The 1153433-nt window shown below is 46.5% G+C and overlaps 1 protein-coding gene across 3 annotated transcripts; it reads right to left on the bottom strand.

Annotated features, from left to right (window-relative positions):
• Nucleotides 1-532937: 532937 nt before the first annotated feature.
• On the bottom strand, nt 532938-1135537 carry BICRAL (BICRA like chromatin remodeling complex associated protein). 3 transcript variants are annotated; one of them, XM_069233970.1, is made up of 13 exons: nt 1135461-1135501; nt 1045597-1045682; nt 1044937-1045073; nt 1003136-1003178; nt 1002486-1002534; nt 931952-933622; nt 855457-855565; nt 768476-768579; nt 683923-683984; nt 683671-683816; nt 653414-653508; nt 578278-578380; nt 532944-539912 (listed from the first exon to the last, which is right to left on the bottom strand). In XM_069233970.1, the coding sequence occupies exons 4-13, from the start codon at nt 1003171-1003173 to the stop codon at nt 539149-539151; spliced, it is 3141 nt and encodes a 1046-aa protein (XP_069090071.1). In that variant the 5' UTR covers nt 1003174-1003178; nt 1044937-1045073; nt 1045597-1045682; nt 1135461-1135501; the 3' UTR covers nt 532944-539148. The 3 variants fall into 3 exon arrangements, with proteins under 3 accessions (XP_069090070.1, XP_069090071.1, XP_069090072.1); XM_069233969.1 differs by lacking the exon at nt 1045597-1045682 and having other exon boundaries at nt 532938-539912; nt 1135461-1135537; XM_069233971.1 differs by lacking the exon at nt 1045597-1045682 and having other exon boundaries at nt 683671-683813; nt 1135461-1135537.
• Between the last annotated feature and the right edge of the window lie 17896 nt (nt 1135538-1153433).

Raw genomic sequence — 1153433 nt, 5'->3', positions numbered from 1 at the left:
AAGTATTTCTCCACTGATTCCTGTGGTGCCTAATTATGCACAGAACTGAGACATTTTCTAAACTTTAAAAATTCATAACTTAAAAAGTACTCACCCAATTTTGATGATCTTAGTCTTAAAAAAATTTATGAAAACATATCCCAATAGAGTCAAGGAGGTAGTGTCAATGTCACTCAGATAGGCCTCACATGTGTCATTGAAAGGAACAACATTGATGTCAGGTTCCATATTTCAGGGAGAGATGTCTCCAGAATACAGACAACAATGAATCAGTCAGCCCCAGGATAGTCACCACTAATATCTGACACCCATTGCAATGACATAATCTGAGTGTGCCTGTAGTAAACATCTGTACCTTGCATGTTGGAGAGACACAGAACTTGCAAGGACTAGTAGAAGGACCCCAACCTGTTGTCCAATGAGAAGCATCACTACTACCCACATCTTAGACATGCCAATCCTGGCATCTGTCTGTGGATGAATGCCTGAACCCAAACACATGTGATGTTAATATCACTGCAAGTCACTCCATGATGCATGACAACAGTCAGGGAACAATCCTTAATCATTAAACATGTACAGTGCACTTTTCCACATGCTGTCACATCAAGGGCATAGATAAACCCAGGGTGGTTCCACAATCTGGGCCTACCTGTCATGTCCCTCATTGCTACTGCAGTCCTACATGCCAAATGACACACTATGACACATGAAGGTATCTGTCAGATAATAAACAATGCTTACACACTCTTGTCTGTGGCACAACATTAAATGGACTACTGATGTAAATGTACTCTTCCACTAACAGTTCTCCATGCACAAATATGTGAGGGAATACAGACATCATCCCATCAACATGGGTAGAACATGCATGAAATTTCAGAATAAGGATGTTTCCAGAAGAGCAAAAAACACATACGGACATGTAGGCACAAGGAATGTTGGCTACAGTCATGGGATATAATTATAAGCAATGGACATTGCCCAGTTACCAAGGAAAAGTAGTTTGCTACATTTACAAACCATTAAGCATGTAAGCCATGTCAAATCTCTGCTGTACACAAACACATTACAGTCTGCAGTGAGGCACCAGCACACACTGATGATAACCTGCTTCCTGGTGGCAGATGTCTACCTACACATATGCCGAGACACATGACAGAGGACAGTGATACATAATCCACTATCGTAGTTTGGACTTTTGCTTTGGGCAAGACTGCTGATTCAAGGATGACAGTACTTATGTTTGTAGGCGACTATGCCTATCCTACAACAAGTCACAACTGTTGTCCCAACCCCTCCGGCTCACTAACAGTACCTCACCAAAAACCCAAACAGTTAATGGTGATTTGTGGCACCCTTTACGCATGGACTCAGAAGTATGACATCTCAGGGAGTGTTGTGGTTAAACGGAGATTACCCCTTTCTCACAGATATATCATGTCTCAACCAAACACAGGCAATAACAAAGATGCAGTAATGTTTCAATAGTTTTTATTTAATACAATCTGCAGTAAATCGCATGGGCTGCAATGATTAGGATAATGAACAGTGCTAATACCCTACCATAAGAGGCCTAACTTTCTACCTAGAGAAGAGCTAGGTATGTTAAACCTAATCTGCCAATGCCATGTCCCTGGAAGGAGCCTCCAACCCTTTTAGCTTGGAATGAGGACTCCGAAGGAACAAGTCAACGTCAAGGCAACGTGCAGCATCGATAGCAGCGATGGTATCTGGTTGAAATCCCTCTGATGATCTTTCTAAAGTGTGATGTATTTATACAGATGTACTTCCACCCCTGTCATAAGTTGTTCCAAAACAATAGATAACACAGCATGCTTGGGACGGTAATTTCTAATGTGAGCACCTACAGTTTGTTTGTCTTTGTAGTATGAGTTGACGCCTTAGCGCAGTGACACTGAGAACATAAATCTAAACAAAATGGCCTAACTATAAACAAGGCAGCCATCTTAGAAGAATTAATTAAATAAATCGTCTAAGACAGAGCAAGCTAAGTAGGTTAAAAGTCACTAGGTGACGGCGGCACAAGTCTGCAAGCCAAAGGCTAAGCTACCACCTGTTATCCCATTAAAACAAACTAGGATTCACTACACCACTTACCTTTTGTCTGTGACTTTCAGGGCAAGTGATCTATGGGTTTTTATTTACACCCACTACAACAATAAAAGGTACATGAAAGATCACTGTACACAGCCATTTGTGGTCCTTGCAGAGAATGTTTTTTGAGGATTCCCCCCAGGTTTGCACCAGATCCCATGTCCAGAAGGCAAAGTAAACCAGTTTGATATACATGACCCGCAACACAAACAATATACTGTGTGACACATGGCTCATCCCTAATTGTCAGGGGTAGCAGTCAGCACCCCACTCAATCACCTGACAATGGGACATGCAGGAAATTGCTGTTTAGTCGCCCCCTTGGGACTGTTGTGCTGCCCTCACATGCCCATCCAGATCTGGGTAGGCCACTGCCAGAATGCAGGCCATTATGGGGATCATGTTTCGACAGGCACCACGCCCACGTTGGGAGGACAGCCCCAGCTGGTCCTCCGTGATCTTCTGGGCCCAGCGTCTCAGGTCCTCCCACCTCTTTCTGCAGTGGGCATTCTGCCAGCTGTGGACCCACAGGGTCCGCACCTTCTTGGCGATGGCTCTCCAAATCCCATCGAAAATGACTGAGTCACATTCAAGTCAGTACAGAAAGCTATGAATATTATTTTTTGTCCAAACCAGTCACCTGCAAATTGCAGAAGTAAAGAAGTGCTGAGGATGAAGAACTGTGACCCAACAGGCTCTGTGTGCCTGAGCCCAAAGAAGTGTCCAGCATCTAAGGAGTGGGAGTGAGACCCGTGCCAAGTTTCAAGCCTCTACCCACCACCAGAAAGCTTGTGGACCCTTCTTGCAGCTACCAAGGCTTGTCTGTCACCTGCACGGAAACAACAGCCACATGATGTTCACCAACTCCAGAACACCCCCACAGCATAGGGACTGATCTCACCAGCGATCACCTCCTGTGGGTTTGCAGCCTGAAGGAAGTGACTTCAACAAGAGTAGCAAAGCAACTTTGGCACAAACAGCCCAGTGATTGACAGCTAGGAGATACCTCTGCACCCGGAGCAACCATACGAGGTAGTGAAGATTCAAGCATCAAATCCTGGTCCTGATCCCCCATAGACCTCTACATCGGAAGGGTAGTGTGAGTCCACCCCCAGGTCAAGTTTTGCAACGGAGTGCAAAACGCACTAACTGTGGACCATTCAGCACCAAGGACAGCCAAGTCACCAAGTCACCTCTGCAACCGGACTCCCTGGGCAAGGTAGCAAAAATTTGACTGTTGACTCTTGGTCTAGGTCCCTGCAGCACCTTACGTTCCTATAGGTTCACCTGAACTCACCCTAGAAAGGCCAGAGTGCACAATGCTATTTTCCTCATTGACTTCAATAGAAGTCCCTTAAAATCTGCGAAGTACTGTATTTCCCAATTACGGTTGTACAAAAGCTACAAAGTTCATTTTGGTGTCTAAATTAAGATTAAAATGTAATTTTTTTAATGGTGTCGGATTTCTGTCGAGTTGTCTCATTTACTTATCGTCTATGTTGGTAATGTGAAATGCTTTACACATGTTCCTCTAAGTAACGTGACTGCTCATTGCCACACTACCAGGACTGAGCTAGGGTTTGCTGAGAGTAAATCCGAAGTTTAACATTTTGGAGTTGTGACTCTCAAATTCACAAACCAAATGTACACATTCAATGTACAACAGCAAACACAGCCAATTTATTCTTTATGTCAGTGTGTGAGTGGGTCTGTCAGTGGGTCCATGAGTGTCTAAGTGTGTCTGTGAGTGGGCGTGTCAGTCTTTGAGTGGATCTGTGAGTGCATGAGTCTATGAGTGGGTCTGTGAGTGACTGCATGAGTCTGAGTGGGTCTGTGAGTGAGTCTGAGTGGATCTGTGAAAGGGTGCATGAGTGTATGAGTAGGTCTATGAGAGGGTGAATGAGGGTCTGTGAGTGGGTGCATGCCTATCTGCGTGGGCCTGTGAGTGGCTACATGAGTCTCTGAGTGGGTCTGTGAGTGAGTGTGTGAGTGTCTGTGTGGGTCTGTAAGTGAGTGAATTAATCCCTGAGTGGGTCTTTGAGTGGGTGCATCAGTGTCTGAGTGGGTCTGTGAGTGGGTGCATCAGTGTGTGAGTGGATATGTGAGTGGGTGCATGACTGTCCGAGTGCATGTTTCAGTTTGTTGAAGAGGGTCAGTGAGTGGGTGCATCAGTGTATGAGTGGGTATGTCAGTGAGTGTATTTATAGCTCTGTGACTGGATGAGTTATAGTCTGAATGTGCCTCTGAGTGGTGTGCAGGGTCTCTTAGTGTATGAGTGGGTCTGTGATTGGGTGCATCAGTGTCTAAATATATCTGTGAGTGGGTGCATGAGTCCCTAAGTGGGTCCTTGAGTGGGTGCATGAGTCTGTAAGTGGGTCTGTGAGTGGCTGAGTGGATCTGTGAGTGGGTACATCAGTGTCTGAGTGGGTCTGTAAGTGGGTGCGTCAGTGTCTGATTGGGTCTGTGAGTGGGTGCATCAGTGTGTGAGGGGTTGCATTACTGTGTAAGTGCATATCGTGGTGTGTTGAGGAGTGTATGAGTGGGTTTGTGCATGCATGTATGAGTGTATTTATGGCTCTGTGAGTGGGTAAGTGACAGTCTGAATGTGTCTGTGAGGGGTGTGCAGAGTCTGTGAGTTGATGCGTGAGTCTTTGAGTGGGTCTGTGAGTGGATTTGCGGGTGTATAATGGGTGTGTGAGTGAGTGCATGAGGGTCTTAGAGGGTCTCTGAGTGGGTCTGTGAGTGGGTGCTTCAGTGTCTGAGTGGGTCTGTGAGTTGGCATGTGAATCTCTGAGTGGATCTGTGAGTGACTGCAGGTGTCTCTCAGTGGGTGTGTGAGTCTCTGAGTAAGTCTGTGAGTGAGCGCATGAATGTATGAGTGGATCTGTGAGTGGGTGCATGAGTCTCTAAGTGGGTCTGTGGGTGGGTGCATGAGTCTGTAAGTGGGCCTGTGAGTAGGTGCGTCAGTGTCTGAGTGGCTCTGTGAATGGGTGCAACAGAGTCTGAATGTGTCTGTGAGTGGGTGCGTCAGTGTTTGAGTGGGTCTGTGAGTGGGTGCATCAGTGGGTGAGTGGGTTTGTGAGTAGGTGTGTGAGTATATAAGTGGGTCTGTGAGTGGGTGTATGAGGGGCTGAGTTTGTCTGTGAGTGGGTCTGTGAGTGGGTGCATCAGTGTCTGATTAGGTCTGTGAGTGGGTGCATGAGTCTCTAAGTGGGTCTCTGAATGGGTGTGTGAGTCTCTGAGTGAGTCTGTGAGTGGGTGCTTGAATGTATGAGTGGGTCTGTGAGTATGAAATACTGAGGCACCCTTTGAACAAGTATATAGTTATCCCAAAGATGAAGGCTCTCACCTTTTTGATGAGTTCCTCTGTAAGTAAACAACACAACAAATATTTCACAGTAATCGGCTCAAAAAGCAATAGTTCAAAAAGGTAACAAAACATAAAATTCTTAGCTCTTTAATTTCATTCAAACACATCAACACTCACCCCTCTAATCACAGATTTTTTTCTTTCCAAGAGATGTAAGTCCATTCCCTTCCAAGTTCACCAAATAGTCAAATATTAATCCAAGTAATCTCCATAATTCATTATGGGGGTCATGCTGACACCGGCGGGTGGCGGTTGCCACCCGCCAGGCGGGAACCGCCATTTGGCCGCCCCGCGGTCAAAAGACCGCTGGGGCCATTCTAACTTTCCCGCTGGGCCGGCGGGCGCTACCTAAGGTAGCGCCCGCCGGCCCAGCGGGAAAGGGGCCTGCAACACAGAAGCCGGCTCCGAATGGAGCCGGCGGTGTTGCAGGTGTGCGACGGGTGCAGTTGCACCCGTCGCGCTTTTCACTGTCTGCATAGCAGACAGTGAAAAGCAGGCTGGGGCCATGGGCAGTGCAGGGGCCCCCAGGGGCCCCAGGACACCCATTCCCGCCATCCTGTTCCTGGCGGTAAAAACCGCCAGAAACAGGGTGGCGGGAAGGGGGTCAGAATCCCCATGGTGGCGCCATGGAGGACTCGCCCAGCCGGGGGAAATCCGGCGGGAAACCGCCGGACCAGGTTTTCCGACCGCGGCTTTACAGCCGCGGTCGGAATGGGCAATGAAGCACCGCCAGCCTGTTGGTGGTGCTTCCGTTGCCCGCGGCCCTGGCGGTTTTTGACCGCCAGGGTCGGAATGAGGGCCTATATGTCCAATCAAGCTATTACCTCCAAAGGAAAATTCCTGTAACCTTGGTCAGACCACAGACTCACAGTCAATGGTTATTCATAAGACTGCCTCCCCAATAAAGCGCCACTCCAGACTCTGTCCTCCAGCCTATAGACAAACATAGCATAAACTATTCCATTATCATGCTTTACTAGCCTGGCCTTGTTATGCAAAGTAAACAATATCACAGCAGCAGCCACGTTATTATATTATAACCTCACGTAAGACCCAAATCATATACCTTATGTGGGGACGTCCTTTTTCAGACTTCTGCTGAAATAATCAGAACTTCTGTGTTCCACTCCAGATGAGCGCGTAAATGCTATGCGCGCCGCGTTCGTGTAACCAGTATTTAAATATTTCCGATCACCGAAATAAAGAAAGGACCAATATACATTCCTCCTACACTAGAAATAAAGGGAGGACTACGCCTCTAACTCCCGTACCAATCGAGTATAAAGAAAAAGGGAATCTAAATCGAAAGAAATATCCAACCGCGATCCTACATAACAAAATGATACAAGATAACTCATAATATACTAACCCAAACGGCAATAGCCTCCCCTGGACATTCATAGATTATTTAACTTGAAACAAACAAATGACTTAGGATACCCAACACGCAGTGAATTAGTACCTATAGTACCTTCATTTCGCTGAAGTAAAAACTTGTAAACAAACCGTTCAGTTACTACTTTCTATAAGCTGGTGCAAACTCTAACCTCCCATATATATACTCACGTGGAGTATTTCAGACTTAGTACACCTAAAAACAGGGTAATAAATATCTCCTATAGAAAAAAACACAGGCCCATATTTATACTTTTTGACGCAAAACTGCGCTAACGCAGTTTTGCGTCAAAAAAATTAGCGCCGGCTAACGCCATTCTGAAGCGCCATGCGGGCGCCGTATTTATTGAATGACGTTAGCCGGCGTTAGCCGCCGTCGCCGTCTGGTGTGCGTTAAAAAAAACGACGTACACCAGGCAGCGCCGGCGTAGGGGGATATGGGGCTTGGGCGTCAAGAAATGGGGCAAGTCAGGTTGAGGCAATTTTTTCGCCTCAACCCGATTTGCGCCATTTTGTTTCACTCCCAACCCCCATAGAAATGACTCCTGTCTTAGCAAAGACAGGAGTCATGCCCCCTTGCCCAATGGCCATGCCCAGGGGACTTCTGTCCCCTGGGCATGGTCATTGGGCATAGTGGCATGTAGGGGGGCACAAATCAGGCCCCCCATGCCACAAAAAAAAAAAAAAAAAAAAAACACTTACCTGAACTTACCTTAATGTCCCTGGGATGGGTCCCTCCAGCCTTGGGTGTCCTCCTGGGGTGGGCAAGGGTGACAGGGGGTGTCCCTTCAGAGCCCACAGGTCCCTTAACGCCTGCCTTTTGCAGGCGCTAAAAAACGGTGCAAAAGCGGCCGTACGTCATTTATTTTGACCCGCCCACTCCCGGGCGTGAATTTTGCCCGGGAGTATAAATCCGACGCACATGCCTCGGAGTCGATTTTTTAGACGGGAACGCCTACCTTGCATATAATTAACACAAAGTAGGTGTCCACGCTAAAAAATGACGCTAACTCCATGGACTTTGGCGCTAGACGCGTCTAACGCCAAAGTATAAATATGGAGTTAGTTTTGCATCGAAATTGCGTCAAAAAAAACGACGCAATTCCGGCGCAAACGGAGTATAAATATGCCCCACAGTCTCTCTTTTATCTATCAAACTAGACCAAAAATCAATATATATATCCTACGGCCCCCAACTAGGTGGCCCTAAATCACAAAGCACCTAACTACTATTAAACTAAACAACCATAGGTAATATCAGCCCAGATTGACCTTATACATCTTTATAGAAAAACACCATGGTTATAACGTGACAGTAAAAATTGTTGTATCAAAGAAAGAAAGATAAGAAAAAGAAAGAAAGAAATTAAGAATGAACGTGGATTAAACCAAGTCATGGAGGAAAATGCATATGCATCATAATCCCAATATATGGAATTGAAAAATTAGGAATACATTATAAGTACAAACATTACATGTTCAGGCTAATTTAAATCCCAAGAAGTTCTCATTGTTCATAATAGAAAAGACATTGTAAGCACATACATTAAATTTACAGAATACTTTAAATCCCAAAGTAATCTCATTATTGACACAAATATCCACCAGATCACAGTTCTTTCTGAAAAGATCATTTATATAATAAGGAAAATGTAACAAGACTAAACACCTTCCAGCTTGATTTATGTCATGTTTAAGTTCATAACTCAGATGGTATTATCCCTTCTGACGCCAATTTCATGTCAGAGTCTATGTTCCCAGAAAATATTCCAATTCCCTCTCCGAATTCAACCCATCTTCCACTGCCCTTAGACGCAATATCCAAATTGCTTCCCTTCTCCGTAGCGTCAATTCCCTATTCCCCCGCCTCGGGTCTTTCAGTACCTGTTCACAACCAAAGAAAGTAAAGCCAATTCTTGTTCTTTGAGACTCACAGTTCATCATATGTACCACCAAAGGATATCTAGTATCTTGTTGTATCAGGGCTCTTGCGTGTTCCCCAATTCTCACTTTTAATGGTCTAATTGTACTTCCTACATAAAATCAACCACACTTGCAAACAATAATATAAACTACAAAAGAAGTATTGCAGTTCATATTCATAATGAATTAGAGAAATCTTTCTTCCCATGGCAAGCCCATTTACAGAGTCCACAATCTCCACATTTATAAAATCCTATTCTCTGTGCTGACAACCAATTGGCTTTAGAGATAGTTTTAGGAAAGCTAGGGCTAAGAATCTCTTTCAGTGATCTCCCCTTACGGAAGGTAAAAGTTGGTTTATTGGTCAAAGACTCTGCCAATATTTCATCTTGGAGTGAAACATGCCAATGCTTAGTGGCATATTTCTTTAATATCCACGTGCAATCTGTAAAATCCGTTATTAATCTCACTTTCTCTCCTGTTCCTTCCGTTCATTCTTATTTTTCGATTTAAGTGTCATGTGTCGCAGAACGCGTCTTATTCTATCCTGTGCCTTCTTAATTGTGCCATGCCGGTATCCCCTTGCTTCAAAACGATTTCCCATTTCCTCAATACATTTTCAAATTTCAAGTCTTTACTACAATTTCTACGTGCTCTGATCATCTCACCATAGGGAATTGACTCAATTTGGTGTCTAGGATGCAGACTTTCTGCATGTAACACTGAGTTACATGCAGTAGACTTACGAAATAGTTTACTCTCTATACGACCCTCTTCAATATACAATTCCACATCCCAAAATTCTGTGCGTGTCGCACTGTGTTGACATGTAAATTTGACGTTCATATTGTTAGAATTTAAGTAATCAACAAAATTCAACAATTGGTCAACACCACCTGTCCATAACATGATACAGCTGTCTATGTAACGACCCCAATAAAGAATATATGTCTGCCAATCAGCAGCTCCTGGACCCCAGACCCACCTCTCCTCAAACAGGCCCATAAAGAGTCCTGCATAGGAAGGGGAAATCTGGAGCCTATGGCCACCCCCTGTTTCTGTCTGAACCAATCATGTTCAAAGATAAAAAAGTTGTTGCCAAGAATCATGGATATAATTTCTAACAACATCCTCGTGTGTTTCCACCAACTTGCAGGTTGCTTATTCAGAAACCACTCTATGGCTTCCAAACCCACATTATGTTGAATACAGGTATATAAAGAGACCACATCCAAAGTTACCAATAGCATAGTTTCCTCCCATTCCACATCATTAAGAATGCTCAGAATATGCAGTGTGTCCATAATGTACGATGGTAAATTTTGTACAATAGGTTTTAAAAAAATATCAACATATACCTATAAGTTTTCAGTCAGACCACCAATACCCGAGATGATAGGTCTACCTGGAGGAAAAGGCAAATTTTTATGAATCTTAGGTAATGTGTAAAAGCATGGAAATCTAGGTTTCACCACCTTCAAGTACAAATACAAATCCCAGCTCAATAAATTGGATTGATGCCAAATCTCCAATTGCTTATTGATGATAACACACAATTTCGGTATTGGATTAAAATCCATCTTTTCATAACATTGTACGTCATCCAATTGTCGTCGTATCTCCTGGACATAGTCTATTCTATTCATTATAACATTACCGCCCTTATCGGCTTGTCTTATCATAATTTGATCATTTTCACCTAGATCCTTAAGTGCTCTCAATTCTCCTTGATTTAGATTGTTAATTGTTCTAGGTGGACCATGTTTTGATTTGTGTAAATCCAAGTCCCTACAAACTAAATCAAAGAAAATGTCCAAACTTCTATTGTCGAATGACTTAGGAATCCTTTTTGATCTACATTTGAGCCCACTCCTTCCACCAGTATTACATGTAATGTCTAAATCCTCTAATACCTGTGAAAAAATAATGGGAACTTCTTCATGTTCTGTGATAGAAAGCAACATAGCTGTATCAAACAATTCTTGAATAGAAGGTATATTATCCGCATTAAGTGCTGAAACATCCTTAATTTTTGAACCAATAGAATTTAGATTAAAATATTTCTTCAATTTCAGCCGTCTAATGAACTTAAAGAGATCCGGTTTAGCCCTGCACATGTCACCCCTACTAGTAGGGCAGAAACGTAATCCCTTCTCCAACAATGATGTACCATCTGGTGATAATGTCACACTCAATAAATTAACTATATTAATAGCTGAGTCCCTGAGTATCACATTTTCTTGTCCCTGGATCTGGTTACCATACCCATTTTTTCTGTTGACTCTGCGACTTCTTCTTCTGAGCGCATGAATGTATGAGTGGGTCTGTGAGTGGGTGCATGAGCCTCTAAGTGGGTCTGTGGGTGGGTGCGTGAGTCTGTAAGTGGGTCTGTGAGTAGGTGTGTCAGTGTCTGAGTGGCTCTGTGAATGAGTGCTACAGAGTCTGAGTGTGTCTGTGAGTGGGTGCGTCAGTGTTTGAGTGGGTCTGTGAGTGGGTGCATCAGTGGGTAAGTAGATATGTGAATGGGTGCATGAGTATATATAAGTGGGCCTGTGAGTGGGTGTATGAGGGTCTGAGTTTGCCTGTGAGTGGGTCTGTGAGTAGGTGCATCAGTGTCTGATTAGGCCTGTGAGTGGGTGCATGAGTCTCTAAGTGTGCCTTTGAGTTGGGTGCATGAGTGTTTGAGTGGGTCTGTGAGTGGACCTTTGAGTCTTTGAGTTGGTCTGTGAGTGAGTGCATGAGTCTCAGACTGGGTTTGTGAGTGAGTCTCTGAGTGAGTCTGTGAGTGGGAGAATGAGTATATGAGTGGGTCTATGAGTGGGTGCATGAGTTTCTAAGTGGGTCTGTGAGTGGATGCATGAGTCTATAAGTCAGTCTGTGAGTTGGTGCATCAGTGTGAGAGTGGGTGTGTGAGTGAGCATGACAGTGTATTTATAGGTCTATGAGTAGGTGAGTGACAGTCTCAATGGGTCTGTGAGTGATGTGCATAAGTGTGTGAGAGAATGTGTGAATGTATTTTTTTTTCTCTCTCAGCTGGAGTTGCTACTCAATCACAGCTTTACATGGAGGGGCCGCACTGAGTGCCACAACAGAGACAAGACTCCATGATCGTGGCCAGGTTGCAGCCAACCAATCACAGTATTGCTCATGGTGCAGGGGTCTGCGAGGCTCCTCGTAGGGGTCGGGAGCGATCCGCATCCGTATCTATACAAATTTGGATTTCCTTTAATTTCCCTGAAATTACTGAACGGATTTACACAAAACAACAAAATGGGCTCTTACTGGACCAAGACTTACCTTTCTGCCAAATTTGGTGCAATTTCATCCACTGGTTAGGGTGCTATCACTGTTCAAAATCCCTATCACAGTTAACATGGGAAACGCTCTGTTTTAGACCCCCCCTTTTTCTCAGCCCACGCTTGACAGATTCCCCCAAAACGTATCAGATAGCAGCTGACGTGACTGTTGAATTTCTTTAGAAAAATTAATGAAGATTTGTCAAGTGCCAACAAAGATATAGACAAATAAACAACTACTTTTTCTATAGGAACTAGGTCCTAACTACACCTAGTAGCGTCCTTCACTGGTTACAGTTAGGACCTAGTTTCCATAGAAAAAGCATTTTTTCAACTTGGCTAAACCTTTGACACCTTTTGACAAATCTTTATGACATTTTCCCCAAAAAGTGTCAAATTGGTTCTTGTTGTGAATGGAAAGTTTTGGGGTGATCTGTCAAGTGGGGGCCAAGAAAAAGAAGGGGGGGTCAAAGAAAGCGCGTTTCCCATGTTAATTCCCATAGACTCTTTAGACACGCCTGCAGTCCAAACCACTGGACGGAATTACACCAAATTTGGCAAAAAGGTAACTTTTGGTCCATAGATCATGCTTTTTGGTGTAAATCCGTTTAGTAATTTTTTAGATATTAAAGGAAATCTGAATTTGTATACCTAGAAGTGTAAATCCTTTGCGAAAAGTCCCAGTCTTGTGCTGAGATTTCATTGCCTGTCAACACCTCAACCAGGAAGTGTTGGCAGCCATTTTGGGACTCAGTTTCAGCTGAGTAAAAAAAAAACACAAAAAAAGAAAAGGGGGCAGGTTAGGAATACCCTAAACACCCTACCCTTGGTCCAGGGGTCTCCCTGGGGCCCCGTCTGGGCAACAAAGCATTTGTTTTTAAATACATTGTTTGTAAATTTCGCCATGAATTTATTACTTATTTTTATTATTAAGGAGGGTCACATGGGATCCAACTCCTGGGCTGTTAAAAGCCCTGGGGACCGCCTCTCTACTTGGGGTTACATTTTAAAACCATGCGGGGGCCATACAGACCACCACCTCCCAAGGGTTATTTTTAAAAGATGTATGGGGGACCGTTTGGACCCTTCAGCCCCCGGAAACCACCACCTCCCTGGTGCTTCAATTTATAAATGTACGGGGGACTACGTGGGCCCCTGGGTCCCGGGGACCATCATCTCCCTGGGTTAAAATAACATTTAACGAGGGGGTCCAAGCTGACCCCCCCCCAGCCCAGGGGACCACCACCTCCCTGGAGCCAAATAGATATTTAGAAAGAAGGAAGGGGATATACGCTGCCCCCCTTCTGGAGCCATATATGGCCCACTGGGATACGCCCCCCTCATGGACGGCTTCTACTACCTCCCAAGGTGCCCCCCCTCGGGAGGTAGCTGTTAGCTTTTGCTTCATGAGAGCTATGACAGATCGTGCCAAGCAAAAGCAAACACTCCGTTTCCAGAAAGCGGGAGCTGTGAAAATGCTCCTGCTTGCTGTAAGCTGAGTTTTCATGTATTTCTCTGCCCACTAACATGCAAGCAGGGAAAGAGATTAAACTATTGCTCCCGCACGCCAGGAGCTGCATTTTCAGCACAATGCTCATTTAACAGAAAATAATCTCAACGGGAAACATTTACAGATGTAAACAAAGCAGGTGCGCAAGTTGAAGCTCGACTTCTGTAAAGTACTAATCATCCCAACTTTGTGCACTTGGCCAAGGCAGAGCAAGTGTGTCTTCTCTGTACTTCCACATGAAAAGTTATGAGTTAACTTTGAAGGAGGTGTTTGCATCCTTACTTTTTTGAGTGCAATATGTTATGTATTGACTGTGATGTGTGGGTTCTTTCTTGTCATTTGCTGCTGAGACCAGAAATTGTGTTATCCCTTTTCCAAGGAAAATGGACATCTTACTAAAAGGACCCCCAAAAGTGTTTCCCACTGATTTTGGAGACACGTTCTTGATGAACAGGAATATGAAGCACCAAACAAAGAAGCACTTCATGATTGCCGTGCGGTAGGCTGTAGAGTCTGGCCATAGGCCAGGCCCTGCGGCAAAATCCCAATGCACACGGCCAAAGGCTGTGCTTGGTGCAGGGTTGGGTGGTTATAGGGAGTTGTGCAGCCAACCCCCATCACGCACGGCAAAAGGATGTGCATGACGCTAGATTGGGTGGTTATAGGGAATTGGCTGAAGAGCCTGGAAAAGACAAAGAGCAGATATTCTCCATCCAGAGGGTTGCGTGGGAGATGGGAACTCAACAAGGTTTCATTTATTGCAAATATAGCTCTAGATTGTTCCAAAGTTTCTGAGAGGATTGATAATTGTAGTTGTGGTTAAAAAGTATATTGTGTGCGCTTCTTGTAAAGCATGCCCAATCCCGCCAAGTGTGCTATGATAGGTTCTGAAATGATTTCCATTCACATAGGATATTCTTAATTCTAGTGGGAAGAGGGATCCAGAATAGACATATGTGATTGGTTGAGTTGCAGTGTCGGGAGGTGGGTCCAGGGGCTTAGGGTAACTGTGGGGAAGTTCAGGGATATTTCTATGTTAAATATTGTGTTTATAGTTTCTTGTATTTCAATCCAGAAACAACATATGTTCGTGTGTGCCAAGGGATTTTTGGCAATTCCAACAGGTGTCTGAATCAAGAAGTCCAAGTTTGGAGAGTCTTTTTGGGGTCCAGTAGGCTCTGGGAGTACCCAGTACTTACAATGTTCGAGAATGGGAGAGATTTCATTTCTAAGAGCAAGAAACCATATCTTTTTCCACGTATCACAATTCAGGGTTGCTTTAAAGCAGATTGAGTCCATTGCGATTGTATCACAGTTTTATTTTTTTATATATGTTAGAGGTGTTCAGGGATTTATATATTGCTGAGGCTACGTGGGACATTTTCGATAGTTTAACGATGAGAGAAAACAAGTCAGAAGTGTGTAAGGTAGGATTTTTCCTCAGTGGAACCTTTAGTTTAAAGAAGTTGTAGAATTCAATAGTTTCTAGGGTATGAGATCTCAGCAGTTCAGCAAATGTTTAGGGGCATGTTGGTGAATCCAGGTCTTTGATGAATAATACACCCTTCAAAGTCCGTGAATATCAAGGGGGAGAAAAGCTGTCAACTTTGATTTTGGTGTTATTCCATAAGGAAGCATAATCAGAGTTTTGGATTGTATGTGGAAGCATTTTATGTAAGGATCTTAAGGCCGAAATAGTATCTCTAATAATAATATGAGAGTGTTGTAGTGGGATCGATTTCATGGTTAGAAGTGAGATGAAAACGTATGGTGTAACCAATGATCTTTCAGTTTGGACCCAAAGTGGTGTATTTAGCATTTAGGGAGAGTCCACCAAGTAGTTGTTTAATAAGAAAGGCTAGTTGATAGATGTCGAGACGCCCAGAACCTTTGTTTACTTTTTTAGGTTTTTTTAATGTGCAATTCTACCTCTTTTTTTTCCAAAGGAATTCGGAGATGGTGGCATCAATGTTGTTAAAAAAGTTGGAAGTCAATTATATGGGAAACATAGAAGTGATATAATTTATTTGTGCGGTGATCATCATTTTTATACTCTCCATATGTTTCATCATTTCATTTGTTTTGGTGACCATGCTGAAAAGATTGCTTTGATTTTCTTGTGCAGAATTTCTTCATTTGTTTTCCTTTTATCTTCTAGATATTTGAGTTGTGCGGATTGCCAGTGTAATTTGGTGTTGCTCACAATAAGTGGTAAGGTAAGGTTATTAAGAGGAAAAACGTTGTTTTTATCGAGGTTTAGGGAGTGTCCTTAGAAGAGTTCGTAGGAGGTAATTACGGAGAGGATTGATGGAGTGGCCAAATTGGCCTTTCAAGAAAATATAAGAACGTCGTCTACAAAGGTAGCGACTTTGTAGGACAAGTCTCCAATGGTTATACCATATATGAGTGTGTTGGATCTGATTGCGATGAGAAGTGGTTTGATGAATAATAGGTAAAGAAGAGAGGAAAGGGGGAAACCCTGTCTAGTGTTGTGACCTTACTCTCTTGTCCTACAGCACGCTCATGCACAATGTTACAATACAATGGGATGTGCTTGCAATGTTAATGAGTTAAGGTATGCGTGCATTTGATGGAGTCATGACATTGTGTTTCTCTGTGGTGCCGTTTTGCAATAGGGTGTATGTATTTTGGGTTCACTTTGTTTCAGATGTTAAAGCACAGTCGGTTGAACCAAATTATGTGAAAGGACATTGTTTTGTTTTCTAATTAGTAAGCAACTGTCATGAGCATATGGCATGATCACTCATCACTAGGTACACAAGTAATTAAACAGCAAGCAGAAGAAAACATGACTCATCCTTGACTCATTTTTGACTAATCACCACAACATGCTATGTACATATTGCAAAAACAGGATGACTCATCCCTAGGTACACAAGCAATTAAGCCACTGCACAAGGAAAACAACAAACGGTGACTCATGCCCCCAACAAGACAATTTAAACCAAGCATTTCATTGTGCCCGTGCTTGGCCTCTTCTCAACACTTACCTGAATATCCAGCCTCCTGTAGCCTGGTAACAGACTCTTCCTCCTTCGACCGGTGTCCCTCATCAGCATCAGTTCCCTGGGCTATGCATCTCCTGGCAATCATCCTCCATGCAGCATCGGCTCTACACCTCCCCATCTGCAGGAAAAAATAAAAAAGATAACAACTCGGTTGTAACAAATATGTGGACACACAACTACCCAGCATGAACACAGTATGACTTATTTGGTCCTTTTTAGGAAAAAGTGATTAACTGCATAACGGACAATAATCTTTTGGTGAGGTTCTTGCAAGAAAGTCTGAGTAGTGCCAGAAATTCCGATTCCATTTACTGTTTTGTGTTGCTTGCAAACAATTGACTTTTGAACACTTCCTGATTTTATATGTTTCAAAAAATAATTGATCGTTATTGTTAACCAAGACTTTCTTGGCTGCTGTGAAGAAATAGGCACCCAGATTTGTTGAAAGACTAAAGTATCTTATCTTTAAGAACCTTGTTGGCTCTATGTGCTGTATGGGACAAAGGTCATTATAAGTGATGAAACCACTGTTGCGATTTTAGGTACTTTAACCAGTATGTCCTTTGACATGTTATGTCAAAAAAATTAAAGTTGTGTTCAGAAGAACCTACACGCAAGTAACCTAATTGTGCCTCTTTTACAGGCCTGTTCCCATGCCGGAGTCCTGCTAACCAAGGGGACCCGATGCCTGTTACAGCCCATCCTTTCGACCCATCCCTGCCTCGATAAGAAGGAGTACTGAGACCCAAGTGGTTTGTTTTTTCTCTCTTTTCTCCTCCAAACCTCCCCCAATCTCTTTGGGGCCTCACCAGGTGTAGAGCTTAGCTAAAAGAATCATTGCAACTGCCGCCAGGCCCTAGAGGGAGTTGGGGCCATACTCACTCCATCAGAACCACCTGGGGAATTCAGGTGAGTGGCTCATGACATCTTGTACCTTGAGCTAGGTTTAGTTTACTGGAGAGACCATTCACTCTAATATGAGCTGAGGATTGAGAGTACAGTGCAAATGTTTGACAGATAGAGGTATCTCGAGGTTAAGTGTATGCATTACGGTGCGTAGAAAAGACCAGGCTACCTTATTGAAGGGGGAAACTATGGCCCATATTTATACGTTTAAGTGCTGCATTTGCGCGATTTTTTTACGCAAAAGTGGCGCAAAATTTCAAAAAACAATTGTACTTTGTACGTTTGCTCCTCTTTTGCATCAAAAAGTGGCGCAAATGCGGCACTAAAAAAGTATAAATACGGGTCTATGTGTTTAGCTTTTTCAACGATGTGACAAAAAAGTGTAACATTATCTGACCTTTGTCTGCCCTTTATATGGCAGGTTTGTAATTTGTGAATGAGGGATGGAAGGATTTATTCTAATCTAGCTGCTAGGATTATTGTGTAAATTTTACAGTCCAGGTTTTGGAGGGAAATGGGCCTGTAGTTATTTTACTTCTGGTGGCTTCAGATGCTGTACCTATGATTTTTTCAGTTTCCTTAAAGTGTGTAAAGAGGAATTTCATTCAAGGAATCAATTCATTTAGGGAGTGAATGGCCCTTGCTATCTCCGGGCAAGACAAGGGTTCGGTGAGGGGATGGAGGTAGATGTTTCCAGGTACTTCCTACAGTCTGTTGTTGAAGTGGTTTTATTGGGGTTATGGAGATTTTCGTAGAATTCTGATTAATTCTAGTACGTCTATGATTGTTTTTCCCAGTATGTTTTTAATAGATGAGATGTAGTTTTGGGATTGTTTGTTTTTCAAATAGGTTGCCTGTGCCTTGCCTGCTTTGTTGCATTCATTAAAATTCTTCATTTTGTTGTGTTGCACCCAGGTGTCTGCTCTATTACTTAGTAACGTATTATATTTGTATTTTAGTCATTTCAGCTGTTGGAAAAGTTCTTGTTTATTAGACGAGAACTCTGTTTCTAAATGTTTCATTGACTTTATATTTGCCATAATGCTAATGAGGCCCCCCCGGATGGTTGTCTTCTTAGAAACCCATAGGGTTTCTACAGAGATAATACTATTATTGCTCTGCTGGAAAAAGAGTTATTAGAAAGCATAATTTCCTCAATATGGGATTGGTCTTTTAGGACTTCTTCATTAAATCTCACTTGGCTTTGCTTGGGGAGGGTATTGCCAATTTTTAATTCCACTGAGACGCATGCGTGGTCTGAGACTAGTATAGGTTTTATTGTCGGAGCAACAGCAGTCGTTATGAGTATTTTATTGGTCATTTCATAGCCTATTCTCAAGAGTGTTGTGTGGATGTGAAAAGAATGTGCATCCACATCCGGCTGGGTTATGGAGATGCCACATTTTGTTCAGATAATGCCTTTTGCAAATGCTTCTCATTTCTTTTTGTATGATTTGTTGAGTTTGTGTTTATTAACGGATCTTCTGTCAAGAACCGTGTCCCATGTAAGGTTAAAGTCTGCTGCTAAGATAATGCCTGAATCATTTGGAAATGCACATAGTTGCTTATTTAGAGTGATCCAGAATTCATGATCATGAGTGATGAGTGGCTGGGCGTAGATGGAAACAATTTAGAAGCTTGTCTGATTGGATTTAATTTTGGTGAGTAGCCATCTTCCAACATTGTTGATTATGTGTTCTACCACTTCTCAACTTCTAATTAAGAATTTTTAGTTATAACAGTAATTACCCCATTCTTCTTCTTAGATGCCGGGGACCGGAGAAGTGCTGTATGCCTTGGTATTGTAGGGTTATGCAGTCTTTGTGCCCTAACTTGGTTTCCTGTAAAAGGATTATGTCACCCTTAAGTCTGAAGCAGTAGTCAAGGATTTTCCTTCATTTGACTGGGTGATTAATACCTTTGGTATTTAGTGAGAGAATTTTAAGAGGATTATTGCTCATGTTTTCTTGTTGGGGTTAACAATTCAGAATCAACATATGGAAGGGTATAAGTTGTTAATAGTGGTGTCAGATATTTGGAAAAGTTTGTGATCCTACAATGTGAAGACCCTCTGTAAATAGTAATATTTCATAGGGACTTGAGCTTGTGTTTGGGTAGCAAAACAAAATGGTATATGGATTCAGAAACAAGGGGTCAGCACCTCCTTGAGCCACACTAGCCTATTTTTTTAAAATGCTAATGTGGCCCAATGAGGTCAAAATGGCCATGCCAGATTTACAGAGTGGCAAATGCATGCATTGCACTACTTTGTAACCCCTTGCACCACATTATACCTGTACCAGGTATAATGTGTGCAAGAGGGCATTCTCCCATTAGGGGGCCGAAAAAATGGTGCAAAGAAACATTCACCCCATTTTTTTCAGCATTTTTAACACCTGCTCAGAACAGGCGTGAAAAGGGGGCAAACCATTGGTTACAATGGGCCCCTGTTTACTGTTCAGGGCTGGTACCAACATTTTAGCGCTAACCCTGAACAGCACATCAATAGCGTCAAAAATTCTGATGCTGTTGTCCCCTATTTTAAATACGGCGCACACAAGGTGGCAGTACTGCAGAGCTAAAGGACGCATTCTTACATCTGCCCCAAGGTGCATAACTGTGATGTTTGGAGGAAGATTAGTATGCCCTACAACAATGAAGGTAGAGTTGGCTACTTTTGTTGTGACATCTGTGAGGGAAAGAGGGAGGGTAATAAAGATGTTTGGAAGGGAAAGCAAAGAAAAAAAAGGAAAGTTGAAAATTGTAAGGGAACAGAATGGACCCTTCTCCCACATATACCCACCCTTAGAAACCTTGTGGAATATGTGAGGAGGTGGGTGATGCCAGGAACAGCTACTGTATGAAGGAGAAAGAAGCAGGGAAATGAGTTGATGGACCGTAGAGAGAACAGTAGCAACAGTAGTGATTTATGCACATATATAACTTTAACCATAATACTTCTAGACAACAATAAGTAAGAAAAGCAAAGTTGCTTCTATAATGATGTGTGGTATAACACAATGGCATTCCTAATATGAGCAATAGTAAGTCATACTTCTCTAAAACAGATACAGTTCCTTCTTTTTTGTAATAACAATGAGTTAGGAATGAAATATGTTATCTGCTGCGGAATAAGTAAGGAATAGTATACAACAGAACTGTAATGCTATTATATTAAGATAATCAGCAAAGTACAAACATAAATTGCCAGTAGAGCCTAGTGGTAATAAGATTAACATTCCATTGTGGAGGCTGTTAGTGTAGAGGTGTAGTGCAGATAGTACTAACTTGGCTATGCATTAACCATTGATAACAGTAGTGAGACTAATTTAGCGTTGATATTACTATTTGTTGCAGATTTGAGCTTAGAGATTTGTAGAGAGATTTGAAGTAAAGGAAGGTGGTTTCAGATCATTAGTGAGTTCTAGTACCGTCAAACCATTGGTAAAAGTCAAGTTGCAAACCAGATATGTAGAACAGAGAAGAGTTGTTATGTATACTTACAAAAATTTAGAACACTGCATGGTTTAAGGAGTGCTGATGTTATGTAGAAGGGGTAGGTATCACTTAATTTTGAAAGCATGGCTGAGGTACAAACGGGGATACAAAAAAGACCTTATGTGTCCATTTTGTCTGGAGATTGGTCATCCAAGAATGTTTCTAGTTCTTTCCGATCCTCAAGGAAGTATGTTTTCCCATCCTTCAAGATGCTCAGTTTTGTTGGCCCCATGTAAGAGAAGGTGCTGTTCATCGATTTTAGTTTCTATGAGCCAAGAATTTTCTTCGGAATATAGTGGGTCATTACGACCCCTGCGGTCTGCAATAATGTGGCGGTTAGTACCGCCAACAGGCTGGCAGAACTTACCGCCATACTATGACATTAGGCGGGTTGGCTGAAGCCAACCCACCAATGTACCACTCCGACCGCCATGGCGGTAACAGCTGTCAGGCTGGAGATATCGATCTCCAGCCCGGTGGCGGCCAATGTGCCGCTGGTAGGATCATGATTTGACTGTGGCATGGGATTCCTTCCCTGTCACTGATAGGGGTCTCTCCCCCTTCCTCCCCAGTTACAGCCCCCCACCCTCCTACCTCTCCAAACCCCGCCATCCCACTTCATTCACGCCCCCCTTCACACACACACACACACGCATACACACACCCATTCCCACATGCTTACATCCATTCACACACACATCCGCACACACTTTCAAACATATACACAGACATGCATTCACATTTCACAACATATACGCACTCACACGTCCGTACATGCATAGACGCATTCAACATGCAACACACCCGCATTCATGCACACACATACATTAACACACTCACACACACACACACACAACACCCCCTCCCCTGTCGGAGACCCTACTTACTTGGATCCAGGGGGTCCTCCGGCAGGAGAAGGGACGGGGCACTGCTACCACCAGCAGCGCCCGCCAGCAGAACACCACCAGGCCATATTACTGATCAGAATACGGCTGGCAGCGATCTACTGGCATGGCGCTGCTGGTGGTTGCAGCGCCACCTTACTGCCATCCACCGGCATGGCCACAGCCGGATTTCCGCCATTCTTGTGGTGGAAATCCGGCTGTGGCCATAATATGGCGGACAGCTGGTAGCCACGGCGACGGTCTTTTGGCAGCTGTCACTGCGGCAGGAGGTGGTTTTTACCACAGATGTTAAAATGAGGGCCACAGTGTTTTTGCATAGTATTGGGATGTGCCAATTTTCAGACCTTTTGATGTCATTGTTGTGATGGAACTTATTTAGTTGAGAATTAACTCAGTGTGCTCATATCTTTTTTTATCTGTTTTTGTTGTTTACATAAACAGCAATAACGATAACTCAGACGAAGACATGCTGATGTAGGGGAAGGGCAGGGAGAAATCCCACATCACTTGAGGACCCAGAAACAGGATACATATATATATATATATAAATTTGCACATGCAGTACACATATTCAATCCAGATAAAACAGACATCATAATGATTATATATATATATATATATATATATATATATATATATATATATATATATATATATATATGTCAGATTCACATGTTAGAAGGGAGAGGGTATGGTTAGGTGATTCCCAATATATATATATATATATATAGTGAGTGGGTAAGATGGTGGTGACAGCTTCCCCCTGCCAGGGAAGTGCATATGACAACAGTAGTTTGAAAGCAGTTGTTTACCGGTATTTCCTGTGCAGGTCTCTTGGATATACAGATATGTGGGCCTACAACTGTTGGAAGATTAGTGTATCCTAATTGTCAGCCACAGTCAGTAAATGTTACAACAGTAGATGAGAGGTGTGTGTTTGTTTGCCCTTTCAGGGTGTCCGGTTGTCGTTTTTTACTTCAATATTTATTACAAACACATCCTATTGTTTGTAGCCTGTGTGGGTAGCCCTCTGTCTCTCAGGGAACGCAGCGCACTCACCTCCACTTGTGCCCATTGTTACAATGTCTGGAGCCATTTAGTGCTGGCTAGGCAAGGTTAGAGATCAATGTGTCAATCAGCAGGCCTGAGCAACCTGAACGTGTGGGAGGATGGTAGAATCAAACACACCGAGGTCATTTCACGTAATACTAAATTAATAGTTAACCAAGCCTGGTTTTGAGGTGTGACAAATATTAATCAGGTCCCTTTACACACCTAGAGGTCCCCTGCCCCTGGTAGTATAGGTCATCATAGGGGGCCCGCCAACATCTATTGCCCGTATATAGCAGCAAAGGCCCTCTATTTGTGTGCTCATGGGAACAGAAATGGCAGGCAAATGTAGGTCGCAGCGCTCCGTCACCGGCTCGGCAGCTCCGTGGGTGTCAGCAGTGCCACAGCCATCCAGACACTCTGGGCAGCGAGGCAGGGGATTGGCCCTCGCTCTTTAATGGCAGGTAGGTGCTGTGGTCATGTAGAGCCTTTCAGTGGCTCCATGGCCTCTGGTGAAGGTAATATAGGTGGAGACCGCACTCCTCTGGTGGCAGACGCAGGTCGAGTCCCTTCCTCCTGGCAGTCCATGCCGGATGCTAACCATGTTCAGATGGAAGCCCGAGAGGAAGCCACCTTGTCCACTCCTGGTGCAGTGGCAGGGGGCCAACTACGCTCCGGTGTGACGGGGCAAATCATGCCTCAGGCCCGCTTCATCAGTCCAATCCTCACCTCCTCCTCTGTTGCACCAGCTTCACAAGCAAGTCACTGTCTGTGGCACAGATGTCCTGCTATAGAGGGTAGCAGTTCCAATGACTGAAGGAGCTGGATGGATGTATAAAATGCAGGATATAATGCAGACCAGACAAAGAACTTTATGATGTGTCCGGTGCGGCCGCCATCTTGGCCACGCCCCCATGTGCTTGCTTCATAACGGTCTGAAGATCAGATGTGAGGCATTTTGATTGGTCTAGAGGGCCCGGTTGGGACTCTGTGAGCCCTTTCAATTTAAAATTCCCTTTTAAAATACATTTTGAGTACTTGTGGTATCCAAGATTTTAAAAAGGTCACGTAGGATGCAAATTCTGTCTCTGTTTCTTCTGGTAGACCAAAGATCCTAAGATTCCCTCTGCTATTTTTGTCTTCTAAGTTTGTGATTTCTCTTTCGAGGAGGGATATCATTTTTTTTTTGGGAAAGGAATAATACAGCAAATGTACTCTTACATTTCTTTATACTGCATGAAAGAAATTCAAACCAAAGAGAAAAAAAAAAAACATTAGAAGAAAGGCACCACCTAAATCTATACTGGGAAGCATAACAGCCCGACTAATACAGACGGAGAGAGAATTCCCAAATGTTTCAATTAAATAGGGGGGGGATAATCTGGTTTCAAATTAACCATTAATATTAATCATTATGAGCCAGGATCCAGTCCTGAAATGACCCCCAAATTGCCTTCCCTTTCCTCCTACCACGTTTCCCCTTACGTTCGTACAGTGCCATCTCCAAATAATATACAGACAGCAATCTAGCCAACCATTGCTGCCAGGACGGAGGTCGTACATTCAGCCACGCAGATGATATACATAATCGATACACTGCCATAGCCACAAAGATAAATGCTCTATGTGGACCACCCGCTTCTCCAGCGACTCCTAGGACCATGATCTCTGGAGTAAGAGCCAGATCATATCCCAGAACCCCTTTCAAAACAGATTGAATACCCTCCCTCAGAGCCATTAGTTCCCCACATGTAGCCATCATGTGTACGATGTCTGTTCCATGCGTCCCACATCTTGGACAATTTATTCCTGACAAGCTCCCCCATTTGACAAGGTGAGCTGGGGTATGATACAGGTCAAATATGGTTTTATATTGTTGTGCTTGCAGGGACGAGGAGAGTAAGATAGTGTATCCCAGCTCTAGTGACCTTATAAAATTATTACTCCCGTCCACTAGCTTCCTACTCCACCTCTCCTTGTTCTTCTCTAAATCATCAGGCTGTTCTGCCAGCAATAGCGCATAAATTGATCTGATTGCTATATTGGGGTTAGCCAGGATCTCATTGAACAGTTGATTACTTCTAAATCCCTGCACACCCTGTGTTTTCCGTGTGAGAAAATCTTGTATCTGTAGATATTTAAAGAAGTCCCTTCGCTCTAAACCATACTGCTCCTGTAGATCCCCAAACGACTTGACCCCAGAATTATCGAAAAAATTCCCTAACCTCGCTATACCTAGGGAGGTCCAACTTGCCATACTCCTATCCTTAAATATTTCGGGGAGCAATGGATTCTTCTCGATCATGGTGTAATAATTATATCTACCAAGTCCTTTCTTTTTATGCCATATTCGCCAACACTTATAGGCCGTTTCCATTACCTTAAATTGGTTTTTTTCATAATATCCGGGCTCATGAAATGTTACCAAACACTCATTGGCTGCTGCTCCTATCTGCAACTCGTATATATTAGGACAATCTTCTTCCGTGGTCCCTTCTCTGTTAGGACCCCATAATGGACGCATATACTGAAAAGCTGAGGCCATTTGGTATAATTTTATATTCGGTAGGGACCACCCCCACCCCTTTCTCGAGGAAGAAACATGAATTTACTTGCTCTTCTACACTTACCATATGCCCAGATACATCTCATAACCAATCTATCTATCTCCTTGAATCTTAGATTTGTGAAACTCAATGGTATAGCATGAAACAGATACAACAGCTTAGGGAGGAAAATCATTTTCACCATATTACACCTCCTCATAATAGTCAGATGTAGATTATTCCATCTGCACATATCTTTTCTGGCTTTCAAAAGTATGGGATCCAGATTCAAACTAACAATTTCCCCTACTTTTGGTGTAATATTTATACCCAAATATACTGCGTGGTCCACCCTCCGAGTATCCTGAGTGCTTGTATATTGATTAGCCAGTAACTGCATTTTAGCTCTGTTTAACAGGTCCCTGAAAATCTTCAAAATTTTGTTGTCACCTCTTCGACCTCTCTCAATGCCGAATAAGGGGTGGGAGTTAATATAGCTATATCATCTGCATATGCTAAGACTTTTGTATCCCATCCCTGACTGCGTTTCAGCTGAATCTTGCAGTTTTCTTCCAGCTGTCTAAGCAAGGGATCTATATATAAAGCAAACAGGAGCGGAGAACATGGGCATCCCTGCCTAGTGCCTCTCCTGACCTGGATACCCTCGGACTGTCCTCCCATTAGTTGTATTTTCACTACCGGTGATCTATATAGTGCCCTTACTGCTATAATAAATTTCTTCCCTAACCCATAATACTCCATTACATACCACAGGTAATTCCAGTTCACCCGGTCAAACGCCTTCACTGCATCTAATAATGCGACTGCCATGGGTTCCTCTGCTACTTCCGTAGCATCAAAGAGTGCAAGAACTCTTTGAATATGATCGGTAGTATCCCTTCCCGGGACAAACCCATGCTGCCTAGGGGAAACTAGCTTCCCAATCACCAGAGATAATCGAGCGGCCAATATTTTTAAATATATTTTAACATCACTGTTAATTAATGTAATTGGCCGATATGAGGCCAGATTTAATGGGGGTTTCCCTTTTTTCAAAAACATTACCATGTTGGCCATATCCCATGATGGGGGGGTTTCCCCTCCACTCTGTACCTGGATAAATAGCTCTATCATTACCAGGAGTAATAATACTTTAAAAACTTTATAAAACTCTAAAGGAATCGAGACAGGGCCTGTGGCTTTTCCAGAGGCAAGATGACTCATTGCCTTGTCAATTTCCGAAATATCTATCTGTTCTCCCATATATCGATTATTGCTCCCGGATAGCTTATCTACCTTAATAGGGTATGAAAATTCCGCCATTTCTCCCTCCGGACACACCGATGTATAGTTATATAGTTCCGTATAGTATCTGTGAAACACCTTCCTAATTCCATCTACTTCAGATACTATTTGTCCTTGCCAGTCTCTAATCTCTCTAATGACCCCGGATGCTCTCTTCTGACTTGCCCTTATTGCCAGCAAGCGCCCAGATTTTTCTCCATACTCATACCCTTGTGAGCACTGCGCTAAATATTTCTCTGCTATTCTTTGAGCCATAGCCTCCTTCATTGCTGCTTTAGCTATAGCGACTTCCTCCTGAGCCCTCTTTATACCCGCTCTAGTTTCTATAGCAACGACCAGTTGTCTTTCTGCTACCCTCAGCTTCGTTTGGAAGTCTTTTATTCTGCCTTGGGAGTTTTTCTGCCTTCTAAAACTGAAACTCAAAGTTTCACCTCGAATTCCTGCTTTTAAGGTATCCCAAACTATCTCTTCTGGAGCTGATCCCTGATTAAACCCCAAGAACTCCACTATCCACTTTCTTATATATTCACAATATTCCGGGTCCTTAAGGAGCCCTCTTTCAAATGTCCATCTCCTAACTTTTGGTTCAAGCCCATCCAATTCTAGATCGAATACTAGGGGATTATGATCTGATATAGCCCGTGGATATGACTCCATCCTACCCTGCTTCAATAGTACAGGAGATATAAAAAAATAATCGAGTCGTGCTAATTTCACATGGGGGGCCGAATAGTAAGTATATCCCGGGTCTGGCTTACATAGTTTCACATAGGCGTCCACTAATCCTAATTCTTTCTGAATGGGGACCATTGCCTTATATTCCCAAGGTTTACGCCCCTGATATTTCTTAGCCGTGGGTGCTAGTAGATCCTGTAGTCCCTCCCAAGAGCCATTGAAATTGAAATCACCACATAGAATATAGGGAGGGGCCCATCCTGTTAGCTCAATAGCGAGAGTATCTAAAACTACTGGGTCGTCCGTGACTGCCCCATATAAAGAACATAATGTAAAGCTAATATGGCCATAACTGCACTCTACAATTACCCATCTCCCACCCCTGTCCGCCTTCTGCCTGGTGAAATTTAATTTATTAGTCTGATCTAATATTGCCACCCCTTTAGTTCTAACCTCTTGTTCTGACGGGGTGATCACTTTCATACCAAGCGAGGCTAGAATTCCAGAATTTTTATATTCCACATGTGTCTCCTGTAGGCAATAGATATCTGCCTTAAAAATCTTTAATTCTTCAACCACTCTTCTTCTTTTACGAGGGTCATTTAGTCCGCATATATTAATTGAGGCGATTCGAAGTCTAGCCATTTACTATCCCCCCCCTGTTTTCTTTCTTTTCTCTCTCTGTTATCCGACTGCACACTCTCTTGAATTCTCTTCTCTCTTTGTTCCCCTTTTCCAATTCTTTCCATTTCCCTTGCTTCCCTTGATCCTTTCCTTTCCATTTTATTCCCCCATTTTCCTATCCCTTTCCCCCAAATCCTACCCTTCTCCCCTACCCATCTCCTCCTCCTTCCTCCCCTTACTCTCCCCCCCTCCTCCACCCCAGACCAGTCACCGCCATCCCCCTCCCATGCTTCCTCCCTCCCCGGGACTGGCCCCCCATCCTGTTGAGCAATCAGACCACCAATGGCCTGAATATTGGCGTCGTGTATGTGTGGGCCCACCCACCCGGGCCCACCCACCCGGGCCCACCCACCCGGGCCCACCCACCGACCAGTCTCCCGAACACCTTTGCCTTCTATGTATCTCTACACTTTGCTACTTGACCCCCCTCAAGTATTCTTTTGCTTTAATTTCTGAAGTGAATACTTTTACTTTTCTATTCATTACTATTTTAAGTCGAGCAGGGGCCAACAAGTACGCCTCCCCGCCTTTATCTGAGAATGGTTTAATAAGCTGTCGGAGCCGCCATCTCCGCTCGACAGTGGCATGGCAGAAGTCAGGGCGAGTGAAGAAGGTAACCCCATCCATGGTACGTGGGGTGTTAGGACAAGCGTTATCAGATATCTCCTGTCGCAATAAGTAATTCCCAAAATAAACTTGGATAGCTCTGGGCTATTTAGAATCTGCCCGTTGGCCTCCCTCGCGCTGGGTTACCGAACAACGTGTGAACCCGCTACAGCTCGTTCTCCCAGTCCCAATTCCCCAGTTCCGGGAAGGCCCCGCGCAGGAGGTTGACCATGTACATCCGTATATTACTTCCTTCTAGCCCTTCCGGTATGCCCAAAAATCGAAGTTATTCCTTCTCTGTCTATTCTCAAAATCTTCCAATTTCCATATTACATCTGTCAATTGTTCGGCTCTTGTAGCACTCTGCTCTTTAAGAGTATCGACATCCTCCTCGATTGCCACTATCCTTTCTTCCATTGAACATAGCTTAGTCTCGATTTCCGTGCATGATTTTGCAACCTTGCGGACCGTCCCCTGCAATCTCTTTTTAGCGATCCTTGCACGTCGGCTTTCGATCCTAGTCTCTGTTTGTAGCTCTTTAATTGAACTATATATTGACTGCAGCATTCCTGCCTCGGTGCCCGTCGTAGACGAATTACAAGTGGGGGGCCCTGTGTCCTTATTACCATTAGCTGAGCCCTGGTTGCTTATAGAGGGAGAGTCTGCTAGTCCAATACCAGAATAGTCCCACTTTAGAGTCCTACCACCCGTGGAAGTCGAATTCTCAAGACCCTCCTGAGAGCATGGTCGTGTTTTTACGGATTTCCGCTGTCGGCGCAACTGTCGCACTGTAGGTTCATTACTTGACGATTTATTTTCAGCCTCAGATGTCTCGCTATCATCAGACCCACCAAAACTGTGATCGCCGCTACTGAGATCGGACTCTTCTGTCAGAGAGTAAAATTTATCACTATTATCTTTGCCCCAATCTACAATTTGGGTGTCTTTTCCAGTTATTTTACCCCACCTTTTAGGGCTTTCCGAAGACTTATATAGGTTCTCTCTTTCCGTTGCAGGTCCTGATATACTTGCAGCTCCTTCCCCGCTCTGATGCACCAGTTGCTCAAACTGGTCAAATTGTTGTACTTGAGACTGCTTGTTCCCAACGGGAGGGCTAAGCTCCTTCTCTCTGGTCTCCCTATTATTGTCTTTAATCTCTGACACACCCTCAGTACCTTGTATAGGTTTAACAAGGGGCTCATTGTTTTCAATACATAAGTTCTTGGTGCTGGTACTCGGGAGAGTAGGTTCTTTCCCTAGCATGTTAATTTCAGAGGGGGGGTTATATGTGCAGAGAGGCTATCTTGCGCCCCACCTGCAAGAAAAGTTGTAATACTGGATTGACTTTTGCCTTTTACCTTAATTTCCAGCGGGGGAGTAGTAGTACTATCGCTCATTTTAGCATCTTTCCTCAAACTCAGCATATTTTTCCCAGCTGGTCTGCCTGCTACTGACATCAGGCATTTATTTACTCCCATTAGCTCTCCTTTATCTCGACCGACACGCGTCGCCTTTAATCCTTCAGCCTTATCACTCTTGTCTCCGGGATTCCGAGTGGCTTTGGGGGCATCTTTGTTTTTAACACGTGGGATAACAGCTTCAAGAATCCTATTATTCTGGCTGATGCTGTTGCCGTTAGCGCATCAGAAATTGCTTGTTTTATCAAACTTTTCCAGGGCCGTAAGGGGGTATATAGATGCCAAGATGGGTTAACTTGCATCCCCAACAACAATAGAGCCCCTAAGTCTTTTAGTTCTCCTTTTATACCTCTCCCCTTTTTTTTCCTCCCTTTAGTGACCCCCCCTCTTTTTTCCAGTTGCGGGAGAAGAGGAAAAAAAAAAAAGGGGGCAGTACCAAATAGTACTAGACAATATAGACTGTATCGGATTTTTAGAGTTCTCCAAGTCTTAACCTAAATAGTCCATCTACCAAATGGAGGTTTGGTTTGACAATCATAATATCCTTGCAGTCAACATAAAAATAGAAAAAAAAGGGGATTTTAACACAAATCCCCCGCTCGTTTGATACCTTCTTTTTCCCTTTCTACATGAGAAAAAAGAGGTTACTTGCGATGTAGGTGTAGGCTCTCCTCCTACCCTCCTTCCGGCACCTGGTTACAGCAGGTTTTGAAAACTGCTCACGCCCTCTTCTCCTCTGGGTGTGTAGCAGTCCAAACAGATCTTCCTCGTCCTTTTCAGGCCTCCTGACACGACCTCCAGCCCTGTGCCGCCTGGGGGTCCAGCGCGTTCACGCGTTTACCCCCAGACAGTCTCTCCGCGCTTCACGCGGTGCTCGGTGCACTTTGTCCGAGCGCAGCTGCAGCCTCGTGTCTCGTCTCTCCGGCTGTAGGCACCCGGGGGAGGGGGGCTCCTCGTTTCCCCCTTAAGCGGTGTGCAGCGCTTTGTTCGGCCGCTTATCCGCCCGCTCTGCTGTAGACAGCAGCGGCGGCTGAGTGATCGGTTTCCTGGTGGGCGGGGCTGTGAGCCTCGCAGTTACGCCGACGCCATGTTGCTCGGTCCATCAGGACTCAGTTGTTCCATGTCCCCACCGAACTGGGGGATATCATTTTTCATTGGGATGTATTTTTTTGTTTAAGGAATTAGAGTGATCTTTGACTTTACTGATCCTACTCTCAGCCTCATTAATCCTTAAAGTTATGCACTGAAGTTCTTTCCTAACTCTGCACATATGAATTTGTAAATTGTCTGTATTGGTCTTAGTTGAGGTTGCAAACTCAAATAGGGTGTTTAGTTTCTCCAGGATTATGTCCATATTGATGGATTTAATGCTGAACAATGCAAACATTCACCCACCATCACAAAGATCTGGCTATAATCCATTGCTTTTTAGCCCACCACGGAACCCCAGTTTGGACCCAGCCGTATGCAAATCAGCCTTGACCCTGTTCCCCATGGGAACAGTCCAGCCCGAACTGCCAAGCCAGGTCCTCCCTGGACCGGGGAGAAGCATCCTGGGATCGATTTCGGGGTGTCACCCCTCATCAGCCAGGCTAGCTTGAATCCAATGGCGCAGTGAGCAAGGGATCCATGTCTGGGCATACCATTCCCACTTAGGGTGACAAAAGCAAAAAGAACAGATGATGGATGGAATGCTGAACAATGCATTTTAAAGCTAGCACCCAGTCATGAACCCTGTAGAAAAGCTATGCCTCCTAAGTGAACACAAACAAGACAAGCAAGTAAAAAGAAATATAATTCCGATGATGTGTTGTGGGTCCCTCTTCAAGAGAAATTTGACACAGGTCCTGGCAAAATAGCAGCCAGATGAAAAAATGTATCTGAGACAGAGAAGAGGAAAAGCAATGTCTGACAATAGGTCAGTGCTTCAACAGCGCTGCCTCCAAATGCAGGCGATGAATGAGAGGATGGGGTACATTTCTGACCCCAGCTGCAGCTAGCATAAGTGAAAAAGAAATTCAGAACGGAAATAAAGAGGAAATGCGCTGTTTAGTGGGTGGATATCAACAAATGCACAGGCAAAATGCCATCACTCACTGCGAAGAAACACAGTGGCTAAAGTGGGCTGTCTCATTGCTGTCATACTCTGGGCTGTGATGGGTGGAACTAAATTGTGAATGGCACTTCCACAGACCAGTGGATTAAAAGAGTTGGCTGAAAGCCCATATATATTTTAGTCTGTGTAAGTATTTTTGTTAAAGAATTATTTTGGAAAAAACAAAAGGTCTTGGCTAGCGCCAGACATAAAAACAAGGCTGACCTACAATGGGTCTTCAAGAAAATACATACCTTGATGTCAAAATAAGATTGTGGGAGCAGTATAAAGCAAACATTGAAGTTCCCTAATTAGCTTAGCAGCTGAAAAGAATAAAATAACCAACAATTGCGATGGCCGCACCTTAGCTGAGCTCCCGCAGTCCACCGGCCCGATCCCCCGTCATCCTCCACATTTATCTGTCACCCAGGCAGGCACGATAAGGTCCAGTATTTGCCTGCAGCAGGAAATCAGAGGATTAGTTTTTCCTGCCCTAGCAGGTCTCTGGGGTAGCGACAGATTGTAAAGCCTACCACCACGCTGGGAGCCGCAGCCTTGATTTGCCCTGGCGAGTGCGCCTTTGGCTAGCTTGGCCCATTCAGTAGCCCACAACACTCAGAATGTCAGCAGACAGCCTGACCTGTGGTCGCAGTGTTCTTGCCGCCACCCGAGGGGGAATGCTAATGGACTACCAGCAGTGATTGGCCACTGGGGAGCCTGGCCTTGAAGCGGTGACCAGACCTGCAGCAGCACTGATGTGAGAACCAGCGGCAGCCTCCACTGTCTCTTGGCTGTGTCTTGAGCAGGGTCCCTTCGTAACTGATAGCCCAACCAGGGCTGGCCTGAGGATTTGCTCTGGCCTATAGTGGCATTCTGTGCCAGGCGCCTGGACCCTGGGGTAGGTGCGAGAGCATGGGAGTGCCGAGTGGTGCTGAGGTGCTACCGTGGAGACCCCGGTCACCTGCAACCCCACATCCGAGGCTGCGGTACACTCCACGGGCCCCCACTGCCAGGCAAGGACTGCCCAATGGAACTTCTAGGAATTTGGAGGTGAAGGACAATGGGCCCACATTGCCCCATTGCCGCCACAGTGTTGATGGGGCCAAGAACATCTACACCAGCACAACTGAGACTGTTGGTCCTCTGGAGCATGCACTATAGGAGAGGTGCAGATGGGCTTAAATCCCCCCTCTCATCCTGAGTTGAAGATGTCAGCTGCTGAGTCCGCAAAGGGGGGGGCATTGTGGTGCTTACCAGCCCCTGAACTATCATCTGGATCACAAATGGGGTGTCTCTACCTACTGGACCATTGCTTTAATCTTCTCTCCTCCTCTGAGACCACTGGGATTGAAAGATGTTGCTGTCCTTTGTGACTGTCCATGAGACCCTCTACATGTAAGTGCCTCTGGAGTGGTAGGTCTGGGCTTTTGGGACAGGGGCTGGTCCAACCTCTCTCCTTATTTCTTCCCTGACAGGCAGTGGCAACCCGCATCACCAGCCCTCTCTACCCTCCATCTCTCTCCCCTTTTGACTACACCCTGTGCCCACTGCAATTATGACAGGAGCCAAGAGTACTAGAGGAGGGCACCAAACAAAACTGGACAGATTCACTCAGCCTAAGGACTCTATCGGGACCACCGTGCTGGATGAAGTGTGCCCTATGACAGATCCGACACACTAAGAGTGGGACAATCTTACCCTGAAAGACATAATGCCAGTCATGCAGAGTGTCTGTGGTTCTCTTGAAACCAGAATTGATATAGCCTTGACAGAGGTTAAACTCATGAGGGCAGATATCCACAATCTGGGAGAAAGAGTGAAAGAGGTTGAGTGCTCCTTATTGGCCCTTAAGGATGACTCTGCAACCCTCAACGAACAAGTCAGAACACTCAAAGCTACCAACGGCATGCTTGGAGCAAAAACTCGAAGACTTCGAGGGGCGATCCCACAGAAATAATTTACGCACTCTTGGCGTGCCCGAAAAATCAGAAGGCCCAACTGTTGACCTCTTCATTGAGGACCTCATCCAAAGAGTTGCAACTACGTGGCCTCTCTAAATATTTTTCAGTGAAAAGGGCTCATCGGGTTCCAGATACCCCACCTAAGCTCGGCATGCCAAACCGTTACATTGTAGCTTGAATATTTAACAACAAGAATGTGATTCTTCAGACCGCATGCAGCACTCCACCCATCCAGATTTTCAATGCCAAAATGACCTTTTCCCCTGACTTCACACTTCGCATACAGAAACTATGCCGCAGCATTCTGAAGCCCTCTGAGATCCAGATCTCAGATATTCAATGTTATTCCCTCCGCAGCTCTGAGAGGTAGCCAACAGCAAAACTCACCCATTCTCTTCTCCAGAGGCAGCCTGGGACTGGCTAGATGGCTGGCAGAGGGCTGGAGAGATAAGATGTCGGGACCCACCCAGGAAACATCGTGGGGATGGCATCTTCTCAGATTCCAGATGAATGTCGACAGAGAAGCCCCACTCTGCCAGACCCGGACCGTTGCCCTTCCCTGCAGGAGTGGACCCATGAATTCACAAAGAGACTAGTTTGAACCTACATATTGAGACTGTTGGTGCAGGAAATGTTCTTAGTACGTCAACTTGGAGTTCTGGTTTGACTTTTAGCTTGCCTGGACCTGGGCTTTGATGAGCCGGTGGGGTTGCTGGGCACTGGCTGCTCACTCAGTAAAGACAGACCTCTTTCGGGGATTGGGTGGAGGCTAATGGGAGCTTGCCATAAAACACTATTAGTTATATGTTTTGGTGAGGCGACAGACACTCTGCACCATTTGGGTGGCTGATAGTTCTAAGTCTGCATTGCAGGGAGGCTGGGTGGGGGGTTTGTTTCATATGAGATGTTGTTTGTTTCCTATTATTCTTTATGTTAAGGAAAGGTACTATTTTAAATCAGCTACCACAGAGGTATACTGTTCCTCCACTTCTGACATGCAAGCACCCCCTGTCTGTGACCCAATGGACATCCATATCCACTGAAAGCAGGCTGCATATTCTACAAAATGCCCACCCGAATAAACACAGTGACACTAAGGGGGTCATTCTGACCCCGGCGGTCATGGACCGCCGGGGCCAGGGTTGGCGGGAGCACCGCCAACAGGCTGGCGGTGCCCGCAGAGCATTCTGACCGCGGCGCTTTGGCCGCGGTCAGAAGAGGAAAACCGGCGGTCTCCCGCCGGTTTTCCGCTGCCCATAAGAATCCTTCATGGCGGCGCAGCTCGCTGTGCCGCCATGGGGATTCTGACACCCCATACCGCCATCCTGTTCCTGGCGGCTCTGCCGCCAGGAACAGGATGGCGGTATGGGGTGTCGTGGGGCCCCTGGGGGCCCTGCAGTGCTCATGCCAATGGCATGGGCACTGCAGGGGCCCCCGTAAGAGGGCCCCACTTTGTATTTCAGTGTCTGCTTTGCAGACACTGAAATACGCGACGGGTGCAACAGCACCCGTCGCACCTTCCCACTCCGCCGGCTCCATTCAGAGCCGGCGTCCTCGTGGGAAGGTTGATTTCCACTGGGCTGGCGGGCGGCCTTTTGGCGGTCGCCCGCCAGCCCAGTGGAAATCCCAGAATCACTGCAGCGGTCTGACGACCGCGGTGCGGTGTTCTGGCGGGGGTACTTTGGCGGGCAGCCTCCGCCGCCCGCCAAGGTAAGAATCAGGCCCTAAACTTTCTATCCTGGAATGTTAATTATCTTGGGACAGGGTCAAGGGGGGAGTGGTCCTGCAGTATATTCAAAAGACTTCCCCTAGACAGATTCTCCTTCAAGAGACCCAGCTTCTGGGTAACACATGTTGCACACTCGACAGGTGGGGCACAGAATGGTTGCACATGCCGGATATACTACCACTTTCAGGGAAGTGGGCATCCTAATGAAAAAATAACTTCTCCTCTCTATCCAACATATTTGGGCCAATTAATAAGGGCTATACATGGCTCTCATGGGGCTCTGGGAAGGGGATCCCATTAACATACTTTCAATGTACATCCCCCCAGGACTTCATTACACCACACTCCCTTTAATGATCACACTATTGCTAAATCTCCCAGAAGGGAAACTAATAATAGGGGGGACTTTAATGAGGCACTATGCAACAATATTGACCGCCAACCCCCAGACAAACAAGTTCAGTTCAATGTCCGCTTGCCGACTTCCTTGGAGCCCAGGGGCTTATAGACATGTGGCCCACCCTCAGTCCCACTACACAGCACTTTACATTTCATTCTGGGGCACACAACAGTCTCTCCCGCATTGACTACATCATCGCATTGGCTCCTCAACTCATACGGATACGAGAGGTCTCCACCTGGCCAGGGGCATTTCAGATAATTCCCCAATATGGATGGTCTATGGTTCTGGTGAGAGGCAAAACCACTGGCATATTATTCTGAACCCCTAGTGCCTCAAGGTACCGAACGTTAGGGCAGCACTGGTGAAAGCTACGGAGTACTACTTTGAGGAAAATATTCCTCTGTGGACTCCCCACAAACACTGTGGGAGACCTACAAGGAGGTAATTAAGGGTGTAGGTCTCTCCTTGATAGTGGTCCAAAAGAAAGAAAAGAGGGCCAAATTGGAGTATCTTGAATGGGAGACACTGGCTCTTGAGCCCGGCCGGCCGTAGCGAGAAGCGTATGATGCCACCACATTTTGGGGGTCATTCCGATGGGATGCGGGAGCACCGCCAACAGGCTGGCGGTGCCCCACAGGGCATTCTGACCGCGGTGGTTTGGCCGCGGTCAGACAAGGAAAAACTGCGGTCTCCCTACGGTTTTCCGCTGCCCTGGGAATCCCCCATGGCGGCGCAGCTTGCTGCGCCGCCATGGGGGATTCCGACCCCCTCACCGCCATCCTGTTCCTGGCGGCTCCGACCGCCAGGAACAGGATGGCGGTGAGGGGTGTCGTGGGGCCCCTGGGGGCCCCTGCAGTGCCCATGCCAATGGCATGGGCACTGCAGGGGCCCCCGTAAGAGGGCCCCACTTTGTATTTCAGTGTCTGCTTTGCAGACACTGAAATACGCGACGGGTGCAACTGCACCCGTCGCACATACCCACTCCGCCGGCTCCATTCGGAGCCGGCTTCCTCGTGGGGAGGGGTTTCCCGCTGGGCTGGCAGGCGGCCTTCTGGCGGTCGCCCGCCAGCCCAGCGGGAAAGCCAGAATGGCCTCCATTTGGCGGCTCCCTCCAGGCGGGCGGCGACCGCCGCCCGCGGGGGTCAGAATGACCCCCTTTGTCTCTTAAACAATGAGAATATCATGATGTGGCACAGGAGGCCACTAGGATCCAACACAGGCCAGTACAACATCAGCTCTATGAAGCCGATGACAAAGCTAGGAAACTCTTGGCCTGGCTAGATAGGAGGGATACACCGAATAGATGCATGGGGGTCCAAACAGCATCTGGAGAATTAGTCGGTGACAGGGAGGGAATAGCGGAGGTTTTCATAATGTATTATGCCAGGCTATACTCCCCGGGGTTGCTGCCACAAAAGAGGGTTGCCGTGACCTTCTGGCAGACATCCACCTCCCGATCTTACCTACAGAGGACAGAGAGATCCTGGTAAGCAGCAATAGGGGACGTAAAATCCTGCAAAGCCACAGGCCCCAGTGGGGTACCAATAGAATTCTACAAACTAACAGGCACTGAGCTTACCTCTCACTTTAAAAAAATGTATGAGGAAAGCCTGAAATGAGGACTGCTCCCTATTAACTAAAACCTGGCCTCCATAGCGGTTATGCGTAAAAAAGGGAAACCGAAAGATGATTGTAGCTCCTATCAGCCCACATCTCTTTTTAACTTACTTACCCCGATAATTCATACTCTGGTTAACCCAGACCAATCTGGCTTCATGCCAAGCCGTAATAATACGCTGAACTTCTGCAGACCACACAGTGTCCTCGGCCAAATCAGACCAATACAGGAGGATGCTATAGTCCTTTTGCTCTTCAATCTGTACTTCCCAAACGGATAGAATTACTGGAATCCTCCCTCCCTAGAGAGTAAGTTGCTGGAACATCTACCTAAGAAAGCTGTTTCCCTCACATACCAGAAATTGTTTAATAACTTCCCGACCTGTTAAAACCTTGAAAACGCAATGGGAACAGGATGTAGAAAGCCTTGATGATGATGAATGGTGTAAAGCCCTGACCTCCCTGCGGGAGGTGGGGATTTAATCCATGTCCTGTTTGGTGCATTTGAGAATCCTCCATAGATCTTATTTGACATGCTTGGTCAAAGTCAAAATGGGCACATCACCTGACACTCTCTGTCTTAGGTGGTGTGTACTGGCGCGGTCCTTTCTACACATAATATGGGACTGCCCGGAGATAAGGGGTTGTTGGTTCTCAGTAAATGCATGTGTGAATGAGATATGTGGGAGCTAGATGGAAGTCTTGATAAAATGGTGTTTGTTGAACATATGGGACACTACGGATCTCTGAAGAATGGAGATACTGTGAATGACTCGAGGAATGGTGGTGTACAAGAGAAATATTGCCCCATGCACCACTACTGAGGGACTGGAAGAAATACATAAACTGGTCCATGTTGGAGGAGAGGGTGACACATGAGAGTCATGGTTGCCTGCAGAAATGGGTGAAAATCTGGGGGAAATGGAATGTTTACAGGGAAAGCCCCATGCCCTGCCCCCCCCCGGACCCATCTGCTGGTGTGATCCTAACGCAAAGAGAATACTCGCCACAGCCTGATCGGGTGGGGGAAGAGAACAGAGCGCCATTAGGGCACTGAATTGTATGATTATTGTGGCTTTGACTCTGATGTGGTTTTCATTTCACGACATGCTTTTGTGTGTACTATATACTCTTGCCAGGTTACTAATAAAAAGATCTTATGACAAAAATTAGGAGCTAGAGACTTTTTAAAATTTAAAAGGAGATCAAATTACTAGAGAATACATAGATTATCACTAAAATATGTAAAGAAAGGAAAATCAAGATCTTTCATTAATGCAGTAAAAAGAAAGAATGGGGCACTTCCCACAAATGACATAGCAAACAATACAAATGCCTTTGAACTAATTACATAGTTTCAAAATACCATGAGATAAAAAAGCTTTGCTCCAAGCACCGCTATTGGGGGAAATCAATGTAATTAATCAACTCCTGGTGAGTAAGGCCTCTGGACTGGATGGAATTTCTAAAATATGGTATAGAATATTAAAAAATTCTCTAATACCACCTCTCACAAGCCACCTCAGTCACTTTGTGGCTAACAGCCCAGTGATTGATACTGAAATTGATGCATCAAGATGAATAACCTTGCCTGGGTCTTGCTCAACTAAAATCAAGGAACAAGACTGGGATGTCCTCTCTACTGTTTACCGGAAGTGTATTTAGAGCCCAATAGCTTGGAAAAGAATTGAAAGGTTTAGAGAAAGGAATAAAAGTCTAGAAATTAGCTCTGCATGTGGATGAAATCAGTTTTTTTTGTTTCAGAAGTCAAACCATCTGTGCCAGCCTTTTATATTCAAAACATTTTTATTTTTATTCACAGTTTTCTTATAGTGCAGTGAACAGTACACCTCAATCCCCCTTAGACAAATGAAAAATCAAATAAAATACACTGCCTAGCTGGGCTCACGTGTCCACACACTGAGAAGTCAGTCAACATGCTCATGCACCATCCTGGTCTATCAGGGAATCGGCACTCTTAAAGTCCTTGGGCATGTCTCCTACCCCTTTCTAAATAAATTCACCAAACTGCCCCTTATTGTTTTAAAGCTGCATTTTGTGTCTCTAATCTCCTGAAATCTTTTCTTCCATGCCAGGGATATGCCTCACTTTATGGTACAAATCTAACAAAGATGTAGGGGCAGTAGTTCTCTATTTACTCAATATTGTTTGTTTAGCCGTTAGGACCACTAGAAATGTCACTTCTATTGCTCCGTTTGATTTCAAACATCCTTCCCAAATGGCTTTTGCTATGGCAGTGGAGTATCCTTATATCCTTAACCAAGTGATCCATAAGACATCCTGTAACAGCTGAGCCCTAAATGTCTTTAATGTTCTGCATCCCCACGTAATATGTGTAAAGTTCCACATTTGTTGCAACCACTCCAGCAGGTGTCAGGCCTATTGGTGTCAAAGAACTGTAGATGGATGATTGTATTGTGCTGCCTCAAAACCAATTCCATGTACACTAACAGTACCCTTCATATCTTTAAACCGAATCTCTTCTCAAATTCATCGCTAAAGGTAACCCAAAGATCCCTTTCCCACACACTCTGAAATTTCCAGTTAAATGAGAGTGCAGTGTTTGACAATATCCATCATATTACAGCCTTTGGTTGTGGCAACTCTGGAGCCGAGTTAATGGCTGTTAACAGCAGAGTGGTATCCTCTCGCCTCGCTGCTTAGACAGCTTGCTCTGGGTACCTGGGTGAAAAAGTAGCTCAAAAAGCACTGATATTCTCTGTAGTAGCAAGCAAGGAGCTACAATGGAGTACAAACAATGAGGCTAAAGTGCTGGTGTAGTAGTAGCTTCTGTGAATCTAGGGGCTCTGTCTGGCAGATGAGTGGAGGCCCCTGGGAGATGAAGGAGTGAGGGGCCAATGATGACAGCCTGTTGTAGAGGAGGCCAGGTGGTAGAGGAATTACTTGCAGGTCTGCCAACCACGCTGGTAGGAGATGCTGCCTGAGGATGTTCAGTGAGGAGTCTGCAGTGGAGCTGAGGGAGGGAGCGCACTAGAGTGTGGAGGGGCAAAGGTCTGCGCAGCATGCTGAAAATGGTAGGCTCAGATTAGAGTGGAATGTTAAATTCTGTCAGCTGCTGGTTTCACTTTGGCTGGTGTCTCAGTAGACATGAAGCTTAATGGATGTTTTCCTGCCCTCCCTGTATGTAGTGGATGTTTGGCCTTGATGCCTCTGGCCATCCTGGGTGACTTACCTCCACATACCTGGCCCATCTCAAAGTTTAAAGAAATTCTTCTGTGGTGGTGTTCACTCTTCATTAATGGCTGGGGCACTCATATCTAATGGGACTACCAGAATACATGATCTGTAGTGAACTGCTGGGAGACATCAGGGTAGGCATGCAGCGGTGCTGCCATTTAATTTGCACTTTGCTGACAGGTGCCTATTCCAAACTATCTCTCTTGACTGACAGCATTCTTACTTGGGCAGTGCTGCGGACCCTGGATCTCTTGGACTAAGTTAATGCCATGGAAAAAGATAACACAAAGCAAATAAAAGTTAAGAAATCCAGTTGGGCAAAGGACAGAGAGTTGATAATCCTGACACTCTACCTCAAGAGCCCACTGCAGATATGTAAGACAATGACATAAAGGAATTGCTACTAGATAAGCAAACAACTTCACACACAATAAATGGTGAGACTGACTCCATGGCTATCATGACCAACCACATGAAGGTAAGTTGGACAAGCAAGTGACCCACACTGACATGGTGCAGGGATGCATTTTAGATATTAAAAATGATGCATGCAGCGAAAAACTGAACATAGAAATGGTATTTGAAGTGATCAGTACCCAAAAATGAGGATTCAAAGGCCACATCCAGAGAAAAAATAAGTATTCTCGGAGTCCCAGAATTTCAAACAGTGGCAAAATCAAAACCTTTATTGACATTTGTCCTGGGTACCTGGCTAGCACCGATGACGCTTGAACTTTTGGATTCAGGTGTCACCACAGAAAAAGTTGACAGAAAGCAAGCAAAAATCTCTTCTGAAGTTAGGAAATAAAGTTGGCCAATATATAGCGAGCTTGCTATCCTGACACTCTGTGCAAGAGCTCACTGCAGAAATATAGGGACACTGATATAAAGGAATTGCTATTGGATATGCAGAAAACACTACACTCAATAGGTGGAAAGACTGACACCCCTACTATTTGGCTCAACAACAAGGAAAAGTTGAACAAGCAAGTGAGCAACTTGACATGTGGAAGGGATGCATTTCAGATGTTGAAAATGATATCAAGGCTCTCAGTGAGAAATTAAAAATAGGAATGGTCCTTTAAATGATGGTCTTTCAAATGATCATGGCCAAAAAATGAGGATTTGAAGGCCTGGTCCAAATGGAACATAACTATTCTTAGGATTCTAGTCTGACAAATACTGGCGAAATGGGGACTTTGTTGACATTTGTTGAGAAACTGGTGGTGGAGCTGTGTGACTGGCATCAGTTGCTGAACCCTGATGTCCCATGGGATCCATTTTGGTAAGCCTGCTAAACTATCAGATCATAATGTGTTTCTATGCCTAGAGACAGACAGGAAAGACTTGGCCTTCAAAGATATGACTTTTTCTTGTTTTCTTCGGTTTCTGAGTAATGGTCCAAGAAGCCACTGCACAAATGTTCCCATTCCAGGACTCCCCAGAGGTGGATGATTATTGACTAGCTGTTATGCTAACTGTGATTGCTGGCATTGTTCGCATCTGAATTTTGTGTCATTGCAGTTGGGATTTTAGTTCCGTGGCCTTTTATCCCTCACCTCGAGTGGCCCCCTCGCTGTTGGTTGGCTGTGAGATCAGAGCATTGGGCAATCAAGCTTATTAAATGTTGAAGGGTGAGAGCGTACCTTTCTTGGGTCCATAAGCAATGGTGTTTTGTGGTTCTCTCTTTAGAGCTTGTAATGTTTATTGATTAAGGAGGAGCAACATTGCTGCTACCCACTTGCTTTTGTATGGTGGTACTGCAGCTACCTACTAATGCTGTTCAGTTAGACACATCAAGGATTTGCCTTGAGTCATAGTAAGGGTATACAACATACTTCCATGGGATACTGGTGTACACAGTTGTACACAGTTCACTTAGGGATCACCCCCATTAACTCCCTACCCTTGGTGAGCAGGGCATGGGGTGGGAGATAGCAGAGGTGAGGAGTGATTATTCCCTTGGCATTGTCTTAACTATGCACGGGGGTGTTGTCATGACCTGAGTATAACAACAGACAAACAAGAGTGAGTACTCTGTCACAAAACACCAGTAACTAAGTTACCCTTCAATTCTGTCCCAGTACTGAAAGTACCTTCTACTTAGTAAAAGACCCCTCACCCACCAACCTAGTTGGTGGTATGCTTCATCATGGTGATTCCACCCCTCACGCCTAGCGCCTCAGGGGTGTACTTCAGTGCCTGATTACAGTGGAGCAGGTATTAATATTATGAGGGATCAACACCGAAGAAAAGAGTGAATAAAAATTGCCTAAAGGGTGCCCATCATTATGGTGTGTTTTGATATTGCCACTCTTTTGATAAGATGAAAAACAATAATGGATGTACTCTTAGGATCAATGTCCTAATTCATCATAAATCTTTATTGTTTACATGTTTCAGCCAAATCCTCTTTGCTGCCCATAAGGGTCAGTTTGGCTTTCTTCAGGATCTGGGTCGCATGCACCATAAGACACAAAAATAAATTTGCAATCCGTCACTCACAGGTTTAATTGGCTCTTCACTCCATTCGAGTATATCTGTGGGGAAACAAATGCAAACAACAGGAAGCTCAGGCCTTGTTCTATTGCGTGGTAGTAATCTTCAACATCACCAATGTCAAAACATCAATATGCCAAAGGCTGTGAACTGCCAGCATTTATATTATATCCCATTGTGCCAACCAATTGTCCAAAAACACGCTCACATCTATTTTTGGATCACACATAGTTAAGATCCCATTTAATCAACCACCAAAGACCCTTATGTGGCTCAGAATAAGCGCTAAGAATAATGTGGTACTAAAGAAGTGCATGCATATTGTTTCTAATTAAAATTATTGTTAATAATATGCATAAGATGAGGAAGCAGAAGGTGCACACTGCGTTAAATTGAGCCGTCTTGTTGGGTTTGTCACCTAGGATGATCCTTAGATTTCTTACATGGTCTGTGGCTACAGGTGTTGGTACTAGCTCCGACAGCCACCAGATGGAGTCCAACAGGGAGGTCTTTTTGCTGAAGACCGGTACTTATGTCTTGTAAGAGAAGAGCTGCAGGCAGTTGGTTCACATCCAGTCTGCTACCATGGTCACACAATTTATGAAACTGGTTCTGGCTGTAGTTATTTTGGAGAGAATGAGTTGGGTGTCATAGCCATAGGAGATGACAGTAATGTCTTGTGATTGGATGATGTTGGTGAGCAGTGTCATGTATATGTTGAAAAGGGTGGGACTGTTGGGCAATCCCTGTGGGACTCCGCATATTAGTTACTTGGTCTCTGATGTGAAAGGTGGCAGCCTGACTCTTTGGGTTCTTTCCGTGATTAAGGAACAGATCCATTTGAGAGTGGATCCTTGTATGCCAATCTCATGGAGCCTTCAGAGGAGGGTGTTATGGGAGACAGTGTCAAAGGCTGCAGAAAGGTCAAGTTGGATGAGGGCCGCTGTTTCTCCTTGGTCCAGGATAATTCCAATGTCATCGGTACAGTACACAAAATTTTGGATTGCTGAATCACCATTCAGTGTTGTGAGGTTTGGAGTTAGAATTGCATATTTGCCCCAACCACCCATTTATGCATGCTTTCCAGTATTTTTTGTGCTGGAGTTAGAATACTAAATCTCGCTCCTATAAATAATGCACTTTTGCCTTACACATGGGGGTTTCAAGTTATAATAGTATATTTGCCCCTCATTTATAGACTCCAGCCAATGTTTGCTCTGTTTGCTTTATAGTAGTGAGTCCAATCCATTTAAATTATGCACATTATGCACTTTACTCACAGTTTAGTGGACTGGAGTCACAGTGGCGTACTTGCCACCCCCACCTCCTGATTTATACACTTTACCCAACGTTTTTTGTGCTTATGGTAGAATAGTAAACCTTTCATCACCGAAGTTTGCACTTTCCTCAATATTTAGGCTTTAGAGTTTAAAAAAAAGCAAATTTGCATCCCCTTTTACCAATTTATGCGCTTTCCGAACGTTTGTTGGACTGGAGTTAAAATGGTAAATATCACTCCCCCACATCATGCAATGCCCTCAGTGTTTGTTTCAAACTTGTACTTTAAAAGTATTTTTACATTTTCTCCCATACTCAATTAAATACTCTCTCACATGTTTGTTAGAAAATGTAATTCACCAACTATCTATGAGACATACGGTTCCACTGCTGAAAGAGGATGTTCTAGTGAAAATCATAGCACAATTAAGGGCCTGATTTTGATGTTGTCAGACATCCAGTTTCTCCATCAAGGAAACAGAGTAAATTATTCCATCATCCTGATGGAAGTGCTGCCCCTCAAATTGAGAAATGACCACCAACCAGGTGGTCATTTCTTACAGCCTTGGCAGGAACCACGAGCACGGCAATTCCTGTCAATATTTTTTCAAGTTTGGTGCTTCGCTCTAGCAAGAAGACAGAGCCATGCACCAAACTAACTGTTTTCTTGTGCATTTTCAAAAAGAAAATCTTGCAGCTGGATTTTCTTTTTGAAAATACAAAAAACAATGATCCCCTTGCCATGGGAGTCCTCTCCCATGGAGAGTGGAGAATTTAGCAGTTTCCACTGACTCTTACCGCCAGGGTTTCCCTGGCACAGATGGTTAGTGAAAACTGGCTTCTAATCCCTGCCAGCTAAATGGGGTGCATGAAATAAAAGGGCTGCCTCCTACGTTCCTTTCCCAACAGAGTCATCAAGGTTTAATCATGGCATTGATGAAGTAGTTTAAACAGTGATTGAATCTATTGTCCGCTTGGATCTTTATCTTGGTGTAATGTATAGTCCATCACTGTTGCAACAGAGTATACATTCTGGCAATATATAAATTAATTAAAACAAAATGAGGCAAACCCCAGTAAGCCCTGGACCTGGGTAAGTAAATATAAAGCAGAAAAAAATGTCCCCAAGGGGGAAGTGCATGCCTCAACTTCCACAGCAGTTCAATTAATAAAAAAAAACCCTTGTGCCTAAATGAAGTTTTTAAGTAATTGATATCTTTTATTCAATTAACAGTTTCACATGATTACCAATTAAAAACAGTTTTAGGTGCTCCTATAGTGACGGTGCAGTGAAAGTGAATAGCGTGATATATAAAGTGCCAAAGTGTAATATACAATATATACAAAGGTGTGATTAAAAAGATCAGTGATCTTCAAAAAAGACCCCTTCAATCCAGGTGTCTAGAAGTCACCATTTGTCTCAACATTAATCCACATCAGATTATGTCGACGTTTCGACCCAGCATATAAGAACAAATCGATAATGGGTCATCATCAGGACTGATAGTCTTTATATAGGTAGCATCCACTAGTCAAATTATTTTTCAGGGAGATTTTCTTCAAATTGTTTCTTATTCATAGTTATTCATAGTTGACTACAGCCATTCCTCCATTAAGCCAATAATCATGTCTGCATCATCAAAAAATGAAGTATAGACTAATGGGACCGGTAATGTGATTCCTCCGACCCTACAACTTCGTTTCTCCTTTCAGTATGTCTTAAAATAATTTGTTTCAGCAAGACAGGGTACGCCAACTTACAATTCTCCATATTTTTCCCCACCGTCCATCTGCATAGGAAGTGGCATCACTGAATTTTCCATCATCCATGTGCATAGGAAGTGCACCACTAGTTTCCCACCAAAACAGTGTTTAAGAGAAGAAGTCAAGTGGGGGGGGCGTGGCTAGCTGAGCCAACATGACAGACTTTTAATTCAAGAGCTCAGTCGGGGCCCTAATTAATCCTGCTGTAATTGACTGCCCCCGGGGGCCAAGATCGCAATCCAGGGGCGGAGGACCTAGAATACCCGGCGGAGATCACCCGACCAGGTTTATATGAGCTGAGGAAAGATGCCTGGAGGCACCCGGGAGCCGGCCCGAGCAAGGACCTAGGCCCGACTGGGACAGGGCTGCACTGCACAAGTAGCGCTCCACCTAGGTGAGGAGGGCCTGGCAGCAGGGAGTGATTGGAGCCCCGGGGCTCTGCCGGCACTGAGGGCTACCGGAGAGTTGAAGGGCTTCCCCAGCTCCCTTCTGGGAGCAGCGACCTGCCTTTGTGGGACTCTGGGCGGAGCCCTGTCGGGGCGGCCCAGGCGCAGACCGGGCCCTGGACCGTACGGGGCAGCGGAGCACCGGATTGCTCTGCAGCCAGACAGCGCTGCGGCCTTGACGCGTGGGCGGACCTGGTCCTGGGTGGTCCACGGACCTACCACGAGGAACTAACGGGCTGAGGGGGCTCGCCCCACTTACTTTGTTGCCGGCTGGCTGTGACTCCGCCGGGGGCCTGGAGGAGAAGAGCTGAGTCGCGAAGTCGGGCTCAGCAAACGAACAGCGGTGCCCGGCCTGGCAATCCGTCACTCACAGGTTTAATTGGCTCTTCACTCCATTCGAGTATATCTGTGGGGAAACAAATGCAAACAACAGGAAGCTCAGGCCTTGTTCTATTGCGTGGTAGTAATCTTCAACATCACCAATGTCAAAACATCAATATGCCAAAGGCTGTGAACTGCCAGCATTTATATTATATCCCATTGTGCCAACCAATTGTCCAAAAACACGCTCACATCTATTTTTGGATCACACATAGTTAAGATCCCATTTAATCAACCACCAAAGACCCTTATGTGGCTCAGAATAAGCGCTAAGAATAATGTGGTACTAAAGAAGTGCATGCATATTGTTTCTAATTAAAATTATTGTTAATAATATGCATAAGATGAGGAAGCAGAAGGTGCACACTGCGTTAAATTGAGCCGTCTTGTTGGGTTTGTCACCTAGGATGATCCTTAGATTTCTTACATGGTCTGTGGCTACAGGTGTTGGTACTAGCTCCGACAGCCACCAGATGGAGTCCAACAGGGAGGTCTTTTTGCTGAAGACCGGTACTTATGTCTTGTAAGAGAAGAGCTGCAGGCAGTTGGTTCACATCCAGTCTGCTACCATGGTCACACAATTTATGAAACTGGTTCTGGCTGTAGTTATTTTGGAGAGAATGAGTTGGGTGTCATAGCCATAGGAGATGACAGTAATGTCTTGTGATTGGATGATGTTGGTGAGCAGTGTCATGTATATGTTGAAAAGGGTGGGACTGTTGGGCAATCCCTGTGGGACTCCGCATATTAGTTACTTGGTCTCTGATGTGAAAGGTGGCAGCCTGACTCTTTGGGTTCTTTCCGTGATTAAGGAACAGATCCATTTGAGAGTGGATCCTTGTATGCCAATCTCATGGAGCCTTCAGAGGAGGGTGTTATGGGAGACAGTGTCAAAGGCTGCAGAAAGGTCAAGTTGGATGAGGGCCGCTGTTTCTCCTTGGTCCAGGATAATTCCAATGTCATCGGTACAGTACACAAAATTTTGGATTGCTGAATCACCATTCAGTGTTGTGAGGTTTGGAGTTAGAATTGCATATTTGCCCCAACCACCCATTTATGCATGCTTTCCAGTATTTTTTGTGCTGGAGTTAGAATACTAAATCTCGCTCCTATAAATAATGCACTTTTGCCTTACACATGGGGGTTTCAAGTTATAATAGTATATTTGCCCCTCATTTATAGACTCCAGCCAATGTTTGCTCTGTTTGCTTTATAGTAGTGAGTCCAATCCATTTAAATTATGCACATTATGCACTTTACTCACAGTTTAGTGGACTGGAGTCACAGTGGCGTACTTGCCACCCCCACCTCCTGATTTATACACTTTACCCAACGTTTTTTGTGCTTATGGTAGAATATTAAACCTTTCATCACCGAAGTTTGCACTTTCCTCAATATTTAGGCTTTAGAGTTTTAAAAAAAGCAAATTTGCATCCCCTTTTACCAATTTATGCGCTTTCCGAACGTTTGTTGGACTGGAGTTAAAATGGTAAATATCACTCCCCCACATCATGCAATGCCCTCAGTGTTTGTTTCGAACTTGTACTTTAAAAGTATTTTTACATTTTCTCCCATACTCAATTAAATACTCTCTCACATGTTTGTTAGAAAATGTAATTCACCAACTATCTATGAGACATACGGTTCCACTGCTGAAAGAGGATGTTCTAGTGAAAATCATAGCACAATTAAGGGCCTGATTTTGATGTTGTCAGACATCCAGTTTCTCCATCAAGGAAACAGAGTAAATTATTCCATCATCCTGATGGAAGTGCTGCCCCTCAAATTGAGAAATGACCATCAACCAGGTGGTCATTTCTTACAGCCTTGGCAGGAACCACGAGCACGGCAATTCCTGTCAATATTTTTTCAAGTTTGGTGCTTCGCTCTAGCAAGAAGACAGAGCCATGCACCAAACTAACTGTTTTCTTGTGCATTTTCAAAAAGAAAATCTTGCAGCTGGATTTTCTTTTTGAAAATACAAAAAACAATGATCCCCTTGCCATGGGAGTCCTCTCCCATGGAGAGTGGAGAATTTAGCAGTTTCCACTGACTCTTACCGCCAGGGTTTCCCTGGCACAGATGGTTAGTGAAAACTGGCTTCTAATCCCTGCCAGCTAAATGGGGTGCATGAAATAAAAGGCCTGCCTCCTACGTTCCTTTCCCAACAGAGTCATCAAGGTTTAATCATGGCATTGATGAAGTAGTTTAAACAGTGATTGAATCTATTGTCCACTTGGATCTTTATCTTGGTGTAATGTATAGTCCATCACTGTTGCAACAGAGTATACATTCTGGCAATATATAAATTAATTAAAACAAAATGAGGCAAACCCCAGTAAGCCCTGGACCTGGGTAAGTAAATATAAAGCAGAAAAAAATGTCCCCAAGGGGGAAGTGCATGCCTCGACTTCCACAGCAGTTCAATTAATAAAAAAAAACCCTTGTGCCTAAATGAAGTTTTTAAGTAATTGATATCTTTTATTCAATTAACAGTTTCACATGATTACCAATTAAAAACAGTTTTAGGTGCTCCTATAGTGACGGTGCAGTGAAAGTGAATAGCGTGATATATAAAGTGCCAAAGTGTTATATACAATATATACAAAGGTGTGATTAAAAAGATCAGTGATCTTCAAAAAAGACCCCTTCAATCCAGGTGTCTAGAAGTCACCATTTGTCTCAACATTAATCCACATCAGATTATGTCGACGTTTCGACCCAGCATATAAGAACAAATCGATAATGGGTCATCATCAGGACTGATAGTCTTTATATAGGTAACATCCACTAGTCAAATTATTTTTCAGGGAGATTTTCTTCAAATTGTTTCTTATTCATAGTTATTCATAGTTGACTACAGCCATTCCTCCATTAAGCCAATAATCATGTCTGCATCATCAAAAAATGATGTATAGACTAATGGGACCGGTAATGTGATTCCTCCGACCCTACAACTTCGTTTCTCCTTTCAGTATGTCTTAAAATAATTTGTTTCAGCAAGACAGGGTACGCCAACTTACAATTCTCCATATTTTTCCCCACCGTCCATCTGCATAGGAAGTGGCATCACTGAATTTTCCATCATCCATGTGCATAGGAAGTGCACCACTAGTTTCCCACCAAAACAGTGTTTAAGAGAAGAAGTCAAGTGGGGGGGGCGTGGCTAGCTGAGCCAACATGACAGACTTTTAATTCAAGAGCTCAGTCGGGGCCCTAATTAATCCTGCTGTAATTGACTGCCCCCGGGGGCCAAGATCGCAATCCAGGGGCGGAGGACCTAGAATACCCGGCGGAGATCACCCGACCAGGTTTATATGAGCTGAGGAAAGATGCCTGGAGGCACCCGGGAGCCGGCCCGAGCAAGGACCTAGGCCCGACTGGGACAGGGCTGCACTGCACAAGTAGCGCTCCACCTAGGTGAGGAGGGCCTGGCAGCAGGGAGTGATTGGAGCCCCGGGGCTCTGCCGGCACTGAGGGCTACCGGAGAGTTGAAGGGCTTCCCCAGCTCCCTTCTGGGAGCAGCGACCTGCCTTTGTGGGACTCTGGGCGGAGCCCTGTCGGGGCGGCCCAGGCGCAGACCGGGCCCTGGACCGTGCGGGGCAGCGGAGCACCGGATTGCTCTGCAGCCAGACAGCGCTGCGGCCTTGACGCGTGGGCGGACCTGGTCCTGGGTGGTGCACGGACCTACCACGAGGAACTAACGGGCTGAGGGGGCTCGCCCCACTTACTTTGTTGCCGGCTGGCTGTGACTCTGCCGGGGGCCTGGAGGAGAAGAGCTGAGTCGCGAAGTCGGGCTCAGCAAACGAACAGCGGTGCCCGGCCTGGCGGTGACTGCGGAACTGCCTTTCTGCCTATCGGGGATGCGCGGATTGAGCCAGGACCCCTGGCTGAGGAGAGAATAGCGGCCCAGAGGAGGGTCTCTCACCAGCCCCGCGCGGGGTTGACGGCGGTAACACTTCGGTTGTTCGGTGAGCAGGATCTAGGTGATAGTGGCAGGCCGTTTGAACTGCCATGAGCGGTGCTGTGTGGCCACTCCCAGCTCTAATGGAACCTGCAATCGCCATGACAGGTCCAGTGTGCTAAGGCTGGGCACCCTGATACATACATTGATAACCTGAAGTGAACTATTAGACATGGTACTGCTGAGGTTTGCAGCCTGTGAGCACCTGTCACCCTTAGGTGGTCACTGAGTGCTTTGTGATCGGCGTGGGAACACTGTTGCTCTCAGCGGTGGCAACGGCTGAAGCTGCTGCAATAGTTACCTACCTTACAAACACCAGGCCTGGACACCGTCCCCGGGGAGGCCACTGCACATACGAGGGTATCTGCGGGGGAACTGAACACTGCGAATCCTTAGGCATTAAGCATGGTTAGAATCTAGAGGGAACCGTAAGGAGTCCTGTGTTCTGTGCTTAACGTAGGGACTGCCTGCACTCCAAAAACCTGCTTGGGTCCCACTGCCTGGGTGAGCTGACTAAAACCAAATCTTGCACAGCTCAACACAACGCTGTCCACTCCCTCGGATTCATGTGCCTTCCCGGATGCTTGCCCTTGTAAAGTACCTCATCCTAGCCCGACCGAGGACGGACCCGTGGTAGCAGCACCGACGAGCTGTGCTTAATTAGGATGGCGGTGAGGCTCATGAAGGATCAACCTAACCCAAGACTACAGGGGAAGTCGTCGTTCTTTGGACAAAACCGTGCTCAGAGGTGAGAACAGGCACACCTACACCGCAACGGTGTATTGCCTGCTGCCTTGTTTGACACCTGGCTCATAGCGCTGCAGGTCCCGAATGTCTTCCAAGGGCAAGACCAGAAGTAAAACACTGCACCGTAACCCTACTAGTAATTACCAAAAAGAGGCATGGGGGATCTCACGCAGCCAACAGTACAGGCAACCCTTGAGAAGATCCTGGGAGCCATCGAAGATACAAAAACCACTTTAAGGCAGGACATTAACCAAGTGGCAGTGGAATTGGGGTTGATGAGGGTGGACCACCACAAACTGGTGGACAGAGTGAAAGAAACAGAAACAACAATATCAGAACTTACTCCGAAGCACGATAGCCTCGCAGCATCGGTCTCGCATCTGTCGGACCGCGTGCAGCACCTGGAACGTCGGGTTGAAGATGCAGAAGGTAGGAACCGCAGGCACAACATATGGGTGGTGGGCCTCCCGGAGGGCGCGGAGGGGTCCAACATGGTGGAGTTCCTTGAAGGATGGCTGCGCACAGTCATGGCACCGGATCACCTTACGTCCTTTTTCTTATTGGAGAGGGCGCACTGAGTCCCCTCGAGACCCTTGGCACCAGGAAGGCCACCTCGGGTGGTGGTGGCGAAGCTAATGCACTATAGGGAAAGAGACTCCCTGCTCCGGAGAGCCTGAGAGGCTGGGCCCTTTGAGGTGGAAAACGAAATGGTGATGTTGTTCCAGCTGAAACGCGCCTCATTCCTGGCTGTGAAGAAGACTCTCCGGGAGGCAGGGATTCAGTACTCACTCCTCTTTCCAGCTAAATTAAAAGTTATTCTAGATGGCAAAACTACGTTCCTACAGATTCCAGAGGACGCATGGGAATGGTTAGAGACGAGAGGCCGAACAGAGTATCACCGTAATCAGGGTGGACAGGTTGGTCGGACTGGCCACAGAGGACGAAAGAGGCAACGCAACAGAGACTGACCACCAGCAGGGCCAACCATGGCCCAAAAAGAGTTGGCAAAAAAGGAGGCTCTGGTTGCAGCAGCCTCTGTGTGCGGGAGAGCACCCTCAACAGACAATAGTGTGAAGGACTTGGATAGAGCATCTGTGTCCTCGGAAGAGGGCTCCAGCTACTCCAAAGAAGCCCCTAGGGTGACTCCCCAAACAGCTGATGACCTGGCCTAAACATCTCTCAACTTGGCCCGGGGAGCTCAGAACTATGCTGGAGAGGCCTCGACGGCCTTGCAACCACCCCCTCTACTGGTTTCTCGACCTCTCAAATCGGAATGGCGAGAACTCTAATTAACTTGTTGTTATTACTGACTGTTGCAATGTATACTGGGCAACCTACAGTTCGAGAGGTGCCCGGGGTTTGGGTGTTGGGGTTTACAATTAAGTCTTTTGATGGTGACACAGGGGTTACGAATTATCCACATAAAGCTCAGCGGGAGGGGGGGCCTGGTGTTTGAGGGAGTGGGGGACTTGGTCTGTTTGCCTCATCCCAAGATGGCTAGCTGTTCCTTTCTGACTTGGAACATTAGGGGTATGGGTTCGCCCTCTAGGAGACATCGGGTGCTCTTGTACTTGAAACGGAGGGGTGTACATGTCGCTCTATTGCAGGAAACTCATCTCACCGCTACTGAAATAGATAAACTGAGGCACAGATGGAGAGGTCAGGTCTTCGCCACCAAATACTCTGCTAATGCCAGGGGAGCACTAGTGTGGGTAAGAGCGGGAGTCCCTTTTGCAGTTAAAACTACTGACATTGACCAAGAGGGCAGATTTGTGATAGTGGGGGGTCATCTGCATGGAGTCCCAATTACCTTATGCAGTGTATACACCCCCAACCAGGACTAGATCCCCTTCTTGCAGCATCTGTCTGGTCATCTTACGCATCAGTGTGGGGAGGAGCTGTTCATCGGAGGAGATTTTAATAGTATAGTGGATGTAGACCTAGACCGGTCCACTCCCCACTTAAGGGAGCAGTAAGACATAAAATAGCCAATTACTCACTGGAATGGATGCAGGGTTGGGGTCTGACAGATGCCTGGCGTGCTCAACATCCAATGGATAGGGACTACTCATATTACTCCAGCCTCAACCGATTGCACACCAGGATAGACAGGATTCTTTGCTCCGCAAAGGTTGTACAGAATGAAACGCACACTGAATACTTGGTGCATACCCTGTCCGACCATAACCCCTTTTTACTCATATGGAAGGCAACTGAGGACAGGCCCCACATTCCGTTATGGAGGCTATGACCAGCTGCCTTAGAGGATCAAGCATATAGAGAAACACTCCGTTCCTATCTCACAGACCATATCACTTTCAATACTGGGTCTGCATCGTCCAGAGGCGTAGAGTGGGAAACCCTTAAGGTGGCAGTGAGAGGTCACTGTATGAGACAGTCAGCCGGGATTAAGCGTACACTATAAAGGGAACTGGTAGAACTAGAAAAGATGATTCACGATGAAGAAAGAGACGGGAACAGTACAGGAACAATGGGGGATAGACTAAAGGAGGCAAGGACTTCACACTCCCGAATTGAAGAGCAGTTGAGGTTTTCATAGCGGGCAGAGATATTGGGCCTCAGTGCAAGCAGAAGAGGGTAGATCTGGGAAAATGGTGGCGTGGTTGGTGAGGCCGGGAGGTGAGGGGTCACCTATTGTGAACATTGGAGATATGGCGGGGATGCTTAAATGTACACCCAAAGAAGTTAATGGGGCCTTCCAAGAGTACTATACCTTTTTTTACAGGCAAGCAAATACGTTGGGGTTAGAGCAGGTCCAGGCATATTTAAACCCACTACCACCGACCACCCTGACGGAAAGCGACAGGGACAGTTTAGGTGGCCGGTGACTCTTGAGGAAGTGCAGGATGCCATATCGCAACTAGCAGCCAGGAAAACCCCAGGCACCAATAGTCTACTGATAGATTTCTATAAAAAGTACTCAACGCTACTAGCACCCAGACTGGTGGAGATATTCACGGAGGCATACCGACAGGATCTTCATCCCGCCTCAATGATGGAGGCACTAGTAGTCCCCCTGCCCAAGCGGGACACAGGCGAGCTCTCAGTGACTGACTTTCGGCCATTATCAATGTTGAATTGTGACTTTAAAATTCTCAGTAAACTCATGGCCAATTGGATCCTCCGCCATGTCACCAATCTAATACACCAAGATCAAAACGGGTTTATTCCGGCACGGAATACTTCTTTGAACTTAAGACACCTGTTTGCCATCCTACACATGCCACACACTGAGAAACCCCCCAGGGCAACCCTGCTAGCAATAGACTTCGAGAAGGCATTCGACTCATCGAGGTGGGACTTTTTGCGGACAGTAATGCTCCGGATTGGATTGGGAATGAACTGGGTACGTTGGGTAGATTTGTTATATGCATCTCCTTTGGCGAGAGTGAAGACCAGTAGATCGGTCTTGGAAGCATGCCCAGTTCACAGGGGCACTAGACAAGGGTGTCCTCTGTCCCCATTATTATTTGCCCTGGATATCGATCCCCCTGCTGCCCGGCTCCGACAGACTGAAAATATTATCTCGCTCTACGCAGATGATGTCCTAATATATTTAAGAGATGGTGAGACAGGATTACCCTGGGCCTTGGGGGAACTGAACAATTTTGGAACCCTCTCTGGACTTCACTTGAATTGAGGTAAGACCTTTGTCTTCCCACTGATGGCGGACGGAGCGCACCCATCTACATGCCCTGAAGATGTGGTGTGAGCTCTGCGCACCTTTAAATACCTGGGCATTCAGGTGTTCCATGACCTGAGGGACCTACGCGAGGGTAACATAGGGAGGGCATTGCGCGCCCTCCGGTCATCGGTAGGATTTTGGAGATCCCTATGACTGACCATATCAGCTAGGATATCCCTATCAAAGATGATTATGCTCCCACGCCTCCTTTACTTCTTTACTAACTTACCGTTAACGGTGCCTTCGACATGGTTCCACGAGTTAAATACGCTACTCAGAGATCTTATATGGGATGGAGGTCGCAGACGTACCTCGCTCCCTGTTCTTTGTAGGCCGGCGCTTATGTGGGGCCTTAGTATTCCAGAATTAGAATTTTATTACTTAGCTTGTCAGCTTCAGTGGATTGCTAGGTGGTTCATAGGGGATGGCCGTATGGATAGATACACAGTTAGCGGAGTGAAAGATAGAGACTGGATACTCATACGTATGATTGCTCGAGTGGGAACGCGTAAGGAGGAAAGTATCCTGCTGAAAATTGCAATAGACTGCTGGAAGCGATGCTCACATCGGGTGGGGGTGGGGGCAGCTTACTCTCTGGCCCTTCCTTTATCGCTGCTAGTACTCCACCCGGTGGATGGGTCAATGTCTAGCTGTAGCCTGGGTACCTGGGCGAGAACCGGGGTGGAGACCCTAGGTGATTTCTTCCAGAACAGAGTATTGCGGTCATTCACGGATATGACTGAAAGGAATGGTGTGCCAACTGGGCAGTTCTTGTCTTATAATTATCTGACACACCGTATCAAGACACATTGGGGTACGATTAATGCAGAACCGGAGACGCACAATATCTTGCACCTCCTCTTGACCTTGGGCGAGGATCCCACCTGCTGACTAAGTTGGACAAGGCCCAGAATGAATGCACAATGACCCCCTTTCAGGCATTACAGGAGAGGTGGGAAAATACACTAGAGAGTGTCCTGACGGAGGCGGAGTGGAGGAAAGTTCTGCCATGCCCTAGGACAGTGTCTAGGAACACACGCTTACGATACATACAGTATAATTACTTGCACAGGACGTACCTCACACCGCACAGGTTAAACATTATCTGCGGGGGCGACTCCAGAACATGTCCTAGATGCAATGAGCCGGATGCAGATCTGGACCACATGCTGTGGCTTTGCCCGGGTATCCGGCGGTCCTGGGAGGGGGTGTTGTGCAAACTGGAGAAGCCGTTGGGTGTCAGATAGGCCCAGACTCCCTCGGTGTGCCTGTTGGGTCTCCGCTCGGGATTGGCGGCTGGGACGGTAACTGCCCGATTCTTAGATTTGGCATTAGTTTTCTACAGGAGACAAATAGCTCTGGGATGGAGGTCGCCTGGATGCCCCCCTTGGAGGTATGGAGTTGTGATGTCACGAGGTTGGCTAGGATCAAGTTACAGGTCCTGGGAAATGAAGGGACTGCACCAGAAACCCATTGCCCCCCTATGGGAGGAAATCTTAGAAAAGTGGGAACATCGAGATAGCGAAGAGGAACCTCACCAATGTTGACTTGGATGCCCGTTAGCCAGGGTAGACATGTACACTAAGACACAACACTGACTGCTGTCAGACAGTGCGAGGATCTCCCATGCCAAAGCAGTAAGATGATGAATGAGGCGGTCCTCACCTATGTGTAGTTGACCTTGTCCTGAACTGAACGTGATGATATCTTAACACACCCACCCTCATGATTAAAGGTAATCCCCCAACAGGTAAAATTAAAGTGAGGGAGACCACCGGGGGTCTGCACTCGCTGAGCGCCTGGGCTCTGCTCCACCCTACAACCGACACTTACCCCATGTTAATCACCATTGTGTATATAGTTTTACTGGACTCTAGATAGGAATTTATATATACTGAACGCACACAGAGTACAAACTGTTTAAACATTCCACATATGTCTAGAACTGATCCTGACTTATTGATTGCTGAAAAACACATGGGAGCCTCTGAATGTTATACTATCTAATGGAAATAATTAAAGCTCTCAGTTACGTATATTATATTTGTATTACCAATGTATGAGAATAAAATGTTAATAAAATATCTTTAAAAAAAAAAAAGAAGAAGTCAAGTAAAAGGACTAAATCCTACCTTCCATCTGTACGGGAAGTGACGTCACTGGGTTTCCCAATATCCATCTGCACAGGAAGTCACATCACTGGATTTGCCACCATCCATCTGCACAAGAAGTGACTTCACTGGTTTCCTGCCAAAAATGTTTATAAAAGAAGAACCCAAGCAAGAGGACTAATTTCCCATCTTCCATGCGCACAACAAGTGACTTCACTGGGCTTCCCAACATTTATGTGCACAGGAAGTGACATCACTGGATTTCCAGGCACTCATTTGCACAGGAAGTAACATCAATGCTTTTTCCATCATCCATCTCTATAAGAAGTGATATCAGTGTTTTCTTGTCAAAACTGTCTTCACTTAACAGCCACCACAGCGCAGATGTGCAGTGGACCCGTGCAGCAGGTGGTTCCCTGATACACCAAAGGTGTGCCAAGGGTCAGCCCATCTGTGTCTGTCGGCACTCAGAGCCATGACCCCTTGTCCTCCTCCCACTCAGCTTCTCCTCGTCAGTACTCGATTGCGTCCATCTGTGGCCTTAACTCCTATTTCATCTCTAAAGGCTGCTGCCATGCCTTGCTGTCTAGTACTGAAGGTCCATTCTCCTGTGCCACTTGCCATTTCACTTGCACCCTTCTGCATCCTTCTGCACCCACCTACTCCCCTCCCACCTCATACCGTCAAAACTTGACCACACACACCACACCACACTACACCACACCCTTCCTTGTCCCGCATACTTTACAAAACTTGCTCCCTCACTAAAGATGTCACCAAAATTTCTAATCTGCTACATGACTTCTCACTAGACCTGTTCTTCCTTATCACCCCAACAACAGCCTGAACAGCTCCTTCTTCTACTACCCTTTGGCATATGTACCAACTTCAGCAGCACCATTGTAGACTTCATCGCCCGCCTGATCTTTGACTCCTGTGCCTTCATCCTCCTCTGTTTCTTAAACTACAACATGGAGGACCTCACCTATCCCAACAGAGCCACCCTTCTCGAGGACCTGTCCAACTTCAGACTCACCCAGTGAGTGGAAGACTCCATACATGCCACCAGACACTTACTGGGCTCCATCTTCACTGGCTTCAGCAACATCACAACAGACAAGCCCACACAACTGCAACTCCAGCTTCAACAACTGAATCACCACCTGTGCTGACATCCTGGCTCCCCTCAAAGCCAGCAAGCCACAAAAACCAGGACGCAAGTCAGTTGGCACGTGGAAGAGCTCAGGTTCACCAAACACCTCTGCAAGCAAGGTCAATGCATAAGGAGACAAAGTTAGGATGACACCAACAAGAGTCCTTTCAAATCCGCCCTCAGAGAACTACCACCACCAAAGTGAGAGCCAGCAAATTCTCCATGCTTACCAGGAAGGAAATCTTCACTGAAGTGAAAGACTTCACTTCTCTGGCAGCTAGCTCCATTAGTGTAGCCCCCCTCTCAGGATATCTGCACCCAGCAGTCCCTAATCTTCAGCAACACAATCACCAGCATCCACAACACCATCAAACCTCATTGGACCCTTCCACCCTTGTAGGCCTCCTACCCATTTCAACCAACACCCAGAAGACTACCCTGACCACGTGGTCCACCAGCACCACTCAATAACCGCAAAACAATACAGTCCATACACTCTGGAGCACCCTCGGACACCTGCCTTCACCATCAAAGGAATGGATCTTATCAGTGCAGCCCTAAACCAGAAAATAAATTATGCAATCATCACATTCACCTACCTGCATGCTTGGTTACACACCACAGCACTTCCGTTCCTCAAGAAACTCTCTTTCAGACCCAAAGACGCTAGCCAGCCACTGGCCTATTTCCCTGCTACCTGAGCCGGCAAAAGTCATGGAAAAATTATAAACAAACAACTAGCCAACCACCTTAACAACAACCACTTCCTCAACACCATTCAATCTGGATTCAGGGCCAACCACAGTATTTTGAAAGCCCTCATTGCCACCAAGGTCAACATACAGATGATCAAGGACAGTGGTGAATCTGCAACGTACTGGGTCTTTCCACAGCCTCAAACACCGCCCCCACTCCATCCTTATCTGATTACTGAATGTAGTAGGCATCCATGGACCCTCACTTCACTGGATTTGCTCCTTCCTAACAGGTCACCCCTAGTAGGTCAGCCTGGCCCCCTTCATCTAGAATGCTGTCAACCTCATCTGTGGAGTTCCACAAGGATTCTCACTCAGTCACACCCTATTCAACACCTTCATGACCCTACTCACCAGCATCATCTTTTCCCATGGAATAAACATCATATCCTAATCTGATGACACCTAGCTCATACGCTCTCTTTCAACAAGTCGGCAAACACCAGGCCAATGCCATGACATAATATAACATAACATGACATCTTAAAAGTACAGGACATTTACCAAATAAATCTTATTAAATTGGCCTAATTGTTATGATATGACTTTGATTAGACTACATTACAAAACCTGTCCTACTCTGACCACAAGCAATGCATACTATGTTGATATTCTTGACACCCATGGCTGGAGGCCTCTGCCTCCATCTCTCCTATTCTTTCTTTGTAAAGATCTCTGTCACAGTTACAAACATCTCTGCATGTGTAAGTATACTACTTTGTATTAAATGTGGCAGTGGTGGAAATGGTGAATAATTATTCAGAAATGGCTGGAGTGAAAGGAAATTTAAGGGAGGTGTGAGGGGGATGAGAGGCACATGATAATACAAAAACGCACACCCATGAAAGAGTAAGATCATTGCAACAAAGTTGTAAAGTTACTACAGCCTTAAGTGTCAAAACTGACATAAAAGTGTGCTCGAGCCCAGACTTGGAGTAAGTCAAGCACCACACATGGCCAACCACTGGTACTGCAACACACTCTCATAGAAAACAATGGAGGCAGGTAATTAGACACCATAACAAATAATATGCTATATTAATGAAAAAAGTTCTCAATGAAATTATATATATTGGTTTTTTTTTGGCTTTTTTACCTATTGGCAATTGCCACTATGTAGTTATAATTAGAATCTATTATTGTTTTTTGTTTTCTAATAACTTTGGCACCAGGAAAATATGATGCTTACTTCAGCATCTGTATAAAAAGTTTCAGTGTGATTCGTCAAGTGGGGGCCAAGAAAAAAGGAGGGTCCCAAAATGCTTTTTCCCCATTAATTGTTCCATAGGCATTCGGAGCAGCGATAGCACCCTAACCACTGGATGGAATTCAGCCTTTGGATCAATCACAGGCCTCTTTTTTAAAATTTGCACTCCCAAGGGATCCCCATGGGACTCTCATGAGCCCAACTGTTCAAATATACAATTATTTTTCACCCTTACTTTCTCAAATTACCAAATAACAAAGAGCACAATCTGTGGTTATAGTTGCCTCAGGGCACAAGTTATAGTTACTTGAAATAACTATAACAGCTGAAATACTATGATTTTCTACGTGTAAATTAAATTCAGTATCTAACTATGACATCCCTGTAACCTTTGTTCTTTTCTTCAGTGAAAAAAAATAAATATATATATATGTATACATATAAATATATATATACATATATATATATATATATGTATACATATATATATATATATATATATATATATATATATATATATATCTCCTGAACAAACTTTGCTCCAAGCAGGCCCGCTACCCGGAGGGGGGTGGAGCATAAGCCGGCAGAGTACTCCTGTGAATATTTTCAAAATTGTACACACTGAGAAAACGCCCATTTATCAATTGGGTGAGTGATATCATATGATGACAATATGTGATGCTGTGCTTTACCTCAGCGTCCCTTTTACAAACCACAGTCAGGCCACCAACCAGAGTATCGAAGCGCCGGCATTACTGCGGCATGCATTTTTGTATTTCCTTTTTGGCGGTGCGTTCCAGAAAGCAAATTTCTTGTCCCGGTCGCGCCGCCATTCTAGCATGTTTTCCTGAAATGTTTCTTTTCCTTACCTGGTGAGGAGGACACCTCTTCTTTTCTTCTCTTCTATAATTTTTCTCTTTTCACTTCGCCTTTTCTTTCTTCTGGTCTCATTATTGTCTTTTTAGTGTTCTTTTTCCCATTGCTAACACGTCGCTTTATGATAATTTATTACATATCAGGACTCGTTTTAGGCCAATGAAACTTTTGAGCCAGTTGAGAGACACCTTAGGACGAGATAGCTAATCAATATGTCAATCAATACATCAATAATGTCATCAATATTTATTACAACAATGCATTTCACTTTAGTCAAAGACATTAATCAACTCAAGACACCACCATGACCTTGCAGTCACGAATAACCACACCGGTTTAGTAGAATTTTTTTATGAGGTTTATTCTCTATTAGTCACAGTTCTAAAAGCAGGTGTGTTAATCTCAAAACCAAGAAACACAATAGCATAGTCACAATATGGCAATTCTGATAAGATTTCATTAAGGCAAGAATCACAAACATCAGAACATAACATGGCGGGAACATAGATCAACTTTAGCAGAGTGTCATCAACGCGTCAGTTCAACAAAGCATAGATTCAGTTGTTTGTCTATTTGCGTCAGTTTAGTGAACACCTGTCCTAACCACTGATTAGCATTGGCATGTTGGGCTTCATGCAAAACAATTTAGAGCACCAATTTGGAAAACATCTAGCTATGGTCTCTGTCAAAAGTAAGCAGTTGGTACCTAGAAAGGAAAAGCAAACAGACAAATCACAATTTCTATGTCATAGTTACCCTCCAAGGTTTAGGTCAGCACTCAGGTTCGGTCTTCGTCCTCAGGACATCAGTTGATTCGCCATCAGTCAGGACTCAGCTCACGGGGAAAACTGGGCACTTCCCTCATAAGGAGGTAAAGTATAAATGGGCAATCTAAAGAAGAGGATGGTTTGAGTAAAACCATATAAGTCACCAAACAGAGTGACAGAGTTTCTGGATAAAATCAATGGCATTCCCTAACTAATCTCTAAAGGCTCCCAGGGTCATGGGTTTTTATCCCTTTTTCATTGTACATTCCCCTAAAATCTAATTGGCTAAGGGGTTGCACCCCACTATCTCTACCCAATTAATTTTGAATTAGCTCATCAAATTTGTCACCCCACAATAGTTCACAAGCGTTTTAATGGTCCACATGATTGACGTCTTCAGAGGTAGCACGTCCGGTATGATTTCATCCTTCTGTAATTCTTTGCACATCTTTTGGTCAGTAGCTCAATTGTCTGTACCGGTTTGAACGACCTTGTACATTATACTAATCTACACTGTTGCATTTTGACTAAAACATTTCTACAAGCAATATGAATTTCATGAGAACGGATCCACTATAGTTACATTCAACTTCTAGTTTGAAGAAAAACAAGAGTTCATGTCCTTTTGCGAGTCAGCACACTGCACGTTTAGAAAAAACACATTTGATATGAGAGCCAGGCAGCTAGGCTTCGGCTCATGCTAACTTAAGGCCTACAAGGTGCAATAACAAAACTTTAATAACATAATCATTAATTATTAGTATAAAACCATTCTTTAATATAACATTAGTCATTTCTATTAGTCCCCATATACATTGGCGGCCACTCCCCGTGGTCACATTTCAAGTGCACGTTTTAGCAAAACATATTATCACGGTTTCTATATGGCATTATTATACATTAGTTCATAAACATTTCATGTTAATACAGATTATGTAAACTACACTCTCACAGTCCCTCCTCTGATGACGTTCGTCATCACACAAACCTTTCCCTTTCAACCTTTCACTTTAAATTTTTCACTTTACGCATAATGCGCATTTCAACATCTTGTCCTTTGTGTGAACTCTCCCAAATTTCATTAAACATTTTCTCCCTTTCATTTTCTTCGTTTCTTCTATTTCGTTTCGTCCAATTTCTTCTAATTCTTTCATTAATTTTACATGCTCCCTATAAAACCAATAAACAAATTAAGACAACTAATAGACCTCCTAATATTTTTGCGAGAACCCCGTTCCAAATATCACTAAACCAGCTCCCTACTCTGGCAATTCCCTTTCCAACTTTCTCCCAAACTCCAATTTCTTTCAAATCTTTCAAAGCTGCACTATCTCTTGTTAGGTTAGTAAGCATACCTCTAATCTTTTTGCAATTATCTGGAATAAATGTGCAATAATGGTGCTCTTTAAGCATCTTACAGACTCCGCCGCTCTTTGCTAAAAGAATGTCTGAAAGCAAGCCGATTTTGAAGAGTCATAGCTCTTTACGCAGCAAGTTCAGTATCCATCAGAAGTATAGCCCCTGTGAAGTTTGTCAGCATGTTATCCACAATAGTAGACAACTTTCAAATCTTTATGGAGTTTAAGATAACCCCTACTGAAGGAATTATGGTTCCAAATATGTCCCCAAAGACAGCAGCCGCTGTCTCTCGTTTTTGTCTAGCATGTTGTAATTCAGACATTTTAGGTATTTGCTTTAAGTCATCAATCTGGTAGATCTTTGGGAAAACTATCCCCAAATAACATGTCCCATACAATCCCTTAGGGAGACGATAATAAGCATTAAGTCCACAGATATAATAGATCCCAGGGATCGCTGGATCCTGTCCATTTAACATGAACGTCCATTTACTTTGAAACAAAAACACATGCCTGCATTCACTCGTTCCCACAAATAAAGTGTCATGATCAGATTTTGGCCTATATATAAAAAGCCTTCCTACATGTTATGCATCTATAGCTAATTTGCCCAGCGTCTTTATTGCAGTGTAAGCATAATCATTTGCATATGTGCGTTTTTCTAAGCCCTTTTCTAACCTTTCTTTCAGTGCTTTGCGTCTATCATCAGTGTGATCTAAAAAGCTTTTCTCTACAGGTGTTAATAAGCAGGTCAGATTGTTGCGGTGCGCATAAGCTGTCCCAAATGTCAGTGTCGGCTCAAAGAAACCTCTAACTAATTTTATACTATGTTCCTTAGCTAATTTGTTCAGAAACTCAATCACAGGCAAAAAGGAAAACACTACATCGAGATTTGAATAAAAATATTGCACATGTTCCTGGTCATAGAACATTGTTAGTAGCAGACTACAGCTTATCCAGTAGGTTAAAGGCAGACTATGGTAAGTGACCCCCTCTTGTACTGACGAAGGAATCTTTGTGTACACATAACAGTTCCTCGCATCCATAGTATCAACATACTCATTCAGTAAGCGATAGAAGACATTAGTAGAGAGTTCCCCTTTTGAATTAGTTCCCTCAAGCAAATATTTTGTATCCTGCTCAAACTTTTCTCACAGAGTTAGTGTAGCAGTCTCAGGTTTTGAAGCATTGTTAGTCACTTTCTTATCCAACCATGGCATTCCCACAATCACACCTCCAATTATTATTGCACGCACAATACCCAATATAACACTTAACCTACCACATACTTTACATTTTTTTGCTACTACCTCTAGTGTAAGCCATGATCTGTAAAGAATCAGATAGCAGAATAACTCAAAACAAATAATCAACTTGAGGACGATTTAAAAGCTCTTTTTATTATTTTTTTCAATGCAAAAAGTCTCTCTTTCCCTCTCTCTGCATGTATTTACAGCGTTTCACTTACCCCAGGACCCTTTTGTCAAATTAGGTTAGCAGCTTGTCATAATCGTTTTTTCAGAGTCAATTCAGGTTTAAAATGTCACATCCGGTAATTTATAAGTCTCTTTTCTCAGCTTCCAGCTTTCAATTTCAACTCTCTCGATTTTAGCACAGTCCCTTTTCCCTTTTTTAATTCAGGTACTGTAGTATTGTGCTGGTACTTCTCGATCAAAGCAAAATGCTAAGAATTCTTGTTGCCATTCAGATGTCGTTGCATATGCCCATTCAGGACCTGCGTAGCTTCTGTTTGTGACTCTCTTCCTTTTCAATCTGCGTTCACTCTGCATCTCTCCTTCACTCAGATCCTCTTTTCTGGTTGTATCGATTTCTTCCTCCATTGTTTCACCTGGAACGATCCTTTCCCTTGTAGCTTGTTTCTTTGGCCAGTTATCACCTTTATGTGTTTTCTTCCTGCTTGGCCTTTCAGGGCGCTGAACAGCACCCTCCTCTTGTGCTATGGTGTTTTCTCTTGACGGACCTGCAATTGGCTCAGGAGGAATTGGTGTGCTTTGACCTGCCTCTGCTCTTTCCCTCTCGTCTTCTGGGTCTGTAACGGGTTCAAGCTCTAACCCGTATCCGTCTACTTCTGGGAGAACCTCTCCTTGTTGTGGTTCTCCTGCTGCCTCTACAAAGATAGGCTCACCTTCACCTCTCGCGAACTCGTTTACTGTTTGAGGGACTAGGCCATCCTCAGTGGGCTCTCCTACAGTCTCAGTTTCCCTTTGAATACTCTCCGGCCCTGAGACTTCCCTCTCTGGAGCTGTTGTTTCGGGCACTTCAAGTTCCTCATCAGTTGGACATGTTACCTTCTTTGTGTGACTGGCATGTATCCAGTTTAGAACTCCTGCACACTTCACAGCAGTGGTTGTCGTCAGTATTACTTGATATGGCCCCTTCCAGCACGGCTTCAAACACGACTTCCTTACATGCTTCTTGACAACCACCCAGGCACCAGCTTGCAGGGTGTGACCTGGATCACTGATCGGTGGCAATGTGTTAGCTTCCACCTGGTGGGAAAAAGAGCGGACCACATCAGCTAGACCCTTGCAGTAGTCCAACACCATATCATCCGTGATATTCACAAGAGCATTTGCAGGTACTGCAGACAACCTCATAGCTCTACCCATGATTATCTCATGAGGAGACAGTCCTGTCGTCTTGTCAGGTGTGTTTCTCATTGACATCAACACTAAGGGCAATGCATCTGGCCATTTCATATTGGTAGCTGCACATATTTTTGCCATTCTCGACTTCAAGGTACCATTCATCTGTTCCACTAGTCCTGATACTTCAGGCGGTAGCTACAATGCAGCTCTTGTTCAATGTCTAATGCGGTACACAAGAGCTTTATCACCTCATTGGTGAAGTGTCTGCCCCTATCTGATTCTAAAGAGACCGGAAATCCGAACCTTGGTATTGACTCTCTAAGCAACAGCTTTGCTACTGTGAGGCTGTCATTTCTACATGTAGGATAGGCTTCAATCTAGTGGGTGAAAACACACACAATCACCAACACGTACCTCAAGCCTCCACATACAGGCATCTCAATTAAATCCATCTGCTTCTTGCTAAACGGACCTCCAGCTCTCCCTATGTGGCTCAAAGTTACCACAGTCCCTTTTCCTGCATTCATCCGTTGACAGATGATGCACCTGTGACAGGTAACCTCTGCGGCTTGTCTGAATTTCGGATGAAACCAGTCAATTTTGAATAACCTGATCATTGCATCTCTCCCAAGTTGTGCCTGTCCATGGTACAACCTTGCAAATTGTGACAAAAGGCTGTTTGGCAAAACCAGTTTCCCCTCCTTGCGACTTGATCTGCATAACCATTTCCCATTGACACAAAGGCGGTCATTACAACATTGGCGGTAAATTCCGCCGTGCAGAAGACCGCCAACACACCGCTGCGGCCGCGGAATTCCGCCACAGCTATTATGACCCACAGCACAGAATCCGCCAAAATTCAGACACCCACACAAGCCCGCCACACCAAAGGTCAGTGATAAACTGGCGAAAACAAATCCTCCACCATCACGGCAACAGAAATAAGCCCACACTATCACGACACATGAATCCACGCGGCGGTCTTTCAACCACGGTATTCCATTGGCGGTACACACCGCCGCGCTCAAAATACATACACTCTTACAAAACACAGCCACATTGGACAATTCCAAATACACACACCTCATACACATACACACAACACTCCCACACACCCAATACAATATAAAACACACACCCACATCACCCACAAACCCCTACGACCACAATTACCAAGAGAAGGCCAGAGAGAGACACTACAAACTACTACCAAGCATCCACAGGCACACAATACCATCACCCACAGAACTTCCACGCACCTCACACAACATACCACTAAATATCACCACACTTATCACCACACACACCACACCACACATCACCCACACCACCCCATGGCACGGCAAAGACACCCCAGGTTCTCTGAGGAGGAGTTCAGCGTCATGGTGGAGGAAATCGTCCGGGTAGAGCCACAGCTATTCGGATCACAGGTGCAGCACACCTCCATAGCTAGGAAGATGGAGCTATGGCAAAGAATCGTGGAATGGGTCAAGGCAGTGGGACAGCACCCAAGAAATCGGGATGACATCAGGAAGAAGTGGAACGACCTACGGGGATGGTACGTTCCGTGGTCTCAAGACACCACCTTGCGGTTCAGCGGCTGGAGGCAGACCCCCACTTCCTCCCCCACAACTAACAACATGGGAGGAGCAAGTCTTGGCGATTCTGCATCCTAAGGGCCTCGCAGGAGTAGATGGAGGAACGGACTCTGGTAAGTCAAATCTTAACTATTACATCCCCCACCCTACCTGCATGCCATCACATACCCCAACCCTCACCCTCACCCCCACCACTCCAACTCCTCACAAATGTCCCAATATCACAAACCACACATCCCAACACCAAGCTCTGCATGCAACACCAAAGTATGGACACCCATCACCAAAGCATGGCCACTGCACATACCCACACACCCCATAAACCACCATCACACAAGGTCCCACACAAGATTGCAAGCACTGGGGTACACAGTCACCCACCCATTGCACACCATGGCACACACAGATGTAATAAACATCCTTTTATACCCCTGCAGGACCCCTACCCAACGTCAACAGACAGGAGGGGCCACATATGTCCACACCACCAACAGAAGAGGCCCACAGTGATGACAGCAGCTCTGTCCAACTGGATCTAGATGACCAGCCCGGCCCATTGGGGACCTCTGGACAGTCGGTTCCCCTCACACATTCACAAGCCACTACAGACCTTCCTCCCTCTGGAAACACCAGCACAGCACCCACCCAGCGGGCCCATACCTCTGTCCCCAGGACATGTCAATCAGCAGTGTGTCCACCACTACAGGGAACCCAGGCTAACCCACCACCCCAACAACAACAGGGACCTGGGGGCAGTGGCAGTGGGCACACGGTCCAGGGGACGGAGGCCCAGGAACACAGGGGAACTGGGAGGGCTGCTGTGCGACAGGGGGAGGACAGGCCAAGGGAACCCACTCTCCACGAGGCCCTCTCCTCCATCATGGGAGTCTACCACCACTCCCAGGAGACGATGGCAACGGTACTGGCCAAGTTTCAGAAGACCCAGCGGCTGCAGGAGGCACAGTATTTGGGCTTCAGGGAGGAACTCAGAACCATCAGTTCCACCCTGGGCACCATCGTAGGGGTGCTGAAGGAAGTACTCAACACCAGGTGGGACACTGTGGCACAATAAGGGGCCCCTGACACTAGCATGGACGATGAACTGCCCACCACCTCCGCCGGCGCTAGTGGACAGGACGCCCCGCCACAGGACCACCACACCAGCACCCCACCCCCTGCAGAGGGAGAACTACCCCGCAAACGGTCCCTGAGATCCAGGACAAAGACAGAGCATGATGCCAAGACTCCCGCCAAGAAACGAGACCACCCTGAATGTCATCTTTCTGTCCCACTTTGTTACCCTGTCCATCCTCAAACTGCCCCAGCTCCACTTCCTATGCCCATTTGGGCAATGCACCTGTGACACTAATAAACTGAACTCTGCCATGGACATTCCTCCACCATCCCCCCTCACCATTTTACAACCCCCTCCAATATTGAGCTCTTAAATAAACACCCTCGAAGCACAAAACAATCTGGAGTCAGTCTGTGATTTCGAAATTGTGTATTAGCAATTACAGTGACAAAATGCTTTTTCAAATGTAATGTCAACATACCTATGTCACACAGCTCTAGTCCATGAGGGAACAAAGCAGATGTCACACAGTGGGACCCACATCTGTGAAATCGTAAGGGAAAGTGACAACTTAGTGACCATCCACTGGTTTAAAACGACAGACAGTAAAGAGGTAGTAGTGTTAAAGTACATGTACTAGGCAGGTCTGTACTCTTACCTGTGTCTCACTGGAAATATTGCAGGATCACAGAGTTCCTGTTGTCCATGTCTTCTTCTTCTGCTTCCTCGTCTTCAGTGTCCACAGGCTCCACAGCTGCAACAACACCGCCATCTGGACCATCCTCCTGCAGAAAAGGCACCTGTCGTCGCAAAGCTAAGTTGTGAAGCATACAGCAGGCCACGATGATCTGACACACCTTCTTTGGTGAGTAGAATAGGGATCCACCTGGAGGCACCGGAACCTGGCCTCCAGGAGGCCGAAGGTCTGTTCTATAATCCGCTGAGTTCACCCATGGGCCTCATTGTAGCGTCCCTCTGCCCTTCTCCTGGGATTCCTCACTGGGGTCAGTAGCCATGACAGGTTGGGGTAACCAGAGTCACCTGCAAATGGTGAGGGACAACTGTTAGACACACACTAACCTGGAGGGATAACCCCACACCCAGACACCCATTCCCACTGACTTGCTTCCAGGTGCTCACCTAATAGCCACACACTGTGCCTCTGGAGTTGACCCATCACATAAGGGATGCTGCTATTCCGCAGGATGTAGGCGTCATGCACTGAGCCTGGGAACATGGCATTCACATGGGAGATGTACTGGTCTGCCAACCACACCATCTGCACATTCATGGAATGATAACTCTTCCGGTTTCTGTACACCTGTTCACTCCTGCGGGGAGACCAAAGCCACATGTGTCCCATCAATGGCACCTATGATGTTGGGGATATGTCCCAGGGAATAGAAATCACCTTTCACTGTAGGCAAATCCTCCACCTAAGGGAAAACGATGTAGCTCCGCATGTGTTTCAGCAGGGCAGACAACACTCTGGACAACACGTTGGAAAACATAGGCTGGGACATCCCTGATGCTATGGCCACTGTTGTTTGAAATTACCCACTTGCAAGGAAATGGAGTACTGACAGTGGGATGGCGGATAGCTGACATCAGGTCTGGCTCCAGCTGGGTACACAGTTCATGGATTGTGGCACGGTCAGGCCTGTAGGTGATGATCACATGTCTTTCCTCCATTGTCGACAGGTCCACCAGTGGCCGCCATCTCCTCACATGTCCCAGCGGACGGTGCCTATGAAGGACAACAGCAAGCACAGAGTCAACCAACTCAGAGGTACGTACACACAGCTTACACAGAACACAAATCATAATCCGAAAAGGGGCCTGTATGTGTGTTGAGGCTAGGCCTAGGTATGTGTGACGCAGTTAAAAATGAAGCCATGTGGGCCCCGATAATGGCGGCTGCCTGACCTCTAAAGTGGGACAATGGGATGTGAGGTAACTGCGCTGGCGTGGTACACCGTCGCAGTAGGCGGTCGAAGACTGCGGCGCAATGCTGCATTGGTTAACATTGGACCCTATGGGTCCCAGGAGCCAATGACGATGTACGCCGGCGGTGACGGTACGCACCGCCGCGGACGTGACTGCCAGTTTCTATCTCTTCAATCACTCGATACCTGATCGGAGAGGACCTACACTGCAAGTGCTGCTGTGACCTCGGTCTGGAAGAGACAATGGCTCGAGTGTCTGGGGCATGGACCCCTGCCTTCACATCGGAGGAGTTGGAGAGACTTGTTGATGGGGTCCTCCCCCAGTACATGCTACTCTATGGTCCTCCAGACAAACAGGTAAGTACACTGGGAGCACGCTGTATGGGCTATGCCGGTGTGGGGTGGATGAAAGATGGTGGGGGGAGAATGAGGCGTGCATGAAACGATGATGAATGCATGTGCCACATGGCAAGGGTAGGGATGGGGGTCAATGACTGTGACAGTGCAGTTGGTAATAAAATTTCTCTTCCCCCTGTACAAATCATGTAGGTCAGCACCCACCAGAAAAAAAGCTATATGGCGTGCCATCGCCAAGGAAGTCCGGACCCTGGGGGTCTACCACAGACAGAGCACCCACTGCCGGAAAAGATGGGAGGACATTCGCCGCTGGAGCAAGAAGACGGCAGAGGCTCAGCTGGGGATGGCCTCCCAACGTGGGAGGGGTGCCTGTCGCACCATGACTCCCCTGATGTTCAGGATCCTGACAGTGGCGTACCCGGAGTTGGATGGGTGATTGAGGGCCTCATAGCAGCCACCAGGGCGTGAGCACACTCTCATCCTGCTGATTTTGCGTGCAGTGGAGGTGTCTGGGTGGGGGAGGTGGGCTGTGGGTTCTCTAGGCCAGGGCGAGTTTAGTAGGCAAGGTCTCTCCGAAAGGCAGGCCATGTGGCACCCCACCCCACCTCTGTAGAGTGCCAAGTACACCTAGTAATGCCCCTGTGTCATCCATGTCTGCAGATGTCATCCATAGCCTTGTAGACCATGTCCCAGGGATTGAACAGTGGAGCCCAAGGGCGCCGCGTAGTGCAGGGGGCTTCTGTGTCTGTCGTGTCCGCCAACGGCAGCGGTACTGCATGCACTCAACATGTCTTTCTTCGGTTGTCCCCCCTTTTTGTGGTCTCCCTGTTCTTGTGTGCATTAGCATCATCAGGCGGAGGAACAGTGGCACCGGAGCAGGAGGGAGCTGCATCCCACATTGCCCTGGAGGGCGAGACAACGGACTCGGAGTTCACCAGTGTGACAGAGGGCGAGGGGAGCTCCACGGCGGGGACAGGAGCTGACACCAGTGACACGGACTCGTCCTCTGATGGGAGCTCCCTTCTGGTGGTGGCACCATCTGTGCTGCCCGCTTCTACAGGTACAGCCGCCACCGCCCCTACCAGCACCACCCTCGCAGCAGCCCCTCAGCCTTTGCCCCGTGCCCGCTCACCCAGGAGGGTGGGCATCACCTTCGCCCCAGGCACCTCAGGCCCTGCCCCAGTCACCCCTGCTGCCCTCAGTGAGGAGGCCATTGACCTCCTCAGGTCCCTCACTGTTGGGCAGTCTACCATTTTGAATGCCATGCAGGGTGTAGAAAGGCAGTTGCAACAAACAAATGCATTCCTGGAGGGCATTCTTTCTGGTCAGGCGGCCCTTCAGCGAGCTTTTCAGACTCTGGCCTCAGCATTGATGGCAGCCATTGTCCCCGTTTCTAGCCTCCCCCCTCCAACTTCCTCCACCCAGACCCAATCCCCTATACCCCAGCCTATCCCAAGCACACCTTCAGACCAGCATGCACGCACGTCAACACACAAGAGAAGCTCAGGCAAACATAAGCACCACACATCCCACAGGCACTCACGCAAGCATCACACACATGCAGACACACCAACATCCACTACCTCCACTGTGTCCCCCTCCTCCTCATCTCCCTCCTCCCTCCCAGTCTCGTCTACACTCACACCTGCATGCAGTACATCTACAGCCACTACTGCCATCACCAGCACACACACCACCACACCCCGCACACGTGCAGTCACCACCCCCACTACCATTCACACATCCCCAGTGTCCTCTCCCAGTGTGTCTGTGACGCCACCTCTCAAGATACACAAACGCAGGCACACACCCACCCAACAGCCATCCACCTCACGACAGCCTCCAGCATATGCACCTTCACCCAAAGTCACCAAACGAACACCTCCTACAACCACAACCTCTTCCTCCACTCCCAAACCCGCTCCAGCTACCCGTCCCAGTGTCTCCCAAAAACTTTTCCTGTCCAACCTTGACCTCTTTCCCTCACCTCCCCCAACCCGTCCGTCTCCTAGGGCCCAACTCTCCAGGTCCCAACCTAGCACCTCAGCCACAACATCTCCGGGACCAGTGGTGCCTGTAGTCACCGGAATATGGAGTGCACCGGCCACCAGGGCAGCCAGTGTGGCACGGAGCCACAGTACGGACAGTCCCCCACCTGTCAAGCATCAGAAGTTGGCCAGTGCCCGGCGGGAGAGGGGGAAGACTCCAGCCACCAAAGCCGCTCCCAGGGGTCCTGGTGGGAGTGTGGAGTCAGCAGCGACACCTTCCAAGGTGATGAAGGGCCACAAGAAACCCGGCAAGTCTGGGAAGAGCAGCACGGCGGAGAAGACCGCCATCATCCCTGCTGTCCAGGAGGCCACCGCCATCATCCCCGCTGCCCAGGAGGCCACCGCCAGCACCTGTCCTGCTGCCCAGGAGGCCACCGCCATCATCCCCGCTGCCCAGGAGGCCACCACCAGTACCTGCCCTGCTGCCCTGGAGGCCACGGCCATCATCCCCGCTGCCCAGGAGGCCACCGCCAGCACCTGCCCTGCAGCCCAGGAGGCCACAGCCAGCACAAGCCCCGCTGGGCTAGAGAGGACCGCCAGCACAAGCCTGGCTGGGATAGAGAGGACCGCCAGCAGATGAGTCATTGCAGAGGAACCTGCTGCCTCAAGCACCGCTGAACAGGGCACCGCCGCCTCAAGCACCTCTGAACAGGGCACCGCCGCCTCGAGCACCGCTGAACAGGGCACTGCCGCCTCAAGCACCGCTGAACAGGGCACCGCCACCTCAAGCACCGTTGAACAGGGCACCGCCGCCTCAAGCACCGCTTAACAGGGCACTGCCACCATAAGCACCGCTGAACAGGGCACCGCCGCCTCAAGCACCGCTAAACAGGGCACGCCGCGTCAAGCACCGCTGGTCCATGAGCGCCAAGGGCACTGCCGCTACTGAGTCCGTCACGAGCAGGATGAAGCACTCTGGGCACAAAGCCCCCTCCAGAACCAGTGGAGACTGTCATACACTACCTCTGTCCTTAGCAGGATGAAGCATTATGGGTACAAAGCCCCCTCCAGAACCAGTGGAGACTGTTATCCACTTGAGAGACTGTGGCTTTGCACTCCCCAGGATATAGCAGTGGGCAACCCACCCACTGTAGAGACTTGAGAGACTGTGGCTTTGCACTCCCCAGGATGCAGCAGTGGGCAACCCACCCACTGTAGAGACTTGAGAGACTGTGGCTTTGCACTCCCCAGGATATAGCAGTGGGCAACCCACCCACTGTAGAGATTTGAGAGACTGTGGCTTTGCACTCCCCAGGATGCAGCAGTGGGCAACCCACCCACTGTAGAGTATTGAGAGACTGTGGCTTTGCATCTCCAGGATGCAGCAGTGGGCAACCCACCCACTGTAGAGACTTGAGAGACTGTGGCTTTGCACTCCCAGGATTGAACAGTGGGCATGTGGCCCCCTTGTGGATTTGGCGTTGTGCACTCAACCGGCTGAGGTGCCCCCCTTTCCCTCCCCCTGAGGTACCTGTTTTCTTGCTCTCTGATGCCCCTGCAGTGTTCTCTCCATCATGGTCGGGGATCTTGTGTGCGCCTCGCCCATACCGTGATGGCCCTGTGTTCCACGGACTTCATTGGAACACTACCTGGACTACTAAGCTTGGTGTATATTTTGTTTATAGTGTATATATATATTTTTGCGTACTTGATTTTAATATATTACAATGGTTATACTCATTTGCTTTTGTCTTTGCATTCTTCCAGGGGGGTAGGGGGTGTAACTGTAATGTATCATGCTTTATTGGTGTGTGTGTTGTAGTGGGTGAGGGTGGTGGTGTTGCGTGTTGCGTGTGTGTGTCCCTGTTTTTTCCCCCCCCTCCCCTGTGTCGTAGGTGCAGTACTCACCGTTGTCTTCGCCGCCGGAGTTTGTGCTCCTGGTAGAGGAGCAGGAAGATAATGGCTGGCAGGATGTGCAGCTTTGGTTCCATGGTGTCCGGATTCCTCGTGGGGTGTGTAGAAGTGAGCGTTTTCCCTTCGAAGTCCTGTTTCCGCCGTGTTTTTGTATGCGGTGAATCCGCCCCGGAAAAGGTGGCGGATTAGTAGGTTGTGATACTGTGGGCGGTACTTTGTCTTCTGCCTGTCTGTTGGCGGTGACCTCCGCGCTGTTTGTTTGTACCGCCGTGGCGGTCGGAGTGTTAAAGTGGCTGTCTTTGTTGGCGGTTTCTGCCATTGTTGTAATTCCAATTTTTGAACCGCCGGCCTATTGGCGGTTTTACCGCCGCTTTAACACCGTCCGCCAGGGTTGTAATGACCACCTAACTCTCCTTCCCTTTTTGAAATCTTTTGGTCCTGGGTATCAGGTCCCCAGGGCCTTATTAAGCTTGGGATAGAGGCCACATGCCTCCTTCCACTTAAGTAATATGTGCTTCCCCCGGGCCCTGGCCCACACCTACTGTTTTTTGGGGGGGTAAAATACGCTACAGCCTGTGGTTTTTTTGTAGTTTTCAGTAGATTGACAGATCTTCCCCAAATTCAGTGCACACTTTAAAAAAAAAAATTGCCCCTGATGTGAGGGGGCCTTAGGGATCTTACCACCAGGCCCAGGGGGTAAGGGTATCCTTACCCTGCTCCTCATGTAGTTGTCTATGATTTTTAGGACTAGGCACTAAGATGGCTGCCACCACGCCCTGGTTGATGTGGTGGCAGCCTGTCAGATTTCAGCAGGATATCTGTCGGCTCTGCGGAGGCTCCACATCCCCATAAATATAATTTTTTAGAGCACTACTACTGAATGGATTTACACCGAATCACAGAAAGCACTTTGTCTGGACCAAGATCTAGCTTTCTGCCAAATTTGGTGGAAATCTGTTCTGCAGTTTGGGCTGTAGCTGTATCTAAAGTTCCTATAGAAAAATGAATGAGGAAAACATGTTTTGGAAACACCCTTTTTTCTCGGCTCCTGCTTGATGGAGCACCCTGACTTTCCATGTGCAAACTAGTCAAAAAGTAGCAATTTTTTGGAAAGTTCTGTGGAGATTTTTCAAACTGCGTTAAAGCTATTAGCAACACAAAAAGGCATTTCCTTTGGAAACACAATTATAACTATAACTGCCTAGTGGCATTCACCACTGGGTTACATATTATATATGTATATATTTGATGGTAACGGGGTAATAATTGTGCATAATTATTGATTATATTTATAGGTTTCAAATTTAATAATAAACCTGATTTAAAAATAATTAAATGAACGTTTATACTTTAGAAAAATACAATTTAACTTAATTAACTACCTATATGTTAACAAAGTTTAATAAGTAGTAAATACAAATTTTAGTGACTGTGGGATTTTAATTATTATATAATAATTATTATTGTAAACTAAATTGTTATATTTATAAATATTGAATTTGCTGAGTGAATGTGCTGTAACACTGTATTAGCTCAAGGTTAATCATAAAGAGCTTTAAATATGTTGCATGTCTTTTAAATATTTTTTTTCTTCATTTTTTCAAAGAAATGCACTTTAATACATCTCCTTATCCTTTCTATAGAGAGAGTGCTATCCAAAGGGGGAGATCTCCACCATGAGGTGAAACTTTACAGCAGTTGTCGGAGGCTCATGAGGTGAAGGAAAATAAGTCTACACCTAGGTACAACTCTCCACTTGGAAATGGTGAATAGAAAAAATGTGTAGCACCAGATCAACACATGAGTAGATATAAACACATAGATTTACCTTTGTGAATTAAACTGTCAATTTAATAACCCCTTCATTATTCGTACATTTTCCCCAAAATTAGCTGAAATGGAGTGCTACGTCTCCAAATTGAGTTTTTTCCTCAATATTGTTTTTTTTTATTAGAATGCTATATTTGTCCCTACTCTCCCCACCTGCCTACTTTCTCCCCAAGGATTATTAGAATGGAATTAGAATAGTAAATTTTACCCCTGCACATTATCCACTTTACTCAGTGTTTCAGGAAAGGAAACTAGAAACGTTGAATCCACCCCCACCTCAAATTCTAAACTTCCTCCTATGTTAGTTGGTTCAGAGTTAGAGTAATAAACCTTACCTGCAAAGGTATGCACTTTGCTTGATGTCTGAGGATTTGGAATAAGAGTTATATATTACTGTCTTCACGTCCACCCCTATTAAACATTTCCCCAAAAAATATTTTGTGTGGAAGTTAGAATAGTAAATACAACCCCTTCAAATTTTAAAACTTGTTTGAGGGTTTGGAGTATAATTGTCCTTTTCTACACCTACCCCAAAAGTTGTTAGACCTGAGTTGAGTAGTAATTTTTAACCCATCTATTTATGTGACTACGAAGTTGTTATATTACAAAAATAATAAATGAATTATTAAACTAAACGATTTTAATTTTGATTCATAGTTTAAAATGATAATTGTAGAAAGTCACTATTTTTATAGTCAATATTTAGGCAATATTATTTTTGTTTCACTAAACTTTTGTGGTCCAGCCATCTTCCCTGTGAAAGACTTTCTCTGCTAAAATGAAAAAGCTACATATTTGCTGAATTCTTTGTAAAGATCTTAGGCAAGATCAGAGTAGAATTATTTTCTTTGATGCAAACAGCGGCTGCCATACCTCCAGCTCATACAGTTGAAAATCACAGACTCACAGTAGATTATGAATTACATATCCCCGTATTCTTACACACCCTCCTAAAAATCATGTTTTTACTTTCACACTTCTGCTGCAATCCAATACCAGCTCTGCTGACAATATGCTCCTTTGAATATAACTGCCCATGCTGGCTCTAGATTTTTAACTCTTCCCCTGGAAAAGGGTGATTTATGTAGGGTCTCGAGCTATTCCCTCATAGAAAAACCTTTCATCAGAAACATTGGACCTCAATAATTTTCAACCAGTCCTCACTAGTTTCTAAGTGCTGGGCAAACTTATTGCTTATACATTAATAGAAGCATGGAAATAAGGTTTAAGTCCAAGCTGCAGTTGTGAAACAGCCATCATACAACTAACAAATATGACTTTATGGGCCTCATTTTCAAGGCTGTAGCAGTACACTGCACCACCGAAGCGTCATTGTTTGTGAAGCTCGATGGCGCAGTGTGCCAGCCATTATTTACAAGGCCATGAAAAGCCACCTGCAGCTTTTCGTGGCCTCGTAAATATGGCCTCCTTCTCACACATAACTGCGTGAAAGGGGATTTCCATGGGTGTTCCCACTCAACACCCAGGGAACCTGATGGAATCTGATGCATTCCCAGATTTACAAGGCTGGGAATGTGTCAGACTCCGTTACCACCTCAGGGGTGGTGTTAAAGTGGTGCAACAAGGAGAAATAACATTATTTCTCTCCGTTTTTTCCTCTCTCTATATATGCTACATTTTGCAGCACACATAGAAAGAAGAAAACGCCATTCATGATTGTTTATGCGCAGCAAGGTGTGCCTTCCTGCGCATAAACAATCATCCCTGCGACGCAGGCATCCTTGCATCATGATGCAAGGGTGCCTGCTTTGGGGGTATGCAGTAGTTTGTGCGCCAGCGCAGAGGAAAGTACATTCTGTATTTATGCAAATACTACGCATACCTGCACTTTCAAAAGGACACAGGGCGGCGCTGCAAGCTGGCTTTTAGTGCCACACTGAGTCATTTCTGTGTAAATGAGGCTCTATGTTTCTAAGAAAAATAGGAGACTTGCCCACTTAACACTTCTATAACTCTCTACAGGTTTTGACACTGTAGACCATCAGGGGCTTCTCAACATCCTATAGGTATGAATCAGCATTGATTGTTTGGGGCCTGATTTCGGACCTGCGTGGTTGGGGTGCATAGTGAGTAGAGCCCATCACGATCGCAGCCTTAGCAGGTGGGTCGCTCTGTGGAGGCTAAAACCGCAGTGACCCACCCCGGCTACCATGCTACCTCCTGAGGCAAGCTCTCTCCTTGCAAGGGTGCTCTGCTGCTTTGGGTATACGAGAGAGAGAAAGAGAGTCCTGACCACTATCCCAGCGCCACCTTGACCTTCGACCTGCTGCCTTGATTTCAGTGCTTGCCATCTCTGGACGGGGGGCCTAGTCCAGAAGAGTACAACTGCCAGGGAGAGGGCTCTGGGACTCTTCTACCACCATCAGCGCCCACCTTCCCCCAGAAATTGCAGAAGCTCATCTGGATTACTGTGGCTCTGGTCTGCTCTTGCTCCCTGGTTGCTCGGGGAGTGGCAGGACCATCAGCAGCAAGTTGCAGGGGGCACCTCATGGGCCACTCCTCTAAGCCAGGCAACGCTGACAAAGAAATCTAGGAGACCAGCTATTGCAGCCTTGTTTGACTACAGCTCTGGTCCCCGGGACACACTGCTTTGTTCTCCTCCTGACTGTGTGCCTAGTAGCCCTTCTTGTGCTTTGAAGTGGACTCTGAGCCCTAGACAGAGGAAAGATGGTACAGAGTGACTGCTTGAATATTTGCAGATTTTCTTAGGTGGCACTGCACTACAGTTGTGGCAGGTCCCAGGCATGGGGAGACATAACTGGAACCTAAACTTGCATTAGAGAGAAAGACAACCTCCAACAAGCTGGTGTGAGTAAGGAGTAGGACCCTCGTGGTAATGCTTCTGAGGAGAGAGGACTCAGACCCGGACATGCAAACCCTGCTGACTGAGGTGAGAGAAAGCCTCTGCACAGATGACTCCAAAATAGACATGCTCAGCTCCAGGCTGAATTGTATGAATGACAACCTGGACAAGCATGATGGTCACCTGAACCAACTACAGAGGAGAGTCTCTGAGACAGAAGAGAATGGTATGACCCAGAAGTAGTAGATGCTGAGAATGGAGGTGATCAAAGAGAAGAACAAAGACTTGAGAGCGCCCCTCCTGGATGAATAACATAAGGATTCTAGGTCTGACCGAATCAACAGCCATGGGCTAAATTAAATTGTACATTGGGGACCTATGTAGGTCTCTGTGTGATGATCAGCTGACCTGCATGTTCTCAGTAGAGTGAGTGCATCGGAGTGGGCGATATAGCAGGGAAAACACTGGCGTCCCTGCTCAGTACTGTACATCACTAGTCTTTTGAACACTGATGGCCAGCACAGTCATTCCACTGGGGAAGTCATTCAAATGATGACACAATATTACACAAGGCTCTACAAGTCTAATCTAAGTGTGGTCCCTAGAGAGCTGCAGGAGTACTTTGACACAATACAATTATATTGTGCACAGGCAAAACCTTGATGTCCCTTTTGAGGCGGAAGATATTATCTGTATGATCTGGAGCATGCCATGCGACAAAGCCGTGAGATTGGACAGCCTCACTGTCCAATTTTAAAAAGAATATGGTGAATTATTAGCCCGCCATCTGAAATCTATGTATGAAGAAGCCACAAGCACAGGAGCACTCCCTCCCGACAGTACGAGAGGTGCTGTTCGTCACAGTGCTTAAACCCGATAAACCCATGAATAACTGCAACTCATTGTGACCATTGTAGATAATTAACATGGATAACAAGATAATGGCCGAACTTATTGCTGACTGTCTGCTTCCACTTTGCCCACACATTGCTAGGGCAGAACAATTGGGTTTTGTGCCTAAGCATTCAACTGCGCACAAACTGCACACCCTTTTTGCAGTCCTCCACTCCTTGTCCCCTGATCTTCGTGAAGGGCCAGTCTTTCTAGACACCACCAAGGCCTTTGACACTCTGAAATGGCCTTATCTGTTCTCTTCCTTATGCTGGATAGGCCTTGGTGCTTAGCTCTGCTGTATGTACAAGCAGCTGCCCACATTCAGGTAAATGGAACAGTCTTCCTCGCTTTCCCAGTCAACTGAGGTATATGACAAGTCTGCCTATTGTTATTAGTACAGTTTGCGATTGCCATGGAGCCCCTGTTGGCTAGGCTGAGGCACCATCATGCCGAATGTGTCCTGAACTTCATGTCCCGGTGCCTTACTGTCTTCATGTATGCAGACAACCTCATTGTCTATGTGCGGGAGCTGAAGTGGAATCTGGTGGCAATTATACATGAGTTCCTACGATTTGGTGGTCTAACTGGGATCACTATCAGCTGGGTGAAATCTACAATCATCCCCTTGGCCTTGATCCCCTCTCGGTTTGCTCCTGACTTTCCAATTATGTAGGGTACCACTCAGTACAGTACACTCCCCATGCAGCACTGGAAATAGACAGCACTGTCACCTCCCCTCGAACACTGTTCTATGCCACGGTCTGGGGTGCCCAGGAGGTGCTCTGGACACCACACTGGTGAAGGGCTAAGCTCAGAAACACATGCCTAGAGATATACAGCACTAGCTGCACCCACTAAGGTGAAAAACTACTGACTTCAGATGAAGCAAGCACAAATTTGTACTGCATTTACTATAATGCAATGGTTAAACTGCATGCTGGAGTGTGAGGCAGTATGCTCCCAACTGTTTCGGGATTAGTAAAGTGTGGATAGGTAAAGAAGCAAAATGTAAAATTGAAATTTAAAAAAATCCATGAGTGTGAAGAAATGGGAGGCTAAAATTAAGTTTGTGCCCTCAGATTGATTTGTGGGAGAAGTGCAAGTGTATCAAAAAACGTATGTGTTATGGAAGATGGGTGGCCTCGGTTGAATTTAGAAAACTCCCAATCTTCCCATTAAAATAAAAATGTTATTTTTTTTCTTTAGCTGTCCTTGAATTAAAATATTTCATCATTTGCATATTTGTTTGTTGAGTACTTGTTTCTGTGTTTTGTCTTTTGAGGTTCAGTTTATTTCAATTGCTTAAGCCATGGTTCCCAGCTTTACGGTAATGAGTCAATGGGGGTCCCCGGATTCCAAAATGATTCCGTTGGGGTCCCTGGATTGCAGCAATGATTACGTAGGGGTCCACAGAAAAGATAAAGAACCACCTGTCTAGTACACAGGAACATTAGCACTGCTGCTGCGTCTTCAGCTTACAGACCGGTGTTGCGTGCATGCACGAATTTTTGCCTATAACAAGTTAATCTCCAGGGTTTGTTTCTGTTAGAGCGTGTCATGAAATAAAAATATATTTATGGAGCACATACTTTGCACGAGTTTGCTGTGCACCCACTATCACTCTGAGTTATCCTGCAAATGTATTATTTTCAATGGTTAAACAAAACCTCTGAGAGTAAAACGAGTATTTAATAGAAACGAATAGTAATACATAACTCCTTCACCTATGCACAGGTCTTTGTACACAATGATTTCAGATATGTTAGGAGGCATTAAAATATAGACTAGGCTCAGCCATAAAGAAGTTGGAGGATATGCCTTAAAAAAACATTGAAGGAAAAATATTGATGCATGTAGAAGCTATTGCTGTTTTAAGAGTACAGAAAAAAACCTAAACAAAATAAGGTAGCCAGATGTTAAAACGTGTCTTAAAATTATTTTTTTCTAGGTAGCTTTTCCCGTTGAATAAACACTAAAATTTGGCGTTTTCTCTGTGCAACTATTCATTTTAATGACACCTCTGAGTTCATCCAAGGGCTTCTGGGTCATCTGGGAGAAAGCAGAGTATATATTGGCTCCACATTTCTTCGTGTGCTACAAAGCGCTAATTCTTTCAATTAATAAAGTTGCTGGTGTAGACGGTCGACAAATCATGTTAATGCTTAACGTATTCAACCAGATGGGCATGGGTGAAATGGTTTAACGGATATGTCAGAAAACATCCTGGCAAAGGAAGAACACACTCTAGCATCCACGGACCCCAAACCTGAGAGTGGGTGTCGGGGTTTTATAAAATGTCAGAAGCGTTTTGAAGTAGCGCAAGTTATAGGTGTTTTGTAAGTCTTTCTGTATAGTGAAGATCTTGTTTGAGCGGTTATCTCTTAATATATTGGGAGCACATTAGTTAGGGCATCTATGCACATTATTCTATATCCTAGTGGTATCGGTCAAAAAAGGCACCATTACAACAATCTATGGCACAATAAAAAGAAATAACATGTAGGACGTTAAAGTGCATAAATACAGAATAATCATAATAAGTCCCAGTGTAGAAACAAAGATTTCCCCAATTTACGATCACATATTGCAACAAATTCTGGAGTTTCTGTCTAATCTGTTAAACAGAAATTAAAACTTGGGAACAGCATGGAATTTCAGTGCAATAACACATCAACAGCTGCCCTTCTTACACTGAGGGCATTTCTTCTTAGCATTGTCATGAAGAGGACAGAATAGTAGGAGACCCGGTAATGCTCCCAACACAAATGTAGCATAAAGTGAACGAACGAAGGGGTGGACAATGACTTGATCGTATCCTCTTATTGCCTCCAGATTCCAAATAAGAAAACTATATGAACTTTCATGCCTCAGCAACATGCCTGTCTCTTATACAAATGGTGAGAGGGGAAAGCCAAATCCCAGGGAGATCTAGTTTACAGGATAGACTTTTCATCTAAATAAACCGTGGAGTGCAGCAACTCCCTCCCTGGAGAGAAGATCTCTGAATACTGCCCTGTGAGGATTAGTCCAAAGTTCTATCAACAATATCGGTCTCTGTTGGGCTCGGTGGCAATCAATTAAAATGCCTAGCTCCTCATGAGACATGAGGGTAGGAGGGAATAAAGAGACAATAAATATTTTTAAAAAATGTTTGTAGTACTCTACAGTCCTTTCGTTTCACTCTAACCGCACAGTTTAGCTTTATAGAATGAACTACTAAGGGTCCTAGCATTGTAAACTGGATGGGCAACTGAAAAAGCACAGCCAATATTTGTCAGGGTTAAGGACTGCATAATATGGAACAGCCGAAATTAAAATATGTCTAGATTTTTTAAATTTGATTAGGCTATTTGCCAGGTGCAGCAGCCTAGAGACCGGAATAATCGAAGCCCCTCAGTTGAGCCAAGATATTTCCATGCAGGCAAACCTCTTCCTCAAATTTTCTTTGGGGCCTACTGCCTATAGTTTGTACTTCTGTATATTACATTAATGATAGGTTTATTTGCTTGTACTTGGCAGTGCATGGAAATGGGTGCCGACCATATGAAAAGAACGGGCAACACGGCACCAGAGCCAGCATTATGATAGAGGTTTATTATATTTTTTTTAATATAATATATATATTGCAATATATATATTATATAATATAACATAATATATATAATATTGTGCATTATTATTGTGATGGTTTTATGAATTGCGATTTGGGGGATGCCTCGAAATATCAATCAATCAATCAAATAATTTCTTAAGTGCACTACTCACCTGGTAGGGTCTCAAGGCCCTGGGGGGGTGGGGGTGGGGGCCGGTTACTGCTCGAAGAGCCATGTTTTTAGGTGCTTTCTGAAGGTAAGTAGGTCCTGGGTCTTGCGTAGGTTGGTGGGGAGGGAGTTCCAGGTCTTGGCGGCGAGGTGGGAGAAGGATCTGCCACCGGAGGTGGTGCGTTGGATGCGGGGGACTGTGGCGAGGGCGAGGTCGGTGGAGCAGAGCTGGCGAGTTGGTATGTGGAAGTTTACTCGTTCGTTGAGGTAGGCGGGTCCACTGTCGTGGAAGTTTGTGAGCATGGACGAGGACCTTGAAAATTATCCTTTTGTTGATGGGCAACCAGTGTAGGGATCTGAGGTGGGTGGATATGTGTTCATGGCGAGGGAGGTTGAGGATGAGTCGTGCGGCTGCATTCTGGATTCGCTGGAGTTTACTTTGAAGTTTGGCTGTTGTCCCTGCGTAGAGGGCATTGCTGTAGTCCAGTCTGATGCTGATGTGGGCATGGGTGACTGTTCTTCTTGTTTCTAAGGGTATCCATTTGAAAGTCTTGCGTAGCATGCAATGGGTGTTGAAGCAGGAGGATGATATGGCGTTGATTTGCTGGGTCATGGAGAGGGATGAGTCCAGTATGATGCCAAGGTTGCGTGTGTGGGTGGTGGGTGCTGGGGGTGGTGCGAGGGTGGTGGGCCACCAGGAGTCGTTCCATGCTGTCTTGTTGGGGCCGAAGATGATGATCTCTGTTTTGTTTGAGTTCAATTTGAGGTGGCTTGTTGTCATCCATTTGGCGGTGTTGAGGAGTCCGGCGTGCAGGTTAATCTTGGCGGTGGCTGGGTTCCTGGTGAGGGAGATGATGAGCTGGGTGTCGTCAGCATAAGAAATGATGGTGATGCAGTGGGGGTGGAGGATGTTGGCGAAAGGAGCCATGTAGATAATGAAGAGGGTGGGGCTGAGGCAGGATCCTTGGGGGACCCCACAGATGATCTTGGTGGCTGTAGACCGGAAAGAAGGGAGGCAAACTCTTTGGGGTTTTTCGGAGATGAAGGAGGTGAGCTAGTCCAGGGCCTTGTAGTGAATTCTGGCGTCGATCAGGCGTGCGTGGAGGGTTTTGTGGCATACAGTGTCAAAAGCTGCAGAGAGTTCTAGGAGGATGAGGGCGACGGTCTTGCCCTTGTCCACTCTGGTCCTGATGTCGTCTGTGCAGGCGATGAGGGCGGTCCCAGTACTGTGGTTCTTGCGGATTTCAGATTGGGAGGCGTCGAGTATATTGTTTTCTTCAAGGAAGCGAGACAGTTGTGCGTTGACTGTCTTCTCAGTGACCTTTGCGGGGAAGGGGAGAAAAGAAATGGGTCGGTAGTTTGTGAGGTCTTCTGGGTCTGTTTTGGGCTTTTTGAGAAGAGCGTGATTTTGGAGTGTTTCCAAATATCTGGGGAGGTTGCGGTGTCGAAGGAACTGTTGATGACGGCACAGAGCTGGAGAGCTGGGGAGCGATGATTTGGCTGGCGTTGTTGAAAATGTGGTGGGGGCACAGGTCTGTTGGGGAGCTTGAGTGGATAGAGTTCATGGTTTTACCGATTTCTTCGTCGTTGGTGGGGGTCCAGGTGTTCAGTCGGTTGGTTTAGCAGGGTGTTATAGTGTTGGTTGTGTCGGTGGTGGTGGTGGGTGCTGATGATGAGAATGATGAGAAGCTGTTGTGTATGTCTGCGATTTTGCGGTGGAAGTAGTTGGAGAGGGAGTTGCAGAGGTCTTGGGAGTGTGGGGGGGTCGATGGAGCAGGATTTGGGTTTGGTGAGTTCTTTCCTTGTTGTTGTGTGTGTTGTTGTCTATGCGTTCTTGGTAGAATGGTCGTTTGGTAGTCCGGATGAGTTGGTGGTGTTTGCGCATGGCTGTTTTGAGGGCGGAGAAGTTGCTCATTGAGGGTTCTTGGCGCCAGGATTTCTAATTTTTTCTCAGTTTTTTGGCATTCTCTTTTGGAAGATTGAAGTTCCGTGGTGAACCAGGGGGCGGTCTTGGTGGTGCAGATGTTTTTTTTGTTTGTTTTCAAAGGGGCAAGGGAGTCTGCGCAGGTTTCTAGCCATCGTGTGAGGTTGTAGGCGGCGATGTTGGGGTCGTTGGTGAAGGGCGGTGGAGCTTGTGATAGGTTGGAGATCAGGTGTTCCTTGGAGATCTTGTTCCACTTGCGGTAGGGTGTGGTGTGTTGTTGGTGGTGGGTTTCATGAAGGAGAAATGGACACAGTGGTGGTCAGTCCAGTGGAGTTTGGTGGTGTGAGTGAAGGTGATGTGGTTGCTGGAGGTGAAGACGGCATCAAGCGTGTGTCCCACTGAGTGGGTGGGTGAGTTGACCAGTTGCTTGAGGCTGAGGTTTGTGAGGTTGTCCAGCAGGGCTGTGGTGTTGCAGTCGTGGGTGCTTTCCAGGTGAAAGTTGAGGTCACCAAGGAGTATGTAGTCTGTGGAGGAGAGGGCGTGGGAGCTGATGGTATCAGCGATGGTGTCACAGAATGGGGGGCGGGGTCCTGTGGTCTGTAGATGAGTGTTCCTCTAAGGGTGGTGTTAGCGTTTATGTGTATTTGAAAGTGTAAGTGTTCTGCATTGTCTAGGGAGTCGTTGGTGTTGGTGGAGATTTTGATGGAGTTTTTGTGTATTATGGCAATACCTCCTCCTGGTTTGTTGGTGCGGTCTCTACGGGTGATTTTGTAACCCTCTGGGATGGCTATGGCGATGTCGGGTTCTGATGTGGAGTTCACCCATGTTTCAGTGAGGAAGTATGAACTGTTGTGAGAAAGCCTATGCTAAAACTTCGATGTAAAATCATGTTAAATATTGAGACTCACGTCAGACCGAAGGGAAATTTGTGAAAGGTTTTTTAGTAAATGAGATAATATTTCTGAACTAAATACAGATGTGCAAGTGTAGTACTTGTTACTAGTGAAAATCCTCTCTGAACTAAACATACTTATGGAACACCTGCTAATCTCAAGGGGAGCAGTTTTTGGTAACAGTGACAGATCAGTGGCCAAAGACTGGGGTACTCCTAGTATAAGGGACAGAAACAGCAGGCACAGACAGAAAAGCTCTCACTCTCTGTCACGTACACAATGTTTCCCAACACAATAATCTGTTACTACTTACCTGTCTCTTTGGTGCACCTACATGTAATTTCTCTGTGACAGACCTGTCACTCTTAGGGTGGTCTCCCCCCAAACTTTTTGCCTGCTCACCTCCAGTGTTTTCTATATCTTTTTGTTAGCCTTAGGAATCTGAGCACTTTACCACAGCTGAGCAGTGCTAAAGTGCATGAGCTTCTCCCCTAAAACATGGTAACATTGGTGTATACACAATTGGCATATTTTAATCTACTTATACATCCCTTGAAAGGTGGAATACCATATAGTCAGGGCCAGTAAATGAAATGCTATTAGTGGGCCCGCAGCATTGATTGTGCCACCCACACATGTAACTTTCAAACCTGTCTCAGGCCTGCCAGTGTAGGGCCTGTGTACAGTTTGCTGCCACTTCAACTTGGCATTTAAAACTACTTGGCAAACCTTAAACTCCCCTTTTATTACACATAAGTCACCCCAAAGGTATGTCCTAGGTATCAGTAAAGGCAGGGTGTTGTTCAAAATATAGGAAATGTACTTTTAAGCTTTCCATGTCTTGGAAGTGACAAACAGCCAAATTCGTTTTTTTCACTACTGTGAGGCCTACTTCTACAATAGGCTAGCATTGGGAATTCCTTGTTATGCTTTTAAGCTGTAATTTCTGATTAGAAAGGAGTGGCTGACTCATGTTTCATATCTTTGGAATGGTAATGATAAATCATCTTTAAAAGTAAAGTTAGATTTAAGATCACTGTTTTAGAAATGCCTCTTTTAGAAAGTGACACAAAAGGATGATGGACATAGTGCTGAAACTTTTCAAATACTCACCCCCAGTCACACATCTGAGTTTAATCCATCATTCTTTTTCTCAAGATGCCAACCCAGTTTGGACCCAGCCAAATGCAAGTAAGTCTTGACCCTGTTTCCCATGGGAACAGTCCAGCCCGAACTGCCAGGCCAGGTCCTCCCTGGACCGGAAACAAGCTTCCTGAAACCAGTTTCAGGGTATCACCCTTCATCAGCCAGGCTAGCTTGAATTCAGTGGCACATTGAGCACAGGACCCACTTCTCGGTATGCCCTTCCCACTTAGGGGAATTTTTGCAACACAAAAGGATGATAGATTTAGTGCTGAAACTTTTCAAACACTCACCCCCCAGTCACAGACCCAGGTTTAATCCATAATTCCTTAAATGGGCCCGAGGATGCTTGTTTCCTCGCCAGGCACAGTTGTGTCATCAATAATTGTTTTGCAAATGTTGCAGTGAGAATATGAAAAATGGCATAGAATATGTCATCAATGATATAATATGTGGAGTAATTAGCTGTGCATGGCGAAGGCGCCAGTTATAGTTACCTTAGGAACGAAGTTATCGTTACTTGAAAGAACTCTAGAGCTGCTGAATTTCTATGGTTTTGTACAAGTAAATTCTGAACCTATCTATAACATCCCTGAAACCTTTGTTTTTAAAATGAATTTCAATGTTTTTATTAACGTATAGTAATTTGAATTGCTGTACGTGAATCTGACTACCAGTGTGCTATGTGAAAGTTAGCCACAGGGCCTGGCCGCACCCAACCTTGCAACATGCACATCCTTCTCCTGTGCACAGTAGGGGCCGGCTGCAGCCAGGCCCTGCAGCCAACCACCCTAACCACCCTAACCCAATCATATGTTGTGTACGGCCCTTGCACATGCATGGTGGAAGTTAGCCATGGCCTCTCTCGGTGTGAAAATAGGTGTGAGAGGCTGTATCTAGGGATAAGAGAGTCTGTTAGAGTGTCCGGGTGTGAGAGTGTGTACATCAGTGCTTTAGTGGGTGCGTCATTATGTGTGCAGGTCTGTGAGTGGGTGCATCAGGGTGTCAGTGGGTCTGTGAGTGGATGTGTGACAGTCTGAGTGGGTGTGTGAGTGAGTGCCTAACTGTCTGAGTGGGTCTGAGTGGGTGCGTGAGGGTCTGAGTGGGTCTGTGAGCAGGTGCGGCAGTGTCTGAGTGAGGGTGTGAGTGGGAAAATTGATTGAAAGACGGACAGGGATAGAGAAAAAGTGAAAGGTAGAGACATAGAGCTTTTTAGGTTTTGATGTTTGATATACTTAGAATGAGTTATTTGTCTCCAATTTAAAATAAAAAATGTATTTGGTTATTTAAAACATATATATGTTTTGTATCTTTTTAAAAAAAAAAGGAAATTAGTCCAGTTGCACACGAACCCCCAAAGCTCAGTGTGAAGGTCTGTGACCTTCACGCTGAGCTATGTTTTTTTTATATATTTTTTTTAGCCCTTTATAGGCTTTCATGGACTGCGAGGGAGCCCTCAAGGGCTCTCCCTCGGTCCCTAATTACTTTTTTTAATTAGTATTATTTATTTTTTTAATGTTATATACCAAAAAGCCATTTGTGATCTACCTGACAGTGCCATTGATTCAGCAAGCACGGAGCTCCTTTGACAGCAGCTCTGTGGTTGCTGAAGCATTTCAGGTCTGGCCCCTGCACGTGTGCAGGAGACAGAGATGAAAGCTCTGTTGTTTGACAGCGGGACCTGCAGCGCTGCAGCCAAGCTACAGCAAACAGCTATGTCCCGGGGGTTGGGCCCCCCAGGACATAGCAGGAGCTGGCCCTGGGGAGTGGCAGTCTCCAGGGCCATCTGTGGCTCCATGAGGGTGCCTCTCCTCCAACGCGAATAGCTGCGGTGGGTGGTGGTCCCTAGGGTTTGGGGGTCCGAAAGGGACCCCCTTTCTGTTTTATTACACTTTGCCCCAGGAGGTGATGGTCCCCGGGGCGTGGGGCCCCCCACATGTATTTAATAAGAAGAACAGGGGAGGTGGTGGTCCCCAGGGTAGCAGGGGACCACTGACCCCCCTGCATATTTAAAAAAAAAGCCCTGGGAAGGTGGTGTCCCCAGGGCAGCGGGGGGCTGCAGGCCCCCGCATATACAAAAATAAAAGCTTCTGGGAGGTGGTGGTCCCATTTCTAATACAATTTTTTTAACACTAATTGTTTAATACCCCTGGGACCTTGTCCACACAGGGGTCTATAAAAAAAACATGCGCATGAGTCGGTGCTTGCTTTTGTTTGCTGCAAATGTGTCAATGTATTGCATTAAAATTACCTACTCACAGACCAACAGAAACACTTATACACCCACTCACAGACCCACTCAGACAATTACTGACCAACTCACAGACCAACACAGACACTCACAAACCTATTCAGAGACCCATACAGACACATGTCCACTCACAGGCACTCATACAGCCTCCCACAGACCCACACACATACTCACGCACCTACTGACACACCCACACATCCACTGACACACCCACTCACAAACTGATAAAAACACTCACACATCCACTGGCACATCATTAAGTGTAGCTGGTGTGTATTTTATGAGTGCTTTCGGTTTGTGAATCCACAATGGATCCATAGATCCGCATGACATTTTTAAAAAAGGAATTGAAAAATAAAAACCTGTCTTTGGGAAAAGGAGTGGCTCTTAAAAGGGCCTTTGTGTTTATGATGTATAAATGATAACTGCACATAAAACAGGATGCAGTCTTTTAAGTTGTTTAGGAATACCCTGTTCCCATTCTAGCAAAGTACTCTGTTTTTGGTGTGGTTACTCCCCCACTTTTTGCCTGCTGTCAGTATGCTTTGACTGCTTTCACTGGGATTCTGCTAACCAGAACCCCAGTGATTGTGCTCTGTCCCTCTAAATTTGGTTGCTTAGGACTTTGTACACCCCACAATTGGCATACTTGTGCCCCCATATAAGTCCTTAGTATATGGTACTTGGTTACCCAGGGCATGGGGCACCAGGGGTTCCCCATGAGCTGCAGCATGTATTGTGCCACCCATGGGAGCCCATGCAAAATGTGCCTGCAGGCCTGCCATTGCAGCCTGCATGAAAAGGTGCATGTACGCTTTCACTACCGGTCACTGTAAATCACACCATAAGGTAGGCCCTCCTAGCCCAGAGGGCAGGGTGCAGGTACCTGTGTGTGTGAGGGCACCCCTGCAGGAGCAGAGGTGCCCCTATGAACTCCAGCTCCATCACACTGGACTTTGTAAGTGTGGGGAAGCCATTTTACCTGTATACTGGACCTGTGTCCAGCTACATAATGGTAACTCTGAACCTGGGGACGTTTGGTATCAACCATGTCCGAATCATATCCCAATACTGTTGCCAGTATTGGTTGTATGATTCCATGCACTCTGGGGGCTCCTTAGAGGACACCCAGCATTGCTCCTATCAGTCTTCTGGGGTGTTCCAGGCAACCCATGCTGCTGCCACCCCTCAGACAGGTTTCTGCCCTCCTGCTGCTTGACCAGCTCAGGCAGAGGAAGGCAGAGCAAAGGACTTCCTGTGGGAGAGGGAGGTAACTTAGAAATATGTGTTACATTTCTTGGGGGGGTATGTGCCCTTCTTGCATAAACCGGTTGGCACCAGTCCAGAGACCCCCCAGTCCCTGCTCTGAGGTGAAACTGGACAAAGGAAAGGGGAGTGACCACTCCCCTGTCCATCACCACCCAAGGGGTGGTGCCCAGCGCTCTTCCAGGTAGCCCCTGGATTCTGACATATTGAATCCAAGGTGGACAGAGGCCCCTGGGAGCATCTGATTGGCCAGGTCAGGTAGGTGGCGTCACAGCCCTCTCCTGATAGTTGGTCACCCTGCTAGGTGACCAATCCCCCTTCCTGAGCTATTTAGGGTCTCCCTTTTGGGTAGGTCATCAGATGTGATGCGCAAGATTCCAATAGCACTCCTCTGCATCATTTACTTCATCTTCTGGCCACTGGAACTGCAACTGGACCCTCCAGGAACTGAGAATCTGCAAGCACAGGGATGGCTCCACTCTGCAACATTGTTTCTCCAGCTCCTTCATGCAATTAGAACATTCCCCAGTTGTGCATCCTCTGAGGGTGGTGAATCTTCAGTCTGCATAAGAAGTAAGAAGGAATCTCCCTTGGAGTGAAGGAACCACTCCCCTGCATCTGCAGGCACCAACTGCAATGATGAGCTGCTGCGTGGATCTGCTGTCCTCCAGAACTGCGTGAATCCTGCATAATAGCAGGTGGTCTGGAGTGGTACTCTCTACCAGCCATCCATCTTTGGAGACGGTAAGCCCTTGCCTCCCCTTACAGGACAGTAGCCCTGTGCAGGTGACTCTTGCAGCTACCCCGGCTTGTTTGCCTCTCCTCCAAGGGATATTCAAGTTCCGTGTAGCCCCAGCCTCCAGCAGTCCTCCCTGCAAAGCACAGTCTCCTGCCTACTGTACGAGCAACATGGGACTCCTCTTCATCTGTGCTGAGTGGGCTTCACTGCGACTCCTGTGTATTGCCAGTTGGTTGTCTGTGGGGACTGCCTCCTCTTCGTCTGACTCTCCCAGCTGCTGAGGGTCACCCCGGACTCCGCTCTTTGGGTTGAGTCCCCGGGACCTTGCTGGTCCTCTTCAGCCTTGCAAACCTTCTTCTTTGTCTCTTGCATGTGCCAAGGCTTGTTGGTGGTTTTCCAAAACCACTAACCAACTGCATCTTGACCACAGACATGGGATATCACTTCTGAGACTTCTCTTCATCGCCTCTGCTGCACTGCTGACCTTCTTTGTCCACTGTCGACCTGGTCCTGCATCCACATAAGGGTGGGTAAGTGGCTCCTGCCACAACCGGACACTCCATCACAAACTGGGCTCAGCCCCCTTCCTTTAAAGGTCCTCTTCTGTCAGGATACACCTTTGGGTTCTTCCAGACTTGGTTGGTTCTTGCAAAGTCCTTTTTCCAAAGTCCTCCTGTTGGTTTTGGGGAAAACCAGGTACCTACCTCTGCTCTCCTGGTCACTGACACTGCATAAAGTATATTTAAGTCAACCCTCTGGCAGGCCTTACAGCCCTAAGGCAGGGTGCTCTGTAATGCATGTGAATGCATAGGTTTGCATGACCAAATCTGCCCCTATTGTCTCTTTACAAAACCTTTAGCCATAATAAGTGTACAGGGAAGGCATAGCAAATACATGTGCTGGACACTGGTCATTATGAGTTCCCCAGCTACATGATGGCCCCTGCATCAGAAAACCAGATGTTCTCCAGGGGTTTCTAATCCCTTGTGACCTCTACACTCCAAGGGAAAACACAGGACTTACCTTTAAGTCCACCGGTGCAGTGTGTTTCCAAGTGGTTCCCTTCTCAGTTCTGCACCAGCTCCAAGACTTTCAACCACTGCTTCCTCTAGAACCAGGAACCACCTGAACTTCTCCAGCTGGTCTACAGGACTTGACGATGGCCTCAACCTAAAACAGAAGGTGACACTTGTGAGAGTATTGGCTGATATTTTATGCATTTTAAAAGATTTCTCCCTTTGATTCTTATGGTGCCTAATTATGCACAAAAAGTCTACTTTTGTTAAGCTTTGAAAAATCATAACTTAAAAAGTACTTACCCAATTTTGATGATCTTGGTCTTACATATTTGATAGAAATCTGAAGTATTTCCTGAATTGGTCTTTTGAGTGTGTGTCCACATTTATTGATACTGTGGGTAGAACAAATGCTTAGCACATCTCCAAGATAATCCTAACTGCTCACCGACACTACCATAAAAACAGAGCATTAGTAGTCTGCTTTTTACCTCTGGATACCAAAGTCAGATTGCTTTGACTCTCTGCACAGTGAATGTCTTTTTTGTACACTGTATAGCGAGCCAGCCTCCTACATCCTCTAGTACTGAGCCGTCCTTTAATGAAGAAAGCTACTGCCAAGAGAACAGCTTAGTGTATGCAGTTCAAACAACTGGATGATGATATGAGGTACAAAAATGGTACTCCTATTGCGAAAGAGGAGATGGGTCTTAGAAATGTAGAGAAAGAGATAGCTGAAGCAGTACAACAAAGGAATAGACATGCTCTTATATACAAATGGAACTATAGTAGTATTTGCAGTGTTCGTCAGGAATCAATGGATATATTAAGAACTTTCCTATGTGAATTTCAATGCAAAAGTTTGAAGTGAAAAATTGCAATGTTTCAAGGATGAGATCCATGCAAAGTGAGGAAATATACTAATTTACAAAGGCATTCACTGGTGTATCTATCGAAGAAAATGTGCACAAGCTCCTTTCATCACTCCAGAATGTTGGCTATTCACTACTCTAAAATGCGAAATTTTGTTAGGAGGCTTTACTTTGTAAAATGTCCTGCATTGTGTTTAGGAGAAATGAAAAAATCTCTTTTGTATGGCACACTATCAGAGGTAGGAAAAATTTGTGAAGATGTTTCTTTGGTCCTGAAGAGGAGTCTATGGAAAATGATCAGTTGGTATGTCCAGGTGTGAAGGAACAGAACACAGGTATTAGTACTGATAACTTTGCACAAGAGATTTCAAAGTTTAATCCAGTTTCTTCTGAAAAACCAAACTGTGTCTGTATTTATTGTCAACGCACTCACTAAAAAAGCCAAAATGAAAAATGTTGTTTTGTTCTCAACAACTGAACAAGAGATCAAAGTTAAATGGCAAGAATTATCTGTATATTTATTTCTGAAGGAACACTTTGATTTATCAACACAGCACATTATATGTAAGTATTGCTATGGTAAGTTAGAGGAGAACAAAATGCCTGCAAGAGCAATACATAACAATTTAGAATTGACTTCAATTCCAGAAGAACTTTGAGATTTAATATTTAGGAATCAATACTGATACAATCTATGTACCCTTTTCAAGCAATAGTTCGTATGGAAACAATGACTGGGAAACTACCACCAACAGAACTATAGAAAGGCCTTAAAGATAGAGATGTCTACTTACTTTTAGATTTCAAACAGAATATTGAAACTATGTGTGTAGAGAGAGATGTAAATAAGCAACTTATCATTCTAGTAAATGGTGTGCCAACCAAAAACAAAACATCTGGCAAGAGCTAGTGAATGTTAATCCAGTTAAAAAAGCTACATTATTCCTCAAACAAAATAATGTCTATGACAAAGATATAGATGTGGTTTGACATGGAAGTTGTATGGAGGAAACGTTACCATCAAGTGGACAGATAGAAAAAGTGGATAGAAGTAAATCAGAAAAAATATGTGAACACTATAGTATCTATCAACTCCATTCAAAGAAGTTATTGGCAATGCTATTGATCTGTTCCAAATGAAACAAGTGAAAAGTGTTCCAATGAGTGTGTGGGAGAACAGTATAGAGGGTCACTGGTTTCAACAATTATTTCCAACTATAGTAGGTGAGCGGTATGGTGACCTCCCAGTGCTAATACCAGCAGTTGAGTAAGGTCAAGCAGACTATATTCAGAGGATCCTCAATTACATCAATATATTCCATTTATATTCCATCTGTTATCTGAAAGTGATTTGTCTGTACTATCAGATGCTGTTAACCACACACTTAAGACAGGAGTTAATCCACAAAACCTCTCTACAAAAGAAGTTTTTGACAAAATTCATGGAAAGGCTGGAGTAGAATTTGATAAATTTGATGCCATGCCAATGTGGGACCAACGAGTATTGGTATTGTCAACATGATGAACTGAAATGTATGTTGTGAAATTTAGGCGCACCTACTTGGTTTGTAACCCTCAATCGTGCAGAGTATGTGTAGGATGACTTACTTGACTTTTTGAGAGAAGCAAACTCAAACATTAAGGACATCAATTTAAAAACAGCAGGAAAACTTTCTCTTTGGATCCTGTTAATGTTTGTGGATTTTTTAACCACTCATTTCAAGCCATGCTATCCTTCATCTGCATAAAACAAATCCTCCTCTTAGAGAAGTTACTGTTTTCTTTTGGTGTAAAGAGTATCAAGCAAGAGGTGCTCTTTGTATTTATATGCTGTGTTGGATAAAAGCGGCATCAAAATTTGGAACAGACACTGATGACTCTGTACTCTCTTTCATAGAACAGTATGTGGCATGTGCCATTCCGAAAGGCAGTGATAAAAATGGCTTCAAACCATAAGTTGTGCACTTTCAAGCACATAAATGTAGGAAATACTGTTGGCAAAAATACAGAGCTAAAGGAAAATTTTACACAAAGTGTTGTTCTGGATGTTTACGACCTGTAATTTCCAAACAAAGATTGAACAGTTCTCATCTACAATAAGACAAGCACTTACTCGAAGATCACCAAAAACACATATACCCTGAGAAGAACAGAGGCCTCCAAGTATATTAATGCCTACAACCCTGAAATTCTCAGAATGTGGATATTTAATTTGTGGCAGACTACTCCATGGCTGTTGATCATTATGTGACTTCCTACATAACAAAATCAGAGAAGACAGAGATGAAGGAGATGTGAGAGGAGATTTCTGCTGAAAAGTGTCTAACCAAGGTTTGAAGATACTTTCATGCAGAAAAATCAAATCCTATGAGTGCTGTGACTGATTAAGCTCAGCTAGTTTATACTTGAAGCCAAGAAGAATTGTTTGAGTATGTTGAGGCCTGGCATACATGTGAAATAGAGTGTTGAATCTTTTCCAGAAATTCAGTACCTCACAGAGTTTGATCCAGAGCACATCTATACTAAAAGAAGGCAACATCTAGAATTTTTTTGTCTTTATGAAGTACTTCAACAGATACAGAAGCAGTGTTACAGAAATTGTAGCTGAAAGTAAATTTTCCAGTAGTTGGTTGTGACAGTTGTCTGGTATGACACACAAAAGGCAGTCTATTTCACTACAGAAAACTTAGCGCCTGATTTAGATCTTGGCGGAATCGGTCCTGCCGTCGGTTTTCCGTTGGATAATCCGTCCACTGCCTTCATGGTCCGTCCACTATATTTAGACTGGATCATAGACAAAAGACCGTATGAGTCCCGCAGGCTCCGCCAGGAATCTACCTCCTCGTCGATAGCACCATTGGAGATAGAGGCTGGCAGCGGGACTCCAGCGAGTGTTTCCACCAAGCCAATCATGATGTGCCTTCCCACCAAGGCAACTGTGGCAGGGAGATCTTCACACGTGAGTTGGTGGATTGGATGGAATGAAGTAAAAACCTACCTTTTCTGCAGTTTCCATTTCTGTTTACCACTAGAACCCAACCGGACAAGTCCTGCCAGTGCTGCTGTCACTTGGCCATGATTCAAAGGTGAGCAGCCCACGTTACCTGTTAATGTTGACTTGTCACCAAACAGTAGCTCGAGACCCGTGCGTTGACATACATGTACTACAAAATAATTTAAAAATGCCAATGTAATGCATATGTGTTTGCACCGGATGTGTCAGTAAAGTGACTGTCACACATCTGTGTAAACGCCTGTTGACATTCAAACATTTATTTAATTTTGCTTAATGAACACTTGCACCAAAATCCAATTTACATCACAATTGTCAGTAATGTCAATGTCTCAACTTTGCAATGGGACATTTCATTGAGAAGTTGTATTTCCTGTAAAGAACATTGTTACATTACGTACAAACCATTGACACAATGAATTGAGCAGGAATGAGCAATGTGGAACATACTTTGTGACATTTGCACTCAAGTATCCATTTATGTACTACTTTTCTCAATGTGCAATATTTTGGCTATGTCTGACATACGTGACAGCGGACAATGTTGTGTAAATACACTTTCTCATGGTTTTGTTGCCCTTCACTTATCTCCTGCCTAATGTTGAGGGGTGACCTTCTCCTCAGGAATGGATATCTACTAGGTACATCTCAGGCACCTGAAGGCTTTTACTTGGAAGGGTTGGGAGTATGTATGGTAGGGATCAATGCAAGGTAGCTTAAGAATTTGGTAGGTGAAGTAAGAGTAGGAGGGGTGTGAGTGGCAGGTTGGGGTAGAGAGAGCTGGAGTGGGTGATGTGGTTCTGTCTGCATGTTTGGCAGTTGTATGTGGTTTGGTGTCTGATTGATTGTATGATGTTTTGCGGGTGCGTAATATTCAGCTGAGCGTGGTTGTTTGGTTCTGGTTGTGTTGTCACTGTGTAAGTGTGCTTTTGTGTGAGTGTAAGTGTGTTGGTGTAGATGACTGTCATTGTGTTGGTTTGTGTGGTTGTGATGTATGTGGGAGTAGTATCATGAGTGTGTTGTGTTTTGAGATGAATTACATTGTGTGTGTTTTCCTGCTGATAAATGTTGTGTTGTGGTGGAATGGCAAAAGTACATGGTGTAAATGGAGTGTGTTGTGTAATGTGGTGTGCAGGTGGACACATGTGGCCACAGTACCTCATGTATGTGCAGATGGCATCCTTTCTATGGCCACAGGCATCGGGCAAGGTTCAGCACCTCTCGTGACGGACCCTCTCCATCAGGACACCACCACTAGAACAAAGCTAGTATGACTGTGAAACCTAAATATGGTCGGCGGTAACGCACCTTCCTGCCAGAGAAAGAGTCATGTTAGCCAGAATAAGAATCTGCTGCTTTGGTGGTTGAAGCTTCAGCCATAATACATCTAAATATGGTGGTTGAAACTCCATTGATTTGACAGAGTACTTAGGTCCACCAATGCCTCAAGAAGGTGATAGTTCCATCAAGATCTAAATCAGGGCTGTATTTACTAAACTCCTGATAAAAGAGAGTTTTTCTATTTGGCATTTGTACAACTGTTCAAGCCTTGGCATTATGAATAGGAATTACTTGGAGAGTTTGACTGCTATGAAGATTCTGCGAAGAATAGTATACAGTGTTCAGTATTTCCTAACTATTTAAAAATGTTAATTGCTGAGATTGAACAGAAAGAAACAATTGCTGCTGAGATAACTAAGGAAAGTTCACAAAGCAGCCAAAGTTCAGGATCTCTAAGTCAAGCTCTTCTTGAATTATTGAATTATTGAAAATGAAGCTGCCATTGCTATGAATGAGGTAGAGACTACAATGCAACAAGCAAGTCAGGAATGTATTGATTTGGAAGAGTTAGTTGGATAGCTAAATGACAAGCAAAAATAAATATGTATGGAGGTGAAAGACAGAGTTGAGCATGGATTCTTCCATGAGAAGAAAGGCTGTGCATATGTATGGAGGTGAAAGACAGAGTTGAGCATGGATTCTTCCATGAGAAGAAAGGCTGTGCATGCACGTCAATTAAGTCTATACTGTTCTATGTCATTGGTCAAGCTGGCACCGGTAAAAGCTTTTTAATGCAAGTTCTCATTGCTTTCCTACAGAAGACTACAGAGTGTAATTTGCCATGTATAATAGCAGCACACACTGGATTAGCCGCACATAATTTTAAAGTACCATAAGTTATGTGGCGAAACTTGTAATGAAGTCCCAAGAGTCCTAAAAAAGTTTAAACTTTTAATCATCAATGAGGTCAGCATGGTCTCAAAGTTAATGCTTGCCTTTGTACACTTGAGAATGTAACAGATTCTAAGTGCAGACTACGATGTGCTATTTGGAGAAAAATACTTTGTTGTGTTCGGTGAACTACTACAACTTACACTGGTCAAAAGACATCCTGTGTTCAAAACACTACTCCAGGATGAAATTCAGAATCCCTTGGGAATTCTTGGAAACATAAACATTTGGTTAAACTTCAAAAACAAAGAGCTACCTAAGAGTCTTACTTTGACTATGCAAACATTCTGAAGAATATTAGAGTAGATGTTCTCATAGAAGACGGGAAATGTAACTTAGAAAGTCAACTTGTTAATAATTGTTACCTATGAATAAGACAGCAGCAGAGCTGATGTTCAGGTTTATTCAAGAAGGAAAATCAATGGAGGCGTGTTCCCGCTTCAACGAAGAATTGCTAAAATTGAAGAAAGAAGAAGAAACTTTGCAACTTAGTGAAACAGACAAAATGGAACACTAGGGTATGGCAGTATTCTTAAATGAAAAGCTACAAGCAAAACTGGATTCATTGGGAAAAGCTGTGTCCAGAACTGTGGGGTTAGAGAAATGTTTAAGTGTTTGCAAGAACAGTAGAGTAATTTTGTGTAGAAATGTAAATTTTGAGGAAGGATTAGTTGCTGGTGCTATGGGTATAGTGACTGATTTCATTTGCTTTCCTAATAGGAATGTGGTGGAATACCTAGCGATAAAATTTTATCAGGTTGATGGTGTAAAGCAGATTGGACGGTCCATTGTACATTTTGTGCTTGTGAAGGACTTGTATGTCCAGTGGAAACTGTTTCCAGTTTCTCTTGCATATGCTGTGATTATTCATAAATCTCAAGGTTTAATTGTACATGCAGTACTTATTGATATTGGTAGTACTGTGTTTAAGAAAGGTGTGTCCTATGTAGCCTTATCTCAAGCTACAACATTGTCCGGTTTGTATCTTATTGAGTTTGATGGCAACAAAGTAAATGCTGATCCAAGTTGTGTAAAAGAGTATAACCGATTAAGAAGTGTTTATGCTCCTCATTTAGGAAAGTATCCTGCTGCTGAAAAACATACCATCTCTCTGAAGCGTAAACATTCAAAGGTTTGTAGGGATGTTGATGAAAAAAAGGAAAAGAAAGAGAACAAGTAAGTTGTTAAAAAAAATTGACAGTGACAGAGGTATTGATGGTTACCAGTTGTCAAACCACTCTGGTGTCAACTGCTTTGCCAATGTTGTTCTCAGTGTGCTCATTACATTACCTTATGTTGTTCATGCACTTGAACTATAAAAACAGAAGACACGTTCTGCACTGTTTGCTTTGTTGGAATGTCTCTGCAGTAATAGAAGTAAAACACAGTTTACACAAAACACTCAAGAAGATGCATAGGAATTTCTAACGGTAATGTTTGGTGCTTTAGAGAAGCTCAAACTCAAGCTTACACACATGAGACAAATCCATACCAGGGGGACAAATCTAACACCATACATGCTGACATTGGAGAATACAAGAGGAAATAATGACCAAAGCAAACATAATACAATGCAATGACACCCCAATTGCATTAACAAAAAATACCCATACAATGAACATCTACTCTTGTCCTGGGTGACACCAGTAGTGCCCACAAAGTCAGATATCGCAAACAACAGCAAATGGATCAGCAATCAGGGAGAAACACACACAACTATAGGCATATAACACAAGTTATTCAGGAGCAGCATATAGGTAGAAATGTAATAGAAGGACAATTGTGTGCCTAAAAAACAACAACTTGGGTTTATTGGATCTAAGTGTTTAAGAGCAAAGGCCATTAGCCAGTCCATATATGTCCATGTACATAACTATGCCCAAACTTGACTTCAATCACTGCCCGGGAACCTCCACAGGAAGGGGCATCAAGTGGGCAGGCAAGCACCTCAGGGATCATTCTTTGGTGGGGAGAGACTGGATTTGGGAGCAGTGACTTTGGGTTTGGGAGGGGGGGCTCTTTTTCTTTGGAGGGATGGGCTTCTTCTTGAGGGGATTGATATGGGTGCTTCCAGGGGGGCAGGTGAAACAGGGGAGGACTTGGATGTGGAAGGGATGGGTTCAGAGGTGGGTGGAAGCCTCAGGTTTGGGAGAGGGTTTGGAGGTAACAGGGGAAAGGGCAAGTTTGAAAAGGACTCTTTCTTTGGGAAAATGGGTAGGGTCATCAGAAAGGGTTGGGGATTTTGAGGTTTAGGGAGTGGTCAACTTGTGTGTGGGTGTAGATGCCTTGGGTGTGTGCGTGTGTGAGGTATGCTTCTGTTTGGGTAGTGTCTATTGCTTGTGTGACTGTGGGCTTTTACGTCTCTTGGGGGCTGGGAGGTAGAGGTGCTGGCTGATTTGGGATTGGTGGACGTGTGTGTCTTTTGGTGTGGTGTCTGGATGTGGTGGATATGTCACTGGGTGTTGTGGTGGTGTCTGTGGGTATGCTGGATGTGGCGTGTGGGGTTGGTGGGGATGTCTGTTGAAGTTGTGGCTTATATGGTGTCTTTGGGTGAATGTTGAGTGAATGTGTGCCAGTGTGTCTTGTGGTGTTTGTGTCAATGTGAGCTGCTTGTGTGTGTTGAGGTGGGTGTGTGCGGCAGTGTCTGTGTGCTTGGGACAGATACGGGAAGAGGGAATTTGGATTAGGTAGAGGGAGGTGGAGGGGGAGGAATTTGGGGGGTGGCTGGCTGCCATCAGTGAGGAGGCCAGAGCCTGAAAAGTCTCTGTAGGCCAGACATGTCACTATGAATGCCTTCCAGGAAAGCATTGGTCTGATGAAGTTGGCTTGCCAACCCCTGGATGGCATTCACAATGGCAGTCTGCCCCACAGAGATACTCTGCAGGAGGTTAATAGCCTCCTCAATCAGGGCTGCAGGTGTAACAGGGGATGGGGCTGAGGTGCCTGGGACAAAGGAGAAGCCCCCCCTCTTCAGTGAGCAGGACAGCCAACTGGGTGGAGAGCAACAGGGAGGATGGCAAAAGAACTGGGGGTGGCAGACAAGGATGGTACAGAAGCAGGTACTGATGGGTCTGCCACCACTAGGGAGTGGCCACTTGAGCTAGAATCTGATGATGATGAGGTTGATCCTGTCTCCTTCATGGCTCTCCCCTCACACTCCAGGCCACTGGGTCCCTCTGTGTCGGTGATGTCATGATTGGAGATACCATGTCCAGATGCTTCTCCACTTGGTTGTGCATGTCTCTTTCACTTGCCTGGGCTGATGCTGCAAATACACAGATGAAAAGGGCCCCCACATGTTCCTGATCACACTTGAACAGCTGTGATTAGTAAACAGTACCATGATGTCAAGTAGGCCCCAGCAAGAAACTAAATCAAAGTGGCTCCTACATGTACCATACCATATCCATGCATGCCCCATGAACTGTCAACCGTTGCCCACTGGAAACTAAGGATCTCAGACTGCTACAGTTGCATGGGTGAAGTGGTGCAACATAGTAACCATTGAACAAGTAGGAGACCACATCACCTTCAATGCTTTGCCTCATGGAGCATATCTCAGTTACCTGTTGTCACACAATAGTAGGCCAATGCCAAGCTCATTCCCACAGATGCCACACAAGGTCATGCAGACATATATTTGTAATGTACACAATAACACAACAATAAGAAATGATGCTCTAAAATCCTGACGTATTGCTGGCAGCAGTTCAGTAGCCTGAATAAGGTGACATGGAAATACTCATGTCGCACTGGAAACTTACTGTGTGTAATTTGTAACAATATAGAACTGGAGGTAGTACTAATGTTGCTCAGATATACTACACATTTGGCATGGAAATATACACTGTTGAAAAATGTACAAATTGTCAGGAAGCTATGTCTCTAAAATCCACAATACAATGAATCAGCAATGCCCAGGGAAATCACCACTATTGTCTGGCATTTCGTACAATGACATACTCTGATTGCATCAGTAGAAGCCATTAGTCCTTTGTATGTTGGAGAGGTCCAGAGATTTGCAAGTACTTGTTGAAGGCCCTCAACACATTGTCCAGTGGGAAGCTACATCACTGTCTCCATTTTAGTCCTGCAAGCCCAGTTGTCAGTGAATGAATGGTTGTACCAAACCACATGTGATTACAACATAACTGCAGGTGATTCCATGAAGCATGACAACAGTCTGGTAACAAACCTTCCCCATTACACATGTGAAGTGCACATTTCCACATGATGCCACATCAATGACATGGAAATGAACATTGTGTGTAAAATCTCTAGTCCTACCTGTCATGTCCCTCATTGCTACTGCAGTTGTTCATGCCAAATGGCATGCAATGACGGGTGAGGTTATGTGTGAGCCAACAATCAATAATGACACACTCCTGTCTGTGGCACCACATGAAATGTAGCCCCATTGCATATGTTCACTTCCAAACACAGGTTGGTATGCACATAAATGTGATGGAACACAGAAATCATCCCATGCATGTAATAGCAGTGTGCACATTTTGCCAAAAGAGAAAGGGACACATGCTAACATGTCGGCACAAGGAATGTTGACAACAGTGATGTCACATAACTCATCTCGTAGGGCATTTCTCACTTACCAAGGGAAAGTTTTGATCTGTAGCTGCACGCAAAGAACAATGTATGCTCTGTCCGTTGTATGATGGTCACCTTCACGACAGACAGTAGTGAGGTACCAGCACTCGTCACACACTGAAATCAAATGGCCTCTGGGGGAAGATGGCAATCTACTCACTTGACCAGACGCATGGCAAAGTATAATGATCCATCACTTCTTTTTCTTTGGCCTGAAACACTGAGGAGTAGTGGTCTGTAGCGCAAAATTTACATCTAATACAGCAACAAACATTACTTGATTGATCAATGTATACAGCCATGTGTTGTCCTTGGAGAGCAAATTTGTTGTGAATTGTACACAGTTGTGTCCAGGTCCCTGGGATAATAAGCAAGGTATGCACCACATTACATATCTACAGCTACTCATCTAGTGTGTCACACATGGTCCATCCCCAATCATCAGGGGGAGATTTCAGAACCTAACACATCAACTTGGCAATGTGACAGGCAGGAATATGGCCTGTATTCACCCCCTTGTGGCTGCTGTGCGCCCCTCAAGTGCCCATCAAGGTCCGGGTACGCCATTGCCAGAATCCGGGCCATTAGGAGGATCATGGTCCAACCTGTGCCCCGGCCATGTTAGGAGAACAGCCCCAGCTGGACCTCCACGAACTTTCGGGCCCAGCATCTCCGGTCCTTCCACCTCTTATGCCGTGAGCGCTCCGCCGGCTAGGGAGCCTCAGGGTCCGCACCTTCAGGACGATGGCTCTCCAAATCTCCTTATTCTGATGGGCGTTTACCTGCATGGACGCAAGAGACAAATTAAGTGATTACAAACACAAGTTTTGGCCCAAATGGTTGTAACACATATCAGAAACACCAACCCCAAAATTGTAAACTTGTCAACATGCCACAAGTGTAAAGCACACATGTCAATAAGTACAGGAACTTAACTACATGCTTTTGAATTATTCTGCAGACTACCCCACTACCCTGATCACGGCCTACAATGACTAAGGAAACCTACTGACATCAGGGTAGCTTATGCTCCAGCAACATGTACTGCGATGTGAGCCACAATGAAACACTACACAGAAATGTGGCTTCTGAAGGGTAAACTCCTTAGTCCTATCTGTCCCAACACATTTACACTTTGCAAGATTGACCTACTGCATACAGTAACTGCAGGCAACTACCATAGTACAGACTTCAGCCTTACACTTTAGTGACAATGAAAGGGCTGGCATAGTGGGTACGTAAAGTGTCTTCCCTGTGAATGTGTGGACATGTGGCCTATCAAATATAGACTCATGCCACTTCAGGGTGTTTTTTTGTGGCATATACCTGTACCTTAGTAACTCCTTTTGACATATGTTTCTAACCCATAGAGATGGCATCCAGCATACAAAGGTATGTAATATACATTTTCTGTTATGTAACCAAACTACTGAGTCACATGTTGTGGCCTCCCAGGAATCTACACACTGTCTACACTGTGGGCCTGTCATCTGTGTAATAAGCCTGTACAAGACAAATATGACTTCTGTGAAGGTGACAACAGAGCTGTGGGAGTAAGGGACCTGTCATGAGTCAAAGACACACATTGATAATGATGTGAAATGCACATCTGGACTAGTTCTGGGATTTACCTCAGTACCCATTCCTAAACTCGTCAATAGATTGAGGCATCCAGGGCAAGTTTTGCCACTAGAGCTGGCCACCTGAAAGGATCAGCAAGTGCACAGGGAGTCGACACAGTGCCAAAGTTGCATAGCCACAGTGACTCACCCACAGCCTGGACTATGCCCCATAGTAGGAGATAAATTTGACAGGCTCTGGTCTCTGCAGGCTGAGCATACAGTTCTTAAGTGGCACTCACATTTCCATCACTTCCATGCATGACAGTACATCCTGTGGCTATCATCAATGTGGCTTGTGGCTTGTGTGGCAACCTGAAGCGCAGAGAGAATCATGATATGGGTTCCAGACAACATTTTGGAAAGGCCAGATGTGGGGTGAAAGAGCTCTGACACAATACAGATTGCTTATAAGATCCTCAAATGATGCAGACAAGATACATACACAGCTCATGTTGTCTAACATTTACAAACATCATAAACAAAGATATGTCATTGTATGGCAGTAACGTTTCCTTGCCTAGTTATGTACATCCAACACAAGGTGGAACTAGGACCCAAAAAAACATCAAACAACGCAATGTGAATGAACACAACATATAGGCCCTCATTCCTACCCTGGCGGTCTGTGACCGCCAGGGCGGAGGGCAGCGGAAGCACCGCCAACAGGCTGGCGGTGCTTCCTGTGCTATTCTGACCGCGGCAGTAAAGCCGCGGTCAGAAAAGGGGAACCGGCGGTTTCCCGCCGGTTTTCCCCTGGCCAAGGGAATCCTCCATGGCGGCGCTGCTTGCAGCGCCGCCATGGGGATTCCGACCCCCTTCCCGCCATCCTGCCGCCAGGAACAGGATGGTGGGAACGGGTGTCGTGGTGCCCCTGGGGGCCCCTGCACTGCCCATGCCACTGGCATGGGCAGTGCAGGGGCCCCCTAACAGGGCCCCATAAAGATTTTCAGTGTCTGCTTTGCAGACACTGAAAATCGCGACGGGTGCCACTGCACCCGTCGCACCCCTGCAAATCCGCCGGCTCCATTCGGAGCCGGCTTCCTCTTTGCAGGGGCTTTCCCGCTTGGCCGGCGGGCGATCTTTTGGAGATCGCCCGCCGGCCCAGCGGGAAAGTTGAAATGACCCCCGCGGTCATTTGACCACGGTGCGGTATTTGGGCGGTTTCCGCCCGGCGGGCGGCACCTGCCGCCCGCCGGGGTAGGAATGACCCCCATAGTACTGATCACCAATACCTAGACAATGTACATCCTGTTGATGCCACGCAGACTACAAGAAGTCTAACTGGCACACAGGGGCACATTGTAGCCTGTGAGGAGGGAAAGAATAGTGTTGAACAGAGTCAATTGCACACATGAGTTATTTACCTGCTCCTCTGGTGAGCCATAGAGCTTCCCATACAGGGGAAGGACCTTGCTCACAAGCCTCTCCATCTCCTCTGGAGAGAAGGCAGTGGCCTTTTCACCTGTGGGACATGGGATGATTGCTCCCAGAGTTGGCACACAGCAGCTGAAGTAATAAAGGTATTGCTGGTAGCAGTGTCAGGAGTCAAGTGACTGATTTTGCACAACGTGGCAGACACGTACTCCTGGTAGGTGGTCATCACCACCAACAGACACATCCGTTGGGCCTGCAACCACCACAGGCAACAACGTTAGTCTATGGCTGTGTCCGCTGCGGTTGTAACTGCCTACCACACAGACGACTTCCGTCGTCGGTCGCAGGTGGTTCCTAATGTACAGTGGGGAAGGTCAGGCATCCTCCATTTTCGTGGCTTGAATTATTGTACGGCGTCATCACAAGTGTGTAAAAGCACGGTCTGGCCTCAGTGAGGGCACCAAATTCTCCGCAATCAGCAGCAGTAAGGCACTCAAATGGGACTATGCAGGTATTAAACTAACGGAGATGCCTGTCACAGATGGTCAGCTGAAGGTCGATAGGGGTAGTGAAGGGAGCACAGATGGCCCGGCTGTCAGCACTTGCACTACTAATCCAGAGCCAGGGATACTACAGGCAATATACGACTCAATTAAGCAGCTGCAAACAGAGACTAGGTCAGAGAATCGTCGAGCACGGATCGCTACTAAGCGCCTCCAAGGTACTGTCCGCAAGGTTGCAAAGTTGTGTATCGAAATTGAAGGGAAGTTAAATACAATGGAGGAAAGAAAGCTGGCGGTGGAGGCAGATGTCGAGGCCCTAAGAGAACACTGTGCATCACAGGATGAACAATTGACTGATATAATGTGGAAACTTGAGGATCAATAGAATCGGCAGAGGAGAAATAATCTATACTTCTTAGGCATTGGTGAAGGGTTGGAGGGTAATGATATCCAGGCCTATATGATCAAAACGTTACAAGCTGCTTTTCCGGAGCTCACCAATTAGGACTGGGAGGCTGAGGTTCAGTGGGTCCATAGATTTCCGGTAGCTCGACAGGAGGGTGGTCGCACAGCAGAATCTAAATATCCGAGAGCTATATTGGTATTTTTTTGGAAATTACCTGTTAAGACAGGCTATTTTTTAAAAAGCTTGCCCGGATGCCCAACGTAGTGTAGAGGGGGTAACTTTTTTTACCCGTCCAGATTATTGTCATACTACAGTGGAGCGAAGGTGGCAGCTCCGGCAGATGATTAAACCATTTTGGGATAAAGGAGGGGAGGCCTACTTGTTGACCCCCGCCCATTTAAAAACAGTGGTCAATGGGAAAGTGAAACTGTTCACATCAGGAGTTCCGGCAAAAGATTATCTACTGGGGGTTAAAGCCGTAAAGAAGTGAGGGAACTGTCCCTCGGTGATAATTGTTTTTGTTGGCAGGGTTGGTGTATGTAATTATAACAAGGCAGTCCCGGGGCGGGCTGGGGGCCTTCATCTATGAGGCATCACCATTCAGGCCAGCAGTGGTCTGATTGCTCACCAGGGTGGCAGGCGTTTGGGTGGGGGTAGGAGGTCCTTGGTGGTGGTGGGATGGAGGGCGGATGCGAGGATGGGAGGGGGGCAGAAGGTGGGGTTGGGGGGAGGAGGGTTGGGGCAGGCTGGGTGCTGGGTGGGGAAGCGGAGGGGATGGAGGGAGGGAAATAAGGGAAAATCAGTACCCAAGAGTTTGTAGCCTAAGGCAAACTTATCGAATATATGCTGTTTGTGTGCCTAGAGAATTTGGCATGAAGATGGTACCAAATGGTCAGAGGTTGTTATATAAGTATAGCTGTAGGAATAGGGAGGAGATGTCTCATAAAGGCGGTTTGGCTGAGCAAAATCGATTTGTGGTATCCTAATGGTCACATTTCGCATAGCAACTATTAACAGATGTGGTTTAAACAACCCCCGCAAGAGGAGGAAGACATCTCAAGATCTGAAAATGTTAAAGGCAGACATTTATTGCTTGCAGGAGACTCACATAGAAAATGTCGATAAAGCTTTGTTGGAGACCTTGGGCTTGAAGCTGTTAGGATGCTCTGAGCAGAAGTTTAAAACAAGGGGCGTAGCTATTTTAGCAAGTAATATCAAATGTATAGTTCCCCGAAGGAAGGCTGACTCAGATGGGTGATCGTTGAATGCTTGTTGGATAGTGCAAGATTCACACTATGTACACTGTATGGTTTTGATAGTTGACGATCCAACACTATTTGACTTTATCTCAGCAGAGTTAGCGATCTGGCCCGCTCCGTATATAGTTTGTGGAGATTTGAATATAAATGGGTCATGGGATGGATTGCAGAATTTAAGTAAGGTTAAGTATAAGCGTTATTCAGGTCGCAAACCTAGAGTCTTTAGGACCCTCAAGAATATGCAAAGGGAGGTGGGATTGGAAGACGTAGGGTCAATACTGAAATGACCAAACCCAGGATATACCTATTTCTCAACTCCCCATAGGAGGTTTGCACGACTAGATTATTTTCTCGTCTCATCCAATCTACTTGAGGGATCGGAAATTGTGTTGTATCCCCAATATATGGAAGATCATAACCCTTTGCTTTTGGAGGTTAAGTTATCGGGCTGGCAGAGACCTAGGAAAGATTGGACATTCGAAAGAGCCTTGTTGAATGATTCTCTGTATTCTGAATATCCAGCATATGCGTATGCAGCTGAGGGAATTCTTGCCAGTCAATATGGGGACTGCCCCACTTGAAATTGTGTGGGATACGTTAAAGGCAGTGATAAGGGGGGAAACACTAGTTTTTTGTATTAGACAGCAGAAGTTCATACTGGTTCGCGCTCAGGAATTAATGGGTAAATTACGCATAGTAGATGGGAAGCTTATCAGGGCGGTTGAGTCCGGCATTGGTATTCAGTATGCTTTTCAACAGACAGCAATAGCTAAAATGCTACTTGGCAAGGGCACAATGGAAAAGATTGCGGCAAAATATATGGCTAGGAGGAGAGAGTGCTATGAGTATAGTGAGAAAGTGGGGCATATCCTAGCAGTACGGGCCCGTTAAAGAGCATCCATTGGGGCAATTTCAAGAATCTGGAATAAAACAGGGTTGATAGTTACTGGCCCGATGCAATTAGGGAAGCCTTTCAGGAATATTATGGTGAATTGTATAGCGCCACCACCATGGGTGTAGGGCAGCCTCTTGGTAGGTGGACGACCGAGGCCCCGGGCGGCAGGATTACCTCAGAGGAGCAAGGAAAGCTTGGACAGGAGCCTGTAATGGAAGAGCTGGAGGAAGCACTAAGGGTACTCTCGAATGGGAAGGCTGCAGGACCTGACTGCATCCCGCTTGAAGTATATAAGTGTTTTAAGGCTATGCTTTTTCCAGTGATGCTGAGTGTGTTAATTCAAGTGCAGGAAGGGGGCAATCCTCCACCATCCTGGGGCACTGCTAATATAGTAATGTTTTTAAAGAAAAACAAGGACCCGCTTAGTATAAGCTCGTACCGCCCAATCACTCTTATGAACAACGATGCAAAGATTTATTCTAAAGTGCTGGCAACTCGCTTGTCTGTTCACATTAGTAGGTTGGTAACAGTTAACCAGCATGCGTTCGTTCCAGGGAGGGACACAACAGATTATGTCAGAAGAGTAATGGCATTATTTGACACCACACACGTGGCAGAGGAATGGCTGGCTATGGTTCTGTTAGATGCAGAGAAAGCATTTGATAGGGTGAACTGGGGGTTCCTGTGCAAACCTTACGGATATATGGCCTAGGGGAAAGATTTATCATAGCTATTAAGGCATTGTCTAAAAACCCAAGGGCTAGAGTACAAATAAGTGGTGGTTATTCAAGTAATTTTAAGATTGAGGGGGGCACTCGGCAGGGATGCCCATGTTCGCCTTTATTATTTGCACTGTATCTGGATCCCTTCTTGCGACAATTGGAAAAAAATAGAAATATTCAGCCGGTGGTTCGCAACTGGTGGGGTACAAAAATCTTGGCTTATGCAGATGATATTGCGGTTATTACCAACAATCCTGATTTGGCTTTAGTGGAAATCGAGAGCGCGGCAGAAAGCTTCAGGATTGCTTCTGGTTATTCACTTAATAAAGATAAGACACAGATAGTATTAAACGACCACTGTAGTTTGAAAGACAAACGCGGGTTGAGCACGCAGTTTATCTGTGGATTGATATTCACCCGCAGGTGGAGCAAATAGTTTGGTATAACTCTCGCCGATAGTTAATAGCATTAGAGAAAGTCTCTATAGATGGAGTAACCTGCATATGACGATTATGGGGCGATGTAATTTGGTAAAAATGATGCTCCTCCCCAAAGTGCTATATTTATTTTGGGCTATTCCACTAAAGTTTGAGAAATCCTGGTTTAATATGTTAGAACAACTAATAATGAGGTTCATTTGGTCATATGGCAAGATTAAGAGGGCTAGTAAATATATGATGCTGCCTAGGGAGAAGGGTGGCTGGTCTCTCCCTATTTTTAAGCTATATCAGTTGGCGGCTGCATTACAGTACATGCATCCCCTGTTTAATAACGCTAGGTTCACACAGGGTCAAGAGCATGTCCCGAATATTTCTGAATTATAAATTGGCCCCGTTGCTAATGTTGCATTGTTGGCTATTTTGGAGCCCAGTTATTTTAAAAAGGTCCGGTTTAAAACTATATTTGCCGCCTTCAGATGCTGGGATCCCTTGCGGAAAAGAATTGAGCTTGGGCGATATAATTATTACACTTTGATCGAGAGTAATTCTTCACTTCCTGAGATCTTTAGAGATAATTATATGGTAAGGTGGAATAGGCAGGGAATTCAAAGGCTAGGCGACTTTTTTATAGGATCTACAGTTACTACTTTTGAGCTTTTCAAATATTTGCAAGTCAGGGATTTTATTTATAGGAAAACTGGAGGGGTGGTAGGCTTCGCCAAGTGCTCTCTGTTAGAAACAATGATATGTAGCGATAGGACCACAATAAGGTCTGTCTACGCTAGGTTGCATGATGTACAATCAGATGATTTTGTGAAGCATAGCGAGAAATGGTGTTCGAAGCTCAATGTCAAAGACTCGGTCTTTTATGATTCCTTAGCACTGGGTTGTAGCATTTTGAACACCGCGTCACTCCAGGCACAACATTATAAAACGATATTTGACCTCTACTTTACTCCTGGGAAGTTATTAAAGTGGGGTCGGACAGAGAGAGTATATTGTCCAAGATGTCACCAGCACAGCACCGACCTACCACATATGTATACCACATGTATAAAGTTACTCACGCTGCAGGAGAAAGTGGAGCAGTTTCTTAAAGAAGTCGCTAGGCAAGATGTAGAATTAACCACGGGGGTAGTAATATTTGGGGTATCTGATTTGATTGCACCCCATGTGTCTAAGTTTGTCTTTATAAGTATGTCTGTTTATCGGCTTTGTATATCTGCGGCTTGGATGGATCAACATCCCCTCACATTTCAAACCTGGCTAGACCGCCTTCTCTCAGCATACCAGCTTGAGCCCGCCCTGTATGAGCGTAAAGGGAAAGAAGGGAGACGAAAGGGGCAAGCCACGTGGGGAGTACTGGGTAGTTGGTTAGCTAAAAGGTCAAGTCGAACCGGTCCTGAAGGTGAATAGATGTGGAGTTTTTTAATGCATGTAGAAACGAGAATCTCTGTTTGAAATACTGAAATGCTGTACATGTTGCTGCACTCTCTTGGGTTAATAAAAATAATAAAAAAAGAATTATTGTATATGGCCCTGTAAAATGTGTCACACATGCAATATAAGTGTAGGATCATCACAAACATCATTTTTATGTCTTGTTATGCAGGTCCTATTACATAACTACCAGTAAAGTGTGTTACTGGGCACAGACAGCATATGACTTCGAGGCACTGTCCACCACCTCTGAAAGTATTTATGACAGTTGGAAAATACAGTCACATTTCTAGGGGTAATTGTGTAGCAGATAGTTAGGTTTCAATTGAATCCATGTTGTGGACATGTGTTCACAACCAGGGGGGTCACATTTGACCCTTGTGTAGTTGACAGCTGTAATGTGTACTGGGTGTCACGTCTATCCAGTCGGAAAGGCTTTGTCACATTATATTGTTGGCATGCATCATGTATGTTGCTGTGGAGACAATAACTAATGTTCTAAATCACGTCTTTTCACACATAGGTATCCTGGGAGAAGGAGGATGCAACAGCCTCCTTTCTACCGTCCGTTGCCAGTTCTTTAGACCATAGAGGAAAACTGCGTCATCCAGCTGTACCATCTGAATAGGCACACAATAGTGCATTTATGCCATCAGTTGGAGCCAGATCTGCATACCAACCATTCTACAAGGCATGGCAGTATTGCACTTCCTGGCCACAGGGTAATTCCAACATACAGTGGCCCTACCTGCTGGTTTGTCCCTACCTATGTTCAGAGTGGTGCTGAGAGATTTCCTATCAGCAATGTTGAAACACATTGACAGCTGTCAGGATCCCCCTACATGAGGATTTAGCCAAAGTGAAGGCTGGCTTTGTATGGTTTTGCCTGCCTCTCACATGTGGTGGGCACTAATGATGGCACACATGTTGGCTTGATGCCACCACAGGCCACTGAACAAGTCTATCGCAACAGAAAAAACTTCCATTCCATCAACGTGCAAGTTGTCTGTTTGATGGATCTCTACATCTCAAATGTGTGTGCCTGTTTTCCTTGATCAGCCCATGATTCCTTTATAATGAGAAACCGCACCATACCCCATCTAATGTCACAATGGCAACCAGAGAGGGCATGGCTGGTTGGTAAGTCCCGTCTGTCCTGATTGTGTGTGCAATGTCAGGTGCTACAACCATGAATTAGTGACTCATTGTTGCACTAATGTCCTATTCAATGAGGGCCGCTAGGAGGCTGGCATACTTGATGGTGTACACCTATGGTGTAGCATCCTATAATGAGTCCAAGCAACTCTTAGTGATAGTGTTGTGGTGCCTAGGTAACCTAAGCTCTCCAGGGATAGCTGTCAAGAGCAGCTCAGGCTTATCATAGAGGAGTGTAAAGCACTCACAATACCACAGTAGTCAGTCAGTACAAGAAAGAACCACACCAATGTTGCAAAAATCAAGTATTTTTTATTGCAACACTAAGACTATACTAATGTTGGTATATCTTCTCTTGAAGATATCTACAAACAAAATATACACTAAGTAAGAAGCAGGAAAAGCATAGGTCTACATGAAGCCCCATTAAGGGGGGGGAACTATATACTAAGGAAGTGCTATAAGACTGGAGATGTTCAACTAAGGTAAGTGTGTTAGAATCCCAAGGGCTGGGGGAGTAAAGATTTACCAGAGGTAAGTACTAAAAAGGTTCCCAGGTGCAGAGTTGTTATTGAGCCAGGTGTCCCATAGGATAACGCAGGACCGTTGCAGTTAGGTTTTTATGGATTCAGGACCCTTCCCAGTGGACCTGAGGAAACCAGTTGGCACAAAGAAGGTAGAAGAGTACCCCCACCTGTAGATACCCACAAAAACAGAGTACCTACACTAGGGAACCCAGGTGCCTCCAGGTGCAGTGACGTCGGAAACACTTGTTGGAGTCAATGGAAGCCTCGGTAGTCCAGCTACTGTCGTAACCTGTGGACCAGGCTTGTGGAACCCAAAGGTGGATTCCAGATGTGAAGAACCTGAAATAAAACAAAACAGTGCCCAGACTATTCAGAGATTCCCAGGTGGTGCTGATAGGCAATGCTCACCCACTTGGAGATGAAGTTCCTGCAGGACAGTGAAGGAAGAAGTCCAGTTGCGGAGTCCAGGGAATACAGGAGATCCCTGGAGTCATCCAAGAGCTGTCCCATAATAGTTGCAGTTTTGCAGGAGGGTCAGTGGCCACCAGAACCACCAACGAGCCGTGGCAAATACAAATAGTTGTTGCAAGGAAAATTGTAGGTCTTTGGAGACCAGCACCGTCCTAGTGACTTGACCCTTGGAGGGGAGTCAGAGCAGGTCTTCAGCAGGAAGGAAAGCCAGCTGGAGTCAGAGAAACCCCACAAGACACCCATTAACAGCAGGCACAGGGAGTCACAGGGAGACCTCAACAGCATACCAAAACAGGAGTCCTACACCGCAGGAGCTACAGAGTAGAAGCTGATATTGGAGTCGCAGAGTGCTGGATGGCTGGGGCCTCTTCCTGAAGATCTCTTGGGGAACAGTCAACAAGCCTTTGAAACAACAACAGTCATGGTGCACAGGGGTTTGGTTCCAGTGGCCAAGGGTCCACCATCTCCCAAGGTGGTCAGAAGACAAGGGGAACACGGAGAGAACCTCAGAACCACCACTTGTGCTGCCCATGGGACAGCAGGATCCAACAGCCGGTCGTTGTCATCTTGAGGTGCCTGCACATGCAGGGGAGTGACTACTTCACTCCAAAGGAGATTCCTTCTTGCTTCTTGGATGCACACAGTGTCCTTGTGACCCTGGAGGATGCACAGTAACAGATGTTGCAGAAATCTTGCAGGAGCTAGAGAAACAATGTTGTAGTGGGAGCCCTCCCAACTGGATACAGTCTTGTTTCAGTTCCAAAAGCAGACCAGCAGCCAGTAGCAGAAGATGTCTTGCAGAGAGTTCTTTGTAGAATTTTGTTAAATGAAAATGAGGACCCACCCTAAGGGGAGCCCTTAAGTAACCTTAAAAGGGGATTGTTCTCTCTCTGTAGTGACCCACCTATCAGAAGGAGGTCAGGGACATCATCTACCTGGCCTAACCAGTCAGAGGCACCCATGGGCCTCTGCCTAGCTTGTTTCCTAGGTGGCAGAATCAACCAGCCATCTAGCAGAGCTCTGTGCACCTCCCTAGGGTAGGAGCTGGACAGGGGGGTGGTCACTCCCCTGTCGTTTGTGTGGTTCTGTGCCAGAGTGGGAACCGAGGGTTCCTGAACTGGTGCAAACTGGATTATGCAAGGAGGGCACCAAATATGCATTTCTAAGCAGTCTGGCAGTACTCAGAGGCCACCCCACCCCAGCCCAGAGACACCTATTTTAAAGAAATAGGTGGTCACACCTCTCTATTTCAGGAAATCCTTTTTTCTGCCTTCCCCTGCTTGAGTTAGGCTCATCAACAGGAGGGCAGAACAATGTCTGGGGTCATCAGCAGCGAGGGCTGCATCCAGACCCCATAAGGCTGTACATACAGAACTCGGGTATCCTCTAAGGAACCCCCAGTGTACATGGGATGATGTAACTAGATCTGGAATCAGTGTAGCTGCATGATTCAAACATGTTTGATAGCAAACATGCTCAGGTTTGGAGAAGCCATTATGTAGTTGGACCACTTGTGTTGACCAGTGTCCACTACATACCTTAAGATGGCTCCCTGTACTTACAAAACCCAGGTAATGGAGTCTGGGGTTTGTAGGGGTACCCTTCTCACGCAGTAGTTCCCTCACACTTAGGAACATGCACTCTGCACTGGGCTGAAGGGCCTACCAGAGGGGTGACTTGCTGTGTCCAAGAGCAGTGACCGCAGTATAAGGCAATCCTTATATCTGAAGTGAAAAGTGCATGCACCAGTTCATGCAAGCTGCAATGGAAGGCCTGCGAACACAGTTTGCATGGGCTCCCATGGGTGTCATATTACATGCTGCAGCCCGTGGGAGAACCCTGGTGTACCAATGCCCTGGGTACCTAAGTACCATATACTAGGGACTTACATGGGTGCAGCAGTATGCCAATTGCGGGGTGTGAAAGTTTACCAGCAACCAAATTTACAAGAGAGATCACAGACACAGGGGACTTGAGTAGCAGGATCCCAATGTACTATATTCTAATCACACTGACACCACTCAAACAATGGGGGTAACTATGTCAGACAGATGCTACTTTCCTACAAGGCTGATGGAAGAGCACAGCAGGCAGTGGAGTGAGCTTTTGGGCTCGTGAAGGCCAGATTCAGGTGTCTGGATAGGACTGGTGGAGCCCTCCTCTACTCAACCAGGAAAGAGTCTCAGATCACTGTGGCATACTGCATGCTCCACAACATCACCGTGCAGAGGAATATCCCGTACATCCCAGAGGAGGGGGAGCCTGCAGTGCCACCCGGTGAGAATCCTGAAATGCCAACTGAAGATGACAGTGGTGAAGAGGAAGGAGCTGACTTGTGAGAAGATCTCATCCATAGCTACTTATAATGTGTGTAAAATATGGCATGTAATATCATGACTGTGACCTATAGTTGTGAGAATCTGTGGAGTTTAGTGTATTCCAAACAGCTAGGGGGCTGATACACTGCAAAAATCAACCAAAGGTGGATTGATGAGATATCTTTTGACACATCCCCACCTTGATGATGTTGCTTTGTTTGTGTCAGAATAATAGCAATGTACTTTGTTTTCCAAATGCTTGCTATGTGACTTGTGTCATGTATATGGTTTCAAGCTTATAATCCTTGTTTTGGTCTTTGTACAGGTACCTTCACCATGACATCTTCATGTAGACATTTCAGATTAGTGACATTGGCAGGTATGTGATGCTGTTCTGACATATGAAGTGGACATGGATTGTTCCAGGTAACGTAGGTCACATAGTTTGGGTGTATGAGATATCTGCCAAGACAGCTTGCACACTGTTTGGATGGAGGTCTAGAAGTGCCCATTGGACTTGTTTTGTGTCCTGTGGCAGGCCTGATGCATCATGTGTGTCAGCATGTGGTAAAAAAAATATGTAGTCCTAGCTTACGAGCAAGTCTTTTTCCATTCACATTGGCTAAACACTATTTTTGTATGACCTGTATATGCCTATAGATGTGTTTCATCATTGTAGGCCTCAGTGCCTGTGCCAAAACACTGACATATATTTGTGTCATGCCACCTGATGCATGAGCATTGGATTACAATATCCCTGTGGTTAGGAACTGTTGTACTGCCGTCTATCTGAATCTTAGATAATATGATATTGGATTACTTTGGTGTGGCATGTGATAAGGCTCAAGCAGATGACATCAACCACTTCAATGTTTGCCTGTTCTACAGGGCAACATATGGACAACCCCTTCCTTCTGTGGTCTGGAGGTCTGTACATGTGAATATGTTCATTTACTCAGTATGGGACAATCATTCAAGATCCCAAAAATTCAGACATATTTACAACCTATGCGTGGAACACTGTAATACTTTTTCAGTTTGACCAGACACTTGTATGTATGTGCTTGTGTAGGATGGATGTAATCCTGAGCTGGAAACTGTTTACATGCAACAGATCTTATCTTCAACATGCACCTCAGATCATCGTCGTATGGTTCACATCGTCTGACATATCTACATGGCTCAATATGAAAGCAAAATCAGCAATGAATCAGTGATGGGTGATTTTATTGTGAAGCTATGTATAACAGAAAAGATGTGGGTCATGAATCAACCAAAAGAAATATGTAAAGGGGTCAGTCATGGTGAATGAACTTATTGGAGTAGATGCCACACGATTGGAAGTCCAGAGTACACTTCCCATTGGAACTAGAATGTGGTTCAGAATCAGGTCACAGAGTGAATGTGTGGTACACAAAAGAGGACATTAAGGAAGAGGGTTATTGATGGCACTGGTGGGTGTCTTTCCATCCACACCACCTGGATTCTTTGCTGGATGTATCCACTTGCAGAGGGGGGAGTGATCAGCTGCTACAGAGGCAGGGGTGTTTGTGGCTGGTTCTCCCTCTGGCAGGGCCTCCCTTTCTGTGCCTGGCGCCGATGTAGATGGGCCTGCTTTTGATGAGCGAAAGGAAGGGGTATACTGGTTTTAAAAAGCCCTGCTCAGGGTGGTATGTATGTTCCTCAACACCCCTGTTAGGGAGCCCATGTTGGAATTGTGGTCCTCGATCTGTTCACGCATGTCCCTACGCATGGGCCTCTGTAGCTGATTGATTTCCCAGAGTTCGGTCAACACCTGGCCCATCACACCTTGGGACTTCTGAGAGAACCCCAAGAAGTGACTGATGGTGTCCTGGTGAAGAGCAGCCCTGGTGGCCTCACCCGTTGGCCCACAGCATCCCTCCCACAGGCCTGTGCCCTTGCCACAGGGTGCCTTCTCCAATTCCTTCCTGGGCCCTAAGTGTCTGAAGTGTTGTGCAGCACCTCAGGAACCAGGACGGGGGGCACAAGATGGTGAACACTGTGCTAGGGACACAGGTTGGAGGGAGAATGGTTTCCTGTGATATTGATGGAAGAAGGCTGGGAGGTGACATTGTAGCCACAGTGAAACTTACTGTTCCAATCTGACCAGGTAGTCCAGGAGTGTCATCGTCACTGAGGGCTTCATCCAGGGGACTAGTGGTAGTCTGTTCCGTGGCCTTCGTGTGCCCAGCGGCAGCTCGACCTGTTGATGAAAAATGTAAATTGTTACTGGTTGAATTGTGACATCTACCTCTAAAGGTTTAGTGTTACAGTAAGCAGAGACCTTGGACAAGTTAAGTTTTAGGTAATCCAGTTGTGCCAAGTAACCATGGTATAGGATGATTTGACATGATATGTGTGAAGCATGCCAACCCAATTTGACTCAAGCAAATGATGAGATCTGCAGATTACATCAAACACTTCAATATTTGCACTTTGGAAGATAGCCTGAAAATTACATTTTACCACCAGTGCAGACAGCACAGTGGAGAGGCAAGATATGACTTTGACATTAGGAGACCTAGTTGAGTGGGATGCAGGCAAACCCAGGACTTTGTGGTATATGTGACAAGAGTCATCCTGTGCACAGTGCTGTGTCAATGTAACTGCTGCTGATACCTATCTGGAGATGCATCTTGAGATCTTAGGAATACTTGCTGTACATACTGGGTAACGTGTCATTCCTATTCCTATTCCCAATAGTATGTCGGGCATGACCTGTATCATGATCACTCCCAGGTGAGTGCACTTAAATTAAGAGTTGATAGACAGGGGTATTTGGGCAAGTAAACACTGGGCTGGTGGTTGGAGTTACAAAAACGGGGCCTCCTGGGATTTCTTGTCAGGTCACTCCCTCTACTTCACACACTTGACAAATAGTATCCTCCCAGGTGAGTAAACAGCATTTGAGAGTCAACAAACAGGTGTCTTTTGGTGAGTGAACACTGGGCTGGTGTTTGGAGTTACAGACATGAGACCTCCTGGGAGTTACAGTCATGCCACTCTCTCTACTACACAAACTACACACAGGTGAGTACACTTCAATTGAGAGTTGAGGAACAGGGGTATTCAGACAAGTGAACACTGGGCTGATGTTTAGAGTTACAGACACAAGGCCTCCTGGGAGTTGTAGTCATGTCACTCTCTCTACTACACACAACACAGACATGGTATCCTCCCAGATGAGTATACTTCAATTGAAATTTGAGGCACAGGGGTATTCGGACAAGTGAACATTGGACTGATGGTTGTAGTTAGAGAAACAGGGCCTCCTGGGAGTTGCAGTCCAATCACTCCCTCTACTACACACACTATACAAATGGTATCCTCCCAGATAAGTACACTTCAATTAATAGATTACAAATAGGGGTATTGGGACAAGTGAACACAGGGCTGGTGTTTGGTGTTACAGACACAGCGCCTCCTGGGAGTTGTAGTCATGTCACTCTCTCTACTACACAAACTAAAGACATGGTATCCTCCCAGATGGGTACACTTCAAAGGAGAGATGAGGAACAGGGGTATTTGGACAAGTGAACACCGGGCTGGTGTTTGGAGTTACAGACACAAGGCCACCTAGGAGTTGTAGTCATGTAATTCTCTCTAATACACACACTAGATACATTTTGGGAATTACATATATGTATGCAGGCTGCATTTAGGTTTGGACATACATTTACGTGTTGAACTATACAATGAGTCCAGGGATGTAAGACTTACAGGCACCATTTGGACATATGACATGTGATGGGCCTTGGTAGCTGTGATGTTGGGTCCAACAATACAGATTGACAGTGTGAACACTCAGGTTCTCTGGGTATTAAATGTTGGTGAAGTACATGAACAAGTGGCAAAAGCTGAGCAGGGCACTGCATTTCTGTGACAGTTTTTGTATTGGGACTTGCCAGACTCCACTACCCCAGGTATTCCTGTTAAGCCCTCAGGATGCAGGATGGCCAAGGCCTTCTCCTCCCAGGGAAAGTGTGTTAATGGGGCACTGAGAGGGCCACCACCAGTCTTCTTAACCTGCAGCTTGTGCCTGGAGACAGAGAACGCACCTTGCCACTCAGGTCGTTCCACCTCTTCCTTATGTCCTCCTTTGTGCGCGGGGTGGTGCCTACAGCATTCACTCTGTAAACTATCACATGCCACATTTCCATTTTCCTATTGATAGGAGCGTACTGGACTTGGGCTCCGAATATTTGTGGCTCTACTCTAATTATTTCATCCAACATGACTCCCAAATCATCTTCAGAAAAAAATGTGGATTTTTAGACAGTGCCATGACTGCAAATTAAAGGGGGTGACAGTGACTAAACAAGACCAGTGAATATAGGGACAAAATAGACAATGTGTGTGAAGTGTGTAAATTGTGATGGAAGAAAAAGGGCTGCCTTATAATGAAAAATGGGTGACAAGATGTGTGGGCTGTCTTACAGTGGAAAGGATCATGGTCTCTGGAGAGGTCTGTTTTATAGTGTGTTTTGCAGGTGTGTCCACTTGGCCAATGTGCGTCAGCTGTGTTGCTTTTGACTTCATCCAATGTGAACTTGTTTGTTACTTTGGTAGACACAGACCGCTGTGTTCGACTGCCATTGGATGACCGTCGGAAGGAAAGCACCACAGTGACTGTGGGATTGTAATAGGCTAGGAAGTTTGCCGCAGTGCTGATGGCGCTGGAGGTCGGACCGCCTGGTTAAAAGCCAACGTGCCGCTGGCAGTCTGCCTTTTTTGCTTGACAGGCGGTGGTCCTGTCTGTATAACTCGTAATATGTCAGACGTGGGACTGCCGGCGCAGGGGTCTTTTGAGGACCGCCAACATGGCGGTCTGGCGTTCTGACCGCCAAACTCATAATCAGACCCTTAGTGTTACATCTAGACACTACAATCTGCATTTAAAAACGAAGGCCCATCTTTATACTCGGTTTGCGCTGATTTTTCTTTTACTCTAATTCAGCGCAAACCTAACTCCATATTTATACTTTGGTGCTAGACACGTCTACTGCCAAAGTTATGGAGTTATCGTAATTTTCTTGCGTCAGTGAGATGCAAGGTAGGAGTTCCCATCCCGAAAAGGACAATATGGGCTTAGCGCCATATTTAGCCCCCGTGCTAAAATCCAGCATGGGGGGATGGGAGTCTTAAATAATGGAAATAAGCTTGCTTAGCGCCATTATTTAGCACCTGGGTGGGCAGGTGTTAGGGGACCTGTAGGCATATTTCCATGGTCAGAGACACCCCCACCCACACCAGAGGGGCACCACAAGAGGGAGGACCCACCCCAGGGAAGTCCCGGTAAGTATTTTTTTTTATTCTTTTCACGCTCAGGCCCTGACTTGGGGCCCCCTGTATGTCGATGGCCCCGGTGGGCATGGCTCCTGTCTTTACTAACACAGAATCCATGTCTATGGGTGTTGTGCACCAGAAAATGGTGCTACACTGCTTAGAGGCATTTTATTTGCCTCTAAACAGTGTAGCGCCATAATTCGGCACACAAGCTCCGGTTTACTCTATAGATTCTCCATCCTATTAGCGTCCTTCACAAGGAAGCTAACAGGGCATTAGCCGGCACTATACTTTTTCACGCATTACTGCGCTAACGCAATTTTGAGGGAAAAAGTATAAATATGGGCCTAAAACTGCATGGACACAATGTAATGACAGCAGCATCAGACTTAAACACACATTGCATTATAAGCTACCAAGCTCTAAGGAGAATTACAATTGCAAAAGTGAAATAGTTTGGTTGTAGTTGATGTATTATCAGTATTTATGATATCATACTGCCTACCAGGGGTGGTGTTTTTATAAGGCTTTCCATATCCTAGTGTCCTTTATATCTATTAATTGTATTGTGACACTTAAAAAAAAGGAGTTATTTTAGCATATGTTTCTTTAGATTAGTTGAGTAAGTATGGGCACAGCAAATAGTTAAATAACTGTAGTGAGTGCAATGCATAGTGTCAATTATTTATAGCAACATATTGTGCAGGTCTGGGGTTTTTCTACGATCTATATGATTATTTTACCCCACTGTTCAATGGTGATTCTTTATTCAGTATACAGTATATCATACAGTACATCATGAGCACATCAGGTACGTACTACAGTACATCATGACAGTACATCATGAGTAAAACAAGGGGAAATAAAATACTTACATGTATTCTAAGAGTGCATTACAGTATAAAAAATGTGTAATGTTTTGTTAATAATATGAACGTATCCATTGCAAAAATGAAACATTTAATGTGTCATTTAAAAAAATGTAATAGTAACATATTTATGTTTGTATTTCTTTTTATATAGATCAATAGAACAATCTATTGGGATAATGTAGCTTACTTATTAGCTCTTTCAGTGTTGTTCAACCAAGTTATATTCTCAAGGTACACACCAAGGCAGACAGTGACACATCCTTGCACACACTAATGCAGACACTGACACACCCAGGCACACACTAATGTATCCAATAACACACCCAGGCACACACTCAGGCATCCAATAACACACCAAGGCACAAACTCATGCAGATACTTAGACACCCAAGCATACCCTCATACAACCTATCACACAAACACGCAGAAACCTACATACCCATGCACTCACCACTACAGATACTGACACCCCCAGGCACACACTGATGCAGAAACTCACACACCCAGCCAAACACTAATGCATCCACTAACACACCCAGGCACACACAGATGCATACACTGACACACCCAAGCACACACCACTACATACACTGACACACCCAAGCACAAATTGATGCAGACACTGATACACCCAGACACACACCGATGCATCCAATAACAAACCCAGGCATACACTGATGCATATACTAAAACACCCAGGCACACACTGCTGCATACACTAACACAACTAGGCACATACTGAGGCACACACTGACACACCCAGGCACACACCGATACAGACTCTGACACTGACACACCCAGCCAAACACTAATTCATCCAATAGCACACCCAGGCACACATTGATGAATACACTAACACATCTAGGCACACACTGATGCATAGACTGACACCCGCACATGTATACTAGTGCAGACACTGACACACCCAAGCTCACATTGATGCATACACTAACACACCAAGGCACACGTTGATGCAGACACTGACAAACCCAGGCACAAACTTATGTATACACTGACACGCTCAGGCACACACTCATGCAGACACCAACAAACCCAGTCAAACACTGGTGCATCAAAAAACACACCAAGGCACACACTCATGTATTCACTGAGAAACCCATGCATACACTCATACAACTTATCATACAACCATACAGACACTGATACAGAAAGGTACATACCCATATACTCACACTATAGACATTGGCACACCCAGGCACACACCAATGCAGACGCTGACACACCCAGGCACACATTCAAGCATACATGGACACACCCAGGCATATACCAATGCAGACACTGACATATCCAGACAAACAATAATGCATCCAATAACTCACCCAGGCATACACTCATGCATACACTGAGACATTACATCATACACTCATGCAACCTATCACACTACCATGCAGACACTGATACAGAAACTGACATACCCATACACTCACCACTAGAGATCCTGACACATCCAGACACACACTTATGCTTACACTAACACTTCCAGGCACGCATTGATGCGTAAACTAAGAAACCCGGGCACACACTCATTCATACACAGAGACACCCAGGCACATACCAATGCAGACACTGACACTTCCAGCTAAACACTAATGCATCCAATAGCAACCCAAACACACACTGACACACTCGCTCTCACACAGATGCAGACACTGACACACCCAGTCAAACACAAATGCATCCAATAACACACCCATGAATACACTGATGATGAATATAATGGGACACTCAGACATGCACTCATACAACCTATTACACAACCCGACAAACGGATACAGAAACTGACATACCCTCACCACTACAGACACTGACACACCCACAGACATACCGATGCAAACTCTGACACTTTCAGTCTATCACTAATGCATCCAATAACACACCCAAGCACATTATCACACATACACTGCACTGACACACCCAGCCACACACACACACACACTAATTACATCCACTGACACATCCAGTCAGACACTTATATATATATCTATATATATAGATACATATATATATATATATATATATATATATATATATATATATATATATAGTTGTTTTTTTATTGCTAAACAATTGTACCGGAATCCAGAGGCTTACATCTATGGCGGTCCGAGCGTGGACCTGGAAATCCAAACAATTGCAACATGATATCCTCTTATATCAAAGGAAATGCTCGGACACTTTTGAAAATACGTACATTCTTTTACTGTAAAAATACTTCTTCCCAACGTGTTTCAACCGTAGCCCTGATCACGGATGGGATGGCTGTGAAATTTTATTAAATACTGAAATTCACAAAGACATAACTAACAGACTAACACAGTAATATTCACATGTTGCAATGGAAGGCGGCCGCCATGTTAAAGTATCAAACCTTATCCATGTCATTACTGTTTACCTGATGTTTATCCACTCTAAAAATTACGGGCTAACAGCTGCATGGTACCAAATCTGTTGCATAATTACTTTTATACAAACCACTGTATGCTTCAGGGCCAATACATTTTAACCTGCCATATTGCACAACAGATAGAGTTTCAAGAAATAGGGTACCAATGCAGATACATATCCTCTCGTAAATTATGTATAACCTAAACATATCACTATTTACTTGGGATACATATAAACTTGATATATATACAATTCTCCTGTTATCCATATTGAATTGCTTTCTATGTGTTATTATGTCGTCCAATTTGCTTATAGGATATCTATACATGTCAGGACCTAAATATATAATAGTAGCCAACATACTAATTCTTAACCTGACAATACATCCCAATCAGTGAAATTGCTTATCAGATGTGTTTCCAAATATACAACGTCGGTACGTTTTTGATAGTACTCACAGTCCTAGTCTATTGAACACAACGCTCAAGTGGGCTGTTATATAAACATCCTCTAGTAATGCCCATATAAAATGAATACCCAACATACTGCTCTATCATGTGACCTGTAGTATAATCAACTTAACTTGCGTTGCTCTGCGCCAATGTCTATGCTAAACCTCAACGACCACCACCCTCACACAGAAAAAACACCTTAGCGTATATGTACAATACAGGCACTCCAAACAAATAGCCGCAATACTCTGTGCATCATGGTCACGATTTCCGAACAGCTTATCATGGTCATGCTTATCGGCTATATCACATCATTTATTTATATGGATTTGACCATCCTATTTGTAAGATCTTTGTTTGCTCAGGAACCGATGTACCCAATATGAAATGTTGGTGATGTTGTGATATAACTAGTCTCGTGCCTTGAGAAAGTCCTGTTGATGAAACACGTGTTGGCTGTTGTATCTCTGGACTCAACATGGCTGTTATGTCTCTGAATTATTTTAATGAATAAAATCACTACCATATAATCACATTGTATTGGAACTATGACTGCTACAACAAGAAGGAATGGACTTTTCTGGTGTGCCTTGGTATAACAATATTGAAAAGGCAACATGTGTACTCTAAATATATTCAATGTTACCTTTCTATGTATGTATATAAGTAGGTTTACTATAAACAAAATGAACCCTCTCTCTTTCCCTCTGTCTCCCTGATTTGCTGTAATTGATCTCATGGAGCTATAGAAAGCAACATAGGCAACAGTCCTGTGCCTTCAAAAACTGGCCTACAATAGCTCTGGTCTACCAGGGAAACACCCCATGAAACACATGGCCAACCTAGCCCCGGTGCAGATGTATCATTATCACCCCAACCCAACTACTATTGTGAGATGTGTTTAATTTTGGGGAGTTATATGCACTGTTCTCACTCCAACCCAACTAACACTGGGGAAAGTGTTTATTTTGGGGGAGGTCAGATTTGTTATTCTCTCTCCTAACCAACATTGAGGAAAGTGTTTAATTTTAGGTAGATCATATTTACTATTTTGACTCAAGTTCAACTATTATTGGGGAAAGAGTTACATTTTCAATAATTTGTATCATTTATTTAAACCTAATCCAACACCTATTGAAGGAATAAATCTCTTTCAATTAAAGTTTTACCGGTCTATAAAAAAGCTAATTCTAAATTTTTTATTCATTTATTAACATATTATAATGACACTAACAAGAAACTATATAATTATAACACAATTATATGTTATGTTATTAAAACTTGAAATCACGTCTTATTGATAATGCAAATTAAACCATGCTCTATAAAGAAACACACTCAATTTAAATATGAATACTACTTTAAAAAATATTACACATTTCAAAAATAATAAATAAAAATAATATAATTTTTCTTTTTAATTTCACAAACTAATACAAACATAATATTATCTACTTGCATCAACACTTCTCACCAAAACATCAAAAGTCATTTTAATTACTATGTAAATTAACAATAAATTACAGTATAGTTTTATAAAATATAGTACTGAAGAAAACCTATAATTGTTTTTTTTATGTAAACCATTAATACCATGACACTGGTAGTTGAAAAATACATTGTTAATATATTTACATTTTGTAAAAAATTAACTAGATATGAACTTCTTGTGCTATTCCACTACAAAACCAACAAACCATAAAAATATGAAAACTAATGGTTTAGTCGGTACAATAACACATTATTAAACACATGCATGAATAACTATAAATACAATTAAAATAATGCTAATTATGTATTTCAATCCTATACACCAGCAAACTCAACAAGCCACATTAAACTAAAGAAAGTAAAAAGAACTCTAACTACCTCCATATAACAGACAACATTCTGTTAATAATGATTAAATAAAGGGGTTGATTTAAGAAAAGTGGCGCTGCGCCCAGGGCAGCAGCACTTGCCTTACGCCCCTTAGCGCCCCCCTACCCCCACCATGTGCGCGCCATATTTAAAATACAGCCACCATGGCGCAGGGTAGGGGGCAATAGCGTTTGCAGTAGTAGCGCCAACATTTTGGCCCTGCTCCAGCAAAGTACATAGGGGCCCATTGTATTCAATGGCATGCCCCCTTTTAACGCCTGCTCTGAGCAGACATTAAAAGCGCCCCAAAAAATGGAGCAAGGAAATCTCTTAGATTCGGTTGTGCCATTTTTTCAGCCCCCCCTAATGGGGGAACGCTCTTTTGCATATATTATGCCTGGTGCAGGCATAATGTGGTGCAAAGGTTTACAAAGTGGCGCAATATATGCATTGTGCCACTTTGTAAATATGGTGCATGTTAAAAGCCACTTTAGTGCCACCTTAGCATACAAAAATTACGCTATGGCGGTGCTAAGGTTGCGCTAGGGCCTCTAAATTCAGGCCCAAAGTTTGAATTTCTCCCACTACTGACTTTTCCAGCCAAAGACTGCAACTTCAATGGGACCTCATCCAACAACTATCCAGCTTCAAAAGGACTTCAGCAGGTACAGTGTAGAACCTTGCCCCATTGTAAGATTTTGAATTCCATTTTGGTGACTAAGGGCCCGATTTAGATCTTGGTGGACAAGCTAATCTGTCACAGCGGTGACAGATATCCCATCCACTGAAATATAAATCCCATAGTATATAATGTGATTTATATTTTGGCAGATGGCATATCCGTCACCGTTGTGACGGAGTAATTCATCCGCCAAGATCTCAATCAGGCCCTAAGTCAGAAGGTAAAATCTTTGACCAGGTTGAACCCGCTTGGTACGTTGATCCCTCCACCACAAAAGCTAACTTCCACAGATGCATGATGAATGTAGCGGACTGGATGAAGGACAACTGTCTCAAACTCAACACTGAAAAAATAAAAGTCCTCATATTTCAGAACAACACCTCGCGATGGTCTGACATATGGTGGCCCACAGAGCTTGACACAACCCCTGCTCCAACAGACCATACCCGCAACTTCAGCATTATTCTGGATAGCAAGAGATCCATGAAGAAACAAATTGATGCCGTCTCATCCACCTGCTTCCCTACCTTCCGCATGCTTCGCAAGATCTTCCGGTGGCTCCCAGCAAACATCAATAGAACCTTCACACAGGCCCTCATTACTGGCAGACTGGACTGCGGAAACATGCTCTATGTAAGAATCACAGCATGCCTTCTGAAGAAACTCCAGACAATACAGAATTCAGCTGCAAGACTTGCACTCAACCTCCCCAGAAGGACCCACATCACACCCCATCTCAAGAAACTACACTGGCTCTCGATTCAGAAGAGATGCCAGTTCAAGATGCTGACCCACGCCTACAAGGCCCTGCACAATGAAGGACCAACATACGTCAACAAAAGCCTGGACTTCCACCAGCCAACCAGACACTTCCGATCAACTTCCCTCTCCCTCGTGAACACCCCACAGATCAGTTGAGCCAAAAGAGGAGGATGCTCCTTCTCCACCTGGCAACCTAGGCTTGGAACAACGTCCCCCCACACCACACAACCACACCATCACTCCAATGATTCAGAAGAGAACTAAAGACCTGGATGTTCAAATGGTCATACTTCCATGCAGCAGAATACAGCTCCAATACCTCAAGACCCCCATTGGTGATTTGCTGTGCTCTATAAAGGTTTGATTGATTGATTGTTTGATTGCAGTTGTCCTGGAATTGCACCTAGATCCCAGTCAATCACTAAACTAACTCTAACAATTTTCAAATAACAAATAAAAACAAATTGTCACTTTACTTTTTGCCTAAATCTTACACAACTCATATGTCTGTTCCCCTTATTGAATATTTGTTATTTTAGGGTCATTTTGTTTCTTATATTTTTCTCTATTATAAATTGGAGTAAGATTTTGTTGGTTTGTGCTTTTGACTTTTTAACAGTTTTGGTACTTCTAAATGCCTTACAACTTTTCCATAAGTTAAGCCTACCTGATCTGTTCTACTAGAGGTTGAGCACAGGTTTAAACTCCTGAAAACGTTCACTGGACCTAACAGGGAAGTGACTCTCTTGTTTGTGGTAGACTACCATCCACTCCAGGTAACAATTCACTTTCTATCAGTAGACAATGCAGGCCAGTGGCATACTGCATCATTCATTTAGAAACTGTACTCACACAGAGTAATTAGAGGGTGAGAGCAGAAACAGAGCCCCCTAGAAATAACCTGGAAGAAGCAACAGGCAAAGTAATGTGTTCACAACATATACTTAACCCACTTCAGACTCCTTGCAGCTACTTCTTTGGACTTTCATCATGAGTCCTTTGTTGCTCTCACCTTCAGACCTGTAAATCCTGGGAAGTAAAATTATCAGCACCTCAGCCACCATCCTTCTAAGTAGACTACTATACATATCTTAGCTGATACAGGGTGGATCAGTAAACCCAGAACATATTTTACCTTAGGTGTTGTGTATTATTACATGCTCTCTCAAGCTTCTCACTATGTGTTCATCTGTTCAGATGACAACCTTTGAAAAGTTTGTCATGAATCTTTTCCAGTTTGTTCTGGAAGGTAACCCCTTCATGATATAGGTTCTTACCACCGTACTCCACTCCCCAGCAACTTCACCCTTCATCTCCTTGAAGTTGGATGCCTGCTGGGCCAGGTACATTCTATTATCAGATATTCCTGGAAGGCTGTCTTAACCACCTCACCCCAGGAAGCTGTGGGCTCGTTACCATGAGCAGTGCTGGAAATAGAAAAATAAATTACTGTGGGATCCCATAAAATAGTGGTTAAATGGTGGCAGCACAAAATGGGCAGAGTGATGAAGGCAATATCATAAGACTTGAAGTCAGACATGGAGTTATGCATTTGTTTTCTAAAACTGTGAACCCAAAGAAATTGGCAAAATGATTGAATGTGATAGTAAATCTGTTATGGCTTACTTAATTGGTCACAAACTGATTGTATTTTAAATTATTGTAGGGTGGTAAGGTACTGATGCAGAAATCTTTGTGCACTCATCGAGTTCCAAGATATTACAGAGATAAGATTAATGGATTTGCTAGAGATGTGTGTATTCAGTTAAGACTCAGAATTGAGACATTTGTGTCAGCCCAGCTGGAACTACAAATAAGAAGTCTCATTAAACATGTATATTTTGCTGCTCTGAATGCAAAGTACACAAAGTATGGGCATTTTTTAATGTCTTTTCTTGTTGGTAAATCGCACCAAGATACACATTCTGCAGGGGCTGGCCCAGACCATATCCAGCTCAATCATTGCTGCTAAATCCAAGATCCAGTTGTGTCCATCTCCTTTCTAGCACTGACTGTGAGGTGATACCGCTAGGAAGATCTGTCAGGCTGCGCCCAACTATCCTTTGAGGATGTCCCAGACTTGAGAAGGAATGCTGATACTGAGAATTGCATTATAGACAATGGGTTGGCTACCCATGTTTTTCAGCCAGTTGCCATGGTGGAACCATGTTGTTTGGGTATCAGCTCCCTTCCTGGTCAAAGCTTTGTACCATTCTACAGATCTCAAGAACAGTGTCACTTTATTTTTCAGCCATAAGACAAGGCTGGAGATTCAATAGCACCATTATCCTTAGACGGCTGCACAGGATGAAGCTTCCTATGGCACATCCCACATTAGCAAAATTACCTTTCTTAGGTACCACACTTTTATGGCAGCCTGTGGCCCCCCACAAGCTGTGAGCTTGGATGAGAGTCCTCTTTATAGAGGGTATCACACGCACCCACAGAGTCTTTAGACAGCATTCTAAGGTGAACAAGACTGACAAGTGCTTCTGTCCATCCCTGGAGATCCCAAAAAGAGTGGCATCCAGTCGTACCTAAGTCATGAAAATTACCAGAGTGTCTGGGTGGAAGACTAACCTAGTGTCTAATAAGCCCAAAGTGCTTTACTGAAATTGTGGAGTGATCAGAAGGAGGCGATTGGACCTATATTTCAGATAAAGAAGTAGAACTGGGTTACATTTTCACAGAAAGAAAGAAGGTATTATCTGAAGAGAGCAATTGGTCCATGGGGAAGATGTAATTTTCCCATTTGTTAATATGTTTCTATCGCTGTACAAGAAAATAGTTAATAGTGAAAAGGTTGCATGGAATACATAACTGAGTGAAGAATATGTGAAGATAAAACTGATGGCATTAGTTAGAGTGAGGGTGACATCTTAAAAACAAGTTCCCGATCACCTGACTTCACTGCACTAATATGCAAAGTGCAGAAAGTGAGATGATTTACAAGTTAGCTGCCAGCGAGCAATGGACGTTAATGTTCCAAGCAAAGGACAATGCTGTGGTGGCCTAACACACACATAGGAAAGGCTCTTTCCTTGCCAATACTGCAATACAGTAGGGGGCAGTTGATAGCGCCCCACAAAGATGGCAGCTTAGGAGCAGAGCTCCTGGCATGAGCTGCTTGACATCTTAATTAGTACCACCCAGAGGAAGATCCTGACTGGGACAGTGGGGCTCTGAACCTCTGATGACACCTATGCTCGAATGGGAACACAGTAAGCACCCAAGACAATGCCCCTTCTATAAAGAGCCACCTGGTGTTGCCATTTTAAACAATTTTTGGTTCCCCTCATTGGTGGTGTCTAGCACCTTCTACATGACTGACTGACTCCTTTAACACTTCACCACCTCTGACCAGAAACTGAAGTGAGGGATGTAACACAAGACATCAAGGGGCTCCTTTTGTCCCAGTGAGTCACAAACACTGCTTCAGGCCCAGTGCTGGTATGATCAAATAATCCACCTAACAGAGGCAATAAATAATTGTTTTCCAATACTGAACCAGCACTCTCTTGGGGAACCACCCAACACTGGCGTCACCACTTATCTTTTCAAAGAATGGACTCTAACTGCTAATGTGGACGACTAGGCTTTATAAGAACATTATGCCCATTTAAGCAACATTTCATCAAACCACAATCAAGTCACTCATAATGGCTTTACTTCATATTTAGTCTCCGAAGATGGCAGACACCAAAGATAAAGAGTCCAGGGGGGAACATAAAGGTTCCAAAGAACAAGGAGATCAGAAATCCAGTCAAAAATGTACCAAATAGGACCCACCCATCACCAGAATCCCCAATGAAAGGGAAGCAGGTCCTAACTGATAACATTGAAACCAACTTACTAAAGCTCAATTATCTACATGACTTGAAGCAATCTACCAAAGTTAATACAGAAAAATTACAGCTCGAAATGGACATTCTCAGAAAAGATGTTGGAAGATATATGGAAGAAGCGGAATCAAGAATCAGCAAACTCAGACCTACTGTCACGGTAGGTGGTATCACTGGAAAAAGAAGTCTCTGCCTTAGAGGCCAGAAATAGGAGAGGTAACTTGAGAACTTTTAGATTATCACAAAACACAGAAAACAGCAAAAAGTCTTGCATGGCCTTTCTTGAATCTTGGCTCCCATGAGTCCTAGAATTATCTTTGAGATTAAAAGAGCTCACAGAATTCTAACACACACTAACTCTATTTCAGTCAATCGTCCAAGAGCTCCTATGTTTCGGCCACTATCTTACCAACACACAGAAATGATTCTGGACTGGATGAAAAATATTAAGGGGGTCATTATGACCCTGGCGGAAGGCGGAGAAGCGGCGGTAAGACCGCCAACAGGCTGACGGTCTTTTTTTTTGTATTATGACCATGGCAGTTACCGCCATGGTCATCCGCTGGTTCTCCGTTACGCCCGCCGGGCTGGAGACCTGGGTCTCCAGCCCGGCGGCCGTCACTATACTGCCGGTGATATTTTGACCCGGCTTACCGCCGTGGATTTCCTGCGGTTGGAACCGCCATGAAATCCATGACGGTGAGCACTATCAGTGCCAGGGAATACCTTCCCTGGCACTGATAGGGGTCTCCCCCACCCCCACCCTGACTCCCACCCCTACACCCCCACCACCCCTGCCACCCCCAAAGGTGGCAGGGGCCCCCTCCCCACCCCGACCCCCAACATCACAGAACTCACACACGACACGCACGCAGGCACCACCAACACACACACCGACATACATGCCTACATCCACACACACAGTCAGACACGCACACCCACATACAAACATACACGCACACATCCATACAGACATACCCACAGACATACACGCACTCATTCCCAAAACACGCAACACCCCCGCAAGCATACACACACTCACACACCCCCTCTACATACACCGATGCACACCCCCATGCACCCACACAACACACCACGCCCCCCCCACCCTCCTCCCCTAACAGACGATTGACTTACCTGTTCCGTCGATCCTCCGGGAGGGGATGGGAGCCATGGGGGCTGCTCCGCCGACGCCACACCACCAACAGAACACCGCCATGCCGAATCACAGGACGTGATTCGGTGGGCGGTGTTCTGTTGGCGTGGCGGTGAAGGTGGACAACCTCCACTTCCCCGCCACCCGCCAGTATGGCTGTTGGCAGCTCTCCATCGGAAAATGGACGAAGAGCAGCCAACAGTCATAATACGCTGAGCGGCAAACTGCCACTACTGGCGGTCACCGCACGGCGGTCCCTCGGCGGTCTTGTAAAAAGACCGCCAAGGTTGTAATAACCACCTAAAACATTTGACTGGAAAGGCCAGAAAGTGAGCATTTCACAGGACTATGCCAAGCCAATGATAGACCAGAGGAAAGAATTCCTTGCATTGCTCAGATCCCTGAACATCACCTGCTCTTTCATAGGCCCAGCAAGGATGAGAATCGCCTTTGATGGAAATTCACGGATCTTTGATGAACCTAAAGACTTATAGATATCATGAGACAATTATCAGACTCCCAGATGCCTCACTAATTTTCCCTCATCATACTTCAAGTTTGAAGTTCAAATTATCTCTACCAGTTACATAACCTGGATGATATCCTTTTTCATGAATGTCATACTTTTTCTTTTATAGGAAAACGTACAGTAATATCGATACAACCAAGTCTCCTACTTGCCATCCCTAACATGCAGGGTTTAATACTTGTCATAATGAACTGTCGCTTTGCTCTACTCTAACTGCACATTCTTCCCACGCAAACCCGTTATACATACTGTTCTAATTATAATGGTACCTGGTAACTACTGCCACACAATGGTTTATGTCTTCTTTTTGCAAGTTTTGCATCAACTAATATGCTTACAGACTGAAATGTAAATATATGTTTACATATATATATATATATATATATATATATATATATATATATATATATATATATATATATATATATATATATATAAATATTTGTTATCTCTTAGATTGTCTGTTAGTATTTTATGAACTTACAAGGTTCTGAAATATTCTCTCCTGGCAGTTACCTCTATTTAACTCAGATGGACTGAGTCTCCCAGAGGGTGCCTCCTTACAACAAGGTAATTCCAGCCTTCCTTATAACGAGAATAAATTCTCCTATCTAAACTTGTCATTACAATATGAGGTTCCACTGTTCGGCTGAACTATAATAGTAAATACGTTGTTGATGTTCCTATGCTCATTGATTTGCTTGGGTCTGGACCTCTTGTCTGGAACCATGCATCCATTCTAAGGCCTACATGGCTCCTTTTTCAGCTTGGGGGGTGGATCGTTTGGGTGGGCACAGTGAGGGGGTGATTCTAGGGTTACATTTGAGGTTTGGCTACTCCTACAGCAATAGGTACAATATTGTTTCTTGTTTGATGCTATTTGCACACTCTCTATTGTGTGATCTTATCTTTCCCTTCCTTTAACTCCTACACCTTTCCAACCTTTTCTTTCCTCCACAGGATCCTCCTCGACAAATTACAGGCCATTTCTAAGATAAAGCAGTTCCATCATGACTCATGCATTCCTTAAAATCATCTCCCTTAACATCAAAGGGCTTAATCACCCAATCAAAAGAAAAAAGGTTCTAAATTACTGTTTGTAGGAAAATGCCACTGTTGGCATGGTTACCCCCTAACATTTTGCCTTTTGTTGATGCCAGCTTTGATTGGAAGTGTGCTGGGACCCTGCTAACCCGGCCCCAGCATCAGTGTTCTTTCCCTAAAACTGTACCTTTGCACACAGTTAAGTCCATTGTAAAAGGTACCCCTGGTGCCAAGGGCCCTGTGACCAGAGAAGGTCTCTAAGGGCTGCAGCATGTATTATGCCACCCTCGGGACCCCTCTCTCAGCATATGCACACTGCCTCACAGCTTGTGTGTGCTGGTGGGGAGAAAATAACTTAGTTGAAATGGCACCCCCCTCAGAGTGCCATGCCCACACTCCACTGCCTGTGGCATAGTTATGTCACCCCTCTAGCAGGACTTACAGCCCTAAGGCAAGGTGTGCATTACCACAGATGACGGCATAGCTGCATGAGCACTATGCCCCTACAGTGTCTAAGTCAATTCTTAGACATTGTAAGTGCAGGGTAGCCATACTGAGTATATGGTCTGGGAGTTTGTCAAAAACAAACTCCACTGTTCCCTAATGGCTACACTGAATACTGAGAAGTTTGGTATCAAACTTCTCAGCACAATAAACCCACACTGATGCCAGTGTGGGATTTATTGAGAAATGGACACAGAAGGCATCTTAGACATGCCCCCTGTATGCCAGCTCTACTGTTAGGGTGTGACTGACCGGTCTGTGCCAGCCTGCCACTTCCAGATGAGTTTCTGACCACATGGGGTGAGTGCCTTTGTGCACTCTGTGGTCAGAAACAAAGCCTGTTCTGGATGGAGGTGCTTCACACCTCCCCCTGCAGGAACTGTAACACCTGGAGGTGAGCCTCAAAGGCTCAAGCCTGGTGTTACAATGCCACAGGGCACTCCAGCTAGTGGAGATGCCCACCCCCCGGACACAGCTCCCACTTCTGGTGGTAAGTCCAGGGAGATAATGAGAAAAACAAGGAGGAGTCAGCCCCTCAGCCAGGTCTACCCCTAAGGTAACCAGAGCTGAAGTGACCCCCCCTCCTTGGAAAATCCTCCATCTTGTTTTATAGGATTTAGCTCAGTAGGCATAGGAATGTGCTCCCCTCCCCAAAGGGAGAGAGCACGAGGAGGGTGTAGCCACCCTCAAGGACAGTAGCCATTGGCTACTTTCCTGTGACCCTAACACACCCCTAAATTCAGTATTTAGGAACGACCCTGAACCCAGGATTTCAGATTCATGATGACCTACAAAAAAGGACTGCTTAGCTGAAAAACCCATCAGAGAAGAAGGAAGATGACAACTACTTTGGCCCCAGCCCTACCAGCCTGCCTCCTACTTCAGGGGACCTGCACCAGCGATGCATCCTGCGGGCCCAGCAACCCCTGCCGACTCAGAGGACTGCCCTGCACATAAGACGGTTCAAGAACTCCCGTGAACAGCGGACCTGTCCAACCAAGAAAGAAGAAACCCTCTTTAAAGGGACTCCCACCTCACTCCAGAAGAGCGAGTCCCTACCACTCTGCACCCGATGTCCCTGTCACATGTCCAGAGGAACCAATGACCCAGAGAGGATTCCTAGGTGACTCCGACGATGTGTCCACCCTGGACCCCCAAGACAAAGCCTGAGGAGGGAATCCCAAGGACCCCCCTGACCGCAACTGCCCGGGACAAAGATATCCGATTCCTGGAGAAGCACTGCTCCCGCAGCCCCTAGGCCCGTGAGAAACCGACCACAATGGCCAGCATGCGTCCCTCATCAGTGCCCAGTCGGTGGCTGGCCCGAGAAGCCCCCCTCTGCCCTGCCTACAGTGACTGAGTGACCACCAGGTCCCTCCTTCGAATCTTATTGAAAACCCTGCGCCCTGTTTACCCACTGAAACTGGCTGCCCCTGTGCCACTGAGGGTGTGTGTTGTGTGCCCACTTGGGCCCCCCCAGGGCTCTACTAAACTCCCCTGGTCTGCCCTCCGAGGATGCCAGACTTACCTTCCAGCAGACTGGAACCGGGGCACCCCCTGTCTCCATAGGTGCCCATGTTATTTTGGCTCCTGTTTGACCTCTGCACCTGACCAGCCCTGTGCTGGGTGTTTGGGGTTGACTAGAACCCCCAACGGTGGGCTACCTATGCCACGGAGTCTGAACTTGTAAGTGCTTTACTCACTGTAATAACTAAACTGTACTTACCTCCCCCAGGATCAGTTGAAAATTGCAGTCTCCACTTTTAAAATAGCTTATTGCCATTTTATGACAACTGTGTACATTACTGTTTTGGTTCAATGTTTTAAGTATTAGTATGCCAAGTACCTTGCATTTAATGTACTTACTCGCAATCTGAATCTTGTGGTTCTATAAATAAATTAACAAAACAATATTTTTCTATATAAAAACTTATTGGCCTGGAATTACTGTAAGTCATTGAGTGTGTGTTTTCACTTATTGCTTGTGTGTGTACAACAAATGCTTAACACTAACCTCTGATAAGCCTAACTGCTCAACCACACTACCACAAATAGAGCATTAGTATTATCTATTATTGCCTCTGTCAAGCCTCTTGGGGAACCCCTGGACTCTGCACACTACGGCCCTCATTATGACATTGATGGTAAATGCCGCTTACCGCAACGTTGACGTCCGCCAACATACCGCCACAGTGGCGGATATCTGTTCTCCATATTATGACACACACACACCAGTCCGACAGAATACTGCCACACACACAAGTCCGCCCAGCCCAAAGGTCAGTGGTAAAGTGTTGGTACCAACACCCATTCCGTTACACCAACAAAACAACGCTCATCACATTATGACCAACGAATCACCACAGCGACATTCAGTGACGGTAAACCATTGGCTGTACATACCGATGCGCTCCGAATGGACACCCACAAGCAAAACAACACTACATTGCCCAATACTAAAAACACACACCTGACATTCGTACACTCACCACACCCACACCACTATAAAACACACACCCACATTACCCACAACCCTTTACCAACACAAAAAGACTGCAAGAGCTAGCCATCTACATCACAGAGACAACTACACACACATCACTTACACCCATATATCCCTCTCCCACCCTAGATCACACATCCCACCACATTACTCAACACACTCTCACCAACACACAACATACAACACCCATGGCCCCACAAAGGCACCCCCGTTTCACTGAGGAGGAGTTAAGGGTCATGGTGGAGGAAATTGTCAGGGTAGAGCCACAGCTGTTTGGAGCACAGGTACAGCAGATTTCCATTGCCCGGAAGATGGAGCGATGGCGGAGAATCATGGACAGGATGAACGCCGTGGGAAAGCACCCAAGAACAAGGGACGACATCAGGAAGAGATGGAATGACCTACAGGGAAAGGTACATTCCATAGCAACAAGGCACCAGCTCGCCATACAGAGGACTGGCGGTAGACCCCTACCTCCTCCGCCACAGCTCACAGCATGGGAGGAGCAAGTCTTGGCATTACTGCATCCTGAGGGACTTGCTGGAGTAGCCGGAGGACTGGACACCAAGTCAACATTTACTACATATCACCCCCCATACCTGCATGCCATCTCACACCCTCAACCTCACTCCATCACTCCACTCTATCCCATGCACTGCACCTACACATATGACTAGCCCCCAAGCCAACCCCTGCATGCTATACCAATGCATGGACACCCCTCCCAACCCTGCATGGACACCAATCACCAAAGCATACACAGCATAGGGTAACTAACAATACCACAATACATCACCATACACATACAAAAGGTGGCAGGGCAACAGCAACCATAGAGGGGAAGCCAGGGATGTACAATATGTCACTCACATGAAGCCTAATACATCACTTACATCCCCACAGGTATCCCAGCCAATGTCAGTGGAGAGGAGGTGCCACAACTGTCCAGTCCCTCAATAGAAGATGCCCCCAGTGATGACAGTAACTCTGGACTTCAGGATCTGGATGACCAACCTGGCCCATCAGGGACCACTGGACAGCCGGTACCCAAGCCCACTCACAGACCACCACAGAGCCTCCCCCATCAGGATCCAACACCACAGCACCCACCCAGTGTCCCCACACCTCTGTCCCCAGGACACGTCAATCAGAAGTGTGCCCACCTGTATAGGAACCCCAGGCCACACCTCCCCACAAGACAATCAGGGACATGGGGTCAGTGGCTGTGGGCACACCATTCAGGGGACAGAGACACAGGCCAACAGGGACACTGGGAGGACTGTTGTGTGCCAAGGGGAGGACAGGAGCAGGGAACCGACTCTCCAGGAGGCACTCTCAGAGAGCCTGGGAGCCTACCAACATTCCCAGGACAAGGTGGGCCAGATCCTAGACAAAGTGCAGGAGAACAGGTGGCTGCAGGAGGGACAGTATCAGGGGATCAGGGAGGACTTGCAGGCCATTAACACCACCCTGATCCCCATAGCAGGGGTGCTGGCAGACATGACCAACATCATGAGGGAGGCAACAGCACAGCAGCGGGCCCCTACCACTAGCCAGTTCATTGACCAGCCCTCCACTTCCACTGCCGCTAGTGGGCAGGAGGCCCTGCACAGGACCCACAGGCCACCAGCACCCCTCCCCCTGCAGAAGGCGAACCACCCCGCAAACATTCACTGCGACCCAGACAGAAGCCAGTGACACTTGCCAAAACCACCGCCAGGAAATGAGACTCTCCTGAATGTCCCCCTTGTGTCCCACACTGTCACCTTGTCCACTATGAACGGCAATTGCTCCCCTTCCTATGGCACCTTGGACACTGGACCTGTGCTACAAACAGACTGGAACAGTACCTTGGACTTTCCTCCATCATCACCCCATTCCATTGCACTTTAACCTCAATTTCTTAGTACTACAATAAATACCCTTGGATACAACTCAACTACTTGTATGTCATGTGTTGAAAATGTGTATTCATGGAAACAGTTTAATCCATTGCAAATCTACTGTACATTGTGAGAGCATAGAAATAATGACCTGTTGCTGGCTGTAGTCAGCACATGAGTACACAGTTGTTATATCACCAACATCTGCAAAATGACAAACCATAGGTGACAGTAAGTAGAGGTAAAAGGAAGTGAATGCCATCATGCCACAGCCACATAGAATACACCAATAGTCATAGAAATGTTAAGTTGCACTGTCTCACCTGTGTGTCATTGGAAGTACTGACGGATAACTGATGTTCTGTTAGCCTCATCCTCGTCCTCTTCATCCTCACTGTCATCAGGGTCTACTGCTGCTACAGGGGCATCTCCAGTCTCCTCCTCCTTCAGAAAAGGTACATGGCGTCTGAGGGCCAGGTTGCGCAACATGCAGCATGCCACTACTATCTGTCAGACCTTCTCGGGTGAGTAGCACAGGGATCCAACTGTCAGATGGAGCACCTGAACCTAGCCTTCAGGAGGCCGAAGGTCCTCTCGATGATCCTTCTGGTTCGCCTCATTATAAAGTTCCTCAGCCCCTGTCCTGGCATTCCTCACAGGGGTCAGCAGCCACAATAGGTTTGGGTAGCCAGAGTCACCTGCAAGTATTAAGGGACCACATTTAGCCTCACACAATCCTATGGAGTTAACACCAGAAACACTAACATACAGTGGGTGGGGACCAAGGCTCACCTATTAGCCACACCCTGTGCCTCTGTAGTTGGGCCATCACAATTGGGATGCTGCTATTCCTCAGAACAAAGGCATCATGCACCGACCCAGGATACTTAGCATTGACGTGGGAGATGTACTGGTCCGCCAGGCATACCAGTTGCACATTTATTGAGTGGAAACTCTTATGATTCCTGAATACCTGTGCATTCTGGGTAGCGCGGGGGGACAAACGGAAAATATGCCCCGTCAATCGCCCCAATAATATTGGGGATATGTCCCATTGCATAGAATCCGGCCTTCACAGTGGCCAAATCTTCCACATGGGGGAAAGCTAAGTAGCTGCACATTTTACCAGACAAATCTCTTGCCAGCACGATTGAAAACATTGGCTGTAACATTCCTGCTGCCAAGCCCACTGTCACCCTCGAAAAAAACAGTTGCCTGGAAATGGAGCACTGATAGGACTTGCATAAGAGGTGGGATCCCAGTGGGATGACGGATAGCTGATATTAGGTCAGGCTCCACCTGGGCACACAGCTCTGTGATTTTGTCCCTGTCCAGCCTATAGGTGAGTATTATGTGCCAGGCCCTCCAGTGTAGTCAAGGCCACCAGAGGTCTGTATACGGGGGTATGTCTCCACCTCCTATTCATCCACACTGGTAGGTATCTAAAGGACACAAGAGTGAATAGGGTGTCACAATTGGAACAACAAAACCACAACTGCAGTCCACATGGTGCACTTATGTATTGGGACAGTGTAAATGGCGAAGTATGTGCCAATCTAATCTGTGACACAATAATTGTCGATAGTCCTGTTCCCCCCTTAAATGGCGACCGCCTGTCCAGAATGGAGGGACAGGTGGAGGTAATTCTGCCAATGTTGGCCGTCGTGGCAGAAGGCGGTCTTGCACCGCTGTGCAATTGCTCATTGGATAATATGGGGCTATATCGAGTACAGTGGCCAATGAGGATCTACACCGGCGGTGACAGTGTACACCGCCGTGGACGTGACTGCCATTTTCTATCTCATTCCTCACTTGTTTCCTGACCTTCAACAGGAGAACACCTACACTGCGTGTGCTGCTGTGACCTGTATCTGGAACCTACCACGGCCTATGTGACCGGGGCCTTCACTTCAGGGGAGTTGGAGTGACTGATGGACTGGGTCCTACACCAGTACGGACAGCTGTATGGGCCTCCAGACCAACAGGTGAGTACATTTTGGGCACAATGCATGTGGGAAGGATGCATGGAGATGTGTGTGCAAGCATTGTGTAAGGGGTGGGGTGGTGGGGGTAATGTCTAGTGGTGGTGTACATGTTGTGCGCTGGGCTATGTGTTTGCCAATGGTGATGGAAACGGGTATGGTGCGCCATTTGTGTGACAGGCTGGACTGTTTGTCTAATGATGTTCTCCTGTTTGTATTGCTTCTGCAGGTCAGCACCCATCAAAAGAAGGGAATATGGAGTGCCATCACCAAGGACGTGCGGACCCTGGGGGTCTATGGCAGACGGAGCACCCACTGTTGGAAACGGTGGGAGGACCTGAGACGCTGGGAACGGAAGACCGCAGAGGCCCAGTTGGGGGTGGCCTCCCAACAAGGAAGGGGTGCCTATCGGACCCTGACCTCCCTGATGGCCTGCATACTGGCCATGGCCTACCCTGAGCTGGATGTTCACTTGAGGGAATCACAGCAGCCACAAGGGAGTGAGTACAGTGGGTATCAATACACATTTTGGCTGGTGGGGTGGAATCCGGGTGGTGGATGTGTGTTAGTGAGTGCCCCTAAGGCCGGGCCCGGCATTGCAGCGTGGGTCAACTGAAGGGTAATGGATGCAATGCAAATACAGGTAACCTAGCTTGTTAGCAGTCCATTTCAGCCAGGGCATCGTGGGTCCCAGGAGTGCTGCAGTTGGCGGTGTGTGATCCTCATCTTTCCTTAGTGACTACCCATATCACTGGTAGAGCAATGTATAGTGCTTAGGCCTTTTCCCTTTGCGTGACGGTGATGTGCATGCCAACTGTGGTGTTGGTACAGTCATTGACCCAGTGTATCCTTTGTCTCCCCCTTTCTTATTTTGTCATCCTGTCCTTGTGTGCATTAGCATCATCTGGCAGAGGAGCAGGGGCACCGGCGACAGAGGAAGTTGCATCCCACAGGACCCAGGAGGCAGAGTCCACCGACGCCCAGGGAAGCAGTGGGACCGAGGACGAGGGGAGCACCACGGCAGAGACTGGAGGAGACAACACAGACTCAGATACCTCCTCCGATGGAAGCTCCCAGTAGCCCCTCAGCGAGTTGCCCGTGCCCACTCACCTAGGAGGGTGGGCATCTCCTTCGCCCACGGCACCTCAGGCCCTGCGCCAGTGAGCCCTGCTGCCCTGAGTGAGGAGGTTATTGACATCCTGAGATCCATCTCTGTAGGGCAATCAACCATTGTGAATGCCATCCAGGGGCTGGCATCCCAGATGCAGCAATGCAATGCATTCCTGGAGGGCATTCACAGTGGATTGGCGGCCCAAAAGAGATCGATTCAGGCTCTGGCTTCTTCTCTGATGGTAGCCATTGTCTCAGTTTCTACTGTCTCCCTCCACCTACCATTTCCCAGTCCCATTCTCCTCAATCCCGACCCATCCCAGGCACACATGCACTGACAAGCATGCACACAAGACAACACTCAAGAGTGGCACAGGCAGGCACAAGCACCACACTTCATCCCACAAGCACTCACGCAAACACCAGGCAGTTGAAGACACAACCACATGCACTACCTCCACTGTCTCCCCCTCCTCTGCCTCCTCCACCTCCCTCCCAGTCACGTCCACACTCACACCCGCATGCACTGCCTCAACATCCACCACCAGCATCACAGCACCAAGCAACACACACACCTCACTAGCAGACACCTCCACAACATCCATCCACTTGTCCCCTGTGTCCTCTCCCACCATGTCTGTCCCCCCCTCCTAAAGGACACAAACTCAAGCACTCAGACACCCAACAGCTATCCACCTCACACCCACACACTGCCCATGAACCTGCACCCAAGTCCAGCAGACGTACAACTCCAACAACCACTACCTCAACCTCCAATCCCATCCCTCCTCCCGCCCCACCGTCCCTAAGAAGCTTTTCCTTGCACAACTTGACCTATTCCCTCCCCCTCCTCCCCCATCCTGCCCATGGAACCAGGGTGCCAACCAGCTATCCCAGCACCTCAGCCAAACAGCCCATGGGGACATTGGAGGCACCTCCTAGTTGTAGAGGCAGGACTGTGAGGGATTCCACTCCAACAGCCAGGAAGGGGAAGTAGCCCACAACACCTACATCCAGGAAGGGGAAGGAGCCTACAACACCTACAGCCAGGAAGGGGAAGGAGCCCACAACACAAACAGCCAGGAAGAGGAAGGAGCCCACAATTCCTACAGCCAGGAAAGGAAGGGGGCCCACAACACAAACTGCTAGGAAGGGGAAGGTGTCCGCACCTCCTGCCATGGAAGCAATGAAGCCCTCAACTCCATCAGAGGCTGGGAGGGTGAAACCACCACCTCCACCGCCACCACCTGTGGTCACGGAGCCCTCCCCACCAGCAGAGGCAGGCCAGGAGGCACCAGCACCTGTTGCCCCAGAGCAGCCCTCCCCACCAGCTGAGGCAGTGCAGCTATCACTGACAGCGGAGGATATGTAGGGCACCCTCCAGGGACTGCTGCATAAGGAGCCCCCTCCAGAACCAGTGGGCATGTTCCCCAAATCAAAGCCTGTGACCTTGCACTCCCCAGCAGTAGGACATGGATCCCCCTCCAGAACCAGTGGGCATGTTCCCCAGCTCAGAGACTGTGATCGTGCACTCCCCAGCAATGAGACATGGGCATGGAGCCCCTTCCAGAACCAGTGAGCATGTTCCTCAGCTCAGAGACTGTGACCTTGCACTCCCCAGCAATGGGACATGGGCATGGAGCCCCCTCCAGAACCAGTGGGATTGTCCCCCAGCTCAGACACTGTGACCTTGCACTCCCCAGCAATGGGACATGGGCATGGAGCTCCCTCCAGAACCAGTGAGGAAGTTCTCATATTCAGCTGAGGTGCACCCCCATTCCCTGAGGTGCCTGCCCACTTGCAAAATTATGCCTCTGCAGTGTTCTCTCCAGATAATGTCAGGATACAAGTTGGGCCTTGGACTGTGCCCTGTGGCCATGTGTGCCCTTATGACTTTCGACTGGGCATTGGCCCTTTGTGAACATTTGTGTATATTTGGTAAGTGTGGTAGGTTTTGCTATGCTAATACATTTTCTGTATTCTGGTCCTTGTGTAATTCTGGTGTGTGTCGTGTGCCATTGTTTTTACTGTAATCTTCAACTGGTTGTGTGTATGGTGTGTGTGTGTCGGGTGTGTGTCGTGCGTGTGTGTGTCACTCTCATTTTCCTCCCTCCCTCCCTTGTGTGCTAGGCGGCTGTACTCACTGTCATCATCTTCGTCGGTGCTGTTCCAGGTGGAGCATAACGTAGAAGATTATCTGGAAGACTTGCAGTTCGGGTTCCGTGGTGGCATTGTTCTTCCCTGTGTCTCTGTTGGTGAGTCCTTTCTCTTCTGATCTCTGTTTCCGCCAGGCTTTTGATGGCATTGGTACCACCCCGGAAAAGGTGGCGGATTGGTGTGTCTTAATATGGTGGGCAGTACTTTGTCTTCTGCCTGGCTGTTGATGGCTACCGCCTTGGTCAGTGTTATTTCCGCCCTGGCGGTTGGTGTGGTACATTGGCTGTCTATGGGAGTTATCACCGCCATGGTCATAATTTGGGGGTACTTACCGGCAGCCTGTTGGCGGTATTACCGCCACTTTATCACTCACCGCCAGGGTTGTGATGAGGGCCTATATCTCAGTTTGATATAGTATATACAGAGCCAGCTTCCTACATTGGTGGAGTCTAAGGCTGCATTTCCTGGACTACTCAGCCAATACCTGATCACACGACTAAATTCCCAAATTGTCATTCGAAAATTTATGTTTGAATTTTGATTTTTTTTTTCAAATTTTTAAAAGTCCTGCTAGGGCATTGTGTAAGTCCCTGTTAGCATCTCTTTTTTCATTTTAAAAATCTGGTAAAAGTTAGGATTTAAGTACTAGGCGTACCCAACTTCTAGAGACATAATGAGTAACTCAGAGGAGATGGTGATGGAACTCAACCTCACCCCTTACCTGCATCTACAGATGACAGAGCTAAGGTCCCTCTGTAATTTAAGAAAAATCAAAACTGGGTCCAACCCTACCAAGGTCAAACTCCAGGAGCTCTTGGCAGAGTACACTAGGGACCACACTACTGAAGGGGAAGACCTCCCCTCAGATGGGGAAGAAGTTGGGGATCTGGAGGTAGAACTCCCCCCTCCTACCCTGACTAGGGAGACCAGGGTTCCAAGACTCCTGTCTCCACAAATCAGATTCAGATATTCTGGTTGTTCCATGGGGAGTCCAGTTCCTCTGTGAACATTGAGGGCAGCCTCAATGAGGAGGCCATCCTTTTAGCAATGATGGCCAAAAGACTAGCTTTGGAGAAATAGCTCATAGCTATAGAAAGGGAGAGACAAGAAATTGGCTTAGCACCCATACAATGTGGGGGCAATATTAATAGGGTCAGAGAGAATACTGACATCCTAAAAATCCCCAAAGGATTGTTTAAAAATATGAAGAAGGTGATGTTATCACCAAATGATTCACAGCTTTTGAGAGAGCTTATGCAACCAGAAAAGTAAGCAGATCTCACTGGTGAGCTCTCCTGTGGGAAATGTTCACTGTTAAGTGTAGGGAAAGGTCCCACACACTCTCTGGTAAAGATGCTGAATCCTATGACCCCATGAAGGTTACCCTGATTGAGGGCGTTGGATTCTCAACTGAGAAGTATAGAATTAGGTTAAGGGGGGCTCACAAAACCTCAAGCCAGTCCTGGGTTGATTTTGTTGACTTCCCAGTCAAAACACTAGATGGTTGGATAACTGGCAGTGGAGTGCATGACTATGATGGGCTGTATAATTTATTTATGAAGGAACACCTGTTAAGTAACTGCTTCAATGACAAGTTGCATCAACATCTGGTAGACCCAGGTCTGATTTCTCCCCAAGAAGTGGGAAAAGAAAGCAGACCACTGGGTCAAGGTCAAGGGTGACCAAGTCTTTCACAGGGGGTGACCAAAAGAAAGGGGTCACAAAGCCTCCCCCGGGGAAGGGTGGTGAGACATCCAGGGACAAAACTAAAGAGTCTTCTTAAGGGCCCCAAAAACCTGCTCAGAAGGGTAGGCCACAAGCCTTTTCACATTCCACAAATGGGTACAAGGGTTAAAACTTTGATCCCAAGAAGGCCTGGTGTCATACCTGTAGACAGCATGGACACCAAACTGGAGACAAGGCCTGTCCCAAGAAAAGTCCCACAACTTTTACTCCAGTTAGCACTGGAATAGCCAGTCTCTAGGTGGGATCAACAGTATGCCCAGAGCAAATCCGCATTCACACTGAAGCTACTTTAGTTTCTGAGGGTGGGGTGGATATAGCACACTAGCTGTCTGGCCACCTAACGTACAAAAATACAGGCAGCAGCTCTTGATAAATGGGACAAAGGTAGAAGCCCTGAGGGATACAGGTGCCAGTGTCACCATGGTGACAGACAAACTGGTTTTCCCAGGACAGTATCTGGCTGGACAGACATATCCAGTCACCACTGCTGACAATTAAACTAAAGTCCATCACATGGCAATGGTGACTTTAGAATGGGGAGGGGTTACTGGCCTGAAACAGGTAGTGGTCTCTTCTGCAATCCCAGTAGAGTATTTGCCAGGGAATGATCTGTAGTCCTCAGCATGGGCTGAGGTAGAGCTCAAAACCCATGCAGCCATGCTGGGTATCCCTGAACTGGTGTGTGTAAAGACAAGGGCACAGAGCAGAGCACAGGGTGAAAAAGAAATGTTGGAGCCTGGAATAATGGCCCAACCTTCCAAGAGAAAATGTAAGAAGACTGGGGGACCAGCCTCTGTACAGCAAAAGAAACAGGACCTCTCTTCCCAGGAAGATGTCCTATCCTCTGAGGGAACTGAGTCCATGGAGCTTTAACCTTACCAGGTAGAGATCTTTGGCCCAGGGGAACCCCCAGGTGGACAGCCGTGCCAGGGAGAAAAGACTTGTCCCACTCTTGAAAGCCTGAGACAGCAAACAGCTGAACAGGAAAAAGGAAATGTCAGTGGATCCCACAGGGTCTATTGGGAGGATGGACTCCTTTACACTGAGGCAAGAGATCCCAAACCTGGTGCCACTAGGAGAGTGGTAGTGCCTCAGAAGTTTAGAGAGTTTATCCTCACTTTGGCCAATGACTTTCCCACAGCTGGTCATTTGGGACAAACCAAGACATGGGACAGATTAGTGAACCATTTCTATTGGCCCAATATGTCCCAGAAAGTAAGGGAGTTTTGCAGCTCCTGTGTCACCTGTCAAGCAAGTGGCAAGACATGTGGCCATCCAAAGGCCCCTCTCATTCCGCTTCCAGTGGTGGGGGTCCCCCATTGAAAGGGTTGGTATGGACATTGTGGGTTCACTTGAACCTCCCACAGCCTCATGGAACCAATACATACTGATAGTAGTGGATCATGCTACCAGGTACCCTGAAGCAATTCCCCTTAAGTCAACTACTGCCCCTGCAGTAGCCAAGGCCCTAATTGGTATCTGTACCAGAGTGGGTTTCCCTAAGGAGGTGGTTTCTGACAGAGGTACCAACTTCATGTCAGCTTACCTCAAACACATGTGGAATGAGTGTGGGGTGACTTATATGTTCACCACATTTTATCATCCACAAACCAATGGTCTTGTTGAAAGATTTAACAAGACATTGAAGGGCATGATCATGGGGCTCCTTGAAAAACTCAAAAGGAGATGGAATGTCCTCCTGCCATGCCTGCTTTTTGCCTACAGAGAGGTGCCACAGAAGGAGTAGGGTTTTCCCCCTATGAGCTTCTGTTTAGCCATCCTGTAAGGGGACCACTAGCACTTGTAAAAGAAGGCTGGGAGAGACTTCTCCATGAACCTAAACAAGATGTGGTGGACTGTGTGCTTGGCCTCCATTCAAGGATGGCTGAGTGCATGGAAAAGGCATCCAAAAACATTGATGCCAGTCAACAACTCCGGAGCTGTGGTTTGACCAAAAGGCTGCAATGGTTGAATTCCAACCAGGGTAGAAAGTCTGGTTTCTGGAACCTGTGGCTCTCTGGGCACTCCAGGACAGATGGAGTGGCCCTTACCCAGTGCTTGAGAAAAGAGCCAGGTCACTTACCTATTGGACCTGGGCACTAGTAGGACACCCAAGAGGGTGATCCATGTTAACCACCATAAGCTCTATAATGACAGAGCAGACATAACCATGTTGATGGTTACTGATGAGGATCAGGAAGCAGAGAGTGAACCTCTCCCTGTACTCCTCTCAACTTACCCTAAGGATGGATCAGTAGATGGCGTTGTCTATTCAGACACCCTCTCTGCCCAACAGCAAGCTGATTGTAGGCAAGTCCTACAACAGTATGCTGAACTCTTTTCTTTGGCCCCAGGACAGACACATCTGTGTACCCATGATCTGGACACAGGAGACAGGTTACCTGTCACAAACAAAATATTCAGACAGTCTGACTAAGTCAAGGAACGCATCAATGAGGAAGTCCACAAGATACTGGAGTTAGGGATAATAGTGCACTCTGACAGTCCCTGGGCTAGCTCAGTGGTTGTTGTCCCCAAACCTCACACCAAAGATGGAAAGAGAGAGATGAGGTTTTGTGTCGACTACAGAGGACTCAATTCTGTCACCAAGACAGATGCTCACCCCATACCTAGAGCAGATGAGCTGATTGACAAGTTAGGTGCAGCCAAATTTCTGAGTACCTTTGACTTAACTGCAGGTTACTGGCAAATTAGGATGGTTCCTGGACCAAAAGAAAATACAGCATTCTCAACACCTGATGGGCATTATCAGTTTAATGTTTAAAGAATGCCCCTGCCACCTTCCAAAGGTTGGCGAATCATGTACTTGCTGGCTTGGAGTCCTTTAGTGCAGCATATCTAGATGATATTGCTGTCTTTAGCTCAAACTGGCAGGGTCACCTGGTCCACCTGAAGAAGGTTTTGCAGGCCCTGCAAGCAGCAGGCCTCTCTCTCAAGGCATCCAAATGCCTGATAGAGCAGGGAACAGTTGTACACTTGGGCCACCTTGTAGGAGGAGGCCAAGTGCAATCCTTACGACCCAAGATCCAGACAATTCTGGACTGGGAAGCTCCAAAAACCCAGACTCAAGTCAGGACATTCCTTGGCTTGACTGGATACTACAAGAGGTTTGTGAAGGGATATGGATCCATAGTGACCCCCTCACAGAACGTACCTCCAAGAAAATGCCCAAGAAAGTTAACTGGACCATAGACTGTCAAACGACCTTAGACACTCTAAAAGAAGCTATGTGCTCAGCACCAGTTCTAAAAGCTCCAGATTATTCTAAGCAATTCATTGTGCAGACAGATGCCTCTGAACATGGGATAGCAGCAGTCCTATCCCAAACCAATGATGATTTCCTTGACCAGCCTGCTGCTTTCATTAGCAGGAGGTTACTCCCCAGGGAGCAGTGTTGGAGTGCCATTTAGAGGGAGGCCTTTGCTGTGGTTTGGTCACTAAAAAGGTTGAGACCATCCTTGTTTGGTACTCACTTTATAGTTCAAACTGACCACAGACCTCTCCGATGGCTCGTGGAAATGAAAGGAGAGAACCCTAAACTTTTGAGGCGGTCCATAACCCCACAGGGAATGGACTTTGTAGTGGAACACAGACCTGGGATTGCCAATGCCAATGCAGATGGCTTTTCCAGGTTCTTCCACTTAAACAATTAAGACTCTTTTGGTAAGGGTTAGTCTCATCCTCTTTCGTTTGGGGGGGGGGGTAGGAAAATACCACTCTTGGCATGGTTATCCCCTAACTTTTTACCTTTTGTTGATGCCAGCTTTAATTGGAAGTATGCTGGGACACTGCTAACGAGGCCCCAGCATCAGTGTTCTTTCCACAAAACTGTACCTTTGTCTCCACAATTGGCACAGCCCTGACACACAGTTAAGTCCATTGTAAAAGGTACCCCTGGTACCAAGGGCCCTGTGACCAGGGAAGTTCTCTAAGGGCTGCAGCATGTATCATGCCACCCTGGGGACCCCTCACTCAGCACATGCACACTGCCTCACAGCTTTTGTGTGCTGGTGGGGAGAAAAAGACTAAGTCGACATGGCACTCCCCTCAGAGTGCCATGCCCACACCCCACTGCCTGTGGCATAGGTAAGTCACCCCTCTAGCAGGCCTTACAGCCCTAAGGCACGGTGCACTATACCAGAGGTAACGGCATAGCTGCATGAGCACTATGCCCCTACTGTGTCTAAGTCAATTCTTAGACATTGTAAGTGCAGGGTAGCTATACTGAGTATATTGTCTGGGAGTTTGTCAAAAACGAACTCCACAGTTCCATAATGGCTACACTGAATACTGAGAAGTTTAGTATCAAACTTCTAGGCACAATAAACCCACACTCCTGCCAGTATGGGATTTATTGGGAAATGCACACAGAGGGCATCTTAGAGATGCCCCCTGTAAGCCAGCTCTACTGTTAATGTGTGACTGACTGGTCTGTGCCAGCCTTCCACTTCCAGACGACTTTCTGACCACATTGGGTGATTGCCTTTGTGCACTCTATGGTCAAAAACAAAGCCTTTCCTGGGTGGAGGTGCTTCACACCTCCCCCTGCAGAAACTGTAACACCTGGCGGTGAGCCTCAAAGACTCAAGCCTGGTGTTACATTGCCCAAGAGCACTCCAGCTTATGGAGATGCCCACCCCCTCGGACACAGCCCCCACTTTTTGCAGCAAGTCCGGGGAGGTAATGAGAAAAACAAGGAGGAGTCATCCCCTCAGCCAGGTTTACCCCTAAGGTAACCAGAGCTGAAGTAACCCCCCCCCCCCTTGGAAAATCCTCCATCTTGTTTTGGAGGATTTATCCCAATAGGGATAGGGATGTGCTCCCCTCCCCAAAGGGAGGGAGCAAAAGGAGGATGTAGCCACCCTAAAGGACAGTAGCCATTGGCTACTGTCCTGTGACCCAAACACACCCCTAAATTCAGCATTTAGGGGTGACCCTGAAACCAGGATTACAGATTCCTGACGACCTACAAAGAAGAAGGACTGCTTAGCTGAAAATAGCCCGCAGAGAAGAAGGAAGATGACAACTGCTTTGGTCCCAGCCCTACCAGCCTGTCTCCTACTTCAGAGAACCTGTACCAGTGACGCAGCCTGCGGGCCCAGTGACCTCTGCCGACTCAGAGTACTTCCCTGCACCTAAGAAGGATCAAGAACTCCCGTGGACAGTGGACCTGTCGAACCAAGAAAGAAGAAACCATCTTTAAAGGTACTCCCACCTCACTCCAGAAGCATGAGTCCCCACCACTCTGCACCCGACGCCCCTGCCCCGTGTCCAGAGAAACCAATGACCCAGAGAGGATCCCCAGCCGACTCCAATGACGTGTCCATCTTGGGCTGACCTCCCTGCACCCACAACGACACCTACAGAGGAAATCCCGAGGACACCCCTGACCACGGCTGCCTGGGACGAAGATATCCGACGCCTGGAGAAGCACTGCACCCGCAGCCCCCAGGCCAGTGAGAAACTGACCACTGGTGCAGCAACGACCAGCAGGCGGCCCTCATTGATGCCCAGTCAGTGGCTGACCCGAGAAGCCCCCCCTGTGCCCTGCCTGCAGCGTCTGATTGACCCCTAGGTCCCTCCATTGAATACTATTGAAAACCCGACGCCTTATTTGCCCACTGCACCCAGCCACCCATGTGCCGCTGAGAGTGTGTGCTGTGTGCCTACTTGGGCCTCCCCAGTGCTCTAGTAACCTCTCTGGTCTGCCCTCTGAGGACGCGGGTACTAACCTGCCAGCAGACCGGAACCAGAGCATCCCGTCTCCATAGGCTCCCATGTTATTTTGCCTCCTGTTTGACCTCTGCACCTGACTGGCCCTGTGATGCTGCTGCTGGGTGTTTGGGGTTGACTTGAACCCCAAACGGTGGGCTACCTATGCCCCAGAGACTGAACTTGTAAGTGCTTTAATTACCGTAATAACTAAACTGTACTTACCTCCGCAGGAACTGTTGAAAATTGCACTGTGTCCACTTTTAAAATAGCTTATTGCCATTTTATGAAAAACTGTGCACATTACTGTTTTGGTTCAAAGTTCTAAGTATTACTGTGCCAAGGACCTTGCATTTAATGTACTTACCTGCAATCTGAATCTTGTGGTTCTAAAAATAAATTAACAAAAGAATATTTTTCTATGTAAAAACCTATTGGCCTGGAGTTAAGTCAGTGAGTGTGTGTTTTCACTTATTGCTTGTGTGTGTACAACAAATGCTAACCTTCTGATAAGCCTAACTGCTCGACCACACTACCACAAATAGAGCATTTGTATAATCTATTATTGCCTCTGTGAAGCCTCTTGAGGAACCCCTGGACTCTGTGCCCACTATATCTTATTTTGATATAGTATATACAGAGCCAGCTTTCCACACTGTTGAAAATTTAAAAAGTGATATTCTTCTTCTTCAGGAGACCAGGGCTTATTGACCGAGGCCCAGAGTATGCAGCACACATGGATTTCTTACTGCGCATGTTCACCAGCCATTATTAAGAAAAACAGAGTGTTTACTTTGATTTCAAAACGAGCAGGTTGTTTGGTTGAGTTGATTGCACACGAAGATCTAGGTAGATGGTTACTATCAAAAATCACAAAAAATGTCTCCTCCTTCTTCATTGCAAACATTTATGCTCTGACATCAAATGAACCCACCTTCTGACCATCGCTAAACTGCCAGCTACTTGAAATCATTTAGAATACCAAACTGATCCTGGTGGATGATTTAAATTCCCCCATGACACTGCTTTAGAAAGACTATCAGAGGACCCATATATACCCAACTGCTCTCACACTCAGGCCCATAAACTAGCAAAAGATAATGACTTAATTGACGTCTGGAGACTTCACAATCCGACAGGTAGTAACGTTACCTTTTATTCACACACCTACAATTCCCTGTCCAGAATCTATTATTTTTTCCTTAGCAAAACTCTGGTCCAGTCAGCCACAAACCCAGCTATTGAACCTATTTTCATGTCGGAGAATGCATGCATCACATTAACCTTAAACCTATCGATACAAACATTTAAATCAGGCTCATGGAGAATGAATGATGAACTGCTCAATGATCCCACCACCAAAAATGCAATTGCCTAATCATTGTCGAATTTCTTTAATGAGAACATCTCTTCAGAAGTGGACAAGGGGACAACATGGGAAGCTATGAAAGCTACTATCAGGGGGGAGCTGAATGGCAAAATGACAAATACAAACAAGCAGGTGAATTGAACAATGAACCTCCTGAAGAAACACATCCACTCTTTGGAAGAAGATAGACTATCAAACCTTGATCCAGTAACCACTATGAAAATCAAACATCTCAAATATGAATATAAAAAAAACGTAAGCGACACAGCCCATATGTGGCCCACTGAATCCAAAGCTAAACACCTTCTAGAATACAACAAATCTGGTAGATTCCTTGCTGTGACACCAAAAAATCTACCAACATACCACCCATCTAAGATATATATAACCTGCCCCAAACATACAAACAAGAGGCTTGTACAGCATTCTTAGACCTCATTTAGCTTCCCACTCTCCAAAGAAGACCTGGAATTTTTTAATAATCCAATTTCACAAAAAGAAATTGCAAAAGCCATTAACTCTTTAAAACTGAATAAAGCACCTGGACCAGATGGTCCAGCCTTAGCAGTCATGTCTCTATTTAGCCAAGGACTGTGTTTTTTCAGCAGGTCATCCCCTGCTGCTAGCTGCCAGCTCCTATGATGCAGCTGTAGATTCCAGTGTATGATTCCTAGAAGCATTACCCTTTGTCTGCTGGCTTGCAACACCACTGCGACCTGGGTCATATTGGTCAGGTCATCGCACTCCCTCCCCTCTCATTTGATGCAATCACTCTTCCTTATTCTTCACATGGTTTTCGCATTGGGGCATTGCTGTTGCTGCATGGCCATTTTGGTTCCAAACGGTCTAATAAACTGTGGGGCATATTTAAGAAAAGTGTTGCTGCACACAGTGCAGCGCCACATTTCTTGTTCCCCTTAGCGTCCCCCTAAAATCACCATGTGTGCGCCATATTTAAAATACGGAGTACCATGGTGGTAGTTAAGGGACTAGCATCAGACTTTTTGTTGCTAGTCCAGTGCTTTGCAGGATTAGCGTCAAAAGTATTGATGCTAATCCTTTAGAGCACCCAGAGGCCCATTGTAACCAAAGGAAGCCACACTTTAACACCTGCTCTGAGCAGGCATTAAAAGTGTCGAAATAAATGATGTGAAGAAATCTCTTAGATTTCTTTGTGCCATTTTTTCACCCCCCCTCAACAGGGAATCGCCCCCTCTGCATACATTATGCTTGGTTTAGGCATAATGTAGCGCAAAGGGTTTCAAAGTGGTGCAATGCATGCATTGCACCACTTTGTAAATATGGTGCAGCGTTTTAGGCTTTCTAATGCCACATTAGTGTAAAAAAATTACACTAATGTGGCGTTGGAATGACGCTAGAGGCTCTTAAATAAGCCCCTGTAATTTCTTCTTCTCCTGTGGATTAAGCAGCAGGGAGAGATTTTTGGCTGTCTATGTGCCTGATGCTTTATCTTTTGTCAGTTGCTGACATCTGACTCCTCTCTTTGTTTGGAGGAGGAGTCACAGACTTGTTCCTGGTGCTCATATTTTTATATATTTCTTGATTGTGACTGCTTCACATTTTTGCTTAAACATGACATTGTATTTCTTCTCTTCGCTATTGTTTCCTTGTTATACTTTTCTTTTTCAACTTTTGTATCCTGTTTACCTTACTTCTGTATCTATTGTACCCTTATGATAATTTATTGTAAAAAACTGTAACAAAAGCACTACAGAAGTCTTCTGAAGAGATAATAAAAGACAGGGACCTGAAATGTGAATCTCACACCATGAATGGTTTTCTTAAATTAAACAATTACAAACATATTTTCAGTTTGAGGGAGAAACTAGCTCAGTAGAAGAAACCAGAACGTATAGTTTTTTGTAAGCTATACCCAAGCTTCCTTAATAAACAAACTCAGATATTCACAAAAACAGGTCAGAGAGGTAACGTCTCTTTTAGGTACCTTTTGACTCTGACATAGCAGAAATGTTAGTGCTACTTTTGACGTCACAGTAATCATCTATATGTGACAATCTTTGTATTTTATTATTTGAAGTTTTAACATATTAACTGTAAGGTGGTGCACTAAAAGCCTATATTAATGTGCACAGACTGTAGGCTAGTGATTTTCAGTGATGTGGTATAGCCCTAAAACTTCACGTATAACCAATTAATTTGATTTCATGTGTTTCTTTATGATGTTAAATAATAGTTTTCACTAAAACGATAATGACTTTCTAGAAGGACGTGTTTTAAATATTACATGCAAAGGTTAAAATTGTAGATCCTCAATATAGTTATGGGAATGTATTGACAGAGTTATTTCATTTTAATATATAATGTAACATGTACACTGACAAAGCTTATTAATTATGAATTCGTAATTCTGAATGTTATACGTGCTTTGCTTGATAAATGAATGTCCCACTTTAGCTCACTTTAGTTAGCCTTTGTGAGGCCTGCAAGGCCCTGTTTCATATAACATGTAGAAAAATGTTTAGTCATTCATGCTAACATGACATTCTTTTCAGATTTTGTTCCCGTTAAAAGCTAGCTTGGAAATAGATTTCCTATTGTCTTATGCATAGTGAGCCTGAGAAAGTAACCTTGAACCAAGTACATGGAGTAATTGTGGAAATGGACTATATACAATTGCTTGAAACCGTGCAGATGAGCTCAGATGGATGCCTTTCTCATGATGGACTTGGGAATATGCCCCTATGTTGCAGTTCCATGTCATGCGATGAACTTTGGTGGGACAGTGAAGTCTTCTGATTGATGTCATGCAGCTGATGGATGAATCATCAGTCACTTTAGACTTTACTACACCGTTCCCCAGTTGGATTAGTGGCACTGTTTTCTGGATCCACTTAGACTTTGAGAGGTACAGACCTCTCTGTCCTTACCCCTTCTTCACCAATGCTTTGCTGGGGGTATTTTTTTCTGACCCAAGAAGGACCTTTTAACTGAGCTTCTGAAATGCTGACACCTTCCCTTTCTACCTACTTCTTGCCAACCTTGGTTAGCAATATTTTGCCCTAGATGCTGTTTTTCAATTTTTTGCCCTATATTTCCTTTTTAATTTGTGTCCTCATGTGTTTTAGCCCAGCACATGCTAATTTGGAACTAGCCAATTTGTAGGATTTCCCTTTGCCCTAGCTAACTAACGTAGATGACTCTTAAATTTACTTCATGCTTAAAAGAACTTAACAATGCTTGTTTTCAAATCAATGTATGGTTATGTTGATGTTTTGCATTACTATTGTTGAGTGTTTAGTCCTTTTGATGTTAATTTGTCTAAAATTATTTAGACGCCTTTGTCAACCCATGGTGATTTTGGTATCTTTATAGTTTTGTCTTGTGAATCATTTACATGAATTTTGGCATGAGTCTGTAATAAAATCATAACTATATTCCAGACTGGAGCTTTAATTGTATGGCCAACTGGGTCACACTGTCAATTTGAATTATTGCTTGAATTTTAATGCCTAACCTTTCTTCCCCTTATGCTGGTTTCAAAGGCCTGATGACCTCTTTAAAAACCTAATTGGAAAACGCTTTACCACCTCCCATAAGTAGTTTGGCCACGTTCAAATCTTATTCTTTCACAGTAGGATGGGGTATGCAAGAAAAAGCTAACACATTGTGGCATAGTTCAAAAAATATAGCAATGTCCAGATGAAATCCATTCTAAAATGAATTTGAAGTTACCTAAATGTAACAACTGGAACATGACTAACTGCTATTTAGCCTAGCAGGGCACAAAGGAGAATGTAACTTGATGGGGCTCCAGTGTGTGCCTCCAACTAACCTCATCAAGACTGATTCAAGCAATCGTTTCTGGTCAAAAGCATCTGCCCATCCTCTGTCTGGCAGCATCTGTGCATGCATCCCCTGGGCTGCCAGCTATGTCATTCTTTTGAACTTACTATTCCTTGCTCTTGCAACAGTCTTTCTCCTGAGACGCTGTTTAAACCTCCTGGCCTTGGTTGTTGCTCTTCCATAGGGTCAATTACCTGTGCTCTGTGCTTTACAGATTTCTGATTTCTAGTTCCTGTTGTGTTGTTATTGCTTCTATTGTTGAATCCTGTTTGTATGCAATAACTGCTTCTGTCCCTGACCGCGTTTGGTGCTGTGGCTTCTTCTATTTTTGAATCCTCTTGTGGCACTGTAGCTTGTTCTGCTGCCAAGTCCAGTTTGGATCTTATTACCCTTGTGCTTTGGTGTCCTGTTATGCTGCTATTCCTACCCGCGGTCAGGTTGCAACCAGTGCGGCCACTATCCCCTAGGCCCCATTAGGAGTTTCCCACTAGGTCAGCGGGCAGGGCCCAGCGGGAAACAGCCAACAACATTGACACCGGCTCAGTTATGAACCAGCAGCAATGCTGCGGTGTGTAGGATGCACCATCACCCATAGCCTGTTTGCAGGGCCCCCATGTGGCCCCCTGTGTTGTAAATCAGTAGCGATTAGATTAAGCATTAGCAGAAGACATCTAGTATTTAGCAACTATTGTGAACATTTCGCAGAATCCATTTTGTATTCATGGCAGCCATTTTCTCTGCCACATGCTGCCATGTGCTCGCCATGTGCTCTGTCCTACCTTTCTGTTAACTACTCTTGAAAATCTGTCTAGTGACAATTTATATTTAGCATCTCCCACTTTCGCACATGCCCAGTAAGATCTGCAGCTGTTAGAAATCAGTAACAGACAGTAATGTGTCAACTAGTCCTTGAAATCTGTTAGCCCCTCCTACCTGTCGACTGTGCATTTCCATATGAACTTATATGTATATAAGTCTTGCTTCTATAATTGTACCACCTTCTTTTAGCCCCTGCGTGGGTATAAAAGGACCATGCTCTCTTAGTTCAGTGTGTTACTTCAAACATTACCGAAGGGTGCTGTTTGAACTGTAGTACCACCTCATGAGGTTTAATAAACTTTGTCTTTTATTTCAGTTTCTGTGCCAACTTCTTCCTATATGGTCTGAGGACTTTGTGCAGAGAAGGGTGAACCCCTTGCACTAGTAGGCCTTGCTGAGGCTTACTTCGACACCCTGCACCCCGTCTCTGCCAGCCTTTACATGGCAGTGCTACTGCCATGTAAAAGCTGGTGGAGAGGGGGGTCATAATCCTCAGGAAGGCACTTCCTACAGCGCTGCCCTGGAGGATTCAGACTGCCAGCACCGCCAGTCCCACCTTTGGCAGTGCTGGTGGGCCGACCATGGTGCAACCACCACAGTCATAACATGACGGTCAGAATGCCGCCAAAGCGGTTGGACCACCTCCACCGCGACCCTCGTTGTCTCAAGACCACCAGGGTCGTAGTGACCCTCTATATGTCATGTATTTCTGGGATCCTTATCATATATTGCATGCTTCCAATCCTTTCTTCAGTTGCTTGTCTGCGTTTCTTAGGTTCCAAAGGCGGTTTTGTTTTTCAAGTTATTTAGGTTTCGTCCAACTGTTCTTGCAATATCCTATTACCCTTACTCCATTCCCTGTCTTTAAAATCCAGCCTGCCTTTCCTGTGCCCTATGATTGTATTCTATTGCGATTTCTCCATTCATTTTGTACTCCCTTGTGTTTTTATTATTTAAAAAAATAATAATAATGTTCCTCCTATTACTGCGTTTGTCTTAGTGTGATATTTTAGTTGCACGTATATCGTCCAAGGAACATACACATTATCCCTTATGGTAGTGAGTCTATCGTTCTTGTTTGCCATATTTGCTATGTTATTGCTTTGTTCATTTGTTTTTGCATGTTTATGTTTCTTCTCCCTAGTTTAGCCCGTTGTAAGTTCCTGTACAGTCTTTAGATCCCAATCCACTTCAGCCTACACCAGTTTTCAGCTCCCGTCCTATCCTTCCTTTTCAAGGCTACTGTTACTCCCTAGTAGGTGCTAAGGTCTTCTTGCCAAATCTCTTCTTCTAGCAGAAAGCAGTCTGTCTTAATCAGCAGTTCCAGACCCACTCTCAGGAAGTGAGCCCCTATTATTCAGTGCAGAGACACACTGGTACAATTAAGGTTTACCTACCATTTGACCACCAAGAATGTGGACCTCTGTAATATTCATGTCAAAATGTATGCTATCTCTGCAGGCATAGGACAAGCAACGGTGTACACTTACAAACCACTGAGAGCTCAGCTGGTAGCCCCCCTAGTGACATGGGACAAACCATGTTACCTACATGGAACAGGCACGGGAGGGTGGTGTGTAGGTGTGTCATGGATCTGCGTTTGAAATCTACATTTAGACCACAAGGAGACCCGAGATTGTTGGCAATTAACTGCTGGTTTAAAGGGGTTTATTTCTTATCGCATTTTGCGTCCTACTGATTACTTTTTATTTATTTTGAACTTTTTCATGGCGTGATTAAGACCTGAGTGTGGCAGAGCGCTGAACAAAGTTATTAAGAAAGAAAACTAAATTTTAGAAAACGCAATAAAATTGGTTAGCTAATGCAGGGTGCAGCATAATATATTCATAGAAAATATTGATGCAGTTTACAGGTGGCGAGGTAGCAAACATAAAACTAGCAGAGTCAATGCACACTACAAATAACACAATTCATAGTGGAGCACAGTACAGTTCACTGTTGTTAGGTGTTGGTGTGCGGTAGGGTAGGAGGTACAATCTGAACCATCAAGGGAAAGTGGCAGAAAAGTTTCAGCAATATAGAGGTGCCAGGCACGGTACCTGTGGGTCTGGGTTTCAGAGATTTTTGTACAAGATTTGATGTTTATAAAATCACAACATCCGGCCTGAGGGTTATGGCATGAAATAAAGGGCACTAAAGTGAATATACAATGCATAACATTCTCATATAAATAGGCATAAGCTGCCACTGGGTGCCAACAATTTAATTCAATTTATTTATGGAGCCACCCAACTCATTATTCACCTAGATAAGAATGCTCCTGGGTAAATTGCTAAATTTCTAGACTGTCTTTGCACCGCCTATGGAGCCAATGTCATATCATTGGGTTTCCATATTGAGGAAGGCGCTTCATTTAAGTCTTAATCATCTAGCTAAAATTCTACATTTTGTTCCTAAACCTACACAAGCCAAGGTCATACAGCCATTATGCCCTTGAAACTGTTTATTGTAATAGCCTTTATCTTGGCTTAGCAGTTAGCACACTGAAGAAACTCCAAATGAATCAAAACCTTGCAGCTAGCAAGGCCATTGGACTGAGAAACTCTGATTATCTTAGACCAGTGTGAGCGATACTTCCCTGCTGGTGGTGACCTGTCCTGAGTTTCCAGTCATGAATATCTCTGTGGCGTTTTCCCAAGTGAATAAAGCTTCAATTCTTACAAAATGAAGATTTACTGTAAATTCTCAAATAAAGACTATTTTGTGAGCAAAGCACCTTCATTACCATGTTGGCCAGTCAATGCAAAAGGCCTTTTAACCTCAGAGTAATCCATCTTGCTCCCCAGTTACATTTTCACAGTCTCATTTATCTTGGAAAATATAGTAATGTAAACTTAACTACTCAATTGTGGTTTACCCTGCGTGTGTGATATCATTGGGCTTTCTATACATATATATGACTACCCACCAACTCAAACATATGTGCCCCATATAACTTTAAACCTCACTAAGTGTGCTGAGCGAACCTCCGTTAGTAGCCAGATCAAAAAATAATAAAAGTATTCGGTACCCAACTTTGGGAGTGTTCCCAACTAATAAAATTGAAGCAAAACAACCCACAGATTTGTGTTTTTTCAGCGGCTAAGCATAATCTTTCACTTACTGCACTCTTTGATTCATTCTTTCAGACTAACAGATGACAATTTAAATACAACACAGTCTCTAAGATATCCGATCTAGATCCCTTAAGCCAACAAAGAATAATAACATTTAGTTTGTGTCACAACCACATCATTTATAATTTTAGTCTACGACACTGAATCTTATGGTTGAAAAGAATAACTTTAATTGTTTGCTTTCTTCTGTGAATTTCACATATGAAGATATAGGTATAATGTATGTATTAACTGGTATATGCAACATTTTATACTAGCCAGAAATTCCGATTCGGGCCAAATAGGAGTTTGCAGCAGAATTGGCAGGGCAATTTATGCAAGATTACTGCGCAGACACCGGATTTTTCGCTGCATACATTTTGCCAGGCAAACTCTGATGAAATATGTGCGGGAAAGTGAGTGGGGGACTACGACATTCTGAGTTTTGCAGCTTGGAATCAAGAAAAACAAAAATTATAAATAACTATGTTATCTCCAATTCCCATGTGTGAAACCCAGAACTGGGAGGTGATACTGCACTGGTAAAAACACAAACTCGGTGGTATCGGGATTCCCCTGGCTGGTATTACTTCACCAAAATACACATTGTACTTAGGCTGAAAGTCAGAAATTTCATGTCATAGCAATAGTAATACCCTTGCAGAGCATTTCCGACTTATGTAGAATTCACGAAACATCTCAGCAGTACTCAGAAATCTTTGGAGCATTTGCTTCTCTAGAGTACTCCTTTGCCTTTGAGTATGCAGATTTTCCAACAGGTGAAATGTTCTACATTCGTCAAGCTGGAGCAAATAGCCATCGTCAGGTTTATTTTTTGTCCATAAGGAAACGTATTTTCTTTTTTAAGAAACCTCTATCCCAAATGCCCCCAATAAGTATGCAGAGTCCTACCACTCCCTTCACCCACCCAGCTACCATCTGGAAAGAAGCTTTGTTCTGTTTATCACATGATAAATGTCCAGGATTGTAAACTACATACGAGAAGTATGTGTTCTGGGCTATTTAATGGAAGGGCATCAGATACCCTTCTTCTATGGTACTTTAAGCAAAGTGGGGGGGGGCGGTAAAAAACATCACCAGCAAAGAAAGTGTCCCTAATTAGAGCGTGGAAGACAAGTTGGGCATAGGGGCTTGTAGTCCCCTACTCAAGGCAAACAATACCTTCGACTGTACGCCACCAGCAAGCAAGTGAAATTGTCATGACACTGCTAAATATAGAACAACTGGATTGATTGTCTCCACTTAGGCAAAAAGGCAATATTTATGTATTATGTATTTATGTACATTGTATAGCATTTAGCAAAGCTTGCCCAAATAAGCGGGGTTTTCCTAGGAGTATATTACCACTCATAGTCACATGAGTCGGTGCCCTTGACAGAGACATGAGAATCTGGTTGGGATTTGCTGAATACCTGAAGGTTGGGAAAACTCCAGGCTTCCACTACAATGGTACTGGCTTGATGTAAGAATGTGTATTTTGATAATGTGTAGTTTAAATTAACAACTTGCATATTAAGGGTTCAGTGTCATTTTGCATAAGATTAGCCCAGTAGCACAAAACTACTGGATTAAATCACAGAATATGTTTATTTCCCTAATGCTGGAAAAGGTCTCTTTTAGACAGCAAAATGCAGCTAACAGGCAGTGGCAGCTTGCTCATAGGAGGTATCAAGGCGCTGCCCCACCCAAACAATACATACGTGACATGATACTCTAGCCTCAGGCAATGCAGCAAAGCAGCTAGAGGAGCTGAAGTGCCTGTCAATCATGCTTCCTTAAGCCCTGGGATAGAGAAGGATGGCCGACTCCAGATATACCCTGGTTCTTTGACAGGATGGTAGCATTGGGCCTTGGATTTTTCCTCTTGTTTTGTACACTGTTTGTAGGGGGGTGGGGTGCGTCCACAAACCGTGCCCCAAGTTTCAGTGTATTCATATTTAAATGGTTATTGAAAAGATGACGTTTTAGAAGTGGAAACATTTAATTAATGGCGGATAGAGTTTTTTTTTTGTTTTTTTTACACAACATTAAATTTGGCCTGCCCCTGCGCGTGGTTGGACTGTTGTAGGTAAGCCTCATCATCCGAATTGCAAATATGATTTAGAGTCTGTTTGAAGTATTTGACGTGGATTATGGGCAGTGTGTCCTGTAGAATGGAAGTACTTCCTGCAGTGCGTATGCAGCCTGCACTACTGTCAGATGTGTGTACTTTTCGTTAGCATATGTGTCTGTGTACTTCCACCTGATAGAGCGTTCCGTACTAATAATTTACCTGTATTTGGACGCTCTTTAGGCCGATGAATCTTTTGGCTAAGTGGGACTCTCCTTACTCTATATCGGTCAATTTAATCAAATCAATAATCAATAACGAACATAAGCAATGCCCTGCTCAACATAACACTTAACAATTAATCCAGAATACATTTTCGGCGAACCCTGACCTTTCAGTCAGGAATAACCACACCAGTTTATTCAAAGTTAGTGAATTTATTTCCCTATATTAACAAAGCTAGCACAATATAGATATGTCTCAACACCAAATGATAAACATAAATGAACATTAATAGCTGTCCATAACGGCGAAACAAGTGCAATCTATGCAGCATTTGAATAACAAGGCATTCGATAATAGCAATGCAAATCACTAATACTATGATCTGTAACGAGCTAATTGCATACATTTAGTCAGCATAACAAGGTCTCAAATTGCATCGTGCAACAAAAGGAATCCTCATCTAACCTCAAATTAGCATCGGCATGTGGGACTTCATGCAAAAACAATTTAGCAACATTAATTTGGAAAACTCCTAACTAGGGCTCTTGTCAAAAATCAGCAGTTGGTTACCTAAAAGAAACACAATGCAATTGTACAATTTCCTTTCATATTTACCAATTACAATCAGCATTCAAGGAAGTCTTCGTCTCACAGGTACCGTTTCTCAATCAGCATGGGACGGGGCAAAGGGGCAGGGGTGGACGGGGCAGTTGCCTCACGGCGGCAAAATAAAACTACTACTTCATGCAAAGGGATCAAAGTTAAAGTCTCTAGGGCAAGAATCATTTAAAGTCTCTTTCTCTCGATTAGAGAAAGCATCAAAGTCTCTTTCAAAAATGGCGTCGCAGCAAGGTGGGCCATAATAGCTACGGAATGGCGCAATGTCGGGCAATAGCTGGTAATGGCTATTTTCTTCTCGTGCACCTGGTTTAAATAGACAACAGTTCAAATCCAGTAGGGTCTTCCATTGGAGGGTTCATATGTTGGCTTCAAATTGTCCAATCAAAAACAACAGTTCTCAAGCTTTTACTTAAGCATACATTATCCTTGGAGACGGGTACGCAAGTTGCAACATTTTATACCAATTAACTCACTTTCAGAGCTTCCATTGTCCGCACCTGCAGATTGACCTTGGAGCAAATAGAAAAATGCCAAGCTGGCACGAAACCTTCAGATAAGCATGTGAACGATCTCAGTGGAAAAGTACAGCTTCAAGCAAAAATACACGTTTATTAGCACATTGGAAAAATACGAGCATCTAAACCGTGAGACCAGGCAACTAGGCCAAAGCCTCCACTAAAGTTATGCTAAGCTAAAGCATTTCAAACAAGCAAATCGTAGTATACGTTTACGATTATGTCAGATTCGTGCAATTCTAATACATCACGTTATATAAAGCACGCTTATAAATGTTGGCAAACTACTCTGAGGGCACATTTTGTCCCCGTACAATCTTTATTAGTTCGGTTAAAGTCACACATGATTATTTCACACTACGTTTATGCGCTAATAAATGTAAAACCTTCATTTCAGCTTCATCAATCCCTCCTCTGATGACTACTTGTCATCACACAAACTATTCCCACAAATTTTATTCCATTAAAATTCTGTCAGTTCTCTTTTCCTTTTAATTCCCCTAGTTTTCGCTTTGTATTCTTCTGCCATTCTTTTCATCATTTTCTCTTCCTTCCTTCTTTTAATTCTTTCCATAATCATTATTATTCCCCTTTTTATTCCCCAAATTCCAAATATGCAAATCAGTACAATTAATATTCCCTGTATTATTTTTAGTAATATTCCATTCCAAATTCCACCAATTCAATTTCCCACCAAAGCAAGTCCTTTTCCAACCTTCTCCCACACTCCTGGTTCTTTCAATTCCTTCAGATCTGCACTCTCTTTTGTTAAATTAGCAAGCATAGTTTTAATTTTCACACTGTTGTCGGGAATATACGTGCAACAGTGTCGCGCACCAAGCATTTTGCAAACGCCGCCATCCTTTGCTAAAAGAATGTCTAAGGCAAGCCTATTTTGAAGAGTCATAGCTCTTTCCGCTGCAAGTTCAGCATCTATCAGGATTATAGCACCTGAAAACTTTGTCAACATGTTATCCACTATAGTAGACAACTTTCTTATTTTGATGGAATTCAACACAACTCCCAATGAAGGAATCATGGCTCCAAATATATCTCCTACCACAGCAGCTGCGGTCTCTCTTTTCTGGATACGATGGGATCCAGATGTCTTTTGAATCATCGATAAGTCATCCAGTTGATAAACCTTTGGGAACACTATACCCAAATAACATCTCCCCCACCATCCTTTCGGAAGACGATAATAGGCATTATACCCACAAATGTAATATACACCTGGAATGACAGGGTCAAGTCTGTTCATCATGAATGTCCATTTGGCCTTAAAGATAAACGTATGTTTACACTCACTCGCTCCTACGAAAATGTTGTCATAATAAGATTCACCTCGATATATACAAAATTTCCCTACATGCCAAGCATCTAAAGCTATTCTCCCTTGTGTCTTTATTGCGGCAAAATCATAATTATCTACTGAAGTCCTCTTATGTAGCTCTTTTTCTAATTTCGCATTCATTTGTGCCCTTCTATCATCTGTGCGATCTAAAAAGCTTATTTCTACTGCAGAGAGCGAGCAGGTAAGATTTTCCCTATGAGCGTGAGCCGTTTCAAAAGGTTGCATTGGCTCGAAAAATTCCCTCATTATTTTTGCATCCCAATCTTTAGCAATCTGGCTTAGCTGCGCTATTATAGGAACATATGCAAAGGTAACATCATAATTCGAGTAAAAATACTGTATGTTAGTTTGACCATAAAATCTAGACATTACTATACTACATGTAATCCCGTATGTAAGAGGCATGTGGTGATAAGTCACCCCTTCCTTTACTGATGTCGGTATCTGTGTACATACATAACAATCTTTCGCATCCATAGTCTCAACATATTCTGTTAGCAAGTGATAGAAAACATTATATGAAAGCTCCTTCTTATCATGCAAGTGTCTCTCATCTAATTCTAGTCTTTTCAATGCGGTTAGTTCAGTGACAGTAACAGGAGCAAAAGTAGAAGCATCAATTTTCTCATTCTCACCCTTTCCATGCATTGCAAGCACTATTGCCATTATTATTAGTACACATGCAATTATCAAGCCTATACACACATATTTACAATATTTCACTCTACTGTTTTGCGTCATGATCTGTATAGAATCAGAGAGCTAGAAGCACCTATAAAGAAACTATTTAGTAATTCAGTTACGAAGCTGAACGAGCGCAATGTTCACACAGTTTTCTTCGAGAGGCCAGTCACTTATCGGTTAGAAGCATTTGTCTCAATTCGGCAATAACTCAGTCTTTATCAGTTCAGCAAGTGTCTCATCCGGTTTAGCAATGTCTCAGCTGGTTGTTTTGTATCTCGTTAAATTGTAGCAAGCAATGTCATTTGTCACCCTTTCAATCAACAGTGTCCATAAAACTTTTCTTTTCTATTGGTATCTCTTCTTCTTCGTTCTCGAGGCTTCGAGATACAAATTCGTCAGTCCAATCGTCATTGACTGCATATGCCCATTCTGGACCAGAATATCTCCTATTCAGTATCCTTTTCCTTTTCAATTTTGCTTCTCTTTTCGATTCTGCCTCACTGGTACTTTCCTCTTTAGCCAAGTCTTTTCCTTCACTTGAGGATGGTACCACGACAGACACTTCCTTTCTTTTCTCTTTCACTTTTGGCCTTTCTCCGTCGTTCAAACTTTCTCTAGTCCTTTGTTTTACTGGTGATATACTTAGTCTCCTCTTTGCACCGTGTCCATTTGATGGACCTGCGATCTTTTCTGTGGAAGCTTGAACTGTTTCGTTCTGTTCTGCCTTGTCCCCTCCTTCTGGGGAATCAATCACGTTCTCCTTTTCTTTTTCTGTATCGTCTGCTTCTGGGAAAGCCCTCCTCTGATCAGGCTCTCCTGCTTTTTCACCTTTTTCGAGCCCTTCGTCACCGTTACTTTCGTCAGGCTCTGTATCACTTTCAGCTGCTTCAGGCTCTTTGTCACCTTCAGCTGCTTCAGGCTCTTTGCTACCCTCAGCTGCTTCAGGTTCTTTGTCACCTTCAGCTGCTTCGTCGCTGTCTGAGGTTTCTTCTTGGTCTTCCCCAAGTGAGTCTGTTGCTTCGTCCTCAGAGAATATCTCTCTCTCTTCTGTTCCTGCCTGTTCGCTTTCCGTTCGGTTTTGCTCTGTCTCAACACTCAGCACTGTTTTATCAGGCACTGGCAGTTTCAGCGCTTCAACTTCCTCATCTGTGGGACACAACACTTTCTTTGTGTGACTGGCGTGAATCCAGTTGGGAACTCCCGCACACTTCACAGCGGTAGTTGTCGTCAGGATCACTTGGAAAGGGCCTTTCCAACGGGGTTCCAGACACGACTTCCTCACGTGCTTCTTTACCACGACCCAGTCACCTGCTTTCAGTGTGTGTCCTGGACCTTGGATCGGTGGCAAGGTGGTCGCTTCCACCTGGTGAGAGAAAGAGCGGACCACGTCAGCCAGACCTTTGCAGTAGTCTAACACCATATCATCTGTAATATTCAAAAGCGCATTTGCGGGAACTGCAGGAAGTCTCATGGCCCTGCCCATGAGAATTTCGTGCGGGGACAATCCAGTCTTTCTATCAGGGGTATTTCTCATTGACATTAGCACCAAAGGCAACGCGTCAGGCCATTTCAAATTTGTCGATGCACATATTTTCGCCATTCTTGATTTCAGTGTACCATTCATCTGCTCCACCAGTCCTGATGCTTCAGGGCGATAGCTACAATGCAATTTTTGCTCAATGTTCAGCGCTTCGCAAAGTAACTTTATCACCTCGTTATTGAAGTGACTTCCCCTATCTGATTCTAAAGAGATCGGGAATCCGAAGCGTGGTATCAACTCTCTCAACAATAGCTTTGCAACTGTAAGGCTGTCATTTCTACGTGTGGGGTATGCTTCAATCCAGTGACTAAAAATGCACACAATCACCAACACATACTTTAGACCTCCATGCACAGGCATCTCAATGAAGTCCATCTGCATCCTACTAAATGGGCCACTGGCTCTGCCAATGTGGCTCGCGTTCACAACCGTTCCCTTCCCTGGGTTCATCTGCTGGCAAGTGACACATCGATGGCAAACTGCTTCTGCAGCTTGACGAAATCTGGGGTTAAACCAATCAGTTTTGAACAATCTTATCATGGCATCTCTCCCTAGGTGAGCCTGCCCATGATAGAACCGCGCAAGCTGCGATAAGAGACTATTTGGCAAAACAAATTTTCCCTCATTTGAAACCCATAACTCATCTGGTCTCTTCATACATTGTGATTTAATCCAGGAATCTCTTTCGTCCTCCCTGACGTTATTCTGTAATGCTTTTAGTTCATCTATTGTATCTACGACCTTTAAGGCAAATGCTTCAGCTGGTTCGAGTTCTGGTTCATTTATTGAATTCCATTCATCTCTGAGTAATATACAATTCAAGGCACAAAATCTTGCGACTTGATCCACATATGCATTTCCCAGAGAAACATAATCCTGTCCTTTTGTATGAGCACTACACTTTACCACTGCAACTTCGGCTGGCATTTGAATGGCATGTAACAATTCCCTTATTCTCTCCCCGTTTTTCACTGGGGATCCTGAAGAAGTCAGGAAACCTCTCTGTGACCATAGTTGGCCAAAGTCGTGCACAATTCCAAACCCGTACTGACTATCAGTGTAAATGGTGACTTTCATCAATGCAGACAGTTGACATGCTTTTGTAAGGGCTACAAGTTCTGCTACTTGTGCAGAATAGACTCCTTGAAGCCAGGACGCTTCCAAGACACCTGTTACAGTACATACAGCATATCCTGCTTTCAAAATTCCCATCCCATCTCTTAGACATGAACCATCAACAAAAAAAATTTGGTCATTTTCATCAAGCTTAGTATCCTTAATGTCAGGTCGAGGTTTTGTGCAAAATTCAGTCACCTGAAGGCAGTCATGCTCGACGTCTTCAGCGTTCTCAATTTCAGCATTTTCACCAGGAAGCAAGGTTGCTGGATTCAACGTAGTGCACCTTTTCAGCTGCACATTCGGTGAGCCCAGAATTATCGTTTCATACCTTGTGAGTCTTGCTCCAGTCATGTGTTGCGTTCGGGAGCGGGTCAAAAGTATCTCAACTGAGTGAGGGACCATGACTGTTACTGGGTGTCCCATCACTATTCCTTCACTCTGAGTGAGGCTGATACCAACTGCTGCTACGGCGCGCAAACACCCTGGAAGTGCTGCTGCGACCGGATCCAAAGTAGCTGAAAAATACGCTACTGGTCTGTTTATGCCACCATGGGCTTGAGTCAAGACAGACAAAGAACATGCATCACGTTCATGACAAAACAACGTGAAAGGTTTTGTGTAGTCAGGCATACCTAAAGCTGGAGCCCTGCACATGCATTCTTTCAATTCAATAAAAGCATCCATCTCATCTCCTTTCAGCTCAATTTGATCCAAGGCATCCTTCTGGGTCAGCTTCAGTAAAGGCTTTGCTAGAGTTGAGAAGTTGGGAATCCACTGGCGACAGTAGCCCACCATTCCCAAAAACTTCCTCACCTCCCTCCTTGTCTTTGGTGGACTCATTTGAAGTACACTTGTAATTCTTTCCTTCATTATTCTCCGTGACCCTTTCTCTATTTGGTGACCCAAGTATTTCACTTTCTTCTGACAGAACTGCAACTTTGAAGGAGACACCTTGTGTCCATTCCTTCCCAAATGGTTCAGTAGGGCAATGGTATCGGCTGTGCAGCCACTTTCTGTCTTTGATGCAATCAGTAAGTCATCAATGTACTGTACTAGGGTTGACTCGAATGGCAATTCTAATGCTTCCAAATCTTTCTTTAGAATCTGATTGAAGATTGACGGTGACTCAGAAAACCCTTGAGGAATTCGACACCAACTGTAAACTCTGTCTAAGAATTTGAAACAAAAGAGAAATTGGCTGTCCTCATGAAGAGGCACCGAAAAGAATGCTTGTGACAAGTCGATGACTGAGAACCACTCGGCATCGCAAGGGACTTGAAACATTATCACAGCTGGATTTGGTACGACAGGGCAACACTTGACTATGATGTCATTTATTTTCCTCAAGTCCTGCACAATTCGGACCTTTCCACTTGGCTTTATTAGTCCCATGATTGGTGAATTACATGGACTGCTTAACACTTCTTTCAGTACCCCCTGTTTTACAAATTCGTCAATGAGTTGGGCGACTTTCATGAGGGTGTCCTGTGCCATGTGGTATTGTGGGGTCTGGGGAAAGATTGCATTGGGCTTTACAGTCACTTTCACTGGTTCCACTCCTTTCATCAATTCCACCTCTTTCCCTGTCATATCCCACACTTCCTTTCCGACTGTTTCCCGTAATTCAGCTGGAATATCTTCTTCAGTTATCATCGGGAAAAGGCAAATCAGAGGATACTCCTCATCGACAGTTTCCATCTCGTCCCCTTCTACACTGTCCTCTTCTTCCCCATCACTGCTCGTCTGAATTTTTATTCCCTCGTTCGAACACATAATCGAACATCCCAATTTGCACAATAGGTCTCTCCCTAACAGTGCTATCGGGCTTGAGTCACATACCACAAATTTATGTAACCCTTGATAGTTACCAATGCTGACTGGTACCGGATCTGTTATTGGGTTCGTCAGGTGCCTGTTTGCTACTCCCACCACTTGAACTGTTCTCCCTGAGAGTGGCAAATTTGGTACTTCAATGCTCTTAACAGTTGAACGTGTCGCTCCTGTGTCAACCAAGAATGAGACACGATGACCCATTACTCTTCCCTCCACGTACGGACCCTTTTGATCAACTTCCAAGGATGCTGCAAGCACACAATCTCCTTCCTCTCCTGAACTTTCACTCTCCCATACATTGTTTATTCCACTCTCACTGTGTAATGGGAACTGTTGTACGGTGCCATTTGTACTCATTACCTGACCCGAGACCTGTGGAGGAACCATCACTTGCTGCTGACTCATTGGTGCCAAAGGTATTTGCATTTGCTGATTAGGTACCATGGGAAACTGCTGTTGCATTGGCTGCATTTGCGTCATCTGCATACGGGGCATCTGCATCTGCTGCGGCTGCATAGGTTGTAATCCCTGCAGCTGATTTATGGTCTGAAAATTTGGGTTTGGACCTCTCATTTTCGGTCCCCTCATTGTCTGAAATGCATTGACATCATTGTTTTGCTGACCAACACCTGCACCTGCACCTTCCTGCACCACCATCGGGCACTCGCGTTTCCAATGACCGACGATTCCGCACACGTGACACGGCATCACCTTTTTCAATGCCTGCACACCATTCGAAGTCACAACAGTGTTCAAATCCGGACCATTATTTCCAAAACCTCCTCTGCCTCTGCCTCTCGCCTGTGGCTGAAACATCATATTTCCCTGCAACTGCGGCTGCGGTTGCGGTACCTGCTGTTGGAACCCTTGCAACCCTTGCAAACCTTGCAGACCTGTCTGAGCTGCTTTAAGTTGCATCATCATCACTTTCTCTTTCAACTTTTTCTGTTTCACTTCAATTTCGTCGCTACAGTATTTCGCATAATTCAACACCTCATCGATCGGTTTCGACTGCCAACAAATCAAATGCGACTTTATCATCTGACTTATCTCTGGTCTCAGCCCTTCCACAAATCTAAACACAAAATTAAGCATATCCTTCGCCTCTATTGTTTCCGTGCCACTGTAGTTCTTGAACGCCTTCAACAATCTCTCATAGTAACTATGAATCGACTCTTTAGCCTCTTGGGCAGTTCGATCGATCTTCTGCCAATCCACATTTTTCGCGGCAACCTTCGTCTTCAAATGCTCAATCACCTTATAGTACAAGCTCATCACCATAGGTGATGGTGCACCCGTATCGCTGTCTCTCTCCGGTTCACTTGTCGGCCAACCTACAGCCCTTTTGCAATCCTCCCACAAATCTGCCGGAACCACAATCTCAAAGAGGGTGTTCAGGTCTTCCCAGAGACATTTTGCAAGCTTCACAAACCTGTCAGTCTGCTGATACCATTCAATCGGTTTCTCTCTCAGTTTGGGAAAATCATCCGTAAAAGACTGAATGTCGCTTCTGTGCCATGGTACATGTATTAATTTTCCCCCTGCTGTCTCCCTCATCGGTAACATGGTTACTGCATCACTACTCTGTGGTCTTTTCTCGTTGAGTTCTGTAGCACTGTCCCTCCTCTTTTCCTTTCTCTTTACCCACCTGCTTTCCCACTTGTCTAAGCACCTCCACACTTGTGCACTCTGCAGCAATTCTCTAAGGTGCGCCTTCATACCTGCTGACCTCATGTGTTCAAAATCTGTGGTCCCGAAATCCAACCTATAGCTCCTGCTCAAGTGTTTTGTCTTGTCTATGTCAACCCCGTTTTTGTCAGCTATTTCCTGCAAGCTTCTATGTACCTTGTTCACTTCTTTCGTAATCCTGGGACATAGATATCTCAGCTCTTCTTCCGAGTAGGACTCCAACCTATTCACACCCATAGTCCCTTCCACCAATTCTTGTGCTTCCATGTTCAACCTGACCCTATTCAGATAGTCTTCTCCCTTCCCACTGGCTGAGCTTTGTGTGGAATTCAGACTGTTGAACCACTGTGTCAGCTGTTGCGCATTCAACCCCATCAGTGTAGCATTCACATCGACTGCCATCGATGGTTGCGGCAACTTTTCAGTATTCGATGACAGCGGTATCATCAGTGGGGGACTCGACCTCACCAGTGTTGACTGAGCACATATGGGACTAAACTCCATCAAGGACCCAGATCCATTTGGCTGAGCCGCCATCGGAGTTATCCCTGGAGCGTTTTCTATGCACCTCCTTTCTGTCCCATTCTGCAGTATTGATCCCTGGCCGCTCATACCCAAGTTAGGCTGACTGTACAAAGGTACCGGTGGACCTACAGTAATGGGTAGCGATATCGCATCTGGATTCTGTCCATTTCCCATGTTCTGAGACATGTTCATTCCCACACTATGGGTCATCATTGCCGGCATGCCCATCTGACTCCCCGTCATCTGAGCATGTGCGTTTCCCCCCTGCATCTGCTTTTGAGGCATCAAAAACTGAGTTGATTCAACTTGTGCCAGTGTTGGGTTGTGACCATTCTGTCCTCCCATTACGGTTGGATCTAGAACCATTCCCGTACTGTTGTCACTGCTGTAGTACCTTGGGACCTGCGGCTGATAATTTTCTGCTGGTTTCAACATGGGCACATCTGGATACATTCTCCTAACCTGCGGTATCTGCGGGGTGAACAGTAAACTCGGGTCCTTAGATCCCGATGATGCTCCTGAACTCTGAGTTTCACCGTTCTGTACCGATGCCGGAGGGGCAGAACTGGTACTTGGACCTTGTCCACTCTCTGCATAAGGTGGTGGACGGTCGTTCAGCAATTGCATTATTAACTCCTCATCCTCTAACTCCTCTTCTCTTCTCAACTTTTCCTCGTCCTCTCTATCCTTGGAACACCTCCTGTTTGTCTTACAGGTAGCCTTCTTACCTGTTTCCTCTTCTTCCTTAGTAATTGCGGGAAACAATTTTATCCCCTGCAATACATCTGACCTCCACACCTTCTGTGCATTATCCCACCTAGCGTCCGCTAGTGTCTTTTCTATCTTTCTTATCCTGGTCTCGAACTTATTTTGCTGTTGCTGTCTAGCCATCAGTTCCCAAATCGCTAGAGCCTCAAACTGTGCTGGCCTTGGAGGTACCTTCATGTCGTACATCGCGAATCTCAAATTCTCTAGGATCCTTATATTGAATGTCCCATGGATCGGGAACGCTACGCTCCCATGTTTCTCTGTCAACTTGTGCCATTGCTTTAGCCAAAGGCACGGAGCTACCCCCTTTTCCTCCATTACAATGTAAGCTGGTGTACCTTCGGGTGGCGTCTCTTCTCCTACGCTCGCTTTAATGTAAGACTCCCCCTTCATCGCACTCCTTAATGCTTTAAAAAATTTCATTTTCTCGTCTTTTATTTCACAAAATTTGTAATCAATAGGTGACTTTAATTCCCGGAATACTCTTCGCTTGCCTTTCCCCTTCCAATCGAGCCCCACGGACTGCGTCCAATCCGTGCGCGACCCTTCTCTACAACCACCCTATCCCAGCGCGGCTCCTAGTGACGTCACACTCACACACTGCGGCTGACAAAGCCTCGCGGTTTGTCCTCCTTCACTCAGCTCCTCTCGTAACAACTTCTTGCATGTATCGCGAGCTACCAAAAATATCAAACAGATCTGTCGGTTTACTACAGGAAGGGTAACACAATCGCTTCAGGACCTTAGGGATTTTTCACTAGCCTCGGCAGTTATTCCATCTTTCTCGGTCCCCACTTTCGCAAGCAAATCTGACCCGCAGACTGCTCTCAACTTGTCAGTGATCTATTCTAGTGCACTTAGAATTTTGTCAAAGCCCGAAGTCGAAGTTCCTTTCACTCCCTTAACACACGTACCGACTCGTTGACCACGCCCGATCAACCTACTAAACCGCCCAGACCACAACATAAAACAACATACTCCGGAGTCTCTTGACCTCGCAGGGCCCGTCTCAACAACAACAACCACGTGGACCTTTTTATGCACGAAGCGCCACATACACATGAAGTTCGACGACTTCCCTACTCTCACACTCGGAGTCGCACCTCCGCTATTTCTATGAAGTTCGACGACTTCCCTACTTCTACACTCGGAGTCGCACCTCCGCTATCCTCTAAAAAGAAAAAAAAAATCCTCGCAACCTTTTCACACAATCTGCGGCAATAAGCTATGCAAGCGCAAAACCCTAACTTCACTCATACCATCACTAGTTCCGCCAACGCTGATCTCACACCTCCATTCTCTCCATTCGCAAGCTCCGAGATCCCGGGAAAGTCGCGGTGGACCTAGCCCATCATCATTTTCTCAATCAGTTTTATTCAAGAAAAATCTAATTCAACTTCTCGAGTGGGGTCTCAAAGGGCGTAACCGTTAATTCAACACTATGTATGTCTCGAATGGGGTCCCAAAAGTCTAAACCGTCCTCTGCTACCATCTACTGATAGAGCGTTCCGTACTAATAATTTACCTGTATTTGGACGCTCTTTAGGCCGATGAATCTTTTGGCTAAGTGGGACTCTCCTTACTCTATATCGGTCAATTTAATCAAATCAATAATCAATAACGAACATAAGCAATGCCCTGCTCAACATAACACTTAACAATTAATCCAGAATACATTTTCGGCGAACCCTGACCTTTCAGTCAGGAATAACCACACCAGTTTATTCAAAGTTAGTGAATTTATTTCCCTATATTAACAAAGCTAGCACAATATAGATATGTCTCAACACCAAATGCTAAACATAAATGAACATTAATAGCTGTCCATAACGGCGAAACAAGTGCAATCTATGCAGCATTTGAATAACAAGGCATTCGATAATAGCAATGCAAATCACTAATACTATGATCTGTAACGAGCTAATTGCATACATTTAGTCAGCATAACAAGGTCTCAAATTGCATCGTGCAACAAAAGGAATCCTCATCTAACCTCAAATTAGCATCGGCATGTGGGACTTCATGCAAAAACAATTTAGCAACATTAATTTGGAAAACTCCTAACTAGGGCTCTTGTCAAAAATCAGCAGTTGGTTACCTAAAAGAAACACAATGCAATTGTACAATTTCCTTTCATATTTACCAATTACAATCAGCATTCAAGGAAGTCTTCGTCTCACAGGTACCGTTTCTCGATCAGCATGGGACGGGGCAAAGGGGCAGGGGTGGACGGGGCAGCTGCCTCACGGCGGCAAAATAAAACTACTACTTCATGCAAAGGGATCAAAGTTAAAGTCTCTAGGGCAAGAATCATTTAAAGTCTCTTTCTCTCGATTAGAGAAAGCATCAAAGTCTCTTTCAAAAATGGCGTCGCAGCAAGGTGGGCCATAATAGCTACGGAATGGCGCAATGTCGGGCAATAGCTGGTAATGGCTATTTTCTTCTCGTGCACCTGGTTTAAATAGACAACAGTTTAAATCCAGTAGGGTCTTCCATTGGAGGGTTCATAGGTTGGCTTCAAATTGTCCAATCAAAAACAACAGTTCTCAAGCTTTTACTTAAGCATACATTATCCTTGGAGACGGGTACGCAAGTTGCAACATTTTATACCAATTAACTCACTTTCAGAGATTCCATTGTCCGCACCTGCAGATTGACCTTGGAGCAAATAGAAAAATGCCAAGCTGGCACGAAACCTTAAGATAAGCATGTGAACGATCTCAGTGGAAAAGTACAGCTTCAAGCAAAAATACACGTTTATTAGCACATTGGAAAAATACGAGCATCTAAACCGTGAGACCAGGCAACTAGGCCAAAGCCTCCACTAAAGTTATGCTAAGCTAAAGCATTTCAAACAAGCAAATCGTAGTATACGTTTACGATTATGTCAGATTCGTGCAATTCTAATACATCACGTTATATAAAGCACGCTTATAAATGTTGGCAAACTACTGTGAGGGCACATTTTGTCCCCGTACAATCTTTATTAGTTCGGTTAAAGTCACACATGATTATTTCACACTACGTTTATGCGCTAATAAATGTAAAACCTTCATTTCAGCTTCATCACACCCAATAGACATTTGTCATGCTTTTTATAAGAACCCTCCTGCCCTTAATTTAGGCCAACAACGTGTTATTCATTCACATATTTAATGGCAATAAGTGTCAGAGGAAGCCCTTATTCTGTAAAAGGTAAAACGCCTTGCAGTGCCGTGACTCCTGTCCGCCACCTATTCCATCGGCTTCATCATGGCGTGACATGTTTTGCCTTTGTTATTGTATTATTCCCCCGTAGAACAGCTTTTACTGTATGTTTGTATAATTGTATGTGTTTGTGTGCACGTGTTCACACGTGGGCACCACATATAGGGAAGGTGTAGGAAGGTGTCGCACTTTGTAAGCAGCACCGACCAAGATCGCCCTGGAGGGCAGGAGTTGCTTGAGCGGCAAGATGCACTGACAAACCTGCCACTGCTTATGCGTTAATTTATTGAGAGATTACTATAGTGCACAGTGCAAAGAGGATCATTTCTACGCGCTACTTCCTGAAGAACCGTGACGGATGTTTTCCAGAAATGGCTCTGTATTGTAGCTAGGAGTAAGACAGTTTGCTGGCTAACACGTTTAAAGGGCACCTTTAGAAAAGTCCTTCGGTTCATGAAGGACAATCCGAAATGTTGTCTTCAGAGTGCCACCGCAGCGTTTAACTGATGAGAATGCTTGTACTCTTCATGGAGGGAAAGTTGTACTTTATATAGAGCTGTTTTTCTACAGAATAATACCTTTTTTCAATACATGAAGCATTTTCTCGTATACATTTTTCCCAAAAGACTTCGTACCACTTGAGGTGGTGGAAAGCACGTTCCACAATACCATATTGTCATCAAGTGTGTTTTTGTAGGTGATTATTTTGCATAGCTTGGTTTTCCCGTCCAGTGTCTTAAAATGAGTTTGACTTAAAAGACCCTACATACAACATGCTCATAGCTCACAAAATATGCACTGCTGTAATTAATGGAGAGACAGGACATGATTGAGTAGCTGCCCAGACCTTGCAGCCAAATTCTGCTGAAAAGACTTGTGTCAGGTCTGCACTTTGCAAATATCCTGAACTGATTTTCAGCAACTGTGAAATCAAGACTCTTTACAGTTACTTGCATGCTAGAGGACTTTTTGGTCCATTGTCGTTGATGCTTGGCAAGAGGCCTGTATGCCCAAATAAAGCTGCTGATCTGTGCTGCCTGCCCAGTGAACTGGAGCGCCAGAATCCTTCAGTATATTGTAACCAGTTGCAGAGTTTGATCCTGACCTTTGTTGACTGGTCTCCTCTAGTAGAAACACCATGTTACATTTCTTATCAGTGGATAGGGGCAATGAAGGTCTGACTCTTCGACTGATCCACGTCCCACTTTGAGAACCCCAGGGTGATAAGCTGCGCTATACAAATATCTGATTGATTGATTGTCTTGTAGATGTGGTAAAAATGGAAAACTTCATAATACATCGATAGGAGCACAAAAATGTCCGAGCTCCTGCAGAATAAACCTGGCCATATTTTTCAAGTTTACCTCTTTTGGTCCTCTGTAGCAGCATTTTCTGGTTCAACAGGATCACACGCTGGTGCTATCTAGGCCTGTGCAATCCAAAACAAATTGAATCTCTCTGCTGGTCTTGGTAAAAATATTTAACTTCCATAAAGTTATTTTAAGTCATAAGTTACAAAAACATCCTCCTTCTTTCCAACTGCAAGCGTTCATAAATGAAATACAGCAGATGCCCTGTTTTGGTTAACTGCATGGAAGACTTTCTTCAATTTCCATTACTGTTTTTCTTTTATTTTTCCAATAGGATACGCATTAAGTTTTTAGTATTATTGTTCATGTGTGATAGCTATAATGAATGAGTTTGCAACTCGTTTAAGGTGTTTTTTTCCCCATTGAATTTAATTGGTAATATTACTGTTTTCCATATGTTGTTTGCCTAGTAATTTTGCCATAATTTGATTACTAATACATATTTTCGTTTGGAATAGCTTTGATTTTGATATGTTTACCTTAATTTTGTATGTTAAATATTTAGTGAGACTTCTAATTGGTGTAATTTGTCACTATTTTTGTTTCCTTGATGCTTAGTGGAAAGCATTTTAAATATGTAATGCAACTAACTGGAGATCTTTAATGCATTATTTTTGAACTTCCACTATTTTTATTGTCACTTTTTCATGGAATATTCTTGTTGTTACTAATTATTTGCTAAACTATTTTACTCTTCGCCCCTTTTGCTTATTTTTTTTGTCTTACCTTTATTAATTATTTTATAATCTTAAAATGGCTGTGAAATAATTAGTTATTTGCTTCCTAATCTTCTATTTTGATGCCACTTTTAAGTTCTACATTTAGGTCACACTTTCTCTGAGGAGTTGCTTGCGGTTTAGTAAAGGTGAACAAAGAATATTTTCACTGAAACTTGCTTATCTCTATGGACTCAACTATATCTTACAGACAAAAATCAATATGCAGGCCTGGTTTGGACTAAATTCTCCAGTCACTCACTTTCAGAGAAAAAGGTCACTAGTATTCTGTATTGTGATAAACTGACCAACCACCACTATTTTAAGTGCAGAGTATGCCATGAATTGGCACACTAACAGTGAAGAACCATAGAGGTCCTTCGAGTCCAAATGCTGAGGATTGTCTGTAACAGTCCTGCACTACTGAAAATTCTCTTCCTTCTTGGTCACCCATCCATATGTTCCACATAGCCTTCAGCCGTGCACAATGGTGGGTTGTCTGCAGTGCCTAGCCCCTGTCCAGGCCCTGAGCCCAATCCCCTGCGGCTGTCCAACCTACATGGGAGATCAACTCACATTTTTCTTTTTTACATTTTTTTAGGGTACACCAGTACCTCTGCATCCATCCACAAGTGCCTGGGGTTCAGGTTTGTCCTTACATTGCACCACAATACCTTTTTTAGAACTTTTTCCAGACACACAATCAAGTCCACAGATCCTTTATTAGCAGCTGCAGCATTTGCTACTGAGTTGCAGCCAGTCAATCAGATGTGGTACCAGACTGGCAGACAGAAGAAAAACCCCCCTCAACCAAGCAGAAAGTCAGAAAGCCATATTTTCCTAATTCCCGGTATAGTTTGACTCCTGCAGAACCCAACTTCCATATACATCTATTTTTAAATCCATCATGCGTACCTGGCCACTTCTTTAAGCACTAATTCCTCAAAAAGGCTAAAAGGATTTACACAAACACATAAAATTAACACCTTCTGAGTACAGTTCTAACTTTCTTCTAAATTTGGTTTAGTTTCATTCGGCCACTTTTCTGTATCGGAAAACAAAGTTGGTTATGGAAAATTTCACAGGAAATCAATGTTTTGGTACCTCACCTTTTTCTTGCCCCCCTTGTCCTGCTTACAGATCAGCACAAAACTTTCAAAGAAAGAGCCATGGCGGATTAACTTTTTATTAAAAAGTGCAGCACTGGAGCACTAACCTGTTTCTTACATTAGGTTGAACATTCTTGTAGAAGCGAGATTTGATTTCCAGAAGCGAGTTCCAGGTGCCACCGAAACTCTGACTCCACCCAAATCCTGTCAAAAGATTCATGCTGATCCAGCCTACAAGGAAAGGAGAAGTGGATTTGAAAAAGAAGAATATCATCATCGTTGAGCCTGGTCCCTCTTAGCTTAGGTACTTTACACTGGTTCTCTGCTTAGTTCACTTGTGGAATGTGTATATAAAAAAGAGATTGTGTAAAGTATAGAGTATTACTAACACATAGGCCCTCATTTTAACATTGGCGGTAAAAGCCGCCTACGGCCGTGGCAACAGCTGCCAAAAGACAGTAGCCGCAGCTACCATTCGTTCGCCAAATTATGACCACAGACGGATTTCTGCCACAAGAAGGGCGGAAATCCGGCTGTGGTCATACTGGCAGATGGTAGTAAGGTGGTGCTGCTAACACCACCAGCGCCACGCCAAGCGACCGCTGCCAGCCGTATCATAACACATGATACGGCCTGCCGATGTTCTGCTGTCGGGCGCTGCTGGCAGTAGCAGCGCCCGTCCTGTTTCCTGCCAGAAGACCCCCTGGATGCAGGTAAGCTGAGCTTCTGACAGGGGAGATAGGGTGTTGTGTGTGTGGGGTTGTGTAAATGTATGTGTGAGTGTGTGTGTGAATGCGACTGTGTGTGTAGTATTGTGTGTGTGGGCGTATGCATGCGTGAGACTACTTGTACAACTGGAAATGTGAATGCGTGTCTGCATGTCAGTGTGAATGTGTGTACCGATGTGGGCGAGAATGAATGGATGCATGCATGAATGAATGCGTATATGCCAGTGTGAGTGAGGGTGTGTATGCGTGGTGCTTGTCTGCGAGTGTGCGTGTATGGGGGTTTGGGGACCAAAAGGGAAGGAGAGTTGATGGAGGAAGGGGTGGGGGCGTCTGGGGAGTGTTTGGGGGGGGGTGGGTGAGCCTCCTACTAGTGACAGGGAAGGAATTCCCTGTCACTGGTAGGACCTACCACCATGGTGTTCGTGGTGTTGCAAATGCCACGAAAACCAGGGCGGTAGGCAGGCTCACAATGCTGCTGGCAGTACAATAGTGGTCGCCGGGCTGGAGATCGGCACATCGGAACACCCCCTCCCGGTCACTGCTGCGCTGGCACATTCTACAAGGAGCTGCGGCAGCTATGACAGTAAGTTTCATGCTAATTCATCAGACAGTGCCAAACTTTTTAGCAAAAAAAAAAAATGCTCTTGCTATGCAAACTTCGACCTTACTATAACCAGACAGGAGCAACCAGCATTCTGTAATATATATTTATGCATATGTTTGTTTATATATATATATATATATATATATATATATTCACTTAAAAAAAACAAAGGTTACAGGGTCCTTATTGTTAGACTTACATTTTAAACGTACGAAACCACAGAAGTTCACCAGTTATAGTTAGAGTTACCTCAAGTAGCTATAACTCGTGCCCTAAGGTAACTATAACTCATGAAAAAACAACAACAAAGAGGGGCAAATGTGGGAGATTCGGAGGGGGTACTCCTGGTCCCGTGCGTAAAGCTCCCGACAGTCAATAAATCAAAAAAGGTACACACGGTTCCAAAAAAGCCAAAAAGTTTATTTCGCACTCAATGGTTCTGAATTCAATGGAAACCACAAATGCTCGAAGCAAGAGCCCTCACTCACCTTCCGGTGACATGCTTCATCATAGGGCCAAGCTCCTTGTCAGGCCGGCACTGCAATGCCTGACGGGCCCCACACAGGGGCTCTTTGCCGGAGATCTTTTGGAAGTAATGCACAACCGGTCAAAATTCATGAAGGATTGGTGTTGGGAAAATTAAAAATGACTAGAGGTAACAGATCTGCAAATTTATTCTAATACTGAAACCTCTGACATGATTAAAAACAATACATAGGGATATGGTAGATTAATGCCTACACTCCCCATATAAAAATAGAGTAGTATATTTACTAAATCTCATAATCGAGAGTAGTAAAAAGAAGTAACCACAGGGTCCCCTACCTTTAATATTTGCAGGGTTTTTGGATTTCCGTACTGCGGAAGTCCTAATTGCTTAAAGGATTAGGTATGTACTATGGTCCTGAAGAATCGCATTAGATCATTTATTGGCTAAGAAAAAGGCGAGAAACATGTTGACCTATGATATTGAGTAACACAGGGGACCCTGTGGTTACTTCTTTTTACTACTCTCGATTATGAGATTTAGTAAATATACTACTCTATTTTTATATGGGGAGTGTAGGCATTAATCTATCATATCCCTGTGTATTGTTTTTAATCATGTCAGAGGTTTTAGTATTAGAATAAATTTGCAGATCTGTTACCTCTAGTCATTTTTAATTTTCCCAACACCAATCCTTCACGAATTTTGACCGGTTGTGCATTACTTCCAAAAGATCTCCGGCAAAGAGCTCCTGTGTGGGGCCCGTCAGGCATTGCAGTGCCGGCCTGACGAGGAACTTGGCCCTATGATGAAGCATGTCACCGGAAGGTGAGTGAGGGCTCTTGCTTCGACCATTTGTGGTTTCCATTGAATTCAGAACCATTGAGTGCGAAAGAAACTTTTTGGCTTTTTTGGAACCGTGTGTACCTTTTTTGATTTATTAACTATAACTCATGCCCAAGACATGCACAGTTTTTAGAGCAAAAATGTTACTGCAAATATTACATTGATATCATCAATCATGTTATCAAAGATGTCATGAGTGCCATGATTTGTGGGGTCATTAGCAGTGCATGGCGAGTAGCCTTTGCAACTCATTCAATAACTTATTCAGCATGAGTACAATAACTAGGAAATATATGAACCTGACTCATACTATGACAGAAGGATAGCTCTAGGAAAACAATGTTGATGTCTCACAAGATGATTATGATTGGGTAAAAAATGTGTTGCACTATGATGATGTTTGTGTGTATGAATTTGTGTGGGTGCATTTGTGTGCGTGTGTGTGTGCCTGTGTGTGTATTTAACCCTGTACTTAATTGTGTGCGTGTGCCCATATTAGAGACTGGTCATTCATGTGGACATACTAAAAATTAATGTGGACATACTAAAAATTAATGAAGTTCAATTGGCACAGGTCAGCAACTTGTGAGATACCACTATTAATGTCACAATAGCACACAAGAGGCCCCTGGTGGGCTACTAGACTACCTCTGAACACTGATGAACAATCCCTGACGTTGGAGGGTGTAGACACGGCCAGTGAGGGGGATCTAAACTTAGGGATAGTATAGGGACAACGTGGTGAGAGCCAACTCCAACACAGGTAGAAGAACACATTTATAAAGAGGAACCACAAAAACTCAATCAACATGCTTTGCTGTCAATGTCATTATTTACTTGCTGGTACTCTAGAATTGGCAGTAATGGATATAAAGAAGGCATGGTAGCAGGGCCCCAGATGTGTTGTTATACAACTTCCATGTATCTTGCAAAAAAAGAAATTATTAGTAACAAACACAGCTTGTAGTCTTGTGTTGATGTGCCCTCTGTAATCTCTGCACATGCAGCAAGCCTTCTTAAACTGCACATCAACCACCCACTGCCTGTCCAGTTGTTTACATTCCAGCATCATTCCCCTTATTTCTTCTTTTTATGGAGGCCAGCTGAGAACTGCTGCAGGTAACAGGAGCCTAAAAGAATTGGCAAAGAGTGAGCTCAAGCAGCACGTGGTGAAAATTGCCAGGAGCAGTGACGACTTTCAAATTGCCCGTAAAGTGTAGCATTACCATTAAGGAGTCAGATTCAGAATAAACATTATTCAGTACATATCATAATGACCATAAAAGCACACAATCTTGCAACATTTCATAATAATAAAATACCAATTCAACTCATAAGTCCTTTCCACTTAATAATAATCCACCTGTTTTACAATGGGGATCAGAGTTAGCAAAATAAAATTCAAATATAGATAAAAACAATCACAAAAGTTTCAATTTCATCCCAAAATTCCTAGTTAAAGTGCAAGCAGCAGTAAGCCCTCCTTAGCAATCTTCTTTTTTAATTATGTCTTTGTAGGGTGGATAACATTCATTGTATTAATAGTTAAAATAGTGACATTAAGAAGAAGAAAAAAAGTTCCAATTTCAGTCATTAAAGATAATTATATCTAAAAATTCAAAAGGAGTCAAATCACAAATGAAGAGTGGTCTGCTCATAATAGTATTAATTAAACATGATGTTATCCTGTAATACTTTCCTTGTTCTTATTGCATATATAAAGACTTTTGCTAAGACGTAACTGACCATTATGTTATCCATTCCCATCAGAAATTGGTATGCGTTTTGGTAGTTATACAGTTCTTTGTTTAAAAGCAGAGGCTTCAGATGTTTTTTCTGCCTTCGTAATACAATTTGCAAGAGGGTTACATGCGTAGAAGACTGTTTTGATATATCGTCATATGGGCATTTGACATACTTGCCCACGGTATTTTACATGCCTGGTCCAATGCCATACAATCTGTAATAATATTCTAGGTTAGTTGGGCCTCTAGGTTTGACCAGACCGAGCACCAGAGTAGCAATGGTATGGCCTCCATGATATCCAAGAGGCCCAGCTCCATGCGGACAACAGTACTAGGGATTGATTGAGGTACACTAACAACCTTCTCAAGAACTTATCTTCCTGTTTTTGGAAACTGTGATTATCCTCAAGCCTCCAGATACCCACACCATATGTTGCACAGATAGGTGGTCATTACAACCCTGGTGGTGGGTGTTAAAGCGGCGGTAAGACCGCCAACAGGCCGGCGGTAAAAAAATTGCAATTACGACCGTGGCGGAAACCGCCAACAAAGACAGCCACTTTAACACTCTGACCGCCACGGTGGTACAGACAAACAGCTTGGCGGTCACCGCCAACAGACAGGCGGAAGACAAAGTAACACCCACAGTATCACAACCTACCAATCCACCACCTTTTCTGGGGTGGATTCAACTCGGATAACAACACAGCGGAAGCAGTATTTCAAAGGGAAAACGCTCACCTCTACACACCCCATGAGGAACCCGGACACCATGGAGCCGGAACTCCAAATTCTCCCTGCGATAGTCTTCCTGCTCCACTACCAGGAGCACGAACGCCGGCGGCGAAGACCACGGTGAGTACAGCACCTACGACACAGGGGAGGCGGAAGGGAAAAAACAGGGACACTCACACGCAACACCCCCAACCTCACCCACTACAACACACACACTAATACATATTTATATATGATAGTTACGTCCCCCAATCCCCCGGAGGAATGCAAAGACAAAAGAAAATGAGTGTAACCATTGTAATATATTAAAATCAAGTAGGCAAAAATATATATATACACCATAAACAAAATATACACCAAGTTTAGTAGTCCACGTAGTGCTCCAATGAAGTCCGTGGAACACTGGGCCCACACGGTATGGGCGAGGCCCACACAAGATCCCCGACCATGACGGAGACAACACTGCAGGGGCATCAGAGAGCAAGAAAACAGGCACCTCAGGGGGAGGGAAAGAGGGGGCACCTCAGCCGGTTGAGTGCACGACGCCAAATCCACGAGAGGGCCACATGCCCACTGTTCCATCCTGGGGAGTGCAAAGCCACATTCTCTCAAGTCTCTACAGTGGGTGGGTTACCCACTGGTCAATCCTGGGGAGTGCAAAGCCACAGTCTCTCAAGTCTATACAGTGGGTGGGTTGCCCACTGTTCAATCCTGGGGAGTGCAAAGCCACAGTCTCTCAAGTCTATACAGTGGGTGGGTTGCCCACTGTTCCATCCTGGGGAGTGCAAAGCCACAGTCTCTCAAGTCTATACAGTGGGTGGGTTGCCCACTGTTCCATCCTGGGGAGTGCAAAGCCACAGTTTCTCAAGTGGATGACAGTCTCCACTGGTTCTGGAGGGGGCTCTGTGCCCAGAGTGCTTCATCCTGCTAAGGACAGAGGTAGTGAATGTATCTCTCCACTGGTTCTGGAGGGGGCATGGTGCCCAGAGTGCTTCATCCTGCAAAGGACAGAGGTAGTGGATGTATCTCTCCACTGGTTCTGGAGGGGGCATGGTGCCCAGTGTGCTTCATCCTGCTCGTGACAGACTCAGTAGCGTCAGTGCCCTTGGCGCTCATGGGCCAGCGGTGCTTGAGGCGGCGGTGCCCTGTTCAGCAGTGCTTGGAGCGGCAGTGCCCTGTTCAGCGGTGCTTGAGGCGGTGGTGCCCTGTTCAGTGGTGCTTGAGGCGGCGGTGGCCCTGTTCAGCGGTGCTTGAGGCGGTGGTGCCCTGTTCAGCGGTTCTTGAGGCGGCGGGCTCCTTTGCAGTGACTCAGCTGCTGGCGGTCCTCTCTGTCCCAGCGGGGCTTGTGCTGGTGTTCCTCTCTAGCCCAGTGGGGCTTGTGCTGGCGGTCCTCTCTGTCCCAGCGGGGATGATGGCGGTGGCCTCCTGGCCAGCGGGGATGATGGCGGTGGCCTCCTGGACTGCGGGATGATGGCGGTGGCCTCCTGGGCAGCGGGGATGATGGCGGTGGCCTCCTGGGCAGCGGGGATGATGGCGGTGGCCTCCTGGCCAGCGGGGATGATGGCTGTGGCCTCCTGTGCAGCGGGGATGATGGCGGTCTCCTCCGCCGTGCTGCTCTTCCCAGACTTTCCTAGTTTCTTGTGGCCCTTCCCCACCTTGGAAGGTGTTGCAGCTGACTCCACACTCCCACCAGGACCCCTTGGAGCGGCTTTGGTGGCTGGAGTCTTCCCCCTCTCCCGCCGGGCACTGGCCAACTTTTGATGCTTCACAGGTGGGGGACTGTCCGTGCTGTGGCTCCGTGCCACACTGGCTTCCCTGGTGGCCGGTGCACTCCAGATTCCGGTGACTACAGGCACCACTGGTCCCGGAGATGTTGTGGCTGAGGTGCTAGTTTGGGGTCTAGGAGATGGATGGGGTGGGGGAGGTGTGGGAAAAAGGTCAAGGTTGGACAGGAGTGGAGGAAGAGGTTGTGGTTGCAGGAGGTGTTCGTTTGCTGACGTGGGGTGAAGGTGCATGGGCTGGAGGCTGTCATGAGGTGGATGGCTGTTGGGTGGGTGTGTGCCTGCGTTTGTGTATCTTGGGAGGTGGCGTCACAGACACACTGGGAGAGGACACAAGGGACGTGTGAATGGTAGTGGGGGTAGTGACTGCACGTGAGCGGGGTGTGGTGGTGGGTGTGCTGGTGATGGCAGTAGTGGCTGTAGATGTAGTGCATGCAGGTGTGAGTGTAGACGAGACTGGGAGGAAGGAGGGAGACGAGGAGGAGGGGGACACAGTGGAGGCAGTGGATGTTGGTGTGTCTGCATGTCTGTGATGCTTGCATGAGTGCCTGTGGGATGTGTGGTGCTTATGTTTGCCAGAGCTTCCCTTGTGTGTTGACGTGTGTGCATGCTGGTCTGTCGGTGTGCTTGTGATAGGCTGGGGTACAGGGGATTGGGTCTGGGTGGAGGAAGTTGGAAGGGGTAGGCTAGAGACAGGGACAATGGCTGCCATCAGTGCGGAGGCCAGAGTCTGAAAAGGTCGCTGAAGGGCCGCCTGACCAGAATAAGTTCCCTCCAGGAACGCATTTGTTTGTTGCAATTGCCTTTCTACACCCTGGATGGCATTCAAAATGGTAGACTGCCCAACAGTGAGGGAGCTGAGGAGGTCAATGGCCTCCTCATTGAGGGCAGCAGGGGTGAGTGGGGAAGGGCCTGAGGTGCCTGGGGCGAAGGTGATGCCCACCCTCCCGGGTGGGCGGACACGGGGCAAAGGCTGAGGGGCTGCTGGGAGGGCGGTGCTGGTAGGGGGGGTGGCGGCTGTACCTGTAGATGGGGGGGCACAGATGTTGCCGCCACCACAAGGGAGCTCCCATCAGAGGACGAGTCCGTGTCGCTGGTCTCAGCTCCTGTCCCCACCGTGGAGCTCCCCTCGCCCTCCGTCCCACTGGTGAAGCCACGTGCTCTGGTGCCACTGCTCCTACGCCTGATGATGCTAATGTACACAAGAACAGGGAGACCACAAAAAGGGGGACTACGACAGAAGAAAGACATGTTGAGTGTATGCATTACCGCTACCGTTGGCGGACACGACAGACACAGAAGCCCCCTGCACTACGCCGCGCTCTTGGGCTCCACTGTTCAATCCCTGGGAAATGGCCTACTAGGCTATGGACAACATCTGCACACATGGATGACACAGGGGCATGACTAGGTGTACTTGGCACTCTACAGAGGTGGGGTACCACATGGCCTGCCTTACGGAGGGACCTTGCCTACGAAACTCGCCCTGGCCTAGGGAAACCCACAGCCCACCTCCCCCACCCAGACACCTCCACTGCGCGCAAAATCAGCAGGATGAGAGTGTACTCACCCACTTGTGGCTGCTGTGATGCCCTCAAGCGCCCATTCAACTCCGGGTAGTCCACCGCCAGGATCCTGAACATCATGGGGGTCATGGTGCGACGGGCACCCCTCCCACGTTGGGAGGCCATCCCCAGCTGAGCCTCTGCCGTCTTCTTGCTCCAGCGGCGAATGTCCTCCCATCTTTTCCGGCAGTGGGTGATCCGTCTGTGGTAGACCCCCAGGGTCCGGACGTCCTTGGCGATGGCATGCCAAATATTTTTTTTCTGGTGGGCGCTGACCTACATAAATTGTACAGGGGAAAGAGAAACGTATTACCAACTGCACCGTCACAGTCATTGGCCCCCATCCCTACCCTTGCCATGTGGCACATGCATTCACCGTCGTTTCATGCACGTCGCAATCCCCCCCCTTTTTACATCCACCCCACTCCACAAAGGCATAGCCCATACAGCATGCTCCCAGTGTACTTACCTGTTTGTCTGGAGGACCGTAGAGTAGCGCGTACTGGGGGAGGACCCCGTCCACGAGTTTCTCCAACTCCTCCGATGTGAAGGCAGGGGCCCTTTCCCCAGACACTCGAGCCATTGTCTCTTCCAGACCGAGGTCACAGCAGCACTTGCAGTGTAGGTCCTCTCCTGTCGAAGCTCAGGTATCGAGTGATTGAACAGATAGAAAATGACGATCACGTCCACGGTGGTGCGTACCGTCACCGCCGGCGTACATCGTCATTGGCTCCTGGGACCCCTAGGGTCCAATGTTAACCAATGCAGCATTGCGCCGCGGTCTTTGACTGCCTACTGCGACGGTGTACAACGACAGCGCAGTTACCTCACATCCCATTGTCCCACTATAGAGGTCAGGCAGCCGCCATTTCAGGGGCCCACATGGCTTCATTTTTAACTGCGTCACACATACCTGGGGCTAGACTCAACACACATACAGGCCACTTTTTGGATTATGATTCGTGTTCTGTGTAAGCTGTGGGTACGTACCTCTGAGCTGGTTGACTCTGTGCTCGCTGTTGTCCTTCATAGGCACCGTCCGCTGGGACATGTGAGGAGATGGCGGCATACTCCGGTGTACCGACCGTTGGTGGACCTGTCGACAATGGAGGAAAGACATGTGATCATCACCTACAGGCTTGACCGTGCCACAATCCAGGAACTGTGTACCCAGCTGGAGCCAGACCTGATGTCAGCTATCCGCCATCCCACAGGAATCCCCCCTCAAGTGCAGGTGCTGTAGGTGCTCCATTTCCTTGCAAGTCGGTCATTTCAAATAACTTTGGCCATAGCATCACGTGTTGTCCAGAATGTGTTGTCTGCCCTGCTGAAACACATGCGGAGCTACATCGTTTTCCCTCAGTTGGAGGATTTGCCTACAGTGAAAGGTGATTTATATGCCCTGGGACATATCCCCAACATCATAGGTGCCATTGATGGGACCCATGTGGCTTTGGTGCCCCCCGCAGGAGTGAACAGGTGTACAGAAACCGGAAGAGTTACCATTCCATGAATGTACAGATGGTATATTTGGCAGACCAGTACATCTCCCATGTTAATGCCAAGTTCCCTAGCTCAGTGCATGATGCCTACATCCTGCGGAATAGCAGCATCCCTTATGTGATGGGTCAACTCCAGAGGCACTGTGTGTGGCTATTAGGTGAGCACATGGAAGCAAGACAGTGGGAATGGTTGTCTGGGTCTGTGGATGTCCCAATGAGTTAGTGTGTGTCTAACAGTTGTCCCTCGCCATTTGCAGGTGACTCTGGTTACCCCAACCTGTCATGGCTACTGACCCCAGTGAGGAATCCCAGGACAAGGGCAGAGGAACGCTACAATGAGGCCCATGGGCATACACGGCGGCTAATTGAGCGGACCTTCGGCCTCCTGAACGCCAGGTTCCGGTGCCTCCATATGACAGGTGGATCCCTATTCTACTCACCAAAGAAGGTGTGCCAGATCATCGTGGCCTGCTGTATGTGTCACAACTTAGCTTTGCGACGACAGGTGCCTTTTCTGCAGGAGGATGGTCCAGATGGCGGTGTTGTTGCAGCTGTGGAGCCTGTGGACAGTGAAGACGAGGAAGCAGAAGAAGAAGACATGGACAACAGGGACTCAGTGATCCAACAATATTTCCAGTGAAACACAGGTAAGAATACAAACCTGCCTACTACATGTACTTTAACACTACTACCTCTCTACTGTCTGTCGTTTTCACCCAGTGTATGGTCACTGAGTTGTCACTTTCCCTTACAATTTCACAGATGTGGGTCCCACAGTGTGACATCTGCTTTGATTCCTCATGGACTACAGCTGTGTGACATAGGTATGTTGACATTACAAATGAAAGAGCTTTTTGACACTGTAATTGCTAATTCACTATTCCGAAATCACAGACTGACTCCAGATTATTTTGTGCTTTAAGGGTGTTTATTTTAGTGCTCAATATTGGAGGGGGTAGCAAAATGGTGAGGGGTGATGTTGGAGGAATGTCCATGGCAGAGTCCAGTCTATTAGTCTCACAGGTGCATTGCCCAAATGGGCATAGGAAGTGGAGCTGGGGCAGTTTAAGGATGGACAGGGTGACAAAGTGGGACAGAAGGATGACATTCAGGGTGGTCTCATTTCTTGGCGGGGGTCTTGGCATTGTTCAATGTCTTTGTCCTGGATCTCAGGGACCGTTTGCGATGTGGTTCTCCCTCTGCAGGGGGTGGGGTGCTGGTGTGGTGGTCCTGTGGCAGTGCCTCCTGTCCACTAGTGCCGGCAGAGGTGGTGGGCAGTTCATCGTCCAGGCTAGTGTCAGGGGCCCCTTGTAGTGCCACAGTGTCCCTCCTGGTGTTGAGTACTCCCTTCAGCACCCCTATGATGGTGCCCAGGGTGGAATTGATGGCTCTGAGTTCCTCCCTGAAGCCCAAATACTGTTCCTCCTGCAGGTGCTGGGTCTCCTGAAACTTGGCCAGTACTGTTGCCATCGTCTCCTGGGAGTGGTGGTAGGCTCCCATGATGTTGGAGAGGGCCTAGTGGAGAGTGGGTTCCCTTGGCCTGTCCTCCCCCTGTCGCACAGCAGCCCTCCCAGTTCCCCTGTGTTCCTGGGCCTCCGTCCCCTGGACCGTGTGCCCACTGCCACTGCCCCCAGGTCCCTGTTGTTGTTGGGGTGGTGGGTTAGCCTGGGTTCCCTGTAGTGGTGGACACACTGCTGATTGACGTGTCCTGGGGATGGAGGTATGGGCCCGCTGGGTGGGTGCTGTGCTGGTGTTTCCAGAGGGGGGAAGCTCTGTAGTGGCCTGTGACTGTGTGATGGGAACAGACTGTCCCGAGGTCCCCGATGGGCCGGGATGGTCATTTAGATCCAGTTGGACAGAGGTGCTGTCATCACTGTGGGCCTCTTCTGTTGGTGGTGTGGACATGTGTGGACCCTCCTGTCTGGTGACGTTGGGTAGGGGTCCTGCAGGGGTATAAAAGGATGTTCATTACATCTGTGTATGCCATGGTGTGCAATGGGTGGGTGACCATGTACCCCAGTGCTTGCATTCCTGTGTGGGACCTTGTGTGATGATGGTTTAGGGGGGTGTATGGGTATGTGCAGTGGACATACTTTAGTGATGGGTGTCCATGCTTTGTTGTTGCATGCAGGGCTTGGTGTTGGGATGTGTGGTTTGTGATGTTGGGACATTTGTGAGGAGTAGGAGTGATGGGGGTGAGGGTGAGGGTGGGGGTATGTGATGGCATGCAGGTAGGGTGGGGGATGTAATAGTTAAGATTTGACTTACCAGAGTCCATTCCTCCACCTACTCCTGCGAGGCCCTCAGGATGCAGAATCGCCAAGACCTGCTCCTCCCATGTTGTTAGTTGTGGGGGAAGAGGTTGGGGTCCGCCGCCAGTCCGCTGAACCGCAAGGTGGTGTCTTGTGACCACGAAACGCACCTTCCCCCGTAGGTCGTTCCACCTCTTCCTGATGTCATCCCGATTTCTTGGGTGCTGTCCCACTGCGTTGACCGTGTCCACTATTCTTCGCCATAGCTCCATCTTCCTTGCAATGGAGGTGTGCTGCACCTGTGATCCGAATAGCTGTGGCTCTACCCGGACGATTTCCTCCACCATGACCCTGAGCTCCTCCTCCGAGAACCTGGGGTGTCTTTGCCGTGCGATGGGGTGGTGTGGGTGATGTGTGGGGTGGTGTGTGTGGTGATAAGTGTGCTGATATGTAGTGGGGTGTTGTCTGAGGTGCGTGGAAGTTATGTGGGTGATGGTGTTGTGTGCCTGTGGATACTAGTATTATTGATGGTGCTGTCTCTCTCTGTGCTTCTTTCTCAATTGTGGTCGTAGGGGTTTGTGGGTGATATGGGTGTGTGTTTTATATTGTATTGGGAGTGTGGGAGTGGTGTGTGTATGTGTATCAGGTGTGTGTATTTTGAATTGTCCAATGTGGCTGTGTTTTGTAAGTGTGTGTGTATTTTGAGCACGGCGGTGTGTATCGCCAATGGAATACCACGGTTGAAAGACCGCTGCGTGTATTCGTGGGTTGTGATAGTGTGGCCGTATTTCTGTTGGCGTGACGGTGGAGGTTTTGTTTTCGCCAGTTTATCACTGACCTTTGGTGTGGCGGACTTGTGTGGGTGTCTGAATATTGGCGTATTCCGTGCTGTGGGTCATAATAGCTGCGGCGGAATTCTGCGGCCGCGGCGGTGTGTTGGCGGTCTTCTGCACGGCGAGAAGCGGCTTTTACCGCCAATGTTGTAATAACCGCCATAGGGCCTGATTCTAACTTTGGAGGACGGTGTTAAACCGTCCCAAAAGTGGCGGATATACCACCTACCGTATTACGAGTCCATTATATCCTATGGAACTCGTAATACGGTAGGTGGTATATCCGCCACTTTTGGGACGGTTTAACACCGTCCTCCAAAGTTAGAATCAGGCCCATAGTGTCTTGGCACTATAGAGTCGTCCCCTATCTGGCATATGTAAGTCCCTAATTTGGCAGAAAATCTAAATATCTCCTCATTTTTCCTAAACATATCCATTTAACTAACCTTTCTATGCAAGTTCCATCCCCCATTATCTGAGAACCTTAAGCCTAAATAACAAAATTGCTTTGTTCTTGCGATCTTATTGTCCTTTAGGTAAAAGGGTAGGTTTTTCCCTTTCTTGCTACAGCAAGAATGTTGATTCTCATATTGTTATGTATACAGAATCAAGATTTCGTTAAAGACACAGAGGTGAACATTATGCATCAACCTTTTAAATGCCACTCCTGCAGCACCTTTAAAGAACTTATGAAATAAGAACCACCACAATCTAGAATTAGAACACTGTAGTCCATAAATATAACCCTCTTACAACACTCTTCCTCTTTAAATGCTGTTACTTCAGCTTATTCTTCATTTCTTTCTTCTCCATGAACTGTCACTATACAGTACATTTTCTTCTCCTTTCTTTATTATTGCACATCTAAGATTAGTAAACAAGTCATCAGTATTTCTATTTATTGCTATGATAAATACTCTTACAACAAAGAAGTTATGTTGAGACATTTCCATTACATTATTTGTCTTCCTTTCCCATCCTTCCCTTTAATTGTTTTTTTTTAATGTATTTGTATTCATTTTGTAAGGGAAGTGGAGGGTGGGATACTGTTAGCCCCTGTGTATTTCCTGAAATCTTGATTCTCTATATATAACATTTTGAGAATCACCATTCCATTTCAACACTACATTTGCCATATGCTTTGTTGGCATAAAGTAATACTTTGCAAATGTACTGGCATTTGTCCAATCTGCAACTCTCAGAATTCCTTACAATCTACCTCCAGAAATATATGCTTTACTTGCCATAGCACCTCTTAATGAATGTGCTTTAAATTGTTGTACATCAATTCCTTGTTCCATTACCTATTTAATCAATCTGGCAAAAGTAGCATTGCTCACAGCTCCAAATAGTCTAACATAGGATATCAACAATTGAATCTCTCTATCTCTTCTGTACTCCTGCATTCTGTTCCCATAATCAGTCAGAAACTCCACTGCACACAACTTCTTGTTCTCTGGGTATATTGGATAGAAAACTGACCCAGATGTGTTCTTTGTTCTTTTCCATATCTCAAAAAATACTCCATCTGGTCCATAAATTCTGTTACTTACCTGAAAAGCTTTAACATCTGATCCAAACATAGCAATGTCACCAGTTTGACTGAAACTTTCATTAAATTCAAACATCTATTTACTCAAATAAAGAAAATATCATATTCACATCCCACAAAACCTCATACCTTGGTGGTTGTCTCAACCTCATACTTTTCATTATTCTGCATTTCTCCCTACTGACCTTCCATCAACTTGAACACGTTTGGCAGAAATCGCTGATCTATTACAATTTATAGTTGTCTAACTCAATCCTTTATCAAATTGTTCCATCAGAAAATTAACTGTCTCTACGATAGGAGTCTCCATGGGATACAAGCACCTTTCCATGCACCAACCAGCCCATACTCTGGATATTTCATTCCAACATCTTCTTTGTTCCTGGTGCCCAAGACTCTTTGAGCAGTTCAACAGCCCCACTTGGACGTCTCTTGCAACATTCAGATTCCATGGTACTTTCAATACAAGAAGGTTCAACACCTTGCCGTGTACCATAGAATGTTCTTCTCCCTCTCCATTCCTTAGCAAACCTTCCATTGCTGGAATCATAAAATGTATTTTGCAAGCCAACTCCATCACTGATGGAAACCAGTCTTCATTAAGCTGCAAGTTCCTTCTTGCCAGCAAGCAGTGATCACATGGCTAAGCGGCAGCTCAATTTCCTTAGTTTGCAGGGGGATACATTTTCAAAAAATGCTCTTAAAAGAACTGGACCAGTGAGGGTAGAAAGTGAGGTTACCTATGAGAATATATTTTAAATAAGATGGTATTTCTCTCTCCCGCTCTAGGTGGCGACTTCTTGAATGTTTTTTTTTTTTTAAATAAAACTCTCTTGGGATTGTGAAGGGACAAGGACAGGTTATTTTTAACATGGCTCCTTGTTTAATGGGTAATTCTCTTCTTATGATTCCTTTTTATGAGGCTGACTTAGAAATAGGACATATATCCGGGTTCAATATGCATACATTCTCTATGAATGTATGTCATACAATATGGCATTTTACTCTCAAGCTCTAGGAGGTGGCCTTTTGAAATCGTCCATAAACCTCTCATATTATCATTAAGGGGCAAGGACAGGTTAATTTCCACTTTGTTCTTTTGCATGTGACATTTGCACTTTATAAAGTGTTCAAGGGGTACATCTGCTTTTTATTAGCTCATTTTTGGAGGCTGATTTTAGATACATGATGTAATTCAGGGCAGAAGGTGTATACCTGACCCTTTTATCTCGCTTCAAGATGTTAAGTCCCTTGTCTGGATCCTCTGGGGGATTAAGAGAGGCTAGGGTCAGGTTAACCTAAATTGAGCTTTTTTGCACATGATACTTGCACTCTAAAACAAAGCCAAGGAGTTTGCATCTGCACTAACAATTAGCTCCTTACGATCTAGAATGAAGTAGGTTAACAAAAAGATAAATTTGACCCAGTAAAATACAGGGTAAAAGCACTTAAAGAGTGATTAGGGCCTTTGGCCAATTTCAGAAATAACATCCATACTGCAGGACTTATTAATAATTCTTTTTATCCTTGATGATGGACTTAACACGCTTTGTCTTATATTCTTGATTAGTTATTAGAAGTGTTTTTATAACAGGTCCAACAACAGGGCCTTCAAGTAGAAGTATTTTTTCTAAGTGAACTTTTATTTATTATCTTTTGAATTGTAATGCACTGGTTTTTATTAACTATGCAAATAATCTTTACTTGAGTTAATCACTCACACAGGGACTGTATTACAACATCAGACCCTGGAAGGTCCCTTGGAAGACTCCCTGATTCAGCACTGATGGAAACCATACCTGGAAAACCCAAAATGGCATCTCACCTTCAGAAAAGCCCTCAGAATCATTGCAAATGGAGGAAAAGCAGGTATTCCTCTGAAATATTTCTCCAATTGATGGAATTGAATTGATGCACCTCATTTGGTCAAATTTTATTCCTACGTGTTGGGAGAAAATATTATCGTCCTGCGGATGGTGGTGAAAAAATTGTGAAAGACCACCTTAACACGTTGACGCAAGCTGGATAGCTGGATGCATTGGAACTGGCCAACAATAGATGAGGAAACTTGGTGTATCAATAAATTGGCCTGTGGATACCTAAACTGAGAAAGCCACTGAGGATAGTCTAGGGAGGGTGTTTTGTGTGTTGTCTCCCATTTATGTTAGTGTTCAGGTCAGAGACTGTGTAGAGGTCCTCAGTGGGGCCTTGGGGTTTTTAATACTATTGTGTTTTAAATATTGCTGTGGGTTTGGGATATATTTATTTATGCATGATATTATTTATTTAAAAAAATATTTTGATATTCTTTTATTATAATTGATCATTGGGGTGGATGAATGTATGACACAAGAGGGGTGTGGTGTATAGTAAGAATTTTCCCTTCAAGGGGTAATGTTTCTTTTATCACTATTTCAGTTTTTCTATTCCATAAAACAAGGAAGGGAAGTGGCTTCCTATTTCGTGATGAGCATTCATGTTGTATTTCACCAATATCAGTCCCATTTCAGCAGCAGTATTGAAACTGAGTAAACAAGCACTTGACGCAGTACCTTGAAGTACAAGAATGGGTGCTTGTACCTTTGTCTTTTTATGGTTCAGAGTTGCTATGAGTGAACCTTGACTTTTTAATGGCATGGATGCAGTCCATGTATACACTTTAGTTTTCGACGGTGGGAGTCAGGGCAATTATGACAGTTCATTGTATTTCTCCTCAGGCATAATGTCTATCAATTCACCACTTTCAATAATAAAAGTTATAGAACAGCCATTTATCTTCAGTGTGATTTTTGGACAATGTTTGACTGCCTTTGTGATTTTTCTCATTGTCTTTTCTTGGACTCGTATTTTCTGCAGCCAGTCCGTGTGCGTGTTTTCTGAAGTGAACATTGACATTGAGCATCCATCTTCTTCCTTTTCACTTCACACTGAAATTGAAGAACTCTTGTATGAGGATTCAGATGACTATCGACTTTGTTTAGTGTCAAATTGCCTCAGCTGATGTTGCTGCTTGGCCTCGTGGGCACGCATAGAACATCGCTTCTGGAACTTTTGAGCATCCATTTTGTTTCCTCAATGTGATGCAGTTAGCTTTTACTTCACCTTGCAAACCATTACAAAATTATTCTCGTCCAAAGGCGGGAGATTTACTTTCATGTGGAAATTAAAATCCACATCTAAAGCTGTTTTTTTTTCTTCGGCGCCATCACTTTGCATCCTTCAGCCTTGTGTTTCTTCTTACTTTTCATGTTCATGACTGACTCACCGTGGGCACCTCTGGCCTCAATGTTAGCAGTTTTTCATTATCCACGTTCCTCAGTTCTGGCAGCCATAAGTACTCACTCCTGACTAAGCGGCATATTTCAAGAAATTTGTGGATCAGTGCTGATGTGCCAGTTTTCTTGCATTACCCCCGCCCCACCTAACAATACCATGGGTGCGCAGTAGTTACGTACGGTGCACCATGGTGGTTGTTAAGCCAATAGCGCAAAAACCTCTGACACTTTTGTGGTGCTTTGCTCCACTAGCGTCAAAAATGTTTACGCTAGTGCAGCAAAGAGCAAGGAGGCCCATACAGTTTCTATGGGTGTGTCATTTTAACATCTGCTTTGAACAGGCATTAAAAATGACAACAAAAATGGGGCAGTTAAATCTCGTAGATTTCACTGTGCGATTTTTGCAGGCCTCTTAGTGCCGGAATGCCCCCCTTGCATACATTATGCCTGGTGCTATGTGGCACAAGGGAGCGCAAAGTGGCACAATGAGAGCATTACGCCACTTTGTAAATACGGAGCAGCAATAAAGCCTTTCTAATGCCACATTAGCATCCAAACAAATGGCGCTAATGTGATGCAGGAAGGCACTAGGGGCTTGTAAATATGCCCCTGAGTGTTTCTCTCAAAATTTGACACCTGAAGGAATCTGACAAACAACCATTTATGACTCTAAGATGTGTGGCTTCATCAATAAATTAGTTGAAATTACCATTTTTGATGAGCGTGTCAAGTCTTTCAACAAATTCATCAATGTGCCTGAAAATATAATTCATCATCAACATTCTACATTGGATTGAATTTAACATTCAGCACTTCTTTGATCTGATGGAGGGAGACTTCATCAGCATGTGGATATTTTCTTTATTACTTATCTAACTCCTTCACCTGCAAGATTCTTAAGATATTTGATCATCTTTTGTCATCTGTTTCTTTGAGTGCATCAATTAAATTATCAAAAGTCTTTATCAAGACAGTCCATCTGTCACCAATATTTTGCTTTTTGGCATGTTCTAATGGAATTGGCGCTTTCAAGAAGAAAGCAGCCTTACAACCATTTGTGGAACTTACTGACATTGATATCTGAGTTCTGTCCAGCATCATCTGCTGTCCACCAGATCTTTTCCATTCATACTATCAGAAGGTCCTGTGAAGTGCCAACATCAGGGTCGTCGTGGATAGCTTGAAATCTTGTGGGATCTTTCTTCTCGGTTATTGATGATCTTCAACTTCTTGAAAACTCCTTGAGTTGTGCTGAGCCCCCCCTGGCACTTTCAATTGGGTGTTTCTTGATGGATTGACCCCTCAGTATTAACAACCCCCATGGTTTTACTTAGGTTGGGGCAGATGGTGCTGAGGTCGGATGGTTCTCTTTACCCAGGTTCTAGTAAGTGATACCATGTTTTATATATATCTGGTTATGACCACGGCCAACATTTCTCTGCATGTACCTGCTTCAGCTCACAGCATTCTCTTCCACCTGTCCTTTATCACTTATTCAGTTTTCAATATCTGTTTGTTACTGCCTTTATCGTTTCTTCGCATTTAACTATTGCTATCTCAACCACTTCTCTGTACCTGGTGGTCACTTCCTTTGGCGTTATTGTTCCGTATATCTTATAGCTCTGTGTTGCACTGTGTTGCGGTACCTCTTTCACACTTTTACCAGCAGGTTCCTGGCCGATATTACATACATTTCTCTGTAAGGTCTTCGTCTTTTTCAAAAGCTCGGCACTGGCTGGAGTGGTGCTTTGACTTGACAAACGCCAAATGTCAATCTTCACTTCAACTGAGGCATGTGTGGCATGCACATGTGGTTTGCTGGAACACAACAAACTCTCCAGGAGAGCACTATCGATTCTTCAGGTCATGTATCCTCTATCCCATCACCAGTTGTAGCATCCTGCCCAGCCTGGGTACTCTTAAATGAACATGCCACAAACAGAGCTTGGTCTTACATGTCTTTAGTCTTCTGTGTACCAGTGCAAACTCAACATGCTAAACCTAAAATCTAGTCACAACACCCAAACACTCATGTCACAGTTCTATGGAGTCCTTCAGGAACCAAAAGGGTCCCATCATTACTACTCTCATGACACTACACAGCTGAGACCAACCGACGTCACTTGTGAACAGCTCCTCCAAGGGTGGTGCTGTATTGGGCTACACGTTTCTATCATTGCCATTATTCAGCCAGCAGTGGGAATTTCAAATAGACCAGAGGTTGGAAAGCAACCATTTCCCTCAGAACCTAGAAGGTTATAAACTTGGCTGTGCTGATGCAATAGGGGAGGGTATATTAGAAACGATTGAATCAATTGATCCTCAGATGCAGAGAAACTGCTAACTATGTGGAGGCAAGCTTTTGGGGATGAGTATTCCAATTATTTAACTACGACTGCAGTGGATAAGCAACTCTTTAGTCCATCAATCTGGGACAGAACCATGCATGACATTTGCTTGATGCTAAGGGGAACAAGGCACAAATCCCTGCAAACTCCGTGTCATCATGGTATGTCACCAGCCTACACAATGAAAAAAGGAATATAGCTAAAAGGGCCAGGACATTCTGCCCAGCAAGCCAAGATACTGAACAATGACTAGACCAGCTCACAGAGATGCAGAAATACTACAAAAAGTTTGTTTGGGAGGCAAAGCAACCACCAAATGCGTGGACATGTTTTTTTGGCAGAAGACACCAGACTGGATAACACCCAAGAATTTTGGAGGTGGGTGAATTCCCTCACTGCCTCATACAACCATCCAAGGCACAATCACTTGGACAGCAGCATTTGGGAGAACTGTGTATTCAGTCCAATATAAAAACAAGCCAATACCCCAACATTTCATTTCAGCTTACTCCAGAATGAGTCCAGCAATGATGCTTCCACCAAGCGTTCTGTCCTCATCCAGCTGCCTGAAATAATGCCCTTAGCAGATGAAAAAATCATCTCAAAAGGGAGAACCAATGGAGCAGCAGGGCCTAATGGCCTGTCTACCACAACTTTTAAAACCAAGCCACTTTTCTGGAGCAATGCAACGAGCAAAAACTTTTTTAACAATGTGCTATTAACTAATCTGATACTACCATAATGGCAGGGGGCGTATCTAGTTTCCATCCACAAAAAAGGAGCAGGGATGACTCAGAGAATTATGGGCTTATTACCTTGGGGGATGTGGATGCTACATTTTTGCTACATTGATTTTAAAAGTTTAGAGGAATAGGATGCAACATCAAATATAATTCCCTGGTTATAGACAGGTTTTCGCAAAATGCCGGAACCATAGACAACATAATGGTGCTTGCTTTCGTGAGCCATGAAATGGTCAGCAGGAAATGCTCTTTAGAAGCATGTTCTATTGATTATAAAAATGCATCTGACAGCATCAACAGGGCTATGCTATGGCAGAAACTGAGTAATTGGGAGCATCCCGCAAAAATAGGAAACTGCATAATTGCTCTACACTCCAACAACTGATTCCAAGTCAAACTAAGTAATGAAGGCACACTGTCTAATAGAGTTTGTATAGATAACAGGGCTGCGTTCTAGCTCCAAGTCTCTTCAACTCATACACTGCCAATCTTAAGTCTGCTCTAAATAATTCAAAATCTTGTCCATCGAGACTCAAAGGCCAAACCCTGTTTTTGATGCAATATGTGGTTGATGTAGTACCTCTGGATTTCTCTGCAACTGGACTCCAATTTTCTCCTAATAACCTGTGCACTTATTGTAAGGAAAATGAATTGGAAATAAATCAAGAAAAAACAACATTTGTCAAGTTTACAGAGACCCACAAGTGGAAGCAATGGTTATGGAAGTTAGGAAAGCACACAATCAGTACAACCAACTCTTATGAATAATTGGGAGTTGAAATTCAACCTTCCACAGCCACCTGTTAGCTCTGCAAAAAGGCGCTTCAGGGATAGCGGCTGAACCTTGTAAATTAGCAGGCAACATCACAGGCTCTTCTCACCTGCTACTATTGCAAGTTATTAAAAACAATTTTTACCTGCTGTTATGGTTTGGAAGCATTCCTGGATAAATTTGGAGACTGGTTAATCAACAGCCAATTAAGACTTTCGCCAACTTTTCGGGCTCCCAAATCCCACAAAAGGCCCGCAGATAAGATTTGAATTCAGCCTCATAGAACAGATATTGTCACAGAGGACCACATTATTCAAAATCTGGTTTAACTCAAGGAAGGCTGAAGTAGGGAGCCTCACATTCCATCTGGGAAAAGAGCTGTTTAACCAGCCAGCATTTCCATGACAGAGGGTGGTTCAAAAGATCCATCCTCTGGATAAAAAAATTTCATAATGGCCTTCAAGCTGCTTGTGGGTAAGCCTGTAAAAAAGTTATCAGCTAATAAAGTTCTCAAAACCCTTAGATCAAAGGCCACAGTTAATATGTACTCACTATCTATAAGGAGCTACAAGAACAATCTTACATGTCACTCTCCTTTTTAGGGAACTATAAAATTAAGTTTTTAAGCCTCAGATGGGGCTATTCAATGCAGGAGAAGTGGCCTAAAAGCTGGAAGTACCCACGGGTGAACACTTGCTGTCGGTTCTGGCCTTTTCCAAAGGAAACCCTGGCTCATGTACTATGCACCTACCCTAGCTCTGAGTGAGAAAGATGCTCTGGCTACTGGCTAAAACCAGTATTTAGAGGGCCCAATATTTGGGTCTGTCAGGAGGCCATTAATCATTGCTTCCAGGGAAAAGATGACAGGCTCTCTGCCTGCTTTGTAATGTTTATGGACATTGTAGCAGCGACTCTAGATTGTTAGAAGGCATTGGAGGAAATATCTGAGCCATTATAAACATTATTTATTACTACAACACTGTGCACTTTACATACTGTTTCCTGTAATTCAATATCTTTGGAGATGAGCAGGTGCGGCTCCTAGCCTAGACTACCTAAAATAAAATGGTTGTGTTCGCTAGTGTAGGATGATTTGATTGATTTTAGCATATCTTTTATACAGTGACTATTTGGCTATATAGATTTTACTATTTCAGATGATAAGACATTGAAACATGTGTTGAAAAGGACTCCTTTGTCATGGTTATCCCCCACTTGTTGCCTGGTATTGTTGTGATGCATTAGCACAATTGGGAACACCTTTAGGTCTCACATTGCTAAGATGTCTGTGACGTGTCGCAGCAGCCATATTCATTAGGATGGAAGGTTAAGAAAACAAGGACCAACTGAAGTAATTTATGGGTCTAATCGAATTTTATACCAGATTTGTTTCACAATGTGGAGAAAAGACATACAACATTTCAAACAATATTTTTGGGGTTCATGATTCATAGTAAAAGTAGATCACAAACCTTTAGTGCAACTATTCACTACCAAAGGGGGGGGGCGTGCTACTCCTAGAATTGCTAAATGGCAATACAGACTTCAAGAATACAACTTCAAGGTGGAGTATGTGCCCAGAAGGAAGAATGTGATGATAAATTGTTTATCCCCATTGCCAAGCAGTGAATGTGACGTAGAAAGGGATAAATCAGAGGAGGATGACATAGAACCTTTGTGTACGGTTGAAAGTCATTCTGAAGGTGCCATTTCCAGACAAGAGTGGATGGACACCAGTGAGGTATATCAGGAAATGAAAGAGGTGAAGAAGGGCATTTGTCAAGGATGATCAAAGTGGAATTTTAAGGGTGATGCTGGGGAAATGTACAAACATGTCTTTGATGAACTATCAATTGTCAATGGTATTTTATTCCGTGCAAACACAATGGTGGTGGTGTTGCTTTAGGGCATGAAGGTCACATAGGCATGAGAGCAATGAAAAGAAGAATTAGCGAAAACTTTTGGTTGCTGGGCTTAAATAGGAGTGTGGAGCATCATGTAAGAGACTGCATGAGTTGTGCCATTAGTGATAAATCTCTAATAACTGTACCAAGGCCTGTGGAGGCAGTTGATGTTCCATAAAAGGCATGGAGCAAATTGGCAATTGATATTATCAGTCCTATGGTATTATCTGGTGGAACTCCAGGATATGGCATAGTTGTTATGGACTATTATAGTCTTTGGCCAGAAGTAACATTTGTAAAGGTCCCAAGTACTGTAAATATCACAAAATGCTTGGAGTCCATCTTTGCCAAGGAATGCATCCCTGATGAGATTTTAACAGATAAGGGGTGCCAGTTCACATCCATTCAATTTGAAGAATATTTGAAGAGCTTAGGGATCAGACACACTAAAACTTTGTTAAATCACCCAAGAAGCAATGGTCTTGTTGGGAGATGTAATAGAGTTGTCAAGGAAACGTACAACTAGCTAAAGTCAATGACTTAGATTGTAAATTGTAATTAAAGAAAATGCTGTGGGCTCTTTGCACTACTTCCAATGCTGATACTGATGTATCTCCTTTTGTACTTTTGAGAGAGCTTGTGCCTGCGTCCAAAATGTGGAGAGAATGGATGGGTGCGTTTGACATATCCAAGTCAAAACTTGAGAATGTAGATGCGAAAAGGGAGCAAGCACAAAACAAGTATGTAAGTAAGAGGGAGTTGAGAGTATTTGTAGGAGATATGTAAGAGTGAATAGTTCCAGAATCATTACTAAGAGGGAATCAAAATTTTCGAAAGCCACAAAAGTGTTGGAAGTGAGAAAAAGTGTGTGAATTTGGAAGATGAAAAATAGTGGAATAAGGATACGTTTGTGGTAAGCCTTTATGGAGAGGAGGAAAGGTTGGGTGCCAACGGGAAAGATGTATTGTGATGCCTCATTTAAGTGTAAGCGTAAAATGTAGGTGTAGAATGTAGGATTATGGAATTCCCTCTATAGAATGTAGATTCAAGAGGGAAAAGGAATGCAGAGATGGCAGAGCTGGGCAGTGAGAGAGGAGATGTTGCTTCACATCTGTGCCCTGTTGTTATTAGAATAAAGGATCGTAAACTCACGGAGTCCAATAATTAATAGTACTTCCCTAAATGACCACTAAATGCAGTATTTTGTGGGCACCCCTAGACCTGCAGATCAGATTCCAAGGACACAAGAAGACCAGCAACAAAGAAGACCCAAGGCTTGAGGACTGCATTCCTGCTGCACAAAGAAAAAGGTTCCAAACCCTGCCTGTGGCAACCAGGACTCGACAATCACCGCTGAGGTGTTGCTTGGACATCGGACGTCCTCTGAAAATCCCCAGAAGACCTCCACTCTTCTCAAAACCACTGATCTCCCTCCAGAGGGAAAGCATCACTCTCCTGCAACAAAGACCAAAAGACCAGTGAAGTCTAGTTCACTGACCAGCAGCTGACCAAGGAACTGGACACCACAGCCAGACCAAATTTCATCTGACACACAATTGGGACAAAATCTGAGAGTGTGGCAAGTTTGGTGGCACTGCGATCTCCAGTGGCTGAACCATGCAATTGCCCCAGGTACAGGTCACTCCACATCAGATACCAGGAAGGGAAGTCCACTCTGGACTAGGAAGAAATTCAGAAACCACTGGGATCACCCACCAGAGTGGCCCTGCTGACCTGCAAGTGACCCTCAAAGTGACCTACCTCCTGCTTCCAAGGGCACCTTTGGACACAGCTCTTGGCTCATCTGTATGCTCTGCCCCAGCCTCCCTGGGCTCTGCACCAGAGGACCAGCTGTGCTCTAAGGGTCCCCTACCCCTTGCGACATCTACACTCCAAGGGGACCCGCTGGACTCACCTTGAAGTCCACCTGTGCATGGCTTTTCCAAGTGCTACCCCACAGTGGTCCTGCACCAGCTCCAATACTTTTCAACAGCTCTTCTCGCCAAAACCTGGAACTGCCCAGACTCCTGAGGCTGGTCCACAAAACTTCTTGATGACCTCGAGCTATCTGCAAAAGGAGACAGTGGTAAACGCATTGCCTGAGTTTATATGTATTTTTAAAGTTTTCTCCTATTGATTGTTATGGTGCATTATTGTGCACAAAAATACTATTATTGCTAAACTTTGAAAAATCATAACTTAAAAAGCACCTGATATTGATGATCCTGGTTTTAAACATTTTATAAAGATCTGAAGTATTTTTGTAAATTGGTCTTGAGTTATTCCTTTGAGTGTGTGGTTTGCTTTATTGATACTGTGAGTACAACAAATGCTTTGCACTTCTCCAAGATTGACCTAACTGCTCGACCAAGCTACCATAAAAATTAGGTTTTGCACACTACATAGAAAGCCAGACTCCTACAACCTGTAACCTGGCATCCTTGTCTTATAAACATTAATACGGCCTGACAGGGTGCAACAAGTTGACTTCTGCACCTCTGTGGTGTTGAGGAGATAATAAAGTTTCAATTGCAGCCCTGAGAGAGAATATCCATGTTTTATTAAAGATTTTACTGCTTAAATTGTATTATAAGTATTGAGGAGTGTATGTGTAACTATTTAAATGGTTCCACTTAACTATCAAAAAAACTTCAGAGGTGTGGAAAAGAAAACCACCGATGTTGAATGCAAAGCCCCATCAATAACATTTACTGGCGGATGTAAGACAGAGCCCAGTGCCACTGTGGCACGACACAGAGGGATAAGACAAGCAGCTGATCCTGCTTCTGTGGATCTTGTACCAGGTTCTTCTCCAGTGACAGATCCTTGAGGGGTACTAATGAATACCTGACTGGTATATGGCTGACAGAAAAAAGAAAAAGTGTCTGGTCATTCAATTTTAATGGAAGACTATGATATTTGGTTCATACTTGACAATGGACATTCTCTCAATTCGGCTGAAGCTGGAACCAGATAATGTGTGATTACACAACTGGATGGCCCACAAACCAATTACTTCAGAAGCCAAAATGACAATAAAAAGGGATACATGGAGCTGGAAAAGAGATGCCTGATGGTAGTAAGGGCCTGTGAACACTACCATCTCTTAATCCATGACAACCACATCATATAGGCACAGCCCATCAGGCAATACTCTAACAACTACTACTAACAATACTAGGCAGCCAAAGAGTAAAATGTCTCAAATTGAAAGATGATGGCTTTGTCTACAAAAATACAGCAATGTTATTGTATGCAAAACAGGACAAAATAATGCAATCTAGCAGAATACATGTTTAGCTTCTATTGTTATCAATAAAGACACAGGCCTTCCAAGCAGCAGATGTTAATTCCATGATGGAACAAACAACTGCACTATCATTGTCATTCGAAAAATCATGGCTTTAACACTAAAACTGACCAAAGCAAATCTGTGGATTGGCAACACCAACACTGGAACTTAACAAACCTACCCACACGCAGTTGTTAACAAGGAAATTTAATTTTTTAAACATGTGAGTGATAGACTATCAGTGGTTATGTATGAAATCTTGTAGATAGTAGCCACCACGTGGGGCAGGGCATGTGGTACCTAGCTCTTGAAAAGATTATAATAAACACGTTGCAGTGCTAAGTAGCAAGCAACAAAGACAAACTACCTCCAGTGCAACTCTAGGTCTGACTTGAAGATGTATGATGACACTAAATAATATTTCTAGTGCAGTCAAGAAATTATTGAATGTTTGAGATGGAGGAATACTCGAGGATCCTTCTAGTAAAACAACTCTTGTGTTGCAAATTGAGCAGAGGCTGGAAGGGAACAAAAATAACCTCTCTAAATTACAGGGGTGAGTGAAGGAATCAGGAACTGTGGTTTACAGCCAGAGGTGCTTCATATTGGCAGCAGTGAATGCCCTAGTGAAGCTGGATGAAATACAAGCAATAGACATGCTGTAAAGAGGTACCTACCTCAGGGTGCTACATGTACAGGTGCAGATCCCACCTGATGATTTCTTGTAAGACAGCCAAGTTGCTGCCAGGATTAATAAGTATGGAGTAAGAGGGTGCAAGAGACATGATTGTGAAGACTTCATATCTCTCTAAAGCAGAAAAAGTGTAGTGTAGAGATACGATTGTCTGTGGAGCTGGTTATAATAAAACACTGATGATGGGTGAGAAGAAACATTTGCTTTTTCTGAATTGAACACATACACTTTGGCCAGAAATAATACTCTGCTGGCATTTAAGAGAGAAATGGAGGAAAGAGGTGTTTCAGCACCAGTGGGCTTCCCCATGAGGTTGTGAGTGGAGCACAATGGGACAAAAAAACGTGTTTGTGCAAATTCACTTACAGTAGGAAATTAGGTTACTGGCTGAGCGGGATCCAACCCTTCTCAATCAGCAGTCACACTTCCTGTCAGGGGAAAGTCACAAGCAAACCCCAAATTAACCTGTGCTTTACCCTCTGGTAACTTTGCACAAAAGCAGTCAGATGTACCTTAGAGGCAGTGAGCTAAGTATTTCTGTAGTATTTCAAACAGTAGTAAAGTAAAAACATAACTCAAGAAAAATCCCACACCAATTTATAACATTTTGAGAAATAAAATAAAATTGAATAAAGTATCTGAGACCAAATTAATAAAAATCCATTTAGTGGATTTCAAATTTCAAAGTGTTAGGCAAAAATAGTGCCTAGAAGCACAAAGCACTAACTGTGGGTATCTGGTCCCCCCAGACCGGGACAAAGTCACAAGTTCAGGCCAACCTCAATGGAGCACCAGCTAGATACAGGTACCAAGTTAGGCCTACTGAACAAAGTACCTTCCATCCCGGTTGCGGACCACTGCAAGGCCCAGTGTCAAAGATGCATTGCACAGCGGCAGTTCTGAGGAAACTGCAAGGCTGTGATGGGGAGTCCTGCATTGTTGTTGAGGAGGACATTAATGAGGGGCTTGTGATGTGAAGAACTGTAATGAGGATGTGTCGCACAGCGGGGGTTCAGAAGGAGCGTTGGGGCTGCGGTGCAAATTCCTGCATCCTGCATCATCATCCAGGATGCCATCAACTATGGGGCTTGCAATGCGAACACCTGCATTGAGAATGAGTTGTATGGTAGTAGTCCTCAGGAGGCTGCGTTGCGAGGTTCTGCATTGGGGATGCGTCACACAACGGCAGTTCCGATGCATCTGCGAGGAGATTTGTTGTTTGCATCGGTTCTTCTCACAGGACCACAGCAGGGTTGGCAGAGCACCTATAGGCACACTTCCAATGAACCAGGACTGGGGAGGCACCACTTTGGGGTAGGACTCACAGTAGACAGAATCCAGGTGCTTGGTTCAAGGTTGGTTGGAGCCTGTTCTGTCCCTGAGGCTCTGAACAGGAGGCCTGCCAACTAGTCCTTGGAGTCCCTCTGGTGGTCCTGGGTTCAAGATGCAGGTCCAGTCATTTTCACTTAGGCAGCAGGGCAGTAGATTAGCAGTCCATCTTGCAGAGCAGCATAGTAGCCGTTCTGAGTGTTACACAGGTCCACAGGTGTACTGAGGAGCTGGGTCTCAGGGTATGTTATTTATACCTAGTGCCTACAACTTTGAAGTAGGAGAAGGCCCTGGAAGTTTCCACTCCCAGAGGTGTTTGGATTTTTATGCCTCCCTGCCCTGGCACCAGCTTGTCTGGGGTCACAAAAGACTAGTGTCAAACCCTTTGTAAGCGTGCTCAGGCAAAGCCTTTGTGATGTGCAAGTATGATAGTAGACAGTTTCTCCCCCTCATCAATGCAGAGATGGCTCATCCTGCCTACATCTAGTCCCTTTTGTCTCCCTGTCTGAGAGCAATACACAAAGATCAGATGCCAGTTACACCTAGTCTTGTGACAGGCTGCGGTGCTAAATGGTTGGGACAAGATACTGCCAACTATCTAAAAGTGGCATTTTCAGAATTGTAACTTAAAATCCAACTTTACCAGTAAAGAGGGTTTTAAATTACAATTCTTCAGACACCAAAATCGATATTCCTACGTGTTTCCAATTGAAAGTTATCACTTATTAAATGTGATAAGTTAACCCAATGTTATTGTATGGGAAAGGCAGGCCTTGCAGTAGTGAAAAACGAATTTAAGAGTTTATCACTACCAAGACATTAAAAAACATAAACGTACTTGTCCAACTTTTTAAATGCACTGCACCCTGACCTCTGGGCTGTTGAGTGCCCACCCTAGGGTGACGTAGATGTATTAATAAGGCATGGTGAAATATTTATTTTGCCAGTTTGAATTTGCAGTTAAAAACTGCAGACAAAGGCTGTCCTCTTCCAGCTCCTTGGTGTCACCGTGATGATAACTATGTAAACATTTCTGGAAATGCCAATTTGAAATCTGCAAGTGTTACAACCTTCTCTGTTCTCACTTTCTGGGCGAGATCAAGTATTACTGAACTGTGAGGTGTTATTGGGAAGTCGACTGGTTGAAATCCAGAATGTAAGTTACAATATACAGATTTAAACAGAAAAATGATAATAAACTGTCTTCTCTGCCATGGGCATACATTTAAAGACTTTGCAACATACTGCAATGTCAAACACTGGAAGGTTAGGTAGCTGTGGCCGAGAGGTAAAGATCTGAAGGGAAGGTCTTTGCAGATGGCCTAAAGCATTCGAAGAGGGAATTCATCATAAAAGAAGGGGATGTGTACTATTCAGGTAGGACAAAAGACGAAACTTAGCTTTTAGGCTACAGTCAGGTAAAGGGTTCATTGTCACTCCCCATTATTAGAACTGGAAGGGAATGAGGAACATATTACACCTCAAAGCATGCACACAGGATCTTCATTCCACAATTTCAGTCCTGCTTAGTGAGGCCACACTGAGTGGTGACACAGACAACTCATCAAGCACTCAACAGGACGTCAAAGACATTTCACACGAGCAGCAGAAAATCAAAAACACCACATCTCTTTGAATAGATCAAAGGGAATATGGGTGAGACCGGAAGTACGAATTTACTCAGTAGGATAGTAAGGGAGGGGGAAATGTCATTTGGTCACAACAATAGAAGAGGCCTCAAGACCCAAAGGGCTGCTAGACTGCCATTGAATATCATACACTACTTTTTGCATGGGGTGCCACAAGAAGTAAAGGGGAACTTCACTTAGGGAAGGGGAACGTCTCTTAGAGAAGATCGATGAGCATAAGGAAAAAATTGTGGGGAGCATATGAACAAGTTAGCAGTGAAAGACCATACGAAATCAAGAACATTCCTCAACCTGTATTGTAATCGGTGTCATTAATTACATACCCAGTCCCATTGTGGTGCCTATACACATGCTACATCAATCTCTTTCAACAACATTGGGAAATTTGAGAAAAATGAGTAGCATGTTTTAGTACAAAGAAGGAAAAGGAAACATTCTTCCACCAACGAGTTTCAAAGTATATGTGTTGTAATCAAAGCCAGCTTTGAGGAGTGTAGGGAGGGATATAAAACATACATTAGAGGCGAAAATAAAGAACGCGCATTATTTGAATTGCATCTATAACCAATATTCTTCTCTGCAAAGTGACAGCTGCACATATTTGGTAAGTATTAAAAGTATGTTCTGTCAACATGTCCTGGTAAGTTAACACAGTACCTGGTAAGTTAACAGAACGTGTATTCAATTGTTCCTATACCATGTTATAAAAGTGAAAAAATACAAAGGTATAGGTATTGCCTTGAGAGTGTTACAAACACTACACAAAAAGAGCAAGTGGGGTTCTGAAAATCTCCTGCAGGCTCTGATCCACAGAAACACAAACCTCAGGTTTCAGAAACCCCTCTTGAGCCTATGTTTAACATTTTGTTTCTTTCCGCTAGGCCTTCAAGTCGTGGGAGGGTGCTTTAACCGTGCCAATCTCAGGGTGAATATTGAGACAGATTGCAGGCAACTTGCCCTGGAAAAAAGGCTCACTAGATCTCTTCTTGACTAAGCCACAGCCTCTTTCACTCTTTTTAATTTACTCTTAAAATACAGCATGTTTCTATTCTCAAGAGCCCTTACATCATTTAGGGAAATGAGGTGGCAATTCTGGCAGGCCTCATGTCTTTCCGCTCCATTCTGCCATGCCACTTTGGTGCCTGGACAAACAATTATAATTCAGGCAGAAAGAAAGCACATTATTTCGCCAGTGACGTATACACTTGCCATGCATTCAAATGATGTGCTTCACATAGATGTGCTAGTTGTGGAAGGATCCAATAAACCAATGCTATACATAGAGTGTAGTCACTGAAACACATGTATTTTTTTAATGTTTATCACAAAACATGCTGCCTGGCCTTAAATCGGAAGATCTGGCAGAAGGCAAGTGATGCCTATGAAGCTGATATCTGTTTAAACCTCCAATAAAATCAACAACTTATAAGGTGCAAAAAAGAGAGTAGTGCTGGGTCATCCAGATCTTTTTATATTTGGAATAGATGTAGCTTTGCCTGTCTCACCAACTTCATGTAATCTAGAAAATATCAAAATAAAATATATGCAGATACACAGAGGGGCTTTGGGTCAGTCATTTTAAACCATCGGTCTGTTCAATTCACATTTTGTTTCCGCCCACACCAGTACACAGCATGGGCAATGGGTCATCCCGTTTCCTCCATTAGCTGTCTTGCACTGTAAGTGACAGCATTTTTCCTGATGACGTTCACACCCACCTAAAAATAAGTACGCTTCAGTCCCAGGGGTGGTGGGTTACTACCTTAGTTTGCCAAGTCGTTGTTGTTTCTTTCCATACTTACTCCTTTTTTATTTTACAGTTATCCCTATGTGTTGAAACTATATCTTCGGGTTACAGAAAGTCAAAACCAAGAAAGAGTCCTTTTCTTTGTGTCAATAAAAATCATATTTTCCTTCGATGTGCATTAAAACTAAAAAGGGTTTCTATACCTCTTTTAAGTGCATCTGCCTGATAGAAGCATCCATACTGTTCCATTAAATAGTATTTATTGAAAATGTTATTGGAAGCATAAGGCCTCCATGATTAGACTTGTATTTCTTCTTTTAATTTTTGTGGATATACTTACAATTGTTTTACTTTAATCATTACATCAACTTGCCTCAGACAGCCCTATTTGTTTAGCTAAAGTAGTGTTTCTTGCTCTGCCATTCTGACTGTCTTCCAAAAGCAGAATTCATGCCCAACATTGATATTTTTAGGATTTGCTCCATCTCAATACATAAACATTTTCTAACACTGTCAGCTGTCTCACAATTCTGTTTGCTAGGCCAATAGTGGAGCATACAATACAGTCCTGGTTTTTCTTCCATACATTTTGGCATTTGTTGTCCCGTTTATCCTATTATAAATTCAGTATGCAAGTACTAGAATGTAAAAGAAAAACTTAGAACGACAAGAAAAAAGCATTTTGGTATGTACAGACCCTATTTTGCAATTCAGTAAACTATTTACCGAATCGCAAAATAGGTTTGCGAGTAGCAGTTAGGAAGGGGCGTTCCCTTCCTAATTGCGAGTCGCAGTGAAATGTATGATTGTTTTGTGATCATGAATGTGGTCACAAAACAATCGCAGTTAGCACTGATTTCAAATTGGTGCTAACCCATTCATAAACGGGAAGCCCTGGGACCCCTTCCCCTTTGTGAATGGTAGCGAAAATATTTTTTCAGATCAAGCAGTGGCCCCACGGACCACTACCTCCTCTGAAAAAAAGAAAAGAAAACTTTTCATTTTTGTTTTTGAAATGCATCCTGTTTTCCTTTAAGGAAAACGGGCTGCATTAAAAAAACTGCTTTATTTAAAAGCAGTCACAGACATGGTGGTCTACTGTCCTCAGCAGGCCACCATCCCTGTGAGTGCAGCCATTCCCAATGGGGTCATAAATTACGACCTACCTCATGAACATTAACGAGGTAGGTCATTTGTGACCCCATTGGGAATCGTAAACAGTGTGAAGCACACTGATGAACATATGGTTTTGCGACTTGCAAATGAGTCGCAAGTCACAAAACTCTGGGTCTTACATCTGGCACTAAGTGAAGCTGGATATCTGGAGACCAGGACCGTATCATAGACGACATCCAGCAGTGAAAATATTAGTGAATGCAATTCTGTTTGCCTAGAAGTACCTGCATTTCTGTCATTGTTGTGTCAAATTATTGGTTTGCCTTCCTGCCATATTTTGTGATCGGGTGTGAAGCGCATATTACATTTTTCATCATTTGATATAAGCTCACTGACATTTTGCTTAACTGACAATATGTAAAAAAAGAATTTGCCATATTTTATTTTGGGCACAACTACATAACGTTCAGCAACTAAAGAAAAATGTGAGATTTGCATCTGCACTAATCACAAACTAGGGTGTTGGTGCACACTTGTTAATTTGATATAATTTTGGCAGAAATATTGCTGCACCGGACAAATGGTGTGCACAGCAAGATCTGCACAGGCACACATTTTCATGCCCGGTCCCAGGGCTAAGGAGATCAGGACATGATAGGTCCAACATTGTTCTTTCACAGAGTGGCTCTGGGTACAATGGTGTTACCCTTAACCCCACTGACAACCCAAACTGTTAACAAAAAGCCCCGTGAAGTATTGGCTCAGCCAAACTATGACCATGAACCTCACTACTACCAAGAATTTAGGATACAAAAGCAATTCTATTATGAGCCCGAAAGACTCATTGTCACCAGTCCAGGATGCTAGAAGAGTGCTCAAGGATGCAGCCCTTGTTCGGCTCAGAGAGAAATGTAAGTGTCTATCTCAAAGGTAGGCTCTCATTATCTCATTCTCCCGCTCAGAATGCTAAAAAGGAACTTCTCATTTCTTACCGCAGGAAGGCCGCAAACTTGTATCTGATGCTTTAGTCCTATCAAGGCCTGACTACTCCTCTGGACATCAATTAAGAGTTCCTAAGTTTTTAATCATTACGTTGGAATTACTTCTGGCTTCTAGTAGAAAAGAGAATTATCTATAAACCCCTCCCTCTTCTTGTTTCACAATACAGTGATGAAGCAGAAAATGAAGGTTTTGATTTATTTACGCATAAACGTAGTGTGAAATAATCATGTGTGACATTAACCGAACTAATAAAGATTGTACGGGGACAAACGTCCCCTCAGAGTAGTTTGCCGACATTATACGCGTGCTTTATATATAACGTGGTGTATTAAAAATTGCACTAATCCGACATAATCATAAACGTATGCTACGATTTGCTTGTTTGAAATGCTTTAGCTTAGCATTACTTTAGCGGAGGCTTTGGCCTAGTGGCCTGGTCTCACGGTTTAGATGTTCGTATTTTTCCAATGTGCTATTAAACGTGTATTTCTGCTTGAAGCTGTACTTTTCCACAGAAACTGTTCACATGCTTATCTTAAAGTTTCGTGCCAGCATGGCATATTTTCTCTTTAATTCAAGGTCGACTTGCAGGTGCGGACAATGGAGGCTCTGAAAGTGAGCTAATTGGGAGACAATGTTGCGATTTGCGTACCCATCTCCAAGGATAATGTATGCTTAAGTAAAAGCTTGAGAACTGTCGTTTTTGATTGGACAATTTGAAGCTAACCTATGAACCCTCCAATGGAGACCCTACTGGATACGAACTGTTGTCTATAAAACCCAGGTGCACGAGAAGAAGGTAGCCATTACCAGCTCGATACCCGCCATTTCGCAGACTTCGTAGCTATTATGGCCCACTTTGCTGCGACGCCATTTTGAGAGACTTTGATGCTTTCTCTAGTCGAGAGAAAGAGACTTTAACGATTCTTGCCCTAGAGACTTTGATTTGTCCCTCTGCATGAAGTAGTAGTTTTACCTTGCCGCCGTGAGGCGATTGCCCAGTTCACCCCTGCCCCTTTGTCCCGTCCTATGCCGATCGAGAAATGGTACCTGTGAGACGAAGACTTCCTTGTATGCTGATCGTAATTGGTAAATATGAAAGGAAATTGTAAAATTGCATTGTGATCCTTTTAGGTAACCAACTGCTGATTTTGATAAGGGCCCTAGCTAGGAGTTTTTTCCTAAATTAATGTTGTTAAATTGTTTTGCATGAAGTCCCACATGCCGATGCTAATTTGAGGTTAGATGAGGATTCCATATGTTGCACGATGCAATTTGAAATCTTGTTATGCTGACTAAATGTACGCAATTAGTTCATTACAGATTATCGTATTAGTGCTTTGCATTGCTATTATCGAATGCCTTGTGATTCAAATGCTACATAGATTACACTTGTTTCGGCGATATGGACAGCTATTAATGTTCATTTACGTTTATCATTTGGTGTTGAGACACATTTATATTGTGCTAGCTTTGTTAATATAGGGAAATAAATTCACTAACTTTGCAATAAACTGGTGTGGTTATTCCTGACTGAAAGGTCAGGGTTCGCCGAAATGTATTCTGGATTAATCATTAAGTGTTATGTTGATCAAGGTATTGCTTATGTTCGTTATTGATTATTGATTTGATGCGATCGATCGATTAAGAGTACAGAGAGTTCCCACTTAGTCAAAAGATTCATCGGCCTAAAGAGCGTCCGAATACAGGTAAAATTATTACTACGGACCGCTCTACCAGTAGATGGTAGCAGAGGACGGTTGCGTCTTTTGGGACCCTGTACTATTAAAATACATGGTGTTGAATTACCGGTTACGCATTTTGAGGCCTCATTCGAGAAGTTGAATTAGATTTTTCTTGGATAAAACTGATTGACAGAATGATGATGGGCTAGGTCCACCGCGACTTTCCCGGGATCTCGGAGCTTGCGAATGGAGAGAAGGTAGGTGTGGAAACAGCGTTGGCGGTACTAGTGATGGTATGAGTGAAGTTAGGGTTTTGCGCTTGCACAGCTTATTGCCGCAGAGTGTGTGAAAAGGTTGCGAGGATTTTTTTTCTTTTAAAGGATAGCGGAGGTGCGACTCCGGGTGTGAGAGTAGGGAAGTCGTCGAACTTCATGTGCGTGTGGCGCTTTGTGCATAAAAAGGTCCACTTGGTTGTTGTTGTTGAGACGGGCCCTGCGAGGTCAAGAGACTCCGGAGTATGTTGATCCATGTTGTGGTCTGGGCGGTTTAGTAGGTTGATCGGGCGTGGTCAACGAGTCGGTACGTGTGTTAGTGAGTGAAAGAAACTTCGACTTCGGGCTTTGACAAGATTCTAAGTGCACTAGAACAGATCATTGACAAGTTGAGAGTAGGTCTGCGGGTCAGATTTGCTTGCGAACGTGGGGGCTGAGAAAGACGGAATAGCGGCCAGAGGCTAGTGAAAGGTCCCGAGGCTAGTGAAAGGTCCCTAAGGTCCTGAAGCGATTGTGTTACCCTTCCTGTAGTAAACCGACAGATCTGTTTTAGTTTTTGGTAGCTCGCGATACAGGCAAAAAGTTGTTACGAGAGGAGCTGAGTGAAGGAAGACTAGCCGCGAGGCTTTGTCAGCCGCAGTGTGTGTGAGTGTGACGTCACTAGGAGCCGCGCTGGGATAGGTTGGTTGCAAAGAAGGGTCGCGCACGGACTGGACGCAGTCCGTGGGACTCAATTGGAAGGGGAAAGGCAAGCGAAGAGTATTCCGGGAATTAAAGTCACCCATTGATTACAAATTTGTGGAATAAAAGTGATCTATTGATTATAAACTTTGTGAATTAAAAGACGAGAAAATGAAATTCCTTAAAGCATTTAGGAGCGCGATGAAAGGGGAGTCTTACATCAAAGCGAGCGTAGGAGAGGAGACGCCGCCCGAGGGCACACCAGCTTACATTGTAATGGAGGAAAAAGGGGTAGCTCCGTGTCTTTGGCTAAAGCAATGGCACAAACTGACAGAGAAACATGGCAGCGTAGCATTCCCCATACATGGGACATTCAATATAAGGATCCTAGAGAATCTGAGATTCACGATGTATGACATGAAGGTGCCTCCAAGGCCAGCCCAGTTTGAGGCTCTAGCAATCTGGGAATTAATGGCTAGACAGCAACAGAAGAACAAGTTTGAAACAAGGATGAGGAAGGTAGAAAAGACACTAGCGGATGCTAGGTGGGATAATGCGCAGAAGGTGTGGAGGTCAGATGTATTGCAGGGAATAAAATTGTTTCCCGCAATTACTAAGGAGGAAGAGGAGACAGGTAAGAAAGCTACCTGTAAGACAGACAGGAAGTGTTCCAAGGATAGAGAGGACGAGGAAAAATTGAGAAGAGAAGAGGAGTTAGAGGATGAGGAGTTAATAATGCAATTGCTGAACGACCGTCCACCACCTTATGCGGAGAATGGACAAGGTCCAAGTACCAGTTCTGCCCCTCCGGCATTGGTACAGAACAGTGAAACCCAGAGTTCAGGAGCGCCATCGGGATCTAAGGACCCGAGTTTACTGTTCACCCCGCAAATACCGCAGGTTAGGAGAATATATCCAGATGTGCCCATAATGAAACCAGCAGAAAATTATCAACCGCAGATGCCAGGGTACTACAGCGGTGACAATAGTGGAGGAATGGTTCTAGAACAAACAGTAAGGGGAGTACAGAATGGTCACAATCCAACAATGACACGGGCGGAATCAACTCAGTTTATGATGCCTCAAAAGCAGATGCAGGGAGGAAACGCTCATGCTCAGATGACGGGGAGTCAGGTGGGCATGCCGGCAATAATGACCCATAGTATGGGGATGAACATGCCTCAGAACATGGGAAATGGACAGAACCCAGACGCGATATCACTACCCATTACTGTAGGTCCACCGGTACCTCTGTATAGCCAGCCTAACTTAGGCATGAACAGTCAGGGATCAATGCTGCAGAATGGGACAGAGAGGAGGTGCATAGAGAACACTCCAGGGATAACTCCGATAGCGGCTCAGCCAAGTGGATCTGGATCCTTGATGGAGTTTAGTCCCATATGTGCTCAGTCTACGCTGGTGAGGTCAAGCCCCCCACTGATAATACCCCTAACATCGAATACTGAAAAGTTGCCTCAACCATCAATGGCAGTCGACGTGAATGCCACGCTGATGGGGGTGAATGCGCAACAGCTGACACAGTGGTTCAACAGCTTGAATTCCACGCAAAGTTCAGACAGCGGGAAAGGAGAAGAGTACCTGAATAGGATGAGGCTGAACATGGAAGCACAAGAATTGGTGGAAGGGAATATGGGTGTGAACAGGTTAGAGTCCTACACGGAAGAGGAGCTGAGGTATCTATGTCCAAAGATCACGAAAGAAGTGAACAAGGTACATAAAAGTTTGCAGGAAGTGGCGGACAGAAACGGGATTGACATAGGCAAGACGAAACACTTGAGCAGGAGCTATAGGTTGGATTTTGGGACCACAGATTTTGAACACATGAGGTCAGCAGGCATGAAGGCACACCTTAGAGAATTGTTGCAGAGCGCCCAAGTGTGGAGGTGCTTAGACAAGTGGGAAAGCAGATGGGTAAAGAGGAAGGATAAGAGGAGGGACAGTGCTACAGAGCACAACGAGAAAAGACCGCAGAGCAGCGAGACAGTAACCATGTTACCAATGAGGGAGACAGCAGGGGGAAAATTAATACATGTACCATGGCACAGAAGCGACATTCAGTCATTTACGGATGATTTTCCCAAACTGAGAGAGAAGCCGATTGAATGGTATCAAAAGACTGATAGGTTTGTGAAGCTTGCCAAATGTCTCTGGGAAGACCTGAATACTCTCTTTGAGATCGTGGTTCCGGCAGATTTGTGGGAGGATTGCAAAAGAGCTGTAGGTTGGCCGACAAGCGAACCAGAGAGAGACAGGGAGACGGTTGCACCATCACCTATGGTGATGAGTTTGTACTATAAGGTGATTGAGCATTTGAAGACGAAGGTTGCCGCGAAAAATGTGGATTGGCAAAAGATTGATCGAACTGCCCAAGAGGCTAAAGAATCGATTCATAGTTACTATGAGAGGTTGTTGAAGGCGTTCAAGAATTACAGTGGCACGGAAACAATTGAGGCAAAGGATATGCTTCATTTTGTGTTTAGATTTGTGGAAGGGTTGAGACCAGAGATAAGTCAGATGATGAAGTCGCATTTGATTTGCTGGCAGTCGAAACCGATTGATGAGGTCTTGACTTATGCGAAATATTGTAGCGACGAGATTGAAGTGAAACAGAAAAGGCTGAAAGAGAAGGTGATGATGATGCAACTTAAAGCAGCTCAGACAGGTCTGCAAGGTTTGCAAGGGATGCAAGGGTTCCAACAGCAGGTACCGCAACCGCAGCCGCAGTTGCAGGGAAGCATGGCGTTTCAGCCACAGGCGAGAGGCAGAGGCAGAGGAGGTTTTGTGAATAATGGTCCGGATTTGAACACTGTTGTGACGGGTGTGCAGGCAATGAAGAAAGTGATGCCGTGTCACGCGTGCGGAATTGTAGGTCATTGGAAACGCGAGTGCCCGATGGTGGTGCAGGAAGGTGCAGGTGCAGGTGCAGGTGTTGGTCAGCAAAACAATGATGTCAATGCATTTCAGACAATGAGGGGACCGAAAATGAGAGGTCCAAGCCCAAATTTTCAGACCGTAAATCAATTGCAGGGATTACAACCTATGCAGCCGCAGCAGATGCAGATGCCTCGTATGCAGATGACGCAAATGCAGCCGATGCAACAGCAGTTACCCATGGTACCTAATCAGCAAATGCAAATACCTTTGGCACCAATGAGTCAGCAGCAAGTGATGGTTCCTCCACAGGTCTCGGGTCAGGTAATGAGTACAAATGGCACCGTACAACAGTTCCCATTACACAGTGAGAGTGGAATAAACAATGTATGGGAGAGTGAGAGCTCAGAAGAGGAAGGAGATTGTGTGCTTGCAGCATCCTTAGAAGTTGATCAAAAGGGTCCGTACGTAGAGGGAAGAGTAATGGGTCATCGTGTTTCATTCTTTGTGGACACGGGAGCCACACGTTCAACTGTTAAGAGTAGTGAAGTACCAAATTTGCCACTCTCAGGGAGGACAGTTCAAGTGGTGGGAGTAGCAAACAGGCACCTGACGAACCCAATACCAGATCCGGTACCAGTCAGCATCGGTAACTATCAAGGGGTGCATCAGTTTGTGATATGTGATTCAAGCCCAATAGCACTGTTAGGGAGAGACCTATTGTGCAAGCTGGGATGTTCGATCATGTGTTCGAACGAAGGAATAACAATCCAGACAAACAGTGATGGGGAAGAAGAGGACAGTGTAGAGGGGAATGAAATGGAAACGGTAGACGAAGAGTATCCTCTGATTTGCCTTTTTCCGATGATAACTGAAGAAGATATTCCAGCCGAATTACGGGAAACAGTCGGAAAAGAAGTGTGGGACATGACAGGGAAAGAGGATGATGAAAGGAGTGGAACCAGTGAAAGTGACTGTAAAGCCCAATGCAATCTTTCCCCAGACCCCACAATACCACATGCCACAAGATACCTCATGAAAGTTGCCCAACTCATTGACGAATTTGTGAAACAGGGGGTACTGAAAGAAGTGTTAAGCAGTCCCTGTAACTCACCGATAATGGGACTAATAAAGCCAAGTGGAAAGGTCCGACTCGTGCAGGACTTGAGGAAAATAAATGACATTATAGTCAAATGCTGCCCTGTTGTACCGAATCCAGCTGTGATAATGTTTAAAATTCCTTGCGATGCCGAATGGTTCTCAGTCATCGATTTGTCGCAAGCATTCTTTTCTGTGCCTCTTCATGAGGACAGCCAATTTCTCTTTTGTTTCAAATTCCTAGACAGAGTGTACAGTTGGTGTCGAATTCCTCAAGGGTTTTCTGAGTCACCGTCGATATTCAATCAGGTTCTAAAGAAAGACTTGGAAGAGTTAGAGTTGCCATTCGAGTCAACCCTAGTACAGTACATTGACGACTTACTGGTTGCATCAAAGACAGAAAGTGGCTGCACAGCCGATACCATTGCCCTGTTGAACCATTTGGGAAGAAACGGACACAAGGTGTCTCCTTCCAAATTACAGTTCTGTCAGAAGAAAGTGAAATACTTGGGTCACCAAATAGAGAAAGGGTCACGGAGAATAATGAAGGAAAGAATTACAAGTGTACTTCAGATGAGTCCGCCCAGGACGAGAAAGGAGGTGAGGAAATTCTTGGGAATGGTGGGCTACTGTCGCCAGTGGATTCCCAACTTCTCGACTCTAGCGAAGCCTTTACTGAAACTGACCCAGAAGGATGCTTTGGATCAAATTGAGCTGAAAGGAGATGAGATGGATGCTTTTGTTGAATTGAAAGAATGCATGTGTAGGGCTCCAGCTTTAGGTATGCCTGATTACACAAAGCCTTTCACATTGTTTTGTCATGAACGTGATGCATGTTCTTTGTCTGTCTTGACTCAAGCCCATGGTGGCGTAAACAGACCAGTAGCGTATTTTTCAGCTACTTTGGATCCGGTCGCAGCAGCACTCCCAGGGTGTTTGCGCGCCGTAGCAGCAGTTGGTATCAGCCTCACTCAGAGTGAAGGAATAGTGATGGGACACCCAGTAACAGTCATGGTCCCTCACTCAGTTGAGATACTTTTGACCCGCTCCCGAACGCAACACATGACTGGAGCAAGACTCACAAGGTATGAAACGATAATTCTGGGCTCACCGAATGTGCAGCTGAAAAGGTGCACTACGTTGAATCCAGCTACCTTGCTTCCTGGAGAAAATTCTGAAATAGAGAACGCTGAAGACGTCGAGCATGACTGCCTTCAGGTGACTGAATTTTGCACAAAACCCCGACCGGACATTAAAGATACTAAGCTTGATGAAAATGACCAAATTCTTTTTGTTGATGGTTCATGTCTAAGAGATGGGATGGGGATTTTGAAAGCAGGATACGCTGTATGCACTGTAACAGGGGTCTTGGAAGCGGGATGGCTTCAAGGAGTCTATTCTGCACAAGTAGCAGAACTTGTAGCCCTTACCAGAGCATGTCAACTGTCTGCATTGATGAAAGTCACCATTTACACAGATAGCCAATATGGGTTTGGGATTGTGCATGACTTTGGACAACTATGGTCACAGAAAGGTTTCCTGACTTCTTCAGGATCCCCAGTGAAAAACGGGGAGAGAATAAGGGAATTGTTACATGCCATTCAAGTGCCAGCTGAAGTTGCAGTGGTAAAGTGCAGTGCTCACACGAAAGGACAGGATTATGTTTCTCTGGGAAATGCATATGCAGATCAAGTCGCAAGATTTTGTGCCTTGAACTGTATATTACTGAGAGATGAATGGAACTCAATAAGTGAGCCAGAACTCGAACCAGCTGAAGCATTTGCCTTGAAGGTCGTGGATACAATAGAGGAACTAAAAGCATTACAAAATAATGTCAGAGAGGATGAAAGAGATTCCTGGATTAAATCACAATGTATAAAGAGACAAGACGAGTTGTGGGTTTCACATGAGGGAAAATTTGTTTTGCCAAATAGTCTCTTATCACAGCTTGCGCGGTTCTATCATGGGCAAGCTCACCTAGGGAGAGATGCCATGATAAGATTGTTCAAAACTGATTGGTTTAACCCCAGATTTCGTCAAGCTGCAGAAGCAGTTTGCCATCGATGTGTCACTTGCCAGCAGATGAACCCAGGAAAGGGAACGGTTGTGAACGCGAGCCACATTGGTAGGGCAAGCGGTCCTTTTAGTCGTATGCAGATGGACTTCATTGAGATGCCTGTGCATGGAGGTCTGAAATATGTGTTGGTGATTGTGTGCATTTTTAGTCACTGGATTGAGGCATACCCCACACGTAGAAATGACAGCCTTACAGTTGCAAAGCTATTGTTGAGAGAATTGATACCACGTTTCGGATTCCCGATCTCTTTAGAATCAGATAGGGGAAGTCACTTCAACAACGAGGTGATAAAGTTACTTTGCGAAGCGCTGAACATTGAGCAGAAACTGCATTGTAGCTATCGCCCTGAAGCATCAGGACTGGTGGAGCAGATGAATGGTACACTGAAATCAAGAATGGCGAAAATATGTGCATCAACAAATTTGAAATGGCCTGACGCATTGCCCTTAGTGCTAATGTCAATGAGAAACACTCCTGATAGAAAAACTGGATTGTCTCCGCACGAAATTCTCATGGGCAGGGCTATGAGACTTCCTGCAGTTCCCGCAAACATGCTTTTGAATATTACAGATGATATGGTGTTAGACTACTGCAAAGGACTGGCTGACGTGGTTCGCTCTTTCTCTCACCAGGTGGAAGCGACCACCTTGCCACCGATCCAAGGTCCAGGACACGCACTGAAAGCAGGTGACTGGGTCGTGGTGAAGAAGCACGTGAGGAAGTCGTGCCTGGAACCCCGTTGGAAAGGCCCTTTCCAAGTGATCCTGACGACAACTACCGCTGTGAAGTGTGCGGGGGTTCCCAACTGGATACACGCCAGTCACACAAAGAAGGTGCTGTGTCCCACAGATGAGGAAGTTGAAGCGCTGAAATTGCCAGTGCCTGATAAAACAGTGCCGAGTGCTGAGACAGAACAAAAGCGAACTGAAAGCGAACAAGCAGCAGCAGGACAAAAGGAGATATTATTGGAGAACGAAGAGTCCGACTCACTTGGGGAAGACCAAGGAGAAAGTTCAGACAGCGACGAAGAAGCTGCAGGTGACAAAGAGCCTGAAGCAGCTGAGGGTAGCAAAAAGCCTGAAGCAGCTGAAGGTGACAAAGAACCTGAAGCAGCCGAAAGTGATACAGTGCCTGACGAAGGTAACGGTGAGGAAGGGCTCGAAAAAGGTGAAAAAGCAGGAGAGCCTGATCAGAGGAGGGCTTTCCCAGAAACAGACGATACAGAAAAAGAAAAAGCGAACGTGATCGATTCCCCTGAAGGAGGGGACAAGGCAGAACAGAACGAAAAGGTTCAAACCTCTACAGAAAAGGTCGCAGGTCCATCAAATGGACATGGTGCAAAGAGGAGACTAAGTATATCACCAGTAAAACAAAGGTCTGGAGAAGGTTTGAACGACGGAGAAAGGCCAAAAGTAAAAGAGAAAAGAAAAGAAGTGTCTGTCGTGGTACCAACCTCGAGTGAAGAAAAAGACTTGACAAAAGAGGAAAGTACCAGCGAGGCAGAATCGAAAAGAGAAGCAAAATTGAAAAGGAAAAGGATACCGAACAGAAGGTATTCCGGTCCTGAATGGGCATATGCAGTCAATGACGATTGGACTGACGAGTTTGTATCTCTAAGCATTGAGAACGAAGAAGAGGAAGAGATACCAATAGAAAAGAAAAGTTTTATGGACAGTGTTGATTGAAAGGGTGATAAATGACATTGCTTGCTGCAATCTAACGTGAAATAAACAACCAGCTGAGACATTGCTAAACCGGATGAGACATTTGCTAAACTGACAAAGACTGAGTTATTGCCGAATTGAGACAAATGCTGCTAACCGATAAGTGACTGGCCTCTTGAAGAAGACGGTGTGAACATTGCGCTCGTTCAGCTTTGTAACTGAATAGCTAAATAGTTTCATTTATAAGTGCTTCTAGCTCTCTGATTCTATACAGATCATGACGCAAACCAATAGAAAAAGATATTGTAAATATGTGTATATAGGCTTGGTAATAATATGTGTGATAATAATAATGGTGATTGTGTTTGGAATGCATGGAAAGGGTGGAAGTGAGAATATCGAGGCTTCTACTATTGCTCCTGTTACTGTCACTGAATTAACACCATTGAAAAGACTAGCATTGGATGAGAGGCTCTTGCACGATAAGAAGGAGCTTTCGTATAACGTTTTCTATCGCTTGCTAACAGAGTATGTTGAAACTATGGATGCGAAGGATTGTTATGTGTGTACACAGATACCGACATCAGTAAAGGAAGGGGTGACATACCACCACATGCCTCTTACATACGGGATTACATGTAGTATAGTAATGTCTAGGTTTTATGGTCAAACTAACATACAGTATTTTTACTCAAATTATGATGTTACCTTTGCTTATGTTCCTATAATAGCGCAGCTAAGCCAGATTGCTAAAGATTGGGATGCTAAGATAATGAGGGAATTTTTCGAGCCGATGCTACCTTTTGAAACGGCTCATGCTCATAGGGAGAACCTTACTTGCTCAGTCTCTGCTGTAGAAATAAGCTTTTTAGATCGCACAGATGATAGAAGGGCACAAATGAAGGCGAAATTAGAAAAAGAACTGCATAAGAGGACTTCAGTAGATAATTATGATTTTGCTGCAATAAAGACACAAGGGAAAATTGCTTTAGATGCTTGGCATGTAGGGAAGTTTTGTATATATCGAGGTGAATCTTATTATGACAACATTTTTGTAGGGGCGAGTGAGTGTAAGCACACGTTTATCTTTAAGGCCAAATGGACATTCATGATGAACGGACTTGACCCTGTCATTCCAGGGGTATATTACATTTGTGGGCATAATGCCTATTATCGTCTTCCAAAGGGATGGTGGGGGAGATGTTATTTGGGTATAGTGTTCCCAAAGGTTTATCAACTGGATGACGTATCGATGATTCAAAAGACATCTGGATCCCATCGTATCCAGAAAAGAGAGACCGCAGCTGCTGTGGTAGGTGATATATTTGGAGCAATGATTCCTTCATTGGGAGTTGTGCTGAATTCCATCAAAATAAGAAAGTTGTCTACTATAGTGGATAACATGTTGACAAAGTTTTCAGGTGCTATAATCCTGATAGATGCTGAACTTGCAGCGGAAAGAGCTATGACTCTTCAAAATAGGCTTGCTTTAGACATTCTTTTAGCAAAGGATGGAGGCGTTTGCAAAATGATTGGTGCCAGACACTGTTGTACCTATATACCTGACAATAGTGTGAAAATTAAAACTATGCTTGCTAATCTAACAAAAGAAAGTGCAGATTTAAAAGAATTGAAAGAACCAGGAGTGTGGGAGAAGGTTGGAAAGGGACTTGCTTCAGTGGGACATTGGATTGGGGGAATTTGGAATGGAATATTATTGAAAATAATAGAAGGAATATTAATAGTGATAATTTGTGTATTTGGAATTTGGGGAATAAAAAGGGGAATAATAATGATTATGGGAAGAATTAAAAGAAGAAAGGAGGAGAAAATTATGAAAAGGATGGCAGAAGAATACAAAGCGCAAACTAGGGGAATTAAAAGGAAAAGGGAACTGACAGAATTTTAATGGGATAAAATTTGTGGGCTAAATTTGTGTGATGACAAGTAGTCATCAGAGGAGGGATTGATGAAGCAGAAAATGAAGGTTTTGATTTATTTACGCATAAACGTAGTGTGAAATAATCATGTGTGACATTAACCGAACTAATAAAGATTGTACGGGGACAAACGTGCCCTCAGAGTAGTTTGCCGACATTATACGCGTGCTTTATATATAACGTGGTGTATTAAAAATTGCACTAATCCGACATAATCATAAACGTATGCTACGATTTGCTTGTTTGAAATGCTTTAGCTTAGCATTACTTTAGCGGAGGCTTTGGCCTAGTGGCTGGTCTCACGGTTTAGATGTTCGTATTTTTCCAATGTGCTATTAAACGTGTATTTCTGCTTGAAGCTGTACTTTTCCACAGAAACTGTTCACATGCTTATCTTAAAGTTTCGTGCCAGCATGGCATATTTTCTCTTTAATTCAAGGTCGACTTGCAGGTGCGGACAATGGAGGCTCTGAAAGTGAGCTAATTGGGAGACAATGTTGCGATTTGCGTACCCATCTCCAAGGATAATGTATGCTTAAGTAAAAGCTTGAGAACTGTCGTTTTTGATTGGACAATTTGAAGCTAACCTATGAACCCTCCAATGGAGACCCTACTGGATTCGAACTGTTGTCTATAAAACCGAGTTGCACGAGAAGAACGTAGCCATTACCAGCTCGATACCCGCCATTTCGCAGACTTCGTAGCTATTATGGCCCACTTTGCTGCGACGCCATTTTGAGAGACTTTGATGCTTTCTCTAGTCGAGAGAAAGAGACTTTAACGATTCTTGCCCTAGAGACTTTAACTTTGATTTGTCCCTCTGCATGAAGTAGTAGTTTTACCTTGCCGCCTTGAGGCGATTGCCCCGTTCACCCCTGCCCCTTTGTCCCGTCCTATGCCGATCGAGAAATGGTACCTGTGAGACGAAGACTTCCTTGTATGCTGATCGTAATTGGTAAATATGAAAGGAAATTGTAAAATTGCATTGTGATCCTTTTAGGTAACCAACTGCTGATTTTGATAAGGGCCCTAGCTAGGAGTTTTTTCCTAAATTAATGTTGTTAAATTGTTTTGCATGAAGTCCCACATGCCGATGCTAATTTGAGGTTAGATGAGGATTCCATATGTTGCACGATGCAATTTGAAATCTTGTTATGCTGACTAAATGTACGCAATTAGTTCATTACAGATTATCGTATTAGTGCTTTGCATTGCTATTATCGAATGCCTTGTGATTCAAATGCTACATAGATTACACTTGTTTCGGCGATATGGACAGCTATTAATGTTCATTTACGTTTATCATTTGGTGTTGAGACACATTTATATTGTGCTAGCTTTGTTAATATAGGGAAATAAATTCACTAACTTTGCAATAAACTGGTGTGGTTATTCCTGACTGAAAGGTCAGGGTTCGCCGAAATGTATTCTGGATTAATCATTAAGTGTTATGTTGATCAAGGTATTGCTTATGTTCGTTATTGATTATTGATTTGATGCGATCGATCGATTAAGAGTACAGAGAGTTCCCACTTAGTCAAAAGATTCATCGGCCTAAAGAGCGTCCGGATACAGGTAAAATTATTACTACGGACCGCTCTACCAACAGTAAACAAGGCAAGCCCTTTTTAGCTGCAGGGAAAATTTCAGAAATGTTCTCCAAATCATTCCTTTCAGTTCACTCAAGATCACAATTTTATACTAAATTGTTTAAAAAAAAATCTGGAAGGGGCGAGTGTTTGGTTTTCTGCCAGTCAAACTTTGGAATGCCCTCCCCATATTATGAAATCCCCCGCCCCACATCTTGCTTCACCAAATCTTTAAGAACTTTCCTTTTCAAACATTTCAGTCTTGTGTGGTTGCTAATCTCAGCTAGATTTAGTACCAGGATGCCAATTCGGGTAATGATTTGCTGTCTAAATGTCCCATTAACATAACATAGCAGAAGGGTGGTCAATTAATCAAAAGTCCACCATTTAAGACACTGAAAAGAGCCACAATCCCAGAATGTTGTGCCAGGACATGATGCATCATAACCAGCTGCGTGCTCAGCAACCACACAAGAACATTATGGTCTTTGTGGATGAAAAATTAAGGGCCTGATTTAGACTTTGGCAAACAGGGACATTGCAATGCAGTACTCTCTCCGCCAAAGCAAAATTGTGCCCGCTTCATTTAGAGTTGGGCAGAACTTCAGTATGTGGACTGCAGAAACTATTACATCTTTGCTTCTTACATACACCTCTGAGGGGTCAATGGAACAAGGGTCGAAAGAGGTTTGGGCATGTGTTAGCCCATCCTGCCCTATTTAGAGTGGGCAAACACATGGCCAGTATTCACAGTCCATCACAAGGGGAGTGAAAACTGCAAAATAATCCCCCCACCCCAAGCCATGAGAGAACTCTCCGCTGGCACGTGAGTCATGTTTTTTTAATTAAAAAAAAGAACATTCTTCTTTGAAAATTTTGTTTTTGAAAATGAAAAATGTTGACTGAGCCTTTGATCAAAACATCAATACATTTACAGGAACCACAGTGACAACAGTTCCTATAAATAAAAGAGACATCTGCCGAGCTAGTGGACATCTCTAAATTTGGCAGGCAGAGTACCCTTGCAATGGTGAGATTAAAGTAGTTGCCGTGGCAACAGTACTAAAACTGTATGCGAAAGTCTAAATCAGGCCTTAAATTTCAATCTGTAAGCTGATCCTTGACCAGCATTGGAGCATATCACATATTGGTAAAAGGTAGTACCAAATCTGCCTAAAACCAGCGTGCTAAATAATGAATCAGGCTAGTTGATCTGGGCCCACTGTCTCCCGCCTTAAATCAGGCCTTAAATTTCAATCTGTAAGCTGATCCTTGACCAGCATTGGAGCATATCACATATTGGTAAAAGGTAGTACCAAATCTGCCTAAAACCAGCGTGCTAAATAATGAATCAGGCTAGTTGATCTGGGCCCACTGTCTCCCGCCATACATCATGAAAAAGCAACAAACCCCTCCCCTTGTTTTTCAGGTTTAACTTCCCTCTAGGGGTGTTACGACCTTGTCTGATATATTTTTAACTTTACTATCTCATGCTCTGCTTTTTGGGAATCATTTGAGCTTCTACTCTATCAAATTTTGGTCTTTTGTTTTCACCACCTGTTTTTATTTCCTTTGCTTATCTTGTGCAGCAACGTTCTCTAACCAAAGTGTGCTGAAATAAAACTTAAAAAGGTGATTTGTTTTGCCAATTCATCTTGCTGCGCTGCCCTGCATCAAATGGAAAGTGCAGGAATGTGTTGTATCTATACAATGCACCACATTCCTGTCCCTTCCAACTGTGCTGGTGCCGTTTTGGCTGACTAGCACCAATGCAAGCACCCTTGCACCATGGTGTAAGGGTGTCTGCATTGTTGGCAGGATTGTTTTTGTGCAGGAAGGGTGACCTTCCTGCACAAATACAATCCTCAGAGGCCTTTTCATCTTTCTATGTGTGCTGAAGAATGCAGCACACATAAAAAGTGGAAACAACAATTAAGATCTTTCTCCTTGTTGTGCCTCCCCAGTGGAGGCATAACGATTTGGTGCATCCTGGGGTTTACATGCTCTTGTAAATCTGGGGATGTGTCAAAATTGATTGGTGTTGCATGAGGAATCCCACTGCCACACCCATGGAATGCCTCCCTGGTGCAGAGTACAGTACCACAGCAATTTGTGCTGCCTTACTCCATAGTTAGGAGGCCATTCAAAGCCTTGCAAAGTGGCCTGACATGGCCTCATAGACATGGTTGAGAGGGTTGCGCCACCTCTGCGTCACTAAAAGCAATGCAAATGTGGCGCAAGCCTCTCATAAAAATGGGCCTAAGTGTTTTTCTATTTTGAAAGTATTCTGAATAGCTGAACAGGATTTCTCAGGAAGGGGAAGTGACCAGAGGAAATTCTATCTGTTGGAAGTTAGTTGACCCTCTAACCATTACAAAAGGCCTGTATTGCAAATGTAACATAAAGTTATAGGAAAATTAAATGTACAAAGCAGTGTTATAGAAATGATGATGACTGTATGTTATAACACCATCAAAGTTAGCATGTTATGCCAAAGGAATAAACAGTTTTTGTTATCTACTCCAAAAAAGGTACAATGTAATGCATTGTAGTTTTGCATTGAGCTGTAAACCCTTGCTTGAAAAGACCACTGGATTCTTATTTGTGATTCAGCAAGAGACTACTCCAGTTGTTGGGCATTGATTGATAGACTGGGCTTTGCCAGAAGAGTTTTGGTGTTGTCCAGACGAGTGCTTAAAAGATTTTACAACACATTTGTTCCTCCTTTTAAGGACACAGTGAAGCAAAGAAATGCAACATTATTTTGTGTTTCCTATTTCTAACTTATTTACCATCTTTGTGTGAAAGGATTCAAAGCTATACCAAAGTTTGTATCTGCTTGGTATGGTGTCAGGTTGTAGAATCGTGTAAGATGACATGGTGCACAAGATGCCCCTTTAGGTGATCTAACTAGGAGTGATGAAAGGGCGACCTACTTGAAGCTACACTTTCCAGCCCAAATAAATGTAACATGAATCAGTGGGAAGCTCCCAAGAGAATGGAGGACAGAAATAGCAAAAATCACTAAGAATTTATGTGGGGAACTCATGTGTGGAATACATTCAACCCACTCAAAATGCATTTTCCAACTCACAAACAATAAGGTGATTCTATGAGGTCTGCTCAGGAGTAGCAGACAAGCAGTCCACTGGAAAATGCAGCCTTCCAAATAACCAAGAAGATGAAGAGCAGCAGGGAAATTCAATAAAAGATGTATCTATAAAACCAGCCCTCGGCGCCCGTACCCAGTACTTATACCCAAATGTTCATTTGAAGTGGGGGAGACTTCAAAGAGTGGTTTTCAAGTGCATTAGCTCCCCTTTCAGCCCAGTCCTGTCTGCCATATCTGTGAGGTTTATCAGACCTTTGTGTGGAGTCAGGCCACTATCCATGGAAGCCAATGCGTAGCTGACCACATCCTGAGGAGGTTTCTTGGGAGCTCTCCTCTCACCCCTCCTTGACAATGCTCAGTGGTCCTCCAACAGGGTAGCTATAGAGGAGCTCAAAGAGACTGACCCCTACCCCTTTCTGTGACATCTCCCTGTAGGCAAACGGAAAGCATGGCAAGAGGGCGTCCCACTTATAGGCCTTAAGTAGGCCTGAAATCATGCCCTTCAAGATCTTGTTGAATCTTTCAGCTAGACCACTGGTTTGGGGGTGAACTTGTAAGTTACACCACACGCATCCCACATGGACTTCATGTATGCAGCCATGAAGTTAGTGCCTCGGACAGACACTATCTTTTTGGGGAAACCCACATGTATAAAGATCCCTATCAAAGCTCTGGTCACCACAGGTGAAGTCACTGTCCTCGGAGGGGTTGCCTCTGGGTAGCATTTGGCATGGTCCACCAAGATCTGGATGAACCTGTTGCCTAGGGCTGTCTTGGGTTCCAATTGCACCAATAACATCAATGCCCACCCTTTCAAAGGAGGTGCCAATGATGGGAAGTGGGGGTCAGGGGAGCTTTCAGCTTTTTCCCTGACTTCCCACAGGCCTGGCAGGTAGGACAGGACCAGCAGATTGCATCTGAGTCTGTCTTGATTCTGGACCAATAACAGTGCAAGGCAAGCCTGGCAAAGGTCTTGTCTTGCCCTAAATGTCCTTCCGGGGGTATGTCATGAGCCAAACCTATTAGAAAATCCCCATAACACTGGGGGACCAGCAGCACATGGGCTGCCCCAGTTACTGGAGTTTTAGGTGCGCTGTAGAGGTGATCATTCTCCCAGTAGATTAGGTGATCCGCAGAGGCTTTACCTGCTGCATGGACTGAGACCTGCTGCCTTAAGCCCTCAAGAGTAGGACACTCCTGTTGCATTTTGCACAATTCCTCCATGGTGGGACCACCCTCAACTTGCCAGCCAGCAATCTCAGGTAGGTCACCCAGGGTGCAATGTCCTTCCCAGTTGGCTCAGGGGCCTCCTCCTCAGGGACCCCGCCAACCTTCACCATGGGAACTTCTGGGACTGGTTTCCCATGCCCCTTTCCCCTCTCCTTGGCAGCTGTCTGGGCCATTGTTCCAGGCTCCAGATGCCTTTGACTCCCTTCCCGAGTAGCCATGGACTGTGTGGTCATACAGACCTACTCACACAATCCCATCATCTCCAAATAAGGCCTGAGCTCTACCTCCCTCCAGGTAGTGTGCTGCAGGTCATTGCCTAACAATCTACAGGCATGGTAGGGCTCACAGCAACTTTCAGAGTACCTGAGACCCCACCACTCAAAGCGAACTAGAGCCACTGGTGGACGGCTGTCACGATTGTTGGCGACTATGACCTGGTGGAATGTGTTTAGTAGGACCTGCTCTTCTGACACCAGCTGACACTTACCAGTTGTCATGCTGGCTCCAGTGTCACGCAGAGCCTCCACCTATTGCCAATTAATGGTGATCCACTGCCTATACTTGAAAGTATTTGCAGGCATGTGGGCCTTTGGCACCATATCTTTATCACTCAGGGACACTAGGGTTACCTCCGTCTGTTCTTCAAAACTAGCTGGGACTATCTCCTCCCCAAGCGATACACTGGCTAACCTGGGTGTCAGTCGACCGGTGGGGAGGAGGGCTGTGCCCTCTTGGGACATTTGGAGTCGCTCTTAGAGTGACCATACTTGGAGCACTCTGTACGTTGGGATACAAATGTCCCTGTCCTATGGTCAAAGAACCCTTTATTTTTAGAATCAGACTGTGACTGGTTACCACTACTCCCTTGGGAATTAATGTGGTGGCCTTTTAGAGAACCCCTTTCTTCTGGTCAGAACCCTGACCACTTTTGAGGGTGCCCCTCCAGATACTTGTTTGAACACTCTGATGCTAGTCCAGAGGTCTGCCTCCTCAGCAAGCTTGCTGGGATCAATCAGCTTACTCTCAACTAGGTGCTAGTGCAACTCTGTAAAACAGATACTGAGCATGTGCTCTCCCATGATTAAATTGTACTACCCAACATAATCAGTAACTTTACTGCCCAGTATCCAACCATTTAGTGCTTTACTGGACTATGAATGATATCTACCCATGATTTGTTGGGGAGCTTCTGACTGGCCCTAAATCTTTGGCGATACTTCTCAGGAGTCAGTCCAAATTTTGCAATCAATATTGCTTTCATGGGAGTGTACTTGGTCTGGTCCCCAACCTCTAGTGTTAAAAGTGTGCCCCTCCCAAGTGATGGCATGTGTTTCCACAAACCTGCTCCTGAGTGCTCTACAGGACCCCTGTGTACCTTCAGTGCAACTTCATAAGCAAAACACCACTTATCAATCTCCCACCCTATAACTGGGCACAAGGTCCTTGGGTATACATACCTTCTTATTTCCATCAGGTACTGCATGTATGCTGCCACCATCACTGCTGGAAACTGTCTGCCTGGCCTTGAGTTCAGAGTCAGTTCATGGTTTCAAAAGTTTTTTTCTCAGCTAACACTATTTCAGCCTCAGTCTTCCTCTCCTCAGCCTCCATTTTTAATGTTGCCAAATGCAGCAGGAATCTTCTTTTCTCTCTCCCTCCCTCTGAGGTCAGACCATGACTGGAGACACTGCTTCCTGCCCTCACAGGTAGCACAAATCCAGGGTTGTCCCCCCAACTGCTGCAGGTAGCTCCTCGGCAGAGCCATTCACATGATCCCCCAACTCATCATCTTCTTGGGAGCAGGACTCTGTCCAGGCCCTAAATGCCATTTGAAACTCCACCTTCTTGGTGGCTCCTCAGGCAGGTACCCCCATATCTCTTTGCAAAAGCTTTTCAACTGATTAACTGTGTACTCTACCAGCTTAGCCAGCTCAAACTCCATGGCTCCACTTGTAGAAGCAACCAGATACATGATGTATTAAAAAGGTGCAGCAGGGAAAATTGCAGAAGAAACAAAAATTAAAATTTAAATGCGAATAAGTAGTGTACACGTACCTATGTATAAAACTGCACAAACACAATTCCTACCTTCACCGCTCATCACCAATGTTAGAAATTGGGTCTCTAGTTGGCAGAGGTATGCACCTTGTTCAAGTAGAGACCATAATCCTAGTCAAGGTAAGTCACAACACAACCTAAATTACTTTATGCTCACCCTCTGGTAGCTTGGCACAGAGCAGGCAGGCTTAACTTAGAAGACAAGGTGTAAAGTATTTGTGAAATAACTCATACAGTTACACAATGGAAACACTACAAAAAGACTCCAAATCAGGTTAGAAAATAGATAATATTTGTCTGAGCAAAACAAGACCAAAATGGCAAAAATCCATCCAGTGGAAGTCTTAAAGATTAAGGCCCTCATTATGACTTTGGTAGTCTCTGAGTGTGACTGCCAAAGCCAGTGCTGGCGGTCTTCCACCCGCTGTATAGAGGGTACTGCCACCGTTGGTATCCACCTGTGGTATTCGCTACACTGTGGGCAGATATCCGCCAGTAGCCATGCTGGCGGGCAATGGTGCTCTGGTGTTACTTCCACTTCCACCTGCACTGCCCCGCCAGTAGGACGCCACCAGCCATAATACAGCCTGGAGGTGTCCTGCTGGCCGGGTGCTGCCGGCGGTGGCAGTGCCCCTTCCCATTCCCTGCCAGACGACCTCCTCACCGGACAAGATAAGTCGGGCGTCCAACAGGGGAGGGGGTGGGAAGGTGGGGTTGTTGTGTGTGAGTGTGTGGTGTCTGAGTGTGTGTATGAATGTGTGTGTGCATGTGTGAGTGAATGTGTGTGTGGATGCGTGTGAGTATGTGTGAGGGATTGCATGTATGAATGCGTGTGAGTATGTGTGAGTGAATGCGTGTGAGTATGTGTGAGTGAATGTGTGTATGAATGCGTGTGAGTATGTTTGAGTGAATGCGTGTACGTGTAAGTGAATGCGTGTATGGATGAGTGTGAGTGGATGCGTTTCTGGAAGTGTAGGTGAATGGGTGTATGCGCAGTGCATCTGGGTGTCTGTGTACCTGTATGCGGGGAGGGGGATGCGGGCGCCATGTGAGTAGGGGTGTAGGGGTGCTATGTGAGTAAGGGGGTTTGGAGACTATGTGAGTAGGGTAGGAGGGGGAACTGTGACTGTAGGGGGGTCAGGTGCTTTCTGGGGGGAGCAGTCTACCAGTGACAGGGAAGGAATTCCCTGTCACCGGTAGCCCTACCACCATGGTTTTTGTGGTGGTGCTACAGCTGCAGAAACCATGGCGGTAGGCTGGCTCATAATACCTCAGGTGGTCCTCTTTGGTCTTCACCACCAGCCTGTTGGCGGTGATACCACCACATTAACGCTGGTAGTCGGAAAACCGCCAGGGTCATAATGACCACCTAAATGTCAAAACAGTTCTTAGAAGTCACTAGCCATCAAAAGGTTATTTGAGGTCATGAGGGACCAATGGTGCAATTCCAAAATCCAGGCTGGCCACGATGAAGGGTAGGCCAGCTACAAAACCCACGCAGGGCCTGCTGAAACAGTGCCTTAGGTGGAGCGATGCGGTGACGCTGGTGCATCGATATTTTCCATGCAATCAGATCACTGAGTCGTCAGTGGGCTCCACGGAGGTAAATAAGATGTGTTGTCGCCAGGCCACGCAGAGCATTGGCGATGACTTACGCAGGCAGTCACTCCATTGTCATCAGGCAGCCACTGCGTCATCGTCAGAGATGCGATAAGCTGATTTTTCGGCCTGACTTGGGGCGATGCGTCCTTTTTTGTAAAACTCATCGGCAGAACCCACTTCTGAGGGCCAGAATTTGGATCGGCACCTCAGGTAAGGGTGGGATTCACAGAAGGTAGATTCCAGTGGCACCAGGAGAGTTGTGGGAAGTCTTTGATGTCCTTGAGACTGCTGGAGAAATGGGGGCAAGCCCTTGGAGCTCACTCTGGTGGAAAGGCGGACCAACAGTGCAATTTGAAATTTAAGGCCAACCATGATAGAGGGTAGGCCGGCTACAAAACTCATGTAGGGCCTGCTGAAACAGTACCTTTGGTGGAGCGATGCGGGGATACTGAGAGCATGATGCATCAATATTTTCCATGCAATCAGATCACTGCATCGTCAGCGGGTCCACAGAGGTAAATACAATGCGTTGTTGCTGGGCCACGCAGAGCATTGTCGATGAGTCACGCAGGCTGTAACTCCATTGTCGTCTGCAACCACTTCGCCATCATCAGAGATGCGATGCACTGATTTTTTACCTGACTTGGGGCAATGCGTCCATTTTCATAAAGCTCAGCTGCAGAACCCACTTCTGAGGCCCAGAGTTTTGAGCGGTGGGATTTAGAGAAGGTACATTCCAGCGGCACAGGAGAGTTGTGGGCAGTCTTTGATGTCCCTGAGACTGCTGGAGAACAGGGGGCAAGCCAGCAAGCCCTTGGAGATCACTCTGGTGGAAAGGCAGAGTCCTTATATCAGGGTCAGGGTACAGCAGGGCAACAAGCAGAAGAGCAGTTCTGCTTGGAAAGCAGTCCAGTTGAGACCTTTGAGGAGCACAGCAGTCCTTCTGACAGAGATTCAGTTCCAGGTCCAGAAGTGTCGGATTTGAAGAAATCAGAGACGCAGTACTTATACAGAAATGTGTCTTTGAAGTGGGAGAGACTTCAAAGAGTTGTTTTGAAGTGCACCAGTTCCCCTTTCAGCCCAGTCCTGCCTGCCAGGAAATCTGTAGGGGGTTACCAGTCCTTTGTATGGAGTCAGGCCACTAACCTTGGAAGTGTGAGAGCCCCTACACCCTTCCTTCCCAGGAAGGCCCATCAGTATGCAGATGAATGTAGTTGAGTGTCCTGTGTTTATGGGTGTCTGGATGGAATGCACGAGGGGAGCTGTCACCCAACACAGACCACACATGGATTGGAGATGGACTGTAAGGCACAAAAAGCAGTAAGACCAGAGAAATGCCTACTTTCTAAAAGTGGCATTTTTAAAATAGTAATGTTAAATCCAACTTTAACAGCAAAAAGGATTTATCATTACCATTCTAAAGATATGAAACATGATGTAGCTATGCCTTTCTCATCATGACTTTGGGAGTTATTCACTACCAGGACATGTAAAACGTACAAGTACATTCTCTGCTTCATAAATGCACTGCACCCTGCCCTGTGGGTCACATAGAGCCTACCTTATCGGTGACTTATATGTAATAAAAGGGGAGTTTAAAGCTTGGCCAAAAGTTCAAAAGGCCAAGTCGAGGTGGCAGTAAAACTGCACGCATAGGTCTTGCAATAGCAGGCCTGAAACCTGTTTAAGGGGCTACATATGTGGATGGCACAATCAGTGCTGCAGGCCCACTAGTAGCATTTAATTAACAGGCCCTGGCACATATTGTGCAATTTACTAGGGATTTATAGGTAAATTACATATGCCAATTAGGTAGGAGCCAGTGTCATCATGTTTAAGGGAGACAGCACAAGCACTGATCTGCAGTGGTAAAGTGCACAGTCTTAAAACCATCAAAAATTAGATCCGAAAAAATAGAGGGAGGTAGACAAAAAGTTTGGGGAAGACCACCCTAAGGCTGTCAGGTCTAACACCCACATACATGTTAACTTCAAGGCATTTGCCGTTGTTGTCAGCATTGAGATCTTTAAAAGAAGAAGTCAATGATAATTTTAATAGAGACTCTCCAAAATGTTTCCGAGATTTACAGCTTTGTGGAATAACTGGCATAGCTAAAGGTAAAGCTGGCAAAAGTGACTGTACACCATGCTATGTGTTCTGTGCACAGTTACCCTCTTGGAACAAGACTGACTTATTTCAGGAAATGATGGTAGAGGAAATCAGTTTGATAGCTAGGAACCAGATCAGCTCCAAGAGAAATAATATGTCTATCAAGGAGTGACAAGCTTTAAAGGAAGTATAGGAGGACCAGAAGATCATCATAAAGGCCTCTGATAAAGTAGGGAACATAGGCGGTCATTCTGACCCTGGCGGTTGACTACCGCCAGGGCCGGGTACCGCGGATGCACCGCCAACAGGCTGGCGGTGCATCCATGGGCATTCTGACCGCGGCGGTACAGCCGCGGTCAGAAACGGGAAACCGGCGGTGTCCCGCCGGTTTCCCGCTGCCCTAGGGAATCCTCCATGGCGGCGCTGTAGGCAGCGCCGCCATGGGGATTCCGACCCCCTTACCGCCATCCTGGTTCTGGCGGTTTTGACCACCCCTAACAGGGCCCCATCAAGATTTTCAGTGTCTGCCAAGCAACTGCACCCGTCGCACCCCTTCCACTCCGCCGGCTCCATTTGGAGCCGGCATCCTCATGGAAGGGGGTTTCCCGCTGGGCTGGCGGGCGGCCTTCTGGCGGTCGCCCGCCAGCCCAGCGGGAAACTCAGAATTACCGCGGCGGTCTTTTGACCGCGCAGCGGTATTCTGACGGCAGGACTTTGGCGGGAGTTGTGCGGCTCCCCTCCCTGACTAAAGAGCCACTGGCGGCCACATCCCATGGGGCAGCAATTCACTAGATGTGGAGCGGTGGGTGCGCGGTCCCCTCTCAAAGCCAATTGGTGGCCCAAGGGGCATCATCCCCTGGGGCTGGCTTAGGGAGGATGTCCTGGTCTCCCCAACCCCAGGACACCATCTTTTCTGTACTCAAAAGCACAGGCTGGGAAAGAGAAATGTTCCCCCACTGGGTGGGAGCAGAAAGCCAGGAGAACAAAACTTGTTCATGTTCATGCTCTCAGGCAGGGAAAATACACAGAATTGCTCCCACCAGATGGGAGCAAAAGAAAGCTGATCCCACAGGACGTGAGCAATGCCAGCTCCCGCTGCGCCCAGGATGGGTGCAAGCAGGGAAGCTGGTGCAGCTGGTGGAGCCTAGGCCTCCTTCCTCAACCCCCAAAGAGGCACCTACTGTGGCATGGCCCAGGTGGGCACTGACTATGCCACTTAAAAAGAAAAGCAAAGACTTGATGATGTTGGCTCCTAGAGGAGCAGGGAGTCAGCACAGACACAGAGTCCCTGGGGCTCTCCCCCCCCCCCCCAGCTTCCAACAAAAGTAATTTTCTGGAGTGACCCACTGCGCACCAAGGCACCCCTTAAGTAAAAAAAAAAAAAAAAAAAAAATAGTATCTTTTAGTTTTTATTTTAGATTTTAATTAATATTTCATTTTTTTATTTTTGTCAATAAATATAGTGATACTATTTTCTATATAGTTCAATTTGTTATGTTTAAAATTGTTTGAATAAATACTTTGAACTTTTATTGTTATATGTATATTTCTTTCCAAGTCTATTGCTTTCCCTACTGTCTGTTAGACTGGAGTCATAACAGTAAATTTAACCCCACTGAAGTTCAACTCCTTCCCTACTATTGCTTAGACTGGAGTAGGACTAGTAAATCTTACCCATACGAAGTCCAACTGTTTCCCTATTGTTACTTAGAATGCAGTGGGAATAGTAAATATAACCCCTCCGAAGTACAAAGCTTTCCCTAATGATAAAAATGAATGTTTAATATTTAATCTTGTGCCTTTTGTTATATATATATATATATATTTTTTTTTTTTATTTAGGGTATTTGCAGAGAAATGTTTTACTATAGTTTTAGTTAATACATATATATTGTTTTAATTTATTTTATTTCTATTAATAATTACAAAATGTGTAACATTAATATTTGTTAAACAAAGTGGGGTTCTTTATAAATTTACTGTACTCTACAAGAAAATAAATATTATTGCAATATGTTGCTCTTAAGTAATTTTGTTGGTTTATTTAGATTTTGGATCATTTTTAATTTATGTTACTGTTAAATCAGAAAAAATGATTATAAAAATAGATTGTATATTGTTGAGTTTTTTTTTTTTATTGAATACAGATATGAAGAATATATTTGGAAATATATAAATATACATATGCTTTAACAATGGCCCTCATTACAACCCTGGCAGTCGGTGTTAAAGCGGCAGTAATACCGCCAACAGGCCGGGGGGGGGAAAACGGACATAGCCACTTTAACACTCCGACCGCCACGGCAGTACAAACAAACAGCACGGCGGTCACCGCCAACAGACAGGCGGAAGACAATGTACCGCCCACACTATTATGAGAGGCCAATCCGCCACCTTTTCCGGGGCGGAACCAACGCAAAAAAGAACACAGCGGAAACAGGACTTGGAAGGGAAAACACTCACCACTCCACACCCCACAAGGAACCAGGACGCCATGGAGCCAGAACTCCAAATACTCCCTGCGATGGTATTCCTGCTCCTCTATTAGGAGCACCAAAGACAGCGGCGACGACCACGGTGAGTTCTGCACCTACAACACAGGGGAGGGGGAGAGGGAAAAGAGAGTGACACACACCCGCAACACGCCAAACCCCCAAACCCACCCTCACCCACAACAACATACACACAAATACATGCTGCAACATTACATTTACACCCCCCCCCCCTGGAAGAACGCAAGGACAAAAGGAAATGAGTTGAACGATTGTAATAAATAAAAATCCTTTAGTCAAAACTCGAAATACAGTATATACAATTATATACACCAACTACACAAGTCCGGATAGTGCACCAATTATTGTCCGTGGACCACTGGGCCCAAAATGCATGGGCGAGGCCCACACTCAGTACCAGACTCCACATGGAGAGAACACTGCAGGGGCATCAGATCAAAATGATACAGGCACTTCAGGGGGAAGGGAAGGTGGGGCACCTGAGCCGGATGAGTGCACAACACCACTGCTCCACGAGGGGGCTCCATGCCCACTGCTTTATCATGGGAAGTGCAAAGCCACAGTATCTCAAGTTTATACAGTGGGTGGTTTGCCCACTGCTTTATCCTGGGGAGTACAAAGCCACAGTCTCTCAAGTCTTTCCAGTGGGTGGTTTGCCCACTGCTTTATCCTGGGGAGTGGAAAGCCACAGTCTCTCAAGTAGATGTCATTCTCCACTGGTTCTGGAGGGGGCTTTGTGCCCAGAGTGCTTCATCCTGCCAAGGACAGAGGTAGTGGATGTATCTCTCCACTGGTTCTGGAGGGGGATTTGTGCCCAGAGTGCTTCATCCTGCCAAGGACAGAGGTAGTGGATGTATCTCTCCACTGGTTCTGGAGAGGGCTTTGTGCCCAGAGTGCTTCATCTTGCCAAGGACTGAGGTAGTGGATGCCTTTCTCCACTGGTTCTGGAGAGGGCTTTGTGCCCAGAGTGCTTCATCCTGCCAAGAACTGGGGTAGTGGATGCCTTTCTCCACTGGTTCTGGAGGGGGCTTTGTGCCCAGAGTGCTTCATCCTGCCAAGGACTGAGGTAGTGGATGTATCTCTCCACTGCTTCTGGAGGGGGCTTTGTGTCCAGAGTGTTTCATCCTGACAAGGACAGAGGTAGCGGATGCCTTTCTCCACTGGTTCTGGAGGCGGCTTTGTACCCAGAGTGCTTCAATCCTGCCAAGGACTGAGGTAGTGGATGCCTTTCTCCACTGGTTCTGGAGGGGGCTTTGTGCCCAGATTGCTTCATCCTGCCAAGGACAGAGGTAGTGGATGCCTTTCTCCACTGGTTCTGGAGGGGGCTTTGTGCCCAAAGTGCTTCATCCTGCCAAGGACTGAGGTAGTGGATGCCTTTCTCCACAGAAAGTCGTGCATCATGGAAGCTGCCCAGGCTCCTGGAACTGACCACCAGCCTCGGACGACGGACCACTGGGGATGGCAGCCATGTCTGCGGTGGTGCCACAGGCTCAGGATGTTGCGGCCCGCTGGTGGTGCTTGCGGCGGGGTCATTCGCGGCGATGCTGGCGGTGGCCTCTGTGGCATCGGTGCTGGCGGTGGCATCTATGGCATCGGTGCTGGCGGTGGGCTCTGTGGCGGTGGTGCTTGCGGCGGCCTCTGTGGCATCGGTGCTGGCAGCGGGCTCTGTGGCGGCGGTGCTTGCGGCTGCCTCTGTGGCATCGGTGCTGGCGGTGGGCTTTGTGGCGGCGGTGGACTCTGTGGCGGCGGTGCTGGTGGCGGGCTCTGTGGCGGCAGTGCTGGTGGCGGGCTCACTGACTGCAGTGCTGGTGGCGGGCTCAGTGACTGCTGTGCTGGTGGCGGGCTCAGTGACTGCGTGCTGGTGGTGGGCTCAGTGACTGCGGTGCTGGTGTCAGCCTCAATGACATTGGTGCAGGTGGTGGTGCAGGTGGCGGTGCAGGTGGCGGTCTTCTCCGCCGTACAGGTTGGCATCTGCGTGGACTGAAGGTGTGACACTGGTCCAATTGTCGGTGCCACCATGCCCTCTCCTGACCTGCCCTTTCTTTTCTAGCCCTTCCCCACCTTGGATGGTGGCGCAGCTGTCTTGCCACCATCCCCTTTCGTTTTCCCTGAGCCCTTGGTGGCAGCAGTTTTCTGCTTCTCCCTCCAGGATGTGGGCAACCTTTTGACTTTTGCAGGTGGCAGAATGTCCTTGCCCTCGCTCCGTGGCAGACTGGCAGCCCTGTTGGTTGGCGCACTCCAATAGCCTGCAGTTGCTGGCACCACTGTGCCTGCTGATGTGGTGGCTGAGGTGCTCTGTAGGGACCTGGAAAGCCTGGCCCTAGGGGAAGGACGGGGGGGAAGGTGTAGGGAAGAGGTCAATATTAGCCAGGAAAAGATTTTTAGATGGGTAGATGGAGGGGGTTTGGGAGTGGAGGAAGAGGTAGTGGTTGTAGTAGGTGTACGTTTGTTGAATTTGGGTGAAGGTGCATGGGCTGGAGGCTGTTGTGAGGTGGATGGCTGTTGGGTGGGTGTGTGCCTGTGTTTGTGTACTTTGGGAGGAGGGCTCACAGACACACTGGTAGAGGACACAGGGGATGTGTGAAAGGTAGTGGGGTGGTGAGTGCATGTGAGCAGTGTGTGGTGATGGGCGTGCTGGGGATGGAAGTAGTGGCTGAAGATGTAATGCATGCAGGTGTGAGTGGAGATGAGACAGGGAGGGAGGAGGACGACGTGGAGGAGGGGGACACAGTGGAGGCAGTGGATGTTGGTATGTCTGCATGGGTACGATGCTTGTGTGAGTGCCTGTGGGATGTGTGGTGATTATATTTGCCTGAGCCACTTTTGTGTGTTGGGGTGTGTGCATGCTGGCCTGATGGTGTGCTTGGGATAGGCTGAGGTACAGGGGATTGGGTTTGGGTGGAGGAGGTTGGAGGGGGGAGGCTGGACACAGGGACAATGGCAGCCATCAGTGCTGAGGCCAGAGCCTGAAATGCTCTCTGTTGGGCTGCCACTCGACACCCTGGATGGCATTCAGAATGGTTGATTGCCCAACAGTGAGGGATCTCAGGAGGTCAATAGCCTTCTCACTGAGGGCAGCAGGGCTGACTGGGGCAGGGCCTGAGGTGCCTGGGGTGAAGGAGATGCCCACCCTCCTGGGTGAGCGGCCATGGGAAACACCTTGAGGGGCTGCTGGGAGGGTGGTGCTGGTAAGGGGGGTGGCGGCTGTACCTGTTGATGCAGGGGGCACAGAGGGGCCCGCCACCACAAGGGAGCTCCCATCAGAGGAGGGGTCGCTGTTGCTGCTGTCACCTCCTGTCCACGCCTTGGAGCTCCCCTCACCCTCCGTCCCACTGGTGGCTTCAGACTCCCTTGTCTCGCCCCCCAGGGCCAAGTGGGTTGTAGCTCCTCCTGCTCTGGTGCCACTGCTCCGTTGGCGGACACTACAGACACAGAAGCCCTCTGCACTACGCCATGCACTTAGAGTTCCTATATTATTCACAGGGCCATGGGGTACAAGGCCTATGCCCGATTGCTGCACACATGGAAGTCACAGGAGCCTGACTAGGTGTAGATGGCTCTTACCACTGGTGGGGTTGGGGTGCCACATAGCCTGCCTCACAAAGGGACCTTGCCTACAATGCTCGCCTTGGCCTAGGGGAACCCACTGCCCTCCTCCCCCACCCAGACACCTCGTAATATGCGCAGAGTCAGATGGATGTGACAGTACTCACCCCTTTGTGGCTGCTGTGATGCCCTCAAGCGCCCATCCAACTCCAGATACGCCACCGCCAGGATCCGGAACATCAGGGGGGTCATGTTGCGACGGGCACCCCTCCCACGTTGGGAGGCCATCCCCAGCTGGGCCTCCGCCGTCTTCATGCTCGAGCTGCGAATGTCCTCCCAGCTTTTACAGCAGTGGGTGCTCTGTCTGTGGTGGACCCCCCTTATATCCTTCTTCTGGTGGCCTCTAACCTACAGGAATAGTACAGGGGAAAAGGAAAATCTTTAACCGTCCGGACTGTCACAGTCATTGACCCACGTTCCCATTCTTGCCCTGACGCACATACACTCACCGTCTGCTCATGCAGGGCTCAGTCCCCCAACCCCCCTCTATCTTCCATCCACACCACTCCAAACAGGCACTGCCCATACAGCATGCTCACAGTGTACTCACCTGTTTGTCTGGAGGATCGTAGAGTTGCGTGTACTGGGGGAGGACCCCATCCACTAACTTTTCCAACTCCTCCGAAGTGAAGGCAAGGGCCCGTTCCCCAGACACATGAGCCATTGTCGCTTCCAGACTGAGGTCACAGCAGCACTTGCAGTGTAGGTCCTGTCGAAGGTCAGGTATCAAGTGAGTGAACAGACAGAAAATGGTGCTCACGTCCACGGCGGTGCATACCGTCACCACCGGCGTACATCATCATTGGCTCCTGGGACCCATAGGGTCCAATGATAACCAATGCAGGACTGCACCGCGGTCTTCGACCACCTACCGCAACGGTGTACAACGCCAGCGCAGTTACCTCATATCCCCTTGTCCCACCTTACAGGTCAGGCAGCCGCCATTTCAGGGGGCCACATGGCATTAATAATAACTGTGTCACACCTATCTAGGCCTTGCATACACACAGTGACAGGCACATTGCGGATTACCAAATGTGTGCAAATTAAATATTTTTTAATACCTCTGTGTTGCCTGACTCTCTGCTCGTTGTTCTCATCCATAGGGCACGTCCGCTGGGGCAGGTGAGGAGATGGCGGCATCCTCCAGTGTACAGACTGCTGGTGGACCTGTCGGCAATGGAAGAGAGACACGTAATAGTCACCTACATACTTGATTGTGCAACAATCCATGAACTGTGTGCCCATTTGGAGCCAGACCTGATGTCAGCAATCCGCCATCCCCCCCTCTAGTGCAGGTCCTGTCAGTACTCCACTTCCTGGCAATTGGGTATTTTCAACCTACAGTGGCCATTGCATCAGGGATGTCCCAGCCTATGTTCTCAAACGTGTTGTCCAGAGTGTTGTCTGCCCTGCTGAAACACATGCGTAGCTACATTGTTTACCACCAGGTGGAGGATTTGCCTACAATGAAAGGTGACTTCTATGCCCTGGGACATATCCCCAACATCATAGGTGGCATTGATGGGACACATGTGGCCTTGGTACCCCCGCAGGAGTGAACAGGTGTACAGAAACCGGAAGAGCTACCATTCAATTAATGTGCAGATGCTGTGTTTGGCCGACCAGTACATCTCCCATGTGAATGTCAAGTTTCCTGGCTCAGTGCATGACGCTTGCTTACATTCTGAGGAATAGCAGCATCCCTTATGTGATGGAGCAAGTCCAGAGGCACTGTGTGTGGCTAATAGGTCAGGACAAGGACCCTATTGCCTGTGAATAGTTGTCTGGGGTTGTCCCTAAGGGTTAGTGTGTGTCTAACAGTTGTCCCTCGACATTTGCAGGTGACTCTGGGTACCCCAACCTGTCATGGCTACTTACCCCAGTGAGAAATACCAGGACAAGGGCAGAGGAACGATACAATGAGGCACATGGGTGAACTAGGAGAGTGATTGAAAGGACCTTCGGCCTCCTGAAGGCCAGGTTACGGTGCCTACATATGACAGGTGGTTCCCTCTATTACTCACCAAAGAAGGTGTGCCAGATCATCGTGGCCTGCTGTATGCTGCACAACCTGGCTTTGCGACGACAGGTGCCTTTTCTGCAGGAGGGTGGTCCAGAAGGAGGTCTTGTGGCAGCTGTGGAGCCTGTGGACAGTGAAGAAGAGAAGGAAGAAGAAGAGGATATCGACAACAGAAACAACGTTTTCCAGCAATACTTCCAGTGAGACACAGGTAAGAAGATGTCACTGCCTCACACACCACATCTCATACAATTGTTAGACCTATCATATGTCTGTAACTTTCACCCAGTGTATGGACTCTGACTTGTCACTTTGCCTTTCCATTTCACAGATGTGGGTCACACTGTGTGACCTCTGCTATATTACCTCATGGACTAGAGCTGTGTTACATTGATATGTTGACAATACAATCAACATTGCTATTCTCCATAGTTATTGCAAATACACATTTGTGAAAGCACAGACTGACTCCAGATTGTTTTGTGATTCAAGGGTGTTTATTTCAGTGAAAATTAGTGGAGGGGGTTGTAAAATGGACAGGGGTGATGGTGGAGGATTGTCCATGGCAGATTCCAGTCTATTTGTTTCACAGGTGCATTGTCCAAAGGGGCATAGGAAGTGGAGCTAGGGCAGTTGATGGATGGACAGGGTGACAAAGTGGGACAGAAGGATGACATTCAGGGGGGTCTCATTTCCTGGCAGGGGTCTTGGCATTGTTCTCTGTCTTTGTCCTGGATCTCAGGGACCGTTTGCGGGGTGGTTCTCCATCTGCAGGGGGTGGGGTGCTGGTGTGGTGGTCCTGTGGCGGTGCCTCCTGTCCACTAGCGCCAGCGGAGGTGGTGGGCTGTTCATCATCCAGGCTAGTGTCAGGGGCCCCTTGTTGTGCCACAGTGTCCCTCCTGGTGTTGACAAGGTCCTTCGGCACCCCTACAATGGTGACCAGGGTGGCGTTGATGTACTTGAGTTTCTCCCTGGTCACCAGATACTGTTCCTCCTGCAGCCGCTGGGTCTCCTGAAACTTGGCCAGTACCGTTGCCATCGTCTCCAGGGAATGATGGTTCGCTCCCATGATGTTGGAGAGGGCCTCGTGGAGAGTGGTTTCCCTGGGCCTGTCCTCCCCCTGTCGCACAGCATTCCTCCCAGTTCCCCTGTTTTCCTGTGCCTCTGTCCCCTGAACCGTGTGCCCACTGCCACTGCCCCCAAGTCCCTGATTTTCTTGGGGTGGTGGGTTTGCCTGGGTTCCCTGTAGTGGTGGACACACCGCTGCTTGACGTGTCCTGGGGACAGAGGGATGGGCCCGCTGGGTGGGTGCTGTGCTGGTGTTTCCTGAGGGGGAGGCTCTGTAGTGGCATGTGCCAGTGTCAGGGGAACCGACTGTCCAGAGGTCCCAGATGGGGTGGGCTGGTCATCTTGATCCAGTTGGACAGAGCTGCTGTCATCACTGTGGGCCTCTTCTGTGGGGGGAGTGGACATGTCTGGAACCTCCTGTCCGGTGATGTTGGGTAGGGGTCCTGCAGGGGAGTAAAGGCATGATTATTGCATCTGTGTGTGCCATCGTGTGCAATGGGTGGGTGACCCTGTACTCCAGTGCTTGCATTCTTGTCTAGGACATTGTGTGATAATTGTTTTGGGGTCTGTGTGGGTATCTGTAGTGGACATGCTTTGGTGATGGGTGTCCATGCTTTGGTGTTGCATGCAGGGCTTGGTGTTGGGATGGGTGGGTTGTGATAGTGGGACATTTGTGAGGTGTTGGAGAGATGGGGGTGAGGGTGGGGTATGTGATAGCATGCAGGTAGGGTGGGGGATGTAATAGTTAAGATTTGACTTACCAGAGTCCATTCCTCTTGCTACTCCTGCGAGGCCCTCAGGATGCAGTATAGCCAAGACTTGCTCCTCCCATGTTGTTAGTTGTGGGGGAGGAGGTGGGGGTCCACCGCCAGTCCTCTGTACTGCAATCTGGTGTCTTGAGACCATGGAACACACCTTCCTTCGTAGGTCGTTCCACATCTTCCTGATGTCATCCCTAGTTCTTGGATGCTGTCCCACTGCGTTGATGATTCTGCGTCATAGCTCCATCTTCCTAGCTATGGAGGTGTGCTGCACCTGTGATCTGAATAGCTGTGGCTTTACCCAGATGATTTCCTCCACCATGACCCTGAGCTCCTCCTCAGAGAACCTGGGGTGTCGTTGAGGTGCCATGATGTGGTGTGGGTGATGTGTGAGGTTGTGTCTGTTGTGATGTGTGAGGGGGTGTGTTTGTGTGTGTTGTCTGAGGTGCGTGGATGTTGTGTAAGTGATGGTGTTGTGTGCCTGTGGATGCTAGTGTTGTCTCTGGTGGTGTCTCTCTCTGGGCTTCTTTCTCAATTCTGGTCATAAGGGTTTGTGGGTGTGTGTTTTATATTGGATTGGGTGTGTGGGAGTGGTGTGTGTATGTGTATGTGTATCAAGTGTGTTTATTTCGAATTGTCCAATGTGGTTGTGTTTTTTAAATGTGTGTGTATTTTGAGCGCGGCGGTGTGTTCCGCCAATGGTTTACTGCGGTTGAAAGACCGCCACGTGGATTCGTGGGTAGTGATAGTGTGGGCTTATTCCTGCTGCCGTGACGGTGTCGGTTTTGTTATCGCCATTTTATCACCGACCTTTGGTGTGGCGGACTTGTGTGGGTGTCTGGATTTTGGTGGATTCCAGGCTGTGGGTCGTAATAGCTGTAGCGGTATTACGCCGCCGCAGCAGTGTGTTGGCGGTCTTCTGCACGGGGGTAAGCGGGATTTGTCGCCTATGTTGTAATGAGGGCCAATATCTACTGAAAACAATATATATGTATGTTTTTGCTTGATAATCTTGTAATCAATATTTTTGACATGTTAGTTTTGTAATGTACATCATAAGTACAGCATTACAATATTTTTGACACAGTATTTCTGTGTTCCAATATTTTTGGCCATGATACAACTCACTTGCCAAGAAAACATGGATTAGGGTAGCCACCAGTAATTAATTAGTACCTCACTTATGATCTACCTGTTTATTGGTAACCTCCTGATATGTTGATGTTGGAAGAACAATACAGAAAATTATGATCTCTACCCCATTTTTCAAAACATTCTCACATTCAGTGCTCCTGTGGGGCAGATATAACACATGAAGGAAATGAGGATGAGTTTCAATTGGCAGGTAAAATAGAGATGCATTTGCTTTTCTTGAGTATCCAAACAAAAATCTTTAAAAGAGAACACACTTCACCCTACTGCAGTACATTAGGGAATTTCTCAACCAGAAGTATTACTTTGAGTCAATTTGAATGACAAAATGTAACATTTGCTACCTCCAGCTAATGTGAGGGTCAAAGACAAATATCTGTGACAAATGTTTATGGACTTCAAAAACGCCCTTTGTAAAGATAGTCTTTTCACAATATTTGTTTACATTTTTATTTACCTGCTCTAGGGTGGTCTTCCCCCGATTTTTTGCTTGTTTGCCTCATATTTTTGCAGTATCTTTTTGTTGGCCTTAGGACTCTGAACACAACTGCTGACCAGTGCTAAAGTGCATGTGCTTCTCTCCTAAACATGGTAACATTGGTGTATTCAAAATTGGCATATTTAATTTACTTGTAAGTCCCTTGTAAAGAGGTATACCATATACCCAGGGCCTGTAAATTAAATGCTAATAGTGGGTCTGAGGCACTGATTGTGCCACCAAGTTAAGTAGACCTTTAACCATGTCGCAGGCCTACCATTGCAGAGCCTGTGTGTGCAGTTTTCACTGCCACATCAACTTGGCATTTAAAACTTCCTGCAAAGCCTTAAACCCCCCCTTTCATTACATATAAGTCACCCTTAAGGTAGGCCCTAGATAGTCAGTAGGGCAGGGTGCCATGTAAGTAAAAGGCAGGATATGTATTTTTAAGTCTTACATATCTTGGTAGTGAAAAACTCCCAAAGTTGTTTTTTATTATGGTGAGGCCTATTCCTCTCATAGGCCAGCTTTGGAAATTCCTTAATATAGCTTTAAGCTGGAATTTCTGATTGAAGGGAGAAGCTACATAATGTTTCATATAATTGGAATGGTAATGATAAATGTTCTTTAAGGGTAAAGTCGGATTTAATTTTACTATTTTAGAAATGCCACTTTTAGGAAGTGGGCATTTCTCTGCTCTTACTGGTCTGTGTGCCTTGCTGCTTGCCTCCAATACACGTCTGAGCTAGATGACAGCTACACTTTGTGCATTCCCTCTAGACAGTCACAAACACAGGAAGGATGGGTGTGACAAAGGACTCATCTACATTCTAAGCGGCCTTCCTGGGCAGGAAGGGTGAAGGGGAGCTGACACATTTCAATAGGAAAGTGCCTGTCCCCAGAAAAAAAGGGCTGATTACCCCTACTGATAGTCAGAAGCCAGGACTAGGATGTAAGGGGGGCTGTGCACTTCAAGTAGCTGCTTTGAAGTCACCCTCCCCATTTAAAAGCACTTCTGGGTGTAGGTTCTGGGACTGTGACCCTACCACATCAGTACACTACTGTACTTGGGGAACAACTCTGCTGGAGTAAAGACTGCTGTGCTGTATGGATTGCCACTGTGCTTGAACTGACTGTTCTAAGGAACTCCTTCTCTGCTTTACTGAGCTGCCCTGCTGATCTCTGCCCTGGTGATGACAATGACAACCCATCTCACTTGATCTTAGGGTGACTCCAATGGCTTGCTGGCTTGCCCCCTGTTCTTCTGCAGTCTCAGGGACATCAAAGACTGCCTGCAACTCTCTTGGTGCTGTTGGACTCTACCATCTCTGAGTCCTACCTTTGCCTGAGGTCCCCCTCCAGTCCTGGGCTTTAAAAGTGGGTTTTGCAGCTGCTCCCTGCTAGCAATTGATACTTTGTCATCATTGCGCCAGTCGGAACCAACACATCACCCCTTCAACACTGACACACAGGCTGTTCAGTGACAGTGGATTCACAGCCTGTGCGGCCCAACAACGATGCTCTGAATGGCTCAACAATGATGCATTGCATTCATCTCTATGGAGCTCGACGCAGGACCTGATTACATTGAAAATACCACTGCATCGTCTTCACATTTTCTCCTTGACTTCGACGCTTGCTCCTATCAAGGTACTTTTTCAGCGAAACCTGCATGGGTTCTGTAGCCAGCCTACCCTTCATCGTGGTCAGCCTGAACTTTGGATTTGCAATGGTCCCTCACGACCTCAAGTAACCTTTTGACTGCTAGTGACTTCTAAGCTCTATTTTTAGTTTATTCTTTAAAAAACATATCTTGACTTCTACTGATTATATGTTTGTTGTTTGCCAGCTTGGAGACAGGGCAGGGGAGGCAGGAAATTCCTTGCACCTCAAGGCCACTGTCTAGAAGCTTCTCCCAACTTCCAGAGCCAGGGCACCACTGCCACTCTGCTGGATCCCTGTTTTGCTTGTTGATTTGCTGCATGCTGCTTTCTTTCCTGGGTGAAAATGATTGGACCTGCATCTCTTGAATCTAGACCTAAGTGACTCGAAGACCTAGATGGCTGGCCTCCTGATCAGGTACATAACAGGCTTCCAACAAACTTATACCTGCACCTGGACTCTGCAATCTGGGAGTTTGCCCTGCCAAGTGGTACTACCCCAGTCCTGGAGCCTTGGAAGTGGGCCTAACGTGCTCTGCCAGCCTGTGGATCCAGCGTGACCGACACAACTCCTCTGCTAGGTGGGGCAAACCGTAGCAGAACCAACTCATCACCACTGTTGCATGCATTGGAACAGTCTCAAAGACTCACATAGCCGCCACAACCTGCATCGCACTCAGAACTGCCACTGCACAGTGCTTCCCAGACACAGGGCCATGGACCTCTCATTGGTGGCAGTTTTGATGATGACACCAGACTCAACATCGGAGCCTTGCCGCTCTTTGGAACCAACGCATTGCTCTGACTTCATGTTGCATCCCTGAAACCGGATTTCTCATCACAAGCCCTGTTGATGGGATCCTTGGCGTTGTTGCAACAGGACTTCACACCGCAGCCTCGACGCATCTCTGAACCGATGCAGTGCCTCAGCTGCTTCACACTTCTTCAACGCGGGTCAACGCAACACTCCGCAAACCAGGATTAAAGGTCCTTCTTTCCAGCGGGTCCCTGTAGCCAGCTCTCGCTCCAATGTGGTCAGCCTGAACTTCTGAATTTGCCCTGGTCCAGCACAACCAGAGATCCACAGTTGACACGTTACACATTTTGGTGCTGTTTTTACCTAAATCTTTCTAATTCAATATCTCAGGTTCTACTAATTGGATTTTTGTTATTCTGGTTTTGTTTTATTTAAAAGCTTCTCTATTTTTCAATTTCTTTTGTGTGCTCCTTTTTTGGTGTGTATTCACTATGGTACTGTTTGAAGTGTAGTACAAATGCTTCATACATTGCCGCAAACCAGGATTAAAGGTCCTTCTTTCCAGCGGGTCCCTGTAGCCAGCTCTCGCTCCAATGTGGTCAGCCTGAACTTCTGAATTTGCCCTGGTCCAGCACAACCAGAGATCCACAGTTGACACGTTACACATTTTGGTGCTGTTTTTACCTAAATCTTTCTAATTCAATATCTCAGGTTCTACTAATTGGATTTTTGTTATTCTGGTTTTGTTTTATTTAAAAGCTTCTCTATTTTTCAATTTCTTTTGTGTGCTCCTTTTTTGGTGTGTATTCACTATGGTACTGTTTGAAGTGTAGTACAAATGCTTCATACATTGCCTCAAAGTTAAGCCTGACTGCTCTGTGCCAAGCTACCAGATTAATTTGGGGTGTGCTTGTGTCTTACCCTGACAAGGATAGTGGTTGCTGCTTGACCAGGGCTCACACCCCAATCAACCAACAACTTAATTTCTTAAACCATCTATGGAATACTCTTGCTCACTTTGGAATAATGAGGCAGCCCCTGAGCTAATTTCACCTCTAAATTTGTTACTCAGGTGTCTCCTCACAAAGCCCTTTCACTCAAAGAAATTGTGGGTTAGTTGACAGAACACAAATGCTTGTTAGGAGCAGTGGAGGAAGTGAAAACTACCACAAGAAAGATGACCCTATCTGGTCTACAAGACAGAGGCAATGGAAGTCAAAACACCTTGACTGCTCTATGGAGTGCACCATGAACTATGAACCTTCAGTGAAGCGTTGGTCCACTGAGTGTGTAGAGATGTGATCCCTCAAATTCTAAGAAACAAACTAACCTAGCTTCACACTACGGCCATCTAGGCATGGCAATAATGAAAGGGATATTCTGAAAAAAAGGTTTGGTTCCCCAGTATGGATGCATTGATGGAACAAACGGTCAAAGGATGTAGGCTATACTAAGCTACAGGCGGCAGTGACTGTCCCATCTTGATACCGATCACAGTTAAATGTGCTAAACAGTTGACAGAAGTCAGCTCTGACTTGTGCATACTGCCAGATGGACGGTACCTTGTGGTCTTCATTAATTCTAGAACTAAGGGCCATATTTACAAGAAATTATACATCACTGTGTTGATGCAGCATTGCATCAAAAACAGTTGCAATGCGCAGGAATCTGTTACCACGGATGTACCATATTGGTACAGAATGAGGCACCATGACGCAAGGACCTAAGGTGCATCAGAAATTCTGAAGCACCTGTGGGAACTCTGACGTACTGATTCCACTCAAAAAGTGGTGCATCGCTGAAGATGCTATCAGATCTGACACAACTTCAGGGATGCGTCAAAATTTAGAGGTGTTGTGTCAGTTTTAAATTACAAAATTAGCCCAATGTTTTAGGGCCAATGTAAAAGACTGTAAAATGGTGGAATATCACCATCTACACTTTTACATTGGTCCTGGATGTAAGAAGGTTAGCATGCAGCATGTCTATGTGTGACATTACAGTGGGCATAGTGTACATCAGTGTATGTAGAGACCCAAGTATGTGCGAGATAGTGAGTGGCCGTGTGATGTAAGTGAATACAAGTATGTGGTGTAATGCAATGTGGCAATGCATGTATTACCTACCTTATGTGTGTTCTTACCTGTTATCCTTTCAGAGTACGTAAACCTGGATTTGGGGACCTCTTCCTCCATGGATAAATGACAATCCTGTCCTTTCCCTTGCAAAGAATATACAACGTCACATAGCTTGCTGCAGAGGATGATGGAATTGTAGGTGTCATGGGCCCAGCTTGGTCAAGGGGTCCTACACCATGAGTGGCACATGTGTGGACACACTACTAGTGAAGGGGAGGTGAAATACAGACGTGTTTCATTGTGTAAATTTACTTCAGCTGGTCAGATCACTATTAAAAAGCCACTCGCCATTTGTATGCCTCGGTTAAGCAGGCATAGGAATTTTTGCCCATTTTGACATTTCCCAACAATGCGTCACTTTCCTCAAACCTTGTAAATATGAATGTGTCAGTTCTGCCTGGGATTTTATGAAGGTATGCCTACCTTGCATATGATTAACTTAGCCTAATGCAGCCAGTTGTAGCACAGGATAAAATTATGCATGGGAGAGAAAAGTGATGCATTTCACCAAATAAGTCACTTTGTAAATATGGAGTTGTGAATGCTTCATCGTTGAGTCAAAAAAATGATGCAGCAATGGCAAAAGCTCCTTGTAAATATGGGCCTATGTTCCCAGTGGCAGAGAGCGTACCCTCCAGCCAACGCTAGAAACATTCTTTGCAGCATATGGCATCATCCAGTCCTTCTTACAGACAGTGGGCCTCTATTTCAGGACACTGAGTTCAGGTATACCTCTTCTCTTAGGGAACGTTACTACAGAGAGTCACCGCTTGGTGACCTCAAGCCAATGGAGAGGTAGAGAGATTTAGGAGGACACTGAATAAAACTTTAATGATATGTGTCTAGCAAAATGGGAATGTTGTGTGGGCAATCCACAACTTCTTCCACATGAACAGGAGCACCTCTCATTGTAAAACCTTAAATATGCTGGCAACAATGCTTTTTGGGTGCCTGACAAATGACCATCTACTGACGGTGCCATAGTGGTCATCCCTATCCCCAAACCAACTGCTCAGTTGTGAGAAAGGGCCTCTTTTGACTTGATTAGCTCCCCACTTTTTGCCTGGAAAATAATGTGGTGTCCAACTGCTAAGTAGGTTCCCTGGGCCACATCTCTTTCCCCAAAACTGTACTACGTTTGCACTTCAGCTACCTTTGTAAATCCTTAGTAAATGGTACCACTGGTACCTAGGTTCTGAAGAGGGTCCCTCAGAGCTGCAGCACCCATTCTGCCACTCTGAGAGGCCCCATTCCAGCCTCATGCAGACTGCCATTGCAAGTGCATGACAAGGTGAATTCAAAGTTGCAAACTTGGGATGGCACTCACCAAGAGTGCCATGCCTACTAACACTGCTTGCAGTCTAGGTAAGTCACCCCTCTGGCAGGCCTTGCAGCCCTAAGGCAGGGTGCACTATAATGAATGTGAGGACATATGTGTGCATGAGCAAACATGCCCCGCTGTGTCTTTGCTAACTCTTAGACATAGTGTACAGGGAAGCCAAGGCAAATGCATGTGCTGGACACTGGTCCCCAGCTACATGGTGGCCTCTCTGAACACTAGGATGTTTGGTATCACACAGCTCAGAATAATAAACCAACACTGATGCCAGCGTTGGATTTATTATAAAAATTACCCAGAGGGCACCTTGGAGCTGACCAATGACCTGGACCCAGCAGCCCATCCAAATTCTGTACAACAGACATGCCACTGTGCCAGGTTTGGTGGCACTGTAACTCTCTAGGTCTGTGGCACACCACTACCCATGGTACCAGACCTCTGACACCAGACACCCACAAGCAAAGTTCGCTCCGGACTCCGAAAAGCCCACGAGCAAGCACCAGTCGAGGGATTTTGAGACACCCAAGAACCACCCCCAAAGTGGCCCTGCTGACCTGCAATCATCCCCTCAAAGTCGCCTGCTCCTAACTCCAAGGACCCTAGGATGCACCACTCCTGGCAGACCTAGCTGCACTGCAGCCAGCTTCGCTGGCCCTTGCATCAACCAGCCAGCTGTGTTTTAGGGGTCCCTAACCCCTTGCAACCTCCACTCTCCAAGGGGACCTGCAGGACTTATATTTAAGGCCAACTTTGCAGTGTGTTTCCAAGTGGTCGCCTCCTCCTTTTGGTGCCAGCTCCAAGACCTTTAGCCGCTGCTCCCGCTTGAACCAGAAACCCCCCAACATTCTCTGGCTTGCTCACTGGACACTTGGATGACCTAGACCCAAAAATAGAAGGTGACATTTGTGAGAACATTGCCTGATTTTATATGCAGTTTTAAAGTTTTTCCCATTGATTCCTATAATGTGTGTAATTATGCACAAAAACAGAACATTTTTATAAACTTTGAAAAATCATAATTAAAGACGTACTTAACATATATTGATGATCTTGGTCTTAAACTTTTTTATAAAAATCTGAAGTACTTTTGTAAATTGGTCTCTAGATATTCTTCCGATTGTGTGTCCACATTTCTTGATACTGTGAGTACAACAAATGCTTAGCTCATCTCCTGGATTAGCCTAACTGCTCGCCCACACTACCACAAAAACAGAGCCATTAGGTGGTCTGTTTTTTACCTCTGCATCCCAAAGTGGGGCTGCTCGGACTCTCTGCACAGTGCACGTCATAGAGTGGCAGTCTTCTACATCAGTTGGCAGAGGGAGAGGAATAGGAACAGGAACAGTGCCATGCATGCGAGAGATGCTAAACTTATAAACAAACATTTGAGTGAGAGACACAGTGCTACTCAAGGGCTGTCATCCAGAGGCAGGTTTAGGACTCCCTTCAAAAGTGAACCATGGGTAGTAGTAGAAATAAACGTGGTAATGGTCACAGCACGAAGTGAAGAGGAAAGAGCAACTTGCAATATGTCTATATTCAAGAAGTTGAAGTGCCACCATCCTATTTGTGACCACCCAGTGACAACTAATGGCATCAGAGGAACCAATGAACAGAGAAGACATACGTTTTGATGTAAAGCCCAATCCACTGAAACAGCCAGAACGGGCTCTGCCTAAAAAATGTATCCTTAAGGGAGGTGTTAAAAGAAGAAATGTGTTCATTTCTCAAAAAAAAAGATACATTACAGGTGCGCTGAAATGCACAGCATATATTTGATGCATGGGATCCTTTTGAGTTTGTTGACGCACAGAAATGTGTACTTTAAAGATATGCTCCAAAACAAAACTTTTATAGACAGTGCACCCTTTCCTCTGTACACTGGTGTGAGTCTGTGTGTCGCACAAGCCAGGCTTATTAGAGCGCCATCGCAGGAGGTGACAGCAGCAGCAAACCAGTCTTAGCAGAGATTGATCTGCACTCATTTTCCCCTATGCACAACTCAGCACAGCAAATGTGTTGCCTTATGAATGGTAACCAGGGCTAAACTGAGGACACTTTGAAGTTTACACGTCAGGTTATTTGTTTTGAATCTAGGTAAGGGGTGGGTGTAATGTACCAACCTACACTTACATGGCGCGTCATTACGCACTTTTTTACCCAGGGATAATAAAGTTGGGTCGAGCGATCGTGCTATCCACTAACATCACAACCCAGTATCTATGTGCATCTCCAGGCGAGTGTGAAACCTGCCTGTGCCTCTGCAGTCGGGCATGAAGCATCTCTACACACAAAATCAGGCTGGAAATTAGGACATGCAAACAGAACAGAAAACAGGCAACATACCATGCATGTCTATGCCTCCAGTATCGTCTGAGTTATCCATCAGGGAGCCTGAAACCTCCTCCAATTAAGGGCAGAGGTGAATAAACAGGTCCTCATACACGACAGCATCATTATGCAGTGAAAGCAAAAGTATCGTTCTCAAAACCCAGCACGTTCTCTTTTTCTCGTTCTCTCCTTTTCATCCATTCCCACTGTCCCCTTGTCCTTCTCTGATCACTCGCTCTGTTTAGATCCCTCTCTCCCCTTTCCCTCTCTTTCTCTCTCTCTCTCCATTAGGGCTATGCTTGCTGCAGTTAACCTCGAGGGTCTGGGGAGAGTGGTAAAGTTAACAGAAACAACCTTTTCTTTCAAAACCGGACTAAAAGGCCAATGGGTCCCTTCAAAGATGTTTGGCTCTGTTTGCACTCTACAATTACCACATACACACAGCGGCAGCTCCTCTGCTATGGCGGAGGAGCTTCGACCCTCCCGCGAGCAGCTTTAGCGAAAGGATAATAAACTCTGGGGCATATTTAAGAGCCCCTAGCACCATTCCAATGCCACATTTGTGTAATTTTTTTTATGCTTATGTGGCCTTAGAAGGCCAAAAATGTCACGCCATATTTTCAAAGTGCCGCAATGCATGCATTGCACCACTTTGTTACTCTTTGCACTGCATTATGCCTGCACCAAGCATAATGTATGCATAGGGAGCATTCCCCCATTAGGGGGGGGCAAAAAAATGGCACAAGAAAATCTCACAGATTTCCTTGCATCATTTTTTGGGCACTTTTAACGCCTGCTCAGAGCAGGCATTAAAACAGGTCATGCCAATGCATACAATGGGCCCCCATGTACTCTGCAGGAATAGCACCAATATGTTGGCACTACTCCTGCAGAGTACATCAATAGCGCAGAAAAAAAATTATGCTATTGCCCCCTACCCTGCGCCATGGTACGGCGCATTTTAAATATGGCGCACACATGGTGGCGGTAGGGGGGGCCCTAAGGGGTGCAAAAAAAGTGTTAGTGCTGCACTGCGTGCAGCGCCACTTTTCTTATATATGCCCCTGTGTTTATTATCCTTTCATTGTTAAAGGGGCAAGGGCCGTCAGGATGACAAGGGGAGTGCACTGTGGGCAGTGTGTTGCGGGCTGGACAGAGCAGGCACAGGCTTCCAGTCTGCCTGGGAACGTCCTGGCTGGGCACTCCAGCCAATCATAATGCTGCTCTAAGCAGCGTCAGGATTGGCCGTAGGGCAGACTGGGAGCTTGTGCCTGCTGAGGAGGTGGCGGTGCGGCTCACAGGTACGTTTTAATTTATGAATTTAATGATTTTGTTCCCATGACAAGAGAAAAGTGCACCAGTGAATGTAGTACTAGTGCCCTGGAGGTGCAGTTAATTCATCCTCCTGTTTTTTCTGATGGTCGGTGTCAAAAGTATTGACAAAGTATTATTTACAAAGAAAATTAACATTCGATCATTTACAGAAGAGGCTAGATAAAACATGCGGCATTAACAGACCATGTCTGAGGAACAAACCAGTCACAAAACCCACTAAAATGTAGGCGGGACTAAACTCTCACTATTTAGTTTATGAACTCAACAGAAAAACGAACGGTATACCGGCCTCTACCGCCCTCCGGGGTAAAAAGCACAGTGACAGACTTGATTTTTTCGTTCAACGTGCCAGCATTCCAATCTTTAGGTTTCTTCTGCCATCTTGTGGCAATTTTTAAACTTACACTAGTTACTGTGTGCTTACCTGCTCCCTGCATATCTCTTAACATTAAGAACCTTACAGAACGAACATTTTGGAATGGAAAGGGGCCGAATTTCAACTTCCTTTTTTATTTCTAAAAAGACGAATACCTACTTAAAAGTAATGACATATACAAAAGCGAATAACATAGGGCTGAAAATAGAAACAGACCCTTTGAAAAATGGGCAGCTGGGTTGTATATTTTCAGCCGTGTAATTTAACAACGAGGTTAATCAAAATAAATCGATTCTTGCTATAGAAAACGTGCTTAGTATGTTAGGTACGGGACAAATAAAGTACTTTTTGCATAGGTATAGTCCATGAAGTAAAAGCAGAACAAATTGTGTTTGTTCGGTGCGAGAGAGTGTGGGATTTTGCAGCCTTAGACAACACTACAGACTCCTCTTGGGGGGTAGGTTAGAAGTTGATTTGTAGCCATGTCACAGAAATTTGCCACTTGCTGCAACAAAAGAGCAACTCAATTGGCACCATTTTGTCTCCGTGTGTAATAGAGATGGTTGATCTTCTGGACTGTGTCAGTATTGCATACTACACTAAAAAATTCAGGAAACATATTTAAGAGCCCCTACCGCCACTGGAGCATCACTTTTTTGACCCTCCGGTGGCACTAAGCACTGCTCCATATTTACAAGGAGGTGTAACACCACTTTTGTGGCGTTATGCCTCCTTGTAAATATGGGCCCCTCAGAAGCAGTTTTCTGCGTCAGCAATACCCATTGCTTTTGACTTTGCCTCAGATTCACGAGTTGTCATAAACCTGAAGCAGCGCCAAAATCTAACGCCACCCAAGGGGTGGCGTTAGCATGGCAAAACGAGGAGGAATGCTTTTATTCCTCCTCGTTTTTTGCTTCTTCTGTGTGTGCTGCATGCAGCACACACAGAAAAAGCAAAATGCAATGGACGATTGTTTACGTACAGGAAGTGACACCTTCCTGCACGTAAACAATCATTCAAAATGACGCTTTGGTACTTCTTGTGCGCTGCATTTTGCAGCACACATAGAAGTGCCAAATTGCCATCATAGATTGTTTATGTGCAAGAAGGGGCACCTTCCTGCACATAAACCATCTATCCCCGCAACGCAGACAGCCTTGCACTATGGTGCAAGAATGCCTGTGTTGGCACTGGGCAGCTTAATTCAGCACCAGCGCTGGGGGAAACGCAGGGGTGCGCAGTATTCCTCTAAATACGGCGCACCTCTGCATTTCTAAAGTGGCGCAGAGCTGCTATTGTTGGTGCAGCACCGCAGTGCGCCACCTTAACATAAATTTGGGCCTCATTCTTGGTGTGGGTTGAGGAACTGTTGAATGCGGTGTGTATATGCTTTCCACAAGGACATGCAGCACTTGAGGCACAGGCACACCGTCATACTGCCCCACTGACGTGTTTAGGTAAAAGACTTCTCCCACTCTAGAGTCTATCAGGTCACAATGTGTGACTCACATCCTTTGGGAGAGAAATTTAAATTACTCTGGCATGATTTGTGTATTTACGCCATTATGACACTTTTCATAATTGGGAGGGCATCCGTACTAAAAATTACAATGAACGTATATTTTGCAGTACAAATTTACAGCAAATGCATGGGAACAACAGCACCCTAGCAACTGTTGTTCATGGTGCTTTTGTTTTAATATGTCCTCGCCCCAGAAATTGACATGAAGACACATTTGCACAAAAACAGTGCCAAATGGTGGATTTGCTTTTCATGTAATTAAGTGTAAATTTGCATTGTTGCTGTAATTTTGCATTATTATGCAGAAACAAAGAACGCAATTAAAAAAAAAACGCAAAGGACCTGATAGCTTTCTAGCAGTCGTATGGAAAAAAAATATTTAACACATAACTTGTTTTTTGCTCCTTCTGCCCTAAGAAAATACCTTTCGTTTTAATACTTTTTTATTGGTTACTTGGAAGTTCATAGACAAGCAATGTCAAAATATCGTATAACAGGAAGTGACAGAGCAGGTATCTACTAATGATCCCTGTTTGACAGCAAATCATTTCTTTTTGCGGGTGTAGCAGAAGAGCAGAACAAAAGTGCACAACATCCCTTGTTGTAGCTTCAGGTTTAATGGAGGGGAGTAGAGAATGTGCCTAAAGCCTTTCATGTACCTCCTCGTACCTCCACCTCTGAGCTGGCTTTCTTGCTCAGCTATTTCTTACTTTGAAATATATATTGGGCAAATGTATTTGTGTTTTAATTTCAATTTTCCTTCTTAAAAAAATCCTGCTAAATGTTGAAAGGCATCTTTTTCTGTTGTTGAAGGGTGGAGTTGTAAACAGGGAGCATTTTTAATGCATACAGGCTAATGCATCCTCCCTCAAAATTTGAGAAATGTCCCCATTACATTTTGGTAACCTCAAATCCCTCCTCGCAATTGAATATTTGTAATGTTGTTTTAAGCGGACCTAACACATAAAATCCTACCCTATGTACAGCATCTGATAATTGAGATGCTCCTGCTGATATTAAATAACCTGCGGTGTAGACACAGTTCCCTGCAGCAAGCACTCAAATTCCTGAGCTTGTTCAAAGCCATTGAACCCTCCTTGGAGATACTGTTTCCATGTCGTGTGATAGATTGCCTGATTTTCCAGCTTCCTTTCTTCAATATAGCCACGCCTAAACACTTGGATAAATCTGAAGGGGTTCAAGAATTGAATTTACTTTCCAAAATACTGGCACCCCTAACAACATCACCCCCTACCCTCCAATACCACCTCCGTAATTTTACCACAACCTCACTTCCTCCGCCCTGTCCCAAACGTGTGCACCGTGTTCTTTGTGGGGTTCTTACAGTCTCCAATCTCACAAGTCAAGAAGAAACCTGACAATGGAGAATGGAGTAACCATGTAGCAGGCCCACTTGACATTAGTTTGGGGGTGTTTAGATAAAACAAAGGAGGAAACAACACGTTTAAAATGTGAAAGATGATACTACATTTGAGACAGAAACACGTTTTTATATTTTTATTACATTAATAGCGGAAGTAATTTGGAAAGGTTATTTGTAGAGGATGAGTTCATTGTCCATATTTCTATTACACATAAAATAAATTAGAAACAGATTTACAGTCCCTTTCTTGTACAGAAAAAAACGTGTTTTAATATGGGTCGTGGCAATGAGTTTCACTCTGTCCCATTACACATGTAGCAAAAGTGAAAACAATACCTTTGCCCTGTGTTTCTAGCCAGTGCACGGTTTCTCTGTTTAGCATCCCTAGCAGTAGGCAGCGTTGTCAGCGATGAAGACACGCCCAGTGCATGAGCCTGCGTTTAGAATCAGCGTGTCTTTGTTGTTGTGGGGAGTGAGGCTTCTTGTGTGCTGGAGGGCGAAAATACTTTTTTTTCTGTCAGTACAAATAGGATAATTTAGCTGCACTGATCTGTTAGATGAAGCAAGAAATTCTGCTACACCGCTGGTGCCTTTATAAATTTTACATAATTCACTTTATAAACATTAATATATATTTACCTGCTTTCCGGTGGTAAATCCTAGTGCATATGTCCGCTCTTCCACTTCCAGTTTCTCGCAGCAGTGGCAGTCAAGGCAAAGAGAAAAGTAGAAATTTAGGGCCCAGACATACAAAACATTTTTGCGACCGCAGACACTCCCATTCGGACAAAAAAAGCTATTTCCAACTTACTAAACCCTTTTTATGAAGCAGTACATTTTTACAGACTCCTAAAATGGGTTTAGAAATGGATACCGGTTCAGTATTTGGAAGGAGCGTGTTTTGGGGGTGCTTCCCAAATGCCAAATCAGTATCATGTGTAGCAATGGTTCTCAATGGGAATTCCGGTTGCAAACCATTGAAAAGTCACCACTCACAAGTATGGGTGGTAACTTATTTGCAAAATAGAAGGGGTTTCCTTTGGACCTCTTCCCCTTTGTGGATTGGTGGAAAAGTTTCATGGGGAGTAGGCAGTGGCCTAAGGGATTACTGCCAAATCACACTGAAACTTTTAAAGACATAGGCCCATATTTATACTTTTTGACGCACAACTGCGCCAACGCAGTTGTGCGTAAAAAATGTTATCGCCAGCTAACGCCATTTCAACGCGCCATGCGGGCGCCTTATTTATGGAATGATGTTAGCCGGCGCTGCGGACTGGTGTGCGTAAAAAAAAATGACTCACACCAGGCAGCGCCGGTGTATGGGAAAACGGGGGTTGTGCGTCAAAAAATGGGGCAAGTCAGGTCTGAGGCAAAATTCAGGCCTCAAACCGGATTTGCGCCATTTTTTTTGACGCCCAAACTCCATTGACATGACTCCTGTCTTAGCAAAGACAGGAGTCATGCCCGCTTGCCCAATGGCCATGCCCAGGGGACTTATGTCCCCTGGGCATGGTCATTGGGCATAGTGGCATGTAGGGGGGCCCAAATCTGGCCCCCCCTATGGCACTTAAAAAAAACAAAAAAAAATACTTACCCCAACTTACCTCAACTTCCCTGGGATGGGTCCCTCCATCCTTCGGTGTCCTCCTGGGGTGGGCAAGGGTGGCAGGGGGTGTCCCTGGGGGCAGGGGAGGGCACGTCTGGGCTCCTTCCGAGCCCACAGGTCCCTTAACGCCTGCCCTGACCCAGGCGTTAAAAAACGGCGCCCATCAGGCTGTGCGCCGTTTTTTAAGGCCCACCCCCTCCTGTGCGTCAAAATGACGTCAGAGTATAAATATGGGGCACAGGCCTTAAAGTCATTTTTTGGAAAGGAACGCCTACCTTGCATATAATTAACGCAAGGCTGGTTCCCCCTTCCAAAAAATGACGCACATGGTGGAATTTTGATGCCCGCGGGGTCGGACGTCAAAGTATAAATATGGGGCAGGGTTTGCGCCGATTGTGAGTCAAACATTTTTGGCGCACATTCGGCGCAAACAGAGTATAAATATGCCCCATAACACTTTAAAAAAGCAGACCTGTTTTCTGTAAGGAAATCAGGCTCGTTTCAAATACAATTCTCTCTATTTAAAAGCAGTCACAGGCACACTGCTTTGCTGATGCTCTGACCACGATTCCTATGATTGTCTCCAATCGGAGTGATTTTGCAATTTGTGAACTTAACCAATGGATAGTAAATAGGTAGGGTGGGCTGCTACCCACCATCCTTATTCTATGAACTAAGGGCCAGATGTAGCAATACCGAATTTGCGATTCGGAAATTGCGAGTCGGTGTGACTCGCAATTTCCGAATCGCAAATTCGGATGCACCGTCCGTCTGCGAATCGCAATGGGGTCGCAAAGATCCACCTCATTAATATTAATCAAGTGGGTCGCATTTTGCGACCCCATAGCGATTCCCTACACTCACAGGGATGGTGGCCTGCTGGAGACAGCAGACCTCCATGTCTGTGACTGCTTTTTAAATAAAGCAGTTTTTTTTTGTATTGCAGCCCATTTTCCTTAAAGGAAAATGAGTTGCAATACAAAAAAAATAACTAAACCATTGGGTTTCGTTTTTTCAGAGTAGTCCATTGGACCACTGCCTGCTCTGAAAAAACATTTTTGGCAACATTCACAAAGGGGAAGGGGTCCCATTGGGACCCCTTCCCTTTTGCGAATGGGTTACCACCAGTGTGACACTGGTGGTAACTGCGCATTGCTTTGCGACCGCGTTCATGGTCTCAAAGCAATTTAGCATCGCAGTGCGAGTCGCAAATAGGAAGGGGGCATCCCTCCCTATTTACGAGTCGCATACACATTTTGCTAGTCGGTACCAACTCGCAAAATGTGCATGAGCATTGCAGTGCGCATTTTGCATGGCGCAAACTGCGATTTTCGCAGTTTGCACCAAGCAAAATGCTTCCTACATCTGGCCCTAAGCTACTTAACATAGGCCAGTTTTCAAATGAGTTTCTGATGAGAAAAGAAAAGCCACAAACTGCTTTTTGTGCCTAAGGTACGAGAGAGAGAGATTTAAAATGGATTCTTAAGTACTGAAATGCCTCTAGTCCACCGGTCGGTGAAGAATAAACTCAAAAAGCCAATAGCATTAGGTGAGAGACAAATACTACTCTGAGCTGAGTCAAGACATTGTCAACAAAGTCAAATAGCATAAAGGTTTGGTAAAGAAGCCAAGGGTGTTGATAACTAAACATTAAAACTCTGTGATGTTCTGCCTGCCTTCCCATGCTTTCCATGGTCCCATTGAGAGAAAAGCAGAAGCATGACCTAGCGTCAAGCAGAGTATTACCTCCACAGTAAGGTGTATCATGTTTTTGTGTCAATCCCGATGAAAAAGGTAACAGGTGGGATGTCCAATTTATGGTATCAGTCCACCAACATTCATAGCAGATACAACACTGAGGAAGACTGCCATGCACCTATGGCCATCTTTCTCTGAACTTCTTGCATGTGTCCTTCCTTGACATGCTGGGACATGCTAATTAGCATGAAGCATATTCACTCATTTAATAACATTCGCTCATTAGTACTTCAAAATTATTTTAATGCAAGTACAGTGGGTACAAGCGTCTATTACTTCCAATGGTTAATTTATTTTCCTATTCAAAGTTTCTTTCTTAATTTCGCTATTATTCATGGGGATTTCCTTAGAGAAAATATATTGGCCTTACCTCTCAACGGCGTTTAGAGCGTCCCATTGGTAGACAGTAGGGAAATAACCTTGAAATTCCCTCTAAATTTAGCATATATTGAGGGCATTAGGCATGATAAGCCAGCTGCCTTATGAAGTAACCAAGCACGTCTGTCATTTCAACAAAAGTAAATCTTAGTAGTACATAAGCCTTTCTTTGTTAAGAAAATTGTAACAATTCCAGTAGATCATCCACAGATTAAGGGGCATATTTATACTCCGTTTGCGCCGAATTTGCGTAGTTTTTTTCGACGCAAATTCGACGCAAAACTAACTCCATATTTATACTTTGGCGTTAGACGCGTCTAGCGCCAAAGTTCATGGAGTCAGCGTAATTTTTTGGCGTGAACACCTTCCTTGTGTTAATGAGATGCAAGGTAGGCGTTCCCGTCTTAAAAAATGACTCCCAGGCATGTGCGTGGTATTTATACTCCCGGGCAAAAATGACGCCCGGGAGTGGGCGGGGCAAAAAAACCCGCATTTGCGCCTCTTTTTAACGCCTGGGTCAGGGCAGGCGTTAAGGGACCTGTGGGCTCAGAATGAGCCCAGAGGTGCCCTCCCCTGCCCCCAGGGACACCCCCTGCCACCCTTGCCCACCCCAGGAGGACACCCAAGGATGGAGGGACCCATCCCAGGGAAGAAAAGGTAAGTTGTGGTAAGTATTTAAAAAAAAAAAAATTGTGGCATAGGGGGGCCTGATTTGTGCCCCCCTACATGCCACTATGCCCAATGACCATGCCCAGGGGACAGAAGTCACCTGGGCATGGCCATTGGGCAAGGGGGCATGACTCCTGTCTTCGCTAAGACAGGAGTCATGTTAATGGCGTCTGGGCGCCCCAAAAAAATGGCGCAAATCGGGTTAAGACGATTTTTTTGCCTCAGCCTGACTTGCCCCATTTTGGGATGCCCAAACGCCATTTTTCCCTACGCCGGCGCTGCCTGGTGTACGTCGTTTTTTTTCACGCACACCTGGCAGCGCCGGTCGGCTAACGCCATTCAATAAATACGGCGCCCGCATGGCGCTTCAGAATGGCGTTAGCCGGCGCTAATTTTTTGGGCGCAAAACTGCGTTAGCTCAGTTTTGCGTCAAAAAGTATAAATATGGCCCTTAATGTTTCGAAGTTCCAGATTGTGTTTCAGGCAGGACTGAGTTCACTGACCTAATAAGTAGTAAAATTTGTGATGTTTTAAGGATGTGGACAAAGAATATGTTTGAAATTCTTTTACATACAATTTGTTTTGCTAAAGACCACTTGCAGATTTTGTGGCCACTGAAACCACCAAATGGATTTTACTATTTCGTATATTGATAGTCTTCACCTTAATTTGAAGCTCCCTCGCGAATCTGGTTGCGTCACCTTTGCATTACACCTGTGCATCCACTGCATTCAAGATTTTTTCATTGGGTGACAGTCAATAGTTCTAGTCTGTAAAGCTCAAGCAGTCGGCCATGCATCTCAAAACCTTCTTTATTGTATGAAACACGGTTAAGAATAGTTCTTCTGGGGTTCGCTCAAGTCAAGCTGAACCTTTCCTTCTACAAAAATGAAGATGTAGAGTTGACAGGGTATTCTGGATTTATATCCTAAGGAGTTTGTTGAGGGTGAAGGTAAACGCTGTCACAATCCTCCTTCCAGTGATATTCTGCTTTAATGTAATGTACAAGGAGATTATCACATGGACTCTACTGAATGACTCCCAATCCTTTCACAGTAATATTACACTCACTGACCAACTGAGAAAGCTGTGTGAGTTCGAACACCCTAATGATTTGGTTGATTATTGAAATAGCTAGATAAAGATGAAACGTCACTTCTTCTAAGCTCAGTTCACCTAGGCCCCAGGAATAGATATACAGCTATTGATTCTTTCAGGTTTGAATTCAAATAAGCAGCAAAATAAACCATGGAACGTGGATGTTCTGGAATGGTCTAACCAGTATATCGCAGGTCCAGGCGAACGCCTCTCCCTCAATGGCGTTTAACTTGGCCTCATGAGAAGAATTGTTTCCTGTGCTCAGGCGATGTTGTGGTTTGAAATCTTTATTGCTGAGCCAAATGCTTATGTAAAACTCACTTACACCTACTGATCCCAAAATTGTAAATTTCCTGTTTCTACTGAGCCCTTCAAAATGGCTTCCTTCTTGTCATTATATTGTGCAGGTCCCATGTACATGGTAAGTGAGGGATGAATGGCAAAATGCTTGCTGGGCAGGCCACAAGTCTGAGTGCGGATCTAGAAGGCGAGAGGTCCTGTCCTCATGCTCCCTGGATGCCTCTTAAACACCTGCGCACACACAGGGCCCAAGGGAAAGGGATAGATGTAGGGCTATCCATTAGCGCCAGGAGGCTGAGCGCCGGGCCATGCCTGGCCTTTCCTATGTGTGACCCAGGACTGTGATTGGCCAGTTGAGTATCTGGGAGGGTCAGAAATCTGACTGGAGGGACAATGTTCACACGGCGTGAGAGCTAGTCTGGCGATCTGAAGGAGAGAGTCCGAGGAAGAGGACGGCTTCTGTCTCAGTCCGGAAAAAGGCGGAGGCCATTATTCTTTGATAGAATGCAACACTCAATTATGGTAATTATTGCACACTGTTGCTGTTTTGCTTCTAATTGCTGAATTGCTGAATGCGTCTGGAAATAGGTTAAGTGCGAAGCTACCTGGGAACCTTTCTTTTACTATTCTCTTTTACGCATAATTCTAAATTACGCCAGTTTAACCACGCGCACATTTTAAAGATTGTGCCATAAAACGTGTCAAAACAAGCACAAAAGAATGTTGAGTACAACTCATGGCAATGTTTGGTCAATATTTGCATTTTTATTGCCACCCTCTTCTTTAGGGTATAGAACCGTAAGATCGAGCAAGTGAGCACAAATAGAACTAAAGTGTCTTCGCCACTGGTGCTAAAATAGGTGGAAAAAAGAATTAACAGCTTTTTCCTCACTACTATCGACCTCTAAATGAGGAATTTGCTGTACGTGCTCTCCAGCAGTGACAGTGTAAACTTCATATATTCTTTCAAGATAGAATCTCATAGCTTCATGACCCGAGCTGATACATGTAATGAATGCTTCGCAAAGTGAGTTTGCATGGAAGTGTTTTAGGTCTGGCCTACGGAGAGTTTCAGCTATTTGCCCTGACGATGCTTATTAAAATTAAATTATTATTATTATCGTTATCTTTATTATCATTATTATTATCCTCACCATCATCATCATCATATTATTATTATTATTATTATTGTTATTATTATTGTCATCATCACCACCATCATAATTTACTGCTTCTGTTGCTCATAATATTAACAATATTAATAACAACAACAGTAATAGAAACCACAAAAGCAATATCACATGACTTCTGGTCAGCCCCCTTCACCCATTGTATTGCTCGAGCATCATTCACTTTGTGGATCAGCCCATAAATAGAGGGACAACGGGACAGCCTCCTTTACCTATAACGTTTCTTGCCAGTTGTCTTCACAGCGTGGACTCGCCCACAGGACAGTCATTCAGCATTTGGACAGTCTGGCTTCTAGAGCGACTAGCTTTTCTTGCTTGTGTGTGTCCACATTGGGTAAAGTAGGCGGGAGACAATGTACCGCCCACACTATTATGACAGGCCAATCCGCCACCTTTTCCGTGGCGGATTCACCGCGGATAAAAACATGGCAGAAACAGGAATCCCGAAGGGAAAACGCTCACCCCTACACACCCCACGAGGAACGAGGACGCCATGGACCCGGAACTCCAAATTCTCCCTGCAATGGTCTTCCTGCTCCTCTACCAGGAGCACGAATGCCGGCGGCGAAGACCACGGTGAGTACTGCACCTACGACACAGGGGAGGGGGGAGGGAAAAAACAGGGACACACACACGCAACACCCAAACCCCCACCCTCACCCACTACAACACACACACTAATGCATATCAATACATCACAGTTACACCCCCCAAAACACCCCCGGAAGAATGCAAAGACAATAGAAAATGAGTGTAACCATTGTAATATATTAAAAGCAAGTAGGCAGAAATATATATATATACACCATGTACATAATATATACCAAGCATAGTAGTCCAGGTAGTGCTCTAAGAAAGTCCGTGGTACACTGGGACCACACGGTATGGGCGAGGCCCACACAAGATCCCCAACCATGACGGAGAGAACACTGCAGGGGCATCAGAGAGCAACTAAACTGGCACCTCAGGGGGAGGGAAAGGGGGGGCACCTCAGCCGCTTGAGTGCACGACGCCAAGCCACCGTCTCTCAAGTCTCTACAGTGGGTGGGTTGCCCACTGCCATATCCTGGGGAGTGCAAAGCCACAGTCTCTTAAGTCTCTACAGTGGGTGGTTTGCCCACAGCCATATCCTGGGGAGTGCAAAGCCACAGTCTCTCAAGTCTCTACAGTGGGTGGTTTGCCCACTGTTCAATCCTGGGAAGTGCAAAGCCACAGTCTCTCAAGTCTCTACAGTGGGTGGTTTGCCCACTGCTATATCCTGGGGAGTGCAAAGCCACAGTCTCTCAAGTCTCTACAGTGGGTGGTTTGCCCACTGCCATATCCTGGGGAGTGCAAAGCCACAGTCTCTCAAGTCTCTACAGTGGGTGGTTTGCCCACTGTTCAATCCTGGGGAGTGCAAAGCCACAGTCTCTCAAGTCTCTACAGTGGGTGGTTTGCCCACTGCCATATCCTGGGAGTGCAAAGCCCCAGTCTCACAAGTGGATGACAGTCTCCACTGGGTCTGGATGGGGCATGGTGCCCAGAGTACTTCATCCTGCCAAGGATTGGTGTAGTGGATGCTTTTCTCCACTGGTTCTGGAGGGGGCTTGGTGCCCAGAGTGCTTCATCCTGCTAAGGATTGGTGTGTAGTGGATGCTTTTCTCCACTGGTTCTGGAGGGGGCTTGGTGCCCAGAGTGCTTCATCCTGCCAAGGACTGATGTAGTGGATGCTTTTCTCCACTGGTTATGGAGGGGGCTTGGTGCCCAGAGTGCATCATTCAGCCCGTGACGGACTCAGTTGCGTCAGTGCCCTTGCCGCTCATGTGCCAGCGGTGCTTGAGACGGCGGTGCCCTGTTCAGCGGTGCTTGAGATGGCGGTGCCCTGTGCAGCGGTGCTTGAGGCGGCGGTGCCCTGTGCAGCGGTGCTTAAGACGGCGATGCCCTGTGCAGCGGTGCTTGAGACGGCGGTGCCCTGTGCAGCGGTGCTTGAGATGGCAATGCCCTGTGCAGCGGTGCTTGAGATGGCGGTCTCCATTGCAGGGTCTCAGCTGCTGGTGGTCCTTCATGGCCCAGCGGGGCTTTTGCTGACGGTCCTTCATGGCCCAGCGGGGCTTTTGCTGGCAGTCCTTCATGGCCCAGGGGGGCTTTTGCTGGCGATCCTTCAAGGCCCAGCGGGGCTAGTGCTGGCGGTGGCCTCCTGGGCAGGTGGGCTGGTGCTGGCGGTGGCCTCCTGGGCAGCTGTGCTGGTGCTGGCGGTGGCCTCCTGGGCAGGTGGGCTGGTGCTGGCGGTGGCCTCCTGGGCAGCTGGGCTGGTGCTGGCGGTGACCTCCTGGGCAGGTGGGCTGGTGCTGGCGGTGGCCTCCTGGGCAGCTGGGTTGGTGCTGGCGGTGGCCTCCTGGGCAGCTGTGCTGGTGCTGGCGGTGGCCTCCTGGGCAGCTGGGCTGGTGCTGGCAGTGGCCTCCTGGGCAGCTGGGCTAGTGCTGGCAGTCCTGTCCTGGGCAGCTGGGCTTGTGCTGGAGGTGGGCTCCTGGGCATCAGGGATGATGGCGGTCTTCTCCGCCATGCTGCTCTTCCTAGACTTGCCGGGTTTCTTGTGGCCCTTCCCCACCTTAGAAGGTGTCACAGCTGATTCCACACTCCCACCGGGACCCCTGGAAGCGGCTTTGGTGGCTGGAGTCTTCCCCCTCTCCCGCCCGGGCACTGGCCAACTTCTGATGCTTCAGAGGTGGGGGACTGTCTGTGCTGTGGCTCCGTGCCACACTGGCTTCCCTGGTGGCCGGTGCACTCCAGATTCCGGTGACTACAGGCACCACTGGTCCCGGAGATGTTGTGGCTGAGGTGCTAGTTCGGGACCTATGAGACGGACGGGGTGGGGGAGGTGTGAGAAAGAAGTCAAGGTTGGACAGGAAAAGTTTTTGGACACACTGGGACGGGTAGCTGGAGGGGGTTTGGGAGTGGAGGAAGAGGTGGTGGTTGTAGGAGGTGTACGTTTGGTGACTTTGGGTGAAGGTGCATGCGCTTGAGGCTGTCGTGAGGTGGATGGCTGTTGGGTGGGTGTGTGCGTGCGTTTGTGTATCTTGGGAAGGGGCGTCACAGACACATTGGGAGAGGACACAGGGGACGTGTGAATGGTACTGGGGTGGTGACTGCACGTGAGCGGGTGTGGTGGTGGGTGTGCTGGAGAGGGACATAGTGGCTGTAGAGGTAGTGCATGCAGGTGTGAGTGTAGATGAGTCTGGGAGGGAGGAGGAGAGATGAGGAGGAGGGGGACACAGTGGAGGCAGTGGATGTTGGTGTGTCTGCATGTGTCTGATGCTTGAGTGAGTGCCTGTGGGATGTGTGGTGCTTATGTTTGCCTGAGCTTCCCTTGTGTGTTGAGGCGTGTGCATGTTGGTCTGTAGGTGTGCTTGGGATAGGCTGAGGTACAGGGGATTGGGTCTGGGTGGAGGAAGTTGGAGGGGGAGGCTAGAGACGGGGACAATGGCTGGCATCAGTGCTGAGGCCAGAGTCTGAAAAGCTCGCTGAAGGGCCGCCTGACCAGAATGAATGCCCTCCAGGAATGCATTGGTTTGTTGCAACTGCCTCTCTACACCCTGGATGGCATTCAAAATGGTAGACTGCCCAACCTCAGGAGGTCAATGGCCTCTTCACTGAGGGCAGCAGGGGTGACTGGGGCAGGGGCCGAGGTGCCTGGGGCGAAGGTGATGCCCACCCTCCTGGGTGAGCGGGCACGGGGCAAAGGCTGAGGGGCTGCTGGGAGAGCGGTGCTGGTAGGGGGGGTGGCAGCTGTACCTGTAGATGCGGGGGGCACAGATGTTGCCGCCACCACAAGGGAGCTTCCATCAGAGGACGAGTCCGTGTTGCTGGTGTCAGCTCCTGTCCCCGCCGTGGAGCTCCCCTCACCCTCCGTCCCACTGGTGAACTCTGAGTCCGTAGTCTCCCCCTCCAGGGCCATGTGGGATGCAGCTCCCTCGTGCTCCGGTGCCACTGCTCCTCCGCCTGATGATGCTAATTCACACAAGAACAGGAAGACCACAAAAAGGGGGGCAAGACAGAAGAAAGACATGTTGAGTGAATGCATTACCGCTACAGTTGGCGGACACGACAGACACAGAAGCCCCCTGCACTACGCCGTGCTCTTGGGGTCCACTGTTCAATTCCTGGGAAATGGCCTACAAGGCTATGGATGACATCTGCACACATAGATGACACAGGAGCATGAGTAGGTGTACTTGCACTCTACAGAGGTGGGGTGCCACATGGCCTGCCTTACAGAGGGGCCTTGCCTACGGAACTCGTCCTGGCCTAGGGAAACTAACAGCCCACCTCCCCCACCCAGACACCTCCACTGCGCGCAAAGTCACCAGAATGAGAGTGTACTCACCCCCTTGTGGCTGCTGTGATGCCCTCAAGCGCTCATCCAACTCCGGGTAGGCCACCGCCAGGATCCTGAACATCAGGGGGGTCATGGTGCGACAGGCACCCCTCCCACGTTGGGAGGCCATCCCCAGCTGAACCTCCGCCGTCTTCTTGCTCCAGCGGAGAATGTCCTCCCATCTTCTCCGGCAGTGGGTGCTCCGTCTGTGGTAGACCCCCAGTGTCCGGACGTCCTTGGCAATGGCACGCCAAATATCTTTTTTCTGGTGGGCGCTGACCTACATGAAATGTACAGGGGAAAAAGAGAAGTTATTACCAGCTGCACCGTCAAAGTGATTGGCCCCCATCCCTACCCTTGCCATGTGGCACATGCATTCACCGTCTTTCATGCTCGCAGCACTCTCCCCCCTTCCTTCTTACATGAAGCCCTCTCCACACAGGCATAGCCCATACAACATGCTCCCTGTGTACTTACCTGTTTGTCTGGAGGACCGTAGAGTAGCGTGTACTGGGGGAGGACCCCATTCACGAGCTTCTCCAACTCCTCCGATGTGAAGGCAGGAGCCCTTTCCCCAGACACTCGAGCCATTGTCTCTTCCAGACCGAGGTCACAGCAGCACTTGCAGTGTAGGCCCTCTCCTGTCGAAGATCAGGTATCGAGTGATTGAACACATAGAAAATGGCGGTCACGTCCGCGGCGGTGCGTACCGTCACCGCCGGCATACATCGTCATTGGCTCCTGGGACCCATAGGGTACAATGTTAACCAATGCAGCATTGCGCCGCGGTCATCGACCGCCTACCGCGACGGTGTACAACGCCAGCGCAGTTACCTCATATCCCATTGTCCCACTTTACAGGTCAGGCAGCCGTCATTTCAGGGGCCCACATGGCTTCATTTCCAACAGCGTCACACATACCTATGCCTAGACTCAACACACATACAGGCCACCTTTTGTGTATGATTGGTGTTCTGGGTAAACTGTGGGTACGTACCTCTGAGTTGTTTGACTCTGTGCTCGCTGTTGTCCTTCATAGGCACCGTCCGCTGGGACATGTGAGGAGATGCAGCATCCTCCAGTGTACCGACCATTGGTGGACCTGTCGACAATGGAGGAGCGACATGTGATTATCACATACAGGCTTGACCGTGCCACAATCCAGGAACTGTGTACCCAGTTGGAGCCAGACCTGATGTCAGCAATCCGCCATCCCACAGGAATCCCCCCTCAAGTGCAGGTGCTGTCAGTGCTCCATTTCCTTGCAAGTGAGTGTTTTCAAACAACAGTGGCCATAGCATCAGGGATGTCCCAGCCTATGTTTTCCAACGTATTGTCCAGAGTGTTGTCTGCCCTTCTGAAACACATGCGGAGCTACATCTTTTTCCCTCAGGTGGAGGATTTGCCTACAGTGAAAGGTGATTTGTATGCCCTGGGGCACATCCCCAACATCATAGGTGCCATTGAATGGGACCCATGTGGCTTTGGTCCCCCCCCACAGGAGTGAACAGGTGTACAGAAACCGGAAGAGTTATCATTCTATGAATGTACAGATGGTATGTTTGGCAGACCAGTACATCTCCCATGTGAATGCCAAGTTCCCTGGCTCAGTGCATGACGCCTACATCCTGCGTAATAGCAGCATCTCTTATGTGATGGGTCAACTCCAGAGGCACCGTGTGTGGCTATTAGGTGAGCACCTGGAGGCAAGTCAGTGGGAATGGTTGTCTGGGTCTGGGGATATCCTTCCAGGTTAGTGTGTGTCTAAAAGTTGTCCCTCACCATTTGCAGGTGACTCTGGTTACCCCAACCTGTCATGGCTACTGACCCCAGTGAGGAATCCCAGGACAAGGGCAGAGGAACGCTACAATGAGGCCCATGGGTGAACTAGGAGGGTGAGCGAGCGGACCTTCAGCCTCCTGAAGGCCAGGTTCAGGTGCCTCCATATGACAGGTGGATCCCTATTCTACTCACCAAAGAAGGTGTGCCAGATCATCGTGGCCTGCTGTATGCTTCACAACTTGGCTTTGCGACGACAGGTGCCTTTTCTGCAGGAGGATGATCCAGATGGCGGTGTTGTTGCAGCTGTGGAGCCTGTGGACAGTGAAGACGAGGAAGCAGAGGAAGAAGACATGAACAACAGGGACTCAGTGATCCAGCAATATTTCCAGTGAGACACAGTTAAGAGTACAGACCTGCCTACTACATGTACTTTAACACTACTACCTCTCTACTGTCTGTCGTTTTCACCCAGTGTATGGTCACTGAGTTGTCACTTTCCCTTACGATTTCACAGATGTGGGTCCTACTGTGTGACATCTGCTTAGATTCCTCATGGACTAGAGCTGTGTGGCATAGTTATGTTGACATTATAATTGAAAGAGCATTTTGTCACTGCAATTGATAATACACTATTTCAAAATCACAGACAGACTCCAGATTGTTTTGTGCTATAAGTGTGTTTATTTTAGTGATCAATATTGGAGGGGGTAGTGAAATGGTGAGGGGTGATGGTGGAGGAATGTCCATGGCAGAGTCCAGTCTATTAGTCTCACAGGTGCATTGCCCAAATGGGCATAGGAAGTGGAGCTGGGGCAGTTTAAGTGTGGACAGGGTGACAAAGTGGGATAGTAGGATGACAATCAGGGTGGTCTCATTTCTTGGCGGGGGTCTTGGCATCGTGCTCTGTCTTTGTCCTGGATCTCAGGGACCATTTGCGGGGTGGTTCTCCCTCTGCAGGGGGTGGGGTGCTGGTGTGGTGGTCCTGTGGCGGGGCATCCTGTCCACTAGCGCCGGCGGAGGTGGTGGGCAGTTCATCGTCCATGCTAGTGCCAGGGGCCCCTTGTAGTGCCACAGTGTCCCTCCTGATGTTGAGTACTTCCTTCAGCACCCCTACGATGGTGCCCAGGGTGGAGCTGATGGTTCTGAGTTCCTCCCTGAAGCCCAAATACTGTTCCTCCTGCAGGCGCTGGGTCTCCTGAAACTTGGCCAGTACCGTTGCCATCGTCTCCTGGGAGTGGTGGTAAGCTCCCATGATGGAGGAGAGGGCCTCGTGGAGAGTGGGTTCCCTTGGCCTGTCCACCCCCTGTCGCACAGCAGCCCTACCAGTTCCCCTGTGTTCCTGGGCCTCTGTCCCCTGGACCGTGTGCCCACTACCACTGCCCCCAGGTCCCTGTTGTTGTTGGGGTGGTGGGTTATCCTGGGTTCCCTGTAGCGGTGGACACACAGCTGATTGACGTGTCCTGGGGACGGAGGTATGGGCCCACTGGGTGGGTGCTGTGCTGGTGTTTCCAGAGGGGGGAAGGTCTGTGGTGGCCTGTGCCAGTGTGAGGAGAACCGACTGTCCCGAGGTCCCCGATGGGCCGGGCTGGTCATCTAGATCCAGTTGGACAGAGGTGCTGTCATCACTGTGGGCCTCTTCTGTTGGTGGTGTGGGCATGTGTGGACCCTGCTGTCTGGTGACGTTGGGTAGGGGTCCTGCAGGGGTATAAAAGGATGGTTATTACATCTGTGTGTGCCATGGTGTGCAATGGGTGGGTGACCGTGTACCCCAGTGCTTGCATTCCTGTGTGGGACCTTGTGTGATGATGGTTTAGGGGGTTGTATGGGCATGTGCAGTGGGCATGCTTTAGTGATGGGTGTCCATGCTTTGTTGTTGCATGCAGGGCTTGGTGTTGGGATGGGTGGTTTGTGATGTTGGGTCATATGTGAGGAGTTGGGTTGCTGGGGATGAGGGTGAGGGTGGAGGCATGTGATAGCATGCAGGTAGGGTGGGGAATGTGATAATTAAGATTTTTCTTACCAGAGTCCATTCCTCCAGCTACTCCTGCGAGGCCCTCAGGATGCAGAAACGCCAAGACCTGCTCCTCCCATGTTGTTAGTTGTGGGGGAGGAAGTGGGGGTCCGCCGCCAGTCGGCTGAACCGCCTGGTGGTGTCTTGAGACCACAGAACGCACCTTCCCATGGTAGGTAATTCCACCTCTTCCTGATGTCCTCCCGATTTCTTGGGTGCTGTCCCACTGCATTGACCCTGTCCACTATTCTTCGCCATAGCTCCATCTTCCTTGCAATTGAGGTGTGCTGCACCTGTGCTCCGAATAGCTGTGACTCTACCCGGACGATTTCCTCCAACATGACCCTGAGCTCCTTCTCCGAGAACCTGGGGTGTCTTTGCCATGCCATAGGGTGGTGTAAGTGATGTGTGGGGTGGAGTGTGTGGTGATAAGTGTGCTGATATGTAGTGGTGTGTTGTGAGGTGCGTGGAAGTTCTGTGGGTGATGGTGTTGTGTGCCTGTGGATGCTGTTGTTCTTGCTGGTGATGTCTCTCTCTGGCCTTTGGTCGTGGGGGTTTGTGGGTGATGTGGGTGTGTTCTTTATATTGTAATGGGTGTGTGGGAGTGGTGTGTGTATGTGTATCAGGTGTGTGTATTTCGAATTGTCCAATGTGGTAAAGTGTGTATTTTGAGCGCGGCGGTGTGTACCGCCAATGGAATACCGCGGTTGAAAGACCGCTGAGTGGATTCGTGTGTCATGATAGTGTGGGCGTATTTCTGTTGGCGTGATGGTGGAGGTTTTGTTTTTGCCAGTTTCTCACTGACCTTTGGTGTGGCGGACTTGTGTGGGTGTTTGAATTTTGGCGGATTCCGAAATGTGGGTCATAATAGCTGTGGCGGAATTCTGCGGCGGTGTGTTGGCGGTCTTCTGCACGGCAGTAAGCGGCTTTTACCGCCAATGTTGTAATGACCGCCTTAGCGCCTTGAGACCCTTATGAGTGAGTAGTTGCGCTTTTTAAACCGTGATTTGATTTGAGCAATAAGCAGTACTCAACTGCATAGCACAAATCACAAAATGTAAGTAGCCAAAAAAAGCTGCCAACAGCTACATACATGACAACATTTTAGAAGAGGAAAGTGGGAGATTAAAAAATATAAATAATCTGGAGAATGTATTTCTCCCATTGACTTGTATTGAGGCCTAAATCGGGTCTACTAGCAGTGTGGCACTTGCAAGTGTGCTGCTGCAGGATTGGATATCAGAAATGCAAATATAGGTTTTGTTACCTATCTGTCAGGAGCACAGAGAATGCACTATAGCAGGCAAAGAAAGTGTGAGAAAATGTTGTGCACTGGCTTGCAGGTTACTGGCAGTGCATAGAGACCAGCCCTGTTGGCTGAAACCTGCAGAGGAATAGTTTTATGCAGTGCATGGGCAGGCAAATCAATTCACTTCTGGAGTCCTCACTCCTGGGCCCACCTAAGCACATATTTAAACCAACCAGAGAGATCATTTCTGAGCTGAAGCTGTCTTGTTTCCAACAGATCAAGTACATAATTCAGAAATCAGGTCTTTGCATGTGGGAATCAGGAGGCAGAGTCTAGCCTTGAAATCGATAGTCTCCCTCCTCAATCGGGAGGTTTAGCACGTGTGCAACTATAAAACTATTGATCAGACACATGAGTAGAATAAAAGAGAGTGCTCACTGAATCTGTTCGAAAATCACAAACAAGAAACATGGTGAGGATGCTAAAGGCAAGCACTTAAGCTACAGATTAAGGGGCATATTTATACTCTCTCACGCCGAATGTGCGTCAAAATTTTTGACGCACAATCGGCGCAAACACTGCCCCATATTTATACTTTAACGTCCGACCCCGCGGGCGTCAAAGTTCCACCATATGCGTCATTTTTTAGAAGGGGGAACCAGCCTTATGTTAATTATATGCAAGGTAGGCGTTCCCTTCCAAAAAATGACTTTAAGGCCTGTGCGCCTTATTTATACTGTGACGTCATTTTGATGCACAGGAGGGGGCAGGCCTTAAAAAACGGCGCCCAGCCTGATGGCTGCAGTTTTTTAATGCCTGGGTCAGGGGAGGCGTTAAGGGACCTGTGTGCTCAGAAGGAGCCCAGAGGTGCCCTCCCATGCCCCCAGGGACACCCCCTGCCACCCTTGCCCACCCCAGGAGGGACCCATCCCAGGGAAGTTAAGGTAAGTTCAGGTAAGTATTTTTTTCGTATTTTTTTTGTGGCATAGGGGGGCCTGATTTGTGCCCCCCTACATGCCACTATGCCCAATGACCATGCCCAGGGGACATAAGTCCCCTGGGCATGGCCATTGGGCAAGGGGGCATGACTCCTGTCTTTGCTAAGACAGGAGTCATTTCAACGGGGTTGGGCGTAAAAAAAATTGGCGCAAATCGGGTTGAGGCCAAAATTTTGCCTCAGACCTGACTTGCCCCATTTTTTGACGCCCAAGCTCCATTTTCCCCTACGCCGGCGCTGCCTGGTGTGAGTCATTTTTTTTGACGCACACCAGTCAGCTGCGCCGGCTAACGTCATTCAATAAATAAGGCGCCCGCATGGCGCTTTGGAATGGCGTTAGCCGGCGTTAAGATTTTTGACGCACAACTGTGTTGGCGCAGTTGTGCGTCAAAAAGTATAAATATGGGCCTAAATATCCTCCCGGCACTGAGCTGCTTCCTTGGGAATGGCACATACCATACCACTGGAAGTTCTAACCCTCTTAGGAAAACTAGACCGCTACACTACAACATTGGGCATTGCTGCGGGAAGTTGCTAGCAACGTGCTACATGCACAATGACATTCCAGACACTTAATTTTTGCTAATGAGAGTCACAGCTGTATTTTACAAATTAGTTATGGCAGCTAGAGCTAAATAAGAAGTTGTTAGGCCTTCAAGTGTTACTGCACTACAAGAAGAGGACGACAAAATAATTGACACAGAGGATATTGTCAAACAAAACAAAACAAGCACAGTTTCCACAGTTTTGGAGCTTTTTCGTATCTTCCAAGAGAGAAGAATCTCATTTCTAGGAGCGTAACATGCAAACTCTGCAACCTGAAGTTGCACACAGAGTACAGAGGACTTTACACCTTTGGTACTTGAACCATGCGATGGCACCTAAAGGTAAAGTATGAAGAATAATTTGTGAAAATCCAGAAAAAACAATGCCAAAGAACAACACAAACTAGTAAGGTGCTGAAGCAGGTTGAGGAAAAGAACAGTCACCGTCTCAGCATCTTTGCATTGTATTATATACAACACAAAAACTACCGTGGTGGAGTGCGCAAATTCCTAGAATTAGTAGAGAAATTATGAAAGACTACTACAGAAATCGTCATCATGGGCCATTTGCCACCATAGATTGTTCTTAGTAAAAACAAAAAATAGTTTTAAAAAGCGCAGCAAAAGAACAAAAAATACAAAATCAGACAATCATAACAAAAGGCTGCAAATATCAGCGAGGGCGTTACTATTAAAGAAGTTGGTTGTACTATATCATTAAAACCCTTTAACGTTTACTCAAAACACAGAAAAAGTAATGTTATAGTTAGCTTTGATCATAACACCTTGGCATATGTTCTGAAATACAGTTAAACAACACCGTTGAAGCAGACTTGTATAGTTGTGGTCATGAATTCAAACCATCTCTCCCCAAAATTCACTGTTTATAGTTATTTCAACAATTTATAACTTTTAAATCAGCTGTACAAACTCTAACTGGCACACCAAGTGAAATGATCATGATCACAGTCTTTATGAAGAAGACGATTTCACAAATTACATAAATGAACTCACTAGTGATACAATATATTTTTCAGGTCTGGATCGCCTGCTGTCCCATGTATGGGTCACTATTTACAAAAGCCACAGTGTCACCACACATTAGAAAATGCCAGTTTCTCAGGAGGAAAAAAGCAAAGGCATAAAAAATCCCTCTTGCTGGACGAAGACTTCAAAGGACTGAATTAAACCAGGCATCTGGAATCCAAAAGACTCAGGGGGTCATTCTGACCTCGGCGGTAAAAGGCCCTTACCGCCGGTCAGAAGTCCGCCATTCTACCGCCGCGGCCGCGGTAGACCGCCACGGTCATTCTGACCACCAACTGTGAAACCGCCAAAAATCCGACATCCAAGGAAGGCCGCCACATCAGCGGGCCGCGGAAAACTGGAGATGACCAAACCTCCACTGTCACGCCAACACAAACACGCCCATGCCATTCTGACCCACGAATCCACGCGGCGGTCTTTCAACCGCGGTATTCCATTGGCGGTACACACCGCCGCGGTCAAAATACACACCCAGCTCCAAAACACTGCCACATTGGACATTTTGAAATACGCACACCTGAGACACATACAAACAACGCTCCCACACATCCAATCAACTATAAAACACACACCCACATCACCCACAAACCCCCACTAGTTGGAAATCGGAGCGAAGGCGAGAGCGAGAGAGATAGAAATAGCGAGCACAGCAATAGAAAACCCCAACACACACAAGAACACAACTTCATCACCCACACCACATCTACGCACACATCACCACATATCACCACGCACATCACCACAAACACCACCCCACACCTCATCCACACCACACCATGGCACCCCAAAGGCACCCAATGTTTTCGGACCAAGAACTCCGGGTCATGGTGGAGGAAATCATGAGGGTTGAGCCCCAGCTCTTCGGCACACAGGTGCAGCACACCACCATAGCAAGGAAGGCTGAGCTATGGCAAAGGATCGTAGACAGGGTCAACGCTGTGGGACAGCATCCCAGAAATCGGGAAGATATCAGAAAGCCATGGAACGACCTACGGGGGAAGGTGCGCTCGATGATCTCCAGGCACAACATCGCTGTGCAGAAGACTGGGGCGGACCCCCACCCACCCCACCCCAATTCACAGCATGGGAGCAAGATGAGAGCATGTGCCATATGGCAAGGTTGGGGTGGGGGGGCCAATCGCATCTAACATGCAGGAATATGATGATTTCTCCTTCCCACCCTGTACATGTCAAATAGGTCAGCGCCCATCAGAAAGTGGACATATGGCGTGCCATCGCCAAGGAAGTCCGGGCCCTGGGGGTCCACGTCAGACGGGGCACCCACTGCCGCAAGAGGTGGGAGGACATCCGCCGCGGGACCAGGAAGACCGCCGAGTCACTGCTGGGGATGGCCTCCCAACCTAGGAGGGGTGCCAGTCGTACCCTGACCCCCCTGATGTCCCGGATCCTGGCGGTGGCCTACCCTGATTTGGATGGGCGCTTGAGGACATCACAGCAGACACAAGGGGGTGAGTATCAGCACATTCTGCTATCTCTCTGTGCAGTGGAGGCGTCTGGGTGGGGGAGGAGGGTTGGGGGTGACATTAGGCCAGGGCGCTTTCTGTAGTGTAGTCCTGTCCTTTAGGCATGGCCCTGTGCTCCCGGCCCCCACCTCTGTAGGGTGACAAGTACAGCTATCGATGGTCCAGCATCACACATGTGCGCCTTTGTCGTCTCTAGACCTGTTGTCCTAGTCAGAAGTACTGAGTAGTGTACCCCGAATGCGCGGCTTAGTGCATGAGGCTCCTGTGTCTGTCCTCTCCGGCAACGGTGTTGACATTGCATGCACTCAACCTGGTCTTCGTTTTTCTCCCCCCACCCTTCTTCTTCGTCTTCTTGTGCATCTGTGCATTAGCATCATCAGGCGGAGGAGAATTGGCATCGGAGCACGAGGGAGCTGCAAGTCACAAGGCCCCGGTGGGACCAGGAACAGACACCGAGGGCACCAGTTATCCGGAGGGCGAGGGGAGCACCACAACGGGGACCGGTGGTGACACCAGCGACAGCGACACGTCCTCGGATGGGAGCTCCCTAGCGGTGGCGGCAACATCCGGGCCCCCCGCCTCTACAGGTACAGCCGCCACCCAGCGCACCAGCCCCGCCCTCCCAGCAGCCCCTCAGCCTACGCTCCGTGCCCGCTCGCCCAGGAAGGCGGGCGTCTCCTTCGCCCCAGGCACCTCAGCCCCTGCCCCTGTTACCCCTGCTGCCCTCAGTAAGGAGGTCATTGATCTCCTCAGGACACTCATTGTTGGGCAGACTACCCTTTTGAATGCCATCCAGGGGGTAGAAAGGGAGGTGCATCGGAGCAATGCCTACCTGGAGGGCATTCATTCGGGTCAGGCTGCCCATCAACGATCGTTCAATGCTCTGGCCTCAGCACTGACGGCAGCCATTGTCCCTGTTTCCAGCCTCCCTCTTCTGACTGCCTCCAGCCTGTCTCTGTCTCCTGTTCCTCAGCCTATCCCATCCACACCATCAGACCAGCCTGCACACACCTCAACACCCAAGGGCAGCTCATCCAGACACAAGCACCACAGAACCCACAAGCATTCACGCAAGCAACACCCAGATGCAGACATTCCAACAGTCACTACCACCTCTGTGTCCCCCTCCTCCTTGTCTCCCTCCTCCCTCCCTGTGACGTCTACACTCACACCTGCATGCACACCACCATCAGCCAGTGCTTCCATCACCAGCACACCCTCCAGTCCAGTCCGCACACGTGCAGTCACCACCCCCACTACCATTTACACGTCCCCTGTGTCCTCTCCCACTGTGTCTGTCACCCCCTCTTCCAAGACACACAAACGCAGGCAGACACCCACCCAACAGCCATCCACCTCATGACAGCCTCCAGCACATGCACCTGCACCCAAAGACAGCACACCTGACTCTCCTACAACCACATCCTCTTCCTCCACTTCCATCTCCACTTCTCCTACCTTTTACCTTGGTCCTAAGAAAGTTTTCCTTGCTAATCTTGACCTCTTTCCCTCCACTGACCCACCCCCTCCATCTGCAAAGAGTCCCAAGAGCACCTCAGCCACCACCAGCCCAGCTTCGAGTGTCACTGTGGTGCATGGGTTCTGGAGCCCACCCTTTGCCAGCAGTGACACTTCAATCAGCAGCAAGGGGACAGCCAGCCCCCCACCAGGCAAGAAGACCAGGAAGCTAAAGGGCCGCCGTGAGAGGACTGACACGGCTGCCCCCAAGGAGCCAAGTTCGCCCACTTCACCAGCCACAACATCTAGGGGAGGCAAGGGCCCGAGAGCCCCATCTAAGGAGCGAAAGGGCAGCAGGGCGGAAAAGTCAGCCAGCAGGAGCGCGGAGCAGGAGGGGCCCACAAGCCCCATCCCAGGTGTTAGGAAGGACACCAAAGGGCCCAGGACTCCGTCACCGAAGGGTCCAGCAACAGCACGGTCGGAGGGCGACTGAGCAGGGAGTCCAGGCCAGGTCTGGCTCCCTTGACCTACTGGACGAGCACCGCTGAAGAGGGCCCCGCCGTGCAGAAGAGCACCGCTGAACAGGGCCCCGCCGTGCAGAAGAGCACCGCTGAACAGGGCCCCGCCGTGCAGAAGAGCACCGCTGAAGAGGGCCCCGCCGTGCAGAAGAGCACCGCTGAACAGGGCCCCGCCGTGCAGAAGAGCACCGCTGAAGAGGGCCCCGCCGTGCAGAAGAGCACCGCTGAACAGGGCCCTGCCGTGCAGAAGAGCACCGCTGAACAGGGCCCCGCCGTGCAGAAGAGCACCGCTGAACAGGGCCCCGCCGTGCAGAAGAGCACCGCTGAAGAGGGCCCCGCCGTGCAGAAGAGCACCGCTGAACAGGGCCCCGCCGTGCAGAAAAGCACCGCTGTACAGGGCCCCGCCGTGCAGAAGAGCACCGCTGAACAGGGACCCACCATCTCAAGCACCGCTCCGCTGTGCCCTTCATCCCAAGCACAGCTCCGCTGGGCACCGCCGTCTCAAGCACCGCTCCGCTGGGCCCTTCATTCCAAGCACCGCTCCGCTGGGCCCTTCATCCCAAGCACCGCTCCGCTGGGCCCCGCCGTGTCAAGCACCGCTCCGCTGGGCCCCGCCGTCTCAAGCACCGCTCCGCTGGGCCCCGCCGTCTCAAGCACCGCTCCGCTGGGCCCCACCATCTCAAGCACCGCTCCGCTGGGCCCTTCATCCCAAGCACCGCTCCGCTGGGCCCCGCCATCTCAAGCACCGCTCCGCTGGGCCCCGCCGTCTCAAGCATCGCTCCGCTGGGCCCTTCATCCCAAGCACCGCTCCGCTGGGCCCCGCCATCTCAAGCACCGCTCCGCTGGGCCCCGCCATCTCAAGCACCGCTCCGCTGGGCCCCGCCGTCTCAAGCACCGCTCCGCTGGGCCCCGCCGTCTCAAGCACCGCTCCGCTGGGCCCTTCATCCCAAGCACCGCTCCGCTGGGCCCCGCCATCTCAAGCACCGCTCCGCTGGGCCCCGCCGTCTCAAGCACCGCTCCGCTGGGCCCCGCCGTCTCAAGCCCCGCCATCTCAAGCACCGCTCCGCTGGGCCCCGCCGTCTCAAGCACCGCTCCGCTGGGCCCCGCCGTCTCAAGCACCGCTCCGCTGGGCCCCGCCGTCTCAAGCACCGCTCCGCTGGGCCCCGCCGTCTCAAGCACCACTCCGCTGGGCCCTTCATCCCAAGCACCGCTCCGCTGGGCCCCGCCATCTCAAGCACCGCTCCGCTGGGCCCCGCCGTCTCAAGCACCGCTCCGCTGGGCCCCGCCGTCTCAAGCACCACTCCGCTGGGCCCTTCATCCCAAACACCGCTCCGCTGGGCCCCGCCATCTCAAGCACCGCTCCGCTGGGCCCCGCCTTCTCAAGCACCGCTCTGCTGGGCCACGCCGTCTCAAGCACCGCTCCGCTGGGCCCTTCCTGTCATGCACTGTTAACGGTTCACTGTGCCCACCATGCCTCCTCCTTGACCAGTGGAGACTGTAATCCACCTGATGGACTGTGGCTTTGCACTCCCCAGGATTGATCAGTGGGCAAGCCACCCACTGTAGAGACTTGAGAGACTGTGGCTTTGCACTCCCCAGGATGGCCGAGTGGGCAACCCACCCACTGTAGAGACTTGAGAGACTGTGGCTTTGCACTCCCCAGGATGGCCGAGTGGGCATGGTGGCCCCTTCGTGGATCTGGCGTCGTGGAATCATGTGGCTGTGGTGCCCCCCCCCCTTCCCTTCCCCCTGAGGTGCCTGTAGTTTTTTCATCAGATGCCCCTGCAGTGTTCTCTCCAAAGGACTCAGGTCTCCTGTGTGGGCTTTGCCCTTGTGTTGCTACACTTTGGCCCACGGACACTTTGAATCTCGTTAGTTGTGCAGGACTTATTGCCTCGGTTTTTCGTATGCACTGGATATTGAATTTGGATTTTTGAGTTGTTATTGCTATTTGACCGTGACTTATCAGTGGTTTTTATTTCCCATAAATTTCAAGTCACTATTTAATTATGTCCTTGTTTTCTTTACGGGGGTTTGGGTGGTTTCACTGTGACTTGTTGCTCTGCATTGGTGTGTACATGGTTTCGGGGGGTGGGTGTATCGCGTATGTGTGTGCACGTGACCTTTCGTCCTTCCCCCTCCCCTGTGTCGTGGGTGCAGTACTCACCGTTGTCGTCTGCGCCGGCGTTCGTACTCGTGGTAGATGAGCAGGTAGACGAGAGCAGGTAGGATGTTTAATTCGGGTTCCATGCTGTCCTCCTTCCTCGTGGAGTGCGTAGAGGTGCGCATTTTCCTGTTCGTAGTCTGTTTCCGCCGTGTTTTTATCGGCGGTGCTCCCGCCCCGGAAAAGGTGCCGGATTGGCCGGTCATGATAGTGTGGGCGGAACATTGTCTGCCGCCTGGCTGTTGGCGGTGACCGCCGCGCTGTTTGTCGGTCCCGCCGTGGCGGTCGGAGTGTTAATGTGGCGGGCTGTGTTGGCGGTTCCCGCCAGGGTCAGAATTCCATTTTTTGGACCGCTGGCCTGTTGGCGGGTTGGCCGCCGCTTTATCACCGACCGCCAGGGTTAGAATCACCCCCTCAGTGTCAACAAGTAGAGGGAGTGAGGAAACAAGTGAAGGAACACAGCTTTGTTGCAAAAGACTAAAGTCTTTATTTAGGAAAGAAACGGGGAAAAATAATCACACAAAAATATCACATAAGAGGAAACGCAAAAGATTAGAAAAATCAGGAAGGACCCAAGGCAGAAACAGCCATGATGAAAAAGGAAAGAAAAGAGAAGGAACACCTGAAGTGCACGAGCTGCAGAGCAGCTTTGAAAAGCAAACTCTCAGATAGGTGATTGTCATTTTGGAGCTAAAAGAGCAAAAAGAAGCTCCTAGGAGCCCAGAAGCACAAGGGAGGGAACCCTGGTGACTGAAACTCACAGCCTCCAGCTGCCTGCCTCATGTGGTGTCTTCTGAACTCCAGGAACCACAGGACTATGTAAGGCACCTGGGTTCTCAAACGTAGGGGAGGCACAGATGTTATAATCACAACATATTTTATATATATATATATATATATATATATATATATATATATATATATATATATATAGATAGATATATATATTACCTACTCGCAATCGCCAGTAGGTAGTTATAGTTAGGACCTAGTTTCTATATAAAAGGCATTTTTTGTTTTGCTAATAACTTTGGTGCCATTTAATGAATCTTCACTAACTTTTCCAAGAAAATACAACGCTTACTTCAGTTTCTGTCTGGGAGGTTTTGGGGTGATCCGTCAAGTGGGAGCAAGAACAAGTGGGGTCCCAAAATGCTTTTTCCCCATTCATTTTTCCATAGGGATTTTGAACAGCAATAGCACCCAAACTACTGTACGTAATTACACCAAAAGGTAGTTCTTGGCCCAGACAGTGCCCTTTTTGTAATTTGATGTAAATCCGTTCAGTAGGTTTCTAGTTTTTAAATGAAAACCAAATTTGTATATATAGGGACATGGATCCTCCTCGGATCCTCTGCGGACTCAAGGGATTGGCTGGCCGCAACCTTTTGTTTCTCGCATTTCCTGGAGAGTGGGAAAAAAGCAGTGTAAAAACATATAAGGAGTCTGGATAAAGGTTTCCTGATCCCAAAGGACACATGGAGGGGTCAGACCCCTCATGGGCAAAAAAGTTGCCCTTTCTTTCCAGCCAATCTGGGGATTCAAAGATCCTCCTCCAATCTGCCTCAGATCCTGGTGAAAAGCAAGGCTCTGATTGGCTGGCCGCAACCTGACAGAAATATTAACATGTGCATTAAAAAAAACATATAAATTCACTGAAAAAACAAAGGTTACAGGGACTTTATAGTTAGGTTGATGTTTTACTCATACAAAACCGTAGAAATTCAGCAGCTACAGTTATACTTACAGTAATACACATTTGAAGAGACCATAGCTTGTGCCAGAAAGTAACTTTGGACAACAAGTTATAGTTTCTTAGCATAAGTATAACTGTAAGTATAACTATAACTGCTGAATTTCTATGGGCTTGTATGGGTAAAATGTGACCCTACCTATAACATCCCTATTCCCTTTGTTTTTTTAAGTGAATATATATATATATATATATATATATATATATATATATATATAGAGAGAGAGAGAGAGAGAGAGAGAGAGAGAGAGAGAGATTTGGAACAAGTGATTAATCAACAAAAACATGTATACACACATAATACATTGGAAAGGTTTATAGCATAGCTGACTTGAGAAATCACTGATATAATTGTTGAGGGAAGCAAGGTGTACCTAGATAGACAGATAGACAGACAGACAGATATATATTTGCAGGGAAGGAAAAACTGAATGAAGAAAGGTAAAACACGTACATAAAAACATGAAAAAAGGGAAAGGAAAACATAAAAGTTCTACCTAAACAAGGGTCAATGGTGAGGGTCACTGGACTGATGTAATTCTGTAGCTGCAGCATTTACCACATTATCAGGGATTTACTTCGTTTGCGGCATAATTTTCCATGTAATTTACATAATTTATTTAGTTCACAAAAATGTGTGTGTAGCCCAAATGGCTAAAAATAATACTGCGAGAGAACGTGCAGCATAATTTGCAATTTTGTTCCACATTATGAAGATAAACTAGACCTGATGACAGTAAAGCAGAGTGGCTTAGGGACATTTAATTTATTTAACCCTTTAAGTGCAGACATTGAACCATTGCCAATGGCCATAATACATCTCCAGTGCAGCCATTGGCAACAGTTCAGTGCTGGCTAGGTGACAGGTAGGACTTCCAGTGAAAGCACTGGATGCTTCCTCTTTTAGTTTCTCTGTAGAGGGAGAAGCAAAATCACTTCGTTTTCAAGCCCCACCCTGCTCCCACACATTAGTTAAAAGCAGTGCACCATAAGGCATGCTGTCATCACAAATCCCACCCTGGCTGGCAAGAAAAACCTGGTGAATTGCTTCACTCATATTTGGTCGGAATATCCCCACTCAGACGGCACTCTCAAGTTTGAGGGAGGCATCGCTGAAAAGGGGAGAGCCTTCCCTTTCTAGCAATACCTCTTTCAAACTCATTCCTGCTTGTGGTTTGTACATCCATGAACAATAAACTGATAGAGCCTGGGGTTTTGTATTTTTGGGGTGGGGGGTTAGCCTTCTTTCAGACCCACCCCAGGAGAAAATATTTTTTCAATGTATCATTTTCTCTTTCCGTGTGAGCTGATTGGAAAATGCATGATTTTAGGCAATGTTTGAGGTTTGCATGGCATTGTGGGGAATAATAGGATCCACACAAGGCACACCACTGTGGACTCCCTTGTGTGTTTAGTATTCAAAAATGTCTAGGTTTCCCTGGGTGGCAGTCAATACCTTTTGTGTGAAGAAGTTCTCAAAGCATAAGCTCAAACATCAAAAAAGGAATCAGCACTAGGACAGTTAGTTAGTCATTACAATGGTCTTTCCATGCAATGACTGAGCAGCACAAGGTAGCTGTGGCATAACGGTTAAGGTCACAGACCCTCACACTGAAATTTGAGGGTTCTAGTCTAGGTGTGTGTGGTCGTGTACTTTCAATTTTTTTAAATCTATAAAAGTTTAATGGTCCTAATGAAAGATGATCTCATTGTTTTCAATTGACAAATACACTTTTCTTTTCAATTTGTCAAGAAATATCTCAATCTCACCCACCCACTCACACCCTTACTCACCAACTCACAGACCCACTCAAAAACTCACGCACCCACTCACAGACCCACTCAAACCCTCATGCACCGAATCACAGCCACACTCAGACCATTAGGCACCCACTCAAAGACCCACTCAGGCACTCACACACTTGCTGCTCACAGACCCACTCAGACTCTCACACAACCATTCACAGACCCACTGAAACCTTCAAGCACACACTCAAAGACCAACACAGAAACTGATGCGATGCACCCACTAAGACCTGATGCACCCACTCTCACACCAAGATATTAAGGTGCATATTTATACTCCGTTCGCGCCGGAATTGCGTCGTTTTTTTTGACGCAATTCCGACGCAAAACTAACTCCATATTTATACTTTGGCGTTAGACGCGTCTAGCGCCAAAGTCCATGGAGTTAGCGTAATTTTTTAGCGTGGACACCTACTTTGCGTTAATTATATGCAAGGTATGCGTTCCCATCTAAAAAAATCGACTCCGAGGCATGTGCGTCGGATTTATACTCCCGGGCAAAATTCACGCCCGGGAGTGGGCGGGTCAAAAAAATGACGTACGGCCGCTTTTGCGCCGTTTTTTAGCGCCTGCAAAAGGCAGGCGTTAAGGGACCTGTGGGCTCTGAAGGAGCCCAGAGGTGCCCTCCCATGCCCCCAGGGACACCCCCTGTCACCCTTGCCCACCCCAGGAGGACACCCAAGGCTGGAGGGACCCATCCCAGGGACATTAAGGTAAGTTCAGGTAAGTATTTTTTTTAATTTTTTTTGTGGCATAGGGGGGCCTGATTTGTACCCCCCTACATGCCACTATGCCCAATGACCATGCCCAGGGGACAGAAGTCCCCTGGGCATGGCCATTGGGCAAGGGGGCATGACTCCTGTCTTTGCTAAGACAGGAGTCATTTCTATGGGGGTTGGGAGTGAAAAAAAATGGCGCAAATCGGGTTGAGGCGAAAAAATTGCCTCAACCTGACTTGCCCCATTTCTTGACGCCCAAGCCCCATATCCCCCTACGCCGGCGCTGCCTGGTGTACGTCGTTTTTTTTAACGCACACCAGACGGCGACGGCGGCTAATGCCGGCTAACGTCATTCGATAAATACGGCGCCCGCATGGCGCTTCAGAATGGCGTTAGCCGGCACTAATTTTTTTGACGCAAAACTGCGTTAGCGCAGTTTTGCGTCAAAAAGTATAAATATGGGCCTAACTCTCACAGCCATAATCACTCCCAGAGACACCTTCTCACACCAATTCTCACACCCAGAGAGACAGGCTGCGGCCAACTCTGGCAGAAAAGAGTAGGGTGCCCAAACCTGGCCTCCTCTCAAACCCACCTCGCCAGGTGAGAGTCTCTTCCTCTCCTCCATAAAAGATAAAAGAAAAACATAAAACTGGTTATACACATTTCAGAGAGAGCATGGCCATATTATCCATCCTGGGCATTATTGTATGCTAATTACGGGACCTTTTGAGACTAAGGTTTTATATAGGATGTCAGAGTCCACTTACACGAATGTATGCACAACAATTTGGCTTACTGGGTTTCCAGCCACATTATCCATCCTAGGCACTATTGTATGCTAATTGCGGGACCTTTCAAGACCAAGCCATCATAGAGGATGCTTGAGTCTACTTGAGTGCATGTGATCCAATTTATTTTTATTTTATTTTATTGTCATGTGGCTGTAGAACATGCTAATTAATGTTAGCATTGGGACCTAAGTTTTTTAGACATGACGCTGGCAGTGCTCCTACAATTAATAGGTTATTTCATTCCAAATGTTTGTAGACAATGGAATATGCTGATAAATGTCTAGTGTGGCTATATTGGGTGCTAGGGTTATTTATATGAAGTACATCAATTGGGATTTAGTTTTGACATGAGTATACTCTCTTTTTTCATCTGTTTGGTATTGCACTGATATTTACTGATATTTAAAGATGGCAACCGCAGTTTCATATGTAATGAAACCGGGGATTGGTCGTACTTTGCTGTTCATGTTAGTTCACTGAATGGTATTGCCATTGTGTAGTCCTACAGCCACCCCGTGTGTGAATAAAGCTTAGTGGAAAAATGTGTTGCAGGGCCTAGAACGTGTTTTGGAATAAACGTCTATATTCACTTTGAGAGTGCGTGCACCATCTTCTTTGGAGATTTATATATATATATATATATATTTTATTTTTTATTTTTATTTTTTATTTTATTATTTCATGTTTTTAATTTTGTTTCTTTATTTATTTTTTCTTCCAAAAACAAAACGCAGAACTCCAAAAGACTTTGGGGGTTATTCTAACTTTGGAGGAGGTGTTAATCCGTCCCAAAAGTGACGGAAAAGTGACGGATTTACCACCAGCCGTATTACGAGTCCATTATATCCTATGGAACTCGTAATACGGCTGGTGGTATATCCGTCACTTTACCGTCACTTTTGGGATGGATTAACACTCCTCCAAAGTTAGAATAACCCCCTTTGTCTAATTCTTCAATGTGTTCCAAAACAACCCATCATCACCACCCAACATATATATTTACTTAAAAAAACAAAGGTTACAGGGAGGTTATAGTTAGGCTCATGTTTAAATGTACAAAACCATAGAAATTTACCAGTTAGAGTTATCTCAAGTAACTATAACTCGTGCCCTGCCATGCACAGTTTTTTCGTCAAAAATGTTACTGTAAATATTACATTGATATCATCAATGATGTTATTAAAGATGCCATGAGTGCTGTAATTAGCAGTGCATTGCTAGGTGTGAGTTATAGTTGAGATAATTCTAACTATAACAGGTTAGTTTCTATGGTTTTGTTTTAAAATGTGAGCCTAACTATAACATCCCTGGAACCTTTGGTTTTTAAAGTAAATTTCTATAATTCGTTAATCCAGCGTCCGCTGAGCACAGCCTTTGCCTGTGCGCGGTGGCAGTTAGCCGCAGGGACTGGGCTGTGGCCAACTCCTGTAGCCAACCCCACTAACCACTGAACCCTGAGAGGGAGAGACAAAGTGAGAGATTGAGAAGGAGAGTGATTTAGGCTTTGATTAATGACGTACTTAGAATGGGATATTTTCAGACAAACTGAAAAGAAAAATGTTTTTGTCAATTAAAAAAAGTCAGATCACCTTTCAGTATGTAACTTAAATGTTTATAGTTGGAAAAAAAAACTAAAGCAGGAAATGACCACAAACTCATCTAGACTAGAGCCCTTAAACTTTAATGTGCATTTCTGGGACCTTAAACACTAGGCCAGAGGAGGCTCCTCACTGTGCAGTGTCTGGACTTAGCTATAACATTCAATCCACAGATTTTGAAACGAAAAAGACTTCAATGTTTCATCAGTAGGAAGGTTTAACAGTAAAAACACTAGAAAATAAACAGACACACTGGCAAGCAATACTAGGATTCAAACCTTCAGCCTACTGAATGACAGCACAAGACCTTGACCATTAGACCAGAAGTGACTCTGCTCTGCAGTCAAATATAACTATAACATTCTTACCAATAACAATCTCTCTCTCACTCTCTTCCATCCCTTTATGGGATGGAAGACAGAGAGAGAGTGACATTACTGTGGGGGGAGCCTAAAAGTCCTAGCCTGCTCCTCACATCCTGCCGGAGCCAGCACTGCTCCCACAAGCTGGGAACTGCTTTAAATAGCTGCTCCCTGCTTGTGGGAGCAATGGTTTTGTCTGTTTCCCTGTTCGCATATATGCATGCAGGGAAACAGATTGAAACTTCACTTTCTGCAAGTGAGAGCTGTTTGACAGCTCTCACTTGCAGAAAGTGAAGTGTTTGCTCTGATTTGGCGGGAACTGTCAAAGCTCCCGCCAAGTCAGACCAAACAGCTATATCCCTGGGTGGGCACCTATGGACATACCAGGAGCCAGCCCGGGGGGGCTGCAATCTGGCCCACCTGGGGGCTTCATGAAAAGAAGTGCAGAAGCCCCAGCTTGATTTTTAAAAAACATTTTTGCTGTGAATTTGTAACATCATCACAAATTTGCAGCAAACATTTTTTTGAAAAAGTGGTTTTTTGCCTGGCAGGTTCCTGCTAGGACCCCAGCACCAGAGCTAAGGGGTCAGGGTGTATTTACCCTGGCCCTTTTCATTTGTTCTAACTTTTTGTCTAGTCCCAAGAGGGCTGCCAACACTAACTGGTTTGAAGTGTTAGCAGCCAATCAGAGCTCTGCAGCTCTGTGCATGAGCTCCTCATTATTCATGAAGTCGTTGCGACCACAGATATACATATTTATTTTCCCTTTAATATCTCAAAAACTACTGAACAAATTTACACTGAATACCCAAAGGCACAATCTGAAGGCCAAGATCTAGTTTTCTGTCAAATTTGGTGTAATTCCATCCAGCAGTTTGGGCTGTAGTTGTGTTCAAAACTCCTAAGGGAATTAACATGGGAAACGCAAGTTTTTTGACCCCCCGACCCTGTTTTCTCAGCCTCCACTTGATAGATCACCCAAAACTTTCCATGTACAAAAAGTATCACTGGTGCACTTTTTTGGAAGATTTTGTGAAGATTCATCAAATGGTGCCAAAGATATAGGCATGTCAAAAAACAATTTTTCTATGGATACATGGTCTTAATCATAACTACCTAGTGGCGACCGCCGTTAGGTAATATATATACACATAAATATATACATTTACTGAACGATCCAAAGGTTAAAGTAACATTATAGTTATGTGGATATGTCGGTAACAGCATTGACAGATTGAACTTTAAAAAAACACAGAACTTCACCAGTTATAGTTAGCGAAGCTGTGGCGGAACATTACAGACAGCCCATCTTCTGAAGCAAAAGAAGCACATGGACATAGGGTTGCACATAGTATTCCATGTTATGTACAAATTGTCAGGCTGAGGCAATTCTATCTAATAACTCAAGGCTGCTTACAATACTTAATATCTACTATGTAGAATATTTGCCCTGTTGGAAATGTTTTCTGCAGAACCAAAAACTTGTGTGGAACATAGTGGACATAAGTTGTCAACTGTCATCTGCACACAGAGTACTCCTCAATGCAAAGATTTATAACATGTTTAATACCTCTCCACACCTATGCTGCATTAGAAGCATATGTGTTTTGTAAACACCTAATACCTAACTATAACATTACTTTAACTTTTGTTTTTTCCAGTAAATTTCAAGATTTGTTTTAATTAAGTCAATCCGACCGCCATGCTCAAACTTTGGCCATGTGCGGCAGGGGGGTTGGCCACAAGGCCTGGCCTTTGGCCAAGCCCTGCAGCAAACAACCTGCAGGCCATCCCACCTGGATGCAGCCGACCCCCCTGCAGGCAGTCAACGGCACAGCCTTTCATCATAGGCATGGTGGGGTTAGTAGGAGGGCCTGGCCTGCAGTCAGGCCCTGCATCCAACTCCCCACAGACAGCCACCGGAGAGAGCCACGCATGAGCATGCACACAGTCTTTGCTCATGCGTGACAGGGGGTTAGCTGCATCACCTGTGTTGCAGCCAGTCCTTGCTTCCAGTTCCCCACAGGCAGCCAACCTCATGCTGCGAACAGCCTTTGGCCATGCTCAGTGGGGGCAGGTCACAGGGCTTAGCCTGCCACCATGCCCTGTGGCCAAACCCACATCAGGCTGCCAACCCCACAATGTGCACAGCCTTTGCCGTGCACAGCATATGGTAGGCCTTCCGGCCTCAGGGATCCCATCTCCAGGGGCCAAATATAATTAAAAAGGGGAGGGGGCTGGGTCACATTATGCCTAGGGATTACATCCCCCAGGGCCATAGAAGTAAAAAAGGAGAGAGGGGCCATTTGATCTCCTCCTTGAGCCTCATTAGGCTCTGGGGACCCCTACTCCGAAAGGCCTTAAGTATTTTAAAGGCGAGGGGGAGTTACATGCCCCCCCCTCCCTGAGCCTCATGAGGTCCTGGGGACCCCATCCCCAATAGTTTTATGTTTTTGTAAAGAGGAAGGGGCACATGGCCCTCATCACTCAACTTCATTAGGCCCTGAGAGCTTATCCCCAAAGACCTTATGTTTCTTAAGGGGAGTGGGGCCACGTCCCCCCTTTCCCCAAGACTCATTAGGCCCATTAGGCCTGGGGGACTGCATCCCCAGGGACTTATGTTTTTTAATGTAAGGAGGAGGGGCCAAGCGCCCACCCCAAGCCTATTCTGGTCCCAGGGAACCCATTCCTCGGGGCCTATGTGTAATATGGGTGGGTGTCCTGGTGCACACCTGGGGCAGCCACCATACAGAACATTGGGGGCTGCGGGGGAGCCCCGGCAGCCCCTGCGGGCCCCCCGCATGCTGCAGAAGCTGGCATTGTTCCCACCCACATGGAGCAGCAATTTATGGTGCTCCTTCTGCGCGGAATCAATCTTTTAATTTGTTTCCCTGCCCGCATCAGTGCAGGCAGGGAAATCGATCACAAGTCTGCTCCCAGCCGGCAGGAGCATTTTTAAAGCTCCTGCCCACTAGGAGCAGGCTTTGGGTTTGCTCCTGTTTGGCGGTAGTTTTGAAGCTAGAAGTTTCTGTGCCCACGCCAGAGCAGGCAGAGCAACTGCTATGTCCCAGGGGTGGGCTCCCTGGGACACAGCTAGTGAGTCAAGCCCAGAGGATGGGGGTCGATGGACCATAAAAGGATAAGGTAGGGTGGCCACATGGCCCACCTCCCTTTTCAGAAGTTAATCAACCCCAAGGGATGGCAACTCTAGGGCTCGTAAGTGCTCGGGGAGGGGGATCATGCAGCCCCCTCCCCTTTTTGACACATTTTGGCCCCAGGAGTAGGCTTCCCATGGTCTATATTAGCTCAAGGAGGGAGCCTTATGGCCCCCAGCCATTAATTAATGAAATCGACCCTTCGATCCATGGGGTTTTTGGAGGCTCAGGGATGCTCATTTGTGCATTTGGGCACCAAAAGTGGGTTTCCCAGATCCTATAATGGCTTTGGAGAGGGGCCATGCACCCCCCCCCTTATGGAATGTGACCAAGGGCCTATAGTGGCTCAGGGTGGAGAGCCATGCACTCTCCTCCTCTTAATTTACAAATGCAGCCCCAGGCAACCATCTTGTTTTTTTTCAAGCCCACGGGAGTCCCATGGGATCTCAGCAAAAATTGCCAAATGTTTGTATTTTGGCACCGGGTGGGTCCCTCTGGGCACAGGTTAGCCCTCGCTTCATAGATCACTCTGAAACTTTCCATTCACAAACTAGGCAAATGGGAGCACTTTTTTGGTGAGTCGGCAAATGGTGCCAATGTTATTAGCAACACAAAGATTGCATTACCTATCTGAATGCTGATCTAACTATAACTACTGAGGTGCGACTGCCACTGGGTACTATATATATATATATATATATATATATATATATATATATACATTTATATGTATATATATATATATATGTATATATGTGTGTATATATATATATATATATATATATATATATATATATATATATATATATATACCAGATTTTGCTGAATTAAACAAAGGTTAAAGCGACCTTATAGCTCTGTAGTTTTTATTTTTATTTATTGATTATTATGTGAAAAAGCGTACAATAAAACCCAACAGAAGACAAGCCCAATGAACAAAGAAACATTGGCAATGTAATAGCGTTCCAGTCTATATCTGGGGTCCCACGCCATGGCACAGGAGCACCCTAAAGGACAACATCGAACAGAGCCAGTACTACCAAAGGAGCCCCACCCACAGCAATGCAGACATGTAAAACATAAACCCAGGAACGTATATCATTAAATGGCATTCATGGGGCTAGGAACTATCACTGAACCAACAGGGACAGAGAGAGAAGAGGGGAGGGCGGGCAGAAAAATGACGCAGTAGCATGCAACATCCAATCAGCTATGTATTTTGAGCACAGCACAGTTGAAGGGAGCTGGAGATCCGGATAGCCCAGCGCGCGGGCACACATAGAATGCATGCACATCCACACTATAAAGACTCTAGAAAAGTACGCAGTGGAGCCCATATGTCCTGAGGCCGAGACCCCTCAGGGGTCAACTTCCAAAAAATCATCAATTGCTCTTGGCAATAGGAAGCGTCATGCAACCAGTCAGATCCACGAGGAGCCCGTCCCCGGCTCCAACACATAGCAACCCTACGCTACACCAACAGAAGAAGCAAGCCCACCAGTCTTCTATATGCCTGCCGCACCTCATCAACGCATCCAAGCAGGGCCACTCTGGGTCAACTCAGAGACTTCTCAAGGCAGAGGGCACCGCCGGTCCTCCAGAAAACCAAACAAAACAGTCCAGCCAAAACTAGACCAGGCCGCAGACTCGTATCTCAGGCGCACCAGTCGCAGCCGCCAGGCAAGATCAGGCACCGACCATCACCCACTGCCAGAGTGCAGACAGAAGCAGCAAAGAGGCGGCGGCCTGGACAGTCCATCGGTCGACAGCCCGGGCCCTCTACTACTAGGGCCACTCTCAACCACACCAGTCGGCCCGCAAAAAAAAAAAAGGGGGTGGACTGGAGAGCAGCTACACCACGGTCTCCACTGACCCAAACTGTGCCAAGATCCTGCAGACCAGTCCCTCCGGTCTGATCCAGCCGGCGGCAGACCCCCAAATGACAGGGTGTGCCACCCAGCCCCCACAACAGCAGGCCCACTCAGTGTCCAGACAACGCAGAGGCAAAGCAGGCCGGCCCCCCCTCCCGGAGACCACTCGGGGAGAAGCGAGCCTGCCGCACCCCTGCAACAATGCAGATCCGGGGCCAAGTCTAGGCGCCCAGACCCTCGCCACAAGAACCTGGTCGCAGGCAGGCCAACCAGTGAGGCCTCCTCTCACCGGCCCGCCCGTACCACTGGGACGGAGCCGCCACGCTCCAGCACCCCGAAGACCATGAGGCTGCGGTCCAATCCGACCACCGGACAGACCTCGGGAGGGAGGCACCCACGCCCCCCTCCAATGCACTGTAGCACCACGGAGTATGGCACAGCCCGACCGGGCCCACCAGCCAAGGTAGCGAGGCCAGGGGGCGACGCAGCCTCCAGCGCCGCAGGCCCCACCCGTCCAAGAGGACCGTCTCCAAGGAGCCGGCAGCGATAAACAAAGCTTGCGGCTCCCACGGGGACCGCCGCCGAGACCGTCGGTGGCCTACAGGTCTTCAGGGGTCCCTGGGCCCACGCGGGATAAACTCTGCCACTCCTGGAGGAAACATGTAGAACTCAGGCCCAAAGCCCGGCGGAGCCTCACAAAGTGACGGCCATCTTGCTGAAGGCTAGGCCACGCCCCACCATAGCTCTGTAGTTAGGTGAAAATGTCAGCTGCAACATAACATTTTAAACTGAAAAATACATTGAAACTCATCAGTAACAAAAAACTGAAGTAACTATAATGTGAGTCTTGAGGTAACTGTAAATCCCCTCTCCACTATGCACAGGGTTGTCATAAATTATGTTATTTCAAATATCATCAGGGATGATATCAATGCTGTCATTGAACATGTCATGAGTGTGGTAGGAGCCAGACTTCTTTATTGTGTGGTGGATGCCCCAATCTCACCCTGAGCACCCAAAACATGTAGATCCATTGGCCGCTAAGAAGGCCCAAGGCCCCTGTGGCCCCCGATGACTCCCCTTCCTACACTCATCCTGGATGCAGCAGGAGCCAGCTGTAGTTGGGTGCTACCGCCTGGCAGGAGCAGCTTTGATTTTTTGCCATTCTCGGCTACAGGATGGTACAGGGAGGGTGGCCAAATGCCCCACCCCAATTAAAGAGGCTTCAGCCCCAGGAGCTGAGGTCCCTTGGGCCTCTTAATAGCACACGAAGTCGAGGTTGCAATCATCCCTTTCCCAAAATACTGATATTGGCCCCAGGAAATGAGGTCCTTGGAGCATTTTAATGGCTAGGAGAGTGGGGCCACATGCTCCCCTTTCAAATTAAATTGCAGCAACCCTTCGGACCTGGTCCACCTGAAGGGATTTAAAAATCAAAAGGGCAAAAGCCCGCCCTATATTTTTAAAAGGCACAGCTGATCCGTGTATCCTACATGAATCCGTGTTACAGTTTAAAAAAAATGTGTGTTTGGCCCAGGGCGCTCTCTACCAGGCAAAAGTGGTCAAGATATCCCTAACCTTCCTCCCTATATGTTTTTTCACCCTTTTTTCAGGATATGGGCACTGAGTCCTAATGTGGCTGCTGCAACATCTTTGTTGATGGCAGCCAATCAGATCATTATCTTTTGATCTGTGGGGTTCGCTCTGAAGCGTGAAATATACAAACATTTTTTAACTTTAATGTCTCAAAAACTACCAAACAGATTTACACCAAATCACAGCAAGCACACTTTCTGGAATAATATATAGATGTCTGCCAAATTTGATGGAATTCAGATCAGTTGTTTTTGCAGTATCACTTTTCAATTTTCATGTGAAAAACTACGTGAGGAAAATGTGGTTTGGGACACCTACTTTGGGAGGATTTTAAAGCCCTTAAAGGCCTAATTACATAAACAAAAATTTTGAACAGAGTGGCATATGTATAATCTAGCTTTTTGAGTTAAAAACCTGCTGATGCCGAAACTAACATGAAGCCTGAAGATTAGGTTCAGTCAATGCCAGACCACCGCAACCTTTCACTATTGTGAAAAAATGATGAAATGACAACCATGGAGGTGAATTATTAACATCTAAAGTTATGAAGTCAATGCATGGACTTGAGTGAGGCCCTAGTAACTGCAGAAAACAGTGCTGAAGCATGTCAGACAGATCAGTGGCCAAAGCAGGGGACACAAAGTGACGTAAAACCTTCATGTTTGGAAGCCACCCAGCATTTCAGCAGACAATGTGAAGTTGATTTTGAAGCCAAGGGGCAAGATGCATATAAACCAGCATTCCTGATTTAGGTACAAATCTCACATTTTTGTAAGCCACGCATAAAATAATGTTTCCTTTCTCCTTCCTTTTGTCTCTAAACTTCCCGCTCATCCTTTTCTAAGCTAACCATGCAAATTTATGCCCAGAGTGTAAGCTGAAGGAGTGGGCATAAGTAAGCACCTTAAGGATCTTAGGGGAGTGGCCACTGGCACTAAAGGAAGTGAGAATGACTAGACAGGTATCACTTGCAAGCAGGGGGAAATGCAGGACGAGGGCAATATTCCAAAGTTTATCCTAGCTTGTCCATTATGGCTTAGTTCCCAAATGTAAAACAACTGTTGAAAGAATAACTGGCAAATCCAAAAGGTGTTAGTTTAATGTGCTAACATATGGGTCACTTCTTCAGTGTTCCAGTTGAGATCCTTCAACATTTGACCCATAACTGAATTTTATTTGTCAGCAAGCTTGAGATAACATCTTGGCTGGTTAATTGTGACAGAAAAAAAAATCAGAGGAATCTCAGAAAGGCATTCTGGGCGATGTAGGTCAAGGGAAAATCCAGACTATACCCTGAGGATCCCCTCAAAGCTTGTATTTGTTGAGTCTTGTCTCAGTCACTGCATAGGAGGTGCTGGCATGCATCAGAGATTTAGGCCCTCATTACAACCCTGACAGTTGGTTTTAAAGTGGCGGCAATACCGCCAACAGGCCGGTGGTAATTACTGCCAAATTATGACCATGGCAGAAAGATCTCCGATAGACAGCCAATGTACCACACCCACCACCAGGGTGGAAACAACAGTCAGCACAGTGGTATCCGCCTACAGCCAGGCGGAAGTCAATGTTCCGCCCACCATATTAAGACACAGCAAACCGCCACCTTTTCCAGGGCGGTATCAATGACATCAAAAGCCTGGCGGGAACTGAGCTCAGGAGGGAAAGGACTCACCATCGGAGACACAGGGAACAACCACACCGCCATGGAGCTCGAGCTGCATGTCTTCCCAATGATCTTCTATAAGCTGCTCCACCACAAACATCAACGCCGGCGAAGACGACGACAGAGAGTACAACCACCTAGCACACAAGGGAGGGAGGGAGGAAAATGACAGTGACACCCCCACGCACCACACAACCCCACCCCCAACACCATACACACAATCAGCTGCATCACAAAAACATTTTAACCACGTAACTCAGATGAATAATGCAAGGACAAAACAATTTTGAAAAAGTGAATGTAATGAGAGTAACACATCAAGAAAAATAAGTTAGGCAACATAATAGATATATACATATGTACACAAAAAGGGACACAGCCCAGTCCACAATGTTCGTAAGCCAAATGGCCAAAGGCCAAAGTCCAAGGCCACATATGTCACGTGCATCAACATGGAGAGAACACTGCAGGGGCATCAGTTGATAAATAGGCAGGCACCTCAGGGGGACGGGGACGAGGGGCACCTCAGCCGGGAGATGGAACAAGACCATTGGTTCTGGAGGGGGCAACATGCCCTGTGCTTGATCCTGGGGAGTGGAAGGCCACAGTATTGTCAGTGGGTGACTTGCCCACTTGCTCTGGAGGGGGCAACATGCCCTGTGCTTGGTCCTGGGGAGTGCAAGGCCACAGTCTCATGAGTGGGTGACTTGTCCACTTGCTCTGGAGGGGGCAACATGCCCTGTGCTTCATCCTGGGGAGTACAAGGCCACATTCTCTTGAGTGGGTGCTTACCCACTGGTTCTGGAGGGGGCAACATGCCCTGTGCTTGATCCTAGGGAGTGCAAGGCCACAGTCTCATGAGTGGGTGACTTGCTCGCTTGCTCTGGAGGGGCCCTCGTGCCCTGTGCTTGATCCTGGTGAGTCTTGGCTATGTGGGTGTCTTACCCAATGGTTCTGGACGGAACCTTGTGTCCTGTGATCCTGATCCTGGGGAGTCCTGGCTATGTGGGTGTCTTACCCACTGGTTCTGGAGGGGGCCTTGTGCCCTGTGCTCTTGATCCTGGGGAGTCTTGGCTATGTGGGTGTCTTACCCACATGTTCTGGAGGGGGCCTTGTGCCCTGTGCTTGATCCTGAGGAGTCTTGGCTATGTGGGTGTCTTACCCACTGGTTCTGAAGGGGGCATTGTGCCCTGTGCTCTTGATCCTGGCGAGTGCAAGGTCACAGTCTCTCAGGTGGGTGTCATACCCACTGGATTTGCAGGGGGCACAGCAGCCCATGGAGGCAGGATTACATAATGTCCGCCGGCGGTGACGGCTGCTCAGTGGTGGTGGTGCTGCTGGTGGAGGGAGTCTCCTGCCCATCCCCTGCAACCATGGACGGCTGCCCACTGGAGGTGTTGGCGCTGCTGGAGGGGTGAGGCTCCTGCCCATCCCCTGCAACCTCGGATGGCTGCCCACTGAAGGTGGTAGTGCTGCAAGGGGGGAAGGCTCCTGCCCATCCCCTGCAACCTCAGATGGCTTCCCACTGGAGGTGGTGATGCTGCTGGGGGGAACTCCTGCCCATCCCCTGCAACCTCGGACAGCTGCATATTCATGGTTGTTGGTGGGGACTCCATCACAGTTCCTGCCCCAGGAACCCTGCTCTTCCTGTCTGCTGGTGCAGGCTCCTTGCTCTCTCTGGCAGCTGGGGCAGGCTCCTTTCCTGTCTTGCCTGCTGGGGCAGGCTCCTTGGTCTTTCTGGCAGCTGGGGCAAGCTCCTTTCCCTTGAGGCTGCCTGGTGAAGGCTCCTTTACCTTCAGGACATGTGGCCTGGATCCTTTTCCACCACAAGTAGGTGTGGTGGCGACTAGGACCATGAACTGGGTGGCTGAGGTGCTTGGCTGGGTTCTTCCCACCCTGGCCATACGTGCAGGGCAGGGGAAGTGGTAGGGAAGAGGTCAATGGTGGATAGGAACAGTTTTTTAGGGACATTGGGGCACGAAGAGCGAGAAGGAATGGGAGTGGAGGAAGAGGGAGTGGTTGTTGGAGATGTCGGTCTGCTGATTTTGGGTGCAGGTGCATGGGCTGGATGCTGTTGTGAGGTAAATGGCCATTAGGTGTCTGAGTGCTTGCGTTTGTGTACTTTAGGAGGGGGGACAGACACAGGTGGAGAGGACACAAGGGGCATGTGCATGGCTGTTGTGGAGGTGTCTGACAGTGAGGTGTGTGTTCTGCTTGGTGTGGTGATGATGCTGGTAGTGGATGATGATGTAGTGCATGCAGGTGTGAGTGTAGACAGAACTGGGAGGGAAATGGAGGAGGAGGAGGATGGGGAGACAGTGGAAATAGTGGATGTTGGTGTCTCTGCATCTGGGTGGTGTTTGTGTGAGTGCCTGTGGGATGATGGGTGGTGCTTGTGTCTGCCTGTACCACTCTTGTGTGTTGTCTTGTGTGCATGCTCGTCTGGCTGTGTGCTTGGGATGGGTTGGGGTTGAGAAGAATGGGCCTGGGAAGAGGAAGTTGGAGGGGGGGATGGTAGAAACAGGGATAATGGCTGCCATCAGAGAGGATGCCAGAGCCTGGATCGATCTCTGTTGGGCCGCCAATCCAGTGTGAATGCCCCCCAGGAATGCATTAGTCTGTTACATCTGGGCTGCCAGTCCCTGGATGGTCTTCACAATGGTTGGCTGCCCTACAGAGATGGATCTCATGAGGTCAATATCCTCCTCACTCAGGGCAGCAGGACTCACTGGGGCAGGGCCTGAGGTGCCTGGGACGAAGGAGATGCCCACCCTCCTAGGTGAGCGGGCACGCGGTCCAATCCGACCACCGGACAGACCGACGGTCTCGGCGGCGGTCCCCGTGGGAGCCGCAAGCTTTGTTTATCGCTGCCGGCTCCTTGGAGACGGTCCTCTTGGACGGGTGGGGCCTGCGGCGCTGGAGGCTGCGTCGCCCCCTGGCCTCGCTACCTTGGCTGGTGGGCCCGGTCGGGCTGTGCCATACTCCGTGGTGCTACAGTGCATTGGAGGGGGGCGTGGGTGCCTCCCTCCCGAGGTCTGTCCGGTGGTCGGATTGGACCGCAGCCTCATGGTCTTCGGGGTGCTGGAGCGTGGCGGCTCCGTCCCAGTGGTACGGGCGGGCCGGTGAGAGGAGGCCTCACTGGTTGGCCTGCCTGCGACCAGGTTCTTGTGGCGAGGGTCTGGGCGCCTAGACTTGGCCCCGGATCTGCATTGTTGCAGGGGTGCGGCAGGCTCGCTTCTCCCCGAGTGGTCTCCGGGAGGGGGGGCCGGCCTGCTTTGCCTCTGCGTTGTCTGGACACTGAGTGGGCCTGCTGTTGTGGGGGCTGGGTGGCACACCCTGTCATTTGGGGGTCTGCCGCCGGCTGGATCAGACCGGAGGGACTGGTCTGCAGGATCTTGGCACAGTTTGGGTCAGTGGAGACCGTGGTGTAGCTGCTCTCCAGTCCACCCCCTTTTTTTTTTTTGCGGGCCGACTGGTGTGGTTGAGAGTGGCCCTAGTAGTAGAGGGCCCGGGCTGTCGACCGATGGACTGTCCAGGCCGCCAACGGTGGTGTTGGTGCAGCCATTGACCAAGTGTATCCTTTGTCTCTTCCCCCCCTTTTTGTTTTGTCACCCTGTCCTTATGTGCATTAGCATCATCTGGCGGAGGAGCAGAGGTACCAGCGATGGAGGGAGCTGTATCCCACAGGACCCGAGTCCACCAACGGTGAGGGTACCAGTGGGACGGAGGGCGAGGGGAGCACCACAGCAGAGACTGGAGGGGACAGTTCTGACACAGATACCTCCTCTGATGGAAGCTCCCTGGTGGTGGCAGACACCTCTGTGACCACCTCAGCTACAGGTACCACAGCCACCCCGTACCAGCATCGTCCTCCCAGCAGCCCCTCAGCGAGTTGCCCGTGCCCGCTCTGAAGCGTGAAATATACAAACATTTTTTAACTTTAATGTCTCAAAAACTACCAAACAGATTTACACCAAATCACAGCAAGCACACTTTCTGGAATAATATATAGATGTCTGCCAAATTTGATGGAATTCAGATCAGTTGTTTTTGCAGTATCACTTTTCAATTTTCATGTGAAAAACTACGTGAGGAAAATGTGGTTTGGGACACCTACTTTGGGAGGATTTTAAAGCCCTTAAAGGCCTAATTACATAAACAAAAATTTTGAACAGAGTGGCATATGTATAATCTAGCTTTTTGAGTTAAAAACCTGCTGATGCCGAAACTAACATGAAGCCTGAAGATTAGGTTCAGTCAATGCCAGACCACCGCAACCTTTCACTATTGTGAAAAAATGATGAAATGACAACCATGGAGGTGAATTATTAACATCTAAAGTTATGAAGTCAATGCATGGACTTGAGTGAGGCCCTAGTAACTGCAGAAAACAGTGCTGAAGCATGTCAGACAGATCAGTGGCCAAAGCAGGGGACACAAAGTGACGTAAAACCTTCATGTTTGGAAGCCACCCAGCATTTCAGCAGACAATGTGAAGTTGATTTTGAAGCCAAGGGGCAAGATGCATATAAACCAGCATTCCTGATTTAGGTACAAATCTCACATTTTTGTAAGCCACGCATAAAATAATGTTTCCTTTCTCCTTCCTTTTGTCTCTAAACTTCCCGCTCATCCTTTTCTAAGCTAACCATGCAAATTTATGCCCAGAGTGTAAGCTGAAGGAGTGGGCATAAGTAAGCACCTTAAGGATCTTAGGGGAGTGGCCACTGGCACTAAAGGAAGTGAGAATGACTAGACAGGTATCACTTGCAAGCAGGGGGAAATGCAGGACGAGGGCAATATTCCAAAGTTTATCCTAGCTTGTCCATTATGGCTTAGTTCCCAAATGTAAAACAACTGTTGAAAGAATAACTGGCAAATCCAAAAGGTGTTAGTTTAATGTGCTAACATATGGGTCACTTCTTCAGTGTTCCAGTTGAGATCCTTCAACATTTGACCCATAACTGAATTTTATTTGTCAGCAAGCTTGAGATAACATCTTGGCTGGTTAATTGTGACAGAAAAAAAAATCAGAGGAATCTCAGAAAGGCATTCTGGGCGATGTAGGTCAAGGGAAAATCCAGACTATACCCTGAGGATCCCCTCAAAGCTTGTATTTGTTGAGTCTTGTCTCAGTCACTGCATAGGAGGTGCTGGCATGCATCAGAGATTTAGGCCCTCATTACAACCCTGACAGTTGGTTTTAAAGTGGCGGCAATACCGCCAACAGGCCGGTGGTAATTACTGCCAAATTATGACCATGGCAGAAAGATCTCCGATAGACAGCCAATGTACCACACCCACCACCAGGGTGGAAACAACAGTCAGCACAGTGGTATCCGCCTACAGCCAGGCGGAAGTCAATGTTCCGCCCACCATATTAAGACACAGCAAACCGCCACCTTTTCCAGGGCGGTATCAATGACATCAAAAGCCTGGCGGGAACTGAGCTCAGGAGGGAAAGGACTCACCATCGGAGACACAGGGAACAACCACACTGCCATGGAGCTCGAGCTGCATGTCTTCCCAATGATCTTCTATAAGCTGCTCCACCACAAACATCAACGCCGGCGAAGACGACGACAGAGAGTACAACCACCTAGCACACAAGGGAGGGAGGGAGGAAAATGACAGTGACACCCCCACGCACCACACAACCCCACCCCCAACACCATACACACAATCAGCTGCATCACAAAAACATTTTAACCACGTAACTCAGATGAATAATGCAAGGACAAAACGATTTTGAAAAAGTGAATGTAATGAGAGTAACACATCAAGAAAAATAAGTTAGGCAACATAATAGATATATACATATGTACACAAAAAGGGACACAGCCCAGTCCACAATGTTCGTAAGCCAAATGGCCAAAGGCCAAAGTCCAAGGCCACATATGTCACGTGCATCAACATGGAGAGAACACTGCAGGGGCATCAGTTGATAAATAGGCAGGCACCTCAGGGGGACGGGGACGAGGGGCACCTCAGCCGGGAGATGGAACAAGACCATTGGTTCTGGAGGGGGCAACATGCCCTGTGCTTGATCCTGGGGAGTGGAAGGCCACAGTATTGTCAGTGGGTGACTTGCCCACTTGCTCTGGAGGGGGCAACATGCCCTGTGCTTGGTCCTGGGGAGTGCAAGGCCACAGTCTCATGAGTGGGTGACTTGTCCACTTGCTCTGGAGGGGGCAACATGCCCTGTGCTTCATCCTGGGGAGTACAAGGCCACATTCTCTTGAGTGGGTGCTTACCCACTGGTTCTGGAGGGGGCAACATGCCCTGTGCTTGATCCTAGGGAGTGCAAGGCCACAGTCTCATGAGTGGGTGACTTGCTCGCTTGCTCTGGAGGGGCCCTCGTGCCCTGTGCTTGATCCTGGTGAGTCTTGGCTATGTGGGTGTCTTACCCAATGGTTCTGGACGGAACCTTGTGTCCTGTGATCCTGATCCTGGGGAGTCCTGGCTATGTGGGTGTCTTACCCACTGGTTCTGGAGGGGGCCTTGTGCCCTGTGCTCTTGATCCTGGGGAGTCTTGGCTATGTGGGTGTCTTACCCACATGTTCTGGAGGGGGCCTTGTGCCCTGTGCTTGATCCTGAGGAGTCTTGGCTATGTGGGTGTCTTACCCACTGGTTCTGAAGGGGGCATTGTGCCCTGTGCTCTTGATCCTGGCGAGTGCAAGGTCACAGTCTCTCAGGTGGGTGTCATACCCACTGGATTTGCAGGGGGCACAGCAGCCCATGGAGGCAGGATTACATAATGTCCGCCGGCGGTGACGGCTGCTCAGTGGTGGTGGTGCTGCTGGTGGAGGGAGTCTCCTGCCCATCCCCTGCAACCATGGACGGCTGCCCACTGGAGGTGTTGGCGCTGCTGGAGGGGTGAGGCTCCTGCCCATCCCCTGCAACCTCGGATGGCTGCCCACTGAAGGTGGTAGTGCTGCAAGGGGGGAAGGCTCCTGCCCATCCCCTGCAACCTCAGATGGCTTCCCACTGGAGGTGGTGATGCTGCTGGGGGGAACTCCTGCCCATCCCCTGCAACCTCGGACAGCTGCATATTCATGGTTGTTGGTGGGGACTCCATCACAGTTCCTGCCCCAGGAACCCTGCTCTTCCTGTCTGCTGGTGCAGGCTCCTTGCTCTCTCTGGCAGCTGGGGCAGGCTCCTTTCCTGTCTTGCCTGCTGGGGCAGGCTCCTTGGTCTTTCTGGCAGCTGGGGCAAGCTCCTTTCCCTTGAGGCTGCCTGGTGAAGGCTCCTTTACCTTCAGGACATGTGGCCTGGATCCTTTTCCACCACAAGTAGGTGTGGTGGCGACTAGGACCATGAACTGGGTGGCTGAGGTGCTTGGCTGGGTTCTTCCCACCCTGGCCATACGTGCAGGGCAGGGGAAGTGGTAGGGAAGAGGTCAATGGTGGATAGGAACAGTTTTTTAGGGACATTGGGGCACGAAGAGCGAGAAGGAATGGGAGTGGAGGAAGAGGGAGTGGTTGTTGGAGATGTCGGTCTGCTGATTTTGGGTGCAGGTGCATGGGCTGGATGCTGTTGTGAGGTAAATGGCCATTAGGTGTCTGAGTGCTTGCGTTTGTGTACTTTAGGAGGGGGGACAGACACAGGTGGAGAGGACACAAGGGGCATGTGCATGGCTGTTGTGGAGGTGTCTGACAGTGAGGTGTGTGTTCTGCTTGGTGTGGTGATGATGCTGGTAGTGGATGATGATGTAGTGCATGCAGGTGTGAGTGTAGACAGAACTGGGAGGGAAATGGAGGAGGAGGAGGATGGGGAGACAGTGGAAATAGTGGATGTTGGTGTCTCTGCATCTGGGTGGTGTTTGTGTGAGTGCCTGTGGGATGATGGGTGGTGCTTGTGTCTGCCTGTACCACTCTTGTGTGTTGTCTTGTGTGCATGCTCGTCTGGCTGTGTGCTTGGGATGGGTTGGGGTTGAGAAGAATGGGCCTGGGAAGAGGAAGTTGGAGGGGGGGATGGTAGAAACAGGGATAATGGCTGCCATCAGAGAGGATGCCAGAGCCTGGATCGATCTCTGTTGGGCCGCCAATCCAGTGTGAATGCCCCCCAGGAATGCATTAGTCTGTTACATCTGGGCTGCCAGTCCCTGGATGGTCTTCACAATGGTTGGCTGCCCTACAGAGATGGATCTCATGAGGTCAATATCCTCCTCACTCAGGGCAGCAGGACTCACTGGGGCAGGGCCTGAGGTGCCTGGGACGAAGGAGATGCCCACCCTCCTAGGTGAGCGGGCACGGGCAACTCGCTGAGGGGCTGCTGGGAGGACGATGCTGGTACGGGGTGGCTGTGGTACCTGTAGCTGAGGTGGTCACAGAGGTGTCTGCCACCACCAGGGAGCTTCCATCAGAGGAGGTATCTGTGTCAGAACTGTCCCCTCCAGTCTCTGCTGTGGTGCTCCCCTCGCCCTCCGTCCCACTGGTACCCTCACCGTTGGTGGACTCGGGTCCTGTGGGATACAGCTCCCTCCATCGCTGGTACCTCTGCTCCTCCGCCAGATGATGCTAATGCACATAAGGACAGGGTGACAAAACAAAAAGGGGGGGAAGAGACAAAGGATACACTTGGTCAATGGCTGCACCAACACCACCGTTGGTGTACTCAGCTCCCTCACACACAGGGAACAGCCATACGCAATATGCCATAGCACTACCAGAGAAATAGTTAGCAGCCAAGCCATAGGGAGGGGCACACACCGCCAAATGCAGCACACCTGGGACCCACCCAGCCCTGACCAGTTGTGGATGCCTAAGAGCTAGGTAGTAGGATTCTCCCTTCTGAACCCTAGCCACCATGGGACCTATGGTGCACTGTCAGGCCTGGCCTAGGGGCACCCACTGACACACATACCTTGCGTAAGGTGTAATGATGGCCACTGTACTCATCCCCTTGTGGCTGCTGTGATGCATTCAAGCGCCCATCCAGCTACGGATAGGCAACCGCCAGTATGCAGGCCATCAGGGGGATCAGGGTTCAATGGGCACCCCTTCCTCATTGGGAGGTCATCCCCAGCTGGGCCTCTGCTGTCTTCCATGGCCAGCGTCTCAGGTCCTCCCACTGTTTGCGACACATCTTCCGTGCCCAGCGTCTCAGGTCCTCCTACCATTTGTGACAGTGGGTGCTCTGCCTGTCGTAGACCCCCAAGGTCTGCACTTCCTTGGCGATGGCATGCCATATACCTTTCTTTTGATGGGCGCTGACCTGCAGAGGAGATACACACAGGAAAATAGAATTAGTCAAACAGTCCTGCCTGTTACACTTATGGCCCACCATACCCCTGCACATCACCATTTACACACACATGGCCCAGCACACAACCAATACGCCACACAGAGGACATCCACCCACCCCCCTTACACGAGGCCTTCACACACACCATGCATTCATGCCACATGCATCGTGCCCACAGTGTACTCACCTGTTGGTCTGAAGGTCCATACAGAAGTCCATACTGGGGTAGGTCCTCTCCCACCAGTCTCTCCAACTCCGCCAAAGTGAAGGCTGGGGCCCTTTCCCCAGTCACAGGGGCAATGGTAGGTTCCAGGCACAGGTCACAACAGCAAATGCAGTGTAGGTCCTCTCCTGTTGAAGATCAGGTAGCAAGTGAGGGATGAGATAGAAAATGGCGGTCACGCCCGCGGCGGTGCATACCGTCACCACCAGCGTAGATCACTATTGGCCACTTTAACCCATAGGGCCCAATGTTAACCAATGAGGAGTTGCCCAGCAGATTCCGACACCTCCCGCAACGGCGCACAATGTCAGACACACAGGTAAGACAGTGTTATTTCACATTTCAATGACATTTGTTTGAATTTCTGTGGCACTGGCATGCTGTTTTTTCACACTTCTGTGCCCACTTACAGTACTCTTTGGCAATTAATTTTGCAGATGTTGGTGACTTCACGTATGTTCCTGGTGTGATTGCTGCAGCCAGCTACAGGTCATTAATCTATGCTCATTTTCTGTACAGTTGAATTGCAATGTTTGTACATGTTTGAATGAATATATACTTGAATAATTTGACATACTCCAAACTTCTTTTTTTTCCAAGGGTGTTTATTGAAGGGGCAAGTGCAATGGGATGGGGTGATGATTGAGGAAAGTCCAGGGTATTGTTCCAGTCTGTTTGTAGCACAGGTGCATTGTCCAAAGAGACATAGGAAGGGGAGCAATGGCAGTTCAAGGTGGACAGGGTGACAAAGTGGGACACAAGGGTGACAATCAGGAGAGTCTCATTTCCTGGCGGGGGTCTAGGCAAGTGTCTCTGGCTTATGTCTGGATCACAGGGAACGTTTGTGGGTTGGTTCTCCTTCTGCAGGGGGAGGGCTGGTGGTGGCCTGTGAGTCCTGTGGTGGGGCATCCTGGCCACTAGCGGCAGCAGAGGGGGAAGGCTGTTCAGATATCTGGCTAGTGGCAGGGGCCCGCTGTTGTGTGACTGCCTCCCTCATAATATTGGCCATGTCAGCCAGCACCCCTGCTATGGAGATTAGGGTGTTGTTGATGGCCTGCATGTCCTCCCTGATCCCCTGGTACTGTCCTTCAGCCGAGTGTTCTCCTGCACATTGTCCAGGATCTGGCCCATTGTGTCCTGGGAATGTTGATATGCTCCCAGGATCTCTGCAAGTGCCTCCTGAAGAGTCGGTTCCCTGGGCCTATCCCCCCCCCCCGGCGCACAGCACTCCTCCCAGTTTCCCTGTTGGCCTGTGCCTCTGTCCCCTGAACCGTGTGCCCACTACCACTGACCCCAGGTCCCTGACTGTCATGGGTATGAGGTGTGCCCTGGTGTCCCTGTAGAGGTGGACACACTGCTGATTGACGTGTCCTGGGGACAGAGGTGTGGGTACGAAAGGTGGGTGCTCTGGTGGTGTTTCCTGATGGGGGAGGCTCTGTGGTGGTGTGTGACTGGGCCTGGGTAACCGTCTGTCCAGAGGTCCCTGATGGGCCAGGTTGGTCATCCAGATTCTGAAGACCAGAGTTGCTGTCATCACTGTGGGCCTCTTCTGTTGGGGGACTGGATATTGCTGGCACCTCCTCTCTGGTGACATTGGCTGGGGTACCTGTGGGGATGTAAATGATGTGTTATGGTTTCTGTGTCTGACATATTGTGCATCCATTGCTTGCCCTCTTAGGTTGCATTTGCCCTGGCAGCTTTAAATTGTGTACGTTGGTGTATGGTGGGATGATTATATCTCTATAGTGTGCTTGCTTTAGTGATGAGTGTCCATGTGGGCTTTGAGTGGTATCCATGCATTGGTAGAGCATGCAGGGCTTGGCATTGAGATGAGTGAGATGTGATGGTGGAGTGTGTGGGTAGTGGTGGAGTGATGGGAGTGACGGAGGAGGTATGTGATGGCATGCAGGTAGGGGGGTGATAGTAGTAGAGAGTTGACTTACCAGAGTGCAGTCCTCCTCCTACTTCGGCCAGGCCCTCAGGATGCAGGATTGCCAAGACTTGCTCCTCCCATGTCGTTAGTTGTGGGGGAGGAGGTGAAGGTCCACCGCCAGTCCTCTGTACAGTGAGTTGGTGTCTTGATGCAATGGAATGTACCTTCCCCTGCAGGTCGTTCCACCTCTTCCTGATATCATCCCTAGTTTTTGGGTGCTGTCCCACGGCGTTGACCCTGTCCACGATTCTCCGCCATAGCTCCATCTTCCTAGCTATCAATATCTGTTGCACCTATGCTCCAAATAGCTGTGGCTCTACCCTGATGATTTCCTCCACAATGACCCTTAGCTACTCCCCTGTGAAGCGGGGGTGTCTTTGTGGTGCCATTGGTGTTGTGTGAGTTGTGTAGGTTAGGTTGTGTTGGGTAATGTGTTGGGGTGTGTGATGTGGGGTGCGTGAGTGGTGTATAGGTGTGAGTAGTGTGTGGCTCTTGTTGTGTCTGTGGTCTTGCTGTCTCTCTGGTGGCAATGGTTTGTAATGGTAAAGGGTTGTGGGTAATGTGGGTGGGTGTTTTATAGTGGTGTGAGTGGGTGGATGTGGTGTGTGTATGGGTGTCAAGTGTGTGTCGTTTGAATTGTCCAATGTGGTGTTGTTTTGTTTGTGTGCATCAATTTTGAGTGCAGCGGTATGTACTGCCAATGGTGTACCACCGTTGAATGCCCGCCGTGGTGATTCGTGGGTCATAATTTGGTGGACGTTGTTCTGTTGACGTAACGGTATGGGTTTTGATACTTCCAGTTTATCACTAACCTTTGGACTTGCGTATTTGTGTATGTGGCCGAATAGTGACGGATTGGTGTATGTGTGTCACAATATGGGGAACGGATATCCGCCGCAGTGGCGGTAAGTTGGCGGCAGTCAGCGTGGCAGTAAGTGGGAATTACCACCAATGTCATAATGATGGCCTTAGTGCTGAACAGTCATGCAAACACGAGCGAAGCATATCATCCTGCATATTGAAGTCTGCAAAAAAAGCATACCATGATCCGCCACATTGCTAGCTGCACATGATCCCACAATGTTATACCCATATAAGGCAGCACTGGGTTTGGCTGCACTCATTTCCAGATGAAGCGTTGTGTAGGACTAGGCACTCCTTTATGCTCTCCACAACAGTTTGACGGAGCACACCCTGCTGTGTGTAATGGATGTCCATTGCATGCGAATTACTAGAATTCCAGACAAAAATGAGGATAATGCCTTCACAAGCCTCAGGTAAGGCTCCCCTGACTGTCTCCTAGGCAAAGACAGGTGCAAAACAATGCAACATCAGTCACTCCAAATTCTGGATCTTAATAAACCTCATGAACCTGGCATTCGTCAATGACAATTCAAATGCAAGGCTGGTGGAATATGATATCAGGAGGAGGAAAATGCCTCTGAGAAACAAACACTTTGGAAAGTTCCATACAAGTTTCAGCTATTGTACAGAGACCATATATTAGCATGCTGTAAAGCTCCCAAAGTGCAATACACTCCTATATTTCACAAGAGTACAGTGCTTAGTTATCACGGTATAAATAAAGGTTACATTATTTTGTTCAGGAGTTACCACTCAATATTACAAAAATAATGGTTGGATGCCCTTGCTTGAATGACAGCAAAGCAACCTATTAGGCAGAAAAAACTAATATATGAAATTGGGCACCCAGTCATAGAAGCACTGAAAAAGGGGAAACAACCTGAACAACTACGTTTGAATTACTACTTGCTTAAACAACGAATCTTGGAATACTATTGGGTCTTAACAACAAAGTTTTGAACAACTACTGGTTTAACAACGATTTTACCTTAACAACTAATGCTAGAACAACGAATTTTAAGGTAAGTGAATTATTTTTTGATGAACTTTAAGGTGAGTGTTGTGTTTTGTTTTTTATTTGTTTAGGGTTTAATTATTATATGTTTAATTTTTTAAAGTATATTGTGTAGATTAAGTCATGGATTATATGGGTTGTGGATGTTATGGGTGGGGTTTTGTATTAATACTCAGGTGTTTTTTTATATGTTGCAATTTATGTTGTGGGTTTAGGGGCGGGATATATGGGATGTAGGGGTTATGGGTGGGGAAGTGTATTAATACTCAGGTATTAATTTAAGTAATTGTGTATTTTTTATACGTTGTAATTTATGTTGTGGGTTTAGGGGTGGGAAATATGGGATGTAGGGGTTATGGGTGGGGAAGTGTATTAATACTCAGGTATTAATTTAAGTAATTGTGTATTTTTTATATGTTGTAATTTATGTTGTAGGTTTAGGGGTGGGATGTATGGGATGTAGGGGTTTTGGCTGGGGAAGTGTATTAATACTCAGGTATTAATTTAAGTTATTGTGTTTTCTTATATGTTGTAATTTATGTTGGGGGTTTAGGGGTGGGATATATGGGGTGTAGGGGTTATGGGTGGGGAAGTGTATTAATACTCAGGTATTAATTTAAGTTATTGTGTTTTCTTATATGTTGTAATTTATGTTGGGGGTTTAGGTGTGGGATATTATTTCTAAAAATTAATTAGTTAAAAAAATATTTTTAGGTTATATATAGAATAGTTGTATTTGTTTTAGGTGTTAAATTTTTTTGCAATTGCAGTAATGTTTTTTTCCATGCACATTAAATGAAACAAAAAAAAATGCCATTCATTTTTTTCAAAATATTTTTTATTTTGATCAAAAGCAAGTTTAAAAAAAGCAAAAAAAATGTTTTAAGTATTCTTTGATTTTTACATATTTTTTGAAAATTTTTCATTATTTATTTATATTTCTTTATCTATTTTTAGTGTTATTTTCTTAATTTCCCTATTATAGTCTATGAGTGAAATAGTCCATTTTCTATTTTTAGTGGTCTTCCATGTTTACGTTGTTTGACGTCTTCTGTATTCAGACGGAGGAGCGTCGCGGTCAAGATAGGACAGAAGCGGAGACCTCGTTCAGGTAAGTGGGATTATAACTTTTTTTATAGTATGTAGTCGGGTATTTTTATTACAGAAATGGTTGTCGGAGGTAGTTACAAGGTAGGTAGTAGATTTTCGGTGTTAGTTATGTTTGTTATGTTTAATTATTTCTTTTCCTATAGTTTTGTATACGATAGTGGTTTCGTAAAAGTAAACAAATTTGTTTAGCAGTGTTATATCTTACAAATGCTTATAGTGCTTTTGTTGTAGTTGGAAAGAATTGAATATATTTTTGAAAAAATTATTTTTGGGATTTTTGAGGGAGTCAGTTGTTCATTTTATTTAAAAAAATGTAGTTTTTGTAATAGGTTTTGTGGTTAATTTTTTTTAGTGTTAGTAATATCCTTTATATCGTTTTCATGTGTGGGGTGATGTGGTTTTGGTTAGTATGTGATAAATTTTGTTACTTTTTTGGGGAAAAAAAAAAAGTATATTTGGTATTTTACATTATTTAGATATATTTCCAATTTCCTGTTTAGTGAAGTATTATATTTTATTTTTTGATTGTTATTATAGTATATAGAGTTGGTTTTTGTATCAAGATTTTAATCTGAATATTTTTGATTAGTTTTTGGATGATTAATGTTTTTTTTTCTTTTCTCAATATGAGATGCTTCTTTCTATATTAATCAAGAGATTTATTCACCATCATGTGTTTGGAAACTTCAAAGGTAGGAACAATATTTGTTGTGCAAATTTAGTGTAAAAATAATTTGAAAAATGCTAATTTAATTCATGGTGTTTGTTTTTTTTTAGAACTGGCAAGTAATTTTTTAAGTAGGTTAGTTGTTGTTAGTAATGTAGAATGTATGCTAGACTGTTTAGGTAGTCTGATTGTGTTATTGTATCAAATTGTTGTATTATTGCCAAAATTCTTTCGGTCATTTCTTTGCTTTTTTTATTTGTGTGTGGATTCAGGCTACCTGACAGTGATTGAGCAAGTCTCATTTCTTGGAAACTTTGTTCCTTTTTCAAAATTTCCATGAAATGATACAGGTTTGGGTGGGGTTTACCTATTACTTTATTGAAGGCGTTGTGCCATCCTTCTATGGCATTATTCGTTTTTGCACCACCTTCTAAACAGGTTTGGTAGCAGTTCCACCATTCTATTGGAAATCTTGGCTTTCGTCTGCGACCAGATCTGTTTAGGTGTCCAATCCAGGTTTCTTCGAAGTAATTTAGTAAGGGTTCTAATTTTTCTTCATTTTGTGTATAATAGTTAGACTCTGTTATTGTGGTGTAATACTCATCTACTTTTGTAGGTGGTACAAAGCATAATGCTGTGAGTTTTTTTAATTCAAATTGTAGTATGCAATCTGAGAAATATTCTCTACTTAGAGATGATTTTTGTTTTCTTCGCCAATATGCTTGTGAAAAGTGGAAGAAGCATCCTTGAATTTGGGTTTGTGGATATATTTTTAGTATTGTATTGATCATTGATAATTCGAAATCTAGTATTACTTTTCTAGGTGTTTTATTTACTGTCTTGTTTTTGATTGTTGATAAAAATTCACTGTAAATAGAGGAATGTTTATCAGGTACTAATGCATACACTAGGGGGATTGTAGTGTTATTTTTTGTGGCATGTATGGTGTAAATTTGAGTGAATGGATGGGGTGTAGATTTAAAGGTTCCATCCATCATCCAAATTTCACTATTTTGTAGGTTTAGTAAGTTGGATGTTGTGCTGAATATTAGTATTCTTTTTTGAGGGTTTTCGTTGTCGTGGATGAGGAAATTTTCTTTGGAGAAGGTAATTGTTAGTTCTGAGGGGATGTTAATGTCTTCATAGGTTTGTGGTGTTATATGTTGGGGATTACTTGCCAGTCTTTCTCGTTGAAATATTCTCCTAAGGTTTGGTACAGAAGGCATGCTACCAGAAATCTGTATTGGAATATTTTGTACTACCTCCCTTATAACCTGTCCGCAGGAGTCATTGGAGGTATGTGCAATGTTTTTTATTTTTTGTATGTTTTCTCTTATTTCAATTTCTATTGCAGAGGCAGAGTGGTTGTGATCTGTTGTTTTAACAACGGTGTTTTCTAGAGTTACAGCTCTGCCTCTACAATGTGAAGAGTAGAATTGTACACACCACCAATGGCTCCTGAGGTTGACAACCTTGTCTCTGCAATAAAGATAACCTCCATACTTTAGTAGCTGGTTTCCGGTTCTTGAGGTTATGTAACTGTAAAATATCTGTAAATAATATAAAAGAAACAGGTTAAAAGAAGTTTGCGGTTTTTATTATTAAATTTGTGGTGGATTTAGTTTACCACTTAGTAAGTTAATTAAAATATATAATGTATTCTATTTGTAATTATTTGGGGTTGGTGGTTGGGGGGGTGGGGTGTTTTTGGTTTTGGGGAGAGGGTGTGGGGTTAGGGGATTTTAGGTTTTGGGGTGGGGTTGGGGGTGTGGGGCGTTTTTGGTTTTGGGGAGTGGTTGTGGGGTCAGGGGATTTTAGGTTTTTGGGTGGGGTTGAGGGGTGGGGCGTTTTTGGTTTTGGGGAGTGGGTGTGGGGTAAGGGGATTTTAGGTTTTAGGGTGGGGTTATGGGTGTGGGGCGTTTTTGGTTTTGGGGAGTGGGTGTGGGGTCAGGGGATTTTATGTTTTGGGGTTGGTGGTTGGGGGGTGGGGTGTTTTTGGTTTGGGGAGTGGGTGTGGGGTCTGGGGATTTTAGGTTTTGGGATGGGGTTTGGGGTGTTGGGCGTTTTTGGTTTTGGGGAGTGGGTGTGGGGTCAGGGGATTTTACGTTTTGGGATGGGGTTGGGGGTGTGGGGCGTTTTTGGTTTTGGGGAGTGGGTGTGGGGTAAGGGGATTTTAGGTTTTGGGATGGGGTTGGGGTGTGGGGTGTTTTTGGTTTTGGGGAGTGGGTGTGGGGTCAGGGGATTTTAGGTTTTAGGGTGGGGTTATGGGTGTGGGGCGTTTTTGGTTTTGGGGAGTGGGTGTGGGGTCAGGGGATTTTATGTTTTGGGGTTGGTGGTTTGGGGGGTGGGGTGTTTTTGGTTTTGGGGAGTGGGTGTGGCGTCTGGGGATTTTAGGTTTTGGGATGGGGTTGGGGGTTTGGGGGGTTTTTGGTTTTGGGGAGTGGGTGTGGGGTCAGGGGATTTTAGGTTTTGGGATGGGGTTGGGGGTGTGGGGCGTTTTTGGTTTTGGGGATTGGGTGTGGGGTAAGGGGATTTTAGGTTTTGGGATGGGGTTGGGGGTGTGGGGCGTTTTTGGTTTTGGGGAGTGGGTGTGGGGTCAGGGGATTTTAGGTTTTTGGGGGTGTGGGGTGTGGGGCGTTTTTGGTTTTGGGGAGTGGGTGTGGGGTAAGGGGATTTTAGGTTGTGGGGTGAGGTTGGGGTTGTGGGGCGTTTTTGGTTTTAAGGAGTGGGTGTGGGGTCAGGGGATTTTCGGTTTTAGGGTGGGGTTGTGGGTGTGGGGCGTTTTTGGTTTTGGGGAGTGGGTGTGGGGGCAGGGGATTTTAGGTTTTGGGGTTGGTGGTTGGGGGGTGGGGCGTTTTTGGTTTTGGGGAGTGGGTGTGGGGTCTGGGGATTTTAGGTTTTGGGATGGGGTTGGGGGTGTAGGGCGTTTTTGGTTTTGGGGAGTGGGTGTGGGGTCAGGGGATTTTAGGTTTTGGGATGGGGTTGGGGGTGTGGGGCGTTTTTGGTTTTGGGGAGTGGGTGTGGGGTCAGGGGATTTTAGGTTTTGGGGTGGGGTTGGGGGTGTGGGGCGTTTTTGGTTTTGGGGAGTGGGTGTGGGGTTAGGGGATTTTAGGTTTTGGGGTGGGGTTGGGGGGTGGTGCGTTTTAGGTTTTGGGGAGGGGGTGGGGGCTAGGGGTTTGTTTTGTTTTATTTAACTAGAGAATTTGGTTGTATGCGATAATGAAAATATTATACTTACTTTGAGGTTTTTTTCGTATTTTAGAAGTTATTTTTTTTAATTGATTTCTTTCAATTTTTTAGCTTTTCTGGTGTTTTTTTGGGGTTCTTCGAATCTGTAAGAAATAAGAAAAAGTGTATTATTTAGTTTATTCTTTTGTTTTATTAATTATTTAGTTATTTTGATTTAGGAGTAATTTTTTTTGTAGGTTTCAAATTTGGTGAAAAATATTTTGTTTTAGGTTAAATTTATTAGGTGATTTTTCTCTTTTTTAAAAAATAATTTGTACTTTTAATATTTTATATATATATTTTAATTCTATTTTGGTATTCGTTATTTAACAATTTTTAAAATGCATTTGTTTATGGTTTAGTGAAATTGTTTTTGAAGAATGGTAATGGTTTACCTTTGATGTTGAAGGTGTTGTGTTTATCTTTTTTGGTTAGATTCTTGATATTTATGCCTGTAACAAAATAGTACGAAAGGTATGTTAATTATATATTATTTTAGCTGTGTTATAGGTTAGTTAATTTATTTACATTTATTTATTATGAATATTTTACCTTGTTATCTCAGTAGATGGCGGTATTGGATAAATTATATTTTGATTCTTTTCCGTAGTGATATGCTCGTCTTCTCTGTAAGTTGTTCGGTGTATTAATGGGTAGAAAATGGAGGTGGTTCGTATTTATATGTGTTTTTGTAACTATTGTTTTATTTGTAAATTGAATGTGTTTTGGATGTGTTTTTTTATTGCAAATTCGTTTGTGATGTTAGATTTATATAATTGTGGAGTGTATTTGTTTTGTAGTTTGCATTTTTTTTAAAGTTCGTTTTCGTTTGTTTAGTAGAGAAAGTACTTCCTGGGTCATGTCGAAAGTGTTGTAGGACTATCGTTTTATGTGGGGTTTTTTTTTAGTGTTGTGTTTGTTTTATAATTATTTAAGTATTATTTATTTTATTTTAAAACAGTGTTTATATGTTTTGGATTTTTGTGATGTTTTGTGTTTTTGTATGTAGAAAATATATAGTTATTTTCGTTTTTGTTTAATTTTTACGTAGTAATGTAGTGGTTTAATATTTTATTTATTAATCGTTATTGTTTAGTTGTTGTATTAATTATTAATATTGGAGTTCGTTTTAAATATATTCGGTGTTTAGGCGTTTTCGGTGTTGGATAGTATTTGGGTATTCGTTGTTTAGCTAGTCATTTGTTTGGCCAGTAGTTATTTTAGGATACGTTGTTTCAGTATTCGTTGTTTGGGTAGTAGTTTGTTTGGTTACTAGTTATTTGGGGAGTCGTTATTCAGGTAATTTATTATTTGGGTAGTCGTTGTTTAGGTAGTAGTTATTTGTGGAGTCATTGTTTAGGTAGTCGTTGTTTACATAGTAGTCGTTTCATGGAAGATTCGTGATTTAGTGGTTTTCGTAGTCGTTAAATAGGTGTTCGTTGTTAAGGGATAATTTAGTTAATGTTTTTTTTCGTTGTTTAGGCTTCGTTGTAAAATAATTTGTTTTATAGTTTTTTTCGGTGTTGGGAAGTCGTTGTTTAAGTAGTAGTTGTTTAGGTAGTAGTGGTTTAGTGTCATATTCCTGAAAAAGCATTATAGTGGCAACATTCCAGTTTCTCACCTTTTTAAATAGTAAGCAATAGTGGGTGAATGTTGTTCTTATGGCTTCCAAGAACACTACCTCCTGGGAGGAGTGGATGTTTCTCAGTGATCTGCTGGCTGGTTCCTCTAATGCTGGGCATGCCAGTCAGGCATGACACAGGTTTCCAGCCTTGAGACTGGTCTGTGTTTACCCCTAAAACCTGATTGCTACAATGCAGACCATGAAAAAACATGCTCTCTACATCAAATACATAGTGGGGCAGCATCTTTGCTTGGGGGACGGTGTCCACCTTTTAAAAATACTGGGCAAATGTCTTCCACTCAAGTGTACCCCCAACTTGTGCTCTAAGCACAACACAGAAAACTACTGGGAGACTGTTAGCTTATAGGCCAAACATCATAAAAGACCAAAAACGATACAGTCTTTGATCCAGGAGATTCAGGGAGCCTACAAGCAAAAGAGCGGTGATAGGAAAATAAACTCCAGTTTTCTTCTGAGATGATGGAACTCCTGTTCCATGAGGTAAACAAACATAAGAACCATTTCTTCTCAGTTTAAAAATTGCAGCTTTGAAGAACGCTGTACTCAGGCTTAAGATATTAGTAATGCAGTGGCATGTATGAACAAGCTGATTCGAAGCGCCACCGCCGCTATGAGTGTGAGCGCGAGATCCCTATACAGCCACTCTGTCAAGCAATGTGATGTTACTGGCGGAGTGCACAATCTAAACATACAACTGTACCCTTGATATCAGGGTATACCAAATACATCATACATGTCAGTCACTGTAAGAGGTGTGACACTAAAATTGATGCCTGCCATGAGGGCCAGAGAACGGTAAGACCTTCTCCTTGAATATTAGGATATTGGTGAATGTCAGACACATAATACCACTGTTGCTAAAGATGGCCTAGCATCCATCCAGGATGATTTAGAAGCCATCCAAAATACCTTTACGCTCTTGACTTTAACAGCCAAGCAGGCAAATACCACAACTCATCCATGAGTGGAATGACAAATACCTAGAGAGGCATGAAGAAGCATTTGTGGGTAATCTAAAAGAAAAAAGAACAGATGGTGGATGGAATTCTAAACAAATGAAACACTCACCCCGGTTACAGCTCTAGGTCTAATCCAATGTTTTTTTTTTGCTCACCATGCCACCCCAGTTTGGACCCAGCCAAATGCAAATCAGTCTTGACACTGCTCCCCATGGGAACAGTCCAACCCAACCTGGCAGACCAGGTCCACAGTGGACAGAAAACACGCATCCTGTGATAGGTTTCAGGGTATCACCCCTCATTAGCCAGGTTAGCTTGAATCTATTGGCACAATTTAACAAGCAACACAAATACCCTTTCTTCAAATTGTCATACTTTTATTGCAAATCGCCGTAATTCCTTAAGGCAACTTTAAAACCATGGTACACTTTATATTTCTTTCAAGGTTGGACTACGCCAGCTCTTAACTACTGGTTGTTCCCAAGCTCTACCTTTCCCATTATAGGGTAACACAATATGCCCCAATCAGGTTGCCTTTAGGAACTAAGGGCCAGATGTATGAAAAGTTTTTGCATTCGCAAACGGTGCAAACCGCAAAAATCGGCCGTTTGCGAGTGCAAAAATGTGGTCTACGATGCATGAAAGGCATTCGCAGACCAAAAATAAGAAATCGCAAAATTTGCGATTTTTTGCATTGCGACCTGGTTTTGCGAGTCACGTTTTGCGATTCAGTATTTTCAGTAGGAATTTACAAGGCGCAAAATGCGATTCGCAAAATCCAAGTCACAAATAGATGCATCAAAAAATCACAATTTGCAATTTTTTGCAGAATGGCATTTTGCATATGCAAAATACCACTAAGTGAAACCAGGGGATAACCAGGTGCAACCTATTTAAAGAGGCCCAGAAAGCCTCAGACTCTTTTCCACAATGGCTGCACTCTACTTCATGGCGAGGAGGATGAGGATCTTGGCAGGTTTGAGGAGAGGGAGGAGGAGACAGGAGCGCATTTTCAGAGTGCGCATTACACTTTTTGACCTGACAGAGGAGGAAGTGTATGAGAGGTATAGGTTGAACTCAGCCATGATACTTGATCTGATAGCTGAGCTACAACCCATACCGCAGCGCAGACCACTAAGGACTCACAGCATACCCACCCATGTGCAGGTATTATGCTCCCTACACCTACTTGCCTCAGGGAGTTATCAAGGGGTCATAGCAGCAGCTGGAGGGGTTTCACAGAATACTCTCTCCAGATTTTTCAATGCATTTATCAACCCCATGCTAAGCAAACTCCAACAGTACATCAAATTCCCCCACAGGAAATACAGCAGACAAAAATAGAGTTTTACCAGATAGCACAGTTCCCCCACGTACTAGGTGCCATAGATGGCACACATGTGGCAATCTGTCCACCATCAGCCACAGAGTATGTGTACCGAAACCGTAAATACCAACATTCCATGAATATTCAGGTGATATGCAATGCCTCCTATATCATAACTGATCTCGTGGACAGGTACCCAGGGAGCAAACATGATCCGTACATCTTTCGCCACAGCGGCATTCACACAAGACTGCTAGCTGGGGAGTTTGGTGAAGGATATCTACTAGGTAATGTCACTCTGTACACTGGTGCATAGATGGCGAACCCACGTCAGATGGCTCAGTTACTCATCACAGCCTCTGTCCCTTCCAGGACGCAGTGCCTACGCAGTGCGCACCTACATGATGACACCCTACCTCAAGCCCACAACACCAGCAGAACGGAGATACAATGCAGCACACAGGGCAACCCGCAACGTGGTGGAGGCACATTTGGACTGGTGAAGAGTCGCTTCCGTTGCCTCCACAAAAGTGGAGGGGCACTACAGTACAGTCCAGAGACCACATGTAGAATAGTGGCTACTTGTGCAATCTTGCACAATGTAGCTACAATCAGGGGCATACCTATAGAAATCAGTGACACTGAATCAGATGAGGATGATGATCCCATACCACCTCTACAGCCAGCAGACAAGACCAGTGCAGCAGAGGGAAGGCAAAGGCGTGACGACATCACACACAACCATTTCAGATGTGAGTATGAATGACAAAAATCCACTGACAACTGTACCTGTAGTGATATAAATTTATTACCTTACGTCAGGTAAGGAATGATTGAGAAATAAATGAAACAGGTGATGTCACAAACGCAAATAAACTAATGAACAGAGTCACGCACTATTCCCTCATAGTGGCAACAGCAGTGTAATGGCGGCAAGAGTCACTTTCTTCTCCCACGCACACCACTCTGGTGCCCAGTTAAGTCACTGGCACCTCGATTGTCACCTTCAGTGGCAGTGCTGTGCCTGGCACTGCGCCGTCTGGTGTCTGCTGCTGGTACGGCAACACTACTGAGGCTTGAACTGTCCTCAGTGTCCCCCAAGGCTACCTCACTGGGAGTGGCAGATCTTTGTCCCATTATGTGTTCAATCACATTTGTGATGTGAACTAGTCCCTGGACAATGTCCCTGCTGCTATGTGCAGCCTCCACTTGTGCCGCCACTGCGCGACGGGCGATTAGTGCAGTGGAATTTGCCATCCTGTTGGAGGACCTGCAGTAGCTGCCAAACATTGTCCGGAACCTGTGTTCCTGTCTGCGCCGGCTAACCCTTTCATGGCGCAGCTCCTGGCAGAGGTCACGGACAGCACTTGTTAGGTCCCTGGTGTCCTCTGAAGCCTGCACCTGTCCCTCACGCAGCTGTAAAATATTGCCATTTAGTGCATCCAGTTGGCGATGCAGGCCCATCATGTTTCGGTTGTGCACTCGCAGGTTCTGGTCTAAACTGAGGATCCGCTTATTTTGCAGACGCTGCTGCTGCAACATAGCAGCCTCAAGGCCCCCGAATTAGGATGGACCCTCACCTGCCTCATGATGTTGTTCCTGGGACTCTGTTGCAATCCTGCATGGTGCTGGCTGACCCCTGCCCTCCAGAATCCGGCTGCGCCTGTCTGGTGCTGACGGTGTGCTTGGCCCTTCCAAGTGCTCATCCGAGTCGCCGCTCAACTCTGGCAGTGGTAGTGCCCTGGGTCTGCGGCGGACAGTGGACATGTGGAGGGACCCACTGGTGTTGGTATCCGAGGGCTGATGGGTGTCCGTCTCTCCTACACATGTACTTTGTGTGGCTGCTGGGCCTGGCCCACCTGCAACATCAATATGCAGCATGTCAGTTCTGTATGTTACATTATCTGTCAGAAAATGGCAATAAAGGTACGGGTACTGCTCTACACGGTGTTGTGTGTGTTGTGTTACCTTGGGTGTCACTATACTTCATTACATTGTTATGCTACTGTCTGTACTAGTTTGTGGACTGCCACTACCATAATGCACTGTTGTGCTGCTTCTAAGATGTGGACTGGACTACTTCACACACTGCTTCACATTACATGCTAACTCCTAAGGGGCTTTTGTGCATACACATATCGGGTTCCCAAACATCATTGCACTTACCTTGGCTGGTACTCGGTGTGCCAGAGGTGTTGATGTCTGTGACCCCAGTCACAGCTTCAGGGAGGAGTGTGGATTCCACCAGGTCCTCCAATGGTGTGGATGGTGCTTTTGTTGGTGGTCCGCCACCTGTACCCCTGGCATCCGCAAGTCTCCTTGCCACCCTCTCCTTTGCACGGGAGCGCTGGTCGTACCATCTTTTTTTAATTTCCGCAATGGAGCACTGTGCCACTCCAATGGCGCAGATTTTGGATTGGATGTCCAGCCATAATCTTCTCTTTTCACTCTCAGGAACCTGGAGTGAACTTTTCCCGAACAGGCGGTCATGGCTCCTCACCACCTCCTCAGTCAGGACCTCAAGCTCCTGTTCACTAAATTTCAGCTTGCGCTTCCTTTCTGCCTTCTCCTGTGCTGGTCCTGGGGTCTCCATCCTGGCTCAGGTGTTTCTGCTCCTGCTGAGTGCTGCTCTATGTGGCTGGGATGCTTTCTCTCAGGATGCTGGTTTGGGTGTGACACCTGAAACTGCCTGGGATGACTCATTTCCTGCTGGTGATGTTATCAGGCTCCTCCAGGTGTGCATTCTCGAACTTTCTCACAATTTGTGATTTTTTAACGAATCGCAAAAAAATCGCAAATTGCGAGAATGCAAATTGCGATTAGGTAAATGGGCCTTGCAAACCACAAATAGCGATTTTTAAGAAATCGCTAATTCCGAATCGCAATTTTGTTACATGGCCAATTGCGACTCAGAAATAGCGATTTCTTAAAAATCGCTATTTGCGATTCGCAAACTCATGTTTTCATACATATGGCCCTAAACATTGTGAATACAATACACCAGTTTTGGTTCCACTGAATCGGCTTCCCTTTTTTAAGCCAGATGAATGTTCAAATTGGTCTACATTATATATACAACACCATAATTTCTAGCTCAGAAACCTCAGGTAGGTCCGAGCACAAATTCCCTTTGTTTTGAAACTTGCTCATACAGATAAGTAGACCACAAAAACAATCCTTCCTGGGGTGCTGGGCACTCCTAAGGTATAGATCTCAACTGCATTGTTTATAGGAAAAACGAAGTGTAAAAATTGGCATTTTCCAGTCATGCACCCAGGATGTGATGCTTGTTGAATTGAAACAGGCTTTGGTACTGTCAATAGGGTAGTTGTTTGGGATTCTCCAGTTATGACTGATTTACGTCGAACTTTTACTATGCATCTTAAATAAATGCATGTGAACAGAAGACGCAGCATGAGATATGGTAGAAACGAGGAACAGGAAATTATCCAGAGAACCAGTGTTTATACCAGAAATGAGTTAGGATGTTTGTAGTCTTAAAGTGGTTATCTGAAACTAAAATAAATGGATTGTCGATGGTCCGTAATAGGGTGTCAGTGTGCAGATTGTATTATAAGTTTTTAGCTCAGATGTAAAGGGCTATAAATTCAAATGTATTCCAGCATCCATTTATGGTGCAGAGATGTAAGGCTTTGATGGGGCTATCAAAAATCATACCAAAGATTCCTTTATCACCTCAAATCGGATATCAGTGTTTAGAGGATAATATTAAGGTGTAGTTTTTAGGTCTGACCTTTGCCATAGCTGTAGCTGTCTTATCAGAAAGTTTTTCAATAAAATTCATACGTAATATACATATATAGGGCTTTTAGTACGCACGATTCATCCATTAGGCTGTTAATTTGTCATTCACATTTAGATTCTGCCCACCACTACAATAACATGGGATATATGCTTTGGCTCCCATCACTTTCAGTGTCTGCACAACGCCTGCGCACATTATTCACATCCGCCGTAAATAGTTCTTGTCTCTTTAGTGACAAATTTGTTTTAAAGTATACTTTTTTATGTTATTCCTTTTATATTAACTTCAAATACATGCTGTTCATTTTGCGTAAACTTTGGTAATTTATTTCCAATCTCCTCTTTAAATCTGCTGTTATAAAGTGTCTATATGACATTGTAACATTGTTGCTAACTGCAATTTGTGAGTTCAGGTAAGAGGAGATTTATTCTTGTGTCTTTACCACATAATAATAATAGTAATAATAAATGCATGGGCAAACTGAAAGCGCGTTAATTAAAATGTCAATAGTAAAATGGCCACATCAGTGAAGTTTTCTTGTTACTGCAGAGAAATATTGCCTGCTCACATAGCGCACAACATGTTTTCCTTGACGTTTCGGTTATAGATAAGGATTTCTTAGGGTTACTGATGGATTTATTATGCCTGCATTTCTTAATGTTGCTGTCATTACATTTTTCACTTGCATTGGACCAGATTAGCAACGCGTGTTCAATACTACATATATTTATGTGCTTATTGTTTGCTGGGTAGAAAATGCGGCACATCTTTTAAGATATTGCAGTGCCTTCGGCAGTACGAAGGACCGGTCTCCATGTAGGAAGACTTTAAGTTTATTACATTTATAGGCGCGAGCTGCTGGTGCATCGCCCGGCTTTGACAACCGCTGACACTTGAACCACACATCCTAAATAGAATCAAGGGTACCAACATACTATGGCACCCAGTGAGGGAAAGCCCTACTGTGAAAGTACAGGTGTCATTAACAATTCACAGAATACAACAGGGCTTTCTCTTTCAATAGAGAAAACAAAACAAATAAATAATATAATTACAAATTAAAGTGACGAGGAACTACCACTTCACACACATGTAAACTTAACATATATAGTCATTAAATCAATGTAGTGCACACCTTTGCCTACTACTACATCTCACAGACAGGTCTTGTTGAGAAACATTCTTAGGCAAAGAGCCAGTCGGCTTAAATCATCCTGAAGCACTATTTTGTGGTAGGTCAGAATCATTGCTAATTCCATACTCTCTACCTCTGACCTCCATCATTCGCTCACAATTCTACCACTGTTTGCCTTCCACCCTGACTGCACTGCCTCTTACCTCCTTAATTCTAATAGGACTGCCATATTTAGATTCATCTTTTCTTTACATGAGTAGGTCTCCACAACTGTACCAAATCTCCAACCTCAAAACTAACAAGTTATACTATTTTCCTTCTGTCATAATATTCTTTATCCTTGTCTAATTTGCTTCGATCATTTTTGTGACACACACATTCAAACATTCCACAGATGTGTTTTCCTTAAACAACTTAGTTATCCCTGCTGGTGAAAAATCTGTAGCTGGTTTCATCCCCCACAACAATTCAAAAAGGAAAACTCCAGCGGTGTGGTACAATAAAATAACAACATGAATTTGATAGCAGGGGGCGTGGCCAAGATGGTGACTGTGCTAGACGCCTAACATCAGAGTTCCGTGTGAGCCCTACAATCATCCTACAGAAAACAGCAGCATCTGCCTCCTACGTGCCCAAAATCTATTACCTCTGAACTGTGGCACTCCTGCCTGGCCCAGCAAACTAGGTTCTGTTGCACCGATGGTGCTAAGGGAGGATCGACAAGCGAGGAAGCTGGAATCCTAATGCCCCAGGGCAGGGCACCACAGGTGGGACTTTAACTGGGCACAGAGATCCTGCGCCTGGCCCCAGGACAATGACAGGATGATGTGGCAGAGCAGGGCCCTAGTGACAAGATTAGCCAGAACGACACAAAGAGGAGTGTAGCATTCAGGTGAGGATGCAGAGCTGCTGGCAACGACCACCTAAGACATCCCTGGGCTGCTCCACTGCGAGAGAGGCAGAGAGTCACTGGCGTGCACTCCTGTGGCAGTGGGGTCAAAAACATCGCTGGGGGAGCTCTGCTTTCATTGTTATCAACACCAGTGCGGCCTCACACCTGGCGCTGCACTGCTTTATTAACTTGACCCCCCTCATGACATTATTCTGTTAACCAATGAGAGGGGGACTCTCTGTACTAACAGTGATATTAGGTATACGACCTGACCCCTAGCTGTGCTACTTGAAACATCAAGAATCTCCTACTACTGCACTGTGTATCTGCAGGGCCAGTGCAGTTCAGCCCCCTACTCACAAACTGGTAATTTACACAGACCTGTTGCCCCTCCGGGAGGGGTGTCCATTGTGGTGTCTCGGAGACCACCTGGAAGTGAGGAGAGGGCGGCCTGTGAATTGACTGTCAGCAACAACAATCTGTGTGATTGAAGAAACACATGTTGTGTAACCTACCACCACATGACCTGTCATTGCAGTTGCTACACTACAGTCCTTGCTTGATGCAAACGTTTGTGCATTGAATCCCGCTCTGAGACTGATCTGGGTGCTCTTTGACAATCCTGCAGATCTAATGCCCTGAAACCCTGAACTCCCCCCGGTCGCCTCACGGTGCCTGGTATGCATCTATCATGATGGAGAAATCTAGATCCCTCAAACCACCATCTGCAGGCTCAAGCGCCATCCTGACTGCAGCTAATACTCCAGACAACACATTTATTTTGTTATTTTAGGAGTAGAACCAGAAAAACTTTGTTGCAGGTAAGTACAGTTGTCAATAGTTATCAAGCATATGTATCAAGTGTACTTTGTTTATTTTTTGTAAATAAATCAGTTTACAAGTAAGTAGCAATTTTCTATACAAAATCGACAACAACAGATTGAGGCTGAAGTTGCTGCATTGCAACGCAGAGAGGAAGATGCGGAAGGGTGCTCTAGACGCAACAATATTAGCTTCCTGAGATTTCCCGATTGTGCTGAAGGTCCTAGGTGGAGCTATTTCTTGAAATGTGGCTCACAGAGACGGTATTGGAAGACAAGACACAAAAGTTCTTCTTCATTGAGCAGGCGCACCACACACCAGGTCGGCCCTGTAGGAAGCCGGATCTGTATATACTATACCAAAATGAGGTACAGTGCGCACAGAGTCTAGGAGTTCCCCAGAGGCTTAACAAAGGCTAACTTAGATAATACTAATGCTCTCTTTTGGGGTAGTGTGGTCGAGCAGATAGGCTTATCAGAGAGTAATGAAGAGCATTTGTTGTACACACACAGTCAAGAAATGAGGCACACACTCAATGACTAACTCTCGGCCAATAGTTTTTATATAGCAAACATTTATTTTGTTACTTTATTACTAGAACCAGAAAAACTTTGTTGCAGGTAAGTACAGTTGTCAATAGTTATCAAGCATATGTATCAAATGTACTTTGTTTGTTTTTTGTAAATAAATCAGTTAACAAGTAAGTAGCAATTTTCTATTTAAAATGTTGATACTGCAATTTTCTATAGGAGTCCATAGAGTCCTAGGGTGGAAAAAGTGTTAGCACGGAAAACAGGTAAGTACACGACTTATGATTCCAGTCTTCGGGATTTAGGGCATCCACAGGTCAAAGTTTAGGCTGACCCCAAAAGTGCACCAACAACAACACGGGCCGGCTGGGTGCAGAGGTCAAAGTTGGCGTTGGGTTTGTAATGGAATCCTACAAGGACTGAGGGTGCTCGGTAGAAAGCAGATTGCATGTAAGTATCAATGGTTCCAAAACACAGCGGCACAGGGGCGGCCAGGTGCAGGGTGGAAACATAGAGCTGGGCATCCAATGCTTTTCAATGGGGGAACCCCAGGGGTCACAAAAGATGCTGAAGGCTGGGTCCAGGGGGCCGGTGCCTGGAAACCAAAGGCTGGACAGGCAGGAGAGGCACCTGCTGGATTTTGGTGTACTGTCAGCCGAATTCCCCAAGGCCAAGGGGCTTCAGCTACAGGGGTCTCCTTGGGTGCTGGGTATCTTCATCAGATCCGGTCACTGTCAGGGGGTGTCCTCTGGATTCAGACTGCAGGCCTCATTGTGTTGTCCAGGAGGGGTAAACCCAGGGTGGACCAGTGGGCCACCTGGATTCGGGCCAATGGCGTCGGGTGCAGAGTGGGCATCTCGCGGATCTGGGGTGGTTCTAGAGTCCTTTTTGGAGGTTTATTTTGTACAGGGCCACTGTCCTCACAGGGTTCTTGGTCCTCTGCTGGGCAACCAGTCCTCTCGGGATTTGTAGAGGTCACTGGTCATGCAAGATGCATCGCCTTCTTGGAGCAGAGGTCTCTGGTTCTGCAGACAGGCCAGTAGGGCTTGGGCCAAGTCAGTTGTTGTCTGGAATCTTCACTGCTGGGGTCGGCTTAGCAGTCCTTCTTTTTTCCTCTTTCCTCTGAGATCACCAGGAATCTGGTAAGTATTGTTGAAGGGAGTCCCTAAATACTAGTTTTGGGGTTGTTAAAGGGGTCAGAGGACAGTAGCCAATGCCTACTCTCCCTGAGGGTGGCAACATCCTTCCTGTGCCCACTCCCTTTGGGGAGGAGGGCACATTCCTAACCCTATTGGTCCCTGTCCTCCAAAACAAGGTGGAGGATTCTGCAAGGAGGGGGTCATTGTCAGGATCAATGGAACGCTCTTACCTGAGAAGAGGAGCCGTTCCTTTTGGGTTGCAGGGACGATAGGCCTCTTATCTCTTTGTTCTCCAGTTGGCCCTGTATCCAGGTGAAGAGTTTCTTGTAGGGGGCGTGATGGAAACTTTCTGGATATTGTGGGAGTGATAGAAAGAGTTGTGCTAGTAGTCGTGAGGATGAATTGTTTCTAGGGACAGATGCAGAATTCTGTTTTAGTACAAGAACTTATAGTACAAAGCGTGTCTCAGTAAACTGACTATGCAAGCAAGAACATTTTCCCACTACTAATTTACTGGAACGCTATGAAAAGACTCTCACCTTTTGGCTTGAAGTGCCTCCTGATTTGAAATGTATATGTAAATTGAGGCTGAGACCATCTGGTCGTGGGGTATTGTTGGAGAAATAGTTGACTTTTTTAAATTGGTTCCTTTCTGGAAGGCTCAGTGAACCTGATGCCGCCCTGATAATAGTGCAATTCAACAGGGGTGTGTGCTTGTGCTGATTTCTGTTTCTTATCAATGAATGCTGCGCAACGCTGTGGTTAGAGTTTATCTTTTAATCTTGTCTTTTCTTGTTTCCTACAGGTGTTCAGCTGTCTGGGAGTCAAGGAAGAAGGTTCTGGTCTTTGAAAGAAACTACTTGCAGTAAGTATATTCTCTGAACTTAGGTTCTTTGAGGGTTCGAGGAGGTTTGACCAGACTCTGGATTCTCAACACGAAGTGCTGGTACAAGGGTGGAGTGGGTTTAAATAGTTTATGTCTTTGGTCTGTGATGAGTACTTTTGTGAAGCACCTCCACCCAGAGCAGGCTTTGTTTCTGACCTCAGAGAGCACACAGGCTCTCGCCCCTTGGGGTCAGACACTTGTCTGTTAGTGGCAGGCTGGCACAGACTGGTCAGCCTTACACTATAGGGTTGGGTGAAATGCAGGGGGCATCTCTAAGACGCCTTCTGTGTGCATTGTACAATAAATCAAACACTGGCATCAGTGTGGGTTTATTGTGCTGAGAAGTTTGATACCAAACATCTCAGCCTTAAGTGAAGCCATCATGGAGCTGTGGAGTTCACAATGACAAGAATGGACTTAGGCACTGTAGGGGCATATTGATCATGCAGCTATGCCCTCACCTGTGGTTTAGTGCACCCTGCCTTATGGCTGTAATGCCTGCTAGAGGGGTGAATTACCTATGCCACAGGCAGTGGTTTGTGGGCATGGCACCCTGGAAATGATGCCATGTCGACTTTGCCTTGTTCTCCCCACCAGCACACACAATCTGAAATGGCAGTGCACATGTGCTGGGTGAGGGATCCCTTAGGTTGGCACTATACCTGCTGCAGCCCTTGGGGACCCTCCCTGGTCACAGAGCCCTTGGTACCACTAGTATTATTTACAAGAGCCTTAGCTGTGTGCTAGGGGATTGCCAGGAGCGGCTGGCGGCAAGTAGAAGGGGCAGGGCAGCACACAGGGGAGGTGGCGGGGAGGATAAAAATAAAATTAAAACTAAACTTTAAAAAAATGTAAAACTTACCTTAACTGTCACGCACCACTCCTCTCCTGCTTCTCCTCGCTGCAGGCACAGGCTTCCAGTCTGCCCTGCGGCCAATCCTGACGCTGCTCAAAGCAGCATCAGGATTGGCTAGGAGCGCCCAGCAAGGGCACTCCCAGGCAGACTGGAAGCCTGTGCAGGCTCTCTCCAACCCAGCAACTATGTTGCTGAGCTGGAGACAGCCTACAGCACATATGTGTTAGGCCGGCCAGAGATGGGCGGCATAACACACATGTGCTCTGAGGGGGAGTGCTGTACTCCCCCTCACTGCTCGTCACCCCCGTGGCCCCGCCCTTTTATCAAACAACGACAAATAACACAGTTTATTATCGTTCTTTGGTTTTGCCACTGTGGCTGCTGGTGAGGGGGGAGACGCTCCTCTGCCCTCATGAAGGAGCCGCCCCTGCAGTTTAGGGAAAGAACTCTGGTGCTGGAGCCTGTTTAGCAGGATCCCAGCACACACTCAGTCAAGTTAGCATCAATACCAGGCAAAAAGTGAGGGGTAACCATGTCAAAAGGGTCACTTTCCTTCAGGCCACCAATACCAGGTGCCCCACCACAATCGATAGTAGCCCGGTTGCTTAATTACCAGGACCGAGACCTACTCCTACAAAGGTTCCAGAGCAAAGGACGCTGGCAGTATGAAAACAGTATGATCATGGCTTGTCCTGAATTTACCATGGCAGTGCAGCGACAACAAAACTCTTAACTTAAGGTCCAACAGTGCATCCACGAGGTGAACTTGAAATATGCCCTGCTGTTTCTGGTGAAGCTCAGAGTGATTGACGGTGACACGAGCCATGTTTTCCATTCCCCAGAGGACATGTGGACTTGGCTTCACGCCAAGAACTTGGTGAGTGTGCAGACAGAGGCCCCAGAGTCCACAGACTGGCTAACCCCCAAATCAAGGAGTCGTAAAAGGAAATTGCTCAGGGCAAAACCAGTTAAAGACCAAATGGCAGCCAACCAAGCGTGAGAGGTCATGGAGGCCCCTATCCACAATAGGAACCCCTATACAGTTCAACGCACTAAGCAGGCATCGGAATTCCAGCTCAGATACCAATGGCTCAATTTCTTCTTGCACTCATTTCCATCTGGGGCCGCAGGTCACTCCACGCTCTGCAGACGACCTGTGAGACTAACTACCTTCTAACAGATGAACAAGCGTGCGCCAAAAGAGTGCATGACTAAATTACCTTAACCCCGCCTCGGGGAGAAAATACAAGGGGCCAAGGACCAGGATGCTCTACCATACTATCCTTCATGGGCTCACACTGTGTTCATTCCTACTCCTTACTTGGGTTCCCTCGCAGAACTGTTCTGCATGGACATGTATGCTGTACGGGCAATAGTTACATATCGTTTAGCAGGGAGTGGCATGGTATTGTTAAGCACTCAGGCCTGGGGAATGGGAGTTTGTGATGTTTGTTTAATGGTTTCATATATTACTGTTTGGATAGTTCAGTGCATATGTGCAGGTATGGGGAGGGTTGTCAAGACGTGGGCATGATAAACACAAACACCTGGACATTTACATATAATTCTTATTGCTGCCACTTATAACACACTCACGTGGAATATTCGAGGTATAGCCAGACCTGCTCAGAGACATAAAATCTATGCGTACTTTCAACGTCAACATATCCACTTCACCTGTCTTCAAGAGACCCATCTCACCAAAGGCAAGTTGGTTAAAGTCAGTAAGAGATGGAGTGGACAGATCTATGACACAGGCTATTCAGCTTATGTCTGAGGTGCCGTTATCTGGGTAGCCCCTGCGGTCCCATTTGTAAAAAGTAGGGTGCTGACAGACACCAAGGGTCAATATGTAATAGTGGAGGGCACCTTGAATGGTCGCCCCTTCTGTCTGGTATCTTTATATGCCCCCAACACTGCTCAAGCTGCCTTCCTGGACACTTTGTCACCCACTATGTTGTTACAACTGCAGGCATTGTGGGTGTGGGGAGGTGATTTTAACTGTATACAAAATTCGGATTGGGATCGGTCATTACCCCTATGCGAAGCACAGCTGGTATTCATGCAACAAAACACTTCCAACAATGGGCCAAAGCCTTAGATTTACATGACATGTGGAGACTGGGTCATCCTGGAGAAAGGCAGCAATCCTACTATGCTCTGGGCCACCAGGTACACACAGGCCTAAATTATCTCCTCTGTAATCCTGAATGCTGGCCACTAATACGTAACTCTGAATATCTGAGTAGAACTCTCTCAGACCATAATCCACATAAGATCACATTTCAGTGGGGGAAACCATGACCAGTTATCCCTTCCTGGCATCTATGCACTGAGGCCCTACAACATACAGTCTATCTAAAATATTAGCCACACACATCTCCACTTACTTCCTGGAGAATACAGGGTCCTCTAGAGGAGAGGAGTGGGAGGGTATGTATTTCCTCGACATGGGCCCCCTGATATACTCTCACCATCAGTGTACTAGACTTAGAAAAGCTCCATCACTTGCTGGAACTAGAAGCGATCACACTTCCAACGGCACTTCAAACATTGGTGACCTTGTACCACCGATACTGGGAAGAGCTCAAACGGTTGGAAGATTTAGACTATGGATCCTATGTAGCTCGTCAGCACGCTGATGGTGACAAACCTGGGTGCACATTGGCATTGTAACTGCGAACAGAGGTTCCCAAGACCCTGATAGAAGCCATATAGGATCATACAGGGGTTGTGAAGAATACCCAAATTGACAATAATGAGGTATTTACCAAATACTACGAACAGCTGTACTCCCCCCCCAACTCAAATACACAATTACTTTCAAGCAGGGTTGCTTCCTACTCTATCTCCACAACAGCAACAAGAACTGAAGCAACCCCTCCAGATAGAGGAAATTGCACTAGCAATTCAGCAGATGGCACGATACAAAACACTGGGCACGTATAGGTTCCCTGTCGAGTCCTACGTGACATTCTGGGCCGCTCTTGCTCCTCACCTTCTTGCGGTCTATTGTGAGGCACATCAACATGGCATACTCCTTGATTCGCTCCGTGAGTCTCTGATCATTGTGCTGCTGAAGCCTGGCAGGGATCCTTTAGAGGTAGGCTCCTACAGGCCTTTGTCAATGCTTAACATTGACTACAAGATCTTAAGCAAAATCCTTACTAACAGACTACTTCTGATATTAAGTAGCCTTGTCCATTTTGACCAAAATGTCCTTGTTCCTGGTAGGGCCACACATTTTAATATCAGACACCTATGCCATATTATAGATGCCCTAACCATGGAGACCAACCTTCCAGTGGGGGTCTCCTCAGATTTCGAGAAGGCGTTTGATACTATTAACTGGTCCTATCTGCTACATGTCCTGCAAACCTTCAGAATAGGCCCCAGTTTTCTGAGATGGGTCATACTCCGGTACACTGCCCTGACAGCATGAGTCCGTACCGGCCACTGTATCTCGCACTCCTTTACCATGGAGCGTGGCACTCGCCAGGCCTGCTCCTTGTCACCGGTATTTTTTTATTTGGCTTTGGAACCACTGACTGCTGTGTTACTCTCGAGGGTCAGGAGTGGGGCATTAAAGTGGGTCCCATTTGGCACATTGCCTCATTATATGCTGATGACGTCCTCATATACTTACTGAACCACACTGTTACACTACCACCTCTATATGCGTCCTTGCGTATTTTGGAGATTTAGCAGGCCTTAAAATAAACTGGGGCAAATCCTGTATATTTCCATTACGAATAGTTGTACAAGAACATCATGACTTACTGGATGTAAGCCGCCTTCCCTGGGCCTTCAATACCTCCTGCTACCTTGGGCTTAACGTTTACCACACACCCGGGGACCATTTACCAAACACTACTTGAAATTTGTTGATTTAGCGACTGTTCTCTATAAATGTTTGATCACCATGCATTGGAAGGCACCTCATCCCCCTGTAATAGACAGCTGGCTCCGAGTGACCCATAAATGGGCTTTAGCTGAAGCCGAGGCCATGACACGGGATCGTTGATCTCGAGGTAGTGCTACCAATACTACAGCATGGGACATGTACATCCTTCAATTGCTCAATAAACTACACCCTCCAGAAGACACTTCATGTCACCAAGCAGACAGTGCTACACATGCTTTAACCACTCCCAACATTCACCTCTGGCACCACTCACAATTTGATTATAAATGTGCTTTCCACTCCCTGGCATGTGTGATTCTATGCTTATCAGTACCTCCTTTATCCTTGGAGTCCCTATGTCGCACCCAAGAACCTCCCCACCCCCTCTCCTCTGGATTCACCACAGTCATGATACAGCTGACTAGCCTTTGGAGTCACTCTGTGAGACCTGAGTTCAAGATGAAGTCGCAGGTCCAGTTCTTCCTCCCCACCCAAGAGGGCAGCAGGTCAGCACAGCAGGGCAGCAGTTCCTTCAGAGCAGTAGTCAAGCAGAATGGTAGTCCTTTCAGTCTTTATTCCTGGCAGAGTATCCACAAGTCCACAAGGGTACTGAAGAGTTGGTGTCTGAGGTCCAGTATTTATAAAGTGTTGTGTCTTTGAAGTGGGGAAAATCCACTAGAGGCATGCCTTTGAAATGCACGGATACTCTGCCTTCCCGGCCCTGGCTCCAGACCATCCACAGAGAGCATGCAGCCCTTTGTGTGGAGACAAGACATAGCCTATTTAAGTGTAAGTGGGGGTGAGCTTAGCTCCTCTTTCCCATCCTGCCAGTGATGGTCCACCCAGTCACACCTAAGCTCCTCATTGTGTGTGGATGTCTAGGAGGAACACACAAAGCCCAACTGCCAACTACATACTGTCAAGTGAGACAGGCTGCAGGCACCAAAGGGTTGCAGCAAGAAAATACCAACTTTCTAATAGTGGCATTGTATACTATTATAATTTAAAATCCAACTTCACCGTAAGTTAGGATTCCCATTGGAAATAACAATTTAAAATGTAATAAGGTAACTCCAATGTTACCCTAATGAAGAGGTAGGCCTTGTAATGAAAATGAATTTAAGAGTGTTTCTTTATAAGGGCATATAAAAGCTAAAACTACATGTCCAGCCTTTTAAATACATTACACCCTATCCTTGGGGCTGCCCAGGGCCTACCGTAGGAGTGGCATAGCTATTAAAAATGAAGGTGTGGGTCTGGTAAAAGGTTTACTTTGCCAGGTCGAAATGGTGGTTTAAAATTGCACCCACTACAATGGCAGACTTGAGAATTGTTTAAAGTGCTACTTAAGTGGGTGTCACAACCAGTGCTGCCTGCACACACAGGCTGCAGTGGCAGGCCTGAGAATTGTTTAAAGTGGTACTTAAATGGGTGGCACTGTTAGTGATGTAGGCCCACTAGTAGCAATTAAATTACAGGCCCATGGCACAGGTAGTGCCACTCTACTAGGGACTTACAAGTAAATTAAGCATGCCAATTTGGTACACGTCAATTCAACATGTTTTACGGAAAGAGCATAAGCACTTTAGTACTGATTAGCAACGGTAAAGTGTGCAAAGTCTAAAACCAGCACAAAAAGGAGGTCTGAGGGCAAGAAGTTGGGGGAAAACCACACCAAGCATGCCAGGTTTAACAACCATGAGTATGGCAAAAAGTTAATTCGTCACTAGCAGGTTGAACAGACCTTCCCCCACAGAGAAGATGGCAGACTAATGGGACAAAGAGGGAGTGAACTGGCTTTCAAAGATATACCACATTTAAAAAATATGACACACTCACTAACCAGCTAGTCAATTTCTTTGTCCATACCAGGCTACAAAAAATGATCTGACATTTCTTTTCATCACAGTGAAACCTAAGTGTCCTTCATGGGCTTTCACTATAAAACCATGCCTGAGAGTAGTAGGAGAAACACATTTATCATCCCTCATCAACATTCCATCTTCTACAGTAAGGTCAGTAGCAACTTTTATGAAAGGCTGTAAATTAACGTCGGCATACTTCTCCTTAGGCGCACCTGATTTAATGAATATTCGAACCTCACAAAGTGTGGAATTTTCACTCAAAACATACCGCCAGTCATTCTCTTTAAATGCAGTAATCAGAGGCACACCTATCGCTGCTACAATACAGTCTGTAAAATCATTATCACCACTTTCATTAAAAGATTTGGAAAGATCATCATCAACAGAAAATCGGGGAGAAAAGTCAGCACACTAATTTTTCTTACCTGGTATATATAAGGGAGTAAAATCTCCGACTGGAAATTAAAAGGAAAGGTTTATGATCAGTCTGAATCACAAACCTCTCTCCCAAAGGGTAATTGTGAAACTAGCAACCCTCTTTCACTCACCAAATACTGTGACTCATTATCAGTCAAAACACGGGATCCGTACCCTATTGTGAAATCTTGCTCATTCTTACTCTGAGTGAACATCGCTCCTAATCCTACATTTCTTGCATCAGTGGTTAAACTATGTGGTAGGTTAGAGTCATAATGTTTGAACACCCTGGAAAAAAACAATTGGCTTTTCACCCTCTGAAAAATCTTTTGATACTCAGAATTCCACTGAAACCGAACACCTCTCTACAGCATATTTGACAAAGGTCTCAACCATGAAGCAGAATACTTTACAAAATGCAAATACAATTCACAAAGCCCAGAAAAGATTTAAAAACAGTTTTATTGACCTGAGGTTTTACCTTTACGATACTCTTAGGCAAATTCAATTTGGGTGGAACTCCATGACAGGAAACTAAATGTCCTAAGTACTCAACTTTATCTGTAAAAAAACACATTTGTCTTTCCTCAGAACCAAACCATGCCATTGGAATCTTCTCAATACTTAATTTAAAATTGTGTCAGCTGAAAAAATCAGGGATTCATCCTGAAAGATAGACACCCCTCCAATCCCTTTGCTACACTGATACAGCAAATGCTAAACCAAACTGCATCAAACAATATTGGTATGTTCCAAAAGATGATACAACTGCTAACAGGTGCCATTTTGCTTATGAGCGACCACCGATGGGGACAACAAGGAAGATTCCATTGGGTCGATTATACCTTGGTTACTCAAGGGCGTGGGTGAGCCATCAACCAAAATGGTTGCATGGCACTAAAGCTCCGGGGGTCTTGCCCAACTACCTCTATTTACGGGTACCGCTCTGCAACTGTGATGTGCCATTTTGGAGGAATAGTGGGGAGTGTAGGACACTGTGCCTGAAATTGTCACCCACATGCCGCTACATTCCCTAAGTCAGCCGCCACTCTGCCTGCCACCATAGCCAGACATGGCCCTCGGAGGCCCAGTAGATACAGGGTCTTTGGGTGAGCCTAAGGGCTGGGCCACGGCGAGCGCAGCTTGGCAGTCACGCTGAAGATCACTGTTGTGCCGATGGCTGTGTCCATCGGCACAACAGTGTGTGATAGGTTGAGTGTGTGATAGAAGACACACTCAATCTGGCTCTCCGATGGCCCTACTGGGTTATGCCAAGCCCCTGGCGTACTACGCTTCACTGCTATTGCATTGCTATTAGCCATACGCCAGGTGGTCCTCCATTGAGGCACTAGTACATCCCCTAACATAGTTGATTAACTGCAAGATATGTCATACTGCGATACCACCAGTGGAATGTCACTGCCTACAGCCCCCAACCTCTAGACTGAAAGACAAATGGTACCACTTAGAGATTATCTCTTAAAAAAAGGCCCTGATGTGGAAACCGAAGGCGAAGACTGACATTGTCTTTTAAAATGATGCTTTCTTTGATATTTGACATGCCTAGAGCTCTGCTATTTGACTCTGTAGTGCTGCAGGCATATACTTTGCCACCATTCGCTTCTTAAAATATGTTGTCCATATTTGCTACTTTCCTTCGCCTTTCCTCTTCTGATCCCCCCCTTTTCTTTCTTATTGCTCTACTCCTTTCCTTTTCTACCTTTGTGGAATGTTGCATATTATCCTTTTGTTTGTACATGTGTAGCTTCTGCTTGTTTCTTATTCTCAATTATAATGATCTAAATAAAGTTAAAAAATACCTTGCTTACTCATTGAATTCAACTCCTTCTCCAAATCTTTACATATGCTGGAAGGAACACTCTTCATTTTGTGTTTAATGAGTTGAGATCCATCCTTGACCTTAACTTTGTGGGAGAAATGTCTGATTTTCTTCAACTCGCCTGAAAATACATGAGAATATTTGCTCATTAGCACCTCCAGCTAGTCATACAGCATATAGTTAACACTTGCTCCTTGGCACCAGGCTTTAGCACCATGCCATACAATCCTTGGTGAAGCTAACCTAATATATTTAAACCTTTATGGGCCACATATATCTTTCCTTCAAAGGGACAGCTAAACGCTCAGGAGATTGCAAAGGTCTTGTGCCCTATAGTGTTTTTTACAAGTCATAGGTTATTGTGGAGATACATGCACCTGGGTCCACTAACAATAAAAGTCTTATCACCAACACAAATGTCAACATACGGATTTACACATTTTTCTGGATCACCCACCTTTACATCATTATTTTTTACGACCATAACCATTTCACGTAAATCATTTTCCAAGCAATCTTCACAACACAGGTTACTTTAGGTAGATTGTTGCATTTTGGACTCTGATAAACTTTCACAAAATACCCTTGTTTGTTACAGGTCTACAGACTGAGGGGGTCATTACGACCCCGGCGGTTAGTGTAATAGTGGCGGTAGTACCACCAACAGGCTGGCGGTACATACATCCACTATTATGACATTGTAAAAGCCAAACCGCCAAGTAACACACCGCCCGCCACATTGGTAACAACCGCCGGGCTGGAGACTACAGTCTCCAGCCCGGCGGCCATCACTAGGCCACCTGTGGAATTTTGACCCTGCCCACCACCATGGTTTCCGTGGTTTCTGTACCACTACCAAAACCATGGTGGTAGGCACTATCAGTGCCAGGGAATTCCTTCCCTGGCACTGATAGGGGTCTCCTCTGCCCCCTCCCTCCCTAGAATCACCCCCCCCCGAGTCCTCTCCCACCCTCCCCTCACCCTCCCGACATATACACACATACACTTACATACATAAACACCCATACACACATGCATTCACACATTCACACATGCATGCATACATCAAAACACACTCAAAGCAACACTCACTAACATACATCCAGGCACACACACAATCACACGACACAACATATATGTACACACACACCCATTCATGCACACACGCATTACACATGCATGCACGCATTCAAACACAATCACACACACCCCCACACATGCACAAAACACCCCCCACCCCCTCTCCTGTCAGAGAACCCGACTTACCTGCTTGCAGGGGGTCCTCCGGCAGGAGACGGGATGCAGCGCTGCTGCCAGCAGCAGAGTCCACCAGAAAACACTGCAAGGCCGTATCATGGCTCATGATACGGTCGGCGGCGTTCTGCTGGCATGGCGCTGCTGCTGGCAGCAGCGCCACCTTACCGCCGCCATGACCTTAGCCGGAATACCGCCAGCCTTCTGGTGGAATTCAGGCTACGGTCATAATTTGGTGGGGTCGGTAGCCACGGCGACGGTATGTTGCCGGCCGTCACTATGGAGCTAAGCTGCATTTGCCGCCAGTGTTATAATGAGGGCCTACATTCTTTGCAGGGCACATTCTACCACCTTTGATATTTCCTTAGTAACATATATTTTGTTGTGAAAAAACGGTTTGGATTGATCAAATGCAGATTATGTCCCTTGTAGTACTTTTCACTATTACGTTTTACCGCACTACAGGGAGTGCAGAATTATTAGGCAAGTTGTATTTTTGAGGATTAATTTTATTATTGAACAACAACCATGTTCTCAATGAACCCAAAAAACTCATTAATATCAAAGCTGAATATTTTTGGAAGTAGTTTTTAGTTTTAGCTATGTTAGGGGGATATCTGTGTGTGCAGGTGACTATTACTGTGCATAATTATTAGGCAACTTAACAAAGAAAAATATATACCCATTTCAATTATTTATTATTACCAGTGAAACCAATATAACATCTCAACATTCACAAATATACATTTCTGACATTCAAAAACAAAACAAAAACAAATCAGTGACCAATATAGCCACCTTTCTTTGCAAGGACACTCAAAAGCCTGCCATCCATGGATTCTGTCAGTGTTTTGATCTGTTCACCATCAACATTGCGTGCAGCAGCAACCACAGCCTCCCAGACACTGTTCAGAGAGGTGTACTGTTTTCCCTCCTTGTAAATCTCACATTTGATGATGGACCACAGGTTCTCAATGGGGTTCAGATCAGGTGAACAAGGAGGCCATGTCATTAGATTTCCTTCTTTTATACCCTTTCTTGCCAGCCACGCTGTGGAGTACTTGGACGCGTGTGATGGAGCATTGTCCTGCATGAAAACCATGTTTTTCTTGAAGGATGCAGACTTCTTCCTGTACCACTGCTTGAAGAAGGTGTCTTCCAGGAACTGGCAGTAGGACTGGGAGTTGAGCTTGACTCCATCCTCAACCCGAAAAGGCCCCACAAGCTCATCTTTGATGATACCAGCCCAAACCAGTACTCCACCTCCACCTTGCTGGCGTCTGAGTCGGACTGGAGCTCTCTGCCCTTTACCAATCCAGCCACGGGCCCATCCATCTGGCCCATCAAGACTCACTCTCATTTCATCAGTCCATAAAAACTTAGAAAAATCAGTCTTGAGATATTTCTTGGCCCAGTCTTGACGTTTCAGCTTGTGTGTCTTGTTCAGTGGTGGTCGTCTTTCAGCCTTTCTTACCTTGGCCATGTCTCTGAGTATTGCACACCTTGTGCTTTTGGGCACTCCAGTGATGTTGCAGCTCTGAAATATGGCCAAACTGGTGGCAAGTGGCATTGTAGCAGCTGCACGCTTGACTTTTCTCAGTTCATGGGCAGTTATTTTGCGCCTTGGTTTTTCCACACGCTTCTTGCGACCCTGTTGACTATTTTGAATGAAACGCTTGATTGTTCGATGATCACGCTTCAGAAGCTTTGCAATTTTAAGAGTGCTGCATCCCTCTGCAAGATATCTCACTATTTTTGACTTTTCTGAGCCTGTCAAGTCCTTCTTTTGACCCATTTTGCCAAAGGAAAGGAAGTTGCCTAATAATTATGCACACCTGATATAGGGTGTTGATGTCATTAGACCACACCCCTTCTCATTACAGAGATGCACATCACCTAATATGCTTAATTGGTAGTAGGCTTTTGAGCCTATACAGCTTGGAGTAAGACAACATGCATGAAGAGGATGATGTGGTCAAAATACTAATTTGCCCAATAATTCTGCACTCCCTGTAATGTGATAGATATTTTTATCATCCAGCCCTTTAGCTGAAATCTGTGAAGTTTCTATGCTCTTAGTCATTTTAATGGTGATCTCCAATGATGGGTTACCTATGGACAACATTTTCTGCCTGATAGACTTGCCAATACAATGATTAATTAATTGATCCCTGATCAGCTGATCATTTTCAAACCAACAGCCTGCAATTAACCTTCTTAACAAAGGAATATGTGAGTCAATGTTCTCTCCTGGATGTACTCTTGTTAAAATAAAAACGTCTAAGCACTACCAAACGTTGTTCAACATCAAACCTGTTCTCAAGTCCTTTGACTGTTTCCTGGTATTGATTCAGTTCTCCCCCTTCATCTACTAATAATTGAGGGTGATGTTTTAAGGTGGCTATTCCTTCAAAGCCCAACAAACGAAGCAGTAAATGTTTTTCTTTCATGTCAGAAGCGTAGTGCTCAAATTGCACATGAATATGTTTCAAATGGATCGGATCATTGTTTCAATGCAACAGGTGGTTCACCAGGTGTATGTAAGAATTGAGGTGGTGGATTGATGGATTGATATATTGCATGCTGGGATCCTCACAGGGACAATTCAAAGTATTATACGTCCCCTACTTGGATATGTCCAACTAGAAAGGTGATGGCACAACCAAAATTACTATAAATATGTGAAATAAAATAACCTTAAAGTCATTAGTCTTACCATCCAATACCTACCAACCCAATGTTTATGATAATATGTATTCCATATCCCCAAAGGTGGATATGGCTTAAGTTATACTGGTATGTGTCTTGGTGGTTTAAGGATGAATTTTAAATCTCAAATTAATGGTGTGTGCATCAAAGTTTTTTGTCGACACTTGCACATTTACATGGGCATGTCAGTGCTGGACAACTTTATAACACATGTGCCTGAGAACAGTAAAACTCTGTGTGTGTGTGTGTCACTGCCATTTAAAAACATCACTAATAAAACAGGCATATCAGTGAATGTTTTCTTATTATTGCAACAAAATATTGATGATTTGTATAGGAGACACCACACTCCCCTTGCTGTTCCTGTTGTAAACATTTTCAGTGGATTGTGATCCTTTTATCAGTCATTAGAAGGATGAGAGGAGCCATCCGTGGTGATGGACTGTAGTTCTATGAACTGCACATTAACCGCTGCAATAGGCACTCATCGTGCAGAGCTAATGTAATGCACCTGCTCTAAGCAGTACATTTCTGGCCTGGCTGATTCTAATGCACTTTTTTATTTTCTACCTCCTTCTTACAGTCATAAACCCTTTTATTGACATTGTGTGTGGTATAACCAGGCTTTCTAAAGTGCCCCTAAACTGGAGCAGGAGGGAGAGCTGCTTTCTTATGTATATGACTTATTCAGGGGCGTAGCTTGGACTGTGAAATTTGAGGGGTGTGAATCTCAAGTGAATTCCTAACTAAAACAGCAGTGAGCCACAGGATGAATGGGTGAGCTGACCAAGGTTACTGATACACTGTTCCTATGAGGATAAGGGAAAATTTTGATTTGCATTAGGTGGGCCTCTGGGGCTGATTTCAAGTTTGGTGGACAGGTATTCTGTTGCCATGGCAACAGAGTATTCTATCTGCCAAACTCAAGCAGTATCCACCTGATTGTGAGTCAGGTGTACCTCATGTGGTACACTAATAGAGTAAAATGTACTCCATCGGTGTAAAATGTCCTCTGAAAGAGTAGGTACTTCAGAGGTGAGCTATCTGACTATCTGTCCTGTTTAGAGTGGACGGTCAAATACCTTTTTTTTGACTGTCTGATACCACTGGGAATATCCTGGTGGTGAGGGACAGTAAAAAAAGTTACAAATTACTCCCACTCTGTGGAAGAAAACTCCCCTGCTGTGGAGGTTATTAGTTTATTTGATTTTTCTAAAACAAACGCCCACTTTGGGAAGTTGTTCTTGGAAAATAAAAAACTTTGGAAATGTTTGACGGCGAGCCTTCAAGTTTGATGGACTCTTCCAAGCTTTTTCTACTTTGACAGGAGCAACAATGATAACAGTTCCTGCCAATGTATAGAGATGTCCGCGGGCCAGCACACATCTCTAAATTTGGTGGGCAGAGTAAAGGCAGGGGACTTTACGTCTGCCACCCTATCCGCCTTTACTCCATATACCAAACCCTAAATCAGGCCCTATGTCTCGAATGGCATAGTAGGCGAAAAACTAAGGTTTACAATGCTACCCTGAGGGATAGCCTGTGGTTAGACTATTTCCCATCACCTTATTTGTATTTGATTGCCAGTACTATGCCTGGAAACAACTGAAATTGGCACAGCTTTCTGAGCGTTCCTGAGTTTACTACTGCTAAAGTTTGTGAATTAAAAAAATAGTAAATTTGCATTCAGTCAAGTTACATATAACATATATATATATATATATATATGTATATTTATATATATATATATATATATACATATATATATATATATATATCTATCAAGAATGCATTTATTTCGGAGGTATCACACCCTAAACACCCCTCTGAAGCTGCTCCCCAGGACTCGCTAACTTCCTTCTCTTCCATTTTCAGTGGTCACTTTGAATTGTCCCTTGCATTCTGTTTTTGCTAATACATTTATAGTTTCTGTACTGTGCCTGGAGAGGTATATTACATCTAATTTATTTAGTCTATTTTACCGGTGTAGGACATAAGCGTCTGTCTCATAACTTCACTGCTTGCATTCAAATCCTTGGCTGCAATTGTGTGCTTATGTCTGTGTGATAACTGTAAACACTCAATACTTCAAGGGTGATTTTTTTCTTACTTTTGTGTTATACTTACCTCTGCTTGGGGTCCTCCTTTAGGTGGCTTCTCTTTCTTAAGTCTGGCCTAGTGCCAGCTTCAGCTGTCGCACCAGCCTCACAGAATAGAATTATAAAAATATATATATGTCTGAATGCATATACATGGCTTTGCTTTTCCCTAGTCACTCATTGGCTTCATCCACAATGCGTGACGGCACTTTTTTCATATCACATGTGTATATCTGCTGAAAATAATCAAAGAGTCAATACTTACTTTGCCAATGTGCTCTATTTCCAGGGGCAGCATGCTGATATTTTCTAACATAAGGACACAATATAGCGTGCTCGCACTTTGTCTGCATTACGTTTGGAGCAGTAACCTGCAGGCAGGGAGGGCTTTGTCATATTTAATTCTAGCTGGGCTCAAAATAAAGGGCTTATTTAAAGGGCCATCAGCCCTCCTTTTGGTCAAGTATCATCCTGGCTGGGAGTCATCTGGAGCCTAACACCTATAGGCCAATACAACGGAAGGAAACAAAGGCGCACAGGTAAAATGTTCACAAGTACTTAAAAGAAACAATTGGAGGCAAGTTTTTAACATTATTCAAACCCTCACTTAGGAGATGTGCGTGCACTGTAAGAATGCAAGATTTAACTCTCTGTTAAAGTAATTGCACAAATATTGATATAATATTTTTATTTAATTCTTATATAGTGCCACTCATCCCAGTGTAGGGTGTTAGAGAGCTTTACGTCACAAACAGAGGCATAATAAATAATTAAGGCCCTCATTTTAACCATGGCGGTCTTTTGGCTGCCAGGGTTAATGTGGCGTATTACGGCCAACAGGCTGGCAGTACATACCGCCACATTATGAGTGTGCCGCTACTTCTCCACTCAAACTGCCATGGTGGTATAAGCTGGCAGGCCGGAGATGATAATCTCCAACCCGGTGGCCCACAGAGGGCCGGCGGCGGCATTATGAGCCTGCCTACCGCCATGCTTTCCGTGGCGTTAGCAATGCCATGGAAACCATGGCGGTAGGCGCTACTGGTGACAGGGAATTCCTTCTCTGTCACCGGTAGGTAGCTCCCACACCCCCCAACACTTGCCTGACACCGCCCACCCCAATTCAAACATCCCCCAACCCCTCCGATCCACGAATTCACCGCCCCACGCCCCATAAACTCACAAACACATCACCCTCCCTCCCCCCACCCTCGCTACAGTCAGAGCACCCCTCACCCCACCTCCCCAAATACACGCACACATACACCCACACGCACCACGCATACACCCATTCACTCATACACAGGCATACAAACATTCACACACACATTCGTCCAGACATACTCACACACATTCTTATACACAGACACACTGATATGCAGACACGCACTCACTTCACCATTCTTACATGCATTCACTCACATGTATACAACCATGCATACAACACATCACACACAGACACATTCACACACTCAGACACACACACAACACCCCACACACTCCCACCCTCGTCCCTGTCGGACACCTGACTTACCTTGTCCGGTGAGGTGGTCATCCGGCAGGGAACAGGAAGGGGCACTGCTACCACCAGCAGCACCCTGCCAGCAGAACACCGCCAGGACGTATTTCTGCTCAAAATATGGCTTGCAGCGTTCTACTGGTGGAGCGGTGCTGGTGCTAGCACCGCCAGGGCACCACTGTCCGCCAGTATGAACACTGACGGATTTCCACCCTTATTGTGGCGGAAGTCAGGCAGTGCTCATAATCTGGCGGACGGATGGTTGCCGCCACGGTTGTATGTTGGAGGCAGTCACCACGGCGGTAGGAGATTATTACCACCAAAGTTATAATGAGGGGCTAAGTGTCTAGTTCAATGAACAGGAAATGCTACGTGAGGGTTATAAGCTGTAGAAATCACATATCATCCATACTTGTGGGCAGTATATGTTAAGTGTGAATGGCGCGGGAGAAACAAAAAGTCAGGATATAAAACGTAACAGAGATTGTGTTGTCTGTACCAACAACACTTCATTACTTCTCAAGGGAACCCCTCTGTACAAGCTTAGAACAACAACAGATTGAGAAAAAAACAATAAGGTTCTAGACCCATAGCTTACCGTTTGCTTGCATCTCCTTGATGCCAGTAAATAGATGACTGTGCTATATGAGGCTTGCATCCTATGAACTGGAAGCAATGATCTCAGTGTCAAAAACAATATCTCACTTGACTATTTAAATAAAATACAAATCTGTGATCTGCATGTTACACAAATGTGCTATGAAGTAGGCACATTAACCCTCTATACTACTTTATGAGTCAAAACTGTGACTGGACAAAACACAGAATTTTCAGAGAACTGTGTTCACCACTAGAGTTATCTGCCACTATTATAATACCCTCAAAATAGCTGGGCACACAATGATCTATGCAGCAGGTGGCTTAAACCTGTAAACTATGTTAAAATGCAGCCTCTTTGTGACTTATTACATAATCTAGAACAAATTAACTGTCAAAATGTCCTTGTTGCCAATTTCTTTCCAGACGATTTTTTAAATGAATAAACATGTTGACTGTCAGACTGTCATCTTCAAGCTCCTCCACTTGTGACTCTATCCCCTTTCCCCAGCCACACCCTGGCCCCATATCTATGGGTTCCCAGAATAATTGTTTTTGAATTCCAGTACTGGTTTACGTTTGTCTTCTGGTTAATGTCATTAAAACTACACCTGTATGCTCTGAAGCACTTGGACTGTTCTGTAAAAATGATCCAATGTTAACGTTTTTGTAATATTTAATATACTTACTGCAATAATGCAAGCTTAGGCAGGGATGGTTAGGTGGTGGAGTGTTTTTTCATTTTTTGTTTTTATTTTATGGCATATGCTTGCAATAAAAAATAATTAGGACACCCACTTGTAAAGCATTGGCTTTGTTGTTCGTTCTTGTTTTTTGTTTAGACGGTGGATCAACCCTGGAAATGAATATCTTAGAGAACAGCTGCTAAAAAATCTGGATTGTCATTTTGTGCACTCAATTCCATGGTTTGTTTTTGCTGAGAAAAAAATTGCACATTCTGGATTTGTGTTAGATTTCCTTAAGCCCTGCGCTCTCTACGACAATTAGTACTAGTACTATCCAGCTTCGTGGTCTTTGTTGGATGTTGGACAAGTCTTCCAGAGAGTCAAATAGCAGTGACATGACACATTTTGCATGAAGCACCTACTGGTCTTTGCCACTGTAGCTTTCTGTGTCTTAGCTGAGAATTATGAAAATAAGGCATTTTTAGGTTAGGTTAGGGTACTGCTATTTTATCTGCTATTGATAACATCTTCAAGGACATGCCAGAGCACATCTGCCAGTCTTTATTTATACATTTTTCAGAAACGAATTGCTCAAATCTCTTCTGAAATCATTTAAAGTGTTATATCTGCTGATGGCTCCAAGTGTACCCTTCCACCCCAGCTATACAGAAGCGGACGTAGAAGGCCAATATATCCTGGTCTTCTGGACAATAGATGCGAGGGAGGTCTACATTCTTAATTCCTTTGCCCGAGCACTGATGACAAGGAGTTATAGTACGAAATGCAAGACTTACTGATATGAATGAATACAATAGGTGGCATACATTCTGTGCTGGAGATTTTCACTTCTTTTTGGGTGGAGAGATGGACAGACCACCACTGATGCATCACTTCAAGCCAGCAATGACAGTGGCTTTGGCTGCTGCGATGTCTAATGCGAGCTTTGTAGATATCTGGAGGGCCCTCCACCCACCAGGCAAGGAGCATTCCTGTCACTTCTTCATGCATAACACTTATAACAGGCAGGATCATATATTGGTTGCTGGAGTGTGCCCGTCCAGACTGGTCTCTGAGAGATATCGAGGTAAATTTCTCTCAGACCACTCTGTTCAGTGCTCCTGGAGTGTAACTAGGGGGTGACCTCAGGACCCATCTCATTCTGGCGAATGCTGCCAGACATGTTGACAGATGAAGTGTGTCTTGCCAATCTTTCCACTGCTTTAGATACATATATGGGAGATAGTTGGGGTTCCACATCCCAGAAAGTGAATGAATGGAAAGCAATGAAAGCAGTGATTAGAGAAGTTTGTCTGGGAAAGGTACGCAGAGTAAAAAGTCAACTGCAGTGGGAGCTGGCACCTATTATTATTATTATTTTGGGGATTCATATAGCGCAACAGCTACTCAAAGAGTGCTGAGCACTTGACAATAAGATCTTAACCCAACAAATAAAAAGTCCTAAAAGGCTGAACCAAAGAGCCATGTCTTGATATGTTTCTTGAAGATCAGACTGTCCTTGGAGGCGCGAAGCTGTAATGGACGTGAGTTCCACTCCCTGGCAGCCAGGTAAGAGTAGGAGCTGCCACCCCACTTTTTCCTTTTGAATCGCAGGATTACCACCAGCAAGGAGTTGGAAGACCGAAGTAACCTGACCAGTTGATACAGGATAAATCTTTTGGTCAAGCACTGAGGGCCTTTACGGTAAAAAGCTCTATGAGTTAGGACTTAGCCTTTGAACCACACACATTCTTTAACGGACAGCCAATGCAGGTCTTTTAGAGCTGACTGGATTTGAGCTCTACTGGGGAGTTGCAGAAAGAGCCTAGCTGTGGCGTTCTGCATCACTTGCAGTCTCCTCAGGAGTTTGGAAGGAAACCCCAGTGCAGCAAGAGCCTAGCAGTGGTGTTCTGCACCAGATGCAGTCTCCTCAGCAGGTAGGAAGGCAAACTCCAGTAGAGTGCAATGGCATAGACCAACCTAGAGGTGATCAAGGCCTGGATCACTATTTTGTGTTGTTGGAGAGGAAGAAAATATAGGAACGTCTTTAGCATTTTTAGCAGGCCAAAGCAAGTACCTCCTACCCCTGCCACTTAGGGGCCAAATTACATGCTTCTATAGCCGGAGGTCAGAGGGGTGGTGGGGGACATCCTTTGACCAAAGACCAATGTCTCAGAATGGCTTTGACTTTGGTGTTGAAGAAATTGGAAAGTTGGGTGTAAACTTTAAGAAATGGTGTCAGGGGCTAAAGCAGGGCATCTGGGTGGACACATTTTTAACAATTTCAAAAACCTCACCTGTTTTTTTGCGGGATGAGCCTATCTGTGCTGTAAAAAAGTCAGCTTGAGATTTCTTGATCGCCATATGATAATCATTTAAAATATTCTTGTATATGGCTTTGTCATTCAGGAGGTACTTTACCTCCAGCTTCTGGTGTCAGGAGTGCAGATTGGTTGTGGCTAAGTGACAGGACCTGGAGTCTCCAGAGCCTCAATTCGAAGTGCTGGAGGCAAAATGCTTCCTGGGCAAAATGTGGGACAGACTGGTGTTGAGATTACAACCATCGATGTAAGTTACTAACAAAAAGGTTTATTGTAGAGCCACCAACCACAGCCGGTAACCATCAAGAAAACCCATATCAACTGAACTAGAACACCCAGTTGACAGAGTTCTCCATTGCACATTAAGAGAATACACAGTTGTCAGAATTCTCTGTTACATACTAAGATTTTGTTAACCGATTTACAATGTAAACCATAACAACTGGACAAATTGACACTCAAGACATATAAACAGAAATTAAACAGGGAGGGCGACCTAGTAAACTACTAGTCTGGTTGTTGAAGCGTAAGAAAGAAAATCTTCCATTGTGCTCCATAGATAATCCAGATGCACTATGGCGGTAACACAAAGGACCATAAATGACATGTTCAGGGTACATCTTCAGGGTGTGTATCAGAGAGTGGACAGAAGTTCCGCTGATACTATATGAACCTTTATAACTGGTATCAATCACCCTCGAGTACCGTAGATACTGATGGATGAGCTTGAGTCAGCTCTCGCCCTCAAAGAGCTTAGTGAAGCTTTGCATTTGCTGCCTAAAGGTAAGACACTGTGGATTGGCAGCCGCTCAGCAGAGTTCTATCAGGACTTCTCACTTCAATTAACTAAGAAACTTGTACTGGATGGGTTGGCCCCCTCCATGCGGTTTTGGAAGGCACTTCCATTGTCCATCGCAGGGCGGGTGGATAAGAGATACGATTGAGTGGTCTTTGTCTGGAGAGATGTCCATGAGAATGACTAGTAAAGATGATAAAGTGGTGGACGATCTAGAAATTTGGGAGGCTGTCATGCAGGAATTTGTCAGGGCAGTGGACAGGGTAGTTCAGGTGATGGCCCCAGGATCCATGGAAGCAACTGCATGTGCACTGCAAGTTTAAGTGCAGAATTTCTTCTTGAAACAAGGTGCAGCTCCCTTGACAATGATTATGTGCCCGTCTGCTTCCCGTTGTTTCTTTGCGACCAGGAACTTATGTTGCATTGTCTGAAATGGTTGGGGGGGAGGGTCCAGAATGAGGCTGCACACACGTGGGATAAATCAAGTAGCATGCACATTGAGTTTTTATTATTTGTATCAATGGAAAAAGCTTAAATAAACATGTTAAAAGTTTATAATATCCACAACGAATTATTATATATCTATAGTTAATGTGATCTGGCACAATGTCAGCTGTAGAATTTTTATGGTGAGCATTGAAAGAATTGTTATATATTAGTAGCAATGAGGTTTACTTTGTGATACTGGTTCTCAGTGTCTTCTCATGTTTTTAAAAAATATAGTTTTTTTTAAATTTGTTGTTTTTGTGATTATGGAATAGTGTGTGTTGTGATAGCCTAATGATAAACAACGGCAAACAAGAAGCAATTAAAATCAGAAAATTATATCAAATGCATCCTGTTCAGTGCAAACGGCTTAACATCCACTTTAAGTAGCTCTGTTTCACATGTGTATTAGTACTCATTATATACCCTGTATAAAGGAACAGTGTTCTGTCTGCTGTACCCAAACATATTGGCCCATATTTATACTTTTTTAGCGCCGCATTTGCGCCATTTTTCGACGCCAAATCAGTGCAAACATACAAAATACAATTGTAAGTTTGCACTGCTTTTGCGTCAATAAATGACGCAAATGCGGCGCTAAAAAAGTATAAATATGGACCATTGTTTTATATTCTGCACTTTCAGTTTGATTATGGAATTGTGTTTCTTGCCACAGACCTGCTTGTTTTATTCACATTGCTACCTACAATACAACGTAAACGTGTGTTGAAGACCTCTGAAATGTCTACTAACAGAAGACGCGGGCCATATTTACCAAATTTGCATGCAATGCAGCACAGCAGCCGAAAATGATGGGCTTTGTTGCATGAGAAGGAGAGAGCAGGTGCGGGGCGTTTCTTCAGAGATATGGCTCTCTCCTCGCCTCTCACAGGCACCAGCACAAAATTATGCTGCAGAGTGCCACGCACACACCTATGGTTAGACTACATTAAAAACTTTTCCTACTTTGTATTTGTGCTGTACAGTGCAGCACACATGCAAAGTCAGGAAAAAAGGAGAAATTAAAACATTTCCCCTTTTAAAACCTGATTTCAAATGGCGTTATTTTCTTACGCAAAGCCCTGTCTCCAATGTTTGGTAGATAGGGTTTTCTGTAAAAAATCATGGGTGGTTGCATGAGAACGCTCATGTACCGCGCATGGAAAGTCCCCTTGGCCCTAAGTAACGAAAAACAGCATTGGGCGCTGCTTTGTGTTACTTTTAGGCAGCTTTCAAGCGCAAAATAATTTTTGTGCTGGCAAGTAAATCATAAAAAAACATTTTGTGCTGATTTGCGCCACTTTTGTAACGCAAACCCAGTGCGAACAGTTAGTAAATCTACCTCGTAGTTTACTCTTTATACATGGAAATGCAAAGTGTCATGGTATAGTCTTCCAGACGCCTGACAGGTAACGATATACCATTAGGTTAGTTTAGTGTAGAAGTAATGAAACTTGATACACAATTGACGATTTTAATCCAAGTCATGATTTAATTTGGTATTTAAAAAAATATTTTTCAGGAGTATGGTGTTTGTATTTTTAACTTACAGATTATTTTGAAAGAGAAGACTTCACATAAGACACATTAAAATATGAATTTAAATCTGGACCTGTGTTTTCTCTAAAGGAAATCAAACATTATGAACTTTTAGTATCATCTTCTGCTATTAAATTAGGAGAGTGGCCCAAATCAGACAGTTCTCTATTAGCTACTTAAGGGAACACAAATACATCATTTGCATTTAGGCATTTCTCTGCATGATGAAAAGCTGTGGAACAGCTAACTGCGTTGTTTGAGAATTGATCCATATAAGCCCTTTAAAAGTGTGCATTTTTATGTTCTTCTTGCAAAATGGTGAATGTAATATCAATTATAGATATAATTTGGGATAGAATTGAGCTTTGTTTACTACACATAGTTACTCCCCACTTTAAAACCGTCCCTAGGGTACTTTGGTAATTTAGTTTTTCTGGTTGGTTAGTTTTACTGGCCTAGTGGGTCTGAGTGGAGACATGGTCACTGGAGAAAACTGTAATTTTAATTGTGGTTGAAAAACCATGTAAAGTTTGATAATTTTTAGGGTTTGTTGTTAGTGAATGATTCAATCTTTAGTGGTTGTGGGATTGCACATTGTGTACTTGATGATGCTGATTGTTGACTCAGTGTTATGATATGTTATATTAATTTGTATAGCGCACTAATGACCTGAGAGGGTATCTAGGTGGTTGGGCAGGTGTGTAAGTGTGAGGTGCCCCAGGTCCTTATACGAACAGCCAGGTCTTCAGCTTCTTGCAGAACTCAAGAAGTGAGGAGGCGCTGACGTATTGAGGGAGATCATTCCATGTCTTGGGTGCAATGTAGAAGAATAAGCAACCTCCAGTTTTGCTTTTGTGGATGCGGGGAATGTGTGCGAGTGAGAGTGAGGCAGACCATAGGTGTGTGGTATGTTGATGATAATGTATGTGGCTGTTCAGGTATTCTTGTCCTGTGTTCTGTAGGACTTTGTATATGTGTGTGAGAATTTTCAATTGGCTGTGCTTGTGAATAGGGATCCAGTTATGAAGTTGATGTTGTGATGTTGTCTTGTTTCCGCCCCAGCCCATGTTCGCTGTGTGGTAAAATGTGCCAGTCCAATCAGAGGGCTGAGCTAAGTAATTTCCCAGCTCTTGGTTGGGTGATTCATTTGTCCTTAGTAGATAAACTGTCTTTGAAGAGACATGGCCTTCTGTTTCAGTGTGAGACGGTTATTCCTAAACATCCACCACAAATAGGGATCTTACACATAATTGGAAGATAATTGATTTGTTACCTGATCTATGCTCATTACAATGGAGAGCCAGAGGGACCGTGCAGGAATAGCAAGCCATGAACTGCTGCCTGATGAGGCTGTGGCCTAAACATGAAGCAATGTGCATCCTAATTAGCCAGATTGATGTGCCACGGAATATGAAGCAAATGTAAAATAAAGAACACGTTCTGGGCTTTCCTGATTATAAGTCTTCTAATTTATTTAAAACGGTTTGTTTTCCCTGTTTCATAATTACTTCAGAATATTACATAAATATGACTATTTCACAGTGATACATTACATTGGTAGTCAGTCTCTGACATGGGTGGCAATCATTATCTGGATAGCGAACAGAACAAGCAGGTTTACTCTGCATTTTAAAACAAAAGCAGGGACTTTGAATGAAGAGCATGCACATGTTAGTAAATGCAATCCTCTGCTTATAATGGATTTAAACATAATTGAAGCAGATGCACTTTATACCTTCTCGATTATGTTATAGTATCAGTAGCATTTTCGTATATTCTAGTCTCAGCCAATGTGCATAGTATTGTCTGACGACTGGAGGTTATTTATATCTAGTTTTGTATAAGCTAGTCTGTAAATTATCTCCTTAGAGAAAGAGGTCATTCATATCTAGTTTTCGGGTTGTTTAGAGAAGGATTTTAAAGTGCCTGATAGCATTTCAAGTTCGTTAAATTTAACTTTATATGTATTTCAAGTTGGTTACATTTAACTTTATATGTAGTGCTGAACAGGAATTGAAAATTGTGTATTGTGCCAGTTTGTAACTAAGGTGATTCTGAGCTGAGCAACAGCTCTCTGCCCTTCACCAACCTAGCTGAACAGTTCTTTATCTACCCCTCCCACCTTGCACACCCCCGTACGTTTGTGAAAGGGAAACCAAGGTTGGCATCTTCATTTAGTGCCCCACAGGTTCTGTGAGCACTGAGGAGCCCAGAAAGTAAGACCAAAAGACAAAAAGAACAATATAATCAAAAACCTAGTTCGAGTGAGTAGAGGTTGATTAACCCCATCGCTGCCAGGGCTTTTCCCCTCCTGTGCCGAGCCTTTTTTTGGCTATTTGGGGCAGTTCGCACTTAGGCCCTCATAACTTTTTCTCCACATAAGCTACCTATGCCAAATGTGTATCCTTTTTATTACAGCATCCTAGGGATTCTAGAGGTACCCAGACTTTGTGGGTTCCCCTAAAGGAGACCAAGAAATCAGCCAAAATACAGCAAAAATGTTGTTCTTTTAAAAAAAATGGAAAAAAGGGCTGCAGAAGAAGGCTTGTGGTTTTTACCCTGATAATGGCATCAACAAAGGGTTTGCGGTGGTAAACTCGCCATCTTCCCGGCTTTCAGAAACAGGCAGACTTGAATTAGAAAACCCCATTTTTCAACACAATTTTGACATTTTACTGGGACATACCCCATTTTTACTATTTTTTGTGCTTTCAGACTCCTTCCAGTTAGTGACAGAAATGGGTGAGAAACCATTGCTGGATCCCGGAAAGCCAAACATTTCTACAAAGTAGACAAAATACTGAATTCAGCAAGGGGTCATTTGTGTAGATCCTACAAAGGTTTCCTACAGAAAATAACAGCTGAAATAAAAGAATATTGTAATTGAGGTGAAAAAAGCAGGCATTTTTCTCCACGTTTTACTCTGTAACTTTTACCTGCGATGTCAGATTTTTTAAAGCAATATACCGTTACGTCTGCTGGACTCTTCTAGTTGAAAGAATATGCAGGGCTTGTAGGTTCATCAAGAACCCTAGCTACCCAGAGCCAATAACTGAGCTGCACCTTGCAATGGGTTTTCATTCTATACCAGGTATACAGCAATTCATTTGCTGAAATATAAAAAGTGAAAAATAGGTATCAAGAAAACCTTTGTATTTCCAAAATGGCCACAAGATAAGGGGTTGATAAGCAGTGGTTATTTGCACATCTCTGAATTCCGGGGTGCCCATACTAGCATGTGAATTACAGGGCATTTCTCAAATAGATGTCTTTTTTACACACTGTCTTACATTTGGAAGGAAAAAATTTAGAGAAAGACAAGGGGCAATAACACTTGTTTTGCTATTCTGTGTTCCCCAAAGTCTCCCAATAGAAATGGTACCTCACTTGCGTGGGTAGGCATAGTGCTCATGACAGGAAACACAAAATGGGCACATCAAATTTTTACATTGAAATCTGACATGTCTTTGCAAAGCGCCTAGCTGTAGATTTTGGCCTCTAGCTCAGCCGGCACCTAGAGAAACCTAGCAAACCTGCACCGTTTTGAAAACTAGACACCTAGGGAAATCCAAGATGGGGTGACTTGTGGGGCTCTGGCCAGGTTCTGTTACCCAGAATCATTTGCAAACCTCAAAATTTGGCCAAAAAACACTTTTTCCTCTCATTTCGGTGACAGAAAGTTCTGGAATCTGAGAGGGGCCACAAATTTCCTTCCACCCATCGTTTCCCCAAGTCTCCTGATAAAAATGGTACCTCACTTGTGGGGGTAGGCCTAGCGCCCGCAACAGGAAATGCCCCAAAACACAACGTGGGCACATCACATTTTCACAAAGAAAACAGAGCTGTTTTTTGTAAAGTGTCTAGCTGTGGATTTTGGCCTCTATCTCAGCCGGCACCTAGGGAAACCTAGCAAACCTTCGCAGTTTTCAAAACTAAACACCGAGGGGGATCCAATATGGGGAGACTTTTTGGGGCTCTGACCAGGTTCTGTTACCCAGCATCCTTTGCAAACCTCAAAATTTGGCCCCAAAAAACTTTTTCCTCTCATTTCGGTGGCAGAAAGTTCTGAAATCAGAGAGGAGCCTTCATTTTCCTTCCACCCAGCGTTCCCCCAAGTCTCCCAATAAAAATGGTACCTCACTTGTGGGGGTAGGCCTAGCGCCCACGACAGGAAATGCCCCAAAACACAACATGGACACATCACATTTTCACAAAGAAAACAGAGCTGTTTTTTGCAAAGTGCCTAGCTGTGGATTTTAGTCTCTAACTCAGCCGGCACCTAGGGAAACCTAGCAAACCGGCAGCAGTTTTGAAAACTAGACACCTAGGGGAATCCAAGATGGGGTGACTTGTGGAGCTCTGACCAGGTTCTGTTACCCAGAATCCTTTGCAAACCTCAAACTTTGGCCAAAAAAACACTTTTTCCTCTCATTTCGGTGACAAAAAGTTCTGGAATCTGAGAGGAGCCACAAATTTCCTTCCACCCAGCGTTTCCCCAAGTGTCCTGATAAAAATGGTACCCCACTTTTGTGGGTAGGCCTACTGCCCGCGAAAGGAAATGCCCCCAAAACACTATCTGGACACATCAAAATGATCAAATACAAAACTACCTGTTTTTGTGGCGGGGCACCTGCGTTTTTGGTCCTGGGCTCAGCAGCCATCTAGGGAAACCGACCAAACCCAGACATTTCTGTAAAATAGACACCCGAGGGAGTCCAGGGAGGTGTGACTTGCGTGGATCCCCCAATGTTTTCTTACCCAGAATCCTCAGCAAACTTCAAATTTAGCTAAAAAAATGACATTTTTCCCACATTTCTGGGTGGGATCACCACACCGGGAGAAATTTCATACCACCCAACGTTCACCTCAGTCTCCCTGTAAAAATGTACACCTCATTTGTGTAGGTAGGCTAAGTGCTTGTGACAGGGAGGAGCCAAAAACATGTCAAAATTGAGGGGGAACCAAAGTGGGTCCAAAAGGGCAGTTTGAAAAAAAAATTTTTTAGGCTTACAGAAGTGCAGCAGAATTTTTATCAGTATAGATGAGACAATGCTGGGTGGTAGGAATTTTGTAGATTCCTGCAGATTCTGGAAGGTTCCATCACACAAATGTCAGAAAAATTTGTGATTTCCAGCCAAGTTGGAGGTTTGCAGGGCATCGTGAGTAAGAAAATGGTGCGGATGCATGTGAAACACACCACCCTGGAATCACCCAGATGTTTAGTTTTCAGATGTGTCTACGTCTTGTGGATTTTTCTACATGGCAGCGTCCCAAAGTCCATAAAGTGCTACCCTCACCGTTCCAAGTGGGCCGATTTTGAGAGTTAGCCAAGCTCTCATGGCCCAAATGTAAAACCAAAACCCAAAATAATCAAATATTCTTTTGCTTGCCGTGGGATAAGATGTTTTAGTGTGCGGGGGAGAGCTGAAAGACTGTTACCCCCTTCAGTTGGGGTGGGGGCATAACCAGGCCCATACTGGTTGGTAGACACCACCCCACAATTGTTTTTTATTTCCCGGGCATCTAGTAGACGTTCTGCCCCCTGGAGTGTGGATCAGGGATAATTGCCCCATCTGCCCACTGGTGGGCAGAACAACTTTGGCCCCATTTATTTGGGGTGGGGGTATGGCCATGCCCCCACCCTCTTATTTCAGAAAAAAAAATTCCCTGGTCTCTGGTGGGCTTTCTATCCCCCCTTGAGGGCAGATGGGCCTTCTGAAAATAGGCATGGCCAACAATAATGTGCCCCCATGGGGAGCGATCCTTACCTAAGGGGCTGCCCCCTAAAGAAAACACACACATATACACACACCAATCCCTGGTGCCTAAGTGGTTTCTGCCCACCACCCCGGAGCAGATCGGCCTAACAAAAATCAGCTGATCTGCCCCAAAGGGGGGGCAGAAATGGTCTAAATACAATTTGTCCCCCAGGGGAGCGACCCTTGCCTAAGGGGTGGCTTCCCACCTCTAAAAAAAGAAAAATGATCCCTGGCACCTAGAGGTTTCTGTCCCCCCTGGGGGCAGATCGGCCTAATAACAATAGGCCGATCTGCCTCTAGGAGGGGCAGGAATGGCCTAAAATAAATTTGACCCCCCCCCCCCCCGGGGAGCGACCCTTGCCTTAGGGGTCGCTCCCCTTGCGTGAAATTGGTGCAAAAAATAAAATCCCCATGCCTAGTTGTTTTTGGGCAGATTGGCCTAACAAAAATCAGCCGATCTGCCCCCTAGGGGGGCAGAAATGGTCTAAATACAATTTGCCCCCCAGGGGAGTGACCCTTGCCTAAAGGGTCGCTCCCCACCTCTAAAAAACTAAACAAAAAAAAACAAAAACCCCCAAAAAATGATCTCTTGCGCCTAGAGGTTTCTGTCCCCCTGGGGGCAGATCGGCCTAATAACAATAGACCCATCTGCCCCCGGGGGGCAGAAATGGCCTAAAATAAAATTGCACCCCCCCTGGGGAGCGACTCGTGCCTAAGGGGTCGCGCCCTTTGCATGAATTTGCCTAAAAAAAAAACTCCCTGGTGTCTAGTGGTTTCTGCCCCCCTTGGGGGCAGATTGGCCCATAAAAATAGGCCGATCTGCCCCCAAGGGGGGCAGAAATAGCGTAAATATAATTTCCACCCAGGGGAGCGACCCTTGCCTAAGGGGTCGCTCCCCACCTCTAAAAAACCACAAAACAAAAAGATTTGTTTTTATCTCTGGCGCCAAGAGGTTTCTGCCCCCCGGGGGCAGATCAGCCTGATAACAATAGGCCGATCTGCCCCCGGGGGCAGAAAAGGCCTTGAAAAAAATTATGCCCCTGGGGAGCGACCCTTGCCCAAGAGGTCGATCCCCTTATGCCAATTTCATTTTTGAAAATAAATCCCTGGTGTCTAGTGGGCATTTCAGAAGCCGGATCGCTTCACGATCCGGCTTCTGAAATGCTCTGAAATGCACGCTGACGTCATCAGACGTCACTGCAGGGGTAAGGGGGGGTCGGGAGTGGAAGGGGAAGGGCTTCCGCTTCCATCCCTGCCTTGGGGGGGTGGGAGTTAAGCCCACAGAGGGAGAACTAGCGCTCCCTCTGGGCTCCATGCCGAGGACGTAATGGTTACGTCCTTGACACAGGAGCACTGTGCAGGTGGACGTAACCATTACGTCCCCGGCACAGAAGGGGTTAATCTGTTTTTTTTAGTGGTAAATCTCGTATCAGAGTATGCGTAGCACCAGTTGCTCCCTGTTTGGGCCTGCTGGGGCCTAGAAAGGGTCTAGTGCCAGAATCTCTATCTAAAAAGCCACAACATGTAAGCAAATATAACTCCTCTGCTTACAATGTAAGAAAATCATTTACTCCTGTAAACTCTGCTACCCCGAGTAACTACTGCAATCCGTGCAGCCTACTTTCCCACCAACCTACTCTGCCTTTCCACTACTGATAAATCACTACCAACACCTATTAAAATCTACCTGACTGTGCTCCATCTCCTTCCATATGTTCCTAGCCCTTCACCCCAACCTTACACCCAAAACAGTATGCTAACCCCACCCTAACCCCAATACACCCACACTCTCCAACATCTATCTTCTCTATACTAACTCATCTAAACCCTTCCTATATCAGTAACATCCTTTAGAACAAATTTGATATACAATACTACCCCAACCTACAATACTATTACTACCAATCGCGCATTTCCCCACCTACAAACACATTCCACACATATTCACACTCACTAATAATCCTCATGCATACACCATAATCAACCTGACCACCTCAGAAGATTACACGCCTTCCCACCTTCACCTCTCACATACCCCATCCTTATAGTATACTAGGTCAGCTCAATCACTCACTACAACTCAACGCCACACAAACACACTCATCCACAACTCTTATACCCACCCATCAATGATCCTCAGCAACCACTGATTTTGGGGCTCTAAAACTAGATCACAACACTACCCCACCACCCCTTACTCATATCCCTTCCATTTTCCACAAACAAAAGTGAAAAACAAATACCACTATTCACACAAACCCCACATCACCCATACAACAACACAACAGAACTCAACTCTGTTTTAACGCATCACCAAAACATAATCCTGTATGAAAAAATATTTCTTAAACACAGTATGACTCATACTCTCCCTTCCATAAAAGCCCTATCAAATCCCTATTAAACCTATTTGAGCAGGACAGTGAAGATGAAGACTGCACAGTCTCAGTATCATCATTCGAGCAGCACTGCCTAACACTTCACCTTCCAATACACACAAAGAACAACTTTTAACCAATAATAACCACATACACAAAAAGAGCTCTATGGATAAGACCAACGGTAATGCAGACCCATGCTCTTTCTTCCACAAAAGAAACTACTACATCTTAATTGTTTGTTCATAAATGCCCATTTAATGAGCAAAATTAAAAACAACATCTTTGATCGACTGGTCACTACAGAACCAGATATATGACTTATCACTGAAACATGGCTGGGAAAGACAAGGCTCCAGTACTATAAAGCTATCCCCCTGTATATCAAACCATTACGTAGAACCGAGAAGGAAAAAAGGGAAGTGGACTAGAAATGTTACTTAAGGACACTGTAACAATCACCAAGTTGGAAGATTTGACTATACAACGTTGTGAGGCCCTTCTTCATACCTACCTATCCCCACCTTCACACGTTACTACCACTCTTGTTCTCTAGACCTTCCCCCAATGATGGACCTTTTACTGATGCTTTCATGGACATTTTCACATCCATCACCAAAACTGTCCAATATATCTATACTTGGTGGCCTAACCATCTGGTTTGATCAATCAAATATGGCACAACCAAATGCTATCATATCTGGTCTAACATACACAACTTACAACAGATCATCTCTGGACCCACCCACATGGCAGGTCGTACACAATGTATTTCTTCCATGCAGTCCAGAATTAAACACTATTTCACAAAATGTACCTGTTACATGGACCAATCATCTATTCGTCACATTTTTATTCAAAATGGCAAAGAAAATATCAACTAAATACCACTACCTGACTATAACGTACAAGCAGTTGAACAAACTGAACATTTTGGAATCACTACTAATGATAAATACTCAAATGGAAATAATAAACTCAATGGAAAACCTCTATGAATGAATGCCACCAGCCTTTTAAATATGAGTTCAAAAAACAACTCCAAAACAAGGCAAAAAGTATAAGAGGCCCACTTGGATGAATGAAGAGCTTTAAAAACTTAAAGGAAAAATCTCAACACTACAACACAGACACCTCAAGTCCAAGGATCCTCAAGACAAAGTTTGCCTATAGAGGCACAAAGGAACGTAGAAATCGTATATCATGAAGACCAAAAAATCCCTGACTGAAGCAGGATTAATAATGCCAAATGTCGAGCCAAGGAACTTTATAACATTCTATCAGACATTCACAAACCAGAGGTCTATCAAAGCTTTCATAAAACTTCTCCAGTAAACTAGCACCACATTATCTAAGGAAAGCAGACACACCGGGCCCCTCTCAAATAACCAAGAGAAACAACTTCTCCCCTACAATACAGTTAAAAACAATCACAGCAGATACACAATCTCTATATGTAGGAAGTTGGCTCTGTGTATACTATTTCAAAGTAAGAAATAGTGTGCACAGAGTCCAAGGGTTCCCCTTAGAGGTACGATAGTGGCAAAAGTAGATAATTCTAATGCTCTATTTTGTGGTAGTGTGGTCGAGCAGTAGGCTTATCAGAGGGTAGTGTTAAGCATGTGTTGGACACACACAGGCAATAAATGAGGAGCACACACTCAAAGACTTACTCCAGACCAATAGGTTTTCATATTGAAAAATATATTTTCTTAGTTTATTTTAAAAAACACAGGTTCAAGATTTACATCCAACACTTTAAATGTAAGGTACTTCACTTAGATACTTTAGGAACTTTGAATGAAAACAATATCATGTACAGTCTTTGTAAAAATGGCAATAAGCTATTTTCAAAGTGGACACAGTGCAAAAATCAGCAGTTCCTTGGGGAGGTAAGTAAAGGTTAGATTAGGAGGTAAGTAAAACACTTACAAGTCTCAGTTCTGGGGGATAGGGGGCCCACCGTTGGGAGTTCAAGGCAACCCCAAAGTTACCACAACAGCAGCTCAGGGCCGGTCAGGTGCAGAGGTCAAAGAGGTGCCCAAAACACATACGTGCCTATGGAGAATAGGGATGCTCCAGTTCCAGTCTGCCAGCAGGTAAGTACCTGCGTCCTCGGGGGGCAGACCACGGGGGTTTTGTAGAGCACTGGGGGGGACACAAGTAGGCACACAAAACACACCCTCAGCAGCACAGGGGCAGCCAGGTGCAGTGTGCAAAGCAGGCATCGGGTTTCAGGTAGGAAACAATGGAGGGACCCGGGGGTCACTCTAGTGGTGCAGGCAGGCACAGGGGGGGCTTCTTGGGACAGCCACCACCTGGGCTAGGCAGAGGATCGCCTGGGGGTCACTCCTGCATTGAAGTTCGGTTCCTTTAGGTCCTGGGGGCTGCGGGTGCAGTGTTGGTTCCAGGCATCGGGTCCCTTGTTACAGGCAGTCGCGGTCAGGGGGAGCCTCTGGATTCTCTCTGCAGGAGTCGCTGTGGGGGCTCAGGGGGGTCGTCTCTGGTTACTCACAGGCTCGCAGTCACTGAGAAGTCCTCCCTGAGATGTTGGTTCTCTGGATCTCAAGCCGGGGGCGTTGGGTGCAGAGTGTGAAGTCTCACGCTTCCGACCGGAAATTTGTTGCAAAGAAATAGCTGGATTTGAACGGGGCCGCTGTTCACGGGAGTTTCTTGGTCCTTTAGTCCAGGGCAGTCCTCTGAGGCTTCAGAGGTCGCTGGTCCCTGTCGGATGCATCGCTGGAGCAGGTTTTCGAAGTTGGAGACAGGCCGGTAGGGCTGGGGCCAAAGCAGTTGTCGTCTTCCTCCTTCTCTGCAGGCTTTTAGGTCAGCAGTCCTTCTTGTTTCTTCAGGTTGCAGGAATCTGATTTCCTGGGATCTGGGGACTCCCTAAATACTGAATTTAGGGGTGTGTTTCGGTCTGGGAGGGTGGCTACACCCTCTTTGTGCCTCCTCCCTGAAGGGAGGGGGCACATCCCTAATTCTATTAGGGGAATCCTCCAAACTCAAGATGGAGGATTTCTCAAGGCAGGGGTCACCTCTGCTCAGGACACCTTAGGGGCTGTCCTGACTGGTGGGTTTGCTCCTCCTTGTTTTTCTCATTATCTCCTCCAGCCTTGCCGCCAAAAGTGGGGGCAGTGGCCGGAGGGGCGGGCATCTCCACTAGCTAGGATGCCCTGGGGTGCTGTGACAAAAGGGATGAGCCTTTGAGGCTCACCACCAGGTGTTACAGTTCCTGCAGAGGGAGGTGAGAAGCACCTCCACCCTGTACAGTCTTTGTTCCTGGCCACAGAGTGACAAACACACTCTCCCCATGTGGCCAGCAACATGTCTGGTGTGCGGCAGGCTGGCAGAAACTGGTCAGCCTACACTAGAAGTCGGGTAGGTAATCAGGGGGCATCTCTAAGATGCTCTCTGGGTGTATGTTACAATAAATTGCACACTGGCATCAGTGTGCATTTATTGTGCTGAGAAGTTTGATACCAAACTTCCCAGTTTTCAGTGTAGCCATTATGGAACTGTGGAGTTCGTGTTTGACAAACTCCCACACCATATACTCTTATGGCTACCCTGCACTTACAATGTCTAAGGTTTTGCTTAGACACTGTAGGGGCATAGTGCTCATGCACATATGCCCTAACCTGTGGTATAGTGCACCCTGCCTTAGGGCTGTAAGGCATGATAGAGGGGCGACTTACCTATGCCACAGGCAGTGTGAGGTTGGCATGGCACTCTGAGGGGAGTGCCATGTCGACTTAGTCATTTTCTCCCCACCAGCACACACAAGCTGTGAGGCATGTGCTGAGTGAGGGGTCCCCAGGGTGGCATAAGACATGCTGAAGCCCTTAGAGACCTTCCCTGGCATCAGGGCCCTTGGTACCAGGGGTACCAGTCACAAGGGACTTACCTGAGTGCCAGGGTTGTGTCAGTTGTGGAGACAAAGGTACATTTTAGGGAAATAAAACTGGTGCTGGGGCCTGGTTAGCAGGGTCCCAGCACACTTTCAAATCATAACTTAGCATCAGAAAAGGCAAAAAGTTAGGGGGTAACCATGCCAAGCAGGCATTTCCTTACACTATATATATCAGCTTTTCAATAAATAAACTTTTAGAATTAGAGGACCTGCTAAAAGCTAGCAGCCCATCTGTCAGCTCATCTGCCCCCTGCCCTCTATACATTTTCAAAAAAATCCTTTAGTCAACATCAGTATCTACACCAGTGAGAAATATTATCAATATCTTCTTAAAGATATTAAAGAAGGCATACATATGGCCACTACTTAAGAAAACAAACTTGGACCCTCAAGACCTCCACAGCTTCAGAACAATCTCCAATGTACCTTCCCTTAACAAACTAGAGAATGAGCACCTTTAGGAAATGACCATCTTTTGTGTGGTGTACCCCCAGATGTTTGCCTTACCTGTTTTTGCTGGCTCTAGCTGTCTGAGCACCAGGCCCCTTCTAACCAATGGTAACGTTTATGTGTCCCTACTTTCAACATGATGAAATTAGTATACCCCTAATTGGCATATGTAATTTTTCACAATAGCAAGACTAGCTGGCTGTTCCACAAGGAAAATATTGGGCTGCAATAATACATTTAATAATATTATCTTTTGCTAGGACATAACTAGCAATTGTATTCCTGAACTCTTTTTAATACCTATTAAAACCCAATAAACTGGTAAATTCACCTTCAAGCATATTCTGTGGCAAAGCTACTTTTATAAAGTTACCTTTTCCCTGCTTAAAGACTCTGGAGGCTAATTTGCATTAGAATCCAGCTACAGCCCTTTAAGTACATAACTCAGAATGAGGTGTTAAAACTGTTCCCAGAGCAATAGACAAGGGTTTGGGTGTGGGGAAATGTTTCTTTTCCTATGGCAGGATAACCATTTGAGCAGTGTACATTAACCTTATTAACCTCAAAAGGGCCCCCCTTGTCACTGGCAGATGTCAAGTGACATCTCAGGAGGCCCTTTCTTTGTTTTCCCAGTCAGCCAGACTCCAAGACAGTGAGGGGAGAGCTGCCTACAGATCTCTTTTGGAGTGACTACAGAGTAGGGGTTGCTCATTTCCCTGCCCACACCACTGGGGTGGGCACACACACTCTGCAGAAGGGGAGAAGGGTTTCACCATCTTGGATTTAGGCAGAGAGGAGCACTGGCTGATTGTTTCTTGCTGGGCAAAACCAATTCTGCAAAACTCATTGGGGTTACCCCTGGGAACTTTTACCCTATTGGCAGGAGTTTCCTCCACCCACAAGATGGTGCCAGGCCATTTGAAAATGTTAAAACATTTATTTTTTTCCCCTTTGAAACTGTTAAATATTTTTTAGGAGCCAGCACTGGTCCGATAGACCACTGCGTGGTCTTGAAAAATTAATCTTAAAAGCAAAAATTTTTTTTTTTTTTAATGCAAGTCATTTTCCTCACTACTATATACTGGTCAAGTGCAACCAGATGAAGTGGGTTGGTGTTTAACACCTTTTGGCACTATTTGACATTTAAGTATTACAAATTCATATCTCCGGTTCCAGCTATTGGATTTTTGTCATTTTGGTGTAATTTTATTTATTAAACTATTCTTTATTTTTCAAAATTGGTTTGCGATTTTCCTTCTGTTATGTTTTGACTTTATTATTCTTTTAGTACTAAATAAATATTTTACCCATTGCCTCTAAGTTAAGCCTGTCTGTGCAATAGCTACCAGAGGGTTGATCTTAGTTTTAATTATAGGCCAAGAGTGCTGATTGGGCCTCACTGCAACTTAGTGTTCCTGCTGCCAGTGGGTTGCCTGTGGGGGCTGTGACTGTTTCTGTTGGCTCGTCCGACGGCTGAAGGTCAGCCTGGACTCCCCTCCAACGGTGAGTCCCCTGGACCTTGCTGGTCCTCTTCAGCCTTGCAACTCTTCCTTTGCTCCTCTTGCATTTGCCAAGGCTTGTTTGTGGTTCTCCTACACCACTGACCATCTGTGACCCAACAACCGACGCAGAACATCATCTACATTGCTCCAAGGACTCCTCTGCAGCTCCTGGGCTCCACAGCTGGCCTTTTTCTTCCCTCGTCGACCCAGATCTTCATCCGTAGAAGGGTGGGTAATGGCTCCCGCCCCCACTGGACACTTGATTGTGAACTGGAGTCTGTCCCCTTCTTTTGCAGTCCTCTTCTACTGGCATCCACCTTTGGTTTCTTCTAGACTCGTTCTTTTCTTGCACAATCCAATTTCTAGGTCCTCTTGTTAGTCCTTGGGAAAACCAGGTACTTGCATCTGCTCTCCTGGGCCCTGATGGTCACTCAGGTACTCACTTCTTGGGATCCCTAGTTCCTCCATCTCCCTTCTAACGATTCCATATCCTTGGGTGGGGGACTTCACTTTGCATTCCACTATTTTAGTATATAGCTTGGTTCTCCCCTAGGGTCCTAACTATTTTCCACTAATTCTTGCCAATGCTTGTTGTTGCTGTGTGTGCATGTATATATATATATATACGTACTACAGTTGGGGGACTGACTATAAGTAATCTAGGGCCAGATGTAGGTAGGTATACAATTGCGACTTGCAATTTGCGAGTCATAGCGACTCGCAAATTGCAACTCACAATTCGAGATGCAGAAAGGTGTCTCAGACACCTTCTGCGACTCGCTATGGGGTCGCAAAGACCCACCTCATGAATATTAATGAGGTGGGTCGCAGTTTGCGACCCCATAGCGAGTCTAGGCACTCACAGGGATGGTGGCCTGCTGGAGACAGCAGACCACCATGTCTGTGACCGCTTTTAAATAAAGCAGTTTTTTTCTTTTTCTTTTTGCAGCCCGTTTCCTTAAAGGAAAACGAGCTGCAAAAATAAAAAATACCGAAACCATTTGCCAGACCACTGCCTGCTCTGAAAAAAACTTTTTTGTGGCATTCACAAAGGGGAAGGGGTCCCATGGGGACCCCTTCCCTTTTGCGAATGAGTTACCATCCACTTCAAGTGGATGGTAACTGCGAAAGCAACTCAACACCGCGATGCGGTCGCAAATAGGAAGGGAACACCCCTTCCTATTTGCGAGTCGGAATCACATTTTGCGAGTCGGTACCGACTCGCAAAATGTGACTCTGCATCGCGTAAGGCCTTTTGCGCCTCGCCAACTGCGTTTTTCGCAGTTTGCGAGGCACAAAAGGCTTGCTACATCTGGCCCCAAGTGTTGTGTTACTATGATAAAGTATCTTTATTTGTGTAACACTGTGCGGTTCTTTCATATGTGATAAGTTGCTGTGTGACTATTGTGGTATTGCTAAGCCTTTCATGTCTCCTGGATACGTCTTGGCTGCTCATCCACAGCTACCTCTAGAGAGCACTGGCTTTCTAGACACTGCATACATTCACTAATAGAGGTCGTCTGGAGCTGGTATAAGGTGCCAACACCATAGGTGTACACCACATACCAGGCCAGCTTCCTACAAACTACACTCTAAGGAATTGGAATTGTTAGAAATGGGATTTCTGGTTGGCTATGGTGGGAACCACCACTCTAGTCAGGTCAAAGGAGTTTCACACACTTTGCTAATACTCTGCAGTGGCAGTAGTCAGGTAAACACATCATTACCAAGATTAAATGCACATAGAACAAAATATTCCCAAATGGCAAGTCATTATTATCACCTAGACAAAGGCATATATCCTGAGAATATTTGCGTACTTGCATTTGTTATAAATCCACCCTGCAATGCACCTCCTGAAAATTCACACGTCTCCTCCAACCTGACAAGTACGACTTGTAGTATGAGTCAGGTGACGGGAACCATTAGGAAACAAAGAGGGGGGGAATACCACAGTGAAATGAAATTATTACAGGAGTAACAATCACCACCTTCTATGCAAATGCCCCAGTGTTCCTCTCTAAGGAAGTGAGGACCACGAGCCCTTTGTCCTACAAAGGGGCTCCTATGCTTCTACTAAAACAAATGTGGTGATCAGGGATGTGCTTGTCTCAATCCAGGAGCTCTTGCGCTGCTAGGATAGATCATGCGGTAATGCTAAAATGATACTGGTAGGAACGGGGAACTCAATTGAGGGTCGCCACTCCGACCTGCTACTGACACTGGTACGGGTAACAAGTCAAGGGTAACAAACCCTGGTGGGTTGATCTTTCACAGTCAAGCCCCCCCCCCCTCACAGTACAGCAACCTCAGGGGAAGAGAAATGGGCCCATGCACCTACTCTGTCAACAGGGAGACTTCTCCTAGTCTCCCCGCATAGGGGACAATGGATCCTCCATATACAAGGCACCGGCACCCAATCCACTACTCTTGTGGGCCCAGGGTAACCTCCCTCATTTCTCCAGTGCTATGAGGGGAGGGTGGTTTGGCTCCAGCTGGCTCTTCTTTGAACTCTGCAATTCAGCTGAACGACCTCCAGGCCTGTGGCGTGAAGTTCAGCCCTTCTGTCCAATTGGCAGGAATTTCCTCTCTCCTGCCCGGCCAGTCTCAAGGAGAGTGGTAGCCCCTTTGTGTTGCGGCTCAGGCTACCGTGGTGAGAACACCAAAGCAGGTGCCTACTTGTGCCTTGGGGGCACCTCCAAGAGCATGCCTCATCAGCGCTAAGACATTCACTGCTGGTGGCTCTTACCCTGGCCTACACGGGGGCAAACCACCCCCTCAGGTACACTGGGGCGATTTCCTACGCTCGGGGACACAGCTTCAAATAGAGGCTCTTTCCCCCACGATCCTGGAGCAGCAAAGCAGTGCATCCCTCATGCTTAGGAATTAAACCTTAAAGCATTCTTCGTGCACAGGGGAAAATGGAGGGGAAAAGGGGGCATGCCACCCAGCCCCCAAAGACAGCTGAGGGGGGCAGGACCCAAGCAAACAGGCCAGCACAAGGGTCCAGAAGGAAGCAGTGGTAGTCCTCCTAGTGACCCAGCAGGTCACAGGTCAACACAGCAGAGCAGTCCCAAGGCGTTTCCTGACAAGTCCTTCCAGCAGCATCTCATGACAAGTCCTTACAGTCCATCAGTGCCTCAAAATGTGGGGGACAACCCCCTGTACTTATACTCATTTTGCTCAGCTTCCACAAAGGTGGGAAGGAGGTTCCAACCAGCACTAACCGGTTGCAGGAATGCATCTTTCTCCTTCAACACAGGCTCCAGACAAAAGTAAGGGGTAAACGAGCCCTTTGTGTGAGGCTAGGGCACAAACATGCATGTGTATGCATATGCATGTGTGCCATGCCTCTACCTTTCCCAGCCCAGGAAGACCACTCAATATGCAGATGCAGCCCTGTTACACTTCCATCCTCCCTGTGTACTGGCATTCTGAAAGTTATGCACAAAGCCCAGCTGTCACTCTACCCCAGATGTGGATTGGAATCAAGCTGCAAAAGCACCAAAGTGGCATTTCTACAATGGTAATAAAAAATCCACCTACACCAATAAGCAGGACTTCTCACTACCAAGGTACTGCTTAGACATATGTCAGGGCATTTCCAATGAAATTCTACGAGAGGAGCAGCACTCACAGTAGTGAGAAACTAAATAGGCAGTTTGTCACTACTAGAACATGTAGTACATAATGACATACATCCTACCTTTTACATACACCGCACCCTGCCCATAGGGCTGTCTAGGGCCTACCGTAGGGGTGACTTAGTGTAGCACATAGGGAGTTTGGGCTTTGGCAATTAGTTTGACTTGCCAAGAAAGGGTGGCAGTAAACTGAGCACGCAGGCCCTACAGTGGCAGGCCTGAGACATGTTTGAAAAGCTACTTCTGTGAATGGCGCAAGCGCGCTACAGGCCCACTAGTCACATTTAATTTACAGGCCATGGGTATAAGGGATACCAATGTACAAGGGACTTACAGGTAGATTGAATGTGCCAATCAGGTGTAAGCCAATCATACCAAGTTTAGAAGAGAGAGCATATGCACTTAGCACTGATCAACAGTGATAAAGTGCCTACAGTTCTAGAGCCAACAAAAAGAGGTAAAAAATAATAGGAGGAGGAGGAAGGCAAAAAGTTTGAGGATGAACATGCAAAAAGGGCCAGGTCCAACATGAATTAAAGGTGTCATTTAGGGTTTACTGCAGTCATCTTTGGTCTTTATCCTGGTAATTTACTCTTAGTAAAATCTCACCTTTTAGTGAGGAGTTTTGAAGGACACATTGTGCATGAAAAATCACAGTGAGTATAAATTATCCTAAAGCTTTCTATATGTACTGGTTAGTACACTAACCTGAGAGTTTTCTGAGCTCAGAATTCATTTTTCACAGTTCTTTGACTTTTGTCTTTTTCTTTCTTTCATGTGACTGGTGAAGTAAAAATCGCCACTGAAGAATCCAGGATTGTCAACGATTTGAAGTCTTCGAGGCCTTTAGGTCAGACGAGAACATTTTTTTTTAAACATATTTTATTGTAGTTTAATTTAACCATTGGTGGGTGAACATAATATAGTACCATATAAAATAATCTTATCCATTGCCATAGTCCAATCCTGATCCTTAATACCCAGTTTCCTCAAGGAACAAAGATCTCAACAGTTCCCTCCCCTCGTCCCTCCCAAGAGCCCCTCCCCCCCCCCGGTGAGCCTATCAGAACAGTATAGTAATAACTAGTACATCTAACCGTGTGTTGCGTGGGGTATGGGATACCTTTCAAGTATGTGGGCATTAAACTCCCTCAGTGTACCCAAACCTTCTGTACCTGTAACCCTGAGGAGAGGTCCCCACCAGTTGAGATGTAGGTATGACTCAGTGGCCTATCACGCAACTCCTCCGTCACGTTCCGTGACTACTTGGCTTTCTTCCCTAAGGGCTTCCAATAGCAGTTCCCAACCCTGCACCACCTCTGGCCATCGCAGACCTCTCATGGCCTCCCTATCAAGGGCACTCCCCTCACAACCAGCCCATTTGATCAGTTCTCTTGTCCATTGGGGTGCCCTTGGACCTACTGGGTTCTTCCAGGACATTGCAATTTCCCTTTTTGTCAACACAAAGGCCAGATCTTGAAACTTCTGGTTACCTTGTATTTAGCAACATGTGGGAACCACCCCAACAGGCAATGGCCCATCGTGCAAGGAATTTCCCTCTCTGTAGTTTTAGCCACCATCCTACACATCATCGACCAGAATATTTCCATTTTAGGGCAGTCCCAGAACATGTGTTTAAATTTGGCGCTAACCAATCCGCATCTCGGGCATTCCGCGCTTTCCGTACCAATGTACTTATTAATCCGTCCGGGAGTGAGGTATGCCCGATGCAATACATAGAAGTTAATAAACTTGAATCTGGCATTTCAGGTCATTTTGGGGAATCCCTCAAGGATGCGCCCCCAGTCTCCATCAGAGATGTCAGTCTCCAGGTCCCTCCCCCAAGTTGTTTTAAGTTGGGACAAGGGAAGGGGCCTGTCAGCCTGAATCCTACGGTATAGTTTGACACTGCTTTACATTTGCAGGAAGAAGTCGCCAAATATGTACAGGTTGCTTGAGCAGAAGGTTCTCCTAACCCCACATGCCAGTGCTTGCGAATACTGGCCACAAGTGAACCATGCAGCAAGAAATGTCCTCTTGGTAACTCAAATTCTGCTCTGAGGGTCTCAAAGGGTATGAATGCCCCTTCTCTAAACAGTGTTCCCACTGTCTGTATTCCAGCCCCTACCCAAGTCTGAAGTCCCCCCCAATCACCCTGATGGTGCAAAGCCCTCAGTGACCACAGAGGAAGCTCCGGGGAATAGGGGGTCCTAATCTTAATTTTCCGGAGGAAACTTTTCCAGCATTGAGTTAAAATTTTAATTTCTGGAGGGTCTTGCCTCCCAACACCGGGGCACCCCAGTAACACTTCAAACATTCTAGTCCCAGGTGGGGTGAACGGTTTCACTGTCGCCTCCGGTTCTACTCTACTCGCAATCCGTTGCGCCAACCACTGGAGCGGAGCCGGCAAGTAGTAGGTTTCAAAATCCGGAACCGCTAACCCCCCGTCCGTGGAGTGTCTCTGACATTTGGCAAGGGCGACTCTCTTCCGTCCACCATCCCACAAGAATGCGATGACCATTGACTCCAGTACCTTAAATATTGGGTATCCACACCGGTAGCACATTAAAATGGTATAAGAGACGTGGTAACACTACCATTTTAAGAATCGCTACCCTCCCTGCTACAGATAAAGGCAAGGTTTGGCAAAAAGCCATACTAGATCGTAGTGACCTCAGTGAGTCTCCTACATTACTCTCTAGAATATCTTGTGGGTCGTGAAAAATTTTAACCAGCAAATAGGGGAGACAGCTTGGAACCCACTTGACCATTCCCAGCCCCAATGGGGGCGCCACCAATGACTTCAAAGGGAACAATCCGGTTTTAATCTAGTTCACTCCTAATCCAGAGTGCCTGCAGAATTGAGCAAGCATCTGCTGCACCGTGGTAGATCCCTGTGTATATCCTCCAGAAAGATCAGTAAGTCATCTGCATACAAAGCTATCTGGTGCCTCTCACCCCCTGCTAGTATTCTGGGACCTCCTCCACCACTTCTCGCCGCAGCTGCTAAGGGTTCCATTGCTAATGCAAAAAGCAGCGGCGATAGGGGGCATCCCTGTCTAGTGCCACGCCCAACCGAATAACTTCTGGAAATTGTCCGTCCAGTGCGTACCCTGGCAGTGGGCTCGGTGTACAACAGTCTTACCCAAGCAATATACTCAGGTCCCAACCTGAGCTGGGACATCACTGCATAAAGAAAATCCCATTCTAGACTGTCAAAGGCTTTCTCTATGTCAACCGCCAGGACCCCGGATGCTGTACTATCTGAATTCTGGTCCCTCATGATTGCAACCAACCTGCAAATGTTATCCACTGTGTTTCGCCCAGGGACAAAACTCGCCTGATCTGAGTGTATTAAAGTAGTCATATATGGGAGGAGTCTATTGGCCAATATCTTACTGAGGATCTTATAATCGAGGTTCAACATAGATAGTGGTTTGCATGCCCCAGTCTCTGTAGGATTTTCCCCAGCTTTTAGTAGGGGAATTAATATATCTTACTGCGCTGTTGTTGGTAGAACTCCTTGCTCCTTCGTGCTCCCATATAAAGTCTCTAACCTCAGCACTAACAAATCTATGTAAGCGGTGTAGAATTCAATAGGGAGACCATCCGTCCCGAGATCTTCCCCCTTGCTAATTCTCCTATAGCCCTCCTAAGTTCCAGCTGTGTAATAGCCCCACCCAACTGCTCCGCAATTTCTGGTGGTAATGCCCTAAGTTGCATCTGGGATAAATAACCCTCGGTGGATTCCCTCTTAAATTAGGGTCCACTCGTATATAGGCATTCATAGTAGGCCATAAAGTGTGCATTAATTTGTTCCTGCCCATATATATGTTCTCCTTGGTCTGATATTATGTCAAGTATGGCTGAGTTCTTATGTGTTTGTGACACCACCCAAGCCAGCATCCAGCCCGCCTTGTCCCTCTCCCTATGTGCCCTAGTAAGGTAATTTTGGTAATCAAAGCACCAGAGACGTTCCACACATTCTGCAACAGCTGCTCTAAGCTCCAGTAAGGAATGTTGCAGTTGTGGATTCTCAGGTCTATTTTTTGCGGCCCCTCTCAGCTTGGCTTCTGCCTGCTCAGTATCCCTGAGAAGAGTCATGTGAACCCCCACTGCTCCTGCTATACATCTCCCCCTCATTACCACCTTGAAAGCATCACATTCAAGCAAGCAAGAGGCCTCATTGTCTGTGAAGAATTGGGTGATATGTTGTTTCAATTCCCCCTTAAAATGTGCATCTTCTAATGATTCTGGCTTAAGTTTCCAAGTAGGGATGCGAGGAGGGGGCGAGCCCCACCGCAGAGAAAGTAAGAGAGGGTTATGATCGGAAAGAGTGCGGGCCAAGTACTCAGCGTTAGTTATAAGCGAGAAGACATCAGGCATGCAAAGGAACACATCCAGCCTACCATGAAGCTCATGTAGGTGAGAAAAATATGAGTACTATCTAACTACAGGGTGCAACCACCGCCAGGCATTTATCAGTCCCCAATTCGTTTGCCAGGCTGAAAATTTTTGTGCCACCCTCACCAAAGGGGAGTTGCGCAGAGGGGGGTGTGATCGGTCCTTAGTTGGGTTTGCTACGCAATTAAAGGCCCCCCCCACATCACCAAGGGGTATTGTAAATATGTTGCTAATTGGCCTGATATGTGTGTGAGGAATTCTCCTTGGTCTGAGTTGGGTGCATATACATTAATCAATGCTAACTCCCTGCCCTCCAACCGTCCCCGAATAGCTACAAAGCGGCCCCCCAGGTCTATGAGATTGTCCAGCATCTGAAACAGGACCCCAGCCCTTATCCAAATCAATCTTCCTCTCGCAAAGGCTGATTATTAAGTGTAGTATGCTTGTCCCCTCCAACGCTTTTACAGGGCCTTCCCTTCTGTATGGGTTAAATGTGTTTCTTGGAGCATTGCAATTTGAATCCCCCACCGTTGTAAGTATGAAAAAACCTGGCATCTCTTGTTCATCGTATGCATGCACCTTATATGCCACGATAGGAATTTGTATAAGTCTAACGATGCCATGTCATTGCTTCACCTGCCTCCCAGGATATGCCCCACACTGAGTCAACAACTATCATTAGGATCCCTACCCTCCTACGGTATCGCGCCAGTTCCATTGTTAGATCACTCTGTGCCTCACCTAGACCCGCAAACAGACCCCAACAAGTAACATCCCAACTCCCCTTCCCCAGGACAAAAGTTTGAACTACTCTCATCCAAACACAATAAGTATTTCAACTAGTCTATCTGAACAGGGGGTACTCCTAGCTAGTAAAAGGAGTGTTCCAAAGCGTCAATCTCCACTCCCGGCCCACCAGACCTACAGGGAAATCATGGACCCAATCTCTTTCTAATAGGTGAGTCCTGCCGCTGCCGCAGCATCTAGCGCTCCAGCGCTGACAATCATAGTTGAAGCAAAGCAGATGAACTTAACGCCCATTCCAAATTGTTCTACGGTGGTACAAAGATGAACCCCTCAAATGATGCAATCAGATGTGCCCGGGGTTACGTCTGGGCCTGATCTGTCTGAAGTGTTCGAAGCCATTGATTCTTGGTCCGATTCTGACTGGTCTAGCTCCTCAGTTATCCGTTCTTGGACTCCCAGCTCGGAACTGGTCAATGAGGCAGCTGCCTCCATTGCCTTTTGTCGTTCCTTTTGTATCTCCATATGGGAGGGACTCCTCACTTTCCGGATCTTATTCTGCCTGCTTCCCCTTTGCTGTTCTGTAAGCGGGCTATTCTTCGATAATTCTCTTTCCGTCGGAGTCTGTGTATCCATCCATTGCCAAACCTCTTCAGGTGTAGTAAAAATCTGTGTGCCCTCTTTGGATACTACCCTGAGCTTTGCCAGAAACAGCATCCCATATTGAAACCCCAGTTGGCACAGTTTTTGTTTAGCCTTTCGGAACATGGCTCTTTGTCTCTGTACTTCACGAGAGTAGTCGGGGAAGATGCGCATCGTATGGTTATCCAACTTGCGATCTCCTATTTTCCTGCTTTGGCTCAGCAAATAATCCCTATCCCTATAATGAAGAAGCCTGGCTATTACTGGTCTTGAAGGGTCCCCTGGGGGAGGGGAGTACGCCGGAACTCTATGCGCTCTTTCAATCACGAAGAAAGGAGAGAGTCCATCATCTGCTACTTCCTCTTTCAGCCAGCGCTCCAGGAACTCCACCAGGCCAGCCCTTTCTACACGCTCTGGCATACCGCTCACCCAGATGTTATTTCGCCGTGATCTGTTTTCTGCATCCTCGGCGCGCAGTTCGAGATCCCGGATCCAACTGACGTGCAGTCGCGGATGTATTCTTAACCTCTGGCTGAAGCTCCTTAAGTTGTCTATCCGTAGTGGCTACCTTTTCAGCCAGTCGGCGGCGATCATCTCTAAGTACTGTGAGGTCCATGGCCAGGGCATCAATTTTCCCTTCCAGGGCCACTCGGTAGGCCGTTATGGCCTGCAGCACATCCTGAAGCGTGGGGTCCCGCTATTTCCTTCAGGAAATATATTCTTTTCTGCCGGCTGGTCCGCCATCTCCGCCGCCAACGACCCGCTTCTTTGTTCCATGTCCCTCTTCCGGTAAGTCCTTCCCATCTTCTGAGACTCTCTTTCTATGTCAACATGCCGTTAGGGGTACGTTGCTGCCCCCCCAGGTTCTATATAGCGTGCCCAAGCTTCAAAGTTTAACCTGTGTTCGTATAAACATTTTTGCATCCCCAGGCTTTTACCCTGCTGTAGGGGATGATTCCTGTCGACAGATGCAGCTGCCAGCACTCTGGTCAATGTCTATTACAACATCCGTGTGACTCCTGGGGCTTCTCCTAGTCAGGATCAAATTCTCACACATATTGGGACGGTCGAGCTCCCAGGGGAGCCACTCTCCTTTGCTTGCCAGGTTTCCCCTTTAATGTCCGCCCTGGGTGGGGCCCCATTGATTCAGCCCTCCAATTTCTGCCCTATGCACAGAGCGCTTTACAGCTCTGACAGCCTCAGGAGGTTCAGCCAGGCCTCTCGCCACCGCAGCGTATAGAGCTTGCCCCACTGGGTGGTCCTACCCAAGTCAGGTATAAGGTTCAGTGCACTCAGGTCTAGGACCAGGGGCCCCTGTTACCGGACTCTCCTCGACGGGGCCCTTGATCCAGATGGGGCAGCCTCTTGTGGACGGGGATCCGCCGGAGGTCGGGCAAGTCTCGGCGGCCCCCTCCGCAACCAGCAGACCGTTAGCTCTGATCTCTACCTCGCGGCCACCATCTTTAGGGCCTTGCTGCACTCGGGCGCTCGGAACATCGGCTTCCCTCCTCGTGTTCTGTGTGGGTCAGTCGGCACACCGCCAGCATTGGAGTCTCTCCCCACCTTCAGCCACCCTTTCAGCTGGGCTGGGGGTCCATGATCATTCAGGATGGGACGGGGTGGGAGATTACGAGCGGGAGCCTCACCAGGAGATATATTCCGCGATCGGCGCCAGGCCACGCCCCCTCAGATGGGAACTCAACATGATGCTTTCTCTGCCAACAGGATCAAAGCCAAGCAAGAACCGGAAGACCAGGGCATGGTTTGAATAATGTGCCACTCCCCAAAATGGACACTGTGACTTGGCAAGACCTCGACTTTCCTTGAGCTCTCTCAAGGTCTAGATCTTCGCTTGAAAAGGGGCATGGTTCCAGAAAATAGACACACACAAAGGTCATTAGGGAGGCCTTAAGGAATTGGAATTGAAACCATAAGGGGGCCAGGGGATGCAGATTGAGTGTCATAGATTTTTCTTTTGGGGGGGGAGAAAAGAAGTGTGACCACAGGAGCTGCAACTCAGACAGACGCAAAATGGCCTGGCCACAACAGTACAAAATTCAGTGGGATTTATGTAGACTGTGGAACTGCAAAGTTAACAAAACCTAAGGTTCCTGTTGAAAATGGTGTAGTAGACAGCAGAGGACTAACAAACATGGAGTAGATTCCAGTTAAGGACGACGTTACTGCCAATGATGAGGTAACTATTGACCAGAAGGCTAATTACAATGAGAAGGCGACTGTCAAGGATGAAGGGACTGCTGATGAAGAGCTGTGTATAGACAATGAAGTGCCTGTCGAAGGAGGACCATCAATGACGAGGTAGACCACCAAGTGCCTGTTGATGTGAGGTGATCACGGATGATGAGGTGGGCAATGACAACAACTTGGCCATCCACAACGACATTGTGAGAGTGTGAATTTTCTAATATGTTTATTAATGGTTTTCGAGTGATGAACTAATATGTAAAATGAGAAAACTTTTAAAGTTGTTTTTCTGTTCTTGGTTGAGCAAAATTATATTCAGATGCTGTAGTTATTTTCCATGATTCGAAGCTTCCAAATAATAAGTGTTTTAAAGCTTGTGTAGATGTATCCACAGCTACCCCAAGCGGGTTGCGGTGACATGTACTACAAGTTCATATATTAACTGAGCGTTGCATAAGTTGAAATGTTCTATTGTTTGGGAATGTTACTAATACCTGGTCTTTCCTCGAGGATGGAAGTAAAGTAGCAGAGAAAGTTTCTTCCTGAGAATAAGATATGCGAGAGTCGGATGAGACAATGGAGTTACAGACGAGACAGAAGGAGAGTGTATCTCCCGAAAGAAAATTTTATACTTAATGTAGGTTTGTCAAGTTTAGGTCATCAAATTAGTTGTTGATTGGCCGAAATGAAAACACCCCATAGATTGACCAATCAGGAGTTGATTAGATTTTAGTATAATAATCTGTGTAGACTAATTAGAGAGAGAGAGAGCTAGGAGTTCATTGGGACACGTGAACCGAGGGTTTGTTGTTCCTTGAGAGCAGACCAGTGTCGAGATTAGCTGTCGTTAGGCCTAAAACTGTTGATGGTGTCTGTAGGAAGTTGGCTCTGTATATACTATTTCAAAGTAAGAAATAGTGTGCACAGAGTCCAAGGGTTCCCCTTAGAGGTAAGATAGTAGCAAAATTAGATAATTAGATAATTCTAATGCTCTATTTTGTGGTAGTGTGGTCGAGCAGTAGGCTTATCAGAGGGTAGTGTTAAGCATTTTTTGTACATACACAGGCAATAAATGAGAAACACACACTCAAAGACTTACTCCAGGCCAATAGGTTTTTATGTTGAAAAATATATTTTCTTAGTTTATTTTAAGAACCACGGGTTAAAGATTTACAGTTAATACTTTAAATGTAAGGTACTTCACTTAGATACTTTAGGAACTTTGAATGAAAACAATATCATGTACAGTCTTTGTAAAAATGGCAATAAGCTATTTTCAAAGTAGACACTGCACAAATCAACAGTTCCTGGGAGAGGTAAGTAAAGGTTAGATTAGGAAGTAAGTAAAACACTTACAAGTCTCAGTTCTGGGGCATAGGCAGCCCACCGTTGGGGGTTCAAGGCAACCCCAAAGTTACCACACCAGCAGCTCACGGCCAGTCAGGTGTAGAAGTCAAAGAGGTGCCCAAAACATATAGGTGCCTATGGAGAACACGGGTGCTCAGGTTCCAGTCTGCCACCAGGTAATTACCCGCATCCTCGGGGGGCAGACCAGGGGGGTTTTGTAGAGCACTGGGGGGGACACAAGATGGCACACAAAACACACCCTCAGCGGCACAGGGGCGGCCGGGTGCAGTGTGCAAAGCAGGTGTCAGGTTTTGGATAGGTTTCAATGGAGAGACCCGGGGGTCATTCTAGCGTTGCAGGCAGGCACGGGGGGCTTCTCGGGACAGCCACCACCTGGGCAAGGCAGAGGGTCGCCTGGGGGTCGCTCTTGCATCAAAGTTTGGTTCCTTCAGGTCCTGGGGGTTGCGGGTGCAGTGTTGGTTACAGGTGTCGGGTCCCTTGTTACAGGCAGTCGCGGTCAGGGGGAGCCTCTGGATTCTCTCTGCATGTGTCGCTGTGGGGGTTCAGGGGGGTCGTCTCTGGTTACTCACAGGCTCGCAGTCGCTGAGGAGTCCTCCCTGAGGTGTTGGTTTCCTGCAGGTCGAGCCGGAGGCGTCGGGTGCAGAGTGTAGAGTCTCATGCTTCCGGAGGGAAACGTGAAGTCCTTGGAAGTTGCTTCTTTGTTGCAAAGAAGTAGCTGGTTTTGAACAGGGCCACTGTTCACGGGAGTTTCTTGGTCCTGTAGTCCAGAGCAGTCCTCTGAGGCTTCAGAGGTAGCTGGTCCCTGTCGGATGGATCGCTGGAGCAGGTTTTCGAAGTTTGAGACAGGCCGGTAGGGCTGGGGCCATATCAGTTGTCGTCTTCCTCCTTCTCTGCAGGCTTGTAGGTCAGCAGTCCTTCTTGTTTCTTCAGGTTGCAGGAATCTGATTTCCTGGGTTCTGGGGTGCCCTTAAATACTAAATTTAGGGGTGTGTTTAGGTCTGGGGGGGCAGAAGCCAATGGCTACTGTCCTTGAGGGTGGCTACACCCTCCTTGTGCCTCCTCCCAGTGGGAAGGGGGGCACATCCCTAATCCTATTGGGGGAATCCTCCAAAATCAAGATGGAGGATTTCTAAAGGCAGGGGTCACCTCAGCTCAAGACACCTTAGGGGCTGTCCTGACTGGTGGGTGACTCCTCCTTGTTTATCTCATTATTTCCTCTGGACTTGCCACCAAAAGTGGGGGCTGTGTCCAGGGGGTGGGCATCTCCACTAGCTGGAGTGCCCTGGGGCATTGTAACATGAAGCCTGAGCCTTTGAGGCTCACTGCTAGTTGTTACAGTTCCTGCAGGGGGGAGGTGTGAACCACCTCCACCCAGAGCAGGCTTTTGTTTCTGTCCTCAGAGAGCACAAAGGCTCTCACCCCAGGGGGTCAGAAACTGTTCTCTCAGCAGCAGGCGGGCACAGACCAGTCAGTCCTGCACTGAAGGATTGAGTAAAATACAGGGGGTATCTCTAAGATGCCCTCTGTGCGCATTTTTTAATAAATCCAACACTGGCATCAGTGTGGGTTTATTATTCTGAGAAGTTTGATACCAAACATCCCAGTATACAGTGTAGCCATTATGGAGCTGTGGAGTTAGTTTTTGACACACTCCCAGACTATATAATTAATATGGCCACACTGTGCTTACAATGTCTAAGAATAGACTTAGACACTGTAGGGGCATATTGCTCATGTAGCTATGCCTTCACCTGTGGTATAGTACACCCTGCCTTAGGGCTGTAAGGCCTGCTAGAGGGGTGACTTACCTATGCCACAGGCAGTATTTTGTAGGCATGGCATCCATGTCGACTTTGCCTTGTTCTCCCCACCAACACACACAATCTACAATGGCAGTGTGCATGTGTTAGGTGGGGGGTCCCCTAGGGTGGCACAACATATACTACAGCCCTTAGGGACCTTCCCTGGTCACAGGGCCCTTGGTGCCACTGGTACCTTTTACAAGGGACTTATCTGTGTACCAGGGTTGTGCCAATTGTGAAAACAATGGTACATTTTAGGTGAAAGAACACTGGTGCTGGGGCCTGGTTAGCAGGGTCCCAGCACACTTCTCAGTCAAGTCAGCATCAATAGCAGGCAAAAAGTGGGGGGTAACTGCAACAGGGAGCCATTTTCCTACACAAGCCCCTCCCAGCCCACAGGCCAGGAGACTCAGCCGAAGCTGGGAGAGTCTTCCTAGTCTGTCAGGCAAGGAAGAGTAGGGGAAATACGCTGGTTTTTTGCAGGGCCTACTCTGCCTTACTTGTTCAGGTCATTCCCTCTGGGGAATTGACCCACTTCCACAGTGATAGGACCTAGTCTGAATTGCCTCTTGTCTGTGTAATTTGATATCTTCACCCATTTTCTCTATTTTGGGGTTAGAGGTATCCACCTCTGCTAATCTTATCTTAGCCAGGGTCACCCCTAGCTTACCCAAAGAGGTTACCCATAGCTGGAGTAACCCCACCATGACCAACAGGGTCAGGGGGGCTAACTTGCTATTTGCCATGGGGACAGACCACCATGCCAAGGATAGTGCAGCCATAAAGGCTAACACCCAGCAGAGGCCACTGACAGCTGTCAGTTCCCAGAACCACACCTTTAGCTCTTCACCTAGAAGGCAAGGGGCTAAGTTACAGGCTTCTTGGGGTTCAGAGTGCCTGTTTGCTGTGTTAGAGTGGGGGGGTTACTACATCGTGTAGTAAACACCCTTCTTCCACTCCTTCGTCTGTTAACTGAGGAGCCACCCACTCAGGTTTAACAGTTGCCTGACTAGCCAGGACTTCTTGTGGGTCAGGCTGGACTTCACCAGTGCCAGTTTTGGAGTTCTCCCCTACTGGAGCAGAATTTCCTTGGCTTTCTGGAGCCTTGGCTAAAGGTTGTCCACCTTTCCTACTCTGTTTCTCTTCTTTTTCTTCTGGGGCCTACTTGCAGTTACTGCAGGGGTAGCACCTCGAGAATCCTTTGGGAGAGGGCTGGCACTGGACCAGTTCCTCTCTTGGGCTCTGAATAACCTCTGGGTAGTCATTTCCAAGGAGACAATCAAGGGGGAGGTCTTTACTGACTACTACCCTTCTCCAGCTAAAAGTCCCACCCACTTCTATGGGCACAAAAGCCACAGGCCTATCAGTGACCCTGTCTGGGCTAACTCTTACTCTGGCAGTCTCACCTGGGATGTACTGGTTTGAGAACACCAGCCTGTCATGCACAATAGTGTGACTGGCACAAGTGTCTCTCAGGGCAGTGGCTGGGATTCCATTCACCAGTAGGTGGTGGAAGTGTCTACTTCCCTCTGGAATCTCCAACTTACCTGTTGGGCCCTTTTTCAAGTTGAAGGCTATGAAGACCTCCTCATCTGAGGAGTCATCCCCAATGGCTACCCTGGTCACCCCTGGGATTTTGCGAGGGGGTTTGTTTTGGGACAAGAAGTGTCCTTGGTGTGGTGCCCTGTCTGTCCACAATTTTGGCACCATGCCTTAGTGGCATCCCAGTTCTTACCCTGGTACCCACCTTTGTTTTGGGTTGTGTCTTGGGGCCCACCCGCCTGGTCTGGTTTTTGGGGGCCTACAGAGGACTCTTTTTTTTGTTTCTAGTGTCACCCACTATCTCCTGGGGAGGCTTTGTAACCCCTTTCTTTTGGTCACCCCCAGTGGAAGTTTTGGTTACCCTAGTCTTGGCCATTGGTCTGCCTTCTCTCCCAATTCTTGGGGATAAATTGGACGTAGGTCTACCAGATACTGATGCAACTTTTCATTGAAGCAGTTACTTAAAATGTGTTCTTCCATAAATAAATTATAAAGCCCAACAAAGTCATGCACTTCATTTCCAGTTACCCAACCATCCAGTGTTTTCACTGAGTAGTCTACAAAATCAACCCAGGTATGGCTCGAGGATTTTTGAGCCCCCCTGAACCTAATCCTGTACTCCTCAGTGGAGAATACAAAGCCCTCAATCAGGATAGCTATAAACACGCTCACTGTGATGTAGAGGGTCTGGGATGATGCCCAGCATAGGCAGAAATTCTGAGGTGACTAGAACGTGAGGTAGAAAATCTGAGCTTCTAGGGGGGAGTATGAATGCTGGGTGCATTTATCTCATATTCTGAATGTCCAAGACTCTCCTTCCCAAGGAAAAGGCATGAACCCAAACCATGTCCAGAACAGCTCTGATGAAGAGGAGCATTTGAGAAGGAGACCGGTGTGACTTTGGCATGTTGATAGTGAACCCCAAAGTTGAAAGTAGGTCTGCCGTAGTCTGGCGCTGGCTGATAACTACCTGGGGGTGCCAGCACTCAAGAGCCAGTTGTTAATATAAGATGACACTGGCATGTCCTTCCTTCCGAAGGTGTGCTGCCACCACTACCATCACTATTGTGAACACCGAGAGGACCTGGTGAGACCAAACGGGAGCACAGTGAACTATAAATGCTTCTGTCCCACTTGGCACCGTAGGTTTTGGAGGTGGCAAGGAAGGACTACTATATGGAACTAGGAATCCTGCAAGTCCAAAGCCACCTTCCAGTCTCCAGGGTCGAGGGCAGATAAGACCTAGGCCAGGGTGAGCATCTTGAATTTCTCCTCCCATAGGGAGGAGTTGAGAGAGCTCAGGTGTAGTAACCACACGAGAGCAATTTAATTGAGCTGTTTATTTGATCAACTCCTCACACTCACTGGCTCTACAGTTCAACATTCTATTGTAAGCTCCAGGTTGTTCCAACCCCAACATTCCAAGGTAAGTGGAACGTACCACTCTACTAATGAACTTGAATATGCATAATTTAATATATCTCTATGCTACTCCTATATTAATATATATATATACATATTTACAACATGGAAATAATGTAATATCATACTCTATGAACATCGATTTACCCATAACAAAATAAAACAGGAAAAATGAGACAAGATCACTGTGTTTATAACATATCTCCCTTCCTTACGGAGAAAGAACATAGTCTCTCTGCCACAAGGGAGGTCTTCGAACACGGGAGCTAGTGTTTCTCCCAGGTGTATTCTGGGCTTGTGCATTTTTGTCCATCGTCCTCGACTCTTCCCTCAACTCGTCTTCTCTCTTTTGATAAGGTACGATACGATCCATGCTCCATACTCGACCATCCTGTAATTTTACTACATTCCAATGTACTTCTACAATCTTAACAGGCTCAGAGAACTTGCTTTCACAGTCTTGATTATATCTAGGCAGTCTAATCTTCACCCATTGGCCGACATACCATGATCTATTTTTGGTTCCAAATTTCTTATTGTACCATTCTGTAAACTTCCTTTGATTCCATTTGAAACACTTTGTTGATGTATCCCTTTGTTCACATATATGTTGACCACCTTTTAACCAATTGGGATTCAATTTGGTACCCGGCTGTCTCCCCTTCAATGATTGGAAAGGAGACAACCCAGTGACCAAATTCGGTGTATTGTGATACGACCACAACATTTCATTTAATGCTTCTTCCCCTTGAGCACCTGATGCCTTGGCCCTCTGTATACATTCTTTTATTACTCTATTCATCCTTTCAACTAGACCATTCGCTTTTGGATTATACAATGCTGTTCTAAAATGATATACACCCCATTTATTTAGAAATTCCTTCATGTTGTCAGAAGTAAATTGCACTCCATTATCTGTAACCAGAGTGCTAGGGATACCCTCTCTCCTAAACGCCTCCTTCAGAAATTTAATGGCTTCAACGGTGGTTATTTGGCTCACTATTTTGAACATGGTCCAATGGGAATGGTAATCGACCAAGACAAACATGTATTGACCCTTGTTTTCTAGATGGGACATTGGACCTAAAATGTCTAGACCTAGCTTATCCCATAGTTTCTCTGGAATGTTCATGGGTGAAAGTGGAGCCTTACGTGTTGCATGGGATTTATCACTTACTGCACAAGCCCAACAATCCTGTACAATCCTCTCCACTTCTCTGTCCATTTGGGGGAACCAGTACGTAGCTCGAAGCTTGTTTTTCGTGAGGCTCCTACCTAAATGTCCTTCATGTGCAAGTTCTATCAGTTTGGGCCTCAAACTGCATGGGGGAATAACTCTTTCACCTCTCATTACTAATTCATTTGAAATATGGAGTTCTGACCTGACGTTCCAATACCCTTTCAAAGGTTCCTCCACTTCATTTGCTTTATTTGGCCATCCATTCATTATTTTATTCTTTATTAGTTGCAATGTTTGGTCTTTTTCTGTCTCCTCTCTCCACTCTTTTTGTGTGAGGCTAGCAAGGTCTATCCATAGTATGGACTCTTTTTCTTCCCACTCCATTTTATGTTCTGCATCGTTGCCGTTTACTTTGTCTAATCCTGTGGATCTCGACAAAAAATCTGCTATATTGTTTTTGTCACCAGGTACATATTCTATTTTAAAATTATATCCTTCCAGCCCTAATAACCATTTGGCTATCCTCGGTGTTGCCCGTTCCCTGCCTTGAGTAGTGAATATATTGATCAATGGTTTGTGGTCAGTTTTGACTGTAAAAGGTAAACCCCACAAAAAAAATTGAAATGGGTTACGGCCCAAAAACAAGCCAACGTTTCTCTTTCAATTGTTGAGTATCGTCTTTCTGCCTCATTTAATGCTCTTGAGGCGAAAGCCACAATTCTTTCTTGCCCACCCATAATCTGGTATAGCATTGCACCTAAACCTTGTCCACTGGCATCAGTTGTTAAGTATGTTTTTAATTTTGGATCAAATTTCCCTAAATATGGTGACTGAGTTATAGCTTCTTTGATATCACAGAATGCTTGCTGGCATTCCGTGCTCCATTGGAATAATATATCTTTCTTCAATAGTTTTCTTAAAGGAGCTGTAATTATGGAAAAATTTCGTACAAATTTTGCCATATACTCGGCTAGACCTAGGAATGATCTAAGTTCTTGTTTATTTGTGGGCGCTAATGCTTCTTTTACTGCTTTCACCAAGTCATTTTTAGGTTTGACCCCCTCTTCTGAGATTTTATGACCAAGATACTCCACTGATGTTACACCAAATTTACATTTTTCTTTTTTTATTGTCATTCCCGCTTTGTGTAGAGCTCGGAGAACACTCCTTAGGGATTTATCATGTTCCTCTTTACTGTTTCCATATATTAACACATCATCTTGGAAACATAATACATGTTTCATATCCTTCAATATGTTCTGCATTATGCATTGAAATACTGCTGCGGCAGAGGCTAGTCCAAAGGGCATCCTACAATATCTATAGGCTCCAAATGGTGTGATAAATGAGGTAAGGGAACGTGATGATGGATGAAGTTCTACTTGGTGGTATGCTGATGAGAGGTCTAAAACACTAAAAAAAAATGCTGGTCCCATGGTGCTTAACATTTCATTGATTTTAGGTAGAGGAAACCTCTCGACCCAAATATTTGCATTTAAGTCTCTCAAATCTACACACAACCAAATTCCTTGGTTTCCTGCTTTCTTTGTAATCACAACCGGAGCAACCCATAATGCACTGTCAATCGGTTCAATAACTCCTAATTTTTCAAGTCGGCCTAGTTCAAGTTTCAGCGGTTCCTGTAGCATGAGTGGTACTGGTCTGACCCTGTGTGCTACTGGAATTGCCCCCTCCTTCACCTTGATTTTGTGCTGATAGTCCACTAGAAGACCCAGTTTATCATTAAAAAGGTCTGGGAATTCCTTGCACACTGTATAATCATTCTCTGAAATTCCCGTCAACATGACTGGTTCCTCCCTGTTTGGATCTAAACGTATTCCTAACTCACGCTGGTGCTTCCACCCCAAAAGATTAGAGCCCTTAGTGGTAAAGTACACCTTGCCCGTGGTTGACCTGCCCTTGAATGTAATATGCATGGACATTATACCTTTCAGGGGTATAGGGTCGTTATTATAGCCACCTGGACTTATATCTGCTGGTTGTAGCTCATACCCTTTGTCTTTAAACTTCCTTTCAAAAATATCAGCGTTTATAATTGTAAAGGGAGAACACAAATCAGCAAAAACCCTTATGCGCTCTCCATCTAGGTCTATTTCACATGACGGATAGGTTGTTTTTGAATCAGGGATATTATCACTATCTTTCACCTGCAAAACAACTTTGTTGTGATTTTCTTGAATATTATCCACCTTATGTATACTTTTTCTACTGCAATTTTCATCTCTTTCTCTCCTACACGCTCTTGCATAATGCCCTTTGCTTCCACATTTCCTGCAAATACAATTCCTTGCTGGACATTCTAAGCTGTTTGCCAAATGTTTAACATTGCCGCACCTATAGCACCTGTTTCTGACATTCCCATTGATACACTTTTTGCTGGTAATCTCATGAACCGAGAATTCCTCACTACTCCTTCCACCCTTGTCTTCTTGATCTTTTATTATTTTAACTTCTTTTACTTCTTCTATTATGGTAGAATTCTTGAAGGCTCTGATGCATTCCGCAGTTTGCTCTATGCTTTTAGCTACTTCTATTGCCTCTTTTAAGGAGGGACTCATGACTAATAATTTTTCCTGTACTTTGCTATTATTAGTACATCCCACCAACTGATCTCTGATAAGCGAGTCCTCAAGATTACCAAAATCGCACGTCGCAGCCAGACCCCTAAGGCTAGCTATGTAACTTGAAACTTTCTCATCTCTCCCCTGAACTCTACTGAAAAACTTATGTCTTTCTAATACAATGTTTATTTTTACCCCAAAATGTGCTTCCAGTTTTTTAATAGTCTCTTCATACACATCCAAATCCTCAATCTCATCCTCCTCCTCCCCAAGGTCTGTTAAATTGTCATATACTTTCCTTCCCTGTACACCTAAATTGTGTAGTAGAATATGCTGTTTCCTCAAAGAGGAAAATCTTTCTCCCCCAATTGCTATGAGGTAAGATTCAAATAGGCATCGCCAATCCTTCCATAATAGACTGGGTTCACCTATATCATTTAAGAAAGGAGGTGGTTGGGACATACTAGCTGCTGCCATGTTTTGCTGCTGCCAATGCTTACTCAATTCAATTTCCCAGGGATTATTTTTTTTTTTTCCTATTAACTGTTCTGTGTAACTACAAGCGCAAATACAACAATAATTACACATACAGAGTTTTACAAGTTGAAACAACCGGTTCACTAAATACTTCCAGAGTTACCAAGATTTTTTTTTCTTTTTTTTTCTTTTTATATGCCGTTCTGGACAAGAAAGAGATAACTACAACAACCTTTGGAAGTGTCTCCGGTTCGTGTATTGAGTCGATGATGACACCAATAAAATAACTTCCCTCTGGTTGACAAACGACGTAGCAGACTAACACGGAATTTATCAACCTAAAAAAAACAAACACAACACTACCAGTTCTTTCCCAGGTCACGATACGGTCACCGGCTCAAAGGAATTCTGCTTGATACGGTCACAGGCTCAAGGGAATTCCGCTTGGCGCTCCGACGTTGCTTTACTCTGTTTCCTCGCTCAGCTCTTCCTGTCAGGATTTCGCTTCGCTTGAATGCCGGTAACCATGTCAGAACCGGTAACTTTACGCTCAGCGCTCCCTGTCAGTCTCAGCTTCACACTGAATGCCGACACTTCCCTTAGGCACGGTATGCTGGACGTGACACTGAAGAACGTAGTGCCGGGTTTGGGTGACGGATGCAGACGGCGTGAGGTTCTATTGAGTGTATTTAATCTGCGCGGTCGCTGTCAGGGTTTTGTAGAGAGCGGTACGTGCGGCTAGACAACAGCGAGGATCGGATTTACAGCCACGTCAGTGATCCGCTGTAGTCCTTTTTATCCTTCCTCTTGTCAATCACTGCATTCAACACGTCAACACGGAGCCACCCACGCTCTGACTCTGTCAAAATTTTATATCGTGAACTTTACTGTCGAATTTGATTCCCTTCCTCAGCTGCTGTAACACTCGCAGTGACTAGATTCCTCACTGCTATAGTTGTTAGACTATTATCACAGTCTTTAAAGAGACCTGCTATTCCCGCCGTGTACTCAGCATACCTTGTGAAGCTTTTAAATTCTGACAAGTGTCCCAGGAAACCCGGTACATGGGTGAGGAGTTACACTGCCCCTGCGCAGTTCTTCCACTCCGGAATTCAACAGCATCCCACCTTCGTCGCCAATTTAAGTCCTCTGTAGTAACCACACGAGAGCAATTTAATTGAGCTGTTTATTTGATCAATTCCTCACACTCACTGGCTCTACAGTTCAACATTCTATTGTAAGCTCCAGGTTGTTCCAACCCCAACATTCCAAGGTAAGTGGAACGTACCACTCTACTAATGAACTTGAATATGTATAATTTAATATATCTCTATGCTACTCCTATATTAATATATATATATATATATATACATATTTACAACATGGAAATAATGTAATATCATACTCTATGAACATCGATTTACCCATAACAAAATAAAACAGGAAAAATGAGACAAGATCACTGTGTTTATAACATCAGGTCTAGATTAGAACTAAGGTTTAAGTCCTTCATACCAGAAAGTAGCAGAAATAACAGCCACATCCTACTTTTGTTTCCAGCACCCTTTTGATAGCCCCTTTGGCCAAAAAGGGCTTGCACGTCTTGCCACAAAATGGAAAGAAAGTCCTCCATCAGCTGCTGGTGGCATGGTGGAAAGTGTGGCAGAGAAAAGAGGAAGGGTAAGGCATATCCCCTACGAACAAACTGCAGGACCCACTTGTCAGATGTTATAGCTAGCCAACCCAGGAAGAATCGTTAGATCATGCCTCCCAGTAAGTGGCTGTGCTGCCCTTAATGGGTGCTAAAAGGGTTTAGCAGGTGGCTTTGCTGGGGTTGAGGTTGGCCATGGCAGCGGTGGCACCACGGCTTCGACTGCGAAGTTGCTGGGTTCCCTGCTGTGGATGGACAAGTCCGCAAAGATTAGAAGAGCTTACTGTGTGGAACTCTTTGATCTGGTGTGAAGTAACATATGGCCCTGGAAACTGAGGTTGTACTGGAAGTGGTTGCAGGATCAACTCTGAAGTTGAGCGACTCTGGGAGCAAGATTGAGAGCCATGGGGGTGAGATGAAGGGGCCAAGCCCCTTTTTGGACGATTGTGAGCACGATGAACGCTGGCCCTTGAAGTAGCATTGGCAACTCTTGGAGTGGAATGGGACTGAACCTTGGTCTTAGTTTGCAACATATATCGGTCTCATTGAGAAGTCTCCTTGTGCTTGGTGATGTAAAGTTTTGCCTCCTGCGTCTGGATGGCCTTCAGGTTTGTTGATGCAAATTCACTGCAAGCCTTGGAGTCGTGACTCGATCCCAGGCACCACAGACACACCTGATGGAAATTTGTCACAGACATTTGATTGCAATACTCCCTACAGGGGTGAAAACCTTTGGGGAGACATACCTTGCACACAGAGAAATTTGGTACAAAATATGAGCTAAGTGTCTCTCAGAGATCTAAATCACACCTGGCAGAGTGGTAAGAAAATAATCAATGTTAGCTTGCGGGAGCTGAACCTATACAGGCTCTGCATGCCATTTCAGAAGTGGAATGCTGTCAGTGCAGAGGAACTGGTGAAAGGTTTCTGGACCCATTCTGATGCCTGGGGAATATTCAAATATCAGAAGAGAAAAAGATATACAATTAAAAGAAATTAGGCACACCTGACACATATTCCCTACATCCACATAAATGCTGCCCAAACAATAGGATTTTTTTTGTTATGAAGAGAAGAGAAATTTCACTGAGGAGGAGACAGCCCTTGTAGCAAAATGTATTGTAAAATACTGCAAGCAACTACATTGGCTGCTTCCATTCTCCCTCATTGGAAACCAGAAGGCACCCTTATGGTCGGTGATCACAAATTCCATGACTGCATTGGGGGTGGAGGTCCACACCTTGGGGGACATGAACAAACATGGTATGATGAGAGAAGGAGGTTGAATGAGAAGTTCTCCAGGATTCAGCTAGCTAAAATGTCTTCCTGGAGAGCCAAAGTCTCACCCCCTGAAGAAGGACGTCCTCTTCACAATACACCCCCCCCCCCACATAGGCTGCCACTTCTGGATAACACTTCTGTGCTGACACATAAGGTTATAACCACCACAAGTCTCTAGTCCTCTCAAAACCAACAAGCACTCATCCGTATCTGTCCTACATCACATATTTATCTTTCATAAACACTGTAACAAAATCTCTAAAAACATATACAAGTTGTGTCACTTTTGATTTTACTACTCTTTCATACAGGTGCTCATTTAAGTTGACTGGTTGCTTCAGCTGGGGCAGAAGTTATTGCAACTGCGACAGAGCAAGGAAAGATCTTGCAACGCAAACCAGCTATACAGGCAGGTATGTCCTTATGCTAACAAGCTCACTAACACACCACAACAATTGTTCTCACTTGCTTATTTTTTAAGTCCAAGGCATAAATGTCAATACAAGGTTTGCCACCCCTGCGTTAAAATCTAACAGTGTCATGTATATTCACAGTATTTTATACTACTACTTTGTTTTCCATTTGAGGCCCTGTGTTGTTGTCCCATTCACCACTTATCACAACATCGACTTCTGTCCCTAGTAGTGCAACAATACCTGGACAGGCACCACACAGCAGACGCATGTTTAACACTGATAAGTTTAATCTCTACTATTTTGTCTAAGGATGTAATATCTTTATTTAGTACTGAGAGGGTAACTGCACATTTTTTGTCACACATTCTTTTTTTTGCACCGTCATCAATATGTTATCCTATTCTTTCAGATATTATTATTGTCATAAATAATGGCCTTGCAATTTGGCAATATAAGGGTAGCATTATAAGATATGTGCAGGATAGCAACTTTGTACCTCTCTTAAAATGAGTAGTGAAACCATGAGGCTAATATATAGTCTTTTTTAATTTACGATGACCTATTCCTTATATTTGTCTCTTTCGCCTATCATACTGTCATACAACAGCTCCTGGAGTCAACTTTGAAAACATCCACAACTATTGTGGTCCTCTACTATCCATCTGTAAGGTAAGTCTGGGAACCCATAATTTTAATTTCTAAATCTTATCATTAGTCCTTTCACGGTCGCATTTCAAATGTTAAAAGATTTATTTAATGATGAATCATTTCAAATGACATTATCAACTGAACCTGCATCTTATCTCAATAGCTGCTAGATCTGGACATACTTTGTTACCGAATCACAAAACGGGCTCAATACATTTGTACAAGCTATTTAGCAGTCGTACATCCTCTGTACATCTGACCCTTTATTCTTTATTTGCAGAACAATGTTTGTTGGACTTCACCCTCTCTGCAGGGTAACCCTCAAACTCTTCTCTTTCACCTTCCTATTTTTCTGACTTTGTTTTTGCTGGCTTTACTACTTTGTTCACTTTACGACTGCTGAGCAGTGCAAAGATGCTTGTGCTCACCCCTTTAAACATGGTAACATTGCATTACTCCAGATTGGCATATTTAATTTACTCATACGTCCCTAGTAGAGTGGTATATCATATGCCTAGGGCATGTAAATTAAATGCTACTAGGGGGCATGCAGCACTGATTATGCCACCCACTTAAGTAGCCTCTTAAAACATGTCCCAGGTCTGCCATTGCAGCCTGAATGCAGTTTTAAACTGCCCATTTAACTAGGCTTGATACCCCCCTTCCCAAGCCTTAAACTCTTTTTTTCTTGCATATAAGTCACCCCTAAGGTAGACCCAGGGTATCCCATAGTGCAGGGTACATTGTAAATAAAAGATTGGGCATGTACGTTTAAGTTTTACGCGTCTGGTAGTGAAAAACTCCTACATTCGTTTTTCACTATTGTGAGACTCACCTCTCCCATTGGATAACATTGGGGTTTCTTATTACATTTAATACATTTTGATAAGGAACAGGTAAATATTTCATGTCTGGTGTCTAGGAAATTGCAATTTAAAAACCTCTTTAATAGTAAAGTTGTTATATAAGTTACAATTTTGAAAATGCCACTTTTAGAAAGTTGCCATTTTTCTGCCCTAGCTATTTTGTGCCTGCATCCTGTTCCTGGGTCACATTACTGGGTGTAGTAGGCAGTTGTACTTTCTTTATTCCTCCCAAATAGCTACATAATAGAGGGATTAGGTGTGCCTGGATGGGCAATCACAGGCAGGATAGGAGCGGTGCTGGGCGGAGCCCCACTTGCAAATCAATAGGATGTGCCATGCTTTCATGTAAATGACTTCACGCCACTTCATTGTTCAGGCAGCAAGGCAGCCGCCAGGGCAGGGGAGGAAGGAAACTCCAAGAACTTCAAAAGGAATTATCTAGAAATGTCTCCCACTTCAAAGAATACACCATGTATGGAAATAAGTCCCTCAGACCCACTCTTCAGTTCACTTTCTGGACTTGAAGAAGGGCTCTCAGAGGGCTGCCACTGTTGTGGCCTGATTTGTATTTCAGACGACTGGAAGACTGCTTTGCTGCACCTAGAAGGACTGTTCTGCTGCCTGGAGCCTGTCTTGAGCCCAAAGAGGCCTGCCCTGCGGCTTGAGCCCTGTTTTGCTTCTTAAACTCAGGACTACAAGAGTGGCTCCAAGGGCTAGTTGGCTGGCCTCCTGATCAGTGATTCACGGATAGAAAAGACCCTTACCATATTGATCCCACACCTGGACACAGCCTGAGTGAGCCCTAACCTCCCAAGTGCTGCCTGTCCAGTCCTAGACCCTTTGTAGTAGTGTTAAAGTTGCCCAGATAGCCAAAATCCGAAAATTGATACTTGGAAAAGTTGTGGCCAAAAACTGCTTTGAGAACCAAGAGGAGACAAGGACCAACTTGCCTGTCTATCCGCTCAAAGTGTATCGCTAGTCGACCTGACTTCACTACATCTCCCACTACATTTTTCTCCGCAGCAGCAAATCCTGTTCAGTAGTCTATCGCAGAATGGGTATACAGCCTCGTGGAGCCCTCTTTGGCATGAGCCTTGAGCCTCGTCCTGCTGGAGATTTTAGACTTCCAAAAAAGAGACTAAGGGCCTCATTAGGCATTTGATGGTTGGACTGGTGGACCGCCATGCTGGCGGTCCTGAAAAGACCACCCTGTTATGAGTCAGGCAGGATCGCCGACCAACAACAAAAAAAGGCAGACCACCAGCAGTGCAGAGGCTGGAAATAGGCAATCTGACCTCCAGTGTGAACAACAGCATGACCAACCATTGACTATTACAAGTGCACAGTCACAATGGCAGGCCCCCATGGTGGTCAGTCAATGGTGGTCTGAAACATGGCGGTTCACGGTCACCAAAGTAACACACAACTGCACATTGGATGAATTTGAAAACAACACATCTGACACACATTGTCACACTGGACACACCTGCAAAGGACAGTATAAAACACACCCCTTCACACACCACAATCCTTTACATTATCAGCGCCAAACACTGAAGCCAAAGCACCTAATTTCCAAAACACTGAATAGATCAAGCACTCTTTTTTCACCATCCCATAGAACACACAGCACACACTTTTGTCCAGTGACACCCTTTTGCAATTGCCCTGTTTAGTAAGTCACTGTAACACCTTTATTTCCCACCATGTCATGTTCCAAAAATCCCCGATTTTCTGAGAAGATGAGTTAAGAGTCATGGTGGATGAAGTTATAAGAGTCGAGCCATAATTGTTTGGAGCACAACTCCATCATACTCCTCTCAGTAGTAAAAATGTAAACGTGGGATATGATCGTCAACAGAGTCAATGCTGTAGGCACCACCCTACAGCATTGTGCACAAAGGGAGACATTAGGAAGAGGTGGAACGACTTCAGGGGCAAGGTTCATTCCCTGGTCTCCAGGCACCAACTATAGACCAAAAAGACAAGTGGTGGTCCTTCCCGTGCTATATTACAACTCTTTCCTTGGAAGGAAAGGTATTGGCTATCCTGCATCTGCACATGACAGGAATACATAGGGGAGTGGAGTCTGGTAAGTTACAACACCAAAAATGTCCTGCATGCTCACGGCTCAGCGTTTGCCTCACTTACTGTTACTCAACTCCGCTAATACTATCCGAGAAAATTTGGCCTTAGCAGTACTCCATATTTGAACCCATAACAACAGGGGAGCCATACCCACAAAGTCCTCCTAGAAATCTGCTCCAAGTTCAAGATGAGAGCTAAAACCTGCTGTGCTTTGGGGTACTGCAAGCAGGCAGCTGAGAAACTTATTCTTAACTGTCTGCTATTTCCCTGGAGTTTCACAACCCCACATACCTGCACCATACACCCCAAGTGAAAGGCATTTGCTCCTATACAACTGAATCAATTCGCTAATTGGTTTACAATCTAGCCAGTTTGCAAATCTAAATAACAAATCAGATGCTGCCCCCATTTTCAAGGCTCTTTGGGCAATAAATCTCTCCCAAGAACCAAAGCATAAAACAAGATGCCGAAGTAAGTAAAAAAAGGCACTTTCATTATTGAGGTCCCCCCTATATAAAAGGTTTTAGTTTTGGTTCCACAGCTCTAATCACTGACCTTAAGATTTAGGTTAATCATTAAATCATTAAACCCATTCAAAAAAATGTGGAGGCCATTTGCAGCTAGTGCCAAAAGAACAGAATGGTCTGCATATAAGAGGGCCCAAACTGCCTGGGCACCAACACGAGGGATGTCCTTACTGTATAATTCTAGGAAAGTGCCTAGGTAATTGATGTATGATAAAAACAACAAAGGGGCTAGGACGCAGCCCTGTCTCACACCTCTGGAGACCCAAATTGGTCTAGTACGTTCCCCAGAAAGAGTGTAGCGCACCTTTGTAGTTGTATCCGAATGCAAACGCTGCACTAAGTCCACCAGTGTATGATTAATTCCTGCCTGGTTCATTAAGTCCCATAAGATTTCCCGGTCCACTAAGTCAAAAGCACAGGAGAGGTCCATGAATGTCATGTGAAGGACGCCTCTGCTACACACTTTCCCCAAATAAGGGTCAAATTTGAGGCCTGCTTCACTGTCCCCAAGCTGGGTCTAAAGTCATATTGCAGTGGGGAGTAAAAAGAAGATGACTCAGCCCAAGTCTCAAATTTTTCTAAAATTACCCTGTTGAGGATCTTTACTGTAGAACCTAGCAAAGAAATCAGGTGATAACAAGAGGGTGGGTTCCAATTACCTTTTTTAAAAATAGGAACAATCATGGACTGTTCCATGAATCCTTCAGATTTCCTTATACTGCAGCCCTGAGGATATTAGTCAATAGTGGGGCCCAAAAATCAATATTATATTTCAACAAATCTATTGGGACCCGTCCGCGACTGGGGTCTTACCATTAGCTGCACTCTGAATTGCTTTAATGACTGAAGCATAGTTAATAAGATCAGCTAGACAATCCTCACTAACTACAATAGGTAGTAAAACTAAAGCTTCCCTTCGATTTACTGGGACAATCACAGGATGAAATATGGCGGTAGAATGGTCAGTCCATCCCCAATCATTAATGTGACACTCAACTTCAGAGGAGAAATCATCAGTAAAAAAGAGTTGGTTGATGGTGTCCCAGAAACGTTTTCCATCCTTTAACTTAGCTGCTTTGTCTAAATCCTCCCAGGCCTTAATCTCATTTCGTGCTTGCTTTTTTATCGGCCCCTCTGGCTCTTCTTATGGCCTCTTAGTTATGTGGTTATGAGTGGTAGCCTTTTTTAGCACTTTAAGCGGTACTGTACGCTGGAAACTGAACCAAGGTTTAGTTGGGTGCTTTCCTGGTAGTTTATTTGAAATTAATTAACGTGCTACCAAACTACTGATATTATTAAATTTTCCAGAATATCCTCAGAGGGGCCAACTAATGACAAACAATGGGTGAAATAATTTGCCATAGTTTTAATTAAGCTATTGAAAAAACGTTCTGGGTTGATATTTTTCCAGTTTATGCGGATCCTTCCATTTTCCATATGGGCAATAGGTAAATGAGTTGCCTCTAACAGATCCAGACGATAATTGCCAACCAGACAAATATGAATGGGGTTATGATAACTGAAGGGTAAAAAAAGTCACTTTAAAATAACCCAGACTACATGCCAAGTTAGAGGATAAAATCACAAACTCTATCTTGTTACCCCTACCTCTACCTGTGAATGTCGGGGGTATACCATTATTTTGACCAGATATATCTGAAACATCAACCAGACTATAAAACAAGATTAATTTATTTATGACTTTGCCATAAGCAGAACGTTAGAAGTGGCTACTGATAATCCCCTGTACATCAGAAAACCTGCAGATACGTTCCCACTATACTTACATTTTGTGATATTAAAATTACCTGCCGCAATATAGAAAGGGAAACTTTCTCTTGTCTATTATAAAATACTGAGAGCGTCTTTTCTAAATCCTCAACTATCTCTAATGTCTGTGAGACAAAATGATTGTATTAAAAATTAAACATTTACCACCTTGCCTTTTGCAGATACAAGATTTGAAAGTAGAAAGTAGAAGTTACAACTTTAACCTTCAAGTTACCTAATACACAAGATACAAAAACCGCCAAACCCCCCTTCCCCCTCCCAGCCGAAGATGGTATAGCGGCTTATCAGAAAGATCTATATCCATTTAATGTTACAGGATTAGTAGCTCATGTTTCCTGGCAGCATATGATGTCGTGTTTGACAATATAATTCAGCCAAACCTCGTTAAGGAGTTTATCTCGAACCCCTGCAATGTTCCATGATAGGAGCGGCAAACCACGGACACACTGTGTACTATTCGTATCAGAGTTAATATCTAAGGGCATATTACTGGAAGCGTGACAAAGAACAGAATCATTGGGGACGGTCTCCGTTAACTTGACCCTGGACCCTAGTTCTTGAAGCTTTAACAGGATTAAGCGATTAGGGTGGGCACACAATGCTGGTAAAAATGGCCTATGTAAGTGGCCTGTTGGATTTATAAGGCCTATCCTGAATTGCTTTAGGAGGTTCATCCAGTGATGGGGAGATAAAAAAGCCTAATGGTCTTACCATTATTTGACTTTGATTTATGTTTACACAACTCTAGCATAATAATAAAATGAACCGACTCAGCATCATTAAAACTTCAATCCCCTTTAATAGTTTTTGATGTGGGGCCAACCCATCCAACTCTGCGGGCCGTAAGAAGTTTAATAATTACTGCTAGATGACAGTCAGCATTTTTCTTACACCAGAGCGCCGCTTTCTTCATCAAGCTCCGGCCGTCCTCCTATGTATCAGCTGCCAAAGGCCGAACAACAACTAACACTAAGCTATATGGACTACTTTCAGGAGGAAGATGTAAACATTCACAAGCCCCTTTGGGTTTGGCCTGAAAAATGGGTTGTGAATGGCTCCAGGTGGGTTTAGCCCCATTCAACTGATTTGGATGAGCGCTTTGAGGAATGGGCTGTGCCCCCACCCTGTCGCCTGAACCGGTGATAAATATTGAAGTATGTAGGCTAAGGACTGCGTGATCAGTTGACAATGGGCCTACATTATAATGCCTATCAACTGGCCTGTCAACTGGTAGTGTCTGAGCACAAATAAAGTCCTGACCACACGCCTGGGTCGACTCTGGGCGATGACCCCTGTTGGATACATTTATCAATTGCTCCAGTTGATTCTCGATCTTCTCCTGGCAAGTCAATATCAGTTCCAAAATGTCATTAATTAACTTCCCCATACTTTAAAAAAGTTACTCCTGTGAGAACAACATCCCTTCTCTGGCTAACTGGGAATCCCCCACAGACAGCTCCTTACTGGAGCTAACAGCGCTTTTATGAACTGCAAGCTTCTGTTTTTTTGATCATGTAATAATCTCAGCTCTTTTCTTTTTCTGACGATGGCTTTAGCATTGGCTTTGGGGTCACTCCCTCTCCTGAAAGATGAAGCGACATAGGGGTAGAGCAAAGGGCCGCCACAAACAACAACAGGCCAGGATGGGAATGTAAGTGATGCTACCTGTACAGCCTGTTGTGTGTCTCGCTCAAAACCTTCCATCTCCTGTGTCAAGGCTGGGGCTGATGGTAGGACTAAGTCACAGGGCTGGGGTGAGGATGTAAACAACCTTCTCTCAGACAATTCAATCTCTTTAGTAAGAACACCCACAGCTCTTTGTAAGAATCCATCCAAGGTAGAGTTAGCAATAGATGGGGCAGATGAAATGTAATGTTTGCCATGTTTAACAATATTGCAAAAGGATCCCCAGCAAACAAACAGACAGGTCAATACTATGGGGAGACTACACACAAATTCAAATGTGCAATTGGGCAGCTAAATCCATCCTTCTTTAGAAAAGTTCACAATACCTTAGCCGTCCCCAGTCCTTCAATCCTTTAATCCTCCACAAAATGGGGTAACAGGCCAGAGGGTCGCCCGGCCTCTACCGGCTGTGGGCGGGCAGGCACAGACAGTCCCATTCTTAGCCCAGTCTTTACACGGGCACACACACAGTGGGACCAGAACCGCTCCTTTATGCACCTCCGGGCTCGAGTTCAGGCTGTGCGTAGATCTGTCATGTAGACTGGTGAGAAATGCAGTTCTTGGCCCGCCCGGCCCTTATGCACGTGTCCCATGGATTGGGACCACAACCGCTCCTTTATGCCTCTCCGGGGCGTGAGATCAGGCTGTGCGCAGCCCTCCTGCCGTGTAGACTGGCAGGAAATGCAGTTCTTGCCCAGCCAGTATACATGCGTCCCACCCAGCAGGATCACAACTGCTCTTTATGTGCCTCTGGGTGTGTATTCAGGCTGTGCGTGGCTCTCCTGCCATGTAGACTGCCAGGAAATGCAGTTCTTGCCCCCCCCCCAGCCCAGCGTGGCCTGTATACAAGTGTCCCGCGCAGCAGAACAAACAAGCGCTCCTTTATGCCATCTCTGGGAGCGAGATCAGGCTTTGCGCAGCCCTCCTGCTGCGTAGACTGGCAGGAAATGCAGTTCTTGCCCACCCCGGTCCGTATACATGCACCTTGCGCAGTGGGACCACAACTGTTCCTTTATGCGCATCCAGGAGGGAGTTCAGGGTGCACATGGGCCACCTGCTGCATAGAGTGGTAGGAAATGCAGTTCTTGGACCCCTGGATCAACCCATATACATGCCTCCCATGCAGCGGGACCACAACCGCTCCTTTATGCGCCTCTGGACACAACTTCTGGCTGCGTGCAGCCCTCCTGCTGCGTAGACTGGCAGGAAATGCAGTTCTTGGCCCACTTGCCCAGCCTGTGTACAAGCGTCTGGCACAGCGGGACCACAACTGCTCCTTATTGCGCCTCAGGGCACAAGTTTATGCTGCGCACAGCAGCCCTCCTACTGCATAGACTGGCAGGAAATGCAGTTCTTGGCCCACTGGCCCATATACATACGTCATGTATTGGGGAGTAGTGAGAGTGACCTGACTGCAACTCCCAGCAGACCCTGTTTCAGTAACTCCAAACACCAGCACTGTGTCTTCTTATCCAAAGACCGCTGTTAGTCTATTAAAAAAAAAGTTTACTCACCTGGGGGGATAACATTTGTTAAGTATTGGGGAGTAGTGAGAGTGACCTTACTGCAACTCCCAGGAGGCACTGTTTCTGTAACTACAACCACCAGACCACTGGTCACACGCCTCAACACATCTGATGCTGAACTCTCAAATGAAGTTTACTCACCTGGGGGACACCATTTGTCAAGTATTGGGGAGTAGTGAGAGTGACCTGACTGCAACTCCAGGAGGCTCTCTCACTGTCACTCCAACCACCAGTCCAGTGTCCTCTTCTCCAAAGACTCATGTTTGGTAACTCACACATGAAGTGTATATACTTGGGGGGGGGTGACATTTATCAAGTATATGAAGTAGAGGGAGTGACATGACTACTAAGGCCAGGAGGCTCTGTCTCTCCAACTCCAAACACAAGCCCAGTTTTCTCATGCCTAAATACCCCTGTGTCTTAACTCTCAAATGAAGTTTACTCATCTGGGAGGATAACATGTGTATGGTGGGGGAAGTAGAGGGAGTGACCAGAATGCAAAACCCAATAGGCCCTGTGTCCCTAACTCCAACCACAAAAAAAGTTCACTTCCCCAAATCTATCTATTAATGAAATCTCAAGTTCACTCACCTGGGAGGATGCCATTTGTCAAGTGTGTGTAGTATGTAGTGTAGGGATGTAGCCTCTCTCTAGCTTGGTTACCCCCACTTTTGGCCTGTTTGTCAATGTGTTTGGCTGAGATCCTGCTAACCAGGACCCCAGTAGTTATGCTCTCCCCCTTAAATTTGGTTGTTGGTTATTGTCAACACAGTATTTCACCCACAGTTGGCATACTGGCTCCCTAGTATATGGTACCTAGGTACTGAGGGCATTGGGTTTCCAGCGGATCCCTATGGGCTGCAGCATATATTTTGCCACCTATAGGGAGCTCATGCAAAGGCTTCTGCAGGACTGCCATGGCAGCCTGCGAGAAAAGGTGCATGCACCCTTTCACTGCCATATACACTGCACCAGGTAACTTATAAGTCACTTCTATATTTTAGGCCTTCCAGCCTTGAGGGCAGGGTGCAAAGTACATGTCTGTGAGGGCACCCCTTCACTAGCGGAGGTGCCCCCACGACCTCCAGGACCATGTTTCCGTACTTTGTGAGTGCAGGGATGCCATTTTACGCGTGTACTGGACATAGGCCACTACCTATGTCGAGCTACATAATGGTAACTCCGAACATAGGCATATTTGATATCAAACATATCAAAATCATACCCCAAGGCTTTTAGAAGCATTGGTTGTATAATTCAATGCACTCCAGCGGTGCCTTAGAGGACCCCGAGTACTGCCATTTCAGCCTTCTGAGGTTTTCCAGGCAGCCACACCTGCTGCCACCTCACAGACAGGATTCTGCCCTCCTGTTGCTTGAAAGGCTTGAGCCCAGGAAGGCAGAAAAAAGGATTTCCTTTGTGAGAGGGGTGTTAGACTCTCTCTCTTTGAAATAGACGTTACAGGCTTGGGAGGTGTAGCCTCCCCAAGCCACTGGAAATGCTTTGAAGGGCCTATTTGGTGCCCTCCTTGCATAATCCAGCCTATACTGGTTCAGGGACCCCCAGTCCCTGCTCTGGTGCGGAACTGGACAATGGAAAGGGGAGTGACCACCCCCCCTGTCCATCACCACCCCAGGGGTGGTGCTCTGGCTCCTCCAGAGGGTCCTTGGGTTTTGCCATCTTGGATTCAAGGTTGGCAGGGAACTCTGGGAGCATCTGATTGGCCAGTGCCAGCAGGTAACGTCATAGCCCTCCCCTCAAAGGTGCTTACTTGGTTAGCTGACCAATCCCCCTTTCAGGGCTTTTTAGGGTCTCTCCTTCCGGTGGTTCCTCAGATTCTGGTTGCAAGACTCCAGCAGGAATCCTCTGCATCCTCCACTTCGACTTCTCACTGAAGAAACTGCATCAGGACCCTCCAGGAACTCGACAAGCTGCAACATAGAAGCAAGACTCCTTCTGCAACATTGTATCTCCAGCTCCTGCCAGCAACTGTTTCCCAGTCGTGCATCCTCTGAAGACAGCCCATCTTCAGCCTGCATCAGAAGAGAGAAGGAATCTCCCTAGGGGGTGAAGGAGTCACTCACCTGATTCTGCAGGCACCAACTGCAATGACGACCGGCTGCGTGCATCCCCTCTCCTGCTGACCTGCATGGATCCTGCATCACGGGTGGTGGACTGAAATGGTCCTGATGGTCCTCAAGTCTAACTATCCAACTTCGGTGGAGGTAGGAGCTTGCCTCCCCACGCAAGACAGTACCCCAGTGCACTGCATGTGTTGCAGCTACCAAGGCTTGTTGGCATCCTTCCACCAAGTTCTTTGTGCAACTCGTAGCTCTGACCCCCAGTACTTTATCCTGCGATGCACAGCTTCCTGAGTGGTTCTCCAGCGATGTAGGAGCCTTTGTCGTAGAATTGCTTGGGCCTCTTTTGCACCTTTATAGTCCCCGTGCTGTGGGACTCCTGTGTGTGCTGCCTGGTCTTCTGTGGGTTCACTAAGTTGCTGAGAGCCCCCTCTGACTCCCTCTCCTGAGTAGAGTCTACCTGGTCCTTTCTGGTCCCGGGCAGCGCCATTTTCCACTAACCGCGAGCTTTGCATGTGCCAAGGTTCGTTGGCGGACTCCAGCGAAGCAAACCAGACTGCACTCCTCCATCTGGCGTGGGACATCACTTGCACCAACCAGGAACCGGACTCCGTCTTCTTGGGTGCAATACTGACTGTTCTTCTTCACGGGTGGTTCTTCTTTTGCACCTTCATCCGGTTTAGCAGGGGCTCCTGTTCTTCCTGGACTCTTCTGTGCTTCTTGGACTTGGTCCCCTTCTTCCATAGGTCTTCTTGTCCAGGAATCTCCTGTTGGGTCTTGCTGTCTCTTCTGGGTTTTGTATCATTCTTCTTCACATTTCTGTGTGTGTTCTGGGAAAGTTATTGTGCTTTACTACTGCTTTCCTGGTAACTGGGGTGGGTTCTCGTACTTAGCCTTGGGGTTTTCTAGTACTCCCAGCTCCCCTCTACACACTGCACTTGCCTAGACGGGGGACCGACTTTCGCATTCTACTTTCTTAGTATATGATTTTGCTCCCCCAGACCCCTTTCTAACCATTGTGATTTTCACTAATTGCACTGTTTTCCAACTGTTTTTATGCCTATTTCTGAATACTAGTGTATATAATTTGTGTATTACTTACCTCCTAAGGGAGTATAGTCTCTATGGTATTTTTGTCACGGTTTCGGGTGGGTCTTGTCAGGACTCTGGTTGGGGCACCCCTTGATGCCCCCTCAATGCCTCTGTGCAGATTATTCTTACAGATAGTCACCCCGCAAGCCCCATAGAAAGGAAGCAGCAGAAGTGATTCTGTCTCTGGACTCCCAGGGCACAAACAAGGATTGTACTTACATACACGAGAGAAGCCCTTATGAGTCCAGCTGGAAGCACAGTGGCAATTCCTGGAAAACAGCAATAGCACACTATCACTGTTAGGCAAGAAATACTACATACAACACTAGACAAAGGATGGGGGCTGGAATTGCCTCCTGCAAACCAGGACCCAACCCCAGTACAAAAACGTACACAGGTGAGGTCTGATAGTACACTTACCAGACACGATAACCCAAGAGGAAACAGAAACAGAAGGAACAAACTAGGAGGCAAAGGCAGGAACAGGGAACAGGCTCAGGCTGAAGCAAAGGAAGGAACAAGACTGTAAAAACAGGGAGCAGACTGGCTGGAACAAGCAAGGACAGGACTGGAATACAGGCAGCTGGAACAAGCAGGAACAGGACTGGGAAACAGGGAGCAGGCTCTGGCTAAAACAAGCAGGAACAGGGCTAAGAAACAGGGAGCAGACACTGGTTGAAACAAGCAGGAACAGGGCTGAGAAACAGAGAGCAGGTTCAGGCTGAAGCAGAACAGGAACAGGACTGGAACACAATCCAACAAGGGGTCTGGTACACAGAGGAATCATACTCCAATGCACAACGAGGAGCATCAGGGAATGGCAGCTTACAAGCAGTTCCAGGCAGCAGCAAGCCCAGGGCGGAGTCACATGGCTGGGCTGCACAAGAGAGGTCACAGGTGTGTGCAGCTTCAGTCTCTCACAAGTCCTGAAGGAGAGAATCCAATATAAAGGAATTGGACTTTTCCCATAGGAAGCAATGGACAGAAGATTACAGGTCTTACTGACTACCAGACAGTGCATTATGGGACCTAAAGTCCATTGGAGCAAATGTAGTTCTTCTATAGCATGCCATATTGAAAAGGGAAGCAAACAGGAATCAGAAAGGAACTCTGGGTGAGTGTTAATGATGATTCCCAGGCTACAGATAGTCTGTTTACCGAGCCCCCTAGGGATGGGACGGCAGAGTCGTAACAATGTTTGTTTTTTTTGTCACCAAAATAAAGTATCTTTATTTTTGTAACAATGAGTATTTGCTTTCATGTGTGTGAGTACTGTGTGACTACAGTGGCATTGCATGAGCTCTGCATGTCTCCTAGATAAGCCTTGGCTGCTCATCCACAGCTACCTCTAGAGAGCCTGGCTTCTAGACACCGCCTACATTTCATTAATAACGGATAACTGGACCTGGTATAAGGTGTAAGTACCATAGGTACCCACTACAAACCAGGCCAGTCTCCTACATGGAGACTGACCTGACTGCAACAGGAGGCACTGTTTCAGTAACTCCAAACACCAGAACAGTGGTTGTTTGTTCAAATACCCTTGCCTGCTAACTCTCAATTGAAGTTTACTCACCTAGGAGGAACTAAGATACACATCATGCTCAACTCTGAGATGAGTCTGGCCTCCTAGCTCCATCTTGACCAGCTAACCCAAGATGAAACTTTTGAGGACAGGAAGGACACCTTACCTAGTGTGTAACAGAATGATCCCAAAGGCCTCAAGATGCATCACCAGAATGGTATTGGCATCACACATTCACAATGCATTGACCACATGATGACTCCAGTCACATATACAACAAACTCCTGGGTCTGCCTGCATCACAAGCAACTAGGCCTCAAAATGACCAGACATATCTTGCCTAGCCACTGTTTTGCCTGCTCTAGTGGCAAGATGGCATTCTCAGGCCATCCTCCCAAGGGCTAATGAGCTGCACATCTTAGCAGCTGCTTCAGTCAAAAATACCCTGGTATGCTCCACATATATCCTGTCAATACAACCAATATCATGGCTACTTGCCACAATAAGATTAACTGCAAAATACCCTTGGACAAGTTCTATGCTTAATTTAACACTAAACTGTTGGAGGTAGATGTCACAATACAATCATTAACATTGTATCTTTCACAACAACAGGTTAAGCTGCCACTGGATACACAGATGAAGAAGACACTCCCGGACATCTGGACATGGAGGACCGTTCTCGCCCATTTGGGCAACCTAATAAAACACCAACAGTGAGTCTCACTTTGCCAGCATCAACACCTTCCATCCCGGTTGCCTCTACATCACAGGCAACCATTTGCCCCCCAACCTATGTTCCAAACACACTGTCTGCCATCTCGTGCCCCCAGTCCTGATTCCTGAGTTGCAAAGCTGCACTTCCAACAGTGAGGGTTCACGACCCAGTGGGAGAGGGCATCCTGTGGCAAGGGCACAGGGCTGTGGAGGTAGGGTGTGTGGGAGGCATGCTGTGGGCCAGCGGGGTGAGGCCACTGGGACTGCTTTTGGCCAGGGCACCACCAGCCACATCTTGGGGGATATTAGGAGTCTCAAGGCTTGGTGGGCCAGGTAGTAACAAACTCTGGGAAATAAACAGCTACAGAGGGACCTGCACACAAAAGTGCATGAACAGTAGGAGACTCACAATACCAACGTGGCCTCCCTAACATGGGTGATGTGGGACATTAACAACACCCTGAGCAAGGTTCTAAAACAGCACTCTACCCCTTCCTATGGTGCAGTAACACCAGGCCCTTACTTATCTGTGTCAGCCACTGTAAGGGATGCCCTGCCAGAGGAATAAGGCCCAGATACCCCTGCTTCTGTAGCAGTAGATTCCCACTGTAGGAGGGTGACCCTCTATGTAGTGTGCAAAACTAGGCACACTGAACAGAGGGTCCAGGCAACATGTTGATTTACAGAGGTAAAAACTAGACCACCTAATGCTCTAATTTGTATGGTAGCTTTGTCGAACAGTTAGGCTAATCTTGGAGAAGTGCAAAGCATTTGTTGTACTCACAGTATCAATAAATCAAGGCACTGAAAAGAATAACTGAAGACCGATTTACAAGAATACTTTAGATTTGTATGCAAATTTTAAGACAAAGATCATCAAAATTGAGTAAGAACTTTGAAAGTTAATTTTCGAAGTGTAATAAAATTTGTCTTTTTGTGCTTAATTACGCACCACAAGAATCAATGGTGGATAAGCTTTAAAATTATATGTAAAATCAGGCAGTGCGTTTACCAAGTTCTTCTATTCCAGGTAAGTCGTGGTCGTCCATGGCCACTATTCATCAGCTGTAGAAGTTCAGCCGGGTCCCGTTACCGGCGGGAGCAGCGACAAGTGGTCTTTGGAGTTGGTGCCAGGCCAATACGAGGGGCCTCTTGGAAAAGCACTGCAGAGGTGGACTTAAAGGTAAGTCCGGTGGTTCCTTTGGAGTGTCGAGGTTGCAAGGGGAGGGGGACCCTTAGAGCACAGCTGGATCTTGGGTGCAGGGCCGGGTGCAGGAGCTGTGCTCAAAGATGCCCTTTGGATGCAGGAGGTAGGTCGCTTTGAGGGTCCCTTACAGGTCAGCAGGGGCACTCTGGTGGGAGGTCCTGGTGTTTCCCTTGACTGGGGCTTCCTCCTGGTCCTTTTACAGTATGGAGTGGACTGTCCTTCTTGGTGTCTGTTGTGAAGTGACCACTACCCAGAGCATTGGTATAGTTTGGCTGCTGGAGGGCACAGTGCCACCAAACATAGCAAACTTTCTGGGTTTGTCCTCACGGAACATTGGGTGGAGTTTGGTCTGGCTGCGGGAGCCAGTTCGGCGGTCAGTGAAGTGGACCTCACTGGCTTATTGGTTCCTTCTGGTTGTTGAGTGATGCCTGCACTGTGAAGGAGATATTTGGCGATTTTCAAAGCATGGAGGTTCTCTGGGGGTTTCTAGAGTCTGTCTGATGTCCAAGCAAACCCTCAGCGGTGATTGTCGAATCCTGGGTGCAGCAGGCAGGGTTTGGCACCTTTTCTTTGTACAGCAGGTATTCGGTTCTCGAGCCTTGGGTCTTCCTTGTTGCTAGTCTTCTTGTGTCCTTAGAATCTGATTTCTTGGTCTAGGGATGCCTACTAAATACTGTATTTTGTGGTCATTTTAGGGGGTACCTAGTAGTGACCAGTGGGTCATCTACCTTAGAGTGGCTACGCCCACTAAGTAACCACTTCCTATGGGCCAAGGTCACTTCTCTACACCTGATTTGCTATTGTTCTTCCGTGGAAGATGGAGGAAAATTAAATGGAGAGGTCACCTCACATGCAACACCTTAGGGGTGGTGAAAGCAGTGGCTGACCACTCCTCCTGTCCTTTGTGTATTTTCCTGATGTTGCTCCAACCAAAAGTGGGGAATTGCAACAGGGGAGGCCATCTGTAGCTAGCAGCAGGCTTGGGGGATAAGTTTCAAGGGTGGTAATCCCTTTGAAGCTCTTAGGCAGGGCTGTGCATATTCCTGGGGAAGCTGGGGTAGCACCTCTGCCCAAGAAGAGCTTTGTTCTCTGGCCACAGAGAGAAATGGCTCTCTTCCCAGGGGTCGAGAATCCTGTCTGGTGGTGGCAGGCTAGTTGGGACCGGCCAGCAAACATGCCAGAGTAGTTAGCTTTTACATTGAGCACTACTAAGGTGACCCTGGGTATATTTTGTAATAAATCCAATACTGGTACATTCTGAGTTGTTTCATACCAAACAACCCAGGGTTCAGAGTAGCTATCAGGTAGCTGGTAAACTCATACTGACCAGTGTCCAGCACATGCTTTTAAAATGGCTGCTCTGTTCACTTACTATGTCCCAGGTTTGGCAAGGACATGCATATTGCTCATGCAGCTATGCCCTCACATACAACCTGCCTTAGGGCTAAAAGGCCTGCCAGAGGGGTGACTTGCCTATATTGCATGCAGACCATAGTAGACAGGGAACACTGGCTGTGTGCCATGCCAAATGATCATTATGGGATTGCACCAAGACACTCAGACTGTGCATCTGGATGCAAGACCCTTGAGGGTGGCATAATATGTGCTTCTGCCCACAGGGGCCTACCCTTAGTACCCCTTAGTACCCCATGCCCTGGGTAACTAAATATTATTTAGTAGGGAATTATAGTGGCAGCAAAAGGTGTTGCCAATTTTATCAATAACTTTGCAATTTTAGGGAAAGGACACTGGCACTGGGGAACTGGTTAGCAGGATTCTAGTGCACTCCAGTCCAGGATGCATCCAGAAACCAGGCAAAAGGTGGGCAGGAGAAGGTACTGCAACGGGGTGCCAGTTTCCCACACAACTTCATCCCCAGCTCACCGGCCAGGAGACTCAGCCAATATCTGGGAGAGGCTTCATAGTCTGTCAGGCGAGGAAGAGAAGGGAAACAGGCTGGTTAGTTTCAGGGCTACTCTGCCTCACATCCTACTGTCCAGGTCATTCCCTCTGGGGAACCACCCACCTCCATAGCTATAGGACCCAATCAGAAATGTCTTACACCTGTACCACCAGTGTCTGCACATTGCCCTTTTGTCTTTGGGTTAGGATTGTCTGCCTCTGCTATCCCTATCTTAGCCAGGCACCCCCAAGCTTACCCAAAAAGGTCACCCATAACTTGAGTAACCCCACCATGACCAACAGGGTCAGGGGGCCTAACCTACTATTTGGTATAGGGTCAGACCACCATGCCAAGGACAGTGTAGCCATAAAGGCTAGCACCCATCAGAGGCCACTGAGAACTGTCAGTGCACAGAACCACAGCTTTAGCTCCATACCTACAGGGGACAGGGCTAACTTACAGGCTTCTTTGGGTTGAGGGTGGCTGTCTGCTGTTAGGGAGTGGGGGGTTTCTACATCCTGCAGAGCATACAGTTCGTCCACTCTCTTTTCTGTGCGCAGCCACCAACTCACGATGAACAGGTGCCTGACTAGCCAGGACTTCTTGGGGGTCAAGCTGGGCTTCACCCGTTCCAACAGTTGTGTTCTTCCCTAATGAAGCAGAAACTCCTTTGCTCTCTGGTGCCTTAGTTAAAGGTTGCCCCCCATTTCCTTTTTCTTTTCCTTCTGGGGCATACTTGCACTGTAAAGGCAGCACCTCCAGAATCCTTGGGAGGGGACTGGCACTGGACCAGTTCCTCTTTTGGGCTCTGACCAACACGTGGGTGGTCATTTCAAAGAAGGAAGTCAGACCACCACCCTTCTCCAGATGAGGTACCCATATATCTCTATGTGCATCTCAGCTACTGGCCTATCAGTGACTTTCCCTGGGATAACCCTTACCCTGGAAGCCTCTCCTGGGATATACTGGTTTGGGAGCCCCCGCCTCTCATGCACAACTGTGTGACTGGCACAGGTGTCCCTCAGTGCAGTGGCTGGGATTCCATTCACCAATAGGTCGTGGAAGTGTCTACTCCCCTCTACAATCTCCAGCTCACCCGTGGGTCCCAGTCTCCAGTTAAAGGCTATGAGGACCTCTTCATCTGAGGAGTCATCACCAATGGCTACACTGGCTACCCATGGGGGCTTACTATTGGATTTGTTTTTGGGACAAGAAGAGTCCTTGGTGTGGTGACCTGTCTTTTGACAGTTCTGCCACCATGCCTTAGTGGCATCCCAGTTTTTACCCTAGTACCCACCTTTGTTTTGTGAGGTGTCTTTGTCCCACTCTCCTGGACAGATTTGTGGGGACCTAAGGACTCATTTTCTTTATTTCTAGGGAAAGCCATCTTTTTCTCCTGGGGGGAGGGCTTCCCTGACTCTTTCTTTTGGTCACCCCCTCTATTCTGAAATTTGACACTCTAGTTCTCACCCAATGATCAGCCTTCCTCCCAAACAGAATTACTCAAAAGGTTTTCTTTTATTATCAAATTATACAGCCCTTCATAATCATGTACCTTGTTGCCCTCTAGCCAACCTCCTAGCATCTTTACTGAGAAGTCCACAAACTCCAGGACTGACTCTGGGATTTTTGAGTCCCCTGGAATTTTAGGCAGTATTCCTCAGTAGTAAATATAAAGCCCTCAAACAGGATACCCTTCACAAGTTCATTTGATTAGGATCTGTCTCACTCAGTGTCAGGAGCTTATCCCTGCACTTTCCTGAGAATAATTCCCATAACAGAGTGCCACAGTGCTTCTTAGGGATATCCCTCCAATGCAGGCTGTTTCAAAGGCAATCAACAATTTCTCTATGTCATCTGCTTCTTGGTGGGGAGGGGGCTCCTTTTGGGACTCTTAGGTTGAAAGGTCTTTCTTACTCCCTACTGATTAGTATGCTGCCACCAGAGATGGGTGCTAAGCCCATCTTTATTCTTTTTGTTTCAAGTTCCATAAGCTGAGCCTCTAGGGCTAGTCTTCTGGTCAACCTGGCTATAGACAGGTCTTCCTCTGTGGGTACCCTAAGGCTGGAGCTAGAGGAGCTACTCTCACCTTCATTGTTTACAGGGTCTTCTTCTCCCACAGATGCATCATCATCTAAGGTTATCTTTTTCATGCTGGGCCACCAGAAGCCTATGCTTATCTGCACTGGAGCTTTTTCCAGTTCAAATTTGTTACTGTCTACAGGGCTTTCTTAACTGGTCATAGATATATACCTGTTAAGAGGCTAGGTCGAGCTCTTGGCTCTGGTTCTTTGTATTTGTCATGTTATTTTACTAACGCTGGGACCTTTTTATAATTGTGGAACCCCTTTTTAGATAAGGTCAACTAAGGTAAGGACTTGGAAAAACGTTTAATATTGTTGTAGGGACCTAGCCAGGGCCCTAACAATTATTTAAACATTTTGCAAACATTTAACCAATTGAAAAAAATTGAATTAAGTTAAAGACAATTTTTGAGTTATTTGTGTGCACACAAATTGACAAAGTGGTATCAGCAATTTTTATGGTAGCTTGGTCAAACAGTTAGGCTAATCTTGTAAAACTGCAAAGAATGTGTTGTACACATAGTATCAATAAATCAAGACACACACTCAAAAGAATAACTGGAGACTAATTTACAAAAGTAGTTGAGATTTTTATAAAAAATGTAAGACCAAGATTATCAAAATCGGGTATTTACATTTTAAGTTATGAATTTTTTAAGTTTAATAAAATTAGCCTTTTTGTGAGTAATTACACACCATAGTAATCAATGGTGGATATGCTTTAAAATTACATATAAAGTCAGGCAGTTTGCTTATCAAGTTCTCCTTCTGCAGGTAAGTCGAGGTCTTCGATGGCTACCACTGGTCAGCTGCAGAAGTTCGGGCGGCTACTGGTTCTGGCAGGAGCAGCGAGAAGTGGTGTTTGGACCTGGTGCCAGGCCACTGCGAGGGCCCTGGAAAAGCGCTGCACAGGACGACTTAAGGGTAAGTCCGGTGGGTCCCCTTGGAGTGTTGAGGTCGCAATTGGTGGGGGACCCATAGAGCACAGCTGACATGTTGAGTATGTATTTTGGGATTGCACCAGGGCACTCAGCCTGCAAAGGTAGTGTTGGGTGCATCTGGATGCATGGTCCTTGAGGGTGACACATTATGTGCTGCTGCCCTCAGGGGCCTACCCTTAGAATCCCATGCCCTGGATACCCAAGTACCATTTACTGGGGACTTATAGAGGTAGCTAAAGGTGTTGCCAATAGTATCAATACCTTTGCAATTTAATGGAAAGAACACTGGCACTGGGGACCTGGTTAGCAGACACCTTCACTTTATTATTTTTCTTTCTTTACTGTCCAATTTTTAAGGGCGAACGCAAAGCGCTTCGTCCCCTGATGTAATCTCTCTTTGGGATCCTAACCATGCCCATGTCACGTCAGTCCCTTACATTGGTTCGTGGGCTTGCCTTTTAAAATCCGCTTACTTTCATTAGTGTAAGGCATGCATGCATCATGCCTTTTCCGGTGTTTAGCCCTCCTCGAGCACACCGACCAACTACTGGAAACATACAAGGCTCCATGTCTTCCGTTTGGTTTCTGGACTACTTTTTCACTTTATTTTGCAGTGCGATTGAGCTGTGTTTTACCCAGCGCGACTGCGATCTGTGTTTTTTTTTTTTTTTTTTTTTTTTACATTTAATGTGGCAAGAAAAGTCTGGTAGGAGTTTACAATGCTAATAGCTCAAACTTGACAAAATGCAAGACCCGTTGCATTGCAAATGCTTGTTAATTACTGCATCAGCACTGTAATAAATTCACCCATCACAAACTCACTGTCTGCTTGCTTAATTTCAACATTTTGCTATGTAGAGATGTAAGAGTATGTGAACCATAAGATGACGACATGACTTACTTGTGTAAGGAAGGATATGTCACAGGTACATATTGTCCTGCTCAGGATTACAATCATTAAAAGCAAACACATCAGTACAAATGTCTAGTCACAACAAACATTTTATTCTAGTGTACAGCACATAGGCTGTTCATATGTCTGGTCCTTTGTGACATAAGAATTTGTGACTCATACTGAGTCAAAGTACATATTCCATGGTACAGCTCCCCAGACCACGGAAGAGAGGGATTTGTCAGACATTGTCCTGTAGAATAGGCAAAAATTAAAGTGAATGATGTCACCAGCTAGAGCCTTGTGACATACCACACTGATGTAATCTAACATCACATAATCCATGATACAGACAGATGGCAGTACAACAGTCCCTGATCACAGGCCCATCATAATCCAATGACCATGCATCTGGTGGTATGACACAAACATATGTCAGTGTTGTGGCACAGGCACAGTGGCTTACAAGGACGAAACACATCTACAGCTCAGTCAGATCATACAAGAAGAATGTTTAGCCAATGTGAAGGGCAAATGCATTGCTTGCAAATAATGACTACATAGTTCATGCCCACATCATGACACACATGATGCAATCGGCCCAACACAGCACACAAAACAAGTCCAATGTGCACTTCTGACCTTCCACCAAAATACTGTTCAAGCTGCCTTGGCACAGATCTCATACACCCCAAATCTGTGACCTACATTACCTGGAACAATCCATGTCCACTCAGAACAGCATCAGATACCTGCCAATGCTACAACTCCGAAATGGCCACATGAGCACACATAGCAAGCTACTGGAAATTAAATTACATTGCAGTGAGACTGACACAAACAAAGCATCATCATCAAGATGGAACAAGTATAGGCTTGAAAACATATCTATTACACAAATCACATAGCAAGCTACTGGAAATGAAATTACATTGCAATGAGACTGACACAAACAAAGCATAATCATCAAGGTGCAGATATGTCAAAGGCTAAATCTTCAAGAAGCTTTTAACTGAATATTGCAGAGTATCAGCTCCCTAGTTGCTAAAACACTCACCTCCACACAGTTTCACAACTACAGTTCATTGTACAGTTACAGTCATAACATTACATGACATACTTACAGTCATGAAAAGTAGCTGTTCATGAGATCTTCCAACAAATCAGCTCCTTCCTCTTCACCACTGTCATCCTCAACTAGCATTTCAGGAGGCTCACCCAGTGGCACTGCAGGCTCCCCCTCCTCTGGGATGTACGGGATATTCTTCTGCATGGCAATGTTGTGGAGCATGCAGCATTCAACAGTGACCTGACACACTTTTCCGGATGAGTAGAGGAGGGCTCCACCAGTCTGGTCAAGACACATAACTTTGGCCTTCAGGAGCCTAAAAGCCTGCTCCACTACCCGCTTTGTTTTTCCATGGGCCTTACCCTACCGCAGTTGAATTACTTGGTGTTGTCAACAACCAAGGATAGTTTCGATCTGTGGAGTCTCCTGTTAAGTAATGGGACATTTGTGCAACAATGAGTCACTCATTTCATGACTATAGCACCAGACATTGCATACAAAAAAACAGGCTAGATGTGACTTACCAATCAGCCAGGCCCTCTTTGGGTACAGTTGTGACATCAGCTGGGGTATGGTGCTGTTCTGCATTATGAAGGAAGCATGGGTTGAACCCAGATAATGGGCACAGACCTGTGAAATGTAGAGATTCACCAAACAGACAATTTGCACGTTGGGCGGAATGGAAGTTCTTTCTGTTGCAGTTTACTTGTTTGTTTGCCTGTGGTGAGACCAAGCTAACATGTGTGCCATAAATGGTCCCCACCACATGTGGGATGCATGCAAACCATAAAAGTCAGCCTTCACATGGGCTGAATCCTCATGTTGGGGAAACTGGATATCGCTGTCCAGGTGTTCCAACACTGCTGAGACATTCTTCAAAAACAAACTGAACGTAGGTTGGAACATACCAGAAGATAGGGCCATTGTATTTGGAAAGGATCTTGTGGCTAGGAAGTGCAATACTGACATGACTTGTACAATGGGTGGTATACTGGTTGAATAACTAATAGCTGGCACCAGATCTGGCTCCAACTTGTTTGCCTATTCAGGCAATAGAGCAGGATGATATGTTATTCTACCAAGGTCCGCAGGTCTGGCAGTGGATGGTAGACAGGAGGTTGTCACATCCTCCGTCTCTCTGGGTAGCTATATATGCCAAGACAAAAACACAAGGGTCACATGTGCCCACCATGATTTTACACACATATGGTCACAACATGTTTATGGACCAAACTCAAAGATGTACCACACAATTGCCCCTTGAAGTGTGACTGGATATTCCTACCGCCAAAATGAACGTCGGTGGTAGTGAACCGTGCCCCACTGTTAAATGCCATCTGTGCCCTGCAACATACTACATTGGGGTATGTGTAGTAGGAGCAACATGACAAGACTGGATAAGCATGTTTGAGAGGTCAAATATCTGTTGTTGTAGGTGTGACAGTTTATATAGCTCAATATAGCATTTCAGGCTGCCAAAATGGCAGCTGTCTGACCTATTCCACTGGACATTCGGAACTGCCTGCGACTGCCAGCAGAAGTCGTCATGGCGGTAGGAGGTCGTAACTGCAGTGGACACAGCAATAGGCTGAGGTTGTTGCCAGTGGCAGTCACATGCCAATGACTGTGATACTGCTGCTAGCAAGACCTCCACCACCTGAGCTGCTGTGTGCCACCTCTAGGAGTAACCATGCCATGTCCAGCAGGTGATAGGGCCCCTGCCTTCTCTCCAGGGCAGCAGGAGAGGCCAGTTAATGAGGTCCTACCCCTTTTTTAACAGCTATATGGCTCACCAGCGGCAGGTAAGTACCTGATGTACACACTTTTCTCTGTACTTCACCAGCCTTTTCATCCTCACAGGCTAGAATGGGCCCATGTGTGCCAGTTAAACTACTTGTGTACCTGTTGTTGCAGACAGTGTGGGATCAATGGTATAGACAATGTGCAGCTATTGGTGGCCACTGCCATATGTTATGTTCAGTCACATTGTGTTGTGTGAGGTTTTTGAGGTCCTAGATCATCCTTGTGTTGGATGCACATAAACAGGTAAAGAGACAGTATTGCCCTCCACTGACATCTCCTTCCTCATGATTGTTGTAAAAGTCAGACAACATGTATGTGCATGACAGCATGAGTTGTGTAAGCATTTTGTATGAATCAGTTGAGTCACGTGAGCAATGTGTAGAGTGCCATAGATCTTTAAACCCACATCTGCCCCTGCTAAATTGTTGTGTGAAAGGCATACCATGACTCACTCTGCCCTTCAGGTTGCACACACACCACATGCAAAATTTCTGTTGGCTACATGATGTACTGTCACGCATGGAAGTCATATGAATGGAATGTCATGTAGGTTGTGTACGTTCAGCCTGCAGGGACCAGGGCCTATCAGTTGTATCTCCTGGTATGGGACCTAGTCTAGGCTGTGGGAGAGAATTGTGGCTATGCAACTGTGGCACTGTGCCCACTCCTTGTACACAAGCAGATCCTGTCATGTGGCCAATATGGGGCTCTGGTGGCAAAACTTGCCCTGAATGCCTCATTCCTTTGACTAGATTAGGAATAGGCTCAGAGGTAGATCATTAATCTAGTCCAAATGCACATTTAGCATCATTGTCAGTATGTGTCTTAGACTCATGACAGGTCCCTTACTCCCACAGCTCTGTTGTCACCTTCACACAGGTCATAGTTGTCCTGTACAGGTGTATTGCATAACTGGCAGTAACACAGTGCAGACAGTGTGTTAATTCCTGGGAGACCATTAGATGTGACTCAGTAGCTTGCTTACAAAGCAGAAACTATACAGTGCATGCCTATGTTTGTTGGATGCCATCTCTGTAGGATTGACACATATGTCCAAAGGAGTGTTCTATGGTACAGATACATAGCACAGAACCCCAACCCTTATGTGGAATGTGTCTGCATTTGTTAGTCCACATGTCAGCACATGGACAAGGAAGACACTTTCTGTACCCACCATGTCAGCCCCTTCATTGTTACTCATGTGTAATATTGGAGTTTGTAGTCTGGCATTTGCCTATAGCAGTGAGGCATTCTCACAGAGTTAGAATGTGTTATTCCATTCATGGCTAAGGAGTTAATAGTTCAGATGCCACACAGGGTGTTGTGTTTCATTGTGACTCACAGTACAGGTTGCTAGAGCATGGGCTACCTGACGTCAGTAAGCTTGCCTATTGGCTGTAGGCCATGATCAGGGTAGTGGGTTAGTCTGCAGATGGAAATATGTATGTCTGTAGTCATGTACGTTTACTTATTGGCTTGTGTGTTTCACAATTAGGGAGTACTGACAAATAGAAAATTCCTAGCTTGATGTTACTGACATGTGTGTGACTCAACCATGTGTGATGAATTGTGTGATAATAACCTCTTGATTTGTCTTTTGCATCCATGCAGGTCAATGCTAATCAAAAGAAGGCACTATACAGAGCTATCGCCAAGAGGATGCAGACCCTGGGGGTCTACAGCTGTCAGAACCCCCACTGCAGGAAAAGGTGGGAGTACCTGAGAGGCTGGCCCTGGAATATCGCAGATGTCCAGTTGGGGATGTTGTCACTTTGTGGATGGGGTCCCCATCAAACCATGACCCCACTAATGGCCTGCATTCTGGTGGTGACACCACCCAAACACAACCATACCTCCCACATGCACACACCCACAACATCAACAATGACACAGCAGACAACCCCGCTACATCCAAATCCCCACCCCCTTCTGCTGGCCCTCCTCACATACGTAAGAAAGTTTGTTTGCTGGACCTTGCCCTTGCCCTGTTTCCCTCCACCCCTGCCCCAAACCCGAGGCCCGACCCACCTCCCAACCCCTCCCTTCCACCTCCAAGTCCTTCCCGTCACACCTGCCCCCCTGCAAGCACCAATACCCCTCCCCCCAAGAAACCCACCTCTCCCAAGAAGCAGTCCACCCCTCCCAAACCCAAGACCAAACCCACCCCTCCCAAATACGACCCCCCCCCAAAGATGATCCCTAAGGTACCTGTCTGCCCACTTGATGCCCCTTTCTGTGGAGTTTCCCTGGCAGTTAGGAGTAAAGTGAAGGCCCCATGATGTGCTTGTGCATGGACATATGGACTGGCCAGTGGCCTTGGACTTTGTAAAATGTAATGATAATAAACCCAAACAGTTTTGTGGTTATACACGTGTCCTGCAATTCCTTTTCTACCTTTATGTTGTTCCTGAGTGACTTGTGTTGTGTGCCTACAGTTGTATGTGTTTCAGCCTGCTTGCTGATCCATTTGTTGTTGTTTGCAGTATCTGACTTTGTGGCTAGTGTCCGCCAAGACAAGGGTATATGTTGACTGTATGGATATGTTGGTGTAAATGCAATGGTGGTGTCATGGCATTGTGTACTGTTTTGTATGGTAAGTATTTCATCTTGTGTTTTTTATGTGAGCATGTATGATGCTAGACTTATCCCCCTTATATGGATTATGGATTCATCTGTGTGGCAGCTTGAGTTTTGTTTGTGCAGATATGGAATGTGTTCAATTGTGCTAGCTTTGTTTGCATTTGACTGTGCATGTGTCCATTTAGCTGTGTGTACCTTGCAGCTACTCATGTAGAGGTATTTATCATGCAGTTGGAGTTGTATGTGCTTTGTTGACTTGCACTTCCACATTGTACAGATAGGCATGTCATTTGGGTCTAGTATTATTTGCCCCTGAGATACATGTAGGGACAGTTCCTGTGCAAATGCTGTTTGAGGGGCATGTGCAAAGTGATGTGTGTCCCAGTGCAGCCTCCTTCCCTGAGTGTTCCATATGCCCCCATCCCTATTGTGCAGATATTGTTTGCATAGTGACCATTGTATATTTGTTTCTCTGTCTATTGTGCATCCCATTGTCATTCCATTGTGTTGCAATGTGGGTGATGCGTGTGTGTGTTCATTGCAGGGCTGTTTCATAGGAGTGGTGTTTGTGTTCCATGCCACATCCATACATATATGTATTGAATGTGACGACAGTCCATGGCATGTATACAATGTGAGTGTGTGAGTTGAAATTGGTATACTGCTAGTGTTGTGTGAGACTATGTTGTTTACACTTCACTGTCCCTGTGCCTGAGATGGCCAGACGTGGGCTTTTGTGTAGTGTTGCGGTGCAGTGTGAGTGACCTGCCCAAATTTGTGACTGTGAATGTGTCTTTATTTGTGTCTGATTCTGATGCGGGGCATAATGACAAGTGTACTTGGTGCCGGTAGCATGACCCCCCATATGATGTGGCTGACGGCACGATGATCTGTTGTTAAGCTTAATGACACAGGTAGATGTGTGTACTTATGGTCAGTCACACCCACGGGCACATTGTCAGTGTGCAACCTCATAATGTGTACGGAAGCAACACAGGCTCCGCCGGCCTGTTTGTGCAGCCCTGTGACCGTGGCGGTCTATGCTGCCTGGCAGTGCCAGTGTACCTGCAGCAGTCTTTTGCTCCATAGGCCCCAATGACTCCTAGTTCGGCGGTCCGACCGCCAACCCGACAGCAGTTAGACCGCCAGCGCTTCCATGGCGGTCCATGGATTGCCAAACTCATAATGAGGCCCTAAGTCCAAATGTGGGAATCTTCCCCGCAACATAATCCAACTATGACGCCTGCAGTCTTGCCTCGCTGAACTTCTACCTTCTCGTAACATTTTGTTGAAATTTCTTCTAAGTCCATAGGTAAACACTAACCAGGCCTAATTTCTCATTTCCAACTAGCGGTTGCCCATATTGTCTGACTTTGACCCGGTCTTGCGCAAGTAGATGACCGAGGTTGGCGCTTCCATCTTTTAGGTTTTCAAAATTCATAACTCCAGGTCTACTGGCTGTATTTTTGTTGTATTTGTGTCACATAATTTATCAAAATGTATTCTACTTTTCTAAATTGGTGAGGAATCTTTCTTGTCCTATGTTTTCAGTTTAGTACTGTTTGTGTGCTGCATAAATACTTTACACATTGCCTCTAATTTAAGCCTGGCTGCTTTTCTGCCACGCTATAAGTGAGTCAAACAGAGGTTAATTTAGTGACTTTCATTGTTCACTCTGTCAGGGGTTGTGGCTGTTGCTTGAGCAGGGTTAACACCACTCAACCAACAACCCAGGTTTTCACAGTGTTTATGAAAGTAAGGTGATGACAATTTTTTCACAAAACTGGAATTGACTTACTTCATCTGTTGAAATCTTCTTCCAGGTACTGTGGACATAGCCAGATGATGATGCTGAACTGTTCAACAGTGGAGGATGCTGGGCAATCCGACGATTTCTAAGTTTTTTAAAAATTTTACCTCCTAACTATAACATCCCTGTCATCTTTGTTTTTTTCAGTTAATTCATGTGTTTTTTTACGATAAAATAATATTTAAGCGAGAGCAGAGACTGTTATGTTGGCTAGGCTGTAGGAAAATACCCACTTTTTGGGATGGTTACCCGCCCACTTATTGCCTGATGTCAGTATGCTTTGACTGTTTTTCGCTGGGATCCTGCTAACCAGGACCTCAGTGATTGTGCTCTCTCCCTCTAAATTTGGTTGCCTAGGACTCTGCACACCCCACAATTGGCATACTGGTGCCCCATGTAAGTCCAAGGTATATGGTACTCAGGTACCCATGGCATTGGGGCATCAAGGGTTCCCCAAGGGCTGCAGCATGTATTGTGCCACCCATTGGAGCCCAAGCACAATGTGTCTGCACGCCTGGCATTGAAGCCTGTGTGAAAAGGTGCATGGTCACTACAGGTCACTGAACTACGTCACTGTAAGTCACCCCTATGGTAGGCCTTCCTAGCCCAGAGGGCAGAGAGGAGGGACCTGTGTGTGAGGCCACCCCTGCATGAGCAGAGGTACCCCTATGAACGGGAAGCCATTTTACCCATGTACTGGATACCTATGTCCAGCTACATAATGGTAACCCCAAACCTGGGCATGTTTGGTACCAAACATGTCAGAATCATACCCCAATACTGTTGCCAGTATTGATTGTATGATTCTATGAACTCTGGGGTCTCCTTAGAGGACACCAAGCATTGCTCCTACTACTGCCACCCCACAGACAGGTTTCTGCCCTCCTGCTGCTTGACCAGCTCAAGCATAGGAAGGCAGAACAAAGGATTTCCTGTGGGAGAGGGAGGTAACACCCTCTCCCTTGGGAATAGATGTTACATGGCTTGGGAGGGGCAGCTTCCTAAAGCCACCAGTATGCTTTGAAGGGAACATTTGGTGCCCTCTTTGCATAAACCAGTATACACCAGTCCAGGGACCCCCGGTCCCTGCTATGGCGCAAAACTGGACAAAGGAAAGGAGAGTGACCCAGGGGTTGTGCCTAGAGCTCCTCCAGATGGCCACTTGATTCTTACATCTTGAATCCAAGGTGGGCAGAGGCACCTGGGAAAATCTGAGTGGCCAGCTCAGGTAGGTGACGTTACAGCCCCCTCCTGATAGGTGGTCACCCTGCTGGTGACCAATACCCCTTCCTGGGCCACTTAGGGTCTCCCTCTTGGGTGGGTCCTCAGGTTTGACATGCAAGATTCCAGCAGAACTCCTCTGCATCGTTTAATTCATCTTCTGGCCACTGGGACTGCAGGTGGACCCTCCAGGAACCAACAATCAGCAACTTCAGTGATGACTCCTGCTCTGCAACATTGTTTCTCTGGCTCTTCCCAGCAACTGCAACATTTCCCTGGATGTGCATCCTCAGAAGGTGTCGAGTCTTCAGCCTGCACTAGAAGTTAGAAGGAATCTCCCTTGGAGTGAAGGAGCTCTCCCCGGCATCTGCAGGCACCAAATGCAACAGTGACTGGCTGCGTGAATCTGCTCTCCTCTGGAACTGCCTGGATTTTGCATCACAGGTGATGGTCTGGAGTGGTCCACTTGGTCTGCTCTGCCAGCTGTCCAACTTGGGAGATGGCAAGCCCTTGCCTCGCCTTGCCAGACTGTATCCCTGTGCACCACGACTCTTGCAGCTGCCAAGGCTTGTTTGCTCCTTCTCCAAAGGATCTTCAGGCTCAGTGTAGCCCTGGCCCCTAGCACTTCATTCTACAAAGCACAGTCTCCTGCCTGCAGCTCCAGCAACGTGGGACTCCTCTCCAGGCGTGCGGAGTGGGCCTCACTGCTACTCCTGTGCCAGCTCCCAGTGGGTTGCCTGTAGGGTCAACCTCCTCATCATGTAACTGTCCCAGATGCTAAGGGTCACCCCAGACTCCCCTCCTTGGGTCGAGTCCCCTGGACCTTGCTGCTCCTCTTCAGCCTTGCAAACCTTCTTCTCTATCTCTTGCATTTGCCAAGGCTTGTTGGCGGTTTTCCAGCACCACTAACTGACTGCATGTCGACCACCGATGTGGGACCTCAGTTTCACAAATCCTGGGAGGTCTCTTCATCTCCTGTGTTGCAGTGCTGACCACCTTCGTCCACCGTCGACCTGGTCCTCCATCCACAGAAAGGTGGGTAGTGGCTCCTGCCACAACCGGACACTCCATTACAAACTGGACTTGACTTGATCCCCTTCCTTTGCAGGGCCCCTTCTGTCAAGATCCACCTTTGGGTTCTTCAAATCTTGGTTGGATCTTGTATAATCCTTGCCCAAAGTCCTCCTGTTGGTTTTGGGGAAAACTAGGTAATTACCTCTGCTCTCCTGGTCGCTGGGGTCACTCTGGTACTCACCTCTTGGGGTTCCTAGTTCCTCCAGCTCCCCTCTACTGATTCAACTTTCTTGGGTGGGGGACTGCCTTTCACATTCCACTTTTTTAGTATATGGTTTGGTCCTCCCATAGGGCCCTCACTGTTTACCTATATTTTTGCTAACGCTTATTGCTTTCTATGCTCTTTACTTATTGAAATGTGTATATAATAGTTTGTTTACTTACCTCCAGTTGGGGGACTGACTATTCAGTATTCTTTTTGTTGTGTTACTATAACAAAATACCTTTATTTTTGTAACATTGTGTGGTGCTTTCATGTGTGATAGTGGTGTGGAACTAAAGTGGTATTGCATAAGCTTTGCATGTCTCCTAGATAAGTCTTGGCTGCTCATTCACAGCTACCTCTAGAGAGCCCTGGCTTCCTAGACACTGTCTACACCTCTCTAATAGGGGCTACCTGTAACACCACAGGTGTTCACCACACACCAGGCCATCTTCCTACATAGGCACCCTGGGACACAGCCAGAGGCAGACCATGGGGAAAGGGGTTCCCAGGGCCATTAATGGCTCTGAGGGGGGGGGGGGTCACATAGGCCCCTCCCTTTGCATTGCACAGCTGGACCCAAGAGATGAGTACCCCGGATCGAACACGTCCCAAGGAGTGGGCTGCGCGCCCCCACTTCCCCATTTTGTTAATGGCCAGATCCTGGGGGTTGGTGTCCCCAGGGTCATAATCAGCCGGGGGAAGGGGGCGGACATGCCCCTCCACCCCGTATTGTATTTTGGATGGGAACTTCAGGGTCAAAATCAGCCCAGGACAGGTCCCACGCAGCCCCCCCACCCCACATTTGAATCTCAGCCTGGCCTGGGGAGGGGGGCTATGTGCACTTCTCTTCCCCAATGACAATCATGATTACACACCTGGGACCTGGCCCCCCCAAGTGGGGTCTAATAATAAACAAGAGTGGCAGCCCACGCTAGTTTTTTGTTTTGTTTTTTAACTTTTACCGCAAATTTCCAGTAACATAAAAAAATAAAATTTTGGGCCTGAGGCAGGGTCCTTCTGGGATCCCACCACCAGGCCAAGGGGTCAGGGTATTTCTACCCTGCCCCTTATCTTTTTCTTATGTTTTTTCTTGGGACTCTGCTGATTCCAAGTCCCAAGATGGCTGCCAGCACTTCCTGGTTGAAGTGTTGGTAGCCAATCAGATCTCACCTTGAGACCTGTCAGATCTGCAGGCCCTCTGTGCCCCTAGATATCTATATTTATTTTTCCTCAAATAAGTTCACAACTACTGAGCGGATTTACACCAAATCAGAAAAAGCACTCTCTGGGCCAAGACCTATCTTTCTGTAAAATTTGGTGTAATTCCGTTCAGTGGTTTGGGCTGTACTAGTGTTCAAAATCTCAGATATTTCCCAAGATTGCTCCCTGAACGTTTACAGTTATGTTGTGTAAACTAAAATTTTAGCTTTGCTCTACAAGGTCTGCTTTCACACTCACAGGTGTCAAAAGTGAACTTAGTTTAATGCAAGAGTGATTGAATGTGAAACAACAGGTTATTCTAGCCCCACAAAACCCACTGACCATACCTGTCTAGGTGAGTCTGTGCTTTCTGGGTTACTACCAGGGAGTAGTTGTGATCCAAACAATAATTCATTAATGGGTTACAAGAATCACTAGAAACTGAATGTGGATTACAACATATTTATTTAAAAAACTTTTTAAGACTTTGGGATCTACTGCACACAATATCGGTAACATCACAGAAGGTAAGAATTAAAAGCAGCTAAGCTTTTCAATAAAAGTGAAAACAGGGAAAACTGTAACATAACAATTTGTAGCCCTTGACATCCTCACTGTGCTATCTCTGAGCACTAGCGCAATTTGCTAGTTCATGCAGCAGAATAAATAATAAGCCTGAGTTTTGGTGGTGGTGTGCATACCTGGACAAGAGAATTTGTTGTCTGGAATATCTTGCCAGCTATTTCAAGCATAAGGCTAAGGGTATGGATATTGTGCCTGTGCAAGAACACAATCCTGGCACCAGATGGTGAAGGAAAAATGCTTTGCAGAACCTCGATAATAATCTTGCTGGAGGCTACTCCAGTAAAGTGGAATTTGGTGCTGTCTCATCTGGAAGTGTGTCTGTGACTTGTTTGAAGTTAATCACCCTCTAAGAGACCACTTGATGAACCGTTTGTACTGTTAGCCACCGATTTTATCTTACATTGGGAAATTCTGACAATCTATACACCTCAGTATTTTAGCCCTAACATGCATTAGTACAAACTAATATGGTATGAAATATGTAAATTCAGACATTGTTTAGGTTATTGCTATCTGACTTTGAAATATGGATAACAAGGCACTTGTCTCAGACTAACATCACATTAAGGCCCTCATTATGACATTGGCGGTAAATCCCGCTTACCGCTGCAGTGACGGCCACCAACATACCGCCAGGGTGGTAGATATCTGTTCACCATATTATGACACACACACACCAATCTGACCAAATATTGCCACATACACAAATCTGCCAGCCCAAAGGTCAGTGTTAAAGTGTCGGCACCAACACCCATAACGTTATGCCAACAATACAATGCCCACCACATTATGACCCACGAATCACCATGGTGGACATTCAATGGCGGTAAACCATTGGCGGTACACACCAGTGCGCACAGAATGGAAACCCAAATACAAAACAACACTACATTGCCTAAACCAAAATCACACACCTGACACTAATACACACACTACACCCACCCACCCACAGCACTATAAAACCCACATTATCCACAACCCTTTACGAACACCAATTATTGCCACCAGACTGAAACCAAGACCACTGAGACAGCTAGACACACATACCACAAACACCCATACATCTGTTGTGCATCCCACATCATTACTCAAAACCCTCTCACCAACACACACCACACAACACCCATGTCCCCACTAAGGCATCCCCGTTTCACTGATAAGGAGTGGCAGGTCATGGTGGACTAAATACTCAGGGTAGAGCCACAGCTGTTTGGAGCACAGGTCCAGCAAATATCCATTGCCAGGAAGATGGAGCTGTGGCGGAGAATCGTGGACAGGGTGAACGCCGTGGGACAGCATCCAAGAACAAGGAGGACATCAGGAAGAGGTGGAACGACCTATGGGGGAAGGTACGTTCTGTGGCAGCAGGGGACCAGCTCACCATCCAGAGGACTGGCATTAGACCCCTACCTCCTCCCCCACAGCTCACAGCATGGGAGGGGCAAGTCTTGGCAATACTGCATCCTGAGGGACTCACTGTAGTTGCCGGAGGACTGGACACTGGTGCGTCAATATTTACTACGTATCACCCCATACCTGCATGCCACACACCCCTCCAACCTCACTCGCATCACAACACTCCATCCCACACACTGCACCTACACATATGACTAACCCCAATGCCTAGCCCTGCATGCTATACCAATGCATTGACAGCCCTCCCAGCCCTGCATGTACACCCATCACGAAAGCATGCACAGTATGGAGAACTAACAATCCCACAATGCATCACCATACACAAAGGTGGCATGGCAACAGCAACAATGGAGGGGAAGCTAGGGATGTACTGTTTATCACAGACATGAGGCACAATACATCACTTACATCCCCAGAGGTGTCCTCGCTAATGTCAGCGAAGAGGAGGTGCCACGTCTAACCAGTCCCCCAACAGAAGATGCCCCCAGTGATGACAGTAACTCTGGACTTCTGGATCTGGATAAACTACCTGGCCCATCAGGGACCACTGGTCAGTCGGCCACCCCAGCCCACTCACAGTCCACCACAGAGCCTCCCCATCAGTATCCAACACCAAAGCACTCACCCAACATCCCCACACCTCTGTCCCCAGGACACATAAATCAGCAGTGTGCCCACTTGTATAGGGACCCCAGTCCATACCTCACACCCAAGACAATTAGGACCCTGGGGTCAGTGCCAGTGGGCACACCGTTCAGGGGACACCGGCCCAGGGGAACAGGGACACTGGGAGGACCGCTGTGCACCAGGGGGAGGACAGGCCCAGGGAACTGACTCACCAGGAGGCACTCACCAATGTCCTGGGGGCTTACCAACAATCCCAGGTCACGATGGGTCAGATCCTTGCCAACATGCAGGAGAACAAGCGGCTGCAGGAAGAATACCATCAGGAGATAGGGAGGATGTGTAGGCCCTCAACACCACCATGATCTCCATAGCAGGCGTGCTGGCAGAGATGGCCAAAATCATGAGGGAATTCACAGCACACCTGCAGGCCCCTACCACTAGCCAGCCTACTGACCAGCCCTCCACTTCCGCTGCAGCTAGTGGGCAGGAGGCCCTGCCACAGGACCCACAGGCCACCAGCACCCCCCCCTGCAGAAGGTAAACCACCCCGCAAATGTTTCCTGAGACCCAGACGGAAGCCAGAGACACATGCCAAGACCAAAACCACCACCAGGAAATAAGACCCTCCTGAATGTCCCCATTGTGTCCCACCCTGTCACCTTGTCCACTTTAAACTGCCTTTGCTCCCCTTCCTATGGCTCCTTGGACAATGGACCTGTGCTACAAACAGAATGGAACAATACCCTGAACTTTCCTCTACCATCACCCCATTCTATTGCACTTTTCCATCAATTATTTACACTACAATAAAAACTCTTGAACACAACTTTACTGGTAGTGTTTTAAGTGATGAAAATGTGCATTTATCGAAACAGTCACATCATGTGCAAATGATCTATAAACTGTGATAGCATACAATTAATGACCTGTAGCTGTCTGTATTCATCACACCAGTACACTGTTGTAATTTCACCAACATCTCCAAAATGAGAAGCCATAGGTGACAGTAAGTTGAGATGCAAAGGAAGTGAATGCCATCCTGCTACAGCCACACAGATAAAACAATAGTCAGAGGAATGGTCAGTTACACTGTCTCACCTGTGTGTAATTGGAAGTATTGACGTATAACTGATGTTCTGTTGTCCACATCCTCATCCTCTGCCTCCTCATTCTCACTGTCCTCAGGGTCCACTGCTGCCACAGGGGCATTTCCAGTCTCCTCCTCCTGCAGATAAGGCACATGTCGTCTGAGGGCCAGGTTGTGCAACATGCAGCATGCCACTACTATCTGGCAGACCGTCTCAGGTGAGTAGCACAGGGATCCACCTGTCAGATGCAGGCATCTGAACCTGGCCTTCAGAAGGCCGAAGGTCCTTTTGATAATTCTCCTGGTTCGCTCATGTGCATCATTGTAACAATTCTCAGACCCTGTCCTGGCATTCCTCACAGGGGTCAGGAGCCACGATAGGTTTGGGTAGCCCGAGTCACCAGCAACTACTGAGGGACAAACATTAGCCTTACACAATGGTATGGGGTTGACACCAGAAGGCATACACTGACATACATTGTGTGGGCACTCAGGCTCACCTATTAGCCACACTCTGTGCCTCTGTAGTTGTGCCATCACATTTCGGATGCTGCTATTCCTCAGAAAAAAGGCATCATGCACCAAGCTAGGATGCTTGGCAATGACGTGGGAAATGTACTTGTCTGCCAGGCACACCATTTACACATTGAGTGAGTGGAAACTCTTCCGATTCCTCAACACTTGTTCATTCTGGCAGGGGGACAAACTCAGTATGTGTTCTGTCAATCGCTCCAATAATATTGGGTATATATCCCATTTCGTAGACTCCTGCCTTCACAGTGGCCAAATCATCCACCTGGGGGAAAGCAATGTAGCTGCACATGTGTTTGGCCAAGGCAGACAGAACCCTTGCCAGCACAATAGAGAACATTGGCTGCGACATTCTTGCTGCCAAGCCCACTGTCACTTGGAAAGAACCAGTTGCCAGGAAATGAAGCACTGATAGAACTTGCACAAGATGGGGGATCCCAGTGGGATGACGGATAGCTGATATAAGATCAGGCTCCTATTGGCACACAGCTCTGTGATTGTGGCCCTGTCCAGTCTATAGATGAGTATTATGTGTCTGTCCTCCAGCGTAGCCAAGTCCACAAGGGGTCTGTACACTGGGTCTTGTCTCCTCCTCCTATTCATCCGCAGTGGTAGGTATCTAAAGGACACAAGAGTGAGTATGCTGTCACAATTTGAACAATGGAACCACCACCTCAGTGTACAAAGAGCATTAATGTGATGGGACAGTGGAATGGCAATGTACGTGCAATGTTCAGCTGTGACACAGTTATGGATCATCTGAATGTTGTACACCACAATTAAATGGCGACCACCTGTCCTGTATTTAGGGACAGATGGAAGTGAGGTAACTCCGCCGGCTTTGGCCGTCGTGGTCGAAGGTGGTCTCGCACTGTGACAAAATTCCTCATTGGCTAATATGGGGCTCTTTGGAGTACAGAGGCCAAAGGGGATCAGCGGCGACGGTGACAGTGTACACCTATGCGGATGTGACCAACATTTTATATCTAAATCCTCACTTGATTCCTGTAGGACAACAACTACACTGTGTGTGCTGCTGTGACCTGAGTCTGGAAACTACCATGGCCCGTGTGACTGGGTAAAGGGCCCCTGCCTTCACTTCGGGGGAGTTGGAGTGTTTGGTGGAAGGGGTCCTACCCCAGTATGGACTGCTGTGTGGGCTTCCAGACCAACTGGTGACTACACTTTGGCCACAATGCATGTGGAAAGGTTGCATGGAGATGTGTGTGCAAGCATCCTGTCATTTGGGGGTGGTATGTCTGTCGGTAATGTACAAGGTGAGCGCCGGGTGATGTGTGTGCGAATGGAGATGGAAATGGGATTTTTGGGCCATATGTGTGACAGGTTGGATTGTATGTGTAATGGTGCCCTCCTGTCTATGTTTCCTCTGCAGGTCAGAAGAAGGGATTGTGGTGTGCTATCGCCAAGGACATGTAGGGCCAGATGTAGGAAACAAAAAATTTGCGACTCGCAATTTGCGAGTTGGTGCGACTCGCAGAATGCGAGTCGCAAATCGAAATGCAGGTACAATGTCAGTGCTGAAATAGCGACTCGCACCCGGAGTCGCAACGCAGTGAGCGAGTCCGCCGATTGCGAGGTCGCTTTTTGTGACCGTGCAAAAAACGAACTCGCAATTTGCGAGTGGGTGTCGCAAATTGCGAGTTGCATGTAAATTGCTTACAGGTGCTGCAGAACACTCCAGAAACCACTCCAGAACACTCTGGAAACACTTTCTGGCACATGATGATGACATCACAGCCAGGAAGTTTACTAATACACCTGGGAGGAGGGAGGACCACACCCTTTTTAACTGCTGAACTGCACACAGGAGAAACAGCAGCTGCAATGGAAGGAACTCCTAGGAAGAGAAAACTGAAGTTCTCAGAGAAGGAGCTGGAGGTGCTGACAGATGAATGCTGTCAGCACTATGAAGAATTATTTGGGAAGGCAGCCCTCAATGTGCCAGAAGCCACCAAAAGACAGCTGTGGCAGGACATCCAGGAAAAAATCAACTCCCTGGGGGTGAGCCACAGGAGTGTTGAAGAAATAAAAAAAAGGTGGTATGAGCTCCGCTCCCGGACCAAGGAGAGGGTGGCTGAAAGGCTCCGGGAGATGAGAGGCACAGGAGGGGGCCATCGTCAGTACCACCACCCACACCCCGGGAAGAAAGGGTGGAGGAAACCCTGGAGCAGGAGGCAGTATCAGGATTTGGGGACCTGGACACCTCAGAGCCCACCACATCAACCGGTGAGTACCATGTGACATGCCTGTACCCCTATCAATGCCATACCCCCACCCACTATGTAGACAGGGGCATGCTCAACCAAGATAGCTCCATTTCAGGGTAGCAAACACCAGAATGATGCATTATGGGAAATGTAGTCAAGTAGGCATTTCATAGGCAAATGTTTATTAGGAAGTGTGCAACAGATAGTAGACACTGACAGTCTGTTCCCCATGTCCCACAGGTCTCCCACAAGACACCACCACAACCCACAGCAGCCAGCCCCATGAGGACAGCTCAGGAGCCGCCAGCACTCCCACCTGCACGGCCAACATCATCCCTGAAATGTCCACACCTGCTGCAACTGTGTTCCAGGAGGCTGCGCCAGCAACAGGCAGGAGTGAGACAGTTGAACACACAGGGCAGCCACCGCTGCGCAGGCGACGCAGGTCCAGGAGATCAGGGCTGCAGGCTGCCTCCGGCCATCAACCTCCCAGCAACAGTGAGGCACAGCTGCTGCGTGGTCAGCGCCTACAAAATAACATATTAGGGAGGATTAGTGGTGTGCTGCACCGCTTTGTCCGCAATAACGAGGCCAGCATGCAGCAACTTAACTCCAGAATCGACATGATTGCCACAAACACTGGGGACCTTGCCCTGGCCATGAGGGATCTGGCGGCAGGACTACTGGCCCAGGCCGAGGGTGGGCGGCGCAGGGACCGTCAGCTCCTGCAAAGACTAGATAGGATGGCCACATCCATCGGCAGGCTGGGTATGAACACCACAGGCCTGTCGAGGAGGACAGTTGGCCTCCAGGTCGAAATGGGCCATTTTGCTGGAGATGTGGCTAGGGGCCTGGGACGTATCACACACGTCATAGACTTAATGGAGGCACGTCATCTGTCCAGAGGCACAGGGGAAACACCCCAGGACAGTGAGGAGGGCTCTACAGTGAGCAGTGTCTCTGCCACTGACACTAGGGTGCTCCGGAGTACCAGGCAGAGCACAGAAGGAAGCACCAGGGACCAGCCAGGCTGGCAGGAGCCGCAGAAGGACATAGACATTACCCTGGCCCTGTTGATATGGCACAAGACATCAATGTGCCCCATGCATGGTTTGAATTTACATGCCCATGAACTGTCATTATTTGTATATAGTTCTATTTCTGCACAAATTAAATAGTTTTTTTGTTCCACTTAACAAATGGAGTTTTTGGTCAATAGGTGAGTATGGTTGGAGTTGACACGTACCTTCCAAAGTATTGTGTTGCGATGTGTTCCCGTCTCAGTCTGCCTTGATTAGCTATACTCCGATCCCCATGATGGCGATGTGGTAGCTCTTGCTCTTCATCATCAGGATCTGGGTCTGCAGGGGTGAGAGGTAGCCCACGTCGGGTGGCTATGTTGTGGAGGATGGCGCATGCGACTACAATTTTGAATGCTGTAATGGGGGTATACTGGAGGGCACCCCCACTGCGGTGGAGGCATCTGAATCTTGCTTTCAGGAGTCCAAAGGTGCGCTCGATCAGGTTCCTGGTCCTCTTATGTGCATTGTTGTATCGCCTCTCACATTCATTGCTGGGTGTTAAAAACGGAGTCATAATCCATGGCCTTAGAGCATATGCACTGTCACCTGTTGGGCACAAAAAGTACACTGTTAGAAAGTCCTGGTTGGTGTGCACAGTGACCTGTGTGTATGTCTGCAAGGTGTATGTAGCTCTACCTAGGAGGTATCCGTCTCCAAACTCCCCACATTCCAGGCGTTGATGTATCCCACTATGCCTAAAAATGTAGGAGTCATGGGTACTGCCTGGAAACTTAGCTACAATGTCAGTGATGACATAATGGGCGTCGCAAACAACCTGAATATTCAGTGAGTGGGTACACTTTCTGTTGCGGAAAAGATGTTCCATGTTTGCAGGGGGGCATATTTGAATATGTGTCCCATCTACACATCCTATGACATGGGGAAAGTTGGAAATGTGGTAAAAGTCCAGCTTGGTGCTGTTTATTTCTGCCTCATTCCTTGGTAGGTATATGAAGTGAGACATGTGTGTGAGTAAGGCATCTAGGAAGGCCCTGAGGAACCTTGACACTGCACTTTGAGATACCCCACCTGCCACAGCAATGACCCCCTGATAGCTCCCTGAGGCCAAGAGGTGAAGTGAGCATAGCACTTGCACATGCGTAGGGATGGCGCAGCCACGCAGAGTCTGGTGTTCTAGCTGTGGTTTAAGTAAATCAATTAATTCTAGTATGGCAGCGCTGCTAAGGCGATATTTGTCATAGATCTCTTCCTCAGTTTGCTGAAAAAGAGTCTGCCTTGTTCTATAAATCTTCTCCTGTCTGTGGCCCCTCCTCCTCCTCTGCTGGGCTGCGTGGACTCTCCTCCTCACTGCTATCAGGTATATCTACGCCATCTTGAGTAACCCAGATGCCTTCTGGGTCTCCTTTTATACTTTGGTTATGGTTACCACCTGCTCTGAGTTAGTGGTAAATTGCAAGTGCAAACTGGGCTTTTTGCGACTAGTCGCAATTTGCGAGTTGCAATTGCATATGGTTTGCGACTCGCAAATTGCGACTTGCTATTTGCAGGTCGCAAAATGGGGCCGCAAATTTTGCGAGTCGCAAATGGCTCACATCGCTTTTTGCAAGTCGGAAATGGGGTTTTTGCATCCCATTTCCGATTTTGCACAGTCGCAAATAGCGATTCGGGCCATTTGCGACTCGCAAAACTTTGCTACATCTGGCCCGTGGACCCTGGGGGTCTACAGCAGGCAGAGCACCCACTGTAGGAAAAGGTGGGAGGACCTGGGACGCTGGGCAAGGAAGACCGCGGAGGTCCATCTGGGGATGGCCTCCCAACGAGGAAGGGGTGCCCATCGGAACCTGACCCCCCTGATGGCCCGCATACTGGCAGTGGCCTACCCAGATCTGGATGAGTACTTGAGAGCATCACAGCAGCCACAAGGGGGTGAGTACAGTGGGCGTAACTACAATCATTGGTAGGTGGCATGGGATCCGGGGTGGTGGGTGTGAGGCAGTGGGTGCCCCTTAATGCCAGGTCAGACATTGCAGCATGACCCAGCTCAAGGGTAATGGGTGTAGCAAATTAAGGTAACCAGCTAGGTTGTATTCCATGTCAGACAGGGCTTAGTGGGTCCCAGGAGGGCTGCAGTTGGCGGTGTTTGGCCCTCATCTTGCTATGGCACCTAGCCAGTTGATTACCAGTGTGGTGCATACTGCTCAATCCTGAACCCTGTGTGTAATGGTCATGTGCATGCCAACTGTGGTGTTGGTGCTGTAATTGACTCAGTGTTCCCTTTCTCTCTCTCCCCCCCTTTTTTCTTCTGTCATCCTGTCCATGTGTGCATTAACATCATATGGCAGAGGAGCAGGGGCATGGGTGACAGAGGGAGCTTCATCCCACAGGACCCAGGAGGCAGCGTCCACCGACACTGAGGGAACCAGTGGGACGGAGGGCGAGGGGAGTACCACGGCGGAGAGAGGAGGTGACAACACTGCTCCTCCGATGGAAGCTCCCTGGTGGTGGCAGATACCTCTGGGACCACCCTAGCTCCAGGTACAGCCGCCACCCAGTACCAGCACCTCCCTCCCAGTTGTCCCTCACCGAGTTGCCCGTGCCAGCTCACCCAGGAGGGTAGGCATCTTTGCCCCAGGCACCTCAGGCCCTGCCCCAGTGAGCCCTGCTGCCCTGAGTGAGGAGGCTATTGACCTCCTGAGAATCATCTCTGTAGGGCAGTCAACCATAGTGAATGCCATTCAGGGGCTGGCATCCCAGATGCAGCAATGTAATACATTCCTGGAGGGTATCCACGGTGGATTGGCAGCCCAACAGAGATCGTTTCAGGGTCTGGCCTCCTTTCTGATGGCAGCCATTGTCCCTGTTCCTACCGTCCCACCTCCAACTACCACTTTTCAGTCCCAGTCTCCTCAACCCCAACCCATCCCATGCACACATACAGACAAGCATGCACACAAAACATCACACATGAGTACCACAGTCAAACACAGGCACCACACTTCAGGCCACAAGCGCTCACCCAAACAGCAGACAGTTGCACACACAACAACATCCACTGCCTCACTGTCTTCCCCGCCTCCTCCTCCCTCACAGTCACATCCGCACTCACATCTGCATGCACTGCCTCAACAGCCAGCACCACCATCACCACACCAAGCAGCACAAACACCTCACTAACAGACACCTCCACAACATCCATGAGTCCCGTGTCCTCTCCCACCTTGTCTGTCCTCACCTCCAAAGGGACACAAATGCAGGCACTCAGACACCCAACAGCCATCCACCTCACATCAGCACACTGCCTATGCACCTGCACCCAAGTCCAGCAGACGTACTCCTCTAACAAACACTACCTCAACCTCTACTCCTACCACTCCTCCCTCATCCCACCCCACTGTCCCTAAGAGGCTTTTCCTTTCCCAATTTGACCTCTTTCCTCCCCCTCCACCCCTGTCCTGCCCATAAGAGCAGGGTTCCAACAACCCAGTCCAGCACCTCAGCCAAACAGTGCACAGGAACAGTGGAGGCACCTCCTAGTCGTGGAGGCAAGAAAGTGAAGGAACCCACTCCATGAGCCAAGAAAGGGAAGGATCCCACTCCACCAGCCAGGAAAGTGAAGGATCCCACTCCACCAGCCAGGAAGGGAAAGGTTCCCACTCAACCCCCAACGACAGGAGTGGTTCCCACTCAGCCACAAATGTCAGGAGAGGGTCCCACTCACCCACCAATGACAGGAGAGGTTCAGAGAGGTTCCCACTCAACCAAAGAAAGGCAAGAAGCCCTCACCTCCAGCTGAGACACAGCAACCCTCACCTCCAGCAGAGGCTGCCCAGGAGACACCTCCCCCAGCAGAGACAATGCAGCCCTCACCTCCAGCAGAGGCTGCCCAGGGGACACCTCCTCCAGCAGAAACAATGCAGCCTCAACTCCAGCAGAGGCTGCCTTAGGGACACCTCCCCCAGCAGAGACAATGCAGCCCTGAACTCCAACAGAGGCTGCCCAGGGGACACCTCCCCCAGCAGAGAAAATGCAGCTCTCACCTCTGGCATAAGGCATGTAGGCCACCCTCCAGGGACTGTTGTACAAGGAGCCAGAAGCAGTGGGCGAGTTAACCACCTCAGAGACTGTGTCCTTGCACTCCCCAGCCTTGGGAAATGAGCCTGGAGCCCCCTCCAGAACCAGTCGCAAGTTCCCCACTTCAGCTGAGGTCCCCCCCACTCCCTCCCCCCTGAGGTGCTTGCCCACTTCCAACATGTTGCCCCTGCACAATTTGGTGCGGATCAAGTTGGGGCTTGGACAGTGCCCAGTGGCCCTTAGGCCTTTTGTACTTTGGACTGGGCATTGGTCCTTTCTGGACAAATGTTAATGTATATTTTTGTCACTTCGGTACTTATGGTGGTTGTTGGCATGCCAATACATTTCAATTCTGCCTTACTGTAGTCCTTGCATTAATATGAGGTGTGTCCTATGATACTGTTTTTTGTCTGCAGCTGATTGTGTGTATGTGAATGGTGTATGTTGTGCGTGTGTGTGTGTCACTGTCCTTTCTCTCCCTCCCTCTCTTGTATGCTAGGTGGCTGTACTCACAGTTGTCATCTTCGTCGGCGTTGGTGTTCCAGGTGGAGCATGATGTAGAAAAGCATTGGGAAGACTTGCAGTCCAGTTCCCTGGCGGCGTTGATCTTCTCTGTGTCTCTGGTGGCGAGTCTTTGGTCTTTTGTGTTGTGTTTCCGATAGGCTTCTGATGGTGTTGGCACCGCCCTGGAAATTGTGGCGGTTTGCTGTGTCATGATATGATGGGCGGTACCTTGTCTTCTGCCTGGCTGTTGATGGCTACCGCCGTGGTGAGTGGTGTTAACGTCCTGGCGGATGGTGTGGTAGATTGGCTGTCTGTGGGAGTTATCACCGCCATGGTCTTAATTTGGTAGTAATTACCGCCAGCCTGTTGGCAGTATTACCGCCACTTTAACAGTCACCGCCAATGTCATAATGACCACCTAAGTGTTTTTATCAATGTCACAGTCTTGATTTGACACATTCACAAGTACCTAGAATGACAATGACAATCACTGTCTAGGTCAGAGATAGACTAACTAATGATTAGGCAGACTAAAGTAGGTCAATTCTGCAAAAAGCCCCTATTAGTTTGCCTCATCTTTAGGTCATGTTTATTTAAAACGTTTACTCTCTGACCTTGAGACAGAGATATTAAGGAACTGGTATCAGACTTATTTCATCTTAGGTGTTTGCAAAGTCATTGTTTAGATGAATTAACACTTTCACAAAATCTGTGAAAGATAATGACATGCAGTATCTGGGCCACTGTCAAGCAAGCTTGACAGACTAACTAAAATAGAAACTGCAGCTAAAATGGAACCTGTCTTGTATGTGTTCAAGAACCTAAAACTAAAATAAAGAACCGGAAAAACAAGTGATAAGTGAAATAATGGCATTATGAAGGGAAGCAGTTGTAACATTTATGACATACCTAGAATATTTTCTGAACTAAATAATCACTAACTATTCACTGAATGTGTTTTTGCATGATCTTCCTTTTCATAACTTTATGACATATTCATTACACATTTACAGAATAAAAGCACATGCCAGAAACATGCATTTGATGGCACTGAGAAGCAAGTTACTTACCTTCGGTAACTATTTATCTGGTAGAGACATATTCTAGTTGCAGATTCCTTACCTTAGAATTTCCCCAGGAGTCAGACTGGATCTGGAGATTTGTGTTCGAACAGTACCTTAGCGTGCGTCAGGTGGCGCCAGTCCACTCCATGTGTGCCGTAGGAGTCGGGGTCGCCGTGATGACAATGCGGTTGTATATAGGCGGCACACCGGCATGCTGGCGTCAGTTTCTTTTCAAAACTTTCCACAAAAGTAGCGCAGAGCCATGACGAACTGAGAATGGAACTAGGGTGCTGAAAAGGTAATCCCTGTCCATAACAATTAGTTTGCAGTAAGGGGAGGATAAGCGGGTCGGCAAGGAATCTGCAACTAGAATATGTCTCTACCAGATAAATCGTTATCGAAGGTAAGTAACTTGTTCATCTGATAGAGACTTCTAGTTGCAGATTCCGTACCTTAGAATAAGATACCCAAGCAATACCATCCTCGGCTGTGGGCTGTGAACCAAGATCATACTAGAAAGATCTGCAGGACCAAACAACCAAAGTAGCCATCTCTGCGGACCTGACTGTCCAGGCACTAATGTTTAGTGAACATGAACAGGGATGCTCACGTTGCTGCCTGACAGATATCCAGGACAGGAACTCCGCATCTTAACACTGTGGTAGCAGCAGTTGGTCTGGTGGAGTGAGCTTGCAAGCCCTCAGGGGGTTGCTTCTTCGCCAAAGCGTAGCACACTTTAATGAAGAGCACCACCAAATGCGAATTGCTGCATGTAGGAAGTTGGCTCTGTTCATAGTATATCAAAATGAGATATAGTGTGCACAAACTCCAGGCGTTACCCAGAGGCTTAACAGAAGCTAAAGTAGATAATGCTAATGCTCTCTTTTGTGGTACTGTGGTCGAGCAGTTAGGCTTATTAGAGGGTAGTACAAAGCATTTGTTGTACACACAGTCAAGAAATGAGGCATGCACTTAATGACTAACTCCAGGCTAATGGATTTATAAGAGAAAAATATATTTGTTACTTTATTTCTAGAACCAAAAGATTCTTGTTGTAGGTAAGTACAGTTGTAAGAATGTATCAAGCATATGTACTGTGTTTAGGTTAGGCAAACAAAACAGTTTACAGGCAAGTAACAGTTTTCACTTTCAAAAGTTGACAGTGCAATTTTCAGAACGGTCCTGAGGGTGGAAAAGTATTAATGCAGTTTTTAGGTAAGTACTCGACTTACAGTTCCAGTCTCCGGGGGTTAGGATGTCCACTGGGCGAGGTTCGAGATGACCCCAAACACACACCAACAGCAACACAGGGCCGGTAGGGTGCAGAGGTCAAATTTGGTGCTGAATTTAGAATAGGATCCTATGGAGACTGGGGGCACTCAGAAACATATATGCTAGCAGGTAAGTACCTGCAACTTCGGAGGGCAGACCTGGGGGGTATAGGTGAGCACCAGAGGGACACAGGTTAGCACCAAACACACACCCTCAGTAACACAGGGAGAGCTGTGTGCAGGGTGCGCAAACAGCGTTGGGCTCCCAATGCTTTCCAATAGTGGGGCCTCAGGGGTCAGAAAGATGCTGCAAGCTGGGTCCAGGGTGTCGGTTCCGGAAAACCAAAGACTTGTCAAGGAGGAGGGCTGCCTCCTGAACATTGCTGAACCTTCGGTCAGATTCCCAAAGGCCAGGGGGCTGCAGGTGCAGCAGTCCCTTTGGGCATCGGTATCTTTGTCAGAGTCGGTCACGGTCATTGGAGTCCTCTGGACTTAGGCTGCAAGGGTTGTTGTGTTAGCCAGGAGGGGTCAACCCAAGGTGGACACAAGGTTGGAATCACCTGGGGACCTGCTTTGGCCCGGTGGGTGGCCTGGACATGGGCTGTGGGCATCAGGTGCAGAGTGGGCAGGACTCACAGATCCAGGGCAGTTCCGCAGTCCTTTTTGGAATTTCTTGTGGACAGGGCCACTGTTCTCTGGAGTTCTTGGTCCTCTCGTGGGCAGGCAGTCCTATGGGAGTTTGTAGAGGTCACTGGTCCTGCAGGATGCGTCACCTTTGTGTAGCAGGGCTTCTGAAGCTGCAGACAGACCATTAGGGCTGGGGCCAAGTTACTTGGGCACTCATTATGAACCTGGCGGTAAACATCGTCGACCGCCGTGGCGACGGCGGACAGAAGACTTCCATTGGTGGTGAACAGAAACCCACCATATAATGATACAAAATTCTGAATCTGACAAAAATCACCCTTCCACCAGTCACCGCCAGGACCTTGTCGGTAGAAATGCTGGACCTCCCACCCCACCACCGCCAAGCACACCAACACCCCGCCCTCCAAATAATGTTGCACAAATCACTGCGGAGGTCAGTGGAAGGCGAACGACCATTGGCGGTGCAGACAGCCACGGGCGGCAAGTGGGCCTAACAGTAAGAAGTGCACACATTGGATAAGTTAGAAACCCACACACCTGAAACACATTCACAACACTAGAAAACACTCACAGACACACCCCACAATCCTTTGCAATGAAAGTAGGCCAGCGAAGACAGTGAACACCAGAAGCAGACACCAACCGCCACAATCCACAATACTTACACCCAACCACACAAGAGCACCCTCACCTAGATCCACACAAGACATCATTCACAACACTCACCATGGCACCCCCCAAACACCCACACTTCACAGAAAGGGAGCTAAGGACCATGGTGGACGAGATCTTGAAGGTCGAGCCACAACTATTCGGGGCACAGGTGCAGCACACACCCATCGCAAGGAAAATGGAGCTATAGCAGACAATAGTCAACAGGGTCAATGCAGTGGGACACCATCCACGCACTAGGGACGACATCCGCAAGAGATGGAATGACCTGCAGGGGAAGGTCAGGACCATGGCATCTAGGCACCACATTGCAGTCCAGAAGACTGGGGGTTGACCCCCATCAACACCACCCAACTACATTGACTACGGAAAAGGTACTGGGCATCCTGCACCCTGAGGGCCTCACTGGACTCACTGGAGGAATGGACTCGGGTAAGTTGTCTAAAATTACTCCATATCCATCACACCTGTAATGCATGCACTACCCCACACCTCCAACACCCACCAGGACCACTACCCCACCCAGCCCACAAGCACTTAATCCACTCCACCTGCATGCCCACAAACCCACTGACAGGGCCGCATCCCTCCCCCTGTGTACAGCCACCCACCCCTGCAAGGAAACACAATGGCCTATAATACCCACAATGCACCTTCACATCCTAAGCTAAAAGCAATGCTAACCTCACCAAAGCATCCTGCATGGCCCCAAAGTGTGTAAGCTGCACAAACCCGACCAGGCCTCTGCACCCCATCCGACCATGCTAATGTAACAGACATGTCCATTTCCCCCAAAAGGCACCACCACCCATGCCACCCTGACAGGCAGGACAAGGAGTGGCAGTGCCCCACAGGGAGACGGAGGCACCTCACAGGACACTGGGTATGGAAACCTGGACACTGACGATCAGGCTGGCCCCTCACACAGTCCTGGACTGTCACCATCCAGCAGCCCCACCCAGGATACCACTGACACCCCTACCACCCAGCCAATAACATCAGCGCCGGGCAACCGTCCCCACACCTGTGAATACAGGCCACAGACTGGTGGAACACAAGTACAGAGGCCACAGTCACCCCCTACCAACAGGCAGGAAGACGATGGCCCCAGTACAAGTGGTACCACCAGACCTGTGCAGGGGACACAGGCACAGGGGGCTAGGCCCAGTGGGAGAACATCTGTGGCCCAGGGGGAGGCCACAGGATAGATGCTGCAGCCCAGGATGTGATTTCTGAGGTCCTGGGAGCCTACCACTTGGCCCAGATAGTATCCACCCTGGAGCAGAGTCAGAGGATGCAGCAAGCACACCACCAATAGGCCATGAAGCAGTGGAAACTACACAATGCCACAATGGCCATCATAGCAGGTGCGCTGCTGCAGCTTGTCCAAAAACAGCCTGAGGCCCACACAGAACAGGAAGCCCCCACTACAGCACAGGATACAGACCAGACAACAAGAGCATCAGCATCAACTTCACATGTACTACCCTCTAAGGACACACAGGGGACATCCATCTCAACCCCTACAGGCCAACAACAGGCACCCAAATGGACCCTCAGGCCAAGATATGGCACAGGAACACCTGCCAAGAACAAGGCCCCCTCTAAGAAGTGACTCTGCAAAATACTGTCCACCAAGTATCCCACTCAATCAACCACCAAACAGTGCCACAAATAATACAAACTCATGTAAGCATGGATGGACCTACCAATACTGCCAACAATGCTGCCACCATGTTGCCATTTTGGATAACCACCATTAGCCCACTCCCATCACTGTAATCTGCACAATTTTATCCCTGAACCAAATAAAAAACATTTTTACCTGTTACAATGTCCCCTGTCATTAAGTTTGAACAGAGTGAAGTATGGATGCAACTGGTTGATAACTCCTTTATTTGTATCTGAGTAGCACGAAAAGCACCACACGCCTTACATGTTGATGTACCTAAATATGTGTTGAAATAATAGACTAAGGGGGTCATTCCTACCCTGGCGGTCATAGACCGCCAGGGCAGGTGACGGAGGAAGCACCGCCAACAGGCTGGCAGTGCTTCCGGGGGCATTCTGACCGCGGCGGTAAAGCCGCGGTCAGAAACGGGAAACCGCTGGTGTCCCGCCGGTTTCCCGCTGCCCCAGGGAATCCTCCACGGCGGCGCTGCTTGCAGCGCCGCCATGGGGATTCCGACCCCCTTACCGCCATCCTGTTCCTGGCGGTTTTCACCGCCAGGAACAGGATGGCGGTAACGGGTGTCGTGGGGCCCCTGGGGGCCCCTGCACTGCCCATGCCTTTGGCATCGGCAGTGCAGGGGCCCCCTAACAGGGCCCCATAAAGATTTTCAGTGTCTGTTTTGCAGACACTAAAAATTGCGACGGGTGCCACTGCACCCGTCGCACCCCTTCGACTCCGCCGGCTCCATTCGGAGCCGGCATCCTCGTAGAAGGGGGTTTCCCGCTGGGCCGGTGGGCGGCCTTCTGGCGGTCGCCCGTTGGCCCAGCGGGAAAGCCAGAATGGCCGCCGCGGTCTTTTGATCGCGGTGCGGTCATTCGGCGGTTCCCGCTTGGCGGGCGGCGGTTGGAATCACCCCCTAAATTGTAATCTGTCCCATGCAGACCTGGTCACAGTGGCAATTAGTATTGACCCAACACCCCCTAGATGACAAGGTATGATGCACAGACACCAATCTCATCCAATTGTCCCACATAGTTACTGGAAGTAGAGATGTATCAGTTGGGTCCTGGAATTGACATCTTCCCCTTCGTCATCATCACCACCACTCTCATCTCCCCTCTGAGGAAGCTGGTCTGGATTCACAGCACCCTACTCCTCCAAGAGGGGGATAGAATTTCTCTCAGCCACGTTGTGCAGCATGCAGCAGGCCACCACTATTCTACCCATAGGCCAGGGAACCGCCAGAGATCTGTAGACAACGAAATCTAGCCTTCAGGAGACCTATTGTGCGCTCTATCACCCTCCTAGTACGTCCATGGGCCTCATTGTAATTTCTCTCTGCATATGTTCCAGGATTCCTAACTGGTATCAAGAGCCAGCGCAAGTTGGGATAGCCAGAATCACATAGAAAAAGGTGCACAACACAACTTTAAATGACAAGCCTCAGAGGCAGACAGCCCAGCTGTCTACTAGGTCGCAATAAGTGACAGAAACACCTACCTATGATCGACCCTCTGTCCTATTGTAGTTGTTCCATCTTGTGTGGCACACTACTGTTCCTCAGCACAAATGAATCATGGACTGAACCAGGGAACACGGCATTCACATGTGTGATGTACTGGTTTGCAGTACACATCAATTGAGTGTTCATGGAATGAAAATTCTGCTTGTTTCTGCACACCTGTTCACTGACTCTTTGGGGAATGATAGCTATGTGGGTGCCATCGATGGCACCTATCACATGGGGTATGTTGGCAAAGCCATAGAAGTCCGACTTGATGGCAGGGAGGTCAGCACTTTGGGGAAACCTCACATAGGACTGCAGGTGTAGTACAAATGCATTCAGGAATCTTGACAGTATAATTCTAAACATTGGCTATGAAAAACCTGCACCCATGCCCACTGTCACTTGAAATGAGCTCGTGGCCAGGAAATGGAGTGAAGAGAGCACCTGCACTTCAGTAGGGATGGTATGCTGATTACGATTTGCCGGAGTCAGTGCAGGATGCAGTAATTCACAAATTTCAAGAATAGTTGCACGAGTGAGTCCGTAATTGCTAATGATGTGATGCTCCACCATGGTCAGCAAATCCACAAGTGCTTTGTACACCGATAGGGCCCTTCATCACCACAAGGGTCTGTACATAGGAGGAGTAGAAAACATGTGTGAGGAACACACATACATCAGCACACACTGCTAGTCATTCGGCACTGCTGGCATGATTGTCATCGACACTAATGCATAGTGTGTGTGACATAACAGCAACTTGACCACAATGATAGATTAGGGCTGTTCAGGTGAGGTAATGTTAAGTATCACATGCCTATGGGTGTTTGGGGAACAATAGGCCTGCATTGTGCAGATGGGAGTTTTACAAATGCGTAGTTTTAGCCAAAATGTCTGCCCCATGTAATCCTGAACTGTCATTGTGGAAGTGACCTCATACCGCTAGCGGTTGACGTAACAGCGTAAGGCGGTGTTTACCGCCGTGCGCAAATTCATTGGTTAACATGGATGTCGATGGGGAATCCTAGCGTATCATGATCGCCGCCGGCAGTGACGGTGAACACTGCTGGGGTGCGTACGCAAACTCGTCACCGCAACTTCACTTGACTCCCTGATCTTGTGCAAGCAGGTACTCCACTGAGTGTACTACTGTGTCGCCAAGGAGGTGCGGACCCTGGGGGTCTACAACCGGCAGGGCACCAACTGCAGGAAGAGGTGGGAGGACCTGCGGCGCTGGGTGCGAAATATCTGCGAGGCCCAGCTGGGGAAGTCCTCCCAAAGGGGAAGGGGTGCCCATCGGGCACTGACCCCCCCCTTATGCAACGCATCATGGCGGTGGCATACCCGGACCTGGATGGGCGCTTGAAGGCTGCACAGCAGTCACAAGGGGGTGAGTACACATACCATATTTTTGATCCTTGATGCATGTGTGTGTGTGTGCATTTGTATTTATGCTGCCTAGTTGCAGGGACTATGACTGATGTCAATCTGCATTATGGCCCCCATGGGGAGGAGGGGTGTTTTGGTCAGGTCTACTACATGACAGGCCCTTACTTTATTTGGGGAATGGCTGTAGAGCAGGGTTCTGGGCACTAGTCAGGGGCATAGCCATGGGTATAGCGGTAGGTGCTGCATGCCGGAGGGTCTTCTGGGTGGGTGTATGTGTGAACCACTATTGTACCTCCATACAGCTATTTACAAGTGTCTCTCCTGTTTTGTCTCCCCATCCCTGTTCTCCTGTGTTATCTGTGTACATCAGCATCATCTGGTGAGAGAGCTGAGGCACCGGCGAGTGGGGATGCAGCTGACCACGGATCCTCGGAGGCAGAGTCGTCTGATGCCAAGGGGACAAGTGGGTTGGTGGGCGAGGGGAGTACCACGGGGGAGGCAACTACCCTGGAGGTAGTGACTGCGATACCTCCTCTGATGGGAGCTTCCTGGCAGTGGCGGACCCTAGTGGGCACACACCTACTGTGTCATCTTCCGCCACCCCTCCATACCATCACCCCCTCCCATTTGCTCCCCACCGAGTTGCCCGTGCCCGCTCACCCAGAAGGGTGGGCGTCTCCTTCGCCCCAGGCACCTCTTCCCCTGCCCCAGTCAGCCCTGCTGCCCTACGGAGGAGGCTATTGACCTCCTGAGAACCATCTCTGTAGGGCAGACAACCATCATCAATGCCATCCACGGGCTAGCATCAGAGATGCAGCAGACCTCTAGCTCAGCCGGCACCTAGGGAAACCTACCAAACTTGCAAATTTTTGAAATCTAGACACCTAGGAGAATCCAAGATGGGGTGACTTGTGGGGCTCTCACAAGGTTCTGTTACCCAGAATCCTTTGCAAATCTCAAAATTTGGCCAAAAAAACACTTTTTCCTCACATTTTGGTGACAGAAAGTTCTGGAATATGAGAGGAGTGTAGGAAAGTACCATCTTGCCTGGCATGTTACCCCCATTTTTCACTGTATATATGTTGTTTTAGTTGTATGTGTCATTGGGGCCCTGTCATCCAGGGCCCCAGTGCTCATAAGTGTGCCTGAATGTGTTACCTGTGTAGTGACTAACTGTCTCACTGAGGCTCTGCTAATCCGAACCTCAGTGGTTATGCTCTCTCATTTCTTCCAAATTGTCACTAACAGGCTAGTGACCAATTTTACCAATTTACATTGGCTTACTGGAACACCCTTATAATTCCCTAGTATATGGTACTGAGGTACCCAGGGTATTGGGGTTCCAGGAGATCCCTATGGGCTGCAGCATTTCTTTTGCCACCCATAGGGAGCTCTGACAATTCTTACACAGGCCTGCCACTGCAGCCTGAGTGAAATAACGTCCACGTTATTTCACAGCCATTTTACACTGCACTTAAGTAACTTATAAGTCACCTATATGTCTAACCTTTACCTGTTAAAGGTTAGGTGCAAAGTTACTTAGTGTGAGGGCACCCTGGCACTAGCCAAGGTGCCCCCACATTGTTCAGGGCCAATTCCCCGGACTTTGTGAGTGCGGGGACACCATTACACGCGTGCACTACATATAGGTCACTACCTATATGTAGCTTCACAATGGTAATTCCGAATATGGCCATGTAACATGTCTATGATCATGGAATTGCCCCCTCTATGCCATCCTGGCATAGTTGGCACAATCCCATGATCCCAGTGGTCTGTAGCACAGACCCTGGTACTGCCAAACTGCCTTTCCTGGAATTTCACTGCAGCTGCTGCTGCTGCCAACCCCTCAGACAGGTTTCTGCCCTCCTGGGGTCAAGCCAGGCTTGTCCCAGGATGGCAGAACAAAGGACTTCCTCTGAGAGAGGGTGTTACACCCTCTCCCTTTGGAAAATGGTGTGAAGGCAGGGGAGGAGTAGCCTCCCCCAGCCTCTGGAAATGCTTTCATGGGCACAGATGTGCCCAATTCTGCATAAGCCAGTCTACACCGGTTCAGGGACCCCTTAGCCCTGCTCTGGCGCGAAACTGGACAAAGGAAAGGGGAGAGATGACTCCCCTGACCTGTACCTCCCCTGAGAGGTGCCCAGAGCTCCTCCAGTGTGCTCCAGACCTCTGCCATCTTGGAAACAGAGGTGCTGCTGGCACACTGGACTGCTCTGAGTGGCCAGTGCCACCAGGTGACGTCAGAGACTCCTCCTGATAGGCTCCTTCAGGTGTTGCTAGCCTATCCTCTCTCCTAGGTAGCCAAACCCTCTTTTCTGGCTATTTAGGGTCTCTGTCTCTTGGGATTCCGTAGATAACGAATGCAAGAGCTCATCCGAGTTCCTCTGCATCTCTCTCTTCACCTTCTGCCAAGGAATCGACTGCTGACTGCGCTGGAAGCCTGCAAAACTGCAACATAGTAGCAAAGACGACTACTGCAACTCTGTAACGCTGATCTTGCCGCCTTCTCGACTGTTTTCCTGGTGGTGCATGCTGTGGGGGTAGTCTGCCTCCTCTCTGCACTAGAAGCTCCGAAGAAATCTCCTGTGGGTCGACGGAATCTTCCCCCTGCAACCGCAGGCACCAAAAAGCTGCATTACCGGTCCCTTGGGTCTCCTCTCAGCACGACGAGCGAGGTTCCTCGAATCCAGCAATTCTGTCCAAGTGACTCCCACAGTCCAGTGACTCTTCAGTCCAAGTTTGGTGGAGGTAAGTCCTTGCCTCCCCACGCCAGACTGCATTGCTGGGAACCGCGACTTTTGCAGCTACTCCGGCCTCCGTGCACTTCCGGCGGAAATCCTTTGTGCACAGTCCAGCCTGGGTCCACAGCACTCTAACCTGCATTGCACGACCTCCTAAGTTGTTCTCCGGTGACGTGGGAATTCTTTGTGCGACTTCGGGTGAGCACCGTTTCACGCATCCTCGTAGTGCCTGTTTCTGGCACTTCTCCGGGTGCTACCTGCTGCTGAGAGGGCTCCTTGTCTTGCTCGACGTCCCCTCTCTCTCCTGACGCAATTTGCGACATCCTGGTCCCTCCTGGGCCATAGCAGCATCCAAAAACGCTTACCGCACGATTTGCAGCTAGCAAGGCTTGTTGGCGGTCTTTCGGCGGGAAAACACTTCTGCACGACTCTCCACGGCGAGAGGGATCCGTCCACCAAAGGGGAAGTCTCTAGCCCTTTCCGTTCCTGCAGAAACCTCAGCTTCTTCTGTCCAGTAGAAGCTTCTTTGCACCCACAGCTGGCATTTCCTGGGCATCTGCCCATCTCCGACTTGCTTGTGACTTTTGGACTTGGTCCCCTTGTTCCACAGGTACCCTAGATTGGAAATCCATCGTTGTTGCATTGTTGGTTTGTGTCTTTCCTGCATTATTCCCCTATCACGACTTCTTTGTCCTTTGGGGAACTTTAGTGCACTTTGCACTCACTTTTCAGGGTCTTGGGGTGGGCTATTTTTCTAACCCTCACTATTTTCTAATAGTCCCAGCGACCCTCTACAAGGTCACATAGGTTTGGGGTCCATTCGTGGTTCGCATTCCACTTTTGGAGTATATGGTTTGTGTTGCCCCTATCCCTATGTGTACCTTTATTTTTAGTATAACTGTGTATTGTGTTTTCTTATGATATTGTGCATATGACACTAAGTGGTACTGTAGGAGCTTCACTCGTCTCCTAATTCAGCCTAAGCTGCTCTGCTAAGCTACCATTATCTATCAGCCTATGCTGCTAGACACCCTCTACACTAATAAGGGGTAACTGGGCCTGGTGCAAGGTGCAAGTACCCCTTGGTACTCACTACAAGCCAGTCCAGCCTCCTACAAGGAGCCACAAAGTTCCTTCCACCCAGCGTTCTCCCAAGTCTCCTGATAAAAATGGTACCTCACTTGTGTGGGTAGGCCTAGTGCCCCCAAAAGGAAATGCCCCAAAACACGATGTGGACACATCAAAATGATCAAATACTAACTATCTGTTTTTGCTGGGGGGACCTGCGGTTTTGGTCCTGGGCTCAGCAACCATGTAGGGAAACCTACCAAACCCAAACATTTCTGACAACTAGACACCCGAGAGAATCCAGGGAGGTGTAACTTGTGTGGATCCCCCAATGTTTTCTTACCCAGAATCCTCAGCAAATCTCAAATTTAGCACACAAAAAAAAAGAAAATTCCCACATTTCTGTGTGGGATTGCCGCACCGGGACACATTTCCTATCACCCAACGATCCCCTCAGTCTCCCAGTAAAAATGAAACCTCACTTGTGTAGGTGGGCCAAGTGCCTTTAACATGGAAGAGCCAAAAACATGTCAAAATTGAGGGGGAACCAAAGCGGGTCCGAAAGGGCAGTTTGAAAAAAAAACATGTTTAGGCTGACAAGTGGGGCAAAATGTTTATCGGTATAGATGAGACAAAGTTGGGTGATAGGAATTTAATGGATTCCTGCAGATTCCGGAAGGTTCCATCACAGAAATGTGGAAACGTGTAATTTCCTGCAATGTTAGAGGTTTGCAGGGCACTGTGGGTAAGAAAATGGTGTGGGGTGCAGGTGAAGCACACCACCTTGGACTCACCCAGATGTTTAGTTTTCAGATGTGTCTAGGTATTGTGGATTTTTCTACATGGCAGCGTCCCAAAGTCCAAAAAGTGCAGCCCTCACCATTCCAAGTGGGATGATTTTGAGAGCGAGTAAAGCTTTCATGGCCAAAATGAAAAACCAAAACCCAAAATAATAAAATGTCCTCTTGCTTGCCGTAAAATAAAATGTTTTAGTGTGCGGAGGGAGAGATGAAAGACTGTTACCCCCTTCAGTTGGGGTGGGGACATAACCATGCCCATACTGGTTGGTAGCTACCACCACACAATGTTTTTTTTTAAAAAAATTCCTAGAATCTAGTAGACTTTCTGCCCCCCCAGGTGTGGATGGGAGTAATTGCCCCATCTGCCCACTGGTGGGCAGAACAACTTTGGCCCCATTTATTTGGGGTGGGGAAATGGCCATACCCCCACCCTTTTATTTTGAAAAAAAATCTTCCCTGTTCTCTGGTGGGCTTTCTGCCCCCGTTGGGTGCAGATGGACCTTCCACAAATAGGCCGATCTGCCCCCAAGGGGGCAGATCTGGCCAACAGTAATGTGCCCCCATGGGGAGCGACCCTTGCCCAAGGGGCTGCCCCTCCAAACAAAACACACATATAAACACACACCAATCCCTGGTGCATAAGTGGTATCTGCCCCCCCGGGGGCAGATCGTCCTAATAGAAATAGGCCAATCTTCCCCAAACTGGAGCAGAAATGGCCTAAAATAATTTTGCCCCTCCAGGGGAGTGACCCTTGCCTAAGGGGTCGCTCCCCTTGCGTGAAATTGACGCAAACAAAAAATCTCCGGTGCCTAGTGATTGCTGCCCCCCGAGGGGGCAGATCGGCCTAATACAAATAGGCCAATTTGCCCCCAAGCGAGGCAGAAATAGCCTAAAATAAATTTGCCCCCCAGGGGAACAACCCTTGTCTAAGGGGTTGCTCCCCTTGAGTGAAATTGACAAAAAAAAATAAAAATCCCTGGTGTCTAGTGGGTTCTGCCCCCCATGGGGGCAGATTGGCCTAATAAAAATAGGCCGATCTGCCTCCAAGGGTGGCAGAAATGGCCTAAATACAATTTGCCCCCCAGAGGAGCGACCCTTGCCTAAGGGATCGCTCCCCATACATAAAAACATAAAGTAAACAAAAAATGTATATATCCCTGGTGTCTAGGGGTTTGGGGCAGATCAGCCTAATTATAATAGGATGATCTGCCCACAGTCCCCTACAAATATGTTGCCGCCCTGGGGAGCTGCCCTGCCCAAGTGGCCATTCACCTTATGTGTAAGTATAAAAAAAAATCCCTGGTGTCTGCTGCGCCACCGGACATAACCACTCAGTCACTTAGGGGTTAAGGGTTGGTTCAAATAGAGGGGCCATCTCTAAGATGCCCTCCGTGTGCATTGTACAATGAATCCAACACTGGCATCAGTGTGGGTTTATTGTGATGAGAAGTTTGAAACCAAACTTCCCAGCCTTCAGTGAAGCCATAATGGAGCTGTGGAGTTCGTAATGACAAACCCCAGCCCATTACTTAATATGGCCACACTGCACTTACAATGTCTAAGAATGGACTTAGACACTGTAGGGGCATATTGTTCATGCAGCTATGCCCCTCACCTATGGTATAGTGCACCCTGCTAAGGGATGCAAGGCCTGCTACAGGGGTGCCCTACCTATGCTACAGACAGTGGTTGGTGGACATGGCACCCTGAGAGGGATGTCATGTCGACTATACCTTTTTCTCCCCACCAGCACACACAATCTGTAATGGCAGTGTGCATGTGCTTGGTGAAGGGTCCCTTAGGATTGCACAACATTCATGCTGCAGCCCTTAGTGCTCCTCCCTGGTCACAGAGCCCTTGGTACCACTAGTACCTTTGACAAGGGACTCAGCTTTGTGCCAGGAGTGTGCCAATTGTGGGAACAATGCTACAATTTAGGGAAAGAACACTGGTGCTGGGTCCTGGATAGCAGGATCCCAGCACACACTCGGTCAAGTTAGCATCAATACCAGACAAAATGTGGGGGTACCCATGCCAAAAGGGGCACTTTCCTACAGTGTGCTTCTGCACCGCCAGCCCTTTCTTCGCACCCACATATCCTATAAAGAGTTGACCGTCCAGCCACAAATCTTTAGTACAATTGGGGTAGAATGCTAACGCTCTTTTGGGATCCAGAAGTCTCTCCTCTTCATGAGAGGGATGTGGCAGTGTGTAAAAAATAGGCAAGGTGATGGATTGGCCTACAGGAAAAAGTGTAACAATTTTAGAAAGAAAGGAGGCTCTGGTACGAACACCACTTTGTCAGGATGGACAGATAAAAATGGTGGCTTTGAAGAAAGAACTTGAAGCTCACTCTGCGAGCAGAGGTGATGGCAATCAGGAAAGCAGTTTTTAATGTGAGCAGCCGGAGCGCATAATTGTGAAGTGGCTCAAAAGGGGCACACATAAGGTAGGGAAGGACAAGACTTAAGTCCCATTGGGGCATAATGAACAGGGTGGGAGGAAACAAATGGGGCAAGTCCTTTAAGGAACCTCCCAGCAATGGAAGATTTGGATAATGAAGGCTCGTCTGGCAATCTGAGAAAGGCCGAGATAGCAGATAAATAGCCTTTAAGAGTGCCCAAAGCACAGCCATGTTGGGCAAGAGAAAGGATGACCAGGAGTACCTCAGACAAAGGTGGGGAAAGGTGATCAACAGACTTGTTGGTACACCATGGCACAAATTTCTGACAATGACAGGCGTATGCCGATTTGGTGGAGGGATGCCTGGCTGCCAAGATAACGTTAGAGACTTTGGGTGGAAGGTCAAAAGCTGTCAACTGCTGCCACTCAAACTCTACGCAAGAAGGTGGAGAGTGGACAGGTTTGGGTGGAGAGCCGCCCCTTCTGTTGCGGCAGAAAATCCTGCTGTAGCCGGCAACAGAATTACCGGCTACATCACGGGAAGATGCCGGCGTCAGGAATCCAAGTGGGCGGATTCCCGAGCCCTCGCACGGTTGCCAGGACGACACAGACGCGATCGGCGTCACTGGGAACCCGGATATCCGGGTTCCCCAGGAAATGAAAAGGAATGAAGGACTACGCGGGGCGCGCAGTCCAAAGAAGGAAGACGCCGGAGGAGACGAGAGGAGAGACGGAGGAAGAAACCCAGAAAGGACAGAAAGAAGACCAACGGAGGAGACGAAGACATTGAGTGTCAAGAACACTACAACAGGAGAAGAGGGTACAGAAGGACGTGAATTCCGCCATGCCCCAGGAGGGACGTGGCTAAATCAGGTACGGTCCTTTTTAAAGGACAGTTTAAGATTAAATTTGGCAAGGGAGATGGTTGTGGAGGAGGGGGAGGAGGGGAGCAGGGGGGCAAGGGGAGAGGGGAGGGAGAGTGGAGGTACGCAAGAAGAGGGAGAGAAGGGATTTGAACAAGGGCACTAGAAGAGAAGAATACGAGCACTAGAAAAGAGTAATTCTGACGCTTATAAAACCACACCAAGGTGACTTCCCCCTTTTTGGTTCAGACCTACATCATCACTTGGTTCTAGGGAGTGGACTCTCTCTCTCTCTCTCTCTCTCTCTCTCTCTCTCTCTCTCTCCCACTCTCACTCTCACTCTCCCTCTCTCTTTTGTCTGCACGAACTTCTATCACATCTGAAAACCCCAGACTTACCCATCTTTCCGTTCCTCTTGTTCTCAGTCCACCTGGAAAATCACGGAGACTATCTTCGCCTGTCAAAAGGAGTCCTGGAAAAGAAGAAAACAACATAGGGTTACGAGACAACTGTCCACATACCCCTGAGTACTGTTACAGATAACAAAAATTAATAAAAACCATCGTTTCACACCCCAACTGCGCATCTTAGTCCTTATTATCGCTACGCCCACTGCCACACCTGCCTAAGGGGCAGTCTGATTGGAGGATCTGTAATCATGCTGAAAAGCTTTGGATATCAGAATCTTTGTGCCCAGTCCGGTGTAACAAGGATTACTTGGGCCTGGTGGCTCTTGATCTTCATTAGAACTCTGGGCAGAAGTGGTATTGGCAGGAAGGCGTAAAGGAGGCCTGAGCCCCACTCAAGATGAAAAGTGTCACAGAGCGACTGCCGCTGTGAAAACTCCAATGTGCAACACAGCTGACATTGTGTGTTCTCTGCGGTGGTGAACAGATCTTACCAACGCTCTCCCCACTGCTGAAAGAGGCCTTACACCACCTCCGGATGGAGACGCCATTTGTGATCGACTATGCATCGCTGGCTGAGTTTGTTTGCTCTGGTATTTAGAGAGCCCGCCAGATGTTGAACCACCAGTGTTATGCCCTGGTGTTCCAGCCACGTCCAGAGGCGTAGAGCTCTTGGCAAAGAGTCCATGACTCTTTTTGCAGTACCACATGACAGTGGTGTTGTCCATGAACACCTGCACCACTTTCCCTTTTAGAGAGGGAAGGAATGCTTTCAAACCAAGCCTCGTCGCCTAGAGATCTAAAAGGTTGATGTGGTGTCCAGACTCTGCCAGAGACCAGAGACCTCTGATTTCCACCTCTCCCATGTGGCCGCCCTATCCCCGAAGTGGCACATCTGTCACCACTGTAAGTTCTAGTTGGGGAAAGAAGAAGGATCTGCCGTTAACTCAACTACGATTCGAAAGCCATCACTGAAGATCTTGCACAGTTCCCTCCAAGATCTGGACCATGTCAGAGAGGTTTCCCTGATGCTGCACCCACTGGAACTTCAGGTCCCACTGCAGAGCCCATATATGCCATCTGGCATGCGTCACTAGCAGGATGCAGGAGGCCATGAGGCCCAGCAGCCTAAGAGTCTCACCGAAATACAGGGTAGAGTCTGAAACATCGGAATCATAGCCTGAATATCCTGGACTCGCTTTCCAGGAAGATAAGCCAGAAACTGCACTGTATCCAGAATAGCTCCGATGAAGGAGAGCATCTGAGAAGGAGTCAGGTGTGACTTTGGTGTGTTTATAGTGAACCCCAGTGAGTGTAGAAGGTTCACCGTAGTCTGAAGGTGGGAGACAACCATCTGGGGCATGCTCGCCTTTAACAGCCAGTTGTGGAGGTAGTGGAAGACTGAAGCCCCTAACCGGCGCAGATGAGCTGGAACCACCGGAATCAGTTTTGTGAAGACCCGAGGGGTGCTGGTAAGGCTAAAGGGGAGCACAGTAAACTGAAAGTGCTCGTGGCCTACCATAAATCGCAAGTAGCGTCGGTAGGCAGGCAGGGCGGCTATATGGAAGTAAGCTTCCTGCAAGTCCAACGCTACCATCCAGTCTAAAGGGTCCAAGGCAGACAGGACCTGAGCCAGGGAGAGCATTTTGAACTTCTCCTTCCTGAGGAAGAGATTTAGGGCCCAGAGGTCTAGAATAGGGTGGAGGCCCTTGTCCTTCTTAGGGACCAGAAAGTAGCAGGAAATAACAACCACGACCTAATTCTGGCATAGGAACCCCCTCTATGGCTTCCTTAGCCAAGAGAGCCACGACTTCCTTGCAGAGAAGTGCCAAATGATCCTCAGAGAAACGGTCACAAGATGGTGGCATAGTCAGAGGTATAGTCTCGAAGGGGAGGGAGTAGCCCCTTCAGACTATTTGCAAAGCCCACCTGTCCGTCGTGATGGATTCCCAGTGGGGCAGGTGATTGCGGATCCTGCCTCCCATTGGTCCAGGATGGGGCAACTGAATAGGAGAGTTTGGAGGCTTCATCGGGGGCGGGGGTGGACTGGGCAGACTTCTGGCTCCTTGACCCACAAGCCTATGGGATCCCGCATCCACAGCCATCCAGGGGGTGAGTAGCATGAGCGGCTCGGTGGCAGGTATGGAAAGGACACAAGAGGGAGCCCCTTCAGTGGCCACGAAAGGGGTGAAAAGCAGACGGTTCTGGGCAAGAAGCTGCAGTGAGGCCAAGGGACCAAGCAATAGCCTGGGACTTCTTAAAACGCTCGAGCCCCGCGTCTGCTTTGTCTCCAAAGAGATGGGTGCCATCAAAAGGGATGCCCAAAAGAGATTGTTGGACATCCCCCGAGAAAGCCAGACATCCTCAACCAGGAGTGGCGCCTTAAGGCCACTGTCGACGCAACTGATCTACCTAGTGAGTTGGTTGTGTCTAGCCCACAGCGGATCATGAACTTGGCCGCATCCCTCCCATCAGCAACGGCTTGGGAGATGATGGCCTGGCACTCCTCTGGGACCTGCAGAAACACCTGTGTGACTGTATCCCATAAGGAATGAGTGTAGTGGCCCAAGAGGCATGCGGTGTTCACGGACTTCAATGCCAGACCGGAGAAAGAAAACATTTTCTTCCCAAGCTGATTCAGTCTTTTTGATTCCCTAACTGAGGGTGCGGATGCGCCAGCAGATGAAGAAGCCAGGATGACAAGGCTCTCAGGCGATGGGTGTTCGGACAGGAATTTAGGGTAGTTTGTGTAGGCTGATGGCGGCAGGTGACTGTCCTATTCACAGGAGCCCCTGTGCTGGATCTGGACCAGGTACCCAGAAGGACATCCGTGGGGGCTTCACTGAAACGTATAAGTGGTTCTGAAGTGGAAGCCTCAGGCTGAAGCACCTCAGTCAGGACGTGTAAGGAAATGCCTTCCTTGGCATGGTTACCCCCTGATTTTTTGCCTTTTGTTGATGCCATTTATGATTGAAAGCGTGCTGGGACCCTTCTAACCAGGCCACAGCACTGGTGTTCTTTCCCTAAACTGTTCCTTTGCTCCCACAATTGGCACAGCCCTGACACACATATAAGTCCCTTGTAAATGGTACCCCTGGTAACAAGGGACCTGTTGCCAGGGAAGGTCTCTAAGGGCTGCAGCATGTCTTATGCCACCCTGGAGACACTCACTCAGCACATGCACACTGCCTCACATCTTGTGTGTGCTGGTGGAGAGAAAATGACTAAGTCGACATGGCACTCCCCTCAGAGTGCCATGTCCACCTCACACTGCCTATGGCATAGGTAAGTCACCCCTCTAGTAGGCCTTACAGCCCTATGGCAGGGTGCACTATACCACAGGTGAGGGCATAAGTGCATGAGCACTATGCCCCTACAGTGCCTAAGCAAAACCTTAGATACTTTAGGTGCAGGGTAGCCATAAAGAGTATATGGTCTGGGAGTATGTCAAATATGAACTCCACAGTTCCATAATTGCTACACTGAAATCTGGGAAGTTTGGTATCAAACTTCTCAGTACAATAAATGCACACTGATGCCAGTGTGGGATTTATTGTAAAATACACCCAGAGGGCATCTTAGAGATGCCCCCTGAATACCAGTCCGACTCCTAGTGCTAGGCTGACCAGTTTCTGCCAGCCTGCCACAACCAGACGAGTTTCTGACCACATGGGGTGAGTGCCTTTGTCACTCTGTGGCCAGGAACAAAGCCTGTACTGGATGGAGGTGCTTCTCTACTCTCTCTGCAGGAACAGTAACACCTGTCAGCGAGCCTCAAAGGCTCATGCCTTTTGTTACAGCACCTCAGGGCATCCCAGCTAGTGGAGATGCCCGCCCCTCCGGCCACTGTCCCCACTTTTGGTGGCAAGCCTGGAGGAGATAATGAGGAAATACAGGAGGAGCTACCCACCCGTCAGGACAGCCCCTAAGGTGCCCTGAGCTAAGGTGACTCCTGTCTTTAGAAATCCTCCTTCTTGAGATTGGAGGATTCCCCCAATAGGAATAGGGATGTGCCCCCCTATCCTCAGAGAGGAGGCATAAAGAGGTTGTAGCCACCCTCCAGGACAGCAGCCATTGGCTACTGCCCCCTGACCTAAACACACCCCTAAATTTAGTATTATGGGGCAACCCTGAACCCACGAAATCAGATTTCTGAAACCTGAAGAAAGAAGAAGGACTGCTGACCTGAAAGCCCCGAGGAGACGATGGAGACACCAACTGACTTGACCCCAGCCCTACCGGCCTGTCTCCAGGCTCAAAGTACCTGCACAGCGACGCATCCGACAGGGACCAGCGACCTCTGAGGACTCAGAGGACTGCCCTGAACCCAAAGGATCCAAAAACTCCCGAAAACAGTGGTACTGTTCAAAAACAGCAACAACTTTTAAACTTTTTTGCAACTTCCAAAGAACTCTCTCTACACGCCGGAAGCATGAGACTTCTCACTCTGCACCTGACGCCCCCGGCTCGAGCTCCAGAGAACAAACACCGCAGAGAGGACTCCCAGGTGACTGCAATGACGTGAGTAACCTGAGTCGACACCCCTGCACCCCTACAGCGACGCCTGCAGAGAGGAACCAGATGCTCCTCCTGACCGCGACTGCCTGGTAACAAGGAACCCGATGCCTGGACCAAGCACTGCACCAGCAGCCCCCAGGACCGAGAGGAACCACCCACCAGTAAAAAAGTGACCAGCAGGTGGCCCTCTTCCTAGCCCAATAGGTGGCTGGCCTGAGAAGCCCCCCTGTGCCCTGCCTGCATCGCCTAAGTGACTCCTGGGTCCCTCCATTGCTTTCTATAGCAAACCCGATGCCTACTTTGCACACTGCACCCGGCCGCCCCTGTGTCGCTGAGGGTGTGTTTTGTGTGCCTGTTTGTGTCCCCCCAGTGCTCTACAAGAAACCCCTGGTCTGCTCCCAGAGGAAATAGGTACTTACCTGCTAGCAGACTGGAACTGGAGCACCCCTGTTCTTCATAGGCGCCTATGTGTTCTGGGCCCTCCTTTGACATCTGCACCTGACCGCCCTGTGATGCTGGTGTGGTGACTTTGGGGTTGCCTTCAACCCCGAACGGTGGGCTGCCTATGCCCAGGAGACTGACTGTGTAAGTGCTTTACTTACCTGAAAAACCTAACCAAACGTACCTCGCCCAGGAACTGGTTAACCAAAAATGTGTCTACTACTGCTTTGAGTCAAAGTTCTAAACTTACCTTTGTGAAGTACCTTGCATTTTATGTACTTACCTCAAATCTTGAATCTTGAATCTTGTGGTTCTAAAATAAATTAAGAAAAGATATGTTTCTATATAAAAACTATTGGCCTGGAGTTAAGTCTTTGAGTGTGTGTTCCTCATTTATTGCCTGTGTGTGTACAACAAATGCTTAACACTACCCTCTGATAAGCCTACTGCTCGACCACACTACCACAAAATAGAGCATTATAATTATTTAATTTTGCCACTATATAGTATATACAGAGCCAACTTCCTACAGTAGGTTAGTCCTGACTGCCACAGAAGGAAGCTCGAGGACCTCAGCTGCCCTACTGATCACCATAGGTTATGACTCTCCCTCCGCTGTAGCCACGGTAGGGGGAGAAATCATGCCAGCATCTGGAGAAGTATCCAGACCACTAGCCTCACCCAATTCCTCTGACCAGTACATCTCATGATTTTCAATTTGGTATTCCAGAGGGTCCAGGGACCCCTCCAAACCTTCCCCGTATTCATATCCATAGTAAAAAGGGTCACAATCCAACCTTGAGTGAGAAGACCCCATTGAAGTTGGATCCGGCGTCGAATGATGCTGTTCCGGCTCCCGGTCAGCAGGGATCAGGATTGGGTCTATCTCAATAGTGGGCTCAACTGGCGCCGGAGCATCAACATCTTTGCCGGGGAAGGTTGCGTTGGAACGACCTGCATCGGCATGGATCCAACAACGGATCTGGAGGGGCCCTCCGTGGCCAGAGTGGAAGCCACTGGCACAGAATCAAATGAACTCCTATCCAAACCCCCAGGCCTTAAAGAGCTGCAGGGAGGTCGGTCTGCCCAAAGATGAGGCGCATGGCCTCATAAAACTCCTTCAGGTGGGCAGGGGTGGCTGTGGCTCATGGGAAGTTGGAGAGGTCGTGCAGACCCAGAAGTAGGCTCCGCGGACAGAGGTCTAGAGAATCGGTGCTCTTCCCCTGTCGCATTGGCCGAGCAATGGAGCGAAGTGGAAGAACATTTGACCTTCTTCAACTTCTTTGTATGACCTGAGTGTCTCAAAGATTTACAATGGGACAACGAAGAGTGGTGATGACTCCACAAGCGGTCTCATGATCTTCCTTTTGAACGAGACCGGAAGTGATGCAGAGTCGAGTGCCAGGCTGCCATGAGCTTCAGGGACTGCTCCCTCAAAACCTTTGGGTTCATGGTCCAGCACTTGGAGCACGACTTTGGGTGGTGATCACAGTCCAGACACCACAAACACACAAGGTGCAGATCCATTACCGTCATCATTCGGTGACAGGAGTCACACAGTTTGAACTGAGTCTTCTGTGACATCCCTTGACGCACCAAAAAGTAAAAAATTACTACAAAAAGAACTGACCTCAGCGCACCGGGGTGGCGCCTATTTACGACTGTGACGCCATCACGGCGACCACCAAAGATGCAAAAGGAATTGACTGACACCACCTGATGACGCACAAGGGTACTGCTCAAAGAAAAATCTCCATATCCGGTCTGACACCTGGGGAAATAATAAGGTGAGGAATCTGCAACTAGAAGTCTCTATCATATACCATGTTTTTTTATAACGATTGGCCTCACGGCTTCTTTGAGATCACCCAATGACACATATTCATGAGGAAGGGATTAAGCAGAAGAAGAGGGGTGTTGGGAACCTTGACTCATGTTCTTTTATTGGAGACAGTATGCAAAGTAAACAGAGTTGTTCCAAGATAGTATCATTTGACCGGGTGTCTACTATTCATCTTTGACAATAGGCTGTCCAACCACATAAATGCAGCAACCAAACTAGCAGCTTAAGAGAAAAATGAGTTGACCAGCCCATCCTCTACATGCATTTACTGACCTTTATTCCCAGGGTACCTAGATGTGGGCATAGATGAAGGTAAAGCTCAATATAGGCCCTGCCATATAGCTAAGTTGTGAAACACACAACAGACTATCCCAAGTTTGCACACAAGTTTTGGGGAGCACGTCAGCATCCCCAACATGATCAATACAACTGAATCACAATCTGAGGACCCCAAAAGTGGAGTTCAATACTGGCTCATTTATATACAAGTTCCTTATTTTATCTCCGATGAGATACTGTTGGTGGACATCTGTAGGGTGTTAGGAGATAGGAGACACATACCCAGTCTCACTTGCAAAAAGTAGGATTGAGCATTTCTTACAAAGGGGCCGTAATTCTGATTGCACTACAGCATACACACCTTCATGCAGCATGTACCGGCAATTTATTGTGTTTAAGTGATTAACGATTATGTTTGAGATGTCGCCCCCATATGCAAATGTAGGCCCAGTGTGAGGTGTTGTCAACAGGTCACATGTCATGGAAGTCCCCAACAACCAAGCAATGTACAAAAGGTGGCTGTCGGAAAATTGAGTTCTTGTGTCAGCTTCCAGGAAAGTCAGCATAGACATCGCAAACAGCCTGCACACTGATGAGTGGCAGCGGTGCCTGTTGTGTAAAACATATGCTGTACAGTGAGCTGGCTGAAGTGCAATGTAGGTGCAGTCAATGGCACCTAGCACACGAGTGAAGTGGACAAAGGCATAAAATACCCTTGCCACCCTTTGCTTTTCCACCACTGGCTGTGGCATAGCAATAAACTGTTGAACTTTTCTGTTGTTGCATCTCAGTGCCAGATGCAAACATCCAGACTGGCTTGAGTGTGAGATGCCAATATTGGAAGAGAATACCCTCGGGAAAGATCCAGTGGTCATGAAATAAAGTGCAGTCATAATTTTGACATAGGGTGGGGCAGCCTGATAGCGTTCTGTAGGTGAATAAAGCTCCTGCTCCTTTGTCTGCAAACATTCAATTGTCAAGCAGTTTGGTTGTAGTCTCCATATGATAAAATATAGTGAAAAGAAAAAAAGTTTATTTCACTGAAAGCTGAAAGAAATTGTAAAAAACATCTTTATGTTAAAAATTAGATTAAATTATATTTACAAAAGTATTTTAAATGTGGAACAAAAGAAACAATGATACAGCATGATTATCCTAATTTGTAATTAAATCTTTAACTTGCTTAAACATATTAAATTATATTAAACTAACAAAACAAATAACACCAAAGTCATAACACTAATTTTGTCATTCGGAATTAATAATGCCTAAAAGTGATGTATAAAATGAATCAAAAGTAACAATATGTGCTTAAACAGTAAACTTCCATTATTTTAAAATTAAAGAAAGATTGTTATTTTAAAATAAAGGAATACATATGTTTAATGTTTATCTAATTTTGTGAACATTACATGATATTTATTTATATTCTTAAATAGGTTAAACAATTTAAGATGATTTCCAGCGGGGTCTTATTTTACCTCCCTACCTCAATTATTTTCTATGGAAGAGTGCTGGAGTGATTGTGTAGTGTTAGCCTTACTATAACTCTGAGCTGGGTAATTTACTACTGTTTTGGGTCAAATTTGGGGGATGTAGTAACATTAGAAGTGAAGTTTGTGAATACCAATGGGCTTACCATTTTCTGGTGTGTGCATGTCACTCCCCAAATCTTCTTAAAGCTCTTCTTACTCCTCTTTAATTCCTTTCCATTTTGTAGTAAGTATTCCCCATTTTCCAGTGTCTCCGCTTAGTCCCTCCCAAATTTACTTCCAAATCATATACATCTATGTGTTTGGTAAGGGCAGAGATCTCTGTATAGAAAGAACAAGTTACTTACCTTTGTAAATGCCTTATCTGTTACGGACTCTATCCTGCTGCAGATTCCTTACCCTAGAATTATCCCAATGCGTCAGAGTGGATCTGGAAATTGTTTGCAAGTAGTACCCCTGTGAGCCGGTAGGTGGCATCGTTCATCTTAGGAAGGCGTTGTCAGTGTCGTCAACGGCAGAAGTTACATTCAGGGTGCCTGTATAGGCACCACCCCAGTGTTCTGACATCAGCTTCTTTTCGCAACTTTGTGGAGCTACAAAGAAAACTGACCACTGGTGTGGATAACTAGATAATACAGAGCACGATCCATCTGGGGATAATTTGTTACTGCACGAGTCAGCCGTTCTTCGCTCCAACATACCACAGGAAAAGTTGGTCATCCACCCAAAACTCTTGTGTGCGGTCAAGGTAGAATGACAATGCTCTTTTTGGATCCAGACAGCGAAGTTGCTCCTCTTCCTTACAGGGGCACGGCAAAGTGTGAAATGTAGGTAAAGTGATGGTATGACCTACGTGAAAAGGAGTGTCCACTTTTGGTAGGAAGGAAGTTCTTGTGTGTAGCACCAGTTTGTCTGGGTAGACGTTCAAGTAGGGAGGCTTAGCTGACAAGGCCTGAAGCTCACTGACACTTTTGAGAGATGTTATAAATATTAGAAAACTGTTCTAAAGATAAGAAGCCTGAGTGGACAATTAAGTAAAAGCTCAAAGGGACAACACATCAGAAAAATAAGGACTAGGTTAAGGTCCCACTGAAGCATTCAGAAAGGGGAAGGTGGAAACAAGTGTTGCAAACCTTTCAAGTACCTATTTACAATGGAGGGTTAGAATAGGGAAGGCTGGTCAGGTAACCGCAATAAAGCAGAAATACCAGAGAGACAGCCCTTAAAAGTGCCTAGGGCCCTACTGGGCATGAGAAAGGGTGAAAAGGAGAACCTGAGAAAGGGGAGGCAGAAAGTGGGTCCATCTGCCTTTCTGTACATCGTGCCACAAATTTTCCCAAGATGCCAAGATAACGTTATAGACTTTGGGCGGAAGGTCGAAAGCTATCAACTGATCTCTGTCCATTTTGGGCACCAGAACATAGCAGGAATAGCAACCATGGCCTACTTCTGGCGTCGGCACTCTCTCTATAGCTCCCTTAGCTAAGAGAGCTGTTACTTCCTGGCAGAGGTGGGACAGGTGATCCTCCATCAGGGTGTCACATGTTTGTGGCATGTAGGGAGGGGCGGTCACAAAGGGGAGAGAGTAGCCCCTGCGACGGTCTGCAAAACCCATGTGTTTGATGTTATGGACCACTAGTGGGTTAGGTGACGGTGAATTCTGATCCCCTCTAGGTGCCCATGTTCGTAAGAGGGCAGATTAGGAAGCTTTGGAGACTGAGGCTGCCGGGGGGGGGGGGAGTGAGTTGGAGGTGAGGACTGACTTGACCTCTGGCTGCCTGACCCATGGGGTCAGGGGAACCACTTCCTCAGCCACGCAGAGGCTGGGAAGCAAGCATGTGACTGAAGGGTATAGACATGGCTGGAATCCTCTTCCATAGCAACGAAAGATGCAGAAGGTGGATTGGCCTTGGTGAGGGGCCATGGAAAGGGCCTAGCCATAGTCCTGCTGTCTATGAAGTGCTCCAGCAACTGAATGCACCTTGTCTCCAAAGAGATGAAAGCCATCAAAGGGCATGTCCATAAGCGACGCTTGAACATCCCTAGAAAAACCTCAACCAGGCGCGGCGTTGTAAAGCCACTGTCAATGAAACCGCTCTGCCCAACGAGTCTGTTCTGTGGTACCATTGGCAGCACCTGAGCAACCATATCCCACAGAGCATTCGAATAGTGGCCCAAAAGGCAATGTCAGGCTGGTGGAAGAGAACATCTTCTTTCCTAAGATGTCCAGCGTCTTGGATTCCCAATCCTGTAGTGCAGTTGGGAATGTGCCAGGATTTATGTAGGAAGTGGAGGCCTGGACCACTATGCTCTCTGGAGTGGGAGGCTGTGAGAGGAAGTTTGGGTCGCCAGAAGCGGGGGGTGACTGTGGGCAATTGTTCTGTTTCCAGGACACCCTGTGCTGGTGTCGGTAAAGGGGAAAGTGGTTCTGATGGGGACACTCATGGCTGAAGCACTTCTGTCAAGACACTGCCATTGGGGGTAGGCTGAGGTCTAGGACCTTGGCCACCCTCCTCACCACCATTGCAAAGGGTGCCCCATTGTCCGTAGCCATGGTATGTGGAGATAGCATGCCTGTGCATGGAGAAAAGGTGTGTCCACTCCACTGGCCTCACCCAGATTCTCACATCAGTCCAGAGTGTTAAAGGATTGGTATTCCTCATTGTCCGGTGACCCCTCTGTAGGAAACCAGGCTTTTTGCAGGTTGCCTCCCCCACTTTGGGCCCCTAGTGGGACTACTAGCTGCTGGTTTGGGACTCTGGTGGTGCACTGGGTCCCTGCTAACTAGGCCCCAGTGACAGTGCTCTTAACCTAAAATGAGACATATGACAATTGTAACCCAACTGGAAAGGGCTTTAGTACCCCTGTAGGTCCTTGGTAAATAGTACCCCTGGTACCTAGGGCATGGGTACAAAAGAGAGTACCTAAGTGCAGCAGCGTGTATTAAGCCACGCTAAGGGACCCACACTCAAACACATGCAGACTGTCACTGCAGAATGCGTAAAATGGTGCAAACCATTTTGAAAACAAAAATTGCACACACCCTGTGTGCAATGCCCATACCCACTGCAGGTACTATAAGTCAGTCACACCTATAGCAGGCCTTAGAGCCCTAAAGCAGGTGCATCTGCATGAGCAGATATGTCCCTGTGATGTTTGGTTCCATTGTTAGATATTGCAGGTGACCAGGCAGCCATTTTATGGACATGTACTGGACAATGGTCATTATCAGTTACCCAGCTATATGATGGCTGCACTGAACTTAATTCTGTTTGATATCAAACACCTCATCTCAATAAATCCATACTGATGCCACTATTGGATTTATTATGACATGTAACCAGAGGATACCTTAGAGGTGCCCCCTGAAATTCTACTAGTCCCTTAGTGTGCTGGCCAATTGGTATTAACTAGCCTGTCACCACAGATGAGTTCCTGACCCCCTGCAGGTGACAGCCCATGCTCCAAGAGGAAAGAAACAATGCCTGCTCTGGAAGAAGGTGCTTGCGCCTCCTCCAGCAGGATGACTATTCAATTAAGCATATAAAGGACAGAGTTGTCGGAGTGTCTGCCACTCTTGATATGCAAGCCTAGTTTCTCTCCAGTCCTAGGGAATGTCACTCCCAGCCCTGAGGCTCATTTGGCAAAATGGGCCTCAGAGCAGGGAAATTCGATATTCAGGAGGCACTTTGTATTTCTACGCTAGTCACACCCCTAAGGTGTGCTACCTATTGTGCACAGCCAAGGAAGGATTTCACCATCTTGTTTTTGGTGAAACTAGGAACTCTTGGTCAGCCACAGGAGATGGTCACCTAGGGGGTGTAGTCACCCCAGGAGGAGGCAACCCATTGGCTACTACCCTACACTCTCCTAAACACCCCTAACACCAATATTTAGGGGTCGCCCTGACACCAGGATTTCAGGTTCATCTACTGGGAACCAAAGAAAGGACAAAAGAAGGCTGTCACTGCGAAGACTTAATCACCACTTGGCAACCATGCCCTGCTTCTGCAACCTCAACAGTTGCACCAACCCAACTTATCCGAAAGCTGTGCATCCTACCAAAGCTGTGGAGGACTGCCAAGTGCTTCAACAACCAAGCAGCATCTCACTTGGGGTCGAGAAGCCATCCCCCTGAATCTGCAGGCACCAACCACATCTGTCCAGTAACATGTGCTGTTGGCTATCAGGCCAACTGAAAGAGCAGCACAACAGGAGGAGATGCTTGAGGTTCTAGGAGGTTAGCTCCATCTCTCTGGTGTGTTTTGAGATGCTAGACGATCCACAAGCACCCCTGCACCAATACCCTTACTCCCGGGGCACTTGCACTCACCAAAGCTTATTTGTTTCAAGTCTAGAAACCACCACCACCAAACCTTAACTGCACATTGAAGGACTTGAAGACAGATGTGCTCCACATCTGGAGTGGCCCTGATGTTTAACTTTCAGCCCTCTGCAGGTTGACGAAAACCGTGGGAGCCTCTAACTCCAAATGACCAGCCTGCTAACACCTCTGCACTCGAGCCCCCTAGCCCGAATCCAAGACTTCTGCCTAAACCCCCTTGGCCCTGGAGTTCCCATGAGCTGTAACCCCCCCTAGGTTCTGTCGGACCTGCCCCAGGTCCTCTTTTGTTTCGGCAGGTCCCTTTAAACTTTTACAGTTGTATCGCTAGAGGTCTCCAATGCGAACAGCACCTCTGCACCTGGACACACCAGGCAGGTAAACCTGAACTGCTCGTGGTACTTTGGACCTTGGCCCCCCAGCACTGTAAGTCCTAGAGGATACAGCAGTGGTCTCCAAACTTTTTAATGCTGCGCCCCCCGTTGAAAAATAAAAATCATTGTGGCCCCCCTCAGAATTTTTAACAAATATTTTATAAAGATGCCAATGTTTAAATATGTCTAGCCATATTTAAACATTGCAGTTAAGTACTGTTACCGTTTTAAAAGTGTAATAGCATGTTTCTGCTTAAAACAAAACACTGTGATCTGTGTAATGCTTCTTGTGGTAAAAGTCTGACGCCCCCACTGGGATCACTTGAGGCCCCCCCAGGGGGCCCGCCCCCAGTTTGAAGACCCCTGCTTTACAGCCATTTGCAAATATACCTATGCAGTGTATGTTTCTCTAATAGGATAGCATTACTGCGTTCTAGGCTCATGCCTCAGATCCTGTAAAAATCAACAACATCTAAAGTACTTACCCAATATTGATGATCTTACTGTCTAAATATATATAAAAATATGTTGTTTTTATAAACTGGTCTCAGATTTCTTTCTTGAATGTGTCTCATTTATTGACTGTGTGTGTACAACAATGTATGTAAACCAATAAGGGTTGTCTGGACTTTTTGTATGGTGTACCCCTACATTGGTACACTACATGAAAAGCCAGCTTCCTAATTTTTTAGTTCAGTGGTCGGATACAAGGCTTTGCATTTGCTGATACCACTCTGTCAATAGGTGATTCCACAAAGAAATCCACAATTGACATTAGTCAAACATTACTTTTCAGATTTACAATTAAAAAAAAAATTCCAATCTGAACTGTTAGGGACTTGTATTACGTCCCCCCAGTCCATTGTATTAGAATTTTAAAAAGTGTACTTGGCATGTAGGCCTTAAAACGTCTTTTAGAATTTTTTAGCATTTTTCTGAAAAGGTTCCAACTGTTCTAATTGTGCCTCTCCCGGAGAAGGTAGTGCAGGAACTCAACCTGATCCCTTATCTGCAGCTTAATAAGCAGCAGTTAAGGAACCTCTGTAAAGTCAGCAAAAGCAAAACTGGCTTAAACCCTGTAAGAGACAGCTCCAGGACCTCCTTGCACAGTTTGATGCCATCTATATAACATAGGGTCCTGCCACCTCTCTAGGGGAGTAGGTGGACAGTGACAATGAAAGTGGGGACAGTACTCCAGCAGACTGTCACCCTCATATCACTAGGGGAGGTGATGAGGTACCTCCTCACATCTACCCTAAGACTGTACATCAAGTGCCTTACCCTGAAGGGGGTAGGTCAGGCAAATGTAGGTGCAGAGAAGAGCTAGAAGATGAAGAAGCAATTTTATTAGTTTTGCATGACAACATAAGAACCAACAGGTCACATCCGCACATTGTTGACTGAACATTGCACAAGTCCCACGCAGGTAACAGGCATGTGATCAAGCGTAGCCGTGTTAGTCATGGACAGAGGACACAACAATCGCTACATCTAAGGAATGTCAGCTGAACAATCTCCCCAGGTTCCCGTCCATTTCCCCCACACTCATATTTTTAGCAGGGCAACCTCTCGCCCCATACACTAGTTTTTCTTGTTAGGCGCACCAGTCTACCCCTGCCGCCATTTCGCAAGTGTAGGTGCTGTCTCCACTTTCCAACCAGCTGCAATGTCTCTTTCAGCTACTAAACATGCCACTACCACAAAGGCCAGCTCTGCTCTACTGGAACCCACCCCCTCCAGGACCCCCAATAAAATTGGCAAGAGGGTAACCTCAACTTCCGCCCGCAGGACTCCAGGGATCTCTGTCACCACTGCTCGCCAATAGGTTGCTATTTGAGGACAGCTCCACACCATGTGGTAGAAGTCTGCGTTGGGGCCCCCACAGCGAGGACAATCAGCATGTGGTAGGAGACCCTCTTTGTGCAACCTGTCAGGTGTGAGGTAAGCCATTTGTAGGTAATAAGTCTGCACCATACAAAGACGGGAGGTCATAGTCAAAGTTCTCGGGGCCATCAATGTGTCTCTCCAGTCCTCGTCCTCCATCTGACCCAGCCAATGCTCCCACCACTTTTGGAGTCTGTCAAATGTTATGCTGTGGTAGGGACTAGGGTGCAGTATATGCGTGACACTCCCCCTCTACCAGGCCGTCCATCAGTGCCTTGGCCTCTACAGGGCTAAACTCGGAAAGGATCACGCCTGTCTGAATATGCACGTTTAACGCATGTCTAAGCTGTGGATATCTATGGAACTGGCTCCTGGACAGAGAAAACCTTTGCTGTAGCTCCTGGAAGGACTGCATATCGGAGCCCTCTTAGACGTCGCCCAACAGCGAAATGCCTATAAGATCCCATTTATGGAACCCCTCTAGTGCCAAGAACTCTCCTAGCCAAGACCCATGCCAAGCGGGGTTTGCTGGGTGAGACAGCGCCACCAACCTGTTAGCCACAGCCCCGCTCTCCACCCCATCAGTACCACCCTTATCACCTCGGGGACCCTACATGGCAAGGGGTTACCATACAGCATCCAAAACATGCCGGGGAAGCCCATCGTCAGAAGTTCTAGTTGGCATGCGGGATCTGACCAGCCTCCCAGGTGCATCGCTTGGCAGTAAAGATAGAGGTTGGACATCCCCAGACCACCTTCATATACATCACATTGACAGGTAAGAAATGCCATCCAGGGGCCAGTATTGCTGCACAGCAGCTTCCATTTCTTTAAACCATCGCTTGAGGATGCAGTAGGGGAAGTAACATCATTTTATACAGCGCTATCCTTCCCAGGATGTTGAGGGGCAGAGACTGCCATGTCAGGAGGTCCTCCCTGACTCACCAGGTATGTGGCAAGACGTTAAGTGACCATGCCAGTTCGGGTAGCAGAGCTATAGTCACCCCAGATACCGGAAGCTGTGTGTCAGATAGTGATGGCACTCTGCCAATCATAACAGTCCCTTGTGGGGCATAACAGAACGAGTAGTGATTTACTGGGGTTAATTATCAAACCTGAGGCCTCAGCGAACAGCCCCAGCAGTTGCATCACCCGGGCTCCACTGCTGGCTGGGTTGGCCAAAAACAAGAGTACAACATTGTAAGGAAATGCCTCCTTAGCATGGTTACCCCCTAACTTTTTGCCTTTGCTGATGCTAAGTTTTGATTGAAAGTGTGCTGGGATCCTGCTAACCAGGCCCAGCACCAGTGTTCTTTCCTTAAACTGTACCTTTGCTTCCACAATTGGCACAGCTCTGGCACTCAGATAAGTCCCTTGTAACTGGTACCCCTGGTACCAAGGGCCCTGAAGCCAGGGAAGGTCTCTAAGGGCTGCAGCATGTCTTATGCCACGCTGGAGACCCCTCACTCAGCACATGCACACTGCCTCACAGCTTGTGTGTGCTGGTGGGGAGAAAAAGACTAAGTCGACATGGCACTCCCCCTCAGAGTGTCATGCCAACCTCACGCTGCCTGTAGCATAGGTAAGTCACCCCTTGTAGGAGGCTGGCCTGGCTTATAGTGGGTACCTGATGGTACTTACACCTTGTGCCAGGTCCAGTTATCCCTTATTAGTAGATTAGTAGTGTTCTAGCAGCTTAGGCTGATAGAGGTAGCTATAGCAGAGTAGCGTAGGCTGAACTGGGAGACATGCAAAGCTCCTACTATACCACTTATATCATATAGCACTATATCATAAGAATAACAATACTCAGAGTTACTAAAAATAAAGGTACTTTATTTTAGTAACAATGTGCCAAAAATATCTCAGAGGATATACTCACTTAGGAGGTAAGTAAAATACACAAAATATACACACAAACCAAAATCAGGTAAGTAAACAGTTAGAAAAGTAGTGCAAACACTGTAGAATACAATGGGATGCAATAGGCCTAGGGGCCACACAAACCATATACTAAGAAAGTGGAATGCAAACCACTTAGGGACCCCAGGCCTAGTGTAGTGTGTAGAGGGTCGCTGGGAGTGCAAGAAAACACTAAGGGTGTCCAAGATACCCAACCCCAAGACCCTGAAAAGTAGGAGTAAAGTTACCCTATTTCCCCAGAAACACACTAAAGTCGTGATAGGAGATTCTGCAAAGACCACAACAGACTGCAAAGCACTGAAGACGGATTCCTGGACCCGAGGACCTGTAAAGGAAGGGAACCAAGTCCAAGAGTCACGGAAGTGTCCAGGGGGGGCAGGAGCCCACTAAACCCCGGATGAAGGTGCAAAATGGCTGCCTTCAGGTGGAAGAAGCTGAAGATTCTGCAACAACTGAAGGTGCCAGGAACTTCTCCTCTACACAGAAGATGTCCCACAGCGTGCTAGAGGATGCAGAGTTGTTTCCACGCAGAAAGACCGCAACCAAGCCTTGCTATCTGCAAAGGTCGCGGTTGAAGGAAATGGGTGCTGCCCGTGCCCAGGAAGGACCAGGAGGTCACCCCTTGGAGGAGGAGGCAGAGCGGGCGCTCAGCAACACAGAGAGCCCACGCAGAAGCAGGCAGCACCCGCAGAAGCACTTGAACAGGCGTTCAAGTAATCTGTCACTCCCCTTTCCTTTGTCCAGTTTTACGCCAGAGCAGGGGCTGGGGGATCCCTGAACCGGTGCAGACAGGCTTTTGCAAGGAGGGCACCATCTGTGCCCTTCAAAGCATTCACAGAGGCCAGGAGATGCTACTCCTCTCTGGCCCTTAACACCTATTTCCAAAGGGAGAGGGTGTAACACCCTCTCTCAGAGGAAATCCTTTGTTCTGCCTTCCTGGGACTGGGCTGCCCAGACCCCAGGAGGGCAGAAGCCTGTCTGTGGGTTGGCAGCAGCGGTAGCTGCCGTGAAAACCCCAGAGAGCTAGTTTGGCAGTACCCGGGATCCATGCTGGAGCCCCAGGGATGCATGGGATTGGCACCCCAATACCAGATTTGGCATGGGGGGACAATTCCATGATCTTAGACATGTTACATGGCCATATTCGGAGTTACCATTGTGAAGCTACATATAGGTATTGATGGTGTCCCCGCACTCACAATATCCAGGGAAATTGCCCTGAACTATGTGGGGGCACATTGGCTAGTGCCAGGGTGCCCTCACACTTAGTAACTTTGCACCTAACCTTCACAAAGTGAGGGTTAGACATATAGGTCACTTATAAGTTACTTAAGTGCAGTGTAAAATGGCTGTGAAATAGCGTGGACGTTATTTCATTCAGGCTCCAGTGGCAGTCCTGTCTAAGAATTGTCTGAGCTCCCTATGGGTGGCAAAAGAAATGCTGCAGCCCAGGGGGATCTCCTGGAACCCCAATACCCTGGGTACCTAGGTACCATATACTAGGGAATTATAAGGGTGTTCCAGTGTGCCAATCAGATTTGGTAAAATGGTCACAAGCCTGCAGTGATAATTGTAAAGACAGCTAGAGCATAAGCACTGAGATTCTGGTTAGCAGAGCCTTAGTGTCACAGTTAGGAACCACACAGGGAACACTTTCAGGCCACAAACTATGAGCACTGGGGTCCTGGCTAGCAGGGTCCCAGCGAGACATATAAACACACTGACAAATAGGGTTTCCACTATGAGCACTGGGGTCCTGGCTAGCAGGATCCCAGTGAGACAATAAAAAACACCCTGACATATACTCACAAACAGGCCAAAAGTGAGGGTAACAAGGCTAAAAAGAGGCTACCTTCCTACACAACTTCCCCCCCAAACGAAGGACAATAAGGCTAACCTTGGCCAGTTGAGTCTTTATTGTCTAAGTGGTGATAAGTGGAGAGTAGCTCTGCAATAGATTGGTTACTCCCTTTATCATCCAGTGTATGGTTACTTCCCAGTGGGGATGTAAACCACCCTGTTTGGAGTTTTTTAGCTAGCCAACAATGTGAAGTTATATTCTCATAGTTCCTATTAGTATGTTTTAGTTTAGAGCGGCGGGAATTGTCCACTGGGCCTATATCAAGTGATGAGAATGCCAGACAGGGATGCTGTCTCAATAAAGCCATAGCTGGGCAAAAACTTTGTCCATGTGGCTATAAGAGAGAACAGGGTTGCTGTTTCTCTTGAGTTGGAGCAGGGCAGGGCTGCTGTCCTATAAGCTCCACACTCGGGTAGGGTTGCTGTCCTAAGTGTTGTGAGGCAGTGCAGGGTTGCTGCACTAAAGTTTCTCTGGGAGGGTTAGAGGGATGCTCCATGTTAACTAAAATGGCGCACTTTTTCTCACCAATATTAGTTATCCCACAGAGAGGTACGTCTACCTCAGGGAGTACAGCTGTGCTAGCTGATGGTTCCCTTGGTATAGGTGCCACTCCAGGAAAGGTTTATCCCACCACAGGAATGGTATTCTTAATAGCAGGGAAGGTAGGGGATACTTTGATGCCCTTTTTACCTGATATTGGCAAAGGATCCTGAGATTTCAGGCCTTTTTCTCTCCTTTGCTTTTTCATTTCAGCTGAAATGAGAGGAAGAAATTCCTCAGGGATACCCAGCATGATTGCATGGGTATTAAACTCTACCTCAGCCCAACCTGAGGGCTCTAGGTCATTACCTAAGAGACAGTCTACAGGTAAGCTAGGTGATACTACCACCTGCTTAGGGCCAGTAACTCCACCCCAACTAAACTGATCTATAGCTAAGGGAAGGAACTGAGTGCAGTTATGGACATCAATAATCTTGTACTGTTGTCTAATGGTGTGTTGTGCAGGAGACACTAGGTTTTCAGTCACCAAAATTATACTGGCACATGTGTCCCTGTAGGCCTGAGCCTCAACACCATTTATTGAAACTGATTGCCTGTGCTTATCCATTGTAAGGGGAAAAGCAGCCAGTGTGACAAGGCCAGTGCCACCAGGTGTGACAGAAAATGTCTTGGGACTGACTACCCCAGTTTCTATGATGGACCCAAAAGTGAACCCAACTACACCCTTATTTTGACTGTTGCCAGCAGTCCCACCACAATTACCACTACTGCTAGGGGCACTAGAGTTTGATGTATTAGTGGTGGTAGGCTCAGTGGGTTTACCTGGGCAGGACTTATCCCCTGACCTATGGCCTTTGTTTTTACACACAGCACCAAGGCTTTTTAGTGTGTGTGGGTTATGAAGAAGAGGAAGAAGATGATTTATCCCCACCCCCTGAAGAGTGTTTAGGATGTGAAGAAGGATCTTTAGTTTTACCTTTATCCCCATGCTTATCCTGAGATTTCTCGCCATCTTTCTGCTTGCCACCCTTGTCACCACCTGTATGAACTTTTCTGTTCACTCTTGTTCTGACCCATTTGTCTGCCTTCTTTCCCAATTCTTGGGGAGAGGTCAGATTGAGTCTACCAAGTACTGGTTCAACAAATCAGACACACAATTATTCAAAATATGCTCTCTCAGGATTAGATTATACAGGCTTTCATAGCCAGTCACCTTACTACCATGAAACCAACCCTCTAAGGCCTTCACTGAACAGTCTACAAAGTCTGTCCAGTCTTGAGAGGACTCTTTTCTGGTGTCTCTGGACTGAATCCTGTATTGTTCAGGGGTTAGGCCAAATCCATCCAAGAGTGCATCTTTCAAAACCTTTTAATTATTAGCATCACTTTCTCTGACAGTAAGGAGCCTTTCCCTTACCAGTGAAAGATAGCCACAAGATAGCAGCCCACTGCCTTTGAGGGACCAACTGTACCATACAAGCCATCTCAAGTGCAGCAAACCACTTGTTAATGTCATCCCCCTCCTTGTAAGGGGGGACTATCTTATGCAGGTTTCTGGAATCTTGTTCTCTTACTGGATTGCTATCAAAAACACTGCTGCTGCCACCATGGGGAACTAACCCCAACCTCTGCCTTTCTCTCTCTACATCTAGAGATTCCCTGTCTAAGGCCAGGTGCTGCTGTCTTAGCTTCAGCCTGGCCTCTTCCAACCTTAGCTTTCTGAGTTCCCTTTCCATAGTGTTATCCTCAGGGTGGGAGGCTTGGGAATTCTGAGACACAGAAGAAATGTGGGAATTGGCAGAGTGTGACCTGTCTCTAACTGGCTGGACTCTAGTAACCTGGCCTTTTGGAGTGAAAGGTGCCCTACTAGTGTGTGACCCCCTCCCACTACCAGTGTCACTAGATGGCCTGTTAGCTGGCAGGTCTTTGGATGAATCCTCCCCAGCATCCTCAGGGGACTCCTCTGAGTCTTGCTGGGTACCCCCCTTCCTCTACCTCCTGATCCTGGGATGGGCCAGACTGGTTCCGGTCACTTTCTAGGATAAGGCTAAGGAGAAGATCTTTGGTAGAGGTCTTACCAATGCTTAAACCTCTTTCTATGGAGAGACCCCTCAAACTTTTAAAGTGTAAACTACCATAGGTTGCCTGGTCAATGGTGGGAGTAAGTTCTACTGCAGACATGATTGTTAGAAAGGGTTTAGGACAGAGAGAAAAAAGTTTAGAAACTTTTAGAGAAAAGAGAAAAACTTTTTCAAACTTTTCAAAACTTTTCAGAAACTTTTTAGAAAGCTTAAAGCAAGAAAGTTAAACTTTTTAGGTTAACTGTGTATATTCTGAAGTATTTGGTATATGTTTTTCTTATGAAAAGCACCAATGACTAAGTGGTAAAGCAGTTACAAGTACTTATCCCACCGCTGCACCACCAATGTAGGAGGCTGGCCTGGTTTATAGTGGGTACCAGATAGTACTTACACCTTGTGCCAGGTCCTGGTATCCCTTTTTAGTAGATTATTAGTGTTCTAACAGCTTAGACTGATAGAGGTAGCTATAGCAGAGTAGCTTAGGCTGAACTAGGCAACATGCAAAGCTCCTACTATACCACTTATATCATATAGCACTATATCATAAGAATCACAATAAGAGTTTCTAAACATAAAGGTACTTTATTTTAGTGACAATGTGCCAAAAATATCTCAGAGCATATACTCACTTAGGAGGTAAGTAAAATACACAAAATATACACACAAACCAAAATCAGGTAAGTAAACAGTTAGAAAAGTAGTGCAAACACTGTAGAATACAATAGGATGCAATAGGCCTAGGGACCACACAAACCATATACTAAGAAAGTGGAATGCAAACCACTTAGGGACCCCAGGCCTAGTGTAGTGTGTAGAGGGTCGCTGGGAGTGCAAGAAAACACTAAGGGTGTCCAAGATACCCCACCCCAAGACCGTGAAAAGTAGGAGTAAAGTTACCCTACTTCCCCAGAAACACACTAAAGTCGTGATAGGAGATTCTGCAAAGACCACAACAGACTGCAAAGCACTGAAGACGGATTCCTGGTCCTGAGGACCTGTAAAGGAAGGGAACCAAGTCCAAGAGTCACGAAAGTGTCCAGGGGGGGCAGGAGCCCACTAAACCCAGGATGAAGGTGCAAAATGGCTGCCTCAGAGTAGAAGAAGCTGAAGATTCTGCAACAACGGAAGGTGCCAAGAACTTCTCCTCTGCACAGAAGATGTCCCACGGCGTGCTGGAGGATGCAGAGTTGTTTCCACGCAGAAAAACCGCGAACAAGCCTTGCTATCTGCAAAGGTCGCGGTTGAAGAAAATGGGTGCTGCTTGGGCCCAGGAAGGACCAGGAGGTCGCCCCTTGGAGGAGGAGACAGAGGGGGCGCTCAGCAACACGGAGAGCCCATGCAGAAGCAGGCAGCACCCGCAGAAGTACTTGAACAGGCGTTCAAGAAATCTGAGCATGGCAGTTGTCTCAACACTACAAAGGAGGGTCCCACGAAGCCGGTGGTCAACTCAGCGAGTTGAGCAATGCAGGACGGAGTGCTGGGGACCTGGGCTATGCTGTGCACAAAGGATTCCTTGCAAAAGTGCACAGAAGCCCTAGCAGCTGCAGTTCATTCAGTAAACAGGATTACTGTCTGGCGTGGGGAGGCAAGGACTTACCTCCACCAAATTTGGACAGAAGGACCACTGGACTGGCGGGGTCACTTGGATCCAGCTCCTGTGTTCCAGGGAACTCCTCGTCAAGATGAGAGGGGACCCATAGGACCAGTGATGCAGCAGTGTGGTGCCTGCGTTAGCAGGGGGAAGATTCCGTCCACTCACAGGAGATTTCTTCTTGGCTTCCAGTGCAGGGTGAAGGCAGACAGCCCTCAAAGCATGCACCACCAGGAAACAGTCAAGAAAGCCGGCAGGATTAGGCTCTACAATGTTGCTGGTAGTCGTCTTGCTACTTTGTTGCGGTTTTGCAGGCGTCCTGGAGGAGTCAGCTGTCGATCCTTGGCAGAAGTTGAAGAGAGAGATGCAGAGGACCTCTGGTGAGCTCTTGCATTCGTTATCTGAAGAGAAACCCACAGGAGAGTAATAGTCCTCAGAAGAGGTTTGGCTACATAACCAGGTAAGCATCTACCAGGAGGGGTCTCTGACATCGCCTGCTGGCACTGGCCACTCAGAGGCCTCCATTGTGCCCTCACAACTCTGCATTCAAGATGGCAGAGGTCTGGGACACACTGGAGGAGCTATGGGCACCACCCCTGGGGTGGTGATGGACAGAGGATTGGTCACTCCCCTTTCCTTTGTCCAGTTTCACGCCAGAGCAGGGGATAGGGGATCCCTGAACCGGTGTAGACTGGCTTCTGCAAGGAGGGCACCATCTGTGCCCTTCAAAGCATTTCCCGAGGCTGGGGTAGGCTACTCCTCCCCAGCTCTTAACACCTATTTCCAAAGGGATAGGGTGTACCCTCTCTCAGAGGAAATCCTTTGTTCTGCCTTCCTGGGACTGTGCTGCCCAGACCCCAGGAGGGCAGAATACCGTCTGTGGGTTGGCAACAGCGGTAGCTGCAGTGAAAACCCCAGATAGCTAGTTTGGCAGTACCCGGGATCCATGCTGGAGCCCCGGGGATGCATGGGATTGACACCCCAATACCAAATTTGGCATGGGGGGACAATTCCATGATCTTAGACATGTTACATGGCCATATTCGGAGTTACCATTGTGAAGCTACATATAGGAATTGACCTATATGTAGTGCACGCGTGTAATGGTGTCCCCGCACTCACAAAGTCCGGGGAAAGTGCCCTGAACCATGTGGGGGCACCTTGGCTAGTGCCAGGGTGCCCTCGCACTTAGTAACTTTGCACCTAACCTTCACCAAGTGAGGGTTAGACATGTAGGTGACTTATAAGTTACTTAAGTGCAGTGTAAAATGGCTGTGAAATAACGTGGACGTTATTTCACTCAGGCTGCAGTGGCAGTCCTGTGTACAAATTGTCTGAGCTCCCTATGGGTGGCAAAAGAAATGCTGCAGCCCATAGGGATCTCCCGGAACCCCAATACCCTGGGTACATAGGTACCATATACTAGGGAATTATAAAGGTGTTCCAGTGTGCTAATCAGAATTGGTAAAATGGTCACTAGCCTGCAGTGACAATTTTAAAGACAGAGAGAGCATAAGCACTGAGGTTCTGGTTACCAGAGCCTCAGTGACACAGTTAGGCACCACACAGGGAACACTTTCCGGCCACAAACTATGAGCACTGGCGTCCTGGCTAGCAGGGTCCCAGTGAGACATATAAAACACACTGACAAATAGGGTTTACACTATGAGCACTGGGGTCCTGGCTAGCAGGATCCCAGTGAGACAGTAAAAACACCCTGACATATACTCACAAACAGGCCAAAAGTGTGGGTAACAAGGCTAGAAAGAGGCTACCTTCCTACACCCCTCTAGCAGGCCTTACAGCCCTAAGGCAGGGTGCACTATACCACAGGCGAGCACATATGTGCATGAGCACTATGCCCCTACAGTGTCTAAGCAAAACCTTAGACATTGTAAGTGCAGGGTAGCCATAAAAGTATATGGTCTGGGAGTTTGTCAAACACGAACTCCACAGTTCCATAATGCCTGCACTGAAAACTAGGAAGTTTGGTATCAAACGTCTCAGCACAATAAATGCACACTGATGCCAGTATGCAATTTATTGTAAAATACACCCAGAGGGCATCTTAGAGATGCCCCCTGAATACCAACCCAACTTCTAGTGTAGGCTGACAAGTTTCTGCCAGCCTGCCACACACCAGACTTGTTGCTGGGCACATGGGGAGAGTGCCTTTGTCACTCTGTGGCCAGGAACAAAGCCTGTACTGGGTGGAGGTGCTTCACACCTCCCCCAGCAGGAACTGTAACACCTGGCAGTGAGCATCAAAGGCTCACCCCTTTTGTTACAGCGCCACAGGGCAGCCCAGCTAGTGGAGATGCCCTCCCCTCTGGCCACTGCCCCCACTTTTGGCAGCAAGGCTGGAGGAGATAATGAAAAAAACAAGGAGGAGTCACACACCAGTCAGGACAGCCCCTAAGGTGTCCTGAGCTGAGGTGACCACTGCCTTTAGAAATCCTCCATCTTAGCTTTGGAGGATTTGCCCCAATAGGATTAGGGATGTGCCCCCCTCCCCATAGGGAGGAGGCACAAAGAGGGTGTAGCCACCCTCCAGGACAGTAGCCATTGGCTACTGCCCTCCCAGACCTAAACACCTCCCTAAATTTAGTATTTAGGGGCACCCCAGAACCCAGGAAATCAGATTCCTGCAACCTGAAGAAACAAGAAGGACTGCTGACCTACAAGCCTGCAGAGAAGACGGAAGACAACAACTGCTTTGGCCCCAGCCCTACCGGCCTGTCTCCTGACTCAAAAACCTACATTCAGCAATGCATCCGACAGGGACCAGCGACCTCTGAAGCCTCAGAGGACTGCCCTGGACTAAAGGATAAGAAACTCCCGTGAGCAGCAGCTCTGCTCAACAACAGCAACTTCTTTGCAACAAAGAAGCAACTTTTAAAGACTTCACGTTTCCCGCCGGAAGCGTGAGACTTCCCACTCGGCATCCGACACCCCGACTCGAGATCCAGAGAACAAACACCACAAGGAGGACTCTCCGGTGACTGCGAGCCCGTGAGTAGCCTGAGACGACCCCCCTGAGGCCCCACAGCGACGCCTGCAGAGAGAATCTCCTGACCGCGACTGCCTGTAACAAGGGACCCGACGCCTGGAACCAGCACTGCACCCGCAGCCCCCAGGACCTGAAGGAACCGAACCTCAGCGCAGGAGTGACCCCCAGGTGACCCTCTGCCTAGCCCAGGTCGTGGCTGTCCAGAGAAGCCCCCCTGTGCCTGCCTGCACCACTAGAGTGACCCTGGGTTCACTCGATTGAATCGTATCTGAAACCCAACGCCTGCTTTGCACACTGCACCCAGCCGTCCCTGTGCTGCTGAGGGTGTGTTTTGTGTGCCTACTTGTGTCCCTCCCCAGTGCTCTACAAAACCCCCCTGGTCTGCCCCCCAAGGACACGGGTACTTACCTGCTGGCAGACTGGAACCGGAACACCTCTGTTCTCCATATGCGCCTATGTGTTTTGGGCACCTCTTTGACCTCTGCACCTGTATGGCCCTGAGCTGCTGGTGTGGTAACTTTGGGGTTGCCTTGAACCCCCAACGGTGGGCTGCCTATGCCCAGAAACTGAGACTTGTAAGTGTCTTACTTACCTCACAATCTAACCTTTACTTACCTCCCACAGGAACCGTTGATTTTTGCACTTTGTCCACTTTGAAAATAGCTTATTGCCATTTTTACAAAGACTGTATATGATATTGCTTTTATTCAAAGTTCCTAAAGTATCTAAGTGAAGTACCTTACATTTAAAGTGTTTACTGTAAATTTTGAACCTGTGGTTCTTAAAATAAACTAAGAAAATATATTTTTCTATTTAAAAACCTAATGGCCTGGAGTAAGTATTTCAGTGTGTGCTCCCCATTTATTGCCTGTGTGTGTACAACAAATGCTTAACACTACCCTCTGATAAGCCCACTGCTCGACCACACTACCACAAAATAGAGCATTAGAATTCTTGAATTTTGCCACTATCTTACCTCTAAGGGGCACCCTTGGACTCTGTGCACACTATTTCTTACTTTGAAATAGTATATATAGAGCCAACTTCCTACAATTATCTGTATACAACGCAATGCGGTCCTCTCTCCCGTGGGCCAAGACCAACTGTTTATCAAGGGATCCTCTCTTATGAGCTTTGCAAGTAACTCCATCACCAATGCAAATAGGAGCGGGGACAGGGGACACCCCTGGCGGGTTCCCCAGCGATTAGGAAACTGGTCCGAAACAGCCCCGTTCACATACACTCGTGCCGTTGGGTTAGATTAAGGGAGTCTCACTAGTCCGCGGAATCTAGGACCAAACCTGGCGCTCGAAAGCACCAGATGAAGGTATGACCAGTCCACTGTGTCGAACGCCTTTCCGATAGTCCAAAAGGAGGAGCGCCAGGGGAGGGGTTAAGAGGGCCCGGCTAGCCAGCGTCACGTGCAGTTGTCTAATGCAATGTCTGGTACTTTTAGCCAGCATAAAGCTCCACTGGTCCGGGTATATCAACGAGGACAGCACTCTTTTCAATCTAGTGGCTAGTATCGTGGACAGTATCTTAACTTCAGTGTTCAGAAGTGAGATGGGGTGATAGGCAGAACAGTGAGGCAAAGGGGGACTGGTCTTGGGGATCACCACCAAGGCCCGGGGGAAGACCACCCGTCTGCTCGGCCTCCTCAAACATGGGGAGCAGGTGGAAAGCTAGGATATTGTGAAATTTACTGTAGAGCTCTGCCGGGAAACCATCAGGGCATGGGGTTTTGCCTGCAGCCAGTGCCGATATGGCGGTCCCAACCTCCTCGAGCCCAATGGGTTCATCCAGGTCCTGTCTTTCCACTGCTGCAATCTTAGGGAAGGACACCTCCCCCAACAAGGGGGACTCTCTTTCCACTTGGGGACTGGGCTTCTCTTCGTAGAGTCTCGTGTAGTAGGTGGTGTGCTATTTCGTACGGCAACTGTTAGATGGCGCCGATACGTCAACGACATTCGCAACAACTCTGTTCACCATAGGTCGAGTTGCAAGCCAATGCAGGAGCTTGCCCTTCGTATCCCCCCACCCATACATGCGAGGCTCCCCACATGTGCTTTGCTGTTTCGAGAGTAGCATGTCTGATCTCCTCCCTAACTAAAGCTAGCTGTCTCGTAATGGATGCGTGTTTGGAGACAGTGAGTTGGCTCTCCAGTCGCAACACCCCTGTCTCGAGTTCCGACACCTTTTGATTTAGTGCGCGCTCCCGCACTCGGAGTTGTCTGGCATGCCCCCTGAGGGTGGCCTTGCAAGCAGCCCAGATTGTACCAGGGGACGGCACAGACCCCAGATTATGCGTGAAATATTCAGCAAGCTGGTCCCCAGGGCTCGAGTGTAGTCACCATCCTATAAGTACCAAGCATTAAGTCGCCATACAGGACGCTGGGCAGCGTTTATGTCGTCTAATTGAACACAGAGGCCCTCATTCTGACCTTGGCGGGCGGCGGAGGCCGACCGCCAAAGTCCCGCCGTCAAGTTACCGTTCCGCGGTCGAAAGACCGCGGCGGTAATTCTGACTTTCCCGCTGGGCTGGCTGGCGGTCGCCTTCAGACCGCCAGCCAGCCCAGCGGGAAAGAGGCTTCCACGATGAAGCCGGCTCGGAATCGAGCCGGCGGAGTGGAAGCTGTGCGACGGGTGCAGTTGCACCCGTCGCGTATTTCACTGTCTGCGCAGCAGACAGTGAAATACATTTAGGGGCCCTCTTATGGGGGCCCCTGCAATGCCCATGCCAGTGGCATGGGCACTGCAGGGGCCCCCAGGGGCCCCGCGACCCCCCCTACCGCCATCCGGATCTCGGCGGTCCGACCGCCGGGATCTGGATGGCGGTAGGGGGGGTCAGAATCCCCGCGGCGGTGCAGCAAGCTGCGCCGCCGCGGAGGATTCAATGGGGCCGCGGTACACTGGCGGGACCCCGCCAGTGGTGCCGGTCCGACCGCGGCTTTACCGCCGCGGTCGGAATCCCCATTGAAGCACCGCCGGCTTGTCGGCGGTGCTCCCGCGGTCCTCCGCCCTGGCGGTCAAAGACCGCCAGGGTCAGAATGAGGGCCAGAGTGTCTGAGACCCCATGTGAAAGTATCTCAACGCCCGTGATGCTGGGTATGTCAAGGGCTAACATGAGAAGATCTATTCTAGGGTGAGTGTGTGTGCCACCGATGTGTGGGGGATTCTGCCGCGTTTGGGGATACCATATCTGCCACACATCGCAGAGGCCATGGCCCCCTGCCCATCGGTTCAATCCGGTCGCCCGGGTAGCTCGGCCCATAGACAGGGGTCCGGTAATGTCCATATATGGATTCACAATAGAGTTGAAGTCCCCCCAGTATGATTAGACCTGGGGGAATCCCCGCCACTATTTGCCAGAGGGCCACTAGAAAGCGCTCATGCACTCCCGGAGAAGCATAGGCGCTCAGGATATTGCAGCCCGGATATTGCTACATAACGTCCCATGGGTAATGAACGGTGCAGCAGGACAGCCACACCCCTAGAGCCCCTGGAGAATCCTGCGTTGTAGAGCCTGTCATACCCTTCCCGCATAAGCAGAGAGCACCGGGTACCAAGTAAGTGGGTCTCCTGGAGTAGGACTATCGATGGGGCAAAGCGGCGCAGGGTACTAAAGACCACGGACCACTTAACTTTAGCTAGGAGCCCATTGACGTTACAGGAGAGCACCTGTTTAGACAGTTCTGGCATGTGTGGGGAACCGGTAATGGTGCGTGCAATGCGTCTGTCCAAAAGCCATGCTGTGACCAACTAACAGAAGAAAATTAACATAACTCCTACTCAACCACAAAAAAAATTCATAAACATCGCCACCATTCCCCCCAACTGCCCCACACCCCATACTTCCAGCCCAGAAGCATCTGTCGCCCAAAACTTCGAGAACAACTTGTCGGTCATTGGTGTGGAGTGGTGGACCCCTCCATATAGTCGGAGTTCTGTAATGTAGTCATCCGCCGCCCCCGCCCAGCGCCGGGGAGGATGCTCTCCTCCGCGCCCTCTCCCAAGCGTGCAGGGTCCATGCAGGTCGCTCTCAGGAGAGCGAGGGAGTCTGACTGAGGCGGTCCTCCTCCACAGTCGATGCAAGTCTCTTTTCTTCCAGGCCATCCGGTGTGCCCCTTCCTCCCGGAGGACCCAGACTCGGCTGTATATCCTCCGCGGACATGCTGTGCGGGCCACTCCTTTTTCCTCCGGCGGGACCGGGTGCGTCTGCGCCCTCCACTCGATCCCAGGGAGCCAACGGGGCCAGACCCCAGAAAGCCACCCTCAGACTGGGGGAGGGGCCATCCGGGCCGCTCAATGGTTTTCAGTAAGCCAGTTCCACGCCACCTCGGGCGAGTCAAAAAAGAAAAATTTCCCTCCATGAGGACTTTGAGGCGCGCAGAGAACAGGAGCATGTAGGTCAGTTGCACTGCCAGAAGCTTTTGCTTGACTCCTTCGTAGGGGCGGCACTTGGCCTGCACCTCTCGGGTGTAGTCTGGGAAAATTAGGATCTTATGGTTGTCCCAGCGGAGGTCCGGGTGAGCTCTTGCTTCTCTAAGGGTAACATCCCAGTCCTTGAAATTGAGAAATCTTGCGATCATTGGCTACCTGGGACCTCCCGGCGGTGGCCGAGGCACCAGGGCCCTATGAGCACGTTCAATAGCAAACCAGGGGGAAAGTCGCTGTTCAGGGATCCATGATCTGATCCAGCACTACAGGAATTCGATCGCCTGGCTCGCTTCCGCTCCCTCCGGAAAGCCAATAAAGCGCAGGTTGTTACGCCTGGAGCGATTCTCAGCATCTTTGGCCCTATGGTGGAGCTCACCCATGCAGGTCAGCAGCTGGGCAACTTTTGCTTTAAGGTCCACAATCTCATCCTCCGCCTGGGAGACCCGGTCCTTGACCTCCTTGATGCGACCCACCGCTGTCCGCAGGTTCTGCCGCAGCAGGCCCACATCCTCCTTCACTTCACCAATCTTAGTCTCAACTGCCAGCTGTGAGGACTGAAAGGACTGAGGATCGTATTTACCCCCTCCGTAGCAGGGGCCTCTGGCACCAGGTCGCCCACCCCTCAGGAGGTAGTATGCTTGGCGAATTGATCAATACTTACTGGTTTTGTCCTTCCCCATAACAAACCACTCAGGTCTGAGGTGTCGTGGTCTTAACTGGAGCTCCATCCAAGCACCTCCCAGGGGGGACCCAGCACTGGGGGCACCTCGGAGCATGGTCTCTCAGGACCTGGCACACCCAAGCACCAGCAGGCAAGCGTGGGGCCTGTAACACCAGCAACCAGGTCTCTACGGGGCCAAACTCTGGCGGGCAAGCGGGGGGCTGGGTGGCAGGCAGCAGATCCTCCTCAAGACCCGGGTTGACTCACGCCCCCCCACGCGATGTCACTCCGCCCGCCACACGCCCACGTCGTACCTCCAACTCGTGTCTCGCTGCCCGCCGGTGAGCTCCTTCTCTGCCATCCTCGGTCCCCCGCCTTTCTCCTTTGGGGCCGGCCACCCATCCACGGGCGGTGCCACACTTCAGGGTCCTGCAAGTGTAGGGGCCCGGTCTCGGCACCTCGGACCCCTCTCCGAGCCGCTGTACTCACCCTGCTTCTTCAGCCTGGGCGGGAGGTGGTCCACCCCCCACCCGTCCCATGGGGTCGGCCGGTGCCCCCTCAGTGGAATCTCGAGCCGATCCCCCACTTCCTGGCCCGGGTGCACCGCGGCCCCAACCAGGGCCAGGTAGACTGACCCCAGCACTGCCGCCAGTGGGCCACACACCTCAGTGCCACCAGCTATCTGAGTTCCTTTTCATTGGCCCAGATCAGTCTCTGTCCCTCTCTGCTCCGGTGGGCTCCGGTATCTCCCGCTTCACCAGGCGCAGGAATCAGGCTGCGACACCCAGCGCCGGCCCAGCAACAAATACAGCGCAGGAGCTCACGAGGCCTCTCCCCCGTTAAGTGCTGGCCCTGCATCCTCGTCTGCAGCACAGGCCCCAGGTCGCAGCTCACAGGGGCAGGGCTCCTTCATCAGTCTTCGCCGCGGATGTGCTGCTGAGATCAGGCTGCTCCCCGGCCTTGGAGCTCAACCGCAGGCACAGTGCGCAGCCCGAAAGGCCACCCCTGTTGTCACCAACGGCTGGCCCCGCAGGTCCGGGCCGTGGGTTAGGCCTCAAGCATCGCCCCCACAAGGTGGGGCTCTCTCACTGGACTTTGCCAAGAACGCACGGCAAGCCTAGGTCCCGCACTGCCTCGTCCAACTCCTCAACAGGCGGTGGGACCAAGGGGAGACAGTTTGGGCATGGGTTGACAGGCCTCGATGTGGCGGATGACGGAGGGGTCCGGAGCACTCTTAGAGTGAGACCACCATCTTGATGCCCGAAGCCACGCCCTCGAAGAAGCAATTCTTAAGAGACTAGCTGGAAGGACAACCCTTGAAGCCAAAATTTTGACTATAAAAAAAATGAGGGCTGAGATGGGTCTATAACCCAGAGGTGGTGGCAGCAACAAAATTAACAGGGAGGGAGAGGAAACTTATGATCCCAAAATCCTCAAAGGTAGACCCTATAGGAAGCCGGCCTGGTGTGTGGTGAGCACCTATGGTATTATCACCCTATACCAGGTCCAGGTATCCCCCATTTGTGAGGCGTAATCAGTGTCTAGGAAGCCAGGCTCTCTAGAGGGCCCTGTGGATGAGCAGCCAAGGCTTAGCTAGGAGACATGCAAAGATGATGCAATACCACTTATAGTTACACAGCACTTACATGAAAGAACCACACAGTGTTACAAAAATAAAGGTACATTATTTTAGTGACACAAGTACTAAAATACTATATTGGCAATACTCTACTAGCAGGTGAGTAAACACTATTATATACACCTTAGTGATCGGGAATGAGCATAGAAAACAGTGAAGCAACAGCAAACAATAGAGACCCTAGGGGAGACCAAACCATATACTAAAAAATTTAATGCGAACGTCAGACCCCCACCCAGGTAAGTGAAATCTGTAGAGGGGAGATGAAGGAACTAGGAACCCCAAAAGGTATGTACCAGAGTGCCCCCCAGTGACCAGAAAAGAAGAGTACCTGTTTTTTCCCAAACCCACAGAGAAACTTTGTAAAAGGACTGTTCAAGACCTAAGCAAGATTGAAAGAAACAGAAGACAGATCCAGACAGAAGAGGACCTCCAAATGGAGGGGACCATGTCTGGTTCCAGTTGGAGTGTCTGGTTGGGGCAGGAGCCACTACCCACCCTTCTGGAGATGCTGGACCAAGTCGACAGTGAAGACCAGGAGTCGGCTATGCAGCACCGGAGCACAGGAAGAGTTTCAGAGGTGATGCAGTCGATGTCCCACGTCGGAAGGAGTGTTGCAGTCCGTCAGTGGTGTGGAAAACCTACCCACAAGCCTTGGCAAAGGCAAGAGTCACAGAAGAGAAGTTGCAGAGCTGCTGGGGACCAGTAAGGTCTAAAGGAACTCAACCCATGAAGGGGAGTCACAGGCGACCCTCAGCAGTGAGGAGAGCCAGAAGTTGAGGATGCAACCCCAACCGGCAACTCACAGGCATCATGTACAGGAGTCGCAGTGAGGCCCACTCAGCACACCTGGAAAGGAGTCCCACGCATTGCAGAGAAGAGTGCTGGAGGCCGGGGCTACACGGACCCTGAAGATCCCATGGAAGAACAGCCAACAAGCCTTGTTAACTGCAAGATTCGCAGTGCACAGGGGTACTGTCCTGCATGGAGAGGCAAAGACTCACCACCTCCAAAGTTGGACAGCTGGTAGAAGTGGTCAAGGGGACCACTCAAGACCACTACCTGTGCTACAGGAACCATGCAGAGTTGCAGGAGAGGACCCGCGCAGCCAGATGTCATTGCAGTTGGTGCCTGCAGATGTAGGGGAGTGACTTCTTCACTCCAAGGGAGATTTCTTCTCGCTTTTTGATACAGACTGAAGACTTTCCACCCTCAGAGGATGCACAGCCGGGGAAATGTTGCAGTTGCTGGATGGAGCCAGAGAAACAATGTTGCAGAGCCAAGTCATTGCTGGAGCTGCAGATTGTAGGTTCCAGTGAAGTCCAGTTGTGGTTCCAGAGGCCAGATGTTGAAATAAACGTTGCAGAGGAGTCCTGCTGAAATCTTGCACGTTGAATCTGAGGACCCATCCAAGAGGGAGACCCTATATAGCCCTGAAAGTGGGATAGGTGACCAACTTTCAGGAGAGGGCTCTGACGTCACCTGCCTGACCTGGCCACTCAGATGCTCCCAGGGGCCTCTGCTCATCTTGGATTCAAGATGGCAGAATCAAGTGGCCACTTGGAGGAGCTCTGGGCACCACCCCTGGGGTTGAGACGGACAGGGGCGAGGTAACTTCCCTTACCATTGTCCAGTCTCGCACAAGAGCAGGGACTGGGGGTCCCTGGACTCGTGCAAACCGGTTTATTCAAGTAGGGCACCAAGTGTACCCTTCAAAGCATACTAGTGGCATCAATCTGCACTTGGACACGGGGCGGAAGGCTGGACTGAACCACACCTCCCAGCAGAACCTGAGGGAGGAGGAGCCCACAACGCTCCGACACGCCAAAGGCGCCTTAATTGGGACTCAGTCTTCTGCTGCACGCATCACTCTGCACTTGGACACAGGGCGGAAGGCTGGGCTGAACCATACCTCCCAGCAGAACCTGAGGGAGGAGGCTGCCCACAACGCTCCGCCGCGCCAAAGCCGCCTTAATTGGGACTTGCACTTCCGCTGCGCGCATCACTCTGCACTTGGACACGGGGCGGAAAGCTGGGCTGAACCACATCTCCAAGAAGAACCTGAGGGAGGAGGCCGCCCACAACGCTCCGACGTGCCAAGAAGGGCACCTTAATTGAGACTCGCGATTTCACTGTGCGGAATGTGGCAGGCGAAGACCAGGCCAAAAGCAGGCCCATCTGCACCCGTCAATGGCCGACAGAGGCTGGGCTGGGCTCACTCTCTTGGTTTTTAACCTTTTTCCCTTAAGATTTATATTTATACATACTCATTGACCTTTTAAACTTCCTTGTTATCTAGTATATAGTGAGATAAGAATAGACCTGCCACCAGGACAGATTTAATACCACAAACTTAGGCTTTTGGGTAACAAAGCCATAGAGAGCACACAACTACTTAAGGAGGAGGTAAATCTATAACCCAATTATGGGCAAGAGGAAGGTGGAGGGACAGAAGGTATATACGGAACCCGGCCACACAACGATTGACTCCTTCCTAGTTAGAGCGGTAGGGGTCATCTCAAAGGAAATTGACCTCACAGAAAGATGCTCATCCCTGGGGGCAGCTGGATTGGGAGATGGGATAGGGGGAGCTTTAGAACCACATGAATATACATCAGTTATGCACCCCTCAGCTGACACAGTGGCTCTGATGAACGGAGATTCCAAGATAGAGCCAATGACTCCCACAAATAAAAACCCCACACCTCAAAGTCAGTCACCCATTATAAAAAGAAAAAAACTATGCAGAAGGGGGGCTGATAGTAACCTGGGCCCTACCATGGGTAAAAATATGGTATCTACTGACTGGAAAGATTTCACATTCCTCATTGATAGCCTGCTTAAACCCATCTATACCAAACTTGATAAACTGGAAGAGGAGGTGGGAAGAATTCTGGAAATCTGCCAGAAACTCTCCTTGCCGATGTTGTCCCTTAACCCTAAGAGCCCTGTGGTACAGAATACTACTCCTAATGTGACAGGTCAATCACATGTATCACAGGGCACAGATACCTTAGATCTGCAAGGAACTGTATTGAACACTAACCCTGGGGCCCCTACACAAGGGCAAGTAAGCGAGTGCCTAAATAGAGTCCATCCTAGGCAACCAAGGATGGCCTAAAATATTGGTCATCCTAGTGGGTGGCACATAGTCTCTAAGAACAGACCACTGGGCTCCACTCCAGATGACCCACATCCAAAACCAAACCTAGCAGCTCCAGGACACTTCTCCTCAAACCCCCTGAAAAATGGCTCCGCCCGCCAACACACTGCCCATTGTTAATCTACCCGCTGCATCTTGCCCCTATGTTATAATCATGACTAAAGTCCCCCCTCTACGGTCTGATCAGAGTGAGCAACAGGGTGACCTGAAGAATAAGGTTATGCACTGGTTAGCGCAGAACAATCTTTTTGCAATTAATGATGCCCACCAGATAATCCTAACCCGGAGAGTAGGTTGGGTGGGCCCCTTAGGGAAAGATCATGGGGGGGATTGTGAAATTATTAATTTCAGGAACCCCTGGATGGTGAGGGATATCCTGTGCCTCTTTTCGCCCCCAAGATAGAAGCTCCCTAGAATTGTTCTGTCTCTGTGTATTTCATAGACATTTGCAATTGGGCCAGTCAGGACGTAGATCCGTGCCCTGTATGCCGCCACAGTCTAAATTGGCATACCCAGGCCCCGATCCCATTAATAATGCACACTCTACCATCCTGTTACTACTAAGCAATAAATAGCAGACATTAAGTTCATTGTCAGATAATGACTGACTGTTATGCAAGGGCTCTGTAGCCTGCAAGAGTATGAGGTTACGGGCAGAGGAAACAACCATACATAAAGTGGATATAAGCCCTAACAGGCTCTTATTAGTCCATCAGGACAAGGATGACATGGGCATTGGGGATACAACACATAATGGGGATGGGGAACCAATTGAATTAGCTCCAAATGCAGTAAGTTGTGGTAGGGAAGAATCGCGGCACCAGGAGCCTGTCGATAACACCATTGGGCACCACTATTTTGCTACATGGAATGTCCAGGGCCTACGTGGCAAAACTGAGGTTAAAGAGTGAAGTTCATTAATCAGTAAGCTAGATGTGGTTTGCATCCAAGAATCCTGGTGTACCTAACCTGCCTATGTGCATGGATTTACCACACACTCACTGCCAGCTACACCATCACCATCTGGGAGGGACAAGGGGGGGCTCCTCGTGCTTATTTCTAATAAACTCCCTGCCCTGTAGAGGTTAAAAATACCTTTATGGAGACACACATTTCCAATCGCTGTGGCTGAAGTACAAGAATAATGTAGATATGGTTATAATTAACTACCATAATAACATCTTTGACGCCACCCGATGTAGGGTTGCCCACGCCATGAATCAAAGCCTAAATACGTTTCTATACCCCATCAGCTCCAATCTCATTATTATATGGGCTGGAGATTTTAATATCCAGCCCTGCACCTGCATCTCCCTCCGGTCCTGTGGACTTACTACCCCCGATGGGACAGGATTTGACCATTTTTGCCACAATGAGTATGGAGATTCACTTAATTTGATGCTGTCCACTTTTGACTTAAAGCTTATAGAACATAAGCGCGGAGTTTCCGACTAAATAATTCCAACTCACAGGGGCCCCAACACATCCTCCATCATAGACCACATTATTTTATCATCCTTTGCACTAAATGGCTGCGACACACCCTATACTGAGCTGACCCTTCTTAGTGATCATGATCCGATTATCCTCCCTACATGCTTCTGGGGGCAAAGGGATGTGTTTTATACTACCTCGAATCGGATCGAAGTACATAGAACCACAGGGGTGATACGGAAATGTGAAGACATTGAGTCTGCTGATATTCTGAGGGATGTTATATGTGGCTGCCCGCATGAAATTGGTTATTGCCTACAGCAGGATATTGAGGTACCTATGTTATTAAGATGTTTTGGCACAATCATCGCTTATATACAGTGGCTCCTGACCTACAGCCCACAACATAGACGACCTTTGCATAAAAAGGGGTGGTTCGACCAGGCCTACACGAAAGCTAGGATAAATCTTAAACTAGCCCTGCAGCCATCTCCTAGAGACCCAATAGTAATTAAGTCCCTTCGAATAAAATACAAGAAGACACAGGAACAAAAGAAAAAGGAATTAAGGGAAGACGCATGGTCCAAACTATCCCTGGAGACAGAGACTAATAATATCAAACTGTTTTGGGAAACCATTAATGCCCCCTTCCTTTCAGAATGGATGCCATCATATCTGGGCTTAAGTGTAGACTGTGTAACATGGGTGTCCCACTACTCAGCGGTTTTCAAGGAAGGAACTGGGTCGTTAGACGTAACCGGGCAGATCAAGCTGGGTCAACCTAACTTTTTAAAGATCACTACAGATGAGGTTCACTCTGCTATCTTAGCTGGTGCTGAAAGTAAGACCCCAGGACCTGATGGTGTTTCAGTTGATGTCTTTAAACATAACATCTTTTTTTTGGGTACCAATTGCGACTATAATATTCAATTTGGCCATATCTGGGGACAACCCGCTGACATGGAACACATCCATTATTATACCAATATATAAGAAGGGAGATAAGGCCAACCCTAAAAACTATCAACCAATTTCTCTGCTGGACTCCTCTTTGAAAACATTTAGTAGAATTATATTAGAAAGATTAAATGACTAGGTCATAGAAAATAACATCTTATCACTGGTACAGTTTGGTTTTAGGAAAGGTCTAGGAACCATAGAGCCATGTGTTAACCTAGACCTAATTATAGGAAAGTATACCAAAGCTAAAAAAGGTGCCCTATTGCTATGCTTTGCAAACCTCAGTAGTGCTTTAGACCTAGTAGGGGGCGCCTACTCTAATTGAGTTAGGCGCCCCCAGGTATAGCATCAATTTTTTGGCTCTCCTGTATAGAGATCTGACATTCAAAGTCTGTTTCGGCCAACTCGGAGAATGCACCACCTCTTTCAAGATAGGTAGAGGTATTCGCCAAGGTTGCGTCCTTGCCCCGTTATTGTTCTCTTTATACATTAATGGAGTAGATAAACATTTGCAGGGTTTACAGGCCGATCCCCCGTACGTGGCCGGACATCTGGTGCCTGCCCTATTTTATGCAGACAATGTTGTCCTGATCTACAGAACACCCATGGGTCTCCAGAATTTAATGTGTGGATTTGAACAGTTTATGTCATCTAAGGGTATGATAATCAATAAATCCAAAACATTTACTATGGCTTGTGGCAAGAAGGTAAAGAAATGCAGACGTTTTCACATTCAGAATATGGAGATTGGCACTGTCAACTGATTTAACTATTTGGGGGTATTATTTTCTAGCAATGGAAAGTGGGACCAGCTGGTTTGTTCGGGTAGCAACAAACTTAGAAGAAATTCAGGTGCTATATTCAGATTTGCCAATAAACTAGGGAGTCACCCCATAGGAACCATGTTGGACATTTATAGGGCTAGAGTTGTTTCCACGGTTGCGTATGGTGCCGTGGTGTGGGGTTACACTAAAAGCGCTCCCCTACAATTAGAGGAGAACTGTTTCCTAAAACGCATGTTATGTCTACCTACATCAGCCTCTAATTGGATCACGCATCAAGAAATGGGCTTACATTATTCGGAAGATGTGCTACAGGTGAGACCCCTGCTTTTATGGCATATTATATGGTCTCAGGAAGCCACTGGTTTTACTAAAAATCTTATACTAGACTGTATGAACCTAGACAATGCAATGTGCTGTCATTATCAAAAAAAATTATCAAGGACACTTTTATATTTAACCCCTTCTGCCAGGCCTTTTACCCCTCAGGTGCCATGCCTTTTTTGGGCTATTTGGGGCAGGGCGTGCTTAGGCTCTCATAACTTTTTGTCCACATAAGCTACCCATGCTAAATTTGCAATCTTTTTTTCCAACATCCTAGGGATTCTAGAGGTACCCAGACTGTGGGTTCCCCTAAAGGAGGCCACAAAATTAGCCAAAATACAGTGAACATTTCGTTTTTTTTTAAATAACATGGGAAAAAGGGCTGCAGAAGAAGGCTTGTGGTTTTTTCCCTGAAAATGGCACCAACAAAGGGTTTGTGGTGCTAAAATCACCAGGGACCAGATGTAGGAACCAGTTTGCGACTCGCAAACCGGAGTTCCCTATGCAGAAATGCATTTTGCGAGTCGGGACCGACTCGCAAAATGTATTTCCGACTCGCAAATAGGAAGGGGTGTTCCCTTCCTATTTGCGACTCGCAGTGGTATGCAATTCCACTTGCATACCACTTGAAGTGGATGGTAACCCACTCGCAAATTGGAAGGGGTCCCCATGGGACCCCTTCCCCTTTGTGAATGGACCCCAAAATATTTTTTCAGGGCAGGTAGTGGTCCAAGGGACCACTACCTGCCCTGAAAAAATTCCGAAACAAAAGGTTTCGGATTTTTTTTTAAGTGCAGCTCGTTTTCCTTTAAGGAAAACGGGCTACACTTAAAAAAATAAAAACTGCTTTATTTACAAGCAGTCACAGACATGGAGGTCTGCTGACTACAGCAGGCCTCCATGTCAATGAGTGCCCATGGTTGCTATGGGGCCGCAATTTGAGACCCACCTCATTAATATTAATGAGGTGGGTCTTTGCGACCCCATAGCGACTTGCAGACGGTGTTTGAGACACCGTTCTGCATAGCAAATTGCGAGTTGCAATTTGCGAGTCACTCGGACTCGCAAATTGCAAGTCGCAATTTGCTTTGTACCTACATCTGGCCCCAGCTTCCCAGCTTTCAGGAACAGGCAGACTTAAATCAGAAAACCCAATTTTTCAACACAATTTTGGCATTTTACAGGGACACATCCGATTTGTACGATTTTTTGTGCTTTCAGCCTCCTTCCAGTCAGTGACAGAAATGGGTGTGAAACCAATGCTGGATCCCAGAAACCTAAACATTTCTGAAAAGTAGACAAAATTCTGAATTCAGCAATGGGTGATTTGTGTAGATCCTACAAGGGTTTCCTACAGAAAATAACAACTGAAATAAAAAAATATTGAAATTGAGGTGAAAAAAAACAGCCATTTTTCTCTACATTTTAACTTTTTCCTGCAATGTCAGATTTTTTAAAGCAGTATACCGTTATGTCTGCTGGACTCTTCTGTTTGCGGGGATATATAGGGCTTGTAGGTTCATCAAGAACCCTAGGTACCCAGAGCCAATAAATGAGCTGCATCTTGCAGTGGGTTTTCATTCCATACCTGGTACACAGCAATTCATTTGCTGAAATATAAAGAGTGAAAAATAGGTATAAAAAAAACCTTTGTATTTCCAGAATGGGCACAAGATAAGGTGTTGAGGAGCAGTGGTTATTTGCACATTTCTGAATTCCGGGATGCCCATACTAGCATGTGAATTACAGGGCATATTTCAAATAGACGTCTTTTTTACATCCCCTCTTAAATTTGGAAGGAAAAAATTTAGAGAAAGACAAGGGACAATAACACTTGTTTTGCTATTGTATGTTCCCCCAAGTCTCCCGGTAAAAATGGTACCTCACTTGTGTGGGTAGGCCTAGCCCCTGCGACAGGAAATGCCCCAAAACACAACGTGGACACATCACATTTTCCCAAAGAAAACAGAGGTGTTGTTTGCAAAGTGCCTACCTCAGCCGGCACCTAACGAAACATACCCAACCTGTGCATTTTTGAAAACTAGAGACCTAGGGGATTCCATGATGGGGTGACTTGTGGGGCTTTCACCAGATTCTGTTACCCAGAATCCTTTGCAAACCTCTAAATTTGGCTAAAAAAACACTTTTTCCTCACATTTTGGTGACAGAAAGTTCTGGAATCTGAGAAGAGCCACAAATTTCCTTCCACCCAGCTTTACCCCAAGTCTCCCAATAAAAATGATACCTCACTTGTGTTGGTGGGCCACGTGCCTGCAACAGAAAAAGGCCCAAAACTTGTAGAGATTGAGGGGATAGCACAGCAAGTTGATAAGAACATATTCTTCTTTTATACACCTTTAGGCTGACTCTGCTTTGGGGACCCACACAAGTGAGGTGTCATTTTACTTGAGAGATTGAGGGGAACACTGGGGAGTAAGAATGTTGTGCTGGAGTGGTGACCCTACAAAGAAAAGTCAGGAAAATATGCTTTTTTAAGCAAAATTTGAGGTTTGCAGAGGAGTCTGGGTAAGAAAATGTAGGGGGATCCACGCAAGCCACACCTCCCTGGACTCCTTGGGGTGTCTAGTTTTAAAAAATGATTGGGTTTGGTAGGTTTCCCTAAATGAAGGCCGCACCCAGGACCAAAAGCATAGGTGTTCCCTCGCCCCCAAACACAGGTAGTTTTGTAATATATCATTTTGATGTGTCCACGTACGTCTGTGATGTGCCAAACACTAACATTGTGAAAAGAAACGCACTTAGTTTATGTGAAAAAGACCCCTCACCCACCAACCAAGTTGCTGGCATGCTTCATCATCGGGGTCACAAGTGTGCTGCGACGCCTGATTACAGTGGGCGGGTTTTGTCATTTTTACCACACATAGTGGTTGGATTTGGCACGAGGGTGAGTGATGGTTCAGTAGATCAAATATTATTAACAAGAGATTTCACAAAAGTTAAATGCACTGTTAATAACTGAAAGGCCAAAACACTGAACCAATGACTCACAGCTCGTGACCTGTAAAGCCGCGTCAAGGCACCAACCGTTTTACAGTCCATTCTCACACCTTTCATACATGACATGCACAAGACCATTATCGCCATCAGCCACGGGCCCAGCAGATTACAACACTCGCATCGACAGACAGTGCCACTCAAGGGCCCATCACTTACATACGCCCACATGCCTGATACAGCAGTCACACTAGCTGACGGGAGTGGGTGGACTGACATTTGGCTGGCACTGCGAGGAAATCACCACCACATGCATACCGCCAGCCAAGAGCCACCCCAAGCACACCGTCAGACAAGCGCCACCCCAGGCACACTGCCAGCCAAGTGCCACCCCACCCACTCCGCCAGCCAAGCGCCACCCCAAGCACACCGCCAGCCAAGCGCCACCCCACGCACACCGCCAGCCAAGCACCACCCCACACACACCGCCAGCCAAACACCACCCCACCCACACCGCCAGCCAAGTGCCACCCCACGCACACCGCCATCACTTTTTGCTTTGTTTATAAACAACAAAGAAACCACTAACTAATTATAAAATAAGTACAAAACTACAAACACAAAAGCTTTAACTAAATACATGACAGTAATGCCAACCGTGAAATTGAACGTATGAAAATATAAAATAGGGAGTTTGCGCTCACGCTCATTTCCCAAAACATTTTCTTCGTGTGGTAACTTCTGAAACAGTCGGCCACACACAGCCCAGGCTTTGAAGGGCATTTGGGGCAGTACATCCGGCTCTCCCTTCGGATACCTCTTCGGGCACATACTCTACATTTCTTAGTGGGCAAGTCTTTTTTGGGAGTGGGAGGAATGTGATCTGGAAAGTGGCGATCTTTCAATCTAGCCACATCCTCCACCACTGCTACTCTAGGAACTCTTGCCTGTTCCACCACAATAAGGCTCTCTATCCTGACTCCTGAAATTTCAAAAATGTCATCCTTGACTCAGGTGAACAATCCTTAAACACAATAGAAGCATTAAAAGTTGCCAAATGAAATAAATGTAGGGCCAACTTTTTATACCACACGTAAGACTTACGAAGAGCAGTGTAAGGTTCCAACCTCTGATCTACTCTATCGACACCACCCATGTGCCTATTGTAGTCCAAAATGCATGCAGGTTTGCGCACTTCGGCAACCTGACCTCAAATAGTCACAGGGGAAGTACTCTCATCATGGGTGTTAGGTAACATGTACACATCCCTCCTGTCTGAAAATTTCAGAGCTAGCAGCTTATTATTTCGCAAGGCATTGCACTGTCCCCTCTCAAGTTTTTTACAGACAAGCTCCCTTGGATAGCCTTTCCGGTTAGAACAGATTGTGCCACATGCAACAGTGTCCACTCTAAACAAGTCCTTGAACAACTGCACTTATCTACGTACAAATGGTGACCTTTGTTAAACAGTCATCTATCAAGTTCCCACACAATTTTCTGGCTAACTCCAAAAGTGGGCGGACAACCAGGAGGGTCAATACTGGCATCCCTACCAGTGTAGACCCGGAAATATGCATGTATCCTGTACTACTTTCTGACAGCATATACAATTTAATTCCATACCGTGCCCTCTTACTAGGAATGTACTGCTTAAAAACTAAACGCCCCTTGAAAAGGACCAAAAACTCGTCCACACTTATCTCTTTGCCTGGAACATAGACATCTGAAAAACGATCTACAAAATGATCAAGGACAGGCCTAATCTTAAAAAGACGGTCACAATCAGGGTGATCTTGTGGCAAGGCTAAAGCATTGTCTACAAAATGCAGCATACGAAGAAGAAGCAAATAGGGATTACGTGTCATAGTTGCAGGAAATATAGCAGTTGCCATCAAGCAACTAGTAGACCAATAAGAAGCCAGTGACGGTTTCCTTATCAACCCCATCAAAAAAGTCAACCCTAAAAACTTTTTTTATCTCTTCCAGATATGTGGGAACCCACTGAGTAGCTCTAGACTAAGGCCTAAATCTGGCAGCGTTGTCCATCAAAGATTGCTCTGCATACAAATTAGTCTGCTCCACAATCTCTTCCAAAAATACATCATTCATAAACAAGTGAAAGAAATTGACAGGCTGTAGGAAAGTAGCCTCTTTCTAGCCTTGTTACCCCCACTTTTGGCCTGTTTGTGAGTATATGTCAGGATGTTTTCACTGTCTCACTGGGATCCTGCTAGCCAGGGCCCAGTGCTCATAGTGAAAACCCTATGTTATAAGTATGTTTGTTATGTGTCACTGGGACCCTGCTAGCCAGGACCCCAGTGCTCATAAGTTTGTGACCTATATGTGTTCCCTGTGTGGTGCCTAACTGTCTCACTGAGGCTCTGCTAACCAGAACCTCAGTGGTTATGCTCTCTCTGCTTTCCAAATTTGTCACTAACAGGCTAGTGACTAAATCTATCAATTCACATTGGCATACTGGTACACCCATATAATTCCCTTGTATATAGTACTGAGGTACCCAGGGTATTGGGGTTCCAGGAGATCCCTATGGGCTGCAGCATTTCTTTTGCCACCCATAGGGAGCTCTGACAAGTCTTACACAGGCCTGCCAGTCAGCCTGAATGAAATAACGGCCACCTTATTTCACAGCCATTTACCAATGCACATAAGTAACTTATAAGTCACCTATATGTCTAACCTTCACCTGGTGAAGGTTGGGTGCAAAGTTAATTAGTGTGTGGGCACCCTGGCACTAGCCAAAATGCCCCCACATCGTTCAGGGCAAATTCCCCGGACTTTGTGAGTGCGGGAACACCATTACACGCGTGCACTATACATAGGTCACTACCTATGTATGGCGTCACAATGGTAACTCCGAACATGGCCATGTAACATGTCTAACATCATGGAATTGTCACCCCAATATCATTCTGGTATTGGGGGGACAATTCCATGATCCCCCGGGTCTCTAGCACAGAACCCGGGTACTGCCAAACTACCTTTGCGGGATCTCCACTGCAGCTGCTGCTGCTGCCAACCCCTCAGACAGGGTTCTGCCCTCCTGGGGTCCAGGCAGCCCTGGCCCAGGAAGGCAGAACAAAGGATTTCCTCTGAGAGAGGGTGTTACACCCTCTCCCTTTGGAAATAGGTGTGAAGGTCTGGGGAGGAGTAGCCTCCCCCCAGCCCTTGGAAATGCTTTGATGGGCACAGATGGTGCCCATCTCTGCATAAGCCAGTCTACACCGGTTCAGGGATCCCCCAGCCCTGCTCTGGTGCGAAACTGGACAAAGAAAAGGGGAGTGACTACTCCCCTGACCTGCACCTCCCAGGGGAGGTGCCCAGAGCTCCTCCAGTGTGTCCCAGACCTCTGCCGTCTTGGAAACAGAGGCGTTGGGGGCACACTGGACTGCTCTGAGTGGCCAGTGCCAGCAGGTGATGTCAGAGGCTCCTTCTGATAGGCTCTTACCTTTCTTGGTAGCCAATCCTCCTAACTTGGCAGCCAAACCTCCTTTTCTGGCTATTTAGGGTATCTGCTTTGGGGAATTCTTCAGATAACTAATGCAAGAGCTCACAAGAGTTCCTCTGCATCTCCCTCTTCACCTTCTACCAAAGGATCGACCGCTGACTGCTCCAGGACGCCTGCAAAACTGCAACAAAGTAGCAAGACGACTACCAGCAACATTGTAGCGCCTAATCCTGCTGGCTTTCTTGACTGTTTCCAGGTGGTGCATGCTCTGGGGGTAGCCTGCCTTCACCCTGCACCAGAAGCTCCGAAGAAATCTCCTGTGGGTCGACAGAATCTTCCCCCTGCTAACGCAGGCACCAAAAGACTGCAACACTGATCCTCTGGGTCCCCTCTCATCCTGACGAGCGTGGTCCCTGGAACACAGCAACACTGTCCAAGTGACTCCCACAGTCCAGTGACTCTTCAGTCCAAGTTTGGTGGAGGTAAGTCATTGCCTCCCCACGCTAGACTGCAAAGCTGTGTACCGCGTGATTTGCAGCTGCTCCGGCTCCTGTGCACTCTTCCAGGATTTCCTTTGTGCACAGCCAAGACTGGGTCCCCGGCACTCCATCCTGCAGTGCACAACCTTCTGAGTTGTCCTCCGGCGTCGTGGGACTTCCTTTTGTGACTTCGCGTGGACTCCGGTTCACTTCTCTTCTAAGTGCCTGTTGGGGTACTTCTGTGGGTGCTGCCTGCTTCTGTGAGGGCTTCCTGAGTTGCTGGGTGCCCCCTCTGTCTCCTCCTCCAAGTGGCAACATCCTGGTCCCTCCTGGGCCACAGCAGCACCCAAAAACCTCTACTGTGACCCTTGCAGCTAGCAAGGCTTGTTTGCGGTCTTTCTGCATGGGAACACCTCTGCAAGCTTCATCGCGACGTGGGACATCCATCTTCCAAAGGAGAAGTCCCTAGTCCTCTTCTTTCTTGCAGAACTCCAAGCTTCTTCCAACCGGTGGCAGCTTCCTTGCATCTTCAGCTGGCATTTCCTGGGCTCTTGCCCACTCTCGACACTGTTGCGACTATTGGACTTGGTCCCGTTGTCTTACAGGTACTCAGGTCCGGAAATCCACTGTTGTTGCATTGCTGGTGTTTGTTCTTCCTGCAGAATCCCCCTATCACAACTTCTGTGCTCTCTGGGGGTAGTAGGTGCACTTTACTCCTACTTTTCAGGGTCTTGGGGTGGGGTATTTTTCTAAACCTCACTGTTTTTTTACAGTCCCAGCGACCCTCTACAAGCTCACATAGGTTTGAGGTCCATTCGTGGTTCGCATTCCACTTTTGGAGTATATGGTTTGTGTTGCCCCTATACCTATGTGCTCCTATTGCCACCTATTGTAATTCTACACTGTTTGCATTACTTTTCTTGCTATTACTTACCTAATTTTGGTTTGTGTACATATAACTTGTGTATATATCTTATCCTCTCACTGAGGATACTCACTGAGATACTTTTGGCATATTGTCATATTTTTAGTAACTCTGTGTATTGTGTTTTCTTATGATATTGTGCATATGATATAAGTGGTATAGTAGGAGCTTTACATGTCTCCTAGTTCAGCCTAAGCTGCTTTGCCATAGCTACCTTCTATCAGCCTAAGCTGCTAGAAACACCTCTTCTACACTAATAAGGGATAACGGGTACCCACTACAAGCCAGGCCAGCCTCCTACACAGGCAAAAAGTTTTCCGTATTGACTCTACACCCTATGAGACCAGTAAATGCAGGTAACTGTGGCTGCTCCATGTTTGGGGAAATCAAGGTGTCAGGTCTTCTGATAGGAAACCCTTCAGCCCAAGGCTGCCGCAATCTTAGCACATCAATATCCTTCTCTAAAACAGGCTCTTCATCTGCACTGAGAGTGGCTTCCTCATCAGAAGAATCCTTTCGGACAGAAAACTCACTGCCAGAATCTCTCACTTCCTCCTCTGCCTCAGATGCAGAGTCAGTCTCATAATCATGGTCTGAAGATGACTCAAAAAGCAAGCCAACGACCTGCTGAGCGGTCACTCTGCGGCTAGCCATGATAGTTTCTAACAACAAATGGATTGCCAACAACAACCAGCACTAAAATAAGTAATAAACAAAGTGTGGCTTTATCACAGAGTTATGTACTAAAAATCTATACCACTCACTTGCCTGAAAAAGCTACTCACCAGAAACTACTCTGCACAGACACAGCAATCACCAATGATATCCCACAAAAAAAAGATAAAAGCAAATTAGACATATGACAACACAAATATCATTGTGCTCAAATCTAAGGACAATTTCACACACAATCCTGCATTTAGTACACTACCTACAAACATGTCATTCATGCATGTCAACAATACTCCTTTGGAGTAAATTGCTTTTACTTAGCTAAAACATGCAACTATGCAAACCGCAGGACAACTACTGCCAAAACTGCAAGGATCCACAGCAAAGGAAGCAAAAGCTATGAACTTGAACAAAAAGGAGAAATAAACTGTTATAATCACAAATACTTCGCCAGTTGACAAACACCCTGCCACCAAGAACTTAGAAATTGTCCCTGGTGCTTAAGTGGCTTCTGCCCACCTTGGGGGCAGATCGGCCTAAACATAATAGGCCGATCTGCCCCCAAAGGGGGGGGGGGGGCAGAAAAGGCCAACAGCTCTGTACCCTGTTTGGGAGGGTGACCCTTGCCAAAGGGGGCCACCCAGCACAAAAAAACTAAGGGAAACAAAAAAAAACATTTCCCCACGTCTTGGTGGCTTCTGCACACTTGGGGGCAGATAGGCCTAAAAAAAACAGCCTGATCTGCCTCCAAGGTGGGCAGAAATGACCATCAGTAACATGCCCCCTTTGGAGGGCGACCCTTGCCAAAGGTGCTGCCCCCCCACACAAAACACACACACACACACAGGATCCCTGGTGCCTAAGTGGATTCTGCCCCCCTCGGGGCAGATGGGCATAAAACAAATTGGCCGATCTGCCCCCAAGGGGGGCAGAAATGGTTAACAGCTCTGTGACCCCTTTAGAGGGCAACCCTTGCCAAGGGGGACAAAAGGGGGCACCCCCAGCACAAAACAAAAAAATAGGAAACAAAAAAAAATAAATCCCTGGCGTATTGGTGGTTTCTGCCCACCATGGGGGCAAATGGGCCTAAACAAAATAGGGGGGCAGAAATGGCCAATACTAATTTTTCCCCCTTTGGGGGGGGGCGACCCTTGCCCAAAGGGTGCCCCCAAACACACAAAACACACACCACACAATCCTTGGGGCCTAGTGGGTTTCGACCCTCCCCCCGGGGGTGAGATCAGCCAAAAACATGGCCAATCTAGCCGGGGGGGGCGCAACATATAAAAAACGATTGCCCCTGGGGCAGCGACCCTTGCCTAAGTGGGTGGGAGGCCCATGCGGAGAGTACTAGTGCTCCCCCGGTGGGCCGGGTGCAGGACGAGCTGGTCTCGTCCAGAGCACATGGGAACGGTGTGCCCGGACGAGACTAGCTCGCCCACGGCACCCTGGGGGTTAAGGAGGATGCAAGAAAGCTAACTGAATCTACAAAAAACACTGCTGGTCTTTACTTGTGTTATTCATTAGATACAAGTAGGTTTGGTTATCTTTCCATAGTCACCAACATGCAGCACAGGCTTGTGTTAATTAGACTAAGACTGGGTAATGCGCACCACCTAGTAGCATTTCCTCAAACTAGCCATTGCCCTCTCGGGTCAGATAGATGCCCTTGTGATGCAGTTAGTAAACAAAGCACTTTGCATTTTGTCCTATTCTGTAAATTCTATGAACATCTTAGAATCACTTATCTTAAACCACTTTTTGATGTACCTAATTTAAGAACTTATCAGGAAGCACTGGAACTCCTGTTACCCTTAGACTCCCCGAATGTATGCTACAGGGTGGCAAACTATAGCCTAAAAGCAATTCATGTCAGGAAAAGTCTTACTGCACTCTAAAAGTTGTTTTAAGTACCAATTATATTTTATCTATTTTAAATTTTAATTCCCAACCTTTTTTACATGCTTACTGTTTCATGTATTACTGTTCTATTGTATTTTATTATGCACTTTTATGGCTTACTTTGGTACAGCCGAATAAAGATTATGAACTGAACTGAACTGAACTGCATACCAGTGGCTTGAGGAGGCTACCCATCCCAAGCCATGTAACACCTATTTCCAAAGGGAGAAGGTGTTGCCTCCCTCCTCCAAAGGAAATCCATTGTTCTGCCTGAGCTTGAGCTGCTCAAGCAGCAGGAGGGCAGAAGCCTGTCTGTAGGGTTGCAGCAGCGCGGGCTGCCTGGGAAACCCTGCAAACTGGTAGGAGCAAAGCTGGGGGTCCTCTAAGGACACCCAAGAGTGCCTGGAATCATACAACCAATACTGGCAACAGTATTGGGGTATGATTATGACATGTTTGAATCCAAACATGTCTAGTTCGGGTTACCATTATGTAGCTGGACATAGTTAAAGACGTATAGTGACCTGGGGCAGTGACCTGTAGTGAAAGGGTGCATGCACTTGCAATTGTAGGCCTGCAGACATATTTTGCAAGGGTCCACATGGGTGGCATAACACATGCTGCAGCCTATGGGGAACCCCTGGTGCCCCAAGGCCCTGGGTCCAAATACTAGGGAGTTATATGGGGTCACCAGTATGCCAAATGTGGGAGGGGGTGAAGTTCCAAGCAACCAAATTTAGAGGGATAGAGCACAGTCACTGGGGTCCTGGTTAGCAGGATCCCAGTAACACAGTCACAAACACACTGACAGCAGGCAAAAAGTGGGTGGTAAGCATGCCAAAAAGAGGGTACTTTCCTACATAACCCCCTCCCCCCCAAACGAAGGACAATAAGAATAAGCTTGGCCAGACAAGTCCTTATTGTCTAAGTGGAAATATCTGGAGAGTACCTCTGCATTGGACTGATTACTGTGGGGAAGTGGACCACCCTATCAGTCTGGGTTTCTGACCTGTGACATGCCTAAACTCTGGGGCCTCTAGTTCCCTAGTTGAAGCTTGTGGACTTAAGGGTGATAGAGCAGGGCAGGATGGCTGCCTCTGGGGCTTCATAGTAGGTCTTCAAAAGCAAAGCAAAATACAAACGCTGTGGGATAGCGTAACTGGATGGACGGAATGCGGAACCAATCAAACATTCACCCCCAGTCACAGATCTGGGTTTAATCCATCCATTATTTTGCTCACCATGCCACCCCAGTTTGAACCCAGCCATATGCAAATCAGTCTTGACCCTGTTCCACATGGGAACAGTCCAGCCCGAACTGCCAGGCCAGGTTCTCCCTGGACCGGAAACAAGCATCCTGGGACCGGTTTCGGGGTTTCACCCCTCCTCAGCCAGGCTAGTTTGAATCCAGTGGCACAGTGAGCCCGGGACCCACGTCTGGGCATACCCGGCGCACTTAGGGCGGCAAAAGCAAAGCAAAATACAAACGCTGTGGGATAGCGTAACTGGATGGACGGAATGCGGAACCAATCAAACATTCACCCCCAGTCACAGATCTGGGTTTAATCCATCCATTATTTTGCTCACCATGCCACCCCAGTTTGAACCCAGCCATATGCAAATCAGTCTTGACCCTGTTCCACATGGGAACAGTCCAGCCCGAACTGCCAGGCCAGGTTCTCCCTGGACCGGAAACAAGCATCCTGGGACCGGTTTCGGGGTTTCACCCCTCCTCAGCCAGGCTAGCTTGAATCCAGTGGCACAGTGAGCCCGGGACCCACGTCTGGGCATACCCGGCGCACTTAGGGCGGCAAAAGCAAAGCAAAATACAAACGCTGTGGGATAGCGTAACTGGATGGACGGAATGCGGAACCAATCAAACATTCACCCCCAGTCACAGATCTGGGTTTAATCCATCCATTATTTTGCTCACCATGCCACCCCAGTTTGAACCCAGCCATATGCAAATCAGTCTTGACCCTGTTCCACAGGGGAACAGTCCAGCCCGAACTGCCAGGCCAGGTTCTCCCTGGACCGGAAACAAGCATCCTGGGACCGGTTTCGGGGTTTCACCCCTCCTCAGCCAGGCTAGCTTGAATCCAGTGGCACAGTGAGCCCGGGACCCACGTCTGGGCATACCCGGCGCACTTAGGGCGGCAAAAGCAAAGCAAAATACAAACGCTGTGGGATAGCGTAACTGGATGGACGGAATGCGGAACCAATCAAACATTCACCCCCAGTCACAGATCTGGGTTTAATCCATCCATTATTTTGCTCACCATGCCACCCCAGTTTGAACCCAGCCATATGCAAATCAGTCTTGACCCTGTTCCACATGGGAACAGTCCAGCCCGAACTGCCAGGCCAGGTTCTCCCTGGACCGGAAACAAGCATCCTGGGACCGGTTTCGGGGTTTCACCCCTCCTCAGCCAGGCTAGCTTGAATCCAGTGGCACAGTGAGCCCGGGACCCACGTCTGGGCATACCCGGCGCACTTAGGGCGGCAAAAGCAAAGCAAAATACAAACGCTGTGGGATAGCGTAACTGGATGGACGGAATGCGGAACCAATCAAACATTCACCCCCAGTCACAGATCTGGGTTTAATCCATCCATTATTTTGCTCACCATGCCACCCCAGTTTGAACCCAGCCATATGCAAATCAGTCTTGACCCTGTTCCACATGGGAACAGTCCAGCCCGAACTGCCAGGCCAGGTTCTCCCTGGACCGGAAACAAGCATCCTGGGACCGGTTTCGGGGTTTCACCCCTCCTCAGCCAGGCTAGCTTGAATCCAGTGGCACAGTGAGCCCGGGACCCACGTCTGGGCATACCCGGCGCACTTAGGGCGGCAAAAGCAAAGCAAAATACAAACGCTGTGGGATAGCGTAACTGGATGGACGGAATGCGGAACCAATCAAACATTCACCCCCAGTCACAGATCTGGGTTTAATCCATCCATTATTTTGCTCACCATGCCACCCCAGTTTGAACCCAGCCATATGCAAATCAGTCTTGACCCTGTTCCACATGGGAACAGTCCAGCCCGAACTGCCAGGCCAGGTTCTCCCTGCACCGGAAACAAGCATCCTGGGACCGGTTTCGGGGTTTCACCCCTCCTCAGCCAGGCTAGCTTGAATCCAGTGGCACAGTGAGCCCGGGACCCACGTCTGGGCATACCCGGCGCACTTAGGGCGGCAAAAGCCTAAGTAGGTCTTACCTGCCCCACAAGAAGTCCTGACTAATCAGGCACCTGTTGAGCAGGAGGTTTGACACAACAGCTGACAGAACAGAGTGGAAGAAGGGTGTCTACTACACAATGTGTCAGCCACCAAAATGTCTCAGAAAAAGCAGAAGGACCCCTTGATAGCCAAGGAAACCTACTGTGTACCATTTTCACTAGTTGGTGGAGGGCTTAAGGTGAGGTTCCTGGTCGTGAAAGCTTTATGGCTGCACTGTCATTGTCATAGTGGTCTAACCCCATGTCAAATACAGGCCCCCTGACCCTGTTGGTCATGGTGGGGTTACTCCCACAGTGGTTAACCCCAGTAAGTCAGCTAGGGTTTGCTCTAGAGAAGATTGAGTTAGGAGAGGTGGGCACCTCACTACCTAAAGTAAAAGAGAAAAAGGGTAATAAAGTAGCATCAACTAAGGTCCAGTGTAAATGGGGCCCTGTTCTAATTGAGATGGGTCCACTGCCCAGAGGCAATTACCTGGACAGAAGGATGTAAGGCAGAGTAGGCCCTGAAAAGGTCAGTCAGTTTTCCATACATCTTTCCTCACTTGACAAGTCAGGAAGACTCACTCAGAGTGGGGTTAAGTCTCCTGGATGAGTTATCTGGGGGTGGGGTTGTGTAGGAAACCAGGCTTTTTGCAGGTTATCCCCCCACTTTTCGCCCCCATTTGGACTACTAGCTGCTGGTTAGTGACTCTGCTAGTCCACTTGGTCCCTGCTTACTAGGTGCCTGTGCTCTTTTCCTAAAATGGAACATTTAACAATTGTAACCCTATTAGCAAGGGCTTTAGCACCCCTGCAAGTCCCTAGTAAATGGTACCAGTGGTACCCAGGGAAGATTTATTATGACATGCATCCAGAGGATACCTTAGAGGTGCCCACTAAAAACGTACTAGTCCCTTAGTGTGCTGGCTGACTGGTATTGACCAGCCTGCCACCACAGACGAGTTTCTGACCCCCTGCAGGTGAAATTTCACGCTCTCAGCCAGAAACAATGCCTTCTCTGGAGGAAGGTAATGACAACTTCTCCGGCCGGATGGCTAGTGAATTTAGCATATCAAGGCCATAGGCTTCAAAGCCTCTGCTGCCCTCAATAGGCGAGTCTGGCCTCCCCCAGACCTAGGGAACGCCACCCCTGAGGACCATTTGGCACTAAAGCAGGAAGGAAATTAGATATTCAGGAGACGAGATGAGCTTCTGGCTAGTCACAACCCTAAAGTGGGCTACCTGAAGTACCCAGCCAAGAAAGGGTTTCACCATCTTAGTTTTGGGGAAACTAGGAACTCTTGGTCAGGAATATGCGGACTCTCCACAGGAAGTGGTCACCCAGGGGATGCAGTCAACACAGGGCTACTACCCTACACTCACCTAAGCATTTCAGTATTTAGGGCTTTCCCTTACACCCTTACACCAGGACTTCAGATTTGTCTACTGGGAACCGTAGAAGGGCAAAAGAAGAGCTGTCACCGTGAGAACAGAGGACTTATCCACCACTTATCACCAAACCCTGCTCTGCTGCTTGAACCTCAACAATTGCACTGATTCGTTCAAAAGCTGTGCATCCTCCCAAAGCTGTGGAGGACTATCCAGTGCTTCAAAAATCAAGCAGGGCTTGTGTCCAGTCCAGACACTGCTGCCAGTACAGGGCTGCACGTTGAGGGACTTCAGGAAAGACGAGTTCCATATCCAGAGTAGCCCTCCTGTTTTGTTTTTACTCCCTCTGCAGGTTGGCTGAGAACAGTGGGGGACGCTAACTCCAAGTGACCAGCCAGCCAGCACCTCTGCACTTGTGCCCCCCAACCGGAGTCCAAGACTTCTGTCTGTGTTCCATTGACTCAGGAGTACCCACGAGTGGACCCTCCCTCCCCCATGGGTTCTGCCAGACACATCCCCAAGTCTCCCTTTGCAGACTCTGTTGTTTTGACTGGTCCTTCACATTTTTACCGTTGTAGCGCTCAAGACTGCCAATGCAAGCAGCACCTCTGCACCAGGACACACAAGGGCAAGTAAACCTGAACTAATGGTGGAAATTTGGACCTTGCTCCCTCTGCCCCCACCACCTTAAGTCCTAAAGGATACCCTTTGCAAGTATACCTATGCAGTGTATTTTTCTCCCATAGAATAACATATAAGCTCATCCCTCAAATCTGACAGCTTTGCTATTTTTACTGTTTCCCCTGTAAAAATCAATAGCGTTAAATTTACTTACCCAATATCGATGATCTTGCTGTCTAAAGATATATACAAATGTGTGTTATTTTTATAAATTGGTCTCAGATTTCTTTCTTGAGTATGTGTCTCATTTACTGACAGTGTGTGTACAACAAATGCTCAACACTCCCCTTTGATAAAAAGCTGCTTGATTACACTACCACAAATAGAGAACCTGGGATTATTACAGTAATCTCCTGTAAACCAATCAGGGTCATCTGGAATTTTTGCATGGTGTACCACTACATTGGTACACTCCATAAAAAGCCAGCCTCCTAAGCCGTTGCACTCCTCATCGAGTCCTAGCCCATAATAATAGGGCTCAGGACCCGACCTGGAACACATAGTTCCAATTGGAGTCAGCCGACACCCCTCTGACTCTGTAGCAGAGCCAGGGATTACAATGGGGATTATTTATGCCAGAGTGGGACAGCAGCAATGGGAGCGCTGATATCGGGACTGCTCCGGGGAAGGTTGAGATGGCACAACCTGCCTCGGTCCAGATCCAGGAATCGATCCTAGGGGCCCGACTGCATCCAGAGCTGCTGGTGTGAAACCTGAAAGCGCTCAAAGGTACACCAGAGGGAACAGGCCATCCCAATATGAGGCGCATGGCCTCATAAAACTCTTAACTTGGCAGGGGTCGCACTGACTCTCGGAAACTCTGGGAGGTATGAAGACAGCCTAGGTGCTGGCTCTACTGGGAAGCCAGGCTTCAAATATGGACACTCCCTCATCTCGTCGGCCAAGGAATAGGATGAAGTCCAAGATTTTGTCTACTTCTTGTGATGCTGTAAATTACCTGAATGGACCGACGACTACGAGTGTGGCGAAGACCTCGAGTACCGTCACCGCTCCTGGGACCTTCCTCTTGATCGGGACCTTGAATGTCGCAGCATTGCACAGCAATCTAGCAGGAGCTTGAGGGATCACTCCCTCAAGGCCTTTGGGTTCATGGCACAGCAATTACCACAGGGCTTTGGGTCATGGTCATGCTCAAGGCACCAGAGGTATACAAAGTGCGAGTCCATCTCCGACATCAATTGGTGATAGGTGCTGCAGGGCTTGAAGCTGGCCTTCCTTGATTACATCCTGCCACACCAGCAGGAAAAACTTCAAAAAGGCTTTGACAAAAGTCAAAAAAATGTTTCGTCAAAAAATGACTAAAAAGTAGCTCTTCCCAGAAAGAAAAGAACTGACCACAATCATGTCACCTCAGGGGCGGATGACGCCGATGACGCCACGCGCAGCAAACAATGCCCCTTACCAGCATGAAGGGGTCCTGTTCACAAAAAATTTCCAGATCCAGTCTGACTCCTGGGGATAATTCTAAGGTAAAGAATCAGTGGCTAGAAGTCTCTATCAGATAAGATAGGACAGGCAGAGGCAGAACCTCTGCACGTATGTCTGTGAATAGCATTTTATAGCAAGTTTGTAGTACTATTTGTAGGACCTCAAAACATACTAAAGAATGCAGTTTGTGAAGAGACTCCCGTAGGAAAGTGCCCTCTTTCTTAGCATGGTTACTTCCATTTTCTGCTTGTTGTCAGTGTGTTTGATTGTGTTCACTGGGATCCTGCTAACCAGGACCCCAGTGGTTATCCTCTCTCCCTTCTAAATTGTTAACTGTACCTTTTTCTTTCCACAATTGGCATTCTTGTCCCCCCATGTAAGTCCCTAGTATATGGCACCTAGGTTCCCAGGACATTGGGGTTCCAGGGGATCCCTATGGGCTGCAGCAGTTATTCTGCCACCCATAGAGAGACCATGCAGAGGGTTCTGCAGGCCTGCCATTGCAGTGTGTGTGAAATGGGTACATGCACCCATTTTCACTACATGTCACTTCACCAGGTCATTGTCAGTCACCCCAACGGTAGGCCCTCTCAGCCCAGACGGTACGTTGTGGGTACCCCCTGCACTAGCAGAGGTGCCCCCACACAGTTCAGATCCATTTTTCTGGATGTGGTGAGTGTGGGGACACCATTTTACCCATGTACTGGACATAGGTCACCACCTATGTCCAGCTACATGATGGTAACTCCAAACCTGGGCATGTTTGGTATCACAGGAGCAGAGCCCTCATGCATCACAATGGATGACTGGCTTCATCATCGGGCACGCCCCTCGCCAGACCGGTGCTGCAATGCCTGGCGGGCTCCCCTAAGGGGGCTCTTAACCGTATTGCTCTACTAGTAGCTTATATATCCAGGTCGTGTAGGAGGGGAACCCTCTTATAGGTCCCAAAGCAAACCGGAGAGAGTAGAAAAAGAATAAAATTGGTTATCCATCTCAGGGAGACATCATAAATTTAATCAGTAAGGTGAGATGGAGACCAAGATTAAAATCAAAGTGAAAGTAAACTGATGAGTGACAATGCTCAATTACTTTCAACACAATAAGTGAAAACACGAGAGGACTAAGAATACAAAAGTGCCTCTAATCGTGGGTCAACATGTTTCGCGTCTTACGGTCCAGCCGGATCCTACGACGCTTCATCAGGAGCAAAAAAAATCAACATCTTCTCGAAAAAATCTTAACAAAAGCATGCCCTAATGTGGGAAGTGAAAAAGAGACAGTCACTTACGTTAAGTCAACTGGCTACAACAATAAAAGGTCGCCCTGGAAAAGAAAATCGAAATCACGTGTGTCAACTGTGACCAATATGTAGTGATTAATGTGCAAATGTGAGAAAAGTGCATGGTGAAAGATCACACATGAAAAAATAAAAGCTTACCATCCCCAGATTCAGGAAAGGGCTCCATGGGAAACGCATGTCAGGGTCAAAAGCTGACACTGTATATAATAATGGTCATAAAAAAGGTCAAAATTGGCACTGGATAACAAAGTAACATAGGATGAGCTGGATATTATACAATTAATGTATCAGAGATCCTGCAAAAAATAGCACAGTTAAATATAGGTGAATAGCCCATCATGCGTGATAATTTCAAATAAACACCATCCACTAATGGAGGCTGAAAACCACTACCGTCCTGGGTGCTTTTAAAATTCTTAGGCGATTACCCCAAAAGACGGCTGTGATAGACAAATCTAGAAAAAAGGACTAGTTTGCCGGTGTTAAAATCATCCTCAAAGTGCCAACATTATAATAACAAAGAATCCGGGTCGAGAAACATTCTCTATAGAATGGAAATACTTACAATTATGCCAGTGGTCCTTGCGTTGAACCTACCCTCTGACCAGCGTACCCGTATAGTAGCAGACTGGCGCTGATGGAGCTCTAGATAAAGCGGCGAGACCCGGAAGAGTTGGTGTCTTCCGGCTCGCACGCACCTAAGGGACTATTAAAACAAAAGACGGACTTTGCGTCTTGGATACTAATAAAGATAGAAAAGAGACTACTCCACCCTCAGCAGGTACAGGGGGAGAGTGGCATAAAATACAACAATCAGTACACTATTGGATCTCCTGTAAGTATTAGTGAATAGAACTCGAACTATAAGTTCAGTTACTTGCTAGAATGGTCATAATCAACAAAGGGCAGACTGGAGGTAACATTAATTTACAAGGATATTATAACCAGGTATTCATGTTCAAGAGAGAAGAGCACATCAATAACCCTAGATCATGGGGGTTAAAATCTAATGACCAGGTGGTCACTGTATATTTTCAAAAAGTCCTAAGTAGGCAATGAAAAATGAACTAAGATGAGAGGGAAGTCCACGGTATCTCATTGTTGAGTCCCTGTGTGTTAGTCCCTAATTTAAAAACCCATCTTTGTTCAGTTTAAAAAAGAAAACCTGGATCATTGGGTTGAATTTTTGGGACTTCTAGGATAACCCACCAAAGGTCATCAGGAGTATGAGGAGTATCTAAAAAATGTGCACACAGTTTTGTGGTGACCTGATTACATCTAATATTACTCCTGTGTTCATTGATGCGGATTTTAACTGGTCGTGTAGTCATACCAACATAACGTAATCCGCGGGGGCATGTAATCATATAAATGCAATTTTTTGTATTGCAATTGGTATGTTTCTTAAGCGGCCAACTCCCAATAGGGTCTAAATCAAGTATCGTTAGGTGTCTTGTTAATGAGCAGACATTGAAGTTACCACAGGGGTGATGTCCTTCAACTGGTGGAAGATCCCATAATGTCCTTTGGGTTAGAGTGTCCTGTGGAAGACGTTGACGAGTGTGGACAACAATGTCCTTTATATTAGCAGTACGTTTAAATGCAAACAAAGGTCTAGGGACTTCAGTTCTCCCACTCAATAATATCGACCATCTTTTATTAATGAATTTTTTAATGGTATTTGATACAGGGGTGTATGTGCAGACACAGGTTAAACGGGTCTGCTGACCCTGATCTATAGTGGCCAGTAAGCCTTCCCTGTTATTATTTTTCGTTCTCTTACGGGCCAGGCTTACAACTCTGGTGGGGTAATGTCCTTCATGAAGTTTTTCTCGAAGTGCATCTGCCTGTAGATCAAATTCTCGTAATGAGCTACAATTACGTCTAAGACGTAAGAATTGGGCAACAGGAAAATTATCTCGCAAAGAATTTGGATGGTGACTTTCATATAACAAAAGACTATTCCGATCTGTTGGTTTTTGATAAGTGGTAGTTCACAGTTTACAGTTATTGATGGTAATCATCAGATCTAGGAAAGGTAAGTTAGTCAAAGAGACAGTGGCAGTGAATCTCAAATAAGGGTCAATGGTGTTGATCCAGGTTGTGAATTCATCTGCTGTCGTCAAAGGTCTATGCCATATAATCAGGATATTGTCAATATAGCGTCTCCATAGTTTTATATCGTTCTGGAACGTATTAGATGATGACAGAATACATCTCTTTTCAAAGTCACACATATATAGGCATGCTAAACTTGGTGTGAATGTACTGCCCATCGATGTCCCTCTGATCTGATAGAAGAATTGATCCTCAAATTGGAAAAAGTTTTCTGTCAGGGCCAGAGATGCTCACTGCATAAGGAAAGAAATAGGGGTGGACAAAGGAGTGGGATCTTCATGAAGCGCCGATTTTACAACCTGCAAGGTGGCTTCTTGAGGGATATTGGTATACAACGCTTCTACATCCAAGGTGATGATCCCTTGTATGTCGCCCATAGTATTTATGGATTCAATCAAGTTCAGAACATCCTTTGTATCCTGTAAATAGGTAGAGGAACCTTTTACAAAAGGTTGGAAAAAATGATCACAAAAAAATGGATAATGGTTCCAGGACGGAACCTATCCCTGACACAATCGGGCGTCTAGGAGGAGGTATTACTCCTTTATGAATCTTGGGAAGGCAATAGAAATACGGAGTCCGAGGATGTAGTGTATCTAAAAAGTCAGCCTCTTTTGATGAGATCCATGCGTTATTCCTACCTTCCTCAGTGAGACATCTAATCTGAGTCTGCAGTCTCCCAGTGGGGTCACTGGCAATCTTCTCATAATAAGTAGAGTCACTCAAGAGGCGCAAACATTCATGTCTGTAGTCAACTGTATTCATAACCACAATGGCACCACCTTTGTCAGCTTGTTTGATGACTATAGTGTGGTCAGATGCCAGAGTTTGCAATGCCCTCTTTTCTTTTGTTGGAATATTAATATAAGGATGTTTAGGGCATACTTGATTCACATCTGATAGTACTGCCTTCTCAAAGGTTAATACTTCACTGGGCATCACTGCTGTTGGTGGAACAAAGGTCGAAGGTCTTTTGAGACCTGAGTCAGATGTTTGTGGTTCAACTGGTTTATCCTTGAAGAAAAAGTAAAGCTGAATTTAACGGAAGAACTGGGCAAGTTCAACATGTAGTCGAAAAAGGTCCTCCTCAGGAGTAGGAACAAAGCCAAGCCCTCTGTTAAGGACATTAGACTCATCCAATGTGAGATGTCTAGTTGATAGGTTAACTACTAGGTTCTCTGCGGGGGTTTCTTCATTTGGCTCCTGGTTACCATTTGTGGTTCCTCTCTGGACCACTGGACATGTCTTCCTCCTCCTCTCCTTCTGCCTCTGCCTCTGCCCCGGCCTAAAAAAGGCATGAAGGGCATCATTGGGCGAGGTTGAAAAAATGGATATGGAGATTGCCATGGCCTCGGATGGTTGACAGGATAGGGTGGATAGTTATAGTAGGGTTGAGGAGGATTTTCATCTGTGCTCCACCCGTCGAATGAAGATCCACTACTAAAAGTACGTGGTTTCTTATAGGAAGAAGTGGATTCCTCTGATGAACGTGACTGGGTATCTACATCATAGTCATCTTTAATATAGGGATAGACCTTCTCTCTACTGAACTTCACAATGTCCTTCTGAAGTTTGGTTATCTTTTGTTGGGTTAAGAACTCCTTTGTCTCGTTCAGTTCAGATGTGATTTCAGAAAGTTGGCTCTTGAAGGCTGAAAATACACACAAAAAGGAGTACGGGGTTCTTCTATTGCGACGAAGGGCAAACCACTGGTGCACCAGTTGTGCCCCAGATTCCTCATGGTCCTCTAATAGAGGAGGGGTATCAGTGTGAGGTGGGACAGCAGTGGGTCTGGAGAACAGGGGAGAATTTCCTTTACGGACTAGGTGGTCTCACACACTATATAGTGTCATGCTTCATCATATGACCACCTAGCCCCACCCAGGTAGGACAGTGCCACCTGGGCGGACTCAACCTCACTGTTAAAAGAACAGGAGGGAGTGCGTAAATCAATTCTAGGTCTGGAAAAGATCGGGATCCAGCTAAACTAGGGAATAAAAACACCTAAGCAGATACCTGTATGAGTATTTTAATAAGAGGTTCTGTTTGGTGTGATTAAAAACGAAGATTGGGACGCCTCTGTGAGAACAAGGACTCACAGGGTCACCTATCTAAAGAGTGAAAGCCGACATGTTTCTACCCTCAGTAGTGAGCCTAGAAGGTCTCGGGGCATTCATCAGGGCAAAGGATCCCTAAGACTCACGCTAGGAGTATAAGAAAACACTGTCCGGTAGTAAACAGTTTAAGTAAAAGAAACCAAAAAGAGGGTTGGGGGGCCTACCTTACCAAAGAACTACCTGGAGGGGGCCTGTAGGGTATAAAACAGACCGACAGTCAAGGCAACATTGTGACACAGCACTGCACAGAAAACCACAGCACACGTGAGTCAAATAATCATGTAAGAAACAATATTGCTGGATGCAAAAACTCAACACATATAACTCATGGACAGTAATGCAAAGTAGGGTAAGTGAAAAAGGTTCTTACCCTCTCCCTAGAGGCTAATGGGCTCTGGTATCCAGGAGAGGGAGTGTCCCCTTATAGTCACACACTAAGGTTCAAAAGAAGGGAAGAAGAAGAAGGACAAAAAGGAAGATACACCATAAAACTTGAAACACCTCAGGGATCCAGAGGCGAGGGCTAGTTGCACAAAGGTCCGCCTGAAAGAGGTGCAGATAATAAAAGCGCATTGTCTAGAGAGCATAGAAAAGGGCAGGGTGAAAAAAGAAGAGGGGGACAGGAAAGGAAAAGGTGAAAATAAGAAAAAGAAAGAGAAGCGCAGGATAATCTTATCTGTGAATCCAGGTGTTGCCGGGTCACTCACTGCATCAAAGAGGGCGCTCGCTGTGTGCTTATACCGTCCTCTCCCTGGACCGCTTGGGTAAAGTGGCCAGGGAGAGACGGGTATTTATGGTGGTAACCGCCTTAATCAAGCGGTCAGGTGGAGGCAATCACCGCCGCGGCCCGTGGTTACTTCGTCAGTCGGACGAGGGGGCCGGAAGAGGAGCCTCCGTGTTAGGGCCGGCTCAGCCGGCTCGGCGTCTTAGTACTTCCGGGGCGCCTCTGGTTGAAACCAAAGGCTACAACCCGGGGCGACAGGAAGTGACGCGTTGGCCTCGGGGTTGCTGGGAAACGTAGTTCCCTGGCGGCCCGAGGGTTGAAAACGAACCCAAAAGAAAAAATGTATAAATGAAGAGAGAAAAAGCAAAGAGCAAAAACAGGGTAGCGGTGGTGGTGGTGGTGGGGAGGGGGGTTTGGGGGTGGAAGTGAGAGGGAGGGGAACAGAAAAACGAGAAGGAGAAAAGAGAGAGGGGGAAAGTAGGGGGAGAAGAAAGGAAAGGGCGAAGGGAAGAGGAGGAAGGAAATAACCTGAAGGAGAGAAATAAAAGAAAAAATATATATGTGAAAAAACATATATATAAAAATAATATTAGAAAGGAGAGAGAAAATGAACTATGAAGGTGAAAGCGGCAAAAGAAAGAAGTGAGAAGAAGGTGAAAGGGAGGGGGGGTGGGGCCGGGGAGGGTGGGTGAAGGGGTGGGGGAAGAAAAGGAATAGGGAAAGAATATAGGTAAAGACAAGAAGAGAAGAGAGCGAACACGGGGAAACAAGGAAAGAGCACAGGGAGATGGGAAAAAAGACTGGGGGACGAAGGGGTTGGAAAAGGGAAGAGGGGAAAGAAGGGGATGAAGGAGGGGAGGGGAAAGGAGGGGGATGGAAATGGGTTAAGGAAGTGAATAGGGAGGGAAGAAAGGAGGAGCAGGTGTAGAACGACCTGGAAGGTGAGAGAGGGGAGGGGCAGGGGACAATGTTGGCGGGAAGACCGGAATGGTCAAGCAGGGAAGTAGAAAGGGCCTATTTGTGAAGGGAGAAGCAGGGTATCTCGTCGTTCAGGCAACTGTGTCTGTAGCAACCTCCATATCCAGCGTTGTTCAGCCAGAAATAGTTTCTGTGACATGTTGAGGGTTGTGGGGGGCAGTTGCTCAAGGACTGTCCAGGATAGATCATCCGAGGAATGTTTTTTCAGGAGGAAGTGACCGGTCAATTTGGTGGCATCGCGTTTACACCGGATCGTGCTCTTGTATTCGCAGATCCTTGTACTGAACTTTCTGTTGGTCATACCCACGTATTTGAGTTGACAAGGACATCTGATCAGATAAATCACATTCTTGCTATTACAGTTGGTGAGAGATTTTTGCACCCATGGGGTTTTGAGGTCTAGGTTGATGGTAGTGGATTTCACGGTTAGTCGACATACACTGCAGTTGCCACAAGGGTAGTGGCCTGCTGGGGGTGGTAGGTGCCAGAGTGTAGTTTGTATGGGGTAAGATCTTTCTTTTGGTCTTGTATGTACCACTATGTCACGTATGTTGGATGCTCTCTTATAGGCATGTAATGGCTGCTGGAACGGTAAGCCACCTGACGTGAGGATCTTCCAATCCTCTTTGATGATCTTCTGGATCCTGTTGGATAGAGGGCTAAAGGTAGTGACACACACGATCTGTTCATTGTCTGGTTTCGCTGCCCGGGGCTGCAACAACTGGTCCCTGTTGTTGTTGCGTGCTCTTTTGCGTGCCCTGTTGACCAGGTGTGTGGGGTAATCCTTTGCTTGTAATTTAGTGGCTAATTTGTCAGCATGTTTGCGTTAGTCTGCTATAGTCGAGCAGTTCCGTCGTAGTCGTAGGAACTGTCCTACTGGAAGGTTCTCCTTCAGAGCCCGTGGGTGAACACTCTGGAATTGTAGCAAATTGTTACGGTCTGTTGGTTTGTAGTATACCTCTGTAGCCAAACCTCCCTCGTGTTCATAAATGAGGTCTAAGAAGGGAAGGTTGTTCTCACCTATGGTCATGGTGAAGTTAAGGAAAGGGTTAGCCCCATTGAGCCAGATAGAGAAAGAGAGGGCCTCGTCCTTAGTTCCCGTCCAGATCAGAAGGATGTCGTCTATGTACCGCTTCCAGAATTTTATCTGCTTTCGGTGCAGGTTGTCGTATTAATGGTGTTTGATACAGGGGTGTATGTGGAGACACATGTTAAACGGGTCTGCTGACCCTTATCTATAGTGGCCAGTAAGCCTTCCCTGTTATTATTTTTCGTTCTCTTACGGGCCAGGCTTACAACTCTGGTGGGGTAATGTCGTTCATTAAGTTTTTCTTTAAGTGCATCTGCCTGTAGATCAAATTCTCGTAATGAGCTACAATTACGTCTAAGATGTAAGAATTGGCCAGTGGGAAAATTATCTCACAAAGACTTTGGATGGTGACTTTCATATAACAAAAGACTATTCCGATCTGTTGGTTTTTGATAAGTGGTAGTTGACAGTTTACCGTTATTGATGGTAATCATCAGATCTAGGAAAGGTAAGTTAGTCGAAGAGACAGTGGCAGTGAATCTCAAATAAGGGTCAAGAGTGTTGATCCAGGTTGTGAATTAATCTGCTGTCGTCAAAGGTCCATGCCATATAATCAGGATATCGTCAATATAGCGTCTCCATAGTTTTATGTCGTTCTCGAACGGATTAGATGATGACAGAATATATCTCTTTTTAAAGTCACACATATATAGGCATGCTAAACTTGGTGGGAATGTGCTGCCCATCGATGTCCATCTGATCTGATGGAAGAATTGATCCTCGAATTGGAAAATGTTTTCTGTCAGGATCTCGGATACATTAATTGTATAATATCCAGCTCATCCCATGTTACTTTGTTATCCAGTGCCAATTTTGACCTTTTTTATGACCATTATTATATACAGTGTCAGCTTTTGTCCCTGACATGTGTTTCCCATGGAGCCCTTTCCTGAATCTGGGGATGGTAAGCTTTTACTTTTTCATGTGTGATCTTTCACCATGCACTTTTCTCACATGTGCACATTAATCACTACATATTGGTCACATTTGACACGCGTGATTTCGATTTTCTTTTCCAGGGCGACCTTTTATTGTTGTAGCCAGTTGACTTAACGTAAGTGACTGTCTCTTTTTCACTTCCCACATTAGGGCTTGCTTTTGTTAAGATTTTTTGGAGAAGATGTTGAATTTTTTTGGTCCTGATGAAGCGTCGTAGGATCCGGCTGGACCGTAAGACGCGAAACATGTTGACCCACGATTAGAGGCACTTTTGTATTCTTAGTCCTCTCGTGTTCTCACTTATTGTATCTAAAGTAATTGAGCATTGTCACTCATCAGTTTACTTTCACTTTAATTTAAATCTTGGTCTCCATCTCACCTTTACTGATTAAATTTATGATGTCTCCTCGAGATGGATAACCAATTTTATTCTTTTTCTACTCTCTCCGGTTTGCTTTGGGACCTATAAGAGGGTTCCCCTCCAACACGACCTGGATATATAAGCTACTAGTAGAGCAATACGGTTAAGAGCCCCCTTTGGGGAGCCCGCCAGGCATTGCAGCACCGGTCTGGCGAGGGGCGTGCCCGATGATGAAGCCAGTCATCCATTGTGATGCATGAGGGCTCTCGCTCCAGTAGTATCAGGTCCCCTGTTTTTCATTTTCATTTTTTAAACAGTGTAATCTTTGACTTTGCATGATTATCACTATTGGGAGACTGTCAACTAGACCAGTAACCTCCTGGTCCCTCACCCTTATTGATTTACATGTTTGGTATCAAACATGCCGAAATCATATCCCAATACTGTTGCAAGTATTGGAAGTATTATTCCATGCACTATGGGGGCTCCTTAGAGGACCCCCAGCATTGCTAACACCAGTCTTACAGGGTTTTCTGGGCAGCCCAAGCTGCTATCACCCCTGACAGGTTTCTGCCCTCCTACTGCTTGATCTGATCAAGCCCAGGAAGGCAGAACAAAGTATTTCCTTTGAAAGAGGGAGGTAACACCCTCTCCCTTTGGAAATAGGTGTGACTGGCTTGGGAGAGGTAGCCTCACCAAGTCACAGGTATGCTTTTAAGGGCACATTTGGTGCCTTCCGTGCATAAACCAGTCCACACCAGTTAAGGGACCCCCAGCCACTGCTCTGGCCAAACTGGACAATGCAAAGGGGAGTGACCACTCCCCTGTCCATTACCACCCCAGGGGTGGTGCTCAGAGCTCCTCAAGAGGGTTCCTGGGTTCTGCCATCTTGTTTCCAAGGTTGGCAGGGAACTCTGGGAGCATCTGAGTTGCCAGAGCCCCCTCCTGATAGGTGCTTACCTGCCTAGGTGACCAATCCCCCTTTCAGGGCTATTTAGGGTCTCTCTGTTGGGTGGGTCCTCAGATTCAGCTTTCAAGACTCCAGCAGGATTTCTCTGCAACCTCCGCTTCGACTTCTGGTCACTGGAACTGAGACCGGACCCTCCAGGAACAGACAACGCTGCAATCATCAAAGAAGACTCTTCTGAAACTTTGTTTCCACGGCTCCTGCCAGCTTTGCAACATTTTCTCAGCAGTGCATCCCCAGAACTCTTTAGCCTGCACAAGAAGAGGAAGGAATTGCCCTTGGAGTGAAGGAGTCACTCCCCTGCATCCGCAGGCACCTGCTGCAATGATGACCGGCTGCGTGGATCTCCCCTCATCCTGAGCTGCGTGGATCCTGCATCACGAGTCGTGATCCGGAGCAGTCCTCTTGGTCCTCTCTGCCAGCAGTCCAACTTTGGTGGAGGTAAGCCTCTGCCTTCCCACACAGACAGTACCCCTGTGCATTGCGTCTCTTGCAGCTGTGAAGGCTTGTTTGCAGCTCCTCCAAGGGATCTTCAGGTGACGTACAGCTCCCATCCCCAGCACTCCTTCCTGCGACGGTCAGCCCTCTTCATGGTTCTCCTGTGGTGTGGGATTCTTTTCTGTAATGATGCGTGGGCTCTTTCTGCAACTTCTGTGTCCTCGTCCTGTGGGACTCCCGTGGGTGCTGCCTCTGCTCCTGTGGACACGCAGTGATACTGAGTATTCCCCGTGACTCCCTCTCCTGGGTTGAGTCTTCCTGGGCCCTGCTCGTCCCTGGCAGCTCCACTTTTTCACTAACTGTGAGTTTGCCAAGACTTGTTGGTGGAATTCCTGCACCGACACCCATCTGAAATCTTCACTCCAGCATGGGACATCTTCTGCATCCATCAGGAACTCTCCTCTGGCTCCAGGGCTGCAGTGCTGACATGTTCTTCCTCACCGTCGACCAACTCCTGCAAGTACAGCTGGGTGGTAGTAGCTCCTACTCATCCTGGACTCCACTGTGACTTTTGGGCTTGGTCCCCTCTCTCCACAGGTGGTCTTCTTCAGGAATTCATCGCTGGTTTATTGCAGCCTTGTCTGGGTGTTTTCTTTTTCTTCCTTTCCTCCTTTTGGGTGGTTTGGGGAAAATCCAGTGATTTACTTCTGCTTTCCTGCTCGCTATAGGGTACTGTGTTACCTCTGTGGTTTTCTAGTACTCCCAGCTCCCCTCTACACAATCCACTTACCTAGGTGGGGGTCCTGTGTTCACATTCTATTTTTTTAGTTTAAGGTTTGTACTCTGCCTAGGGTCACTATTGGTTATTGCTGTTTGCACTGTTTTCTAACCTTTTCTATGCCTATTACTGATTACTAGTGTATATATTTAGTGTATTACTTATACCACATAGGAGGGTTGCCCTTTTAGTATTTCGTAGTACTGTGTTCCAAAAATAAAGTGTTTTCTTTCATGTGTGTAAGAGCTGTGTGACTACAGTGGTACCGCATGAGCTTTGCATGTGTCCTAGATAAGCCTTGTCTGCTCATCCACAGCTATCTCCAGAGAGCCTGGCTTCTAGGCACTGCCTACACTTCACTAAGAGGGCACACCTGGACCCGGTACAAGGTGTCTAAGTACCTTGGGTACTCACCACACACCAAGTCAGCTTCCTACAATCCCCTTATATGGACTTCATTATTTTTTATACATAGGAAGATTTCACAGCAGAGTTTTATTGTTGAGAACCCCTACTTCTGGATGATCTTCTCTGGCACAAACTAGGCTGTTGCGGATGTTGGAGCTTATGCTGTTCCTTGTCTATCTTACTTAAAGTATTTATGGGCCTCTTAAGATTTCATTAACGCATGTGGTCCAAGGAGAACTCCATGGAGAAGGGAAGATTGATGATTTTCTGTTGGGCCTTCTTTTTAGTGAAGTTAGTGTTTATCCAAGACTCAGATTTCCAATGCTATACCGTGGCAATATTCTGATAAAGCCACGTCAACTGAGTCTGTAACAGCGCTGAAAATTACCCTTCCCAGACCACTTGCACAAAATTCTGCCTAGGTTGGTGTCAAAGTACTGGATGTTTTCCCATAGAGCGTGGTCGTACACGTCCAGAAGAGCAGAGGCATTTGCAGCTTTCAGGGCCATTCCTGCTATGCTGTGCACTTTCTTGGCAATAGATCTAACCTCTTACTTTCCCTTTCTGTTGGCATAGATGTCCCTGGAGTACAGATATGATGGTTCCTGACTAGCAAGACAACTGAGTCTGGCTTTGCGTCAATGCTCAAGAAAACTGGATCTTGTCATGAGGTCCGGATTATTTTTAACAACCTTGAACCTGTGACCTTGGTTGTAGCGATGTTTATATTGATATATTGTGTATGAAAAAATATAAAGAGTTGAGCGTAGAATTAATCAAATTAATTTAAACATTTAAAAAACAAATTAAGCTACAATTATTTTCAAATTAAAAAAGTTGATAAATTATTTTAGCACAAAATGTTTTTATTTACATATAATTTTTAACATTTAATTAAATGGAGATATATTTTTAAAAAGTCAAAATAAATAACATTATTTTAACATTATTTTCTATGGGGTTGTACTTTCAATCTCTACCTCCATTATTTTCTATGGGAGAGTGCTGCACTGACAGTGGTTGGCTATGTGTGGTGCTGTCCTAAGTCCATGTCTGAGCTGGAGTACATTTACTGCTGTTTCTGGTTCATTTTAGATATAGTCACTTTAGAAGTACTGTTTGTAAATAGCAATGGGCTTTAATCCCTTCTATTCGGTAGTAAGCATTCCCCTTTTGTCAGCCACTCCCCAGTCCCTCCCACATTTACTACTAAGTGGTTAAGTTACAGGTGTGAGGATCTTCCTATAGAAAAGACAGGAGAGGTAGTGGTGGGGATTTACACATGTAGGTTTATAAACTGCATTTTGCATTAAGTCAGTAGTATAACTGTAGTACTGCTTTATGTACTACTAAATGCAGTTTGTGACGCCGGCCCAACGTTACCAATGCTTAAGATATACAGAGTAGGCTTAGATTCCAGCCAGAGAAGTACTACTTTCCCATCTCATGTCATTGACTACTTAGTGTATTATCTATCCACATTTCAATAAAGTGATTCAGTTTGAATGCACAAGGAAATATTTTACATCTCAAAAGTATGCTCAATTAGCACGTGACATTCAATTCTATATCTCCTATATACTTCTGTAAGGAAATGTCATTTTTTATTACTGTTTTCTCCATGCATGGCAAAGCCAATAAGGCATGCTTTAATGCAATAAACTCTATTTGCAGATGCAATTTACGTAAACAGCATTTACGAAGGCCAAAGTTTATATGCATTGGCAAATTAAAGCCAGACCTAATGACGCTGCCTATGCTTGTTTAGATGTGTTTTGCTTATACTGTCTCTCTAGCATGCACTATAAATATACAGGTCAACACTGAAATACAATTTTGCACTTTCAGAATGAAAATACATATTTGTTTTACATTTATCATGAACCTTAGAGTGTAACTAGGTCACCATTTTACTCTTAAATGAAAAGCTCTTTTGACAGCTTCCATATTATGCATTTCATTGACGTTTTGCAGAATAAATACATTTCTAATATCTATCTTCTTCAGGAATCATGGCCTACGGCAAAGGTAATGCCATTATACCTTTGTTATAACTGTTGGAACTGAAAAAGCCATTTTTTGGTCCAGTTCGTTCTGTATGCCCTCACTGAGGAAGACGAAGGATGAACGTTCAGTCTCACTAACACACAAATGAAAGACTGTTAGGACATGTCTTTACACTAAAATATTCCAAATGTTCTCTGTTTCATGTTGGTTAGACAATCATGAGATATAAAGACGGTATGAAGATTGGCTGCCTAAAAGAACAGCAAGACTGCGAAGCAGCGAAAAGTTATTCTCAGCCGGACATAGGAAACACTGAGGAGCATGTGGACATGTGCACCACAGCAGGGCCGGCTTTAAGGCAGTGTGACCATTGTAGCCGCATTGGGCGATGACCTGGAAGGGGGGGGGGGTCACAAACCTGGGGGGGGAGGGGTATTGCTCGTCAGTTCCTTATGTGTTCCGGCTTTCAGGCAGCAATAAAAATGTCAAGACAACCCTTGTGTTTAATGTTCCTGCTAGATGCAGAGATCAAGTGGCAGTTTTGACTCGCCATAAGGTAGGGCAGAGGGTTAGTGCGGGTGCTGCAAAGAGCAGATCTGTATTTTATGCGGATAGCTGAGTAGATTAGAAAAGCCAGCCTTTACCAGCGTTTTTAAACAAATTAAATGTATGTAATAGGGACTATCGAGAGATGAGGGTACTTTTGCTGGGTGACAGTGAGGGAAACCGAGGAGGAGGATAAGTGGGGGTGGGCAATAAAAAAAGATGATCACTCTGGGAACCACCAGCGCTAAAGCTGGCCCTGCACCAAAGGCAAGTAACGTTCATAATTTGTTAGTCTGGGGGGGGCAAGAAACAATGCCAAGATGCAATGGTTAAATTGTTTACTATATCTTTGTATGAATGCCAAAGGTACATTCTGTATCTACAAGAAGGTTCCCTCTCTGGAGAGGTGACGGTTTTGTTTAAAGTTTTTAATCCTACACTTATGGGGCACACAAAACACTTCACCAGGTTCTAAGGATTTTGGAAGGCATTTGAACTGAAAAAGTAAATCTGAAAGATTTGTCAAGGTTTGGATGTCTGACAATTATGCCTTAACATTGGACAGTCACTAGCTTTTGACATACTGGCTGTTGAAACTCGTATTATCAATCAAAGGTAGCTAGTTGTACAAATGTGTGTCATTGTTTAGTTTAAATCAAGACAATCACGTGTGTTTTCCCAAATCTTTGGTTGTATTGCAAATATTGTTTTAATGTGTCATTTTCAACCGAAAAAATCCTAATCTTGGATTAACAATACATTTACGACGTGTTTTGCTTAACAGTATTTATCTAGCATAACAAAATAAACTGCAATTTGCTGTACCTTTTTTACGAAACAGTTTATAAATATTTTTACAAAATGTATACAAAGCAATTTGCGATAATACATACATACTATACAAATGAATACAAATGAATGTATTTAAGCAAATATAGTCAATATCGCACTGACAAAAATGAACACTTCATAAATGAAGTCAGTCTGTAAGGCCGCTCGATTCTAACAGACAAATTATCCTACACTCTGCAGGTACGCTACTTGCTGAAAATGCTGATTACAATTGTCATTCTGTATTTAATTCCGCATCATTAATAAAACTAAAATATACATGAAGAATAAAATAGGCAGATCCTCATATTAACAGAGCAAAGGAAGAATACTGGATACTTTTCACAGTTGCAGTATGCATTTAGTTCGCAAAAGGAGATCAACTTCAAACAAATGTATTAAATCTAAATTTAGAGATTAGAGACCTATTGCATCTTTCTTGGATATAAACTGCAGTTTGCTGTTTACTGAGTGGAAGTAAGCATGCACTTGTTTGCTGCAGTATACTGTAGGGCAGAAAAAATGAACAAAATTAATTAAAGCTCAACCATTTACATACCTTTTATCTCAGGGACTGGAAATCTGCAGCACATCAATATCATTTGCTAAACAACACAGATAGGTCACTGGTTTTATGAACGCAGTAACTGAGACATTGTCCACGAATTCTATCCTCAAAATTTAATATTAACATTCTGATGTCCAAAGACAAGAATGTTGCCAGATGTTGCAGGATTAATTCATGAGACAACATGGGCAAAACAAGACAATGTCTGGCTAATAAGTTAAAGTGCATTCTGGTGTTTTGAAAAAGAGTCTTATAATTATAAATTATACCCTACTATTAATAACTCGGACAATGTGACATGTGTACCCCTATGGTCACAAAACTACCTTCATGTGTTATATTTTATGGGAGGGTAGGTCTCTTTCCATGACTTGCATCTAAATATTTTTTATTGCTTTAAAAAGTATATTTTATCAAATCAACTCATAGTCCTAAAGTTTGATTTACCACCTTCTGCACTACACATGCATCAGGTATTCTTTATGACATGTTGCTAATGGAAGGCTTGAAATAATGCAGGTGTTTGCTGATTGAAGGGACAAGAATTTTTAGTCTTAATGAATACTTATGTATACTGAAATACAAATATTAGCTAACATTAACAGATATTTCAAAAAGTGAGGGACACAAGACAGGGAAAAATATATTTCAGTAGATCCTAATGAAAATCACATGTAACCTGAGCATGTGACTACCAGGAGATGTGAAATTTACTTTGACACTATCAAATTTTGGATTTGGAAACAGGCTTTAAAAATGTGTTCTTTCCACTAAACATACAAATAGTGAACTGCATCATCTAAAAACGTACATAAAACAGAAACACAAGTTCAACTTATTAGTTATCTGATACAAAGGCAACACAATGAAGGGGCAAATCTAAACATAATGTTATAACTAGCAATGGTCAAAACAGTTTGCATCAAAGTGGAAATCACACAAACTTAAATACATTATTTTGTTTGCGACTGACACAAACTCAAAAACAGATTACCAAAATGTAATGACTGTGCGTGATAATATTGCAATGGAAATTATTCTGAAACCTAAACAACCAAACACTTCTGCCTGAACGACAGAAGTCATGTTGTTTCGTTATTACTAATTGTACTGAGATACCATCCATTCTATCAATCTTTCTGTGCTCTCAAAAGAATGCATATCTATCTATCTATCTATCTATCTATCTATCTATCTATCTATCTATCTATCTATCTATCTATCTATCTATCTATCTATCTATCTATCTGTCAATCCAAAGGCACTGCATGCATCGATGGTCTCTAATACATTATGCTTTAGTCTGCTTTTTTCAGTTTGAATTGCCAAAACGTCTTCTGTTCTTAAAATACATTTTGCTTATGGTAAATTAACTCACTATCAAATGTGAACATTTCTTTCAGAAACATGAAATACATTGTATGTATAACACATTTTGAAGTTGCTCAAGCCACTTTCAATGTGTTAGTTAATTCAGAACTGTGTGAACAAATTCTCATTAACCGCAACACTGACCCTGCGTCAAAATTATTTTCCTGTGAGTTGCAAATATTGCTCCTGTCTTATGTGTGGATTATTCTGGAGTTTACGTGCCTGATTTACAAAGCATTTTCTCAGGGTAGGTGTATACTACATCAGGCATAAGTGTGCATTTCTCAGGAATTTCAAAGAATAATGCATACTTTCTTAGAGAAAAATAATTTTGTCAAAATGCTGATTCCCTAAGCTTTTCTGCATCAAGAAATTAAATTTATCAGAAGTTTCCACATAAGCTGTGGATAAGCTACAACTAATTACGGAACATGCTTTGAGAATCAGGTGTGGAAACCCAAGGGTAATTCACATTTAAGACAGGAACATGACATAACTACTAACAGAAAAAGCTTTGTGAGTGAGACCTTTGCTTTTGTTTATTTTATTTTGTTTTCATTACTTTGTAATTTGTTGCATTAATGTATTTTATTACCTACATTGCCTATCTTGCATGTGTTGCTTGTCTGTCAGGTAGCTTTAAAAAAGAAACACAACATCAAATCAACTATTTTAGGAACTATGAAGAAGAATTACATTAGGTGGACAAGAAAGAAGGCAAAGTAAGCCTTTTGCTAAGCTAAACTGTGTCCTTTTTAATTAATGAACAGTAATAGATGTGTTGAAATATACACAGACGTATTAAAGAGCATATTTAAACTAAAGCAAAGGCAGCTGGAAGAAAAAAAGACATAAGGTAGGCTCACATGTTTCAAAAGGAAATTAGGAATTTAGTTTATTAGGCCCACTGGTCTATGGATACACACAGTGATATAGACCATATCCAAACTAGAATTATGATAGCTCCTCAACAACAGTTTGGGGTAAGGAAAAATAACTTAAAATCATTGACCTGTGATAATGTGTAATATCTGATCATAGTTAAATGTCTATTAAAAAAAAAAATATATGGTTAATAAAATTCCAAATGGTTTCTGGATTCATACTGTTAAAAAAAAGGAGTTGCTACTCCTTGAATTTCTTTCTGTACTTCTTCATACCCCTGCTGTTAGCCATGTCTGAAATCTCTGTTGTTTCCTATTCAGCATAAGCTATCAAAGTATTTGAACCTTCTACCTTGAGCAAGGCATCAATGCAAACCTTGCTAATTAATATCGCTTCTCAACTCCAAATCGTTTCTTCCTGTGGCTTCATGCTGCAGCGTTCCAGAATTAGAGTATTCCCACTTACCAATATGACTACTGGTGTGGCTTATTTCTTTATATTTTGAATAAAAAACTTTACACTCAGCTGGTCACTTCTGTAGTGCTACGAATATATTCAGTGGGAATGTAGTATGTAACAAGCAGGCATATATTACACAGGGAGACTGTAAGGGGGACTGGGAGAGTTTGAGAGAAAGGCATATTTCATCAGTGAGATGTATAATGAAAAACCTAATATTATTTTTATAAAAACAATGTAATTGAGCAGGAATTTCATCGTCTTAGATGACAAATAATTAAAACATTGTGTATTTACTGGCTTTGGCATACCATATTTTCTAAATCGCTTTATGTTTGTATGATGTTTACAAACCATTTGAATGCTTTTTAAATGTATCTCTAAAAGGAATTAAAAACATCTAATGCAATGTAGCTGAAGTTTTCAAATTCTCAATGAGGTTCACTCTAAAACTGAAACACTTGTGGAATCTAATGCCCGTGTACTAAGGCCCTACCTAATACACTTTAAAATTATCAACTGCTCTATCAAGCAACCGTTTTTACTATATGCCTAGATTCTGGGGTTTTGTTATTACATATAATGCCAATATTTACATTCCAAAAAATCGCATTCTTTCTTGAAGTACTAACATTTTCATTCGAGAGAGTGTTTAAAGTGATCTTCTAGAGATCATACATGTAAAGCAGCCATGCCAATATCTGGGCTAAAATAACATCAATCCAAACAGCCTCTCTACCAATACTGCCTCATCACCTGTTAAATATGTAAAGTCAAGGAGTAACAGACGTTATTTCATGATTAATAATACAAATGGGTACGTCACCAACTAATTGGTAGCATTCTGGTGGCTACAGATACACAGTGCCTTGTAAAGCATGTTAAGTAAAATTTCTTAGCCCGACAAAAGTAAGAAAAAGGTAGCAGTGGTCTAATGTATACATCACTTCCTTTAAGTAGATGCAATCAGTTTAAATTTGTAAAGGCAAACTTCTCAATAAATGAGAAGCACTATGCTACCAAAATAGTGACATAAAGTATGAGAAAAAATCCCACATCAAACATGAGCATAAAGTACAGTTAGAAGTAGTCCCACAATAGTAAAGGACCATCCCGTGAGTCCAGTACATATGTGAGTCCAATATGATTTAAATCTTTTTATTCCAAAGAAAATAGGCAGCCGACACGTGTTTTGTTTGACAACTTTTTCCAAGGCTGCAAAAATACAATATTAAAAAGAATCCAAAGATCCAAAAACGATATACATGCCAAGAGTGCAGGAAGAGCAGTAGGAACGGAGAAACAAGAGTTTTGAAACCACGAGCCCAAGGAATCACACAAGGTGCTCAGAACAGAAAAAAGTAAAACAATTTACATTGAGAGGCCAAGCAATCGATTTTGACTGGCTGACACACCAAATCATAAACATTAAAATGAAATTATGTAACAACACGTTAGGGTTGATTTACATACCAAATGATAAATATTCAAATGAAGTTATGTTTCGCATCTGCAGCAAATCTGACTTACCAAGATTTTAGAACCATTGTATGTCTAATCGGACCACCAGAGTGTTATACTTGCTTAAAACAGGTACACAGTTTGGCTCTGCTCTATCCGGGGGCACAGTATTGGTTTTATACACTGCGGATATTTTTTCTTTGGAATAAAAACATTTCAATCTTATTGGACCCGTGTTTACTGGACTCACTGGGTGGTATTTTACTATTGTGTGACTACGTCTAACTGATCTGGGTGTAGTTTATGCTAAATTCCTTAGCATCAGATGCCTCAATCAATTAATAATATGGAAAGAAAAAATGTAAACTTCCAATTGAGAAACGTCATTGGCAGCAGAACAATCAAAATAAATAATAATAATTCATGTCAAAATTACTAAAGGGATATTGCCAGAATCCCTCAAACCCTTGTTTACTCACTAATTATGCCTTATCCGATTTTCAATACAGAGACAGATCAAAAAGTTGACAAGCACAAGAGAGAAACCTACAACACTTCACACTGGGAGGTGGCTGGGCCTTAGTTAATTGACAGCATGGACACAACTAAATGTCTATGCGTTTGGAATCTACTGGACCTGCTGTTGACTGTTTCACATGCACAGTGCATAATACTACGGCTTGGAAATTAAAGAATGACTTTAGATAACTGTGTGCATGTGTGTATTTCTTTGTCTGTCAGCTACTTTCTGGCCCCCACTCCATAAAAAGTTTGAAATTTCAAAATTAAGATTGAAAAAATAGAAGATTACAGACTACAATTACCAATCTAAACTATTATATGAGATAGCGACCATACCAGTGCTGTGATTGCTTCATAAACAAAACATTTCCATAGCAGACCCCATCAATATTTTGGATGTCTTTATTCCAATATTTGAGACGAGGATGTTAAAAGGGCTGGAAAATAATGTTATACATAGAATTCTAGCCGAACACAACGTAGTCTGAAAACAAGAAATCAATTAATTGGATAATGATAAATGTGTTAATTTGAGCCTGTGATTTTCTTCAGCAAATCTGGCCTTTCATTTGGCTCGTGATTGTCAGTATTGTTGCACTCAGTAATTGGGCCCTAACAGACTGCTTTGCAGCAACATTTCATTAAACTGCATATTTAGCTTCTGCCACAATGAATATTGCTTTGAAAACACATAACAATGACGTCCAGAAAGGCTCATCCAGTAAAAAAAAAAATATCAGTTGTTACGTGGTTTTGATATTCTTCACACACTTTTCCACGTTCTTCAGCTATTAACACTCTAAGATACTATTTACAGCTGCTTCTAAAACAGAGTCCGTTTCTCCAACACCTTGACCTCTATCTTGAATCAGTTTCATCCGGCAATCTTCTTGTGAGGTAAGAGGTAAAAGGTGTGATACTTCTAAATCCACAGACTTACAACTGACATCGCCGCGCGAATTCCTCCCATTGTTTTTCATTTCCACAATATGTTTAAATGTTGTTTCAGAATCCTTAGTAAACACTCCTTCTCTTTGTGGTTCGTTACTACCTGCCATTGTTCCTGTAGGCAAATCTTCACTTGAAATGTTGGTTTGAAGGGAAAGCATATATTTCGTCTCAACAGCATCACAAGGTAAACTAAAGGGACCGTTGTCTGGCTTTTTAAGTCTTCTAGAAAGGACTTCAGATTCCGAAAAACTTACATTGCACCCCGGAGGCTTAGGACTGCAAGTCTCTTCACAGGACACGTCCAACTTTTGAATTCCAAGAGAAAAGGCAACGTTCTCATCCTTTGCTCTTTTACTAAGCTTTTCAGCCTTGGTATGGAATCTTTGTGATTTTTGTAATGTTGCAATGTTATTAGGCACTAAATGACGTGCATCATGGTTCGTTAGTTCTGTGTCGCTATATGCATTTGGGTCTTTCTTCTGTATCCGAAGCCTGCAACTATGAGTATTTATCTTGGTGGTGTGATCTCCGTCCGTGGATTCAGTTTCATAAGCAGGCCTTTGGATAAATTTGGAGGAGCAGCAAAAGTCAGCCTGAAAGCTGTCTGAAAATGTAACAACACATGTTAGGGTCGATTTACACATCAAATGATAAATATTAAAATGAAGTAATGTTATGCATGTGTAGCAATTCTGAGTTGTCAAGATTTTAGAACCATTGTACCAATAACGTCTAATCACCCAACTTTCAAACAGTAAAACAAATTTAAAAGTTAAAATATTACGAAAAACAGATGATTTACAACAATTACCAAAATACAAAGGCATATTTAATCTCATAGGTCAAAAGATATCATGCCCTGTCTACCTTCTTCAGTCTCACAAACAGACCAACCACCCCCTCTGAAGAAAAGCCCCCAACGGTTGGAGCTGCACAGCAATCTCGCCCTCACTGCCCTCCTTACTTTCTGTACTGCAGCTCTGTTTCCAAAGCATGTTTGCGCGACACAAGTTCAAGGTAGGCACTTGGGAACATAACAGCCTCACTTTTTTATTTACATTTGGGAGCATTACTCACTGACTAATAATTGAAAAAAAATGTTTTGATGATATATGGCACTATCCATTTTTAAGACCTTAGCCCTTTCATTCCAAAGAAACAAATGGTCCCACTGACAATGAATTAAATCAGATTTTGCACACTGACCTATGTCTGTTTGTTAGTTTTTCAAATCACCATACAGAGTTGCTTGCAATTCGACCTCCCTCATCAATATTCATAAGATAGGTCGAACACTACAGCTCACTCTTATTAAATGCCAACACAAAGGTGGTGGCCTGCCAGGGTTAGCAAACCACCATGTCTGTGACTGCATTAAATAAAGTGTTTTTTTTTTTAAATATAGCCTGTTTTCCTTATAGGAAACTGATTTACAATTAAGAAAAAAGACACACTTAAAAAAAATATGTTTAAGAATTGGCAGTAGTCTCCTGGACCAATGCCCACTCCCAAGCACACCTTTGTTACATTTACAAAGAAGAAGGGGTTCTCCGGGCACCACCTCCTCTCTGCCAATAGTTTAACACCTCTTTTGAGGAGCTGGTAAGTTATCAACGGTTTGCAACCGAAATGCAATTGCAAACTACTGATCCATGGCATTGCAGATTGGAGCTTAGAAGGGATGCTCTAAGCACGTGTAGTAATGTGCTTTACATTTCTTTCTCTCTTAAATGGGATTGTTTATGTTTAAGATGTATGTATTCCACTGTTTTATGCTGACAAGTTCATGATTAGAAGATAGAATGTGAGGATTCAAAGGGAAGCTGTGAAGGCGGTTGCTAGGAGATCTTACTGCTGAGCTGGATTTGAGTTTCTCCTTTTAAATAAAGAAACACCTACATGCTAACCAACTGCCTTCCTTGAATCACCCAAGAGTAACTTCACATAGGCGATGAACCGGAAACACACTCTCAACCTGAGGAAGATAATCTACAAGTACATACTTCTAAGGGGGAAATTCAACTCTTTAACCTTACCACGGAGGTCTCCACTTAGACATTGATAAGGTACTGTCTAGTCTGTGACTTATTTGCTCCTCAATGTGTGTGGGGTTTCTTAAATTTTAAACTAGTTCTCCAGCTCTTCAGCATTTTTAGTTTTGCCACCGTACACTTCTAATTCGTACTGGTGGTCTTTGACTTTTATTTTACTGAACTGTGCCGATATTGTTTTTAGTATGGAAGTACTTCATTGTTTTTTTTAAAGCAAGACGTTTATTTATCGTTTCTTTTCACGTGTTTCTCAAACCACATTTTTTCATCCAGAGCACTCACACGCCAGAGAGCGATCTCAACTTCTGTCTTTGTATTCTTCCTCATTATTATTTCTTTACTATCTCTATTCTTTCTTGCATAGAATATATAATTTTTATCCGCTTTTAAAAATGCAGAATATTACATTGCCCCTTTTTTCTTACTTTCACTATGCGAGTCTGTTATACCACAGTCAAAAAGTGTTTAGAAATTATTTAAAAGTATCAGGTTCAAATTTCTCTCCAGAAAAGAAAACTATCAATGTTGATACACTGTTTAGGGGCCGAACGGCAAGACATTTTTGAGAGTATTCCATAGATGACTAGAAAGAGTGATGCACCTCTGAATGAGTTCGAACTTGCAATTAAAAATCTAGACAACCCCTACTTACATATTACAGCGTATAACTTTGAAAAGAGAAAACAAGGAATCTGTGAAGAATACATAACAGAACTGCATTATGAAGCTGCCTCCGGTAATTTTGGTGATAATGTGGAGGAAATAATTCTAGACCAATTTATGTTAGAGTGTAACTTTGATAAAATAAGAGAACTATGGTCAAAAAGTGACCGAACACTAAATAAAGTTGTATGTATTGAAAAACGAAAGGAATATTCAATGTTGTGTATTCATGAATTGCAAAGGAACAATGATATTTTTTCATCTGTGCAATCGGTTTCTAGCACTAACAAAAAACTAAATTCTTCCTCAGTTAAACATAAAATGGGTTGCTTTAGATGTGGTAACCCAAATCAGATGTGGTATCTAATGTAGTTAGGAGTAATATGCAAACTGCGGAAAAAAAGGTAATTTTCAAAGTGTTGTGAATCTATTGGGCAGAAAGAAAAAATACATAAACTGAATGTAGAAGAGAATGAGATGATTCTCAAATCATCAATGAAGTAAGTTGCGTTTCTAAGGTTAAGCGTGAATATACGTCTGATATTGTGATGCTTAATGGTAATAATGTATCCATGATGATGGATTTTGGTGCAAGATTTTTTTGAACCAATTTTTATTGATTTTCATCATAGCATATCAAAAGCAAATTACAAGCAAACTGATCTGTGTTACATGTCCAGGTGCACATTTATTCGACAGAAGAAATAAGTTCAAAGCATAAACTCATAGACAAACATAACTTTCAGGTCATAACAGTTACAATTCTGGACTGAATTATGGGGGGAAAAAAAAAAATTGTCTATCCTTTAAGCATGCCTCCCTCGGGTGGTCACCCTCCTGTCTCTCTGGGCTGCTCTGTGTGCACCCCACATGTGAGCACCATTCACTGCATTTCTAGCATTCGTGTAGGGTTCAATTCCGGGAGACGGAATCAGGGTAATTTCCAGGCTTGTAGAGATTAGTGTCAGCTATTAATCAAAATATGTTCATTCTCAGCCAGGGAGATTCTCTCTAAACTCTTGCAGCCTGTGAAGCGGTGTGTCCCAGTCTACAGGTATGGGGGCCCTAGGCAAACCCCCGAGTCTCCTATCTACGGAGCACCATAGACTCAGCTTTACCCCTTTTAAGAGTTGCTACGCACCAGTGCTTCAGTCCCGGTAGTGTGTTAGCTTTCCAACATACAGTAACGGACCTGGGGACTAAAAGCAATGCCAGGGCTAGGAATAGTTTTTTTGCGTTCCCTATCTTGCTACATTTGAACAGACCTAGGACTCCACTCTCCATGGTGCAGAGATCCTTGTGCCCCCGTGATGTCAGTCAGTATCTGTGACTTCCTTCCATAGTGTCACTTTCACCTAACATTTCCAGAACATGTGAGCCATGCCAGTCCCCAGTGCCCGGCATGAGGTGCAATTGGAGCCAGAACCGAAAATACCATAAAGTTGTGCTGGGGTGAGATAGACCCTATGTAATATATTGTGTTGTATATATACCGGAATCTGACATTAGGGGAGAGTTTGCATCTGTACTCCATCCCATTCTTTTTGTATCAATTCTCGGCCTATGTCATGTTCCCAGCTCCTCCTGGTCAGCAGCAGGGGGTCCTGTGGTGTATATGTCAGGGCACATGTGAAACAGGTAATTAGTCTGCAGCCTGTTCCTATTCTATGAAGTGTACAAATCAGTGGGTGTTGCTCTGGTTCCGTGTCAACAATCTGCCAGTGTGGGTTCATCTCTGTCAGCAGTCTACCATAAGCCAGAAAATGGCCTGCCGGCAATTTGTGATCAATCTGTAGTTGCCTGAATGTTGTGGGTCATGCCATTATGGACTAAGGTGCCCAGGGTGCTCACTCCATAGGAATTCCCATGCCGCCAGTCCCCTTTCTCCAACCAAATTCCAGAAAAAAACAGTGGAGTCCACATGAATCTCTGGGGAGTATGTGTTAGGGCCAGCATGAACTTCGGGCTTCTACTAAAGCTGTCATGTGGGTTATTTGTTGAAACCACGAGTGCTTCAGGCACCGATGGCTCAACAAAGAGTTCTGAACAACAAACTCGTTGGTATCACTAATGCCTTTACCACGAATGCCTTTACAATGATTTTTTGTTGTAAAGGCATTCCTGGTAAAGGCATTCGTGATAAGCATGCATGGTTACAGCACGCTTCCCCATAGCCCCCCACCCCTAAAAATTACCACAACCCCCACAACCACCCCAACCCCAACACCCCCAACCCGCCCCAAAACCTAAACCCTCACCCCCACAAACCCTTATCACCCCGAGCCCCCCACGCCACCCCCAAAAAAACAGCCCCAGTCCTGGCCGAACTTACCTCCTCCTTCACCGCGTCGACTCACTTCTTCTGTGCCTTAACCAAGCATGGACGTGGTTCACACATGCGTGGTTAAGGCACGAAAACCAGGAAGTCGTGGAAAACGAAACCGTCGTTGTTCTGGGTGTTTCCCTGTCATGTGTCATGCACAGCAAATTAGACTTTCATAGTACCCTCTCTTGTGGCAGGAAGGACTCTCACACCATGTGTTGTGTGCGATCAACAGCAGACAGTTCCAGTTCTTCCAGTAGCTGTCACGCTAGCCAGCCTGCAGGCCACTGTAACTGTGCCCCTAGATAGTTATGTACAAACTTCTCAACTGGAGACCATAACTTATGCAGGGCAACTCTGTGTCTGCTTTTGTTCCAGAGGAAGCTCCCTAACATAGTATGCAGGCCACAGAAGGTACTACAGGGTATATGCACTGGGAAATTGTGGTAGAATTATAGCAAACGTGGGACCATCACCATTTTCGACAACAAAACTCTACCTGGGAGAGCGAGTGGGAATGTGCTCCAGAATGCCATCTGAGGGAGGCAATGGCTCTAGTGAGATCAAATCTGTAAGGTCTTCCGTCGTATGATAAATGTGTATGTCCAAATATCGGAATGTACATACACTGCCCCATCGGAGAGGATGCAAGTCCACTGACAGGTGCTGTGGCAGGCAGTCCATACTAATCAAGAACACACAAGATTTTGCCCAGTTCACTCCCAGGCCCGAAGCGACTCGGAGTTCCTTTACGCCGTCCCTAATCTCTGCTATACCATTTCATATGTCACAAACGTAGCTCAGTAAATGGTCTGTGTATAAGGATAAAATATGTATTTTCCCCCAGCAGTGTGCCCCACTCCTTACCTTGTTGTCTAAGTCTCTGCATTAGTGACTCCATCATTAAGGCAAAGGGGAGCGGGGACAGAGGACGTTGCCGTGTTCCTCTACTCACTGGAATTGGGTCTGAGATGCATTGCCCTATCGTCAACCGTGCAGTGGGCTCTGCCTAGAGAAGCCGAATGAGTCGTTGAAATCTACCCATGATGCCCATAGAAGTGACCCCCCCAGTCTACGGTATCAAAACCCTTCTCCAGCTCTAACACTATGCATGCTGCATAATGCCAGTGGACAGGGGCCCGCTCCATTGCCCTATGGAGCCTCTGAATATTAAGAGTGGTCGATCTACAGGGAATTAAGCCATTCCAGTCATGGTGGACTAGATTGGGATGGAAGTCGAGGAGTCATGCTGCAATTATCAGGAACACACAAGATTTCACCCTTAGAATTTTTTTAATCTGTATTAAGCATGGTTAGCGGGCGATATGACGTCATCTCCAATGGATTCTCATCAGGCTTTGGGAGGGACTCGTGGAGTGATGGTGGGAGGCAGCCCTCCATTAGGGCATCTTGAAACAACCCAAGCAACATAGGAGCTAGATGGATAGGCTTTAGCTCGGCTGACAACCCATCTAATTCCAGAGGTAAGGTTCTGGCTGCACCCTAGGTGACACCCCTGATTTCTTGTATTGTGATAGGCTCATTTAGTTCTTGCTTGGTTGGGGGGACTTGTGGGGAGGTCCAAAAGATGGCAATGTAATCCTGTCAAGTAAGTCTTGAATGCAGGCTTGTAGATCTATGGGCGTGGACATAGAGAGTGTGGTAGTGAGCAGCAAATGCTACATTTATGTCCACTTGATTAGTCACTAGTCAGATCAGGGCATAGCGCTCTGTGATTGACGACAAAGTTTGTCGCTCAATGGGGTCAGTACGCGCTGCTGCCTCTAAGGTTCCCAAAGTCATTTCCATCTGGGTCAGGTCCCTCTTGCACCCATAACCACGCGAGTGCAATGACCCCCAAAAGGCCATATTCAATTCTTTCCATTCCACTGTACTGGAGATAGGCATGCCCCACTTCTCCTTCAGGCAGTTGGAGATTGCTTCACAGGTCTCATCACAAAGTGAAGGCTCTTCCAGCATTGTCAGCTGCAATTGCCGTTCGGAGACTGGTAGATGGGGTGCGCTCCACTTGCAACCAAAACAGATAGTGGTCTGAAAATGTTTTCCCTAGATTTTCAGATATAGTGGCCTGTAAATTCTGGTGCAAGATTAACTTTTGTTTCTGACAAAGATCATGAACGATTACTTCAAGAAAAAGTTAAATAGTTTGAGCCGGATGTCACCCCATATAGTTTTGAGGGCAAGCCTATGGAATTGTTTGTATATTTTCAAGATAAACTTGAATTTCAAGGTCAGTTAGCCACAGGTAAGTTGTATGTACCTGTCAAGGAAGACACTGTCATGAGGTGGCGCCACCAAAAATTGCTATGTATTTAATTTGACCTTAACTCTGTACCACAGGTTCAAATCAGAAAAGTAGATATACTACCTGAGGTACTGCAACAAGAATTCCCCGATGTCTTTTCTGACAAAATTGGGTGCACAAAGGGCATGTTCATAGTAAAATATTGAAAAATGGAGCCAAACTTTTTAACAAGTTACTGAGAGGCAACAGTCTGCATTCAGAAGCTTTTCAGCAGTACCTTTGTGCACACAAACATGGCACTGAGCAGCTCTGCACTGACGGCATTCTGCTCCAGAAATAACATGCATAGTCTGTTTAGACACCACTCCTCTGTGCTGAAGTCAGCTGCTTTGGTGAAAGTCCATGCCCCCAGACGCAGAGACTCAAAAGCAAATTGGTCTGACCAGTCTGCAGATTCCTAGACTTGGGATCTTACAATGGATACAGGCCAAGCAAAGAGCGGGGATGGTCGTGAGAAATATGCTGTTAGATGGAGTCTGTACCAGTAACTGCATTACCAAAGGTAAGGAACTTGTTCTTCTGATACAGACTTCTACCTGGAGATTTCTCACCTTTTGTATAGATAGGAAAGGAGTTCCCATTTGGAGGTGGGTCTGTGGATGGATTCAAAGCATAAAGCTGTGTAGGAGTGGGTGGGCAAAACGTCCCTTTTACCGAACCTGACCATCCAGACAATAGTGCTCTATGAATGAAGAAGGGACGCCTATACAGCTGCCTAGCAAATATCTAGGACAGGGACTCCTCATACTATTGCAATGGGCACAGCTTTTGCCCTGGCAGAATGGGCATGCAGTAGGTCTGGGGTCTGCTTTTTAGCTAGCGCATAGCAGATCATAATGCAGAGCATGCTCCAATGGAAGACAGTTCTCTTCTGCACAGCCTTGCCCTTCTTTGATTCAGAGGCACTGAGAAGACACAGGTCTAAAATTGCAAGAAGGCCTCCAACCTTCTTTGGTACCAGGAAGTAGCAGGAATATCAGTTATGTCCTAGTTCTGACACAGGCACCCTCTTGATAGCCCTCTTGGCCAAATGGACTTTCACCTTTTGCAGCCAAAGAAAAAGGTGGTCCTCTGTCACTCACTAGGAGAAAGAGGGCTGTGGAAGGCGAGGCAGTGCAGAAAGGAAAGACAGGGCATAGTACTTTGCAAAATCATAGGACCCATCAGTCTGATGTTATGACCTGGCAACCTGGCAAAAATATTCGGATCCTGCCTTCTACAGTGCTGTTGTGCTCCACTAAGGGCATGCTAAAAGCGCTTAGCAGGTGGGACGGCAGTGGACTGGATGACCCACTGACTCTGACCGAGGGGGAAGTAGTCACCATGGCCACAACAGCATATCTGCTGTGGTTGGATATGCTGACAGTATGGGGTACCTCTGCCGAAGCCACAAAAGAAATGTTAAGGCTGATGTTGCTGGGGCGATGGGGACGATAAGCCCAGGGAGTGTGCCGTCGTCATGCTTTCATTTAATTGCTCGAGAGTGGAGTCTGCCTTGTACCCAAACAGACGAGGCACCCTGAACAGCATGGCCATGAGGCACGAGTGGACATCACCTGAAAAACAGGTGGACCGCAGCCACGAGTGGCTGGTGCAAATGGTCCACCCAATGGAATTGGTGGCGTCCAAACTACAACACATTGTGAACTTGGCTGTATCGCAACCGTCCCGTATGACCAGACGAGGACCGGTCAGACATCGTCCGGGACAACCGGGAGAGAGTGTTCCTTTGAAGGAAAACTTATATCATCTGGGGTCAGCTCCTCTCCTCTCTGTACCACCTTTCAAAACAAGAATGGATGCTGCAGCAGTCTAGCAGGACCTCTCATAATATCCCGGGGTGAAGGCCTCTCTTCTTCAGTGGTCAATGTATGGGGTTTATTTAAGGCTGACCACTGACTTACCCTACACTGGGAACTTTCCTTTAACCCAAGACGTAACCGGTATGAACCAGCATGATGAAAATCCGTCAACTCAGACTACGTATTCATTTTACACATCCACTGTCAGACCTATCATGGGGATTGTAGCAGACTTGTGTTGCTTTATGTGTTAGCAAAGTCATTGTTTGGATGAACTGACATTTTCACAAGTTCTGCGTAAGATAATGTTCGATAGTGTTTGACAAACTACATTAACGTGCTCAAAATGGAGTATGGCTGTTTTAAGACAAGTGGGCCTCAGTAGATATCTGCCCTGGTTGAAGAAACTCTGTGAGTACACTGGTCTTGACATCCCAGGTGGGGAGCTGGTGGTCAAGGACTTTGGCTGTCCTACACATAAACATGGCATAGGTAGTACTCTCCTGAGGGGCAGGGGGTTTGAAGAGACCGTACTCAGGGGAGGTTTCAAAACCACTGGTCTCCTCATGTCATCATACCATTTCTCCTTGTGATAAGGTTAACCAATCTCATCACCTACATCGTAATCAATACCAAAATCCATGCCGAACAGGGAATGCTGGGTGTGCGTTTGTTGTTGTGGAGGCAAATCAAGTGGAGGAATTGGAGCCTCAACTCCAAAATGTTTGAATCAGCACGACTCAACATCAGAGAGGACAGTTGAGGGTTTGTCTTTCACCGTCGACATTGATATACCAGTAAACAGCATGGACAGAAGAGCCACAGGGGTAGACAAGAGCAGAGCTGCGGGGGGTAGTGTGAAGGGCTTGGAGTGTCCAGCTGGCATTGAGGGCGAACCCACCAGAAGTGATCCAGTTGGAGAACCTTTCAGTACTATGGGGTCTGCAGTCACGGCTGAGGGAATTAGCAAAAATTCAAAGAGTCACAGCATGGTCTCCCTGAACTATCTGATCTGCTTAGCAGTGACGGACAGCCCTAGAAACTCAGGTTGTGCCGGAACAGTTTCCGGCATCGGCTCCAAAGTCGATGACTTTGGGAATGAGATTGAAATATATGTTGCTATCTGCCTTTCTCAGGGAATTGATAGTGGCGGTAAGGGGCTAAGTCCCGCTTAGATTTCTTGTGTTTTCTTCTTCAACTTCACCGAAGATTTGGATCGAGAGGAAAACCGATCCCTGCACCGACTCTGGGGTATTCTGAATCTCAAATGGGACCAGAACAACACTTCTGACTTGGACTGGTCTCCTCTTGTAGCTTTCCAGGGCTTAGCAATGTAGAGTTTTGCCCAGTAGCCTTGTATGACCTTTGGGTTCATCAACATACAGTCACTGCAGGCCACAGGAGCGTAGTTCGACCCCAAGTACTACAGAGAATTGGTGAGAATCTCTCCAGACATTTACTTGCGACAGTCCTTACAGGGCTTAAAGTCTATCATTTTGGGGAGATGATATGTCTCTTGAACTCAATGTAACAACTTTTTGATGTGGAAAGAATCTCAGAGAGGCAGCTCTAGATAGACATCTGATGGTGCGTAAAGAAAGGAAGTGATATCATTGTGCAGCAGTGGCTCCTATATAGACTTAACACATCAGTTCCAAAGAAGAACGGTGTAAAAAGAGAATTAAGTAAGTACAGCCATTGAAATAAAACACTGTAAGAGAATTTCTTTGACTTTGCAGTTAATATTTTTATTTGCAGTGAGTATCCACATTAATCCATCAGTGTTTAAATTATCAACAGAGGTACAGGTACAAGAAAGCAGCTGACATATGTTTGCCCCTTAGTGGTTTGATAGTCTGGGTCTTTCTCAAGGCTACAAGTAAAAAATGCATAGGTTGCAGTGAGTGATGAGAAGATAATCTACAGACAGGTGTCTCTGTCACCTTGTGTGGAATAGGAATAGGGGAAACATCAGTGACTTCCCAGACAGGACATATTGACTTTAGTTGCATCCCAGTTTGTAGCGGTGTCCAAGCTGTTAATACACCGTTTTTGGATAAGGAAAGATGTTATTAAGGTCTTATAAGGTCCTAACGTGCACTGCTAGTCACAGTCAAATAGTAAAAGCTGGTGCTGGCAGGTGAATAGTGTAGGAAAGTACCCTCTTTTTGGTATGGTTACCCCGACGTTTTGCCTGCTGTCAGCGTGTTTTGACTGTGTTCACTGGGATCCTGCTAAACAGGACCCAAGGGACTGTGCTCTCTCCCTCCAAATTTGGTTGTCCCTGACTTTGTACACCCCATTATTGGCATACTGGTGCTCCCATGTAAGTCCCTAGTATATGGTACCTAGGTGTCCAGGGCATTGGGGCACCAGGTGTTCCTCATAGGCTGCAGCATGTATTATGCCACCCATGGGAGCCCATGCAAAATGTGTCTGCAGGCCTGCCGTTGCAGCCTGCGTGAAAAGGTGCATGCATCCTTTCACTACAGGTAACTGCATCAGGTCACTGTAGGTCAACCCTATGGCACGACTTCCTAGTCCAGAGGGCAGGGTGCAAGAACCTGTGTGTGAGGTCACCCCTGCATAAGCAGAGGTGCTCCTACGAATTCTAGTTCCATTTTCCTGGCCTTCATGAGTGCGGAGAAGCCATTTCAGCAGTGCACTGGACATAGGTCACAACCTATGTCCAGCTACATAATGGTAACTCCGAACCTAGGCATGTTTGGTATCAAACATGTTGGAATCATACACAAATACTATTGCCAGTATTGGCTGTATGATTCCATGCACTCTGGGGGCTCCTTCGAGGACCCCCAGCTTTGCACCTACCAGTCTGCAGGGTTTTACCGGGAAGCCAGTGCTGCTGCCATCCTACAAATGGGTTTCTTCCTTCCTGCTGCTGGAGCAGCACAAGCCCAGGAAGGCAGAACAAAGGATTTCCTTTGGGAGAGGGAGGCAACACCTCTCCCTTTGGAAATAGGTTTAACATGGCTTGGGAGGGGTAGCCTCCTTAAGACACTGGTATGCTTTGAAGGGCTCATTTGGTGCCCTCTTTGCATAAACCGGTTTGCAATAGTTCAGGGACCCCTGGTCCCCTGCTCTAGTGCAAGACTGGACAATGGAAAGGGAAGTTACCACTCCCCTGTCCATCACAAGGTGCCCAAGCTCCTCCATGTGGCCACTTGATTCTGCCATCTTGAAACCAAAATGGGCAGAGGCCTCTGGGAGCATCTGAGTGGCTGGGTGAGGCAGGTGACGTCACAGCCCCCTCCTGATAGGTGGTCACCCTGCTAGGTGATAAATCCCCCTTTTAGGGCTACATAGGGTCTCCCTCATGGGAGGGTTGTTAGATTTGATGTCCAACATTTCAGCAGGACTATTCTACAATGTTTACTTTGATTTCTGGTCATTGGAAACACAACTGGACTTCACAGGAACCTACAATCTGCAGCTCCAGCGACAACTTGGCTCTGCAACACTGTTTCTTCTGCTCCTTCCAGCAACTGCAACATTTCCCCGGCTGTGCATCCTCTGAGGGTGGCAAGTCTTCAGTCTGCACCAAGAAGCAAGAAGGAATCTCCCTTGGAGTGAAGGAGTCACTGCCCTGCATCTGCAGGCACCAACTGCAATGACAACCGGCTGAGTTGGTCCCCTCTCCTGCAACTCTGCATAGATCCTGCAACACAGGTGGTAGTCTTGAGTGGTCCCCTTGGTCCCCTCTACCAGCAGTCCAACTGTGGAGGTGGTGAGTCTTTGCCTTTCCTTGCAGGACATAATCCCTGTGCGCTGGGACTCTGGCAGCTACCAAAGCTTGTTGGCTCTTCTTCCAAGGGATCTTCGGGATCCATGTAGCCCTGGCCTCCAGTACTCTCCACTGAAATGCGTAGTGTCCTGCCTGCTGCTCCGGTGACGTGGGACTCCTTTCCAAGTGTGCTGAGTGGGCCTCACTGAAACTCCTGTGCTTGCTGCTTGTGAGTTGCCTGTGGGGGCTGCATCCTCGACTTCTGGCTCTCCTCACTGCTGAAGGATGCCTGGGACTCCCCTCCTTAGATTGAGTCCCCTCGAACCTTCCTGGTCCCCAGCAGCTCTACGACTCTTCTTCTGCAATTCTTGCCTTTGCCAAGGCTTGTTAGTGGTTTTTCCATATCACTGATGGACTGCAACTCTTTTCCCGACACGGACACCAACTGCATCACTTCTGGAACTCTTCTGCTCCTGTGCTGCATAGCTGACTCCCAGTCTTCACTGTTGACCTGGTCCTGCATCTCCAGAAAGGTGGGTTGTGGCTCCAGCCTCAACTGGACACTCCAACTGGAACTGGACTTGGTCCCCTCCATTTGCAGGTCCTCTTCTGTCTGGATCCATCTTCTGTTTCTTCCAGTCTTGCACAGTCCTTTTACAAAGTTTCTCTGTAGGTTTGGGAAAAACAGGTACTTACCTCTTCTCTCCTGGTCGCTGGGGGGCAATCTGGTACTTACCTTGTAGGGTTCCTAGTTCATCCAGCTCCCCTCTACAGATTCCACTTCATTGGGTGGGGGCTTCCTTTTGCATTCCATTTACTTAGTATATGGTTTGGTCTCCCTCTAGAGTTTCTATTATTTACTGGTATTTCACTGCTTTCCATTGCTTTCTATGCCCATTCCTGATTACTGATGTGTACACAATAGTGTGTTTACTCACCTCTGCTAGTAGAGTATTGCCTATAGAGTATTTTAGTATTTGTGTTACCATAATAAAGTAACTTTATTTTTGTTACACTGTTTGGTTCTTTCATGTGTGTAAGTGCTATGTGACTATAGTGATATTGCATAAGCTTTGCATGTCTCCTGGGTAAGTCTTGGCTGCTCATCCAGAGCTACCTCTAGAGAGCCTGGCTTCCTAGACACTGACTACACCTCACTAATAGAGGATACCTGGACCTGGTATAAGTTGATAATACCATAGGTACTCACCGAAAACCAGATCATCTTCCTACAACTAATGCTTGTGGTTACATGCGAGAAAGATGGTTACTGCTACCTACTGGGGATTGACCAAGTTTAGAACGCTTTGTCAGGTGAAGAAATACGGAGGAAAAAGTAAGGAGGGAAAACCCACTCACGCCGGTAGCGGTTATCTTAACATGCTTATTGGGGAGAGACAAATGAAGGAAAAACAAGACAGAGCAAAGCTGAATACTTCTTAATCACGGTACAATGTAAATGACTTTCATATATGTTCCATGTGGCTACATATGGGTATTCAGTGAGGGTCAATTGAAACAGTGAAACATGACATTGGACAAAAGTGAAAATAGATATATACAAAAATAAGCTGTTGGTAAAAGATAACTTGTAGAAACCTGAAGTGTTGTACAGATTAACATAATAAAAGATTAACACCTAGAACAGTTCCTGGTAGAGTAGGCTAGCCTCCAACCACGTGTCATGCTGGTTGGCTACACCAGATAGCAATGGTATATGAAAAACCATGTGTGTAGAAGGGAACAATTAATAGGGAATTCCTGTGGTATGCCAATGCCACGAGGCCTGTGGTCTGTTCTTTTTTTAGACAAACAGGAAATCTAATTTCTAGATCTCACACTCTATGTCGACCAGGACTGTCTACAAAGATCTACAGAAAACAAATGTGTGATGGAACAACGCATGCACTTACAACGCATGCCTATACAACGCGGTAAGTACAATGCATGGTCATTACCACACATGCACTTACCACAAAATGTTTTTACAATGCATATGCTTTTACCACGAATGTCTTTACCATGAACATTTTGTAGGAAAGGCATATGCATTGTAAAAACTAGAGGTAAGTATAACATACATGTTTTATATATATATTCCACAACAAAAGGTCTTCAAAACAGGGCACTCTGGCTGCTGGTGCAAGCGTGAAGGGTGAAGGCCACCACCCCTGATAAATAAGTTCAACAAAAAGTGTTGCACTTCTTATGGAAGCCTCTTTTAATGTTAAAATGTATGAAGTCATGCGGAGCGCAAATGAGAAGATAATGAGGTCACAGGATACTAATAAGCCCCAGCTGAATTATATATGAGAAACTGCAAATCCCAGAATGCACTAATAGGAATGAACATATCCCAGAATGCTTTGAATATATAAAAAAGTCTTGATTGTGAAAACAATGTGAACACAGACTACATACCACTTGAAAAAGAAGTCAGTCGAAACGTGTTGTGTGGTCTGGTTTCATACTGCTTTGATGAATAAATGGAAATTATTAAGAGAAACCTCCAGGAGTGCAGCGCTTTTTGTTGAACATATATATATATATATATATATATACAAACGCACCTTTCCACCCAAAAACCCTACCTGCCCTAAAACCTAAAAATTACCTTACCACCCTAAAACCCCATACCCCACTAAAACCTAAAAATTACCTTACCACCCCAAATCCCATACCCATCCTAAAACCTATAAACGCCCTTACCACCCCAAATCCCATACCCACCCTAAAACCTAAAAATGCACTTACCACCCAAAAACCCATACCCACCCTAAAACCTAAACACCCTTGCCACTCCAAACCCTATACCCACCCTAAAACCTAAAAATACCCTTACCACCCCAAAACCCATGCCCAACCTGAAACCTAAAAAAGCCCTTACTACCCCAAAACCTGTACCCACCCTAAAACCCAAAAATGCCCTTACCACCCCAAAACCCATACCCAACCTAAAACCTAAAAATGCCCTTACCACCCAAAGACCCATACCCACCCTAAAACCTGAAAAATGCCCTTACCACCCCAAAACCCATGCCCACCCTAAAATCTAAAAATGACCTACCACCCAAAAAGCCATACCCACCCTAAACCTAAAAATGCCCTCACCACCCCAAAACCCCATACCAATCCTAAAACCTAAAAATAACCTTACCACCCCAAAATCCATGCCCACCTTAAAACCTGAAAATGCCCTTACCACCCAAAAACCCATACCCACCCTAAAACCTGAAAATGCCCTTGCCACCCAAAAACCCATACCCACCCTAAAACCTAAAAAATCCCTACCACCCAAAAAGCCATACCCACCCTAAAACCTAAAAATGCCCTTACTACCCCAAAACCCATACCTACCCTAAAACCTAAAAATACCCTTACCACCCCAAAACCCATACCCACCCTAAAACATAAAAATGCAATTACCACCAATAACTGTTACCCACCCTAAACACTATCTATCTATATATATATCAACCCACTTAACACTTACTTGTACTTATCTTTAAAACCTTTACCACGCATACACCTTTACCATTCATGCCTTTACAACGAAATGCGTTGTAAAGGCATGCGTGGTAAAGGTATATTCGTGGTAAAGGCATGCGTGTTAAACACGTGTTGTAAATGCATTGTGGTAAATGCATTTCGTTGCATTTTGGAAGTGATGTTTCACCAGGAAACAAGCAGCAGAAAACTCTATTCTCTGTGCTACCAGCTGCCATCCGCACAACACCATCACCAATATTCCGACTGGGGAATATGGACAAGGTGGAAGCAACTGCAGTAGGCAAGAAGACTTTGTCAGGAAAGCATCTGAAATAATTGAAAGACTGTGTCAAAGAGGCTATGACCTAAACAAGTTAACACAGATCCAGCAACATTTTGCAGTCACTGACCGGAGATCTATTTTGCACAATACCAAAGATACAGTAAACAAGTCAGCTATCCGCTTCATCACCAGATATAGTAATGGTCACCACTAACGCCCTAAGACACTACACTGGTCCGTCCTTACTAGCAAGCCTTCTATAAAGAATGACATGAAAACTTTCCCTCACTTAGGCTTCAAACGAGTACTGAACCTAAGAGAAAAGTTATGACCTTCCTACCTGCAAGAAAAAAAGGCAAAACAACCTTTCTCCAGCAGCCTACTGGCTTTTACACCTTTAAAAACTGCTCAATATGTAAACTGGGCACATCAAAAACCAAGAAACTCTCAATAAATGGTCACTCACATACTATATGTGATTATATAAACTGTGAGAGCACAAACTTGGTTTATCTAATAACTTGTCCCTGTGACCAACATTACATAGGAAGGACATTCAGACCTTTACAAATGAAAATCCAGGACCGCTTCCGTAACTTCCAACATACAATCAGAAACTGCCACTGGTGGAGCATTTTGATATGCATGACCCCCCAACCCAACGCACTTTCTCGTTTTGTGGTTTAGTTAAACTGAAATAAACCCCACGAAGGGAGATTTGAAGCTAAAACTACACCAACAGGAGAGTGCTTTCATCATCCTCTTTGACACAGTAAATTGAGGTGTAAACAAAGACACTGGATGACATTTTTGGTTGTGATACCATGTTATGCAGAAGGAAGATGCTAATCATCATGAACTTCGCATACCGAGTACTTTAAGCAATCCACAGAGTTTCCAGGGATGCCATAGAATGAATCATGCTTTGGAACTTTTCCAGATTTTCTGATTTGGGGAATAAGATCAACCTACAAGGACTCTCGGGAGTACATAGGATGTATCGACTCCCTTATTTTACCTTCTCATTCTTCACTTGGAATTAATATACTTTGTATCAGATTAATAAGGTTATTGTGTTTGTTACCAACATGTAACACTGTTATTTGATTTGTTACCATCAGGATGGCTCTTTGAACGTTGTACAATCTGTTGTTTAACATAGCTTCCTCCGTTTTTTGTAGCACCGCTATTACAATAAGCACACCTGTTTATTTTGCATTTTTCTAATACGTTGAGTATCCTTGCTGCTCATTTGTTACTAAGAATAACCTTGTTCTTATAAAATTCTTACCCCAGGAGTATTCTCGCCTCTCACAGGAACAATGAGTGCCTTATGGACCTGCCAACTTCAACAAAAACCTCAAGTTGTGAGGAGGGGGCGGAATCTTGAAGGAGGCGTGGCCTCATGCCAAAAAGCACCTAAGAGGCACTTTTGCCCTCACCCCAACCCCAAACCCCCTCCTCACAAAAAAAAGAAGCTTGTTGAGGTTTCTGTCGATGTCCTGTGGGGTTTTCACACCCACTAATGGACACCAATAGTTAAAAGCTCACAAAAAACAGGTTGAAAACCACTGTTTATTGTGTTTTTCAGCTCTTTTTCCCTGCCACCATGTGTTACTGGCTCCTCACCGGGAGACCGTGTGAGGGGAGCCAATATGGTGTGTCACACGGTAGCACTGTGTGAGTTAGCAGGTCTGGTCTTAATCCAAAATATACCGAGCGAATATTCTATTTTTATGAGACAATCCTGCCCCAGAACATACTCCAACGTGGCGGCCCTCCCTAGCCGTCCTAACCTTGGGTTCAAGTCAAACTACTCAAATGTCATTTGATCTCACCACAACTAATTTAATCAGGTAGTGAAACTATTATAATGCATGTAAAGGATAACCCGACTCTCTGTATCTGCCATTCAGCGGGTACTTCTCTTCATCAGTGAAAACATTCCACTCCTGTATACATTTCAAGATGGCAGCGTTTTGTTACAAGGTCGCCTCTGGCTCCTGCCCATGTCATTGAAACTGTAAAGGAACTTTCTAAATGGCTTTAAAAATGGAGTCTGAGTACCACAGTGGTTACATGCCAGAGAGCGCATATCAAGCGATTAACCCTGGACTAGGTAAATAGAATCAGCCCCCTGCTAACTTCCTTTAATCGTGGGCTCGCTACATGCATTTATGGGACGCAAGATACCTTACAATCAGTTCCCCAACGTGTGTTTATTCATACTGCGTGAAGTATGTCCTTGGCTAATGACCATACCTTAACCGTTGTACACGGTCACCCGATTCTTGCATTCCCTATTTTCAGTTGTGTTGTGATTATCCGTACTGTGCAGAGTAGGTCTTTGCCTAGCGACCTAACCAATAACCACATTATACGGACACATGATTTCTGCATTCCTTAAATCCAGTAACCAATGCACTTTTTAACCCTTTCAACAGCGGGTGTTTACTTTAACCAGTACCTTGTCAACATGACGACTCTCACCTCGTGGGTGCACTAACATGAACTAATGTGGTTTGTTAGATGACATCTGAGGTCCCAATGACAGTAGCCGGTACATCTCAACTTTGGTACTTATTGAGGAGGCAGCACTCGTGGACTCCTCATTTGTGGACCCCTCATTTGTCTCAAAAAGAACATAACACCGGCTCAGTGTGGTTAGCATACCACAGGATTTCCCTATTACATTTTCCCTTCTACCCAGATACACATGTTTTTTTATATACCATTGCCATCTGGTGTAGCCAACCAGCATGACATATGGTTGGAGACTAGGATATTCTGCCAGGGACTGATCTAGTTGTTAATCCTTTAATCTGTTAATCTGTATGCCAATTCAGGTTTAAACAAGCACCAATTTTCTTTTACCTACTGATTTTTCTTGCATATATTTATTTTCACTTTTGTCCAGATAAATTTCACAATGCCATGAATTAACGCTTCAACTGACCCTTACTGGATACCCATATATAGGCACATGGAACATAAATGAATGTAATTTACATAGTACAATGATTAAGAGGTACTCTGATTTGCTCTGTTTTGCTTTTCCTTCACTCGTCTCCCCCTATATGCATGTTACGGTTATCAGTGTTAGGGTTTTTTTCCTCCTTACTTCTTCACCTGACACACCTTACTAAACTTGGGCAATCCCCTGGAAGTACCAATAACTGTCTTGCTTGCATGTAAACACCTGTGGTCCGGGGACCCCTGAGGGTCCGCGACTGCTTAGAAAATTAAATAATATTACCAGATTAGGTCCCCAGCTTTCAGTAATGACTCAGTGGGGTGTCCCCGGATTGAAATTATGATTCAGTGGGGGTCCCCAGGTTCCAGTAGTGATAAAGTGGGGGTTCACAGAAGTAAAAAGGTTGGGAACCACTGCACTAGTCGCCTGCCAGCACCAGCTTTACCATTTGACTGTGACTAACATTGCATGTTAGGACCTTATAAGACCTTGATAATATCTTCCCTTGTCTAAAAACGGTGTATTACCAGCTTGAACACTGCTACCAACTGGGAACTAAATTAACCATGTTCTGTCTAGCGAGTCTGCTACCCCTTATTCCTAGCAAGTATGTTTCCCCTTATTCCTATTCCACACATGTGACCATGACAACCATCTGTAGATTATCTTCACATCACTCACTGCAACCTATGGATTTTATATTTGCAGCCTTGACAAAGCCCCAGGCTATCAAGTCACTAATGGGCGAAACAGGTGTTGGATGCTTTCTTGTACCTGTACCTCTGTGGAACATTTCGACACTGATGGATTAATGTGGCTATTCACTGGAAGTAAAAATATTAACTGCAAATTCAAAGAAAGGAATCGACAGTGTGTTATTTCAATGGATGGACTCAATTCTGCTTCTACAAGTTACTGATACTGAGGCACGCAAGGTCCAAACCTCGACAAGTTGTCCACCCACCACGAATATGGGCAATTCTTGCTGGACCTTGCACCATTTTACTACAACCAGAGAAGAATGGTGTCAGTGTGGAGCTGCACTGTGCCACCTGCTGGTGCAAAGAGGTACTGCTGAAATGTTTTAGGTTCCAGTCTGACGCCTAAAAATACTATGTGAGGAATCTGGGCTACAAGTCTCTACCAGGAAACAAAAGTATAATTCCATGATATGTTTGACTCTCACTGGAAATCTATTTCTATGCTTCAGCGCACAGGGAGGGGGAATTCGGCATCTCCACAAAGCCCTGCAACTTGAAGCAGTTTGGAGCAGGACCTACAGCCATGGCTCCAGTACTCAGCAGCCATGAATTTGATCTCAAGCTCTCTCAAAGACCCAGCATTTGTTTTGTCTATGGTTAGATTGCCCCACTCTTTTTATTTTCAAACTGCTAAGGAGATTAAATTGAAGCCTTCTAAGTAACCATAATACACACTAGGAATGTGATTCATAATGGGTCTTACAACTTTTGCCAATTCCTCCATTTGGGAAGGAGTAGTTCTGGCATCCCTGAAACAAATAAATGTAACTTTTCTAATACAAATTCCCAATATTACTATTTATTATGCTGGCAGGTATCCTAGTTGTTAGCAAAATTATGGGAAAAGGAGCGGCCAGCACACAATCACATTACTGCTCAGATGCAGAAGGTAAACTGCATTACTAAAAGTAATTGACAATTTGGTCTCAATTTTGGTTGTTGGATACGTTGGTATTTTTATATCAGAAGACTATGCCACAGCATGCAACACTGTGAATCATTTCCTGTTCATTCATTGCAGCGGCTGGGACAATAGGTCCAACGTTGCATAATCACAATTCCACTGAATCCAACTGGGCCAAAATGTTTACCATCCTCAGAAGTTCGATATGGGTTTTCCCAAGGCTCTAAATTTGGCACTGGCATATTTAAGAGCTAGCTCATGACTTCTCCAAAAACATGATCTGTTCTTTCAATCTTATGCGAACTACATTCAGACAGAGTTGAAAGTGGAAAATACAGCACTTATTGGCCTATTTCACATAGCTGCGTAGGCATCACTGCTGAGAGTAACATACGCAACATACCATGAAGATGCCACCCGTGACGCCCATTCCACTTCAAATTCCCACAACCCAAAGCCCATAAAAAAGATGAAGTTACACAATAACATTCAGAAAACATTCTAGTGAAGACTGCATTGCTAGAAGTAATTAACAGTTTGGTCTAAATTTTGGATCAGTGTGAGATCATATTTTTATATCAGTCGATAATGGTAATGAGTAGATAATAAGATGATAAGGTTATCTTTATTGAGAACAAGGCAACATTGCCAACATACCAAATTGGCATCCCTCTGCTGTCCCTCTTTAATCAATCAATCACTCTCATATCTAAAGTAAAAAAGGCATTAGTATTTGTGTAGTCAGTAGCTTCCAATAACTGATGAATTCTAATATGAAAACAACCCTGTTCCATCTCGGAGTAATGAATGATGGAGTCCATTATGTCAGTTCTGCCCAAAATAGCTGCGCCACATGTCTAGAGAAAAGGATGGAGCTAAAAGTAACTCTCATAGTACAAACTAGTGAAGGAAAATAATAATCCTGGAGGAGGACTGGATGAGCCATACCTGGTTTCAGCACAATGGGTTGGTGGGGGATTATATTTATTGGCAACAAAGCAAGATTGACAAAATATCAGATTGGCACTCATCTAGCTGTTCTAATTAATCAGAGAGTCATTCCCAAAACCACAGCTTAAATCTGAGAAGTAAATTCAGTGAGGGCCAACCTGGACTATTACTGAAACCGCTATGTTCCACTTAGCTAGCCTAAGGGTAATACATCTAATTTCATAACCTGATATCTATTTCACAGGTGTCAACTGTTAACTCACAGATTCCAAAAATGATTGTTGCCCATCAACAGTGTGCATAGAACATGGACTTCCACCTGAGTTTTGAGTTGTGAATACACTTTAAAATGATGTGTATGTGTTTTAAAAGATAATCTGTATTGGTTTCAGTTTTTTAAACACAAATTAAGTTTCACAAAAACAACATGAAAATTCTAACCACAAACCCATTCCTATCCATTTATCTGACAGCTATTAACCCATCTTAGTATTGTGACAGATCTGTACATTTGTTAGAGTTTTTTAAACGTTCATATTTCTGTGTGACAAATAATATTGAGTAATAGTATTTTTATGCTGCATGCAATACGCAAATGCTGAATTATTACGCATGTACTTAAAACAAGTTTAATATGATGTTTAGAAGTGTGTTTATTAACATGATTTCGCTACGCTACATTTTGAGGAAAACACGGTGTTGGATATAATGGATGCTATTTCTGCCTATATTCCACTCCTGCATTCACCCCCTCCCATCAGGTACTCCTGCACATTTCATCTCTCAAAGGCCCCACAGAAGCGAAGACAGTTGATGTAATATTTTCTAATAGCAATGTATACAAAGACTTTTCATTAAACGTTTAGTGTACTAGAAAGATTGCAACATACAAGGTATCTTCCTCTGTATTTCCATAGCCAAGTTCAGTTTTGCACGCTCATTTGCAAGCCTTTGCTCAAGGTTACATATTGTGTTCAAAACATCTCCGGATGAACAATAATGTAGAAAAGCATAATGCATTCTTTAAAATGGAATAGTGTTATCGTGTAATTCCACTGAAGTGAATTATTCTGATTTATCAATTTTTATGTGGGATCATAACCATGCTGCATGTGTGCTTTAGCAATTTTCTACGCAATAATTTGTATTAAGAACCCATTGAATCTGGTGGTGAGACAGAATTTCCTTCCCATTCTTTTTGGGGTGCTATCCAAACTTTCCTTGCTTTTGCTGCTAAATTGGAACTTAAAGTGATGTCTGAAGTTTGACTGTTCTGTATTAACTTTGCTGTTTGAGCCTTCAAGGCATTTATTCTGTACTGCTTTATTTTTGAGATTTCTGTAATTAAACCCTTCATCTTTTCCCTGCCTGATCTAGAACTCAGTTATGAGTGGCCCTTGTTACTTATTTTTGATACTCTGCTAAACTGATGTTGGTTGAGGTGCCTTTTTACATAAGGTCAACCTAAAGTGGAATTTCTTGAGCATTGAGAAATCCAGCAATCTTAGGGCAGGGAAAGATTTACACCTGAATGTCATGTCTTCACAAAATGCTGGATCCTAAACCCTAACCTTTTTCAATTCATTCCATTTAATGGGCCAAACAGTCCCTTCTGTTTCCATGTACCAGTCCAGGTTGGCATACTAAGCTTCTCTTGTTGGGATGGATGGGATTCCCCACTTCAGTTCTGTATCTCTGCACACGACCACCTGCCCCAGATTCACAAACAGACTATGATACCTCGTAATTTCTCACCTCAAATACTTGGCAAGAACGTATTGGCTGGTAAACTAACCTTTCTACGTCTCTGACCTCATGGAAAAAAGCTAGATTTTGGAGCGTACCCATAGTGTGTGGACAAATGTATCTGCCCCATGACATCCTCTGTGGAATTTAGGCACGGGAATTTGGATCAGTTTCTGTAGCTGTACTGTACTACGGTACACCCTAGGAAGGACTTTATGTGCTGATCTAAAGCCAGCCCTAATCGCCACCTCCCTAGAGTACATCACTGCTTCTTCCCAGTCTAGCTGATCAAGCGGTCCTATGCTAATTCCCCACATTTGCCTCAGCCACCTTACATCCCTGCTGAATTAATAACCATTGTTTTTGGAAATCAACAAGGTTGTTTTCTTCGTTAATGGATCCGACAATATTATAGTTTCTAACAGGAAAGTCTCTGTCAACCTAAACTAAAATTGATGTGTTTCTGAATGGTGTGGTGAAGTTGCAGGAACCTACACAACTAAATGCATGGAAGTCAAACATGAGCACTCCATTCACCCACAGAAAAAACAATCCCAAACCACATGATTGAAAAGCAAAAAATCTGTGTGTACTGTATAAGCAGAATCTATTTTTCAATAGATACCTTTCAAGACCACTTCCTCAATAGATAGCTGTGCATTCCTTGCCTGCCCCTCTACCGCTTCCACCTCCACCAGCACCTCTGTTACCACTTTACAGCACCAGCAACTTCATACCACTTCCCACCAACTCCTAACAATATGGGATATGAGAATTCTCCTGGTCTACCCTATTTGGATATGGAGAATAGGGTGAATTACCTAATGAAGATGATGAGTGGGATGATTACGTCACACCAACGGAAGGTGACAAGTCTACCATTCAGTTGGATTGTCTTCCGGATGATATAGACCGTTTCCATGCACAGTTGGAGGGAGCTGCAAAAAAGACAACCTTCCAATGTCCTCTTTCGAGTAACAATGCTTCACATATGACTTCAAGGAGCACACACGTAAAGTTACTAGATCAATACCTCTACTCCACTTTGGTCCTGATTTAGATCTCGGCAGGGGGGTCACTCCTTTGCAATGGCAATGGCAATGGTAACCGCAATTTTAATATCATTATTTTCTATGGTATTCAGAATTCGGCGGACAGGATATCCGGCACCCTTACGACAAAGTAACCCCTCTACGGAGATCTAAATCAGGCTGTTTGTCTGTTCAGAAGGACTAAAATTGATGAAAAGGCCAGCCACAGTGTCAGCAGTGTTGCCCGGTTTGGGGAAGAAGTATAGGGCCACAGACAGAGCCCTGAACTGCCACCCTAAGCCAGACTCTGTCATAGCACTTAAGGCTTAGAGCAGAACAAATAATCCAATCATATCGCCTCTACAACCCCTGACAGGCATTGCAGGCATAGAGATAATCTGGGAAACAGAGTTGGATCTATTGCAGCAACATCAAATAAATGCAGCAAACACCCTGACAATTTAATGAGGCTTAGCTGTGGTTTGACATCTTGGAATTAATTGACCTCATACCAAAGGATAAGTGGACATTGCTAGAACAAAAATCGAAGAAGGGGCAACAACTTCAGCAACCATTATGGATGCCGCAAATACAGGCTTTCAGCAGCCTGAAGATGTTTCAAGCTGAATGGGACATTTACCATGATGGGAGGAGGAAATAAATTAAGTAAAAGGTGTTAGGAATGCTGGGATAAATTGCTGGCCCTATTTGGAGATGAAAAAGTTAATTGTAGTCCAAGTCCTGCACTGGAAGAATCTTCATTGAAATCATAAATGCTAGAATTCCCCACTGCATGCATGCATCTAGGAGCACATTTACTTCATGTACTTGACTTTCTAGCACATAGGATGCTAAAATACAGGCATGAAACTGCTTACTAGGTTCATCTGTATATTTCCAGGAACGAAATGTAGCCCTTGATAGTCTACTACTAGGTACTACTCATCATTACGACAGATGGGTACTCACCTGTGTGAATTATCCTAAAGTTTATGACTATCAATGAAGACCTTATGACACAAAGGGGGTCATTACAACATTGGTGGTAAAAGGCGCTTACCGCCGTGCAGAAGACCGCCAATACACCGCCGCGGCGGCGGTATACCGCCACAGCTATTATGACACACATCTCGGAATCCGTCGAAATTCAGACACCCACACAACACCGCCACACCAGAGGTCAGTGAGAAACTGGCGGAAACAAATCCTCCACGCCAACAGAAACACGCCCATGCTATTACGACCCACGAATCCACGTGGCGGTCATTCAACCGCAGTATTCCATTGGCGGTACACACCGCCGCGCTCAAAATAAACACATCTCCAAAACACCGCCACATTGGACAATTCCAAATACACACACCTGACACACATACAAACAACACTCCCACACCCCCATTACAATATAAAACACACACCCACATCACCCACAAACCCCTACGACCAAAATTCATGGACGAAGGCCAGATAGAGAGCACAGAATAGACAACCCCATCACACAGAGGCACACAACACCATCACCCACACAACATCCACGCACCAAACACCACACACCACTACACTCACCACACTCATCAACACATACACCACCCCACACCTCACCCACACCACCCCATGGCACGCCAAAGACACCCCCGCTTCTCCGAGGAGGAGCTCAGGGTCATGGTGGAGGAAATCGTCCGGGTAGAGCCACAGCTATTTGGCTCACAGGTACAGCACACATCAATAGCCAGGAAGATGGAGTTATGGCGCAGAATAGTGGACAGGGTGAACGCCGTGGGACAGCACCCAAGAAATAGGGAGGACATCAGGAAGAGGTGGAACGACCTACGGGGGAAGGTGCGTTCCACGGTCTCCAGGCACAACATCGCGGTACAGCGGACTGGCGGCAGACCCCCACCTCCTCCCCCACAACTAACAACATGGGAGGAGCAAGTCTTGACCATCTTGCATCCTGAGGGCCTCGGAGGAGTCGGTGGAGGATGGGACACTGGTAAGTCAAATCTTAACTATCATATCCCCCACCCTACCTGCATGCTATCACACACCCCCTCCCTCACCCCCTCCCCTATCACTACAACTCCTCACTAATGTACCCATGACACTAACAACCCATCCCAACACCAAGCCCTGCATGACACAACTAAGCATGGACACCCAGCACTAAAGCATGCCCACTGCACATACCCAGAACACCCCCCAACTATCATCACACAAACCCACACACAGGAAGGCTTGCACTGGGGTACACAAACACCCACCCATTGCACACCATTACACACACACATGCAATAATCATACTCTTATGCCCCTGCAGGAACCCGAAGGACCATCACCACACCAAAGGGTCCAGACAACACCACTCCACCCCCAGAAGAGGCACACAGTGACGAGAGCAGCTCTGCCCTACTGGATCCTGATGACCAGCCCGGACCATCGTGGGCCTCAGGACAGTCGGTTCCCCTTGCACAGGCACAGCCCAACACCGACCTTCCACCCTCTGGTAACACCAGCACAGCACCCACCCAGCGGGCCCAAACCTCCCTACCCAGGACAGGTCAATCAGCGGTGTGTCCACCACTACAGGGAACCCAGGGTAACCCACCACCCCAACAACAACAGGGACCTGGGGGCAGTGGTAGTGGGCACACGTTCCAGGGGACGGAGGCACAGGAACACAGGGGAACTGGGAGGGCTGCTGATGCTCCACGAGGCCCTATCCTCCATCATGGGAGCATACCACCACTCCCAGGAGACGATGGCGACTGTCCTGGACAAGTTGCAGGAGACCCTGCGCCTGCAGGACGAACTGTATTTGGTGTTCAGGGAGGAGCTCAGGACCATCAGCTCCGCCCTGGGCACCATTGTAGGGGTGCTGAAGGACATACAAAAGACCATGATGGACACCGTGGCACTCCAAGGGGCCCCTGACACTAGCCAGGACGATGAACTGCCCACCACCTCCGCCGGTGCTAGTGGACAGGACGCCCTGCCACAGGACCACCACACCAGCACCCCACCCCCTGCAGATGGAGAACCACCACGCAAGCGGTCCCTGAGATCCAGGAACAGGACAGAGCAAGATGGCAAGACCCCCGCCAGGAAATGAGACCACACTGAGTGTCCCCCCACTGTCCCACTTTGTTACCCTGTCCATATTCGAACTGCCCCAGCTCCACTTCCTATGCCCAGATGGGCAGTGCACCTGTGAGACTAATAGACTGGACTCTGCCATGGACATTCCTCCACCATCCCCCATCACCATTTTACAACCCCCTTCATTTTTGAGCACTTAAATAAACACCCTTGAACCACAAAACATTCTGGAGTCAGTCTATGATATTGTAAAATGTATTATCAATGATATTGTCAAAAGGCTTTTTTGGTTGTTAAGGCAACATACCAATGTCACACATCACAAATCCTTGAAGGATGCATGCAGATGACACACGTTGGTAACCACACCTGTGAAACCGTAATGGAAAGAAACAACTCAGTTACCAAATAATCCCAGTAAATTACACACAGGATAGAGTAAGACGTGTGACTGTGAATGTAATGTACAAAAAATGAAAATTTTCTCACCTGTGTGTCACTGGAAATATTGCTGTATGACTGACTCCCTGTTGTCGTTGTCTTCTTCCTCAGCTTCATCCTCATCACTGTCCACAGGCTCCACAGACTCCACAGCTGCTACAACACCGTCATCTGGATCATCCTCCTGCAGAAAAGGCACCTGGCATCTCAAAGCCAAATTATGGAGCATGGAGCAGGCGATGGTGATGTCGCACACCTTCTTCGGTGAGTAGAATAGGGATCCACCTGTCATATGGAGGCACCTGAACCTGGCCTTCAGGAGGCCGAAGGTGCGTTCGATCACCCTCCTAGTCCGCCCATGGGCCTCATTGTAGCGTTCCTCTGCCCTGGTCCTGGGATTCCTCACTGGGGTCAATAGCCAGGAAAGGTTGGGGTAACCAGAGTCCCCCAATAGCCATACACGGTGCCTCTGGAGTTGACCCATCATATCAGGGATGCTGCTATTCCGCAGGATGTAGGCGTCATGCACTGAGCCAGGAAACATAGCATTTACCTGAGAGATGTACTGGTCTGCCAAACAGACCATCTGGACATTCATGGAATGATAACTCCTCCACCTGAGGGAAAATTATGTATCTCCTTACGGGTTTCAGCAGGGCAGACAACACTCTGGACAACACGTTGGAAAACATAGGCTGGGACATCCCTGATGCCATGGCCACAGTAGTCTGAAAAGAGCCACTTGCAAGGAAATGGAGCACTGACAGCACCTGCACGTCAGGGAGGATTCCAGTCGGATGGCGGATTGGTGACATCAGGTCTGTCTCCAACTGGGTACATAGTTCCTGGATAGTGGCACGGTCAAACCGGTAGGTGACGATGACATGTCTCTCTTCCATTGTCAACAGGTCCACCAGCGGTCGGTACACGGGAGGATTCTGCCATCTTCTCATATGTCCCAGCTGACAGTGCCTACGAAGGACAACAGCGAAGAACCAGTCATTATTCCTCCAGGTATGTACCCACAGTTACACACAAGACTACACCAGACACAAAACCCTTCCTGTATGTGTGTTGAGTGTAGTCCTAGCTATGTGTGACGCAGTAGTAAATGAAGCCATGTGGGCCCCTGAAAAGGCGGCTGCCTGACCTCTAAACTGGGACAATGGGATTGGGGGGTAACTGCGCTGGCGTTGTACACCGTCGCGGTAGGGGGTCGTAGACCGCGGCGCAATGCTGCATTGGTTAACATTGGACCCTATGGGTCCCAGGAGCCAATGAACAGGTGCGCCGGCGGTGATGATGCGCACAGCCAAGGACGTCACCACCGCAGACGTCACCGCCATTTTCTATCTGTTCAATCACTAGATACCTGCCCTTCGACAGGATAGGACCTACACTGCAAGTGCTGCTGTGACCTAGGTCTGGAAGAGACGATGGCTGCTGCGTCTGGGGAAAGGGCCCCTGCCTTCACTGCACAGGAGTTGGAGAAACTTGTGGATGGGGTCCTCCCCCAGTACACGCTACTCTATGGTCCTCCAGACCAACAGGTTAGTACACAGGGAGCAAGTTGTATGGGCTAGGCCTGGGTGGAGAGGGCTGGTTGGAAGAGGGAAGGGGGCAGAGTTCATAGAACATTAATGCATGGGCCACATGGCCAGAGTAGGGAGGGGGCCACTCACATTGACGGTGCAGTTGGTAATTACTGTTCCTCTTCCCTTGTGCATGTCATGTAGGTCAGCGCCCACCAGAAGAGGGACATCTGGCGTGCCATCGCCAAGGAGGTCCGGACCCTGGGGGCCCACCAGAGACGGGGCACCCACTGCCGTAAGAGATGGGAGGACATTCGCCGCTGCAGCAAGAAGACGGCGGAGGCTCAGCTGGGGATGGCCTCCCAACGTGGGAGGGGTGCCCGTCGCACCATGACCCCCCTGATGTTCCGTATCCTGGCGGTGGCCTACCCGGAGTTGGATGTGCGCTTGAGGACATCACAGCAGACACAAGGGGGTGAGTACAACCTCATTCTGCGGACTTTGCGTGCAGTGGAGGGGTCTGGGTGGGGGAGGTGGGCTGTGGGTGTCCCTAGGCCAGGGCGAGTTAGGTAGGCAAGGCCCCTCAGTAATGTAGGCCATGTGGCACTCTACCCCACCTCAGCAGAGTGGCAAGTCGAGGTATAGTTGCCCCTGTGGCATCCATGTGCGCAGATGTCCACCATTGCCATGTAGGCCATATCCCAGAAATTGCGTGTGCAGAGTGCCGGAGCACGGCGTAATGCAGGGGGCTGCTGCGTCTGTCTTGTCCGCAAACGGTAGCGGAATGCCATGCACTAAAACTCTCTTTCTTCTGCCCCCCCCCCCCTTTCCTGGTCTCCCTGTCCTTTTGTACATCAGCATCAACAGGCGGAGGTACATGGCACCGGAGCACGAGGGAGCTGCATCCCACATGGCCATGGGGGGCCACACCACGGACTCAGAATGCACCAGTGGGACGGAGGGCAAGGGGAGCTTCACGTCGGCCACCGGATCACCAAGCAGCGACACGGACTCCTTCGCCGGTGGGGGCTCCCTTGTGGTGGCGGCACCATCTGTGCCCCCACATCTACAGGTACAGCCGCCACCTCCCCTACCAGCACCACCCTCCCAGCAGCCCCTCAGCGTTTGCCCCGTGCCCGCTCACCCAGGAGGGTGGGCATCACCTTCGCCCCAGGCACCTCAGGCCCTGCCCCAGTCACCCCTGCTGCCCTCAGTGAGGAGGCCATTGACCTCCTCAGGTCACTCACTGTTGGGCAGTCTACCATTGTGAATGCCATCCAGGGTGTAGAACGAGAGTTGCAACACGGTAATGCATTCCTGGAGGGCATTCATTCTGGTCAGGCTGTCCTTCAGCGAACCCAGCAATCTCTGGCCTCAGCACTGATGGCAGCCATTGTCCCTGTGTCTAGCCTCCCCCCTCCAACTTCCCCCACCCAGACCCAATCCCCTGTACCCCAGCCCATCCCAAGCACACCTACAGACCAGCATGCACACAAGTCAACACACAAAAGTAGCTCAAGCAAACATAGGCACCACACATCCCACAGGCACTCACACAAGCATCACACCCATACAGACACAGCAACATCCACTGTCTCCACTGTGTCCCCCTCCTCCTCTTCTCCCTCCTCCCTCCCAGTCTCGTCTACACACACACCTGCATGCACCACATCTACTGTCACCAGGAATCGCACCAGGACACCCAGCACCACAAGCCGCTCACCTGCACTCACCACCTCCACTGCCATTTACAAGTCCCCTGTGTCCCCTCCCAGTGTGTCTGTGACGCCCCCTCCCAAATTACACAAACGCTGGCAATCACTCACCCAACATCCATCCACCTCACAACAGCCTCCAGTACCTGCACCCAAAACAGCTAAAGTGACACCTCCGACAACCACCTCATCTTCCTCCACTCCCAGACCCCCTCCAGCTACCCATCCCAGTGTTCGTCAGAAACTGTCCCTCTGTAAAATTGACCCTTTTGCCCCCCCCCTCCAATTCATCAGTCCCGTCGTAGCGCCTCAGCCAAAAAGCCTCCAATACCAGTGGTGCGTGTTCAAGGCTTGTGGAGTGCACCGGCCACTAGGGCAGGCAGTAGGACCCGGAGCCAAGGCACTGGCAGCCCACCCCCTGTAAAGGCTCTAAAATTGGAGAGTGGACGATGGGACCGTGTTAAGACTCCTGGTGGGACAACAACTGACATGGGTTCCAAGGGGATTGGAGAGTCAGCTGTGACTCCACCAAAGGTGGGGAAGGGCCAGAGGAAGTCTGCCCAGCCTGTTGTGAGTGTCACGGCGGAGAAGTGCGCCATCATTTCCGGCGGTCGAGACACAACCGCCAGCACCGTCGTCACTGGTCCAGAGACCACCGCCAGAGTCACAGCCCAGGAGGGCCCAAGTATCGTCACGGTCCAGAGACCACCGCCAGAGTCATTGCCCAGGAGGACCCAAATATCGTCACTGGTCCAGAGACCACCGCCAGAGTCACAGCCCAGGAGGGCCCAAGTATCGTCACTGGTCCAGAGACCACCGCCAGAGTCATTGCCCAGGAGGGCCCAAGTATCGTCACTGGTCAGGAGACCACGGCCACCGCCGAGTCAGTGCCCAGGAGGGCCCAAGTATCGTCACTGGTCCAGAGACCACCGCCAGAGTCACTGCCCAGGAGGACCCAAGTATCGTCACTGGTCCAGAGACCACCGCCAGAGTCACAGCCCAGGAGGGCCCAAATATCGTCACTGGTCCGGAGACCACCACCAGAGTCACAGCCCAGGAGGGCCCAAGTATCGTCACTGGTCAGGAGACCACCGCCAGAGTCACAGCCCAGGAGGGCCCAAGTATCGTCACTGGTCCAGAGACCACCGCCAGTCATTGCCCAGGAGGGCCCAAGTATTGTCACTGGTCAGGAGACCACTGCCAGAGTCACAGCCCAGGAGGGCCCAAGTATTGTCACTTGTCAGGAGACCACCGCCAGAGTCACAGCCCAGGAGGGCCCAAGTATCGTCACTGGTCCAGAGACCACCGCCAGAGTCATTGCCCAGGAGGACCCAAGTATCGTCACTGGTCAGGAGACCACTGCCACCGCCGGAGTCAGTGCCCAGGAGGGCCCAAGTATCGTCACTGGTCAGGAGACCACCGCCGGAGTCACAGCCCAGGAGGGCCCAAGTATCGTCACTGGTCAGAGACCACCGCCAGAGTCAGTGCCCTGGAGGGCCCCGGCTGCCACAGCCCCGCCGGGCAATGATGGAACGTCATGCCACACACCAATGCCCATTGTAGAGAACGTCTTGCCATACACCAATGTCCGTATCAGAACCGCCATGTCAAAGCACCGCTGAACAGTCCAGAACCGCCATGGCAAAGCACCGCTGAACAGGGCAAAGACCGCCATGGCAAAGCACCGCTGAACAGTCCAGAACCGCCATGGCAAAGCACCGCTGAACAGGGCAAAGACCGCCATGGCAAAGCACTGCTGAACAGGGCAAAGACCGCCATGGCAAAGCACCGCTGAACAGTCCAGAACTGCCATGGCAAAGCACCGCTGAACAGGGCAAAGACCGCCATGGCAAAGCACTGCTGAACAGGGCAAAGACCGCCATGGCAAAGCACCGCTGAACAGTCCAGAACCGCCATGGCAAAGCACCGCTGAACAGGGCAAAGACTGCCATGGCAAAGCACCGCTGAACAGGGCAAAGACCGCCATGGCAAAGCACCGCTGAACAGTCCAGAACCGCCATGGCAAAGCACCGCTGAACAGGGCAAAGACCGCCATGGCAAAGCACTGCTGAACAGGGCAAAGACCGCCATGGCAAAGCACCGCTGAACAGTCCAGAACCGCCATGGCAAAGCACCGCTGAACAGGGCAAAGACTGCCATGGCAAAGCACTGCTGAACAGGGCAAAGACCGCCATGGCAAAGCACCGCTGAACAGTCCAGAACCGCCATGGCAAAGCACCGCTGAACAGGGCAAAGACCGCCATGGCAAAGCACTGCTGAATAGGGCAAAGACCGCCATGGCAAAGCACCGCTGAACAGGGCCAAGACCGCCATGGTGAAGATCACTGAACAGGGCAAAGACCGCCATGGCAAAGCACCGCTGAGCAGGGCAAAGACCGCCATGGCAAAGCACCGCTGAACAGGGCAAAGACCGCCATGGCAAAGCACTGCTGAACAGGGCAAAGACCGCCATGGCAAAGCACCGCTAAACAGTCCAGAACCGCCATGGCAAAGCACTGCTGAACAGGGCAAAGACTGCCATGGCAAAGCACCGCTGAACAGGGCAAAGACCGCCATGGCAAAGCACCGCTGAACAGTCCAGAACCGCCATGGCAAAGCACCGCTGAACAGGGCAAAGACCGCCATGGCAAAGCACTGCTGAACATGGCAAAGCACCGCTGAACAGTCCAGAACCGCCATGGCAAAGTACCGCTGAACAGGGCAAAGACCGCCATGGCAAAGCACTGCTGAACAGGGCAAAGACCGCCATGGCAAAGCACCGCTGAACAGTCCAGAACCGCCATGGCAAAGCACCGCTGAACAGGGCAAAGACCGCCATGGCAAAGCACCGCTGAACAGGGCAAAGACCACCATGGCAAAGCACAGCTGAACAGGGCCAAGACCGCCATGGTGAAGATCACTGAACAGGACAAAGACCGCCATGGCAAAGCACCGCTGAGCAGGGCAAAGACCGCCATGGCAAAGCACCGCTGAACAGGGCAAAGACCGCCATGGCAAAGCACCGCTGAACAGGGCCAAGACCGTCATGGTGAAGACCGCTGAACAGGGCAAAGACCGCCATGGCAAAGCACCGCTGAACAGGGCAAAGACCACCATGGCAAAGCACCGCTGAACAGGGCCAAGACCGCCATGGCAAAGCACCGCTGAACAGTCCAGAACCGCCATGGCAAAGCACCGCTGAACAGGGCAAAGACCGCCATGGCAAAGCACAGCTGAACAGTCCAGAACCGGCATGGCAAAGCACCGCTGAACAGGGCAAAGACCGCCATGGCAAAGCACCGCTGACCAGTCCAGAACCGCCATGGCAAAGCACCGCTGAACAGGGCAAAGACCGCCATGGCAAAGCACCGCTGAACAGTCCAGAACCGCCACGGCAAAGCACCGCTGAACAGGGCAAAGACTGCCATGGCAAAGCACCGCTGAATAGGGCAAAGACCGCCATGGCAAAGCACCGCTGAACAGGGCCAAGACCGCCATGGTGAAGATCACTGAACAGGGCAAAGACCGCCATGGCAAAGCACCGCTGAGCAGGGCAAAGACCGCCATGGCAAAGCACCGCTGAACAGGGCAAAGACCGCCATGGCAAAGCACTGCTGAACAGGGCAAAGACCGCCATGGCAAAGCACCGCTGAACAGTCCAGAACCGCCATGGCAAAGCACTGCTGAACAGGGCAAAGACTGCCATGGCAAAGCACCGCTGAACAGGGCAAAGACCACCATGGCAAAGCACCGCTGAACAGTCCAGAACCGCCATGGCAAAGCACCGCTGAACAGGGCAAAGACCGCCATGGCAAAGCACTGCTGAACATGGCAAAGCACCGCTGAACAGTCCAGAACCGCCATGGCAAAGTACCGCTGAACAGGGCAAAGACCGCCATGGCAAAGCACTGCTGAACAGGGCAAAGACCGCCATGGCAAAGCACCGCTGAACAGTCCAGAACCGCCATGGCAAAGCACCGCTGAACAGGGCAAAGACCGCCATGGCAAAGCACCGCTGAACAGGGCAAAGACCACCATGGCAAAGCACAGCTGAACAGGGCCAAGACCGCCATGGTGAAGATCACTGAACAGGACAAAGACCGCCATGGCAAAGCACCGCTGAGCAGGGCAAAGACCGCCATGGCAAAGCACCGCTGAACAGGGCAAAGACCGCCATGGCAAAGCACCGCTGAACAGGGCCAAGACCGTCATGGTGAAGACCGCTGAACAGGGCAAAGACCGCCATGGCAAAGCACCGCTGAACAGGGCAAAGACCACCATGGCAAAGCACCGCTGAACAGGGCCAAGACCGCCATGGCAAAGCACCGCTGAACAGTCCAGAACCGCCATGGCAAAGCACCGCTGAACAGGGCAAAGACCGCCATGGCAAAGCACAGCTGAACAGTCCAGAACCGGCATGGCAAAGCACCGCTGAACAGGGCAAAGACCGCCATGGGAAAGCACCGCTGACCAGTCCAGAACCGCCATGGCAAAGCACCGCTGAACAGGGCAAAGACCGCCATGGCAAAGCACCGCTGAACAGTCCAGAACCGCCACGGCAAAGCACCGCTGAACAGGGCAAAGACTGCCATGGCAAAGCACCACTGAACAGGGCAAAGACCGCCATGGCAAAGCACCGCTGAACAGGGCCAAGACCGCCATGGTGAAGACCGCTAAACAGGGCAAAGACCGCCATGGCAAAGCACCTCTGAACAGGGCAAAGACCGCCATGGCAAAGCACCGCTGAACAGGGCCAAGACCGCCATGGCAAAGCACAGCTGAACAGTCCAGAACCGCCATGGCAAAGCACAGCTGAACAGTCCAGAACCGCCATGGCAAAGCACCGCTGAACAGGGCAAAGACCGCCATGGCAAAGCACCGCTGAACAGGGCAAAGACCGCCATGGCAAAGCACCGCTGAACAGGGCCAAGACCGCCATGGTGAAGACCGCTGAACAGGGCAAAGACCGCCATGGCAAAGCACTGCTGAACAGGGCCAAGACCGCCAGGGTGAAGACCGCTGAACAGGGCAAGCACCGTGTAGGAATGAATAGACCGCCACATCAGGCATCCTCATCCCATGTGCAGCTGGGACAGTGACAGGACAGGAACTTTCACGGGGAGACTCATCCAGTCTGGGCACCAGTCCCACCCAGTACCAGTAGAGACCTGCATCTACTTGAGAGACTGTGGCTTTGCACTCCCCAGGATGGCACAGTGGGCAAACCACCCACTGTAGAGACTTGTGAGACTGTGGCTTTGCACTCCCCAGGATGGCACAGTGGGCAAACCACCCACTGTAGAGACTTGTGAGACTGTGGCTTTGCACTCCCCAGGATGGCACAGTGGGCAAACCACCCACTGTAGAGACTTGTGAGACTGTGGCTTTGTACTTCCCAGGATAAAACAGTGGGCAAGCCACCCACTGGAGAGACTTGAGAGACTGTGGCTTTGCACTCCCCAGGATACATCAATGGGCATGGAGCCCTGTCGTGGATCTGGCTTTGCATTCATCCGGCTGAGGTGCCCCCCCCCTTCCCCTCCCCCTGAGGTGCCTGTAGTATTTCTATCTGATGCCCCGGCAGTGTTCTCTCCGATTGTGGTCAGGTATCGTTTGTGGGCCTCGCCCATGCATTTTTGGACTGTTGGTGCACAGACATTGTTGTGTACATATCTGCACTACTTCTCGTATTGTATATATAATTATGATTGATTTTCAAATATATATCTGTATATTTTTGTATGACATGTATATTGGCACATTACAATGTTTGACCGAATTTCGCATTGTCTTTGCATTCTTCCGGGGGGATTGTGGGTTGTTACTGTGATTTTTGATAATGCATTGGTGTGTATGTTGTAATATGCGAGGGTGGAGGTGTTTGGTGGGTGTCCCCCTAACTTTTGCCTCCCTCCCTCCCCCGTGTCGTAGGTGCAGTACTCACCGGTGTCTTCGGCGCCTACGTAGCTGTTGGTCGTAGAGGAGCAGAAAGACAAGGGCAGGGAGTATTTGTAATTCCGGCTCCATGGAGTCCTCGTTCCTCGTGGGATGTGTTCAGGTGAGCGTTTTCCCATTCCAAAAGCTGTTTCCGCCGTGTTTTTATCCACAGTGAATCCGCCCCGGAAAAGGTGGCGGATTGGCGGGTTGTAATACTGTGGGCGGTACATTGTCTCCCGCCTGTCTGTTGGCGGTGACCGCTGCGCTGCTTGTCTGTACCGCCGTGGCGTGCGGTGTGTTAAAGTGGCTGTCTTTGTTGGCGGTTTCCGCCAGGGTGATCATTCCCTTTTTTTGTCCGCCGGCCTGTTTGCGGTATTACTGCACCTTTAACACCGTCCGCCAGGGTTGTAATGACCCCCAGAATGTCTTTTGTGCATCACAAAAGAAACTAAAATGGTTTAGCAATTACCACGAGTTTCTCAGGCACAGCCCTACATGTTAAGAGTACACCACAATTAACTTTTAGTTGTAATCACATAAGCTACATGGTAAAGGAGATAAGCATTTGCTGTATAGTGAACATATGCAAGCTGAAAAGTACCTGTGAAGTCTGATTTGCTTTATTCAGCAGTTGCAAGAGACCAGCATGGCAAGGGGATGGGGACTGACAGACATTTATGAACTGGGGTTACCAACGTGACGACCTTGCACTTCAAAATCATTGAGGGGCAATAGTTATCAAATCATATTTGGCAGGAGCACTGAGCAACCCAGAATCCAGACTTACATTTGTGTTATACAGTCATGAGATTTCCCATCGCAGAGCAACCCTGAATATGGTCTTGCATTTGAGCTATATATTGAAGAGATTTTCCAAAAAAGACTTAGGACCTGATTTAGAGCGTGGAACACCAGTTTCTCTGTCACAAAAGTGAAACATATCCTGTTTACCATATTACATGTGAATTATATTTGATGTCGCTTGTAATAAGGCAGATGGGATATCCAACACGATGTGATGGAGTACTCTGTACATCACACTCTAAATCAGGCCCTTAAGCACTACACGGTTTCCAAATTTACTTCTGACTGTGACTTACAAATCATCTGTATTTTGGTATTTATCCATCTTTTTAAACTTGTTCGTTTTCAAGAAGACATTTCTCCTATAGCTCTATTTAAAGTAAAATGTATCTTACCAGGATCAACAATTGTTAAACGCTTTTCACGGGTTAGAGCTGCTCTTTCTTCCTGGTTAAACATTCTGTCAATCATTACCATCTCAGCTGAGGGATTTATCCGCTGAAAATCAAACATTCAAAATGGCGCTAAACATGTATTTTTCTATTACAATGTTACATGCAACTAGATAAAATGTACTTTCATTTTTCTTTTATCACTGCATCTAGAGATAAACAGAGAAAAAAGTTCCAACATTACTTATAAACGATACATTTATCCGAAATATTGGACCACTTAGAATTAAAGTCCTTTGAAGATATAAAAAGGCTGACTTTTTTTTCATATTTTTGCCCATGGAGCCTTTCATGTAAATATTAAAGAAGGATAAACTGCTTACCTGTAATCCTAGTTCTCTTTCAGGGAAATCCTCATCAAAGTCATAAGCACTGAATAGTCCGCCAAAGCGTGGGGACCCCGTAGCCCTCCTTAAACATTAAGTATATATATATATATATATATATATATATATATATATATATATATATATATATATATATATATATATATACACGAGTGCCTCCACAGTGTGTCGGTAAACAAAGCAAGTTGGAGCACTCTCGGGATGTTGAATAGATTTTAATGATGATCCATGCAGACGCATTTCTGCGCAATGCTTTTCTCAATACTTGTGGACTTCAACTGATACAGACAGCCTTCTCTGTTTAAAAGATGACATAAATCACTCTCATTGGTGGATTTCAACTACGGTGATGAAAGAAGGACTCACCCTTTTTACTTAGTAGTTATTCATAACTGCCATGTTTGCGTGGAAAATTCACATTGTTCTCCAACTGTTGCATTGCTAAAATATTTGTTATTAATGCACAATGTTCCATTCCACCCTCATGGGTGCAAAAAAAGCAGAAACTCATTTTTTATGAACAACGCTGACATGGCCTTATGATTATTGGAGTCCTTCTTGATGACTCATCTTGCATAATTTCGCCCTTTGCAATTACTGTAGAGCATGTCTGTCACTACTATACATCCCTCGCCATAGTCGATGGCTTGTCAGAACTCCGCAGGTGAAAGTAGAATTACTTTGCAACCTTCAACTTGAGTAGTTAATGACAGGTAGTCGACGGAATGACCTCCTCAAAGTCATAAGCACTGAAAGGTCCTCGGGACCCTAGAGCACTCCTTAAACATTTTATTAAAATATATATATATACATATATATATATATATATATATACACACACACATGGAAAATGTAACTGACCCAGAAGACATCTGTTTGTGGCATGTAGTACTGCAGGTTCACATGCTTTGCATAAGTCCACCATCTAGTGTTGGGCTCGGAATGTTACAAGTTGTTTTTCTTCGCAGAAGTTTCTCGAGTCACGAGATTGAGTGACTCCTTCTCTTGGTGATAGTGCGCATGGGCCTCGAGTCCTTTGTTAGATCGTTTTCCCGCAGGAGGGTGAAGTAAAGAGCATATAAGTGTATATGTACATACATAGTATTGAAATGAGATGTCCATGCAATGTATTGAAAATGTCACTTACCTAGTGTACATCTGTTCGTGGCATTGGTCGCTGCAGATTCACATGTTGTGCACAGTCCGCCATCTGGTGTTGGGTCGGAGTGTTACAAGTTGTTTTTCTTCGAAGAAGTCTTTCGAGTCACGAGACCGAGGGACTCCTCCTCTTTGCTTCCATTGCGCATGGGCGTCGGCTCCATCTTAGATTGTTTTCCCCGCAGAGGGTGAGGTAGTAGTTGTGTGTGTTAGTAATTAAGGTTAAGTAATATATATATATAAATGTACAGATGTTGAAGATAACTTCCGACGGCTACAGGCTCCCGGGGAGGCGGGTGGGCACATGTGAATCTGCAGCGACCAATGCCACGAACAGATGTACACTGGGTAAGTGACATTTTCAGTTCGATGGCATCTGTTGCTGCAGATACACATGTTGTGCATAGACTAGTAAGCAGTTATCTCCCCAAAAGCGGTGGCTCAGCCTGTAGGAGTGGAAGTAGTCTGAAACAAAGTTCTCAGTACGGCTTGACCTACTGTGGCCTGTTGTGCGGATAGCACGTCTACACAGTAGTGTTTAGTAAATGTGTGAGGCGTGGACCATGTGGCTGCCTTACATATTTCGTGCATTGGAATATTTCCTAGGAATGCCATGGTAGCGCCTTTTTTCCTGGTTGAGTGTGCCCTTGGTGTAATGGGCAGTTGTCTCTTTGCTTTAAGATAGCAGGTTTGGATGCATTTAACTATCCATCTGGCTATACCTTGTTTTGATATTGGGTTTCCTGTATGAGGTTTTTGAAATGCAATAAACAGTTGCTTTGTTTTCCTAACCTCCTTTGTTCTGTCGATGTAGTACATTAGTGCTCTTTTGACATCTAATGTATGTAGTGCCCTTTCAGCTACTGAGTCTGGCTGTGGGAAGAACACTGGTAACTCTACTGTTTGATTTAAGTGGAACGGTGAAATAACCTTTGGTAGGAATTTAGGATTGGTTCTTAGTACAACCTTATTTTTGTGTATTTGGATAAAAGGTTCTTGTATTGTAAATGCCTGAATCTCACTTACTCTTCTTAGAGATGTGATGGCAATGAGAAATGCAACTTTCCAGGTTAAGAATTGTATTTCACAAGAATGCATGGGTTCAAAAGGTGGTCCCATGAGTCTTGTCAAGACGATGTTAAGGTTCCACGAAGGAACTGGTGGTGTTCTTGGTGGTATTATTCTTCTTAGGCCCTCCATAAATGCTTTAATGACGGGTATCCTAAACAGTGAAGTTGAATGAGTAATCTGCAGATATGCAGATATTGCTGCCAGGTGTATTTTTATGGAAGAGAAGGCTAGATTTGACTTTTGTAAGTGTAGTAAGTATCCCACTACATCTTTTGGGGATGCGTGTAATGGATGAACTTGATTATTATGGCAGTAGCAAACAAACCTTTTCCATTTGCTTGCATAGCAGTGTCTAGTGGATGGCCTTCTAGCTTGTTTTATGACTTCCATACATTCTTGAGTGAGGTTTAAATGTCCGAATTCTAGGATTTCAGGAGCCAGATTGCTAGATTGAGCGATGTTGGGTTTGGATGCCTGATCTGCTGTTTGTGTTGTGTTAACAGATCTGGCCTGTTGGGTAACTTGACGTGTGGTACTACTGACAGGTCTAGTAGTGTTGTGTACCAAGGTTGTCTTGCCCATGTTGGTGCTATTAATATGAGTTTGAGTTTGTTTTGACTCAATTTGTTTACTAGATATGGAAGGAGAGGGAGAGGGGGAAAAGCGTATGCAAATATCCCTGACCAGTTCATCCATAGGGCATTGCCTTGAGACTGTCTGTGTGGGTACCTGGATGCGACGTCTCGGCATTTTGCGTTCTCCTTTGTGGCAAATAGGTCTATTTGCTGTGTACCCCAAATTTTGAAGTAAGTGTTTAGGATTTGGGGGTGAATCTCCCATTCGTGGACCTGTTGGTGATCTCGAGAGAGATTGTCTGCTAGTTGATTTTGGATCCCTGGAATAAACTGTGCTATTAGGCGAATGTGGTTGTGAATTGCCCATTGCCATATCTTTTGTGCTAGGAGACATAGCTGTGTCGAGTGTGTTCCCCCTTGCTTGTTTATGTAATACATTGTTGTCATGTTGTCTGTTTTGACAAGAACGTATTTGTGGGTTATGATGGGTTGAAATGCTTTTAGCGCCAGGAATACTGCTAGTAATTCGAGGTGATTTATATGCAGTTTTGTTTGATGTACGTCCCATTGTCCTTGGATGCTGTGGTGATCGAGGTGTGCTCCCCACCCTGTCATGGAAGCATCTGTCGTTATTACGTATTGTGGCACTGGGTCTTGGAACGGCCGCCCTTTGTTTAAATTTGTACTGTTCCACCATAGAAGCGAGAGGTATGTTTGGCGGTCTATCAACACCAGATCTAGAAGGTGACCCTGTGCATGTGACCATTGTGATGCTAGGCACTGTTGTAAGGGCCTCATGTGCAGTCTTGCGTTTGGGACAATGGCTATGCATGAGGACATCATGCCTAGGAGTTTTAAAACCACTTTTGCCTGTATTTTTAGTGTTGGGTACATGGCCTGTATGACCTTGTGAAAATTTTGAACCCTTTGTGGACTCGGAGTGGCTAATCCTTTTGTTGTGTTGATTACCGCTCCTAAGTAGTGCTGTATTTTGCACGGCACAATGTTTGATTTTGTGTAGTTGAGGGAGAACCCGAGTTTGTAGAGGGTTTGTATGACATACTCTGTGTGTTGTGAACACTTTGTTAGCGAGTTGGTCTTGATTAGCCAATCGTCTAGATACGGGAATACGTGTATTTGCTGCCTTCTGATGTGTGCGGCTACTACTGCTAGGCATTTGGTAAACACCCTTGGCGCGGTTGTTATACCGAACGGTAAGACTTTGAATTGATAGTGTATCCCCTTGAATACAAACCTTAGGTATTTCCTGTGCGAAGGATGTATCGGTATGTGGAAATACGCGTCTTTGAGATCTAAGGTTGTCATGTAATCTTGTTGCTTTAGCAGTGGTAACACCTCTTGTAGCGTGACCATTGACAACTGATTTGATGTAGGTGTTTAGTATTCTGAGATCTAAGATTGGCCTCAGTGTTTTGTCCTTTTTGGGTATTAGAAAATACAGTGAATAGACTCCTGTGTTTATTTCTGTACATGGTACCAGTTCTATTGCTTCTTTTTGCAGTAGTGCTTGAACTTCTATTTCTAGGAGGTCTAAATGCTGTTTTGAAATTTTTTGTGTTTTGGGTGGGATATTTGGAGGGAACTGTAGAAATTCTATGCAATAACCATGTTGGATAATTGCTAAGACCCAAGTGTCTGTTGTTATATTCACCCATGATTGATAAAACTGACTTAGTCTTCCCCCCACTGGTGTTATGTGGAGGGGTTGAGTGACCTGTAAGTCACTGTTTGGTTGTTGGGGTTTTGGGGCTTTGAAATTTCCCCCGGTTTCTCGGGAATTGTCCTCCTCTGTACTGGCCCCGAAACCCTCCCCTTTGGTACTGTCCCTGGTAGGTAGACGGTGTTGATTGTGAGGTGCTGGCTTGTGTGGCCTGACCCCGAAACCCTCCTCTGAATGTTGTTTTACGGAAGGTGCCGAAAGTGCCTCTGCTCTGCGGGGAGTAGAGCGCGCCCATGGCCTTGGCTGTGTCAGTGTCCTTTTTCAGCTTCTCAATCGCCGTGTCAACCTCTGGTCCGAACAATTGTTGTTCGTTGAACGGCATATTGAGTACTGCTTGCTGTATTTCTGGCTTAAAGCCAGATGTGCGCAACCATGCGTGCCTTCTGATGGTAACTGCAGTGTTTATTGTTCTTGCAGCTGTGTCCGCTGCATCCATAGAGGAGCGTATTTGGTTATTGGAGATGTTTTGTCCCTCCTCAACCACTTGTTTTGCCCGCTTCTGAAATTCCTTGGGTAGATGCTCGATGAGATGCTGCATCTCATCCCAATGGGCTCTGTCATAGCGCGCTAGGAGCGCCTGAGAGTTGGCGATGCGCCACTGGCTGGCAGCTTGTACAGCGACTCTTTTCCCAGCTGTGTCGAATTTTCGGCTTTCCTTATCCGGGGGTGGTGCATCGCCCGATGTGTGTGAATTGGCTCGTTTGCGAGCTGCTCCTACCACGACTGAGTCTGGTGGCAGTTGAGAGGTGATAAAAGCAGGGTCTGTGGGAGGTGCTTTATATTTCTTCTCTACCCTTGGAGTGATTGCTCTACTCTTGACGGGGTCTTTGAAGATTTGCTTCGCGTGCCTTAGCATTCCCGGAAGCATAGGCAGGCTTTGGTAGTTGCTATGGGTGGAGGAGAGGGTGTTAAAAAGGAAGTCATCCTCGACAGGTTCTGTGTGTAGCGACACGTTGTGGAATTCTGCTGCCCTAGCTACCACCTGCGCATACGCTGTGCTGTCCTCGGGTGGTGATGGCTTGGTAGGGAATGACTCTGGGCTATTGTCTGACACTGGTGCGTCGTATAGGTCCCAAGCATCTTGGTCATCTTGGCTCATGGTGGTGTGAGCCGGTGAATGTGACGAAGTTTGTGCCGGTGATATTTGAGTTACAGGTGGAGGAGAGGGTGGCGAAGTTGCTTTCTTTGCCACCTTTGTTTGTGGTGTTAGTTGTTCAGTTTGGAACTCTAGTCTCCTTTTTCTCTTGATTGGTGGAAGAGTGCTAATCTTCCCCGTTCCACTCTGGATGAAGATCCTTTTTTGTGTATGGTCTACATCAGTAGTCTGTAGCTCCTCTTCAAACCTGTGTTTACGCATTTGAGAGGACAATGAATGTTCCTCTGAATATGAGCCGGTAGTGGTTTCGGTTGCTGATTGTTTTGGCACCGAAACTGTATCCTTTTTTGTTTTCGGCTCCGAGGCTAATCTCTTCCTTTTCGGAGTCGAGCCTTCTCGGCGTCGATCATCCTCGGTGCCGCTGTCTCTGCGTCGAGCAGCGTCGGCTCCGCCTTCTCGGCGTCGATCTTTTTCGGCAACACTTTCTCGGTCCCGAGAATGTTGCGTGCCTGTGTCTCGACCCGAGTCGGACGATCTGGGCACCAGTTCGGCCTTTTTCGGTGCCGATAGACGGTCACCTTTATGGGTTGAGCCATGGCCAGTTGGCAGTGGCGTCCCCTGGGCCTTGTCTATTTTCTTGTGCTGTGTGCTTTTCGACGTCTTACTCACAGTTTCGTCGACGTCGAATTCATCTGAGTCCGTTTCATGGATGGAGAAGGCTTCCTCCTCTTCTCCTTGTTCCTCGAGCTCTCGGTGTTCTGTCGGCGTGGACGCCATCTGTAGTCTTCTGGCTCGACGGTCACGGAGCGTTTTTCGGGACCGGAACGCACGACAGGCCTCACAAGTTTCTTCTTTGTGCTCGGGTGACAGGCACAAGTTACAGACCAAATGTTGGTCCGTATATGGATATTTATTGTGGCATTTAGGACAGAATCGGAACGGGGTCCGTTCCATCGGTGTCGATGTTACACGCGGTCGGGCCGACCAGGCCCCGACGGGGGATCGAAATTACCCCGAAGGGCTACCGGAGCTCTTCACGATTCGGTGTCGATTCTAACTATCCCGATCCCGAGCGAAACAATACCGACGTAATTTTTCGAAGTTTTGACTATCTTTCCATGCACAATGGAAGCAAAGAGGAGGAGTCCCTCGGTCTCGTGACTCGAAAGACTTCTTCGAAGAAAAACAACTTGTAACACTCCGACCCAACACCAGATGGCGGACTGTGCACAACATGTATATCTGCAGCAACAGATGCCATCGAACATACATATTTACAAAATAAAGTACCACAACGGCTACAGGCTTCCGAGGAGGAGGGAGGCCACATGTGAATCTGCAGCACTACATGCCATGGACAGATGTGTACTGGGTAAGTAACATTTTCCGTTCAATGGCACGTGTAGCTGCAGATACACACGCTTTGCATAGACTGTAAAGCAGTCTCCTCCCACAATAAGCGGTGGCAAGCCAGTAGGAGTTGTAGTGGTTTAAAATAGTGTTTTAAGCACTGCCTATCCAACATTTGCTTGTTGGCAAGATAATACATCCAAACTGTAGTGTTTGATAAATGTGTGTGGTGGAGACCAGTGGTTCCCAACCTGTGGTACGCGGACCCACAGGGGTGTGTGGCACATTCCCAGGGGGTCCGCAGGCCTGGGCTGGGAGAAAGGCACTTCTCCAGCTGGGGCCTCTGACAAACATGTGCATGTGTGTTTTCATATTTATTACTTCCTTTGTTGAGCAGTTTTAAATGCACTACAAAGCTCCTTGTACTGCAAAAATAAAAGCGTCAAGCTAACTCAAGTGATTAATGTATCTGCTGGAGAGAGATGGAAGTTTTGTGTAGTGGCAGTTTTGACTCAAAGGTAGCGCAGATGGTTAATATGCCTGCTGCAAAGAATGTGTATCATGCGAAAAACAGTATTTTATGTGCATGGCATAGTGGGTTACTTCTTTTGTCAGAGATTATTTTGTTACTATGAAGTTCATAATTGTAATCTAGCACAGTGAGCTATGAACTGCCATTAGAGAGCTCCATGCAAACCGCATGGCAAAATTAGAATTTTTTTATTTTCCTAGTCTTTCATTTTCTTTCTGCTGCTAAAAAAGGTTTGCTTGTGTAGAAATACATTCTTATTGCTAACACAGTGCTCAATTTGTGCTTGTTGTTTCCGGTGCTGAGCACCGGCACTTATTTTTGAGGGCCGGGGCTTATTCTTCTGCCTCAAGCATTTGCTGCAAGCAAAAGACACATATGGGAAAGACGGAGGAAGGGAGAAACAAAAAAGCGTCACAAAGGGAGAAAGTAGAAAGCTGCTAGAGTGAGCTGAAGTGGCAGGGAGTGGCTTTATATGGATTGAAGAGGCCCAAATAATGGTTTAGGATTATGCTGCCTCAGGATTCCTTGTACCCACATTTAATTGCAGCAGTCACGTGTTTAAGAGGGGGGCTTTGGGCACTGGCACATTTTTATTTACAAATTAAGCACTGTGCTAACGTCATCGCTAATCACTGTGCTGTGTTCTGAATTCTAAGTTTGTGCTTCTCTGGACCAAGCACTCTTAGAAAAATGCCTACCAGTGTGGATGACATATGAATCCTACACCTTGTAGTCCCCTGTAAAGTGCCCTGATACCCTACAGTAGTATGAGAGGTGCTATAAAACAAATGAAGTACATGTGACAGAGAGGCTAGGGAGAGTTGAGAGGCCCTTCTGGTTTACTTCAGTTCCCCTTCACTTATTTATGTGAAAAAGCTTTCTCAGATCTTGCATACCTAAAAAATAAAAACAGAAACCGCTCCGGAAATGTAGAATCTGACCTGAGGATTCACCTTTCCTAAATAGAACCAAACACTGAAAAGGTAGTTGCCGAGATGCAGCATCAACCTTCCCTATAAAATGTTTCGATTTTTGCATATTTTTTCAATATAAAAGAATTTTATCTTTAGTAATTTGAGTATTTGGTGTGTACTTGTTATATTTTTGCGAATTACTGTTTTAATGTTTGAAAATTAAATTGGGCAAATTGCTGGGGGTCCCCGGCTTCCAGTAATGATTCATTGGGGGTCCTCAGAAGTCAAAAGGTTGGGAACCACTGGTGTAGACCATGTGGCTGCTTTACATATGTCTGCCACTTGTATACTGCCTAAGAATACCATTGAAGCCCCTTTTTTCCTAGTGGAATGAGCTTTTGGAGTTACTCGTAGCCGTCTTTTGGCTTTAAGATAGCAAGTTTGTATACATTTGACTATCCATCATGCTATCCCAGTTTTTGAAATAGGATTACTTTTGTGAGGCTGCTGAAAAGCCACAAAGAGCTGTTTGGATTTTCTGAAATCTTTTGTTCTGTCGTTATAATACATGAGAGCTCTTTTAACATCACATCTAGGGTGTGAAGAGCTCTTTCAGCAACTGAATCTGGCTGTGGAAAGAAGATTGGCAATTCCACTGACTGATTGATCTGAAATGGTGAAACCACTTTTGGTAGAAGTTTTGGATTTGTTTTAAGGACTAGTTTATTTTTATGAATTTAAACAAAGTTTCTTCTAAGGTGAATGCTTGAATTTCACTGACTGTTCTTAATGAAGTAATTGCTACTAAGAAAGCAACCTTCCATGACAAAAACTGTTGAGTGAAAGAATGCATGGGTTTGAATGGTGGACCCATAAGCCTTCCATAAAAGCTTTTATAACAGGAATCCTGAACAGAGAAGTATGCTGTCTGTTTTGCAGGTAAGCAGCTATTGCTGTTAAATGGATTTTAATAGAGGAATATGCAAGATTTGCATTTTGTAGCTGAAGCAAATAACAGACCCTATCCTGTACTGATGCTTTCAGTGGATGAATGTTTTTGGGCTGACAGTAGTATACAAAGCGTTTCCATTTAGCTGCACAACACTGTCTAGTTGTAGGTTTGCGTGCTTCCTTTAGAATATCCGTACATTCATATGGAGGTTGTAGATAGCCAAATTCTATGACCTCAGGAGCCAAATTGCCAGGTTGAGCATACTGGGATTGGGATGATTTATTTGACCGTTGTTCAGAGTCAATGGGTCTGGTCTGTTTGGAAGCTTGTGATGTGGTACTACAAATAGATCGAGTAGTGTTGTGTACCAATGTTGACGTGCCCACGTGGGAGCTATGGGTATCATAGTGAGGGAGGTGTGATGGATCTTGTTGACCACAAATGGAATTAGTGGGAGAGGCAGAAAAGCGTAAGCAAAAATTCCTGACCAATTGATCCATAGAGCAATGCCCATGGATTGAGGGTGCGGGTGCCTGGATGCGAAGTTTGGGCCTTTTTTCGTTTTCGCTTTTGGCAAAGAGGTCTATGTCTGGGGTTCCCCACATTTGGAAGTATTGCTGAATCACTTGTGGGTGAATCTCCCATTTATTTACTTTTTGCTGCGTCCTGCTTAAGAGGTCTGCTAGTTAATTGTGTATTCCTGGAATATACTCTGCTAATAGCTGAATGTGATTGTGACTTGCCCATTTCCAAATTGTCTGTGCTGTCCCTCCCTGTTTTTGCAGATAATACATTGTGGTCATGTTGTCTGTCCTTATCAACCCTGCCTTGTGTGTGATTTGTGTTTGAAAAGCTCTGAGTGTTAGGAACACTGCTAGTAATTCCAAATAGTTTATGTGATAAGTTTGTTGAATTGAGTCCCATTCCCCTTGTATGGTAAGGTTGTTGAGATGGACTCCCAACATATCATTGACGCATCTGTTGTGATTATGGTCTGTGGCACAGGGTCCTGAAAGGGCCGCCCTTTTAATAAATAGGTGTGATTCCACCACTGCAGAGAGTGACAAGTCTGGAGGTACAACACAAGATCTTGGTTATGATCATGTGCCTGAGACCATTATTGCGAGAGACACTGCTGTAGTGGTCTCATGTTTAGGTGCGCATTGGGTACTACTGCTATGCTTGATGCCATTATGCCCAATAGTTCCTAGATTAACTTCACTTTGTAAGTGTGGTTGTATTGCAGTTGAGATATGAGATGTTGAAATGCTTGAATTCTGACTTGGTTTGGGTATTCTAATGTTGACTGAGTGTTCAGAATTTCTCCCAGATATTGTTGTATTTGTGCTGGCTGCAGGTGAGATTTTTGATAATTGATTGTAAATCCTAGGAGTATACTGCATATGCTGTTGACAGGTTTAAACTGTACTGGGTTTTATGAACCAGTCGCCAGATACGGAAAGACATGTATGTGTTGTCTTCGGAGGAATGCTGCAACCACTGCTAGACATTAGGTGAATACCCATGGTACTGTTGTTATTTCAAAGGGTAGTACCTTGAATTGGTAATGCTTTCCTGCTATTATAAATCTTAGATATTTTCGATGTGCTGGATGTATTGGAATGTGAAAGTAAGCATCTTTGAGAACTAATGTTGTCATGTAATCTTGTTTTTGTAATAGAGGAATGACATCTTGTAGCATGACCATATGAAAGTATTCCGAAAGAATGTATAGATTGAGGGGCCTGAGATCTAAGATTGGTCTGAGAGTGCTGTCTTTCTTTGGTATAAGGAAGTACAGTGAGTATAATCCTGATCCTTGTTGGGATATAGGTACTATCTCTATGGCTCCTTTGAAGAGTAGTGATTGTACTTCTTGTTTTTAAGAGAATAATATGTTTCTGAGTAATTCTGTGTGCAAGAGGGGGGATGTTTGGTGGATGAGTTCTAGGCATAATCATGTTGGATAATTGATAGAACCCATTGATCTGTGGTGATGTTTTGCCATTGGGAGTAGAAATTCACCAGTCTTCCTCCCACAGGAGTTATATGGTTGTGGGGAAGTTTAATAAGTCACTGTTTTGTTGATGTAGAGGAACCTCTGGAAGTGGTTGGTTTAGATCCTCTATATGACCTTCTGAATGAGCCCCTATTATAGAAGCTTGTTCCTTGTTTGTGTTGTGAGGTGAATGGTTCCGTGGTTGATGTTTTGAAACCACCCCTGAACTGTGGCCTACGAAAATGACCTCTTGTAGCTGTGGTATATAAAGCGCCCATGGCTTTTGAAGTTTCTGAATCTTTTTTCAGCTAATCTATTGTGTTATCCATTTTTGGGCAAAATAGATGTTGTTTGTCAAATGGCATGTTAAGAACTGCTTGTTGAATTTCCAGTTTAAATCCGGATGCCCTTAGCCATGCATGTCTTCTAATGATTATGCTGGTTTATATTTTTTGTCTTTAAATATATCTTCAGCATGTCTAAGCATGCCTCTGATGCATAGGGTGATACGGATACTCCTTATGAGTAGATGTTAATGTGTTGAACAAGAAATCATCCTCAATAGGATCAGTATGTAACTGCACATTATGATATGCTGCTGCCCTGGCTATAACCTGATTATAGGCAGTTGTGTCCTCAGAAGGAGATGGTCTTGCTAGATACAAATCTATGTTGTTAGGTAAAATAGGATCTGTATCATATAGAACCCATGGATCTGCATCATTCTGAGGATCAGTGAAATCATCCTCATCTGGTGATATAGGTGAATCCTGTGGTGAAAACTCTGCCGAATGTGTGGGTGAAGGGTGGTGTTGGTGGAGAAATAGGAAGATAAGGAGAGTGATGTGGTGAAGACTGTGGTTGCATTCTTTTGCTTCTCCTTTTGTTTACTAAGTTTAGGTGGTGGAGACCCAGCATCTAAAGTCTATTGAAAAGTTAATTTTCTTTTGGTTGCTGGAGGAGGAGATGCTATAATCCTCCCTGTCTCCTTGTGTACATGGATCCTTCTTGGTTTGGAATCCATAACCTCTAAAATGGGTTGAATCTCTGAAGACTCCTCAGTAAATGAAGAACGTTTACCACCGGTATCTGTCGAAATTTTGGTGGAATGCTTGATCAGCACCGAAATTGTCAGCTCCGAAAGTGGTAGTCTCTTTTTTGGCTCTGAAGTGGAGGAGTCCGATTTTCGACTCTGCACCGAAAGAGGTGCAGCAACCTGTTTGGTATGTGTCGGCTGCAATTTGGTCTTCTGCTTCGGTGCCGAACCCGAGGGTTGGGTTCTTTTTCGGGTCCAACCATGGCTGTAAGGCAGTGGAGGACCGAAGACTGATGTAGGAATCTTTTTTATTGTCTTTGTTTGGTGAGAGGGGCATGCTGTACTCACGTACTGTGCTGGTGTGATGTCCCCATCTGAGTCTCGATCGGAATCCTTGACGGAAACTGCCACACGCTGCTCTTCTTCTTCTTGCGTGTGTTCTGCCGATTTGGATGCCATCTCCATCTCCATCCGAAACGCTCTCTGGTCCTGAGAGTTTTTCTGGATCTAAATGATCTGCAATCATCACACATATCTTCTCTGTGTTCGGGAGACAAACAGAGATTGCACACTTGGGCCCTCATTATGAGTTTGGCGGGAAACACCTCAGACCGCAGTGCTGGCGTCAAAAGACCATCAGTGTCCGCGGAATGCATTCCGCCATATTAAGAGTACAAAAGGCCAAACGGCCAAAAATCTGTCAAACCTCAGACACCGCAGGGGCCAACGACAGCAGAGAGGCAGGAGTCAGCAACCCATCACAGCCATGCCATCAAAAATCCACCCACCAAATTATGACCCACAAATCAGTCTCACGGTCATTCAACGTCAGTACACCATTGGCGGTAAGGACCGCCGCGGACAGTAATGGCACCCACCAACAACAACCTCATGCATTGGGTTATTCAAAAGCCCCTCAGCTGAGACACATATACACAGACTACACACACCCAAACACACCACTGTAAAACACGCACACATCCCACAAACCTTTGCAACACCAATTGCACCATAGCTATTGCCACGAGCACCACACACACTCTACAAACCTATTACACAAGTCACACACACAAACACAAAACAACACAAACTACACAACCACCACACACCCACAACCAGGACCCACATGTACACATATACACACACACACACCACACCATCCCCATCAACTCTCCCTCACAACACCATGCACATCACACACCATGGCACCTCCTAAGCACCCCGCTTCACTTACAGGGAGCTAAGGACCATGGTGGACTAAATACTCAGGGTCGATCCGCAGCTGTTCGGGGCACGGGTACAGCAGACGTCCATCGCCAGGAAGATGAAGCTGTGGCAGAGGATAGTCAGCAAGGTGAACGCAGTAGGAAACCATCCATGCACAAAGGACGACATCAGGAAGAGGTGGAACGACCTGCGGGTGGAGGTACGTTCCATGGCATCACAACATCAAATGCAGTACAGAAGACTGGCGGTGGCCCCCCTCTCCACCTCCCGAATACACCGAATGGGAGGAGAAGGTCTTGGCTATCCTGCAACTGGAGGGCCTCAATGGACTCACTGAAGGACTGGACTTGGGAAAGTCATATATCCTCCCTTACCACGTATCCCACCTGTAATGCATGTCTCACCCTGCCCTTCTCACTACCACTAAACACCCTATCCCATACACATCCAACATCCCAAATACAACAGTACACTGAATCCTTGCATGCCCACAACACCCCATCCAACTCACAACTCATCTCTGTGAGCACAATCACCAAACCCTGCATGTAATGTATGCTGCACTACATCACCCATAATGCACAACCAATGCCTTAACTAAAAATGCATCACACCTATCCTGAAGGGCCCCTGCATGCAAGTGACTGGGAATGGAAGCACAACAAACAGGTGGCTAGTGCTGCAAGGGATAGGGCAATGACAGCATAGGGGGCAGAAAACAGGAAAAAATATGACAATGGCAAAAACTAAGAAACAAACACATACCACCATTTCCAGGACAGGATGGGCCATATCCTGGCCACATTGCAGGACAACCAGAGGCTGCATGTGTCACACCACCAGGAGGCCATGGAGCAATGGAAACAACTAAATGCTACAATGGCCTCCATTGCAGGGTTGCTGCAGAGGTTGCCTTACATCTTGCCAGAGTCCACCACCCACCAGCAAGCCCCTTCTACTAGCCAGGACACAGCTCAGCCATCAACATCTGCAACAGCTGGTGGAATGATGGCCCTGCCAGAGGACTCACAGGGCACCAGCACCACTTCACCTGTAGCCCAGGAAGTTCCTCACAAACGTGGCCCGTGAGCCAGACAACCCAGTGACTCTGTAGCCAAGACCAAACCCACCGCTAAGAGGTGACTGCCCTGAACTGTCTCCCTTGTGTGCCACTGAGCCATCTTGTTGACTATCCTCTGCCATTTGCCCATTCCACATTGGCTCCATGGATTCTGACCCTGTGCTACCAACAGCTGGGTAAATGAAACAGAGTATTCTCTTCACCGTGTGACCAATCCCTTCCACATTCCCATCCCTTTTGTCATGCACAAAATCAATAAACAGTCCCTGATCATACCAAAAAATAGTTATTATTTTATACCAATGTATCAAATTTCTATGTCTCCAACATCATCAAACAAGTATACACATCATGCAGGAACACTTTGTACAGAGAGGTGGATGGCAAGTATGTGAAACTGCACACTCCAGGAGTGTTAAATACATCCCTTCAATCCATGATGTCAGGGGTAGGACACCATGGCAGCATCTGTGAGCAAGAGAAATTTAACACAATTTTAACTGCACTGTACCAATCCAACAGAAGCCACATTTGCTTCCAGACATACACACACACCCCATTTCAACATAGGAACCTAGGTTAAAGTTAGCACCTATTACTAATGTGGGCTTTGCACTACTCAGACATGTGTAAATACACATTTTTATGGATATGAATGTAGAGTGGCAGATGAAAACTGACCATTACATCACCCACCATAGTGTCTAGGAATGTCAACCTGCCAGGACAACTGTCAGCCCTTGACCTACCACAAGTGTCACATCTATGAAAACTATCCAGATGAGCTCCAGACAACAGCCCTGTCAGTGGTATGTGGAGAAAAAAAGCCATCACAGTATCATGCAGGTAATGATGATGTGTAATACTACTGTGACCACACTGTTCAACACTCAGAAGATGCCCAAAAGTGGATCCCCAAACATCCACACATACACATACTCCTGTCCACACAGCACTGTGGCGGAGTCACCATCTGCCACTGACATCTAACCCAGTCTAGCTAATATCACAGTGCAACATGTACCTGAGAGCCATTGGAAGTAGAGCTGTATTAGCTGGGTCCTGGAGCCAACTTTATCCCTCTCATCTTCTTGATCACTGTCATCCATCCCCTGAGATCCCACGGGTGGCAGTGTAGCATCCTCCTCTTCCAGTAGTGGAACATGTTTCCTCAGAGCCAAATTATGAAGCATGCAGCAGGCCACTATAATCTGACACATCATGCCAGGGGCATAGTACAGTGATCCACCGGACATGTGCAGGCAGCGGAATCTGGCCTTCAGGAGCCCAATGGTCCTTCTTGTGCAACCATGGGCATCATTGTACCAGTTTTCTGCATCTGACCTGGGATTTCTCACAGGTGTCAGGAGCCACTGCATGTTTGGATATCCTGAATCACCTGGGAAGAGGGCTAAAAGTTAGTTCGAAACACACTTTACTGCAATGCAAATAAGCTGACAGTCATGTATGACTGGACAACTGTGTCATACACACCCACCTATTAGCCAGGCTGTCTCCCTATGTAGTTGTGTCATCATTTGTGGCACAATGCTGTTCCTCAGGATGTAGGCATCATGGACAGATCCAGGGAATCGTGCAGCCACCTGTGAGATATACTGATCTACAAGGCAGGTCAACTGCACATTCAGTGAGTGGTAGTTTTTGCGATTCCTGTAAACCTGTTCTTAGGCTCTGGGGGGAATTAGTGGGGTGTGGGTGCCTTCTATGGCACCAATCATATGTGGTATGTTGGCAATGGCATAATAATTTGACTTGACAGCAGTGAGATCAGGGCTTTGGGGAAACTGGATGTAACTCTGCATGAGTCGCAAGAAGCCACGCAAGAAATTAGTTAGGATGTTGCTGAACATTGGCTGTGACACACCAGATGCCATACCCACTGTCACCTGAAATGACCCAGTTGCAAAGAAATGTAGGACTGATAGTACCTGCAATGTTGAAGGGATAGCATATGGGTTTCTTATTGCAGGCATGAGTTCAGGCTCCAATTGGGCACACAGCTCAAAGACTGTGTAACGGTTCAGGCGATAATTGATGAGGATGTGGTAGCCAGATCAACCAGGGGTCTGTGGACCGATGGAGCCATCCCTCTCCACATGGGTTGGAAGCTATGGGGAAAAAAAGGTAGATACATGTTGTGCAGGTCTAATTACTCTCCATTCACCTCTCAGATCCATTGTATGTGTATTCCACACACACTACATAGTATCAGATTCGAGGATCAAACCCAGAATGGGCAATGTGTTGTGAATGCTGTGGAAGGAACATTTAGGTAGCCATACTTGCCACCATGGTATGGGTATAGGCATTTGCCATGTTACCTCTAGCTCCCTGACGGTAGATAAAATGGCGTCATATACACCGCACCTGTCCTGTTTGGGAACACATTTTGTTCATAAAATGGCAGCCTCAGTCATACAGGTTGTGAAGAGTAGAATGTGACATCATACCGCTGGTGTATGTCGTCATGGTGGTAGGCGGTGTTCACCACCGTGCAACTGCTCATTGGTTAACATTGTTGTCTATGGGAAACAGGGGCCAATCAAGATCACCATTGGCGGTGACGGCGCACACCGCCGCAGTCTACACCGCCATTTTGGGTTGCCTAACCCACTTGACTCCTGCACCTCAAGATGGCCAGTGCTCCACTGCGTGTGCTGCTGTGTCCTGACTCTGGTCCTGGAAATGGCGCAGGCTAGAGGGCAAAGGGGCCCCAGCCTTCAGATCGGGGGAGTTTGAGAAGCTGGTGGATGGTGTCCTACTCCTGTACGCAAAGCTGTATGGGTGACCAGAGTACCTGGTGAGTGGTATTCGTGCGTCCTACGAATGTGTACCAATGCATCGGAGGGTTGTGCACGTGACTGAAGAATGTGTGCAGTGTGTCAGGGTGTATGTGTGTTGGCTTATGGATGACAGTAATTTTGCATGGTAAATTAGCAGGTGCTGTTGTATCTCATGTGTTAATGGTGTGCCTCCACTCACAGCTACATTTTCCTCTGTGTGTTACATACAGGTTAGCGCCCATCAGAAGAAGGGATACTGGCAAGCCATTGCCAAAGAAGTGCGGACCCTGGGGGGTCTACAGCCGGAGGAGCACCCACTGCAGGAAGCGGTGGGAGGACCTGAGACACTGGGCATGAAGACCGCAGAGTCACAGCTGGGGTCTGCCTCCCAACGAGGAAGGCGTGCCCATCGGACCTGACCCACCCTAATGGCCCGCATTCTGGCGGTGGGCAATCCTGAGCTGGATGGGCGCTTGAAGGCAGCACAGCAGCCACAAGAGGGTGAGTCCCACCACTATTCAGATTGCGTTTTGTGAAGCATAGCTGGGTGTGTAGGAAGTTGGCTCTGTATATACTATCTCAAAGTAAGAGATAGTGTGCACAGAGTCCAAGGGTTCCCCTTAGAGGTAAGATAGTGGCAAAATTAGATAATTCTAATGCTCTATTTTGTGATAGTGTGGTCGAGCAGTAGGCTTACCAGAGGGTAGTGTTAAGCATTTGTTGTACACACACAGTCAATAAATGAGGAACACACACTCAAAGACTTAACTCCAGGCCAATAGTTTTTATATAGAAAAATATATTTTCTTAATTTATTGTAGAACTACAAGATTCAAGATTTGAAGTAAATACATAAAATGCAAGGTACTCCACACAGGTAAGTAAGGAACTTTGAATTAGAGCAGTAACATACATAGTTTTAATTAAAATGGCAATAAGCTATTTTAACAGTGGACACTGCAAAAATCAACAGTTCCTGGGGAGGTAAGTAATGGTTAGTTTTTCAGGTAAGTAAGACACCTACAAGTTCAAGTTCCTGGGCATTGGCAGCCCACCGTTGGGGGTTCAAGGCAACCCCAAAGTCACTGCACCAGCAACACAGGGCCGGTCAGGTGCAGAGTTCAAAGGAGGGCCCAAAACACATTGGCGCCTACGGAGAACAGGGGTGCTCTGGTTCCAGTCTGCCAACAGGTAAATACCTGCGTCTTCGGAGGGCAGACTAGGGGGGTTTTGTAGAGTACTGGAGGGGACACAAGTAGGCACACAAAACACACCCTTAGCTGCACAGGGGCGGCCGGGTGCAGTGTGCAAAGCAGGCGTCGGGTTTTGAATAAGAATCAATGGAGGGACCCGGGGGTCACTCTAGCGGTGCAGGCAGGGCACAGGGGGGCTTCTCGGGCCAGCCACCGACTGGGCTAGGCAGAGGGTCGCCTGATGGTCACTCCTGCATTGGAGTTGGGTTCCTTGTGGTCCTGGGGGCTGCGGGTGCAGTGCTTGGTCCAGGTGTCGGGTTCTTTGTTACAGGAAGTCTCTCTCAAGGGAGCCTCTGGATTCTCTCTGCATGTGTCGCTGTAGGGGTCCGGGGGGTCGTCTCGGGTTACTCACGAGGTCGCAGTGTGTGATTCTCTGGAGCTCGAGCCAGGTGCGTCGGGTGCAGAGGGTGAAGTCTCACGATTCCGGCGGGAAGGGTGAGTTCTTTAAAAGTTGCTTCTTTGTTGCAAAAATGTTGCTGTGGGTGAAAAGTGCAGCTGTTCTCTGGAGTTTCTTGGTCCTTCGGTTCAGGGCAGTCCTCTGAGGTTTCAGAGGTCACTGGTCCCTGTCGGATGCATCCCTGTGACAGGCAGGTAGGGCTGGGGCCAAGTCAGTTGTCGTCTCTGTCGTCTCTGCAGGGCTTTCAGGTCAGCATTCCTTCTTCTTTGTGTAGGTTGCAGGAATCTGATTTCCTGGGTTCTGGGTCGCCCCTAAATACTAGATTTAGGGGTGTGTTTAGGTCAGGAGGACAGAAGCCAATGGCTACTGTCCTGGAGGGTGGCTACACCCTCTTTGTGCCTTCTCCCTGAGGGGAGAGGGGCACATCCCTAATCTTATTGGGGGAATACTCAATTCTCAAGATGGAGGATTTCTAAAGGCAGGGGTCACCTCAGCTCAAGACACCTTAGGGGCTGTCCTGACTGGTGAGTGACTCCTCCTTGTTTTTCTCATTATCTCCTCCAGCCTTGCTGCCAAAGTGAGGGCAGTGGCTGGAGGGACGGGCATCTTCACTAGCTAGGATGCTCTGGGGTGCTGTAACAAAAGGCATGAGCCTTTGAGACTCACTGCCAGGTGTTACAGTTCTTGCAGGGGGAGGTGAGAACCACCTCCAACCAGTACAGGCTTTGTTCCTGGCCACAGAGTGACAAAGGCACTCTCCCCATGTGGCCAGCAACTTGTCTTGTTGTGGCAGGCTGGCAGAAACTGGTCAGTACCAGGAGTCGGACTGGTATTCAGGGGGCATCTCTAAGATGCCACCTGGGTGCATTTTACAATAAACCCCACACTGGCATCAGTGTGAATGTATTTATTGTACTGAGAAGTTTGTTATCAAACTTCCCAGATTTCAGTGTAGCCATTATGGAACTGTGGAGTTCGTGTTTAGCAGGCTCCCAGACCACATACTCTTTATGGCTACCCTGCACCTACAATGTCTAAGGTTTTGCTTAGACACTGTAGGGGCATAGTGCCCATGCACATATGCCCTTACCTGTGGTATAGTGCACCCTGCCTTAGGGCTGTAAGGCCTGCTAGAGGGGTGACTTACCTATGCCACAGGCAGTGTGAGGTGGGCATGGCACTCTGAGGGGAGTGCCATGTCGACTTAGTCATTTACTCACCACCAGCACACACAAGCACACACAAGCTGTGAGGCAGTGTGCATGTGCTGTGTGAGGGGTCCCCAGGGTGGCATAAGACAGGCTGCAGCCCTTAGAGACTTTCCCTGGCAACAGGGCCCTTGGTACCAGGGGTACCATTTACAGGGGACATATCTATGTGCCAGGGCTGTGCCAACTGTGGGAACAAACGTAAAGTTTAGGGAAAGAACACTGGTGCTGTGGCCTGATTAGCAGAGCCCCAGCACACTTTCAATCATAACTGGCATCAACAAAAGGCAAAAGGTCAGGGGGTAACCATGCCCCTCCGAGAGCTGGACCATGTCGGAGAGATTCCCCTGATGCTGTGCCCACCAGAACTTCAAGTCCCACTGCAGAGCCCCCATATACCATCTTGCATGTGATCCTAGTAGGATGCAGGAGGCCATGAGGCCCAGCAGCCTCAGGGTCAGTCTCACCGAAACCAAAGACAGAGGCTGAAAGATCCGAATCATAGCCTGAATGTCTTGGACTGGCTTTTCGCACTGTGTCCAGAACTGCTCCGATGAAGGGGAGCATCTGAGAGGGAGTCAGGTGTGACTTCAGCATGTTTATAGTGAACCCCCAGCGTGTGCAGGAGGTTCCCCGTAGTCTGAAGGTGGGAGACGACTTTCTGGGGCGAGTCCGCCTTCAACAGCCAGTCATCGAGGTAGGGGAAGTCTGATACCCCTAACCTGCGCAGGTGAGCTGCAACCACCGCCATCACTTTTGTGAGCACCTGAGGGGCGCTGGTAAGGCCAAAGGGGAGCACAGTAAATTGAAAGTGCTCGTGACCTACCACGAATCGTAGGTAACGTCTGTGGGCAGGCAGGATGGGGATGTGGAAATAAGTGTCCTGCAAGCCCAACGCTACCATCCAGTCTCCTGGGTCCAAGGCAGACAGAACCTGAGTCAGGGTGAGCATTTTGAATTTCTCCTTCTTGAAGAAGTAGTTTAGGTCCCGAAGGTCTAGGATAGGACACAAGCCCTTGTCCTGTTTCGGCACCAGAAAGTAGCAGGAATAACAACCACGACCTACTTCGGGCACAGGGACATTCTCTATAGCTCCCTTGGCCAAGAGAGCTGCGACTTCCTGGCGGAGGAGTGCCAAATGATGCTCTGGGAGGTGGCTGAAGGATGGAGGCACGGCTGGTGGAGCAGATTTGAAAGGGGGAGTAGCCCTTTCGAACGATCTGCAAAACCCACCTGTCCGTAGAGATGGATTCCCAGTGGGGCAGGTGATGGCGAATCCTGCGTCAACTGGATGAGAGTGAGGGGACAGACTAGGAGGGTTTGAAGGCTGCAGCGGGGGCAGAGGTGGAGTGGGAAGACCTCTGGTTCCCTTTCTCACGCCCACATGGGAATTTGAGTCCCCAGCCATGGGTGGCACGGTGTCTGGGCGGAGGACGCGACAGGGAGCCCCTTCCATGGACACAAAAGGGGCGAAAAGTAGACTGTGGGGGCGAGAAAATACCAAAGGACTGAGCCGTAGTGTGGGAATCCTTGAATCTCTCCAAGGCCGAGTCCACTTTGTCTCCAAAGAGATGGGAGCCATCAAAGGGCATGTCCATGAGGGACTTTTGGACATCCCCAGAAAAACCAGAAGTACGCAACCAGGCGTGGCGTCTCAAGGCCACCATTGTAGCAACCGATCTGCCCAGAGAGTCGGTTGCGTCTAGCCCACAACGGATTGTGCACTTCACCGCATCTCTCCCATCGGTCACAGCTTGGGAGACAATAGCACAGTCCTCTTCCGGTATCTGCGGCAGGACTTGCACAACCGTATCCCACAAAGAGTGGGTATAGCGGCCCAAAAGGCATACAGGTGGTCATTCCGACCCTGGCGGTAAAAACCGCCAGGGCCGGGGACCACGGAAGCACCGCCAACAGGCTGGCGGTGCTTCCAGGGCCATTCTGACCGCGGCGGTAAAGCCGCGGTCAGAAAAGGGGATCCGGCGGTTTCCCGACGGATTTCCCCTGGCCCAGAGAATCCTCCATGGTGGCGCTGCTTGCAGCGCCGCCATGGGGATTCCGACCCCCTTCCCGCCATCCTGTTCCTGGTGGTAAAACCCGCCAGGAACAGGATGGCGGGAACGGGTGTCGTGGGGCCCCTGGGGGCCCCTGCACTGCCCATGCCACTGGCATGGGCAGTGCAGGGGCCCCCTAACAGGGCCCCACAAAGATTTTCACTGTCTGCTTTGCAGACAGTGAAAATCGCGACGGGTGCTACTGCACCCGTCGCACCCCTGCAACTCCGCCGGCTCCATTCGGAACCGGCTTCATTGTTGCAGGGGCTTTCCCGCTGGGCCGGCGGGCGATCTTCTGGCGGTCGCCCGCCGGCCCAGCGGGAAAGTCAAAATGACCCTCACAGTCTTATGACCGCGGTGCGGTCTTTCGGCGGTCTTTCAGCGGTCTCTGACCGGCGGGCGGTGCCCGCCGAAGTCGGAATGAGGGCTACAGTGTTCACAGACCGCAGCGCGAGACTGGAGGAAGAAAACAACTTCTTATCAAATTGTTCCAACCTTTTTGATTCCCTATCCGGGGGTGCAGAATGGAATGCGCCTGAAGAAGGGTAAGTCTGGATGACAAGAATCTCAGGAATTTACAGTCGTTCGGAGCGAGCCGATGGTGGCGTGTGACAGTCCTATTCACAGGAGCCCCTATGTTGGGTTTGGACCAAGTACCCAAAAGGACATCAGTGAGGGCTTCATTGAACAGCAAAAGGGGTTCAGATGTGGAAGCCCCTGGCTGAAGCAACTGCGTCAGGAGATTGGACCTGACCTCTACAGTAGGAAGCTCAAGGCAAGGACCTCAGATGCCCTACTGACCCCCACACCATAAGTTGCTCCCTCCACCGTAGCCACGGTAGGAGGAGACAGCATGCCAGCGTCTGCAGAAGTATCCAGACCACTGGCGTCGCCCAATTCCTGGCCCAGTCCAAAGGTGGGTCATCCTGGTATTGATAAGGGTCCATGGACCCCTCCAATCCTTCCGAATTCGTACACATAGGAAAAATCCGACCTGGGGTGAATAGGCCCCGTCGAAGACAAAGGCGGCGTTCGTTCTGAGTCATCGGGGATATGGATCGGCTTGATGTCGATAGTGGGCACTACCGACGTCGAGAGCATCAGCAATCGACCCGTAGCCATAGAAGGTCTCAATGGTGCCGCAGGCACAGAACCCTAAGGGCCCTCAACCAAACCCCTTGAGCCCGAAGGCATCGTATCAGGGTCGGTCCACCCAAAGATGAGGCGCATGGCCTCGTAGAATTCTTTAAGTTGGGCGGGGGTCACTCCGGCTCCAGAAAACTCAGGGAAGCGCTGAGAGGACCCAGACGCAAGCTCCGAGGACGAAGGCCTTGACCCTCCCACGTCGCGTAAGCCGAGCGACGGGGCGAAGTCAGAGAGCGATGGGACCTCTTCAACTTCCTCTTTTTCTTACCTGCACCCGAAGATTTTTAAGACAACGAGTGGTGATGGCTCCGAGAACGGTCTTGAGACCTTCCTCTCGATCAAGACCGGAACTTATGCGGATTCCAGTGCCGGGCCGGCACTCGGAGCACGACTTCGGGTCGTGGTCGCGCTCGAGACACCACAAGCAAACCTGATGCAGATCCATCACCAACATCATCCGGTGACAGTCCTCGCACGGCTGGAAACCGGTCTTCGGGGACGTCCTCGACACAATATATATCTCAGGAGTAGGAGAGGGTAGCTCTCTCTGTATCAGCACGTGGCGCCGAAAGAAAAGAACAGATGTCACTGCGTGAAGGCGGCGTCTATGTACTACTCCTGACGTCATCACGGTGACTACGACGCCAACGACGCCCGCGGAGTCGACCGACGCCACCTACTGACGCAGAAGGGTATTGCTTGAAGAAAAATCTCTGGATCCAGTCTGACGCCTGGGAGAAATTCTAAGGTAAGGAATCTGCAACTAGAAGTCTCTATCAGCTATATCTGGCCAACAGGCATGTTGGTACAATGTTATTCCGTAGTCCTGCGTTTTAATGTGGGAGGGTTCTGTACATGGGTTTGTGCTTCGTATTTGTTTTCTGTGCATGTCAGGTGTCTACCTGTACAGATTGTGTACCTAGTTTGGGGGGGGTGTGTGCTGGGGTGTTGGTGGTGAGGGGGGGTGTGTGTAAGGGTGTTGGTGTGTGTGTGTGTGTGTGTGTGTGGGTGTGGTGGTGGTGTGTGTCTGGGGGATGCGTGTGGGTGTGTAATTGTCCCATTCCCTCCCTTGTGTGCTAGGTGGCTTTACTCACCGTTGTCCTCTTCGTTGGCGGTCACGGTCGTGGAGGAATGTCGCAAGGATCAGCACTGGGAAGATTTCCATATCACACTCCATGCTGGCGTCGTTTGTATCCCTACAGTGAGTGTTTCTTTATGTACTGCTCACTTCGGCCAGGCTTTGTGTGACGGTGGTTCCGCCCCAGAAATCATGGTGGTGTTGTGTGTTGTAATACGGTGGACGGGAAGGGTCTTTCCACCGGCCTGAAGATGGCCACCGCAGTCGCAGCGGCTCTGGCGGTATCTGCGGTGAAGTGGCTGGTCTGCTCACATTTTCTCACCTAAGTCATAATATGGCAGTCCGGACCGACACATTGTCGGCGGTTGCACATCCACCGCCGGCGGGGTAGTCCAACACCGCCAGACTCATAATGACTACCCAAATGTTGATTGGTGTAAGGGAATTTTCTGTGACAAAGAGGACAGAAACAAAATGGAGTACATTCCATGAGCTTAAATTATTTGTTCACATAATGTGTGGAAGAAGGCCCAGAAAGGGCGCGGTCACTCCTAAGGGGGTCGACTAGAATCCGACGATTACGATTGGATTGACTACAGACAGTAAGAAAACGTGATCGAAAACTATATTGATGTTTTATAGAAAGTTTAGAAAAGTTCAGAGTATAAAGAACCGAAAAGTCCCGGAGCAAGAGGAAACACGTCCGAACCCGACAGTTTAAAGCAAACAATCTAACAAAGGACTCAATGCCCATGCGCTCACCGAGAGGAGGAGTCACTCGATCTCGTAACTCAAGAAACTTCTTCGAAGAAAAACAAGTTGTAACACTCCGACCCCAACACTAGATGGCGGACTTATGCAAAGCATGTGTATCTGCAGCTACACATGCCATCAAACATATATATATATATATCAAAAATTGTACATAGTACTGGCAGTTACCAGTAGGTAGTTTTGGTACCAATATACATGATAGCACCCCACTGAAATGCAATGTAGTGAATGGCAGGTTTTGAGGGTCACAAGAAAGGGAATGTATAAACACATTTTATGGATCAAATCTGTTTATTGGTATTTAACATACAAAACAGTACAAAGCTCGGTATCAAAACATCTACTTTTTCGACCATTGATATATCAAAAGTCCCATATCTTCACATTTGAGGGCTATGTCACATGGTTACTGTTCTGCCGCTGGGAGGAACTTCCTCCCCTTGTCCGATCCCGCTTATATAACGATCAAAGTAGTCAAAGCACAACAGTCGAGTCTCACAGAGCTAAACTCAAAATACAAAAGGAACAAAAAAAGAACTGCACTTCCCCTCCAAAATGCTGCGTCCTTCTCCCATCCCACACTCTCCCAACCTCTTCACACTAGTGCCCCAGCCCCTCTCCTGGCTCCGTATGGCTCCTCATTCCCCCAAGCCTCTTGTGTCAGCCCCAGGACTCTTAGATATGCTGGACACGTCAGTTCAGTAAACTCAGTCGACAAGATCTGGAGGAACGGCCTCCACAATGTACATATGTCACCCACCCTCTGTTTAGAAGCTAGAGTAAGCTTCTCCATCGCCAGGATGAACAACAGCTTCTGAAGCCAAGACTCGTACGTCGGCAGTCTATCTGAGCCCCATAAGGCAAGATTCATCTGCAGTGCAGCGTTGAGAGCTAAGGCCATTTGACGCCTCCTCAACGATCGAAGGGGAAAGGTGAGAGAATTGGGTAGTCCCAGCAATATTTACGATGGAAATCTGGGGATCTCTGTCTGAAACACCTTATCAATGTCATTCAAAATACTCGTCCAATATCTCTGCAGCTTGGGGCAGTGCCAAAGAAGATGTACTAGTGTGCCCGTGTTACTGCACCCCCTCCAACAAAGTCCAGTCTTAGCATATAAACACATTTTAGTTACAGTATAAATCAGTTGTTGAAAGCACCATACTAATTTTAAGAATTGTGGCGTGTTCTAGGGTGATTTTACCATGCTGGGATTTCATGAATCATGTTTGAAAGAAAACTGTTTTCTCATGATTTTCCCATAGAAGTTAATGAAAGTTCCCAGAAGATAAAATGAGATCATATTTTCTGTAAATTTACACTATCTTTCTCAGCCATTTGAGTCTCACATTCGGAGCAATACATGTACGTCCAACAGGAGCACCCTGTCAATTGATGATTCCCTTGTTTTCTACTGCAGCCTCCCAGAGTATTCTAAAGAAAAGCTAGAGACATAACTGTTTTACTTATGACAAAAGTGACAAAAGTGTGATACACCTGAAGTCGCCTTGATTGAATCAAACTGATAATACTTAAAACATTTAATTTGAAAAGGAACAAAATGAAAGGGTTCATTTTGTCATGGAAATTATGGTTTGTGCTGTAGAAAGAAAAAATCGGACAAATTTTAAGTGAGTTCTCAAATATCTTCCTCTTCTATTTCATTAAAACATTAAAACATTCTCACATGTAAACTGCAACATGCACTTTCAACAGCAGCGGAAAACTGCCAGTTAACTCCCTAGTGATCAGCAGCTTCTCTAAAGAGTTCTAATGTGTAACCAGACTGCTAATATTCTGAATTTTTGCCAAAAGCGTGGCACATTTGACCGCCATATTGATGGAATCGAAGTGGAAAACTGAAAGCATTTTCTACTGAGGATATGATAGTATTGAGGAAATTAGGGAGCTTAAAAACAAATAAGTCACCCAAGAAGGCCACCAGAGAAAAAACATCCCAACTGTTGCACAAATATCACCCAAATGTAGCCCAAATATAGCCCAGTGACAGCATGAGCTAAACACTTACTGCTTTTGTTTTGCAGTGTTATGTAGCACAGACTTGACCTGAAGGTATTGGAGTACTTTGTATGAGCCCTGTAAGGAAATGCCTCCTTGGCATGGTTACCCCCTGACTTTTTGCCTTTTGTTGAGGCCAGTTATGATTGAAAGTGTGCTGGGACCCTGCTTACCAGGCCCCAGCACTAGTGTTCTTTCCCTAAACTGTACCTTTGTTCCCACAATTGGCACAGCCCTGCCACATAGATAGGTCCCTTGTAAATTGTACCCCTGGTACCAAGGGCCCTGATGCCAGGGAAGGTCTCTAAGGGCTGCAGCATGTATTATGCCGCCCTGGGGACCCCTCACTCAGCACATGCACACTGCCTCACAGCTTGTGTGTGCTGGTGGGGAGAAAATTACTAAGTCGACATGGCATTCCCCTCGGAGTGCCATGCCCACCTCACACTGCCTGTGGCATAGGTAAGTCACCCGTCTAGCAGGCCTTACAGCCCTAAGGCAGGGTGCACTATACCACAGGTGAGGGCATATGTGCATGAGCACTTTGCCCCTACAGTGTCTAAGCAAAACCTTAGACATTGTAAGTGCAGGGTAGCCTTAAAAGAGTATATGGCCTGGGAGTTTGTCAAACACAAACTCCACAGTTCCATAATGGCTACACTGAAATCTGGGAAGTTTGATATCAAACTTCTCAGCACAATAAATGCGTGTAGAATTTATTGTAAATGCACCCAGAGGGCATCTTAGAGATGCCCCCTGAATACCAGTCCGACTCCTAGTGCTAGGCTGACCAGTTTCTGCCAGCCTGCCACAACCAGACGAGTTGCTGGCCACATGGGGAGAGTGCATTTGTCACTCTGTGGCCAGGAACAAAGCATGTACTGGGTGGACGTGCTTCTCACCTCCCCCTGCAGGAACTGTAACACCTGGCGGTAAGCCTCAAAGGCTCATCCTTTTTGTTACAGCAGACCAGGGCATCCCAGCTAGTGGAGATGCCCACCCCTCTGGCCATTGCCCCCACTTTTGGCGGCAAGGCTGGAGGAGAGAATGAGAAAAACAAGGAGGAGTCACCCACCAGTCAGGACAGTCCCTAAGGTGCCCTGAGCTGAGGTGACCCCTGCCTTTAGAAATCCTCCATCTTGAGATTGGAGGATTCCCCCAATAGGATTAGGGATGTGCCCCCCTCCCCTCCGGGAGGAGGCACAAAGAGGGTGTAGCCACCCTCCAGGACTGTAGCCACTGGCTTCTGTCCTCCTGACCTAAACACACCCCTAAATCTAGTATTTATATCTATAGAACCCAGGAAATCTGATTCCTGCAACCTACACAAAGAAGAAGGACTGCTGACCTGAAAGCCCCGCAGAGACGACAGAGACGACAACTGACTTGGCCCCAGCCCTACCGGCCTGTCTCCAGACTCAAAGAACCTGCACAGTAACGCATCCGACAGGGACCAGCAACCTCTGAAGCCTCAGAGGACTGCCCTGAACCGAAGGACCAAGAAACTCCAGGGAACAGCAGCACTGTTCACCTACAGCAACCTTTTTGCAACTTTGAAGCAACTTTTAAAGAACTCACTCTTCCTGCAGGAAGCGTGAGACTTCACCCTCTGCACCCAACACCCCTGGCTTTAGCTCCAGAGAACCAACACTGCAGAGAGGACTCCCAGGCGACTGCGACCTCATGAGTAACCTGAGACGACCCCTCTGAGCTCCCACAGCAACGCCTGCAGAGAGAATCCAGAGGCTCCCCCTGACCACGACTGCCTGGAACAAAGAACCCGACGTCCGGACCAAGCACTGTACCCGCAGCCCCTAGGACCGAAAGGAACCGAACTCCAGTGCAGGAGTGACCATCAGGCGACCCTCTGCCTAGCCCAGCCCATGGCTGGCCCGAGAAGCCCCCCTGTGCCCTGCCTGCATCGCTAGAGTGACCCCATGCTAAGCACACTGCACCGGGCTGCCCCTGTGCCGCTGAGGGTATGTTTTGTGTGCCTGCTTGTGTCCCCCCCAGTTCTCTACAAAACTCCCCTGGTCTGCCCTCCGAAGACACAGGTACTTACCTGTTGGCAGACTGGAATCGGAGCACCACTGTTCTCCATAGTTGCCTATGTGCTTTGGGCCCTTCTTTGACCTTTGCACCTTACCGGCCCTGTGTTGCTGGTGTGGTGACTTTGGGGTTGCCTTGAATCCCCAATGGTGGGCTGCCTATGCCCAGGAAACTGAACTTGTAAGTGCTTTATTTACCTCAGAAACTTAACCTTACTTATCTCCCCCAGGAACTGTTGATTTTTGCACTGTGTGCACTTTTAAAATAGCTTATTGCCATTTTAACCTATACTGTGTTTGTTACTGCTCTAATTCAAAGTTCCTTACTTACCTATGTGGGGTACCTTGTATTTTATGTATTTACTTCAAATCATGAATCTTGTGGTTCTAAAATAAATTAAGAAAATATATTTTTCTACATAAAAACTATTGGCCTGGAGTTAAGTCTTTGAATGTGTGTTCCTCATTTATTGCCTGTGTGTGTACAACAAATGCTTAACATTAGCCCTCTGATAAGCCTACTGCTCGACCACACTACCACAAAATAGAGCATTAGAATTATCTAATTTTGACACTATTAACCTCTAAGGGGAACCCTTGGCCTCTGTGTACACTATCACTCACTTTGAGATAGCATATATAGAGCCAACTTCCTACAAGTCTCTAGGTGTAACAAATAATCAAGTGATCAACTGGATAAGGAGACATACAAATAGCAAATAATTTAAAAGTGCTTTGTCACTATTTTAGAACTCAGAAAATATGTCCTCATTTTCATTTTTTAGAGCACTAACTATATTTTTTATGGGAATAAGACCTCTCATTTTATAATTTTTAAAGCAAAGGCTTTAGGTATTACAGTTTTGATTACATCAAGATACCATCAGGCATGCCACAATTTTGTAATAAATATACTGTGGGGAGGCAGAAGGTACGGACTTGGATAACTGAGGGCAGGGATAAGGGTGCAGAGGCAACAAGTTGACCACACTGGGCAGGGGGGATGGGTAGTGGCAGCACTACAGACCATGGAGGGCAGGCGAAAGGGTGGGCAGGGGCAACATACCAACTATGCAAGACAGGCAAGAGAGGTTTTGGCAATATAACAGACCATTGAGGGCAGAAGGAAGAGGCAGTGGGAGTATATGGCCTTATTTTATCTGCCTAAAATCTTCTCTTTTTCAGTGTAAGTCAACGGTGAAAATCTATTCCCCAGGTTTTGTTTTTCCAAAATCTCCTTTTTACCAAGTTCAGATTGTTGGTAAGTATGGTACATTGGATCGCGGAGGGCAGGAGGAATGGGGTAGGGGGACATGGACTTGGATAACTGAGGGCAGTAGGGAGATGGGCAGGGGCACCAAATTGACCTTACAGGGCAAGCGTAATGGCTTACAGCAGCACAATACACCACATAGGGCAAGCGGGACAGCAGTGCAGCACAATGATCCATAGAAAGCAGTAGGGAGGGGACAGGGCCATGTGCATGGACAACAGAGAGCAGAGGGAAAAGAGACAAGGGCAGCAAGTGGACCAAACCGGACAGACAGGAGGGACAGTTGCAGCATAACAGACCATGAAAGGCAGGTGGGTGGAGCCCACAGGTGCAGGTCACGCTTGTGGTCATGTGTAAAAAACATTATGTGGAGCACACAAATATACAAGTAATTCATTGTCTAAATCAATGGATTCAAAGGGCCTATAATCAATTCAATATAGCAGATTTTCATTTGTACACAAAACAATAAACAAATGATACGACTAGTATGTGGCAAATATTCAGTAAAACGCTTGTGGTCATCTTGTATCACTCTGCCATCATGAAATGTTGTTCTGTGATTGGATAGATGACTAACATATGTGTAACACCATGCATCACCTGATCAACATCACACCATATACTTGATGAAGAAATTACCTCTCTGTTGTTCTGATTGGATGATATATTTTCACATTTTTTTCGTCTTCATGCATAAAAGAATGTATTGGCGTTCTGCAATTCGGACTGCTTGGACTTGGTCTCTCAAGCCATTAGTTCTCGTGCACGTATTAAATTGTCTTTCTTTATACCCTAAAACTGGCTGGTCTCTTGTTTTGTTCCTGCTCTGAAGGAGGCTTCAACAACTTGGTGGAGAATGCGGTGTATCGACTGCAGTTCTCCCCTGCCTGGCTCCCAGCTGTATGGGGGGCCCCTGCACCTGTGATATTCCTGCAGTGCTCCTCAACAGGGAGCTAGGGCTGTGGTATCTGTCACTTCTTCGGTTGCCTCTCGTTTTGCCTTTCTCTGGTGCACGTTTCGTGGTTGTTGTGTATAGTGCTTTAAAAGGGGGAGAGGTGGAACACAGTCTAAGTTTCTTTATGGAGTTTGGACTTCTTTTTATATTGACGGGTTTTGTTCCTCTGGAGCTGATCTTCTTTCTAGCTATGTTTCTTTTTTGCCTTCATTGGCATGCCAATAGCTCTGCCCCCGCTCCAGTGGTTGCTCTGGACTTTCCGTTGGTGGCCAAAAGCCACTCGTCAGATTCTGGGATTTTGTATTATTATTATTATAGTTTCCTTCTCAATGGAGTGTTTCCTATCCCCTTTTGTTTTTGCATATTGGGTACGGACGTCCTTTGCAGTTAACACCAGCCGGTGGGGCTGCGTGTTGTAGACAGCTGGAGGAGCTGTCTTGGATCGCAGCCGGCAGAGCTGTGCCACTAGAGTCCCCAACCGGAGGGGTTGGGGTGGAAGACACTGGTGTCCCCAGCCGGTGGGGCTGGGGAGGAGTAATCTGGCCAGAAGGAGTGGTGGTTGTCCACCCCAGTGGAGCGGGCAGGAGGTGCCCAGCTGTTTGATGAATTTAATTTTCTCTATTGCATTGAAATTTTGTGATTACTGTTTGCTGTATAAAGATCTGTGCTTCTTTGCATACCACCGGTGGATTGTGCATTATTTTGAATGGCGTGTGAGTGTATGTGAATTCTGATTGTATGTGATACTTTGTTGTGAGTTCTATTGGTACCACTGGTCTGTGTTAATTATTCAGTCTCTGTTAAATGAAATGGATGGCATAAAATGCATACCTGAGGTTTGAATGTGGATGGGCTTCTGGTGGTTGTGAGGACAAAAAATAAGTATGGTATATTGACATACCACAGAACGTGACAGCTGTGGACTGCTATCCTACCGGGACCACATATAATGCTTACCACATTGACATCTGTCGACATTGCTGCAGAAAAGGCTGACATGACACTAGATATATTTCTTTTCATATTGCAATTATAATAACAAATGTATTTATCTACTTCACATTATGGCTTTTGTTTAGGCAACTTAACTGTAAGGCACCCCCAGTGCAAGGATAGGATGCGCTGCCATGGTTCAGGGACAGCGCCCGGCTTTTGTGTTATGTTTGTATCACTGTATGTGCAAGAAGGGTTCACTGACTGTGTCTCACCTGTGTGCTGCCTCCTGTGGATTTGGGCAAGGTTTCAATTCCATACAGCTGCAAACTGCTCTTGGGCAGGATCGCAAGGGTGTGGAATTTTGAACTTCTTTCCTTACTTTTCTGTCATCTCTCCTTCTGGTCGCGCAAGGACAATCGGTAAAAAAGCACCTTTGGCCTATACTTATTTCCAACTTGTGTATGCTTACAGTGAACAAGAATAAAGTGCAATGTGGTAAAACTGAAGTGCGCTCTCTGCTTCACTAATGGCATATGCTGCTGGCAGGTGACTGTCTGATTGCTTGAAGTTTGAACTGTCTGCTCCCTCATGTCTTCTTAGGAATGAGTGCTAGGGATAGCCTGCCGACACCCTTTTGTTTCTCCACGCTAAATACAGCTGAATTGTCTGCGTAGCATAACTTGGGAAAGGTGTACTGTTCAGTTTTGAATGTCTGTTCGATCCTGATAAGGGCCTTTTCAAAGAGGTTGTACTTTGACATTGCAAGGAAACTGACAGTATTGATACTGTGACTTTGTGAATGTGTTGTGCTTTACAATGCTGCCTACATTATAGTAGCATATGAGATGTCGTCCGAATGAGGCACAGTCCTGTATGGGTAGGATAAGATACACAATGAACTGCATGAACTGAAGAACGGTCTCCTCCAGAGTGTGGGGGAAGGCAATGACAGGGAAGATTGGAGGATGAAAAAAATTAGAGATAACAGGGGCTTTCCAAGCTCTCTTCCTGTGGTGAGTGCACCGTCATAGGAACAAAAACATAGATTATCGGTGCCAAGGCTGATCTAAGTGGCAGCAGAGTTCCTAAGATGACTCAGCTGACGAGGCAAGGGGTGTGAGGGATAGTACAATTCAATATGGGATATGCCCATGTATGCACATCACACGATCTATAACATCAAGATCTGGGAGGAGGTGCTTAGCAATACAAACACATGGCTGGAGATCATGAGAGACAGTCTCTCGGCATGCATAAAAATTTACAGAGTTAAACAGAATAGTAGCAATGGGAGATCCGCTTTGGAAGGATCTCGATACATTGTTTAGCATTATTGTACCAAGAGATTTGTGGGAGGATTGTAAGAAAGTGATACACTAGCCCAAAATATATGACCACTACTTCACTTACTACACTGACATTTGGCTCAAGACTAAGTATGGGAACGTTTTGCAAGTAGACAAGAGATGGCTGTAACATGCTTACACACTGTAGAGAATTTAAGTTCAAGTGTTGTCATCACACATGATAAAATACAAGCTTCTGACTTCATTACATGTCAGTGGCTGTAGATGACAATCCTCAGGGGCTGTTTTAATGTGCAGCTGTGGATAGTGTTCAACAAATAAGAACATTCATTTGTAGGGATTACACTTAAAAATATTTTGACCCATCAAAGGTTGCCAACATTCTTACAGTGAACAAATTTAGTCTTGAGGGATGAGAGGGTTCATTTACAGCAGTTAACAATATGTTGTCAGGGGTGTGGAGTGTTATAAGAATTTCTAGTTGTCCATGGGATAGGTTGTGTCATTAATCCACTTGTTTTGTAAAAACACATGCTTATTTTCTCCTGCTAAAGTGATGTTTATAGATATTTTCTAGGAGTATGATTTCCTGGTCTGCTTCTGTAAATGTTTGCTCATTCATAAAAGATGTAAATCTGCAGTAATGCAAGGACAGATGCCATGGGTGCACTTTGTGATCTTCTTTAAGAATTCCGCCCCTAACTGGTTAGCCAAGGCCTTTTTTTATTTGAACTCTCTCTATTTATTGACTGGTTTCATTTAAGTGAACCATTCCAATCTTCCAGAAGTATATTGGAACAAAGTAGTTTTGTTTGTGCCAGGAACTACTATGGCAATGTGTGCTTTCAGAGAACAAAAAAAATATTTTTGCTTTTTGCCAATGCTTGTTTATTTTCATGTTTCCCATAACTTTGCTGTAAATGGTTACATTGATTTTTCCATTTTGAATATAAATTTTGGAAATACTACCATGCATGCTTCAAAGAAATGGCACCTAACTTTCATGATAGTTCAGCAGAATGTTTTTTCCTAGTTGCATTTTTGTGAACATACTTTGAAAGAAAAAGATAGTAGAGAATAGTAAATTCTGCTTTCAAGCTTCTGCAAATATTTGCATCTGATGAGAGGGCATTCAGGAAGCATTGTAGAGAGCCTCATGTTGCTATACCTTGCAAAAGTGTGTACACATATTTATATTGGGAGCACTGTCAGCAATGCAGTCGAAATTTACATTTTCTTAGTGTGCTGACCCTAATAATAAAGGCTTTGCATTAATGAACCATTAATACAAGTTCAACTAGCATTAACATATGGACAAACATTACCTTAACTGCAGACAATGCCTTTTACCGATCCATAATGTGGTACTGCGAACTGCAGTACATGCATTATGTTGAAGTCATGTGAGTGCCACTAAAGTATAAAAGGGGCAATGGGTATTTTCACCTCATCCTGAATAATTGCAAATAGCAAAATGCAACAAGTTTGTTAAAGTGTATTTTCTTTTATAGCAGTAATGGCAAAATGGTTATATTGTATCAGAACAGTAGATTTCCTGTAAATAATAATGGATTCATTAATGGATCCACCTAATTAATGTACATCGTATTTTGTACAATGTCTATAGTTTTAGGAATATGTTCTGCAAAAAAATGAATGTGCTGTTTTTGGGTTAAACATTCTGGTTACACATATAGTATAGATATACAGAGTGAATTCTGCAACATTTTCCATTACTTATTGTATGTTTTCATTTCATACAAATGCAAGAAGATTTACATACAAAACTGCAGGTAATTCACAAACGAAAGTACTATTTCTACAGATTTCATACTGTGCTTACCTAGTGCATTCATAGTTCACAAAGACAATATAGATATGAAAGGAAATGTATTGATTGATGGGAAAATAAAAAAAGAGGAGAATAGCACTAACTGGGTGCAATTACGCAATATTACAGGTGACCTCTCCTCAACAGGTAAAAGAGGAGTGCATTTTTTATTTATTTATACCAAATGTATCTAACAAGAGTGCCTGGATGATGTTGATACAATGTTTCTACTGTTTTTCCACATGACGGAATTTCAGTAGAAAGATCATTTCATGACAATTGTGATTTTATCTTTGGCATTCACTGACCAGCTCTGGGCACAGATTTTTCATTTGTGTGCAGGGTCCATGCATCTGTTGTGCCAGTTAAGATTACCATCCCCATTTCTACTCACCACAGACTATGGGCACAGCTCCAAGCGCAAAGCCACGGAATGTTGCAATATCCCACATATCCCACCATGACAGAGTAGAAGTGTGGTGTACACAATGATGGGATAATGTGGTGGATTTGGATACTGTTAATTTTAAGGTTTGTATGATTTTCTCATACACCTTGGCCCCAGGCTGTATGTATGTGCATATATATATATATGTATGTATATCAATGAATAATATAATTGGTTGCAGGAGGATTATTTTTCTATCCATGTTTTTCGTAGGTTTCAGAACATGGATGTGTTTTCTGTATCCATCTGTCTATATCCCTTTCATGTTTTCATAATTTATGAGAGTTTTGGGGGTACATCTCAATAAATAAATCATAAATCCCATACGATATAATGGGGTTTATAGATCGGCGGACAGGATATACGTCACCGTTGTGACAGAGTAGCCCCTCCACCAAATTCTAAATCAGGACCTTTGTCTCTTAAAATACAAAATACATAACATTATACCCATGTACTGCATCTTTTGAAATGACATTCTATCTTCCAAATATATAGATATAATTACCACCTTCACGTCCTAAATCAACGTGATTTGTCTTTTTTTTTTACATGAATTGATGTAAAGTATTTAGTATTAAAGTGCATGTGCCCAGTGATAAAAAATATATTCAAACTTCTTATACATCTTATAAATCTGTTAATCCTTCACGTCTTTATACATACAAATTTGGATTTTCTTCAATTTCTCTAAAACTACTGAACATAATTATAAACAAAACAAGTACTCTTTCTGGACCATAACCTACCTTTTTGCTAAATTTGGTGTAATTCCGTAAAGTAGTTTCAGCGCTATTGCTGTACACAATCCCTATGGAAAAATGAATGTGGGAAACATGTTTTGGGATCCCCCGTTTTTCTCACATCCCCCTCCCCCCCAGATGGATCACCTGAAAACTTACAGACAGCAGCTGACGTGACTGGCACGTGTTGAGAAAGTTTAATGAAGATTCGTCAAGCGGCGCCAAAGATATAGGCAAGTTAAAAAAAAATACTTTTGATATAGAAACTAGGTCCTAACTATAACTACCTAGTGGCGACCGCCACTAGGTAATGTATATATTTGACCTAATGGCAATGATAGTCAGTAGGTAGTTATAGTTAGGACCAACTTTTCCCATAGACAAAGCATTTTTCCTTTTGCTTATAATTTTGGCATTATTTGACGAATGTCGATGACATTTTCAAAACCAGCATGGTAGTTCCTTCAGCTACTGTCTGGAAAGTTTCTGGATGATTCTTCAAGGGGAGGCAGGGCAAAAGGGGAGGTCCCAAAACGCTTTTTATCCATGCAATGTCTAAGGGGAATTTTCACTTTTTGAACCTGACTACAGCCCAAACCGTTGATCAGATTTACACCAAATTTGTCAGAAAGCTAGATCTTGGTCCAGAAAGATCTATTTTTGCTAATCTGTTAAAAAAATGTAAAGTGTAAAATCATACAAGGGTACAAAGTAAAATCATTCCATCACAAATATACATAGATAGAAACATTTCATATAATATCTTAAAAACCAAAAAAGAAAGAAAAAAAAACAAGTTAAGAGACAAAAAAATAAAAATTTCAGCAGTTTTGGAGTTACTAGAGAAAAAAAGAACTAGTTACTTACCTTCAGTAAAGAAATATCTGGTAGAGACATATTTTAGTTGCAGACTACTAACCTTAGAATTTGCCCCAGGCAGCAGTCTGGATCCGTAGATTCTTTTCTCAAGCAGTACCCTTTCGTGCCATTAGTTGGCGTTGGTCGCCTCCGAATTTGGCATCGTGGATGCCTCATATGACATCGTAGGTCGTAAATAGGTGCCACTCTGGTGCGCTAACGTCAGTTTTTTTTCACGACCTTCCACACCACAAGCGCAGAGCCAAGAAGAACACTGACTCTGGTGCACTAGAACTAGGGCCCTGAAAGGGAAGTCCCTGTCCCTAGAAATCAGCTTGAAGAGTGGGAAGGTTGGGTGGGTCAGTAAGATATCTGCAAATAGAATATGTACCTACCAGATAATGTTACCAAAGATAAGTAACTTGTTCATCTGATAGAGACTTCTGGTTGCAGATTCCTTACTTTAGAATAGCTACCCGAGCAATACCATCCCCAGAGGCGGATCTGCAAACCAAGAACATACTAGGAAGTCCTGCAGGACCGAGCGTGCAAAGTACCTGTACCTTCGGACCTGACTGTCCAGGCAGTAGTTATTTCAGTAAAGGTGCAAGGAAGCCTACGATGCTGCCTGGCAGATATCTAGGACAGAAGTTGCTAATGCAGTGGTTGCAGATGTTGCTCTAGTAGAATGAGCGTGCAAGACCCCCAGTGGTTGCTTTTTAACCAATGTGTAGCACATTTTAATGCACAGAACAACAAATCTAGAGATGGTTCTCTTCTGCATGTCCCAACCTCTTTTCTCACCCACAAAGAGTTGATCATCCACCCGGAACTCTTTGGTATGATCAAGATAAAATGCCAATGCTCTTTTTGTATCCAGATGGTGGAGTCTCTCCTCTACCTCAGAAGGATGCGGGGGCACGTAAAAAGTAGACAAGTTGATGGACTGGCCTACATGAAGGGGGTGGTCACTTTAGGCATAAAATAAGTCTTAGTATGTAGCACCATTTGCCAGGGTGGATTGAGATGAAAGGTCGCTTCAAGAAAGAGCCTGCAGCTCACTCACTCTGCAGGCAGCGGTGACAGCTATGAGGAAGACTGTTTTCAAAGTAAGCAGGAGAAGTGGTCAGTTCTGAAGCAGCTCAAAAGGTGTGCACATTAGATAGATAAGAACTAAGTTTTAATGCCACTGGGGCATTATGAACGGGGAAGGAGGACAGAGATCTTTCCACAATAGAAGATTTAAATAAGGAGGGTTCATTAAGCAATCAGAGAAAAGCCGAGATGGCAGACAAATACCTCTTGAGGGTTCCCAGAGAACAGCCCTGATGGGCCAGAGAAAGGACAAACAAAAGAACCTCAGGAAGAGGAGCAGGTAGGGGGTCAGCAGACTTGTCTGAACACCATGCCACAAATTTGTTCCATCTGCACACGTATACTGTTTTGGTGGAGGGACACCTGGCTCTCAAGGTAACATCGCAGACTTTGGGCAGGAGGTCAACAGCTGTCAACTGCCGCCGCTCAATCTCAATGCAAGAAGGTGGAGGCGGGACAAGTTCGGGTGGAGAACCGTCCCCTGCTGCTGCAACAGAAGATCCTCCCAAAGAGGCGGTCTGATCAGAGGATCGATGGCCATGCTCAGCAGCTCAGGACACCATATTCTTCATGCCCAGACAGATTCACAAGAATGACTTGGGCCTGGTCATTCTTGATCGTCTTCAGAACTCTGGGTAGAAGTGGTTTTGCAAGAAAGTCATAAAGGAGGCCATGTGAGTGCCGCCTTGGAAACTCCAAGTGAAACAGCTGACACTGTGTGTTCTCTGCGAAGGCAAACATATCTAACCCAGGCTCTTCCCAATACTGAAAGAAACCAGGCGCCACCTCTGGACGGAGATGTTTGTCTGTTCCGACGTTCAGAGAGCTTGCCAGGTGCTGAACCACCTAGGATATGCCCTGATGTTCCAGCCATGCCTAGAGGCAGAGAGTGTTCTGACAAAGGGTCCATGACCACACCCCACCCTGTTTGTTGCAGTATTATATTGGCAGTGGTGTTGTCCGTGAACGCCTGCACCACTTTCCCTTTGAGAGAGGGAAGGAATGCTTTCAAAGCTAGTCTGATTGCCCTGAGCTCCCAAAGGTCGATGTGCCACTCAGACTCTGCCAGAAACCGGGCAACACTGATCTCCGCCTCTTCCTTGTGGCCACCCCATCTCAGGAGTGATGCATCTGTCACTATGGTCAGATCTGGTTGGTGAAGGGAGAGGGATCTGCCTCTGATCCAACTGCAGTTCAAAAACCACCACTGCTGATCTTTTGCAGTCCTCTCTGAGATCTGGACCATGTCGGAGAGATTCCCCTGATGCTGTGCCTCACTGGAACTTCAGGTCCCACTGAAGAGCCCGCATATGCCATCTGGCATGTTGGAACAGCAGGATGCAGGAGGCCATGAGGCCCAGCAGCCTCAGAGTCATTCTCACCGAAATCCAGTATAGAAGCTGAAACATCAGTATCATAACCTGAATATCCTGGACTCGCTGCTCAGGAGCATAGGCCAGAAACTACACTGTGTCCAGAACAGCTCAAATGAAAGGGAGTGTCTGAGAGGGAGTTTGGTGTGACTTTGGCACGTTTATAGTAAACCCTAAGCGAAGGCAGGAGGTCCACCGTAGTCTGGAGGTGGGAGATGACAGCCTATGGCAAGCTTGCCTTCAACAGCCAGTTGTCGAGGCAAGGAAAGACTGAAACCCTAACCTGCACAGATGAGCTACAACCACCGCCATCACTTAGGTGAACACCAAGGGGCGCTAGTAAGACCAAAGGGGAGCACGTTGGATTGAAAATGCTTGTGACCTACCATGAAGCACAGGTAACGTCTGTGGGAAGGCAGGACAGAAAATGAGAATAAACGTCCTGCAAGCCCAACGCCACCATCCAGTCTCCAGGGTCCAGGGCAGATAGGATCTGAGCATTTTGAACGTCTCCTTCCTGAGGAAGAGATTGAGGGACTGGAGGTCGGGGATAGGGAGAAGGCCCTTGTCCTTTCTGGGCACCAGAAAGTAGGGGGAAAAACAACCATGACCTACTTCTAGCACTCTATGGCTCTCTTAGTCAAGACAGTCATAACTCGCTGAGAAGTGCCTGGTGATCCTATGTCATTCAATCGTAGGATGGTGGCATGGCTGTAAGAGTAGTCTTGAAGGGGAGGGAGTAGCTCCTTCTGACTCTTTGCAAAACCCACGCCTGACGTGATGGCATTCCAACGGGGCAGGTGATGGGAGATCATGCCACCGACTGGTCCCTGATGGGAAAGTGCAAGTTCACGAAGGCTTGGAGGCTGCAGCTGGTGGGTGGGGGTCGGTGGACTGACTAAACCGCTGGTTCTCTGGATCCACGCAGATGCTGGATTCCAAGTCTACGGCCACACAGAGCCTGAGCAGCATGCATGGCGCGGTGGCTGGAAGGGAAAGGACTTGGTTTGCGTGCCCCTCCTGTAGCCACGAAACGGGTGAAAAACAGACTGAGGGGGTGAGTGGCTGCAGCGAGGCCAAGGTACCAGGCTGTAGCCCGGGACTCCATAAAGAGCTTGAGCACCGAATCTGCTTTTTCCCCAAAGAGATGAGCGCCATCCAAGGACATGTCCATCAGAGTAGATTGAACATCCCCTGAGAATCCAGGTGTCCATAACGAGGCTTGGTGCCTCAGGGCCACTGTAGAAGCAACCAATCTGTCCAGAGAGTCGGTTGAATCCAGCCCACATCTGATTGTGAACTTGGCTGAGTCTCTCCATCAGCAACGGCCTAGGCGAGAATGGCCTGGGCCTCCTCCGGAGCCTGTGGCAGAACTTGTGCAACAGTGTCCTATAAAGTAAGGGTGTAACCGCCCAAAAGGCATGCAGTGTTCACAGACCGCAAGGCCAGGCTGGAGGAAGAGAACAACTTAGTCCCAAGGTAGCCCAGTCTCTTTGATTCCCTATCTGGGGAAGCGGAAGGGAAGACAAAATGGGACGTTGAGGCTTGACCAAGCTCTTGGAGTTCGGTATCGGGTAAGGAAAGCCGAGTCGTTAGGCGCAGATCTATGGCGGCGGGCTATTGTCCTATTAAAAGGAGCCCCTGAGCTGGGTTTGGACCAGATCCCCAGCAGGACATCCATGAGGGCTTCATTGAAGGGCAAAAGGGGTTCTGATGTGGAAGTCCTCAGTCAGGAGATTGGTCTTGATAGCCATCAAAGGCAACTCGAGGCCCAAGACAGCAGCTTCTCTCCACACCACCACGGAGTAGGAAGCCCCCTTTTCCGTAGCCACGGTAGGGGACGTATCCAGACCGCTGGCTTCACTCAGTTCCTGAGCCCAGTCCATATGGTTTTCAAGCTTGAATTCCAAAGGGTCCAGCAACCCTTCCATACCCTCACTGAAGTCGTAATCATAGGAATAAGAGTCAATCTCCAATCTAGGGACCAGAGTCCCTGCCGAAGACAGAATGGGCATTGAGCGATGTTTCTCCGGCTACGTGTTGGAGTCGGCAATGAGTATGGTATTGACGACGTCGGTGGGCCTAGGCGGCATCAGGAGCGTTGATGCGGAAACCCTCGTTGGGGAAGGTTGCAAGGGTATGACTGACACCAGTCCAGATCTGGAAGCAGATCCTTAGGTGCCCCTCAGATCCGAGGCTGCAGCTGCCAGCGTGGAACTCGAAGGGGCCCCTTCCTACCCTGGGGCCCAAAGGCTCCCCGACAGGGACAGACTGCCCAAAGAAATTCTTCTAACTGGACAGGGGTGGCTCTGACTCCTGGAAACTCGGGGAGATGCTGAGCCGACCCAGAAACAGGCTTCGAGGATGGAGGCCTGGAGCGAGGACGCTCCTTCTCCCAAATCGTATCATTCAACAAAAAAGGGTGAAGTCGAAAAATGCTTGCGCTTCTTCAGCTTATTCTTCTTCTTATCTGATTTAGAGTGGGACGAGGAGGAGTGGGGATGGCTCAGCAAGTGGTCTCGGGACCTTCCTCTTGGCCGAGGAGCGATGTGAAGCAGAATGCCGTGCTACGAGCAGGTTTAGGAAATGCCCCCTCAAAGCCTTTGGGTTCATGGCCCGACAGTCAGAGCACAACTAAGGGTCAATGTTGTGCTCCAAGCACCACAAACACACCAGGTGCAGATTCGTCACCGACATCATGCATTGACAGGAGTCGCAGGGATAGAAGCAGGTCTTATGAGACGACACCTGAACGCACCAGAAGTAAAAAAAAACTTTGACAAAAAGTCAAAAGGCCAGACAAAAAGAGACTGTAAGGGTACTACTCTCCAAATCTGCACGTAGGCTGGCGCAGAAAAAAGAACTGGCGCCAGCGCCCTGGGGTGTTGCCTATATACGACCAGCGACGTCATATCCAGCGACCACACCACCAACGAAGGACAGAGTCGACGGAAACCACAGTTGTAGGAAGCTGACCTGGTGTGTGGCGGGTACCTAAGGTACTTACACCTTATATCAGGCACAGGTATCCCCTCTTAGTGAAATATAGGCAATGTCTAGAAACCAGGCTCACTAGAGCTAGCTGTGGATGAGCAGCCAAGGCATATCTAGGAGACATGCAAAGCTCATGCACTACCACTGTAGTCAAACAGCACTTACACACATAAAAGAAAACACTCAGTTGTACAAAAATAAAGGTACTTTATTTTTGGAACACAATACCACAAAGTACTTGAAGGGCAACCCTCCAATAGGAGGTAAGTAATACACTAAATATATGCACCAGCAATCAGAAATAGGCATAGAAAAGGTTAGAAAGCAGTGCAAATAGCAATAACCAATAGTGACCCTAGGGGGAGCCCAAACCATGTATTAAAAAAAATGGAATGCGAACACAGGACCCCCACCTAGGTAAGTGGAATGTGTAGAGGGGAGCTGGGAGTACTAGACAATCACACAGGTAAGTAACACAGTGCCCCCCAGGCGACCAGGAAAGTAGGAGTATCTCACTGGATTTTCCCCAAACCACCTAAAAGGAGAAAAAGAAGAAAAAGAAGATACCCAGAGAAGACTGCAAGAAACCAGTGGTGGATTCCTGAAGAACAGGACCTGTGGAGAGAGGGGCCCAACTCCAAGAGTCACAATGGAGTCCAGGAGGAGTAGGAGCTACTATCCATCCAGCTGTACTTGCAAGAGTTGGTCGAGGGTGAGGAAGAACAGGTCAGCACTGTAGTCCTGGAGCTGGAGAAGAATCCCTAATGAATGCAGAAGATGTCCCACGCGGGAGTGAAGATTGCAGATGGGTGTTGGTGCAGGAATTCCACCAACATGCCTTGACAAAGGCAAACTCGCAGTTAGTGGAAAAGTGGTGCTGCCGGATACTAGCAATGCCCAGGAGGACTCAAACTAGGAGGGAGAGTCAAAGGGGACCCTCAGCGTCGCAGAGTCCACAGGAGCAGAGGAAGCACCCACAGAAGTCCCACAGGACTGGGACGCAGGAGTCGCAGAAGGAGCCCACTCAGCACTACAAAAGAGGATCCCACGCCGCCAGGGAACCACGCAGAAGGCTGTGCTTTGTAGGAAGGAATGCTAGGGGCTGGAGCTACACGTAGACTGTAGATCCTTCGTCGGAGATGCCAACAAGCCTTGGTAGCTGCAAAAGACGCAGTGCACAGGGGTACTGCCCTGCGTGGGAAAGCAAAGGCTTACCTCTACCAAAGTTGGACAGCTGGCAGACAGGACCAAGAGGACTACTCCGGAACACCACCCGTGATGCAGAATCCAAGCAGCTCAAGATGATCGGAGAGCCACAAAGCCGGTCGTCATTTGCTGTAGGTGTCTATGGTTGCAGGGGAGTGACTCCTTTCCAAGGGAGATTCCTTCTTCTTCTTGTGCAGGCTGAAGAGTTGCTGTCTTCTGAGGATGCACACCCGTAGAAATGTTGCAAAGCTGGCAGGAGTTGTGGAAACAAAGTTGCAGAAGAGTCTTCTTTGTTGATTGCAGCGTTGTTGGTTCCTGGAGAGTCCAATCGCAGCTCCAGTGGCCAGAAGTCGAAGTGGAGGTTGCAGAGGAATCCTGCTGGAGTCTTGCAACACGAAACTGAGGACCCCACCCAAGAGAGAGACCCTAAATAGCCCTGAAAGGGGGATTGGTCACCTAACCAGGTAAGCACCTATCAGGAGGGGGCTCTGACGTCACCTGTCTGGTCTGCCTGCCGTTGGGGGCAACATTTGACCAATGAAGGAATGGTTTCCTACCTGTTATTCTCGTTCTCCTTCAGGCGACTCACCATTGAAATTAAAAGCACTGAACACCCCTGCCCACAAGGGGATACCAAACCACATTTTTATGTTTGGTGATCATGTTCTGCTATTAAACACTACTGGCATCACTTATATATTAGTATGGGATACTCAGATCATCAAAAAGCCTTTTGCCATTGTAGCAGTGGAATTACGGTTTCATTAGAATAGTCCCTTTATTTAGTGTCTGCAAAACAGATACCACCAAGTATGATTTACCTTATAATTCCTAGTTCTGCACCTTCAACAGAAGGCTAACACAGTAATATTGCCTATTTTTTCTCCGTTCCAAGGTATGAACTCAGAATGTGCGTGTAGTAGGCTAGCTCAGTTTATAGTGTACATCTGTGGTGTGGCACCCTATACTGAGTCCAGGCAACTCTTAGTGATAGTGTTTTGGTACCTAGGTAATCCAAGCTCTCTAGCGGTAGCTCTGGAGAGCAGCTCAGGCTTATTAAGGAGGAGTGTAAAGCACTTACAATACCGCAATAGTCAGTCAGTCATGTTCACACAAGAAAGAACCACGCCACGTGTTACAAAAATAAAGTATTCTTTATCTTAACATTGGTATGTCTCCATTTGGAGATATCTACACACCGAAAATATACTTAGAAACAAATAGGAAAAGCACAGAAATACAGGGGTCCCTAATGGAGGAGGGGAGGGACCATGTACTAAGAAAATGTTATAAAAATGGGGGAGCCCAACCACGGTAAGTGTGTTAGGATCCCAGGGACTAGGGGGGGGGGGGTACGAAAACACCCAAGGTAAGTAATAGAAATGCCTCAGGCACCTGTGTGCAGAGGTGTTATCCAGCTGGGTGTCCCATAGGCTAAATAAGGATCATCGAGGATGGAATTTTCAGGATTCAGGACACTTCCCAGAGAACCCAGAGAAAACCAGTTGGCACAAGGAATGTTTGATAGTGCCCCCCACCTGTGGATGCCCAGGAAAGTGGAGTACCCGTACCAGGGAGCCCGGGTGCCTAGGGGGTGAAGTGACATTGAAATCTTAATTGGAGTTAATAGGAGCCTCGTTTGTACAGCTGCTGTCGCGGCCCATAAACCAGGTCAGTGGAACCCAAGGGTGCATCACGGACAAGAGGAACCTAAAAAGAAGGGAACAGTGTCTAGACCACTAGGGATGTACCAGGTGGTGCAGGTAGGCAATGCCCATCCTTCTTTGGGAGAAGTTCCTGCAGGTCAGTGAAGGAAGAAGTCCAGCTATGGAGTCCAGGTGATGCAGGAAGATCCTTGGTGTCACCCACGAGCTGTACCATGTCAGTCGCTGGATTGCAGAGGGGTCAGTGGTCACTACTGTAGGAAAGTACCATCTTGCCTGGCATGTTACCCCCATTTTTCACTGTATATATGTTGTTTTAGTTGTATGTGTCACTGGGACCCTGTCACCCAGGGCCCCAGTGCTCATAAGTGTGCCTGAATGTGTTACCTGTGTAGTGACTAACTGTCTCACTGAGGCTCTGCTAATCAGAACCTCAGTGGTTATGCTCTCTCATTTCTTTCAAATTGTCACTAACAGGCTAGTGAGCAATTTTACCAATTTACATTGGCTTACTGGAACACCCTTATAATTCCCTAGTATATGGTACTGAGGTACCCAGGGTATTGGGGTTCCAGGAGATCCCTATGGGCTGCAGCATTTCTTTTGCCACCCATAGGGAGCTCTGACAATTCTTACACAGGCCTGCCACTGCAGCCTGAGTGAAATAACGTCCACGTTATTTCACAGCCATTTTACACTGCACTTAAGTAACTTATAAGTCACCTATATGTCTAACCTTTACCTGGTAAAGGTTAGGTGCAAAGTTACTTAGTGTGAGGGCACCCTGGCACTAGCCAAGGTGCCCCCACATTGTTCAGGGCCAATTCCCCGGACTTTGTGAGTGCGGGGACACCATTACACGCGTGCACTACATATAGGTCACTACCTATATGTAGCTTCATAATGGTAACTCCGAATATGGCCATGTAACATGTCTATGATCATGGAATTGCCCCCTCTATGCCATCCTGGCATAGTTGGCACAATCCCATGATCCCAGTGGTCTGTAGCACAGACCCTGGTACTGCCAAACTGCCCTTCCTAGGGTTTCACTGCAGCTGCTGCTGCTGCCAACCCCTCAGACAGGCATCTGCCCTCCTGGGGTCCAGCCAGGCCTGGCCCAGGATGGCAGAACAAAGGACTTCCTCTGAGAGAGGGTGTTACACCCTCTCCTTTTGGAAAATGGTGTGAAGGCAGGGGAGGAGTAGCCTCCCCCAGCCTCTGGAAATGCTTTCATGGGCACTTTTGGTGCCCATTTCTGCATAAGCCAGTCTACACCGGTTCAGGGACCCCTTAGCCCTGCTCTGGCGCGAAACTGGACAAAGGAAAGGGGAGTGACCACTCCCCTGACCTGCACCTCCCCTGGGAGGTGTCCAGAGCTCCTCCAGTGTGCTCCAGACCTCTGCCATCTTGGAAACAGAGGTGCTGCTGGCACACTGGACTGCTCTGAGTGGCCAGTGCCACCAGGTGACGTCAGAGACTCCTTCTGATAGGCTCCTTCAGGTGTTAGTAGCCTATCCTCTCTCCTAAGTAGCCAAACCCTCTTTCTGGATATTTAGGGTCTCTGTCTCTGGGGAAACTTTAGATAACGAGTGCAAGAGCTCATCCGAGTTCCTCTGCATCTCTCTCTTCACCTTCTGCCAAGGAATCGACTGCTGACCGCGCTGGAAGCCTGCAAAACTACAACATAGTAGCAAAGACGACTACTGCAACTCTGTAACGCTGATCCTGCCGCCTTCTCGACTGTTTTCCTGGTGGTGCATGCTGTGGGGGTAGTCTGCCTCCTCTCTGCACTAGAAGCTCCGAAGAAATCTCCCGTGGGTCGACGGAATCTTCCCCCTGCAACCGCAGGCACCAAAAAGCTGCATTACCGGTCCCTTGGGTCTCCTCTCAGCACGACGAGCGAGGTCCCTCGAATCCAGCAACTCTGTCCAAGTGACTCCCACGGTCCAGTGACTCTTCAGTCCAAGTTTGGTGGAGGTAAGTCCTTGCCTCACCTCGCTAGACTGCATTGCTGGGAACCGCGACTTTTGCAGCTACTCCGGCCTCCGTGCACTTCCGGCGGATATCCTTTGTGCACAGTCCAGCCTGGGTCCACGGCACTCTAACCTGCATTGCACGACCTCCTAAGTTGTTTTCCGGCGACGTGGGACTTCTTTGTGCGACTTCGGGTGAGCACCATTTCACGCATCCTCGTAGTGCCTGTTTCTGGCACTTCTCCGGGTGCTACCTGCTGCTAAGAGGGCTCCTTGTCTTGCTCGACGTCCCCTCTACCTCCTGGTCCAATTTGCGACCTCCTGGTCCCTCCTGGGCCACAGCAGCATCCAAAAACGCTAACCGCACGATTTGCAGCTAGCAAGGCTTGTTGGCGTTCTTTCAGCAGGAAAACACTTCTGCACGACTCTCCACGGCGAGACGGATCCGTCCACCAAAGGGGAAGTCTCTAGCCCTTTTCGTTCCTGCAGAAACCTCAGCTTCTTCTGTCCAGTAGAAGCTTCTTTGCCCCCACAGCTGGCATTTCCTGGGCAACTGCCCATCTCCGACTTGCTTGTGACTTTTGGACTTGGTCCCCTTGTTCCACAGGTACCCTAGATTGGAAATCCATCGTTGTTGCATTGTTGGTTTGTGTCTTTCCTGCATTATTCCTCTATCACGACTTCTTTGTCCTTGGGGGAACTTTAGTGCACTTGGCACTCACTTTTCAGGGTCTTGGGGTGGGCTATTTTTCTAACCCTCACTATTTTCTGATAGTCCCAGCGACCCTCTACAAGGTCACATAGGTTTGGGGTCCATTCGTGGTTCACATTCCACTTTTGGAGTATATGGTTTGTGTTGCCCCTATCCCTATGTGTCCCCATTGCATCCTATTGTAACTATACATTGTTTGCACTGTTTTCTAAGACTATACTGCATATTTTTGGTATTGTGTACATATATCTTGTGTATATTTCCTATCCTCTCACTGAGGGTACACTCTAAGATACTTTGGCATATAGTCATAAAAATAAAGTACCTTTATTTTTAGTATAACTGTGTATTGTGTTTTCTTATGATATTGTGCATATGACACTAAGTGGTACTGTAGTAGCTTCACACGTCTCCTAGTTCAGCCTAAGCTGATCTGCTAAGCTACCATTATCTATCAGCCTAAGCTGCTAGACACCCTATACACTAATAAGGGATAACTGGGCCTGGTGCAAGGTGCAAGTACCCCTTGGTACTCACTACAAGCCAGTCCAGCCTCCTACATTGGTTGTGCAGCGGTGGGATAAGTGCTTTGAGACTACTTACCACTCTTGTCATTGTACTTTTCATAAGAGAAAAATATAAAAAACAAGTTCAGTGTGTGTACACATAGCTAAAAAGTTTTGCATTTCCTCTTTTCACTCTTTTCTAAGTGCTGAAAAGTACTTCTAAACTTTCAAAAAGTTCTAAAAAGTTTAAAAAGTTTTTTTCTGTCTTTCTAAAAAGTTCTGAAAACTTTTTTCTATTTTTCTATCACTTTAACTCTCTCTAAAAATGTCTGGCACAGGCCAAAATGTTGATCTGTCCAAACTTGCATATGACCACCTTAGCTGGAAAGGAGCAAGGAGTCTCTGTGTAGAGAGAGGTTTGAGTGTAGGGAAGAATCCTTCCTTGGAATTGTTACTTAACATGCTTAGAGAACATGATAGGGCTAAAAGTGCCCCATCTATTGCAAAAGTAGCTAATGGTTCCCAATCTGATCCAGGGACTCCCCCAGGAAAAGATTCAGGAAAGAAACTTCTTAGCCTGCCCATTACTAGACAGTCTAGCATAGTTGGTACTGAGGTGGAGTCACATCATACAGATGGTGTGCTCTCACATTACACTGTCAGCCAAGCTGTTAGGGTGTCCTCTGTAAGGGACAGGTCTCCTTCTGTTCATTCTCATCATACTTCTGTGTCTAGGAATGTCCCTCCCACCCACCCTGATGACAGATTGTTAGAAAGGGAGCTCAATAGATTGAGAGTGGAACAAACCAGACTGAAGCTCAAGAAGCAACAGCTGGATTTGGATAGACAGACCTTAGAAGTAGAGAAGGAGAGACAGAAACGGGGTTTAGAAACCCATGGTGGCAGCAGCAGTATTCCCCATAGTCATCCTGCAAAAGAGCATGATTCCAGGAATCTGCACAAGATAGTTCCCCCTTATAAGGAGGGGGATGACATTAACAAGTGGTTTGCTGCACTTGAGAGGGCCTGTGTTGTACAGGATGTCCCTCAAAGGCAGTGGGCTGCTATCCTATGGCTATCATTTAGTGGAAAAGGTAGGGATAGGCTCCTTACTGTGAAAGAAAGTGATGCCAATAATTTTACAGTTCTTAAGAATGCACTCCTGGATGGTTATGGCTTAACCACTGAACAGTACAGGATAAAGTTCAGAGAAGCCAAAAAGGAGTCTTCACAAGACTGGGTTGATTTCATTGACCATTCAGTGAAGGCCTTGGAGGGGTGTTTACATGGCAGTAAAGTTACTGATTATGACAGCCTGTATAACTTGATCCTGAGAGAGCATATTCTTAATAATTGTGTGTCTGATTTGTTGCACCAGTACTTGGTGGACTCTGATCTGACCTCTCCCCAAGAATTGGGAAAGAAGGCAGACAAATGGGTCAGAGCAAGGGTGAACAGAAAAGTTCATACAGGGGGTGACAAAGATGGCAAGAAGAAGGATGGTAAGTCTTCTGACAAGGGTGGGGACAAATCTAAAAATGAGTCTTCATCAGGCCCACAAAAACACTCTGGTGGGGGTGGTGGGCCCAAATCCTCCTTTAATCAAAACAAAGAAAAGAAACCATGGTGCTATTTATGTAAAGTAAAAGGCCATTGGACAACAGATCCCAGTTGTCCAAAGAAAAGCACCAAGCCTCCTACCACTACAACCCCTACTGCTACACCTAGTGTCCCTACTAATAGCAGTGGTGGTGGGAGCAAACCTACTAATAGCCAATCCAAGGGAGTAGCTGGGCTCACTATTGGTAACTTAGTTGGGATGGCCTTGTTAGGGAGGCCACAGAGGCTGTGTTAGTCTCTGAGGGGGCTATTGATTTAGCCACCTTAGTTGCTTGTCACCTTAATATGGATAAGTACAAGCAGCTACCCCTAATAAATGGTGTTGAGGTTCAGGCCTACAGGGACACTGGAGCCAGTGTGACTATGGTCATAGAGAAACTGGTCCACCCTGAACAACACCTACTTGGTCACCAGTACCAAGTAACCGATGCTCACAACAACACACTTAGCCACCCCATGGCTGTTGTAAATCTCAACTGGGGGGGGGGTTACTGGTCCAAAGAAAGTTGTGGTAGCCACAGATTTACCTGTAGACTGTCTACTAGGAAATTATTTGGAGACATCAGCTTGGTCAGATGTGGAGTTGGAGGCCCATGCAGCAATGCTGGGCATCCCAGGGCATATTTTTGCTTTAACCAGGGCTCAGGCCAAAAAGCAAAAAGGACAGGGAAGCTTGGATCCTGGAACAATGGACCAAGTGCTCCCTAAAGCTAGGGCTAGTAGAAGCAAACCACTTCCTACTATCCCTCCCTCTACAGTGGATTCTACTTCAGAGGAAGAAGGATTTCCACCCTGTGCAGAACCTACACCAGAGGAGCTGGAAGCAGACACTGCTGAGCTTTTGGGTGAAGGGAGGCCTGCCAGGGAGGAGCTGAGTGTGGCACAGCAAACCTGTCCCACACTAGAGGGTCTAAGACAGCAAGCTGTCAAACAGGCTAATGGGGATGTCAGTGACTCTCACAGAGTTTACTGGGAGGACAACCTCTTGTACACTGAAGCAAGGGATCCTAAACCTGGAACTGCCAGGAGGTTAGTGATTCCTCAGGAGTACAGAAAGTTCCTCCTAACTCTAGCCCACGACATTCCCCTAGCTGGACATCTGGGGCAAATGAAAACTTGGGACAGGCTTGTTCCCCTGTTTCATTGGCCTAGGATGTCTGAGGACACAAAGGAATTTTGTAAGTCCTGTGAAACCTGTCAAGCCAGTGGCAAGACAGGTGGCACTCCAAAGGCACCCCTTATTCCACTGCCTGTGGTTGGGGTTCCCTTTGAAAGGGTAGGGGTTGACATAGTTGGCCCCCTTGACCCGCCTACTGCTTCAGGCAATAGGTTTATCTTGGTGGTAGTGGACCATGCCACAAGATATCCTGAAGCTATTCCTTTAAGGACCACTACAGCACCTGCAGTGGCAAAGGCCCTCCTGGGAATATTTTCCAGGGTGGGCTTCCCAAAGGAAGTAGTATCAGACAGGGGAAGCAATTTCATGTCTGCATACTTAAAGGCCATGTGGAAGGAGTGTGGTGTGACTTACAAGTTCACTACACCCTATCATCCACAAACAAATGGACTGGTAGAGAGATTTAACAAAACTCTCAAAGGCATGATTATGGGTCTCCCTGAAAAACTCTGCAGGAGATGGGATATCCTGTTACCATGCCTCCTTTTTGCCTACAGGGAGGTACCCCAGAAAGGAGTGGGCTTCAGCCCCTTTGAACTCCTCTTTGGTCACCCTGTTAGGGGTCCACTAACACTTGTCAAGGAGGGTTGGGAACAACCTTTAAAAGCTCCAAAGCAAGATATTGTGGATTATGTACTTGGCCTCAGATCAAGGATGGCTGAGTATATGAAAAAGGCCAGTAAAAACCTTCAGGCCAGCCAAGAGCTCCAGAAGCAATGGCATGATCAGAAGGCTGTTTTGGTTCAGTACAAACCAGGGCAGAAAGTGTGGGTCTTGGAGCCTGTGGCCCCAAGAGCACTCCAAGATAAATGGAGTGGACCCCACACAATTGTTGAGAAAAAGGGTGAAGTCACCTATTTAGTTGACTTAGGCACTGCCAGGAGTCCCCTTAGGGTGCTCCATGTCAACCGCCTGAAACCCTACTATGACAGGGCTGATCTCACCCTGCTCATGGCAACTGATGAGGGACAGGAAGAAGACAGTGATCCTCTACCTGATCTCTTCTCTTCCACAGAACAAGATGCTCTTGTGGAAGGTGTAGTTTTGGCTGATTGTCTTACTGCTGAGCAGAAAGACCATTGCATAAATCTCCTGGGTCAGTTTTCTGAACTCTTCTCTACTGTGCCAGGTACCACTTCTTGGTGTGAGCACACTATAGATACTGGAGACAGTTTACCTGTCAAAAGTAAGATCTATAGGCAGCCTGACCATGTCAGGGACTGCATAAAGCAAGAGGTGCAGAAAATGCTAGAACTGGGAGTGGTTGAGCACTCTGAAAGTCCATGGGCTTCTCCTGTGGTACTTGTACCAAAACCCCATTCCAAAGATGGAAAGAAGGAAATGCGGTTTTGTGTAGACTATAGAGGTCTCAACCTGGTAACCAAAACTGATGCTCACCCTATACCCAGGGCAGATGAGCTCATAGATACACTGGCATCTGCCAAGTATCTAAGCACTTTTGATTTGACTACAGGGTATTGGCAGATCAAATTGTCAGAAGATGCTAAACCTAAAACTGCATTTTCAACCATTGGAGGCCATTACCAATTTACAGTAATGCCTTTTGGTTTGAAAAATGCACCTGCCACTTTTCAAAGGTTGGTGAACACAGTCCTGCAAGGGCTGGAGGCTTTCAGTGCAGCATATTTGGACGATATAGCTGTCTTTAGCTCCAGCCGGGATGATCACCTGGTCCACCTATGGAAAGTTTTGGAGGCCCTGCAAAAGGCAGGCCTCACTATCAAGGCTTCAAAGTGCCAGATAGGGCAGGGTAAGGTGGTTTATCTGGGACACCTTGTTGGTGGGGAACAGATTGCACCACTTCAAGGGAAAATCCAAACAATTATTGATTGGGTTCCCCCTACCACTCAGGTGAGAGCCTTCCTAGGCCTCACTGGGTATTACAGGAGGTTCATTAAGAACTATGGCTTCATTGCAGCCCCTCTTAATGACCTCACATCCAAGAAAATGCCTAAAAAGGTATTATGGACAGCAAACTGTCAGAAAGCTTTTGAGGAGCTGAAGCAGGCCATGTGCTCTGCACCTGTCCTGAAAAGCCCTTGTTACTCTAAAAGATTCTATGTCCAAACTGATGCATCTGAATTAGGAGTAGGGGCAGTCCTATCACAACTTAATTCTGAGGGCCAGGATCAACCTGTTGCTTTTATTAGTAGGAGGTTGACCCCTAGAGAAAAGCGTTGGTCTGCCATAGAGAGGGAGGCCTTTGCTGTGGTCTAGGCTCTGAAGAAGTTGAGGCCATACCTGTTTGGCACTCACTTCATTGTTCAGACAGACCACAAACCTCTACTTTGGCTAAAACAAATGAAAGGTGAAAATCCTAAATTGTTGAGGTGGTCCATATCCCTACAGGGAATGGACTATACAGTGGAACATAGACCTGGGAGTAGCCACTCCAATGCAGATGGACTCTCCAGATATTTCCACTTAGACAATGAAGACTCATCAGGTCATGGCTAGTCTTATTGTCCTTCGTTTGAGGGGGGGTTGTGTAGGAAAGTACCATCTTGCCTGGCATGTTACCCCCATTTTTCACTGTATATATGTTGTTTTAGTTGTATGTGTCACTGGGACCCTGTCACCCAGGGCCCCAGTGCTCATAAGTGTGCCTGAATGTGTTACCTGTGTAGTGACTAACTGTCTCACTGAGGCTCTGCTAATCAGAACCTCAGTGGTTATGCTCTCTCATTTCTTTCAAATTGTCACTAACAGGCTAGTGAGCAATTTTACCAATTTACATTGGCTTACTGGAACACCCTTATAATTCCCTGTTATATGGTACTGAGGTACCCAGGGTATTGGGGTTCCAGGAGATCCCTATGGGCTGCAGCATTTCTTTTGCCACCCATAGGGAGCTCTGACAATTCTTACACAGGCCTGCCACTGCAGCCTGAGTGAAATAACGTCCACGTTATTTCACAGCCATTTTACACTGCACTTAAGTAACTTATAAGTCACCTATATGTCTAACCTTTACCTGGTAAAGGTTAGGTGCAAAGTTACTTAGTGTGAGGGCACCCTGGCACTAGCCAAGGTGCCCCCACATTGTTCAGGGCCAATTCCCCGGACTTTGTGAGTGCGGGGACACCATTACACGCGTGCACTACATATAGGTCACTACCTATATGTAGCTTCACAATGGTAACTCCAAATATGGCCATGTAACATGTCTATGATCATGGAATTGCCCCCTCTATGCCATCCTGGCATAGTTGGCACAATCCCATGATCCCAGTGGTCTGTAGCACAGACCCTGGTACTGCCAAACTGCCCTTCCTAGGGTTTCACTGCAGCTGCTGCTGCTGCCAACCCCTCAGACAGGCATCTGCCCTCCTGAGGTCCAGCCAGGCCTGGCCCAGGATGGCAGAACAAAGGACTTCCTCTGAGAGAGGGTGTTACACCCTCTCCCTTTGGAAAATGGTGTGAAGGCAGGGGAGGAGTAGCCTCCCCCAGCCTCTGGAAATGCTTTCATGGGCACTTTTGGTGCCCATTTCTGCATAAGCCAGTCTACACCGGTTCAGGGACCCCTTAGCCCTGCTCTGGCGCGAAACTGGACAAAGGAAAGGGGAGTGACCACTCCCCTGACCTGCACCTCCCCTGGAAGGTGTCCAGAGCTCCTCCAGTGTGCTCCAGACCTCTGCCATCTTGGAAACAGAGGTGCTGCTGGCACACTGGACAGCTCTGAGTGGCCAGTGCCACCAGGTGACGTCAGAGACTCCTTCTGATAGGCTCCTTCAGGTGTTAGTTGCCTATCCTCTCTCCTAAGTAGCCAAACCCTCTTTCTGGCTATTTAGGGTCTCTGTCTCTGGGTAAACTTTAGATAACGAGTGCAAGAGCTCATCCGAGTTCCTCTGCATCTCTCTCTTCACCTTCTGCCAAGGAATCGACTGCTGACCGCGCTGGAAGCCTGCAAAACTGCAACATAGTAGCAAAGACGACTACTGCAACTCTGTAACGCTGATCCTGCCGCCTTCTCGACTGTTTTCCTGGTGGTGCATGCTGTGGGGGTAGTCTGCCTCCTCTCTGCACTAGAAGCTCCGAAGAAATCTCCTGTGGGTCGACGGAATCTTCCCCCTGCAACCGCAGGCACCAAAAAGCTGCATTACCGGTCCCTTGGGTCTCCTCTCAGCACGACGAGCGAGGTCCCTCGAATCCAGCAACTCTGTCCAAGTGACTCCCACAGTCCAGTGACTCTTCAGTCCAAGTTTGGTGGAGATAAGTCATTGCCTCACCTCGCTAGACTGCATTGCTGGGAACCGCGACTTTTGCAGCTACTCCGGCCTCCGTGCACTTCCGGCGGAAATCCTTTGTGCACAGTCCAGCCTGGGTCCACGGCACTCTAACCTGCATTGCACGACCTCCTAAGTTGTTCTCCGGCGACGTGGGACTTCTTTGTGCGACTTCGGGTGAGCACCGTTTCACGCATCCTCGTAGTGCCTGTTTCTGGCACTTCTCCGGGTGCTACCTGCTGCTAAGAGGTCTCCTTGTCTTGCTCGACGTCCCCTCTACCTCCTGGTCCAATTTGCAACCTCCTGGTCCCTCCTGGGCCACAGCAGCATCCAAAAACGCTAACCGCACAATTTGCAGCTAGCAAGGCTTGTTGGCGTTCTTTCAGCGGGAAAACACTTCTGCACGACTCTCCACGGCGAGAGGGATCTGATCTGTCCACCAAAGGGGAAGTCTCTAGCCCTTTTCGTTCCTGCAGAAACCTCAGCTTCTTCTGTCCAGTAGAAGCTTCTTTGCCCCCACAGCTGGCATTTCCTGGGCATCTGCCCATCTCCAACTTGCTTGTGACTTTTGGACTTGGTCCCCTTGTTTCACAGGTACCCTAGATTGGAAATCCATCGTTGTTGCATTGTTGGTTTGTGTCTTTCCTGCATTATTCCTCTATCACAACTTCTTTGTCCTTGGGGGAACTTTAGTGCACTTGGCACTCACTTTTCAGGGTCTTGGGGTGGGCTATTTTTCTAACCCTCACTATTTTCTGATAGTCCCAGCGACACTCTACAAGGTCACATAGGTTTGGGGTCCATTCGTGGTTCACATTCCACTTTTGGAGTATATGGTTTGTGTTGCCCCTATCCCTATGTGTCCCCATTGCATCCTATTGTAACTATACATTGTTTGCACTGTTTTCTAAGACTATACTGCATATTTTTGGTATTGTGTACATATATCTTATGTATATTTCCTATCCTCTCACTGAGGGTACACTCTAAGATACTTTGGCATATTGTCATAAAAATAAAGTACCTTTATTTTTAGTATAACTGTGTATTGTGTTTTCTTATGATATTGTGCATATGACACTAAGTGGTACTGTAGTAGCTTCACACGTCTCCTAGTTCAGCCTAAGCTGCTCTGCTAAGCTACCATTATCTATCAGCCTAAGCTGCTAGACACCCTATACACTAATAAGGGATAACTGGGCCTGGTGCAAGGTGCAAGTACCCCTTGGTACTCACTACAAGCCAGTCCAGCCTCCTACAACTACCAACAAGCGTTGACAAAAGCAGGAAGAAGATGCAAGGAAGTCTGCAGGATTTTGAGGTCTAGAAAGGTCCAACCGTCTCGACCCTTGAAGGGGAGTCAGGAATGGCAATTAGCAAGCAGGAGAGCCAGCAGGAATCATTGGAGCTCCCATGAGGACCCACTGGCAGCAGGCACAGGGAGTTGCAGGTTGGCCTCAGCAGCACAACACAGAAAGAGTCCTACACGGCAGGCGTTGCAGGGTGGAGGCTGTTTTTGAAGTTGCAGAGTGCTGGAGGATGGGGCTTCTTGGAGCTCAAAGGTCGTCTGTGGGAACAGTCAACAAGCATTGGTGACAACAACAGACACAATACACAGGGGTTCAGTCCCAGTGACTACAGCAAGGACCTGCCATCTCCCAACCATCTACCAAGTTGGAAAGAAGACAAGTTGGACCTGAAGAGAGCCACAGAGCTACCACCTGTGTAGCATAGCCTTTCGATGTCCGTGGGGCAGCAGGATCCACCAATTTTTCGTTGTCATTGAGGTGCATTCAGATTCAGGGGAGTGACTCCTTCACTCTCAGGGAGATTCCTTCTTGCTTCCTAGTGCAAACAGAGTCCTTGTGACCTTGGAGGGTGCACAGTTATGGATGTTGCAGAATTCTTGCAGGAGCTGGGGAAACAATGTTGCAGTGGGAGCCCTCCAAAAGGGGTTCAGTCTTGTTTCATTTCCCAAGGCAGACCAGAAGTGGTTCCAGAAGCCTTGTTGCAGAAGTGTCTTGCAGAGAGTTCCTTGTAGAGTTTTGCTTGACAAATCAAAGGACCCACTCTCAGGGGAGCCCTTAGTTAACCCTAAAAGGGGGTTGGGCACTACAGTGGCCCACCTATCAGAGGGGGTCGGGAGGGCGTGGCTTGAGGAGCCAACATGGCAGACGCGAAGTAGCAGAGCTCTGTCACACTATCAAATTATCCTGCCCAAAACGAATACTTAATGTGTCATATCGCACTGCCATCGGCGCGCATGGAAAGCTGACAGGCTGTGCTATCAGGTGGTGCTTTGTACACACCTGGTGACGATCGACAGGCTGTGCACTGCCACAGAGCCCCGAAACACAAAATGACATGCTGGCCTGCGGCCCGGCCGGTAGCGAATATATCCCTGCCTTGTGACCGGGCTGCCGGAGAGAACCGGATGTCCAATGCTTGTGGCGGCAGACCGTGAGCGGGTGCTGCCTGTAGGGATGCAGGGGCAATTTTTATCAGCAGAGGACTGCCAGTGCGTCCTAACTGGAGCAGACTGTGGCCTGAGTAGCGGCTGCCGCCTGGACTGGGACCCCCCTACTCGGTTGGCAAGATGTGGGGGGTTCTCTAGAGGGGGCAATAGCAAGGGGAGCTGGCACCCACGTGTTTCCCCAGGAGGATTCTCACACCATCTGCGGACCTGGGGTCCGGACTCTGCCTGCTACTGGGAGGCCCCGCTTGAGGCCCTTCATAATACTGTTGCTGCTTCTGTGAAAGGTGCTACATACAGAGGACTGCACAGTGGCATTGTGAGCGGGTCCTAGGGACTGCACCGGGGAGGAGTGTACCGCTGTTCCATTTCACGCTGGTGTGGTCATGGCACGCTGCACGCATCTATTTGAAAAACACTAAACGCCCTGCAGTGTGGCCTAGCCTGGAGCTATCAGTAAGGCTGTGAGTATCCTGGCAACATAGAGACAATACGTGGGGTGATTATACGAGGATAGAGCAGAGGTGGAAGACTGCACGGTAGGATCCAGCGTGTACGCTCGAGCCTGCGTTGTCAAGGTTAAGTGTGGGCCCCACGACATGAGGTCATGTGCTACTGCGCCCAGACTGTGCTCTCCATAGATAAAATAGATACTGTTTTATTGGCAATAGATAGCACGGGGACCTTGCTGGAGTACAAAATACAAATAGACGCCTTTGATTTAAGCCTTCTTCATGCGGATCATACGAAGTTAGCGGACAGGGTGACACTAATGGAGCAAGCTGTTACAACGCTGCCGCCTAGAACAACCAGCTTGGAGTCCTTTCTATAAGAATTGGAGGAAAGAGTGCGTATACTGGAACAGCGAGCAGAAGATGCGGAAGGCAGACACCGCAGAAACAATATTTGACTGGTGGAAATGCCAGAAGGTACCAAGGGTCAAGCCCCAGAGCAGTATCTCGAAGACTGGATACGTACCAATCTCCCCCCAGGCACACTCTCCCAATTCTACTCCACTGAACTGGCACATCGTGTCCCGCCCGGCGACCCCGCCAGGTGCTAATCCATTCCCTGATGGTGATACGCTTTCTCTTTTACTGCGACAGAGAAGTGTTGTTAAGGGAGATGCACTCACTCGCTACCATATAGGTGGAAAATGCCAAAGAAGTGTTCTTTCAAGACTCTACGATTGCTGTACAGAAACAACGGAATATCTTTCTGGAAGTAAAACGACGATTGCGAGAGTAGGGACTTCGCTACTCTCTCCTCTTTTCAGCTAAACTCCGTGTAATGGCTAATAACACCACAGACTTCTTCACCACCCCAGAAGAAGTCTGGTCCTGGCTCGAAGGACTCGATGGCTGCACCAACTGTTCTATGCAGGCGGAAAGTACAAGAGAGTGGAGATCTCAGCGCCACCACCGGGGTAACTAAGGGCCGCGGTCACGAATAGGGAAGGGCCTCTCTGCGACCCCAGACCTGGAACAGAGAATCCAGAAACGGCGCCTTACAGTGAGCGGCCGCACTCTCAGACCCCAGACACTCTTCCAGTCCGGACGTCCTGGACTCTCCCTCATCAGATGGGGAGAGCTCCACTACCACATGACCCTCTGTACAGAGCTCGCACATCCCTCCAGATATAACCCCAGAGATTGCAGATACTATCATCTGATATAGTCTACTTTCATGCAACTAAAGCCGCTGTTTATGTACAGAAATACACAAATGACGATGACTGTTGTAGGAAAGTACCATCTTTCTTGGCATGGTTACCCCCATTTTCTGCCTGTTATCAGTGTGTTTGACTGTGTACACTGGGATCCTGCTAACCAGGACCCCAGTGATTATGCTCTCTCCCTTCTAACTTGTTAACTTGTACCATTTTCAACCCACATTTGGCATACTGTTGCCCCCATGTGAGTCCTTAGCATATGGTACCCAGAGCATTGGTGTACCATGGGTTCCCGTTGGGCTGTAGCAGTATTATGCCACCCATGGGGATCCCTGGGAAAGTGTTCTGCAGGCCTGCCATTGCACCCTGTGTGGAAGAATGCATGCACCCTTTTTCACCATAGGTCACTGGACCAGGTCACTGTAAGTCACCCCTATGGCAAGCCCTCATATCCCAGAGGGCAGGGTGTAAGTACCTGTGTGTGACAGCACCCCTGCACTAGCAGAGGTGCCCCCACAAACTCCAGTACCCCTTTCATGGACTTTGTGAGTGCGGGGACATCATTTTATGCGTGTACTGGACATAGGTCACTTTCTATGTCCAGCTACATAATGGTAACTCCGCACCTGAGCATGTTTGGTATCAAACATGTCAGAATCATACCCCAATACTGTTGCTAGTATTAGAAGTATGATTCCATGCACTCTGGGGGCTCCTTAGAGGACCCCCAGCATTGCTCCTACCAGCTCAAGCTGCTACCACCCCTCAGACAGGTTTCTGCCCTCCTGCTGCTTGAACAGCTCAAGTCCAGGAAGCAAGAACAAAGGATTTCCTCTGGGAGAGGGGGTTAACACCCTTGGGAAATAGGTATTACATGCTGTAGCCTTCCCAAGCCACTGGTATGCTTCGAAGAGCACATTTAGTGCCCTCTGTGCATAAACCAGTCTACACCGGTTCAGGGACCTCCAGTCCCTGCTCTGGCGCAAAACCAGACAATGGAAAAGGGAGTGACCACTCCCCTGTCCATCACTACCACAGGGGCGGTGCCCAGAGCTCCTCCAGAGGGTCCCTGGGATTTGCCATCTTGAATCCAAGGTTGGCAGGGACCTCTGGGAGCATCTGAGAGGCCAGGTGAGGCAGGTAATGTCAGAGCACCCTCCTGATAGGTGGTCACCTGGCTATGTGACCAATCCCCCTTTCAGGGCTATTTAGGATCTCTCTCTCTTGAGTGGGTCCTGAGATTAGGCTTGCAAGATTCCAGCAGAACTCCTCTGCAACCTCTACTTTGAAATCTAGCCACTGGAACTGCGACTGGACCCTCCAGGAACCAACAAGCTGCATCCACGACAAAGACTCTGCTTGCAACATTGTTTCCACGGCTCATTCCAGCTCTGGATCCTCGGAGGGCAGCAAGTCTTCAGCCTGCACAAGAAGGAAGAAGGAATCTCCCTTGGAGTAAAGGAGTCACTCTCCTGCATCCGCAGGCACCAACTGCAACGATGACCGGCTGTATGGATCTCCTCTCATCCTGATCTGCGTGGTATCACATCACAGGTTTGTGGTCTGGTGTAGTCCTCTTGATCCTCTCTGGCAGCTGTCCAGTTTTGGTGGAGGTAAGCCTTTGCCTTCCCATGCAGAACATTACCCCCGTGCACTGTGACTCGTCAGCTACCAAGGCTTGTGGGCATCTCCTCCAAGAGATCTTCAGGCTATGTATAGTTCCAGCACTCCTTCCTGCGACGCACAGCCCTCTGTGTGGTTCTCCGGCAGCGTGGGACCCTTCTCCAGTAGCGCTGCGTGGGCTCTTCTGCGACTTCTGTGTCCCCCATCCTGTGGCACTTCTGTTGGTGCTGTCTCTGCTCTTGTGGACTCTCTGTGTAGCTGAGGGTCCCCGGTGTGGGTTGAGTCCTCTTGGGCCTTGCTGGTCCCCGGCAGCTCCACTTTCCGCCAACCATGAAATGTGCCTTTGCCAAGGCTTGTTAGTGGAATTCTTGCACCAGAACCCAACTGCAATTCTTCTTCCTGCGTGGGACGACGTCTGCATCCCTCAGGAACTCTTCACCGACTCCAGGGCTAGTGCTGACCATCTTCACATCACTGTCATCTAACTCCTGCAATCCTAGACTGGTAGGTAGGGGCTCCTGCCCCCACTGGACTCTTATGTGACTTCTTGACTTGGTCCCCTTCTTCCACAGAAGGGGGCAACGTCTTGTCTGGGTGTTGCATTTTCTTCTTTTCCTTCCTTTTGGGTGGTTTGAGGAAGATCCAGTAACTTACTCCTTTCTTCCTGGTCGCTATGGGGGCACTGTGGTACTTACTTTTGATGTTTCCTAGTACCCCTAGCTTCCCTCTACACATTCCACTTACCTAGGTGGGGGTCCTGCGTCGCATTCCATTTTTTTAGTATGTGGTTTGGGCTTCCCCTAGGGGCACTATTGTCTAATTGTATTTGCACTGTTTTCTATCACTTTCTATGCCTATTGCTGTACAAATGTGTATATATTTGGTGTGTTACTTACCTCCTATTGGAGGGTTGCCTCTCTAGTACTTTTTGGTATTGTGTCACTAAAATAAAGCACCTTTAGTTTTGTAACACTGAGTGTTTTCTTTCATGTGTGTAAGTGCTGTGTGACTACAGTAGTATTGCATGAGCTTTGCATGTCTCCTAGATATGCCTTGGCTGCTTATCCACAGCTACCTCTAGAGAGCCTGGCTTCTAAACACTGCCTACACTACACTAATAGGGGACACCTGGACTCAATGAACTATTGGCACAGTGGAGCGATGTTCCTTGGCTTATACGAGGAGATTTTAATTTTGTATTGGATACGCATCTGGATAGATCCTTGCCACCTCTAGCGCACACTACTGACACTTCCAACGCCCATTCTCTGACGACCTGGCTGTGCCACTGGCATCTGACAGACGTCTGGCTCCATTATAACGCTAACACCAGAGTATACTCATTTTACTCGGCCCCTCATGGTCTGCATGTCCACCTCGATAGGCTACCTTGTACTGCCAGCTTGATTCCAGTAATAGTACAGATGGACTATCTGGGGCGGACTCATTCCGACCACAACCCCCAATACCTTCAACTTATTTGGGGATTGACCTCCCTTCCTCCTGTTCCAGCATGGCGACTACAGCCCGCAGTGTTGGAAGACTCAGCGTTCTGCAGTTTGACCCGAGCAACAGATCACAAACTATTTTGAACTTATTGGAGGTACAGCCTTGTCCCGTTTAGTGGAATGGGATGCCTTTTAAGTTACGTTGCATGGTCACTGCCTGGGACTCAGCTGGGGCATGCGCAAACAGTTGGACAGAGAGGTATCTGATGCTGAATGACAGCTATTGCACTATGGGTTTGAAGCCGCACGGAATCCCAACGCTATGCCACAGTTACAGGCTAAGCATAAAACCCATTCAGAACTTTGTGAAAGATTGAAATGCTTAAACTATGCTGCACACTCAGCTAGTACGCAAGTAAAAGCAGATAGAGCGGGGTCCCTACTTGCCCGGTTAATACACAAGGAGAACTCACCAAACCTAGTTATGTCCATCCTCTCACAGTCGGGCACTCTGCTATATGCACAGGCTGCAATCCACGAAGCATTCCACTCGCATTATACGTCACTATATAGTTCTGCCTCGTCCCCTGTATCAGGTGATATCGATGTATTCCTTGCTTATTTACCTCTACCTCGAATCACAGCCGACCAATGTTTGGAACTAAAGGACCCTATAACGCTCCCTGAAATACAAGTTGCATCTGCTCATTTGCTAGTGGCAAAGCACCTGGCCCTTAAGGGCTGCCGGATGAATTCTATAAACTATGCTCTACTCAACTTGCACCTCAATTGCTTACTCTACATGAGGAAGCCCTAAACTTAGCACGTTTACCCCCTACACTTCGGGAGGCCACATAAAGACCCCACTAATCTTCACTCCGGCTGTTAGCACTCAAAGATGTACTATAAGATATTGGCCAAAATTGTTGCAACACGACTGACCCCTTGGTACATGGGGATCAAAGTGGTTTTGTGCCTGGTCGCATGACATCTCTCAACATACCTTGTTTTTTCCGTGTACTGCGATGTGCTCCTCGTCACTTGCCACGTGCAGTTTGCTACATTATGGACCTCTAGAAAGTGTTTGACTCACTGGAATGGTCATTCCTTTTTAAAGTCCTACCAAAATATGAGTTAGGCTCCCACTTTCTCCAACTGGTGAGGTTATTATACACATTCTCAATGGCCCAGACTAAGACTGGAAAACATGTATCATCACCAATTCAGATTGAAAGAAGTACGGCAGGGGTGTCTTTTATCTTCCCTGCTCTATGCCCTACGATGGAGCCTCTGGCGGTCGCACTCAGGAAGGTAGGGCATGCCTGGGGAATAACCCAGGGGGATGGGCTCCATGCCGTGTCCTTATATGCAGGTGACCTTCTGGTATACATTAGGGACCTAGCCAACTTACCCAGGGATATAATACCTTTTTTTGATGCACATGCAAAGGTCTCAGGTCTGCGGGCCAACTGGGCTAAATCCTGTGTTGTCCCATTATTACCCACTATAATTGATTTAGGCCCCATCTCTGTGGCTTCTGGGCTGGTGTGGCAGCCAAATACATTTAGATATCTTGGAATTCAGATATACCATACAAACACTGATCTATTTGATGGGAATCAAACGCGTGCCATGTCAGCTCAGCAAAACCAGATGACATTCTGGAAGACTCTGCCACTGACAGTGATGGGCAGGGTGGCCCTCGTTAAAATGATAATTCTACCTCGCCTGTTATATTACTTTGTGAATTTGCCTCTATACATCCCAGCCTCTTTTTTTCCCTCCCTGGAGCAGGATATACACAGCTTCATCTGGAATACCTCCCGCTGTAGAGTGGCCCTTTCTAAACTATAACGCCCAATGAACCTAGGTGGGTATCACTGCCGAACCTAGAGCACTACTACCTAGCTGCACAGTTACAATGGGTGGCCCACTGGCTCTCATCCCGATACTTATAGGATACTGCTACCGATCTGTCAGCATGGTCATGTTATAAACTGCTCCCTTTATTCCACCCTTGTACTAAGTCCCCCCACACCAGAGCCCTTACTGTTGAACCTAGCACACCATTGCTATTGTAGGTGTTGTTACCTCACTAGGGTCATTTTCCCTTATGCACCGCCATACCACTATTGGGGACACTGCGAGGCACTTGTGTTACATCAACCATAGATTTGGCTCCCTGGCACGAAATGGGGCTACACACCCTAGGGGACCTTTATGCCGATGACGTACTCTGCATTCATGCAGCTCTGATGGAGACCACTGATCTGCCCCCAGGAACCTTTCTATTATACATCTCCGTGAAGCATGCTCTGCAGCGTGCACGTGATGACCTGATAAGGGAGCCCTAAATGCATCTTACATTACATTACATTGGGGAGGGGAGACACTTGCACTGGATAGCGGACTCTCTGCCACTCCTCGCATCGGGTCCGCTTACAGCTCTACGTGGGTGATGGAAAGCAAACAAAAAAGGGCCCTTCACTGAAAAGGAATATATTAGAAACTCTTGTGTATGTTCCACACAATATGCAATTCCACCTCACACAATATTATGTTACACAGAGGGCCTATCTCGAACCATGATAAGATTAGCAGATACTTTAGTCGCGTTGACTCTGCATGCCCACGCTGCCCGGAGATGGGAGCGGATCTACTACACATGTTGTGGTCATGTCCGAACCTACATCGCTATTGGATTGCAATCCTTAACCGTTTGACCCACTGTGTGAGCCGGCCAGCACCTCGGACATGGAAAATTTGCATTTTGGGGTTATTTCCTAGGGGCAAAAAACTCCTGTTTTCTGGACTTTGGCTTATTACTGGCTAAACGCCTCATAACTCGTAGATGGCGGTCCCCTGACCTGACAACATATGAAGCCTGGGTGTAGTCGCTAACTGGGCAAGCACGGAGGGCACAGCTCTTCGTAATGAAGATACACTAGGCTTGCAGAAAACCCACTTGCATCTCAATGGGAGTTAATCCTAACAGACCTTTGTACCCCACTAATCACTAAACCTGTGACACCCACAGCGTAATCATACTACAGGGAGTCTCACTAGGTACGGACTGCAGAAATATCTTGGTCACAACAACAGGAGGGAGCTTCCATAAGGACTTAGGGTCTGCATGCTGACACCTGGATAATCTTACAGACCGCTACCCCCTGGGGGCCTGGGAGAGCTAGCTCCCCCGTAGGAGATATGCATTGAGGGCAGCATACTTAGTACTCCACATTCAACATCAGAAGCTGTGGTGAATTAGGGGATTAATGAGGCAACAGTTGGCAATTTAGGGACCAGTGAGAAACCTGAGGAGCATGTAGGTTAGAGAACTGGACATATAAGGAGAGACGCCTTTGATCCTTCCTGAGAGTTGGCCATTAGCTTGTCCATAACACTTGAATTGGGCCTTGAGCAACACAGATGGCTCTCATAGGAAGACCTAACGTGAGACCAGAACAGGCTGCTACTGTGGTACCAAGTGATAGCCCTGAATTGCAGTGTGAAGATAGCCATCATCTGGAAGGACAAAGCAACACGTGTATCGGAGTCGAACACTGTATCACAGTATACCACCCCAAGGCAGCCTACCCAGAGGCTGACAAGGTGCTGTGGACGAGGGGGGCTCGGAGGAGGCTACATCGGAGGTAACAAGAGCGGATCCAGGGAATAAGAATGGCACTGGTGCATCAGATAGAAATTGTGTTGACTGGTGCTAATCTGTTGCGAGCTGACTTACCGAAAGTTTCCAACAAAGTCACTAATGCGGAAGTAACATAGAAACTCTACAGGGGCACGTGGCAACGTTGAAGTGTCAGGTGCCCACCATAAATGCCATGGTTGCCAGCGGAGGACACTGAAGGCTGCTCCCGCCACAGCAATATTCGGGTGTTGGGGTTCCCAGAGAAGGCCGAGGGCTCATCCACAGGGTGCTTTTTGGAGGACTGGATCAGATCAAAGCTGATACCACAAGGCCTTTCAGATTTCTTTTGTAATTGAACAGGTCCACAGACCCTTGGTCTCGCCACCACGTCCTGGAGCCCCTCCTCGGGCCATCATTGCCAAGGTCGTCAACTATGGGGACAGGGATTGCTTCTTGAAAGCAGCATGGGAACAAGAAGTCGCTCAGTTTGAGAAATGTACCATAGCTATTTGTCTGGATTACACAAAATTGGTCCAGGAGCTGTGCAAGTCTTTCATGGCCGCTAAACAGAAGCTGAGAGCAATGGGCTTGAGATATATGTTTTTATATCCAGCTAAAATGAAAGAACTACGCAATGGCAAGGCACACTTTTTTGACAGGCCTGATGATGTTTGGGAGTGGCTTGAGATTAGAGTCCCTAGTACCACAGTGAAGGTTAGAACTAATCAATGCTGGAAACGGGGTACGAGCCCTCGAATTACCCCAGTGACAACCCGAATTTGACTTCATTAGGCTCTGACAGAATACGCTTAGGGGAAGATGGAGCCATGCACTTGAAACAACCAATATCGTCGGAGGAAGAGGGAAAGTCACCAGGGCAGGCATCTTCTACAGACACTACCTCAAGGGCCCCAAACCCCACATCTGAGATCATTCAGGACACAGCCCTTGAGAAGGGTGGGCCCGGGGAGGGTTGAGGGGACTTTTATATGGGCCAAGAGTAGATATTGTCCTGTATGACCACTTGGGAGTCACCTTAGTTAGAAAATGGTGCTTTATGGCAATTGTTGATATTTGTATTATTTACGGTTGGGCGGAATTGTGGAGGTGATGGCAGCAGGTTTCATGGGCAGTTACGACCAGCAGGATCCTGGTTGAGTCATAGCGAATTATGGCCATGTCTGCACTATAACGTTTTAAAGTTGGGGATAGTAATTGCTGTGGGTATCTTGTAAAAAAGCTGTGCCATAGTTACAATTACCAGGTCCTGGTTGGACCGGCTGGGGTGTTGTGGATGTCCTGACAACAGTGGGTGGGCTCCGATAGTTACACGTTAATATAATGGTTGTTTGTGGGTGAGAGGGGTAAGGGAAATCTGTTTTTTGTCCTTATATGAACAAAGAATATAGTTTGTTCTATAGAGGTTTTAGCCATCTAGACATGTGGGCATTCCTGCAAACTGGGATCTCAGAATACATGATCCAATTGTTGTTAATACTGCATATAAACTCCACCCCTTGAATGTGAGAGAGTTTGGCAAAAGCATTAAACGATATAGAGTGTTATTACTACTCAAACGTCATGGGGTTGATATAGATTGTCTCCAGGAGACCCACTTAACTGATCCTGAAGCGAAGAAGCTTGCTAAAAAATGGAGAGGGCACAATACTATGCCACTTTTTCCTCATTCGCTAGGGGGTACTGGTATGGGTAGCCCTGGGTTTCCCATTCGCATTGACATACATGGAGGCAGATATAGAAAGCAGATATATACTGATTCAGGGTACACTAGACAACCAGGAAATGGAGGTAACTAACTCATATGCCCCAAACAATGATGACAAATCCTTCTACCATACGCTAACAGGAGTAATGACAGGTGCCATGGGTATTGATACTTTTTGGGTAGGTGATTTCAATTGCGTGGTTGATGGGGAGTGAGATTGTCACCTCGACTGCTAGGGTACTAAACCTAAAATGACCACAAGGTTGGTAGAAGTAATGTCTCAGATGGGGTTTCGGGATGCATGGACGGACACTCACCCGGGACTCCAGGAATACACGTCACTCTGCCACACATGGAACATTCAGCATGTGTGATCGCATATTGGTAACCCAACATCTGGCTCCCAAGATACAAGAGGTAGTACACCTCACACGATCCCCCCCCACCATCCCCATACCATGGAGATTCCCCTCAGAGATACTGCAGGACCAGGTGGACAGAGAAACGATAAAGGTGTCACTAACAGACTACATGGAACAGAACTGGACAACCACACAGAGTCGTGCAATGGAATGGGAGGCCCTGAAAGCGGTGGTTCGGGGTAGATGTGTGGGTCTCACATGTGGAGTGCGATGTACACTGCAGGCCAAGCTACATCACAAGGGAGAAGCTTTGGCAGCCTGACAGAGGGGGCCAGTGGGTGGGGAAAGTAGACAGGAAGACAAAAGGGAGTTGCAGAGACAGTTGAAGGATATCAGAGACAAGCTAGAAGCTTTGGCAGCATGTCAGAGAGAGCCAGTGGGTGGGGAAAGTAGACAGGAAGACAAAAGGGAGTTGTTGAGACAGTATTATGAAAGTTTTTCTACTGTACTGTAATCGCCTAGAGAAATCTGATAGGCATCACGGGCGCCTTCATATCAACTAAGTTGTTCATAAAAAACTACAAAGATCGAGCAGGCATCCTCTGGATTTTGTGACAAAAGATTAAAGAAAAGACAATGCTTTTCTCAATGTTTACATTGACTGTTGACATACGCCCGCAGATAAAGCAAAATCGTATCATAGCGAGAAAGAGATTGATTACTTACCAGCAGTGCCCTCTTCGTATGCTGATCAGGTCATAATAATAGAGAAAACTTCAACAGGAGAGGATGTGGCCTCATGGCCAGAACTGCCAACTTGGAAATGGGGACCCAGGTTCGAGTCTCAGCGTCAGCTCAACAGCCTGTCATTTTGTGAAAATCCCTTAATCTCCCCTGTCAAAAACAAGCATTGGCAGAGCCAATATGTCCTGCTTATAGGCATGTTGTGCAGCAGTGTGGCTACTGTGCAGCCTGGCTAAAAGTTAGGGGAAAAAAGAGCAATGACACAGACTACTCTGTCCACGAGGGGCAGTGATCCATGTTCTTAATATGGAATGTTTACTGCCTTCAGAAAACAAATCAGAATTATCTTGCATACGAGCAGAAGTTTATGCCGCTTTCGCTCCGCATGAAGACTTGAATAGCAAGAGGGTAGCCATATGAGAAAGGCTCTCACCAGAAGAGGTGAGAGCTGCTACATGAATATATTTCTCTATCAAACAGACAGAGCATTATAAAAAGCTCTTCTATTGCGCAGTCAAAACATCGCCAAGAGAAAGGTGACGGGCAGTACGGGGACATTAATATCAACTACGTTGTTGATGGAAAGACACAAAGATCGATCAGGCATCCTCTGGATTTTGTGACAAAGATAGAAGTAAAGGCAATGCTTCTCTCAACGTTTCAGCTTTACCATGCAGTACTTACCACAAAGATAAGAACCATGCAGGAACGTATTTGTACCTTTACCACATTGTACTTTACCACGTAGGTAAGTATTTTAATTACATAACATACTTTTTATCTTATTTTAATAAAAGTGATTTTAGGGTTTAGGGATGGGTGGAGGTAAAGGGAAGTAAGGGTGACTTTAGGGTTCAGAGGTGAGTAGAGGTGAAGGAAGGTGAGGGTAACATAAGGGTTGAAGGATGGGTAGAGGTAAAGAGAGATGAGGGTGAGTTGAGGGTTTAAGTCGGGGTAGAGGTGAAGCTGACTTGAGGGTTTAGGGTTGGTAAAGGGAGGTGATAATGACTTCAGGGCTCAGTGTGGGTAGAGATAAAGGGAGGTGATGGTGACTTGAGGGCTCAGGGGTGGGTATAGATAAAGAGAGGTCAGAGTGACTTGAGGGATCAGGGGAGGGTAGAGGTAAGGAGTGGTGAGGGTGACTTGAGGGTTTGGGTGGGTATTGGTAAAGAAAGATTAGGGTTACGGCTCTGGATCTGTAGAGGTAAAGGGAGGTGGGGACATTTTGACTTTCAGGGTGGGTAGAAGTAAAATGTGGTGAGCATGACTTGAGGGTTTGAGGTGGGTAAAGGTATAGGGAGGTGAACTTACTTGAGGGTTCAGGTGTGGGTAAAGGGAAAGGGAGGTGAGGGTGATTTGAGGGTTTGGGATGGATAGTGGTAAAGGGAGGTAAGGGTGACTTGAGGGATTTGGGTAGGATAGAGGTAAAGGGAGGTGAGGGTGACTTGAGGGTTCTGGAGATGGTAGAAGTAAAGGGAGGTGAGGGTGACCTGAGGTCCGGGAATGGAAAAAGGTAAATGGAGGTGAGAGTGACTTGGAGGTGAGGATGACTTGAGGATTCAGATGGTGGATAGAGGTAAATAGAGGTGAGAGTGACTTGAGAGTTCAGGAATGGATAAAGTTAAAGGCAGGTGAAGGTGACTCACAGTTTATGGGGTGGATAGAGGTAAAGAGTGGTGATGGTGACTTTAGGGTTCAGGGGGGGCTTGAGGTAGAGGGAGGTGAAGGTGACTTGAGGATTTACGGGTAGGTAGAGGTAAAGGGAGGGCACAGTGACTTGAGGGATCAGGGGAGGGTAGAGGTAAGGAGTGGTGAGGGTGACTTGAGGGTTCAGTTGGGTATTGGTAAAGGAAGATGAAGGTGACTGGGCTCTGATTGGTAGAGGTAATGGAGGTGAGGAAATGTTGAGGGTTCAGGGTGGGTAGAAGTAAAGGAAGGTGAGCATGACTTGAGGGTTAAAGGTTGGACAGAGGTAAAGGGAGGTGAGTTGACTTGAGGGTTCAGGTGTTGGTAAAGAGAAAGGGAGGAGAGGGTGACTTCAGGGTTCAGGATGGATAGAGGTAAATGGAGGTAAGGGTTACTTGAGGGCTTGGGTTGGATAGAGGTAAAGGGTGGTGCGGATGACTTGAGGGTTCTGTGGAGGGTAGAAGTAAAGGGAGGTGAGGGTGACTTGAGGTTCGGGAATGGAAAAGGGTAAATGGAGGTGAGTGTGACTTGGAGGTTAGGATGACTTAAGGGTTCAGAGGGTGGGTAGAGGTAAATGGAGGTGAGAGTGACTTTAGAGTTCCGGAGTGGGTAAAGGCAGGTGAGGGTGACTCAAGGGTTCAGGGGTGGGTGGAGGTAAAAGAGGTGATAGTGACTTGAGGGTTTATTGGTTGGTAGAGGTAAATGGAGGGACGGGTGACTTGTAGGCTCAGGGGTGGGTACTGGTAAATGAAGTGAGGATGACTTTAAGGTTCAGGGATGGCTTGAGGTAAAGGGAGGTGAAGGTTACTTGAGGGTTCAGTGGTGGAGAAAAGTAAAGAGTATTGAGGGTGACTGGAGGGCTCTGAGGTGGGTAGATGTAAAGGAAGGTGTGGGGTGTAACTGAGTTGGGCTGTCTGCTGATACAACAGTGGAGAATATGCAAAGTCAACTATATCAAACCCTTGGATAACAAGCACAGTTTCCTTTTTAATACTGAATGTACCTGTAAAAGATACAATGCTGCATACTGCTGTCATGGTTTTCTTTTTTATTCAAAGCTCAATAAAGACATAAAAAAAAGGAAGGTTGGGGAGATGTTAAGGCTCAGGGTGGGTAGAGGTAAAGGGAGATGAAGGTGAATTGAGGTTTCTGAGGTGGGCCAAGGTAAAGGGAGGTCAGGATCATTTGAGGGTTCAGGGGTGTAGAAGGAAAGGTAGGTGAGTGACTTGAGGGCTTAGGTGGGGGTAGAGGAAAGGGGAGGTGGGGGTGCTTGAGGGTACAGGGCTGGGCAGAGTTGAAAGGAGCTGAGGGTGACTTGAGTGGATATTATGATATGGTATGGTATGGCCTGTTCTTGTATAGAATGGTATGGACTGTAATTTTGTATTATAGTATGGAGTGTTACTGTATAGTATGTTATGATATGGCTTGTTATTGTATAGTGTGGTATAATATGGTATGATGTGATGGACTGTTATTGTAGTGTATGGCATAGCCTGGTATGTTATTGGTTATTATGGTTTGGTATTTTATGGTATGGTTGGCTATTGTAAAATATTGTATGTTATGGTCCATTATTGTATCATATGTTACGGTGTGGTATGCCGTGGCATGTTACTATATAGTCTATAATGGTATGAGTATGTTATTGCCTGTTATTGAGGTGTACAACCTATGAACTAACAGCACGCATACACAAGCATTTAGGCAAACAGTGATATCACCAGTTGGTGCAATTTTAAAACATGTAGCTCATATTACCTTCCCCAAATTGGGTAGGAAGGCAGAATTACATAGAATGCAACGAAAACGAAGACCAGTCAGAAACAAACGTATCCTCGGTGAATGCTGAATCATGTGACTTTATTATATACACTCACAAAAAAGGGATCACAATCTGAGCACGAGCAGTGAAAAAGAACATTAGTAGAAATCAATTCGGGTCTTGGTCCATGCTCCATTAAAGAAGACACAAACATGGAGAGGAGGTGAAGCTTCATGCACAGATACGCTCACAAATGAAAAGGAAGATAATAAAAGTGATAATGAGGCCCACCAAAGGTAAGTAACTGCCAGGTATTACAATGGTAAGTAAAAGGCAAGCCAAAAGCACCTTTTAAGAGTTTTTTTTGCAATGCATATGCTGTGTCAAGTGACACAGCATACAACCTGTCTCAGGTGAGATTTAAAAATAAATCATACTTTGTGTTATTAACTGGTGCTCATGTAAAGCGCTCCAATACGAGTTTGAATAAAACTGCAAAAAAATAATGCATGTATTGAAAGGATGCTTAAAGGAACAGAGGCATGTTTCAGTGATAGAGAAAGAAGTTCAGCCTTTGCTTGGGTTGTGCTTTTTGTGGAGAGGAAGATTCATGACACAAACATATCATAACTTGTTGAAAGCAGTGTTTCTGAGTAAGAGACCGAATGCCATGTCAGGTAGAATTTGCAAATGAATCTTGGATGCACATTCATATGACAACTGGCCCGGAGGATAAATTGGAAGCAGGGCAGGGGCTGCTTTTTTTGTGGGATGTGTTACATTGTTTGCTGTATCGGAAATGAAGAGCATTTGCAGCATTTTGGTAGTTCTGTGGAATTTACTTTAACAGGGCACTGCAGTAGTCCACGTTGTCTTGCACGATTCCACAGTTTGTATGGCAACGTGCGGAAGTTAGAATTGAAATTGTCTAAAGTGCTGGAGGTGAGACTGGATGGATTCAGCCACTTGATAATGTTGCTCTTCCAGTGATACAGTGGAGCTAATGGGTGTGATGGGCTAAAGAGCAGCACATTGCAATAGTGATCAATACTATTAGTCAGATTTTTGACCAACAATCTAAAAAAAAAATGTGATAGAACAAATCGTTTAGAACACCGCCAGAAATGAATCTCAACTTGAATCTTACCATTGCATCTTCAAGCAGCAACAATCTGTATTTGTTTAACATAGCTTGTGTCTTATGCAGAAGGTGAGATGCACCACATTCAAATTCATTGTCCACTAGAAAGAGAAAAAGAGAATGGTACTTTAAAATCCAGGGCATTTTTCAAATAACACAAAATTATGCCATATTGACCAAAAGTTATCAAAGGGGTCTGAAATTTTGGTGTTTGATATAAGAAGTTCCACGTGAATCCTCGCTCAAGCACGCGTGATAGAATTAGTAGAAAATTTAAAGAAGAAAGAACGTGGTCCAGTTTGAACCTAATTTGTTCTTTGCAAAGTTGTACTGTAGATTTTGAGATACTCACAACAGGGTGTTCACAAAATATGTTGTGAGTTTGTTTGGGAACTAGTTCCAAAATTGAAATTAGCTAGAATATGTGGATCACATAGGCTGGCTTGCTTCTGCTTCCCTTTCTAAATTTTGAGGTTCAGAAACAAGCACTTTCGGTTTATAAACCTGACGTGGAAAATCTTGTTAATTTCTGTCTACCTTTAGGTGTCATGGTGCTAAAATGTACTTCATGTCTCGTGCAATTTGTATTATTTGTTTTTATGTTTTTACCGTGCTTTTATGAGCACGGCTAAATTAAATTATGCACTGCGTCGGAAAGAGAGGCAAAGTGCAGAATGTCGGGCCTCAGAGGAGGTGTAAGGGCTGAGCCCTGAAACCACTGACAAAAGTAGCCACTGTTATCAGCTCTTCTGACCCTTTTCAACATGCACAGAAAATGAGCAAAGGAACATCACACCCTTGTCTCATACTTAGCACACATCGCCACTGCCCTGTGCCCAAAGGGCACTGCCTTCGCCCATACCCTTTGCCCATCCACATATCCCGCTGCCTCCTGGGCACCACATTTAGATTTGTTCATGAAGTTTTAGGTACATGACATGGGCCTCAACTGTGATCTTTGCCCATTCTCTCTCACAACAGATCACAGGCAATACCTTCAGCTGTAGCCAGCGAACTGTCAGCACGGGTCCTGGTGTTCAGTAATTCCAAACAACTACTTGTCCTGCCCGTAGAGCACTAGGTTTTTAAAGATTCAACTTCTAAAGTGCATTTTGCAAAATGTGTCTGCTACTACAACCAAATAGTATTGCCCATTTTTTCACTTACTCTTTTTCAAAAAGGGTTTCTCTAGTTAAAAGAAAGCACTTTTTGCAAGATAACTTCACAAATATATTTTTAAACTGTAACAAAGGAAAAAGTTGAGGAAGTCCAGCAGTTTAGAAGTAGGGTAATCTTAATTATATTTCTACCTTAATCCTAATGTAGAAAGAGCAGACAGCAAACAGACGCGTAGGTGAACAGATGAGTCCCGACACTGCACATTCTTTAATTTAGCAATGTTTTTTTTTTTTTTTAATATTTCTTTATTGACATTTTTAATAACATTACCAATTTGCCGCCGTGTACTTGGTATTCATGCCATGCCCTAAAGTTGGACACAATTCTGCTCCCCCTCACACTTGTGTGTTTCCTATCGAATTACTGATAGTATTAATTGCTTCTTACCATGCCCCCTGCTATTCTTTCAGGGTCTACCTTGCCACAAACTCGGTCTATTGGGGGTACAAGAGCATAACCACTTTTTGTATGGGTGCCGCATTGCCATTTTACATCACAGTGCCCACTTGGCAGTCTTTAATTAACAATAAACTATAACTTTGCTTGATGGTGCCCTTGCAAGTATCTGGGGCCGTGTGCCGGAGAAGTTCGCTTTACTTCTCCATTAGTTCGCAGGTTGGGCTTCGCCTTTCCTCCTAGGGGGGTACTGAGTCGGGGATGTTCCTGCACCTTTTCCACCTGCTGTGCCCTGAGAGATAAACTATTACTGCCCTCTCTCCAATCACTCTCCTATTCCTTACCAATCTTTCTCCCTCTGTTTCTGGTGACTCTTTACCCATCACTATGTGATTCCATTTCAATAGTACTTCCTCTCATGCCGGCGCGATAGGAGTCTGTCTGAGACCACGCACCTCCTCGCCCATCAGAGCCTGTAGCTCTGCCCTTGCCCATTTGGTTACATCCTGCCTCCATGTCTTTAGTGGGGGGCGTTTAAGCGATTTCCAGCCCAATGTAATCAACCTCCTATAAAGGACCATAGTTAGGTCCAAGAAACGACTCTTCACCTTCCCACGTGGGAGTCCCGTTCCAAGACCCAAGAGGCATACAGACGGGTCCAGAGTCAATCCTGTGTCAAATAACTTATTCAGGTCAGTCAATACCTCATCCCAACCCTGCTGGAGCTCAGGACAGCTCCACACCATATGATCGAAGTCTGCGTCTGTATCTGTGCACCTGGGGCATGGCTTTGGGGCGCCGCCATATATTAAGGATAAGCGATGTGGTGTTAGGTACGTTCTGTGTATATAATTGCATTGGATGTATCTAAGTCTTGTGTTTCGGGATACTGCCCGTGGGTACGCCAGGACCCTCTTCCATTCCGCGTCTGTTAGGTCCCTACTTACTGTCTTTTCCCATTTCTCCCTTTGTGACTGAAGTGGGTCCAAAGCATGCTCAGTTTGGGCCCGGTATAATTTAGTAATTAGGTGGGTTTCGTCCCCTGACCCCAACAGGAGATGCAGCACCGGGTGGGTAGGGGGCTCCACATTTACCGTCCCCCAATGTTCCCTCAGATTATGCAGCAATCTCTGATAATGGAGGAATTTCCCTTGTGGGACTCCATTCCCCTCCGTTAGGTCAGCAAAGGATCTCAGAACCCCGTCTCTAAATAAGTCTCCTACCGTCTCCACTCCCGTTTTTTTCCAGGCTCCCAGCCCGGTGCTCGTCCGGTTTCTCTCCTCGACTCCCAACATCAATGCCGACAACGGCAGAGCAGGCAAGTAGGGAGGACCCACTCCCACCCGTCTCGTGCATCTCTTCCAACATGCCGTGGCGACCCTCGTCATGGGACTGTCTGTTTGGTGTGCCATCCTCCAGTTTATCAGCCGTGCAATAATCGGATCCATCCCCTTCACTCCGTTGACGGTCCATCTATCCAGCTGTCCTTCTCCGGCGAACCATCTGGTTACCCATTGTAGCTGGGATGCCAGATAATAAGATTCGAAGTCCGGAGCCCCTAGGCCCCCTGATTGTGCTGGCCTACAAAGAATGGAGAGCGACGTGCGCCTGCGGCCTTTGTCCCAAATGAGCTCCCGAAGCAAGGTGTTTAGCTCGCTGAACCAAACTGCTGGAATCAGTAGCTGCAAGTTAGCAAAATAATTAAGGAGACGAGGCAGCATGATCATTTTGGCTAATGATATTCTGGCCATTATTGACAGTTTCAGGGAACGCCAAAACCCAACAAATGCCCTCAGGGAACGGAGTGCCCCCCCCCCAATATTGCTGTCCCGGAGGTCCTCCGCCCCATGGAACACCTGTATGCCCAGGTACTTGAAGGTGCGGGGCGCCCAACTCATGTCCTCCAGGCACGTTGAAGGGCGCCCACAGCCTGGTAGCACGGGAAAGATAAATGTTTTGCGCCTATTGAGGTGCAGCCCCAACAAGGTTCCAAAATGTTCCAGGTGTCGCAGGGCCCAGGGGATTCCGGACTCTCCGTCCCTAAGACAGAGGAGAACATCGTCAGCGTACAACAAAATTATCAGTTCCGCCTGCCCCCATTCCACTCCTCTGCCAACTCCGTCAGTCCGAATCCTGGCGGCCAGCGGTTCAATGGCCAGGGCGAATAAAAGCGGGGATAGGGGGCATCCTTGTCTGGTTCCCCTATGTATGGGGTAAGTCTCAGACACCATCCTTCCCGTCTTGACCCTTGCCAACGGAGCCCCATACAGTAGGTCCACCCATTTTACCCATCCCTCCCCTAGGCCCATTCGTAGCATCACTGCTCTCAGGTAGTCCCACCTAACCGAGTCAAAGGCTTTCTCGAAGTCCACCGCTATCAACACTCCCGCTGGGGGTCTACTCCTATGGGCATATGTAAGATGGCAAATAATCGTCTGAGGTTCAGGGAGGTGCTGTGGGTTGGAACAAATCCGTTCTGGTCTGCGTGCACTAAAGTGAGTATACAGTGTAGTCGGTTGGCTAAGACCTTACTAAGGATTTTGAAATCGCTATTCAGCATTGATAAGGGGCGAAAGTCAGTAATTGCTGCCTCTCTGGATTTCAATTTGGGTACGGGGACCACCAGTGCCTCTCTTAGCGAGTCTGGTAACCTACCACAATGTAGAGCCTCCGCATACAACTCCACCAATTGTGGAGTCACCAGCGTTGCGTACTTTTTGTAAAAGTCCATTGGGAGGCCATCTGTTCCCGGCGTTTTCCCTGGTGCTAGTTGCAGGATGGCCTCCTGCACTTCTTCCGCTGTCACCGGCCCTCCCAGTCTGGCACGATCCTCCTGCGTCAGGGCGATAAGAGGGAGCCGACTCAAGAAACTGTCAAGCTCCCCTGTCCTGAGTTCACCTGGATTCCTATACAGATGGGTATAGTAGTCTTTAAAATCGTCAATTATAGAGCCCGGTCTGCATCTCTGCACCCCCTCCCTGTCTCGGATGCTCGTGATGGGTTCATTGTCCCCTCCTGGCCGTGCTAGCCACGCCAGCATCTTGCCAGACCTGCCCTCCTCGGCTTGCAGTGAGGCTAAATATCTCTGCATATTATGGCACCGTAGCTGCTCCTCCACCTGGGCATGGGACCTCCGTAGTCGGTCGTACTCCTCCATTTCTGGCCCTTCCCCAACCCTTTTTTCGTTCTGCCTCGTGTAGTTTCTTCTCAAGCTTTGTCAACTCCCTCTCTAGTGTGCGTCTCACCCCTGCTGTTTGTCCCAGACAATAACCTCTCGTCACCACTTTAAGCGTTTCCCACTCTGTGGACCTAGATGAGGCAGTCCCCTTGTTAATTTTAATATGTTCTGATAGGTATAAACGGAGAGCGTCCCTGTATGCTTGATCTTCTAACATGGGGGGAGACAGTCTCCACGTCGGGATGGGGGGTCTGTCTTCGGACACCCTCCACGTAATCAACAAAGGGCTATGATCAGACAGGGTACGCCCAAGATATTCAGAGTGAGTCACTCCCCGCACCAAGTTCGCTGTGCACACCACCCTATCTATCCTGGTGTGTACTCGGTGGAGACCTGAATAATATGAGTAGTCTCTCTCAAGGGGGTGCTGTTCTCGCCAAACATCCACTAGTCCCCAGCATTCCAACCACTCTCCTAATTTCTTGGATACACTATGCGTTGCCGCCCCTGATACTGGTGGGGTGGAGTGATCCAAATCTACATCTAGAATGCTATTAAAGTCCCCCCTATTAACAGATCTCCCGTTTGCTGTCGGGTAAGTTGGCTCGATAGGTGTGTCATGAAGGCGATCTGATCCTGATTGGGAGCGTAGATACTACCTAGAACAATCGGGGTACCATGAAGCTTCCCATCTACTATCACAAATCGGCCCTCACGGTCTATACTGGTTGAAACTACCTCAAAAGGGACCCTGGACCCAAATCAGCACACCCCGTGCGCACGCAGAATATTCTGTGGAAAACACCTGCCCTCTCCACCTACGTCTCAGTTTCTCTGCTTCTCCTACCGCCAGGTGGGTCTCCTGTAGCATTGCCACCTGGATACCCCTTCTCTTTAAATAGGACAGTATTCTATGCCTTTTGGCCGGTGATCCCACCCCCCTTATGTTCCATGTTATAAAGTTATATCCCGCCATGCTGGTATGCCAAAGGTATTGCATTCTATCCATCCCGCCCTGGAGGTCAGACCCCGCCTGCGTCTTATTTCCCGTCTTGCATAGTCACACCTCCCCTTCATAGGCACCATCAAAACTTGTAAACCTAAAACCCAACTCCCACTCCCCTGGGCGCCTCTCCAACGGTAGGTTGCCCAGATAACTGTGCAACAGTGCAACATGTTCAACAGTTTTAGTGTTAGTTCTCGCCAGTCTAACGGAATGGTCGAGAATCCGGTTAGGGGTGGCTTATTCCAAGGGGCCCCCGACTCATGCCAGACTTCTTGCCTCGGAGCCAACTTTTCCACGGTTGCGCTATCAAAGTTCGTCTGCTGTCTTCGGGCTTACTCTCGGGGCTCATGCCGAGCACCCCGAGCCCACTTCAGAGGATACCACTGTGTCATCCGACTCTCCTCCAGAGCCCTCCGGGGGGGACGCCTCTCCACTCATGGAGGCTGCTTTCTTTCCCATCTCCCTCTGTGCCTGAGTTGGTGACGCGCGGCGGTGGTTTCTGCTCCGTCGTCTTCTCGCGCCTCCGCGGGGTCCGCTCTCAGCTCGGTCCACTCTTGTACGCTGCTCTGTTCGGCATCCGCATGCCTCCAGCCACTCCCACACCTCTTCAGGGGTCTGGAAGAATGTGGTCTTGTCTTCCATAACCACGCTCAGCTTGGCCCGGGAAGAGGAGTGAGTATTAGATTTCCCCTCCTCTGAGGGCCCTCTTAACCGCCATGAACTAGGTACGTTTATACTGGACTTCGAGAGTAAAATCCGGGAACAGCGTCACTTCCCCATTCGCCACCCTGAAAGGGCCTCCCTCTCTGGCCCGCTGTAGCAGAGTATCCCTGTCCCTGTAGTGCAACAGCCTAGCAATCACCACTCAAGGTGGTCTGCCCGGTGCTAAAGGTCTCGGCGGCACTCTGTGCGCTCGCTCCAGCCCGAAGAAAGAGGTCAGTCTATCCGGTGCCACAACTGTGCGCAGCCACTCCTCGAGGAAGTCCACCATGCTCGGGCCCTCCGCTCCCTCCGGGAGTCCCACGACACGTATATTATTCCTACAGTTTCTTCCCTCCGCATCTTCTGCCCTTTGTTCTAGTCGTGATACTTTGTCTGTTAGGTTCTTCACCGTAGCAGTTAAGTCTTTCTGTTCCGGTGCTAATTACGCGAGGGTGGACTCCGTTTCCTTGACTCTATCGGCTAACTTTTGGTGATCCGCCCTCAGGAGTCCTACTTCGACTGCAACTTGGTTAATATCGTGCTGATGTGCTGTCTTTGTGTCCTCAATTGCGCTCAGAGTTCTGTCCAGGATGACCTAAACTTTAGATTGCTGAAGGTCCTGGAGTTCCACCCCCTCTTGTTCCATGGCTGGGGCTCGGTCTGTGGCTTTACTCCTGTGTTTGTTCTTGGGAGATATCGGGGGTGCAGTATCCCAGGGCGGTAAGGCTAAAGCTAGGGACTGACGTCTGCATGGGTTCCTTTCTCGCCCAGTGTTTTGGTGTTCGTGGGGTCCCTTTCCCGTCACGTTTGGCGTTGTTCTCCCTGGGTGCCGCTTTGCCAAGTTCACAGGTCCCCGTCGTCAGCAAGACATGTGCCCATCAGGTCCACGTAAATAGTGCCTCTTCTCCTCGGTGCCCCTAATCAGCCAAGTGTTCCGCACCACTGTCACCCCGCCATCGCAGGGCGAGAGGTTACGCTCTGAGGAGTCTCCTCCTGGTGTGCTGGGGATGCTCGTCTCCTTTCCTCTATCTCCTCCTCCAGTTGCCAAGCAGTTCCTCCACCTAGCGTTCTGCAGATGGCCGCAGCGCCAGTCCCTCAGTGGCGTGGGCAGGGAGATGACTTATCCTCCATGTTTGCTCGTGTGGCCCATATTATTGCTTCTTTGTTTTATTTTATTTTCTTTTTATTGTCCTTGTTATATTTATTGCTTTTCCTTGTTTTATTTGTGTTTTATTTTTCCCACCTTTCTTTTTTCCTCCCCTTCTCCTTCTGACCGATGTCAGGGGTGCTCCATTTGTTGCAGTGTGTGGCCTCCTCAGCCCCTCTGGGTTTCACCTGGGCCACCGGCACTTTCTTTCTTCCCTGCCGGGGCACAGGCTTCCTATTATGGGCCTCTCCAGGGCCACGCACGGGGGATCCTCTTGATTCCCCTTCTTCTGTGCAGCGCGTCCTTGCTGCCCCCGTTCGTGGCGACGCTCAGCCCAGACACCAGCCTCCTTGGTGCGTGCTCCGGTGCGTCTGGAGCCGCCCACCTCCCGGGTAGCGTGCCCGGTTATGCCGGGCGTCCTACCCGGCCGCGCTCCATCACGGCAGATCCCAGTCTCCGTACGAGGGGCCGGGCCGCCACTTGCCTCGGCTGAGGTTCTCGGGCGTTCCATGCAGGGTTCCCGGCTCCCAGCGCTGCCGACTGTCCCTCGCCCACAGCGTCAGCACGGATGGCTTTGGGGTTGGAGTTATATACCTGATAACTCGAGGACCCCTCCGGAACTGAGGATTTACGCGCCCGCCATTTTCGGCAGCTCGGCCACGCCCCTTAATTTAGCAGTGTTCATGAAAAAACAACTTTAGCGTTTTCATGGATCAATCCCTCACAATCTTTCCCTCGTATTTTCCTCTATCACCCTCCAGGTCCTAGCTCCCTAGTCCTGGCTTCACTTGGGGAAGAACTCGCTAGTCATATCCTTCGTTATTCTAACTTTACTTTGCTTGGTGACTTTAATCTCCACCTAGAATGCAAAGGGGATTCAGAGGTAGCTAATTTCTGGGACACGTAAAACTCTTGGGACTACATTACCTGGTATCGGGCCCCACTCATGAGGATGGTATCAGTACTAACAACCCGACCATAACTGTTGATAATTCACTTCGTTGACCTGGTCTGATCATGTGTTTAACCCATTTGTTCTTTCCCAAGAGGCAGGAATGGACACATGAATTGACGCACCTTTGCCTGTTTCAATCACCACAGATGGGGGAAATTGGCCTCAGATCCCAAGTTTTTGCAGGCCCTTGTAGAATCCTCTCCCTATTTAACTGGTCAAGATGGTAATGTTGAGTAGCTCTTTAACAGATGGATAATTCAGGCCACTGATTGCATCTACTCTAAAACTTCAACTATCAGGAAATCTAAGAGGTGCTCCTCAGTCCCTTGGTATGGTTCAGCACTGACAGAGAAACACTGGCTATGTAAGCAATTGGAAAGAAAGTGGTGGAAAGTCTATAAGACCGAGGACCTAGTTGAGTTCAGAGCTTCTTTAAAATTGTACCACAGACAAAACAGAATGTCAAAAAGGACATAGTGGTCTTCTCAAATAAAATCAGCTAACTCTGATCAAAAACATTTTTTAAATAACAAAACTCAAGGCACTAGAAATCCAGATTCCACCATCTCAAGCTCTCTGCTATGAGAGCTCACCACCTTTTTTGAAGTGAATAATGAGCTCCATTCTCTCCAGTCAGGTTTCCGTCCGAAGCATTCAACCGAATGTGCTCTGCTGGAAGTTGCTGACAGGTTAAAATTAACATCAGATGCAGGGAAAAACGCTGTGTTGATGCTGCTGGGCCTCTCGGTAGGCATTTGGCACCATCTCTCATGAAATCCTTCTCCAGCGAATCAGAGAGTGCAGAATTGGAAGATCTGCTTACCTCTGGTTAAAATCATTCATTTCGGACCAGAAACATATGGTGAAATTATGTCCTTACACAGCAAAGGAAATCATGGTGGCCGCCGGTGTCCCTGAAGGTTCTTCTTTAAGTCCAGACTTGTTTAAGATCTGTATGCCAACGCTGATTTCCATTATAACATCTTTAGGAATTGATACCATTTCTTATGCTGATTATACCCAACTGATTCTGTCTTTAGACAAATCTTCTTTGGGGTCGGAAATCAACTTTAAAAACTGCCTAAGTGCCATCATTGAATGGATGCAGGCAAATCATCTGAAATGCAACATCATCTGAAATGCAGCACCGACACGACAGAGATCCTGGTATTCGGGAAAGTGAATGATTTTGTTCCATCACTTTGGTGGCCAGAAGACACTTCTTCCCATCTGGCCATGATAGAGGTAGTTAGAAATCTGGGAGTCAAGTTTGACTACCAGGTATTGTGCATGCCACATGCTTTGACTATTGAAGGATATTGTTTCAACCTTATAAAATCTTTTTTTAAATCCTGACCTTTTACCTCCTACAGCTAGGAAAACGGTAGCGTGTGCCCTAATTACCTCTAGGGTGGACTACTGCAACAGTCTTTATGAGGGCTCCTCAAAACAAATATTCCAAAAGCTCCAACTAGTTCAATAGGCAGGGGCAAGGGCAGTGTTTAAACTACAAAGGAGAACATCAACTTCTGCCGCACTTAAGACCTTACACTCGCTGCTCATCCATAGGAGAGTATTGTTCAAAATGCTTTTGTTTACTTTCAGAGCCTTAAAAAAACATAGGCTCAAAATTTCACACTACCACACAAGCAGATTGTAGGAAGATGGCCTTTTGTGTGGTGGGTACCTAAGGCACTTACACCTTATGCCAGGTCCAGGTATCCCCCATTAGCGTAGTGTAGGTATTGTCTAGAAGACAGGCTCTCTAGAGGTAGCTGTGGATGAGCAGCCAAGGCTTATCTAGGAGACATGCAATGCTCATGCAATACCACTGTAGTCACACAGCACTTGCACACATGAAAGAAAGCAGATAGTGTTACAAAAATAAAGGTACTTTATTTTAGTAACACAATTACCAAAAAGTATTAGAGAGGCAACACTCCAATAGGAGGTAAGTATCACACTAGATATGTACACTAGTAATCAGAAATAGGCATAAAAGTGTTGGAAAGCAGTGCAAATAGCAATATACAATTGTGGCCCTAGGGGGAGCCAAAATCATATACTACAAAATGGAATTCGAATGCAGGACCCCCACCTAGGTAAGTGGAATGTGTAGAGGGGAGTTGGGGGAGCTAGGAAACCCCAAAGGTAAGTACCACAGTGCCCAAGAGAGACCAGGAAGAAAGGAGTCATTTACTGGATTTTTTCCCAAACCACTCAAAAGGAAGGAAAAGAAGAAAATGCAACACCCAGACACGACTGCAAGAAACCAGCAGTGGATTCCTGAAGAGGAACACCTGTGGAAGAAGGGGACCAAGTCCATAAGTCACAGAAGAATCCATTAGGGGCAGGAGCTACTACCCACCCAGCTGTGGTTGCAGGAGTTGGTGGAAGGTAGGACTAAGATAGTCAGGAATGCAGCCCTGCAGCACGTGAAGAGTTCCTGGAGGATGCAGTCAATGTCCCACGGGGATGGATGATTGCAGTCAGTGGCGTGGAAAAGCCACCAACAAGCCTTAGCAAAGGCAGATGTCGCGGTGAAGCAAAAGTGGAGCTGCCAGGGACCAGCAAGGCACAGGAGTACTCAACTCATGGGGGGAGTCCTAGGGGGACCCTCAGGAAGGCAGAAAGTCCACAGAAGAAGAGGCAGCCTCCGAAAGAGACCTACTTGACGAGGAACCAGGAGTCGCAGAGGAGCCCACGGAGCACAACCGGAGAAGAGTCCCATGCTGCAGGAGAAGCATGCAAAGAGCTGTGTGTCGCAGGAAGGAGTGCTGGAGGCTCGGGGTACGAGAGCCTGAAGATCCCTTGGAGGAGATGCCAACAAGCCTTGGTAGCTGCAAGAGACGCGGTGCACAGGAGTACTGTCCTGCGTGGGAAAGCAAGGGCTTATCTCCACCAAAGTTGGGCAGCTGGCAGAGAGGACCACGAGGACCACTCCTGACCACCACCCGTGATGCAGGATCGGCGCAGTTCAGGATGAGAGGAGACCTACGCAGCAGGTCTTCGTTGCAGCAGGTGCCTGCGGATGCAGGGGAGTGACTCCTTTACTCCAAGGGAGATTCCTTCTTCCTTCTTGTGCTGACTGAAGACTTGTCACCCTCAGAGGATGCACAGCTAGGGAAATGTTGCAGAAGCTGGAAGGAGCCAAATAAACTGTGTTGCAAGCAGAGTCTTTGTTGTGGTTGCAGATTGTCAGTTCCAGGAGGGTCCAGATGCAGTTCCAGTGGCTAGAAGTCGAGGTAACGGTTGCAGAGGAGTCCTGCTTGAATCTTGCAAGCTGACTCCTAGGACCCACCCAAGAAAGAGACCCTAAATAGCCCTGAAAGGGGGGATTGGTCACCTAGCCAGGTGACCACCTATCAGGCGAGGGCTCTGATGCCACCTGCCTGACCTGGCCACTCAGATGCTTCCAGAGGTCCCTTCCAACCTTGTATTCAAGATGGCAAAACCCAGGGACCCACTGGATGAGCTCTAGGCTCCACACCCCTGGGGTGGTGATGGACAGGGGAGTAGTCACTTCCCTTTCCATTGTCCAACTTCACGCCAGAGCAGAGACTGGGAGACCTTGAACCAGTGTAGACTGGTTTATGCATGGAGGGCACCAAATGTGCCCTTCAAAGCATACCAGTGGCTTGGGGAGGCTACCCCTCCCAAGCCATGCAACACCTATTTCCAAAGGGAGAGGGTGTTACCCACCTCTCCCAAAGGAAATCCTTTGTTCTCCCTTCCTGGGTTTGAGCTGTAGGGCAGACACCTGCCTGAGGGGTGGCAGCAGCTTGGGCTGTCCGGAAAACCGCAGGAGTTGATAGGGGCAATGCTGGGGTCCTCTAAGGACCCCCCAAAGTGCATGGAATAATACTTTCAATACTGGCAACAGTAATGGGGTATGGACTCCGACATGTTTGATACCAAACATGCCTAGGTTCGGAGTTACCATTATGTAGCTGGACAGGTAGTGACCTATGTCCAGTACACGCATGAAATGGCGTCCCCGCACTCACGAAGTCCAGACAAATGGAACTGGAGTTCGTGGGGGCACCTCTGCTAGTGCAGGAGGGCCTACCATAGGGGTGACCTAAAGTGACCTGGTGCAGTGACCTGTAGGGAAAAGGGTGCATGCACCCTTTTATGTAGGTTGCAATGGCAGGCTTGCAGACACACTTTGCATGGGCTTCCCATGGGTGCCATTATACATGCTGCAGCCCAAGGGGATACCCTGGTACCCCAATGCGCTGGGTACCTGGGTACCATATACTAGGGACTTACATGGGAGGACCAGTATGCCAAATGTGGGGTGAAAGTGGTTGAAGTAACCATGTTTGAAGGGAGACAGCATACTCACTGGGGTCCTGGTTAGCATGATTTCAGTGAACACAGCGAAACACACTAACAACAGGCAGAAAATGTGGGTAACCATGCCAAGAAAGAGGGTACTTTCCTACACAGATCACTTAGATCTTCACAAGCTAATCTAGTACAACCAGTCAATTTTAAGCTTAAAAGGAGGAAAATCCTTCACAGCATTAGGGACTAAGGCCTGGAGTTCTCTTCCCAGCCATCTGAGTGAGATTTATTGAATCAGAAACAATGTTCAGAAGGTGCCTTAAGACCTGGATCTACACGATTGCAGACTACCTCTGCTATTATTACATTCTGTAAGGGGCATTTTCTTGTATACCTTAAGTGTACCTTAAGTGTAGAAGCTCAGCATATATTCCTCACTTTTCATCTTTCCTGTTCCCTGATAGCACCTCGATACTCCCTTGGGAGTGACAGTGCACTCTATAAGAGACAAATCAAATCAAATCAATTGAATACTGCCAGTGACCAGGTCAGACATCTGACTCGTCTCCAGGCTAATGATGACAGGAGGAGGAGGGGGCTGACAGGCCGGAGGCACGATCCAGCTACAGAGTTCTGCTAAATACATTAATTTACCTCTGGGTAGATGTCTTGATTGCACATGTTTTAGAGGTGTAGGTCACGTACAATCCCTTCACACAAGCACAATCCATTTTATTTAGCAGACACACTTCGCATGTCTCAGGATGCTCAGTATATCTGTAGGAATGTGGTTGAAACTGCATTCCTGACGCCAGTGAGAAGCCACACAGAGCAGAAGGGACAGGATCCCAAGTTCTGTTCCAGCTTCTTACAGGGCTGTACTTCCAGTACTATCAAGAAGCTGAGAGAGGGATTGACGTAAGACTTTCCTTTTTCAAATGCCCCCTTGCTGCTCTGGCTGGCTCCTTGTTGGGAATCATGATTTGCTGGTATAATGTCAAGGCAAAATAATCCTTCTCTGCTGCAAAGGAAGTAAGTAAGTAAAAACAAAATGTGTATATATTTTTGACTGTGTTTGTGAGTGTCAAAGAGAGTGAAAGTGACTGTGCAAGAATAAGTGAAAGCGAGAACGAAGGAGTGAAAGAGTACGAGTGTGCTAGAAAGAGTGAATTATTGTAGATTGTGAGAGGGAGTAAAACGTGAGTCAGGGGTGTAGCTATCAATAGTGCAGCAGGTGCAATTACACCAGGGCCCAGAATCAGTGAATGTGAAAGGGTGAGTTTGTGTAAGTGTGTTTGTAATTGAGAATGAAAACTAATGAGTATGAGTACGTGCATGTGTGAGTAACAGTGACAGTGGGAGTGAGCATAAGTGAGAAGGATTAGAGAATGTGTCTTAGAGTCAGTGAGGGTGGAGAGAGTAAATTTGAGAGCGAGTAAGTATGAGTGAGGCAAATTTTGAAAAAGAATAGGGTGAACAACTGGCAGGTGTTACGCTTCACCACTTTCAAAGGTGACCAAATATATAAAACCAGAAAGTAAAAAAATAATGTGGGGAATTTGATAGAAAAGAACAGAGAACAGAGAAAAAAAAAACTCAATATGGAAGAAGGTAGAAATAAAAGGAAGGGGGTGCAAAACAGACGGCCACTATTATGAGTAAGGCCGTTATTTATCGCTCTGGATAAATAACGATACCAAAGGCTAACTTATTTATTGGGTGCGATAAATAACACCTATTATGAGATCATGGGGAATAACGTCGTTTTTGGTGTTTAATGCACCAAAATCTGCTTGATACTGTAATTAGAGTATGTTCTCCCCTGTAAATTTTTGGCAAGTTTGACCTGTCGAAATGTAACAAAGGTTAAGGCATTTAACACATCTGAAAATTACTGGATGTGTTAAACACTTTCAAAAACGTAATTCTCACCTATGCATGAACAGAAGTTTAAGTATGGGTCGAATTATTACAAGCATCTCGTAATCGGGCCCTAGGAAAACTTAACGCAGAAGGGTAACAATTAAGTAGGAAGGAATACATAGAGACCCTCCTCAAAGGAAGGTAAGGATTAAAAATTTCAAAACAAGTTAAAACAGTGCAGCAAGCTGGAGAGGGGGTAGAAAGAGGCAAGGGAATGAAGGATCTATGTGATTCTTGGAGAAGAAATAAGTTAGATGCATTTGTGAGTTAAAAGGCATTCGACTTGTGGACTTTTGAAAACTGGCTACCTGTCATTAATGCTTGAAATTTCTAGAAAGCAGGTTTGATAAATTGGTTCAACATGTTCTGCAAGGTGCATTTTCTCGTCATAATAGAATGACCAATATGACTGAATAGCAAACAGTGGCCTACAAGGGAAAGAAGGAGGATAAAATATTATCAACAGAACACGTTCTTAACGGTAGTTATTCCCACCCGATAATCCGTTCAGAACCAAAGCACAGATGTTTAAAAATGTGTGACATGATCTACGTGTAGCAGCAGCACTGCATTTTTCAGAAATGTGCATGTTAATCGACAGGGATTTAACAGCTGCTTTTCCCTTGCAGAGTGAGTTCTAGGTCACCCTGGACATTCATGGTTAGCATTTTTATAGCACAAATTAATGCTAGAAACTATCTATCAAGCCGCTGCACTTAATACGAGTTATTTTGATTATTGCATGTCCCTAACCATGTATTAAAAAAACTACCTTGTTTAAATTTGACCTGTGCATGTTGTTACAGGAGGAAATATCAACTTTGTAAGTGAAACAATGAGCTAGCTCTCAGTGACCAATTGGGAGGCATAAGGACTGAGCTTCCCAAGTACTTTGAGAAAGAGGTTGAGATTAAGGCCCTCATTATGACTTTGGCGGTCTTTATCGAAGACCGCCCTGGTGACGGCCGCCAACAGACCGACACGGAGTCGGTAATCCGCCCACCAGATAATGACATACAAATACAAAACTGACAGAAACCAGACACAACCAAAATTCCGCCACACCCGACGGAGGTAAAAAACTGTCAGACCCACTATCCTCCCCACTACGTCAGCAATACACCGCCCTCCAAAATATGGACCACAAATCACCACAGCGGACACTCAAAGGCAGTCAGCCATTGGCAGTGCACACCGCCGCGATGGAACTGGGCAACCAACACCACGAGACACCAACAATGGCCTTGTTGGCCAGATTGAAAAACCCACACCTGACACATATACACAGACCGCACACACCCACCAACAGCACTATAAAACACCCTCCCACACACAACCAGCAATCCTTTGCAAACACAAAGAGACTGCTACACCTTGCCAGGCCAAACCTTTAGAGAACTGCACACACACACCACATCCACCTATACACCTGCCAGGCATCACACACCCTACACATAACACCCTCTGCACAACACACACACTACACAATAGCCATGTCCCAACAAAAGAACCCCGTTTCACTGATGAGGAGTTGCAGGTGATGGTGGAAGCAATCCTCAGAGTAGAGCCACAGCTGTTTGGTGGACAGGTCCAGCAGATCTTCATTGCCAGGAAGATGGAGCTATGGTGGAGGATCGTGGACAGAGTGAACTCTGTGGGACAATATCCACGCACAAGGGATGACATTCGAAAGAGGTGGAACGACCTACAGGGAAGGTGCATTCCACAGAATTAAGGCACCAGGTTGCCATCATGAGGACTGGCGGTGGACCCCCACCTCCTTCCCCACAGTTGACAGCATGGGAGGAGCAAGTCTTGGCAATCCTGCATCCTGAGGGCCTAACTGGAGGGCTGGACACTGGTAAATCACCATTACTACCCTACCTCCACCGATACCTGCATGGCATGTCAACTCCTCACCCTGACTCCCTACATCACACTCCATCCCATACAGTGCACCACCTAAATAACCACCCTCAAGTGTGTACCCCTGCATGCCGTACCAACTGCAAGCACACCCCTCCCAGCTCTGCATGCACACACAATAGCAATGGATGGGCAACATGTAGCACTACCAATCCCACAATCCATCACCATACACAAACCAAAGGTGGGACGTCAACACCAAACCCATAGGGAAAGCCACAAATGTGGAATATGTGACAGACAATGACTAACAAATCACTCATATCTTCACAGGTGCCCCGGGCAATGTCAGCGGCGAGCAGGTGCCAGGGCAACCCAGTCCTCCACCAGAAGATGCCCTCAGTGATGACAGCAACTCTGGATGTCCCGAGCTGGATGAACTCTCTGGCCTATCTTGGACCACTGGTCAGTCGGCATCCACATCCCACAGCCAGTCCACCACATGGCCTCCGACTCCAACACCACTGCAGCCAGCCAACGTCCCCAAACCTCTGTCCCCAGGTCACGTCGATCAATATTGTGCACACCTGTACAGGGACCGAGGCAACACCACACAGGCAAAACAGTGAAAGTCCAGGTGTAAGTGGGAGTGGGCACACCGTTTAGGGGACAAAGGCACAGGGGGCCAGGGACAGTGGGAGGTCAGCTGTGCACCATGGGGAGGCCAGGCCCAGGGAACCGACTGCCCAGGAGGTACTCACACATGTCCTGGGGGCACACCAACAATCCTAGGACAGGATGGGCCAGGGGATCACCATCATGCAGCAGAACCATGGACTGCAGGGGGTACACCGCCAGGAGGTCATGCAGCAGTTGCAGGCCCTAAATGCCAACATGGCCTCCACTGTAAGGTTGCTGGGTGACATGGCCTACACCATGCGGGAGTACAGAGCACACCAGCGGCCCACTTCCACTAGCTACTCAACTCAGCAGCCATCAACATCTGCTACAGCTAGTGGACAAGTTGACCTGCAACACCATCCACCTGCGACCCAGACAGACACCAGAGACTGTTATCAAGACCAAGCCCACCACCAGGAAATGAGCCCCTCCAGAATGTCCCCCTCGTGTGCCACTGAGTCACCTAGTTCACGTTGGACTGCCATTGCTCCTTTCCAATGGCCCCATGGACAACAAACCAACTGGGCCACAACAGTGAAGTTTTCGTCCACCATCACCCCACTCTATTGCACTATCCCTTCCGTTTGTCACTTAAATAAACACCCTTGAACACAAATGGAGTATTTGTGCTTTATCATACAACAATTTGCAATGTATTGAACTGCATTGTCCTGTGCAACTGTCCTGTAATGTGTGAATCCATTCAACAAATGTGTTCATGCAGTCTGTAGTCATCACATCAGCACACAGGTGTGACCACACCAACATCTGCAAAAAGGGAAAACATAAGTGACAGTCAATTGGAAAGTAAAGGTATTGCTTGGCACAACACAGCAAGCACACAGCACTTAACTGAAAAGGAGATATGAACAGAAGTCAGGTCTTACCTGAGTGTCATTGGAAGTACTGCTGTATAATATGTGTTCTGTTGTCCACATCCTCTTCCTACTCATCCTCATCAGTGTCTTTAGTGTCCTTTGCTGCCACAGGTGAATTGTCTCCCCCCTCCTCCGGCAGGTAGGGCACATGGCGTCTGAGGGCCAAATTGTGCAGCATGCAGCAAGCCTCCGCTATCTTGCAGACCTTCTTAGGGGCATAGCATAGGGATCCACCTGTTAAATGGAGGCACCGGAACCTGGCTTTCAATAGGCCAAATGTGCATTCAACAACCCTCCTGGTACGGCCATGTGCATCATTGTACCGATTTTCTTCCCCTGTCTTCGGATTCCTGACTGGGGTCAACAGCCAGGACAGGTTTGGGTAGCTGGAGTCACCTGGAAGTAGTGAGGGACACACAATACTCATGTACAATGGCATGAAGTACAACTCCAGTTGGCATACACTGATATCCATTGTGTGAAGACTCAAGCTCACCTATGAGCCACACTTTGTGCGTCTGTAGTCGTGCCATCACCTGTGGGATTCTGCTATTCCTCAATACATAGGCATCTTGCACAGATCCAGGAAACTTGGCAGTGACATGGGAGATGTATGGATCAGCGAGGCACACCATCTGGACATTTAGAGAGTGGTAACTCTTCCTATTCATGTAGACCTGCTCATTTGCCCTGGGAGGGACCAAGGCAATATGGGTCCCATCAATGGCCCCAATCACATGTGGTATGTGGCCCATGGCATAGAATCCAGCCTTCACAGTTGGCAAATCTTCACTCTGGGGAGTGAGATGTAGCTGCTCATGTGTTTGAGCAAGGCAGCCAAAACCCTTCCAACCACAATCGAAAACATTGGCTGTGACATTCCTGCAGCCAAGCCCACTGTCACCTGGAATGACCCACTTGCCAGGAAGTGGAGCACTGACAGTACCTATACTGCAGGGGGTATTGCTGTAGTGCTAAGGAGGGCATGATTCAGATCTGGCTCCAACTGTTGACACAGCTCAGTAATTGTGGCCCTGTCCAGAGGATAGGCGAGTATGATGTGCCGGTCCTCCAGTGTTGCCAGGTCCCATACAGCTGCCCATGGTTGACTTTCCCATCTTGACCTCTTCCCTCCTCCACCCCCCACCCTGCCCATAAGAGGAAGATCCCTCTGCCCCGGCCCACTACCTCCAGCTCCCAGGCCACTCCTGTTCCTTCCCCTAAAGCTTCTCCTTCCACTAATGGGCAGAAGAATGACAATACAGTCCCCCCGCCCGAGCAACCACCTCTGCCCCCTAAACAACGGAGCAAGGACCCGCCCCCTCCCAAACCCAAGTCGAATGACCCCCTTCCCAAGATCACCCCTCAGGTGCCTGCCTATTATCGCCATGATGCCCCTGCCCTGTGGAGCGAGTTGGGATGTCAGGAGTCAAGTTGGGGCTTGGACTTTGCCCTGTGGCATTATACTTACATTGGACTGGCCAATGGCCCTTTCTGTAAATATATATGTATTTTGTTTTATTGAGGTCACTATGCCCAACGTATTACAGTGGTTAGACCAAAGGTATGTGTCCTGGCTCTCTTTGCTCCTGGGTTATGTTGTTGTTGAATTGCCCTTAAGATAGTTCTTGGTGTGTGGTATGTGTGTATAGTGTGTGTTGTGCATGTGGGTGTGTCACTCTCCCCTCCCTCCCTTGTGCGCTAGGCGGCTGTCGTCTCCGTTGGCGTTGCTGCTCCTGGACTGCCATTGTGTGGTACAGCATCTGCAGGACTTCCAGTTCGGGTTCCATGGCGGCCGCGGACTCCCCTGTGTCCCTGGAGGTGAGTGTCTCTTTTTATATGATGTGTTTCCGCCAGGCTTTTGGTGGCAGTCGTCCTGCCCCGGAAATCCTGGCAGTCTGCTATGTCATGATATGGTGGGCAGGTTGTTGTCTTCCTTCAGCCTGAAGATGGCTACCGCCGTGGTCAGTGGAGAGACCGCTCTAGCGGTTGGGGTGGTACATTGGCTGTCAGTGGGAGGTATCACCGCCATTGTCATAATCTGGTGGTCTTCACCACCAGTCTGGCGACGGTACTACCGCCATCGCAGCGGTCAGCTAACCGTCAATATCATAATGATGGCCTAAATCTTGTCTCCTTTCTTTTTGTCAGGCACAACTGTAGAACTGGTACAGCTGAAGAAGAAGCTCCAGAGAAGAGGCTGTTCAAACCAGTTTTTGAGATGTCTTTCACGTTTTCTCAAGGTGTCTTCAACTTCGCGATACACAATGCTTACATTTCTCCACCCCATGAAAGCCTGATAAGAAAAATGCCGCTTTCCACTCACTTTACCCATCACCCTCCCACACTTGGACAACTTTTAAATAAAACGTAGCTAGCTCACAGACAAATATAATCAACAGGAGTTAGAGGAAACTACAGGGCAAAAGAGCAGAAAGTTTGTAGGAAGTTGGCTCTGTATGTACTATTTCAAAGTAAGAAATAGCATGCATAGAGTCCAAGGGTTCCCCTTAGATGTAAGATAGTGGCAAAAAGAGATAATTCTAATGCTCTATTTTGTGGTAGTGTGGTCGAGCAGTAGGCTTATCAGAGGGTAGTGTTAAGAATTTGTTGTACACACACAGGCAATAAATGAGGAACACACACTCAAAGACAATTCCAGGCCAATAGGTTTTTATATAGAAAAATATCTTTTCTTAGTTTATTTTAAGAACCACAGTTTCAAGATTTACAAACAATACTTTAAATGAAAGGTATTTCACTTAGGAACTTTAGGAACTTTGAATTAGCAAATTAGCATATACAGTTTTCACACAAATGGCAATAAGCTATTTTAAAACTGGACAGTACAATTTTCAACAGTTCCTGGGGGAGGTAAGTGTTTGTTAGTTTTGCAGGTAAGTAAACCACCTACAGGGTTCAAAGTTGGGTCCAAGGTAGCCCACCGTTGGGGGTTCAGGGCAACTCCAAAGTTACCACACCAGCAGCTCAGGGCCGGTCAGGTGCAGAGGTCAAAGTGGTGCCCAAAACGCATAGGCTTCAATGGAGAAGGGGGTGCCCCAGTTCCAGTCTGCCAGCAGGTAAGTACCCGTGTCTTCGGAGGGCATACTAGGGGGGTTTTGTAGGGCACCAGGGGGGACACAAGTCAGCACAAAAAGTACACCCTCAGCGGCACGGGGCGGCCGGGTGCAGTGTGCAAACAGGCGTCGGGTTTGCAATGGAGTTCAATGGGAGACCAAGGGGTCTCTTCAGCGATGCAGGCAGGCAAGGGGGGGGCTCCTCAGGGTAGCCACCACCTGGGCAAGGGAGAGGGCCACCTGGGGGTCGCTCCTGCACTGGAGGTCGGATCCTTCAGGTCCTGGGGGCTGCGGGTGCAGTGTCCTTACCAGGCGTCTGGTTCTTAAAAGCAGGCAGTCGCGGTCAGGGGGAGCCTCTGGATTACCTCTGCAGCCGTCTCTGTGGAGGCTCAGGGGGGTCAACTCGGACTACTCACGGGCTCGCAGTCGCCGGGGAGTCCTCCCTGTAGTGTTTGTTCTCCACAAATCGAGCCAGGGGCGTCAGGTGCAGAGTGCAAAGTCTCACGCTTCCGGTGGGAAACGTGTGTTCTTTCAAAGTTGCTTCTTTGTTGCAAAGTTGCAGTCTTTGTGGAGCAGAGCCGCTGTCCTCTGGAGTTCTTGGTCCTTTTAGATGCAGGGTAGTCCTCTGAGGCTTCAGAGGTCGCTGGTCCCTGTGGAACGCGTCGCTGGAGCAGTTCTTTAGAAGTGGGAGACAGGCCGGTAGAGCTGGGGCCAAAGCAGTTGGTGTCTCCACCTTCTCTGCAGGTTTTTCAGCTCAGCAGTCCTTCTTCATCTTAGGTTGCAGGAATCTATCTTGCTGTGTTCTGGGAGCCCCTAAATACTCGATTTAGGGGTGTGTTTAGGTCTGGGGGGGTTAGTAGCCAATGGCTACTAGCCCTGAGGGTGGCTACACCCTCTTTGTGCCTCCTCCCTGAGGGGAGGGGGGCACATCCCTAATCCTATTGGGGGAATCCTCCATCTCCAAGATGGAAGATTTCTAAAAGTCAGAGTCACCTCAGCTCATGACACCTTAGGGGCTGTCCTGACTGGCCAGTGACTCCTCCTTGTTTTTCTCATTATCTCCTCTGGCCTTGCCGCCAAAAGTGGGGCCGTGGCCGGAGGAGGCGGGCAACTCCACTAGCTGGAGTGCCCTGGGGTACTGTAACAAAGGGGGTGAGCCTTTGAGGCTCACCGCCAGGTGTTACAGTTCCTGCAGGGGGAGGTGAGAAGCACCTCCACCCAGTACAGGCTTTGTTACTAGCCACAGAGTGACAAAGGCACTCTCCCCATGTGGCCAGCAACTTCTCTGGTGTGTGGCAGGCTGCTAGAACTAGTCAGCCCACATTGGAAGTCGGTTAAGGTTTCAGGGGGCATCTCTAAGATGCCCTCTGGGGTATATGTTACAATAAAATGTACACTGGCATCAGAGTGCATTTATTGTGCTGAGAAGTTTGATACCAAACTTCACAGTTTTCAGTGTAGCCATTATGGTGCTGTGGAGTTCATGCATGACAGACTCCCAGACCATATACTCTTATGGCTACCCTGCACTTACAATGTCTAAGGTTTTGCTTAGGCACTGTAGGGGCATAGTGCTCATGCACTTATGCCCTCACCTATGGTATAGTGCACCCTGCCTTAGGGCTGTAAGGCCTGCTAGAGGGGTGACTTATCTATACCTATAGGCAGTGTGAGGTTGGCATGGCACCCTGAGAGGAGTGCCATGTCGACTTAGTCATTTTATCCCCACCAGCACACACAATCTGGCAAGCAGTGTGTCTGTGCTGAGTGAGGGGTCCCCAGGGTGGCATAAGACATGCTGCAGCCCTTAGAGACCTTCCCTGGCATCAGGGCTCTTGGTACCAGGGGTACCAGTTTCAAGGGACTTACCTGGATGCCAGGGTGTGCCAATTGTGGAAACGAAAGTACAGGTTAGGGAAAGAACACTGGTGCTGGGGCCTGGTTAGCAGGCCTCAGCACACTTTCAAATCATAACTTGGCATCAGCAAAGGCAAAAAGTCAGGGGGTAACCATGCCAAGGAGGCATTTCCCTACAAAGTTACACTATGAAATCAGAGCCTCCAAACTGTTTAATTTATTTTTATTTTCTGTAGAGTTGTGTTAAGCACTCCAACCATCTGGGAAAGCATTTCTTGAGAAACTGACCGACATATATGTAGCGCTGCAGCTCGCCACTTCAGTCACCACTCACCTCATGTAATAATCCCCTAGTACCAGAATAAAATGTCTATCCGGAACCTGCCCACCAACTACTCCTGTGGTAACCTATTGTCAATCAGATCCAGAGCTTGCTTGGTACAGTGACTGGTGAATAAGAATTGGGATACTAAATGACTGCAGTTATAATTCAACAAAGTTTAGGATTATGATAGTAGATGATTCACAGTTCAATCTTGGGGTGCAAGAAGATGTGTGTGGTGGATGAGGTAAAGGAAAACAATGATGAAAAACTAGATGCTTCCCAGAAAATTATACATTATCTCTGAAACTAAATACTTATATTAAAACTAGAAAGGTTATATTTATGTGTTCACACTGTGGAAATTAAGAAGCTGACATGTCAATCACCACTTCAGTTTAATGTGGGCATGATAGTCAAATTAGCACTGACACAGGAAACAACATACGTAAGCGCATACTACACAACATTCCAATAAGTAATTGGCATGCAACCGAGACGGTCTAGTTTTCACGCTACCCATAACACAAAGACAGTCAGTGGGGCGCACTCATTCACTACATATTCATTTTTCCTTAAATTCCGATCAAAAGACAGTGCATACAAGCTCATAAAATAAAATGTTTGTAGGCCTCTTCTATGGCTTCAGCTAAGGAATATATTACATACATGTATAGTACACACTTCAAGGCATTCAGACAACTGTGGCACTCCATCTTCTTTCACCTCAGTTGGAGGAAACATCAAATTACATATGCAACATTCGATAATCTAATATTTCCACTAAAAATTGACTACAATGAGAGGGTATAAGGCAATGATACATCTGAAGTTATATGGTGATGGCAGAAGATGAGGAGACAGCAAAAGTATACTTACCTTCGGTAATGCCTTATCTGGTAGAGATTCTATTTAGCCACAGATTCCTTATCTTAAAATATTCCTCACACATCAGACTGGATGTGGAATTCTTTTTGTATTCCTCGTGTGTCGTAAGTGGCTTTCTTCGGCTCCATGCAGTGTCATCTGTGCCGAAAGTGACAAGAGTTGTACCTATATAGGTGCCAACTCAGCGTGCTGACCTCAGTTTTTGATTGGTTTTCCACACCAGAAGCACAAAGCCAAATTGGGGTGGAATGACTAGTGTGCCAAAAAGAGGTCCTGAAGGATATTTTAATGTTAAATGAAATACAGTAGGCAGAACAGGGAGGATTGGAGGGTCTGTAAGGAATCTGTGGCTAGACAGAGTTTCTAACAAAAAAGGTGTTACAGAAGGTAAGTAACTTGTTCATCTGACAGAGACTTCTAACCACAGATTGCTTATCTTAGAAAATATACTAAAGCAATCTCTTCCCGGAGGTGGGTCTGTGGACTGTGTTACATTAAGAAGTCCTGGAGGACCGAACGGGCAAAATGCCCATCACACCGGACTTGACTGTCTAGGCAGTAGTGTTTGGCAAACATCTGCACTTATTCCTACATATCTGCCTGAACTGAGATCCCTACATCTAACATTATGCAGCTGTACTTCTGGTGGAATGAACTCTTAAGCCCTCAGGGGCTGCTTTTTTGCCATTGCATAGCAGATTTTAATACAGAGGACAAGCCATCTGGAGCGTTTCTATTGTGAACTTCCTTGCCCTTCTATGCACCCAGAGAGCCAACAAAGAGTTGATCGTCCACCAGGAAGTCTTTAGTATGACCCTGTCCTTTTGGTGCAACAGGAGATCCTCCTGAAGGGGCAGCCTGATCGGAGAACACATGCTCAAGCTTAGGTTTTAAGGATATCAGACTCTCCTTACCCAATTTGGGGCCACTAAAATGATTTGGGCTCCATCTTTCTTGATCTTCTTGAGAACTCTGGATGCGAGTGGCATCGGTGTAAAGCTTCACTCAAGACTAAATGTGTCCCTGAGCGAGAGCCACCTTGGAAACTCCAGACTGCAGAAGTGCTGACACTGCGCGTTCTCAGCCGTGGCAAACAGATCTAACAAAGGTTCTCCACAATCTCTTAAGAGACCTTGCACTATCTCCAGATGAAGATGCCATTTAAGATCCACAAGCCACTGATGGCTGAATCAATCTGCTCTAGTGTTCAGTGAGCCGGCCACATGTTGAACTACCAGAAATGTGTCCTGATGTTGCAGCCAGGGAAGCACAGTGGACTGGTAATGCTCTTTGCCTAGCGCAAACTGCAGATAGAGCATGTGAGCAGGCAGGATGGGGTTATGGAAGTAGGTCTCCTGCAAGTTCAGCGCTACCATCCAGTCTCCAGGGTTGAGGTCAGACAGACCCTGAAGGAAAACAGAACTCAATTTCAAATTCAGGACCCATCTTTCATCACCTATTACAGCAGCTTAACCATCTTAAGTCACAAAAACAAATGCATGCATCTACTTTTTTTAAAATAAATAAGTAATTGCAACGCATCATTTAATTAAATCAAACACTTCCGAGGTCAGTTGATTTAACGTGTGATCAAGTTTCCAAATGCTCCTTGACGAATTCCAAATGTGAAAATGTAGCACTCGCATTTTCACTGGCCAACGCTACGGCACAGCAGGGCCACCCGTTAATTGCTTTGTAACATCTGGCTGAGTTAAAATCATTCCTGTCTCCCAACATGATGTAAAGAGGGGTTACTCACTATCTGAAGAGACCCTCAGCTGACGCCTAGAATCATCAGAGTCCCTCTCAGCTTCATCACAACATGTGAGAGCGAGGGATCGGTTAATAAAACAAGAGGCACATGGGTGTAGGCCCCAGGCTTTACATAATGGTCGATGACCAGCTGTCAGGCGCCGTGAAGATAAAATCAAAAGTGCGCAATGGTGAAACATTAAGGCCTGCACCATGCTAATAAAAGACAGATTTACAGGCCTGTTTTTAATGATGCTGGAATTTAAAAGGCAGGGGGAGCAGCTCTTAAGGCAAACTGAGGAAGTGCAAATGTGACCTTGATAACAGGCTGATTTGCAGCCTTGTTTACAGCAAAGCTAAGCTGAGAGCAAGAATGCTCTGCAAATAAAAAGGGAAGCTACACCAAACAGGAGCAGGAATTGAAGAGAAAAAAAGGCCCCAACAGATGAAAACATCTAAGGGCAATTATACAGTAGTAGATCCCTGCTCCCAAAGAGAAAAAGGTGGGACAAATAGGCATGACTGACCACTAGCAATCAAGGATTTTTAAATGACACTGACATTTACAACTGAAATAGCTGGAAGCCCACAGAAGAAATATACTTAAAAGAATACAAGAGGTTGAACGTTTACGCTCAACCTAAAAAGGAGCCGAATATCTCTCACGAGGACATTGTCCCTTGTAAAAGGATATGAATGAGTAATGGTGGTAAACGCATCTGCACTTTCTACAGTGGGTTCTGTTCCACAGATGAAATAGGAACTTAATAATATGTATTTAAGTTAGAAAGCAACATTACCAAAATTATTTCTCTAATCTCTTCACAGCTCAACTGCCACAAATTATAATTTTCAGGGATTAGAAAGTTGGGAAGTGTAGGAAGCTGGCTCTGTATACACTATATCAAACATGATATAGTGTGCACAGAGTCCAGGGATTCCCCACGAAGCTTCACAGAGGCAATAATAAATAATACTAATGTTCTAGTTGTGGTAGTGTGGTTGAGCAGATAGGCTTATCAGAGGGTAGTGATAAGCATTTGTTGTACACACACAAGCAATAGAAGAAACACACACTCAATGAATTGACTCCAGACCAACAGGATTTTATAGAGAAAAATATATTTTTGTTTCTTTATTACTAGAACCACAAGACTCAGTTCAGAAGTAAATACTGTTGCAGGTAAGTACTTAGCATAGGCATCAATGTAACTTTGTTTCACTCTAGTCAAGTAAACAGTTTTTAAGAAAACAGAAAATATCTATTTTAAAAGTGGGGACACTGCATTTTCAGAACAGTTCCTGGGGGAAGAAAATAAAGTACAGTTTTAGAGGTAAGTACACAACTTACAGTTCCAGTCTCTGGGTTATAGGTAGTCCACCGTTGGGGGTTCAAGTCAACCCGAAACACCCACCACAAACAACACAGGGCCGGCCAGGTGTAGAGGTCAAAGTTGAGCAATTTTAACAAGGGCTCCTATGGAGAAAGGGGGGTACACAGAATTTGGTCAGCCAGCAGGTAATTACTTACGGCTCAGAGGGCATACCAGGGGGGATTGGAGGAGCACTGGAGGGGCCCCAAGTAGGCACCAGTCCCACACCCTCAGCGGCACTGGGGCGGCCGGGTACAGGATGCAAACAGGGCGTCTGGTTTCCAATGAAACTCTATGAGGGGACACCAGGGGTCACTCAGGCACTGCAGGTGAGGTCCAGAGGGCTGGGGGGGAGTCTTGGGCACACCACCAGTTAAACAGGGAGGGAGACGCCTGTTGATCGTCACTGCACCGGGTGTCAATTTCTCCAAGGCCTGGGGGCTGCGGGTGCACTGGGTCCTTTGGCATCGGTTATCTCCGTCCAGGGCAGTAGCGGTCAGGGTGGTCCTCAGGATTCCCTCTGCAGGTGTCGTCGTGGGGGGGAAGAGGTCAACCCAGGGGGGGGCACTTGATTGCCGTCACCTGGGGGTCCTCTCTGGTCGGTTGGACCACCTGGACACAGCCCGTGGGCCACAGGTGCAGAGTGGTTAGTACTCACGCTTCTGGAGTGAGGTGGGAGTCCTTCAGAAGAGGTTTCTTCTTCTGTTCTTCTTTGGACAGGGCCACTGTCCACAGGAGTTCTTGATCCTCTGTGATGCAGGCAGTCCTCTGGAGGTTTTTCAGAGGTCGCTGGACCTGCAGGACGCATCACTTTTCTTCTGTAGGTTCTTTGAAGCAGGAGAGAGGCCGGTAGGGCTGGGGGCAAGTCACAGTTGTTGTCTCCTTTTCTTCTCTGCTGGGGTTTCTCCTTCTTGTTTTTCCTAATTATCCCTTTGGACTTGCCGCCAAAAGTAGGGGCTTTGTCCGGGAGCTAGGCATCTCCAATAGCTGAAGTGCCCTGGGGCTCTGTAACACGAAGCCTGAGCCTTTGAGGCTCACCATTAGGTGTTACAGTTTTGGCAGGGGGGAGGTGTGAAGCCCCTCCACCCAGTGCAGTCTTTGTTTCTGGCCCCAGAGAGCACAAAGGCTCTCACCCCAGGGGGTCTAAAATTAGTCTGTCAGCAGCAGGCCGGCACAGACCAGTCGGTCCTGCACTGAAGGACTGGGTAAAATACAGGGGGCATCTTTAAGATGCACTCTGTGTGCCTTTTGTAATAAATCTAACACTGGCATCAGTGTGGGTTTATTATTCTGAGACATTTGATACCAAACTTACCGGTATTCAGTGCAGCTATTATGGAGCTGTGAAGTTCATTTTGACAAACTCCCAGACCATATACTTAATATGGCCACATTGTACTTACAATGTCTAAGAATGGACTTAGCCACTGTAGGGGCATATTGCTCATGCAGCTATGCCCTCACCTGTAGTATAGTGCACCCTGCCTTAGGGCTTTAAGGCCTGCTACAGAGGTGACCTATCTATGCCACAGGCAGTGTTTTGTGTGCATGGCACCCTGAGGGGGATGCCACGTCGACTTTGCCTTTTTCTCCCCACCAACACATACAATCTGCAATGGCAGTGTACATGTGTTAGGTGAGGGGTCCCCTAGGGTTGCACAACACATGCTGCAGCCCTTAGGGACCTTCCCTGGTCACAGTGCCCTTTGTACCACTGGTACCTTTTAGAAGGGACTTATCTGTGTGCCAGGGGTGTGCCAATTGTTGAAACAATGGTACATTTTCAGTGAAAGAACACTGGTGCTGGGGCCTAGTCAGCAGGGTCCCAACACATTCTCAGTCAAGTCAGCATCAATATCAGGCAAAAAGTGTGTTTGGGAGGGGTAACTGCAACAAGGGCCATTTTCCTACAGGAAGTATGTCTGATTTTGAAATACCAGAAGGGCAATTCTTGGCATATTATCAGTTCACTAACAGTTGCCAAAGTGATACGGCAAACAGGCAAATAGAACCAGTAACAGCTCTCCTACACTTGCTACTGTTGTTAGACTCAGAAAAGAAACTGGTCTTGAAGTTCCAATGTATATTATGATTAAGGCTCCCTGTTTTTCGTTTTTATTGTTTTTTTATAGATAAATACAGACAGAATACAGTATGTGTGCTGTCTGTATTTATTTTTTAAAGGAGAAAAAAACAGCAAATTGAGTTTGTTATGAGTGATTCTCCATGCTGCAACTAATGAATGTCAGGGCAATAGCTATACATATTGGCAACGTGGGGAGTTAAAAATAATGAATGAGATTTGCTTAAATCACTGCATTTCACATTTATTGGTGCTAATAAGATTTTTTTTTATGGTCTGTATTCTTTTTTTTTGGGGGCTGCGTAATGAGGTAAAAACCGACCGTCATCAAAGTGTGAGTGCATGTTCATCCGTCAAATTATGGTCGTTAGATGCTGAGATTCGTTCCCTTTCTGATAAAGCCACAACGCATCGTATAGCTACTGTTGATCGGGCACGAACTACATTGGGGTGGTCACGTGGCTATATTGTAACATGCACACCAGTGTTGCATAAAACTCAATAACGTTTGTTCACAAAGTTGTGCAGTAACTCGGGAAGAAAAGGAAACATTTAGGGTAATCAGATGTAAGCGCAAAATGGGGCAGGACATTGTCATATCTGCATGGACTATTTACAGAATATGGCCACAATTAGATACAAATGAAAGAGATTTCAATCTTTTGAAATAAATCAGTGGCATGTACAGTGCTCCATCACTTCTACTGTACCTTTCTTTAAATCCTCGTTGTTCGGCACTGAACCTTGAAAAACATGATAAGACAGAAGCTTCTGGACTGCATCATTCAGTGAACTGAATTTTCTTTTATCTGGCACTTCAACACGTGCTTGGTCTCTGTTTAGTTGCTGCAGACTACTAAAACGAAAACAGTTTGCTTTCATAAACCATAGAGAAAATACATTTTCCTTATCAGTTCTATTTTATTCATCATCAAAAAATTCAAACGAATAGGAAAACTCACAGTGCTCTCTTTGTTAGCTGTTTAGTAGCAGGTCTCTTGATTCCACCTGGATGTCCATCCACCTATGCCACAAAAACAATTGCAGTGCCACAATTAATGCTTAGCTAGCAATACATGTATGTATTATGCATGTTGGTGGAACGGAAGAAATTACTATTTAATTAAGCTCCGTCTACCATGAGCAGTTCTTAAAGATTAATCATACTTACGCCCTTATGCATGTTTTGTTTGATCAAGCACACTGCAGGTTATCTGCAAATACACAGTCACAGTGGATATAATACGTGTTTACTTCCTAATGTTAGTTTAATTTTGTTTGGGTCACAAATAGATTTACCATCCGGTGAGATACACAGTTCTTTGAACAATGCTTAGTCTTGATCTGTTCAACAAAATCATACAGCTCTGTTGAACAATACAATGTTATCCAGTTAAGAGATATGCTTAGTTGTAAAATGCTCAGCCAACACCTGTTTTGCTCGGATAATAATCAACTGTGCTTTCTCAAGGCTGTAAGAAACTAGGGGCCCGATTAAGAATTTGGCAGACGCTTGGTGCATCACAAACGTCTGCCACCTTGTTAGAAGTGTATTAAATTATAATGCGTCACGATTCAGATAGAGTATTCTGTTAAGAACACTCCAAATCAGGCCCCAATTAGTGAATAAAAATTGTGTAAAAAAATTGGCACGACTTAAGTGCTTAACAAAGATTAACCCAAAAGTGATCTTAGTGAGGGGACCCACAGTTATTACAACCAAATTAGTTCTAGTGATGTTAATACATATTAGTGTCCAGCCTACACAGGCCATTTCTTATGTATTACAGTCCAACAGCATGGAGTGTCATTTGATATGAATGGTAGTGCGAATCAGGATCGATGGTGAGCCCTAAAACTGGCAAAGGTACTAACAAACAAAGCACTACTACTTCAATATTGCTTTCAGTGCATGCAACAATTATCTTTGAAAAGTCTGTTACATGTAAATCCAGTTTAAATGTGGATGTGGTTTTGCCAGAGAATTCAGTCTTGAAATCCATTTTCCCTAAGCATCACAAGTCAAGTACACAATATATCTGACAGAGACTTCTATTTGCAGATTCCTTACCTTAGAATTGCCCCCAGGTGTCAGACTAGATCTGGAGATTTTTTTTCGTGCAGTACCCCTGCGTGCCGTCAGGTGACATCAGTTGACTAAGCGGACGCTGCTGGCGTCGTGGTCGCCGTGATGATCAACTGTCAGGCCATGAACCCGAAGGCTTTGAGGGAGTGGTCACTGAAGCTCATGGCAGCCCAGAGCTGGACTCCGTGTCGCTCCCGGTCTCATTCAAGAGGAAGGTCACGAGACCACTTGCAGAGTCATCACCAATCCTCCTTGTCCCATTCCAAGTCCTCAGGATGATCGGGTCACAAGAAGAAGTCAAAGAAGGCCAAAAGTTCTTCGAACTCACCCCGTCGCTTGGACGACAGGATGCAGGGAGTCCGTTGACACTCTGGGCCTCTGCCTTCGGAGCCAGACTTTGCAGGAGCCGGTGCCACCCCTGCCCAGTTGAAAGAGTTTTATGAGGCCATGCGCCTCGTCTTTGGGCAGAACAACCCGTCCTCGGCGCCTTCGAGCCAAGGAGAATCGGTGAGGACTCCCTCGGGTTCCACGCCGGTGGCATCGGCCTCGGCCACGGTGGCACCTCTGGATCCACTCTTGGATACATACCGACACAGGTTGTGCCAATGAGACATTCCCCAGCGTTGGGAAAGATGTTGACGCTCCTGACGTCGATTGGGCCCGCAATCGACGTTCATCCTATACTTATCCCCAACGACCCAGAGCCGGAGCAGCATGGCTCAATGCTGGTTCTGTTTTTCATGGGCTCTCCGGGGCACAGGGTGGATCCTGACCCTTCTTTCTATGAGTATGGATATTCGGATAGTGTAGAGGGGTTTGCTGGAACCTTTAGAATACCAGCTTGACCCTGACATGGATAGGTTTCAGGATTTGGGTGACGCTAGCGGACTAGACACCTCTCATGACGCTGGCATATTTTCTCCCCCTACTGTGGCGACGGAGGCGGGATCTTCATACTCCATTGCGGTAAGAAGGGCTGCTGAGGTTCTGGACCTTGAGCTTCCTTCTGTGGAGGTCAGGACTAACCTTCTGACCAAGGTACTTCAGCATGGGGCTTCCACTTCGGAACCCCTCCTACCTTTTAATGAAGCCCTTATGGATGTCCTACTGGGTACCTGATACAAACCCAGCACAGGGGCTCAAGTGAATAGGACAGTTGCCCGCTGCCATCGACCTGCACCAACCAACCCAAAATTCCTTATCCAACATCCCACAGCAGAGAGCCTTGGGATCCAGGCTTCCTCTTCTTCTGGCACATTCCTTTCCATTCCCCTAGATAGGGAATCAAAAAGAGTGGATAACTTTGGGAAGAAGATGTTTTCTTCCACCAGTTTAGCACTGTGGTCCATGAACAGCACATGCCTTTTGGGTTGATAATCCCATACTCTCTGGAATACGGTCGCACAGGTGCTGCCTCGAGTTCCAGAGGAGGCCCGGGCGGTTCTCTCCCTAGCTGTTACTGATGGGAGAGATGCAGCAAAGTTCATGATTCGTTGAGGACTGGATATCACTGAATCACTAGATAGATCGATTGCATCGACAGTGGCCTTGAGGTGCCATGCCTGGTTGAGGACATCTGGCTTTTTAGCAGATGTCTAGCAATCTTTAATGGACACGCCCTTTGATGGCACCTGTCTCTTCGGACATAAAGCAGACTCAGCACTCATGCGCTTTAGGTTTCTTGGGCTACGGCTCAGTCCCTTGGCCTCGTAGCTGCTCCTCGCCCCTCCAGTCCGCTTTGTACCCTATGGAAGGGGCACCCAGCTGCGTTCATTTCCACCTGGCCACCGATGCACACATGCTTCACTGCCCCTGCAAAGACGCAGGATAGCACGTGCTCGTGGATCAGGGAGCCAGCGGTTCACCTAGTCCACCCCCGCTCTCTCCACTGCCTCCAAGACGTCCTAGTCTGACGGAAAATCCTGGACCGGTTGGTGGGAGGATTCACCTACCTCCCTGGGAATCCATCACCACAGACAGGTGGGTGCTGCAAATTGTCCGAAGGGGCTACTCCCTCCCCTATGGGTCTTTCCCTCCGGCCATGCCGCCATCATACGATCATCTGTCAGAGGATTATTTGGCACTTCTCCTCGAGAAAGTCAAGGCTCTCTTGGCCAAGGTAGCCATAGAGAGGATCCCTGTGCCAGAAGTGGGTCGTGGTTGTTATTCCAGCTACTTTCTGCTGCCCAAAAAGGACAAGGGCTTATGTCCTATCCTAGACCTCTGGTCCCTCAATCTCTTCCTCAAGGGGGAGAAATTCAAAATGCTAACTGTAGCTCAGGTCCTGTCTGCCTTGGACCCTGGAGACTGTGTGGTAGAGTTGGACTTGCAGGACACCTATTTCCACATTCCCGTCCTGCCGGCTCACAGACGTTACTTGCGATTCGTGATACGTCACGAGCACCTTAAGTTCATCGTGCTCCCCTTCGGCTTTACCAGCGCCCCTCAAAAGTGATGGTAGTGGTTTCAGTTCATCTGCGCAGGTTAGGGGTTTCGTCTTCCCCTACCTTGACCGGCTGCTGAAGGTAAACTCGCCCCATGCTGTCGTCTCCCTCCTTCAGACTACGGCGAAAGTCCTGCATTCACTGGAGTTCACTATAAACGCTCAGAAGACACACCTGACTCCCTCCCAGATGCTCCCTTTCACTGGAGCTATTCTGGACACAATGCAGTTTTGGGCTTATGCTCCTGAAAAGCAAGTCCAGAATATTCGGGCTATGATTCCGATGTTTCAGCCTCTATCCTGGATTTTGGTGAGAATGACTCTGAGACTGCTGGGCCTCATGGCCTCCTGCATCCTGCTGGTCCAACATGCCAGATGGCATATGTGGGCTCTGCAGTGGGACCTGAAGTTCAAGTGGCACAGCATAAGGGGAATCTCTCCAACATGGCTCAGATCTTGGAGGGGACTGCACTAGATCTGCAGTGGTGGCTATTGAATCCAGACTGGGTCAGCGGCAGATCTTTCTCCCATCCCCAACCAGATCTCACAGTAGTCCTGAGATGGGGGAGCCACATGGGAGAGGCGGAGATCTGAGGTCTCTAGTCTCCAGCGGAATCCGGGCTCCACATAAACCTTTTGGAGCTCCAGGTTTTCCGACTTGCATTGAAAGCATTCCTTCTTTCTCTCAAAGGGAAAGTGGTGCAGGTGTTCACTGAGAACACCACCGCCATGTGGTACTGCAACAAGCATGGTGGAGTGGGGTCGCGGACCCTCTGTCAAGAGGCCCTTCGCCTCTGGACATGGCTGGAACACATTTCCATGGTGGTTCAACATCTGGCAGGCTCTCTGAACGCCAGAGCAGACAAACTCAGCTGTTGATGCATAGTTGTACATGAATGGTGTCTCCATTTGTAGGTGGTGCAAGGTCTCTTTCAGCAGTGAAGAGAGCTTTGGTTAGATCTGTTCGTCTCAGCAGAGAAAGTGCAATGCCAGATGTTTTGTGCGTTGGAGTTTCCAAGCCGGCACTCGCTCGGCAACGCTTTTCATCAAGAATGGAGCTCTGGCCTCTTTTACACCTTCCAACCACACCTGCCCAGAGTTCTGAAGAAGATCAGGCACGATCGGGCCCAAGTAATCCTGGTGGCTCTGGACTGTGTACGAAGAGCCTGGTGTACCGAGCTATTGAGCATGACCATCGATGACCATCGATCCTCCGATTAGATTGCCCCTTCGGGAGAACTTCTGTCGCAGCAGCAGGGGACGGTCCTTCATCGGAACCTGTCCAGTCTCCGCCTCTTTGTGTGGAGATTCAGCAGCGGCAGTTGACAGCTTTTGACTTTCAGCCTGAAGTCTGTAATGTTATCTTGGCAGCAAGGCATCCCTCCACCAAAACAGTATACACCTGTCGTTGGAACCAATTTGTAGCATGGTGTGTCAACAAAACTGTTGATCCCTTTTCTTCACCTCTCTCGGAGGTTCTCCTCTTCATTCTCTCTCTTGCCCAGCAGGGCTCTGCTCTGGGCACCCTCTGGGCACCCTCAAGGGATATCTGTCTGCCATCTCTGCATTTTCAAGGCTGCCAGACCAACCTTCTCTCGTCAAATCTCCCACTGTTGGGAGGTTTGTTAAAGGACTCACCCACATGTTCCCCCCCTATCCCGTTCAAAATGCCCCAGTGAGATTTGAATTTGCTCCTCATATATCTCATGTGTGCTCCTTTTGAGCCGCTCCACAACTGTCCCCTGTGGCTCTTGACTTTTAAAACTGGCAGCCTACGTGAAAAGGTGCATGCATCCTTTCACTACAGGTCACTGCACCAGGCCACTGTAAGTCACCCCTATGGTACGCTCTCCTAACCAAGAGGGCAGTGTGTGTGAGGGTACCGCTGAATGAGCAGAGGTGCCCCAAGGAACTCCAGCTCCATTTTCCTGGAATTCTTGAGTGCCATTTTACCCATGTACCGGACATAATGGTAACTCTGAACCTGAGCATGTTTGGTATCAAACATGTCGGAATCATACCCCAATACTGTTGCCAGTATTGGTTGTATGATTCCATGCACTCTGGGGGCTCTTTAAAGGACACCCAGCATTGCTCCTACTAGTCTTGTGAGTTTTCCGGGCAACCCGCACTGCAGCCACCCCTCAGACAGGTTTCTGCCCTCCTACTGCTTGGCCAGCCCAGGCAGAGGAATACAGAACAAAGGATTCCCTGTGTGAGAGTTATGTAACACCCTCTCCCTTGGAAATAGGTATTACATGGCTTGGGAGGGGTAGCCTCCCCAAGGCACCGGTATGCTTTGAAGGGGACATGGAATGAGGTGCCCTCCTTGCATAAACCAGTTTGAAACAATCCAGGGACCCCCAGTCCCTACTCTGGCATGAAACTGAACAATGGAAAGGGCAGTGACCACTCCCTTGTCCATTACCACCCCAGGGGTGGTGGCCAGAGCTCCTCCAAGTGGCCACTTGATTCTGCCATCTTGAATCCAAGGTGGGCAGAGGCCCCTGGGATCATCTGAGTGGCCAGGTCAGGCAGGTGACATCACAGCCCCCTCCTGATAATTTGTCACCCTGCTAGGTTACCAATCCCCCTTCTTGGGCTATTTAGGTTTTCCCTTTTTGGTGGGGCCTCAGATGCGACGTGCAAGATTTCAACAGGACTGCTCTGCATCATTTACTTCATCTTCTGGCCACCAGGACTGCAACTGGACCCTCCAGGAACCGACAATCTGTAACTCCAGTGACAACTCTGATATGCAACTTTATTTCTCCAGCTCCTTCCAGCAACTGCAACATTTCCCTTGCTGTGCATCCTCTGAGGGCAACGAGTCGTCAGTTAGAAAAATAAAGCAATGTTGAATAAAACATGACTGTGCTAAAGCGCACAGCTGCAGGCCTAGTTAGCTAAAACAACATGTGTAAACACGTCTAAAATAGCTACACAACACCCTCCCCCTGCCGGTCAAAGGTGGTTCAAAGCTAATGCAAAAATTAGTCATACAAACCTTAAACTAAAGCAGCAACTAAGGCATTAACTATGACAAGCTCAGGAAACTCAAGCCGTAGGAAAGGACAATTTCAAATACCACTACGTGGCATGTGGAGCCAAATTCAAAAGTCAATTTGGACATCGCCAATTATATTCTGGAGACGGTCAAATTCGGCAGGTGATAAAATATCCAAGTCATGTCCAAGGAAGACCACAAAGCACTTGTGTTCCAGAGTCTGAGCTTCAGCTGAGGCAGCAGCATTCTGTTTCATGCCCATCGTAGAGTTAAGAGTCGCTGAGTCCACAAAGGGCAACTTATAAACAGCTTCTCGTAGAAAACACACCCTCAACGTGCATGTCTGATGATGAGCCCTCATTGAGAACATCAACAGATCAGCATCCAATGAAAGTAAACGCTGCGAAGAAAGACAGACTTCCAGTGCACATTCAAAGAGGCACCACAGGCATTGAAACACGGGCTACACACAATCCAAAACTGGTCGGAATGACAAAGACCAATCGCACTCCAGCTGTTGCAGGAGAGGTGCTCCGAAATACTGCATCATGTGTTCACAACACAGTTGCACTGGTGGTAGAGCTTTCAGTCCTCCTTGCTGTGAACGGACAGCCATTGCTCAGAAAAAGTAGCAACAGCAGAATGCCACCAATTATAGCCAAAGTGATCGAGAATCCCCCAAAAATACTCAAAAAAAGTGAATGTATGGCTGAAGGTATAAAACTAAATAAAGAGGAGAAGGTGTAAACAAAACCAGAACCAACAGCCTTAAAAAGTGTCCGATTCCACTAGTACTGGACGCATTGAATATTCGTCCCACGAGTTCACCAAAGTGTCTCGGAAAATTAGTATTTAAAAGGGGCTGAATCTCTGCCAATGACCTCGCAACTTGAAGCGCATAGGTCTCGCGAGCTGATGCAAGCACCAAATCTTTTTAGAACAATAAGGCCTTTAGTCTGCTCAACTTGTCAAAATTAACATCAGAAGTAGCAATATGGGGTAAGACATCTGACACTCATTTGAATTGTGCGGGGGGAAAAAGAACGTTCCCGCAACATATAACAATTCTGGAGATGGAAACGACATAAGGTATTCCGGCTCGCATTCCACAACAGCTCTCACTGTTAAGGAGCACATAGCTGCCATTGGAGAGCACTTTGAACGCAGGACTAATCAAGGATATTGGGACTCCCTTCAGATAACAGGCTAAATTCGCCACAAAGGCATTACATGCCCAGTGCAAGGACAGCTGTTTACAAACCATTGAATGGCTCACAGAAGTCTCGCATTCGCTGCCGCTAAAAAAGACCTCTTTCATGCCACTGAAACATTTGTACGAAAAGGGAAGCAGCTCCCACACCTCATGAATGTAACTGTCTTCCAGCCTTTCATATCTGCCTACCGGGATGACGTTTCAAACAGGATCTGAACTGAAGTGTTGAAATAGGCAGATTAATAACTCCATATATTAACCATTCGGCAGAGGGTACCTCAGCCACAGTAAAAGGCAACTTTTCTAATTTCTCTATTCTCAACATGATATATGTTGCTTCCTTCTTAGCCATCATTGGTTGCTGTAGCGTTAAATTAAATGTTGAAAAAAATCTTCCTTACGCACACATGTTGCCAGGGGACGCGACCTGCCTTTAGTGTTTGTAATGTTCAACCTAACTGCATGATGGATCGTAGCTGACTTTGTCTATGTTGCAGAAACAACACATCACTCTGTACTATATCTATTGCAGAGGAAACAATGCTATTTAGGGTGTAAATGCGGTCGGACAAGGTGTTAATTCCATTATCTACGACGGCTAATGCATTCTGTAAGTTTTCCTGATCTATTTGCCTTAACCCGGCAGCCGCTTCCTGTTGGGAAAGTTTCCAAATTTCATTATATGCTTCATATATGAAGCGTCTTTTGCAGTGTCCTCTGGGGCCTAACAAGAAGTCCTGTAAATCTGTGGTATTGGACAGGAGACCAAGATGTTCAGTTAATTAAAGTGTGAACACATAAGGAATATGGATGATCTCTGTAGGACCACATATGTTGAATAAGACTTTATCCCATATAATCCTATCGGGAATTGGCACTGTTGTAATGTTCAGTAGGGACAAGTCTCTGCGTATTTTATGTGAAGAAAAATTTGGTTTTAAGACTTTATCCACCAGTTCAACTGTAGAGCGACCGGGAAGGTAGTGACCATGTATAAGAAGAAAGAAAACAATGACAAACCCAATCCAAAGAAGAAAGGCAACCACAGTCAGCGATAACCACAGACCGTTCCAAGGACGAGTGAGACTCTTAATTTTTAGCCAATTTAGTGGCTTACATGCTCTGGACAGTTCAGTCACAGTTGAGGGTGGGTCCAAAGAATAGTCGTCAGCATCGACGAAGTAACCATCATCTGTACAAACAAATGCTGGAGGTGTATTGAAGAGCAGAAACTGCTGAAGATTCCCTCAGTGGTGTGTAGTATGTTACAACATCCGTTTGTGTGGAATTTGTAGAGGGTTGCTCCACATTAGCAGAAAGCAATGAAGTAGTAGTCGTCAGTGGAACCAATGAAAGCTACTTTTCCACCCTCCCCAAGCTCAGAGAGGTATCAGTATTGCAGTGATGACTTGTAGGGTAAGGGCCTCGCTGGTAGTGGGAGGGATTTGGGTACTACCTTGGAGCCCCCTAGGTCTGCTGTGCAGGATCGGCCACATGGTGTAGTTTGAAATTGTCGATTGAGAGAAAGCGATTCTCTTTCGAACAAGGCAACAGTGGTAGAATAACAGTTCTGGTACAGTGTATTCCCAGGACGGGGACTGGTGCATGATAAGAAGGACCAAACTACTTTTTCACAGCAATCTTTTCATGTACTAGATACCCCAGGAAGGGAATCCAACTGGTAGATGTTATTGGTACGTCCCTAATTCCAGAGGAGGCAGCACTGGCAGATGCGTTGTCATCACAGAATTGTTGTAACTCCTGCAAGACAGTGACACGTTGACTTATGTCAAAAGGTGTATTAGCTGCCTCCATGACAGGACCATCAAGATCTGGAACATACATTTGAGTTCCAAACAGGCACTCGTATGAAGTACGCCCTCCCAGGGACCTTCTAGGCAGATTATTAAGAGCCCTCTGAACTCAATACAGGCGTGTAAGCCAACTACGACCCGTACCTAATACTCTAGCTGTTAATTGATTGCTTTAGATCGCGGTTTCATCGCTCCACAACACTATTTCCCTCGGGATGAAATGGAGACGAGTAATGCAGTTTGACCCCTAACGAAGTCATGGTATCCCTGTAAGCCCTTGAGGCAAAAGCAGCGCCTCGGTCTGAGTGGAACGCCACAACAGCATATGTACCGACAAAGACTTGCAAATCTTTAATAACAGTTTGAGTGTCAGCTGAGCATTGTGGCCAAGCCCATAGAAATCTGGAGCATGAGTCTACAGTGAATAAAATGTATTTGTATGCACTGTCTGGTGTCAGGGGACCACAATGGTCCAAGTACACACACTGTAAAGGTTTGTAAGAAATTAAGAGGGGTGTCTGTGGTGGGCGCTTAGCACTTAATTTATTGGCAGATGTCACAACAAAGGACATACTGCTTGGCCTGTTAGTAAAGATCTGGCCACCAATAGCGTGCTTGAAATATTAAAATTGTAGCGGCCACACCAGCATGTGCAGATGCAACTCCCTCATGCGCTGGTTTTACTAACTCTGGTCTCAGGTCTTTGTTGGGAATCTCTGGACCTCCACGCCTGGAATTTTCACTTCTCCATCAAACATGCCTCCCATCCGGTAGGAATAGTTAGTGGGATAGGCCTTGGGCATAGGTGTGCCCTCAGCCGTTGTTTCTGAAGCTACTAATGTTTCATCATCCACTCTCGTTCTAGAGCGTGTCACTGCTGCGACCTATTGTATGTACAACATGGACATTAGGTAGATTCTCCTTAAGATCAGCTACCTTCCCCCACAGAAGTCTGTGCTTTATGCTATTACCTTTTGAATCTCTGAACCCATTTTGTTATCAGTAATGCATGTATTCATTGAAAGACTGGACACAGTAGTACGAATCACAGACAATCAGAGTCATCGGATGAGGATCCGTATGTTCCAGCGCCATCACGAGAGTCCTAAACTCTGCAAGTTGTGCTGTACAGTCCCCTAGAGCAGTAGTTCCCAACCTGTGGTCCGGGGACCCCCTGGGGTCCGCAAAGCCTTCTCAGGGGGTCCGCAAGAGCCTAGAAAATTAAAAAATGTTAACAAATATTGACAAATTAGGTCCCCAGCTTCCAGTAATGACTCAGGTGGGGGTCCCCGGATTCCCATGATGATTCAGTGATGGTACCTGGGTTCCATTAATGTTAAAGTGGGGGTCCACAGAAATCAAAAGGTTGGGAACCACTGCCCTAGAGTCTGTGTGTATGTTTTGTTCTGAATGGAACTTGCCATCCTTCATATATCGACTCACAGCTGCGCAAGCAGCTAAGTATTGGTGTTTGGTACCTATAGCAGGTTCTGCTGAACCATCGGTGTGCAAAATTGTTTTGTATTGTTCAACAGGTAGTGTATTTGCTGGAACTTGATATTCAAGTTCGTATTGTAGGAATTATTGGGCCTGTAATTTGGATTCAAACACATAATCTACATCAGTGGCCGTCAGAGACGTTGCCCATTAAATCCAACATGGATGTAATGCTTTAACATTCAAAACGCTCGCTTTGGTGACAGCCTCAAGGGCTGGGATTAGGGATGTGACAATAATGTGTTTCCCTTGAGCCAGAGGTCTCTCTTTAAGGACCGCCATCTGAACAGCAGTGAGAATTTTTTCAGTGGGAGCAAAGCATTGTGTGGCTGTAGAATATAGACATGACTTAGATGCAATTTGGACCGTCTCACCTTCATTGAATGTCACACAGGTGAAACCAATGGCACCAGCAATTACTCTGATGACCAAATCTTTTTTGTTGTCCCTTGTGTGTAAATGTTTTGCTTCAAGTATGTCTTTTTGTAGTGCTTTGAGAATGTGTGTGTGTGTTCGACTGTCCAGAGTTTGCTGGTAAAGTCAGGATGTATTAGGTCATATAATGGTTTCATGCGTTGTGCACAGTCTGTAATATAAGTTCTGCCAAAATTCAGAAAGCCCAACACTGATTGGAGCTTTTTTATTGTATTTGGTGGTTGTAGTTGTGCACATTAATCTAAAAATTGGGGTGCCAGTCTCTTGCCTTCATCCAACAACTCGTATCCCAGAAACAGAACACTGAGAAAAGCAATTTTTGTTTTTTTAAAGTTAAATTTGTAGCCAATTTCGGCGAATCCTACAACAATGGGGCTACCCGTCTTAAATGTTGTATGAAGTCATCATCCTTGAGGTAAATATCATCCACATAGGACAACGCCTCAGGGTCTATGTTGTATAATATTAATGTCACACGAGCTGAGAACAGTCCAGGACTGTTCTTGAAGCCTTGTGGGAGTCGGCAAAATTTCTTCTAAAAGACTAAAGCACTGAAACTTGTTAAGTCCCTACTTCAGGCACAATGTTTTGGCACAAAAAACAGTTGGATATAACCAGGGTTGTTTTGTATTTTCTTTGCACAATCTTGTTCATTGGTCCTGTACTGTGTGCGTTTTGTATGGCATATGTTATTGGGTGACTATTTAAGTGCCTATAGTCTAAGACTGTTTTATATTAGTAATCAGGTTTAGCGACTGGAAATAATGGATTATTCATTGATGAGTCTGAGGGTTCAATAACACCCTGGTACTCTAATTGTATGAGGATTTCCCTCTCTGGGGTTTTGCCTTGTATTTTATTGGATATTGAGGTTGGATCTGAGGTTGGGATTTTATTTATATTATGTGGCAGGGAGAATCTTTGTCCCACCCTACATGATTGTGATATAGTGCAGGTGCCTGCACCACTGCCCAATCAATGGCGTATTTTTCAACGAGCTCTTGTGGAACAAGGGAAAAGATGGATTTTTTTAATAATGTCCTCTCCATATGGGAGATCTCTGATTTTACGGACAGCAGAATATCATAAATTGAGATGATGCGATCCCAAAAGATGGCGTCTATTATGCGTTTGATGTTACTTAATATGATTGAAAATACAGTGGCAAAATTACCTATTAATTGCATTCCCAAATCTAGGGCCAAGGCAGCCCCATATTCATCTTGAATTTGTTTCAACACCTCTCGAAGATTGGCAAGCGTTGGTGTTCCATGTGCGGTTGTGTAGAGTGCAACAAATACCGTGCCCCATGTATTGCAGTTTTCAATTGTGGGAACAATCCCAAAAGGCAAGCACATTGTCAAAATTCTATTTCTGTCCTGTGGTCCCGTATGGGGAAAGACTGCTTGCAGTGCATTTTTTTTTAGCTAACCAAAACTGAATCAACTTCCGTTCGGAGGGTACTTAACCCATGATCGAATGCACATTTGCAGGATTTATACCTGGTGTTGGAGAAGCTCGTGCTGAGTTTGTGTTTAATGTTCGCATTACAAATTGTACTAACAATCTATATATTATCATTTCTGTATATAAGCGGCGGACCTCAGCTGACGCCAAGCCTGCTGCATCAGGATGTGGTGTATATGTGGCCAATAAAGGCCAGGTCGAGCCAGCATTACTCAGCAGACCTAACATAACAGGTAAAATTGTAAGGGGTAGGGCGCCATCAAGCCAATTATTGTGATCTTGGTAAGATAAAGGCATCTCTAAATATAAATAAGCTCTGTTTTTGTGCAGGTGGATTTACAGGTGTATAGTTATTAAACGTTTTTGTGTTCCCATCTACTGCTGGAAAGGTGACCCAAGAATAAAACAAATTTGTTCTGTAGGCTGAATGAGCTTCTACGTGAAAAAAGATAATACACTGTTCCAGTTGAAGAAGGATAGGATACTAGGCAGGGTGTCCTAATCTTTAGGAGCAAAAACCTCACTCACCCAAAAGGGTGTCATGCTTCATCATCGGAGTTGCTCCTCGTCAGATTGGCACTGCAATGTCGGACGGGCACCACCCCAAATGGGGGGGCTCTTTGCCGGAGATCTTAATAGATGATGATGCCACGACCCTACATAAGAGTGTGAAGGGAGGAGATCAAAAGTGGAAAGGTATAAGATTGACTCTCTAAATCCAGAAGGAAATGATCTATTTATTAGTCTGCGCGAGGATCAGAGGCCAAGATTAAAAATTACGAGAGTGAAACAGAGGTAATGGTCAATCACTCTACAATAAAAAAGAGAAAAGAGGGCGGGGAATTTCCAAGCCATCCCTCGTCAGGGTCAACATGTTTCGCGTCGCTAGTGGCCCAAATGGGTCCGGTGACGCTTCTTCAGGACCAGTTAGCTATATGTATCTCCTAATCATAAATACCGTGGATAATTACACACTGAAATTGTCAGTACAAGCGTATCCCGTCACTTACACTAGTGTGTGGAGGAACTACTATTCCTATCTGTCGCCCATCCCCGTTTAAGGAACGCGCTACATGGGACAACATGGACCAGTCATCAGGTTCGAAACTTGTACTAGTGTGTGGAGGAACTACTATTCCTATCTGTCGCCCATCCCCGTTTAAGGAACACGCTACATGGGACAACATGGACGAGTCATCAGGTTCGGAACCTGTTAGTTGTCGGTGCTCCTGCTGCGAGCAACCTACCCGGGTCCGCGTCTCCCATCAGGATTGCATGATGCATGAGCTTCTACAACAATGTAACTGGACCGCCCTGGGCCGTTAGGCCACTTGCCAATAAATGTGCAGTAAGGGGACCTCTCCTATTTACTGCTATTGCTACCCATTGAGGGCTCGCCATATTACTGATTTATGCGTTCAGAGATAAGGATACCAACTGGGGATTAATCCTCTTATAGTTCAAACTTGAACAACCTACAGCTCAGGATAGGTCCCACCTACCTTGCTGAGGAGGAAATCCTCAATACCACGGACGTCTCCATTTATAGTCAATACTCCATATATAGGGGGTTATTACAACTTTGGAGGAGGTGTTAATCCGTCCCAAAAGTGACGGTAAAGTGACGGATTAACACCTCCTCCAAAGTTGTAATAACCCCCATAGTATCTTTAGCCTTCAGTGAGCCAGAGATACTTAGGAAGATCTGATTTTTCGTGCCTGACCAAACACTGGTGGCACCATGTCGCGTAGGTTCTCATTAGGATAATGAGGCTACTGGATTTGGGCGGTAGGATCGCCTGGGTTGTGGGTACTGAGTACAATTTCACACCAGGTGATACCTGTTGGCCTATTCCGGGTTTTACGGCTAACTAGCAGCGCCCCATCTCAGCCGAGATGATTGTGGCAACGGAGCTCATGGTAAGACAGACTCCCCAGGGAATCGGGGTACAGCAGATCGCATCCCTTTCTCCCAGTTACCAAGATCTCACTCAGGCAAAGACAACAAAAGCAGAATATATTTAAAAAAGCATTTATTAAAATATCTGCATCTTAGATAAAAGCATATGCATTGCAAAAACGAGGATGCTAGAAAACAATAGGAGCAGGCATGCGACTAAAAGTGTAAAACACAAAAACAGTACTACCATGCTGTCTAAACTGGGTAGTAAATCTATAACCACTCACCTACGCTAAGTATGAGTGCATCATATCAAGCCTAATCTGCCCTTCAGGTTTCCCCCTGGGAGAACATTATCCCTCATACCTGAAAAGAAGGCCTGAGGTCTAAGGAAACACTATCCCCATCTGGATCAGGGCTCAGTCGTCCATGCAAGTAGCTGTAGCAAAGCTTGCAGCAATCAGCAGACAGTCGTGGTCATCTGGCTGGAATCTCCCTTTAACGTGTCTGGGACAAAAGGGTGTTTTTATAATAAAACAGCTGACATTCTAAGAAATGGTCCCCATGTATGAATGTGTGTGTGTTTCTGTGAATGCTGGAGACACAGCATACTACGTTTGTCAGCAACTCAATCTGACTGTAGCCTTGAAGAAAGTACAAAGTGAAATAAACGACCTACTAAGAGCGTGATGCTTTCCTAGGCGAAAGGACAACGAGATATAGAAAATAAAACAGTACCATTAAAGTAGCTAACGCTAGAAAAATAAGGCACCGCTGAATAAAACGTGACTGTATTAAAGTGCACAGCTGCAGACGTAGTTAGCTAAAACAACGTTTGTAAAACATGGCTAAAATAGCTACAAAACACGATGTCCTCACTTCTCCGGCCAGAGGTTCCAGACAGGTCACAGTTCTTGATGCTCCCGGTGACCCACCGTATCTCACAGAACATGTGCTCCTGCCCGATCGGCACAGTGAAGTCTTTGGCAGCGACCCCTCCCGACATACGAGCTTGTGGTTCGCTACTGAGCAAGTTACGCCCTACTCACACTGCAGTCTTTTTCATGGTGGCCCCTCTTGGCATACAGGATTGTTGACTTGAAACTTTCCACGGGCTCCAGCCCAATCCGTGCAGCATGGCACACGGTTCATTTCAAAGCGGCCCTTGGCATATGGGTGTAGCCTACTCTGCCCCACACACAGTCAATGACCCGATCAGTATAGCTCGGCAGGGCTCCCCACTGGACCTCGCTCCCTTAAGTGCTCTCCTCTTGCTCACAGGGCACACTGATCTTGTCAAGCAGGCAGGTGCTGATGCTCCAAGCTGCATGGCAGCTGGTCTTGGATACTGGGTGATGGTCCCTCACATGCAAAGGAGACTATCAGGCCACAGTCTATAGACTTGGTCATAGACAGAAGTCTTGCAGAGCTTCTCTATCTCACGCAGCCCGTCAGGCTGCTTGGCAGATAAACATTTTTAAGGTCTCAAACACCCCTTTTTATACTTCATTTCCAGACACCAAATGTGATTGAACCAGGAGACAGTCTTCTTGTCAAATCAAAGACTTATTCCATGTCTGACTGCGCCCAGAAGATTATCAACGCCAAGTTGTTGGACTTGAGGGGAGTGGGTGGTGTTATTAAGTGTGTATGAAGCCCTTGGGTCAGTCTAACAGTGCTGGTGCCCAAGCAAGGTACTACGGACATATGGTTCTATGTGGACTAGCACAGCCTCAATAAAGTCACCAAGACAGATGTCAATCTGATCCACAAAGCTGGTGAGGTTGTGGGAGTGCTGCAAAGTACTTGAACACCTTTGATCTCACCAGCACTTATTGACAGATTGCCTTAGTATCAGGTGCCGACGAGAACAGTGCATTTTCAACACCAGAGGGAATGTTACAGGCAGGGATCAAGATGCTCCGGTCACCTTTCTATGCCTGGTGATCGATGTTTTCGCAGGGTTGGAAGAGTTCTGTATGGCCTACCTAGATGACAATGTAGGGCTCAGCAATTCCTAGAAGACCACCTGAGACACCTTGAACAGGTGTTGGAAAGGATACAAAGGGCACAACTAACCATTAAGGCAATCAAATGCCAGGTGGGGCAGTCCACTGTAGTCTACCCTGAGCATTAGGTGGGGAACGGGAAGATTCACCTGTCTGTGTCGGAGTGGGAGAAGCCCAGTACTCAGACAGAAGTGAGAGCCTTTTTAGCACTCATTGATTACTACAGAAACTTTGTAGCTACCTACAGGACTACAGTCACCACATTTACTGCACTGACACCCAAAAAAGAAGCCCAGTAAAGTGATCAGGACTAAGGAATGTCCGAAATCATTTGTGGAACTGTAGAGAGCACTAAGCAATGGAACTACGCTAAGAACACTTGACGACAGTCAGCCCTTTATAGTACAGACGGATGCCTCAGTTACTGGAGTTGGAGCACTATTGGCTCATCTTGATGACAAAGGGAGAGAGCATCCTGTGGCCTTTATTAATCATAGACTGCTATCCAGAGAGCAGAAGTCGGCAGCCATTGAAATGTGGTTTTTGCCATAGGGTGGGCTTTGCAAAGGTTCCGATCATATCTGTTTGGTATTACATCTGTAATGAGTAACAGCTCGAGGTAGGTCAAATACAAAAAAACAGCTGTTTTTTGTATTGGACCTACTCCGAGCTGTTACTGTATGTACATGGACCAGATGGACTGTACTATGGAAAAGGACTGTTTTTCTAACTAGTTTAATATGATTGAAGCTGTAAAGAACTTCCCTGGATACAAATAAACCTATGAGGTCACAAGGGAAAAGAAAAAGACTTTGCTGCATTCTCATGTTACAGTAAAGATTGTGTTTTATGTATTATCATATATCCAGTGAACTACTCAACCTGTTGTATATATTTGTGATTGAGTGCTTTGGTTCTTACCTAATACTGACATGGTATTTATCCTTGTGTTACAAACATTTTTTGTCTTCTGGTAGTAAGACAATTGGGCCATATTGCACCACCACATACTTCCCTATTTTTACTCTTGGACGCATGTGGGAAGTGCACTGGTGTTACCATTACTACCATTTCCTATGAATGTTCTGGTATTACATCTGTGGTGAGATCACAAACCACTCAAAAGGTTTAAGGCAATGAACAGTGAAATCATCCCAAGGTTCTCAGATGGGCAATTTCATAACAGGGCCTACTCCTCACAGTTGAGCACAAGTTTGGATTGAAGTACAGGAATGCAGATGAACTTTTCCCACATGTTTTACCAGTTTGACAACATGATTTATCCAACAGTGGATAAAGGTTCTGAGAAGTTAGATCTTGGAGGGGTGTATGTTGAACAGAATGGCCACTGTGTGATGTACAGATGTGATCCCCTGCCCTGCATGCCCGAATTGGATATACTGAGATCCTGGTTTTGAATTTTGGTCATGTCACACACTAATTCCGTGTGTGCATTTTGACGTAGGCCCTGTCTTTGACAACAATCAATTCTAGATAATGTTCTGAACCAGGAAGAGCACACCAAGCACTTCTTTATAGTGACAGAGGACTATAGTCCCTGTGGCTTGGTTTATACATGGAGCACAGTAGTTGTACTGTACCATGGTTGGTGTATATACAGACAGGCCTTTTTTCATGTGAATACTTCAAACATGCTTAAGGGACCATTCACCTAACATTCTGCTAAACAATATGGATTCCTGAAAGACAGACTGCCATGCACATGTGATAAAGGCTTGCAGGTTCCATTTTAGAATCTCACAGCCTAAACCAGAATGCAAGATGGAAGATAGGTTGCTTTGCACAGATAGTAATTGTGTATTACTGGCATCATCTACAAGAGAAGCCACAGTGGGGAAAGAGGAGGCAGGATTTCTTTAGGAATATGTGACAGAACAACTAGGTCCTAAACAACTAAAGCCTAAACCTCTACTGCTAAACAACTAAAAAGTCTCTACAACTAAGTACTGAAAACACAATAGTAAAAGGTGATTTGTGGCAGCCTTTACGCATGGACTCGAGAATAAGACATCTCAGGGAGTGTCGTGGTTAAACAGAGATTACCCCTTTCTCACAGATATATCATGTCTCATACAAACACAGGCAATAACAAAGATGCAGTAGAGTTTCAATAGTTTTTATTTAACATAACTGCAATTTGCAATACGTTGCATGGGCGGCAATGATTAGGATAATGAATAATGCAAGGAACAGAATTGTGAAGACGAGAGTCATTATTACAAAGACCCCCCACCATCTTGCAATGCATAGAAAAGACATACGAAATGTAATATGCCCTAATACCCTAATGTGAGAGGCCTAACCTCCTACCTAAAGGAGAGCTGGGTTTGCTAAACCTAATCTGCCAATGCCATGTCCATGAGAGGAGCTCCCAACCCTTGTTACCTTATCTCAGACTCCGCAGGGACACGAAGACTGGGTCAGCGTCAAGACGACGTGCAGCATCGATATCAGCGATGGTGGCGATGCCCTCCGGTCGGAATCCCTCTGATTATCTGTCTAAAGTGCGATGTATTTATACAGATCTACAAGGACCCCTGACGTAGGTGTGTTCCCAAACAATAGATAACAGACATGCTTGGGACGGCAATTAATATAAATAATCCCTCGAAAGTATAGAGAGGGAAAATCCCTAAGTGTGAACACCTACTGTTTGTTTGTCTTTGTTGCCTGATCTTGATGCCTTAGAGCGGTGACACTGATAATGCAAAGCATAACAAGTGGCCTAACTATAAACAAGGCAGCCATCTTAGAAGAATTAAATAATTAAATGGGCTAAGACAGAGCAAGCTAAGTAGGTTAAAATTCACTAGGTGACGGGGGCACGAGTCTGCAAGCCATAGGCTAAGCTAACTCCTGTTATCCCATTAAAACGAACTAGGATTCACTACACCCTCCCCATTGCCGGAACAGGTATAACGAAGGTACAGGAACCCAAACGCAAAAATTGCTCTGAACTAAAATGCTAAAAGCATAAGATCAGCTAAAAAATCTTTAAAATGTGTTAAAAAGATAATAAAAACAATTCCGCTAAAACACATACAGAGATGTTAATGTCAACCATGACAAGCACAGAGTACCAAAGCAATGTTAATTTAAATGCATAATTTTGAATCGGGAATGGCAAGTCAATTCATTAAATTATTTGCTGTATGCATGATCTTGAAGAGTGTCATCGAAGTCACCAACCAATGACCTAAAAAATTAGTCAACATCATCTGGTGTTAAATCGAGCGCTGGTCGGACAAACGGATCCACAGAGCAGTAGTGAGCAGTATTTTCTGGTGTAACCTTATTAGTTGCAGTGTCCTCATCTATGGTAGAACTCAAAACGGAAGGATCATAGGTGGCCTCGCGGAGCAACCTCAGTCTCAAGGGGCATGACCGTGTATGAACCCTCATCGGGGACATCAGCAGTTCGTGGTCCACAGGAGATGTCCGTGCAACAGCAAGACAGACCATAGGCAGATGTTCAAAGAGGCACCATATGCAGTGGAGGACTGGTTGTACACACCAGAGAAGAGGCCGAAATGACAACGACCAGTCATGCTCCAATTCCACCAGCAAGGGTGCACCGAAGATCCGAACCATGCGTTCACGGCACAGTGGAGTTGGTGGGAGCGGCTCCATTGCTCTGCGTTGCTGGAAAGAAACAACCACTGCGAATCAGAAGAAATAGCAGTACTAGTCCGCCAATCAAAGCCAAAATAATTGGAAAGCCACCAAACACACTTGAAAAGAGCGAATGGATGGCTGACGGGATGAATCCGAAGACAGTCTGGAAGATAGACACGAAACCAGACCCGACAGCCTTAAAGAAATGAACAATCCCAGTGGTGCTCGAAGCATTGAATATTCTCGATACCAGTTCTCCAAAGTGCGTGGGGAAGTTGGTATTTAACAGGGATTGTATCTCGGCTGATGATCTCGCAATCTGGAGAGCATACGTCTCCCTTGCAAATGTCAAGGCGACCTGTTTTTGAAACAATAGCGCCTTTAGCCTGCTCAGCTTGTCATAGTTCACATTAATAGTATCTATGTGGGGCCACATGTCAAATACTTTTATCTCTTGTGTGGGGGGAAACAAAACATGTCCACAACACGTAACGACCTTCGAGACCGAGTTTGCGTATGCAATTCCTGGTCGCATGCCGCAACAGCTTTGATCGTTCAGTACCACATAACTTCCATTAGAAAGTACATGAAATACCGGGCGAATCAAAGGGATGGGAGTACCCTTCAGCAAACAGGCCAAATTTGCGACCCCCGCATTGCAAAGACCGTGAAGAGACACCTGCTTGCATATCATGGAATGACTAACAGCAGTCTCACATTCGCTTACGCAAAGAAAGACCTCTGTTTCGCCGTTCAGACATTTATAGTCAAAGGGCAACTCCCACTCTTCCTTAATATAGCTATCTCCTAGTTGCTCGTACCTTCCCACTGCAAGATGTTTCAGACAGCTTGAGAAACGAAAGGTCAAAATCGGTAAATTAATTATGCCATGTAAGAGCCAGATAGTTGAAGGACTCTCAGCTACCATGAAGGGCAACTTATCTAACTTTTCTACATGAAGCATGGTGAAACTAGCCTCCCTTTTAGCCACTGTCTGCTGTTCTCTGGAAAAATTAAAGGCAGTGAAGAATTCACTCCCGTTAATATACTTCCATGGAATGCGGCCATTTTTCAGTGTCTGTAAAGTCCAACCCAGCTGCATGATGGAACGTAGCTGTGTTTGCCCATGATATAACCGGGACAAGTCTGTCTGAGTGATATCAATAGCAGACGACACTATATTTGATAGTGAATAAATCCTGTTGGACAGTGTATTCATGCCGTTGTCGATAACTGCTAATGCCTTTTCTAAATTTTCTTTATCCAATTGCCTTAAACGCGCAGCAGCCTCAATCTGGGAAAGGTTCCAAATTTCATTGTACATAGCATATAAAAACCTTTTCAAACGCTTTTTCCTAGGACCCAGCAGAAAATCCTGCAAATCTATATCTTCGGAAAGGGTGTTCAGGTGTTGCTTAACTGCGGCTAACGTGTTGGTCTGTACCCACAGCTGTCACAGCTTACCCACACTGTATGTTGTAACTATACCTGTATGTTGACCCGATACAAAGCGAGGGTCTGGCCTGTTAATTGGAAAAAAACCCTGAAGAGTAAAAAAAACGCGCTTGACACTCATTAGTGTCAGTGGGCCATATTAACCACCCGCCGGGACTGGAAAGTGAAGAATTATAGGTACCAGCCCTAACCATTGCATCTAGCCTGTCCTCGTGATGTTAAGGAAGTATTGCCAATCTTTAAACCTTTCCGGAGTGGGGATACTGGGCATGTTTAAGTCTTTCATTTTTGCTAACCCCAGACAGGATGTCTGCTGAATAGTGTCATTTAAGAAAATCATTTGCACAGGAATCAGGCATGCTTGGAATAAAGCCTCCCTACCCTGTATCTGCCAATCTTGTGTTCCCCATACACTTTTCAAGTCAATAGTGCTCTACCAATATTCATAACCTTCAACTGCGAGCCGGGAAACAAAGGGATCTGAATAAATAATTTTTGTGTCAGTTAGCAATATTTTCCTAATTTGTGGCAGAGATATTTTAAAATAATACGACTCTGCTTTTTTTGTGTCATGCCCAGAAAAGTATGTAAATTTATCACTATAGTACTTTGGGCTCCCCACCGGTGGTGTAGAACAGTGTTCCCACTGTGTGTAGTTTAATAGTGGCCTGTATCTAGTGGCCATGCTTAGGTAGTAATGTCCCCAATTGTTATAGCAGAACATTTCCCCATAATTCATTGTATGTTCATATGTATCATCGCTTTCAAAAGCGGAATAGTCCTTCATTTCAGTTAGCATGGAATCAACTGTTTGGACATCCCAATCATCAGAGACAACATCAGGTGAAATCATCTGTCATAGAAATTTTGAACAGGTATGGTATTTGAATAATTTCTGTAGGCCCGTATATATCGAATGGAACTTTGTCCCACACAATCCCATCAGAAATCCGTATAGCTGTAATATTTACAGGGGACAAGTCCCTTCGGACCTTATGTGAAGAATGATACGGAGTTAAGACTTCATCAACAGGCTCCACTGAGGAGCGATCAGGAATATAGTGACCATTTATAAGCAAAAAGAAAACAGTCACAAAACCAATCCATAAAAATAATGCAAAAAATGTCAAACAGAACCATAAATAGTTCCAGGGGTATTTCAAATAGTTCTTTTTAAGCCATTGATACAGCTGACTTCTTTTTTAAACATTGTCAATCACAGTAGTGGATGAATCTGAAGAAAAATCATCAATGTCAATGAAATAGCCAGAGGCAGCCTCTGCAAACACGGGAGCCGGTGCACCATCTGTACTTTGGTCCACTTCACGTGGGGGCTCTTGGTAGACAGTGTCATTAGTCTGTGGTGTGTTTGTGTAAAAAACAGCTAGATCTTGAACCGGGGGTGGTCACTGAATTAGTGACAGGAACTAGCAAGAGTTTTTTTTCCGCCCTCCCCATGGTCAAGGAAGAGTCTGGAACAGCATTAGACATTGTTGCATAGCCTGTACTGGTGATGTTCATCCTACTATGTAGATGTATGTCCTGTTGGGTAGTGAGAGGGGATCGGGAACCACCCAAGGGACCTCTTGGTCTACTGTGAAGGATCGGCCACATGGTGTAGTTTGATGTCATCGATGGAGATGAATCTGTTAGTTCTAGAGCCAGACAGCGGTGGTAAAATGACAGTCCTGGTGCCTTGAATTCCCAAGACCGGTAAAGGTGCTCTGTATGATAAACCGAACTCCTTCTTCACTGCGATCTTCTCACGAACCAGATCCCCAACTGTAGGAATCCAGCCAGTCGAAGTTTTCACTAAATCCCTTATTCCTAAGGTGGCAGCATTTGCAGATGATTTATCATCACGAAATTGCTGAAGCTCCTGAGTGAGACGTTCATTTATTTCAAATGGTGTATCTGCTGTCACCATACCAGGGACATCAAGATCTGGGACATACACAGGTATCCCAAAGAGAACCTCATATGGAGTGTGTGTCCCCCCAAGGACCGTCTTGGCAGATTATTCAGTGCTGTATGGACCCCATATAGGTGATGTAACCAGCTGCGGCCTGAACCTAATACTCGAGCTGTTAAGGACTGCTTTAGATCACGATTCCGCCTCTCCACTACCAAATTTCCCTCGGGATGGTATGGTGAGGAGTAATGGAGTTAAACACCCATCGTCCCCATGGTGTCCCTGAATGCCTTAGAGGCAAATGCAGGGCCCTGGTCCGAATGGAATGCTGCAACCACATATATACCGATAAAGATCAGCAAGTCTTTTATAACAGTCCGGGCGTCAGCCGACCGCTGTGGCCATACCCACAGGAATCTAGAACAAGAATCTACAGCGACACCATCAGGCTGTGAGGGACCACAATGGTCCAGGTACACACACTGTAGTGGCCTGCTAGACACTAAGAGGGATGTCTGCGGTGGGCGTTTGATATTAGAGCCCTTTATCTGCTGGCAAATGTCACAGCAAAGGACATACTGTTTTGTTCGTCTGCATAGACCAGTCCACCAGAAGCGTTTCTGGAGGAGTGTTATCGTGACCGATATACCAGCATGTGCAGAAGCGACACCCTCATGCGCTGCTTTAATTAGATCTAATATCTGGTCTTCATTAGGGATCACTCGATCTCCGACCCCAGGAATTGTTGTGTAAGCAACATTCTGCACACTGATATGGTAAGTATAATTTGTAGGGTATCCTTTCGGAAGGGGCTAGTCTGCAGCTGAAGCTTTAACGGCAGTCAATATTTCATTATCCAATCTCGTCTGTGAGCGGGTCACTGCAGCAACAGAAGCCGTAGCTACTGCTGCTTTGGCCGCTTCGTCAGCCAATGTATTACCGGTAATGTGTACTCCTACACGTTGGTGTCCCAATGTATGGACTACATGGACACACAGCAGCTTATCCTTAAGATCAGCCACCCTCCCCCACAATATTTTGTGTTCAGTGGTGTTCCCTTTAGAATCTCTAAACCTGTTCTGTTTTAAATGATTGAGATAATCATTGTAGGACTGAACGCAGTAATACGAGTCACAGACTATTAAAGTCTGGCATCCTGGCTCTGTATGTTCGAGCGCTAGAATAAGAGCTTTTACTCAGCCAACTGGGCTGTGCAGTCCCCTAAGGTCTGCATGTAGGTATTGTGAGGGTGACGACTCCATCTTCCATCACTCCACTCACGGCTGCGCAAGCTGTTGAGTATTGATGTTTAGTACCTACAGCCGGTTGTGCTGAACCATCAGTGTATATGACAGTATGGTATCTGTATAGTGGCAATATATTTAGAGGAGCGGGGTACTCTTCTTCATACTGGAGAAACTCTTGTGTCTGAAGTTTTGGATCGAATATGTAATCGACATCAGTGGCGGTCAGAGATGTTGCCCATTGAATCCAACGTGGATGTAATGCTTTAGCGTTAGGAACGCTTACTTTGGTGACAGCCTCTAAGGCCGGCACCGGGGGGACATCAATAATAAGTTTCCCCTGGGCAAGTGGCCTCTCTTTTGTGACGGCCATCTGAACTACCGTCAGAATCTTTTCTGTAGGTGCAAAAAACTGTTCAGCATTGGAGTATAAATGTGATTTATGCGCTATGGGTACCGTGTCACCCTCATTGAAGGTGACATAATTAAATCCAATGGCACCAGCAATTATTCTGATGACCAAATATGTTTTGTAATGTGTGTGCAAGTGTTTAGCTTCTAGCATGTCCTGTTGCATTTCCCTGAGGATGCGTGTGTGTTCAATTGTCCAGTGTCTGCTCTAAAAATTGGGCTGAACTAAGTCATAAAGTGGCTTGATACGTTGTGCATAATCTGGAATGTATGTTCTGCCAAAGTTAAAGAAACCTAGTAATGACTGTAGTTTCTTAAGTGTGTTAGGTGGATGCAGTTGAGCACATTTTTCTAGAAAGTGCAGGGCCAGGCTCTTTCCCTCGTTTGATAGCTCATATCCCAGGAGTAATACACTGAGAAAGGCGATCTTGCTTTTCTTAAAATTGAATTTGTAACCGAGGTCGACAAATCCCAGAATGATCCCTTGTAAGATGAATGTCAAGGACATCGTTTGTGAGATATATGTCATCTACGTAGGATAACGCCTCAGAATCAATATCATGTAATATTGATGCTACACGGGCTGAAAATAGCCCCGGGCTATTTTTATAGCCTTGATGTAAACGACATAAAAGCGTTTCTGAGAGCCAAATGAGAATGCACTCAGGTCCCGTCTTTCATGTGCTAAATTCTGGCAGAAGAATCCATTATATATATCTAATGTTGTTTTATATTTATTGCGCACTATGGGGGTGATTCTGACCCCGGCGGTCACGGACCGCCGGGGCCAGGGTCGGCGGGAGCACCGCCAACAGGCTGGCGGTGCTCCGCAGGACATTCTGACCGCGGCGGTATGGCCGCGGTCAGAACAGGAAAACCGGCGGTCTCCCGCCGGTTTTCCGCTGTCCTGCAGAATCCTCCATGGCGGCGCAGCTTGCTGCGCCGCCATGGGGATTCTGACACCCCATACCGCCATCCTGTTCCTGGCGGTTCGCCCGCCAGGAACAGGATGGCGATATGGGGTGTCGTGGGGCCCCCGTAAGAGGGCCCCACAAAGAATTTCAGTGTCTGCTGAGCAGACACTGAAATTCGCGACGGGTGCAACTGCACCCGTCGCGCATCCTCCACTCCGCCGGCTCCATTCGGAGCCGGCATCCTCATGGAGGGGTGTTTCCCACTGGGCTGGCGGGCGGCCTTTTGGTGGTCGCCCGCCAGCCCAGTGGGAAACCCAGAATCACGCGGCGATCTTCTGACCGCGGAGCGGTGTTCTGGAGGGGGGAACTCTGGCGGGCGGCCTCCGCCGCCCGTCAGAGTTAGAATGACCCCCCCATATGTTTATTAGTGCTGTGCTATTGGAATTTTGTATAGCATACGTGCGTGTATGACTATTTAAATGTCTATAATCAATGACTATTCTGTATGAATGGTCTGGCTTTGCAACAGGAAATAACAGATTATTCATTGCAGATGTACAGGGCTCAATCACTCCCTGGTACTCAAGCTGGGTGAGGATCTCCCTCACCAGAGATTTTGCTTCATGTTTAACAGGATATTGTGGCTGCGGTTGGGGTGTAGACCTAACAGGAATAACATGACAAGGAGACTCCTTGTCCCAACCTACATGATTGCGATATAACGCAGGTGCCTGCGCTAGAGCACATTCAGCAGCATAGGCTTCTTTTTCTGCTTTCGGAACAAGATCGGAGAAAGAAGGCAAAATGACATCTTCCCCATGCGGGGGCTTTCGGATGTGTTCAGGTGGCCAGTCTCTTTCGGCCAATAGGATATCACTAGTAAGTTCATTCCAGAATATCACACTAATAGTGCGTTCTACATCTCTCTCTATCTGAATCTTTAAATCATAAACCCTATCGGGGGAAGAATGCGACCGTCCGCTGTTTCAACTGCGATGAAATCGCTAGCTGCTGTCGCATCCAGATGATCTTTCAGACTCTGGCGACATATCGTGACCTCTGCCGCGCTGTCTAACAGAGTCACTGCCCTTGTTGCTCAACAGTGTTCTCAAGTATACTGGCATTTTTAGCTGTCAATGCTGCCACCTTTTTTTTTTTTAACTGTGGCTTTTGCTGAGGAGTCTTTTCTTCTTTTTTAATGGTAGACTGCGGCGAGTCTTTCTTTTCTTTCACGTATTCAGGACGCCGATCTTGACGGCCCTCTCTCTCGCTACGTCTATCTGGTGCGTCCTGAAAGGAACGAGAGGGACGTGAATCAGTATATCTGTCTGGAGTTTTAATGTTCTCCCTATTTCTGAGATTATATTTCATTTCAGAGTTCTCCAGGTGAGGAGAATCAGCTCTCTTATTTCTTCTTTCTTTAAAATCTTTTTGTTTGTCCCATCGCTTCTTAGAGCCCTCTTGTGCCTGCTTTGTACCCTCCTTATGGGCAGTACCTTGTAACTCCAATTTCTTTGGTTTGGCTCCCAAACTATCCCGTCCTATACTAGTACAGGTATCTGCAATAATTTTCGGTAGCTGTCCCTCTGGTTCCTGATGTGGAGTTTCCCGGAGACGCTGGCGTACTGCCAGTGCTACCGCTTCCCCTTTAATGTTACTGAGTATTATGGAGGATACTGCGTTAAAGTTATGCATTAATTTCATCCCCAAATCCAGGCCAGAGCCCCATGCTCATTTTGTATTTGTTTTAACACCTCCGGTAAATTGGCAAGTGTGGGGGTACCATGTGTGGTAGTATTTATGGCAGTGAAGACTGTACCCCAGGTGGCACAGTCATCCACCGAGGGAACCATTCCAAAAGGCAAGCACATAGTGAGCAACCTATGTTTTTCCTATGGTCCCGTATGGGGAAACACAGCTTTCAGCTGATTTGTTTTCTGGGCAATCCAGAACGGTATTTTTTCATGTTCCGTGGGCACTTTACTCATAATAGTATGCACTGTTTGTGGATTAATCCCAGTAGCCAATTGATAACCACCAGGTGCTGGCAGTGCTGGACGGGCTGGTGTTGTGTTCAATGTTCGCATTACGAACTGAACTAGTCGTCTATATCAGTGGTTCCCAACCTTTTGATTTCTGTGGACCCCCACTTTAACATTAATGGAACCCAGGGACCCCCACTGAATCATCATGGGAATCCGGGGACCCCCGCCTGAGTCATTACTGGAAGCTGGGGACCTAATTTGTCAATATTTGTTAATATTTTTTAAGTTTCTAGGCTCTTGCGGACCCCCTGAGAAGCCTTCGCGGACCCCCAGGGGTCCCCGGACCACAGGTTGGGAACCACTGGTCTATATAATGTCACCAATTCATTATATAAATCTCGCAGATCTGCTATTGGCATAGTCTGTATGCCTGGGTGAGGTGTGTATGTGGCAAACATAGGCCATGTAGGTCCGTTGTTACTTAAGGGACCTAACCTCACTCTTTGTAGTACATGTGGTAGGGCGCCTTCAAACCAGTTTTGATGCTCTTGGTATGTGATCAATATTTCATGATACTGGTATGCTCGGTACCTTGAAGGTAAGTTTGCAATTTCATATGTTTGGAATGTATGTGTTCTTTGGTCTACCTCAGGAAAGGTGACCCAACAGTAAAATGTTTCTGTTTGGTATGCTTCATTAGCTTAAGAGTAACATCCCCGCCCTCATCTGTAAGGCCATGCATTAATAAATGTTGTGTTAGTGCTTGTCTAGCATTTTCAGGAATGTCAATGGCGTTAGCCATATTTGTTTAGAAAAACAGAACACCAAAAATGGGGAGTAAAGTCCTTTTATGAGTTCGAGCTTGAACAACCAGGTGTTACCTTTTCAGCTGAGGAGGATTTTCCCAAAGACCACGGACGTCTCCGTATAATGGTACTTAGGGTAACTGTTGTCTGTGAGACAGTGATAGTCAGGGTATCCGTAAATTAGTGCCTAAACACCATCGTGGTGGCGCCATGTCGTAGTTTGGACTCTTACTCTGGGCAAGACTGCTGGGTAAAGGATGACAGTACTTTTGTTTGTAGGCGACTATGCCTATCCTACAACAAATCGCAACTGTTGTCCCAACCTTACCGGCTCACTAGCAGCACCTCACCAGAAACACAATAGTAAAAGGTGATTTGTGGCAGCCTTTACGCATGGACTCGAGAATAAGACATCTCAGGGAGTGTTGAGGTTAAACGGAGATTACCCCTTTCTCACAGATATATCATGTCTCATACAAACACAGGTGCAGTAGAGTTTCAATAGTTTTTATTTAACATAACTGCAATTTGCGATAAGTTGCACGGGCTGCAATGATTAGGATAATGAATAATGCAAGTAACAGAATTGTGAAGACGAGAGTCATTATTACAAAGACCTCTACCATCTTGCAATGCATAGGAAAGACATACGAGATGTAATATGCCCTAATACCCTAATGTGAGAGGCCTAACCTCCTACCTAAAGGAGAGCTGGGTTTGCAAAACCTAATCTGCCAATGCCATGTCCATGAGAGGAGCCCCCAACCCTTGTTACCTTGGAATGAGGTCTCTATCTCAGACTCCGCAGGGACACGAAGACTGGGTCAGCGTCAAGACGACGTGCAGCATCGATATCAGTGATGGTGGCGATGCCCTCCGATCGGAATCCCTCTGATTATCTGTCTAAAGTGCGAGTTATTTATACAGATCTACAAGGACCTCTGACATAGGTGTGTTCCCAAACAATAGATAACAGACATGCTTGGGACGGCAATTAATATAAACAATCCCTCGAACGTATAGAGAGGGAAAATCCCTAAGTGTGAACACCTACTGTTTGTTTCTCTTTGTTGCTTGATCTTGACGCCTTAGCGGGGTGACACTGATAATGCAAAGCATAACAAGTGGCCTAACTATAAACAAGGCAGCCATCTTAGAAGAATTAAATAATGAAATGGGCTAAGACAGAGCAAGCTAAGTAGGTTAAAAGTCACTAGGTGACGGGGACACGAGTCTGCAAGCCAGAGGCTAAGCTAACTCCTGTTATCCCATTAAAACGAACTAGGATTCACTACAATATACATATATATATATATATATATATATATATATATACATTCTAAGCAACTAATAAACCATAAAAAACAAAAAGAAAAACTTACCTTAAAATTAGTTGTTCAGGCAATTGTTATTCAGGCACAATGTTGTTTAGACACTAGTTGTTCAGTACTTAGTTGTAGAGACTTAAGTTGTATAGCAGTAGTAGTTCAGGCAATTAGTGGTTTAGACCTCGTTGTTCAGGATGTTTCCCTTTCTTTAGAAATGCCAAGGCCTTTCCTCATACATTGGGCTGTAAATGACTGATGTAGCTGCCTTTAGGTAGATTGCAGGTGTGCAGGATGAGGCCTGCAGTATCTGCTGTTGAAGAAGGAAGTCTTTTGAAAGAGAACATATTCTTGATATTCTTGTCTCTCTTTCTGAGCTCTTTGAGGAGGGAGTCATAAATAGCTGGGAGCAGCTTATTCATCCCTTTCTACTTCTTTGGAGGTCACGCCATTTGTAGACTGTTCTGCAGTGCAGAGCAGTACTGCAGACAAAGGTCAGGTGTGGAAGGTGGCCTGCCCAGTAAACATGAAGGGGGAATTAACACAAATTAGTTTCAAGGAAGCAGACCTGGAATACACACCGTCCATTTGTGAAATCAATGTACAGATGGAAATCCAAGAACCATTGTTTTTTGTTGTGTTGCTCTCTTCCATTGAGGACGGTGTACTTTACAGAGTACTCAGGAGCAACTATGCAGTCAAGGGCTGGTTTAGTACCAAAGGCGAGGGAACACCACCTGGGGTCCAATATGAAGGAGGAATTACTGGACTGTTCTTGGTGCCAAGGCATCCTGCCTGCAAGCACGGGAAGGAAGACCCAAACCTACAGAATGACTGTAGAAGGGACTGCCATAACTGACCCTGGCGTAGGATCCATATGACAGAGACTCACTAAGCAAGGGTGTGAAACGAATGACAGTACTGCTGAAACGAGCAGTGTGATCTTCTTCACTTATACCTGATGTAGCTACCAAGGCACTTGGAGCTGCATGCCAGAGTGGTAGGTCTCATCAAAGCTAGGATAAGTGCCTGCTGGTGGCCTGTATGGCCCATGGGTGGACTGCATGACCACGGCACAGCCCAAGTGTACCACAGAATCATGACCTGTCTGGAACACCTACGCCTAAGGGTTCCTTGTAAAGAATCAAGGTTGTTGCCTTGAGGCAGTTTGAGCCAAAGACAGCGCCTGGTTCCTGCTGTACCGAAGAATCATCACCTTTGGGTGTGTGCTTTGCGCGCACAAGAAGAAATGTCAATTACTTACCGTAATGTCAGAGTGGGTTGTGCTGAGAATCAAGTAACTACAGGAGTGTGGGAGTGAACCGCACAATGTGTCAAGTACTAACCAGTGTGAGTTGTGATCTACAGCCGGCCACCCAGAAGGGGGCCACTGACAGAAACCTCCTCTCCTGCCCCCATCCATTGAGCAATATGCTGCTAGGCTGGCTGCCGTGCTGCTACCTGGAAGACTGCTGTGTGCCTCCTGGAAGCTTCCTGCTACTAGTGAAATCCTGCTGCTGTGGAAGGGCAGAACACACTGGGTGAAAGACTGAGTGATAAGACCAAACAGAGGTGGAGCATGAACTGCACTTATAGATCTTACAGCAAACTCTGAATCTGAGGGTGGAACCCAGGGAAGGGGCAACCCACAAAACGACAGGTGGAGGTGTGAGTGGTTTAGCCAGTAGAGGACTCTTCTAGGGTATTCTTGCATTATTGAATATGTAGTGGAAATCTATGTTTTCTGTGTAATAAAGTACTTGTCTTTCCTACAAAAAGAAGTACTGGGTTGGACATTGATCTTACTGCACTGCTGCAGGATTGGTATGGATTACTGAGCCTGAGTAACCCCACAGTAACCTCTGTGAGAAGGCCTTGACTGCTCGCTTTTGCAATTACTGAGAGTTAAGGGCAGAAAGAGGTAACTACCCAGTTTGCAAACAATTAGTATGACAGGCCCCGGGACAGCAGTGGCAAAAGGCTTTAACCCTCACCGTTGTGACCTAGTATCCCCTGGAGTCAACAGCCTCTGGGCTGTTTTGTAGCTCTCCTGCCTGTGAGGAAATGGGATATATTATATGATGTTTTTGTGCAACCTCACTGTGTAATACTCTTACCAACCCCTTTAGGACAAGTAGGTTTCATTTGTTAAACCTTTAGCTGAACCCTTGGCTGTGGCTCTGAGCAGTCAGACATACATGAAGGAACAAGTGTAAATAATTTAAACAGCACAAAAACAACTGAATAAAACACACAAGACACTCAAGAAATCTGACTCTAATTGATAAGTGTTGACTCTATTTTCCTGTATGTTTAGACACAAACACGTTAAAAAAATTAACTGGATGGTTGCAAAGATACAGCATTCCAGGCACAGTAAGGATGCACTTTCTTTTACTTAATTGTGAACAAGCATTGGCAAATTCCACATTTTCAAGAATTACTTTGTCAAGTATCAATGTGGTAACTTTGAGTTACTTTGGGCTACCAACTCTGGCAAGAAGCCAATCAGGGGGACCAGCAAGGTCCTCAGAATTTATTACCTCAAAGGAAGAAGCACTGTTCAGTCCGTTCCAGGCACCTTTACCTCCGTGCCACAGACTCTTAAGAAAGCGGTTCTAATGCAAGGGATACAGGATGCTGAAGATGCTCAAGGGTGCTGTGGTTGCGATGTGGTTAACTGTGGTATTCCTGTGGCTATTCCTCAGTCCACTGGCTTTATGAGGTGATCTTGGCCACAGGGGATTGATATTCCTCAAAGTCATCTCAGTACTGGCAGAAGTTAAGTCACCAATCAATCAATCAATTATTTGTAAAGCGTGCTACGTACCCGTGAGGGTTTCAAGATGCTGTGGGGGTGTGCTGCTACTGCTCGAAGAGCCAGGTCTTGAGGAGTATTCTGAAGGAGAGCAGGTCCTGGGTCTGTCTTAGGTCAGCCGGGAGGGGGTTCCAGGTCTTGGCGCCGAGGTACGAGAAGGATCTGCCGTCGGAAGATTTTCGTTGGATGCCGGGGATGGTGGCGAGGGCGAGGTTGGCGGAGCGGAGTTGCCGGGTAGGGGTGTAGAAGCTGAGTCTGCTGTTCAGATATGTTGGTCCGGTGTTGTGGAGTGCCTTGTATGCGTGGGTGAGGAGCTTGAAGGTGATCCTCTTTTCGACGGGGAGCCAGTGGAGGTCTCTGAGGTGGGGGGTGATGTGGCTGTGGTGAGGGATGTTGAGGATGAGTCGGGCGGAGGCGTTCTGGATGCGTTGTAGGCATTGTAGGTGTTTTGATGGGATGCCGGCGTAGAGGACATTGCCGTAGTCGAGTCTGCTGCTGACGAGGGCCTGGGTTACTGTTTTTCTTGTTTCTGTTGGGATCCATTTGTAGGTTCTGCGGAGCATGCAGAGGGTGTTGTAGCAGGAGGAGGAGACAGCGTTGACCTGTTTTGACATGGAGAGGGACGAGTCGAGGGTGAAGCCGAGGTTCCGTGCACTGTCGGTGAGGGACCCAGAGATGTCGGCCACCACGAGTCGTCCCAGGTGGAGGGGGTGGGCCCAAGGATGAGGACCTCTGTTTGGTCTGAGTTCAGTTTTAGCCTGCTGTCTCTCATCCAGTCGGCGATGGCTTTCAGTCCCTTGTGAAGGTTGGTTTTGGCGGTGCGAGGGTCGTTGGTGAGGGAGAGGATGAGTTGGGTGTCGTCGGCGTAGGAGATGATGCTGAGGTTGTGCTGACGGGCCACCTGTGCAAGGAGGGCATGTAGATATTGAACAGTGTCGGGCTGAGGGATGAGCCCTGGGGTACGCCGCAGATGATATTGAAGTCCTTGTATTGGTACAGGCGGAGGAGGACTCTTTGGGTTCTGCCGGCGAGGAAGGATGCAGTCCATTCGAGGGCCTGGTCTTGGATTCCTGCTTCGCAGAGGTGGACTTTCAGGGTGTGGTGACAGACAGTGTCAAAGGCGGCCGAGAGGTCTAGGAGGATTAGGGCTGACGTTTCTCCGTTGTCGAGGTGGCTCCTGATGTCATCTGTGGCTGCGAGGAGGGCGGTTTCGGTGCTGTGGTTACGCCTGAAGCCGGACTGGGAGGGGTCGAGGATGTTGTTGTCTTCGAGGTACAGAGTGAGCTGGGTGTTGACGATTTTCTCGATGACTTCTGCCGGGAAAGGGAGCAGGGAGATGGACCAGAAGTTTTTTAGGTCTGTGGGATCTCCTTCTAGTTTCTTGAGAAGGGCGTTGATTTCGACGTGTTTCCAGCTTTCTGGGAATCTTGCAGTCTCGAAGGAGATGTTGATGACTCTCCGTAGGTGTGGAGCAATGGCTGTGTCTGCTTTGTTAAAGATGTGGTGAGGGCAGGGGTCTGATGGTGATCCAGAGTGGATGGAGTTCATGGTCTTGCGGGTCTCGTCGTCACTGATGCTGGTCCAGGAGGTCAGTCGGCTGGGGCGGGTGGAGTTCGTAGAGGGCGGCATAGGGGTGTCCGAGGTATGAAGGGAGTTGAAGCTGTTGTGGATGTCAGTGATTTTCTGGTGGAAGGCGGTTGCTAGGGGGTCGCATAGTTCTTGGGAGGGGGTGATGTCGTCGACGGTGGCGCAAGGGCTGGAGAGTTCTTTTACGGTGTTACCATCGTAAATACCAGATGCCTGGTATTGCAGTTACAGTGGAATTGTTCCATTAAGGATAACTTTACTTCTAGGTGACCAAGCTGCACTCCTGTGACTCTTCTGAGTTCAGTAGACTCAGGGGAAAATGAGAGCATCAGCTCCTAGTCCCTGGTGCACGGCAGCAGTCTTTTTCAGCTGTTGTGGCCCTGTGCTGCAAACAGGTCAGCCAACTGACCCTTGGAGTCTCTTGCTTCGGCTGGGCTCAGGAGTTGACTTCTCCACGAGCATGGCACAGGAGGCACAGGCCCTCATTACAACCCTGGCGGTAAAGGCTGCTGATCGCCGTGCCGACAGCCGCCAACATACCGTGTCCGCGGCGGAAATCCGCTACGAATATTATGACCCACACTGAGAAATTCACCACAATACAGACACCCACACAAGTCCGCCATACCAAAGGTCAGTGATAAATTGGTGATACCAAAACCCACACCATCACGCCAACCGGAATACGGCCACACTATCACGACCCACAAATCAACACAGCCGCGCTCAAAATACACACACACTTACAAAACACAACCACATTTGACAATTCAAAATACACACACCTGACACACATACACACACCACACCCACACACCCTATCCAATATATAACACCCACATTACCCACTACCCATTACAACGAAAAACGTTGAAGAAGCAGAGAGACAGAAAAGCAAAGACCACACCAGCATCCAGAGGCACACAACACCATCACTCATACACCATCCACGCACAAAACACCACACACCCCAAAACATCACCCCACACATCACATCACACATCACTCACACCACATCATGGCACCTCAAAGACACCCCAGGTTTTCTGAGGAGGAGCTCAGGGTCATGGTAGAGGAAATCATCCGGGTAGAGCCACAGCTATTCGGATCAAGGTGCAGCAGACATCCATCGCTAGGAAGATGGAGCTATGGCGGAGAATTGTCGACAGGGTCAACGCATTGGGACAGCATCCAAGAGCACGGGATGACATCAGGAAGAGGTGGAACGACCTACGGGGGAAGGTACGTTCTGTGGTATCCAGACACCAAGAAGCCGTACAGAGGACTGGGGTTGGACCCCCACCTCCTCCCCCACAATTAACAACATGGGAGGAGCAAGTCTTGGCAATTATGCATCCTGAGGGTATCGCAGGAGTAGCAGGAGGACTGGACGCTGGTAAATCAAATCTTTACTACTATATCCCCCTCCCTACCTGCATGCCATCACAAACTCCTGCCCCTACCCTCACCCCCATCACTCCACCAACTCACATATACGCCACTATCACAACCCACCCATCCCAATACCAAGCCCTGCATGGACACCCATCACAGACCTGCATGGACACCCATCACCAACGCATGTCCAAGGGAGAGACTCACCCACGGCACACAGTCACCACTTACACAAGGGCCAAGGCGATATTGCAAGCACAGTAATAGAGGGAAACACACCCATTGCACAAGATGGCACACACAGTTAAATAACAATGCATTTACACCCCAACAGGACCCCCTACCCTACTCCGGACAGGAGGTGCCAGCCATATCTAGTCCCCCCACAGAAGAGGCCCACAGTGATGACAGCAGCTCTGCACGCCTGGATCAAGATGACCAGCCCGCCCATCAGGGACCTCTGGATAGTCGGTTCCCCTGCCAAAGAACCTCCCCCCTCAAGAAACACCACCACAGCACCCACCCAGCGGGCCCATGCCACTGTACCCAGGACATGTCAATCAGCAGTGTGTCCACCACTACAGGGACACCAGGCAAACCAACTAACCCAAGCAAATCAGGGACCTGGGGTCACTGGCAGTGGGCACACGGTTCAGGGGACAGAGGCACAGGACAACAGGGAAGCTGGGAGGACTGCTGTGTGACAGGGGGAGGACAGGCCCAGGGAACCCACTCTCCACGAGGCACTCTCAAACATCATGGGAGCATACTACCATTCCCGAGAGACCATGGGAACAGTACTGGACAAGTTTCAGGAGACCCAGCGGCTGCAGGAGGAACAGTACCTGGGGATCAGGGAGGACTTGAAGTCCATTAACACCACCCTGGTCACCATTGCAGGGGTGCTGGCAGACATGGCCAAAACCATGAGGGAGTCAGTGGCATACCACCGGGCCCCTGACACCAGCCCAAACGATGAACAGCCTTCCACGTCCACCGGTGCTAGTGGACAGGAGGTCCCGCCACAGGACCAACAGGCCACCAGCACCCCACCCTCTGCAGAAGGAGAACCACCCCGCAAACGGTCCCTGCGATCCAGGCAGAAGCCAGAGAACATTGCCAAGACCCCGGCCAGGAAATAAGACTCTCCTGATTGTCACCCTTCTGTCCCACTCTGTCACCCTGTCCACCTTGTACTGCCATTACTCCCCTTCCTATGCCCCATTGGACAATGCACCTGTGATACCAAGAGACTGGACTCTACTATGGTCCTTCCTCCGCCATTACCCCAGCCCCTTCCACATACCCCTATACACATTAGCCCATAAATAAACTCCCTTGAATCACAAATCAATCTGGAGTCAGTCTGTACTTTCACAAATGTATAATTACAACTTTATCCACAAATAACAATGTGTAGGAAGTTGGCTCTGTATATACTATTTCAAAGTAAGAAATAGTGTGCACAGAGTCCAAGGGTTCCCCTTAGAGGTAAGACAGTGTCAAAATTAGATAATTCTAATGCTCTATTTTGTGGTAGTGTGGTCGAGCAGTAGGCTTATCAGAGGGTAGTGTTAAGCAATTGCAGTACACACACAGGCAATAAATGACGAACACACACTCAAAGACTTAACTCCAGGCCAATAGTTTTTATATGGAAAATGTCACTTACCCAGTGTACATCTGTTCGTGGCATGAGACGCTGCAGATTCACATGCTGTGCATATCCCACCATCTAGTGTTGGGATCGGAGTGTTACAAGTTGTTTTTCTTCGAAGAAGTCTTTTCGAGTCACGAGATCGAGGGACTCCTCCCATTTCAGCTCCATTGCGCATGGGCGTCGACTCCATCTTAGATTGTTTTCCCCGCAGAGGGTGAGGTAGGAGTTGTGTATATAGTAATAGTGCCCATGCAATGGAGTAAGTATGTATGTACATAATGTGTCTAAACTGATATATTGAAAATGTCACTTACCCAGTGTACATCTGTTCGTGGCATCAGTCGCAGTAGATTCGCATGTTTTGCAATAGCTCGCCATCTGGTGTTGGGCCGGAGTGTTACAAGTTGTTTTTCTTCGAAGAAGTCTTTCGAGTCACGGGACCGAGTGACTCCTCCTTTTGTCTCCATTGCGCATGGGCGTCGACTCCATCTTCGATTGTTTTTCCCCGCAGAGGGTGAGGTAGGAGTTGAATTGTAGTAATAGTGCCCATGCAATGGAGTGACTAAGGCCCTCATTCTGACCCTGGCGGTCAAAGACCGCCAGGGCGGAGGACCGCGGGAGCACCGCCGACAGGCCGGCGGTGCTCCAATGGGGATTCCGACCGCGGCGGTAAAGCCGCGGTCGGACCGGCAACACTGGCGGGCTCCCGCCAGTGTACCGCCGCCCCATTGAATCCTCCAAGGCGGCGCAGCTTGCTGCGCCGCCGAGGGGATTCCGACCCCCCCTACCGCCATCCAGATCCCGGCGGTCCGACCGCCGGGATCCGGATGGCGGTAGGGGGGGTCGCGGGGCCCCTGGGGGCCCCTGGGGGCCCCTGCAGTGCCCATGCCACTGGCATGGGCATTGCAGGGGCCCCCGTAAGAGGGCCCCTAATTGTATTTCACTGTCTGCTGCGCAGACAGTGAAATACGCGACGGGTGCAACTGCACCCGTCGCACAGCTTCCACTCCGCCGGCTCGATTCCGAGCCGGCTTCATCGTGGAAGCCTCTTTCCCGCTGGGCTGGCGGGCGGCCTGAAGGCGACCGCCCGCCAGCCCAGCGGGAAAGTCAGAATTACCGCCGCGGTCTTTCGACCGCAGAACGGTAACCTGATGGCGGGACTTTGGCGGGCGGCCTCCGCCGCCCGCCAAGGTCAGAATGAGGGCCTAAGTATGCACCTATTTAAGGTTGAGATGATACATATATAAATAATTGAAGGTAACTTCCAAACTGCTACAGGCTCCCGGGGAGGCGGGTGGGCACATGCGAATCTACTGCGACTGATGCCACGAACAGATGTACACTGGGTAAGTGACATTTTCAGTTCGATGGCATCTGTCGCTGTAGATACGCATGTTTTGCATAGACTAGTAAGCAGTTATCTCCCCAAAAGCGGTGGATCAGCCTGTAGGAGTGGAAGTAGTCTGAAATAATGTTCTTAGTAAGGCTTGACCTACTGTGGCTTGTTGTGCGGATAACACGTCTACACAGTAGTGCTTGGTGAATGTGTGAGGCGTAGACCATGTGGCTGCCTTACATATTTCTTGCATTGGGATGTTTCCTAGAAAGGCCATGGTAGCACCTTTCTTTCTGGTTGAGTGTGCCCTTGGTGTAATGGGCAGCTGTCGTTTAGCTTTAAGGTAGCAGATTTGGATGCATTTAACTATCCATCTGGCTATACCTTGTTTTGATATTGGGTTTCCTGCATGAGGTTTTTGAAATGCAATAAATAGTTGTTTAGTCTTTCTGATGTTTTTTGTTCTGTCAATGTAATACATCAATGCTCTTTTGACATCTAATGTATGTAGTGCCCTTTCAGCTACGGTATCTGGCTGTGGAAAGAACACTGGAAGTTCCACTGTTTGATTTAGATGGAACGGTGAAATAACCTTTGGCAAAAATTTAGGATTGGTCCTTAGGACGACCTTATTCTTGTGTAGTTGTATAAAAGGTTCCTGTATTGTAAACGCTTGAATCTCGCTTACTCTTCTTAGGGAAGTAATGGCGATGAGAAATGCCACCTTCCAGGTTAGGAACTGTATGTCGCAGGAGTGCATGGGTTCAAAAGGTGGACCCATAAGTCTAGTTAGGACAACATTTAGGTTCCATGAAGGAACAGGAGGTGTTCTTGGTGGTATAATTCTCCTAAGGCCCTCCATGAATGCTTTAATGACTGGTATCTTATATAGGGAAGTTGAATAGGTAGTCTGCAGGTATGCAGATATTGCTGCAAGGTGTATTTTAATGGAAGAGAAAGCCAGGTTAGATTTTTGTAAGTGAAGCAAGTAACCCACTACATGTTCTGGAGTTGTGTGTAATGGTTGTATTTGATTAATATGGCAGTAGCAAACAAACCTCTTCCATTTACTTGCATAGCAGTGCCTGGTGGATGGCCTTCTGGCTTGTTTTATGACTTCCATACATTCTTGGGTAAGTTGTAAGTGCCCGAATTCTAGGATTTCAGGAGCCAGATTGCTAGATTCAGCGATGCTGGATCTGGGTGTCTGATCTTTTGGTTGTGCTGTGTCAACAGATCTGGCCTGTTGGGCAATTTGATGCAGGGTACTACTGATAGGTCTAGCAGCGTTGTGTACCAGGGTTGCCTTGCCCAAGTTGGTGCTATCAATATGAGTTTGAGTTTGTTTTGACTGAGTTTGTTTACCAGGTAAGGAAGGAGAGGGAGAGGAGGAAAAGCGTAAGCAAATATCCCTGACCAGTTCATCCATAGGGCATTGCCTTGGGACTGTTTGTGTGGGTATCTGGATGCGAAGTGTTGGCATTTTGCGTTCTCCCTTGTCGCAAACAAGTCTATCTGAGGTGTTCCCCAGAGTTTGAAATAAGTGTTCAGGATTTGGGGGTGAATTTCCCATTCGTGGACCTGTTGGTGATCTCGAGAGAGATTGTCTGCGAGTTGATTTTGGATCCCTGGTATAAATTGTGCTATTAGGCGAATTTGGTTGTGAATTGCCCAACGCCAAATCTTTTGTGCTAGCAGGCTTAACCGCGTGGAGTGCGTCCCCCCTTGCTTGTTTAGATAATACATTGTTGTCATGTTGTCTGTTTTGACGAGAATGTATTTGTGAACTATGATTGGTTGGAAAGCTTTTAGTGCTTGAAAAACTGCTAGAAGTTCTAGGTGATTTATATGCAGTTTTGTTTGATGTACGTTCCATTGTCCTTGTATGCTGTGTTGATCGAGGTGTGCTCCCCACCCTGTCATGGAAGCATCTGTTGTTATTACGTATTGTGGCACTGGGTCTTGGAAAGGCCGCCCTTTGTTTAAATTTATGTTGTTCCACCACAGAAGCGAGAGGTAAGTTTGGCGGTCTATTAACACCAGATCTAGAAGGTGACCCTGTGCTTGTGACCATTGTGATGCTAGGCACTGTTGTAAGGGCCTCATGTGCAGTCTTGCGTTTGGGACAATGGCTATGCATGAGGACATCATGCCTAGGAGTTGTAGTACCATCTTTGCGTGTATTGTTTGTGTTGGATACATGCGTTGTATGATGGTGTTGACATTTCGAATTCTTTGTGGACTTGGAGTGGCTACTCCTTTTGATGTGTCTATTATGGCTCCTAGGTATTGTTGTACCTTGCACGGCAGAATTTTGGATTTTGTGAAATTGACGGTGAACCCTAGTTTGAAGAGGGTTTGTATGATATGATTTGTGTGATTTGAGCACTGTATTAACGAATGGGCCTTGATTAGCCAGTCGTCTAGATATGGGAACACATGTATTTGCTGCCTTCTTATGTGTGCAGCGACTACCGCTAGACACTTGGTAAAGACTCTTGGTGCGGTAGTTAATCCGAAAGGCAGTACCTTGAATTGGTAATGTATTCCCTTGAATAAAGGTATATGGAAATAAGCATCCTTGAGGTCTAAAGTTGCCATGTAGTCGTGTAGTTTTAGCAATGGCAATACGTCTTGTAGTGTGACCATGTGAAAGTGGTCTGATTTGATGAAAGTGTTCACTACTCTGAGGTCTAGGATTGGTCTCAGCGTTTTGTCCTTCTTTGGTATCAGAAAGTACAGTGAGTAAACTCCTGTGTTTATTTGTGTGTTTGGCACTAATTCGATTGCATTCTTTTGCAATAGTGCCTGCACTTCTATCTCCAGGAGATTGGAATGGTGTGTTGTCAAATTTTGTGCTTTTGGTGGTATGTTTGGAGGGAATTGTAGAAATTCTATGCAATAACCATGTTGGATAATTGCTAGAACCCAAGTGTCTGTAGTGATTTCCTCCCATGCTTTGTAATAATGACTTATTCTTCCCCCCACTGGTGTTGTGTGGAGGGGGTGAGTGACATGTGAGTCACTGTTTAGTAGTAGGGGTTTTGGGGCTCTGAAATCTTCCTCTATTTCTAGGGAATTGCCCTCCTCTATATTGTCCCCGAAAACCTCCTCTATACTGTCCCTGGTAACTGGACGGTGTTGCTTTTGAGGTGCTGGCTTGTGTGCTCTGACCCCGAAACCCCCCTCGAAAGGGTGTTTTACGGAATGTGCTGTAATTCCCTCTGCTCTGCGGGGAGTAGAGTGCGCCCATGGCTTTGGCAGTGTCCGTATCTTTTTTGAGTTTCTCAATCGCTGTGTCCACTTCTGGACCGAACAGTTCTTTTTCATTAAAAGGCATATTGAGAACTGCTTGTTGAATCTCTGGTTTAAATCCAGATGTTCGGAGCCATGCATGCCTTCTGATAGTTACAGATGTATTAATTGTCCGTGCAGCTGTATCTGCAGCGTCCATGGAGGAGCGGATCTGGTTGTTGGAAATGGTCTGTCCCTCCTCAACCACTTGTTTTGCCCTATTTTGTAAGTCCTTGGGCAGATGTTCAATGAGATGTTGCATCTCGTCCCAGTGGGCTCTGTCATAGCGCGCAAGTAGTGCCTGGGAGTTCGCGATGCGCCACTGGTTTGCAGCTTGTGCTGCAACTCTTTTACCAGCTGCATCGAACTTGCGGCTTTCTTTATCTGGGGGTGGTGCATCTCCAGATGTGTGAGAGTTGGCCCTTTTCCTAGCTGCTCCTACAACGACAGAGTCTGGTGGCAGCTGTGTAGTGATGAAAACCGGGTCTGTAGGAGGCGCCTTATACTTTTTTTCCACCCTTGGTGTGATTGCCCTACTTTTGACCGGCTCCTTAAAGATTTCTTTCGCGTGCCGGAGCATACCAGGGAGCATAGGCAGGCTTTGGTATGAGCTGTGGGTGGAGGAGAGTGTGTTGAATAAAAAATCATCCTCGACCTGTTCTGAGTGGAGGCTTACGTTGTGAAATTGTGCTGCTCTAGCCACCACTTGAGAATACGCGGTGCTGTCTTCTGGTGGAGATGGCTTCGTAGGGTATGCCTCCGGACTGTTATCTGACATTGGGGCGTCGTATAGGTCCCATGCGTCTTGATCTTGGTCACCCTGGCTTATGGTGGTGTGAGCTGGGGAGTGTGATGGAGTTCGTGCTGGTGAGACGTTAAGCACGGGCGGAGGAGAGGGTGGTGGGGTAACTCTTTTCACCACTTTTGGTTGTGGTGTCTGTTCAGTTTGGAACTCCAACCTTCTCTTTCTTCTAATGGGGGGAAGGGTGCTTATTTTTCCTGTCCCCTGCTGTATGAAGATACGCTTTTGCGTATGGTCCACATCAGTTGATTGTAGCTCTTCCTCAAACCTATGCTTTTGCATTTGGGAGGTTAGCGAGTGCTCTTCTGTATAAGAGCCTGAAGCTGGGTCGCTTGCAGTTTGTTTCGGCACCGAAACCTTGTCTGCGTGTTTTTTTGGCTCCGAGGTGACTTTTTTCTTTTTCGGGGCCGAAACCTCTCGGCGTCGATCTTCTTCGGTGCCGCTGTCTCGGCGTCGAGCCGTGTCCACACCGGCATCTCGGTGTCGAGGCTTGTCTCCAGCACTTTCTCGGTCCCGAGAAGGCTGCGTGCCAGTGTCTCGACCGGAGTCGGACGATCTCGGCACTGTTTGGGCCTTTTTCGGTGCCGACGGTCGGTCACCGAATTTATGGGTGGAGCCATGGCCTGATGGCAGTGGCGTCCCCTGGGCCTTGTAAATTTTCCTCTATGTGGTTTTCGACGTCGTACTCACGGTTTGTGTATCGTCGAATCCTTCGGAGTCCGATTCTTGGATCGAGAAGGTACCTTCCTCTTCCTGCTCCTCGAACTCTCGGTGGGCTGTCGGCGCGGACGCCATCTGAAGTCTTCTGGCTCGACGGACTCAGAGTGTCTTTCGGGACCGGAACGCACGACAGGCCTCACAGTTGTCTTCACTGTGCTCAGGCGACAGGCACAGGTTACAGACCAAGTGTTGGTCTGTATAGGGGTATTTATTGTGGCATTTGGGGCAGAAACGGAACGGGGTCCGTTCCATCGGCGTTCTTCAGCACGCGGTCGGGCCGACCAGGCCCCGACGGGGGATCGAAAAACTACCCCGAAGGGCACCGGAGCTCTTCGATCTTCGATGCGGTGTTGAATCTAAGTACGCCGATCCCGAACGCAACAATACCGACGAAAATCTTCCGAAATTAGCTAATTTTCCGTTCCGAAACTCGGAGCGACAGGAACACGTCCGAACCCGATGGCGGAAAAAAAACAATCGAAGATGGAGTCGACGCCCATGCGCAATGGAGACAAAAGGAGGAGTCACTCGGTCCCGTGACTCGAAAGACTTCTTCGAAGAAAAACAACTTGTAACACTCCGGCCCAACACCAGATGGCGAGCTATTGCAAAACATGCGTATCTACAGCGACAGATGCCATCGAACATATATTTACAAATTTACAAATGTACAAGTTTATTTTCATCAACTTATAACGGCTACAGGCTCCCGGGGAGGTGGGAGGGCACATGTGAATCTGCAGCGTCTCAAGCCACGAACAGATGTACACTGGGTAAGTGACATTTTCCGTTTGATGGCATGTGTAGCTGCAGATACACATGCTGTGCATAGACTAGTAAGCAGTTATCTTCCCAAAAGCGGTGGTTTAGCCTGTAGGAGTTGAAATTGTTTGGAATAATGTTCGTAATACTGCCTGTCCAACTGTGGCTTGTTGTGTTCTTAACACATCCACACAGTAATGTTTAGTGAATATATGAGGCATAGACGATGTGGCTGCCTTACAGATTTCTGTCATTGGTATATTTCCTAGAAAGGCCATGGTGGCGCCTTTCTTTCTAGTGGAGTGTGCCTTTGGTGTAATAGGCAGTTCTCTCTTTGCTTTAACATAACAGGTTTGAATACACTTAACTATCCATCTGGCAATGCCCTGTTTGGATATTGGATTCCCTGCATGAGGTTTTTGAAAAGCTACAAACAATTGTTTTGTTTTTCGAAATTGTTTGGTTCTATCAATGTAATACATTAGTGCTCTTTTTATGTCTAATGTATGTGTCTAATGTATGTAATGCTCTTTCAGCTACAGAGTCTGGTTGTGGAAAAAATACTGGGAGTTCCACTGTTTGATTTAAGTGGAACAGTGATATAACTTTTGGCAAAAATTTGGGGTTTGTGCGTAGAACCACTTTCTATGTTTGTGTATTTGTATAAAGGGTTCTTGTATGGTAAAGGCTTGTATTTCACATACTCTCCTAAGAGATGTGATAGCTATTAGAAAGGCTACTTTCCATGTTAAGTATTGCATCTCACAAGAGTGCATGGGTTCAAATGGTGGACCCATGAGTCGTGTTAATACAATATTGAGGTTCCACGAAGGAACTGGTGGTGTTCTTGGGTGAATGATCCTTTTTAGCCCCTCCATAAATGCTTTTATGACTGGGATTCTAAATAACGAGGTTGAATGTGTAGTTTGCAGATAGGCAGAAATTGCTGTGAGATGTATTTTGATGGATGAAAAAGCTAACTTAGACTTTTGCAAGTGTAGTAAGTAGCTTACAATGTTTGTCGTGGACGCGTGTAATGGTTGAATTTGATTATTATGGCAGTAATAAACAAATCGTTTCCATTTATTTGCGTAGCAATGTCTTGTAGTAGGTTTCCTAGCCTGTTTGATGACCTCCATACATTCTTGTGTAAGCTCTAGGTGTCCAAATTCTAAGACTTCAGGAGCCAGATTGCTAGATTGAGCGATGCTGGATTCGGGTGTCTGATCTGTTGTCTGTGTTGAGTTAACAGATCTGGTCTGTTTGGTAGCTTGATATGAGGCACCACTGACAGATCTAGTAGTGTTGTATACCATGGTTGGCGTGCCCAAGTTGGTGCTACTAGTATTAGTCTGAGTTTGTTTTGACTCAATTTGTTTACTAGATACGGAAGAAGTGGGAGAGGGGGGAAAGCGTAAGCAAATATCCCTGACCAACTCATTCATAACGCATTGCCCTTGGAGTGAGGGTGTGGGTACCTGGATGCGAAGTTTGGGCATTTTGTGTTTTCTTTTGTTGCGAATAGTTCTATTTGCGGTGTTCCCCAGTTTTGGAAGTAGGTTTGTAGTATCTGGGGATGAATTTCCCATTCGTGGATCTGTTGGTGATCTCGACTGAGATTGTCCGCTAACTGGTTCTGAATTCCTGGTATGTATTGTGCGATTAGGCGAATGTGATTGTGAATCGCCCAATGCCAAATATTTTGTGCTAAGAGACACAACTGTGATGAGTGTGTCCCTCCCTGTTTGTTTAGGTAATACATTGTTGTAATGTTGTCTGTTTTGACAAGAATGTGTTTGTGGGTTATTAGTGGTTGTAATGCTTTTAATGCTAGAAACACTGCTAGTAGTTCTAGTTGATTTATATGAAGTTGTTTTTGCTGATTGTCCCATTGTCCCTGGATGCTGTGTTGGTTGAGGTGTGCTCCCCACCCTACCATGGAAGCATCTGTTGTGATCACGTATTGAGGCACTGGGTCTTGGAAGGGCTGCCCTTGGTTTAAATTTATAGGATTCCACCATTGAAGCGAGGTGTGTGTTTGGCGGTCTATCAACACTAGATCCTGAAGTTGACCCTGTGCTTGTGTCCATTGTGTCGCTAGGCACTGTTGTAAGGGCTGCATGTGTAATTTTGCGTTTGGGACAATGGCTATGCATGAAGACATCATGCCTAGAAGTTTCATCACTAATTTTACTTTATATTGTTGGTTTGGGTGCATGCTTTGTATTACGTTTTGGAATGCTTAGACCCTTTGTGGACTTGGAGTGGCAATCCCTTTTTTTGTGTTGATTGTTGCTCCTAAGTATTGTTCTATTTGACATGGTTGTAAGTGTGATTTTAGGTAGTTTATTGAGAACCCTAGTTTGTGAAGGGGTTCTATGACGTATTTTGTGTGTTGAAGACACTGTTTCTGAGTGTTGGTTTTTATTAACCAATCGTCTAGATACGGGAATACGTGTATGTGCTGTCTTCTGATATGTGCTGCTACTACTGCAAGGCATTTTGTAAATACTCTTGGTGCTGTTGTTATCCCGAATGGTAACACTTTGAATTGGTAATGTACTCCTTGGATTACAAACCTTAAGTATTTCCTGTGTGAAGGATGTATGGGTATATGGAAGTACGCATCCTTGAGATCTAATGTTGACATGTAGTCTTGTTTGAGCAAGGGGATTACGTCTTGAAGTGTTACCATGTGAAAGTGATCTGATTTGATGTAAAGATTTAGGGGGTTATTACAACTTTGGAGGAGGTGTTAATCCGTCCCAAAAGTGACGGTAAAGTGACGGATATACCACCAGCCGTATTACGAGTTCCATAGGATATAATGGACTCGTAATACGGCTGGTGGTATATCCGTCACTTTACCATCACTTTTGGGACGGATTAACACCTCCTCAAAAGTTGTAATAACCCCCATAGTGTTCTGAGATCTAAGATGGGTCTCAGAGTTTTGTCCTTTTTGGGTATTAGAAAATACAGGGAATAAACACCTGTTCCTTTCTGTTGGTTGGGTACCAGTTCTATTGCGTCTTTTTGCAACAACGCTTGGACTTCTAGTTGTAATAGATCAAAGTGTTGTTTGGACATGTGTGATGCTAATAATGGAGTTTGACCAATGACTTTGTGTTTCACCACTGCGCATATTAGTTGCTCAATGTTCACCAGTAGCACATTATGGCCCTGATTCTGACCCCGGCGGGCCAGTGTCGGCGGGAGCACCGCCGACAGGCCGGCGGTGCCCCGCAGGGCATTCTGACCGCGGCGCTTTGGCCGCGGTCAGATTTGGAAAACCGGCGGTCTCCCGCCGGTTTTCCGCTGCCCTTGAGAATCCTCCATGGCGGCGGAGCGCGGGGATTCTGACACCCCCTACCGCCATCCTGTTCCTGGCGGGTCTCCCGCCAGGAACAGGATGGCGGTAGGGGGTGCTGCGGGGCCCCTGGGGGCCCCTGCAGTGCCCATGCCAGTGGCATGGGCACTGCAGGGGCCCCCGTAAGAGGGCCCCACTCTGTATTTCAGTGTCTGCTTTGCAGACACTGAAATACGCGACGGGTGCCACTGCACCCGTCGCACCTTCCCACTCCGCCGGCTCAATTCTGAGCCAGCGTCCTCGTGGGAAGGTTGATTTGCCCTGGGCTGGCGGGCGGCCTTTTGCCGGTCGCCCGCCAGCCCAGGGCACATCCCAAAATACCCTCAGCGGTCTTTCGACCGCGGAGCGGTATTTTGGTGGGGGAAGTCTGGCGGACCCCCTATATGTTTTGTTCAGCCTAGCCGCCTATTGGCTTTGACATGGCATTAGGCATTACTTTCGGTATTCAATTTAGCCGCCTATTGGCTTTGACATGATATTATACGTTGCATTTTGTATTCAGCTTAGCTGCCTATTGGCTTTGACATGATATTAGACATTACATTTTGTATTCAGCTCAGCTGCCTATTGGCTTTGACATGATATTAGACATTTTATTTTGTATTCAGTTTAGCTGCCTATTAGCTTTGAGATGACATTAGACATTACATTTGATATTTAGGTTAGCTGCCTATTGCCTTTAACGTGGAGTTAGACATTGCAGTTGAGAATCCAAGCTGTATTTTTCCAAGCTGTGTTTTTGCACAAGATGAACCAAGCTGTTTTCTTCACACCAGACTAGACCTGATAAGAGAGGGTACATTTGGTATTTTTCCATCCTGCTCAGGCTTGGGAAGAGGAGGAGTCTAGGAGATCTGGCCAGTCTCCAAAGGCTTGCGTAGTTTTCCCAGGTCTGAGAGGAGGGGGCACGCTTTTGTAACGGATGGCTCGGGGCTTCAGAGAATTAGATTCTTTTCTGCCTGACTTCGGACTGGAACTTGGCACCAGTTGCCAGTCTCCGGTGTGGGTAGATAATCTCTTTCTCGCAGTTGACCGGAGTCATCAACTTGCAGACTCCAGAAAGATGAAGCTGTAAACAGTTTCTCACACGGTGAAGTATTTGTTTTGCTTTGCATTCAATATCTTATCAATATCATATATATATATAACCTGCTGTGTACATTGCAACTGAGATCTATTTTGTTTTAATGCTGTGACTACTTTTGTGCTTGAAATCTAATAATTTGTCTCTCACAAACTTGTGGGTGGGGAAGAATTAACAACAATAAAGGTCTTCTTTGAACTCAGAAGTGCATTCTTGATATGTTCTGTAAGCTCTGATTACGAGATAAGAAGGAAAGCAGAACATTTTGGTACCAGGAGTGGGGTTAGAGGCGAATTATAGATTTCTACGAGCACAATTTAAAAGTGTAATTGTTTTTTGTTGTTTGGAGAATTACAGAAGCAGGGCAGACCATGTTTGAAAATGCATGTGTAGCTAAACTCCCTGATGGTGCTTTGAGAAACATGTTTTGTTGTGATGAAGCATATTTAGAAAATGTGCCTTTTGAGAGCAGTGATGTTCCTTTTGTTTTTGACAGAAGGGTTTGGATACTTTTATCTGCTTACAGAGAAATGCAGGAGAAATGTAGGCAGGTGGAATATGAAAATAAGAATTTACGTGAGCAAATTAGCCAGAATACATTAATTCAAGATAATGCTGAAAGTTATAAAAATGCTGTCATTCCAATAATGAGGGGGTGAAGACAGCTTCGAGCTACTCTGAGCCTCCCTGTGAGCCCGTTTTTTTGGCAGTCAAAGTGCATTCCTTAACTGATAACACGAAGAACGATGAGAGAGCTCAGAATGTGATTTACGAGTTACCGTTGCAAAATTAAGAAAAACAAAAGATTTTAGAGTTTCTTAATGTTTGCACTAAGCAAGAGACACCGAGTTTCATTAGCTTGTTTGATTTTTGGAAACTGAATAGCCCTCATTTGAGTGAAATCCTAACACTTTGGTATATGGTCACTGGGAAAAATTATATGCAGCTGCGCGCTTGTGATTTGGCAAATGAAATAATTCAGACTTTAGGTTTCTGTGCAGTGCAAGAGGCAAACCCTGATGTACATGTAAATCAAGAACAAGGGAAAAAAAGAGTGCCCCTAGCTAGGATCATACACTGGATCTGGTACATGCAAGACAGGGCTAGAGTATCACAGGTAAAAGAGTCACCAGTGAAATTGAGTGCACCATTTGATTTCGTGTCCACTGAAGATAAAATGCATTTTTGTTTGACCAATGATTCATTGACTGAAATGTTGCTTTCTGGCACAGGAGAAGGAACAGCGTTGTACAATGTGTGTCAGATTTTAAAGCAAGAGCTGCGTGAGATCTGTCATTTTTACACTGATTCTTGGTTCATTGCCAATGGTTTAGCTGTTTGGTTTTCCACATGGCTTGTGCATAACTGGTTCAATTCCTTTGCAGATATTAAAGAGAAAAATTCAGAGAGAGAAGTGTACACCCAGAATTCTGACTTAGTGGGGATGGCTAAGTGGGTGCGCCAGAAATGTGAACAGCTGGGAGAAAAAGCCACTTACAGGTGGGCAGAGAGGAGTGAAATGCACATTCCCCTAGATTTGATAAAAACTGTGCAGCACTCACAAAAGCAATCTGTCATGCAAGCAGTCACAGAGCAGTTGGGGAGAGGAAAGTTACCAGGACAGATATGGCAAATTGATCAGGTTTTAGGGGGAGTGATTGCTGCAGATTACCAAGGAGAAATCAAAATTATACTGATAACTAGAAAAGAATCCGATTCATTCATACAAATTGGAGACAGAATGGCCCAAATTGTCAAAAGTGCAGTGAATGGAGGTTTGGTAAAGAATGAGTCTGCCCCAGCCCTTCTGACAGTGCAAGAAAAGGGAAGCTGTGGTGCAGCAGATAAAAACCTCAGTGCTGATGTGTGGGGTGAAGCCCCAAGTGACCCTCCAGAACCTGCAGAAATTATAACAAAGGGCCCCAAAAACATCCTGCTGATTATAAAACAAGGAAAGAAAGAGGAAGGGTACATTTCAAATGACAAATGTTATTTGCAAGAAAAGTCATACTTGTTTCTTTTGCAGATCCTACCACGTTTCGCCACTGTCCCTGAGTGTGCTGTGTGGTCCCCCTTCGGGTGTGTGCGTGTGGGGTCGGGGAAGGGACCGAACCCCCAACCTGAACCTGGCTGAGTAAAGTGCAAGCACCATGGATCCATTTTGCGCAAATGGCGCCTTCAGTTCAAGTTCAACTTGTTTGATTGCATTCTTCCACTGGAACTAAGCAACCTTAACAGTTAACTGTCTGTGTTTTCTCGTATGGAACTCTGACTTTCACTTACATTCCTGCAAACCTTTCAGGTGGACCGTGCACCTTTACATGAGTAGTACTCATGCTACATCAAATTGCTATTTTAGAGACACTATGGGGGTGATTCTAACCCTGGCGGTCGGTGTTAAAGCGGCGGCCAACCCGCCAACAGGCTGGCGGTAAAAAATATGGAATTCTGACCCTGGCGGGAACCGCCAACACAGACAGCCACTTTAACACTCCGCCCGCCACGGGGGTACAAACAAACAGCGCGGCGGTCACCGCCAACAGCCAGGCGGCAGACAATGTACCGCCCACCCTATCACAACTCACCAATCCGCCACCTTTTCCGGGGCGGGAGCACCGCCGATAAAAACACGGCGGAAACAGACTACGAACGGGAAAACGCTCACCACTACGCACTCCAGGAGGAAGGAGGACAGCATGGAACCCGAATTAAACATCCTACCTGCTCTCGTCTACCTTCTCATCTACCACGAGTACGAAGTCCGGCGCAGACGACAACGGTGAGTACTGCACCTACGACACACGGGAGGGGGGAGGACGAAAGGTTACGGGCGCACACATATGCGACCCCCCCCAACTATGTACACACCAATGCAGAGCAACAAGTCACAGTGACACCACCCAAAGACCCCAGAAAAATGCTAGGACATAATCAAATTTGGAATAAATATTTATGTACCAAAAAGGTCCTGAAAAATATCGTACAACCATGAAAGATATTCACAAGAAAACAAATGACATACACATCATTGTATAACTGAAGTAACAAGTCCTGCACATCCTACGAATTCATCATGTCCGTGGGCCAAAGTTTTGAGAAACAAGGGCAAAGCCCACACAGGAGACCTGAGTCCTTTGGAGAGAACACTGCAGGGGCATCAGATGTAAAAACTACAGGCACCTCAGGGGGAAGGGAAGGGGGGGGCACCACAGCCACATGAGTCCACGACGCCAGATCCACGAGGAGCCACCATGCCCACTGTACCATCCTGTAAAGCCACAGTCTCTCAATGTCTCACCCATCCTGGGGAGTGCAAAGCCACAGTCTCTCAATGTCTCTACAGTGGGTGGGCTGCCCACTGGACCATCCTGGGGAGTGCAAAGCCACAGTCTCTCAATGTCTCTACAGTGGGTGGGCTGCCCACTGGACCATCCTGGGGAGTGCAAAGCCACAGTCTCTCAATGTCTCTACAGTGGGTGGGCTGCCCACTGTACAATCCTGGGGAGTGCAAAGCCACATGAGTCCACGACGCCAGATCCACGAGGAGCCACCATGCCCACTGTACCATCCTGTAAAGCCACAGTCTCTCAATGTCTCACCCATCCTGGGGAGTGCAAAGCCACAGTCTCTCAATGTCTCTACAGTGAGTGGGCTGCCCACTGGACCATCCTGGGGAGTGTAAAGCCACAGTCTCTCAATGTCTCACCCATCCTGGGGAGTGCAAAGCCACAGTCTCTCAATGTCTCTACAGTGGGTGGGCTGCCCACTGGACCATCCTGGGGAGTGCAAAGCCACAATCTCTCAATGTCTCTACAGTGGGTGGGCTGCCCACTGGACCATCCTGGGGAGTGCAAAGCCACAGTCTCTCAATGTCTCTACAGTGGGTGGGCTGCCCACTGTACCATCCTGGGGAGTGCAAAGCCACAGTCTCTCAATGTCTCTACAGTGGGTGGGCTGCCCACTGGACCATCCTGGGGAGTGCAAAGCCACAGTCCATCAGGTGGATGACAGTCTCCACTGGTCAAGGAGGAGGCATGGTGGGCACAGTGAACCATAAACAGTGATTGAGACGGCGGTGCCCAGCAGAGCGGTGCTTGAGAAGAAGGGCCCAAAGGAGCGGTGCTTGAGATGAAGGGCCCAGCGGAGCGGTGCTTGAGAAGAAGGGCCCAGCGGAGCGGTGCTTGAGATGAAGGGCCCAGCGGAGCGGTGCTTAAGACGGCGGGGCCCAGCGGAGCGGTGCTTGAGAAGAAGGGCCCAGCGGAGCGGTGCTTGAGACGGCAGCCCAGCGGAGCGGTGCTTGAGAAGAAGGGCCCAGCGGAGCGGTGCTTGAGAAGAAGGGCCCAGCGGAGCGGTGCTTGAGATGAAGGGCCCAGCGGAGCGGTGCTTGAGAAGAAGGGCCCAGCGGAGCGGTGCTTGAGATGAAGGGCCCAGCGGAGCGGTGCTTGAGACGGCGGGGCCCAGCGCAGCGGTGCTTGAGAAGAAGGGCCCAGCGGAGCGGTGCTTGAGAAGAAGGGCCCAGCGGAGCGGTGCTTGAGATGAAGGGCCCAGCGGAGCGGTGCATGAGATGAAGGGCCCAGCGGAGCGGTGCTTGAGACGGCGGGGCCCAGCGGAGCGGTGCTTGAGAAGAAGGGCCCAGCGGAGCGGTGCTTGAGAAGAAGGGCCCAGCGGAGCGGTGCTTGAGATGAAGGGCCCAGCGGAGCGGTGCTTGAGAAGAAGGGCCCAGCGGAGCGGTGCTTGAGACGGCGGGGCCCAGCGGAGCGGTGCTTGAGAAGAAGGGCCCAGCGGAGCGGTGCTTGAGATGAAGGGCCCAGCGGAGCGGTGCTTGAGAAGAAGGGCCCAGCGGAGCAGTGCTTGAGATGAAGGGCCCAGCGGAGCGGTGCTTGAGAAGAAGGGCCCAGCGGAGCGCTGCTTGAGATGAAGGGCCCAGCGGAGCGGTGCTTGAGATGAAGGGCCCAGCGGAGCGGTGCTTGAGATGAAGGGCCCAGCGGAGCGGTGCTTGAGACGGCGGGCCCAGCAGAGCGGTGCTTGAGACGGCGGGGCCCAGCGGAGCGGTGCTTGAGAAGAAGGGCCCAGCGGAGCGGTGCTTGAGAAGAAGGGCCCAGCGGAGCGGTGCTTGAGATGAAGGGCCCAGCGGAGCGGTGCTTGAGAAGAAGGGCCCAGCGGAGCGGTGCTTGAGATGAAGGGCCCAGCGGAGCGGTGCTTGAGAAGAAGGGCGGAGCGGTGCTTGAGATGAAGGGCCCAGCGGAGCGGTGCTTGAGAAGAAGGGCCCAGCGGAGCGGTGCTTGAGAAGAAGGGCCCAGCGGAGCGGTGCTTGAGAAGAAGGGCCAAGCGGAGCGGTGCTTGAGACGGCGGGGCCCTCTTCAGCGGTGCCTATCTTCACGGCGGGGCCCTGTTCAGCGGTGCTCTTCTGCACCGCGGGCCCTGTTCAGCGGTGCTCTTCTCCACGGCGGGCCCTGTTCAGTGGTGCTCTTCTCCACGGTGGGCCCTCTTCAGCGGTGCTCTTCTGCACCACGGGCCCTCTTCAGCGGTGCTCTTCTGCACCGCGGGCCCTGTTCAGCGGTGCTCTTCTCCACGGCGGGCCCTGTTCAACGGTGCTCTTCTCCACGGCGGGCCCTCTTCAGCGGTGCTCTTCTGCACCGCGGGCCCTGTTCAGCGGTGCTCTTCTCCACGGCGGGCCCTGTTCAGCGGTGCTCTTCTCCACGGCGGGCCCTGTTCAGCGGTGCTCTTCTGCACGGCGGGCCCTCTTCAGCGGTGCTCTTCTGCACCGCGGGCCCTGTTCAGCGGTGCTCTTCTGCACCGCGGGCCCTGTTCAGCGGTGCTCTTCTGCACCGCGGGCCCTGTTCAGCGGTGCTCTTCTCCACGGCGGGCCCTGTTCAGCGGTGCTCTTCTCCACGGCGGGCCCTGTTCAGCGGTGCTCATCCAGCAGGTCAAGGGAGCCAGACCTGGCCTGGACTCCCTGCTCAGTCGCCCTCGGACCGTGACGTTTCTGGACCCTTCGGGGACGGACTCCTGGCCTCCTTAGTGTCCTCCTTCCCAGCTGGGATGTGACATGTGGGGTCCACCTTCTCCGCGCTCCTGCTGCCCTTCCGCTCCTTTGATGGGGCTCTCGGGCCCTTGCCTCCCCTAGATGGTGTGGCTGGTGAAGTGGCCGCACATTGCTCCTTGGGGGCAGCCCTGTCAGTCCTCGCACGGCGGCCCTTGTTTTTGCGGGTCCTCTTGCCGGGGGGGGGGGCTGGACGTGCCCTTGCTGCTGATCGATGTGTCACTGCTGGCAAAGGGTGGGCTCCAGAACCCATGCACAACAGTGACACCCGAAGCTGGGCTGGTGGTGGCTGCGGTGCTCTTGGGACTCTTTGAAGATGGAGGGGGGAGCTCATCGGAGGGAAAGAGGTCAAGGTTAGCCAGGAAAAGTTTTTTAGGGCCAAGGTAAAGGGTAGGAGAAGTGGAGATGGAAGTGGAGGAAGAGGAGGTGGTTGTAGGAGAGTCAGGTGTGCTGTCATTGGGTGAAGGTGCTGGTGCTGTAGGCTGTCGTGAGGTGGATGGCTGTTGGGTGGGTGGCTGCCTGCGTTTGTGTGTCTTGGAAGAGGGGGTGACAGACACAGTGGGAGAGGACACAGGGGACGTGTAAATGGCAGTGGGGGTGGTGACTGCACGAGTGTGGACTGTACTGGAGGGTGAGGTGGTGATGGAAGCACTGGCTGATGTTGGGGTGCATGCAGGTGTGAGTGTAGACGTCACAGGGAGGGTGGAGGGAGACGAGGAGGAGGGGGACACAGGGGTGGCAGTGGCTGTTGGCATGTCTGCATCTGTGTGTTGCTTGGGTGAGTGTTTGTGGGATCTGTGGTGCTTGTGTCTGGATGAGCTGCTCTTGGGTGTTGAGGTGTGTGCAGGCTGGTCTGATGGTGTGGATGGGATAGGCTGAGGAACAGGAGACAGAGAAAGGCTGGAGGCAGTAAGAAGAGGGAGGCTGGAAACAGGGACAATGGCTGCCGTCAGTGCTGAGGCCAGAGCAGTGAACGCTCGTTGATGGGCAGCCTGACCCGAATGAATGCCCTCCAGGTACGCATTGCTCTGTTGCACCTCCCTTTGCACACCCTGGATGGCATTCAAAAGGGTCGTCTGCCCAACAATGAGCGTCCTTACCAGGTCAATGAGCTCCGCACTGAGGGCAGCAGGGGCAACAGGGGCAGGGGCTGAGGTGCCTGAGGTGAAGGAGACGCGCGCCTTCCTGGGCGAACGGGCACGGAGCGAAGACTGAGGGGCTGCTGGGAGGGCGGGGCTGGTGCGCTGGGTGGCGGCTGTACCTGTAGAGGCAGGGGGCACGGATGTTGCCGCCACCGCTAGGGAGCTCCCATTCGAGGACGTGTCGCTGTCGCTGCTCTCACCAGCGGTCCCCGTCGTGGTGCTCCCCTCGCCCTCCGGATCACTGGTGCCCTCGGTGTCTGTTCCTGGGCCCACCGGGGCCTTGTGTCCTGCAGCTCCCTCGTGCTCCGATGCCAAATCTCCTCCGCCTGATGATGCTAATGCACACATGCACAAGAAGATGAAGAGAAAGGGTGGGGGGAGAAAAAAGAAGACCAGGTTGAGTGCATGCAATGTCAACACCGTTGGCGGAGAGGACAGACACAGGAGCCTATGGCACTAAGCCGCGCATTCGGGGTACACTACTCAGTACTACTGACTAGGACAACAGGCCAAGAGACGTCAAACGCGCACATGGGAGATGCTGGACCTTCAATGGCTGTACTTGTCACCCTACAGAGGTGGGGGCCGGGGGCACAGGGCCATGCCTAAGGGAGAGGACTACACTACAGAAAGCGCCCTGGCCTAATGTCACCCACAGCCCTCCTCCCCCACCCAGACGCCTCCACTGCGCAGAAAGATAGGAGAATGTGCTGATACTCACCCCCTTGTGTCTGCTGTGATGTCTTAAAGCGCCCATCCAATTCAGGGTAGGCCACCGCCAGGATCCGGGACATCAGGGGGGTCATGGTGCGACTGGCACCCCTCCTAGGTTGGGAGGCCATCCCCAGCAGTGTTTCTGCGGTCTTCCTTGTTCCGCGGCGGATGTCCTCCCACCTCTTGCGGCAGTGAGTGCCCCGTCTGTTGTGGACCCCCAAGTTCCGGACTTCCTTGGCGATGGCACGCCAAATCTCGATCTTCTGATGGGCGCTGACCTATTTGACATGTACAGGGTGGAAAGGAGGAAATCATCAATGACCTGCATGTTAGATGTAATTGCCCCCCCCCCACCAACTTTGCCATATGGCACATGCTCTCATCTGTCGGGCGTTGCACTCCTCATTCGCCCCCCACCCCACCAACTTACATCCACCCCAATCCACACAGGCATAGCCCATTCCATGTGCACCCGGTGTACTCACTTGTTGGTCTGGAGGACCGTAGAGTAGCGCATACTGGGGGAGGACCCCATCCACGAGCTTCTCCAACTCTTCAGACGTGAAGGCAGGGGCCCTTTCCCCAGTCGCAGCAGCCATTGTATCTTCCAGACCGAGGTCACAGCAGCACTTGCAGTATAGGTCCTCTCCTGTGGATGATCAGGTCTCGAGTGATTAATCAGATAGAAAATGGCGGTCACGCCCGCGGCGGTGCGTACCGCGACCGCCGGCGCACATCGTCATTGGCTCCTGAAACCCATAGGCTTCAATGTTAACCAATGCGGCTTTGCGCCGCGGTCTTCAACCGCCTACCGCCACGGTGTGCCCCGCCAGCGCATTGACCTCACATCCCATTGTCCCACTTCACAGGTCAGGCAGCCGCCATTTCAAGGGCCTACATGGCTTAATTTTGACTGCGACACACAGGCCTAGGCCTTGCATTGCCACACATACACGCCTTTCAACCCATTGCCATTCTTTAACTGTGCAAGCTGTCTGTACGTACCTGTGGTTTGCCTGACTCTGTGCTCCATGTTGTCCTTCCTAGGCACCGTCCGCTGGGACTTGCGATGAGAAGGAGGAATCCTCGCGTGTACCGACCGCTGGTGGACCTGTCGACAATGGAAGAACGCCATATAATACTTCGATACAGACTTGACCGTGCCACTATCCATGAACTGTGTGCCCAGCTGGAGCCAGCCCTGATGTCCCCCATCCGCCAACCCACAGGGATTCCCCCTCTGGTGCAGGTTTTGTCAGTCCTCCATTTTTTGGCAACTGGGTCATTCCAGACCACAGTGGCCATGTCATCTGGAATGTCTCAGCCTATGTTTTCTAAGATTTTGAGCAGAGTGTTGTCTGCCCTGATGAAACTCATGCGGAGCTACATCATTTTCCCAGAGGAGGGTGACTTGCCTACAGTGAAGGGTGATTTCTATGCCCTTGGACATATCCCCAACATCATTGGTGCCATTGATGGGACCCATGTGGCTTTGGTACCCCCAAAAGACGATGAGCAGGTGTACCGAAACAGAAAAAGTTATCATTCGATGAATGTCCAGGTGGTCTGTTTGGCTGACCAGTACATCTCCCATGTAAATGCCAAGTTCCCAGGGTCAGTGCATGACGCGTATGTGATGCGAAATAGCAGCATCCCCTATGTGATGGAGCAGCTACAGAGACAACGTGTGTGGCTAATAGGTGACTCTGGTTACCCCAACCTGCCTTGGCTACTGACCCCAGTAAGGAATCCCCGGACCAGGGCAGAGGAACGGTACAATGAGGCCCATGGGCGAACTAGGAGGATCATCGAAAGGACCTTTGGCCTCCTAAAGGCCAGGTTTAGGTGCCTGCATATGACTGGGGGATCCCTGATGTACTCACCAAAGAAGGTGTGCCACATCATCGTGGCCTGCTGTATGCTTCACAATCTGGCATTGCGACGTCAGGTTCCTTTCCTGCAGGAGGATGGTGCAGATGGTGGTGTTGAAGCAGCTGTGGAGCCTGCGGAGAGTGAAGAGGAGGAAGACTCAGAGGACGACACAGACAACAGGGACAGAGTAATAGAACAGTATTTCCAGTAGCACACAGGTAATAATCACCCATGCCATTTTACATTTCCTGAAAGCCTCCTGCATCTCAACTTTGTCGATTTCCCCCCAGACCTATAAACATGATGTTTGATTTTCCCTTCCCTTTTCTGTACTGTATGAGCCACTGCGTGACCTCGGCTTGGTTGGCCCATGGACTAATGCTAAGTTACCTCGGTATGTGTAATTCACAATGTTAATTATACGTAATTGATATGTAATGTGTCATACATTTGGAAATAAGACAGGCTGAGTCCTGATTGATTTCAGTGCAATGTGTGATTTATTATTAGTGCATAGATATTGGTACATGACAGTGAAACAGTGATGGGTGGGGGTGGAGTAATGTCCATGGCGGAGTCCAGTTCTCAGTCTCACAGGTGCATTGTCCATATGCCTGTGGCAGGATGGAGCAGGGGCAGTTCAAGGTTGGACAGGGTGGCAATGTGGAACAGTGGGAGGACTTCAGGGGGTATGTGATGCTGGCGGGGGACTTGACATCCTACTCTGTCGTTTTTTTTTTATCTCAGGCTCCTTTTGCGGGGCGGTTGTTGTTCAGCAGGAGGTGGGGTTCTGGTGGGCTAACGTTGTGGTGGGGCATCCTGTCCACTAGCGCCGGCGGAGGTGGTAGGCTGTTCCTGTTCCTGGCTAGTGACAGGGGCCCTGTGTGATGCCACATGGTCCCGAAACGTGTCCTCTATACGGTTCAGGGCCTGGACTATGCTCCCCATAGCGGTTGAGATGTTGCTGAGTTGGTCGCTGAACCCCATGTAGCGTTGCTCCTGCTGTGCCTGGATCTCCTGGAACCTGGCCAGTACCGTCGCCATCGTCTCTTGTGAGTGGTGGTAGGCTGCCATGATGGTGGTGAGGGCCTCTTGGAGAGTGGGTTCCCTGGGCCTCTCCTCCCCCCCCGTCGCACAGCAGCCCTCCGAGTTGCCCTGTTTCCCTGGGCCTCTGTCCCCTGGACGGTGTGCCCACTCCCACTGCCCCCAGGTCCCTGTTGTTGTTGGGTTGGTGGGTTACCCTGGGGGCCCTGTAGTGGTAGACACACCGCTGCTTGACCTGTCCTAGAGACAGAGGCATGGGCCCGCTGGGTGGGAGCTGTGCTGTTGTTCCCAGAGGGTGTTGGGTCTGCAGTGGCCTGTGTCTGGGTGAGGGGAACCGACTGCCCAGAGGTCCCCGATGGTCCGGGCTGGTCGTCAGGTTCCAGGTCGACAGAGCTGCTGTCATCACTAGGGGCCTGTTCCGGGGGTGGCATGGACATTTCTGGTCCCTCCTGACCGGTGTGTTGTCGTTCGGGTCCTGCATGGGGTAAGAGGGTATGGTTATTGTTTCTGTGTGTGCATTAGCTTGCGTTTTATGGGTGCCCTTGTCCCCCAGTGCTGGCATTCCCTTGGGGGAGGTGTTGTGAGGGTGTTTTGTGGGGGGGGGGGGTGATAGGTATGTGCAGTGGTCATGCTTAGGTGATGGGTGTCCACAGTTTGGGGGTGGCATGCAGGGGTTGGTGTTGGGTGGGTTGTGCTGGGGAGACATTCTCAGGGAGGATGTGTGCTGGGGGGTTGGGGGTGAGGGTGGGGGTTAGCATGCTGGGGGGGGGGGGGTGAAGTGGTTGGCCTTGTACTTACCAGAGTCCATTCCTCCGTGTACTCCAGCGAGGCCATCGGGATGCAGGATGTTGAGTACCTCTTGCTCCCATGTTGTGAATTCGGGTGGAGTGGGTGGGGGTCCCCCGCCAGTCTTCTGCACTGCGATGTTGTGTTGCGAGACCATCGAGCGCACCTTCCCCCGTAGGTCGTTCCATCGTTTGCGGATGTCCTCTCGATTTCTGGGATGCTGTCCCACCGCGTTGACCCTGTCCACGATCCGCTGCCAGAGCTCCGCCTTCCTTGCTATGGTGGTGTGCTGGACCTGTGAGCCGAAGAGCTGGGGTTCCACTCTTATGATCTCCTCCACCATGACCCGGAGTTCTTGGTCCGAAAAGCGTGGGTGCCTTTGTGGTGCCATTGGGTGGTGTGTATGAGGTGTGGGGTGGTGTATGTGATGATGTGTGTGTTGGTGTATGGTGCTTTGTGCTTCTATGTGGTGTGTGTGATGTTGCGGTGTGCCTCTGTGTGTCTGGCTCTCTATTCTCTGATGTGTCTCTCTCTCTCCTTCCTCTCTGGTTTTTGTTGGTAGGGGTTTGTGGGTGATGTGGGTGTGTGTTTTATATGGTATTGGATGTGTGGGAGTGGTGTGTGTATGTGTTTCAGGTGTGTGCCTTTCAAATTGTCCAATGTGGTAGGGGTTTGTAAAGGTGTGTGTATTTTGACCGACGCGGTGTGTACCGCCAATGGAATACCGCGGTTGAATGACCGCCGCGTCGATTTGCGGGTCATAATGGGATGGGCGTATTTCTGTTGGCGTGGCGGTGGAGGTTTGGTCTTCTCCAGTTTACCGCTGGCCGCTGATGTGGCGGACTGCAGTGGAGGGCGGATTTTCGGAGGTTTTGCAGTTGTGGGTCAGAATGTCCGTGGCGGCTGACCGCGGCCGCGGCGGTATTGTGGCGGCCTTCTGACCGGCGGTAAGCGGCTTTTACCGCCGAGGTCAGAATGACCCCCTATAATTTCATTCAGAGTATAAAAGTTTCAGTCTTTTCTGTGTAGATGTATCTGATGTGAAAGGTTATGAGATCAATATGTTAATCCACTTTCATTGCTTTACAGGGATTGCTTTGATCATTTAAATCTGTTTTGGTTTTGTTTGAAACAAGAGATATGTGAAACAAAAATTCATTGGTCATAGGGTGGAATGTGATGCTAATAATGGAGTTTGACCAATGACTTTGTGTTTCACCACTGCGCATATTAGTTGCTCAATGTTCACCAGTAGCACATTATGGGGGTCATTGTGACCTCGGCGGTAAAAGGCTCTTACCGCCGGTCAGAAGACCGCCAACATACCGCCGCGGCCGCGGGAAACCGCCACGGTCATTCTGACCCACAACTGCCAAACCGCCAAAAACCCGACATCCACTGAAGGCCGCCTCATCAGCGGTCAGCGATAAACTGGAGATGACCAAACCTCCACCGTCACGCCAACACAAACACGCCCATGCCATTACGACCCACGAATCAACGCAGCGGTCTTTCAACCGCGGTATTCCATTGGCGGTACACACCGCCGCGCTCAAAATACACACACCTTTATAAAACACAGCCACATTGGACAATTCGAAATACACACACCTGATACACATACACACACCACTCCCACACACCCATCACCATATAAAACACACACCCACATCACCCACAAACCCCCACAAATCGAAAATCAGAGACAAGGCGCAATACACAGAGAGAGAGCACAGGGAACGCAAACCACAACACAGACAGGAACCCAACATCATCACCCACACCACATCTACGCACAAAACACCACACACCACCACACACATCACCACAAACACCACCCCACACCTCATCCACACCACCCCATGGCACCCCAAAGACACCCCAGGTTCTCGGACCAAGAACTCAGGGTCATGGTGGAGGAAATAATTAGGGTAGAGCCCCAGCTCTTCGGCACACAGGTGCAGCACACCACAATAGCCAGGAAGGCGGAGCTATGGCAAAGGATCGTCGACAGGGTCAACGCTGTGGGACAGCATCCCAGAAATCGGGAAGACATCCGAAAGCGCTGGAACGACCTACGGGGGAAGGTGCGGTCGATGGTGTCAAGACACAACATCGCTCTGCAGAAGACTGGCGGCGGACCCCCACCCACTCCACCCGAATTCACAGCATGGGAGCAAGAGGTCTTGAACATCCTGCATCCTGAGGGCCTCGCTGGAGTAGGCGGAGGAATGGACTCTGGTAAGTCTAATCTCAACTACTTCACCCCCTCCAACCACCAGCATGCCAACCCACACCCCCACCCTCACCCCTAACCCCCCAGCACACATACTCCCTGTTAATGTCTCACCAGCACAACCCACCCAACCCAACCCCAACCCCTGAATGCCAACACAAACCATGGACACCCATCACCTAAGCATGACCACTGCACCTACCCATCCTCCCCCACAAACCACCCTCACAACTCCTCCCACATGGGACTGCCAGCACTGGGCGACAAGGGCACCCACAAATCGCACGCCATGGCACACACAAAATCAATAACCATACTATTTTACCCCTGCAGGGCCCGAATGCCAACACACCGTCCAGGAGGGTCCAGACTTGTCCATCCCACCCCCAGAACAGGCCCCCAGTGATGACAGCAGCTCTGTCGACCTAGAACCTGATGACCAGCCCGGACCATCGGGGACCTCTGGACAGTCGGTTACCCTCAGTCAGCCACAGGCCACAGCAGACCTACCCCCCTCTGGAAATAACAGCACAGCACCCACCCAGCGGGCCCATGCTTCTGTCTCCAGGACAGGTCAAGCAGCGGTGTGTCTACCAGTACAGGGCACCCAGGGTAACCCACAACCCCAACAACAACAGGGACCTGGGGGCACTGGTAGTGGGCACACCGTCCAGGGGACAGAGGCCCAGGAACAAAGAGGAACTGGGAGGGCTGCTGTGCGACAGAGGGAGGACAGGCCTAGGGAACCCACTGTCCAAGAGGCCCTCACCACCATCATGGGAGCGTACCACCACTCCCAAGAGACGATGGCGACGGTCCTGGCCAGGTTCCAGGAGATCCAGGCCATGCAGGAGGGCCAGTACATGGTGTTCCGGGAAGAACTGCGCAGCATCAGTTCCGCAATGGGTACAATCGTGGTGGCACTCAACCAGATTGTCACCACATTGCGGAACCATGTGGCCCCCCAAAGGGCCCCTGCCACTAGCATGGAGGAAGAACAGCCTACCACCTCCGCCGGCGCTAGTGGTCAGGAGGCCCCGACACAACAGCAACGGCCCACCCGGACCCCACCCCCTGCAGAACAAGAACCACCCCGCAAGAAAGGCCTGAGATCTAGGAAGAAGACAGAGTAGGATGTCAAGACCCCCACCATGCACGGAAACCCACGGATGCCATCCCACTGTCCCACTTGTTCACCCTGTCCAACCTTGAACTGCCCCTGCTCCACCTTCCACAGGCATATGGACAATGCACCTGTGCGAACGAGAGTCTGGACTCTGCCATGGACATGCCTCCACCATCCCCCAGCACCCTTTTTGAACTATACACCTATTTGAAAACTTCAATAAACACAATTATTGCACAAAAATCAACTGGATTCTGCTATCTATTTATTTAAACCAAATGCATTTGATATAACCAACAAAACATTTCTAGTTACATTGTGATGACAACATACCAGAGTCACACAGCGGTAGTCCATGGGGAAAAAAACCAGAGGGCACTCCGTGGGGATCAGAGCACTGTAATAGGAAGTGATATACACAACTAAGTTACCATACATTGGGGTGAAAGGTCAGACAGTAGAGAGCCACTACAGTTACAGATATAATACAATGCAGGAGTAGATTATTACCTGTGTGTCACTGGAAATACTGCAGTATCACTCTGTCCCTGTTGTCTGTGTCGTCCTCTTCGTCTTCCTCCTCTTCACTCTCCGCAGGCTCCACAGCGGCCACAACACCACCATCTGGACCATCCTCCTGCAGGAAAGGCACCTGGCGTCGCAAAGCCAGGTTGTGAAGCATGCAGCAGGCCACGATGATATGACACACCTTCCTTGGTGAGTACATCAGGGATCCACCAGTCATATGCAGGCACCTAAACCTGGCCTTCAGGAGGCCGAAGGTCCGCTCAATCACCCTCCTGGTACGCCCATGGGCCTCATTGTACCGTTCCTCTGCCCTGGTCCTGGGATTCCTCACTGGGGTCAATAGCCAAGGCAGGTTTGGGTAACCAGAGTCACCAATTAGCCACACACGGTGTCTCTGTAGCTGTTCCATCACATAAGGGATGCTGCTATTTCGCATGATGTACGCGTCATGCACTGACCCTGGGAACTTGGCATTTAAATGGGAGATGTACTGGTCAGCCAAACAGACCACCTGGACATTCATCGAATGATAATTTTTTCGGTTCCTGTACACCTGCTCATCGTCTTTTGGGGGAACCAAGGCCACATGGGTACCATCAATGGCACCAATGATATTGGGAATGTGTCCAAGGGCATAGAAATCACCCTTCACTGTAGGCAAGTCACCCACCTCAGGGAAAATGATGTAGCTCTACATGTATTTCATCAGGGCAGACAACACTCTGGACAACACCTTTGAAAACATAGGCTGAGACATCCCAGATGAAATGGCCACGGTAGTTTGAAATGATCCACTGGCAAAAAAATGCAGTACTGACAGCACCTGCACTAGAGGCGGAATCCCTGTGGGTTGGCGGATGGGTGACATCAGGTCTGGCTCCAGCTGGGCACACAGTTACTGTATAGTGGCACGGTTGAGTCTGTAGGTGAGTATGACGTGTCTTTCTTCCATTGTCGACAGGTCCACCAGCGGTCTGTACACGGGAAGATTCCTCCGTCTCCTCGCAAGTCCCAGCGGACGATGCCTAGGAAGGACAACATGGAGCACAGAGTCAAGCAACCCACAGGTAAGTGCCCACAGCATGCACAGTACACGAATCTCTCGGGATTGAATGGCTAGTGTGATTGTCGGTGCAAGGCCTAGCCATGTGTGACGCAGTAGGAATTAAGCCATGTGGGCCCTTGAAATGGCGGCTGCCTGACCTGTGAAGTGTGACAATGTGAAGTGAGGTCATTGCGCAAGCGTGGCACACCGTGGCGGTAGGCGGTCGCAGTCGGCGGCACAAAGGCGCATTGGACAACATTGAACCCTATGGGTTTCAGGAGCCAATGGCAGTGAGCGCCGGCGGTCGCGGTACGCACTGCCGCGGTACGCACCGCCGCGGCCGTAACCGCCATTTTCTATCTGCTTGATCACACGAGACCTGAGCATCCACAGGAGAGGACCTATACTGCAAGTGCTGCTGTGACCCCGGTCTGGAAGTGACAATGGCTGCTGCGACTGGGGAAAGGGCCCCCGCCTTCAGTTCTGAGGAGTTGGAGAAGCTCGTGGACGGGGTCCTCCCCCAGTATGCGCTACTCTACGGGCCTCCAGACCAACAGGTGAGTACACGGGGGGCAATGCATAGTGCCCAATGCGTGGGTTGAGTGGGGAGGATGTACGATGGAGGGGAGGGCAGCGAATGACGAATGCATGGCACGACAGATGAGAGCATGTGCCACATGGCAAGGTTGGGGAGGGGGGGCCACTCACATCGAGAATGCAGAAAAGTGATGATGTTTCTCTTCCCCCCCTGTACATGTCACATAGGTCAGCGCCCATCAGAAGTTTGACATTTGGCGTGCCATCGCCAAGGACGTCCGGGCCCTGGGGGTCCACAACAGAAGGGGCACCCACTGCCGCAAGAGGTGGGAGGACATCCGCCGCGGGAGCAGGAAGACCGCGGAGGCTCTGCTGGGGATGGCCTCCCAACCTAGGAGGGGTGCCAGTCGTACCTTGACCCCCCTGATGTCCCGGATCCTGGCGGTGGCCTACCCCGATTTAGATGGGCGCTTGAGGACATCACAGCAGACACAAGGGGGTGAGTACCAGCACATTCTGCTATTTTGCGCGCAGTGGAGGTGCCTGGGTGGGGGAGGAGGGCTGTGGGTATCCCTAGGCCAAGGCGATTTCTGTAGGATAGGCCCGCCCGTGAGGTATGGTCCTGTGCCCCCGCCCCCCACCTCTGAAGGGTGCCTAGTAACGCGATTCATGGACCAGTGTATACTGTGTGGGCAGTTGTCGCCCATAGGCTTGTAGGGCATGTCCCAGTGAATGAGTAGTGTACCCCAAGTGCGCAGCGTAGTGCAGGGGGCTTCTGTGTCTGTCCTCTCCACCAACGGTGTCCCCAATGCATGCACTCAACTTGTCTTTATGTTTTCCACCCCCCCCCCTTTTCTTTGTTTTTCTGTGAATGTGTGCATTAGCATCAGCAGGCGGAGGAGAAGTGGCATCGGGGCAAGAGGGATCTGCATCTCACATGGCCGCGGAGGGCCATGCAACGGACTCCGACATGACCAGTGAGACGGAGGGCGAGGGGGGCTCCACCACAGAGACCCGTGGAGACGTCAGCGACACCGACACGTCCTCGGAAGGGAGCTCCCTTGCGGTGGCGGCAACATCCGTGCCCACCGATCCTACAGGTACAGCCGCCACCCAGCGCACCAGCTCCGCCCTCCCAGCAGCCCCTCGGCCTTCGGCCCGTGTCCGCAAGGCCAGGAAGCCGGCCATCCCCTTCGCCCCAGGCACCTCAGGCCCTGCCCCAGTCACCCCTGCTGCCCTCAGTGAGGAGGTCATTGACCTCCTGAGGACCATCATTGTTGGACAGTCTACCCTTTTGAATGCCATCCAGGGTGTGGAGAGGGAGGTGCATCAAAGCAATGCATACCTGGAGGGCCTTCATTCGGGTCAGGCTGCCCATCAACGATCGTTCAACGCTCTGGCCTCAGCACTGACGGCAGCGATTGTCCCTGTCTCCAGCCTCCCTCTTCTGACTCCCTCCACCCAGTCCCACTCCCCTGTTCCTCTGCCTATCCCATCCACACCTACAGACCAGCCTGCACACACCTCAACACTCAAGGGCAGCTCATCCAGACATAAGCACCACAGGACACACAAGCATTCACCCAAGCAACATCCAGATGCAGACATGCCAACAGTCACTACCTCCTCTGTGTCCCCCACCTCCTCGGCTCCCTCCTCCCTCCCTGTGACGTCTCCACACACACCTGCAAGCACACCACCATCAGCCATTGCACCCATCACCAGCACACCCTCCAGACCAGTCCGCACACGTGCAGTCACCACCCCCACTGCCATGTACACGTCCGCTGTGTCCTCTCCCAGTGTGTCTGTCACCCCCGCTTCCCAAACACACAAACGCAGGCAGGCACCCAAACAACAGCCATCCACCTCACGTCAGCCTCCTGCCCAAGCACCTGCACCCAAAGACAGCACACTTGACTCTCCTACAACCACATCCTCTTCCTCCACTCCCATACCCACTCCAGCTACCCTTCTCATAGCTCCAAAGAAATTTTTTCTCTCTAAAATTGACCTCTTTTCCTCACCTGACCCACCCCCTCCATCCCGTAAGAGTTCCACAAACACCTCAGCCACCACCAGCCCAGCAACTCCCAAGAACATCGTGCCTGGTTTTTGGAGTCCGCCCTTTCCTTGGGCTGGGACATCGTCCAGCAGCAAAGGCACAGCCAGCCCCCCCCCTGGGAAGAGGAGCAAAAAACTGAAGGGCAGGCGCGACAGGACTGATACGCCTGCCCCCAAGGAGGGGAGCCTTGCACCGTCACCTGCCACATCGGGTAAGGGAGCCAAGGGCCACGGACAGTCTGCCAAGGAGGGCAAGGGCAGCAAGGAGCAAAAGGCAAGGAGCAGCCGACCTGGCCATGAGGGCCCCACCAGCCCCATTCCGGGGGTATCGGAGGAGACCCAGGGCCCCAGGACTCCATCACAGGGAGGCCCTGCAATGGAAAGGTGCGATGCAGACTGAGCAGCAAGTATTGGCCAGGTGTGGTTCACTGGAAACACAAGACAGGCACCGCTGACCAGGGCCCCGCCGTCTCAAGCACCGCTCCGCTGGGCACTTCCTGTCAAGCACCGCTCCGCTGGGCACTTCCTGTCAAGCACCGCTCCGCTGGGCACTTCCTGTCAAGCACTGCTCCGCTGGGCCCTTCCTGTCAAGCACCGCTCCGCTGGGCACCGCCGTCTCAAGCACCGCTCCGCTGGGCCCTTCCTGTCAAGCACCGCTCCGCTGGGCACCGCCGTCTCAAGCACCGCTCCGCTGGGCCCTTCCTGTCAAGCACCGCTCCGCTGGGCCCTTCCTGTCAAGCACCGCTCCGCTGGGCCCTTCCTGTCAAGCACTGCTCCGCTGGGCACTTCCTGTCAAGCACCGCTCCCCTGGTCACCGCTGTCTCAAGCACCGCTCCGCTGGGCCCTTCCTGTCAAGCACCGCTCCGCTGGGCACTTCCTGTCAAGCACCGCTCCGCTGGGCCCTTCCTGTCAAGCACCGCTCCGCTGGGCACTTCCTGTCAAGCACCGCTCCGCTGGGCACCGCCGTCTCAAGCACCGCTCCGCTGGGCACTTCCTGTCAAGCACCGCTCCGCTGGGCACCGCCGTCTCAAGCACCGCTCCGCTGGGCCCTTCCTGTCAAGCACCGCTCCGCTGGGCACCGCCGTCTCAAGCACCGCTCCGCTGGGCCCTTCCTGTCAAGCACCGCTGGCCCATTGGCAGTCCCGGTTCTGTGTTGGGCAGGCCTTCACGACGCACTCTGCCCACCGTGCCTCCTCCATGACCAGTGGTCTCTGTAATCCACCTGATGGACTGTGGCTTTGACCTCCCCAGGATGTAACAGTGGGCAATCCACCCACTGTAGAGACTTGTGAGACTGTGGCTTTGCACTCCCCAGGATGTAACAGTGGGCAATCCACCCACTGTAGAGACTTGTGAGACTGTGGCTTTGCAATCCCCAGGATGGCACAGTGGGCAATCCACCCACTGTAGAGACTTGTGAGACTGTGGCTTTGCACTCCCCAGGATGGCACAGTGGGCATTCCACCCACTGTGGAGACTTGTGAGACTGTGCCTTTGCACTCCCCAGGATGGCACAGTGGGCATGGAGGGCCTTCGTGGATCTGGCGTCGTGGACTCATGTGGCTGAGGTGCCCCCCCTTCCCTCCCCCCTGAGGTGCCTGTTTTTTATTTTTGTGATGCCCCAGCAGTGTTCTCTCCAATGGACTCGATCTCGTGTGTGGGCTTTGCCCATGTGTTGCTGCACATTGGCCCACGGACATTTGAACTTTGAATGACTGGGCCGGACTTTTGCTACTTGTATGGATATAGTTCTAGATGTGTATTGATTCTTCATATATTGCTAAGGTCGCTATACTTTATTGTTGCAATAATATAGTTCTACTTTTACATTCATTGCCTTTTGTCTTTGCTTTTTGGGGGGGGGGGTTTGGGGGTGTCACTCTGACTTTTTTATCTGCATAGGTGTGTAGGTATTTCGGTGGGGGTGAGGGTGGGGGTGGGGGTGGGAGTGTGGCGTATGTGTGTGCCCGTAACCTTTCCTCCTCCCCCCCTCCCCTGTGTCGTAGGTGCAGTACTCACCGTTGTCGTCTGCGGCGAGGTTTGTGATCCTGGAAGAAGAGCAGGAAGGCAATGGCCGGGAGGATGTGGAGTTCGGGTTCCATGCTGTTCCGATTCCGCGTGGAGTGTGTCGAGGTAAGCGTTTTCCATTGGAGATGTCTGTTTCCGCCGTGTTTTTATCGGCGGGGCTCCCGCCCCGGAAAAGGTGGCGGATTGGTGAGTCGTGATAGGGAGGGCGGTACATTGTCTGCCGTCTGCCTGTTGGTTGTGACCGCTGCGCTGTTTGTTTGTCCCGCCGTGGCGGTCGGAGTGTTAATGCGGCGGCCTGTGTTGGTGGTTCCCGCCAGGGTCAGAATTCAATATTTTTGGCCGCCAGCCTGTTGGCGGGTTGGCCGCCGCTTTAACACTGACCGCCAGGGTCAGAATGACCCCCTATATGTTTTGTTCAGCCTAGCCGCCTATTGGCTTTGACATGGCATTAGCCATTACTTTCGGTATTCAATTTAGCCGCCTATTGGCTTTGACATGATATTATACGTTGCATTTTGTATTCAGCTTAACTGCCTATTGGCTTTGACATGATATTAGACATTACATTTTGTATTCAGCTCAGCTGCCTATTGGCTTTGACATATTAGACATTACATTTTGTATTCAGTTTAGCTGCCTATTAGCTTTGAGATGACATTAGACATTACATTTGATATTTAGGTTAGCTGCCTATTGCCTTTAACGTGGAGTTAGACATTGCAGTTGAGAATCCAAGCTGTATTTTTCCAAGCTGTGTTTTTGCACAAGATGAACCAAGCTGTTTTCTTCACACCAGACTAGACCTGATAAGAGAGGGTACATTTGGTATTTTTCCATCCTGCTCAGGCTTGGGAAGAGGAGGAGTCTAGGAGATCTGGCCTGTCTCCAAAGGCTTGCGTAGTTTTCCCAGGTCTGAGAGGAGGGGGCACGCTTTTGTAACGGATGGCTCGGGGCTTCAGAGAATTAGATTCTTTTCTGCCTGACTTCGGACTGGAACTTGGCGCCAGTTGCCAGTCTCCCGTGTGGGTAGATAATCTCTTTCTCGCAGTTGACCGGAGTCATCAACTTGCAGACTCCAGAAAGATGAAGCTGTAAACAGTTTCTCACACGGTGAAGTATTTGTTTTGCTTTGCATTCAATATCTTATCAATATCATATATATATATAACCTGCTGTGTACATTGCAACTGAGATCTATTTTGTTTTAATGCTGGGACTACTTTTGTGCTTGAAATCTAATAATTTGTCTCTCACGAACTTGTGGGTGGGGAAGAATTAACAACAATAAAGGTCTTCTTTGAACTCAGAAGTGCATTCTTGATATGTTCTGTAAGCTCTGATTATGGGATAAGAAGGAAAGCAGAACAACATGTTGTGTGTTCTTGGAGGCACATTTGGTGGTAATTGTAGGAATTCTATGCAATAACCATGTTGGATAATGGCTAGGACCCACGAGTCTATAGTTATTTCCTCCCAATTTTGGTAATAATCTGTGAGTCTCCCCCCCACTGGTGTTATGTGTTGGGGATTTGTGACATTGAAGTCACTTTAGTTTGTGGGGTCTTTGGGCTTTGGAATTTCCCTCTGGTTTTAGGGAACTGTCCACCTCTATATTGTCCCCGAAAGCCTCCTCTTTGGTACTGGCCCTGGTATGTGGGTCTGGCTTGTGAGGTTGAGGGTTCTGTGCTTTAGCCTCGAAACCCCCCCTCTAAAGTATGGCTTCCTAAATGTGCCTCTGCTCTGTGGTGAGTAGAGCGCGCCCATGGCTTTGGCCGTGTCAGTGTCCTTCTTTAGCTTCTCTATAGCTGTATCCACCTCCGGCCCAAACAACTGTTGTCCATTAAAAGGCATATTAAGCACAGCCTGTTGGATCTCTGGCTTAAATCCGGAGGTGGGGAGCCATGCGTGTCTCCGAATAGTGACCGCTGTGTTCACAGTTCTGGCGGCTGTGTCCGCTGCGTCCATTGCCGATCGTATCTGGTTGTTGGAGATACTTTGGCCCTCCTCCACCACTTGCTGTGCACGCTTTTGAAACTCCTTGGGAAGATGTTCAATAAAATGCTGCATTTCATCCCAATGAGCCCTGTCATATCTTGCCAATAAAGCCTGTGAATTGGCAATGCGCCGTTGATTGGCTGCTTGTGCTGCAACTCTTTTCCCCGCTGCATCAAACTTTCGACTTTCTTTGTCGGGTGGTGGTGCATCCCCAGAAGTCTGTGAGTTTGCCCTTTTGCGTTCTGCGCCTACTACCACTGAGTCAGGTGTTAGTTGCTGCGTGATGTACACAGGGTCTGTAGGGGGAGGCTTCTACTTTTTTTTCCACCCTAGGTGTAATAGCTCTGCTTTTGACTGGGTCTTGAAACACTTGTTTTGCGTGTTTTAACATCCCTGATAACATCGGCAGACTCTAGTACTGGCTGTGTGTTGACGACAAAGTATTAAATAAAAAGTCATCCTCAATAGGTTCAGCATGCAGTGCTACATTGTGAAAAGTAGCTGCTCTGGACACCACCTGCATGTAAGCAGTACTATCTTCAGGTGGTGACGGTCTTGCCGGGTAGCAGTCTGGACTATTGTCAGATACTGGTGCATCGTAGAGATCCCATGCATCTGGGTCATCCTGGGACATCCCTGTATGCGTTGGAGATTGCATCATAGGGGGTTGCAATAGGTGACAGTTGCAGTGAGTGCTGTGGCGATGGTTGCGGCGAAAAACGTGGTGGAGTTTTTTCTTTCGCCACCTTTGCTTTTGGCTGTTTCTTGCAAAGCAAGTTTCCTTTTCATTTTAATAGGGGGAAGAGTTCTTATTTTCCCTGTGTCTTTTTGAATATGGAGCCTTCTTTGTGTGTAGTCTGGCTCTCCGAGCTCCAATTCTTGTCCAAATCTATGGCCTTGAAGTTGGGATGACAGGCCTTGTTCCTCTGAATAAGAGCTCTGTTTCGGCTCCGATGCTGGATGTTTCGGCACCAAAACTTTTTCCAGTCTTTTTCGGCACCGAAGCCACTTTTTTCGGCTTCGGGGTGCCTATCTCTCGGTGCCGACTTTGGTCGGTGCCGGGTATCTCGGTGTGGAGTCTGGTCGGAGCCAGTATCTCGGTGCCGAGTATACTCTGTGCCGGTATCTCGACCGGAGTTGGATGTCTTCGACACTTGTGTGCCCTTTTTCGGTGCCGATGGTTGGTCACCGTGTTTACGGGTTAAGCCATGGCCTGCCGGCAGTGGCGTCCCCTGGGCTTTCATTATCTTGGTGTGAGTTTTAGCCGGGGGAGTTTTACTCAAGGTTTTCGCCGGCTGCTCACTTTCGGCCTCGTCAGAGTCCGAATCCGGAATGGAGTAAGTCTCCTCCTCCTCGACGGCGTGTTGTCCTGGCGGCGTCGACGCCAATTGAAGCCTTTGAGCTCTCCGGTCCTGTAGCGTCTTTTTTGACCGAAATGCCCGGCGGGCCTCGCAGGTATCCTCTTTGTGTTCGGGGTACAAACACAAATTACAGACCAAATGCTGGTCTGTGTAAGGATACTTATTGTGGCATTCTGGGCAGAAGCGGAATGGGGTCCGTTCCATTAGCCTTGAAGACACACGCGGTCGGGCCGACCAGGCCCCGCCGGGGAATGGAAGCCCCGAAGGGTTACCGGAGGTCTTCTTTTATTCGGTGTCGATCTGCTATAACTAACCTGATACCGAACGCAAACAATACCGTTGAGTTTTCCGAGATTTGACTAACTTTCCGAACCGAAACACGAAGCGAAGAGGAACACGTCCGAACCCGATGGCGGAAAGAAAACAATCTAAGATGGAGTCGACGCCCATGCGCAATGGAGTCGAATTGGGAGGAGTCCCTCGATCTCGTGACTCGAAAATACTTCTTCGAAGAAAAACAACTTGTTACACTCCGAGCCCAACACTAGATGGCGGGATATGCACAGCATGTGTATCTGCAGCTACACATGCCATCGAACACAAAAATATATTTTCTTAATATATTTTTAGAACCACAAGTTCAAGATTTGAAGTAAATACATACAATGCAAGGTATTCTACACAGGTAAGTTAGGAAATTTGAATTAGTGCAATAACATATACAGTTTTTGTTAAAATGGCAATAAGCTATTTTAAAAGTAGACAGTGCAAAAATCAACAGTTCCTGGGGGAGGTAAGTATTGGTTAGATTGTGAGGTAAGTAAGACACTTACAAGTCTCAGTTCCTGGGCATAGGCAGCCCACCATTGGGGGTTAAGGGCAACCTTAAAGTTACCACACCAGCAGCTCAGGACCGGTCAGGTGCAGAGGTCAAAGAGGTGCTCAAAACACATATGCGCCTATGGAGAACAGGGGTGTTCTGGTTCCAGTCTGCCAGCAGGTAAGTACCTGCTTCCTCGGGGGGCAGACCAGGGGGGGTTTGTAGAGCACTGGGGAGGACACAAGTAGGCACACAAAACACACCCTCAGCGGCACAGGGGCGGCTGGGTGCAGTGTGCAAAGCAGGTGTCGGGTTTTGTATTGATTTCAATGGAGGGACCCGGGGGTCAATCTAGCGGTGCAGGCAGGGCACAGGGGGGCTTCTCGGGCAAACCACCACCTGGGCTAGGCAGAGGGTCGCCTGGGGGTCACTCCTGCACTGACGTTCAGTTCCTTCTGGTCCTGGGGGCTGTGGGTGCAGGGCTTGGTCCAGGCGTCGGATCCCTTGTTAAAAGGCAGTCGCGGTCAAGGGGAGCCTCTGGATTCTCTCTGCAGGCGTCGCTGTGGAGATCCAGGGGGGTCGTCTCAGGCTACTCAGGGGGTCGCAGTCGCTGGGGAGTCCTCCCTGTGGTGTTAGTTCTCTGGATCTCGAGCCGGGGGCGTTTGGTGCAGAGTGTGAAGCCTCACGCTTCCGGTGGGAAGAGTAAGGTCTTTAAAGTTGTAGAAAAGTTGCAAGTTTGTTGCAGGTTGTTGAGCAGAGCCGCTGCTCACGGAAGGTTCTTGGTCCTGGGATTCAGGGCAGTCCTCTGAGGCTTCAGAGGTCACTGGTCCCTGTTGGATGCGTCGCTGGTTGCAGGTTTTCGAGTCAGGAGACAGGCTGGTAGGGCTGGGGCCAAAGCAGTTGTCATCTTCTGTTGTCTCTGCAGGCTTGTAGGTCAGCAGTCCTTCTTCTATAGTTCATGTTACAGGAATCTGATTTCCTTTGTTCAGGGTCGCCCCTAAATACTCAATTAAGGGGTGTGTTTAGGTCTGGGGGGCCGTAGCCAATGGCTACTGTCCTTGAGGGTGGCTACACCCTCTTTGTGCCTCCTCCCTGAGGGGAGGGGGGCACATCCCTATTCCTATTGGGGGAATCCTCAAAAACCAAGATGAAGGATTTCTAAAGGCAGGGGTCACCTCAGCTCAGGGCACCTTAGGTGCTGTCCTGACTGGTAGGTGACTCCTCCTTGTTTTTCTCATTATCTCCTCTAGACTTGCTGCCAAAATTGGGGGCTGTGTCCAGGGGCGGGCATCTCCACTAGCTGGAGTGCTCTGGTGCTTTGTAACACGAAGCTTGAGCCTTTGAGGCTCACTGCTAGGTGTTACAGTTCCTGCAGGGGGGAGGTGTTAAGCACCTCCACCCAGTGCAGGCTTTGTTTCTGTCCTCAGAGAGCACAAAGGCTCTCACCCCAGGGGGGCAGAAACTCGTCTCAGTGGCAGGTTGGCACAGACCAGTCAGTCAAGCACTGAAGGAGTGGGTAAATTACAGGGGGCATCTTCTAAGATGCCCTCTGTGTGCATTTTGTAATAAATCCAACACTGGCATCAGTGTGGGTTTATTATTCTGAGAAGTTTGATACCAAACTTCTCAGTATTCAGTGTAGCCATTATGGAGCTGTGGAGTTAAGTTAGTTTTGACAAACTCCCAGACCATATACTTAATGTGGCCACTCTGTACTTACAATGTCTAAGAATAGACTTAGACACTGTAGGGGCATATTGCTCATGCAGCTATGCCTTCACCTGTGGTATAGTGCACCTTGCCTTAGGGCAGTAAGGCCTGCTAGAGGGGTGACTTACCTATGCCACAGGCAGTATTTTGTGAGCACGGCATCCTGAAGGGGATGCCATGTCGACTTTGCCTTTTTCTCCCCACCAACACGCACAATCTGTAATGGCAGTGTGCATGTCTTAGGTGAGGGGTCCCTTAGGGTGGCACAACACATGCAGCAGCCCTTAGGGACCTTCCCTGGTCACAGGGCCCTTGGTACCACTGGTACTTTTTACAAGGGACTTATCTGTGTGCCAGGGGTGTGCAAATTGTGGAAACAATAGTACATTTTTAGTGAAAGAACACTGGTGCTGAGGCCTGGTTAGCAGGGTCCCAGCACACTTCTCAGTCAAGTCAGCATCAATATCAGGCAAAAAGTGGGGGGTAACTGCAACAGGGAGCCGTTTTCCTACACAATGTAAATGTTCATTTGCTCATACCAATGTATGACAGTTGTTGGGCAGCAGTAAATATAGCAGAAGGCAGAATGAGGTACCCAGATCTGTGAAATGGAAAGCCAAAGTGAACTGTCAGTGTCCATAGACAGAGGTTGAGAGGCTGACTTATACAATGTCCTACAGTAGTCAGATATGAGATGAGCAGTGCCAGTCTCTTACCTGTGTGTCACTGGAAGTACTGCATGATGATGTTGGTTTGGTTGTCAATATCTTCTTCCTCTGCCTCCTCTTTCCACAGGCTCCACAGCTGCCACAAGACCATCATCAGGCCCATCCTCCTGCAGAAAAGGCACCTGGCATTGCAATGTCTGGTTGTGCAACATGCAGCATGCCACGATTATCTGGCACACCTTCTTCGGTGAGTAGTATAAGGAGCCACCTGTTAGATGGAGGCACCAGAATCTGGCTTTCAGCAGGCCGAACGTCCTCTCAATAATACGCCTAGTTCTCCCATGTGCCTCATTGAATCATTTCTCTGCCCTTGTCCTGGCATTCCTCACTGGGGTCAGTAGCCATGAGAGGCTGGGGTAACCAGAGTCACCTGCAAATGCTGAGGGATATCTGTTAGACACACACTAAGCCTTAGTGACTACCCCATACCCAGACACCTATTCATACTATGTCGGAACCTTGAGCTCACCTATTAGCCAGTTGGCCCATAACATAAGGGATACTGCTATTCCTCAAAATGTAAGCGTCATGCACAGAGCCAGGATACATGGAATTCACATGAGAAATGTACTGGTCTGCCAAACACACCATCTGCACAGTCATAGAATGGTAGCTTTTTCGATTTCTGTACACTTGTTCATTTCTGCGGGGGAGACAAATGCCACATGTGTACCATCAATGGCACCAATGATGTTGGGGATGTGTCCCAGGGCATAAAAGTCAGCTTTCACTGTGGGCAAATCCTCCACCTGGGTGAAAACGATGTAGCTGCTCATGTGTTTCAGCAGGGCTGACAACATTCTAGCCAACACGTTAGAAAACATTGGCTGAGACATCCCTGATGCCATGGCTACTGTAGTTTGAAAGGAGCCACTTGCCAGGAAGTGGAGCACTGACAGGACCTGCACTAGAGAGGGGATTCCTGTGGGATGGCGGATAGCTGACATCAGGTCTGGCTCCAATTGTTCACACAGTTCTTGGATGGTGGAACGATCAAGTCTGTAGGTGATAATGATGTGTCTGTCTTCCATTGTCAAGAGGTCCACCAGGGGTCTGTACACCGGAGGATGATGCCATCTCATCATCTGCCCCAGCGGATGTGCCCTATGGAGGAGAACGGTGAGCAGAGGGTCATGTACCACATAGGTTGCACAAGTGTTTTTGCAGCATTGTGAGTAAATCCGTGTGTGGCACTGTTTGTCCGTATTTCTGCCAAAATGCGCTGTGACGCAGTTAGGTGCCATGCCATGTGCCCCCCTGAAATGGTGGCTGCCTGACCTGTAAGGAGGGACAAGGGGAAATGAGGTAACTGCACTGGCGTTGTGCAGCGTCGCGGTAGGCGGTCGAAGACCGCCACGCAATTTAGCACTGGTTATCATTGGGCCCTATGGGTTCCAGGAGCCAATGATGATGTACGCCGGCGGTGACGGTACGCACCGCCACGGACGTGACCGCCATTTTCTATCTGTTCACTCACTTGATACCTGACCTTCAACAGGAGAGGACCTACACTGCAAGTGCTGCTGTGACCTCAGTCTGGAAGCGACAATGGCTCATGTGTCTGGGGAAAGGGCCCCTGCCTTCACCGCGGAGGAGTTGGACAAACTGGTGGATGGGGTCCTCCCCCAGTACACGCTACTCTACGGTCCTCCAGACAAACAGGTGAGTACACTGTGAGCATGATGCGTGGGCAATGCCTGTTTGGAGTGGTGCGGATGGAAGATACATGTGGGTGGTGGGGCTGATGCCTGCATGTGAGGATGGTGAGTGTATGTGTGTCAGGGCATGGATGGGAACTGCTGGGCAATGAGGGCCCGAATGGGAGAGTAATTTCCTTTCATCCAGTACCTTTCCTCTAGGTCAGCACCCACCAGAAGTAGGGTATTTGGCGTGCCATCGCCAAGGAAGTGTGGACCTTGGGTGTCTGTCATAGACGGAGCACCCACTGCTGCAAGAGATGGGAGGACCTGCGCCGCTGGAGCAAGAAAACGGCAGAGGCCCAGCTAGGGATGCCCTCCCAAGATGGAAGGGGTGCCCATCGCACCATGACCCCCCTGATGTTCCAGATCCTGGCGGTGGCATATCCGGCGTTGGATGGGCGCTTGAGGGCATCACAGCAGCCACAAGGGGGTGAGTACAGTGTCATTCAGCTGACTCTGCGCGCTTTACGAAGTGTCTGGGTGGGAGATGTGGGCTGTGGGTTCCCTTAGGCCAGGGCAAACTTGGTAGGGTAGGTCCCTTGTTAGGCAGGCTCTGAGGCACTCCAACCCCAATAGTGTTAGTGGGCATCTACAACTAGCCAGGCTCCTGTGGGTTCCAGGTGTGCAGCAAATGGTGTTAGGCATAGTCCCCCATGGGCAGGTGATTTTCCTACTAACCGCTAGTGCATGGCCTACTGCATAGGGCTGTGTGTTGTGTCCGCCAACGGTAGTGGTGTCACTGGCATTGACCTTGTGCCTCCTTTGTCTTTCCCGCCCCTTCTTGTTTTGTCACCCTGTCCTTGTGTGCATTAGCATCATCTGGTAGAGGAGCAGAGGCACCGGAAGCAGGGGGAGATGCATCCCACATAGCCCATGAGGGTGAATCTACGGAGTTTGAAGGCACCAGTGGGATGGAGGGCGAGGGCAGCTCCACGAAGGGGACTGAAGGGGACACCAGCGACAGCAACTCCAGGTACATCGCGTGGCTGAGACACCCAGGTGAGACGAAGTCAACTGCCACACCCCAGGAACATGTCTCCCACTTGAGAGACTGTGGCTTTGCACTCCCCAGGATCAAGCAGTGGGCAAACCACCCACTTGAGAGACTTGAGAGATTGTGACTTTACACTGCCCAGGACCAAGCAGTGGGCAAACCACCCACTTGAGAGACTTGGGAGACTGTGGCTTTGCACTACCCAGGACCAAGCAATGGGCAAACCACCAATTTGTGAGACTTGAGAGACTGTGGCTTTGCACTCACCAGGAAATAGTGTGGGCGGTACACTGTGTTCCGCCTGTCTGTTGGCGGTGACCGCAGCAGTGTTTGTTGCTACCGCCATGGCGGTCGGAGTGGTAAAGTGGCTGTCTGTGTTGGCACCATGGTGGTGATTCCATTTTTTTAACCACCGGCCTGTTAGTTGTATTACCGCCGCTTTATCATCGACTGCCAGGGTTGTAATAAAGGCCACAGTCCCTTCTTCCTTGCTAGCTGCCAGGTCCAGTCCATGTCGGTGCAGCCTCTCTTCGCCTGGTTCTTGGTGGAGCATGGCAGTCCCTCTTCTCCAGTTCGCTGAGATCTGAGTTCTGGGTGCCAGGGGTGCTCTTTTTATGCCCCAAAATAACCTCAGGGTGGACACGGTCAGTAGCCAATGGGCTACTTGCTTCCCTCCCTCCTGATGACCACTTCCTGTGAAGTGTGGCATCTGGTTATCCCAGAACTCTCCGTTATGCCCACCCTCAGGATGGCAGAACCCATCTCTCTGCTCCCTCACTCAACCCAGAGGTGTGGCTACTAAGGGGGCTACACGCCACTGAAAAGAACGGTTTGGCAACTAGTTTTCCCTCTCCTTCCCAACTGCCAGCCTGTCTACAATAGAGTAGTCCCTCTCCCAAGTCTTGCCATTTAAAGGCTGCTTCTCCTTTGAAGCTCACCTTTTGGGCCAACACCAATATGGCTTCCTGCCATGGACAGGTAAAACCTCTTCCCCATGCAGGCTCCTATTGTGTCCTTTCCTGGGAGTCGTTTGCTCATTTCCCTAAGAGGGCAGAAAGCTGTCTTAGGGACACACCCCATGTGCAGCCATAGACTGGCAAAGAGGATTCAGGGCAACAATGTGGCTACTTTGTAAAGGTTACATTAATTCTGACTTGGGCATCAAGTCGGGCTTAATGCCACAAGTTGTTTGATACCTTACAGTATTAACTTTAGTAGTCCAAGTCCAAAAGTTAGCAAAAATTGGGTGTCAGCTTGTAACTCGGCACTCGCTAATAGGGCTATTGGCCTTCCACAGTAAAAACGGCAATTGCACATTTTTATTGTTGGAGCGTGTAAAAATACGTTCCACTTCTTAATACACAACACCCTCCTTAGGGCTCAATAGGTCTTACTTAGCGGTGACTTACGTATATTAAGAAGGGAGGACTTGGCTTTGCTATTACTTTAAATGGCAAAGACAAGTTAGTTTAAAACTGCCCTTCCATTCTGCAGATGCAGGGGAGTAACTCCTTCACTCCACTGAGATTCTTTCTTGCTTCTTGGTTCAGGCTGAAGTCTTGCTGACCCAAAAGGATGCACAGCCGGGGAAATATTGCAGTTGTTGGAAGGAGCCGGAGAAACAATGTTGCAAGGCGAGGCAGTCTCAGGAGCTGCAGTCTTGTGGGTTCCTGAAGAGTCCAGTTGCGGTTCCAATGGCCAGAAGTAGAAGTAAACGATACAGAGGAATCCTGGTAGAGTCTTGCACATCAAATCTGGGGACCCACCAACAAGGGAGTCCTTAAATAGCCCTAAAAGGGGGTTTGGTCACCTAGCAGGCTGACCACCTATCAGGAGGGGTCTCTGACATCACCTGCTTGACCTGGTCACTCACATTCTCCCGAGGGGCCTCTGCACATCTTGGTTTTAAGATGGCAGAATCAAGTGGCCACCTGGAGGAGCTCTGGGCACAACCCCTAGGGTGGTGATGGACAGGGGAGCGGTCACTCCCCTTTCCTTTGTCCAGTTTCGTGCCAGAGCAGGGACCAGGGTCCCTGGGCTGGTGCAAACCTGTTTATGCAAAGAGGACACCTTCTTGCAAGTGCCCTTCAAAGCATACGAGTGCCTTGGGGAAACTACCCCTCCCAAGCCATGTAATACCTATTTCCAAGGAAGAGGGTGTTGCCTCCCTCTTTCACAGGAAATCATTTGTTTTGTCTTTCCCTGCTTGATATGGTCAAGCAGCAGGAGGACAGAACCCTGTCTGAGAGGTGGCAGCAGTGCAGACTGCCTGGAAAACCCTAGAGGACTGGTAGGAGCAATACTGGGGGGTCCTCTAGGAAGCCCCTAGAGTGCATGGAATCATACAACCAATACTTGAGGCAGTATTGGGGTACGATTCCAACATGCTTGACACCAAACATGCCCAGGTTCAGAGTTATCATTATGTAGCTGGACACAGGTACTGTGTCCAGTACACGGGTCAAATGGCTTCCCCGTACTTACAAAGTCCAGTGTAATGGAAATGGAATTTGTAGGGGCACCTCAGCTCATGCAGGGGTGCCCTCACACACAGAGACCTGCACCCTGTCCTCTGGGCTAGGACAGCCTACCATAGGGGGGACTTACAGTGACCTGTGTTGAAAGGGTGCATGCACCTGTAAACAAAGGCTGCAATGGCAGGCCTGCAGACACACTTTGCATGGGCTCCCATGGGTGGTACAATACATGCTGCAGCCCATAAGGAAAACCTGGTGTCCCAACACCCTGGGTACCTAAGTCCTATATACTAGGGAATTATAAGGGGGCACTAGTATGCCAACTGTGGAGTGTACGAAAGTCCTAGGCAACCGAATTTAAAGGGAGAGAGCACAATCACTGGGGTCTTGGTTAGCAGGATCCCAATGAAAACAGTCTAAGCACACAGCAAGCAAAATGTGGGGGTAACCATGCCAAAAAGAGTGAATTTCCTACATGGTCTGTCAGAGGGAGGATAAAGGAAAGAAAGTATCCCTGCTGAACAAACTGCAGGTTCCACCTGTCTGATATTACGGCCTGGCAACCTGGCAAAAATCATTCCAGCCTCCCACCTGTTTGCTGTACTCCACTAAAGACACGTTAAAGATGTTTGGGAGGTGGGGCTGCAGCAAGTGGGTAATGGACTGGTTGATTTATTGACCTTGACCGTAAGGGCAGTGGCTACCATCGCCTCACCATGAAACTACTGAGCACCTTGTGGACTTTGGACTGGCTGGCAGAATGGGTACATCAGTTGAAGTCATGAAAGGAGCGGAAAGGCTGATGCAGTTCGAAAAGTGGAGCAGATAGGCCCCCTACTCCTCGAACCACTCAGGAGTGTAGTGCGCCTCACCCTGAAACAGGAGAGTCCAGTCAAATGGCATGCCCATGAGGAATAACTGGACATCACCTGAAAAACGGTGGACCACAGCCAAGTGTGGTGGCGAATGGTGACAGTGGTGCCAATGGCCCACTCGATGGGATCGGTGGTGTCCACACCGCAACAAGTTGTGAACTTGGCTCCTTCTTGGCACCCTGTAGTGGGTGAAAGAAGACCAGGCTCAGGGGAGCTATCAAGCCACTAGCCTCCTGCAGATCTTCATGCCGATTCTCCTTGTGAAAGGTGAGGCCAATTTTATCAATCATATCATAATCTTTATCTGAATCTGTGTTCAAAAAGGAATGAGGGTGTGCGGTTGGATTGCGGAAGCAGAGGAAGTTGAGGAATAGGAGATTTAACTGTAGTGGGGTACAACTTTGATTAGGGACAAACTGGCCTCCACTCAACAACTGAAAGTACAACAGGGGCCTCGTCTTTCGGCATAGATGAAGTCAGCACTAGTGTTGATGCTCAGGTATCAGTGTGGACTGTGGCACCAGAGAAAGAGTCAAGAGTAGATGCCCAGTCATTGGCTCGGAACTTTCATCAAGTATGTCTCGTCCATGAGTCTTCCAGTGCATGACAATGTAAAGTTTTGCCTTGCGATCTCATTTTGCCTTCGTGTTTACTGGCACACAGTCCCTGCAGGCCTTAGAGTTGTGGCTCGATCCCAGGCACCACAGGGAAATCTAGTGAGGATCTGTTACAGACATTTGCTTGCGACAGTCCTTTTGGGGTTTAAAACCTGTTGCTTTGTGAGGCAAAAGGTAGCTGTGGAGCCATGTCTGGTGGAACAGAAAGAAAGGAACTGACATCAGCATGCAGGAGTGGCGCCTATAAAGGCTTTGCACGTAATTTCTGGAGTGCAATGGCATGAGTACAGAGCTGCACTGTATTGCTGAAAAATCTCTGTATCCAGTCTGACACCTGACATATATTCAAAAGGTGAGGAATCTGTGGGTAGAAGTCTCTACCAGAAATGAAAGTGTAACATTTCTCCCTAATCTTTGTCTACTTCACCCCATTTACTATATTTTTTCTTATAGGATTTATACACATAGTAGTGATTTTATATAGGTACATGTTTAAGCATATTCTTTTGGAAAACAAATATTTGCGGTCAAAAACTGTTTGGGATTCCGCAAGTAGGCGGAAGTATTAAACATTTTCAAATAAGAATAAAGAACCCATATGTGGAATTTCAAATGCAGGAGATATTTAAAGTAAGACTGATATGTTAACACGTATTTGGCAGTTTTTAGATTCAACATGTACCTACTTGCATATCTGATTCCAAAGACAACGATGCATCAGATTTTTCTTGTTTTGGCACTGCTGTTCCCAGGGGATGTTTTAACATTTTACATCCAGGGCCCTGCACAGCTGTAAAAAGACATATAAAAATGACTTTGCATAACCAAACTTGTAGCGAGAACTTACTAAATTAATCATTACAGGTAGTGTTTGTATCTATACAATAGATTTTTCAAAATCTGGTTAGACATTTGTTGGGATACTAAATGTATATTTATGAAATATGGCTTGGGAAAAGTGAATAGTTCAAGTTTCCCATTGGTGAATGATCATTTGCTTCCTACTAAAGAGATGCTATCAGTGTTAATTGATCCCTGTTACATACTTGACAAAAATTTTCACATCGAACCATACAGTCTAATAGCACAGATGCTGAGCATTGAGGGATAGCAACAGGCCTTCCTTGCATAGTTATGGTGTTCAATGTAAAAAAAAAAACAGAACTTAAGAATACTTTTGCAATTAAATTAAGGATTTAAATGATGGTCTGAAACACCTAAGCTCTAAGATGTTGGTATGGAGTGACGTTTCCCTCAGACACCATAAATTGCTGTCAGGTAGCTCCTGGAGGTCCGCTCTACATCGTATGATGGAAGTGTTGAGTGAAATATTTGGGATGTGGGTGAATGTTGTCCCTGACCAGCACAGATGTTGTACTACATATCCGCCACTGTATCTCTTTTCTTCAGTGCATAGTGACCGCAATGGCATTGTCCCAGTCTCAGTTGGGATATTGGCAATGTGTTGAAGTTGGTTTGATTGGCTGGGTTAGAGAGAGATTTAAAAAAAGGGGTATGCAGTTCCTATAGAAAAACGAGTGTCAATGTGAACAGGTCGATCACAGAATGAGAGATCAGGAGGGGGCATCTGACTGCTCAGGAGCAAGAGCCCTCATACACCCAGATGGGTGTTGTGCATCATCACTGGGTGTGCTCCACGCTGGGATGGCACTACAATGCCCAACGGCCTCTACAGTGGGGCTTTGCCGGAGATCTTTTTTTTTTTTCTGTGTAGGAAGTGTAAGTGCTCTAGGTGTAGATTGGTATGGATATAAGTGGGTCAGATCAGACTAAGTTGTACCCTGTCAATTTCAATCTGTGGGTCCTCTTGTCTAGATTAAAAACAGTAGTAATGATGGCTAGAAACAGAGATAATAGTCCATCCCAGCTCAAAGTGTGATGTTGCCGTGTGTAAGGAAATGCCTCCGTGGCATGGTTAGCCCCTGACTTTTTGCCTTTTGTTGATGCCAGTTATGACACTGACAGTTCACTTTGGTTTTCCATTTCACAGATCTGGGTACCTCATTCTGTCTTCTGCTATATTTACTGCTGCCCAACAACTGTCATACATTGGTATGAGCAAATGAACATTTACATTGTGTAGGAAAATGGCTCCCTGTTGCAGTTACCCCCCACTTTTTGCCTGATATTGATGCTGACTTGACTGAGAAGTGTGCTGGGACCCTGCTAACCAGGCCCCAGCACCAGTGTTCTTTCCCTAAACTGTACCTTTGTTTCCACAATTGGCACAGCCCTGGCACACAGATAAGTCCCTTGTAAATGGTACCCCTGGTACCAAGGGTCCTGTTGCCAGGGAAGGTCTCTAAGGGCTGCAGCATGTCTTATGCCGCCCTGGGGACCCCTCACTTAGCACATGCACACTGCCTCACAGCTTGTGTGTGCTGGTGGGGAGAAAATTACTAAGTCGACATGGCACTCCCCTCAGAGTGCCATGCCAACCTCACACTGCCTGTGGCATAGGTAAGTCACCCCTCTAGCAGGCCTTACAGCCCTAAGGCAGGGTGCACTATACCACAGGTGAGGGCATATGTGCATGAGCATTATGCCCCTACAGTGTCTAAGCAAAACCTTAGGCATTGTAAGTGCAGGGTAGCCATAAAGAGTATATGGTCTGGGAGTTTGTCAAACATGAACTCCACAGTTCCATAATGGCTACACTGAAATCTTGGAAGTTTGGTATCAAACTTCGCAGCACAATAAATGCAGACTGATGCCAGTGTGGTATTTATTGTAAAATGCACCCATAGGGCATCTTAGAGATGCCCCCTGAATACCAGTCCGACTCCTAGTGCTAGGCTGACCAGTTTCTGCCAGTCTGCCATAACCAGCCGCGTTACTGGCCACATGGGGAGAGGGCCTTTGTCACTCTGTGGCCAGGAACAAAGCCTGTACTGGGTGGAGGTGCTTCTCACCTCCCCCTGCAGGAATTGTAACACCTAGCGGTGAGCCTCAAAGGCTCATGGCTTTTGTTACAGCACCTGAGGGTATCCCAGCTAGTGGAGAAGCCCAAACCTCCGGCCACTGCCCCCACTTTTGGCAGCAAGCCTGGAGGAGATAATGAGAAAAACAAAGAGGAGTCACCCACCAGTCAGGACAGCCCCTGAGGTGTCCTGTGCTGAGGTGACCCCTGCCTTGAGAAATCCTCCATCTTGAGATTAGAGGATTCCCCAATAGGATTAGGGATGTGCCCCCCTCTCCTCAGGGAGGATGCACAAAGAGGGTGTAGCCACTCTCCAGGACAGTAGCCATTGGCTACTGCCCTCCTGACCTAAACACACCTCCAAATCTAGTATTTAGGGGTGACCCAGAACCCAGAAAATCAGATTCCTGCAACCTACACAAAGAAGGACTGCTGACCTAAAAGCCCTGCAGAGACAACGGAAACGACAACTGACTTGGCCCCAGCCCTACCGGCCTGTCTCCAGACTCAAAGAACCTGCCCAGCGATGCATCCGACAGGGACCGTCGACCTCTGAAGCCTCAGAGGACTGCCCTGAACCGAAGGGCCCAGAAACTCCAGAGAACAGCAGCACTGTTCACCAACAGCAACATTTTTGCAACTTTGAAACAACTTTTAAAGAACTCTCCCTTCCCGCCGGAAGCGTGAGACTTCACCCTCTGCACCCGACGCCCCCAGCTCGAGCTCCAGAGAACCAACACTGCAGAGAGGACTCCCAGGCGACTGCGACCTTGTGAGTAACCTGAGACGACCCCCCTGCACCTCCACAGCGACACCTGCAGAGAGGATCCAGAGGCTTCCCCTGACCACGACTGCCTGGAACAAAGAACCAGACGCCTGGACCATGCACTGCACCTGCAGCCCCCAGGCCCGAAAGGAATGAACCTCCAGTGCAGGAATGACCATAAGGTGGCGGCCCTCTGCCTAGCCCAGTCGGAGGCTGGCCAGAGAAGCCCCCCTGTGTCCTGCCTGCATCGCTTGAGTGACCCCTGGGTTCCTACATTGATTTCTACAGGAAACCCGACGCCTACTAAGCACGCTGCACCCGGCTGCCCCTGTGCCGCTGAGGGTGCCTGTTTGTGTCCCCCCAGTGCTCTACAAAACCCCCCTAGTCTGCCCTCTGAAGACGCAGGTGCTTACCTGTTGGCAGATTGAAACCGGAGCACCCCTGTTCTCCATAGGTGCCTGTGTGTTTTGGGCCCTCCTTTGACCTCTGCACCTGACCGGCCCTGTGTTGCTGGTGCGGTGACTTTGGAGTTGCCTTGAACCCCCAACGGTGGGCTGCCTATGCCCAGGAAACTGAACTTGTGAGTGCTTTACTTACCTCAGAAACATAACCTTACTTACCTCCCCCAGGAACTGTTGATTTTTGCACTGTGTCCACTTTTAAAATAGCTTATTGCCATTTTAACCTCTACTGTGTTTGCTACTGCTCTAATTCAAAGTTCCTTACTTACCTATGTGGAGTACCTTGCATTTTATGAATTTACTTCAAATTTTAAATCTTGTGGTTCTAAAATAAATTAAGAAAATATATTTTTCTATATAAAAACTATTGGCCTGGAGTTCAATCTTTTGAGTCTGTGTTCCTCATTTATTGCCTGTGTGTGTACAACAAATGCTTAACACTACCCTCTGATAAGCCTATTGCTCGACCACACTACCACAAAATAGAGCATTAGAATTATCTAATTTTGCCACTATCACTATCTCCAGAAAGCGGAAACAATATTCCAGGAGTACCAAGACAAGAAAGTTAGTTTTTTACATTAATTAGTTTTGTTACCTAATTGTGATAGTCTGTTTCTTTACTTAAATGTACAGCCTTGTTAATTATTTTTCTTTAGTAATAATGGCAACAGTTTGCATGTCGCAACCCCTCCTAACCTGGAAGATATGGTAGAAACTATTTGGTACATAGCTGGTTGCAATAGGGGGGATTCTTTCCTGCAAGGAAGCAACGAATTGAAGGGAGTAACATTTATGAGAGCTTGGATGAAATTCTGTTAGGACAAGAAGATGGAGAACTACCTGACAATTATGAAAGGTGAGTGAATATGTTAGAACTGCATTTTGGCACCCAAGTGAACGTAGTGATGGAGAGTCACAAATATTACTCTAGTTCATAAGGGAAAACAGGGAAAATATCTAACTATCTGGCCTGTTTAAAAAATGTAGTGAGAACATGGGAATTTGGAGAACTCACAAATTCACTCATTAGGGATCAACTGATGCGGGGTATTGCAGAAAAATTGGTGGTATTCACTGACACAGGCTCTCCCTATATCCTGATACAATTTAGGACTCTATATGCAGAAGGGATTGAGGTACACAAGCCTGACATTAATCCTAGGGGTTATGGCAGGGCTTTTGCTGAGTGAGAATTCTAGACATTTAACTTGTCACGCCCCTAGGTGCTTTCCGGTTCACTAGAACAGCATTTGGACTAGCCTCAGCGGCTGCTTGTTTTGAACGCATGATGAGGAAAGTACTGGAAGGTATCGAACAGATCTTGTTTTTCCAGGATGACATCCTAGTTTACGACAAAAACAGTAGTGATCATGATAAGGTTTTTCAACAGGTAAATCTGAGGCTGCAAAAGAGTGGGTTGACCTTGAATAGAGAAAAATGTAAATTCGGAGTAGGGACAGTGACCTATTTAGGTCACGCCATCTCTGGCGAAGAATCAGTCCCAAATTGGATTCGATTAAGTCCATTGTTAAAGCGCCGATACACAGTGAGAAGGAGAAACTAAGATCAATTTTGGGGGTCATGGAGTACTATTCTAAATTCATTAAAGATTTTGGTGCACTTGTTCTCCTGATGAGGCAAACCTTTAAGAAGGGAGAAAGGTTTGAGTCTTTAAGTGCTTTTGAATCCATCAAGATGCAACTGAGTGGAATGCCAACTTTGGGATATTTTGATCTCTGCAGAAGGACCATTTTGACCACTAATGCCAGCTTAAATGAGGCTGGTACAGTCTTATCCCAGCTAGATAATGGTGAAGAAATGGTGGTTGCATTTGCATCTATAACACTCAAATGTTCAGAAGTTCACTATTCAGTTGTAGAGAGGGAGGCTTGTTGCATGCACTTGGGCAGCGAAGCATGTCAAATTTTATTTCTGGGGCATCCCTTTTGTAATGACCACAAGCCATTTGTGAAGCTGTTCTCATGTAAAAGTAGTAGTGGGCTACACCCAGGATTGCAAGGTGTATGGAAGGTATAAGAGAGTTCACCTTTGAGGTGAAGCACATGAAAGGTTCGAAAAATAAAATAACAGATTGTCTTTTTAGACTACCAATGGAGAGTGATGATTCTGTGGTCGTTGAGGAATCTTAAGTATCTTGGATTAGTCAGGAAGCCATGAAGGAAGAAAAATAAGAATGAGAATTGGAGAAAAGCAAAGGGGTACTTTATGGGAAGATTAGTCTGCTTGTATTTAAGGGGTGACCAGATTTAGAAATCTTTAGTGAGGTTGTGAAGCGGTCTAGAGCTGTCAAAGAAGAGTTGTATATTGAAGGAGTGATTTGTGCTGATATGGGAAGTGGATATCGCCTGAATGGGTGAGGGAGAAATAAATGTGTTTGGCACATGAGGGTCATCTTGGCAGAAACCTAACTAAATCCAGGCTGAGAGAGTCTTATTGGTGGCCAGGCATGGATAGGTTGGTTTAGGAGGCGGTCAGAGATTGCAATATGTGTCCTCAGGCACAGTGCTTTAAATGGAAAAATAGAATTGCAGGTACTCTGTAATAGAGTACCTGCTTGTTTCTGAGAAGTGCCGGTACTCTCCAATTAAAAGTATTACGTTTTTCTTGAGATAAGCCGGTACTCTCCGTCTCAAAATAAAAAAGTGCCGGTACTCAGTACCGGAGAGTACCGGCCCATTTAAAGCACTGCTCAGGCAGACAAAAGAAGGATAATGAGACAAACACAATTGCTCACTTGCAGAAGTTCTTCTTGAACCATGGCAAAAGTTGGGAATGGATATTGTAGGGCCTTTTGATTTGCTGAGGCCTTCAGAGAGATTTGTAGTGTTGCTTGTTGATTATGCAAATAAAGACCTATCACTGAATTCTTGAAGGAGGAGTTTTCCAAGGAGGGAATTCCCATAAATGTTGTGACAGACAATAGACTGCAGTTTGTGTCACAAGAAATGTGAGTTTGCTTTTGTGCTTAGGGCATTGAGCACTACTGCACAACAATCCACCACCCTCAAGCCAATGACCTTGTAGAAGTCATGAACAAAAGCGTGAACGATTGATTGTGTACAGAAAGCCTTGCAGAATGGGATGACTTTGGTGGATACATTAAGGGAAACGCTTTGGGCACACATGACTACTCCTAATGGTGTAACTGGTGTGTCTCCATTTGAAGGGCTGAAGGGTAGGCTGACCAAAACCAATTTGTCTTCAGTTGTGTGGTTCCACAGAATTGGTGGTTGGGTTTGTAGTGCAAATGACAAGAACATTAAACAGCACCAACGGATGTACAAGGTAAGATGTGATGCCTTGCATGAGGTAAAGTGTGGCAGATGGAACATTGGGGGCATGGTTTATATTAAGAAGCCTAGATTTGTAATGAAAGGCACCAAACAGTTTATGGGGCCTTTTAAGATTGCTAAGGTAAAGAGGAATGTAGTCATTCTGGAATCTGGTAATGTGTGGAGTATACTACGTTTAGTGAAAGCAAAAGATATTGGTAGTGATGCTACCACTGGAAATGATTCTGTGAGTGGCAGTAACAATGCAGGAACAAGGGAATCACATGGTGAGGAGTGCAGTGGATCTGGAGGTGGTGGAAATCTAGTTGGGTGGCAAAGGAAACCTGCGTGGCTGAAGGAATCTGTCTAGTTGGGTTGAAGGTGAATGCCTTATGATGAGTGCTGGTTTGTGTGACAAGGAAACAGTATTACAATTATTGTGTTCTGCTTAAATTACTTTCATTGTGGATGTATAGTAAATTTACATGTTACTTTATCAGTTACATTTGGGTGTTTTAACTTGCATTATTCCATTTTATTATGTATAGCTACATATCGGCGTTTTCAACAAGCTGCATTTAATACATGTTACTATGTTGTTATTACATTCTATTGTATGTGGTGTTCTCTGTATTGTTATTTCTGTTGGTGGAAAGGGGGATGCGTTGTGGTTGGTTTGATTGACTGGGTTAGAGAGAGTGCTACTCAAGAGCATGGGTTCCAGAATGAGAATGTGGGGAGAAGGAAAGGTGTGTGAGGAAGAAGCAAAGTGGGCAGGACGGAGTCAAATGGTGATGGTACTGGTGATTTGAAATAAAGGCTCAGAAACAACTGTATTCTTTGAGTCACTGCGACCAAATCTAAGACTTACCACGGTGCCTATTTTACTCCTCTTCAAAAGGCTACACATGAAGACCTTCTCTTTCATGATAGCAACTGGAAAATCTAGAAAGTGGTCACCAAGAAATGAGGAATGGCCTTTCTAACATTGAAGGTGAGGCCCTAAAGTGCTGGAAGTTGAGCTTTGATGAGTTGGGCTGCTTAATGTGTCTGTCTCATAGAAGGTACAATGAAAGTTGCTGCAGTCAGCCTGCAGATGTTGATGTCTCAATGTCAATTTTAATGATACCTAAAGCCTGATCAACGTGCTTGCCAAAGATGTGCTCATTGTCGAAGGGTGCATCCATAATCTGCTTCTGTATTACAGATATAAACGTGCTCTCGGGCCATCTGTGCTTAAAGAAAACAGCATTATTGCCCAGTTGGTAAAGCTCACATAAGCTGAGCATTTGTGTGTGTCTATTAGACAAACCATTGTCTGCTCTCCCCCGAGAACTGCCTTTGGCTGAATCTTGGCTTCCTTAGTTAATATAAAAGGGCTAATGTCATGCCATAATTGCCAGTCACAGGTGCTTGTTCACACCTTGACTGGTGTCATTTGAGGCAATGTAAATGGGCCGTTAACCTTTTCAGGTGGAGGACATTTCATCCGATTAATCTATTGGCTGAACATGAACATCGTCATCACTTTACTCCCTCACTCATTATCGTGAACATTATCTGATCATCATTATCTCTTTTGTCTTCCTGCTGACAACGGAGTTGCTGGAGGAAGGGGGCAGAGGTAGTGGGACTGGAACGTAAGAGTAATTAACACAAAGGCTTGCTAAGTCCAAGGGGAAATCACAGAACACATGTTTAATATTAATTATATAGTGGCGGTTGCCACTGTGTACTTACTTTTAGCTCTGCGTTTCCACAGGAATAGGGTCTTTTACTTAGCGAATAACTGCTGCTGTTTGGAAAATCTGCACAAAACTTTCCAAACCAAAAGGTTAACCAACTAGGCTCCTTCATGTAATGTTTTGCACTGATTTGCCAATAGGGGCCAAGAAAAAGGGAGGGTCCTAAAACATGTATTTCCCATTTTAATTTCTGTAGGAAAGTTTGCACTCTGATACAGAAACCGCAGCTGAATGGAATCACACCAAAAAGCTAAAAGTTAGAACTTTACTCAAAAAGCATGTTTTTTTGTGATTTGGTGTAAATTAGCTCAACCGTTTTGGAGAAATGTGCATTTAAAGAGGAGCTCTGGTTGGCCATAAAGGGGTTAACAAAGTTAGGTATATCCAGACAGTTGATGTCCAGATCTGCTCTGACTGGCCAATTTAAAGGGGACAAGTCAATCGTGATTGGCTGGCCACAACATGAACAATACGTTGTGGCAGCCAATACAGGGACATGGTACCTGTGCCCTGAAAATGAATTCAAAGCATGTAAGGGGCAGGGTCAGCACACTCTGACCTTCAGTGGCACGTGGGGTCCTAAAGGAGCGACCCTTGACTGGCTAACTACAACAGCGTGGCATCTATTGCAGATCTAGGGGACACTGCCCTTGGTAAAATGGATTGACGTGACTGCCAGGTTTTGGGAGGGGGTGGATCACAAAAAGGAGCACATATAAAGGATAATACCAGATTTTAGTTACAATATAAATTATTTGTTGTTGGTGTTAATTCATTTTTGGAATTCTGTTCAGTTCTTTGATGATATTACACAGTGAAAAATACAGACCCTCTGCTTGGATTTGATGAACCATGTTCAAGAGAAAAGTGTTTTCTCCAATGATTTTCTCATAAGGGATTCAGAAGCTAAAACGAGAGCACATTTTCTAGAAGTTCAGACACTCTTCCTCAGCCATGTGAGACAACATCTGATACAATCTGAGAAGATGTCCTCCCAACAGCAGCGGTAGCCTTTCTATTGATTCCCCAGCACTCTACAGTAGAGTCCTCAGTGTTATAATAAACAATTAGTACAGTAACCTTCGGAATTTAACATAGAAGAGTGGCCCATCTGAATGCCATCTTGATGGAATCAAAGCTGTCAAACTGAAAACGTTTCCTTTAGAAATTAACTAAATGAAGGGTTTTATTTTGTCATAGGAATTCTGATTAGTGCTCTAGAAAGCTGAAGGAGAACACATTTTCTATAAATTCTCATCAATGTAAGAAACACAGTCTGGCACTCTGAGTGAAACAAATCTTCCAACATGAGCAGCAGCTTGCCAGTTAATTCCCTAGTATAGTACTGCAGCTTCAACACAGACGTCTAATGAGCAACTAGAGAGCTAACATTATGTACCTTCCTTGATGGAAAGCAATGTGTAAAACTGAATGCATTTTCCTACATAGGAGACTGCAGTAGAGGCATAAAATTAAAGAGTTTTTTGTCATAAAAATGAAGGTTAGTGCTCTAGAATGCAAAAACGAGGGCACATTTGTAATGTGTTTTCAAATATCTTCCTCATCCATGTCAGTAAAACACTGTAAAATGCAGAGAGAAATGTGTACTTCCAACACCAGCAGCAGTTCATCATTTAAGTCCCTAGTGATCACCTGACACTTCACCCCTCCCCCCTAACTAGTTCCATATTGGATAAAATCCTCAGCTTTTGAGATCAGGGTGTAATCCTCAATGACGCCAAGTAGGAAGGCCACTTCAACCTTGGACAAGGGAGGATCATGCTTTTTCAGGACTATACCCTGGTAGTTCAACAAAGTAGTGCCTGTTTCATGAAGGTTAAATATAAGTTGAGGGAAATGGGCTTATGATATGAGTTTCTCTTCCCAACTAATTTCAAAGTTATGAAAAATCAGCACACTTTCTTTTTCACATAGCCAGAATCAGACTGGCCAAAGAAAATGGAGCTACCAGGGCTCCAGCAATGTTAAGACTAGAACATGTCTAGATTAAGATGAAAACGAGAAGAATGCCTTCATGAGCTTTTATAACACCTTCATTCTCCTGCCCTAAATATATTGGCAGGGAGAACAAAGAATTTACAGTCAGGAGGGTTAAGATGTATTAATGGGAAGGTAACCTTGGGAAGGTGAGTATTAAACTTAAGTTGAAATGTATGGCAGAGACAAAGAGGATACTCATGCCCCTTATTCCTCACTAGTGATGACAGTCAGTAGGCCCTTCATGTGGGACAGTGAGCTGATGTAGATTGGCTGGGCTGACACTGGGCCAGGAGGATATGGTTAAGATTTAGTAAAGTCAATCATATTGAGTGCCAGCCCTTTTTTCTTGACAGTACATTCATTCCACATGTAGGATGTGTTTCTCAGATGCCCTTCAGTTAGTTGTGAGCAAGTCTGAGACTTGTTCACTGGGCAGGGAATCTTTGGGTCTATGCCTTAGGAGGGGTGGCGGATAAATGGGTCTACAATGGAGTCTTCAAGAGTAGAAGACATGCAAGGGAGTGAGGAAGCCACTTCACTGTGGTGCTTAAGGGCTCCTACTCCGGATACAGGATGAGGACAAACACATAAAGTAATCTCACATGGAATATGCAGGGTTGTGGGGGATTGTCCACAGCTGCTAAGCAATTTAAAGTGTATTTATGCCTGAAGTGCAAGGAGTGCAGCTGGCCCTATTATGAGGACACTGTAGCTACACCAAAAAGGGGGGGGGGGGGGGAGAAGGGGGCGTCAGAAGACAAACTGATCCGCTTTTGAGGTACCTAGACTTGAACATCAGTGACCTTAAGTGTGTGGTGCTGATGGACAAACCCCAGAATAAAGTCCTACACAAAGCTGGGAAGACTCAGCTGCTTTGGTGGAAAGGCAGCACTGCTTTGATTATTCGGCTTACACAGCACACCTAGATGTAGAGAGAGATAGGTCCAGTACACTTCTGGTTTAGTTGCTGGCTTCAGTAAGAAAGGCCCGCCACCGAATAGCTTCGTAGTTTTACATCTGGTCCATCAATAGTTGCAGGAATTCATACACAAGACGTTTTTGATTATTATGCAATAATGCAAAAACTATATGGCGGCCAGGAAGTTGGCATGGAAAAGTAATTAGATAATTTTCTTTCAGACATCCTACTTCTCTGACTTAATAGTCAGGGAGATGACACATCGAGGGGACTATCTCATTCTAAGAGGTGAATAAAACTATTTCATTGCTTACTAGTGGTAAAGTTCCAGGTGCTGATGGCCTGCCTCTGAAATTCCATGCTGCCTTTGCAGACCAGTAGGCCCCCAAGAACACGGCCAGGGAAACTGATGAAGACCCAGATGAGCTATAGGCATACCAGCCCCTATCTATCCCAGAAGTAGATTACAAATTTCTTGGGAAAATTGTGGCCAAAAGGCTGTTGAGGAACTTGCCAAGGATTGTGTATGAGGACTAGAATGGCTTTATACCAGGCTGCAGCAGATCACAGAGCATACAACTGCTATTTAAGGTCAAGGAGGTAGCCTCAACAGAATGGCCTGGCAGGGCAAAATTAGCAATTGAAATGGAGAAAGCAGTCCCTGAGCTGGAGGTTCTTGCACAAGGTACTGAAAAAATCTGGCCTTCGACATAACTCTTGTAAATGGATGGCTATACTAAACACTTCACCAGTTGACACAGTGTGCACTGGAAGGATTATCTCAGAGCACTACCAAGTCTGCTGGAGGACTAGACAGGACTGTCCCATCTCTCTCCTCCTTTCTGCGGTAGGAATGGAATTGTGTACTGTACAGAAGGGATGAACGAGAATGGTGCATACTGGATGGGGTAACATGCAACATTATCTTCCTCAATGCAGATGGTTTGCTGCTGTACATCAATGTAGAGACTGGCCTTAGACCAATCGCCATACCACTCAACAATTGTGGGAGACATTCCGGACTAAGGGTGAACTGGAGAAAGACCTGTCTTTACCTCTTGAGAGTGAGGGATGCCCTTGTCTGAAGAGACCCTGTTGGAATCCTCCCCATGTGGTAGACCTCCACCTTCAAGTATCTGTGAATACTGATGTATTAGGACGAATTAAGTGGGCCTTTTGAAAGTCTCTCCCACTCACAACACTGGGAAGAATATCTCTATCCAAAATGATAATGCTGCCTCACTTGCTCTACTACTATGCAAACGTATTGGTCAACTTCCCCAGATGTTACTTTGAAAAACTGGATAGTGTGCTAATGGACTTAATATGGAAGGGTGCCAGCCCAGTGTGGCGATGGGTATTTTGAAGTGATGGGCTTTTCAAAAGGAAACAAGGGTCCAGGAATTTGAGTTGTGCTACTTTGAGGCTAATAATGGCTCACTCGTTGGTTAGCTTCTGTGGGGTCTGTGAAGACAAGTCTTGCATCAGACTAGTCTGCCAAACTCCACACCGTGCCTTGAGTGTGCAATGCGGCACTGGCAAGCACTGCTGCGTACCCCAATGTGATACGCCTTTCGCACCTGCTATCACACTAGCTTTGATATTATAATTCATGGAAATACGAAGGAGTAACCAGACAATAATGTAGGAACAAGTAGGGATATGTAAGGTCATGGACTTGTTTGAAGGAGGAGTACAGATTCCATTCAGCATGAAGGTGGACACGAAAGGACTTCCCCCAGGACTGCTTTGAGGTACAGGGCCCTATTAGCCGCGATGTACACATTATAAGGCATCACAGATACTGCACTGCTGGCAGTATTTACAAAGGACAGTGGTTGGAGACCTATAATAATGGTTAAACAAGGCCCTACTAGATTTGAGTGGAGCGTCATTTGGAAAGCTGAATCACAAGTGCAAAGCAGATCTAGATCACTCGATCTGAAAGACTGTGAGAAAATCATACAGATATTGCAGCAAATGGCAATGGAAGGGGGACCATGGACTGCGTCCGAGAGAAGAAACTGCTTAGCTGCATCTTGCCTATCATATACAACTTCTGAAAAACAGTTGCACAGATAGACCTTAAAGTTTGAGACAATCATCTCCCCTAAGACATGGAAGTAACACGCTAACAGGCAAATTGCAATCTTCAAACAAAATGCGAGGGTCCTTGAAGAGGTCTTCCCTATCAACAACTCATTAACAGAAGAAAGTGTTCAACTGAGGCGGATGCTGGCTGTAAAATTTCTGTTAGAATTTTAGCCTTGTTCTCCTGCACAGGCAAAGGCAGCTCAAGGACCTCTACATCTTGAAGAAATACAAAGGGAGGCTCTGAAAACAATTTAGGTCAGTCTCTAAAGTGGTATCCAGGTCATCTACATTCTGCAAGGCCAGTATCGCCAGCATCTAACCCATGTGGGGAAGATGGCTGCCCACCTCACTGCCATCATCGCCACCATGTTATGTGGTACACACTGTTCGGCATCTGCATGGAACCAGAGTCAAAGCGAAATAGCTCTCCAAGCCTGCCAAAGTATTCATCATGAGACAAGTGTCTGTGGAAGGACTCCTGCATAAATTGTTATGCTTCACACTGGGACATTAATAAAACAGCCTTTGTCTTCAATGTTTTGTGGCAGATCTGAGGTCAGCACAAGGGATAGCACAGGCACCGATGACTGAGTAACAGAACAAGGCCTTTGGCGGAAGAGGAAGGTCAGCTAGTACTAGAGCAGCGTAAGGAGAAGGGTGCTTGAGGTCAACCAGTGCTGTAGAAGTAGCCACAGGCGGAAACCCAGACAGGGGCAGCAACAGCTGCTTGCGCTATGCAAGGGCACCTGAGTAAGCCAGAAGAAAAGGCTACTTATCTTTGCTAACCCTATTTCTGGTGGCTACTGTTTAAACTTAGATTCCTCACCTTGTAATCACACCCAAGATGACAGACTGGGTACAGAAAATTCTCAAAGCAACTCCCTCGCATGTCACTGTGCAACTTTGCATTGAGTCCATCTCACCCTATAAGTGATGTTGGGGTCCCTCCAAAGGTGCAACTTCGGATCACTCACTGTTTTTCCCTGATCTTTTTCTGCACTATTAATCGTGTAGTTCTTAAAACTCCGATTGTGTCAGTGTGCAGATCTCTAAATTGGAAACTTATTAAAAACTGAGTAAATTAGTCTACTCCACAGAATGAGGAAGATGGTGAACCAGCGAGGAATCTGGGTTCTGATAGAGTATACACCATAAAGAACATTTCCGAAGATAAGTAACATTTCCCTCTGAAGGATACTTCTAACAGAAGTTTCCTCACCTTGAGAATAGATACCAAAGCAGTACACCCCAAGGAAGTGGGTATGCAGAATGACTTATGCACGAAAATCCTGCTGGATAGTATAGTAAGCTGGGTTCAGGCTGTAGTACCCCCACTTTTCTTGCCTGGTGTTAGTATGTTTTGGACAGTAGTGCACTGGGATCCTGCTAACCAGGACCCCAGTATTCTCTTCACTAAATTTGGTTGCTAGTAAACTTTTTACACCCACAATTGGCATACTGGTGCATCCATGTAAGCCCCTAGTATATATATTACTTAGGTACCCAGGGCATTGGTACACCAGGGGCTCACCCTATGGGCTGCAGCATGTAGTGTGCCACCCACAGGACCTATGACACTGTGTCTGCAGGTCTGCCATTGCAGCCTGCGTGGAATGGTGAATGCACCCTTTCCCCACCTAACCTGACCGCTGCACTTAGACATTATAAGTCACCCCTCGGGTAGGCCCTTCAGTCCAAGGGCAGGGTGCATGTCTATAAGTGTGAGGGTACCACTGTATGAGCAGGGTACTCCTACAGACCCCATGCCAATTCCTGGACTCTGTAAGAGCGGGGAAGCCATCTTAAGGTATGTAGTGGACACTGGTCAACACAAGTGGTCCAACTACATAATGACTTCTCCAAATCTAGGCATGTTTGGTATCAAACATGTTGGAATCATTTAACTATCCTGATTCCAGTGTTAGTAGCATGATACCATGTACTCTTTAGAGGATCCCCCAGTTCTGCCTGTGCAGCCTTACTAATTCTAGCTGCCAGCCCACGCTGCTGCTTACCCCAGACACTGTTCTGCCCTCCTACTGGTGAGCCAGGCTCAGGCCAGAGGAGCAGAACAAAGGAATTCCTGCAAGGGAGAGGTGTGAACACCTTCCTCTGTGTATTAGGTGCTGAGGGCTTGGGTGAGGTGGCTTCTGAGCGCCACCAGACTGCTTTGAATGGCACATTTGGTAGCCTCCTTGCATAATCTGGTTTGCCAAAGTTAAAGAACCCCTGGTTCCCATTCTGGCGCGATACTACACAAAGGACAGGGGAGTGACCACAACCTGCCCAGCTCCTGCCTTAGAGAGGTGCACAGAGCTCTGCCAGGGGGCCACTTGATTCTGTCATCTTGAAAATAAGATGGGGAGAGGCCACTGGGGGCATCTGACTGGTAAGGCCAGGTAGATGACGTCCCTGACTCCCTCTAATAGGTGGGTAACTGCAGGGAGTTAGAAACCCCTTTTTGGGTATACTTAAGGGCTCCCTCGCAGGTGGGTCCTCAGATTCCTCGATCACAACTCTCTAAGGAACTGTCTGCAAGACATCTTCTGCTCCTGGCCTCTGGAACTGCTGCTGGTCTTCGTTGGAAGCAAACAAGTCTGCTTCTGGTGGGAAGGCTCCCACTACAACATTGCTTCTCTGGATCCTGCAAGAATTTTGCAACATCCAAAGCTGTGCATACTCCAAGATCACAACGACTCTGTTCGGACCAGTAAGCATGAAGGAATCTGAAAGTGTAACTCCCCTGCAACCGCAGGCACCTCAAGACAACGTCGACCGGATGGTGGGGTCTGCTGTCCCATGGACATCCAAAGACTTTGCAACACAGGTGGTGAGTTTGTGGCCTCCTCTGGGTCCTGCTTGTCTTCTAGCCAACTTGGGAGACTGTAGGACCCTGCTTCTGCCACTGGACTGGAACCCCTGTGCACTGCAACTGTTGCACTAGCCAAGGCTTGTTGACTCTTTATCCAGGTGCTCTTCAGGCTCCAAGAAGCCCTGGACTCCAGCACTCTGCAATCCAAAGATCAGACCCTGTCCTGCAACTCCTGCGAAGTCGGATTTCTGTTTTGTTGGGCTGGTAAGGCCTCCATGGGAATCCCTGTGCCCAGCGCCTATCGGTCACTCATGGCAGCTCCATTCACTTGGTCTTCCTGTGTACGGAGGGCCAGCCCTGAGGCCCCCACACCTCCACCACCACCGGATAGAGTTTCCTGGACCTTGCTAGTTCTCATAACTGTGCAAACTCATCTGCAACTCCTGTTTGCATTTGCCAGTGCTTGTTGGTGACATGGCTGGTCACTAACCCTCCTACAAACCGGCGACCGGCAAGGGACAGCTCATAGGTGACTCCTGGAATCTTCTGCAGCTCCTGGACCCCACAGCGGGGCTTCTTCTCCCACGACTTGTTGGAACGTCACCTTCAGGAGGGTGGGCATTGCCACCTACACCACCTGGGCATTCCAAGTGTGTTGGACTCTCTCCCCTTCCTTTGCAGATCCTCCACATTCAGAATCCGTCCCTGGGTTCCACCGGCCTTGTCCACGGGTCGTGACAACCGCTGGACAATCCAAGGCATCAACTGACTTCAGAGAGAGTCCTTTCTCCCCTCTGCATCCGAGTTCCTGGTGTAGGTATTCCTGTCTTCTGGGTATCCTGGGATAGGGACACTCTCCATCCATCTTCTTGTCTGCTGGTTTCCTCGGGTCCACTGGGAATGAATTCCACAAACTCCAACCACTACTCTCTGTGTTAGTCTATGGGACAACTGAGTTGGTCACTATCTTACTTGCTGGTTGCTGGGTCACTTAATGTACTTACCTCTGGTGTTTCTAATTGTCCCCAGCACTTAGCTAACTATCACACTTACCTTGACCGAGGTCACTGTTTCACATTCAACTTTTTTAATATATGGTTTGCCCACTTCCCCACAGTGCCCTGTGCATGGTTATGCTATTTCTGATGGTTATTTTGTGTTTACATTGTGTGCAGATATCTTCAAAGGGAGATATCACAATGTCAATTTAGTAGTCGTGCTGTAATAAAGAAGCCTTTATTCGTTCAAACACTTGTGCGTTTTTTTCTTGTGGGTAAGTTACTGTCTTGACTACTATGGTATTGCAAGTGCTTTACATTCCTCCTGGATATGTTTTAGCTGCCTGACTAAGCTACACCTAGAGAGCTTCTGCTATTTACTATCACTAAGGGTTGACTGGACTCAGAATAGGGAGCAACACCTTAGGTGTACACCATAAACTGAGCCATCCTCCTACATACAGACCAGGCACAATGCCCCTCTCTTCGAACCTGGCTATCCAGCCAGTACTGCTTTGTGAAAATGTAGACTGACACCCATGTAGAAGCCTGTCAGATGTCCAAGACTGGCACACTGTGCTCCAGCGCTGAGATGGCAGCCTTCCCACCTCTCGAATGAGCATGCAAGCATTCCGGAGGCGACTTGTTGGCCACGCCATACCGCTTTTGATGCCCCCAACAATCCATTTGGAGATGGACTTCACTGTATCGATTTGCCCTTTTTTGCCAGAGAAACCAACAAAGAGCTGATTGTCCATCCGATGTTCTCTAGTGGAGTCAAACTAGAAGCTCAGCACCTTGTACGGGTGCAGTCGATGGAGTCCTTCTTCCTCTGTGGAAGTGTGAGGTGGGACAAATAAAGCTGGATAGGGCGATGATACTGCCCAAATGTAAGGGTGTGACCACTTTCGGGAGACAGGTAGCTTTTGTCTACAGAACCAGCTTGTCACAGCAGAAGTTGGTACGACGCAACATAAAGTCCGCTCATGCGACAAACTGGGACTATCTCAATGAGGAATGTTTTTTCCAACATCAAGCGACGTAGAGAACAGATAAGCATCTGTTCAAATTTATTGAAACTAAATTAAGGTCCCACGGTGGCATAACAAATGGTGTTGGTGGGAGAAATGCATCATGAGTGATTTGAAAAGAGATGGCTGATCAGGTAGATGTACCAAAAGCCAAAACGGCTGGCAAATAACCTTTAAATGTAGGCACAGCAATCCCTTACTGGGCTAAAGAAAGACAAAGTAACAGTATGCCAGCTAACTGTACCTGTAAAGGATGAATGTTGCAAGAGGAACACCATGCAACAAACCTCTCCCACAGTCCGGCATAAACAGTTTTGGTGGAGGGACGTCTTGCAGCCAGTGTGACACCAACCATTTGGGGAGGAAGATCAAAAGCATCAACTGCCGCCGATCCATGTCCATGCAAGGTGGTGCTGGTTGTGCAGGCTTGGGTGCAGGACCCTACCCTGCTGCTGGGACAGAAGCACCTCCTAAAGCCACAGCTGGATCAGAAGACAGATGCTCATGGCCAGATGTTCCAGATATCACACTCACTTTGTCCAGTCCAGAGCCACTAGGATGATTAGGGCCTGGTTGTTTCTGATTTTGTTTAGTACTCTGGGCAAGTGAGATAGAGGCAAGAAGGCATACAGGAGTTCTGAGTTCCAATGAAGGTGAAAGGCATCTCCGAGAGAGAGCTGCCTTTGGAACTCCAAGTGAAAATATCTGAAAATTGCACATTCTCTGCAATTGTGAAAAGATTGAAATACAGTTCTCTACTTTCTGGAGATGCCCTGCGCCACCACCGAGTGAAGATCGAATGAGTTTGTCTGCCAATGTACTTATTCTGTCCTTATTGCTGTATTACATGGTGGTACTGTAGTCTCTGAGGACCAGCACCCGTTCCCCATGATAGACAGGAGTAATGCTTTCAGTGCCAAGCATATCTCCCACAGCTCCACCAAGGAGATGTGGAGACAGGCTTCTGCAGGAGACCAGAGTCCTCTCATCTCCACCTCTCCCATATGACCAACCCCCAACCCAACAATGATGCATGTGTCACGACTGTTAGCTCTGGGTTGGATAGGGATAGAAGCCTCCCACAGATCTAAATATGGCCAAGCTACCATCACTCCAGGTCGTCTGTAGTCCTCTCCAATATCTGGATGAAATGAGACAGGTTTCCTTGGTGATGAGCACATCAAGGCTTCAAAACCCACTGCAGAGCCGGCATGTGCCACTTGACATGGTCCACAAGCAGGAAGCCAACATACCAAGAAGTCTCAGAGCTGCTCTCAGTGAGACCAGGGTGTGAGGTTGGAACATTGGAAACATAGTCCAAATGTCCTTGGTTCACTGACATTGTGGAAAAGGATCAGAAAAGCACTGTGTCCGAAATGGCTCCAATGAAAAAGCTGCTGCAAAGGAGTCAGGTGGGATTTCAGCATGCTGATGAGAAAAACCCAACAAGGTCAACAGATTGGCCGTAGTCTTGAGGTGATTAACAACTGCACGCCTTAATAGCCAGCTGGCAAGGTATAGGAATACTGGTATTTCCAACCTTTGCAGACCGGCAGTGACCACCACCATCCCTTCATGAATACCCGAGATGCACTGGTAAGACTGAAGGGTACCACCAAGAACTAAAGGTTCTAATGGACTACCTTGTTGTGAGGACCTCTAAGACCTGGGCGGGACACTCCTGTTTTAGCTTTGTGTTAATGCTCGAATTGTATTCATTTTATTAAGGCTTCTTTTAGCGAGGATTTTTACCTATTTTTATCAACTGGCCTCTTTTCTAGGAAAGTGAGAAACAAGCTGCTTGTTTAGCCAGCTTTAGCATGTTGTATAATAAGTATTTTCTAGCCATAATCACCATCTACTCTGGGGGGTTGGGGGTTTGGGTGAGGCACTGTGAGCTAGCCAGGAGTTAGGGCAACAGTTACTAATGGTGTGGATTGACTCAGTCTCCCACATTCTGTCATTCTGCAGTCCTAAACACACAGTCCTATTACCTAAGTAAGAATTGCATAACATGGCGTTACCAACGTATCAAGGTCAGGTACTTATTTAAGGGATTTCTTGAGTAGTTTTCGCTTGTATGCATAAGGTGCCCGATTTATCTTTATACAGAGACACCCATGGTGGTAGGGAAGTATTCTCCTCAGTGATATAGGTAGCACCTACATATTTGTCTGCTGTAGGTTGTTCAAATTTGATTGTTTAAAAAGATACCTCACTGAGTGTTCCCTTCCTTGAATTCAGGTCTTTAAAAAAGCAAGCTCATTAGTTATTCCAGTAAAATGTAGACATGCTGTCACATAACGTTTCCTTCTAAATAGGCTACCTAGGGGGGTAGTGATGTTACGTTTGTTGTAGAGGCACAAAGGGCACACAAAACTGAAACATTCTACTCATGGGTCAATTTTCCTGCAGTCGATACCAACACAAATACATTTCAAACATACACAGCAGCCAATACTCCACAACAATACAGATCATACAACTATTTAGAAATACCTCTAAGTACCAGAAACATCAAAATTGGTTCCAAGGCGCCATAACACACATTGTTGAACACATTAAATTGGTTCCCCTCAGTACTGAGTGTTGGAAATTGGGCTATTATTTGTGTGCGCAGCACAAGTAATAGTTCCTCAATTATCTTTGGTGGGAACCAACCACCCCATTGTAGCGCTTGACTCTCAGGTTAGGGAGGCAGAGCAGTCTAAGGCCTACTCAAGGGAGGAATCACCAATTACTGGCACACATTAGTAACACTCAATAAATGACTGTCCAGTCAGTACTTTTTCTTTAGAAAAGGAGAAGTACATTTATTAGACACACACTACTAAATAGTATGCAGTAATTTACAAATATATATTGCCAGATGGAACATACCATAGTTGACATTGTGCAACCAGTGGTGACCCCCCACAGGCAGCAGTTCCCAAAGTGTGCACCATGGCACCCCAGTGTGCCATCAGAACTCACGAGGGGTCCCGCACACTTCTTGGGAACATGGAAAATGCTTTCAAAAGTGGTGGGTTTTAAAACCAAACATGACAATGTAACTGCATGCCTTTAGAACGCAGTGGAAACAAATCAAACATGATGGGTTTTACAATTTACATCGTAACATTGCAAAAACCTAACAAGTTCGGTTAATTTGCACTGTGATTCTCTCTCTTTCATACTACCATACAGCTCCATTCTAAAGACATGTTACATTTAGAACAGAGCTGTAAGGTAGTATGAAAAAGAAAGCATGACTGTTCAAATAAATCAAACTTGTTAGGGGTTTTTGTAATGTGCATTTGCAGCCCGAATAACCCATGAGGGAATGCCATGTGGGGGAGTTATGAAAGCAGCATCTCTCAGCCTCTGGAATGGTTACGACCAGAGTGTGACGTCTTGCCTAATAAATAAAGAGCATGTCCGCTTAAACTTAAACAGGGCCAGGCACAATCAGGACAGTGATGGAGTGTAATTACTGTCCATGTTCTGCAGCTACTCAGGAAAAGTGGGTAATCATGAAATCACGTCTGCATGTTGCCATGAGAGCCGGTAGTCTTTCTGTGTGTCTGCCTGCTCCAGCGGGCAGACGGGTGATGTTGGGGTTGCTTCCTCGGGACCAGGGATTGGGTCCTGGGCCCCTCCTGCCACCTTACAGGAAAGAGCAACGGTGTTTCCCCATTATTCTGTCTCCATAGGAGTCAGGGATGGAGTCCTGGCCCCTGCCAAGAGAATCCGGCCCCACATACCCCTTCTCCTCCAACAAAATAGATTTGTTTTTTGTGCGCCATTCCCCAGGCCCTGGCCCACCCCGGAGGAATTTTGCTGGACCTGCTGCAAAGCCCCACGCACTCAGTGGTATAGCAGGTCAAACATAGCAAAACGTTAAAATGCCATAACTCGGGCCCTATTGGCCCGATCTGGAAGATTGCGGGCTCATTTTACTCCTGATGGCGAGTTCTAGCCACCAAGGCCAGTTGCAACAACTCTTGTCACCTCCAAATCAGTGCAGTCTCCTAAAAGCTAGTCCTTTTGGCTCCCTGCACCAGTTCTCCTGGGGGAGTAAAGGGGCAAGCTTCACTGGCTCTTGGGGAGACCCACTGCTCCTACGGTCAACTGGACAGAGTCCTGGGTTCTGAGTTGGGGTCAGGGGGTTCCTCCTTCCAGTTCTCAATGGCAGTCCCAGGATCTAGCAGCACAGTGGGTGGAAAATCTGAATGTGCCCAATATCCCTTCAATTGCAAAATTTGACTATTGGCAAAGTTTAGCAAATTACACTGAAGATCAGTTGAATGGTATGGTTAGAAATGGTACATTCAATTCTACACTTTAAGGCCCCAACGGGTGGTTATTGTGGCCAGTGGACACAAATGGTTGTCATGCACATTTTATAAACTCTACACAGGGCTTTAAAGCAATCAGACTGGACCCTTGTTATATCAAAGCACAACATGCAGGGGTTGTTACAACATACAGCGTGGGCAAGTTATGTCAGCAATGTTTGCCATATTCCACTTTGACAGCTGAAAGAACGCCTCTCAGTCCTCTCTGATAACATGAATTTGCAAGATTTCTTGTTCGGTCTTAGATCACTACTCTCCAAAAGATTCTTGTATGCAAATGCGTTATACAATGAAATATGGAAGTGTTGGACCTGACCATTTTTACAGGGTAATCTCCAAGGTTTTTGCCTTCCTCCTCCTATTTTTCTGACCCGTTTTGTTGACGTTAGGACTCTGGGCACTTTAACACAGCCGAAGTGCATGTGCTCTCCCTTCTAAACTTGGTATGATTGGCTTACACCTGACTGGCACATTGAATTTAACTGTAAGTCTCTTGTCCAGTGGTATCCTTATACCCAGGGCCTGTAAATTAAATGCTATTAGTGGGCCTGCAGCACAGCTTGCACCACCCACAGAAGTAGACTTTCAAATCTGTCTCAGGCCTGCTACTGCAGAGCCTGCATATGCAGTTTTCTGCCACAGGGAACTGGCATCTAAATTAACTTGCCAGGCCTGGAACTCCCCTTTTACTACATATAAGTCACCCCTAAGGGAGGCCCTAGCCAGACCTATGGGTGGGGTTCAGAGTATGTAAAAGGTAGGACGTATGTCTTTATGTACTACATGTCCTAGTAGTGACAAACAGCCCATGTAGTTTCTCACTACTGCGAGTGCTGCCCCTCTCATAGGATTGCATTGGAAATGCCCTAACATATGTCTAAGTGCTATTGTCTGATCTATGGGGGTAGTATAGGCATGTTTGGTATGGTTGGAATGTTAGTGAGAAATGCTGCTTACTGGTGTAGGTGTTTTTTTTATTACCCTTATAGAAATGCCACTTTTAGAAAGTGAGTATTTCTCTGTGCTTATGACTGGTGTTTTGCAGCTTGTCTCCAATCCACGTCTGGGCAGAGTAACAGCTGGGCTTTGTGCATACTTTTCAGACAGCCTGTACACAGAGAGGGTGGAGGTGTCACAAGAGTGCATCTTCATACTGAATGGTCTTCCTGGGCTGCGAGAAGTATAGGGGGGGCAAACCTGCATCTGTTAAGGCTGTGCCCTGGCCTCACATAAAGGGTTTGTTTACCCCGCACTGATGTCTGGAGCCAGTGCAGGAGGAGAGAGGGGACATTCCTGGAACCAGTTAGGGTTGGTTGGAACCCTCGCTCCCCTTTTGTGGAGGTTGCGTAAAATGAGTATAAGTACAGGGGGCTGTCCCCCACATTTTTAGGACACTGATGGACTTGGAACCAGATGCTTCTAGAGAGGGACTGTAACGCTTCAAGGAATCGCCACTGGAGTGACTTATGATGAGCTGGTGAAGGGTCTGCTAAGCCCCAGAGGGACTGCCACTGATTCTACAAGGACCCCTTTGAGCTGGCCTGTTATTTGCCATCTACCCTGTGTTCCCCCAGTGATCTCCAGGGGCTGGGTGGTGTGCTCTAATGTCTCCCCTGCATTGGTGTGGCTTCTATGCTGTTTCCTGACGGGCACAAGTAGAGTGTCACTCCCTGGCTTCCTGCATCTTCTTGCTCTCCAGTTGATCCACCGGGCGCAGTGGGGTACTCCCCGTGTTTTTTTTTGCTCGCTAGAGCTAGGTGAGCGCTCCTCTATCAGCTTTAAACCGAGTAGCCCAGCACGCGAGGAATGCTTGGACTGCCTTGGGATTATTGCGTGGTGAAGCCCTGCAACCTACTTTCTTAGGAGCACTCCCTTTCCCAGCGAGTTTGCCCCCACTCCCTTGTGAAGAGGGGACGAAAAAAGGAAGAAAATTGGACTGCGGGAAATAGAGCCCTATCCTGTGCCCCCGAGGCACAAGTAGGCACCTATCGTGGTGCAAATATCACCTTCGAAAGGAGCACAGTGCCAAAGAGGAAGTGGGCTGTTAGAGAAGGGGAGAGCATATCCCTGGAGTGGTCCCCGCTCAACGGAGAGGTCGCTCCATGCAGGGCCCGCCCGGCAGCGGGGAAAGACTTTCCGCACTAGAGTTTCCCTGCTCAGTGGGGCCTTGTGCTAGTTGAGGCACTGGGTGAAGGCCGATGGTGATCGGGAGAGGGCCAGCTCTACCCGAAGGTATACGGAGGTACCACTTGTGGAGGGAAACTAATGAGGTCCCCACCACCAATGTTTAGGGAGTGCCCCTCCTGACCCTTGGCACATATCTTTTTGGGTGGACATTGACTAAGGAACTGGCAGGATGGGAGGGAACCCTCGATGGAGGTCCCATCCCTGCTGAGCCTCTTCTTTACATTAATTATGGTGATAGGAGCACTGGAGCTCCTGTGCTGGTGTGTGCATAATTTTACTCATCATATAAGCTCTAATAGGGGCACCGAAATCGATGTATGGAGAAGGTGCTGAGAGGAGCTCTGAATGTCTTATATCCCCCGACATGCTGTTTGCCTTCTTACTTCTTGTAGTCTCTGCGTCCTGACCTGGTATAATTTGTTATGCCCTTTAACAGTGTTGTACTAAGGAGCATTTCAGGGGCTACAGTACAGGCATGGGGAGGGAGGGTTTTACACACAGAGAAAGAAATATTTATGATGTGCATATTGCTCTCTACTTGCAGTGCTGATGATATTTTGGCATTTATGATAATGTGGTCATAAAGACATATGCCTTGTTGCTAATGTTTTTTAGGACATGTGCCAGATTGAATGTTTCATTTTATGTGCACTCCTGTTGATGTCTTGGCCTCTCTAATAAAATGGTTATCCTGACCAGGAAATTGTGGGTGTCTAACCTATGCCATATAGGGATGTTTCATTTTATGTGCATTCATGAGGATGTCCTGGCATTCCTGACAATGTGTTTATTCTGATATGTGCCCTTTTGGAGGTAATGACAACGTGACTACTGCTTGTGTTGCAGAATACCAGGAACCTATTATGCTTACCCCACTACTGCTTATGTTTGCAGAGTACTAGTAACCTGTGTGATGTTCTGACAACTGCTTGTGTAGCAGGGTATTACTAACACATGTCACGTTTGGTCTAATGATGTTTTATGCAATACAATTTATTTTTATATAACTTGTTGTTGTGTTTCCTTTGTGGTGTATTTATTGTGTCACGTGAGTTGTGCAACAGCTTTACACATGACCTCTGGGATAAGCCTGACTGCTCGTGCCAAGCTACCAAGGGGGTGAGTAGGGGTTATCTTGGGTGTGTAACTCCCTCACCCCGACTAGAGTGGTGGGTTCTGCCTGGCTTAAGTTCATACCCTTGCCAACCAGTAACCCCATTTCTAACAGAGGTTTTCTCAAATGGAAGCTGCTACAGTTTAAAGCAAATTTAGAGAAAGCATTAGCCTCTGTCGATGAAGAGATTAATACAATACCCACTCGCATTTACACACTTAAGAACATTGTGTCATCTGTAATTGATATCATACAAAATGACATGTTTTTACAACATGGACAGAGGCAGCTTAGATCTACAATGCAGCTGAGTTGGACATCACAAGTTCTAAGATCGAACCGCTTGCCCTGGAAGCACGTGAGTTCAAACAAGTTATTCTTGTCCTTCTATTTACCATGCAAACAACACATAATGGCAAAGAAGGATGCAAAGTACACAATGCTTAATACAGAAAAGTCAGAAAAGTTGCCTTTCACTGGGGCTGAAACACCATCAGCAGTGTGGTTAGTACATGGAGTGATCTCCCTGCCAATATCAATGTTTCAATTCACATTGTGTTTAAAATAATTTCTGATAGGTAGGTTTGAAGATTCAGAGGAGAATTTTATACATGAGGTGTGGAATCTTCCTTTCTATTACAAATGTATCAGTGGGGAAAAGGAAGTGTTTGTTAGTGGTAGTGATTGTGAAACTTCTGTAAGCCACTCAATGATTTGTAAACAGATGACATTGCACAGAATATGTAACACGTGAATGGCTAACTTAGCTTCATACTTGAAGGGAGTTCATGTCCCCTTGATTTGCCCAGTTGCTCGGTTACTTTCAAATGGAAGTTAATTAATGCTGAGTGATCACGGCTGCTGTGGGATGACAGGAGGTGTCCCGTATGTAATTTGTGTTTCTAAAATAGTGACCTGCTGTGATAATGTGTTATGTCCCCCACGCATAACATTAGGGTAGCGAGTGTGTGGCCTTCCATTCCAACCTTTAATGTTAACTTCAACAACCTGAGCCAACTAAAAACACTATTGTTTGAAAAACACATGGAATTTACATCTGCCCATAAAACATTTGAATTGCAAGTGGCAAGGTCATCCACCAAGATACAGTTGCTATTAAATGCCAACTTTCCAAGACACTTCAGTGACCTTGCGAGACACATTTTTAATGCTTCAGAGAACGCTGGCGTTGCACACTTTTTTAAAACGATTGGGTTGGATTTGTCAGTTCTTTCCAGACTGTCTTTGGAGTGATACCATCATTTATACACTCCCTGTTTTTGGAGGCATACTGCTTGTATTGGCATTAACCAGCAGTATTTTGCTACTATTATTTTTGTTCCGCAATGGATGTCCCATTTCAAAGTGGAATGATGGTGAGACTAAGACGTCCAGCTGTGTCGTGAACGTATAGTACCGCACTTTGGAGTATCTTTGTTGGAGGAAATAAACTACAACTGGTCTTTGTCTTTTCCACTGGTATGGTTCTACTGTGTGCAGCCTGTGTTCTGCTGTCTTTAGTGCCCCTTCGAGTGCGCATTGGATTTGTGTCTTGCACAGCAATTTGTACTATCTATGGACATGGATCTTGTCATGTTCCCGTTGAGAGTTCATTTCTGGAGGTGTCCTATGAGGCTACAGTTGCTTCAAAGTGCCTTGTCCAATTATATTTTCATCTGGCTCAACTACTACGGGCATGGTGCAGGATGTGACTTCCTCAGTGGAGGCTGAGGCTTTGGATCATGTCTGTTCCTTTGATTTGCTCAACGAGGCTTTAATGGTTCTGTCATCTGTGGATGAGGGATCCTCCTTGGACTCCCTTTCCACTGATATGTGGAATTACATCATGGCTTTTTTAAGATTAGTTTTAAATTCAGCCTTTGTTTTAAGCAAAATTATTATTTTTAATTTGATAATTTTTAATTGTTTTTTCTACTTGTTAGAGTTAACATTTTATTGCCTTTAGGATTTTAGATTTGTATTGCTTTGAGTATTTTAGATGGGTTTTTGGACTCTGTCTTCTATAACTGGCATGGGGAGGGTGTCAGGAGGACCATTTAGGACTCGGATTGGTCACCCCTGTTTTAGCTTTGGTTTAGTATTCATTATTTGTTCGTTTTAGTAAGACTGGAGCCAGATGTGTTCACTGACCTAAGGGAAAGGCTGGCAGAGGAGACCTTTCTCTTTTGCAAACTCTTTCATGTGTTCTGAAGAGATGAGTGCCCACAAACGATGTGTCCATGAGCAAATATTAGAGGTTGCTTGAGAAACTGGTGGAGCGAATCCAAGCCCTGCAACTAATCACCATACTAGTCCCAACTACCCTACCCAAGCAGTTGTAGTGTCCAGACCCAATCTTATGTTATGTTATGAGAATTTATAGAGCGCATGGCTACCCAAAGGCCTCCCAGCGCTAAACAGAAGTCTTCAAAACACTGACTTAGGGACAGAGGTTAAAACAACCATGTTTTAAGTAGATCCCGAAAAGATAGTTCATAGCTGGTTTGTCATAGGACCAAGGGCAGAGAATTCCACAACTTGGCACCAAGATAGGACATAGATCTTCCGCCCCATTTAGACTTTTTTATTAAAGGGATTGTGGCTAGAGCCGCCAAAAAAGACCTGAGATGTCTAACAGGATTATGGAAAGAGGCAAGGGTTCATAAAAGCGGAGGACCTTTGCTATCTCTTGTGTGAAGTATTTCACTGTATCCCAGCCATCTTGCATAAGGTGCTGTAGGTTGGGTTGAATGCCATCTGAGACAGCTGGCAAGAACTCTGCCACCATGTTCCAAACAAATGGGAGCTTCCCCCCAGGAGGCAGATGTGTTCACTGACCTAAGGCAAGGCTGGCAGGGGAGAACATTTTCTTAGCAAACTCCTCCCTGCGTTCTGACTCTGTCTGGTAGGGTGGTCGGAATCGCATTGGGATTCAAACAGCTAGTGAAAGCTTTCTGGGGAGGGATGATGGAGGACAAACTCAGGGTCCTCTAGATAAGGCCTGTGCTGCTTTGCAAATTGCATGTTTACAGGAAGACACAATCCTGGTTTAGCCCACGTGTTCAGCAGCGTGTCTAAGAGGCCTCACTGAAAGTGAGGAGAGACTCCTGCATGGTCTGTCCTGGATGGAGATCTTCTGTGAGAACATTTGTTTTGACCTCTGCAGCAGATAATGTCAGGTCTAGCACCTTCGCTGCTCTCTTAATGACAGTAGTAAAGGAGAAAGTTTCTTTGGTAGCCAAAGTCGGTAAAGGTGAGTGAAAGCCAGCGTCAGAAGAAGAATCCAGCCCACCCGCGTCCTGGGAGTCAAAAAAATATGTTCTCCTCATCATATGAATTACTACCATCATCATCAGGATCATAGACATGGTATTGATACAATTCAGGATAAGTGCAAAAGAATTCAGTGTTGGTGCGATGTTGATGGAGATTTGGGTGGGCTTCTGAGCCTTAGAGGACTATCAGCTCCCTCCCTAGCATCGGTGGGGTCAGTGTCGTAGCTGATTCATGAGGTTCTGGCATGGACTGTGGTGCCATAAGAGGTGCAGGTTTCGGTGCCATGCCCGAAGTCAAGGCTGACCTTGGTGCGAGGATGAGTGGCACATTCTGTGAAGGGGATAAATCTGCCAGCAGTAGACTGATTGGAGGCCAGATCGAATCTTTAGGGCCCAAAGGTGCTCCAGAGGGACCTGATCAGTGAACTAAAATCTTGTCCATGGCCTCTTTGAATTTGCAGAGTTTGCAGGCTAGAGTTATCTGGGGTATCGCACAACTCCTCAAGGTTTGAGTGGCAGGGTAAAGCGGAGCTGTTCCTCAACTTCTAATGCTTCTTCGACTTACCTGCAGACATTAATCTCAAGGATAATCAATCCCCAAATTGGCCTCAGAAGCATGTCTGCGCTCTCGACATCAACCAAGATGAGATGCCTTCTTTGACTTCTGATGGTGCACCACAATGTAAAGTTTGGCTTCACAGTGGCGGAAGGTCTTCAGGTTCATTTTTGCGCGTTTGTCGCATGACATTAAGCCATGCTTGAAACCCAGACATCAAAGACAGACTTCTTGGGATCTATCACCCTGTGATAACAATGACGCTGTGAGGCGTAAATGAGGTACAAGGTGACTTCATTAGTCAAATAAGCCACCAGGCAGCGCAGACAACAACAGCTAACACTGCAGGATCGCGGACGGAGAAGGCAGTTAAGCGGTCTTTCAGTGGTTTGGGACTTTTCACCAACATTCCAGATGGAACGCCGCAAGGCCAACATTACATTACGAGTGGCACGCAGTCCCCAAAACACTTCATTATTTCTCCTCTTCAAACAAAACTTCATGACAAAAGAAATTCCTTTGGTGGGTGTAAAACCCACCAAAGGAATTTCTTATGTCATGTAAAGCCCAGTGCTTTGACTCAATAATAATAAAAACTGAATCCCAGCAAATTCTGCACAGCATAAGCCTATTTGTATGACTAACATAAAGTAACTGTATAGAATAAACACATTATAAATATGTAAGGTAGGAAATATTTTAACACAATAAATACTGTGATATACTTGAATACATCCTCGAGTACCGGAGAAGCGCAATACATTCAGATCATCTATGCCTAAGTGGTAAGTTATGCTTTCTTCATACAGGTAAAGATGCTTTGTGATCACCTTGAACACAATCATGTGCATAATTTCTATGTTTCAGGGTGTAATTGACCTCATTACTGTTATCCTCCTCTGAGTTTGTGCCATATTTTTTAGGGGGATTTTTAACAATTTTTAAATAGTTCCACCAATGGCCACCTTCCACCCTAACAGCATTTTCACAATTTTTTTCAACTTTAACTGGTGTGGAAAACTTTACTTCTCCTTTTCTGACATGTGAACATTTCTTAATTTTTACTAAACCTCCCACACCTATTGGTTTTTCAGAAACTCTCTTCCTCTTATCATAGTATTTCTTTTGCATACTTTGAGCAAGAGTAACAATTTTCCTCACCAGACCATCCATACTACATTCTATGTCTATGTTTTGTTTCAACCATTTTGACATTCACACACGAATGAACTCAGTAGCTTGTTTCCTACTCCTGAGTAGTTCAAATGAAGAAACTTGAGTAGAAGACTGAGGTATGGTTCTATAAAACCACAACATGGTTTGTACTGCAGTGTTAATCTCGCACTTGTTCTGTAAAGTCCAGTGCACACACACTCCTAACACTCTATTAAAGTGGAAATGATACAACGAGCTCTTGAGGTGTTTTATGATACTAGTCTTGAGAAATTCCTCTACTTCAAATCAAACAAAGTGTACTCCATTGTCGGAAACTATACTTTCCAGAAAACCTTCCCTCATACAAACATCTCTAAGAAATGTTATCACCATTCTGGAAGCTGGTTCCCTAATGAATCTTACTTCAGGCCATTTAGTATAGTAATGTATGAGGACTGAAGCAAACTCAGAATGACCCGGAAGTGAATTAAACGGACCTACCAAGTCAATACCAACTTTTAACCATGGTCCCGCTGGAAGTCCAATAGGGACTAATGGAGGTGCAGTTGTTTTCAAAACTTTATTACTAGTAGAACATACAACACATTCCTTAATTAGTGCATCAATTTCTGTGTCCATTTGAGGCCACCAAAAGTGGACTGCATCCTACGTAACGTGAAAGTAGCTCCTAGATGCCCCATGAGCTTGTTTAATAATTACAGGCCTGATATTCACTGGAGGAATAAATTTGTGTAATCTCATGAGTAATCCATCGTCCAAAGACAGTTCTTCTGTAAGCTTACCAAACAGTTGCACACTGTGGTCCAACATCTTCTCTTTAGGCCACCCATCCTTGATGTATCTAGATACCTCATGTAACACAGAATCGTCAACTGTGGAGGTTTGCCATTGATGTTCAGAAAATGGGCCTGTTTCAACCAATTCAACAGAGGCTACTAAACCAACTCTCATCTTCCTGATCAGTTACTTCCATCTCTAATGAACTAATGTCCACAGGAAAACAAGAGAGATAATCTGCTCTCCCATTTTTTTTACCCTCATGGGATGTGTTTAATCTCAAAATGAAACCAGGGTAAATAAGATGAAAATCTTGCAATTCTAGGTGTTTTGTTTCAGACACTGTTTCCACTAAATAAGACAACTAAAGATTTATGATTGGTTTGAAGAACAAATATGGTTCCCCACAAATAAGAACAACATTTTTCTATAGTCCACTAACAAGCTAATAATTTTTTTTCAATCACTGAATAGTGCTGTTCTTGATCACGGAGAACTCTGGATGTGAAACCAATGGTGTTTTCCATTGAGCCTGATCTTTGTGTTAAAACAGCTCCAAGAGCTACATTACTCGCATCTACTGTCATGACACACTTCTATACAGGATCAAATGGCTTGAATGTTTTAACATTGGTCAACTGGTGCTTGACCCACTCAAACAAATACACACTTCTGACTCCAACAAAATTTGTATCTTTCCTTAACAGATTAGAAATAGGTCTGACCATGGTTGCAAAGTCTTTGATGAAACATCAGTAAAACTCACACAGGCATAACAAATGTTTACCCTACTTTTGTCTATTAGTGGCGGAGGTTTAACTATTGCATCAACTAACCCTGGCTTAGGGCTAATGCCATCACTAGATATCACATGGCCTAAGTACTCAACATCTTCTTTCATGAACTGACATTTTTTCTCTTTTTAGCACCACTCCTAGTTTTCGAAAATCAGAAAGACCCTGTTTGAGTGTGTTACAATGGGCATAAATATCCTTGGCAAATATCAACACATTGGTGCCGATTATGACTTACGCGGTAAGTACCGCCTACTGCTGCAGTGAAGGCTTCCAGCATACCACCACGGCGGCGACCATCTGGCCACCAGATTATGTGCACTGCCTGACTTCCGCCACAATAAGGGCGGAAATCCGTCAGTGCTCATACTGGTGGACTGTGGTTATCTGGTCCTGCTACCACCAGCACCGCCCCGCCAGCAGAACACCGGCAGCCATATTTGGAGCTGAAATACGGCCTGGCGGTGTTCTGCTGGCGGGGCGCTGCTGGCGGTAGAGGCATCCCTTCCCTGCCAGAAGACCTCCTCGCCCAACGTAGGTCGGGCTTCCGACAGGGGAGGGGTGGGAGGGTATTTATGTTGTGTGTGTGTGTGTGTGTGTGTGTCTGAGTGTGTGAGTTCATGTGTGAATGTGTCTGTGTGTGTTGTGTTGTGTGGGTGAATGCGTGTAAGAATATGTGAAGTGAGTGCGTGTCTGCATATCAGTGGGCATGTATGTAAGGATGTGTGTGAGTATGTCTGGACGAATGCGTGTACGCCAGTGAATGTGTGTATGCCAGTGAATGTGTGGTTGTGGGGGGTGGGTGTGGGGGCAGGTGTGTGTTGTGTGAATGTCTGCGTGTGTGTGCATTTAGGGGGTGGGGGGTGAATGCGTGTATCAGAGGGGGTGGGGGGTGGTTGAATCAGGGGGTGGGGTAGGGATAGGTGTTTGGATGGAGGGGGCGTGTGGGCTGTCAGGTGTGTGTTGGTGGGTGGGGGAGCCGGCCACCGGTGACAGGGAAGGAATTCCCTGTCACCAGTAGGGCCTACCGCCATGGTTTTGGTGGTGCTGCTGATACCACAGAAACCATAGCGGTAGACAGGCTCATAATGTCGCCGGCGGTACTCTGTGGGCTGCAGGGTCGGAGATTGATATCTCCTGCCCGGCGGCTCATACCACCATGCTTCATGAGTGCAGAAGTGGCAGGTTGGTTGCAGCCAATGTGGTACTGACGCCACATTAACCCTGGCGGTCAAAAGACACCCTATATCTTGAAAAATGGCTACATTTTTTTATATTTTTGAGAATTTCTTCCATAACCTTCGGGAACAATGTAGTTGGAGATGCTAAACCAAATGGTAAACAACAGTATTGGTATGTGCCTCATGGTGACACAAATGCAGTATAGTAGCAGGATTCTGGTTCCAAATCTGTTTGTAGTATACAGAAGCTAAGTCTAATTTGGTGAAAAATGTAGCTCCAGCAACTGAAGCCAGCAACTCATTTGTTTTTGAAGGGGATAAGAGTCAATTCAAATTTCTTTGTTTAAGGCACGAAGGTCAACATAGACCCTCAATTCCCCATTCCTCTTTCTAACAACTACCAAAGAAGACAGCCAAATTCCAACTTGTTCAATGATGCCCTTTTTAGTTAACATTCTTAAGTCTTCCTTTAGATCATCATCTACACTGAAAGGCAAACCTCTCAGTTTGTGTTTTATGGGTATAGCATCTTCCTTAATTTTTATCCTGTGTTTAATCCCACTGATCCTTCCCAGTTTACCTGCAAAAACTTTGGAATATAGATGCAGTAAATCTTAAACTTCAACTGTGTCCCTTAAGTCCATACCCCAGGATGTCTGAACGTTTTACAGCTACAAACATTTTGCCCTGAATTCCCCGCCCTTTGAAACTCAAAATATCCTCAATATAAACTGTTAGATTTATTTTGCGTCCTTTGTAAGACAGAGGTGAACGATCAGAAGGTAAAAGGGGTTTATTTCCCCAGGTTTGATGGAACAATTGTTTAATGATTATAGCAATACATGCGCCTTATCCCCTACCATTACATCTACATAAGAGTCTACACAATCTGAGGGATCACCACTTTTCACTTCATCTTGTCCTTTGGCCAACACCATATTCTGCACGTCAGGTATTTGATCTTCATGCTCCTCTCCCTTCTCTTCTGGTACTGCAGCAGCTTTGAATTTACAACAATTGTGCCTTTGGCAAACCTTTGCAAAGTGACACACTTTGTTGCATAATCTACAGGATACATTTTTTGCAGGACAAGATTTCTCCCCTCTCTTGTGATAGGGATTACCACATTTAAAACACATGTTGGCTTGACTAAAGAAAGAATTAGATTGTGTACTTATCATTTGGACCCCTTTCTTGTATGAAGATTTGTCTTCCTTACATATTACTGGATTAACATGCTCAGTAGGTTTATCTTCAAGCTCTTTGACTGACTTAAAAGACGTTTCAATGTATTTAGCAATTCTAATACATTATTGTTTTATCTGTACACTGACATATAAACTGAGGCCTTATCAGCTGATCACTGAACTTTTCAAATTCACACTCAGCGACTAGCTTACTTAAAGTAGAAATGTACATGTCAACATCTTCATTTGTTTTCTGTGAGCTTTTAAAAACAATTTCTTGTGCCACTAAACTGGGAGGTACATCAAACCTGTTCGACAATTTTTTGACAGCCTACTGAAATTCATCCAACTGCTCATCTTCTTGGAGTGGTATTACAGGACGGTGTTTAAACGTGGATAAACCTTCAAATCCTAAAGAGTGAAGTAGTAGAAACTCCTCTCTCTCAGGCCTGAATCTGGTTGCACCAATGGCTCCTAAGTAAGTTTCAAATGTGTCAAACCAGTGCTTCCATGGAATTGGTGGATCTCCTCGAGTGTCAAAAAATGGTGGTGGCGGAGACACTGACTGTATATCAGTACAGTAATAAACTCTCTCCACATAAAGAATACAAAGTTTTCTGTTTCTTTGTTGAAATATAAGACAAATTCACCAACTGCCTCTTAAAAAAAATGAACATCAATATTTGCCACAGAAGCTAACTAGTTGTATATATAAGGTAATCCCACCACCATGTAAACCTGTGTGCACTGTACTATGTTAGCAGATATGTCACCGATTGGCAGTATTAAACCATCGGAGGAATACAGACAGAACTAAACTTTTGCTAATCACTCTGGTCTCAAGAAAAGTCGGCTGTTTATAGTAAATAACACAGTGTTTTAAAGACAAAATGTAAATGACAACACACAAAAAGATAATTACTTTGCTGCCATGTTCATTGTTCTCTAAGGAGTGTAGTTGCGGATGTATGCGTATCACAGTGACACATTGCTGACACTGAAGTTTACTTGTGTGCGTGTCACAGTGGAGTACTTATGTAGCTGCGATGAGCACTCTTAAAACGAAAAGCAAATCGCTGACAGTTAAAAAGGCATAGGTAGAAATGTGTAGCTTCTTAGAGGGACATGCAGCAATTATTTTATTTTGAACTGTAGGAAGTTGGCTCTCTATATACTATTTCAAAGTAAGAAATAGTGTGCACAGAGTACAAGGGTTCCCCTTAGAGGTAAGATAGTGGCAAAAGTAGATAATTCGAATGCTCTGTTTTGTGGTAGTGTGGTCGAGCAGTAGGCTTATCAGCGGGTAGTGTTAAGCATTTGTTGTATACACACAGGCAATAAATGAGGAACTCACACTCAAAGACTTACTCCAGGCCAATAGGTTTTTATATTGAAAAATATATTTTCTTAGTTTATTTTAAGAACCACAGGTTCAAGATTTACATCAAACACTTTAAATGTAAGGTACTTCACTTAGATACTTTAGGAACTTTGAATGAAAACAATATCATGTACAGTCTTCGTAAAAATTGTAATAAGCTATTTTCAAAGTGGACACACTGCACAAATCAACAGTTCCTGGAGGAGGTAAGTAAAGGTTAGATTAAGAGGTAAGTAAAACACTTACAAGTCTCAGTTCTGGGGCATAGGCAGCCCACCGTTGGGGGTTCAAGGCAACCCAAAAGTTACCACACCAGTAGCTCAGGGCCGGTCAGGTGCAGATGTCAAAGAGGTGCCCAAAACGCATAGGCGCCTATGGAGAACAGGGGTGCTCCGGTTCCAGTCTGCTAGCTGGTAAGTACCTGCGTCCTCGGGGGGCAGACCAGGGGGGTTTTGTAGAGCACTGGGGGAGACACAAGTAGGCACACAAAACACACCCTCAGCGACACAGGGGCAGCTGTGTGCAGTGTGGAAAGCAGGCATCGGGTTTCAGATAGGAAGCAATGGAGGGACCCGGGGGTCACTCTAGCGGTGCAGGCAGCCACAGGGGGGGCTTCTCGGGACAGCCACCACCTGGGCTAGGCAGAGGGTCGCCTGGGGGTCACTCCTGCATCGAAGTTCGGTTCCTTCAGGTCCAGGGGGTTCCAGGCGCCAGGTCCCTTGTTACAGGCAGTCGCGGTCAGGGGGAGCCTCTGGGTTCTCTCTGCAGGCGTAGCTGTGGGGGCTCAGGGGGGGTCGTCTCTGGTTACTCACGGGCTCGCAGTCGTCGGGGAGTCCTCCCTGAGGTGTTTGTTCTCTGGATCTCGAGCCGGGGGCGTCGTGTGCTGAGTGTGAAGTCTCACGCTTCCGGCGGGAAATGTGCAGTCTTTGAAAGTTGCTTCTTTGTTTGCGAAGAAGTAGCTGGTTTTGAACAGGGCTACTGTTCACGGGAGTTTCTTGGTCCTTTTGTCCAGGGCAGTCCTCTGAGGCTTCAGAGGTCGCTGGTCCCTGTCGGATGCGTCGCTGTAGCAGGTTTTCGAAGTTGGAGACAGGCCGGTAGGGCTAGGGCCAAAGCAGTTGTCGTCTTCCTCCTTCTCTGCAGGCTTGTAGGTCAGCAGTCCTTCTTGTTTCTTCAGGTTGAAGGAATCTGATTTCCTGGGCCCCTAAATACTGAATTTAGGGGTGTGTTTAGGTCTGGGAGGGCAGTAGTCACTGGCTACTGTCCTTGAGGGTGGCTACACCCTCTTTGTGCCTCCTCCCTGTGGGGAGGAGGGGCACATGCCTAATCCTATTGGAGGAATCCTCCAAACTCAAGATGGAGGATTTCTCAAGGCAGGGTCACATCAGCTCAGGACACCTTAGGTGCTGTCCTGACTGGTGGGTGACTCCTCTTTTTTTCTCATGATCTCCTCCAGCCTTGCCACCAAAAGTGGGGGCAGTGGCTGGAGGTGCAGGCATCTCCACTAGCTGGGATGCCCTGGGGCGCTGTAACAAAAGGGGTGAGCCTTTGAGGCTCACCGCCAGGTGTTACAGTTCCTGCAGGAGGAGGTGAGCAGCACCTCCACCCAGTACAGGCTTTGTTCCTGGCCACAGAGTGACAAAGGCACTCTCCCCATTTGGCCAGCAACATGTCTGGTGTGTGGCAGGCTGGCAGAAACTGGTCAGCCTACACTAGAAGTCAGGTACGTATTCAGGGGACATCTCTAAGATGCCCTCTGGGTGTATGTTACAATAAATTGCACACTGGCATCTTGTGCATTTATTGTGCTGAGAAGTTTGATACTAAACTTCCCAGTTTTCACTGTAGCCATTATGGAACTGTGTAGTTCGTGTTTGACAAATTCCCAGACCATATACTCTTATGGCTACCCTGCACTTACAATATCTAAGGTTTTGCTTAGACACTGTAGGGGCATAGTACTTATGCACATATGCACTCCCCTGTGGTATAGTGCACCCTGCCTTAGGGCTGTAAGGCCTGCTAGAGGGGTGATTTACCTATGCCACAGGCAGTGTGAGGTTGGCATGGCACTCTGAGGGGAGTGCCATGTCGACTTAGTCATTTTCTCCCCAGCAGCACACACAAGCTGTGAGGCAGTGTGCATGTACTGGGTGAGGGGTCCCCAGGGTCATAAGACATGCTGCAGCCCTTAGAGACCTTCCCTGGCATCAGGGCACTTGGTACCAGGGGTGCCAGTTACAAGGAACTTATCTGAGTGCCAGGGTTGTGCCAATTGTGGAGACAAAGGTACAATTTAGGGAAAGAACACTGGTGCTTGGGCCTGGTTAGCAGGGTCCCAGCACACTTTCAAATCATAACTTAGCATCAGCAAAGGCAAATAGTTAGGGGGTAATCATGCCAATGAGGCATTTCCTTAAAATAACTGTATGCGTGTCACAGTGGATTCTACTTTGCTATGCGATGCGCACAAATGCAAATGAGTAGTGTGCAAATTGCTGACAAGATCCAACAGAATTTCCATCATTGCCACTTTAAATTTTGGACAGCTCACAGTTACTATGAGGCATACAAATTGTTGACCTACAAAAATGCTTTTCCTCGGCAGAGTTCAAATTTTAACATTGCCACTTTAACCACTGAGACTCCCAATGGTAATACGCCTCCAGGAGTGCCTGTTCAAAGAATTATATCTCCACCCTCCCCCCGCTACCTCCTATGTCACAAAACCTCACCTCATGTACATGTTGTCATGGACAGCCTGCCTCCTGACCGAAGGAGACTTCTGTATGACGCCTTGCAATTTGACAGGGCACACTACTGAATTCTCCTCACTCTTGATGGAACGGCTTTCCTGACTTAGACAAGTCACACAGGTATGTTACTGGAACTACTTCGGTGGCAAATGTAGTGCGTAGGTTCTGTTGGGAGTGGTTTCACTGCGTTGTCGCGATGTAAATTGTGGTAACACCGAAACTGCGAGTCCTAAATGATTTATAAGGTGACTTTTTAGTTGGAGAAACCACCATGGGCAGTACAGACAACAACAGCTAACACTGCAGGATTGCAGGCGGAGAGGGGAGTTAAACGATCTTACAGTGTTTTGTGAATCCACACCAACATTCTAAATGGAACGTCACAGGACCAACATAGCATCACACGTGCAATGAAGTCCCCAAAATACCCATATCGGTTTGTGGCAATCCTTGTCATTTTTGGAAGGGTCAGGTCCCTTGCACAATGGAATTTTGTTTGCTCTAATCTTCTGTCAGGCCAGACAGAATTTGAGAGAGCGAGCGCCGCATCCACATCAGAAGGAGCAGAAAGAAAGAAAATGAGTCAGAACACAAAGGTGGCTGCTATGGAGGGGCTCTAATGTCACTTCTAGGTGGGACCAAACAGAAGAGGAACCAAACAATGCCACCTATTGTCACACAAAAGAGATGCTTTGAAAATCTTCCTGATCCAGTCTTGAGCCTGGGGAGATTCACATGGTGAGGAATCTATGATTATATGTATCCATAACAATCCAGTGGAAGAGGGTTAGCATCAACTGTGTGAAAGCCACAAACTGGGGCTCACAGCTCTGGGAAGGGAGCGAGAAGCTCCAGGTCTGGAGCCGGTGCCAAATCTAGCACTGGATCCCACTCACAAATGGGCTAGGAAGACTGCATTCAGGCTAGAGTAAACAAATAACACTGCCCACTGGAAGACCTGGCCCTTGAGTCCCTAACCCTTGGACACTATCAAAGTTGAAAAAACAAAGAATCACCCCTTAGGCTGCCTATTGGGCTTCTACTTAGAGGTAGTTGCCCTCTTAGCTGAACTGCTGGTCGAGCTGGAGCAGGGTATGCAGTGGCATCAAGTCATACGCCATCTCAAGACTATATCATAAATCGTTTGGCCTTGGTATGCATGAAGTCACACATACTGCATGAATTGGAGCCTTGCTTTGGCCCCAGGCACCAGAGACAGACAGATATTATGGTGATCTGAGAGCGACAACTTAAACTGATAAGAGCAACCAGGATTAAAACCTGACATTTTCAGGTTGACATTTCTGAACACACTGCAACTTGTGTACAATTTGAAGAAAAAGCTATAGGAGAGCAACTCCTGATCCATAATGAAGGGAGCAGAAAAAATTAACTGACATCACTCCACATTTCATGACTCCATAACCCTTAATGTTATATCCGGGGGTGAAGGTTAGAGCTGAGATGAAGCCATGGCACAACCTATCAGTGCGTGCAAGCAATTTCAAATTTCCAGATCCATCCTGATGCCAGCTCGAGATTTAAGATGTTAGAAATTTGCGGGCAGAAGTAGCCATTAAAATCTGATATGTATAATAACATGTTTCCTATCCTTGTAATTAGGTTTAAGTAGTTCCTTAAATTCATTTGGGACCCAAACTTTAATTTTGTTCTTGTTTTTTCCTCATTAACTGACAGGAGGTTACATCTATGCAATTCATAGCCAATGTCTCAGTTTTTGTATGATTTATACAGACTCTACAAACAATGTGTACTTTTGGGCAATCTTTTGGAAGCCCATGAAATTAAATCTAGAACATACATTTCGAACTTTCAAGTGATCGCATACCAGAGTTCCATATATAAGACTAACAGGCCAGGACTTAAAGTAGAACCCTTTAAATTAACCTGAAAATATGAATGGGTTGTGAAGATATCATTAAGAATTACTGAAACAGTCTTGTAGATCTGATCCAAGAAGCTTAAAATGCTGTTCTCTGTAATATCCCCTTATTTATTTTACCAGAATATGCAACCAAATACTTTTTCTGCATTTACCAATATCAGTGCCATCAGAAACACATGCCTGATGAATACCCATACTCAAGCCATGCTCATGCACACTCCACCCTGTGACAACAACCTTTAGGAGACGTCCTTGCAGATGGAGGTCAGAGGCACACTTCTACTACCTTGAAACTATACAAGGAAGGGAAAAAGTGTGTCATGACAGACTGTAGGTTGTGGAGTGCGGGACAGTGACTGAGGCGCAGAGGGATTAGGTAGGGCGTCTTGGCTAGAGCAGTACTAACTACATCAAGTGAAAGTAACATATAGAGAAAGGGACTGTGCTTCCGGAGGAAAATAGGAAGCAACAGTAGCAATTTCCAACTGCCCCTGATTGTGGCTTACCAATCTTTGGTTTTGTTTCAAAGTACTTTTTGTTGTATTCTCATTCCTTCCCCAATCTTTCCCCTTTTTGCAGATACCATTCCATTCTTTTACCACTTCCAGCTGTGCTCTCAACTCTTCCACTGATTCTATGTCATTTCACCTTGGCATCTCTAATTCCACATATATTCTACCTCAATTTTTCAAGGTCCTCCGAACCGTTGAAGAAATTTCAAATACTTCTTTGGCTCATTATCAGAATGCAGCGTGAGAGACATGTTAAGGCCTATAGTGGAGACTGACATATATAGCTCTTTGAAACTTAGCAGTCAATGGTAATTCTCATATGCCGTTTACACTGTATCGAATGTACAAGTTACTTACCTTCGGTAACAAAATATCTGGTAGAGACATATTCTAGTTGCAGATTCCTTACCTTAGAATTTCCCCCAGGCGTCAGACTGGATCCGGACATTTTTCTTCGAGCAATACCCTTGCGTGTCAGTAGGTGGCATCATTCGATTCCGCGGGCGTTGTTGGCTTCGTAGTCGCCGTGATGACATCAGGAGTAGTATATAGACGGCACCTTCGCGCAGTGACATCAGTTTCTTTTATCGACTTTCCACGCCAAAGTGCAGAGCGGCTAAGTACACTGAGATTGGTGCGCCAGAGCTAATGACCTGTAAGGGGAATCCCTGTCCCTAGAAATCAGTTCGTAAGCGGAGAGGATGGGTGGGCGGTAAGGAATCTGCAACTAGAATATGTCTCTACCAGATATTTCGTTACCAAAGGTAAGTAACTTGTACATCTGATAGAGACCTCTAGTTGCAGATTCCTTACCTTAGAATAGATACCCAAGCAATGCCATCCTCGGTGGTGGGCTGCAAACCAAGATCAGACTAGGAAGTCCTGCAGGACCGAACGATAAAAGTAGCCGTCCAGACGGACCTGACTGTCCAGACAGTAGTGTTTTCGCAAACGTGTGCAGGGACGCCCACGCAGCTGCCTGGCAGATATCTAGGATAGGAACTCTGCATGCTAGCGCAGTGCAAGCAGCAGTTTCTCAGGTGGAATGAGTAAGCAAGCCCTCAGGAGGTTGCTTCTTGGCCTAAGCTTAGCACATTTTGATGCAAAGAAGCACCCATCGGGAGATGGTATGCTTTTGCACCGCCTTCCCTTTTTTCGCACCCACATACCCAACAAAGAGTTGATCGTCCACCTGGAAATCTTTAGTACCATTGAGGTAGAACGCCAATGCTCTTTTTGGGTCCAGACGGTGGAGTCTCTCCTCCTCATAGGAAGGGTGTGGGGGTGAGTAGAAAGTAGGCAGAGTGACGGACTGGCCTACATGAAAAGGTGTAACCACCTTAGGAAGGAAGGAAGCCTTACTGCGCAACAGCTGTTTGTCAGGGTGTGCAGACAAGTATGGAGGTTTTGAGGAAAGGGCCTGAAGCTCACTCATACTGCGAGCAGAGGTGATAGCAACAAGAAAGACAGATTTGAAGGTGAGGAGCCGCAAGGCACAATTATGCATATGCTCAAAGGGAGTACACATCAAATACGTAAGGACAAGATTTAGGTCCCACTGAGGCATGATAAATGGAGTGGGAGGAAATAAATGGGTGAGGCATTTTAGGAATCTATTCACAATAGGAGATTTAAAAAAGTGAGGGCTGATCAGGTAACCTAAGGAAGGCCGAAATGGCAGATAAATACCCTTTAAGGGTGCCCAAAGCTGGGCCAAAGAAAGAAATGAACAGAAGAACCTCCGATAGAGGAGCAGAAAGGGGATCAACAGATTTGTTGCTACACCATGCCACAAATTTATTCCAACGACAGGCATATGCAGTTTTGGTTGAGGGACGCCTGGCTACCAAGAGAACGTCGCAGACATCGGGTGGAAGATCAAAAGTCATCAACTGTCGCAGCTCAATCTCCACGCATGAAGGCAGAGGTTGGACAGGTTCGTGTGAAGAACCGTCCCCTGCTGCTGCGACAGAAGATCCGCCCGAAGAGGCAGTCTGAGTGGAGGATCGATGGACATGTTCAATGTCTCTGGATACCATACTCTCCGTGCCCAGTCTGGAGCCACCAGGATGACCTGGGCTTGGTCGTTCCTGATCTTCTGGAGAACTCTGGGCAGAAGAGGTATAGGCGGAAAGGCGGAAAGGAGGCTGGAGTTCCTCTCGAGACGAAAAGCATCTCCGAGTGAGTGCCGCCTTGGAAACTCCAACGCGCAAAACAGCTGACATTGTGCATTCTCTGCGGAGGCGAACAGATCTAACCAAGGCTCTCCCCACTGCTGAAAGAGACCTTGCACCACCTCTGGATGGAGACGCCATTCGTGATCGGCTGTGCATCGACGGATGAGTTCGTCCGCTCTGGCGTTGAGGGAACCCACCAGATGTTGAACTATCAGGGTAATGCCATGATGTTCCAGCCATATCCAGAGGCGTAGTGCCTCCTGACAAAGGGTCCAGGACCCTACTCAGCCCTGTTTGTTGCAGTACCACATGGCGGTAGTATTGTTTGTGAATACCTGCACCACTTTCCCTTTGAGAGAGGGAAGGAATGCTTTCAACGCAAGCCTGATCGCCCAGAGCTCCAGAGGATTGATATGGAGCCCAGACCCTGCTGGAGACCGGAGTCCTCTGATCTCCGCCTCTTCCATGTGGCTGCCCCAACCCAGAAGTGACGCATCTGCCACTATAGAGAGATCTGGTTGAGGAAGGGAGAGGGATCAGCTGTGGACCCAATGCGGACTCGAAAGCCACCACTACAGGTCTTTCGCAGACCCCTCAGAGATCTGGACCATGTCGGAGAGATTCCCCTGATTCTGTACCCACTGGAACTTCAGGTCCCATTGCAGAGCCCACATATGCCATCTGGCATGTGTTACTAGCAGAATGCAGGAGGCTATGAGGCCCAACAACCTCAGAGTCAGTCTCACCGAAACCCAAGACCGAGGCAGAAAGATCGGAATTATAGCCTGAATGTCTTGGACCTTCTGGGAGGATAAGCCCGAAACTGCACTGTGTCCAGAACAGCTCAGGTGAAAGGGAGTTTCTGAGAGGGAGTCAGATGTGACTTCGGCACGTTGATAGTGAACCCCAGTATGTGCAGGAGGTTCGCTGTAGACTGAAGGTGGGAGACGACTTTCTGGGGCGAGTCCGCCTTCAACAGCCAATCATTGAGGTAGGGGAAGACTGAGACCCCTAACCTGCGCAGATGAGCTGCAACCACCAGCATCACTTTCGTGAACACCGAGGGGTGCTGGTAAGGCCGAAGGGGAGCACGGTAAACTGAAAGTGCTTGTGACCTACCACGAATCGTAGGTAACATCTGTGGGCAGGCAGGATGGGGATTTGGAAATAAGCGTCCTGCAAGTCCAACACTACCATCCAGTCTCCTCAGTCCAAGGCAGACAGAACCTAAGCCAGGGTGAGCATTTTGAATTTCTCCTTCTTGAGGAAGTAGTTTAGGTCCTAAAGGTCTAGGATAGGACGTAAGCCCTTGTCCTTTTTTGGTGTCAGAAAGTAGCGGGAATAACAACCACAACCTATTTCTGGCACAGGGACCTTTTCCATAGCTCCCTTGGCCAAGAGAACTGCGACTTCCTGGCGGAGAAGCGCCAAATGAGCCTCTGGAAGGTGACTGAAGGATGGAGGCGTGGTTGGTGGAGCAGATTCGAAAGGGAGGGAGTAGCCCTTTCGAACTATCTGCAAAACCCACCTGTCTGTGGTGATGTATTCCCAGTGGGGAAGGTGATGGCGAATCCTGCCACCAACTGGACGGGAGAGAGGGGACAGACTAGGAGGGTTTGGAGGCTGCAGCGGGGCAGAGGTGGACTGAGCAGACCTCTGGTTCCCTGTCCCATGGCCACGTGGGATTCCGCGCCCCCGGCCACACAGAGGCTGAACAGCATGGGTGGCACGGTGCCTGGGTGGAGGACGCGACAGGGAGCCTCTTCCGTGGCCACGAAAGGAGCAAAAAGCGGAATGTGGGGGGTGAGAGGCAGAGGAAAGACCAAGGGATCGAGCCGTAGCCCGGGAATCCTTGAATCTCTCCAAGGCCAAGTCCGCTCTAGCTCCGAAGAGATGTGAGCCATCAAAGGGCATGTCCATGAGTGACTGTTGGACATCCCTAGAAAAACCAGAAGTACGCAGCCAGGTGCGGCATCGTAAGGCCACTGTCGTAGCAACCGATCTGCCCAGAGTGTTGGTCGTGTGCGGCCCACAACAGATTGTGAACTTGTCCGCATCTCTCTCCTTGTTCACAGCTTGGGAGACGATAGCACGGGCCTCCTCCAGTATCTGCGGCAGGACTTGCGCAACCGTATCCCACAAAGAGTGGGAATAGCGGCCCAAAAGGAATGCAGTGTTCACAGACTGCAGCACAAGACTGGAGGAAGAAAATAACTTCTTGCCAAACTGTTCCAGTCATTTGGATTCCCTGTCCGGGGGTGTGGAAGGGAATGCGCCTGAAGAAGAGGAAGCCTGGATAACAAGACTCTCAGGCATGGGGTGTTGGGACAGGAATTTAGGGTCATTCAGAGCGGGCCAATGGCAGCGTGCGATAGTCCTATTTACAGGAGCCCCTGTGTTGGGTTTGGAACAGGTACCTAAAAGGACATCGGTGGGGGCTTCATTAAATGTCAAAAGGGGTTCTGAAGTAGAAGCTCTAGGCTGAAGCACCTCCATCAGGAGATTAGACCTGTGGGAAGCTCAAGACCAAGGACCTCAGCTGCCCTACTGACCATCATACAATGAGTTGCTCCATCCTCCGTAGCCACGGTAGGAGGAGACAGCATGCCAGCGTCACGAGAAGTATCCAGACTACTGGCCTTGCCCAATTCCTGAGCCCAGTCCAAAGATGGGTCATCCTGGTATTAAAAAGGGTCCAGGGATCCCTCCGATCCCTCCCCATATCCATACCCATAAGAAAAAGGGTCTGAATCTGACCTGGGGCGAATAGGCCCCATCGACGTTGAACGCAGCGTCAGCCGATGCTGCTCCGACTTCGAGTCATCGGGGATAAGAATCGGGTTGACGTTGATAGTGGGCACTACCGACTTCGGGAGCGTCAACAATCGACCCGGTGCTGGGTAAGGTCTCAAGAGTCCAAACTCCTATGGCACCAGCAATTATTCTGATGACCAAATTCTTTTTATTGTCACGTGTGTGTAAGTGTTTAGCTTCTAGCATGTCCTGTTGCATGTCCCTAAGGATGTGCGTATGTTCAATTGTCCAGTGTCTGCTAGAAAATTTGGGCTGAACTAGGTCATACAGTGGCTTTATGCGTTCAGCATAATCTGGAATGTATGTTTGAAGAAACCCAGTAATGACTGCAATTTCTTAAGTGTGTTCGGAGGCTGTAGTTGAGCACATTTCTCTAGAAAGTGCGGGGCCAGGCTCTTCCCTTTGCTTGATAGCTCATATCCCAGGAATAACACACTAACAAAGGCTATCTTGCTTTTCTTAAAATAGAATTTGTAACCGAGGTCTGCAAATCCCAAAATGATCCGATCGACCCTCGCAAGATGAATGTCGAGGACGTCGTCTGTGAGATATATGTCATCCACATAGGACAATGCCTCGGAATCAATATCATGTAATATTGATGTTACACAGGCTGAAAACAGGCCTGGGCTATTTTTATAGCCTTGAGGTAAACGGCAAAAGCGTTTCTGAGAGCCAAATGAAAATGCACTTAGGTCCCGACTGTCATGAGATAAATTCTGGCAGAACAACCCATTAGATATGTCTAATGTTGTTTTATATTTTTTACGCACTATATTGTTTATCAGTGCTGTGCTGTGTGAATTTTGTATAGCATACGTGCGTGTATGACTATTTAGGTGTCTATAATCAACCACTATTCTATATGAATGATCTGGCTTTGCAACAGTGAATAATGGATTATTCATCACAGATGTACAGGGCTCAATTACTCCCTGGTACTCAAGTTGTGATAGGATCTACTTTACCGGAGCTTTCGCTTCATGTTTAACAGGGTATTGTGGCTGCGGTTGGGGTGTAGACCTAACGGGAATAATATGACAAGGAGACTCCTTTTCCCAACCTACATGATTGCGGTATAGTGCAGGTGCCTGCGCCGAAGCCCATTCAGCAGCATAGGCTCCTTTTGCTGCTTCCGGAACAAGATCGGAGAAAGAAGGCAAAATGACATCTTCCCCATGCGGGAGCTTGTGGACGTGTTCAGGATATCACTAGTAAGTTCATCCCAAAATATCACACTAATAGTGCGCTCCACGTCTCCCTCTATCTGAATTTTTAAGTCATAAACCCTATCGGGGGAAGAACGAGGCCATCCGCTGTTTCAACCGCGATGTAATCGCTAGTTGCTGTCGCATCCAGATGATCTTTCAGACTCTGGCGACATATCGTGACCTCTGCAGCGCTGTCTAACAGAGTCACTGCCCACCTCTTGTTCCTCAACAGCGTTCTCAATTTTACTGGCATTTTTAACTGTCAGTGCTGCCACCTTCTTCTTTTTAAACTGTGGCTTTTGCTGAGTAGTCTTTTCTTCTTTTTTAATGGTAGACTGTTGTGAGTCTTTCTTTTCTTTCACGTATTCCGGACGTCGATCTTTACGGCCCCCTCTCTCGCTATGTCTATCCGGTGCATCCTGAAAGGAACAAGAGGGACGTGAATCAGTATATCTGTCTGGAGTTTTAACGTTCTCCCTATTTCTGAGGTTATATCTCCTTTCGGAGTTCTCCGGGTGTGGAGAATCAGCTCTCTTCTTTCTTTGAAATCTTTTTGTTTTTCCCAGCGCTTCTTAGAGCCCTCTTGTGCCTGCTTCGTACCCTCCTTATGGGCGGTACCTTGTAACTCCAATTTTTTAGGTTTGGCTCCCAAACTATCCTGTCCTATACTAGTATAGGTATCGGAAATTATTTTCAGTAGCTGTCTCTCTTGTTCCTGGTTTGGAGTTTCCGGGAGACGCTGGCGAATTGCCAGTGCTACCACTTCCCCTTTGATATTACTTAGTATAATTGATGATACGGCGTCAAAGTTACGCATTAATTTCATCCCCAAATCCAGGGCTGGTGCAGCCCCATGCTCATTCTGTATTTGTCTTAACACTTCCGGTAAATTGGCAAGTGTCGGGGTACCATGTGTGGTAGTATATATGGCAGAGAAGACTGTACCCCATGTGGCACAGTCATCCACTGAGGGAACCATCCCAAAAGGCAAGCACATAGTGAGCAATCTATGTTTTTCCTGTGGTCCCGTATGGGGAAACACAGCTTCCAGCTGATTTGTTTTCTGGGCAATCCAGAACAGTATTTTTTCCCGTTCCGTGGGTACTTTACCCAAATAGTATGCACCGTTTGTGGATTAATCCCAGTAGCCAATTGATAACCACCAGCTACTGGCGGTGCTGGACGCGCTGGTGTAGTGTTCAATGTTCACATTACGAACTGTACTAATCGTCTATACAATGCCACTAATTCATTATATAAAACTCGTAAATCTACTATCGGCATATTCTGTATGCATGGGTGAGGTGTGTATGTGGCAAACATAGGCCACGTAGGTCCATCATTACTTAAGAGACCTAACCTCACTCTTCGTGACTGATCTTCTAGACTTGTGCACAACTCGTCCATAAAAATAGACTTGAGTTTAACATATAACTAAAGGGAAAGGTGCAGCTATTTATGCCTCGGCCCCAGAACTGCTTGCATAATATATATATTTATATATATGAGACACATCTAGTTAGATGTGTGTGTGTGTGTGTGTGTGTATGTATATATATATATATATATATATATTTTTTTTTATGTGTTGTTTTCCGGGAGCCACAATTGGTCCCCCAGGGAAACCACACATATATAAAAGTGATTATATATATATATATATATATATATATATATATATATCTGTCTTTTGGTTAGTGGCAGTTTTGATGCCATAAAGTAGCGCAGATGGTTTATTGTCCTGCTGCAAAGGATATACATTTATATGTATTTAGCTGAATGGATTAATAAAGGCAAGCGTTACCTGCACTTTAAAACAAATTAAATGTATGTGCGAGGGGGACTATGGAGATATGAGGGCCACTTTTGCTGAGTGGTACTGAGGGAATTAGAAAAGGAGGTCATGGGAGGCAGAGCACCAAAAATGACTGTTGCACTGGGTGCCACCAGTGCTAAAGGCTGTGATGATGGGTATGTGGTAAGGTGAAGTAATACTGTCTGTTTTGTTTTTTTCAGTGTCTTCAGAGAATCTGCCGAAGCGGAGAAGAAACAAAGGTAAGCTGATGGCATTTCCTATTGGACACATCACATACACCCACGAGCAGTTGTGTGACTCTATCTGCCTTCAACGTAGGCAAGTACTTTAGAGGGACAGTTTAGCCAATAGCAGAGATGGCGTCTCGTTGGATGACTGCTGCTCAAGCCCTAACTCTGGTTGTAGAGGACAGCTCTGATGTAGGATCAGAGACTGAGACAGCAGATACTGAGACAGCATCTGAGGGAGAGGACAATGGAGCAGAATCTGGGAGTGATTTTTCAGTCGGCGGAGTCCCATCCGACCTCTTCCAGTGATTGTGAAAGAGACGATGATGACAGCTGTGCTGCCTCTCCACAAACACAGTCTGTGCATCGGGACAACATCAGGTTAGCCAAACCCAGAGAGCAGGTGCATGCGGCCACAAGCACAGAGAGAGTGCTTTCTTGGCAGCCCCTCTGTTTAGTTCAGCCCCAAATTCCACCTTTTACTGGTGACGCTGGATGTAAAGTCGATACAGCTAACTTTTTGCCTGTTGACTACGTCCATCTATTTTTGGATGTTGTCTTCCTTCAGGAAATTGTGCAGCAAACAAATTTGCATGCAGACCAGTTTCTGAGGGAGCATGGAGGCACTCTAGGGCCCCGTTCTAGGGCACGCCAGTGGAATCTCACTTCACTGGCTGAAGATATTTTTGGGCCTTACGCTCAAAATGGGGTTAGTGCAGAAACTCACCTTGCAGTTCTACTCGACGACTCGCACGCTTTGGGTAACCCCCATCTTCGCACCATACATGAGCAGAGATCGTTTTTTGCTACTGCAGCGCATGCAGCATTTCAATGACAATTCTGCTGCATTGCCCCGGGACCATTCAGACCATGACAGGTTGTTCAAAATTCAACCTGTCGTGGAACATTTGTCTGCCAGAGATCAATAGTCCTGGAAAGAACATAGGAGTTGATGAGTCTTTGATCCTGTACAAAGGCGGCTGCTTTTCAGACAGTACATTGCGAGCAAAAGAGCTTGCTATGGCATAAAGCTGTACATGCTGCGTAAGGGCTCTTCTGGCTATGTGTACAGCTTGAGAGTGTATACAGGGAAGGATTCTACCCTAAACCCTGTAGGTTGCCCTCCCACGTTAGGGGTCACAGGTAAGATTGTATGGGAACTTGTCCAGCCACTTCTTCACAAAGGTCATAACCTTTATGTGGACAATTTCTATACAGGATTAGAGCTGTTTAGTGAGGTCTACAAAGCTGGCACTGTAGCCTGTGGTACAGTTCGTTGTAACCACAAAGGATTCCTGCAGGAGCTTGTTTGCAAGAAGCTCCAGAAATCCCAGAGTACTGCACTGCGTTCCAATGCTCTGCTCGCAGTCAAGTTCTTGGATAGGCGTGATGTATACGTGCTCGCTACAATTCATGATGAGAGCACTTCCCCCATCACGGTTTGGGGTCAGATGGCCAAAGTCCACAAGCCCATCTGTATACTTGCATACAATAAGTACATGGGCGGAGTGGACAAGAACGACTAGGTTCTTCAACCATCAAATGTGTGTCGTAAAACTAGCACTTAGTACAATAAACTGTTTACCCACCTGATCCAGATGGAACATACAATGCATATGTTGTTTACCGTCAGACAACCACAGGAAGACTCGTGACTTTCCTTGATTTCCAGTTGTCTGTAATTGAAGGCTTCACTGCTGTTACAGAAGCAGCAGCAGCCTCCACCTCATATGTTCTGGAGGATGGGGCAAGGCTGCAGGAGCGACACTTTGCTGATCGCATTCCTAAAACACCCAAAAAGGCTCATCCATGTCGTCGCTGTAAAGTGTGCTCGAAGCGTGGAAAGCGGCAGGAGAGTTGGTATTACTATCCCTAGTGCCCATCACAACAAGGCCTCTGTGTCCCTGTAGGAAAGTACCATCCTGCCTGGCATGTTACCCCCATTTTTCACTGTATATATGTTGTTTTAGTTGTATGTGTCACTGGGACCCTGGTAACCCAGGGCCCCAGTGCTCATAAGTGTGCCTGAATGTGTTACCTGTGTAGTGACTAACTGTCTCACTGAGGCTCTGCTAATCAGAACCTCAGTGGTTATGCTCTCTCATTTCTTTCCAAATTGTCACTAACAGGCTAGTGACCATTTTTACCAATTTACATTGGCTTACTGGAACACCCTTATAATTCCCTAGTATATGGTACTGAGGTACCCTGGGTATTGGGGTTCCAGGAGATCCCTATGGGCTGCAGCATTTCTTTTGCCACCCATAGGGAGCTCTGACAATTCTTACACAGGCCTGCCACTGCAGCCTGAGTGAAATAACGTCCACGTTATTTCACAGCCATTTTACACTGCACTTAAGTAACTTATAAGTCACCTATATGTCTAACCTTTACCTGGTAAAGGTTAGGTGCAAAGTTACTTTGTGTGAGGGCACCCTGGCACTAGCCAAGGTGCCCCCACATTGTTCAGAGCCAATTCCCTGAACTTTGTGAGTGCGGGGACACCATTACACGCGTGCACTACATATAGGTCACTACCTATATGTAGCTTCACCATGGTAACTCCGAATATGGCCATGTAACATGTCTATGATCATGGAATTGCCCCCTCTATGCCATCCTGGCATAGTTGGCACAATCCCATGATCCCAGTGGTCTGTAGCACAGACCCTGGTACTGCCAAACTGCCCTTCCTGGGGTTTCACTGCAGCTGCTGCTGCTGCCAACCCCTCAGACAGGCAGCTGCCCTCCTGGGGTCCAGCCAGGCCTGGCCCAGGATGGCAGAACAAAGAACTTCCTCTGAGAGAGGGTGTGACACCCTCTCCCTTTGGAAAATGGTGTGAAGGCAGGGGAGGAGTAGCCTCCCCCAGCCTCTGGAAATGCTTTGTTGGGCACAGATGTGCCCAATTCTGCATAAGCCAGTCTACACCGGTTCAGGGACCCCTTAGCCCCTGCTCTGGCGCGAAACTGGACAAAGGAAAGGGGAGTGACCACTCCCCTGACCTGCACCTCCCCTGGGAGGTGTCCAGAGCTCCTCCAGTATGCTCCAGACCTCTGCCATCTTGGAAACAGAGGTGCTGCTGGCACACTGGACTGCTCTGAGTGGCCAGTGCCACCAGGTGACGTCAGAGACTCCTGCTGATAGGCTCCTTCAGGTGTTAGTAGCCTTTCCTCTCTCCTAGGTAGCCAAACCCTCTTTTCTGGCTATTTAGGGTCTCTGTCTCTGGGGAAACTTTAGATAACGAATGCATGAGCTCAGCCGAGTTCCTCTGCATCTCCCTCTTCACCTTCTGATAAGGAAACGACCGCTGACCGCGCTGGAAGCCTGCAAACCTGCAACATAGTAGCAAAGACGACTACTGCAACTCTGTAACGCTGATCCTGCCGCCTTCTCGACTGTTTTCCTGCTTGTGCATGCTGTGGGGGTAGCCTGCCTCCTCTCTGCACCAGAAGCTCCGAAGAAATCTCCCGTGGGTCGACGGAATCTTCCCCCTGCAACCGCAGGCACCAAAAAGCTGCATCACCGGTCCCTTGGGTCTCCTCTCAGCACGACGAGCGAGGTCCCTCGAACCCAGCGACTCTGTCCAAGTGACCCCCACAGTCCAGTGACTCTTCAGCCCAAGTTTGGTGGAGGTAAGTCCTTGCCTCACCTCGCTGGGCTGCATTGCTGGGAACCGCGACTTTGCAGCTACTCCGGCCCCTGTGCACTTCCGGCGGAAATCCTTTGTGCACAGCCAAGCCTGGGTCCACGGCACTCTAACCTGCATTGCACGAATTTCTAAGTTGGTCTCCGGCGATGTGGGACTCCTTTGTGCAACTTCGGCGAGCACCGTTTCACGCATCCTCGTAGTGCCTGTTTCTGGCACTTCTCCGGGTGCTACCTGCTTCAGTGAGGGCTCTTTGTCTTGCTCGACGTCCCCTCTCTCTTCAGGTCCAATTTGCGACCTCCTGGTCCCTCCTGGGCCCCAGCTGCGTCCAAAAACGCCAAACGCACGATTTGCGTGTAGCAAGGCTTGTTGGCGTCCTTCCGGCGGGAAAACACTTCTGCACGACTCTCCGAGGCGAGAGGGATCCGTCCACCAAAGGGGAAGTCTCTAGCCCTTTTCGTTCCTGCAGAAACCTCAGCTTCTTCTGTCCAGTCGAAGCTTCTTTGCACCCGCAGCTGGCATTTCCTGGGCATCTGCCCATCTCCGACTTGCTTGTGACTTTTGGACTTGGTCCCCTTGTTCCACAGGTACCCTAGATTGGAAATCCACAGTTGTTGCATTGCTGGTTTGTGTCTTTCCTGCATTATTCCTCTAACACGACTCTTTTGTCCTTAGGGGAACTTTAGTGCACTTTGCACTCACTTTTCAGGGTCTTGGGGAGGGTTATTTTGCTAACTCTCACTATTTTCTAATAGTCCCAGCGACCCTCTACAAGGTCACATAGGTTTGGGGTCCATTCGTGGTTCGCATTCCACTTCTAGAGTATATGGTTTGTGTTGCCCCTATCCCTATGTTTCCCCATTGCATCCTATTGTAACTATACATTGTTTGCACTGTTTTCTAAGACTATACTGCATATTTTTGCTATTGTGTATATATATCTTGTGTATATTTCCTATCCTCTCTCTGAGGGTACACTCTAAGATACTTTGGCATATTGTCATAAAAATAAAGTACCTTTATTTTTAGTATAACTGTGTATTGTGTTTTCTTATGATATTGTGCATATGACACTAAGTGGTACTGTAGTAGCTTCACACGTCTCCTAGTTCAGCCTAAGCTGCTCTGCTAAGCTACCATTATCTATCAGCCTAAGCTGCTAGACACCCTATACACTAATAAGGGATAACTGGGCCTGGTGCAAGGTGCAAGTACCCCTTGGTACTCACTACAAGCCAGTCCAGCCTCCTACATTGGTTGTGCAGTGGTGGGATAAGTGCTTGAGACTACTTACCACTCTTGTCATTGTACTTTTCATAAGAGAAAAATATACAAAACAAGGTCAGTGTATATACACATAGCCAAAAAGTTTTGCATTTCCTCTTTTCACTCTTTTCTAAGTGCTGAAAAGTACTCCTAAACTTTCAAAAAGTTCTTAAAAGTTTAAAAAGTTTTTTTTCTGTCTTTCCAAAAAGTTCTGAAAACTTTTGTCTCTTTCTCTATCACTTTAACTCTCTCTAAAACATGTCTGGCACAGGCCAAGGTGTTGATCTGTCCAAACTTGCATATGACAACCTTAGCTGGAAAAGAGCAAGGAGTCTCTGTATAGAGAGAGGTTTGAGTGTAGGGAAGAATCCTGCCTTGGAACTGTTAATTAACATGCTTAGAGAACAGGATAAGGCCAGAGGTGGCCCATCTGTTGAAAAAGTACCTAATAGTTCCCAATCTGATTCAGGGACTCCCCCAGGAAAAGATTCAGGAAAGAAACTTCCTAGCCTGCCCATTACTAGACAATCTAGCATAGATGGTAATGATGATGAGCCACACCAAGGAAATAGTGTTGTCTCACATCATAGCAAAAGCATTTATTCTCACCATACTGGTAGTAATGTTTCTGTAAACCAAGCTGTTAAGTTGGCTTCTGTAAGGGACAGGTCTCCTTCTGTTCATTCCCATCATAGCTCTGTTTCTAGAAATGTCCCTCCCACCAACCCTGATGACAGAATGTTAGAGAGGGAACTCAATAAGTTGAGGGTGGAACAAACCAGACTGAAGCTTAAAAAGCAACAGCTGGATTTGGATAGACAGTCTTTTGAATTAGAGAAGGAAAGACAGAAGTTGGGTTTAGATACCCATGGTGGCAGCAGCAGTATTCCCCATACTCATCCTGCAAAAGAGCATGATTCCAGGAATCTGCACAAGATAGTTCCCCCTTATAAGGAGGGGGATGACATTAACAAGTGGTTTGCTGCACTTGAGAGGGCCTGTGTTGTACAGGATGTCCCTCAAAGGCAGTGGGCTGCTATCCTATGGCTATCATTTAGTGGAAAAGGTAGGGATAGGCTCCTTACTGTGAAAGAAAATGATGCCAATAATTTCCAAGTTCTTAAGAATGCACTCCTGGATGGGTATGGCTTAACCACTGAACAGTACAGGATAAAGTTCAGAGAGACCAAAAAGGAGTCTTCACAAGACTGGGTTGATTTCATTGACCATTCAGTGAAGGCCTTGGAGGGGTGGTTACATGGCAGTAAAGTTACTGATTATGACAGCCTGTATAACTTGATCCTGAGAGAGCATATTCTTAATAATTGTGTGTCTGATTTGTTGCACCAGTACTTGGTGGACTCTGATCTGACCTCTCCCCAAGAATTGGGAAAGAAGGCAGACAAATGGGTCAGAACAAGAGTGAACAGAAAAGTTCATACAGGGGGTGACAAAGATGGCAACAAAAAGAAGGATGGTAAGTCTTCTGACAAGGGTGGGGACAAATCTAAAAATGAGTCTTCATCAGGCCCACAAAAACACTCTGGTGGGGGTGGTGGGTCCAAATCCTCCTTTAATCAGAACAAGGAAAAGAAACCATGGTGCTATTTATGTAAAATAAAAGGCCATTGGACAACAGATCCCAGTTGTCCAAAGAAAGGCACCACAGCTCCTACCACTACAACCCCTACTGCTACACCTAGTGTCCCTACTAATAGCAGTGGTGGTGGGAGCAAACCTACTAATAGCCAATCCAAGGGAGTAGCTGGGCTCACTTTTGGTAATTTAGTTGGGGTTGGTCTAATTAGGGAGACCACAGAGGCTACTTTAGTCTCTGAAGGGGCTATTGATTTAGCCACTTTGGTTGCTTGCCCCCATAACTTGGAGAAGTACAAGCAACTAACCCTAATAAATGGTGTTGAGGTCCAGGCCTACAGGGACACAGGTGCCAGTGTCACAATGGTGATTGAGAAACTGGTGCACCCTGAACAACACATACTTGGACACCAGTACCAAGTAACCGATGCTCACAACATAACACAAAGCCACCCCATGGCTGTTGTAAATCTCAACTGGGGGGGGGTAACTGGTCCAAAGAAAGTTGTGGTAGCTTCAGATTTACCTGTAGACTGTCTATTAGGGAATGATTTGGAGACATCAGCTTGGTCAGATGTGGAGTTGGAGGCCCATGCAGCAATGCTGGGCATTCCAGGGCATATTTTTGCTTTGACAAGGGCTCAGGCCAAAAAGCAAAAAGGACAGGGAAGCTTGGATCCTGGAACAATGGACCAAGTGCTCCCTAAAGCTAGGGCTAGTAGAAGCAAACCACTTCCTACTATCCCTCCCTCTACAGTGGATTCAACTTCTGAGGAAGAAGAATTCCCTCCCTGTGCAGAACCTACACCAGAGGAGCTGGAAGCAGACACTGCTGAGCTTTTGGGTGAAGGGGGGCCTGCCAGGGAGGAGCTGAGTGTGGCACAGCAAACCTGTCCCACATTAGAGGGTCTCAGACAGCAAGCTGTCAAACAGGCTAATGGGGATGTCAGTGACTCTCACAGAGTTTACTGGGAGGACAACCTCTTGTACACTGAGCATAGGGATCCTAAACCTGGAGCTGCCAGGAGATTAGTGATCCCTCAGGAGTACAGAAAGTTCCTCCTAACACTGGCACATGACATTCCCTTAGCTGGGCATCTAGGACAAATGAAAACTTGGGACAGGCTTGTTCCCCTGTTTCATTGGCCTAGGATGTCTGAGGACACAAAGGAATTTTGTAAGTCCTGTGAAACCTGTCAAGCCAGTGGCAAGGCAGGTGGCACTCCAAAGGCACCCCTTATCCCACTGCCTGTGGTTGGGGTTCCCTTTGAAAGGGTAGGGGTTGACATAGTTGGCCCCCTTGACCCTCCTACTGCTTCAGGCAATAGGTTTATCTTGGTGGTAGTGGACCATGCCACAAGATACCCTGAAGCAATTCCTTTAAGGACCACTACAGCTCCTGCAGTGGCAAAGGCCCTCCTGGGAATATTTTCCAGGGTGGGCTTCCCAAAGGAAGTAGTATCAGACAGAGGAAGCAATTTCATGTCTGCGTACTTAAAGGCCATGTGGAAGGAGTGTGGTGTAACATACAAGTTCACAACACCCTATCATCCACAAACAAATGGACTGGTGGAGAGATTTAATAAAACTCTCAAAGGCATGATTATGGGTCTCCCTGAAAAACTCCGCAGGAGATGGGATATCCTTCTACCATGCCTCCTTTTTGCCTACAGGGAGGTACCCCAGAAAGGAGTGGGCTTCAGCCCCTTTGAACTTCTTTTTGGACACCCTGTTAGGGGTCCACTCACACTTGTAAAGGAGGGTTGGGAACAACCTTTAAAAGCTCCTAAGCAGGATATTGTGGATTATGTACTTGGCCTCAGATCAAGGATGGCTGAGTACATGAAAAAGGCCAGTAAAAACCTTCAGGCCAGCCAAGAGCTCCAGAAGCAATGGCATGATCAGAAGGCTGTTTTGGTTCAGTACCAACCAGGGCAGAAAGTGTGGGTCTTGGAGCCTGTGGCCCCAAGAGCACTCCAAGATAAATGGAGTGGACCCCACACAATTGTTGAAAAGAAGGGTGAAGTCACCTACTTGGTTGACTTAGGCACTGCCAGGAGTCCCCTTAGGGTGCTCCATGTCAACCGCCTGAAACCCTACTATGACAGGGCTGATCTCACCCTGCTCATGGCAACTGATGAGGGACAGGAAGAAGACAGTGATCCTCTACCTGATCTCTTCTCTTCCACAGAACAAGATGATCTTGTGGAAGGTGTAGTTTTGGCTGATTGTCTTACTGCTGAGCAGAAAGATAATTGCATAAATCTCCTAGGACAATTTTCAGAGCTCTTCTCTACTGTGCCAGGCACCACTTCTTGGTGTGATGGATATCGAACGTCCATGGGCCACGTTAGGCAAGGAGCCAAAGAATTTTACTTCATGTACTTCAGGAAATCATGGACTTCCTTATGGCCTGCTTGAGACCTAAATCCACCGTCAGAACGTGGTAGGTGTTCTGTTCAATTAACGTGCATTATAATACCAATACTGCATATACTAGTGGACAGAACATATGCCACATTGTCACGGAGAACCCTGTGTGGCAGAATGTTAAAAGCATGACTGAATTTTGAAGTGCTTGTTAGGTAACTTATGTATACTACACAAGGACCACCATGATTGCCAACAAGAACCAGAGTAAGTGTAATAAGTCAAACAAATGTCCTGTTGGACATATTCACCAACATTTCTACTTGTTTGAAACCGTGCAAACCCAATTTGTAGCTTTATTTTAAAAGCAAAAGTAGAAGTGTTGGTGAATGAGTCCCACAGCATATTTGTTTGACTTTTTAATTTAGAGAGCTTAGGATTTCTTCACCAGCGTGTCTGCCGTGGTTTCAACGATAGATGTGCTCGCTCATTTTGAGTAATAGGCCTCCCAAGGTATAGTTGGACACCCCCAACTTGCATCCACAAACTAGTATAGGTTCACTTGGCAATTATACCGGATTAGTCAGGACTCTGATGAGAACAGAGACATGAATGGGTTTTGGTAGGTGTGCCTTCACAGGGATATTGCACAGGTAGAAGGCAGATAGTAAATGTAGTACAGATGTACATCATCTACATCTATGGATTTAAACCCATTGGTGCCATCCCAGCACTGAAGGACAATGACATTCATAGGAAAGTGTTTGACCTGCTTTTCGTGTTCATACTCCATCAGAACTTAGTAGATGTTCAATTTGCTGTATGATAAGTGCATTACAGTCACAGCACTGCACATAATGTTGGCTGGGACATATGCTACGTTCTCATGGACTCCCCTGTGTGCCAAACACTACCATTTTTCATAGCCTATTCCCCAGCATGTCTCCCTTAGTTTCAAAGGTAGATATGCTCACTCAGTTCAAGGAATCACTTTGTACGGCATACTCGGACACCCCCAACTTCCATCCACAAACTGGAAGGAGTTGGATTTAGCACAGTGAGTGCGTTAAAGGCGCATGAAAAACATCTCTTCCTGAGCCTCGGGAGGCTGTCATGGGAGTCATTAGTAAAGGTTTGTTATGCATACATTCGGTAATGTTAAGGAAGAAGGAGGCGGTTACTTGACAGGTGGTAAAACGTAGTCAAACTTATTCCGTTCTGTGGCTTTTGAATGTGATGGGCCCTTGTCTGGCAGCAGTAAGTTAATGTGAGTGCAGTGATTGGTTGGATTGGGCCCGTGGCCGGCGGTATGAAGGGGTCGTTTGTTGTGCGTGAATGGCGTGTGAATGGACCATAAACAGGTTGGTGCGTGGATGTGGCTTTATGATCTAGCTTCTGAAGGCTTGGTTCAAAATTCAGATACTTTGATAAGTATTCATGCTTTGAAACCATCATTTCTGGAGGTGCTAAAACCAACCAGTGTAAGTGGTGGGTTAACTTCAACAAACTAGTACCAGGGGAGTCCAAGGGTGCAGGACTTGCATGGTTCTCACCAGTTTCCCTTCACCCAGAATCCCCTTGAAATCACAAAATTTGCTTAAAAACACTTTTGCCTTGCATTTTAATGAGCAGAAGTCCAGGGATCTGGAGGCAGCCACAAATTTTCTACCACTCAGCATTCCAGTCCAGCGAAAAACTGCCTCACTTAAGTGAGTGGGCAAGTGACCACAACAGGGAGGTACCCAAAACGGATAGTGGATACATCAAAGCTACCTACCACAAAACAGCCTTGTTTGTAAGTCACCTGAGTGTTTGGTCCTGGGCTCAGCAGCCATATAGGAAAACCTACCAAACCCATACATTTCTAAAAACTAGACACCCAAGGCAGTCCACGGAAGTGTGGCGTGTTTGGATTTCACAAAGTTTTCTTACCCAGAATACCCTGCAAAAGTGAAACGTTGATTAAAAACACTATTTTCCCTTGCTTTTTCATCACAGAAACTACAGGAATGTGCCGGGATCCTCAAAATTCCTACCACGCAGTGTTTCTCCACTTGTCCTGATAAAAACACAACCCAACTTGTGTGCCTACGCCTAGTGCCTGCGTCAGGAATGGATCACTCCAGGGTTAACAGTAGCCCTCATGCAAGGACTACCATTGACCCTTCTTTGATCCATTCCTGTTGCGGGCACTAGCCTACCCACACAAGTGAGGTACCATTTTTATCGAGAGACCTGGGGAAACGCTGGGTAGAAGGAAATTTGTGGCTCCTCTCAGATTTCAGAACTTTCTGTTACCGAAATGTGAAGAAAAAGTGTTTTTGGCCACATTCTGAGGTTTGCAAAGGATTCTGGGTAACAGAACTTGGTAAGAGTCCCACAAGTCACCACATCTTGGATTCCCCTAGATGTCTAGTTTTAAAAAATGCACAGGTTTGGTAGGTTTCCCTAGGTGCCAGCCGAGCTAGAGGCCAAAATCCACAGCTAGGCACTTTGCAAAAAACAGATCAGTTTTCTTTCGGAACATGTTTCCACGTTGTGTTTTGGGGCATTTCCTGTCGCGGGCACTAGACCTACCCACACAAGTGAGGTACCATTTTTATCGGGAGACTTGGGGAATGCTGAGTAGGAGGAGATTTGTGGCTCCTCCCAGATTCCAGAACTTTCTGTCACCGAAATGTGAGGAATAAGTGTTTTTTGGCCACATTTTGAGCTATGCAAAGGATTCTGGGTAACAGAACCTGGTGAGAGCCTCACAAGTCACGCTATCTTGGATTCCCCTAGGTGTCTAGTTTTAAAAAATGCACAGGTTTGGTAGGTTTTCCTAGGTGGCAGCCGAGCTAGAGGCCAAAATCCACAGCTAGGCACTTTGGAAAAAACAGGTCGGTTTTCTTTTGAAAAATGTGATGTGTCCACGTTGTGTTTTGGGGCACTTCCTGTTGCAGGCACTAGGCCTACCCACACAAATGAGGTACCATTTTTATCGGGAGACTTGGGGGAACGCTGGGTAGGAGGACATTTGTGGATCATCTCGGATTCCAGAACTTTCTGTCACGGAAATTTGATGAAAAAGTGTTTTTTTGCCAAATTGTGAGGTCTGGGTAACAGAACTTGGTGAGAGCCCCACAAGTCACCCCAGCTTGGATTCCCCCAGGTGTCTAGTTTACAAAATGCACAGGTTTGGTAGGTTTCCGTAGGTCCTTGCTCAGCAAGAGGCCAAAATCCACAGCTATCGGAAGACTTGGGGAAACGCAGAATAGCAAAACAAGTGTTATTGTCCCTTGTCTTTCTCTACATTTTTTCCTTCCAAATGTAAAACAGTGTGTAAAAAACAGACGTCTATTTGGGAAATGCCCTGTAATTCACATGCTAGCATGGGCACCCTGGAATTCAGAGATGTGCAAATAACCGCTGCTTCTCAACACCTTATCTTGTGCCCATTTTGGAAATACAATGGTTTTCTTGATACATATTTTTCCCGGTATAGAATGAAAACCCATTGCAAGGTGCAGCTCCTTTATTGGCTCTGGGCACCTAGGATTCTTGATGAACCTACAAGCCATATATATCCCCGCAACCAGAAGAGTCCAGCAGACGTAACGGTATATTGCTTTAAAAAGTCTGACATTGCAGGAAAAAGTTACAGAGTAAAGTATGGATAAAAATGGCTGTTTTTTTCACCTCAATATCAATATTGTTTTATTTCAGCTTTTATTTTCTGTAGGAAAACCTTGCAGGATCTTCACAAATGACACCTTGCTGAATTCAGAATATTTTTTATTTTTCAAAACTATTTAGCTTTCTGGGATCCAGCATTGGTTTCACATTTCTGTCACTAACTGGCAGGAAGCTGAAAGCGCCCAAAATAGTAAAAATGGGATATGTTCCAGTAAAATGCCAAAATTGTGTTGAAAAATTTGTTTTTCTGATTCAAGTCTGCCTGTTCCTGGAAGCTGGTGATTTTAGCACTGCAAACCCTTTGTTGATGCCATTTTCAGGGTAAAAACCGCAAGCCTTCTTCGGCAGCCCTTTTTCTTCATTTTTTTGAAAAAAAACGAAATCATCCCTGTATTTTGGCTAATTTCTTCGTCTCCTCCAGGGGAACCCACAAACTCTGGGTACCTTTAGAATCCCTATGATTCTGGAAAAAAAGGACGCAAATTTGGCATGGATAGCTTACATGGACAAAAAGTTATGAAGGCCTAAGCGCGAACTACCTGAAATAGCTAAAAAAAAAAAGGGCTCAGCATTGGGGGGGGACAAGGGGGCGGGGTTGAGGCCCAGCAGCTAAGAGGTTAAGAACGTGGCACAGGCAAACTGTAGCTTGCCATTACTTTACGTACATAACACAATGCCTGCTCAAAACACTTTAAATGATGCTTATTTGGTTGTGGTAGTGATGCGTTCTGCTATGTTTTGTGCTGCTGTCTATTTGTGATGCTTTATTGCAATGTGATTTTCTTGTGTTGAACTGTGGGTGTTGTTTTGCATTCTCTTTGACAGTTCTGTTGCGATATGCCCTACTATGTGTTACGTGTGTTGTAATGTTGCTCTGCATATGTTATTGTGTTATGTTCCTTCATTTACTTTAGATATGTCAACAAATGCTGCTCTAACTCCAGCCAAATGCAGCATATAAAGTTCCAGTGACAAGCAGCCGTTTACTTCTGTCTAAGGAAGTATAAATTATATATATATATATATATATATATATATATATATATATATATATATATATACACACACACACACACACACACACATACATATATACATATATACACACACACATATGTATAATATATAATAAATATAATAGCACTGCACCAACTTTTCAACTATTTAAAACACCAATGACCCCAAAACTGTGGCAGACACTTGGGGCCTGATTACGACCCTGGCGATTACGACCCCCTTCTCTGCCAGCGGTTCATGGCGGTAGCACTGCCATGAAATGGCTGGCAGAGACTCGGTGCAGGGTTCCCCAGGAGAGGCCCCTGCACTGCCCATGCATGTGACATGGGCAGTGCAGGGGCCCCATTGGCCAGTCCCGTCGCAAAGTTCACTGTCTGCTTTGCAGACAGTGAACATTGCGTTGGGTGCTGCTGCACCCTACGCACTACAGCATTGCTGCCGGCTCAATTATGAGCCGGAGACAATGCTGTAGGCCGTTTCCTGCTGCACCAGCGGGCGGAAACTCTGATTCTGCCCGCTGACCCAGTGGGAAACTCTCAATGGGCCCAGCGGAAAGGCTGCCGCACTGGCGGTAACCTCCCCGTTGGGCCCGTCCGCCGAAGTCATAATAAGGCCCTTGGTCGTAAATTAGTGTTCACTGAGCTTCCTTTTTGTGATAAGGCCCTATGGTCTTTGCCACAGTTTTGGGCGGACTGGTGTCTTAAACAGTTGGAGAGTGGGTGCAGGGCTATTTTTTTTTACTCAAAATCTTTTTATTGAATTTTAAACAAGCAATACAGTAACTACAGTTATGTTGCACCAGACAAGTGTCTATTCGAAAGTAAATTTTTTGCATTTGTTTTTATCACAATGCGCATCAGTCATGATGTGCAAGGAAATCAACAAGCTGGTAGAATGGCAGTGGCACAGGTCTCCAACAAAAGAAGAGTAGCTGGGGAAAGTGAAGGAGAACCCCTTTGTGTGTAAGAGCAGAGGAAATTAAACAAATACAACTGTCTGTGCTTTCTGTCTAGCAAGCAGCAATACAGAGACCGCTATGTTTTGCATTCTCACCCCTCTGGGGTGAGTCCCCTATAATGGTAAAGGAGTGGAAGAGGAAAAGTGGTGTGGATCCGTCAGACAGCACCCAGAACAAAGAAGCCAACGGGCACAACAATTCAAAAAGGAAAACAAAGCCTAAGGAACAAGTCTCCACCTGTGCAGGGAGAGAGACAGAACTGTCATGTGCAAGGAACAAGTGAGAGGGGAAGGATGAGGGAAAAAAGGGGGCACCGCATGGCTCCCTTGGTGTAGTCCGTCAATGTCAGAGGTGCATCTGTGTTGCTATGCAAAGCCTTCAATTAAACAAGTGAAAAGAGCAGAGTCTAGGAAGAAGGAAGCAGTTATTCCACGCAGAACATGCAATCAATCAAGGGCTGCCAGATACGGCGTGTGAAATCTTACGAGGCATTTGTTCCATGGATAGGCTGCACCAAAGTTGTGTGAACAGGCTGCTGGAGGTGGGGCAAGTGAGGTTTTCCAGGCTAAGGCTATGAGATGTTAAGCTGCTCCAGTCATAAGCCAGACAACGTACCAGTCTGCATGAGTCAGTGCCTTAAGTGTGATAGGGCATATTCACAGGATAACTGTGCAATCATCCACTGATACTGGGAACTCCAAGGTGTACTTGATATTGCCCAGGATTTTCTTCTAGAAGATAGTGCTGGGAAGGCATGACCACCAAATATGTTGGAAATCACCAACCTGTGTTCCATATCTCCAACAGGTAGCTGTGGCCGTGGGGAATATGGAATGTAAACATACATGTGTAGTACCACTGTAGCATAAGCTTGTATGCTGTTTCTTGGTGGGAGATGCTCCTACGGGTTTTGGCAATTTCACGCCACAGAAGCTCCCGCCCCAGAGCTATTTAGGGGTTGGGGAGGGAAACAAAGCTCAGTGGCATAGTTGGAAATACTGGTGACGCAGCTTGCCAGGGATATCAAATTTGGTTTTACACTGTTGAATGTTTTGATAATCAGACCTTGGAATATGTCCTGCAAGATCCTACATTTGCCCTTTTCCCAATCTGGGAAGGAACTCAGGAAGAGAGCAGACATTCAGTCAGGATTGCGTGCCATGTTGGAGAGGGGAACATAGTCAAGCCTCTTCCACATCTCAAGAACCATCTGGGTTGCTATGTATGTGCTACGGTGACAATTTTTTAGCCAGGCCAGATCCCACAGTAGACTACAGGCCACCACACGGTCCACATTCAGCTAGTGTTTTTCACTCTACCTGACCACTCACTCAGAGATGTGGCTCAAATGGGTACCCCAGTAGTAACCTAAAAGACTTGGGCAGGCGAAACCCCCACGATTCCTGGGCAGCATGAATGGAGCATTTGAGATGTAGGGTTGCTTCCCTTTCCAAATAAAGGATTGGAGATTTTGTACCATGTGCTAAATGTCCTCAGCAGGTACGGGGTAAGTAGTGACTGGAAGAGGTAAAGTAGCCTGGGGAGGATGTTCATTTTCACAACGTTTAAAAACCTAGTCAGGAAACATGAAGGGCCCCCTATCATCTAAGATCTTCCAGGATGGTGCTATGGTAGCTCAGCCAGCTGGCTCGAGTCCATGTCTATAGAGAGTTGGTGATGGTAATTCTAAGATACTGGATGGAGTGAGTTGCTCAGTGGAAAAGGACTAGCCCCTGCAGTCGTGGGAGCTGTTGCTGTGGGATAGTCAGGTTAAGTACTTGTGATTTGGCCATGTTGGTCTTGTATCCATATACTGCTTCACACACTTGCAGGCTTTGAACTACAGCGAGAAGGGAGGACTCTGGCTCCGTCAAAGGTCGTCAGCAAAAAGTAAGACATTACGATTTTGTCAGAGATAGTCTGGTCCTGGCTTAGGCGGAAGGCCAAGGGCTGCACCATGAGGGCAAAGGGCAAGGGGCTTAGAGGACAACCCTGTTGGGTGCCACGATGGAGTGTGAAGGGTTGGGTGGCCTGGTTTTAACTCTTATGGTTGCTTTATAAGAGGCCATAATTCAGTTGATCATGTTGGGGCCCAGCACTATCTTGTTTTGGACCACCAGAAGGAAGGCCCAGCTAAACCTGTCAATGGCCTTCTCTGCATCCAGGGAGAGAAGGAAGGAATGGAAGTTAAGCATATGAACCTTTTCAACTAATTAGGCAAGACATCTGACATTATCAGGACCTTGACTGTGCATAATAAAGCCTACTTGATCAGGGTCTATCAAACCCAGCAGGAGGGACTCAAGACAGTTAGCCAGCGTTTTAGTGTAGATCTTGGCATCTGTATTCAGCAATGGTATTGGTCGATAGGAGGAGCAGGGGGTGTGATCTTTGCCTAGTTTGGGAATAAGTGTGATTTTGGCAGCGGACATCATTGGTGTGAGGCCAGTAGCATGTGTAAAGCAGTTCTGGAGCCAGAGCAGGTGGTCTTTCATTTGGGGGAGAAATATTTCATAGAAAGTAACCAGCAAGCCATCAGGGCTGTTGTTTTCCCAACTGGGAGCACCCTAAGGGTTCTACTTAGCTCCACTGCTGTGAAAGGTGCTTCTAAGTCCTGAGCAGCCTGAGGGCTTAAGGGTGCCCAAAGGCAGTCATGGAGAAAGGAGTCAATGGCACTTGGTCTTCCCCACTGCAAGTGGAAAGGCACTGGTAATGGGCCCGCAAGGCCTCCTGCCTGTCTGACTCCAGAATATCCCAGCTGAAGTTCTCTGTCTTTAGTCTGGAAATATGGGAGTAGGTACACTGATGTCGTAATCTCAGGTCAATAGGGTGCCCACCTTATTGTCCCCCTCATAATACCTTTGTTTAAGTGCCAGTAGGGACCGTTCTGCTTTGTTGACTCGGTCGAACCGCAGCTGGCCTCACAGCACTGCAAACTACCGTTTGGGATGCACTGAGTGGTGCTGCTTGTCTGTACAATCCAATGAGCGGATCTCTTCTCTTAGGTTAGTTTCCAACAAGCGTGCCTCTTGTGCCAATAAGCGTGCCTCTCGTGCTCTAGCTATGGATATGGAGGAGATGACACCCTGATAGTCACCTTGAAGCCGTCCCAGAGCATGTGGTGTGTCTGGGAGGGCGTTGAGCTCAAAGTATTCAGATATTGCCTCCTTAATGAATGTATTTTCTACTGGGTCAGGTAAGAGTTAGGAGGTGAAGTTTCCAGCAGGTGGGGGAGGGGGAGGTGGATGCACATGTAGGATCCTCACATTGGATCCACGTAAGTTCAATGTGGATGTGATCTGAGATGGAGATGCCTGATATCCGGGCTGACTCGAGGCCCCTCAGGTGAGAGTACATAAGGAATATGTAATTGATGCAGGAGTAGGACATGTGCATGTGGGAACGGAAGTAGTCTCTCGCATCTGGGTGCAGGTAGTGCCATGCATCGACCAGACCAGGTCTGACAGCTCCCACCAAAGTAGTCCAGACATAGGCCCTCATTACAACTCTGGCAGTAAATCCCGCTTACCGACGCGCAGAAGACCGCCAACATACCGCTGAGGCCATGGAATTTTGCTACAGGTATTACGACCCACAGCCCGGAATCCGCCACAATACAGACACCCACACAAGTCCGCCACACCAAAGGTCAGTGATAAACTGTCGATAACAAAACCGACGCCGTCACACCAACAAGAATACGCCCACACTATCACGACCCACGAATCAACGCATCGGTCTTTCAACCGCAGTAATCCACTGGCGGTACACACCGCCGCGCTCAAAATACACACACACTTACAAAACACAACCACATTGGACAATTCGAAATACACACACCACTTCCACACACCCAATCCAATATAAAGCACACACCCACATTACCCACAAACCCTTACTACCAGAAATTTGAAAGCAGGCCAGAGAGAGACACTACCTAAAACAACACCAGCATCTACAGACACACAACATCCACGCACCTCAAACAGCACACACCAACACACCCCCTCACACATCACAACAGACACCACCTCACACACCACCCACACCACATCATGGCTCCTCAACGACACCCCAGGTTCTCTAAGGAGGAGCTCAGGGTCATGGTGGAGGAAATCGTCCTGGTATAGCCACAGCTATTCGGATCACAGGTGCAGCAGACATCCATTGCTAGGAAGATGGAGCTATGGCGCAGAATTGTCGACAGGATCAACGCAGTGGGACAGAATCCAAGAACACGGGATGACATCAGAAAGAGGTGGAATGACCTACGGGGGAAGGTGCATTCCATGGTCTCCAGACACCAGATTGCTGTACAGAGGACTGGCGGTGGACCCCCACCTCCTCCCCCACAACTAACAACATGGGAGGAGCAAGTCTTGGCAATACTGCATCCTGAGGGCCTCGCAGGAGTAGCAGGAGGACTGGACTCTGGTAAGGCAAATCTTTACTACCTTATCCTCCCCACCCCACCTGCATGCCATCACATACTCCCCCCCTTACCTCACACTCATCACCCCAACAACCCACAGATACCCCACCAACACAACCCACACATCCCAAAACCAAGCCCTGCATGTAACACCAATGCATGGACACCCATCACCCAAGCATGTCCACTACAGAGACTCACTCATGCCCCAAAATCACCAATCACACAAGGACCAAGCCAATCATGCAAGCACTGGAGTAGAGGGTCAACCACCCATTGCACAAGATGGCACACACAGATACAATAATTAAGTATTTACACCCCAACATGACCCCTACCCAACGTCACCGGACAGGAGGTGCCAGACATATCCAGTCCCCCCACAGAAGAGGCCCACAGTGATGACAGCAGCTCTGCACAACTGGATCAAGATGTCCAGCCCGGCCCATCAGGGACCTCGGGACAGTTGGTTCCCCTGACACTGTCACAAGCCACCACAGAGCCTCACCCCTCAGGAAACACCAGCACAGCACCCACCCAGCGGGCCCATCCCTCTGTCCCCAGGACATGTCAATCAGCAGTGTGTCCACCACTACAGGGAACCCAGGCAAACCCACCAACCCAAGAAAATCAGGGACCTGGGGGCAGTGGCAGTGGGTACAGGATAACAGGGAAACTGGGAGGACTGCTGTGCGACAGGGGGAGGACAGGCCCAGGGAACCCACTCTCCACGAGGCACTCTCCAACATCATGGGAGCTTACCATCATTCCCAGGAGACGATGGCAACAGCACTGGCCAAGTTTCAGGAGACCCAGCGGCTGCAGAAGGAACACTACCTTGGGGTCAGGGAGGACTTGAAGTCCATTAACACCACCCTGGTCACCATTGCAGGGGTAATGGCAGACCTTGTCAACACCAGGAGGGACACAGTGGTACAACAATGGGCCCCGGACACTAGCCTGGACGATGAACAGCCCTCCACCTCCGCCAGCGCTAGTGGACAGGAGGCACCGCCACAGGAACAACAGGACACCAGCACCCCACCACCTGCAGATGGTGAACCACCCCGCAAACGGTCCCTGGGATCCAGGAACAAGACAGAGAAAATTGTGAAGACCCCCGCCAGGAAATTAGATCCCCCTGAATGTCACCCTTCTGTCCCACTATGTCACCCTGTCCATCCTTAAACTGCCATTGCTCCACTTCCTATGCCCCTTTGGACAATGCACCTGTGAAACACATAGACTGGACTCTGCCATGGACATTCCTCCACCATCCCCCCAGCCCATTTTACAACCCCCTCCACTTATTAGCACAGGAATAAACACACTTCAATCCCAAAACAATCTGGAGTCAGTCTGTGCTTTCACAAATGTGTAATTGCAATAAGTATGAAATATAGCAATGTCAATTTTCTTGTTCACATACCAATGTAACACAGCAGTAGGCCAGCAGTAAACAAAGCAGAGGGCACAAAGTGGGGCCCAGATCTGTGAAATGGAAGTCAAAGTGACAAGTCAGGGTCCATACACTAAATGAAAATGACAGACTTATGCTAGTGCCAACAATAGAATGAGATGTGGGAAGCAGTGGCATCTTCTTACCTGTGCCTCACTGGAAGTATTGCATGATGATGTTCTTTCGGTTGTCGATATCCTTTTCTTCTGCCTCCTCATCTTCACTGTCCACAGACTCCACAGCTGCCACAAGACAACCATCTGGCCCATCCTCCTGCAGAAAAGGCACCTGCCGTCGCAAAGCCAGGTTGTGCAGCATACAGCAGGCCACGATTATCTGGCACTCCTTCTTCAGTGAGTAGTATAGGGAGCCACCTGTCAGATGGAGGCACCGGAACCTGGCCTTCAGGAGGCCGAAGGTGCGTTCGATCACCCTCCTAGTTCGCCCATGTGCCTCATTGTAGCGTTCCTCTGCCCTTGTCCTGGGATTCCTCACTGGGGTCAGTAGCCATGACAGGTTGGGTGTCCCCTGCAAATGTCGTGGGACAAATGTTAGACACACACTAACCCTTAGGGACAGCCCCATACCCAGACAGCAAATGAAACTGTGTGGGGACTTTCGGCTCACCTATTAGGTACAAACAGTGCCTCTGGAGTTGCCCCATCACATAAGGGATGCTGCTATTCCTCAAAATGTAAGCGTCATGGACTGAGCCAGGATACTTGACATGGGAGATGTACTGGTCTGCCAAACACACCATATGCACATTCATAGAATGGTAGCTCTTCCGGTTTCTGTACACCTGTTCATTCCTGCGGGGGGATAAATGCCACATGTGTACCATCAATGGCGCCAATGATGTTGGGGATATGTCCCAGGGCATAAAAGTCACCTTTCACTGTGGACAAATCCTCCACCTGAAGGAACACGATATAGCTGCACATGTGTTTCAGCAGGGCAGACAACACTCTGGACAACACGTTAGAGAACATTGGCTGCGACATCCCTGATGCCATGGCCACTGTTGTTTGAAAAGACCCACTGGCCAGGAAATGGAGTACAGACAGGACCTGCACTAGAGGGGGGATTACTGTGGGATGGCGGATAGCTGACATCAGGTCCGGCTCCAACTGGGCACACAGTTCCTGGATTGTTGCACAATCAGGTCTGTATGTGACTAGGATGTGTCTCTCTTCCATTGTCGACAGGTCCACCAGGGGTCTGTACACCGGAGGATGCCGCCATCTCATCACCTGCCCCAGCGGACGTGCCCTAGGAGGAAAACAGCAAGCAGAGAGTCATCCAACACTGAGGTATCACAATCTGTTATTTGCAGAAACTTTATTAATCCGCAATGTGCCGGTATCTGTCTATATTCTCGGCCTAGATAGGTGTGACGCAGTTAACATCCATCCCATGTGGCCTCCAGAAATGGCAGCTGTCTGACCTGTAAGGTGGGACAAGGGGATATGAGGTAACTGCGCTGGCGTTCTACACCGTCGCAGTGGGCGGTCAAAGACGGCGACACAATTCTGCATTGGTTAACATTGGGCCCTATGGGTCCCAGGAGCCAATGACGATGTACGCCAGCGGTAACGGTACGCACCGCCGTGGACGTGAGCGCCATTTTCTGTCTGTTCACTCACTTGATACCTGACCTTCAACAGGAGAGGACCTACACTGCAAGTGCTGCTGTGACCTGTGTCTGGAAGGAACGATGGCTCATGTGTCTGGGGAAAGGGCCCCTGCCTTTACTTCGGAGGAGTTGGAGAAACTAGTGGATGGGGTCCTCCCCCAGTACACGCAACTGTACCGTCCTCCAGACAAACAGGTGAGTACACTGTGAGCATGCTGCATCGGCAATGCCTGTTTGGAGTGGTGTGGATGGAAGAAACATGGGGGGGGGGCTGAGGCCTGCATGTGCGGATGGGGAGTGTATGTGCGTCAGGGCAAGGGTGGGAACTGGGGGGCAATGAGTATGACGGTCCGGACGGGTAAGCAATTTCCTTTCCCCCTGTACCATTCCTCTAGGTCAGCACCCACCAGAAGAAGGGTATTTGGCGTGCCATCGCCAAGGACGTTCGGACCCTGGGGGTCTACCACAGATGAAGCACCCACTGCCGTAAAAGATGGGAGGACCTGCGCGGCTGGAGCAAGAAGACGGCAGAGGCCCAGCTGGGGATGGCCTCCCAACGTGGGAGAGGTGCCCCCTGATGTTCCGGATCCTGGCGGTGGCGTATCCGGAGTTGGATGGGCGCTTGAGGGCATCACAGCAGCCACAAGGGGTTGAGTACACTCTCATTCAGCTGACTCTGCGTGCATTACGAGGTGTTTGGGTGGGGGAGGTTGGCAGTGGGTTCCCCTAGACCAGGGCAAACTTAGTAGGCAAGGTCCCTTGTGAGGCAGGCTATGTGGCACCCGAAACCCACCAGTGGTAATAGCCATCAACACCTAGTCAGGCCCCAGGTGTGCAGCAATTGGTCTTAGGCCTCGTACCCCATGGTCAGCTGAAATTTCTAGGAACTGTCAGTGCATGGCATAGTGCAGAGGGCTGCTCCCTGTGTGTTGCGTCCACCAACGGTAGTGGTGTTGCATGAACTGAAGATGTCTTTCTTCTGTCTCCCCCCCCCCTTTTTGTGGTCTCCCTGTTCTTGTGTGCAATAGCATCATCAGGCAGAGATACATTGACACCGAAGCAGGAGGGAGCTGCAACCCACTTGGCCCTGGAGAGCGAAAAAACAGAGTCTGAAGCCACCAGTGGGACGGAGGGCGAGGAGAGCTCCACAGCAGGGACAGGAGCAGACAGCAGTGACAGCGACTCCTCCCCTGATGGGAGCTACCTTGCGGTGGCGGGCCCCTCTGTGCCCACCGCATCAACAGGTACAGCCGCCACCCCCCTACCAGCACTGCCCTCCCAGCAGCCCCTCAGCGTGTGTCCCGTGCACGCTCACCCAGGAGGGTGGGCATCTCCTTCGCCCCAGGCACCTCAGGCCATGCCCCAGTCAGCCCTGTTGCCCTCAGTGAGGAGGTTATTGACCTCCTGAGATCCCTCACTGTTGGGCAATCTACCATTGTGAATGCCATCCAGGGTGTTGAGAGGCATTTGCAACAAACAAATGCATACCTGGAGGGCATTCATTCTGGGCAGTCAGCCCAACAGAGAGCATTTCAGGCTCTGGCCTCAGCACTGATGGCAGCCATTGTCCCTGTGTCCAGCCTCCCCCTCCAACTTCCTCCACCCAGACCCAATCCCCTGTACCTCAGCCTATCCCAAGCACACCATCAGACCAGCATGCACACTCATCAACACACAAGAGTGGCTCAGGTAAACATAAGCACCACACATTCCACAGGCACTCACACAAGCACCATCCCCATGCAGACACAGCAACATCCACTGCCTCCACTGTGTCCCCCTCCTCCACGTCCTCCTCCTCCCTCCCTGTCTTGTCTCCACTCACACCTGCATGCACTACATCCTCAGCCACTGCCTCCATCACCAGCACGCCCATCACCACACACCGCTCACGTGCACTCACCACCCCCACTACCATTCACACATCCCCAGTGTCCTCTCCCAGTGTGTCTGTGAGCCCTCCTCCCAAAGTACACAAATGCAGGCACACACCCACCCAACAGCCATCCTCCTCACAACAGCCTCCGGACCATGCACCTTCACCCAAATTCAGCAGATGTACACCTCCTACAACCACTACCTCTACCTCCACTCCCAAACCCCCTCCATCTTCCCGTCCCAGTGTGTCCAAAACATTTTTCCTGGCAAACCTTGACCTCTTCCCTTCACCCCCACGTCCTTCCCCTTGGGCCAGGCTTTCCAGGTCCCAGCCCAGCACCTCAGCCACCAAATTCCCAGGCACTGTGGTGCCAGCAACTAAGGGGTCATTGAGTGCGCCACCCATCAGGGCTGCCAGTGTGCCACGTAGCGAGGGCAAGGACATTCCGCCACCTGCCAAGGTGAAAAAGGTGCCCACATCTCAGAGGGAGAAGCCAAAAGTACCAGCCACCAAGGGCTCAGCAAAAAACAAAGAGGATAGTGGCAAGACAACTGTGGCACCATCAAAGCTGGGGAAGGGCCAGAAGATGGAGAGCAGGTCAGGAGAGAGCATGGTGTCACCTACTGAGGGACCAATGTCACACTTTCTGTAAACGACCACGCCAACCTGTACGGCGGCGAACACTGCTATCTGCCCTGCCACCACAGCCGCCACCTGCACTGCCACCTGCACCGCCCCCTGCACCGCCCCTGGCACGTCTACAGCCTCAACGACAATCCGAGGCTGCAGGAGACGTCCTGCTGTGTCCCTCAGCAGGTGTTGAGCCATGCACCTCCGCCAGCACCGCCGCAATAGTCACCGCCGCAAGCACCGCCACCTGCACCACCCCCGGCACGTCTACAGCCTCAGCAACAGTCCCCAGCCTCTTTTCCAGTGGGCAGCCGTTCGAGGCTGCAGGAGACATCCTGCTGTGTCCCTCAGCAGGTGCTGAACCATGCACCTCCGCCAGCACCACCGCCAGCACCACCGCCGCAACAGACACCACTGCAAGCACCGCCACCTGCACCACCCCCGGCGCGTCTACAGCCTCAGCGACAGTCCCCAGCCTCTTCCCCAGTGGGCAGCCATCCGAGGCTGTAGGAGACGTCCTGCTGAGTCCCTCAGCAGGTGCTGAGCCATGCACCTCTGCCAGTACCACCGCCAGCACCGCCGCAACAGACACCCCCACAAGCAACGCCACCTGCACCATCTCCGGCACGTCTACAGCCTCAGCGACAGTCCCCTGCCTCTTCCCCGGTGGGCAGCCGTCCGAGGCTGCAGGAGACGTCCTGCTGTGTCCCTCAGCAGGTGCTGAGCCATGCACTGCCACCAGCACCGCCGCAACAGACACTGCCGCAAGCACCGCCACCGGCCCAGCGACGTCCTCGGACACAGGCACCACCGCTGACATGGCTACCATCTCCAGTGGTCAGTCATCTGAGGCTGGAGGAGAGTTCCTGGACCCTGGGCAGCATCCATGAGGCATTTCTTCCATCACTGTTTGCAGCTGCAGGTGGAAGAAGCAGCCGCAGCAGTGTGGGGTATGTCGCTGCCTCGATGGCGTATCATGCTACCTGAACCTCGCAAATCTGGTAGCACGCGCACCATGGTGAGGGAATTGTACCGGCCACACTGCACGTGGAGCACTCTGGGCACAAAGCCCCCTCCAGAACCAGTGGAGTATCACATCCACTACCTCAGTCCTTGGCAGTATGAAGCACTCTGGGCACAAAGCCCCCTCCAGAACCAGTGGAGTATCACATCCACTACCTCAGTCCTTGGCAGGATGAAGCACTCTGGGCATAAATCCCCCTCCAGAACCAGTGGAGAAGGGCATCCACTACCTAAGTCCTTGGCAGAATGAAGCACTCTGGGCACAAAGCCCCCTCCAGAACCAGTGGAGTATCACATCCACTACCTCAGTCCTTGGCAGGATGAAGCACTCTGGGCAACAGGCCCCCTCCAGAACCAGTGGAGACTGTTATCCACTTGAGAGACTGTGGCTTTGCACTCTCCAGGATAAAGCAGTGGGCAAACCACCCACTTGAGAGACTGTGGCTTTGCACTCCCCAGGATAAAGCAGTTGGCAACCCACCCACTGGAGAGACTTGAGAGACTGTGGCTTTGCACTCCCCAGGATAAAGCAGTGGGCAAACCACCCACTGGAGAGACTTGAGAGACTGTTGCTTTGCACTCCCCAGGATAAAGCAGTGGGCAACACACCCACTGGAGAGACTTGAGAGACTGTGGCTTTGCACTACCCAGGATACATCAATGGGCATGGAGCCCCCTCGTGCAGCAGTGGCGTTGTGCGTTCATCAGGCTGAGGTGCCCCCCCCTCACCCTCCCCCTGAGGTGCCTGTTTATGTTCGATCTGATGCCCCAGCGGTGTTCTCTCCGTTTCGAGTCAGGTATCATGTGTGGGTCTCACCCATGCCTTTTGGGCCCAGTGGTCCTCGGACAATGATTAGTACACTATCCGGACTTGTGTAGTTGGTGTACATATTTGTATATACTGAATCTTGACTTTTGACTAATGGATTTTTCTTGATTACAATTGTTACAATCATTTCCTTTTGTCCTTGTGTTCTTCCAAGGGGTGGGGGGTGTATATGTAATGTTGCTGCAGGTATTTGTGTGTATGTTGTTATGTGTGAGGGTGAGGGTGGAGGTGTTGCGTGTTGCCTGTGTGTGTCACTCTCTTTCCTCCCCCCTCCCCTGTGTTGTAGGTGCAGTACTCATCGTGGTCGCCGCTGCCGCAGTTCGTACTCCTGGTAGAAGAGGAGGTAAACCAACATGGGTAACACATGAAGTTCGGGCTCCATGGCATCCTGGTTCCTCGTTGGGTGTTGAGAGGTGAGTGTTTTCCCTTCTGTGTACTGTTTCCGCCGTGCTTTTGATGTCGTTGGTTCCTCCCTGGAAAAGGTGGCGGATAGGCCTCTTGTAATACAGTGGGCGGTACTTTGTCTCCCGCCTGTCTGTTGGCGGTGTCCGCCGCGCTGTTTGTTTCTACCGTCGTGGCGGTCGGAGTGTTAAAGTGGCTGTCTATGTTGGTGGTTTCCGCCACAGTCGTAATCCCATTTTTTTTCCCGCCAGCCTATTGGTGGTATTACCGCCGATTTAACACCGACCGCCAGGGTTGTAATGAGGGCCATAGATCCTGTACCCTGGAAGTGTGCTATATTCCTAGCGAGTTGAGGGTCTGAGACTAGATTGAAGTCCCTTCCCACTACAAAATCCCCATGGCAGCACCCAGCTATTCCTTCAGCACCTTCTTAAGAAAAGCGTCTTTGCTTGGTTCAAGGCATAAAGATTAAGGAAGGTTAAGGTGGCCCTACCCCTGTCAACCATCAAAGTCAAGAACCACCCACCAGGATCTATTAAAATATTTATTAGCTTAGAGTAGAAGCCCGTTTTAAAGAAAACAGCAACCCCCACTGTTTTAGAATCAGTATGTGCCCATTGCTGGAAAGGGCATCAGGAATTGGCCATGCTGTGACAGTCTTCCCCAAGCAGGTGCACCCTTGCAGGAAAATGATAGCAGGGTCTTCCTGCTGTAGAAGGTAGCACCAACTTTGCTTTCGCTTACTAGGGGAATTGAGCCCTCAGACATTCAAGGACAGAAGGTTAGGACCCCATGACCCACAGAGGATAGGTGTTGCAGTATAGTAACAGCTCAGATCCTTACAAGGCATTACATTAGGTGTGTGCTGCATGCAGTTTCCCCTCCCTTCTCCAATTCCAAGGGGGCACACAGCTACGAGGAGGAATATGAGTGGTCTAAACTACAAATTAAAGGGGCCAACAGGGCCCAACGTGGTGGACTTCTTCATTAATAGATGGATGAGAGAACTCTTCAATCCTTGACAAGAGGTCACTCTTGATGGAGTAAAGCCTTGTAAAAAAAAGGGGTGGGTGGGGGAGTGGAGACCGGGACGGCGGCACTAAGGCCAAGCCCGGTCTTGTGGTAAACAGAAGTGTGTAAGGTCAATGAAAACAATTGACTAATAGGAAAATGGAAAGGTCTGGCCCCAGGTCTGTGGGCCTTGCAAAAAGAGGAAGAAAGTTCAATATGCCAGTGTATTCCAAAAGTAACTTAATGTGATATTCAAGGGATGCTCTGCACTGATCATGTGTTATCAATGAAGGTGTGCTTGGATTCCGTCTTCATGTTGCGCAAATGTAATATGATGTTATCTCTAGCTACATGTACGGCTTTACCTCTGGAGTTGCAATCCGGGCCGCGGCCTCAGACTGTGTACCAAACAGGGTGCCAACCCTGTGGTCTCTCAGGCAGGGGAGGTGAGGATTCCCAAGTAGGTGAACCTTCAGGGCGGCCTAACATACGTTTGGCCTCTGCCAGAGTCCTTACCAAATTTTGCTTGCCCATTTCTATTTAATAAGAAGCCCAAAGGGGTGAGTTCACTGGTACCTGAACCCTAGATCACGCTGCTTCTGTGTCATGGCTTGAAGTGTCTCTTCTTTTTGAGCATTAGTGAGTGAGGAGGACCTGGAACATTTCTACTGTGTGACCTCAGAAAACAATATCTGCCTTTCCCCGTGCTGTCCTTATGATAGCTTTTTTGTCCTAGGAGAAATGGACTCTGGTGAGAATGTCTCATGTGCCATGAGGGCAGCTAACCATAGCTGTGATGCAATGCACCCTGTCAATAGTAAGGGGGAGGCCCAGAGCAAGTCTCTAGTAAATGTCATGATGTCCTCCCTCTCTGCTCCATTGGGGAATCCCCGTATGTGTGTATGTATATATTGTTTCAGCAGCTGTGATTCTCTAGGTCAACCTGCTTGTTCAATATGCTGTTCCTTGAAGGTGACCATGGGGTGCCAGAGCATCTCCTGGCATTCTGCACATATCCATTATTCATTCTAGGTCGTCCACTCTCATGCCCACGGTGGTAACATCTTTGTGAAGTTCTTAGATGCAGCCCTTGAAATACGTTTAGAGTGAGCCAGGTCAAGGCGAATGTCGTTCAGGAATTTCTCCATATATTTTTGCGTGATGGGGTGAGCGATAGGCATCCCCAAGGCCCTGAGGGGACAGTCTGCCTTTGCGCTTATGTCCGCCGATGAAGATTTAAATCACAGGGAAATGACTGAGCTGCCTCTGACGTCTTTGCCCCTTTGACAAAATGATGGCTACCTTCTATTGCAGCCCGTTAGGCCGCTCTACTCCGGGATTTTGGATACTCTCTCACCTGTCCATCACCTCGGGCTGGAGAGCCCGGCCCTGCAATAATCAGATTCTCCTTTGGGCCCCCTAGGCTGACCTTCTCACTGTACCAGGGTCTCACCTGACCCACTTTGTCACCTGCACAAGATGACGCTGTCTTCTCAGCTCGGAAAAAAATTGGTCCGTGCACCCCTGCTGAGTGGGGGTATTGCAGCAATCGCCAGGCAACCCCATACTTAGGCCCCCCCGGAGTGGCGAGCTGCATACCGGGGAACACATGGAGCTGCTGGATCAGGCAGAAATCAGGCTTTAATGCCCACAGGAGCTCGGACAAGCAGCATCCTACTCAATTCCCAGTCAGACCACACCAATGGAGGGCTATTTTAACAATATAGTCAGTAGTAAATGGTTATATGTCACTGGAACGAGAAAGGAATGCGCAGTTTTTGACAAGAGATGTAGCAGCATTTGTTAACATCCCTAAAGTGATTACAGAACACAACAGCTCACAATATGTTCACATAACACAAAGCAAAACAACAACACAACAAAAATATAACAGGGTAGAGCACAAAAGAACCGTCATAACAGAATGCAATACAACAATCTTGTTACAATACAATGGCACAATGCAAATTAGCAGAAAACACAGTCATAGAAAACAATACTACCCTGGCAAAATGCAACATAAGAAAAATATACACAAATAATCTTGTCACACATTATGATCGTCAGAAATATGATTCTATTATAAGATGTGTTAATACTAAGCACTGCCTTACTTAACACCCAGACATGTAATAGCACCTGGCAAAAATATGCTGTGATACAGTTCTTTGAGCCCCATGATCTTAACTTCGATGGAGGCTGATTCGGCAGACAGCACTATTTTGAACAAGAGATTGATAAGATAGTTGAAGTCAGCGTTTTCATAGCTCAAATAAGAAAACGTCACATATAGTCTAACTTAACCACTTCCCTGATTTGAGAATGGCGCATTAAATCCTACAAACCTCTCAGCGAGGGTTCACATTGTCGATCAGGATTAGGGCAGTAAAGAAGTAAGGCATAAGAAAAACATTACTTATCTGTAACTGTAGGTATACAGCGTGAGTACTTTTAAAAGATTCATATGCTTGATTCATACCCCATCATTGTCGTCCCTCTGTAATTTTACAGTGCCACTTTCTCAGCACATCCACCTCATTTGAGAACAACCAGACTTTAGCCAATGAGGTGAGAGTGCAGTGAGCCCCATCTTTCCCAAGGGTCATCACACCTCAGATTTCTAGCAGAAGAGTGGAATGTATAAGTAGCATAATGTGCATGAGGTGAGTCTCTTAGGGAGGAGGGTGGGCCGCCTGTGAAATTAGGAAGCTACCAATGCTGAGAACTACAGTTACAGATAAATAACTTTTTCCTTCTTCAACATTGGATCTTTCACATATTCACTTGCTTGAATCAGAATAGTAAGCAGTACTGACAATTTAAAAAATAACAATACAATAATTAACAGGAAAGTAAGATAGCTTTGCCTTATTTAAAGAGATGATGAAGAACCACCTGTCCCAAATTAGTGACCGTGTCTGCTACTGCTTCCAAACAGTAGATCTTTGTGAAGATGGGCCTTTTTCTCCATGTTGCTGCTCAGCAAATGTCCAAAGAGGCACACCTGCACACTGTTCTAACGATGTTGAAACAATTCTGATGCAGTGTGCTTTTACAGTGAGTGGTCTGCTTGCTTTGAGGTGGCAGAAAGCAATTGTTGCAGGAACCGATCTAGAAATTATTAGTTTTGAGACCAAAGTCCTTTAAATAGATTGGTGAAGAAAACTAGCAAATTGGTTTGAATTTCTGAATTGTTTAGTTCTTGACAAAGGAAATATGAAAAATCTTCGGACAACAAGGGAATGTAACATTCTCTGGTGCATCAAAACGTTTTCTGCGAGCATTGTTTTCTCAGCTGCGGAGCCGGCGGCGCGTCGTTTTTTCAGCCGCAGATCGGAGTTGCATCAATCTTTTGCCCGCACGGCACTCTGTGCGTGGATTTTCTTGTCTTTAGGCTGCCAGTTTCTCCTTTCAGGGTCCCAGGAACTGGATGGGCACCACAGGGCAGAGTAGGAGTCTCTCCAGAGACTCCAGGTGCTGGCAGAGAGAAGTCTTCGCTGTCCCTGAGACTTCAAACAACAGGAGGCAAGCCCTTGGAGATTTCTTCTCAAGATGGAAGGCACACAAAGTCCAGTCTTTGCCCTCTTACTCTGGCAGAAGCAGCAACTGCAGGATAGCTCCACAAAGCACAGTCGCAGGCAGGGCAGCTCTTCCTCAGCTATTCAGCTCTTCTCCAGGCAGAGGTTCCTCTTTGTTCCAGAAGTCTTTCTAAAGTCTGTGGTTTTGGGTGCCCTTTTTATACCCAAATTCCCCTTTGAAGTAGGCCTACTTCAAAGTAAAGTCTCTTTGGAATGTGAAATCCTGCCTTGCCCAGGCCAGGCCCCAGACACTCACCAGAGGGTTGGAGACTGCATTGTGTGAGGGCAGGCACAGCCCTTTCAGGTGTGAGTGACCACTCCTCCCCTCCCTCCTAGCACAGATGGCTCATCAGGATATGCAGGCTACACCCCAGCTCCCTTTGTGTCACTGTCTATTGTGAGGTGCAACCAGCCCAACTGTCAAACTGATCCAGACAGGGAATCCACAAACAGGCAGAGTCACAGAAATGGTATAAGCAAGAAAATGCTCACTTTATAAAAGTGGCATTTTCAAACATACAATCTTAAAATCAACTTTACTAAAAAATGTATTTTTAAATTGTGAGCTCAGAGACCCCAAACTCCACATGTCCATCTGCTACCAAAGGGAATCTACACTTTAATCAGATTTAAAGCTAGCCCCCATGTTAACCTATGAGAGGGACAGGCCTTGCAACAGTGAAAAACTAATTTAGCAATATTTCACTGTCAGGACATATAAAACACATTACTATATGTCCTACCTTACCCATACACTGCACCCTGCCCTTGGGGCTACCTAGGCCCTACCTTAGGGGTGTCTGACATGTAAGAAAAGGGAAGGTTTAGGCCTGGCAAGTGGGTACACTTGCCAAGTCGAATTTACAGTTAAAACTGCACACACAGACACTGCAGTGGCAGGTCTGAGATGATTACAGAGCTACTTATGTGGGTGGCACAACCAGTGCTGAATGCCCACTAGTAGCATTTCATTTACAGGCCCTGGCACCTCTAGTGCACTTTACTAGGGACTTACTAGTAAACCAAATATGCCAATCATGGATAAACCAATCAACAATACAATTTACACAGAGAGCATATGCACTTTAGCACTGGTTAGTAGTGGTAAGGTGCTCAGAGTTAGAAAACCAACAGCAACAGGTCAGAAAAAATAGGAGGCAGGAGGCAAAAAGATTGGGGAACACCCTGCATAAGTAAAAGAGTCCAACAGAGTTCTAGATGGTGGAAATACTCTGAATAGATCCTTTAGTAATGCTTTGATAATTCTTTGCAAGCATCAGGATGGTTTTTCTTGTGATCAGCTGTGGCGTGAGATTGCTGTCAGATAGACTTTTATTGATACATCTCGTAATCTCAACTTGGCCAGTTCAAACAGGCAGGGTAAACTCTGTTGAGCCTGGATCTAGAGGCTGTGAGCTTCAAAGACTGTGAGGAAGGATTTGGCCCTGACACTGTGACAGCAGGTCTGTGATCATCCTGAGTGGATTGGGCAGTGCCTGTGCTAGAAGGTGTTCTGTAAATATGTACTGTCTCGGCCAAGTGGGTGCTTTGAGAACAGTCTGCAAGCTTCCAGTTTCATTTTGGCAATTACTTTGAGCAGAAGGGGAAGTGGTGCAAAAGTGTAGGCAACCGTCTTGTACCGTCCGATCAAAAGGACAGTTCCCCATAACACTGGTCCTCAATTTATTGCTGCTTTCCATCACAAATAGAACCATCTTCAGCTTTCCCCAAATGCTGAATACCTTCTCTAAAATGTTGCTTCTTAGCTCCCATTCATGACAAATCTCCAAAGATCTGCTGAGGTAGTCTGCCTTGTCATTCTGAAAGGTGCTCTGCTTTTAGCACTATGTAATGGTGTATCAACCAATACCAAAGTTCTTGAGCCTCGGCCTTCCTGGATTGGCCACATGTGCAAACTGCAGAATGGAATTAATGCAATGTATGAAGACATCATGCCACATTAAGTGTTTGTGCACGCGGACCTTGATTCATGTCTGTTTAAATAACTTTTTCACCAGCGTGCTGAGGGCTGATTGTCTTTCCATTGATGGACAGGCTTTTGCCTTTTTCATGTCTACAACTACCGCTAGCAAAACTTAAACTTCTGTGCCGGTGTCAGAGAGGATTTGTTCTTGTTGATAATGAGTCCCAGGGATTTCAAAAGTCTAACACAGACTATAATTGAGTGTTTGTAGAGTTTATCGATGAGCCTTCAACCATTCAATTGTCCAGGTGTGGGTATAACTGGTGGCCTAGAAGTCGAAGGTGGGCTGCATCTGGTGCCATGCGCTTAGTAAATATCCTGATCAGAGACTGAAAGGGAGTACACAAGGGTTTGGCTACCAGCTTCCTCAAATCTGAGTCACTTGCAATATATTTTTTGATTAGGTATGGAAATTGGTATCCCTGTGATCTAATGATTTCAGGTAGCGTACCTCGAGTAGCTGTACAACATCTTGAAGCATGACCATCCTAAATGCTTGTTTGTTTAGAAACAGATTTAGTTGTCTTAAGTACCGAATGGGCTTCTACTCTTCTGAGCCTTTCATGTTGATGACAGAATATCTAGAACATAACCCATAGTCTTATGATGTTTCAAAAGTGGTTCTAAGGCTCCCTGCTTTACCATGTTGCATATTTCTGCTTTCAACAAGCTTAGATGCTTGTGCTCAACTGTGGATTGAATTGTCATTGGTAGATGTAGATGGTAGATGTTCACAATGAGCACCACTTGTCTGAGGTGACCTTTACCCAGCTGTTGTAGAAAGTAGACATCTGCTCTCCACGGGCAAAAGATCTTTTGGTTAAGGAATATGGTACTTGGTGTCTACAGGTCATCAAAGGTGCTGATTATCTGGATCCTGTAGTTGTCCTTTTCTATGCTTTGTGGAAGACCTGGTGTAGTAGATTGGGAATCCATATGGTCGGGTTTAGTATACAGGGTATCCGTAGGGTTGATATGATCTCAGATATGGCTATGATCTTCCTTTCCTTCCATGAAAGAATTGAGTTCCCCTCTGCCGCAGTGTTGCTAGTGATTCTACCAACTCGGTGTCAGCTCAAATATTTTGGAGTGCATCTTTTACATGTTTATCGAACAACGATTGTCCATTAAATGGCATGTTTATAATTTTATTTTTGGTTTTCGGTCCAAACGAAGTGCCCCATAATCAACCATGCCTTTGTAGGACAGCAGTTCCTGTCAGTGACCTAAAGTCAATATTGGCTACGGCCATTGCAGAACAATGGCACTGCAGCTGACCTTTCTCCCTCCTGAAGAGTTAGTTTTGCCTCGTTTTTGTTTTCTTCTGAAAGTAGGTCTAGATTTGGGGGTCACATCAGACCACATATGTCTGTTGAATCTGCCTATGATTGCAATGGAATTTGCAGCCATAAATAACATTGCTGCTATAAGTACAATATTTTATCGGACATACCCATCCTCTGAGCTTCTCTAGATGATAGAGCTGGTCAAGGTATTACTGGATTCAATCAGAGGTTAACTGCCTGCATGACTACAGAATCTGCTTTCGGACATCCAATTAAGAAAGCTGGTGAGTTTTCCAGAATCTTTTATTTCCTGTCCAGTCAGGTACTACAGCTGATACTGTAGCTGGAGTTGTCATGATCATAACCCCCTTCAGAGATATGTAGTCTACAAGGGGAATGGGTTTTACAGATCATCTCGCTGTTTTTAAAAATTATATGAAAAGCAATCATTCTCTCTGACCGAAACCGGCAGATCATATCTTTTTGCAGTGTTCTCCACCAGACTGTGAAATGTACTGATGCCATCAGGTGAAGAATCAACTGGAGGGGATGTAACTGGATTGGTTACGAGGAGTACACAGATGTCCCACTCATTACCTTGGGCCTGTCAGTGTTAGTCAGTTCTCCTTTCTCCACCTCTGTGTACTGGTTGTCATTAGTTTTGTGGAAAATCTGAAAAGAACTATCTTGTCTAGAGTAGATTAGGGGGTGGTGGAGACGCTACAATGTCCGTTCCTAGTCTGCCAGGACTCTGTCCTAACTAAATGTGATGACAAGACGAATGATTGTTGGAGGGGTGCGACAATGGAAACCTTGTACAATAGTCAGCCATCATATGGCATAAATGCTTTACCGTTTCTACAGGTACCATCATGATTGGATGTTTCTCATAGTTCTCATATAGATCATAATGTCTGTCATAATATTCTCTCTCTTCCTCCCAATGCTCTTTTGGGTAATTGAGATGAAATGATTCAAGGTGTGCTGAGTATACTTGCGCTTCCTCTGTATTTTGACATACTATTCTAAATTGACCAAAGCTGTAGGTTAATTCATAAGGGTCACCTAGACATAAATTATCCTCTGCTTCAGTATCAAAAAGCTTAGTTGGTGCTAGTGGTGGGATTTTGCTTGAGAAAGTGTCTTCTTAGAATATGTTGAGCAGATCCTTTTCCTTCATTGGGTTAATGGGTCTGGCACCAGTGGTTTCACCAACAGATCAGTCGTCAAAGGTTTTTGTGTTTATGGCTCTGTGTCGACAGTGTAATCAACAGGTCGGCTGTCAACAGTTTTCTTGGGGAGAAGCCGGTAGGTGGTTTTTAAGATGTGGAGACTTCTGTCGATGAGGTCATCATCTGTGAAGTGATCGACAAAGTCATAGATGACACTGCCTTTGCCGAGGAAGAGTCACTGACGGAAGGTTCATTTTAACGTTTGTTCTCTCTGGATGTTTGAGAACTTGCCTTAGACTCTTCTTCTGAGTAGGGATGTTCAGCAGCCTTATTATTTTTAACCCACATGAGAAGCCTAGCCTCACTATCATGGAGGGTTTTATACGAAAATGTCCTACAGACCTTACAACCTTTCAGTTTAACATCTGGGTAGAGGCCATAAATGCACATCTTGTGCAGAACATCTATGAAAATTCTAATTCTAACATTCCCTCAAAAATCCCAAGCCGTAATAGGCTTCTTTTTAGATTTCTTGCATATTTAGTCATTTTGACTCTAAACCAAAGCCACAGTGGAAGGAAACCCATCTACAACCTAAGTTAGGGAATTTTAAGTAACAATTTCAGTGAAAAATAAAGAACGTATCTGGTATGAAATAAGAGCAAAGCTCTGGAATTCCCTTCCACACAATGTCAATGTCAATTTCATTAGAAATCTGAGGAGTGATAGCGTCTGGGAGTGGTGAGGCTGACTGCACTCTCACCTACTTAGCTGAAATTTGGTTCTTTTCCAGTGAGGTGGATATGCTAATAAGTGGCACTATTTTGAGGTCTTCCACACAAGGCAGTGCCTGGTACTGCTATAGTAAAGTTACTGAGGCACTTTTACGACAGGGTATGATTAATGCAAGTGAATCCATGAAAGCTCCAATGCTGGAGAATCAGTGCTTCAGAAGAACTTACAACTTATAACTATTAAGGAGAAAGGAGCTACCCAACATCCATAAATAATAATTCTGCAGCAATTTTCTTTCTACTATTTTTAAAACAATGAATGTAAACATAAACTGAATATATTGGTGGAAACTGTAACCATGACACAATAGAAAAGAAGACAACTCTGCCCAGGAAAAGTATGAATGAAATCATTCATGCTTATTTCAATTATAGCTTTGCTGAGCAATCAGTCAAAAGAAAGGCCCACAAGAACATTCATCGCCAAGTAACTGTCTTGAATTTCAACTGCATTCTTGTGAGACAAACGACACAGATTAGTATATCTAAAATGAGGTGTTCTTTGAAACAAATGAAATAATAACTGATGTTTTACAGAACTAAAAAAAAACCACAGAAATGACAGTAGTTCTTACCTGATAATGAAGAATGGCTGTGATGGCTTGACGGTTGGTGTTGTCTTGTAACATCGTGGGATTGCGATAAAGAAATTGGTGGAGGTTGGTTCAATAAATTATTCGGGGGCTGAAAGCAACATCAAGCAGGTAAATGTCAAACAGAGTTTAGGTCAACAATTTCCAAGAGCCAATATCCAATACACTATGTTTTTCTCAGAAAATATTAACAGGTTCATTTACACACTCGGGGACAGTTCTGAGGTCTGCTGGAACGGTGCAGACAATGACCTTTCCCACCCTGGAAGAGGTCCATCTGCCTTGTTTAGAGATCTCCATCTTGAAGGTGGCGATTTCTATGCTGTAAAGAGAAGCACTCAATCTCACTTCACAAGATATTCCTTTGCATAACATTTGGCAAACGTTTTTATAAGAGAAAACAAACTCCCAAAGCAGGAATTTGTTTTTGTTTTTTTAACAAAAAGTAAATCACCCCAACATGCCCCAAGCTTTTTCCCTGAGCATGGTGGCCATTTAATATTTTCCCTGCCCATTTCTGCCAAGGTAACTATGCATGGCAGAAACAGGAATGGTTTGTTGGGCAGAAGTGGGCAGGGAAAATGTTGGTCATCCCGTCCTTCGGTTGTGGATGTCCTGCTGGATCAGGGAGGCTCCGCACACAGTAACCTAGAGGTTCCCCAAACTCTGAATAGAGCGCAGAAAAACACAATTCGATGAGTCAGCAGACCACTGGTTTACACAGCTCCTCTCACTCTGCCAAATAACCAAATCATGCCATGCGGCTTTTAAAAACCTAAAAGGAAGAATAAAATAGTATTGCTGCTAACAGCAGTTTAAGCTAACAGATTTCTGTCTTACTTTACCCACCAACATTATTTTCGCCATTACTTTGACAGTTCCATGACACAACTGTTCCTCTCTTCAGTGTAGGTATATCACTTTTTCAAAGCCAAAAAAACTACAGCTCATCTAAAACCATCATCTAATTTCTCTGATCCGGGTTCTTTCTCTTTATTTAAAGAAATGGTGTCCTCAATTACCCTTCTGTCAATGTACCTGGTCAACTCCTCCCTGAAGAAGGTATGGGTCCCTGAGCGTGTTAAAACGTGATTTCGAACACGTTCTAATAAAAAGCAGGAGGAGTAGCGGTAAGCATTTACAACTTTGAACCTGTGATGAACTTCCCATCCCTTAAAAGCTGTGTGGTGGCTCAGTTTGAAAGAAGTATTTTCAGACAGCAATCTATTTCATAACCTTCAACCAGACTTCAGTACTAGATGTATAACTGGGACTAAGACTACTCGTTCTACTCGCCTATGCATGACTTGCACGTCCGACTGGACGCAATCTTAACCTCCTCAGATGTGAATAGCACTGTACGCAATGCGGAATATTTATGCCGCACAGTATCGGATCATAATCCGCTGCTACTTACCCTAGATTGGCGGAGAGACCGCCCCCCTATCCCGAACTGGTGAATGAACGTGGAATCACTAGAGGACAGCGCCCACCGACAGGCCATTAGAGAAGCAATCAAGGAGTTTTTCACACATAATACAGGCTCAACTTCCTCACGAATGCAAGAATGGGAAGCATTCAAGGTGACACTAAGGGGACAATGTATAGCAGAAACACAGGGAGTGCGACAGGCAATAGAGGGGGAAATCGACAAGCATGAGAAAGCACTGAGAACTCTGGAGCGAAATAGACCAGACAATCCAGCTCTGGCACCCCAAATATCAGAAACCAAGTATAAGATAACCAGTGCACTAGAAAAGCTCAGGCGATTTGATTACAGGAAATACATAGGCAGACAACACAGAGAGGGGGACAAAGCAGGAGCACTGCTGGCTTGGCTGGCGACGCCACCGAGGCAGCAATCCCTGGTGATGGAGCTAGAGACAGCGGAGGGCAGAAAATTATACGGTCAGGGAGAGATCAATGCCAGCTTCGCCGAATACTACGAGGCACTCTATGCCTCCCCCTCGGAAGCCCTGGAACCAGACCAACTGAGAAGCCTGGACGATATCTAGTTTCAGACCTTAGCAGCAGAGGACCAGCAATCGTTAGAGAGATGGTGACCTCGCGAGAGGTGACAGTGGCGGTAGAAGCAATGGCCAGAGGAAAAGTACCAGGAGCAGATGGGTTACTGGCAGAATTCTTTAAAGAGTACGTGGACCTACTAGCGCCACGGATCAGTGATATATACAGAGAGGCATGGGAGTGTGGTAGTCTGCCCAGATCTACCAATGAGGCTATAGTGATCCCATTACCAAAACAAGATCGCCAGTCTACGGACGTAAGATCATAATGTCCATTATCAATGTTGAATATGGATTATAAAATATTAAGCCGTATTCTAGCCACTAGACTAATGCCCCACATGGAAGCATTAATCTACCCCGACCAAACAGGCTTCATACCAAATCGCAATACAGCCACAAACATTAGAAGACTGATAGGAATAATGCAATCAGGTTCGCCAAACCTCACCAACGCTGTGGTACTGGCGGTCGACATTGAGAAAGCATTTGATAGCCTACGTTGGGACTATCTACAAATAATAATGAACAAAATGGGTTGGGGACCAGGATTCCTGAAATGGTCTAGACTGTTATACACCTGCCCCACAGCAAGAGTCCGCACAGGACATACAATCTCGAAATCATATGAAATAGGGAAGGGCACCAGGCAAGGTTGCTCGTTATCACCACTACTGTTCGCCATTGCAGTGGAACCATTGGCCTTGATGGCAAGGACAGAGAAATACTATGAGGGAATAACTATAGGGGAAAGAAAGCACCAAATTGCATTATACGCCGACGACATGATACTATTTATAAAGGACCCAAGCAGGGATCTTCCCAAGGGTTATGTCCCTACTGGACTGGTTCGGGAGCGTGTCGGGACTCCATATTAACTGGCAGAAATCCCACCTCTTCCCGTTGCAGAAAGGGTCCCCCCAGATCACAGCCGTCCAGAACTTGGGATGGCACCCGACAAGATTCAAATATCTAGGCGTACAAATATATCATGAACTGGGAGATCTCCTAGAAGGAAATATAAACCAAGCAGTTCGGGCATTAAAATCAGCCACCCAGTTCTGGAAGACATTGCCCCTCTCGGTAACCGGGCGAGTGGCCCTGACAAAAATGGTGGCACTACCCAGAATGTTATATGGCTTCACGACTTTGCCGTTGCTGATACCTAGAGAAACCTTTAGGGAAATCAATTCCGTCATTACCAGCTTTATATGGGGGGCGGGACGCCACAGATTGGCCCTGCATAAATTGAAACAGCCCAGCACGGAAGGTGGATTAGCGGCCCCAGACGTGGAACTATACTATCTGGCGGGACAGCTCCAGTGGCTAGCAAAGGAATGGCACAATGTAATAACGCTGGAAGCTGCAAGCCCAGGGAAAGAGGCAAAATCTGCAGTTCTCGCAGAGATACTAATGGCTCCAGGGGGTAGGAAGGTGACAAAATCACTGGAATATCAAGTTATAAGTGCATGCTGGAAGCGTAGTCTGCAGCGAGCGCGAGTCAAGTCCCCATATACACCAAAATTCCCCCTACGATTCCTGACTTTACTCCCCGGAAGCAGCTCTATAACAGGGATCCAGAAATTAGAGATGCACGGAATAACCACAATAGGGGACCTATACAGGAATGGAGAGCTCATGACATACACGGACTTGATGACACAATGCGGGGTCCCGCCCAGGATGTTCCTTACACATAGATCCTTAATAGCTCTGATACAGCGACACTGGAAACAGGGACTAAGGGAACCACCCACGCACGAAGGAAGCCACTCCATTTGCACAATAGGGGGAGACAGAAAGACAATATCCACGATATACAAAACACTGCAAACAGAAGCACTGACTTCCCTAGAAACTCTAAAAACCCAATGGCAAGCAGATATCGGGGAACACATAGACGATGAACAGTGGAGTCATATCACAGCCCAAATCTACAAAGTGTCTAGGAATGCCTGGTTTAAATGGATTAACATCTACATATACCATAGAGCATACCTGAGCCCAGCCAAGCTAACATCAATGTACAAAAACACAAGCAGAGCCTGCCCCAGATGCACAGAACTAGGGGCAGACTTACTACACATGCTATGGACTTGTAGAGAACTAGCACACTACTGGGAAGAGGTAATGAAAGAAACCAAAAGGATTACAGGAAGAAAACTGGCGAGAACCCCAGCAGTAACTCTACTAGGAAAATTTCCCATACCTCACAAAAAAAAAATGAAAAACAAATTCATAGATCTAGCGTTAATCTTAGGGAAAAGAGAAATCACAATGCACTGGAAAGATCCCAAAGGACCGAGGGCCCAAATGTGGAAAGACACTCTGATTAAATGGGCTGAAGCAGAAGGCGAGGCATTACGCCTGGAGCTGACAAAAGGAGCGGGAAACGCAGAGAGGGCACAGCAATGGGACAGTCTGATAGATCGCATGAAACACCCAATGGACAATCCTCAGGACCACGACATTTCAACAGAGGAATAAGACTCAACTGAAAACAGTAACACGGACTAACATGCAGGCTTGCTATGTGCCAGACAATAAACAATTGATAGCAAAACACAAGATGACAGCGCCCAGAGGAAAGGAGCACAGGAATTTGACCGAACAGCTGAGGGGGAGGGTGGAGGGGGTAAAGGTAATGTAAGTAAAGTTATGTAAGTATGAAACAAAACAATCAAAATACATTAAAAAAAAAATGTATAACTGGGACTAGCTGACTTCATGATGCACTACACAACTACTGATTAGTTATCCTCCTAGACCTATCAGCTAATGGTCAATCGCTCTGGTCTTGAAATGGTTTTGCCACTTAAAAAATCAACAACACTACCTAATTTCTTGCTATACTCTAACTGCTCCCAGTGCTGAAGCAAGTAGTGAGTCAAGGCTCAATTTTCTTCTCCTACTCTCTTCAACCTTTACATTTGGCTATGAACTAAAACACTCTCAATAGCTAATAATCAGCTATACTTGAAAAGTGTTCCTTCTCTAAAATTCTGGAGGACATCAAGGCTTAGAAGGCCATAAATTATCTCAATTGGAATCTGATTCACATACCAAGCACATAAGCATTCTTATTCATAATGTAAAGACACACATCAATGGTCAGGTTAAAAGCGGCCAATATAAGCTCAGAATCTTCTGAGGTATCAAATCTTTCATGCCAGAACCAGAATTCGGAATTAATTCTAGGTTAATTTCTTAGCCTTACTTTGGTTGGACTATGGTAGTCTTCATTTGGCAGGGAATCTTAAAACACATATTTTGCTTCCGAAGGTGGTTCTCTGTGCTTCTGAAAGAACGATGCCAGGAACAAAATGCAATGATCACTTAACCCCTGTGCTCATAAATCTCCACTGACTGTCCATCAAAGCAAGACTTTTATTCAGTCTGGCTGGTGGACCAAGATCCCCAAATTACCTTGTATAAAAATTGATGATCTATAGAGATTTTCACTTCTAAGAAGATCTGTTCTTTTAGAAAGGTCAATCTAAAAGGCTCAAAGAATGCTGCCTCAGTCCTTCACAGGGAATACCTCCCATATCTTAACTACCCCTTCTCGTTGACTGTTACAAAATTAAGATGTAAAGGAACTACTGTCCCCCCACCATTAGCAGATCTAATCTTGAGTTACAATGCAAGGCTTCCTCATTACTCTGAAGTCATATTGTAACTAGCTAGTTATACACATGTTTTTATCCCCATGTGTATTTGTTGTTGATACCCTGTACTTTCATAATAATTTCTGGGTTAGTTTGAACATATTCCTTAATATGTGTCGTTTAGACCTTGCTTCAGTGCTACAGATTATCTATTCCTGCTTTTCCTTTTGCATGTAATTTTGATCCTTTTGTGAAGCACTCTGACATTCTTTGGGAATGGTTCATACTACAGAACACTCTTAGTAAATGCCCCCATCCGCCCTCTAACTGCCCATATCTTTTAGCTACCCCTGCAGACCACATACCAGCATTCTATTACATCACTCACCCACAGCATTCCACTGTCAGCATTCAAGGTACCAGCTCAGACATATAGAGATTCTGAACACAAAGGATACCACACACTTCCTTTCTTACAAACACAAAACAAAGATCAGCCATAGCCTTGCATATAATACACAGGAAGAATCATTCACAATTGCTTAATTTCCAACATGTCTAGTTCACCCAACAACAACCTGTTAAACACTCCAATACCCACGCAGACACACAAAGACAAAAACTAGCAGTCAAAGAAACTCTGTGACAGGTCAAGACACGAGGCTCCCCACATCTCACCTCAAACAAAGAAACAAAACGATAACTAGGTTGTGACTACCATTGCTGAAAGGGCCAAGACAAGTACGTGTCGCAACCTCCTCGGACAGGAGGCCCTACCACTACATGTCTGCACACTCACGATGACACTGTAAAACATTTATGCACACAGGACATGTAGTCACGGGTACTCAGTCACGTGACAGCAAGGGCAAAGAACCCACCGGATATCTCTGGCAAATTATTTCCTCATCAGCCCCAAGTCTATACATACAAGGCACAAACAATACAAAACCAGAATGTTTAACAGTACGTAATCTCAACTTCATCCTCCCCTGACCAGACTCCAAACCAAAACCTTGTATCACAACAAGGCCGACAATGTCCCGAGACATCTACATCTCATTACTAAACTATGTCGGTAACACAGACACCGTATACTCTCACAACTTCAACACAAGCAACACACACATCCCCACAAGGACAGCACATTCTACCTGCTGGAGCAGGGATATCAATCACAATCAATCAAGTTGGATTTAAAGAGCACGGCTAATCACCTGAGAGGGTACCTGGATGCTGGGTTCTTGCTGGTCGCAGTTGAAAAGCCATGTCGTGAGTGCCTTTCTGAATTCCTGCAGAGAGGGTGCTGTACGGAGGTGAAGGGGGGAGGTCATTCCAGGACTCAGCGGTGAGGAATGAGAAGGATCTTCCTCCACTATGGCTTCAGCAAATGCAGGGGAGTGTGTGCATGCGCGAGGGAGGAATACAGCAGGTGTCTGGCGGGTTGGTAGAGGCTCAGGCAGTAGTTGGTGTATGCTGGTCCTAGGTCGTGGAGGGCCTTGTAGGTGTGTGTCAGCATCTGTAAGTGGCGTATTTTCTGAATGGGGACCCAGTGGAGGTTCCTGAGGTGGAGGGTGATGTGGGTCTGTTTGGGGAGGTCGAGGATGAGTTGTGCGGCTGTGTTCTGAATCCTCTGGAGTCTCTTCAGGAGTTGGGTGGTGATTCCTCTGTAGGGGGTGTTGCTGTAGTTCAGCTGGCTAGTAGCCAGGGCCTGAGTGACGGTTTTCCTTGTGCCTGACTGAGAGCCATCTGAAGATCTTTCAGAGCAAGCAGAGGGTGCAGAAGCTGGCAGAGGAGACTGGGTTAATCTGGCATTTCATGGAGTTTGCTGTTCAGAATAATGCCAAGGTTTCGGGCACGGTCTGTCGGTGTGGGTCCGAGTTCGAAGGGCAACCAAGTGTTGTTCCACTGACAGCTGTGCTTCCCAAAGATCAGTATTTCTGTCTTGTCCGTGTTGAACTTCAGGCAGTTGGTCTTCATCCAGTTGGCAACACTCGTCATGCAGTTGTGGACGTTGGTCCTAGTGGTGGAGGGATCTTCTGAGAGTGAGTGGATGAGCTGAGTGCCGTGAGCGAAGGACATGATGATGAGGCCATGGGTTCTGATGATGTTGTCTAGGGGCGTCATATAAGTGTTGAACACAGTGGGGCTGAATAATGACCCCTGAGAGCAGACGATGCTCTTGTGTTCCAAGGTGTACGCGGGAAGGTGGATTCTCTGGATTGTAGGTCAAGGGGGATCAGGGCCGCTGTTACCCTCTGGTCAAGGATGGTTCTGATGTAGTCAGTGAAGGGGAACAGTGAGATGGGGCGGTAGTTCTTGAGTTCGCTAAGATCAGCGGAGAGTTTCTTGACGATGGACCTGACCTCTGCATGCTTCCATTTGTCTGGGAAGTTAGCCGTGGTGAGGGATGTGTTAAGAATGGCGGTGAGTTTGCCGCTGATTTCCTTGCTCCCAAGGGTGAAAAAGTGGTGGGGGCCAGGGCCATAGGGGCTTCAGAGTGGATGGAGTTCATGATGGCTGTGGTGTTCTGGGTGATGAGAAGCTTGGAGAGGTTGGTAGGTTGGGGTCCGAAATTACCGTACAAGGTGGATATCTTGTTATGGAAGTGGTCCGTCAGGGTGTTGCAAAATTCCTGGGAAGGGGAGATCATGTTCTCAGTTGCTGGCAGGCATGAGAACTCTCTGATGATGCTGAAGAGTTCCTTGCTGTGGTTGAAGCTTGATTCGATGTGGTCTGATAGCTTTTCATGTCTTTTAGGTGTTGGTGGTATTTGTTGAGGACTGAATTGAGGGTGGCTCTGTCTGTGGGATCTCTGCTGTTATCTTCTTGTTATCCTTTTGCAGTTGCGCTTCCTTGTTCTGAGTTCGGATGTATAGCAACTGGCTTGTTTGGTGGATCTGCTGGTCCTGGCTGGCTTGATGGGGGCAACTCTGTGGGTGCAGTTGGTGATCCAGGCAGAGAAATTATGGAAGGCCTTTTCAAGGTTAGTTTGGAGTCGGGTCGGTGGTGTTGAAGGCGCCTGTCCACTGGGTCTTGGTCACTTTGTTACAGCTGCAGTTGGAGGTGCTGGGGGGACCTGGAGGTGGTGCATGGGGGTCCTGCAATGGTGAAGTGGGTAATGGAGTGGTCGGTCCAGGTGAGTTCAGTTATATAACTGTACTTGACTGTCGCTGGCCCTGAAGATGGGGTTGAGCGTATGTCCTGCGCTGTGGGCGGGGTCGTGACTAGTTGGGTAAGGCCGATGTTGCTCATGCTTTCCTGGAGGTTGGTGGAGTTGGAGTCTTTAGGGTCGTCGAGGTGTAAGTTGAGGTCACTGAGGAAGATGTAGTGCTTGAAGTCAATGGCGAGTGGAGCGAAGATTCGGGGATGACATGCAGAAGGGCATGGTCCTGGGAGTCTGTAGGCAAGGAAGCCTGTGATGATAGTTTTGCAATCAGTTTGGATTTGGAAGCTGCGCTGCTCCATGATCGGTGTGGTGTCTTCAGTGGGGGTGCAGAGGATGGTTTCTTTGTGGATGATGGCGATGCCTCCTCTGTGTTTATTGGTGCGGTCTTGATGTAGCATCTTGTAGCTGTTAGGTGTCATGATGGTGATATCGCAGGTAGAGGAGGGGTTGAGCCAGGTCTCAGGGTGAGGGTAGTGATGGCGTCCCAGATTTTGGTGGCGTGTTTGCAGAATCATCAGACATTGAGCAGGAGGCAGTGGGGTGGTTCCGGGATAGTTGTGGTCAGTAGGTGTGGTACAGGTTTCTGTGAGGGCAGGATGTCCTGAGTTGCAGGCAAAATGTCAGTAGCGGTAGGAAAAAAAGTTACAATGGTGATCGAGGAGATGCAATGCAATGCAGAAGCTGTTGTTGCGGTGCCTGGGGTCCAGGGCTTGCTGCAGTGGAGTATTTGTGGGTGGCTGCAGGGGCAGGGTTGCTGGCACTGGGCAGGGTCCAGGCGAGGAAGGGCACAGACAGGCTTGCCCGTCAGTTAAATATTGGATTATGGAGTTTGGCTTACCAACTCATCAATGTAGAAATCCTCACTACAATTAAACAGTCATCACAGTTTAAATTATTAATTTCAGTCAATAATGAGAGTTGGTGTGAGTTCAAAAGCTTTACTTATAAGTCTTTTGAATTGTGTAAATCTTGATTGAAATCAGCATAGATTGTCATGAATATCAATCAATATTTAGTAAATTATAATATCAATCAATATCACAATAAATGTATTACGTGTGTTCCATAAGGGAAATATCCCTATTCTAAATCTTAAGATGGAACTTGCAAGGGCGAGAAAAATGAGTCAGTCAGAACCCATAAAGACCTCCAAATAGAGAAGTTAAAGCATAAAGCTTCAGAATCAAATCTCAATAATCAATCAAAGCAGAACTTCCCTTAAAGAAAAGTTCATGAAACTCAGTAGAGTCAACAGCAGTAAAGATTCAGGCAAAAAGATAGGGTAGAAAAAAATCTGGTGTAGAGTGTCTGGGTAAGAATGCCCAGAAAAGGGTGTTTGACCTACTCTAGACACATGCACTAATATAAAATATCACATCTAAACTTTTGCAACATGTTTCATCTTCTTATCACGTCAGCCAATCAGCAATCAGTGTCTTCAAGGGAAAGGGAACAGCTAGTCGTTGTCTTACAGTGGGAACAATAGTTCATTGACAACAACGTTTAAATGCAACATTTTTTCAACATTTTGTATTCTTCTATAAGGGTTCTCATCATTGACTCTGCTTGAGAAAACTTCAGTTCATGGTTAGGCTTTTACATCATTCAATTAAATCACAAGCTACCTATTGATTTATTATACCAAGCCATTGTATGCTTGGAAACGTTCTGCAGAGTTAAGCTGAAATATTTCAATACATTATAATATTCTATGGAAAGGAAGGTTAAAACTAACTTCTTTTACATAGCACATTAGCTTGTCAAAAGCTTAACATTTCACATCCCTAACCTAGGTCAACTTTGCAAGACTGTAGTTTCAGCTTCTCAAGCCTAATATGTGTAAATATGTCAGCCTACGGCTTTTCACTTGAATTAAAAGACAGTGCATTTTGGTCTAAGGGCTACATGTTGATTCTACATGATGTTGCATTAACTTTAATTAATTTAAAAACACTTCTTCACGCTCACACAAAAAAAAGTACAAGCCAGCACTCCAACATGTCCCACCCCAATCACACTAGCTGGCCAAACCCAGAAAACCAAGTACCAGACCAAAGAAATACTTAACCTGAACCGATACCACAAAATCAAAAACTACACCACAAAAAGTCAGGAGATCTTCCACACATGATGATGACAGTCTCTTGTAGAAGAATACTGAAAAATAATTGACACAATACAACCATAAAACACTGTAGCAGTCCAGAAATACTACCATTAACACCAGACCACATCAGCAGGTAAAAAAACACTTACCTACAAGACTCTAGAGGTACATCATATACCACCATTTAAACAGAACACTGAACAACTCCATAATATGCAAACAGAATAAAACACACCATATAACAAACAGAAACGTACTCTGTAATCTGTACTGATGACTTAAGCGAAACCTGTGGCTGTCAATTACAAATCCACAGGGGACAACACTACTCACTATTTGGCAACACAGGGTACTTCCCCTTTGAACCTCACACAGCATGGTACTGCTCGTCTTCCACATCACCCAATGCAACTTCTCCCAACATGGTACTACTCTTCATCTTAGCAGACTACAGGGGACTTCACCCTGCAACTTCTCACAGCAGGTTACTACTCTTTCACAAGTTCGCATACCACATGGTACTACATTACTCAACCTCTAGAGACAGGGTGCTACATCTCCCCAACAATGCATATCTTAGGGTACTCAAACATGTAAATTCTAGCAACTGTTTGCACCAACAAACACATATAAGTGTACTAAATCATATCTTGCGACATTGTACTATTCTTCCCTACATCTGCGATACTTGCAAACTCACACCCATCACGTGTCCATACAACAACACGCAGATGAGTATTAAACTCTCCTCAAATTGCTTATGCTGTACTCCCAAAACAACCTGCAGAGAGATAGCTTGAACTTTTCAATCTATCTTGCAGTACTATCATTCAGTACATGATAACCATTAACATAAACTATAATCCCCAAACAATAAAGTCAAATTACATAGAAACTTACTAACCTGACACTTTCCTTATCAATATGGGGCCCGATTCACAAAGGTAAACTTAGACCACAAGTCTAAGTTCACGTCTTTCGGTATTCACAAAGGGAAGTTACAAGTAGTATCTTGGTGTCCGCATTTGGGCGGAGATCCGCCAGAGTGTGGAGATTCCGTCCCAAGGGCGGAGAATCCACTCCAGGTGCAGACATAAAGATACTACTCGTAACTTACCTTTGTGAATACCAAAAGCTGTAAACTTAGACTTTTAGTCTAAGTTCACTTTTGTGAATCGGGCCCAAGATGTATACGTCACATGTAAACAGACAAGAATCACCAACAAACTGTTCCCCATTCTAATGAACCGTACGGTAATTGGGAAACAAGGCACATTTCTGAACTGAAGTACACAGAATAATACGAGTACCATGAATGAGAAGTAACCCTGCTGATCAATTAACTGAACATATTATAACACTGAAACAGAACAAATACCAGGCATACAATGTTTCAACTTTCCATGACATGAGGGCCAGAATACCCCTGAACAACAGAGTTTCATTTCTATTTCCCATCTCCCTGGAAATTTTCCTACCGCTCTTTCTGAATTAACCTAGAGACTTTGGGTAGTCTTTCTTCAACATCTCCAGACGTGTCCAAATCAAACATCAGCTTACTGAATCCTATCTCATGTGTTACCAGATGACAAACAGATCACAGTAATGAAGACCTTAACCTTATGGAACTAGAGCGAAAGCAACAGTTGCTGTTGCTGGACTTTGCAGGCCTGGTAATAGGCTTGCACTTTTACCTGGTATTACTGATTAGATTCCGACTCCAGAAGAGCCACCCACACAGGTCAAGCATCATTAAAGAATTTGTTTACTTTATAGAACCTGTAACAATCTCTAATCCTCCTATTAATACTCCCTCTAGTATAAAGATTTCTTGTCAAAAGTGACTGTGTGAACTTGATACTCTATTCAATATTCAGGTGTGTTAGTTAGGACCACATGACAGAAAGCGAGTTACTTAATTGCAATTATAGCTGTTTCCTGAGAAACCTAAAACGAGGGTCTCTGGTTGACTGTTTTGAAATTCAAATGGCTAATAAGAACCACAAAGTAAACTGCCTCAGCGTTGTAGCTTCCTCAAAAGCATGGTCAACCTAGGGCATTAAAAGACAGGTGATGTTTTTCTCCATACAAAGAGTCTTATGTTTATCTACTCACACTTTTTGGTCTGTAAAGAAGATATAGTAGTTTAAATTAAAATCTAAAGCTTCTGCTTTTGTTCAATTTTATCTAACATTGTCTATCTTAAAAGGGAAAGGTAAAGATAATGTCCATTTTTGTAAAGAAATAAAGAGAAAAATAATGTTTTATTTTTTCAAAAGTGTCCTGGGGTAGCATTTGCTTTTTTTTCTTGAATGATTTAAAGTTAATTGCTCCAGTCCTACTCAGGATAGGATTGCAAATTCAACAAATACAGTTATAAAGAAATAGTATTCAGGGGCTGGACTATAAAACTGAATAAGCCCTCCCACGTGTCTAATATAAAGTTTCCAAAGAAATTATGTAGCAATGACACTTTCTCTGTGTGGCTTCCCTAATTTGTTTTCAATTGGGCTGGTTTTTACTAGCATTCTGATTGTACATCGTGATAATGTAGTTCAGTATCACAGTGCATGTGCCTTTTCACTTTATGGTGAGGTATAATTTGCTACACAAGTAAGACCACAGAACATGTACCAGCATTGTGGGAGGTAAATGAAACATGTGGTGAGCAGTGGACATTTACACCGCCCACACGTATGAATGGAAAAGTAAAATAACTCCAGGTTCACCATTCTGGCTGGCTATGGATTAAAGCAATAAAACCTACTTTGTACATTCTATATGCCATCAATAAGAGTGACGAGTAGCCTGCAGAGTTGAGTGCTTAACTTAAAATAGTGGGCCATGCTAAGGAAAAGTATGTTCCAATAGGACACAGCGATAAAATGCTGATTTTCATTGTGTAGGTAATTTGACATTTTCCTCTGGAGAGACCTGTTGAGAATAAAAGTCTATCTTTACAATTTCAGCAAGAAAATGCTAAAAACATGGTTCAAAGTTCCTTTTTATTATTCATGAAAAAATAGTTCAGTATTGAAGTGGCGATTTTGATATCTATATAAGCATGACAACTTTTAAATATCATATTTATTTTGTGCTTCCTGGAAGCTCCAGTAGTGCTGTGGTTTGAAAATCTAATCTACTAGTAAAACAATAGGACTGCTTGTGGCTGCAGGAGACCTGGAAATGGATTACTGCTGATCACTTATCATGGGATTGACACTTGGGAATGGGCTGGAGTAGGTGATGAATTGAAGGGCACATACCTGATTTTTGGCATGTTGATGCCAATAGATTTCTAAAATGACAGATGCCTTTAATCCAGGGAAGGAACTCAGACATTCATTTCTGCTCACAGTATTCAGTTCAAGACGCTGGGGGGGAAGGGAGGTCATTTCTGTAGGACTTAACCTGGGCAGGGAACAAGGAGCTCTGAAAAAGGGAACATGAAAAGTGCCTTCTTGAATTACGGTTTCCAAAACAGTTTGCCAGTAAACACAACAAGAACTGCTGCAAACGGAGGTGGTTTATGGCGAGACCTCTGCAGGAATTTGGGCTTAGAAATCACCCCAGTCACGGGCTAGTGCACTGGATACAAATTTCAGCAAAACACCAACACATGGAAACCCTACGGCAGAGAGGACAAAGAGGCCATCTTCTTGCTCTCTGCCTTTGAAGATGACCAAAGGTCAACCAACTCTCCGATTGTATCCAGGTACTGGAATTTCTTCCCACATGACACCTGGCAGGTCCCCTGTACTGACTACGAAACATATGTTAAAGAAGTTGGAGCTCTTGGTTTAAGCGGGAAGGAGGGGCGGTACTATGAGTCAGACCCTTAAAGCTGTCACTAAAAAACCCTAGAGGAGCACCAGGAAGATTCAGAGCCCAGGAGGGTAAGAGCATGGAAGGTAAGTGACTGCCTGTAATCTCCCAACTTCTGCAAAGCAGATCAGTTTTCTGGTAACTTATTTGTTTGATGCATGAGCAGCCTTTGTGTTACAAGTTCATGATGGCTGATAAGCAGACGCTGGAAGCAATTCGGTAGGTATCAATTTTTGTATTTATAATACAGGTTATAAGTTCATCCGAAGAGAAAGCATCCCGACCTCCATCTCTCTCCGCAACCGTCACCTCTCGCCTACATTCCACCCCATCCTCAAGCCTCTCATTCCACATTCCTCCCACACGCACAGCCATCCTAAGAACCTGGATATAACACCTCTCCCTCCCTCAATGTGAAACAAAAAAAACATATAAATATTCGAAATACAAACTCATAACAACAGATTATAGCTCTTGAGACATAAACTCTTTACAACAGGTCATGGTTCTTGAAATGTGAAGGTAGCTTGACAGACCTGCTCGATCTCCTCACACACGAACTTCTTAACACTTCTTTGGTCGTATCCTTCGGTCTCCTTATGTCTGGGTTCTCCGAGGAATCACCAAAGACATTTATATGCACTACATTTTTATGCAAGATATGGAGATCACCAAAATACTTGACAACCCTACTCATCATCTGTTTTCACAGCATTGGTAAATAGTTCCACAACCTTCACAGGACCAGAGAGTTTCTTATTCATGAGAGGATTCTTGATAAGAACCCAATCATCAACCTTAATCACAGTTTTCTTCACAGCATGTGTCCTATCAAAATTATTTTTACTCTTCACTTTCTTCGCACTCTCCCTATGCATCCAATTATCAACCACCACCACTCTACCTCTACCATCAAGGAGATTATTGACCCAACTGGGTTCCAAATCAGAGTTACCATGCCTACCCCGAAACAGAGCAAAAGGTGTCTCACCCGTGGACGAGTGAGGAGTGTGTCTATAGACATAGACCTTTTTCAACACCTCCTCTTTCCAATTCAATTGATTGTTCTTAGCAATGGAGATAGTTTCTTTGAGGACTCGACTGAAACGTTCTACCATGCCATTACATTCAGGATGGCACAGAGCACATAGCTTGTGTTTAATACCATTCATAAAAACATTCATTTCCCCAGAAACCAACTGCACCCCATTATCCGTGAGAAGAGTAGAGGGAATTTCTTCTTGGATTTTCAAATCCTTAATGAATACAATCACTTTGTTTGTCTCGATACTTCTAGTAAAACCTACCTCCGGCCATCTCAAAAACATGTCAATAGCCACAATCACGTATTCCGACATACCACTACTATGTATGGGTCCTATAATGTCTAAAGCAATGTCCTGCCACGGACAATTCATTCAGCGTATCCCTAATCACCATTGGACTCTAGGTTTCAAAGCATTCTCACTCACAGCACACAGTAGGCAATCTCTCACCACCCTCTCAGCCTGAATGTCCATACCAGGCCACCAATAGGAGGAACGTAACCTTTCTTTAGTCTTTAAAATACCCATGTGACTGTTGTGAGCTTGATTTATTAACTGACTTCTCACCTTTGAGGGAGGGACCAATCTTGTACTCCTTAACAGCAGATCATCAACGCACACTAATTCGTTCTTTACATTACAAAATTCTCCACTTCCACCACCACTCTGATTTTCCATCTTCCAACCATTTCGTAACAACTTGATGACTTCTTGCAACACAACATCTCTCAAGGTTTCTTCGCACCACTTGGCCTCCGGGATTATTTCAAAGTTGACCTCACACACACGATCAAAACATTCTGCATCATCATCCAAATTCTCATCTTCTTGGCTCTTACCTTCTGTAGGAACTAATCTTGATAAGACATCAGCCGACAGATTGTAAGATCCAGGAACATATTCTACTACAAAATCATACTCCTGTAGTCCAACAATCCACTTAGTGATCCTACTAGACACAGCATCAATCACCTTGGAGTAAAAGACGTGGTTTGTGATCAGACCTCAAAACAAATGAGCCTCCCCATAAGAACGTTTTCAACTTCTTAATCGCCCAAAAGACAGCAATAGCCTCCCTCTCAATTACGGAATACCTGGTCTCAGCGCCTTTAAGACTCCTGGAAATGAAAGCAATGGTGTTTTCAGGATTCAAACCTCCTTGTTGTAGGACAGCTCCTAAACCTTTACCACTGGCATCAGTAGTCAAAATAGAACGTACGTTTGGATTAAAATTCCTGAGAGCAGATGCCATCGCAAGAGACTCTTTGAGATCACAAACTTCCCTCTCACATTCATCATTCCAGGTATAATTGACCCCTTTCTTTAAAAAACTCCTCATATTAAAACAAGAACTAGCAAAAAGTTTTACAAACTTATTGTAAAATTCAGCCATGCCAAGAAATCGCATCAATTCTTCTTTCGAAGTAGGAGAAGATAGGCAACGAATGGAGTCAACCAGCTCTTTCTTGGGTAATACACCTTCACCAGAAATGGTGTGCCCTAAATAATCAATTGTATTCATACCAAACTTGCACCTCTCAGCCTTTATGGTCAGACCACATCCAGTTATTTTCTCTAGAACCTCTCTAAGTCTCGCCATATGTTCCTCAGCATCTCTGCCCTACCAGTATGTCGTCTTGATACACATACACACCAGACAACCCTTTCAATACACGCTCCATCAATCTTTGAAATATGGAGGCAGCAGAACTTAGACCAAAGGGTAACCGTACAAATCTGAAAGTATCATATGGAGTAATAAAAGCTGTATAGTTCCTACATGACTCATCTAATACAACTTGGTGATAAGCCGAAATGAGGTCAATCGTAGAAAAGACTTTAGCTCCTGAGAGCGTGGACAATAATTCTGAAATATTGGGACGGGGATACCTGTCAACCACAACACACTTGTTGAGCTTGCGAATGTCCACACAAAGCCTAATCTGGCCATTGGCTTTTCTTGCAATAACAATGGGGGCCAACCACTCCGTGCCTTCCACTTCTTCGATTATCCCTTGGTCTTTTAATTTCGCTAGTTCAGTTTCAAGATCATCCCTTATGGAGAAAGGTACACTCCGAACCTTACTGCAGAAAAGAACAGAACCAGGAACCAACTTTTTTTTTTGTGAATAATCTTGCATGCAACCTATTTTGTCACTGAAGAGATCTCTAAAGTCACGATGAAGAGTAGTAACCAACTCAGAGCTTGTTACCGCATTGTTCACTTCTCCAACACAAAATTGTCCTTTAAGAATTATAGGAGGAGAACTGTTAGGGTCAAGCATCACTCCCAAATCCTTTTGATGCCACCAACTAATTATGCTGTCCCCTTTTTTGAGACATAGGCCTTGCCCAAAGCAAAACGTCGACCATACTCAAGCAAGCCTAGAAAGTAGCCACGAAACTCTATCGGTTCTCCACCATAAGCGCATGGCCTGATATCAGGCTTAGATAATTGGATCTTCCCTTTTAGATGTTCCTGATAAAACTGATTAGACACTATTGTGATTTTGGCACCAGAGTCAAAGAGCATCAAGGTTTTTGCCCCTTCCAATAAAACATAATCTAAAGGGCCCTTAACATTGCAGTCAGAAACTTGCAAAACAATCTGGCCACACTGAAAGTCATCAACATCTTGAGTCTCATCATTGTGATTATCAATAGAGTTGTCAGGAATAAGGCTGTGTGCGGTCCAGTTCCCGCACGAAACTCCGCTCCGCAGATTTGCGACACTTTATGCGCACCACTTGTCATTCCCGCTTGTTCCAAAAGTGGCCATCAGCGTCATCTGCCCTGTGGTAAAGCTCATGTAGCTGCAGGTTCAAGACATTGGTGGACAAGATGCACTTATCAGTGCTATCCTATGAAGGGACTACAATTCCCATGTTTTTTTAGAGGCAGCAGCCATCTTGGGGTGTGGCAGGCTTATAAAACCCAGCCACACTCAAGCACATTGCTCACTATTTTGAAGACTTAGATGCGGCCAGACTTCGTGGGGGTTTCTCTGGAGAAGAGCAGAGTTCCTGAATGGCAGAGTGTCATCCAACCGAAGTATCCTTGTTTCCATGGTGCATTAAAAAATGAGTAGGTCGTACTCGTAGCGGTAAGGCCTTGCTGAATTCAAGTTTGAAGGAAGTTGTTACTTCCAAAAGGTAAAGCACCCCTTAGCATAACGAGCAAAGCGTTTCAGGCCACACTGGTAAAGCGCCCCGGGCACGACATTTAAAGCGCTTCAGTTCACAGGAGTAAAGCGCACTTGGCATGGTATTCAAAGCGTTTCAGTTCACCGGAATAAAGTGCACTTGGCACGACATTTAAAGCGCTTCAGTTCACAGGAAGTAAAGCGCCTTTCACACAGCAATCAAAGCGCTTCAGTTCATAGGAGTAAAGCACACTTGGCACGAAATTCAAAGCGCTTCAGTTCACAGGAAGTAAAGCACCTTTCGCACAGCAATCAAAGCGCTTCAGTTCATAGGAGTAAAGCGCACTTCGCAAGACATTCAAAGCGCTTCAGTTCACAGGAAGTAAAGCGCCATTCGCACAGCAATCAAAGTGCTTCAGTTCATAGGAGTAAAGCGCACCAGTTTTGTCTAATGTTCATGACATTCTGAAGTATCATGATTTTACTAATTGTTCTTGTTCCATGATTCAGAGAAGGGCCACGCCCAGTTTTGTCTAATGCTCATAACATCCTGAAGTATCATGATTCTACCAATTATTCTTGTTCCATGATTCAGAGAAGGGCCACGCCCAGTTTTGTCTAATACCCATGACATCCTGAAGTATCATGATTCTACCAATTGTTCTTGTTCCATGAGTCAGAGAAGGGCCACACCCAGTTTTGTCTAATGCTCATGACATCCTGAGTATCATGATTCTACCAACACTTGCATACAAGGAGACGCCTTTGTCTATTCCATAAGGGTCTCAACTCTTGCACCAACGAAGACACCTTTGGCTATTTCATAAGGGTCTCAACTCTTGCATCCACGAAGACGCCTTTGTTTATTCCATAAGGGTCTTAACACTTGCATACATGGAGACGCCTTTGTCTATTTCATAAGGGTCTCAACTCTTGCATCCACGGAGACGCCTTTGTTTATTCCATAAGGGTCTCAACACTTGCATACATGGAGACGCCTTTGTCTATTCCATAAGGGTTTCAACACTTGCATTCACGGAGACGCCTTTGTCTATTCCATAAGGGTCTCAACTCTTGCACCCACGGAGATGGCTTTGTCTATTCCATAAGGGTCTTAACTCTTGTATCCACGGAGACGCCTTTGGCTATTTCATGAGGGTCTCAACTCTTGCATCCACGGAGACGCCTTTGTCTATTCCATAAGGGTCTCAACACTTGCATCCACGGAGACGCCTTTGTCTATTCCATAAGGGTCTCAACACTTGCATTCACGGAGACGCCTTTGTCTATTCCATAAGGGTCTCAACTCTTGCATCCACGGAGACGCCTTTGTCTGTTCCTTAAGGGTCTTAACACTTGCATCCACAGAGACGCCTTTGTCTATTCCATAAGGGTCTCAACACTTGCATTCACGGAGACGCCTTTGTCTAAGTGTATAATGGAATGTTAATGCTGTTATGAATAGGTATATGCATACATGCTTAACCATTTTTCCTCTTCAGATCTCTCTCCCTGCTGTTCCCTACCCTAATTCCCTTCCCCCTGACTGGCTTCACCATAACTCTGTGCTATAATAGCTTTCTGAGTTGGTTACACCGGAAGGTGGGCCTTTTGTTCAGTGGCATGCAGATCCCGAGGAAAGGACACTGTGACAGGAGTTGACTGTCTGTTTAAACTTCCTTTGATTACACACCGCAGAGAAATGACCCTTCTTCTTGCAGTATGAACAGGAACTACTAATAGCTGGACACGTCCTATTGTTAGCAAAATGCCCTTCTTTACCACACCTAAAACATCTTTTCTTTTTTGTGATACCCTGATTTGGACTTTTAAGTTTACCGTCCCTCACCACAGACACCTCCTTAGAATCATGTTTCCTCATAACTTCAACGCACTTCAAGGAGTGTTCAATTCTTTTTCAAAGGACAATGACCTCATCTAGATGGGGATCATCCAACAACCATAACTCATCACGCACTTTATCAATTTTATATCCTAGCATAAATTGATCACAAATTCGTTCATCAAGAGATGAACCAAACTTGCATGAGGAGGCTAAACGTCTCAAATCAGTTAGATAGTTCTCAACAGTTTCTCCTTCAACTTGCAGTCTTCTACCGAAATAGTACCGCTCTAAAATGGTGCTGACTCTTGGTAGGTAATGTAAATCCAATTTCCTAATATAAACTTCATACTCGTTTAGACTGATGGCTTCACTGTCAGAAATGTCAGGGAGATGGTCAAATACCTCTTGACCCTCCGTACCTAGGCAGTGAAGTAAGAAGGCAGTCCTCGTTCGGTACTAAGTGAAGTCCCCCAAACTCTAGCGTACTTCTCGAAAACTTTCTTCCACTTGCCCCACTTGATTGGGGGATCATCCGGAGTGGAGAGAAAAAAAGGAGGAGCAGTAACCTTCTGCATTGTTAGGAAAGAAAATAAAATAAAATAAAACTCAAATGTAAAATCACAAGTCTGCAATGGGAAGAAAAGAAATTGTGCAGCAGTAATATAGAAATATGTGGTCTGTCACAGTAGAATCTTGCGTGCCTGTCGCAGTAGATGAAAATCACCAGACTCAGGAGAAGAGGAGCACGGCTTGATGGTTGGTAAGATTGCATGCCAGTCGCAGTAGATAAAAGTAAACTGGCTCAGGAGAAGAGAAGAGTGGCGTGGTGGTTGCCTAGGAAACTGAAACGGGCTATCAGTCGCCTGGGGTTGCCCTGGGAACCTCCTCAGTGACACAGTGACGTTGAAGTTTGTGAAGGCGTTGGCGCGCTGATGTACAAGTGTGCGACGGCGTGAAGATTGTCTTGGAAACAGGTTATCCAGTCGCGTGGAGGTTGCCCTGGAAACAGGGAAATCGAAGAAAGTGTTGATGTCCATGGGCGTTTCAGCATTGCCTTGGAAACAGTGAGCTCGAGGGTGAGTATGTTGAAATAAATAAAGAGAAATCCCACTCGGAATGCGAGTAATGAAGCAGAGGGCAACTCACAGTTACAGCATAACCACAGACAGGAGGTCCGTTTCTGTCAAGCCCCCCGGTCACAGGGTCAGGATGCTTTCCGACGTACATGTAGGAAAGTCCCTCATCGTCAGTGTTACAAGTTCATGATGGCTGATAAGCAGAAGCTGGAAGCAGTTCGATAGGTATCAATCCTTGTATTTATTATACAGGTTATAAGTTCATCGAAGAGAAAGCATCCCGACCTCCATCTCTCTCCGCAACCGTCACCTCTCTCCTACATTCCACCCCACACGCACAGCCATTCTAAGAACCTAGATATAACACTTTGCTTACCATTATGATAATAAGTGTAGACTAACAACAACGCTTACACCCTAATTGTTGCTCTGGGCATTTATAGACATTTTCTTCAAAAGTTCATAAGTCTGTGTCCATTAATCTGATATTTGCCATTTTTGTGTCTTTTTGCTTATTAAGTTGATATCTGTTCTATTTTTTCAATAGCTTTAGAAATGTTATTGTGTCTTGACTTTTCTATGATGTGGTACTGCTTGAACTGATCACACATTTCTCTGGGGTAAAGTCTGCTGCTTATGTCATAGCTACCAGGGGTTGAACAGTTTTCCCAGTAAACTGCGTGGTAACTGTAATATACGGTTTGTTTTGATTCTCTGTATGGCGGAGCTGGTGTCTGGAATGCTGAGAATGAATGATGTAATAGATGGGGTGTGATCTGCAGTGGTAGCTAGGAGATATGGACAGTTGGTGGGTGGATGGAGCCCTGGAAGGACTCACCTGCTCTTGCGTAACATGAAATAAAGAACCTTTTTTAAAGACATTTTTATTGTTTACTGCTAAGTAACACCAATACAGAAAAGATAACCCATAATTTCTGCCATATCCCAACATTTGATACGTATCGTAAAGTGTTCATAGGTCAAGTCCCAAAAAGATAGAAAAGGAAGAATTAATTATCTTATCCCATAACTTTCCTTTGATTGTACTGTAGGGGTTACATCCTTAGTAACTGTATGTGCCAAGTCTTCATACTCAGTGGTAAACTCCTGTGATCACCCCCTCCCCCATCCTAGAAACGTATTTAGTAGGTCATCCTAATCTTGCAGGTTTTCGTCCACCTTATCATCATGTCTGCATTATCCGCAACTGACCAATCTCTCACACCTCTTACCCATCCATCTACGCCACTCGGCTCACAACAATCTCCCAACAAGAGTTAATCAAGGGGCAGTTCGAACAAGGTACAGGAATTACGCCATGGGTGCCTTACACCGGTGGAAACTGCTGGTCTTACTAGGGTCTTTCCTATGCAGCAGCAACAGTGTAATATACATGCTGTGCAAGAAATTAAAGTGGACCAGGTTAAATCTTGCATTACAAGACACAGTCTGGACCATAGAACAGAACCTGCTCCATAGGGCATCATCCAAGGATGCCCCCAACTCCTCCTCCCAAGCTGCTCTGGCTGGAAACAGATTACAAGGCCTGTCAGCAATCAAGGCCCTACATAGGTGTGATACCAGATGACAGGCACGTCTCAATTCTGACAACCTCTGGAACAATTACATGGACAGGGTGACTGGGAACGCTGGCCACATTACTGGTATAAGTAAAAAAATGTCCAGGCCTTATACCAAAGGTCTCCTGAGCCGCTTCAAAGGTAATCAAGTTTTAATCGGGTAGAAGTCCCCTTAGTTCTCGCATCCCCCCCCCGCCAGGCAGACACATCAACCAAGTCCGCTACCATACAAGAGGCTGGTAGGTCCCAGAACTGAATTTCTCGAGTAAAGGGAACTCTCCCCAGTTTTATCTTGACTGCATGCTGCAAGCTACTGGTAACTTGGCTAGACCCCCTGAGAGCTACAGCTGAGGGAGAGAAACACCATGTGTCTCATTTGCCAGGACTGCTTTCTCCCAATTCTCCCCTTCTGACAACCAATGTACAGCATGTTGCAGCCAGGATGCCAGGAAAACATCTCCAGATTAGGTACAGCCTCTACACCCTGCAATGTGGGCAAGCACAGACATTCAAATGCAACCCTGCTCCTGCCTAACTGCCTATAGAAGTGTCGTAAGAATAGAATGCAATTTCTGAAATATCACCCGGGGAAGTGTATGAAACAAGTGTTGCACTATATACAGGTACTGGGGCAACAAAACCATTTTTGCCACGGCTATCCATCCCACCAGAGACAACAGGAGGGTATGCCAGAAGCAGGCCGAGGCATGTCAACCTGCCACCATTCTGTCAATACTACAGCGTTGTCACTGCCGGGTAGTGCATGCCACCATGTTCCCCAAGTAACAAAATTGCTCAGTTTCCCATGTCAGAGGAAGAGGATGCAAGATGTCAGGGTCCCGGTCGCCAACTAGCCCAGGGGGGAAAGCAGTGCATTCCCCTGACTGATTCTAAGGCCTGTGAGCTTTCCAAATGTATCCAGGTATCGAAGAAGCAGAGGCAAGGATTCTTAAGGGGCAGTAAGATAAAAAAGTGTATCATCCGCATAGAGAGAGACTATAAGGGTCACATCCTCCACTCGGAATCCCCAGCCCAACACATTTCGATGAATCCGGATCTCTTGTGGCTGAAGCACTATGGCAAAAAGTAGAGGTGAGAGAGGGCAGCCCTGCCACATGCGTCTACCCGCTGCCTAGGAGTCAGAGCACAGCCAACTGACCTTTACCCTCGCCATCGGTGGCAAATGTATACAACTGATGCACCCACAATGAATACTGCATGCCGAATCCCATTGCTTCCAGCACAGACATAAGGTAATGCCAATCCACAGTGTTGAAGGCTTAGCAATGTTGATGGATTCCCTGGGGTTGGAATTCCGGACGCCCAGGACATATTGTCTGTAGTCAAGGGCAATACGTTTTCATGTTTATTTTGTCCCTGGGGCAAGTAGGCCCAAACCCCTACAGCACAAACTCTTTGACTGCTGGTTTACAGTACCACTTTATGGCTCAGAGAAGGGCATTGTCTGCAGTTAAGGTAACATTTGTGTCCAAATGTTAATGCTGTTCAAACTTGTATTCATGATTTATTAATGCACAGAATTTATTATTGGGTGAGCACTCTAACGAAATGTTGTAGTCTCAGACTGCACTGCTGACAGTGGTTCAAGTATAAAAATGTGTACACAGATTGCAAATTTTAACAATATGGGGCTATGCATAATGCTCCAAGTATGCTCTCTGGTTTGATGCAAAAATGTGCAGAAGCGTAAAAGAAAGACTGGTGACCCTTTGCTTTCACAATAAAATGTTCACAAAAAATGCTAGTAGGGAAAAAACGTTTAGCTAAACTAGTGTGAAAATTAGATACCATTTCTTTAATGCATCATTTCAGTAAAATGTGTTCAGTAAAAGCTGACCCGTCTGTGACAGGCTGCCACTAAAGGACAAGTTTCTGACCCCACGGGTGAGGGCTTTTGTGCCTTCTGGAGTCAGAAACAAAGCCTGCTCTGGGTGGAGGTGCTTCACACCTCCCCCCTGCAGGAACTGCAACACTTGACAGTGAGCCTCAAAGGCTCAGCCCTCCTGTTACAGTGCCCCAGGCAACTCCAGCTAGTGCTCCCCGGACTAAGTCCCACTTTTAGCAGCAAGTCTGGCAGGAAACTTAGGTAAAAGAGGGAGGAGTGAACACTCCAAGTAGGACCCCCCTTAGGGTGTCAAGAGCTGAAGTGACTCCCTCTCTGCAGAATCCTGCATCTTGGTATGGAAGACAGGGACCAATAGAGTTAAGAATGTGCCCCACTCCCCAAAGGGAGTGGGCACAGGAAGGGTGTAGCCAACCTCAGGGACAGTAGCCATTGGCTACTGCCCTCTGACGCCTGTAATGCCCCTATATATAGGATTTAAGGGCACTGCTGAACCTAGCTCACCAGATTCCTGGCGACCTCAAGAAGAAATGAAGAAACAAGTAAGAAGGAGGACTGCTAAGCTGACTCAAGCAGAGAAGACTTCAGACACCAACTGACTTGGCCCCAGCCCTACCGGCCTGTCTGCAGCTTCAGACGCCCTGTTACAAAAAAGTGATGCATCTTGCAGGACCAGCGACCTCTACAAACCTCCAGAGGACTGCCTGCCTACCAGAGGACCAAGAACTCCAGAGGACAGCGACCCTGTCCACAAGAAACTCCAAGAAGGACTCCAGAACTGCCCTGGATCCGCAAGTCCTGCCCACTCTGCATCTGGCACCCACGGCCTGTGTCCAGGTGGCCCAGCAGTCCAGAGCAGGTCTCCAGGTGATTCCAACCTTGTGTCCACCCTGGGTTGACCCCTCCTGGCTAACACGACGACACCTACAGCCTACCACACTGACAGCGAGAGAAATGGACGAAGATAACCCAACGGCCGAGGTACCCCTGCACCCGCAGCCCCATGGCGTTGGGGAATCCGACCAATGCCCCCCCTGGTGCTCACCTAAACCCCCCAGATAAGCCCTCTGAAGTCACGGGTACTTACCTGCCAGCAGATCTGTTTCCAAGTGCCCCCAGTCTCCATAGGATCCCATTCTAAATCCAACACCAGGTTTGACCTCTGCACCAAGCTGGCCCTATGTTGCTGGTGGTGTATGTTTGGGGTAATCTTGAACCTTGACCAGTGGACATCCTAACCTCTGGAGACAGGAACTGTAAGTCGAGTAATTATCTCAAAACTGCACTAACACTTTCCCCCCCAGCACTGTTTTGAAAATTGCACTGTCAACTTTTGAAAGTGTTACTTGCCTGTAAACGTTTTTTATTTGCCAAACTCAAAGTACAATTGATACATAGGTTCAATACTTACTTGCAAATGTACTTACCTGCAACGAGAATCTTTTTGTTCTGGAAATAAAGTAACAAATATATTTTTGCTATATAAAAACAATTGTCCTGGAGTTAATCATTGAGTGTGTGCCTCATTTCTTGACTCTGTGTGTACAACAAATGCTTTGCACTACCCTCTGATAAGCCTAACTGCACGGCCGCATTACCACAAAAGAGAGCATTGGTATTATCTACCTCAGCTTCTGTTAAGCCTCTGGGAACCCCAGGACTCTGCACGCTATGGTGGTCATTTCGACCCTGGCGGTCTTCTGACTGCCAGGGTAAATGTGTCAGTCCCACCGTCAACAGGCTGGCAGTGAAGACCGACACCTATCCTTGACTCAAGTACGCTCGAGAACAGGACGAGCGTACTTGAGTCAAGGATAGTAGATGTTTATAATAGAGGAGCCAATACTAATTATAACTCATTTCTGAGGAAGTCTTCACAACTTAAACTATGAGCAAACAGCCCTGATGAAGTCTTGGGGTACACCCCTGACGAAACACGTGTTGGCGAGTTCTTATGGCTATTGACAATAAACAGCTGGAAAATTGAAGAACTGAAGATATGAATATTCATTTTTGAAATTTGGAGAATGAAGATATGAACATTGATTCACAATGGACTTAATGTTGGTTGTGTGCCTTATATAAAACAAAATTGTTATCAGTGACTTATCACTGAATGTAAGGAGTTTAGGATGACCTCCTCTTAAGTGCACCACCATAACTAATTGATATACAAGGATTCTTGACAAGCAGCGCCATACACTCCCTCTTTTTTGGTCATCCCTTGTTATTATCACCTCCGAAACATGCCTTAACGTATCTGCTAAAGAAGAAATTGCCTCTGTAGCCAACCCAGGGGATGACAGGAGGCTAGAGGCCAGGGAAGGGTCCAGGCCACTAGCGTTGCCCAATTCAAATAACCAATCCAATTGTGTATGTGGAATGGTGTCGGAAAGGGGAGGTGAAAATCCAAACCATGCTCCTCCAATTGGGGAACTGGAGAGTGGGCTCTAGAAGACATAGGGCAAGAATCGGAGATAGCAGACTCCATCAGCGCCGCTCCCGGCATCAATGTTGAATAATGTTGTGAGGGTGAGACCTCGAAATCGGACTGTGCATCGGTCAACAATCGGAGCATTAAGCTAAGTGATAGTACCACCACCACCGGAGTCGGCAAGGCAGTACTCGAGGCCGACAATGAATCCGGTACAGAAGAGTCAAGTGCTGGAGGTGGAAGTCATAGGAGGTTGTGCATCGACACCGAACCGACTCCAGGGATGGAGTTGGGGGGCCCAACGGGCATCAAGGGCAAACCCACCGGTGAGGATCCTGTCAGGGCACTTTCCAATTCCTTGGGGCCTGAAAGTGCTCCGGGGAAGGGGTAGGCCCAAAAATAGCGTGCAGGGACGTGTAACAGATCAGCATCTCTGCCAGAGTCACACCAGCGCCAGAAAAAAACGGTAGATGCAGGGTGGATTCCTGCACAGACTCAGCCTCAGAAGAACAGAAGGAGTTGTGTGGAGGCAGTGAAGCAGGAGGATGGCGTGACTCTGGCCACGGACAATGCTTACCTTGAGGCGTCGGTAGAGCCACACGCGAAGGACTCCTGGAGCGTTCGCATTAAAGGGTCTTGGATGGAGAAGAACTCCGACGCCTATGGGACTCCTGGGAAAACTACGACAACCACACCACCAGGAGTTTCATCCGCCGCTTCCTCAACGATTTTGGCTTCAAATGTTGACAGGCAATCTTCAGTGTTCTGGTGGGAGCCTAAGCACTGCATACAGATAAAATGGAAGTCCGTGACCATCACCTGTCAAGCACAGGACCCACAAGGCTTAGATCCAGAAGATATACACAATGTTCCAGCCGACGGAAAACTGCAGAAAAAGGAGGTCAAAATGGCTAGAAGAACCGCTTTTCCGGAACCGTGTTGCAGCATGGAAAAGAAGAAACTGACGTCAGCACGTCGAAGGAGGGATTATTTGGACTCTCTCTACGTCATATCCAGTGGATGACGTTAATACGGGGTCGCACGGCGTCCTCTACCAACACGCAGAGGAACTGCTAAAAAGTTTTTCTAGATCCAGTCTGGCGCCTGGGGAGAATTCTAAGGTAAGAAATCTGTGGCTAGTTGTCTCTACCAGATGTTTTATTTCCTTTGACCTGAGTATCGCTTCCAGTAAGACCACTCTGGTTTGTTATGGTCTATCTTACCATTAGTGAGGATACAATCCCCAACAGTCGACAGTGGCACAGTTTATGATAAGAATCAGCATTGCTTCCTCAACATCTGGGGCACTCATTATTGGAAACTGGAAATATTCTACTCAAGCTTTAAAAGGTCAAGCACGTGTGGAGTAAATAAAACAAAATGTATTAGCTTAAAGAAGGCATTTTATGACACCTTTGCTGCCAGTGCCAGTGCCACATCTCTTGAGTCTCTGTCTAAGTCCACAACCATTTTGACTCTAAGATCTTCAAGATTGATATTGCTAGTGTTTCTCGCTACAGTATATCATATGGTAAGCATCCTCCTATCACAGCCAAATGTGAGCACCTCAGCCACTACCTTGTGTCTCATTATTTTAAGAATGTCAGTGGCCCAGGTCAACTTGGCAGCCAAAATAATGACCCGTATGTTATAAGCCACCCTCTAGTAACATCTTGTGTGCAACGCACCTGTACCCTCTACACTATTACTGTTATACACACCCCAAGAATGTTGCTTCCACTCATAATTTCCTGATGCTTCGGGATACACAGGAGTGACATGTCAGGTGTATCCAATGTTTTTTTGCTTCCAGTAGTTTCAAGTATTTTTCCAATAATATTGAGGGGTCTGTAGAAGTCCTGGATAACCCACTGTGTATAGTGTTCCAACCCCATATTGCTTCTGGAATTGTGGGTCATCGCTCTATTTTTGTGGTGCACTACCCCAATGCGTCACTCATACACCATTGAACCACTCGCTGTAACTGTGCTGCTAGATAATGATGCTCAAAATCACAGGCACCCAGACCAGCCGCCAACCTCCATAACTGGTAGATGAATCTTTCTTAAGCTCCACTGGAATCCCAGTATTTTTTTAGATAAAGTAATACATCATGTCTTCTTTAGTAGTTGCTTGAGCCGTCACTGGGCCACTCCACCTACCTTTCTGCATAGTTCTTTATTATAGCATGCCTTGGTGTCCTTCCTTATTGTGATTCTATGCCAGGACCGGAGGCGATGATTATGTATTATTTTATTAACACAGCAGTTTTGAAGATAATAAAGAAAAAACATAAAAACGACATGTCCCATGAACCAGAAGGATTTACAGTACTTAATACTGTATAGTCCAATCACAATACAGTCTACAGTATATAAATGCATGACATCACTTCCACATCTTCTTTCTTCGCTGCTCATCAGTTAAGCCTATTCCATTCCTTAACTATGCATTTTGTGACATTTTTTATCATATCTATATTGAAATATTAGGTTTTATGAACTGTTTCTTTCAAACAACTATTTATTGTTATGCGCTGTAGCCTTTTGCCAAAGCGCATCTTTTCAGAACATCACCGGTCCTGTGAGGGTGCTGCTGCCCCCCTTCATCAGTTTTGTCAGGCATGTTGTGAACTGCTGAAGTGATTCTCCTCAGAGCTTCCGCAGTCTCATATGCAAGCTCTGGGGAATTGTGTGGGAACTTCTTCTAGATTCCTCTTTTCTCCAAATCAACCCTTGCTATCGATATCGCTAATCTGGTCGGACACATTCATTACAGCTGTACTCGTAACACAAATGCCACCTTGTGGCAGGTTTTGTTTTGAATTTTACACGCTTCAGCACGTTTTTTGAGCACCAGTTTAGGGGGGCTTCCCAGTGTATGTAATTTAGGTGTATTACATATATTATATATTTATTTGAAATTATTATAAATATACATATTTTTGTGCTCTCACCCTCATAAATTATTATGGATCATTCTAATGATATTCAGCAAGCATCCTTTCAGGATGCAGAACAAGAATGGTCTCAACAGAGCATTCCGGCAAGGGTGGACCAGGTGCTTTCCATGGCAATTTCTTGAGCACTGGTCCCCCTGCGTGACCAAGTGGATAAACTGGCCAAAAGTATTCCAAGAGTTCTCAGTGAATTCATTCAGATTAAGGCGGCTCCTAGTGACACTAAGACTGGAGGTGAAAAGGCCAATAAGTGTGACCCGGGCCTCCTGGAAGGTTTCGATAAACTTACCGAGACCTTCCATAAGAGTGAGCGCATGCTTAAAAATATACCCTACAGGGAGGAATATGAACCCAGAGAAAAAGCGCAGATGCCACACAAATAGTGGGGTTCCCCATGGAGGGGAAGTGTATTGGATGGAGAATTTCCATCTGAAGTGGATCAGGATGTAGGCAGACCCTGGGGTCCTGCTTCATTTTCTTATGATTCCCCTGAAGGGGATGCAGGGCATTCGGACATGTTTAGTCCTGTGGATATTTATTGTCCGAGATCATCCAAATGTACACTGGACCCTAAAGTAGCTAACTATGTCTCTAACAAAATTTGCCAGCCCCTTGACAAAGAGGTCAGAGCGAGACTCAGAGACAGTGCCCCAGACCTTCCTTACAGGGCAAATTGGCGTCAACACCAGATATAGATACCAAACTATGCCCCTTCTTTAGTAAATATATGAAAGACACTAAAAAAGGCATTGAAAGATCATGGAGGAGCTGCCAAGATAACCTCTTGGATATAGTTGGCCCAATAACTCAGGTCATCTAGTTAGCAGAGCAAGCTAAACAATTGATGGCACCTCTGTCCACAGAAATTGCGTCAGGTTGGGCTCAAAGGGCTATATGTCTGCTTGGAAATGCAAATTGTGCATTAACAGTCGAACACAGACGATCTCTACTAATAAAAGTCAATCCCAAACTGGGAGAATTGGCTACTTCTGAGACCGGAACCGTTGCTGAAGGCAGTCTTTTTGGAGATCATGGTGTTAAGGAACTCAGAAAATCTGTGGCAATTTATCCACGCTTGATAAGACCAAATCATCAAGTTAAAAGATTTTTCTGGGTAAGGTTTTGCTGGGGCCGGACGAGGTAGGGGTCGTTCTTCTGCCCATCAGTATCAACAGGGCCCCTCCTGAGGACAATTTAAGAGAAACAACGGATGGAATGACAGTCGTCGGGAAACCTTCCACCCTAGCAAAGGTTCCCACAGAGGAAAGGACAACCAGACTGTCAGATGTGGAGCTAACACCCCAGGAGGGAGTTTTGGTAAGCATTACCTCTTCTTCCCTTCAAAGTCTAGGGGGGAGACCAGAAATATGTTCACAATTGGGAAAGAGCAGAATGGATCCTTGAATCCTTCAAATGGCGAGGGGCTTTCATACTGAATTCTATGGGTCCCCAGTCCAACAGACATGTCGAGACCTTTTTGATTTTTTCGAACGCAGAGATGAAACAAACAGATTCAGAAGTGACAGAACTCTTACAAAAAAGAGCCATTTGCAGGTCAGTAATTCACCCAAACGGATTTTGAAGCAACCTATTTGTTGTAGAGAAAAAAGACATTCAGACCTGTAATAAACTTGATAGAATTCAAGGAGTGGCTGGTTAACCACCACTTGAAGATGGAGGGCTTATATCTCCTGAGGGACATCGTCAGGCCGGATCTCAAAGATGCATAACTATCGGTTCCCATTTAGGCCCCTCATCAGAGATTTCTTCAGTTTGCATGGAGGGGACATATTTACAAATTCAGGGCTCTCCCCTTCGGCTTTTCTTCGGCCCCATGGTGTTTCACCAAACATCTGTGGCTAGTTGCAGAATTTCTTTGCACAAGGGGAGTTAGGACGATCATCTACTAAGACAACATTCTTCTTATGGACCAGACTCTATCACAACTCAGATCCAATTCGAACAGAATATTATGATCCTCCAAGATATGTCATCAACAAATCAAAATCGCAATTGATTCCTTACCAACAGATGATATTTCTGGGATTCCTCATCAATTCAGTTACAGCGTCATTGAGCCTACCAACCCCTTCCCTGGCCCTCTTACACTATCAAGCCTTACAGAGATTAAAAGCAACTTGTGTGCGGAGAGGCCTAACCTACTCAGAAAAAATTTATTTATCTCCCGAAGCCAGGGGGAAAATCCAATGGTGAATCGACCACATGGAAGCCTGGAACGGAAGAGAGATTTTCGATACTGCACTGAACATCATAACAGAATTGGACGTCAGCTGACCTGGCTGGGGAGCCAGATGCAAAGATTTGTTGATGAGCAGCAGATGGTCAGAGAAGGATCTAGAATTACACATCAATTACTTGGAAGTCCTGGCCAAATCTTTGCGATCAGATCCCTCATCAAGGACAGGGTATGTTGTTCCATTCTATTAAGGATGGACAACATATCGGCAGTCCAGTTCATCAATTGTCTGGAGGCACTTGATCGAAAATCCTATCGGACATGGCGAAGAACTTCTGGCATTATAGCCTACAGAAACGGTTTCAGTAAGAGCAGAATACCTACCGGGAACCCGAAACACAGTAGCATACTGGAATTCCAGGAATTTTGCTGACAGCAGCAACTGAAAACTAGATTACACAGTCTTCCTGGCCCTAATGGACAGATTGAGACCTTGCGATCCGGATCTTTTTGCTTCACGACTGAATCATCAACTTCCAAGATATGTCAGCTTGAGGCTAGATCCTGAAGTGATAGCAGTGGATGCTTTCCTCCAGTAGTGGTTGAAGGATCAACCTTATGAATTTCAGCCATTTCTGATAATTCGCAGAGTAGCGGCTGTGAGGACAGTCAGCATCATTGGTTTTAGTGACACCGATATGGAAGTCACAAGCGTGGTTCCCTTCTCTGGTAGAACTATTAAGGGATCACCAAATGTAACTGCCCTCATTCCACTTGATCTTCCGCAACCATCAGGGATCCCCTCACCGAATGGTCCTTCAAGGTCACCTCTCACTTATGCCATGGAGATTTTCCAGGGATGTTGTCAAAACAACCATCTATCAGCGGAAGCTACAAACTTCACCCAACAGGCTTGGGCAACACATACCACCAAGGGATACAGATCGGCTTGGAACCTATGGCATCGTTGGTGTATTGAGAAACGTCTGGATCCCCTGCGCAGCAGAAATTAAATATATAATAATGTTTTTGGTTGAATTAGCTCAATCAGGCCTAGCTTACCGAAAGGTCAATTCTTTTAGGTCAGCCATATCTGCTGGTCATGACACCATTGATAACAAACCAATTGGGGCACTCCCTTGAATATGCAAATGTATGAAAGGTATTCATCTTACGAAATGCCCAGAACTCAGATATTCCACTCTTTGGGACGTTAATACAGTATTACCTTTTTTTGGCTGGCGAGACAATTTCTGTCAAGAAAATAACTTTCTGCCAAACTAGTCATTCTAATATTACTGATATCATGAAAAAGAGTATCAGATATAAGAGCACTGGATATCTCTGCTAAGACCTTCAACCCTGGAAGAGTCTCTTCCACCATTTCCGGAAGGACTAAATCCAATAACAAATTAGTTTCTATGTGTTGTCAGATGCATTAAAGCATCTGAGGATATGACAGCAAACATCAGACCATCAGGTGAGAACCAACTTCTAATTTCTTTACAAAAAACGTTTAAGGTAGTCTCATCGCCTTCCACTGCCAGGTGGGTAAGATGGATCATGGCAGAAGCAGAGGTGGATATTCAAAGGTTTGGTGCTCATTCCAGGAGAGGAGTCATGGCTTTTAAGGCCATACAGGTAGGTGGCAAATTAGAAGACATCATGAATGTGGCGGCTTGGTCATCTGGTTCCACTTCTGAAAAGCTTTACTTTAAACCCATATCAGAGGCCACTTCTTTGGGGGTAAGTAACCTTTGAACATGCATACTCCTCGCCTTGGTCCTGACATAGAATGAAAAAATTCCTAGCTAACAAGAAGGAAAGTTTAAATTCTATTAAGGACACAGAGGCAAGGATTATCCCACCCAGGCTGATCATGTTATGAGATCCGGACACACCCGAGGTCTTTTTCAGTTAACAGTAAGTAAAGTAATAATTGCTCCAGTTTTACTTAATTAATATTTGAAGTAAATGTGATATTAATAATAATATTTTTCTTGAATCTGGTTATCTGCAGACTATTACAGTGATTTTTGTAGGTCATGTTAAACAAGTTAACCTCTGATATAAAGAATGAAGTAACATGGAGTATATTTTATCTTCGTTGGTAATGATCAAAGATTCAAAAAGGATTAAGGTCCAATGTTAACTTCTTCCAGTGAAGAAGAGAATGGGGAAGTGACGTCATGCATTCATATACTGCGGACTGTATTGTGGACTATATTACATACTCTCATTCCCTCTGGTTCATGAGATATGTAGTTTTCATGTTTTTTCTTTATTATTTTTAAAAACTGCTGTGTTAATAAAGTGCAGAAAGTAATGCATAGTCCTTGCCTCTGTGTCCTTAATAGAATTACCTCTCATTAGCTAAGACATTTTTCATTTATTTTCTTTCATTTTTTCTTATTCTCTTTTTCTTTATTCTTTTATTCCGAATTCAGAAGAAATGGCTAGTTACTTCTAGTCCTGGTTCTGCACTGTAGGAATCTTCCTTGAAGCCATAAACATTAGAATTGTTCAGATGCGAAGGGTGTGACATCCAATATGCCTATTTAATGTGAAGCACCCTTCCGGAGCCTATCACAGGCCAGATGTTTCTAAAATTTAGACTGCTAAACTCCAATAAGTCCTTTATCAAAACTGCATTGCAGTATTTACACTCTGAACTGCTGTATACATGTCCAATATTGACGGGAAAGTGCAGCCTCATAAGTTTACATTAAAGGAGCTTGAGAAAAAACATCCTGTGCCATTAATACTCCTGGAGCCTTCATCACTCTTGCTGCTTTGTACTCGCAGTTGCCTCACAGAGTCAGTGCTTTTTTAAGCTAAGCTGGGCAACGTGAAATAAGTGGAACAATGCTTGTTTTGAATGCCAAAGAGAATGTAAGCTAGAGACATTTGTGGGTTGTGTATGACTTTGGTGAAAATTCCTACTATGCAGAACACAGACTATAAGTAAGTAACAATTTCTTCTGCATTGAAGGATCTTCCTTGATAGTACTAAACATTATAATAGTATAAATAGTAATTTAGAAACTTAACACCCGAGCAGCTACTGGACAGAAGAAAACAAAGCTTGTGTCAACGCTCACATACAAAGAGGATTTTGTGAGATGGCCCAACTAACCAAATAGGTTTCTTAAGGTGGCTTGATCAAAGTCAGCCTTTGCATCAAGGCAATTATGCCTTTTGAATATATGGGCTGATTTCAATGTCACTGCCCTGCATATGTCTCCAAGAGTGATGTTTGAAAGCCAAACTGTTGCGACTGTCCTACCCTGGGTAGAACTGGCTCTTGGTTTCCCTGGAAGCGGAATCAAAGCACCTTTCAAACTTCTAGCAAAAGAAGAGAATGTTCTGCTGGAGAAGATGGGTTGACACAGAATACTGGTAAAGTACTGGTACAGGTAATATGGAATTATGAAAATCTGTACACAGTTGGCATTTTCCTGCCTAAACCAAAAGTGCCTTTCTGCCAGTGTCCAGGGTCACATGACTGTTAATGGCTCTCCTGTGATGTGATGTTCATTCCTTGCTGGCAGGGGAAAAAATGCCTTGGGTGTGGGGAATGCCATTCCTCCCTTAAGCAGGATGGCCAGGGGGTTGCATGGAGTCCTTCCTGATTATCAAGGAGTAACCTGAAGATTTTGCCCCCCCCTTACCTTCTGAAGCTGCATTCCCTTTGTCCCCCTAGACACACTTGAGCCAATTCCTGGGGAAAGGGAGGAACTGACCAGAACTAGTTTAGGGTTAGACTACCACACACTAGCTGGTACTGGGTATAAAAGTGGAAACCTCAGAATCCCTTGTCAGAACACTCCTGGACCTGTGTCGACTCAGAAGAAGGATTGCCCTGCTGTCTGAAGACTGAAGGAAGACGAGACCAGCTCACCTTGAAACAAGGCTCACAAAAGTGACCCCAAGGGTCAATTGGCTGACCTCCTGTTTGAGCTACAGGGACACAACAAGCTTGCAGGGGCCTTCCCTGCACCTGCCCAGCGGACCAGCACCAACTGGACCAGCTTGGACCCTGCTGTTGGCCTCTGCTGGAGTGAGTCCTGATCCCAAAGAGGTGCCCCTCCACGTCCTTTACCCCTGACTGGTGTCAGAGTGTGCTCCTCCAACCTAAAGACTTCAAGAACCAGATTCCATGTGAAAATCCAGACGTTCTGGTCTCTACGTATCAGAAAAGAACCACGCCCAGTCTCATCACAAAAGCGAACAGGCTTCACCAAGGCCAATGCGGAACCTGTATTAGACTGCCAGCGCAAACTTCCCAGCTGCAGACTCCAGACTTTAGCCACATGTTGCTCTTCATGTCAGCTATGACTGCCCTGCATTTATTGCCAATGTGAAGCTCCTACTGGGAACCAGCTCTTTGCGCCAGCAGCAATCTCCTCATGGTCAAGCTACAACCAGCTCTTCGCGCCACGAATAATATCCTAGGGGATTACCCACCAACGCAAAGATTCAAATGAAACTTCTTGTGTAGAAATGGGCTCCGTAAACTTTCACCGTGACAAACCTGGTCCCTTAATCCAACCCGCGTTCCACTGCGATCGGCCTGTACTTTTGTCATTGACCTGGTTCAGGGAGACCAGATAAGTGGAACTGGTGCTTAGTGTTCTTGCCTCTATCTTACATAAACCTTTAAAAATTCATAACTCTGGTTCTACTTATTGTTTTGTTGTTGTTTTGTGACATTTTATTTATTAAAATGTGCTGCATTATATGCGAGCTGACTTCACTGAGGCCAATTAGGAACCTGCATCTGCCAACGTGAACTCCATGGCTACAGACTTCAGACTTTAGTTGCACAGTGCTCTTCGTGTCAGCTACAACTGCTCTGCATTTCTCATCAAAGTGAAGATCCTAGCGGCCACCAGCTCTTTGCACCAGCAGCAATTTCCTTGCAGTCAAGCTCCAAAGAGCTCTTGGTGCCAAGAATGATAGCCTATAGGATTCCCTACCAAGCAAAGCTCCAAATGAAGCTCCTCATGCGGAAAGCAATTGTGTTAGAAGGTCAAATTCCATCGTGACAAACCTGGTCCCTGAATCCAACCTGTGTCGCATTGCGATTGGCCTGTACTTTTGACTTTGACCAAGTTCAGTGCAACGAGACAACTGGAAAAGGCGATTTGTGTTCTTGGTGCTATTTTTACCTAAACCTTTAACAATACATAACTCTGGTTCTACTTTTTATTTTTTGGTGTCATTTTATTTATTAAAATGTATCTTTAAATTAGATTTTCCTTGTGTAGTGTTTGCACTTTATTACTGTTTGATTGCTGTATTGCTGCATAAATACTTTACACTTTGCCTTTAATTTAAGCCTGACTGCTTTTGTTCCAAGCTACTAGAGGGCATGGTTGTGTATCATCTGCCTGAATGAGAATTCCATTTGTTGTCAGAGATGGAAGGAATGCCTTTAGAGGCAGCTGGACAACTCTTAGCTCCTGGTAAATGATGTGATAAGAGCTCTACTTCTCTGACCATTGAGACTGTACTGATAATGGTCCTTGATGAGTTCCCCATCGTAAAAGAGATGAATCTGTGACAACTGTCTGAGATGGAGGTTCTTGCTGAAAAAACGCTCACTGAAGCAAGTTTCTCCTTTTGCATCAACATGAGAGAGACTGTGTTGCTGGTATTGCTAGATGGAGTTTGTCACCCCAGTTGTTGTGTTTCTGTGGCCATTGGTCTTCCAGGCACTGTTGGAGAAATCTCATATGCAGTCTTTTATTCAGGACAATGAAATGCAGAAAGCTAAGCACCCGTAGAGTAAGGAGATCTGATGCACCTTTGGATTGGTGATGCTTAACAGAAGGAGATATTTGTCTCATATTGATGACATACGCTTTTCGGAAGGGAACAATTTTTCTTGTACTGTGTTTATGGATTCGCGAGTTGCCTAGTTAGAGAGAGATTAATATTCCTTGAAGGTGAAGATGGGCTGGCACAACTGCCATGTATTTTGAAAAGGTGGGTAGGGCAGATTTCAGGGTGAATGGAAATACTGCATACTGGAAATGACAAGTGCTTACTATCAACTTTAGATATTTCCTGTGGTGATTTTGTACAGGGATGTTAAAATTAGTATCTTGCAAGTCTACTGCGGACATCTAATCCCCCTGTTTTAGGTGTGTTAACAACAGTGTGGAAAACGAGCAATGGCAATTACTCCTTCTTCATCTACTTGTTGGTGAAACTTACTTTTAGAATTGGCCTGAACCCTGGTTTCAGACCTCTTTTCTCAATGAGAAAATATATTTTTATCTGTGAGAGGATAGAACTGGCTTAACTGCACATTTCTGCAAAAGTGCACACGTTGCTTTCTTCAGGTTCGGTCTCTGGTGCTTTATGTTGGTTTAGGGAAAACAGGCTCTGGAGATGCCTTTGAATATTGTGAATACCCATGTCTTACAATGATCAGCACGCATCTTTCTGTTGTTACTTTCTCTCACTCTTCCAGATGGTTAGATACTGCTTGCCCCCACAAGGGAGGTGAAAGTGGTGGAGAGGGGGTGGTAGAGGGAATTCGGATATGATGTAATTGGTTGCAGTTGAATGAGGGTCTTCCAGAATTGTAAGAAAGCAGCATTGGAGCAGACCTAGTTATGGAATAATGTCTCTGTTGCTGATACATCTAGCCTTGCTGCAAACCTTGCTGCTGCTGATTCGGCCAGCTAGGGGAATGAACCTTCCAATGGTGGTAGCGGTGATCACTGGGCTTGAAATGAGGCCTGAACAAATGTTATTTTTCTTGCCTAAGATGCTTCCACAGGGATGTCCTATTTTGAATCACTTCTAACAACGAGGTCTTGGAAAGTAGTGACGTCATACACTGGTGAGACTTGTGAATGAGATGCTACAGAAGAAGTTGGAGTGTATGAATACCTGGTATCCTTGGCCTCGGAGTGAAACAATAAAGAAGAAAAACAAGGAGACCTTTATCACCTGCATCTTTTGGGAATGAATAGGGAGTCCCTTTCTCTCAGAGGAATTATTGATGTGCAGGGTGGAATGTTGCCAGCTGGAGGTTCTAAAGGTGTAACAGGAAATTTATTTATAGAGTGACAAAGATATTGGATGTGGGACCATCCTTGGAGACGTTGGGTTTAAAAGTCTCAAGGATGTTGGCAGAAGGTCTTCTGCAGGTATATTACAGTGTGGTGGCCCCAAATGTATTATTGGTTCCTCAGGTGCCAATGCCAACATCTTTTTGGATCTTAGTGACATGGCTGACTTTAAGATCTCAACGTCGATGTAGGCAATGTCGAGAACTGATTTAATGGCTATTCCAGAGTGTTGGGGTGCCATTGAATACATTTTCTGTGTTACATAGTTCCTAAGAATCAAGAAGGTCTATGTGTCTAGTCAACATAAACGTCAGAGTATAGGGACTAGGAAATGTTAACACGATTCCAAGTATAAAGATTCAGTCCACGTGTACCATCAGGAAATGTTGACACGATTCCTAGCTAGCTCACAGTGCTCCATATAAACCCCTAAATACGCCAGCGTACCAGACAGGTTTTGCAGCCTTGTACATGACTGCTTAGATTCCCAAAGAAATCATAGAAACAGATCAAGCCTTCTGTTGTCACTCAGCGTACCCAAGATGAGATACAAGAGTTTAGAGCATTTTTTGCAACAGGCTTATTCTTGCATAAAAAAACATGAGCTGCAATTATTAGCAAACGTGACAAAGCATTGTAACCAGTATTACAAAAATAGTGAATAAGATAAACAATTCAACCATGGTAATGTTATTGTGTGGGTACACTTCTATCTACTACTACCTACACTATCAAGAGCATAGTTGGCATACCCTAAGCCAGATCAATTGGGATAGCCATACCCCCATACCTGGGTACGATGTGCCAGGAAGCCGGTCTGGTATAGTGCGGGCTATTATCCTGTGCAAGTAGAGGTCAGGATCAGCATTGGAGTCAGTTAAGCTGCTTCTCAGGTACTGTGTGCCGCGTTCCAGGATAATCCCAGTGGAGGTGCTCCTCTGCCGAATATGGCAAAGAGGCAGTTTTTATAATACAAGCACCATTCATGTCACACTGTGTCAGAGGTGCAGACTCGATATTATGATATCTTTGCAATCGCGGAGGTGTCTTCACAGACAATCAGAATAATTAGAGCTTCGCGTTCTATGTGCTCAGTCTTGGACAGAGTGTACACACTAGATGGCATCAACGCTCACAAAAAAAAAGCAACAAGTACAGGGATTTCTCAGTGCACTACTCTATAAGTGAAAAGCCATATGAGAGATTACCAACAGAAAAGAAATGCTAAATTAAAATGTGCATTTTAAAAATGGAGGCACTAAGTGGGTCCTAACATGCTTTACCAAATCTGTACAGACTGCAAAGGAGATGCTGTCATGTGCTCAGAGCACTTACAATGACAGTGAAAGTGTAACTATGAGTCTGGAATGTCAAGGATTTTAAAAACTGGTGATGGTTTCAGTGAGTCACTGTCAACATCAAGCCAGCGAGTAAGCCGGGGCCAAAGCCTTCAATGGTGAAATCATGGTCTTCCATGCTGAACAGGGATGCTAGTGAGAATGTCAATGTTGGTGCCCTTTCTGTAGACCTCCCTCTGTGGGAGTGTCTGTGAGATACTGACCCTCTAGAGGCTGACTGTTGAGGGCTTTTGTAATTTTCTTCTTCCTTTGTTTGTCCTCCGTCCACAGATCTTTCAGTTTGCCTCTCAATCAAATGCCCTCTTCAACTTTTTTTTTCTCCATATTTCTTCATTTTTCTGAATATTAGGAATCATTTCCGATAACAAATCCATACAGCATGACAAGCATTATGCTGCAACAATTCAGTGCTTATACGTGGATAATGACACCCAATACATTATGCATTACAACCCATCTTAGAAAGCTAATGCTTTCTTCAACTTCTTGCAAAATCCACATTTTTTTATTGAATCTGAAGGGAGACACACCACACACACTTTTTAAGGGTCAGTCAAAGCCAACTTTGTCCCACAGGAAGGGGTTTTGACAGATAGAGAAGGCATTCTGACAAGAAACATCTGCAGAATTCAGGAACAGAACAGGTTAATTCAATGAGAAGACATAAAAGAAAGATGCTGAGTGAAATTGAAAAAATAGAAACTCTGGGAGAAATTTCTCATGAAAAACTGAGGCGTGGAACATCCAATGTGTTTTAGGATCCTTCTCATGCGAACTGGAAGAAAGAAGTGGCTCTGTGAGGTTACTGCTAGTTCAAATCATTCTCAAACGGACAGTAGTGTGGGCTGCAGAAGCTCTAATGCAATTTTCAGACAGGATCATTTGACCTTGCCAGTTTACATTTAGGAAAAACTTGGCTAGGATAAGCTCCTGAATGGTGCTTTACATCATATAGCATTTTGGACGTTACATGCCATTTGTTGAAATATAGACAATTATATTGTTATGAATTGTTCCTGGTCCACACACAAAGTGGAAAAAATCTTCATGACGTTGGCTTTCTCTTTCTCTTTTTCTATTCTTTTCCTTTCCTGTTTACATCTATTTTGATTTTCTCTTCAGCACCTATCTAAGCATTAATAGTTTGACATTGATGCCTCCGCTGAATGTCAGAGGTTAAGGCACCCTGGTTCTCAACATCAAAGTTACATCATGATACTCAGTGCTGAAGGTGATGATCATACTGTCAGTCCCTGACCTCTTAGCATTACTGGAGAAGGCAAATCTTCAGGGGAAGAAAGTCTCAACATGAAGGAGAAAAGAGAAACATCTTGAATGCAGTGACATCAGAGAAGGTGATTCATGCATACACAATATCAGCAGTGGAGGGTAAACCTGCCTTTCACAATTGTTTCAGAGACTGGGCATGGGACATACAGTTTTAGGATTATTTTTTTGTAGTTGTTACAGCCCCTTCTCCACCCGATGAAGGACCTTCTGTTAATATGTTCTAGAGACTATTTGAGTATTCATGTTCAGCTTAAAATACAGTAATCCCACTGCTCTTTTGCCTCTACCAGCCTTGCTGGAAATCGAGCAATTGCCATATGCTTCAATACTGTTCACGATATAGGTGCGGTATGCATTTATATTTTGGGTCTACTTCAGACACATTTAGTCCTGCAAAATGTCACTCAGTGAGTGTTGGAGTATTGCATTTTCATACTTGTGGCTGCACGATTGCATGGAAACAATATGTTACACTATCAAGATCTAACTTGAAGACGCATGTGATGTTTTGCATCATTGCCAGTGCTGAGTTAATTTTCAGTCACAACCCTGTTGCTGGCTACCCAGGCAGAGTTCAGTCAGGATCAATGTGAGGTGGACTGGTATAGTTACGTCACCCATGTACTCTGGATTCGTTTGCTGTGCTCTGTCACAGTAAGACAAGATGCTTTCTAGTGACAGCCGGCCACCTGCAGTTTCCATTTTGCACCAAGGGTCATTCAGCCATTGTTTAAACTTGAACAGCGGGATACTTATTTTATGCCCTTTTCCACGACTTCGCTGTCTCATTCACAGGAACCGCAAACAGTGCAGTTCCAGCGCACTGTGCTGACTGCAATTTCACTTAATGTCTGTCAAGAACCCACTGCACCCTGCCATCTCTGTAAACAATGACCTGTGTGAAAAGCATACAAGAATCATAGTGTCTATATCCGCAACCCTCCCCCGCATTATTGGTAGATACCGCATAGTGCGCAACAAATGAAATAACTCAGACAACACGTAGTCTGGTGGAAAACAATTTTGCTGCAGGGTTATTTCAGGAACTGAAATGTGGCAACTGCCTGGTAACTTAAGGGAGATCAAAGGGCAGGCAGTACTGAGTAACCTAAGCTGCCCACCCGCCTGATGAGCCAAACGGCACCGTGGGACAACCCATTCTGTGCCTAAATTCGAGTTGGGGAGTTTTCTTCCCTTAAAGACAATGGACCACCAGTCCAGGAGCAGAACTCACACCTTTGCGGGTGGAGCGTCACCAGGCAAGCCCCCGGTTGCTCAGGCTTGCATCCGCCCAGAGGACTAATGGGATGCCATTGCTTGCATTTCAGGGACCTGCCATAAAGACTTCTGGGTTTTGGCATAGAGCACCTCTGGTGTGCTCCATGAGATGTACCTTTATGTACTAAAGTTACTTTCGGATCGCTTATAGCTCTGCCAGCGCCTCAGATGTGGCCTCGTCAAATCCCAAGTCTCCCCTCATAATGGCAGGCTCCTTAAACACCTGGAACCACAGCTTCTAGGGTCTGTTGCAAGTCCAGGAGGAACAAGTCCTTCCCCACCTCCGACAGATGTGTCCCACCCTTATTGAGGTACCCCAAGTTACTTACATTTAATAAGCCATTACTAATGCAACCAAAGCCCCTCTGCTCTATGAACTTGCACAAGGCACTGTTTAGCATTCTGTGTGAATGTTTAATGGCACATCCAGACTTGGTTCCATGCCCGACCCTGTACGGGATTATCTCTGACACCATAACTCCCAATGCCCTATTACTTTGCTGTTTTCTCCCATGATGGACTTCATTGTCTTGATTAGCGAGCTGTGCCCCAGTGCCTTGCCCCCTAAGTCAATTACTGAAGTGTGAGTTTAGGACCCACCCCCTACTAGTCTCTGCTGCACGTTGGGAATCAGACTGCACCACTGCATGCCAAAGAAACTCAGCCATGCTATCCATGTGAAACCGAAGCCATGTTTCCAGGTCCTGGTCTTTGCCCATCTTGCCACCATAGAGATGAATGAGTGGCCGATCACCCACAAATTGACCCCCATTGAAATAAAGAAATATACATTTTTGTTCTGGGGGTAACCCTCCACCGCGGAGCGTGCTGCCAGGTAAGCCATGACCAATGCGAAGGGGCAGTAGGTTCTGATGCCCAGGGGGTGCAACACTATAGGTAGGCTTTCTGAGGCCCTTCTGGTCAGTTTTGAATCTGCGCAGCATTATTGCAAAGGCCCCCCCCTTCACACTAAAGTCTTCTATGCATAACACGTCCTTGGTTTCGTCTTTGTTTGAGCTGGCTAACATCTCGCTAAATGGAAGGCCCCCAAGAATGATAAGCTAACTGTCGCTGCAAACATGGTGGCCTTGTAGTTGGAATATGTGGCCTTGTGAACACAATCTATCAACCCCTGAAGAATGTGGAATTCTATGGTTGACCTGTCAGTCTGGTACCTTCTTATACCATCCAACACAGCCTTCAAGCGCCACCCTTAAGGGGAATGCCCTAGTGGGGTCTTGATGGCCATGCAGTAACTGACCGCTACTAGGTGTCCCGTGACCCATGAATGGCACTTTTTCTGATCCCTGGTCTATAAAAAAAAGTGCTGCACCTTACTCTCAAGGGGTTGCTGTCCCACTGCCCCAGGATCCCGTCATTCTACAGAATGCAAAAACGCAGTTCTTGTATCGCCCTCTAGTACTGGGGGAGAACAATAGCTCAACTTGTCTTATGAGGAGTGTGTCCACTGGAACAGGTGCTAAATCTGCTGAGAGAATGGGGTCATCTCTGCTTTAGCTCGTGGCCAAGCAACCCAGAAACGGGGCCACTAAAAACAAGACAGAGTGTCAGCCACCACTTTTTTAAACCACGCATGTTGAGATAATTTCCATTTTTGAAACATCTACTATTTACTTAGTCCTTCACCTTGTGCTGTGTAACCCATTGTGTGTGAACCACATCAGATCACCACAAGCAGATGTACTACTAGTGCAGTTCCATAGCAGCCAGCACCAGTGTAAGAGGAGAAAGTAATACAATGATCACCGTTGTGACACAGCTTGCTTTTTTTGGGATGATTTAATTGATTCTTTTACCCGGAGGGGTGTGGTACATCTCACAGTCAATAAACATATGATTGTGCACAGAAACATGCATAGTAACATCTAAGGCCCAAGCTGTTTTAGCAGAACCCTCCCACAAATTACTCCTGGACAAGGTTATTCACTGGCAGTGCTCTATTTGGGTCCCTTGGAACCAACGAATAGGCCTGCCACTTTCCGATAGTTAGTGGGCACTTCTGTTTCTATGAACCTTAACCTCCCTAGGATGCCATTTTTGGATTATTTGTTTACTCACCTTTTTATTAACCTACCTATTGTACGTTGGTTATTATTTTAAATCCATCCTCATCCATGGAAAGGCAACCTTCATTGAACATGCCTTCCGTTAACCACAAAACAAGGTACTGATCCGATTGTTCCAACTTTTTCTCACATCTCCATTTTCTTCCATATGGTCTCCACTGTGTGTGAAGTGCATATTATTCTAGATCATAGGTCTCCAATGGGTAACGATTGAGCTACGGGTAGCTCACAAACGCCCTTTAAGCATCTCTCCAAAATGAATCTCAGCCCCATTCATCATTAAGGGGGTTTATGCGCATTAAAGAAGACAGCCATGTTCATATCAAGACCTTTCTGCTAAAAGCCTGCCGAACCCATGGAAGGCCCTCATGCTACGACACAAACACAACATGGCCAGTAATGTCACCATATGTAGCCGCAATGAGATTAAATATGTTAAAACCTCTACTCTATCAGTCAGACTGGTGTGACCAATGGACCAGGAAAAATCAGAGTGCCAGCAAGAGCTAGAGCCACAGCAGAGTAGTCTTAGTGTGGGCCAGAATGGAAGAGGTGTTTGAATTAAAACGTTTTTATTTTCAGAAAGTGAAATGCTGATAAAGACACAATGGCTGAGTTTTCAAATATATTTAAAGGTAATAGCTGAATCCCAAGTAAGCTAAACTAGAGAGATGCATTGCTGAGGTTATGTCCTTTGTTCCAAAGGACGTGTGGGCGATACTGTCCAGTGAAAATATTTATTAGTAGCTCCAGATGACTTACCTGGAGCTGAATAAGCTGTCATTACAGAAAAAGTTGCAGACACCTCTTCTAGATGATAAACAGACTAGTGAATCTGCACCTTCCGCCCACAGAGGAAGAATGTGAAACCATGTGCCTATTGTTGATGGCACTGCTCGCCTAGGCCAGAGAATGTGTCACATGTAAATTGAACACATACTACATTAAGTTTCTTTGGTTTGGTTTCTTGAGTATACATGTTACAGTAACTGTACTGACCAGTTTAGAGCATTAACTGTTGAACATTTGCATTGTGTAGAAATGGGTTGCCTTAGCTCCACTGCACCTTTTAAGGCCTGTTGCTTCGTAAACCACATGTTACCAGTCCTCTGGTACTGTATTCCAAGGAAGCAGGTAACTGGTTGAAAACGTGGTGTGATCTGAACTGCTATGACTGTGGTTACGAAGGAACAGGCCACGCTGCATGCAAAGCAAATCACGTGCACCACACATCCTTTTTGTGATAACCATCTGCTAGCTGGGATACCTAAAATGATCCCTATCAGTGATAGGTTTATAGTAAGTCAATGATGTTGCCAACAGCGAGGGTCTTTGATGGACTATATGAAAATACTCACATGCAGGGCACTTTCATCCCACCTATCCCCCAAATGAGGGTCATTCCAAACTATGTGCCACCCAGATATAACCCTGGTTGATTAATCTAGAAATTGGACCTAGTTCAATGTCTTTCTCCCAGGAATTACTTGTGCTCCCCCAGAGAGTAAAAAAGAGCTGCCTTAGCCCTGAATTAATTTCTAGTAACTTTGTATTTAATGAAAGCGTAACATATTAATCAACATAAGAACTGCTCAGACTCGCTTTGCTATCACGCACACTATGCCATTTTTAAAATTACCACAGTTAACCTGCTCATGCACGTGGCCATTAGGCTGAAAGAAATATGTGACCTGGAAATGCTATTTAACCATAATATCATCTGTACTGACAACAAGCAACGCTCAAATCTACAAATGGCTTAGTACACAGAGCATCCTTCTTGCAGATAAGGCTAGATGAAGCAAGAGTTATATCCGGCCAGTCTTACTTTTCTCCCATCCAGTTATCTGTGTATAGTGACTTGTTGGCGGTCGCAATCAGCTGCAGGTAAAACATCTGAGGTTTGGTATTTTATACAATACAGAAGCTCCAGTTAGTGTAAAGTGTTCGGCAATGTCTTGCTTAAGTCAATACAAAAGATCGTTATACGTTGGTGACTGTCACCAATATGATAAGTGGCAGCCCAACTACCATGTGGCATTAAGCAATGGATGTCTTTATGTAATTGCAGTATGCCCATCATTTCTTAAAAAGAATTACACAAGTTTAATTATTTATGTTGGAACTCCACAGGATGTCCACATAAAGCACACACGAGTTAAAAGCCATAAAAAAGAGTAAAAAAAACGAAACCTTCATATACAGCTAAATAAGTTAATAAAAAGATAAAAAAAACCACTTAAAATAGTAAACAATTCTAAGGCAAAACATTTCATTTGGGGGAACGGAGAAGGCCTGCAATAACTCCGATGCAGTGCGTAGGGAGAGAGCGAGACAGATGAGACGGCAATATAGTGACAAAGCTGGACAGATAAAGACAACACGATTCAAATCTCGGACTCCATTTTGACAAAGGTTACAAATAGCTGAGGATCTGTACCATCTAGCCAGTAATATATTAGGATGAGGCAGCCCCTGTCGCAGCAAGAGCCAGAATCTTCTCACCCAATGACGTAGGACCCAACTAAGGTAGGGATGCATTACCTTCAATTGTATGGTATACACCAGTTATAGATTGAAAACTCTGTGTACACAAGCCTCTTTGTCCAGGCAAAGACTCGCAGACCAAGTAGCTTGGCTAATTGTGGATTTGAGCTGCGCAGAAGAAAATGTGTAAGTGGTTGTAGGATCTAATTGTAAAATATCTATGGCATATATGAAATTCCTGCCAATAGTGTATTTCATTCTGCAGCCGGCCACAATTTATTTTTCTAACAATGACCGCAAAGAGTCATCACCACACGTCATGAAGCTAACCACCCAGTGAATGACCACAGCCAATCCTTGAGCAAAAGCACTGTGCAAGCCCAACTTGAGCCTTCATGTAGCTGCTGAAAAGGCAGAATTTGCGGATGTAAGATTCCTCAAGACACGGCCCCCAAGTTTATCAAGAAAGACCTATTTGGAAACATCAATATGTTCTATGCCACAGAGCAAGGACGGGGATATCTTTGCTCGGTAAACTTCAGGGAGATATTTAAAATGTCTCCTACTCATTGCCCTATATAGGCCATTCAAGCTGTTAGCCTGGGATAGAGCATTATGCTGACTATGTTCTGTATGCTCCCTATCGTTAAGGTTCACACAGACAATTTTACCCAAAAAGATGTATGAGTTTACTCTTTCAAGTTGCTGAGGCCCCAAAAACCAGCGGAAACTAGCATATTTAAACCTCTTTTTCCCCATGAAAACACAAGATTTTACTTTTGGAGCAGTTTACTTTTAAAAAATTGGCTTCTGTGAATTGCTTGAGGGCTTGAAGATGATTATTTAGCCCTTTCGGGGTACGGTCCAATATAATTAGATCATCCACACAGAGCAGACAGCATAATGGCCTTCCTCCCAATTTTGGGGCAAAGCCCTCGCACCGAGTTAAATAGGTGGGTAGATCGGAGATGTACATGGAAAACAGCAATGGGGCCAGTATATAACCTTGTTGTAGACCATTCAGAGTTGGAATTACATGGGACAAGCCTCTTTCTCCCCCTAGCAGTACCCTTCACAAGTTGGATGAATGGAGGGCAACCACCAGGTCTAGGAAAGTACCAGGCACACCTAATCTTAAAAGCTTTTTCCAAAGCGTAGCTTAATCTACTTTATCAAATGCTGTGGAAAAGTCAATGAAGGCTGCATAAATCACCTACCCTCTTAGGGAGACATATTTCTCATTTATTATTTGGAGGGCCAAGATGTTATCGATTGTACCATGTTTTTCCTAAAGCCTGATTGTTCCAGGGGAATAATTTTATTAATTTCTCCCCAATCGCTAATCTGGGAAAGCAGATATTTGGCAAAACATTTTCCAAACGTATCCAGAAGAGCGATCTGGCGATAGTTCCCGGGACAGTTACAGTCCCCTTTGTTGTATAGGGGAACTATAATGCTACCGTTCCAGGATGGCGGGATATTCCTGGTTTCGTAGCAGCATTGAAAAACCTGGAACAAGATTCTACACCAGGTGGGTATATTGTGTTTTACCAGTACAGGGATTACATCAGGGCCCATTGCAGCCGAACTTCGCATGCCTCTGATTACATCCTCTAATTATTTTTTGAGTGGGGTATGTATATAAGGAATCTGCCCCCAGACTGAGGGAGCTCCACAGTATTCCCATTGGAAGCGTAAAGGCCAGATAAAAAGGTAGACTAGCTGGATTAATTAATGGTCATTGGAAGAGATCTGGTTCTCGTACCGCACCCATCTGCAACCAATGACCAAAAACACCTGGAATGGCCATTAAAAGCTAGTTCCCTTACCGCAATCCAGAATCTATCCATATTATCCTTTTTTAGAGGAGCTCTTAAATGCCTCTTTCTTCCTTTTAATAAGTCAAACCGAGATTGATTTTCTAACGTGTATTCCCTATATTGCTTACGAGTGAGAGCATTAATATCTCTGTTCAATAAAAGTTAGGGGCGAGGTTTTACCGAATGCTTGTTCTGGGCCTTCTGACGGATGGTCAGAGTTAGCTGCTGCAGGAACCAGGTAAATCTTGCCAAAACATTTCCTGCCCAGTTTTCGAGGTCATCCAAGATGATCTCAAAAATATCTTTAAGCCCCTCAAGCCTGCCGGAGGACCAATGCATTCTGCCAGTTTTGATATTAAATTGTGATTCCTGTTCCTCAATACTCCAGGGATCAGCAGGGAACACTTTCAAATTAATAGAAATAACCAAGGTATTATGATCGGTGAGGACGGTCTCTAAAACTTTTATGTCCCGTACCAAAGAGAATGCCTGATAGCTTGTTACCACATAATCCAAAATAGCAGCACCCCCTGAAGACTTATGCGTATAGTGAGCTGGTGAATCAGATGGAAGTCTACCATTCGTTACAATGCAATAATTCACCTTCAGATACTAAAGGAGAGGCTTCCCACGCTTGTCAGTTCTTGTTTTACAGGGGAAAACACAAGTTGGAATCCCAAATGCTTCCTCTTTTTTCTCATCCCAAACAGATGAGAGATCTGAATTAGAAATTTTACAATTTGAATCGACAACCATAATAATTCACATTGCTGGCTCCCTATTGCAAAACTCCTTACTAAAAAGAAATATCTTAGTTAAGAGGCTATCGTAAGGGACAGCAGGAGGGATATAAGAGTTTATCAATGCCAGTGAAGTTACCTCAGACCCTTAACCAGTGCTATGTAAAATTATAGCTAGAAACAAATTGCTGGGGTGTCCATAGCAGTCATACTGCCAGTGAAGCCTATTAGACAACAAATAAGCTACACCACCCTTGCCATGGCCTCTCTTTGACGGGGTAGCTTTACAAAAAGCTAATAATATTTATCACACAGGAGCTCCCCAGTGGACCAATTGCCACATGAATGTAGATTTGGAATTGCGATATCATGTGAATCACAATTAGGGAATTGCAATTCCAAATGAAAAAAGATTGCTTTATTTAAAAGCAATCACAGACATGGTGCTCTGCTGACTCCAGCAGGCCACCATCCCTGTGACTTCTGCGATTCCCGGTGGGTCACAAATAGACCTGCCTCATTAATATTAATGAGGTAGGTCGCAATTTGCGACCCACTGGGAATCGCAGAAGTCACAGGGATGGTGGCCTGCTGGAGTCAGCAGAGCACCATGTCTGTGATTGCTTTTAAATAAAGCAATCTTTTTTTTTAAAGCGCAGCCCGTTTTCCTTAGCTAGACAATATGCCAGTAATTTCTGTATGGAGGCGTCATCAACATAATGCAAAATGCTTCTTTGCCATAAGCCAGACAAATGTTGCCCTGTTAAATATGTAGAACGTGCCAGAGGTCTCTATGAAAAAGACATAAAAGGAGTCAGGAGGTCTCTCCACAGTTGGTGACACAGGGATCTATGCAAAATGAGAGAGAGGAAGGCTGGTATGGAACCGAGGCTCTGTATGCTGCTTATAGTGCTTTTACTTTTTTCTGCTACTCCCAAGCTCTGCCATTCCTCTCCTGCCCGTTTTTTTTTTTAAAGAAGGTTCAGAAGCTGCAATTTGCTGCTGGGCTGATCCTTTCTAAAGAATGAGCTTTTGCATTCTTTTTTTTGTATTTCTTTATTGCCATTTAGAAAGCATTTACATACACTATGTCTGGAAAATTGATGGATAAGAGAAATCAGATTGAAGTATTGATAACATTCTTTCAAAACACTGTAACAACCGTTAAACTCAAAACTCCCGGATCAAGTCAGTCCTTGGATATTAAATACAGCTTTTCTTCTTCCTGTGTCCCCGTTCCTGTGTGTGATGCTGGTCGTGTATCCCCTGTTTTCTCCAACGTGTGGTGCAGTCATTAGTTATGGGTGGACCTTGAAATATGAAAGTCTAAGTAGATCTCATAGGTAATCTATGCATTAACCAGGACTAGTTGTAGTGTGGTCTTGTTCCTGTGGGCCGAGATGTATTAGTGTTTGGGTCATGGCCTTCCAAGCTTTCAGTACCTCCCCTGCCCTCGCATCCGTCCTGTTTTTTCTCATGTGTGCCTCCACTGCGAGATTTTGCATTTTTTTATATTTTTTCAAAATACCTTATTAAGTTGGGCCTATGCTCTCTTGGAACAATAAATTAAAAAGGAAAAATGTCCACCACAGTTGTACGCATGCAAAAGGATGCACTGCATAAGTATATGTCATAATACTGGGGCTCCAGTAGCACCATGAAGTGTAGAGGTGCGTGCGTGATGACACTTGAATGCATATTCATCTTTGGGCTGGAATTTTCTTTTTGATTTGCCAGCAGTGGCAATAATATTTTTTTCGGCTGTTGAACAGTACTGGGAAAAAGAATTGGCAAAGCCAAATGGCTTGATACCTATTGGCTTTGCCAGTGCATATTTTTTACGACACCTCAAATGTTTCCAGCTCTACCATGTTAGAAACGTGAAGAAGGGTACAAAGCTTGCATAAAAAGTTCAGGACTGCTTCATCTGCTTAAGAACCTATACATCCAACTTCACTGCATATTTGCAGGAAGGTAATTTCTGAAATGAATTTAGTGAACTAGCTTAATATATATCTAGTGTTTTATATTCCAGTATTGCTCTGGAAGAAGGAAATGCAGCGATAGCCACTTCATTAGTTCTATTCACTGGCTTGGACTGCAGTACCCACACAACTGACTGGTTTACTGAGCATTCCAAAAAACCTAAATTCTCTCAATAGATTAATTTGGAATGCTTCACCCCTCCTGACTGCAATAATTGAACAACTATCCCGTCATTATCGTTAGTAACCCAATTTTAATGTATATGGAAGAATGGGAAACAAATGAAGCTATTCTACAGCAGCAAACATACAATTACAACTGCGAACATACCACTATTTTTATGATCCTATTGGCTAAAATGATATTATCCCCACTTTTGACCTTAACTAAGTCAAACTGTTATACATATACAACTCACTATTTTATCTCTGACTAAAATGAAACCATAATATGTTTGCGTTTAATGCGCTATACTACACCTCTTTGCCCTAAACTAGTCTCAGACTCCTAACTCTGATTCAACAAATACAATATAGCTCCTGCCTCATAATCCCACCAATTTAGCTCTCCGCCTCATAAAGCTATAAGGCAACGTTAGCTTAACTCTTACAAAATCACTTATTTACCTGCCCTCTTGTAATACGCTGCAAAAAACGTGAAAACTTAAGCTCGTTTTGAAACACCCAGAAACACTCTTCGCCGACAAATAATACTGATTAAAGTGCAGTCTGACAATGTACCTCATGTTGCTTCACATAACCCATCTATATGCTTTGAATTATTCACAAAGGATCTGAACATCACACAAAATTCCTTATGGCATAAAGGTCACAGCCATGCCCTCCCCATCGCTCAATGCGAATCTCACCATCTCCATCTTCAAAAATGACAAAATCAAGACTCAAGGCTCCAAAAAAAAATTAAAAAATCCTTTACTCCATTCCTGGTTTCCAGCCCCTACAATTCCACATAACAGCATCATCATCCTCCGCCACAACGCACACAAGTCAATAATATCAACCACGAGGTTGTGCCTATTACTGCATCCCGACCTTATCTCAACTCTCTATACCTACCAGACACTTCTCCTTGCCATCTAATCACCCCCCCACTAAGATATGACCTATCTCCTACACAGAGACCGCCCACTCTCCTGCCCGCCAAACGCCATCCCTTCCTCTAAACTCTCCTTATCCCAGTTATACTCACTGTCCCTACGAGTTATTCTAACTTCTCTCAAATGACAAGCTCTAGACCAACCTTACCCTCCAGACCTGCAAAGCATCTGTACCCTCGAAGACAGCTATACTCAACATACCTCAGTCCTCCCAACAGTACTGCATATGCATATTTAGTTCACATTCAGGAATTCTCCCGAACACAAATCTCTGCCTCCCATCCATTTTCTCCTACATCAACCTTTGTGCAGTGGTTCGCCCCTGCTCACATCTCCTCTTCCCACTGCTGCACGCCAAAGCCATCCTTTGTGCAGAAATCCCCCCATTCACCTCCATCCTACGTCCTTCCCTTAAACGACCTTTGACTTTCTGTCTTGCCCAAATTCACCTGAAAATGTGATGAACGGCAAAACATCCTTAGCACAGAAAACAACTCAAGTAGCCAAACTAAATCTTCCACAGAAACAGTGAATTAACTTAACTGAGTGTTCCAACCACCGCCATCCCTGAACTTCTAAACTTTCAGCTTCTCTAATTACAACACCATTTTCTCAAAGCTCGATATGCAACTCATGGAACTGAAAACACTTCAAGATTATATTGTACTTATAAACGCCAACTGGCATTGGCAAATTAAGCATACTGAGAGCCAACTTAACCTTCTTTACAGAGATTCGCCACCGAATCTCAATACTGTAACTAAACCACACAGTACCAGAACAAAGACTCATGAGAATGAAGACTCAAACCTCTGAGAAGGGAATTGAACGACTAAGAACCAAACAGAACCTCAGTCTTTCCCCTTCATTATTACAAACAGAAAGAAAATAACAACCACCCTGAAAGAAAAACAGATTCACATTGAGAACCAGACCAGAAACGAGGCACTCACTACACCATCCACCAAGACCACATACACAATCTTCCAAGTACCTTTTACATAATTGCACATCGGCAGTGAAACATTGCATCAAGATTACAGACCTAAGTAACTCCAACAGCCTAGAAGTTCTCTTCCAGACTGAGGCATTATTGAACAAAACCTCTTAACCAATTCAGCACATAACTAGTACCATCAGAAAACTCTTTCATCTGCCTAGAAATAGATGACAAAGCACAGAACGGGATAGCAGTGAGCCACGTGAACACCATCGGTTGTGAAAACCTACAAATCAGTGATCATTTCTCCAGCATGAATTGCGCCTTTCAGTCGCTACAAAAACCTTTGACATCAAACCACTAAAATGGCATGTCATACACTACCCTCCGGGGGACAATAAAATCTTCATGAAGCAATTGATCAAGCTCATCAATGAATCCTTCATTAAATCAAGCAACATCTTACTCAAAGAATTTAGCCTCCACTAGGTTGTCGAGCAGAACCCCCCCCCCACCCTCTTATCCCTATATCTACAAAACAACTACCTCCAGCAGTTCTACACAAATCCCACTCATAAAAGACATTGCAGCACTTGACTTCCTGATTGCCAAAGAAGGAAGAATCGAACATGGCACTTACCTTCAGTAATGCTCTATTTGGTAGAGACTCTATCTAGCCACATATTCCTCACCTTCTGAATATTCCTCAGGAGTCAGACTGGATCCACAAACCTTTCAGCAGTACCTCTGCACGCTGGTAGAAAGCACCATGCAGCACTACACTGGCACCAAATTGCTCTGGCAATGGCATGCAAAGCCTATATAGGATCCACTCATGCATGCTGACAGTTGCTTTTGAAAGTGTCTGTTCCCCTGGAGCCCCAAAAGCAAATTGGGGTGACCAGTGTGCAGATTCCTAGACTTGAGATGTTATTAACGGATGAAGTCCAATCACAGAATAGGGAGGATGGGCGGCTCGATGAGGAATCTGTGGCTAGAAAGAGTCTCTACCAGAAGGTAAGGCAAGTAACTTGTTCCTCTAATAGAGACTTCTACCACAGCTTTATCACCTTTTAAATAGACAACAAAGCAGTACCTATTTGGAAATGGATATGTGAATGGACTCAAAACAGAAAGAACTGCAGGACCTAGTGGGCAAAATGCCCCTCTTGGCAAACCTGACTGCCCACAAAATAGTGCTTTATGAAAGTATTGAGGAACGCTCACGTAGCCAACTGGCAAATGTCCAGGAAAGGGACTCGTATGCCAAGGTAGTGGTAGCAGCTTTTATTACAGTAGAATGAGCATGCAGCCCTTCCGGAGACTACTTTTTAGCCTGTGCATATCAGATCTTATCACAGCATGATTCAGCTGAATATGGTTGCCTTCAGTACAGATCTTCCTTATTTTGCTCCAGAGAACCCCACAAAGAGCTCACATATTCTGATGTTCTTTTGTACAATCTATATAAATGCTCAGTGCTCTCTTGGGATTCACATGATGGTATCTAATCTCCTCCTTAGAGTGGTGAGGCAGAGCATAGTACGCCGACAAGGTGATGCTCTGACCAATATTGAATAGTGGCACATCTATCAGCAAAAAATATGCCCATTGCCCCTCTCTGCAATGCCAGTGTGTCTGGGAAGAAGGTGGTGTATGACGGGTTGACAAAGAGGTTGAAGCTCACTCACACGCTGCACTGATGTAATGGCGATAGGGAACGCTTTCTTGACAGTGAGAAGCTGCAAGGGGCAGCTGTGAAGCGGCTCAAAGGGATTGCACATGAGGAAAGTAAGGACCAAGCTAATGTTCGACTGTGGCTTGACAAAGAGAAAGGGAAGAAACAAATGTAAATATTTTTTTAAAAATGCATAACAACTAGAGGCCTAAAGAATTAGGTCTGATCCAGTAAGAGTAAAAAGACCCCAAGAGCCGAAAGGTACCCTTTAGGTTTACCAAGAGCAAAGCCTTGCTGGGCAAGGGACAAAACAAACAACAAAAAGTCTGATAAGTTTGCCTCTGGGGGGGGGTCAATTTGGCATGTGCCGCAGCAAGTCAACATTTTTTACCAAGAAGAAGTCTATACAGTTTTTGCCGAGGGATGTCTGGCTGCCAAAATGACATCAACAATCTGTAGAGGAAAGTCAACGGTGTTCAGTTGTTGTTGCTCAAACTCCAAGCATGAAGGGGGAGACTGCAAAAGCCCAGGTGCAGAACCCTGCCCTTCTGCTGTGACAGCAGATCCTCCTGGAGGGGCGTCATGTTAGGAGGACAGATACTCAAGCCCAGGAGTTCTGGATATCAGACTCTCAGTGCTCAATCTGGGACCATTAGCATAAATTGGCCCCGGTTGGTCCTGATCTTCTTGAGAACCTGAAGTGGGAGTGGTATAGCGGAAAGGCAGACAGGAGTCTTGAATTTCACTTAAGGAAGAACACGTCTACGAGCAACAGATTTAACATGCAGAAGTACTGACATTGTCCATTCTCGGTGGTGATGACAAGGTCAAGCATAAGTTTTCCTCATTTGCAGAAGGGGCACTGAGCCATTTCCAGGTGCATGTGCCAGTTGTGATCTTCTAGGTGTCGACGGCTGAGTTAATCTGCCCTGGCTTTCAAGGAGCATAGTGATCCAGCCATTTCCAAAAGTGCAGGGCTTCATGGCATAGGGTAATTGACCCCACCTCGCCCAGTTTGTTGCACTACTGCATGGTGGTGGTGTTAATTGTGAGCACCTGTATCAGCCTCCCACTGATGAATGGAAAGAAGGCTTTCTACCCCAAGCGGATGGTATCAGGTCCAGAACGTTGACATGGAGAAGTGGCCTCAGTTCTCCACCTCTCCCAAATAGCCACTCCAACCCAAAAGTGATGCATAGGTAACCACTGTCACATCTGGGTGCAAAAGGGAGAGGGGTCTGCCACTGATACACTCTTGGCTCAGTAACCACCACTTCAGATTTTTGCAGTCTCCTCTGAAATCTAAACATGGTCGGAGAGGTCCCCTCGATGTTGGGTTCACTGAGACTTCAGATCTCAGCGCAGAGCCCACATACGCCTGACCAGCAAGTTGCAGGGTGCCATGAGTTCCAGTAGCTGCAGAGTCAACCTCACTGAATTCCAGGTCTGAAGCTAAAAGATCTGGTTTATAGCTTAATGTCCTGGACTCTCTTTCCCGGATGAAAAGCATGAAACCAAACTGTGTCCATAATGGCTTCGGTGAAGGGGAGCGTCTGGGAAGGTGTCAGGTGTGACTTCGGCACATTGAGAGTGAACACCAAATATCACAGAAGGTTTGCATAGCCTGGACATGGTTGACCACTGCCTGGAGTCAGCGTGCCTCCAAAGGCCACTTGTTGAGGTAGGAGAAGACTGGCACCCATGACCTCTGAAAGTGTGCTGCCACCACCACCATCACTATGTGAAGGCCTGAGGGGTGCTGGTGAGACCAAAGGGAGGCTCCGCCAACTGAAAATGCTCTTGTCCCTGATGAGCTGCAGGTAGCACCAATGGGCCTGATGGACAGGTATATGGAAATAGGCATCCTGCAGGTCCAACACCACCATCCAGTCTCCAGGGTTGATGGAAGACAAGACCTGAGCCAGGGTTTTGAATTCTGAATTTCTCGTTCCCCAGGAAGGTATTGAGAGGACACAGGTCTAAAATAAGACGAAGGCCCTCGTTCTTCATGGGCATCAGAAAGTAGCAGGAATACCAACCATATCTAACTTCTGCTGCTGGTATCCTCTTGATAGTTCCACTAACTAAAAGAGCCTGCACTTCCTGCCGCAAAATGGACAGATGGTCCACCGTCAGTCCCTAGGGGGGACAGTGGAAGGTGCAGAGTGCAAAGGATAAAACGAGAGCATATTATCGAACTATCAGCAGGACCCAATTGTCTGATGTTATGGCCTGCCAACCTGACCAGAATCGTCACATTCTGCCTCTCACCTGATGGCTGTGCTGAACTAAGGGCACGCTCAAGGGGCATGGCAGGTGAGGCTGTAGCAGGGGTAAGAGAGGACTGTGCAGTCCACTGATCTTGTCCGCAGAGGCGATGGGCACCATGGCCTTAACAGCAAAACTTCTAGGCACCTCATGTAGGTTGGATTGGGTAGTGATGTGGGGTACCTCTGCTGAAGCCACGAAAGGAGCAGTAGGCCTGGGGGGGGGGGCAGATAAGCTCAGGGAGTGTGCTGTGGTCCTGCTCTCCTTGAACTGCTCAAGTGCAAAGTCGCCTTGTTCCCAAACAGGCGAGCCCTGTTGAATAGTATATCCATGAGGGACGACTGGACATCCTCGGAAAAAACAGTGGACGCAGCCAAGCATGGCGGCGAATGGTGACACTGGTGTCAATAACCTGCCCAATAGATTCGGTGGTGTCCATCCCACAAAAAACTACGTTACAACAGTTCTGTACGGCCTAGAAGAGAACTGGTCTGAGATTGTTGGGAGGACTTGAACTAAAAGAGCAAGCGAACAGCGCACCAGCAGACAGCTAGCACTCACAAACCTGAGCACCAACATGGTGGAAGAAAAAACCCTCTTCCTGACCATCTCCACCCGTTTCAACTTCCTATTCAGGGGAGTCATCTGGAATGTGTTATTATTAGTTTTGCTTGCAGACGCCTGCATCACCAAGCTTTCAGGTGAGCAGTATTGAGATAAAAATGCAAGGCCACTCCGGGGGGAGGGCAGTGGAGTCGTGCAAACTGGTAGTTAACCAGGGGCCAGAGCAATGCTTGTCCCATGCGCCCAGCAAAGTAACCTTAAGGGCCTCATTACACGTCTGCCCCGCAGATGAACCTCCATAAATACATGGGTCCTGACCCCCAAGGGCGTGGAGCTGGAGGTCAGGAACTGTGACTGACTTGCGTGTTCCAATGCTTTGAAAGTGCTCTCCTCAGTGGCAGGGCCAGGGTTTAAAAGGAGACTGGACTCAGGGGAGGTATCAAGGCCACTAGTCTCATGCAGCCGACTCATTGAAATTTTAAGCTTCCAGGAAGAAGAGGCATCACATACAATACCCAGATGGGGAAAAATATGGACTTTTTCGAATGTAATATTTTCTATTTTGCATGTCCGTCGGTTTGAGCTGTCTGACTCAAAAGCATAACCTGTGATTCGGAAGAGTTGATACTCAAGTCTAGGCTTGACATAAAGTCAGTAAAGGATCCCACCAACTTCATATATGCCCTTGGGGTATGAGCCAAAATGACTGGGTCATTCACATAAAGTAGTACCAGTATAACAAATCTATTTACCGAGGAGACATCAGAACAATAAATAAGAATTGATATTATTTATATACACAATAACTATTAAAGGGGCCAACATACAACCTTGCTGTCTGAATGGTTTGGTTGGCTCCCCCTAAGGTAGATACCTCACCAGTTCTCTCAAATCACTGTGTGCATTTGCAAGAAACGTGACAAGTATGGATTCTAGGTCTAAATCCAGAAGAAGGTACCACAGCTCAGAGCAGTTTACCCTGTCCGGGATTGCCTGGCGACGGTATACTTGCCAATCATTAAATTAAGGTTTAGGCAATGCTCCCTAGTGCCTAAATGCTTCCTGATGCTATAATGATAAGAGTTCAGAATGTTCTTCAAGTCGATTCACTGATGAATGGATGAGTGAGACTGGCCTATAACATTTTGGGTCTAGCTCTATTTCCTTTTTAGAAAATGGGTACTCCAATTGACGTAGACCAGGACGGGGGTAAAATGCAGAACCAACCATCGTTTAAAAAAAAGCTTGTGCGACCTCATCTAAGATGCAACATGATTTAAAATCGTAACCCGTGCTAAGTAAACCGTCAGGAGTACAGTATTAAAAAAAATTGCTATAATTATAAATTGACAGAAGAAGTAAAACTAATATGTATGCTCATAAAGGATAAAGTGGCATGGCTGTTTTAATACACTTAACTGTCTGCATGAAAAGGTTGGAATTTAGTTTCAATGCGGGCTCTACGAGTGGTGCCAGTGAGCACTTTGTAGATTATTTTTTTTCTTTTCTCCAAAGAGAATTTATAGGCCTTGCAACAGATAATTATCTCATCCCTACAACTAGGTTTTCTAGAAAAAACCGCAGGTATGGACCTATTTTGGACAAAGAACAGGAAGCATCAAACCAGCGTGCATGTGGTTCTCTCGCTTGAACTAATGATTTGAGAACAGCTTTGCAAATTACACCACAGATGAAAGTAAAAGACTCCATAGTAAGATTAGGACTAATGGCTTCTGAGAAGCAAATCATAAAAATTTCAAAATTTGATTTTATCAAGTGCTCTAGAAATGCAGACGGACTGGGTAAGTGCCACACTAGTCTTAAACCATTAGCCTTAAGAGCGGGCAAAAAACATATAAACTTTGCGAGAACTAACAAATTGAGTGGGTAAATAACATGATACAGTGAGCAGATTATGATCTCTAAATCTGACATACAAGATGTCACTGCTTAAAAATCGATTCAGTAAGCCTTGTCACATAAAACATAATCTGTAACTGAGGTACAGCCCCATCCAAAATAACTGGGTAAAGGGGTGGTTATGGTAGAATCAGTACTGTGTGCATTAATTAAATTGTGATTTTACATAAAATTACCCAATATTTTGACCCTTTGATTTACGAACGAAGTAGGCAAAGGAACATAAATGTTATTTGCATGTAAACTCAGGTGAAATATATTAAAGCAATCTTTGGTGTTGAAATTACCTCAAATCGACTGACTGGTGGTGGGGGGGCGGTTGCGAAGAGCACAGACGATAGAAACCAAGAAGGGTACAGGACTATGGGCCAGATGTAGGTACAAAACAATTTGCGACTTGCAAATTGCGAGTCATTCCAACTCGCAAATTGCAACTCGCAAACTGGTATGCAGAAAGGTGTCTCAGACACCTTCTGCGACTCGCTATGGGGTCACAAAGACCAACCTCATGAATATTCATGAGGTGGGTCACAGTTTGCGACCCCATAGCGAGTCTAGGCACTCACGGGGATGGTGGCCTGCTGGAGACAGCAGACCACCTTGTCCGTGACTGCTTTTTTAATAAAGCATTTTTTTTTTCTATTTGCAGCCCGTTTTCCTTAAAGGAAACAAGCTGCAAAAAGAAAAAATTCCGAAACCATTTGGTTTCGTTTTTTTCAGAGTAGGCAGTGGTCCATGGGACCACTGCCTACTCTGAAAAAATATTTTTTTGGGCATTCACAAAGGGGAAGGGTTCCCATGGGGACCCCTTCCCTTTTGCGAATGAGTTACCATCCAATTCAAGTGGATTGTAACTGCGAGCTGGTTTGCGACCGCTTTCGCGGTCACAAAGCAACTCTACATCGCGATGCGGTTGCAAATAGGAAGGGAACACCCCTTCCTATTTGCGAGTCGGAATCACATTTTGCGAGTCGGTACCAACTCGCAAAATGTGCTTCTGCATCGTGTAAGGCCTTTTGCGCCTTGCAAACTGCGTTTTTAGCCGTTTGCGAGGCGCAAAAGGCTCCCTACATCTGGCCCATAGGATCTACTTCATTGAAATTCAAACTATGAGGGGAATCAGAAGGACGTGGGGGCATAGCTTCAGGGGGTGTTTGGGGTGTTACAAACCGCCCCCACCCAATGAATGTACTTTCTATTAAATGATTGGGTACAGATGCTTTCTGTCGGTATGGTGTGGTGTCGGTCTTTCACCAGGGATTTTTACACACACACACAATGACAAAAAAAGCACACACTCTCTCCCTCTGTTTGAAAGTCTTACAAAATGTTGGTTATTTGACAAAATATTGCGTTTTCTCTCACTTAGTACCCCTACCAATCTGCATTCGTCTCCCTTTCCACTGTTTCCTTAGCACCTCTTATGCACCCTGCTTCCCCTGTAACGTATTTTAACATTAAATACTAGGGCGATTGTTGGGAAATCGGAAGCTCAGCGCCCCACCCTCACCCCCACCCCACCAATCTCACTGACCAATTTACGCCCCTGGATGGACGTAATACACATTGCCAGATGAGAGTGGTGGAAGAGGACGGTGAACAAATCGCTACATTTGTTTTGTTTGTATTTGTCTGATAATTTTGTTTAATTTAGAAATACATAAACTATTTTTAAAAAGTGCCTGAAATTAATAGATTCGAAGGATTATGAAAGCAAATCTTCCACAAAACTGAACAACACAAAAATGCAGGGGTATTTGAACTAATAAAATCATTATTTTAAATATTAACTGAGGAAAAGAAGAACTCATTTGTAATGCTCACAGAAAATGCCTGGGCCGCTTTGCAGTTCAACTCGATAGGGCCAATCTTTACACTCAAGGCAAGTTTAAACCAAGCTGAAAAACCTCCCTTCCTTCTGCACGCGATGAATAGTGTGGCCACTTTGGAATAGCATATAAAGCCACTCCTGAGCACAGGAACAGTGGACCATATTTCCGCCAGAATGATTATGTCAAAATTATTGATCAAACCTGGCTACTGGAGTTGCTTCTCTTTGAACTTAATCGTGCAATATTCCAACTAATGATGTTAGGTGAGTGGGGCTGTATCTTTTTGTAACAGAACAACTTTGGAGTAGCTGATGGTGGTAACAAAAGTTGGACTGGGTCAAGACGGTACCAAGCCAATGGTGGATCGAGTCAATCAACTTTAGTCAGGTTCTCCAGCACAGAGAACCTATCCTATAAATTAAGGTCAAAACCCGATGGCATGTTATCTGCCATAGGGTTGATAGACAGAGTACCTATCATGGACACCAAAAGTGATGGAGAAGGTTAAAGGAATCAAAAGCAATGGAGGCTGTTGACCAGATGGCCTGTAAGATAAAGACAAGCAGTATAAGAGTTATGCAGCTATGTTGGGTTGGTATAGACTGTTTGAAGGCTTGCAGATTTCGCACATAAATAGGACGTCTAAAATTAATAACAATACAGTCCCCATCGAATGGCTTTGCAGACTAACCAACGCAGGGTACCCACCTAACTGAAATAATCTGACTTCTGTTGCACACATTAAATCCCTTATCCGTAGATAACCAGTGACTGGTTTTATTTGGAATTTGATGACAATGCTCTCTTTGCGTGGGGAATAATGCAGGGCAGGTACATTGGCTAATATTAATACATACAGGTATGTAGAACGAGGCAATTGTAGGGAACCAGGAAGGTGACATGATATTCAGCCAGTGAGGGCAGTGTGCTGCCACCAGCATGAGGTGCCCTGCCGTACGGTAGTGGCCTTGCTACCAGCCAATGTATCACTTAGGTTTTTAGTGACTGTGGTCTAGCCCAACTTGTTTTTTCATAGAGAGAGCAGAGTGGGGTAGACCCTTAAGAACAATTTCAGTATCAGTTGGGTAAATCACCTGGCAAAACCAGGGGCTGAATAATAGGCATGTCCCTTAAGAGGTACCAATATTGAAGATGGTGCAACCTTACGTGATAATCATAGATTAAGTCTAATATGGATAAGATTTAATCTGTCACAAATAGGTCGAAACAAACCTTTCAAATACTTTATCACCTTGGCACAAGTTTGGTCCATTGCTGTTGGTATATCATATGAACAAAGCACAAACTGCTCCATTCAGTTCTCTTAGCATCCATTCCGTATGGTTGATCAAATCTGTGCTGCACACTCTTCTTACCTTAGCTACAGGCTCAATAAAGGCAGATGTGCTGGGGGCACAAGCACCACGTCATGGTATCAGCAATAACAATTACACTGTTTATGCTAGGCCCACTAGGCTCAAGCCGAAGGTCATCATATTGGCAGGGACATCTTAAGGATTTCGGGCCGTGGGACAAAAATATTTTGTGAGCCCCCGATTGTAACAATTTTGAATTTATGATCCAATTTTAGCTCTTTCATGCCCTCTTTGGCCAGGTCAGACAGTGCAGAGGCACAATTGTCTAAATATATTTACATCTAATATTGAGGGATAGATACGTGTGTTTTCATTACTATAATAATTCAGGAGCAGCTCACTAATGTTATTGCTATTAGTCTTGGTGACCTCTGCTATTTCTCATATGTGAGGCCCTGTTTTGATCTAAAATAAACTGTCTTTATGGATACTGAATGGTGTTGAAAAACAAACATTTCTCTGCTAAATGCCTACAATATATTCCAATTATTCACCCACATTAAAAATAGATTAAAGGAAAACGGTATACAAAACAATATGGTAAGAATTGCTCAAGGTCATCCGGGCAAAAACAGAACTGGCTGTATCTGGTGGTGGGGGGTTGGGGGTAGGTGCTGAAAGTCTTGGGCCTTGGGTGAGGCGACTTTGCCCATGCCTTAAAACATCTCTCCACATTGGCCTTCTATATGTAAATCGGGCTGTGGGGCAAAAATGTTGTCTTCTAGGTACATCCTTCTCTCAGTCAATTCAATTTCTTTAGTAATAACACCAACTGCCCTCTGTATAAATGTGTCTATTGTAGTGCCTCTAATATCAGAACATTTCAGCAGGGCAGTTAAAGTGTAGCACTTTCAGATGAACGAGGGTGACCAAACCTAAATGTGATATAGGTGCTCAACTTCTCTTCCTCGATCGACTCCAACTTTAACTTTCCCACCCACCCGAAGGGTTTGTAAGCTTGTATTGCATTGATTTGTGAGCAGAAAGGTCAAGAAGGTCCTAGGGTCCAAAAGCCCTCTCCCCCTCTGTTCCTGCAATGGTTTGTCAAACATGACCAACAGGACTAACAGGTCAATCCAATATCTAACAAGTCGAAGTCCTATATCAACAGCCTTTCTTTGGGGAATCACAAAGCAATCATTAAAAAAAAGCGCTGTAAAGAATGTGTCTCATACTTTCACCTTGAGAGCCTCTTCCAACAACATGCTGTGCCAAACAATTTCATAAAAATAACGTACTTGCTCCCCTGAGGACCACTTAAGCACCACTGCAACCACCCGCAGATAGTTTAAGTCCCAGTTTTAAACTGGTTATAAGCAGCTCATCAGCTAGAAGTTGATCCAGTAGACCCAATTAATCCAGCTGTTTCAACAATTTTATCCAGGTGGTATGAGCCACATATACCCATGGCAACACGTGGTCTCACAAGGCCTTACAAGTCCTCTCTGACCCCAAAATAGGAGGCTGAGAGACATTACACCACCACTGTGCCGTACGTACTTCCTAACCTGGCTTCCAGAGTGAGGAGAGCTCAGCAGCAATGGACAGAGTCTGACACCATCCACAGTGCTCAAAGCAATGTGAAAAATATGTGGCCGGTTGCAGGAACAATGCAGCTGGTCAGAGACAACGCCTGTAGCTAATATTGAAGACAAGAACCAGCAAGGAGCCAGGAGCCAAAGAAAGGATACAGCACTTTGGCAGCCCGGCCTATCACCGGCGTTGTGTTCAGAGTCCTATACGAATGCCTGCAGAGAAGCAGATATTGGAAAGAGAAAGCAGAAGTGGATGTAGACATCTTGCATAGAGTGTGGGTGTGAACACGGTGTTTCAAACGTGAAAGTACAACTTTACATCTACTGCCAAATACTGTACGTAAATATGCAGATATGAGCCCTACAGTAATCAAAAAGGCAACTATCAGAGCTTTGATGTAATAAGAAGGCTTCCACAATTTGTCACTTCACTGCATGTCACCAAGAGGGACAAGTGATTTTTTTACAGGACAAGTAGATTTCTGAAGAATCATATCCATAAGACAAGTAGATGTTTTACAAAATTCCGCACTGCAGGTATAAGCATAATTGTTCAACAAAGAATTCCCAGGTGGACCTGGAGTCTCACGTTTGGTACAAATTCAGCAAGCAATGCATATCAAATAAAGATCTTACATTGGTACCTAGCTATATTTTATTCAGCTTTGTTTATTATTTTAACAATAGCCACATTTGAAGTCTTGTTGTATTTCTCACTATCTAGCTGCTCTTTGCTTAGGCCAGCACTGTGTTCTTAAACAAGAACTCTGTGCTTCTCTCAAGGCAGCAGTGATATAGGTTGCCTGTAAAACGTGGTAAAGCTTTGTCTCTGGTATTCATAGAAACATACGCATCCTTACGTAGGGACATATTCGCAGAACATCAGCTGTTTTACTTTAAAAACACTTCCCTGTCCCATACACGTTAGAGGGAGATTCCAGCCAGACGACCACGACTAAAGGCTGGTTGCTGAACGCTTCACTACAGCTGCGTATGCAGACTTCAGGACTTAGCTCAGGTATGGGGGATGATGTCTTTCCAGGGGAACCTGAAGTGCAGAACTAGAGCTTAACATGCTGTGATCAAATGTAGCCTAGGTAGGAATTGGTCCATTGACTCTAGCGACAAAATCGTATCGTTATTTCTATGTTTTTCTCTCCTTGTCACAATTTTAATCCTGTCAGGCTTTATCATTCTGGTTATTGCAGTATACCCTTTATTATCTAAGATGCAGTTGCTTCATTAAAACCTTATTGAAACATATACTGCCTCTGTTTGTCCTTGTATATGTGAGACTAATGTAACTGACAGAAACAGATGAAATCTGAGTGACCACGATTTCCCTGAGGAGTCAATTGTGTCATGCGCTCGGCTGCCCAATCATCCCTGGTCTTGGGTAGAGATGAGGTACTGCTAGTTAGCCGGAGCAAAACCAGGATTGGTGCGACAGGTGTCACCTGTAGTGGGTTAAGACTCAGTCTCCCACACCGCAGGCGATTCTGCAGCTCAAATCCAATAGTCTCATTAGAATAATGGGAGTCTATGCGACAACCCTTCCTTCAGACGCTTGGGAAGCAGAGGTGTAGCTAAGAATTTCTAACAGGTTTTGGCTGTATCAGTAAGTGGTTTGTCTTAAAAACCTTGGTTCTCCCCAAGGTATGCGTCAGGAACTCAGTGGTGAATTGAGCATCTTGGGGCACACTGGGCCAGTGATAATGAAAACCGAGTTGGCATTAAATATAATTTTAGTCGAAAGTTGATATGATTACTGTATGCCCCTTCTCACAAGGATGCCCTATTTCCAGTTCTAGGGTTTCTTTATCATTTTAGTGCACTCTAGAACTTGTAGTATTCCTGTTTAGTTCAATTATCTTGCCTATTCAACAACTATGTGCAAACAGAAAACCCAGGCAAGGAAACAAGATGTTCTCTTAGCATAAACCTATGTGCTAATATGTGAATATGTGGGTTCTATGTGAGTTCTCCCCACAGTATTTGATAGAAATTGCAGAACCAAATGACACAAACATATCAGAAAGGGCCACCAACACTGACTAAAACTGGGTAGGATTTAAACTTTGGAAGGTAACCCTACTCTGACTGTCTGGTCTCAGCTGCTTCTATTACACTTACCATATGAGAGGTACCCAGTTTAAGATCTTGTGTCAGCACATGCAGGTGCCCCCATAACTCCCATCCATAAACAAGACTCTCGCAACCCCCCTTAGTCCTCAGAAAACAGAATGCATTCTTCTCTCCACATCCCTCAAAAGCAAATTCAACTATAATGTTCGGGATTCTTTGAAAATGGAGTGGATTTTACCTACACTAACACCATCGACCAAATCCTTAAGTTTCATTCTAGTCTTAAAGCTCACATTATTGCCTCGCATCAATAATGTGGTCAAATCTGCCAACTTCCACCTACACCTTTTTCCTCAGTCACATCTGAATACACAGAATCAGATCAGTCTTCCTACCCCATGTCCTTAGGAGCTGACGAGACTGGCTGGTGCTGGTAAGGTTCCTCCTCATGTAATGCCACCTGAAACTCAGAGTTGTAACGTACATTGAGCTATGTAGCACTGCAGGCAGTCTCCAAGGTATCTTTGTCACTGATTCTGCCTATTCTTCGGAATTGAGTAATTGGTTAGGTAAATTTGCAGTCACCTTGATGGGTGAAAAGGTAAGTGCAGGAAAAGCAATTGTTGATGTTGTCATTGTTAATGATGCTGTTGTTGACGGTGTCCTAGTCGATTGAGTTGTCGATTGTGCTGATGCCATCAGCGGTATGAGTCACATCCTTGGATGATGCTTTCACTATCGTCGTGGACGATGAGGTTTCTGCCAACAAACAAGGCTTCTTTTTGACAACAGATGATGCACCACCACAGAAATCAGGTTTTCCCTTAGAAATGTACTACTCCCTTCTGGACTGTCTTCCTAAGGGAACTCAAGATATTTCTTGTGAGGAGGTGGCTGCTGGTACTTTGGACAATAAGTTCAGCTCTGGAAACTATACATGTTTCCTTTTTTGCTTGGTGGAGCACTCTTTACAGAATCATCTTCGGACAAGTTGTTAACCCCTCAGAAGGAGGGTATTTATTTTTGATCACCAAAACTTACAATGTCAACTTTCACTCCTTATGTTTCAGAGTTTTAGAAGGGAAAGTCTTACAAATATCAAAGCACAAAGCCTTGTGAGTGGGATAAAGGCAATAAATGCATTGTTCATGTGTATCACTTGTATAGATTTTTTTCTGTACAAACGTAAAAGAGGATTTCAAAATAAATATTTTTCTCTCTGCTAGCCATGATGTCAGGAATTGATAGATGAAAGCCAGAGAAAGAGGAATTTCCCTGAAAACAACTTACAGTACTCTGAAAGATGATGGTAAGACTGGTTCAGTCCCACACCACATGCAAATCATTTAACTCCCAGACATCACTGCACAGAAATGCAACCTTATTAAGTGCTTAGATTGTTAAGGAAAGTCTTTGTGGGATCAACATGAGGGAAAATGAACGACTTCCCTGTATGGTCCACCTTTAGCATTACAGGGAAGTCCAGGACTAAGCAGAGCCGTTTCCCAGACCATTGTAGCAAAGTGTATATTAGGGAAAATAAAAGCTGCTATTCTAACCGCATCTTCTTTCTAATGGCTTCCCAATGAACCTGCTCTCCCACTCATTGACTTTATCACCATCAACATTATGACGCCCTCTCCTATAGCCTAATTCTGCCTTTTAATGGAAATTATGGAACCTTCCACAGTGTTTATTCTACCATTGTTTTTGCCGGATTAACAAAAGTACTGGTTGAGCTGGATCACATGACCCAGTTTGAATATAAATTGGGAAGAATTTCAGGAAAGATCATCGTCTCCATTTGTGAAACGTAAGCAGTTTTATAATTTTATGATTTGACAATGCTGTTAATTTTATTAATGTTCATTGACAGATTTGTGCCTCTGCTCTGTTTGCAGATATATTGCCGCCTTTATTGATGCTTCCACTCCTCGCCAGTGCCCTGCCTTGCTCATCAGTGGTGGATGGTGATCATTGAAAATGGTGGGGTGTAATACTTGCTGCAGATTTCAGCAAGTGTGCAAGGCAAACCTCTTCTAGTAGGGTTGGGGTGGTTACCCCCAACCCCGAAGAAAAATGTGAAAGTAATTATCAGTTCGATTTAAATCACAATTTTTCCACAAATGTGCCAAAAAGCCATACCCATGAAAAAATATTCTAGCGATTTCACAACGTCCTGAGGTGCTGAGGAGCTAATACTCTTGTTTTTTTAATTTAACATGGGTTCACTGCATATGTTCGAAATTAACCCCAGCCTGTCAGGGCCAGAGTTTTGTCATGGGTGCCTGCCATATGCCATTAGTTCAGACAAAAATTACATAAATTGTGCTACTGTCAGAATTTTGCCATTAAAGCCATGAGTACTCTTACGTGTCAGAAATGAGGTTCAGTTTAGCCATAGTAACAACCTTCACCCATATGACGAAGTGCCTTCCCCATAAAGTCAAGAATTGCCTCTAGTGTGTCACTGTCAGCAGCACATTTGCATAACGCACATGGCACAATGCACACACTCATAAAAACACACTCACACTCTCACATGCCCATTTTTTTCATGCACACACTTTTTAAACAGTTGCATTCTGACCTACAGTTTCTTTTGCACAGTCCGTTCTCCAGCCTGGGATGTTTCATATATTCGCTTGCTTGAATCATTACCCATTGCCAGGCTATGCAATCAGGTAATCCAGCTCAACCAGTACTTTTGTTAATCCGGTAAAAACAATGGTAGAATAAACACTGTGGAAGGTGTCCATAATTTCCATTAAAAGGCAGAATTAGGCTAGAGGAGAGGGCGTCATAATGTTGATGGTGGTAAAGTCAATGAGTGGGAGAGCAGATTCATTGGGAAGCCATTAGAAAGAAGATGTGGTTAGAATAGCAGCCTTTGTTTTCCCTAATATACACTTTGCTACATTGGTCTGGGAAACGGCTCTGCTTAGTCCTGGACCTCCCTGTAGTGCTAAAGGTGGAGCATACAGGGAAGTCGTTCATTTTTCCTCATGTTGAGCCCACAAAGACTTTCCTTAACAATCTAATCACTTAATAAGGTTGCATTTCTGTGATGTCTGGGAGTTAAATGATTTGGATGTGGTGTGGGACTGTTGGGGGTCGCTGTACAAAGGGGGCCCATGGAAGCACCTGTTGACAGGGCGTGAGAGTAGAGTCAAAGAAATTGCCATGGAGGTTCACATATTGAGAGATGCTCACACAAACTGGAGCATCCAAGGTTTTCTATTTTTTGCCTGCCATGAGTTTTATACCACAGGTCCTGTTAGGTTATAGAAGGGCTCATGTGTACATATTCCTATAAAAACAGATAAACCCTAATTATTTAACACTGAAGAAAAGGGAGGTGGATTATTTCGTTTCACACTGGTTTTTCACTTACAAAGTCTGGCTTTAAATTTAAAAAATATTTGCTTTCATCTAGAGGATGATAATAAAATAATAAAAGATAGGTCAGACCGATGAACTTGCTGTATTTTGGCTAGCTCACATAATGCTGCTGAATGTCTGAGCGTTAGTGATAAAAGCCCTTCTGCCAAAAGATAGAGTAGTTCCAAACAAGTGGGACTAGAAAATATAAAACACCTAGAGCCCAGAAGTGCACCAGCAGACCCCTAAAGCCCTCTTTGATACAATCTACTATGGGCTCATCAACCACCGTAGGTGCTTCTCAGAGAGTAGTTAATATTGACGGATTGTTTGTTAGCGAAATTCAAATCAGAGATGGTAGCATGTGTGGCCCCGCTGTTGGACAGGATGCAAAGCCTGGAAGATGCAGTTAGCCAGTTAACCAAGTCCCATTCAGATCTGTTGACCCACCAGGCACCAGCTATAAACCTACGACCTGATCTTGCAAGGCTGGAGGCCGAGGATAGAGCTCTGCAACCAGCTTGTCAGTGAGCCATGTTGGGTGTTGCAATAGCTAAAGAGGCCCAATCCACTGCACCGAACCTTATCCCAGACTCCTCGACATTGGGGAAGGAAAATGGTGGCACACAAGGAGGTTCCAGGACTCTAAATGGGCTGCCAGAGCCTGTTATCGACACTAAGGTTCAGCCTCTTTCTAATGAACCTAGCCTAAATCTCCCTCCAGAATGTGACTGGTGTACCTTATTTGAGTCCTACTAGCAAAGAATCCACTATCCAGCTGAAAAATGGAGTTTGCAATTCGCTGTCGGGAAATGCGGACTTTAATATCAATGAATATAATGATATATTATTCATACGAAGGGTCGCTGGATCAGACCCTCTGCTAAAAAACAGAACGGGGATTTTTTAATTAGCTGTAAATAACCAGGATTGGACCGTTGGCTGCTTGACAGCGGAGCAAAGAGGTTACTTCAAGGAGCTAATATAAACACCATTTCCTCAGGTTTCTTTTATAGACACCTTCAGCCCAGGAAAGGTGAGGGGCAGGGGTCTCGACCACCAAGGGCAGGTGAGGTAGCTAGGTTCACAGTCCCTGTTGCACATAGGTTTCTTCCCTGTCAGATCTGGCAAGCATTGATTGATGCTTAGAGTCCTTGGATGCACTCAGTGAGACAACACGATTTTCAGGGGATTATTTTATCCTGGGAGCACAGGCAACGGGGCTTGCCACAAAAGATAGTCAGCTGGAACATTGCAGGCGCCAGCAGTAAGCAGCAGGACCCTAGGAGGTTCAGGTTCATTTCTCATTTTGATGTAGCTATGCTGCAGAAAACCTGGGCCCTCGGGGAGGTTACATGGGACGGCTTTGAGAGCCACATTAATCCAGCAGTTGCCTCTCAGGAACAAAGACCACAGGGGGAGGGGTTTTGGCGCTGTTGATTCAGACCTCTTTACCTTTAACAATCATCCCGCTAGTCTTAAGTCATAGTGGGATCCAGGTAGTGTGGGTGGTGCTGCCAAATAAGTTTTATTTCTTTTTAATAAACTTTTATAATTCTGTATATAAACTCGGCTGTCAGACAGACCTCTTTAAGATGTTGTCCACCCTGAATATAAGGTCATCCACTTTGGGCTGTGTCATCAATGTTACCGTATGGGGTGATTTTAATGCTAAATTAGGCACAGTCATTACAGTTGTCAACCCCCTTATGTTGCAGGATGTACCTAACCATTTTTGCCCACCTGATAAGAGGGGAGAAGCTGTTAAAGGCTTTGGGCTCGACGGGTCTAACTAATGTTATGGAACTTGTGGGTGACCCCTTAAACCAGCCCCCTATTTCTGTTGGTTGGGGGCGGGGCTCTACAATAGGTTATATTTCTATTTCAATTAGTCTGGAAAGTAGTGTTGTTGCAGGGAATCATTGAATCATGACACGTTAGGGTTCTTCCATATGCTACCTTACTGTACCAGTTCAACTAAAAGTTTTGGGATCACCAGGCTTTTGCAAAAAAATAAGACTTTGAGACTTCAGTGGTAGTCCATGGATATCCCCACGCTGACGAGATTGGAGATAGCAGGCAACCAGGAAATTTTGGTTGATTGTCTCTTAACTGCTGATTCGCCTGCCCCAGATATCCGAGAGCCATATATTAGCCTGGGTTCCTCTGTCAGGTCAATTTTGCTTAACCAGTCTTGACAGAGGGGTTCTAACAAGCTGGGATGGTTTAATAAGGAATGTAGTTCAGCTAACTGTAGGCTCAGAGAGCAATGGAATGCCAGAACCCAGGACGAGCCGAGTATTACTGGCTGCCAGAATTATATTTAAGGAGGCTGTAAAGAAAAAAAAAGAACTATAGGAAGATGGATGGGAGTGCCAAGTTTCCACCTCTAGATGCAAAGACTCAAGGGGATTTGAGGATATAGTTAATGGTAAATAGGCTTTCCACCAGGTATCAAAGGGTCTAGGTTCTAATATTAACCCAGAGAAGTGGGTGAATCATTTAAATCAATATACTCATAGACTTCTGATCTCACGGCAGTGCCACCTGAGGCTTTAGCTTAGCCCCCATGGAGCTTTCCTATGAGTATCCTGAGCTCGTCAGTGCCATTAGAGGTAGCCCTGCTAATAAAGTAATGGGATGAATGGGGTTCCCTGGTATCTGTTTAGGGCCAACATCAAGTTATGAGCCCTCTCCAGAAACTTCCAGAATCTTGGCAATGTCCCACAACTGTACTGGTTTTTAAGAAGGGTAACAGACAGGAGCCATGCTGTTATAGACTGATATCATTATTACACTCCACAGTCAAGATAGTGGGGCGGGTCATCTTTCAGCCAACTGGGGCTTGCGTGGCAGACAAGAATGTTCTGTGTCTGCTACAATATGGCTTCAGGGAGGACTTGGGGACAATTGAACAGTGTCTTAACCTCAACCTTACAATTGGGAAGTATGCCACAGCCAAGTGGCGTTTTTTATGGCATTCATGGACTTATACTGCACCTTTGACCAGGTCAACCGGTCTAAGTTGTGGGATATCTTAACTCGTATTGGTATGCCCTGCCACACTGATTGTCTTTTTACAAGAGTTGCAGACAGGGCTAAGAGAATATCTGTCAGATATGGTGTTGAGGGGGAATGTATAGATTTTTTGTAACTTTCACGTGGTGTTCAGCAAGGAGGTGTGCTGGCCCCAACCCTATTTCTATTGTATACTAATGGACTTTTTTATTTTTTAATACCCAGTGACAAGGACACGCTCAATGTCTGCATTTGTCCCGGTCCTTATGTTTTCGGATTATGCTGTTTTGCTCTTTTACACTCCCAATGGCCTAATGGGCCTTGCTGAAGCTTATGTAAGGTTCATGGATGGGATAGACCTTGGTACCAACATTTCCAAGACGCACAATATGATATGAGGCAGACTGTCTAGTAAAACAAAGCTGATTTCTATCACTGGTAAAACCACTGGAAGAGTGAGCGAATTCCCTTAATTGTGTGTTACGTTTGTTGCATACAGTAGTTGGTTACTCTGTCTTGCAAATCATTACATGTGTTTTAACTAATCTTGTGGTGCCTTATTTAAGACTTCCTCTTCTATTGGCGGTAAAACCATCTTGCCACTGTTGGAAGTGTACAGGATCAAGTGCCTCCCCGTTTTGACCTATGGGGCAGGCTTGTAGGGTTACCAGGATTGCACCTCTCTGCGGCAAGAAGAAAACTGCTGGGTGTAGCTCCTGGTACCCCAAACTTTTTCTTGCATGAGGACCTTAAATTAGCCTATGTGGAGGACAGCATTAGATACGCTCCTATGCACCTGTGGCTGGCGGTTTGGAATAATCAGGCTACTGCCTTAAACCGCGATGTGATTAAGGACTGTCTAGATTGTCAGTATGGTCACAAAATCCCGTAGCTTACCCATAATGGGCAACTAGCAGTTTTGATGGGTAGGCCAAAACAGTTTTTGCCCCCCAGGTGACTAACAACGGCGAGCATGCCAAGGTGAAGTATCAGGTGAAGGAACAATTTTTCCTGAGTGCGAAGAAATTGAGAGCCTGTGTAAAGCACTGCTGAGAGATTATTTGGTGATTAAAACCTGTCCAGGGCCTGAGCCTTATCTGTTGTTGGCGAAGAACGTTTGGGAAAGGTCCCTGTTAACGAAATTTAGGATAGGCTCTAGTAGAAGTTATTTAAGTTTTCTTGCAGATCACTTTGCTCTCAGCAGTATATTGCCCGGCCCGTGTGATGGTTCCTCCCAACAGACACTCAACACTTTACCTTATTTTGTATTTATTATGCCCCTTTTCGCCGTAGACACGTTCTACCTATTCTTAGAGCCTGCAAAAGAATTGCGCCCGTATAGGCCAGCCTTCTTTTTCCTGTAGTATACGTCAGATACAGTGGTGTGCTATGCCACTGGAGATTTTTTTTTTTTAAGAGCCCTGAACTGGCGTAATACTGCAAATTGTTAATATAACCTGTTCATACTGCTAGGGGTAATCATGACGTCAGTGATTTTAAGTGTTCTTAAGGATTTATTCATTCATGTTTTATGTATGTATTTTGGCTTTTAATTATTATAATTATGGAGCAGTTTTTTAAATTCTTTTATGATTATTTATAAATCATCGAATAACGATTTTATAACAACATCAAAGATAGGTCTCCTGTGTAACATAAAATAAAAGTAAACAATACAACTTCCTTCATTGGAACAGTTGGTACAGTGCTATTTTGACATGCAAGGTTATATGCACAAAACAATATTAATACCTGACAACACAAATGTGTTTGAGGTCTTGCTGGGGAGTCAGGAAAGGATTTGGCAGCTTGGGAAGACGATACTGGAAGACGCTGAGACACATTGACTGAAGGTTGGGTTCTGTTGTGGTGCGAAATGTGATTTCCAAACAAGGGTGCTCCAGATGGTACTGTCTGGGCTGAATTCCTCACATTAGGATGTATTGTGGCAGAGCTTACAACATTGAATTGATTAGGCACCGGAATACCAGAAACCGAAGACTGTCCTGTTGAAATTGTAGAACAATCTGAACTACTTTGAAAATCATTACTTTGTGTGGGAGATATATGTAATATTGTAGGAGATGAATGCTGCATTGCCGCTTGTCCACCAATAATCTGAGAAGATCCATGGTTTACTATGACTTGACCCCCTGAACTACTGAATGTCTGACCAGAGACCAGTTGTACAGCTGTACTGTGATTACTTAGCATCTGCCCTGCATAGGGTTGGTTAGATCGGGTCATGCTGGGGGAGTTTCTATTCAGCATCACATGCTCGGCAGATAAATGAGAAGGAACAAGATGAGTTTGTTGTGTTTGCATAAGCTGCCCATTAATGGTCTGGGCATGATGAACTGAGCTTGACGTTAATGAAGTGCTTGTAGGAATGAGAAACTGATTTTGATGCACATGATGTTGTCCCACAGGTGAATGAATAACAATACTTCCTCCAGAATTCAGTGACTGAGACGAAACCATGTTTCTTGGATTTTGCTGGTTACCAATGTTAACAGGCATCTGTTGACAGACTCCTGAACTGTGAGGTACGTTTGCTGGACCAAATGGAATCCCGTGTATGTGATGTTGCTGTATTCCTATATTATTCATATTGTAAGCTGCATGCTGATCCATTTGAATGGACTTTGGTTGTATATTAATTGGAATTTTATTGGGAGTAGACGCAAGACCTCTCTGTATGATAATATTATGCAATGGTACAGATGTTTGAAAATTTGCATTGCTAAATGGAATGCTCGAAGCCTGCCCAACGGGACTCGAATTAGAGTTCCCAAACATTGAGTTGCCATTTGGAGTAGGCCTGTGAACCATGACACCACCTGGGGATCCTTGATGTGCACTCCCTTTCAATATAATTTGGGCTCCATCAATTTTATTGATAGTCATCATGGACGGTTGATTGTTAAAAGAGCTAATTAGTTGAATCTGCCCTGGTCCATTCAACTGATCACAAGTAGACAATTGCTGATTATGAAGACTAATTCCCACATGCTGCACAAAGCCTTCTTGCACACCAACTGTATTGCTTGCCAATGACGCTCCAACTGGTAGATGAGTAATTCCTAGCTGGTGCAATGGCTGACCAGAGTAAGCAGAGTTATCACAAGGCTGAGAATACGGTGCTGATGGAGGTGGTACAAGCTGTGGTTGTGCACATATTTGGCTAGACTCTACATCTGCATCCAAATATGCCTCTTCAGCCAAAGTCTGTTCTGTAATATTAGCCTCCTGTAGGGACTTTTGAAGAATGTCAAAAGGCTGATCCTCACTGATATCGGGTAAAGAAGACGTTTCAAGATCCTCTCCCAGAAACTGAAGACTGGATGACAGCTGTAGTCCATCGCTGGATCCTTCTCCAAGGTCACTGTTTAACCCTTTAACAGATGACTTGGAATCACTAACCTAAAATAAAAATAAAATCTATAAGTATACATTTTTTAGCCAGTAATACTGACATCTCTAATATCACATCAGTGTCCATAAAAAATTGTCTATGAGATTGCATATTCAAATAAATATGTCTAAACTGATGCAGACTGGTTGAGCTATATTTCCAGAATATGTGCAACGTAACTACTTATGCCATTTGCATGGCCTTGAAGCAAATACTACTTTTAATTTTAGTGCTCTTGGATAATGAAGTCACAGTTCTACACAACTCTGTGGTAACCAGCATCCTAAGAAAATACATTTAGGCATTTAAAAATAATTAACTGTAGATAATCAGAATTTTTATATATGAACAAAACCTATATACCCCGAGAGACATACGCGGATACATTGAAATGTAGAAAGCAATCCAGATTATATAGCTGTCACACCCAACCCAGATAATACTGCTACTACATCAGCTGATAATCGCTTATTGTATGCCATGACTAGGCTGCAGGTGTCACTTGCCAATGTGATTGTTTTAAGTAATATTTAAATATGTATTAAGTGGCACATCCCCATGAAAAGGACAAAGGAGCCGGCTGCTGAAGCTTCTGAAAAATAACAATGATAAAATACGTTTATTTAGACCATATAGTCTATAAAACCAATAAACACAGCATGTCACAGCAATACTTAAAACAAACTAATCAACAGCAGTTCAAACATCTAAGCAAGAATGACCTTCAAAAACATTCCCATAGCGCATGCAACATCAAAAGGTTCCATATTTAAAAGGAGTGAAATTGTCTTGCTACAGTGACAAATGTGATACTTTCAAAAGATTGGCTATAAAATCAACCATCTATTTACCTTAAAAATATAGACAGTCAATTAATAAGTGCGCATTAAAATGTTAAAAACCTAAACCACATTTACATTTACCATCCTTCTCCAAAAAAGCATAATAGATTAAAACCCACAGGGAATTTCAATAACAGCAAACGTAAATGAGAGTTGAGTAGCAAGTATAAGTACGGGCACACACATTTTTTGCCACATTTCCAATATATAGGTTGCAGATGAATTCGTTGATAAGTAGCGTAATCATTGATCCTGTATTCCCTTTCACTGGCTTTATTCAGATCTCGCTTCTAGAATCTTGTTTTTTGCAAAATATTTGTATTGGGTTTTTCCTTGTGAACAGCAAGTGCAACAAGGCAGATTATCCTTGTATAGAATAAGAGAGGAAATAATATAACGAAAAAAAATACAGTGTTCAAATACTAAGGATACTAAGTGAAGGTCGCTACGTCTAGAGGGCTTGTCAAGCAGTGAGTAAAGAGCGGTCACTGTACGTAACTGGGTGGGGGTTATCTTGTTCGACTCTTTGGAGGAACTATGCATGAACTGTAGCCCATTATTAGGAGATGGGGCATTTGCAGAGATGTCAGACCTCCTGGTAGCGAATAAAGTCTTCCTCCGTTTGTCCCCATTTGCGCATCGCCCCATGCCAGGCTGTCACCGATAGGGTTGCCAGTGATCACCATTGAAGTACGGTCTCTCTTATAGAGTTGAGGTGGGTCTTCCAATTTATAGTCGACACTATGTAATTTGTTGTGCTATATTTGCCAATGTTTTCCTCACCCTTATCGCGCATATTAGGTCGCTAACTACTATTTTATTGTCTTTGGCACAGAGCAATTATATTTTTAAGTTCTCCCCACACCAAAGTTTACCTCAAAACCTCTATGCTAATTTACGGGCAAAGTCATTCCAGGACACTATCGCTGCTTCAATTCTTGTTGCCTGGCTCATGCCCCCCTTTGGGTAAACCTATAGTTTTTTTTCAAGCATTTACCTTCACATTTGTCCCAATTTGGGTCTGAACTAAGGCATGGTACGTCTGCCCCAAGTCAATGGGAGCTGTCATCAGCATGCACGCTCTTGCATCCACAGACTACATACTCCTAGGGGACTTGAACTTCCACCTCGAGAACACCAACGATAACAACTCTACCACCCTACTCGACAACCTCTCCAACTTCGGCCCCAAACAGCTCGTCACGACACCCACCCACTCCGCAGGACACACGCTCGACCCCATTTTCTCCACCAGCAAACACGTCTCCTTCAGCCACACCACCGAACTCCACTGGACCAACCACCACTGCATCCACTTCTCCTTCGAGAAATCCACAACACACCATCACCCGCAACGGATTCCCCACCGCAGATGGAAGAAGGTCACCGAAGACCAACTGATCACTACCCTCTCCCGGAACCCACCCATCGACACCACCAACACTGACACAGCAGCCGCAACCTCAGGCAATGGATCGACAACTGTGCAAGCACTCTTGCCCCATCAAAAATCCTTAAAACAGACGCGCCAACAGAAAGGGCTTCTGGTTCACTCCGACCTCCAAGAATCTAAGCAAACATGCCGCAGACTCAAAAAGAAGTGGCGCCAAGATCAGACACTGGACAACCACGTAGCCTTCAAAAACGTCATCCGCAGACACCACCAACTCATCTGAACAGCCAAGAGAAGAGTCTTCACAGAACGCATTGACAACAACGCACACATGGAGCTCTTCAACATTGTGAAGGAGCTCTCCAACCCTCGCTCCAACGTCAACGACATCACGCCAGCACAAGACCTCTGCGACTGCCTAGCCACCTTCTTCTACCGCAAGATCGCAGACATCCATGACAGCTTCAGTACTCTAACCCCCGTCAACCACCGACACCACAGACTCACCACCCACCAGCATGCTGCTCTCCTGGACCCACGTCAACGATAGCAACACCATCCACTCCGACTCACCATCCAACCCCTGCCCTCACCACATCCTCAACAAAGCAAGCTCCGTCATCGCACCCCAACTCTGGAAGATCAACAACAGTTCCTTCAAGCCCGCCACCTTCCCGGAGAGCTGGAAACACACCGAGATCAACGCCCTCAAGAAACCCAAGGTGAACCCAAAGGACCTCAAGAACGTCCGGCCCATCTCCCTGCTCCCCTTCCCGGCAAAAGTCATTCAGAAAATTGTCAAAAAACATCTGACCCCTTTCCTCGAGGTGAACAACACTCTGGACCCATCCCAATCCAGATTCCACAGCAACCACAGCACCGGAACTGCCCTCATGGCTGCCACCCACGACATCAGAACCATACTAGACAATGGCAAAACCGTGGCCCTCATCCTCCTGGACCTCTCAGCCATGTTCAACACCATCTGCCACCACACCCAACGCACATGTCTCAGCGATGCAGGAATCCGTGACAGAGCCCTGGCCTGGATCACCTCCTTTCTCACCGGCAGAACTCTGAGAGTCTGCCTCCCTCCATTCTGCTCTGAAGCCACCAAAATCATCTGCAGCATACCACAGGGTTTGTCCCTCAGCCCGACCCTCTTCAACATCTACATGGCTCCGCTCGCTAACATCGTCTGATCTCACAACCTCAACATCATCTCATACGCTGATGACACCCAGCTGATCCTCTCCCTCACGAAGGACACCGCCAAGACCAATTCCACGAAGGAATGAAGGCCATCGCCAAATGGATGAAGAACAGCTGCCTGAAACTGAATTCCGACAAGACTGAGGTCCTCATCTCCGGCTCCACCCCCTCCGCATGGGACGACACCTGGTGGCCTGCCACACTGGGAACCGCATAGACACCCACCGACCACGCACGCAACCTGGGATTCATCCTGGACTCTTCACTATCTATGACCCAGAAAGTCAAAGCCATCTCCTCCTCTTGCTTCAACACCCTCTGCATGCTTCGGAAGATCTACAAATGGATTCCCCACTGAAACCAGAAGAACAATCACCCAAGCCCTTGTAAGCATCACCTTCAAACTCCTCACCAACGCTCACAAGGCACTGCACAACACCGGACAAGAATACCTCAACAGACAGCTCTCCTTCTACACCCTGACCCAACAGCTTTGCTCCGCCGACCTTGCCCCCCGCCACCGTCCCACGCATCTGCAAAACAACCACTGGCGGCAGATCGTTCTCGCACCTGGCTCCCAAGATGTGGAACACTCTTCCCACCCACCTGCGTCAGACCAAGGACCTCCTTACCTTCAGGAGACATCTCAAGACATGGCTGTTCGATCTGTAGCTGCCCCCCCCCCCACTCCCAGCGCCTTGAGACCCTCACGGTGAGTAGTGCGCTTTACAAATTCCCTGATTGATTGATTGATTCTGTGACTTTACGTTGATGTAATTATGTAGTCCTTTTGCAAAATGTCCTGGTTTTTGGTGTTCAAGATCTGGTCACTCTATGTAGGGACCACAGCTTTATACACTGTAAAAACAGACAGGAGTCAAGGAGAACCCTCCAAAATCTTTTTTAAATTTCACCAGCTCTCCAGTTGTCGAAAAGGAAACTGGCATCCCCAAATTCCTGTGCAGGGACCAGCTTAATTTTGAATTGAACATCATTCCAAAATACTTGTATGATGTATCTACCTCTACTGGTTTATCTCTTAATGTCTACTTATATGGCTTAGATTTCTTATCAAATATTAAAATGTTTGTCTACCATTACTGACCGCAAAGTTGTTTGCCACACAATATTTACTAAGTGCCTTAATTTACTTTTTCAGGGCCTACTTGAGTCACATCCATATTAACCAGGTCATCCACATATAATAAGTAAGCAATATGTCTTCCCCGCATTTCTGGTGAGAACGCCTTGATTTTTAACAGAATCTGTGGCAAATCAGTAAGATATACAGAGAATAGCTGGGAGGCTAAAACACACCCATGTCTCAAACCATTACCAAGAAGATTATTTTCAAAAGCAATCCACTGAGTTCTAGCTCCAACTGCACCCAATTATCCTGATGGAGTCCTTAAAGGACTAATAAAAGGTACTTTGGAAAGACAGATTGTGTAATCCCATAAACCTTCAGTATTTCACCATGCAATTCATCAGTCCTAACCGGGGACAAATGTAAATTAAAATCACCCTGACGATTCTGACAAGGATACTAGATCACTTTCAAACAAAAGAAATTGTCGAACCTCATTATGGACCTCCCCCTGATTTATATACAAATTCACAATTATTAATGAATTCATAGGTAGATAGCCATCATACAGTTGTAAAAGACACACCAAAATACAAGCATTATTTGTCAATATTAAGCTTGCCCCCTTTACACATTTTGTTGAAGTCATTGTCAACAAACACCCGTTAGGTGCACTGCATCCCCTTTGGTTGCGTGTTTTGAGAATTGCATAAAACCACTTTGATTGGGTTTTTCACCTGCCAACCAGGTCTCCTGAAGCAAATTAATACATTTTGATCCCAAACCTTTGATAAGTCGTTTGACGTTTGCAGACATTCTAACACATGTACATTCCAGGAGACTAAAAGTAGGTTATTGGTTGGACCCTCTGCCTAATCCAGTTGGCCTACCCAGGATTAGTTGTTCTCCCTTGGTTACCTTAAACAAGCTATTACTTAACGGGAGGGGAATCTCTGATTCCTCTCTTGGTGTACTACTTGGTTTCTAGACACGTATATCGAGCCAGTTACACCAGTTTCACTTGTTTTATGGGACTCCTACCGCTCAGGCTTGGAACCAGGTCTGGGCACCAGCCTTACCAGCCTTACTGAGTTATTTTAGCACCAAAAGAATCACTTTTAAAAGTTCTGCCTCTGATTTCAAGCTGTCATTTGTTGTAACCGTCAATTCCAAAAGGCTTTACGGCATTTTTTGTATAAAAAAAGGACGTCCAACATCAGTGAGGGGCAATTGCTTAAGGATTCTGCATCTGAAACAGAAAGATTTGCATGTTGTTGGGGCCCACTTCGGGAGACGTGACCTCTATGAAAATATAATTTGATTGTGCTCTCCCTGGGATATCTGAAGAGACAGTACCACTTAGGGAAAGCTCCTGTTTAGTCTCCTTTTCTTCTTTCCCCATGGTTGCCTCGGAGACGAAGAAAACAAGGTGAAGAACATAGGCGTGGCGCTGTCATAACCAGGTCCCCCAATAGTATAGCCTCTCTTTCTTCCCCGTCTCCTGTTCAATCTGAACATTTCTATGCAGAGCTGGTGAGGTTATGAGTCCTACAACCGGGGACTCATATCTTTGAGGTCTTAAAATGCCTCCCCACAAAATCCTTTATTGATGAAGCTAAAGACATTGCAGAGTTATGTGCTGTAGCTGACAAGTTTACAGAAATGAACTCTAGCAGCGGGGAGGCACTTAGGCAATCTAGACCCTCAGCTCCAGTTTGTCCCTCAAGGGTTCCTTGAGGTCCATCTTCTTTGTTCGCTCCTTTCAGTCCCTTGGTAGGTGCTTAAGTCTTAAATCCTTTTTTCATATATGTAGGCATCCCACCACTTTTTGCAACCTTAAGTGATAGCTGATTGAAATACAGGCCCCTACAGGAACTCAATTTGGCAGGATAGTAAGGGAGGCAACCAGAAGGCGCGATTTGAGAAGTCTAACCAGCTAACAGTCTGCTAACAGTCTGCACCCCTCTCTCCTTTCCACCTTCCACTTCAATGTGACAGTATCAAAAGGAGTGGTTAATGTACAGAGATTGAGAGCACTTACCTCCTCCTCTAATCACTTGCTTGCACTCCATGCTGCAGCTGCTTCCCCATCTGGCAATTAATCCAAAAAGCTTATATACCTCCACTTCTTACCCTGAGCCACAAGCCCCTGATGCAGCAAATGGGGGAGGGGGAAAGGAAGCAGGCAACCCATCCAGCTCATTCGAGAAACTTAGCTCTCCTATGAGCCAGTGCCCCACCAGTACCTGACCAACAAAGGCACCCAACCACTATAAAGGTTATCAGCAACAACTGCAAAAAGCCTTATTAGAGCTCCTCCACATTACCTATGGTTGACGTCCCCAGATATCCCCAAATAGCATTGTTCTGCAGTGGCATTAGGTTCCTTTTTTGTCATTCTTAGTAGCAGGCAGGGCGGGCATGAGCACGGCGCACAGAGCAAGCGGAGCAGAAAGTGCTAACATCCGAGCATCAGACGTGCACTAGAGGAGTTTGTGAAAGCACAAACTTTCTTGCTTATACTTGCAACTTTGTTATGAATGTTCAAAAGTGACTTCACTTTTTAAACATTCTGTTACAGCTTAATCACCTAGATTACATCCAAATTAGATCAAAATATGCAATGAAAATAACCAGGGCACAAGTCCTAAAAAAGAAGTGGGGGAAGTAACCAAGGTACGCAGTATGCAACTGACATCATGGCGTGTGACATCACACGTAGCATTACAGGAAGTGACATTACAACCTATACCTTCACAGGAAGTGACATCATGCCAAGTGACATCAGATCTTAGGACCTCACACATATGTTTAGAGGTCTATCATAAGTACATCTGAGAGCAATAAGAGTATACATGCAAGCTCTCTTGATTTAGACAGAAGACTCATATTTTTGTAAGGTACACACTAAAGAATGTTGGCTTTTTCAACACAGAGCTTCCTTTACCCAAGGACTGAACAAGCTATCTCAGCCAGACATAATAGTCCATATGCAGCACAGTTCCATGTTGATGAAATTCCTTTAGTTGCTTGCACATGTAGAGCCTACCCGGTGCAAGGTAACGCACCGTGGGGCAATGTGCTACCTTGCATTCATGTTTTTTTTTATTTTTAACAGATCAACGCAACCAGGATTTGTGTGGTACTGTAAATCCCAAAATAGATTTGGCTCAGAGTTGTGCCAGAAAAGTGACGCAACTCTGAGTCAAAATCTGCACTCAACATATACATTTTGGGGCATATTTATGAGTGGGTTGCTCCACGCTTGCACCACCCAACATGATGCATGCATGGTGCAAACCCCTAAGTCATATTTTTGAAGTCACGCAAACCCACATTGTGTGGCTTTGACTGACCCCAAAAATATGAAGTAAGGCAAGGCAGCGCAAAATGCTACATTGCCTCACTCTGCACTGACTAGGCATTCAATGGGCATTGTGGTGGCTGTTCCCAGGAAACTCTCATGGATTTTGTTGCATTCCCAGATTTACGAGGACTTGTAAACCAGGGAATGTCCCAAAATCTTACGTCTACCCAGCAGAGGTGTAATGAGGAGAAATATCTTCTCTTCTCCTAGTTTTTCCTCTATGTATGTGTGATACATGCTGCAGCACACACAGAAAGAGGAAAACGCTTCTCAGGATTGTTTTGTGCAGGAAGGTACGCCTTCCTGCGCAAAAACAATTCTGCAGGCCACGCAGGCACCCTTTGCACCATGGTGCAAAGGGTGCCTGCGCTGGTGCTAGACTGGCACAAGGGCACCAGCGCAGGGGGAAAGAACAGGAATTTACTGTGTTGGACTTTCCCTGTGACTTGCTGTGCTGCCCTGCGCTACAAACCCTATAAATATGGGCCTTGTTTTGTAAAATCTCTGCCACAGAAAACTGGCAACAAGGAGAAACAGTAAAGTAAATCTATTCTACTTAATTGGTTGCAAAGTTCTAATTTTAAAATATCTCATGGAGTTAAGGCACCTGCTGCAGAGATCTTTGGGTTCCTAGTAAATCTGAGGGCATAATAATACTGGTAAAATAACTGTGGTGGTTAACATATTCGCTGGAAAGATCTGTGTTTTGTCTAGTGCCTGTTTTGAACCAAAGTAGTGTAGAGTGTCAATATGTCTCCTGCAAAGCATATCATGTAACATGCAGATGATAGATTTTTTTATGTGGATAGGTGGAAGGGTTACTGCTTTTAACACAGAGATATGTTTGTTACTTGCAGTTCATAAATTATAATCCTTCAATATAGCACAGTGAGCTATGAGGACGATATGTGACTCCTACACCTTGTAACCCTCACTCTGTTATGTAACATATCCTGAACATTGATCTATAAAATTGTATGATTTGTTGTCAATGTAATACGTATGTTTGATCTAAAGCGCTCTGACACCCTGCATTTTGATGAAGAGCACTGTAACAGAAATAAATAATAACAGTATTTAAATAGTTATTTTGTGTAAATACTGGGGCAGACCAACACATCTGATATTTTTACAGTGCATGCATATCTCTCATTTACAGGTATTGAACTAAATCAAAAGCTTCCCTCTCTTACATAGCGTAACGTGCTGACAAGCTGTGTGCCTTTGTATCCCCTCCACTGCACTTGTATCTAGGGCTGAGGCTCCAGATAATTTCCGGCCAAGGGCACTCCAACAAAAGGAGGCCTGATAGCCCCTTAAATTAGGCCTTTTTTAAAGGGCCCAGCAGGAGTCTTCAATTAGAAATTTTTCGAGCCTCTAGGAATATCTTCTCTGGAGTTCTCTTATCACCTTTCAAATTGTATGGAAAAGATAGGGGTGCCAGTGGAGAGGACACTGCCATTATACACTGTAGTTTAACCCCTTCGCTGCCAGGCCTTTTCCCCTCCTGTGCCAAGCCTTTTTTTGGATATTTGGGGCAGTTTGCGCGTAGGCCCTCATAACTTTTAGTTCACATATGCTAACCACGCCAAATTTGCGTCCTTTTTTTCCAACATCCTAGGGATTCTAGAGGTACCCAGACTTTGTGGGTTCCCCTGAAGGAGACCAAGAAATTAGCCAAAATACAGTGAAAATTTTGTTGTTTTAAAACAAATGGGAAAAAAGGGCTGCAGAAGGCGGCTCGTGGTTTTTTCCCTGAAAATGTCATCAACAAAGGGTTTGCGGTGGGAAGATCACCATCTTCCAGCTTTCAGGCACAGGCAGACTTAAAGTGGAAAACCCAATTTTTCAATACAATTTTGACATTTTACTGGGACATACCCCATTCTTACTATTTTTTGTGCTTTCAGCCTCCTTCCAGTTAGTGACCAAAATGGGTGAGAAACCAATGCTGGATCCCAGACAGCTAAACATTTCTGAAAATTAGACACAATTCTGAATTCAGCAAGGGGTCATTTGTGTAGATCCTACAAGTGTTTCCTACAGAAAATAACAGCTGAAATATAAAAATATTGAAATTAAGGTGAAAAAAACTGACATTTTTCCCCACGTTTTAACTTTTTCCTGCAATGTCAGATTTTTGAAAGCAATATACTGTTACGTCAGCTGGACTCTTCTAGTTGCGGGGATATATAGGGCTTGTAGGTTCATCAAGAACCCTAGGTACCCAGAGCCAATAAATGAGCTGCACCTTGCAATGGGTTTTTATTCTATACCGGGTATACAGCAATTTATTTGCTGAAATATAAAAAGTGAAAAATAGGTATCAAGAAAACCTTTGTATTTCCAAAATGGCCACAAGATAAGGTGTTGCGAAGCAGTGGTTATTTGCACGTCTCTGAATTCCGGGGTGCCCATACTTGGAATTTCTCAAATAGATGTCTTTTTTACACACTGCCTTACATTTGGAAGGAAAAAATGTAGAGAAAGACAAGGTGCAATGACACTTGTTTTGCTATCCTGTGTTCCCCCACGTCTCCCGATAAAAATGGTACCTCACTTGTGTGGGTAGGCCTAGCGCCCACGAAAGGAAATGGCCCAAAACACAACGTGGACGCATCACATTTTTCCATAGAAAACAGAGGTGTTTTTTCCAAAGTGCCTACCTGTGGATTTTGGCCTCTAGCTCAGCCGGCACCTGGGAAAAGCTAGCAAACCAGCGCATTTTTTAAAACTAGACACATACGGGAATCCAAAATGGGGTGACTTGTGGAGCTCTGACCAGGTTCTGTTACCCAGAATCCTTTGCAAACCTCAAAATTTGGCCAAAAAAGACTTTTTCCTCTCATTTCGGTGACAGAAAGTTCTGGAATCTGAGAGGAGCCACAGATTTCCTTCCACCCAGCGTTCCACCAAGTCTCCCGATAAAAATGGTACCTCACTTGTGTGGGTAGGCCTAGCGCCCACAAAAGGAAATGGCCCAAAACACAACGTGGACACATCACATTTTTTTCACAGAAAACAGAGGTGTTTTTTACAAAGTGCCTACCTGTGGATTGTGGCCTCTAGCTCAGCCGGCACCTGGGAAAACCTAGCAAACCAGTGCATTTTTGAAAACTAGACACATAGGGGAATCCAAGGTGGGGTGATTTGTGGGGCTCTGACCAGGTTCTGTTACCCAGAATCCTTTGCAAACTTCAAAATTTGGCCAAAAAAACACTTTTTTCTCTCATTTCAGTGACAGAAAGTTCTGGAATCAGAGTGGAGCCACAAATTTCCTTCCACCCAGCGTTCCCTCAAGTCTCCCGATGAAAATGGTAACTCACTTTTGTGGGTGGGCCTACTGCCCGGGAAAGGAAATGCCCCAAAACACTATCTGGACACATCAAAATTATCAAATACAAAACTACCTGTTTTTGCGGAAGGGGCACCTGCTTTTTTGGTCCTGGGCTCAGCAGCCTTCTATGGAAACCTACCAAACCCAGACATTTCTGAAAACTAGACACCCGAGGGAGTCCAGTGAGGTGTGACTTGCGTGGATCCCCCAATGTTTTCTTACCCAGAATCCTCAGCAAACCTCAAATTTAGCTTCGCAATCCAGCTGCTAAAATGCTCAGAGAGACTTCAAAGGGAAGGAAATTCCTTTCCTTCCCTTTGAAGCCTCTCAGGCCTCCTCCACGTGATCGGAAGAGAAATGCTGAGCATTTCTCTTCCGAACGCATGGGAGGAGGCCTCTGTGATAGTCGCGCGCTGACATCACAGGGGGGGGTGGGGGGCTGTCGGGGGCTGAAGGGGAAGGGCTTCCCCTTCCATCCCTGCCTTTGGGGAGTGGGAGGGAAGAACACTGGGCTCTGTGCCCAGGACATAATGGTTACGTCCTGGGCACACGAGCACTGTGCCGCAGGACGTAACCATTACGTCCGCGGCACAGAAGGGGTTAATGGCTGTGTCAGGTGTGCATTTAGCAAAGCACGCCTGACTTGCTAAATGGGTCATACGGTTGAGGAATATTAGTTATTATTGTGAGAAATATACCCCTAATGAAGAAGATCATGAAAGAGCCTTTCCTTCTCTATCCACGAAAGAGTCTTTTCTTCTCTATCGTGGGATATCCATTATCTTCTCTAATTGCTAGGCTACAGAATATGGCTACCAGAATTTTTTTTTGAAGGTGGTCTACTGTACTAGGGAATCTGTTCGAGCATGAGTTTCTGCAGCAATGCTCTAAAATGTATGCATCATTTTGTAGGTGGTAGAGCAACCTCTGTCTGTGATATTACTGTTTCCTGACAGTAGTCACTGCTTTCCCTCTAAGACAGTTTCAAGGGAAAGCTCTGAGAAATTTCTTTGAACACAGAACTGACACAGTATCACAGTTTGAAAGAAAATTAGAAACACAAAGGAAACATTTGTTGCTAAAAAAAAACATGTGAGATAAATGCATCTGATGGATACCATTCCCGTATTTGGAAGAGTAATGATGTAACCCTTCCTTACAAATACCAAATCAGTGTTTTGCAGCCAAAATCCAGGTCTCGTGTACAAAGTGTTTTAATGGTCGCAAACTAAATCTGAGGATTTGAGACCGCTAAAACACTTTTTAAACCCAATTGACAATTTGGTAAAGGTTTTCCGAGTAGTTAAATGGGTTTAGGAAACAAAAAGGATATTTGGAAGCAGGGTATTTAAGGCATCCCTTCCAAATACTGATTTCTTATAGTACATATTATTGTGTTAATGAAATCTGATCATAAACATTAATATTTTATGACCAACTCAAAGGAAGTGGTAAACAATTAGCAAACAGGAGGGGTCCCAAGTGTTAGGCAAATGCTAAATGTTGACAAAAACGTATTTTAATGGGCAGTCGTCCACAAGACCACTGCCTACTCATTTAGAAGCTTTTTGTAACTTTTTATTATTTTTTTAAACACATCCCTTTTTTTCTTTAAGGAAAATAGGATGCATTGTAAAAAATAAATAAAAATAAATATTTTTTTTTAAAAAGCAAACACGTGAATGGTGGTCTGCTCACACCAGCATGCTACCATCCCTGTGACTGTGGCCAATCGTCTTAAGTCGCAATTTGTGACCTTCCTCATGAATATTGATGAGGTAGGTCGAATTGCAACCCACAATGATTCTGTATTTTGTGAACCCATCTATTAGTACATAGGTCAGTTGGCAACATCAAAATGACTCACAAATTGGTGCACAGTACAGCGAAGATGAAAGCAGTGTTTTAGCCTTGCTCCTGTCAACTCACAAATATCTGCTGTCAGCGGTGGCCCACGAGGTTGGACTGTTCTGGTCCTGAATCTCTGCCGCTACATAGGAGACCATGCACAGACAATAACTTAGCCTTGGATGGTGAGTGCGGGTGGCCCTGATTAAAAGGACCTTTTGCAACTGTGACCTGGGGCAGGTCTGCTTGATAGTACACCACACCAATCAATGCAGGCTACCTGCTGAGAGATGTAGCCAGGTGCAGAGGGACCGCAGGTTTGAGCACGGGGTGGGCTTGGAGAGTGCACCTGAGACCCTCCTTGGGGACACCTGATACAGCCCTCCTCCCCGATGGACTGGTGAGGCGAGAGGGGATGCTGACGACAGACCTCGGGGAGACTGGCGCTCCTTCTTCTTCCTTTACCCCCATCCCCTTTCTCCGCTGTCACCTTCTCCTGCTCAGTCAGGAGCAAGCTTGCCTGATGCAGGGCATTCCCTTACTAATTTCGATGGTCAGGTTATCTACCCCCCAACAAGTTGTTATTTACTGGGGGGACTTTTGACTACTTAAGTCCCTGCTCCACTGCCACTGACACAAACAAAAATGGATCAATTCACCAAGCACTCTACCCAGGCCTGGGGGAGTGCTGAGACGCCACGCTCCTAAATGCTTCAGCCCCAACCATCCAAGATTCTAAGGCGGCAGTAGAGTCCAAGGTAGATGAAACTCGGGTGGATGTATCCATATTGCGCCAAGATCTCTGTAGAGTGGCTTATGGGGTGACAGGGGCCAGGGTCTCTATGGTGGAAGATGAGGTGAGGATAATCAAACTTAAAGTCTCTTAGCTGCTCTCCACGATGGCGGCTTTGGAAGAACATGCGGAAGATGCTGAAAATAGATCCTGTGGGAAAAACCTGTGTTTTATTGTTTTCCCAGAGGGGATTTTGACTTCTTGCATTGGTTGTCTACTGGAGGAATGGCTGCAATCTTTGCTCTCGTCTGATAAACTGTCTTGATAATTTGTGATTGAAAGAGCACACCGGCACCTGGCCAGGCGACCGCCCCGGGGGCTCCTCCTTGACCTGTTATTGCCCATATCCTGAATCATCAAGACTGTGACACAATCCTCTGCAAAGCCACAAATCACCAAGGCCTGCACTTTCTGACTACACCCGGGCAGTTCAGCAACACAGACTCTCCTTTGAGGAGGTCAAGCAGAAACTGCATGCTTTTAACCTTCAATATATGCTTCTTTTCCAGGCGTACTTGAAGGTAATACTCAACTCATCAACATACCTCTTTGACACTCAAAAACAGGCCTGGGAGAAGGCAGAGGAGCAGCGGGCACTCCAGCACCCTGGGACGCAGGAGGCAGTGGAATCGTAGGTGGGGGAACCCATTCATGGCCTCCCTTTGGAAGAAATCACATTCACAGAAGGGGCATTCCTGTGTGTGAAGGGGGTGAAAACTCGCCAAGCCCTCCCCAGGTAGAACACATCGCTTGTGCTCTGGACCTTGAAGCTTTCCTCTCCGATACCCCTAATCTCTTCAGGGCACAAGATAAGGAATCTGTTACACCAGTGGTTCCCAACCTGTGGTCCGGGGACCCCTGGGGGTCCGCGAAGCCTTCTCAGGGGGTCCGCGAGAGCCTAGAAAATTAAAAAATATTAACAAATATTGACAAATCAGGTCCCCAGCTTCCAGTAATGACTCAGGCGGGGGTCCCCGGATTCCCATGATGATTCAGTGGGGGTCCCTGGGTTCCATTAATATTAAAGTGGGGGTCCACAGAAATCAAAAGGTTGGGAACCACTGCGTTACACTATTGTGATTCTTGAGGTAAAGTCACTATCAGGCTTCTATCTTGGAATGTAAACAACCTCCTTGACCATATTAAGAGGTCAGCTGTTTAGTGCTATTAAAACGCTTCCACCCAGTGGTGGTCATGCTCCAAGAAACCCACCTCTTAGGCTCACAATGTATATTTCTTGGTTACTTTGGACATGACTGTGTGGTTTCTCCTGAGGTTCGTGATGAGCAGTGATCCTATTGCACAAGGCCTTTCCGTTTGTGGTCTCTGTTACTCACACAGACCATCAGGGGAGATACATAGGGATAGGGATTGAGGGCCCCCTGGATGAAAAACACCATAACTCCGTGTTGATCTATATTCCTATATTTGTGTTTTGACCACTGACTCCATGTCATGCCACTTTACACTCGGCTTAGCTGTCCACTGTCACATTAGTGGTCACAAGTTACAGACTCCAATATGTATTCAGCTTAGCCTTAGCTTCACCGCCACGTTAAAGGTGCAAGTATTTTTCCGTACAAAACATGTTATGCAATGTGTTTTCTCGTTCATATTTTTATTCTGCATGTCTGCATGTTCTTTCTCACTAAGGGCTAGGAAATAACGTGGAGGAGTCAGTCAGTCAGCAAGATAAGGATGTACTAGAATTATGTTTATGGTACCACAGGGAACGGTTTAGTTTTGGGAGGGACACCTTGGGAAACTGGCCGGTTCCAATGTGTTTCTTTCAAAACTGACCTGAAGTAGCCAGCATTTTTTAACACTTTTCACAGAGCGGGAGGGGTTTTCTAGAAATCTCCTTCCTGGCTTGTTTAAGGTATATAAGAGACCCAGGTCGGTGGTGAGGGGATTCAGAGACCTTAATCAGAATTGAGACGTTGAATGCCTGATATTTCCAGTGAGGGTAGATCTCTCTTTCTCGTTGCAGTCAAACCGGGGTCAATGACTTGCTGGCAGGAGAAAGATGAAAGAATAACTGTGCCCCATGGTGATGAATTTTTACTAATTATTTCCTTTGCATTGTGTACGAATATATATGTCAATACAGGTATTTGTATCTTAGCATGTATATATTTGCTGTTTATAGATTAAAGATTCTTTGTACATGTTTTCACTTTATTGTTGCACATTTTAAAGGTGCACTTTCGGTTGTACTGACCTTCGTTCACGAGCCTTGCAAAGTGATTTAATAAATGTCTTCTTTAGACTAAAAAGCGCATTCCAGAGATTATTTTTGACTCTTTTCAGTGTGTTTATTTCGGCTCGTTCAGCAGAAAAGCAAAAAAAATCCCGAGTAGAATCTGCAATTGACGTTGCAGACACTTCCAAACCTCCTAGTAGGCCTCCCCCCCGGGACCACCCTTATTGAGGGGTAACTTTAATGCAGTCTTTAAAGCGTGCTGGACACTTCTGGGCCCCTCGACCAGGCTGTTGCACATGCTCCTCCCAACTCTCATTATGGGCTGACACAGGTGACAGATTTAGAAACCCAAATCCTTCCATTGGACAAACAGGTCCTCAGTCACCCCTCCGGGGAGGTAGATCATAAACTTGTGTTTGGAAGGTCTGCCTTGTGGCAGACTTCCTTGGAGGAAGCTAAAAGATGTTGCAGAGCATCGTCCCAATGGGTTTATGAACCCAGTGAAAAATCAAGTAAGCTTTCATACTGGTGGGACACAACGACACAGCGTCCAGAATTGTACCATCCATCCGTGACGCCCAGGGTGTACTTCACGAATGTACGCCTGAAGTGGCCCAAACCTTTGCAGACTATTACCAAGCATTACATACGATGATACCTCTGTCACCGCAGGAGCTTGAATCTCAATTATTTGATGACATCCCTTTGCCCTCGATCCACCCATCTCTGGCTCAAGACATTGACCAACTGAGTACAGCTGAGGAAATTAACAAAGCCATATCAGACCTGACTACAGGCAAGACCCCCAGCCCTGATGGATTTCTGATAGAATTTCTGAAACATTATCAGTCTCTCTTGCTTCCACATCTCCTGGCTCTCTAGACTGTGGCACCGGAATGCTGCTCATTCCCATCCGAAATGGATGTTGCCACGTCTGTTGTAATACCTATGGCAGGCCAGCCCACGGACAAGTGCTCCTCATATAGGCTTATCTCCCTTATGATTAATTATATTAAGGTGTTTGCTAAGGTGCTGGTGACTGAATTGGGCCAGGCCCTACCCCATCTGGTTCACCCAGTTCAATGTGGGTTTAAGCCGAATAGGAGTACCCACCTTGCATTCGGCAGTGCAACTAGTCCTCTCTCAGGCGCACCAACTTATCTGGATCCCAGTATTATCCAGTAATCCTTCTGTAAGAACTCCCTCTGCTATGTCCTAACTAAGAGCTTGAGTCAGCTGGGTGGCATTGTCCTATCAGGGTGGGGAGAGGTGGACTATGATGAAGCATGGCACAATAATGTGTGTGAGACCCCCTCTTTCAAAAAGGAGAAATCTCCCCCACCCCAATTCTATCAATGCATTAGAGCTGTCATGGGGCTATTTATGGTGCTAGGGTCAAGACCCATTTGGGTGTGCTTTTATGAATTAGCTCTCCACACCTTTGGTGTGTATTTGTTACTTTGGGAAGACGTGTAGAGAAGCTTATCCCTCTCACCTCTCGCTCTGTGTTTCGCGTCTCACGAACCTTCCCCTGGGGAGGCATAGAAACCCCTTTCTTTTGGTCACCCTCAGTGGAAGTCTTGGTCATCCTAGTCTTGCCTCAGTGGTCTGCCTTCTTTCTCAATTATTGGGGAGAGAATGGACCTAGGACTACCAGGTATTGATGCAACTTTTCATTAGTGCAATTACTTAAGATGTATTCTTTCATAAACAAATTATGAAGACCATCATAATCATGCACTTCACTTACAGTTAAGCAACCATTTTGGCCCTCATTACAACCCTGGCGGTCGGTGGAGAAATGGCAGTAATACCGCCAACAGGCCGGCGGGAAAAAAAATGGCATTACCAGCATGGCGGTGACACAGACATACACGCACACATACATACAGACATACACACACACATACTCCCAGACATACACGCACACATACATACAAACATACACGCACACATGCTCACAGGCATACAAACAGACAGACACGCACACATTTCCAAAACACACAACACCCCCCGCATGCATACACGCACTCACACACCCCCTCTACACACTCACATGCACACCCGCATGCACGCACACAACACACAACACCCTCCACCCCCTCCTCTAACGGACGATCACCTTACCTGGTCCGGTGATCCTCCGGGAGGGAGCGGGATCCATGGGGGCCGCTCTGCCGCCAGCTCCCCGTCACTAGAACACCGCCACACCGAATCATGGGACGTGATTCGGTGGGCGGTGTTCCGATGACGTGGCGGTGGAGGTGGAGCAGCCTCCACTTCCCCGCTGACCGCCAGTATGGCTGCTGGTGGCTCTCCATCCGAAAAAGGACAGAGGGCTGCCAGCAGTCATAATACGCTGTGCGGAAAACCACCTGCACTGGTGGTCTTCAGCACGGCGGTACCTGGGCCGTCTTGGAAAAAGACCGCTGATGTTAAAATGAGGGCCTTAGTGTTTTCACTGAGTAGTCTACAAAGTCAACCCAGGACTGGCTTGAGGTTTTGTGAGCCCTCCTGAATCTAATTCTATACTCCTCAGTGGTGAGTACAAAGCCCTCAATCAGGCGTCTGCTCCAGTGAGTGTGAGGAGTCTATCCCTACACTTACCAATGAACAGTTCCCAAAGGAGAGCTCCCCAGTGGGACGTTTTCACTTTTCTCATTCCACTGTAGCGTTGCCATTTTTAATATAGCTTCATGTACATTAGTTTAACATACTAGGCCGCTGTGCACTTTGCACTAGATACATTTTATTCAGCCTCGCACTGTTATTTTACAATAACCAGTTTTACGGTCTTGTTTTAATTTCCATCTATCACACTGTTTAGCTTAGTTCAGCACTGTTCTCAAATAATGCATTCTTGATCGCCCTGTGCTTCAGTCAAGGCTACAGTCTGGTACATTGCAGGTAAACGTGCTAGAAGTTTAGTCTCCAGTATTCGTAGAAAAGACACATTCTTACGTAGGGACATTTTCTTAGAACATCTGCGTGTTAGTTATAAAAACACTTCCTGGTCCTAGTACAGGTCAGAGGGAGATTCCAGCCAGGAACCTACAACTAGATGCTGACTGCCCCGTTGCAGAAGCTGATGCAGATTACAGGCCTTTGCTCAGGTATAAAGGTTGATATCTTCCGGGAGAACCTGAAAGGCAGGCTTAGAGCTTCACATGCTGTGCTCAGAATATAATTTAGAGAGAACATAATCTAGTGGCACTATGATAGCCTTATTCTTGTGCTTCACTCTCATCGTTACTATTTCAATCCTATTGTGTTGTGTAGTTCTGGTTATTGCAGCTCACACTTTGCTATCTAAAATGCAGTCGTTTTATTAAACCAATCTTTAAAACTTCAACTGCCTTTGTCATTTCTATATGAGACAGTACTGTGTATGAAAGAACCGGTTGTGACCTGAGTGACCACGACTTCCCTGGGAAGTGCTAAGATGTCATGCGCTCGGCTGCCCAATTGTCTCTTCCCTTTGGGAGAGACGAGGCACTGCTAGTTAGCCGAAGCAAAACCCAGATTTAGAGTGACAAGGGTCCTTCACCGTGGGTCAGACTTAGTGCCCCACACTGTGGACGATCTTGCCGCTCAAAAACCAGTAGTCTCATTAGGATAATGAGAGCCTACGCGACATGGCGCAGCCAATGTTTGGTCAGGCTCTAATTTTCGGGTCCACCGGTATATCTCTGTCTCTCATAATATAAGGACCCCTCAGTTCCGTATACGGAAACGTCCGTGGTACTGAGGATTTCTACCACCGCCGTATAGGTAACCCTATTTTACAGCGGGTGGTTGTTCAAGCTTGAACCTTAAAAGGAAAAAAGACCCTGTCTTGGTGTGCCTTCTCTGAACCTTTCGTGCTTTTATAATGGCAAATCCCCAGGCTGTACAAATAGCTCTCAATATGAGACAACCACTTACGACACATTTGTGAGCACATGGACTTACAGCACAGGGAGGTCCAGTCACATTTGTGGTGGACTCTCACGCAGCTTATAGAACAGAACAGTTCTATTCTTGGGTCACATTTCCAGCAGTTGATGGGAACACAAATACATTTCATACATATACAGTTGTGAATGCGCCTGGCCAGTACAGGACGTACGCATACTTAGAGATACCTCTATCTTATCAAGAAAATAATGATTGGCTTGATGGCGCCCTTCCCCATACAATATTACCAGTACGGTTAGGTCCACTAAGTAATGAAGGTCCTACCTGGCCTTTATTGGCCACATATACACCTCATCCTGCGGTTGCGAACATGGCGGTGGCTGAGGTTCGACGCTTATATACTGAATTAACTGCAACATATAGACGGTTAGTACAATTTGTGATGCAGACACTAAATACAAACCCAGCGCGTGCTGCTCCAGCACAACCACATGCAGTAACACCAGGTATAAATCCGGTGACTGTACACTCTATTATGGGTAGGGTCCCAGCAAAACGAGAGGATACTCCGTTTTGGCTGGCACAAAAAATTAATACGCTGGAGGCGGTATTTCCCCATACGGGACCCCATGATAAACCTAGAATATTAACTATGTGCTTGCCCTTTGGGATGGTTCCCACAATTGAACATTGTAATACACGGTATTTGCCGCGCTCTATACAACGGCACACGGTACACCGACACTAGCCAACCTACCGGAAGTGCTTAAACAAATTCAAGACGAATATGGGGCTGCCCCGGCCTTAGATTTAGGAATGCAACTGATGGGCGATTTTGCCACGGTTTCTTCAATTATCCTAAGTAATCTTAAAGGGGAAGCAGTTGCACTTGCAGTGCCCATACATCTTCGTGACGTTCCGCAACAAGATCAGGAGCGGGAACTGCCTAAAATAATAGTAGAAATATATTCCAGTATCGGTCGAGATAGCCTTGGTGCCTGACCACAAAAACCTCATTTTCAGGGGAAAATTAATAAAGAGAATACTAAACAACAACCTGAGGGCAATACGAAGCGCTGGGAGAAAAAACAACAAACACCTAAAAAAGAAAGGGGAGAATCTCCATGCACGGAGACCCCACAGAATAGGTATATTCTCAGAAATAGAGAGAATATAAAAACGCCTGATAGATATCAATATACTGACACACGCCAATCTCGTTCCTTTCAGGACTCATCGGAAAAGAGAAATGAGAGAGGTGGGCGATCAGAGCGGAGAACAGAGTACGTGAAGCCGAGACAGGAATCACAACGCTCTTCGGAGGTTTTTGTTAAGAAGGAAGAGAAACCGGTACAACAAAAGCAACAGTTTAAAAAGAAAAAAGTGGCAGCAGTCTCAGTTAGACATGCCACTCAGGAAGAGGGTTCTCTTGAAGAACAAGAGATGGGTTCTAGCACTGCTAGACAGCGCGGCAGAGGTCACAATAGTTCGCCTGAATCTTCTAGAGCATCTGGAGGTGAAAGCAACTGATGAATTCATACAAGTAGAAACAGCAGATATGCGTGTCTTTGAACCCGATAGGGTGTATAGAGTAACTCTACAATTGGAAGGAGACATTGAACGCACCATACATGCAATCTTCTGGGATCGTGTAGTTAAAATATATGACATTTTGCTGGCCGAACAAGATTGGCCGCTTGATTTTGTCTGCAGCTGCCCTGCTGGGGAGGAGGTTATTAAACCTTCCTTTTCTCCCCTTGTTCCAGAGGAACTCGCTGAGTCCTATTTAATAGAATAGGCTCTCGCACAAGCACCTGCGTTATATAGAAATCACGTAGGGTGGGACAGGGATTCTCCATATCATGTAATTCCCATTAAAGGTGAACCGCAGCCACAACCGCAGTATCCCATAAAACATGAAGCAAGGGCACTGGTGAGAGAAATACTTACACAATTAGAATACCAGGGAGTGATTGAACCCTGTGTCTCGTCGATAAATAATCACTTATTCCCTGTAGCTAAACCGGACCATTCATATAGAATAGCCTTAGAACACAGACATTTAAACGTACATACACGTACATATGCTATACAAAATTCGCATAGCACTGCACTAATGAGCAACATTGTGCGGAAAAAATATAAAACGACTTTGGATATCTCAAATGGATTTTTCGGCCAGAATATAGCACCTGAAAGCAGATATTTAACAAGCTTTAGCGCACTAGACTCCCAGAAATAAATCTGTTGTTTGCCTCAAGGGTATAAAAACAGCCCAGGACTGTTTGCAGCTCGTGTGACTGCTATTTTACACGAGATAGACCCTGAAGCGTTGTCATATGTGGACGATATATATCTCACGGATGACGAGTTGCTACAACATTTAAGACGGGTAGCCCGCATTGTTGTAGGGTTTGCCGAACTCGGCTACAAATTTAACTTTAAAAAATCAAAAACTGCCTTCCTCAGCGTCCTGTTCCTGGGATATGAGCTGTCAAATGAAGGGAAGAGCCTAGCGCCACAATTTTTAGAAAAGTGTGCACAATTGCAACCACCAAATACGATTAAAAAATTACAATCCTTGTTGGGCTTTCTAAATTTTGGCAGAACATACATTCCTGATTATGCTACGCGCATAAAACCTTTATATGAATTAATACGTCTGGATTTTTCAAGCAAATTCTGGACAATTGAACATACACATATTCTTCGACAGCTACAGGCAGATATGCTAGCAGCAAAACATTTATACACACGGGACAATAAGACACATTTGGTCATCAGGGTGATAGCTGGGGCCACTGGGTTTACTTATGTCACATTTAATGAAGGTGAGAGAGTCCCGATTGCATACACGTCACACTTGTATTCCGCTGCTGAACAACGCTTTGCACCCACAGAGAAAATTCTCACTGCTGTACTCATGGCTGTTATTAAAGAAAGACCTCTTGCCCAAGGAAAACGCATTATTGTCGTTTCTCCTATTCCGGCCCTTGAGGCTGTTACAAAAGCTAGCGTCCCGAACACAAAAACACTTCACCCACGATGGATACAATGGGCTACGTCTTTAACAGCCACTGATGTAGATTACATTTTTGACCCAAAGTTACAAACTCAGGAATTTCTACAATATGAAGTTGAATGCCCAGTTCCCACTGACACATTGCCTATTGATCAATATCAAGTAGTCATGTACACTGATGGCTCTGCGCAACCAGCGATTGGAACAAAACATCAATATTCTGCTGCATGTGGGGTCGTGAGCGGCTATATGGAGGGGGAGAAATTCTGTCCCCAACATACTTATACACAGACCTTAGGGGATTGTACAGCACAATTGGCTGAGCTAAAAGCTCTACTAATGGCACTAGAACATACATGTCTGACACAGTTCACGCTGATTGTTTGTGTTTCTTATTATTGCGTCCAGTCCTTTAATGAATACCTGCACTACTGGCGCTTGAATGGGTTCAGAGATTCGAAAGGCAACACCATAAAACACAGACTACTGTGGGGGAAGGTAGACCTGAAAGAGACGCTACCCAAAGTCCATGTTGTGCATACACTTGGACACCAGCGCGTTGGAATACACGTTGCTGGAAACACTTTAGCTGATGAAACCGCAAAGTCAGCAGTGGCAGTTGCCATTGTAGCTGCAGTGACTCGTTCGAGTTCCAAACCAGAAACAGACATTATGGCTGCCATAGAAGCTACGGTTGATGGTAAGCCTTATCCTAAAGGATTTCCTAATAAATATCAATACTTGATGGGAAGTATGCTGAACGCTGAAGTTTAAATTCCAGGCGTAGGCGTATGCGACATCCCCAATAAAGATGTAAGACCACAATTGATTAAAGCAGCGCATGAGGGGGTGGCATCTGCACATGCTGGCGTGGCTGCTACAATATCACTCTTGCAGGCCCGTTATTGGTGGCCTGGTATCTATAAAGAGACTAAGCAGTATGTCCTTTGTTGTGACATCTGTCAACAAATTAAAGTTTCTACAGCTAAGTGCCCGCCGCAGACACCCCTCTTAACCTCAAACAGACCATTACAATGTGTGTACCTGGATCATTGCGGTCCATTAACACCGGATAGTGCATACAAATATATACTAGTCGCTGTTGATTCTTGCTCCAGATTTGTGTGGGTGTGGCCACAACACTCGGCTGACGCTCGGACTGTTATTAAAGATTTGCGAGTCTTTGTCAGTACATATGCAGTTGCGGCATTCCACTTGGACCAGGGCCCTGCTTTTGCCTCAAGGGCATTCAGGGACACCATGGCTTCGTTGGGGGTCCAGCTCCAGTACTCGTCTCCATTTCATCCCGAGGGAAATTCTGTTGTGGAGCGATTAAACCACGATTTAAAGCAATCCTTATCAGCCAGAGTCTTAGGTACGGGTCGTAGTTGGCTAACCCACCCGTATGGAGTTCAGAGAGCACTAAATAACCTGCCTAGAAGGTCCCTGGGGGGTCGTACTTCATTTGAGTGCCTGTTCAGAACACAAATGTTTGTTCCGGATTTTGATGGTCCTGGTGTGGAGGTGGCGGAAACACCTTTTGACATAAATGATCGTGTCACTGTTTTACAGGAATTGCAGCAGTCCCGTGAAGATAACTCTTCTAAAAGTGCTGCCTCCACAGGAATTAAGGATGTGCCAGTAACACCTACTGGCTGGATTTCCAGGGTTGGGGATCTTGTGCATGAAAAGGCCGCAGTGAAAAAATAATTTGGCCCTTCTTATCGTGCACCAGTCCCTGTGTTGGGGATACACGGAACCAGAACTGTTATTCTACCACCGTTGACAGGTGCCAACGAAAATCGCTTTGTTTCCATTGACAATGTCAAGTTACAACATGTGGCTGATTCTACACAGCCGACCAAGAGGAACGTCCAGTAGTTCCCGAATCCCTCTCACTACTGGAGAAGAAGTTCCACTTCAAGTTGTCTATACCAACACTGTTGCCTCTCCGAGCCTGGGGAGGGTGGATGATGATCTTGCATTAGTTCCACTAACAACTAGCAACTTAGAAACATTTGATCAAGTCACCATGACTACAAACGTGATGGATGTCGCTGTCTACAGTGTACCACCACGGGACACACCGACTCCTCCATTGACTACGGCAACGCCTTTTGCACAAACTGCCTCTGGTTACTTTGCCGACAACAACGATGGTCTATCGGACTCGTTTGCCTCTTCGACTGCTGACCTGTCAGATCCACGTAAGCTAATACATTGGCTTAAAGATACATATTTTATTTTTCCATGGAACTATCTTTGCCTTTTATTGACTGTCCTGGCATATTTTCTTTGGATTGGGTTTGTCATTACCTTTTTTCTGTTAATACATGGTCATTTCCTGGGGCGTGGCTACGAAAGCCAAGATGTCGGATGCGTAGTCCGAGTGCTCCGACGGGGCCTTACAATTATCCACAATAACGGAGCCCCGACCGAGCGAAGCCGGCGCCTGAGAAGTGTTGCGTCACCACTAGAGATAGCGGTGCCGCGTAGGGAAGAGTTGCCTGACTCGAGGCGATCGGGGGTCAGAAGCCCCGCCGCATCCTGGGCATCCCGAGCGAGCCGGGGGCTCGAGTAGGCTGGGATGCGGGACGGCTGTACTCGCTCGACTGAGCGGAGGAGGTGACGCCCACCTGCCGCAGGCGTATCAAGCAGAGCGGGAGGAGTGAGCCCGCTCCGGGCGTGTGGAGCTCTGACGGCTCTCCCCCCCAGGGATCGAGCAGGCTGGGACGCGGGAAGGCTGTCCTTGCTCGGCCGAGCGGAGGAGGTGACGCCCGCCTGCCGCGGACGTAACAGGCAGAGTCGGAAGAAAGGGCCCGCTCCGAGTGTGGGGAGCGCTGTCGGCTCTCCCCCTTGGGGCGTGGCAGATCTCTGGGGCCGCCAGCGCGTGGCCCGGCGAGGAGCAGCTGCCCGACCCCCTGCATGTGATGGGCCTGAGGCCCAGTGGACGAAACAGTGACACAGGGGTGGGAGCTACCCACTGGCTGGGGGCCCCCTGAAGATGGGAGAGGGGGCCCAACACAGAGGAATCCTGGGCAGGGAAGGAGCCAGTGGAAGCCGATGGAACTTAATCCGCATAAAACAGGAAGAACCCAGGTGAGCGAAGCCCCAGCCAAAGCCCTGGAAGGGGGGTGCGCCTAGGGCCGCAACTGAAGAAAAAGGCAGCAGCAGAGGGCAGGAAAGATTGGGAACTAAGAGGACTCCTCGAAGCCCTGCGCTCAGAGAAATAGCGGTCCCACGTGGGAGGGACGCGGAGAAGTTGAGTGAGCAAAAAAGAGGCGGTACTGGACCCCTGTGAACCGGGAGGCAACCCCACGAACACCACTGAGACCGAGGTGGAGAACATGGAACTGCCCACGGTGGGAAAGACCAGTCGGCGCCTACCCCACAAGCAAAAGAACCGGGGGAGCAGGAACCGGTGAGAGCCCGACAGAGGGCAGATGGACTTGGGACGTATCCCGCGCATTGAGGAGTAGCACCACACACACACACAAACAATCCCGGCGAGGTGTGCAGCCCCCCAATAGAAGCACCAGTGGGTTAAGGTAGACAGCAGTGGAAGCGCACAGAAGTCCGAGGAACAAGTGATACCCAAGCATTAACAGCCGGCTGACACAGTGAGCTGGAACTTGATCTAACAGGGCTGATGACATCCAAAATCGGCTGCGGAGGGAAAAAAATGGAACGCCAAGCACTTGATGGCAATAAAGGTGGAGACAAGCATGAGCCAGCACAATCTGCGATGCAGGAAAAATTGGACAAAATCCTAGGAGCGATAGAAGACACAAAAACCACACTGCAACGCGACATCAATCAGGTCGCAGTAGAAGTGGGTCTCCTCCGAGCAGACCACCAAAAGCTAGCAGACAGGGTCAAAGACGCAGAGGCGACCCTGATAGATATAACCCCGAGGCAAAAGGATTTGGAATCCACTGTACTGCACTTAACGGAGAGAATAACAAGATTGGAGCGGAGAGCAGAAGATGCAGAGGGGCGAAGCCGAAGGAACAATGTGCGAGTGGTGGGACTGCCGGAGGGAACAGAGGGCACAAATATGGTGGAATACCTGGAGAAGTGGATGAAGGAGACAGTGGCTCCAGACCGCCTGATGCCATTCTTTGCGCTGGAGAGAGCACACTGAGTCCCCGCGAGACCGCCGGTACCTGGTAGACCGCCAAGGGTGGTGATAGCACGCCGGTTGCATTACAGAGACAGGGACATCCTGCTCCAGAGGGCTAGGGAGACGGGCCCTCACAGAGTAGGCAACGGAGAAGTGACCCTCTTCCCAGACTTTACCTGTGACGTCCAAACTAGGAGAGCCTCCTTTATGGCAGTAAAGAGGGCACTGAGAGAAGAGGGAATCCAGTACTCACTCCTCTTCCCGGCCAAACTGAAGGTGATGATCGATGGTAGCGCCACGTTTTTTCCTAGTCCAGAGGAAGCTTGGGAATGGCTGGAGGCTCGAGGAGGTGGCAGAAAGCGGACTGAGGGCCCAGGCCATGATGCCCCCTACTCCGCCGGAGGGGGGAGGAGGAGGATGCGACGCAGACCCCGCACACGAGCTGGGCCATCACAGACTCAGAAAGACCTGAGTAAGAAAGAGGCCCTAAGGGCAGCGGCCTCAATGAGCAAAGAAACCTCACAGAAGAGAAACGTTGACAACGACTCGGACGACACAGCGGCATCGTCTGCAGAGAGCACCTGTGGCTCAGAGAACCAGCCGAAAGTGATGCCGCAGACGGCGGACGAATTGGGGTGACTGTGACGCAGTTGAACACTAAGGTGGGGCATGCCGACCAGAAGTAAGGCCCCAATGGACTCTATACCAGCCCCCGACAGGCTTCTCGCCTATTGTTGTATTACGTTGCTTGTTTGCAATTTTTTTCTGGGCACCTTACAGTTAAGGAGGGGCCCTGGGGTGGGGGAGTTGGGGTTACGTAAGTTTGGAACCAGTAGATGCATAAATGGAAAAGGTCATATACATGTGGGTCGTCGGAATACACAATGGAGAGGAGAGATCACTAGGAGGGGGTGGGACCAGCTTCCCTCACAGACATACCCAGATGGCAGACTATAGCCTTTTGACATGGAACGTACGAGGAATGGGGTCACCTGTAAAAAGACACAAAGTACTGGCCCACCTGAAACGAAGAGGCATACATGTAGCAATGCTCCAACTTCCTCCAGGTACCTAAAATGGGAAGCACTAAAAGTGGAGTTGAGGGGTTATAGCATAGGACAGACAGTCGGGATTAAGCGAACACTAGAACAAGAAGTAATTAAACTCGAGGAGGCAATACATAGATGGGAAAAGAAAGGGCACAAGAATGCACAAGAAAAGGAGGAGTATGAACAGGTGATGAAATCCCACTCGCATGCGGAAGAACAGCTCCGCTGCCACTGCTTCCAGAAACACTTAGCCACAGTACAAGCAGAAGAGGGTAGATCGGGGAAGATGCTGGCATGGCTGGTGAAACCGGGAGGAGAGGGAACACCTATAGTGAGTGTACATGACATGAAAGGGAACCACAGATTCAAACCCGGACCCATTAACGAGGCCTTTAAAGAGTACTACACCCACCTATATAGGGAACCAGACAAATTAGAGAAAGGCAGACTAATGGAATTCTTGCGATCACTCCCGCTCCTGACCTTAGACAGTGGAGAAGGTGAAGCACTAGGGGGCCCAGTGAAGAAGGAAGAGGTACTTGAGGCTATCACACAGTTGGCCCCGGGGAAAACACCAGGCACCGATGGGCTGCTAATGGACTTTTATAAGAAATACTCCAAACTATTGGCCCCACAGCTGGTGGACCTTTATGCAGAGGCACTACACAGAGGCCTTCTCCCAGACACACTCAGGAAAGCAGTAGTGATCCCTCTGCCCAAAATGAAGACAAGCGAGGCCTCAGTCACCAACTTCAGACCACTCTCAATGCTAAACAATGATTTTAAAATCCTCAGCAAAATTCTAGCTAACCGGTTGCTGCAACATATACCAGCCCTGGTACATGGGGATCAAAATGGGTTTGTACCGAACCGCAATACATCACTCAACCTCCGACGACTCTTTGCCATTTTACAGATGCCAGTAACAGCGAAATCGCCTAAAGGGATGTTACTGGCCATAGACTTCGAGAAAGCCTTTGATTCGATTCGCTGGGATTACCTGAGAGTAGTAATGCTAAAGATGGGCATGGGAGACAAATGGGTAAAATGGGTAGACCTGCTCTACACAGCCCCACAAGCGAGAGTCAAGACAGGGAAAGTTATCTCAACCCCCTACACCATCTACAGGGGCACCAGGCAAGGGTGCCCATTGTCACCACCACTGTTTTCCCTAGCCATTGAACCCCTAGCCGCCTATTTTCGTATGGAAGGCAAGAGCAGAGGGGTGAGATGGGGAGGGAGTGAACACAACATCTCACTATATGCCGATGATATCCTAATTTACCTTAATGACGGAGACACTGGACTTCAATGGGCCTTACAGGCTTTGGATAGGTTTGCTGAACTATCGGAACTAAAACTTAATAGAAGCAAAACATATGTTTTTTCCGATTACAAGGGGTTGTGCCCAGCCATCAGCATTCCTGGAGACAGTGGTATGGGCTCCTGACACATTCAGGTACTTAGGAATCCAGGTGTATCACAACCAGGGGGACCTGTGGGAGGGTAACCTTGGCAGGGCGCTCGGCTCCCTATGAGCATCAGTTGGGTTCTGGAGAACTCTGAAACTTTCTATAATGGTCAGAATAGCACTAACCAAAATGGTCATGTTACCTCGCCTCCTTTACTATTTCACTAACCTACTGATACTGATCCCAGCGTCATGGTTTAGCGAACTAAACTCACTACTCAGAGAACTAGTATGGGATGGAGGCCGGTGTCGTACAGCACTATCAACGTTATGCAGGTCAACCATTGAGGGGGGACTAGGAGTTCCTGACTTTGAGCTATATTATTTAACTTGTCAATTACAGTGGTCGGCGAGGTGGATTGCAGGGGAGGGCACCCTAGACAGACACACGGGGTACAGAGAATTAAGCACAGAAGAGATCATGTCAGAAATGGTAGGACGAAAGTTGAAGTCACAAGAAAAGAGCATATTGACGAAAGTAGCATTGATGTGCTGTAAGAGATGTTCAAAGAGGGTAGGAATAGGTAAACCCTACTCCCCGGCATTGCCACTGAATATGTTGAAGGCAGAAACGACCGATGGGAAGTGGATGGACACAGACCTAGGGCTCTGGACAAGGGCGGGAGTACAGACAATAGGAGATCTATTCGAGGAGAGGGTACTGAGCCCATTCACCGAGCTAGTAGACAAAAAAGGGATTCCCAGAGGTCAGTTTCTTGTGCACCAAAGACTAACCCATATTGTACAGGAACACTGGGAAACGATCAACGCGGAACCTGCCACACACTGCGTGTTACACCAACTATTGACAATGGGGGCAGATGCCCACCGAATCACCAAACTATACAAAACACAAATTGAGGACACACTAGACCAGTTGAGAACATTAAGAGATAAATGGGAAAGAACACTCGGAAAAGAGCTATCAGATACAGAGTGGTAGAAAATACTGACATACCCAAAGAAAGTATCGAGAAATACCCGTTGGAGATACAACCAGTATAACTACATTCATAGGACATACCTCACTCCACAGCGCTTAACCCGTATATATAGAGGCACTCCAGCGGGATGCCCCAGATGTGGTGTGGCGAGTGCCGACTTGGACCACATGATCTGGCAATGCCCAGAGATCCGAATTGGATGGGGGACGGTGATGAGCGATCTGGAGAAGCTGATGGGATGCCTAATACCACAAACTCCAGCAATATGCTTGGTAGGCCTAAAACAAGGACTCACAATTGGGAAGGTACAAGAGCGTTACATAGATACTGCACTAGCACTATATAGACGACTAATAGCGGTGGGATGGAAATCCCCTAAGGGCCCTGTGGTAGCCGAGTGGAAGCGGGACGTAGAGAAGTGGACAAGGGCGGAATTACAGGTTCTGAAGAGTGAGGAAGCAAGAGGGTTGCGCCAAACACCAATAGCTCCGGCCTGGGAAGAGATATTGTCAAATTGGAGACGAGCAGTAATGGGAGAAGGCAGTGACACAGGAGACTCAGACTAGCAACTAGCTAGTATATTGAGGTAAAGCAGAGAAATACACACTAGTAGAGCCATTACATCAAGGGGAGAGAGCGAAAGCAGTATAGAAACCACAAGAAGTAATGGGCTGCCCATTAGCAAAAAGGAGATGAGGAGAGGAACCAGGGGACACCGGGAGGATAGCAGACGAACCAACATATAATAGAAGGGGTAAGAACTAGTTAAGGGTAAGATGGAATAGGACAAAACTCCAAAACAACATCCACATAAAAAGACAACTGGGAATAATAGCACCATAGAGTTTAAGTTCATGTTTAAGTTCAGTTTAAGCCGGCAGGATAAAAGTAAGGACCAATCAGAGACAACACTCTACTAAACCGAACACAGAGTAAGATGTTATTTATAAGAGACTAAGCGATAATAAAGCATGTAAAAAACCTTCAAGACATGTAATGCAAGATGACTTTAAACAGAAAAAAGAATAACGATGTTTAAATACAAAGCAATATTTGAAAATGTACATGTATTACAGAATAAAACCTGTAAATGGCAAATGTTAATAAAAATATTTAAAAAAAAAAAAAATTAATGGTCATTTCCTTCCCGAGAGATCAGCGGTTGAACAGGTGGAGGAGGTATTGAAACCACATTTTTCATCACATAAGGTTCGAAGAGACTTGTCCTTTGTGAACATTTCTGCAGTGCCAATACCAGATGGGATTGTGTGGGATAAAGTAATGTTTGATATATATGGTCCCACTGAAATAATTCAAATACCGTATGTGCTAAAGTTATCCATGAATGATATAGTCATACCAGGCATTGTATCTGATGATTGGGATGTGAAAACAGTTGACTCAATGATGACAGAATTGCAATATTATACTGTCTATGAAAATGAGAATGTTTACCAGTTTAAAGACAATTATGGTGACATGTTTTGCTATAATTATTATGGGGACCACTTCATACAAAAAGCGAGCAGTCCAAAAACGATATTTGATTATACGCAATGGGAACATTGCCCAACTCCCCCGCAAGGGAGTTCAAAAACTTATTTTGAAAAATTACGTATTTTTCTGGGCATCATCAAAAAAATGCTGAGTCATATTATTTTAAGATTACTCCGACTAGGGATAAACAAATGTTGTTGACCAACACGAAATTTATATATTCGGACTCCTTTGTTTCACGGTTATCAATTGAAGGTTATGAATATTGGTCAAAAAATGTTGATTTGAAAAGTGTTTGGGGAACAAAAAATTGGCAAACCAAGGGTATAGAAACATTGTTTAGAGCATGTCTCATCCCCGTTCAAATGATTTTTTTAAATGAAGCAGTATAACAGACCAGTTGCTTAGGCTTAGCTACAATCAGAGAACTAAACATGCCCAGCATACCTGCCCCTGCAAAATGTAATAACTGGCAAAAGTACAGAAATGTAACTTTTAGTGAGCTTAATGAATGGGTCCAGAATGGTACATTTAACACTACACTGACACGTCCAGGCGGGTGGTTATTGTGGCCAATAGATACTAACGGGTGTCATCAACGTTTTGTCACCTCCTCTGGGGGTTTTCGAACGAGTAGGTCAGACCCTCGCTATATATCACCAGAACATGCTGAAATAATTACAACATATAGTGTGGGAAAATTGTGCCAGCAATGGCTAAAATCTTCCTCGCTAGATGCAGTTAGACACATCTCACTCTCCTGTCTAATAACACTGACTTACAAGATTTTTTGTCAGGCCCAAAGATACCATGTAGGAAGCGTTTCTTGTATGAGGTACACAATGAAATATGGAAACTTTCCCAACAAGAGGCTGCAGCCCGGTTAAGGCAGATAGATCAGGAAAATTTGAAAAAAGCATTAGCTGTTGTGGATAATGGAATTCACACTTTGTCCGACCGGATATATACAATTAACAACATTGTTTCTTCTGCTATAGACATTATACGATCTGATATGTCTTCTTTATTTAATGGACAGAGTCAGACCAGGTCCATTGCGCAGTTGGGTTGGACAGACATTGAAGGCGGGTCGCGTTCCGTGACAGCACATCAGTGCCAGGGAAATATTTTTTTCCTTTAATTTGACGCGACAACAACAACTAATGGCCAAGAAGGAGGCGACTTATGTCATGCTCAACATTGAAAAGTTAGAAAGATTGCCTTTTACAATGGCCGAGATTCCCTCAGCAGAGTGGTTGATACACGTGGTTATTAATCTGCTTATTTCTACATTACAATTCACTTCTTGTTTGAAACATGTTCCGGTAGGCAGATATGAAAAGTTAGGAGATAGTTATATCCATGAGGTGTGGGAGCTTCCCTTCTCGTACAAATGCCTCAATGGCATGAAAGAGGTCTTTCTTAGCGGCAGTGAATGTGAGTCTTCACTCAGCCATTCGATGATTTGTAAGCAGCTTTCCTTGCATGGGGCCTGCAATGCCTCGGTTGCGAACTTGGCTTGCTATCTGAAGGGAGTTCCAGTTCCCTTGATTAAACGCACGTTCCAGGCGCTTTCAAATGGCAGCTACGTCCTCCTCAATAGTGAAGACTGTTGTGGCATGCGGGCGGAATAGTTAACGTTGATTCGATCACTAAGGTCGTTACTTGCTGCGGGAACGTGTTGTTTCCCCCCACTAAAATTAGGGAGGTAGCAGATATTTGGCCTCACATTGCTACTTCCAAGGTGAATTTTGACAAGTTAAGTAGACTGAAGGCTTTATTGTTTCAGAAGCATGTGGCCCTTACATCTGCACGCGAGACCTACGCACTTTAGGTGGCAAGGTCATCGGCGGAAATACAGTCCCTGTTAAATACGAACTTTCAGAGGCACTTTGGTGAACTCGTGGGACGTATATTTAATGCGTCCAGCACGGCTGGATTACCACATTTTTTCCAAGCTGTTGGTATTGGTTTCGTTCATCCCTTTTCCTCCATATTTGGTTTAATACCTTCGGCTATTCATTCAATTTTCGGAAGCATTTTTGGGGGATTTCCGAAAACTTTGGCTTTATTAGCCGGCATTTTGCTGTTGCTGTTGCTTTTCCGCAATGGCTGTCCTGCGGCAACAAGGACGAATGTGGGCGCTCCCATCAGCGCAGCTGTGTCGTGAACGCATAATGCAGCACTTTGGAGCAACACTCCTGGAACATATGGAGTGTGACTGGTCTCTGTCATTCAGACTGGTTTTGGATTGTGTGCAGCCCGTGTTTCGGTGCCGTTGGTGCTCTTTTGAACATGCACTGGACGTTTGTCTCTCACAGCAGCGCCCCACAGTGATTGATGCTGATCTGTTGATGTTCCCGATGAGGGTTCATTACCAGACATGCGCGCTGCGGCTGCATTTGCTTAGAGAGGCTGATTACGAGCTATCCTTCCTGGAGGAAGTTGATATTAACTCGTTCATAGGCACTGCACAAGATGCCACCTTGGTTGACACTGGGGCTCTGGAACACACCTGCTCCTTGGTAGTTTTTGGTGTGGATTTACCGGTTTTGTCATCTGCCGAGGTGGACAATCTCCTGCTTTCCATGACCAATGCTTGATTTGGAACTATCCTAAATTGACATGTTCCTTTGAATTCGGCATTTGGCCGCATGCTCATTTTAAAATTGCAATTTAGTATGCTTATGTGTCCTCTTACCTTGTTAAAATTGAATAGGGTTTTAAATATATTTCAGCTTAGGGCATTTTATCTTCGGCTTAAACACTTTCTACCGACAAGGGGAGAGTGTAGTGTAGCCGTTTTTAATATAGCTTCATGTACATTAGTTTAACATACTAGGTCGCTGTGCACTTTGCCCTAGATACATTTTATTCAGCCTCGCACTGTTATTTTACAATAACCAGTTTTACGGTCTTGTTTTAATTTCCTTCTATCACACTGTTTAGCTTAGTTCAGCACTGTGTTCTCAAATAATGCATTCTTGATCGCCCTCTGCTTCAGTCAAGGCTACAGTCTGGTACATTGCCGGTAAACGTGCTAGAAGTTTAGTCTCCAGTATTCGTAGAAAAGACACATTCTTACGTAGGGACATTTTCTTAGAACATCTGCATGTTAGTTATAAAAACACTTCCTAGTCCTAGTACAGGTCAGTGGGAGATTCTGGCCAGGAACCTACAACAAGATGCTGACTGCCCCGTTGCAGATGCTGATGAAGATTACAGGCCTTTGCTCAGGTATGAGGGTTGATGTCCTCCCGGGGGAACCTGAAAGGCAGGCTTAGAGCTTCATATGCTGTGCTCAGAATATAACTTAGAGAGAACATAATCATGTGGCACTATGATAGCCTTATTCTTGTGCTTCACTCTCATCGTTACTATTTCAATCCTATTGTGTTGTGTAGTTCTGGTTATTGCAGCTCAGGCTTTGCTATCTAAAATGCAGTTGTTTTATTAAACCAATCTTTAAAACTTCAACTGCCTTTGTCATTTCTATATGAGACCGTACTGTGTATGAGAGAACCGGTTGTGACCTGAGTGACCACGACTTTCCTGGGAAGTGCTAAGATGTCATGCGCTCGGGTGCCCAATTGTCTCTTTCCTTTGGGAGAGACGAGGCACTGCTAGTTAGCCGGAGCAAACTCGGATTTAGAGTGACAAGGGTCCTTCACCGTGGGTCAGACTTAGTCCCCCACATTGTGGACGATCTTGCCGCTCAAAATCCAGTAGTCTCATTAGGATAATGAGAGCCTACGCGACACCACAGGCCATCTCAAAGGCTGTGAACCACTTGGTGATATCATCACCATCCTCATACTTGGGAACAAGATTGCTATCTGTCCCTAGGGATTAGGTTGCTGCCATCATTAATGGGTACTAAGCCCATTTCCGCTCTCTCTATATATATATATATATATATAGCTATGAGTTTTCTCTCCAAAGCTAGTCTTTTGGCCATCCTTGCTAAAAGAAAGTCCTCTTCACTGAGGGTGCCCTCAGTGTTCCCAGAGGAACCTGACTACTCTGTGGGAGACCCAGATTCTGTGAGTACTATCCTGGAGTCAGGAGCACAGAGGCCCTGTCCTCCCTAGTTAGGTTAGGAGGTGCGTCGTCATCATCCTGATTCATAACTTCTTCCCCATCTGAGGGGAGGTCTTCCTCTTAAGCAGGGTGTTCCTTTCGATACTCTGTAAAGAGCTCCTGGCGCTGGATCTTGGTAGGGTTAGAAACAGTTTTAATCTTTTTGAGACTGCAGAGGGACCTTACCTCTCTCATCTTCAGATGGAGGTAAGGGGTGAGGTTGGGTTCCACAACCATATCCCCTGAGCTGCTCATTATGTTATTAAAGTTAGGGGTTTCTTTTAGGAATTAAAACTACTTCTAGTTACTTATCCCTAACTATAGTAACTTCTTAAACATTTTAAGAGATGTTAAAAGGGACTGAACCAAGTCCTAGCAGGCTTTTATAAATTTGGAAAAATTGTCAATTCAAAAACCAATTGAATCTAAAGGCAATTTTGGAACTTAGTTGTGTGATCAGATGTTGGCTGAGTAGTCCAGCAAACGCAAAGTCGTAGATCCCACCGCTGATCCACCAATGTAGGAAGCTGGCTCTGTATATACTGTACCAAAGTAAGGTATACTGTGCACAGAGTCCTGTGGATCCCCAGAGGGTTTACAGAGGCTAAAGTAAATAATATTAATGCTCTCTTTTGTGGTGTGGTCAAGCAGTTAGGCTTATCAGAAGGCAGTGTCAGCATTTGCTGTACACACACAGTCAAGAAATGAGGCACACACTCAATGACTAACTCCAGGCCAATGTTTATATATTAAAATTATACTTTGTTACTTTATATTTAGAACCAAAAGGACCTTAGTTGCAGATATGTACAGTCTCCAGAATGTATCACTTTCAAATGCACTTTGTTTGGAATTCACAGATAAAACAGTTTTCTGATGGATACAACTACCTGTGGATTCCTCACCTGATGAATACTCCCATGGCGCCAGCATTCGACGGAAATCTTCTTACTAGTCTCTGCACGTCGACGAGGACGTCACTCTAGCCCACGCGACGCCGTCTGACGTCATACAGGCAATAAGAGGTCCTCGCCGACGTGCCGATGACAGTTCCCTTTTTTCCGTGCATTCGAAACGGTTATCTTCGAGGGAGCTACTGTTACCTTCGTGGTTACAGTGTATTGTCTGCTGCGTAGTCTTCTCTGCGGTAATAATGTCTCAGAGGAAGTCGGGTTTCAAGCCCTGTCGAGAGTGTGGGGGCAAGATGTCAGTTACAGATCCTCACTCCGACTGTCTATGGTGTTTGAGCTCCGACCACGACGTCTCGACTTGCGATTCATGTCAACACATGAATCCGAAGGCCCTCAAAGAGCGTGAGGCCAAGTTATTCATGGCAAAGTCAAAGAAGAAGGAGAAACATCATAAGAAGTCTTCTTCGCCAAGGTCTCACCGGCGTCATCGAGACTCCCGGCGCCGTAGAGACTCACGACGTCATTCCGGCAAGGAGTCTCGTTCGAGGTCACCTTCGGCTCGGCGTCGGAGGACTTGGGAGGTCAGCCCCACGGTCACGCCGCATCCATCGACGCCGTTGCCCTCTCCGGCGTCACCGACTTCGCCTGGTCAGGCGTCAGTGATTGAGGTGGTGCAGCCTCTTGTGTTTTCTCCGGCGTCGCAGACGTCGAGGCCGGCGTCGGGGTCGCCCTCGATCCAGGCACCCCAGTATCCGGCTTTTCCCACTCCTGGAGCCGATAGTACCGCGTTTCTTAATGTGATGTATACCATCTTTCAGCAGATGGCTCCAGGAGCTGCTCCGGCTGGTCCTTCGGGGCCCTTGGCCTTTTCGTTGGGTGATCCTGCGCCTCTTCGGCCGGCACCCTTTATGCCCTTTCTCCCTTTTGGGAATGTGGGCTCGGCGCCGGTGGCCGCTCCGGTGGCTTCGGATGTTTCGGCCCCGGAGGTTGCCCTTCCGTCGAAGTCAGGATTTTGCCCTGTGACTCCGGTTGGTCCATCGGCTCCAAGACCTCGTCCTCCGGCTCCTACCTCGGCGCCGAAGCTGCCTGTGGCGCCGGACGCGGCGTCAGATGCTTCTGGAGATCGGCGCCGTTCTTCGACGTCGGCGGAGGTCATGTCGACTCCGCGTATCGAGGAGAGACTTCATTCGAGGAGGCGTGCTCTCCGTCTTTTAGAAGAGCAGGAGTACCAGCGAGTCTTAGAGGAGGGAGAGATTGAGGACTCTGGAGACGGACTACATGGTCTGGATACAGCCAGTGGGCTGGACACTTCCCCTGAGTGGGACCTTTCATCTCCAGGGGAATATACGGAGGAGGCTGCTTCCTTTCATGCTGTGGTGAGGAAGGCAGCGAGCTTTTTGGACCTGCCTTTGCCGGTGGCAGAGGCGAAGCAGAATTTGCTGACAGAGGTATTGCATCCGGCCTCTGCTGCAGCTGAGCCTCTCTTGCCATTTAATGAGGCTTTGCTGGATCCGGTGTTGGAGGTGTGGAAGAAGCCGGTGTCTTCTTCGGCCGTTCATAGGGCTGTGGCCAGGAGGTATCGAGCTGCACCATCTGACCCTGGCTTTCTCTCTAGACACCCTACGCCGGAGAGCTTGGTGGTGCAAGCCTCCTGTTCCTCAAAGTCAGAGCCTGGTTCCTTCCCGACGGTGCCTGGAGACAGAGACTCCAAGAAACTGGATGCGCAGTCCAAGAAAATATTTTCGTCATGCAGTTTGGCGTTGAAGGCCACCAACGGAACGTGCATTCTGGGGAGGTACATCCATGCTCTGATGGATGATATTTCGTCTTCATTTACGGAGCTTCCCCAGGGTCTCTTGGATGTGGTCTCGGACGCCCAGGCTGCCGCGACCCAGATTATCCAGTCTGGGCTGGACACGACCGACTCGGTGGCCAGGGCGATGGGCACGGCTGTGGTGGCAAGAAGACAGGCCTGGCTCCGAAACTCAGGGTTTTCGGCGGATGTGCAGTCGACCCTGCTGGACCTCCCGTTTGATGGGGACAGACTGTTTGGAGCCAAGGCAGATTCGGCATTGGAACGATTTAAGGAGAGCAGAGCCACAGCCAAATCGTTAGGACTGCAAGCTCCTTCTTCCTCTGCCTCTTCTAGATTTTTCAGGAGGTTTCGGGGATTTGGGCGTGGCTCTTCTTCCTCTTCCTTTCGGGGGAGGTTCCAGCAACCCGCCTCTTCCCTCCCCTATAGGTCATTTAGAGGGAGGGGGAGGGGTGGGGCCCGTACCAGAGGAGCCTCTCAACAGCACTCTGCCTCTTCCTCGTCCTCTGGAGGGGTGCAGCAGGGGAAGCAGCCTTAGGCTTCCACCGTTTCCCACTCACTCCTCTCCTGTAGGGGGAAGATTACAGCATTTTCTCCACAAGTGGAAGTCTATCACCACGGACACTTGGGTTATCGGCATTGTGGGGAAAGGCTACGCCCTTCCCTTTCGGGAGTTCCCGCCCCTCATCCCGCCCCGCCCATCTTATTGTTCAGAAGAACACCTCCTGTTGCTAGAACAGGAGGTTCAAGTCCTCCTTTCAAAGGGCGCGGTAGAGTTGGTCCCAGAGCAGGAAAAGGGTCGAGGTTGTTACTCAAGATACTTCCTGATTCCCAAAAAGGATGGTCAGTTGAGACCAATCCTGGATCTGAGGATCTTGAATTGGTTCCTCAAACAGGAAAAGTTCAAGATGCTGACCCTAGCACAGGTGCTTTTGGCGTTGAACAAGGAAGATTGGATGGTGTCTGTCGACTTGCAGGATGCTTACTTTCATATCCCGATACTCAAGTCGCACAGGAAGTATCTCCGGTTTGTGGTAGGGTCGCAGCACTATCAGTTTGCGGTCCTCCCGTTTGGTCTTACTTCAGCACCACGAGTCTTCACAAAGGTGATGTCAGTGGTTGCGGCGGAGCTCAGAAGGAAGGGGATAGCAGTATTCCCTTACTTGGACGACTGGTTGATCAAAGCCAAGTCCCCGGAGCTTGTGTCGCATCATCTGCAGTCAACAACCCAGTTGTTGTTCGACCTGGGCTTTTCGGTGAACGTGCCCAAATCTCACCTGGAGCCCTCTCAGCGCCTCCTGTTCATAGGGGCAGTACTGGATACAACATTGCGTCGAGCCTTTCCTCCGCCTCAGCGGATTCAAGATATTCAGGAATTGGTTCCAATGTTTCGAAATGGAGCGGTAGTTCCAGTCCTCAAGGTCCTTCGTCTGCTCGGTCTGTTCGCCTCCTGCATTCTGTTGGTCACGCATGCTCGCTGGCACATGAGGGCTCTTCAGTGGTGCCTCCGAAGGCAGTGGTCTCAACACAAGGGAGATTTAGAAGGTACTGTCAAGATCTCCAGAGATGCTGCTGTGGAATTGAAGTGGTGGATTGCGGGCAACAATGTTTCACAGGGAAAGCCGTTCGCGCAGTCGCCACCAGTGGCCACGGTCATAACGGATGCTTCCACCCTAGGATGGGGAGCTCATCTGGGGGATCTGGAGATCAAAGGGCTTTGGTCTCCAGAGGAACAGGTGTTTCATATCAATCTGTTGGAGTTACGGGCTGTACGTCTGGCTCTCAAGGCCTTCCTCCCATCCCTTCGTGGTCAGTCGGTACAGGTCCTGACGGACAATACTACCACGATGTGGTACATAAACAAACAGGGAGGAGTAGGGTCATACCTTCTCTGCAGAGAAGCTCTTCGGCTATGGTCCTGGGCAAAGGACCATCAGATTTGCTTGGTGGCAAATCATCTGGCCGGGGTCTTGAATGTACGTGCGGACAGTCTCAGTCGCCAATTCTCGGCAGACCACGAGTGGCGTCTCCATCCAGATCAAGTCTGTTTATTCTTCCAGATGTGGGGGTTTCCTCGGATAGATCTGTTTGCCACTCGAGAGAACGCGCATTGCCCGTTATTCTGCAGCCTCTAGTATCCGATGCAGGGAGCGTTGGGGGACGCGTTTCAGATAACCTGGTGCGACCAGTTGCTTTACGCGTTTCCCCCCATACCCTTGATTCCTCGAGTGTTGAGGAAAATTCGCCAAGACCGGGCCCAAGTCATCTTAATAGCTCCGGATTGGCCAAGGAGGGTATGGTACTCCGACCTTCTCCAACTCTCAATGTGCCCTCCGCTCCGTCTCCCTCTCAGGGCAGACCTCCTCTTGCAGTCGCAGGGGCAGGTTTTACACCCCAACCTCCAGAGTCTGCACCTACATGCTTGGAGATTGAACGGGGCAACCTGAGTTCCTTCTCTCTCCTGCCTGATGTAGTGGATGTTATCTTAGCGGCCAGGCGACACTCCACTAAATCTATCTACGCTAATAGGTGGTCTAAATTTGTTATGTGGTGTGGAGAGAGACAGATTGATCCCTTACATGCTCATCTGTCACATGTTTTGTCTTTTGCACTGTCTCTAGCGCAGAAAGGTTGTGCAGTGGCTACCATTAAGGGTTATTTGTCGGCCTTGTCAGCCTTCATTTGTCTTCCAGACCAACCATCGTTATTTAAATCCCCTATTGTTCTCAGATTCTTGAAAGGTCTTCTGAATCAATATCCTCCAAAACCATTCGTTATGCCTCAATGGGATTTGTCCTTGGTCCTGACTTTCCTTATGGGGTCCCCTTTTGAGCCTATGCATTCTTGCCCCTTAAGGTATTTGGTTATTAAAACAGTATTCCTGGTAGCTATAACATCTGCAAGGAGAGTGAGTGAGTTGCAGGCCTTATCGGTTAAACCCCCTTATATAACGTTTTATGGGGATAAGGTGGTGTTGAGGACCAAGGCTGCTTTCCTTCCGAAGGTTGTTTCACCCTTCCATTTGGCTCAGACAATCACTTTGTCCACGTTTTATCCTCCGCCTCATCCTTCAAAGGAGGAAGAAAGACTACATCGCCTGGACCCAAAAAGGGCGTTGAGCTTCTATATCGACAGAATGAAGGATATCAGGCTGGAGGATCAGCTGTTTGTCGGATACGTGGGCAAGAGGAGAGGAAAGGCAGTCCACAAGAGAACACTCTCCAGGTGGGTTGTTCTTTGCATTAAAATCTGTTACTCTTTGGCAAAGAAGGATCCGCCTGAGGGTATTAGAGCTCACTCCACCAGAGCTAAGTCGGCCTCTTCGGCCTTGGCCAGGGGTGTTCCTGTGGTCGACATCTGCAAGGCCGCAACTTGGTCGTCCCTTCACACTTTTGTGAAACATTACTGTTTGGACTCTGAGGTCAGAAGGGACGGTCATTTTGCACGGTCAGTGCTGCAGGATTTCTTGGTTTGACCATTTAGGCACCCACCGCCGGGCGTGGTACTGCTTTGGGACTCTATTCATCAGGTGAGGAATCCACAGGTAGTTGTATCCATCAGAAGAACGAGTTACTTACCTTCGGTAGCGACTTTTCTGGTGGATACATTAGCTACCTGTGGATTCCTCACGGTACCACCCGCCTCCCCGTTGCCTTTTTGGTCTCTCCAAGCAATCCTTGAGTGTGCTCCTTTTGGTCTTCAAAGTTGCAATACATTTTGCATATATGATATTTGTATATATGTGTATATTTATATATAAATCTATATATATATTGGGTATATACATGATTCGTATGTATAAATATATTTATTTGTTTAAAAAAAAAAAAAAAAAAAAGAAGGTTATATTAAATCTACAGCTATTTTATTGCAATGTTGTGTGATTTACAATATTAAGAGATGTTGCTTTGCTCTTTCATTACATTGGGTTATTATTATTCTCATGCACGTAAAAAATGTTGGTACTGTCATCGGCACGTCGGCGAGGACCTCTTATTGCCTGTATGACGTCAGGCGGCGTCGCGTGGGCTAGAGTGACGTCCTCGTCGACGTGCAGAGACTAGTAAGAAGATTTCCGTCGAATGCTGGCGCCATGGGAGTATTCATCAGGTGAGGAATCCACAGGTAGCTAATGTATCCACCAGAAAAGTCGCTACCAAAGGTAAGTAACTCGTTCTTCAGGTAAGTACTGTAGGAGGCTGGCCTGTATTATAGTGGGTACCAGAGGTACTTACACCTTGTGCCAGGGCCAGTTATCCGTTATTAGTGTAGAAGAGGTGTTTCTAGCAGCTTAGGCTGATAGAAGGTAGCTATGGCAAAGCAGCTTAGGCTGAACTAGGAGACACGTAAAGCTCCTACTATACCACTTATATCATATGCACAATATCATAAGAAAACACAATACACAGAGTTATTAAAAATAAAGGTACTTTATTTTTATGACAATATGCCAAAAGTATCTCAGTGAGTATCCTCAGTAAGAAGATAAGTTATATACACAAGTTATATGTACACAAACCAAAATTAGGTAAGTAATAGCAAGAAAAGTAATGCAAACAGTGTAGAATCACAAGAGATTGCAATAGGAACACATAGGTATAGGGGCAACACAAACCATATACTCCAAAAGTGGAATGTGAACCACGAATGGACCCCAGGCCTATGTGAGCTTGTAGAGGGTCGCTGGGACTGTAAGAAAACAGTGAGGGTTAGAAAAATAGCCCACCCAAAGACCCTGAAAAGTAGGAGTAAAGTACACCTGCTACACCCAGAGAGCACAGAAGTCGTGATAGGGGGATTCTGCAGGAAGAACAAACACCAGCAATGCAATAGCAGTGGATTTCCGGACCTGAGTACCTGTAAGACAAAGGGACCAAGTCCAATAGTCGCGACAGTGTTGAGAGTGGGCAGGAGCCCAGGAAATGCCAGCTGAAGATGCAAGGAAGCTGCCACCGGTTGGCAGAAGCTTGGAGTTCTGCTAGAAAGAAGAGGACTAGGAACTTCTCCTTTGGAAGACGGATGTCCCACGTCGCGATGAAGCTTGCAGAGGTGTTCCCACGCAGAAAGACCGCCAATAAGCCTTTCTAGATGCATGGGTCGCAGTAGAGGTTTTTGGGTGCTGCTGTGGCCCAGGAGGGACCAGGATGTCGCCACTTGGAGGAGGAGACAGAGGGGGCGCTCAGCAACTCAGACAGCCCTCACAGAAGCAGGCAGCACCCGCAGAAGTACCCCAACAGGCACTTAGAAGAAAAGTGAACCATGGTCCACGCGAAGTCACAAAAGGTAGTCCCACGACGCCGGAGGACAACTCAGAAGGTAGTGCACTGCAGGATGGAGTGACGGGGACCCAGGCTTGGCTGTGCACAAAGGAAATCCTGGAAGAGTGCACAGGAGCCGGAGCAGCTGCAAATCACGCGGTACACAGCTTTGCAGTCTAGCGTGGGGAGGCAAGGACTTACCTCCACCAAACTTGGACTGAAGAGTCACTGGACTGTGGGAGTCACTTGGACAGAGTTGCTGTGTTCCAGGGACCACGCTCGTCAGGATGAGAGGGGACCCAGAGGACCAGTGTTGTAGTTTTTTGGTGCCTGTGTTAGCAGGGGGAAGATTCCGTCGACCCATGGGAGATTTCTTCGGAGCTTCTGGTGCAGGGTGAAGGCAGGCTACCCCCAGAGCATGCACCACCAGGAAACAGTCGAGAAAGCCGGCAGGATTAGGCGCTACAATGTTGCTGGTGGTCGTCTTGCTACATTGTTGCAGATTTGCAGGCGTCCTGAAGCAGTCGGTGGTCGATCCTTGGTAGAAGGTGAAGAGGGAGATGCAGAGGAACTCTGGTGAGTTCTTGCATTCGTTATCTGAAGAATTCCCCAAAGCAGAGACCCTAAATAGCCAGAAAAGGAGGTTTGGCTACCAAGTTAGGAGGATTGGCTACCAAGAGAGGTAAAAGCCTATCAGAAGGAGCCTCTGACGTCACCTGCTGGCACTGGCCACTCAGAGCAGTCCAGTGTGCCCCCAACACCTCTGGAGTCTCTAGCTTTTCTCTAGGGGCCAACCTTCTGCTGATAAAAGCAAGTGGTTGATCCTGGCCGTCAGAATTCAGTTGTGATAAGACTGCCCCTACCCCTAATTCAGATGCATCAGTTTGAACAATGAATTTCTTGGAGTAACATGGGCTTTTTAGGACAGGTGCAGAACACATGGCCTGTTTGAGCTCCTCAAAAGCTTTCTGACAGCTAGCTGTCCATAATACCTTTTTAGGCATTTTCTTACTTGTGAGATCATTAAGAGGGGCTTTTGGAGTCGCCTGAAGAAGACCAATGGCTGGGCAAGTAAATAGAGAGCCCACTGGACGTTGCTGGACCATTGGTTGGGTTTCCCAAGGCCAGAGTGCTGCAGGTGCATGGGTGTCTTTAGGCGTCAGGACATCTTCACTGGAGCCGGTTGCAGTCAGGGGGTGTCCTCTGGATTTTTCCTGTGCCAACTCCCTTTGGGGAGGGGGGCACATTCCTAACCCTATTGGCTATCACCCTTCAAAACAAGATGGAGGATTCTGCCAGGAAGGGTTCACCTCAGCTCTGGGCATCCGAGTGGTGGTGCCAGCGGGCTGGACACTCCTGGTGTTTGCACATTTTTCTGCCAGACCTGCCGCCAAAAGTGGGGCCTGGTCTGGGAGACAGGCAACTCCACTAGCTGGAGTGCCCTTAGGCAGCAAAACAACAGGCAGGAGCCTTTGAGGCTTACCGGCAAGTGTTGCTGTTCCTGCAGGAGAGAGATGTGAAGCACCTCCACCAACAGTAGGCTTTGTCCCTGACTCCTGAGAGCTCAAAGCCTCTCACCCCATGGGGTCAGAAACTCGTCTGGTAGTGGCAGGCTGGCACACACCAGTCAGCCACACACTAGAGAGTTGGATGAATTTCAGGGGGCATATCTAAGATATGCTCTGTGTGGATTTTGCAATACATCCAACACTGGCATCAGCATGGGTTTATGGAGCTGAGAAGTTTAATACAAAACGTCTCAGCATTCAGTGAAGCCATCGTGGAGCTGTGAAGTTTGTATTGACAAACTCCCAGCCCATGTACTCAATATTGCTACACTGAACTTACAAGGTCTAAAAACGGACTTGGACACTGTAGGGGCATATTGCTCATGCAGCTATGCCCTCACCTGTGGTATAGTGCACCCTGCCTTAGGGCTGTAAGGCCTGCTAGAGGGGTGACTTACCTATGCTACAGGCAGTGGTTTGTGGGTATGGCACCTAAAGAGGGATGCTGTGTTGACTTTACCTTTGTCTCCCTACTAACACACACAATCTGCAATGACAGGGTGCATGTGTTTGGTGAGGGGTCTCTTAAGATGGCACAATACATGCTGCATGTGTTTTTTCCCTAAACTATACCATTGCTTCTGCAAATGGCCCTCCCTGGCCAGAGGGCCCTTCGTGCCACTGCTACCTTTTACAAGGGATTTAGCTGTGTGCCAGAGGTGTGCCAACTGTAGAAGCAATGGTATGGTTTAGGGAAAGAACACAGTTGCTGGGGCCTGGTTAGCAGTATTTCAGCACACACTCAGTCAAGTTAGCATCAGATATCAGGCAAAAAGTGTGTGTGTGTGTCTGGTTGTGTGTGTGTGTGTGTGTGTGTGTGTGTCTGGTTGTGTGTGTGTGTGTGTGTGTGTTAACCATGCCAAAAGAGGCACTTTCCTACAACAGGGTCGGAACCTGCGGAGGAATTCTTTACGCTTCTCGAGGCCCACTGCCTTGAGCGTATCTAGTTCTGATTTCATTTTCACCATCTCATCATCTACGTGTATTCCGAACAGAGAATCTCCTCTGTATGATAGATTTAGTATCCTTTACTGGGCCTCGGGTTTCAGGTCTGTAAGTTGGAGCCAGGAGGAGCGTCTTGCACAAATGCTGTGAGAATATCCGTGAGCCACAAGGTCAGAAACATCAGCAGCAGCACTAATGAACTGGTTTCCAACCAGGCTGCCCTCTTGAAGAATCTCCTGAAAGTCTTGTCTGTGCTCTTTTGGCAACTTTTCTGTATATCTGGACAGCGAGTCCCAGAGTGATCTGTAGTACCTTTCCGGTAATGCAGAGGCACTGGAAAGCCTAATAAAGGATGCAGAGATGTTGTACATCTTTTTGCCTACAAAATCTATTTGTTTGCTGTCTTTATCTGGAGGCACTGTTGATGATGACTCATCAGCATCAGTATCAGTGATGGCAAGAATGATGTCATTTGAGAGGTCATCAATTATGTCATCAGTGATGTCACTGATCAAGTCATCAGTGATGTCACTGATCATATCATGAGTGATGTAATATGAGAGGTCATAAGTAGTGCATTGCGGGGGTTAACTGAGGTAACTACAACTGCTGAATTTCAACGGTTTTGTTCGAGTGAAATCTGAGCCTAACTATAACGTCCCTGTAATTTTTTTTCAGTGAATTTCTAAGGTTTTTTAATATTCTTTTTCCTAACTATAATGTCCCTGCAACCTTAGTTTTTTTCAGTTAATTTTAACATTTTTTTTAATGTTATTTCCTAACTGTAACCTGTAACCTTTCAAAGTGGGTGTGCGAGTTGTTGTATACGTAGGTGAGAAGGTGTATGAGTGGCTGTTTGGGTCTGTGAGTGGGTGCATCAGTACCTCAGTGGGTCTGTGAGTGGTTGTGTGAGTTTGTCAGTGAGTGTATGAATGTCTGAGAGGTTTTGTGAGTAGATGTGTGAATGTCTGAAATGGTATCTTAATGTGTGTATCCATGTATCAGTGGGTGTATGAGTAGGAGCATGAATGTGTGAGTGTGGATGTGATAGTGTCTATCTTGCTGTGGGTGTGAGAGTTTCTGAGTGTGAAAGTGAGTGTGAGAGTGTATCTCTGGGTGTGAGAGTGAGTGTGACAGTGTGTGTGTGGGTGTAAAAGTAGGTGTGAGAGCCTGTCTTTGGGTGTGAGTGTGACAGTGTCTGCATGGATGTGAGAGTGTGTCTCGGTATGAGAGTGAGTGTGACAGTGTCTGTGTGGGTGTGGGTGTGAGAAAGGGGGTGAGAGTGGATGTGACAGCATCTCACTGGCTGTTAGAGTGGGTGTGACAGTGTCTATCTTGCTGTGAGAGTGGGTGTGAGCGTGTCAGAATGTCTCTGGGTGTGAGACTAGGAGTGAGAGCATCTCTGAGTGTGAGAGTGTCTCTCTAAGTGTGAGAGTGAGCATGAGAGTGTGTTGGTGTGAGAGTGGACGTGACAGCGTTTTTCTAGGTGAGAGAGTGAGTCTGACAGTGTCTATCCTGCTGTAATAGTGGGTGTAAGAGTGTTTGGATGCGAGAGTGAGTGTCAGAGTGTGTCTCTGGGTGTGAAACTAGGTGTGAGAGCATACCTCTGGGTGTGAGATTGAGTATGAGACTGCCTGGGTATTGGAAATGGCCCTTCTGCAGGGTTATCCCCAGACCTTTTGACTTCCTCCTTCTATTTTTCTGACCTCATTGTTGCTGGTTTTTAGACTCTGCGCACTTTGCCACTGTTAACCAGTGCTAAAGTGCATATGCTCTTTCCCTTTAAACATGGTAACACTGGATCATATCCAATTGGACTATTTAATTTACTTATAAATTCCTAGTACTACGCACAATATGTGCCCAGGGCCTGCAGATTACATGCTACTAGTGGCCCTGCAGCACTGGTTGTGCCACCCACTTAACTAGCCCCTTAACCTCGTCTCATGCCTGCCATTGCAAGGCCTGTGTGAGCAGTTTCACTGCCAATTCGACTTGGCATTTAAAAGTACTTGCCAAGCCTAAAACTCCCCCTTTTCTACATTCACGACACCCCTAAGGTATGCCCTAGGTAACCCATAGAGCAGGGTGCTGTGTAGGCAAAAGGCAGGACATGTACCTATGTAGTTTACATGTCCTGGTAGTGTAAAACTCCCAAATTTGTTTTTACACTGCTGTGAGGCCTGCTCCCTTCATAGGCTAACACTGGGGCTGTCCTCATATATTGTTTGAGTGGTAGCTGCTGATCTGAAAGGAGTAGGAAGATCATACTTAGTATGGCCAGAATGGTGATATAAAATCCTGCTGACTGGTGAAGTTGGATTTAATACTACTATTTTAGAAATGTCACTTTTAGAAAGTGAGCATTTCTCTGCACTTAAATCTTTCTGTGCCTTACAATCCACGTCTGGCTGGGTTTAGTTGACAGCTCCTTGTGCACTCACTCAGACACACCCCAAACACAGGATACTCAGCCTCACTTGCATACATCTGCATTTTGAATGAGTCTTCCTGGACTGGGAGGGTGGAGGGCCTGCTCTAACACAAAGGACTTCCACACCCCCCACTGGGACCCTGGCAGACAGGATTGAACTGAAAGGGGTCCTGATGCACTTCTAAGCCATGCTTTGAAGTCTACCCCACTTCAAAGGTACATTTGGGTATATAAACAGGACCTCTGCCCCTTCCAACTCAGACACTTCCTGGAGAAGAAACTTGTAACCAGAACCTGCATCCTGCCAAGAAGAACTGCCTGGCTGCCCAAAGGACTCATGTGACTGCTTTCTGTGAAGGACTGCTGCCTTGCTGTTGTCCTGCTGTCTTGCTGCTCCCTGGCTGTGGTGAAGAAGTGCTCTCCTAGGGCTTGGATAGAGCTTGCCTCCTGTTCCCTGAAGTCTCAGGACCAAAAAGACTTCTCTCTTGCAACTGGACTCCTTGTGCGGCGGCAACTCGACGCACAGCTTGCTAAAACCGACGCACAGCCTGCCCTGCGGTGAGAAATTCACCGCATGCCGAACCGGAATGACGCAGCCCGACTTCGCAGGGAGAAGATCGATGCGGCGCCTGCGTTGCGACCGGAACTTCGACGCACGGCCCACCGGATCGACGCAGAGCCGACCTGGGACAACGCGGCCCGACTTCCAGAGGGGAAATAGACGCAACGCCTGCCATGCGGAAGAAACTTCCATGCAACGCCCACTGGAACAATGCATCGCTTGTGACTTCGTTCCACAAGCCAAGGATTCCACGCACAGCCCCCGGTGCGTCAGAAAAACCCTGCAACCCGTAGAAGATCCACAACCGAGCGCCGGAAATCGACACACAGCCTTCTCTGCGTGGAAACTAAACAACGCATCACCATGTGCGGCCCGAGAAATCGACACACACACCCTTTGTTTTCACGCTTCTCCTCTGTGGCCCATTGGGGAGATTTTTCACGCGAACCAGGTACTTTGTGCTTAAAAGGGACTTTGTATGCTTTAAAAAGACTTAAGACACTTTGGGGGTTATTACAACTTTGGAGGAGGTGTTAATCCGTCCCAAAAGTGACGGTAAAGTGACGGATATTCCACCATCCGTATTACGAGTCCATTATATCCTATGGAACTCGTAATACGGCTGGTGGTATATCCGTCACTTTTGGGACGGATTAACACCTCCTCCAAAGTTGTAATAACCCCCTTTATATCACTTTTCAGTGATATCTCTACATTTACTTATTGCATCTTTGATCGTTTTGACCTGCAAATATCCAGATAAATATTATATATTTTTCTAAACACTGTGTGGTGTATTTTTGTGGTGCTATATTGTGTTATTGTATGATTTATTGCACAAATAGTTTACACAGTGCCTTCTAAGCTAAGCCTGACTGCTCAGTGCCAAGCTACCAGAGGGTGGGCACAGGATAATTTGGATTGTGTGTGACTTACCCTGACTAGAGTGAGGGTACTTGCCTGGACAGGGGGTAACCTGACTGCCAACCAAAGACCCCATTTCTAACACTGGGTGTGAGAGTGAGTGTGACAGTGTCTGCCTGGATGTGAGAGTAGGTGTGAGAGTGTCACTCTGGGTGTGAGACTGGGTGTAGGGGTGTTTGTCTGGGTGGTTGAGTAGTTTTTGATGTTTCGTGAGATCCGCGGATCCACCTGTGGATTTACACTGGGGGCTGCGCTGAGCCCCCTGGGTGAAACCGCGGATTTTGCAAAACATAAAAAAAATATGTTTTCGGGTATTTGAAGGCCATTGTTTACTGCTTCATCACAACTATATCGCCCCCATGGAATCAGGGAACCTCTATCCTGACCCCATCAGCTCCATTGCCACCCACATTTCAGCCCCAAGGACTGTTTCTCGACAAAGTAAAATGGCGGCCGAAAGATTTCTGTCAAGTTGTAGCCAGCCAATCAGATTCTTCCTGTGGCCATGCATCCACACAGAGGATCCGCGTCCCTATATATATCTATATTTTTTGCTCTTAAATTACTGCAGAACTGCTGAACGGATTTGCACTAAACCACAACAAGCACTTGAAATGCAATGGGTCTCGCATTTGCTCCAGTTAAGAGCTACCGGCGTTGTAAATTCCTGACTGGACTTTTCTTGCTACATAAATTGAAAATGAAAAGTAAAACAGTTGACATAAGCAAGCCGATTCAAAGCGTCATGGCCACCATGAGCTCAAAGGTGAGACACAAAAAGAAAAAGAAGTTTGCTCGCAGTCAAACATATCAGCAATTGTGCAATTATCCAGGTAACAGCGGCAGTGTGCAAGGCGGTAATAAAACCACCTGAGGAGGGACATAGGTAAAGTCAATGACAGTAAAGGATTTTTGAAAGGCAGGCCCACGAACGAGTGAAAGTGATGGGCATCCAATAGGAGTGGTTAAAAGCTCACAATACTTACAACAGGTCAAAGCCCTTGTGCGCTCGACCTAAAAAGCGTAATCTGCAGAACAGGATCTAGCTTCCTGCCAAAGTTGGTGTAATTCCCTTCAGCGGTTTGGAATGTAGGCACGTCTAAAGACCCTCTGGGAAAATTAAAGGGGAACCCCCTTTTTCTAGGGCCCCGCTTGACAGATCACCCCAAAACTTTCAAGACAGCAGCTGAAATGACCAAAGTATAAGTTTTGAAAAGGTTGTGAAGATTTGTCAAGCGGCGCCAAAGGTATAGGCAAAACAAAAAACACTCCGTCTATGGAAACCAGGCCCTAACTATAAATACCTAGTGGCGACCACTTTTGTTGCCTGGCTTCTGGTGTAAGTTTGAATAAAAGTGCACTGGTTCCCTGCTAAACAGGTCCCCAGTGCCAGATCTATGTCCCTAAAACGGCACAGTCGTTTTTCCCAATTGGCAAACCTGTAGTTGCCACTATAAGTCCCTAGTAAAGGGCATCCCTGTTATCTAAGCCATGGGGTGATAGGGGAAGGCTACTGAGGGCTGCAGCACAGATTGTGCCACCCTCAGGCACCCTCTCACCTAAGTACTCACAGTACTGCTTTTGCAGACTGTATGTCTTGGTGCAGACCCAAAATGAAAAAACGACATGGCACACAGCCTGTGTGCCCTATCCCCTAACACTGCATGCAATGTATGTAAGTCACCCCTCTGGTAGGGCTTCCAGCCCTCAAGGTAGGGTGCATTATACTACATGTAAGGGCATGCCTGCATGAGCAGAAATGCCCCTGCTATGTCGACTCTAAGACATAGTAAATGAACAGTGAAGCCATTTTAAGTACATGTGCCGGACATTGGTCATTGTGAGTTCCCCAGCTACATGATGGCTTCACTGAAGATAGGGATGTTTGGTATCAAACATCTTGTATTAATAAACCCTCACTGAATCTAATGATGGATTTATTAATACATGCACTTAGAGGGCACCCTAAGGTGCCCCCTGCAAAACCTACATACTCCTAGTGTGGGCACTGATTGGTCCACACCAGTACAGTCAGGTCCCATGAGGTGACTCTCGAGGGCTCAGAACAAAGGCCTGCTCTGGGCAGAGGTGTGACCTCCTCTCCCATGCAGGATGGACATTCCAGGGCAAGACGTTTTAAAGGCCTTGCTGCCTTTGAAATGCAACCCAGGCCTCTTCAAATGGTGGAGGAGATCGACCCAAAGTTCCAGACCCCACTTTTGGTGGTAGAACTGGCACGAAAATTAAGTAAATTAGTAGAAGTGCCCACTTCATGCCAGTCCCACCCCTAAGATGGACAAGCTTAAGCGGACACTACTTTAAAATTCCTCCATCTTTCATGGAAGGAATAAGGCCAATAGGGTTAGGGCTATGCCACTTGCCCAAGGAAATGGTTATAGAAAGGGTGTAGTCACCGTAAAGGTGAATAGCCCATTGGCTACCACCTGGCACTCCCTGTAACACTTCCAAATTCAGGATGTAGGGGCCACATCTGAACCCTAGTATCAGACCTAAGAAGAACCGGTCCCTTCGCCAGCAGAAAAGACTGAAGACACCCACTGACTTGGCCCCAGCCATACCGGCCTGTCTACAGCCTTCAAAGAAACCTGCACCCAGAAGATGGCCGTCCCGCAGCCCAGCGGCATCCAAAGCCTTGGGAGAACTTCCTGCATTCGAAGAAGACCAACAACTCCCATGGACAGCAGACCTGCAGAGAAGAAACCAACTTAAAAGGAGAGGAAGCCTGTCTGAGGAACCTCAAAACCAGTCACCAGAAGTGACCACTGCACGCAATGCCCCTGCCCTGAGTCCAAGTAACCCACCTGTCCAATTAAGGTTCCCCGGCGCTTGTGCCCAACAGTCTACCATAACCTGACCCCTACCAGACTCCCCAGCGATGCCTGTAGCCTAAATATGAGGGATCCCCCATACATGATCTGCCCGGTGAGCTGATTCTAATGTATAAAGACACCCCTGCACACAGAGCCCCTGGGTATTGGGGAGCTGAACTGACGGTGTCCCTACAACCCCCGGCATCTAAACTTACATGGGCAGCTGTGGGTTGACCCCTCCCGGCCTCCTGCCCAGAGTCTGCAGCCTGTTTCTGGAAGCCATCTCCTCCACTGAAATACACTGGTCACGCGACACTGTGTTGGCAGTCTGCACCCAGTAGCCCCTGTGCTGCTGAGGATGTAAGTTTGGTGCTAACTTGTAGCACCCCCTTGTACTTACCTCTACGCCAGGAGACTGACCTCTGACCTCGCTTTACTCACATGTGAGCAGCACTGCAGTGAATACCATCTGTCTCCACTGGAAAGCATTGGCCATCCGACACCGTGTTGGCACTCTGCACCCAGCCGCCCCTGAGGGTGTAAGTTTGGTGCTGACTTGTGCCAACCCCTCTTCCCCTGTGCTCACCTTACCACCCGGAGCCCAATCTCTGCCGCCGCTGGTACTTACCTGTGAGCAGGGCGTCAACTTCCCCTCTCCAGCCTCCAATGACTAACATTGGGTACCGACCTCAACTTTAACCTCTGCGCCAAGCCGCCCCTGTGCCGCTGTGGGTGCGCCCTGAAGACTGGGACTGTAAGCTGTGTACTTATCTCTTAAATTGTACCTGTGTTTGCCTCCACAGACTAACTTTAAAGACTCTGAAAATTGCACTGTGTTGATTTTTTAAATAACCTAGTTTTTTTAATTTGAAAACTGCTTAGCTTGTAACAAAGTTCTTTGGTTCCAAGCATATATAAATGCAACTGTTATTTTTCCAAATTAGTCTCGGATTTATTCTTTCTGTGTGTTTCATTTATTGCCTCTGTGAGCATAACAATGCTTAACACAACTCCTTGATAAGCCTCGATGCTCGCCCACACTACCACAAATAGACCTCTATGCATATCTATTTCTACCGCTCCACATCTTTGGGTATCCACTGGACTCTCTGCACAGAGTACTTCATTTTAGTACACTATATAGAGAGTCAGTGTCCAGATATATATATATATATATATATATATATATATATATATATATATATCCTACCTACTGGCAGTTACCAGTAGGTGGTTATAGTTAGGACCATGTTTGCACAGAAAAAGCGTTTTTTGATTTGCCAATATCTTTACCGCCGTTTGATGAATCTTCACAAAACTTTCCCCAAAAAGTCTTCCTGAGAATCTTGTTGTACATGGGACGATTCAGGGTGATCCGTCAAGCGGGGGCCGAGAAAAAAGGAGGGTCAAAAAAGTTTTATTTCCCATGTTAATTCCCATAGGGATTTGGAGCACGACTACAGCCCCAACTGCTAAATGGAATTACATCAAATTTTGCAGAAAGGTAGCTTTTTGTCCAGAAAGAAGCATTTTGCATGTTTGCTGTAAATCTGTTCAGTATTTTTTTAGATATTAAAAGAAAAAGAAATATAGATATCTAGAGGTGCGAAGGATTTGCAACTAATAACAAGCTCGTTCAGAGAAATGCACAGCTCTGATTGGCTGCAAATACTTCAACCAGAAAGTGTTGCCAGCCATCTTGGGACTCGCTTCAGCCGAGACCCCCCAAAAAAGTTTTTTAAAAAAATAAGACAAGGGGCCAGGGTAGAGACACCCTCACACAACAGACCCTTTAGCCCTTGTGGGACCCCTACAAGGAAGAAAAATGTTTAACAAATTTTTTGTTGCGAATTCGCAAAAAAACAAAAACAAACATGGTCTCCTGTGCTTGTTAAATCTGAAGCCCCCGATTGGGCCAAGTTCCCGCGGGCATTTTTTTTTTTTTGGGGGGGTGCAGCCTGGCCCCCCCTACAGCCCTGGGGACTACCACTTCCCTGGTCTTTATCCAAAATAGATGCAGGGGGCCACCCAGCACTCCACTGCCCCGGAGACAGCCACCTTCCTGGGGCTAAAATCTCATTAAATGCAGGGGGTCCGTGTGCCCCCCCCTCCCCCAGCCCAAGGGATCACCACCTCCCCAGGGCACAACTCTCGATGTATTGGAGGGGCACCTCCCTGGTGCTAAAAAGATTATGTGTGTGGCGGGGGGAGCATCTGCCCCTCGCAGCCCCAGGGACAGCTACCTCCCCAGGGCACAACTCTAAATGTATTGGGGGGGCATCTCCGTGGGGCTAAAGAAATTATGTGGGGGTGGAGCATCTGCCCTCCGCATCCCCGGGGACAGGGACAGTCACCTCCCCAGGGCACAAATTTTATAACAGGTACGGAGTCCGTTGCGGACCCCTGGGGACCACCACCTCTCCGGGGCTGTTGATGTTGAAGGGGGCCCCCCCTTGAGGGGCCATTAATGGCTCTGAGTACCGCCACCCCCAGGGCCGGCTCCTGCTATGTCCTGGGGTGCTTACCTCCTGGGACATAGCTGTTTGTATGACTTGGCGGGAGCTTTGACAATTGTCAAACAGCTCTCCCTCACTGCGAACTAAGGTTTCCTCTGATTCCCTGCCCGTGGGATGCAGGCAGGGAAACAGGGGAAACATTGTTCTTACAGAGAGGGAGCTGGTTTAAAAGCTCCCTCTCTGTGACAGCAATGTTGGCTTCCACAGGAGGTGGGAAACCAGCTGGGACCGCAGGGACCTTCAGACTTCCCCTGGAGTCCCCAATATTGTGACTGGGCCCTGGGGGATGGGGCTGCCGTGGCGGAGATCAGCCACGGGGAGGTGGGCCATGCAGCGCCCTTCCCCCAAAAAAATGTACGTAATAAGACTGGGAAATGGGAAATGGGGTCTTGGCCTGGGGAGGGCGGCCATGTGCCCCTCCCTCCCCAAAAAGAAAATGAAATATTTAGAAATTCACCTGTTATAGTTAGAATTATTTCAAGTAACTATAACTCGTGCCCTGAGGTAACTATAACTCGCGCCCTCGTCATGCACTGCTAATTACACCACAAATTACAGCACTCATGACATCTTTGATAATCAGTGATATTGTTACAGTAACATTTGCAGTAAAACTATTGAGAAGAGAACCGTGCATGGCAGGGGCCCGAGGTATAGTTACGTTACGGCGAGAGTTATGGTTACCTGAAATATTTCTAACCAGAACAGGTGAATTTCTACGCTTTTGTACGTTAAAAAAGTGAGCTTAATTATAACGTCTCTGTTACCTTTGGTTTTTAATTGAATAAATATATATGTATATATATATTTATATATATACATGTTTTTGGAGCCCTACGTACAATATTCAGATTAAACATACATATATTATATTTCAAATGTGCTGCAGGGTCCCCACGCATGGGGGTGACTAATCAGGGCTTATGACTACTGATGAGTATCCCCTGGAAGAAAACCCCTAATAATTACGACAAACAGCAGTCCGTCAGGTTGGTGTGCAGAGGGGGAGTTATTGCAGGTGCAGGTGTCTGCTCTCAGTGATGCTCCAAGATCCTCAAACTGGAGGGAGTTTGAGGCAATGAGGCAAGCTGTGCTGGCATTCGAGTGTCATCTGACAGGGAAAGCAGTCTCAGTTCAAACAATGTGTTACCACTAAAGTCTATGTGAACAAGCAGGGGGTAAGGTCCAGAGCACTGAAAATGATTGTAGCTCAGGTTTCTTTGATTTCTCTGAAAGCAATTCATAATCAGGGAGTGTCCAATGTAACAGCAGATATCCTCACCTGGGATCAGTTACTTTTCACTCTGCTGATACATCGCTAGAGTATGCATGTGCTGGATCTTTTTGCCTCAAGAGTCAATGTCAAGGTCCAAAGGTTTTATGCAAGTGTGAAGGATGAGCAAGCTTGTGCAGTGGATGCTCTCTAGTGCTGCTGGCCGAAAGGTCAACTAAATGCATTTCCTCCCTTTCCCTAATCAGACCATTTTTGGTGAAAGTGAGGAAAGAGTTAGCAAAAGTAATCCTTGTTGGCCTCAGGTCAATTAGTTCCCTCTTTTGATGGTTATGAAGGTGGCTTTTCAGTTGTCACTTCCCCTCACTTTCCAATTTTGCTAATGGAGTTGTTGGCAAAGCTCCATTTGATGGCTTGGAGGATGAGAGGAGGGGACTGAGAGGTCAGGGACTTCTGGATGGTTTGGTGGTCAATTTGCAGGCATTCCGGAAACTGTTGTCTTGAAGGGCACACAACAGGCACTAAAGGTCTTAGTCGCAATGGTGTGGCAGGAATGGCTTGGATTCTCAATCTGTGAGGTTGATTGAAATTAGGATTGTCAGTGGCTACCTCAAGAGTGCAACGGGCTGAGATTCAGGTGTTCAAGGGTCCTTAGAAGAATTTTGACAATGAGTAGGGTCAATTTCCGGGCTTTTGAAGGGTTTGTCCAACACCTGTCCTAAATCATTGCGGTCTTTTCATATTTGAGATCTGACCTTAGTTTTAGAGGCATTGACTAAATCTCCATTTAAGCCTTTGGATATTGTTGATTTGCATTTTATGAGTCTCTAAACTTCTTTCTGATGGCTATCACTTATGCAAGATGGCTTGGAGAGTTGGGGGCTTTGTCATGTAGGTTCCCGTTTTGCAAAATGTTTCATAGCAGGGTGTTTGTAGTACTGGTGTCTTCCTTTTATTTCAAAAGTCAAATCCTCCTTTCATAAACAGCAGGTGGTAATTTTGTCATCCTTTTATCCTTCTACTTAGGAGAAGGAATCTCGATTAAATTTGCTGAGTGTGATAAGGGCTCTTCTACATCTGGACAGTCATTTGAAAAAGTCATTTAGAAAAGAGGAGGCCTTGTTTGTAAATTCTGACCTGGACAAAAAGGGTGAAGAAGGGCGAAAAACCTGCAACAGCCACTTTGAGTAAGTGGTTCAAAACTTTAATTGATAAAGACTACAAAGTAGAGGTACAGGGCAGCTCAACTCATTGCGTGTCTTCTATGGCTGCTGAATTGCAGGGAGCTTCCCTTGGCAAAATCTGTTGGGGAGCTGCATGGTTTGACTCATCTACCTTTGAGAGGCACTATAGTTTGTCAGTGGTTCATAACATTATTGATATTTTTGGATATAGAGTCCAATCCTATAAAAAGAAATAGTGGAGAGTGGGATTTCTATTGCATATAAAGTATGTTTTGCTCAGTTTAGGAAGCTGGTTCTGTATATACTATTTCAAAATGAGATATAGGCCCTCATTATGACATCAGCGGTCTTTGTAAAAGACCACCGATGCCACGGGCGCCACAATACCGCCAGTGCTGGCAGTATGTGTGGCAGCCAATTATGACCTTTCCGCTGGGCCAGTGGACGGAAACAGTGTTTCCGCCCGCTGGCCCAGCTGAAAAGTCACAACAACCTTGAAGCCGGCTCGTAATCGAGCTGGCGGCAATGTTGATGTGCAGCGGGTGCTGCCAGGTCCACTAAGGTCCATCTTAGAGATGCCCCCTCTATGCTAGCCAAACTGCTAGTGCAGGACTGACCGGTCTGTGCCAGCCTGCCACTTTCAGACAAATTTCAGTCCACATGGGGTGAGACCCTTAGTGCTCTCTGTGGTCAGAAACAAAGCCTTTCCTGGGTGGAGGTGCTTCACACCTCCCCTCTGCAGGAACCGTAACACCTAGCGGTGAGCCTCAAAAGCTCAAGCCTCGGATTACAGTGCCCCAAGGCACTCCAGCTAGTGGAGTTGCCCGCCCCCAGACAAAGCCACACTTTCGGTGGAAAGTCCAGCGGGAAAATTAGGGAAAACAGGGAGGACTGGCCACCCCAGCTAGAACCACACCCCTAAGGTGTCCAGAGCTGAGGCGACCCCTCCTTGCAGAATCCTCCATCTTGGTTTGGAGGACAGGGACCAATAGGGTTAGGTTTGTGTCCCCCTCCCCAAAGGGAGTGGACACAAGAAGGGTGTAGCCACCCTCTGGGGCAGTAGCCATTGGGTACTGCCTTCTGACCCCTGTAATGGCCGTAAATCCAGGATTTAAGTACTCCCCTGAACCTAAGTCATCAGATTGCAACCTGACAAGAAGAAGAAGGACTGCACAGCTGGAACCCCAGCAGCGAAGAAGGAAGACGACAACTGACTTGGCCCCAGCCTTACCGGCCTGTCTTTTGCTTCAAAGAACCTGCACAAGAACAGCAATACATCCAGCGGGACCAGCGACCTCTGCTAAGCTCACGAGGACTGCCCTGCACCCAAAAGGACCAAGAACTCCCGTGGAGTGTCTAAGAAAAAACAATGCGTGAGTCCTGACTACTCTGCACCAGAAGCCAACAGCCCATGTCCAGGTGGCCTAACCGACTAGAGAGGATCCCCAGGCGATTCCGAGCAAGTGCCCACCCTGGGTTGACCTCTCCTGTCCTCCACGACGACGCCTGAAGTGTGAATTCAGAGCAACCCCTGACCACGAAAGCTCCGGATGAAGATATCAGATGCCTAAAGGTACACTGCATCCGCAGCCCCCAAGCCTCGGAGAACCTGACCAACGGTGCAGCAACGATCAGCAGGCAGCCCTCCTACTTGTCCAGCAAGTGCTTATCTCGAAGCGGCCCCCTGGACCTCGTCTACAGCCTCTGAGTGACTCACGTGATCTACTCATAGAAAAGCACCGGGAGCCTGACACTCTGTTTGCCCCCAGCTGCCCCTGTGCCGCTGAGGGTGTGTGTTTTGTGCCTACTTGTGACTTCCTTGGTGCTCCTCTAAAGCTCCCAGGTCTGCCCTCCGAAGTCACGGGTACTTACCTGCAGGCAGGCCTGATTCTGAGTGCCCCCAGTCTCCATAGGAGCCCATATTAAATTTGCCCCAACTTTGATCACTTCACCCGGCCGGACCGGTGTTGCTGGTGATGGGTGTTTGGGGTTAACTTGAACCCCAACCTGTGGACTTCCTAACTCCTGGAAACTGGATCTGTAAGTTTTGTACTTACCTGCAAATTGATCTAACTTTTCTTCCCCCCAGGAACTGTTTCTGAAAATTGCACTGTCAACTTTTAAAACAGATAATTGCTAATATTTCAAAAACTGTATAACTTATTGATTTCAACCAAAGTACTGTTGATATATGTATGAAATACAAACCTATTGAAGTACTTACCTGTAACTTGAATATTATGGTTCTAGAAATACATTGAGAAAAGAGTGTGCTTCTTCTATTGCCTGTGTGTGTACAACAAATGCTTTGCACTACCCTGTGATAAGCCTAACTGATCGACCACACTACCACAAAAGTGAGCATTAGTATTATCTACTTTAGCCTCTGTTAAGCATCTGGGGCACTCCTGGACTCTGTGCACACTACGGGCCTGATTACAACTTTGGAGGAGGGAGTTCATCCGTCCCAAATGTGACGGATATCCCGCCCACCGTATTACGAGTTCCATAGGATATAATGGAGTCGTAAAACGGCGGGCCGGATATCAGTCACATTTGGGACGGACTAACCCCCTCCGCCAAAGTTGTAATCAGGCCCTATATCTCATTTTGATATAGTATATTCAGAGCCAACTTCCTACACCTAGATTTGGAGAATCCATTATGTAGTTGGACCACTTGTGTTGACCAGTGTCCACTACAAACCTTAAGATGGCTTCCCCGCACTTATAAATCCCAGGGAATGGAGTCTGGGGTTTGTAGGGGTACCCTGCTCATGCAAGGGTACCCTCACACTTAGGGAATGCACCATGCCCTTAGGCTGTAGGGCCTACCAGAGGGGTGACTTAAAGTGTCTAAGTGCAGTGACCAGGATATAAGGCAAGCTTTATATCTGTTGTGCATGCACCATATCAAGCAGGCTGAAATGGTGAGCCTGCAGACACAGCTTGCATGGGCTCCCATGGTTGGCACACTACATACTGCAGCCCATGGGGACCCGTTGTGTTCCAATGCCCTGGGTACCTAAGTACCACATACTAGGGGCTTACACATGTGCACCAGTATGCCATCTTTGGGTATAAAACATTTACCAGCAATCAAATTTAGGGGAGAGAGCACAGACTTCGGGGTCCTGGTTAGTGGGATCCCAGTGAACTACAGTCTAAACACAATGAAACCAGGCAATTCAATTCAAAACAATCTTTATTCTGATTTTACTCCATAAAAGAGAAAAAGAAAAGAAAGAAAAACAGTCTCTTTAAGATGAACAGATATGCAAAAAAAAAAAAAAGTTCCAAATACATTGCTAATAAAAAGAAGTCTGAATCTTTGTTATGACAACTTATGCAATTACTCATTCTAATATCGAAGTTTTTCTAAATAGGACAACTTTTTCCTCTGCTCAATTGCATGTAAGATAAATTTTAACACTGCTTTGCATTTCTCATTCGTATCCAGTTTAAATAAATAGTTAAAAGCTTCTCTGCAATAAAATAGCTTATTAATAATAAATAGTGGTTTTAAAAATTGTTTCCTAATATCATGATAAAATTTACAAGATAAAATAAAGTGCGTTGTAGATTGTGCAAATCGTCCCACACAGGGGCACTTCGGTAGGCTTTTACTCCAAATTCTCATTTTTGGGAAGGCTACTAAAAAATTTAACATTCTAAAACGTAATCGGGTCAAATAAAATCTGTGCTGAGTGTTCACAACTGTCAATAAATAATTTGGTATAACCTCATTGTTTTCGATCATATAAAGAGCTACCGTTGATTTCATGCATTCTCTGTTTCCTCTTTCGCTAGCCCTCCAAGCCATTAAATGATTTTTCAGTTCTTTCTTGCTAAATTGCAAAACTATGCCTGGGTTGTCTAAATTAGGTGTTAGATTTATACCTCTCAGTAGATCTTTTATGTGCATGAACCATGGGATTCTGTCCCTGTGTTCTAATGTAAGGCAATCTTTAATAATCTTTCGGGTGAGATGCGTCCCTTCCTTTGACCAAATACCATGCCAAGCTGACAGTGCATTTATATATATTGAATCCTCCACATAGAGACTACCCAGTTCCTTATGTACCATGTATGTGGAAGTGGTATTTGGGACTGCAAGTAGTCTGTTAAAGAATTTATTCTCTAACACTTGTAGTGAATGGATCTCGGTTATCGAGCCCCAAAGGGCAGAACCATATGTAATGCTGCTGATTGTTTTGCTTTTGTAAATTTGCAGCATTTCCCTTAGGGGTTTATTACCAATTTTATTGGAGAATCTAAAGATTGCCTCCGCTGTCCTAATGTACTTAATTTTAGTAGTTTCTAAGTGTTGTTTCCAATGTCCTGTATTAGAGAATTGTATACCCAAATATGTAAATCCATTCACCTCTTCGCATTTACGGCCCTTAATAAAATAAGTTTTCTTCCTGGCCTTTCCTGTTCACATGTCATAACCACTGTTTTACTCATATTCATCATCATATCTCTTTCCTCCATAAATTCCGTGAAGCCCTCCATTAGTTGCTGTAGCCCATTTGCGGTTCGTGACAGCAAAACTGCGTCGTCTGCAAATAAAAGAATTGGGATAGAGCAATTTCCTATTTTAGGGCAATCAATATTTAAGTTTTTTAGGTGGGCATCTACGCCATTTATGTAAAGAGAGAATAGGAGCGGTGCTAGGACACAACCTTGACGAATTCCTCTCCCTATCCTAAAGCCTGGTGTGCATTCTCCATTTTTTCCATATCTCACCCGTGCTGTTAGATTATTATATAGTTGTGCCAAGAAGCTTATTAAGTCAGAAGGCGCACCCATATCTATTAAAACTTTCCATAACTTAGCATGATTCACCAGATCGAAGGCACTACTAAGATCTGCAAAACAGAGAAATACATGACCCTTCTTTGCTATTGTATACTTGCTTATTATTAAGTTGAGATTTATACATTGTTCCAGGGTGCCTACCTCAGGCCTGAACCCCAATTGAGCCTCTGTAAGTATATGATTGTTTGTTGCCCATGTTTCTAGTCTTTCTACAAGTACTCTTCCCAGCAGTTTGACAGAGGTGTCCAAAAGTGAAATTGGCCGATAACATTTAGGGTCGCCTCTATGCCCCTTTTTAAAAATAGGGACAATTATACTTTCACTCCATGATGTTAAAATATATCCCTTTGTCACACACAAAAAGACTTGCGTCAAGATAGGGCTCCATAAATCAACGTGTGGCAAATAGGCATCTACTGGCACACCGTCAGGGCCTGGCGCTTTCCCTTTTGGGCATCTTCCCATGGCAAATTTCACTTCCTCTAAACTGACTGGTTTCAAGAAGGGTGGGTTGATCTTAATTATCCCATTATTTGGCAAATGAATAGTCAGATTCTCTGGATTAAAAATTGATCCAAAGTGGGAAAGCCATTCCAGTAAAGGGACATGTACTGTTATTTCGGGTACATCGCTCTCTTTTAGGAAAGGTTGGTTGATTGTTTTCCAAAATAGGGTACTATCTCTTAGTGTCGTTGCTTGTTCGAGATTTGCCCATGGCCTAGCTCTCAGGTATGCCTTCCTCGTTTCTAGAGCGTGTTTGTAATTAGAACGTTTAATAATTACTTTTTCTCTGTTTCTTGGTCGGGCCTGCAGGGCTTGTTTTAATTCCTTACTGGCTGATGAGCAATTGTGATCAAACCACCCCACTTTACCACTCTTTTTACCCCCCGAAAATCTCAATAAACTTCCTGCAATGGCAATTCTAAGTTGATTAAAGGACCCTAGGATCATATGTGAATTTTGATTATATTCTGTACATATGGTAATTTCTTGGCGGTGTTGTGTCACAACTTTGTTCATCACGTCTGTTTCATTTATCCCAGTTCATTTGATTGCAAATCCTTTTCCACTTCTTATCCCTATATCCATTGCTAGTCGTTCGCCTATATTAAAGGGTTCAACTAGTCTCATAGTCAGTATCGGGGGTGGTGGTCACTATATATAGTGGGCTCAATCTTCAGTGAAGCAACCATAACCAGATGGCTCTTTGACATTAATATGTGATCGATTGTCAAGAAATGCCCTCTTCCTACAAACGATTGGAGCTTCACTCCTTTATGCCCATCTTGTTCCATCAACTCTAGATCATATCTGAATAGTATTTCATTCAATGCAGTTCCATAATTATTGTGTAGAAAGTGCAATTGAGTGCATCCCCCCCTCATCGGTGAATCCGCATGTCTCCCCTATGGTATTCTTGCATATCCCAATGTTAAAGTCTCCAGCCCATATTATTATGTAACTTGAAGTTATATCATTTACAAAGGCCTGTAGGTCGTCGTGAAGAGTCGATGCCACTACTCTATTAGTCCCGTCAAATTTGTTATTATAATAGTTTATTAATACAATTCCTAAGGTCCCATCTATCCGGAAATATAAAAACTGGTAGTAGGGGGAGTCGAGGGAGGATTTCACCAATAAGTAGGGTACCATTGTAGAAATAAGGATTGCTAGACCTCCCTTTGCCCTTCCCCTAACTGAAGCCGAAGCTGGTGAGGAGAAAGTGGCATAACCTTCTATAAAGAAGAATCCCGTGTGCCTTGTCTCTTGTAGGCAGATTATATGTGATGAATTTATTGTAGTCTGCCATTCCTTCTCAGGAATTTTCGTTTTTATACCAGCTATGTTCCATGACATGAGTGTAATTAGATCTCCTACTAGAGGTCCCCCATCTGGCTTAATGTCGCCATTACCGTTTGGAGATTTGGATATGGGCACTATAGTGGTAGATCGTGTTTTGTTATGTATCGGAGTTATTTTCCTACTCAGGTTTCCCTGCAGTCAATCTAGGTCTTCCATGTTACTCAGGGGGGCAAAACGGTTGGAATACTCCCGTTTATTATGCCTATTCAAAATACTGGATGTATTCTCAATCGCCCTTTTGTCTATTATGCCTGTGGTGATCATCATTCTGTAAAAGTATCCCAGGGGACAGCCATAATTTCCCTCCTTAAGTGTTTACCATTCCGATGTCTTATATCCAGGTCTGTTAGTAGTTGGCCCACAAAACGGGGATTACGAAAATTGACCACGATACAATCCCCCTCTTCTTCCTCCAAATTTCCCACCCAGTCAACTTTCCTTGCATATAGGATCTCTCGAAATAGTGTGTCTGGAGTACATATGTTCCCTGACATCCAGTGTATTACCTTATTACGTAGATCCTGACAGGTCTCGGCAATATAAGGGCCAAGTTTGGGAACATTTTTCAAAATAATTGTATATGGGGTAGCATCTGGTGGTAATTGTAAAACCTCTTTCATGGGTCTATTCCTAATCGGGGACTTGCGTCTTTGTTTTCTATCCATGAACTCTGTTCGATAGGTCATAGGTACTTTGTGCTGGGGGATTTCTTCCTGTGTGGGATGCCAGCATTTCATACTCCTTTTGTTGGGATCTACAGCCCCTATCATTGTTCTATCTTTTAGGGCCGCAGCCTCTTGATTCTCATTTGATATAAGTCACTGCTAGGAGATAGGTTTTCTGGTTTGGTCATTAAGTTAACACTTGCTTCTATCTTGGTTATGCGTTCTTTTATCTCCTTAAATTCTGACAGTATTTTTGTCTCTATATGATCTAGCTTGCCATGCAATTTTCTAAAAAGAGTTTCCACGCATTTTTGAAGGGAGCCATCATTCTCTGATGGTAGTGCTACTACATGACCCCCATGCATTCGTGTAATTTGTTTGTTACTCTTAGGAGGTTGTGAGTGCACTGCCATGGATTTAGGTTTGATAATCTGGCTATTTCTTTTTTTCTTAGGTGGTGAAAGGATTTGGTCATCTGTACTATTAGGTGAGTCATTTTCCTCTATTATACCTGTAGGAAGTAAGGGACCTATAGAGAACCTAGAGTCTGGCCCAATAGTTTTTTCTTCTGAGACTTTTGACTCAGAAGTTAGACCAGCGGCTTCGGAGTTCACTGCGGCGATGGCCACATGTAAAACATTTTTTGTTGCCACTAGACGTGCTTCAGCATTAATGATTTCTTCATTTATTTTTCCCATGGCATCTGTAAGGTAATTAGTAGTTGTATTAGTACTTCTCTGGGTTATGATGTTCCTATCATTCCCTATTTGATTTTGCTTTCTCTTCCCCATTTTAGATGAGGGATTAACTATGGGAAGCACTCTTTACTAGTTATAGACAGGGTATATATAATTCCTAAAGAAAAAAAAAAACAAATAACAATAGAAGGACAGTAAGAAATGCCCAGCCCAGCCTTCTCCTACTCTGATGAGCACGAAGCAGCGGTGCCTAAAGAGTTATTTTGGGCTTCTACTCAGGCCACAGCATAAAAAAAACCAGGCTGCAAGTCTGTGTTCACACAACTCTTAATGGACCTGATGAAACCAATGTCAGTGGTGGCCGATAAGGGATGTCAGGGGGGTGGCCGAGCCCAGCCTCTGTCAGGCGCTGACGGGCGCAGGACGGGCCTGTCCTTGGGCCGGGCGGGAACGCGGTAGTCCGTTTTGAAAGGGCTCCTGCCCTTTGGATTCAATTAAAGGGCTCCTGCCCCCTTACAGGTGCTGCCGCCGCCTCCCTGCTTGGTGCCGCGCTTCCCGCATGGCGGGAACGCGGTAGTCCGTTTTTAAAGGGCTCCTGCCCTTTGGATTAAATTAAAGGGCTCCTGCCCCCTTACAGGTGCTGCCGCCGCCTCCCTTCTTGGTGCCGCGCTTCCCTGGGCTCCAGCAGGTTGCTGATCCCCAGCAGGCTCTTTCAGTTGCCCCAAAAGATTCTGTCACCGTAGCTCCTCACGCACCCCCTCTCCTCCTCCTCCACTCGGTGGCTCCTCTCAGTCTAAACACAATGACATCAGGCAAAAAGTGGGGCTAACTATGCTAGCAAGATGTACTTTCCACCACACTGGGGATTCATGCAATGACTCAAGGATATAACGCAGATGGAGGAGGGGATTTATAGGACCAATATAATCTTTATTTGTCATCTTGTGTGTCATCAGACACTTATCTGCTGCTCCTCATCTAATTTGTAGTTCTCAATGAAGCCTGCTTTGACCTTAGGGTGTGGCAGAGGAGGAGGTGGTTGTAGAGATTGAAAAGGTGACTGTGGTTGCGGCGTACATAAAAATCATGCATAAAAATTGTGCCTCATAGTCGGTAACCCTCTTGACCTGGAAGTAAGGATAATACTCATTTTGTACCTAGGTGTACTGATCAACTAGTGCTTGTCTTTGCCTTTTTCCTGAAGACAGAGATGGTAACAATCCCCTGCCTGAATGTCCTACTCATCCATTCCAGCATATGCTTTACATTAAACTGACCAGGGTAGAACGAAATCCCATGATGATTTGTGCCACTGCCTGCCTTCTATTTCTTTTGTATGTACAAAATATTTGTTGATTATTCAGTTGTAACCTGGCTTGGGGGATACGTGTGCTAGCAGAAGAAGCATAATCATGCCAGTGGAAGGGATAGGTACAATACAGGCTACTTGTTTCCATACAGTATGCTATACTCACTTTGAGGTGGTAAACAAGCTAGAAGTTACAAAAGTGCAAAGTCTGTGTTACTGAAATAAGTGGTCGCTGTAACGTTTATGACCTCAACAGTGGTCACAATAATATGTGAAAAGGTGCTTGAAGTAGAAGTGATGGCGGTTTCTTTATAAGGCTGATCATTAGCTTCTCTTCTTTGCATTTTTCATGTCCATCCTCCTTAATCAAATAAATCAACAGACACATATTCCCTTTCTGGACCGAGTTGATCAACTCTTCGCTGGCCCAATGTGAGTTGCTTGAGCTTCTCAAAGTTGGTTAGGTAACACCACTCCTTAATAAAAAAAGGGTTGGCCCAGACAACCTTAAAAAACCTCCAACCAGTGACCAACATCCTGTTTCTCATTAAAATTCTCAATCTGTGCCTCAGCCCAATTTAAATGAAACATTGCTGACCACAGGTTGCTAGACATTCATCAATCTCTCTTCAGAGCTGGCTGTAACATAGTGACAGCCATTCTACTAACCATGGATGATGCTCTTCGACTCCTACACGGATAGAATCCCTATCTACACATATTTCCTGACTTATGAAGTTTAACACAATCACACAATTTTGAAACAATCCAACTCCTGCTACCATCTACATGAAAATGACACACAACAATACCTGAAACTGTCATCCAAAGAATGCATAATCCCTATAGACAATACCCCGAAGGACATTCAAGTGTAACTGTCCTCCAACCACCTCAAACTAAACCCCATGAAAACAGAATTCCTCCTTACCTTTCTCCCCCCAGAACCAAGTCCAAGACTAGCTATACCCAATACACATTTTCAGCTGCTAAACCAAAACTGGAAGTCGCTTGGGATAACATAAATGCCAAAACCATAAGTGTCTAACATCACCAAATGATTCTAAGAAAAGAAGTGCTTAGACCAAGCAAATATTAGATGAATTCTGAGATTTACAGCCAATACTTTAAAATCAGTAAAAAAGGTTTCAAATATTATATTAGAATTACTCACAGATTTATTTCCGGGTCCGTGCAGAAAATAATTCAATGCCTGTGGATCGCTACAAACAAGGGGACATAAAATGCATCGTAAACGTATTTACTACAATCAAGATGAGCATCTTTATCTTGTCTTCTGCCGTATTCCTTTGCTCAAACCCGAAATAGGTTATTTAGGGAGCAGTGTTTGCAACACATCATTCTGTGGTACTTACGGTTTTCTATTTATTACGTTATACTGCTGAAAAGAGTAACTTTTATAACTTAGTATAAACCTACCATTATATTCTCTGTATTTTATAATTAATCGCATGATATACAGTAGCAGTCTGAGCGCAGTACATTAAATAAAAATTAAAAACTTGGTTAAGCACTCTTGCCAAACACATTGCTATTAACGTTTTACTAAACTTAATTTCCACACATCAACGGTTACATCTTCCTCTGCACCCTATACTCTTCTTCTTCATTGGAAAAGTTTCACCGCTTACCTCCTGGTGAAGCTATCTTCCTACTGCTAGACATAAATACTACAAATCCGCTGGTATGTAAAATTACCTCCTTAGTAAGTTAATTTTAAATAAGAGTCAGATCCATTGAATCAGATACAGTAGCCCATAATTCATCACAGCCAGATTATAAGAACTTGAATAAGCAACTTACCCTATAAGATCGAAGAGACAGTCATCGTCATCATCCATGACAACTAATGAATAAAGGAAAGAATAAAGTTTATAAAGAAAAAAAACTTTTAACCATAATGGAGTATAACACAACTGTCTTTTCAGTAACACTTGTGACATCCACAATTCACGGTTTGTTTTTAAGCATGCCGTTTACACTGGTGGTAAGACGTATTAGTGCACCTGTCTAATAGATCCATAACAATCTAAGATAAATTAAACTACTCCTTAACATGATTCATACATCTGAAATTACATTAAAATAACGTTTGTACAGCACTTACATAATACTGAACTGAATAGCAATGACTCGGTTGGGGAAGTCCACAGTTATAAAAGCTTTTGCTACTGTGTGTCGTGTCAAGTGTACAGACTAAAACTGAAAAGTCCCCTGTTTTCCAAATTTTAAGATGCCCTTATCTCCTTGGCTACCTTACATACTGTTTACCATTTATATTCTAAGGTGATATTTCTTGGCAATTTATCAATTGTTCAGTGAAACTTGTTAGCAGTCCTGGTTAGCACTAATACACAAAATGCTTTAAAGTTAGAGTATATGGTCATGAAAAAGCTACACAATTAAATGCAAGATTACAACATATCAATGTCGCTTTCTTTTTTTTTTAAAGTGCAACAACAAAAACGTTTGGGGTGTGGCTTACAACGGAATGTATTCGCGGAGTCTCACTGGTGCTCCTCCATTTTCCCCATTTACAGTGTATTTAAGTAAGGCACATCAGGGACTCAATTTTGCTGAGCTGTCTGAAAAAAGAAAGGGTTCAGACAGCTCAGCTGAATCAGCAGCTGAATGGGCTGCAGTTAGGGTGACCACCTGGCACTGAGGCAAATTCTGGACAGGACTGTAAAAAATTCAGGACAAAGGGTCAAAATTCAGGACAAAAATTCAGGACAAAGGGTCAAAATTCAGGACAAAAATTCAAGAACAAACGTCAGTTTTACAGACACACGCAAGAGAGGCCATGCCTCACTATGTTATCAGTGCATTTATTTACTCTTTTTTAACATAGCACTATTTATTCACTGTGGACCTTTTGTGATTGCCTCCTAGTATGCTGCATTCAGGTGTCACATTACGTCCTTGTTCAGTAGTAAATTAATGCCCTTCATGGCAAGGCCATCACCCTTACCCAAATATACCCGATCTTTCCTGAACAGCAAAATTTTGATTATGTTTCTGAACATTTCAAAACCCCTGGCAAACAGTTTGGGAAACATTAAGGTAATTAACCTTATGCTAGTTTAAACAAATTGAATAAAAACATCTGGCTTACCCCAACCGCCCATGGACTTTCAACCTAATTTTTTTTAAAGAGGCAGGGCGACAGTCTCACACCTAATGACAGGATGTGATGTATCCATAACTTGTCTGTAGTCTCACTGCACTAGAGTGTACGCTTGGGACTCTACATTTATCTCAGAAATGGGAGCCCGGACTACCAATCAAAGATAATAAAACAGTAGGATGAAATCGAGATCAAATGGGAAATCCACGGCAAGTAATTCAAAGGGTTGTTGCTAACAACTGGATAAAGAAGAGAAGAACAAGGTGGGACAGTTCCTAAAATCAGACAAGATGGGTCCACCAAGACTATTCAAAGGTATTGGGTACCTGGGGAGTTGTCTCTGCACACAGGAGTGAAACAGAAGGGGCACTGTCAAGTGGTTGAACAAGCAACACCCATCCACCTTGGCAAACTCTTCTGGTGCAATGGTCCGCTGTTAGTGCTTTTAAAGGGTGAGCAGGGGCCAGGCCCCTTGCAAGGTTGTGCAAGGCAATTGCCCGCTTAGTCCATGTCTTTATATGGTTTTGAAATTGAGCAAAAGCCAAACTAGAGATCTGGGTTATCCCTAAGTGTCAAGTACACATAGAATCTTCAAAATATTTGGGATGTAAATTGCAGAAACAAAATTTACTTTTTTCGCCTTCATACACAATTAGATCTCAGATTGAACTGGGAACCAGTTACCTTTTGATACCTAGTGATTAATATCTACCATTCTTACACTGATTTCCAGGATGAAACTCTCGGCAGAGCGAACGGTCCCTCCAAGCCCACTTTGCTTTTTGGTCTTCTCTTCTGCTTTCTGTAGAAGCCATGTGGCACTAGCGAAGATGGTGTGCTACCCCAATGATAGTATTATTTTGCAAACCTTCCCCTGCTCGTCCTTCATTCCTTCTTCAGACAGGCCCCACATCTGATTTGGTCACTGCGGCGCCATCAGGAGCTCTTTCCACTCTAAAGCTAACTGTGACTGCGGGTGGATTAGATCTTCTGGACTTAGAATGCTTTTATTCAGCTTCAGATGTCCAATGGGTGACTCACTGGGTTTATGCCCACCTCCCTGCAGGAGATGGGGTTTACCAGTAAAGACTTTTAAGGAAGGCTTAATGCACTGCTCATCGTTTCCTACTGACCATTCTATGGATCACCATCCGGGGTTATCATGCATGGCTTTCTCTTGCCTTGCCAGAACCTGTAAACTCACTGACACGAAGAAACCCTATGCTCCTGCACTACCTTTGCTAAGCCTTCCCACTCGCACAGGATGGCTGTGCTCAGAGCAACTCCATCAGTGGCATGTTGCAGGTGTCTTAAAATTGGGGACTTTGTTTCTTAACAGTGAGCTACTAAATTTCCAAACCCTTGTGGCAGACTACCATCTTCACCCCGGTCAACTCCTTACTTACAACCACCTTAAACAATCATTAAATGCCCTATTTCATGTCTGCTACCTAGCACTAACCCTACAAGAGGTGTGCCAGAAGCTCTGTACCATAGGAAATGGTGGCAAACTGATGGAATGGGTGTACAGACCTATCCTGCAATATGGAAACCACTCCAGGTCTTCTTGTCATACTACCTGGGTGATTGATGTAGCCAAACCCCTGCAAGATATGGACAAAAATACTGGACTTTCCCCACAAAGTATCCCACAGCTGTCACTTTAAGTAAATTCATAGTGCTTCCTTATGAATGCATTCTGCCCGTTGCTTGCCATTGGCCTTGTGGTTTGTAACTCACAATTTGTTGCTTTCAATTTACTGGCTTTATTTGTTTTAGGCTATGCAGCTTGAATTCGTCCCTTCCCTTGCCAAAACCTTATTTACAGTATCCTGCTGAGTGCTCCCTTTCTGTAAACAGGCCTGTAAATCTTGTTCTTATCTTATCATATTTGCTGTGCATTAAAAGAACAAAGTCAAATGTCAGGCTCTGTCTTCGGTGGGAACTTAGGGGGTCATTCTGACCCCGGCTGGCGGCAGAAGCCGGCGGCCTGGCTGGAACCTCTAGAATACCGCTGCGCGGTCAAAAGACCGCTGCGGTTATTCTGAGTTTCCCGCTGGGCTGGCGGGCGACCGCCAGAAGGTCGCCCGCCAGCCCAGCGGGAAACACCCTTCCATGAGGATGCCGGCTCCGAATGGAGCCGGCGGAGTGGAAGGGGTGCGACGGGTGCAGTTGCACCCGTCGCGATTTTCAGTGTCTGCATGGCAGACACTGAAAATCTTGGTGGGGCCCCCAGGGGCCCCACAACACCCCTTACCGCCATCCTGTTCCTGGCGGCCACAACCGCCAGGAACAGGATGGCGGTCGGAATCCCCATGGCGGCGCAGCAAGCTGCGCCGCCATGGAGGATTCCCCAGGGCAGCGGGAAACCGGCGGTACACCGCCGGTTTCCCGTTTCTGACCGCGCTGTACTGCCGCGGTCAGAATGCCCAGGGATGCACTGCCAGCCTGTTGGCGGTGCATCCGCGGTCCCCGGCCCTGGCAGATTTTACCGCCAGGGTCGGAATGACCCCCTTAGTGTTTACTTTCCTTTCTCTGACTTCAAAGTGAGAGGATTTATGCGACAATCTTGCTGGATACTGGGGTTAGGAAATTGTTTTTTCTATCACATGACAACATTTAAATAGACTTCAGAATATATCAGAATTAGAAGTACAAATCAAGCACATTTTTGTTAATTCTGAACTGTGCTGGAAACAAATACCTTTACATGATTAAAACAAATCATTGCATTAGGTGATGCAATTTCCACACATCATCGTCTGTGCACAATATAGTTTGATTTGAAAAACTGTATATCTGTGCAAATGTAATGGTCATTTCAATCAAAAATGTGTTGTCTGTAATGGCAGTGTGTTACCACACCATGCATGCTCCACTCCACTCTGCACCACTCCACACCACTGCACCCTACTCTGTATCACTCCACTTTATGCCACTCCATGCCACTGCACTCTTCTCCATTCGGACCACTCCACATTATGCCACTGCTCTCTATGCTACTTCACACTATGCCTCTCTACTCTGTACTACTCTACTCTAAGCCACTGCACTTTACGCCTCTCTGCTCTGCTCATCTGCATGCCATACCACTCCAGTCTAGGCAACACCAATCTAATCCGCACAACTCCACTCTGCCACTCTGCAACTCTGCACTGTAAGCCACTGCAATCTAAGCTTATACACTCTATGCTAATGCACTTTACTCTGTAACACTCAACTCTATGCCCCTGCACTCTACATCAATACACTGTACATCATTCTAATCTACTCTGCACCTCGGCACTCTATGCCACGGCACTCTACACTACTTTACTCTATGCCATCACACTCTATGCCACTTTATGCAACTCCACTCTAACCTGCACTTCTCCACTCTAAGCCACCTCACTCTACTGTGAAATAATCTACTTCATGCCACTGCACTCTGTGCCACTGCAATCTATGCCACTGCACTCTACCCTGCACCTCTCCACTCTATGCAACTGCACTGTACTCTGAAACAATCTATTCTACGCCACTGTACTCTATACCACTCTGACCACTGCACTCTAGTTCAATGCACTCTACACCACTGCAAGCTGACACTCTGCAACACTGCACTGGCTGCCACTATATTCTACACCACTCTACTCTGTACTACTGCATTTTGCACCAATATACTCTATTCCACTGCATTCTATGCCACTCTACTCTGCCCAATGCCACTCTATACAACTGCACTCTACACCAGTGCACTCTAAACAACTGCACTGCCCTTTACTCTGCACTACTGTACTCTATGCCACTGTTCTCTGTACCACTCTACACCACTGCACTGACACTCTACTCTGCAACTCTGCACTCTACACCACTCTACTATATGCCACTGCACTCTAGGCACTATACTCTACACCACTCTACAATACTCCACTCTGCGCCACTCTACACCACTACACTCTATGCCACACATGTCTACTCTGCACTCTATGACACTGCACCACACTGCATTACTGCATTCTCTGCTACTCTATTGTATGCCACTCTACTCCACTGCACTCTATGTAACTCTACCCCATGCCACTCTATGCCACTGCACTCTGCGCCAATGCACTCTAAACAACTGCACTGTACGCCACTGCCCTCTACTCTGTACCACTGTACTCTATGCCACTGCTCTGTACCACTCTACTCCACACAACATCACTGCACTGACATTCTACTCTGCAGTGTTCCACCACCGTACTAGACACCAATGTACTATGTACTACTGCATTCTATGCCACTGCACTCTATGCCACTCTACTCTGCATCACTCCACTCTACAGCACTTTGCCCTACTCTGCACCACTCTACTCCCTGCAACGTGAGTCTACTCTGCAATCTATGCCACTGCACCACTCTACACTACTGCTCTCTCTGCGACTCTATTGTATGCCACTCTACTCTACTGCACTCTATGCCACTCCACTCTGTCCCATGCCACTCCATGCCACTGCACTCTAAACCACTGCACTCTACGCTAACGCACTCTAAACAACTGCACTGTACCCCACTGCACTGTACTTTGCACCACTGGGCTCTACGCCACTGCTCCTATGCTACTCTACTCCACTCCACACCACTATGCCACTAGCTTTAAGCCATGCTGAACAGCAGCTACTCTGGTGTATAACATGGCTAATGGCTAAAACACATTAACAAAGCCAATAACTCTTTCGTAGATGAGACCTATTGCTTTGCCACTGTTTGTTAGTACTATGAGGTACCGAAGTACCTGAAAGAACTGTAAAAACTACAATTACATCATAATAAAGGCTGCTACAAAATGCGCAAATACATTTCAGTAAAATAAAAAAAAAGTGCTTCTCAAATACAGCTTTGAATAATATACAGTTTATACCTAGTGCTAAAAAAATGTATAACACTCCATTAAAACCACACACTCCACAGCTCACCTTGGAAAACCATTACAATACCTCTCTGAAAGAAATATCTTTGCCACCAGAAAACTTCAAGTGACTCCTTTTAGTAAAGTCAATGCAGGCTTTCAAGCCCCTTTGTATTTGCAGATTTACCAGTTACCCACATTTGCATGTCTTTAGGGAAAGAGACCCCCTGGCAAGAAGGCCTTTTCTTATCTGTCTGCCCCTCCCTCCCTCAGAGCACAGGAGACCCCCTGCCTTCCAGCCCAGCTGGGGATACTCCTCTGTCCGTAATTTCGCCCTGCCTCCGTTGCCCTTAAGGTGAAAGCTAAAATTACGGACAAATGCCGTCCGTTAAAGCTTTCATCACGGACAACGGACAGCAAGGCGAAATTACGGACAGTCCGTGAAATTTACGGACGGGTGGTCACCCTAGCTGCAGTGCCGGGGACCCACTTCAAGAGACTGGAGCACGCACAGTGATGAAGCAGGAGAAAGCCCTACCGGAAGTGGTGAGATGGGCCCTCAGCTGAAGGAGGTTCGAGCAGTACACCACTATCAGTTGAAAGGGTCATGCCATAACCCCTTCGCTTGCCAGGCCTTTTCCCCCTCAGGTGCCAGGCCTTTTTTGGCTATTTGGGGCAAGGCGCGCTTAGGCCCTCATAACTTTTTGTCCACGTAAGCTACCCACGCCAAATTTGCGTCCTTTTTTTCCAACATCCTAGGGATTCTAGAGGTACCCAGACTTTGTGGGTTTTCCTGAAGGAGACCAAGAAATTAGCCAAAATACAGTAAAAGTTTAATAAGAATTGGAAAAAAGGACTGCAGATGAAGGCTTGTAGTTTTTTCCCTGAAATTGGCTTCAACAAAGGGTTTGCAGTGCTAAAATCACCAGCTTCCCAGCTTTCAGGAACAGGCAGACTTGAATCAGAAAACCCAATTTTTCAACACAATTTTGGCATTTTACTGGGACGTATCCTATTTTTACGATTTTTTGTGCTTTCAGCCTCCTTCCAGTCAGTGACAGAAATGGGTGTGAAACCAATGCTGGATCCCAGAAACCTAAAGTAGACAAAAGTCTGAATTCAGCAATGGGTAATTTATGTAGATCCTACAAGGGTTTTCTACAGAAAATAACAACTGAAATAAAAAAATATTGAAATTGAGGTGAAAAAAACATCCATTTTTCTCTACATTTTTATATGCAACTTTTCCCTGCAATATCAGATTTTTGAAAGCAAGCCCAAGGGGCCGCTCCCCTCATGTAAATAAAAAAAAAAAAAAAGAAATCCCTGGTGTCTAGTGGGCATTTCTGCTGCCCGATCGTATCGCGATCGGGCAGCAGAAATGCTCAGAATGACATTGAAAGAAAGGAAAAGCCTTTCCTTTCTTCCGATGTCTCTCCCGCCCCCCTCCTCCCGAGCGGAAGAGAAATGCTAAGCATTTCTCTTCTGCATCGTGCTGGAAGCTTGACGGGAGGCGACCTCTGATGAGGTCAGCACACGATTGCGTGATGACATCATCAGACGTCACTGAGGGGGGATCGGGGGGTCGGGGGAGAAAGGGTAAGCGATTCCCCTTTCATCCCTGATGGGGGTGGGTGGGGTGCCCACGGGGGGAACGCTAGCGTTTCCCCCATGGGCCCAGTGCAGGACGAGGTGGTAACCACCTCGTCCAATGCACCGTAGGGGTTGAGTTGCTGATGCTCCTGGGGCAAGCGCTGACTGCAGGAACGGAGGTCAGCGGTACTGGACCAAAGAGCAATGGCCCAAGTAGGCATCCCCTGCAAAAAACTGGCAAACTGATGTGTGACTGGTTTAGAAATGTTTCTTGGTAGTGGGCAGGGGCAGCTCCTTCGCAATTTTATTTTTCAGCTGCTGGGTCAGCCAGCAGGTGCAGGAAGGTGCAAGGCTGGTCCATGGGAGATGGAAGGGGGAGTGGAGTCAGCGTGCACTAAGTGCGCATGTGAGTTTGACTGTGCATCTTAGGCTGACCAAACTGACAGGCGCACTTAGGTTTCTCCAACCCGGCTGTAACACAGACCCTAGGGCACTGAGCAGCAAAACAAGCCGCTCAGACCAATCCCGACACTGCTCTCATACTAGGTATTGCTTAAAAGCAGCACCAGGATTGCTGGGGAGCCAGTGCTGGTGTCTTAGCGACTGCTGGGAAACCAGCACAATCACAGGAAGAGGATTGAGGCAGGCGGCGGCAGCTGGTAAGTGTGTTTTTTAATATTATTTTATTTCCTCCCCGTACCCTTCTCCCCCCAAGCCCTTCCCCCTGAGATTTGCGGCCGCTGCTGCTAGTAGTGGGAGTGCTTTGGAGACGGGGTTGAGGTGCAGAACATCCGTCTTCAAGGTAGTACTGTTGTGGTGAAATGGGCACGAGAACCGTCTGAAATTTTTGGCAGCATCAGGTCTGAGTAACTTTTCAGTTGGATGCATCTCCCTCACTCTGGCTGAGATGACTTCCCTGCTGTAGTCCCCCCACCACCTTTGACTTCTGCTGGTGATTGTGTGGTGAAGGTTTGGCAAAAGGAGTGACAGCCACTCAGGTTGATCGTGGATGACTGGAGTCAGTGGTGGTTAAAGCATAAAGAAGCATCACAGGCCTCTCCTGCACTTGACGTTTCCTGGTGCCCTCCTTTGGTGGCCCCCCGGGGAACATTGCACAGAGATAACCCTATAGGGGCTAACTGAAGACACCTACAACTTAGTGCTCCTTTAGCAGGTGAACTTACTGACACTGGCACTTCACAGCAATTAACTACAGTGTGTGGCTAACATCTGTAGTGTAATGAATCATACAAAAGGAGGCCCCAAAAGTAGTTAAAGTAAGCTTTATTCTTCTTAACTACAAGAGCCCACATCCTGAATGTCCTTCTTCCATTCGATCCCTGCCGAAACAGTCTAAGTTACAACTGGGTACCATGGAGAAGGAACGCTAGGTGTGAGCCAACTTAAATAATAACATTTGTAAAGAATAACACAGTGCAAGACAAGGAATGTGTCAAAGCATAAATAACTGTAATGTATACAAACACAAAAAAGGGACTAATACCTCATTGTACTTATAATACTACATCATCTTCCCGCTTATAAGCAAAACAAAAAGTTAATCTTTTATCCAATAAACATAAAAATCCCTGTGTTTAGTCAGCATGGAAACACTGCAAGGATTTCTGACATTTACAGTTTCATTTACATCAGTGCTTTCAAGTGTCCTAGATTCCACACATTCTTCGGGATTACTTGTCAATGTAGATTCAGACAAATTAGATTCTGCACTTACTCCAGAAGAAGGATTTGTAGTAGAAATCTTTCTTTCTAAAGCAAACCAATCATCACTGTTTTGACTTTCATTGCCATCAATGATGCCTCTGTGAGTACACATTTTTGTGGCTTGTCCAGGAGTTAATTTCACAAGAGCCCTTTTGCTCCACCAACCTTACTCTTTAAGTAAAACTGACCCTTTTACCACTTTTATAATTTGTATGGTCCTGCAAAAACGAATTGTCCTTTTTAACTCTTTTGAGACGTTTCCCAATCTGCAACTTTGAGAAAAGATTTCTAACACCACGCATTTTTTCATATTGACTTTTATGGGCAGACTGAACAGAATCCACTCTCTTCTTGACCATTTCAGAGATTTTGCAAAGACAGTCATTTTCTTTATGCACAAGGTCCTTGACCCAATCAGGACAGAGTTGAGAACTATGTATGACATGTTCAAACCTGTTTTCTACCGGAACTCTGGTAGCTAAGGCAGATTGTATTACTTCCTTGAGAAACCTATTAATCATTTCCACCAGTCCATTCAAGGCTGGCGAGTATAACACCACTCTCAAATGTCTGCTGTGATGGTTTTGAATACATTCCTTCATTTGTGAAGATACATAGGCCCTCATTACAACTTTGGCGGGCGGCGGAGGCCGCCCGCCAAAGTTGCGCATCGTGAATACCGCACCGCGGTCGGAAGACCGCGGCGGGTATTCAGAGTTTTCCCCTGGGCTGGCGGGCGGCCGCCGAAAGCCCGCCCGCCAGCCCAGGGGAAAACGACCTTCCCACCATGAAGCCGGCTCGTAATCGAGCCGGCGGAGTGGGAAGGTGCGACGGGTGCTACTGCACCCGTCGCGTATTTCACTGTCTGCTATGCAGACAGTGAAATACTAGCGGGGCCCTCTTACGGGGGACCCTGCAGTGCCCATGCCGTTGGCATGGGCACTGCAGGGGCCCCCAGGGGCCCCGCGACTCCTCCTCCCGCCATCCGCTTCCCGGCGGGAGAACCGCCAGGAACTGGATGGCGGGAGGGGGAGTCGGAGTCCCCAAGCCAGCGCAGCAAGTTGCGCCGGCTTGGAGGATTCCTTGGGGGCAGCCGGAAACCGGCAGGAGACCGCCGGTTTCCCTTCTCTGACTGCGGCTAAGCTGCCGCGGTCAGAATGCCCCGCGGGGCACCGCCGGCCTGTCGGCGGTGCTCCCGCGTGCCGCGGCCCTGGCGGTTCTATACCGCCAGGGTCGTAATGAGGGCCATAATGTGTTCCGTTATCAGTAACTAATTCCTTAGGTGGGCCTCCAAACTCGAAATTTTCATTTAGAAACTTAATAACTGTGGCAGTGTTGGTGGTTGGAACAAATTTGTAAAAACATATTTTGAAAAATAGTCAATTAAGACTAGCAAATATCTTTTGTCTAAGCGCAAAATTTCAAATGGACCAGTCTAACGCAACTTTACCATACTTCATCTGGTAATAGAACAGTATGTAGCGGTGTATGATGAGTGACCCAGTGTTTGCCAAAGAGTAAACAAGTAATGCAATCTGTAATCTATTTTGTAACTTGTGAATCTAAAGAAGGCCACCAAAAAACAGTTTTAAGTTCTTAGATGTGGCTCCCACCCCCAAACGTCCATGGTGAGCAGCTTCTATAAGCTTTTTTCTAACTGCTGAAGGAGGAACAGTGACATCACGTAACAGGATACTATCAACGATAGACAATTCATTTTTTATATGTGAGAAAGGTCTGAGTGGAACAAGTAGTGACCTTTCTCTGGGCAACTCTTTTTTAACATAGTCCATTACAGTAGATAACGCTGTTGTTTCTAAGAGTAGACAACCATTCTACACGAGATACCACAACAGAACAGCTTAATTTGTCATCTAAGGTTGCCACCACAGACTCTTTGTCATCGCTATCATTTGTTTGTTTGGATTCCTGCATTGGCAATCTAGACAAAAAAATCAGCTCTGGAGTTCTTCCCACCAGAAATGTAATCAATTTTGAAATTGTACTCCTGTAGTCTAGAAAGGAGTCTGACAAGTCTTGCCGAAGCCTTTCCTGAACCATTTCCATTAGGCAAATGTATAAGAGGTTTATGATCAGTAAATAAATCAAAACGCGTGCCTCGAAGAAAGGTTTTAAACTTTTCAATGGCCCATGAGCAGGCCAATGCTTCCCTCTCAATAGTGCTATATTGTGACTTTGGAGTCTACAATGAGTGAGAAGCAAAGGATACAGTGAGCTCTCTATTGTCATAGCATTGTGAAAGAACAGCCCCTATGCCAACCTGGTTGACATCCACCGCCAGTATACATTTTTTTCAGGTCTAAAAGAGAATAAAGCTGGGGCATTAATGAATAAAGATTTTATTTTATCAAAGGATTGGTCAGCTTCAATATCCCATTTAAAATGAACACCTTTCCATAGAAGCTTCCCAAGTTATAGCACCACTAAAGCATAACCTTGTATGAACCTTAAGCAGTATTCACTCATTCCAGGGAATGATCTCAAGTGTCTTTATCTTTTGGTGGGGTTACCTCTGGTACAGCTTGTACTAACGGAAATGTTGGTTTTATACCATTTACTGAAATGTGTGACCGAAATAGTCATATTCTTTTTTCAATAAACAGCATTTCTCAGGCTGAAACCCACATCCTTGAATGCATCCAAAACTTTGTCAGGAATTATTTTATGTTTTGCTACTTTGTGAGAAAACACTAATAAATCATTCTTATGTGCTTGAGTATTAGGTATGTTAGACACAATGGTATCCATTAATTTGTGAAAAACGTTTGTAGCAGATACAAGACCAAACGGTAACCTTAAAAATGTGTGGTAAGGTCTTGCGAATTTGATGCAAGCAGAATCTGGTGATAACTTTACATAAGTCCAATAATGCGAAAAAAAAAATCTCTACTTAAATTTGCTAACAACTCATTTATCTTGGGTAATGGATGACAATCCACAATCAAATTCTTGTTGAGGGTACGTAAGTCAGCACAAAGTCTAAAGTATCCATCTTTTTTACGTACTATGACAATAAGACGTACCCATTCTGAGGAGTCTGTGTGCAATGACGCCTTCATTAACTAGTTTGTCAAGTAGGTTCTTGAGTTCTGAACTTACAGATAAAGGCACCGGTCTAACCTTAAGAGAAACAGGTATAACATTCTTCTTAAGTTTTATCTTCAAATTTGGGAATGTAACCCACTCAATTCAATTTCAGCTTTATTTCCGCAAAAGCATGCCCTTAAAGCACAATAAAAATACGATGTTAAACAAGAATTCATAATAGTAGAAAACCATTACTTTCTTAAAAACAAGTTATAAAAATCTCAGTATATAAGCGTTAATCATGACTAACAAAATATAAAATGTGGGCTAGGTTATAATAATTGCACTCAAAGCAAAAACAAAACGAATCAGAAAAACTAAAACTAAAACGAATTAAATAAAATTTGCATATACAATTATTCACAAGGAGGAATGGCTTAAAATGAGTCTGTCACACTGGATCCTGTACTACCAGAAGCGTTGTATACAAAATTAAAATTGTTTGTCAATATGAATGGCAACAGGCTGTAAATACAATCTACATACGAAGCAAAAAAATAATTTAAAAATTACGATTAAAATCTCCTGCACAAAAAAATGTGTATGTATAAATATTTGTGCAAAAAATATAATATAAAAAACGCCAATATAAACATCTTACTAGACAATTTAAAATGTTTAATCTAATACGCCATATTGACTCTAAAAGTTTTGTCACTGCGCATGCCACAATCCCATTCGGGTTTGTTCTGCAAATTCTAAGTGCAGTGTGCCGATCTCTAAAACCCAATGATTTGCAGAGAGGCCTGATCCAGAGCATCCTCTGTCTGTTGTACGCCAGACAATGAAATAGGAAATATCTCTACGGTTGTGCATCCCATCGGGCAACACTCAGACTACTCAACACTCAGACTGCTTCCATCTAGAAGTGCAAGCCCGGAGGGGTAAGGAGCCAATTCTAAACCTAATATAAAGTGCACGTGCATGAGGTACCAAAATCCTGTCAAGGTATGGCTCAAATTCATAATGTCATTTGGTTAATAAAAAGCTGCATTTGTTTAATAAAAAGCTATCAGTTAAGCTAAAAGAGGAGGTTGCGGCCAACTGAGCGCCTATCTGGGGGCGTAGCCGGCAGCCGATGAGGCTGCAAGCTTAGTGCAGAGCTCCGGGGCTGGGATCGGGGCCCGGCCCACATTATCACCGAGCAGAGCTCACCGGAGTGTTTACTGCCCACTGGGATCATCCCCAGTGGACCTTTGGCGTCAGAGGCAACCTTGTCCCTGGCGATTCTGCCCCTGCGAAGGCGTCTTTGGGCGAGCGCAACAGGCGTTCCGGGGAAAACTATGGAAAACAAGATGGCGGCCGCAGCGTTTGCAGCGGCTGCTAGCGAGACGTCAGAGGCACGGAGCTGCGGTGGAGACCTGAAATTGAAGACAGTGACTCAGGGAGCCCGTTGGGAGTGATGATGACCCCGGGCTGGCACGGGGACCGGTGAGTGCAAAGATGCGCGAGCGGAGGAAAGCGGTGGGGCCCCACCAGAGCGCAGGGAGCGGACTGGAGTCTGTCCTCCCAGAGATTAAAGTGAATAAGAGACCGACCTCTGGGACCCCCTAAAAGCCATAAAAAGGAGCACTCGCAACACGAAGGATACTCACCATCCCCGCTGACTGAAATTAAAAGAATTCTCTTCTTGGAGTCATCGCGGAGAGGGGAAGGAGGCGGGCCCTCCCCTCCAAGGGGGCTTTGAGTAAATAGGGACCCCGGGGCCGCTTTAGTTCCGAGGGCCCCCATCAGAGACCGGTTCCAACCACCCATCGTGTCTCCTCCGAGGCTGTAAACGGAGTGGGGATGTTGGTCTGCGATGCTCCGGCCCATATTTCTGCACGCTAAGGGGCATGGGACATTAACTTCGCGGGTGCAGTCGTGGATCACACTACCTGGTCCTGCATTCCGCCCCCTCCATGGGAACCATAACCGGACCTTTACTGAGGACCCCCGGGCCAACGAACAGAGAGCTCCTACAGAGCATACCTGGATGCTCTGGGAGGGGCCATCGCCCGGACACGCCTCCTGAGGAACTGAATTTGGCCATCCGGGGGACTGCAAGGGGTACGGGACCCTAAAGGTAGAGGGACACGGAGGGAGCAAAACCGAGTTCAGTCATTGGCTTCACGGCCTCTATACTGGGTGGACTCACAGGAGATCGAATCATAGAGCACTCCTCACGCCCTGACCACCTCCGCATGCCTGGGATCTTCAGACAGACAGACAGTGCCAGTAAGAGGAGGAGGCGGAGTGGAAAGGCGGGGGGGTCTCTTCCCCCCCCCAACTGACGGAAACCTGAGGAAGGAAGAAGACCAGGGTAAAGAAAGTGATCCAGCCGGACCCCTGCAGTGGCTTGGGAACTCGATTCACCTTCTCCAAGCACAGCAAAGTTTTAATCATGGGGAAACCCAAAAAGTGAGAAGGCCAACCCCAAACGGATCTTTCAAATACGAAACAACCTACCCAACCCTCCAACCTGGCTGGCTCAGACAATCCACAAGAAACAACTCTGGACACGGTCCTAGTAGCTATTAAAGAATCCCGTGAAGCACTTGACAGCCTATCGTCGGACCTCTCACTACTACGAGACGACCACCGCAAACTGAAAGAAAGAGTGGGGACGAATGAAAAATCTTTATCTACAGTCGACCTTGCACAACAATTAACAACTAAAGAACTAACACATATAACTGCCCGCATTAAGAAACTGGAAACAAGAGCAGAAGATGCTGAAAACCGAGCTTGTAGGAATAACCTCAGATTTATTGGAGTGCCGAAAGATTCGGAATCCTCAGCAATTAACTTAGAATCCTTCCTGGAAAACTGGATAAGAACTGGATAAGAAGCACCTCAGCTTACTTCGCAATAGAAAGAGCTCATAGGATCCCCAACAGAGCTTCACCTCCGGTAACTAGACCACGCCCAATTATAGCTAAACTGTTACATTATAAAGATAGAGACTATATACTCTCCCAATCACCACAACTAGGCGAAACTTTATGCAATAATCAGCGGGTTATGATCTTCCCGGACTTCACAAGAGAAACCCAGGCGCAAAGAGCCTCTTTTCATAGTCACAAACGCATCCTACGAGAAAATGGGATAAAATATGCAATGCTTTTCGCTGCCAAGCTCAGAATAGAATACGAAGGTAAAACGCATTTCTTCATTTCACCTCAACTGGTAGGTGAGTGGCTGGATGCCTTGAACTTGTCCACCTCGGCTCTTCCTCCCAGACCCCCTGCGAACCAGGAAAGAAATGCAGTCGCTCCTCTAGGCGGACCACAGAGGCGGCCCCCCCTAAGCATCAATCTCTTCAGGAAATGCGAGACGGCGTAGATGCGGCCGTCGCCATTAGCCGGGGATCCTGCCACAGACCTCGGACCTCTGGCAACCTCTCAGACCCTGACTCCAGCTGCAGGGGCTCATCGATATCCTCACGAGACACTGCCACCAGCCTACCTATAATAACACCAGGAACCTCGGAAGAAATTATTTGACTTCACTTTGTGCGGCCCATCCTGACCGTGAGTATTTAAAAGAAAACAATTAACTCCGACGATGGATCCTGCTCAGCACTAGCTCAGGAACACTGCTGGTAAACTCCTGTGATAAAAGCGGACTATACAATGAGCTTTCCATGTTGCGGCCGTGCCCCAGGAGAGGCTCAGGACATGCGCTCTCGGCCCCAGCCACGCCACTCACCTATAGGATATTAGAATAGGATTGTTAACAGTTTGGACGGGAAGAGTTTTAGTAGCCGGTCCTGGGGAGTGGGAGTTGGGATTTATGTTTATTCAGTTAGTCTTAGGGGAAATTCGTGCAATGAGGCCTAGAATTGTCAATATCTCTAGAACTAAACACTTGATAGCGTTTGGTAGCAACAAACTACTTTTGGATTCGTCCCCTAATAGTAGCCAACAACTAGTGAATCAAGACTATGACTTCAAGATACAAATTAATAACCTGGAATGTCAGGGGGTTAAATAATATTGCCAAGCGATATAAGGTGTACAGCTACTTTAAACGCAGAGGAGCCCACATTGCTATACTGCAGGAAACTCATTTGCTAGAGCAGGGGGTTAGGGCACTTAGTAAAAGATGGAGAGGCCAAATATTCGCCACCAATTATTCGGCGTTTGAAAGAGGAGTTCTGGTTTGGATATGTCCCGGCGTTCCATTCCAGGCCCTTCACACAAACTTAGATAAAGATGGCAGATACGTTGTTATATCAGAAAGGTTAGATGGAAGGGAAATAACCATAGGGGGCCTTTATGCCCCGAACCAGGATCAAAATAAATTCTATGACACTTTGTCTAGGGAGCTGAGTCCGATTCTAGCGAACCCGAATATAATAGGTGGGGACTTTAACTGCATTACAGATATCAATATGGATAGATCGCACCACCCCCCTCACAAACTCAAACACTAAAAACTGCTAAAGCTTTTGAAGAATGGCAACAACACTGGCAAATAAGAGACTGCTGAAGACACCTCAATCCGCATAATAGAGAATACTCCTTCTACTCAGCAGTACATGACCTACACGTTAGACTAGACACCATAGTAGCCTCCCCAGAGCTACAACCCATCGTAGTCTCAGCCGAATATCTGAGCCGTACCATTTCAGATCACAATCCATTACTGATTTCATTAGACTGGCATAGGGAAAAACCTGTGATCCCCACATGGCGATTGGGGGCAGAGACATTAAACACTACCTCCACAATAGTATCAAAGACTACTTCAAACTAAATGCAGGAACAGCTTCCACTAGAACATTAGAATGGGAAACCTTCAAAATAGTAACCAGAGGCAACTGTATCGGGGAAAGTGTAGGAGTGCAAAGAGCTATCGAATCTGAGCTTAAAAAACTTGAAGACTCTCTAAGAATCACAGAACGCAACCTTCCTTCACACCCTGAGCTGTTCCCTCTTTTGCGGGAAACTAATACGAAAATAGTTGAAGAAAATATCAGACTCTCTCGCTTCAACTACAAACAGTACTTAAGTAGACAGCACGCTGAAGGAGATAAGGCAGGCGCTCTATTGGCGTGGTTAGCCAAACCCTCCAAACAACAAACTATTATACTCGAAATTGAGAGGACCCCAGGTGACAGAGTACTTAGCCAAAAAGAAATTAACGCCTGCTTCTTCGAATATTACTCCTCCCTTTATGCACCACCCACTGAATCAATTAATAACACTCAGGTCACAGAGTTGGAGTCACTTGCCCTCCCTAGACTGGAAATCGAAGAAAGTGCAACCCTAGCCGCCCCTATCTCGATAGCGGAAATTAGAGCTGCAATACAAAGTATGGCAAAGGGTAAAGTACCGGGAGCAGACGGTCTCCCTTCAGAGTTTTATCAGTTATATCAGGATACACTAGCACCTAGACTCTGCACATTATACACGGAAGCGTGGCATAATAATAAATTACCTCAATCTACCAACGAAGCCATAATGATCCCATTACTAAAACCTGAAATACCTGCCACTGATGTCCGCTCATACCGACCTCTATCTATGTTGAACCTAGATTACAAAATTTTAAGCAGGATATTAGCTAACAGACTCTTACCCTTCATGACCTCATTGATTCATCAGGATCAATCGGGCTTCATCCCTCTACGCAGTACAGCGCAAAACATCAGACGCTTAGTCTCAATTCTTCACTCCGTGCCTGATACCATACCACATGCAGCAATAATCTCAATAGACAATGAAAAAGCCTTTGATAGCTTGAGATGGGACTACCTGGAACAAGTAATGTTAAAACTGGGATTGGGAGAGGGTTTCACTCGATGGACGAAATTATTGTACACAAACCCTACAGCGAGAGTACGCACGGGTGGCACCTTTTCCGAGCCCTTCACTGAGGGAAGGGGGACCAGACAGGACTGCCCACTCTCCCCCCTCCTATTCTCTATAGCGGTAGAACCCCTTGCACAAACTGCTAGATCCAAAAGATACTATGAGGGCATCCTGATTAATAATTGGACACACTACATCACCCTCTATGCTGATGACATGCTACTTTTCCTCAAGAACCTGAGTGCGGATCTTCCTGAGGCGATAGAAATGCTAGAAAGCTTCGGATCTGCCTCGGGACTCCGGATTAATTGGAGGAAATCCTCCATCTTTCCGGTGTTCAGAGACACCCCGGAGCCCTCCGAAACTAGGGGTTGCCCTGGTCCCCAAACACCTTTAAATATCTGGGAGTCAACATCTATCATTCAGTAGAAGACATGCTAGAGAGGAATATACATGGAACAATTAGGGGAATCAAATCTAGCATGCAATTCTGGAGCACCCTGCCTCTTACAATCGCAGGGAGAGTCGCTCTGCTTAAAATGATAGTACTGCCCAGACTTCTATATTATTTTTCTACGCTCCCTCTAATAATCCCGAGTTCGGTATTTAAGAACCCAAACTCTTTAATTGCAAGCTTTATATGGGGACCTAACAGACACAGAATTGCACTGCACATGCTACAAAGACCTACTTTGGAGGGAGGACTAGCTGCGCCTAACTTAGAAATTTACTATTGGGACGGACAGCTCCAATGGCTGGCTAAATTGATTAATAAACCCCCAGTTGCAAAAGATCTACAGATACCTTTAAACTGCTCGCTAGGAAAAATCTTACATATAGTATTGAACCCCAGGAAACCAAAAGAGCCTCTCCCTCTGGAGTGGGAAGCTGCTAGATATTGCTGGGATCTCTACCTCAGACGTTCGCACACAAAGACCCCATACGCAACTAAGATCCTTTGGAGTCTTTGAACTGCCCCCCAGGTAATCAAATCACCAAACATATTGATAAATTAGCCCCTTTTAATATTACGAATTTAGGCGACCTGTTTCTCAACGAGAAACGGGAAACTATGCTCTTTTGCAGAACTGCAAGACCGATTCGCCCTCCCACCCGGATTGTTCCTCACCCACAATGCCCTCATTAGAATCATCCAAAAACTGTGGGGCGCAGGATCCAACGAGCTCCCGATCCACGGGGGTTGCGAACTCCTCTGCTCCATAGGAGACCAAAGGGGAATAATCTCGGGGCATATAAATTCATGCAGAACGGCACCTGCACTCCACTCAACAAACTCAAGGCAAAATGGCAAACAGATCTTGACACTCCATTAGAAGATACCCAATGGACCAGAATAACAGCCCATGTCTATGCCATTTCCAGGAATGCAAGATTTAAACTGATAAACATGTACATTTTCCATAGAGCTTATCTTACCCCCCAAATGATAACCAAAATATATAACGCAAATAACTCCAGCTGCCCGCGATGCTGCGAACCAGCGGCAGACCTAATGCACATGTTATTGAAATGCCCTCAGATTAGTTCATACTGGACGGAAGTATTCAGGAAAATAGCCAGCTGCACTGAAAGATCTCTAATACCAAACCCTTTAGCAGCAACTTTAGGGGATTTCCCACGCCCCTCAACACATAAAACTTCGAACAAATTCATAGACTTGGCCCTGATATTAGCAAAAAGAGAGATAACCTCACACTGGAAAGATCCAGGGGGTCTAATAGCAAATAGATGGCAAGGTGCACTAGAAAAGTGGGCGGAAATAGAGAGCACAGTGTTAATGAAAGAAGCTCTATGGGGCCAAAGACCCAGAGAGAATGTCACACATTGGGACTTATTGCGGGAAAACTTAAAGAATGTGGACGCCCCTTCTACGGAGGAAGACAATTCTATATCGGATTCGGACTCCGAACAGATTGCTACAGTTGCTTCATAAATACGCTGAAACTTTGACCTACCTCAGAGACTGGTCGTCATAAGATCTGTATTTAATGTACTCAGTGCACGTTGGGGGGAGGGAGGGATTACACAGTTGGGGAATATCTTAATGGGTTTTGATTTATGCTATCCTCTTTATAAAAGCAGCCTATCTGTTTCATCCAGTAGGTGTCTTTAAAGGTTTGATTAGCACTCTTAGGAAGATGCAGGGAATCTATCCAAACTGATCCTAGACCCATTGCATAAACGGCCTTCTTCACAAATCTGCACCAAGGAATATCCTCACTTTACAGATCGGCCAGCACTGCTCGAAGCCATACTCTATATGGGTCCAAGGAATCTGTAGACCATAATCTTATCCAATACTATAGAGGTCTCAATGCGGCTACATCTGCAAATGAGTATAAGTTCAAGTCCATTCGAATAGGGAGTGTGGGAGAACTCAAGAGTACTTTCAACAAAGCCTTAAAGAAGGAATTCTCCGCTCTGTCTAGGGCTAGTAGATTGCAATGGCCCCACAACTCGGCACCACAGAGTACTCCCCCTCTGGCTTGCTTTTGTATATGTCCATCGCTGGTGAAATGGAAAAGGTGGTGGATCTGCCAGCAAATCACAAAATGCCTCCTGCTTTATGTTTTTAGGACATAATACTTTTTAGAGATTGTGCATCCCACTTATGTGAGTCCTCCATCCTTATTCCCAAGTAATCAAAGTACTCTCTCTAGAATATTTCCATCCAGTAGAATATTTTTCTTCGCTCTGCATTTAGGGTCACCAAAAACCATATATTTGGTTTTACTTGCATTAATTTGTATATCAAAATCCCTACAAAAATGCGAAAACCTCACAATGAGTCTATTGAGAACTGAAGCAGTTTAGGAAAGGAGGAGGGTGTCATCCGCAAACAGGAGACATGGGGACTTGTCACCACTCAATTTTGGGGCGTCGTTTTTACAATCATAAAGATAAGGAATGCAAGCATTTATAAAAAATAAAAATAGTGTGGGAACCAACACAGAGCCCTGTCTTACCCCTTCTGTAATGGAATTTCCCCATCAGTTCACTATTCATACCCCACCTTACTCTAGCAAAACTACCAGAGTATAACTCCTGAATCAAAGCCAGCAAAGAACCCGGAATACCAGCCCTATCCATAATCTCCCATAATTATTCACTGGGGACCAAATCAAAAGCAGACTTGAGGTCCACAAAAGCATCAAAAAGTCTTCCAGCGTCCAGGTCGACAGTTTTCCATTTAATTGAAAGAAAGCAGAAGACCTGGTCTACTGTGCTAGTCTTGTGTCTGAAGCCCGCCTGTATGGGGGATAAGATATCATTTTCCTCCAGCCAATTCTGGAGCCTACACTGGACTTGATAACAATTGTTTTTTGCAGATTATCTAAAAGACTTATTGGTTTATAGTTTCCCGGGACTGATCTATCTCCTTTTTTATAAATTGGTACAATTATCGCACCCTTCCAAGAACGAATGAATGTAACCAATTTGTTAGTAAAAACTTCTGGATATTTCTGATTCACTTCTGACAACCCACTATCAGTCTGATTATCAATTGACACTATAAGCATGTTATTTACCATAACAAAATTAGGTGAACTGGGAACACGCATCAAACCTAATCTTGTCATCCCACAATACATTTCCCTTTCTCAGCCACATATATTTTGGTGCGTTGCCTGCCTAAACATTATAATTCCTCCCTAAAAAAAACAATCATGTTGATATCCTGATCTCCATATGCCTTAGGAGAAAGCAGGGATTTGATTTTACTTCATGTTTGATTGTAAAATGTAGCCAAAACAATTGCTGTAGGAGCCCCTGAATCTGCCATCAAATTGAGTTTAACTGAACCAATACATATATCACATAAAGCGCCTTTTACTGTTTTTAATTCCACTGAATCTACCTCAAGTGTGAGAACTATCCTCGATAAATCCTGTGAATATCCATCCATCATAGATGCAAAATCCACAGCATTCACACAAGAGCCAGCCCCAACACTCCTGCAGACTCCCTGAAAGTGTCCCATTTTATGACATTTATTGCATTGTTTTCATAATGCAGGACATGTGGGATGATTGCTGTTAGAAATGGGGTCTCTAGTTGGCAGATGTATACACCCTTGACCAAATAGGTACCATAATCCTAGTCAGGGTAAGTCACACACAATCCAAATTATCCTGTGCCCACCCTCTGGTAGATTGACACTGAGCAGTCAGGCTTAGCTTAGAAGGCAATGTGTAAAGTATTTGTGCAATAAACCATACAGTAAGACAGTGAAAACACCACGAAAATACACCAAACTGGTTTAGAAAAATATAAGATATTCATCTGGTTAAATCAAGGTCAAAACAATAAAGATTCAATAGGCACAAGTTGAGATATCACTTTTGCAAGATTAAAAAGAGTCTTAAGTCTTAAAAATCAACAGTTGTCTCTTGATCACACAAAGTACCTGGTTTGCATAACAAATGACATGCACGGAGACCACGGAGGAGGAGATGCGTGGAAAAATAGGTGTGCTTTGGAATTTCCAGTGCGGCACAGACGATGCATCGTTTCTTTCCATGTTGCAAGGGGCTTTGTGTCGATTTCCTGCGCACAGTTTTGGTTTCCCACTGCGATGCTGGGATTTTTTGGATGCCCAGGGACGATGCGGGGAAAATCCTGGGCGTACGGGTAGAAGTCACAGGTGTTGCGTCGATTCGGTAGGCGGTGCAGCATTAATTCTTCACGCAAGAAGTCGATTTTCATTGAATTGCAGTCAAAAACAAATAGATCCCTGATGAAAGTATCTAATGTGTCTCCAAAATTACATTTCGCTGCAAGAATCCTGAGTGCAGAGATGTATTCCTCAATTGACTGCTGAGTTTGTTTCCTGTTGTTGAAATTAAACCTTTCAAGCAGTAAACTAGGCTGTTTTGTTAATGTATTTTTAAGACTTGGGGTTGCCTCCAAGTATTCACTCAAACCATCTGGTAGGTGAAATAGCAGGTAAGTTGTCACGCATTTGTTGGCCTTCAATGCCCAAATGTATAGCCCTTTTTACTTTTGGGTGAAAATGCTTCAGCGTCAATGGCCACAAAATATTTTTCAAAGCAGTTAAACTATTTCTCCCATGACAGCGGAGGTTTCCCAGCAACTTGAAGAAATGGTTGAATTTGAACAAACTGTTGTATACTAGACATTTTGACTTACTACGAAGATATGTAAATATTTCTTGTATGTTTTTCAAATGTAAGCAGTAAATTCAGGGAAATACCTTGATAAACTTTATCCAGCCAGCAGCTTTCATTTCAGGTGTGACTTCAAGGCAGGTTAAAATGCCATATATATATTATTCAAACCGCTTTTTATAAACGTTGAATTGCAAAACAAATGTTGAAATATTGTGATGATCATTTGCCACAATGTAGAGAAAACCAATTCACCATGGCCGCCATAATGTGATGGCATGTCACATTTAATGTGTCATAGCGCGTGAGCAACATTGCGCATGACACATACTGGAAGCTCCTCTGTGAGCATCCGCACTGCTATACGCGGGAGGCTTTGCAAGCCACTGTTGAAAACCAGCACTTGTCACAAGAGAAAGCAGCTGGAGGCTTCACAAAGCACCAGTGAGAGCCGGCGACATCCACTAGTGCGACACTCCAACACTCGCTCCAACAGGCAACAAATCCAACCAAAGTTGAGCAGAGTAGGGAAACAGGCGAAAAGAGGACACAGGCAGTGTTGGCCTCCTGAAGGGTTTCTCTGCTCGTAGCCAAACATGTAGTGTAATGAATCACATGGAAGGAGGATCCAAAAGTAGTTGAAGTAAGCTTTATTCTTCTTAAATACAGGAGCTCATGTCCTGCATGTCCTTCCTCCATGGGATCCCAGCCGTAACTGACCAAATTACAAATGGTACCATGGAGAGGAACGCTAGGCATGAGCCAACATAAATAATAACATTTGTAAATAATAATAATAATGTGCGAGACAAGGAATGTGTCAAGACATAAATAGCTGAAATGTAGATGAACACAAATAAAGAATACCACGTACTACTTATAACACTACGTCAATCTACCAGAGAGTTCGACAAGCTTGGTCCCATATCAGTAGATGAGTGCAAAGACAACACTTTCTGGTAAGAGTACAGAAGTTTATTGCCACCAACAGCAGCAATGGTAAGACAGCAACTGCCGCCCTCAAACTTTTCCAGAGACCCCCCCAAACAAAGTTCCACCCCCACTGTTCCACTAAAACATTCCATATAAAGTAAAACCTAGCACATTCCCTTCCCTTACAACAAAACAAATATTACACAACAATTACATATGCCCTTTCCCTCCAAACAGCAACAGAAAATATCAACCTTAGCATGTATTTTGCATGTCACACCATATAACTCTAATCTATGCATATTATGAAATACCAAATAAAATGGAATAAACATGACATTACCTTACACAACTACCATAATCAATGACAAACTACATTACATAATCCATGAATTTCGATGATAAAAACCTCCTTTTTGGACAGCTAGGGGGCATTTGATCCTCGACTCAAATAGAGAAAGTATTGGATGTATCAGCCCCAATCTTTCAGATATATACTCAGCTTTGGACCTTGGCACCACAATCACAAAACTTTTGTTCCATACTTTGTCATTTTCAAGAACCAATAATGGTACCCAGCATCGGCTGGGACCTTGCCTGGAGAATGCTGCCCAATGGATGGAAAACTGCTCCCTGAAACTAAATGGAGACAAAATGGAGATACTCATGGTGGGAAATAATGCTTCCCTTTGCAATCCTTCGACTGCATTAAATTGGCTTAAGAGCCTAGGGACCCCTCTTGAGCCTACAAATCCCATAAAAAGTCTAGGAATGTGGTTGGATAGGTCCCTATCAATGGAAACACAGGTAAAAAAAACTGATGTGTACATGTTTTACTTTGCTAAGATTTGAACCTCTTAATTCCAGAAGAATCGTGGTCCAGGCATTAATACTGTCACACCTGGACTATGGAAATTCACTGTACATAGGCTCCCCTAAATCAGTTCTAAAGAGACTTCAGGTGGTCCAAAAAGCTGCGGCTAGGACCATTTTTTCAGGCCTCAGGGAAAGGAGCTCTAGATTTGCTGCACTGGCTCCCAGTGGAGGAAAGAGTAAAATGTAAGATGCTGTGTATGACTAACAGAGCAGTCACCCAGAAGGGGCCAAAGCTGATTAGGGATCTTCTTACTCTGTACACTCCAAATAGGACCCTAAGGTCTTCCTTCACTGGTCTTCTGAAGGTCCCCCGGATCCATAAGGCCAGATGGTGAGGAAGATCATTCTCTTATATATCCCCCTAAATTGTGGAATACTTGCCAAGCGGACTGAGAAGGGAATGTAATCAAACTACTTTTAGGAGACTTTTTAAAATTTGGCTTATGCCAATTGACTAAAATTCTTGCTAACAGGACTGTGTGCTTATTTTCACAGCGTGGGGTAGGCATGCATTCTATTCATTTCTATAATAATAATAACAATAATAATAATAACTACAACCTAATCTTTCACTTCTTTAACTAAGACAAGAGAAGATTTGGAGTGACCTTTTTGAATGGAAGGGGAATTTTTACTCTCACATAATCCTGTTTTTACACATAATTCTTTCTTTGTCCAGCCTTGGTACAATACCTCTCCTGACATTACTCTTCAATCTAACACATTCTTCACCATGTTCATGTCTATACATTCCTTCCCTTCCACTCCTTGTTCAAACAGGATCCAGCAACTGTATCACTTTATAGAGAAAAAATAGAAATCCCTGTACTAATGTGTGGACTAGTTCTCATTGCCCACAACATATCCTTTATTACATATTTCAAACTTAAACTCTTCACCAAAGCCAATTGTAATTAATGTTTATTGACTAGATTCACCTTTGCAAGAAGACCATTACTGTGGGGATGGTACAATGAAGTCCTTATATGCTTGATACCATTCTTCACCAAAAACTCTTTCATTTCTTTAGGCATCAATTGGATACCATTAACAGTTACTAGTTCCTCTGGAAAACCATTCTTCATAAACAAATCAATTACCACACTTAACACTTTAATATATTTTGACATATAGAAAAAAGGAGTGGCCAGGGCACACCAATAGCATGAATCCTGATCCTGATAATGTTCGAGAATAAATAGAAAGTTAGTTCTTGTAAGATGATGTGTAGATATTTATTATAAGTGCAGGTAGAAAGTAGAAATCTCAATCAAAAGACTGCGTTGTACAAAATGACCATGTGTCCAGAGCAGCCAGATGGTGATAAATGGTCAGAGTTACAATAGGATGTTTGAATGTAACAATAAGTCCATACAGCAAAACAGCCAACACGTGTTTCGTCTTCAAGACTTTGTCAAGGCTTCAGCTGTCAGCTGTCATCACTCACTATCAATGCATGAAGGTGGAGGGTGTGGCAGTTGAGGGGAAGGACCCTCCCCTGTAGCTGCAACAGAAGGTTCTCCCGTAGAGGTAGCTTGACCAAGAGGATCGATGCTCATGCTCAACAGCACGATAGACCCGACTCTCCATGTCCGATCCAGAGCCACAAAAATAACTTGGGTCCCATTGTTCCTTATCTTCTTAAAAACTCTGGGCAGGAGTGGTATTGGTGGAAAGGCGTACAGGAGGATGGAGCTCCACTGGAGAAGAAAAGCATCTCCAAGCGAGAGCCACCTTGGAAACTCCATTATGCAGAGCTGCTGACATTGCACGTTCTTGGCAGTGGCAAACAGCTCTAATCAGGGGTCTCCCCTCTCTAGAAAGAGACCTTGCAGCACCTCTAGATGGAGATGCCATTTGTGAACCGCTAGGCATCGCCAGTTGAGTTCATTCACCCTGGCATTTGGAGAGCCCGCCAAGTGCTGAACCATCAGGAAGATGCCATAGTGTTCCAGCCATGTCCAGAGACACAGAAATGCAGAGCCACTTGACAAAGGATCTACAACCCCACCCTGCTTGCTGCAGTACCACATGATGGTGGCATTGTCCATTAACACCCGCAGTAGCCCTTCCTTGATGTAAGGTAGAAAGGAATTCAATGCCAAGCAAAATACCCAAAGATCCAACAAGCTTATGTGGATCCCAAAGTCCGCCGGACACCAAAGTCCTCTGATCTCCAGCTCCCCCAGATGGCCGCCCCAGCCCAGGAGTGACTCATCTCTCAGTACAGTCAATTCTGGCTGAGGAAGGAAGACGGGTCTGCCATTGACCCACTCACAGTTCGTCAGCCATCAGTGCAGATCTTTTACAGTTACTTATGAGACCTGCACAATGTCGGAGAGAGTCCCCTTATGCTACGCCCACTCGAATTTCAACTTCCACTGCAGAGACTACATATGCTCACTATTAGGATGTGTCACTTACAGGATGCAGGAGGCAATGAGGTCCAACAACCTCAGAGTCTGTCTCACCGAAACCAGGATAGAGGCTAAAACATTAGTATCATAGCCTGAATATCCTGAACTCGCAGTTTGGGAGGATAAGCCCGAAACTTCACTGTGTTCAGAGCAGCTTTGATGAAAGGGGGCGTCTGAGAGGGAATTAGATGTGACTTTGGCATGTTGATAGTGAACCCCAGCGAATGCAGGAGGTCTGGCATAGTCTGGTGGTGGGAGACAACTGCCTGGGAAGATTCAGCTATCAACAGCCAATCCTCAAGTTAGGGGAAGACTGGAACCCCCAGACCTCCACAGGTGTGCAGCAAACACTGCCATCTCCTTAAAGACTTAATGAACACCTGAGGTGTGCTGGTGAGGTTAAAGGGAAGCACAACAATTTGTAATAGTCCCATTGTACGATTTGTAGTGCTCCCAGTCTGATGTTACTGACCTTCAGTGGAGCAGGTGATGGCATATTCTGCCCCCCCCTGTATGCCTGTAATGGCAAGAGGGCAACATAAAGGGACCTGGAGGCTGTGGCTGCTGGGGGAGTGGTGGACTCGCCTGACCTATGGCTACCTGTCCCACGTGGTCTTTGGGAAATGGCATGAAAGCTTGCTGGCTTGAAAATCCCTTCTGTGGCAACAAAAGGGGCGAAAGGCAGGATGGGGATGATAAGGAGCCATAGAGAGATCGAAGGACCTGTCCAAAACCCTAGAGTCCTTTCAGTGCTCTAGCGTTGAATCTGCCTTTTCTCCAAAAAGACGGATGCCATCAAATAGCATTTCCATAAGCGATGCTTGGCCTCCCGAGAAAAAGTCCTCAGCCAGACTTGGAGCCGAAGGGCCACCCACAAAGAAATCACTTTGCCTAGCAAGTTGGTTGTGTTGTCCCTCGTCTCGTCTGTTGATTTGGATAGACGCAGAGAAGTCAAAGACCTCTTTGACTTACCTGACGACAACTTCAACCGGGACAATGACTGTCAGGTGCAGCTTGGTGCTTTGTTAAGGACCTTTTGCAACATATCGTGGTGAATCAGATGAGAAACCCATGCATTTAAATCATATGCATTGGATGGGGGCAATAATGGGGGTGTCGGATTGGGAGGCCCCATCAGACAGTCTCACATGGGTTCACTACTATGGGCAAGGGAAACCATAAGTTCACTACAAAAGACTACACAACTCCTGAATATAAACGATAACAGGGGCAGAGACGGTCATCTGATATGGAGATGGCAACACAGTGAAAAGGCAGTGTGACTGGTAGAGACCCATTCTAAGACACACAAGCTGCCTCTGGACAACATGGAAGCAGGCAGGGAGAACGTCATGTGGTACCTAATCGTGGACAATCACTCTACTGAAAACCCACAGGAGGGAAACTGACTGATCTCCAATTCCCAACCAAAGTCCTGATACACCCTTCAGCTATGAAGCCATTCATTGCAGCTTATAATTGGACACATGTTATGGGGAACACTGAGGTGATGGAGTAGGGCAGTGGTCTCCAAACTTTTTAATGCCGCGCCCCCCCAGTTGAAAAATAAAAATCAGTGGGCCCCCCCTCAGAATTTTTCACGATTATTTTATAAAGGTGGCAATGTTTAAATATGTCTAGATCTATTTAAACATTGCAGTTAAGTACTGTTACCTTTTAAAAAATGCAATACCATGCTTATGCCTAAAATATGTGCCTTTTATCTGTATAATGCTTCTTTTGGCCAGAGTCTGGCGCCCCCCCTTGGATCACTAGAGGTCCCCCTACGGGGGCCCGCCCCCCAGTTTGAAGACCTCTGGAGTAGGGCCTGCAGGGTCAGTAATTAATACCTTGTCGAACAAGTAGGGTAAGGTTAATCTGTAGCAAACTATTCTATGCATTTTGTTCTTTTGTATATTTTCATAGCTCTGAATATTTCATGTTCTGTTTTGGGGGCAGGTTTTGGGTGTTTTGTATGTATTTGGGAAGACTTCACTCTGTGCCCTCCCTCTGTCATAGAGGACATCCGTGCACAGCTAGTGGTACACTGCGATATCTGCCTTTTGTGGCTTAACATTTACAATTATCTCCCTGAAATGTATTAGTCTGAATACAAAAGATCTCAAAGTTCCTACAAAATGTAGGGTGATACTGAATCTCATCCATGACTCAAATAGTGATATCTGGTGTTTACAAGAAATACATCAGCTAAAGAAAGACTGGATTAGACTATGATTCCATTAGTCCCCCCAGCAGTTCTTCACCTCAGGTCAGTCTAAACATTAAAAGGCAGGTCTCGGAACTTGGTCCTCAAAATAGGTCTTGCAACATTAACTATATTTAGCAATTAGGCCCCAAACATCGTTCACAATATGTTTCTCACATCTATGATTGTGCACATTGTTCTCAGTGGTCAAGGTGAAATAACGACTGTGGGAGGCTGTAATGTGATTATTGACCATGTGAGAGACATTAAGGCCAAGGCATTAAGGAGACAATGAGTAAAAACTCTGATAAACTGCTATCCACGATGGGGATGACAGAAATATGGCATCATTTATGTAAAAATGAAGTGGACAAACTTTTTTCCCCTTCGTGCACAGAATCTTTGCTATAAGCAGGAAGAGGTCCTTTCTTCCTGCCCTGGCTCTAGACCCACTACAGGGGGTATGCAGCCCAATGTGTTGAAGCAGGACACTGCATATTCAGGTGCTAGTGTCAGCTCCTCCCTCCCACCCTGCCCAGGATGGGCAATTAGGATGTTGATGGCCCATCAGTGACACCTTTGTGTGTGTCTGCCTAGAGGGAATGTACAGTCCCAGCTGTCAGTCCACCCAGACATGTACTGGGGACAGGCTGCAGGCACAAAGGGGTTAAGAGCAGGAAAATGCCAATGTTTTAAAAGTGGCTTTTGCAAAATTGTAACAATAAATTCAACTTTACTATTAGAAAGTATTTATTGTTACAGTTTTTAAAGGTACTAAACATGGCATATCTACTCCGCCTCAATTACGAGTTATAGCTTATTAAATGTAATAAGCAGTCCCCAATGGTAACCTATGAGAAAGGTAGGCCTCACAGCAATGGAAATCGAATTTTGGGACATTTCACTACCAGGACATGTAAAACTGAAAAGTACATGTCTTACCTTTTTAGCTACATAGCACTGTGCCCTATGGGATACCTTTGGCCTACCTTAGGAGTGACATATGTAATAAAATGGGTGTTTAAGACTTGGCATGAAGTTTTAAATGCAAAGTCAACATGACAGTGTAACTGCATATTCAAGCTCAGCAATGGCAGGCCTGAGATGTGTTTAACAGCTTATTGAGTAGGTGGCAGAAGCAGTGCTTTCAGTCCCACTAGTAGCATTTACTTTACAGGCTACGGACACATGTAGTGCACTTTATTAGGGAATTATAAATAAATTAAATATGCCAATTGTGGGTGTACCTATCAAACCATGTTTAGGGGAGACAGCAGATTCACTTTAGCACTGGTCAACAGAGTCCTAAGGCCAACACAATTAAATTAGCAAAAGTATGAGGTAAAGAGGCAAAAGGGTTGGGAAACACCACCATAAGGCTGACAGGTCTAAGAGATGATAACTCTCAGTTACAGTATTCCAACCTCCCAATCTGTATGAAACAAGAGGTAGAATAGATGAGCCACAACTCCCTCAAGCGCAATACTGAACATAAAGATGTTGTTCATTCCATGCCACAATTCTCACAGCCTCTTACCTGACAATTTCTGGCCAGTCTATTTAGACCAAGAGCCCACCCTAACTCTTTTGTGCAGAACTTAGACTTCATGTTCAATCATGACTTATCTTTAAATAGTCAAGTCACAGAACTTTACATCTACTTGTTTTCTACTTTACAACTATTTTGTATGATATTGCCTCACCTCCTGCACCATACTAGATCTGCAGTTATTCAGGAAACTATTCTGAGTCGTCTGGATTGTTACAATTCCCTTTTTTGAGTGTCCATGCATACACTCTCAAGTCTCTGCAGCATATACAGAATGCATCTGCCTGCCTCAGCCCGGATCGTCCCCTTAGATCTTCTACAACTGAAGCATTGTAGACTCGGTACTGGCTCCCTACCTCACAAACAATTGCGTTTAAATCTTTATGCCTGATATTCAAAGCCTTTCATCGGACCTAGATATCTTCATCAAAAATTACACTTTAATGAACCTTCTCTCTATCAAAACTCATTGTCAGGCAGTCTGTTGTCCATTTGTAGGTATGCCAGGGCCAAATGGTGTGCTTTCTCTGTCTTGTTAGCAAAACTTTGGAATTCTCTTCCTCTGTACTTGCCACTTCAGTAACAGCTCCGTGCATTCTGGAAGGATCAAAAAACTTGTTTTTCTCCACATCATAGTTTTTTTGAGGCTGCCAATTTTCTTTTTACTCTGGTTCCAGCGTCAGGACACATTTGAGGTAACTGTGCCCTCTCATCCAAATCAGTGCACTCTGTTGGGGTGCCCCATTATACATGAAGAGGTTATCTACAGTATTTCCAACTTAAAACTGGTAAGGACCCTGGCCTAGATGGATATAGCTCTCTGTTTTACAAAACCATTTGCACCATGAAAGCTCTAATTGATACCGCGGTTCGATTTCTTCCTAGATGCTGGTTCTGTGACAACTTCAATGTTGGAGGCAGTGATCTAGCTCATCCCCTAAACTGTGGAAAGACCCATAGCTATGTAGGTTGTATAGACGGATCTCAAGTCTCAATCTCAAAGCAAATCTATTTAAATACATACTGGCTTCCAGACTAGGGCCAATACTCCCTAGATTGATCAAACAAGTCCCATACAGTTTCATCCAAAGTAGACAATGTGGAGATAGTACAAACAAAATTACCTGTACTTGATCAAATACACAAAAAGCACAAGAAGGCTATAATGCTGTGGTCTGACAACTCTGTTTGGTCTGGGAGGCTCTTGAGAAGACTGTAACTGGCTCCATACGAAGCTGTAGGTTTGTGTCTTCCACGGCGATTCAAAACTGCCAGTAAGCACAGCTGTACCAGGCAGTAGAGTGCTAAAGCAGTAGTACTTTCTTGCTAAATCAGTGCCTAAACTGCCCATCAAGAAAGCCTAATGGCTGGACAAAAAGCATTGAAGGGTTGGACTATGTTCCTCTCCTATCACCAGGGCCATATGTACTATCTGCTCTTCACATTCCCATCTCCCAAGTCACCAGTTCCGAGGAACTCTGACTTCACACCAGCTGTAGAAGTTAAATACCTTGCTATGTTGAAAACAATGGTATGCCGCAGGAAACTTTGACAACGTAAAGCAATTTATGGCCTCCCAAAATCAGAGAAGAATATATATTACAATATTAGGCACTGAGCAAGGCAGCCCTTGTTCAAACCCATGGTTGCTAGACACCTCATCCGAGCAGTGCCTGTGTACTGATTATGATGACGGGGGGATTCTGTCAGACCAAAACAGGATTCTGCCTTCCAGGACAGACACTGTGCGATGACGAACGGAGGGATATGAACACCCGAGCTTGCAAAACAGCAGGGAACACGGCAGGGAGGGGAACAATGAATAAAGTGATGCGTATAGATAAGATTTGCTATTTGCACCAGTCAGACAGCTACTGGTGCAGCTGGGGAGACATAAGGATGTTGGCTCATATCTTTTGGCATTGCCCCAAGATAAACATTTTCTGAACAGAGGTTTTAGGCCCTCATTATGACTGTAGCTGTCTTTTCCCAAGACTGCCGCAGCAAGACCACCAGTGCTGGCGGTCTTCTGGCCCCCATATTATAACTGCCACAGGAAATCCGCACACCCGGCGGTCAAATATCAGGCAGCATTCACTACGGCGGTCGGCGGCACTTAGGCAGTTCCACTGCTGCCACGCCAAAAAAAAGACCGCCCACAGAATTACAACCAGTAATTCTGTGTGGTGATCTTTATTTGCGTGGTGGTGCCGGTGGTGGGAGCACAAGGTCCGGCCCCCTCACGGAGGAGAACCTTCCTGGACGAGGTAAGTGTTGTCTGTAAGGTGGGGTGTGTGAATGAGTGTGTGTTAGTGTGTGTATGCGTGTCATGAATGTGGGGGGGATGGAGGGGCAGTGATTGTGCGTGTGTGTGTGTCTGTGTGTAAATGTGATGATGCATGTGTGTACCCATATGGACAGGGGTGGGGGTGTGCAAAGGTGAATGTGTAAGGGGCAAGGGGGTGTGAGTGAGTGGGTGCAGGTGAGTGTATGTCTGTAGGTGTATATGGTGGGTGTGCATGTGGTGAGGGTTGTGGCTGTGTGAAGATGTGTGAGGGGGTGGTGGTTGTGTATGTATGTATGTAGTTGAAGGGAGGGGGTGGGGCATGGTGAATGTATGCTTGCGTGTGTGATGTGTATGGGTATGTATGCATATCTAGGGGAGTGAATGTTGTGAGTGCATGTGGGATTGAGGGTGTGTCTGTGTGGGTGCATACGTGCAAGTTCCTGTCGTTGGGATACTCTCCACCAGCATTTTGTGGCAGTGAGACTGCCAGGAATATGCTGGCAGTGTCCCTAGTAGGAATAACCTTGGTGGTTACCCGACTCCAGATGGGCTACTGGTGGAAATATCCAGCCCGGCAGGCCACGGTAAAGTGGCGGGACGGTCGGGGATGCAGCAGTTAGGCATTGGCTGAACAGCAGCAGTCATGATATGGCGGTCTGCACCGCCGGTCCTGCAGCGGTGAGACCCCCACAGTGGCCCTGCCGTTCCATGGGCCGCCAGGGGCATAGTGAAAGCCTTAGATACTATAGACTCGATGTTTAATGCTGATGTTCCGATATTTCCGATTGTAGGAAGTTGGCTCTGTATATACTATCTCAAAGTGAGAGATACTGTGCACAGAGTCCAAGGGTTCCTCTTGGAGGTTGATAGTGGCAAAATTAGATAATACTAATGCTCTATTTTGTGGTAGTGTGGTCGAGCAGTAGGGTTATCAGAGGGTAGTGTTAGACATTTGTTGTACACACACAGGCAATAAATGAGGGACACACACTCAAAGACTTAACTCCAGGCCAATAGTTTTTATGTAGAAAAATATATTTTCTTAATTTATTTTAGTACCACAGGATTCAAGATTTGAGGAAAGTACATAAAATGCAAGGTACTTCACACAGGTAAGTTTGGAACTTTGAATTAAAGCAGTAGTACACACAGTATAGGTTAAAATGGCAATAAGCTATTTTAAAAGTGGACACACTGCAAAAATCAACAGTTCCTGGGGGAGTTAAGTATGGTTAAGCTTCTCAGGTAAGTAAAGCACTTACACAGTCAGTGTCCTGGGCATAGGCAGCCCACCGTTGGGGGTTCAAGGCAACCCTAAAGTCACCGCACCAGCAACACAGGGCCGGTCAGGTGCAGAGGTCAAAGGAGGGCCCAAAACACATAGGCGCCTATGGAGAACAGGGATGCTCCGGTTCCGGTCTGCTGCCAAGTAAGCACCCGCGTCCTCGGGAGCAGACCAGGGGGGTTTTGTAGAGCCCTGGGGGGGGGGGCTAACAGGCACACAAAACACACCCTCAGCAGTACAGGGGTGGCCGGGTTTGCTATAGGATGCAATAGAGGGACCCAGGGATCACTTAGGCGATGCAAGCAGGGCACGGGGGCTTCTCGGGCCAACCACCGACTGGGCTAGGAAGAGGGCTGCCTGCTGGACACTCCTGCACTGGAGGTTGGTTCCTCTCAGTCCTGGGGGTTGAGGGTGCAGTGCTTGGTCCAGGCGTTGGGTTCCTTGTTACCAGGCAGTTGCGGTCAGGGGGAGCCTCTGGATCCTCTCTGCAGGCATCGCTGTGGGTGTACAGGGGGGTCGACTCAGGTTACTCACATCATCGCAGTCGCCTGGGAGTCCTCTCTGCAGTGTTTGTTCTCTGGCGATCGAACCGGGGGCGTCAGGTGCAGAGTGAGAAGTCTCACGCTTCCAGCGGGAAGGGAGAGTTCTTTCAAAGTTGTTTCAAAGTTGCAAAAATGTTGTGTTGGTGAACAGTGCCGCTGTTCTCTGGAGTTTCTTGGTCCTTCAGTTTCAGGGCAGTCCTCTGAGTCCTCAGAGGTCGCTGGTCCCTGTTGGAAGCATCGATGTGCTGGATCTTTGAGCCCGGAGACAGTCTGGTAGGGCTGGGCCCAAGTCAATTGTCGTCTCTGTCATTTCTGCAGGGTGTTCAGGTCAGCAGTCCTTCTTCTTTGTGTAGGTTGCAGGAATCTGATTTCCTGGGTTCAGGGTCGCCTCTAAATACTAAATTTAGGGGGGGGGGTTAGGTCTGGGTGACAGTAGCCAATGGCTACTGTCTTGGAGGGTGACTACACCCTCTTTGTGCCTCCTCCCTGAGGGGAGGGGGGCACATCCCTAATCCTATTGGGGGAATCCTCGAATCTCAAGATGGAGGATTTCTAAAGGCAGGGGTCACCTCAGCTCAGGACACCTTAGGGGCTGTCCTGACTGGTGGCTGACTCCTCCTTGTTTTTCTCATTATCCTCTCCTGCCTTGCTGCCAAAAGTGGGGGCAGTGGTCGGAGGGGCGGGCAACTCCACTAGCTGCGATGCCCTGGAGTGCTGGAACAAAAGGCATGAGCCTTTGAGGCTCACCACCAGGTGTTACAGTTCCTGCAGGGGGAGGTGAGAAGCACCTCCACCCAGTACAGGCTTTGTTCCTGGCCACAGAGTGACAAAGGCACTCTCCCCATGTGGCCAGAAACTCGTCTGGTTGTGGAAGGCTGGCAGAAACTGGTCAGCCTAGCACTAGGAGTCGGACTGGTATTCAGGGGGCATCTCTAAGATGCCCTCTGGGTGTATTTTTACAATAATTCCCACACTGGCATCAGTGTGCATTTATTGTGCTGAGAAGTTTGATACCAAACTTCCCAGATTTAAGTGTAGCCATTATGGAACTGTGGAGTTTGTGTTTGACAAACTCCCAGACCGTATACTCTTTATGGCTACCCTGCACTTACAATGTCTAAGGTTTTGCTTAGACACTGTTGGGGCATGGTGCTCATGCACATATGCCCTCACCTGTGGTATAGTGCACCCTGCCTTAGGGCTGTAAGACCTGCTAGAGGGGTGACTTACCTATGCCACAGGCAGTGTGAGGTGGGCATGGCACTCTGAGGGGAGTGCCATGTCGACTTAGTAATTTTTCCCTACCAGCACACATAAGCTGTGAGGCAGTGTGTATGTGCTGAGGGAAGGGTCCCCAGGGTGGCATAAGACATGCTGCAGACCTTAGAGACCTTCCCTAGCAACAGGGCCCTTGGTACCAGGAGTACCATTTACAAGGGACTTATTTGTGTGCCAGGGCTGTCCCTATTGTGGGAACAAAGGTCCATTTTAGGGAAGGAACACTGGTGCTGGGGCCTGGTTAGCAGGGTCCCAGCACACTTTCAGTCATAACTGGCATCAACAAAAGGCAAAAAGTCAGGGGGTAACCATGCCAAGGAAGGCATTTCCTTACAACTACATTTTAGGACATGCCACTCCGCTCCGCTCTATGACAGGCCACTCCACTATATGACACAGTACTTCACTGTACGACACTCTCCTCCTCTATTCCACAGTTCAATGTGCGACATACCATTCTATGCCACTCCACTGTGACATTACAGTATACAAGAATCTCCACCACTTTACTGTACAACAGTCCACCTTACAGCACTGCACCTAACAACACTATAATCCACTGAACTCCACTCTGTGCTACTACACTTTACAACACGTTAATCCAGTTTATGCCACAGTACGACACTCTACTCAATGACACTTGCGTCCACTACACTATACTCCATGACACTACAGTCGCTGACACTCCGCTGTAAGACACTCAACCGTACTGTATGACATGCCCCTCCACTATACAACACACAACTCCAATTTACGATACTCCACTTCACTATACAACTGTTGGGACTGAAAAGTAGTCTGCCTGCATGGTGAAGTTGTGTTACCGTGCCCTGAGTGCCCAACTCTATTGTTGTCTGGATCCCTAATGCTAACTTGTTGTCATACGGGAACAGAGATCATGCGTGGGCATCATGACATAGGCTTGTCTCACAGACTGCAGACTTATTGGACTGGGAGGGGCACCCAAAGCGCTACCCTCATACTGGTGGAAGGCTACTGGCTTCACTAGGAGTTAAACAGCACAAGCACTGTGGTGGCAGCATACCATGTAGTCATCAGTCCTGGCAAACAGATCTGTTTTTGCTCTGTGTCACTAGAGTGAGGCATACAAGCTCACCCAGCTTTTTAAAAGTTCACCTGCTGTGTGATTAGCTCACCCTTGGCCTACATCAGATTGATTTGGAAGTGCATGTCTGATGAAAACATGTGCTGGATGCCTGTGAGTACGCATAACAGACATACACTACACAGATTGCAGTGTAGAACAGTGTGCACATGGTAAATGTGTGCGCGCTGGCAGTGTGTGTTTAAAGTGGCATACTCTGGTGCAGTACAGAGAGACAATAGTACTGAACAGTATGCAGAGAATAAGTGCATGTGCTTGATAGCATGATGCATAGACACAACAGAACTAAACATTAGAGGGTGTTGTGAATGTACACTTAGTAAAGAAGTGCCTGCACTGGTACGTTACACGGAGGACTTTGGGTTCCATGTTGGGAAGCCCAGGCCTCTGTGGTAAACACATGAGGAGTCCCCACAGACAGAGTTGTGTATTGCTGCATTTATGTAAGCTGGGTGGGACAAGCAGCCAGACGGGGAGCCAGGCTCTCCCTGTGCATTTCAAAGTTTTTTTTTTATTCAATGACAGATCACAAGGAAGGGGCCTGGATAAATCCCAGGAACAGGGAGATGGGGCTAATAAGAGAATCATAAAGGGTAGGGTTGAGGGCCCAGGATTAACCTTTGATGCATGTATCAATGTGGCTGACATCCAGGTGTGAACTCAGTTCACTCCCATGAATCTCGGAGGTCCGAGCTGTTGCCCATGAAATGAAAGAGCTGCTACAACCAAGGTGTGGGGAGTTTCGTGTTGGAGGATGCCAGAGGACAGAAGATGCTTAGATGTTGATGTATGAGTCATGGTCACTAAACTGTAAGTACACTTCCCCTCCAAGGGAACCTTGACTGCTCGTGTAAAGTTATTAACTGACAGTCAGGTGCAGAAGGGGGCGCTTGACCCAGCTGAGTGTGATCCATAGTAGGGTGGACCCCAGGACATCAGGAGTAAAAAAAGCCTCAACCACCTGGATTGAGCACAGTAGCCCCAGCCTGCCCAATGGCCTCCTGAACAGTGTTATGACAATGATACACCCAGTGCTTAATTTGTAAAAAAAGGTGCTGGTGCTCAAAGCTCTCCTCTGAAACATGCAGCTGCTGCAATTAAATGTGCGAACTCCATAGTAACCCTGAAGACATCTACGGCCTCTTTCATATATTTACAGACACACCCTGCCCCTCCAGCTCACTCTCGCAGCTTTCTGCTTTCTAACTTTGTGACGTTTTTTCGCTTTGCTCTTCCTCCGTCTTTCCGATATGTGTCTTTTGCTACAAGAGCTCTCAGCGAATGTGTGAGGCAGAAGAATAAGCCCTGGCCCGCAAAAATAAGTGCTGGTGCTCAGCACCGGAAACAACAAGCACAAATTAAGCACTGGATACACCAGCCCCCCTTTACTGTATAACACTGTACTCCATTGTACGCTATGCCACTCAACTCTACTCCACTACACTATATTCCACTTTACAACGCTACACTCTACCATACTACACCCTATGATGCTGTCCTCCATTATATTGTATGACACTCCCCTTAACAACACTCAACTAAATGGCACTCAACACTATAATTTGATACACATTTTTATTACAAAAATAAAAAACATTTAAATTTCATGAAAAAAAAAACAAAGGTTGAAGCTAGGTTATAGTTAGGAAAACTTTATTATTACACAGTCATGTTGCTTTACTCGCTACCCTACATAACTATAACTCGCCACTTTACAATGCACTGTGTTCTCACAAATCATGTAATTTGAGACGTCATAAGTGTTGGTATGAATGCTATCATTTCACATGGTATTAATGATGTAATACCATGGATTGCCAAAGGACATGGTTATTTCAGAAATGATCTGTTCTGGTGTGAAAATCACAAAAGATGACATAAGAAAATGGAGAAGTGGAGGAGCCATACATAACATGGCTACTTGTTCCTGACCCAATTGTGGATAAATAATTGTACCTGCTATCCTTAACCAAGCCCCCAGAACCTTCCCTGTCCATATAGCAGCTGTTTTTTCTGCTTTGAGCGGACAAGCAAATCTGCACTGACAGGCTCTCAGAGAGCACTATCAATGTGGCCTGGAAAGCCTAAAGCCTTTATGACACAGTAACAGTGCTTTACGAGTTTTGTTATCAGCTGTTGCTACATCATAGCCGTGGGTTACCAGATTCACAATCTGGTGTAAATCACAGAGGCACTATGGAACAATGGAAGCCATGCATAACATACAGATTCTCTGCATCAGTTACAGTGCACCACTAGTGGAACCCTTCTTAATCAGAACCGGTACCTCACTAGATTAAGAAGAGAAACGTATCTATGTGCACTACACATTTTAGCAAAACCACGCTCTATCTGCTGTGATTGATGAGCCTCCTATCGCAGGGTTGGCCCCATAGTGGCTTAAGCAAGTAAGCACTTGCTTTGATGCTCTGGGTTGTTTAAACCCTTGACATTCCATTTTTAGGGCTTTGATCTTTGTATTTACATTAAGAATCTCCGATGGCATGGTCAATTTTTGAAATTGTCATGCTTGGAGCAACTGTGACGCTGCTCCAACTCCTACACCGACCCATCCCACACCCAAACTGACCCCAACATACCAGTGCTTCCCTCTGAATTCACCCAAACCGTTCTAAACCTACTCAATCAATGGGATATGCTGCCAACTAGTAATATTTGTTTCAAGGATAAATGCATGAAGCAGCCAGAGTCAGTTTTCCTACATCCCCCATGTGAAAGTCAGAGATACATTGGTAAACAAACTCACTTCAGCCTTAATTAAGATCCCCAAACTGCACAACAGGCATGATAATGAACACAGGAAGGATTAACAAAATGTTATGTTGTGTTTATGTTACAAGAATTGTAAAGCGCAGAAAATACCTTCGAATGTGTCCTAGCCTTAAATCAACACAAAGTAGGAAGCGTCCGCATCAAAGCACACACAGAGTGCTGTCATCCAACTGTGGGTCAGCTTGACATGTCCTAGTTATTGAAAAGCCACATCTTCAAAGCATTTCTGAACCTTAGTGATGAAAGGGCAAGTAGTATGTGACCTGGTAGCTCATTCCGGAGCTTTTCCGCCTTCACTGAAAAGGCTTTGTCACCTTAGCAAGTGCGTTTAAATCTGCGCACAGCCAACAGTTGTGTTCTAGAGAAGCGCAAATAGCGTGATGGTGTGTAATTGCATACATTCTGGATTATGTTCTCAGGGCCACTGTTATTAATTGTTTAAATACCGGGAAAGGGGTTTCAAAGATTACCTTCTTTTAACCATCAGATCGAAGCCTTATTACACTTCCTATCGAGGGTACACCCAATCTGCATACCGGAAGCTGTAGACGGTTGCCTTTAGGTGTGATGTCTATATATGTAATCATGCTAGGTTGTAAGTGCTTGTCTGGATATTTTTTTGTGCGTTGCCTGTGCCTAAAAGAAACTGTATATTTATGATATATGTCTTTACTAGTGGCAATAGATTTAATCTGAATGTGCGAATGCACTATGTCAAGCCAAACCTCATGCCTATTTGTCAAAGCTTTTCACATTAAGGTCATAATGCTGTAAACGTCCTTCAGATACGCCCCAAAAAGTGTAAGGTTCTGACCACGTCTCCCTTTGACCGTTTTCTAGGCTCGTTGGCATGATTTAGACCCTGCATTCATTCCTGAAAATTGAGTCACTTAAGGAAAACATTTAACATACAAATTGTACATGTGAAATATACAACATACCTAACAATTTAAGGAAAATTTCTTGATTTCATTTTGCGTGTTTGAATAGTCTTCAGCTTTGTAACTTTTGTTCAACGCTCCACCAGTAAATTTCGAAGACCAGCTGTTCTTCCATTCTGGATTCAGGGTTAAGTTATCTAAAAATAAATATTTGTTTTACTGAGATGTCTGTTAACATATTGCTGTCAAGTATACCTGTTACGAAATCTTCACACTACACAGATTACAACAATGTCATGCATTTTTGCTCAAAGACATAACATGCATAAAATTTAAATCTAAAAAACATTATGGCCTACTTTGTACTGTTAATATATAAGAAAATAGCTTTACTAGTCTCCAAATGATGCAATATAGCGCTCTTGATTTAAATGAATGCAATTATGCATTCAAATGTATCTAGTTATGCAAGGAAGGACACCACCTACCAGCACGCAGGAATATTGCTTGAAAATCTTCTGGATCCAGTATGATGTCTGGGGAAATTCTAGGTAAGGAATCTGTGGCTAGGAGTCTCTATCAAATAGAGAGCCATAGGAAAGATTCTACCTGCTACAACTCTCTAGGCATATCATACCAAAAGAAAGACTAAGGTAAGATTCAAACTGCATGGGCTCATCTGTGCATGTGATTCTGAAAGCAAGAAGAGGAATAACTTACATTTATGGCAAGACAATGCACTTAGATCTTGCACATCATCCATTGCAGTTGGTCAGGAAATTTATTGCAGATAACTGAAACAGAAACTGTCCTCAAAAAAAGCATGTTGTATGGTTAATGCTTGCAAACGGCAGCGAAATTCACAAATATCTCTCCATAAGCCATACATTTCACACATCACATCTTTCCCAACATGCCACCTGGGTTCCACTAATGGCTGTCCGTATGTTTTTAGACCAGAGCTTATGAGCGGGGGATACAAGGGTGGACTGGATGAAAAAGAAAAAGAAGAGAAGAAAACACACTTTCATTGCAGTACCTGCTTTTCAACAGGTTGTACTAATTGTTTAGCAGAAACAGAGTAGGTGGAGTTTAAACCATTGGAAGACTCAGGAATAAATCCTGGCTGTATAACTTAGGGCACGAGGCTAATATATGCAGAATGTTGGTAAAAAAACATTGCTGAGGTAATGCTCGAAAAGAGTACAAAGGATACAACAAGCGGCAGCAGTAAATTTTACCACAAGCCAATAATCTAGAACTTATACATAGGAACTAAACCTGGGCCAAAAATGAATTATTGTGTCAACAAATAGGAAACTAAATACAGCCAGACATTGACTCATGCGGGGACAGAATGTCTTTAGAGGCCTTCATCCCACTCAGGTCCATATCACAGTGGAGCGGGAGGTACTAGGATTATTTTAGCAAAGATTCTCTCCAAAACTCATCGATCACTTGGGATTTCATGACTGGAATAAAAAGCATTTGCATCTATCCCAATATCTGAATGCAACCCACAGGCTTGCTTTGCAAAGGAATATTCCTAGAATGGGCTGTTCCTTGCGGATCATTTTGTACAACAGTCCTAAAAGTCCCTGAGGAGCCAACAAGTGAGAATCTTATGACAGTCCTTTATAAAGCAACAACAAAACAGGTGGTTTAATACCTCCAAAAGGAACCCTGTATGTTCCACTCAGTCATTGGGTACTGAGGAGAATCATGTAACTACCATAATTGCAGCAGGGGCACAGGTTAATTATAACCACTGGCATAATTATCACTATTATTGGTAAATTTAGCAGTGTATCTAACTTTAGTCGTCAAGAATTTAAAAGTTGTGTTTTAATTGGTATGTTGCACCAGTTAAGGCATACCTACAGGCGATCACCTGACATCTGTGCACGCAGTTAGTTTCTGCTGATAACATGATTTAGGCATAGATTTGGTTAAGTACATTCATTGGTCTCTAACATATAGCACTGCAACTGCAACGTGTTCGGCCACGTGTCAGTTATGTTTCTACTGGCCCTTAGATGTGATTGTGACAGAGCTTCATCAACAAGAACTTCAAAGAGTATCCACTGTTATCTATAGTCAGACGTGAGAATAAAATGCCATGTAATGTGTACAAGCAGTTCTGTAGGCATATGCAGACATGTGTGGACCAAGTCACACAATTGCTGCTCAAAAGTGAGTGTCGAGCCAAAACCCAGGAAAGCACTTGAAAAAAATCAATGAAACATAAATGGGCATTGCTAAAAAGGTTATACTGAAGCTTGTGCACCCTTTCAATTACATTAGGCAATAGTTAAGACCTCCTTTACGCCAAAGTATGTACATCAATTGCCCAACTGGAAATGGAAAGTCAGCAGTATTATAAAAACCTATCTCTAACTTTGATTTCCTTTGGGGTGAACAGAAAGGTAAGAGTGACATATGTTGTTAGAGTATCTATGGGCAAGCAGACTATCTTGATTAAATATGTTTGTCGTATTATCTTCAGTGATTCACAGGAGGGGTCTTATGTCATAGCTTTGAAAAGGATAGCATACCCTGTATTACAGAGACTTCCAATATGGTGTTCTTTGTCCTTATGCCAGCAATTTTAGTAGGTCCTCTATGAGGTTCTTTAGACATGCTGAATCTGAGTGGACCCTCCTGCTCTATTCAGAGATGGTGTTATTACCAGCAAAAATAATGTTTATCTTTTGAGTGCCTAATCATATTTTGTACAAGCTATAGTAGTATGTCAGTGTGGAGGGACGGGCGGAAATATGGCTTAGAAGGCTTATCGGGTTTCTGTATGATGACGTTATTAAAGAAAGAGGAGAGAACAGAAGCGGTATATAGAGTTTTTTTCTATGTATAAATCGACCCAATAAATTTATGTTGAGGTCATCTCTTCGAGGATTAGTAGGGAGCCTTGCTGCGCTGTAAACCTGGTCCTCTTCTCTTCTGTTCTCTTAGTCGGTTTCACAAGATGGGTCAACCTGAGAGAAACAGGAGAATATTGTGGTAAGTGGATGGTGGGTAAGGCCCCAGTACAACGCGGTTAGGTTAGTAGCTGTTTCCCAGGTCTCATTCACCGATTAGGTTGTAAGGTGAGAAGTTTCCGTCACCAGTCACCCATGATGCGAGAGGGAAAGAAAGAAAGAACAAATATAAGCTAGGGAGTCTGTTACATTTTGGGTATACTACTTCAGGAAAAGTTCTTCCTCTCGTTTGTATCTAATGAATTTAGTGAGTCTCAGAAGTTTAAGAACATCTCCTTGTCTTTGAGGTTATTACAGATGACCTTTCATAGCTCAAACAGAGGCAATGCTTTTTCCCTCTTCCTTTTCCCCAGCCACAGCATTCTTTCATCAACAGATTTCCCCTTAGTGAAATTTTTAGTGTGACAAAGGAAAAGTAAAAACAAAGAAAGCCAAGGAAGCTTAAATACAAATCAATAAACTCGGATGACCGGGTTCTTTAGCGTTGCAGAGTCATCCAACGTTTGGTGGTGAGGAGCTTGAGAGATCCCTCCCTTAGTGCCTTCTGGTGCACGGTGCGTGATTCCTCACATTTCTTGGAGTTCTGGTCTCTCTGAGTGTAGATGTGTCATGGACATCTGCCTGTGAAAGGCACAGCATGGTTTGAACGCACATGGTTCCTTTGGGGACAGTTTCACACCAGGAAGAAAAAAAAATATTTAAAAAAATGATTCAACAAAAGTCGAGGAAAAAGGCAGTCAAAAAAGACTGAGGGTAGCTCTTCACAGATCAGCACTATCTGGTGTAGAAAGGAAAGAACTGATGTCAGCGTGTGGGGGCGGCTATATAGGAAAGTCATTTCTAGCGCAGAAGACACTGGTGCAAAGCTGAATGACGCCACCTGCAGGAGCACTGGGGTACTGCTAAAAAAAAGTCCAGAAGCAGTCTGACGCCTAAGGAATATTATAAGGTAAGGAATCTGTGGCCAGACGTCTCTATCATATAGTCCTGTAGGACCAAACAGGCAAAGTCCTTATCCCAATGTACCTCCTTGTCAAGGCAATAGTACTTTGTGAATGTGTGCACTAATGCCAACATAGCAGCCTACCAAATATCGCGGGGAGGCATGCAGCGAGCTAGTGCAGAAGCAGCAGCCTTGGCTAGAGATGGAGTGAGCTCTTGAACCTTTAGGTGGTAGCTTCTTAGTTAGTGCACAGAAAACAGTTTATACAGAGGCCCATCCACCTAGAGGTGATTCTTTTTTACACTGTCTTGCACTTCTTTGCTCCTGAGAAACCTGCAAAGAGTTGATCGCCCACCCAATGGTCCTTGCTATGATCAGTGCAGAAACTGAGGGCTCTCTTATGGTCCAAAGCATGGAGAATCTTTTCCTCTTTCGAGGGTGTAGGCTGGGCAAAGAATGTCAGAAGGGTGATAGCCTGCCCAACGTGGAAAGCTGTTACTACCTTCAGCAGAAATACAGCTTGAGTTATCAACACCATTTCGCCTGGAAAGAATGTCATGTAAGGCTGAATGGCCTGAGAGCACCTGCAGCTCAGTCATGCGAGGAGATGATGTTATCTCAACCAGAAAGACCATTTTCAGGGTAAGAAGCCATACTGGACAACGGTGCACTTCCAGTCTCCAACTCTCCCAGAGGGCCTCCTCAGTCGAGTGGTGATGCATCCATCACCACCGTTAACTTGTGGTGGGGTAGGGAGAGGAGTCAGCCACTGGCTCAATCGCGGTCAAAAGTCAGGATCAGCCAGTGCTTGTCTGTTGTGGTGAGCTACCTTCTTGTTGACGCAGAGCATGGCATGGCTTTGCCCAAGTGTCCAAGCAGGTATTTGTTTGGGCCTCCCTGAATGGCAAGAGACGTTCAACAGGTACCTGGCCAGGCTGAAGAACCTCCATCAAAATGCGAGTTTTGACCTCCATTGTAGGAAGCTGCGGATCAAGAATATCTGCAGTCTGCCTTATGACCATAGCAAAAGAAGCACTCTCCTCTATGGAAGGACCAGGGTAGAGACAAGTCTGGTATCTGGGTAAGTGTCCAAACCACTGGCATCCTGCAATTCAACATAACAACTGTCTCTGTTGTACTGTGAGGAGAATTCTTCCCCCTCATCATGGTCAGTAGTGTCAGAATCTGATGTAAATAAAGTGGTGCTAAGTAGGAGCCCTAGATTGTGGTAAAGGCAAGGTATTGGAGTCAAAAGGATTGGCTGTAGGTACACTCCAAATGGACTGGAGCATGGCTTTGATGGGGTCTAAGCTGTCCCGGAGTCCGAGACCGCTATAGGTAACTGCTCCTCTTCCAGTGCCAGCTCAGCCTCAATGTGAAATGAACTGCAACACAGAGAGGCACGGGAACAGTAGTCAGCACTGAAGCCAGAGCGGAACCCGCAATGTGTCTGCAATGTTTGCACTTATAAAATATTTTTGCATTTTCATATTAATCACTACTTTTTACTACTGTTTAAATTTGTGCAATCTAACCTATATGGGTGTGTATAATGCTGTAATATTTATGTTTATTTTTTACACTATTTTATTTTGTTTATTTTATTTCTAAAAATCTTTTTCAACTGTACTTTGTGGTGTATATAGGTGCCAACAAGGTTTAAAGTAACATCACCAGCTTTTATTGTTTATATTTTGGGGGGGTTACTGGGCTGTGTGCTAGTAGTCCTATTTCCTGCCTTCGTTGATTTGTATGTTATTCCCTTACAAGACCAGTAATTTGTCATATGAGGTGTGCCACTTACTCAAAGACTTGGCTGGAGTAGATCAGAACTTTGTAGTACTACTGAGTAGCAGGTGTATCTTTAGTGATTTGCAAATGACTTATGTTACAGTACTTATTGCTTACTTTTGGAATTCAGGAGTACTAGAAGAGTACATTTGTTTGCATGACAGAGGCCCCATCCCATTACAGCTTGCCTAATTTGCATCCTCTACTTCAGAGAGTCTCCCTTCCGCCTTGGTCACCCTTTCAACCCTGTTTCACAGGTCTTGGCAGAGCAATGATAAGTCTAGGCTTGGGTGTGGGATTAGCTACCTTTAGGAAGGTTCTAAAGTATTGTTAGACTTGAAGAATGGAAGCTGTGGAGTCCTTGGGAGCAACTGCAGCTGGGGGCCGCCCTTGCAGCAACAACCAACCTCTGTCACTCGCTGTTCCGGGAATAGTGCAGAGGAGTGACCCTCAGCCATGCGCTGCTTATTGTTCCTGTGCAAGAGCTGTGACAGAAAATAGATATGGAGTTAATTTCACTGAGAGAAGGTATTACGCTGTGTAATCCAACTCAAGAAACATGATTCATAAGCTTGCTATTTTCTGCTTCTGATAAAATTTAGAATTGCACCTGGAAGTAGCGATAGAGTGTTAGGAAGCTACAAACTTGCTAAGCATTTTAGGAATAAATATCCTGTTTTTGCTGGCCTTGTTATGAATTGTTGCATTTATTCATTTATTTTCTCATTCTGTGTGATTGCCATTCATATTTTATGCATTAGACTAGGTTTTCGAAATGCCCTGCCTTTTTAGCGCTATTTTGAGTGTGTTATACATTTACAAAAGAGGGTTTGGAGTTCCACTGTGCCTTTAAATTCATCTAGTGCAGAGGTCTTCAAACTTTTTGATGCCGGGACCCCCTCTTAAAAAAATGTAGGTGTAAGGACCCCCTCCTGATAAAAATTTCTAGAACCTGGTACCCCTCATCATCAACAATAATAAGCATCCCCATTTCGCACAGCAAATCATTTTTACTGTGAGGAAATAATATTAAACAGTGTTTAGCAAATCAAAGATCGGTGAGTATGGGGACATGGTCAAGGGTTTGGCTAAAAACAAAGGTCCTCATTTATTAGGAATTGACATGGGGCAGAGCTGCAAGTCTTCTTGCTACACTTCCACACTCAATACAAAAGGGCAGGAATGGACCGTATTTATGAAATACAGTACATTTCTGTCCTTTTCCCCCTGCGCTGGCGCACAATTGCTGCCTAGTGCCAACATAGGCAGGATTGTATTTGTGCAGGAAGAACGAGTTACTTACCTTCGGTAACGACTTTTCTGGTGGATACATTAGCTACCTGTGGATTCCTCACCTAATGAATACTCCCATGGTGCCAGCATTCGACGGAAATCTTCTTCCTAGTCTCTGCACGTCGACGAGGACGTCACTCTAGCCCACGCGACGCCGTCTGACGTCATACAGGCAATAAGAGGTCCTCGCCGACATGCCGACGTCAGTACCAACATTTTTTACATGCATGAGAACAACCACCCAATGCAATGAAAGAGCAAGGCAACATCCCATAACCTTGTAAAATACACAATATTGCAATGAATAGCTGTAAATTTAATATAACGAACAAATATATGCAAATCATGTATGTACACAAAGATATATACATATATATATATATATATATACAGATAAATATACACAAGTATCCATATATACAACATCTATTGCAACCTTGAAGACCAAGAGAAGCGCACTCAAGGATTACTTGGTAAGACCAGAAAGGCAACGGGGAGGCGGGTGGGACTGTGAGGAATCCACAGGTAGCTAATGTATCCACCAGAAAAGTCGTTACCGAAGGTAAGTAACTCGTTCTTCTGATGGATACAACTACCTGTGGATTCCTCACCTAATGAATAGAGTCCCAAAGCAGTACCACGCCCGGTGGCGGGTGCCTAAATGGTCAAACCAAGAAATCCTGCAGCACTGACCGTGCAAAATGGCCGTCCCTTCTGACCTCAGAGTCCAAACAGTAATGTTTCGCAAAAGTGTGAAGGGACGACCAAGTTGCGGCCTTGCAGATGTCAACCACAGGAACACCTCTGGCCAAGGCCGAAGTGGCCGACTTAGCTCTGGTGGAATGAGCTCTAATGCCCTCAGGAGGGTCCTTCTTTGCCAAAGAGTAACAGATTTTAATGCAAAGAACCACCCACCTGGAGAGTGTTCTCTTGTGGACTGCCTTTCCTCTCCTCTTGCCCACGTACCCGATGAACAGCTGATCCTCCAGCCTGAAATCCTTTGTTCTATCAATAAAGAAGCTCAACGCCCTCTTTGGGTCCAGACGGTGCAGTCTTTCTTCCTCTTTAGAAGGATGAGGCGGAGGATAGAACGTGGACAAAGTAATTGTCTGAGCCAAATGGAAGGGTGAAACAACCTTCTGGAGGAAAGCAGCCTTGGTCCTCAACACCACCTTATCCCCATAAAAAGTTGTATAAGGGGGCTTTACCGATAAGGCCTGCAACTCACTCACTCTCCTTGCAGATGTTATAGCTACCAGAAAAACTGTTTTTTATAACCAAATACCTTAAGGGGCAAGAATGCATAGGCTCGAAAGGGGACCCCATAAGGAAAGTCAGGACCAAGGACAAATCCCATTGCGGCATAACAAATGGTTTTGGAGGATATTTATTTAGAAGACCTTTCAAGAATCTGATAACAATAGGGGATTTAAATAACGATGGTTGGTCAGGAAGACAAATGAAGGCTGACAAGGCCGACAAATAACCCTTAATGGTAGCCACTGCACAACCTTTCTGCGCTAGAGACAGAGCAAAAGACAAAACGTCCGATAGATGAGCATGTAAGGGATCAATCTGCCTCTATCCACACCACGCAACAAATTTAGACCACCTATTAGCGTAGATAGATTTAGTGGAGTGTCGCCTGGCCGCTAATATAACATCCACTACATCAGGCGGGAAAGAGAAGGAACTCAGGTTGCCCCATTCAATCTCCAGGCATGTAGGTGTAGACCCTGGAGGTTGGGGTGTTAAACCTGCCCCTGCGACTGCGAGAGGAGGTCTGCCCTGAAAGGGAGACGGAGCGGAGGGCACATTGAGAGTTGGAGAAGGTCGGAGTACCACACCCTCCTTGGCCAATCCGGAGCTATTAAGATGACTAGCGCCCGGTCTTGGCGAATCTTCCTCAATACTCGAGGAACCAAGGGTATGGGAGGAAACGCGTAAAGCAACTGGCCGCACCAGGTTATCTGAAACGCGTCCCCCAACGCTCCCTGCATCGGATACTGGAGGCTGCAGAATAACGGACAATGCGTGTTCTCCAGAGTGGCAAACAGATCTACCCGAGGAAACCCCCACCTTTGGAAGATCAAACGGGCTTGATCTGGATGGAGACGCCACTCGTGGTCTGCCGAGAATTGGCGACTGAGACCATCCGCACGTACATTCAAGACCCCGGCCAGATGATTTGCTACCAAGCAAATCTGATGGTCCTTTGCCCAGGATCATAGTCGAAGAGCTTCTCTGCAGAGAAGGTACGACCCTACTCCTCCCTGTTTGTTTATGTACCACATCGTGGTAGTATTGTCCGTCAGGACCTGTACCGACTGACCACGAAGGGAAGGGAGGAAGGCCTTGAGAGCCAGACGTACAGCCCGTAACTCCAACAGATTGATATGAAACATCTGCTCCTCTGGAGACCAAAGGCCTTTGATCTCCAGATCCCCCAGATGAGCTCCCCACCCTAGAGTGGAAGCATCCGTTATGACCGTGGCCACTGGTGGCGACTGCGCAAACTGCTTTCCTTGTGAAAGATTGTTGCTCGCAATCCACCACTTCAAGTCCACAGCAGCATCTCTGGAGATCTTGACAGCACCTTCTAGATCTCCTCTGTGTTGAGACCACTGCCTTCGGAGGCACCACTGAAGAGCCCTCATGTGCCAGTGAGCATGCGTGACCAACAGAATGCAGGAGGCAAACAGACCGAGCAGACGAAGGACCTTGAGGACTGGAACTACCGCTCCATTTCGAAACATTGGAACCAATTCCTGAATATCTTGAATCCGCTGAGGCGGAGGAAAGGCTCGACTCAATGTTGTATCCAGTACTGCCCCTATGAACAGGAGGCGCTGAGAGGGCTCCAGGTGAGATTTGGGCTCGTTTACCGAAAAACCCAGGTCGAACAACAACTGAGTCGTTGACTGCAGATGATGCAACACAAGCTCCGGTGACTTGGCTTTGATCAACCAGTCGTCCAAGTAAGGGAATACTGCTATCCCCTTCCTTCTGAGCTCTGCCGCAACCACCGACATCACCTTCGTGAAGACTCGAGGTGCTGAAGTAAGACCAAACGGAAGGACCGCAAACTGATAGTGCTGCGATCCCACCATAAACCGGAGATACTTCCTGTGTGACTTGAGTATCGGGATATGAAAGTAAGCATCCTGCAAGTCGACAGACACCATCCAATCTTCCTTGTTCAACGCCAAAAGCACCTGAGCTAGGGTCAGCATCTTGAACTTTTCCTGTTTGAGGAACCAATTCAAGATCCTCAGGTCCAGGATTGGTCTCAACCGACCATCCTTCTTGGGAATCAGGAAATACCTTGAGTAACAACCTCGACCCCTTTCCTGCTCTGGGACCAACTCTACCGCGCCCTTTGAAAGGAGGACTTGTACCTCCTGTTCTAGCAACAGGAGGTGTTCTTCTGAACAATAAGATGGGCGGGGCGGGATGAGGGGCGGGAACTCCCGAAAGGGAAGGGTGTAGCCTTTTCCCACAATACTGAGAACCCAAGTGTCCGTTGTAATAGTCTTCCACTTGCGGAGAAAATGCTGTAATCTTCCCCCTACAGGAGAGGAGTGAGTGGGAAATGGTGGAAGCCTAAGGCTGCTTTCCCTGCTGCACCCCTCCAGAGGACGAGGAAGAGGCAGAGTGCTGCTGAGAGGCTCCTCTGGTGCGGGCCCTCCCTCTCCCTCTAAAAGATCTATAGGGATGGGAAGAGGCAGGTTGCTGGAATCTCCCCCGAAAGGAAGAGGAGGAAGAGCCACGCCCAAATCCCCGAAACCTCCTGAAAATCCTGGAAGAGGCAGAGGAAGAAGGAGCTTGGAGTCCTAACGATTTGGCTGTGGCCCTGCTCTCCTTAAAACGTTCCAAGGCCGAATCTGCCTTGGCGCCAAACAGCTTGTCCCCATCAAAAGGGAGATCCAATAGGGTTGACTGCACATCCGCAGAAAACCCCGAATTACGGAGCCAGGCCTGTCTCCTTGCCACCACAGTCGTGCCCATTGCTCTAGCCACCGAGTCGGTCGTGTCCAGCCCAGACTGAATAATCTGGGTCGCGGCAGCCTGGGCATCTGAAACAACATCCAAAAGACCCTGGGGAAGCTCCGTAAATGATGAGGAAATGTCATCCATAAGAGCATGAATATATCTCCCCAGGATACAAGTTGCATTGGTGGCCTTCAACGCCAGACTGCAGGACGAAAAGATTTTCTTGGACTGCGCATCCAGTTTCTTTGAGTCCCTGTCCCCAGGCACCGTCGGGAAAGAACCAGGCGCTGATTTGGATGAACAGGAGGCCTGCACCACCAAGCTCTCCGGTGTAGGGTGCCTAGAAAGAAAGCCTGGGTCAGTTGGTGCAGCTCGATACCTCCTGGCTACGGCTCTATGAACCGCTGGGGAAGATACTGGTCTCTTCCACACCTCTAGCACCGGATCCAGCAAAGCGTCATTAAACGGCAATAGAGGCTCTGCCGCAGCTGAGGCCGGATGAAGCACCTCTGTCAGAAAGTTCTGTTTTGTCTCTTCCACCGGCAAAGGCAGGTCCAGAAAACTAGCTGCCTTCCGTACCACTGCGTGAAAGGAAGCAGCCTCCTCTGTGTATTCCCCTGGAGACGAAAGATCCCACTCCGGGGAAGTGTCCAGCCCACTGGCTGTATCTAGACCATGCAGTCCATCACCCGAGTCCTCTAGTTCTCCTTCTTCCAGGACTCGTTGGTACTCCTGCTCCTCTAATAAACGGAGAGCACGTCTCCTCGAATGAAGCCTCTGCTCGATACGCGGAGTCGACAATGCCTCCGCCGAAGCCGAAGATCGGCGCCGATCTTCAGAAGCCACCGACGCCGCGTCCGGCGCCACAGGTAACTTCGGCGCCGATGAAAGAGCACTCGGAGCGGATGGACCCACCGGAGTCACAGGACGAAATCCCGACGACGGAATGGAAATCTCCGGGACCAATCCCTTCGAAGCCACCGGAGTGGCCACCGGCACCGACACCGGCGCCGAGCCCACGTTCCCAAAAGGGAGAAAGGGCATAAAGGGTGCCGGCCGTAGAGGAGCAGGATCACCCAATGAAAAGGCCAAAGGGCCAGCCGGAGCACCCCCTGGAGCCATCTGTTGGAAGATGGTATACATCGCATTTAGGAATGCGGTACTATCGGCTCCAGGGGTGGGAAAAGCCGGATACTGGGGTGCCTGTATCGAAGGCGACCCCGACGCCGGCCTCGACGTCTGCGACGCCGGAGACAACACCGACGCCTGTCCAGGTGAAGTCGGTGACGCCGGAGAGGGCAACGGCGTCGATGGATGCGGCGTGACCGTGGGACTGACCTCCCAAGTCCTCCGGCGTCGATCCGAAGACCTGGAACGAGACTCCTTGCTTGAATGGCGCCGTGATTCTCTACGGCGCCGGGAGTCTCGATGACGCCGATGCCTTGGCGAAGAAGACTTCTTATGATGTTTTTCTTTCTTCGACTTCGCCATAAACAACTTCGCCTCACGTTCCTTGAGGGCCTTTGGATTCATGTGCTGGCATGAATCGCAAGTCGAGACGTCGTGGTCGGAGCTTAAACACCAAAGGCAGTCGGAGTGAGGATCCGTAACTGACATCTTGCCCCCACACTCACGACAAGGCTTAAAACCCGACTTTCTCTGTGACATTATTACTGCAGCGAAGGACTACGCAGCAAAAAATACACTGTAACCACGAAAGTAACAGTTGCTCCCTCGAAGATAACCGTTTCGAATGCACGGAAAAAAGGGAACTGACGTCGGCACGTCGGCGAGGACCTCTTATTGCCTGTATGACGTCAGACGGCGTCGCGTGGGCTAGAGTGACGTCCTCGTCGACGTGCAGAGACTAGGAAGAAGATTTCCGTCGAATGCTGGCGCCATGGGAGTATTCATTAGGTGAGGAATCCACAGGTAGTTGTATCCATCAGAAGGGGCACCTTCCTGCACAATAACAATCCAGAAAGGCATTGTACCTCTTTCTATATGTGTGGCAGATAGCAGCACACATGGAAAGAGAAAAAAACAAGGAGAAATTAAAACATTTCTCCTCATTATGCCTGCTCTGGGGAGGCGTAAGGTTTTGGCACTGCCCCAGTTTACGTGATTTTGTAAATCTGGGGCAGTGTCAAAATCCATCTGTGTTGCATAGGAACAGCCACCACTACGCCCGTGGAACTCCTCCTTGACGCAAAGTAAGGCAATGCAGCGACTTACAATGCCTTGCCTTACTCCATATCAACAAGGCCATTCAATCCGCTCAGGGTGGCTTTGAGTCAGCTCACAGGTGCGATTGAGAGGCTTGTGATGCTGGAGCATCAAAAAAAGTGATGCTCCAGTAGCGCAAGCCTGTCATAAATAAACCCAAAATATTCTCTACATTTTTTTCAGTCTTTCACCGCCAGGTAGCTACATATAAAATAATAGCCAGCTGAAATGAAAAATAAATAAAATAAAGTTGTTACTCATTGGGAAATGCACTGTAGTGCATTATGAAACCTCTATTAGTTAATGCACTGCAGAGGTCTGTGTTTAACTGGAGAGCAACAGAACTAAATCTTTGTTAGTACAGTTGAGAATAGTGACTTGTGTATTTTTAGTGCCATGAGGTCACAGCCTGTGACGGAAAGCACTGTGAATATATAAAAAGGCATTATTTTATACTTGCATTGCACTCAGTATAATATAGGCCACTACAAAAAGGTTTATTATAAAACGGTGCTTCCAAAATGTGGATTTAAGTAATATCAGAGCATGTGCAATACCTATTTTTTTTAATAGCTGTCCCTTCAACACCTCCAGGTGAAGTGAGCACTGTTGAAATACAATTACAATTAAAAGCATGCACTTCACAGCTCAGATGTTAACTCTTCGCACTACCCCTTAAAAAACAAAAAATGTTTGTCCTCACAAAGCTTTGATCATTTAAAGCTGCTCCCATGCACCTTTTACATTTGCAGATCAGCTCGTGGAGCACATTTGCTTTTCATTCAGGAAGCAGAAGCCCTGGGCTGACAGTCTCCTTAGCTGTCTGTGCGGCTTTCACAGCACAGGAGACACAAATTAAAGTTCAGCTGAGGAATTTTAAGGATCAGCTGGGGGAATGTGCGACCCTCTTTCCAGGTCTCCACGGCCCCCCTGGGGGTCCCGACCCCCAGATTGAAGACCTCTGATCTAGTGGGACTCAAAGGTTGTGTGCGGGCCGCAGTCCTACTGGATTTTTAATTCAGATTGGAGCACTGAAAGTTCTTGCAGCTGAGGGTGCAAGGTGAGCACTTCCCTGGCCTGTGGCCTCGTCAAGCCATCAACCGCCAGGAAACATGTAGTGAACACTCCTGCTTTACCAGTGCCTGTGTCCTTGTTTGGCACTGACGTCCCCAGCGACTTGCTTTTTCACCCTCCCCCATCCAGGAGGGCTGGGGAAAAGGAGGAGTACGGCGGGCCCCCCGGCAGTTCCCCGGGGAGCATGTACAAAGCATTCACTCCTTAGTGCCCCCGGGGCACAAGCAGGCAAACCTATCGCCTGCTGAAGCTCCAAGCGATGCAGCACTCCCTTCAGTTGTGTTTTTCGCACCACTGCAACCCAGGCAAGTCCACCAGTGGCTCCATGAGGGTGGCCCTGGCGCCCGTGAAGGGCAAAGTGTTGTGGCCCTCCAATGGGCCTTGGGAGGCCGACGCCAGAGCCAGGAGGATCGCCTGGAAAATACCATATTTCCTCTAGAGGAGAAACCTGAAGTGGCCACCGCGGCCTGTGATCATTCTAACATACAAGAGACCTAGGGCTAGATGTACGAAAGCATTTTCCCATAGACACAGAATGGGTAAAATCCTTTGGTACTTCTGGCCCCTAGTGAGGTCTCCCCGCCGAGTTGCAAGGTGTGTGTGCCTTCCCCCTAGCCTAGGCCCATACCTCACGGTCTGGGAGGACAGGAAGGAATCCTTGACTGAGGCCCGTCCCTGCCGAGCTCCTTCAGGACTGGAACTACAGTGGTAAGAGTACAGGGGCTCCTGGGCCCGACGTGGTGGGCTGTGATGTACCCTACAAACTATAAAAGAAGTGTAGATGTGGTGTGGCCTTCGTGTGGAAGGTGTTGTGGGGTGACTGCTTTAAGTTCTGCATTTCATTAGTATATTTTATGCCCCTGGAGTATATGCTGCATTTCCTGACCCGTTGTGACATTGTTTGTCATTTTCTATCTTGCTAAGATAACGACCATATTACAGGATCTGTCTTGTATGCATTGAGAGGATGTGTTTTCATGACAAGACCATGTAGGTCAAAACGTGTCGAGATAGGGCAATAAACTGCTTTTTTCACTTCAAAACGCCTTGGTGCACGTTTTCTTGTTATATCAAGGTAGGTCAAAAAATATATATGATCGTAGCAGGCCACCAACCCTGTGAGTGCCGGCCAGTCCCAATGTGTCGCAAATTCTGATCTGCCTCATGAATATTAATGTTGTACATCAGTGTTTGCGATTTGTAATTTGTGAGTTGCAAAAAACGGGTAAAACTGCAAGTCACAAACACAGAGGGTCGCACACTGAGTGTAGGAGGCTGGACTGGCTTGTAGTGAGTACCAAGTGGTACTTGCACCTTGCACAGTTATCCCTTATTAGTGTATAGGGTGTCTAGCAGCTTAGGCTGATAGATAATGGTAGCTTAGCAGAGCAGCTTAGGCTGAACTAGGAGACGTGTGAAGCTACTACAGTACCACCTAGTGTCATATGCACAATATCATAAGAAAACACAATACACAGTTATACTACAAATAAAGGTACTTTATTTTTATGACAATATGCCAAAGTATCTCAGCGTGTACCCTCAGTGAGAGGATAGGAAATATACACAAGATATATATACACAATAGCAAAAATATGCAGTATAGTCTTAGAAAACAGTGCAAACAATGTATAGTTACAATAGGATGCAATGGGGACACATAGGGATAGGGGCAACACAAACCATATACTCCAAAAGTGGAATGCGAACCACGAATGGACCCCAAACCTATGTGACCTTGTAGAGGGTCGCTGGGACTATTAGAAAATCGTGAGAGTTAGAAAAATAACCCTCCCCAAGACCCTGAAAAGTGAGTGCAAAGTGCACTAAAGTTCCCCAAAGGACAAAGAAGTTGTGATAGGGGAATAAGGCAGGAAAGACACAAACCAACAATGCAACAACGCTGGATTTCCAATCTGGGGTACCTGTGGAACAAGGGGACCAAGTCCAAAAGTCACAAGCAAGTCGGAGATGGGCAGATGCCCAGGAAATGCCAGCTGCGGGTGCAAAGAAGCTTCTACTGGACAGAAGAAGCTGCGGTTTCTGCAGGAACGCAAAGGGCTAGAGACTTCCCATTTGGAGGACGGATCCCTCTCGCCTTGTAGAGTCGTGCAGAACTGTTTTCCCGCCGAAAGAACGCCAACAAGCCTTGCTAGCTGCAAATCGTGCGGTTAGCGTTTTTGGACGCTGCTGTGGCCCAGGAGCGACCAGGAGGTAGAGGGGACGTCGAGCAAGACAAGAAGCCCTCTTAGCAGCAGGTAGCACCCGGAGAAGTGCCAGAAACAGGCACTACGAGGATGCGTGAAACGGTGCTCACCCGAAGTCGCACAAAGAAGTCCCACGTCGCCGGAGAACAACTTAGGAGGTCGTGCAATGCAGGTTAGAGTGCCGTGGACCCAGGCTGGACTGTGCACAAAGGATTTCCGCCGGAAGTGCACGGAGGCCGGAGTAGCTGCAAAAGTCGCGGTTCCCAGCAATGCAGTCTAGCGAGGTGAGGCAAGGACTTACCTCCACCAAACTTGGACTGAAGAGTCACTGGACTGTGGGGCCACTTGGACAGAGTTGCTGGATTCGAGGGACCTCGCTCGTCATGCTGAGAGGAGACCCAAGGGACCGGTAATGCAGCTTTTTGGTGCCTGCGGTTGCAGGGGGAAGATTCCATCAACCCACTGGAGATTTCTTCGGAGCTTCTAGTGCAGAGAGGAGGCAGACTACCCCCACAGCATGCACCACCAGGAAAACAGTCGAGAAGGCGGCAGGATCAGCGTTACAGAGTTGCAGTAGTCGTCTTTGCTACTATGTTGCAGGTTTGCAGGCTTCCAGCGCGGTCAGCAGTCGATTCCTTGGCAGAAGGTGAAGAGAGAGATGCAGAGGAACTCGGATGAGCTCTTGCATTCGTTATCTAAAGTTTCCCCAGAGACAGAGACCCTAAATAACCAGAAAAGAGGGTTTGGCTACCTAGGAGAGAGGATAGGCTAGCAACACCTGAAGGAGCCTATCAGAAGGAGTCTCTGACATCACCTGGTGGCACTGGCCACTCAGAGCAGTCCAGTGTGCTAGCAGCACCTCTGTTTCCAAGATGGCAGAGGTCTGGAGCACACTGGAGGAGCTCTGGACACCTCCCAGGGGAGGTGCAGGTCAGGGGAGTGGTCACTCCCCTTTCCTTTGTCCAGTTTCGCGCCAGAGCAGGGCTAAGGGGTCCCCTGAACCGGTGTAGACTGGCTTATGCAGAATTGGGCACATCTGTGCCCAAGAAAGCATTTCCAGAGGCTGGGGGAGGCTACTCCTCCCCTGCCTTCACACCATTTTCCAAAGGGAGAGGGTGTAACACCCTCTCTCAGAGGAAGTCCTTTGTTCTGCCATCCTGGGCCAGGCCTGGCTGGACCCCAGGAGGGCAGCTGCCTGTCTGAGGGGTTGGCAGCAGCTGCAGTGAAACCCCAGGAAGGGCAGTTTGGCAGTACCAGGGTCTGTGCTACAGACCACTGGGATCATGGGATTGTGCCAACTATGCCAGGATGGTATAGAGGGGGCAATTCCATGATCATAGACATGTTACATGGCCATATTCGGAGTTACCATTGTGAAGCTACATATAGGTAGTGACCTATATGTAGTGCACGCGTGTAATGGTGTCCCCGCACTCACAAAGTCCGGGGAATTGGCCCTGAACAATGTGGGGGCACCTTGGCTAGTGCCAGGGTGCCCTCACACTAAGTAACTTTGCACCTAACCTTTACCAGGTAAAGGTTAGACATATAGGTGACTTATAAGTTACTTAAGTGCAGTGTAAAATGGCTGTGAAATAACGTGGACGTTATTTCACTCAGGCTGCAGTGGCAGGCCTGTGTAAGAATTGTCAGAGCTCCCTATGGGTGGCAAAAGAAATGCTGCAGCCCATAGGGATCTCCTGGAACCCCAATACCCTGGGTACCTCAGTACCATATACTAGGGAATTATAAGGGTGTTCCAGTAAGCCAATGTAAATTGGTAAAATTGGTCACTAGCCTGTTAGTGACAATTTGTAGAGAGAGAGCATAACCACTGAGGTTCTGGTTAGCAGAGCCTCAGTGAGACAGTTAGGCACCACACAGGGAACACATACATATAGGCCACAACCTTATGAGCACTGGGGTCCTGACTAGCAGGGTCCCAGTGACACATAACAAAAATACTGAAAACATAGGGTTTTCACTATGAGCACTGGGCCCTGGCTAGCAGGATCCCAGTGAGACAGTGAAAACACCCTGACATACATTCACAAACAGGCCAAAAGTGGGGGTAACAAGGCTAGAAAGAGGCTACTTTCTCACACAACCCCCCCCCAAACGAAGGACAATAAGGCTAACCTTGGCCAGTTGAGACTTTATTGTCTAAGTGGTGATAAGTAGAGAGTAGCTCTGCAATAGACTGGTTACTCCCTTTATCATCCACTATATGGTTACTTCCCTGTGAGGATGTAAACCACCCTGTTTGAAGTTTTTTAGCTAAGCAACAATGTGAAGATGTATTTTCAGAGTTTCTATCAGTAAGTTTTAGTTTAGAGCAGTGGGAATTGTCCACTGAACCTATTTGTAGTGATGGAAATGCCAGACAGGGATGCTGTCTCAGAAAAGCCATAGCTGGGCAAAAACTTTGTCCATATGGCTGGAAGAGAGAACAGGGATGCTGTTTCTCTTGAGTTGGAGCAGGGCAGGAATGCTGTCCTATGAGCTCCACACTAGGGCAGGGATGCTGTCCTGAGTGTTGTGAGGCAGTGCAGGGTTTCTGCACTAAAGTTTCTCTGGGAGGCTTGGAGGGATGCTCCATGCTAACTAAAATGGTGCTCTTTTTCTCACCAATGTTAGTTATCCCACAGAGAGGTACTTCTACCTCAGGGAGTACAGTTTTGCCAACTGATGATTCCCTTGGAACAGGTGCCACCCCAGGAGAGGTTTCTCCCACCACAGGAATGGTATCCTGAATGGTAGGGTGGTTAAGGGATACTGTGATACCCTTTTTACCTGTTGATGGAGAGGGATCCTGAGTTTTCAGGCCTTCTCTCCTTTGCTTTTTCATTTCAGTAGAAATGAGAGGGAACAATTCCTCTGGGATGCCCAGCATGGCTGCATGGGCATAAAACTCTACATCAGCCCAACCTGAGGCCTCTAGGTCATTACCTAAGAGACAGTCTACAGGTAAGCTAGGTGATACCACCACCTGCTTAGGGCCAGTAACTCCACCCCAACTAAACTGAATTATAGCTAAGGGAAGAAACTTAGTGGAGTTATGGACATCAATAATCTTATACTGTTGTCCAATGATGTGTTGATCAGGGTGCACTAGTTTTTCAGTCACCAAAGTGATACTGGCACCTGTGTCCCTGTAGGCCAAGGCCTCAACACCATTTATTGAAACTGTCTGCCTGTACTTATCCATTGTAAGGGGACAAGCAGCCAGTGTGGCAAGGCCAATGCCACTAGGTGTGACAGAAACTGTCTTGGGACTGACTACCCCATTTTCTACTATGGACCCATAAGTGAACCCAACTACACCCTTAACTTGACTGTTGCCAGCAGTCCCACCACTAGTACCACTACTGCTAGGGGCACTAGAGCTTGATGTATTAGTGGTGGTAGGCTCAGGGGGTTTACCTGGACAGGACTTATCCCCTGGCCTATGGCCTCTATTTTTACACACAAAGCACCAAGGCTTTTTAAATTGTGTAGGTTGAGAAGAAGAGGAAGAATTTGTTTTATCCCCACCCCCTGAAGAGTGTTTAAGATTTGAAGTGGGATCTTTGGTTTTACCCTTATCCCCATGCTTATCTTGAGACTTTTCACCATCTTTCTTCTTAGTGTTCTCTTTGTCACCCCCTGTATGAACTTTTCTGTTCACCCTTGTTCTGACCCATTTGTCTGCCTTCTTTCCCAATTCTTGGGGAGAGGTCAGATCAGAGTCCACCAAGTACTGGTGCAACAAATCAGACACACAATTATTAAGAATATGCTCTCTCAGGATCAAGTTATACAGGCTGTCATAATCAGTAACTTTACTGCCATGTAACCACCCCTCCAAGGCCTTCACTGAATGGTCAATGAAATCAACCCAGTCTTGTGAAGTCTCCTTTTTGGTCTCTCTGAACTTTATCCTGTATTGTTTAGTGGTTAAGCCATAACCATCCAGGAGTGCATTCTTAAGAACTGTAAAATTATTGGCATCACTTTCTTTCACAGTAAGGAGCCTATCCCTACCTTTTCCACTAAATGATAGCCATAGGATAGCAGCCCACTGCCTTTGAGGGACATCCTGTACAACACAGGCCCACTCAAGTGCAGCAAACCACTTGTTAATGTCATCCCCCTCCTTATAAGGGGGAACTATCTTATGCAGATTCCTGGAATCATGCTCTTTTGCAGGATGACTATGGGGAATACTGCTGCTGCCACCATGGGTTTCTAAACCCAACTTCTGTCTTTCCTTCTCTAATTCTAAAGACTGTCTATCCAAATCCAGCTGTTGCTTTTTAAGCTTCAGTCTGGTTTGTTCCACCCTCAACTTATTGAGTTCCCTCTCTAACACTCTGTCATCATGGTTGGTGGGAGGGACATTCCTAGATACAGAGGTATGATGGGAATGAACAGAAGGAGACCTGTCCCTTACAGAGGGCACCCTAACAGCTTGGCTAACAGAAACATCAGTACCACTGTGGTGAGAATAAATGCTTTTGCTATGATGTGAGACAACACTATTTGTATGGTGTGGCTCTTCATCATTACCAACTACGCTAGACTGTCTAGTAATGGGCAGGCTAGGAAGTTTCTTTCCTGAACTTTTTCCTGGGGGAGTCCCTGGATCAGATTGGGAACCATTAGCTACTTTTTCAACAGATGGGGCACTTTTAGCCTTATCTTGTTCTCTAAGCATGTTAAGTAACAGTTCCAAGGAAGGATTCTTCCCTACACTCAAACCTCTCTCTATGCAGAGACTCCTTGCTCCTTTCCAGCTAAGGTGATCATATGCAAGTTTGGACAGATCAACATTTTGGCCTGGGCCAGACATTTTTAGAGAGAGTTAAAGTGATAGAAAAAGAGAAAAAAGTTTGTCAGAGCTTTTTAGAAAGACAGAGAAAAAAAACTTTTAAAACTTTTTAGAACTTTTTAGAAAGTTTAGAAGTACTTTTCAGCACTTAGAAAAGAGTGATAAGAGGAAATGCAAAACTTTTTGGCTATGTGTATATACACTGAATTTGTTTTGTATATTTTTCTCTTATGAAAAGTACAATGACAAGAGTGGTAAGTAGTCTCAAAGCACTTATCCCACCGCTGCACAACCAATGTAGGAGGCTGGACTGGCTTGTAGTGAGTACCAAGGGGTACTTGCACCTTGCACCAGGCCCAGTTATCCCTTATTAGTGTATAGGGTGTCTAGCAGCTTAGGCTGATAGATAATGGTAGCTTAGCAGAGCAGCTTAGGCTGAACTAGGAGACGTGTGAAGCTACTACAGTACCACCTAGTGTCATATGCACAATATCATAAGAAAACACAATACACAGTTATACTAAAAATAAAGGTACTTTATTTTTATGACAATATGCCAAAGTATCTCAGAGTGTACCCTCAGTGAGAGGATAGGAAATATACACAAGATATATATACACAATAGCAAAAATATGCAGTATAGTCTTAGAAAACAGTGCAAACAATGTATAGTTACAATAGGATGCAATGGGGACACATAGGGATAGGGGCAACACAAACCATATACTCCAAAAGTGGAATGCGAACCACGAATGGACCCCAAACCTATGTGACCTTGTAGAGGGTCGCTGGGACTATTAGAAAATAGTGAGAGTTAGAAAAATAACCCTCCCCAAGACCCTGAAAAGTGAGTGCAAAGTGCACTAAAGTTCCCCAAAGGACAAAGAAGTCGTGATAGGGGAATAAGGCAGGAAAGACACAAACCAACAATGCAACAACGCTGGATTTCCAATCTGGGGTACCTGTGGAACAAGGGGACCAAGTCCAAAAGTCACAAGCAAGTCGGAGATGGGCAGATGCCCAGGAAATGCCAGCTGCGGGTGCAAAGAAGCTTCTACTGGACAGAAGAAGCTGCGGTTTCTGCAGGAACGCAAAGGGATAGAGACTTCCCCTTTGGAGGACGGATCCCTCTCGCCTTGTAGAGTCGTGCAGAACTATTTTCCCGCCGAAAGAACGCCAACAAGCCTTGCTAGCTGCAAATCGTGCGGTTAGCGTTTTAGGACGCTGCTGTGGCCCGGTAGGGACCAGGAGGTCGCAAATTGGACCAGGAGGTAGAGGGGACGTCGAGCAAGACAAGGAGCCCTCTTAGCAGCAGGTAGTACCCGGAGAAGTGCCAGAAACAGGCACTACGAGGATGCGTGAAACGGTGCTCACCCGAAGTCGCACAAAGAAGTCCCACGTCGCCGGAGAACAACTTAGGAGGTCGTGCAATGCAGGTTAGAGTGCCGTGGACCCAGGCTGGACTGTGCACAAAGGATTTCCGCCGGAAGTGCACGGAGGCCGGAGTAGCTGCAAAAGTCGCGGTTCCCAGCAATGCAGTCTAGCGAGGTGAGGCAAGGACTTACCTCCACCAAACTTGGACTGAAGAGTCACTGGACTGTGGGGGCCACTTGGACAGAGTTGCTGGATTCGAGGGACCTCGCTCGTCGTGCTGAGAGGAGACCCAAGGGACCGGTAATGCAGCTTTTTGGTGCCTGTGGTTGCAGGGGGAAGATTCCGTCGACCCACGGGAGATTTCTTCGGAGCTTCTAGTGCAGAGAGGAGGCAGACTACCCCCACAGCATGCACCACCAGGAAAACAGTCGAGAAGGCGGCAGGATCAGCGTTACAGAGTTGCAGTAGTCGTCTTTGCTACTATGTTGCAGGTTTGCAGGCTTCCAGCGCGGTCAGCAGTCGATTCCTTGGCAGAAGGTGAAGAGAGAGATGCAGAGGAACTCGAATGAGCTCTTGCATTCGTTATCTAAAGTTTCCCCAGAGACAGAGACCCTAAATAGCCAGAAAAAAGGGTTTGGCTACCTAGGAGAGAGGATAGGCTAGCAACACCTGAAGGAGCCTATCAGAAGGAGTCTCTGACGTCACCTGGTGGCACTGGCCACTCAGAGCAGTCCAGTGTGCCAGCAGCACCTCTGTTTCCAAGATGGCAGAGGTCTGGAGCACACTGGAGGAGCTCTGGACACCTCCCAGGGGAGGTGCAGGTCAGGGGAGTGGTCACTCCCCTTTCCTTTGTCCAGTTTCGCGCCAGAGCAGGGCTAAGGGGTCCCCTGAACCAGTGTAGACTGGCTTATGCAGAATTGGGCACATCTGTGCCCAAGAAAGCATTTCCAGAGGCTGGGGGAGGCTACTCCTCCCCTGCCTTCACACCATTTTCCAAAGGGAGAGGGTGTAACACCCTCTCTCAGAGGAAGTCCTTTGTTCTGCCATCCTGGGCCAGGCCTGGCTGGACCCCAGGAGGGCAGCTGCCTGTCTGAGGGGTTGGCAGCAGCAGCAGCTGCAGTGAAACCCCAGGAAGGGCAGTTTGGCAGTACCAGGGTCTGTGCTACAGACCACTGGGATCATGGGATTGTACCAACTATGCCAGGATGGTATAGAGGGGGCAATTCCATGATCATAGACATGTTACATGGCCATATTCGGAGTTACCATTGTGAAGCTACATATAGGTAGTGACCTATATGTAGTGCACGCGTGTAATGGTGTCCCCGCACTCACAAAGTCCGGGGAATTGGCCCTGAACAATGTGGGGGCACCTTGGCTAGTGCCAGGGTGCCCTCACACTAAGTAACTTTGCACCTAACCTTTACCAGGTAAAGGTTAGACATATAGGTGACTTATAAGTTACTTAAGTGCAGTGTAAAATGGCTGTGAAATAACGTGGACGTTATTTCACTCAGGCTGCAGTGGCAGGCCTGTGTAAGAATTGTCAGAGCTCCCTATGGGTGGCAAAAGAAATGCTGCAGCCCATAGGGATCTCCTGGAACCCCAATACCCTGGGTACCTCAGTACCATATACTAGGGAATTATAAGGGTGTTTCAGTAAGCCAATGTAAATTGGTAAAATTGGTCACTGGCCTGTTAGTGACAATTTGTACAGAGAGAGCATAACCACTGAGGTTCTGGTTAGCAGAGCCTCAGTGAGACAGTTAGGCACCACACAGGGAACACATACATATAGGCCACAACCTTATGAGCACTGGGGTCCTGACTAGCAGGGTCCCAGTGACACATAACAAACATACTGAAAACATAGGGTTTTCACTATGAGCACTGGGCCCTGGCTAGCAGGATCCCAGTGAGACAGTGAAAACACCCTGACATACACTCACAAACAGGCCAAAAGTGGGGGTAACAAGGCTAGAAAGAGGCTACTTTCTCACACTGAGCCACTAGCAACAACAGGTGACTTAAATAAAGCAGGTTGGGCCGCAACCGCAAAAATGCAGAATTGGCTTATAGATAACCTTTCACTATCCCAGGAGTAGAGTCCTGCTGGGCCAATAATACAGCAAACAGAAGAACCTTAACCCCATTGGTGTGTGTGTGTGTCAGTCAATGGCTGATACACACCCTCCCTGGTGTGGGCCATGACCACTGGCCGACGCCAGGGAGGGGTTTTAAAAATTCTCTGGTGCTTTGCACCAGAGGACATTTTTTTAATAATTTAAACTCCTTAGGAGACATGGAAAAGTTTCTATGTCTCCCTCAGATTCCCCCACCAGCCCATCTGTGACTTTAGCACACTGTGAGGCACACTGACGTCACAGTTTATTTTCCCCACCTGAGCAGGAAGCAGCAGGTAAGGCTGCTTGCTATTCATGTGGGGAAAACGGACCACTCCACCCTTCAGGAAGGCTTCGTTTGAAAGAGGAGATTCTCCCCTTTCAAACAAGGCCTTCCTGAAAGTGTTTCCTGGCTGTGGATTGCAGCGGCGCAGTGATCCACAGCTAGGAAACACTACTAGACACCAGGGATTTACTCCGGGGGGGTCGGTCCTCGTAGGAATGGGCAGATCTCCACCCATACTCCCCCATGCCCCCTGCCCGTTTTTTTTTTTTGTTTTAAAGTTGGTTTACTCCTACGGAATGAGAGCGAGAGACTACAGAGGGAGAGAAATCTCTCTCTCTTATATATATATATATATATATATACACACACACACACACAGATTACTTTATTCAATGCATGTGTGGTTTCCTCTTTACATATACATAAAGAGAGAGAGAGATACTCTCTCCTTATAAAGGTGTATAGGTTTTACACATATAAATATATATATATATATATATATATATATATATATATATATATATATATATATATATTTGCCACCGGTTGTCATGCAGCATGGGTCTTCAAAGCAATGCACATACTCTAACCAACGCGTTTCGACCCTTTTAGGCAGCAATAAAAATGTCAAGATAACTCTTGTATTTATGTTCCTGCTAGAGAAAAAGATCAGACTTTTGTCTAGTTGCAGTTTTGATGCCATAAAGTAGGGCAGAAGGTTTATATGCCTGCTGCAAAGAACAGATCTGTATTTTATGCGAACAACTAAATGGATTAGTAAAGCCAGCAGTTACCTGTGCTTTAAAACAAATTAAATGTATATGCGAGGGGGGCTATGGAGAGATGGACACTTTTACTGGGTGGTAGTGAGGGAATCCGAGGAGGAGGCCATGGGAGTGGGAGCACCAAAAATGATTATCGGACTGGGCTCCACCAGTGCTAAAGGCTGTGATGACGGGTATGTGACAAGGTGAAGTAATAGTGTCTTTTTTGTTTTTTTTCAGTGTCTTCAGAAAACCTGCTGATTGTGGGAAGAAGCAAAACGAAGGTGGGTGACTTTTACTATTGCACACATCACACACACACACACCCACCAGCAATTTTGTGACTGTCTATTTAGGTTAGTGTTTTAGAGGGACAGTTTAGACAGTAGCAGAGATGGTGCCTCATTGGATGACTACTGCTCAAGCCCTAACTCGGGTTATGGAGGACAGCACTGAGGCAGGATCAAAGACTGAGACAGCAGGCAGCAGATACTGAGACAGCATCTGACAATGGAGCAGACTCTGGGAGTGGTTTTTCATTCGTCTGAGTCCCACCTGAAAACTCTTCTTCCAGTGATTCTGAGGGAGACGATGAGGACAGTCGTGCTGTCCCTTCGCAAGCACAGTGTGCAGCAGAACAACAGTGGGTGAGCCCAACACAGAGAGCTTGTGCATGCAGTGGCAAGCAGAGACAGAGCCCTAAATTGGGCCTAATTTTAGGCCCTAAATTCTACCTTTAGCCCTAAAAGAACAAGTTACTTACCTTCGGTAACGCTTTCTCTGGTGGATACACTAGCTAACTGTGGATTCCTCACCTTATGAATTCTCCCAATGCTCCAGCATTCAACGGAAAATCTTCTTTCCAGCTCTCCAAGTCGACGAGGACGTCACAATTGCACGGCTCTGCACGTGACTTTGTCTGACGTCACCGTGGCAATAAGAGGTCCTCGCCGGCGTGCTGACATCAGTTTCACCCATTTTTTATGTGCCTTCGAGGCGAACAGGTGAAAACCGACCTCACGATAGCTCAAATAAATACATACATATAATCATATTAATGTAACACAATTATAACAATTACTTATATAAAAATTCAAAACATATCCACAGGTAGCTAGTGTATCCACGAGAAAAAGTGTTACTGAAGGTAAGCAACTTGTTCTTCTAATAGATACAACTACCTGCAGATTCCTCATCTTATGAATAGAGTCCCAAAGCAGTACTGCACTCGGAGGTGGGTGCCTGACTAGTCACACCAAGAAATCCTGCAACACATAACAAGCAAAATGGCCATCCCTTCTGACATCCGAATCCATGCAGTAGTGCTTCACAAAAGTATGAAGGGAAGCCCAAGTTGCCGCTTTACAAATATCTACCACTGGCACACCCCTAGCCAAAGCGGAAGTGGCAGCCTTAGCCCTGGTAGAATGAGCTCTAATACCCTCAGGAGGAATCTTCTTTGCTAACTAATAACAGATCTTAATGCAAAGAATGACCCACCTAGATATAGTTATTTTATGGACCACTCTGCCGTTCATCTTTCCTACATATCTAATGAAGAGTTGGTCATCCAAACGAAAGTCCTTTGTTCTCTCAATATAAAAACTGAGAGCCCTTCTGGGGTCCAAGCGATGGAGTCTTTCTTCCTCTTTCAAAGGATGAGGAGGAGGGTAGAAAGATGAAAGGGTAATAGACTGCCCCATATGGAAAGGAGTGAAAACTTTAGGAAGGAAAGCTGCCCTGGTTTTCAGCACCACTTTGTCAGCAAAGAATGATGTAAAGGGAGGTTTGACACAAAGCGCCTGAAGCTCAATCACACGCCTAGCAGATGTAATAGCTATAAGGAAATCTGTCTTAAGGACTAATAACCTTAAAGGACAAGAATGCATGGGTTCAAACGGTGAGCCCATTAAAAAAGTTAAAACCAGATTTAAATCCCACAGAGGCATAAGAAATGGAGTGGGAGGAAATTTATTTGTGTAAGGAAATGCCTCCTTGGCATGGTTACCCCTTACCTTTTTGCCTTTGCTGATGCTAAGTTATGATTGAAAGTGTGCTGGGACCCCGCTAACCAGGCCCCAGCACCAGTGTTCTTTCCCTAAACTGTACCTTTGTCTCCACAATTGGCACAACCGTGGCACTCAGGTAAGTCCCTTGTAACTGGTACCCCTGGTACTAAGGGCCCTGATGCCAGGGAAGGTCTCAAAGGGCTGCAGCATGTCTTATGCCACCCTAGGGACCCCTCACTCAGCACATGCACACTGCCTCACAGCTTGTGTGTGCTGGTGGGGAGAAAATGACTAAGTCGACATGGCACTCCCCTCAGAGTGCCATGCCAACCTCACACTGCTTGTGGCATAGGTATGTCACCCCTCTAGCAGGCCTTACAACTCTAAGGCAGGGTGCACTATAGCACAGGTGAGGGCATATGTGCATGAGCACTATGCCCCTACAGTGTCTAAACAAAACCTTAGACATTGTAAGTGCAGGGTAGCCATAAGAGTATATGGTGTGGGAGTTTGTCAAACATTAATTCCACAGTTCCATAATGGCTACACTGAAAACTGGGAAGTTTGGTATCAAACATCTCAGCACAATAAAATGCACACTAATGCCAGTGTGCAATTTATTGTAAAATACACCCAGAGGGCATCTTAGAGATGCCCCCTGAATACATACCCGACTTCTAGTGTAGGCTAACCAGTTCCTGCCAGCCTGCCACACACCAGTCATGTTGCTGGCCACATGGGGAGAGTGCCTTTGTCCCTCTGTGGCCAGGAACAAAGCCTGTACTGGGTGGAGGTGCTTCTCACCTCCCCCTGTAGGAACTGTAACACCTGGCGGTGAGCCTCATAGGCTCACCCCTTTTGTTACAGCGCCCCAGGGCACCCCAGCTAGTGGAGATGCCTACCCCTCCGGCCACTACCCCCACTTTTGGCGGCAAGGCTGGAGAAGACAATGAGAAAAACAAGGAGGAGTCACCCACCAGTCAGGACAGCCCCTAAGGTGTTCTGAGCTGAGGTGACCCCTGCCTCGAGAAATCCTCCATCTTGAGTTTGGAGGATTCCCCCAATAGGATTAGGGATGTGCCCCTCTCCCCACAGGGAGGAGGCACAAAGAGGGTGTAGCCAACCTCAAGGACTGTAGCCATTGGCTACTGTCCTCTCAGACCTAAACACACCCCTAAATTCAGTATTTAGGGGCTCACCAGATCCCAGGAAATCAGATTCCTATAACCTGAAGAAAGAAGAAGGACTGCTGACCTACAAGCCTGCAGAGAAGGAGGAAGACTACGACTGATTTGGCCCCAGCCCTACCGGCCTGTCTCCAACTTCGAAAACCTGCTCCAGCGACGCATCCGACAGGGACCAGCGACCTCTGAAGCCTCAGAGGACTGCCCTGGACTACAGGACCCAGAAACTCCAGTGAACAGTGGCCCTGTTCAAAACCAGTTACTTCTTTGCAACAAAGAAGCAACTTCCAAGGACTTCACGTTTCCCGCCGGAAGCGTGAGACTTTACACTCTGCACCCGACGCCCCTGGCTCGACCTGCAGAAAACCAACACCTCAGGGAGTACTCCCTGGCGACTGCGAGCCCGTGAGTAGCCAGAGTTGACCCCCCTGAGCCTCCACAGTGACACCTGCAGAGAGAATCCAGAAGCTCCCCCGACCGCGACTGCCTGTAACAAGGGACCCGACGCCTGGAACCACACTGCACCCGCAGCCCCCAGGACCTGAAGGAACTGAACTTCGATGCAGGAGCGACCCTCTGCCTTGCTCAGGTGGTGACTGTCCCGAGAAGCCCCCCGTGCCTGCCTGCACTGCCAGAGTGACCCCCAGGTACCTCCACTGAAACCCATACAAAACCCGACGCCTGCTTTGCACACGGCACTCAGCCGCCCCTGTGCCGCTGAGGGTGTGTTTTGTGTGCCTACTTGTGTCCCCCCCAGTGCTCTACAAAACCCCCCTGGTCTGCCCCCGAGGACGCAGGTACTTACCTGCTGGCAGACTGGAACCAGAGCACCCCTGTTCTCCATAGGCACCTATGTGTTTTGGGCACCTCTTTGACCTCTGCACCTGACCGGCCCTGAGCTGCTGGTGTGCTAACTTTGGGGCAGCCTTGAACCCCCAGTGGTGGGCTGCCTATGCCCCAGGACTGAGACCTGTAAGTGTTTTACTTACCTCCTAATCTAACCTTTACTTACCTCCCCCAGGAACTGTTGATTTTTGCACTTTGTCCACTTTGAAAATAGCTTATTGCCATTTTTACAAAGACTGTACATGATATTGTTTTCATTCAAAGTTCCTAAAGTATCTAAGTGAAGAACCTTACATTGAAAGTATTAACTGTAAATCTTGAACCTTTGGTTCTTAAAATAAACTAAGAAAAAATATTTTTCAATATAAAAACCTATTGGTCTGGAGTAAGTCTTTGAGTGTGTGTTCATTTATTGCCTGTGTGTGTACAACAAATGCTTAACACTACCTTCTGATAAGCCTACTGCTTGACCACACTACCACAAACTAGAGCATTAGAATTATCTACGTTTGCCACTATCTTACCTCTAAGGGGAACCCTTGGACTCTGTGCACACTATTTCTTACTTTGAAATAGTATATACAGAGCCAACTTCCTACAATTTGTTAAACCTTTCAAGAACCTAACAACAATAGGTGATTTAAAAAGGGAAGGTTAATCTGGAAGGCAAAGAAAGGCTGACAGTGCCACAAATAGCCTTTGACAGTCGCAATTGCACAACCCTTCTGTGCTAACGCTAAAGCAAACAAAAGAGCATCAGACAGATGGGCTCTCACGGGATCAATTTGTTTCTCTCCACACCAAGCCACAAATTTTGCCCACCTGCTGGCATAAACAGTCTTAGTGGAGTGTCATCTGGCCGATAAAATAACATCCACTGCCTCTGGTGGGAGAAAGAAAGCACTCAGATTGCCCTGTTCAATCTCTAGGCATGTAGGAGCAGGCTCTGGAGGTGGGGGTGTAGAACCTGCCCCTGCGACTGCGAGAGGAGGTCTGCTCTGAGAGGGAGACAGAGCACAGGGCACAGTGAAAGTTGGAGAAGGTCCGTGTACCGCACCCTTCTCGGCCAGTCTGGAGCTATTACAATGACTTGAGCCCAATCTTGGCGAATCTTCCTCAGAACCGGAGGAATCAAGGGTATGGGGGGGGGGGCACGCGTAAAGCAACTGGTCGCCCCAAGACATCTGAAACATGTCCCCCACATTCGAAAGATGTGAAGGACCAGATCCGGATGGAGACGACACTTGTGATCGCTGAGAAATGCCAACTGAAACTGTTTGCATGTACGTTGAGAACTCCGGCCAGATGATTTGCTAACAAGCAAATCCGATGGCCCTGAGCCCAGGACCAGAGCCGCAGAGCCTCTCTGCAGAGAAGGTACGACCCCACTCCTCCCTGCTTGTTGATGTACCACATCAAGGTAGTATTGTCCGTCAAGACTTGAACTGACTGACCGCGAAGGGACGGGAGGAAGGCCTTGAGAGCCAGACGTATCACCCGCAATTCTAACAGATTGATATGAAAAGTCAGTTCCACTGGACACCAAAGACCTTTGATCTCCAGGTCCCCCAGAGGAGCTCCCCACCCTAGAGTGGAAGCATTTGTTATGACCGTGGCCACCGGAGGCGGTAGTGAAAACAGCCTTCCTTGGGAAAGGTTGCCGTGCACAGTCCACCATCGTAGATCTGCTGCAGCGTCTCTGGAGATCGTTATCGACTCCTCGAGATCCCCTTTGTGTTGAAACCGCTGCCTGCGGAGGCACCACTCAAGAGCCGTCATGTGCCAGCATGCATGAGTGACCAATAGTATGCAAGAAGCAAACAGACAGAGCAGGCACAGGACCTTGATCACTGGAACAACCGCTCCATTTTGAAACATTGGAATCAACTCCTGAACGTCCTGAATCCGCTGAGGAGGAGGATAGGCCCATTCACTGTTGTATTCAGTAGTGCCCCAATGAACAGGAGGCGCTGAGAGGGCTCCAGGTGAGACTTGGGCAAGTTTATCGAAAAGCCCAGACTGAACAACAACTGAGTTGTCATTTGCAAATGACGCAGCATGAGCTCTGGAGACTTGGCTTTAATCAACCAATCGTCCAGGTAAAGGAATACCAATATTTCCTTCCTCCTGAGACTTGCTGCAACCACCGTCATCACCTTCGTGAAGACTCGAGGTGCTGAAGCAAGACCAAATGGAAGGACCGCAAACTGGTAATGTTGTGACCCCACCACAAACCGGAAATACTTCCTGTGCGACATGAGAATAGGGATATGAAAGTAAGCATCCTGCAAGTTGACAGACACCATCCAATCCTCTTTGTTCAACGCCAGAAACACCTGCGCTAGAGTCAGCATCTTGAATTTCTCCTGATTGAGGAACCAATTCAAAATCCTCAGATCCAGGATAGGTCTCAAATGACCATCCTTCTTGGGGATCAGGAAATATCTTGAATAACAACCCTGACCCCTTTCCTGCTCTGGAACCAACTCCACTGCACCTTTTAATAGTAGGATTTGAACCTCCTGCTGCAACAACAGGAGATGGTCTTCTGAACAAAACGAGGGACGGGAAGGATGGGAGGGGGATACTCCTGAAAAGGAAGGGCATATCCTTTCCTCACAATATTTAGAACCCAGGAGTCTGATGTGGCTAACTCCCACTCGCGGAGAAAAAGATGTAACCTTCCCCCTACAGGAGAAGTGTGACTCAAAATGGGTAGAAAACTAGGGCTGCTTCCCTTGTTGTTGTCCCCCAGAAGAAGAGGATGATGCAGGGTGCTGCTGGGTAGCCCCTTTTGTCCGAACCTTCCCCCGCCCTCTAAAGGATCTTTATGGGAGGCTGGCAGGCTGTTGGACTGTGCACTAGGGTCTCCCACGGTAAACAGTTCCACACCCAAACCCCCTGAACCTCCGAAAGGACCTGAAAGGGGTAGTAGTGGAAGTCTGCAGACCCAAAGACTTCACTGTGCCACTACTGTCCTTGAAGCGCTCTAAGGTAGAGTCAGCTTTAGCTCCAAACAGCTTTTCTCCATCGAAGGGCAGGTCCAAAAGAGTGGTTTGGACATCCGTAGAAAAGCCAGAAGACCTCAACCATGCATGCCTCCTGGTATCGATTGAGGTACCCATCACCCTGGCCACTGAGTCTATAGAATCCAGACCAGACTACATAATCTGCTTAGCTGCAGCTTGAGCATCTGACAGGAGCTCACCAAACTGCCCCTGCATATCCGGCGGCAAGTCTGGAACTACAGCTTTAGCCTTGTCCATCAGGGCATGGACATATTTCCCTAGCACACAAGTAGCATTTGCCGCTTTCAGGGCCATACTGCAGGATGAAAAAGTCTTCTTGGTCGAATGCTTCATCCTCTTGGACTCTCTGTCCGAACATAACCCCCTATGTAGTATCCTAGATATGAAATGTCAGTATAAGCTAGACGACTTTTAGTGGGGTTAGCAGTCAATCCGGCTTGGTGTAAAGCTGTAAATATATTATCTAGGTGGACTAAGTGTTCTTCCCATGTTTCACTGTATATTACTATATCATCTAAGTATGCTGCTGCATACTTGGCACATTGTCGTAACAGGGAATCCATAAGACGTTGACATGTGGCCGGTGCCCTGTGTAGTCCAAAAGGGAGAACATTAAAGTGGTAGAGACCAGAGGATGTGGAAAAGGCTGTTTTTTCTTTGTCTGCGGAGGCCAAAGGGATCTGCCAATAGCCCTTTGTAAGGTCAAGGGTAGACATGTATTTGGCCTTTCCTAACTGTTCTATTAATTCATCTACTCTGGGAAGGGGATATGTGTCAAACTGGGATATTGCGTTTACTTGCCGGAAATCAATGCAAAAGAGAACAGACCCATCTGGTTTGGGGACTGATACCACTGGGGAACACCAAGGGCTATTAGAGGGTTCTATGACCCCCATTCGTAAAATGTTTTCTATTTCTTGTTCTACCACGATTTTCCGGGCTTCAGGTATTCGGTAGGGTCGAAGGCGTATCACCTTTCCCGGCAGCATTTTGATATGGTGTTGCACTATTGTGGTTTTCTCTGGCTGAGTGGAAAATAATTTGTCATGGTGGGACAGGAGCTCTGTTAACTGATCCTGTTGTCGAGGTGAGAGGAGTGTTTTCCTCTGGGGCTCTTCGGATTTGGATTCTGGATTTGTAGGACACCAACCAATTCAAGTTCTTTTACTTTATTAACAAGGAATCCCGCTACGGGTTGTGTTGGAAGATCAGGGGGTTCTTCCCATTTTTTTTAGGAAGTTTATGTGCTGGATCTGGGTTTTCCTTGGATTGTCTGTCATCTCAATGGTATAATTTACTAGGGTTACCGCCCCTAGAACTCTATAGGGTCCCTGCCATCTTGCTAGTAATTTATTTTCGGAGCTGGGTAAAAGGACAAGAACATTTCCCCGACATTCAATGTACGCATTTGGGTGTTTCTGTTGTAATATTGTTTTTGTTTGTTTTGGGCCTTCTCTAAATGCTCCCTCACGTCTTCCCATACAGATTGGATTTGAGATTTTAGGTCATTGGTATATTCTAACAGGGATTTCTCTCCTCCTTCATCCTCCTCCCACATCTCGGCTGCCATATCCAACAGGGTTTGGGGTTGTTGCCCAAAGACTAACTCAAATGGACTATGTCTGGTAGAGGCTTGCTCATGTGTCCTCATTGCATATAGAGCTAAGGGTAACCGTCTGTCCCAGTCCTTACCAGAATCAGAAAAGGTTTTTTTCAAAAGGGTCTTCAATGTGCAGTTATACCTTTCTACTAGCCCGCCAGTTTGGGGATGATATACCGGGGTCTTGAGATGTTTAATCCCTAGAATCTGGCAGATTTGTGTCATTAAGTTCGACATAAACTGTGTCCCTTGGTAGGTTAGTATTTCCTTAGGGAAACCAACTCGGGAAAAAAAAACAATCATGGCGTGGGCTACAGTCTTCGTATTCATGCTTGTTAGGGGAACGTCCTCTGGATATCTGGTGGCGTAGTCGACCAATACTAGGATATATCTATATCCTTTTAAAGAAGGGATGAGGGGCCCCACTAGGTCCAGTCCCACTCGTGAAAAGGGTATGTCGATAATAGGTAATGGTTGTGAGGGAACACTTTTCCTAGGCCCGGGATCAATAAACTGGCATTTGGGACACTGTTGGCAAAACCGCTGTATCTGGGGAAAATACACCAGGCCAGTAAAACCTACGCAACAGATAGTCCTTGTTTTTTCCCGTCCATAGTGGCCCCCACCCGACTGACTATGGGCTAAATGTAGGACCTGTAATCGATATGGTTCTGGGACTAATAATTGTTTCTTTTCTTGGTTATTATGATTCGTGATTCTATATAACAGGTTCTTGTGTATGGTAAAAGAAGGTTCCTTTTCTCCAAGGTTTCTAGGTCTTGCGGCTCTCCAGGCATTCAGAAGCATGGGGTCTTCCTTTGACAAGATCGAAAGGGGGGAAGGCTAGTGAAAGCAACATTTAGTATATTTACCGGGTTGGACTCAAGTTCTTTGGACGCATATAGTCTTTTTGTCTCTCTTTTCTCGGTCTTGCTCGGTTTGTATCTAGTTTTAGTTGGTTGGATTGATTCTGCAGCACAAGGGGCTTCTTTCCACCAGGGATCGGCTTCCCTGGTTTTTCAGACACTATCGAGAAGCACTGCAAAGTGAACATCGTCAGTCCCGATAATAACTTCTTCACCAATCACTCCACTACTCCCATTCTGATATCGTCGCGTCTTTCGTCCCAGGTAAGGGAGACCCAGGTCATGGGATATTCCCTTGAGTCCCCATGAATGCAACATATAGCCATGGCGGCTCCTGGAGTAAGGGTATTTGTATTGACCAGATTGGCTCTAATGACCGATTGGCTACAGCCAGAATCTACTAATACTAATGCTCGGCGTCCATTAACAACCAATTTCCTCTTATATTTTTTATCCTCTTTTCCTAAACAATACACCCTTCCTCGGGCAATGCCGATCTCCATTGGTTAAGGCGTGTCCATCTTATGGGGGCATATACAGGCGATGTGACCCCATTCCCCACAACTATAACATTGGGGCTGCTGGAGGTGAGGTCTGTCCGCCACCCGGGGTTTTCCATTATCTTCTGGGGATTTTCTACTCGTGGGATGGAAGGGAGCAATAAGCGGATGGGAGGGGTTAGGGTTACCACGATGAGGTATAGTTTTGAATTCGATAGAGCGATGATACGCACAAGCCAACTCAATGGTTGTTGAGGTATCTGGATTGGGGTGTTATTTAATCCAGTTGTGGGTGGCGGTCGGTAATGCTTACATGTATTGTTCTAATAATATGGTTTCTATGATGTCCTCTCGGTTTGTTCCTATTGGGCCCAACCACTTCAGACCCAGGTCTTTTACCCGGTAGTACAATGCCCAGGGGTTTTCTGAGGGCCCCCATTTGGCCTTCCTGAACCGGAATTGGTAGTGTTCTGTGTCAAATCCCACACGTTCTAAAATACTTTTCTTGATTTCCTGGTACCTTGTGGTACCCCCAGGGTTCACTGCTTGGTAAGCCGCCTGCAGGGTGCCTGTCAACAGGGGGGCTATGTATTGTCCCCACTGGTCTTGGGGCCAGGTGGCGGAGGTGGTGACTCTTTCAAAGTTTGTAAAAAAGGCATCTGGATCTTCGCCTTCCTGGTATCGTTGTAACACTGAGCTGGGGACATTGGGGTGAACCCTAGTAGCGGCGAAGGTATCAGTCAGAGTCTCTAAAGCATAACTGGTTATTGGCCATAATGGTCGCTTGACTTTTCAGGGCACTTTGAAGGGCCTCCCGCTCCGTTTTGGCCTCTTTTTGTTGTTCTTCCCAAACCAGCTGGAGGTGCCGTTGTCCCTCCTCTACTTGCTGCATCATGTCTACTATGGTGGGTTTTTCCTCCATCCTGGAGTATCCTTGATTGCGTTTCTTTTTATTTCAAAATCCCACTTCTGACACCACTGTGGTGGGTTCGGCATAGGACTCGGTTAGGGCAGTGCATAAAGGATCCAGTAAACAAGGTATCATGCGTAAGTGCTCTTTATTATTCTTCTGAATGTGATTTTAACACTTTTCTGTCTCTTTATTCCATCGGGGAAGACCCAAGGTCTTCTCCTCGTTTGGTTCCCGGGATAATACTGGTTCTCCCTTTTCTTCTTACAGGTTCGTCTCACCAGGACGTCGGGAAAAAGGGTTGTGTTGTGGCTGAGATGACCCGAGATATCTCCGTTCCCGTCGTTGGTGGTCGTCCCCAAGGAAAACAGAAAAAGGAGGTAAGTGCGGGTTTTCTTCTAAGATAGGGTTAGTAGGCGGGGGAAGTGAGACCAAAAGGGGTGGGTTTGGACTGTGCTGAGGGTGATAGGTAAACGGGTCAGAGCGGGTAAGTGCACCACAATCCCACAAGTGTTCTTAGTGTACTGTCTAATTACGTAATTGTTCTATAGTTCTGTTACTGGGCTGTTTTATCTCACAGTCCCTCCTCGTGGCTTGTTAACGGTTGCATACACTCTCATCAGTTGCCTTCGAGACCCTTTCCTCCCGGTCCCTCCCCTGTAAAGCCCCTCTCACTCCCGTTCTGGGCCCACAGCGGGAAATAATTAACACAAAGGCACGATCATACCTGGGAAAGCCACGCCCCACCAGGGACGTGGCGGGTCCGTCCATCTATCAAGCTCGGTTGGATCGGCGTCTCTTCACTCAGGTCTTTCCTCCGTTTCTTGGCAGAATCGTTGTCTTCTTCCTCTGGCTTCGCGTTTCTCCGCTCCTCTGGCTCCCTGCAGTTGCGTGACTCTTCTCTCTCCGTCGTCTCTTTATCTTCCTGTTCCGATGCTGTTGTAACCTGGATATCTGGGTTCGGAACTACTTCCGGGTGGCTGTCATCCTGACTCATACCCCCAGGGCACCACTCGTGCGGTTCAGGGGCTTGTATTGTAGCCGTGGCTGTGACGGCCCGGTTACACCCCATCTTCGCACAGGGCCACAACAGGAAAGGGCTCAAATTGTATTGTGGAGACACCAAAAATATCTTACGAAAGAACCTTGTTTTGGAAGGCCTGCCCATGCATTTTTAGTCCTGAGCTCGGCAGCCATATACGGAAACCTACCAAACCCCGACATTTCTGAAAACTAGACACCTGGGGGGTCCACGGAGATGTTGCTTGTGTAGATTCCTCAAAGTTTTCTTACCCAGAAAACCCTGCAAAGGTGAAATGTTGAATAAAAACTATTTTGTCTTGCATGTCTGTCATGCAAACAACAGGAATATGCAGGGATCCACAAAATTCCTACCACCCAGAGTTTTCCCACTTGTCCTGATAAAAACGCTATCCCACTTGTGTGCATGTGCCTACTGCCGGTGTCAACAATGGATCACCCCAGGGTCAACAGTAGCACTCAGGTAAGGACTACCATTGACAGTTATGTGATTCATTCCTGTCACGGGCACTAGGCCCAAGCACACCAGTGGGGTACCGCTTTTATTGGGACAAGTTGGGGAACGCTGGGTGGTTAGCAGTTTGTGGATCCCTGCATATACCAGTAGCTTATTGTAGGAAGCTGGCCTGGTGTGTGGTCGGTATCTAAGGTAGTTACACCTCATACCAAGTCCAGGTAACCCCTATTAGTGTAGGCAGTGTCTAGATGCCAGGCTCTCTAGAGGCAGCTGTGGATGAGCAGCCAAGGCTTATGTAGGAGACATGCAAAGTTCATGCAAAACCACTGTAGTCACACATCAATTACACACATGAAAGTAAACAATCAGTTGTGCACAAATAAAGGTACTTTATTTTAGGTCACACAATACTAAAAAGTGCTAAAGAGGCAATCCTACAATAGGAGGTAAGTTACACACTAAATATATACATTAGCTATCAGCAATAGGCATAGAAGGTTATAGAAAACAGTGCAAATGCAATTAGACAATAGTGACCCTAGGGGGAGCCCAAACCATATGCAAAAAAAAATGGAATGCAAACACAGGACCCCCAGCTACGTAAATGGAATGTGCAGAGGGGAGCTGGGGGTACTAGAAAACCCCAAAGGTAAGTACCACAGTGCCCCCTAGCAGTCAGGACTAAAGGAGTAAGTTAGTGTATTTTCACCAAACCACCCAAAAGGAAGGAAAAGAAAAGAAGACACCCAGACAAGACTGGGTGGTGGATTCCTAGAGAGGTAGCCCTGTGGAGAGAGGGGACCAAGTCCAAGAGTCACAGTGGAGTCCAGAAAGAGTAGGAGCTACTCCCACCCAGCTGTAGTTGCAGGAGTTAGTTGACAGTGATGAGAGGAAGGTCAGCACTGCAGCCTGGGAGCCAGAGAAGAGTTCCTGAGGGATGCAGATGACGTCCCACGCTGGAAGGAGAATTGCAGTTGGGTGTTGATGCAGGAATTTAATCAACAAACCTTGGCAAAGGCAAATATTGCGGTTGGTGGAAAGTTGTGCTGCCGGGACCAGCAAGGCCCAGGAGGACTCAATCCAGGAGTGGGAGTCAGAAGGGACCCTCAGTGACACACAGAGGCCACAGAAGCAAAGGCAGCACCCACAGGAGTCCCACAGGACAGGGATACAGCAGTTGCAGAAAAGCCCACACAGCACAACTGGAGAAGGATCCCACACCGCAGCAGAACCACGCAGAGGGCTGTGCGTCGCCGGAAGAAGTACTGGAGCTACATGCAGCCTGAAGTTCCCTTCGAGGAGATGCAAACAAGCCTTGACAGCTGCAAGAGACAGTGCACAGGGGGCACTGTCCTGCATGAGAAGGCAAGGTCTTACCTCCATCAAAGTTGGACAGCTGGTAGAGAGGACCAAGAGGACTACTCCGCGCCAACATCTATGATGCAGGATCCACGCAGCTCCGTATGAAAGGAGATCTACGCAACCGATTGTCGCTGCAGTAGGTGCCTGTGGATGCAGGGCAGTGACTCCTTCACTCCAAGGAAGATTCCTTCTTCCTTCTTGTGCAGACTTGCTGCCCTTAGAGGATGCACAGTCGGGGAATGTTGCAGAAGCTGGAAGGAGCTGTGGAAACAATGTTGCAGGAAGAGTCTTCTTCGTGGACACAGACTGTCGGTTCCTGAGGTTCTAGTCGCGGTTCCAGTGGCTAGAAGTCGAGGTAAGGTTGCAGGGGTATCCTGCTGGAATCTTGCAAGCTGAATCTGAGAATCCACCCAAGAGAGAGAACCTTAATAGCCCTGGGAGGGGGATTGGTCACATGGCCAGATGACCACCTTTCAAGAGGGGGCTCTGACGTCACCTGCCTGGCCTGGCTACTCAGATGCTCCCAGAGGTCCCTGCCAACCTTGGGTCCAAGATGACAGAACCCAGGGACCCTCTGAAGAGCTCTGGGCACCACCCCTGGGGTGGTGATGGACAGGGGAGTGGTCACTCCCCTTTCCATTGTCCAGTAATGCGCCACAGTAGGGGCAGGAAGTCCCTGAACCGGTGTAGACTGGTTAATGCAAGGAGGGCACCAAATGTGCCCTTCAAACCATGCCAGTGGCTTCGGGAGGCTACCCCTCCCAAACCATGTAACACCTATTTCTAAAGGGAGAGGGTGCTACCCTCCCTCTCCCAAAGGAGAATCTTTTTTCTGTCTTCCTGGGCTTGAGCTGTTCAAGCAGCACGAGGGCAGAAACCTGTCTGACGAGTGGCAGCAGCTTGGGCTGCCTGGAAAGCCCTGGAAGATGGGTAGGAGCAATGCTGGGCTGGAAGGGCCTGCTATAGGGCCGACCCATGGTGAAAAAGGGTGCATGCACCCTTTCACGCAGGCTGCAATCCAGGCCTGCAGAACACTTTACATGGGCTCTCTGTGGGTGGCATAATACATGCTGCAACCTATCGGGATTCCCCTAGTACCCCAATGCCCTGCGTACCTGTGTACCATATACTAGGGACGTACATAGGGGCACCAGTCAAATGTGGGGTGAAAATGGTACCAGTTACCAAGTTAGAAGGGCGAGAGCATAATCACTGGGGTCCTGGTTAGCAGGATTCTAGTGAACACAATCAAACACACCGACCAACAGGCAAAATGTGGGGGTAACCATGCTAAAAAGAGGCTACTTTGTTACATTTCTGTCACAGAAATGCAAGGAAAATAGTGGTTTTATTCAACGTTTTACCTTTGCAGGGCCTTATGGAGAAAAAACGTAGGGGAATCTTCACAAGCGATACCTCCCGGACTTCCCTTGATGTCTACTTTTCAGAAATGTCTGGCTTTGACAGGTTTCCCTGAATGTTTCCCGATCCAAGGACTAATTATTACACTCACCTTAGTTATAATGATCGCCACAATACATTTTGGGGAGTTTCCTGTTGCAAGCACTAGGCCTACCTACACAAGTGAGTTACCATTTTTATTGGGAGACTTTGGAAAAGCTGGGTGGAAGGAAGTTTCTGGCTCCCCTCAGATTCTAGAACTTTGCATTGCTGAAATGTGAGGAAAATGTGTTTTTTAGCCACATTTTGAGGCTTGCAAAGGATTCTGGGTGACAGAACCTGGTGAGAGCTCCACAAGTCATCCCATTCTGGATTCCCCTAGGTGTCTAGTTTTCAAAAATGTATAGGTGTGCTAGGCTTCCTTAGGTGCCAGCTGAGCTAGAGGCCAAAATCCACAGTTAGGCACTTTGCAAACAATGCATCTGTTTTAATTGGAAAAATGTGATGTGTCCACTTTGTGTTTTGGGGCGTTTCCTGTCGTGTGCACTAGGCCTACTCACACAAGTGAGGTACCATTTTCACCAGGAGACTTGGAGGAACAAAGAATAGAAGAACAAGTGTTATTGCCAATTGTCTTTCTCTACATTTGTGCCTTCCAAATTTAAGACATTGTGTAAGAAAGAAGTAGTTTAGAGAACTGTCCTATCCCACAGGCAAGAATGGTTACCCCTGAATTCAGAGATGTGTAAATAACCACTGCTTCTAAACTCCATATCTTGTGCCTATTTCGGAAATACATAGGTATCCTTGATACCTGTTTTTCACTATTTATATTTTACCAAATGAATTGCTGTATACCCAGTATACAATGAAAACCCATTGCAAGGTGCAGCTCATTTATTGGCTCTGGGTACCTTGGGTTCTTGATGAACCTGCAAACCCTATACATCCCCCTCAACCAGAAGGGCCCAGCAGACGTAACGGTATATTGCTTTAAAAAATCTGCTATAGTTGGAAAAAGTTACTGAATAAAACAGACAGAAAAGGCTGTGTTTTTAACTCAATTTCACTATTTTTTATTTCAACTAATACTTTCTATAGGAAAACCTTGAAGGATCTACACAAATGACCCCTTGCTGAATTCAGAATTTTGTCTAATTTTCAGAAATGTTTAGCTGTCCGGGATCCACCATTGGTTTCATACCCATTTCTGTCACTAACTGGAAGGAGGCTGAAAGCACAAAAAATAGTAAAAATGGGTATGTCCCGGTAAAATGCCAAAACTGTAACGAAAAGTGTGATTTTCTGATTCAAGTATGCCTATTCCTGAAAACTGGGAAGATGGTGATTTTAGGACCAAAGACCCTTTGTTCATCCCATCTGCAAGGAAGAAACCAGATGCTTTCATCTGCAGCACTTAGTTCCAATCACCCCCCCCAAAATCAATTTTTAGCTATATTTTGGCTAATTTCTCTGTCTCCTCCAGGGGAACCCACAAACTCTAGGTACCATTAAAATACCCTGTAAGTTGATAAAAAAGAAAGCACATTTGGATTGGATAGCTTATGTGGACAAAAAGTTATGGGGGACATAAGCGCAAACTACCCAAAATAACTAAAAAACAGCTCAGCATTGGGGGGGGCGAGAGCCGGGGTGGGGGGGGACTTCGGGGAAAGACCCAGCAGCTAAGGGGTAACAAAAAAGGTGCAGAAAGAGGGTCAAGGCTAAGAGACTCACACCATGTCACAAACTTATCCCAACAGCAAGTATATGCCAGCTTGGTGGAGAGATGCCTTGCTGCCATTAAAACATCACAGACTTCGAAAGGGAGGTTGAAAGCTGTCAACTGCTGTCGCTCAATCTACAGGCATGAAGGTTCAGAGTTTATAGGTTCGGGTGCAGAACGCTCACCTCTTACTGCAACAGAAGATCCTCTCAAAAAGGCAGCCTGATCGGAGGACTGATGGTCATGCTCAACAGTTCAGAATACCAAACTCTTCATGCCCAGTCGAAAAGCCACAAGAATACCTTGGGCACGGTCGTTCCTGATCTTGAGAATCTGAGCAGGAGTGGTATGGGCGGAAAGGCATACAAGAGGCCGGATCTCCACTCGGAACACAAAGCCTCTCTGTGCAAGAGTCGCCTTTGAAACGCCAGTGCACAAAATTGCTGACATTGCATGTTCTCAGTGGTGGGGAACAGGTCAAACCAAGGCTCTCCCCACTGCCGAAAGAGTCCTTGCACCACTTCCAGGTGGAGACATCTTTTGTGATCCGCTAGGCATTTTCGGCTGAGTTTGTTCGTCCTGGTGTTCAGAGAGTCCACCAGCTGTTGCATCACAAGGGAAAAGGCTTGGCATTTGAGCCATGTCCAGAAAGACTTAACCTCTTGACAAAGGGTCCACAACACCCTTTTTGTTGCAGTACCTACTGGTGGTGCTTTTGTCCATGAACTCCTGCACCAGCCGTCCCCTAATTAAAGGAAGATAGGCTTTCAATGTCGAGCTAATGGCTCGAAGCTCCAACAAGTTGATGTGGAGCTCAGACTCAGTCAGAGACATGTTCCATTCCCAAAGTGACGCATCTGTCATCACAGTCAGCTTTGGTTTGGGAAGGGAGAGGGTCGGCCACTGACCACATCACAGTTTATCAGCCAGCAATGCAGATATTTCACAGTTCTCTCTGAAATCTGGACCATGTCAGAGAGATTTCCCTGATGCTGCACCTATTGGGATTTCAGGTCTCACTGCAGAGCCCGCATATGGACATGAGTAACCAGCAGGATACAGTAGGACATGAAGCCCAATGACCTAAGGGTCATTCTCACCAAAATCCAACATAGTGACTGAAACATCAGCATTATAGCCTGAATATCCTGGACTCGCTGCTTGGGAAGATAGGCCCAAAACTGCACTGTGTCCAGAACAGATCCAATGAAAGACAGCGCCTGAGAGGGAGTTAGTTATGACTTCAGCACGTTGACAGTGAACCCAAGTGAGTGCAGAAGGTTTGGCAAATTGTGGAAGTGGGAGACGAGTGCCTAGGGCGAGCCTGCTTTCAACAGCCAATCATCGAGGTAAGGAGAGACTGGAATCCATGACCTACGCGGAAGAGCTGCAACCACCACTTTCATGGACACCTGAAGGGCACTGGGCAAAGGGGAGCACAGCAAACTGAAATTATTTTGGGCCATCGTGAACTGCAGGTAATGTTTGTGGGCCGGAAGAAAGGATAAGTGGTAATACACATCCTGCAAATCCAACACTACCATCAAATCTTTGGGATCCAGGGCATACAGAACTTGTGTTAGCATCTTGAATTTCTTCAGGAAAGATTGAGAAGACGCAGGTCTAGGATAGGACAAAGGCCTCCATTCTGCTTGGGCACCAGAAAGTAGAGGGAGTTGCAACCACAACCCTACTTCTGATACTGGCACCCTGTCAGTGGCTCCCTAGGTAAGAGCCAGATTTCCTGAAGAAGAAAGGAGAGTTGGTCCTCCGTCAGCTGGTCATAAGTGGGTGGCAGGGGTGGAAGGTTAGTCACAATATGGAAGGAGTAGCCCCTTTATGGGTTTAGCAAAACCCAATGGTCTGATGTTACTGACCACCTGTCGTGCGGGTGATGGAGTATTTAGCCCCCAACTGGATGCCCATGATGGCTGGACGACAAACTAAAGGGGTTTGTATGCAGTGGCTGCTGAGAAGGGATAGACAGTTTTGACCTAGGGCTACCTCTCCCAAGTCGTCTATGGGACCCACGTCATCAACCATGAAAAAGACTAGGAAGCCTGTTGGCAGAGGTGGCTGGGAAGGTATGGACCCGATTGGTTAGAGACTGGGGTGACGAGGGGTCATACACTAGTCCAGGGACCTGGCCGCAACACTGCTATCTTTAAACTGCTGTAGCCTCTCAGTGAGGCTTGGACATCCTCTGAAAGGCCAGTGGTTCTCAGTCAGGCCACCAACAATGAAATCACTCTACCCAGCGAGTAGGTTGCATCCATGTAAGGAAATGCCTCTTTGGCATGGTTACCCCCTGACTTTTTGCCTTTGCTGATGCCAAGTTATGATTTGAAAGTGCTGGGACCCTGCTAACCAGACCCCAGCACCAGTGTGCTTTCCCTAAACTGTACCTTTGTCTCCACAATTGGCACAACCCTGGCACCCAGATAAGTCCCTTGTAACTGGTACCCCTGGTACCAAGGGCCCTGATGCCAGGGGAGGTCTCTAAGGGCTGCAGCATGTCTTATGCCACCCTAGGGACCCCTCAGTCAGCACATATACACTGCTTGCCAGCTTGTGTGTGCTGGTGGGGAGAAAATGACTAAGTCGACATGGCACTCCCCTCAGGGTGCCATGCCAAACTCACACTGCCTGTGGCATAGGTAAGTCACCCCTCTAGCAGGCCTTACAGCCATAAGGCAGGGTGCACTATACCACAGGTGAGGGCATATGTGCATGAGCACTATGCCCCTACAGTATCTAAGCAAAACCTTAGATATTGTAAGTGCAGGGTAGCCATAAGAGTATATGGTCTGGGAGTCTGTCAAACACGAACTCCACAGCACCATAATGGCTACCCTGAAAACTGGGAAGTTTGGTATCCAACTTCTCATCACAATAAATGCACACTGATGCCAGTGTGCAATTTATTGTAAAAATACACCCAGAGGGCATCTTAGAGATGCCCCCTGAAAACATACCTGACTTCCAGTGTGGGCTGACTAGTTTTTGCCAGCCTGCCACACACCAGACATGTTGCTGGTCACATGGGGAGAGTGACTTTGTCACTCTGTGGCAAGGAAAAAGCCTGTACTGGGTGGAGGTGCTTCTCACCTCCCCCTGCAGGAACTGTAACACCTGGTGGTGAGCCTCAAAGGGTCACCCCCTTTGTTACAGCACCACAGGGCATCCTAGCTAGTGGAGATGCCCGCCCCTCCGGCCACTGCCCCCACTTTTGGTGGCAAGGCCAGAGGAGATAATGAGGAAAACAAGGAGGAGTCACTCCCCTGTCAGGACAGCCCCTAAGGTGTCCTGAACTGAGGTGACTCTGACTTTTAGAAATCCTCCATCTTGCAGATGGAGGATTCTCCTAATAGGATTAGAGATGTGCCCCCTCCCCACAGGGAGGAGGCACAAAGAGGGTGTAGCCACCCTCAGGGCCAGTAGCTATTGGCTACTGCCCCCCCCCAGACCTAAACACACCCCTAAATTGAGTATTTAGGGGCTCCCAGAACTGAGGAAGATAGATTCCTGCAACCTAAAGAAGAAGGAGGACTGCTGACCTGAAGCCCTGCAGTGAAGACGGAGACGACAACTGGTTTGGCCCCAGCCCCACCGGCCTGTCTCCCTACTTTGAAGAAAACTGCAACAGCGACGCATCCAACAGGGTCCAGCGACCTCTGAAGCCTCAGAGGACTACCCTGCATCTAAAGGACCAAGAAGCTCCTGAGAACAGCAGCCCTGTTCAAGAAACTGCAACTTTTTGAAACAAAGAACCAACTTTTAAAGACCACACGTTTCCTGCCGGAAGCGTGAGACTTTCCACTCTGCACCCGATGCCCCCGGCTCGACCTGCGGAAAACTAGCCTGTGAGTAGCCAGAGTTGACCCCCCTGAGCCCCCACAGCGACACTTGCAGAGGAAATCCAGAGGCTCCCCCTGACCGCGACTGCCTGCTTCAAGGAACCCGACACCTGGAAAACACACTGCACCTGCAGCCACCAGGACTTGAAGGAACCGAATTCCAGGGCAGGAGCGACCCCCAGGCGACCCTCTGCCTAGCCCAGGTGGGGGCTACACCGAGGAGCCCCCCCTGTGCCTGCCTGCATCGTTGAAGAGACCCCCAGGTCTCCCCACTGAGTCCTATTGAAAACCCGATGCCTGTTTGCACTCTGCACCCAGCCGCCCCTGTGCCGTTGAGGGTGTACCTTCTGTGCCTGCTTGTGTCCCCACCGGTGCCCTCCTGGTCTGCCCTCCGAAGTCGCGGGTACTTACCTGCTGGCAGACTGGAACCAGGGCACCCCTATTTCCATTGAAGCCTATGTGTTTTGGGCACCACTTTGACCTCTGCACCTGACCGGCCCTGAGATGCTGGTGTGGTAACTTTGGGGTTGCCTTGAACCCCCAACGGTGGGCTACCTTGGACACAACTTTGAACCCTGTAAGTGTTTTACTTACCTGTGAACTTAACATTTACTTACCTCCCCCAGGAACTGTTGATTCTTGCACTGTGTCCACTTTTAAAATAGCTTATTGCCATTTTTGTCAAAACTGTACATGCTATTGTGATAATTCAAAGTTCCTAGAATACCTGAGTGAAAAGTATTGTTTGTAAATCTTGAACCTGTGGTTCTTAAAATAAACTAAGAAAATATATTTTTCTATATAAAAACCTATTGGCCTGGAATTTGTCTTTGAGTGTGTGTTCCTCATTTATTGCCTGTGTGTGTACAACAAATGCTTAACACTACCCTCTGATAAGCCTACTGCTTGACCACACTACCACAAAATAGAGCATTAGAATTATCTCTTTTTGCCACTATCTTGGACTCTGTGCACACTATTTCTTACTTTGAAATAGTATATAAAGAGCCAACTTCCTACAATCCACTTCACATCTTATGGTGAACTTTGCTGAGTATCCTATCGGCAATAGCCTGGGAGAGCATGGCTCGGGCCTCCTCGGAGACCATAGGAGGCACTTGCGCAACCGAATTCCAGATCATATGGGTATATCAGCCCAGAAGGCATAGTGTTCACCGACTGTAGTGCAAGGCTGGTGGAAGAGAACATTCTATTGTCAATGGTACCTAGCCTCTTGGATTCCCTATTTGATGCAACTCTGGGAAACTGAAGGTCCAAGACCTCAGCCTCCCTACGCACCATCACAGCGAAAGAGGTTCCCTCCTCTGTAGATACGGTAGGAGAGACCAGGCCGGTGTCAGGTGAGGTGCCTAAGCTATTGGCCTCCGCCAGTCCCTTGTACCAGTTGTCCTCATTCTCATCTAGGAGATGCTGGTATCCACAAGGGTCCTCAGACCACTCCCATTCTTTTCCATCTCCAGGCCTGTCAAATGTAAACAACAATGGCTTTGATCCAGAGAGCATGGTCCCAGTCGATGCCGGAACTGGCGTCCGGCAACATCCGTCTGGCTCTGTGTCAGGAATGTCAATGTGGATGGTGCCACTGTTGGACGTTGGCACTGCGAGGTGTCTGCACTGGAGAAAGTGCAGAGAAAGATCGCTGTCTCGCTGGCAGCTCTGCACCAGATCCAATATGACATCCATAGGGCCTGACTGTGGGAGAGCCTGCAGGCGAGGATCCAGTGGGTCCCCCTCGCGAGCCCGTGGAGGCGCTCTAGAGGGGCCAGGCTACCCAAAGATAAGTGCAAGGTCTTATCAAATTCCTTAAGCTGGGCGGTGTCACTCCCGTTCAGGGAAAGTCAGGAAAGCACTGAGTGGACCCTCACTCAGGCTCCGCCGGCCTGCATCTTGTCAGAAGACTTTGACAGGCATGGTAAGTCATAGACCGTTTGATTCTGATTTCTTGTGCTTGTGGGAATTACATGACTACCCTGATGACTTAAAGTGCATCAACGATCGATAGGTGTGACTCCACAAACAGTGTCGGGATCTTCCATGTAACTGAGATCTTGAGTGTTGCGGAGTCGTCTGACGTCAGGAGGCAAGGATGTTGAGGGATCGCTCCCTCAGGGCCTTCGGATGCATTGCCTGGCAGTCCTCGCAGGTTTTGAAGGGGTGGTCCTACTCCAAGCACCATAAACACACCAAGTGCGGGCTGTCAGAGACATCTGCCTGTGACTGGCACCACATGGTTTGGATCCAGACTGTTTCTTAAGGCACATCCTGTGAATACCAGGAGAGAAAATCTCTCAAAAAAGTTTTGACAAAAAGTTGGGAAAAAGTGAGTCAAAAAACGACTGACAGTAGCCCTAACCAGATCAGCGCTACCCAGTGGATAAGGGAAAGAACTGACATCAGCCTGCTGGGGGAGGTGGGGGAGCATATACATGTACAGCGCATGTCACTTCCGGTGTGGACAACACCAACGTGGAGGTGAACCAAGGAACCTCCTTGTGCGCAGGGTACTGCTTAAAAGTTTCTGGATCGAGTCTGAACCCTTGGGTTTATTCTAAGGTAAGAAATGATGTGGTACATTTCTGATGTCTCCTAGCGCTGGTCCACTGTGTGCAGCCGAGTGCCAGCAAAGGCACCCTTACACCATGGTGAAAGGGTGCCTGCATAACAGCAAGGATTGTTTTGTGATAGAAAGAACACACCCTTAAAGGTATTGTCCTGTTTCTGTGCATGCTGCAGAATGCAGCATACACAGAAAGAGGAAGTAACAAGGATATTTCTTCTTGTTACGCTTGCTGGAGAGAGACACAGGTTTTTGATGCATTCCCAGGTTTACAAGTATTTGTAAATCTGGAAATGTACCCAATACATGGATCGGTGCATTGGAAGGCCCATGCTCTACGTATGTAACATCTACCTAATGCAAGACAGCAATATGCGCTGCCTTGCGTTCCTTTGTATTTACTAAACCAAGCTAAGCCAAACAATTTGGCTTTGCTTGGCTCAGTAAATGGCAAAAAGGATTTTGCATCAGCAGTGCCCCATTAAAAGTGACGCAACCACTACACAAAACCTTGTTAGATATGCCCCTAGATATCTTTATCAAGTTAAATGCAAATGTTTTGACATTCGTTCATGAAAGTGCAGTTTCGCAAGTTGTTAGTAGGAGTGCTTCACAAGTCAGATGCAAAAGCATTTAATTTCTTTCATGAATGTGCAGTTCTCAAAGTCATTAGTAGGTGTCCCTCACAAATGCAAAAGTACTGAAATTCTTACATGTAGCTGCAGTTCCATTAGTCATTACTGGGTGTCCCTATTGAGTCAGGAACTGCTTTAAATGTTCTATAAAAACTGAGGTGTGACTTTAGTATATAAAGGTGTATACATATTTTTGCTATTTAAATCACGGGTGCTTGTTTTCAATAGGATTAATTATTTGCCAAAGCTGTTTCATAATAATGAGTCACATTACAAATTTCAATACATTACTTGATTTTTTGTTTAATGTTTGTGACCACACCCTGCTATTTATATAAACCTAAATTCACTGGTAGGTACAAGTACAATTTGATAGTATATTTTGGCTGTTTATGTTTCGGTCTCTGTAAGCTTTGTCTTTGATTTGAGAGGAGTCATTGGGGTGATTTATGCGTGCTGACACTGCTTGTGCAACATTCCAAAAGGGGAGATGCAATTCCACAAGTATTTACAGGAGGGTTCTCAAGTCAGATTCTAGTGGTTGAAAAGTGGTGGGGGGGGGAGGGGATGTGGTGTGGAGGGTGATGTCTTGAACCCAAACATATGCATATACATTCTAGCTGCCCAAATGGTTGTGCTAATTTTCTGTAGGATAAGTAAATATACCGGCGTCAGGTGTATTCTATAAATTACTCTACTTATGCACGAGGTGTTTTAGTGTGGATTAGACCGGGGTTCCCATTCGACCTGATAGAACAAATCGCAGACACAGAGGGCCGGTATGTGTTTGTTCGAGGGCGACTGAGTGGACGCCACATTCTTCTGTGCAACATTTACACTCCAAATGTCAACCAGGCCTCATTTTTAAGTGCACTCAATCAATTACTGCTGCAATGGCATGATGTTTCCTGGCTGATTGGCGGGGACTTTAACTGTGTATTAGACACACATCTATTAAGGTCCTTTCCACCATTGACACACAACAGCCACCTCAAATGCCCGTTCTTTATCAGCCTGGCTACACCACTGACAACTGACCGATGTCTGGCACCATTATAATGCAACAACCAGAGTGTACTACTTCTACTCGGCCCCTCATGATATGCATGTCCGACTCGACAGACTATTATGCAAGGCCAATCTGGTCCCAGCAGTTGTACGGACCGATTATCTGGGCCGTACACACTCTGAACACAACCCCCAGTATCTCCAGCTTGACTGGGATGGGGCCACCCGCTCCCGACCCCGCATGGAAGTTACAGCCTGCATCGTTAGAGGACCCCTTATTTTGTGAGTCGAACAGCCAGCAGATAAATAGTTACTTTGAACTCAATGTGGACACGGCCTCGACTCGCTCAATGGAATGGGACGCGTTCAAAGCCACGCTACGAGGTCACTGCATGGGACTAAGCTGTGGTATACGCCGGCAGCTGGACCAGGAGGTGTGCGCTGTGGAGCGCCGGCTGTTACAGCATGAGTCAGAAGCAATCCAGAACCCAGGCGTCCTATCTGAACTTCTCGAGCGCTTAAGGTGCCTTAACTATGCAGCACACTCGGCCAATACACATGCCAAAGCGCACAGAGCAGGTCTACTTGCCCGACTGATACGTCAAGACCCTCCCCACAATACGGTGATGCCTATCCACACATCAACAGATAGTTTGCTATACACGCAGGACTCCATTCATGCAGCCTATTACGCATATTAGTCTTTCTACAATGCAGTCTCCCACCCTCCTTTAAATAAGATTAAACAGTTCCTCAAGGAGTTCCCATTGCCCAAGATCACTGCTGAGCAGTGTTCAGAACTAGATGGCCCTCTCCTACTATTCGAGGTGTGGGATGTCATTTGTTCCCTTGCCAGTAGTAAAACACCGGGCCCCGAAGGGCTACCGGCTGATTTCTATAAGGTCTACTCAGCCCAGCTAGCGCCCAAATTACTCACTGTATATGAGGAAACATTGGCGCAGACACACTTGCCCCACACATTGAGAGAGGCCACACTGGTTTCCCTCCTGAAACCGCATAAGGATTCTACCAGTCTGCACTCTTATAGGCCGATGGCTCTCCTCAATACAGGCTATAAAGTATTAGCCAACATTGTTGCTATGGGACTGGCCCCATTGGTGCCTGCGTTGATACACGAAGACCAGAATGGCTTTGTGCCGGGCCGCACGACATCCCTTAACCTGCGTGGATTTTTTCGGGTGATGGTCTATGCTCCCACCCGCTGGCCACGTGCGGGTTGCCTGGTGACACATCTTGAAAAAGCATTTGACTCGTTGAAATGGCCTTACCTCTTTGCAGTTTTGCTCAAGTATAGTTTAGGCCCATATTTTATATGATTAGTGAAATTGCTCTACACACTCTCATTCAGCTTGTACCAAAACGGGATGCCTCCAACTGTATTAGGAGGGGCACACGGCATGGCTGCCCACTGTTCCCATTATTTTTCGCTTCAGTGGTGGAGCCACTGGCAGTTGCGCTCCGCAAAGCAGGGTGATCTTGGGGCATACCACTGGGAGATGGGAAGCATGCGGTCTCTTTGTATGCAATCTTCTGGTGTACATTAGAGATATAGTGGAGTTCCCCAACTATATCATACCAAAGCTTACTGATGAACTGGGCCAAGTCTTGTATTTTTCCACTGTCAACTGCGGTGCCTGAGCCGAACCTCGCCTTCATGGCTCCTGGCCTAGCGTGGCAGCCTATTACCTTCAGGTACCTTGGCATACAGGTATATCACACGGATGTTGATCTATTTGATGGTAATCTGACATATGCCGTGTCGAGATTGTGCAAACAGATGACATTTTGGCAGACACTGCCACCAACAGTCATGGGCAGGGTAGCCCTTGTCAAAATGGTAGTGCTACCGAGGCTCCTATGTTATTTCGCGAATTTACCACTGTATGTCCCGGCCTCCTTTTTTCGATCTCTGGAGTGGGAAATCCACAATCTAATCTGGAGCAACTCCCGACATAGAGTAGCCCTCTCTAAGCTTTGCAGTCCACTGTATCTGGGAGGTCTGTCGTTACCAAATCTGGAACATTACTACCTAGCAGCACAGATGCAGCGGATAGCTCGCTGGTTCTCATCGCACCACTTGGTAGACACGGCCAGGGAACATGGTCACGTAGTAAATTACTCCAGATATTTCACCCCTGTGCCAATTCCGCCATGCCGGGGCCTTTGTTGCTGAGGCTAGCTTACCGGTGCTGCTGTAGATGTTATTACCTAACCAGGGACATCACGCCCTATGTGCCAGCTATACCATTATTGGGGACACCACGGGCGCATGCGTCACGACAACTGCAAAATTGACCGCCTGGCATGATGCAGGAATATATAGTCTAGGAAATCTCTACTCCGAAGGCACCTTCCGCACTCACGATACACTGACCTACACTCAGGTACCTTTCTACTGTACAGCTCTCTCAAACATGCCTTACAGTGTGCATGGGGAGACTTTGCAAGTGAACCCAAGCTACACTACCCACTGCAATATTAGAACATACTGGGAGAGGGACAGCATTTAATACACTGGATTGCGGACTCTTTACGCACACACACATCCAGGCCACATGTGACCCTCCTGGAGCAATGGGAGGGGGACAAGGGGGGACCTTTCCCGGACAGGGAATGGGAGACCATATTGGTGACCCCTGTATATGTCCTGCGTAACATGCAATTTCACCTAATACAATATTATATAGTGCAAAGAGCCTACCTCACACCCGAGAAAATCAACAGATACTTTAATCGTATGGATGCGGCTTGCCCTCACTGTTAAACTTTGGGGGCAGATCTCCTGCACATGGTGGTCTTGTCCCACTCTGAGGCATTATTGGCCTTCAATTTTAGCAAACTTAGCAAGCTGTGTGGACCGACCCTTACCTCGGACATGGAAGGTATGCATTCTTGGATTGTTCCCAAGTTGGAAAATATTTAAAGCAACATCCCGTTTTCTAGATCTGGGATTCCTAGTGGCCAAGCGCCTTTTTACCCATAAATGGCAATCCCCCTAACCACCAGTACATGAAGCATGGGTACAATCACTGACTGTCTGGGAGAGAGCAGAGTGAACAGCTCTTAAGCATGAGGAGGTTTTGGGGCTGCACAAATATCCTATAGCGTCACAGTGGGAACTATTGTTAACGGACCTTGCTACTCCCTTGGGGCCTGCACAGATAGACTCAGATCCCTCCTCTGTACACAATGCATGACCGCGACAGCGTACACATAATCCGATACACTACATATTTGAATGTATGGGCGGTATAGGTAGATAGCCCCTTGCAATTTGGAGTCAGATCTGTCAGATGTACGCCATATAGACTGCGTGTGTGGAGTTAGCTTATTTAACTGCTATGATCGTATAGTAACTATGATAATTATGCTTTGTAGATACATGGACATGTACTGCCTATACCCTTCCCTTCCTGTATCTTTGTTGTTCTGAGTTGAAACTGCATATGACACGTGGATTACACTTACTTTTCTGCTATATTATATCAATGTTTCAGTATAAATGCAGAAAAATATATAAATTAAAAAAATCATGCCCACCAGGGGCTTAGCTTTACACCTCGTAGGATCTTAGTATCCATGTATGTCGATGATGTCACATTATATACCCGGGAACCTCAAACCATTCTCAACCCGCTCATTCGCAAGGTCATCAGATTTGCAGGCGATTCAGCCATCCATATAAACTGGGTTAAATTCACCTTATTCCCTCTAACTGAGGGCACGCCGCTGTTCGAATCAGAACACCCCCTGCAATGCAATCCTAGTGAAGGAAAAGTGTTAACAGGCAAGTACGCAACTTACAATCCCAGTCTTTGGGGGTTAGGATTTCCACAGGTCAAGGTTCCGGTTGACCCCAAAAATGCACTACCAGCAACACACGGCCTGCCGGGTGCAGAGGTCAAGTTGGTGTTAGGGTTTTAATGGAATCCTATGGAGACTGGGGGCACTCGGAAAGAAACAGGTTGCAGGTAAGTACCCGTGACTTCAGGTCACCCACCTGTGGCGTTGGGTGCCCAAAGCTTTTCAATGGGGGAACCCCAGAGGACAAAAAGATGCTGCAGGCTAGGTCCACGGAGTCGGTTACAGTAAACCAAAGGCAGGATAGGTCACAGAGGAGCCCGCTAGATGTTGCTGGACTGTCGGTTGGATTCCCCAAGGCCTGGGGGCTGTGGATGCAGGGGTACCTTTGGGTGTTGGGAATCTTTGTCGGATGCAGTTGTGGTGAGGGGGGGCGGGTCCTCTGGATTTAGGCTGCAGGCATTGTTGTGTTGCCAAGAGTGGACCCAAGGTCGGAATCGCCCGGGGAACTTCTCTTGACTGGTGGGCCACCTGGATTCAGGCCGTGGGCGTTGGGTGCAGAGTGGGCAGGGCTCGCAGATCCAAGGCGGTCCTGGAGTCCTTCCTGCATGTTTCTTGTGGACACTGCCGCTGTCTTCTGGAGGTCTTGGTACTCTGGTGGGCAGGCAGTCCTATAGAGGTTTGTAAAGGTCACTGGTCCTGCAGGATGCGTCACCTTTTTGTAGCATGAGTTCTGAAGCTGCAGACAGGCCAGTAGGGCTGGGGCCAAGTCAGTTGTCGTCTGGAGTCTTCACTGCTGAGGTCAGCTCTTCCGTCTTTCTTCTTCTTGAGGTCACCATGAATCTGAAGAGCAGGGTTCAGGGGTGCCCCTAAATACTAGATTTAAGGGTTTTACAGGGGTGAGAGGGCAGCAGCCAGTGGCTATAGTCCCTGAGGGTGGCTACACCCTTCCTGTGCCTACTCCCTTTGGGGAGAGGGGCACATTCCTATCCGTACTGGCTGGCATCCTCCAAAGCAAGATGGAGGATTATGCTAAGAGGGGTTCACCTCAGCTCTGGGCACCCTAGGGGTGGTCCTAGCTGGGGTGAGCACACCGCCTGGTGTTTAGTAATTTTCCCAACCAGCCCTGCCGCCAGAAGTGGGGCTTTGCCTGGAGGCAGGTATCCTCCTCTAGCTGGAGTGCCCTGTGGCAGTGTAACACAAGGCAGGAGCCTTTGAGGCTGACCGCCAAGTGTTGCAGTTCCTGCAGAGGGGAGGTGTGAAGCAGGCTTTGTTCCTTACCCCAGAGAGTAGAAAGTCACTCACCCCATGGGGTCAGAAACGTGTCTGTTAGTGGCAGGTTGGCACAGACCGGTCAGTCCTACACTAGAGGGTTGGGTGAAATACAGGGGGCATGATAAGATGTCCTCTGCAGCATTTTGCAATAAATCCAACACTTGCGTCAGTGTGGGTTTACTGAGCTGAGAAGTTTGATTCCAAACTTCCCAGTCTTCAGTGAAGCCATCATGGGGCTGTTGAGTTTGTAAGGACTCCCAGCCCATGTACTCAATATGGCCACACTGCACTTACAATGTCTAAGAATGGACCTAGACACTGTAGGGAAATATAGCTCATGCAGCTATACCCTTACCTGTGCTATAGTGCACCCTGCCTTAGGGCTGTAAGGCCTGCTGGAGGGGTGACTTACCTATGCCACAGGCAGTGGTTTGTAGGCATGGCACCCAGCGAGGAATGCCATGTCGACTTTACCTTTTTCTACCCACCAGCACAAGCTGCAATGGCAGTGTGCATGTGTTTGGTGAGAGGTCCCTTAGGGTGGCATAACACATGCTACAGCACTTAGGGACCCTCTCTGGCAACAGGGCCCTCAGTACCACTAGTACCTTTTACAAGAGACATATCTGTGTGCCAGAGGTGTGCCAATTGTGGAAACAATGGTACAGCTTTAGGGAAAGAACACAGGTGCAGGGGCCTGGTTATCAGGAACGAGGGGCCAGTTTGCTACAGTCCTGATTCCCCTCACCTTGAAATTCTTCCAGTGCCTGTGCTTCAATTTGGTATCCCTTGTCTGGGCTGGAAAAACAGCTAAGAATTCACACTACCCTTCCCGTAGGGTGGCCTTAATGCACTTGACATGACACTCTATGCGCTCAGGCCCAATATCTCCACTTCTGGCTCTAACCCATGCGCTTTCAGCCCCACAAGGCGGTGGAGCAGATCCTGGTGGCTTTGTGTCCACTGTGCTCTATCGGCCCTCAAGTCCACACGAACAGAAATCAAAACAATCAAGTGTGTTTGATGGGCTTGGGATGGCATGCGCTGCCATGCCCAGCTAACCTGCCTTTATGCTCCCTTTATCCCGTCACGCAAAACCCTCAGCTACTGGCACTGCAGGATGACAGTGCCAACCTACGTGCACAGTCTCAAGCTTATCACATTTCCCAAAATCTATCCTGACAGTCAATTCATACACTCCTTTGAGTCAGCAGACCCTTTCCCTGCACCACCGCAATCAACATCCTGCTATACCACCAGCTGCGTGCTGCCTGATGCACAATGCATCACACATTTCCACTGCCCCTGCCAATGCTTCACTAGCTTGAGCATATGCTGACAAACAACTCTTGTTGTAAATTAGTCACCTGCTTATATAGAGTGATGCAGGAAAAGGCGCCCGTGCACACCCCGGCAGCCCACACTGCCTGGGATCTAGACATTGAGTCTCCACTCAGGGATGCGCAACGGACATACTGCTGAGATCAAACTGCGGTGCTGTCCCCTAACTACAGGTTGCGGCTCATCCATTTTAAATTCTTACACAGGCTGTACCGCACCCCGATGCAGCTGCTGCGCATGGGGCTAGTGGAGGAAGTGTGCTGCTTACGCTGCTCCCCCCAATCCTCATCCCTGCATCTCATTCTGTATCAGATAACGAGTGCTGCTCCCGCCAACCCCATTAATTGGCCTACTGGGCTACGTTAAAGATGTGTCCCGACATTCGACACCTCACAGCTATGCTACTGTTACTAGACAAAAGAGGTGTTACTATGCACTGGGGGATGCAGCCTGCACCTAGATACCTTTCTACAGGATAGGGTCCATTGATAGGTACAGCTATCCACATACTGGGACCTGATGCCACCAAACCCCTGTCCAAAAGACAGCTGGGAGCCATTACTGGCATACCTTAGGCAGAGGAACACTTTCCCCCCACTTGCGGTAGGGAGGAACTCTCCCAATACAGACCACATACTAGTTCGAACAATGTGCCAGGTGACCCGCATGTTCCTACCCCTGACATCGCACCCCTCTAAAACCTTGAGATATGAAATGGAATCCTATGAGGACTGGGGGCACTCGGAAAGAAACTGGTTGCAGGGGGGACTCCGGACTTTAGGCTGCAAGCGTCGTCATGTTGGCCTGGATGCAGTTGTGGTGAGGGGGGGGGGGCGGGTCCTCTGGATTTAGGCTGCAGGCATTGTCGTGTTGCCAAGAGTGGACCCAAGGTCGGAATCGCCTGGGGAACTTCTCTGGACTGGTGGGCCACCTGGATTTGGCCCGTGGGCGTTAGGTGCAGAGTGGCCAGGGCTCGCAGATCCGGGGCGGTTCTAGAGTCTTTTTTTATGTTTCTCGCAGGCATGGCTGCTGTTCTCAGAAGTTCTTGGTCCTCTGCTGTGCAGGCATCGTTATGGGGGTTTATAGAGGTCGCTGGTCCCATAGGATGTTGCCTTTTTGTAGGAGGAATCTTGAAGCTGTAGACAGACTGGTAAGGGTGGGGCAAATTCAGTTGTCGTCTGGAGTCTCCACTGCTGGGGTTGGCTCTTCAGTCCTTCTTCTTCTTGAGGTCACCGGGAATCTGAAGAGCAAAGCTCAGGGGTGCCTCTAAATACTAGATTTAGGGACGTTACAGGGGTCAGAAGCCAGTAGCCAATGGCTGCAGTCCCTGAGTGTGGCTATACCATTCCTGTGCCCACTCCCTTTTGGGAGAGGGCACACTCCTATCCCTACTGGTTACTCTACGCCAAAGCAAGATGCAGGAGTAGTCACTCCTCCTTGTTTATCCTATTTTTCCAGCCAGACCTGCCACCAAAAGTGGGGTTTGGTCCTGGGTGGGCAGGGACTAACTGCAGTGCCCTGGGGCACTGTAATAGAAAGCCTGAGCCTTTGAGGCTCAATGCCAAGTGTTGCAGTTCCTGCAGGGGGAGGTGTTCCTGACCCCAGACAGCACAAAGGCTCTCACCCCATGGGGTCAGAAACATGTCTGTTAGTGGCAGGCTGGCACAGACCAGTCAGCCTTATACTAAAGGATTGGGTGAATTACAGGGGGCTAGAGGATTGGGTGAATTACAGGGGGCATCTCTAAAATGCCCTCTCCTTTTTACGATAAATCCAACACTTGCATCAATGGGGGTTTATTGTGCTAAGACGTTTGATACCAAACTTCCCAATCTTCAGTAAAGCCATCATGGAGCTGTGGAGTTTGTAATGACAAACTCCCAGCCCATGTTCTTAAGATGGTCACACTGCACTTACAATGTCTACGAATGGACTGTAGGGGCATACTGTAGGGGCATACTGCTCATGCAGCTAAGTACTTACCTGTGGTATACTGCACCCTGCCTTAGGGCTGTAAGGCCTGCTAGAGGAGTGACTTACATATGCCATAGGCAGTGGTTGTAGGCATGGCACCCAGAGAGAGATGCCATGTCAACTTCACTTTTTTCTCCCCACCAGCACACACAAGCTGCAATGGCAGTGTGCATATGTTTGGTGAGGGGTCCCTTAGGGTGGCATAATATACGCTGCAGCCCTTAAGGACACATCCTGGCCACAGAGCCCTTGGTATCACAGGTAGCCTTTACAAGGGACTTAGCTGTGTGCCATGGTGTGTCAACTTTGGAAACAATGATACAGTTTAGGGAAATAACACTGGTGCTGGGGCATGGTTAGCAGGATCCCAGCACACACTCAGTCAAGATAGCATCAACATTAGGCAAAAGGTGGTGGGGTAACCATGCCAAAAGGGGCACTTTCCTACACAACCACCTCCCAAAGGAAAGAGGATGAGACTAACCTTTCTCAAGAGAGTCTTCATTGTCTAAGTGGAAAACCTGTAAAGTCCATCTGCATTGGCATGGGCAGTCCCAGGTCTATGTTCCACTGTAAAGTCCATTCTCTGTAGGGAGATGGACCACCCTAAAAGTTTAGGGCTCTCACCTTTCATTTGCATCAGACATCTGAGATGCCTGTGGTCAGTTTGAACAATGAAGTGAGTACCACACAAGAATGGTCTCAACTTATACAGGGACCAAACCACAGCAAAGGCCTCCCTCTCAATTGCACTCCAACGCTGTTACTGGGGAGTATCCCTCTGCTAATAAAATCAACAGGCTGATCATGGCCATCATCGATGGTTTGGGACAGGACTGCTCCTATCCCATGTTCAGAGGTATCGGTCTGCACAATGAACTGCTTAGAGTAGTCTGGAGCTTTGAGAACTGGTATTGTACTGAGCACATTGCCTCTTTCAGGGTGTCAAAGGCCTTTTGACAACTGTCCAGTTTACTTTCTTGAGCATCTTCTTGGAGGTAAGTTCTGTGTGGGGGTTCACACAGATCCATACCCATTCACAAACCTTCTGTAACAACCAGTCAAGCCAAGTAATGCCCTGACTTAAGTCTGGGTGGTAGGAGGTCCCCAGTGCAGAATTGTCTGGATCTTGGGCTGTAAGGGTTGCACTTGACCTCCACCTACTGTGTGGCCCAAGTACCCAACAGTGCCCTGACCTATCTGGCATTTGGATGCCTTGATAGTGAGGCCTGCAGATTGCAGAGCCTGCAAAACCTTCCACAGGTGGACCAGGTGATCCTGCCAGGAGGAGCTAAAGACAGCAATATCATCTACCTATGCTACACTGAAGGACTCCAAGGCAGCAAGGACTTGAAACTGGATTTAGGGGTTATTGGACCCCCTGACAGCCCCTGGGCTGCCCATTGGTCTTAATCCCCAAGCCTCACCCCCAGGGTGGAAAGAAAGAAATGAGGTTCTGTGTGGACTACAGAGGTCTCAACTCTGTCACCAAAACAGGTGCTCACCCCATACCCAGGGCTGATCAGCAGATAGACACATTAGGTGCACTCACGTTTCTCAGTACCTTTGACTTGCTTGCAGGGTACTGGCAAATTCATATGGCAGCAGGAGCAAAAGAAAAGACAACATTCTCTACACCTGATGGGCATTATCAGTTCACTGTTATGCCCTTTGGTTTAAAAGAATGCCCCTGCCACCTTCCAAAGGTTGGCCACAGTTTTGGGGTATGATTCCGACATGTTTGATACCAAACATGCCCAGCTTCGGAGTTACCATTATGTAGCTGGACACAGGTAGTGACCTGTGTGCAGTACATGGGTAAAATGGCTTCCCCACACTTATGACGTCCAGTGCAATGGAGCTGGAGTTTGTAGGGTCACCCCTGCTCATGCAGGGGTGGCCCCACAAACAGGTACCTGCACCGTGCCGTCTGGGCTAGGGCAGCCTACCATAGGGGTGACTTAAAGTGACCTGGTGCAGTGACCTGTAGTGAAAGGGTGCATGCACCTTTTCAAACAGGCTGCTATGGCTGGCCTTCAGACACACTTTGCATGGGCTCCCATGGATGGCCCATTACATGCTGCAGCCCATGGGGAACCCCTGGCGCCCCAGTGCCCTGGGTACCTAAGTACCATATACTAGGGACTTATATGGGGGCACCAGTAAGCCAACTGTGGGGTGTGCAAATACATAAGCAACCAAATTTAGAGGGAGAAAGCACAATCGCTGGGGGTCTGGTTAGCAGGATCACAATGAAAACAGTCAAACCATACTGACAACAGGCAAAAAAAGGGGGTAATGATGCCAAGAACAGGGTCCTTTCCTACAAGGTCAGGGAGAGGGTCACCCTCTACTTCCTGATCCTCATCAGTAACCATCAGCATGGTTACATCAGCCCTGTCGCAGAAAGGTTTGATGCGGTTCACATAGATCACTCTTTTGGTTGTCCTGCTAGTGCCCAGGTCTACCAAGTAGGTGCCTCGCTTTTCTTCTCTAGGATAGGGTAAGGCCACTATACCTGTCCTGAAGTGCCCCTGGAGCTACAGGCTCCAGAACTAACTCCTTCTGCCCTGGTTTAAACTCCTCCAGTGCAGGCTTCTGATCATACCACTGCTTTTGGAGCTGTTAGCTGGCCTCAAGGTTTGTGCCTGTGGTCCCCTTACAGGATGGCCAAACAGCTGCTCAAAGGGGGAAACCCCTACTCCCTTCTGTGGCACCTCTCTGTAGTCAAAAAGCAGGCATGGCAGGAGGACATCCCATTTCTTTTTTAGTTTTTCAGGGAGCACCATGAAAATGCCCTTCAATGTCTTGTTGAACCTTTCAACAAGTCCACTGGTTTGTAGATGGTATGGTGAACTTGTAAGTCACCCCACGCTCATTCCACATGTGTTTTAGATAAGTTAACATGAAGTTAGTACCTCTGTCAGAAACTACCTCCTTAAGAAACCTTACTCTGGTAAACATATTAAAGAGGGCCTTGGCTACTGCTGGGGGTTTAGTAGACCTACGGGGAATTGCTTCAGGATACCTGGTAGCATGATCGGTATATATTGGTTTCCTGAGGCTGTGGGCGGCTCAAGTGGACCCACTATGTCCACATCAACCCTTTCAAAGGGAACCCCAACCACTGGTGGAATTAGGGGGGCCCTTGGGTGGCCACCTGCCTTACCACTGGCTTGTCAGGTGACCCAGAAGCTGCAAAACTTCTTTACCTTTTGTGACATGTTGGGCCAGTAGAAATGGCTGACAAGCATATTCCAATTTTTAGTTTGGCCCAGATGCCCAGCTAGAAGGACGGCATGTGCTAGAGTGAGGATGAATTCCCTGAACTGCTAAGGCACTATCACTCGCCTGGTGGCACCAGGTTTGGGGTCTCTGTGCTCAGTGTACAAGAGTCTCTCTTCCCGATAGACCCTGTGAAAGCCAATGACATCTCCCACTGTCAACGCCGTGTCCTCCTCCTGCTTCCTCACCCTCCGCATGCTCCGGAAGATCTTCCGCTGGATCCCCGCTGACACCAGAAAGACCGTGTCCCACGCCCTCGTCACGAGCCGCCTGGACTACGGCAACACCCTTTATGCTAGGACCACCACAAAACTCCAGAAACGTCTGCAACGAATTCAAAACGCCTCCGCCCGCCTCATCCTCGACATACCCCGCAACAGCCACATCTCCGCTCACCTGAGACACCTACATTGGCTTCCCATCAGCAAAAGGATCACCTTCCGACTCCTCACCCACGCACACAAAGCCCTCCACAACAAGGGACCAGAATACCTCAACTGCCGCCTCAGCTTCTACGCTCCCATCCGTCCTCTCCGCTCCACCAGCCTCGCTCTCACCGCCGTCCCTCGCATCCGCCGCTCCACGGCTGGTGGGAGGTCCTTCTCCTACCTGGCGGCCAAGACTTGGAACACCCTCCCCACCATCCTCAGGACCACCCAGGACCACTCCGTATTCCGGAGACTCCTCAAGACCTGGCTCTTCGAGCAGCAGTAACCCCTTCCCCCTAGCGCCTTGAGACCCGCACGGATGAGTAGCGCGCTTTATAAATGTTAATGATTTGATTTGATTTTCCTCTGCAGCAGCTTGCTGCCTCAGGCCTTCAAGAGTGAGACTGGTTCTCTGTCCCTGGCACAGCTGGTCCCCAGAGGGTCCTCCTACGCCTAAGAGCTCTACCTGGTAAGGATCAAGTTTGATGGGCTCAGTTACCTCTTCAGATGTTAAGAATTCTTCCCCAGAAGAGGAATCTTGTGCTACTTGCTGTACAGAAGCTGGTCCCTCAGTCTTTTTGCACTTTCTTTTGGAAGGTTGGCCCATTATTCCGGGTTTCAACATTTATTTTTCACCCTGTGCTTGGCTTTGTGCTCGAGTCTTCACACACACCATCTCAGGGATCCCCAGCATGGATGCATGAGTTTTGAGTTCTACCTCAGCCCATGCTGAGGGCTCTAGGTTATTCCCTAGCAGACATTCAACTAGGATTGCAGAAAAGGCCACAATTTGTTTCAGGCCAGTAACCCCTCCCCATTCTAAGGTAACCATAGCCATGGGATGGACCTTAGTTACATTATCAGCATGAATAACTGGCTGTGTTTGCCCAGCCAAGTACTGTCCTGGGGCAACCGTTTTTTCTGTCACCATAGTGACACTGGCACCTGTATCCCTCAGGATACTACTCTAGTCCCATTAAACAAGGCATGCTGCCTGTATTTGTTCATATTAGGGGACCAGACAGCAAGAGTGGAAGCATCTACCTCACCCTCAGACTAAAATAGCTTCCGTGTGAACCCTGATTTGCTCTGGGCACACTGTAGATCCCACCTGGAGACGCCCTTAACAGAGCTAGCTGGTGCAGTACAAGGGGGATTCTTTTTGGGACAGGCCGAGTCATAAAGTTGCATTTTTGACAGACCGGTGAGCTGCTACTGTGCTTTTGTTCATTTGGTCCCATTCCTTCACAAACCCTGGCCCATATGGCTAAGTCTCATGGACCTTCATCCTGACCCCTGCTTTGCAAATAAAAAACAAAATAGAGCCCAAACGAGGGCTTATGTTCCTTATCCATTTGCATTCTAGTTGTTAGAAGGACCCCTCCTCCACCACCAGGGTATGTAAATCCACTGAATGTGGGGCTGCAAAAGATTGAGGCCATCCAACCTTGCATACCTGGAGCAGTCGTTAAAGGTACCATAATCAGGATCTTCAGTCGATTACAAGCATTATTTGCCACTGCAAATTGATAAGGTGCATAATATACTGTTTATTCTTTATTTGTGATCTATTCACTTGTTTTAGCACAGCATAGAAAAAGCACTTCGGGCAATGCAGAGACATATCTAGAGAAAATCTGCATCTCTGTTGGAATTGGCCCTTTTTGCAGTGTGATCCCCAAACCTTTTGCCTCCGACCTCCAGATTTTGACTGTGTGCTGCTTTTCATATTTGCTGGCCTTAGGACACTGGTCAGTTTACCACTGCTGACTAGTGCTAAAGTGCAAGTGTTCTCTGTCTAAATTGTTTTGGTGATTAGTTTATCCATGAGTGGCATATTTTAAACAGCTAGTATGTCCCTAGTATAGTGCACCATGTGTATGCTGGGCCTGCACACAGGGCCCGAAAAGGGCCCTGAGCTTCTACATAGAAAGGACAAAGGACTTTAGAACTGATGATCAGCTCTTCGTTGGCTGTGTGGGCAAAATGAAGGGCAAAGCCGTCCATAAGAGGACTCTATCAAGGTAGGTCATTCTTTGTGTAAAGATATGTTATTCGCTAGCAAAGAAGGATCCTCCTGAGGGCATTAGGCATCATTCCTCCAGGGCTAAGTCTGCCACTTCGGATTTAACTAGAGGTGTGCCTGTTGCTGACATTTGTAGAGCAGCAACTTGTGCTTCCCTCCACACTTTCGCAAAGCATTATTCTTTAGACTCTGAATTGAGGAGGGATGGGCATTTTGCCTCTTTTGTTTTGCAGGACTTCTTGGTTTGACCAGTCAGGCACCCACCTTTGAGTGCGGAACTGCTTTGCGATTCTGTTCATAAGATGAGGAATCCACAGGTAGTTGTACCCATCAGAAGAACAAGTTATTTACCTTCGGTAATGCTTTTTTTTGGTGGATACAGTAGCTACCTGTGGATTCCTCACAGTCGCACCCGCCTCTCCATTGCCTGTCTGGTCATACCAAGAGTTCTATTGAGGTTATTAAATGATAAATACAAATACATATATATATATATATATATGTGTGTGTGTGTGTGTGTATTTGATTTATATGATTTTTTTTCATTTTAATATTGAGTTGGCACATGTTGTGTTGTGATGTAGGTATTCACTTGTTTGCCTTGAAGGCACTGTAAAAAAAAAGTGGTGAAACTGACGTCAGCACGCCTGCGAGGTCTTCTTATGGCTCCGATGACGTCAGATGGAGGCGCATGTGGAGCTGTGCTATTAAGACGTTCTCGTTGACTTGGATAGCTAGGAAAACATTTCTGACGCATTGGGAGAATTCCTAAGGTGAGGAATCCCCAGGTAGCTACTGTATCCACCAGAAAAAGCGTTACCGAAGATAAGTAACTGGTTCTTTTAGTAAAATCAAATGGTCTCAGCTAATGCTAAACCTAAAAAGGATCAGGTCACATCACAACGCTGTGCAAAAACAGCCACTTTTTTGCAGGATGATCTTTAGTATATTGGCCTTAGGTGTTTTCTGCTGTTTACTTTTGTGCCTCATTATTATCCACATGGTGCGCTTTAAATCATTGACCCAGCTTGGAGGATAGCAGTACCCAGATGCAAATTTACGGGTGGTCAGTACTGAAGGAGGAGGAAAATTTTCTAACAGCAGGATAGATGACAGAAGGTGAAGTCAGCCATTTGGAGATGGCAGAACCCTTGACCTTAGCCAAAGTATACTGCCACCCGAAAAAAGCACAATTAAGAATCAACAATCATTCCCCCGAAGAATATCAAGCAAAAGCACAGATACATACAGTGAAAACACCACAAAAGTACTCCACACCAGTTCAGAACAGTAGCCAATATTTATCTGAGTAAAACAAGACCCAAATGACAAACATCCAACATACACAAATAAAGATACCACTATTTAAAGGTTGAAATGAGTCTTAATAGGAATCTTTTTAGCACAAAGTACCTGGGAAACGTGAAATACAGACAATGCGGGCTACAGGGAAAATGAGTCGTTGAAAAGCAAAGCGATGCTTCAGTTCCTTTCTGCGCAGGGGAGGTGATGCTTTGATTCTTTCCTGGCAGGGGAGGTGATGCTTAGATTCTTTCCTCACAGGAAACGAGTTGGCACTACTTGGCAAGTCAGGACTTTTAGCAGAAGAGCCCAGGCACTGGCAGTTGAAGTCTTTGATGTCCCTGACAGATCTAACAGGATGCAAGCTCAGTTCAAGCCCTTGGAGCATCTTGAACACAGGGTGTTGAAAACAAAGTCCAATTCTTTCACTCCCAGGACCGAAGAAGCAGGCCAGCACAGTAGAGCAACAGGCAAAGTGCCAGTCCTTCCTACAGCATCTAGCTCTTCTTCCTGGCAGAATTTCCTCAGTCCAGAAGGATTCTAACTTTGTGGGATCAGAGGTCAGGAACCTATACCCCTTTCTGCCTTTAAAGTAGGCAAGCTTCAAAGAAAAGTCTTTGTAGTGCACATGACTCTGCCTTTTCCTGCCATGGCCCCAGACGCACTCCAGGGGGTTGGAGGCCGCTTTGGGTATTGACAGGCACAGCAGTATTCAGGTGAAAGTGTCAGCTCCTCCCATCGCTCTAATCCAGGAAGATTCATCAGGATATGCAGGGCACACCTCAGCTCCCTTAGTGTGACTGTCTAGAGTTAATTCACTGTCATATTGACCCAGATGAGTGTATTCCACAGCCAGGAAGAGGCACGGAAAGTTAAAAAAGCCCAATTTCTAAAAGTGGAATCAACTTCACCAAAATATGTATTTTTAAATTGTGAGTTTAGAGACCCCAAACTTCCAATCTTTATCTGCTCGCAATAGGAAATTACACTTAAAAGATACTTCAAGGCAAACCTCATGTTACTCTATGGGAAAGATAGTTCTTGCAATAATGAAGAACACATTTAGCAGTATTTGACTATCAGGCCATGTAACACACACCAGTACACGTCCTACCATTGAATTACACTGCACCCTGCCCATGGGGCTGCCTTGGCCTACCTTAGGGTTGACTTACATGTAGCAAAAGGGAAGGTTTCTGCCTAGCAAGTGGGTGCACTTGCCAGGTTGAAATGACAGTACAAAAATGCATGACAGACACTGCAGTGGCAGGTCTGAGACATGTTTGCAGGGCAACTCTTGTGGATGGCACAATCAGTTCTGCAGCCCACTAATATGCACAAATCTGCAGGACCATAGCCGCAGACCCTCTCTATAGAGAAGGTACAACCCTACTCCTCCCTGTTTGTTGATGTACCAAATTGCAGTAGTTTTTTCTGTCAAGACTTGCACCGACTGACCGCAAATGAATGGGAGGAAGGCCTTGAGAGCCAGATGTATAGCCCACAACTCCAACAGATTGATGTGAAACATCTGTTCTACTGGAGACCAAAGGCCTTTGATCTCCAGATCCCCCAGATGTGCTCCCCACCCTAGAGTGGAAGCATCTGTTATGACTGTGGTCACCGGAGGTGGAAGACAAACTAGCCTTTCTTGAGAGAGCTTGCCATCCACACTCAACCATCGCAGATCCACTGCAGCGTCTCTGGAGATCGTTATCGACTCCTCGAGATCCCTTTTGTGTTGAAACTACTGCTTGCAGAAGCACCACTGGAAGGCCCTCATGTGGCAATGTGCGCAAGTGACTAACAGAATGCAGGAAGCAAACAGACCAAGCAGGCGTATGACTTTTAGGATTGGAACAGCCGATCCCCTTTGAAACCTAGGAATCATAGCCTAAATGTCCTGAATCCTCTGGATAGGAGGGTAGGCCTTATTCAATGTTGTGTCCAGTACTGCCCCTATGAACAGGAGGCGCTGAGATGGCTCCAGGAGAGACTTGGGCACGTTTGCTGAAAAGCCCAGGTTGAACAACAATTGGGTTGTCACCTGTAAATGGTGCAACATCAACTCCGGGGACTTGGCTTTGATCAGCCAATCGTCCAGGTAAGTGAATACAGATATTCCCTTCCTTCTGAGGTGCACTACCATCACCTTCCTGAAGACTCGAGGTGCGGAAGTAAGACCAAAAGGAAGGACCGCAAACTGGTAGTGCTCCAACCCTACCATGAACCGGAGATACTTCCTGTGCGACTTCAGAATAGGGATGTGAAAATAAGCATCCTGCAAGTCGATAGACACCATCCAGTCTTCTTTGTCCAACACAAGAATCACCTGTGCTAGGGTCACCATTTTGAACGTTTCCTGTTTAAGTAACCAATTCAAAATCCTCAGGTCCAGAAGAGGCCTCAAACAACCATCCTTCTTGGGAATCAGGAAATACTTTGAATAACATCCCTGACCCCTTTCCTGCTCCAGAACCAACTCCACTGCACCCTTTAACAGAAGACTCTGCACTTCCTATTGAAGCAACAGGAGATGCTCTTCTGAGCAAAAGGAATGACGGGAAGGGAAGAAAGGGGGGAACTCCTGGAAGGGCATAACCTTTTCTCACTATGCTCAACACCCACGTCATATGTTATTAACCCCCACTCCTGGGGAAAATGTAACAACCTTTCCCCTATGGGCAGTGCATGTTGGTGAATGAGGTAAGAACTAGGACTGCCTCCCGGGCTGGATTCCTGCAGAGGAGGAGGAAGGCTGCTGGGTGGCTCCTCACATTCTAACTCTTCCATGACCCCTATAGGACCTGTAGACAGGGGATGGCAGGGTGCTGGATGTGGAACTGCTGCCTCCCACAAAAGGATGAACCACGTCCAACCCCTCAGAACCTACGGAATGGCCTGTAGGCCGTGGATGATGTCTGAAGGCCCAAAGATTTCACAGTAGCTCTATTATCCTTAAACCTTTCCAGGGCCGAGTCTGCCTTTGCACCAAACAGCCTGGCACCATCAAAAGGGAGGTCCATCAATGTAGCCTGTACATCCGAGGAAAAGCCAGAACCTCTGAGCCAAGCATGCCTCCTAGTTGCAATTGAAGTCCTCATGGCTCTAGCAATTGAGTCCGCAGTGCCCAGGCCTGACTGGATCACTTGTTTGGCTGCCACTTGACTGTCCTCAACAGTTCAGCAAAATGTCCCTGTACTTTATGCGGCAATTTAAGAACCACCTCTTTCGCCGTGTCCATTAGTGCATAGATGTATCTCCACAGTACACAAGACGCATTCAACGATTTCAAAGCCATGCTTCCTGAGAAGCTCTTCTTTGCTGACTGCTCCATACGCTTTGACTACCTATCCACTGGTGTTGTAGAGAGTGACCCTGGAGCCGACCTTGAGGAACACTACCAAACTTTCTGATGTTGGGTTAAAAATTGCTGGTCACCTGGAGCAACTTTATACCTCCTGCCTACGTTTTTTTAAAACCACAGAAGTAGTGACTGGTTTCTTCCATATCTCCAATATGGGTTCTGTCAGAGCGTCACTGAATGGAAAAAGGGGCTCTGAAGACGAGGTTGATGGATGCAGCATCTCTGTCAGAATCTTAGTCTTTAACTCCGATGCAGGCAGAGGCAAATCTAAAAATTCTGCTGTCTTCCTAATTACCCCGTGGTAGGTCGTCACTCTGCTGAAAGTACACCTCCAGGGGATAATAGCTCCCACTCAGGGGATGTATCCAACCCACTAGCAGTATCAAGTCCCTGGTATTCATCTAAAGGCACAGGTGTTTCCCATTCTTCCATCTGTTGCTGTTCCTCTAGATACAGCTACTCTTCCAGAAGTCTTAAGGCCTTCCTTCCCAATCTAGACTCCAAACATGGCATTGATAAAGAGTTCACTGACATCGACAATGCCCCTAAAGCAGAAGGCGAAACTGGAGGAGGAACTGGGTCCATGCTCCATGCCGGATTAGACTGAGCCAACTTCTCTCAAGGTCTAGCCGACGCGGATACCAGCACCGCCGATGCCGTCATCTTGGGTAAAGACGCATCATCCTCAGAGCCGTGCCAGGACAATCCAAAGGGGCTGCTGGTAGAAAAGGCATAAATGGAGCCCGCTTATATGGTACCAGCATCCCCACCCTAAAAGCCAACGTACCAGTGGGGCCAGCAGGCGCACCAGAGGGGACCACTGCTCTATTAAAAATGCTAAACACAGCATTTAGGAACAGAGACGAATCTGCTCCAGGAGCCGGAAAGGCTGGATACTCGTTCCCCTTGGGTGGTTGCACTGGATCTGATGCCCGAACCCCAAACTTCTGACCTCGAGAGGATGCAGGGGAAAATTCAGCCATTGGACTTGCAGGCGACGCCGAAATCTCTACCAAAGTCGGCGTCAGTGATGCCTCAGGTGACTTCAGCTGGCGAGACAAGGTGGGACTGACTTCCCAAGTCATGCAGCGCCGTGACCTTGAAGCTGGAGATACCAACCGAGGGGTGTCATCTCTGGACGTACAGCGCCGTGGTTCATGATGTCAACGCTTCTTGTCGGACCTCAATGATCTGTGCGATTAAGTCTCCGGAGTCGTTCATCTACGTCGTCCTCTTTTCTCTTTCTTTCCTTTAGAGAGAAAGAGCTTTGCCTCCTTTCTCTTAGCCCTTTAGGATTCTTGTGCTGGTAAGACTAGCAAAATGCCATGTCATGATCCGTGCTCAAACACCAAAAGCAGTTCTCGTGCGGTCTGTCACCCATATATCATGCCCGCACTCCTACAAGGTTTGAAGCTGGATTTCTTTGACTGAGACATAGTAGCACTGCAAGAAATTCCCTCAAAACTGTAGAAAACTGTTAGCATCGAAGGCGCAGAAAAAAAGGGAACTGACGCCAGCACGCCGGCGAGGACTTCTTATGGCTCCGATGACATCAGAGTTGCGTGCAGAGCCGTGCTATTATGACATCCTCGTCGATGTGGAGAGCTAGGAAACAAATTCCGTCTAATGCTGGCCCATTGGGAGAATTCAAAAGGTGAGGAATCCACAGGTAGTTGGATCCATCAGAATTACATGTATAATATACTTACTTAAAAGGGTTTGCAACCAGATCTCTTCATCCATTGGTCTGCTGTTTTTTAATTCCCATTTTTGTTCTGGCCACTACAGCATGGGGTCAATGGGTAAGCCTACTTACGCCACTGGTTAATTTCACTTTGAATGACTGCATTTTGCTATTTCACAAGGAGCACATCCACACACAAGGTTGTTCCCCTCAGTGCCAGTTTTTTTCTTTTACTTTATAATTACTTTAGTGTTGCCTTTATGGTTAGAGCATAATGTAATAGCAGAATGCTTTTGATATAAGCACAAGGCACATCCCAGTCTTATCAGATCCTGTGTCCTATCAATGGCGTTGTAAATTGCTCTTGGAGTGTCCTTTGATTATCTGACTGTTGCTATTTCACAGCATAGCACATTTTGTCCAAATGCAGCTGTTCTGTATTGAGTTATGCCTTCTTTCTTCCTTGCTTTCTTTCCTTCCTTGTTTTTCTTTCCTTTATTCACTATTCTTTCCTTCTTTCTTTCATTTGTACTTTCTTTTACTCTTGCCTTCCTTCTTTTTCTCCATCTCCTTTCTTGCCTTGGTTGTTTCTTTATTTACTTATTTCTTTCTTGCCAGTTTCCTTTATGCCTTTTCTAAAAGCCAAGAGGCTAGCAGCCAATGCCAGACCAATTTGCTTTTTAGGTCTCCGTTAGACAAGACCTTTATCCATCCAGCATACATCAAGTGGCAATAGGTACGCCCACTTCAGCCATTTATTGACTTCACTAAGAGTTACAGCATGCTGCCCTTTCACAAGGAACACATCCACACACAAAGTACTTCTCTTCAGTGCCAGGACTACTATGGTAAAGTGTGCTTTTTTCAGACCCAAAACATTTTTGCCTTTAACCAAAGTTTTTTGTTTTTTTAACACTGAAGAGAGCCCAGCTGCTTCCTGAACATTAAAGTTTTGCTAAAACATGACAAAATGAAACAAAAATTGCCAAAAATCTGGCGGCCAATGTTACGTATTAGTTTTGCCAATCCCTGTTTGTGATGCACTGTGAAGGTTGTACCAATTCATCCTGCCTCAAAATGACACCTTGAAAAGATTAGCAGAAACCCTTCCTCCCTCTTCAAATTGGTTGCAAATTAAATCAGACCTATAACCCGCAGTTTACAAGCAGCTGATGTTGCAGCACCTGTCTATAAGGGGACATGGGCTATAATATAAAATAAATGCTTCAGAATAAAATAATGGCATGATGTACATGGACATCAGTGGGAGCAAGCAGTGCTCACCCAACAACTGTTCGATCTTCCTGATCGCTGCGGCTCACATGCACATAGCTGAAGCGGTTCCTCAAAATTAACATTAAATTTGCATATGGATACTCGCTTTCAGATATCGGTTTTCCTTCAACTGTCATATGCCATTGACTGATGTGTATCCCTGAAATATATCCTTCTAACGGTGAGGATGTCCCTTTTGCACCACTTTTCCTTACGACTGTGAATGACTCTCAAGTCTGGGCATCCGAGACTTGTAATGTCTCTTTAGTTTTTGTCCTTGCAAACTTGCCCATTGCCAGCACTGCCATTTCAAGACGGCATTGCGAGTGCAAAAAAACTCCAATATATGAAACCCAAAGTGCATTCTAAAATCAAGAATACCAATACATACCAGAAAATGCAGCTCTATTACCACCAAGTTCCAAAGGGAATGACAACATGGCTTCAGAATCTGAAATGGGCATACATCGCCAATAAACATAAATGTGGCCTTGTTGGCACAAGAAGTCAGCAACTGTGCAGCTATGTGACCTTTAAGGTTGAGTTACTTTCACCATTTGTCTCATATTACAAGACCCTTAGAAAGGACTTCAGTGCTAAACACTGCAGATACCACTCCAACCGTCACCTTAAATACCTGAAACATAAGCATCATACTTTTGAAGGCTTTATTTACAAGACAATATCTTCTTGTAAGTATTGCCACGGCCATACCGCCGGCCCCTCCAATATACCGCCAGGATTCCGCCTGGCGGTCATAATCCCCAGGGCAGCGGTGCAAGCAACGCTGCCCTGGGGATTTTGAGTCCCCGACCGCCAGCCTGTCCGTGGCGGTAAACACCGCCATTGAAAGGCTGGCGGTAAGGGGACTTGGGGTGCCCCTGCACTGCCCATGCACTTGGCATGGACAGTGCAGGGGCCCCCAGGCATAGCCCTGTCGCGCATTTCACTGCCCGAATTTCAGGCAGTGAAATGTGCGACGGGTGCTACTGCACCAGCTGCACATCAGCATTGCCGCCTGCTCTATTACGAGCCGGCTGCAATGTTGATGTGACATTTCCGCTGGGCCAGCGGAAATGTCATAATAGGGAGACAGGAATACCACCGGCAATGGCGGTATTCTGTCTCCCGCGGCCTCTGCGGTCTTTTTCCAAGACCGCCGGGTTCGTAATGACCCCCTATATCTTTTATAGAGTATATAATATTCATTCCAATGCATTCATACAAGTAACAGTTATCATAGTTAACATTAATTTGTGCTGTTCTCTGTACGTATTCTGTGCAATTTAGTGTTCTTCACTTTTTCTCATGTCTGTATGTAAACAGCCCACTACTACCTCACTGGAATTCACGTTGTAAAGAGGCCCTAGCTGACGTTCACATTTTCATAGTGCCATGGTGCAGCCTCTATAAATATTTTCTTTACGGGCACATCACATAAGCCTCAATTTCACCCTATTCTTATTACAGACTTATGGGCTTACAAGACATCTAGGGCATTTATACTCTTCTCTTGCCCGGAAGACCTGCATGTGACACTGTAACTATTTCACTAGGAATTTGAGTGCCACAAAACTTAAAGAGTGCAGGTATACGACCAAGCTCATCTTCAAGAATTGTCTAGGTTGCCAGTGAAGAGGGATTGAAAAACAAACAGGGCTCAAGTTAGGCCTTAACACACTCAAAAAAAAGTTGGACCATGGCTGTGGAGACTGGGTTAATGATGAATCAAATGAAAAAAAGAGAGGTACAGCAAATGGTTCTTTCTTCATCAAAAAGTGCTTGTTTCCTTCTTTGGGTGTGAGCTGATGTTCTAGTGTACAACTTCTGAGATTGTGTCTACTCGTTGGTAGGATTTGTGAGTTGGTGGTCAAGTGTATTATTGAAACCTTCTGAAATGGTCTAAGCAAGTCAAGATATTCTTTAAGGCCTAATGCCTTGTTTAGTTTAGGTGCAGTATGCACTTTAGCTGTAAAAAGACAGTGACTGAATCCAGCTGCCTGGTAAAAATGAGCAGTAAGTTTATCCCACTGCTGCATTCTTACTGCCTTCTTAGCAAGGTCTTTAGCCACCGAGGCCCGGATTTGTTGACAACTGAAATTCCTCCGGTTTCAGAACATAAAGCTTAATAATGAGTAGAATCTATGGGCTGAATGTCTTCCTCCATATTATCCTTTTAATGCAGAAAATGACGATGTTAGATTCTCCTCCTTATTTAGAATGTCATTAAAAATCTGAGTATTTCCAGTTACAAGCAAACTCTGAATAAGACCTGGAGGAAATGGATATCTTTGGAATGATTGCCCCCAATGTTTGCGCTATCTTTTTTGCTGGCATTAGAACTCTGGGCACTGTATCCCTTTGTGAACCACTGGCACTTGGCAAAATAGTATGGAGCTCTGTAGGGAGCATAAACTGGTTATTTTATGGTTTATGCCTACCAAGGTGTCAGGGGTGTGGAATTCCTATAGACTGACTCCCACAACATATTGTTTGGGGTCAAGGAAACAAGTTTTCATGTTTATTTTGTCCTTGGGACAAGTAGGCCCAACCCCATTAAGCATAACTCCTTTGGCAGTCAGGTCCCATTATGGATCAGTAAGAGCACTGTCTGCAGTTAAAGTTATATTTGTGTCCTTATTTTAATGCTGTTCAAACTTGTATGTATGGTTCATAAATTCATTAATGCAAAGCCTGTATTAGGGTGAGTGCTCGAAGAAAATGTGAGCTTGGACTAAACTACTGACAGTTGGACCAGTATACAAATACGTTTGAAAAGTTCAACAACATAAAGCCACATATAATGATAAGATGCAAATATTTGCAGAAGCTTGAAAGCAAGATTGATGAGTTTTTGCTTTCAAATTAAATGTTCACAAAAAATGCAAATAAGAAAAAAAATGTTTTGCTTAACTACTCTGAAATGTTAGGTACCATTTCTTTAAAGCATCATCTACTAAATGTGTTGAAGCACACCAGTATTCTGAAACATATTCATAATAGAAAATCACTACAACCAGTGTCAACAAGATTATGGGAAACATGAAAATAAACAATCACTGGCAAAGCCAATAGGTCTGAAATTGGTAGGCAGCCTTTTGGTTTTGTCAATGAATGTCTCGTTTTGACATGGCTTCTGTAAAACATTATTGTTGTGGGAGCTGCCAGGCCCTCACCGTTACACAAAACACTGGCAAAAATCAATAACATTTTTGGTCTAAAAAATCACACATCGCCACAGTAATCCCCGGCACTGAAGAACAATTTACTTACCTTTGGTAACAAGGTATCTGGTAGAGACTCTATCTAGCTACAGATTCCTTACCTTAGAATTCCCTGGCGTCAGCTTCGAATCCGGAGTTTTTTTCTGAGCAGTACCTTGCGCGAGCGCCGTCGGACGGCGTCGGTCGGATCCGCGTGCGTAGTCAGAGTCGTCTATGATGTCACGGTTGTCTATATAGACGCCATCTTGGCGCACATACGTCAGTTCTTTTCCACAACTTCCCGCGCCAGAAGCACAGAGTCATGGAAGAACCAACCAATACACTTTTAACCTCTTTGACTGTTTGGAGAAAAACACTATCATGCCTGGAAGAAAGGCAAAAGTTGCCAAAATGAAACATATATAGATAAATATACACATGAGAAAAAATTTCACCAAAGTGGGGAGGCTTGGGTGGGTGTAAGGAATCTGCAGCTAGATAAGAGTCTCTACCAGATACCTCGTTACAGAAGGTAAGTAACTTGTTCATCTGATAGAGACTTCTAGCTGCAGCTTCCTTACCTTAGAATAGATACCCAAGCTCTAACCCATGGTGGTGGGTCTGAAGGAGATTTTTTTTTTTTTCTTTTTTAAACTAGGAAGTCCTGCAAGACAGAACGGGCAAAATGCCCCTCTCTTCTCACCTGGCTATCCAGGCAGTAGTGCTTCGCAAACATGTGTAAAGAAGCCCACGTTGCGGCCTGACATATGTCCACCACCGGTACGCCACGTGCTAACGCAGTGGTAGCAGCTTTCCCCCTAGTGGAAGGAGCTCTCAAGCTCTCGGGAGGCTGCTTCTTCGCCAAAGCGTAGCATATCTTTATACAGAGAACGACCCAGCACGAAATGGATCGTTTCTGTACCGCCCGACCCTTCTTTGCACCAACGTACCCCACAAAGAGTTGGTCATCCACCCGGAACTCTTTAGTGCGGTCAAGGTAGAACGATAACACTCTTTTTGGGTCCAGTCGATGGAGACGCTCCTCTTCCTTAGAGGGATGCGGTGGTGCAAAGAAGGTGGGCAGGGTGATATTTTGACCCAGATGGAAAGGGGTCACCACCTTGGGGAGAAAAGAGGCATGAGTTCTTAACACCACCTTGTCAGGATATATCATTAAATAAGGAGGTTTAGAAGATAAAGCCTGCAGCTCACTCATTCTCCTGGCAGATGTAATTGCCACCAAAAAGGCTGTCTTAATAGTGAGCAGCTGGATAGGACAGTTATGCAAGGGCTCGAAAGGAGCACACATAAGGAAGGTAAGAACCAGATTAAGATCCCACTGGGGCATAACGAAAGGCACAGGCGGGAACAAATGTACAAGCCCTTTCAAAAACCTCTGTACTATAGGTGATTTAAACAGAGATGGTTGATCAGGCAACTGAAGAAAAGCCGATAAGGCCGCAAGATAGCCCTTGAGAGTCCCCAAGAAGGAACCCTGCTGGGCGAGAGACAAAATGAACAAAAGGATGTTAGATAGAGAAGAAGAAAGAGGATCAATAGACCTCTCTGAACAATAAGAAACAAAACATTTCCAATGGCAGGCGTAGATCGACTTAGTTAAGGGACGCCTGGCTGCCAGAATAACATCGCAGACCTCGAGAGGGAGGTCATAAACCATCAACTGTCGCCGCTCAATCTCCACGCATGAAGGCGCAGAATTGACAGGTTCGGGTGGAGAACCTTCCCCTGCTGCTGCGACAGAAGATCCTCCCAAAAAGGCAGCCTGATTGGAGGACCGATGCTCATTTTGAGAAGCTCTGGATACCAAACTCTCCGTGCCCAATCCAGAGCCACAAGGATTACTTGGGCCCGGTCATACTTCATTTTCTTGAGAACTCTGGGCAGAAGTGGTATAGGCGGAAAAGCGTACAGGAGGCCTGAACTCCACTTGTGATGAAAAGCGTTGCCTAGCGATAGCCCCCTTGAAAACTCCAACGCGCAAAACTGCTGACATTGTGCGTTCTCTGCGGAGGCAAACAGATCTAACCAAGGCTCTCCCCACTGCTGAAAGAGTCCTTGCACCACCTCCGGATGGAGACACCATTCGTGATCCTCTAAGCATTTTCGGCTGAATTCGTCTGCTCTGGCGTTCAGAGAACCTGCCAGGTGTTGAACCACCAGGGTCATGCCCTGCTGTTCCAGCCATGTCCAGAGGCGTAAAGCCTCTTGACAAAGGGTCCACGACCCCACACCGCCCTCCTTGTTGCAGTACCACATTGCGGTAGTGTTGTCCATGAACACCTGCACCACCTTCCCTTTCACAACAGGAAGAAATGCTTTTAATGCTAGTTGGATCGCTCGAAGCTCCAACAAGTTGATGTGGAGCCCAGATTCCGCCGGAGACCAGTGACCTCTGATCTCCACCTCCCCCCAGATGGCCGCCCCATCCCAGAAGTGACGCATCTGTCACTACCGTTAGATCTGGTTGGGGAAGGGAGAGGGGCCTGCCCTTAACCCACTCGCAGTTCACTAACCACCACTGCAGATCTTCTGCAGTCCTCTCCTAGATCTGAACCACGTCGGTAAGATTTCCCTGATGCTGTGCCCATTGGAACTTCAGGTCCCACTGCAGAGCCCTCATGCGCCATCTGGCATGCTTGACCAACAGGATGCAGGAAGCCATGAGTCCCAGCAGCCTCAGAGTCTGTCTCACCGAGATCCAGGATAGAGGCCGAAACATCGTAATCATAACCTGAATATCCTGAACCCGCTGATCGGGAGGATAAGCCCGATACTGCACTGTGTCCAGAACAGCTCCGATGAAAGAGAGCTTCTGAGAGGGAGTCAGGTGTGACTTCGACACATTTATAGTGAACCCCAGCGAATGCAAGAGGTCCGCCGTCGTCTGGAGGTGGGTGACGAGAGCCTGGGGCGTAGGAGCCTTCAACAGCCAATCGTCCAGGTAGGGGAAGACTGAAATCCCTGACCTGCGCAAATGAGCTGCCACCACCGCCATCACCTTTGTGAACACCCGAGGGGCACTGGTGAGACCGAAAGGAAGCACAGTAAACTGAAAGTGCTCGTGGCCCACCTTGAACCGCAGGTAACGCCTGTGGCTTGGCAGGATAGGAATATGGAAATACGCATCCTGCAAATCCAACGCTACCATCCAGTCTCCTTGGTCTTCGGCAGACAAAACCTGAGCAAGAGTGAGCATCTTGAATTTCTCCTTCTTGAGGAAGAGATTGACTTCCTTTAAATCCAAAATAGGCCTTTTTTCTTTTTGGGAATCAGAAAGTAGCGGGAATAACAACCACTGTCTACTTCTGATATCGGGACTCTTTCTATGGCTCTCTTGGCCAAAAGAGCCGTAACTTCCTCGCGGAGCAAAGCTAAATGGTCCTCCATCAGCCATTCCTTTGTTGGAGGGATAGAAGGAGGAAAAGACTGGAAGGGAAGGGAGTAGCCCTTCCGTATGATCTGCAGGACCCACTTGTCCGTGGTGATGGAAAGCCAGTGAGGGAGATGAAAACGAATCCTCCCTCCAACTGGACGGATGTGATCCCGCAGAACCACACTAGGAGTGCTTGGGCGCAGTGGAGGGGGGCTGTGTGGCGGCTGACCTCTGGCCAGACCCTCTGGGTCTGATGGTACCACGACCACGTCCTCTTCCGGGATGCTGTGAAGCCTGAGGACGGTGGCTAAACTGTGGCTGGCGTGGTACCACGCCCCTCCCGAAGCCTCGGAAGGGGCGAAAGACAGACTGCTGTCGTGACGACGTTGAAAGGCCCAACGATCTGGCCGTGGCTCGAGAATCCTTGAACCTCTCAAGCGCAGAGTCTGCCTTTTCGCCAAAAAGGCGAAAGCCATTAAAGGGCATGTCCATCAAGCTGGACTGGACATCCCCTGAGAAACCAGAAGAACGTAGCCAGGCGTGGCGACGAAGGGCCACTGACGATGAAATCGCTCTACCCAGCGAGTCGGTCGTATCCAAGCCACACCGGATTGTAAACTTGGCTGCATCTCTCCCATCCTTTACAGCCTGGATGAGAGTGTCCCGTACGCCCTCCGGGACCTGGGGCAGCACTTGTGCCACCGTATCCCATAAAGTATGGGAATAACGGCCCAATAGGCAAGAGGTGTTTACAGGCCTCAATGCCAGGCTGGAGAAGAAAACATCTTCTCCCCAAGCTGATCCAGCCTCTTGGATTCCCTATCCAGGGGAGCGGAAGGGAAGGCACCACGTGAAGTAGAGGCTTGGACAACCAAGCTCTCAGGAGTGGGGTGTTGTGTCAGGAAACTAGGGTCGCTGGGAGCGGGAGTATGGCGGCGGCCGACCGTCCTATCCACAGGAGCCCCTGTGCTGGGTTTGGACCACGTACCCAGAAGGACGTCTGTAAGAGCCTCATTGAAGGGCAACGGTTCCGATGTTGACACTCCCGGCTGAAGCACTTCTGTCAGGATATTTTTCCTGACTGGCACCGTAGGCAAATCTAGGTCCAAGACCTCAGCTGCCCTACGCACCACCATAGCGAAAGAAGCCACCTCCTACGTAGCCCCATTAGGAGTAGAGAGCATACCAGTATCTGGAGATGTGTCCAGTCCACTGGCCTCCCCTAGATCCTCATACCAGTCCTGATTCTAGAGGGTCCTCAGACCCCTCCCATTCCTCTCCTGCGTCTGGCTGTTCCAAATAATGCTCAGAAATGATCTGGGCCGAATCGGCTCTGTCGAAGTCAGAGCCGACGTCGTCGCTCCGGATCATCTGGAATGAGGATGGGGCTGCCACCGGTGGGTGCCGGTGGCGGAATTGTCAACGTCGGACCCGGCGCCGAAGGAGGTCGACTGTGAGAGACCGGCGCCGGTCCAGATCCGTTATCGGATCCTGAGGTCCCCAATGGCGCCGAGGCCGAAGCCGCTGGTGTCGAATCCGAAGGGGCCCCTGCTGACCCCGCGGGGCCCGAAGACCCACCTGAGGGTACAGCCCGCTCAAAGACGAGACGCATGGCCTCGTAGAATTCTTTAATTTGAGCGGGGGTCGATCCGGTCCCCGGAAAGGGGGGAAGACGCGGAGTCGACCCTGGCGACGGCTCCGCAGAACCGCGCTCGGAACGTCGAAGTTCCCTAGACACCTCATCGGTCGACGGGCGTGGCGAAGACGAAGTCCGCTTGGACTTCTTTTTGTGCCTCTTACCTTCCGATGACTTTGAATGCGAGGAAAAGGACTTGGGGCTCCGGGAGCGGTGCCGCGACCTCCTCCTACTGCGAGACTGTGACCTCCGCAGAGTCACGCCGACCGAAGACGAATGTCGGTCCACAAGAAGCTTAAGGGATCTCTCCCTCAAGGCCTTCGGCGCCATGGCCCGACAATCGGAGCACGAGGTGGAATCGTGGTCCTTGTCCAGGCACCAAAGACAAACTCGGTGCGGATCCGTCACTGACATGGTGCGATGACATGCACCACACGACTTGAATCCTGTCTTTCTCGAAGACATGACTCCAAACAGTCAAAAAAGCGTCGACAAACCGTCGAAGCAGGGTAGCGCTTTCCAAAACTGCGCTTAACCGGCGCGGAAGGAAAAGAACTGACGTACGCGCGCCGAGACGGCGTCTATATAGACAACCGTGACGTCATAGATGACTCCAACGACGCTGACGACGTATGCGGAGATGGTCGACGCACGCGGATCCGAACAACGCTGTCCGACGGCGCGCACGCAGGGTACTGCTCAGAAAAAACTCCGGATTCCAAGCGGACGCCAGGGAATTCTAAGGTAAGGAAGCTGCAGCTAGAAGTCTCTATCAGATCAAAATGACTTTGTTGTGGGAGCTGCCAGGCCCTCACCGTTATACAAAACATTGGCAAAAATCAATAACATTTTTGGTCTCAAAAATCACACATCGCCACAGTAGTCTCTGGCACTGAACAAAACTACTTTGTGTGCGGATATGCTCCTTGTGAAAGAGCAGAATGCGGTCACTCACAGTGAAGCCAGTCTATAGATAGAATTTTTATGAAAACAGAAGGTCTTGCTTGACTCAAGACCTAATTAAGTGCCCAATTCTTAAATAAAGTTACAAAGTGGCATCCATGATATGCCTTTGCATTAGTGCAGGGTTACAGAAATCATTAATCCATATTTTACAGAAGTAGGCCAGCAAATCATACTCCAAGAAAATATTTGAGAACTGCATTTTAGCACGAGCAAATATATATGAGTGGATTTGTTCATGTGAAAATCTATCAAGCATTTAAAAGTTCACTTTTCAATCACATGATTCCCCAACTGTGGAAGAAGTTTTATTTCTGCCCTTATCAGGAGTCCATTCCAACCTTTCTCAGCATGGGAAAATATCAGACGAGAGCAGGTGAAAACATGACATTTAGTAGGTTTGCCCAGACTCCAAAGCACATTCCAACCCTGTAACTTTTAGTTAATGCTACTCCAGCCCAAGTATGTAGATCTGTGAAAAGGTGGAAAAATGAGGAAACTGCTAGAATTAAAACCCTACTATAGTTGAGCCTTGGGAGTATTCAGAGAAGTTATTATCAGAGCTTTTATAATAATAGATTGCTGCCATAATTTATTGCCGCACTACGTGGCACCAAATGGACAAGTGGATATTTTTTTACAGCACAAGTAGATTTGCGAAGCAACCTGTCTAACGGACAAGTAGATATTTTATTAAATTCCACAACCCTGCCTTACGTAAATTAAGGGTTGACATCTTGTATCCTTCTCCTACACATAAGGGCAGCTCTAGATAAGGATGACCATACCCTCCAACAGGATGGTGTTGTCTCTACAGCCTTGGTTTTTGGGATGTTTTTAAGTAATTAGAAATCTTTTTATCAGATCCAAAGCAGTGAGTAAAGATGCTACAACACATATTCTCTTTAAAAATTAAATGCACATACAACAAAAAGTGCATCAGCAATTGAAGAGTGCTTACTGTTGCCAGAACATGTCAGCTGTAAGTACTACGCACCGTCCAGGTGGGAGTGCTCTTTTCTGAGAAGTTTGACCAGAATCTGGGACTGAGTGGGGTGAAAAGGGCAACTCCATCAGGCTAGTGCCCTTTTCTTTCTCTCCTACAGCCTAGACACATTTGCATGTTGCCGATACTTAGCTGGTGTCCTTTCTCTTGTTTTTCTTGTTTTCCTCCTGCTGGAAGTCTTGGCTCCAAGCCATAAGAAGTTTTGGCCCAGGCACGTAATCTTGGTCGTCACACCAGGACCACTTCTCAGTTTGGATGCTACCATTTCTCCGAAAGGAGAGACAAGAAAATGTCTACCATTAAGAGATCACATTTGCGACTGCCTGTATCATGGGTTTTCCAACATACAGTGATGTAGAACTTGGCAGGTAAGGTAGGGCCAAGTTACTGAAAAGTAAACAACTTGAGCATTTTAATTTGTAGTGAGGGGAGTATTTCTCTGCCCGGCTTCATTTAGCTCAGTGCACGTTCTTTTTTGGCCAAACGTAAACAATTTTGTATAAGATAGATGGTAAGTGGTTGTTATGAACCTCCAAGAAAAGAACCTGTAGACCAGTGCCAGTTCACCTGATTGACTGATGTAGTGTTAAGTTCTTGTGAACAAGACGAACTACGGTTTCACATGTGAATACCCTGAATCTGTCATGACTTCTGACATTTTGCGATATAAGATGCTAAGTAAATAAAGTTACAAACAATTGTCGCTAATTCCTATGCCCCCTTCCAGCAACAAATTCCTCTAAAAGCTACAGGTCACAGAAATTCACTATTTCTTGTCAAATGTAGTACTTGACACAGGTTGCATACAGTTTCTTCCATCGGGCCTCTGGCTGCCAATATAAGACACCAACCACTTTTGGCTCAGAAAAACAAAATCAGCTTCCCCCTAGTAACGGACTACTAGGGGTGGGCGATATATACCACTCTGCAAGCAGAGTTGTCAGAGTTTTGCCCACTTCGTTTTACACTTGTAACACAGCACTCTGGCCAAACTCCACTAACCAACAAATGGCTGAGTTTTTTTGCTCACCCACGGCCTGCAAGCGAGATTTATTGCCCGCCTAGTGTGATTTTCAGTATTTAAGAGGGCAGCCCGCGAGATTTCTCCAACACAGGCTGTCACGACTGTTCGCTGTCAGAAAGCTGACGTTCAAGTAGAAAATCTACTTGAGTGGCAGCAAAATCATCTCAAGACGCTACACCCTCTGGTACGCCGCATGATGATTGATGCTCATGCTGATTTTTGCAGCGAGGAATGAGCTCCTGGCACTAAATCACAGCACAACATGCTTGTTCCTGCCCGTTTGTGAAAACACACCAAAACTCACATCTTTAGTTCCTGGCAGTTGTCTTACATGCAGAGTTCTAGCCACAACAAACCTCCTTTCAACATGTATGACTAGTGCCTCCTTGTCCATGCCATGACATGACCAAGTGCTTATCAAAGCTATTTAATAGTTGTCTTATCTGAAATCCAAGTTGAGGAAACTGTTTAATGAACCTCCTTAGTAAATCTATATATTTTTTCATGTCTTTGCTACTTTAAGAGTGAGAGGCATGTGTGCAGTTTGTTGGGAAGTTCCTCAAGAAAACTGGTTGCTGTAGACTTTTATAAGTCTGTCTCCACTATCCCCTCAGCACGTCATTGAACTGCTTACTCCTCTCACCACTTCTTGCATAGACCATAGTAGACAAATTGCTATGCATCTGGTGTAGATTATTTTACTCTACTAAAGGACATGAGAACCCTCTGCGGACTAGGGTGATTAATAAAAGAAAACTGTCTTGAAGATGACACAGTCACAATGAATTGAAAATTATTTTTGAAAATAGTTTAGTCCATTGATACTCAAAGTACCGCCCGGGTGCCGCATGCGCCCCCCCCCCCCCCCCCGACCTTTACATGCAGCCCCAAAGTCAAAAGCAGCAGTGGGCTGCATCAGCGCTAACACTGAGCAAGAAATTAACTAAACAAACAAGCATTTATGTAAAGGTTAACTGAAATTAAAGAAAGTAAGTAACTAGGTTAGCCTGCACTGCTTATCTTTAGAAACACCTTTATTTTTAAAGCAATATTGTAAAAATATGATTAAATCCACTCAAAATTCAGAAAGCGTATTTCATTAACATATAAAACCGTTCCACCTTCGTACATCACATTTTATCAGTACATTGAGAACTTTTTTTTTTTTAAAGTACGTTTTTAAACATGAATTTATATTTGTTTTTCCCCCAGCCTGACAACAGTGTCAATAGTGAGCTAAGATGCATGTCAGCTGTTAAGTGCACCCTGTGGGTTGGGTTCCTGTTATACACAAACATTATAGTTTATTAAATCATAGGGGAAGGTTTTGCACATTCCACATCTTGAAGCCATGTATTTCGACATGCTTTTGTATGTGATATTGAAGAAAAAAGGGAAAGTGGAACAAAACAATCGCCTTGGATCACACAATTTCATAAAGTGGGGAAGCTGTGATTGATTCTAGTTTGCAGTTGTTATGTGTTTCACTTCCAGTACACCCACTTCACTGGCATCACTCCCTGGAACTTTCTCCTTCTGAGTGCCACACTGCTGGCATCAATGCGGCCATCGTCACATCATAGACCAAAAATGCCCCCCCCCCCCCCCCGAAAAATGTTTGTGAGTACTCATGGTTTAGTCCATGAACTGATATTATCATACCCACTGAGACACTAGAAATCATCTGATTAAAGCTACTACAGGCAATAATGGACGTCTGCTGCTTCCTCGTGCAATCAGTTGGAGGAATAATCTAGCTTCAGTTTGTATTTCATTCCCGGAAGGTACTGCTGAGCCACTGCAGGTTCAAACAGACCTCGTAGAGTCCGTTGTTAAGATGTTACTACCTACGGTGAAATTAACATATCCTAATTAACACTGTATTTTGCTTATGATCCTGTAACACTGACATTTGAATAAGTGGACATTGCTAGATTGGGTATCCTCTACACAGGTTAACTCAACAGATCTATCAGGTGGTTTTGGCAAACTCACTTATGCGTTTCTGGCAATCACATTAAGACGTTTACTTACATTTGCCTAACACAATTTGTGAAAATGCAGACACAAAGCTTCTCATTAGTAGACGTAGTGGTCTGAGAAGTGCTGTACATACTTTAAAAAGATCACATCGGGCCTCCACACTCACTTCAGGGTAACCAGCTGCTCTAGTAGCTACCTAGCATCCTTCCAAATGTGTGACATCTGTGGTTTTGGTTTTCTTCAAAATAATGTCCATGAAATATTGATTTTTTTTTTTAACTTTTGGAGTTCACAAACGTTTTATGCAGGAAAGCTACGATTTTTGCAGTTTTCCAGTCCTACTTTTGTAAATTACTCTGAATTCCGTTAAGTCACATATCCACACCCATGCTGAGAGTGCGTTTATGTGATTCTTGGGGCTCCTGTTTGCCTTTTTTAACAAGCTGCCAATTATGGGTTTAGACTGCTTATCATGAAAATGCTTTATATTTAAATGTACTTGAAACAAACAGTATTTGTGTTCTTAAAACTGCACAACAGTTAAGCAAGAATGCAAGCTTTGTTCCTATTTTTCCATATGGGGATACATTTTATTTTGAATCCCAACAAATCACTAATCATGTGTACAGGCTCCCGCAAGTCCTTATAGCCAAGAAGCATAAGGGGGCATTATAAATATCCATAAACTGTTTAATTTTGCAACTTTAACAATTTACAAAACATGTAAAAGTTTTGACAATTGGGCATGTTAACTTTGGAACCGCACTCGGTAATCCTTGTTCAATGAATAAAACAAACATGACCCCAAATAAGTGCTGGGCATGGGGTTACCTAGATGGGGCTGGGGAGAACACGTTCAGTTGTCCAGAGTATCAAGGTGCTCTTCTCTTTGACAACAACCACCTTATGCATGGACCACAAAACGAATTCAGCAGATCATAAAAGTTCCCTTCTCATTACCCCATTTTGATGATGTTTGCCTAAGTAGCCGAGTACCACGAGTGCTTCTGTAGTCAATAAGTGGAACACCCTTACCAGATCCCCAAACACCACTAGGCTGCAGCCTTACTTGCCAGCATGGGTCTTACCAAAAGCATCATAGTAAACATTTCCTTCAGTATCTGATAACCAACTGAAGCACATTGAGTCTTCAACTCCCAGCATGATGTAGAACAGCAAAAAAACAGTTGCATGTTCATCTACAACAGACAACTTTGTTGCAACATGTAAACATAACGTTTCACTTCATCACTGAATGGCAGTCATCACATTTGGGCAGCAGGAATGCCCAAAATAGATCATCACAGATGTTGTACAAAGAGTAGTGCCCCCACCCCCCAATATGCCCTTAACTTACCCTATTGGGATGCTAAAGAAATAGCACTTTCTAAAGTTATTGAACTTTTTCACATGACCAGTTAGCTTAAATTATGCAACATTCTTATGCAACCTGTACCTGAATTTCTAGTACTACATCACCTTTCCAGAGTAAGCTGACTGCTCACAAGAGGTGAAAGAGTAACTTTAGGCTCAAGCCTGGTCACAACATATGACCAGTCCTGGTTCAGCCTGAAGTTCTCTGTAATTCTCAAGTCAGAGACAAGCCTGGAAGCAGTAACTTCTGGATGCTTGTGCACCGCAAGCTCACAGGGCACACAATCAAAATGGACAAACCCTGTGGCCAGCCATCTGCTGCACTCCGGAACGATTGGCGAATTAGGTGATAGTGTAGAAGGATGGATGCAGAGAAGGAGGAAAAGAAGGACTCTGGCACCTGTGGAGACAGAGGATGCGCGTTGGGTGCATTCCCACTGAAACCGAAACCAAAGGTCAGGGTGAAGAAATAGGAGTGGGGGTGAAATGCAGAGAACAAGAGACAACTAGTTGGAGATAAGGAGGGAGACTGAAGAAAGTGAGAGGGCAGAGGAGAAAATAAGACAGACTGTGGAGAAAAACAGATAGTGAGATCAGAAAGAGGCGTAAAGGATGTGATGGAGAAAGAGGAAAGAAAAAAGATGCAGCAGAAGAGGAATCATAGGAAGGAAGAGAATTCATTATTTTTTTCTGGCTTGGTTAGTATCGGGACCCCTGGATTGGCAAGTCAATGAATTCCCTAACTTGTCTGCCTCGGCTGCTCATCCTCGCCATCGTGAGATTCAAAGCCCAAAGAGAGTCTCTTGATGCTCAGTTATTCTGTAGTACTTGTTTCCTGAGGAACCAAATGCAGCACACAATATCTGTTACGAAGAGTGCCTAGATGGCCACAACTCCCCAGTGCCAAAGAACTAGCCTTAAAGAGAGTGTCACAATACAATTGCTCCTTAGCCAACATTGGTGTTTTTCTTTCCGCGACCAGCACGCTTCCATTCTTGACATATACCACAAATAAACAGCACCTTAGTCAATTTTCTGGTTCTCCTGAACACTTGCGGCTCAGTGAGTCAGGTGGCACCCCTTCCTTGTGGATAATTTGCATACAGGCTAAAAGTCGAATACCTAGTACTCGCCGTGGGTAATAAGAATAAACCAAGAAGCCTAGGACTCACCTATGGAAAGATGTATTAGGATGGCATGGAAATAAAATTTAAAAAAAAATAAGATAGCCACAGACACGCAAGATCCAGCACCTGACATCGAAGCAATCAAAATACACCACACAAACAAAAAAGCCATTTAGATCGAACTGTCACTATTTACAAAAATCGAAATGATTTACGTTCATCAGATGATATGAGTCCCGCTGCTCCTGGGCTTTTATAGCATTAAAAAAAACTCACTAGCGCGGGTGGGAATTCTACGTAGGCTACATTAGACATGCTAGATCGGCCCTTGTCCAAATACATATAACCCCAAATTCTAGGCACTCAATTTAATGGAAAATTTACTCTTCAGACATGTCTGCTCTGAAAAGTAATCGAGTTGACCTTTCAGTGGCAGGACGTTGTGCAGATTTATAACGTATTATATTATTAAAGTATATTAAAAATATAGATATAATCAAGCATTTAGCCCATGAAAATCCAAAAGATACCAGGGCTACAAAAAAAAAAATAACTTGAAATAAGCGGATGCTAAAACTATCAGAAAATCACCTCCGGCAAAGAACACCGCGTTAAAACCCCATAGTACCAGCTGATAGGCGAAATTGTTAAAATGGCGACCGAGAGAGAGAGAAGGGAACTGCGCTGTCAACACCGACCCAGAGCCCCGGCGCCATTTTGCATCTGCCCAGAATTGATAAATACGAAGCACAGGATTGACAATTACATGACTGACTTTTTAAACAAACGAAGTACAAGATTAAATGAATAAGCTGTTGCTATCAAGTCAGGTTCGTTTTTTTCCCGTTTTGAAGTTTGTGACTTCCAGGTGACGCCCGTGTTCGGAGTCCAAACCCACAGCGAGAGCCCCAGCCTGAATGTGTTAAGGGAACCGCTCATGAAGGTAGGTAAAAATAAATATACAAGTTGCCTTAGAAATACTTGATGCCCACCAAGCTGGTACATGCAACTCTACAATCCCAAATGCGCATGCAAAATAAGACGCAGCGGTGCCATTTTTTTTCCTTTTTTAGGTGTGCTAAACAGGTTTCACACAACCGTTTAACATAAAACGCCGATTTAAAAAAACATACAACCAGTCTAGAGTCGACGAGTCAGATTTTTCAAAACAGATTTACAATCTCAAGAAAAAAGGCGCAGGCTATGCAGTTAACGACCTCCACATGAAGGAACGATAACTGGTCAATTAAACAGCATTTTCCGTCCCTTTATTCGTCTACTGGGTGTTTGTTTCTTCGGCGATCGAAGCGAAATTCTCTCTAATCTTTTGAGCGCTCGAAATCCAGAAGGCAGTGGGGCAGTTGGGGGACCGGAGAGCCTTCCTGATGGCGCCGGAGACACTTCGCAGGGCGGGCGCATCTGTCTGACAACGAGACCGCCATCTCAAGTCTTCCTCTCCTGTGCTGCGTTACACCCCCCTCCAGCTGAAGAAAAAACCCGAGCACAACACTAACAACATAGCCTCCGACGGTTAAACGGCTCAAAAAGCGCTCGTGCTGAACCCAAAGGCTTAGTTAAAACCAAGACACTGGACAAAAAAAGAGGGAGGAGATTTCCAAAAGATTATTTTTCTTTCTGTTAAACTCCCCCACCCCCTCCTGCGCACTCCGCGGTCTCTCGCCTTCTTCCCATGCTCATGAAGGGGGGCGGAAAATAAAAAAAACTAATTTTAAACCGGCTCAATCAATGACTCATTGAAAGATTTTTGCCGTCTCTCTCCCCTACGAAATTTGCATTGCATCAGCAAGAAACCAGAAGCATCTGCCCTTCCCCCGCTGCTGCCCTGAAACCTAATATAGATTTAAAAAAAAGAAGCGTCGTGCCCGAAATAGTCGGGAGCACGATAAGCAAGAGATGCTGAAATAAATAAATATTTTATTTCGGTTTTAATGTGCGTCTCAATCTTGCCAAAAGTGGGGAAAAGGCAAAGGAAAGAAAAAATCCCGAGCCAATAGACGCTTGGGCTGAAACCTAATATCCTGGTTTTGGCAACTCGTTTTAATTTGCTCCTCTTTCTTTTCTGTCTGTCTGGAGATAGATTTCCCCCTCTCCTTTCCCTCCCCGAAGGAAGGGAGGAAGGAGGTTGTGTGTTTTTTTCCTTGAAATTTTTATCACAAAATTATAATACACTCAAAGGGAAACTCACCGTCATGAAAAAGCAGTGCCTTGTCAACGGGGTTTCTTCGCCATCACATCAGGGGCTGGCAGTGTGTGGAGAGGAACAGGCGGCTCAGTCACAAGGAGAGAAACACTGAAAGGAAAAAAAACATTATTAAAAGCTCTTAGCAGAATTTTAGCAGGGAGCCCCATCTTTTTCTGCGTAAAGGGAACGGAAATAATTTCAACTCTAACCGAAAGCCTCAGGCAGGCAGTCTTCTGTTTTGTTTTATTTATTTTTTTAATTTAATTCGTGAAAGTATTCAGACACGTTTAGTCACAGTTTTACTCGAAGTTAGAAAAGTTTTCTTTGGAGTCGAAAACCCGTTCGTATACTCCGAAGTGTAAAAGGAACAACTCCTCTATGGTAAATGCACCTCTGACATGTGGAATTGTGCCTCTGTTTATATATTTATATATTGTTCTCTATACACACACAATGTATTGCAACAAAATAAATCTTAAAGGGACGTTGGAGTTAGGTGAAAATGGTAGTTAAAACATAACTGTTTATACTAACAAAACCCCTGAAATGGATCAGTTATAGTTATCACAAGTAACTGCAGTGCCCTAAAGTATCTAACTCACGGCCCGCCAGCCAGTGTTCAGCAGTGATGTTATCAATGATGTCATAGAACATGTCATGAGTGATGTAATATGTGAGTTAATTAGCAGCGCAGGGCAAGGGTGTGAGATATAGTTACTTTGGTATAGTTACTTAAGATAACTACAACTGGTGAATTTCAGTGGTTTTGTTGGTCTAAAACATTGTTTTAACTGACATTTTCATTTAACCAGTACGTTCCTTTTATCCTTCTTTTTTTTTTTTTTTTTTTCTTCCAGTACATTTCTAGAGTAAAGTAAGTGGAGAGGTTAAAAGGTCAACAGGGCAGTTGATACAGATGACAAAGTAATCAAGTGGAAGGTTGGAATTGAAGAGGGGCATGGACCCTTATGGTGCAGTAGGGAGTGCTTTATTGTGATAAAGGGATACTCCTGAGTTTATCCAGGGAACTCCATATTCTCTGTGATATTATAGCTTTGCCCAGGAGGGTAGCCTGTGAATTATGTGTGTTTCTATGATAGTAACCCATGCCCAACAAGTATAGAATGATTCAAGGCCTGTCATTTAATGATAATTATTTTGATCACAATTGTGAGAAGTAGATCAAAAAAGAGCCAAATCAACTTCTTACATAAACAGTGCAAAAGCAGTAGATGGTCCAAGAACACACAGGAAAGTCAAGTACATTTGATATTTTGAAGATGTTGCTGAGTTGCTCCTGGATTGGGTTCCAGTAAGGTGTGAGTGTAGCATGATATGATGACGTACTGTCATCATGCCACGCTAGAACCCTGTGAGGGATTAGAATGGGGGGGACAGTTGACAGCTGTTGGATAACGTGTCTAGATTAAAGGCCCTTCTTACCTTTTCTACATGTCTGTAGTCTTTCATGAAGTACAACACATTTTCTGATGAGGACCGGATGGTCATCATCTGGAAGACATAGATACCTCACAAGGCTGAGGTGAAGTCCTGTGGTAGAGGCAACCCACAGTGTGAACTTGAGAAACGTCTTGCTGTGAAACCTGTGAGAGGTCATGCAAAGAGTGAAGACACAAAATATCTAGAAAGAAGTCAAGTTGATTTGAGAGAACTTGTGGCAGCACATGTTCATTCTGCTCAGTTGGTATTAGTGTGCCAACGTGCGGTTATAGTTGGTACACAGGCCGGCGCGACGGAACATTGCTTAGGGGCGAGTTGTAACTTCTTTTGCATGCTGGCTGCCCAATCATCAGGTTAGTGATAGTTAGTATTAGTCAGACCACTGTCTGTCAACTGCTCTGTCGAGTGAGAGCAAGAAATTCCTCATTGTCATAGTGCACCATCACACATGCGCTGGCAACACTGCAGGCCATGTCATGTGACTTGGCAGAGTTTCGTTCTTGAAAACATACATCTGTGCGCATTGTTTCAGCGGTGGCCATTACTGTTTGGGAAGCCACACTGATTAAAGGCATATTGTTTCAGCAGTGGCCTATTCCAGCAAAAGCCAGAATAAAGGGATTGGTCCTGTTTTAGAAAGATACTGAGTCCAATAACAATGACTGATTCAATATGACTAATCATTAGTATAGTCATTATTTAAGGTGGGAACAAGGAAACAAGACAGTGTTCAAACATGGCAGCCATCTTTTAGAAGCTTTTGGTGCTATAACAATTGTTATGGAACAGTTGTAGCATTTATAGTATAAAGACATAAAATAACAAGATCTAGTGCTTGATAACACATTTTGGTCCAGTTTTAAGCTTCACAAAGTTAAAGAAGCAGAACGTAACGGCACCACTATTTTTTTTATTTTTTTTACCCTCTCCTGGGGCCCTCTTCACAAGTGGAGTAAATGGAAAAAATGTTTTTGGAAATTATGCATGTTTGTGACACAGATCTCAGTGCAGAAAGGTGACATACACTGTTATGACATTATTTTGCTGCAGGATCTCAATAAATATGAGATAACCATTACTAAACTGGATCATTACCTGCCACACGAGAGCCCAATACTGGAAAGTTATAATTTTGATCTATGTAGTCAAGGTCAGGATAAGTCTGTTGAGGAGTTTGTCACAAGTATGTGGAAGTTGGCATCTACCTGCACATTTGGAGGGAATATAGAGGAGAGACTAAGGTACCAATTTGTATTGCAATATAGGATTGATAACATTTGTGAATAATTGTGGCTGAAAGACAAACCTCCACTAGAAGAAGTACTATTAGTGGCAAAGAGAGTTGAACACTTTTATTTTTTTTAAATAAATATTTTTATTGATTCTCACTGCTAATCAGTTCTCCATAATTTGCATTTACATTGATAGATTATAATTGTACTGTTATAAAACATACATTCAAAACTAACAATAAAAACTTAACTTGGGTCTGGATGTGATATTCAAAATGTGTTTGACCGCTGTGTCTGGGCGATGGGGTTGGGTGTGGTCTTTCCTGCTAGAGTACGTTTTATTATGGTGATGTGGGGGGGGGTCCGGACCGGTGTACGACTCCGGCGTGTGCTGCAGCAGCGCTTGCCACCCCGTGGGCCAGGTCCTGAACTCGCCCCTCACGACCGCAGCACCAACCTGCTGCCTTCTGCCTCTGCCCCACGACCACGCTGCCGTCTGCGTGTTCGAGGCCCTCCTCCACCCGCAGGCATCCTCCTGCGCCTCATCCCTGATGGCTAGTGGGCTCACTTGACCCGAGTGCCGCTTCCGCCGTCCCGTAAGTTTGTTTTTCAGCTTTTTTCCGCTTTTCTGCGCCTCGCCGCCGGCGCTTTTTGCCCCATTGTGCCCCCCTGATTGCTGTCTCCCCGATCGTATTTAGTCCCAGTATTGTGTCCATATTGTGTTTTTTCCTGCATTTGTGACTGTTTTTGCCCGATTTCTGTGCCTTTCGCCCCTTGTGCGCTCCTCGACCCCAGCCGCTGCTTCCCTGCGGCCCCGCCCCCCTCGCGCCCCCATTTGCCGCTCCCTCCCGCCTCCCAGCTGCTCCTCCCTCCCCCCTCCCTTCTTAATGGCTGGCGCTGCGCGTCGCCAGTGAGCGAATTCGGACCTGGTTCAGGTCCTGAACTCGCCCCTCACGACCGCAGCACCAACCTGCTGCCTTCTGCCTCTGCCCCACGACCACGCTGCCGTCTGCGTGTTCGAGGCCCTCCTCCACCCGCAGGCATCCTCCTGCGCCTCATCCCTGGTGGCTAGTGGGCTCACTTGACCCGAGTGCCGCTTCCGCCGTCCCGTAAGTTTGTTTTTCAGCTTTTTTCCGCTTTTCTGCGCCTCGCCGCCGGCGCTTTTTGCCCCATTGTGCCCCCCTGATTGCTGTCTACCCGATCGTATTTAGTCCCAGTATTGTGTCCATATTGTGTTTTTTCCTGCATTTGTGACTGTTTTTGCCCGATTTCTGTGCCTTTCGCCCCTTGTGCGCTCCTCGACCCCAGCCGCTGCTTCCCTGCGGCCCGCCCCCCTCGCGCCCCCATTTGCCGCTCCCTCCCGCCTCCCAGCTGCTCCTCCCTCCCCCCTCCCTTCTTAATGGCTGGCGCTGCGCGTCGCCAGTGAGCGAATTCGGACCTGGTTCAGGTCCTGAACTCGCCCCTCACGACCGCAGCACCAACCTGCTGCCTTCTGCCTCTGCCCCACGACCACGCTGCTGTCTGCGTGTTCGAGGCCCTCCTCCACCCGCAGGCATCCTCCTGCGCCTCATCCCTGGTGGCTAGTGGGCTCACTTGACCCGAGTGCCGCTTCCGCCGTCCCGTAAGTTTGTTTTTCAGCTTTTTTCCGCTTTTCTGCGCCTCGCCGCCGGCGCTTTTTGCCCCATTGTGCCCCCCTGATTGCTGTCTCCCCGATCGTATTTAGTCCCAGTATTGTGTCCATATTGTGTTTTTTCCTGCATTTGTGACTGTTTTTGCCCGATTTCTGTGCCTTTCGCCCCTTGTGCGCTCCTCGACCCCAGCCGCTGCTTCCCTGCAGCCCCGCCCCCCTCGCGCCCCCATTTGCCGCTCCCTCCCGCCTCCCAGCTGCTCCTCCCTCCCCCCTCCCCCCTCCTTAATGGCTGGCGCTGCGCGTCCGCGCCGCTGGCGCGCCGGAGGCGCGCCAGAGGCAAGCCCGTCTGCGCCTGTACCGCGCCCAGCGCCACCCCCCCTGGTCCTCGCGCCTCCCGCGCCCACTTCTCGGCCGAAGAGCTCCGCGCCCTCAACCCCGGGCCCTCCACTGAATGCTTCCGGGCATCCCCGAAGCTCCTCAAGACCTGGCTCTTCGACCGCTAAACAGCCTCTCCACCCCCCCCCACCTCAGCGCCTCGAAACCCTAACGGGTACATAGCGCGCTTTATAAATACTATGATTGATTGATCGATTATTCTAATTGTATGGTCAATACTTGTTAGTAGCTATATGTTGTAGCAAGTTGGAGGGGGTGTGGGATTGAAGACACTTCCAGACTTTCTTGTGTATTTTGCTTTTCTTGTTTGATTATAGTGGAAGTCGTCGGGTAAGTGGTAATTTATCTCACGGGTGATACTCGGTCGAGTTCATGGCGGCCCATCGTCGTTTTTGGCCTCCAGTCTGCTTACTATTATTTCCCAGGCTTCGCAACCTGTGTGTTGTTGGCCCTCCCTTGCTAGTTTATGTCGTACTAGAGATTCTATGCAGGACCATCGCAATGTCATGTTATGCCAGGTTTTCATATCTGGAGCTGGGGCGCTTTCCAGTTCATAGCTATCAGTCTTTTATACATCACGTATGCTAGATCTATGAATTTATGTAAATGCCTATGTTTCTTTTCTCTCAGTATCAGACCCAGCAGGCAGGATTTGGGATCAACTGTGAGCGCTAGGCCAGTCAGCTCTGATACCTCTTCTACTACTCCACTCCATTTCCTATTCACTTGGGGGCAGTCCCAGACCATGTGATAAAAATGTGCCATTGGCACGTTGCATCTAGGGCAGGTTGGGTCCGAACTGGGGAACATGCATTTAATCCTGGCTGGTGAAAGGTAAGTTTGGTGTGTATAGTTAAATTGTGTATAACGAAATCTGGGATTTCTCGACACCCCACGTGCGTGCTGTAAAACCATCAGCCATTCCTCTTGCGGTAACAGGCTTGGTAGGACTGCATTCCATCTTTCCCTCGCATTCTCCAGACTGGGTACGGGGATTTCATTCAGGGATTTATATAGGTTTGACACTACCTTTATTCGATCGTCACTTTGTATCATGAAGTGTAATGTGGGGGAGATCGTCGGTTCTTGATCTCCAGCCTCCCATGCCTTCTTAATTGCATGGCATAGAGCATAATATGTTATAAATTGCCCGGGGTTCACTGCTGTGAGGGCTTGCATAGATTCAAATGACATCAATTTGCCTTCTTCAAAGCAGTCTCCCAGTGTCGCTATGCCCGCCTCTGCCCAGCTCGATAATAAGTGTGTCTTAGCCGCGTTAGCCCAACTAGAAATCAGACCTAGTGGTATAAGCGGTGAGTAAGGGAGCGAGTTGTGGCCATTTTGAATGTACCTCTTCCAGCATGAATGTGCCACTAGCATTAGTGGATTTTCAGACGTCCCTTTCGGTATTTTATTTGTTAGCCAAGTAATTAGGGGTATGCCCTGAGGTCTCTCCTGAATCCGCGTTGGACTGTGTATCCAGTGTATTATCCACTGTAGCTGTGCCGCCGCGTAGTAGAGTTCGAAGTTGGGGGCTCCCAGGCCACCAGTGCTTATTGGTCGCTGCAGCGTGGAAAGTGCGACCCGTGCTCTGCCCCCCACCCCATATTAGGTGCAGAAGGGTAGTGTTCAGGTCCCAGAAGAAACTCTTGGGGATCAGCAGTGGCAGAGCCGCAAAGTAACATAGCAGTCGAGGTAATAGTAGCATGTTTGCCACTGCTACTCTCTGCCCAGGGTGACAGTGGGAGTTTACACCAGAATTGCAGTGATCCCTTCATTGAAGCCAGTGTCCTCCCTAAGTTACCATCTCTGAGGTCCTCTGTTCTATGGTATATGTGGACCCCCAGGTATTTAAACGTATCAAAGCACCATTTCAATTGTCCCGCTGGGGCCCTTTCTTTCCTCAGCTGGGGCCATATAGATAGTGGGAACACACACGATTTTTCCCAATTTACCGCCAGTCCCGACATCTCCCCGAATTCAGTCAGGAGTGAAATTACTAGGGGTATCGTCTCGCTCCCTTTCCGCACGTATATTAGAGCGTCGTCTGCGTATAATGGTATAACATGATGTAGCCCATTCCTGACTATTCCCCAATTCATTTCCATAGACCGTAAACGGGACGCTAACGGTTCCATTGCTGTAGCGAACAACAATGGAGATAAGGGGCATCCCTGCCTGGTGCCTCTAGCGATCGGGAAACTTTCAGATATGACCCCTCCTGTTTTCACCCGGGCTTGTGGGCTGGCATATAATGTCTGGACCCACTGTATGTAGTTAGGGCCAATGTCCATTTTCCGCATGGTGGCAAACAGAAAGTCCCAACCTAGTGTGTCGAAAGCTTCCTCGATAGCTAGCGATAGCACCATTTCATCCCAAGCGTCCGGGGGGGGGGTGTCACCCATTACGCTCAGTAATCTATGGATATTTTAAAAAGTATTGTGTTTTGGGATGAAGCCGTTCTGGTCTTCATGTATCAAAGTTTGCATCATGGGAGCTAGCCTGTTAGCCAGTATTTTGCCTAATATTTTACAATCGAGATTTAGGAGTGAGAGTGGCCTATAGGATTTAACGTCTGTTGGGTCTCGTCCTTGCTTAGGGAGAACCACTATCATTGCCTCTCTGTGTTGGAGGCAATAGCTTATTTTGCCATGCCTCCTCAAACAATTTCAGCAAGTGGGGCTTTAGGTGTTTCGAATACCTTGCGTAATATTCTATAGGGAGGCTGTCTATCCCTGGTGCTTTGTTTCTGGGCATCTATCCCAGTGCTAAGTCCAGTTCCTCCATTCCCAGCGGGACCTCTAGCATTCCTACATCCTCTTGTGATAAATGCGCCAAGTGTGTTCCCTCTAGGAAAGATTTGAGTTGTTCGGCTGTGCATACTGTGCGTTCAGTGTATAGGTTCATATAATAGTCCCTGAACACCCTGTTTATCGCCTCTTGCGTGGTGACCTCTCTGCCGTCCGCTAGCGCCATGGCCCCTATGGGAGCCTGCTGGCGGTTCCCACGAAGGAGCCAGGTCAGCTGCCTGCTCGATCTGTCCCCCTCTGTTTGTAGGCGCATTAAATGATATTTGTGGTCGTGCCGGCAAAGGCGAGAGTCTGCTTCATTGTACTTTGTGCACGCCTCCTTCAGCGCTGTGTGAGGAATCTCCCCTCTGGCTACTGCAGTTTCCATTAGTCTCAATTCCTTTTCTCATTTACTGATCTCTGCGTGGAGGGCACGTCTTACTCCCCATGTGGATGTGATACAGTGTCCCCTGATAACCGCTTTGTGAGCTTCCCATTCTGTTGCCCTTGTGTCTGTGGAATATTTATTAATTTCCCAGTACTGACTCAGTGTCGTGTTCAGGTCTTCTGCAAATGCTTGGTCCTGGAGGGCTTCCACTTGTAAGCGCCAAGTGGGAACCAGCAAGCGCTTCCTACCCCAGTTTAATGTCAGCTTGAGTGGTGAGTGATCCGACAGTGTTTTGGCCAGGTATTCTGTCTCGTTGGTCAATGTGCAAATGTCCGGGGACCCCCATATTATATCTATTCTAGTGTGTACTTTGTGGGGTATTGAGTAAAATGAGTATTCCCTCTGTTGGGGATGTTTCATGCGCCATATATCATGGAGCTTCATGTTGTCTGCCCAGGTCATCAGTGAACATCTCGTATTCCTATTTGTTAGTCGTTTCGAGGGGATGTTTGATCTGTCTAATACAACATTCGGTATGCTATTGAAGTATTCCCCCCCCCCGTCCCCCATATGGTCAGAGCTGCAGTATTTTCCAGCAGTGCTGGAGTAAGTCTGCCCAGAAATTCCACTAGCGCATTATTGGGGGCGTAGATCCCTATTATTGATAATTGTCTCCCATCTAATTGCCCCTCCATTACCACGTATCTACCCCCCTGCTCTATCTTATGGGAGGTTTGAGTAAATGGAACGCTGCCTGCTATCCATATTAACACTCCTCTGGCAAAGGCTGAATATGTTGTGCTTATTATCTGCCCACCCCCTCTTCCACGAATCTCCTGTAAGTCAGTCTCCAGAAGATGCGTTTCTTGTAGAGTAGCGAAGTGCACCCTCTGGCATCTAAGATGTGCGTATATACGAGCTCTCTTACTTAGTGTACCAAGTCCTCTCACGTTCCAGGTGACTATCACATACTGGTGTGTTTTAAAATTTGTGTGTTGAGACATGCAGTCTCATAGTTATATAGTGAACCCATATGTAACCCGCACCAGTCCGGACACCCACCTCCCCAGCAGGCTTTAGAATGAAAGCTAGCGACCGCAGCAGTGAACCCTTTAATCTGAATTGACCTATTACACACAACTTAACTATATCCCCCCCACTGCCCCCCTGTTGCTTCCCTCACACATCTACGAACTTTTGTTAATCTACATAACACACTACTACTGAAAAAAACCTGTATCCCTGCGAATACCTGTGGGAGAGTTATTTTAGCAACCAGGTGGGGCTCTTATACAGAGCTCACATCCTTCCACAGACATAGTCTGCTTGTGTGTCCGGGCGCTCCTGGAGTGTTGACACCTCCCCGGGCCCGCATGTGCCTTAACATTAGTCAATGTTCACAATAACAAGGAGTTCAAAAGGTATTTGTAGGTAGCAGCAGCGTGGTCCGGGTGAGTTCTAAGAACAATCCCACTACCTTCCCGCAGTTGTCACTGGGTTCAGAGAAATATATGATCTACCTGCTTGTGTTCATAGTTCATCTACAGTTCTAGGAGTGAGCTTCGGGCCCTTGAGTCCTTCTATTAGCGTGGAGCCTGAATTAGCCGAGTCAGAGTCCGAGTTAGCCAATGGCGCCGCCAGGAGTGCCTCAAAGGAGTTTTGTGTATATAGTGGAGTCTCTTTCAATACTTTTGCCCTTTCTTCTGCTGCCTGTTTTTCCGTGGGTTGACCCCCGGGGCGTTTCCTGATTCGCTTCCGTGATGAGGAGGTAAGCCATACCTCTACTTCCTCCTCTCTCCCAGTGATTGTGCGAGGCCTTTGGCATGCATCCACGTCCAGGCATCTTCAGGGGAGGTGAACATGTGGGTGCGGTCGTCTGCTACTACCCTCAGTTTAGCTGGGAATAGGAGGGCATATTTAATGTTGTGCTCCCGGAGGCGTTGTTTGATTTTCACATAAGTATTCCGCTGTTTCTGTACCTCTTGGGTGAAGTCTGGATAGGTATTCACCACTGAGTCTTCATGTTGGAATGGGCCTTTACTGCGAAATTGCTGTAGTATTAGATCACGATCCCTGTAGTTAAAGAATCTTGCTATCAATGGTCTAGGTGGTTTGCCCGGGACTCTGTGCGCCCTTTCCACAGAGAAGAACTTCGATGGGGATCCATTTAGTACTTCTTTGATTAGCCATTGCTCTAAGAATATTTCCGAGCTCTGATCTGGTAGTTTCTCAGGGAATCCTAGAAATCAGACATTATTGCGTCTGGATCTACTTTCTGCCTCTTCAGCGCAACGCCCAAGGGTCTTCACCTCCGCATCCAGTCTTTGAATTTGCTTTTGATTATCTAGTACTGTGGGTTCCGTTGTATTTAAGGCATCTTCCGTCACCTTCACTCTCTCTGCCAAAATTGCGGTGGTCTACCTTTAGTAAATTCAGGTCTTGTGATACTGTGTCTATCCTGAGTTCTAAAGAGTATTTAGTGTCCATGATCGCCTGTAGTACTTTTTCGAATTGTGTGGAGTGGGCTTGTAGTGTGTTTTCCAGCGACTGCAGCATTGGGAGAAGCTGCTGATCGCTCTGTGCCAGTCCTGGTGCATTTCGTTCTTGATTATTTTATGGCTTTAGACTTCCCGGCCATGTTGCGCACCTACTAGGACTTTCCCATGGTGCGGAGCGGTGCCGGAGCACACCTTCCAAATCTCGGGGACTGTAGCCGGCACAGGAGCGCTCCTCAGCTTGTGGCCCCCTGGCAGGCCGGGCGCCGAGTTGGGGGGGGGGGGGGCGTCAGAGGACAGTGTGCACTGTCGCTGATGCTTAATTGTCCAAACTCCTTGGCCTTGCTTTTAGTGCCGCTTGAAACTGCGGCACCCCCTCAGCCCTCGCAGCCAACACACGGCGTCCTGGGCGCCCAACTTCGCCCCGGGAGCCCCCGCTGGATGATTGCTGTGCGCCCGAGGTAGAGCTCACGGTTTAGGTGTCCGACTCGGTCGCCTCCCCACTGCTGTCCCAGTTCTTTAAGAGATTAAGACATCTGTCGGCCCGAGAACCATGGGAGAGACCTGTCCCAACCTAGCACCACGCATTTGCATGTTGTGACACTTGTGTCTAGTCACACGACTGCTCCGTGATGTAATCCTGCAAGCACCTTGATAGCTGTTGTTTTGAAGGTGCCTTGGTGCCTTAACTTCCCGGCGCACTACATTTCAAGTGGAAATAGTAATATATGACCTAGTCCTTTAGTGGCTGAGAGGTGCCAAGACAGTCTCAGCCACTGCTTGCGGTGATGAGTTGTCCAACGCTCCAATATTTTAATTGCTGGTTGATTTAGCAATATTCCCAAGTGATTTCATTTTTAGCAGATGACGCTATTTTGTGGCAGTTTAAGTGAGGCTTCACCTCACACACGGGCGCCTCCGGCCTTATGACCGTGGTGCGCCCACTCCCCCGATGCTTCACAGCTGCGAGGGCGACCCGCCCGGTTTAGATGGGCCGCGCCGGGTGCGGCAGCCGCCATCTTCCAATGGAGGAGGAGGGGGGACTAGGGGGGATAAGGGGGGGAAGCCGCATGTAGATACAGCTCCCCCCGAAAGAAGCCTCCCCTCAGCCCACCCTCCACGCCTCACTCTGCTCACCGCTCGTTTTCAGGGCGCTCAGTCCAGCGCCGCTCCAATCTCCGCGGGCCTCCACTGTCGGATGACTCCGCCTCCCTCGGCTCTTCTCCGGGATCGGTCTTCCCGGCCTTGTTCTTGGTGCCACTCGGAGATGTGGCACCCCCACGGCCCCCGAAGTTGATGCGTGGCGTTTCAGGCGCTCAGGCTCACTCCGGGAGCACCCGCAGGATGATTGCCGTGAGCCCGAGATGGAGCTCATGAATTAGGCATCCGATTCGGCCACCATTTTGGCTCCTCCAAGAGAGTTGAACACATGATGAAATGTGTAGAAGAATTCAAGGCAGAGAAGGGAGGTGAATCTAAGAGTAATGAGAGTACTTCTGAGGTGTATGTGTAGTAAAAACACACAAGGTGACACAAAAGAAAAGTTATATGGAATTTAAAGGAACATGTTGCAGGTGTGGGTATGAAGGACAGAAGGCTAATGACGAAACATGTCTGCATTTCTTCAAAATTGTAATACTCGTGGTAGTAAATGGCATTTCAGCAAATGTTGTAAGAGCAAAGGAAAGAGGTCAACAAAAACTAAGGTATCAGAAGTATGTCAGGAAGTAGTGTTGCAAGTAGGCAATGGGGACAAATGATATCCTAGTGAGATGGTGTGATGCTATTAATTGTGTTTGACCGATGAGTTTGTGTTTCACCACTGCGCATATTAGTTGCTCAATGTTCACCAGTAGCACATTATATGTTTTGTTCAGTTTAGCTGCCTATTGGCTTTAACATGGAGTTAGCCGTTACATTCTGTATTTTGTTTAGCTGCCTATTGGCTTTGACATGACATTAGACATTACATTTGATATTTAGGTTAGCTGCCTATTGGCTTTAACGTAGGGTTAGACATTGCAGTTGAGACATTACAGATGTCTGTGTTTTTCCAAGCTGTGTTTTTCCACAAGATGGACCAAGCTGTTTTCTTCACACCAGACCTTAGCTGATAAGAGCACGTAGATTTTGTGTTTACCTCGCAATCCAGTCTGAGAGCGAATTTGCTCAGGCGAACTGGCCCCTCTCCAAGGTTATTCGGCTCTCACACTGAGTTTGCTTTTAAGGATGACTCTTGGCTACAGTGAGTTAGATTTGAATCTGCTTGACTTCAGGCTGGAGCTAGACGTCAGTTGGCAGTCCTCCGTTTGGGTAGAGAATCTCTTTCTTGCAGTTGACCGGAGTCATCAACTTGCAGACCCCAGAAAGATGAAGCGGAGTTTAGGCCCTACCGCCTTGCCCATACGGTATGACTTTTATGCTTTGCTTTGCAGTTATGTTACATTATAATCACCTATATTTAATGTGCACATTGCAACTGAGAAGTACTTTGATATATCTTGCTTTAATTGCTGCGACTACTTTTAAACGTGTGCTTCCAATCTACTAATTTAGTCTCTCAGGAACTTGTGGGTGGGGAATTAATAACAATAAATGTCTTCTTTAAACTCAGAAGGGCATTCCAGAGAGCTTCTGTAAGCTCTGATAGGAGATAAGTGGGAAAGCAGAACATTATGGCTTGGTCGTCAGTTTTGGGAGTCAAATTATACATTTCTTAGTGCACAATTTAAAAGTGTAATTGTTTTTTGTTGTTTAGAGAATTACAGAAGCAGGGCAGACCATGTTTGAAAATGCATGTGAAGTTAAACTGCCTGAGGGTGCTGTGAGAAACATGTTTTCTTGCTGTGATAAAGCATATTTAGAAAATGTGCCTTTTGAAAGCAATGATGTTCCTTTTGTTCCTGACAGAAGGGTTTGGATACTTTTATCTGCTTACAGAAAAATGCAGGAGAGATGTAGGCAGTTACAACATGAGAATAAAAATTTACGTGAGCAAATTAGCCAGAACACATTAATGCAAGATAATGCTGAAAGCTATAAAACTGCTGTTTTAGCGGAATCTGGCTTTTCCCATTCCAGTAATGAGGGGGTTAAGACAGCTGTGAGCCAGTCTGAGCCTCCCTGTGTACCGGGCATGGAACAAGATACCCCTCAGTTTTTGGCAGTTGAAGTGCATTCCTTAACTGATAACACGGAGAACAGAGCTCAGAATGTTATTCAAAATGTGCAGTTACTGGCACAAGTAAAACGAAAGATTTTAGAGTTTCTTACTGTTTGCACTACACTGAGTTTCATTAGCTTGTTTGATTTTTGGAAAAAGTATAGCCCTCATTTGAGTGAAATCCTAACACTTTGGTATAAAGTCACTAGGAAAAAATATAAGCAGCTGTGCGCTTTTAATTTGGCAAATGAAACAATTCAGACTTTAAGTTTCTGCGCAGTGCAGGAGAGAAACACTGATTTACATGTAAATAAGGAACAGGGGAAGAAAAGAGTGCCCCTGCAAGACAGGGCTATAGTCACTGCAGCCCTACATGAACAGGTGCCACAAGCCCCTTTTCAGGATGTGGAGAGGGTGCAGGGAGTACCACAGGTAAGAGTCACCAGTGAAATTTAGTGCACCATTTGAATTTGTGTCCCCTGTGGATAAAAATCATGTTTGTTTAACTAATGATTCATTGACTGAAATGTTGTTTTCTAGCACAGGAGAAGGAACAGCGTTGTACAATGTGTGTCAGACTTTAAAGCAAGAGCTGCTTGAGATGTGTCATTTTTACACTGATTCTTGGTTCACTGCCACTGGTTTAGCCGTTTGGTTTTCCACATGGCTTGTACCTAACTGGTTCAATTCCCATGCAGATATTAATGAGAACAATTCAGAGTCTGAAGTGTCCACCCAGAATTCTGACTTAGTGAGGATGGCTAAGTGGGTGCACCAGAAATGTGGACAGCTGGGAGAAAAAGCCACTTACAGGTGGGCAGAGATGAGAGGGATGCACATTCCCCTAGATTTGATCAAAACTGTGCAGCACGCACAAGCGCAATGTGTCCCACAAACAGTCAAAGAGCAGTTGGAGAGAGGAAAGTTACCAGGACAGATATGGCGAATCGATCAGGTTTTAGGGGGAGTGATTGCTGCAGTTCATCAAGTAGAAATCAAAATTCTGCTGATAACTAGAAAAGAATCTGATTCATTCCTACAAATTGGAGACAGAATGGCCCAACTTGGCAAAAGTGCAGTGAATGGAGGTTTGGTAAAGAAGGAGTCTGCCCCAGCCCTTCTGACAGTGCAAAGAAATGGAAGCTGTGGTGCAGCAGATAAAAACCTCTTTGCTGAGGTGTGGGTTGAATGCCCAAGTGACCATCCAGAACCTGCCAAAATTATAACAAAGGGCCCCAAAAACGTCCTGCTGATTATAAAACAGGGAAAGGAAGTGGAAGGGCACATTTCAGATGACCAATGTTATTTGCAAGAAAAGTCATACTTTTTTCTTTTGCAGTTCCTACCACGTTTCGCCACTGAACATGAGTGTGCTGTGTGGTCTCCCTTCGGGTATGTGCGTGTGGGGTCGGGGAAGGGACCGAACCCCCAACCTTAACCTGATTGAGTAAAGTGCAAGCACCATGGATCCATTTTGCGCAACTGGCGCCTTCAGTTCAAGTTACGCTTGTTTGATTACATTCTTCCACTGGAACTATGCAACCTTAACAGTTAACTGTCTGTTTTTTCGTGTGGAACTCTGACTTTCACTTACCTTCCAGCAAACCTTTCAGGTGGACCGTGTACCTTTACATGAGTAGAACTCATGCTACATCAAATTGCTATTTTAGAGACACTGTTCTGTGTAGATGTATCTGATGTGAAAGGTTATGAGATCAATATGTTAATCCACTTTCATTGCTTTACAGTGATTGCTTTGATCATTCAAATCTGATTTGCTGATAATGTTTTTTTGTGTTGATGATTTTGTTTTTGTTTGAAATAAGAGGTATGTGAAACAAAAAATCATTGGTCATAGGGTGGAATGTGATGCTATTAATTGGGTTTGACCAATGACTTTGTGTTTCACCACTGCGCATATTAGTTGCTCAATGTTCACCAGTCGCACATTATATGTTTTGTTCAGTTTAGCTGGCTATTGGCTTTAACATGGCGTTAGCCATTACATTCTGTATTCAGTTTAGCTGCCTATTGGCTTTGACATGGCATTAGACATTACATTTGATATTTAGGTTAGCTGCCTGTTGGCTTTAACGTAGGGTTAGACATTGCAGTGGAGACATTACAGATGTCTGTGTTTTTCCACGCTGTGTTTTTCCACAAGATGGACCAAGCTGTTTTCTTCACACCAGACCTTAGCTGATAACAGCACGTAGATTTTGTGTTTACCTCGCAATCCAGTCTGAGAGCGAATTTGCTCAGGAGAACTGGCCCCTCTCCAAAGTTATTGGGCTCTCACACTGAGTTTGCTTTTAAGGATGACTCTGGGCTACAGTGAGTTAGATTTGAATCTGCTTGACTTCAGGCTGGAGCTAGATGTCAGTTGGCAGTCTCCCGTTTGGGTAGAGAATCTCTTTCTCGCAGTTGACCGGAGTCATCAACTTGCAGACCCCAGAAAGATGAATCTGAGTTTAGGCCCTACCGCCTTGCCCATACAGTGATGAAGTTTGACTTTTATGCTTTGCTTTGCTGTTATGTTACATTATAATCACCTATATTTGCTGTGTACATTGCATCTGAGAAGTACTTTGCTATATCTTGCTTTCATTGCTGCGACTACTTTTAAACGTGTGCTTCCAATCTACTAATTTCGTCTCTCAGGAATTTGTGGGTGGGGAATTAATAACAATAAATGTCTTCTTTAAACTCAGAAGTACATTCCGGAGAGGTTCTGTAAGCTCTGATAGGAGATAAGTGGGAAAGCAGAACAGATGGTGACCGTTAGTGGAACACAGGTATTCATGAAGTTTGATTCATGTTCATGGATCACCATCATCTCGAAAATACATTAATGAAATGTTTTCCTGGAGGAAAAGAGTGAAGGAAATGGATGTAAAACCAGGTGGATATGGAGGATCTGTCATCAAGAAGTTGGGTCATTTTGAGGCAGATACAGAGGTCAAGAACAAACACACTCATGGTAAAGTGTATGTGTCGTGTGAGGGTGATGACTTTATGGGTTGCATTAATCAGAAAGAGTGGGGGGTGAGTTTGAATTTCAACAAATTCAAACAAAACAAGTGGATGAAATCTCTTCAGGGTGTGAAGAGTTAACCAGAGAATTTGAATGTTTGTTCCAGGACAGATTGGGTACATTGCAGGGTTACAAACATACATCCAAACTGAGAGAAGTAGGTGTGATCCCATTGGTGGCTAAAGTGAGTATGCAGGATTAGAAAAACTATGTGGAAATGGTGTAATCGAACCAGTGTAAGCCACAGACTAGCTGGCTCCCATTGTGATGGCGCACCAGGGGAATGGTGACATACATTTATGTGTAGACTTACGAGCATTAAATAGGAAGGTGATAGTGAACAAATTCCGCTCAACCAACAATGATGCAACGTTGATTGCAACATTCTTGGGGGCGAAGATTTTCACCACTCTAAACCTGGTGGCAGCATGTCACTAGATAGAGCTTGATGAGACATCTAAAGATCTGACGGCTTTTGTGACACCAAATGGGATTTTTCGGTTCAAAAGAATTGCCTTTTGGAATTCTCAGCGGCAGCTGGCTTTCAGAGGGCCATGATGAATATCTTAAAGGGTGTCATCGGGGTAAAGTGTTACCAAGACGACATTCGTTTTTGGAGTGAGTGTTGTAGAGCATGATCGACGAGTCAGAGAAGTGGTACATAGGCTACAAAAAAGCTGGTCTGACATTGAAGGTTTGAAAGAGCAAGTTTGGAGTGAGATAGGTGGATTATATAGGTTGCAGGGTTTCAGGTGAAGGCATTAGTCGACACACAGAGCAGTGCACACTATCAAGTCTATTAAGAAACCAAAATCTAAGGAAGAACTGTCTTCTTTCCTTGGCATGGTTGAGTACTACAGAAAGTTTGTGAAAGACTTTGCTGGTAGGACTCACAGTATGAAAACATTATTAAAGAAAAAACTGAATTTATCAGGCAAGATGATTGTGCAGAGGAACACCTCTCAGTGAAGGAAGAGTTGGGTAATGCACCCTCATTACAGGCATATGGTCCTTTTGTGATACCAGTGCTAAGAGCTTAGGAGCCCTACTTAATCAAACAAAAGATGAGAAGAAAAATATAACTACATGTATTTTGCATGATCTGAGAGAGTCTGAGTGCAATTTCTCAGTCACAGAGAGAATCTCTGGCAGTATACTGGACCATCATTAGATTCAAGCAGCGTTTGTGGGGTTGAGGTTCTCAGTACACACTGACTACAAACCTTTAGTGGACGCTTTACAAGAAAGGTACTGTATTGCATATCCTTACGCATTAGGAGATGGGTCATGGGACTGCAAGAATATTTCTTTGTCATACAGTAGATTCCAGGAGCTACCAGTTTCTCGGCAAATTGCTTATCACGTCTGGTGGACAAGAGTGACTCATT

The sequence above is a fragment of the Pleurodeles waltl genome, chromosome 5 (assembly GCF_031143425.1).
Source record: "Pleurodeles waltl isolate 20211129_DDA chromosome 5, aPleWal1.hap1.20221129, whole genome shotgun sequence".
NCBI classification, from domain to species: Eukaryota; Metazoa; Chordata; class Amphibia; order Caudata; family Salamandridae; genus Pleurodeles; species Pleurodeles waltl.
The sequence above is the reverse complement of the archived record's forward strand: the minus strand, read 5'-3'. Positions and strand labels throughout refer to the sequence as shown.

Coding starts and splice junctions, on each gene's coding strand:
- BICRAL (XM_069233969.1), bottom strand. CDS start 1,003,173: ATGGATGATGACGATGACTGTCTCTTCGATCTTATAGG. Junction 683,817..683,922: donor CAGCTAACAAAGAGAGCACT/GTGAGTTTTCCT, acceptor TTTTCGTTTTAG/TAGTCTGCAGCAACTAAACA. Junction 539,913..578,277: donor TTTAACAATTGTTGATCCTG/GTAAGATACATT, acceptor TTACATTTTCAG/ACAGCTTTCAGGCTGACTTT.